The sequence below is a fragment of the Plodia interpunctella genome, chromosome 13 (genome assembly GCF_027563975.2).
Source record: "Plodia interpunctella isolate USDA-ARS_2022_Savannah chromosome 13, ilPloInte3.2, whole genome shotgun sequence".
NCBI classification, from domain to species: domain Eukaryota; kingdom Metazoa; phylum Arthropoda; class Insecta; order Lepidoptera; family Pyralidae; genus Plodia; species Plodia interpunctella.
This window is the reverse complement of record NC_071306.1, coordinates 7,065,240-7,968,730: the sequence shown is the minus strand read 5'-3', so window position 1 is coordinate 7,968,730 and position 903,491 is coordinate 7,065,240. Positions and strand designations below refer to the sequence as shown.

Genomic DNA, 903,491 nt, shown 5'->3' with positions numbered 1-903,491 from the left:
AATAAAAATAATCCAAAGTCGATTACAGATTTCGATAAAAGGAATCCAAAGTTGATTACAGATTTTTACGAGTTTTGGGAAACTCTTTCCGTTCTATAATGACATCCTCAGCGACGATTAATTTATTACAACAATAACGCGCGACCTTATGTATTTAAACTTTATCGAGTTTCCTGTACATCCAGATTTGATTGTAAACCTACATGAAACTGAGCTCGATACTCCGCGACACGCTGCACTGAGTGTATCGGCGGCACTCGAGTAGATGCCAGTGCCTCGCGCAATTAAAAAAGAAAAAATAATTCCGCTGTCATTCAAAAAACAGTTCGATCGAACCAACGAAACATTTCTTTTTATTTTAGTATTGGCGCGAAACCAAGAAATAATCGTGAAGATGTTTAAAGTTTTATTTATATTTTTTATTTTATTTTCGTCTGGTCTTGGAGAACCCTGTAATGATAGTCTCACTGTTGACATAACAAATAATAGTGTCTTTTTCGGCGATGGATCAGTATTTCACAAAGAGATTTCTGATGAGCTTCGTAATCTTATAGGAGTGGCTTACCCCAAAAATTTGATATTTGAAAAAAATATAAACGATGAAACGCGAATATTGGGATGTGTTTGTGAATTGAAACCATGTTTTAGAAAATGTTGCCCGTTGGGTTGGGTTGTGTATAAAAAACAATGTATCGAAGATTTCGGACAAGATTTAATATTGAATAAAGGACTTGATGTATTCTATCTGAACAATTTTGAGAAGAATGTTGATATTAGAACCGGCGCGTTCGCTTTGCTTCGGACACAACAAAACGGAAAGCCTTTTTATTGTGACGTCTTCAAAGAAAATAGGCCATGGTTTATGCAAAAGGTGAGTTTGTAATTAAAATTTTTTTAAATCACTATACTTGAGACTTGTTGTTTCATCACCCGATACTTTTCCCGCCAATTTGTAAACACAACCAAAAAATAAAATAATCTGACTCAAACTCTAAACTCAAAAATACAATAACTTTGCTATTGGCATTCTGTACCAGTTAATTAACTATTATACCAAGATGACATTATGCAAATTTTAAGTTCGGTCACTAACATTATATTGACTGGATAGTTATGGAAAAGCTATCCAATATAGGCTTTCCGATGATCATTGCTGCCGTGAAGAGAGGCGTTATATATAAAAATGTAAGTAAGTCTAATATAATATATATAATATAATAATATTCCAGCCTGATAATATATCATAATCTTCGCGAATTCGTATAAGGCTTCGTTGGTGTGCCTTCAAATGGATAATACTTATCCTATTTTTACTCTAAATATTCAAATAAGTATTCTAGTGCAATGAGACGGGTTATCTATTTTTAATTTTTTCCCTTTTCCTGTATATTTTTCTGTAAGCACCAATCGTCTCTTATAATATAAAAGTATAATAATCTCTAGGCGGGCGCCAAGATGTGTTTTATATGTAAATTTTCTTGTTAGATAAAAATAACTGGTCACCTGTTTATCAAACCAGTTTCCAAGAAGAAGCGTGCTGAGGTCTGTCGCATGACGTATCACGATATTAAATGGAAATTACGTATGCCAAGGTCATGCAAAGCTCTCCGTAGGAGTAGTATACTTGACTAAGTACTTTTAATTTTAATTTTATGATGAGTTGTAGTGGATAAAATCCTAAAACCATTATCTAGGAAAACAGGAAATTAGATAGGACTGTGGATGGAAGGACGTTTCACATGCTGTCCTAACTAATGTTAAAAACGCGAAAGTAACTGTCAAGTTTGGTTATTTATTTTTGGTTCTTCAACTTCAACCAATTTTCTTGGATTTTTGCATACCTGGTAGTTTAAAGTGGTGGTGGTGTAATGGTTAAGACGCCTGTGGAGCGAAAGGTCCTAGGTTCGAATCTTACTCGTGCCACATGTGTTTGGATACCAATCTGACTCAAGTATAGTAGTTTTCATCGTCCGCTGGTTGATTCTTATTAACTTGTGTCTGAAATAGAAAAGGCAATGGCAAACCACTCCATTAATAATGCCAAGAAAGTTCTTGTGTGTGTTTCATTCCACGTAATAACCACGACCTACAGCCATGAGCAATACGACTATGAAGAAGAAGAGAAGTTTAAAGTAACGAGAAGCACATAGGACACATTTATCCCGGATAAATTACTGCCCCCTGAGAAATTCAATACACTGGGAACCTACTCATATCGGGGTCGGTCTAAACGGGGCCTTCGAGTCTCGAGATCCTTGTGAGATAAAGATGTGAAACCTTCTCTCCGTTTCTCGTCTCATCATCATGTCTCCTTGAAGACTTCTCATCCAAATGTACTATCAGTGGGTATAGCATTATCGATGTGAATTTTGTTCATGGATCTGAGGCCAAGTCAAACAAGCTATTTTACGTGTATGTGTGTATGTCCCTGTTGTCCTGATTCGAACAACAAAAATACTGAAACACAAGATCTTCGTGTGTTGCTACACCACCCTTTATCACTGACATTATAAAGTTCTCAGTATTTGCATTTAAATATTTTCTTTTAATTATAACAACGAATGAGTTAGATACAAGAATTTTACTACCAATTAACTAGGGTGTCACTTTTAATTAATTAAATATTCAATTCCCGATCGAATCATATAATATTTATGTATGTTTTACTAAAATATTTACAAAAGTACATACATATACTGAAATATTTACAAAAGTAAGCCATATTGTCCAAGCGACCGGCGGCGCGTAGGTTAAGGTCAACGTCAAAATTGACTGGTGCAACTCACCCCATGTGATAATTAATACGCGCCTCTGTGAACATTCCAGATTTCCACTCTATGGTTTCGGTCCCATTAGATGCCTGAAGATATTATTATAGTATGTGTATGGTTTATATAATAGTATGTATAGTTTGTCCAGAGTCGACACGTGTAAGTGAAGATGATCTAAAAGCTAGTTAGGTTTTTTTCTATAGACCTCAACGGCTAAAAACAGAACACTTATAAAATAACTAACATTCTCTTATGCCAGAACGCCGCCATTTAAATATTATCTGTTAATAAAAATATCAACAACAGCCAATAACATTCAAACCGTAACTCGAACTCTGTTGAACTGAATCTCGAATCTGAACTGTTAACGGAGACAAATGATAAAGAAAAATCTAATTGAGGTGTGACTGCACTGCTCAAGCATAAGAAGAAAATTCACATTTGCTAGAATTTAACGATAATAATAATAGTAAAAGTGACGACATTTTCTACGTATAGCAAAGGTTGCCTTCTTACATGTACTGCCACTTTCAAACGATCTTTTCCAACACAAAGTAAAAAAACAAAACCTGTAAAAAAAGTTCAGCTAAAATTTAAATGAGTATTACTAAATAGTCTACCTTTTCAATTGGATGGAAACTTTTACACGATAAACTTAAAACCTTGTTGAGAAAAAAATGCTGAAATCCAGGCTGTTCTTCAAAATCATTTTACAATAAATATCTATTTTTATCATAAAATTATTCACCCCTCCTAGACCGAATACTGGGTACGTCCATTCAATAGTATCAAAAATAAACAAGAGTGAATGCCAGTGAGAGCCATTATCATTTCGCTTCAGATCCTTCACCCACTTAGTAAAGCTATATTTGTATGCTATATGGCTGCTGAATATGTTTAGCAACTCTTGAGAGTAACCTTTCCACATTTTAAAAAAACATATTTTAATTTATAGATATATTGGAATAAGCGACACTATTGGAAGTATTATACCTATAAATCTGTGGCTACGTCTTATTTTTTGACCAATTTCTATGATCGTAATAAATAAAACAAAGTGTATTGGAACCCAACAATACAATTAAAAGTCCACAACAAAACAATCGGCAGCAATTTTTTGACTGCGAAAAAATATTTAAAATTAGAACGACATTTCTAACTTATTTGTTTACTATAATATTGGTGGAGAGTGCAGTTTAATATACATTCTGGACATTCTACCCACCATCTTTGTCTTTCGATCGCTTTGTTTCAATTTGAGTTTCATAAGCAATGTTCCCCGATTGGCTACGATCATAGCCGATACGTGGAGGACACCCCTCGTCCGTATCGAGGGTAGAAGTATTAAACAGCGCCATCCATCGTCAGCGCACTCTAACCAACCGTACCAGATATGTCTATCAACAAGCCTAACTTATACTTGCAAACATATGACTTACGAATTGTTTTGTATATAGACCAGATGGCGCTAGTATACTGAAACATTCTCCAAACTTATGCATTGACTCCAGACTTCCCCACTGATATTATAATTGTGGTTACCTTCAGTTTAATAATTAAATAGCCAAAAATTTCAGATAAAATAGAAACGAAACATATTTATTTGTAAAATTAAGCAGGTACATAAAATATTTACAAATATGCCCCTCGTCATGGCACATAGCTGATTACTTGATAAACTCGGCGTGTGGCATGTCGCGGGGCGGGACCATGACGTTGATTATCAATTGATTGTGAATAAGTATTAGATTTCGAATCATCATGTATTTAGTTATTTAGTCACGTTTTATAGAAACAAGATTAAATTACTTGATCCATTGTACTTATTACACAGATATGAGAATATCGATGCAGTTTATATATATATATCTATATCATTTTATTAGAAATCCTACTTATATTAATGATGAACCTCCTAGCGAAAAAAATACTAATTTTGTAAATGGAACTTTAAATTTTATTTCTAGGTAGGTACCTATATTCTCTAGGGAAGCTAGGGAATAATTCAGTTCACGCTGTGCTTTGCATGTCACTGGCCAATTTTAGAAATTAAAATAAATAATTTATAAAGAACGTACAGTACCTATATGAGAGAAGCACAATTAACGTTAATTCGAAATGACAGGAAGAATAATGCTTCAGTTCAAAAATAAAAATTAATCTAGATAGTTCTCTTTTCTGAAGATAGAATAATTACTCTTATAAGATTTTTCACAAGCTTTTATTTTCGAGTGTAACCTTATAGCAATCCACTGGTTATTTATAATATTTTTACAACCTTTTATTTAACTTGCAATGTAACTACGCATGTCCTATGTCTCGGGTGGAATATTGCAATTCAAGTTTGAAGCCAGCTTGTGTCAAAAATCATATTTTTGTGAAAAACGTATTATTTTATAGGAAGATCAATAGCTCACAAGTCCTGTAACTAAGAAGTGGAATATTTTTGACATTTTCAATGATTAAAACAATAAATAAGTGGTAGATAGAGAACTAAAGTTAGAAATGCACATTAAGTATATTATTCTTAAGGTATTTAAACTTACAATATAAGATAAAAAAATAAGTATAATATTTAATTAATTAATTACACTGGTATTCAATAACTAAATTATAAGTTAATCACTAACCTAATGAGACTCGCGTCGCTAATGGAGCAAGTTGATCGGTCTACCTCGTCTACCTGGTCGAGACGAGACAACGTGGTCAGCCTCAACCAGTTTTAGTGGCTCCGCGAATTTCACACTCAGTACACGTTCGTGAAGAGTCTGATGGCTCGCGTTGTGCTTGATAAACAATAACAGAGATGGGTTTTATCACGGAACTGTGATTTGGAATCGGTACTGTCATTTTTGAAACCTGTTTTTGAAATAATTTGCTGTCTTGTTTATTATATTTGACAGTTTTGTTCAGTGTTTCATATTTATTTTCGTGATTTTTATCAGCAGATAAATAACATAATATTAGTTTTTTTTTATTTACCTAAGAATTATAATGTTAATAATTTGCTGTTATGTATATATTAAATATTAATAAAATAAAAAGAAGACTAAAATTGGAATGACAAACACTTTCTTTTATCATAAATTTAAAATAAAAGAAACACTGTTAATACGTACTTCCCGATTAGTCAATCATTATTTTGTTCAGTGAATCATTCTTAAAAATAAACGAATAGTGTCTGTATTTATACACAATATAACAAAAAATTCAACTGTAATCATAATTAGATACGTGTCAAAAAACAAGCTAACGGAACCAAACAGACCATTCTTCTTGTCCATATTTAAATCTAAATTTAAATTATATCAGCTATATTTCCTTAAGCATACCTATGATTTGACATGACATGATAGACATCCAAGTATTGTTTATCTGTAGATAAATATTCGTAAGGAATGATTATGTGATTCCCATAACAACATGACTCAAATACCTGTTTAGATAAGACAAGATTTACAAACTGCATTATTTCAAGTCCGCGCGGAAACTTGTAATTAACTTGAAGTTATACTATAAACAATAAACAAAAATTCAAATTACCCATTGAGTAATGTTATGTAAACAGCAAAATTTCCAATGGTGCAAGAACGACAGTCGATTCTATTTGAGGTAAAATATTTACAGTTATTAAGATCAACAATAAAAAAACAGCAGAGCGAAACGGTGAATTAAGTATATAAAAAAACATGCAAATTACGGTGAATTTGGTGTTAGTGCTCATAGCGAGAACAATAGCAAGTGATTTCAAAGTTTGTGATGAAAACAGTTCAACAGACATCAGTGAAGGGATAAAAAATAACGATGACTCCATATCTTACAACGGCATAACTTATTTAAAAAGCGAATATTACTTCGATGAATATGCAAAGATTGAAAGAGGATGTATTTGTAAGAAAGAGACGTGTATACAAAAATGTTGTCCCATCGGAGAATCAATTTATAAAAAGAAGGGGTCAAAGAGGACTTGTGTAATTGATAGAAGTGCATTTGACCCCCCTGTTTGGGATCAGTACCACGAAATCAAAGACTTCCATGTGATAGACTTGTTTCACATTGTTTCGAGAATACCAATCTGCACTGATGTGGACGAGTACAGAGTGCAAGTTTCGCAGTTTACAAACAACACACACATGACTACAGTGAGTATAATATGCTGCATATGTTAGGAACAAAACAAGATAGTCCGGAAAACACTTTTCTTTTTGTTTTGTGGTTCATTATAATTCTCCTATCTATAATAACTTTATGCTGTTCTGAATTTGTTGGTTGAACTTTGCGATGGCTGACCCGTGCATCAACTCGTGAACGGATGGTTCAGGCGGTACTTGTCAGCTCAATTATCATACTTATACGTATTTTGCTCGGCCAATCATATTTTATGTATGTAGGTAAATCAATTTTATTGTCATTCTAACGTAACGGAGGGGAGAAAATAGATTTAATTAATATCGTATAAAGATTGATTGATTGAAATTGACTTATTTCATTTACTTGTAAATAGGTGGTTTTTTTACCTACTATTAAAGTGTATTTAAATTATTTTAAAAAACATTAATTAGCTAGAATATGCGAGGATATTCCTACGTATAAGTTCTGTTTTAAAACACGCGTGTGGTAGACATAAGTCTGTGATTACAGGGATATTACTGTTATGTAATTGCCTAACAACATGCACTGGACTAATTACCTAAGTAATTACATCAATGTATCCATGCACTAAGTTTAGATATTAAAACGCTATGATTAGGGAAATAAAATATTTTTGTTTGTTTGTAATTATCTTTATTTTACAAAGAACACAATGTTATAAGTACATACATAGCAAGATGATAAATATTCAATTATTTCGTGGTACTTTTTTCTTTCTTATTAGTATCAGATTTTATTCAAGTCACCAAAAGGCATATGACATTATTTTGCAACTAGGTACCACCATATTGGCAATTAGTCGCATAATAATCAACCAGTGAGCAGGTTTCCTCACGCTATGCATCAACGGAAGCAAACGGTGGCCTATAAAAACCACTATATATGAGTGAGCTTGCTACACAATCATATGTGGTACGAGTACCTAGGTGTTCTTTTAATTTCAGGTTATTAAATAATTAGTTACATCATATCTTGATTATATAACTATTTTAAAGACAACGTCAGTCATCAGGTAACGCGATTTCACCCTTAATCGTCCATTACAGAACGGCCTTTAATTGAGTATAATAGGATGTTATTTAATTGTTTTTTGCTAAGTATATGTGTCATTAATAACCACGATTAGTACTAGGTACCTACATACCAACGTCACTATAATAGATTTACATATCTATAATAATTTCCTTTGTACAGATGTTAAGTGGTAGATTGGAGTACTTGGTAAAAAACTGGATAAATAAATGTCACTTTAATAATTTTGTTGTTCCCATTAAATTAGGAATGCTTGACTCCAAAATCGTGCCGTCACACGTAGCATATTCACAGTCAATAAGTCAAACCAAAATCTACATATTTATTTTTATTTTATTTTATTAGTATTGTATTTGTTATTGTTTATATTTGTTTTTCTACATATTTGATATTGAAAAATGTATCTGAGTTGACTAGTCGGAAAGTAGCATTGTTCAATCATTCACTACTTATATTCCATTGGTTATACATCCTACATAACCTTTTCCTATGATCCATAAATGCCCTTTTTAACCCCCGACAACAAAGGTTATAAGTTTGTGTATGTGTATGTCTGATCGTAGTATCTAAGCAGCCAATCGGCTGAACCGATTATGATTTATTTTTTATCTATGTATTTTTTTTAGTTCTTACCTATGTTTAGAAAATGTGCGTTCAACCATTTAGAAACCCAGCTTTTTTCTAGCAGATGAGATGGTGCCAGCAACTTCAAATTCGTGGGTTTTTTAATGTTTATTATTCTTTCTTCTTTTCCTCTTCGAGCTTCATTATTTCTTTCAGTTCACAGAACTCAACCTAAAGGTATTGAGAAGATGTGGTGACGAATCTGTAGACACTAATAATTATTCATAGATCAAGCACACAATTGATCATTCAATGACGTGAATAACCTTCTGTCTACAGTACAAGGACCACAGTTCCCGCCCTAGAACTTAAAATCATCCATGTTCTTCGGTTGATGTCATACGTGGCGTGGAAGGGATTTGCAGTTATTTCCCAAACAAACTGTTATGTATGTAAATAATCACTTTTCCAGGACGGTCAGCTATGGGTGGACATGCCCCACCAAAACCCGCCATGGCAGTTACTGCGGCCGGAGAAATACTGTATCGACACCTTCATCACGGAAGATGAAGACGGAATGAAGACGTCTAAATTAGACGCCTTAGTCTGCTTCCAGGAGGACCAAGGCGAACACCATTTTGTCCAAAATATCACTTGTGAGTTTTTGTTTCCACTTGTGAAACCTGTATATGCGCAGGATCATTTATCTATGAATATATCATCAATAACTATTAGGTACATTATTAATTAAACTTTTGATAATTTCGTTACATTTTGTTTACTTTCAAACAGACGTAGGTACGAAGTCAGTGTCTGACAAACAAAAAATAAAACCTTGAGTAGGGTACGGCCACCAGTAGTCAGCCCCGCACCAGTGGTCAGCCTTTTCCGGCTAATATCCTATAAGAATAGCGTTCTATTGCAAATAATCCAATCAGGTCACTTTTGAAAAAGGCCTTGGCTTCTTATTGGTCAGTTCGGAAGATCAGAATGACGCCACGCGGTTGCAAGAAATAGTATTCGGGTTCCATTTCATCGTTGTCACTTGGCGAGTGAAGAGGCGGCGTGCGCGCCAAAATTTTCTTAGTGGGAGGTGTCCGAGAAGAAGGTGAGTTATTGTGATTTATTATTAACTTTTATATCATGTCTTATTAAAATATACTCGATGTACATTTTTCACGTCAAAATCAAATAAGTAATATAACAGTTTCTTTATAGTTATTTAAATAATGAGGTGGCTGACTACTGGGTATGCGTTTCTTTTACCTTATCCAGTGTTCAGCCACCCCCGGCTGAGTACTGGAATTTACGCATATTTTTAAATTAAAGTCTTATTGGTATCATTTTAAAGTCTGAAATTCACATTTTAATTTAGTATAAACATGCCATACAACATTTCATCAAAAATCCAGTAGTCGGCCGCCTAACTAGTTTTGTTTAAGCCACGGCCGAGTACTGGGAAGGGTGAATCCAGTGTTCAGCCATCCGTAACTCACGCTGCTTAATTTATCGATTTATTTAATAAGCCCTTAAATACTAAGTATTTCCTTAATTTGTTGGTATTGTTTATTTTTTACAGTTCCATATGTCTCTTTCGAGACCCATATTACAATACCCCGAAGAGAAACTTACTCAAGCTTTAGACGCTATTAGAAATGGCATGTCTATTAGAGAAGCTAGTAGAAACTATGGGGTTCCTCGAGGCACAATTCAAGATAGACTTCATCTACGAGTTCCTGAAGGGCCTAGAAAAATGGGTCCAGACTCCTTCCTTAACAAATTAGAAGAAGCAGAAATTGCAACGTGGTTGAAAGAGATTGCAACTTGTGGTTTCGGGATGAAACCTGACAACCTACTTAATACTGTCCAGGATATGATGATAGAAGACGGCAGGCCTAACCCGTTTGTAAATGGAAGACCAGGCAAGAAGTGGATGAATTCTTTTTTCAGACGTAACAATATGTTTTCAATGAGAACACCTGAAGCTATTTCAAAGGGAAGGGCAGTAATCACTGAAGAGAGTATAAGAAAGTGGTTTGAGAAACTCACAGATTATCTAAGGGAAAATCAAGCACTCGACGTGTTAGAGGACTCTAAAAGAATACTAAACGGTGACGAAACAAGCTTCATGCTATGCCCAAAAACTGGAAAAGTGATAGCACCCCGAGGATATAAAAATGTATACCAAATAGTAAAGGGCAAAGAAAAGGAAGCAGTCACGGTTTTAGCTTTTTTTTCCGCTATGGGCGATATTTTACCTCCCTGTGTAGTTTTCCCGTACATCAGACCCCCCAAAGATGTTATAAATAGTATGCCTGATGGTTGGTTTCTCGGTAAATCTGACACTGGTTGGATGAAGGCAGACATTTTCTTCGATTATATTTCTAAATGTCTATCCAAGTGGATAGATGAAAACAAAGTGAAAAAACCAGTGCTGGTTTTTGTCGACGGTCACAAAACTCACATGACAATGAAGCTCAGTAAATACTGTCATGAAAATAACATCATTTTGTACGCACTACCACCTAATACAACACATATGATGCAACCAGCAGATGTTAGCGTTTTTAAACCACTGAAATCTGAATGGGCAAAAACGGTTCATGAGTGGTGTTCACAGCCACAAAACGCTAACACTGTGTTGACAAAATCTTCATTCTGTCCATTATTGGAAAAAGTATTAAGCAAAGAATCTCTGAATCAAGCCATCAAAAATGGATTCCGTAAGTGTGGCCTTTTTCCATTCGATCCAAATGCAGTCGACTACTCAAAATGCGTGCAAAATATTTTAGAGAAAATTCATGCACCTGCCAGCCAGATAACTTCATCAAGGCAGTTCAAAAAAAGAGATTTCGACATCGCATCAAAAATTATAAAGCATTTGGGAAATGATTTGACTGCAAGAGGAGTTGATGTGAATATTGTACTCGAAATCGTTGAAAATGCGAAACAGGTTGAAGCATTAAATAATTCAGTAAGTAGTAATACTACAGAGAGAACAGTTGGAGATAATGAACAAAGCGTAATATTTGAGGAAAGAACAGAACCTGGATTGACAGTAACGAATGCCAGACCTATTATCAATGAAACTGAAATAAATGGAGCCAAAGAAGAATTACACGTAATAAACACTGAAGAAGAAAATAAAAACAAAAAAAAGACTGAAATAAAAAGTGATATAACTAGGATATATAATAAAGAAGTAGATAAACGTAGAATAAGTACATCACCGTCCGAAGTACTAGATACTAATAGTTTAAATAATATGACACTTGGCGATCTTACTTTTATCAACAATAATTTACTGGACGATGCTATTCATGTAAGCACATTCGAGGTCAATGATAATGCAATATTAGTACCCATTGGAGACAACTCACCGATGTCAAGAAGTGAACCGACGTATTACCAAAAACCTAAGACTGATTCTGTGATACTCATTCGATCACCGAAAGTATCACCTTTTGTTCGAAAGCATCTCATTATTCCGTCACCTATAAAGAAAACCGCATCTCCTAGAGTAATGAACAGAATTGGAGCAATATCGTCTGAAGAATGGAGGCAATTTGAAATTATGAAAGAGGATGAGAAACAAAAAAAGAAACATGCCATTGAAGAAAGAAAGTTACAGAGAAAGAAAAATAAAGAAGAAAAGCAAAAGCAGAAAAATGAAACCAAGAAAAATAAAGCTGTGAATTCTACCAAACGTAAAGTGAAAGGACTTAATACAAAAAAGAAAATTGATGACTCTGATCCAGAATTCATTATGAAAAGTATTAAAAAAAGAAAATTAAATGATATGAAAGAAAGAAAAGGAGAAGAAGCAGAAGAAGCAGAGCAGACTAACTGTGATCCAGAGAAAGCTAAACCAAATAAGATTAAAATCCTCAGTGATATAGTCATAACACCTGGAACTCCTGTGAAACAAACTAATAAAGAAAATATAGTTCTGAAAAAAATGCTTAATCGTAGAGAAACCTTTAGAAATGAAGAAGAACTTCAGAATTTTTTAAATAGTGATTTTAATGATGAATAAGTTGATAATGTTTCTTGTGATATTAGAGTACCTACTAAGGTCTTATTATTTAATTAATTTGATTAAGTTCCTACATAATTAAGCTTAAAACAATCGATCTCAGGAGAGGCTGACTACTGGTAGCTACATGGCCGAGTGCTGGCTTGTGCCGGCTGAGTACTGGGGAAAAGTGCCTTATTTTGATAAATATTTTATTTTCCATACTTATTAAGTAAAATTATGTTATTTGTTAATTGCTTATCAAAGTTTAATAAATGATTAAGTATATAAGTACAAAAGGTTTTTTATTACTATTTTCAATAATTTTCTATACATATTTAAATTTACACTTTTCGCTAAAAGGCTGACTACTGGTACCCGTACCCTATTTAATGTTATGATAATGGTTAAGTAAAAGCTCGTAAAATCAAACGTTGTCGTTTACGATGTAATAATTTCGGAGTGTTCTCTCCGCAATAACAGAGACTTTCGGTTGGCCCTTTGACTATAGGAACTAGCAAACACTCGTCGTAAATCTATCTCTGATAAACCCAATCGAGTTCCTTCTTCCAGGCATGCTGATCTCCTCCGTGTTCATCCTAGCCACGTGCGCAGTGTACGCATGGCTGCCCGAGCTACGCAACCTGCACGGCAGGGTCCTCATGGCGTACCTGATCTGTCTGTTCGTGGCCTTCGCATTCATGGCTACCATGCAGATCCTCATTGCTCTGGACAACACTGATACCTCCTTGTGCGTTGTCCTGTGTAAGTCTTTCATGCTTTTTCTCACTGTTAACACAAAATACTAAATCACGTTCACAATTTTCAGTTAAATTGATGACTCAATTGTGAAATCAAAAGCTCAATAGGCACTAAGCGAAGCGGTGGTGGTCCAGTGGTTAAGACCGCCTGTGATCGAAAGGTCCCAGCTTCGAATCCTACTGCCACGTGAGTTTTTATAGCAATCTGACTCATGTGTAGTAGTTTTCATAGACCAACATTTGCTTCCGGTGAAGAAAAACATCGTGAGGAAACCTGCAAACTGTTTGACAGTTTGCTTTACTTGTGTATGTAACTATAAATATTGAGAGTTATCTGTTGGGTTGTGGTTGGGCTAGTTATTATCTTTGTACAACATGTCTTACGTGATCATATCAACAAGATAACACTTACATTTTCCGCCGATTAACTCCCGCGACACCATCCATCTTGCCTCATTACACCACAAATATACATCTGAATTAAAAATAAACCTCGGTGAAAAAAGGTTCAATTTACGAATGCATGACGTGTTTCCTGTATTGAACAATGGGAAAAAAATATGACGCTTCGGATTTTCTAAATTAAATTTAAATTACACGCACGCGTATAAAACTCCCATTTATACAGTTTTTCTAAAGTTAGCACAAGGCCATCACATCATCTTTGGTCAAACAAATCTTGTTAAATCTTCTTATTTATCAAGTAAGAAATTTTGGATATCTACATCTTTCGTATGATCTTTTTCCCGATTTCTTCCGCAGCCGTTGAGCGTCGAACCCCGGTCTACAAGACGTCTTACAGAAATTTTATCAGTAGCTATTTATTGTATATCTGCGCTATACAAATAAACTTTTGTTATGGCCCTGACGGTGCCCAAACCCAGTGGGCCTGGAACTCGATCAGAACCATTTCTCATAATTTCATATAGTAACAAATTATTTAATTTTGATTTTAATTTTCATAAATGAATGACTTCAGATGGGGTTGAAGATCTTTTGTACATTGATGTTGATTACCTAGCTACGCCTTTGGAAATTCCATCTCCCTAATTGATTGTTACCCAATTATTAATTGATAGATAAATCTATTATAACTCCATATCTATCACCCTCACGCCTGACATAGATAATAGAACTTAAACATATGATGTTACTATATTTGACAGTTCTCAGGTAGATGATAATGGGCCATTAACTTCTATGACTCATCGATGTGCTAATGGATAAATGGGACATTTTCAACAATGACCTCAAGGATAAATAAAACTGAGTTACTAGTATATATTAATGTATGTATTTAATGGAGAGAATACGTGACAAACCACGGTTGTATGTTTTTAGAATGACCATGGATTTAGTAAGTACTTCTAATTCCATGAGAAAGACATAAAAATGTTCATTTTAGGTTATAATTGTAACTAATTGGCACCAAAGGCAGAAAAGTTAAAACTTGAAAATGATTGCGCTGACCAGGTACACGTGTCGTTTATGTTATAATGAAAATTATATGGGAACAAGACATTTTTCACTACGGATCGTCTAATCCTGGCCGACGAAGAAGTCGTATAAAGTTATTTTTTTTAAGAAAAAAATTATATTCGGTTCGTATTGTGAGTATATAACTAAGGACAGTAGCTTCCGCCCTAAATCTATTCATGATCTATCATATCAAGTTTGTTAAATATGATAACTAATATAAAACGGAATCGTTTTCATTTCTTATAATATTTCGATCGAAATCAGTCAGCAGCAACTTCGGGCTCATAGGCTCCGGTCATTATTTAACCACAAGAGGCCATGAGACATTCAATTATATGAAGCAGACAGCGTTAAAACGGACAAGCCTTTTCAACCTTGTGTAAACTTATTGGTGTATTAAGAAATAAAAAAGTTTATCTTGTCCATGTAACTTCCCAAATAGTCCAATAATATGTTTGCATCAAACCTTTTGGGAACTAAAAGTCTAGTTATCCAGTTAAAACAAAATATATAAATATATTTTTTTATTACTAACTTTGCGTGACTGTGCCTATAAGCCTTTTATTTCACAAATTACCGAAATTCTGTAGTTCATGGTACAATTCTCTTGACAATACAGCCAAAATGCGGCCAAATTACTTATTTTTGCTGCTGGCAGTAGGTATATAAATACCTACTTATTTCTCTTTCATGTGTCCGTAATCCTTTAAAAGGAAATTAGTAAGTGCCTAGATACTTTCATACGCGGAATTGACTTCATAAACCTATGTACAATTAAAAGCTAATTCATATAAAATACGTTATGATATATGAGTAATGGTACGTTAAACAAGTCTACTCTTTGAGAAGAAGTTATATGATATAAATTTCTATCGTAAAAAGTAAGCACTAAAGTCCAAGTCCAAATTGCTAAATCAACACATGTTAAAATTCTAACAAAACGACCGTCATAATATAAAACAGACACACAGTAATGTGACAAAAATAGCCCTCTTCAACTCTGAAATATGCTGGACAGATGGCTCGAGTATTAAAAGATTCGATTGGGCCAAGTGAGACACTCTACCTTGACATTTTATTAAGAAATGTTGACTCCGTCTATACAATACACACAACATTAAAATAGCAATTTCGTGAAATTGCAAGTCTCGGCGCATGTGACAAAGAACCGGACATTGTAGCTTAAAATTGGTAATGATCAGCGAAGTACTAATTACTAAATTAAGTAGTTATTTACACTCTCTTTTTACTTTTTCTCCTCAATTTCTCACGGCCTTTGGCGTCTTTAGATATCACACCATTGCCACGCATATCATCCTCGACGATATGCATTCTAGATATAACTTCTTGAAATTATTTCTTCTTAAAATACTTCTTAGTTTTGCCCCTTCTGCGGAAGCGGCTGAGCCAGATATTTATGTTCGTGTAGTTTTTGCGCGTGCATTTAATAAACGGGCTAGCTAAATGACTGCAACGTGTACATCCAAATACGTCCACCAACTTTCACTGTTATAAAATGAAAACAACAGAATACAATAATAACATTTCCTTCTCCAGCTATCATAATTTACTTCCCGTTCGAGGCTGCGTTCTTCTGGCTCAACGTGATGTGCTTCGATATATGGTGGACTTTTAGGTAAGTTTATCGTTTTTTACTGAATTTTCATCTATTTTCACTGCCTTATTTTCTGTACTGATAGCTTTTCTTTAATTCTTTCCTGAGTTGTAACTAACTTTATAACCATTTTATAACTAACTTCACAAATCTAGCCAAAGGGACTAAAACGTCAGAATAGACCCTATGGTAAGTGGAAAATCTTAGGATTTAGTTTAGTTATTGTGTCTTGTCGAATATTTGTGTATTTTAATTGTGGAGGCTTGTATAATCACTAATGGTCGCTAGTTTTCATCCATCGTGAGAATTTGACCTATTTAAAATAAATATTTTTTTTTTGCTTGAAACAAAATTAAACGATCGACATTACCATTAAAACTTTACCTACTCAATTAGCGATAGTTCTCGTGTCTGTTTTATAATCAACTATATATTTCTAAGAGCCATTTTGTGAATTCCCTAGTAATTAAGTTGCCGAGTTGGTAACCCAATTATCGTAATGGTGTGAAATGTACAAAAAGGTGCTAACAATAATTTGTACCACAAACAAATTAAATTGGAACATTATCTATCTACGTATAGTTATCGAATTAATTAATTTATTTGAGTAACCCAACTTTCCACAACGTAGACAATTTAATATCTAACAAGCTCTTTTATTGACGAAAAAACGCACTTAAAAATTAAATCATATAATAAACGATGAAATTCAATATAATTTATATAACACAATAAGTATTAGATTCTATAAACAAATCAACATAAGCTCTACAACGTATAGATGATTAACTGACATAAAATCAATCTTGATTGATGGATATGATCAGGAGAAACCCACGTGAGAAAAAGAAACATCACAATGAACATTCTGGCATAAGGAAGCGCTTGGTTTTTCTAAACTCATGGGAGTATATTTCCCGACGAAATAAAAACATCAAAATTAACAGCTTTTCACAGCGGTATCGCCTAAGATTCAATTTTTCATCACCTTAGGGATGGAATCCAAAAATTCCATTCCTGCTTGCGCTACATAAAAACCTTTCTGTTAAATTTTAAAGTTTCTAGGTTCAGACGTTTCACTCATACAGCGTTGTTACGTGTAATAAAGTAGCGAGCGTACGCCAGTTTTACTTTATATTTCTTTACTTACATTCATTTGGTATTGATAATTAAACATTTATACGGAGCACAAAATTACAAATCAATTCCAAGTTACAACTTACAACTGGTAGCGGTCACGTACTAGATTGCAAACCGGTTTAGAAATGCATGGATTTCCCACGGTTTTCCTTATTTTAGCTAAACATGCCTTGTTGTTGTGTGGATGAACTACATAATTTATATTATAATAAGATACTTTGGATGACCAATTTTGTTACAAAGAAATAACTTATTTTGCATTCATAATATAGTTAGTTACGATTACCACAAATAAATTTCACATATATAAATCTTTGGCTTTTACTTTCTATCCATTAGATCATATAAATAAATAGAAATATACCTAGAAATTTTTGTTTCTTTTGTTTCTCATAGAATTACTTTGTCATTTTATTTCAAAACCATGAGTTTACATTATTTACAATGCGATGTTAAAAAAATTCATCCTACATTTATTTTCAATATAAGTACAACTTAATCGAATGGTATGGACTAAAATAATAAATATAGAATAACAAATTTCTCAAATTTTTCTTTTCTTTTTTCAAACAATTTCTCATAGAATAACAGTTAAAATTGAAAATAATTTCAATGGAAAAGAATGAACTTATATTAGAAGAATATTTGACTTGATCTTGGTGAGTTGGTATATAAACCAGATAGATGTTATTCTTGAAGAAACAAAAGAAACAAAAATCTAGGTAGGTACCTATACTTACCCTACCACTTATACATATTAGTCCGTAAATTTCGATGCACTCCTTAGTGGTTTTGTCAGTGGTAGAGCCGTGAAGTTTATGTCATGCAGTCATTCGTATACTTAATGTGAAAACTTGTCATGTTGCACCACACAGTCAGTCAATATTTACCTAGCTTGACAAATTTCTGGAATTTCACACGAGCCCAAAATATCCAGCGAGCAGAGATATGTCTTTTACGGTGTTACAAAAAAGGTTGTATGACTTGGTTTTACTCATTGCTTCACTGAAGTTATTTCGTGTATAAAAATATAATCTCAGAGTTTTCCCGGTTTCGGTACATTAGTAAAAAGCGTTCATTAAAATTGATAATAAACTTAGATTTCTTTAGGAATCTTGAAAGAAAATCCGACACCAGTGTTAGTAAGAACTCAGTCGAAAAGTTAAAGAAGAAGAACATAGATTCCTACTAAAATAATTTAGAATATATACATCGAATATATAAAAATGTGTAAAACGTGTTGTTTCACTGTCTTGGATACGTGACATGAGTCACAAGGTTGTGTATTGGGAAACTCCCAGCGGCAATGCTCAAACAAATAAATATTGAACGTTTTTCTTGTGTGGGTAAATATAAATCTCAATTATTGGTAACAAATATAAATGTTTGAGTTTCTTTATATGAATCTATAAAGTAAACAGCAATATATTTGGCTTTTTTAGAAGTATAAGTATTCAATCTTTTTTGGGTTTGAATGAATCGTAAAATGTCTGTAACCTCTACAAACAAGGCAGACAATGTCACCATAACTTCAAATAGGTGCATAAATATAACTAATCACTCACTAATTTTTAAATTACGTTCCTAACAGCCTATTTGATGCAAATTTTAACGATAATTTCACCATTAAAATTAACATAAATAGATCATTCATGTTCGTCTAAATGATCATATGATTTTTATTTTATTATTAAATTTCGACCAGAGACCCAGACAGAGATAATTATATTTTCGTCACTGAATATTTATCATGAAGACAATGCCCTAACGTTTTAAACTACGATTTTAAAATATTCTTATCGTAACTACTCACTACCTAACAATACCCACATATTCAGTTCCTTCACGCTTTATCTACTCTAGCTATCTTTTCTATACTTATTACCTATCAAATGTTGTATGCTATGCACATGCGGATAAACACATAAGGTATTCATCCCAGGAAAAGAACTGTTCTTTGGGAAATAAACGCGGGCGGAACTGCGGCAAAAGCATAATCAACTTTGTAAATTGATGTAGGGGTTGTGAGTATTTCCATGGATGGATGTCATTTTGGTTCAGACAACGACCAGTTGTGTTTTTTGTGAATGGGGTCAAAACAATTTATTCAATTCCTTTCCCTTCACTCCCCAGTGGCAAACGAGGTCTATCCCTGGAGCGGTTGTCATCGCGCGCCAGATTCAACGCGTACGCAGCATATGCCTTCGGCTTCGCCACAGCATTGACCATCCTCGTCACCGGGTTGGAGTTCTCCGGGATGCCCCCGAGCCCCTGGACGCCGAATTTGAGACGACAGGGCTGCTTCTTTTACGGTAATATTCTTCTGTTTTCCAAATGATACCCGTTGAAGTTTCTAGACCAATGTATCCTACATTGGTAAGCTCGTAACTTACGTAACTCATGTTTTTGCCAATAAATAATCTTTGTCTTTGTTTTTTTTGGTAACTTTTATTGTCCCACTGCTGTTATTAGAATATAAATATATAAAAGTATTTTTGTTTTATTTAAAAAATACTATTTCCATTTAAACAAATATCACGAGGTTCCTTCATTGATAAAGCATGAATCTAACAATCATTTCTAGTTTCTATCAATTCATTCAGGATCATCACTATACGTTTTAGGGCGCGCTCGCATGATCTACTTGTACGGGCCGGTGGTGATCCTGTGCTTCATAAACCTGATATTCTTCATCCTGACCGCGGTGAAAATAGTGCAGATCAAGAAACAGACGGCAGTGCTCAAATCAAAGGAGAGCTCCACTCACGACAGTCAACGCAATGATAAACAGAGGTAGATATTTATCTATCCTTAGTTTGACTTAAATGGTTTTAGCTCTTGCAATATTTTTGTCAAAACTGTTTGCTGTATCGTCGTAGAAAATTAAAAAAAATTTTTTTTTACTTTTTACCAATGAAATGTGAGCAAATTGCTTAACTTTTCACGTATCTGATTTGGCACATGTATGATTTTTTTTCTTTCCAAGGCGAAATAGGAAAATGTAAGTAGGAGCTACTTATTCTTCGCGTCACCAAGCATATTGAAGCATCGTTAGATGCAAGTTTCGAAGAGGAGGACCAATGTAAAACTTAGTTTCTTATGAATTTACTGTCTTTAAACTAAGTAAACAGTTGGCTAAAAATTAACAACCCGAAATTTCTTCTCAGCAGTGGTCGTTCCGAAATGTTAGTAGTTTGTAGCTTTGGTAAATATCATTTAATTTAGAATATGACGTGAAAAAGTGCCTGTGAAGACCTAATTTCTAAATAAATGATTTGATTTTCATTTTAAAACCCTACAATCTGAACTCTTTCAATGAACAAGATTACACTTAAGCACAAATTTGATCAAATTTCAGCTAATATTATACCATCACTACTTCTATTAAAAAAAAACATTTAAGCAGTAGCGTTTGTCTTGTGCTGTTTAAATAATCACTTAATTTTATGATCCCAATATTGTAAGTAGATTTGATACGAAAAGCATTATATTTTAATCAATGAATGTTTTAGGCTCCTCCTGTACGTCAAACTATATATGGTGATGGGCGTCAACTGGATCCTGGAGGTGATCAGCGTGCTGTATCCTGAGCTGGAGAACTTCTGGAAAATCACAGATGCCTACAACGTCCTCGTGGGGGTCACCATCTTCATTATCTTCGTCTGTAAAAGGAAAATCTTCAGATTGATCAAAAAGAGGTACGCTTTTAAGTAATTTGTATATATATTGTTACATTTTATTTATTTTACAACGTGTGTGTAGATTAACACACTTCATTTTTGTGACTTATTCAGATTTATTCCATGCAATTGGCTTGATCGAAAACTGATATTTTCACAAGATATTGAAATTAATGCGCGAAGAATAAATTGAAAAACTATACCGAAATTTAAAATATTATGATTGGCTTAACAGAGTATATCTAGATACACAGCCACAGATATGAAGTATATAAAGAAATGGCAACACCTAATTAACAAAGTAATGTTACTTCTGTACCCAGGATTAAAGACAGAATTGAAGATAGGAATGAGAATGACAATTACGATATGAATACGCCAGATAACAAACAGCTTTCGCATCGGAGGCGACGAATCAAAGATCAGAGGAGAAGCATTGATACCGTACGATCTTACTATCTTGATACTGATAGTGTAAAAACGCACCAAACTGTGCATTTGTAAATACATCCTGTTTCATAGATCTCATATAAAGAAGTAAAAAGACCAGAATTTTTAAGACAATGAAATACCTATTTAAACGAATTTAGTAAAGAATTACAAATTATTAATATTTAAAAAAAAAACATAACTACTTCTTACCAATTCTTTATCCTTATTGACGACCTGATAATTTGTATAAATAATTTGATAATGATACGATTGATGAATATAAATCTACATAATTTTAATTTGACGACAATCCTATATTACAAGATAATATGAAGAATAATGAATGAACAAACATAAAATGAAGAAACACAGGAGCTTCAAAAGGTACAGAAATCTAAGTGATAATAGTGTGGATTGGAGAGTTTAAACACTGAATTAACCAGGTCGCACACTAACGTAACCAGTAATCTACAAGAGTTGCAATAGAGTTGGTCACGGAATGCTTGTTGGTTTTAAGAGTGTAAATAGATACATAATATAAGATAATCTGCACTAGTTATAGGAAGATTATTATTACTTTAGTTATAGTCGAAGTGTTATACTTATACTATTGCACTAATTTCTAATTCTCTAACTATTAGATGCCAAACGTTTTCTGAATATTCGTCGTGTATTCTCAGAGTTAACAATGTAAGAGGAATGTTCTTTGATACTCATATCTATTGAGATTTCTACTTCTTCTATCGTCTTCTAGGCAAATCTTTTTAAACACATAGTTAAAGCACTAACGGTATTTTTTAGAATTATTTAGATTCTTCCCACTTCACCATAGCTTTAATATATATAACTTGAGCAGGATTATCATCATAACCAAATATAAGAGCAATTTATTTGCTATGGACTTGTTGGGAATAAATCATTTTGATCATTCTAGACTTGGGTTGGTTCCTCAAAAGCAAAGTTGGGATCTGCATGCACAACGTCAACTTATCACATCAGATCATGTCAGGTGAACGAGTATGTACCGATGCGCTTATGTTTTGTCCCTTAAAAATGTATCATAACATTTCTATGTTTTTCTACTTCATTACAAATAGTTGTAAAAAAAAAATTAAGAAAGTTGAAGTTTCTTTCACAAGGTTTGTTGTTGAATTAATTCGAAGTGAACAAACAAATTCTAATAAAAATAAGAAATTGTAATAAAAATTGGACGCTTCTATCAGTAAATAATCTAATTAATTTTATTTTGTGTTATGTGTTGCAAAAAAAGTAATATCAAATATTTTTTTATTAGAGGATTGGTTGGAATCAGCCTGCATTTTTCTATATACTATAACTGCTTTGTGTAATTAACACATATCAACATACTAAGGCAAGTCACCAAGTCGTATCTAATGATGTCATGCTTTATTAACTAATAACTCGACATGAGAATCATTATTGAGATTTCTCTCTCTTTCTCTCTCATCTTAGCGCTTTGCCGGTTTCTTTCTCAGTCGTTGAGCGTCGGACCCAGGGTCTGCTTTCTCTCTATCATAATCTAAATTTTAACTAAAACGTTTATCAAAATTATTAAAATATTTCACGTACACGTTACATTAATCAAAATATCAACCACCTTATTCGTTAAAAATTCAAAATTTTGTATTGTCCCATCTCTCAAACATCATAATGTAACTAAATAGGTCTTAATTATTTATAACTAAGTTGTTTTACAAAAATAACATGTCAATTCTATGTGTAGATACAAACAGGTGAAAGGCGACCCCATGTCAAGAACACAGACCACCATTTCATCACGCACCCCTTCTACCAAAGAAGATATCCAGATGGGTTCAGTAAAGGTTCACTGCAAATAAATCGAAGAAAATCGTTTTGAAGAGATAATATGATGGATAAATGAATTTATAACAGGAATTCTTTAAAATTCGAAAATCAAATTGTATAGTCCAAATTAACCATTTTGATATCGCATATCTCATGAAAAATGTGACAGAAATTCTTTTTTAAATTCTAAATTCAAATTGTATTTCGTCGTCGTCGTTGCTTAATTGCAATGTATGTGGCCAGAACTTCCTACTAACTGTAAGGAAATTTTGCTATCTCTTTCTTAGTTTGTTTCGTTTTGAATTAAAAAGCATTGCTAGGATTGCTTGTAGTGCACAATCTGACTGCGTTTTCTGATTGCCTCTTTAATGTGATTAATGTATGAATGGTATGTGTAAAATAGCTGTTTTGCTATAAGCATGTAAGTAGTCTTAACAGATCGGTGTTAAAATCAAAATCTTCATTATTTAAGTGTGTCTTTCAAGTATTGGTTTTATTTTTATACTACTTATTCATATAAATATAAGTCAGAAAATTCTATTTGTAAATAGTAAAATACTCGAAATAAGTACAAAAATTGGTTACAACTTAAAAATCAGAAGGTAGAGTGAGTATGCCATACAAATTTAAAAAAATGATATGTGTAAAGTTGATTTCTTTACTACATGCTTAATTTTATTTATCGAATTCTTACCTCATTAATATTAATTTGTAATCATAGGATACCTAAGTACCTAGTAATAAAAAAAATCATGTTTTCAATGTATCCATGGATGTTATGTGTCAATGCAGTGTCACAACTCTGGCATAGAAAAGTCTTCAAAAAATGTTGGCGATTTTTAAACAACAATTATTTTTTATTGCTTTTGTTTTTATTCTATTGTAGGTAGAATTAGAAATGGAAGTCTAACACATGCTACATTATAAGTAAGTGAATGTTGATAATGGAAGCACATGTCACGAATTTTGTATCTTGCAATTCAATATGTACGATGAAAATATTATAATCCTCTCAGATGGCATAGATAGTGACATTCACGTCTATTGTATATTGAAAAATATGAAGCACTTAAGTAACCGGGACCATTTATTAAAGTTCTAGTCGTTTAGGTTAAGAATATGTGTATGCATTTGACTTATACCTAGGTAAGTAGCAATTAAAAGTATTTACTAAATTAAAATGTTTTTTTATTCTTTGATAATAATGACAGTGAGCAATTTTATTTGGTCATCAATCTATTTTTAACAACATCCTTTGGTCGATCCTACAACTGGAGCGATGTGTTTGATATAAAAAAAACAATCGCTGTTATATTCAAGCTTCTTCACACGTTAACGTATTTAAACAATAATCTTACAAAATCGATGTAAATTATTCGGAATTGAAAGTAATTTAATATTATGGTAGCTTAGGTACGTACCTAGTTATAGTTGTTAGTCATTTAAATCTGGAAGTAAATACTATTCTTGCGTGTTATTGTATTTTACTGTACATTCTTCGGAACATTGCGCATACGCACTACGTCGCTTAACCAGATTTTTTGTTTAGCTTATGGCGCTTACTTATTTACACATTACATCTTGCAAAATGTAATAGCAATTATTCCTTATGATACAAGCTACGCCACACCATTTGGATTGAAAGAAATTCGCGTGGCATCAGGGCTGAACACCGAACAAGACGAATGGTTGATGAAGTGACGGCGGCTGCAATCGCGACATCTCTGCAACCTATAAAATAGACGGGAAGTCTTGACTAGACTCATTACACAAAAAAAAACATTAAAGTAATTATTGTATGGGAGTCACAGTATTGATCAAAAATGTCGTGTTGCAATTGGTTGTGACTAACATTATATACCACTATTAGAAATTTCATACCTATTAATTTTCATGAATAAATTGATTATTAATAATATTACTTTCCAGTACCAGAGTCCGCTTTCCTACTCCACTTCGCACCTTCCTTGATTGTTAATTTGTCTTTGATGATAATCAATCCAGCACTTTATCGGTATGCTAATTCCGTCAGAACCAGTGGTATATATGCCAGTTTACAGATGAAACTAGCTAGCTTTAATATAAATAAACACTAACTCCTCAATAAGTCTCCTGAAGATCTTCTTCTTGCAGACGAAGATGAGGAAGATGGAGAGGCCGATGAGCATATTGTAGGTGTCGGTGATGTACCACACGCGGAGCTGCGGCTTGAACGAGCTCACCACTTCCAGCACCCAGTTTAGGCCCATCAGGATTGACAGCTTTAGGTACACCATCAGTCTGAATAATATATTAGCATGATTATGGAGCTTGTATTAACCAGTGTTCAGTTAATACAACTTCCTACAATACTTAGCTATTAACAAAACATAATATCATAATAATATAGAGGCTGATATGTCCAGTCAAGGCAAGTCAGTGGGTCAAACCATTGCAGTTAACACAAGCATTTCCATTACATAATTACATAGGTATTGCATACCTCTGACGCTGCGAGAGGTAAGCAGCAGTGGTGGCAGCCGCAGAAGAGTTCAGAATCGCACTGTCACGATTCAGTCGCCAGATGTTGAGGGCAGTCATCACGAAGAATATCCAGTTGAACAGATTCATTATCAGAAGCGGCACGTACAGATAGACTAGTTTTTGGCCTCCTGTTGAATTAATCATGTATGATTAGAATTTGTTCATCTCATTATTATTTTCAAAAATAAGTTATAAAGCATGTGTGACATGTATAACAAATCCATTTAAAAATGATTAGAATGATGAATTATGATGTAATCGTACAAATATTTGTTGTTACAAGGCGGGATTTTCGCTCGACGTGTAGCGGAGCGGATTAAAGCCGAGTATGTATGTGATCAAAGCACAACGCAAAGTCATACAACGTTTTTCAACTCAACAAAGTCAGTAACAGTGACGGAACACTAAACCGAAGTTCTGGAACCTCAGCAGGTTATAATATTGTTTTGACCACTCACCTGAAAGGAAACACCCAGATTCAGGTATGTTGGGAGTAACGAACCAAGGTATGTGCCTGAGGTCGAGACTGTTGATTACTCCCATGAGAATAGTCATGCCCAACGGTACTCCGAAACCATACATGCAATACATACAGAATTTATAGTTCTCTCCGCGACGATGTATAGGACGAACTTTGTCATAACCTCTGAAAAAAAATGATTTATTTATTTGATGATTTATTTTTTAGTATATCAAATTCGCATTTTTTATACTTATGGTTCAGAACCAATAATGAACTCGAGAGAAATACCAACATTTATCTAAAATTACTACCAATATGACAACAAAATTATTAGTGTTTTACCTGAACGTCCACCAGATATCGTACGACATTATGTTCATCCAACAAAAAGTCGTGATAAAAAAGAAATACCCTATAAACGCTGGAAAAAACTCATGATGTCTGGAAATTTTGCCAATTCTTTATCGATTGTAATTTATAATCGATAAAGAATTGGCAAAAGTTAAATTTCATAACGCATTTGTGAATGTAAAAAATATACATTTAAGATTTGAACAGAAAAATAACAGATCCTGAATATGAAAACATTCAGGATCTGCTGTTTTTCTGTTTGTGTGTTTGTAACAGTCGAATAAACTATCTGTCTGTCAGGCAAAAGTGATGATAATGTGCGGTTTTGAAAAACAGGTTTTTCGTTTGATTGCTGTTATCGAGATCGAGGGATATTTTTGCCCAAGAAAAAACTTGAAATTCAACACTTGTGTTTTTTGGCTATGATGTGATACTGAATGTGGAATATGGTGTGTGTGTCCACCCTAGACCACTTCCATATCCTATGGATGTCGTACGAGGCGACTAAGAGACTTCAGATCAGGCTTTATTTTGCAACTGGCTGCCTCAGACGGCGGGTTGTGAAATCACAGCTGAATCTTCAAAAGTTTAACGCCGAACGTAATCCGGAACATGCAGAGATGAGAGAAAGAGAGGGAGAGAGGGAGAGTGGATATATACCGAATGCTATACACGATTTGAGATCTAAATCGTTCGCCAGTATGACGGCGAGCGACAGGAAGCTCATGAGGAGACAGAACACGTACGCCATGAGCACCTTCCCGCACAGGTTGCGCAACTCCCGCAGCAGGGAGTACACCACCAGCACCAGGACCAGGAACACGCACGATATTATCATTCCTGTAATAAACCGATGTGTCTACATGATTATAATTATCTGCAGTCCTCCGGGGTCCACTGCTGAGTGTCCCACTAATATTATAAAGTTTTTTGAGTATATATGTTACTACTACAATTCTAACCAACAGTTATGTAAACGGTGTCTTCCATCTCATCTGTCTCGAGTTGAGCCCAAACCTGGACATCTTTCCCGGGATATATGAAGTCCAGACAATAGTTAGCCGGCTTCACTTGCATCCACCTATCGAAAGCATTCGGCTTCTCCAAAAACACGGATCGGTTCTGAAATAATTGTCATCATTAAAAAAATACTTTTTTGTTAACTTACGTTAGTTATGCTTTAAATAGGTATGCGTAATAATGTTATGTTGAATCATTATGTCATATTTATATCTATATTTAAATTTTTATCCATACTAATATTATAAAGAGGAATGATTTGTATTTTGGTTTGTAATTAATAAACTTCAAAATTACTAGGCCCATTTTCATGGAATTTGACACATAGATAGGCGAAACCTTCAGGAGTGACATTGGCTACTATTTATTGTGGTTTTACCCGAGCGAAGGCGGGGCGAGACGCTAGTGCTTATATGTGCGTGTTGTAAACCACAGATTTATCATTGTCTGCTGACCACAATTCAATTAACATAGAAATATGAGTAATGATTTTAATTAGTATTAAACATGAATCTTTCGGGTCAGAAGCTTTATGACATCTCATTAAGACTAGTTAGACAAATACACTAGACCACGACAGGACTAGATACCTGTTAATATATACCATACAACATTTCAATAAATCTAAGAATTAATAGCACTGCATGCTCATATTAATTTTATTTCACCATTTGTTTTCTTTGGGGGTTAAAAAGGAATCTGTTAATGAAGAAAAGCGCTCCTCTCGTAGCACGCTACAAAGTCATACCATATGCTTCACGCAGCAATCGATTGTCGCGTAGCAGGTTCTACGACTTTGGAATTGAAATAAAATATTCACTGGCATGTGACGTGAAATCTTCAAACTCGAAAATTTTATTTATTTATTACGCGTACCCTGGCTTCGAGGAGAAGCAGCCGCGAATAAAACAGAATCTTACCTCAGTTAAGTAGACATTAAAACCAACACCGTTCACGTTATACACTTCGCGTCTAAAATTTTCATCTGAAAACTTCCTGGGCGCAAGTTTGAAATAATCTTTCAATTTTTTCCCCGTTGCATGAATAGTGTCAGTAAAAACTGGAAAACTTGATATATCTGAAACCATCGCCTTTTCTCGAGCAACACACTTATTTTTCTTGTAAACTATTTGATTTTCCGGACAACATTTCGGTATACAAGCATCACAAAGGTTGTCAAACGCATTTGTACTATAAATATTGTAGGCCAAAATTAAAACTAGTACACTTAACATCATGAAGCGAGTCATATGAGAGACTGCGATGAAATAAGTATTCGTGCAGTATTTGTGGATGACGTTTACAGGTAGGTACATAAGTGATAAATAAATTCCTGTTCATATTAAGCATGTATTTTCCCCAATTGAAGCAATGGCAGAAGGGGGCGATGACATGGCGGCAAATAAGTAGTATCGACGTCTAGCTGGCTTACTTATAATCACTAGCGATGAACCAAGACAGATGCTGACGCGAATCAACGTACATTTCGTTGTTTGTGTGTGACCTTTTTTAATACAACTAAAAACCGGCAATGCACGTCACAGCCGTCAATTTTGGCGAACTGATAGTGTACAGCCGGCATAGTTATTTGGTTTAGCTATCATGATAGCTCTAAATAAAACTTGTCGCAGACACAAGCAATGTATTTTGTGCATGTTTTATATGGCATGTATATTTATGGCAGAATGTTGTCTCACTCATGGTCTCACTGTATAGAATCGTAGGCCATTTAAGAACAAGATACTTTTTTGCACAATGTAATCTTAACAAATTTGATTTCAAATAAACTCAGTATATTTTTAAATTTATTTTATTTATCATTATTTAATACAAAGTAGTTATCTAAAGTTTTAAATTTAATTACAAAGTCAAAACAAAAATACAAATCTTTTCTTATTACAAACTTAGTAAAAAAGACCGCCCCGTGACGCACCTGGTGCAAATGTGCCCATAACGCTGGCGGCATTCCCTCGCTGTATTGCGAGAGTAATTCGTTGCGCCATGTACGACTATGACGTTATCTTAATATATGAATAAGGGGTTTTGACTGTATGGAGTTTAACAATTATCTTACTTTACATAAAAATAGTAGTTATAGCACTAAAAAATAACTGTAAACGACAGTCTACAAACAGCACATGTCGATATTTATCTTTCACGCTGCAAACAGTACACATACTTATACACAATTGCATTGTACACGCGAACGCAAACATTTTATTTTCACGAATTATTTGCCTTCTAACCATTCACAGTTCATCCCGGTCCCCTTCACATGGAAGTCAATTTAAATTACTTCCTTTTGGATTAAAAGAAATTTGTGGAACATCCTGGCTGCTGTTGGACACTGTGGTGGAAGTGGAGCGACTCTTGGAGTACGGTGACCACTGGCGGCGGCGACAGCACTGCATCCTTCGAAACAGGAGGAAATGTTAGAACTATATCTGTTATATATTCAACTGCTATCACTTAGCTCTATGTTAAATATAGAGGTAAGTAAAGGAAAGAACGATTGGTTGTAATGGATTTGATTAAATTTATAATTCATCATCACGAATTTAGTGTTAAGTGTGACACAACACGGACTGGCACTAATTAGTGCGAGTCCAAGTACCCCTACTTGGACTCGCACTAATTAGTGCCAGTTAAAAATGCTAAAAAAACATCACGTCATTAATAGACGGAGACCCCAACCAGATTCCAGATTTGACATCACTTCCTTCCAATGTATGGAATTTTGGAAACCTGATAATACATGTCTTTGAACAAATTAATTACTACTTACTAATTACCCCTTAATTATTAATAACAGGTATTAAACTCCCACTTCTTTCAATCAAAATATGACGTGCATAGGTATTTGTTAATTTGTGTCTTATAAACGTATGAGAGTGATGGTTGACTTTACAATTTATTTTTACAACTGTTATTTAAAGTCTGCAAATAACTAACTCTTCTGCAAGTCTCCTGAAGATCTTCTTCTTGCAGACGAAGATGAGGAAGATGGAGAGGCCGATGAGCATGTTGTAGGTGTCGGTGATGTACCACACGCGGAGCTGCGGCTTGAACGAGCTCACCACTTCCAGCACCCAGTTCAGGCCCATCAGGATTGACAGCTTTAGGTACACCATCAGCCTGAATAACATTTTTTTTTACTTCTTATGCTTGTAATGTTGACATTATAATTATTCCGCCTAAAACGAGATTTTAAGCAATATGAGCATAAAATCTTATACAAAAGTTTAATGCTTTAGAGCATAATAAAAGTAAAATCTTCGTTTATTTAGCTAGCCATATAAAGTTAATCAAGATAAACAGACGCGTACCTATATACACGAATATTAGAAATTGTTGTACTTATTAGAATCAATTTCCTCGCAATCGAAGTGGAAAGCAAAGTATTCACCTCGATATTAAAATAAAACGTCAAGAAAGACGTACAAGATAATTATTACCTATTTTATGAGTTGCTAGCGGCTCGTCCCAGTTACAAAATGTAATACAACAATAAAACACCTAAACCTTCCTCTGTAATCACACTAAGTAATGATAAAAACCACTTGACAATCCGCGTGCAGTGGTTTTTGAGTTTATCGCGAACAGACGCAACAGAGGACATTTTTTATAACATGTAAGAATTACTATCACACATAGAACCTAGTGACATCATTAAAACTTTTAAACAGCTAAATCTTAAAAATTCTGAAGATCATTGGGGTATGTCTGTTAGTTTGATTCAAAATATAATCAATGTCATAGCTTAATTAATGTGTTGTACTTTTCCAGATTTAATGAAATATAGTATAGTATATAGTATAGTATAGTAAATTAATTCCATTATTCAAAAAAGGTGAAAAATCTGAGCCTGGCAATTACAGACCAATTTCCATATTACCCGTATTAAGCAAGGTATTTGAAAAGATAATGCTCAATCAAATGCTACATCATTTTAAGACCCATAATCTTTTCCACGGCCATCAATATGGCTTCACTGCTGGAAAAAGTACAACTGACGCGGGGGTGGCTCTTGTCAGTCATATTTACAACGCGTGGGAGAATTCACAGGATGCCATCGGAGTATTTTGTGATTTTTCTAAAGCATTTGATTGTGTAGATCATGAAACACTTTTGCGAAAGCTTAGTCAGTACGGTTTTGATTCTAAATCAATTGAGCTAATAGCTTCTTACTTAAAAGATAGGTTACAAACTGTTGATATTAATAACGTTAAATCAAATGGTTGTAATGTAAAAATTGGCGTACCACAAGGCTCAATTCTAGGACCATTTCTCTTCTTAGTTTACGTCAATGATCATGGTAGAAAAGCGGGCTGACATCGTGCTGTTTGCTGATGATACGTCATTAATCTTTAAAGTAGACCGCCATAGCGAAGACGTTGATGATGTAAATCGTATTTTGTCTACCATTTCGAATTGGTTTTCTGCTAATAACTTATTGCTGAATGCAAATAAAACCCAATGCATTAAATTTACACTTCCCAATGTTAGACAGGCTCACGTCGACGTGACTCTGAATGGAGAAAGCTTACGTTTGTACTAAACACCAAATTCTTAGGAATTACCCTTGATTCCAAATTGCAATGGGACGCTCATATTAATGGCCTATCTAAAAAGCTTAGTTCCGCGGCATTCGCAGTTTGGAGAATCAGACAACTGACGGACGTGGCGACTGCTAGATTATTTTACTTTAGTTATTTTCATAGCTTAATGTCCTATGGGATACTACTTTGGGGGAGTGCTAGCACCATTAACACTATTTTCATTTTACAAAAAAGAGCAATACGTGCTATATATGGTTTGAGGAGAAGGGATTCCCTTAGAGATTTTTTTTAAGATATTAATATTTTAACTTTACCCTCTCAATACATATTTGACAACATTATGCATGTCCGGAAAAATTTAAACTTATTTAAAAAAGTTGGTGATTACACTGATAGAGCCTTACGTATTAAAGATAAATTGTCTGTCCCCGGGCATCGGTTGGCCAAAGTTAGAACGTCTTTTGTTGGGAACTGTATCCGTTTTTATAACAAATTGCCTAAATGGATTGTTGATTTGCCGGACAAAAAATTTAGAAATTATATAAAAGAAGTACTTTGTAAAAAGGCATATTACAAGTCTGACGATTATGTGGATGACAATAATGTTTGGCCCAAGCATGGTGCAGTATCCTCATAACATATGTAATTGGTTTATGATATTATTACGTACGTGTTGTACATTTAGCTTTTTATTTATAAATATATATATATATTGTGTGACAATTTTCAATAGTTTTATTGGAAATTCAACTTTTATTTTATTTATTCATTCAAATTTTGACATTTTTAATAATGATGTACATTCGTCCTCCTAATTTTTAATATATGTATAAGACCTATATTTGTTAATTAACGTCCTTGGAAAAAAGGCTGCGGTGAAGTTTGTTGCGCCGCTTCTTCTTCACCTGCGCTTTGGATGCCGGCAGTAGACTTAGTTTAAGTAATTTTTGACGTCAATAAGTGATGTATATCATCCTAAATTGAATAAAGAATTTTGAATTTGAATTTGAATTTGGATTTGGATTTGGATTTGGATTTGGATTTGGATTTGGATTTGGATTTGGATTTGGATTTGGATTTGGATTTGGATTTGGATTTGGATTTGGATTTGGATTTGGATTTGGATTTGGATTTGGATTTGGATTTGGATTTGGATTTGGATTTGGATTTGGATTTGGATTTGGATTTGGATTTGGATTTGGATTTGGATTTGGATTTGGATTTGGATTTGGATTTGGATTTGGATTTGGATTTGGATTTGGATTTGGATTTGGATTTGGATGTGGATGTGGATTTGGATTTGGATTTGGATTTGGATTTGGATTTGGATTTGGATTTGGATTTGGATTTGGATTTGGATTTGGATTTGGATTTGGATTTGGATTTGGATTTGGATTTGGATTTGGATTTGGATTTGGATTTGGATTTGGATTTGGATTTGGATTTGGATTTGGATTTGGATTTGGATTTGGATTTGGATTTGGATTTGGATTTGGATTTGGATTTGGATTTGGATTTGGATTTGGATTTGGATTTGGATTTGGATTTGGATTTGGATTTGGATTTGGATTTGGATTTGGATTTGGATTTGGATTTGGATTTGGATTTGGATTTGGATTTGGATTTGGATTTGGATTTGGATTTGGATTTGGATTTGGATTTGGATTTGGATTTGGATTTGGATTTGGATTTGGATTTGGATTTGGATTTGGATTTGGATTTGGATTTGGATTTGGATTTGGATTTGGATTTGGATTTGGATTTGGATTTGGATTTGGATTTGGATTTGGATTTGGATTTGGATTTGGATTTGGATTTGGATTTGGATTTGGATTTGGATTTGGATTTGGATTTGGATTTGGATTTGGATTTGGATTTGGATTTGGATTTGGATTTGGATTTGGATTTGGATTTGGATTTGGATTTGGATTTGGATTTGGATTTGGATTTGGATTTGGATTTGGATTTGGATTTGGATTTGGATTTGGATTTGGATTTGGATTTGGATTTGGATTTGGATTTGGATTTGGATTTGGATTTGGATTTGGATTTGGATTTGGATTTGGATTTGGATTTGGATTTGGATTTGGATTTGGATTTGGATTTGGATTTGGATTTGGATTTGGATTTGGATTTGGATTTGAATTTGAATTTGAATTTGAATTTATCACAGGATTTGAAGCGCAATACGAAGTTTACCCAGCTTGATGTTACATTACCTGTGGCGCTGCGAGCGATGCGCGGCGGGAGTGCCGGCGGCGGCGGAGTCCAGCACAGCCGTGCCCCTGCTCAGCCGCCAGATGTTGAAGGCAGTCATCAGGAAGAACACCCAGTTGAACAGATTCATTATCAGCATTGGCACGTACATGTACAGAAGTTTTTGCCCATCTGTTGAATGGAAATGCTTTTGCTGTGACAACTGCCCCATGCCCTTCATTGGAACTGCATCAATGGGTATGAGTTGTGACCTTATGACCTTGATTGACTGTGTGAGTAATTACCCATATGTTTTTCGATAAGCGAATAACTTTTTGAAAACTTATTTAGCGGAGTGGTGCACTTTTTGTGATGGGTAAAAATATTAAACTCGCGTCAGGACACGTAACCTGGTTGAAAATTCGTAAGACGTCGAAAATGCACAACGTAAATATTCCAGTTTTAACTTCTGCTGTGGAGACACTTTTAAATGACGTCTTACCTTCAAGGAAGCATCCTCTCTCAGGAATTTTGGGAGTGACGAACCAAGGTATGTGCCTGAGGTCGACACTGTTGATTACTCCCAAGAAAATGGTCATGCCCAATGGTACTCCAAAGCCATACAAAGAATACATGCAGAACTTGAAGTTCTCCCCGCGACGATGTATGGGTCGAGCTTTGGCGTAGCCTCTGAAAGAATTTTCAATCAATCAATCAATTTAAGAACGAGGTTCTTGCCGATGGAGCATTTTCCATGACATACGACACGACGACTTTATAAAAATTTATGATCAAAGAAGGGCATGAAGGGCATTCATGGATGAAATAAAAGACAAGGTAAAATCTATGGTCCGATAGGTAGGAGAAAGGCAGTCGAACCACATTGCTAGAGGGAGTTTGAGTTCTATACAAATATGTATCTCAAAAACTAAATGCCTAGGTGCAAATGATAAATAGACCGTTATTATATATATATAAAAGTCCTTAGCCGCGTCTGTCTGTCTGTTCGCGATAAACTCAAAAATTATCGCTAGTGTGATAATAAAATATGTATTTTACCTGAACGTCCACCAGATATCGTACGACATAATGTTCATCCAGCAAAAGGTCGCGATGAAGAAGAAATACACTGCGAATGCTGAAAAATAAATTTATAGATATACCTCAAGTTTGTACGATTAGTTTTGTTTCTGTGTTATTTAATTTTAAGGCTAACGCATACCGCCTGCGTAACACTGTGTGAATGTGAGCGCGATTTTTGTACGAAATTGTAACAAACGCGCACGCTGATCTTGCAATTACTAACCGGCCAAGTGCGTGTCGGGCCATTAACAACAAAACCCTAAAAACACAAACCCCAACAATTTGTTTTCAAGATTTTATTTAACCACTTTGTCGGCGTGATTGTTTATACTCATACTAAATTACATCATTCTAGTAGTAATAATACTTTTTTATCTAGATCGCGGACAGACAGACGGACATGGCGAAACTATAAGGGTTCCTTGTCTGTAGGACTACGGAACCCTAAAAGTTAAGTCGTTCCAAAAACACAACTTACAGAATCCCAAGCATTGTGCGACATCCAGGTCGCGCTCTTGCATAACGATGAGAAGAGCGAAGCTCATGAGGAGACAGAACACGTACGCCATGAGCACCTTCCCGCACAGGTTGCGCAACTCCCGCAGCAGGGAGTACACCACCAGCACCAGGACCAGGAACACGCACGATATTATCATTCCTGTGATTCAACATTTGTGGTTTATTATTACAACAATTTTATTTGTTAGACAAATTAAAAAACCCCCGACTTTCAATATTCATATCGCTACAACTTTTGGACGGCTGAACCGATTTTCATGAAACATAAGCTAAGAACGCTCGGGATAAAATTATCTATGACACAAAAAAAAACTAAACGAAAATAGTTTTATCCGTTTGAGAGCTACGATGCCACAGATAGACACGTCAAACTTATAACACCCCTCTTTTTGCGTCGGGGGTTGAAAATACTCATAGCGATAATCATACGGTTCCGAGTTGACGCTCCGCAGTTAGGTAATCCTGCGTCGCTTCAGTTTTCAAAACCCGCTTCGCCGATGCCGCTAGTCGCGGCCACACGCGGCGGTGTGTGTGAACCTTTTGTATTGTTATGTTCTTTAACAAAATGCTGCATCAGCCGTCATTATATTATGATTAAAATGAAAATAAAAATCGGTGCTGTAGTTTTTTAGATTATCGCAAACAGACAGACGCGGCCGAGGATTTTGTTTTATAATAGGTATGTAAGGATTACCAGTAGTCAAGTAAACGCTCGCTTCAAGCATCTCGTCCGTACTCTCAATACGAGCCCAAACATGGATATCTTTCCCGGGATATATGAAGTCCAGGCAATAGTTAGCTGGCTTCGCCTGCATCCACCTTTTGAATGCATTGGGCATCTCCAGGAACACAGAGCGGTCCTGGAACAAACGTTGCCATCATATTTAAGTAACTATAGCTTTTGCCTGCGGAATTGTATTCTACTTATTGTATTGCCCTCAATCTTAACTAAGTATATGTGGCCGTCCAAATCAAAAGGGAGCACAGACCATTTAGAAGGGGACTTTATGGCACCCGGCACACGACGCGCCAAATAATCTTGCAAAATTACAGAAAGATTGATCGTATTTAATTTTAATTTACATTTTAGTATGTAATCTAATTCATGATTACATTTTGTGTACATTTTGTGTGAGCGAAAAAAATCCTTATGAAAACTGGACTAAATCGGACCGTATCTGAACCTTACCATACCTAGGTTAAGGCGTTACCACCCCGGCCAATCTAGCCGGAATGATAACGGCTAAATCTAAGAACAGCCTGACATAACCAGGTGTAGCCAACTGAGGCCAGCTACACCTGGGTCTATCTGGCTAAACTTGGGTGTAACCGCACCATATATATACTTGTATACACAAGTATATAAGTCACTTATAGGCATCAATAACTATAAATTACACAATAATAATAATGTACGCAAACTGTGGTCGCTTATCATTATTAGCTTTAATTATATGAATCAGCCTACAGTTTCTAGAAGCTTTTGCGTATAAGTACTCTTTGCGTTGGCAAATTTCAGCTTTGCACTCATACATATAAAGCTTAAAATTGTAGAGCGAAGTTTTTCGTAAATAAAATTCTAAAGGTCCGTGCACGTTGCAGCATGATTGTATGAAATATTAATGCACGTAACGATTAATTTCACACAATCGTGCAGCAAAAATGCAAGGATCGTGTCCCAGCTTTTGCTAAGTAAATTCCCCTCATTTAGTTGGATTGCGACTCTTGATATAATATTTTATCCTGTTTACAGAGTTATTCATTTTAAGTATAACACGTATATGTATAAATTGTAATTGTGTACACGTATATGTATAAATTAAGAGGAAAACTGAAGACTTAACGGACTATTCCGAGAAGACTTCCTTCTCGGAATATCCCGTTAATTATATTTCCAATACAACATTAATTAATGCTTGACCTGTTTAATACACAGTCGGGTACTATGAGTAAACCTGATTTTGACAATGAAAACCCTTGAATAAACACATCTGTAACCATTGTTCTCATGAACGTAAAAAAACTCGGACAATGAATTTTATACAAAAGTAAATTGACACTTCGCGTGTATCTGTATGTATGTATATGTATGTTGTGATTGATCACCAATGCAACTTTTTTATGTCTCGTTTAAGGCCGGTGCGCACTATGTATGGTGTGCATCAGCCTATAAAAGTTACGTTAGGTGTAGGTATGTACGGTATATCGTAATGTCCGCCAAGTAGAATACATAAGTAACTTTATATTATATTCATTATTGTCATCCAATCTCGTAGCATATGTACTACGAAGTCGTAGCATATGGACTACGAAATTGCGTAGCATTAGCTACAAAACTGTTGTAATTAATGCTACGAAATTAGAAAGTAATATTGCGCAAAATATTTACATTTTGTTGTATTAATTAACTCTCCCGTGTTCCCGTTTTTATTTAGGAACACATAAAAAATAAACCTGAATACATTTTAAAGCTGGTTTTGAAACTTCCATTTTTCAACGGTCAACCCACCTTTGTAATAAATAATAAATACTATTGATTATATATTTTAATAAGCCTTACCTCCGTTAAATAAGGAAGGATCCCAACACGCTTCACATTCAGCGCGTCAGTCATAAACAAAGCATCAGAAAACTTTCCGGGTGAAACTTTAAAATAATCCCCCAATTTTTTTCCCGTATTACGAATATTCTGAGTAAAAACAGGATAACTAGAAATATTTAAATCCATTAGTTTTTTAGGAGCAACACAGCTTTTTCTTTTGTAGACAAACTGATTTTCTGGACAACATTTCGGTATACAATCATCACACAATTTGTCAAACGCATTTGTATTATAAATACCAAATACCAAAATCAAAAATGTTAAACTATACATTTCGGTGCGTTTCAGTCGAGAGACTTATGTAAAATAAATAAATTAAGTTCCCATACATAGAACAGTAGGACAGGATCAGTGACAGGGTTGTCACCTTTTGGTAAATAGGTAATCATCGATCAGCTTATTGCAGTTCTAAATCTCTAATTGCGTTATATAATAGAAAAGCGTTTATTTAAAATAACGTTCATTTAAAATAACGTTTATTTAAAATAATGTTTATTTAAAATAATATTTATTTAAAATAACGTTTATTTAAAATTTTAAATAAACAATACTGCGTCAATGTAAAAAATCGGAGTAAATTATTTCAAAGTCTTTGTAGATCGGACTATATGGATAATAAGACTATCAACCCTGGTGACGCGTTGTGTTTATTTTAAAACTAATGAACACCTACTTACTTACTGTTAATTATTACGAATTATTTTTCAGTTATGGAAGCTGTAGTTAACATTGAAGTACCTACATTACGTTATAATACAATATAATTATACAGGGATATCGGGACTGTCAACCCTGGTGACGCGTTGAGTTATTAATAAAACTGATAAACACCTACTTACTGTAAATAATTACTTACGCATTATTTTTCCGTTGTGGAAGCTGTTGTTAACTTAAGGGCATTGTGTTTTAATACAATATAATATTAGCAAACTTTGTCAACCAACTTGCTCATAATATTAAAATCAACTCAAAAATATAACTTTTCATCGATAATAATATCAATAAGGTAAATAGTGGAAATTTGTGGTTACACAACAGTTCTGGCATTATGTCATTTGCTAAAAATAGTTACATTCATAAAAATATATTCATAATAAAAAACAATTTCGTGTTATAAATTAAAGCGAAAATCTCAGATTTTTAATAGCGAAGTCCATCAAGATCCTCTACTCATAGATTACTCTACTTACGTTTACGTACGTGTAGTTAGAACGTTTACGTTCTAACCACATACTTACTCGTAATTCTAAAGAATGAAATGAGCATAGAGCCTTTGATTTTGATCAACGTAAATAGACCTACGCGACGAGATTACCGCGATAGTTCCAGGACACCATACTTACCTCGGTTTTCTTTAAATACATTGTACAAAGGGCACGAAAGTGAGATCATGAAAAAAATTCCTGATTCTTTAAAATTTGCGCCATAATTTGCAACCGGATACGGAATTACGGATACAAAAGAACTTGAGTCATATCGCGCTTACACTTTAAGGCCTGTCTTCACTTTGATTAGTGTGAGTGCAGGTGTTTAGTAAGTGAGGGTGATGAGTCTGTAGTGCAGGTCTGTAGTGCGAGTTCAGTAGTAGCTCTGTTTAGTAAATTTCGTTCTTAGCCGAGAGTGTAGACAAACAATGAGAAGCGCAGTTGCAATTGAAAGAAGTAAGTCCTGAAGGAAAACATCACATCGAAACGGAAGAACTTTTGGTAGCTATTATAAGACCAAGAAAATTATGGGTTGGAAGATGTATTTTAATAGAAGGCTCATTCGTAGCGCAAGTTATCTCTTGTCTTCACTCCAATTTTTTGAACAATAGGTGTCCAGAGGTGTTTACTGGCTTGCACGCTGAGAGTGAGGAGGAAGAAGGGCCGCGGGACTTGGCTACTCACAGTCCACTGTAAAAAAAATAAAACACGCTCCTAATCACGTTTCTACGGAGCCAACTAATCACTTCACTAATCAGTCACTGTTCACACGTCTTTTTCTTGTAATTACTAAAAACTTGCACTAATCAAAGGGAATACCTACCAATAAGGCCTTTAATCGTTGTAGAAGATGATTATTGCCATTCAAAATACCGGTTAGGCCCGAAAAGTACGATATCCGCATGAACAGGACAATCATGAATGGCGCTTTACAAAAAAATCATGTTGACAGAAACATAAAAATTGTCTATGGTCAGTTGTTTATGGTCAAAAATTGTCTATTACTATCAGTTGTCTGTGGTCTTATCATGATTGATTTTTGTTGAGAGTTTTGTCTGAAATCCCAGCTGTTTAGCTGCAGCATCTGCATTGCGCCTGCCTGAACTGGATGCACTTCTGGGAAAAATCGTTTAAGTACCTCAGTCACCATGTCGGCCCCGGTAGATGAAAGGTGTGTAAATTGGTGTCTGAAGCTATAAAATTCTGTTTTATCAAATATATATTACATTTCTCAATTTACCTTGTTTTTCAGGATTTCGGACGAAATAGAGGCTTTGGAAGCTATATTATTGGATGATGTCGTTATCAAGAAAGTCGACGGTATTCCTAAAATAATAGAAACAGTGGTCCATCCATCTACAGGAGATGATGTAGACCAACAGTATGTTTGCGTGACGCTGGAGGTCAAGTTAACACCGAAATACCCTGAAGACAGTCCTGATGTGGCCCTCAGGAATCCGAGGGGCTTAGACGATGAAACACTGGCCACTATTAATTCACAAATAACGAAAAGATTGAAGGAATGTGCAGGGCAATCTATCGTCTTTGAACTCATTGAGGTGAGGTTTCCCAGTTATTTGAAATCAATTTTTAAAAGACAATACAAAATTTTCAATATTTATGTATGAATTGCTTCTCTTTTAACTTCTAAACATCATTTTCACATATGTTAATAAATCAAGCTATTTACACAGAAATGGGCAACCATAATCAGGTTCATATTAAATAACATTACAAACCCTACCTGTTATGCATTATATCATTTTTTACATACAAAATTATTTTGGGCATTGCACACAATGAAATTGCAAAGTGTCTACAAAAAACATTGTAAAATTGATGAACAAAATATTTTTCTTCCAGTTGATACGGGAAAACTTGACAGAAAGCAACTTGCCGAGTGGACAATGTGTAATTTGCCTGTATGGCTTTGTAGAGGGTGATATTTTCATTAAAACTAAATGTTACCACTACTTTCATAGCCACTGCCTTGCCAGCCACCTGATTGCTGGTGAGAAATATTACCAGGAAGAGCTTGATAAGTTACCTAATTGGCAACAAGTGCAGGCACCACCTTATAAGGTATATAACCTATTATGGCCAGAACAGGTAGTTCAAGTACAATTTTCATGTTTAATATTTTTTTAGCATTCAGTTAACCTCAAGAGCCGTTAAGACAGAAGTAGAGTGAAAATATCAAATATGAAAATTTTGTTGACAATTGATGTATGATTTAAAGTATTATAAATGCTAGGGGCATTTTATTAAAATCTACCCCTTGCACTGAAGCCTTGTCAAAAATTTAGAAAGAATGAAAAAAATATATGTACCCCTGTTTAAAATCTACTACTGAGGCTAAATTTTGTGTACATTTTGAGCAGGTGAAGCTGTATGCAACTATCAAAAGTTGTTTCTTTTATTGATTAAATTTAATATTTTAGCAAACATGCCCAGTGTGCCGCTGCCATGTTTCTTGCGACGTGGAAGCCCTTAAGAGGGCGCCACACCCTGTTGAATCAACAACAGCTCCTCCGTTCAGCTTGACTGCAGAGCTAAAGGTTGGTTGAAAAGATCTTTTTAAGCCTTTATGGATACCAAATGAAACAAAGTTCTTGAAATTTAAAGGTTTATTGTTATTACATCTATACATGTCAGGTGGATAAAGAATAAATGCTAATGATCAAGATCTATCTGACACCAAAATAGGAATTTTCATTAACCACTATAATATGAATTACCTCTCCCAAAATACTTTTTTAATTATGTACATATTGTTACTACTATCAGAGTACAGAAAAATTTATCAGCTGGCTAGCCAATTAACTTTGAGTATTTTAAAACACAAAAATATAAGCATGTGAATATTTATTAAATTACTTGTAAATTCATAAAGTTTTATGAATTGACTGACACAACTTCGCATATTAATTTCCGTGTCACATAAAATTACCCAGGAAAATTGTGACTTCATTTCAACAGGCCCTGCAGAAGCACATGGCGGCACTGCTGGCGCGCCAGATTGCCAGGGGCGGTGTGGTGGGGATGGGAGACACGGGGCCGCCACCACTCACCATCACCACGGCTTCTGACAATGAGGATGTAAGTATTGTGCACACCCAGATCTTAGATTATTTTGAAAAATAAATATTGAATTAACCATAGGACTAGAATTATTATGGTATTTAAAAACAAAAATTTTGACGTTTGATTTTTTTTACAAACATTCACATGGTTGTTCGTGATTGTGACTAACTGAAGCAGGAAGTTCTTTTAAAAAATAAACATTAACTTTCTGAAGATCTGGGCTGTTGTATTGGCTTTTTCTTCAGGATTTATTATTTTGTTTTTAAATTCAAAAGTAGTGCTTGGAAACTTGTAGCTTTATTTCTTTTTTTTTATTATCATACTGTATATTTGCTCAGCGAAGGCTTACGTTAAAATTAAGTTTACTATCAGAGTAGCAAATTTTTTTTTCCAGTAAATCATGAGAAATGAGACTATGAACAGATTATAGTATTTTTTTTAACTTTGTTTACTTCCTTGGATTTTTCAATTTCTTACCTTTAAACCATGGATTTTGACGCTGTTTTCACTGATATTTAGACAATTTACATACCAAACAAGCTATTAGACTGCAAAGCCCGGCCAAGTAGTTTATATTTATTTTGTTACTTAGCTCGTCTTTCTACATAGTATTATAACAATTGAAGGAGAACAATAATAGGGTGTGTGTGTATATATGTATACATGCTTTCACATAGTGAAACGCATTAATCAAAATGTCACTTTAATAGTAATATTTAATATCTTTTTGTTTTCAATAAAGTATACATAAAAGGCTTTTTGACTTCAACATTTGTGACGTCACTTGTGCCCACTGTCATACCCCATTGTCAAGCCCTATATTCCATATATTTTTTTGTCTGTGACACATGGAAAAAGGTATCTGATTTAACTTTACGTTATCAGGAGGCCACAAATGGTGCAACCTGCAGCACGGCGCCGCCGCCGAAGCCCCCGGCCGCGCGCCCCGCGGTGAAGGACAGCAGCTCGGAGCGGGACTCCGCCCCCGGATCGCCGCAAGCGCGCGCCCCCTACAAGGGACCTTACAGGTAGATATTCTTTTCTGTGTTCGACTATAATGTGTAGCAGCAGACGATTGGATCTACAAACGCAAATCCAATCATTTGCTGCTACTCCACACTAGATGGCGCTAGTAGTAATAAAAATAAAATTACTCAATGCTTTCCATTTATCATAATAATATACTTTTAATATAGTGAGAGAGTTGTTAAAAACAGTGAAAGTGAGATTTGACTTTATTTTTCTTCGCTCATTGTAAATTTATCATTAAAACTATTGTTTTTCCCAGGGGCTTCAACCGCCGCGGCAAGCCGGGGCGGAGGCCCCGCGGCGCTCCGCGGTGACCATCTACGGCCCCAGTAACAGACCCCGTACCCTCCCACACTTCCCCTTACTTGAAAGAATTACAACCCTCGTACTATTCCCGAAATATCCCTCCTATACCCATCTTCTAACACCATGTTAATTTATACTAGTTTACGGTACTTGATCTCATTGCCCCAACCGTAACTACCTTCTAATTTATGTATAAAAAAAAAGAAAAAGTAAAAAAAAAGTCCCGTTAAGTTTGCAATTTCTGTGAAAAAAAAAATAAAAACAAAAAAAAAATTCCTAATTAAGTATAGATCAATGTTACCCGGGATTTTAATAAAACCCAAACATCTGTATCTGTTAGGCTTTAAAAGTTAAAAAAACTTATATTCATAAACTCTAATATATATTACATTGGTACACTTTTTGGACAGTCATGTTGAGAAACACAAAATTTTAATATTTATATTGGCACAAATAGTTTTGAAAGCTAGTTGCCAAATAAGTAAATTTCTGAGTGCCCTTACAGACTAACGGCATTCATTGAAAAAATAAAAAATAATTTAAGAAAATACTTATGTAAATAATTAATATATACTAGAAATATTTTTTTTTGCCTGCATGCAAATCGAATACATGATATTTATTTAACGTTCAAATTATTTGAATTGATTTATTGATTAAACTAATTTCGGAATTCTTTTGCTTGATAAAATTAGATGTTTTTTTTTCTGAATTGTCAGCGTTTAATTTTTTATATCACCCAACAATTTTGAAACGTGAAGAATCAAAGTATACTTGTAGTTCAAACATGCCGTTCGTCTTTAAGTCAGTAGAATCTCCTTTTATCACTCGTGTGTAAGGTGAGGCGGCACAAAATATTAATAGTCGTTCCATGTACGTACGTGTATTAAATGTTCTCTTAGCGTAAGACACATTTCTGTGACGATTCCTAGTCAAACCCATCACTTAACTTGTATTTAAATAAACTATTGATTGTACGTGTCAAATGTATCTTGTATTTGGTCAACTCGATTATATTTTGTAATGGCCGCGGAGCGAGTGTATTGATACGCGCCATAAGTCTGTTAAGTGCATTAGTTATATTATACTTTATTACATATTATTTCCATTACACCGTTGCTGATCCTCTTCATTCCATATTTTAATTTATTTGGGGTTGGCTTGTCAAGCGGTTTTGCCTTTAGATCTATTATACAAGAGATTTGGGGCACATACAAGATGGCGCCTACCTTTGGATTTCGTGATATCAGGGTTTGTTGTTGTGTTTATATATATAATGAATCGATCGTTTATAAAAACGTCTTTGTATATTTAAGAAACTATGTATTTTTTGACGTTATATTAATTTATAATGTTTTATCAACTATTCTAAAAACTATGTTACAAACAAATATTGTGGCAAATGTAACGAGTTGACCAAACACCTTTTCTGTAGAATTTAACTCACAATGATATTATAAATGTATTTTAGAGATAATTCAAACGTATTTCTAATGTTTGACATACTTTTTCTCTTATTTTTTTGATATTTTATTATTCTATATAGTTTTGAATTTGTGTAATATTTAAGATATTTAACTATCTGAAACTTTTGGATGAAATTGTACCTAAATGTATTTATAATATAGGTCAGAATTTTATAATCAACAATTTTTGAAAACATTCCCTTAACCAACAACGTTGTGCAAACCATCACGTGACTTCAAAATTAAACAGTTCGATAAATAAAAACTGCCATTTCATGTAAAGTAGACTGCACAGTGCACATCGAATAACTCAAATTTATCGCAAAATTCCTTATTAGCGACGCATAGATATATGCTATGTGCATCAATTGGACGATAATATCGCAATTTTTTTTATAATAGTTTTTCTCGCGTACTGACCAATCGCTTCGTCGCTTTGTTTTTTATTATAATTTATTATAGGTATATACAATGGTATATGGATGTGTCCATGTTAATCGCAAAATGAGTAATTAAATATTTATAAAATACAAAAAAAAAACTAGTATGTATGCGCTTAAAACTAGAATAGGCAATTAGAAATAAATTTACGATAAACGATAAAGTGTTTTTATTTCAATTTAGATTTAATATAATAGCTGTAACATCAGAATTATAACATCAGAAAAATATATCATAACTTGTTATTAGAAATACTTATTCAAAATCTTATTTCAATACAATAGGACAGACTTAATGTTATCAGAATTGTCACTTCTATAAAACATTACTAACGGGGTGTAACAAAAATACCCATATACATACGAAGTGTTAGATACGTAGAGGTCAACCGCGCTCACTGGAAAGAATACTAAAATGTTTAAAGGATCTACCCAAGGTGCCGTAACTTACCTATTTTATTAATTATTCACCCTGTATACGATTTTACAATTACATGTTATCAAAAATATATGTATAATATTTGTTGCTGTTGCTAGCCTATGTCTCTCTAGCTCTCCGAAACTATCTGCGCGCCGAAAATTATCTCAATCCAATGCTACGTTTTGACGTGAAAGAAGGACCAATACTTTCACATTGATAATATTAGCACGGATTATGTACATAGTTATTAGCTAGCCATACATCTATTTTTCCTGCATTCCTGATTGCTCATATATGTCCGCATGATTGTCACTTCAACAAAAGTTGTTATATTGTACAGTGGTATACGTGTCACATTTAGCTATTTTAATAATAATATCGATGGCTATTACAAATATATTTTTCATTTTTTTAGTCATAAAACTAAGTTCAGGGCAATGTTCGAATGAAAAAATGAAGTGGTGTATAGACAGTGACTATATTTCTTCGGATGGTCGCGTTTTGGACAAAAAGAATTGCAAGACACGACCCTGCGTAATAAGTAACTGCGAATCTGGTCACATGTTTATCCAAAGACAAAAGAGATGTGTGCGAATGGATAGAGAAACGATCGATTTTACTGAACATCTTCCATTATACAAAATTTTGATGCCAGGAGTGACCATGAAGACCGACAAGAAATTCAATGAGACATTTCAGATTGTGACATATCAAAATAGAACTACTGACATCACTAATGACTGCACGAATCCATATTTTTCGATCGGCGCCGTTAATGCTACGTTTGATGGATATTTTTTAGACGTAAGTTTTTCGTCTATACTATTATTATAAAGAGGTAAGCGTTTGTGAGTTTGTATGTTTGAGGTGGGTAATCTCCAAAACTACCGTACCTATTTCAAAAATTCTTTCAGCATTAAAAAGGTATATTATTCAAAATTGCTATAGGCTATATTATATCTCATTATTCCTACGGGAGCGAAGCTCCGGGCAATATCTAGTTATACATATACTTACATATAGTATTTTGTATTTATCTCTTACGGGGTAGACATGGCCATGAGTCGTCAGACCCTGAATTCGTTCTTAGTTCTGTGTGAAAGAATCAACTATTTTCCTTGATTGCCTTTTACAATCTGCACGGGAAAAAGCAGCTGGCGCATTCTGTGTATTTAATATTATCTATATGGTATATGAAATCATTACAAATAAGTTCTTGTTTGCATTTGAGGGTGAGTAGAGTAGTTCTTACAAAGAAATAGCCATCTTCAATTTGGCTTTCATCCATACTCCATACTAATATTATAAATGCGAAAATCTGCTGTCTGTCTGTGCCGCTTTCACGGCTAAACCGCGGGACCGATTTTTATTAAATTTAGTTACTTTTTTTATCTACAACCAAATGAGTATAATGCGGGGGACGAATGTTTGTATGAAAATTGTGTCTATTTCGCTTTCACAGATAAATTCACGCGGGCCAAGCCGCGGTCAAAAGCTAGTGCAAATAAATGTTTTTTTTTCAAGTCGTTACAGTAATTACAGAGATTCAAACATGCACACGCTATAGTTACGTGAAAGATATTTAACCATAGGATCATTTTCCTGTACTATATTGGAGTTAATTTTGTACTGTGATAAGGAAACAATATATTATTTAAATTTCATACCCCGGCTCTGCGGTAAAGTGTCTTATTTATTTACTAGCTATTGCCCGCCATTCCGCTCGCAGCAATGTTTCCTATATATTTATCTTAGAAATTCAACCCCAAGGGAGCCCTGCCACCCTGCGATAGTTTTTCTATAAACATGAATTTTGTAACTTTCTCTTTTAATTTTCGAACGCAAGTAGTGTAGAGGCGAAAATAAACATGCCAGCTTTTCCTACTGTTAACTCGATCAATTCATCTCGCAGGTAGGATAGGCTCGCAATTTGTCTGTCTCTATTTGATCCCAATTCCACCAATAAGATAGTGGCCTTTGAGTTTCACAGTTACCGTTTCTGTCTACCCCTCAAAAGATCCCAAGTATATCAGATGTTGCCCATGGCTATGTCCACGTCAAACAATATCTTGTGTTGTACATACAAACCCAATGTTAGATACGTTATTAGTTTCCTATTTTGGATTATGCAAGATGCCGCCGTTTCGGTCTAACGCCAATTTTTCCACTTACACTATTGTCATAAAACGTGTTTATAATTTTCTTAACACACTATTATGTCGACAGCAGGTACTTAAGTACCTACTCGAGGCCGCATCATACGCGGAAAGAAGGATTTTTCAAATCAGACCTGTATTTCTAGAAATTTGCATGAGCAACGTTCAAACAAGCATACATAAACTTCAATTTTATTATGACGTGTATTATTAGTAAGTCTTTCAATATGGACGCGTGTAATGTACTTAATACTTAATGACCACGAGCTGTTGCCGGTGGCATCATCAAAACATGTCATTGGAATTGTAATTATTTCTTATTAATTCTTCTTACTTCTAGGATGGATCATTCTTTCTAAAACCGAATACAACTATACCACGCGAAGAGTATATAGTGATGTTCACCTTCTTCAAAGACAAAGTTGATGGTTTGTTAAAACCACGTATCAAAATAAAATTTGCCAAAGATAAAGAACCAAGTCCCTTTGAAAGATCGATAGAAAAAGTTTTCATATATGGTAAGACTCGAAATGATAACTAAAGGCATCAAATTCCCATACGAGGTGTTTTGTTTAAACTATGAAATCCTAAGGAATACTATTTTATTCACCGAATTTGAAGTACTAAACTATAGCTAAATGTATATATAGATAGATATTACCTATATGGGAATTGATTATTTTCGAATTCTCAAGTCCTAATCAACCGTACTAATTAGGCTGTTATAAACGGAAAAGGCACTAAAGAAGAAGGAGAAACATTCATTTATTTCTTCTTTCGTGCCGTTTCCTTTTATCAGCTTTATCCAGATTGATAAAAAAAATGAAAACGAGCGCCATTGTCACATTTTTATTAATATACTTAGGTATACCTAATATATATATATTATGAAATAAGGCGTCATAAATAGCATACCTTCGGTCAGATCTTTTAATCGTCTGCTCAAAGAGTTTTGACTGCGCTGTACACTGCTTGTTAAAAGGTACCTACCTATTTTTTTCAGCCATGTTAGTATCAGTTTTCTTCATGATTCTAGTGATAGTTGTGTACACACTTTGCAAAGAATTACGCACAAACGCAGGATTAAATTTTATGACCTATGTGTCTACTCTGGCGACTGCTTTCTTCTTGATCACCGTCCGAAGCTTTGCCATGGAGTTATCGATAATGGGTGTCGTTGGCTGCTATATAATAAGTGAGTTTTATATTAATCCTAATAAGTATTAAGTATGTTTGCGAAATTAAGCTTGTTTGTTACTTCACGACATCAACTCGACCAATATGAAATTTTGCATAAGTAGGTACCTACATGCAGTTTGAAGTATGAAGGACATAGGGCACCTTTCATATCGGAAAAATAACTGTTCCCGTGAGAAATTTACACGGGCAAGGCCTTGGACATAATTTAGATAGCTTAAAAACCGTATTATTATTGTAAATTAGATTTTATCCGCGACTTCAGGTATCCGTACCTGTAGGAATTTTGGGAATTTCCTACATTCCCTATATAAGGTTGTACATAGGTAAGTATAAATTGTAGTTTTTATCAATCAGTAGTTTCGGCTTTATATATTTTATAATTATTATATTTTGGTTTCATTCTACCTGGTCGATTCTCACGCAATCGAAGTTTAATTTTATAATTTTTCTCAAATATTTTTTGTAAGCAAATTGACTATGGCAAAAATATCTGAGTATAACTGAATAATCTGTCTATTAGTTTTTTACTTGAAAAGAATACCTAGGAACAATTATTATATGTAGGTAAGTAATTTATTTATTTTTGATTAATTTTCAGGTCCTTCAATTCACTTGTTCACATTTAGCAGTTTTATGTGGATGAATATTATGGGATTTGATATATGGTGGACATTAAGGTAAGTACAGTCGGGGACAGACAAACCTAACCCCTCAACTAACGTCTGTAAATAGGTACATAACTACTTACATAACATTCTCTGTTTGACCCAAAGCTGACTGTTAGATAATGCTTTGAGCATTAAGTCAACCTACGATTGTACTTCTATTAATTTTATTGGTTTGCAATATATCTTAAATAAATCAATGCATTAGAACAATTTATTCTTTCTTTAGCCAAGCTACGCCACCGAGGTATTTTTGAAGTAAAAACTTCTTTAGCAGCGTTGTGCTCTTGTTGTAATGGGTAAAAAATGTAAAAAATGTTAACGACCATAAATTCGTAAGACATCAAAAATGCACAATGATAATATTCAAGTTTTCACTTCTACTGGCACTACCGGAGTGCAATCCGTTTTTTTAAATACAGCTATATAAATAGTACACCCAAATTAGACATGGCGATGGTTAAGCAAAGGAGTCGACTAAAGGATCTCAATAAATAGAAATAAAAGCAGAATAAAATAAAAATAAAGTTGAGCACCGAAACACACTGTTCTGAATTTTAATAGCGGAAATACCCAGTTGTTACAATAAGGACTTAAAATCAATAGACAATCTTGAGACAATCAGTACCTAATTATCAATCATACTACTCATGTTCGTACCTGCACCTACCTACTCGTATTAATAAAGGCTACAACTGAAAACCAGTGAGTCCTCTGAGTAATAAAATCACTGAGTTGTGGGCTAAATGGTCTGTGGTTGTGGCCTATTTGAGTTACTGCAGCACACACGTTCACTGGAATATCTGTGTATTTTATGATATTCAGATATACAAGGTGTTTGTTCAATGGTATATAAAGCCGTGACAAGGCCATACCCCGAGGGTCATATAAGTTGTATGGTGATGAAAAAAAAATATCGGCTTTATATACTATTGTATATTTTTTATATTATGTGTGTTTCTGTAGCGTTAACATATTTCTATTCTATAAATATGGATTGGTACATTTAACATACTTCACGTGATTAAACCGTTATTTTTCTTGCAGGAACATGTTCTACCGACGTCGTCTCGACCACATGAAATCCGTAAACTATCGAAAATACAAGTGGCACTGCACGATTGCCTTTGGACCTCCTCTCGTGTACGTTATCATAGAAATTTGTATCGACGAACTGGCCGAATTTGAAGGTCCAATGTTTAACATATGTACTGGTAAGCTTTTTGGCTTTTAATTACTCTCTCCCTCTCTCTTTTCCTCTTATGAGCGCGCTCCCGATTTAAAGGTATAACACTACACAAAAATATATATATATATATAATGTTGGCTGTGACGCCACATAGCCCAGGATCAGTTTTAAAATTTACCTTTGAATATTGCGCAGTGGTTTAACGACCATCTTTGGAAATACTGCTGTGGCCTAACAAAACGAAAACTGGAGTGAGAGAGGCTTTTGATGGCTTGCCTGAAATGATATCTCACAAGATAAGTCCCTCGGAAATATATGGAACTAATGGCAACATCGGCACAACACTCCGTCGAATGACTATACTGCGGGACAGTCCTGAGACAGACTCTGAAGTCCCCATACCTCACATACCTATACTCTATTTTTGGGTGAAACTTATTTTTATCTGAGCCTAAATTAATAAATACTTAAGCATAAGATTACCACCATGGCATGATGGTCCCCACGCTCGTCCGCATCCTTGGTCGTGGGTTCGATTCCCAGTGCGAGAAAATATTTGAACCTGTGACGACAAATATTTGTCTGCGGTTCCCATGCGTGTTGTTCCCGTTTCTGTGTTTTACGGACCCCAGATACAAGCTTAGTGCTTAATGTGGGCCCTATGAGTCTTATCTGAGTGAGTCTTATCTTATCAATTTATGTAATTAGTTAGGTATTTGTTATTTCTTTACATCACTTTTTTACAAGATTGGATTTAGTTGGATTTGACGACCTCGGTGGCGAAGTGGTAAAGTGCTTGCCTTTGAACCGAGAGGTCCCGGGTTCGATCCCCGGTCGGGTCATGATGGAAAATGATCTCTTTCTGATTGGCCCGGGTTTTGGATGTTTGTATATATATGTATATGTTATAAAATATAGTATCGTTGAGTTTGTATCCCATAACACAAGTACAGAACTTACTTTGGGGCTAGCTCAATCTGTGTGACTTGTCCTAATATATTTATTTAGTTATAATCTATTTCTATGTTTTCCTACGTACTTGGCTAGGATTACAAAACAAATTATATAAGGAAAGAATATATCGTTGAGTTTGGCAAGTTTATATTTTCAAGCGAATGAATTATATACTTATTAAGTACTTAAGTAGGTACTTTCAAAATGTATCTTAGTCGACTTATTTTTCAGCTTGTAACAATGGCTGGTATCTATTAGGACCAAAGTTAGCACTGCAGACGATAAACTTCATTCCATTTGGACTTCTCATATTCAATTTATTGCGGCTACAAAATAGCAACATGAAGCAGTTGAATAGCATTGACTCTAATAACACCAGCACAAAGCAGAATGCGTAAGTTGTTTAAAAAAGTTGCATTACGTCTACACTTATCTTGAGTAAAATAAATATCTCCTCGCAAACTATCGCTGGTTGACTGGAAGAGTCCGCCATTGTATAATCATTTAATACATTATTTTTATTAATGTAGGTACCCTTAACATGTGTTATTTGTATATACAATACAGATAATACAAACAAATAAAAAGTAAATTAGTACTGGCCGCTAAACTTCTGTAGGTACCTACTACCGATTTAAAAAAAAAAGAACTGTCATTGATTTTATATTTTTTTTTGTTGCTCGTTTAAACGATTACAGTAATATTTTTATTTCACAATCTCAAAGTTCCTTTTTATTCAATCCCGGCATTAACCCTTTATAAGTACATAAGTTATACAGATTCAAAGATTCTCATAGTGTAACAATTTATAGATAGTGTACCACGAAAGAAGTCCCGCAGACTTGGCGCTACTGTCACTGTGTGATGTGTTATTGATAGTTTCTCACATTGCCACGGGACTTCTTTCATGGTACGGATTCTAATTGCCTTTTATCATACTTAAATCAACAAAATGTAAAAAAACCTTTGATACATCGCGAAACAGTTCTGTAAAACTATGCAATGTTCGTGCATAGTAAATACACAAACTACAAAAAAGATTACCTACATTAGTTTTGTATGTGCCTCTAGTTACATTCATATTTCTGTATGATATAAGTTTATTATTTAATTATTCATTTTTTACATTCCAGACTTTTATGTATAAAAATATCGGTTATGCTTGGCACCAATTGGTTTATGGACATCATGCTGTCGTTTTTTTACAACGAACTACCAGCCTGGTTCAAATATACAGTCAAAGCTTATAATTCTCTATTCGGACTAATCCTGTTCCTAGTTTACATTTTCAAAGCTGATGTCTTATTGAAACTTTTCAAAAGGTGTGTACTGTGTAACTGTGTACTTAGGTATTAGGTTTTTTTTAAAGAGATTGTTGCTTTGCTCTAACGCCGAGAACACAAATACACTATCTGCTGTGTTCGTTCAGCCGACAGATAACAAGACCTAGGTTCCATTGTCTATGGTTCAGCGGTTTCTCTCTCAGTATTCCAGACCACTACTACTGGAACTGGCTATTGGAAACACGCTCAAATAGAGAGAGCAGTGGTCGTTCCGAAATACCAGTAGTTTGTAGCTTTTTGAGAAACTATTATATATTTTAAAATAGATTTTATTTGAGAATATTATCTAGATATGTTTACCTATCTACTACTTAATCAGTGCTTTATTTTTAGGTTATCAATAAACAATAAAATCACAGAAGATCTCGAGATGAGAGTATCAAGAAAGTATAGCAATTCAAGGAAATTCGGTCAAACCGATAGTAACAGCAGCACTGTATGGCAAATGAAATAGAGGTACCTAACTAAAAGCCAAAAGTTAAGTTTGACGAAACGCCCGCGATGCGAAATATGCAAAATCATGCATGTGTAAACTTTGATAGGAACCTCCACGGAATACTAACGTTTTTAAATTCTAGGTGTTCAGCCTAGTAGCGAAAGAGCGTGAGCTCTAGTCAATTTGTAGACTTGACTGGGCCAAACCGTATACTCACCCATCACATTACTACACTTGTAATAAAAGTACTGTGGTATTTACTTAGAAATTATACAACACTAGTTATAGGATTTTATTAGAAAGTATTACAGTTTTACAGCCACCGAAATCCTTATCATATAATGGGACTATTATTTTCTAATGGAAAATTATAATAGATATCTATTTACTATCTAATAAAATCCTATAACTAATGTAGGTATGTAGATTGTAGCATAATCTCTTGTGGTAAAAAAATTGATACAACAACTTTGACGACAACTTTGCCACCACACATGATCTCCGAATTTTTATTTTACTGGTTTTTATTATTTTATTCATAATTTTTATTTTTGTTATAATAATTCATATATTGTGAAATTTGTATTTAGTAAGTATATCCGCAAACTAAGTAGGTAGGTAGGTACCTACTCAATGGTACTAGTAATTAATAAGTTACTTATAATAGTACTTGTAATATATGTATGTATACTAAAATGCTTAATTTTTTATATTATATAAATTAAAGAATTTCTTACTTTCTTTTTATTATTTACCGTAATCCAGAACCATTTACCTCAATGATCAGATTTATATATTAATCCCTTTTCTTAAAAAATGCTCACATCGAGTTGTTTGAAATAAATTGGGCAGGAGCACTAACTATGTAATAGACCTACCATGGAACGGGTAGTTGTACGGAGTACTTACAAATTCCATGGTTTATATACTCTGTGTAAAATGTCAACGTCACATATAAAACAGTCAATGAAAGTGACATTCATTCCTGTAAATACATTTTGATTGTAGTGTCTAGGTGTAATTGCATTCATCCTCTTCTTTCGATGAATGTATTTCTTACATATATAATTTCAACAAAAACAGTGCATAGGTAGCAATAATATCATATTTATATTTATTGACTTAATAGATTCAAAGAAAAAGACATTAAGTGGTTGGATAGGTATGAATACAAAATTATTCTTATTGTGATATTCAGTTTTGTGTGATTGTGATTGAGACTTGGTAACAACAGCTTGATGAATGACGATTAATCGGCTACATACACCACAATATATTAAAGAACAATACACCAGTATGACAAACATTTTTATGAAGTCCTATGTGGCCGGCACTCGGCAGACATAACCTCTGCCTCGCCTACCTCGTAGAATCGTAGGCAAACGACAAACTAATATATCAAGGAAAATATAATTGCATTTCATGTTACATTTTAGTTTCCAAAAAATATAATCCATGTTTTATAGGCTTGAACAAGATAACAAATAACCTTTGGACTTTGATAGCAGATCTGTAATGAATGCCTTTGGGATATCATTTACAGCTGCTTTTGTGTCTATATGTTTGTCATATTTACTTTTAGTTTATAATAAAGAAACAGGTAAGCATTATATAAAGCAGCAACATAAGTATATATATATATATATAAAATTTCATTTTATGTTCTTTGTGATAGCAATTAACTAGGTACCTACATAAAAATCTTTTTAAAACAATAATTGGGTCTAAAAGCAATTTTAATTCCAAAATCAAGTCATGAGTTCATGTCTGACAGAAATAAAATGAATCATGAATTATGATTTAAACAAAATTGAGAGTGTTGCCAACTTTATGCAATAAAAAAAATAGTATAATTCATCCAACTTTTCAAACTTGTACAACTTACAGTCACAATGGCTAAAAACGGTCTACTATTTGTGTCTTCGGCTGCAAAAGCTAGTGCATGCTTGAAGTCCTCAAAGTATGTGAATAAAATGCTTTATATCAAAGTGAAGGGGACAAGTCAGAGTTTATTACCAGTTATGAGTAAACAAATTATAGAAGTTTATTCTAAGGTTAGTAAATATTTTTTCTTCTTGACCTTTTTTCCACTCACATGCGGTTGGCACATTAATATGTAACTTTTTATTTAATGAATAATAGAGACAGTGGTATATTTTTGCTGTTAATGCACCTAAATCAATTTTGAAAGTTCTACTTTTTCCTATCTAATGTTAACCAATCTTACCAAATTCTTCTGAATGTGATCCATATGTCTCTTCTTCAGCCATTTTCTACATCTTTCCATTAAAATTTAACATATGTACCCTTCTCACTTCATACAAATCATTTTACATTACAATTAAATAAAATAAATGTTTTTGATTGCAGGCATCATCACAATGTAGTAAAATAGATGTAAGACTTATACTAAAACCACTGGAAACACAATCAGCGGTGAAAACCAATCATCCTATAGATCTAGTATTGTATGACAATGAATTATCGAAAGAAGTGGAAGTCCTGAAAAAATCAGTGGCGGCATTAAAAACAGATCAAATTCCTAAAGGCATAGGTGATGGATATGATTTTTTTAACTTTTTCATTATTGACTAGACAGGTTCACAAGTAAAAATTGTCCGTAATATGCAAGGCAGCTTTTCTCTCTCTCTGCCTAGCCTATCCTATTTCATTTGCACTGAACTCTCATTGGAACATGACAATGTTGCATTTTTATATATATTCAAATCTCACTAGGTATAAAATACATTAGTAAAATACATAAAGTGTGGTAGGTGGGCTAGGCTAGGTATATCATACACATTTAATTAAATTTTAATGAATTAAAAATGAAAAAGAATATTAACTATTTTTTTTCTTTTACAGATGTGTCAAATAGTATAGATAGCCAAGTAAGTGATGAACCGGTAAAGAGGTATGAATATGTGGCACTCGGAGGCACATTTGACCGATTGCACAACGGCCACAAGATTCTCCTGTCCGAAGCTGCTCTGCGTACCACCAAGCATCTCACGGTGGGAGTAACTGATGTTAATATGATTCAGTGTAAGGAAATTTGAAAATGCTCTTCGAAATTGATGTGAAAAATATATTTTACATTTTTTAAAATATTTACAATAAAAAAAGTATTTAAAGACGCATTGAATGTACTTTTACTTTAAAAAGCGTTTAAGTGCGAATTGAACTCGCCTGAAGATGGTTACGTACAATTTATAGAATTCCTATTGGTATTTCTTAATCTAGGTACAAGCAATGAACTTATATTTTGTACAAGTTGGATTTTGGAGTTGTATATCACTCATATTTATTTTATTTATAGCAAAAAAGCTATGGGAGTTGATAGAGCCCGTGGAAAAGCGGATAAAAGCAGTTTTGGACTTTCTGACTGACATAAACCCTGGTTTAGAGTACCATGTGGTCCCCATACAAGATATTTATGGACCAACCAAAGATGATCCCAGGTTTGAGGTATTATTTATCTATATGGTTATAAATAATGTTAATTGGTGTTAATAATAAATAAAAACAGATCACGTATTGTCAGCGAATGTTTTGATCAGTTGGGCTTCTTTTGGGATACGGACTGTGCTTTTACTATGCCTATTATTTTGTTTAAAAATATAATGTGTTCCAGTCTTGGTCGATATATGTAACTTAATATTATAAAACAAAGTCCAAAACTCCTGCACAGATTTTCATGCGGTTTATAAGGAAGGTTTAGGTGTATAAATTATCATGTGTTAACCCTAGCGAAGCCGGGACGGGCCACTTGTTTATATATATACTATGAATGCGGCTGGCTTGATGTCGTCAAGGATGATATGCGTGCCAATGGCCTGACAGCTAGGGACCGGCGACCTTGTGAAGTGGAGACGAAATTGTAGGAAAGCTGTGGATTCTAGGCTCACACTCTCAACAGCTAAGGAAGAAACCATGAAAAGGCTTTGATGAGAGATAGTGTATGAATGCAGCAAAAGTTAATTTCGCATTTTTTTTTTCAATAAATGTTTATAGATGCTAGTAGTAAGCGAGGAGACAGTCCGAGGCGGTGTTATGGTGAACGAGAAACGGAGAGAGAACGGCCTGCCGCCTTTAGATACTCACGTGATCTCCTTGGCCCCGGACTCCAATCCGAACCGTGCTCAGGATGAGGAGGAGAAACTCAGCTCGTCCAATCAGAGGATGCGGTTACTTGGGACCATGCTAAAACCGCCTTCGGTAAGTACTTTGTGCGGATGATAATATAGAACTAAATACTATTTAAATAGGATTAGTACTTCATTATCACTACATATCACTTCACTATCACTACATAGTATAAAACAAAGTCGCTTTCTCTGTCCCTATATCCCTATGTATGCTAAAAATAAATCAAAATCTTTAAAACTACGCAACGGAATTTGATGCGGGTTTTATTTATATATAGTTTGATTCCTGAGGAAGGTTTAGGTGTATAATTTATTAAGGTTTTACCCGAGCGAAGCAGGGACGGGCCGCTAGTAATATTATAAATGGAAAACTTTGTGAGGATGTGATGTGTATGTTTGTCACTCTTTCACGCAAAATTTACTGGACACATTAGAACATAACATGGACGCAACGCATAGGATACTTCTCACGAGCGTAGCCCCGGGGCGCAGCTAGTAAGAGATAATAATATTGTCTAATATTATTGTATATCCAGAGCCAGATTTATTTACCACGATAATTATTTCTAATTCTTTGATTTAAATCCTGTTTCCGGAAACAGTGTATGTACATGGTAAGACCTAAAATTTATTGTTTTTTCATTGAATTTTTACAGCCAAACCCCAACATTCCCACCTGGCCGTACGTCATCGGTCTGGCGGGAGGGATCGCCAGCGGAAAGAGCAACATTGCAGAAAAACTTAAGTGAGACATTATTTTTACACTAGCTGTTGCCCGCGGCTTCGCCCGCCTGAAAGTATCCTAAGTCCTTCTCCGTATTTCAAACTACATATATGCAAAATTTCAAGAAGTTGGAGTGGATAAAGCGTGAAGATGTTGTTACCTCTTCACGCATCAAATATACTGTATATTAATTTCCTAATTAATATCATAGATATTTTCTTATGGAACTCATCCCAAACTTTAATTATCGCCAACCAAAATCCAAATATTCAAAGACCACTCCAAACAAAATGTATGTAATGCTGGCTACACACTACACACTGTCGGCAAACAGTTCGCCAAACTTTGTCGGATTCAACGTACATTGCTGGATTTTCTAGTGGTGAAAAGCTCATGTCTTTTAAAGTTTCAGTGATAGTACTATCTGGTCCGATGCAATATTTTTTCTTTGGTCAGGGCTAAAGGAGCGGCGATAGTGAACTGTGACGTCATAGCGCACGAACTGTACAAGCCGGGGCTCCCCCTCAACTCGACGCTGGCGCATACGTTCGGGAAACACATCATCACAGAGACAGGAGAGGTCGATAGGAAGAAACTGGGGTCCATTGTGTTTGGAGACCAGGTGATAAGAAAATGTAACCCCTTAACGTTGCCTACGTTAGGCCTATAATGATACAAGTTTATTTCTTAGACAGATAAAAAAAAACCCGACTTTCAATATTCATTTCGCTACAACTTCTGAACGGCTGAACCGATTTTAAACATATCTAAGAACCACCGCATAAAATTAGCTATCAATTTAAAAACCGCATCCAAATCTGATTCACCCGTTGATGAGCTACGGTGCCATGTACACAAGACAGACAGACACACTTAGCGATCAAACTTATAATACCCCTCTTCTTGCGTCGGGGGTTAGCAACATAACCTAATAACATAAATAAGCATGTAGGTACCTACATGATAATAGCTTTATTAGTTTAGTTATTAGCTCACATCGCATTTTAAAACAAATAAAAAACATGATACTTTCTGATTTGCAGACGCAACTAGAGAAACTCAACTCGATAATCTGGCCGGCGATAATCGCCGAGGCCGAGAATCGAATCCGGGCGCTCGGACAAGATGGGTACAAGGTGGTGGTGATGGAAGCGGCCGTGATGGTGCGGGCCAAGTGGTACTCGCGCTGCCACCAACTATGGGCCGTCATTATACCGCCGGCTGAGGTAACATTATATTTATCTTCTGTACTAACTGTAATTTGGAGTGTACAATGTGGTGGTCATCATCATCATCATATCGAGAGTGCTAACACTTTTGTCAGATTTTATAAAATATAGTGGTGCAAGCGGTCGATATAGTGTGGCATCCGCGCTGCCACCAACTGGCCACAACGTGGGCCATTATTATGCCGCCGGCAGAGGTAATATTTCCTCATGAAAATACGATAAATCTCTGAGAGTTTTCCCGGTTATCTCCTAAGCCGTCCCAGGTTCAGCTTGGATATGTCCGATAATAATATCGGTGATGTATAGTATTAATATACTACCTGGCCATGCCGTTACCAGTCTAACAGAAGGGGAAAACCCAAAAACTGCTGGCTTGGTGTTGTCAATGGTCTGTCTACTGAGGATGCCGAAGACCTTGCGAAGCTCCGACGCTTTTTGACTGAGAAAGTAACCGGAAAAATGATCTCATATAATATATCTCAGATTGAATTTTATAGAAAGACTAATATCACGGAAGATATACAGATCACAAAAATTAACACATTTATTTAAAAAAAATCACATTTAAATTTTAGTGAGACATATTTATTTTAAAAAAATCACATTTGAATTTTATATTAGTATAGATTTTCTCCAAACTACACGTGTGTCATATTTTTTCAACGGCCATTCTTTGTTGCAGGCTGTGAAAAGGCTACAAAAGCGTAACGCCCTCACTGAAGAGGAAGCGAAGCAACGCATTGCGTCCCAACCATCAAACGCCGAACAGATAGAACACGCCAATATTGTATTCAGTCCGTTTTGGAGCTACGAATACACTCAAGCGCAGATAGACCGGGCATGGGATTCTTTGGAAGAGCTCCTGCGTCACAGGAAATGAAAAATAGTCTGTATTGCTATTACGCTATTGGTCAATTTCCTATTAAGTAAAGATTTAGATGGAAACTATATTAAACCCGTCGCCTATTGACCGATACCAGACTACCGGTTCACGTATCTCCGCGATCGAGGGATTAATATGCAATTTAAATAAGTTTGAAGCAAAGTATTCCGATTTAAAAAAAATTCATTCTATTTTAGAAAAAAAATCTGTCATATTATTTTCTGTTATTGCCATGTCGATATTCGTAGCTGGTAATGAGGAATTTTAGCACAGATATTTTAGTTGATTATGCTTTCGAGATCCGGACGACATCACATTGTACTTGAAATGTCATAAAAATGCAACCATAACAATAATCGAAACGTATTTCAGACAATAAAAAATAAATATCTTCGTAGGTACCTTAAAATAGACTCAAATGTAATTACCTTAGAATTCTAATTTGTTTGACTTTATCGGATGCGGTATATATTAATTTTAAAAGGCTATAGAATAAAAAAAAAAAAAAAAGTGTATTTTATCCTGTCCTATATAAATTTTGCAATCGACTTTTGGAAAGGAGACATTAGACTTATTTACATATTAGGTTTGTAGATAGCTATCTCTCTCGCACAGTACCCATTGTGACGTTTACAGCCTATGCCTTAGGTGCGTAAAAAGACAAATAAGTGTCAATAGTGTCGGTGAATTTTTATATTGAATTATAAACTTAAAATCGAAATCTTTACATGCCTATTACAAATTATTTAAAAAATCTACAATATGATATAATGTGTTTTTCAATAAAATATGAAACAACATTAAAATACAAACAAACGGAGTAAGTATATCACACGTTTTGTTATTAGGTAAGTATAAGATTTGAATATAACTGTATATTAAACAGACTGATCAAAGCCGTATAACGGATATGTATATATAATAAGATACATGTTGATATAATTATGTTGGTACAAATAAAAATATATTTATCATAAATATTTACTTTCATTTGAAACATATTAATTAAAAGAAACTGTTACTTTGAAATTAAATTTAAATTAGATGAGTTTCTTTCGGTATTTCTTCTCAGTAGTAGTCGTTCTGAAATGCCAGTAGTTTGTAGCTTTTTGAGAAATCACTAGTCTTCCATGAAAGAAGAAAACGGATTATTAACGAACTAATTTTTTTGCCATTGCAATACCGAATGGAATGATCAAGATTGGTTGATAAACACCCAGTGTTGCCGGCCAACAGGAGACAACGCCTTCATTTACTTTTTCACTGTATGGGCACGGTACAGGCTGTATTTATGATAAAATTTGACGTGAAAAAGTGCATGTGAAGGTCTAATTTCGGAATAAATGATTTAGAGTACATACGCATGTTTGATACATAATGTAATTGTATGTGGTATCAGTAATAACTCCAATCCTATTACGAAACCATTCCAATCCAATCACATAATCATTTGTGTTACATTAACTGTATCTCTAGATGTTGCATAAATAATGTAATAACGTTATGTTATACATTACAATCACGGTATTATTATTATAATACATCTAATGATGATTATTAGGTAGATAAATGTAAATAAAAATATATTCAGAGCTTGTTTATTTCTTTTCAGGCGTTTTAGATGCTAACACTGAACCTGGTGTCAGATTTTATTATTATTTCAGAGCAGTATGTGGCTAACGACATACTTTCTTATAATGTTAACACTTCCACTTTTGATACGTTGCAATGATCTATTACTGGATTATGACGACAATAAAAAAATACAAACTATTGTAAGTTGAAACTGTTCTTAAAATGTATATACTTAAATAACTTTTAAAATGTTGATAGTTAACAGTTAAAATTGATAAATGATTGAATGAAGGTAATTATATAATAGCATATTACGAAAAGCTCGGCACAGATGGCAGCACCTACATGAATGAGATGATTTAGGTACCTAAGCGCTGCTGCTTGTTGCCATGGTGGACATGTAGATAAGTTAGACCATGGATTTAGTAAGCGGAGTACTTATTCCTTGGGTTGGACATTGCATGAAAAGTTATATTTCTTTCGGTTACACCTGCTCGTTGTTCACTAAAAACAAGTATTTCATAAAACTAATCTTTCAGGTTGATATTGTTAAAATTGGAAGAGAAAGAACTGACTGGAAAAATATTATCTGCGCGGGAAAATTGTCAGACCCATTATATAAACAGTTGGGAGAACTTTCATCGACCTTTGCTGTGATCACAGATGACTACGGAGTAGAATTCGAAGACGCTGTACCATACGCGCCTCACACTTTCTTATTCGGATGTACAGATTTTGATACATTTGAAGATTTGTTCATGACAGTCCTTGGTTCGCCATATTGGCATCCTTTAACAAATGTTATCATGTTCTATGAAAGTCCTCTAACGAATGACTTGATAGCAAAGATATTTTTCATACTATTGTATTACAAAGTATACAATGTTATCATCGTACAGTTCGACGATACAGAGCAGGCGCTGCGTTTGATACACTATAATCCTTACGTAAGTGGAGAAGATCATAACAATTACGGCTGTTGGACCGCGAGGAATATCGGCATTCCTCCGATTAATTTTGACGAAGGTTTTGTCTGTGTTGAAGGATGCCAAAACATCACACAGCAATCAAAATTTCGTGCTAACAATCTAGGCACGTGTGTTGCATTTCAAACAAACATTGTATCATATGGAGATGAGGAGTTACTGCGTCATTTAAATTTATTCGAGGAATTGGCAAAAAATTTACATGGCTTTCCTTTAAGGGCATATGCTACTGAAGTAAAACCTTTCTTAATTGTGAATGTCCAAGGTAACGGAACTTACACTATTGGTTCTAGAGATGGAAATGTCTGGAACACGATTTCAAAAGCGATGAATTTTACCATCGATTTATATCCAGTGGCAAGGACAATAAAAAGCAAATTTAATTTCGAACTTAACATACAACAGATATTTGGATTGTCTCGTAGAAAGGCAGACTTATATCTTATACCGATCTACGAATTTGACTTAATTGTTGTGGATCTCGATTACACGTTTCCAGTAAAAGAAAGTGGTCTTTGCTTGATAGCGCACCGAGCGGGATTCGAGACCAATTTGTTCGACGCTAAATTGCTGGAGGAAAATTATGAGCTTGTTATCGAGTTTGTTTTCTGTATAATTTGCATGTGGTTTTTATTTTTCGCATACAGCGCCGTGGAGAGAAACAATCTCAGTCTGGACCAAATGGGAAAGGATCTTATCAACGTTTTCAGGAGCGTTATGTCCATTGGCCTCTATAAAGCGCCAAGACGCAGATCGTTCCGCATTTTCTTAGGCACATCTATTTGGTGTTTCTTCGTCCTGAACTTCTTTATGCAAGCCGCCATTATATCATTCTTCAGCTCAATACGTCGCGGAAAAGACGTGAATACATTTGAAGATGTCATAGCAAAGGAATACCCAATCGAAGGTGTTGCGTCTCCTGATGCGATACTCCCCGATACTGAGGACCGATTCAATAAAATTAATTCGAAGCTAGTGAGCGTTCAAGATTTATTCGAGTGCACTGAACGAATGATCAACGACAGCCGTCGCTTTTGTCTTGTAGATTGCGCTGTCGGCCGGTATTTAGAAAGAAACAAGCTAAATGACAAAGGCCAGCAATATCTTCATGTTGTTGAAAAAGACAGATTTCATAGTCTTTATCTTAATATGATATTTTCAAAGAATTCCCCACTAACTAAAGTGTACAATGGATTAGTGTTACGGCTATTTGAAGCGGGACTTGTAAAGAAATGGGAGGAATACAGGTTTACGGAGATAAAGGAGGAGGCAGAAGTTAAGCCGCTGGGCATGGATGACTTAATGGGAATATTCAAATGCTACGGGTTGCTCGTATGCCTGTGTCTATTTGTGTTTCTCGTGGAAATCATTTTAGGATTTATAAAATATCTAACAGCGATAATGAAGCGATATTTGTATAAAAAAGATTACAAAATGGAAGAGAACAAGAATCGCCAAAAAACAAGTAGAGTGGGAGACTCAAACTTAAAATGTCACACTGCTGGAGTTACCATCTATTAGCAGTAGTTCGGTTGACAGGGCAACTTTTGGGTAGCAGTACTTAGTCCGGTGGATAAAAATCACACAACTTTTGAAACCCTAGATGGTACAAAGGGTATCATATCATCATCGATTTATATTCTGCACGATTTAACGGTTTGAAGAAACTAATGATTTCTGCACGTGAAATTTAGAGAATACTTACCTATAACAGGAGCTATTACATCATGCGTGATATATTTGCAAGTTTAGTATCTTCTATAGGACTGTATGTACTAGTGGACAGCTAAAGGGTGAATTTCACAAGTGTTTGAACGCGGCGTGTAGCGTTTCATTCGTGTCCGAAACTTTTTTGAATATTTTTTTATTATTAAACATTTATAAAATTAACATTGTACCAGTACTTTACTTATTTATAAAATAGAATAATTAAATCGATTACTGTGTATGATACAATTTAATAAACACTAATGACAGCCCACGGCGGCGTTCAAAACGCTCGTGAAATTCATCTTAAAGCTAACTGCAGATTTTTATATACCTACTTTAAGTAGATATTATGATACAATAAACCTAAATGTAAAGTGTTAATACAATCACCTTTAATACTTATATTTTCGTTAATTTCAATTTCAAACTCCCACACTTACAAATCAGAATCTGTCGGCCTGTCTCATCTGTCACATTTTCATTTCATGGCTATACCGCTTGGCCAATTTTAGTGATGAATTGATATAGTGAATGATCCATGATAAAACAGGACTGATGGACTGCAAGCGATAGCTTTCTAAATAAAACAATGTACTTAGTTAGTACATAACTAACACTGAATATAATTTATTATTATTCAACACGTCTTGTCAGCATCATCTAAGACCATATCAGACGGCGGGCCTGGTTGGCTGGGTGGTCTTATGTTGAGAAAGAAACTCCCAGAATACACCATAAATCCAAATGAGAACACGAACCTGTGTGGTAACGAAAACATTCTTATTTAAAAAGTGCAGTTAAATAGTGAACCGCCCTCGGCTCCTTCCTCAATAAGTTACATCCAAAATTCTCCAACATAAAATAAGTAACACGTCATTACGTCCACAGGTTCTCTTTTTTTACACGATATGGGAAAAAGAAACAGCATAAGGACGCTAGTAACGAGTTACGTATTTGTTTCGTGGTAGGACTTGGATGTCTGCTAAACTTTTAAACTATTTCACTACCTCGTGTAGATCGATCCTCTGCATCGAAGATCTTCCCCCGTAAGTCGTATCGTTCAAACAAAATAACATAACCAAACGGCAAACCTTTTTGAGTTTTTAGGTATATTTAAAATACACATACTTACCACAGTATCCCACCAACAAAAACTTTATTGTAGAAAGACTGACAATCTGAGTAGTAAAGGTCAAAATCGCCACACGGGATTGGCAGCTCGTTCATGTGTGCGTCACAAAAGTCTGTGAATGAAATATAGAAACACAATAATGATCCATTTTCATAAGAAACAGCCTGACTATGCCAAGCGTGACGTTGCCCATCCTCAATATATGGGTACCATTAGGTACAACTTAAAGTGGGTACCTACTTAAGTACTTACTTATTTCAGGGGATCTTTTGAGCATAAATTCCCAGCTCCCAACTTATATGACCACTTTTAAACTTTCGCTTTCGCGTTGCATAATGTTTGGGAAATAAAAAAGTATGTGTGCGTTTAATAACTGTCATTTAGTATATACTTACCTAACCCCAACTAATAAGTATTATAAATGCGAAAGTAAGTTTGTTTATTTGTTACCTCTGCTCGCTTCAACTACTCAACCAATCATCTTAGAAGCATAGTATACCTACACGCAAAAGTATGGAAAAGGACATACTTAGATGTACCTTCATCCTGGAACACAAAATTGTTCCCGCGGAAAATTCACGCAGCTGGCAAAAGCTAGTTAGGTACGGTAGAGGTACATTGGATACGAGTGAAGCTGGAGTGGAGGAAGTTTTTGGCTCAATGACGCCAGAACTGCTGATTGATTAGATTAAATTTAAACACAGTTTAAGACACAGAATGTTTTTCCCCAGAAAATATATGGTTCCCGTGGGATATTTGTCGTGGATAACAGCGTAAAATTGATTGTGATACATTTTACCCTTATGTGTAATAACTAATGTACCTATAGTCTGTGACTTATGTATGTACACTATGTACCTAACTCATTTGTAGGTACATAACTACCAGTTAGATTGAGAAAACTCTCACTCCAATTCTGTGCTACTACTATTCTTACCCGATTTCGAAGCATACTGCCTGGACTTTATTATAGGTATATTTGGCAAGCATCTGGGTTGAAGCAAGCTTGCAATAGTTTTCCGAAGAGGTGGTAATCTTGATCTCCCGATCATTATCTAAGTATATGTCGAAATATCAAATAAGTTTAAAAAAAATCCTTAATCTTATGATTCTCTTAACTCACAGTTTTTGAGACTCTCCAAGTTAGAACTTTCATGAAGTTGTTATGACGACAAATATTTTTTTTTCCTCGGAGTTTTTCTTAATGAAAGCCAGGTATTTAATTTACCTACCTTCCATAGATGTATGAAATAGTTCCTGCTTCATATAGATACTAGTAATTCCATGACCTAACTACATACCTACATATAAATAAATAAATATATTAGTACAAATCACACAGATTGAGCTAGCCCCAAAGTAAGTTCGAGACTTGTGTTATGGGATACTAACTCAACGATACTATATTTTATAACATATACATATATAGATAAACATCCAAGACCCGGGCCAATCAGAAAAAGATCATTTTCCATCATGACCCGACCGGGGTTCGAACCCGGGACCTCTCGGTTCAGAGGCAAGGACTTTACCACTGCGCCACCGATGTCGTCTATATAAAAATGTATAAACCATGAAACCGTCACAGAAAATGAAAGTCACAGATTTTTTCTCAAAAATATTTTTCTATGTGAATATTACACAGTTATAAGAATATTAGGTACGTAATGTTCTTAAATCTGTGGCGAGGCGAATATCCTGTTTTTGTTTAAAATATTCTTTCCCTTGGTCCCTATTTACCCCAAACAAAGCGGTCACAGCCACATCCGGCATGTTAGCCAACGTAACAATAAAAAAAATGAACATAGAGAATGAATATGAATGAGAATAAATGAATGAACTGCCTGACTGACAGATGGTTTCATAGAGAAAAAAAAGTATAAGTATAAATTGAGTTGTCTTTGGTCTGGAAGAAAAATTACTACACACCATAATAATCGTACCGTATTGTTAAAAAGAAAATAGATCGATAGCAGCCAATAATCAAATAAAAACTTAGTTTAATGGGCAACTCGTATAACAAAAATAGTCAGTACAGAAACTCTTCCCAATCTATACCTTCACAACGTGATAAACAAGCCTTCGCCAGCCAGGTAATTGCGATGAAGAGACCAAACCAAAACTTGCAAATGTCATCCCCAGCTGAACACACGTAATAAATATTTTCATGCATAACAAAAACGTAATATACGTTGCCTTTGTCTAGTTTGGTTTGAAACTGCGTTGAGTGTTCCAAGTTTATTTTTTGGTGAATTCAATGATGAGTTTACATCATTTTGACAGTTCTTTGTTAAGTTCCGATTTATAGTGATTATTTTTTGTGTGCAGTTTAGTTTGTCGCATTTCGTCGGTAACCTTAGCGGGCGGTCGTTCCTGAGTGTTACAAGCAATCAGTCCGTGTACAGCGCATCTCGACCTTGGTCTCGAGTATCCCGACGAAGGTTTGTATTCATTGTTATTACTATTGTATGGAAGGTACATCTCTGCCTTGAGTAAGTACTTTATGTAGAAACTGGTCTGCGATACATAGGGCCTATGATTCGTTGTGGTATTGATTACTTCTAATTTAGCATATTCCTCTATGATAAATTTGATTTAAATGTTGACTATCAAATGACTTTTAACTCTCGTACTGCATTAACCACAATTCTTTTTAACTATTACATTTATACATTTCCAACATTATACATTTCCAAGCAATAAAAAAATTTCTGGTGAAATTCATCGACTTCTCTGTTTGTCAAATTTCATCAAAGCTTGTCCATCTTAAAATTCTTCTGATGTATTAAGAACAATCTGGTGTGATTGCTTCTTAATTTCATAATCAATGAAATGTTTAATAGGTAGTATCAATGCTGCAAGATTTTCAAGTTAATATCAGCGAAGTATAATTGTTATCATATAAGCTTATATAGTTAATATAATAAAATGATTTCAGATGGAATGATTCCACTTTAAAAAATCCACTTGAAGCCAGTAAGACTGCCTGGCCAGTGGCCCATAAAGAATCAATTTTCCTGCCTGAATTCCCCATTTCAACCGAGCTACAACAGAGCGACTTTCACATTGACAAAACCATAGCCAAGGGAGCCTTTGGAGAAGTGTACAAAGTGAAAAAAGTTAGCGAAAACAAAGAATATGCTTTGAAAGTACTGAGTAAAGGACAGGTAAGCATATTTTAATTTTTGCTATTGTCTTATTTGCTTGTGTAGGTATATAGGTCTAAAGAGTTCACTAACATTTGATCATAAACCTATTGTGTTATTGCTAACACTGGTGTCAGCTTTTGTTCAAGTCACCTAAAGACATCTGAACATGGCTTTTACGACTTCAATGCCCTGCATTTTTCTAATTGGTCTGGTTCTATTGTGGATAAACACAACTGATGTCTATTAATAGCAAACAATTCCTCATTAGTACTAACAAAAGTTAGCCTGATTAGTTGACATAATGATATACTATTCGGTCATCAACTGATGCTAATGATAGTCATTAATATAATTAACCATTATTTACTTTTACACAGTCAATAAGTCATAATATATTGTTAACTAAACTCAATTTTTTTATATATGTTTGTCCAAATCAAAAGGGACCTTATGGCGGCTAGCACTTAAATTGCCATTGTTCCAATACAAAACAACGCCAATAAAGACCTAAGTGCTAGCCGCCATAAGGTCCCTTTTGATTTGGACGACCGCATATTGTTAACTAAACTCTTTTGTCTATCTTCCTGCACAAATTTTTTATAACTTAATAGAAAATTAGTGGCCGTCCCTGCTTTGCTAAATTATCATAATAAATTATTCACCTAAACAACCTAAAGCTTTTGGTGAAAAGCACATGCAAATCTGTTTATTGCAAACAGACAGAGAGACATAGCGGAGGACATTTTTATATCAATATGTAAGGATATAGTATCAGTATATGAACTTTAAGTAGGTTAAGATCTATTTAGAATAATCCTCTTATCAATGACAGAGCGTCAACTTACAACATGCACTTTTATGTCGCAGGTCTCATATGTGGCTTGGCTTTAGTAATTTTTTTTGTGCTTTTCAGTGATCAGCTATGTATATTTGCTAATGACAAAAAAGGGGGGTACTTTGCGTCACATAGTCGGCTAAAATGTAATAACTTACAGTCTGTTACTGCATCTAGAATTCCTCTTGTACAAACAAACAGATATACCAAATTCAGGCACTATATAGGCCGATATAGAGAAGGATAAAGTGCAGTCGAAAGCACATCAATTCGTTACACTAATTTACTAACACAATTAATTGCAAATTTGCCCTTTTCACCTTCTGATCTTTATCAGAAGCGGTGGTGGTGTGTGGTGGTGGTGATCGACAGGTCTCAGGTTCGAATCCTACTCGGACCACATGAGTTTGTATACCAATCTGACTCATGTATAGTAGTTTTCATCGACCACCACTTGCTTCCGGTGAAAGAAAACATCGTGAGGAAACCTGCACACTGGTTGATTATTAACTTGTGTGTGAAATGGAGAAGGCAATGTCAAACCACTCCATTATTAATGAAGTTGTTGTGTGTGTTTAATTCCACGTTATGACCACGACCCTCAGCCATGAGGAATACGACTATGAATCTACGGTACTAATCTATCCAAAAATAGTTGTGTTCCCATGGGAAAGTCACTACGGGCAATATTCAGTATTTTGTATAAGTCGTGCAGAGTGCATGGTAAAATAAAATCCTTAATACACTAGGAAATGTTGCTCAGTATTTTGTGCCCTTATCACCGAGCTTATCTTGCTGACCTATTTACCTAATTTGTTATTGATTCAAGACCGAATGAGATTTTATGTGAAATGATAAGAGTTAATTGAATTTTATTGTAATGCATTTTTATTCACTCCAGATGACTGATGTCTTCTCTATATTCGCTCACATATCTTCTTCAACTATGAATATGCTTTTAATATATGTGCAATGAATTTAATATAAATGAGAAAAATAGACAAAAGCGGAATGACAGTGTTTAAAAAATATTGTATACCTAGGCGTCATTCCTTTCCTATGAATTTGAACCCAATGGTGAAATAGTGCTGGCCTAGTGGTTAAAACGCCTATTTGTGAACTGAAAGGTCCCACTTTCGAATTATAGCCATGTCCCATGTGTTTGTTTGTATACCAATCTTGATTCATGAACATATAAATAAGTCAGATTTTTTTAAAACTACCATTTTGTAGTTTTCGAGAGGAAATCATACTCTTGTCTCTCTTGTCTTACTATTTAACAGTAAATGTAGATGTTGTAGATGAAACGTAGATGGCAAGGGCAAACTGCTATATTTATCACGTAATATCGCCAAGAAAATAGTTGTTTCATCTCAACCACGACCCTCTGAAAAATCTTCTGTAAAAGAGAATCATTGATCGTCATAAGCAGGTTTTCATTCCAATTTTTTTAATATTCAGATAATTATATTAGTAAGAATTTCCTGTCTATTTATTGACGAAGCATGTTGCGAATTTTCCTTTTTGTATTATTACTATTATTTTTTGTAATGAAATAAATCTTTCATATGCATTAGTAACATCTCGTTTGAATTATAGATCGTGAGTGAGAACGCGATACGACAAGTGAAAGAAGAGGCTCGTATACAGACGGCGTGTGGCCACCATTCCTTCATTGCGGGCGCCGTGTCTCGGTGGCAGACGAAGAAAAGGCTTTATATTGGTACGACATCTTGTATATTCATCGCTGCCCATTATAAGATACATCATGAGGAAACCAGTGCGTCGGTTTAAATGTTTATTTATTTATTTTTAAAACTTATAAAACTTTATTGTTCTAAGTAAAATCATACTTATAAACAAATGGCGAACTTAATGCTATAAGCATTCTCTCCCAGCTAACCATTAGGAGGAACAGAGAAAAGTTGTGCGGGGCAAAAAATGTTGACTGCTGAAAAACAAGCATCGGTGTTTTTTTCGAAATATGTAGCGATGTGGCGTGTGGTTCTGCCCTAGAATAGGACCATTACATATCCTCCCGTAGATGACGTAAGAGGCGACACATAGTCCAAGCAGCAACAAAAGCATTACTAAGTTAACGTCAAGTAGGCGGCCGGTTGTAAAATCACAGCCGAATTTTCAATATTTTAAGGTAATTTTTTACGCTGACCCAGACTAATTGGAGTACTAATATGAAAAGGAGCACTGGTTGCAGCGTTGCTTGTGATGTTTGGGTGTATGTTTATCAGTTCTGTGCCGTTATGGCGATAGTCATTGAAACATGTCACATTCCCTTAGGCGACTTGAGAAAAATCGGATATCAGTATTCGTATTATGTATTCGCAGCTATAATTATGTCTTGCTAACGCCATACAGCATTTTTAAGCTCAATTCGAGATAAACTTGTCGTTGCAAATAGGGCAGTCAAAACTCAAGAACTTGTAAGATCCAGTTTCAAACAGACCTAAAAGATGGAAGAGTGAGTTGCATTGTGAATGACTTGCACCATTTAAACTTACACCAATTAATTAGATATGTAAAGATAAATAAAAGCAGAGTAATGACCCCTAGGTAGATGTATGTCAGTCACGTCAGTTTTATCAGACATTAGCACTGGAGCTGACTGTCAGTTGAACCGTGGCTGACCGTTATCGTTACTCTAATTATAGCAGTTCGTAGGATCAGGGACGTGTACTCTCGAATATAGAACGCATCTACATTTTACTTATATCATTGCCTTGGTTATCTAGCTAGCATGGGCACCAATTCTCCATTAACCCTTTATAAAATGTATTATGCCTCAGCTGTTGAACTGTAATTCAAGTGATTTTGGATAAATATCAAATAAATATTTAAATTTATATTGCGAAATTTCATACATACATCTTCTATACGTAGGACGGGCGTGTACTCATGAATATAGAACGCATCTACGTTTTGCTAATATCATTGCGAAATTTCATACATGTATGAAAGTTGACGTCAAATAGGCGGCCGGTTGTAAAATTACAGACGACTTTTTAAAATTTTAAAGTTATTTTTCACGCTGTACTCTGGCTTCACGGCGTCATAGCCTCAAACTAAACAGGAGACATTGAAAGACACCCCCAGTGACAGATGACGCGCGCAGCTTGTGACCGTGAACAAAAATCCCCCCAAAAATATTAAAATGTGAATGAAATAAACGTATGAAATATTTTATACACGGCTACACAGACACAACGTAAACCTCGAAATCCATGTTAGCTGTATAACGAGCTTGCTTATGGATTTGAGATTTGATAGTGATATTGCTAGCATATCGCCTATGAGAAGAATCTCCTGTTTAAAGCCCTTTTCCTTGATTGGCTTTTACAATCTGCGCAGGAGGAGAAGAACCTGACACATTCAGTGTTTTTTTCGCTACCAAAATTTTAAATTGTATACCAAAATACTGTTTTTTACCTATGTACGGTATATAGGTAAATAAAGTGAAAACAGATAAGGCATTTCAAATTTAAATTAATTACACTAAATTCATATCAATCTTTTTATTACTTCATCGTGGCCGTTTCATAGCTATTTTGGCGTTTGTTGATAAACTGTCTTATGTATATTAGTTTTCATCGGCCAGCACTTGCTTCCGATGAAGGAAAACATCGTGAGGAAACACCGGCACAGTGGTTGATTATTAACTTTGTGTGAAATGGAGCGGGCAATAGCAAATCACTCCATTAATAATGCAAATAAAGCTGTGTGCTTTTCATTCCAACTATGACCACGAACCTCAGCCATGAGCAAATACTACTATGAAAAGAAGCAAACAAACAACTTATTAGACTCATTACGTGTTGATTTTAGTGTACTAGTGATTACTAGAATCATAATGAGAAGGCAAACTACTTGATAAACAAAACACGCCTTGTGTTATCTTTGCTATCTCGGTGTCGCGTCGTCTCGATGAAACGGGGTCATTTGGCTTCAATGGTGCTGCCGAATTAAAGTTCATTGCCATAGTTGTGTACAACTCGTTTGCTGTTAATAAAACACCACACGAGCAGTGTCCGCCATTTTTGGATTAAAATGAAACGTTTTTTTATAACGTGATAAAATAAAAATAATCAGTGCCTGCCGGGATGCCGGGAAATTTAGATTTTTATCAAAGTGTCGGTTCGTTTTGTGTATTATGTAAGTATCTCGCATTTTTATCTCATTTGTTGTCATGAACCGCCATTCACCTTTACCCAAACTTCTATAAATAACAAAACGATAGTACGAAGTGCGATAACATGTTTATTCGACCGTCTACCTTTTTACAGTTTATCAGATTCAGTGATCAATGATCACACATCCAAATAAATAATATAGGTGCTGTGTGTTTTCGAAAATATATTTCTTTTAGGAAATAGAATAAAAAAATCTATTTCCATTATTCAGAAATGAAACAACAGACATTCTTTTTCTTAAATTGTGCCCGTGTCTAATTTGTGAACAATTGCGCTAATTATCATTTTATAAGGAAAACAAGTTTATCTGAAAAACACCTTTTCTCTATAATAAGTAGTACGTGTTGTTTTTTTTTGTTATGTATGTATAGTATGTAATTTTATCCTTAAAATATAGCTTTGTCATTGCATTTGTGCCACGATATTCATCTATATATGTTATCGAAGATTGATACAAGTTTAGAATTTTTAAGCTGTCTCATACTTTGAGATTTATCCCTATTTATTTTATTTGTGAGGTGATTTGAGTAGCTAGAAAGATCATTATACTACTTGCAGGTAAAACGTGACGATGGCAATCCATCTGCGTACCAGGTAGTGTGACTTCATAGTTAATGAGGAAGAAAAACTCTGGCTATAAAAAAAATATGGGGTACAAGCCGCTTAAGACTGGTCCAAGAGTAAAATTTGAAAAATATAATTGTATATTATTGAGTACACAGATTATATGATCTTGACTAGCGGCCATATAAAAAAAATCTTTTTTCTTAACCCTCGCTTTGAATCTGGTAAAAGATATTCAGAAAAAAAATCATTCAGTGATAAAAAAATGTTACCTGATAACTTACATTAGCCAGCCTAGAAAAAAGTATACACGCTGAAATTCGAAACTAATTTTGATCCCTTTGCTACAAAAAACTTTTTTTTGCGCTATTTACATTCGACCCATGCCCAAATCTTACCCTCGCTTTGAATGCGGCCAAAGGACATGCAGAAAAAAAATTTACCTGATAGATTTTGCATTAGCCAACCCAGAAAAAAGTATACAAGCTGAATTCAAAACAATTGTTGTTGAACCCTATGCTACAAAAAAAATTTTTTTTGCTCTACTTTGCACCCGTCCCGAAACAGCTGTTGCATAGTCGCCATGTTGTACGCTGTAAAATCTCTCTCAGTTTGTAAATAACAGCGCTTGGTGTAGGTCGTGTCCAAATAGTCGTGTCTAAAATTACTGAAAATATTTTTGACGATTCGAAGATTTTGAAGTAAGTATCGTCCTTAGATCGAAGATTTCGTTCTTAGTTAGGACGATTTTAATTTTTAATCAACTGGGATTCGAGATCAATTTGAAGGTATAACCTGGAATTATAAACCTATTAATAGTATGGATACTAAACTTGTCATTGTTTTAGTTTCAGAATACATTCCTGGAGGAGAACTTCTAGCACTACTTGACAAGTTTGGCAAGTTACCTGAGGAAATAGTGAAGATATTTGTGGCCGAGATCGCTATTGCTCTTGGTAAGATTTCAATTTGTATTCAAATATACTAATCTCGCACGAGTCCAAAATTGTTTTATATCATTTAAACACACACATATGCATATATATTTTAAGCTAATGAATAATGTGGATTGCTAACCTCGGTAAAAAAAGTTCATATACATTTTAAAATTGCATTGGTAAATAAACATTTCTGTCTTTTGGCCAGTCAATTTTATAGAATGAAGGCTAAAGTGGTACAACGTTAGGTTATCTACCCAAGCATTCTTTAGGATATCTATAACATTCTCATGAATGAAGTAAGTTAATAAACCTTGTGTTGAACTTGAAAACTTGTAAATATTCATAAATGCAGCTGTGATGTAACCGATAATGGTAATAAAATTATTTGCTTTATACATACATTAGGAAATTAGAAAATATGTATAATAATAATTAATTCAATTTCTTCCCAATAAGATCCGCGCCAACGTTTTAGCAAATAAACTGGAATAATATTGGGCGTAAAGTGAACCCATCTCTGATTCAAAAGACCCATACTCGCATCACATTGATGTGTGGTCGTCGTCGCGTCACAATGGCGCACTGTGATTGGTTAGCTGCGTCTCACTGCGAATCGACTCGATAATGAGATTTGAGTTGCGAACACACTAAAATCTCAGTTCTTAAGTTGCATCGGTTTTTTATGTAAATCTTACAATTCATAGTCGATTATTCTTCTTAGATTTCCTCCACAACGCGGGCGTAATATACCGAGATTTGAAGCCAGAAAACATTCTCCTGGACTCGGACTGCCACATACGACTGATTGACTTCGGGCTCTCCAAGTGGCTGTCCATTGGCTCCCGGACTACCACGCTCTGCGGCACTCTCAAATATATGGGTAAGTTAATTATTACACAAAACACAACATTATCCTACATATAAATATTTATTTCAAAACTACTTGACTTAACGCCATATGGCATTATCTACTAGAAATAATTATATTACACTAATGGCATAAAAAATTCAGGATCATTAACTTTAAGGAATGATCCAAATGCAGCGTAGTTCAATTTAGGAACATGATATGAATCAGTTTGGTATTAAAAAATTACATGAGAATTTGCGATGCTGATAGCTTAGGTCCTAAACTGGATCGCATTAAGAGATGAACCTTTAAAATTGTTGTACTAATAATGTTATAGTTGATATGTTACGATCAGCTAAACTGGAGGAACAAATATATGAAAAACTAATTCAAGTTTAGAATAAAAAAAATGTTCTATTGTTCTACAAAATCACATACTGATTGCAAATAATTACAGAAAGTTATCATATAAATAAAAAATGAATGTAAACAATTGAAAAACGTATTTGCGCGCTTCTTTTTCTGCCAGAGTTCAATGGCTTTGTTTGTATGTTTATTGACGTTGTTATTAATCATGGAAATTTTAAGTGATAGGTGCGTGTTTTATTTAACGGTGAATTTGTGTAGTTCTTAAAAACAAAAACATGAGAAAATAAATATCATAACAATCATTATGAAATATCACTGTGACGTGTAAGTTTTAGATATCTCATCGATATCGTACAATATATTTTTAGGCAGAGTTTTCAGAGTTTCCGGCCAGTAACTATTAAATTAATTATTCTTAATTATAAAAAAAATATATTTTAAAGTGGAAAATAGGCCAGTAAGTAATTTGTTTATTATTACCTACCTAAAAGGATATGATTCACATTTATTGTATGATACATAGCATACAGTCATCACAATAAATTAGAAATTCTGTAGATGAAATGTATGTTTGAATATATATTTTTTTGTGTAAAGAACCTTCAACGTCGACAGGACGGCTAGATTGGACTATGACATGCGTCGATATCTCTGATTCATTGTGACGAAATAAGTCGTATATAAACAGATATATTTTATCAGTTGTTACGACGTTACACCACATTAATTGCACCACGTAACGTAAATGCACTTATTTTAACTCGTTTGACAGCTATTTGTTGTACAATTGTAATATATAATATTTAATTTTCTATTTAAGGTATTGTGTTAGTGCAAAAGGAACTAACCGATATGCAGTTTCCTTAATTAGTGAAATCGGTTAAGACAATATTGACAAGCGATATCTCAAACGTATATATTATTTGATTAGATACCATTTATCAATAACGACGCATGCTATTACTAAAGCGGTCATTTTCCATTTCAGTTTGGGACTTGACTCGTGTGTTTTAGATAGAAATGGGTCGATCCGGCGCCGGGCGGAATAGTGCGCGTGTGAGTTCGTACGGGCGCTCGTAACGCGGGGACTGTGAGTGATTATGTCAGTATCGTGCGCCCGCGCCGGCCACTGAGCCGCCATGAACGCGCGCAGCATCGCCTTCGAGCTGGCGATGGAGGGCCGCCAGGTGGACGAGGTCGTCGCCGGCATCTTCCACACCGTCCTCTTCCACCGCTCCAGCGGGAAATTCACTTACAACAACGAGGAGAGCTACTCCATCCGCACCGTCAGCTACGTGGACGTCGACTGCGACTTCATAGACTTCACATACGTCTGCTGCGAGTCTGAGCTCCTCGGGAGGAATGTGAAGCGCGAGATATCGGAGTTCTCAGCTTTGCTGCGAGGTGTGGACGGCACGTCGGCGCCCCCCCGCGGCTCCATCAGCCTCGAGTTCTTCCAGAAGCGCCGCGCCCGCTGGCCCTTCCAGCCCGAGTGCGTCCCGTGGGAAGTGTGGACCGTGTACTGTGAGCTCACGGAGTCCAGGAACGACCACGATATGCACAGCAAACACGAGAGCGTTGTCGAAATGCTGCAGGACAAGATTGTGTTCATTACGGAGATAATAAACAGACACGAGTACGTGCCAAAGATGCCGAGCCGCTCGGACGCCGATCTCATATTCGACACTACGTACACCGACATCCAGCCGTATTTGTTCAAGATACACTATAGTCTGTCCGGAGCCCCCCCCACCTCCGTCGGGAATACGGTCCGGAAGCTGATCCGTGATACTCTGTCCTTGTGATGCTATTATCGTTTGATTACCACTTTTATTTAACACTTGAGAATGTGAATTTGTATGTTTTTGTCGGCGATAATAACTCTTGTTCTGATATACCAAATTATTAAACACTCTCTGTGTATTCATGAAAATAATTAGTAACCTGCTTAGTCATCCATCGAGCAATATTCCTTATGTGCAATAAGGCATCCATTAAGCTCTTAATTTTGATATACACAGCAAGTTTTCAATATTATTTACTTTTTTTATTTACAATGATTTTAATTTATGACAGTTGTAAATAATTCTTATATATTAATTGTTTGTTGTGATTAATTATATGTGTTATTTTACAATTTGATGAATTAATATAATATTATTCAAAATTTTTTAGTTGCTTTTGTACTTACGAATGCTTTGTTTGTGCACAAAATTTCGTGTGTAAAAGTGTTTCCAGTATCACGCCAGCTAATTATGACTGTATGTTAGTTTTGTGCGTCATGTCTCTTCTACACGTAAGCCAATACATCAGACTGAACTACATCAGGCTTTAGATTTTGGTTCAGAATCACACAGATATAGTTAGGTCCAAAGTAAGTTCGAGACTTCTTGTATTATGGGATACTAACTCAACGATACTATATTTATAACATACCTATATAGATAAAAATCCAAGACCTAGGAATCTGAAAAAAGAATCCATCTTGACCTGACGGGGTCGAACCTGCGACATCAATTGTATAGCAGTCCGGCATGATGACCATTATTCTACATAGGTCGAGGTGTATGTCAGGTTACATATGTATATGTATGTATAAATATAAAATCTTCTATTCTAAATCTTGCGCTTTACGCTTGTCTATTGGATTTTTATGTAGTGAAGTTTTTAATAATTTATTTCATTAGTCTAAAAAAAATCTTATAAACGAATAGCGAACTTAATACTGAAAGTATTTGGCTCACGTCTAGAAGAGGCATAATTTCAATGTATGCATGATTAACAGTTTCGCCTGTTGTAACTTTAATAGTTCTAGTTTAGTTGTAATGTTTTCTGAGCTACGACTCGCAAGGCTGGTTGATGTGTCCACTCATTCATATGTTTTATTAAGATTATTCGTGTTTCTCTATTTAAGTTAACATGTAATCTTAAATTAAGATATTAATGCACACTGTAAAGATATTTTCTAGAATTAAAGTTACCTAGCATGTCAGACTTCCGTGATTGCAATTCGGTTTAACGTCTGGCTTTTGTAAGTTGTCACCGACTAATAATATTTTTTTTAATGGCGATCGGTGGCGCTAATTATTATTAATACTATAGTTTTAATTACTTTAGGATTTTGGAACAATTTCTATTTGAAGGAATATGAACGGTTGATGCTCGGTGTAAAATATTATAGTCATGTGACTAATGTGTGTTTTTATATTTAAAATTAATGATTGCTTTGTGATAATTGCCGGAAAAGTGTAAAAAATATTTTGATTCATGAATTTAAGTGTAGGTATAATGATGATATGGAGCCATCGACGATATGTCTAGATTTTGAACGAGTTAGTGTTAGGAAATTTGTATAATAACAATGTACAGTACGGTTATAGATTTTCTCATTTTTAATTCTTCGAATAACGCATTATCGGATAACTTGAGAGCTTTATCGAAGTACGCTAAATTGTAATCAATTTTTAACATTAATGTCGCTCTCAGTGTTGCCACATTTTTCTATAAAACACAGGGTAATGAAGTGTCATTAATATTTAAAATATCTACAGCAATTGAGCGTAATTCAGCTATGTATAAGCGGTGAGGCCGCGTAATATGTAATAATTGTTAGTTTAGCGATGGTGCATGAAAAGTCTCATAGAGTAAGAGGATGCTAGATTAAGAAGCCAGATTTTATTGTATAGTCCTTTCGATTTAATTATATTACGAGACTAAAATACTGGTATTGATACATTTGGTGTTTCGTCGCAGATGATGTCTGACAACCAAACACTTCTCACTTGGAATAGGACGTGTACATTTCGTCGTATATTATTTTTTATGCATGAAAAAAATAATTAGTAGTTTCAAATATGTATTCCATTTTTACGTGAAAATTTTGTTTTTTTTTTTCTACGCTAATGTGATATTTGTTGGAGAACATTAATTAATATTGTCTTTGAAGGACTTCATATTCATTTGCGTAGACCTTTGGCTAAACATATTTCTTTAAACTTTAAATTTTTTAAAAAGTGATTAGTCCTCGAAATTTCGGATGCCCTGATTGTATGTATTGTAAGGTGAAAAATAACCTCAGAGACATTACATTTTAAGTTGACGCGATAAGAACAGATTAAAAATGTACTTACGTGTTTGGAATTTCGAAAACTTTTAAAACTTTCGACTCTTAAGTCTGTATATAATTGAAACGCTTTTAGGTTTATTTTTAGGACATTGTAATAAGTCCATCCATCTTATACTACTGATTTAACCCCTACCTCAGTTGTCTCTAGCTTAAGTATGTCATCTCGACCGGAGGATAGTTTCTTATGCACTCGTACCTTGCAGCGTGTTGAATCAAAAATAATATGAATTAATTGACTAATGTTCCTTTTTGATTCCTCATGCGTTGTCAGAAATGTTGGCGACCAAAGATGTGGCTGTTTTCGGTCTTGTAGATTTTATCAAGCGGCATTTTACTATACTATTTATATTGTGTCGTCTCTCTCACATCATGGCGTCGGACGCTATTGTGAGTGCAACGGCAATATTAACTTTTGATGTTACTGCAGTGATTTAATTAAAATATTGACGTTCAAAGGCAAAACAAAAATGTCCACCACATTAATTGAAATGGTAGTAAAATGTCGCATGAATTAATCGTTTTATACTCTTAAAACAATATATTGTTCAATTCATTTAATATTGTTTATTTACATTTGCACGCTTCATATCAGCGAGTATCTTATCGTATATTTTTTCAAAAGTCTAAAAAATCTGGTGATAAGACAATATATTTTTATTCTATTCTAAAATACCTTGATTGTGTGCCTCTTTTTTCATTGTAGTTCGAGCACAATGTATATATATATATATATATATATATATATATCTATCTACACATACATTAATGTATCCGGAGCTAAGTATTACACGTGTGGTTTTAAAAGGAGTTTTATTAAATCGTTTATTTAGTATTCATACAGCGAACTTGAATTTGACGATTTTCCCTTTAGCCAATCACAAGGAATCTATGATAACCCTGATTGGTTACAGAATTGTCAAAGCGAATAGTCAGTTTGGGGCTGTTGAGTACTTCTCTCTCTCTCTCTCTTTTTCATTTGTCATATTGATATGTGTAATACGTAGTGCCGTACATACTATACTTGCTATGGCCTTATTTTGACAGATGATTTTTAAAAAGATGATTAATGTCGTGCGTGAATGATAACGGCTGTTATATTAGAGTTTATGGTAAATGAAAATGTATATGTTGTGATGTATAAGTTCAAAAATACAAAAAACTTTAGTCTTGTGATAACTTATATGATTAAAATGTGAATAAATAATGAAGTATTATTTTGGTTTTAATTTATATTTTTCCTTTAAGTCAGACTAAAGCTCATATTTATGATTACATGATTACTGGATGGATAGCTTAAGACACTTTTTAGTTTAGAATTTCTAATTTGAACTCGATATAGTATAGTACAAATCAATTGAGAAACACATATAGCTTAACAGCAATAAATTGTATCAGCATGTCCCGTTACTTTTACAAAAAAATATATTATGATTTTATAGGATAAGTTCCATATCGAGAAACATTTGCGTCTTTAAATAATTTTAATTCATATTTCTGAAAACCAAAAAGTTATCAATGACCAATATGTAATAGGTACAGGTGTATATGAGGTGTATATCAGAAAATATATGTTTTATTACACTTGTTTGTGAAGAATTTTTAAAACAATTTTAGTTAAAATAAGTTTTGTCCCTATGACACTAAGTACACAATATTTGACAGAACGAAATAAAATAAGTAACAAAAATGAATTTATTCCAAAAAAAAGAAAATGCATACTGAAACCTAAAAACAAGTACATACATAAATTTAAATTACTATAATTGTGAAGTGTCAGTGAAGAAGACTTCGTGTGCTACACGACATCAAGATGTTCCTTCAATCGGAGAGTACATACATTTTATTTTATAATTTAAATACATTTATTAATAATTTAATTGTATGAATGGAGGAATGCTAGGTGCGTAGAGCACAAGAAGTGTGAATGTAATGGAGGGCGGTAACGATTGATTTTTTTTTCAAATCTGTTTGGTCTCAGTGCTGTATTAGGTTTTAATTGCATGTACTAAATATTGCCCATACATCTTAATAAGGGGAAATATACATTATATAATAAAATATATGCGTATAAAAATGGAAATAATTGTACAAATGGTGGACTTAAAATCAAATGGCATAATATATCTATTAATGATTCTTCATATAATATTCAGGCTTCATATAATAATACATCATTATATGAAGACTAAAAATCTCGCCAGTTCAATTCTTACAAAATATATTAATTAGTTTTTGAATAACTTGAATTGGTTTGAAATGTAAAAATAAAAATCATAAACGACGTCAATAATTTCCTCCTGTCCGAATAATATACATGCTATTGATAACCTGCCACTCAAAAGTGTTGCTAAGTATATTGAAGCGGAGTTATACTTGTGATTTGTTACCGCAGCTAATTATCTCATTGCCATTCTTGTTTTGATGCAATTTTCCACTTCTTTGACGTATTACAGTATTACAGTTGTTCAATGATGGTGGCATTAACGTCTAATTTGGGAATGTGAAACACGTTATACGTACGTAGACAAGTCGAGAGGAAATGTAGGTACTTATATGTTTTTTGTTGTTTTTATATGTCTTGTCGATCGCATCAGTGATGTGACGTTATAAGACTTATATAACATTTAGTTTGTTATATAGATACTCAACATTTACATTTAGTTATATAGATATTCAATTACACATGCAGATGATTTAATTTTCCTCGAATGTGCTGTTAATCTGACCATACATAAGATCATTCGTTTCGTTAGCCCTACCTAGCTGCACACTAGCGCCATAATCATATTATTGTCAATTTATTTTGTTTATTAGCGAAAATATGAAAATGATTTTGATAGATCATGTTACATTACATAAAGGATTTTATAGTGGCGCTAGTGTGCGCGTATGTAGCCCCTCTGAAGAAAAAGGTACTTTTTTCATTTGTGTTCATAATAATAGTAATATGTATTCTCAATGTACTACTGATACTTGACATCTGAATGATTCGTGGTAATTTCTTATGCCAAAATAAAAGCTAATCTGCTATAATTAGTTAAATTACTTGTAATAAGTGCAGTTTTTTTAATGAATTGAATGTATTTGTCGACAGCTCCAGAAGTTCTTAGTCGGGAGCCCTATGGACATGCTGTAGACTGGTGGTCACTCGGGGTCCTCACCTGCCGCATGCTGACCAACAAGGTAAGTCTTTCAGCTGATTTACACTAGCTTTTTCTTTCGGTCTTACTCGCTTGGGCCTCATAGCAAAATAATATATATAATATAGTAAAATTGACGTGAAAAAGTGCCTGTGAAGGTCTAATTTCTGAATAAATTATTTGAATTTGAATTATATGAAACCCCAAAGTATGAAGAATGTTGTTATCGGCTGTGACTGATTTCAATCAGTCTAGCCGCATATATGTTTTCCTAATTAGTATTTTAAAAACAGCCACTACTGGCCGAAATTCCATAATTTCGTTATTCAATTACGAATCATATACCGATTTCGGTAACGGACTTCCATTGGTTATTTACTTCTCTTTCCTTAGGCAGAAATATTTAAAAAATCTTAATCGAAGTGAACTTATAAATGTCAATCAGTGGGTTTCTTCACGATGTTTTCCTTCAAAGAAAGTGGTAGTCCATACAAACTAATGTGACACGAGTAGATTCGAACCTGGGCCATTCCTTTTAGACTCCAAAAAACCTTATTCAAATTTTTACGATATGGTCAGAAACATCAATCATCCTTGCGTGTTCTCGATGTCATTCGCGGCTTTAACGCCTCGAATCCCGTTGTACAGATTTTGAAAATTCAGCTGTTAGCGGTCGCTTGCCTGACATCGACCTTCTTTTCTTCGAGAATGTTGTTGTGTCAAGGCTTTCAGGCTGTAGTCGTAATAAAACCACAAAATTATAAAAAAACATATTTATTACTTATTATTACCTAACGGAAATTCGATAATTTACTTTGAGACATTAATTACAACGCAGGTAATTTCGATTCGGCTATTTGTTAAGTCTCTAGGTATTACACGCGGGCGAGCCACGGCTCCCTCACTCACTCTCACGGAGCATGCGCACATACACTAGAGGGCGCGGGCGAAGCGCGCGGGGGGCGCGTGTCGAGGGTCGTCGACACAGGCCCGCCGCTCCGCGCCCCACACTAACTTATCTAAGACTTGGCAGCAGGCTCGCTGTCTTTCTTGTCTGTGGTTTCTGAACTCTCCGAAGAGTTGCTTTCGTCACTGCTCTCCTCTGAACTCTCTTTGGATTCTTTAGGCTTCTCTTTTTCCTCAGATTTTGCGTCTGCTTTAGGCTCGTCCGCCTGTTCCGCGGCGGAGTCTACTTTGGCAGGAGCATCTTTCACGGGCTCTACCGCTTTAGCTGCTACCTCACTAGATTTCTCTTCGGGTATATCACTGGGGGTTGAATCACTTGCTTTAGCGTCTTTTGCTGATTCTTCTGATTTGGCTTCTGGCTTTTCAGCTTCTTTAGAAGCATCTGACTTTAGGGCTTCTTTGGAAGCATCTGACTGTAGGGCTTCTTTGGGAGCATCTGACTTTGCGGCTTCTTTGGGAGCATCGGTATTTTCGGCTTCCTTGGGCACATCTGATTTTTCAGCTTCTTTGGGTGCATCTGACTTTTCCTTCTTTTCAGCTTCTTTTTTAGGCTCCTCTTCTTTGGGTTTCTCGTCGACGGTATCACGAATAACTCGCAGACTATCATCATCCGTTAATGGCACATTGGCTGACTTTGGTTGTATAGGCACTTCGGGTACAGGTTCAACAGATTTTTCCTCTGGTTTCTCAGATTTTCCCTTTACTTTCTCTTCGCTTTCGGCCTGTTTGGGGGCTGAGCTCTCTACTTTCTTTTCACTAGAAATAGCAATAGGTTCGGCACTTTTGGGAGCCAAGTCTATTTTCTTTTCTGGTGTAGGGATGATTGAAGCTGGGTCCAAGACGTCATCAGGAGAACTCGATGGTTCAGCAATGGCGGCGTCTGATTTTGCAGCACTAACAACATCAATTGTTTCGGGTTTGGGTTCAGCGTCTTTTTTTACTTCTTGTACTATGGCAGGTGTCTCTTCAGATAATTTCGGTTCTGGTTCTTCACGTTTCTCCTGAGGCTTAGGTTTATCAGCTTCAGGCTTGACATCAGCTTCAGCTGATTTTCCTTCAGGTGCTTTTCCTTCAGGTGCTTTTTCGGCTGGTTTTGCTGGTGCCGCCTCTGCTTTAGGTTCTTCTTTCTGAGATTCTTCTGATACGCTCTTTGGTTGAGCCTCCTTTTGTTCATCTTTTTTCTCAACTTCGCCGCTTTTTTTCGCTTCTTCAATTGCGGGTGCTACAGCTTTCACTTGTGATTCTTCAAGTTTAGGGTCAGCGACTACCGCAGGTGCTTTTGGATTTTCCTCAGCCACAGGCATCGCCATACTCACGGCCGCAAACGCCAAACATAATATCAAGACCTTCATCCTGTAAAGAAAGAAAAATATGCAATTAGTGGTTTGTTGAAATAGTAATTGCGAAAATTATTATGGATCTCGAATTCTCGATGCACGTTTACAAGTCGTGAGTATGGTAAGGCCAATGTTACGCGCCGACCGGCTTCAACGTTTCACAGCAATTTTCCAATTAAGACTGAATCATCTAAGGGTCTGATACATTGTGGGGGATAAGTACCTATGTACTATTCGATTTAAATTGTCGGTAAATAGGATGTAAACTATTTGTGAAAGTGGGTTATATAAAATGGCTTTCTATTGAGAACATACATAGCAATGTACATGCATGCATGAGTATAACTAAAGATGTATTTGTAGATGATGTGTTGTTGAAAATAGTCATGTTGCCGCCGGGATGTAGTTAGTATTTTTTCTTGGCGGTTCACAATCTCATCTATTTCCATCGTTAGCAAGTTCGTGTACCTGTAGAGAGTTCTATTTATAGGCTGGACTAGGTAGGGCATTAAGTCCATATCCCAGGTCCTGTTGGAATGCGGTCTGGCGCCGCTCTACTAATAGACACTGCCTTCGGCGATGGTAATGATCTTAAAATAACTTCTGTGCAGACTGGTGATTACGTGTTATAAACATTAATGGATCGTGATTTCTTGAGAATACTGAAAGTAGTTTTCTGATCCTGTTTAGTTAATTTCAAGCCCTTTTCTATTTTTACTTTACAACAAAAAATAAGATGAATATACACGCTATGCTGTTCAAAAATTAAGGTTTGATCAGAGGCTAGTAGCGAAACTGAAATGCATATTCAAGTTGGATTATTTTTTCTTTCTAATTCTGAATATAAAATTGGGTATAATATTTGTCTATTCGACGATGTTTTGTATTTAAGGACGTTCGAAGACCAACCTTGCTGTCAACACCTCGGTCGTTCCGCCTCCTATTGTGTTGTAACATTTCGAATGATTTATCGATCATAGCCAATTCAATTAGCAAAATATTTTCTTTGGAATTTAGCATTGCCATTCTATTTGTGAATTCGTTTATGATAGCTAGACTTCCTAACGTGTGGAGCAGGATGCCCCCTTAGCAGTATATGAATAATCCGGTCTCCTGTGTGAATATCAATATGCTCTTTGAATTCAATTGGCGACCACTGCAGTGCGTCTGCCTGTGATTCATTCTCACGCGGCTTGTTTATAAATCGTTAATACTCTTATTGTCGACTTTATTTTGTTGCAAATAATAAACGTTTGATACCAGTGACAATAAGTCAATGAAAATTACAACTAAATAGTACCTATAACATAATGACTATACTTTTTATGTTTTTCTGTTAAGTTTTCGGCATTACTTTGTCTATATCTACATGTTATTTTTGTTGTAAAATATTTTTTATAATGACTGTTTGTGCCAAAATAAAATTAAAAAAAAAAAAAAACAAAATTTCAATACACAATAATGCGAGGAAATCTTATACTTACAAGATTCTGATGATTGATTTATTTGGAGTTGGATGTATTTAGTCTTTTATTACATTCTGTTATTCTGAAACGTTATTTGTATAACTATAAAAATGTTAAAGGCTCGTGAGAAGAGCTCTTCAGCTAGTCGGGAAACCTTCAAGTAAATCTGCATAACATGATAAATGGTAATCATAAACATTAAAAGCAAACAAGCATTTATTAGAGCACTGAACCCACCGTCAGGTCAAGCGCATCACATCACATTTGTGATATTCGTTATAAAAACTCGGAGCCTCTCTGCGGGGTTTTTATCATCCGTAATAGGATGTTTCAGTGCAGCTTTATTTTTATGCTGTCGAGACGTGTAATGTAACATAATGGGCACTGGGAGCCGGTTTCATAACCTGCGCTCTTCGTTACCAGTTGTTACGTCCTGTTCTTACTTCATATTATTGATGGGCTTTTGTTTTTCATTTATTTCAGCCCTGACTCGCTGTGCTGTGATGTATTTAGTACAACATCGTAATAATACGAAAAAATACAAGCGAGTCGACTTTTTAAATTGAATATTTTCTTTCTTAGTTCTCCAGTGTCTATATATAGTATAAGAGCATCTATTGCAAGTACAATAAAGAGAACCAGCAAAGAGATTTTAGATTGATTGCATCGATAATTATTACATAGTCATAAGCAATTACTATTAAAAGTTTTGTAATATAATTGCAGATCCCTGTTTTTGTATTATTGAAATCGAAAGTACCTGAGGCAAAAAGGAATTCATCTTTAGCAAAACTGGTTCCTTCCTCTGTAGGTCGTTGCCTTGCAACCGATTTAATTTTTGATTGCTGTTTTCATTTTATATTTGTTTATTCTCTTTTTTTACAAGATCTTAATCTGCAACATTCTCTGCTGAGAAATTCCATCGTATCTTCTTTGCTTGGCTAATTTTATATCGAATACAGAAATATAATGGTAACCTTAAAGAGTAAGTAGAAAGTTTATTTTGAAATTAAAATTTAGAATTATATTATTTTTACTCTCTTTGGATAGATATTCGTCTACAGATGAATAAATATAAAGAGTATTATCTATAAAACATCAGAGCCTAGCGGCCGCTTTTGTTCATTTTATTTTCTACTTCTCACGGACTTTGGCATACTTATGGTCAGGCCTCATGGTAAGACCAATGGCACGCAAATTATCCTTCACTACATCATGTCATGCATCAATCAGCACGCCATTTTTTTTTTGTATATCGTCATCAATTCCAAATTGCGTTGTTTTTCGTCTCGCTCATTTATTTTACCTCATTTGCGCGATTGTTCTCCAGCTATTTTCTGGAAGGATATCCTCGCGGAGGGCAAGGATTGTATCTTCCCACACCGGGGGCAATTTTCCAATTGAATCAGCGCATGGCTCATTGCGTCAATGAAAAAATTTGCCCGCAGCCGGTCCTCATACGTGTATACTTTGTGTGCATTCTTACACAATATGATTGGATCGTAAACTGAGCATGTATAAATAATTGTTACTCTACTGACATTTTGATATTGACATATCAAAATGTCAGTAAACTAACTATTATTATTATAACATTATTTTTGTAATTTTTGATGTTGTTAAATCATACATCGTTTTCATTCATCCAACATTTAAGAACAAGGTTCTTTTCAGTGGAGTTGTTTCCATCTCTCTCTATCTTCAACCATCGTTTTGGCCTCCCTGCACGATACCACTCTTACTCGTATAAGAGGATAAAAAATATGTACAGAAGAATGTTGATGATGAGATGATAGTTGAATGCAACAGTGTACATGCTCCAATTTCGACACAATTTCAGAGGCAATAAGACGACATTATTATTCTGGAAACATGTCATTTATTTAGCTCACTTTGGAAAACGGTTGGGACCTTGTCATTTAGGTTTATCTATTATTCTCATTGAATTGCAACACAGTTCAATCCCAAACTATCGGTGTTACGGTTGACCGAACGTTTTTACGAAACACACAGTTTCTCGTGTGTGTCACCCCTACTCGAGCGTGTCGACATAAATTAAGGAATTCACATGAATGACATTGTATGTTTTCTCTTTTTAGACAAAATGCAGCAGTTTTAGTTAGCTTCGAGTTTAGACCTTACTGATCGAACGAGATGGTTTGAATTAGTTTAATCGTTGCAAATGTCATCTTCCTTCTTATAGGGCATATTCGTAGTAAGGGCTTTCTCATAAAAAAATACTATGCGACACTTCACTCTCTATTCTCTTCTATATATATATATATATATAGAATATATATATATATATATATATATATATATATATATATATATATATATATATATATATATAGAAGAGAATAGAGAGTGAAGTGTCGCATAGTATTTTTTTATGAGAAAGCCCTTACTACGAATATATATATATATATATATATATATATATATATATATATATATATATATACATATACATATAAAACTCTTCCGTTACTGAGTGACTTACTGACTGACAGACAACGTACAGCCGAAACTACTGGGCGTAGGAAGCTGAAAGTTTGGGGAGTGTAGGTGAGCACTAAGAAAGGATTTTTAGTAATTCTACTCCGAAGGGAGTGGAAGGGGTAAAAACCTTTTATATGAAACTTCTACACCGTTGAAATTAGTGACTCGAAAATTTTTATTATAGTTGTATACAATAAATTATTGAATACGTAATTCAGATTTTTCTGAAAATTAACCCTTAACCCCTTCAAAAGGGGGTGAAAGATTATATGGAACTTAATACAAATATCAAAATAAAAAGCTGAAAATTGGTAATAAACATACTCTTCTTCATTTAAATGACCGAGATTTTACTATGAAATCATGCGGGCGAAGCCGCGGGGAAAAGCTAGTAAAATATAAAATATCCAATTGTATCCAATATAAAAATATGATAACTTAAACTTGAATACGCGCTCAAGAAATGCGAGTGCGGCCACGGCCACAGGCCATTCACACGACACCAGTAAAACTAGTTGGGTTTCGATGATGCAGTTTTTATTATGTAAGAGTATCAGGTTTGGGTCATTAAGTTTTAACTGCTGGCACGGAAGAATCTCCAAGAAAATATATTTAACACCCAATTATTTATCGCACACTTAAATATAAAACAAATGAACCTATATATATATATATATATATACATATATAGGCACTTCCTATGTTTCTTGTGGTTATGACGACGAAAATATTTAAATTCAACCTCTATAAAAGAAATTGACGGTTCAGAAAATATTTCTAACAAGGAATCTTGAATAATGGCTAAAATATGAAAAATAGTTATACTTCTGTAATCTCGTTATTCGGTGTAATCTGTAAAGATCACTATTAGTTTTGATAACTTTGCCTATCCATTAATTACTGACTATTTTTGAGTAATGAGTCGCTACTCAAATGCAATAGCTAATTTCATGTACATTGCATGTTTATTATGTAAGTCTATTTGTAACTTAACGATTCGTCGTGTTGTAAAAAGTTTGATGTTTTTTGTTCAATCACTTCTCGACATTACATAACGACTACTATAGAATATAATATTTAATGAATTTATGTGTTGACCAAAAGGCTACCTAGTTTCAGTAACTTAGAATCCGAGAAGAATATATTTATTAGCTTGCATTGCATACTATATTATAGGTATATTGTTAGGCTTATAGCTTACTTAATTTATTCACTACGTTGTGGTTGAAAAGAATTAGATTCCCACGTGCTCACTACAATACGTTACAAGGATCTTTTGATATGCCCATTATATGCGAACACCATAACATTATAATAACCTAATTTAACATTATCTATATATTTATCTAAGTACTGCGCTGAACACTATATACAGTCGACATGCCAAGTAACCTTTCTTGAACCTTTATGTGGTTGTACTAGGGATGATTTCACAAGGATTGAGCTGGTAATGTGGTTGACTGTACTGGTTGTATGTAAAATGAGGTGTTTTATTGTAAATGTATTCCTGTAAGTGTGTTTTGTGATTAAAATAATGAGGAGGTTGAGTCTTATTGTTTTTGCTAAGTTTTTTTTATGATCATGATTACAATAATAAATTTTACAAAATTTTGTATGACTTAAATGTTTTTGTAATTTTCCAAAATTTCAGTGTTAGTAAAATTTTCTTTTTTCTTCAAAGTCGGCCCAGTATTTTAGGCGTGAATGCTTACAAGAAATACAGACAAATAGAAATTTTGTCTGTTTTCTGGTAAGCATTACCTTAATTTTTATTTATTTAAACTTTATTGCACAAAAATATAATTTGTAAAAGTGCCTACAATAGGCAATCTTAATGCTAAAAGCATTATCTAGTCTTGAGTCATACAGAGAATGCTATGTCGATGAAAATATATACTAACTACAAGGGGCATATACAAAATCAATTAGATATCTATACTGTATGCGGTGAACAAAATTATAATTACTGATACGATAAATGTAACAATTGCGTGGTAATTACTCAAAGCGTTTGTACAGATATTGTAACTTTTATGTAAATGAGCTGGAACCGTATTGCTGTCTAGATTGCCAACCTGTCTGTCGTGATAACATTCTACGAATAAGGTCGATAAACAATTTGCATATTTATTACAATGGTTTTATTGCTAAATTATATATCATTTATTTTCAATCGTGCTATGCTTTCTAATAGTTCTGTTTGTATAATTTTGTATTTGCCAGCGTAAGTACAAGGTTATAATCCATAATTGTGCATTCAGAAGTTCAGCTAGAACCAAGCCTGTGCATCATATTCCTAGACATGTCATCTTTGTCTTTACTTCCATAATATTTTTTTAGTATTTATTTTTCATAAGCAGGCATCGAGGTAGACCACGAACTAGATGGCGGGATGATTTATACAGGTTTTCGGCGTGGTTGGCAACAAATCGCTCAGTATAGATGACCTTTGGAAGACAGAAGGGGGAGGCCTTTGCCCAGCAGTGGGCCACAAAATACAGTCTATATATTTTTTTTTTTATACTACCAAACAAACATACTACAATATAGTAAGTGTTCACCGCAGCCTGTGGACGCATGTTGTCACATGCGCGTTGCCAACTTCGTGGTCTAGTCTAGGTAGCCCTGTAATAACACTTTTCACCCTTCAAACTGTTCGAACTATAAGGTAAAGCTAATGCTTGTCATCGTAAGGGTGAATTTCACGACCGTTTGATTTTTAAAAAATTAAACATAAAATTAACATTGTACCAGTACTTTACTTATTTATAAAATAGGATAATTAAAATGATTACTGTATATGGTACAATTTAATAAACACTAATGATAGCCCACGGCGGCGTTCAAAACGAAATTCTAATTAAACTGGTAAGTTTTTAGAGTCAAACCATCTTGTTTCCGCCATCCCGTCGTTCTAAACCACCGGACAATTTCAAAATTCCCAAACTTGTTTAGCTTTCTCCAGCAGAATGCAACGTTTCTTGGGAAACTTATAAAATTCATTAACATTCACATGCGCTTGCGACACTATTGGTCGTATAATAGTGGACGTTATCCGCTGTCAATTTGGAGACATTTATATGGAAAGTATTGGCTCATGTCGTCATAGAAACGAGCTCGAAATTCTTTTTATACTAGAACTTAATGGATCCATTTATGTTGATACATAAAAACCAAGATTAATTTTAAAATTATAAACACGGTGCACAGGCGTCTATGGTCACATGTATGGACTCGATCATTGTAGGGATGGGCAAATAATATTGATATATATCCTATCGATATTATTCAAATGTATCGATAAAAATTGACTAAAAATATCTGCACAATAAGCGATTCTCTATAAACATTGTCAAAATATTCGAAATTTAAAGAGACTAAACCCATAAAGCTTACTGCCTACCTACTCTTTTACTAAATTTAAGAAATCGGATTGGTCAAATACATGATGTGATGCATGAGCAGACAGCAGAGCTTTAAAAATATATCTATTTTGATACGAATTTGATATCTGAAAATAAATATCGAAAGTCCATATATCGTGTGAAAAAATATCGCTGATTTATATCGATTTTTTTTGTGAAAATATATCGATATTTTGATTTATCGATTTTTTTTGCCCATCCCTAGATCATTGGACAGGATAGTTTATAATCCAGCTATTTTCTTTCTTTCCATTGATCTATGCTTATAGTTAAAACTTAATTTGCTTGATTTACATGAATATTATCTTCTCCACGTGGATAAGTTAAGTATTAGTTAGAAGTACTATTAATTCTATGGTGGGTGATTCTTTCTGAATCTAATGAGAGTTCCTAAACGTAATATAGAATTTACAACAAACTATGACGTCTCCTTCGGCATAGACTATCGTATCGCAACGGCCATAGCATCTTGTTAACTTATAAATATAAAATATAAAGATAAATTTAATGGACCTCTTGATCTACGATCTTACGTGTTGTTTAAGTGCTCACAGCGCTTTCACTATAGAACATAGTAAAAAGTGACCTAGCTAGGTTTTTGCTTAGGTTACCTACTTTCTAATAAATTTTGTTAGAATTTCAAGAGCCTCCAAGGCTAATAGTAAATTCATCTGTATTTGGAATTCTTTTGCATCCACGTTTAGATAAACTTCAACACAAAATATGTATGTGCCAATTTTATACAGGCTCTTTGAATAGGTACCATCCACAGTGAGTTTTAATAACTGCAAATATAGCCGGGAACGGCTTAACGTCTTCTGAAGAATAGATGACATAACTTTTGGTCACCATCTCGTGACTGACCATTACAACGGCATCACTGTCGCAGCACCTTTGAGCTTCTCGAAATCTCTGGGCGGATAAGTATGGGTTATCGTTGTCAATTCGGGTTGTATGCTCTTGCATTTATGTTGAAACCCGTTATTCGAGCTGTGGGCCGATTGCACAACGTCCGACCCACAGTTGACTGTCGACACATTGGGAGTATTGGGATCACGAACGATCCTATTGTGCTGGATTGATTCTGCGTGGCCAGCTGTCTAACTTTGAAATCTGTGTCGATCATCGCTATTGGCATCGTTTATATGAGAATTCATTAAAGTCTTTACGATGGGTCAGTGACCCAAAAGAGAAAAATGTTTGATCAAATAACTATAAAATAAAAATAATAATTTGCCCATATATGATTCATTTCCAATTGCTTTAAATAAATATTCAGATAGGGGGAAATATAAAATAGGTCACTTTCAATAAACATTGCAGCCGACTTCGGTCGTTCAATATCTATTATTTTACCTAATTTGCTATATTAAATTTCAGATTCATTGCACAATTCGCCGTTGTTAATAATATCAGAAAATTAAGAAAAAAAAACTTGTATACTTGATAAGTAAAACTATACACCTGCCAATATTTATAGTTCCCGTGTCCATTACGACACAATAACGGTTATTAATCATTGTTCACTCGGACATCCGTCTAATTATATGGTTAGCAAGCTGTTACTCCTATATTAGTACATTGCATATAGATCGGTGAGAAAAAGGATCAATCATATTGGTCTGTAGGTCTAAATTGAATAACTTAGCGTCACTGCTGTTGAAAACAAGAAAAACTGTCTAAGGAAGAGTTGCAGTGATTGCCAATATGTAGCAATTATAACATTTTTTACTCAAATATTCTTCCAAAATATTGCTTCCTTTCGATAATTCGCAAGAAGTGATTGTGGTTGTTAAAACTGTTCAGATTAGTCACATTCAACGAATTATATTCGAATCTGTCACCATGCTTTGTTCTCTTAAGGGGACAAATCAATATTTCCGAACTGTCCCCCTAAGGGTACAAAGAAAGGATAACCGGAGTAATTCCATTCAACGATACACAACACAGGAGAACCATATTGTTACAAGTACCCAATCATATATATTTCAATTTATTTAACTCTGGATGTAGAAACGCATGGAATATTAAATAAATAACAGATTACTCCATGGGCATAGACAAGAGTCAAGATCTTTAGCTCTTTAATTAAAGAAGTTATAGGACAACTTGATACGAGAAAAGGTTGGGAAACCTTCGACAGGTAAAGGATGTATTCGATTTAAATAATTACAATCGGCATTCCTGAGAAGATAAGCAAATTACATATTTGTCATTATCAAGCAACTATTTGCAACGTACAAAGTCTGTAGGTAAGTTTCGAAATTCAGATAACTTTGCGATTTTTATAAAGAAAATGTTGGTGTTTTTGTCATGACTTAGGTTTTTTATTGTGAGTTTAACATACTGTTAGTTTCGTTTAAATTTCTCTTAAAATAAGAATTGCATTAAGCAGTAATTTGTTTATTTAGGGGAACTATTAATAAATTAGGTTGTGAAGGTCAATGCCAGACACAGTAAGTGGACTAACGGTTTAACTCGGCTTCGTCGGTGAAATATTAACAAATCTGTTTGATTTACCGACTTGTTTCCTGTCTATTCTAAAATCTTGTACTGATATCTAAGAATTTTATTATTTTGGTTGTCATATGAGTCATATAAATATAGTCACCAAAATGGAATTCAAAACGTAATGATACTCAAAATTGCGTGTATGGACGAAATTACACATTTGAATACGGGAATTAATGAAAACATCGCCAACCAAAACAAAGAAAAAAAAATTATGACTACTTCATTGGTAATAATTAAAGTTTAATATTTTTTTATACTAGCGATTAACTATTATATATAATATAACTGACTTTTAACTAACGCTATTAGGAACCCAATCATCACTAAATGGAAGTTCATATCAACAATTTTTTCTCTCCAATTTGTTTTCGAAGGTTCTTAGCAAATTCACAATCAATAAAGTACGATCGATCGATGCGTTCGATTCACCTTTTTCGATTGTGATTTTCTGTAAATGCTCATTATCATCATTCATTATTTATCATCACTACAATATCATTACATCATCATACTAGGCTTGATAAGCCTTCATTGTCACCCTTCAAGAAAATGAGTATAGGACCCTCGGATACCTTTATCAGTCGAGCGGAAGACGAAGAATAATATAATAACCTTAAAAAACATTGAAGAAAAATGATTATTTAAACTTCACTTCCCAGTTGACCCTAGAACAATTCTTGTGAGTTCTTGTAACAATGCCGTTTTTTCCTGTTTACTCCCAGAAAATCCTTGAAAATTCGAGTGTTTCCATTGAGACCCTCGCGCGCGACTAATCCGTGTTTAATCAATTCGCTGATCGACTTGGTATGTACACAGTACAGTCGACTGCATATCAAGTTGCTCATTATGGATCACTTTGTCGCGGTCATACCGGCGAAACTGCACTCCGTTTAGGTAGGTTCATATGCTAAGACTGTATGAATGGCGTTCATACTCTAGATGTTAAAAGACTACAAGATTTTCAATCAACTGAAAATGTTACATTCAGTTCTAACATATTTTTTTTTGTTTAAATAGCAGCGTCATTGATAGTTTTCATTCGATGTAGCCTCAATTGAACAATTATACAATATTTTTACACATCTATTATATGACGGTTGATATTATCAGATTGTTTTCTTTTAAAACTACTGCAACTGTTCTAGTTGACTGCAGTTGTAATTATTTTATTTCGGTACGATTGACAATGACGAACGATACACTACCTAGTATCAAAAAGTCGTGGAAACTTTTTAATTCAATGGGAAATCTTGACTGTCGAGATGTTTGTAAAATACTATATAATTGTATGGTAATAAATATATAAAAACAGGTGTTACAAGCAGCAGAACACCTAACGACCCCGATGGGTGACTGAAGCGAAACTAAACTGCGATAAAAAATTAAAATCACTCAGTCGTAGTCATACTGCTTTTGAATCGTGATAACGAAAAACTGTGACTCAACCCTGAAGTATCCACCACTAAAAATAGTAAAATACAAAGACACGCAACGAAGTGGAAAATTTTTAATGATCACATGAATAATTAAGAAAACTTTAAACAAATAATACTTTAAAAATAATTTTTGATTGAGCTATTTATAACTATTATGCATTTGGCAGATGCAATGTAAGATGGGTTTATTTTCTTTTCTTGTGTTATGTCTCCATCGTTCATCAAAATTGTTATTTTGTTATACATTTTTGATTGAGCTATTTGAATGAGACGTCAACAGTCGATACCTTAATAGCACTTATATAAAATGCATCAAGATTCTAACGTAAATATTTTTCCAAATGCATGTTTGTTTGGAACGCTACAAAAAATTGAATCCACTTTACATTTTGTGCGCTGTTCCTCTGTTCCTTTCGTAATTGATGCAATTAAATGACGTCATTCTTCTATTATGTCAACATAACAATAGAGAAATGATCAATAGTTTCATTGTCTACTACAATAAACTAATCACATTCGATAGTAGTTAACAATCTCACTGGCGCATGAATGAACCCTATGAAAATTTGCACATATCACTTATTGATTTTTATGACGTAAATACAAAAATTATTACGCAGAACATTTCTGAGACACGTGACAACAACCATTAACACGTTGAGTAGAATTTTAATCGATAAATTATTATAAACGAAATATGGTATATCGATCCTGCATTGTCGCCTTCCTTCTTCAAGCAATTGAGAAGTCCCTCACAGATACTTTTGTCAGTCAAGCGGAAAACTAAAGAAAAATGTACTGTTTTTTTGTCTAAAATTAACTGCCATCTAAAAACTGCAAATTAACAGAATCATGAAGTGCCGACCAACAAAGGATCTGACTCAAACATTAAGAATATCTTATTATTACCAGATTAACTTTAATGATCGATAAATTAGGGGGATTTACAACGGATCTGAAAATTCCACGTACTTAGGTAAACAATTAGACTACACCGGAATCCGTCTAGTTTTTTGGCGACAACGCAATACATTTCAGACAGGCAAATGACTTCTCTTTAAAAATCACTGATACGTATAAAAAAGCTTGAAACGCGCCAAGAAGCCTAATCCAAGGTGACTTGCCGCGTCCATTATCCAACATAATGATAACGATTTCCACGGATCATGGATGTTTAGCCAACAATAGTCTAAAGACGCATACGTAATTTTTGGAGAAGCAAGGCCATGGACGGTCTCGATGTAATGTTACAAATGTAAATGACCACTGATGGGAATTTGTTAAAGATTTTTCGTAAACACTTAGTGGACTATGTTGATGTCTGAAAAAAATTATGCATTAGGCAATTGCAATGCTAGATGGGCTGATTTTCTTTTCTTGTGTTATGCCTCCATCGTTCATCAAAATTATTATTTTGTTACACATGGTGGCATTTTCCAAGCACCTACCTATTGATAATCTATTCCCGTTTACTGTTGGCAGTGTAGAAAATTCATAAATAACTAAGGTTTATTTTTGACTGTGCTGAATAATTTTAGCCACTTTTCGGTCTACTGCACACATGCGTTACATCCGAATAATGATCGCGAAGATACTCAACAAGTTTTACTATTGTGAGCTGTGCACTGATGGATCACTAACATCCATTTATTAGTTTGTTGCTTTTTGAGAAATTACTATTTGATTTCGAACCTAGGATCGATGGAATGATCTGATGATGCGATTGCTGTTTCATCGTGATCAAATCCATTGTTGACATGGTTATGTAGTGACAATTTAGGTCACTGAAAACAATTTTACTACCTATTGTTAGTATGAAGTAGTTCATGTTTTATATTGACCGATCGATAAATCTCAGGACAAACCATTTTCCTCTTGTTTGAATATGTTATAGTACACCTTCCTTAATCATTTACTTTGATATATATATTTGAGATACATTATAATTTATTCGTTTCTTTTCACCCATTGTGTTTGGTGACTGTGGTTGTTACTGACTAACTCTTCTCAATATCATCTATTAGATGTCGTACGAAGGACTGGGGTTTGGCAGTTGATACGCAATATGTAATTCCCTAAAAGGTTTGGTGTCTGGCAGGCGGCGGGTTATAAAACTATGTTTATTCTCTAATGTACCTGACTTGCCGACTTGGAAAACTATTTTTTGATAATTTGATGCGATGATAGTAGGTTGACTTCAAGTTTAGAATTTATTATAATTAATTGCATATTTGATAAAGTAAGTAAATTAATGATTATTCACAAAAGAATGCCGAAATGTTGCAACATTTAAAATTTTATTGAATATTGATACAACTTGCAAGGTTCTGTCTCATAAGCATATGTAGCTGATTGCAATAATCTTCCAGTGACAATATTCTTCATTCTATATCTATCGTATACATAATTAGGTATTTTTTTCTATTTGTACATATTACTTAATTTTAAATAAAGAATTTATATTCTCACTTGCTCCCTCTATGTTCATTACTCTCTTTATACATGCTCGCGGATACTAGTATTAACAGATAGGGGCTCGATTCTGACACACTCGAAAAGTACAGATCATAATATTGTTTCACAAAATAAAATCATAAACCAATAAGTTGAATCAAATGCGTCGATCGATCGAACATTTCTATTGGAAATTTACTTGAAATCTTCGAAAGGGTTTAGAGAAAATTTATGAAGTGAAATTTGATTTGTGATGAAATGATTGCGTGAGGATCGGGTCCTAGATCGGATCTTATATTTAAATTTACTTATTATTTGCAAACATCACGAGGTAGCCAAGGGGAGCTAACAGTATTTGACGCCTATTCTCCATTGAACCGTGTGTCAGATCATCCAACCGAGAAATCCTGTTTATACGAAGCAAAAATGCCTACATAACTAAATAATCTTGTTATTTCGCCAATGTCAATGCTAATCCAGTTAACTTCAAGATTACTCGCAAAAACAAACTCACGTGTGGTTACATGCACTAGATATCGTTAACAATAACTATAATATATGAGAACACTAAAAAAAAAAACAATCTTTGAAGCAAAATATGGGATAACGATATTCTTATAATAACCAATTAATTTTAACTGACACTCTCAAGGCTTTATTAGATTTGCTTTGAAGGTTCTAATCTTGAAACTTTTTAGTAATGTGTATCAAAAGGAAATTTTATAAATTTAAAAATCGATTGCCCTTTTTTTGTTCGGACCAGGTGCAGGTGGGACCATTTCACACGATGAAAGCTTTCCCCAAAAACAATTACCTAGTGTTTATTTTTTAAAAGAGATTAGAATCTTAGTTTATTTTTTAAAAGAGATTATTTATATGTTATTCATTTGTCATTTAATAAAATATAAATTGCATTAAATTTCTTAAGTCACTAATATTATTTTATATTTTTGCGAGCTTCTTGATTATATATATAAGGAAAGTATAGTCAAATACAGATTACAAAATAAGTAACTATTCATCAACTCTTTTGAAAATAATTACAATGTTATTATTCTGATTAGTTCGTAATTTATCAGTAACGCAGTAGTTTAGTACACGAATATTTAATTACGATATATATTATTCATATTATTGAACAAAATACTCACTTGGAAATTCAGGTCCTGTAACGATAGAAGGCACTGACACAAAATTTAAAATTTTGAAAATGCAAATTTCTTGTGGTAAGTGCGCACGTGTCGACTGTCGGCTTTGTATTGGTCGGGCCCTGACAAACTGCCGGTTTTTATACACGGACCACTCTGCCCTGCGTATGACCATCTTGGACACGCCAGTTCGCATCTTCTGTATCTTTTTGTGATAATTTAAAACAAATTCTTGTCTATGGTTTATTAGCTTAACCTGCGTTCAGCTCCCGTTGGAATTTGGCTGTCTTATTCACTTGTCGTTGGCTCGAGCTTCCAAATTTATTTCCCTATAAAATGCGGTTTGGGGATTCGCTGTCGTGGGAGTTTTGTAATGTTTTTTATCAATAGGCTCGAAAATTTCTTAATCTACCTATCTTCTACGCTCGTCCGAGAGCGTAAGATAATATAGGATGTATTGGCTACTCCTGCAGATTGTAAAAGTCAATCAAGGAAAAACTATAACTGGAGATAGTTCGGCGATAGGCTAGCAACATATTACTATTTCAGAATTTTCATTCCACCAATCCAATCAAATTAAATTGCTTTGTACCCGAACTCGATGTTTCACCGTATCGGATAAATATGTGGTCTCTCTCATGAAAGCTGAGATAAATAAGCGTCGACTTTGGTTAACACTGTTCAAAGTAAACATAAGTTAGTTTCCTGATGTTGGCGAGTGAAAAAAAATCTGTTTTCAAAATTTTGGAAAACAACTTCCTACCTTTTGTCTGCGGCTTCATCCGCGTGAAATTCCGACGAAAATATATGTATACTAAATTATGTTTTTTACGAGTGGAATATTTCGTGGGGGTTCCAATAAAGATCAGGTAGATTTTTGTAATATTTATTATCATCGTATCGTCAACTGTTATGTAAATAATTGCTGTTGTGTATGGGACAATAAGTATTATTGTTATCAATTTATATGGTAACCGATTACGAATGAATGATGAGATCGATACAGTGTTAATTCGTATGAGTAAAGAATATAATGTTCAATATGGAGAATAAAAATATTATAAATATTATAAAGGCGAACGTTTTTTAGTACATTTGTTAATTCTTAAACGTCGAGCCAGTTTGGTATCAAGGCAGCTGTTCAAAAAGCCTGATAGTCAATGTCGTTTTTTAAAGTAGATGTCGCTAATGTGCATAAAATTAAAAACGTAAGTATTTTCAAAAAATATGTAATTAGAACGAATGCATTATTCACATTCACACATATCTAGTATGCATTCACAGCTATGAGGCGCCGAAGTCCAGGCTTGCTCTTGATGTTTTTGCCCATCAGCTGTCAAGGCTGTATCCACATAGAAGACAAATTACTATTAGCTATTTCATATTATTGAGAAAACTCAATGTGATTTTTGGTCATTTTAAATGGAAAACAAAAATATAGTTTTCTAAATTCACGTGTTTTTTTCAAATTTATCATGTAGATAGTCATAAAAATGTTTTGTGTATTGCATAAAATATAGCCAATAATGGTCATATATTACTCGCATAATGTAAATGTCACACAAATACACCGATCGTTTTTCATTCTAAGTAATTGTATATATAGTTTTTATAGTCGTTTGGACCCTATAGAACCATAAAATGCCACCCATCGCTTATCCCAATATAAAATGTGTTTACATTAAAATATCAAATTGTTTATCATTGTGTCTCCCTCTCTCTCTTTCTCTCAACTTCGCATATTCCCAGTTTCATTCGGGGCTGAGACGCCACGAAGCCCAGGTTCTGTGTAAAAACAGAAGATGTGGCTGTGATTTTAGAACCGACCGTCTGCGTGGAAATGATATTGTTGCTCATCAGCTGCCTAAGCTACGTGTCCCTTAGTCAAAACTCGTACGAAAACCACGCGATAATTAGTTGTCATATTCTAGGGCGGAAACGCACGCCACATTTAGTCATTGTATCTCTCTAATATAACCATATCTAAAACCCAATATTCCTTACGCCATTGCATAATTTAGTTCGACAATAATTTGATCATCAAGTTTGTATTTAATTATTAGAATTCATTGACTTGTTGCTTTTGTGTTGTTTTTTAGTATTTGTAATTAATGTTTGCCTAAAGTAGCAGACACACGGAAATACACGTTGAAATCTTATCTATGAGTTGTCTATATATAATTTATAGTACTTAATTCATTTTGCATTATTCTGACACTAGCATAATGCACTTTAAATTACCTACCAATTTTTGTACACCATGTAATTAATTGTAACGAAAAATATGGAAACCGGAAATAAGAACGTCCTTATGTCCGGTTTCCGGTCATCAATCTTCAGTAACTTAATGAAAAACTGGAATAAGAAAACACCACCAAATGTGTAGATGTTAATTTCTATGTTTGTATTTGACCCATACCTCCTTACTAATATTTTAAATTATATATTTTTTATTCTCTTAGCCAGTATCGCTTCACCCAGCCAGCATCACTATATTACGATCTCCGACGTATGAATGTGTTTGTCCTTCTTTCACGTAAAAACGGGACATTGGATTGAGATGATTTTTGGTGTGGAGATGGAAGTGTGGACTGACAGCCTATTTTTAGTGCACTTTTACATGATATAGATTTATCAAAAAAATGCATGTGAAGGTCTAATTTCTGAATAAATTATTTATATATTACTAGCTTCGCCATGGGGCTTCGCTCCCGTAGAAATTTCGAAATAAAAGCATCCGTGTACCGATTTTTTTCGTAAAAGTAACAAATAAATAAATATAAATATATTGGGACAAATCACACAGATTGAGCTAGTCCCAAAGTAAGTTCGAGACTTGTGTTATGGGATACTAACTCAACGATACTATATTCTATAATAAATACATATATAAATAAACATCCAAGCCCGGGCCAATCAGAAAAAGATCATTTTGTATCATGACCCGACCAGGGATCGAACCCGGGACTTCTCGGTTCAGTGGCAAAAACCTTACCATTGCGCCACCGAGGTTGTCAACAAACATCCACACATACATCCCCACAAACTTTCGCTTTTATAATATTAGTTATGTTATAAAATAAGTAATTGTTGTTTTTGCTAACAGAAAAGTAGCATACAAGGCCGAAACATACCGTACCGAAATACCGAAAATAGCGGAAAAATGGGAGACTATGCTCAGCCCCTCTCCTACTTCTTCAGTCGTATTCCTTATGGCTGATTAACTGAAGCACACACAACGACTCTTGGCAATATTAATGTAGTGGTTTGCCATTGCCTTCTCTATTTCACAAACTGGATGATAAATTAACATCTAGAGTGCAGGTTTCCTCACCATGTTTTCCTTCACCGGAAATAAACCTTACTTACCCCTGTTCAAACTAATACAAAAATAGGATAACCTCAAATTGTCATTTACGAAACTCGCAAGATTAGTATAGATTTGTGTAAAAGTTGGCGCATGTTTAAAAAATGACCCAATATATCGACGACCTCGACGACGACGACTGAGAGGGTTCTGGGTTCGATCCCCGGTCGGGTCATGATGTAAAATGATCTTTTTCTGATTGACCTGGGTCTTGGATGTTTATCTATATATGTATTTGTTATAAAATATAGTATCGTTGAGTTAGTATCCCAAGTCTCGAACTTACTTTGGGACTAGCTCAATCTGTGTGATTTGTCCTAATATTTTTATTTATTTATATAGAAGTTAACCAAAGACTATGTTGTGATGTGAAACAATAGTTGTTCTTATGATCTTGTCCTATGCATAATAATATACTTAAATGTCAATGCCATAAGCCGCTAAATTGCGCAAAACCACACCAATAAATGATATCTTTACACAACGGAGAGAAAATAGATTGCCATTGGACATATTTAAGTACAGAGCTATTTTGAACTTTTTCATTTGCAGATGTGATTAAAATTACAAAATTGCACTGAAGTTACGATCGAACCACTATTTATGCTCTTTCGCGCGTGGCTATGTTTGCTATTTGCATCCTATGTATACTAATGGGAAAGTCTGTCTATCTGTCTTTATTGGCTATTGGGGGAGTGAAGCTGCAAACAAGAGTAAAAACATTATTTTAAAATTAATATATAATATATTACTATTAGTATGGACTTACTTCGTTTACATATGAAAATGATCTAAATTCAACGAAGTTGTTTTGTTTCAGTCGTCCTTTTGTCTTTTCAATCATTACAGCTTACAGCTCTCGTGGAAAAATTTTCGGCCATTTGTTTACGCTTTACGCCGCCGGTCTTTTGTAGTGTTGTTTACCAAACCAATTCGCGCTAAGTATAACATTTCCTATTGCCATTACCTGGCAATTTAGTATGCTATTGCTTTCGCCGCTGACTTCACCTACATGAACTCAAACTGGAATTGGATAAAAATAACATTATTTGCGTCAATTTTTTGTTGGTTTCGATTTATTTTCTTTGTTTGTCCTCGACATCTAAGATTCCACGACTGCGCTAGTTAGGTAAATCATTTCAAGTGTGTTGTTTTCTAACAAACAAACATTATTTGGTATCAAAGAAAAAAATGTAATATTTTTTTTTATTGTGTCTTATGATAATTTAGTAATTTTCTGTCCAGGACAGCTTTGTCGCGCTATTTTGGATTTGCTGTCCAAAGAAGAAAAAAACACGATATCAGCATTGTTTTGTACAAAGGGTAAATCATCATCATAATTCAATAATACATCAGCTCTCAAAATCCCGCTTTGCCTAAAAAAATCTGGCAACGCTGATCTTGGTGCACCAGCCGTTAAATAAGATTTTAAACATAAATAAGTAGTAAATAGATTTGTAATGAACGTACAAACACCACTACAACATAATTATGTGGAGGTAACTAAATAAATAAATACACAAAGGCATATTGCATACAGTTCAATTACAGTTCTACTATTACCCAACGCACTGACTTTCAGTTGAAATCAAACTATGCCTTTTTCAGGTACATACGTTTGCTTTAGCGCATCCTAATTATCATTATAAATTATAAAATACATAGTTTTACACAGATCGTGCGAGAATATTCAATAAAAGATCATATAAGCTTCATGGTCGTTATTAGCACACTTAAAACGGCCAAAAGTATATGTCTGTCTCGTTTGAATAACAATTCTGACTCACCCATGTCAAATTGGCATGAAGAACACGCTCATATTCCGATGCACACATAAAATACACCAATCAAGTGTAATCGGAGGTACGGTGGGTATTAATCTTTGGTCGACCTTCGAGAAAGGGTCAAGGTTATGAGACAATGATTTACAAGCATTATACATAGTAAGTTTTAAGATCCATACAGAATGTGTATGCAGCAATTTGTTGTATTGAGTTGTAGCTGTGCAATGTCACGCACAATTCCATACATCTTTGTTACATACGCATTAGGTGATCCGGCCTTTTTTCTTTATCTAGTTCGCTCGGGTAATACCATAATAAAATTAACACCTAAAGCTTCCTCAGGAATCACACTATCTATTGTTGAAAATCGCACAAAAATCCGTCCGGTAGATTTTGAGTTTGTCGCGTGTTATTTAAAAACGATCAATTTTTGGGTAATCCCCATATTACTATCTGGCTCATAACTAGATTATATTCATCGTAATATCTCTCAAGTTACAAACTACTGGCAAACTACTGGCAAACTACTTAAAATGATCTTTTTCTGATTGGCCCGGGTCTTGGATGTTTATCTATATGTTTTAAAATATAGTATCGTTGAGTTAGTATCCCATAACACAAGTCTCGAACTTACTTTGGGGCTAGCTCAATCTGTTTGATTTGTCCTAATATATTTATTTATTTATTTTATTTACTGGCATAGTAAAAATTACTTTGAACCTTATTGATGTCATAATTTATCCGAAATAACAACAATTGCAGTAAGTACAGGACAGAACAATAATTTGCAACTTATGCGTATGCATTTACATGAAAATAGGCTTACTTGTCGTCACGCCACTACTACAATGGTAAGACTCTTTCAATAATACTCCATTAGTGACGTTTTTCCTTTGACAGATAAACATCTAAAATAAAAAGGATACAAAACGTGTTGAACCTATTACATAATAGTAAGTATCATCGCGTTCATATAGAAGCGACAAGCCACTTCTTTTTGCCCGACTGCAAAGGAAGGGTATTGTTTTGCGCACGTATCTTGTATTTAGTATTATTTATAACCTCATATCTTGATCCAAAACCGCCGCACGGATTTACATCGTTACACTCGTCTTAGCTGCCCGAGTGTTCTTTATAATATGTAATGAATACGTTTCAGATTTAATAAAACATTTAGCGATACAGAATTTTGTACGTAAGCAGGATGTAATTGATTAGTTCCTTGGCTTTAAATATGAATGTCGAATAAAAATAAACGTTATTTTGTAAAAAATACCTGTTCGTGAATTCATGCTTTGTGAATTTATACATTTGTGACGTAAAATAAAATACACACTCCGATTTATTGATGAGTCGCAATTTATGTAGGAATTTACAAACCATTTCTATACCGTAGGCAAACATGTCCGTTATATTAATATCATGTCGTCTCTGATAACATCATCTGAGCTATTTCCCTGTTGCTTCCTAGTCTTTACGAAACGCCCGGGAACCGCTTTTCTATACTTTCTGTTCGCCATTTAGCATTGGTTTTTGGCCTCCTTAATTCTCAGACCATTGGCAATATTGTCCTAATAACCTTAAGCCAGATATTTATGAATTTTTGTCTCTTCAGCCAAGCCCAGGTGGAAGCAGCAAGAGTAAAATCAATATTCATATCGTACTAGGTTCGCCCGCGGCTTCGCCCGTTGAAATTTTCCACGGGAACAGTTATTTTTCCGGGATGAAAGGGCACACTATATGTCCTTCTCCACACTTCAATCTATATGTATGCAAAATTTCAAGAAGATTGGTTGAGTATATAGAGCGTGAAGATGTAACAAACAAACATACTTGCTTACGCATTTATAAAAGGTATTAGTAAAGAAGTAAGGATATCAAGAAGGCAACACATTTATTTTCCTGTCGAAATATTCCTTACTGTATGTCATAAACAATTTACATAAAATATAAAATAATACAGTAAATATTTAACGTACACCCGACCTGACCTTTACAACCGTAGACGTTCCATATATTAGTATTAATGTGCAAACAATAAATGTGAGGTAATGTAAACTTGATTACATTTAAGGTCGGCCAGGAAATAGCCGGTGTCATCAATTTCACCCTTAATGATCAGCACCTGCTTTAAAGGGCCTGATACACTGGAGGAAGAGGAAGGTTTTATGTAAAACATATACCTACTCTGTGTATTTGTGTTCTTGATCTTCGCTTTGGGTTCATTTGTATAACGCCTCCGCGGAAATGCGTTTTCCGATGGAACATTTTCAAAAATATAACGATAAAACTGTGAGAGAATGCTTTTACTTATTCGTTTTTGTTGTTTGTCATTACTTGTAACAATAAAGTTTAATACTCAATATTTATGGACATTTTATTCACTATACGTCCAAAATCCAAATCCAAAAGCGCCTTGATCCTTGATTCTGCCATCCTCTTTGAGTGGTATTAAAATACATTATTTTTTTCTATTCAACCTCTTCCGGACGTCATGACCAAATATGTTGACACTGAAATGAATTTAGTGGAAGATCATTTTCAGAAACACGATGTCCTGAAAACCAAGTATGCGGTAATACCGGTCAAGCCATATTTTTTACATAATTTTCCAAAATTCCCGCGGTAGCAATCGAGTAAAATTTCTACAATTGAAAGCACTTCGTAAGTAAATTTCACTAGCTTGGTACTCGTACTTTTTCAAAATCATGGATTTCATAAATTTGTACAGTATAAGTGTGAAACACGTCTTACTGTTGGCAAGCAATTATATTACCGTAAGCTGGATGAGGACTTCAGTAAAACATGAATTAAAGGTGCTTGGAACAAGGAGGATATTAACGTCAGCGTCTGAAGCTATAGATATACATAAAATAGATCTCGCAAGTGTATACGGTCCACATTTATAAATATATTATTTCCGAATTACTATGTATAACAGAAGAGTTCAAATGTTTGGGAAGTATCTTCAATAAAATTCCTCATAGATCGGTTGGAAGTGGCCTTCGTTTAGAATCAATTTTCTACTGCTTACCGCTACGCAATCTCAACTCTAGAACTTTTGTACCTCATAGTTAATCGCTTCTGTACCAATGTTACTTCAGGTAAATGGTGGCACCAACACATTAGGTAAACAAAGACTAAATTTGAACCACATTAAAACATTATGTTTTAAATCTGTGGGCTAAACCACCCGTTACTCGATGTTGTAGAAGTCAATGCCTTTGTCAAACCTGGGAAGACTTGTCAATGTCAAAATATGCTGTTTACGTCTTATTTTTGTGCTGCACTCTAGCGTGATAACGCCACAATAATTTTCCCTGTTGTCTATTTGACTATCCAGTCTTTGAAAATAATAATAGTGTTAGTCTAGGTACATATATAGGTATATAGCGTTTCGCCTTACCGTTTTTGAATCGTTAAACATATTACTTAATCGTTTTGACTAAGCCGTAGTATTGAGTCCGACTGTGTATTAATCAGGAAAAGACATAAATACAGTGCTTCGTAGTAGGCCGCCTTTAATTACCTTTCAACGACTGCCATAAACTTGGTTGTGTTAACGGGAAAATAAATATTTACAATCTAAAAGGAAATAGCAAAATGTTAAATAAGTGCTTTGATTATTTTTGTTACAGAATATTGTGGCTGCCAATAGATTTGTTCATATCATATTCCCCAGATTATAGACCATTCGCAACCATTTGCAAGACGCATTCGCTAGCAGGGAAATTAAGTAAAAATAAGGGACGTCAATTGAATAATTTCTCTGTTTTCATTTTGATTTCGATTTTTCATAGGCATAGTGTCATTTTCGTAATTTGCCACACAATTCAGAAATTTAAAAGGGAAACGGTTATTGTTTATGTCTTTATCCTAGTATTTTAGTATTGAAGAATATCTTAGTTTTTGTTACCGCCTTAGTCGATGAATCGTTTATTATTGTTGATTTTTTTTAAGTTTACCGGAGTTTGAATGACTTTAGTCAGGTCAGTCAGCGTATTACCGGCAATGTCACAGAATTTACAATGTCGCTTTATTCGCCTGCATTTTAATGGAACATGTAATGTACGTAACTGCTGACTCAATCTGTAGGACAAATCACACAAACTTAGTTCCGAATATGATTCTTAAAAATTACATAAAAAATATGGCTCGATTGGGGATCGAACCAATGTTCCATGCCATTTTAGAAAATAAGCTCTGGATCAGTACCAACTGAGCTGTTGAAATTTTTTAATAAGTCATAGTTAGGACTCGATTGTGGAATGAACAAAGAGATTTCGACAAGTGACTGATGGAAAAGACCAAAGACTGAATCAAAGTCATTCCCGTGGGAATTTTTAGATTTTTATTAAGTATATTTTACTCTTCCTCTTGCCAGAGTGATAGGCACCTTGCCTAGGGGGTGCTTCCTAGATATTTTTAATTTGTAGGTTATTTTGTAAGGTTACTTAAATGTATTATTTAATTATAGTAGAGACTTTATGTTTATGAACTTTCATAGCGCGTTAAAAAACTCTTCAGCTTTATAAAAGGTTTGACTGGCAGAGAATGCCTTATGGCATTAAGTCTAATTATTATTAACTCGTTATGTTGTGCAACAAACTTTAAATAAATAAATAGAAACACCTAATGCCAGCTCCACACACTAACGCGGAAAAATTCGCCAAACTTTGACAGATTCGGCATACATTTCTGGTTATTATTGCGGTAAATAAAAGCACTCATACAAACTTCGCAATTCTCATTCATTCACGTTCATATGGAGCCGGCATAATAGATGTTTGTTTAGGTTTTTGTTGGAGAACTACGAGTTCATTACTTAATTTTTGATATCTAATTATGAAGTCATAAAAACATTAATTATCCGTTGTAAATTAACATATTAAAATATATGAAGTTTTTTTTTCTTGTCTAACAAGATCGCTTTGAAGACTAATAATATTACCTAGAGTCTTGGCTTAGCCTCACATAGAATAGACAAACATTATTGTAATAGGTACCTAAGCATAGTTTACGTCAATTTATTGCCATACTTAATCATAATCTATATCTTCTACTAAGTAGGTAGGAAGTACTTCGTTGTTTTCATATCATACTTACCTAGATACCTGATCCTAAAAATTCAAACACCTTCATAAGATTGGCTGTTGCGTTAGTGTAAATTCGAAAATTCATCCATCTGTGTTTACCGCACCAAAAGTTTCTATTACCCCTTTTTTCATAAAAAAAAGTTAAGCACTTATGTTTTGTCTCTTTCTGTTAATGTCAATTATTGTAAATTGCGATAGTGACAAAACATATTTTTATTTTTTTTTATCAATAAGGGTTAGTATTCTATTTTTCATACTTCTCAGTTATTTTTTTTTTCAATGCTGTCTAAAGTAATAAGTATGATGATAAGGTTGCCCACGACAATACGTTTGTCCCTCTATTTTCGTGGCCTAATAGGTCATCATGCCGGACTGCTACACTGGTCCCGGGTTCGATCTCCGGACATGTCAACATGGAAAATTATATTTTTCAGATTGACCTGGGTCTTGGATAGTATTGTTGAGTTAGTATCCCTTAACACAAGTTTCGAACTTACTGTGGGGCTAACTCAATCTTTGTGATTTGTCCGTATATATTTATTTTTATTTCATAAACTTGCTTATAACCATACTTATTATTAAACCTTGCGCTGCTGCTTCTATATTAAGAGATAAAAACTTGAACTTGAAAATAGATCGTGTATTACAGCATGTCCAGTAAACACCGTAATTTGCTTCGCCTTGCGCAGGCGCCGGTAATGGCGGCGAATTAGCAGACTGATGACCGCTGCCAACGGCACAGATTGGCATGAAACTATAGGTACTTAAGCCAACGACGAAGAACAGGAAACAATCTTAGTTCAAATAGATAAATAGCATCAATATCCATAAATATGGATTAGATACGACAGTATAATTTGATCTACTAGGTTTTCTGCGGCTTTGCACAAGATAATAATAAAAATTCATGATACTTAGTCGGGAAGTAAGTTATCCATCCACCCATAAGAATGCCCAGTGTCCCAGCTGTGAGGAGTCTTAAAAAATAGTACTAAAGTAATACTGAAAAATAAAAAAACATTGTAAGAAACAATAATGGTAAGCCGATCTGGCATGATAGGGACCAACATTGTTCAAATGAGTTTCTTTCGGCATTTCTTCTCAGCAGTGGTCGTTCCGAAATGCCAGTAGTTTGTAGCTTGTGAGAAATAACTATAAATATAAAAATTGACGAGAAAAAGTGCCTGTGAAGGTCTAATTTCTGAATAAATGATTTGAATTTGAATTTACTGAGACAAAGGCTCTCAATGATTCTTATTATCTTTTCGAAGGAACTTCCGTAACTAAAAGTATCAGTTGTTCCTTTAAAATAACTGAGAGCAAGCGCTTTTACACTACTTCGTTATTAAAGTTGCTTGATTAAATGGACAACACTCAACGGTCTACACTAATCACTAAGCTTGTATCGCGGGTCCTATAGACAAACACGAAAACTGACAGAACGGCAGACAAACATCTGTTGTTACAATTACAAGTATTCGCCTACGCTGAGAATCGAACCCGTTTTAATTTTCGTCGTCATTAAATTCAAAATAAATCTAGCTGCCCAAGTATTTATTCATATACAAGAAATAATACCTACAAGTTTGTATTTTGATCTATTTATTAGGAGTTTCGATACCAATTTAGACATACAATTATCACAACTGTGCAAAGACAAAATCGTAGGTATTTATAACGTCATTTGACATTTATAGTTTCAGTTACCTTGATGACAAGGAATAACTGGAAAATTGAATTATGACAAACTCACTAATTCCACCATAAAAGGTAAGTAAACATTAAATTGTTTTGCTATACATTTTAATAAAATTATAGAACAATGTATGATGGCTACGAAATATACTTACGTAGTAACTACATACCTTTATGACCCTTATATAATAAAGAAATACATTATAAATTAAATAACATTTTCAGTAAGATTGCATTCGTAATTATCAGGAAATTGTTCAAATCTCCGCGATCATCTCAAGACCTTCGCAACTAAATGTCTAGAACAATTTACTTTTAAAACTAATGCCGTGCAATTAAAATGTATCGTGCAACTTGGTTTATGACAAGCAGATTCGCCACTTTTGTTTCGACTTAGTGTTTCCGGATTCACATTATCGCGGTGCAGTTTTCCGAACTTTACAAATTCGGTATAGGTACATTGCTGGTTTTTCATTGCGGTAAATAAAAGCTTTCATACGAATTACACAATGTTCGTGCATTAGCGTTGGCATCTGTCCGAGTTTGGCGTTAGTGTGTAGCCGGCATAAGGATTTACAAATTTATCAAATCGAACATTTCATTTTTAATGACACCGATAAAGTGAAATAAGCATCAATGTTGTTAAGAGGAATTATGAGAAGTCATCGTTGGATCGAAGAAGAAGAAAGAATACCTGTCATAGAATCCTAAATGTAGGATCCAAGAGTGGAATTGGAAGAAGGGATTGTCTGTCCATATGAACGCAAGAAACTCAAAAACTACCGGACGGATTCATATCATAAAACATAAAGAATATCGTCAGCCATTCGTATGAGAATAAATGCCAATATAGGCATTAGTTTCTTCCTTCCTTGAACCAAACATGTTACGAAGATCTTGCCAGTGAACAAATTTCCTGAATGTTATTTAGAATATTTATTTCCCTTTACTTAATACTGTCTTCAAGGTTAATATTTCGATGGAAATTAATTTACAGAACTACATAACTCAAATAAATTATTACAGATATCCGACAAAAAGCTAATTAGAAGATTCAAGTATTGGGAAAAACTAAAATTAGTTTTTTAGGGCTACTGTGATGATCTTGTCATCTTACTCAATCGACTGATTTAAAATAACTTGTCCGGCGACACTGCCCCGCTTTTAATAATGATATGATATATTTAAGAATACAAATAATCTGTAATAATGTGTAAACAAGTAAAGAAAACAGGTATATAGGTGCAATGTCAAGGCCGTTGACCGGTGAACCGATGGAGCTGGCGCGCTGGACTTGCGTCGACAACATATTGAAAATATAGAATAATCCATTGATTCCGTATGAATCAATATACAGAAGTAACAGTTCCGGATGTCTCTCTCCCACCTGTCCCAATGTACACTACTGTCTCAGAACGAATTTCCGTTTTCTTTTCGGCTACGAAGCCCCAAAGTCCGTGATACGCCTAAAACATCTTTAATTTGAATATTCGCTTGTATTTTTGTGATATTACATTCTTTGGGAAAGCTGTTATCGCTTATCAGTTGTTAAGGTTTTAGTTAGAATGGACCCCAAACAACGTGAAAAGGTAGACGAAAAAGAGGAGCCATAGATTTTAAAAAAATCTACCTTTTTGTACGTTGATTGAAAAGTTCATTGTTCTGTGTTATTTATATTTTATGTTTTTAGTTCGTAGGTATATATCCCGTAACCCAAGTCATATTTCATTTTATTTTTTATCTCCTTAAATTAAAAATTAATTTAAGTAATAAGTATGACTTTTGACATTGAAATTCTTATGATGTTATTTACTTTGGTAGGATTATTTATTAGGTGCAAAGTGTTTACGAACTTCAATTGCATAATAAATTTTGTCTAAAAAACGCATAACAATGAATTCTCGAATTATCATTTTCTCACATGAAATCCCTAAACAATATTTTCAATTGAATTAATGGTTATATATTATTTATATTCAGCTGTAACAGAAGATATATCTAACACTAATTAAGTAGATATATTCACCGCAATAATAAAAATACTTAACATTTTATCTAAGTAGTCATTTTTGCATACAAGATAAAATCTAGCGTCTATTTAGTTAGTAGCCCGTGACAATAAAATTATGATTTACGATGCAGTTTCAAGTTTAATATCTAGCAGTTTCTCTATACATTTCCTATTAGCTTGTTTATTACAATTTATTTAGTTTTAACACTCAAAATATTTTAATTTCCGTTTAATGATTATCTACTGTCTCATGTGGTTACAGGTGTTAGAGTATGACGGTATCATATAGATATATTCCATGATATATGTTTATATTCGGTATACGCAACAGAATATCGTCAATGCCAAGAGATACCTGCCATACTGCCATATAAAATGGCATAAGTGCTATTAAATTTTTTATAGACTAATATATTTCAAAAATACTGAATCTGTGTAAGTATTTAGATTTGCATAGATAGTAGGTATGCTAGATAGGAATTTAATGAAGGCGCCTCTCCTTTTGGAATGTGTTAATTTGATGTCTTTCAGATCAGAGGCGCCACTGTGACACATCATTTCACATCCAACCAGTTTCGTATAGAACCAAGAATTTGTATCGTAGCAACAGCATTTATCAATAAAATCTCGTTAGCTCCTAGCGGTACCTAAATGCATATTAAAACTATAAACATTAATTAATTATGTAAAACCAGTTGTTTTTAGAGCATGCTGGTCCATTGACTCACTCGGACAAAGACAAGAAAAGCGATTTCCGTTGTAGATATCAGTTGAAAAACATAACCTACTTTGTCATAAGACAAAATTCGGCACATGATCAGGGTAGATTTATGATAATATAAACACGATTTATTAGGAATATATATCTTAAAAAAAAATTACTTGCATTAACTACTAATAAAATTGCATTCACTCAAATGTGATTCCATATTGCGCGCGTGTTTTTTTTTCATTTATAAAAATCTGGGATCAACCTTATTCTATGGTGATTTTGGATGATTCTTTACATTACATGAGCCAGCATGAAGTAGACATTATTTAGATATTTATAAATACGTACTGTTTGCATATATCATCGCAAAACACCATAAACAAATCCATACATAGCAATTGATATTCATTTCTAAGAGTAAACTTCTGTTCGTATAGTTTCATAGTTCAGTTCTATTAGTATGACTAAACGGAGAAAATAATCTATTTTAGATACCTTCTAGGTACCTACCGATGCACAATTTTTTTTTAACCTGTTCCTTCCCACTGCCGGGCAATGGTCTCCCCCAAGTCTTTCCAAGCCGCTCTATTCGTTCGCTCCAATAGATTTCAGAAATAAACCTGTTAAAAATTAAGGAAAAGGGGGAAATGGGTAGTAAATGAAAAGTGAATTTTAATGAACCTGAAGTCTTGGAACATGCATCAGTATTTATATGCTAATGCATCTAGTACAGGATACACATCTATACTTGATGTAATTAAGCCCGTCCTTCTTCTAAGGTGATTTGTTGTAAATTGCAATAGGGTGATAATGAATGCCCACCGATCTCATGAGCGAATTTCGTATCAAGTTCAATTATACTTTACAATGTTGCAAATGGCTGCCAATGACTTACTACGCTACTTTTTTTACAATCTTTTATTTAACTTGCAATATGTCGTTATGTCCCTATGTCTCTGGTGGAATCTTGCAACTTAATTTTCAAGCAGACATCTTCAACCGATTGAACTGAAGTTTTGTACACACGTTTAGTTTGGATGACAATGCATTATTATGATAGGCATGACCAGATGGTGCACCCAGGAACAGGCTCCAGACGTGGGTTCTCCTAAACGGTTTACTGAACGAACATGATTTTACATTAAATGCAATAAGATCTCTCTGACGCCAAAAATGTCATTTACATAGGTGTATAAGTATGTAAAACTAAGAAAATATTTTATTTTCAGTCTAGTCAGAAACAGACGTTATAATGCCAATAATAGAGGCCCGATTTTCACGGAATTAAAACGGTTCACATTCTTAAAAAAATGTTTTTTTTTTTTCGTAAATCGGACGTCAACCACCATTATCATATACAAGTTTCATGTAGGTACCTAAAGTAATTTTGGTTGTTATAAATTTGGGTATATACCTATATCTCTTAACTATGCATAGAAATCACTTTGACCTTAAGGAACAAACCAAGATCCGTACAAACATCCGAAGATCACTTTTAACAGAAAGTGTCGTAATTCTTAACAATAACGGTTAATTAAAACGCTATTTGACGTGTTGCATGTCAGTTTATTTCGTTACTATATGTCAATGCTATTGTCTCATCCCAACCTTGACTGGCTTTATATGATCGATGCATACAAGAATTATTGAGTAATTTTCACGCCATATTCATTTTCATCAATTTTCGAACGCCTCTTTGTTTGAAGCGTTCGCTTTTTGAATATTGTGCATCGGCCTAATTAATAATGGCAACCTAGAAATGTCACAGCAAAAAGAACGACTTCGTTAAACTATAACGTTAAACTTATAATGGCACCTTCGAATTTTAAAAGAGCATTGAGATTTTTTTTTTTGAAGATTGCTTTGCATTGATGCTTTAACAGTGCAAATTTGTAAATGCTGTGATGTATTGCGCACGTATAATTGTTTATTTGCAAGTTCAATTTTTTTTTTCATCTGAACCTGTTTTTGTACCTAATCAATTATTAATGAAGAATGCTTCAGTAGCGAACTTAAATGATGTGCCTATACTTGTGGTCGGTTTCGTTGAATTATACATTATATTTTCGGTCAAGTTTAAATTGGCTAACATTACATATAACCATGGACCAAATATAACAATGCGCATAAAATCAGCACACTCGCTTTTTATTTTGCCAGTCGGCAACATAATCTGGCTGCGATTGCCCATCTTAAATGATAATAGCAAGGGTCCCCAAGTGGCGTAGCACCGCGTGGCGGCGCCGTGCACCGGGGCCCTAAGATCAAGAGGCCTTTAGACACCGACTATAGCTGAGCAAGATTTTTTTCCAGTCGCACTCTGATCAGCATCTGCTAAGTAGGGACCTAATATAAGATTATCTTTATTCAATGGCCCTGGTTATTTATTCATATACACTGCGGTGCTGTCTTTGCCGAAACGGATCAACGCACATAGTGTATGCAATAACCCCTGAACCAGTGACGAAAGCAAACGAATGTATTTTTATTTATGGGGTGAACCTAGAGATCCTATTTTAACGCAATCGATGATAATTAAATTTATCGATATAATTACTCTATGTACATACTTCCTCATTATGAATTATTTTTAAACAATTTCGGAAACATTTCGAACTTATTCCATTGTAATTTTCAGTGAATGCAGATACTATGTTAAACCTTGACGAAACGTACTTCGATTGCGTGAGAATCGGGCCCCGGATCTTGTTTTGCACCAGGCCCTGTGGTTATTTAGCTACGCCACTGGTCCCCAAGTCCGGTTGTGCAACGTGAGGTGAACGCTCTTCAGACCATCCATCATGGATGCAATCATCTTCAAGTAATCACTAGCTTCATACGAGACGCGAGCGAAGTCTCAGTTAAAAATATATCTGGCATAGTATAGTCCTAAAAGGATAATTTACAAGAATATGCTGGTAAGGTTATATCCTGTTTTGTTAGTACAATAAGAAGGTATAGGAATTATTATTGACAAAATTGTCTGACTCGACATAAGTATCTTTATTTATTAATCTCCGATAACAGGAGGGGTTATAAGTTTAACGTGTTGGTGTTTCTGTACGTCTGTCCGTAGCATCGTAGAAGTTAAGGACGAACATGGGCTAAACCGATTTTTATTTAGGTTTTTTTTTTATTTTAAAAGAGAATTTCTCTTAAAATCGACGAGATCTTTGGAAAAAGACTTCAAGGGGAACCCCCCTTCTTCAATTTTTAATTTAGTTTTGTATAATATAGTTAGGTAATATTTATTTGTTTGATTGCAGACTTTTCCGTTCCTTATTTACCTTAGCAACTAGTTTAAAAATAGTAATCTTAAAATTATTTACTGAGATAATTAAGCCACCTTTACAAACAAAAATAAAATAATTGCTAATCATTAAAATACGGCATTTTAACTGATTGTTTCCCACTTCAGAAATGGCTGACAAGTCTAGACGCCATATTCAATGGAAATTGTTGTTTTGTGCCAATTATGTTGTTAGTCTCAATTAGTTAGACGAGTACTTTGCTGGCCTAGAGAATATCTATATAAATAGCTAAGGTTTATTCAAATCTGAGAAAGATAGGGTGTCTGAAAATCAGTATTATCTCCAACCATTATTGTTGGGGATAACAGAACACCTTATTTATTATTACAAAGTATATGAAACTATAAATAAATATTGTAATTTGTATTACGTTAAACTATGTAATTTTAAGTTTGGCTATAAAGTGATTTTATAGGCTTATTACACAACAACTTTTGACAATGTTATAAAATGAAGTCTGCTGCTGTCATTGTCTGTTTTATGAACGCGCTTTAATTTAAACTCAAAAACTACCGGACGGATTTTTGTATGGGTTTCACCAATAGATAGTTGATTCCTGAGAAAGGCTTAGATGTATAATTTATAATGGTTTTGGTGGGACGGGCTATTAATCCTTTGTCTCTGTCATCTGAGCGTGTTCCCGGTTCCTTTCTCAGCCGTTTAGCATAGGGGGCCTAGCGTTCCCTTCCCTAGTTTTTAGTTTCCACTTCGCGTGATCGGCGGCATCGCTGTCAGCGTCTTGGCGCAAAATGTCCTTTTCTCACAATGTCCTTTCTCATAATGTCTTTTTCTCGAAATGTCCTTTCTCAAAATGTCCTTTTCTCATAATTTAGAGAAATGGACATTATGAAAAAGGACATTGTAAGAAAAGGACATTTTGACTGTCAGACCGTCGGAACGCTTGACGACATCAAGCCAGTACTGCTTGGGTTTTCTCCTTCTGCCAGAGCTAGGCTGTGGTATGAAATCTTGCATCATTTGTGTGTATGATGTGAATGAATAGAGCACAATTCTCTAACGCAAATAAAAGTACAATCAACCGCATATCAAGTTGCATGGATCTTTGTGCCACGATAATTTGGTGTGAATTTACAATTAATTTGGGTAGGTTGATGAGCTGCTCACTGAACGAGGAAATTCGACACCAAGTGAAATTTATCAAAGTATAAAGAAGAAGAACAAAACGGAGTCATAATAACTGATAACATCCGTCACAATTTTTACTTTCTAACACATCATCTGAAATATAGTTTGCGAAAATTTTTGTACAATCTCTGCGTTTATTCTCATCAGGCCCTTCGAGCTCGAAAGTTAATTCGGCATGATCAAATAAGGCATCAGAAAGTAGTAATCTTCACAGACAATTAATTTTCTTGTCTATTAATAGAACCAGCGGAGCTACCGTAGAATAACCTGATCAAATACATTAGGCCGGACCCACACGGTGACAGTTGACAAATGCTTCTGATCTGGTACGATCAGAACTGGTATACCGTTTAATTCCAAGCGCCGTTACTCAGCTTTTGTTTTTTGGGTCACTTCATTACCGCTCGTTAATGTGGTTATAGTTTTATTTATACACTAGCTGCGCCCCGGTTGTTCACTCCCGTGAGAATTTCGGGATAAAAATGTGTTATTCTAAGTTATATTATACCCGTGCACGTAACAATTGATCCAGTAGATTGTGCTTTCACGCACAATCTACTATCTAGAGTAACAAACACTCATACACACATATCCTCATAAAGTTTCGCATTTATAATATTAGTAGGAAGTAGAATAATTATCAATTGTACAAATATAGGTACCAAATTAAATCTTCTATGGTATTGCTTAGGTCTTTAGGTATATTCGTCATTAATATTTAGATTCTCAGTAATCAAATTGTTGGCATGCAAATCATCACCGACGATATCAAGCCAACATCTAAAAAAAATGTTATATTGTCATGTACCTAATTTCTATTTTTTTAACCAAATAAACAGTTGTTCTTACTTTCTTTTTCTTTCATCTTTGATTCGCAATCTTGGACGTTTTCAACAAATCCGAGGCCTTCGGAGCCATCAATTTCACTATGCAAACTGCACATACAAAGACGTGACCTTCATTCCAAGTCTTATAATAGTGATAACGTATTAAAGCTATTGTTATTTATAGCAAAATCTGAATAGGTACCAGTACAAAAATGGGGTCGAATCGTGACCAGACGCGAGTTATGGCAATTTTGTAGGGATACCTATGTTCAGTATGCTATATCATTTTAGATTAAATTGATTGTTTTTAACGTAACTTTAATGTCTGTGAAAAAAGTTATATATTTTTCTGTACAGATATCTAGTTTTACTTTACCTAGTACTTGTACTAGATTTTTGAAGAAAAACCATAAATCACATTTTAATATTCTAGTCTACTTCCGCTGCCTACCCTGTCTGTATGTAGACCTTATGTGTGACTTTGATTTAGAAATCTTGGAAAGGTTCTGCCTAGACCTAGCTCTTCATAGATTTCAACATCAAAAGCATTTATTTTAAAAACTGTATTTGCACATACATACAAAGCATGGTAAAGAAATAAGAGTTTTAACAGAGGAGACCTTAGTACGGGTTTGCAATCAATTTTTCACTATCGAATGTTTTCGCAGAGTGAGACGCAGCCAACCAATCATATTGCCGCATTGAGTACCTACGTAGGTACCAGACACGTAGCAAATTTCCAGTACACCTATTCTTATAATATAAATATTAACAAATAGGATAGAAATAGCATTATGTCCGCCACAGATGTCCGCATGTTGGCAATTTTGTAAGGAATCTTGAATCTTGCACTTTAACGCGAAAATAACTACACTCTTCAAGTAATAGCTAAACTAATTACTTGCGTCCAATAGCCGCTACCCCCTCATTAAGTCGCATTTATCTACAAAATAGTTAGAATACAGGATCACAACTGTGTACAACAACAAATAATAATAACATTTAATTTAAAATTTTAAGATCACGGATTTTCATGCGGTTTTCACCAATAGATAGTGTGATTCCTTAGGAGTGTTTAGGTGTATAACTTAATGTTTTTGACCGAGCGAAGTAGGGACGGGGCGCTAGTATTTTATGAGTTAAACAATAATTCAAGCTTATTAGTCATAGATAAAATAAATAAATATATATATTATTAGTTATACCTACACAAGATAGATATTAAAATAATTTCAATAATTCAAGTGTATTCGTTATACACAGGTTCACCTTTTATTTCCTGATAAGGGGCGACAAAACTTGCCAGAAGGCGGCAATTATGTTAATCCGCCATTGCCATGAGTTTTGGTCATTCGTCGGTGCCATAGAAAAGGAAGGATCTCCATACAGACAGCTTTAAAAGTCAGTCCTGTTCGGTCTATATTTTAAGTTTTATCTGAGTAAACTCACAATCATTAAGAATGCAGTAAATTCCTGCGGTGCAATTAAGGAGCTCGCTATTTTTAGCCCCAGCTTTTATGTCTTTTTAAATAATCCCAGGTAACGCCGGGAGACAAAGTATAGCGTTCGACAGGTTCTTCAGGTGTTCAGGTGTCCTGCCACAATAAAATACAAAAATGTTGCCCATCGTAATCACTTTTGAGTAAAATTTTATAAAGAAAATTTTGGTATCATTTTGGCATGATAGGAACCAACACTGATTAGGAATGTATAGTGTTAAATCGTTTTAAATATTTATTATACATATAGCTTTGATGAATACTCATTATTTCATTAACGCACGTGAAAAAGAACCTGCTTGGGGGAACGATAAATTTTCGTCCTTTTTCATGAATAACATCGAATCTGTTTATTTTACAATACTAACAAAACTATATCTTGAGATCCTCTTGTCGAGCCCTTTGATTTGATACAAGACACCATGATGCAAAAAATAGTTTTTAATTTCCTAATTTAGCCCCCGTAAATTAGTACCGTTATTTGAAAAAAATATTTATTTACTCTGCACACAATATGTTGGGTCGTAGGATTACACCATCTTACCAAATTTCACCTGATTTGGTCCAGTAGATTCGGACAAATTGGCTGTGACAGACGGACGGACAGACAGACGCACAAGTGATCATATAAAGTTCCGTTTTTTTATTTATTTTTTTGTACGGATCCCTAAAAAAATCTTAACTTAAGTACTTACGGAAACGTAACGTCGTTAATGTCGTACTTAATCTCTGCGAATAACAGAGAAACGATAGTGACCGTAAAATATGTACGTCAACGGAAAAATACAATAACGCTTATTAAATATAGGTAATTGAAAATAGAGTAGAGAAGACATAGTGATTCGTGCAAAAACAACTATTTATTTAAATAGTTTATTTATCTGTACAATTCACGCAAACGTGGCGCTACTGTCGCTGGAAACATCAACGCGGTCATCTGTTATTGATAGTTCCTCATACTGCCACGGTCTGCTTTCGTGGTACAGTATCTAACAGTTGATTTTTGGGAGCTTTTTATGCATTTTATTAAATTTAAATTTAAAACTTCATAGAGTAAAAATAAATTATTCTTTTATTTGTTTCAGTATCCAACGCCAGCAGTGGGCATAGCAAGAGACAATGTCGTCGTCTCAAGAGCCAAAGAAAATTTTGATAGGTAAAGAAAGTTCACTTGTAATTATTCAAATATACAAGGCTTCGTTGTAGTGGAAACTTTGTTATTACAATTGGCAATAATACGAATATTTGTTCTATCTCCGATAAGACCAAGATAAATAAATAAAATATGAAAAAATGAACTTCGTTACATTGCCCTGTGTCTTGGACGTTTATTTAAACTTGGGTATATTATGTACTAATGTACTAACTAGTAGATACCTGCTGAATTTCTAAAAATGTATAAATAACGACATTCTTTTATTTTAGTGATTATATGTAATCGAAAAACCTTATATTATTAGAATTACCAGTGAAAAAAATACTGTAATAATGACAATTTACATGCTTTCAAAGATATGACAAAAATAATAGCACACATTTTTGCACTCGTTCAAACCCTTACTACTTATAATACTTAATGCTAATAATACTTAATGACACAACTACAATGTGACGTCAAAACATATTTTTGGTTTGAGTTTACTTTTGCCCGCGGCTTCGCCCGCGTGAATTTCATAGCAAAATCTCAGTAATTTTATCGCGTACTCTGTAAGACTGGTAAACATATATGATTCAAATTCGCATTTTTTCTCATCTTTAGTTCAATTTTCTGTTTCCCGCTGCGTGTCTCGTCCTGCAAACTTGTCCAATTCCGCTTCCTGCTATGTAATGTAAAGTAAATATCCCGTATCGTTTCCTACATATTGTGCCATCATGTTTTTTGCAATGTGTCCCGTTCTGTTTCCCACTACGTGTCTCCTTCCCATTTCCCGCTCCGACTCCCACTCCCGCTTTCTGCAACGCGTGCCGTCCCATTTTCCATGACGTTTTACGTCCCGGTTTTTTATTAACCACAAACGTAAATTAAACATTTATTGTATTTACTATTACTGTTATTTGCTACAAAAAGTAAGTCTGCCAATTTTCAGCTTTTTATCTTGAAAATTGTATTAAGTCCCATACAATCTTTTACCTCCCTTATGAAGGGGTTGAGGGTTAATTTTCAGAAAAATCTGAAACACGTATTCAATAATTTGTTGTAAACAACCAAAATCAAAATTTTCAAGTCACTAACTTCAACGGAGTAGAACTTTCATATTTACAGATTTCACCCCTTTCACCCCCTTCGGAGTAGAATTTCCAAAAATCCTCTCTTAGTGCTCACCTACACTCACATGCCAAATTTCAGCCCAGCAGTTTCGGGTGTATGTTGTCTGTCAGTCAGTCAGTCAGTCAGTCAGCCAGTCAGTCAGTAACAGAAGAGTTTTATACTGATATATTGATACATACTGCGCCCATTATATCCATATCAGACTTTAATCGATAAAAACAATTTGTTTATATTCTGTTTACACCTTTCTACAAAATTTTAAAGTAAATCGGCTCCGTGGATTGTTATTTTAATTTTCCTACAGGATCCTCCTCATTTTCCAGGATGAAATATCTATAAGATGTTAACCCGGGATTCCGAGGAATTTTTGATTCATAATTAGTTCTTCAATTATCCTACGGGAACCTGACCATTTACCGGAATGAAATGTATATAAGATGTTAACCCGGTATACATATGAGGCACCTACATACTAAATTTCAAGCAAATCGGGCCAGTAGATTTCGAGTGATGCGCGTTCAGACAGACAGACAGACTGACAAAAATTTCCAAAACTATATTTTCGTCATCTATATCAGTAACTATGTATATTCCATGAATAATTAAAAAAATATATTCAATGTACAAATTTGACCTTTCTTCAATTTTATTATATGTATTGATTATTTTATTAAACTTTAAATCTCCGTATAATATTCCAGCTGTATTGTTACAGTCTATGAATTATCACAATGATTAGCATAAGTAATACTTATTAGATACTATCTAGAGTAACTTACATATTTTTTACCATTTTGTCTAAGTTTGTCATTAGGTACCCTGATTTTGACAAAATATCCAATCTTAACTGTATTGAATTAACATTTACAGTTCTGAAGAGCACAGAATCCATTCCACCCGCCTTCTTCCCGGGACGCTGCCAGCGACAGCGGCGAACCTCCCGAAGGCTGCCCGTGGACTGCTGACCAGGCTCCTGGAGCGTGACCCCAAGGTCCGCATGAGAAGCCTCAGGCAGATGCAACAGTCGGCATACTTCATGGGCTTCAACTTTGAACATGTGAAGGCAAAAAAGGTAATGATAGGTAGTTTTGGCAAAAAAAGGTTAAAAATGTACAGTAGGTACTTTGTCAATATTTATTGCCTAAAGGAGATAGGTACACAATACACATACTAGTAAAACGGGACAGTAGCCTAATTCAGAGTAATGGTGGGTTGCACCAGTCTTTGACGTTAACGGTAATCTGCGCAGTAAAACGTAAAGTACACCATTTTATCTAAATGACGGCGGCGCGCAGTTTAAAGTTAACGTCAACTGGTGACGACTGGTGAGTGAATTTCGGGTGGCAGTATACTTGATCTTATTAATCACCCCATGGGAAACAGGCGTGATATTGCATGCATCTATGTTTGTAAGTATGTATTAATCCTCATATTGAAAATATAAACAAAATACTTACCTACTATATCTAAAAGAACATAGGTAGGTACAATCATACACAAATCTTTACTAGTAAATAATAAATAACTAATTGTCTTATGTTTCAGATGAGCCCACGAACGATATTAAAAAGCTACTTTCCCGAAAACGTGCAAGAAATATCAAGGGAAAGTTTACGCTTACTAAGCCAAGGAGATTTCTCTTCCTTCGAACAAATGTCTTCTCACTAGTTTATGTAGGATATAAAGAGAAGCGGTGGCAACTATAGCAGTGAGAGCAGTGGTTGAAAGCCCGTGTATGATCGCATGGTCAACGGTTCAAATCCTACTTGAGCCACATGAACATGTAGACAAATCTGAGTCATCTTTAGTAGTTTTTATAGATCACCTCTTGCTGTAAAAGAAAATATAGTGAGGAAACCTGCACACAGGTTGACTATATAGCTTTATGGTTGGTGTGCAGGCGACAAGTCAGTCATTAAAGATAAGGTAGTCGTGAAAGTCACACCTTGAATAATATCTAAAATCAAATGTTATTACTACATTCCGGAAGCTATTCCGGAATCGTGTCTTATGTCACTAGCATACATTTAATGTATAATAGCACTGAAATAAGTATTTTACATGTGTGTTGGAAATAAAATAAATACGTACCTAATTAATTAAATAAATAAATGTTTTAACCACGTGTATGTATATTATTTCAAATTTATAGAACCTGAAAAATGTCTTCCGTAGCCTACTAGTCTAGTTCTTCAGATAATGAAAGAAAGAAAGAAAGAAAGAAAGAAAAATCGTTTATTTGGTTACATGGTTAACAGTTTTACAGACACATGTTTAATTTACCGGGCATGAACCAAAACGGCCTTCGCTCAGCATGTGTCGTGAGCCGCTTGACGGCCACGACGCTGATCTTCCGCGAATACCAATCAATAATAAAAAATAAAAAATAAAAAAATAATAAAGTAATAAAAAATAAAATATAGACTCCACAATACTTATACATTTAAATCTTTATACCGGTAACAATATACATACACAACTTATACACAACTACACAACTTATAACCATACTAGACTTAAATTTAAAACAAATCACCTTTTACTCGTAATATCGCAAAATACAGTTAATGCTGCAACTAGTTATTAATTTGCAAATGCAGAATATGCTCCCTTAGCTTGTTCTTAAAACATTTTACAGTTAGAGAGTTTCTAATGGGAGGAGGAATGTTATTCCAACACTTGGTTGCAGCGTATCTAAAACTGCCACGGAAAGCAGCGGTCCTGTGTCTTGGAAAAATAAGGCAATTTCGGTTTCTAGCACGGGCAGAGAAAACCAATTTATGAAATAAATAGGATGGGCACCTGTTCTGAATAATGCCAAACAGAAGAACCGCAAAGTGAAGCGTGCGCCTGGAGTTCATGTTCAGGAGTTCGTTTCTGTTCAGATAGGGGGATATGTGTGTACGACGAGGGATGGTAAAACAAAATCTCGCACATGAATTTTGCACACGTTGGATTAACTTTTTAGTTCGAGCTAGTAAACAGTTTCCAATAACAACATCCGCATAATTCAGCTTAGACAGTACAAGAGCCTCACATAGGTAAATTCGCGTCTCCTTATTTAAATATTCTCGTATTTGATATAATACCTTAATCCTATAGTAACATGTTTTTACAACTTCAATTACATATTTTTCAAATTGAAGTTTGCTATCCATAACTACTCCTAGATTTCTACATTCATCTACTTGTTCGATGTGTACACCTTTTATATTTAAGCTATGGTTATGAATGTGAGTGTTGCTTAGTTGAGTTCTAGTGCCAAGTACGAGAAACTTAGTTTTATTGGGATTCAGTACTAAACCATTTGCATCTGACCATTCGGCTACCGTGTCCAAGTCCTTATTTACTTGCTGAATTGCAAAGCGAGCTTCAGCAGGCTTAAAACACTTATAAATTTGTAAGTCGTCTGCATACAAATGATGTTCACTATTTCTTATAAGATCTGGTAAGTCTGCTGTATACAAAATAAAGAGTATAGGCCCCAGAATAGACCCCTGTGGAACGCCCCTAACCACAGAAGTATACTCAGATGATAGCTTAGTGCCATCATTCCTTGTAACCTCAACTTTTTGATATCGATCAGAAAGGTAGCTACTAAACCATTTTATAGTAGGGCCATCAAAACCATAGAAAACAAGCTTAGCTAGAAGCAACGTGTTGTTTATTGTGTCAAAAGCGCGGGAGTAATCAAGTAATACAAGAATGGAAGCCTCACCCACGTCCCTGCCTGCCAATATGTCGTCAACCACATTGAGAAGTGCCGTTGCTGTGCTTCTACCAGCTCGAAATCCACTCTGTTTAGATGGCAGTATATTATTCGCAATTAGATATTTTGCCATTTGGATACAGACAACTTTTTCCAATACTTTTGACAGATACGGTAAAATACTAATTGGTCTAAGATCTTTCAATTCTTTAGGGTTGCTTACCTTAGGCAATGGTCTAACTATAGCATTTTTCCATAAATTTGGAAATTCACCTAGCTCAATGGACATATTTACTAAAGCTGTTATAACGGAAAGTGTACGTGGTAAAGTAAGTAAAATCATATCTGAGGATATTTCATCGGAACCCTGAGCTTTAGTGGTAATTTGCTTTATGATTCTAAATACGGTCTCTTCATCTACTGGTTCAAGGCTAAAAACAGCTTGTCCAAATCTATTGAAACAGAAGTGCATTAGATGAGACATGTCATTGGATGAATTCCCCGGAACATTAAGAAAATACTTGTTGATGACATCAGGATCACAGATACCATCGGGCAAGTCAGATAACTGTTTTTTGAAATTTACGGTATGATTTATATTTTTCCAAAGCTTACGCGAGTCTTTTATGTTACGATTTATTTTATAACGAAAGTATGCAGTTTTTTCGTTGTGTAATGCTACATTAACCAATTTCTTAAACTCTTTGTACGCCTCTTTATCTTTATCAGAATTTGTATTACGATATTTAGTGTAATGACATATTTAAGTAGTAGGTAGTAAAAAATATGAGTGTTATATATACATTATTTTTTGTTTGATATTTAAATACAATTGCCTAAAGCCTAATCATTTACTTACATAGCTAAATCATGGGTGAGTACTTAATACCTACACTGCTAAAATGAAATATGTTTTGGCACCTTTCCTATTTGATAAGTTTTAAATAGATTAACGAATGTGGTTTGGATGAACCAAAAGATTTTGGTTTTGTTACCTCCCGAATCAACCGCGATATTCACGAGAGCTAAGATTAATACAGACAGAGCATCATGTACCTCTAATCGTGTACCCGGATTTAAAATACTACGCCCATTTTGCAACTTTGATGCCGGGAAGGAAGTGTCCTGATACGATGGCCGGCCACTCTATCTCATCGTTTTAGTTTTCTTTGTCTTTGCCTGGGTAAGTAGATTTGAATTTGGAACCTCAGTGACATTGACAGTTTCACGTCAACGTCAAACTGTATTTCAATTTTGACAATTGGATTTTTTGACGGAGATTGTGTAAAATTTGTGTAGAATCAAATCTGTACAATAACTTTTGCGAGTCAAAAATCTTCAACATGGCTTCAATCCTGCAAAGGGCAGCAATTTCTTACCTCAAAACGAATGCTCGTTCTTCAACCCATGCTGCGACCGCTGGCGGACATGGAGGTTCGTATTTAAATATTTTGTTTTTGGAATTATGTAACTACCATAACCTCATAGGACCTTATCTATCCTTCTTGAAACTCAATATTGTTCCTTGAAGGTTGACTTTAGAATATTTCTTAGTTTCTTATTACCTATGTTATTATGAAAACCTATTTCTTAGTTATGTCGCATATGTAAAAACCATGGAATTAGTAGGTACTCCAAGTACTTACTAAATCCATGGTTAAAACTACTTTGTGGATATGATGGTGGTCTTGTCAAGTTACAATTTAATAAGAAGCCTTTGATTAAATCTAATGGCTTGAAATTTTTTTTTTAATAAAATAGGTAAATCTGTTACAGGAGATGTACAATATAATAGGTATCTTACTTCACATGTAACATTTAATTTCATAAAATGGAAAAGTGACAAAGGATAGTTATACCAGTAAAGCACTTAAATTTACACTCCACAAGGCACAACTTAAAATGCATGCAAAATTACTGAAACTTCCCTCACATGATACAATTTCCCACATTGACACAATTCACCTACACCTACAACTTAATTTCACCTTGACTGCTCATTTATATCAACACTAGCTGCGCCCCAGGGCTTTGCTCCCGTGGGAATTTCGGGATAAAAAGTACCCTATGTGTTGTTATTCCAGGTTATTTTCTACCCACATACCAAATTTCATAACAGTAGATAATGTGTAAGAGGTAACAAACAAACAAACATTATTTAACACCATTATCATTTAAATCACATTTGGTCTCTGAAAACTGGTCTATGCAAATTTATCTTCAAATTTAACACATCAGACAAGAAAACTATCATGATGTACAATGCTCTCCGCCCCTCTCTAATCAGCTACTGTATAAAATCTGGGGTCAGCTTATTGTTCTCCTATCAAACAGCCATAATTTAATTTTAAGATTTTTTTTTCATTTTCTTTTTTTTTTTCATTATTATCTACAGTTTAACAGACACAAAGTCTAAGGTGGCCTACCAGTATTCTGAGAGAGGGGCCTAGTGACCTATAGGATCTGTTTCAGGGATTATATTATTCACAGGGTTTGCAATATCAACCTAATGTGTGCAAATTAGCTATTAGTTTAACCAGAAGTTCTTGTGTAGAGGAAATAAATATTTATGTTATTGCCGCAGGTGGTTGGAAGTTGTGGAAGAACCTGTCATTCTTTGTAGCGCTGCCTGCTGTTGGTCTTGGCATGCTCAATGCATATTTGGCCCACCAGGAAAGTCACCATGAGCGCCCACCGTTTGTACCCTATGAGCATATGCGTATCCGCACTAAGGTAAAATCTTAAACCATTTATAACACTAGCAGGATAAAGCTGAAGCGAGTTTTTAAGTTTGTTAATAGCTAAACCTAGATCTAGCTGAAAATAATCTAGACGTAGGTGTTACTGTGACGGCTGCAATGAGACCTGTGTAGCCATACTTCGGGGTTTAGCCATAACATATATTATGTAGTCCATCAAGCATGTTGTGCTGCGTCGAAGTACCCAAAAGGCTGGAGCTTTGCCAATTTGCACTATAATGATTAGCCTCTGACCAAAAAGCGTCCAGCCCTTTGGTCGCGAGATATCTCGAGACTTCAAGGCTTCCACCCCAAAAGGCAAAAAAATGTATTGAACAATAGACAGGCATTTTTTTACAGCTGATGAATTTATATCAGGTAGCATTGAAAGTTCTATAGTTAATTCATTTTACAGATTCATTTCGCTGATATTAATTTTTAAATGACGCATTCTTCACTTTACCTATGAAATTACCTATTAGTCTTATAATTTTTATAAAATACCTTTTTGTTTTATTTCAGCGTTTCCCATGGGGTGATGGCCAGAAGTCTCTGTTCCACAACCCCCATGTCAATGCTCTGCCCAATGGATATGAAGATTAGAATGTGCATTAATGAATGAATGGGCATGGCAACATTTCCACTATGCTTAAATTAGTGAGTGCTCATGCACACCATTAGACTAAATTTCTATGTGATAAGTAAATAAAACTTGTAATTAAAATGTCTACAAGTCTTTTACTTTACCCTTTATGTTTATTAAGAATAAAATGTGATATAAGTTTGTATGCTATGAATAGATTTAATTCTATTTCTATTTTAAAAAAATATAGATATTTTTAATAGGTATTTTGTTTTGAAATAAGGATAACAAACCTGTGTAGGTTCAGGTAACAAGCCACGAACGTTTTTAAATCCGTTAGGGTATAACCTAACATAAGAATTTGTTGTAATAATATGGCTCACACCAAGGATCGACTCATTATTGGCTTTTATTGGTTGAAACTCCACTCGCTTCGCTTTGTGAAGTCAAGTGTATAATAAGCTTACCTAACACAGATTTAAGAACATTTCATTGTAATGTTCTTATATCTATGTTACCTAGTTTTATTATAACCTACGAAAATGACAAAGCGAAGCAAGTGGAGTTTACACCAAAAAAGTCAAGTAGGTAACTTGAGCCCTCTTGTTGGGAGCCGATTCTGAGTGTGACCCATATATTGACCCAAATTAATAATTAACAACATAAATTCTTACGTTAAAGAAACGGATTATAAAACGTTAAATAACGTTCTTGGCTTCTTACCTACATTGTAATAAAGTCAATTTTTGTGGGCAGAAATCACAGACCATTTAGCCATTAGCCTGAGGCTAAATGGTCTATATACATTTCTGGCACAGACTCTGTGTAGAAATGGATTTTATTATTTGGCTGGATAGATTGGCGGCTGTATGTTTTATTATTTTAGTTCAAAACTCATTTGATGACGTTCCTGTCAATTTTGACGTTAAGAAGGCACGTCACGTCACTTTCCGGCAAAAACTAAAAAAATACCTACATTTGTACCTACACTTACAAGTATTTTACTTCGATTTTCAGCAATTTTTTGCTTGCGTTTTAATTAAACGGATGTAAAAATATTTAATAATTCCAATGATGTAATCGTGCATTTTCTTGACTACATAAATACTTATTTGAAAACTTCATAATGTCGACTTCCGTGAGAGATTTCAGCAAAGCCTGGTGGTCCGAAGTATACAACAGGATCATCGGAGCTGCAGTGTTCCTGGACGACGCCAGTGCTGAATGCTTGCACTGGGACGGTGGGCTTTTCAACCTTCTATTAGGAGGTGCTGTCTCTGTCAAAACGTTGTCGCCTTTTGAGGTAAAGTTACTTCATACTTTTGTCCTTTTGATAGAAAATGCATCTTACAGAAACCCAATGAGTTGAACCCGTAATGAACTACAAATACCTAGTTTCTGAGCTTTTTTGCAATTACCTTACGCTGATTCTGAATGGTCTTCAGACTTCCAAAAAGGAGCACAAGAAAGCAGTTTTCATCACACAAGCCACATCTACCCAATTACAAACGGTGTGTGAAATTATCCGCAATAGTAACTTCATTCATTGCATCCTCATTTCATGTGTGAGTCTGGATGTGGTGTATTTGGAGCTCAATGAGGGCAAAGATGTGAGCGACATTGTGGCAGCAGGTCGGGCTCCGGCTGAGGCGACAAAACTGTTGGAGGGAATGTTGCAGGATGCCATTGGGAAAACAGTAAGTTCAATTCTAAATTGTGCTTACAAATAATCAAATAATGGTTTAATTTATTCGTAGTTCCTTTTTTTGTTAATGTTTGTAAGTCTAAATAGTGATATTTGTAGACTTAATTGCAGTAGTATGTTTAAAAGTTTGTCAAAATTATGTCATAAATCAATAAATAGGATATAAATAAATTTATTTTATTTCAGTAATAATGTAAGTACAGTAGAATACAACAACAGGATTTATTTGTTCTACGTTAAACAAATAAATAATAGGTACCTGATGGCATTGAGTCAGTTGCTCACATTGGTACTATATGTATAATATGTCAATGCTTCTTTCCAGCAATGTATGACAGAAGTCGTGCACATACCAATATTCACTATATCACCAACAAATGTGGTATTCTTAACTCCACCATATCAGAAATTGTACCCGCTTTTTGATGGGAAACTGATGCCGGAGTCAACATCCATGGACTTGTATACTTTGTCAAGCAATGAGAGGTCCCAAGTGAGGAGACTTGCTTCGGGCATCAACAGCATGTTTGATTCCATGAATTTGAAAGAGGATATATTCTATATGGGAGCGTTTAGTTCCTTGGTAGCTGGAGTGTTGGAGAATTCTCCAGTATGCTTGGCAAGAAGAAAGGTACTAATTGAAATTGTGTTATTTTGCACAAGCATTTAGTTATCTTTTCACACTGTTTCACCTGTTCTGATGTTTGTCTGTCTGTAATCAAATCTTGCAAGTTAAATTTCTCCTACATCTACGGGTGTGATACTCCTGGTGTTGCAGCATTCATAGGCTGCTGTGACTATGCACCATCTGATGACATGCCTGCATGGTAATATAAAATAGAGATTCTGATTCTGATATGTATGTACTGTGTACATATAACATACTAGATATTGACCGGGGCTTTGCTCCCGTCAGAATTTTGAGAAAAAATATAGCCTATAGAAATCATGAAAATGTACCTTTGTAATGGTGAGAGAATTTTTGAAATTGGTTTGGTAGTTCCAGAGATTACCTGCCTAAAACATACAAACTCACAAACACTTACCTCTTTATACATAGTATAGATTGAACATTATAGTATCATTAAAAACGTATGTTTAACAGGTATTTGATAGGGCTAGCTGGTAACTTCAGGCAGATTTATTTAATAGTTAGTTAATCTGTCAGATTACAATATAATATTTTATCAGATAGTGATGAAACAGGCCCTTAACTATACAGTTAATTTATTTTCAGAACTGTTCAAGTCCAGCGTCACTTATCATTATCGACCGCACCCTAGATCTATGTGGAGTCACAAGTCATACAATGGAGTCAGTTCTAGATAAAGTCATGGCGGTGCTGCCGAGGTTCCCGGGACATTCAAATGAAGTAGCTGTGGACATGTCAGCACTTTGTCAAGCTAATGTGTAAGCAAAATTTGAAATGCTATCTCTCTCTCACCTGAGCCTGTTAGTTAGATAGATGAATCATTTATTAAACTCTTAAAAACATATAAATAATAACAGCAGATCCTTATAGTTAAGCGATATACTAGCGAGAGTGTAAAATGCAATTTTTTCAGTTATCACCTTGGAAGTAGGTTTGCGCCAGGCAAAGATTTATTATTTTTGCTAAACATTACCACATTTGAAACAGTTATCGAATGAAATCGCATATTTACTTAATACTAAGCAAGCAAATCAACTTTTCAATCAAAAGCTCTAAACATCAGACAACACATACTCCTTAATAACAATGAGTAAGATTTATTATTGCATGTTTCAGCATAAACATATCAGAGGACTTACAACTAGGACCCGGGTGTTTATTCCACGCTGACGACGAAGGCTGCGTCCAAACCTTCGAGCACATGATCAACAAGTCGCAGAAGGAAGTCATGTTCGACTTGTACAACAAACTGTCCAAGATTGATGTGCAGAAGTCGCCCAGTCCCAAGACTTTGATGAAAGTCACCCCGCAGAGTGTGGAAAAAATTGTCAATGCTTCGAAAGGTGTGTTAAAATTATTAATTTTGAATGAAACTGTGAACTCGAGCTGGACTTTTACTATATCTTGTTGAAATATTAGAATTATATTTCTTTAATTCTATATTAGCATTTATCTATGAGTGCTGTTGAAATATATAGGACAATAGTAGGAAAGCGACATGTTGCTTAGATCTTGTTTCAATCTGTTCATTTGTAACCTCTTTTTTCATAAAATGCTACATTGTTGTCATCCTTACATAGTATAAAACAAAGTCCTATGCTGTGTCTGTCTGTTCACAATAAACTCAAAATATATTGCATGGATTTTGTGAGATTGTGTGATTCCTGAAGAAGGTCTTGGCACAGTTGTTTGTCATTGCCATCTCCATTTCACACATAAGTTGATAACCAACCAGAGTGCAGGTTTCTTCACGATGTTTCCCTTCACCGGAAGCAAGTGATGTTCATTTAAAACTACTATACATGAGTCAGATTGGTATATCATGTGTACTACTCAAGGATTCGAACCTGGGTTTTCGGGCCATAGGGCGTCTTAACCACCACCGCTTCCTCAGGCAACTACGAAGTGATATCCCGCCACAGCGGGGTGCTGCAGCAGGCGGCGGCGGTGGTGCACACGCTGAAGTCCCCGCGGCGCTCGCAGATAGAGCTGCTGATGAGCCTGGAGCGGCAGGTGCAGCAGAGCCTCGCCGCCTCCGGGGACTCCACCAGTGTCCTGCACCAGGTCTGTCCTTCTCCTTCTCCATCTCTCGTCTTCGTCTGTTCCCAGTTGCATTGGCCGCTTCTTATTGTGTGTGTTATTACTACAGTGTTAGTAAGATTTTATTTAAGTTTGACTTTAAGACTACCTACCGCCATCTAGTGGCAAAAATTCGTAGCTGTGACGCAGCGAAGACCGCGCAACATTCGTTTCGTTCATTCAAGATACAGGCAGGAACGCTTATTAGAAATACACGAGAAGAAACCGCTAAAATCTTTTGCCTATCTTGCCATTTTGTATGTTAGTTTAGATAGATCGAAAATTGTATACAAATCACATTTGATTACGCCCCGCTAGTTGTCTTTGGTTTTCTATGTCTTTGTTGAACACGATGATTTTTTTAAAATTCGCTTTGCAGATCAGCCAGCTAATAAAGACTCGTAAAGAGAGACAGCTGCCTCTGGACAGTCTCCTGGCACTGACAGTTCATGTGTATTCACTCACAGGCACCGAGGTATGTCGTACTTTTTTTTACATTTATTTGTAAAATTTAATGGTCACAATGGTTATATAATGTTTTTCAGTATTGTTGTTATCAGTTGTGTTATTATCAATAATAGAAGTGGTTGCAAAATGCCAACAAATTTGTATGTGGCTTCGCTGTACAGCATGTCAGCCTCAACCACTTCTCCCTGTCTGATGTTAACCGTTCTGTCACATTTTTCTTTGCCATATCCTATTGAACGCACGATTTTTTTTATATTATTCAATAATAAGCCCTTTTTGTATTTAATCATAACATCACTTTCATAAATAACGTTCGATGTGGAAATAACGGGAAAACGCCCAAATGAGAGAGATATTAAGTAGAAGACCTAATTTTTCAGGTGTCATTCTCGAAGCAACACGAGGATAGCCTGCAGGAGACGCTCAGTGTTGCCATATTCGAGGAGCACAAGAGCTTGTTCCCCGGCGAGGCCGGCTTCGCCTCCCCCGAGGAGTGCGACGACCTCGCCGGGAAACTCGTGGCGCGGCTGAAGGACGTGGCGCAGATGAGGAGCAGCTTGAACAAGTCAGTTATAGTCTTATTACAAAATTATGTTAAACGCAGTTAGAGAAAGCTATAAATAAAATATCTTCCATTTCGCTCGTACAAGAAAGACTCGTGCCCGGCTCCATCTGTATGTATCTGTCATTTTGTATGAGATTAGCCGGATTGGGTTGTGAAGTTGTATGGAAATTTTCTATCTTATGTAGTTACACTCGTCCGTCGTCTATATTTCTTGGTGTTTTAACGTTAAACGTTAAAGCATTAATTCGGAAATCAAGCCTTTCAGACACTTTTTTCAATTAATTTTGAGTAGCACATTACAGAAATGTGCATAACTAAAAATCATCCATAAGGTACCTTTGTCCGTGTAACGTCACAATATTTTTGTGAAATGGTCCGAGTGCGTTCGACCTTGATCGAGTCTTATGAATAAATTAGTCTGAGGTACTGAATCATAAAAATATATATATAACAATAAAAACGGCACAGGTGTATTTTAATCAAAAGGAAGCTCAAAAGGAGACTCCAGTGCCTAGTTTAAAGATCATGTTTGTTTCTTAAAATATTCTCATGTTCGGTAAGTAGGTCCTTATTACCCCCAAATGGGGCTTGTAAGTGATCAATTAGCGCTCTAGAGTAATAATGTAGCTAGAAAAGCTCTAGGGCGGTAAGTAATTAAAAAAAAACACTTCAACTCTTACTACTAATACATCATGCATTCAGCCCAATGACCAAAGAGGTCGCTTCGCTATTCAGCCTTGTCTTCGTTTATATATAATAGTTATCAATTTTAAATAGATATCGAAGCTCAATTTCGTTATTAAAAAATAAAAATTAAAAAGTTCTTTACTTTTTTCTTTTTAATGAAAAATGGCGGAAATAGAAAACTTTTACTTTACATAAATATTGTTTGTTTTTGGGATTTTTTTATAATTACATTTTTATTTACTTACTTCACAATCGAGTTGTAAAGCAGAGTAGTTAGCTCGGGTGTAAGCATCACTTGCACCCTCGAACTATAGGCTAAATATCTCTGGCTGCAATTGATGCCTTACAGCCCTTGGCTACTAATCTCTTTTCTTATCCGGTCAGGTACAGGTCGGTGCTGCAGCCGCGCGAGGGCGGCGGCAGCGGCTGCAGCGGCGTGGCGCAGCAGCTGCTGGAGGATCTGCTGCACCACCAGCGTCCGCCCACCGACCTCCGCGCGCGTCCGCACTCACACCCTCTGCTGCGGACTGGCCTCAAGTCAGTACTATACTTTGCTAGTATAAAAGGCAGTTAAAAAGGCATAACCCACCTGATGATAAGTGGTCACCGCAGCCAAACGACGCCAGAGGTGGCATACGCGCGTTGTCCACTTTCGTGTCCTAGGATCTTTTGTAATATCACTGCCATTTGACGACTGCTAGATGAGAGTGAGGTACCCCCCACGCAGACCTTTGTACCGAGGTCTCTACCTCTTAATTTTTATAGATACGATATTTTCCTTCAACGGAAACAAGTGTCACCACTTGAAACGTGAGGAAACCTGTGTGTGTTTCCTCACGATGATCTTCACTTAGTGAGTTTAAATTCGCTAATGTGTATGCTGATTTTATTTTATTAACATTATCTTTCCAGCTTGTTAACAAGTAAGAAACCTCGCAGCTCGAAGCACCCCTTTGACAACCCAACAGTCATAATGTTCGTGGTCGGCGGAATCACAGCCGAAGAATGCAAGCGATTACATCGCTCTGTGATCACGAGCGGGGTGGACAATACTGTGCTGATAGCTAGCACGAAGTTTGTCACTCCAGTCGAAGCTATGAGAGATGTGCTGGCGTTATAACGCCTTCCACAGCTTGGTTGTTGTAAGGGAAAGTGAAATCGAATTGTTATGGGATCTATAACGGAATGGACAATATTGTGATGATTGCTAGTGCAAAGTTCGTGTCGAATATAATGGAATATGACTTTTGCGTCAAATACTATGTGTTTTAATTTATAATTTTATTGTAAAAAGTTAAGAATATTTTGTTCTATTTTGTAATTTATTCAAATAGATGTAATAATCAGTTTTGAACTAAGTAAGGTCATTTAGCTAAGTAGTCTTATTAGCATATAATGCAATGCAATTACAATGCAAAATGTAATAAATGTTATTTATTAAACGATTTTTATGTTTGACTTTAATACCCGATATGCTAAAATTATACTACCTATATTCTTGCATAACACATAATATTAACGTTATTGTAGCTAACGTATTATCGGTAAAACACAGCTCGTATTACAAATGGTACTCGTCGGCAAAGTGATTCATAAATGTCACGTTGTCACCCCACTTTTGTCTTGGCTATAAAACGATCGTGCGAGGGCTGTAATGGCTGGCGCTGTGCGGTGCGGTCGTGTTTGTAAGTAACTGTCGATGTGTCTGTTGTACGTGGTTATGTGACTTTATAAGCTATAAAGTGGTTGTGTGGCCAGTGAGAGAACACTGGTATTACTTAGTTCAATTGTCACTGGACTGCTATTTAGGGTAAATTGTGGTTGGTTACTAACCAACGGTACGTCGATTAACGGTACGTAAAGAAATGTAGGCGACTTAAATGATAGGCAATATAACGTGTAAAATTTTATTTGTAAAGTCATCTACTTACATAACTACGAGAAATTGGCATTACATACCTTAAATAATACAATCCAATCATAATAATATTAGTTTAGTTCGAGCATACGATTTTTAAGAAAAATATTAGTTTTATGCTACGTCATATTTGCTAAGAAACAAATTGTACACGTCATATTTTTATTATGAAATTGAATAATTTATAAACTATTTGTGACAATATTATGTACCATATAATTACTTTTTTAATTAGAATATTCATATTCTAGTGTTTTTAAATATCAAACATTATTTTGTCGTAGATAGGCGTCAGAACTACTGGATACCACAGAGGATACTAACAGTGTGACGACCAATTTATTTTATTCACTTTGATCGAGTTAAAATATCCGATTTTATTTGTATTATATTTAAAAAAAACAATGTCAAGTTCTACGCAACGTTATGGAATGTTACATAATATTTTCTAACGCTTGTTGTACATGTTTACATACAGAATTTGAAATAGCTGTTGCTACCCTAACCTACTATAAATTCGGTTGAAAGTAACAGTGATTTTATCATATAGATAGAATATTTTATTGTCCTAAATATAATCTAAACAAACTACTTTTATATGATATTGGGCCGTTAAAGCATTGTCTTAATTTCTACACATATGGGCAAAATAAACTTCTTTCAAGCAAATAATTTATATTTATATATTTATATGTATTAATTATTATTTATATTGAAGAATTATTTATAGAAGAAAATGATGTTGACATTCGAGCCAATCGTTAAATGTTATTAGATTTTTGAAATCTATCTAATTTAACTATCACATTTAAATAAGTATTTTATTTCTAGGTACAATTTAAGTATGTTTTTCTTCATGCCATTTATTGCCAATCACGATTCTGAGACGAATAAATATGGGGTTCTTATAGATACTTGTCATTGTCATTTGATTGTATTGAACTATTCTGCTTAAAACGTTGTAGATAATAATTTGCATTTGTTTAAATTTATTTATGCTTACCTTATTACTCAATATTCAAATAAATAGCTATTTTAATGTCTATAGAAACTAAATCTGCTAAATTATTTTTCGTATACAAATTTTAATTTGCAACTTATTAGGAACATGATTAATAAATAAATTGGAATGTACACTTTGTATGTTGATTTACAATGTAGGTACATAAAATATTTTTAATGAGAATGATACCTACCTTTATCTGATGGACTCTCTCATCTAAATTTGTTTTACTAACAAATTTGTTTTATTAACAAATTTAGATGAGAGAGTCCATCAGATATAGGTAGGTACCATCCTCGTTCCGTCTATGAGATCGTGCACATTGGGCTAACGATCGCAAGCAGAGAGTATGAATACAGCAGTTTTATAATGTTGTCTCTTTTTGTTGTTGGATTTCAAAGTATTCTAAAAAAAGAAAGCCAACATTGTCTCGGTGTGGACTCAGCGGAATTCACTTTAAATTGTGACAACAATCAAATCTCTTAAGATCTTAAAACGTAAATAATACTGTAAGTGTTGGGAATTTAACAAGCAACGAGTTATTTTGTGCACGAAGTTGACATGGCCTCATCATATGTACCTAATCATGATTTAGGTCAGAATTATTATATCCATAATGTATTTTATTGTAATATAAACCTTATTCTTTCTTAATCACCTTCAATAGAAATAGACGGCGATCTTGAGGATTCATATTTTAGGATAAACACTTAAAACTTAGAAAAATTATAAAAAGGGCGCGCTTTACATATGAATTCGGCTTTTATATGTCAAATTCGTAGGTGATATTTTATTTCTATGGATTTATTATTTCTATGGGTAGGTTGTCGGGGACAAAGTTGACGATTTTTAGTCGATAACAGAACAGCTATGACCCATGGCAACTTTTCTATCTGTAAATTAATCGGTTCTTCAGTCGATGCCCGCTACATCGCCTCCCTTCCGGAAATCGGCGTTAGAATAAATGCCGGTTTGGTTTCTATAGAGCGCGCAGATTATGGAGCCTCTTCCTCGATAGCGGAGCAGGCCATGGCCTTTCTTCCTCAATCCTTCCAGGATGTCCTGAGAGGAGAAAAAGTTGATTACTACTTTTGGTGACGCCTGTTGTGCGAGCACCAGACGGATGATCAGTCCTCCCATATAGGAACCATTTCACTCAGAAAAAAGTTGATTGTCATTTTCATTTTTCCGAAATGAAGGTACCTGATGTCCTTCTCCATACTTCAAACTACATGTATGCAAAATTTCAAGATGTTTGGTTGAGTAGATAGAGCGTGAAGAGGTAACAAACGAATAAACAAACTTACTTTTATATATACACTTTACACTTCTCTCTCTCATCTGTGCGTGTTCCCAGATTATTTCATTTTGGTTAACGAAATTAGTGCCAAGATAGCAGTAATACTTGAGTAACAGCAAACTCACCTCGATAATACCAAACTCGTACTCTACCACCATTGGGAAGATCTGGTGGTGGATCCTGGCTTCGTCCACAGCCTGTTTAATGTTCTGACCGAACCACAACTTGCGCATTGCCACCTGAAATTAGAACAATCTATGTTATATCTTTACATTATTACGTCTTTATCTACTACGATTCGAAGTGAGACGCAGCGTACCAAACACATTGCCGTGTGGTTGTCGTTGCGTCACAATGGCGCACAATTGGTTAGAGCTGCTTCTCGCTGCGAATCGACTTGTTGGTGAGATGTCGCACTACACACACGGATTAAGACACCACAAGCCTTAACTTACCAAAGCTACAGCTGTCGTGATCTTCGTCCCCCCGGATGCACCTATAACCAATTTGGCGTTGCCATTCCTATCTCTGATGATGCTGGGGCTCATTGAAGAGAGTGGTCGCTTCCCTGGCTTGATGAAGTTAGCGGGGGAAGGCTGCAGGCCGAAGTGGTTGGTGATGCCCGGGGAGGAGAAATCGTCCATCACGTTGTTCATTACGATGCCGGTGTTTAGCGTTGAGAAGCCGGCGCCGAAGCTGAAATCAAAAAGGATTGTGTGAACCGAAGACAACGAGCTACCGTTTCCATACAACACCTCGGCCAAAGACAAAAAAAGTCCACCTACTAAAGACTTGCGTACCCAAATGAGATAGAAAATTACCGGCCTATCACATACCAAGCAGCAAGATTGGCGTTGTAAAACCGGGCACTCCATGACAAAATATTATTATATTATTAAACGAGCCACAAAAGAAGCTTAGTTGTTATAACGTCTGTAGGCGTAAAATGTCCTGCAAAGGATTAATAGCAGTTTTTCCTTGTGTATTTATTTATCTTTATTACATGAATGAATCGAAAGATATACGATGTTTATAGATTTTTGTATCACACAAGTAAATCCAATAAATAAGAAAGTGTATGAGAGAATTGTTTAGATGGATGACGTTTGCTACCTACTCTGTTATGCAAGAACTACTGGGCAGATGGACGATGAAAACTAAACACTCCACTAGTAAAATTAAATATGGAATAATACATCCGTACTTTTATCCCAACATTCGCGAGAGCGGTTGCGCTTGCACATAGGTAATGAAAAAGGTAGGTAGTAGGTATCTATCTACTTCAAATGCAGAACATCCACGCAATTTTTCGCTTTGCATTGCAATTTTTGACATGCATATTAAATTATTTTCGGTCTAGATTTGCACACAATCTACAGATATTTCACGCTGTATTTTTTCCTTTTTTTAAATGATTTCTAGTGTTTTGTGTATTTCTGTTTACATTTATTGGCTTGTAGTGTCCTAATTTGAGCATACTGCGGCAGATAAATGCCAAAGTTTATCGCTTTGCTTTACTGTTTAGATACAACAATGTTTAATGCGACTCATATTTTGACGGCAAAATTAATAAAAATAGATAGTTTGTTATTGTGAATTTCATAAATATAATTTTAATCGTATCATTGTCATGCCTACCTATCACTTTCATTAAAACAGGTCATCGCAGAGAAGTTCAATAACAATGAGATTAATGTTGTCTTACTAGAAGTTGATGGAGCTGGTGACCGACACAGCGTCTCCATTGGTGCCTATGATGGAAATGTGCGCAGTGCCAGCATCAGGTTTGTTGTATTGTTCGGCGCCGTAATAAGCTGTGTCGTTGCTGGTCCAGGAGTCGTTGATGCGGAGACGAATGGATGCGCCGTACGCAGGGTCTGCAGCGTTGGCGATCAGCTGGAAGATAACGTGAGTTTTTGAGGAATCTTAATGGTGTTTCTTTGTAGCCATTTTCATGTTCATGTACTGACTGTCTGATAATAAAAGGACTGACTATATTTTACAAAAAAGGATATACAATCTTCTTGCTATAATTACATTGTCGAAATTGAAGCATTTATTGATAATTAGACCATTAGCGATTCATCGCGAGAAGACGTAAGGTATTTCGGGACAGTCACCACACGTAATTTTATTTCGGTGTTCATAGAATTTAGTGTTGTTTTAGTTACCGTCTGAGATACTTTCGAACTTGTTACAAATATACTTCTTATTCCACCATGGGCAGACAAAATTCTTCTGTCAGATTGATAAATAGCAGTCATGTGGACTTTTACAAGGTAAATAAAGATCGTACCTACCTACTTTCTTTGTTCTACATACTAGTAGGCTAGTTGACGAATTTGTTTTTATTTATTCGAAGGTCCCTAAGGTTAGTGCGGGTTTGCATTTCATTTCTCACCGTCGAATCGATTCGAAATGAGACACAGCGAACCAATCACAGTGCAGTGTGGTTGTTGATGCGTCACAATGGCGAACTGCAAATCTGCAAACCCACACTTCACCTACTTCACTGATATGACAAAAATAAAATGAAGTACAAGTTTGGACTCGTCGTCAAAGTGACATTATTTTCATACTACAATAAACCTACTTCTTTCAAATCCAGAAACTCAGGGTCTCCCAGCTTCGTCCGCGTCGCGTACGCAAACTTGAATGCTTCCAATATCCTGTGGTACGTCAGTATTTTGTCCTCCGTGGTGTTGATACTACTAGCGTTGAACCTGTAGCCCTTGAGGATGTTGAGGATATTGACCAAGATGGCGCCGCTGCTGGGGGGCGAGGGCGCGTAGAGTACGTCCCCATTCCCGAGTTGTACTTCCAGAGGCTGCTCGATTATTGCCCTGAAAATTTATTTTTATTTACTTAAAACTTTATTGAACATAATTTTAAAATTGTATGTACAAATGGTGGACTTAAACGCCAAATAACCGATTGTGGTGTCTGGTCTGGTCCTCCGACAAGTCTTCTCAAACGTCATCATGAGGAAACCTGTACTCATAGTGAGTGGAATGAATACATAAGTGGAAGACAATAAGAAATTTGTATCTCTAGATTATAGGTTAGTATTTATCGTATAGGTTAGGAAGTTATCAGTGTATTGGCATAATTATTCGCGTACTTTGTGAAATACATTGTCGCATAAATAAACAATAAAACCGTGTTATTATTTGGGAAATTGATTGAAATTGTTATTAGGTTGAAAAGTATAAGTACCTATTCATAAACTAATTAGCTTTTCTTAATATTTGGACACAATGTATTTTAAGCATTAAGGCTAAGAGTGGGTTGCTCCAGTTAACTTTTAAGTACGACAATTTTGACCAATCTGCACTAAAAACGCAATTTTGTCAAAAAGTAGGTAAGCGGAGGCGCGCAGGTTAAATTCAAAGTTAATATTGACTGGTGCAACTTATCCTAAAAATTAAATTAAAAATTGACATTTCGACCTCCACGAAGCAATATTTAGGTAAGTATGTCTACAACGTTTATAAATAAACAATAGTGATAAAAAAGTGTAATTATGAGTCCATATCCCTAATTACATTTTTTATCAAACTCGTGAGCTGCACACATATCTGACAGAACTATTTTGGTATATACGTACAAATTCCTAATTTAGATCGTTACAGGAGTCTTTCAGTTTATAGGTAGGTACCAAAGTTGGATACAGTTGGTACAGGAGTCCGACGAACGAGAAAATATCTGAACCTAATATAGTTCTGAACCTGTTATACCTAGTAGGTACTATGGGACCTACCTACCTACTAACCATCACACCTAACAGCATACGAGTATAATTTATTGTCATCCAACAGTTTTGTATCCACATATCATGACAAATACTTCTAGGTATTCACTTTTCCTTTGGCTTTCCTCTTCTGGTCAAAAATTGCGACGAATTTAGAACTTAGTAGGTGGAAGTCATTTCATGAACAGTACGTATACGTATTTCATAAAGCTACTTTTATGGCCGTTTCCGCACAAAATTACAAATGGGTAAATAAATTACTAAAGATTTTTTTTAAATTAATTGTGTTTAGGGGAAGAAGTGTTTGTGTGTAGGGGGTACCTAGGTAATCTTCGGAACTAGTGAACCGATTTGAAAAATTCTTTCACTGGTAGGAAGCTATTCTATTCCTGGGTGACATAGGGTAATTTTTATTCCGATATACTCACGGGAGCGAGGCCCCGGGAAGCAGCTGGTTTACCATATTATTATGTACTTTATTGTTAGTAAACAAAACTGTGGCAAGAGATAAAATTGTCCATATTTTCATTGATAAGAAGTTATTGAGTGTCTGTGATAAAGTTTCAAAATAATGCCAGCTAGATTAAACAATAGCTGTCTTTAGATACCGTCCGATTCGAAGTTTCTAGATAGTAATCTCATCGACCGTTGTTGTGGAAATAAAGATAATATAATAAAAACATCGGCAACCTTGAGGGATACGTATCAAAATTTAAAATAAATTATACTCTAGAAGTTATGACCTTGCCCAATGGAAAAAATTGGTTTCAACGAATATTACATAGCTATTTATTATACTTGCCAACACATCTTTCAATAATTAAGAAATGATTAAAGAGCAATTTAATAATTTCGATCGTTCTTATTCATATTTTCTGTGTGTTTTCTGTCATCGATTTTGTACACTTAAATTTCCTTTTCTAGCCATATTTTTACGTAACTCTACCTATAGTAAAAACTTGCGACAAACAAACAAACCATAAATTTACATAACACAAATATCGGATTACGGAAATATTTATATCTCGTGTTCATACTTATTTAATTAAAATATTTCACATAGAAATTAAAGTTACATACAAGCACAGATTTAAAATGTTTTTATATCTGTGCACACAAGAGCAACTGACTATAGCCTTATTTATTTGAAATTGGAATTAAATAACATATAAGCAGTCCATAGACAATAAAAAATAATCACACCACTTTGTGGACACTACCAAAATACTCCTCATTTATTTTTGTTGAAATTGTAGAATAAATGATGAATTTTACTCCCTTGTAAGTCTTCGTATGACAAACAAACATAACTGACTCAACCGTTATTATATATTGCATCAGAATACATCAATAAGAAATGTGTATATGAAAGATATTGGTTTATTTTGACCTCGATAATTGTAAACTACTGTCATGGGTACTATATTCTATGTTTTTGTTTTTAAACGAAAACAAGGCTCTTATTACAATGACACTAAAGCAGACATTTGGTTACTCTATTCATACACACATAACAAAACAAGTTACTTTGTATCAAGTGAGATATGAATGAATGGTACAAACTTCTGAATAATCATTTCTCAATTTATTGTTATGAAAACTGTGGAAAGAATGAGTCACCGTTATAGTTTTAGCAGGTGTTCAAATATTATTCACGCTTTATTATAACAATGGAATTAAAAATGTGAGGAATGGATATTATTATATGAAGTGCCTACCTATTGAATGATATTTAAAGAAACTGCAGAATTTTGTTCTAGAAATTGAAATTTCTAGAACAAAATTCTTAAAAGTAGCCATTATATTAAATTGATGTGAACATCAATTGAATATAATGGCTACTTTTTCGGATGAAGAAATGCGGTTGATGTTATTAGTGCAATGTTGTCTTAAATTAGGCATCTATGTAGGTACCTGTGGTAAGCAAACTATAAAATGTACAACAAATAGGTAGGTTTACGGTCGTCCATTCAAAACAAAATCGCAGTTACGGCTGAAACTGCTGTGTGACAAATAAAAATAAATAATGTTCTAGGTATACAACGATTATGTCACGTAGGTATCATGCTGTCTTGATATCGACCGCTCAAACTTATAGATAACTTGTGAAATAAACAGCCACATACATGACATAAAATACACACATAAACTTTATGGCACTTGCTTATCTTATAAAAAAATAATTAGTAAAAGTCGATTATTCATAATCGGGTACCTAAGTATTTCTGCTAAGCTCTTTCATTTGGGGCAATCCGAATTTATCTGTTGTCTACGTGACAAATAATATGTTTATTTATTCCAGCTATATACGTTACATGTGTAGTATTTTGTTTAAATAGGCCTTTGCCCGGGCAAAGGCCACTTCAAAAGGGCCAAGGCACTTCTGGAAGTGGGAATAAATAACTCACTCATAATTCCTCAGGTCCTCGGCAGTGATGATGCTCCCGACCCTCTGTAGATCATCAAGGAGGTCCCCAGCCAGGCTGCCATTGTACAGCTCATCTCCCCCTTTCTCGGCTATCCTCTCATAGGTGTTGCAGAGGGCTTCGCTCGGTTTCACCAGCGTCCCTGGCCTGTGGAACTGGCCTTTGTCGGTATTGAAGTACATTTTCCTGGATAAATTAATGAGGGTTAATCTACTTATTTCTATTTAAAAAAATAAAATTTGGAGTGCATTTGACCTCAATCAAGCCTGATAGAAAGCAAAGATGAGGTCTAGGGTTGCCTAAAGTGTGTCTACCTAAGTAAAGGTTGTTTTCTATATCTTTTTGTACTACTAATAATAATCAAGCTGGACAGTTTGTATTGTTGAAACACGCTGATTCCTGAAACTTATTAGGTATATCAAGAGTTTTCTGTGAAGGGTGAGTTCAAAGTTTAATTACAACGTACACTAATTGTAAGTTCTAGATAGGTAGTAAGTATGCTTAGTAATAATTTGTAATGGCTAATAAATTTCTTTTTAAATAAATATTTCATATGAGAACAGTTCCTTCAACCCGCAAGCATGTTGGTTAGCTATTTACTTTGTTTCATCTGGTTCACTTTTCTCTGGTTTTCTAGCTTAGTTATAGTCTAAACCTGTTATTATTCATAAAAAAATTAAACCATATTTTAATCTAAGTACGTTTTGTCTCTTTCTGTGAGTGGCATATATTATAAAGTAGGATAGTGACAAAATTTTTAGCTTAAAATATGCTTTCACTTTTATTTATAAATAGCGGGGTAAATTTGCGCCTGAATAATGTCCACTTTTACCATGCATCACGACCGCGCGACGCAAACGGTTCAAAAAGTCGATAAGAGTAATCAAGGTTGCAAATAAAAATATTTTGCTACGTACCAAATAGGTACTGACTTGTATTTATACTTACACGTTAATTTACTGCGCAGTTTTATTTTTTGTTATGTGAAAACCGATTAAACTTTATCTTTACGCTTGATTATAATCACAAAAAGTTAATCTTATAACATTTTTATGAAACCAGTTTCTTTATATTTATTTATGTCCATGTTTCATGCCTCATCTCGTAAAATAGGTAGCAATATGTTTGTTGCATTTTAAGTAGTAGTATAAAGTAGCAAGTCCACATCTACCAGGCAACGCTTTTGTGAGTAATTTTAAGGTAGATGTCCGCATCCTAAATCCAGATCGCTAGCCAACTACTAACTACCCATACTAGTAAACCCTTTCCCGCCAATAGTTTAGCAGGTGTGGAGGACTGTCCGTTAGTATATTCCAATGGTACATTAACGGACAAATAACGGACAGATACATGTTGAATGAATTAATAATAATATAATATAATAAAAGTTATTTATTTTAGGTAAAAAGCCATACATTTGTACATTTACATATGTAAAATAAATACAATGAATTATCTAAATGAAATAAAGTAAAAATAAAGCCTAAAGAATAGGTAATAATAGATTTCTTCATGTTGGTTTTGACACCATGAATGCCTCAAAAGTCCGGGTTTACACAAGCATCCCTACATAATATATCTATGCTAACCTCAAATGTGATATAAGTATGAATTGGCATAATTTCAGGACCTTTATTTTAAGGCATAATTTAGCTGATTTCTATTATAGTAGCGTTTAAAATTTTCTTATTTTAAAATTGAACAACGAAACCGGATCTTGCTGGATCACGTAAAACACGGATTAAATGTTTACATCCGATATAAAATAAAGGTCAGTAACCTTGCAATTTACCTCAAATGGAGATCGTTCTTGATAAAGGGCGCGCTCTCTAGGCCGTCATATAGAGGCTTGGACATCACGAAGCCATTTCTGCAGATTTCGATGACTGGCTCAACGAGAGTTGCCCACGGGAGTCTGCCCCACCGCTGGTACGCTGCCCACATCCCACGCAGTTCCCCTGGGACAGCTACCGCTAGTGGGCCTGAGGACATAACAATTCAATAAATCAGCGAGCGATTGCTACAGCCAACAGTGTATCAAGCTGTCCAAATTCATTGCAAATTCGTCCCTATAATCGTGGCGTAAAGATACAGGCAGGGTAACTCGTCATGTGGTTGATTGTACTATCATTAGTATTTTATATTTTGTAGAACGGATAATATATGTCTATTACAGTTTATTAATATAAACTAGGCTTCGAAATCAGAGCGGAACAAAAGATTATGCCAAAATTATATTGTGCGAATGTAACGTTATGAAATATGATTTAAATTCAATATTTTTAATTAAACTTATTAAAGCTATTATTAGCTAGTTGCTATTTTTGTATTTATTGAGGAATACGTTATTATACACAATATTACATTCACTGCAGTGTGATGGTTATTTTGTATTCATTTAGGTAATGCATAAAAAATTAAGTGTATGTAAAAAAATATATATTTTTACATACACTTAATTTTTTATGCATTATTAAAAATTAAGTGTATGTAAAAAATATATATTTTTTACATACACTTAATTTTTTATGCATGCAAAATAATTACAGATTATAAAAACAGAATGCCATCTTTTCATCACTCAGGCAACTCGCGACTTTGTAACTTTAAAATGACAAAATTAAACCTGAATTACCAATGTGAAGTAAACAAACTTAGCTTGCATAGCTATGATTCCAGCTACATAAGTACGAGTATAAGCAATGAAAAAACTTCTCGATACGAACTAAGTTTCGTGTAATGTTTAGCTTCCAGCTATTTCGATTTGGCAGTTATGGATTGAACTGAAAAGATGAACGTACATAGATTCCTGCTCAACCGCTAAATACTTGCCTCCGTAGCTTAGCTACATGTGGAACAACACCCTTAGTGTTATCTGAACCAGATATAAGAGAAAGCTCAGTAGAGAAACCGACTACTCAAGAGATTTTAAATTTTGACAAGCTGAATTGTTTGTGTATTAGTATGAAGTATTAATTAAAAACCGGTTAAGTGCGAATTGAACCTATATAAATAAATATAATACCTATGCTATCACATATAGCTCGGCGTCGGGCAAATCACTAGTTATATCTCGTAAAATAATAATTTATTGCTTCGCCTGTCTCAACCATCAAAAGTTTCGCTCTCGTCTATCGGTTACTTCCTTAGTTATCGAACCTCGGTGCTCAAGGAACGCTTTCCTAATTGTTCCTGATTTAATATCAGTTAGGAAGGTACCTGTTGGATATTATTGTACTTTTGTTTCAGAATTCATTGTTAAAGAATTCAATACATACAACCATATGTGCACAATTGTTATGGTCAGACAATACAGCCATAATTACACTGATAAACGCATATACTTCCAACACGCGTCGGTATTTGTATACCTAATCATAAGTATTTTAAACGAGTAAAATATTTAAAACGTTTGGAGTATTTCCATGTAAGTATTATCTTAACTGGGTCACTTGTTATTCGATAGTGTATCAGTTTATACCTATTTAACTAAGCAATTAAGATTAGGTATCGAAATATCTGAAGTACCTATTCGTAGTTGTAAGTATAATTCACTACAGGCATTAGGTATCGTGCATATCTGCAGAAAACAAATGATTCTAAAGATTGTAAATATTTATTATATTATTTTTCAGATTGACCTATAGTTAGGTACAAGAACTTTTCCGAAATTCTCAAGAAAATGCAGAACACTCTCAGAAGTTCCTTAACTTACGCTCGTATCTTATAGGCATATTCTTATAGAAATCGGTTACATCCATCGAAGTTATTACAAAATTACCTGGTAACTCATATTGATTTGCATCCATAAATCACATACAAAAAGTAAATTTTTGACATTTTAATATTATTACCGCTAGAGCTAATGGCGAAAATTTTATTATGCTGCATTTACGTGCAGTGACATACACTCGCAGTCCATGTCCTCCCGTGGATGACGTACGAGGCGACTAAGGGACACATAGCCTAGACAGTTGATATGCAACAATATCATTTCCAAGGAGAGTTGACGTCAGGCAGGCGGCCAGTTGTAGTCACAGTCAATTTTTCCAAATTTCAACGTTTTTTTTTTGACATGCGAATGAGAGAGATTTACTTGAAGTAACTTCACACAGTTTCTTATTTACTGACCTTTAGTCGCCTTATCAGAGCTTCCATGGAACATGTCAGTGGTGGCAGCCATCGGGGCCTTCTCCCTAGCATTGATAGTGTATGCCTTCTCCTCATCCTTGATGTAGACCGTCATGAAGAACCCTCCACCCAGGCCCATGCTCTGCTGGTTCAGAAGCTCGTTGCAGAACATCGCTGCGATGGCTGCGTCCACCGCTGACCCCTTCTTTTGTAAGATGTCCCTGGAAAACGTGGCCAGGTCAGTAATGGCGGGAAAAATATTTGGTTCTGCAAAAATATTTATTTACAGTGGAAATTTGGAATATATTTTTAACCTCCGACGCAAAAAGAGGGGTGTTATAAGATTGAACGCTAAGTGAGTCTGTCTGTGTACGTGGCACTGTAGCTCATCAACGCGTGAACCGATTTGGATGCTTTTTTTTATTTGATAGTTAATTTTTATGCGGTGTATCTTAGATATGTTTGATCAATATATATGATCAGATAGTTCAGCCGTTCAAAAGTTATAGTGAAATGAATATTGAAAGTCCGGGGTTTTTTGTCTAACAAATAAACTTATCTTGTGCTTACTCATATTAGGCAAAAATAAAACTACATGTTGTTTTTTTAAGTATTATATAATTGAAGTCAAATAGAACGTACAAAATTTAGGAGCTGGTGCGGCCACGTCTTGCGTGAATCAGAAAATTACTTAAGGTACAAATATCTGACTATGCTGTTTCCGCCTGGCCCTGACAGAAGGAACAACCCCAAGAAATGCTTGTCTAGGATGATGTTGGAACATAATGTTATCGGCAAGCATAACATTATGCTCTTACAACTGGGTCGTCGAAGACTATGCTAAGTTGCAGAGAAAAAGTAGAAGAGCAGACCCTAGGTTCCAACGCTCAATGACAACAAAACCGGGAAAACGCGCAAAGAAAGAGAATGAGTAGGATTTACTAGCAGTAGATTTAAGTATAAATAAAGTTGATAAATGCATGAATAACTGAGTTAAAGGTCGTAATCGATTATAGTTGTGTTCATGTTCGTAACATTTGCAAGCCTTTACGTAAAAAAATACTTGATTGGCGATTTCTATGCACGGTGCAGGCAACGTGCTGTAGGATAAGTAGGATGTTTGTAATTTTATAGCTATAGACCAAGCCTTCCATCCGCTATTGAGAAATATTCCTATATTTGCGGAGTCAGTTAAGATACCATAAAATTAACTACTCATATAATTTTATTATAACTAGGTACTAAGTTTGAGGTATGAATTTTAGTTCGTGTAATATTTTTGATGAAACCAAAAACGGATTAACCGATTTGGTTGAAATTTAAGATATATATTAATACACATAGAATTCTAACATGAATATAATTTCTGCATTTCCTACAAAAATTACATAATAACATGTAAGTCAATAGCATATCAATATACTTACTTATACTCAAAATAATTGCATATTCACCGCTATTATCGTGGTATAGAGAACCAGCAGGTTAACTTGACTTGTAGCTGACTGTATTATAAAAAGAGATTAGCGAGACCAAAGAAACAAATCTAATTTTATGCAAATTCTTCAGCTTATTCGTGAAGTTAGAAGAATCAGTATGTAACCTTTTTAAAATTCAGATTCAGTTCTTTTGTACTAAGGTAAAGATATTTATTGTTTATATTAGTATAAGGTAAATATATAAACAGGTACTGCACGAACCCAATACTATTGAGGTTTAGTTATTCGTTGCTTCCTTCATCTGCTCACGGTGCATGTTTTATTTGTCTGCCGAGACGAGGCAAAAACTTGTTTTACAAAAAATATCTCCATTGTTTTCGCTTAACAAAGTAAAACATTTTACATTAACTGACTACCTAATAGTACCTACCTAAGTGACTATGGGTGTTCCTCATCACAAATATGTAAAATAGCTGCTTAGGAATGAGTATATGTACTGACTAAGTAACATGGAAAAGTTACAATTTTAGTGATTATATATGTTAGCATAAAAACTGGGAAAGGAGGAAAGAAAAGAATATTTAATCAGGAATTATTTGAATATTTTACCAATAAGCCTATACCTACTATATACATAAAATTGTAATGAAAGTTTGGATGTACAATTGTTACTCAATCATGTAAAATCTACTCAATCGAATCGACCTAATTCTATATAATCTAGTAGCTATATGAGTAGAATATTACCATGCACATAGGGATATTTTGTTGCAAAATTCGCATGTAAGCAGAGCGCCGGTACGTAGCTAGTTCATCAAATAAATACGACGCAGAATAATAACAGGCTGCTACTGATAATAGTCGACAAGGCCGACCACCTCGGCCGGACAGACTCAAGGTTGTCTTTGTATGTAAACACATAGGCGTAGGCGATATGAATACACAAGCTGTTGCCAACAGAGTTCAAGAGACAAAAACAAAAAAGTAAATATAAATTAAATTCTTTATTTAAGTATCTTAAATTATTATAACAGTCCTCGTACCTTGGAGATACAAATTAAACGCATAATAATCTAACTAAGACTTAATAACACAGCAAGTTTGGGCTTTACAACAAGCCCATTAGAGATGAGATCAGTCACATGGAACGATGTTGAATCCAAAATAGATTTCACTGTAAACTTAGGTCAGCTGACGCGGCCTCCTGCGCGTTCTGTGGTTGCAACTGGCGAAGTAATGAGCCGGAGTCAGCAAAAACCGCATCGGATGTTCCATTGATCTCTGAGAGAGGCGGCGACCCGAATCCTCTTCAGGTATCCGCCACAACGACCTCCGTTCGCTCGGCATATCATTTGTCCTTACACTAGCCATAGTCAAATTACTTTAGATTCACATCTAATGTTTGCCACCTTTCTTATTATTCTGTGTGTTGACTAACTTTGTAACGATCTTTCTGGAATGGCCGGACGGGTCGAAGTGGTTCGTGTGCTCGTTCACCTCCTTCTTCGTGCGCTGCTTGCCGCTGTGGCCGGAGAAAATGTGCTTGTCGTGGTCAAAGTTGTAGTAGTCGTACTCGTCGAAGAAAGCCTCGGACATATTTGCTTCTTGTATTTTAAATATTGATTTAAATTTCACTGGAACTGTCCCGGAACGACGTGACTGCTCGGAGTTGGTTATACGAATGGTTTGCGGTGTCGACTGCAGTTTCGCTTTTATATGCTGCTCGAGACACGTCACTGACCGCATGCGCGTCGATAATATTCTCGAAGCGTGATTGGTAGACGCGGAGACCCGGTTACGAGAGGTGGAGGAGGTTTGTTTATTTATAGCTGTGTCTATGTGTGAGAAGCCGGTTAGTGATACCAGCATTGAAAATCGATTTGCCTATGCATTCGTAATACAACGCGCAACGTAACAAGTTATAGAGACAATAGCTAAGCCGATTCTTAATTAGTGGTAGGTATAATTACGTCATGTAAAAGGAACGAAACGTCACCTACGTTTTTGGGTTTCAATATTCGTAGCGCCTCGTAGCACTCATTCGTAGTCATATGCTACGCCGTAGCATATATTAAATAAATCTTAGCAAGAAAAGCAAATCCGTTTTCTTTTCTCTTTTTTACTTTTTATAAATAAATCTTCACCTATGTCGAAAAAAATTATTTCGTATATATTAATATATTATATTAATAGGTATTTTGCTCCACTCTCAAAATCAGATCTAGCTATATCGTGAGCTATAGCGCGTAAACCATAGTTTACCTTAAATATAAGGAAAAGTGCGCGACATGGCAACACAGTAGATATAGAAACAACACCGCGCTATGTGTGTGTAACAACACTGCAACATTACATTGTTTGACAACACAGTTTTACTAAATATTTCCTAAAATTTGTTTTTATGATGTAACACGTTGAAAAATAGCATCTATTATTATTGAACGATGGAAAACATTGATCCAAGCGGAATGTTCCACCTAGACCTTTAATAGATAATGTCTATCTTTGATATTTGAGAGAAACGAATAGGTCTGCAAAATTTGCACTGTAGTAAAAGTTTATGTAGAAGCGGTGGTGTTTACAATGAATTTGGGTAGGGTGATGTGCTGTTGACTGCACGTGCACACAAATTAATGAATCAATGATTGGTATGAATACTGATTCACAAAAGATTTATCAAATAACAAATTTATAGATGCATGTCATGAATATTCTGATTCAGAATGTCCGAATACATCATAATTAGTCATTTAGTCATTTCACAACTTGTTTATATAAATTGTATTCTGGAAAGAGATCGATATGGTATTTGTGATTAACGCGATATCAATGTATCAATTTGATAAAAATAGCGATAGGTGTTATTTATTAACATTTTAGCGGCTTCGCTTGCGTGTATTTTCAGCCCTTGTTATAGTCATTTGGGGGTTAATTTTTGAAAAATAGCCTATATTTGAACGGGGATCTTTAACTAAGTACATACCAAATTTCATCAAAATCGGTCCAGTTTAGCCGTGAAAGCGGAACAGACAGAGAGACTTTTGAATGTATAATTAATTATTATTTATAATTATGATTATAATGTAATATTATTTCGTTAATCACATTTATAGTATGAATTATCATGTGGCGTGTGTTTCCGCCCTAAAATAAGGTCACTCCATATCCTCCTGTTGATGTCGAACAAAGCTAGGATAGCAGCTAATAGGTAATAATAAAAATTGAATTAATCTGACACTAGTGTAGAAGGCAGGCAACAATAACGTTCCCAATGAGGGTTGACTTCGTTAAAATGGACTCATAATACATGTGCGACCTAGACAGTCTCTCTAGTGGAGGTAAATTTGTTAAAATAATCTTTACTTATGAATGTAGTGACAACAGAATTTGATTTAATTATTCTTGTGTATTATCAAAACAAAATGGAAATTAAAACACCGGTTTTCCAAGTCTTTTTCCACAATATGAATGATGATGGTGCCTACCTAATGCAAACAAAATTTTCTTGTTTTATTATCAATTGTCATCGCCGGCCCATGGACATTGCACGGCTTTGTAAAGAAAATTAAATATTTTATTATTATACTCGCAAATAAATAACATTGTATTAAATGAAGAAGGAATCACACTATCTATTTATATCTATTTAAATGCGTAGCTATACATAGGGACACACAGCGGGAAGCGCTTTTGTTTTATACTATGTAGTGACAGTAGGAAATAGTGACTAACCTAGACCCTGATTTCCTGTGGTTCCGCTCCCTTAGGAATTATAGAATTCCTTACACCACTGGCTATTAAATCCTTGCCTTGCCTGAATCAAGCTAATAGTGTATCGTTTTCTGATTTGCTATTAAAATGCTAAGAAAAAGAGGTAAGATTCACTCACCTGCCAATCTCTGAGCACTGAGGCGCATCAGTGCACACCGCTGCCTTCTGGAACACGTGGAGTATCGACGGAGAAGGCGGCAGGGGGTCCACAGGGTCTGGGGGCTCGGAGTTCTTCCAAGCCCTGTAGTCCCCACTACCGATGAGGTATCCACTCAGCGCCGACACGAAGACGAGCACTACCAGTGATATGATTATCATCTTCGTCCGCACTTTGTATGGTCTGTAATGGAAAAAGAAATTGTATAAAAGTGAATTTATAATTCAGGTTACTAACTTGTATTTTATGTGTTGTATTTTTGTAGAGATGAGGGGTGAAATCTATATTTGAGACCCTGTTTTTCTCTCTCTTATCTAACTGTGTTACCGCTACTTCCTTAGCCACAAAGCGTCGGAGATCTATATGCCGAAAATTAATGATAATTCAAGAATAGCTGCAGTGGTTGTATGTTTAAATATGCCACTAGTTGGTCAATATAACAACAGCTATCTAAAAACAATTTTCTTTTTTCTTTGTTTAATTCTCTTGCAACTTTTGCGATAATCAACACCACTGTGCGGTTATTACGAGCTAAAAAGCCAGGTGAGGTTGTTTTATTCTCGCCCTTAAATACAATAGATGTTTGAGAAAATGCGTAGAATAGTTCTAATTGTTTATTTCCATTTCTGCATTCACAGATAACTAAACCACAACAAATAAATCATGATAACAATGAAAATATGTTTTTACTAATATCTATTCTATCCAACATTGTTGCAAGTAGGTATAACTCATGGATGCGCTTTATGTAACTATCGATTAAAGCGCATTTAGAGTTGTGAGAATACATATAGGTACCTATGTAACACTACGTAAGTGGGATGCAGCTACACACAAACACAGGCCAATGTTACATAGTATATTACTCACTTTTCTGGATAATCATCGTCATCACTACTAAAGTTACCCTGAAATATTGCGAACCTATTGATGGGGGACACTAGTCTGATAGTGTCCATGGGTATTTCGTCCACATGAGCGCTTATAAAGGTTCTTCTATGCAAACCGGTTCCCAAAGTGTGCTCCATGGTGTTTACAATGTATTATACGATTTTAAACGCACTATTTTAACAACATAACCTATATTGAGTACGACACTTTTATTCAGCAGTCGGATAACTTCACATCGGTTTGCGGTAGTAATTCACATATAATGTTGTAATCGCACTGTAGAAGGTATTATATGTATTTGATGTTAGTTAGCGACGATATTGCAGGGACCTGTTTGCAGGAATGAGGCTGGGAGGATCGATACGAACAGCTGAGGAGTAACCAGGCATAAGGTAAATGGCGCTGCGTAGGTAGGTATTATTTGTGAGGCGTTACGTCAGCTGTATGCTAGATGGCGCAATCGAAAACTATGAATATTTTCATGGTATTTCATGAAGTATTGTCAAGGAGTACTGAAAAATCATTAGTGAAGCAAATGACCTAAGAAATATTTATTGATCTAAACAATAATAAAATTTTAGCAATATTTCGATTGCCAATATTGCTATAAATAAACATCAGGCGTTTAGCAGAATCTTACAAGGATCAGTCGTTGGTATAGCTGAAAGATAAATTTATCATTATGGGCAACGATGCGGGCAAGGAGAAAGGCCAAATCCTGTGTCAGACTAATTACTTTTGATCTGTTGTAGGCACCCGCTCCATTCAAACCGTACCTACTTGGAATTTATTGGTACACTTGATTGGATGACGTAGAACTCAAAGTCTAAATTCGTCGTTATGGGAATTGATTCCTTTTGAAACTTGTTTAACAATTATGAAAATAATAATGAGATGAAAAAGGCGTAGACAAGGGAGTGGGTTCAATTCCCGGTTGATTAAAAAAATCATATCATTATTATTTTCAATATTACTTAAAAAGCATGTAGGTATGACACACAGGTATGACATGTATAACAAGAACATTGTCTAACAATTTATATTAGAGTACTATTTAGAAACAAATTTCGAATAAAAACAAAAATAAAAAATTTAAACAAAAATAAACAATAAAAAATTGATTTTTGCTGTCGTGAAAAATCGTGCTTTGGGACAAAAAATGGTCCTGAAAAATTTGCATTAGTAAATGATAGGTACTTTACTAAATGTGTCGAGCGAAGGGAAGTAACTTACAAACTTTCTATAATGAGTTAAGTTGCTTATAAGGTTTATGGATGATACATACTGGTTTCTGTTGGAGCTCGGAACATTGATGGAAACATGGCGATTCTTCTTCTTCAAATTCCCTGGTTTCCTCAAGGAACTGTCTCTTAACAATTGGCGATCACTCATTTTATTTCACTACGTTATCAACTGACACAATCTCGCGAAACGACCGTAGTGTGTGTATGTCTGTATGGAAATTAGGAAACGAATCTAATGTTCATACAACTACTGCTGATTTGAAAGGCCTTGGGTGACGCTGATCTAACGGACGTGTTTTTTTACTTTTATTGTATAAGTATGTTATTATTCTTAATTTAAATATTATATACGTCACTTTATTAATATTTTTATCTTAATATTTATTGAAGTTATTATTAAAAGGCACGGTATCATTGTTTTTATTACTCTTAATTCACTTTATCTGTGTAAAACCATCGACATTTCTAATCTACTTGATTGTTATATCAACAAATACTAACCTATCTAATTATTCGAGATCCTACATCACAAAACTCATATATACCTATGTGGTATAGGTTTGGTTTGTGGTCATAATATAGCTACGAAATACATTTTGTTATACTGTAGTCATGGATTTAGTAAGTACTCGGAGTACCTACTAATTCCATGACTGTAGTATAATATGTTTTATTGTATAACCTATAGTAACACATATTAGGCGATTGTTCACGCATGTCACATTGGACACCTCGTGTCAAAGTGATAATTCATCGCTCCTTACACAGTTTGTGAGAAATGGTTCCACAAATATTAACAAATCAGTGTACAAAAGGTTTCCTATGCCCACAATGCGAACATAATCAGTAATTCATCCTTTTAAACACCTCGATTTTTGTAGTTTCCCAGGGATAAACTAAATAATTACGAAGTCGTAAAATACGGTATCTTTTGAATTATTCCACTTAAATTACCTGGCTAATTCACCCAGGTGATTTAACTCCTTAAATCACCTTTTGGTAAAACCTCATAAAAAAATGGAGATAAACTCAATTGTCTCTTGATTTGAGCTGTGGTCGGGGATTACTGGTCTATATCTTATCAGGATGATCTTATCGCGATAAATCTTACATGACGAGACCCTAATTTAGAACTATTTGCAAAGATTAGCAATAATAAAAACGTCTTCTTAATTAAATTGTTGCGATAAACTTTTTTTATTCAATAAAAGTACAAAATTTCAGTTTATCCAGCTGAAAATGGAGATGCAAGATTGCACCCATACAAATATGGTTAGGTACGTTGATATTTTTTTTTAAATTATCGAGTGTCTACTTATTTGAATATACCTATGACGTTACAGTACACTTAAATATTATTTCTGGAATATTATGTGATAAAACGAGTCTTCATCTTATCAATCATTAAATACGTACCCCTAAATTATGGTTACATATTTTCAAAATTGTTAAAAACTTCTACACGTTTCACTCAAAAAATTGAAACAATAAAAATACATAATAAATACATAAGCAATAATAAAATCATAACTGGCTTTGTCCCCAAGATCTTTCTATTCACCACAGATAAGGCACATCCGTTGGACAACACTGGCTTTTATGAAAATTTTATTAAATTTTATTTATAACACAATGATCGCGTGCGCACATTGACACCATAGATTACATAGCTCGACGACTTTACTGCGCTATGGTCAAATCAGAACTGATGTAGTTAGATGACAACCGTGATTTGGCGAATATGCGAAAAAAGAGTTGGTCAGGAGAGAGTCACTAAACGTTGGACCATTCTTGCTACCTCGCGTGATCTTCATTGGGGTTAAATTCTTACGTCGATAGCAGTCCTGTCTAAAAATTGACCCCTACGAAAGATCAACGCTTCAATTGAATTGAAAGAAATTCAAGAAAAGTTTAAATTAAGTTTGAATCGTCAAAGCGCTGTTCTGGTTGCATTCTCAGCCGTAAAACATCGAAGTCTAGGCTATATACTTCTCCACTTTATACCCACGGTCTTCGGCCCTGGTTTGTCAAACTGTGTGACATACAGCACAGCATTGTCCTGTCCACACTGAATGAATGGGTGGTCATGTTATAACAATTTCAATAAATTCGTTACATCATTATCGCTACATATTATAAAATAAAGTCCTCTGCCGCGACTGTCTGTTCGCGATTTTCACCAATATATAGCTTGATTCCTGAGGAAGGTTTATATGATACTAGATGTTGGAATTTTGAGATAAAATATAGTCTATAGAGCAATCTTGGATAATGTACCTTTCTAAACCATTAGAAAGGTACATTAATCAAGATTGCTCTATCACCAGAAAGAACTTTTGAAATCTGTTCGGCAGTTTCGGAGATTACCCGCCTCAAACATACAAACTCACAAACGGTTACCTCTTTATAATAATAGTATAGATAATTGATTTTTGACTCGTCTACCATTTTGTCCCACTGTTATTGTAGATTTTATTATGTTTTATTCGAGCGAAACCAGAAGGGGCCGCTAGTTTAACATGTTTTAATAGTTTCAGTATGTAGTTTAGTAATAGTCGTATATATATAGTCTGGAATGTCTAGAAAATAAGAATAGAATACGAAGGAAAAATCCTTTCTTGCAAACCGGTCAACTGACCTCAAAGATTTTTACTTATATTTCAAAAGGCAATGTAATTATTACCGGTCACATGCATTCGCGATAAGATAACAAGTACTTGATTCTACCGCTGAAGGTTGTTTGTGACACAAAATATTCGATCGGAAATGGGCGTGAGGCGAGGCCTTACATAATAGTTATTCGCGTCATCATACACTATAAGACCTATAAGGTGCACGTCTTTGGAGAAAGGGCTGCGGTGAAGTATGTTGCGCTTCTTCACCTACCTTTTGGAAGTCGGCAGTAGGCTTACAAAGTAATTTTTAGAATAAAAAATTGTGAATTTTACATAAGTATCTTAGGAAAATTCTTTAGTTTTTATTTATCCTAGTAATTTGTTACTTTCTCACGCTTTAGGTAACACGCTTTATGTAGGTGAGAATATAGGGTGGATCCTGAAAAAGTGAAAGATTTTCGTCTTCTTCAATTATGTTGTTAACAATGGTTTTACCCGAGCGAAGCCGGGACGGGCCGCTAGTTAGTTAATAAGTATATGAATTTAATAAGTAAAGTTCTGATTTATTGTAAAGGAAAAAACCAATTGAAATATAAGAGCGGATGTATGTAGTAATGCATATACACGCGTATTGTCTAAAAGACTATCTTTTTAATACAATTACTTAATTAAAGAATCTGAGAAGTTGACTGAAAACTGAAAGGCAAACATAAAAAGAAGAAGCAGTTCCAGACCTGCATATATATTGCCCTACCACACGTCAATATAGTATTTATGATTTAAATCTACATTTTCGTATTAATGGCGAATTTGCAATGAATTTGAGCAATTTGCTGTGATGTTGAACGCGTACGGGTTAGAGAAGGTCTGTTGTATTGAAAGTGCTCATTCACGGACGACTGTGACTAAGCCTGCACAAATCTGACTGTACCTGCGTATAATGTTCCTGTTTGTTACAGACTGATATGCGAATGAAGAACTGATAAAGAATAACGGCAAATTAATAAAGGTGACGTTGAGATAAATAGAGGAATTGATGAATTCGGATAAAAGTGGAGTCCATATAGAAAAACTAGTTGTTGCATCCGCCCGCGATTGTTAATGTTTCACCACGGGTCATCTTATTTACTATACCTAAACCAAGTTTCAAACAAAATGAACCCATTGGCAGTGTGACAGACAGACAGACTTTCACATTTTTTTATTATATTATGTGTTTATGTTAAATAGAAAAAAAAAACCGAAAGGGAGAATATTATTGAGAAGTTAAGACATTAAGCACAGAAACTAGGACATCACACCTAGAACCACAGACAAATATTTTAGTAGCGCCGCGAAATGAACCCAGGACAGCCAAAGAGTTCGACATTGACAATGACAGTCTAGATTTGCGTCATTCCGTTCAGACGGTTATTTATTGGAGGCTAAGATTTAGTATGTCCGTTGTGCGACAATAGTCAGTTATTGTTTATAACTAACAGAAATACCTCAGTCGTCCCCTAAAACACTTTCCCCGGATTGACGAAGAATAATAACACACACTTTGCATACTTTGAAGTACTAGATGTTGAAGGAAATACTTCTAATATTATAAATGCGAAACTTTGTGAGGATGTACGTGTGTATGATGTTTGTCACTCTTTCAAGCAAAATCTACTGGACGGATTATGAAATTAGTTTCACAGGTTGAATATAATCTAGAATAATACATAAGATATGTTTTATTCCGAAATTCCCACGAGAGCGAAGCACCAGAACGCAACTGGTACCTAATTAATAAACAAACGCTTTAACTGGAACTCAACCAGACTTTATAATGTAAATGTATTAATAATAATTCTACTTATTTAATTCCACGAACGTCACAATAACTAAACACAGATCCATCGTTAACTATCTGTCACTATAAATATAAATATACAATACAATACAATACAAATACTCTTTATTGCACCAAAAAGAAAAAATACACAGAAAACAATTTGTAATAAATATAAGAAGGTACAAAGGCGGACTTATCACTAAAGCGATCTCTTCCAGTCAACCTTTAGGTGGAAGGAGACATATATATATAAAAACATTTAGGCGCAGTAAAACAAACTACCAAATATATAATTACATACACTATATATAAATAAATACATTACATACAATATACATACATATATAAGCATACCAAATACACATATACATATACATATAAATACATATATATACATACATAAATATCATTATATAGAAGGAAATACATGTACAATAAAATTAGGATACGTTAGATAGATAGTGAGACTTAACGAGTTGCTTAAATTTGGTCAGAGTCTGGGCATTCCGAATATCTAAAGGAAGAGCATTCCAAAGACGAACAGCCTGAACAGAGAAAGATTTGGAGAAAAATTTAGAATTAGCTACGGGAAATCTGAGTCTCAAGGATACCGTGCTGCGCAAACTACGAGAGGAGCTGCGATCATCACCGACAAATTTGAAACGGTCCTTGAGATAAGGTGGGAAATAGGGATTGAATAAAATTGAAAAAAGCATGGATACAATATGCAAATTACGACGAAGTCTAATGGGAAGCCAGTTTAACTGGGAACGGAACGTGGAAACGTGGTCATATTTACGAAGTCCATAAATGAAACGAATAGCGAGATTCTGCAGGCGTTCGAGTTTGTTCAGCTGTTCTTCTGTAAGGTCAAGAAAGCAGCAATCAGCGTAATCAAGGATAGGGAGAAGAAGAGATTGTGCAAGCGCAATTTTGGTGTTAATGGGCAAGAAATTACGAAGCCGTCTGAGCGAACTAAGTGTAACAAATGTCTTCCGACTAATTTCTTTCATGTGGACTGACCAAGATAAAGTTGTATCAAACACCAAACCCAAATTTCTAACGGACTCGCAAAAGGAAATGGTTTCATTGTTAAAACTTAGGGATGGCAAAGAATTCCAGTCTACGCGTGAAGTAAAATAAGGACTACCGATAATTATAGCTTTAGTTTTTGAAGGATTTACCAAAACACCAAAAGATTTACTCCAGCTAGATAATCGCTCCAAATCGTCGTTCACAATGGCAATTGAAGAAGGTAAGTCAGCTAACGACGAGTGATAATAAATTTGCAAGTCGTCAGCATACAGGTGGTAGGAAGACTGAAGATTATCAGTGATATTATTAATAAAAAGCGCAAATAACAACGGAGAAAGCACGCCACCTTGAGGTACCCCGGCCGAAATCCGGCACCACGAAGACTTTTTGTCCTCAATGCGTACGCATTGTTGACGGCCGCCCAGGTATGAACCGAACCAGTTAATAGCTGATGGAGATATGTTCAGAGTGCGCATCAGACTTAGCAGAACGTCATGATCGACAGTATTAAATGCATTCGTGAAATCTAATAAAGTAAGGATAGTCAACTGCGAATTGTCCATGGCGAGACGAAGGTCGTCAGTTATTGTTAGAAGGGCCGAGGTTGTGCTGTGTCCAGCACGAAACCCCGACTGATACACATTAAGTAGGCTATTTTTATGAAGGAAAGAGTTTAATTGTAACTGAACTAAACGTTCCAGAATTTTAGATAGGAAAGGAAGAATAGAAATAGGACGGAAGTCGGAAAATGAGGAAGGATTAGGTTTTTTAGGAAGTGGAGTAATGAAGGCAGTTTTCCACGTTGAAGGAAAGCAACCAGAGGAGAGGGAGTTGTTAAAGATTTGTATAATAACAGGCAGGATAATATCAAGAATCGGAAGTATCATTTTGCGACTAATATCGTCGGAACCTACTGCATTAGAAGTCACTGCAGAAACACACTCCTGAACATCACATTCAGCCACTGGAGTAAAAGAAAAGGAAGAAAAGTCGGGAGGTGAAAGTGACTCGAGGTGGTTTAATATGGAAACTTTATCATTGCCACCGAAATTACTGGAAGAGGAAAAGTGCCTGTTAAGGCCGTTTATGTCAAGGTTATTTGAGATGTTGTGGTTTTTCTTTCCTACTCCCAGAGACTTTAGAAATTTCCAGACTTTGCCTGGGTCACCGTTTTCTACGGATTTATGAATGTGACGGCGTTGGGCTTCCCTGCACATCCTGTTGCAGACATTGCGAGCCTCGACGTATTTAGAACGATATCTATCAGGATCAGCTTTAAATTTTGACTTTGCACTATGCTTTTTAGCAATGCAAGCTTTTATTTCATCAGTCAGCCAGGGTGCAGGTAAATGCTTGACTTTAACTGGACGAATTGGGGCATGTTTGTCGTACAATGCTAACAACAGAGCGTTAAAAGTCGCAATTTGATCGTCAATTGAAGCAGAGTCGAAAACAGATGCCCAGTTACATTCAGCGGCATCCTCGCGCAAGGACTCAAGGTTTATGGCATCAAAATTACGCTGCAGAAGAATTTTGGACTTAAATTTTGGAGGGCGAATTTTATAGGAAAGATATAACAGATCATGGTAAGAAAATATGTCAGCATTGAATTGGCCATGAATAGAAACAAGATCGGAAGAGGACACTAGAATAAGATCAAGGAGGGAGGGAATACAATTAGGAAAGTGATGGGTGGTATCTAGAGGTAAAATGGCCAAACTACAAGCATCGACAATTGATTTTAAAGTTTTAGCACGACTGTCATCTTTTGCTAAGCATGTATTAAAGTCACCCATAATAATAGTATGTTTATAGGCAGGCACAATGTCTTCCAAGAGAGTCTCTAAAGATGAGAAATAACTAATATTAGACGAAGAACTATAGAAGACACCAAGAAGAACGGGATCATGAGAAAAGGTGACTTCAATAAAGAGATATTCAGCCTCCTTGGAAGAATCGGCCACCTGAGAAGTGTGAATGATTTTAAAAGGGATGTGGGATCTAAGATAAATCGCAACGCCACCTCCACCTTTGTCAGTGCGGTCATTGCGAATTAGCTGGAAGCCAGGTAAAGAGTAAGAAGTAGAGGGGTGGCAGGAATTGAACCAGGACTCTGACACAAATATAGCATGTATGTTTTTGCTATCAAAAGTCGCAAGCAAATCTGGATAATGTGCCGGAATACTTTGTGCGTTGATGTGAACAGCATTAAAGTTTTTGTGCACGTTTGAAAAAACATCATCAAGAATCTCGTTCAAAGGAGGAGTAATAGAATAAAAACTGTCATCACTACTAGTGGAAAATGCAGAGAAAAAGTTATCTTGTACACTACACATAATATATAAAAAATAAAAAAATATACTCAAATATAAAAGATAATAAATAACAAATAATACTAAAGACTACAAATATAATACTATACTAAAGACTACAAATATAATACACCTTACCACCCGCCAGCAAAACCGACAGAAACTATGCCATTGGTAGGATACATATATTTTAAGTCTATGGTAGGATACGATTAAAATAAAATGATCAAAAAAGAGCAAAAAAAAAAAAAAACACAAAGCTGATAATGTGTATGCCAAATTAAGAAAAAAAAAAAAAAACGATTTTAAACAAATGGCATTGACATAACAACATTCAGCTGTCAAAGTCAGGAAGTGACAGTGACAATGTCAAAGGAAAATGTGAAGTGTGGTGTGGTGAAAAGTTTTACGATAAGTTTCGCAAACATAAAAAACAAATTTACAAACACTAAATGGAGGTAGAGGAACCAACCTATTGAAATTTGAGTCACGGACGACTTGTGAACAAAATGGCCAACAAGGACGAGTGGTTACAATATGATTAGGATGTGGAGCACAATCGGATACTATTTTTTGTTGACTCTTCGGACTCGAGACGTCGCTGTCGCAACCGCAGCTTTCGCGGGCGCCGCTGCAGGCTGGGGAGCCGGCGTCGACGCCGATGCCACGCCTGGTTTCGCCGCCTGCGAACTTTCGCCAACGGTTGGGACCTCACGCAATCTGTCTATATCCTCCAAGGCGTAGACCCGATGTTTCTGCCCGTTGTGCCCGATGACGAAGATGCAGCCATCTCGCGTCCAGCATTTAGTAATACCAAAGTGTTGACGAGCGGCCATAAACACTAGATGTCTTGTTTTGGTCAGATACTCCGACAGTGTCAAACCCGTCCCTTTAAGACCGGTCTTAGCATGCCAGAATTTGTCCTTATAACATATGTTTACAAATTCAATAAGAATCGGCCTTGGCTTCTTACCACCCCTGTTTTGTCCTATGCGATAGCAGCGAGCAACATCTGCAATGGAGAAACTATCTAAATTCAGACTGTCTGTAGCCATCACAGCAATTCTTTGCACCAGCTCCTCATTAGGACTCTCAGGCAACCCGTGAAGTAGTAGCATATTACGCCGAGTGGACATCTCGAGGTGATCCTGGTGTTTCATAAGTAGTTCTACTTGACTTTGTAGAGTGCCCATGGCTGTAGATATGAACTGCTGAAATGTGGAGAAGTCAGTGGACAGTGATGTGAGTGTTGGGGAAGGATTGGCCTGTCTTAGGTTTTCTTCAAAATCCGCCATCTTGTTATTGAACAATGTCATTAGATCAGTGATCGATTTTTGAATAGATTCCATAGTGAAGTGGTGAAATGTATGAAGGAAACTAAACTGCTGGCAGGTAGTATGCTTTATATGCAACTGATAAACATATACTTTTACACACAGAACACAATAGAAATAATTATATTTTAAATAAAACTGGAGAGACAAAAAATCACAACTGATAGTTTTAATGCTACCCCACCTGTCCTATATTAGGACAAATCACACAGATTGAGCTAGCCCCAAAGTAAGTTCGAGACTTGTGGGATTATGGGATACTAACTCAACGATACTATATTTTATAACATATACATATATAGATAAACATCCAAGACCCGGGCCAATCAGAAAAAGATCATTTTCCATCATGACCCGACCGGGGATCGAACCCGGGACCTCTCGGTTCAGTGGCAAGAATCTTACCACTGCGCCACCGAGGTCGTCAATAAACTATAACATATGCTACGTTCTCACTGACTACAACATTCAGTAAAGAACACCTTGAACTGCTCCTAACTACAGCTTCGTTCCCTCCAACCTGACCTACATCAATTTAACACTTACTTCAAGGTATTTGACTTCCTCAATAATAATCCTATCTATGTTTAGCTTGAACACCTGGTATCTGGCTTTAACTAGCTGCGCCCCGGGGCTTCGCTTCCGTGGAAATTTCGGGATAAAAAGTACTCTGTGTTATTTCAGGTTATATTCTACGTATGCACCAAATTTCATAACAATACGTCCATTAGATTTTGTTTGAAAGAGTAACAAACATCGTACACACATACATCCTCGCAAAGTTTCGCATTTGTAATATTAGAAGGATTTCCTTCAAAGTATTTTTGCATTTATTATTATTTTAGTACGATATGATAGATAGGATAGATAAAGCCCCAAACGCTAAGTATATTAAGATTAGGTTATGCCATATCCATAAAATATCCATTTAATTACGAAACTGAATTAATAGGAAATTTTTATACTTTCGATACGTGGCCTGTCTAGATTTCCAGGCAGGACTTAGCTCAGAAATTATTTGATTATATTATAGAAAAAAATAAAATAAAATAAAAATAAAATAAAAGCAGCGTAAAAAATAAACCTTTTTTGGACATCAATGCTTGGCGTCAGCCCTTTTTGTTTGCGAATGCTGTAACCAACCAACCATTTTTGATTGTTTAGTCAACTCTTACGACATCCACGGAAGGATATGGTCCTTTTCTACTCAGATACTTTTAAAAAATCTGTATTTTAGTACCTAACATGTATACTTAGGGACAAAATAAATCCCTTTCTGGAATAAGTCCGCTTTTGTATGTTTCTCTATTTTTGGGTTTTATTTGTGCAATAAAGAGAACTGATATAAATATATTTACACACAATACTTACAAAGGCACAATGAGTGAGATGACCCATAGAGTTAGCAGTAAGGTGGTAGATACCGTACAATGCACAAATTTTGCCAAGAAACTCTGTTCGGTTAATTGTAATTAGTAACAAATTTAATTACTGGCAAGTGCGTGTAGAGCACGTGTTTAGTAGTATTCAAAGGATGCTTTTCGAGTCTACATTATTTTATTTTTATTTTTAGAGTGCAGTTAACCAGCAGAGGGCGAAGTGAGGGACGAATCAATCCGAAGTGTACTAGACTCAGTGCGGTGTGGTTGTCTTGTCCTTACGTCACAGTGGCGCACTGCAAGTCGACTGGATGGTGAGATGTAATAGCAAAGTAGCACTACGCCCACAGTTCACTAGAATAAAAAAAATCACTAGATTCTAAACACTGCTGTTTAGAATCAAGTGGTTTTCTTGTCTTCAGGATGAGATCAGAGACAGTCCTTAATATCCTCATATACAGAAATATTATTTTTTATTAGTAATATAACAATGTAAGTACACAATAAAGTACATTTGTTTTTACAAAACTACTAGATAATACAATTTGAAGACTTACCGTTTGAAAATATTTCTGGTAGTTGTTTCTCTACCTTTCGTCATTTTTGGTGTCTTGTTTCTCTCTGTTTAAAACTGAAATAAAAAAATCTGGTGTTAAAAAATATCATAAGGAATGATCGAAATAATATTTAACATTTAGGACTTTTATTTTTAGACGTTTTTTTTGCTGAAATATGTAGGGAAAGTAGATCGCAAGTGGCGTGCCCAGAGATGGGTCACATGCACGTACACGCATTTATTTTAATGTTAAAACTCCATACAATAACGCGAATGCAAACGCATTGCACTGGCCTTTACTCTTGGGAAAAATACTGTAAAAATGGTCTCTGACATGACGTCTCGTTACGAAAGCGTTGTGTCGTCTATACACCATTGGCAAACGGCTTGCCCAACTTTGCAGTTTCGACATACATTGCTGGTTTTTCCTTGCAGTAAAAAAAGCTCTTAAAAGTAATTCCGCAATGTTCGTTTATTTACGTCGAATTAGTGTATAGCCGGCATAAAGGTAATTATTATTTTTGTGAAGGCTCAGTGCGAATGTGTGTATGATTTGTATCTATTTTACAGTTACGATAATTCATTCATAAATAATAAAAACTTATCAACACGAACGTTGAGCTCTAAAATTCTGCATTTAGATTCTTCATATAGCGTAGAACAGTATGCGAGTGAAACATTTTTTCATCACTGCTTTATGAAAATTCTATCGCTGACACAGATATATAAGAACATTACATAATGTTATATCACAGATATAAGAACACTAGATGTTGCCCGGGGCTTCGCTCCCGTGAGAATTTTGAGAAAAAACATAGCTTATAGCAATCTTGGATAATGTATCTTTCTAATACTGAATGATGTTTTGAAATGGGTTCGGTAGTTTTGGAGATTGGGTAATCTCAAACTGAAACATACAAACTAACAAACTCACAAACGCTTACCTCTTTATAATAATAGTATAGGTTACATAATGTGTAATTTGTGATTCCTAACAAGATGGCTATATCTTTTTTCACTCAGCAGGAGTACACTTTACATAATACATTTCAATCTGAGCGTCTCCATCTCTCTCCATTTCTGTTCCATCTTCAGCCGTTTGGCGTCGGAACCCTGGGTCCGCTACTACAATATATTTCGAACAAGACTAAGTAACCTAAAGTTTCACGATATTTTTCGCATTTTCTATTCATTTATACGTATCTGTTTTAGCTCGTAATATTGATAAGTATGATGTATATACGATTAGGTTACAACAGAACGTCGCTTTCTAAGGGAATATGAGACTCAAATAGTTGCTAGTTGCTACCCACGCAAAATGTTTTAGTAATTAATTATATGCACACGTGACTGCAGGTTCAATATGCATATTTTTAGATCAGTTACCGAGAAGTTAAACCAAACATACATAATTAATCATGCATTTCCATGTATAGTTACTGTGATTTGATTAATTTGTTGAATAAAATAAAGGCATAATAAAGAGTTGTCAAAATAGTATTTATCATCATCATAAAGAAAAAAAGCTGCGGTGAAGTTTCTGAGTTTCGCCGCTTCTTCTTCACCTGCGGAGAGGAAGTCGGCAGCAGACTTAGTTTTATGTCATCCTATATATATATATTCTATAACAAATTACACAAATATACTACTATATATACCTAATGTGTATATAATGTGTAATAATGTGTATGTACCTAATATACACAAACGATAATATATATATCTGCCACTTGACCTTTGACTCTGTATAGCCCTTAAATATAACTTATTTTAGTTTTGTACTGCGATTTTTCGAGCGACTACGTCAGTCCTTTCTGGGAATGCTATTGCTGTCTATTGGCTGTACAGGCTTTCGAAGTCTAACGACAGGCTCGTTCTGTCATCTGGGAACAATATTGATTTGTTTATTGACTGTTTATGACGCATTCGAAGCGTTATATAATTTCGAAGATTCTGCCGTGATTTTACGACTAACCGGTTGCTTCACATCAACCCTCTTTGGGAATGCTATTGTTGCTTTTCAGATGTTAATACTAGTTGTATGTATATAATTTTAGTCACTTTTTGCGACATCGGGAAGATGTGGAGTGGTCCTATTCTAGGGTATTCCACACGTCACAGACATACACGTCTATTGACGAAAGCATACAAAACGTAAACACAATGACATTACTATGTGTAATTTAAAACCAAGTCTAAAAACATTATCAAGGATATGATCAAAGTTATTCACGGTTTTCCCAAACAGTATTTTTCCTCAAGCTAGTTCTTTAATGTCGAACTTTGTATTTGCCTTAGTATATGTAAAAAATGCATAAATTATATTGTTATACTTAGTTCGACGTCAAACTTTATTATGATGTAGATACATAGATTTTAACCCCCGACGCATAAAGAGTTTGACCGGTATGTGTGTGTGTCTGTGTACGTGGCGCTGTAGCTTATCAACTGGTGAACCGATTTTTTATATATAATAGCTAAATAGCTAATTTTTATGCGGTGTTTTTTAGATATGTTTGATCAAAATCGGTTTAGCCGTTCGAAATGAATATTAAAAGTCGGCGTTTAACAATTTGTCTTTGTGTTAAAGTGTTTTTAATGGACACCGCTAAGCATTCTACACTAAGCACATAATGTGAATGCAATAATTGATACAGATACCAAAACAACAGACTCAGAGGCACAGACAAATATTTGTAATTAACGCGCTGAAAATCGATCCTTGGAACTCCAGATATCGGTTTGGTGACCACTACGTCACAGAAATTGTCTTTACAATCTTACTTATATTACAATTTTTTTATAAGCAGTACATCATCAGTAATATATAGTAGAGTATGCGCAATAAATACAAACACGTTCATTGATCAAGCAATGCCGATAATTGCAACACACAATCTGATAAAATCGTGGTGAATCTATGTACACTGGTTTTTTCTTGAACACTTATTCAAAACTCACATTAAACTATGTAATGTGCGTCGATCGTATGAAATGGCATAACATTTAAGCATATTCAGTACAGTGCTGCTGCATTTAATTTCAGCCAACCATTTTAATATCACTTACACTTCGGTTCACTGCATTGTAATGGACAAGGTTATCGCCATGAAATTTCAGATTTCTATGGCCATTGTTATAAAAATAGATGATTTCACCTTCAACTATTTAACTAACATTAAACCTATAACTATAAAAAAAAAAAGATACACAAAGGTAAACTTATGAGTGATGCACACTGATTGGGATGGATCTTTGGAAGAGTTCCTAAGATTTTAGAGTTCTTTACCTCAACTTGTAAAAAATGAACCCTTATAGGGTCACTTGTTCTCTCATTCACTATTCATTGTTCATCTGTCTGTTCGTCAGTCAGGATCCCTTTTCCCAAAAACGTTTAGTTATTCAAGTATTTCGGTTTCTTTCAGCTGAAGAGTACAACTCGCACTAGATCGTTTTTTTATAACATTAATTTTATTAAACCCATATTAAAATTTTATTTATACGCTTGTGTACATGTATTTACGAAAAATTAAGATAAGTAATTATAATGTGAAATATTATATAATATTTGTCAAACAATTACATACGTAAAAACATCGTAAATTTCTGATGAAGTTACGTCATAAATTGCGACCATTAAACAAAATGAAACTCACGCAATAATTCACCGACGCAGGCGCAGGTAAAACGAATGATCGATGGCAAGTAATCGATCGATTTGCAACTTTCACTCTGCTGTTGTCACTAGATATAACATCACATATTGCACTGTTTAACTTTTTAAAATCGATTTCTTAGCATAAGTCATTTAACAGGCGGCTTGTTTAAATAAGTAACTAGTTAGTTTTTTAGAATTGGTCGTGACATGAATACTCGTCGGCGCGTCGTGTCCGTGGCGGGACTATGCTGTACTGCCCGTGCTATGGAGTCTTGTACATTTTTTATGCTCTCATCCTTTTTAGGGTTCAGTTGGGAAGAAAAAACGAACCGGATCAAACCAGTTCAGCCAGACAAAAAATATTCGAAACTGTTATGCAATGCATGCGAAAATTGTGTAATAATTTGTTTACTGAGCGATAGGATGTAGTGTTAAAATATCGATATTATTAAAAAATCTAATGTCCATTATCGTGTTTTAACTAAAAGTTATGTTGCAGTTAAATCAAAATAATTGACACGACATTTTTATATCTATTATTTTCATAATTATATCCTTTTTCTACGTCATTATATTAATTACGGAGAGATATTAGGTATGTGTATTTGCCCTCAAATGTTATATAAGTTTTGAAATAATATATAATTTATTACCCATCTCGCTCCACCACGTAGGAAACGTTTACGATATTGGTAAAAAATATTAATGTAATATAAATTATTATGATTTATGAATGTAATATTTCATCTCGAAGCGTGTAATGTTTGGTTTAAAATCTATTGCACCAATTATAATAATGTCTTTATTTTTTACTTGTAATTTTATTATTATTTGAAATTATTTTTACCTTAGTAAAAATAAGACATGGTTCGATCATGGTTAAATTATGTTGGAAATATTTTATAATAATTATTTTTATATTTTATAATAAAAAATAAATTTAAAAATACAAAAAAGAACAAACAAAAATAATAGTAATACGGAATTCGGATGCGCCAATTTTAAGATGGACTTTCTTTTAACCACAATTCTAACTGTAGGACCCAAGTTTCAATGAAAGTCGCACTTACCTACAGACTCATCACACTTTAACGGTTCACGCTTGGCCGATTCTTGTTTGATTCCGCTGCATTGTTCTTATGTTTGTGTACATAGTTACGGGTGAGTAGTTCGCGGAATACAATGATAAAATCCAGTATTTTCTAATTGAAGAATGAAGAACATTGATATGCACTAAAATCACGCATTTTTATTTGATAGTGTTGATGACACAAAACCATAACTTCCTTTTAACAGAAGTAGACCTTGATACAAAGGTCGTCTGTATGGCATCTATTCTGGCGAAGGAAAACATCGTGAAGAAACCTGCACTCTTGATAAATTATCGTCTATATCTGTGGTCTAGTGTCTTAAATGTTTAATTATACGCTTGTGTACATGTATTTACGAAAAATTAAGATAAGTAATTATAATGTGAAATATTATATAATATTTGTCAAACAATTACATACGTAAAAACATCGTAAATTTCTCATGAAGTTACGTCATAAATTGCGACCATTAAACAAAATGAATGGAGAAATGGAGAAGGCAATGGCAAACCACTCCGTTAATTTTGCCAAGGAATTCGTTGTCCCTGCGTCGTAGGTGTACATCAAAACGTGCATTTATTTATAATATTAGTTACTAGGATATTTATTTGTAGTTGCTTTCACCATATACACGTGGTTAGGATCAAGATAATTTCTCACGGAAATCGTTTTTTCGTGATGAAAGGTACTTCGATGTCAAGGAAGGAATGTCCATCCTTCTCCATATGCGAAATTTCATGAAAATTAAAGTAGATAAATCGTGACAAACAATTTTACTTTTTGCATTCATAATTATTGGATAGATATGATTAGGATATTCTGAAATAAGAATTATTATTATTTTGACAAAGAAGTTATCAGTATGGTCGACTCGACGAAAAAGAAGTATCATATTATGATATAATACTTATTTATGCTTTCAATTAAAATGTCAATTCACTGGCCGAATGCGAGGTTTTTTTATCACCAAGCTAAACTCTCAAGGATATCCAATTTGACGTGGCGCTGTGGGTACATACAGATCGATGACTCATCATTTGCCCACGTATTCGTTATTCATTCAAAAAAAATAATACTTAGACGTATGTTTTAAGTTATTACTAAGTACTTTAAATTATTTTTATTAAATGTATTACCTACCTAATCATGTTGCAGTGGGCAAACACAAAAAGTTCTGGCTTGATCCTCAATGTGAATATGCGTGCTAAGATTACCGAAGAAGGAATTTGTGATGAAAAAGTACCTAGGGTTCCGACACTTAACCGTTACTGAAGAAACCGCTCAGATGAGAGCGTTTGTAGATAAGCGAGCGATTATTCTTGGCCTACCCGGCGAATTCTCCAGCCAGCCAAATCAATATTAATTGAAGTACTATGATAAGCGGGACTTCAATTATGATTGTCACACACAAATAGCCTCGTCATGTCCAGACAGCCGAAACATTAAAACTTAACGAGGCGGTGAGATCAAACGCGTTAGAGAATTGACCATCATTAACTGACTTTGGACCAATAAAATTAAAGATAAGACTTTGACAATTTGATTCGTAATCGAAATCTATGTAGTAAGCACTAAACTATGTACATTTATTTTAATTATATCACCGGAAAAACTGGAATAATCAAAATTATTTTCTATCCGCAGTTGTGTGACAAAAAGTTAACCTCGGCTATTGTGAAGTGTATATTGCGAAATGATCAGCTGTTAGCAGAAGTGGGTACACTATTAGTTCACAAAATATTATTGGGAAGTAAATTAAATAAGTGTCAACTTCAAACATATTCATTATATTCCAGCCAATGGTGAACTGCCACACACCAATGAATTTCACCAATCTCATCGAAATCCCTAAATAATTTTCAAGAGATAACGCACATCACCACTTTTGCACAGAATTTTCACTCAAATGTCCATATAAAAATATATTTAAAGTATTCTATTAATTACCTCTCTCTGTCTCACACTTCACAAAGAAAATTACGAAGCGCAATTTGTTGAAATTAATACAGTAACATGGTTAAAAGTCAGGAGTCTAAATTTTAACAACTGGTTTCTCTTTAGATGCTGGTACGAAGGATATCTCTTCACTCAACATGTGGCTGATCTTCAGGATCTTGGAGACAAGTAAACTGGACATCAGTGCTTCATTAATGGATCTGTTCTGACAGGTTTTGTTGAAGCCTGTAACCGGCATGTGCAGAATTTCGAAAGTTGCGTTTGTATTACCTGATGACAAATGCGAGTACGTATGAATCAGTCATAAGTCGGAGCTCGAAAGTTTTCTCTTTCACGCAATATCCACTGGACGGATTGTTATTAATTTTTGTATACGGGTAGAATATAACCTGGAATAACACAGGGTACTTTTAATCCCGAAATTTCCACGGGAGCGAAGCCCGGGGGGAGTATACTAAAAGTATGTTAGCAACTTTCATTTTTCAATAGCGATTTTTTCAATAGCACAACACTAGCTATGAAGCTTAGCTCCATAGATCAACAAAACAGAAATTTAACTCACCCATTCTAACAATGGATCTATGCTCGATGTAGCAGTAAGTATATCCGATTGGGATGCCGATGCCCACAGCCGAAAAGGTGACGATGAGCAAAGAGGCGAGCAGTATGACGCATTGCATCCATCCTGGTTTGCTGCAACCAAATAAAACTTGGTTTTCAATATTGTGTATAAGTGTTTTTTGAGTTTGTGGTTTAGGAGAATAATATAATACTTTGAACAATTGTTTGAGCGCCGCACTTGCGCCAATTCGTAAGGTAAGTTATGGGATTATGTATTTACATTTTACCTAGAGAAGAATATAGGTACTTACTTTCTTATATATTCTGGTATTTGTTCTTTTCCAAGTATCACATAACTTGACATTTTTTCATAAAGTAATAATAAAAATTAATAAAACACGGTAAATAACTCGAATTGAATAAAAATAAATCAAATAATTTCTTTTGCAAATGTTGCGTTGCAAAATGACTGAGTTTTACTCAAGTTTTATGTCGCTGTCAATTTATTAATAAAAAATATGTAGGGATATGATATAATTCTCTTTAAAGAGGTATTTATAGCTCAGACTTATTTTAATATACTCTTTTAAAGAGCAATATTGAATACTTATTTGAAATTAAAAAAAAATGTTTTTTGATTTACTTCTCCGTCTGGGCCACTGCCAAGGATTTAGTAGGTAATTTGCGGAGTACCAACTACTGCTGAATTTTGATAATAAAATTATATTTCAATATGACTTTAGAATGCCGTTTGCCGTTTATTGCCGTTTTTTTTGCATTCGAACAACGGCAATAAAGACCTAAGTGCCAGCCGCCATAAGGCCCCTTTTGATTTGGACGGCCACATATTATTACATATAATATACATAAGTTTACTCCTAACCTTATCCATATAGTCCATCCATAGATCAACAAAAACGAAAAAAATGTCGTTATTAAGTCTTAAATTTAGACAGCTACTGTCACTTATTATACCTTATTGTTTTTATTTCGTTACCCACGATTTGTTATTGTTATTATTTTTTATTTGATCGTCGTTTTTCATAAATCATATTCATTTCAAAATGTGTCGATGTAACATGTTGTTAGATTGGATTGGAAACTTTATGTACGTTTTAGAAAAGTAAGTTATCACGATGCATCTTTATCTGTTGGTTAGGAAATTCCTGGTGTAAAGGATGTACATTATTATTTAACTAACTTACTTAAATTGTCAAGTGCGGATGCGCAGACCTGCGCAAGAATCTATTTATTGTCTGGTGTTCCTGTATACGAGGTATATGCTAGCCTAATAGAACATTAGGCTAGCATCGGACTACCTACTTATTCCATAGCTAGCTTATACGCTAACTTCAGTTGAATCGCAACTGAACCGCGATCATTGTAATGGTATTTAGCTAGGTAGGTAGCTACAAGTCTATCTTCAAAACGTGTTGTATTGACAACGTTGGTTTAATGTTTAGCATTGATCTAAGAATCTGTTAAATCATTTTTACGATACCGAAACGTTAAAATAGCGGAACCATCGAAGTTCAACTGTGATCCAACTGAATTTATTGGGGGGGTAGTTCGCTTGTTTAATAAGTGTATAGTCAGAGGCAGATATATCTGACCCCCTATTATCTATCTGCCCTCGACTTTACGGGATTTATGTTTGTATTGTCTTTTGCAGATTATCGGCCTGTTTCGCATTTACCACGGTTTTGCTCTGTCTAGTTGCCACATTGGTTATAGTTTGGTCATTCGGTGTAGGCCTCGGATATAACCACTGCTACATAGAGTTTAAAACAAGCTCGCATAGTTATTTATACGGATATCTCGCATGGAACAAGACCTCGACAACACCGAAATCACGTTTACTGAGAGAAATGGATAATTACGATACTATAGAACCTATGAGGTTGGGTGAAAGTTTGTTATTAAAAAAATTAGAAGATAATAGTACGGACGAAGCCTTGATAATTAGGCCTACTATATCAGAAGAGGCGAATGTGGCCATGGATTCGTCGGAGTCATATCCATTAAATGTTAGTTTCGATGCATTATACTCGCACGCAACAGAAAGTTCTGAGGCAACATATTCTGACTCAGGTGTCGCAGCTACTTCAGAGGTAATATATTTTAACTCGCGTGCAACAGAAAATTCTGAGGCAATATATACTGACTCAGTTGCAACAGAAAGTTCTGAGCCAGTATATTTCGACTCGCGTGCAACAGAAAATATCGAGGCAATATATCTTGACTCACGTGCAACAGTGAGTGTCACCCCAAACTATGTCTCTTGAGGAAAATAAGCGCATGGCATGACTGGTTAAGCTGCTATTGTATTTTTTATGACAACTAGTTGCAGATAGATCAGGAAAGCATAGAACTAATCTTCGGTTAGTAATGTAATGCATTGTAATGTATCGCATGTTAATGTATAGTTTAACATATCATAACACAAGATAAATCTGTCCCTCCTAGGGATCGGTGTATTTGACTTTAACTGTACGTTATTTGATAGCATGGGATCACAGATATAAAAACATGAAATCTGTGCATGGGATTCATTTTTCTTGACATTTTTTACTATATTATTTCTTACGCGTTAATAGATTTGATTGCAAGGAATCTTCTCCCTGCTAGCACCAGCCCATGGCGCGTCATGTCCTGGACTTATTGTACCTATTTGCTAATTGAAGATAATGTTTTAATAAAATCATGATTACTAAGTAGTATCTTTGAGTTTTAATCACGTTTTTGGGTCCTGACTCCTCAAATGATGCTCAAAAGGTAAAAAACAGACAATGGGACTGGTGGGAGAGACGGAAAAACAACCCTAATACAACAACGACTCAGTCTTTTCTTCAAGACTTTACGAAGTCATCAAGTATACATTTGTATCACACTCGCCGTTGCTCGAAACTCCACCCGCGGTAGCATATGCGTCATCATCAAGATAAGAGAGAGAGATGTACAAATTGAGTGAGAAATCGCGCAGAAACGTGGAGCCTGGACAATTTGATTACTCTTTGCAAGAATCACGATATGTTGACGTGATTCTTTGTTAAGCTTGCTTGCATGTTTTCTTTATTTCATATACATACAGTATTGGCTTTGTCCCTTGCGACCATACGGAGTTGATGGTACCAAGAGTATCGAAATTAGAAGGCCAGATGTGGCATGCTGATCGGTGGAATTGAGATTTATTGATGTCGATAGCCCATCACCTATGGGAAATCAAGTATATAACCTTTTGCCCTAATTGAATTTTGTAATCAGTGCTCTCAGTCCAGTATGGAAGTTCAGTTCTTCATTCATTTTATAAGGCTGATGGTAAAAGTGAATTTCATAAAACCATGAAATTAATAGGTACTACGAAGTACTTACTAAAACCATGCATAAAACATAATTTTTGACTTGCAATAGTGAGGTTGATTAGTACATGGATTTAGTAAGTACTTCGACAGATACCCACTAATTCCATGGATTAGTATGAGTACATGTTATTATATCTGAAATGAGTACCTACTATTCTATAATGAAATTACTGTATGTCGGCGTGAGACGGAAAGAGATGAAATGATAAAAATGCTTTAATAAAAATGCTTACAAAGCAAAAAGAGGATAGATCCGCCTATTGAATATAGATGGGATTGCGAAAAATAAGTTCTCCTTTCTTCATGGTTTCGTTAATAATGGAAAACAAACTCCTGGGACCACAACAAAACAGCGGAATAGATTTGTATACTTTATGGAATTAGTAGGTACCCGAGTACCTACCTAATACCACTGCCACCAGTGATCACTGCCAAATAACTTGTCAAAGCTTAAATGAAATTGACAACGTAACAGGACGTAATCCTAGTTAGCTATCAATCTGATGATAACGGAAACTTAATACAAATCAAACTACAATTGAAGATGATTGATGTCATTGAAAATTCGGCTTGTGTCCACACATGTGTGTTGTTTCGTAATCATAAACGGAAGAACTACGCTTTATAAACTATGTGGTAAGTTAACATCATCAACAATCTTGTGGGGCAAGCACATACCATACACCTTGGTACAAAGGTCGTCTGCATAGGCTCTCTAAGGGCTATTTTTAGTTATTCAGCCTTTAATCTATAATAAATCATAATATATATGGAAGCGGTGTTGATGTTATGGTTAAAACCCGCCTGTAAACCGAAAGAACCCAGGTTGGAACCTACTCGTGCCACATGAGTTTGTTTTCAGTAGTTTGTTTTCAGTAGTTTGTTTCAGACTTTGTATTAGTTTTATTAGATTTCATCGACCACTACTGCTTCCGGTGAAGGAAAACAACTTAAGGTAACCTGCAATCTGGTTGATTATCAACTAGTGTGTGGAATGGAGAAGGTAACAGCAAATCAACATAAAGTGCCAAAAAATAAGTTGTTGTTTCATTCCTCGTAATGACCATGACCCTCAGCCATGATTAATACGACTATAAAGAAGAAGAATTATGCAGTCCGTGATGTTTATATAATTTATATTAATACTTAGTATAATAAAACTATGATCAGCTTGCGAAACATCGTGATCGGCGGCGGCAGTAGTGGCGGTGGCTGCTGCCCCCCTTGCTGCCCTTCCTGCTGCCCCTCCTTCCCCAACCCTTTCTCCTGTTGCTGCAAATGCTTGCTCCAGTGCCTCATCAGGCTGGTCTTCTGCGCAATATTCATAGTCTTATCAGTTGCTGGCGTGCTCTACTTCATTGAGAAAATTAAAAAAAGTTGATTAGGTAAGTTTTCTTTTTTGATTTTTCTTAATGTATTCAAATTCAAATCATTTATTCAGAAATTAGACCTTCACAGCCACTTTTACACGTCATTTTTTATATTAAATAGTTATTTCTCACAAGCTACGTAGTATGTAATGTAGCTATGCCTTCATTAGATGATTCTGAAATATTGATTACTAGCTGTTGTCCGCAGTTACGCTCGGGTCATTAACTGTGTCTTTTCCGAATTTTATAAAACCAACCCAGATAGGTTAAACCATGAAAGCAGACATACAGACATTTGCATTCATAATAATATTACTGGATAATGGATATGGATGACAATATTTCGCTTTGATTTCTTGTCTGGATATCAATGACCACTTGACTTTCGTTCAATAGAGAAAAGTAGCCGATAATTCTATGAAAGTAGCAGTCCGTACGTACATCCCTTACAAGAATGATGACCTTGCTACAATTCCCGTAAGAAACTTCTACTTAATATAAAATACAACTGAATCTCTAAAACTTAAAACAAGGAGGGAGAAATAGACGTCTCCACCATATATGATCATAGATCATAGACTGTCGAATTATTTGAAATCTATGGCCTCGGTGGGTAGATCAACAAAAAGAACAAAACCAGCAATCAGCACTCCAAAATGACATATATCTTTGAGTGACAAAGAGTGACATTCAAAAAATCTTATGTACCTACGGCAGGAGCACAAAATCTATGAGTTTTTTTTTCAACACCTGTTTTATGTTGGTCAAAAATGAATTGAAAATTTAAATCATGTAATATGTTGAACGATATTCAACAATATACTTTGTTATGTGGTACGTATATTTTCATTCAAACTTGTTAGAGTTAATTACTTTGTATAGTTAGCTATTTAAAAATATTTTGTGCGTGGTATAAATTATAATAATAAATTCTAAAGAATGAAATGGGTTATCATTACTTACTATATACATATACTAGTATGATATTATACATAGTACACTTATTTTTCTGGGATAAAATACCATATGTCCTTATCCGTACATCAAACTACGGTAAATTGTATACAAAATTTCAAGAAGATTAATTGTGTAAATGGAGTGTGAAGAGGTAATAAACAAACTTACTTTCGCATTTATAATATTAGTCAGTACAGACCCATAGTAAGTGAACTTAAAAGCATTTTCAATTTGCAGCTATGGAAACCTCTTTATCAGCTCCGACGCAATTTCAGCAGTATCAGGAATCTTTATTTGGATTATAATATGTATCGTTGTTATTGTTCTGACGATGTTCCTAATTGTGGCAGATATTTTCTGTGAGTATCTTCACTAGTGACCGAAATCGATCGAGTTCTTTGCCTATAATTAAGTCTTGCTCTTCAGTCTTTATAAAATAAGCTATAAAATTACGAATATTTATTGAGAACTTGAAAGAAACAAGTTTTCACTATCTTATAAAGTCAACGTAATATACCTATGTTTCTATTGCATATAATAATATGTCTAAAAAAGGGCTTGTGCCTATTTTTCTCAGGGCAATTAGATTACATACATAAGTGTAGGCTCTCTCATCATCGCATGTTCTTAGTTTCATATGTGGCTGTGACGTCACGAAGTCCTCATCAATTGCATCTTGGGCAACAATCTCAGAAGGTTGACATTAGGTTGCCCACAACTTTCATGTCTTGTTGTCTTTTGACTTCGTGTGACCGAATGTCAAGGATATCTAGTAATCCGTGGTAGTGATCCTATTCTAAGGCGGGAACCAAGTACCGCAGTATATTAAATATTAAGCTACGATACGATCAAAATTAATTGTATGTTTTAAAGAATTTCTTTTATTCAACAGGAAAATAACTGGATTCGAAGAATTTCAAAGAAACTCACTGAAGCAAAGTGAAAGTTCGAACGAATCATGTGATTTTTGTGATGTTGACTTAGAACGTAAAGTTTTTCGTGGTTTTGATAGTTATTGTCTTGTGAAGTACCACGTGTGTACTGAGGTGTCAATAAATCAATTTTTGCAACAGAGTTCCCAATGTAATTCTTATTTTGTTGTAAAGAAGAAATTTACTTCCTTCGTTCATACGTACTTAGTACTTCGTTAGTTTTCGTTAGTGACGACCTCGGTGGCGCAGTGGTAAAGTGCATGCCTCTGAACCGAGAGGTCCTGGGTTCGATCCCCGGTCGGGTTATGATGGAAAATTATCTTTTTCTAATTGGCCCGGGTCTTGGATGTTTGTCTATATAAGTATATGTATTTATTATAATATATAGTATCGTTGAGTTGTATCTCATAACACAAGTCCCGGACTTACTTTGGGGCTAGCTCAATCTGTGTGATTTATATTTATTTATTTTCTAATATATTTATTTATTTATTTAAGTTTTCGCACACAAACAAATTTTATACTTAAACATACTATTATATTATTTCTTTCATTTTAACGAGCCCATAGTTAATGCTATGTGGGATGTTGACACAACGATTTATTATTTCGATAGTTGTATGGCGATGACCATTGGTCTAAGAGTCTTGACCGTCATCTAGTATCAAGCTCTCTCAGTTGGAGTCGATGAAGAAGTGATCAGAGTTTGTGAGGAGATTCCTCTCGCTGGAAACCTGCCTACCGGATGGTATGCTCACAAGTTCGTTTTATTTTTGTAATATTTCATGTTTAAAAAGAAAAAAAAATCCAAATGAGTGAATAAAAATAACTAAAATAATATAATTATTAAAACTTACGTCATTTTGTCTAAACTTCATCGGTTAAAATCAATGTTAAATTTGACGGTGCAACTCATCCTAAATTGTTCTAAGCAAAATAAATCGTCTTGAAACTTAATTGAACTGTTCGAGTTCCCTCAATTTATGTGTGGTCGTGGGTACTACTTAAATCCCTTGGGGATAATCGAGCATCCGGTAGCTTAGGTTGTACTATGAACTAAAGTCAAGGGATTTATGACTTTGTGAGCTAATTTTCGAATATTTATTCAATTGAAATTGCACCATTATTTGAAATATAGCTCGCAGTCCTACCTAAAATCGAAATTCTCGTTCTCAATAATCCTACACTTGCCCATCGCTGATGCTGACTTGTTGCCGAATATATGATCTGTCAAATAGTATCTAATTTGTGGGATGTTTATGATGGTGTGATTTTTATATCGCTGTAAAAGGTAAAACTCTACTATTCAAATTCAGCGGTTTGGGGCCATAATCTATCGGCCACTATAATAAATCTAGGTTTTGTTTTATCCAGTTACTCCTATAAAATAGTAAACATACTCAATATGATATTTATCAATAAATGTACAACATGTTCCACAACTGCTGAAAAATTGAGTTACCGAATTATTTATTAAATCAAGTAACAAATAAAAATAAAAAATTTGGAGATGTTGAAGTCAGAACTAACTTTACTAACATTACTGACTTTGCACAAGTTTTACTCGATATTTATGAAGGGGCAATCCGATAGTGGGTTCCCGGGGGAGACCCAAGGTCTCATCTCAGGAGAAATTAGCCGTATTTTTGTTAGAATCCCGTTCGACTCTGATTGGTTCGTACAGTGCCGTTTTTAGCACTACAAGAACTCTGGGCTAAATTTCTACAAGACGCTCTTTATCTGTGATTCCAAAGTGTGACATAAAACATGCTCATTCTCTAAAACTAACAGGGGTGTCCGTTACTGCCACGCCCTATGTAACTAGCTTTTGCTTACGACTACGCACGCACAATAAAATTTGTTTCTTCGCGTTGGAGTTGGGAGTTTCTGGAAATCCTCTAATATTTTTTTTAAAAACAGACCAACATTTTATTTCTAGCATTTCATTTCGTCCGTGCGTTGTCTGTGATTCAGGTACGGAAGAGTTTTAAATAATACTAGCTTTTGCCCACAACTTCGTATGCGTGTAAAAATCCGTTTCCCGTGAGAATTTCAGGAAATCCCTTATTAGTCCTAGGAACCTACACACCCAAATTTCAGCTTTCTACGACCAGTAGTTTCGGCTGTGCGTTGTCAGTCAGTCAGTCATTCAGTAACGCAAGAGTTTTATGTAATAGATTGATGATTGATTTTATGGCGACCACACATCGTAAATGCAAACCTGCAACGCCCCTTTGTATTTAACGCCCTTGGCGGTGGCTTAACCGGTAACGGTAACTACTGGGCTCGTTCGATGGTGACCAAATTAGCAGTAACTATAAATAAGGTGTCTTTTTGGAATAAATTGCGAATGTTTCCAATTCCAATTCATTGAATGCGTGTCTAAGATGGCGTCTCAATAATGGCGGGATATTTTGATGAAAATATCAGTCGATGCTCAGGTATATATATATCAGGGTATATATCAGGTTTAGGTTTGGCCAAGTGTAAATGCACTTTTGCATTTACACTCAAAAGAAACGTAAAACTAGTGATACTTACCAAAAAATATATTTTTATTAAGTGAAATACTATATAATGAAATGTTCAAGTTTCCCTGGCCATAATTATGTCTAGATATTATAAAAAATGTTCGTCTCGTTTACATTTGGGGGAAATTTTGAAATTTAAGTACAAAATCACTATCACTACATAATATTAATAAAACAAGTAGGCATATCCAATATCGAATACGAACGCAACAATTTGACGTTCAAACTTATTGTTTATTTCAATCTAAGTACCTATATGTTTTCATTAAATAGGTAGGTGATGCCGTATGGTCTTAGGTGATACACAAAGTACTCCAACATATACATCATATTGTTGTCTATGTAATGGAAGGAAATGGTGTATTCCGAACAGCAATCGCGGCCCTGGAAAGCAAAATATAGTTTCAATTTAAAAAATGTATTTTTTATACGATGAAAGAAGTGGGTCATTAGGTTATTGGGATAGCTAGAGATATTCGCACTGCGGTCCCAGTCGTCCAAGCACTTTATATATTCAGATAACTATTGGAAATACATATTGGAAAATTTATTTTCACATAAACGTGAATGGGTAATTTGAAAAAAAAAACAATTTACTTTAGCCCATGTTTAATACTACTTATGTTCATGTCTCGTATGAATCCTGTCCCGATCGTCCAATTCTAAAAAGTTATTGGGCAATTGGCATCACGTTTACTATTAATTAATAATTAGTGTTTGGGTGACTGGTGTCGCGCGGTCCCAGTTTCTTGCAGTACCAATCGCCTAACGGCTCTAAAGAAGTGTTCCCTATTTTGTAGCACACTAGCGGCCCGTACAGACTTTACTCAGGTAAAACCATAAAAATACATTTAAACCTTCCTCCCAAATCACTTTATTAAAAAACCCCGCATCAATATCGTTGCGTAATTTTAAAGATCGAAGCGTACGCACATTGGGAATCGACTTTGTTTAATAGTTTGGTGATAAATAATAAGGACATACTTACCGTGTTTGGCGGATAATATATTCTGTCCCAATACCAAAAATGGAACATTTGGACTTGAATATGAAAATTTGGTCTGAACGGAAGGAATCTAGCCCGTTGATACGCGTCTCTCGAATCTAAAATCTTTACTTCCACTTTACTCAAGCATCGAGCTGAAATAGATGGAGATGATGACTTTACCAAAGGTCATTCTCAACTATTTTACCGGCCAAACAGCAGTGCTTGCATGCATTGTTGTGCAGTGTAACCACAGGGTACTGTGGCAAAAGATTCTAGGCCACAAAGTAGGCAACGCGCATGTGAAGCTCGGGTGTTGCAAGCGTTGTGACCACTTACCATCAAGAGGGCCATATGCCCTGTTTGCCTATTTATATTTTTTTTATATTACCGTAATAAAACAAGATGAACAATCTACTATATTATTTTGTTGGAAACGTTTCTGTTAGAGACTCGCAGGCCTATTAAAATACAGCTTTGAAATTTATTTTACATCTATATTTTTTACAAGCTTTATGTATGTCCCTATGTTTGAATTTTGCAACTCATTTTTGAAGAAGAATTCTTCATCCGATTGAGCTGAAATTTTGTACACACGTTTAGTTTGGATGACATTGAATTATGATAAACATTGTCATATGATGCACACAGGAATGACTCCAGACGTGGGAACTCCTCAACGGTTTACTGCACGTAGGTACATGATTTTCTAGTCACACATTGAATGCAATAAGATCTCTCTGACAACAATAAAAGCTTGTATTAAAAATGACATTTATATAAAAAAAACTTCTACAATAATATCAGTTCGAAAGCAAATAACAATAAGTAAGCATTAACGTTAGTTAATGCTTACTTATTGTTATTTGCCTACCTATACGTTATTTACCTACCCATACGTTCAATAGGATCACATTCATTTCGCCTAGACCAAAGAGATTGTTGCATTCAAAACTTGACAGAAATCCCTGTTAAACCATCGAGGAGTTCCCTGGTTGGAAGCTGATTCTGACTACTCCGTGTCCAGAATATCATAATAAGCAACGTTGACAATTCCAACCAGGTAGTGCAAGCGCGTGTAGGTAAAATTGAACTAGTAAGACAGAGAGGTGAACCTATATATAGAAATTTATAAAATAAAAGATAGCTTACACATATCGACGTCCTCTGATCCCATCGACTTCACACATAAATCATTTTTCAAACCATAGTTGACGAAGCGAGACACAGCCTCTTTACTTAAGACATACCCCGCACCGCCACTTGCGTACCCCTATTCAAAACAGAATATACCATATTAAACTCAAGTATAATTAGTAAATTCAAAAGTCACCTTATTAATTTGTATAATATCTCGATGGTACTGTCGGCTGCAAAAATCCAGGCATATTTTTGAACCTTCTTAATTCCTAGGAAATAGAATTAAAATGTATTATTGGACTTTTGCAGCCGATCGTAAATGCTTACATCTTTTGTGTAATTGGTCTTATATTTGCAACCGAAATAAATCGGGTCGTTGGTGTTATAATCATATAAGAAGTGCTTCAAGTTTTCTACAATGACGTATCTGAAAAAAATTAAGGCATTATTTATTTTAATTAACAATTTAGGGTGAGAGAGACATTGTGACAGGGCAATGTGGCAAAATACCCCAGGCTACAAAATCGGCAACTTGAGTGACCCCTGGCGTTGCAGGCGTCCCTAGACTGTGGTGACCACTTCACTCCAGGTGGACCCTATGCCTATTTGCCTGCTAGGTACATAAAAAATACAAAATATTAAGTAATAATAAGTTACAAATGTTTGTTTTCAACATTATAGTTACTTCAAAAATGTACATGTATACTGAGATATACACATCGTAGGTGAAGAAGAAGCAGCGACAGGGCAGGAGGTTTTGTTATATTTCCACAATAATATTACAACAGCAAAAGTCTGTTGCTGTCATGTTCACGCTGCTATACGAATTTGGAATTAGCCTAGAATAATTGGAATTAGCCCCAAAGTAAGTTTCAGTGAAAAACTATATTGGAGTTGAAATTATTTTGCGTAGTCCCGTAATCTTTCTAATTTTCATCGTCGTATCAATGGGACGTCCAATGGAACTACGGAAGAAGAGAGTTCGAGAGTTGTGTATTTTTATTAATCTTAGTATGATCAAGCCTAACGAGTGGATCAGGCAGAAGACTTGGGTAATTACCATCTTAACCCACAAGTGGACATTGGCCGGGCATGTTGCATGTGTAGACGCCGAGCGATGGACTAAACGAATGCTAGAATGGAGACCTAGAGAGACCACCAGAGAAAGAGGTCGTCCAACAGAGAGATGGGTGGATGATATCATAAAGCACGTTGGTCACAACTGGATGCGGAAGGTTAGACACAGGGAGTCATAAAGGAAGATGAAGGAAACGTATGTTCGAATACGGATCAAGAAAGGGATGCTTTGATGATTATGCTGATGTTTATAAAAGTTAAAAAAATTGCCGCAGGGGTGCAACAATATTTCATCCCTTCCCGACTTCGCTCGGGTAAAATCATAATAAATTATACACCTAAAAACCTTCCTCGGGAATCACACTATCTATGGGTGAAAACCGCATACAATTCGTAAAGTAGTTTATATTTCAGACAGCTTTATTTTATAATATGTAAGGATGTCAGGGAGCACTTACGTGTCGTCATCAGCCTTCAAAAACCATTCTGCTTCGTCTATATAGTTCTCGTATATATGCTGAAATGCCGCTTTGACTTTCCCCCATAAATACATTCTACCTTCTGTCACGTTTAGTTTCAATGTTGGTAATCGCGGGTCTGGCCAGGAAAAATAATAATAACTACTTCTTGAAGCGACCGATAGACAAACAATGTTAAAAGAAACTTCAATTCTGCAAGTAACATTGATTTCAGACTACTCACCTTCTTCAGTACTTATGAACAGCAATATATCACATCTCTTTCCCCACGTTTCCTTGATATGTATTGCTTTTGTCATGTGGTTGGGAGGGTGTGTCATAATCCAACACAGCACACGCACTCTTTTCGCTATAGCATCAGCTACAGAATTGTCCATCTTGATCCAATTTTCTTCATCAAATGCCATTATATTCACAATTTTATTGCGATAAGATTTAATTTCCATACCGTCGTCTCGAGGCTCAGTAATATTATCTGTGGTATTTCCATTATGGTTTTTAATCACTTGTGCTTCTGTAGATGTAGGTTTATATTTTAAAACTATCTTATCTTGAGGTTCAGTCTTATATTTTGTGTTATATTTTCCTTTCACTTGGATTGCTTTAGAAGTTTTATTGTTTTGTAAACCTGTGACAAGAGTAGAAACAGTGGGAAAGTATATCTTTTCCACGTCTTCCCATTCGTCGGTTAAAACACTAAAAAATGTAACATTATCTAATTTGCGCTTAACTGTAAATTCTGCATTGTTTTTGATGTTAATAGAACTAAGCTTATTGGAAGTCTCAGATTGGTTGCCATTCTCTTCTAGGTAAGAAGGGACGTTAAAAGGGGAGAATAATTGCTCCCACACTCCGGTCCGGACACTGAAAAACAAAAATTCATATAAGTACATATAACTATATCATACAAGTGTTAGCGCCATGAGGAAACCTGCACCCTGGTTTATAATAATCGTATATCTAAAAATAATTCTGCGGCAATTACTTTTGGTAACGTATTTTTTTATGATTAGTATGAGATATTACATGTTCCGTATTTACTTTTTTTATTCGCTTTAATTCTTGAGATATATAAGAAATGTATGAAAATATTTCATGTACTCTCTTAAAGTTGTTTTAATTATTTGTTATTTATCAGTAATTTAGATACATACTATCCCTAATAACCTATCAAAATGCTATCAAAGTAGTGATTAATTTCTATCCTATGTAACTAACAGTAATACAAGTTGAAATTAACTACATAACAATATTTGCTGATATTATTCCCATCGTGAATATCACTACACAGAAATCCATTTTGATTTGATCAAGCACTTCTACCACTTCTACAATAATTGTGAATTATTCAGTGAGTGTGCTTGAAAACTGACAATATCTCTGTGAATACTGACTAGGATCTCGTTGAGGGGATGTTTTTGTATGATTATAAAACTTTATGGTTTGTTGAGAAAACAATCCTTAGATTGCGTAAGTTTGTTATCAATATACACTATTGTAGTTTCATTCCATAATAAGTTGTATATTCTACGTTTTTTTTTTAAAGTACCTATAATCAGAAATAGCCAATTAACTACAGGAGCATGCTTTGACGACCTCGGTGGCGCAGTGGTAAAGTTCTTGCCCCTGAACCGAGAGGTCCCGGGTTCGATCCCCGATCGGGTCATGATGGAAAATGATCTTTTTCTGATTGGCCCGGGTCTTGGATGTTTATCTATATATGTATTTGTTATAAAATATAGTATCATTAGAGTTAGTATCCCATAACACAAGTCTCGAACTTACTTTGGGGCTAGCTCAATCTGTGTGATTTGCCCTAATATATTTATTTATTTATACTCGTAGTTATGTATTTCTGTATGTATACAGAACCAGCTGTAAAAAATGACCGACATTTTAGCATTTGTAGTACACTACAGCTGGTTAAGATGTTGTTCCGTTCCTTTCTGACTCGTGGAACACCAATGTGGTTCAATGTCCCGTTCCATAGTCGTAAGCAGACCCTGGGCTTCGATGCTCTACGAAGAGGTAGGATGCTCTAGGAAGAAACTGCGAATACTGAAATGAATGAGAGATAGAACCGCGGACCATCGAATTAAATCCACATCTATAGAAACCCTTTAATTTGTAAAAGTTGCCGAAACGGCTGGAGGAAAAGTTGTGTACATATTATATCTACGAAGAATAAATTTATTGAAATTTAACGAAATGATAAAATATGGTAATATTATGAAAGATCATTTTATAAATAAATGATGGCTTTTATTCTTGATGGTATATAACAACATACTAACTAATCATGAATCATGTTATATTACAAAAGACACGGCTGTTGACTTCAAATAATGTAATGCTTGACAAAAGAGGAAAGCCCAGAATGAGATGGTAGAATGACTTCTGAAAAAGATTCTGCATGATGTATCAAGAGAACACCCAAGGACAGGAATTTCTGAGAGAAGACTTAAATAGCTAGAATAAAATGTTTGATTGTTACTTTGAATTTTATGTTGTTACATGATTACCACATTACCTCATCCTGACAGAGTATATACGAGTATAACTTTATATATAATTCATGGCGTTCTGATAATAATATGTAATGTTAGCGAATTAAGTAAGCTGAATTTTCAGTGTGTAGTTTCAGTTTTATTAAAGTTTTTATCTAATAAACAATCCTTCCATGCCTAAGATACCTACTGACCTTGTTATAGGACAGATTGTTAAAATAATAATACCTTGCATAATGTGTGTAACCACACATAATCTTCCGGGCTAATTTCGACAAAATTTGTCACAAATTTCTTATCGAAACTGTTTTTTTTTTATGGTCTTTTTAGCTGAACTCTCGTTTGTAGTCAGTCATTGGTTCCCGTGGCTGTTTCTCGGAGAAATAGTGGAATTATCCCGCCATTTGAGAGCTACGTATAACTTATGACAGCTCTTTATTTCCCTAGACACATTCTACTTTGTTAGCTATATAAGTGCAAGGTAAAATAAATTTGTTATCTTTTGCTACAATAATGGAAATCTTGTGGCGTGTGGACTTTCCTTTGGCGTGTAGGTTACCCTTTCACACAAAAACTACTGGACAGATTTCGATGAACGGTTCACTAGTACAATAAAATCTACAATATCTTGGAATAAGTATTTTCTTATCTCGAAATTCCTAGAATGGGCTAGCAAGTAATGAAATTACATTTTATATTCCGTATCTGCCGTAAAAATGATGAATAGTCATGATTCTAATTACAGTCAGATTATGGTAGAAACAGCCGCAACTGAAATTACCAGATTTATTTTAGCTATGCAACGGACCAAAACAATTAGTGTATAGAGAAAACTCAGGACGCCATGTGCACGCGGACTATTAAAGCGGATTGCCAGTGAAATAATTACCTAGGTACCGTCAATAAGTGATCAATAACCAAAGTAACTCTTTGTAATAAAATACAATAAACAGATTTTCTGGCCATGTATTTTTTTCTGACGATATTCGCAATAAATGAACCTTCTCATAAAGTTTGATCTCTAAGAAATTAATTCAAGTGTGTAAACTCAGACTGAATATTGAAATGTTATGCGATCATTCTATCGTAATATATGATGTTTTTAAAATTATCATTACCTAGTCTGGTTCTTTGTTCTTAGACTTTTGTCCAACCGTCATGTTCTCTATCGTTATTCCACAATTCTAAGCCTTTTGTGCCATTTTTTTTTAAATACATAAGTACTTAATTTTTTTAAGGAACTGTACTAATTTGATTATAATATTTACAATAGAGGAATTGTGATTTCCGTAGAAATGATTCATTTCTACGATATTACTATGATATATCATATCATCATCATCATCAGGCTTTCAGGCTTCTGTGACCCATAGGAACGCTCCTAGATCGAAGTGCCACTATGAAGGCTCCTTCTACACCTACATTATTTATCCTAAACCAATGCTTAATCCAGTTATTGCCAACAAAATCCTTTACTTCAATCTTCCAATATTTAGACGAAGATATGTGCGTGCATGCATTGTTTTTCTACATCGATGTTTTTATGTACTTACAATGTTTTGTAGTACTGTTCAGCAGGCAAAATGGCTGTCGTTTCAGCTTCGCTGACTAAACCACCAGGTCGTAAAATTATAAATGTGATCCTTTATTGCCGAATTAAAACCGGAGTGATGGGAAGGAATTAAAATTATTGACGCGTTAAAAATCCTTCGTAGATATATCGTTAAAACGTCTGTCGCCAAGCTATTCTTACCTACAACTATTCTTTTGCATATAATATGACCAACTTATGTACTTTATTATGTTTAGCCCCTGTGAAAATAAAAAAACAGTATTTTTTTTCGTTATTAATGATGATGTCCTTCCCCGTACTCACACCAGTTAAAAAGAATTCAACATTGGGACTGCATTGTAAGAATCTGATTCGCATAAAGTTCATGTATTTTTCATGAAATCCTCAGATACCTAACACATGTTTTATTGAAGAACTGAAGATTGAATTCAAATTGGTGTAAACATTTTATAAGTAGCTGCGCTACGAGACTTCTCTCCCATAGGAATTTTTGGTTGATAAGTATACGTTATGTGCTATTCCATGCTAGGTATGTTGTACCCGTGCATCATATTTGAACAAAATCCGTGTAGTAAATTTTGCGTGAGTATCAAATATTTACACACACATCAAAATTATAGCGTTTCTAATATAAGTTGGAATTGATATGAGATGGGATGTATGGGATGTATAGTCTGATATTAGTGGGACAGTTTTATTTGTGAAAATATAACACAGAAAATTTGGTGTCTACTTATAGGTAACTTACTATTTATATATGATAGTAGTGGCGAAGCCTCCTTAAAACACGATTACTACCGGCTTCCCTTGGCAGATTCTAATGTTTTTTTACAAGTTAGTATCTTATTCACATGTTAGTCGTTTTTTGGCCCGGCTTTATCTTTCTTTTTTTTCACCACGACACGCCACTGATGAATAGTATTTAATTATATTTTAATATTTTTATTATATTTAATGTGGGTGTCGTGTCCCGCTGCCGGGCAAAGCTGTGAAAAAAAAACATATTTGACGACCTCCGTTGCCTAATTAATGGTCATCATATCGGACTGCTACACTGGAGGTCCCGGGTTCGATCCCCGGTCAGGTCAACAGGAAAATGATCTTTTTTATATTGACCTGAGTCTTGAATGTTATATATTTATGCATATGTTATAGAATATAGTATTCTTGAGATAACACAAGTTTAGAACTTACTTTGGGGCTAACTCCGTCTGTGTGAATCGTCTCTAAATATTTATTTTTATTTCAAAGAAAATATCGAAATTAAACCTTCTTCGGTACTTATTCGATAGTATCAAATATCAAGTTGCATTAAAGCATTATTGAACGGCAATCGCGAAAATCCCCGGGACACGACAGGAATTAATTCCGATCGGAAACCGGATCCTAATTTTAGCTTTGAATCCGAAATCATAAATCGAATACAGAATTTTAATTTTGTTGGATTTGTTAAATATGTACCTATTGACTAAATTCGAATATGATATCGAATCACTAGTTCTTTTCGTTAACCCGATCACCTCGTACACGGACAGTGCACTACCCATGGATTTAATAAGTACTTCGTTGTACGGAGTACTACTAATTCCATGGCACTACCATCTGAGACTACCATTTTCAGTGCTAGCTAGGTGTCAGCGTATTGACTTCTAAACTATATTTCAAAGGAAATTATAGTTCCGTTTCCATACATTCGATAGGGTGATTTCTAAACATAATAAATTTCGTATTTGTCGTGATGTATTCAAAATGGATTTGATTTAATATTTTATATCATTGCGTGAAGATGCGATTTTCAAAATTGTGTTGCTGAAAGTGTCACTTATATACATTGCAATCTCTCGGTATTATTAGAGAAGGAAGTCCGTACGTCTTCTTTTTTATTCTACATCCCTTTCCGTTGCAGCGAAAACAATTCAGCTTTACTTGGAGCCTGAGACGATGGATAATAGTATACGATGTAGTGGGTAAGGCTTTAGAATAGAATATTAGAAAAATATACTTCGATTCTTTTCATATAAGTAAACTAATCCCATATAGTTTCGCCTTTGAATCATATCCTCCGTTAGATGTCGCATGTTGTATGAGGCGACTAAGGGACATACTTTCATAGCCTTTGACGCAACAATTCCCAAATAGGCGGCCGGTGTTAAACCACAGCCGAGACTTAAAGTAGAAGTAAAGTTTATTTTTACGCTGATTCCGGGCTTTGCGACCTCACAGTCCCGAATTCAATCGGGAGCATATGATAATGAGACCAAATACCGTCAGTCTTGTCGAAATATCGATCTTTGTTCTTTGATCTACGTAAGTTTACATTTCCCGATCGTCAATCAGTATGATATTTGACATTAATTAATGATTATAAGGAGAACTGTAAACTAGCGTTAAATCAGCCACTTGTTAACGGTCCTGATGCTTATTATTTGAGAATTCCTTTGTATGGGCCATAGTGCATACAAAGGTCAATGAGAAGTGAAATCTCACTCATTCTCATGTCGATTCGCAGTGAGACGCAGCTAACCAATCACATTGCGGCGTGGTTGTCGTCACGTCACATTTTTGGTCTCGGGATTAAAGTTAGCTGTCACATTTTTATACTCTTTGCTTCTCTTGCTTGCTCCCAGACCAATCCTTTGCCGATGACTGTACGAATTCACTGTTATTATTACAGGAACGCCGCCCGCGTCTATTTTAAATAGAGTGTAATGACACTGCTCATATATCGGTAATTATTCGTTTCTCAGTACTCATGGCTAAATATATACCGTACTAGCATTTTATCTTGGCTTCATGCGGGCTATTTGCAGATGGTTGCGGCGTCCACGTGTGTGGTGTGTGCGCAAAAATAGGACCACACTCCATATCGAGGAACGAGGACACTAAGGGACATATAGCCTTGTTTAATTGAATTGCTGTTTACAGCAATTCGCGGCTGCGACATAAGCAGCCTGAGGTCCGCCTAAATTTGAATTTGAATTTTAAAGATTTAGCTATAATTTTATGACCGGCCTGGGGTCAATCCTCTTTGGGAATGCTGTTGTTCCCTATCAGCTTTTTATTTTTATTTCTCCTTAGTCGCTTCATACGATATTTACAGTCGGGAATCAGTCAATGGATTTTAAATGTAACTACCGTTAAATAAAATATTCACACACATATGTACTTACTATTGAGACACGAATTTGACTGTAGGTTAGCAGAATTAAGTAGTGTACCCAGTTGTGAAAAATAAGACAAAAATACTTCTTCGTTTTGTTTAATTGATCACTTAATTAACCTAACTTAAAACACTGATACATTAAAATAAGATCTTTTGACTAGAATAACAGTTCGTATTATCTGCATAAACATTTATCATTAAATAACGACATATATTTTTTTATTCTAGAACTACTCTACCATCAGGACAGTACTGCAAATATATATTACTTTAATATGCAAAAATAATTTAGAATCCAGTGTAAAAAATATAGGTGCAAATAAAAAAAAGTGGAGACTCTCGCCGCGAATTACCGCGAACCCGCCAACCATATATATAGATCAAAAAATAAGTAATGCTTAATCAAAAAAAAAAAAATTTGCTGCGAAACGAAAACCGCGAAACTATGTTTGTTAATTTTTTTTTTGTGATTCCGGCGCGAGTCTGTTATTTTGCCTTCAAGTTACAGATCACAAAATAAAAGCAATCGATTCACAAATTGAGTTTATTACAAAATCCGAATTACTGAATAGCTTCTTTATAGGTTAGGTACAATTTTTGGCAATATCTCAAGATGGTGTAGAAAATTTCTCGAGTCTAAATATGTATAGGTAGAAAAACGTTATTAAAGTATATTTTATTTTTACATAAATTCATGTTTATGTTATTAACAATTTTATACTTGTCATCAAATTTGAAAAACATTTTAAGCAGTTTCAGACTTGGACGGCGGCGCTAAGAAAAAGCGTTGCAATTGTACTAAAAATAAATTTAATTTACATCTCAGACTAATTCCGTGCATTATTATTTTATCTTCTGCAAACACTAGAACACATACGTGAATTAAGTTTATAACAATTCTTAGAAGAGTCTATAAAAATATGATATACATCTAAAATAAAATGCAACAATTTCATAAAATCTGTCCTATACCTATGGAATATTTCAGAAATTTGGTATTTTTATAGAAATACTTTCTAAAATAATACTTCTGTAGGTAAAGCTAACGATATGGAGGAACCCTGTAGGAGAAATTATTACGTCTAATAATACAGTAAGTACTAATAGTAGGAAACTTTAGATTTGGTCACGACTTGGTCGGAAAAGGTCGAGTAGAGACGGTTAGGTACAAAGCATTTAAAAAATAAACATCTGATTACACCGAAGCTGACTCGACTTTGAACCGCACACTTATTTATTGTCTTTAAATGCACATCTATCTGAAACTATCCTAACAATACCCGTTTTAGAAAGCGTTATGTTTAGTGTTGGCCTGGTGCTGCGGCCACGACAGAAGGAGCTGCTCATCAGCATGGTCGATGCTCATGTTTTCGGAGAGGGCGGGGGCGTATGACATGCCTCCCAACAAGGCGCCACTGGAACGAGAATGCTGCCGACAAAGAGGACGCCTCGTCGGAGACTCGCTCTCATCAGACATTGCCCGAGTCACAGTGATCCGAGGCGATTGTCTTCGCCTACCTCTAGTACCAGTTTCTTCCAATCCTAGTGCCCTGCCTAACACAACATGTGGCGGAGCACGGATCAAAGGAATTGCGGAAGTTCGTGGTCGAGGCATGTCTTCTTCCTGTGAATCCTGCAGCATATTACAAGAAGCCGCGCGCTGCGCCGGCCGCTCCGACCCGCGAGCCCCCATCGCCGCGGCATCTGATAACCGTCTAGTTGTCGGCGGCCGTATACATCCTGAACCAGCCGACAATGAAGGTCTCCGAGACCCACACGCACTAGGAGTCCTCGCTTGGATTTCCTGAGTTACTTCACTTTTCGTCATTCTTTTACGTCTATAATTACGCAAGGAATCTCGGAGCGCACGGCTTCTGATTCCATACAAAATTCCGTTGATAGGGGGAGCTGCTGCTAGCAATACGGCTGCTATTGCGGCGACAGGCTGTGGGGGAATGGCAATGGCTGGCCAGATTAGAACACAGTAGTAAGGAAAGTAGAGGATTGCCAAGGATCCTAGAGGTTGGATGATTGCTGACAAGGCTCGTCGTCGGGGTGGCGGTGGTGGGGAGAATGGGTTGCGTTGGTGTGTTACAGTGACTTGAGCTGAGAGCGTGACTTCGTAGATAGCTGCAGCTATCCTGTGTCGATGGTAGCGGGCGATGCGGAGTATTTTAAGACTGCAGAGTAGGACGAGTACGACGGGGAGGAGTAGGGTGAGTATAGCGTAGATCAGGCAGAAGGCGAGCGCGGCGGGGCCGGAGCCGCAGTCGGGCGCGCAGTTGCCGAGCCCGCTGTTGAAGGATAGCGGAGGCTGCGCTGCGGCCAACGGGGCCAGAAGAGCTGCTGTTGCCACCCATCCGCCGGCAACACATATCATCACCTGATATTGAATTACATATGAATATCTAAATCTGTCTGGTATGAGAAATGAGAGTCTTGATTTATGTATTTAGCACTACAGTTTTATTGTTTTAAATAAATGGAAAAAAAAATCCAAGTGGCTAAATCCCACAGTTATGGGCATAGAACAATCCTGAGAAATAATGTATATCAATATGCCATCACTGCACCAAGATATGTACGGTAGGTTGCAAAAGTCCATATCCATACCATGTCCGGCTTTTGCAGCCGACCGTACACCAACAAAACGAATACGAAATCTACCTTTCGAGCAGAAACAATAGCAGCATAATGCAACGGAGCAGCTATAGCTGCTGCACGGTCAGCATGCAGTCCGCATACAGTCCACAGTTGCAGCGGATGCAGCGCGTGTAGCAGCGCCCCACATGCGCACGCGCCGCCCCGCCCGCACAACGCCGCGCCACTCGCCAGCGCACCCACAGCACCCAGGTGCACTAATAAAACTGATGATGCTGACGCTGGCTGGAAATAAAGAAAAATAGAGATTTAGAAAAAGTCTGTACTTAGCAATTTGTATGGCTATAGAGTGAAGGCTTCGCCACAGCTGATTATTGAGTATTTGTATATGGTACACATTATACATACGGAATGTGCGGGCTCTTCGTGGATCTATGCTGCTGTAAAATAAAGACAACTGAAACAAAACACTATCAACATTTATTTGTTGTAGTTTATATCGATGTGTGTGTGAGATGCGCGCACGCCAATATAGCCATTATGCTATATATGGACTTTTGCAGCTTACTATACTTAATTGTATTTTATGCTAAGCACTTACACATAGATATACATACACATAGACATATAAAGTGGTTGGTGTACTGAGATCTGTATCTCAAGTTTATATGTCCCCAACTTTAATTATTGTTATTATATAAATCACGATTGTGAGAGACTGGTGTCTAAACTAAGCAAAGCCTGAAAGCCTGTGCTTTGCTTTGTTTAGACACCAGTCTCTCACAATCGTAATTTATATAATAACAGTAATTAAAGTTGGGGACATATAAACTTTAACCCTTCAATGGTAAGCAAGTTAGTTCGGTCCCTCGATCGATAAGCAACTAAACCTGTATGATGTCAATAATTGTTTAGTCTAGATTGTGGAGAAATAAAGATTTTTTTTGTTGATTGATATAATAATACTTATCCTATTTCTAAATGTGTTATACATAAGTTTAAAGTTCGTTTTCTACTATATATTTTTCAAACGTGCAAATATATTTTTATGAAAATTCTGAATATGTATGGCAAATTTCCAGATTCAGCATATGAAATACTTTCATTATATCGTAGAAATTGGAAAATTGCAAAAGTTTTATCGGAAAATATGAAGACAGACGGTCTTGGCTCATCCAACGAATAGACGGACAAGTTTTTTACATTAGTTATTCGAACTTCAGTTTAAAACAACGTCGCGTCTGTTTGTCGCACGGATTTTCATGCAGTTTTCACCAATACTAATATAATGTAATTTCTAAGGAAGGTTTATTTGTACAATTTATTATGCTTTTACGCGAGCGAATTCTGGACGGGCGACTAGTTTAATAATAAAATTACCTATTTCAAAGTTATTAGTGGTTATGAGCTTTTGCTCATGAATTTTTTATATTTATGAATTCATTAATCATAAAATCGAACCTTGTGTCTCCAGATGTTAACCACTACACCACAGCGTCGTTATAGTGAATAAATAAAGTTTTTGTTGTTCCTATATGTGTACGAAACCTTATAAATATAGTCTATACACGACTTTATTTCACAACACAAAGCTTAGCTCCCAAAATTCAAATTCCACGAATACAAATTTAAAAATGCTACCGTTTAAATCTGGAACATAAAACCTCAGGAGTGAAGTAGGAAAATTTTTCACATACTTTTATGATATTGTGGAAAACGCGTATAGCCCGCCGGAAGTGGGACGTGGGGTGTTCCCGAGGCTCAGTGGTGCCCTCGCTTGTTTCCGGCGGCGGTGAGATAGCAACAAGTGGGATTGGTTGGAACGACTTCCTGTCACACTCGCTGAAAACTAGGGTGTCTTGGAAGTGTTATGTAACGTTTTTCTTTATCATCTCTGCATGTTCCCAGTTGCGTTCGGGTTTGTAAAGTTGCGTCAGTGAAAAAAATTATATATTTTTTTAATTCGGCTGTGATTTTACAACCGGCCGCCTGCCTGACGTCAACCCTCCTTGGGAATGTTATTGTTGCCTATCAGTTCCATTATCCGGTAGCAGAACCAATTTACTCTTCGTTTGGTATTCACAAAGTGAGAACTATGAGCGAACGTGTATTTTTGAGCACTTTTCTACCATATCACAGCAACAGTTTTGATGAATAAATTAATGATATAGTTAATTACGTCGTATTCGTCCATATATGCTAATATTATAAAGATAGGTATAAGATTTGTATTTTTTGTTTGAAATAAATGAACTCCAAAACTACTGGATCATTTTGATGAAATTTGACACAGTGATAGACGAGACGTTCAGGAGTAACAGTATTAATCAAACGCCGTCAGAACAGGCCGCTAGTAGATAATATAATATCCAATGCTAGTTTATGTCCGCGGCTCCGCTCAAGTGTCACGCCTATGTCAATCTCCTGCTCTCTATCTCCACACCAAAAACCACCACAATCCTGACGTGTAAGATGAACAAACAAACTCACTTTATAGTCACTGTCACTACTTAGTTCAAAACAATAAATTAACTTCCCGTAATAAATAAATAAATAAATCTTATACGCAACTGATTTTGATGCGGGTCTTTTTAATAGATAGTGTGATTCCTGAGGAAGATTTAGGCGTACAATTTGGTATGGTTTTAACCGAGCGAAGTCGGAATGGCCCGCTAGTTTAGAGTTGTACTATTTCTTTGCCTTATTCAAAATAAAAACTACAAGTATGACTTGTTGGCTATGCTATGATGTTACAAAATGACCACAGACAGTCGAACTTCATTAAAATGACATATTTTTACCAGAATATCTATTCTTAGATGTTGAATAAACTCATAAATAGAAAATTGATGTAATTGCGGAACTTGAATAAACAATCGTTATGATTTTTTACAACTATTCAAAACGGACTTTGTGGGAGTCTACGTGATAGTTAGACTCCTATTATCATAAAATTTGGGGCATCCTCCCTCTTCTGTGAAATGCCCAAAAGGTTCGTTGAGGTAACTAAAAAAACAATTGTCGCTGACAGAGTGGACGGCGGATGGCTAAGGAAATAACCGGAAAACCGCTAAAACGACAGAGACGGACGTTGTAACCTGCAGTTTTGCCATTCTTGTTGGCTATTTTCGGCTCTTTATTTTGCTCCAACTAGAAAAAAGAATGCATGTGCAACGGCGTCGTGGAAAAAACTGCTTGATCTGGGTACTCGAAAATTACTTCTACAGGATTCATAACCATAATCAGTCGAGTTTTTTGCCATGCATGTGGTCGCACGACATCCACAGAAGGATATTCTTCTTACATTATTAAACAAAGTCCACTGACACGTCTGTCTGTCTATTCGCGATAAATTCAAAAACTGATGCATGAATTTTCATGGGGTTTTCGCCAATAAGTGTGATTCCATAGGAAGGTTTAGTTAGTAGCACACGAGCGAAACCGGGATGGGCCGCTAGTGTAATATAGTTCTGTGTTAATACGGAATCCACATGCCATAAACCTAATTGGGGATGAACCAAAATATATAGGATCTTAATAATACATGGTTTCTCAGTTGTAAAATTATTTCAGTACTTAATTTTCAAGAAATAGCAGATGTGCATTATTTAGTACAACGAAGGCTGATGCGGCAGTGTTATCAAAATGTGTTGCATCTTCACCTGCGTCGGCTGGATGGTCGATCTGATACAGAGGTAAACGTCGTACGTCTAAGAATTTTAAAATTTTGTTCAGTTCGGTTGTAGACATTTGCTTTAAAATTGAGTTGCTATTCCGTCTGAACAAACAATAAACATAGTGACATTAAATTATTCATACACACTCGTACCTACATACATAGATTACAAGTAAATAAATGCTTTTCATTCACTTGTATGTATGGCACAAGAAAGAAATGAGTCGTTTTTGACTTTACTTTTGTTTTCCTTATTTTGGAGTATTGGAGTCCTACAGATACTGTTATCAAACATATTCAAGAACCAAGTCAGCGCAGATGGTTGCGAGTTTCGGAGTTGCTCAACTGTAATCGCATTGATTCCATTGCATTTTATACTAGGCCTTTAACAGCTGACACAATTTCCTCAAGGTTGGTTGTATCGCTTTTCTACTACCATATGGGCATGTATCCCACCAGAGAGTAAGTGGTCACCACAGCCTATAAACGTCTGCAACACCAGGGGTGTTTCATGTGCGGGCCTAATTTGTGGATCTTTTTCCACAGTACCCTGTAGTTAAACTGCCTCTCTCACACTTCAAACCGGAACACAACATTACAAGCACTGCTGTTTGACGACACAAATTGATAAGAGTGAGGTCCATCCATGCAGACTACCTTTGTACCAATGTCTACCTCTTGTCTACATTCCCTATTTGTTCTGGTAGATTTAGCAATATGTATGTACGTATGTTCCGTATGAAAGGGACGAGGTGCAAAATCTGATAAGGCCTCATCGCTATGTATTAATTTCAGGGCATGGACATTCGCCATGTCTTGCTGCATCAGCTCCGCCGTCTGCTTCCTCATGATGACTTCCTCGCTATCGGGCATCGCTCTGGGATATAACTACTCTCTAGCTGAGTACATTGACTTGAAAGGTTCGCTTATAACACTCTTTTCCTTCCATATAGAATCTGTTATTGCTAAAGCTGGTGTCAACGTTTATTCAACTCTCCTAAAGGTCGATGGTTCACTAGTTCATGTATGTGACAAGGAAGTCGCATACATGAACTAGTGAACCTAACAGGCAATGTGCTAGTGTATACTAGCGAGAGTATTCTGGCTGTAACCCTTGGAAGAAAGTGACGGTCTACGATAACTACTATATAATTCAAATAGGAAGAAGCGGCATTCGAACATGTGACCTGCTCGATAACAGGCGTCCTAACTACTGGGTTACTACCTTTTTGTTTACAAGAGTTGTTTAGGTATTTCATGAAGTTACTTAGTTCCTTATATAACACAAATATTTTTCTTTCTCTTATGCCTACCTAGGCTAGGATATAAATCATAAGTGACAATATTCAACCAGCAATGTAATTTTTACGATGTTATTAACATAATGAACTCTGCCATTTAAATATTTTATATAAGTCTCATTAAAATGAGCTAATTAGCCAAATTTATTCTATGTGATCTCAAGTCATCGTAGCTAGAATATTTCATGAGAGGTTATTTTTAGCGCTCCCGTACATCTTAATTATGTTGATGCGTTAATCTCAAAAGGCTGCAGATAAGGTAAAGTATGCTGATTAAACAATAACCGGCCAAGTGCGTATCGGGCCACGCACAGTGTAGGGTTCCGTAGTTTACTACAACAATTATTATTTGGTAATATAAACTTTTATGATTTATAGATAACTATCTTTTGCCCGCGGCTTCACTCGCGTTAATTTTCCAGGATGAAAGGTACCCTATGTCCTTTTTAATACTTCAAACTACATGTACGCAAAAATTCAAGAAGATTGGTTGAGTAGTTAGATCGTCAAGAGATAACAAACAAACTTACTTTCGCATTTATAATATTAGTTAGAATAAGAATTAGGTCTAAATATTTTCCCTAGAGTTGTTCGAAGTTTTAACTTATAAAACCAACTTAGGTGTGATACTTTTCCTTCTAATTTCGTTATATATGTGTACTAAAGCCGTAACATTTGAATTCATAACAACAACCGTTTCGTTGCTAGACTCTAACTATGACTCTAACGAAAACTGGCACTTTAAAGTTTAATAATTTACAAAAAGTTTACTAAATCCAAAAACCTCTTCCTACACCTCTAATGTTACACCTATCAAATAAAACTTCCTTCTTTAGGAGAGATGAAAATAAATCACTGGAGTTGGTTTTCTTATTAATATTAAATATAAATAAATAATAACAAAATATTTATAATTTTGTCGTCAAAATATAAATAGATTAAGAAATGAAAATCTTTACAAACACATTTTTTTTTTTAAATTGTACGACAATTTTCAAATCTACGATTTACCGAGTACAATTTTGAAACGATTAAATAACTTTTAATGTGCTGAAAGATATACACAAATTTATAGTAAGATAACATATCTTTTCAGAGACCAACGTATCTGTGTACCTGAAGCGAGGTGTGTTTGACGACGAGATTGCAGACGACATGGACTGGAGGAGAGCCGGCCACATGCCAGTTGACGGCCTCATCAACGAGGACAATTGTGAGTAATCATATTTACTTAATTCGCTAGCTTGAAGCCATTGTCAGTCGACAGAGAACGCAGAACAAGTTTCGATGTCCATACGTCATCGCTTCCCGCTGTCTGTCTGTCCCTATCGTTTAGATCCTTAAAACCATACAACAGATTTTGAAACTGTTTTTTTTTTTAATTTCTGACATAGGTATGTGTAAATTACAGTGGTGACTGGGGCTCCGGCGGGGGACCAGATTGCGGACCAATCAGGTAGGAGGAGACTGGAGGACTCCATGTACAACTCTGGAGACCACAACAAGTTCGAAGGTGGCTTGCTGAAGCTCACGGCCAAGCCCCTAGATGAGCCCATCACTAAATCTTCATACACCCCTGATATTGAAATGGCTGAGGTACCCAAATTCATATTCAAATTCGTTTATTTTGTGAACATAGGTAAAACACGTTGGCATGTTTGTCAAAATGTACACTATGTTAAGCCACTTTTCATATAGTTATCCACATCCACAAAGTACTTATTTATGTGTAGACATAGTTGGAAAGGAGAGCGACACAGGCTACTTTTTGTCGCGGGCGGAGACGCTGACAGCCAACAGCCAATAAAAAAATATAATATAATTAAGTAATAAATATTGTAAATAGAAAACAATTTTATTTTCATCCAATAATGTACGTATGTTTTCAGATACAAGGAAAAGGTTATAATGAACTAAACAAGTTGAAAGCTATACAAGGCATCCTCAACAAGAGAAGGTATAACTTTATTGCCGCGACCTCCACTACTGAAAGTGCAAGGCGAATGGTTCGTAGACACCATATCTTAATCTTTCTTCGCGCGTTTGACGCCATGAAGCCTGGGTACAGCTTCAAAGAATTAATTTCAAATTTTTAGATTTATTTTGATTCGGCTATGATTTTACAACCGGTCGCCTTCCTAACGTCAACCCATGGGAATGCTATTTGGTACCATTCATAAGAAGTGGTCATATTCTAGGGCGTATCCGCCTGCCAAACGTTCGTTAACACCTTTCTCATTTTGAAGGCAAATCAAAATAAGCGAATGACACTATACTATACCTTTGTCGTGTTTTAGATGGCAAAGGACCCAAGAGGCCCTGAGATACCAGATGAAGTCATGCATCCGCCACCTCCCAAAGCGGAGTCCCCAGATGCCTATTCGCTACTATTAAATGGAAGAAGATTCAATCCCTACGATCCAAAATTATACCAATATTTGAACCCTGCTCGAAACGCTGTACCAGATCAGAATTTGGGTTCCGCTGTGTATTGGAGTACAATCAATCCATATTTACCGACGTCACCAACACCATTATTTCTTTACAACGAAATTTATCCAGTATCACAGCCGACGTTGCCCCAGCCTATCAAGGTGGACATGAAGGGGCCTATAATACCAGCTACCCCGGCTGCTGAAAGGCGACAGTTCTCAGGGCCACCTGTGTTAATATTCACTGAAGGAAGGAAAGCTGAGACCAAAGACAAATATGATGAAGGTATAAAATCAGGCGATGAATCGGATAGGCTTGACCAGAAGATGAGAGAAGAGTTGTCAAGGTATTTATTATACCTATGTTATTATGTGAGTAGATTAATAAAATCAAAACGTTGCTAAATAAATATAGTAACTCTAAATTCAGTAAATAAAAGCGGTAACTACTGCTTTTATTTTGTCGTTCGTCAAAATCCTTTCATAATCGTTTTGAAGGTTATCTGATAAAAAAGACAAAATATTTTAAAGTGCGCAATAAATTAGACCGAGACACTTCTATTTACACGAATTTATTACATATAGTTACTACAGTAAGGTTTGGAATGTAATTTACCTACTTTGGTTCAGCTTCTGCGCGCGCATACACTCATAAAATTGGCAAAGAGATTGCCTATTTGAATTTTGTCAAAAATTAATTTGCAGACACAAAGGCGAAGAATATTCTCAAAAAGAGGAGGACTACGAACTGGACGCCAAGGGCTTTCCAGTTAGAAAGAAAAGAGATATTATATCTGATTCCAAGTATTTCAAAATTTCTCCATTTCTTTCTTCCCCTGTTGTTGAGCTGAGTCAGTCTCCTGAAATGTTTAGTACTGAAACTAAACTAGCTCCTGCGCTATTTGGAAAATTAATAAGCACTCTAATACAATAAATACTAAAGTATTTTGTCAGAAGGATCTATAAGTTCTTGCTTAATAAATAATTAAATATAGACAAAAAAAAAGCTCTGGAAATTAATTAGGTACGTACCTAATTATTCATAAAATAAACTGCACGCTTTGATTTATAAAAATCATTGAATTATCTGCACTATCGTTTTCCAGATTAAAATATTTTTTGGAATTTTTATTTATCTACAGATATTCGTAGTTATTAATATCATTAAAATTTAAATTCGGGTATGTATTTTCATAAATATTGCATAACTGATTGGTATAAGAAAAAATAAACTGAAAGATGAAAATGTTACATAACAATAAATTGAATTTGGAAGTGCTTTTAAACCCTAAAGTTATTAGTTTGTTGTTCGTTTTAATACAGTTGTTATTTGAAATGATTATGTATGTTTGGTTTATACATATTTGTTATTGTTTTGTGGAATTTTTATATTGTTTCATAAACTATTTTGTAATTATTTTACAGAAAAAATTAATAATAAATATATATTTTTTTTTCATATTCATCAACTAATCTTTTTTAGATCCAATCTCACAAGTTCAACGACTTAATAACTTATTAGTTGAACTAGTGGGAGTGGAAATAAAGGGTCCCAGTAGACAGTGATTTAATTTTGAAAAAGTGGAACTATCTGGCATGAGATTCACTAGTTAAACAGTTTAACTGAGGTTACTTAAGGTACTCACTACATTAACATCTAATATTAACATGTACAATTGCGTGTTGCGATATCCTTCCTTATCCTTACAAATAACAAAACAAATTCCTCTGCTACATCTATATGTTCGCGACAGACAACCTAGATTCCGCTTCTGTAGTTGGCGATAAACTCAAAAAGTAAGTCACGGAGATTCCTAAGGAAGGTGAAATACAATTAATTATGTTTTTACCCGGGCGAAGCCGAGACGGGCAGCTAGTAAGAATTAAATTAGACCCTTGGGTCGCTATGCGACGTCAATAGCGAAATTTCAATGAATTTGGTTAGATTGGTGGTGTTAAATGTACATAGTTCAATAAAATATTATTGTTATAGCAAAAATATCTTGAGCTCAAGGCAAAAATACGACAAGCATCACTTCCAGAACTTAATAATGAAATGCTATTTCTATGATTAAATCTGAGCCATGTTTTATCTGTCATCTTATTTCCAACCTCGATTAAAACCTCAGCCATCTTGAGTCCGCCATTTTAAGACTGCATTTTATCTGCGTTTGAAAGTACTACCTACACTCCTACATTTATAGCACAGTAGGTCGGATTAGCAGAGATATGGGGTGAATTTTTGCAAGATTCAGATCTAATTTTATGCTAAGATATGGTAAGATTTGGATTTTGTTCAAATAAAATTTTTAGCAAATAATTAAATCAATTTCTATATTCTTTCTGTAGACGGCAAAAAAAAACATATTTACATACCAATAATGTAGTGAGAAGTGTGTATGTAGTGAAGAGGAAAAAGTAGTAAATTGGATCCTGGGCTCCAACATTTACAGGCTGAGGAAAAAACCGGAAAGACGCTCAGATGAGCGAGAACATGGGGAAAGTTTAATTAAGGAGATCAAAAATATGCGTAGTATATAAGTCTAGCTGTAATCTGTATAGCTAGTACTTTATACGAACGGATCACGGGTCTTTCGTCCTTGGAAAGCCCTTAAAACGAGCAAAAACTCAAGAAACATTATTTTGCTTAGAATCGGACAACAAAAGCAAACGGGAAGCCACGTAGAAGGCATAAAGTTACGGTAGAAAAGGGATCTTTATATGCCACCCTTGCCCTTCCGCCGTCGCATAAATGAAGACGCATGTATTTGTGGAATACGCCTATAATACCAAGGTCTTACCTATCTACTTATTGGTATAAATAAGCAATGTTTACATTAGTCATTCTATATGAAGTGGCAAACCACAGGGTCACGTACGGCCAACAGCGAATCAAGCTGTTTAAATGTACAGTCACCATTATCACCGCCGGCTGTTTTTAAGGGCAATTTGATTTACCTACTCGAATTGTAGTATTGATCGCATTGGGTTCCACAAGAGGAGGGCCAAGAACGAAATGGTCATATGATTTGAAGGAATTTGACAAGGAATCTCTCTCTCCCTTCAGGTTAATTTGACTTGCTGTTGACAATACGTTTATGCTTCTTTTTCTCTCTTCCACCGATTCCCATTCTGCCGCCATTGAGCATGCATATTTTATCTAACAATTTTTGTCATGATATATTCTTATATTGGTAAATAAATAAATATATTAGGACAAATCACACAGATTGAGCTAGCCCCAAAGTAAGTTCGAGACTTGTGTATACTAAGTTGACTTGTGTATGTGGATACTAACTCAACGATACTATATTTTATAACAAATAGATATATAGATAAACATCCAAGACCCGGACCAATAAAAAAAATATCATTTTCCATTATGACCCGACCGGGAATCGAACCCGGGACCTCTCGGTCCAGAGGCAAGCACTTTACCAATGCGCCATCGATCGTCGAGGTGGTCAATAAGCAGATTCCAAACATAGATTTCTAGGTATTTGAATCCAAACACAGACTTATTCTTATTTTCTTATTTTATAGAAACCGGTTATTTAGCAATTTAGATTAAACAATAACGAATTTATTATTTTTTAAGCTATGCCCGCCGAACAATAGTGGTTTTTCTTTTCACGAAGAAGGCGTATGTCCCTTTGGAGCAGGAAACCCTTGAAAATAAAACAAATTAAACATATCCTGAACTCGTAATGTGTTTGCCAGAACTTTTGACAAAATGAACTTTAAATTAATAACACACTCCATGAAAGCTTTTATTTAGGATTTTTTTAAATTTATGGATATATTTTGATTTTTTAATAAGTATATTTATGTATTGTAATGCAATTAACTGTGGTGAAAGAAGCTGTAGTGGTGTAATGGTTAAGACGCGGGGTCCTGTCCTGTGGATCGAAAGGTCCCAGGTTCGAATCCTACTCGTGCCACATGAGTTTGTATACCAATCTGACTCATGTATAGTAGTTTTCATAGACGCCCACATGCTTCCGGTGAAGGAAAACATCGCGAGGAAACCTGCACACTGATTGATTTATTATTAACTTGTATGTGAATTGGAGAAGGCTATGGCAAACCACTCCATTAATAATGCCAAGAAAGTTGTTGTGTGTGTGTATTTCATTCCACGTAATGACCACGACCATCAGCCATGAAGAATACAACTATGAAGAAGAATGCAATTAACAGTTAACATTTCTGTTCGTTACTTTTCGATGATCTATAACGATTTTAAAATTTCCCGGACTAGTGTTGTGCATCGGAATCGCTTTCGTGTGTCAGTCGCCATTTTCAAAAATCATCTTTACATTTCATACATACACATTTGCACTTCCTTCTTCTTCTTAACGCGTCGACTCGATTAAATTTGTGAATACACCATTTATGGATGACACTTCCAAAATTGCTCTCTTAGTGCTAAATAACGCTATCTGAAATTTCGAAGTCCCAATCAGTCAGTCGGTGTCTAATTTTATATTTATTTCACGTAGATTTCCCTACGGATAGACAAGCTGTCAACAGTATTATCAGTTTGGATTGGCTCTCGTAGATACCTACTTAGCTCCATAATTCGACTAATGCTTGAAGATTTTATATAAATCGACGGCATTGTTTAGAGTATCACCGATTTGAAGAGATTGTGTCAAACGTTAATAACTCAGTGTGAGCAGATACCTGAGAAATTTAAAGTATTATTGATGTATTCATACAATATCTTATTAGCTGGAAGCAGGATAGTTCCTACAGCACTTAATGTTCAACTTACAGGAGTACTCCGTCGTCCATTGTCCTAAGTTTAGCTCAGTCAACGTTGTTTGCGGTCCATTGCGCGCTATTGCATTTCCTGCCTCCTGATAGTACAATTTCAAACTAAGAGATATATTATTAACGTGAAAAGTGAATTTTTAGAATTCGCATATTTACATCCATCACACACACAAGAGTAGAACACAAAATAATCTTAGTATACCACCGAAAGCGATTTGAATTATTAAATGTATTTGATGACTACATAATTTCGCTCGACTTTCAGTCAAAAATAACAGTTTTGAAAAAGGACTTCCATTTATCTGAGAGAATATATAAAATAAACCATATAAGCAGAGAAATGTCAAATTCAATTTGTAAAACCATGTTATCGTATCATATAAACAAAACGTAGCAATTTTCCGAATAAATTTCCAAATATTGCGAAGCGACGTTTTATTTCGTAACCAGCATTACTTGGCTGAATAACATTTTGCCTTTAGCATTGTGCAACTGTTATCTGAAAAAGGCATCCTAATTCTTTTTGTTATTTTATGAATTGCAAAGGGCTGTGAAATATTTTACAATCTTTATTTCATCAAACGCCTATTTGGGGAAATTTTATCATTCTTCCTTCTTTTTTGTAAATAAGAAGTCTTTTTTGTAAATCTTCTTTTTTCTTTTAACTTTTTCTCTCTGCGTTGCAAGTGGTCAGCACGGCCGGCTAACAAATACTTTTTTTTAATATATTTTATGGTTAGATAACGCTTATTAGCATTAAGTCCACCTTTGTCATTTTACAAATTGTATTTTATGCACTAAAGTTTGAATGAGATGATCCATAATACATTTTTATTTACACGTTTTCGTATTCATAATAGTATTAAAGCGTTTTATCTTGACATTTGGACATTAATTATTCTCCTAAACGAGTACTGCTGGCGCAGTGATATGGCAACTAAAACACAAACAGTTCTCTTTGCACAGGCTCACTGGAGTGTTAACAACCAAACTAAATAACTACTTGCAAGTTCCCACTAAGTACAGGCAACTGCAATACTTAAATCACATTACTTGGATTTCGTTAACTGTTTTCCTTATATTTTCTAGATTAGAGAAAAAAATATTCAAACTTACTTTTACTAACATTATAAATGGAAGTGTATCAAGGACACATTTGTCACGCTTTCAAGGTTAAATCGCCGATTTTGATGAAATTTTGCATAGATATAGTTAACGACGTCAAACATCGACTACCGTGAGCATAGAACAGATAGTGTATATACTTTAGATTCAAAATCAAACATCAGTTATACTTTAATAGATCATTTTAATTTTATGATAACCAGCTTAATTTTAATTACCAAACCGGTGGCATGAAAAAAATACTGTGACGTTAAATTTCGTCACAACTTGCTGTCATGGACGCTCTGGTAAATTGTTTTTCATCATTTTTTTTTTTTATTTAACCTGCGCGCCGATTATATATTGAAAAGGGCGTACTTTGCATTGTTGTGCGCAGTTAAACTTATTTACTGGTGTAACTTAACCTTTGAAAAATATTGTAAATATTTCATAGCAATACCATATTCTATGCAGGGATAATATATTGGATATTTTAATGCTAGGTGGACGTGCTGCTGACTGTACTGTACATATGTACCTTGCTTGTTATTTACTCTTCACTCTTGACCTTAAGCGTTGAAATCTATAGAGAGAATAGTTAAAGTAATTTTTCAGTTAAGTTTGACGATAACATTCTGTAACAAAAGATATTGCTGCTAAGTTCGTTGAAATTGACATTTAGCAAAGTTGACCTATTAAAAGCATTCTGAATGAATTAATTTGGTATTCATTCGTTCTTTACCTATTTATTTTTCTTTCTTTGAGGAAATTCTACATTTATTATTTAACAATATGATATTGTAAAATATACCTATATAGGTAGTTAGTATAAGTATCGTCTGGCGTCTATCAAATTTACGTCTAATAATATATATTCCAGAGTGATGTTCGATCGAAATATACCCACTAGGAACCACTTCCGGGCTAATGTATTTCATGTATTACTTTTAATTGATGTAATTATTTTTCGTACAATAATGTTATTACGACGTAATCATAATGAAAACAAACGTTTTAATCCGACTTGAAGGAAATAAATTAACTGACATTGCAACTCGTAAAATGACTGTTATAACCCGTTGCGCTCCGTAGTAGAGACAACATAATTTTTTTTCTGCGTTGTCCGTAAAACAACGGAGCACAACTTTGCAATGGGGCCTGGCTCTAACAGAAAAACTGAAAAGAATGGTAACAATCCTAGTCTGTTCTGACAAGAACGATCTAAGTTTTCATTATAATGTCGGTGGCTTTGGTAATTCCCGTCTCGAGCCAGTAGAGAATCGCGAAGTTTTAATTAAACTCTCGAGATTTCATTACTTTATAATACGTGAAGAAATGCGACCGCCGCTTAAACATGTATGAGCTTGTTTAAAAGCAATAAAATAGTATTAACATACTTTTTATATATTTTCTCCCTGATTTTGCAACTGTTAAAATTAAATTTATTACCAAAACGACGATTGATTTTAAGAATCCATAGTTAGAAAAATTTCTTATTCTGCCAACCTTTTAGATATTTTACAGAATGCCAACGCCGTCCTCGCAAAACGTCGAAAAGGTATGTAAAATAATCTTCGCATGAAATGTTTAACAATGTCCCTATCTGTCCCGTGTCAAAGAGTCAAAAGCAAAAGCCAGTTTAAATTTGACTTTCGAAGCGTGTGCAACATTTCTCACACACGGCTAAAAGGCCTACTACGTATAAACCTATTAATTTTTAATTAACCCCCTCCTACTAAGGGACTAGCCCCAGGGCACTTAACGCACACGCGTTATGAGCTACCCACATTTAAGAATAAGGGAATAGGGGCCTACATTACCGACAGTTAAATTTTCTTTTGCATTTTCGGTGTCCTGAAATATTAACTTACTTTTAAATCTACCGACTTAATGGATAAAATGTGCTTTGTCAATTTAGATATTCAACTTTTTCATTTCATTCCGAATATTGATGTGAAAAATTTGTGGCGCGTTGTTTCCTCAATAGAACACGCCGTAGCCTCCATGGATGTCGTATAAAATGGAAAAGGGATAGTAAGCAACGACAGAATTCCCAAAGAGGGTTTGACGTAAATCCTCTCAGCAAGACGATCGTAAAATTAGTCATGGCTACCAATGCCAAGACCTACCATGGCCAAGAGAAATTCTAGGTCAAAATAAAAGCATTTTTTCAAAAATTTGATTTTCCACAGTAATATTTTCAAATATATAGTATTTCTCAAAGTTATAATCGACTAGCCTTTCGTAATGACCACTGGGAATTCGCTCCCGTGGGAATTTCGGGATTAAAAGTACCCTATGTGTTATTCCAGGTTATTTTCCACCTATGTACCAAATTTCATAATAATCGGTCCAGTAGAAAATGCGTGAAGCGGTAACAAATAGACTTACTTTCACATTTATAATAATAATTGTTATGCAAAATTACCTGCTTAGTAATAACAATTATGAAGAGTATATAAGCGTTGAGCAGCAGTCCTATAGCGGAGATGACGGTGACGGCCACGCTCAACGTCAGAGCCACGGCTTCCTCGCCCCGCGCCTCCGTCCCGTTCATCTCCATACGACCGCGTCTGTCTGTCTCTCTCTCTCTTCACACTAGCTCCATGGCGTCTCTTTGTGATGCCGCATGAGTTTCGTCACCTTACCGCGGACGCTGCGCTCCATCTCATTATCTGAAACAAAATACATTCAGAATAAAATGAGTATCAAATTACATAATTTATTCAGAAATTAGACCTTCACAGGCGCTTTTTCACGTCATATTCTAAATTAAATAATATTTACCGAAGCTACATTCGGAACGACCACTGCTGAGAAGAAATGCCAAAAGAAACTCAATTAGACAGTGTTGGTCTCTGTCATACCACAGGAACATACCATTACCATTCCTTTTTTTTCAAGCTGGTATCAATGGCTTTTCCCTTTTCATCTGCTACGACATTTAATTTCATTGTCTCATTTAGCCACACATTTCAACATACACCCTAATATCTACAAAAGGCATTGTATAAGTATCTTTGTATAACATGTGATGTGACGGCTTGTTAACAATAGAACACAAATCAATGCAAAATCACCTCTATCACGGCTGCATAAGCCTGTACTGGGTAACTTGACACATTTTTGAATGTACAATACATACGCGATTGTAAATTAAAATTCAACGAAGATTCTCCAATAAACGAAGCTATTTGTGTACTAGTCGATACAAACAAGGTCGAGAAGAACCACAGCAATTTTAATTTATACATAGAGACGACATGGGGAAGTTTATGAAAACTATACAAATTCAATGAGACCTTGTGGCGTATAAATTATTCTAATAATCTACAGGCGACTCCATTTCACAGACGTGTACGCGATAGTAATAGCGATTTTGAATTTTATGTAGGTTGGTGTAGGTTGATGATAACCCTTCGGCCGCGTAGTTACGAACAGAACATAAATAAATGTATAAAATGGTGTAGGTAGTGATTTATTTAAAATCACTTAGTGGTAACCACTTTGTAATTTGAATAAAAAATTCTGTATATCAATATATGTTGCATTATTGACCTATTTGCATATTATTTTCTATTCCTAATAAATACCAATATTTAAATCATTACCGAAAACATGTATTTCATTATCAGTCAGCTCAGTAAAACAATCGGATAAAATATATATATATATTAAATGAAACATATATTTTGCAGAAGAACATAGAGAGCATTACAAAACCGACTGTATTTTTTTCTTGTTTTAAGTATTAGATAAAAAATGGTATTCGTTCGTAATTGAAAATTAATTTGAGTAAAACAAATACCGGCATTTTTAGCATTAGATCGAAGCCTTTATCTGAAAACTTCACAAAAAGGTTACAAACGTTGGCAAGCTAACTTGATAAAGGCAACTCGGCATTGCTGTTATGATTTCATTATGGAAAATTGGTTTGTAATTAGTTTAGGCTCGACCTGCGGCAGCCCGGCAGCTTCTACTTTATGCATGATGAGATAAAATGATAAAGTTAATATCTACCACAAACGTCGTTTTAAAGTCTACCCATCCAATTAACAAATGAAGAGTTTTCAACTGATTCAAGAAAGATATTATGTAAGGGAACATCGTAAGGAATCCTAAACTCTAATTGGTATGTGAAATTGAGAAGGCAATGGCAAACTATTGATCAGAAAGTGAATATTTCACATACTGGCCAAGATCCTCAATTTTGACAAACATCACTACCTACAAGACGATCGTCAGAAAAAACTCAATAGAAATATGTAGAATAAGAAAAAAATTGACCTGTGAATAAATTAAAATGTTAATGAGTATTACTGTACATTTTGTTACATATTAATTCAGATACCTGAAAAATATCGTCCATATTTCATGGTAAAAAGTCTCAAACAACGGATATTGAATACAGATCGACTTTCAGATAAGCGTTCGATAAATCCACCTGATCTGAATAATTTAAAAATTTTATGCCTGGACTTTATAAATAGATCTGCCGGTGAATCAAATGGTGGTTATTTAAAAAGATATGATAAATGTGGAAATTGCTCATTGGAAGACAGTATTGTCACCTGAATGAAAGTGTAAGACTGCCTTTACACTAATAAGTATTATAAGTTATTTTTTACTTCTATAAGCGACTTTTGCAAATTCATTCTCTTCGTAAGTTTTCACTTCCATCCATATTTTCCAAGTTTCTTAGAGCCATGCCTCATTGTTCATTCGTGCTCCGTTGTTTTTTTATAAGTTTTGACACTCACATACGTTGAAACTATTCAGTGTCCACGTTGTTTCGAAAAACAATTATAATATTAATATTGATAAACCTATTATGAATTCAAGCAATAATTACTAGTATAAAACAAGGTCGCTTCCCGCTGGATGTCTGTTCCTATTTATTCGTACGAGTAGATCTTCAAAACTACGCAACGGATTCTGATGCGGGTTTTTAATAGATATAGTAATTCAAGAGGCAAGTTTAGGTGTATAATTTTTTGTGGTTTTTATACACCTAACCTGGGTTAGGCCGCTAATACATACAACATAGATTTTCACAAGGACACGTGTAATGCAAAATAATCATATCGAAAGGTAAAATATTGTTATTTCACGTCACCGACTTAGGATAGCAATCCTTCAACACTAAATCTACATCAGTCGAGCGCGGAAAAAATAAATGGGAAGGAGCGTCAGTGTAAATAAATGAATATATTAGGACAAATCACACAGATTGAGCTAGCCCCAAAGTTAGTTCGAGACTTGTGTTATGGGATACTAACTCAAAGATACTACTTCTTTGTAGTGTAAGTTTGTCATTCGTACAATCAACAGCACAACGACCTACCCGAAGTCATTGCGAAATCGCTCCTATAATAATTGCACAGAGTTTCGCACAGGAGTATATAGGGACTCGGAATTCCTTACTTCTATGCTGTTCTGTGTTCTGTCCCTCGCCGAAAATATCATTCCATCTCATTCTGGGTCTTCCTCTGCTTCGACTTTACTCGGTACCTACTTTACTGCGCATATCTAATGCGCATATCAAATAGCATTTTAGTCGGTCTACTGTCATCCACCCTGATAGACTAACAGCCCGTTGAAGAAGGATGTTGGGGGTGGATGTAAGTACAACTAGAAATAGGGAATCGTGGAAAGAATAGACATATTATCCCAGAAAATGGGATAAGATAAGGCAGATTACGATGATGTTTCCGTATATTTAAAAAAAAATAGATTAAAAAATTCATCCCGCTCAAGAAAAATATGTGTGACATGTTTAACAAAACTATTTAAATAAGAAGTATTCTATATTAATAACTAAATTTTTCTTTTGTTATTTTATATTATACAAAATGTATATATAAAACACAAAAGGTGGATACCATAATAAGGGTATGTACCTAAATAATATTTTTTTTATTCTCGGATTAGTTGATGAAAATCTCACATTGTCACACAAAATTATCGAATTGTAACAACTTCACAAAAACAAATATTTGGTTGTTATGTAATCTAATAGTTGAATTGTTCTACGGTTTTTAGCAAAAAACAAATGTTTGACGTGCTGTTGACTGTACGACTGGCGTCAATCCCGAGTACACACCGGCTGCGAAATGAAACACATTAGTAGACGTCAATACTTGACAAACACCTTTTCGTTTCTCTTTGATATATTACATTCGTTGAAAATATTTCTTTGATTTCATATATTCTTGTCTTTTGTACGTACCTATTATCTTTCATCCTCGCATGTTCGCGGTTGAATTCGCAACTACGATGCTGGAAGTCTGGAGTCCGCATATAAATAAACTTTTACAATTTTGAAGTTTCATCTGATCGCTTGTCTAACGGAACCCGCTTTGGGAATGCTGTTGTCTCTTACAACATCCACGGATGAATATAAATTTAAAGGAGTGGACTGATTTTAGGACGGAATGCAGACATGTATTTTCTAGCTAGGGAAAATTCATAAATAAACTTTGACTGTTTTTTCAATTCGTACGTAAAATAGTAATTTACATATACCGGCAAGATTATTATTATGTCGTCAAAACTTCTATGAATAAGTAATTTTACGTTATTACTTCTCTTTGCTATGTTTAATACTAAATTTTGGTTCACTCACTTGCGCCGAAACTCGGAGCGATCTCAGATTACGAGAAATGGCAAAGTTCGTAGCACTTCGAAGCTTGTAGCAAACCGTAGCTTTTCGTAGACGATCTCATTATATAAACTTTAAATTGCATACGCGAAGGTTTCGTCTTATATCTATGCTCGTATGTACTTTTAACTTTTAACTGCAAGTCGGCGTTATCAGTGTCGAATTTGCAAAGAATTTGGATATGTTGATGTGCTGTCAAGTGTACATTTTTACTTTATGCTTACAATCCGAACGTGACTTTTACAAAATCGCGACTGATCCTGTCACACAAATATGTAAAAGTCTGTCATTAGATTGTGTTCTAAAAATAGCTTCAAACATGACTGATTTCACTACGTGACAGAAAAATGAGAATAAAAGACACATTTTTTTTTTATGATGTACGACCATGTAGTGGTCTGCGTGTACAACCTCATTTGTGAAATGATCAACGATATGATAAAGAATTTTCAATGATGTGATAAAATTTAAATCTTATTAGATTCATATTAGATATTTTTGGACTCGTCTTAACCATGTGTTCGCTCCACATTAAGTGACACTAAAACGTGATATCGCGTTCAACAAAGGTAGCTATTTTATTTGATATACATATATGTATATATTTTTTTAATCAGCACTCTGATCACAATCGTAACCTGTTTTGATATACTTTTTGACTATGTACATTGTACATTATGTAATTTTATATATTATTAGAAAAAAATCGTAAGAAACAATAAGACCTTCTGGCATGATAGGGACCAACATTGTTCAAATGAGTTTATTTCGCCATTTCTTCGCAGCAGTGGTCGTTCCGAAATGCCAGTAGTTTGTAGCTTGTGAGAAATAACTGTTTAAAATAAAAATTTAAGTGAAAAGTGCCTGTGAAGGTTTCATTTCTGAATTTGAATTTGAATTAGACAATTATATTGCGTTTATAAAGATGATCAATGATAAAATAGCTTATATAACTATAGTTTATAAAGATGTTCGATTTTTTTAATAATTAGAAAAACTTTAAATAGACTTTCCTACCAACTTTGAATGATTGTAAACACCAAAGCGCGGCTAGAGTAAAATAAAATAAATATCGACAAATCGAATAGATATGAAATATATATAAAGATTTCTCAAATAGAACTTGCTTCGTCATATTTTCAAGTTCCGATAGCTATCCTTTAAAATGAGAAACTTAACTGTATTTATTCTTGAAATTGAGTCGCACGTTTGCGAGGCAACCTTATTTCAAATTGCTTTGAACAAACTTTTCAGAAAGTATATAGGTAGGTATTATAATAGATATTTGATTTATGTGATTACTTATAGTTAATCATCTAAGAGCTTTCAACTGTATTACCTTAAATTTATCAATATCCAGTCATAACGCTAAAATTGGCCTTCGTGTTTCATATCTCTTGATTATGTCTACCCCGTAAGATATACAGACGTGGTAATATATGAATCTGGAGGAAAATATGCTATGTATTCATAGATAGTGGCGTGTCGCTCCGCCCTAAAATAGGACCACCCCATATCTTCCCGTGGATATCATAAGAGACGACTAAGGGGCACAAACCCTTAAAGTTGTTAATAGGCAATAATAGGATATCAAGATAGGGTTGATGTCAACCGACCCGCGGTTATAAAATCATAGCCAAATCTTCCACATTGGGGTTGGGGGCATCACAGCTCAGAATGTAACCGGAAACACGCGTAGATGAGAGAGAGATGTATTCAAAGATAGGACTAAACTTATCGTATGCCTCATGCCCTTTTGATCCGACTAGATCAACAGGAAAGGCGTGTGATTACTGCACTGCTTCATATCCTCCCGTGAATGTCGTACGAGGTGATTTACAAAGAGAATTTACAAAGAGGGTTTATCAGGCGGTCAGTCGTGCAATAATAATGGTTTATTTTTATGCGGATCCTGAGCTTCATGGCGTCAAAGCCGAGTATGCAATCAAGATAACAAAAAATGAAAAAGAGTACAATAAAATATCGAAGTATTTTTTTTTCCGTGCAATATCAACATAGTAGCGGAAAAGAATTTCCGATATACGTATTGCTTCCAGTCCAATAAATTGTTTTTCTATGAGATTTTCTGAGAATACCTATATTTATTTGGTATGCGATAAGCTTCGTTATTATATTTTATTAGGGCTAAACTTACTGCATAAACTTTATACTAACAAGGTGTGGTGTTGTAAGCCTACAATCATACGTGTAATAAAACTCGTACATAGGAGATATTACAATAATAAATTATAGGGAGTCTTTGTGAAAAAATGTTTTGGTTTCTAAGTCCCATCTTAGAAACCAAAACATTTTTTAAGAATTTATGTCTGTCTATGTATATGTTTGTTCGCGTATCACATAATATCCACTGGATGGAATTCGATACGATTTCCAGAGTTGCATAGCAGATAGTTAACTTAAAATCTGGTATAGGTTTCATCGCGATATGTTGCTTAGAACACGAGATACTTACACATAAAAAACGTGGGCAAAAACAAGTATTTACCAAAAAAGTTGTAACTGTACTTTACATCACAATAATAATATATTTTATGTGAATAGGTACCAATATTAGTTTAAAAGAAATAAAGAAATGGACAAAATGATGTAAGATAATAATTTGTGGTACATGACATGAGACCTAGGCCTATTTTTATCGGAAATACAATAGATCAAAACCAATTTTTAACAAGGAATTATTTTACAACCCCGCAGTTACGTACGTACACGTACACACGACCACCAACATATTTTCAGATGACTAATCCGGGGAAGCGGTGGTGGTTTAATGGTTAAGACGCCCGCCTGTGGATCGAAAGGTCCCAGGTTCGAATCCTACTCGTGCCACATGAGTTTGTATACCAATCTGACTCATATATAGTAGTTTTCATCGTCCACCACTTGATTCCGGTGAAGGAAAACATCTTGAGGCACACTGGTTGATTCTTATTAACTTGTATGTGAAATGGAGAAGGCAATGGCAAACCACTCCATTAATAATGCCAAGAAAGTTATTGTATGTGTTTTATTCCACGTAATAACCACGACCCTCAGCCATGTTATTATTGCATTATTTAGGATACTAAAATGTCTTAAGTTATGTTTTTTTTAAGAAATGTGTACATTTACATGAATTTGAGTAGCGCCGTATTAGTCATCAGAGAATATGTTTGTGTAAATATTATACTAATAAACATTTAATTGTGGTATAGCGCAATTTGATACGATTGTGTACAATAGACTTTTTTCCGCAAACATTTATGACTTGCGCAGGATCACATTACGGGACGGAAGAGAATTACAATAAAGGGTAACTTTTATCGAATCAATTAGAAGTCTCTGCTGATGTAAAACCCGTGTTTTATTGCGTGAGTGTGCACTCAAATATTATTATATTGATAATGTCGGGTCGCTTATGCGTTCCCATTTCGTCGTAGGTGAGCGATGGAAAGCTGCACAACGCGATGTTATACCTAATATAAAAACAACCGTTGTCTGCCTTTCTTTTCAACTCTCATATGGATCTTCTGGAAGAAATTTGATATAAGCACCACCTTTTTATTTAATTTCCAAATTACTGTCTGTCTTACCTGTTTGTATGTACATAAACTGTGATATAAATGAATGGACCGGCCATAAATAAATACACTTATAATTCAATTTGATATTGGTATCATACTGTCTTGACACTTTTGTTTCTAGTTCATATGCATTAAAAAAGTATAGGGAAGGCATTTAGTTTACATGTAAAGCTCTAAAAATGTATACAGAATACTAGACGCCTGATGGGTCATTAATTTAGATTTGTTTGTTGATGTTTCCGTAAATATGCACTGATTTTTACATATCTGAGCATATTTGATATTTACATATCACGTTGTCATCCCAAAGAAGCGATATGTTGTTTAAACCTCTTTTTAAAGTTCTATTAATATTTCCAAACTCATTGGTTCCTTGATAGACTCCTTGGATAGCAAGCCATTATGCACGGACCATCAACTCTGAACAACTTTCCCGCTGCAATCTCGGTTTTAGTACACTTTCAAGGAACCCTAACAATAAATGCCAACACGTTCCTTCAGCTTTACAGTCGAAATTGTTTGTATACACCTAGATTTTTCTTTCTGCTACTTTTCAATTTACTTTACGAAGTTAAAGTAAATTGAAAAGTAGTAATAACACTCGAAATAATGTTGATTCAAAATTGAATGGGATGGAAAGTAGCTATACCAAACAAACCTCGCGGGAACCATACCAGCTGCTGCAGCTTCGCCTCGGTACCCTATATTTGGGCGGGTGATTTTTTTATGTCTATTCCAAATTTGGAGAAGGCAATCATGCGCAAGCCACGCCTTCACTGACCATTCCATTAATATTGTTTCATTCCACGTAACAACCTTGATTCAATGAGGAATAGTTGCAATTGAATTCCAAATTTCAGGCAACTGACGCTTTAATTTGAGCTAGCGAAGCGAGAACCAATAGTACATCCTTGTGGTACACTTTCCGGAAAAACGTACAGCTTTAGGCTTGGGCTTTAACTATATTAATTTTAATATTATATCGAAGGTTATATTATATAAAATATTATATAAAAAAAACACATCTTTCATTTACTTTGTAAAAACTAGTTAGTGTAGTGTGATTGTTTAGACACTGCATCCACCACCACAACTTTGCACCACAAATATTCTCTGGCTGCGACCACGGCGACTGCAAGGTCATTGAAATATTAGCTACATTCAGTAAAAAAGTTCGTGCAATATCCCGTTAGTATATATGTGTACATATACAAGTATATACCAATGCAGTAAAGAGGACGGGCACGAGAGGGCACACTATGCTAGATATAAATCAAAGATCAACAAATACAATTTGTGCTATATCAGCAGTACATAGACATATTAAATTGATCAAGTTTTGTAACAAAGGATAGAACATTGAGAGTCAAATAGCTTACGAACAGAACACGGCCACAAATACGGGCACGCGTAATGGGGCTGAATAGATTTAATTAGTAACTGCCGATGTTGAGGCAATTAGTGAGTCATTTACAAAACAGAACACTCTGTGTCTTACCACGAAACTGAGTACGGAAAGTAAGCCATTCATACATTATTTACGGCAGAAGAAGAAGACTTGTTACCATATACACATATACAGGGCTACTGGTACAGGGGTACTTAGCAAAATCTCCTAATGACTACACGGTACATCAAAACAAGCAACTTTTATTCTACGAGTTTTCGTGATTCGTAGTTTTTTTTTTCATATAAAAAAAAATACAATCTACTTTGCGATTCTACACATCTTAACTCTATATAATAGCCAAGCAACACGAGACAGTACAGTAGCGTTATGTAACGGAATCGAATATAGAGTTAACGTTTTATAGAAACGACATTAAAACTAAAAAAAGGAAAATGTTTGTATTTATTACGTTTAGACAAAAGTCGTAGAAGATGTTAGTCTCTATGTACCTTATGCGCCTTTGGAAGGTTATGCGTTAGATACCAGTAACCCTGTATATATATAAACATGCAAGACCAACTGGGTCAATCTGAAAAAGATCATTTTCCATATTGGCCTGACTGGGATTGAACCAGGGACCTTGCAGTGTAGCAATCCATTAGGCCACAGAGGTCGTCAACTATTAAAAGTCGGATATCTGGTAGTAATTGCATTCCGACCTATGGCGCTGCGAAGCCCGAAACTTAAACAACAAATTTAAAATTGTGAATATTGTTCGGCTGTGTGATTTTACGACCCGCCACTAATGATTAATATAAACAGTCCGCAGCTGAAAAGTCATGTGTAGCTATATTCTAGGGCGGAAGCACACGCCACAAATACTGTTTTATTCTACTGAATTATTTTCTCCTACATATTACACAAATCATCTAATCGTATAACGTGTCTTTGGAAGTTTGGATTCAGTTTTATTTATACCTAGATGGTGTAATTCCTGAGGATGGTTAGGTAATAAATAAAACACTTAAATGTTTTATCTAGAAAGTCTTTTAATTGTGATCCAGGTTAATTTTAAATTATACATATACATACCTATGCAAAACTATATCTCTGTATGCTTTTGTGTTACAACACCTGTAAAGATTTATGCTCCATTTGACGTAGCGGCCACCAGCCAGCATTAGCATAAAACCCTTTGGTCCATTTTCGTAACAAATTTTCTTAACTAAGCTACAAAAAAGGAATTCCTTCACTGTTTGATAACTAGTTATCAAAAGGACTATTTTATCCTTATAACAATTTTTATCAAATAACTACATACGAAAAAAAATATTTATTTCCCTCATAGTAACAAAACATTTTGACTCAACTTTTTGATCGGATTTTTTTTCGTTCTGTGTTAATAGAAAAGTAGAAGAAACTCAAGAAAAGCCCCCCGACTCCAAAGTTGTTGGCATCCTCTTATCTGAATCAGAAAAAAGCTGATGATTTTCAAACGGCTGAACGCACAATATCCAAACATAGCTAAGAACACTCCCGATTAAATTCCCTTTCAAATAAAAAAAAAAAAAACTAGATCAAAATCCGTTTAGCCGTTTGGCTGAACGGATACACAATATTACACAACTTTATTTTCTGTCGTTGGGGGTTAAAAACATACTTATATTATGCCCTTTATGAGCTTGACTCATATCGTAGTCTTATTTACACAATTCGAAATTAAACGTATGATGACTATATTTAATACAAAACAATGTTAAAATTAATGAATTTTCACTCAAGTCAGAAGCTCAGACTAAGTTGCTTATGTAAATAAACCATTTTAAACTCTGCTAATATGCACCTCACACGTTATATTAAGCTTTAAATTAATTCTAAACCACATAATAAAATTAAAATTGGTATGAAAAATTATTCTCGAAATTTTGACGTAGGTAGAAGTGACTGACTACATGTAAAGTATCGTCTGGCATTTTTCTAAATATATGTATGTATGTATTTATTTCTTACTTCTATTTAAAGTAAGTTAATTATTTTTTAGTTACTTATTTTATAACTGTTATTATTTTATATATATATTTTTATAATTGCACCTCTATTGCTAGTTATGATAATAAATAGCTGAAAACATTAAAAACAAATTAATATAACATTTTGTAATTTTCCTTTTAATCAGTCATACATACATATACATTGTACAGTTACGATATCAGTAATACCTATTTTTAAATAATAAACAACCAAACAAAAATTAAAAATGTGATGTAAGAGTGTGAAATTTACCTAAAAATACATCATATTTAGTATAATATGGTTTGAAATAGGTCATGTCGGATTTAAAACATAGTCTGCTTCAGACTTGAAAAAATAATGCAATGTTTTATTTCATTCTCATAAAATATGTAAGCCTTGAGCTTCATGACTGCTAGCGTACAATGCGAGCACAAAGACAAGGCAAGCAAGGACGGATACAATAGCCGCATGTGTATATTAATACCATGTTAGCTCTGCAGATGTCTGCAGAGCGAACATGCTGCTTTATATTAGGTACAAATATAGATCTATATTATTATTCGGTTGAACAGAAGCATATAAATATCAGTACCTATAATAGTAGTATTGACAACAATTAGAATATTATTCATGTTTAGTATATTGTTTGTAACATCATACAGGTACAAACTCCACATTGTTATCTTCCGTATTTGTGGCCCACTGCTGAGCAAAGGCCTCCCATTTGTTCCTCCAAAAATCTCTATTAAGCGGAGTATGCTGCTATCCCCGTCGGAAACACAACATCCATGTCGTCCCGCCAAGTGTCATTCAGAATTTCGACAGTTAGTTATTTCGATACGATCTCAATTTCGAAAAACACTAGTTCGACACTGATTGCTTTGACAAAACTCGTATTTATGTTTTGCTCTCCCCTACACCTACTACGCCCTGTTGGCACCCTTAAGATAAGTAGGCTCGTCGGGCGTTAGGGTAAAACACACTATACAGCAAATGAAAGTGAAATGAAAAACTCGAAATCGAAGCAGAGATTGCATGACGAAAGTTGTTGTGAATATCAAATACGGGTACTTTTGCTGTAGTTCAGGCTGGCTGCGATCGTTTATTCATCGCTACAGTAGGACAAGTTATGGAAGGTTAAGCGAGTACAACGGAGCTATGTCACAATCATCTATCCACTTTCTATTTATGAGATCTCTTGTAATTCCGTCATATACGTTGTTGAAATTATGCCCAAACCGAGTTACGTTAATTGTCACGTGATTTGATAGTAGTTGTTTTTTTTTTGTTGATCTACGGTTTCACACCTCTACATATTATATAAAAAATTTCATCTACAAAGAAAAATCTTCTATCGTCGGGGGTAAATTGAATAAGCATAAATTGTATAAGGATTCTGTAGTTCACAATTTTTAGATAGTTATCTTATGAGTATCAAGTATTAAACAAACAAACAACATTTTTTAGAATTTTACGGTATCGATAAATATAAGTTATTTTCCTCTTGTTGAGCGGTTTGAACAGTAAGTACAATCGCCCCAACTCTCTATTTAAGTACAAAAATTGAATAATTAGGTACTTAATTGTATGAAACTGAATATAAAACTCACCTGGAGCCTAGTACCGTAAAAAGGAAGCTACTTCAAGCAACAGATGGCTGTCGTAATCATTTAGGGTTGTCAGTTATCCTAAATCGCATCGTCCTTAGAATATTTATATGTGAGAAGATCATTTACTTTAATGATCGTAAGTACTGAGTAAAATAATTTAATTTAAAAAAATACTTTTTTATCGGTAGTACAATAACCATATGTTTCATGTAGTGTAGGTATTTTTCATGAAATTATTATCATACTATCAAAAGATATCTCAGCGTAGGGAAAACAAGAAACATAAATTAATAACATTCATTAATAAAATGAGAAAACAAACTACAAATAATTTTAATTTTATACTGTAAAAATTCCAGTTTGTACCCACTGGTCAATCTCACGTCTATAAACTTTATAATAATTATGTATGTAACCCTGTGTGTATAACCAAGATGTTCACGTCAAGAAAACGTGATATTATAGATCACCTCTGGAAATATAAATCGAGGAAATGTCTGGAAAGGTACACGTTATAATAAATTATTAGAACTATAGGTAATTTTAATCAATTTTTTTTTGAATAATTTCTTTTGAATAAATATCTTACATTCTGGCAACCTTAGGTATAATGTGAGCTGAAGCAATTAGAGAGAGGAAGCAACGAGCGACGTCCTTGCGGTTAATTCATTTAGTGCAAGAACTGCTTCCTAAACCCGCTGTTGTTCTTTAGTTCAGTTCATTTAATGTTTGAATATATCAGATTTTCATAAATTAATTCGTTTATTTAGTACTTTTGGTGTAATAAGAATGCTTTACATTTTCAAATATCTAAGCTAAGAGAAGTTTTCCGCTTTATAAACTTTGATCAAAGAACAGTGGTACACAAATAAGTTGTTTAATCAGAAATATCTTGTATCATTTAACGCGTGATTAAAAATTATGTCGGTGCTATTAAACCATTGAAGTGTTCCCTTGTCGGGAGCCGATCCAGGGCGCACCATCTGGTCATGCAATGATAACAATGCTTGTCTCAACATTTCTAAAATCTTTTTGCGACGAGGGTAAAAATAATGCTATCGCTACTTGAAAACAAAACAAACTTTTAAAATAGAAAGTACTTGTAAAAATACTTATGCAAAAATTCAAAGAAAATTGGTTTTAGTCTTGCATTTTGATCATGCATTTGGCCAATGTTATTCATTAAAGCGCCACAAATTGTCGTCTGTGATTCTTGATATGGAGTTTTAATTTCGCTGCCAACCAATCGCGTTGTAGCGTGAATTATTTACTATAAGATCACATTTTTATAACCCGTCTATCCCACTAGACCCATGTGTGTTAAACTTTATTTATTTTCAAGAATAACAATATTTTTAAGAATTATATTTTTATTCCTTTTATTTCTTCAAAAAAATTTATGACGACCTCCGTGGCGTAGTGGTCCGTAGTGGGTTCGATTCCAAGCGCGGACAAATATTTGTACCTGTGATCACGAATATTTGTCTGCGGTTCCGGGTGCGGTTGCGGTTTCTTTGTTTATTTCCATCGGAGCCATATATTTGTTGTATTCGCTCGAGATGCTCTCGGAGAATTATAGGTATATTTTAATTCAATACCAGTGATTGCACTACTTAACGGAATTGTGGTGTGTTTAAATATGTTACGCCAAATTACCTCGATACATTAATAATTTAAGTAAACCGTAATTTTCGATAATAATTAAAATATAACTTGATTGGAAACCGTTGTTGCGGTTAGTTGCGACCAAATTAGGAATTATATTGTTATTGTTCATGACATCGCCGAAAACTAATTTGATATTATATTTTGTAGGATCTTTTTTGGCTAAAACTGTTTTTGATACATAAACAATTTTTTAACAGTTACTTATATAATATACTGTGCATTATTGACACTACTTATTTATTGTTAACTAATATTACTTTTAAATACTTTGGTATGGTATTTTGGATGTCGTACGGGGTGACTAAGGAACACAAGCCTTAACAGCTGATAGGCAACATTAGCATTCCCAAAGAGGATTGACGAGGTTGTAAAATCACAGCCAAAGCTTCTAAATTTAAAAGCAAATTTTTACGCTAGCCCTGGGCTTTGGGCGACACAGCTCCGAATGTAACACGTGAAGAGAGAGAGAGAGAGACTATGGTGTGTAATATAAGTATCATCTATATATACTGATAATATGAGTATAATCTATATATACTCATGTTTGTTGTGATCTGCAAACAATAAATCTGATTTTGCGAAAATTTGTGTACATTTTATATAACATTAATTGACTGAATATTTATTGAAATTTAATAAAACTTCTACTCCAGTTACGCGACTTTCACAATATACCTTATACTTATTAAAAGACACTTAAAAATCCTTTTAAGTTGCCTTACAATGCTGTTATTGTGGTTCGAAAAGGCGAACATTTTGCAATGAAAATAAAATGCCAGCTAAATAGACTTTAAACTGAGTGGAAGCGCTCCATTATCCACATTTTCTCCGATGACACAAAATGGCCGCCGGGATGACACAAAATGGCTTATTGACGCAGAAGAAAAATCTTGAAAATTAGCTATGTCGGGTTACAAAGCCGCTTTTGTAAAACTGAACTAAATTTCAAGTCGCGTTTCTTGTTTATTAAATATTATCGAAACATAAATTGAAAAGTCTATGAAAACTTTATAATTTCAGTTAAATCTTAAATTACTTGTGTTATTCCGCCCTAGAATAGGACCACTTCATATCCTCCCGTGGATATCTCATGAGGCGTCTAGGCATAGCCTAGGCAGCCGATAGGTAACAATAGCAGGCAATGTTATAAGGAATGAAAAGACCCATTTTGTGCCATGACGACGTCGGGCAAGGGGCCGGCAGTGAATTCACAGCCATATCTACAAAATGTAAGGTTATTTTTACGCTTTTTCCAGGTTTCGCGACATCACAGCCACAAATACAACCGGAAACAAGGGGAAATGAGACAAAGATAGATACTTCTAAAATGTTCTGAAATTATTTCAAAAAGTTGTTGAAAGGATTTTCCTAAACTTTTATTTCAATTTCTCATAAACATTTACACTTTCAAGCATTGAAAAGAACAATTCATTTCATCGTAACCAATTCAACAAGCATACATATAATTGAAAATTTACCGAAACTTATTAAAATCTCCCCAAACAGATATCTACGTAATTAGTTTTCCATCCCAATAACTCCAGGCTCGCTTGACAGCCTATTTCAATGCACAAGTTTTCCAATAAACCACGAATTTAATGTCACTGACGCATTAAAATATTATTAGCTATTTGTGACAATGTCTCGGAGTTAGGTACTTATCTACTAACCATAGATTAATATGTTATCAAGTGTTCCGTACCTACGTATATAAGTATTTTATGTAAATTATGATGTCCCGGTTGTATTAGCAGTCGTTAAAACCCGCCATTCCGCAATGGCCCGCGTGGTGGATCATGGCCCATACTCCTTCTCTATCCATATAAAAGGCCAGTGCCCCAGCAGTAACAGCTGATGATGATTATGACTTATAAAGTTGCTAGGTTATTTCTAGATTATATTATGTGTGAATGTTGAAAGATTAAAATAAACAAGTTCAGATAAAAAATAAAACAAGCATCACGTTCAAAATATACAAAGCGTATAACACAAAGAATATAATAATTGGCGAAGTGGCCTAAACAAACAGGTGACTTATGTGGCCCCGACCATCGGGGACACGTAATGAAGTATCAAGTGACAATTACGATCCAGCGAATAATTTTTGACGCTTGTCTTGTAATACGGGTTAATTTTTTTTTAATTACCTATTTTCAAGGTCAAAGTCCAAGCGTAAAAAGAAACTACATACCTACCTAGGGCATACTTACTATTTCATTTTACCTTTTAACCATAGGGTAACTAACTTCAATACATTCCTCGACCCATACAAGAAAGCGTCAAAATTCTGAGTCACGAAATATACAGACAAAAAGTACTTTCGAAAATGTACGTATACCTAAATCAATCCGAAAATAAGTAGGTAGGTACTTATGTTCGAAAATTAATACAGTGTCAATTACTTTTAATACCTATCGTAAATTTTTTGATAATACTAAACATTTTTATGTTAATAATTTAAATATACCTAAGTACATTACATTTTTTCTACATTACATATTATTAGTTTCATTCTAGAGATAAAGCCTTGTAACCGACAGCGAAGCGTACCTATTCATAGGGTTCATTTTTAGCTTTGTGTACAAGTATAATGTGTTACCCCTGAAAGACCAAAGGACATTATAAAACATTACCCAATGATAAAATCAAAACTATGCATTATTTCCAGTTCCAAAACATGTTACATAATATAACATGTCGACTTCAATTATATTCATCAGGTAAAACGGTCGAATGAATATCGATGACTCGAGCCCTTGACATCAGTTTAGGTCACGACATCACGCTACAGCACTTTAGTACAGTCAACCGTATGCCATGTTGAATCTGCGGCAGTAATAGAGGCGAATTCTCGATATTTACTGCTGTCTTGAAGTCAGGCATGCAGCCGGCCGTAAACTTAAAATTTAAAAGCTAGTTTTAACGCAAAGCTTAGAGTTCGGAGCGTCACAGCCGCTAATGAACCAGGAATAGGAGAAGAATGAGACAGATAGATAATGCTAAGGAATTCGAAATGATGTCAATTGATGTCACTTAATTTTTTTATTTTTTTTTTATTTTTAATAAAGACTTGTACACAAACATCCAGCTAGCATCTAATAAGTCTGCTAATATTTCTCATTGAATCTCGGATCTCGGTAACTGCCCAATAAACGTCGTCACGCCCTTTACGACAGAACTAATAAAATGCCAGAGGACACTGCAATATAAATTCCATCGTTGTATGCACTATGCGTGATTTCCATATTCAGCCCGGAAAAGCAAAGTGCGAGTCTTTCGTTCGCAAAAAATATTAAACTAACATTAGTAGAATTCTTGTTTTTTATGCAAATAATAAATACCAAACAAAAATGTTTTGACAAAAATTTTATAATTGACCCCTTAGTTCATGCGCGGCCCGGTAGGACTGCGGTCCTATATTGTTGTTCAATTGTCTTTATCGAGGCTCGAAGAGTACGAATAAATTTATTCATTTATATGTATAAATTTTACAGTTCCGCACATTTCCAAGTATATTTTATGGGACTTCACTATATAACCACGCAAAGCTTACTATGCGTGTGGTCAAATGTTTAAATTCAAAAATAATATTTTTGTTCACACACGAGATCACCTCATTGATCAATAAATCACAAAAAAACATGTTGTTTTTAACATTCAGAGTTGAACAAAAAGTTTATAACACTCAGATCCAAAAACGTTTTGAATTTTGAATGAATGTTTCATGAAACATTTAGTAGGTACATGTACATAATGGAAAATTGCCATTAAATGGATTCTTGATTTGCCGGACAAAATATTTAGAAATTATATAAAAGAAGTACTTTGTAAAAAGGCATATTACAATTTTATTGGAAATACAACTTTATTTTATTTATTCATTCAAATTTTGACATTTCTAATAATGATGTAAATTCGTCCTCCTAATTTTTAATATGTGTAAGACCTATATTTGTTACTTGACGTCCTTGGAGAAAAGGCTGCGGTGAAGTTTGTTGCGCCGCTTCTTCTTCACCTGCGCTTTGAAAGCCGGCAGTAGACTTAGTTTAAGTAATTTTTTGACGTCAATAAGTGATGTATATCATCCTAAATTGAATAAAGAATTTTGAATTTTAATTTGAATAAGTAACCTTTACCTACTAATAGACAGGTACATAAACCTATATTCAAGTTTACATATTGAAATAATGATCAGTTCTCGATACGATCTCTAACACATTTCAAGATAGAACAAAAATACATGAACAATGAAACCACACGACCGTATATATGGTTTCTGTTTTATCATTTTCGGTACAAATCTCTAAAAATTCTATAAAATTGTGAGCCGCCGATTAAAACGCTTTTCATCTCCCTGAAAACACTTTCGTTATTTTGGCGCAGGTAAATTAGGTACGAGCCGGTAAAAACATTAGGGTAATTTGTTTTCCAGAATTCTTCTCATTTTTCTTGCAAAGATTTAAGAAAGATTATGATGTATCAAACAAGTTGTTACGCGTAAACGGACAGAATTATCACGTAATTGTAAACTAAATAAATAAAAAATTAATATATAGGGACAAATTACACATATATACTGTGTTTACCTACCTATCTTAGGTAATAGACGTATGTATACTTGCGTAAACAATCATGTTCTATAAAAATTATGTTTCTTTTAAATCAAGCTATATAGCTTGATTAGTATTATTTATTTTCTAGTTAGTTGTTAAAAAACTGTAAATTTATATGATATTATGAGACGACATCGGTCAAATATCGGAATTATTGTCTATTGGCAGTTTATTTTTTATTTTTTGTTGTTATCTATAAGTTCCTTATTGTAATGATTCCAAAAGACTATACGGTCTAAAATAAAGCCATGTGAATTAATTTCTCATAGCAGATTAGTTATATAAGTCTAAACCACCATCTAGTTCTGGTTTAAAATCGTCGATTTAAAACACATTGAACTCTCTAAAGGCAGGGCGCCAAGGAGGCTGGCAGTCGTGCCAAACCCATCGCCATATACAGTCAATGCTAATTCAAGCAACGCCAAAGTTTTCTCAACATTCAATGCGAAAAGATTAGTGAAAATATTTACAACACTGTAACCAAAAATAGAAATTGATAACAGTTTTAATGTTACATTTTAAATTATAATTATATACAAATTAAATATTTCATTATAGAATATTTCCCAGAATATTGGCAGCATTATATTAATCGCAAAAATAAAATTGATGACAAAAAGACGTCCCGCCTAAACGTATCCTATATCTTATATATAAGTAGATACACGTTATACGGAGACATGAGAATATAAAAACAATAATGTAAAATAGATTGTTTTATAAATTTTAATAAATCGCCTACTAATTCCTTATTTGACAACAAGAGTGAAAAGTGATCTAATAAAAATCAGGTATTAGGTTTTTGATCGGGGCCGAACACTACTACTACAAGTATCACAGATCACTAACTAGTTGCTTCGTAACCTCTATAGAATAGATCAAATCGAGTTATGTAGGTCCAGTGGGCAATACCAAATAGGCTGTTTCATTCGGAGCTGTGCAAATAACAATTGCAGCTATTTCCAGTCGGCTTCACATCGAGCTTTGTAAGCTTTGTGTGGACTCTGTTTAACTTAGCAGCTTTTAGTTGGATAATGATTCTACAAAATATTATGAATCATATTTATGTCTTCGATGTCGGCCTGGGAGCGCCTGCCTGTGCTCTGAAAGAGCTCCATTTTCATTATTCCCTCGGGAAACATATAAATTATAACCCCGCTGAAATAAGTGTGACCTTCGCTGAATATAAACGTCAGGTCTTAACACAATTCTGTCGTGTTTAATAAAAATCTTATGACACAGATAAGTATTCCTTTTTCGAAAGAAGTAGGAAGGCCCTCAACAAAGTAAGTCTCGGTCCTCAACATAACACTCGTTAGAATGTGGTGTCACAGATTTTATTCAAGTTGTCTAAACGCATCTGTCATGTCTTTGACGACTAGCATGTAATTGCATACCATACCAGTAAACTTAAACAGATTTCCTCACGATGTTTTCCTTCAGCAAATGGTGCTCTATGAAAACTAATGCATGAGTCAGATTGGTATACAAACTCATGTGGCAGGAACGAGTAGAACATTATACGAGTAAGTATGTACGTTGTAAACAAACGTTAGGTATAGTTAAGGACGTCGAATGCATGAAATACCTCCACGTAACCACCACAACATAAACCTTAAATTCGTAGCATAGCAGCTACTCCTTCCCTTTTATTTTTAGGGGGTATCCTTACTCATTCTATCTGTTTATTTAACCAGTTATTCATAAACAAGTTAAATCATACTTTAAGCTAAAGTATGTTTTGTCACTATCGCACTATAAAATATTTGAAATTGATAGAAAGAGACAACTTTTTATGAATAAATAGGGTTAGTCCGTAAAGTATGTACTGACTGGCTAGTATACCTACGCAGCGGTAATAATCACGAATTTGCTTTGAGCTATGTGCTGTTATCTGTACAAACAAACAGACAGGTTTCATTTGCATGGCAGTGGGTTCAGTATCTCAAATGAAATGGATCAGAAATGCATTGGAATTGTTTTGTTAGCAGTAAACGAAACTAAACAATGGATAAAACCACGTCATGCATGTCATTTTATCGATCATATTTTTTTTATATTATATGGAAGATACATAGCGAGGAGAACTGATTACGAGAAAGCCGGTTATAAAATCATAGCCGAATTTTGTTTTTATACTCTCTCTCATCTGAGCGCATTACTGATTTCTTCCTCAGCCGTTGAGTTTCGGAGCCCAGTGTCCGCTTTCCTACTTTTTCCTCTCCAGTTCGCACGGTCGTCGGCAGCTTTACACGGACCTCGAACTTGGCGACCTCACAACTTTGAATACAGCAAATAACACGCCAAGATGAGAGAGAGAGAGAGAGAGTCTGTCAGTCAACTCCGGATTTTAATCCAAATGCAATATTCCCGGAAACACTAATAACTAGGTTTCCTCATTTGGAGATATATACAATACGTACTTTTATTTTCATTCCACATTCTGTAAATTAAAAAACAAGGCTAGTAAATTATTAACACAGTTCATACTTTACTTTTTATCCAATTTCTATGTCAATCAATATCAATAGGTACGAGTACATTTAAATATGTAGGTATAATAGATAGCTATTTTAAAAATGGAACATTTTGTAATTTTCTTTCCTGCCAGTGTTTATTAATTTGCAAATTAACCTATTTATAATACTCTGGCCGATATCCCACGTGTAATAGTGACCTAGCGACCAACGACAAAGTTTCGAGTATAGTGCGTAAAAAACGCTATGAAAATCTAATAATAACGCATTTGAGCGCAGCTGGCCATCGATACGTCTTGCTATTTTGAAGCGATTACTAAGAAAAATATCGGAACGATATGTTACAATTGTTTAGTTTATTGTATATATTATTTATTGCACTCAAATTACATTTGATGTCACAAAAGCAACGACCAAATGCTATTAAAAATAGTGAATACTGTACCTGTAACGACAATTTAACCGTGCTTGTCTAAATTTATTTATTTAAAAATTATTACATTCACATAAATCATAACTAATATTATAAAGCCGAAAGTATGTTTGTTACATCGCGCTCGATCTACTCAAGCAATTTTGACATTGCATATGTACATATGCAATGTCAAAATTGCTAGTTCAGAATACAGAGAAGGAAGTACAGGCTACAATTTATCTCGAACAAAGTCACTGAGAGCCGCGGGCACAAGCTAGGGACTAGACAGCTAAATTTCCTTACAAAAATACACACAATGTACACCCCTAATAGGGTAGCTAGGTGTCCGGATAAAACCGGACATAAGTTTTTTGATTGCATGTCCGGCGAAAATAAACGGCGTTCAGCTTTTGTTTTTTCACTTGAATCAAAGTGATTTTACAAGTCCAATCTGGTAATCAAGAACGAGCGAGCTAGAATTTAATTATCACTGATGACTTAATTTAATTGAAGAGCACTAACACTAATTTTGTATTTAATCTTATTCATATTTCATTACAATTTAATCCTTTCGCGGACACTAAACGAAACACAAAAGAAGTTCAACAGTTATAACGTCTGTAGACGTAAAGTGTCCTACAAAGGGTTAAGAAGAAAATACCAAAATAATAAAAATGTAGTTTTTCAATATAATCATCTCGAAATGCTCAATAATGTAGGGTCCCCAAGGTAGGGCCCACCCAGCCTTTTTACCCAAATGTCCGGCCAATTTGGATGGTCTATTAAATTTACTGACCATATAAAATATATCCAGTGGTATCAGTTCTATCTACCTATGTCTATGTATCACTGACAATAGTAGCACTCTAATACAAATAAGTAAGAAGAAAAGTTTGAATCAACAGTCAGCAACAACAAGTAAACGAACTAGCTAAGAAAAATCGCCACGAAATTAATAAAGAACTAACGTAACTAACTCCGTGAACAAACAATTAAGAGTTTCTTAGTGCACTGTTATCTGAGGTCGTTGACCTTTTTTTGCCAACTAGACTTTGTAGTTACATTTTCTATAAGTATTTAATTTTACTTTATTATTTTGGTATTACCGAAGACCGATGTGAAGTGGTGTAATAGGTCCAGGGCGGGAACCATACGCCTCCATGATCAGTCTGTCTGTGATATGGTAATCATAGTAAATTATAACACACCCATCTTAACACCTACACTTAGTGATTAAATGAATCTTAAAGCTATTTGTCTGTCCACCTTAATGGCCTGTTTGCAATGCACTCTATCTGATTAGGTATTATTCTGTTTTGAATACATTCCCATGTTTGTGTGAAGACACACGCAAAAGCTTTGAAATTGTACGAGAAAATAAGGAAAAATTGTTTTCTGAAGCTTATTATTTCACTTACAGTTATCAGTTGAATATAGTTTACTAGCTGCTATCCGTGGTTCATTATTCGTTGTTATTATTAAAAAACATATTTTACTATTATTTCTGTAGCGCCATCTACTTTATAAAGCGCCATTAATTATCAGACTTTTTAAACAAATCCATGTGTTTATCCAAGGTAACAGCTACCTCAATACCAGATTTTATAAAAATTGGCCCAGCCGTTTGAGCGTGAAGAAGTAACAAATGTACTCACAAATTTCGTCTTTGTAATTTTTAGATAAATAATGAATTAAAATAGGATAAATTCTAATTATCATATAAGAAAAAATACTAAGGAAGTACTTTTTATCATAGACAGACATATAGTAAATTATTTTTGTAACAATAAATAGACCTTTCCTGACCTTTAGTTATTTCTAAACTTTATTAGTAACATTTTTAGGCGAAAATATATGATCTCCAGCATGGGTTTTAGTGGCAGATTTAATGTGCACGTAAGATCGAGTGGTTAGCATTAATCTTGTGTGATCTGTGGTCAAGGTTCGAATCCGCGCAAAGGTCGATCCCTTGGATAAGGTCCCTTGTTTCAAATTAATCAGGATTTAATTATCGATTTGTTTAATTGATCTACTTACAGCCAAGATTTATAAAATCAAATATCAATCTTAGTTTATGTTAGCGCAAAACCTCAAAGTTTTTAGATCTAAGTCTAGCCAACTAAACTTAGGTGTAAACGAATTTCAGGGTTTAACTGAATTAATACAATAATATTAACGCTAGAGACAGCTCTATTGCCGCTGACAACAACAACGTGGCCGATGCGGTAGTTCCACATATTATCGCGGAACATCTTTCGTGGCGCGCTTCCAGTTTACTTAAGGACAAAAGGATGAGTTTTACCAGTCCACTTTGACGTTGATTTTAATCTACGCGCCGCGCACCTGCCGTTTAGACAAAATGGCGTACTTTGCAAATTTCCGCGCAGGTTAAAATTGACTGGTGCAACCCACTACAAACCATAGACTATTAACAGTAGAAACAAATTGCATGATTTCGATCTAAACTAAAATAAATCGAAGAATTCAATAAAATCTGTCTTTTTTTGGTATGCATATATTTAAAGAGCACCGTTCAAACATAAGCTTTTGAAAGCTTTTTTTTTTCAAATATCAACCACCAATATAAATAACTATAGGGGGGGGGGGGTTTGAACGTTTGTATGAAAATCATTTAATTTAAGTAAGTCCTTATGTGCGTGTGGTCTGAGGGCCCACTTCTTACTTGAATCAAAGATCAGTCGATACGTCTATTCTTTACGCAATTAGATGACGAAAAAAGGTATCACTGTAACAACCTTACCCTTACTTTGCCACATTATTTATTGAACCATAAGTACAGGGCCGAACTTTTCGTAATACCCTAATTCGACTAATTTCAAACAACAAAAATGGAATGTAAATTGTTTAGATAGCTGCTGCTATTAAATAGAAAAAAATAACGAAATTCTATTCGTTGTCTGAAACTTAGCTCCGTACAGCACAGCTTCGGTCAAGTCTGGCCCTAAGGCAGTGTAATCCGCCACTGCATACGGAGCGACATCTGGTTTGAAATTAGAATGAGATTCGACCCATTCGTATAGATTCATTACTGTCTTATCAAAGAACAAAATTTTGGCACCGTATTTATACATGATTTTTTTTTAATCTATACTATTATTATAAATAGGTAAGCGTTTGTGAGTTTGTATGTTTGAGGCGGGTAATCTCCGAAACTACCGAACCGATTTCAAAAATTCTTTCACCATTAAAAAGGTACATTATCCAAGATTGCTATAGGCTATAGCAATCTTGGATAATGTACCTTTTATATTTATAATGTACCTTTTATATATATTTTATCTTAAAATTCAACATCTAGTAAATAATATTTTGAAAATCTCCCATTAAACTTTACAGTAGAAATGGGCCCGATGTAACATTTATATCGCCTCGGGGCCCTGAAGCCCTTATGCCGGCCCTGAAATGAACGAACGGTCAAAGGTTTTTAGAGCATACATAGTTTATTCAGTGTAGCCGTTAAAGCTACGCACGTTAACAAACACTATTATGGCAAATGTCAAGGTACTACAATGTTGAACCACTCCTTTAGCTACTTTTTAAGACCACCATTAATAAACTGACTCTGACACTGGGAGAAAAATATTAAAAATAGGCAAGAAGTCCTACTTTCTTTGTCCTACCGATCGGACGACTTTTTTTATGAAATAATAATAAAATATATTTAATCACAACCTTATTGTGACTGAGATTTCAACAAGCCTCCGCGACGTAACGGGCGATCCAAGGGCAGGCCAAGCACTTAATTTGCACAAAGGATCGTGGAGAGGGGTAATCCTGCCAGCCTTCTTGGAACCTGGCGGCGACGCGCTGGCATCGCTACTTTCTTGTTTTGTGTATATAATATAATATTTATGTGTGTATTATAATATAATGAAATTGTCGGAATAAATTGACTCACAACCAGACATAAATCAAAACGCTTTGAATTGTTAAAGATGATTTACTAAACAAAAATTTACTAATAGACTCGTAAGTAACTTGAGTGTTTTACAAAAAGTATATTGATTTTTCTATATATATTTTTTTATATTGATTTATCATCTAGATAAACCTATGTCATTTTTGTACATTGAATTAAGTCGGGATAATTACTTTTATCTGTACGGATAAATGTAAAACCATTGCATTTTATAAATAAATAAATATATTAGGACAAATCACACAGATTGAGCTAGCCCCAAAGTAAGTTCGAGACTTGTGTTATGGGATACTAACTCAACGATACTATATTTTATAACAAATACATAAATAGATAAACATCCAAGACCCGGGTCAATCAGAAAAAGATCATTTTCCATCATGACCCGACCAGGGATCGAACCCGGGACCTCTCGGTTCAGTGGCAAGAACTTTACCACTGCGCCACCGAGGTCGTCAATACATAAAATAAAATAACTACGTTTATTATTATTGGCTATAAGTCTTTTATGACTAAAACCGATATCACAGGTCCAGAGCACTTAAAACGAGAAAAGAATACCGGCAAAATTTAGTTCTTGAAACACTACACCATTTGAATTAGACCCATGAATAATTAATTTTTTCTAAAAGTATCCGACCGGATAGCGACAATATTCCATTAGCGAATATCGTGTTCATCTTTTTCTTATCTGAGCATTTTATTATTAGCCATGGAGCCAGCAATGGAGTCCATGATCCCCCTTTCTTACTTCTTTCCTCCACTTCGCACGGTTTACATCCTTAGGTATCTGTCAGACCAATAGCACGCATTTCATCCTTGAATACATCAAGCCAGCACACACTTTTTAGGTTCGAATATCATAATTTCCACCTAATTGGTAAGTAAGTTATAAGAGCCTCGCAGATTAGTGGGTTTTTACGACTGCTAATACAACAGAGACCATTTTGAAAAGCGGACGACGTGAGAATATATTTTTGGTCATCCATCTCGTGACTGACGACTGCCGACGTTGCTTACCCTCCACTAACGTTGCCGGCCGAACGCGCGTAACGTCTACCATTATCATATTGATTGTAATGTAAGATAATTAAAAATGAATAGGTGTGTCTGTCGTTGAATATTGTTAAATTATTTGCATTTAAATTAATGTTCGGTGGGATTCTATAAAATTAATAATTAATTGCCTAGGTATGAGTGAGGCATGAGTGCGACATTTCCGCGTGACTATATGTAGGTACAAAAAGCGAAGTACTTTTTTCTGTGTGTATCAAAAGTGACATTTCTAAATATTTTTTATTAATTTTCATGTCTTCAAATATTTAATAAATCACGCATGCAACTCGTAAAAGAGGCAAAATTGCAATGGATTTGCGCCGTTTGATTTTCTGTCAACTGTACAGACGATTGGTAAAAATTGAAAATAGTTCGTCCTTGATTGGAATCGATCGGTGTGGCGGACAATTCAGTCTACATTTATACTATGTAGGATATACATACATGTTTATGTAGTAGACGGTATCCAGCTAAAGGGTACAAACGAAATTGTTCACATTCAGTAAGCAAATAACACTTTTCAAACTAAGGGCCTTAAAACTCCCAAAAAAATAAATCTCCACATATTCCCGCTGTCGTTGGGGGCTGTGGCGCTTCGAATCCCGATGTGTCAGCGTAAAAAATAAGCAATGTTGAAGATTTTTCTGTGATTTTACAACCTGCTGCCTGTCTAACGTCAAAACTCCACCCTGCCAAGGCGTTGTGTATTAGTCCCTTGGTGGCCTCGTGTAGTCAAATCAACCTACCCAAATTAATTGCAAACTCGACGCTATTACCGCGCCATGCAGGGTAACTTGATGTGCTGTTGACTGTACGACAATCACGGGTGTATATGGACTGGTCATAATGCAATGGATTCGAAGCTTATACAAACAAGTACAATAAAAGTACTGATTTATGGAGAGGACAAGTCAATGGATTTGGACCAATAACTGCTTAGATACCATAAAAATATTGTTTAATGTCATAAACGGACAGATTACAATAATAAGAGAAAAAAAATGGACTGGTATCTATAGATACAGCCATTACTTTTCTAAATCAGTAATAAACTTCTAAGCTAATAAAACATAGTTATTACGACGTCAATACTACCTCGTTAATCGTAAAGCACTATTTCTATCATGATTCCATATTAGATAGCTGTGAATTTTATTGTCCCTTTATGAGCTTGATATTCTAAAATGGATTGAGGATCAACGAAACATTACTAAAACTGATGTTTCATCGCTTCAGTTTCAATATGTTACGGCTAAACCCCGGCTAAAGTGGCCCTTTAGTTGGCTAGACCTAGGTTTAGCTGCACTTCGGAGTTTAGCCGTAATCATACGACCCGCAGAATCTAAGAAAATCTAATCGATTGACTTTTTTAAAATACAATATTAAAATGAATCGCTTTTTTCGTTTGTCAAAAGATTTTTGTTTTGCTATACCTAGTGTGAAGAGATGATACTGCTTGAGGGTTTATTATTACCATCTGATCAGTGAATAACTCTTTGATTCTTGCTTATAACCAATTGCAACAATACTGTGTGCAACTGTGAAGATTTAAGTAACTTAAAATTTATTTAAATCCTATTCAGATTATTTTCTGAAATTGAGAAAAGTTTAACATCATAACCCGAAAACTGTTTATATTTAATAATTAATTTAAAATAAATCTAGTAGATACTGTAAATGAAATTAAAACTAACCGTTGTGTGGATTCCCAGTTCGTGCACATAAAGCCCTACAGACCATTCTATAATATGTCTTATCTCTCATAATATTATACAACTCTTGTACCAAATTTCACAATGTTCAACAATTTTCGCATCAAGTTAATAACTTTTAGTTTCAACACAGAAACAATTTATGATCATTTTCTCTCTACCGATCACAATATGGCGAAGGTCATTCAACTATATACGAAAACAAATGAAATAACCTCAACCAACCAGTTCGTTTTATTTTCAACAAACACATGCATACAAGCGACAGCCTTTTTAATTTAGTCTGCCCGGAGCTTTTGACTATTTTTCACGGCAGAAAATTCGCTTTGAATGCTTCGTTTGAAAATTTCACTTCGATTTTCCGTAATTCGGATAAATTTTTTCACGGGACTGTAAATAAAGTAGTGTCTTGTTTGTTTATTTTGTGGCTATTTAATTTTACGTATTGTAGTGACAAATGATATAGTAGAGGCAGGAATATATTAGGTATTATCTCCATATTAATGTAGGAGATTATTGTATAAAAAAATATTATTATTGTAAATAGATTATTGTATAATAAAATTATAAAAATATACTCAATCATCTTATAAAACTAAAATTTTGAAATAACTTTTATTATGAAGTCATCACCATAAAAGCAATAATTATGGTAGCTGTAGAACAAACAAAGCTTTTTTAAAGTTTTACACGATCGTGAAATCTCGTGAGAGATCGTGATAATGTGTATTTCATTTTTGTAAAAATATATAAAAAAAATATTTATCATATTTTACTAATTGACAGCTATTTTTGCTTTAACATAAAATATGTCTCGTAAACCTTTAATACCATTTCCAGGAATAAATATTTTTACGATGGATCGATTTGACCCTAAAACGTGTACTAATAGTGCTTGATGGTTGAGTTTAATACCCCTCAATATGTCAATTTTATATCTAATATAGTTTACGAGTATCGCGTGTCATAGCTTATGAACTGCAATATAAATAAGGTCTGCTTCATGGCCTACTAGCATTACACGCAACTTCATCTGTTTCTTTACAAAGCAGGTACTTCCTCTGTCTCATGACTTATCACTGGCTGACTGACTTATATCAACTGTTGTTGCCCATCAGCCGTCAGGTGAATGACCTATTCCGGGACGGGAACCACACGCCCGAGCAACTCAGGTGCATTTCGTTAGTATATAGTATCGTGGTTGACATATAAAAGGTACTAGTTTTCTGTATATAAAATAAAATACATAAATGCCTCCGCGCACACACCTCACATTTTTACTAATTTCTTAGCGAAAATTAAAAAATATATACCTATTAACTAGTAGGAATTTAGTGGCCACCGTTTTCGATTCAGTCAACTGTTACTGCATTATGCAATGGAAAACTATACTTATACTTTCTACTAAAATTCTTTATCTAGTGTGTAATAATCTGTTAAAATATATTTTTTAATATACGCAAAGAAATAAAAGAAATGAATAAAAATTGGAAGTGGCGCTTGTGTGCAGAGAGTAATCACCAAAAATGCACGATCGAAGCATTAAAAAAAAAAAACTTGCACATAACAATTCCAATACAAACACAGTTGTTTTACCTCGAGGGTAATTGATCTGTGGATTGCAAGCGAAAGTAGGGCAGCCCGGTTTACTGTGTCATAGATATGGCAAAAGTTTACCCATAAATTTAAAACTACAGTCTAAACATAGCGACAACTAGGAACCTGTGTCACATATCGATGGAAAAGTAAGTTATTTGTTGACTACTACAGTCCAACGTTTACATATTTTTTTGTAAAAAAGTTTTAACTTCAAATAAATAGACCTTAAAATCGTAACACTACTTTTTTTAAGCAATCGTGTAAAAATGGAAACAATCGAATGAATATGAATAGCATTTTCCAAGGCGGAAAACTTTCATCAGCCTACTGTCGATAAACGAAGGCAATGTCGGTCGTACATATTTCATGGTAGCCCCGCGTCCTAGCTTCGCTGTGTACACAACGACGCGATGCGACGTCATGCGTATATGAAGAATTATGACGACTAGACAAACTTCTTTATAAATGGTTACTCAGCATTGGTATCGTAGACAGAAGGTGGTTCCGCCCTAGAATAGGATCACCTCCCTTGGATGGCATATGAGGCGACTAAGGGATATACTTGGATGGCATAGCCTTGGCAATCAGCTGATTTTCAATAATAGCATTCTCGAGGAGAATTGACGTGAGTCAGGTAGGTTGTAAAATTAATATAAACCTTTTTTTTAATGAGGTATCTTTTTTACGCAGACACTGAGCTTTGTGGCATCATAGCCCGAATGCAACTGGGAACACGAGAAGATGGAAGAGAGAGAGATTTGATAAATCCCGTGATTTAAGTCATATTATCATATCGAACTGCGTCACGCTGCCTTGTCGCATTTGTAGGCCAACTAGGACGGTAACGCGACTGAAAGCGACATGTGAACTTTAAATAATGTAACGACCCATCACACCAAAATAAACGTTAACACGATACCATAAGACTCAAATTCGAACTGAGCCAACGCAGAGGCGATTTGTGAACCATTTCATGGTTTGCTCAAGGGCAGCTTAGGAAAAATAGCTTTGTAGGTGAAAATAGTAAATCAATCAACATGAACAATATGCAAAAGAAACTTGAAAGGAAGAACATAAGGCGTTTTCATATATCAGCAACCCAAAAAGCACCTGTACTTGAACCCTAAATTGAGTGTTGTTAAGTATTTGTATTCCTTACTATTAATCAAAAATATCGCCGCTACATTTTAAGTATCTTTCGATTTTCACACTACTTATGCACAGTTTGCAATGAATTTGGATAGGTTGATGTGCTGTTGTCTGTACATACAGTGGTGCTTTTACGTATAAGAGCAACGTCGAAATCGCGATAAAAAATCAGCTGTTCCATACACAAACAAATAACTAATTTGAGATAAATGTATGGATCATCTGAGTTTTTACGAAAAGTTGTTCAGTATCATGGACTGAGAATGTAGACAAAATCCAAAAAGTCAACTTGTTAACTAAGTGTTATTTAGAATTTAGTAAGTATTATGTAATTTGTGGAATTATTAAGAAACGCGGAAAGTAAGTGAATGAACTCTTTGATGAAAAGTAAATGACATTTTTTGCATAATACCTATGTTTTCTTTTTAAAAAACCGAGATTATACTTTTGAAATTTAGATAGAAAATTAAGTTCTCTACAGATAGATTCTAACGGAACACTTCATCTAAATCGGGAGTTAACATGCGATTATTTGCGTTCTAAGAATAAATAGCTAGTAAAAAGGTTGCTTTATGAATGCAGGTCGACTTGCAGACACTACTTAGGCAAGTTATGACCTGGGCGCACGGTACTGCTCCTACTCCAACATGCGTATGCGTCTTTGCTTACAGTACATAGGTGTGGGTATGACAAAATCAATAATAGTCTTATATGAATATTGTATTGTTTTTAAGGTAATTAAATACTTACAAATAAAACGCAACCTAACCTTTTAAGATAAATACGCCTTTGTTTTACAATACTTATTGTTACCTTCATGATAACGCTCTCTTTGTACAGTTCTCGAACATGAAACAATGTGGGTAATTATAATTAAATGAATTTATAGAAGGATTATATATATAATATAGATGAAAATAACATACCTAAGATTTTGTATGTAATAATAATTATCGTGACTAACATACATAATAAAGTTTATTTTTATGAAAAATATATACATAAAAACCTATAAAGTTATGGATTGTTAATCATTACCGTTACATATTATAAAACAAAGTCGCTTCCCGCTTTCTGTCTTTTTCTACATGACACGACATGGGAAATGCAGACAGTTATGTATGTACAGTATGTTTCGTGGTAGGTCTTCTGCCACCTTTCGATCTCGCGTGGACCGTCTCACAGCACAGCCATTTAGAATAGTAATATAATTTATACTTTTTAATTGCCAAGTACTTATATGTCAATTCGAAATTTGTGAAAGCGTGACAGACAGATATGGTTTTGTATTTTTAATATTATTATGGAAGTCAGGATTTAGGTTTTTTTAACAGTCCAACAGTATTGTTATATTTAATTATAGCGCAATGAACACCATGGCTTGACGACGCGATATACATTGCATGTATATATTTTATAGAAAAATGATAGGTTGGTGATCTATTTCAGGCGGCCTTCTAAAAGCCATTAACGAGTTTATTGATTGATTTATAATATCCCGACAAAGTCAGCTGGGTCACTAATTTTAGCGCTAATAGTTCGTAAAATCTGTCTGTCATAACATAATATCTTATATCATTATAAGATATTACGAGTATGTTCTATTATTCTGTTATTAATCATCATGGATTAATCAGATTGATATGAAATCTCATCCGTCGTGTAGTGTCCTGAGCTATACCACTTCATATCATAAAAAGTTTTGACAGCCGACAGGAAATAACAGCACTCCCAATGAGGGTTGACCTCAAGGGTCCGTAACATTGCAGCCAAGTTTATTGTTAGACCCTGGTTGCCTCAGGGTGACACAGCCTAGAATAAAAGGAATACGCAAACATGGGAGAGAGAATCAGATATCTATACTAATATTATAAAGAGAAAAGATTTGTATTTTTGTTTTTTGTTTGTAATGGATAAACTCACAAATTACAAGGTACCGATTTTAATAAAATTTGGCACAGAGATTGGCGAAGCCTTCAGTAGTGATATAGGCTACTTGTTATTATGGTTTACCCGAGCGAAGCCGGGGCGAGTCGCTAGTAAATAATAACATTTTACATTATAAATAAAGTGTACAAAAAACAATCCATCATCGTGAAAACAGTCTACCATATTATCATCGAATATTTTAACAAAATTGAGATATATATAAAATTATCCTATCCGTCATAATTAAAACTTAATTATAGACGTTAACATTATAAACGCTAATATGATTACCTAACTAAAGTATTATATACATAAGTTAGTATAAAACAAAGTCGCTCCCCGCTGTTTGACCCTATGTATGCTTAGATCTTTATAACTACGCAACGGATTTTGTTGCGGATTTTTTAAATACATAGTGATTCAAGAGGAAGGTTTAGGTTAATTATTTATTATGGTTTTTACTCGAGCGAAGCCGGGACGGGCTGCTTATCTATCGCTTTTGTTCAAGTATGTATCATATTGGCCTGTGCTATGCTGCCAGCATTAGGCACGTTTCCGCAGGGTTCATTTCACACATTTTAGGCACGTGCACGTTTAAGTTTAGTTTTCATATCTACCTACCATAGATAAAAGGGTACCTACTAATTCCATGCTATAGCCATTTTATTATTTACCAAACATCATCGTAAGTATACTTATTCAATGTTTTTGTATCTGTGACTTATTCGAATACTTCATACATGATAATTAGTAGGTGTTGTACGAAGTACTTACTAAATCCACGACTTCATATCAAAAAGTTTTCATTCAAACGTTTGTTTAATAAAAAAAGAACAAATATGACAAAGTCATTCGTTTGCATTCAATAATAGGTACCTACGCCCGTACCATTTTTTTTAAATATCAAAATTTAAAATGTTATTATAATGTTTTAATCATAGATTTAGTATACATCAAGTTCTAAATGTATGGTTCATATATATATTTCCAAAGTATAAATAGTGCAATAAACACATTTGAAAAAAAATTGCGCCCATGGAAACTATAGAAATGTAACATAAAATATTTATAATCAAAATTATATCCCCACGATGTTATGTTATACCTAAGCAAACTGCCAAACTAAGGTAAATAATAAAAACTAAATTATAAATTTTGTTAGTTACCCCTGTCATCGTCTCATCTGCTAAAAAAGAACTTAAAAACCATTATGGGAGGTCTAGAAGATTTTTTAAAGATATTTTTTCCTGTCTGCCGTAAGTTTGCACGCTCATCGCGCAAAAGAGGCGTAATGGAATTCGTAGTTATATGGGAGTAGGTTGAATTGTGGATAAATTATTTGCCTTTAATGGAATAGGGCATTTAATACAATGTTTACTCTTTACCAATTTTAACATCATTTATTTTTCCAGGTGCAAAACTTCAAAACTGGAAAGGCGTGTTAAATAAGCTAAACTTAAAGCTAAAAATAATATTAAACAAACTACGAGCAACCGAAAGAATGCAGGGAGACGGCGCGGGTTCAAACCATTATTATTTTAACATTAAAAAGAAGTTTTCAACAAACATACCATTGCCTGAATATATTGCAAAATTGACAAATCAGAAACGTTCGTTTTTTGCCAAAATTCGGCCAAAGTTTCTGTCAAATCGCAATATAAGAAAAATTTTTGTTTCTATCAAACAACATGTATTAAATACAAATCCACATAACATAAATAAATGAACTTAAGTTTCAGAGTTTAATTTCAAGTTAAATTTCTTGTTTTTTGCTCTTCTTGAGTTCTTGGTCTGGTTGTCCGTCCAACCTCCTTCGATAGAATTCACTGGAAGAGCTACGATGTATGGAGTATCTTCATAGTAGAAGGGTTCCTAAGTAAACAAGGAATTTGACATGTCTATCCGTCCGTGTGTCGCTGCCTTAGCTTAGACTTCAGCACTAGGAAACTGTTTTCTAGTGGTAGAGACGTATAGGTATATATTCATTTTTTTCATTCATCATTTTTTTTTTAAATGAATAAGATCTTATTTAAATAACATCGCTTTGCTAATAAAGTTTCAATAACATTAATTTTTAGTGGGTTTAGGAGTATTTCATACACTTATGTATGAAGGGTGTATGAGGAGATACCAACAGGAGTTAATCTTATGTCTTATCTTAATAAGATATATAAAATTTACTCCTGCCGGCCTCTCGCGGGGCTCTTCTACTAAATCTATTCCCATAAAATACTGCTAGATTGTCTTTTTTGTTGATCTATAGTATGTACTACGCAAACATGTCCGAAAACAGATCTATCTACTGCTCACATCCGTCACATGACATGCTTCGAAATTATCATATACCTAAACAAGACATTAATTGCAATTATTTGTGTTTTTTTTTTGTGTTAGTACAATAATGTTGATTTTGGAAAATAAATATATATAGCCCTAAACAAGTTTTTACAAAATTGACATTTTTGAAAAGAAACTGAAGCGACGTGGGAAATTTCAACTCTTTGGGACATCTGAAAGTAGGAGAAATTTAACTTACAAGATTTGATTACAGACAGACAAGCAAACATCGGGACAGGTGAAACTAAATAAAAGTTTGTAATAAAATGATCTTCTGGATGTTATACGTAGGGCACTTACCGTTGATTGAGATTACGATCTGTTAACTTAACATTCTATTAATATCTGTCAATAAACCATTAATCCACGAGTACAAGGTAATATTCTATGGTCCCACCAGTGGGACAAATCAGTAGAACCACGGATACGTTTGCTTTACCTTACGGAAAGTCTGAACTCCAATTATGACACGTTCGTCTCAATCACGCTGCATTCAGAATAACATCTTTTGCCGTTGACTGACATCGACGACTGGCATCTGATAGCGCGGTGCGATGTGCCAATATCAAGAAGCAAAATAGAAGTGGAGACGCCATATCCAGTTGTGTGGCGATACGCGGCGTTGAGGCAGACGAACAGGAAAGCGGTTCCACAAAGCTAGTGCGCCCCTCTGAACAGGAAATAAGTACCGACCCTTTGCGAGATGTCCGTGCACGAGTGATTGTATCCATGTATATTTTGATACGAGTACTTCTCTTTATTCGATTCGTGTACATTATCAAAAGTAGGTATCTACTTGTGATCTATGTTGTCAACGTAGTAATTCATACATGCACAGCGTTGCACCGCCGCGTTGTCACCCGCCTAGAACACTGAATAACACTTCAATAGACAGGTCAAGGTATTGCCAAGGTGCATTTAACGACTTATGCCGGCTATACATTCACGATACTGTTCGCCAACTTTGGCGGATTCAGCATACGTTGCTGGTTTTTCATTGCAGTAAATAAAATAACTCCTACAAATTCGAAATGGCATCAATCCGAGTTAGGCGATAGTGTGGCAGAGTCTGCCAAGTGTACAGCGGCTGGAAATTCACACAGCGATTCTGCATTTAGAGAGGTATTAGACGACCGCATGTTAAGTTTCTCTGCATGGATGGACCTTTATGCCGCGATACATATTATGGGATTTTCCGCTATGAATTTGGGTAGGTTTATGTGTTACACCTTGGCTTATTTTTTAATACTTTTCGAGTCGAAATATCAGACATATTGAGACCAGTAAGTAGTCCCAACCATTGCCTTGTCATTAGCCTTATTAAAGTATGAAGAAAGCTGTTAGTTATGAAGAAAGCAGTTTGTACATGACCAAAGATGAGCTATGGATCGCATTGCTTCGCAGTCAAGTAAGTTATATATCGAAAAACCCCTCTTTACGCGGTTTCCTCAGCATCTCCAAACTGGCCAAGGGAGATCAGTCCCAGGTAGAAATTTGTAATTTTTTCTTCAATATTTAATTATTTGGAGAGATCTGTACCAGGTAGAAATTCGTAAAGTTTTCTTCAATACCTATAGATGTAATTTAAGATGTCGCGTCAGTTTTATGTAAAAAGTGAAATCAGACGTGTCGCAGCGTCGTATCATTGTCTGCAAATTTAAATTAAAATTATTTATTCAGAAATTAGATCTTCACAGGCACTTTTTCTCATCAATTTTTATATTTATAGTTATTTCTCATAAGCTACAAACTACTGCGGTCGCGACAGGTCACCAACTGCCAGTTAGCACTCTTAAACTTGGTTGAACTGAGGTATGCATCTGTATTCATGTCAGAGATTCGCTAGAATGCTGATTTTACAAAGTTTGAGCGAAATTTAGTCTCGAGTCGAGACGTGAAGGATTTACATATTTTTCAACTTTATTACCGCTTATTTTTAAATCATAAGTATTTCAATTTCATAAACCCTTTCTAAGGATTAGTACTTATTTATGAAATTATATTTTTTTAAAATTTCGGTACCTATCGGTATAAGTTGCAAAACTCTGTTGGTCTCCATGAAAAACTACCAGGAGAACTAACAGTCCGAAAGGAACTATAGTTAGCACTATTTATTAATTCTACACTACAGCTTAAATCTCTCCAAGCGACAGATTAGCCGCGCCTGCAATCAAATCTCACACAATAACGATTGCAATTCTCTATTGCCTTAAGATCGCTCTTCTCAGCTCACTATCAGCCACACTAGTTAAAGATTAAAAAAGAAAATACAGCTTGGACCTGCGTCTTGACATACCTTCCGAAGAATGTGGGACAGTTTTAATAGGCCATCACTTGCCGGTTCTAAGACATTGTGCCGTTTATCTTACGGTCTTTACGTAAAGCATCCCACACGATATTTTAAAACCAGCCTTATACCTATTAAATGTTGTATTTATATATTTTAATCCAAAAGAAATGAATATGCTTTAGCATTATTTACACCAGCTTTATTTACATACTAGCTGATGCTCGCGACTTCGTTCGCGTGGCCGAACAATTTTTGGTAAGGAGGAGATTATTAGAGAAAATGTAATGTACAGACAAAGCGTAACGATACCTATACAGAAGATACGACTGAAATATATATTTCCTATGGTTTATCTGGACTAGACATTGTGACTCTTCTTCAGGTGTTCCAGATCTTCTATTTTTATATCTCAACAGAAAATGCTTACAAGGCTGAACAACTTTTGTTAAGTTATAATTTCTATATTTCCTATAGTTCTCCATCAGGTGTTCCAGTTTTCAAAATAATTTATACCCTATATTTTGCCCAGGCTTAATAGCTATATAACAAAAAAGTTTCATTCAAATCCGTCCAGTAGTTCCGAAGTTTAGCGTGTACAAACAGTCAAACAGACAGACATATAGACAAACAGAGTTTTTTTTTTCAAATTCTTTCTCTGTTACTATCACTCAATCGCCTAATTTTGTTTTTATGTAAATATATTCAATGTACAGGAATTATTTTTTCTACTGTTTTATTATAAGTATAGATTTAAACTTCATTGCATGAAATACAATTTGTCAAATTGCAATAGGTGGACTTAATGCTAAAAGCATTCCATTAGGTAATACAGAGAATGCTATGTGGGCGCAAAATAATACAGGATTTCAGTTCATTCGTATTTTTTTTACATACATTCATTTTTAAACATTGCATGTCTCCATTCCATTTGCAATACTTTTATTTATTCTATAATATATTCGACTTGACGGGCGCCACATATAACTTTATTTCAAAATAGTAGCAGATTAAAATGTATCCCTGAATAAACTCTATAGTTAACTTAACTGTTAACTCAGGCCGATAACGACAAATTTCTAAAATGACAACTTCTAAAAACGACTAAATTTGAACACCGAATATCTATAATACGAAGCAACAGTCGAGGTCAAGTTACCTCATCACAAAGTGAAGTGACAAGGTAGCACGACAAAAATATGCAAGTCAGATAAATTAACAATAATGATATTGAACCGTTAACCGTAACTAAAAGCACAGAAAACGACCGTTAACTTTTACGGACAATTAACTTATAAATATAATAATTTACCTTCAAATACGTAATCCGATTTACTGCAAACTGCGTTTTAGATATCACACTACACTATGCAAAAGTATTTAAATTTTATTTCATAAGTTGACTTAAATTTTTTTTCGGAACACGAACGTGGGTTGCGCGTTGGGCGGGCGGGCGTCCGCCTCGCAGCTGACAACGAGAGCGACTGAAAACTACGGGTCTGTGTGTACCGTGTTTCGTGTGGTTTTTTACAATTTCCACGTGTCTTTATGTGAGAAAACTATTTTTTTTTTACGCAAAATCAACAATATCAGACATATAAAGTTTGAAAATGATGTATGTTATCATAATATATCTTCTCCTGTCTTCACATGCGTGAATTTCTTACAGGAACAGAGCTTCGTTAAAGTCGACCTTCTCCGTATTTCCAACTATTGTGTATACGAAATTTCCAAACTACTGGTTAAGTAGATAAAGCTTGAAGCGGTAACAAACTACTGAACTATATTGAGACTAGCTCTGGTTAAGACAAAAATTAAGAAGCTGCTGACCAAAATTCAGTAATGAATAGGAACAAAAATGAGAAAGTAACAATCACTCACCGTCGCATTTATAATTTTGGGATACTTTCTGAAGCTTAGCCCATAAAAAGTAAAGCTAAAGTATGTTTTGTCACTATCGCACTTAATAATATTTGAAAGAAACAAAACGTAGTATGTTTTAACTTTTTTATGAAACTGTTGTACATAATATAACTTTATTCTTCTGAATCAAGTTATATTATGTCCAACAGTTCATCAATTATTATTTCTTTCTTTTTGTGGTTTCCTAAAAGAGTTCTTTAAAGTAAATAGAAATATGTAATAAGATCCTTAAATCAGTTCGAAATGTTAATTAAACTGTAAAATATTCCTACTTAGAAAAATTTAAAACTTTTGTTTTTAGTAAACAATATTTCGCAATATCTTGACAAATGTAGGACGATATAGTTCTATTTTTAAATTAAATGAAATAAATATCTTTAAATGTTTATTTAACCTTGGACCACACTTTTTGTCACATCAGAAAGCCAAACAATGCGTGATAGCGATTATTTCTAATAAAACTTTCGCTTTTGGCTGCGTTTCAAGAAATATGGTCAAAACTAAAAGATTTGATGACAATAATCGTTGAGATATTTAAAAATTGCCGTTGACGATCAGACCTTTCTGACCAAATCCTACAGGAAGCAAATACTTTCGGAATAAATAGTACCCTATGTTTTAATCCAAGGTACTTCGATTTTTATACCTCAACAGGAAATGCTCATCAGACTGAACAACTTTTGTTAGGGCGTCATTTCTATATTTTCTATAGTCTATCCGTACCATCATGGGTCTACATCAGGTGTTCCAGATCTTCGATTTTTATATCTCAACAGAAAATGCTTATAAGGCTGAACAACTTTCGTTAAGGTGTAATTTCTATATTTCCTATAGTTCTCCATCAGATTTTCCAGTTTTCTAAATCATTTATACCCTCAAAGTCAAATCAAAGTATTAGCTACCTCAATACCTAATGTCATAAATATATATATGTCATAGCCCAGCCGTTTTAGCGTGAACAAATATGTGGCGGTCGAGCATAATCACCTAGCTCTCGCTACAGTGGTGACCCCGACGTGATTGAAAGCAGCCTTCGCCATCTTCACACCCGACGTCATTGGAAGCAGCCTTCTCCGTCATAGTCTCTAATCTTCACCATCACTCCTCGCACCCTCATTGGTCTCAAGTCAGCAGCAAGCAATCACTCTCAGCAGCAAGCCATCACTCATCTTCAAGGGCATCTACAGGACCATCGCAGCCGACGCACCGTGCATCCTGGTTCTGGCACCCGCAACTCTCTTCGTGTTCACCGACGCCGACGCACCCGGCAGCCCACGTCTGGACGCGCGCACTCACCGGCGTGGCAGCCTTGTAAGGACCGGTGCCAACAAGTCACATTCCGCTCACGACAGTCTCGACTCACCGCAGACTACGAGCTCAATTTACGCATCCCGACTCACTGGGACATCGAGTAACATGGCACACACGAGAAGCACAAGATATGCTCATCAAGACTTCATCAGACCTCCGGTCTTGGGGGGGCGTAATGTGGCGGTCGAGCATAATCACCTAGCTCTCGCTACAAATATAATACATATACTCAAAAACTTCCACAGTTATTATATAGTGGGATATGGGATACTACCATACACCATAATACAAATACTCTTGCAATCAGTAAACTCATAATTTCTATTGCGTAATAATTAACATCAATAATTATACATTTATGGAATAGCGCCGTAAGCCGATGTTATGATTTCGATTAAGTAATTTTGAAAAATCCCTTTTCGATTCTCTATTCCTTTTTTTTTCTGTAGTCTACTTTTTTCGCTTATCGTACAAGAAGAAGAGCTTGTTTATAAAGATATTTTATATTTTTATAAATAACCAGAAAGATTTCGTGCATTCCATACATTATTATATAGGTGCTATTCGATATATTTGAGTCATAGACACAAATATAAGGACATTATGTTCTTATATCTGTGGTCATAGACATATAAGTAGATAATACCATGGATTTAGTAAGTACTTCGTACAATGGTGTACCTTCTAATTCCATGGAAAATACATGGAATTAGTAGGTACTCCGTACTAATTCCATGAGAAAATATCTTTCAAACTTTTTGATTTGACATGGATTTGACTAGTTTCTGTCAGTTTTTCACTTTAGCTTTTTTGATATATATCGTAGCTAGGAACTATATTTTATATTTTTATTTATACTATATGCTTTTTGATAAGAAGACTTATTTAACAGTTCAACAAAGCGTTTTGTCTTTATAGTTTGGTTGGTAAGTAAAAAATCAATAACATAATTTCAGATTTTTTTCAGAAAACCACATTGTTTTACTTGTGTTTGACTTGATCGATATCTAAAGTTATGTACAAATATCTGAATAGATACCGCGGGAAGGAAATCTCCTCTATAACTATCCCTGTCTTTATGACGTGAGTGCATTTTAGGGTCTCTGCCTTCCCTTTATACCTACATGCGCATTGATACTAACTACTAACGTAATATTCGGCATGTGTCTGAATTTGGAGACAGTGTGGAGCTGGCATTAGATTTTAACAATTTGGCTGTGGATTTACGATAAGCCGCCTGACGTCTACCCTGTTTCAACTTTTGACACACGCTGTGGAGCCATGATAATCTGTTCGCTATAGATATGAAAACAGTAATGCATGTATCGCTTATTGAAGCGGTGATGGCCAAAGTGGTTAAAACGTTCGTTTGTGATCAAAGTTCATAGGTTCCAATCCTCATGCCACATGACTTTGAATACCAATCTGGGTCGTAGTTGTTTTTATAGACAGTGGTGGTCTACAAAAACAACTACGACCCAGGTGGGTAGTAGTAGTTTACTACCCAGATTGGTAATCTTCCAGTGAAAGAAAACATCGTGAGGAAACCTGTACACTGGTTGAAGTTCAAGTTCACTAGGTATTAGTAGTATACGATTTTGCCACTAGACGCGGTAGGTAGCCGTGTCAGATGCCAATTGAATAAAAAATTGTCACCAGTTTTAGCAATTAACACACTCGAAAAGAGTTTCTATAACTATTATTGTGTGTGTCTAGCCTACTATGTGGTCATTGCGCGCCCATTTGGGTACCAGTGATATAATGGCCTAGTAATAATACTCAAATATTCGACCTACTCGTATTTGTGTGGGGTGCGGAGATTGGTCGCGAATCCCGAACGAGAACTAAAGCCGACCAGAAGTAGGTCACGAGTTGTCACAGATATAGCATTGTATTGAAAATTTATTATAGATCATTATCGATATAGAATAATAAGTTTTTAATCTATATCTATGTTATTAACCTTATCCTTACTTCCTTACTATAATATTATAAATGCGAAAGTGAGTTAGCGTAAACACGCTTTCACGCCTCAACTCAGGGGTACCAACAAGGACATAGGGTACAATTAATCCCGGAAAAAAGTACTGTTCTCGAGGGATCGACATTCACGCGGGCGGAGCTGTGGGCGACAGCATATAGGTATAATGTCATAATCGCGGACGTTTGTAATATATGGTCTTATTTGGTTTATGATTGTGACTCCATCGGACCCTAGACCCGCAATTCAAGTTTAGTGCTTAGTGTGAGCTATAAGTGTTAATTATTATTTATTTCGGCGTTTTAATTACGTATTGACACACAGGGGTCATTGGCGTCTAGTTTACACTAGCCTACCTACCTAGTTTTACACTCGTAAAACTTGAAACATTTTAATATCTAGAAATGCCAATGATAATAATAAATTAAATACTTGATCCAATTATCAAATCCTTTTCGAAATATCGACTTCCAATTTGTTTGGCGATTATAGTCCATTATAGGAACAATGTGACGAAGTATAATAATGTCTACTCGTGTGTTTTCTATTATATTTTTATATTTAGTCTATTAATAAATGCATGGAGAAATGCCATTCTCCTTTATCAGGGAACAAAATGACCCAGCTCGTAGAGTGATTGACCTATCAGTAGACAATTTGACCTCTCGAACACGAATCTGATATCCTTAATGGAAGGTCCTTCTGTTCGCGCCCGACTCGATTGGTCGAATATTACTGAGCCAATTGTCTTTTCTTAAATAAAACCTGGTTTAAAAATTTAATAGTGATATTATATTTAAATTTAACCTTTGAAATCGATTTATTAATAAAGATATCACTCAAAATTAAATATCACTAAAGGTAAAATATTATTATTAGACATTGTGCTAGGACTGCTGATTGAGACAATCGATAATCATGCTTCCGTTAACGGACATCATGAGGATGCCTGCACACTGGTTGATAGTTTAGCTCACTAGTGTGTACTTGCCACTAGATGTCAGTGAATACTCGTAAAAGTCGTGTCAGATGCCTGGCGACTTGAATAAAATCTGACACCAGTGTTGGTGATAGCACACTCGATAGCTCTTCTTGCTATCGATTAAAACCACGGGAAAGAGGCATAATCTGTATGAGCTCAAAGTTTTAGCGATCACTCACCTAACAGTCAATATTTTCGCTATTCATGAAATTAAGTGTACATTCCAAACATAATAATTCATCGTTAAGTCCACACGCATTCAGTCAGATCCTCACAAATGTTACAATGAACAAGGCTACCTACTTATTTGACGTCCGAGTCCTTCGCCCAGCGCATACACAATGAAAGTTTATTCCTCTTGTAACTTGATATTTCGCCTCAAAAGACGTTTCTTCGAGGGGAGACCGCACCTCAGTAAACGAAGTATGGGACATCCACTGGCTAGAAATTTTATTTATTCTAGGTTTTAAAGTGTAAAATTAAACTATTCTCCTGTGTTTTGAGAGTCAGCTCAGTTTAAATGGAATTTGCTATTTTAAGGATCTGTTTCACCAGTTTCTTGAAAAAATATCTTATTGTAATCGGACGGATAAACTTACCTGCCTGATATGATTAGCCAGTCAGGCTTATCCAATACTAGTGAAACACAAATTTTAACGCTATCAGTTCATTTTGTTACATAAGGACTACCAGATACTTTGTCAGTCAGCGGTGAAACAGACTCCATATTACATTAATTACGGTAAAAATATGTGCCTACAAAAATAACCATATCATTCGAGACTAGATACGGTGAGTATTGAAATTGTTGCACTATGATGCTTAACAAGCAAATTTTAGGCTGTTAATGTTACTAGGAATGTTAGACCTTTCCAGGATGTCCTAAAAAGGTTTTCCTATTGACTTTCATAAGATATAGCACACAAATTAAATAGTAGTGTAACATTAAAAAATGTTACGACATATAACCATACCTAAAACGTCATAGAACGTGGGTCGAATAAAAAATTGATATAGAAACCTATCTCTCCCAGAATGAGCCGTTTCATAAAACAACAATGGCGCGGTCTCAGTGCGTTATTTATTCAGCGCTTGGTCCGTCAGTGCGACCCGATCAGCTGAATAGGAGTGAATTCTATTCAACACCGGTTTTTACCGGTTTAATCAAAGCCAAATCATTTATATCTACAGAAATAAGACCTTCACAGGCAATTTTTCATATTATATGCAAAATTAAATATCTGCTAAAGCTACAAACTACTAGAATGGACACATTCTGCTTTAAGACGCTCTCGACTCCATTGCTCCGTCATGCGTCGTTGTTTTGACGTCCGTCGACGGACACTATATGAGGAAGGAATTGTATGAATATTTCAAAATACGTCGATGCACATCAATATCAACGGCTAAAGACGAAATAAAGACTGCATCGTCTTTTATATGCTTAGTATTTTCAAAAATACATATTATTTTGAAAATATTAGTTTTCAAAAATACATATTATTTTGAAAATATTAGTATTCCATATCCATTATTATACATGTGAAAATGTGTTTGTTTAATAATTTTTTTTACGTCAAAACGGAGTATAAATTAATGTGACATTTTGTGTGGAGGCATGTATTATAACATAGGCACTATTTAAAAAGAAAAATCCAATCCTAACATTATAACTACCAAATCCAAATAATGGACAAAAGTATATTAACTGTGTTATCGAGGGTCTCTCTTAGAATGAAATGAAATCTAATTGAGGACCGTCTCAGTAATCCGCTATTGAGTGGTCTATGAATGATATAATTCCATTTTGTTGCAGGAATAATTTATAACATTGATATAAACCTGATAAAATAACTATCAACTTTGTCGTTAACATAGTTTATGTGTGATGAGCCAAAGATAAATAGGTACTTGCTAGGAAGTAACAGGAAAAGAGGTACATATTTCTAATATATAAAGTTTTTTTCAGATGCTTTTCTGTAAGAGGCATTTGGGATTCCTTTAATGAGCCGAAAGAATCGAAGACAGCATCATGTGCCATATCTTCCAGTGTGTATCTTTGTCTATCGACTTAATGCAAAGGTATGTGGAACACTTTATCTAAACTAATATACGAGATAATGAATTTGCAGTTATTTGAAAAAATAATGCGACTACAAAGGAGATATGGCTCCTGCCGTCGGAATTAAGTTAACGTTTACCAAATAACAAAATATCACGTTTCGCTGAATTTTCGAGCATATCGACCGCCATTATTACCGTATCTAATATCCAGTTTTTCTAACACAATAGATCTTGGTTATCTGATTGAATCACAGATATGAAAACATTATTGTGGAATAAATCTATACTGAATTGAAAATTATAAAAATCAAACATTGATACAATTTTACATCACAACCAGCACTGATTATTTTTCTTCTTGTCGAGTGTGTTAATTGCTAACATTGGTATCAGATTTTATTCAAGTCGCCTAAAGTCATCTGACATGACTTTATACTTATTATAAAGTCGCGTAGTAAAATGATTATTGTCTTTGTGTAAATTTGAAGGACGACGATGACAACGGGGCGGTCGAAATGCTTGAAAATTAGTTTATTACACACATATCTTAAAGGATCTATGGAATCGTAATAACTGAATATTCGACCAGCACTTGTCTGTCAAACAGGAATTCGGTCAAGGACACCATTAATATGATATTATGTCACGTTATTTTTATGACGGTTATGCACGCATCACATATGCATAAGACATGGGAGATTTTATCTTTATTTCTATACTTAATGTAAGGGTAAGAAAGTTGTCTGACGAACTCTGTAACTCGTCTTTATAGATTTCAATACATAAATAGACTTTTTTTAATATCTATTTTTTTTTATATCTACGAGTATAATATCTCGTAAGTACTCCAACCACTCATATCTTTTGCCAAGTAGTTATGAAGATTATAATCTTCATTTTCTTCATTTCATCTATAATCTTTCTAATATGAAACACATGAAAAATTACTTAGAAATATTATGTAGAAAAGATTTAACATCACCAATTAAAATCATTTACAAGAAGGGCAAAGTTGCTTCACCTTTTGTCTCAAAGGGAACGTGAAAAACAAAGTTTCCCAAATTCTTAAGAAATTTAAAGGATGCTACGTTCAAATGTCGGGATTTGATCAAAAGATTTTAAAACAATCAATGTTGTCTTGAGATTTTATCAGTAATCTAATTACTAATTAATTAATAACCAATTTTACAAAAAAAAACTAAGGGCCCGTCCTGGCTTCGCTCGGGTGAAACCATAAAAAAAGGAGCCTGTGCTACTCCTGACTCCTTTTGTCAGTCTCTGTACCAAATGCAATCAAAATTTGTTTAAGTTTTTGAGTTCATTTATTACAAACAAAAGAACGAAAATACAAATCATTTCTCTTTTTAGTTTAGAAAAAATTGATTACAAAACACGATTATCGTCCACTAATATTCAACTAAAATAATATTAATATCAAAAAGGCGCCTTAGCAAATTGTTCGACCTGATAAGCATCCTCTATTCACGTATAAAAACACCCAAGATAAAGAATATCTATAGCTATAGCATATACGGAAGTGGCACCTTAGCAGTAGCTGTTCTACCTAATATTGCAGTTTTCTAATGACGTATAAAAATCAAAGATCTAAAATATCTGAGACTCTAAAAGACCAGCTGCACAAAAGCATGTAAAAAAGTAGTTCTTCTTTTTAATCGTACGAATCATAGAGTTCCCTCGAACGAAGCCGGGAACATCAGCCAGTATAAAATAATAGTCTTTCTTTCAGACAAATCCATACTAATATTATAAATGCGAAAGTCTGTCTGTCAATAAATGTTTTATGCCTAATGGTTTCAGGGTGATTACGTATGTCTTCGCCTTCTTTATAATACTCATAGTTTCCCTTCTCCTGTTCTTGGCGCTGATAGCGGGAATGACGTATGGTTACAAATATTACATTGCAGATTGGCTCTCGCTCAATCGTAAGTACTTTCTTTCTTTAATCTTCTCATCTCTGCGTGTATTCCTCGAAGCGCACTTGTTTTGAGCGCACCCGTCGAAGCGCACCAAAAATATTCTTCGCTTCGAGGAATACAACAAATATTGAAATTCCGTTCTTCGAAGCGCACCCGTTTAATAATGAAATAAGGAAGAGCCATTAAGTAATACATTAATCGATTTTTTTTTCCATCCTAGTGAGCGAATGGTTCTATTGCAATAGTGTGGTGTATTCGAAAGCAGGCTTTGCTGTAAGTAATTGGCTATTCGACGGGGTAAAAATCTAAATCTATGAAGGTATTTTAGGTAATCAAACCGTTACGTGACCAAAAATCCGTGACGTCACAATACATTACCGTCATACAAGCATCCATATAAAGTTTTGATTTTAACATTAGAAAAAAGTATATGATTGACTAGCAGTTGGAGCCGATTTATGGTATTTAGATAGGATACCCACCGGTGATAATAATAATATACCGCCTCAAACGTCCATTATCCTTAAAAAGTTTGAGCGTTTAAAATACTTGAGCCACTTTTTTACTAAGTATTTTGTTATGTGAACATGTAAAAGCCTTTTTTAATATATTTCAGACACCTTGCGAGGTATCCGAAGATTGGATATGCATAAACAAAGTAAGCATTTTGTTTTACTTTATCTATTTGTTGTAGCTAGAACCTGATTAACCCTTAGACTAATGAGGCTGCAGCCCTGGGTGAGAGGTTCGGGGGTCGCTGAAATTGTACCTTCGCAAGTAGTATTTAATATACCTACTTACCTATGTTTTTCAAATTCTTAATGTTATTCTTTCTAAATATTTTTTTATTATGTTAATAATAAAAAATATTTTTAAAGGTCTTGTTTGCGTTAGCGCCTTTATGACATACATGTTATTAAGGTATAGGACATGACATATATATGACATGATGAATCGAGTTAATTCGCAAGTTTTACAACTGCAATTATAGTAATCATTAACTGATTTAACATGTAACACGATCCCTGATCTGAGTTTGATAAATTACAGTTAAAATTGCATTGATAGGGATATTATTTCTGTTATGTTGTTTATATTTGGACAGAAAATTTTCAATGCATTTTGTCATGTCGAACTTTCAAAACAATCATACTTTTATTTTATCACTTTGAAGCGTTCACAATATATATACATAGTATAAATAAATGTATAATAATAATAATAATATGTATGGACAATTGAACAAATGACACAGATTGAGTTAGCCCCAAAGTAAGTTCGAAACTTATGTTATGAGATACTAACTCAACGATACTATATTCTATAACATATATAGATAAACATCCAAGACCCAGATCAATCTGAAAAATAGCATTTTCCATGTTGACGTGACCGGGGTCGAACCCGGGACCCCAAATGTAGCAGTCCGGCCGGTGTGATGGCCATTAGGCCATGGAGGTCGTTAATTAATAATTTTAAAAAATACTTTAAATATAAATAATACTTAATAATAAAATCTATTTCCTCTCCGCAACTTAACTTATAAAAAACAACTTATCGTTGTCATAGAGCTAACAACACCGTAGACACTCTACAGCGTACACGCTACAGAGGAACAAAGTTTTAAGTTACGACCTCGTAGACACTACGCCGTAATCAATCCTCTTTGGGAATATTAATGTTACCAACAATTGTCAAGGCTCAATTCATCAACTGTTTACTCATGGTACCATGAGCATGATTTTTTTAAAATAGATTCAACTCGTGACTAAAAATTCATGCCCAAAATTAATCAGACAATAAAAGTTTGCATCTAATGAAACTTATTTTCAGCTAAACTGGCCGAGTTTGACCCGAAATATTTTAGAGAGCTGCGGAAGTACTGGATATTTTGGAACACATCAACAACTAGCACTACAACCACCACTACAACAACTCTCCCTCCTCCTCCTCCACCTCCTCCACCTCCACCTCCTCCACCTCCACCTCCTCCTCCTCCTGGCTTTCCTCCTCCTCCTCCTCCTCCTGGCTTTCCTCCTCCTCCGCCTCCTGTTTCTCCACCTTCTTCTCCTCCTCCGGTTAGTGGCTTCTAAATAATTTGTCAAATACGAAATACATAAATATACTTATCTATGCCTAATTTAACCTAGAATGCTTCTAGACTCATCATCATTCATGTTTTTAAAAGGAATAAAGGAAAAGAAAAAGGAAATTATAAGTTTAACGTGTCTGTGTGTCTATCCGTGGTATCGTAGCAGGCAAACGGCTGAACCGATTTAAATGTAGTTATTATTTGAATCTAAACTGTTCTTAGCTATGTTTGGAAAATCTGCAACCGTTTGGAAACTGTCAGCTGACAGAAAGAGACAAAACATACTTTAGCTCAAAAGTTGTTTTAACTTTTTTATGAATAACATGTTAACATAGATAGAGTAATACTGAATCAACTTTTAGCCTGGACGGCGAAAGAAATACGATTATTTCAAAGAAGATGGAATGGATAAGAATTTCGATGTGATACCAATAGTTAACGCGACTCTCCCATCACCTGCTGATAGAGCAGCGTCTGAACTAAGAGAATACGTGAAAAAACTTAACTGGGTGGTTCCTCGTAGAAATATGACGGCGGATGTGCAAGATAATAGGGTAAGCATTACTATTTATCATAATATCGGACATTTACGGGACGAACAATTATTATATACTGTTCTATGAAAGTCGCTTCAGTCGGTTATTTTATACAATTACATAGATCTTGAAGTTTGAATTGTTCTTGAAGTACAGCGACGGCGTGTAAAAAACTATACGAGTACCCAAGGAATGCTCTCATTGCTTCTATAAATAGTGTTTTCAATTTCGTGGCTGCATTTGGGTGACATTTGTTTGATTTTAATAAAACAAATGGTGCGCTAAGGAGTAATAACATAGTTAACTATATGAATTAATTTATAGAATTATTATAGGTTTTTTTGAAACTTACAATCAATTTAACCATATATTGTATTATTATTAAAAAAATTATACTCAGTATTTTCTAAAAAGAGAGCTATACCATAAATATATATAATTTACTCTGTGTTTGGGTCATACACACCATCTTATCAAATTTCACCTGATTTGGTCCAATAGATTCGGAGCAAATTCGCTGTGACAGACGGACAGACGAGTGATCCTATAACCAGTAAATAAACAAAATAATAACGTTTGTTTTACGAGTTTTGCTAAGTTCGAGTGTCGACTCAATCACTTTATACAATATCGATATATAAGTATTAATTTGATTTTACAGAATACAAAGATGAAACATGATTACAAACCAAAACTGAAATACTTAAAGAAATTGCAAGATAAAGATGTGGTAAGTATCCTTTTCCCTTACTAGTCACAGATTGATGTAATAATGCCAAACTATTGGTCTAATCCAAGGATGTTGAGACTATACATAATACAATATTTGAAAGCACCGTACGGTAGACATAAGCTAAATAAGAAAAAAAATACAAATTGCAGGAGTTACCTAAAGAGCCAAGGAGATTTAGTGAATTCTCCGGGTTTCCAGTAAGGGAAGTTATTCAGGTAAAACCCATGAAAAAGAAGTCAAATAAAATAATGACAGACGTTACACGTTCCACAACAGAAGACTCCACGAGAGACTTGATCCTCAAGAGGCGTAAAGTGCACTATGATAAAAATGTAAGTTTGATCCAAACAACGTTCTATTCATTTGATTAACTAACATATATACATAATAAATAGGTAATTAGGTATTGATTAAAATACTGATCGCACTCATCTTGAAGAAGGTCTACTACTAGACCAAAACTATAGTCATACGTGATATATTTTCATTAATAACGTTTTATTATTTTATAAACTCCATGTTCCTAATACGAAAGAATATCAGTTTAATATGTCTATATCTAATGACACGGGGCTTCACTTCCGTAGGAAATTTGAGATAGTACAATAATTCCAGATTACATAAGTACCTAATTACATTGAAATCTGTCCAGCAAAATCTGCATACCTATAACATTCTCACAAAACTTTTTCATATAATTTATAGTTTGTGATATTAGTGTGATTACTATTGAAAATTCATATAATCATGCCTTATGACTATTAAACTGTATTTTACAGATTACTACATCCGTCGTGACAACAACTACAAAGAAAAGTATAGCCTTGGAGATTCTTGAGAAAAAATTAATGGCTTTAAATAATGTCTCCTCCACTAAGAAAGTTTCACGTAAAACAACTACAGACATACCACCACAGCAGTATTTGCAAATACTAAATTGGTTACTATCACAGAAACATAAATTTAAGACAAGCACTGAGAAAGAGAACATAATTATGGTATAATAATTGCTGTAGCGTTATCTGTCACTATTAATAACGCACAATTTGAAATATAATTTTGATGTCAAATAATCAACAACAGTGAAAAAGATATAAAGACTAATACGTAGGTTGTTAATTATCTATGAGTGAGGTTAAAAAGTAAACAGAAGCTGTCCAGGAGGACAAAACTTCTACAGCTCGCAGTGCACTACTAAAATATATTTATAAAACGGTTCAGCTTACAATATATTTTGATTTTATGTAATTGTTGTATTTTTGCATGTTTTATACATAAAAAAACATCTAAAATCATCACCTGGATTAGGAAAAACAGAATGAGTACCTATATGTACAATTTTACAAAAATAATAGTTTAGATAGTAGCAATTTCTTCAGACCGTGTCCAGCCTTTAAGAACACGTTACAAAAAATCCTATGAATCGTTACTCTGCTGTATGATGGCAAAAAAATACATAAAATAGGTTTTGCGTTTGATAAACAGTACTACATAAACAGACATTTAATTTGTATTAACTTCATTTTCAGACTCACGGTTTGCTTCAAACAAAATATCATCTCCCTTATGTACACGCACTTTATCTTTACTTAATGATAAAACAACATCTTCTGATTTCTTGGTTCGCCACAGCACCATACGTTCTTCGTCAGAAACTTGCTTGGATTCATCCAAATCAGGATGACCATCGCCGTCTTTAGCATCAGCAATTGATTCTATTGTCTTCCTTTCTTCGGAAATTTCAGCACTGCTGTCTGGTTGTTTTAATTTTCTTGAATTATCAGTATGTGGTACCACTGATTCTTCGGCTCCATCGGCTGTTGCTTTCAGTGCTATATTTAATTGTCCAGAAAGTAATGACCCTATTACGGCCGTGTATATTTCAGTATTTAAGAATGATGTTACGAACGACCGAGCCCATATCTCACTAATTTCGAAAAGGTTCAGCTCGAAATTCCTTAAAATAAAATAAAAATCATATTCCAAAAAATAACAAAGACTAGTAGAATAATATTCTTAATCTAGCTAATTTCGTAACAAATGGCAGATCCATTTGATATTTAATTAGCTGCATAATGACTGACAAAGAAACGTTGAAGGTCATTTTAGAATATGTTAATATGCTTCTTAGTAATAAGTATTAGTTCACCGAAATCAAAATTTTAAAGCCAAATGCATATTCTTAGCTATCTAAACATACCTGATTCTTGGCGCAAACCAGGAGCGTTTATCCTTATTAACACTATCAGCGTTTGCAGCTTTCAACCCATCGTCTCCAACGGCTATCCTCGTCACCACCGTTAGATCATGTATTTCCGCTGAGAATTTGTTTATTACTTCTTTTGGAGGAGCATCAGGAGAGAGGAAATTTTGGTAAATTAATCGCCCTTGAACCTAAAATACCACCAAGTCAAAATAAATCCGCAGTAACCAGTTCAAATAACATTAAATGTTTTAAATCTGATAGCACATTAGATCATTTGACGACTGTGTATGTAATATTGCCAATTACATTGTAAAACTTGTAAAATTGATATGAATCCATAGAATTAGTAGGTACTCCCTACTAATTCCATGTTTGAATCCATCTTGATCTGACATTTATAATTTAGCCTTACTTACCAATAAAGTGTTATATCCTATTGTATCTTCTACATATATTTGTCCGTGTAGTTCAATCGGGCCGCCGGTGTGTGCAGAGTAGGCTGTGTCTAGACCGTAAAGAGTGACGTTTGAAATCGCCACAGTTTTTTTATGAGTTTCTGTACCAAGCTGCAATCGGTTACAAAATAGCATCAGTCATGTGAAATATGTTTAGATTAATTACAAACTAGTTGTTGTCCGCAACTCCGCCCGCGGTTGTCTATATTTGATCGGGTCATTAAGTATATTCATTCCAAATGTCTAAAAATCGGCTTTGAGGTTTAACCATTAAAACGTGGAAGATAGATAGACAGACAGAGTAAGATTTTCGCATTTATATACTAGCAGCCCGCCTCGACAATAACGTTCTATGCATACATAGAGACAGACGGACAGCGGGAAGCGACTTAGTTTTATACTATACAGTGAAGTATGGTCTCTGGAAACCAGTAAGAGAATAGCCACTGACGCGATTTGTGGGCTAAGGTCTTTAGGCACAATACCTATATTTATTTTTAAACTAATAGCCACCCCTCCCTAACTCCCTAACCTGCAATTTGGTGGCTGAAATAAATTAGAGTGAGGTACACGTGCAAAAATGTTAACCGCTGGTAAAATGTACATCTGGCGAATCAAATTGGCGTTTTGTATGGGAGGAACGAAATGTCGAATAATTTTTAATATAATTGAGTATGAACCATTGTTATCTATGCACTTTTGTCATCTCATTAGGTTAACATAAATATAGGAATGTGGAAATAGCACTAAAGAATGTTTTTATATCTGTGGGAAATAGCTGTATAAAATTCAATTGGGAATTCCTAACCAAAGAGGAGAAATTTGTGATTAATGTGGCCAGTACGACGAAACGCCAATTTCATTATGTAAGGACCATGGGGTTGGTAGGTACTCAGAGTACCTACTAATTCCATGGTAAGGAAATGTTGAATCCACAGATATAAAAATATTACATGTAATGTTCCTATATCTGTGGTTGATCTCACCGTTTCAGTCCATCCGATAACCTTCATGTGTAAGTCGTCTATACCGGAAGTTTTTAAAGCGGCCCTTGCGTTTAAATTTGTTATCACCGAAGTCATATATTTGTTTACATTTTTGAACTGGTCTATTTGACGAGCTCTGTAAAAATATAATACGAATATTTAATAAACAGTTTACCATATATTGAGCACATTATATAGCTATATTTTCTTTCGTGTGCCTCAAATATCACACCTAATAAGATAGCGCGGAAAGTAACCATCCAAAAAAATACAAAAGTATCCTTAACGTAATAAACTCTTTCTACAAAAGTATCTTTAACGTAAAATCTCAAAAGAACGAAAATACGAGTCAAGTTTTAAAGCCTCTTATTTTCTGAATCCACACATTTTACAAAATATCACTTTTCATTTTTGATTGTCGTAAATAAAGCAAATGAAACCGCACCTGTACACAGGCAAGTCTTCTCCAAAAATCTCTGAAGTGTTGACATAGCTGAATATCCCTCCTTGCAATTTTGATACAAGCTCCTCTTGGAGTGGCTTCGATATTAGGTTTTGGAGGAAATTGCCTGAAAATATCATTAATATTTATTTGATACTGTAACACACACATAAAATAACAATGGAAGGTACATTTTTAACGTAACACGTGTACACACAGAATTTAACAATCTCTGTCAGCTTAAAAACAACTTTAAATTTTGAAAATTCGACTGTAAATTTACAACCGGCCGCCTGCCTAACGTCAACCCTCCTTGTGAATGCTAATATTGCCTATCAACAGCCTAGGTTGTGTGTCACATCCACGACATCCACGGGATACCTCCAGGATATCCTCCAGGATATCCATAAACATATGACACAAAATATTCATATATAACACACATATGTTAATGTCACGAACATGTGTGGGCCTTGGAATTGGTAGGCGGAGTACCTACTAATTCCATTATAATAAATAAATAATAAATAAAAATCTTTATTTCGAGCATCCAGGACTCATATAAAAAAATGTTAGTAGTATACAAAGAAGCTTCTAATCTAATCTATATTATGTGCGCTTGAAGCAAGTCAAAAAGTCATGACTCGGCGAGTTTTTACTCACGAGTATAACACAAATTTTCAGTCAGTTCTTAGATCTGACCATAAGAGGTATAGTGGTGTGTACAGCGAAGTCTGTGGCAACAGCTTTTTTATAATTTTAATGACAACATATACCAAGGACCATACTTACGATCACAGTCGTTAAAATATCGTGCGAAAACCGGTGGAGTATTTTCACCAGGAGTATAAATCTGAAACATTATTTTTATGTATCTCATTTTTTTTTATTTTGAACCTGTTTATACGAAAGTAAATAACTGATGTAAAATTTTAATGTTTATGTAACCGTTACGACCTTACACCGTACAATAAACTCTTCTGGGCAACCCGGAAATCCTTAAACAGACTCCGAGCTGATGCTGGGAGATGCACAGAGAATCGGGTGAAGTGGGACTTCTCCAGCCATAACCTATGCGACTGAGGTGCTGTCCAGTCAATGGTTCACCCACTGTCGTGCCCTTACTGTCTCACTTCTTGTACCATGAAGGACTTCTATAAGGCTATAATGACAGAGCAGTAAAAGTGGTTACATACCGACATGAAATTATATTGATAGCTATAACTACTCGAAAATAAAACCGTTACGAGAATGCTATACCTGTAATACGCTCGGATGAAAGAGAGACATCTGGCTTCTCGTTGATAAGAAAAGGTATTGTCACACACCATAAGAAGATTTAGGTACCTCTAAGTTAAATTTACAGTCAGTGAGACCGAAAGTGTTGTGGCCCAGATTCACAGACTGGTCACTCAGCGTAGCTATCGCGTGACCTGTCAACCTGCACTCTTCTCCTATTATTCTGTAAAAGTCAGATTTTATGTATAAAATATAGTCATATCAAATGCCTTAATAAAACTTCGAAAATTGAACGTTTTCGAAGAGAAAGCCCGAGAGCCGAGAATGCATAGATATAAGAACATTACATTGATGTAATGTTCCTATATCTGTGCGATAATGTCACTTGCAGAGACTCCAATAAGATCGAGAATGCACAATAATACCCGAATGGAATATAACCATGATTGTAACAAAACATAAATAATTTAATCATTCAACACTTGGGTCTAGGTTCTAAGGTCGCCAGATGGCCGGGTAATTCAGGATTGTCCTGAAAGAATTCATTGTTGATCTATGACTGTCCTGGAATTCATAGATTAGATATATATGTAAACTGATTTCATTTGCCCCAGAAATGTCCAGACAATGATAATCCATGATCTGGCAACCCTATTCGATATAGCAAAAGTACTTCAAACCTTATTACTTACGTGACTTCACCAGTAGGATGAACTTGGTGTAAGCTGAAAGGCGACACCCTATTCATATCACTGTGGCTCGCGTAAACAGTAGCAGTGTCGTTTCTGTACACAATGTACTTGGCCAGGACCTTGACATTCAACAGCTCAGCGTCCACCTTCAAGAGGTTGGAGCCCAATGTAAACAGGACTTTAGGTGAGCGCATCTTGGGCAACTCCATGAGGTAAAGGTTTCGAAAAATACTGGAAATGATACAACTATATTAATGGATTTATTCTTCTATTTATACATTGTACTAATACAAATAAGCTGCAGATTTTTTTTTATTTTGATCGCTAATCTAGGACTACCAAAGGCAAAGAAAAGAATAAATGCTTGTTGATGCTATCGAGCATAATCTACACCTCTTAGGAACTACACAAACTATATCCAAATATCTTTACAAGTAGGAAGCTACATTATTTCTGATTGATATAGGATTAACCTCAGGGATTAACATATTTGTTGATTATACTCGTATACCTATCTAGTCAACAATAATTGTACCAAGCATAAACCGAAATTTGCCTTTAAGTACTGTTCTATTTTGTAACAGTTTTTTGTTCCCTATTAAATGAATTATAGGGTACATTTTACCTTCATTATCTCCACAGGAGCGAAGCCCCGGGACGCAGCTGGAAAGTTATACTTACACACTTAGCTCTGGGTCGCCGACTGTCATGAATCCCTCAGTTAATTCATAAAAGTCATTCACCCTTCTCTTGAAAATATTCACGCCTTGGCCATCGTAATTTTCTTGAAGCATCTGAAGAGACGTTGAGTCGTTAAACTTATAAATATTTCTTAATAATAAAAAATGGCAACATTTGAATTTATTTTATTGTAAGTAATATACCTATATGTATTTTCTAAAAGCACAACTAATCCTTTGCAAATGTTTTCCACAATTTTATGACATTTACCTGTTCCAAAGTAGTTTCAAAGCCCCTCTTGTATTTCTGCCACGTGGCTTGTAATAATCCCCTGTCAGCTGTAAATATTATATATTATATACATGTAATTGTTATACTTTTTAAGTTACAGAAAAGGAAGGCTTGCCCCTTTGCCCAGCAATGATACAGACTAGTTAACAAAAAAATGATGATATGATGATATAACCAAATCAAAGTTACGCTCGCTCGGTTAATTTCTCTGTGATAATATTCTTATCGCAGTTTATTTAACTCTTTACTGGATACAGATAAAACGGCACTAATATATAAATAGTTTGAAATGTTTAAAATAAAAACAAAATATATTTTGATTGCACTTGGTATTAGATGCGTTCGTTACTTAGTTTATTTACTTACTTCAAATCAGATGCAAGAAATAGTTTTGCATAATATCTATCAGAAAATCTATTTCTAAACAAATTAACTAGTTACGATTTTGTGTCTCTACAAATCCTAATTTTACCATATGATTTAAAATTAAATTTATTTGAATGCCAGTTTGATAAAAAAGGGCCTCGCGTGCGGGGTTTCAACATAACCGTGTAAAAATTAATCATGGCAAACATATGACACATGCCTATAGATGACTTGAATAAAATCTGTAATAATTCCGCTATACCTGTTTCAAGCACCCAAGTGCTTTAAGTTTGGTGTACTTAAAGTACCTGAGCCCGGGTGTCATTAACTCCGCAGCAATCATGGATTGAATTGATTGATTAATTTCGATACGAAAGAAAAAAACTTACGATGTTTAAAGTAATTATTTATTTCTTCATTTATGCGTGCCGCGTTGCTATTCAATATAACTAACATAAAAACTAAATTTAAAAATACTAAGAGCATTTTAGTCCGTCAATGTAAATCATAAATAACTTGTTGTCAGAAGAAATCGAAATGTTATCGTGTTGCATAACATATTTTAATAACATTTTCAGACGATGCTGAAAATTAATAATTTTGACTATAAAGTAATTTAACTTCATAGATAAGAATTAATATGAAACTAGTATTTAAGTTTTTCATATAATGTCAATATGTGGGCATGCATTTTTTATTTAATTTTATGTTTTTATGTATTACAAGTTCCAAGTCAAAATCAATCACAACGTGAGTTATGTTTATTTTCTTACGAAAAGCTTATTTTCAAGCAAATATCCGCGACTCCGTTCGTGTGGTACCTATCACTCCGGTGAGATTTCCACAACTGATGTTTCATATCTTCGATTATTTTTTTACGTCAACAGAAAATGCTCACTAAGCTGAAGAGATTTTGCTACGGTAACACTTTAACATAATGCTATAGCGCAGTCTGGTCGCTTGAGAGTAACAAACGAATTATATGAGATACTTAGATAGTTCTAACGTTCTCAAAATATAGGTATCTAAAATGAATATATATTCTAAAGCCATCGATAATCACTGTAACCACGTACTTTTTTTACAGAGGTTAAGTCTAATAATGACAATAAGAGAAAACTTCCGCGGCCTCGACATATTGGTGAGTATGAAATCTAAACCTTCCTAATGAATTACTCTATCTATTAAAAAACCCGCATCAATATCCGATGCGTAGTTTTAAAGATAAGCATACATATGGACAAACAGACAGCAGACAGACTCTGTCCGTTTCTAAGCTTTTTTAAACAACGCAACGATTTTGATGCAATGTTCACTGTTATTTAGAAGTCCAAGGACCCAGCTCGTTTATCATAATAACAAAAAAGAAAAAATCAAATAAAAGAAATGTTGGCGTTTCAAGAATTGAAGGAATTGGCTATAGGGAGAGAACAATGGAAGGGGAACTCCACCGACAAGAACCTCCTTCGTTCCTATATTACATGAAGATGAATAGCAAAAAGTCCATATGCTCCTGTGGATGACGTACGAGGTGACCACGATACCAGAGACACGACTATCAACAGCGCGTGCGTGGCATCCCTAGTGTTGCAGGTGTCCAGGCCATTGGTCCGGCCGGTCACTGTTTTCCTTCAGTTTTTTCTTTCAGTTGGGCCAGTTCCCTGTTTAACAGTATACAAAAATTCACCTATTTTTTTTCCAGGTGCCAAGGGAAAAAGGAAGCTTAAAACGGGAACAGACGGCGAAAACTCATCTTGCTGGCTAACACTCAACGCCAAAGAGCATTTCGAAACTATGGAGGCGTTGGAAAGTAAGTAATATATAATAAATTTTGCCGCGTATGGATGATAAAACTGAAGCTGTAACTGTAGCTGGTGCTGTAGAAGTGGTAAATAGTATTCGAGTATTCAAAGGACCTGCGGGAGTGACGTAATTTCCTAACAGTGCCCAGCTAATTGCGTAATTTTGTTTACACAGAACCGTTCGAACAAGTCCGGAGAGAATATGATGAAGCACAGTACTACGACAAATATGACGAGGAAATACTCGGCGTAAGTTCAATATGTCGATACATTTCATCATCAATGCCACAAGAAGTTCGGACTGGACTTAGCTTCTCCCAAATATGATTTTCAGAATAACCAAAACTCCACCTATTATAAAAAGAAGTCACGAATTTTTGTACAGTTTTCAATAATAGTGATTCCTAAGTTTAATTTGGTTTTTCCCTGAGCGAAGCCAAGACGGGCCGCTAGATATCTATCAACTGTGCTCTAATAATACTTCTAATATTATAATACTTCAGGCGGCTTGTTTTGTATTAAGGAGTAGTGAAGGGAATATTAACAATGTTTTCTTCCTTCTAATTTGGATCTAAATAACTTTTTTTTTTAATAGACACTGCTGTCTGACCACGGCGGCACCCACCGCGAAACACAGAAACATGGGAACCAGAGACGCCTGATTCCTTCGGGACTCAATCTTGGAGGATTCTCTATGCTGAGGATGGCAGATTCTCTCATGTAATTATCGTTTCTAGGATATTCCGCTAAAACATATACGGTACTTAGGTACTCCACAAAATTATAGAAAACTCAGAAATCTTACGTTCCAGAATAGCCAACTTGTGTGCCGATAAATCATGAGTCTGAATAGTCAATCTTATCGCGTGTCTATATGATCTTCTATTGAGATGCAGTAGAATTTACCAGTGTCCAGCATGTTAATCAGAATAAATAAAAAATTGTCTGGAGGCTGAGAAATGTATTTCGTCAATTTAACACTGGTGTGATTGCTCAGTCTGAAGGAGGTTCAGTAGTAGAATAATATGGGAATCAATGAAAAAAACATTTTACCACCTAATTTTCACCAACACAAGCTTCATCAATTTATCGTTATAATTAATTAAACACTCATAAGATTACAGTTGGAGTTTTACACTTTTTAATTTCATTATTCAACAGGTTTTTCCATAGAATGAAACTCCGCAACGACACAGTGTTCCGCGTCAACTACCTGAGCAGCAATTTCACCAACATGGTGTTGACTGGCCGGCTGGCTCTCAACGACCTGCACTTGATCGGCTCTTACGAACGAGTTCAAACAACGCCAACGGCGCCATCGACTCTCTTCTACACACCTTCTTATGGAGAAGTCGAGTAAGAGGCTATACTTTGCGTAAAATATGGCATAATTTAATCAAAATTTCCTATAATTTCCTAGTATTTAAGTGATTTGTCTAGAATTTGTCTACAGAAATCATACCCGTCCTCGTATCATATTTTGAAAAGTGTCTCAAATATTTTCGAACGCCATTTATAACATAATATAAAAGTAGTCTTCAATGTCTGTGTGTTCGATAGATTATTCTGAAGATCAAGCTGTGCTATGTGGTACTCCATGGACACTATATGTGTGACACATAGACAGAAACACTCTTATTGAAAAATATAAAAAAATTACAGATTCCTTCTGCGGAACGTCGTATACAAAATGGAGGGTAGATACAGATTGCAAAGAGATAGATTATTTCTGGAGATGATCCTGTCAGAATTATACGTACCGTACGATGGAATACTTATGATGGTAATTATACAGGACGAAACTAACTTTAGTTCCATTATTATTAGGAGTGATTAAAATGATCAGTAGTTCCATCATGGAACTGTTGATGATTTTAACACTAGCAAGTTTTTTTACAATAATGCTCTAGAAGAAATAGAACAAATAGACACCCTGAAAGAATATAGAGATATTAGCAGCCGTTTTTTCGCCCTTTATAGTTCGAGACGGTTTTGTGTCTATTATTCTATAAAAAATATAAAAGTTGAATGTTTTTTAATTGTTATTAATATCGAATTTTAGAACTTAAAATTTCCTATTAGTTCAACGAGAGAGAATCGGCCCATTTCTACGAAACAAAAACTTTTGTAATTTTTGCCATAAATTTCATTGGAAATCTTATTAGTTTCACTACTGCTAAAATTTGACTATTGTTCAAAGGTTACCCAGTACCCGTGTTACTGGAAGTATCATTAAAAAAATTGTTTACTGTTCAGTACCTATATAAATTCTATATTCTGAGATCAAATCCAATTTGATCGGTATTGTTATTGTGTTTGTTGACTTTTAAATAAGTCTTCATTCATTCATTCAAATCTGAATTATTAGCAAAATCGCTAACATTTACATTTTCTTTATTATGTACCTATTCGGTATATTTTATACCTATATTATAATTTATTATATATTATATTTTCTTTATTTATATCAGAAAGAAAGTATAAATACTACCGGTGTCTGCTAACACTTGTTTATTCAAGTCGCCTAAAGGCATCTGACTAATTCATTTACTTGTTACTTTTATATTTTAGTACAGAAAAGGCAATTCGTCTAAGGAAAAAGAGATGAAGAGTCTTCAGCCAAAACATATCTGTAAGTACTTCTCTACAGCGACGACATTCAAACATTCTTATCATGCATTTGGGGAGGCGAAAAAGCCTTGACAGCTGATATGTAATATCAGCATTCCCCAACATCAAAGAGGGTCGCTCACTGACGGGTTAAATTTTAATTCTTTTTTAAATTAAATAATTCCAAAATTAACTAACTTTGACTTTTTATTTTTTTGTACTGAATTAAAGATTTTGAGATTTTTACTTGTCAAATTTCATGATTAATCCTATAGATTTTGATTCCTTTGTGAAATCGTAAAATATGCGACATAAACGGTTATATCTGAATATGACCATTTGAGTTGCATTTTCTAATATAAATTCCAGTATAACGAGAAAAAACTTTCAAAAATCTATTTCAAGGTACTCAACTCTATGACATTTGTGTTCTCCACAGCCGATTTTTTGAATAGAATGAAAACGGATTTAGACTTATGGCTGAAGGACTTTTTCAACGAATTTCTTTTGAATCACCCGCCGATAACAGTCCCTTCGCAAGAAGCGTTTCAGTGAGTTTGCATGTCTTTGCTTACATATTGTAAAGTCCTCTGCCGCGTCTATCTGTCTGTTCGCGATAAACTCAGATTTTTATGCGGTAATTTCGAATAGATTGATTCCTGAGGAAGGTTTGATTTATTACGTATTCACCCAAGCAAAGACGCGACGGATCGCTAGTCTATTATAAGAGTCACATCCGGCTTTGATGTTTGTTGTCGATATAATAGAAGCACACGAAAATGTGGGTAATTAATACATATAATAAGTATTATATTATCTAGACATATGTACTTGTGGATTTAAAATCAGACGATTGTAAACAGCCATCATAATTTTTGATAGGACACTAACTTATGGAAGGATGAGGAGGATGGGCCAATGTGTGGAAATCGGGACCAAAGGTCGGAGCACAGGAGCAAAGGAGCTTGAATAAATTGTTTCTTTCATACCGTAATCGACCACTATGGAAGATAACATAGAAGATCCTTATTTCAATCAAACAGCTTATCAATAATGTGCCTATGTTTCAGGAAGTACGACAAGGAGAGGATTATAACTCTGAACAGATATGTGGACGAGGTCATCGGTCAGGTGACCGACCGTCTGGAGGAACTGGACGATGAGAGTGTCAAATTACCGAATTTCTCCATTTACGCTTTCTTTGGCTTTGTACGTATGTCTTATTTAACAGCTATTGAATCACTTTGTAACTACCAAACTCGCTGTTTCAAAAAGCATCTCCTTGTACTTTATTTGGGTTGTAAGTGTCAATGGACTGCGGGGATTGCATAAAGCAACGCATCATCTTTTTACTGACACTTCCTACTAATATTATAAATGCTAAAGTTTGGGAGGATGTATGTATGTATGTTTGTTACTCATTCACGCAAAATTTATTGGACAGATTGTTATGAAATTTGGTACACGGGTAGAATATAACTTGGAATAACACATAGGGCACGTTTTATTCCGAAATTCCCACGGGAGTGAAGCCCCGGGGCGCAGCTAGTATGCTATAAAAAAACAATGGCTTAATTGAGATTTAAAATGTCTTTGTCAGAAATTCTATTTCTGATTTTAATGTATCGTTCATTATAAGAGCTAAATCTGAAATAGTATATAGGATTTTTAGATTAAATAGTATATAGGATTTTTAGATTTAATTGAGATTTAAAATGTCTTTGTCAGAAATTCTATTTCTGATTTTAATGTATCGTTCATTATAAGAGCTAAATCTGAAATAGTATATAGGATTTTTAGAATGACTTACTTATCTTGACGATTCAGAAGGAGATATCTGAAACACTGAGGCAGAAATACAAACACAAGTAACGTTGTTATTGAGCAGATATTTATTTCTGGCTTCTGATCGTACACACGTAAAAATTCCGCATTTTCCTGTTCTTATTTCAATATCTACTAATTCTCTCTATGAGAGCACCCCGTAAACTCCTCAAAGAATCTACCTGTCAATTTATAACTTTCCTCGCCCATTAATTTTGGCTTTACGTACATTGTCAGTAAGCTACGGAGAATTGTTATTGTATACATGTATCAATTTATCTATAAATGGAAAATGAGCGCAATTTGTTCTTTAAAGTATTTCGTGATTTTGATTGTAGATATTAGACATGACTGACGGCACTCTGACGGGTCTCGAAACTATGTACCGCCGCTCTATGGCGACCAACAAGGTGGAAAAAGACGTACGAGAAGTCGATGCTCTTGTATCGTTCAGCAGTCTCAAGGTAATCAGTATTGTAGGATATCCATTTTGTGAACTGTGGATACTTTAATTCTTAAACCCCGAAGGGCGAAGAGCACAATATTTACCTGGAATTCTAGTTATACGTAACTTATATATCGCGGTAATTAATAGATTTTAAAAATCTGGTCTGATTTATCCGGTAGTGTGTAAAACAGTGAAGTCTAGCCAATTAATTGCAAAACATTATTTTCATAAAATCTGTTGCGCAGCGATAAAAAAAAACCACCTTCATCCGCATTGTCGGAGCACGCAGACAATTTCTCGTACAATTTTAGGTACGATACAGTTACGAGGTTAAAATGACGACGGGCGCTCCACCTCTATACGGCAGCCTCATCCTGACAGCAGACGAGCTCACTGCCATCATGCGTCTGCATCTGGTGAAGGATCCGCCTTTCGTCGACATGAAAATGGACTTCTTACAGCAAATTAAGTAAGTTCTATGACCATTGAGGAGCTCCATGGCGGAGTGGATCGCGCGTTCGGCCTGCAATAATGGCAGTCAAGCCACTTTCCTAATGATCGATAATTGCATAGATGACCTTAAAGTATTTCTCTAGCTCCTCCGTGCTTTGGAAGATACGCTAAGCCGTTGTTCCTGACTATATTTGCATTTCATTAACTCCCGCCAATTATCACTAGGCCCGCCTGGTAGATCATGCGCCAAAATATTCATCCACACTTAACGCTCATGCCCTAGCAGTAGGAAATGGCTGATGAGTGAGAGTATAACTATCACAACTTAGGCACAACAATAAACCCCACAGATAAGCCCTGTATTACGATTTTACATCATCAATATACATATAATAAAATAGTAGAAAAAAAATTCTGTACATTGAATAAATTTAATATTTAATAATAATAAAATTAGGCGATAAAGTCACAGCAACAGAGACAACAACAGACAGACATACAGACAGATTTGAAAAAAATCTGTCTGTATGTCTGTCTGTACACGCTAATCTTCGGAACTACTGGACGGATTTGAATGAAACTTTTTTGTTATATAGCTATTAAGCCTGGGAACATATAGGGTATAAATTATTTTGAAAACTGGAACACCTGATGGAGAACAATGATGGTACAGCTAAACTATAGGAAATATTGAAATGACGCCGATTTCTCTAATAATTTGGACTCCTTACCAAAAATTGTTCGGCCACGCGAACGAATTCGCAGGCATCAGCTAGTCGTATATATAATACATGGAGTAGCAAACTACATAACACTCTTCGATAAAAAGGTAACAATTTAAAATCATAAAATATCTGATCAGAAAATATGAATGTTTTAGACCAGAATCCCTGACCGTGGAAGGCTCCGTGGCAGGAGTAATAGCAAACTTCAAGCATCTCCTGGAATTGCATATAGTAGCCATCATGACTAACACCATGATCGACCAAGTGAAGGGTCTAAAATCGTTGGTGGAATGTGGTGAGTTATTGACGATAATTTGAAACTACCTACCATTCAGTTTCAATTCTGCCTTGCTTAAATGCAAAAACTAAGTTCTAGTCTATGGCATTAGTTATTGCACTTATGATAAAAATGGCATAATCAGTGCTTTGTAATCATTGCTTGGTTGAATTATTTGCTAGCTGCGCTTCGCTCGATTTTCTCTGTCTGTCGCATCTTTATAAAATCCGTATTTACAATGTCTTACCATAACTTACTTTTGTTCTAACTACCGTCATTAATACGAATCATTTTCTATCTGTTTCGTAGTACCTACTCTCTTTCCAAGGCTGCCAGTTGCAGAAGCAGAAGAAACGGAGAAGAACGACGACAAGAACAGACTTCAGAACGAAGAGAAAGATGATGTTGACACGACTTCAAAAATTGCAGTGAAACAAAATACAGTGGCCATTAAGCTTAAACCGCATAAATCGACATAATAAAGCATTGAAAGTGTCAAAGACTCGTGATCCTATCGCCAACTTTCGTACTACGTTTATTTTCACGCAGGTACCTTGGTAGAGGTCACTTGTTACCTCTGTGTTGCTTCAAAATCTAATAAATAAAGTATATGATGTTTGCTTCAGTTGATTATAAAGATCCTTTTAAAAACGAGATTAATTATTGAAATATTATGTTAGTAATTCCGTAAGATAAGATTATATCTAAGCGATGCAGCTGCGGTCGAAAGGTAGTCTCGAATGTGTATATAACAAATCATTTATCAATAAAAAAATAAAAAATGGAAACCTGAATTTTGTTTCATTATATACTAAACTACAAGCACAGTCATCAACCAGGTCACAAACATTTTATGGTTAATGCGGTATTTTATAACATCTATCTGTACCTATTGAACTCGTACAAGTATCACGTATATTCCATAGCACAAATAAATTTTATAATAATGTCATGTAAGGTATATAATTATATCATGATATTTTGAAAACACTCCATGTGAAAATCCAGTGCATATAGAAAGTCAAAGTCGAGATCAATATATTTTCTACTGAAGAAAAGTTCCGAGTTTTTTACGTCGTTACATACGCAATGTATATTGTTTTTGTGCTACATAATCATCGTGGCGATATCTGGAGCGCGAATATTTCCCTCGTCGAATATTTAGAAATATCGTAACATCTCGCATCCTCGGGTGATCAACTGCTAGTCGGGTACTAAGACGTGTAACCTCATGTTATATAATAATAATATTTATACAATAATTGGAGAAGTGTCGAATAGTAAACGTATTATTATAAATGTCCTATCCGAAAAAGGATTACCTTATAGACAAAGAACAACACCACCGATTTCAATTAGTTTTTATTAAAATACACAATTTAGGCCCGTAAATAAATAATGACACAATTTGTACACGATTAAAATCATAATTTCAGTGTATCAGTGGCATCAGAGTTACATCAGTTTTCATCCACAGACCTACTACTGTCACCTGTATTACTAACCAAATCATCTGAATTAGCATCTGAAGAAAGTACTTTTAAATCATGTACCTCATCTTCAGAAGTGGTCCCTAAACCAACAATACTCGACTCGTCTGATGATGAGAGTGGGACACGTTTTGCTGGCTTCTTTCTGTTAGTTGTGTCTGTATTCGCCACTAATTCTTTCTGCTTTGTATGATGTTCAGTGTCACTTTTGCCGTTTTCATTTGATGCCCTGGATAAAAGTGTAGGTACTGTGAAATAATTTATATAAAGCTTATTATCTTTTTCGTCGATGATTAGAACTGTGAGAAAAGAAAAAAGGACACTCACTAATTAGGAATAAAATTCCTAATTTCCAATCCATTCTTCCAAGAATAAAATTCCTTTTAAAAGTAACAAATTGTTTTTTTCCTCCAAAAAATAACTTTATTTTCATAGAGTAAGTAAAATAAAAGAATGAAAAGTCCCAAAAAATAAATGTTGTAGATCTCAATGCAATTACATACTTTGTCATTCATACTCATTTTTAATAGCTATTACATGTCCCACTGCTGGGCAAAGTCCTCCCCACACTCTCTCCATGTATCCCTGTCTCTGGTGTTTTTCATCCATCTCAAGTCGGAGAATCCGATTTGTATTAGCAAAAAAATATAATTTATTGACAGGCACATTCCTTTGTACCTCTGCTGTAGAAGACCAGCGTCGTGGCTCATGTAATAACATATTCTGAGCGGAGACCAATTTGCTTTAAATATTACCCGTTACTATTTGTACAGTGCTGTTTTATAATAATCAGTTTTTGTTTCAAAGAGTCACTCAGTAGATAAAGTTCAATGAATAACTCACCACATTCAACCAGCGACTTCAAAGCCTTGACCTGGTCAACCATGGAGTTCGTCATGAGTGCTATGACGTGCAACTCCAGGAGATGCTTGAAGTTCGCTATCACTCCTGCAACGGAGCCTTCCACGGTCAAGGATTCTGGTCTAAATCATATATAAAATCTCGTATGATTACTCAAGTATTTATTTATTTATTCATCCTTGCGTTTTCCCGGTTTCAATCGCGGTTATGATGCTTATAATCAGCGTGAAAAAAATAAACCTTTTAAGATTCAGCAATTATTTTAGACAGACCGCCGGCAGCCTGACCTTTGGGAATGCTGTTGTTGCTTATCCGTCAAAAAATAGTCTGTTATGGAATTCCAACGATTGTGAATGTAATTGTGGGTTATGTATGTATGTGGGTTTGTGGGTTATGAAACCAGTCCAATGAATGAAAATTTTTGAATGCGTATCATAAATGATTTACAGCTGAGGAAGAATATGGGTAAACGCTCAGTTGGGAGAAGGAGAAATATTGCATATTGTACCTAATACTTACTTCAATTGCATTAAAAAGGCGAATTTCAAATCTACAAAAAGCGGGTTCTTCACCAGATGCAAGCTCATGAGGGCTGTCAGCTCGTCGGCTGTCAATATGAGGCTGCCGTGCAGAGGCGGCACACCCGTCATCGTTTGCACCTCATAAGTGTACCGCACCTAGAATTTATTTATTTGACAGTTCTGTTCAAAATCGGTTAGGCGGTAGTGGTGATTGGCAGTTTAATTTAAATTACGATCATCTCTTAAAACATGAAGTTGTAACAGATGAAAGAAACGTAGGTATCCTGTGGATACAGATGGTTGAACCAGTATGTGACGGTAGAGATAGTGGATAGAAGTAGTAGTGATTATCAGAAAGACAAAACACGACTTCTATATTTGTTTATACCTTGAGGTTGCTGAATGATACAAGAGCATCGACCTGCCGGACGTCATTATCTATGTTGTTGGTCGCCATAGAGCGGCGGTACATGGTATCGAGACCAGACAACGTACCGTCACTCAATTTTAGAATCTGCAACCATACAGGGTTAAGGTTATATATTATATAAGTTATAATTAACATCAGACTACTCGCATCACGAGGAAAACAAATGTTTATACGTGAACTGTTGCATTAGTGTTAGTGTAAAAAATCCAAACAGCTTCTGAAACTTCATCATTTTAGACAAGCTTATTTAAGGCTTATTCCTAATAACCTATTATGCTATCTCCAGCTCAGAAGATTACTAGAATTATTATCAAAAGTGTGCTACCTACTACTTGAATGGATGTATAGGAAATTGTTGAACATAAGTAGGTACATACAAAATATACAATCAAACATAAATAACCTCATCCTTTTTGGACATCGGTTAAAATTAGGATTTGATTTAAGAGCTAGTTTTCAAAACATACGCAGCCAGTAAAAGTGTAGATGGAAAAGTTTGGCAATTTAACGTTTTGATCGCCCAACTCCTCAAGACGGGTGGTCAGGTGACCGAGGACCTCGTCCACATATCTGTTCAGCGTTAAAACCCTCTCCTTGTCGTACTTTCTGAAAACATACATTATTGCTTTGTTATGGTAATGTTATGATTGCGTAATACGTTTATTTTCATACCCATCCCACAGTTATTATTAACATCAACGTCACATTATCACACAATCACATCTGAAACGTTTCCCTCGTGTTGCAAGCGTTTGTTCTTCAGTCGCTAAGCGTTGGAGTGCAGGGTTCGCTTTTCTACTGTTTCTTCTCCACTTTACACGGTATTCGGTAATAGTGTTCCCACGAGAGCAAAATCCCAGACGCAGCTAGATGTAAATAAAATTATTATCACTACTTGTAATAAAAATAAATAAAAACTCACTGAAATGCTTCTTGCGAAGGGACTGTTATCGGCGGGTTGTTCAAAAGGAATTCGTTGAAAAAGTCCTTCAGCCATAAGTCTAAATCCGATTTAATTCTGTCCAAAAAATCGGCTGTGAAATACAAAAAATAATTACAAAAACCACTTCATATGGTTACTAACAAATTTACCTCGTTTTTTTCTATTCAAAATTCAAAATATTTTTATTTTTTTTTTATTTTTATATTAGGACAAATCACACAGATTGAGCTAGCCCCAAAGTAAGTTCGAGACTTGTGTTATGGATACTATATTTTATAACAAATACATATATAGATAAACATCCAAGACCCGGGCCAATCAGAAAAAGATCATTTTCCATCATGACCCGACCGGGGATCGAACCCAGGAACTCTCGGTTCAGTGGCAAGAACCTTGCGACTGCGCCGCCGAGGTCGTCAATTCTTTATTTATTTCTTTTAAACTATTTACCTATGGTATCTACTTAAAATACCTACAAGTAGCGAGACCCAACAAGGAAGAAAAAGCTACCACGCAGACAAACGTAATGTTTGTTTGTTGATTTTGCGAACTATGTTTCAACCATTTTTTTTACATCTCACATTAACCTTATGTAAGATAAGATCCGTTTAGCCTAGTGACCTAGATGCGCCGTGTGTCTGTATTGTGCCGGTGGTACCTCAGTTGAAGAGAAGGGAATCAAAAGTACCCACAGCATAACCAATTGTTTGTTTTTAATATCTTTATTAAACAAAGACCATATGTACACATTAAGGTAAACATGGTGGCCTTATCGGTGGCTCTTATCTAGTTGCTGGTGTCCGTGGACTGCGGTGTTTGCTTACCGTCGGATTACCCACTCGTTTCCCATGGGGGTAGACAGAGATTTGCCACGATCCTGACGAATCTCACTCGCTTCCTCTACACTTATCTCTCTCTTCGGTAATGGGCCCTCCTAATATCTGCCTTACAATGGAGATCTACAATGTTATAAAAAGAGGTTGGGAAAGTAGTTAATACTTACAGATATGTTTTGTTTGTAGAGTCGTCGCCTCTGATGTAGAATTGACATTCCTGTACTGAGGATGCAAGTTATAAGTATCTAGTACACATGCACTCAATAATTTAAATTAGTGATCTATATACAATTTAAAAATTGCAAGCTTTTCATGGTTCTGTAGCCGAATATGAAAACGGAATCCTTATAGTTTCATCATGTTCGTATGTAGAGACTACGAACGGACAGACAAACATGCTGTCTGTTGAAAATTGTTGGGTATTTTGTGAACATGAGGCTTTTTGGGACGTAGGGAAATAATGTGGTGATAATAATAATATTGAGTTGAGATAGAACTCTGTTACTCAAAAGTTACAATAGTGGAAATTGGTGATTTTTTATATATACCTATTCAAGATAGAAGTGGTATATAAAAGGTATATTTACCGTCATAAGTATTCCATCGTAGGGTATATATAATTCGGAAATGATCACCTCCACGAACAATCTATCTTTTTGCAGTCTGTACCTACCCTCCATTTTGTATATCACGTTTCGAAGCAGGAATCTGTAAGTTACACCGATATCTATCAGGGATAATATTCGTGCCAAGGTCTGGTCTGACAACTAGAAATGCCAACGAAAGCGCCAAGTGGAGTCGAAAAAATAAGAAAGCGGACATTGGGCTCCGACGCTCTGTCTGTGACGCAAGGTCATCCAATCACGTTGTGAAAACTTGAAGAACATAAAATTTGATAAAATCTTACTCTACTTCCCCGTAAGACGGCGTATAGAAGAGCGTCGATGGCGAGTCGCGCGTTGTTTGAACTCGTTCGTAAGAGCCGATCAAGTGCAGGTCGTTGAGAGCCAGCCGGCCAGTCAACACCATGTTGGTGAAATTGCTGCTCAGGTAGTTGACGCGGAACACTGTGTCGTTGCGGAGTTTCATTCTATGGAAGAACCTGAGGATTCAAATAATAAATTGTAATATGATAAATGGAGATATATAGTGAAAATTTGGGCATTTTAGCATTATCGATAGCTACCGATACCGAAGCTATGAAGGTACTTACAAAAAATATTTGAATTCTTAAATTTTTGAAAAGGTAGGGAAGTGTCAAGCTCTCGCGATTCGCTAGGTTCGTCTTGACTTGATACTCTTTAAATATTGTATGACCTATACTTAATATTATATCAATAAGTACCCCAGTCTGTCTCTATGTACATGATAAACTCAAAAACTACTACACGGATTTTTGTATTTTTACTAATAGATATTGTGATTCCTGAGAAAAGTTTATATGTATAATTGATTGTGGTTTTACTAATATCAAAATTTGTGGTTATATCCAAGCAAAGCTGGGACGAGCCGCTTGTTATATAATAAACCACCTGCGGCTCCTGGCTTCGCTCCCGTGGGTATATCGGGTTATAAAGTACCCGATGTGTTATTCCAAGTTATAATTTACCAGTGTACCAAATTTAATAATAATCCGTCCAGTAGATTTTGCGTGAAAGAGTAACAAACATACACACATACATACATCCTCACAAAATTTAGTATTTATAATATTAGTAGGATGTATAATACCAACATGATTGAATCAGTCATCCTAATCATAGACTGCCCTCCAAGATTGAGACCTGAAGGAATTAGACGCTTCAGGTTTGCATGCTTCTGTGTTTCGCGGTCGGTGGCGCCATTGTCGGCTAGAAGCGTCTGGGAAAATCAAATATATTTGTCTAGTTATAATACCATTACATTATTGCGAAACAGTTTGCCGAATTTTACCTGATTCAGCATAGGTACATTGCCAGTTCTTCATTGTTATAAATAAAAGCTCTAATACAAACTAATTCCATAGTTTGTATAAGTTCATTAATTCGCGTCGGCTGGCATCGAGTTCAGTGGTAGTGTGTAGCCGGCATAATCGTTGGTCCATTGGTTAAAAGGTTGAATCCACCGAAGGCCGACCACGAAACATACCTTCAAACACGTATCACGTTATTAACGTCTACATGCTGTCTCTTTTACCGATATCGTGTACGCATCGTGTAACGAACGAAACGTGGACGCAATGTCGTGACGCTACGTGTTTTATGTTTCATGGTAGCCCTACTGGTTTTTTGATAAGCAAATGATTGTAAACTTACACCTAGAATTTCCTCGTCATATTTATCGTAGAACTGTTGTTCGTCATATTCACTCCGGGCTTTCTCGAACTGTTCTGTTCAATTGAAATATAAGTAGGTATAAATAAATTTCCGGCATCAGTTTTACTACACAACAAACAGTCATATAATGGAAGTAGCTTACTTTCCAATGCTTCCATCGTTTTGAAATGCTGTTTGGCGTTGAGTGTGAGCCAGCAGTCCTCCTTTTTTTCTCTTAACTTTTTTTTCTTGACGCCTTTAACAAAAATTATAAATAAAAATTTGTTGGTTACTACAGTCGAGTTTCAATTCAAATGACTCCACGTAGAGCTATCGTGGAAGAAATGAGAGTTCTCAACGCTCCATTACATCTCACGGCTTAGAAAATAAAATGTATTAATACAGACACAATATCACATTATTATCGAAATTAGTTAAAAAGCATGTGCGATATGTAAAACAAAAACATTAATACGTATCACGCCTTTCATATTTTGTGACAACCCTGACTGCATTGTCGACGCTAATGCCTGTTTCGCCTTTAACAAGGTCGCCATCGAACGAATCATTCCTATGACTCTAAAAACTTTGACGTCATTATTTTACATAGAGAAGACAACTTACGTGAGGATAGAGATCGCGCCAGTAATCGCTTCTTGGAACTTTGCACATTTCTTTCACTCTTTATAGCTGTACAATAAAATTTAGCTATTAATATTCTATCAATAAGTAAGGGAATGTTCTTCATTTAGTGTCTGACCGGAACTATGGAAAAAACTTCGTGATTTTTTGCCTAAAAATATTTTTTTTACAAATAATTAACTTTTTTAACACTTAAAAATTAGTTCCGACGGGTCGAAAGTTTCGGCTGAATTATAAACTAAAATTGAAGCTAAATTTTAACTATATTTTGGCTAAAAATTCTTTGACTCACAGTTTGATAGAGATCGACTCTGATATGCTGGTATTTCAATGATAGAAGAACAAACAATTAAATAAAACATACACGCCCACATATTGACATTATGGGACGAACTCAATCAAAAGTTTCTTTTTCCTTATCTTTAGATAAGGAAAGTTAAATAATGCAGTAAAAGTTAATCTTATTAATTTTCAGCAAGGCTTGAGAAACTTATTATTTTTTTTATTGTGTAACACGATTACAATTCAATTCACGATTACATGCATAAGTTATACCCGAAATGTTAACTAATAATTTTCATACGATTAACGAATGACACGGCGCAGAATTTCATGCGATTTTCACAAATAGATAGTGTGGTTCCTCAGGAAGGTTTAGGTGTATTATTATATTTAACCCGAACGTAAACGGGACGGGCCGATACTGGCCAATATACCTAACAAAAAGCATATTTGGGGTACTTTTAGTTCGCCTTGATTACACTCTTGCGCTGATGGGCTAGACCCACCCTATAACCTACCCAATTATTGCAAATTGACAAGTAGAAATATTAACTATTATCGTTACAATAATATTGGGCTGGGAACATAACTTAATTTGCAGTGTTGACTGAAGCTGGCGGAGTAGCAAAAAATCTTTGCTTCAGAAAAACAAAATGCTGTCATGTCTAATAGGTGACATCACATCATCACATTGTCAACATGACATTGACAATATCTTATCACAATCACAACGTTTTACAATTTCTTTAGAAACATCGTTCAATATGTTTCAATAATTTTTTATTCATACTATAATCATTTATTTTAACTTGATAAATTGCGCTGCCGTAATAATAGTAGTGGAATGCGCGTAGCAAAATGTCTGAGGACGACAGCATTAATATTAGGCAAGAATTGGATAATCTTCTGACGAGAGTTCAGCCTAATCTCCAAGATGTTATAAAAAGGGTAGGTAATATTTACTAAATTTATTGACTCTTCTTTTTACTCTAATATCATTACATGATACATGATTCAATATTTAGTAAATTCTCAATCATCTCCACCACCATTTCCTACTTGTATAGCTTTTGCCTAAGTTTTTGTTTACCCGTGACTGAAATGACTTTATTATATTAGAAAGTTAAATTATATCTATTCCAGAAGATGAAATTATTTTATTTTATTTACAGAGTTTCACTAATGTTTTACTCCAGCAAACTAAAAATGGTGAACAGAATAAACATGACACCCTGGAAGACACATCCTACTTTGCCAAAAACACCCAAGTGTAAGAAGAGTTCTACCATCAAACATATAATGTGACATTCCCAGGGTAAAGGTACCTTCTAGTCTGCTACTCAAAAACTACTGAAAAAAACTGATAACAACTATAAAAGAAAAAGACAGACAAAAAGTCATCCATAACGTCCCTACCATACCCATGGAATACCACATAGTTATATGCTTATTATGAATTTTCTTATTAAAGTTGTCTTGCTGGTCTTGCACTTGTAACTTCTTAAGAATATTATTTTTCCTATATAGATTTCCATGAGCAACTTTAGCAAAATTAAACATGCTTTATAACTAACTTTTCATATATATGCTTACATAAAACTTATCCAAGAACTACCATATAAAGTATATTAATAAAATTTTGTATTTATGAGTTGAAATAAATTATTCTTATTCCAAATGATAATTTCAGAAATCTAACAAGACTGGAGCTAGTGAAGCCACCAACATTCCATGTTCAGAGCCTCTCCCTTGATCTAAAGTCGATGGGGCTCAAACTGACATGTTCCCTTGGGGAAGTCAGTGTGAGAGGGCTCTACAGTGCGTTCAATGAAAACTTATATAACCTCATTCCGGTCATGTCAGAGGGCCATGTTCTGTGAGTAATTTATGTTATTAGTATTACATATTAACTTTTTCACAACAAATAATAATTGGTAATAGAGATGTTAGGAAGGTACATTTAGACAAATTGACAAAGGAAGAGGAGACAAAGTGGTACTTATAGGATACCATATCAACTTTATTTATTTATTTTTTAGCTCGCTTAGCTGATTTAATAAAAATACAGTGTTGCTATATTCACAGTTGACAGAATATATAAAAACATATTTTGTTGGTTTATATGTTAACTTTCATCATAAATTTTCAGTTTTAGTCATTATTTTTTTTAAATACATATTTTCGGACAGGTCTATCTTAACTCTTGGATAAATCGGTAAGAATTATGATTGAATAAGTAGACATTCATTTTATCATGTTATCATAATTACTTCAAAAATAATATTGCCCAGACTCAAGCATATTTTGGTAAAATTTCATATGGAGAAAATCATATGGTATTTATCCCAGAAAAAAGAACTGTTCCTGTGGAAAATTCATTATTATAATTTCTTGGTTGGAGATGAAGCGCAAGCACCAGACGAGTTCGGATTTCACCTTGTTGTTGTATAAAAAACTAGCTGCCCGTCCCGAGCTCGCTTGGTAAACCATAATAAATTGTCTAAACCATTCTCAGGGATCACACTATCTATTGGTGAAAATATTCAAAAATCGTTCAATAGTTATTAAGTTCAACGCATTCATACAGATAGACGCGACAGCGCTTTTTATAATATAAAAGTATCAATCTTGAAATCTAGAAGTAACCTATTAAATTCAAATTTATTCAGAAATTAGACCTTCACAGGCACTTTTTCACGTTAATTTTTATATTAAATAGTTATTTCTCACAAGCTACAAACTACTGGCATTTCTGAACGACCACTGCTGAGAAGAAATGCCGAAAGAAACTCATTTGAACAGTGTTGGTCCCTATCATGCCAGAAGGGCTTACCATTATTATTATAAATCGAGTGGCCTTGACGTTTGGGTAATATTTATGAATTTTAGAATATCGTTGTCAAACATGACTGCAGATGTGGAAGTGGGGCTGGTACTACAAGACGATGCGTACTCCTTCATCAACCCCGGGATACAGTTTGTGCACGATGAAGTTATTGTAAAGGTGAGATCCATATTTCAAAAGTCGATATTCAAGTCAAGGCGTTTTGTTGTGTATTGCGTTTGTTCAGAGATTATACCTTCACAGGCATTTTTTTTTCTAAGTTAAATAATATTTACTGAAGCTGCAAACTACTGGCATTTTGGAACGACCACTGCTATCAAAAAATGCCGAAAGAAACTCAATTAAACAGTGTTGGTCGCTATCATGCGAGAAAGTTTACCTACCATTATAACATAAAATATGATATTTTTTTCAGTTGTCATGGCCTTCCCCACAGAAAGGTGGCGGATATGAATTTGCTACCACTGAACAATTAGCTAAACATATAGGTGAGTCAAATTATCTGGCACATCAATAGGCTGATAATAAAACAGTGAAATATAACATAGTGTCCCAGCAATGCTGTAAAAAACTAGTTGATACGGAATTCGACCTTCAGAACTGCAGTTACTTATTTAGTTCAAGACTAACTTTCGCTTGTCGCTTATCTTTCATAACGACACAGCATTGTAATTGATGCATTTTGTCGTGAACTACTCACAAATGTCTAAGTGCAAATTTCTAAACTACTTTTGTACTTACTAATTCTAACTAATACTAGAAATGTCATAGTAAATTTGTTTGTTATCCCTTGATCTACTCGCCCAATGTTCTTGAAAGTTGTCATATATATATAGCTAAAAGTACGGAGTAGGACACATCCTAGTTTTCATTCCAGGAAATAGCACGATTCTCGTGGTAAATTCACGCGGACGAAACCGCGGGTATAAGCTAGTTTTTATATACGTAAGTCGCGCCAGCTAACTGGTGTCACATTGATGTCCGCGATCCTCCGCCTCTGGTCAACCTAAACGAATATTAGATAAAGAACCAAATAAAGTAAAAGTCAAATATTAGAATTATGGTTATAGATAAAAGATTTTTTAAACTAAAATAAGCGTTCACTAACTTTTATATGAATAAAATAGTTTTAATCGTTATTTCCTTTCTTTGTCAGATGACCTCCCGCTCACAGCCGCCATATCATTACCACTGTACGCATTGCTTAGGGAGAAATTAGAGAAACATCTGAAAATAGTTCTTATGCAAGCTACCAGCGTTTCTGAACTCATGTGTTCCAACCCCAGCCTATTAGAGGCTTATAAGTAAGTTTTATTTAAATCTATATTTTATTTAAATCTATATTTTATTTAACTTTATTAGGGACAATTAAACAAATTTATAACGTAAAAATGATATTGATAAATTTTGCTTTATGTACCTTAGTCGCTTCCTACGAAATCCTATTTTAGGGCGGGAACCACGCACCACATATGCATTGTACAATATAGCACTTTTGTAAATATGTTTTAAGCTACTTAGTCATTAATAGCGAATACCTGTTATTGCTAACGTTTTATTTAATCCAATTTTTATAATGTTACATAATTACTGTAGGTTTTCCTTAAAGTAAAAGAAATGATTAATCCATATACGGTATCGTTATAGTACAATGGCGGAGAGTCTGGCGCAAAATGGAAATAAAATAATCGATATGGTGTTGATCAACATGAGACGGACTCTCCTGCAGAACTGTCGCGAAGTGTTGGAGCTGCCCCCGCTACATGCCACCTTTATGCATAAGGTATGTCTCTTTATATACATATCTCTGAGCGTTGCCCCGATTTCTACCTCAGGTCAGCTTTCCTACTTTTTCGTCTCCACTCCGCACGTTTGTCGGGATAGGTATGCCGACTAAACTAGGTAGTTTAATCATTATTGTCAGACATATGTATGTCTCTCTATCTGCTCATGATCTCGTCTGCGCTGGTATGGAAGGAAAGAAAGAAATAATCTTTCGTACAAAGGCAAATTACTAAGAAACAAATATCTCGCTATGCCGCTTTCGCCTAAGGGACAAATCCAGGCTAAAAGTGCTTGATGCCGTCAAGGATGATATGTGTTACAACTAGGGATGCCGACCACCGTGTGGAGACGAAAACATAGGAATTAGATGAGAGAAAGAGAAAGCATGCTCCTCATTTATTTATTGTAGTATACCCATAGTCGGCAAAACATATAGGTTTAAGCTTTTTCTTTTAACACCAATTTATATGTACCCATGTTTTGTGCAAATATTTCTTTCTTTTGTCAAATATTTGTCTGCGGTTCTGGGTATGTTGCACCCGTGGCGCGTTGGCCAGTAGTGTAGACCTTTGGGTGATATTATTTGTTATTAATTTTTTTTCCAGATAGGATCAATATCATACGTAGGCAAGTTCGAGACGGACACGGGCTGGGTGAAGAACCTGGCGACCGTGAACCGGATCAGTGACGTCAGCGCCTCCTCCCCCGACCCCCTCAAGACCAGCTTCCGTGCCACCCTCAGGATAAAGGACTTGCAGGTATGTTGAGGTATTGTCAACTGTAAAGAATATATTCTTTACAAGCAAAAATACAAATCTTTGTAAGTTTTTACGTGTGTGTTGTTGTAGTTACAGATTTGATTTTATATGTGTACGCCATATTGCTCATGCGTATAACCGTTCCCCCCGCAAAAATTATTAAGTTAGAATTTGAATGGAAATTAATTTCAAACACCGGGTAATTTTTTTCTTTTTTGATCTATATATACTAGGACATATATATATAATATGTATTTCGTATAGGTGGGCAATGTGGGCATGACATGAGTATGTATATGTATATCGTGTAGGTTGGTTACGACGAATACCGCATCAAGGCGATGGGCGTGAGTTGCTCCGGGCGGCTGGCGGCGGCGCTGCTGGACTGCTCCGTGCACCTGGCGCTGAGCGTGGGGCTCGCGCGCTGGGAGCCCTACGCGCAGCTCTCAGATCTACGGGTAGATAGCATGGGGTGAGTGACACGTACCATTATCATCAGGCATTTTATACAGCCAAAAATTGACTGGTCCCTATGACACTCACCAACTATCTCAACATGAAGAGTGACCTCACAACAACACTGACGTTTTGAGATACTGAGATCTATATATATAAAAGAAGACACTGAATGACTGACTGACCTATTGACGCACAGTCTAAACCGCTGGGTCTAGAAACTTCAAATTTAGCACGTAGGTTCCTTATGTGGTCTAGGGGTGCACTTAGAAAGGAATTTTTAAAATTCATCCACTAAGGGGGTAAAAAGGGGGTTCAAAGTTTGTTTGGGGAACGAGGTTGTAGTATCTAAACTAGATAATACAAATTTGAACATTGGCTCAATAAACTCCGTCGACATAGAAAAACTTCGGCACATTTCACTTCACGAAAGAGGATCTACCCAATCTTGCACCTCCATAAGTAGGTGATTTGTAACACCCTGTATTTCCATAATCCAAGGTCGGTGGACTTGCACGTGACGGGTCTGGGCCCGCTGTCGGGGCTGAGCGCGCTGGTGCGAGCGTGGACACGCGGCGCGGCGCACGCGCACGCCGCGCCCGCGCTCGCGGCTCAGCTCCAGCACGAGCTGCACGTCGCGCTGCAGGAACTGCCGCTCTGGGACATCATGAACGCTAAACACTGATACATAGACAATTTACAAGCTTTTATTTTTAAATCCAGAATGTATATTCGGGTGGAATCTTTTAAATCAATTTTAAAGCAGGAATCTTCAAAGTTTGGATGGCCTGATGGTACACCTAGGAACGGTTCCTAATACCATTCTTCTTTTTTGCGCGACGGCTTCCCTGTTTCTTTCTGCTTCTTTTCTTCACTCTCCGACAATTTTAGATGTTAGCTAATCTCAGAAACGTTTCGTGCCCTTTTTCGGTGGCCCACATTAAATTTTCCCGAGAGCAGGAGTCAGGGCACGGGGGGAGACGGGGGAACACCTATGTTCCATTACTTGAGAATATCATTTGCGATCACTTAAGAACTTTTACTGCACGACGCGAAAAGTTTCATGAAAATCTGAAATCAAGAAAAACAAGAACTTTTTGTAATTGCCACTATTTAATTCATTGATTATCCATAGAATATATATCTATATCTATCCATAGAAATGAATCAGTTCACAAATAGAATAATAATAAATGCATTAGAAATACACGAGAAGAAACACGTCATTTGAAATACATTTTGTCACTCAACGTGTACTCGGTTTTATAACGCCCAATATGCCGCTTTGTATAAGATAGGCCGGGAAATTATCAGAAAGATTTTGTTCACCGCTCTGTCAAAGGAAAAATTGCCCTTTTTATAAATCTTCATACTTAATTACAACCCGAACACTGCCAAACGCTAGTGACGTGTCGCGCGTTTTCGTTGGCACTATCTATTACCTATTTCTCTTTCTACACTCGAACTTCTCGCTCTATCTAATCAATCAATCAATCTTTTTCCTGCCTATGTCTGTTCGGAGCATAATAGGTATACGTATTATTAGTATCGATATTTTTGAACTGATATTTATAAATACTATATCTCAAAAACACTAAAGGTTTGTTATGTTTAGATATACATATACATTTTTATACTTCATAGGGTGCGATTAAATAAGCTACCGCAAACTTATAGACAAAATTTTGTAAATTATGACTAAAAATCACGTGCCTAAGTAGACTGTTGTTGATATATTTTTTATATATTTTGACTTTGTACTTTTTATTTTCTTTTTATAAGTATATTATTTTTGTTGTGTGTTAGTTTAGTTTTAGTTGTCTTTTGTGAAAATAAATATTGATTTTTATATTCTATTTAATTGGTTTTTAATCGTATTTACTTCAAAATAGGTTCACGTTGTATAAGTTTATCGATTAAATCGATAACTTTGATTATTACAACATTCTAGATATCTCTCAAAGTAAATATGTAATAAACAAAGCAATATCTTCGGAGGTAATGCGTTTGTTATGTATTTATATTTACTTTATTACATTTTGTATTTTAATTCTAAATAAAAATAGCATTATTTTAAGGACAAAAATTGTTTAGCCAATAGGTGTTCATGTTGCAAGCAACATTATGTTTATCAAATCTTTTTATACAGAGTATTTCTTCCGATTGCATCATTTATATATATATACATGCTAAGCACAAATACCAATTACCCAGGATGAATCTTTATGCCATCACAATAAGGGCGAATCTGCAATTAACATGAAAAGTACTCATTATTGCATATTCGTCGCGGCATAGAGATTCCGAATAGGGTAACTGTACATATTTTTTCTTTTCAGTCAAGATACCAACACTAATGTACATCAATCAACAACATTTTTCCTTCAAAACCTAATTGTCTGAGTTTAAGAAGAAAAATATATTTTTAACTTAAATTTTTTTTAACTTATTTTTGACATTTCCCGCAGTTGATTTTTGGGTATATTTGTTACCATAGCATCTAATCGAAACCTTTATAGATATAAAGGTACCCGTGACCCGTTATCTGACCATTTATTGTGAAGTAGCGCCTATTCTCAATCAAATGTAGACTTTACCTACTTCAATTAAATTTTGACGATAATAGCACAGCCGACCAACGTATTTACTTGGTTCCTACCCTTCTAAATCTATGGTTCCTACAGTCGCAGGGGGGCCGAGGGGACCGGAGAGGGTGGACGGAATACTTCCAACTCTCCATATGGCACGTTGGGAGCTATAATCAAATCAAGGGCTATATTTTTTTGGAAAATAAAATTAATTAATACAGATACATTATCTTATTTTGTGACAACCCTGACTGCATTGACAACGCTAGCAGTTTCGCCATTAACAAGGCCGCCGATCAAGTGTGGGAAAGTCAAATCTCGAGTCACGTTGTTTAGACCGTAAATGTGTTCAGAGATTTTAGTTTGTAGGTAAGGTAGCTTCGAAACTTGTTTGAAACATTTTTTATTTAGTATAAAATTTAATTGATTCTTTGGTTAGTATGATTTTGTGTTTAATGTGAAGTGAATACGAGTTTTAGTATTAGCTAGCTTGACTTGGGAGGTCGCAGGAGGTATAATTTTCGAGAAAACTGACATGAAAGGCTGGTGCAGACCCAACGCGTATGCAACACGTTTTCTTAGGAATGCGGCGAGTGGTTATTGTTATGGCTGGCTTCATCGCATACGCGTGTACGTATACGTACAATCCTTACCCAAACGTGCTGAATACGGATTCAGTATGCTACCAAAAAGGTTTACAACCTTGTTTCAATTATATTATAAATATAAATATTATAGGATTTATGCAAAATAAATGACTTATGATCATTATTCAATGTGCCTTATAATTTATGCACAAATTTTAAAATTGACACAAATAATTTTAAAATTATGACTACATACTATAACATGAAGCAATATTTTTTACCTTTGGATGAATTTCACGACTGTCTGAACGCGGCGTGTAGAGTTTCATTTGTGTCGCAATACTGTTTTTAATAAAGATTTTTTTAAAATTTAACATTTATAAAATTAACATTGTACCTACCAGTACTTTACTTATTTACAAAATAGGATAATTAAAATGATTACTGTGTATGGTACAATTTAATAAACACTAATGACAGCCCACGGCGGCGTTCAAAACGCTCGTGAAATTCACCCCTTTGGAGATATTTACATTGGTTGTGAATCCTATCTTTTTGAGACTGTTGTATTTTAAAACTACTTATAATATATTTATTAAATTGCTGAACTGAGGTTTTTATTTCATCCTTATATATTATCCTGTTCAATGCCTGTCCAAATTTGTCCTAAACTAAGACGTCACCCTGCGAGTAAGGTTGTCACCCGTATTATATCATATAGTGTCGTACAATATTTTTTAGTTTGTTACTAAATATGCTATATTTAGTAACATACTAAAATATTGATAGTACTATATGTTATAGAAATATAATAGCTTAGGTAGTAAAATTGTAACTAATGCAAAGATGCTATGTTATATTTTAGCTATTTTTTGTTTATTTTTTTTTTAATACATATACTATATTTTTCGCAGTTTTTTGAAATAGCTACTATTTTCTACCAAAAGAAAGGTGACAACCCTTCCTGTGAATGGGAATTTATTTCGCCTCGTAAAGTAAATAAATAATAAAATAGTGTTGCCTGTGGTGATATCATGGAATTAGCAGGTCAGAATACCTATACCTACTAATTCCATAGATAATATTTATTTCCATCTGATTTCCATACATCATATTTTAAAAGAATTAATCAGGAATTTTAATAGATCTATGAGAGGTACCTACGTAATTTCGTCAACTTGACAGAAAGAAAACGTTTTTACTTCAATGACTGACGTTAAGTAATATTTTTGAAGTATATTTCCGAATACCCTTATGATTTTATAATTTATTTACCTAAGTACGCATTTCATATTGATATATTGCTCGTCTCTTTTGGTACGAAGAAGGTTATCATTATTTTATTAAGTATATGGTAAGTATGCACAAAATATCTAAACAAGTAATGTAAATTATTATCCTATTAAATTAATCATTAAAATTATTCGATAAAATGCCCATTGTATTTTGTGTTACGGCTAACCCCGAAGTGGAGCAAGACCTAGTGCAGCCAGTCTCAGTTGGTTACACGGCTTGTTATAGGTGCAGCCGGTTGCAGTATTCATACTTAGTTTTCTTTTCCAGATATAATAATTTATCATGGGTATAATACAGTCTATTGTGTGTTCTTTATCATTTTTTCTCGAAAGGTAAGTTGTTATTTATTGTGTTATGGAGTGGTGTATCTCTCTCATCCTAAGCCGCAGCCTTATCTCCAAGGACGTTAATTAACAAAATGTAGGTCTTATAAAACTATCCATCCAACTATCCATATTAATAATATGAAGAGAAAAGATTTGTATTTTTGTTAGTAACGGGTAAGCTCGAAAACTACTAGACCGATTTTGATGAAATTTGGCAGAGAGATAGACGAAACATCCAGGAGTGACATAGGCTACTTTTGTTTAGAAAAGTTTACCCCAAAAGCGTCAAAGGACAAAATTGATAATTTATATGAAAAATGTTTTGTACACGCTTATCACCGGAAATACTGGACAAACTTTAATAATTTTATAGTTTTAAACTTTACCTACTAATAAATAAAAAAGAGAAACTAATTGGTTTTGAAACCTGCAACACTTGGTTTATTAAATAAAATAAATCCAAACATGCACGGGTCCAAGAGTAATTACATCGTTGAAATTTAGATGGCGCTGTCTGAAAATAAAACGTGCTATTCTATTTTTAAGAGTTGTCAATATCTGGATGGTGCTGTCTGAAAATATAGCGTAGGTATAGCGTGCTGGTTTGGTTTTCGATTTAAAAGAGCCACGCCCCATTGCTCATTCGTGCTTGCTCCGTTGTTTTCTGTAGGTTTTGACACTGACGTGCGTTAATGTACGTCGAAACTTCATACATTTTTTGCGTCGTCGGTTTCATCTTTATACGTGTACGCATTCCTGAGAAAAAGGGTCTTGACAGACTGACAACAAAGTGACCCATTTTTACCTTTATGACATGACATTATAGCTGGATTAAAAGGTCCCATCCCAACTATCGAAACATACTTCCCAAGCGAGATTAGCAAAAATACGTGGTATTGGATAGGTATTACGTACATGCAGACAGACGGGATAAGGCACCAGCATTAGTGCATGATATCTTGATGGAAATTAGTAATTATATCTGTATAGGATGGTTTCTGAAGAAGTTTTATTATGATTTCACCCGAGCGAAGCCGGGACGGACTGCTTTAACATATTTGAAAAAAATAATCTCTCGAGCGGCTCTCGGCGGCGGCACCGCAAGTCCAGCGCCCGAGTTCCACTTGCTCTGCACTCCTCGCATTGTTTTAACCTAAATGAGTACCTTACTTTATTATTTTTCAGAGCATTGACATGGACATTTTGTGCGTTCATATTGGTGTTTATAATGTTTACCGTCATCCTTATGTTGTTATACGGCATCGCTGTGGGATACCATTACGCACAGAAAGAATATGCTCCATTTAACTGTAAGCATTTACTTTTAAAAACCTGTACTAGCTAATATATTCTATTTCTAAATACACCACATGCACAGGTCTGTAACAAAATTTTCCGCCCTCTGACGTTACAAATTGTCCCACCCCTGTCTTAATGAACAACCCGTGGGGGTCATATAGGTAAAGCATTATATTTAAATAGGATTTTTAAAGTAATAAAAAAATATATGTTGTGTGAAACGCAAATACAATTTTTTTCTGCGCTTGGTACGACAATCTTTTCAAACGTAACTTGCACTCTGCAGCTGGCTACGTGCCTCTTGTAGGGTACAAAAACGAACAATTTTACCGCCCATCTAACGAGGGCGCCTAGGGCAGGCCATCCGCTACTATGGGGCCACTGAGCCATCGAAGTGGAGTCTCATTGTGTGGGATAATTTCAGTGAGAGCGAGGAAAACGACGACTCCCTCCTTACGGGAGAATGTTGAAGCGAAATATGATGCAAACAGAGAAGAGGAGACAGGAGAGGATAACCAGCCACTCGTGCGTTTGGTGGGCGTCGACAATTTTGAAGAAGAACAAGCGCTGAGCCAGCAAAGTCCTGAGCCAGATACTTCAACGCCATTTGTTATATTTGACATAGAACGGTTGGTACCTATTATAAATTGTCGAAAACGGTTCTGTTTTGAATAAAATTTTGTTCGGAACTTATGAGAATTTCCTTAGGAAATGTCTGGTTTTCAAGGGAAGAAATTTCCGAGATCAAATAATTTATGAACGACATCTCATCAATATTGTCCTTTAGGCCTCTTATCTCACGTGGTATTCGTCTGTGTATATGTTACGGTTAAACCCCGAAGTGCGGCTACAGCTAGGTTTGGCCGGCTAGACCTAGGTGCAGGCGGTCTTCGATGGTCTAGACCAACATGCAGCCGATCCCAGATGCTTACACCTGTGTAGCCAGATTATTATCGGCTAGACTTTTCTAATATTCTAATCCATCCAGGCCAACAGTGCCCGATCTGTCGCCTCAAGCAAGAGAATTGGCGCATCGCCTCATCAACCGCTTCCGACGGTCTCGGAACAACATGGCGACAGCGGAGCCCTTCCTCCGACCACTGCGAGCTCTCAACGTCAACGGAAACTCCACTGACGTCACCGGCGCTTCTATCAGTCTGCTCACCTGATTCTACTGACTTCAGCGAGATTGTTATTTAGATAGTAAATGTTTTATATTTATCATTTTAAAAGTACTCTAGTTTCTCATCACTTACTATGAGCTCGGTGTTTCTTACAAGCTTTTATTTAACTTGCAATGTATGTGCGTCGCTATGTCCCTATGTCTCGGGTGGAATCTTGCAACTCAAGTTTGAAGCAGATATCTATCTTCAACCGATCGAGCTGAAATATTGTATACACGTTTAATTTGGATGACTATGCATTATTATGATAAATAAGGTGTACCCAGCAACGGCTCCGAACGTGGGAACTCTTCAAAGGTGCAATTCAATAAGATCTCTCTGACAACAATAAAAGCTTGTGTCAAAAATGACCATTTTTGTAAAAAACTTATTTCCGATTAATTCATTCAACTTTCTCGCCAGCGCCATCTAAATTTCAACGATGTAATTGCTCGAATCGACAAATATGGACCTTCAGCTCATTTTGACTTGGTCGTTATTGCTAACACTGGTCGTGGTCAGAATAAAAATTGAAGTTGCCCTAAAACCAAATGCATTCAGATTTGCTCCATGTTTTCAAGATATGAAACTAAAAAATGCTTGATTTTTTAAAAATATTTCTTTATAGACGTCGTCTTCAGATGACCACGGGCGATCTGCGAAAAAAGCGTAAAGTTTTTTAACCTACTTACCAAGTAGGTAAAAAACTTTACTACTACTCATTCATTTATTGAAATATTTTGAAAAATATTTCAGGCTTTACTTTGCTATAATATATTTTGATTCCGTTACATATATTTCAATATCTGGAAACTTTTCCTTTGAAAAGAATATCAGATTTCTTTTTCTTCTGCTGAGGCAAGTTAATTATCAAGTAAAGAATTGCCACCACCATTTTTTTTTATTTTGTAGGCCTCTTATAGGTAGTTTAAGGTACAATAATTATAAGCACCCTAAAATTAATATGAACGCAACAATTTTTAACTTATAATATACTTATTTACATTGATTGTTAAACGTTTTGTAATTATTATTTTGAGACTATTGTATTTATATGTATTTATCATTAATAAATAATTAAACAGTTTTGTTTTTTTTAATAGATAGGTATGATGATGATAATAGTTTGGTAGATATATGTAATAGGTAGACCTCAAAAAGGTATGCATTTCACGTTTTTGTGCAAAATATGTTATCAGTTAATCGTATATAAGAATATACGAACTAGATTCATAATAAGAACAGATTTCCATTATTTTACAGGATATCTTTTTTAATTAATTTATTTCTCTTTGATCGTCCGTCAGTATCAAAATGAGACTAGGATGACGATCGACGACTATAACGCTTTGTTATTGTTCTGAATTCGTTCGTGAAAGTGACCATCAGGACACCCCATACTTATCCTATGATATGTATGTGGCAAGCAATTTTAGCCACAGATTTAGAAGGACCCCGCGCTTTGGTTTTAACTAGGTATCTTCAACTTCAAGTGTCCTTACACTTATATTATAGTTTAATTTTCCTCTGATCCCGGACTTCACAGCCCCTAATTAAAAAAGGAATACGCAAAATGAGGAAAGAGAAAGCCTTTGTTTCTGTGGCTTGGTTTTATAATATTCGCCTACAACACTGAGATGAAGCTTAACTATTTTGACAAGGTTTTTAATAGAAACCTTACCTCAACTGGCCATATTATAGTAATTTCTAAATTTTTACATACTGACATAAATTTGACTTTTTGAACTGATGTCAAAGTTATATTTTTAGAAGTCTAGAAAGACGTGTTTATATATTTTTTACACATCTTTATATTTTTATTTATTTTATATTGAAATTCTAGACACTACCCTGAAACAAACCATGATATTTATATCTAAAATATATTTATTATTATGAGGTAAGCAAAATTTATAAAGTACCTACTTCGGTGCGAACACAAATCTCTCGCGTAGGTGTATTTGTCGAATAATAGACTAACTGAACTTGGACTCCATCGCGTGACGGCTGCGGAAGCTACCGAGAAAACGCTCAAACGAGAGACTATTGCCACGGGTCTTCTCTTCCGAATTAATTTTGGGAGTTTAGTAAACTAAATTGTTTGGGTAAAGTTGGCGTCATTTTTATTGAAAAATTTCGCGAACAATCACCTACCAATATTATTTAAAAAAGAAATGATCACTCTTTGTTTGTTTGATAAAACATATTTCTCTACCACAAACATATTTTGCTTTATTTGGTTAAAATAGGAATAAAATTATCCCCGGCAGATAAAAAAATGTGACGCTATTGATTCATACAAACCCTTTTCATTAAAATCTGTCCAGTACGAGTAATTGCTTAATGTTGTACCTAGTTTGTAAGACAACGTCCATCTAAACATTCTCACCGTACCTAAGAAAGATGTAAATGAAAATCTCCTTACCTTAGTAGATGAATATTGTCTTACGGTAAGTTATCATTTTTTCCAGAACTAAAAGTCTACTGAACTGATTTATATATATAAAGCTATGTCCAATCGAACTTGAATCTATAGGTACTTATGCTGGTAGTTTGTTACCAATTATATCACTAATTTGCAACGTGGAAATGTGACTTCAAACTTTGCTTTATATATTTGCAGATTTTCTATAATTTTCTGGAGCATTTTGCTGTCGTGGTCTTCTGGTAAGTACCTTACATATTCATTAAGTAGATTTCATTTTCGAAATGAATTAAGAATAAAAAAACAAATATAATTACAAAATTAAAATTAGGAAAGGCTATTGCCCAGCAGTGGAACTTAAATGGCCAAAACGAAATACAAAATACACTTAACAATATAAAAGATAAGTAGATTGGTGTCTTTTTCATACCACGGAACACAAAAATCTAGTTCACAAAGTTCACTAAAGCAATTTTTACGATGGAGGTATTCAATATGAGGCTTAATTGAAGAATAGTTAAGATGATATTACAATTTTTTTCCAGATAATCATTCCTCATGGGTCTAATTCAATCTATATTTTGCTCTGTAACATTCTGCGTCGAAAGGTAGATGAGTTTGTTTTTATTGAACTAGTTGTAAATATTTGTCATTTTTTTTAGTTCTTACTTATTAGTATAATTCGAACCGCTTTTGACGTTTTAGAAATAGTTAATTATATTTCAATGTATCAAACTTCAGTGTACTTATCAAGAATATATATAAGTATATCACGGATATACATTTACAGGAAATTATATACATAGCACCTAATAGGACTTACAAAGAACTATTATTATTATATATATTTATAAATTGTTTTTAGACCGCATAAATTAATGTTTTTTTACGAAGTTGGTACAGTAAGATAGCCGGAAGTCGGAACTAAGTAGGTACCTACTTACCTACCTAAGCATATTAACACATTAAATATTAATTAAATGTGAATTAAATGTGATAAAAACATCGAAATTTACCTATCGTTAGTAGAAAAATACTTATTAAAGGAATAGGTATTATGTCGATATTATGGGTAATATGTTGCGGTTCAGTGCTGTAATAATATTATTATATTTCAGAGTATTAACATGGACCTGTTGTGCGTTCTTACTGATGTTGATGATGTTTACCATCATCGTTCTGATGGTGTACGGCATCGCTGTAGGGTACCATTACGCACAGAAAGAATTAGCATCATTTGCTGGTAAGCATTTACATTTGGAATATAAAATATAAGGAAGTACCTATAATTATAGAGCTTTCTAAAACGAACTAGGTACCTAGCTAGCTATTAAAGGCCTTATCCACATACACGGGTGCTTTTTATTCGCGCGTTAATAACGCATTGGAATGAAACATTAATGTAAATACATGATATAAAGTAAAGATTATTTATATATATATGGCAGCGGCTTCACGATGAATTTCCCATGATAACAGTTATTTTTCCGGGTTAAATACTTAGATATAGCGTGAAGAGGTATCAAACTTATTTTAACGCAATTATAATGTTAGTTAAGTTTAGAATGTCAACGTAACTTATTTTTATCGAATTGTAACGGAAATAAAGAGTTCGTAACGTCATTGCATGTCGTACGTACAATACCTACCTATGAAGGCTAAGTCAACGAGTTACAATTTACTTTCTTATTATATACTGGTGTTTCACTCTGTTGTGACCTATTTCAGTGTCGTCGAGGTCAACGACACTGCCGCCCGGGCTGAACTTGCGGCGGGCGGGCGAGAGCGGAGTCGACGAGAGCCAGCCCGTGGTGCGGCTGGTGGCAGTCAACAGATCCGAAGTGGAGCATGCGCCGCATCCTGAACTCGGTAACGTTATTCTACGAATCAACCCAGGGCCAGATAGCAGACGGCCTTGGTGACCACTACGCCACTAACGTCGTCTAATCCCGGTCAGGAATCTCTGATTGATTAGGACAGATCGGAACTCGGGATTCTTGATAGCCCATAACGTTCGTCGAGAACGAAGCTATCAAACACAGAAATATTCCAAATTACATCATTTGCTTTGCTTTAAAAATCTTATTATTATAGTTTGGCACAATAGATATTTTGGTCAGAGAGTATAGCCTTTATTAATAAAACTATATCTCTTTCAGAGGTATACCAACGGATGAGACCAGGAGAAAAGGTTTACATGGATGCTTCTCCATCACCGATTGTTATACTCGAAACAGAAAGGTTGGTAGAAAGTTGCAAGCAAAAATATGCGAGGAGATAATAGCGTAACTATTAATTCAAATTAAGAATGGGTGATCCTCAAAGCAAAATATCCCCATTTCTTGGGAACCTGTGGCAAATTCCTGAACCTCATTCATTCATGCTCGGGGCCTCCAATTTGGAGTACCACATGGATTATGACGGTAGATCGAAGTAGAAGGAAAACAGTATCTAGGTACCCCTTAGTTTACTCTTACATTCAGAGCGAGAAGAGAATCAACTGACACTTCCTACGCCTACCCTACTTATGTTTTTATTTAGCTCCCACACAATTCCAATCATAACCAAAAAAAAGGTATATACCATAAAAAGGTAGGTACCTAATTTGGCTAATTAAGTAGGTAACTTTTTAGTTTTAGCCACGTGGCATAACTCAGCCAAAAGCTCTTTTGGCTGAGTTATGCCAGTACTTGTCATAACACTATGAACCATAGAACCTAACAGGGTGTGACATTTCTTAAAAATTAACTAATTTCTCGACAATAAAAGTATTATTCTGTGGGTTAACCTTCTAGCCATGTGGTCCGACTGCCTTTGTCCTATCGATTATACGACATCGATAATTTTATTTACACATTACCCATAATTTTGTATCTATTCAGGCCTCCAAAAGAACCAGAGCTATCACCTCAAGAAAAAGATCTGGCGCGTCGCCTCATCGGCCGCTTCCGACGCTCTCGGAACAACACGGCGACAGCGAAGCCCTTCCTCCGACCACTGCGAGCTGTCAACGTCACCAGCACCAGCATCACTATAGACTTCACTGGCTTCACTTCTGTCAGGCCACTTACCTGAATCTACTACAATCTGCGGGATTTGGCAATTTATATCATGATTATACGTTAAGTTCTTTTTTTTTACCAAAATAAAAGTATATTTGAAAATGGAATTATTTTATTGACGGAGTTGATCTAAGTACTCGTAATATTTGGAGTTAATCTTTCAATAAACCTGGTGATGTTTTGGTTATAAACTTCAGTGGTATTCAAATTCTGATTGGAAACTTCGGTGCCGTTCATTTCCCGCCGGGACAGCCTGTGAGCAAATCCGCGCTTCACCGCCTTGTCAAGTGATCGCATGACGTGTCCAGGTGTGGCGGGTCCGCCTCCTGATCTTAGAGCACCCGCGGCTTTGGCGGCCTTTGCTGAAAGAAAGCAATTTGGAGAATAAGGTTTTCCATCAACACCTCTAAAATATTTGCATTATCAGCCTTGAGCTTGCCGAAGTAAGTACTGCTAAGCTGTATAGAATGTTAATCTCGCGGCAGACTCCGATCATTATTGTTAACATACCCATAGATTCCACAGAATTCGCGACGGTACAGTAGTGGTAACCAATTCCAATGCCCAAAACCATTACGGCTAATATCGTGAACAACAAACAACAAGTTAGCAACGCGCATACGGTGCATAGTGATATCCTGCAAAACACAAAACGAGTATGTACCTATAGGTAGGTCAGGATGCTGGATGATAGTAGGTGGTGGTTATTTTTTGTAAGCATCTGTTTGTCCACAGTAAATATGTCCATTCTTACTCTAGCCAAAAAAAAACTAATACTTAGCTACGGCTTAAGAAAATGATTACTCATAAAAGAAGCAAAGGTAGTATGAATTCTAGTTGGTACTAGTTCGCATTTGCCAATGGAGTGTTCTCCTAAGAATAGAACTGAGATAAGCCTATATAAAACTACCTGTTATATACTTATGTATATAAGATTATTCTTACTGTATCACAATAATAAGAATAACATTTCTGGTTCTATTGTAGGCCGAACGAACCAAGCTCCTTTCGAGCACTGTTTCTTTAAATTTAAAAGTGAACAGTGTGTGTACCTCTCGAGGGCATCTAGCACGATGGATACGAAGGAACTTAGGGAACAGCAAACACAGCCCATTTTTTAAACATAACTTTGACAACTTTACAATAATTTTCTAAACACATTTAAAGTAATTATATTTGGGCATTGTGGCTCCACAATATACCTAACCACCTTTAACTTGCAAAATAGCAAATTAAGACCGCTTTTTAGCTTCAGAGCATGTCAAAGACTTAGGTCAAAATGTGTATGAAGTCATCAAACTTCGTAACTTTATTTGACAATGTTATTAAGATCCACTAGATCATTTTAGGAAGCAAAGACTATTGGATCCACGGTCTCGAATCACGGTACCTATATATAGCACAATCAGTATTCAGCTGGTTCTAACGTTTCTGCCGAATTATTGGAATTTATGAAATCACCTACTACGAGTTGTGCGCCTTCGACGCGACATTATCGTCGGGAGCGATCGTCAACGAAGCCTTTTAATATACAGTCTATTGCGACCATAGATGCCTGTTTATAACAAAATTCCTGTGTCCGTCATTATATATTATTATAAAAAATATGTATAATAATTGACATTGACAGCAATGAATGACACATTTGAAACAGAAACGAAACTATGGCAGATGAAAACAACTCTCAAAAGAAAGAAGAACCGAAGAAAAAGCAAAAACGTATTCCAAATAAAAATTATGCTGTTAAAAAGAGACTGCCAGTTCGCCCAATAGACGGTGATAATATTGTATTTATAACTAAGAAGACTAACTTTAAGGTAAGCGTCTGACCGCGACTACCGAGTTCAATATTGCACCACAGAATTTTGTACACATTTCTTTTTCACATTTTTAGGCACAGCTGGACAAATGTTGCGATTTATTGACTAAAGGTGAAAAGGAAATAATACTTCACGGACTCGGTGCTGCTATCCAGAGATGTTGTAACTTGGCCTTACAACTGGAGATATTATTTTCAGGAACATGTCAAATAGAAGTAAACACTGGTACTGTCGATTTAGTCGGTAAGAATAAGTGTCATTTCATCTCTAACAAGTACATCTCCATGTATCCTTCCAAAACAAGTAAGAACAATCAACAAATGAAATTCATTCATGGTTACTTGAGCAGTATTCTCTCACATATGATGGACAAGCCCCTTCCAGGCACCCCCTAAATTATTGATTATAGTAATAATAAATCATTTATCTCATCCATATTGTCAAATTTAGAACATTACTTTCAATATTAATTAAAAGTGATTGTAGAAACTAACCACATATTCTGAAATGGTTGAATTTTCAGTCTTAACTCTCTCTTGCTTACCAATTTAAGCTTTTTATACCTGATTTGTAATTTGTATATATAAAATACCTAACATAGTTTTAAATTTGATATTAATTTTATTGTAGATGACTTGGAGCCACTAAACGACGAATTGGAATTCGGAGCTCAAGTTAGACACTCATCCTCCATTCACATCCGAATATTCAGGACAGCAATGTTAGGGGCTAATCAAGCATAATGTTTTTCACTTTGAATGAAATTGTCCAGTGGATTGGACTGACAGTCTTTGAAATATGGATAAACTTGATAACAATTACTATATTTTCAGTTCTTTTAGCTCTAAAAATAGATGGAGTTGTAAACAGTGCATGGTGGACAATATTTGCCCCATTATTTGTTAGTGATGCAATGAATGCATATTTCTGCTGTATTGTTTGTATTAGAATGAACTTGGAGAATTCTTACAAAGCCTCATTGTACAGAGCATCATGGAGTGCTATTTTCTTAGGTCTAACATTTGTATTCAAGTTCTTATTATGTAGAAAACTACAAGGTGACTCTGCAATAGAGTATAGTGAAGTTTTTGCACCTCTTTTTATATTATTACAACTAATAGCAGTTAGAGCTTGTCAGTTGCATCAGTGAACCTTTTTATGATTAATAAAAGTCTTAAGTAAGTTGAAAACTTGAATTTATTTGGGAAAAAAATCAAAATAATAACACTTAGGAAAATTGACATTTGAGAAACAAAACATTTTTAACGGAACATACTAAATAAGCCTCCTCTATTTTTCTTGTCGTCTCCACCAAAGTTAAAATTAAAATTATTAGATGTATTTTGTCCATTCTTATTTGAATTAGTTTCTTGTGAAGAAGAAAGTCCAAAAAAGGATAGTCCTGTCTTCCTTAGACCTAAAATGTGTAGGTAGCCAGTTAGATATAGGTATATTAAGATAAGTATTATTATAATTGTATTTAAAATTGCAACCTGATAAAAAATTTGGAACTTCTTGAGATAACACTTCGGCATTATCACCAGTCATTGGCATTGGTAAATCTGCCTTTGGCGACAAAAGAAGACTTGAATCTGGAAACAAACATTCTAAGTATATATAAAGGAAATATTTAAAACAAAATTCAAGAAGTTGAAATCAATTCCATTGAATAAAATTAACCAAAACTATCTTATACTTACATTAGAAGATACATGAATACTTACTGAAAAACTTACCAAGGCAATGTGGGAAATCCACCTCCCCTTCGTCATATCCTGTAGTGCTGATAGATACATTCAAAGAGTCTGGTATTTCCTGAGGCCCGTGTTTGAAAAGGAATCCACTTACTGATTTTTGAACAGATTGTGACTGAATCTATAACACAGATAAGTAAATTTCTTTAGTATGACAAACATCACTGATATCTTTAATTTACGATCAGTAGTGGAATTAGCATAAGTTTTTATGAGAACGTTTATATTAGCGAAAAAAGTGAAACATATGATAATGGGCTGTTAATTTTCCAAATACATTTTGACATTGTCTAAGATTACTTTCTAGCAAAATTCTCATGCGCCGTTGAATGAATGTACCAACCACGTCACGATCTCGACCAAGTACACTTGATCGGCAAATTAATTTATTTATTCTCGCATCTTATACCTACTATTCTTAATTCCAATGAATATACCAACCTTATCATCAGAAATCATAATGTTTTCGTCTTTTTTCACGGTAATTCCGGCTTCTTTATTTCCTTCCATCTCAATATCTTCAATCTTGTCTTTTGTATTTGTTCCATCTAGTTGTTGTGCTTCAGAATTAAATACATCTAAAACTGATGTGTTAGACTTTTGGAAGAATTTAGAGGTCACATTTTCCTCATTTCTCTGTAAAATTGTAATTTATAAAATTTGTTACAAATTATCCAGGTTTTTTATATCATATAAGTAATACAATATTGAATAAACATTTAAAATAATTAAGTACCATGTTTGTAGGTTTATTTTTCGCGTATACAAATTGAGGTGATAAATCCAAGTTATGTTTTTTTAGTATCATATCTCTTATCTTCTTATAACCGTCATCACTTACTCCACTTATGTCTAACTCACTGCTAGCAGTTTTGTTTGCTTCTGCTTCTACATTTTTATCTTCACCGTCATCGCCATCAACATCATCGTCTACTGGTGTAATTCGCACACTGCTTGGCATATCAAAAGACACTCTTTTCTTGACATTTTCTTGAGAGTTCTGTAAAAATGATATTGTAATCATAGTAATTTTTTTTGTTAATACTAAATGTAACAAAAATTTAAAAATTGTTTACTATATCTACCTATGTACCTTAAAATAATTATCATTATTTTTATTTTTTGTTTCTGGCGTTGCCTGTGGTGACACTCTGATGGACGCTTCCTGAAATAAGTAATTGCTTTAAGCCGAATTTTCATTACGATACTATAATGTGTTGAAAATAGTTTTATTCTAGAAAACATATTGATGTGTAAATGTAACGAAATTACACGTGAAATTGCCGATGCGAAACTTTTCCTGCGACTAGGTTGCAATGAAAATTATGCTTAAATAAGTTAGTTAGTCAATGTATAAAATCGCACAACAGTCCAAATTGTATGTCACCTGCGTATAATCCATGAATTGCGTAGGCGGTACTACAATACTTCCAGAGTTAGTACCGGTTAAATCAATTTCCTCAATTTGCTCACTCTCCATGGGTGTCGCTTCCTGAAATTAGATTCACAGGTCTAATTTAAAATAACCGTATCGATTTAAAATAAAAACACTGGTAATTTAATGGCCAAGACGTTCACCTGTGACTAAATATAAAAAAGTTCAGTCCTACAAATAAAAAAAAAGTTAAATCCTACGATTCAAACTGAACTTTTTGATATTACCAAATATCACTTTCACGGAAACAGTACATTTTTCGGAATGAAAGCTACTCTATGTACTTCTCCGTAATTTAAGTGATAACCATTACGTGTCCGTCCGTTCCAGTAATGACGACGTTCTTAGGAAGCAAATAGATCGTCATAGATAAGATGCGATGTTACCTTATGTTCCTTTGTAGTAGCATCAGTACCTATAGCGTCGATGTCTTTAAGATTTTCTATGTTCACTTTGGACACTAATTTATACGTGTCGCTTTTATCGAGTTTTATATCTTCAAGAATATTTATTAATTTGCGGCTAGAGAAGTTGCACTTAGCTTCATTATCACTGCTTTCCTCAATCGATGCAGGTTTGCTAAAGTAATATGGTGTATTTTCTTCGATCTTTTTAGGCTTCTTGTGAACAGTTGTCTCCTCGTCAGCTAGTACTGAGTCTGTCCTCTTTACGGGAGCTGTTTGTAACATCTCTACTTTCTTTATCTTAATCTGAAATTATTTCTCATTTTTAATACAGTATAATGTAATTTTTTTTTTCTAAATTTCATAGTGTCACAATTGAATTGAAAATGAAAATTTATGAAATTTACTTAATAATACATTTTCATACCTGATCTAATTTTGCACTCAATACATCAAAATCAGTACCGACAAGCTTCAGTTTGGGAATCTGTGTTGATAAAATAAATAATTGTAAGATATAAAGATTTGAATAGAATTATTACTACATAGTATAAAACAAAGTCGCTTGCCGCTGTCCGTGCCATGTCCGTCTCTATGCAATAAAACTACGCACCGGATTTTGATGCTGGTTTTTTAATAGATAGTGATTCAAGAGGAAGGTTTAGGGCCGCTAGTATTTAATTAATTACAGATTGGAGATAAAGTGCTAAAGAAGTAGGTATGTGTTAATTATAATTACTATAAATTAGAAAACTATATACTTACCGGTAAGGCTTGGTTATCAGTTGAGTATAAATTAGGCCAATTATCTTCAGAATTTGAAGCATTGAGTTCAGGTAAAGGTGGAACCGCTTTGTTTACGTCAACGGACGTTATAATTTCTTTCTCAGCTTCTTTATTTTTTCTTTCTTTAGCCTCTTCTATCTCACGCGTTATTTTTTTAATTTCCAACGACTTTTCTTTGATTACATTTAGTGTTACAGGCATTTCATTCACAAAGTAATTTGCTAATTCTATTATTCGTTGTCGATCCAAGTTCCTCAGTTCAATCTTTTTTGAATCAATGTCATTAACCAATTTATGAGCGTCGTTTTGTAACACCGTTATATCCTCTTTCAGCTTTTGAGCCGTTTTTTTTGTTTCTAACAATTTTTGTACGTATGAGATTCCCTCGTATCTGCTTTTACTTGCCAGCCATAACTCCTCGTACTTTTTTTCACCTAGCCTTACATGTTCCTCAATCTCCCTTTTATTCTCTTTTGCTAAAAGAAGTTCCTTCCTTAGTTCTACATTCGCTGATCTTATTGCATTATATGCTGACCGCAAACTGTGAATCGTAAAATGTTTTTATTCATTTCAGTTGTTTAAAGACACATCAAGTGTACCTAAACACCCTGAAGCTCCGTGGAGATTCCCTACGTTTTCCGGATTTTATCCGGAAAACGTATTTTTATATTTTTATTTATTTATTATTGATAGATTAAGGGATAGGGGTAAGATATTAGTAAGTGCTAACCTTTGTATTTCGTGATCCGCTTGTTTTATTTCTGCCTCCAGTTTCACATTGTTGCTGCTTATGAAACCACAAACTTCTCTTTGACGTTCCGACTGTTTTCTCAATTTATCCACAAGGAAAGCTTGAGCTATAAATATTGTCTTTTGAATAAGATTTTGATTTGTGTGTTGTAAATAGAGCTGATTAAAGAAATAAATAATAACCAACTATAATTAGTTACAAATGGGATGATTAAGTACCTACCTTTAATGCAGTGGCTGGACAAGGTAATTTTAATTTGTGATTCATCTACTTCCGTGGATATCTTCTCCAAGGATTGCACGTCTGTGCATTCACCCATTTTAAATTCCTATTTTTTAATTGGTAAAATGTAAAATGAAAATTACAAGTGGTACTATCGCGCAAAAGTTAAAATGCATAATGGAATGGCGCGAAATTTTAAGCACAGGAAAGTCGTGAACTTTTTTTTATATGGCTACAGAATATTATCGTACACAGCCTTATATCACAAGTTTTCTGTAAACTGTCTTTTATATTTCAACTTGACTTTTTATTCTACTTATTCTTTTTTAATACCTACATGTTTGTCACCACTATTAGGTACTTTAGTTGTTCCAAATAACAAGAAAACTGAGGCGATGAACGAACGTGACCAAATGAAATAGAAAATTCCGTTTTCTCGGTTCAATCCGGATAAACTCATACAAAGTGGCATTGGGCCGGGCACACGATGAGGGAGAAACGATCAGCGCTATATTTCGTTTCTTCTCATGTATTTTATTTCTAATACGAAGTACTTACTAATGATTTTTAATCATTTATTTCTTGTATGAGCGTAAGGGAAGATATGTCTGTGTCTATAGCTTTCTAGGTCTACTTAGTTGCTCACATTTTGATATTACTATAAAAGCTAATATATTTCCATACAAATTCTCATACAAAAAGGCAGACTGAGCTTTATAAAACCAAGCACACGGTGAGCGCCAAAGCATTTGTCCCGTTTCTTCTCATGTATTTCTAATAAGTATTTATTTCATGTGAGCGAAGTTAAAAATAATATTATGAATTCTAATAGTTTAAATAATACTTTCACAACTGTACACTCTTTCCGTTGTAGGATTTAAGTATGCTAAAAAGAGAAACACATCGGTTGGTATATGTTGTCTGCACAGACCATTCAATGTTTGCATTTAGTCAGTGATTGCGCTAGTGCTTGTGTTCAAAATGTTCTTATGTTGAAGAAAATGACGCGGAGTTTTCGTCTGCGCATTTGTGCTGCGCATGTCTTGATATTTTTGTATTATAGAAATTAAACAAAAGATTCAATACCTAAAATTTATTTAACAAAATAGTGTCATACAGTTATTTAAAATAACAGACATAAATGATAATAATTTGTAATACAACCTAGCATCCTAATTTTAAACCAGGTACTTTTCATAAATTTATCCCACTAACAAAAAAAGGACAAACAATGACGAATGCAGCACAGAGGAATGTTGGCTAACGCTAGTAGTCAATCACACTTTCTGTATGCTTGCCGTCACGCTGGGGCCAGCTGTGGACCTAACTCTAAAGTATACTACAGATCTTCGTATACACTAAGCAAGCTAAATAATATAATCTTCCCCACTTTTACTTTAATGAAAGAGGACGGCACATAGTGTTATTCTCACTCATATAAATTGTATGAGATTTAGGTTACACATCGAGGTCTAGTGTTTACGAAGTTTCGTTATACAGCACACAACATACAATGAACCGTCAGAAATAGTCATACAAAAATCAAAATAGTATAATTATGTGCATGTCAGTACATCCCATTAATAAAATATAATTTGTCAAGTAATTTTTTCCACATAGCAAATAATCTTGTCACTTTTTTATAACACAATGAAAAACTTTGAAACTGGGTAATATAATGGGTAAATAATTTCTTGTAGTGAAGTGACTTTACAAGAAATTAAAACAGAAACTTTTATATTAACAAATACAAAATTGTTTTCTATTTACATTCTTTTAATATTTTCATATTAAAAATGGGATCTTGTATTTTTTTTATATTGCACAATAACAGACTACGAGCAATATGCAGTAAATATATACTACCACATTACAGTACGTATTTAGGCACAGCGAAACCAGCGCGCGGCCATAAACCACCTCTGTACAAGTTTTCGCAAGTATTCTTTCACAAAACCAACCAATGCTCAACATTCTCGCTGACAACTCAATAATACTGTTATCGAAATTATAATAAAAACTCCTTTTGTCAAATGTGTGTTACTTGTTCACGATTGCTCAGTATAGGTACACTCATTCCACAAAAGATACTAATATTACTTTATCAGCGACTTCAGTCAAAAATGAATAACAACTTAATACATCAATTTATTTGTTCACAAACACCAGTTTGGATGTCAAATATGTCTAAAAGACTACATTCTACATATTCAAGTCTATTTTGTGATCTACACTAAATTTACTTTGGCTTCACTGACTGGGGTCAATTAGTACCTTTGTGGTGTATAAAATAAGACTGTATTTCCACGTGATGATAACTAAAATGTGGGAACTAAATGCAAACCAAACTCGAATCGTAGACAACATATTTAGAACAACGACTAAACGAATATTTACAATATAATGAGGGGAATGTCTACTAATTTTAAGGTAAAAATCACAAAGCAACCAACATCGTGCAGACCAAAACGAAAAGTGAGGATCAAATCAAAAGCACGTCCATCTGGAATAACTTAATAGTAATACTTAAAAATACACATTTTAAGAATACCTACTGGGTCCCACTTTAAATTATAGTAAATTTAACATTAAATTAACGTAGTTTGTACCGCCAACATTCACTAAGTGCGATATTACCGTGCAGTTACATAAAAAGAAAAAGCGTCCACTATTCGAAAGGCGGCCGAGCGGTATGAATCGAAAATACCCTGCGTGTATCCCTTTTATGTAAATACACAGTAGCCGGATCCGATTTCTCCAAACGCTCTGCACGAGGCGGTAGGTATATTCGGTTTTTAACCGTTCAATTTTGAGGGAATATAGCTACCGTAGCCTCGGTTCCCTATAGCGGAAACGCCTCAGATTTTGAAGTCGGTTTGCGGAACGGTTCATTAACTGTAGGGCTGGGGAGGAAGGATTTCGGTGAGGAGCCGCTTGAGGCTGTCGATGCCGGTGAGGAAGCCGCAGTCGGGCCCGTGGTGCGGCGTGGCGGTCGCCAGCGGGGACTCCGCCGCCGCGTTCGCGTACGCCGTGTGCGCGAAGTCTATCATGCGGATGTCCACGCGCTCCGCAGCGGCGGCGGCGGCGGCGGGCGGCGGCGGCGGCTGCGTGCGCGCGCGCTTGCCGCGCTCCTCCTCCGGCTCCACCTCCGCGTCGCCGCGCCACGACTCGCTGCTCGTGGAGGAGTACGCCATCCAGCTGTCTGTGGAGTCCGGACTGGGCGGCTGCCGCCTGGGGGAGTGCCCCGCGACCTCGCCTTCCTCGTACCCGCCCATGGTCTCCTCGGAATGCGGCTGGAAGGTCTGGCGGCGCTGGTCGGGAATCTCGTGGTGCAGCGTGGACATGTCGAAGTGTCCCGGCTCCGGCGCCAGGTCCGTGGAGCTGCTGGACGCGTCGGCGTCGTACTCGTGAGCGCCCGATGCCGATAATGATGACGGCTCGCTTATGTCGCCTTCGTAGACTATTAATAATGAACTGGAAAATAAAAATTTACAATAAAACCCATGTATATATAAATTCATCATTGTCAGCCTACTATTTTGCGCCACTTCTTACAGTCCTGTGCCAGTCTCATCTGTATTCCTTGACCCAAACAATGTCATCTGACCAGCGGGATAGTGGTTGCAATATTTTTTTCTCATCTGTCAAAATATTACACAAGCAAAGATTAAAGACAAGCCTTGATGCTATTAGCAGTACTGCTTGGCAAATAATAAATTTATCAACTTGAAAAATCATTAATAAAATGGTAAGAAAACGCAATAAAATACAGGTAATGAAATTAAGATCCTTGACAAAACGCAAACTAATCTCATTCGTATTACGAAGCAGTTAATTTTTTAACTGCGTCGTAATAATTTACCTCGCATATAAAATGATAAGCAAAGTACTGGAAACATGGCATGACATGAATTTGAAATGTTTACAGCCCGTTATTCGTATAAAAATTTTGATTATGTAATCCATATGTACGTAATGTCATAAAAACATCAATTATTGAGGCAAACTTATGGCCAAAATATCGCATAAAATGTCGGCAACGCACCGGTGACCCATATCTAGTTGCCGGTGTCCATAGGCTGCGGTGTATGCTTACCATCCCAATAAACTATACTATAAAATAAAATGACTGTAACATACGGACAGACAGACGTGACGAAAACATGGGTTCCGTTTTTGCCATTTAGCTACGGATTCCTAAAAAGTGGTGAAAGTAACCCTCCAAACTCACCAAGAATAGAACCTGTAGCTGGTCTGCTTGGCGATGGCGCGGCGCAGCGCGTCGAGGTCACGCAGCACGCGGCGCACGACGCGCGCGCCGCGCCCGCCGCCGCCCGCGAAGAAGTCGCGCAGCGCGTCGCGCAGTCCCGCCTCCGACAGCGAGCGGCCCCAGTACTTGTCCCGCCGCACGCACAGACCCGTCTCCGGCACGTATACCTGACCAGAAGCAATAGATTTGTTTCGGACATGTTAAGAGGGGAGACGAAATTTACGAATACGATTCGATATGAAAGTATTGGGACTGAACGTAAATATGACAGGTAATAGAACTTTGTGGAGGAAGACTTTTTGCGCCGACCTCCCGACCTCAAGATGAATGGGATAAGATAAGGCAAGGATAATGAAAGTAATATATTCCAAGAAATAAAAACAGTACAAACCAAAAATGCGCTATATGTATAAAGGATTTTATTAGGAAAGTATTATAGTTTGACATTATACAAAATGTACATGTAGTCAAAACTTACGACAACGATTTTGGTAGCCACCGATTTCTTTTTAGTGTATGAAAAATATACAACATATTTTCTATGTCTGTATGAATGTCGGGCCAGTTATATATATTTATTGATTTATTACTTTGACACTGACCGAAATTGTCTCAACGAAGCACGAAGACCTAACTATATCATGATTGTTTGAATAAACCGTATACTTCGTACCGAGAGGCATGTTCACACACAAACCTTTATTTCATTCTTTATTCATTGTTCGCTCATATTTTATACAGAATTACAAAGCTAATATTCAATTAAGAATATACATATAGTATAAAATATTAATATCTGATTCGTTTTTATGTTAAATTTCTTCATTTCATGCGTGCCTACAATACTCTATTGTAATATTGCTGTTTGTATGTTGGATGCTTTTACCGATTGCGAATTATTTTGTTAGCTCAAATTATTAGATACTTGAGTCTAAACTGGCAAAACACGAGACCACGATGTTATTGTGTGACATTATTGAACATTTTAGGTAAACTTAAGTATTCCAATTTTTCAATCTAGTTTACACCAAAAGTATATAATTTCAAAAGCAATTTATAAACAAGGCAAGCATCGGCAATGATGAAAATCACAATGATATATATATATATATATACAAATTTACATCAAAGCACAAAGAGCTCAAAGTACAGGCGAACAGAATCGCTTCATCAGCTGTTCAGAGTGCTGTCCCACTTTCTTTTTGAGCGCAAAAGCGGTTACTTGAGTATTCCGTGCACAACACATGACATGACACAACTAACACCGAAGTGCTAAATTTCACGGGTAATAAATATATTCTGAACTGTGAAGTCTTCTCATTAACGAAAAATAGAATAAGATAACATAAAAAGGCTACAGAGAAAAATGTTCCACACAAGTTCAAACTTGTAATTTTTTTGACATAAATATAAATAACAATAGCGCTTTCGTTCTATCATGGTGACTAAACTGTTGTAAAATGTTTTCGAAACTAGAACATTAATAACGTGTTATTAGCAGTTCAACGTAACTTCTTTCTATTCGTGTATGTTGCGGACCACATGGCGATCTGTTTGATGCGCCTCGAAATCAAGCTATCATCACAACTCACATAAACAAATTATTGTAATATTACAAATTGGGTTAAGAGCAATAAAGTTTAAATATAATGAACAATTTACCTGCATGCCACAGAGCCGCACGCCCAAGGTCGCGGAGGTGCTGGCAGCGCACTTGGCGATCTGTTTACTGCGCTTCTCGGCCGAGGCGTCGTCACCGTGCTGCCGCGTGCCCATCTTCAGGTCCAACACGCACGGCCGCCGGTACGATGACGTTATGTTCTCCATCATCAGGAAATCTGGACAACAATTCAGCTTTAGTATCACTCATCATTTAAAAAGTGACAAGTGAGAAATATGGTTTAAAATTTGCTAAGTGTATAATACCGTCAATACGCTTACAGATTAATGGAAAACTTTGATATTTGTTACTTATATTTGACTCAAACGTGTTTTGCAGATAAATTTGATTAGCATCTTCCGGTAGAGCATCAATGGAATGTCTTTATCATTTTGTCATATTTATATTCAACACAGACGACAATATGTGTTCTAGCTATAAACAAGGAATTGTGTATTTAATGATAAGGAAACTGCGTTTGCTAATTTCCTTTGAATGGAATTTGCTCATGATATCGACCTAACCATTATTGGTGCGTACTATTATTTCTTAAGGCAGCATTGTTCAAACTTTCAGAATAACAACAGTAATCTAAATCCAAAACACGTTAGTAAAGTAAGTAAAATGTCAAGTCCTTATAGAACCAGACGGTTGAAGTCGGGGAGAAAGTTAAGGAAAGCGACTTACATTGTTTGTTTGAGTTGTCCATGTGTGCAATGCTCTTGAGCACTTCGCTCGCATTGCCATTTCGGTGCACTTTAAATCTGCAAGAGGAAAGTAGAGGTTATAGTGGCGATCGCAGGGTTAAAGGGGCAAGCTAAGATACAAGATTTAGGAGCTAATTGAAACACAGAATGGATGTTATCTGTTATATTGTTAGATTGCAATCAAATAGTAATTATTACCAAGACTCCACGACGCAAGTGATCGGGGCTCGCGGAGTCGCTCTCGCGTTAGTGGGATAGTCATGTAAGTTTTGACGTATGAATTAATGGCGACGTCGGGCGAGGGTCCGGCGTACGTCAAAGCTTCTGAAATATGATAAAGGACACATGACAAGTGCCGAGGAGTGTCAGCCGCAGACACGGCCGGCCGAGGCCGCACTCGGGATACGCACTTGAACACGTCGTCGCGCCGCCGCTTGCCGCCCAGGGACTGCTTTCGCCCGTTCTCCTCGCGAAAACATGGCGAGTACCGCTTGTCCAATTTCGTGCTACCCGTGTTAGAAGCCTGCATCACGCCTGCAACAAACAGCCTCGCCATAAGTTAGACGTTCCGTTTCACAAATATAACACTAAATTTATCACTTTTCAATTTAAAATAATTATATATTTAACATTTCAATAGACAATTATTTCACTTCACATGGTATGAAAAAATGGTACGACAGAAGATTTAAACTCAAAACTCTCAGCCGGGGCTCGAACCCGGAACTCTGGACTCCAGTGTGTTGCTTACACCACTGAGATGTTAAGAGTTCTATCTACTATCTAATTTCAAAGGTAAGGGTGCAATTTTGCCAGCATTAATTTTGATGAGGAAGTGAAAATTAAATTATGTAATTTTAAAAAGGGTTTGTATATCTGTGTACCGTGTCTGTTGTTCGCGTTGGTCTGTTTCCGTTAATGTGGTGTGATGGCAATAAGTGTATATCGTGTGGTGGTGTGATGTGAATGTAGTTTAAGTAAAGTTTTACAAACCCAAAATGTAAAATTACCGCTAAGGCGCTATTAGAGGCGGATGTGTGGTGCACCGCCGCATCGCTCCGCCCGCCGCCGCGCCGCAGCCCTTGCGACAACAAGGAAACTAATATTGTGTCCTGACCCTGCCCGTCCCCGCTCCGCTCCCGCTCTCGCGCTCAAACCCGCCCCGCTCCTCACTAAGCTCACTCGAGTAAGTCGCCCACGCTATTCCACCCCATGTAATGAACTTTTACAATTGTTCGTTCAGCTTGTCCCAATCTGCAGACCTTTCGATTGTTTTATTGATGGTATATAACAAAATCACTGTGAAACTTCAAGCAAATAACTCAAAAGTCAACGATTGGTATAAATCAGGTCGTCAGGCCATACTTACATTGGCCGTACGCCTTCACTTTCACTTAGGCGAGCCAAGAAAGAACCATTAGTTCTTGTTATAGACCGAAATGAAGAGTATTATGAGTAAACAACCGAAACGTCTATATTCTTCATATACCTTTATGATCCATTCAATTCAACCATTAAAGATTTAAGTATTTATTTCATTTATAATTACAACAAATTAAAATAATACATTTACAGAGTAAGACATTAGATGCTGCCAATTTTGTATGGATACTACCTAATAAGTTATTAATTAAATTAAATTAAAAAAGAATGAATCACACTTTGAAAAACAATGTATAAAAGTTCATTATACACAATATTTTCTTCACTAAATTTTATTACAGATATATTGGCATGTTTTTGTAAGTGAGATATCTGCTAGTTCTTTATGAAGTTCCTGTGCCAAAACCATGATATCGATAGCACTGCTGCAAGATGGTTTTAACTATAATTTATAATCACGAAAGAAGAAGAAAAACATTGTGCATAACTTTACACTATATATCATGTCATGGCAAGTAAATAGATTTTTTAAATATTTTATATAGTAGTTAATTGAATTTTCATTTCTTGTCATTTTCAGGATTGGTATTGCAGATTTTTTTATCAAAGAGATTTTATTAGGCTTTTGAGAATATAAATAAATCTAAAGGACAATGTACAAAATATAAGCAAATCTCTGTAAACTTTTAAAGTCAATATGTGGTCGTGATTTTTAAATATAACTCCAAGTAAACGCTCGCAGTATGCGGAAAACGGTATTTAAAAAAATATGTGAAGACTACCATAAATACAATAGATTAAACTAGTTGAATAGTTGCCTTATGATATATTGTGTAATGTCACAAGTAAACCAGACCCAATGGCGCGACTTACTACGTAGTGAGGCAATAATCGATATTGCATATCTATTTGATTCCGCAATTTTTAGATTTCTTATATCGCGAAAAGTTTATGATAAAATCCTATTCGAACTGAATTTAGTTTTTAAATCACAATCTGTGACCACATAACGTCCCTATTTTGAATTAAACGTTTTTTTTTTTTTTTTCAATTATAAAATTGAAATTTTATTATAAAAATAATGAAAGAAAAGGCAGAAAACGATTCTGCCTGCCGAATGCCGCAAAAGTAATTATGTGCAAAATTTCTTGTTACAGACCATTCAATACAACAATTGACAATATATCGGTAAAATTACAACAATGAAGGAATTTGTCTGCATACATAAAATTGAAACTTATATATTTTAAAAATAAAATAATGCAAACTTAAGGAAAAATCAATATAAAATGAGTCATTAATTATTTAATAAAAAAGAAAAAGACGGTATATACCATTTAGCTGAAACTGTTATTGGTCCAACTACACATTGAACAGATAATATATCCTATGTAGGCGGTCGGCGGGTTTGTACAATACCAACATGCACACTTCTCTGTCACACTCATTATCAACATGTATGATGATGCGAGCAATAAGGAGAGCTAGTATATACTAAACATTATATATTTTAAAACGTTATTTTTAGTTTTTCGTCACAACATCAAACTTACGCCGTAGCACATGGATTTATCACCGTAATTGCGTTAGAAACAATCGTGACGCAAACGATAAAACACTGATTAATCATAGATTAACTTAACATATTATTACACACAAACATATTTCTCTTACGGTATTTCAAAATATAACCAAAACAGATAAACATGTACTTTTTAAATTTGATTGTTTGCAAGTCCTTAGTGCTCCAAAATGCAAACATTGAACAACACGATTGATATCTATTCAAACAAGACAATTTATTAAATAAAAACAATGTAAGATGCAATGAATGATTTATTACGATGCACTGAGCGAATCGGTAAAGCTTATCGGGCACAATCTAATGTTTTAATAGAATCAAAATGTTTCTCACCTTTGTATCTGGGAACGAAGTTCTGTATGTCTTCAGGAATGTTCTGGTAGAAATGCAGTTCACGAATATTCAGGGGTTTGATCACTGTGCTGTCGTTTAGCACGAGTAACCTGGTGTGGCCGCCCACCTGCCGAGAACATAAATTTATGTTGACATTATCTGTGGCTTCTAGAACGTGTTTAATCTATGTATTATGCAACCACTACTGAGATACGCTGGCCTGATTTATGATGTATGAGATTATCCTTGGCACTTTGTTTGATTCTCACGTTAGAAAACAAAAACATTGAATCGGATTACGCTTCCATATTCGATTGGACCGCCACAGGGAGGCGTACTTGGACCGACGAAAATTACGTTTATCACGAAAGTTATGTCTGATCACGTCACCGTCGGAAGTGAATTGAGGCTAACGTAATTTTACCAAGGTGTAATGTCCGGATCCGGATATAATTTGCCACTGTTGATTTACAATGCTACAAATAATGGCATAGTAAAAGAAGTGTTAACAAAATGATTATCCAAAACAACAAATAATTTTGAAAATTTGACCACCTGAGTATGTAACATCATAAACACTTGGGTAAATAGGATAGACACACCACAGGTATAATACACATAAAAAAGAAGAAAAAAAAATGTTTCTTTTAGCTTTATTAAACAATAAAGCTAAAAGAAACATTTTTTTTTGCTTGACCACTAGTAGAGCCGTAACGATCAGAATAAATTGTTGGGTCAGAAAATAATATTTCAGAAGATGAAACAGGTCAATCAAGTCAGGATAATGAAATATGTAGAAAATTTATGTAATCCAGATTTGATTTTCATCAACTAAGTGTACTCCTCACGTTCCACAGAGTCTGCCTCAGCTGAGGGTACCTAGTCAGTATCAATCATTCAATTTATAGATTATAACGGACGTCAACAACCTGAACGATGTTATTGATCGACATGATGATTGTGTCGTCACCAGCTCGGCCTTGGGTTATGCTAAACAAACAATTTGCGAACCAAAGCGCCCTGTTTTGATGATATCGCCTTATCATTATCAGTATCCGCCTGTTATCAGATCAATATTTAAATAGAATTCTGTTAGTTCTAGCGATTTACCTATATAATCCGTTATGAATGTACTAACAACAATTACTCATAAATACCTATCGGCAGATTAAAATAGTTATAAAAGTAATGCATATATAGGCACATACATTTGTTCTGGTATTACCCGGTAACAGAAGCGGCTTTAGTAAAATCAATAATAGCAGTTCTATTACTTCTATAGCAAGCTACATTGCAGTCGTCTTTTATGTATTACATGCAATATTTAATGAATATTTAAAATTTACAGTCAGGAACTTAGACTGTAAAAAACTGATAACGCCTAAAACGTGTTTTGTGTCACTATTACACAAGTAATTAGTTGTGTAAGTACAACACGTGGATTCTGCCTTTACAGTGTTTTCGAAGACAAAACTCAAGCAACAAAGAAAAATAACAGCGATATTGGCCGTCAAGTTGAGCCGTGTAAAAAAGCAATAAAATCCATGCACCATCGATCTGTGTGAGTGGGCTCGCGTAACCCACACGCGCATGGAACAAACCCATTGCAGACTGGTGCGCACGCTAGCGATGAAATTAAAAAGTAAGGAAAAAGAAAAAAATATGGTGGTGCCGTTGACCTGGCATCGAACGGCGTAAGTATACCTGAGCTCGACAACCTTAATCACCCTATTTGACCTGATACAGATCTCAAATTATTTACTAAAGAAAACTTATCGACTAGGCTGTTGACTCGGTAAATGGTTTATATACAACTTGGAGCATGACGTCAATCGAAATGGAAAATTAGAATACGAAAACAAAAGACGACAAATCACAAAATAAGCTAGGCGCAATTGTCTTGTTAGACAAATAAAACGAATATTTACTCAATTGCTCCTTGAATAACCTTAGAAAGAGTGCATTGTGCATTTATCAGCTATATGATATAAATTACTAATTCACATCAGATCTAACATGTCCACTCGTGCAGTGTCGTAATTATAGACTAGATATAAAGCCGAGTGCGTGTCAAATAAAAGTAATGTGCACCTGTTCAGCAAATTCCTTTCCGGCACGCTCCGTTAGTCATACAGTCCGCGATTGTAGGAACAGTTATTAATAATAACAACTGGAATTAACTGTCTTGGCAAAAACATCTGAAGAACTTTAATCTATGCTTGATCAAACAGCATGGATTCCTCTATTACCAACTCAAGAAAACTCTACAAATTATGATTGTTCTCTATAAAGAATATAATGAATGTTGCTGTAAACTAATTCCAGCTGCCTGCTACCAGAAGCTCGTAAAGTAATAAACAACGTAATTACTCCAGTTAATAGGCATTAAGAGATAGGCTACAGCGTGAAATTAGAAGCAGATAGCATCGCACGGGTATGACAGCGCTTTGATGTCACAGCAGTACAGCACACTGACGTCCACGGCGGCCACCCATCGCCACCCGCCTACCCACGACCCCTACCCGGCCTTTGTACATGCACGTATGTAACTACGGATGTGCATATAAATAGCTAGCTTCCTCATTTTGCAAGCCATTCAAAATGGCGACATGCCTGCAGGGTATTGAATTATTGAATGCTGAAGGTAAACATACATCCAACTCTCTTAGTTAGGGCAAGCTTTGAATTTACAATGCTATGTTTAAATGAAGCGTATTACAATCACAGACGATCTAGGTAATACGTTGTAACGTAAGCTTTTTTAATGAAGTAAGCCTATTCTAATTTACAGCTTTCCAAACTGATGTTTATTATAAGATATAGAGATTATAGAGCAAGATCAGACAAATTTTACTGCCCAATTCATTATAATAAGAATTAGTGGAAAATACGAAAAAAATATTACAAACTTACACCAATGCGAGTACACAAAAGACAGACAAATAAACAAGGATTATTTACAAAGCGATTCGGAAATTTCAAGAGGTTGTCTCCTGACAACCTCTTGAAATTTCCGAATCGCTTTCGGAACCGACCGTCTTCGAAGACGTGACATTGGGGACGCCGCGTCCTTACCAAAGGGAGTGCACGTGACTGGACTATTGAAGACCACAGATCGAGTAGATTTCTTGTAGAGATTCAATTCTGCGTTTGCATAGCATTACGACTAGTGATGCAGTCGTGAATGTGACATTTAAATATTGGTACACAAAATGATAAACATAAAGATGATGAAATTATCAGAAATATGTATTTATGTTAGTTCTAAATAAGTACTTGTGGTAGGTCAGAATTTCATCATCTGTAGAGCAGATAAAAGTAACAGCAGCTGATAAGACGAGTCTGACGTAACTTGAGCACTTCGCAAAATGGGAACATGTTAAGTCTTCAAAAATGAGTCCAGCATCTCCATAATAACGCATTTAGCATTATTGTATTGAAATGTGATTCGTACTTGATTGTGCAGTGGCAGAAATTCAACTTCGTGGCCATCGTCCGGCGACAGCGCATTGTGCTGCGCGGGCGGCTGCGCGCGCTTCCGATCCGCGCCGCGCCGCTCCGGCTCGCCCATGCCCCAGCCGAGAGAGTACACCATTACTTCGGCCGAGCCACCTCCGCCGCTGTCCACCTGGAACAAAACAATACACTACTGTTGGAGATACAAAGTACAAAATATATAAAGCATAAAGTTATGCGCAGTATAAGTACAAAGTAAACATGGAAATATTAACAGTGATACCTGAAGTACATTTATAATTACGTTTCTAAACAGTTTTTTATCTGAAGAGATTGAAGTCGTGAGTACTTACAACACAGAACAACAAGTAGGTTAAGAAGTTAGATAGGACAACAACAGGTTTACAAAAAAAATATAGTGGGACAGAAATCGATGGCTCAGTATCTAATCAAATTGTGTCGGAGGGCTGTTGTGACAATGACGGCGGCGCCAAGCTCTTAATTGCACTTAGATATCAAATTAGAGTCAAATGTATACTCTATAGTACTTACGTTAACTTCTTATAAAAAGACATCAATAGCGGAATTCATGTTATTAAAAATACAATAATTTAGATTATGAAAACAAGAATCGAAATAACTATCTCTTTTCTACGTTCTTTTTTTACATCAAATTATACATATGTGGGAAATATATGCGCAATAGCAAAATTGCAATTTCTTGATGATTGATTACAAGAAGGAACGAACTATGACCCCACATTAAATAGTACTTATGCAAAACAAGAGCACGGTTTAATCGACAACAAAACATTCATTCAGCAGCAATGCAACGGTTAATGTGAGTAAACGACCTTTGGGCTTTGATAGTGGCAATTTTATCAGTTACAGGCACGAGCTCTTAAGAAAAGTTCAAGAACGCTCTATAGTTTTATCTGTGAAATGTAACTCACAAAGACAAAGCGTAATAATAACAGCATATAACTAGTTTCAAATAAGGCAGACAAGGGCCACTCGTGACTTGACCTAAGATCGACTACGGTATGCCCGGGCACTGGAAAGGCAATTCCAGTCGGGCACGCAGAACAATCCAGAACGTAACTTGTTATATGACCGCGCTTAAACTAAGCCTTAATCAAATCTGTTCGCTACCTGAGAGTTGTTTGGGTTTTGTTCGATCTAAAGTCGTTTGCTGTTGAGGTTTCATTTAAAATTTAAATCGTACCAGTACATTGTTTCCAACCGCAATTTAAAAGCAAACGTAAATATAGTCTAGCAGAAATAGTAAACAGCTGGTTTGCAGTTGAGAAAGAATATTTCGTGGTTCACTGCCAAACAACACGTACAAAGTTGTATCTTTTTGTTTGAGAGAGCGATGACGCAAGAAAACGCGAGCGATTTCTACGGCAACACGTCGTCACTGCGTCGGGCTTTCGACGTGTTCTATTCAGTGCCAGAGTTGAAGCGAGCGGCGTCACCAAATTAGATCCGAACCCGCGGATGCAAATAGGAGAACTCGTGACGTGGCCGCCCCGCCTTGCCCGACCAGCCGCGGCTGTCCATTTCAACTTTTCACTATACATCAAAACAGACACACTAGAAATAGAGCAACAAAAATAAAACAATGCTGCTATTATTGAAGAAAACAACGCACACAGCTATATCTCTCCATTACATAATAGAAAATTAGAGACTATCTATTATAAGTAACAACTTTTTTAGCAACAATTAAAATTTTTTGTAGGATCATCAGCATCTTCATTATCAATAAAAATTAAATTAGTTTTACCATTTTATTGTTATTTATTGAGATGTTTGTTCTTGCCATATCTACGTATGTTGTCCGGAGAATAGGACCAAATAAAACTGGTAACAATATGAACTAACACAGAGTCAAGATGTACACATAATCACAGTGCAATATTATAGATTAGTCATGAATTCAACCATTGATGATCATGCGCTTAAATTTACTATAAAAATTTTCATATTTTACTTCTTATAAATATTCAATGAATATTAAATAAAACAACTTCATAATGCTTAAAGAAGCAACATTTCAATATCATCTTACTAGAAAATTGGTCATATCAATTATCAAGTTTTATGTTATTTTTACTACTTGCAGATGACTACCACTAGCGTATTTTGTAGCTATAACTTTCAGCATTCTAGTGTTACGTTTCGGCGAAATCACAACAAACATCCGCAACAACGATATGAACAACTGTGATAATCAAGAAAAATGTGTAAAAGACAAGATCTTTGGTCGATTAAATTAATTGTGTTTAAAAAACAATTACAATTATATTTTATCGAGTTGAGAGTGTAAAAAATAAACATTAGCACTAGACCTGCAAATTAAGTAAAAGATAAAGTAACCTGGCTGATCTGTAAACAACTAATTTTTTAACGAGAATCATCATTTCCTTCAGACAGAACAGACCCGATGTGATGATTGAAAATAAAGACAACGTTTACAACAATATCGGAGTCGGGTCGGTTATCAAGACTCAAGAGACACATCTCAAAGCAACTGCAGCGAAGCGTGACGTAGCGAGGAGGGTGCGGTGGACTTGAAAATAGGGGTTACTGCCGGGTCACTGGGTCGAATGCGGTTTCAAGCACGTTAGTTTACATCTTAATGTAAAACCAACATGTGATACGCAACAATGTTTAAATTATTCGTATCATTAAAACAATATGTTGGTGTAAAATTTTCCAAAACGTTTGAACGTGTCCTTTGATGATTCAAAGATTCATATGAGAAATTGGATCGGTTATTATTCATGAATTACAATGGACGAGAAGTCCAACCCGCAACAGAAGATACGGAAGTCTTCAGTCATGAGACTAAAATTAATTCAAGAGCCCAATATGTAATTGGAGGAGGAGCCAATGCATATATTTGCCAAAAATACTCAGGCCCACACATAGCTACAATATTTCACTATTGAAAATTTTCCGAAAAAATACTAGTCAAAGATTTACACAGAGGCATTTATTCCCGTTGAGTTGGAGCATAGTGTACACCAATACCTATATGGCCCGATGGTGCTATAATTACCATGAGGTAGCTATTAATAGCACAAACAGATGTAAATAGCATTAGTTTGGCGTCTTTGGAGAAGTGTAATTTCACAATATTAACTACTACATTGAGTTAGACACTATGCCTCTGTTGTTACAAAATGTATGCCAAACAACATTTTAACAAAAGAAAAGAGTTTAAATATTCCAACAATACATATAGAGCACTGAAGTTCATTTGGAATATTATTATCAACAATCGTCAAAATGAGTGTTATTATGAGTTGTCATAACGACCTGACAACATATTCAATATGTGTATATTGAACGACACTTCCTTTTGCCTTGATCTTGGCCTGTTAGCGGCTAATGAAATGTACCATTGACTGAACAGAATGTTACATAACACCTAGCCATTAGTAATATGTACTATTTGATTGGTTTTGGTTTGCCACCCATTCATGCCTGCTGCCATTTCATCAATGATTTATCGAACTATTTTGTTCGTGTGTAGTCCGCTATACAAATAGCGGACTTATTCAAATTATTATGAGACGTGTATACATATACTATTTGACATGATAATAATAAGAGAAACATAATCTAGGCATGATAAAGCTTCTAAACCGATTATACTGGTTTTCTATGGTTTATAAACATAGTAGTATGAAATAATATGAAATGTGTATTGTCGTAAAGTCACGTGGTTCCTCACGAGATTGCCGGACACACGCCAAATGTCCCAAGCCGGCGAGAACTACTCAAACGATATATTTTATTGAGTGATTGATTGAAGCTTCACATAATGGAATGTGCTATGGATTGCAATGATTCGTCAGAGGTCGAGAAGAATATTGTTAAGAAGGAAAATCGTAATAATCTTAAGTATTATAGAACAGAGATATATAGCTTCTACTGCCGGAAAAGTAGATAAACGTTAATTTACAAAACCAATGAGATTAAAGCAGGATGTTTATTGCTAACGGAATCCAGAGAGCTTTCTAGAGTCTCGTAACTGCTTGCGACACAGGTGAGGCGCTCAACACCACTTTCACTGCGTTGCTGCGCACACGCTCTATGCAATTGTGACATCCAATAATGTAAATGCAATTTTTCCTGTCACAGAAACCTTCGGAAAAAGCGTGTAAAATAGGTATAGATTTTTTTAGATAAGTACTATAAATATTTTAAACTAATTTCCACGAACAGATCGTGTCAGCCTATTTGAATTCTTGATGTTACATTAATCATAACCAAAGTAAAATCAGCATTGGCTAAATATATGAAACTGTCATCATAATATTCTACCTAGTATGTAAAGCTAATTTTTATTTCATTTCATTTGAATATCAACATAATTTTAGTGTATAGCTTCCGAAAAATAACATTATAATTAAAAATAATATTATTTATTAATGAAGCGCAGTTTGAATACACAAAAAAATTAAAAATACAAATTTGAAGTTCGCTTCTGGTATGTATTTTTTACATAAAAAGAAAAACAAGCATGCACAATCAAAGTTTCTAAATATTACGCTGGAACAATGAAATAACAACATTTCCATCAATCTGAGGCTGCACATCAATCTGGTAACCAATTTACTATAGAAAGCAGGGATCGGACCGCTATGCCTTTCACGGGTTTTGAAGAGATTTTGGAATGGGTTTGCTTTCGAAAGCCGTTCGGTGCTGTAACCCGTTCGATTTGCGCTATATCAACGACTACAAAACCCTTTCTTTGAGGTAAGTCATACGAAGGGGTTACCCGTTCAGAAAGCAGGCTAATTTATGCTTTAAGCTCAGACCATACGGTCTTAATTTGAATAAATTGCAATGCACAACAAATACCTACTAAGCGCGTGCGGTAAAGCGGTGCGTTTATTACACGATTCAATGTGTCGTTTCGTGTCTTTTAGACTCTTCACACATGGAGCTACGCGAATTTGCACAGGAGCGGGGTGTGATGAAAACTACACCCCTCTCCCTCCGCAGGCATTTAAGGGGAAAGCCGAACAGGGTAAGCGCTATAACGAACGGGTTACCCCTTCGAGAGAGTTAGCCATATCAAATGGGAAATCCTTTGAAAGGGTTAGCCTCACCATATGGGATAGTCATTGGATTCGGTTAGCCATTGAACAGGTAAGACAAGAATATGGGAAAGCTTTTCAAAGGATTATGCAAACGAACGGCTTTTCCGGTCCCTGATAGAAAGGCTGTAAGAAGATATAGAAACAAGCAGCTCTTTGCTTAAAAAACCTTAAGGTTTTAAATGATACAAAAATAATAATGAAATCAAAGGCCACAACAATAGTGCATTAACTTTACCTATCTTGAGTTGGTAATATAAATGATGCTGTAAACCACAGCAAGTTACAAAATAGTCCACGGTCGTGTCTAAACATAATGTTTGCACAATGGGCATGAAATCATCAACTTATAACCAGTGGTGCGACTGTAATCATCACTTGTTAACATAACATTACCTAACTTCAAAAGATTTCCGTTAGACCCCGACTAGGTGTAACGCGTTTAAGAAACATACAAACCAACAAATTATAACAACCATAGAATGATATATGAACCAGAAAAGGGAAAACAAAATCCTGACAATTCTAACTACGCATTTTTGGCTAGCCTTAACAACGAATTCAGAGAAAAATTTATCAAAAGTTCGACGTAGTTATTGAAACGAAGTAAACATGTTGGGCTGAAATAACACTGACCACGTTTTTAACTCTACACAAATCGTGTTGTTCTTAAAGTATTCTAAACGAATAGCGGAAACATGAAATATTACAAGAATAGCTTGAAGAATAAAGTCGTTAATGTCAATTTTATTTCCTTATCACCAAGGAGGAATATTTTTTCGTTTGCAAATAAAAATTAACTACAAACAAGTGTTTCATTGGCGTGATGAGGGTGGCGACTATAATACTTTTATATCTTGCCAAATTACCAAACTTCTATTATTGTTGAAATTCTTAATCTGCCCGCCCTTATGAAAGTTCTTAGTTTTGAGTAGTTCTTTCGTACCTAGATTGTTATGTTGTGCAGATAGCAATTTTGAGCACTAATCGTGATTAATTTCTGTACTTATTACTACGAAAACAAATTAAAATCGTAATCTAAAATATGGGTGATCTATGCTTTAAAATTTCAAAACTAGTTTAATCTCTTCTTCATGCAATTTGATCCAGAGCTGATGTTCACCGTGTAGTCACAATATATCACGAACAATACCCACATAACAACAATTATTTACACTTGATACAAACACAACGAAAATGTTAACAAACTGAGAACAAGTGTGTCAATACAATCAAACCAACATGAGATGTATTGATGCCACTTGTGATCCAAGACAGTTGACGAGGGAAAGATAAGTTAACAATAAAGAAATAGTAGCCATAAATAAGCCACCGAAATTAATGTTATTGAATCATATAAAGATATTGATTTTATCGTTACAGAGTTTGGTTTACAAGTGGTTATGATATTCGTTGTTCACAAGCATGAGAAAATTCAACGTCACGTGTTGGTGTTTCTATTCGAGAATCGAGTTTCTTCTATATTTGCATTAGCAATACAATGCATAACTGTAGCAGCGTGTGACTATGCTCAGGGCGTTGTAGCCACACTGTCTGGGCTTATCACGATAGCTTAGATATATAATGTAATCAACTATTTTGTATCGTTTTATTTTATTGTGTTTATATTTCGACGACAGGTGATAATTTTGATAAATTATTTTCATTAATCAATGACGTCAATTGAAAAAATGTACATATTTGAAATTAATATAAGTAGTACGTGTTTAATATCATAAACAACTATCAAGATAACAATATTAGATTTGGTCATAATAACGATAACAATAAAACTAATTTTCACAAAAAGAAACCGTATCCGGTTTTAGACTAACGTGATCAATTAACTGTACTTTTTGAAAATGAAGTCATAAGACTTGATTTAAACAAGATTAAATAATTGCATAAACGTGAAATAACCGATAGATGGGTTTACGCCCATTATTTTCCCAGTTTACTCCTAAAAGTAAAACCCATGGGAGGAAATTGGGAAAATACTTGCTGTAAATCCATCTATGCTTGAACCAAGTTTACAACTTTAACATAAAGAATAGGTATTAAATATTCGAACATCAAATTTGCTCGCGTGCGAGGTCGAAACTCGAGATAAAAGAGTCGTGGGGCTGCCTCGACCTGCGCTGGCGGCTCCGGCTGGTCGCGCTCAGTCGATGACGTGGTGGTGGCGCGATACGCGTGTGCTGAGCCTTACCATAACGTCGTCGCGCCGAATCACACGAAGGTGGTTTCCAAGCGCTAACCTATTCAAACTTTCAAGGAGGCTTTACACAACTGGTTTTAATGAAGTTAGCATATAAGATTATAAATTATACAATAATAAGATTATATTATAAATTATACAATATTAAAAAAGCATATAAAATTAGCAAGCATCAATTCTAAAATCACAAAAAATTTAAACTGAACTAAAGAAAATAGTAAACTGAAACAAATAAATAATACAATAACTTACTTGACTATAAACTTCCTTTAGCCCGCTCGTGGTGAAATCCCAAATTGGAACACGTTCGCGTTGAAATTGTCTGATTCTATCACAAGCACAACCACTAGCAACTGGCACAGAATATTACTCAACACACAGGAACCAAACTAGGTAGAGAGAGAAACGATGAAAAATACTCAGTATAGACAATACTTCGATTTTTCTTATACACAGGAGAATTAAACATGAGTTTTAAAACAGGTTTTCTTTGTTGAAGCTCAGTGTTACACAAAAAAAAATAACGCAAAAATAAAAGTAGCGCTCGACGGCGCTGAACACTTGTATATCTTGGCGTTGCGCACTGGTGACTGAAGCGGGCGAGGCGAGACCGAGACTATCGCGCACCGACCACGAATCAATGTTGCGCAGCGCGCCAGTGTGTGCCGACTCTGTCGACGACATATACACACACATGCGTCCGCACGAGGGATACCTAATCGGGTGTCCGGGACAAGGGGGGCAGCATTGTCTCGCCATCGCCACAGGAGCCCAGTCTAAAGATACCTGTTCAACCACTACAAGTGAATGAACCTTATTTGACCCTGCACATTTTTTCTCCTATTTTTTATGATATTTACTAACACGCGACCATTGCCCCTGAAGAAGTACACTTTGTTATTAACAACAAAGAAATTGCAAAATCTAAACAAAATATCGTAAAAGAGTTCATTTTTCCACAGTACACAGATTAACAATAACAATCAAAATAATAATATGTACAATTTACGTCTAAATGCTAATGTAAAACAGAATCCAGAGCAAAACAGTTAGGACGTTGAAAACCAGATAAAACTAGAAACCCTGCGAATCAGTGCGTGTGAAAATTACGAAGCAGCTGTTTACTAGAATTTACACAGATTTCTAATCATAGAAGAGGACACATTTGAAATAGATGAACTCAAATAGTAAAAATAGAAAATAATTGAATAATTTTCTTAGAAACCTAAAAACTTTGAACCGATCCTTCCCGATGCTGATAAACCAAACATAAATGTGTTATTCCCCTACAAAAGACTAACAAATAATATGTTAACGTGTGTATGTATTTCTTTAACTACCTATCTATATTCTTGAGAATCCTCGAATACAGTGTAGTTTGAATTCATCTAAACGGAAAATTTGTGTTGGCAGATAAATGAACATTTAAATGTAAGTAACACTTACAAAAGTGTTTGTTAAAGATGTTAATTAATGTTAATTTATGGTATTGGCTGGACTTGCTAAGGTCTTGGTAAACAAAGGCATAAGATGCTACGACATTAGAACAGCCAATTAGACATTAAACTAAACTAGCCGTAATTATAATCAGTTTAAAAATATAAAATTTTGGGATAAATCCTACAAAGATATGTTACATTATGTTTGAAACTATGTAGAATAGAAATGTGCCTAATTTAAAATACACAATCTTGATAACAGATGCCAAATCTCAAGAGTCACATCCGTCAGACTAATTTTAAATATTAAGTAGTACATCTCGGAGTATAGTTGTTGAATAATTACTCAACATATGAACTCCCATGATATCGGACAAGTTGTCGTTGTCAATTAGAGTGAAACTTTTCTCACTCGAAATATATACATATATATACATAACATAGTTTATAGTTATATACATAATATAGTTTTCCGTAAAAGTGACCACTCCACCTGACTATCATTGAAGCATGATGAAGAGATCGACAACTACAAAAAAATACTTTTCAGGAAAATTGTAAAGTAAATTTAATCCTGCACAAATACTATTTATAGTCGGGTCAATGAATTATATCTTGATGATAGTAGGTAAGTACCTAATACTTTTATATTTATCGTGTGCATTACAAGATGTTAAATACTACGTGATAAATACGCAAAAGATAGACGCATAGAGCTGACTAGAAGTAGCAAATTTGAATATAACTCATTTGACCCAAACTGAGCTCCACCACATAAAGATTTAAACAAATTAGATAAGATTAGATTTCTTGTTACTTACAAAGCTCAAACTTCCAAGGAATTTACAAATATTACGTATTAATAAAGGTCTTCATTTTTCAGCATATTTTGGGTGCTCTAAATATTTTTTTCTGATCTTACCTCCTCAAACCTTCTAACCGTGGAGAACTGTGTGTAGAGGACTTCGTCAGGGCTCGCGGGAGTAGGCAGCGACGTGCGGCCGGCACCTGAGACCAACATGTTTTAATGCGCCAACTACACAATACACACAGATTACTTAGTGCCAACTTAACAGATAAGATAATATCCGCAAACAGCCAACTATTAATCTCAGTACTATATTAATTGCTGATTGATGTGATCATAACCTATTGGAGTCGAAAACGCAGGATTAAATTCAACAAAAATGAAAATGATAAACTTAATCTCTTTACAATATGATACGAATGCAACTTGATCGATAACATTGTTAATGACTTTAAAAATGAAATCTTATTCATGTTTATTATTTGCCAATAATATAAATATTTGTACGGTGACAAATATCAATTTAAATTTTTTATTATAGAAAATCATCCTGATTCGTTCATAAGACTTTTTTTCCAAAACGCATAGGAAAACTATTGGGACGGCACAAATACCAAACAAAACATGTTTTAATTTGGTCTTAGTTTCATTGCCGACGAATTGTTTGTAGAAAAAAATATTTAATTAAATCGTGTTGACCATTCGAGGTGGGTGAGTTGAGCAAAAAACTGCGACCAAATCTTGCCTGTTCAAATATTTACAACTGAAACAAATGGCGGTATCGTATCCCAAACTGAATCAACAACCGAACAACATGCTTTGTGCCGTAACGGCCAACATTTCACAATTACCACTATTGATTCTGAAAGATTACTTTTATCAACACTACAGCTGCTTGATAAGACCGAGTGGGTAAGTTTCCACAATAAATCATGACACGGATTACGAATATTTTGTTAAGAGTTTGGAGTTATAACTCTGTAAAAGTTTACAGTGTACAAACATACCTACCTACTTTCGGTTGTAAATTGTTAGTTTTCAGAATGAGGAAAAGCAATTTTTCCTCGTTGGCTTATTGGACTTTGGATAGGTATATCTAACTATCATTTTCAATTTTTGTTTGACTGCATTTTCTGAATCTTCTTAATAAATTCTTCACAATTCTTCTAAGAGTACACTCTCATGAAAATATATACAAAATTATGAATTTAATTTCGAAACACATATCTCTATCAAATATAGATATTTATATTTAGGTATGTATTTGAACATTTTTTATAAACTGAATGGAGAATGGATATTTTATATCAATTAACCTTCACCTTATCAGATTCGTTGTAATTATAACTTATCAGTCGTTAGGTAAAATCGGCTGAATATGGTATGGTAATGGTACATGCCCATACGATTCCTGACTAAAGTGACCATGCAGTATCTCAGTGAAATTAAATTGTCATCAAAAAGTTTTTCAATATTCAAAATCAGATGTAGTTTACCTTATTATTATTTCATTCTTCAAGTAATAACCATTTTATAGTCTGTCCAAAGTTGATTCAAGGAAGGGAGGGGAAAATCTATTACTTAACAGATAAATCTATTCCAAACTATTTATGGTAAGTAAAAGTCCGGATTGTTTTGTTCTAAATATGACATGAACTCTTATCAATCCGATTAATGTTATCATTGAAGTATTTTTTCAAAACAAGTAAATCATAATATTTTCAATTCATTTCACCTAACAAATAAGATCAAGAGCGCTATATCGAGCGATATTTAGCACATCACAACCTCGCATATTTCCAAATTTAACGCGCAGTGTGTATCAAAATGCACGTGCCCTACGCACACACACGTATGTATCTTAGTGTGAGTGACAAGTGCGTATTGCCATTACTTTTAATACAATTCTGAAATAAATTGTACAGTCCACAGCACACCAATCTGCCCAAATTATGCCTATTATAGTAATTACAGTCGATAAGAGACAAAGACTACTGCAGCTACACAGGTAATGGTAACTTGAAATCTTGAAATGCTGGCAGTTGACTATACATACAGTGATAATCCATTGTGCCTTTATATTATTAATCAAATGGACCGAATTGAGTAGCAAGGTATTTTTCATCTCAAGTACTGACGAGGTGTGAAATAAACACCATCGATGATAAAGAATGACAGAGTAGGCCAATGACAAAAGCTCTTGTGACAGAATTCCATCGCACATTGTTGGCTCTCTTCCAAATCCCTCCTCATCTTCAATTAAAGTGCGTTGTACTTGTACACATCTCCACAGGTCATTAATTCTGCTTACAGACTGCATGAGAATATGAAGCTTGTTTTAACCCCCACACAAATACGTGGTTGAGTTGTTGAATATTCTTTATTGTGAGCACAAACGAAAACATACACTAATTACAATAAACAGAGCACAAAAAAAACTAAAGATACTAGGAAGAAGTTTGAATGGCGTTAGAGCAGAATAGAGGCATCTAAAGGAGACCCATGTAGGGTTTAAGCTTGGGGTAAACTGGAAAACGTGCTCGTAAATCCATTCTAGGCCTATATGAAGAGACAGACACACTAAAATAAGAGATATTCTTTAAACAAACAAGAGCAACAACTTGAACTGTTTCAAAACAGGGCTAATTAATTAATAGTTGACAATTGTGTCAATACCAGCGACGAGGGATGTCTATAAGATACGAATGAGTACAAAGACTGTCCCAAAATTCAATAAACTTGACGCTTTTGTTGTTACACCAGCGTGCTACACTCAGTCGACACGCCTTGTGTCAGACGTCTTTTTTTTTTAAATATAGTATATGTATACACAGATGTGAAGAATTTTATGTGCCCCTGAAATCTGAATCAACGGTCAACGACCGCCCAATCCCAGGTCTCAGGCGAAAACAAAACTGACCTAAGCGGCACATATTACAGATTTGTTTACTATTTAACGATTGTAAACATACCTATACTTATCTTTGCTTTGTACAAGAATTAAGATTCGCTCAAGGGAATTACGACTGCCTCGGTAAATATTCAAAAAATAAAGTAAATACACGACACGAAAGTGGGTGTATACAATATGACATAAGCTGAATAAACTAGGTATAGTAGTTGCTTAGTTGCTTCGTCGCAGCTTCGGAATATTATTGTAACACTCGAATTACGTCGCAATTATTTACAATCATAATCCATACTGTCTATCTGTCTGCTTTCACGGCTAAACTGTTAGATCGATTTTGACGAAATCTGGTATGCATGTAGTGAAAGAAAACCCCCACCATTTTTTCAATCGAAATTCGAAATTCAACCCCCAAATAACTATGACGGGGGGAGAAACTTTGTATGGAAATCGTATCTTCCGCTTTCGCGAGAAATTCACTCGGGCGAAGCCGCGGGCACAAGCTAGTATCCCATAAATTCTCTCTCAAAGTACCAAGATCATGGAAAAGATTTGCAGATTTTATTTACCGTATGATTTTGCAGAATATAAGAATGCTAATTTGCGCGATTTGTATACCTAACTTTATTACTGTGGCGTCTCGGTCATGTCATACGAGTATACCTATCTGTTATTATTACCTAGACACTATTATGTTATCTAACCAATCCTGTCTATGTCTGTCTATCATATAACTTCAGTAAGTCTCTGCTAACAAGAGAACGTAAAGCTACAAATTAAAATAAGCTATAAATTAAAGTACACATTCAACATTGTAACTCTTGAGATTCTATGCTATAACTGTAACCAAGTTTGAACAATCCGGAAAAATCCGGTTTTATCCATCGTCGACGACGTGGATAATAGAGACGATAACACATCTACGTAATGGAAATTATACACAGTAATTAATAATATGTATATCAAATAAGGCATCGCAATCTTGTTGATAGCGAGACAGAAGTTGCTGTTTGCTAAAATATTAGGCATTAAAGATGTCATCTTTGCGGACGTTCTGTCATGTTGTTATTTGCTACTCTTTATTTAGATTCAACTGAAAAGTACCATTACTTTCCAAAATAATATTTTTCATAAAATATTAGTATGTGAAAATATAACAGCTTTGTCTTAACCAAATGGGAAGTTGTCTGTTTCCCGAAGCATTACTTTTGCCATAAACAAAGGCCGTTGAACCAAAAATAAAAATTAAGAATTATCCAAAATAAACTTGGTCATGCTCAAAATAAATTAAATTGCCGAAAATAAGTACAGAAAATGACAGGTGTGGATGGAATATAAATAAATATTCCCAAAATTGCACCCATAAACAAACTCATTAGAACAGATTTATGGTTTACCAATATACCACAGGAAATCGCTGCTACCAGACCACGATTCATACCAAGGTTAGTATCAAAACCAAACAAACTATAAATAAGAAATCGATTTTATTGAATTGCAGATATATAATTAATCAGTTCATATAAAATAATCGGGTATAACTACACTGTATAATTATAGATATCTATAACCACTGATTTTTATACAAACCTATGAATAACTAGAATTAATTAAATGTAGATAATATACATAATTTAAAATTTATCGATGTAAAGGAACTATTACTAGTTGATTTCAGCAAAATGTTATTTTCCCACATAAAAAAGTAATAAATTGATTCATTTATCAAAAAGACACGACGTTTTCTTGTTTATTATAAAACCGCAAAAAACACTTCTTTGTTACAATGACGATTGATGAATGATTTTAATATGAGTGAACTCTACGTCCACTGCGATTATCTCTAATTTCCATAACCCAGAATAATGATAGATTCAAATAATTATTATAGCTATAAATAGAAATCATAGTTTATATACCTATATGCGTATGGTTGCGTTTCAACCAATGATTTTTTGATTACTTAACTAAAAAACAAAAACTTAAGTATATGTGTTCAGTTTTCTTGTGACATGAAAACTAATTGAAACAGATGACTTGAGACTTGACGCATGACAGTTTTCGTTTAGTTTTCGTTTATGTAATTTTAAATAGAGTCGCGTCATACGGCGGTCGGTGATAATTTTATTATTTTGCACCCAAATAAAAAAACATACAAGTAATATCACATAACCTATCATATCATTAATAGTAAACATCAAATTATTTACGGTTGGAACATTTTCTTAAAATCATAAAACACGATCTCAAATCCGATAAAGCAAATATCAATAAAATGAAATGACACCAACGTAACTATGACCAACACGATGCCTACATTGAATGGATAATATTTTAATTAAACTCAGCTAACCATGAGAAATTCTTACAAATTGTGTAGCGTCAACGAATTACCCTGTGGCCACCCAAAATAAACGTTCCGTAACAACAATGTTGAGCAAGGACTATTAATGAAGAGATTTCTAACATTCCCCGAATATACACCTATTTTAGAATGTGCTATATATATCTCCAATGTTAAGAAAGTAAAAGGAAAAACATACAAATAAGATAAAATCGTTTTTAGAAATCCATTAATGATAACGGTAAAATTAATGGTAAAATGTTGTTATCCCTAAAATCAAATGAAAAGGAAAAGTGATGTCATACCATTGATGATGCCATTAAATTATCTAAATTTTAACAAAAGAGTACTTATTCGACCCCTACGCGAACCCACGCTACTGCCCACACAATACGCCCTTATTGGCACTCCCATTGAAAAATTACCAAGAGCTAAGCAAATAATTTCACTTAGAAAGCCTACTTGTTACAATGTACTTATTTCTTGTGGTGCTAGCATGAGTATTTGTGACAACGTAATATACGTGATACGAGCTATTGTAAGACAAATTTTCGTTAGTAATGTATCGTTCATGAAAATATTTAAATTACTGTGACACTGACACCAGACTCAAGTACTTATCATGAACTGTAAATACACAACCTTGATCGTAAGCGAAAAGTGGCGAATACTAAATTAAGTACATTGAGCAAAATGTTTATATGTATATTATGTACCTAGACCTACGTTCCGATTAGTCCTATAAATACCAGTGTTAGCACTTAGTGTCAATATACGAAGTGCTTTTCAAGACAAAACAATTTGTGATTCAAATTGCAGTAACAATCTGGAGGTTATGTGGTCCTTCGGTTCCATGTTCCAAGGTTAGTTTCCGGAATGCCGCAATGCGTTAACTCCTCTCTCGATAAATCACCCCAAGGTCAAGTTAACGAGATATCCCTCGAGCTGCACCCTCGATGCGCGAAAGTTAGAAGTGGATGAGAAGTTGTGGTAATCATGCTTGAAATTATTTAGACTAACTTATTATAGAAAATACTGTGATTATAAAAAGTTACAAATATGTCTTCGCCGTCATGAATGAAATTACAGAATGTATGAATCTGTCAAAGAGACTGGCTTGGGTCACCTCGAGTACAAAATTTTTCGAATTTCCTGTCTTATTATCAATATCGAAATGTATATATATCTAATAGAAGCGCGCGACGGCCTAAATGATTATCTCTTTATTTTACGATTTTATCTATGTGCGACCCCTTTACGTTATCAATACAATTCACTGTATTTATAATTTCTTCATATCTAAAACGTACCGGTACTTATTACTAGAAGTGTCATGACTCATTTTAATTTTACACATTTTCTGAAAATAAACGTTGTCAAATTGAGTCATGTAAATGACTACACGAGATCACTGAGAAAGAATGTCATACATAACATAATGATATAAATAAAAATAAATAAATAATTCTAACAACAATATTAAACAATGGCGAGCAAATCAATTTACTTACCACATACATATATTTGATTTGAAAAAAAGTCACCTTTAAAGCGTAAATAATATGCCTTGTCCAATGTCAAGACTAGGGTCGTGGCTCCAGGCCTTGGCCTCGAGTGCGTGAGGGATGACGTAGCTAGCTGACGTCATCAGCCGTTGGTCATGCGCCCTCGCCCCCAGCTCAGACAATACGCCGCCGAAAAACTGATCTTTGACCTTGTACGCTTAATTTACTTTTTTCAAGAATATTAGGGAAGAGATTCTTCGGTTCGTCTCTTGCTGCGACCTTGCTGTCGCGGTCCTACTGGTGTGACATTATTTACACATTTTAAGCTGCCAAAAGAGGGTGAACTAATTTGGATGTCTTTTTAATCGTAATCGTTTTCAGCCGATATGATTCTGAAGATGTTGTTTGATGAAAAAGAGTTATTTTAATTTCTTACACAAATAATATTACGCACGCAATTGCTTCAGCATGTAAACGAAACGCAGCGCTTCCCGAGACATAAACAGGAATTTTGCTGCGTAGAATCTCTTCGTTAGAATAAACATTCGCTATCTAGGACAGTAGTTCACTACTGGAAGCTTCCAATCAATAGATTCAAGCATAACAAGGTTATGATTTTCGATAAAATATCCCTGTTGCTAAAATATAACTTATGCATAAATTGAAATTATTTAACAAACTACGTTCGTAGTGAAAACAAAGGTTTTGCTTACAGCTTACGTTAACTGTTCTTTTTTTAGCTCTACCCTTTTCTATGTGATGTAATAAGATAAGCTTATCATCTTAGAGATGATTATTACGTATAATCTTCGGTTTTAAATCTAAATCTAATAATAGACTGTATTATGATATTACACTAGATTAAAAAATCCACCCATAAGAATTTTGTTTTATTTTTAGTTCTGTCATGTCATGAGCTTTGTGATGTCCATACTAAAATGAAATTTTCAACCAACAATGTATCGATTTACCTATTTGATACAATATTATTGACATAATTATCCATTATTGTACAGAGCAGTATTATGCAACAAGCGTCAGTTTTCATAAACTGAAATATTGAATCTTGAAATCATAACACGGACACAGATTAATATTTTTTACTGACACGAAGTTAAGAGATCAAAATTTCATAAACAATTAAAAATGAAGATGTACATACGACGAATATTTATAACATTGGTCGAAACCAATGATTGGTTGCATCTTTTTCATGCGATGAAGATTTTCTGCAAAAAGTAAAAATTATCTTTGTGATGGGTTGCAAGTTGCCTTAGGTATGAAGGTCCATTTCTGAGTAAACCTTTCAAGTTTGTAATATCCCTAGGTATTTTCGAATGTTCATATACCAATTATTTCAATGATTCTACATTATGTACACCTAAGAACATTATTTCTTCTCGTGACGTTTAGTAAAATCGCCCCCACCTATAGCACTGGCAGTGAGCAGCTCACATGATTGTAACCACCAAAAGCCAACACATCTCCAGGAATATTTATGGTCTCGGTGACATGACCGGATGACAAAATTTCAAGATACTAGCTGAAAAAAATGCGCAAACAACTGAGTCCCACGACCAGTTGAGTGTTGAAATCTGGAAATTAGAAAACACGTGTTTTCGCTCTTAAAAATATAATGCAAGATGATATTTAAAATTTTAATTTTAGCGTGGAAAAGTACGTAGAACAGGTTTGGTGAGATTTAAGGCTACAAAGCAAAAAGAACAAAAATGAAAGACAATATAAACATATATACAGACAAGAAAAACACATACAAAAAAGCAAAGTGTATATCATCCAAATATGGCAAAGCTTAAGCTTCGAGAGGGAAAATCATTGGATAGACGAAGTTTAAATTACATCAAATATAATAAGCGGAGAGCCTACCAAAACATTTGAATCCATAAAACTCAGATACCGGACTTCTGGGAAGATTTAAATTTAACCAAGGGGGAAAGAAGAGAAGAGGAATAAATCTTACATGGGGGCACGCATAGAATTTAAATATTCTAATCTAAGGGTGCACGAATCTTTACTATCTTTTAAATATCAATTACTAACATGGCAAATAAATCAGTGTATAGTGCATGTAATGTTATACCACCAATCAATACATCGAACTTTGACTTTCTTTTGGCATGCTTATCTTATCCGATACCGGACGCAGCTTGGCATTTTTCCAACCTAATGTAATAAATAACAATCAAGCCGTTGTATACTAAGCGGTCGTGACGGAAATAGTGTATCTTCGCGTAAATTCGACCGTATCCTAAAGAAATTAATGGCGCCATTTCAAATTTATACACTTAATGCTTCGTCCGTGACGCATGTCGCGTGCATTCCTGTGAGAAACGATTTTCGTGGCGCCACTTCCACTGGAAAACACTGGAATATATCAAGGCTACAACTCGTGACTACGACGGAGTGGAGGGGCACTTTGAATTTTAAAATAAAAAGAGTACTTACTAGATAAAAAATAAGGACGTTGCCAATAAAGGTAAATACTAGTGTAAGATTGTATTACTTAGCAGCGTAATGTACTTACAATATAAGTTGTACAACAAGTAGGAAAAAACGATGTATTTAATGAGAAAAATTGGCCCTTAACCAGCAGCGGGCCACTAACAGCCCAATAACAAATGAGCACAAACAACTTTTTAATAATGTATGTATTTAATTTATGATTCATTCCAGGTTATCGACAACACAGCTGGTGTGACCTTCGCGATAACTGCACCGGTTAATATGGGAAAAAAAGTAAGTTGCTAACGCAACGTTGTATAAAAAGTATTTTGTGATGCTAGGTACTATGCCTGCACCTTAGATAATAAACCTTAATTACAAAATAACTGCTAAGCCAAAAAAGCCGCTGCAATAACTAAATGATAAAATCTGACTTGAGATGATTAATTATTAAGTATATACTATAATATAGAGAGATATTATAAATAAATACAACAAATTACTAACTCGTCAAATAAAAGAGTTGCATGTGTCAGAGCATCTGAAAATGTCTGTGAAGGTAACTTAAGCTATCGGTCTAAATTCTGCGAATGCTCCACAGCTAGTTTCAAATACCCTACTCAGCCGACCACGTGTAGATGAAATTACATAACAAAATACACTCATGCATTTATTATGGTACAAATTGTGATTTTATACACCTACAGACCAGATACCACAAACATTAATATGGGGATTTTAGGAAATAATTTCCACAAGTTTTCTAATGCGATTTGCGAATGGAAAAATTTCGGAAGAATGAAATTTGTAAGCGCTTTTCCTTTTCTTTCACACGCATAACACTTTTCTTCGCGGAGCACTCCAAATAGTCGTATCAAAAAAAATGTCATTAGCGTATTATTCTCACATTTCTCACACGATATCGGTCAAATATCGGCTCGAAACAGATAACAATATCGCGACAATAATAATGCGAACACATGTCAGACGAGATATTTTGTAAATAACGCTCTGACATTTTCGTCGACACACCCAACTACTGCTAGAATGAATGGATATCTAGCACCTGCCAAAATTCATCGGCACGAGAATAAATTTAATTATAATGAATTACAATTGTTATTTATTGGCAGTAAAGTGCAGAAAAGCTATTAATTAGATACTTAGTAAATGGAGCATTAGAAACTCTTAAAAGAAATGCGCATCTTTATTATGGGAACATGTAGATGTAGAAGTGCCAGATGTAGGTATATCTTATTTTAAATGCAGCAATCTTGGTGAAGAAAAAACACTGCTTAACCCTTCTAATTATGACTGTGAGGTTATCTGTATGGATGGCAAGTTACCTTTGCATATGGTTACTGATGTTGTGATTTTACTATTTATATAAAATTGTACGTACGCCTTTGTCAACTACCAAAAACATTGTGATCAGATAATTTGGCTATTAATCATAAAATTACATCTCATTCCAAATAGCCCAATATATATGAGTATCCGTATCCATCGTACACTATCAAACAAATTTGAATAATTACCAGAATCGCAAAATCGGAGACAAGGATGAAAACAATACCACAACAATACCGTATAAGATTCTGAACGTGAACTTAATGGCCAGGAGCCAAGTAGGGCACAGCCAATACCAGATAATGTCTAAAACTCAAGACAACTGATGAAAGGGTTCTAAGAATAAGAACAACGGATGATAAAGGTAATAATATACAAATACACATTTTTATATTATGGTAGGCAAAAAAGGTAATAGCTAAGTGCCAAATTAAATTATAGGTTTAATGAGATGTGCTGACACTTTCCGCTTATTCACAATGGGAGCTCATCTGAAATTGTAAAAGAACTGACAACGAAGATGTTTCATTGTATAATTAGTTTTTGCAATGGAGAATAGGGAAAACCTATGTCAGGAGTTCAAGAACTGATCTGAAGGTCATAATAATAATTCCAACCGCAATTTATATTATACTTAACAATACTAATAAGCTGTAATGCAATGACCAAGATAATACAAATACAACCAAATTGATGCATGGAATCTAAAAAATGAAAGGTTGCTTCTAGCAATTGCAGAAATCTGAAATTCAGATTTCTTTACCAGCAACGCATGTGTTTTATGGATCACACATTTATCATCGATTTCACGCCCATGTACAAACATAAATAGCTCTTGGAGTGTTTGCTCGAATAACATCATTAAAAGGAAATTTCCAAAGCGATAACGCGGTAGCAATTTTTCTTGCTTGCTGATCAAATTCAAATATTACATGTGTTATATCACTTTCTTTTTGCCAAAAAAGAGGACTGTCTTATGTAGTTGCTTAGACTGACAATGCATTGTAATAAACATGATCAGATGTTGCACCCAGGATCAGCTCCCAACGAGGAAACTCCTTTATGGTTTATTGCACCGGCTTTTTTGTCATGCGTTAAATGCAAGACCTACTCTTTGACGACAATAAAGACTTGTGTCAGAAATGTGATTTTAGTCAAACTTTTTAGTTTTAAATTGGAGATCATTGGAGGCAATGACACTTTAATGCAATAAGGGTGACGAGATTCACGAGATGAATCTAGATTCATTAATCAGGAAGATATTCCTTTATACGTTCATGTCTTGAAAGATAATGTGTACGTACCGTCTTTAGATCAATATGTTTGAACGTCTTTTACAGTGAAACTTCCGTAACTGGCAACTCAAAAGTATAAAGTGAGACCCGTAACGAGGATTTTTCGATGTAAAAGTATCGGGTACAGGGACCATACTTATTTAGGGCCTACTTTAATCAGATTTCATACATTTTACGCAATCGATTCAGCCCCTTATGTAACAACCGTCGTACATTTCATCCGTCATAAATTATCTCACAAAATAATATCTATTATTACGTCAAGTAAAGGTGCAATAATAAAATTACAAAAAGTCTTATGCAATGGTGACGCTTCGAGAGAATTTTGGTGTAGTGCCCAGTCGATAAGTTCCTCTACAAAGGTGGATTGGTTTGCTATCTTTAGAGTGCCTAGGTTATTGTTCAACTCTAAACAGACACATACACACAATTCTAAACACACTAACAGGCTGACCGTGGGGATTGTAAATCTACTTACATTAGTAAAACTAATACCAGTTACCAATAAGAAAGGCAACCATACGTTTAGTTTTTAACCTAGCTCCGACTTAAGTGGCCAGAATATAAGTACTTAAAATCTCGCATGTTGCGTGTTCCTGTTTGCATTCGGTTCATGAGGTCGCGAAGCACGGGTTCAGCGTAAAAATTAACGCCTGCTTGACGTGAAACCTCCTTGGTAATACGACTGTTGCCTATATATCAGCTGCCAAGACCTTTAATCGTCTCAAAGGGAGGGTATGGAGTGGTCACTAGGCGGAATACGACACTGGTCCAAAGACGAAGTATTTAATCTTTAGACGGGTTATTTAATCTTTAGATGACACTTTTCGATTTATATTTAAATACCACATTTTTATTCTATTTATATTCCCTAAGTAGCTCCTAGTGTGGTTAGCAACATAGAATACCTTATGGCTTCCAGCCACAAGAAACTGCGCTCACGTAACTTGAAACAAACGCAGGTCTGCCGTGGAAAATCACAACGGTTGCAAAATAATCGAAGGACTGTTTCTAGGCAATTCTTGCTAATTGCTCATTTATGCGCAACTGGCAGATTGTTAGCTATACATATTTATGTCTCGTCTGAGGTCCCGGTTTCTTCTTCAGCCATTAAACTTGTTTAAAATCTCATGGAACTTCTGATTGTTAGCTCCATATAGCTAATAATGAACAAATCACCTAATATCCTATTTATTGATATTTTCAGAAGACCTTTATACTAAACGTATTCAGTGGACGAAAGTTCAGCTGATTCTGAATTAAATGAGACCAAAACACAAAATATGTCCAAATCATGGGTAATGGTTATAGTCACCTCTCGTCTCGATCTCTGATGAATTGATGATAATTCTCATGGGTCGCTTTGTAGTAGATTATTTATAAAAGGAAAACCAGCTGATGGCCTCACACTTAATAATAGGCATAAGACTCATTAAAAAGGATAATCACAAAATACTTTAATTTTACACGTCTATTTAGCTTCGGTGCAAGAACCCCGAAAACTTAGGTCTTATCTTAAAACACATACACGCAAATAAAACCGTACGAACGAAACCTAATAGCAGTATTTCTTTACCATTACAAATTGCAGTCAATGAATAATCTTTATGGTTGGTTGAACTCAAATAGGTACGAACAATGGGAAAATTGGCGGCATTGACGAAGCAACCGGTTTGTCAAGTGACGAGAGACCACAGAAAAAATAATAAGGGCCATATGTGGTATTGACAAATCTATAGGTACTTATGATGTACTTATCACTACATCACCCTAACTCTACAGCTACATATGAACATAGTTGTAGAGTTAGAATCTTAAACAAAGCTTAACTCAACTTTTTAATGTTAAGTAAGACACGTTTAGTATTGCAAAAATTACAAAATTAAGATAAAATTATGTTACCTGTGTAATATGCGATCAAAATTCCCAAATGCAATCCCTGTAATTTACTGCAACTATTGAAAAAGACTTATCATTGACTTTTCTTGACTTATTATTTAAATATTTATTAACTATGTAATTTAATTAACTTATTATGACGTATTTTTTATCGTAATAAATCCGCCTGCCGTTCCATATTCTTGTTTGCAAATACCCTACAGGGTTCGTATTGTACCTATCATGTAAACAGTGTTAGCTAGCTAAGAGAACTGATGAATGATATGAATATGGGATTTTAATTGAATTGAATCAACACTGTAATTTCTATATTCTGTCCCCGTCAGCTGAATGGAGATCGTTCACTTGGAAAATTGTAAACTACTGTTACGCAAACTAGTTCCTCTTGAATCCAATCAACTTTTAATTGGATGGTCTTATTAAATCAGCGTCAATAATGACAAGTTGAGTTGATTTAATGACTAGTTTTATTAATGTACAGTAAGGAGACAAGCCGTGGAATCTGATGTCTTAAGGTTGGTGAGGTTGGTGCAAACCGATGTACGTGCACGTACGTGTGCTATTTCGTATGGAATAAAAATACCTCACGGCTTTGTGCACCGACCTAGTTACACTGCAAGTTTTTTTTTTTTAGAAAACGTTAACATTTCTATGGGATCGAAACACCTTGGCGGAAACAGACGGAGTTGCTTAGATGCTAAGTTAAAGTTAATGCTTAAAGTTAACCTTAACATTTCCTTACAAAATCCGGCACCGGTTATTATCTATGTGGTATTATTTTGAACTGGCTATGAAACCATCCACACAAACGCCTATGCAACATATGCGCTACGTCGACCCTCAAAGTAACGGGTTGTGGTAAGGAAAATAAGAAATGACAGAGAAACTAACGAAATAATTGACTAGACGAAGTCATAAAATAAAACAACCAATAAAATGGTCATTGCGCAAATGCTGTGGACGCTGCATGATGATGTTATGACGCATATTCGTGCTTATTGCGCGTTTTTAAGGCTGCAATTATGCAAGGTGGATCTGGTAACTAATATTATAAATGTATATAAGACAAGTAAGTTTCCTTGCGATATAGGTTGCAAAGTATATAAATTAGAGAAACATGTTTGATGGTCCAAATGTTCAAGCCAATATGTTAGTCAAACAATAGAGTGGCAAAAGGTTGATTGGTGGGACAATAGGCTTAAGCCTATTTCGCTGATTGGTTTAAACCAATGGTGTAGACTTTACTAGGCAATTAGAGGATCATCCAGAAGCAGTCAAAGCTAGTTAAAAACAACAAACTATGAGAAAATTAGCGGCACATCTGTGCAACGCAAATGAATACAGTACTGGATGTAGCGCGAATCATTATTAGAGCAATTCATTTAAACAGATGTTTGCTGAACAATGCTTTTGTTCTAGCCGCAGACAATCTTCAACAGTCTCATCGAAGCAGAGTGATTAAGACAATAGAAACATTATTTTATATAGTGCATAATAATAAGAACTTTGAGGAGGTGTTAGCACTAAATCGAATTAAAAATAATTATTTTTCTTATGACAAAAGGCTAGGCTTCGCCACGAACTATATATTGTATATATGAAACATCTCAATAAACCTGGTGATAACAATTACAAAACAGTTGATCTTTTAAAATGTCTGAAATAATTTCATAACAGTCAAGTCTATTTCTTAAAGAGAAGTTGTTATAAACTTTCAGACATTTTTACTACAATTATATTTGGTTTACTATAGGAACGTTCATTCATACATATAAATGAAAACATGTGTGCAACAACTATATTAATAAACAGCAAAAATATACTAAAACTTTATGGATATCCTATCCTATGTATAGTTCCTCTATGACCAAAGCTTGGGTAATTTAAAGTCACCTCTCGATCTCTGATGAATTAATAATTCTCATGGGTCGCTTTGTTTTTATTGCGTCATTCGTAAACAAAAAAGATTCCTACCAGCCAGCATCAATAAAAAATCTTCAACTAGGCAGTATGTCGCCTTTATATTCCAACAGATTATATCACCGTTTAATTCAATATTTCCCGAGATCAAAATATTTATTGAACAACTAATAGTTTCCTCATTTTCCCTGCAGATGAAAGGATACACTAACATTTACAAAACTTAGGAAAGTACTACGCAGTGTTTGTCGCAAGTTAAGAAGGGTTGGGTACACACTCGCGAATGGAAATTCTTAGTTAACATTTCAGCCATAGGCAACAATAGAATGCCCAGCGAGTGTTGACGTCAAGCAGGCGGACGGTTGTAAAATGTTCACAGCCGTAAAATTATTTTTTCATGATGACGCAACGGGGAACATGCAGAGATGAGACAGAGAATTATGAGCAATAATTAAAATTACAATGAGTTTTCAGTGTGTTACATGTATGTAACGCATAGGAAACTTATTTTTACAATCATTCGATAGACATTAAAACACAAAGCGCGTTGTATTATTTCACCCGTGCATCCTATTCCTATTGCCGAGTGTAAAATAGTGAATCATTACATGGCTGCCAGCCCTGCCAGCCCTGCCAGCTCATTATCATATAATGCTATGTGCGATGCAAACCTAAGGTGAAATAGATCAGAATTCAGCACGATCATTATTATATGCAGGAATTCAGAATAAGTTAACCCAACGAACCTTAACGTCACTAAATATATTAATTTATGCTGGTTCAAGTGAAATTGGTGCAGAACTCGCTACTTTAGCTTGCACCTCATGAATACTCATGATGTCGCATAAGATGAAATTTTGCAGATATTTTTTAATCAATAATTATGTCAACGTATGGATATTATTTTATTTCAACTATCCCAATTCCATTATAATACGAAAAAAAAAACTAAAGTTAAAGTGTAACATGCATCTAAAGCTGAATGATAGCTTCGTAGACAAATTCAATGTCATGAACAACCAGCCGAAACTTACAGCCAATGACTCAAACATACACGTAGAACAAATAGAAATATTTATGTTATTCTAATAATAGAATCAAAACCGGTACAGTAACTGGCGAGTTAACTAATCTACAAGTTCTTACACTGATAAAAAACGAACGTTACGTAATCATCACAAAAACATTGTATGATGATGATAAATTACAATTCCAGATAAATAATCAATATACAATGTATGTGATTGTCACTCTGATTTAATTAATTTTTCAGTATTTACTTACATATAATGTCATACATATTATCATACATGCTTATTATGTTGGGAAAACCCCCATTTGCTTCAATTTTAGATAACTCTTGTTAGCTTTAGACGCGCCTCTCTTAATTACCAGCGCTTAGATGTCCATAGAAGCTTCTAATATCTCCCTTTTGATAGTCAGAATTAGTTTGTAGTGAATTCGAAGAATATTTCTACTGTATAATAATAAAAAAATATCGTTTATTATTTTCTATCAAATAAATAAATATGTTAGTTCCTGGAATACATAATGTCCAAGATAGACCTCTGCTACCGGTCTATCTTTTCCCCTATTGGTTTATAATTGATATTAAGTAGGTTCTATCTGTAAAATAATATATCTATTTTATTTCTACGGCCGTATAGTACCATAACAGAGTAAGGGAAATGAAAGAATTTACTTAAACAAAGTAATAAAAAAAAAATATTGATGTACTTTTACAGATATTTTCCTCATCCATGAAAATTTTCATAAAGTAATAAAAACACAAATAGAAGTCATTAACCAGACTATTGTTTGAACTTCTATTTTCTGTACCTATATCTTATATCAACACAGTTATAATTAAACAACAGATATCATAAGTAAATGAAGAAAACAAGGTGAACTATTTATACGACCTCAAGCATAAACATCACCGTGAAACATCAATGATAATAGTTAATTATCAAGAGTAACATCGAACGATCCGTTAAAATATATTTCATTTTCTACCAAATAGGTATATAGGTATATATGCCATCATGGCATAAGCGACAGCAAGTATTTTAGGACAATCAATGATGAGTCAAAAACAGAGGATATTACTCGGGTCAAAATAATTTAAGACAACAAAACTAAAAAAAAAAGCGCTTCAACTCTTCTGAGAAACTAGTGAGAATCAATTTGGATGAGATCTTTAACAGTACGCAAAAACTATATATTCAAAATGACTTTCCTCCCAAAAGCGGACGTAAGCAGATTTTATACCAAAAAAGACAAAATAGAGACTCATCACGAATATATAAAAATGATAATGAAAAGATCTAATATCCACAACAGAGACCTAAAATGATTCATCCACTGCACACACCCTTACAAATACAGCCCTAGGAATTCACGAATTTTGGCACCATGCCACTAATCTACGGGAAATATCATTTCAGCACTCAGCAGTAGATCAACCAACTATTTATGAATAACAAAAGCAAAATAGCTATCTATCGTAGTTTTACTTACAACCAACTAGCTATGGGCCGCGGCTTCACCCGCGTGAATTTCTCGACGAAAGTGGAAAAAACACGATTTTCATACAAACTTTCACACCCTATTCTATTATAGTCATTTGAGGGTTGATTTTTGAAAAAAGTAGCCTTTGTTTTAGTTAAAGCTGATGAAATTTCAACAAAATCGTTACAGCGGTTTAGCCGTGAAAGCGGGACAGACAGACAGACTTTCGTATTTATAATATTAGTATGGAAGTATGGATAAAGTCCAAAATGAAGTTGCAACATCAATTACAATGCATTAGGAAAAAATCTTTGATTTATGTAAAAAAAAATTAAACCGGTTTTAACCAGAAATTAAACATCGAAACTAAGATAACAAGTTTACCCTGTATATCTTTAACCAGTTTAAATGCGTAGTATTGTCCGTGACACGCGGCTATCACGACGTGGTCGAGTAGAATGAGACGATGCAATCCAGTTGAAGTCATCCAGATAAATGCTCTTTTAGTTTGATGATCTCATCTATCCGAATACAACACTTACAAATAAATTAAAGCTTTACGACATCGATCGAGATATACGACATCGAAATATGAATACCACGAAATATAATTATACCTATGTATGTGCTATATTTTTCAATGTTTAGTCAAACGCGGATATGCTAATTTCCAACGGGTGCTAAAGGAAAACTAGATAGTAATGGATGTGACACAGGAAAAACAACGAGCAATTAAAAACAGGGTTACTTCCGACACCGTGAGTAGCATCACATATTTGTTACATTTATGCAGGCAGGCGATCATACGAAACACCATATGATAGTGTCATCTCGACCATAGACGTCTGTAACATCAGGTTGACAGTCTTGCCGGCTTTTTAAGGCGATTATTCCCCAAACATTAGCGTGATCTCACATTTTTATTCATATATTTTATTTCTTAGCGAAAATTAAAATAAATATTTTAACAGATTATACCACACCATTCCTCGCCAGTTGTTGCCATCCTTATCGAAGACCGACAATTCGACAAGGAATAGAAGTGGTTGGAAACAAAAAGGGCCTCCCCTCTTTGTTTCCAACCACTTCTATTTTACCCAGCAGTGGAATCTGAGCTGAGAGCTACATAAAAAATACCACACTATAAAGGATTTTAGTAAAAAGTTTATAGTTTCCATTGCATAATGTAGTTAACTGAATAAAAAACGGTGGCCACTAAATTCCTTTTAGTCTACTGTGACCACATGAAACTATAGAAAACTGTACTACCTAAAGAAAAAAATATTTCGAGGATGAGACGAGAGGATGCGTAACGTATGGTACAAAGAGAAATTTGAATGTTACTTACTAACGTGTCAACTATGCTAACGTGGGATATGACAACAATAACAGAGTCAAAGTGCAGGCAGGAAGAATTGTATAAGCAACTAGTGTAAATACGTGAAATCATACGAGTGCTGCTATTCTGGCGCTCCGTGTGGTAGCCGACGTCGTGACGAGGCACGTGACAACTGGGCTTGTTTGCTTTTACTGCGGGCTATTTAAAGCAAAATCAATATCAAATGATTCAAACGAAGAGGCAATTTTAGATATTATGCACGCCATAAATAATATCTAAACAAAAGTCATAAACGATTTTCCGCGTTTTACCATTTAAGGAATATAGAACACTAGCTTTTGCCCGCGACTACGTCCGCGTGAATTTCACCGCGAAAGTGGAACAGACATGATTTTCATAAAAACTTTCACCCCCCAGTAAAGTCATTACGGGGTTGATTTTTATAAAATGTCTAGTAGCCTTGAACCGGAGCCTTTGACTAAATGCTTACCAATTTTCATCAAAATCGGTCTTCCTGAAAGCGGAACAGACTGCCAGACTTTCGCATTTATAAAATTAGTATGGAATTAGTATGGATGTTGCATAAGGAACCAAAGATGCAATGTTTTAACAATCTTAAACAGATATCCTGTCTATGAAACGTCAGAAACATATTACGTCCTCTTTATGGTAGAGATGAAGGACTATAAGAGCAGTGCTCGTGTCAAGTGTTGCAATAGTGAATGGTGCATTCACGAAGCGCTGTTAATGTCGGATGCAACCTTGCGTCCAGTTGCCAGGTACCCACGCTTACTAGCGCGCCACGGCGCCGAATACATACGTAATATAAATATGAATCATTTATGCCTGTAATCTGCTATGTTAATCTGAGGGATACTGACTTTTTATATTTTGCTTAAAAAATTAAATTTTGATAAGATTTTGACTTTACTGGTCATATTTTCTGTGGGACTAGGATACGAAATTATGTATTAATTATAGCGGCCTGTTTCGGTTTCAGTCAGGTAAAACCTAATACTTCCTTAGGAGTCACATTATTTATAGGTGATAACCATACTGTAATACAATAGACAGACACAATAGACTGACTGTATATAGCTATCCTTACATATTATAAGGGGGACTTCTCTTTATAATATGTAATAGCTACATAAAAAAAGAAGCAAATATATACCACAATGTCATACCCTGGGGCTCAACTAATATAGTAATAGTGATCTTCTACTGTTTGACGACCTCGCTGGCATAGTGGTAAAGTGCTTGCCTCTGAAACAAGAGTTCCCGGGTTCGATCCTTGGTCAGGTCATGATGGAAAATGATCTTTTTCTGATTGACCCGGGTCTTGCATGTATATATATGTATTTGTTATAAAATATAGTATTGTTGAGTTATCCCATAACACAAGTCTTGAACTTACTTTGGGGCTAGCTCAATTTGTTCTAATATATACATACATATACTGTTATGTCTTCATAGTTGTATTATGGCTGAAGGCTGTCGTCATTACATGAAATAAAACACACACAACAACTTTTTTGGCACTACTAATGAAGCGGAGAAGGCAATGGCTAACCCCATTGCCTTCTCCATTTCACATACAAGTTAATAACTAACCAATGTGCACATTTCCTCACAAAATAAAACTGGTTCGATTTTATAGGTAGTTTTATAGTAGTTACATGGTAATGCAACTGTTAATTGGTATAGACTTATATATATTTACCTAATCTGGTATGTGTGATTTATTGTTTCAAGTTGACTATTTTTTCAATAATATGAAAAATATTAGAAACACTAGAATTTAATATTTTCACAATATAAGTTCTAGTGTTTCCATAACATGTCCAGATATCTTGATTATATTTTATATGTAGTACAGGATGCACAATATTCACTTTGCCATTAATAAGTAGAAGTAAAGTAAGTAGCTAAAAAGTAAGACTTATAAAGTATTTTTGTTCAGGGATCTTGGACATGTTTTCACATGTGCTTTAGGTACTTTTAATTCTATATTAGCAGTATATTAGGGATAATATTGTAGAAATATTATGTAGTCAATAGTAATTGTTGTAAGGCAATAACAATATTGGACTTAAAATTGCTGGGACTTGTATATGGGTGACAATAGTCTAAAAGTCTAAAGATGCTGATAAGACCGTGCGAAGTAGACGAAAAAGTAGGACAGGGAGTCCTGGATGGATAAGTGTGATAATGTTTATTAATTTTGAAAAACAGTAAAGTCTATTTAACTCACCTTTAGTGTACAATCTGAGCAGAACCAAACAGCAATCGATTAACTTTGATGACATGAAATACAAAATTTTATAAACTGAAATGGCTGATACTTCACGAATAAAAAGACACAGACAATAAGTGCTAATTCATGAAATTCGAATAGAAAACAAATCAGTGAAAGAAAACAGAATCGGTAAGCAACAAAATAAAATTTCCGGCAAGCTAGCAAACAAAAAATTCGATTTTCGGACAGACAAATTTTTTGCTTTACGAAAATACGAAAACGAAAATGATTTGACCTGACTTTTGTTTGACATTGACAACAAACTACTGTATTTTTTTTTCTCATAACAACGTCCAATATTAGCCTTGCCTCTTATCCTTTAGCAAGTAAAAATTAATCAACACCAATTTTAATCCGGATATCACTACAGTCGAGTTTAAATCTTAAGAAGTTCATTTTGCCCAAAGAAAACCAAAAGTATGTTGGAAATCGTGGTTTCTTTATTGTTTTATTAACCACATTTGTGATGAGGTTAATGTCGCCATACTTTAAAAAAATTTGAAATAAGAACCTCAATTTGATTTTTGCGTCAAGTAAATCAATCAAATTCACAAGCGATCACATTGAAAATAGTTCACATCCAACAGAATATGATATGGTTTTGATCTAAAGAAAATATGCCATCGGAAACACCATGTACTTGTAGCGTTCCTGATGACTGCGTGAGTGTGAATGCTTATTATTTATGTACCTATTACTTACAACTGTTCAATGGCATATTTACAAGTTTTACAATATTGGTCTCACTTCAGGCGTATTTTATCCTTCCCTACTGATCTTTGAAGTAAATAACTGATGCCGTGGTGCAGCAGAGATAATGCTAAGTCTCCTTGTCATTGATTGTGACTACAAGACATTCGTTAAGAAATTAATTTGGAAATTCCATTCCTAAATAGTGAAATGTGGATTGGAAATTTGTATCAAACTTAAATTTTTAAATCAAACATGTAATAACATATTATATTTGGGTTTAAATGATTATTCAATAACAATAATTCATTTAATCCTAAATTGAGTTTATTGTATAAAACCAACCTAATATATTTTATAAATATTCAAAACCGTTTACGATTGCACCGGTTCTTTTGATGCCGTGATGAAAATCGATTCAACGAGGAAATCCTTGCAACGGTGCAACTGGTAACATCTTTAGACAATTTGTAGTTCACTGTTCAATGTTCATTCAGCCAAGTGTTCATTCAATTAAGTAAAGTGTCAGTCATACTGTCATGTTAAGTCAACTATAGTCAGAATCAGGGTGGTGTGGTAATTTATTTTCAAAAAGAGAAATTTGCCTAAAGATTGTGTATTTTTGATTATTAAGACTTACTATAATAACCATATAATGCTTATGGAATTAACGGATGAGCTCGAGCAAAGCGACAGCGGAATGGAATCTTTGACCGCAAGCAAAGATGATACTCCGGAACGTAGGCCTGAAGATAGTTTCATAATCCCTTCGGTATGTGATATTAATGTTATAAAAATATATTGTCATGTCATTCTTTGGTTAATCATCCTTTATATTTTACAGGTAGGATCATCACCCAGCGCGGGCACACCACTTGGCGGTCCACTCAAAGAATACGATGATGTGAGTTATCTCTATAACCTTTATCAATTTCAACCTCTATAATTATTGTAACCAAAACAGTAATTAGCACAGTTAATGAAACATTAGAGATGAAGTAGATAAATTATATACTTTTGTGCAATTAACGTCTTTATGAACACGAAAACCTCCTGACGGATCTTTGTAAGGCTTTCAACAATAGATGTGCATAATTTATTATTGTTTTACCCGAGGGAGGCCGGGACGGGCCTTTGAAGTAACGGCTGTGGTGAACTTTTGTTGCACTGCTTCTTCACTTGATGTTGGTAGTAGACATAGTATTAAGTCAATTTTTGAACTCTATGAGTGGTGTTATCCTAAGTTGAGTGAAGAATTTTGAATTTTATAAATGTTAATTTTTGTAGGAGCCAGATGAAACTCTATCAGAGAGACTATGGGGATTGACTGAAATGTTCCCTGAAGGTTTACGGAATGGAGCACACACTGTCACTACTAAGACTTGGTACGTTGTATTAGGTATATAGTTTAGTGTGGGTATTTGGATAGTATTTTTATAGTGTATATTTTGTATTGTGTAGCACATTAGAGGTTAAAACCACTCCTGTGAGTTCAGAGCAACATTCAAGACTTTATACCTAAAGGTTTATAGCATGCTAAGTTTAGTTTTATATAAATTTCAACTTAATATCGACTGTCTTATGGATATCAATACATATAATAAAATTGAAGAAAGGCCAAATTTGTACATATATTTTTTTTAATTCTTCATGGAATATACTTAGTTACTGATATAGATGACGAAAATATAGTTTTGGAAATTTTTGTCTGTCTGTCTGAATGCGCATCACTCGAAATCTACTGGACTGATTTGCTTGAAATTTGGTGTGTAGGTACCTTATATACCGGGTTAACATCTTAGATACATTTCATCCCGGTAAATGGTCAGGTTCCCATAGGATAATTGAAAAACTAATTATAAATCATAAATACCTCAGAATCCCGGGTTAACATCTTATAGACATTTCATCCCGGAAAATGAGGAGGGTCCTGTAGGAAAATTAAATACATTTCATCCCGGTAAATGTTCAGGTTTCCGTAGGGTAATTGATAAACTAATTATGAATCAAAAATTTCCTCAGAATCCCGGGTTAACATCTTATAGACATTTCATCCCAGAAAATGAGGAGGGTCCTGTAGGAAACTTAAAATAACAATCCGCGGAGCAGATTTACTTTAAAATTTTGTAGAAAGGTGTAAACAGAAAAACAAATTATTTTTATCAATTAAAGTCTGATATAGATATAGAGGGCGCAGTATGTATCAATATATCAGTATAAAATTCCATGACTGACTGACAGACAACATACACCCGAAAAACTGCTGGGTGGGAAGCTGAAATTTGGCATATAGGTGAGTGTAGGTGAGCACCCATTCGGAGTAGAATTTCCAAAAATCCTTTTTGGAAATTCTACTCCGAATGGGGTGAAAGTCAAAATTCAAATTCAAATCATTTATTCAGAAATTAGACCTTCACAGGCACTTTTTCTCGTCAATCTTTAAATTTATAGTTATTTCTCACAAGCTAGAAACTACTGGCATTTCGGAACGACCACTGCTGAGAAGAAATGCCGAAAGAAACTCATTTGAACAGTGTTGGTCCCTATCATGCCAGATCGGCTTACCATTTTTGTTTCTTACAATGTTTTTTTTTTTTCTTTCTAATACTTTTATATATATAAAAGTACATAATGTACATAGTCAAAAGGTATATCAAAACAGGTTATGATTGTGATCCGAGTGCTGATTATAATATATATGTATATATATATATATATATATATATATATATATCGATGTGAAACACAATTAACATGAAAATATATGAGAAACGAGATGACCAGTTCCCTCTGGCAGCACCCGTTCACGAGTTGACGCATGGGACAGCCATCGCGTAGCTCAACCATAATAGAGGGAACCTCACGACCCGGCCCACGACGCCACCACCAGATTGACCATTTGAGTGAGCATGACACACTCGATTCCCATGACTTCATAATTACAATTCTTATTCGTCGAAATAGAAGTATAATTCAGACACTTGAACTTGATCACAAATCACGTACATGTTTTACAAATAAAATTTAAATGCCATACGAATTATTATAACAAAATTCAAAATTGTGAATAAAATAATAAAAAACAGTAAAATAAAAATTAGGAGATCATGTGTGGAGTGGCAAAGTTGTCGGGAGGATCCAAGCGTTTTTGTCAGTCAAATAGGCGTTAATTGTGTAATACGCTTTATAAATTAAATTTTTCTTAACATAAGTTTTAAAATTTTTCATTGGCAGATTAATAGCCTCTGCAGGGAGTTTATTGAATAATTTTACACTTTGACCCACGAAAGACCGCCGAACCTTTTTAAGCCTGAATCTATTCATACAAAGAAAGGGGTGAAAAACTGTAAATATTAAAGTTCTACACTATTCTAACTTGAAAAATTGGATTTTGGTTGTTTACAACAAAGTAATGAATACGTGTTTCAGATTTTTCTGAAAGTTAACCCTCAAGATGAAAGATTGTATGGGAGTTAATACAATTTTCAAGATAAAAAGCTGAAAATTGACACACTTACTTTTTGTAGTAAATAACAGTAATAGTAAATACAAAAAATGTTTAATTTACGTTTGTGGTTAACAAAAAGCCGGGACGTAAAACGTCATAAAAAATGGGACGGCACGCGTTGTAGAAAGCGGGAGTGGGAGTAGGAGCGGGAAATGGGAAGGAGACACGTAGTGGGAAACAGGACGGGACGGGAGACGGGACACATTGCAAAAAACATGATGGCACAATATGTAAGAAACGGTACGGGATATCTACTTTACATAGCTCTAATCGGGATTGCACAAGTTTGCGGGAAGAGACACGCAGCGGGAAACAGAAAATTGAACTAAAGATGAGAACTAAAGATGCGAATTTGAATCATATATTTTATTGGACCGATTTGCTTGAAATTTGGTATGTAGGTACCTTATATACCGGGTTAACATCTTATAAAAATTTAACCCCGTAAATGGTCAGGTTCCCGTGTTATAAAGTACGCGATAAAAAAATTACTGAGATTTTGCTATGAAATTCACGTGGGCGAAGCCGCGGGCAAAAGCTAGTATAAAATAAGTATGTTACAAAGAGAAGTGAATTTTATAAACCTTTTTATGCATGAAATTGTAAAGTTTGATTTGGAAATGTTATAATAATCTGTAAAAGAAAATTATAATGAATCCTCACTTGACTGTATTTTTTGCTAACTATATTGTTTAGTAATAAAGATAACAGTGATGTGATGTGATGTGATGTGAAAATGATTTTCAGGTCTGGATTTAAAGGCTTGTATGGTCTGTCCCGTTCTGTGCTCTGGGTGGTAGCAAGTTCATCGGTGATTCTGTTTGCTCCTGTCATATTCGAAGTTGAACGTGCTCAAATGGAAGAAATGCAGAAAACTCAACAGAAACAGGTGATATATTTATTTAAATGGTTAGACAGTCCATAACATGCTGTTCTATTGTTCATTACAAAACAACAGTACATTAAATGTGAATAAATTTTCTACAAATTGCTCAGAAAATCCTAGGTTGTTTCAGTCAACACTCAAGTTCATTGTAAATTCACTGCCATTACGGCCACTATACAGAGGTGACATGTGTTTGACTGTATGTAGTATCTAACTTGTCAGTTTTTTCTAGAGTTATTTCAATGATGTCATACATGATGATGTTAGGTGGTCATACAATAAACATCAGCATATGTTAAAAATTGTGTATTTTCAGGTTCTGTTGGGAACAAATGCAGCATTGTCTGGACCAATGCCGAACCTGCCTCCGATCCCACGATAAATTACAACATAATAATAACTCTACCATTATAATCACCGTTATGGCATTGCATAAGTAATGTTAATTGTCAACTAAATGCTTTAATGTTAGGTAGTTAGAATAAATGGATAGGTACTGGATGTAATGGATTTATTATTGTGGAAATTATCATTTAACAAATTCTATGTATAAAACTATGCACATGTCAGAAAATGTATTTATGTTTTTGCATTTATCCTTATGATTTGAGTTGAGGCTAAATTACTGACCCTTGTAAACACTAAATCAAAATATATCAATCTGAGAGATGTGTACTACCTTTTGTTTTGTATAGATATTATCAGTCAGTAGCGTGTAAAAATAAAGATACCGTGTAAGCGGAGTTTTTTTTATTTGCATTACCTATTGCGCTTACCACCAACATGCTGCGCTAAACCACTCACTGGCTTACGCCTGCGCCTGGCGCAAACAGCGCTCATTCGCCTTGTGTGTAAGGATGTCCACATTGTGGAAAGTCAGGGAAGCTATGTGAAGAAGGAAAGCCAATGAAATCGAGGGTCTACCAAAATTTTGTTTCCAGTCAACCTGTCATGTCAACCCTACATTTTAGACTTACACAATCCATCATCTATCTCTCTTTTGGTCTTGCTCTTCCCTTATGTTAGGTGATTTTAGTACAGTTTTTCTTAATTTTCATTTTGCAAATTACGAATAAAATCACAGAAAGAGCATTACCTACATTGAGTGTTCATAGAGCTGTGAATAAAATATACATAGCTACTACGAAAGTTTTACGAAAATTTTTGAACTTTTGTTATGGACACCTTGGTACAGTTGTGTGTGAATAAATTAGAAAAAGCAGCGAATGGGATCAAATTCGTTAGGAGATAAAGAAATCAGGATGTATGTTCCAATATTTTTATCTTTGCAAAAATAAATAAAATCAAAACGTCAGTCAGCTGTCAGATTGTATTGTCATGTTGACATTTTGCTCTTTCAATCATTTTTCTCATTCGTTGATTCGTGTGTACAAGATGAAAGGAGACGTTGTTTTCCATAAATAATTTTTTTGTTGTAAACATGGCAAATACGGGCTTATTACCTTTTGTACGAGGGGTAGACTTAACGTGTAATGACTTTAGCGTAAGTATAGTAAGATTTCTCTGCACAGAGACTATTTACCTTGGAAGATGATATCATTTACCTAACCTACCCTTTTGCTGACTATTTATAATGTTGTGGCCTAATTGTTTTGTTTTAGGATGATAAATTTCCTGACGCTATACAGTATATGACTGGCCTTCAGTGGCTAAGACTAGACAAGACCAATCTGAACGATATTCCTGAGGAATTAGGAAAGCTTATGAAATTGGTAAGAATATTCTATTGATAATCAAATAATGTAGGTAATTTATTTTATATTTTGTACTAAACAATGCATCACAAATGTTTGTTTAGTTGTGAATGCTTTTAAATAATTTTAATTTGTTTGCTCTGTACCATAAAGTAGAATTTTAAAAATGCTATAAATATTTTTGTTCCAAAATCCTAAACAGAGATTTGTTTCAGGAAAATTTGTCACTCAAAAAGAACAGTTTAGAAAAGTTATTTGGAGAATTGACTGAATTAAAATGCCTCCGGTCTTTGAATGTGAGACATAACAAGGTGAAGAGTTCTGGAATACCTCCGGAATTGTTCCATCTGGAGGAGCTCACAACCCTGGACTTGTCCCACAACAGACTAAAAGAGGTGCCAGATGGGTTGGATAAGGCCAAGTCTCTACTGGTGTTGAATCTAAGCCACAACAAGTGAGTAGTATACTTTTTGTCTTGATACATGTTTAAGTGAATCTGTCTGATTTTGTAGTATGTAATCACTTTCTTGTGACTTAACTTGACAGCAACTTGATTTGGGGAAATAATATCTATATTATCTTCTTTATTTTAGATATCCTAAGATGCATATTCTTAGACGGACTCTAGAATTAAACCTTTATCCCTTTCTTTCTCATATTGTGTCATATGCTGTAAATAAAAAATATATAATATTACATTACAATTATCCAATTATACTTTCTACAATATAACTTTAAAATTCTGGACACAAGCGGGAATTGTTTCCACACCCACACCCCTGTTTACTATTACAACAATGTGTTGAAACTTTGTTACAGGATTGAAGCTATACCACCAACATTGTTTGTTCAGTTGACAGATCTACTGTTTTTAGACTTGTCTAATAACTTATTGGAGACCCTGCCACCCCAGACTAGAAGGCTGGCGAACCTCCAGACCCTCATACTTAATGATAATCCACTAGGACTTTTCCAGCTAAGGTAATTAAATTTTTTGTTCATGGACACACATGTGTATTAGATGATTTTTCAGATTGGACTTGGAAGGTATAATAATTATGCATCTAAAGTATGTAGGTATGTGTAAATGTTTCTCAATAATTCTATCTTAATGGATTTTTATGTAATTTTTCATAAATATAGATGTGTAAACAATCTTGTAGCCTTTTGACAGTTTTTTATCGTTAATTCCCTGACAGGCAACTGCCATCACTCCAAAGTCTGGAGACGCTCCACATGCGCAACACCCAGCGCACGGTGGCAAACCTGCCCACATCCCTGGACACACTCGCCAACCTCGCTGATGTGGACTTGTCTAAGAATGCACTTACCAAAGTGCCAGACGCCCTGTATTCGCTACAAAACTTGAAGAGACTGAATCTTAGTGATAATGAAATTGCTGAGATATCATCAGGTGATTTTAATTTTTATTGTGTTACATTGTTTTTATTAATTTCTTATATATTTGTAAGTCATTATAGCTCTATGATATACATATATGTATATAGGAAGTAGTGTTGAGTGTAAATAGAGTTTAAACCTATTTATTTCTATTTATAGCAATGGACATGTGGCAGAAGTTAGAAAGTTTGAATCTCTCCCGCAACAAACTGAGTGTGCTGCCTGCGTCTCTATGCAAGCTGCAGAGTCTGCGGAGACTGCATGTGGATGACAACCAGCTGGACTTCGAGGGGATCCCCTCGGGCATCGGCAAGTTGGCCACTTTGGAGGTGTTCTCCGCTGCCAACAACCAGCTTGAGACGATTCCCGAAGGGCTGTGCAGGTTTGTGTGGAAGTCATATCAGTTACATATAGAGAGAGTGGACGACAACTGTCACATGCCTCTCTGACGTCAATACTTCTCGGCAAGGCTGTCGTTGCCTTTAGATGTCAAAATAACGAAGAGTTATTTACGATTTTAAATTAGTGTTTCATCAGATGTATCACGATAACCATTCAATGTTTATGATGCTTTCTCTAACTGATAAATATCAAAGATGTGCATATGCAAATTCTCAACTTTACTGCACCATCGTTAGCTGCATTCTAAATCGTCTTCCTATATGAATAAGACACATTTTTCAATACTTCGATTGTAATTGTTTAATAACTTCTATTATTTCATCCACAGACACGCGATTTGTGAAAATGTGATTATATTATAGACTTTATTCTTAATTTACGATATCATACAATCAATATGTGTTTAGATTCTTGAAAGTAGATTGCTTTTTTTTGTCTCAATTTATTCTACCAATACACAATAATTTAGAAAATGTTTCAATGATAGTGGAATTATCTTGATATTATGACATTAGGATCTCTATCACACGGAGTCAACGTTAGCATTCTTAAAGAGATTTGACGTCCAGTAGTATAACCATAGCTAAATAATTTTAGGTATGAAAATTAGTCCAGGAAATTAAGTGGATAAGTGAAAAAAATTGCAAAGGAGGAACTAAGATAAGGCATTCCATTGCTAACTAATTTACATAAGATATTATTATATATTTATATAAGATACATAACCGGCATAATTTATTACTGTAAACTAGTACAAAGTTGTCACAATCAGGAATATGCCATAGAAACACATGTTATTTAATATTGACATATGTATAAAGGTAAAATAGGTTTGTTTAAATTCATTAGGTGTGGTAAAATATTATGAACTAGCTGCCCGTCACGGCTTCGCTAGGCCAAAAACATAATAAAATAAATCACACGCCCAAACCTTCCTTTGGTATTACACTATCCATTTGTAAAAACTGCACGAGACAGACAGACAGGCTTGTTTTATAATATGTAAGGATGTCAAAATTGAACAAATTACGAAAGCGAAAATTAATATATTTTTTAAATTTCAATATCTAAAGAAAATTATATTTGTGATGTCAGATGACGCTCACATGAGCACATGAGCGAGATATTCTCAAGAGATGCCCAATGGTTTATTGCTCCATGCAATTTCACATGGTTGCGTGTGCACATCTCACGCAGTCATAGTCGAGTTGACTTGTCCCGCGTTCTCCGCGTCACTATTATTATGCACGCATGCGCAGCTAAGTGATGGGCAAAAACTTGTGAAGCAACGGCTCTCTTTTTGTTGATCTATTATCGCATTATGATCACGTTACTAGTTTTTATCTCTTCATGGTGGAGCGTAGTAATAAAGCGTGAAATCGTAACAGAGAAGCTCACTTTTAAATACAAATGCTGTGATCGATTTTCGGTATAAACGATACGATTCAGTATAAAACCAAAATCAAATCATTTATTCAGAAATTAGGCTTTCACAGGCACTTTTTCACGTCATATTCTAAATTAAATGATGTTTACCAAAGCTACAAACTACTAGCATTTCGGAACGACCAATGCTGATAAGATATGCCGAAAGAAACTCATTCAAACAGTGTTGGTCCCTATTATGCCAGAAGGGCTTACGAGTACCATTTTTAAAATATAAATTTAAATTTAATATACATTCATGATATGACTAAAAGTTAAGTAACAGATCTGTTAACATCAGACAGGGAGAAGTGGAGGAAACTAACTTGCTGTACCGAACCGACCCCATATAAAGTAGGATTTGGTAGGTGGATGGATGATGATTATGCGGTATACTATGACTATGTTTTAATTATCATTTTATCTATTGTTGTTGCAGACGTTGAAGTTTCATCTATTTGAAATAAGAAAGGTTCGTGCTAAGTTCAGTTAATATATATAGTACTTATGTTTATTTTCTCTAATAACATTCACAGATGCGGCTCCCTAAAAAAGCTAAACCTAAGCTGGAACAAACTGATCACGCTCCCCGACGCAATCCACCTCCTCGGCGACATGGAAAGCCTTCAGCTCCACGGCAACCCGGAGCTGGTGATGCCCCCGAAGCCCGTGGAGAGGTCCAAGGGCGCAGGCCTGGCGTACTATAATATAGACTTCTCACTTCAAACGCAACTGCAGTTAGCGGGAGCAGCTACTTCCGAATCTACTACGCCTAATAGTGAGTTTTCTGAATTTGTTATTTTTCTCGCTCTAATTCGTCAGTTTTATTAATTACGGGATTATTTTCTTTTTGTTAGGATGAAAATTGTAAAGTTACAAGATATCACAGATATCACTGATGACTTACTGATTACAAAAGTCTTTCTTTCGTTTATCACTGACTGACTGATTACAAAAGAAATGTGTTTTGAGTATTTAGAAAAATAGCCAATTATGATTTGACAGGCGTGAAATCCGACCCGATCGCACGAAAGCTACGACTCCGTCGCGGGCGACCCGAGCCCGAACAGAAGGACTCTGCCCTGATCCTGCGCGGGATGCAGGAGCAAGCCAACACCCAACACAACGAGCAAGCTGGCGAGCAACGGAACAGCGAGCTTAAGTGAGATTTTACGTTATAATAATGTATAACTAAGTCCGGGATGACATTTGTGCCAACGTCAAAATCTGTCCTCACTCATCTATTTCTACCGCCAAACCGGAGTGCAAAGCCAAACCCTAGGACACAAAATGGGCGTTTGACACCGCTAATTGCAGGCGTCTATATGATATGGTAACCACTTTAGGTGGCCCGTATGCCTGTTTGCCGACATGGTAGTATAAAGGCATGGTATTATTAGCAAATAATGTTATATGCCCGTTTAATCACCACATACCGTATAATAAAATAAAAATATCTTGTATATAATGTTGCCAGGCCTAAACGCTGGGACGAGACGCTGGAGAAGCCGCCCCTGGACTACTCAGAGTTCTTCGACGAGGACACCGGACAGAGCCCAGGGCTACAAGTCTGGGAGATCGAAAACTTCATCCCGGCGCCTGTCGACGAGGTTCGTATTATTTTATGCCTTTCCAGGTTTGAAACGGTGGTGGTCCAGTGGTGGTCCAGACGCCTTGAATCGAAAGCTCCCAGGTTCAAATCCTACTCGTGCCACAAGAGATTGTATATAAATTTGACTCATTTACTTTTAAATTTTATGTTATGCATATGCATACCTGTTTCTGGTGAAGAAAAACGTCGTGATGAAACCTTCACTGTATAATTCATGATTTAACAGCTTTTTTTAACAGATTACCTACTGTGTGAAATGGAGAAGGCAATGGCAAACCACACCATTATTACTGGCTAGGAAGTCGTTATATGTGTTACATTACAGTCCACATAATTATCACGACCCACAGTTATATAAGAAGTTACATTAAACGACTAAAATATTTCTGCAATACATGCATATACTGTATCACACTTTTATTTGTCTTAGGTGCAACACGGGAAGTTCTTCGAAGGCGACTGTTACATCGTGCTGAAGACCACAGTAGAGGAACAGGGCCAGCTCAGTTGGGACATACACTTCTGGATCGGCTCCAAGGCCACGGTGAGTCACCAGTCCATAGGTGGCCACTCTGTCAACCTCGCCTGTCAGAGCCTCAGGACTGTGGCGCCGCGAAGCCCGGGTTCAACGTAAAAAAATTACCTTAAAACTTTGAAGTTTCGGTTGTGATCGGTTCTTTACAGCCGGCCGTCTGCCTAACGTCAACCTTTCGTTTGTATGCTGTTATTGCCTATCAAGGCTATATCTGTCAAGGCTATGTGTCCGTACTCGCCTCGTAAGACATCCACGGGAGGATATACCTGCATGTCAATATTGAGTTAATGTTGTGTTTCCATAAACATTTTGTCATTTTAACGAATTTATTAAAGTATATTGCAATAGATATATTCATTCGGTGCCTTTCAATAGTTTAAAAAGCCAGATAGCCACATACTGGACACTTTAAATTTTGTTTTTTTTTTTAATTTTTATTTCGAGTTGTATGTTAGTTAAAATAATTCCAATATTTATTAATTGACTAATGATGAAAAATGTAAATTGTAACGTGCTTTATAAGTTTGCTTTATTTGGTCCACCGAATAAATATAAAGATAAAATAAGGAAAACATTTAAGCATTGCAATTGGTCCTTGAACCGTTTTGATAACAATATGTCTATCTATGTTTGAATATATTCATTCAGTTCACAAAACTTGAAACTTGAACCCTATAGACATCTTACGTATCGGGTCATTCAAATTTATGTTTGTTTACGGTCGAAATCGGATGTTGATTTCTCCAGCCGTAAATCATATTTGTTTTCGTATCAAGTATTCAATGATTACTGATGTTGGGAATGTAAGAATCACTTTACTGTTGACATTTACGCCGCGCTGTACACTACGATTCTCTTTTCGGAGTTTTCGCATTTCCTTCTTCAGCCGTTAAGTGTCGGAGCCCAAGGTCCGCTCCAGAGTTATCAAATCATTAGAGTCGAGTTTTCGGTGTTAATAATACTTCAAAAATAAGCAGATAATTTTATTTTTCTGATATTTCATTGTCTTGTGTTTAGTTAATATTTTTTCACAAGATGATATTTTATAAAAGCAAATTTTGCCGGCTATTTTAAATACACAAATTTGATGATATTGATACGTTATTATGTCTGACTATATGGTTAGTGCTTTTATAATTTTTTTATAGATAAGTATACAGGATGTAGATGAAAATATTCACATCTTCAGTGACTGAAATACAGAAGAAAGTAATCAGGGCAAAATTTTCAAATAAAACTATAAAAAAGTAATATATTTACGTTCTCGTATGTGTATAAATGAGTGTGATTTGGTATTCTTGTACCACATTGGGGCTAAAGCTATGTAAAACAAAACTTATCCAAAGATTGTCCCAGTTATTTGCCTTTTTTATGTGTTTATATGTTTCTTTTTAATATTCTACTGAGCAAGGAAACTTTCATGCGGCCCACCTAAAGGCCCGACCTTTACACACGCCCGTTGCCGGCCCTGAATGAACTCAAAATATTCGTCAACAGCTAGACAAAGGCGCATGCGCAGCCATGCACGCCGTGAACCTGCGCAACCTGCTCGGCGCGAAGCGGACACAGCGACACGAGCAAGGAGACGAGAGTCCAGAGTTCCTGGCTCTGTTCCCCACTGAGCCGACATACATCGCCGGCAGCCACACGCCTTCTGGATTCTTCACGGTGGACGATGTTGTGAGTAAAGAAAAGAATATTAAATAAATAAATGTTAGCTTGTAGAAATTGCTTTTGCGATAAGCCTTTGCGCTCATTTATGTTTGAATACATAATCATGTTTCTTTTGTAAATGGTGCAATAAAAAGTTTATCTGTTTACTTAAGTGCAAACGCATTATTTGATGGAAGTTGTTATAATTACGCGTTAAGAATTGTCGGAAGTACGATTCGCAGCACTTATGTTTATTGCGCTCGACTACGTCTCGGCCCTTAACACCCTCTGTAATCTGCTTAGTTTCCTCGGTGTACAGTGCACTATTTGTTATATCCAGCATTACGTAACGCGGCTGTACCGCGTGCACGCAGCGGGCAACAGCATCCACCTGGAGCCGGTCGCGGTGCAAGCGGAATCTCTGGACCCGCGCTACGTCTTCCTGTTAGATGCTGGACTGACTATATACTTATGGTAAGGTAAAACATTCCATACATTTTGTTGCATTTCGTTCCCTGCGTTTACTCTCCGTTCATCCGTTCATCCGTTGACTTTCATCGTTGACGGCCTCGGTGGCGCAGTGGTAATGTGCTTTTCTCTGAACCGAGAGGTCTCGGGTTCGATTCCTTTGTCGGGTCATAATGGAAAATGATCTTTTTCTGATTGGCACGGGTCTTGGATGTTTATATGTATTTGTTAAAAAAATAGTATCGTTGAGTTAGTATCCCATAACACAAGTCTCGAACTTACTTTGGGGCTAGCTCAATCTGTGTGATTTTCCTTATATATTTATTTATCCGTGCTGTAATATTTTTGGCTATGAAGGTTTCGAAGCCCGGTCTAAATAATAGTATCATTAGCATTACATACATCCTCCACCTAGAGCCGGTGCAAGGGAAATCTTTGGACCCGCTCTACGTCTTCCTGTTAGATGCTGGACCAGTACTTGTGGTAAGATACAACATTCCATACATTTTCTTGCGTTAGTTTCTCAGAGTTAGCCTATGTTTTACCTCGGGTCTTTAACAATATCTATTCCAAATTTCATTAAAATCGGCCCAGTTTAGCCATGACAGACAGACTTTCGCATTTGTAATATTAGCATGTAAGTGTTATTAGTATAATCAGTATTATTAGGTTATATAATGACGTCGATTTTGCACCACTTTTTTTAGGAACGGCAAAAAGGCGAAGAACACGCTGAAATCAAAAGCGCGACTATTCGCCGAGAAAATCAACAAGGAAGAGCGCAAGAATAAGGCTGAGTTGATAGCAGAGCCGCCCGGGAAGGAACCCGCTAATTTCTGGAAGACCTTGGGCTATGAGGGAGAACTGCCATTCGTGCCAGAGGTAAATAATTTATTCTATAATTTTGCATGGATCTATTACTTATACTTACGGCTTGCGTATTTTTTATTCCGAAATTTGAAACAAGCGAGCTAAGCCACGAGGCGCAGCTAGTGTGTCAAATTTTACAAGCACAAGTTTATTTAGTATCTGTACCGTACATGTCATACAAAATTGAATATTTTCACGTCGCTTGACAACGCGTTATTACGACAAATATGACGTAAAGGTATACCCAGGATCGGTTTCCGAAAAGGGAACTTAGGGACATGATTTTTTTGTCACTTAAAAACGTCTTCGTCTTACGTCACTTGTAAATAATAATACTATATACTATTACTATAGAATATATATATTGTGTAGGTACAACTGAAGAATATGGTGGGCTGATACCCAAGCTAGGATAATCCTGCAACAAAATCCCTCTGACGACAATAAAAGCTTGTGACAAGAATGTAATTTATGTAAACAAAAAGTCAGCTTAAATGTCTGCTAGTGTGTTATAAAATAAAATAAATAAATACAAATAAACAATTACATTCGTACATACAAATATAGGAAACAGTGCCGGAAGAGTTCGAGTGGTCGCCGCCGCGGCTGTACCGCGTGGAGCTGGGCATGGGCTACCTGGAGCTGCCGCAGCCCGAGCCCGCGCTGACGCGCGCGGCGCTCGCCACCAGGAACGTGTACATACTGGACGCGCGCACCGACGTCTTCGTGTGGTGAGTACGTGCCCAGGCTGCTAAATCTGGGATTCTTCAGCAATATCTTTTAGCTGTCCCGGAATTCACATATACTATCAGTGAAAAAATAGTTTTTTTTTTTTTATCTGGGATTGTTTCGGAATTTTGCTTGTTATCCCGCGTCCTGTAATTTTATTTAGCTGTCCCGAAATTCATACTATGAGCAAAAAATATATATATTTTAAAAAAATAGTTAACCACTTATAGCTCAAATATACTTTGCGTTAAAATAAACAAACTAATTACATCTATGTATAGTATAACTGTTTAAGACAATACTAATTATAATCATTTGCTTAACTTCCAACTATATCTACACAAAAAAAAAAATATTGCTCTGTTTTGACGTGAAATAAGTATAAACATTACATCTCGGAAAATAAATACTTTACGTTCACGATATTAGTTAATAGGGATTATAATTTATGGCTTTTAACTGCGAAAACCCTACTTTCTTTTTGCTTTTCTTTTATCCTATCAATTAATAAATAAAAATATAATATTTTTCCCGCCGAACCGACGCAAATGATATTAGCGGCAAGCCGATACCGCGTCGTTAAATACGGTATCTTTGCATGTGATATGGAAAGGAATTCATCTTCATCATTTCAACTTCCTGAAAGAGTGGACTGATCCACTCTTTTTGAACCAATTCAAAAAACAAACATGTGATCGGATATTCAAGGCCACATCATAAAGCATTAGTTCCCGCAGGTTTGGTAAGAAATCCTCTCGGCTAGTACGCGCGGCCGCGGTGAAGCTAGCACAGGAACTGTTCACGATGCTGCAGCGGCCTCCGCACGCATTAGTCACCAGGCTACAGGAGGCTACCGAAACACAGGTATACTTATAGTTTAGGCAAATATATACTCATATTTGAGAGTAAATACTGATAGATTGCTAGCCTTTGAGAAGAGTTTTGGTTTTAGTCTACTTTTTGACACACTGTGTAAATTAGGCGCCCAAATGAAAGAGATCTAATAAAATGTTTATTCATTGGAAGCCAGAACAAGTGCGAAAATTACTAGTAAGTTATAACGTTTTCAAAGTATATATCGAAACGTTAAGTCGCCAGCGCCATCTAACCATCCATATTATGTTAAACTTAAGCTATTATAATCAATTTAAAAGTAAGCAATATTGTTATAGTATGGCTTTCTATATGGCGCTTTCGTAACAGAGTGTAATGTACTTATATGTAAGTTTATGGAGAAAAATAAATTTATTTAGCATATGTATTGTGCGGCAGGTGTTCAAGACATACTTCCAGGGCTGGGAGGAGGTGATCGCGGTGGACTTCACGCGCACCGCGGAGTCTGTGGCGCGCACCGGCGCCGACCTCGCCAGCTGGGCGCGCCAGCAGGAGACCAAGTGAGTTTGTCTATGGCCTGCTGGCTACTATCCGCGACACCTCACGTATCTATGGTTTGCGCATTATACCCGACATTTATATAAAAGTTAAAGAATACTTGCTATAACATGTTGTGTCACTATCGCACTTGATATAATTTGCCATTGACTGAAAGAGACAAAGCCAATAAAAACGTTTACTTCGCTGTTACGTGTTTACGTTTTGCTTGTGGTCCATGAAGTATATAGTCAATCCTAAATCGATCTGCATATTCCTACCATCGAATTATTCAAATCATAAATGTTAGACGAACTGTTTGCCGACAGTGTATAGCCGGAATTAGAGGCCCGTGCAGCTCTCACCCTACCATTACTTTTACTAAATGAAATCAGCCCTTTAGTATCTTTGCTCCACATGAGTAAATACATGAATAAAACATCGTTATATACGTTATATGTATACATTTCAGAGATTTAAATAAACTGTCCCTCCACAGAACGGACCTGTCAGCCCTCTTCACCCCCCGTCAAACCCCCATGCAGCCCTCGGAAGCTAAAACCTTAGCAGAAGAGTGGAACGAAGACCTGGAAGCGATGGAAGCATTTGTACTCGAAGGGAGACACTTTGTGAAGCTCCCGGACCAGGAGCTGGGGATCTTCCACAGTCAGGACTGCTATGTGTTCCTGTGCAGATATATCATGCCGGCCGAGGTTTTTAAAAAATAATTTTTATTTTTTCCCCACAAAATTTACAACAATGATAAACATAAAATTTGAACAACAACATTTTGAGAAACAGGTGCCTAAACTAGCCAATTATTGAAAAATAGTGTCAATACTTTTCCAAATGTCAATTTTGACATTAGAAAAAGTATTGATTTGACTAATTGGAAAGTCAATTAATGTATAATATCTATAACAGCCGGAAGAAGAAAACGAAGGTTCAAACGACGCCGACGAGGACGCGGAGTCTGCCTCCTGGGTGGTGTACTTCTGGCAAGGCCGCTGGGCCAGCAACATGGGCTGGCTCACCTTCACCTTCGGCCTGGAGCGGAAGTTCAAGCAGCTGTGCAAGAGGCTCGACGTCGTCAGGACCCACCAGCAACAGGAGAGCTTGAAGTTCATGGCGCACTTCCACAGGCGGTTCATCATCAAGGACGGCAAGAGGAAAGTCAAACCGGTGAGTTTTTTTTTAGTTTAAAAATATAACTAACTTGCTGCGCCCCGGGGCTCCGCTTTCGTGGGAATTTCGGGATAAAAAGTACTCAATGTGTACCAAATCATAACAATCCGTCCTGTCCATTTTTAGTGAAAAAGTAATAAAATTACACACATATCATACATCCTCACAAACTTTCGCATTTATAATATTAATAGAATTATATATTAATAGCTTTTGCCCGCGGCTTCGCCCACATTAATTTCCCGGAATGAAAGTCTTTCTCCATACGTCAAACTACATGTATGCAAAATTTCGGGAAGATTGGTTGATTAGGTAAAGCGTGAAGGGGTAACAAACAAAAAACTAACTTACTATCGCATTTATAATAATAGGATAATAGGATGTAAGAGTGAATTAGACACTTCTTCTTTCTCTATTTACATTACAATAACTCTTTTTTCCATCGAAAAATCCGCCCTCTGCTGAGCACAAACTTCGCTTACGCCACCCTAGATCCCGTGCCTCTCTCATCCATTTACGAATAATTTCTGTTTACAGGAGGGCAAGGCCCCCGTAGAGTTGTTTGAACTGCGCAGCAACGGCTCGGCTCTGTGCACGCGGCTCATACAAGTGAAGGCCGACGCGTCGCAGCTCAACAGCGCTTTCTGGTGGGATATTTTGTGTAGTTGGTGTGCTTCCGCCCTAGAATAGGACCACTCTCCACTATATAACAATGTTGGTATGGTAAGCCCCTCTGGCATTATAGGGACCAACCAACCCCTCCGGTACAACAATGGTCTACATCAACCAACATTGTTTAAATTATTTTTTTCGGTATTTCTACTAAGCAGCGGTTGTTCCGAAATGCCAGTAGTATAGCTTTTTGAGAAATTACTATACAATATAAAATTTGACCTGAAAAACTGCCTGTGAAGACTTTTTAAAAAGTCTTCCTTAGTAAATGATTTGACTTAGCACTGATATTCAGCAATAGCATTCCTAAGGGGTGTTGACGTCCGGTAAATGTAAGCCTGTTTTTATTTGCCCTTTTACCTGAGATGCTCAGTCCAGTAATCTTTCTAGTACAACATTCCTGTGTCAAATATTTTTCGTGTTCGGGACCCAGAAGACCTAGTTGTAAATATTTTATTTGTAACTAACGGCCCGGCCCCTAACCCTTTCACCTAAACCCGCCTTAGGAATCACATTATCTATTGGTGAAAACCGTACGAAAATCCGTCAGGTCGGTCGTCACGAAAATCGTCCGTTAAATTTATTGCGTTCTACTGACAGACGCGACGATTTTGAACTAATGTAATCACGTTTCGTTCCAACAGTTACATACTGAACGTGCCCCTAGAGGGCGCCAACGAGACGTCATCAGCGATAGTGTACGTGTGGATCGGCAGCCAGAGCTCCGCCGACTGCGCTCGGCTCATCGAGCAGATCGCTGAGGAGAAGTTCAACAACCCCTGGCTCAGTCTGCAGGTATCACATATGCCACATTTACACTCAGCCCTATTGGGCAAGGAAGTGAGCACCCCAGTGGGCAGCACGAGTATATAAATAATAGGTTACTCGCGGGGTAATGAAAAAACAATTCCATTTTTAGAACTTTATAAAATTGAGCAGGTAATATGGGATGACTTTCAGACATAATTCTGTCGAACCAGGAACCTCGACAAGATTGACGTCAGTCATTTTTGTGAGTTGATAAATAAAGAAGAGAGAGAGAAATAATAAGAATATGAAGGCAGAGTGTAAATGCTCACTCTCACGCGTCGTTATTGCCGCAGTAGTATTTAGGGTAATATTTCCGGCAGCGCCAGGAGAAATGGCAGCGGCTGAGTATAAATTTGGGGATAGAAGGTGCCAGTGAGACATGGACCTCTTCCTCCATGGTCTTGCTGCCAATACTGAGAAAACATGCAACAGGCACACGAAGTTACTGACCGTGACAGCCTCCACCAAAGCGGCTATAGTGCTGGCCAGTAATGACGTCCAAAAATTAATCAATCCCAGGCTACTGGTAAACTCTTATAGATGGCGCCAGTGAGAAATGTTAAGGGCCACCGTCACGTTTTTATCAATTTCTTTTATTTCTTAGCTTTTCTTTTATTTCTTAGAAAGGTAAAAAAATTGTCTATACAAATTATGCAACACTAGATATAAGATTTTATTAGCACATTTAACAACTAGACCCGGATTCAGATAAGTTACTAATATAGTCTCAAGAACACTGTTATTTATTATGGATTCTGTCCGAAATAAACACTTATATTTTTTTATTTTTTAATATTATTTTTATCCAATTCCGAATGACACAAATGATACCCCAGGTGCTAACGGAGGGCAGTGAGCCGGACAACTTCTTCTGGGTGGCGATGGGCGGGCGCAAACCCTACGACGGCGACGCGGAGTTCCTCAACTACACGCGGCTGTTCCGCTGCTCCAACGAGAAGGGCTACTTCACTGTCTCCGAGAAGTGCACAGACTTCTGCCAGGTATCCCTTACAAAATATAAAGATCTAAGAAAAAATCGTCAAAAACAAAAGTAATGTTTTTGACTTCTTTAAATAATTGGATGATGGGAAATTCCCAAAATATTATTTGTGCTGGCTTGTAGGAGGGGCTATATGTCGTAACAGTATTAACATGGGAAATAAAAAAAATCTGAGACCAAAATCAACAGTTAACAAAGCAAAAGTCCGATGAGTCAGATAACTAATCGCAAGTCTAGTAACGTCTAGAGCATAAATATATCACAATGAATATTGGCATTAGAGACAATATATCAAGACCAAGGTTATTAATTTATGACTTTAATTTTCATTGCTTCCCTCTGTTGTCAATTATCATAATTTCATTTGAAACATTTTGTTGACATGTTTATGGCGCATAAAACGAAGAAGTCTCTTTAACCACGTGTATAATAATGTAGTTTTATTTGCCAAAACACTAATAGAAGATACAGTGTAGTAAAAATAGTAGATCTAAAAAAGGCATACATTGCTGGTATTTCATCGCCGTAAATAAAAGCACTCAGACAAAGTACGCAATGTTAATGCATTCGCGTCGGCATCAGTCTGAGTTCGTGCGGTAGTGTGCAGCCGGCATTACATACAGCCACGTGTGTGCAGGATGACCTGGCAGACGACGACATAATGATCCTGGACAACGGGGAGCAGGTGTTCTTGTGGCTCGGCGCCAAGTGCTCCGAGGTCGAGATCAAACTGGCTTACAAATCTGCTCAGGTAGTATGGGATTCTACGGTTTTACGTATGAAATTTTTTTATGTCTTTTTGCGGTATGTATGTTGTTTACTGAAAATATTTACTGGATTGAAAACTACTAGCATTTCGTAACGACCACTGCTGAAAAAAATGGTCCAAAATGGTAATTCTACCTGAATAATTAAAAATTCTCCTATCTTGTAACATTCTGTTTTCAGTCACATCATACGCTTAACACCATCCCACAGATCGGTTTACATGGATCACTTACATTTCTGGTGACTCGCTCGTTAGCCGCCGTATTCCATAACAATAAATTTCAGGTTTACATCCAACACATGAAGTCCGTGCAGCCGAGCCGACCGCGCAAGCTGTTCCTCACGCTGAAGAACAAGGAGTCTCGCCGGTTCACCAAATGCTTCCACGGCTGGGGCGAGCACAAGAGGCCTCCAGAGTAGTACTGCGATTGAATAAACAATCACCATCCTTATTACACGAGTTCTTACGTTACAGGCGACCCAATCATAAAACTCAAGTTCTTTTAGTTACACTCACGCAATGAATTATGTTCGACGAGAAAATGTATCTTATGGAGGTAAGTCGCTAAAGATGTTTCGCTTGCTCATTATTATTATAAATGCATATAATACCTCGTAAGCTATAAGTTCCATAAGGAACTTTTTCTCGTGGACCGTCATATGTTTCATGCCATCCCTACCTAATTTAGTATAGAAGCCACGGCTTGTTTCATTTTCATTTGATACTGTAAAATGTCCCCAAGTTTCAAAATAAGTGACATTTTAAACACACTCATTCGAATAAAATTACAAATGGTAATATGCCTGCTGTTAGTATATTAAAAATGGGAAGATAAAATTTCGTATTTCTCTCATTTCTGTCTAAGACCCAATATAAACCTATGTTACATTTATGTGATGGAACAAGCTGTGCATTCGTTTAATAGCTGTATAGATTTTTTTTGTTAAAAATTGCGCTGATTATAAATATTATTTATGTTTGTTGAATTGTGAAAATTTGCAGCACAAAATATTTATGATTATTTCCTATAGACATATATAATAGTTTACAAAGCACAAAGTATAACCATATCCAACTACTTTATTAGATTAATTTAAATAAAAAAAACTTTTCAACAGTATTATTTTTTCGCCATTTGAAGAGTATATGTATTATTTCGTCTAAATGTAAGTCCAATAATATCTATTAAAATCTTGAAAAGTTTTATACCCTCCAATGTTATTGAAGTAATTTAACTAGCCAACCTTGTGGTGGTCCTGTTGCAAGAGCAATATGTCACCACAGATAAAGGTATCTTATGGTTGATTTTTAAGATTATTCAGACATTCAAAAATAAAAACACATCCATAAGGTACTTTTACTAGTGGAACTCACAAGTATATGAAATTCCATTTTTTTTTTAATCATAGTCCCCATGACCCCAAAACAATCTCCTTTCATAAAATTATTATGAATATACTAAATTGACATAGAAACAAAATAAAGAATTAAGTGCAGGTTATGGAGAGTATGGATTTTTAAAATTGAAAGACTGATATAAGCCATTTTTTCAAGTCATTTATTCATAACTTTCATTCAAGTGTGGTATGTATTTATAATGAGAATGATTTGACTAGATTATAAATTTCTGTAACTCTCCTGTAGTTATTGTAGCCATGTTACCCGCTGAATAAGATGTAGATGTCAAATGGGTGGCATATCTCCATCAGCAATGTTTTAAGAATTTCCCAATAGCAACTTCTAAATTACCTCTTACCTGCCAGTACCCAATAATTCAGGACCTGATAATTTAACTAATGACAATTTATACCAAATGCATCCTTTACTATATATTTGTGGGAAAAATTCAGAAATCGAATCATATTTAGGACCTCAGATTGACATTGTACAGGTTACTTTGAGATGCATTTTGCAATGCATTTAAATAATGACTAATTACAAGTTTATTTGCTGTATATAGAAAACATTGCATTAAAAGTTTTACATTTAACTATGTAAATATTTAAATAGATACAAATATGGCCCTAATATATTAATAATATCATTGATTCACGATTATAATTAGTTTTGAAAGCTATGGAGCTCAAACTAAGTTGAATGTTTTATAAACTTTATGTAATAAAATGTAATTAATAACAAAAATTATTTTTACTTATCACCAACTTATACCTGGAACAAAAATAAAGTATCAGACTAGGCTATATTACAAGGAACTGAAATTCTTGTTATTTTTCACCTTAATTCAATGGAATAAAGTAAAGTTCAACAATAACATTACACTGTCTGTATGCTGAAATAAAATCCCATGTATGAAGACAAGTCAAATAGATGTTTTAAACTAAGCTACCTATTTTGGACCCCTAATACATTTTCAAATTTGTATTTACCTATAATTATCGTAAGTAACTTGCTACTTAGTCATCATCGTCGTCATCATCAGATGGCACAAATAATTCATTTTCTTCTAGAAAATTGGCTATATTTTTACTAATCGCAGCCCCGACAAGTAGGCCAGGAACCACGGCAGCTATAATACCTAGCAGACCAAAAGGCTGCTTCTCAGGCTCTGGAAGAATTGCGCCAGTGGGAGTGGTGGTCGCCGACCTCCTTTGGACCACTCGCTCGGTTTGAGCTAGGTTTTTGGTCTGAACAACAAGCCGGGTCAGCCGAGAGATGCTCATTTTCAGTTGGATCCCAAATTAGCTATTGGATAACAGTCTCTTGCTTTAGCTAATATTTTTAGAATTTTGACTAAAAATTGACTTTTGTTTGGTGAAATTTCTAATTTTCGATTCAAACTTACGTTGTCATTGTCATTTGTTTATTTTGGCATTGACATAAAAACACATCATGCATAATACCGCAGTACTAGGTCTGCGCAGGCACAGCATGAATCGAAAAACAAGAGCGTTGCGTTCTTACGTGATTCGGAACGTTGTTTTGTCTGTCAGCTCATTCATTCATCAGCTGTCAGTAGTCAATCAAAAATCGGCAATCAGAAATTAGGAAATTATGAATAAAAACTAGAAGTGAAACAAAATGGAAATGAAATAAATGTTGTTGTATTTCCTAAGCAAATAAACGTTCATCAAGAATAATGAATGTAACATTAACAAGTTTGGAAGCATTAATTCGTAAGTAACATATGAATAGTGTAAATACCGCCATGTTATGAAAATGTTTACGAGTTTCTTATCTTCAGTTAAGGCTACGCATGAAACTCTGCCATGTCCGGATGCAGCTGCACTAGAAGCATTCTGTACGATAATGCGGGATTCTGCCGAGGGTCCGCAGTGGGCCGCGCAGGCCTTGGCAGCCCGCATACACTCGCAGAACCCTCGAGAAGCAATGCTAGCTCTGACAATGTTGGACCGGTGCATGCGCCGCTCCGACGCTGGTTTCCATGCTGAAGTCGGCAAATTTAGATTCTTAAACGAAATGATAAAACTAGTGTCTCCTAAATATTTTGCAGATAGAACCGCACCTGAAGTGAGAACAAGGGTAAGATATTATTACTATAAAATTAGTGTATAAAATTAGATGTAATCTTAGAGATGATCTTCGACATTTTTGTCTCTTACTTTTTTATGTAAAGGCTAGAAGTTAACCCATAAATGCTGAATGAAACTTAAACAACTAATCTTATCACTATATTTTAGGTTTTACAGTTGCTACATGCATGGTCAATAGAATATCCAAAAGAGTCAAAATTCAAAGTAGCCTATGATATGCTTAAGAACCAGGGGGTAGTGAAGGAGACACCACCACCATTGCCTCCCGAGGACTCGACTCCCACTCCCAAGATGAGGGCTAAGAATGCCATATTTGAGGATGAAGAGAAATCTAAGCTTCTCCAAAAGCTGCTGCAGAGTAAGAAGCCAGAAGACCTTCAACATGCTAATAGACTTATCAAAACTATGGTGCGAGAGGTATGATCAAAGGTTGCATTATTAACTAAACCAATCAAGTGATTTACATTTGTTCTTTTTCTCATCAACCTTTCTGAAAAAGGATAAAGTTTGGTTAAGTTTGTATATTGATTGATGAGAAAAAAAAACAAATTACTTATTTTTTTATGTTTTTGCATGATTAATAATCATGCAAAAACATAAATTTGTCGTTTATATTTGAGAAGGGTCAATGAGAAAAAGAACAAATGAAAAATTACTTTATTTAGTTTAGACACTGTTGTAATGGTAAAATAAGATAGTGGAAAATAAGTTACATGCATTACAATATTTAGTACATTGCTGATGAAAGCTATATAACTAGTATTTCAACAATGTTTTCAATTTGCTAGAAATATTGTCTGGGAAAAATCCACTATAGTGCAATATTTTACTATAATTAATATCATGTTTTTATAAATTTATGTACAATTAAGTATTAGTATGAGTCTTAAGACACAATATATAAACCATTAATATTGTGTCTTAAGACTCAGTAAAAAATTGTATTGCTTCTGAAGTCTTCTTATTAAGATTTATAACTTCAGGAGGAGCGACGCAGTGAAGCCAACAGCCGGCGGGCGCAGGAGGTGGGCGCAGCGCTGGACAGCGCGGGGCTGCTGCGCGACATGCTGGTGGCCGCGGGCAGCGCCTCCGCAGACGAGGAGCAGCTCATACACGAGCTGCACGCCAGCTGCAAGCGCCTCCGCCCCGTGTTGCAGCGGCTGGCGGCCGCCGATGCTGACGCTGACAACCTTAGTAAGTCTCTCGCTCTCATCTCTGCATGCGAAATTGCGGTCAGACCTGTGACACTGTGAAGCTTAGCATTTTAAAAATTCGACTGACGTTAACCCTCCTTGGGAATGTCATTGTTGACTATCAGCTGCCTAGGTTATGTGTCCCTTAGTCTTATAGAATGACATATATAGAAGGATATGGAATGGTACTATTCTAAGGAGGAATACAATGCTGGCAGCATTGTATTCCTCCTTTAGTGTTTTTCCCAGTTAAGCCTCTTGTCAAGGCCCTTTCTACGTGAGGAGTATGCACTGTATCTAGTTTGTCTTATTATCCATAGTTTAGAGCCAGTGCAAAATTCATGAAGATATAATTGAAATCGTTTGACGCACCACATCATCACTAAACATAACACAATATGTGATGTTCCACGAGAAATGGTACTGTATGGAAACAGTTGATTATAATAATATGCACATGTATAATAAAAATGAGCAAGTGACATGTCTTAAGCGATTCTGTCCATATGGTACCTTTTCTTGTGGAATGTCACATATTATCATACTTTATTACTATAATGCGTCATTTTTTAATCCTAGCAAAGAGTGCTAGGAAAGGAAATTTGTATAATTTACGAGATAAAAAACCAATGAAGGTCAAATCTTGAACAAACAATTTTACAACATTTTCCTTGTAATGTTTTATTTTAAAAATTTGGAGCGTAGTAAAATTGATCAATTAAAAAAGTAACATAAAAATTTTTATTACATTATGTTCCAGGTGACATTTTACATGCAAATGATGTGCTAGATGAAGTATTTGAACAATACAATGCTTTTGTGGCAGACAAAGAGGAGAAAGTTAAATCCCAGCCTTTATTAACACCAGACCCGGCCAATGAAAGTCTGTTGGACTTCGCTGGAGCAAACCTTGGTAAAGGCGATGGTGATGTGGTCCAAGACGTGAAGAAAACTAAGAATGTTATTGATGAACTGGGAGATATATTCTCAAACGAGTCCAGTGGCAGCATCGCGGAGCCTTTGAAACCTGTGAGCCTTATACCAAATGGTAAATAGATATACAATACTACCCTTAGTTTGTCTTAATTTTATATAGAGGAATCAGAATCGTGGAATAAATGTGCATCCAAAAGATTATTAGTTTTTTTTCTGAATGTTTGAAATGTTATAAAATCTTATTATTTTCAGAAGATGTGGATCTATTAGGTGAAAAACCGAAAGTGGAAGCATGGAATGAACTGGACTCTCTCGGAGAGCAGTTGATGAAGCAGTCATTACCAGAAAGTTCCAAACGAGTAGAGAGTTTTAATGGGTAAGTTTTAATCATTTTGCAATTTATGAAGGTGTTATTAAAAGAGACCTTTGGTGATTCTTTGGTAATTAATTTTGATTATTTTTAACCATTTTCAGAAAAATCGCAAAGAAGATACCGATGAATGCACTAGAAAAGTCGCCTAAAAAGGAAACACAGATGTTAAATAACGGCACAATGTTTGATTTAGATTTCTTTACGAAAAAATCTGAAGAAAAACAATCACCAGCCGCGCCGACCCCTTTATCTCCCACTCCTGATGACGTCATGGTCGACATCACAGATGGCGCCACTTGCATCAACAATAACGTTGAAAGCCCTCTTGACACGATTCTCGATTTAGGATTACCTTTAGATGATAATAGAAAATGTGATAACGTTGAATCGCCTGTAGCGGATAAGGAAATGGAAAGGAAGGATAGTATAAAGAAATCTGGTGATGTGAAGCCTTTGACTGACATAAATGTGACGCTGCAAAGTGTGCAGCCGAGTTCAGTGCCTCCGATGACTGTGTTTGAGGAGGAGGGGGGGCTCACTGTGGTGTTACACTTCTGTAAGGACAAGCCGAGGCCCGATGTCAACGTGATTGTGGTGTCTACGACTAACAGAAATAGTTCCCCTATTGAAGATTATAAGTTTCAGGGTGTTGTGCCGAAGGTACGTGTTTGGGTCGGGCAGCGAAAGTTTCAGTGCACACCTGAGTTCTTCACCTGAGGACCTCTCTAATCAGGCCTGCGCTATACCTGAACCTCATATTTTTTTTACTGCTTGCACCTATAATGTTATATTTATAGCATGCCATTTTTTAAAAATTGAATTCTAATGTGGTTCAATTGATATCACATAATTTGTACAACATAATAAATTGTCTTTTATCAAATTGATCACTCATCATATAAGAAAACTAAATTCTAACAGTTTGTGTTATTTCGATATTGAATTTCCGTTCGAATCCCGTTTTTTTTTTATTTCTAGAATATTTTCAAAATGAGCTGATGTTGTCCCCAGGGTTGCAAGATCCGCCTGCTGCCGGCGTCGGGCTCGGCGCTGCCGGGACGGCCGCCGTTCCAGCCGCCGCCGGCGCTCACGCAGCTGCTGCTGCTGGCGCGGCCTCCGGGCCTCGCAGCTGTGTGGCTGCGGTTCGTGCTCACCTACACCTGTGACGACGACACCTGCTCAGAGATAGGGGAGGTCAACGAACTGCCTCTCGACGATATATAGTCTTAAAGTATGTATCATATGTAGTATATGACGCGATAGATTATGCTGTGTCGGCGGCGTCTTATTGGTCTTCACTAATATCATTCGCCGAGTCGACACGCTAAAAAGGAGTGTTAACACTGCCATGGGAACAGGTTTCGAGATCTCGTTCGTAATATGATTGATACGTATGTTACGTTCCATAAGACATCTGTCTTAAGATCGTTCATGCCTTAAAGAGCTTGCTTAATTTTTATTATTGATGTATAGAGTTGCACTATTACGAAATCGCCAGATTATATTTGGAGCATATGTTTACTTTATTAAAATGATTATTTTAATGAGATATGTGACTCAATCTATTTGAAGCAAAATATCAAATATTTAGGATTACCAAAGTATCGTTCGAGAACTAAGAATCCTAGAAATAGTTCCTGTCGCATTATCGTCTACCAAAATGTTTAATCTTAGTTTCATTAGCGACTTAATTATTATTAGTGCGACTGAGAGATGTATATTTTATCTAGTCTGTATCCGCGTAATGGATATTATCATTCTTACATTCCAAAAAATATTCAGGAATCTTTTATTTTTTAATTAGCTAAAATTTATATTTTTATTATACTTATACATGACTTGCGAATCTGAAAAATATTTAGTTATGAATATTCTCAGTATTATCATTGTATGAATGTGGCAATATTTGGTTGATTCTCATAGAAAATAGTATAAGTACTTAAATCATTAGACATTAAAATATATTGATTAATAAAAATCTGTTATCAATTATCATATAAAATGCGACCAAGAATTCACAGACAGTAAGCAAAGCGATCTCAAGCTACATAATGTATCTCATTCTTTTGTTATTGTCTTCCAAACATATATTACGCCTCCCAATTCTTAGTTGATTTGTTTTTTTTTTATTTTGCTATTAAAATAAATAAACCATAATCAGCTTAAAATTCGTTGATATCTATAATAAAATAAAAGAACACACATGTAATATTTCTGTTCACAATAGTGAAAAAATAGTATGACATGAGAGTCCAGAGCGCTGTATATACAAGTTGCATTTAATTGTACAAAATGTGCTATTGCTGTGCAATACATGAAGGTGACCGACCTACAATTTGTTATATTCTAAATAGCTATGATAACAATGTCTTAGTGTTGTGTTGTCTATTTACTGTCCTGCTATTTATATTTTATATTAAATTATTGAAATACGAACTGCGGTTTTTTTTTTAAAAGAAAACTACATATAAATGTCCAAAATAAAACTACGTTGTAAATTCATGACTGATTTAATTGTAGTATAAAATTACCCCTTTAGAAATTACATTTATCTTATTCACATTTACATAGTAAATGCAAACACAATATACTTACAATAAATTGATAAATAAAGCACTTGTGAAATCAAAATTGTCGGTATCTTTGCCTATTTGCAACAAGTCAAATCAGATTATTTTTTTCTTATAGTTAATAACATGACACTGCTACACTGTAGGTCAGGTTACGATGGATAAGATGGAAAATCTATTACAAATTGGTCTTGAATTTATCTAGTACATAGGTATGCATGTTGTAAAATACAGTATCGTTGAGTTAGAACCCCATAACACAACTCCACTCATGTCATTTGTTTAGTTCATTAGTTTGGGGTTAACTCAACCTGTGTGATTCGTCCCTAAAAAGAACATCTAATAACAGCATTTTCATTAGTCTGAGCATAACAATAATGTCATAATTTCGGATTCAAACATTAAATACGAGAAAAAAAAAGTAAAATGTAATCAATTAAAATTATAATTGTTTGGTTACTGAAATACAAAATACATTTATGAATTTTATATTTTCTAATCAAATGGTCGTCGAGGATTGGATTACCATAGCATTCTAGAAGAATGCAAATGAATCATTCATATGATACTATTGTTTTACAACTCAGCATATTTTTAGCATTTAATATGTCAATATATTTATTCTGTATAAGCATATCTACAATATTTACATTACTGAGTAAAATCTAAATTACAAACTAGCTAAAATCAGAAACTAAATGCGAATTTTTTAAATGCAGTTTGGATCAGTAGGGAGCTTTTTGTTAAAGAGAAACATTTTTTATGGCATAAGAAATACAAGATCTTGTGCTACTATTGAGCAAACACAAAAAATTAAGTTCTCTCTTATCATGTATGTATTGTTAACACTGTTGTCATTTATTACATTGTATTCAAATAACCCCAAAGGCATCTGATACGACATACTGACGAGTAGCCAGATACACACTTTCATGTGGCACGCGTAGAATTTAGTTTAGGTCTTCGAATAACATACACAATTCAAATTAGAAAAACTTCACACCGAAAAGTCACTTAATATTTTTCTTAATTTCAAATCAACAATTTTATAATTAATCGAAGATGTTGTTTGTCGTTAGACAGCTTGGTCGCGGAAGGCGAGTGCGGTGATTGGTTTCTGATGGCCGCAGTACTCGCGCTCCAGCGTGCCCTTCTCCACGTCCCAGAGACGCGCGTAGCTATCGGATGAACCTACACACACGATCAGTTTACAATTGTTTTTATAATCAATGTAGTACATTTACTTTTCTTATGTCTGTTATCTGTGTTGTTGCTAACACTGGTGTCAGATTTTTTCTAAAAAAGGCCTAAAGGCATCTGACATGGCTATACTATAGTAGATTTACTAAAAAATCGATATTGATTTTGAATAGAAATCTCAGAAAAATATTAAGTTTAGAAACTATCTACTATACCTATATAAAAATGACGATACAATGAAACATAATCAAATAGACAATAGTATAAAGAAAGTTCAGGAATAAAGTAACAGTGAAACAGAGAGACCTGTGAAGAGATAGCGCGAGTCAATGCTGAAGGCGGCATCCCACACCCAGCGCTGCGAGTCGTGCCGCAGCTCGCGCAGCAGCGACCAGTCGCTGGTGCGCCACACCCGCGCCGAGCAGTCGCCGGACGTCGTCACTAGCATACTGAGGGACAAACACTTGCGTACCGTCTCCACGCGTCACAATGGCACACTGTGAATCACTTCGAATCGACTCGATAGCGAGAAGTGAAAATTAAAAAATATATTTTACCAGATTATGCCACATAAAGAACTTTAGTTGAAAGTATTATAGTAGTCACATCACTAATTTCCTTTTAGCCTACCGTGGCCACATTGTATTGTATCCTACCTACTTTCTACAAAAACTATGTAGTGTAAAATATATTTACTAATTTTCGGTAAAAATAAAAGAAATTATTAAAAATGGCAAAGAGTAATCGCCATAATACAAGTAAATTGCATTTGCATATATTTCTTTAACCTTTTTTAATCTTGTTGACAAACGATCTATCGCTATATAATAGTCGCTAGTGACCACGACAGTGAAAAGCCCGAGGTAAAAAAGGTACGTGCGTGTTTAATATCAGTTTTAAATCATCTATCTACCATATTAAATGTTTAAAGTCAATGATAAACAAACTCACGTGGAGTCCAAGCTGAACTTGCACCGCAGCGCGTATTTATTGTGCGCCTGAATGTGTTTCCGCGGCACGGGGCGGGGCGGCGCGCCCCCCAGCGACCACACGTAGCAGTTGCCCTTGTTGTTCACGGCCGCCATCATCTTGCCCTCCGGGTCGATGGCTATGTCCTGGATGGACGCTTCAGCTTCTGGTATCTGCGAATTTCATTAACTTTTTTTTATTTTCTAGATCTTTAAGTGCAGTCGGAGGCAGAACAAACATGAATGCTGTGATAGTAAGTTAGGTTGGTTAATGCCCAGCAGAGGAGCTGAGCTAGCATAGGGTAGCTTATGTCCCTGACATCCATCACTAGGGGGTGAGAAATAGTTAAATAATTTTCGTAATTTTTACATTGGTGGTTAGTAAAAAATGCATTCTTTTGTATGTAATATAGGGTACCTAGTTTATATGAAACTTATTCATGTTTGAAGTTTTTTTTACCAATTGCTCGTTCTGATCAGTGCGTAGGTCCCACATGTGGATGATGCCGCTGTGGTCGCCGACCATGATCTGGGTCTGGTCGGGGTGCAGCACCACGGCGTTCACCGGCGCCGGCACTTGGAATATGCCCTGGCAGGTCAACTGTGAACCGGCTCTGGAGAAACATTGGGACATACAAAAAACTTCCTCATTTCGAGATAATAAATTATTTAATGACTTCAAATTTTACCGTGGGTCCCATATTCTTGCTGTACAATCCTCACCACCAGTGTACATCCATTTTCCGTCTTGCTGAAAACAATCACAATACATTTTTTTCAAAGGAAATCTAAGATTAAATTGTTATCTTAAAAAAACTGGTCAAGTGCGTGTCGGGGCACTTGCAATGTTCCGAAGGTGCAGGCATGCTTACTTATATGTTAAATATTTATTTTATCATGTTTTTTTTTTTCAAATTATCCCAAATCACACAGTCAGTGATTATTATGTATGTCAGTCACATTAACATAAAAGGTTGGTTCCTTGAATATGGGCATTATCCAGAAGGACAAGGCAATAAAATATCAACTTTTTAAATAATATTAGACAAAGTTAGCAATAGCAAAGGAAATGTGAGAGGAAGAAAAGGGGCAGAGGGACATGAAACTTAACTAAATTCAAGTTGCTCCAGTTTTATACAGAGATTGTAGTATAACAGTATGTTTACTTACTTGAAAACCAACTCTGGTGACATTCTTAGTGACTCCCTCAAAGTTCATGACTGGGTCAGGGTTGGCACTTGCCAGGTTGTACATGCGGATGTGCTGGTATCCACATGCGGCCACCATCTGCCCATTTGGTGTGATTTCTAGTGCATTAACTTGCTGAAAATATGACATTACCTGTTTAAACACGGCGTAATTTATGCTATATAAAAGGTAACATTTTTTGCCAGAGAGATGGTAAGAGGGTAATAAAAGATTTATAATTCTAGCACTTACCGAGTCCGGGTGCTGCATGGTCCGCAAGCAAACGCCGCTGTGCGCCTGCCATAGCTTGATGGTGTGGTCGTAGCCCCCTGTGACGAGGGCCACCTGCGAACTGCCGCCGCCGCTGCCGTCCCCGGACATAACTTTTCTTAGTACTAATGCGTAACTTTATACTAAATATTATTTCTAAATAATCAAATTACTATTGTATTTATTTAAAGTTAGGTATTAGACAGAACAATACTGCGTTCAATATTTGTATTATCCTCGAAAACCACATTTGTTTGTAGATCTAAAATTTTGTTTTGATTTCATAAAAATATGACACGCTAGGTATTGTCAATTGTCATGCTGGCAGTGATAGTGCTAAGGCTAACCTGACACTGACATTAAGTTTCGGACATGGAGTACCTACTAATAGGGCTACGCAAAGCTCAGCGCAGATGGCACTACTGGTACAACTAAGGTACACAAACATTGCCAATGGAGGCAAAAAGCGCCAATTTTCAATATTGTTGCATATTTACGACCAAAAATACTTTCTACGCAATCGTGGTGCGCGTTTAAAGGAAAAAGGAAGGATTTAGTGGATGATCCTGAAAATAATAACACTATTTAGGTTATGTTCTGCATTATTTGGTCAACTGTGGTCATAAACTGATTTAAACTTGATTTTGACTGAAGATCTTACCTGTATTAAGTCCATATTTTAATAAGTCTTCAAGCGTGAAGTGTTCCGAGCTTCTTTTCGACCGTTTACTGGCTCAAAATTTGTACAGCGTGAGGCGTATCCCATGTTTTCAGTTTTTTTATTTTATGGAAAACGATTTTTTCCCAATATTTTCACAAACGAATGCTTACATAATGAAAGGATTAATAAAGTACTCTAAAATAAACGTTTTAATCGTCATAGCAAAAGGCAGCAAAGCTTTTGTGTACCTAATATACAGTGCTGTACTCTGGCGGGATAAATGTGCCGTAATGCCCCCATGTTTTGGACACCTTATCTGGCACCGACTGCTAAACTAAAAAAGGGCCGGCGCGGCGGCATAACCGGCACCAGTTTATTATGACGAAGATATAAGAACATATTCTTTTATCTGCCCTGTTCTTATAAAAGTTAAAACTAACATTAAGAATCTGGATATTGGAATTGAGGACGTGCAATACTATTGATAAATAACAATACTATCGACACCTAGTGTTGTATTTATACTAATAGTATTAATCCTAAATAGCTACTTATACCGAATTATTATATCTATCGCTTTGACAGTTTAGTAAATGTTGCCGTTAGATAGTTCAGCAATACTATTGATAGTTTTGGAGCAATACAATAAGTAAATTACAAGTATTCGGTGATTTTTATCCACCGAACTACTGCTACCCAAAAGTTGCCCTAGTCCGGTCAACCGGACTACTGCTAATAGACGGACCAAACTAATGACGATACTCGTGAGTCACGAGTCGTGACAATATTGCAGTGCAATACCATAGCAGCACCAAATGTGATGTAGTATTGTAAACCTATTGGTGCTATTGCTTTTCTATCAAATTATCGACTACATAGTTACGATTCTGGTATAAATAAATAAGAAGTCTTCTTATATGAAATTACTTTATTGAACATGTAAAATCGGTATTGACATGAGGAATGCTAATTCTCATTTACAAAATAACACAAATGTAAAATTTGAGAGACAAATCACGTCGAAAACCTACCTATAAAACTAACTAAAAATACAACATACATTCAATTTCCTAAATTATTTAAATTGCACGAGTGCTAACGCCCATGCTTAGATTAAGGTTTGGTACAATCATTAGCATTGAAATTTACACTGAGAAAGAGGTAGGTTTAATTAACATTAAGCCATAATATTTCATGAAATCGTCTCTAATTTTACATGTTAGTGTAGTTTGACCAAAACTGTTATGTCAAAGAATGCACACAACGTCATGTTACCATACACTGTAAATAATATTTATGGCATACTCAAATTACTCAATCAAAGCACAGCTTCAAACAAACAGGTTGCACAGCAAATTTATAATGCTGCAGACATAGAAGTTTTGATGAAACCAGAAATGAGGTACATCTTAATGTGAGCATCCAGTAGTCACAGCGAACTTAACAAGGGAGGCTAACTGTACAATTCCCCGGTGTATACACGCTAACACTTAAACATTATTTTTTCGAGGCTTAGAAATCTAGACCCTAGCCTGTGGTGAAACTTTCCAAACTCTGCATTTCTTATAATAGGTCAATCTAACCCTATTTTTTATACTACAAAAACATAAGTAGTATATAGCAAATTCAACAATTTCATTACTCATTGGATGCATCGGGATGGAAAAATTAGTGGAATCAAATATTATAGTATTTTTGGATTTGGAATATAAACTTATTGAATGAAATTGCGAACACTGCACAGGCTTTGGAAAGTCAGTCCCGTTAACTCGTAATAAATTAAGTCCAGTAAATTATTCAATATGAACAGAAATGTCTTATAGGCTGGGAGATCATTCGCTTTCTTCCTCCTCTTCTTCGTCGCCCTCTTCCTCTTCAGACTCCTCCTTCTTCTTCTTGGATTTCTACAAGAAAATAAAAACTTAGTACATAGCCAACAAGTACAGAGATAAATTAAACAATGAAAGTTGGTGACATTGGATAAATATACTCACAGTGGGCGCTGCCGCCTTCTTGCCCTTTTTGCCTCGCTTCTGTGCCTTCTTGCCACCACCCTCACCACCACCTCCGTTGGCATTGTACGACTCTAGGTCCTTTGTATACTGCTCTTTCGCTTTGGCGGCTTTCTCCTCCCATACCTGATTACAAATTGTAAGATAAAGACAAGATACCTAACAATAAAAAAACACTGGTAGGCATGTATGGTAATTTTGAGTTCTACTCACACTCTTGTCCTTCATCCCTCTCCATATTTCACCTCCCTTTTTGGCAATTTCAGTGACCTTAAGCCCGGGGTTATCCGCTTTAATTTGTTCTCTGGCGCTGTTCAGCCATAGCATATATGCTGACATAGGACGTTTAGGCTTGTCCGTCATTTTAACTTTTTTCCTGAAAATAAACAATAAGTATTACTTATAATAACCCAAGAAATACTGGGCAACAGGTTATGCGGCCCATGCTGTGCTCCAAGTAGGCATCAGTAACACCTCGCGTCGCTTGGAACATTACGAAGGCGGCGTTTTGGCGGGAAAGCTATTTACAGCTTAATAACACAAAAAATATTAATTCCGACAAATTTACAATAGAAATGCGATAAGAACCCACCAATCTCAGTAATAAAAACAATAAAAATCTGCGAAAATAATTATCGTCCCATATAACGAGTTCACTGGCCTAGGCTTGGGTCGAACGAGCCATTTTGTTTTCACGTTTTGTGTTGAAAATACGCAGTAACACAAAATGACTCCATTACAAATTAATTGCACGATTATTGAACTATAAGTCGTAGAAGAACTGATTAAGACCTTCCATGGAAAAGAACAGAGAAATTAATTATTGAAATAGCGTCCTTCGCCATACCCACGCTTCCTAAGGAAAGTACGACGAAGCCTATGGCCATGTTTGAATGAGAATTCCAACGTGGAAAGAAAACCAATAGCGTAATCACTGTATAAAATAGATCACTAGCTTAAATAAAACACTTAACTTTAACTAGAAAAATGATTGGACTTACCTGATGGCAAAAATTTTGAAATTATTTTTGAACTGGTACACAACCAAACTGTAGACGTAGAGAACCAGAAGAAAATGTATGGAGCTCAAGCAAATGTTCCCAGTGCAAGCTAGCTTGGGGTCGACTCGCGTCGGTATGCAGCGACATCTATGTCGATCGTGATTGGCTGAGAGTTGCAAAGCTACCAACCGCATAGAGTCAGTATTGCATCCTGTACTACGTATATCCGTGACGTATTGATCGCAGCTGTTTTATGAATATGAACCGTATAGGAAAGGGCGAAAGGTTTTATTGCATTGCAAATGAGTGTTCCATACATTTACTTCCTAAAATAATTTAGCGATATTTCTTAAGAAATAAGCATTAAAAGAAAGAAATATCTCAAATTTGGACCCTGACACACAAAAGTGAATATTTTTAGTAATAAAATAACATAACTTTGTATAAGAAGTATATCAAAATGTGACCCAGTCCTTTCGAGTCTCCCCTTACCAGATTCCGACCAAAATTAACTCGCGCCTTATTTTAAAATGCCGCCAACGTTGAATTCGAAAACGTAAAAGCGCGGCAAACGTCCGGGGGAAAGGGACGCCAATAAAACATAGCGCTTGAATGGCAGCTACACGTTTGTTTACGATTTGATATTTCGTGGGAATGTGAGAAATAGTTTTTATTTCTAAAGAAATAAGGGTGTAATGGCCTTAGAACTTAAGACAACCACGATAAAATACATTCTTCAGTAACCTACCAACCAACCATAATTTATTTGTTGAACTTCTTGAAATGACAGCCATAGTAAAGCAAGTGTCCGCGACGTCTTTTGTGGTCTCATATTTTCTTACGGGGTAGACTGATCCTCGGTAATGGTCTGGCAAGCTTACTTAGTTTATTATTATGAGTTTAGGCATTGCTATGCTACTTTGAAATCTAATAATATGTAGATATTCTGAGGTGTAATACAACTAAAGTTTCAAGGTCTAGGGGGGTTCAGAACAATCCGTCCAGTATATTTTGCCTGAAAGAGTAACAAACACACATAGGTCACAAACATCCTCAAAAACTTTCGCATTTATAATAATATAGGATAACCATACATGCATCAAGCGGTTTTCTACCTGCTATCAAGATTCTGTGCGTGAAACTTTAAGCCGAGGTCCGTTTAGTTAACTAATAGTGATAACATTATTATGATAACAACTGTGACCCTGACCCAATGCATGTGTGAATATTATCACGTGTATTTGGATGAGGTTCGTGCCTATTTCTAAAATTTAAAATGTCTTTTTGTATTAATATTATTTTGTTATTCGCTAATACTAAAAAAAAGTTAGGAAGGTACCTAACGAGAAAATGTAAATGATAAATAATAACATTTTTTGTTCTATGAAGCTACATAATTTTGTAGTTATTTCTCTTTTTTATTTAACACCTAGGTATTTAATTAAAAAGAGACTACACTCAAGTAAATTCTAGTAGAAGGTACTTGAATGTGTTGAATAGAGCCAGGAATCAACTTAAGGTAGGTAACCTACCAATATGGCGTTAATCTTCTAAGATCACGTTATCAGATTGAATTACCAAAGGATTAGCTATGTATGCGCGTTCATTTATAATTTGGGTAGCTCTACAAGCACTAGAACTATGTAACATCCTACTACACCCACAAAAAATTGTTGTAGGTAAGTAGGTATATAAAATAGTCTCTAGATAGAATAAATTTACAGTATTATGTGAGCATGGTTATGAAAAGAAAATATATGTACTTATATGAAGCCAATGGCTGTAGTAGGTAAATATATTTTCATCTATCATCTTCATATCCAACGGTACGAATTACTTAGAAGCAGCTAGTGAATAATTTTAAGATTTCTGCAAAGAGTTCGCGTCAGTCAGTACAGTATTGCCTATTCCAACCCAATATAAGAGCTATATTGAGACGCGTTATTGAAAATAGAATTTGGACACCCTGACTACAATGTACTAATTAGGTACCTAGTTCGTGACGAGAAGAAACTTAAACTGTATATTGCTTTAATTCAGTTTATGCACAATGCATTGATAGCTTATCAAACGATACTGCCTGAACTTTAAAACTTTGGCGCGCAGATATAACATTATAGTCGTCCCGTCATTCGTCACGTGATCTAACTATATCTACTAATAGATCTATCTGGCTTATTGACGAATGTGTATGCGTACTATGAATTAAAGTATGCGACCGACGCCTAATATATTTTTACGTAAGTAAGCTTGAAAACCTATAATAATTCCAGTACGGAATTATTATAGGTTTTCAGGCAGAAGAATCCTTGTTGAACTTATTTATATAAGGTTCTGGGTGTAGTTTGTCACTTGTGTCTCCCCCAATCTAATTTTAGTAGTAAGGAGATCTCATTACGTAAAAACAAAAATTAGGTATTAATAGAAAGCCAGTGATATTATACAATTTTGATTATTCATAGCAAAATCAACATTCTTTGTAGTTTCATACAGATAAAAAACATCGTCAAATACCTAAGAGATAATGTACATTTTAAAGTATATTTTCACATAAGGATCGCCGAGTAACGTTTACTTGAAAGTAATTTATTGCATACAAAATAAAAACACCCTAACGTTCTGCAAGGCGAAAGCAGCCGGCTTTGTATTTCGTATGGGACAATAGGGCCCCATACCCTATAAAAAAGGGAGCGTATAGTTTAGGATAGTTCGCCTTCGCGCCAATTTGCTGGTATCGCGTCGTTGCGTCGCCTATGGGGAGTATGGGACGCTACTATTTGAATTATTCCCACATAGGGTTGAAATAAAGCATGTTGTATATATGGAAAAAATACTTTATCTGTGCAGGGTATCAATATAATTAATTAAATGCTGAATCCGTTATAAACTATTGACAAAGAAACTAAATCTAGCAACCGTTGAGAAAAGGGCGTTTTATTTCTAATAGGGAATCGAAATCTCAAATAATAAAGAGTAAGCACTATGTGGCACAATTATAAAACCTAGGCTGCAAGTACCTTTAACAGTATATATGCTCTATTCGACTTATCTACTTCGTCATAGATAGTCGTATTCCTCATGGCTGAGGATCATGGTTAATACGTGGGATGAAACACACAATTTCTTGGCACACACATGGAGTGGTTTGCCATTTCCTTCTTAATTACACACACAGAGAGATACCTATATTGATAAAGTGTAGGTTTCCTCACGATGTTTTCCTACAGTTGAAATGTCCCTCGTCGCTTCAGCGTAGCGTAGATAAGCATGACCTGATATGGTGCACCCAGGATCGGCTATCCCAACGAGGTAACAATTCAACGGTTTACAGCACGGCCATGGGTTTTTTATCAGGCGTTAAATAGATACCTACCACAAGATCTCTCTGGCGACAATAATAGCTTGTGGCAATAATGACATTTTTGTAAAAAAAAGGCGTACAGTTTGTACATAATGTTTGTAACAGACATCATTTTTCATATTCCGGGTCCCCTATTCGAATCGTGGTGGTATCCTTATCGTATAATTACATGAAAAAGTTATAACGAACAAAAACAATATACTTGAGGATTGGTCAATCAACATTAGAAGGTACAGGTAGAAAGTATAATATAACAGGCAACTTTCGAAGCATTTAACAGAATCTGTACAAGTTGGAACATTATCTTTCACTTTTGTCATGGCGTGCGGTCGTAGCGTGGGCCAGCCAGCATAACTTGGTCCTCAGTAAACACGGACCCCGAAGCTAGTGAAGTGCCAACCGGTTTTTTATACCGCAACCAGCCGGCTATTGGAGTGATGTCACAGGCTCAGGCAGACGCTTCTTTTTATTAACAACATTTGTATGTATGCGTGGAGTTATTTAATTTGGCGTAATACATAATGCCAGCTCCACAATGTTGCCGAACTCAATGCCGACGCGGTATGTGTCTGAGTTCGGCGACAGTGTGGACATTACGTATTTAGTATGAGTGCATTTATTTAACGCAATGAAAAACCAGCAATGTATACCGAAGCCGCCCAAGTTTGGCAAACATTTCTACGAGTGTGGAGCTGGCATAATAGAAAGACGTATACGTTGCGGTTGGTAAAATTTGGGCACATGGCGTTTTTTTTTGTGTTACAGGGGCATTCCACTGTGTGCGACTTTTCTTCTCAGAAGCGGTCATATAAAAACGCTTGTCTTGAAGAATTTCATATTTAAAAAATGTATAATTTTTGTAAAACGTTTGTACGATAAACACAAAATATTTGTCGAAATAACAATCAGTTATTGGCGTTCCGAGCTTAGCGCGTCGGTATCTTCATTGATATGTTGATAGAATTTTTATAACTACATAAAAAGTGATAAAGTGATATCTACTTATCACCTTTAGTTGTACGGTATGACATGAAAACATAAGAGATAATAAACTTGTACCCAACATTGACCAAACAAAATACATTAAATTAATTTATACCGTAAAAGGAGTTGAATTGTCATAAAAAATATTGCTGAATAAAAGAAATTAATATTATAATGTATCAGAGTTAAAATAATGCAGTATTTAGACTAACTTACTCCAAACACCAGTCTCTCGGAATCTTAAATTGATTTCACAATACGGCATACTTATTTATGTCTATGTGTATACAGATTGTGGAGAAAATTAGTAATTTTTCAAATTTATTTTAAATGTTGAAGGAAACATGGAACCAAATGTAATATAGGACCGTCACGGGCCAAAATATAACTTACCCGACGAAGTATTGAGAAGCAAATAATTTTTATAATGTGAATATTCAAATTATGAAGGAAGTATAATAATTATAAGGGAAATCCATGTTCAATAAATAAAAGTATCGCTGTTTACAAAACATATTCTATAATAAAACACTTAAAAAACTTACTATCAACATACTTGTTAAGTCACTTATCTAAAGACTTGGAATTATATTAAAAAGTTTGCCATGGAGGCAGGTTATTTTTCAAGCATGAACAATTGGACATAAGTATTAAAAATCTTTTGTTTTGTGTCTTTCTTAAAAATAATTTTGGCCTGGGTTTTCGCAAAAACAAGCCAATTGTTATGAAACAATACAGGCGCCTTTAGCAGGTAATCCTTACTAAGAATCCGTTGACTTTTAAACTAATGCACGCTAAGTATAACAATATGGCTGGTTTTGATTCTAAAGATTGGCACAAAAGGGCTATATTACTTCTTGATTTTGTTCCAATAGAAAATTGGGCTTAGTACAGTCTCAACCCTTTTTTTATACTGTATATAATATTTAAACAAAAGTTATTGTGTTTATGTAAACGTGGTATTTTTGCGAAACTCCAGCCTTAAAAATCTAACAACTAAGTATTTACAATTTAACAAAATGTAGTATATTGACGATTTAGATTACGATGATTTCTATAATTAATGTTACTGCCATAACGGGAATGAAGTATTATAAATATCACATTATAATTTACGAATTATGTTAACCAAATGATCAAAATAATTGTGAAATTCTAAAAAAAAACAGATCTACACGGTTTATATGATACGCAGGGCATACGGTCAACAACACAGCAAATCGCAATTAATATCGCAGATTGTGTTTCTGGATGACTGAAATGCTGGTGACTGTGCTTTAACAAGAGGTCGAAAATATGGCGTGTGGTTCCGCCCACACGTGGGAATTTTTCATGGATATATTTATTCTAAAATGAAAATACTGTTATGGCGGCTGATGACATTTAAAAAAAACTTAGCTGCAGCGTTCCCGCGCTGATGCGTAAATCGAATTAATACAAACAGAAAGAATTAATTTCCCCAGTAGGTCCTGTAAGCTATTTGTGTAGTTACTCGAGTGTCATGGGGACTTTGTATTTAATAAAAAGATTAGATGGTAGGGAAAATAAGTTCATATAGTAAGCATCTCGATAGGTATTTCGAAAATTTACAAAACACCCTAACATTATGTTAATATGATGCGCTCAAATATATTTATAAATTCCCTCTTGGGCTCCCCTGTTTAAAATTTGTTTTCTTTCAATATCACATTTCAAAAATGACATACACACTAATTAACATGCGGTTTTATTATGAACTTGACTATCAATAGTGCTGTATATCCAGTTTTGGTATCAATTAGCCACATAAATGTTTTCCTAGAAACGTGATGGAGATTACAATACAACCGTAGACAGAGAAAACTAAATACATTGTTATATTCGGCCGAAGATCGACAAAAATAAGCGACGCCTGGGGTCCAATGCGTAACAGCTAATGAGGAAACCGGGATATCGCTCAGATGAGGAAAAAGATCGTAATACTAATGTTTGCATTTTGTCCTCATCATGTGCCGGCTCATATAACAAGGACAGCCTACCTCGATTTGCCATCCCGTATTAAATTGAATAGTCAATCTCATGCGACTGACTCCACGTCTAGAGTATTCTTTGTCTTTGTATACCGTAGAAGGCTGACCCCGCGTCTATAGTTTTCTTTGTCATTGTATACAAAATTAAGTAGTTATATTTAAAATGTTAATTCTAATTAATCGCTGCCACTACCGCTGTCGTCCGACCCCCCGGACGAAGCTGCTTCTGACGAGGAACTCTTCGATTTTGATTTCTTTGCGTCTTTGGCACTCTGTAAAGAATATATGGTTATTTAGCTGTAAAATATAATTAACATTATTATAATAATTTACCTGACTTATATTACAGCAGCGAAAGTAAACTAATTGCCTTGAAATTTCGCATACAGGAGTACTGAAGGGCATCCATCCAAGGTAACAATTACAGTTACTAGTGGAATGAAACATACACATGTTCCACGTAATGACCACGACGCTTCAGCCATGAGAAATACGATAATAAAAAAAAATATTGTATAATTCTACTAACATAAAGTAAATAAATGCGAAAGTTTGTGAGAATGTATGTGTGTAGGTTTGTTACTGTTTCACGTAAAATCTACTGAACGGATTGTTACGAAATTTGGTACGCGGGTAGAATATAACCTGGAATTAAACATAGATTACTTTTTTCCCGCAATTCCCCCGGCTAGTAAAAAATAAAATACAAACCTCTTTAGTATCCTTTCTGTCCTTGTTCTCCTTCTCCTTGTTGTCGCGGTCGGAGTCGGAGCTGGAGTCGTCGTCGACGTACTCCTTGCTGGTGAACTTGCCGCCGCTGCCGGCGCCCGCGACACTCGCCTTCGCCTTCTTGCTGGCGGGCGCGTTCTTTTTCTTCTCCGAGGCTTTCCGTTCCTTCTCCGCGGCTTTCTTCTTCTGCTTAAACTCGTCCGCGGCGCCGCTGTCTTTGTATTTCTTCATAGCTATGTTGTATTCCTCTTTAGCTTTGTTGGCTTTCTCTTCCCATTCCTGTAATAGTTCATTAAGTTTTGTAATAGTACTTGTACTGGATCTGATATTTTCTGGCATGTGGCTCCCAAAAGACCACTCCATATATTTCCGTGGATGATATAAATTTATAAGTATTTATTATTGTCATACATACAATAAATCTTAAATTATATGTAGTGCATCTTATAAATTATGTTATTTCTCTGAAAGTACTAAGTGCGCATAGTTTGTTAATTATTATACGACATAATTGCATAAATAATTTTGTGCGTGCAGGTTGTTTTAGTTGCAATAAGGTAAAGTCGTACGAGACGACTAAGGGATAAAAAATCTTCATTAGATGCCAGGGTTGCCATCCACTATGTGATTGCGGTCCTCGTGGAGCTGGAGCACAGCATCAACAATATGAAATACTGACCGACTTGTCCTTGAGCTCCCTCCACAGCTCGCCGCCCCTCTTGGCGATCTCCGTGACCTTGATGCCGGGGTTGTCGTCCACTATGTCCTTGCGGTTCTCGTTCAGCCACAACATGAAGGCTGTGGCGGGTCGTTTGGGTGCATTCGTGTCTTTTTCACGCTTCTTCGATTTCTCCTTGCGTTTGCGCGGCGCTTCCGACTGGAAAATGTTGATCGAATAAATAAATAAATTTGGCTAATTTCCAATTCAGTTTATAAGCCTCGCAGTTCAGTAATAGAGCTTGTACGACTGTAATGATTTATGATTTCACAATTTTGGAGTCAAATTGACGAGAACACGAAAATGACAATAAAACAGACATTATATCATTGTATTATTATTCCAGTCCATTAGACAATAAATTCTGAAATGATGAAAAATTATTAACCTGATTTTTGCTACATTGAAAGTTTTTATCCAACATTTTAGGCGTGACTATAATAATTTCTAATGAAATTTATAAACAAATTACTCACGATGGTGATAGTCTTTTTGGGTTTCTTCTCTTTCTTCTTCTCCTTTTTGCTGTCGCCGGATGCGCCTGACGCGTCGGAGTCTTCGGATGACGATGGATTTGTGTCGTATCTGTTTAATCAACGTGATGGATGGATTAGAGGCCGTTCAAGTATTACGTAACACAAATTTTGAAGATTTTTAATAGCCCCTCGCTCTCGAAATGCGTTACGTAATATTGAACTGCCCAATGCGCATGGCGGGTTTAAAAGATTGTGCCTTAACGTGTCTTCCAAAACACGGAGGAGAAATAAGAATAATATGTCAATCTTTAATGCAAATACAGGTGCATCCACAATCCATGTGAGTGTTAGTCTGTAGTATCAAAATAACTATCTTTTTTAATTGTATATTGTATAGTGTTATGTACTTATTTCCATTACTAAAATAATATTTTTAGATTTTTGTCTGTTCTGGGTAATCTTTGGAACGGCTTATCCAATTGTGATAGGATTTTGAGTTAAGTAATATAAATAATAGTTGTACATAACCAAGAGTTGGTGGTTTTATATAACTAATTCCACAACCTGTACACGACACTTTAGGCTCCACGCTGTGAGGACGAATCTTCTAGGAGTTCTTATATGAGGAACTCAATGTTACCAACACTTCGTAAATACCTAGATTTGAGTAAATGAGTTCGAATGAAGAGGTGTAGTATAGTAGAGTATAGTAGAGAAGCCTCACTCCTCAGCGACGTCGCTCTCGCGGGCCTTGTCGGGGTTGAAGTCCTCGTCGGTGCTGTCGTCGGAGGAGGACTGCCGCTCCTTGGCCTCCGCCTTCACGCGCTCCAGGTACGCGTCGGGCTCCTTCTCCGTGTCCGAGTCGCCGAAGTCGTCGTCGTACAGCGCCTTGTCCTGGAATTCACGATTCTATTGAATTGAATTGCCAACACTTATAGGATCCACATGAGGGGCTGTGTCTTACCAATTTGTTCGTCTATAGATGTTTTATAACACCCAATGAATTTAATTAGTGAATTTAAACATCCCATTAGAAATTTTTTTAGATGTCCTGTTCATCAGGTATGTATTTTCTGATTGTTACTAATTAATTTAACATTAAAATAAAATGGTTATTTTAATTTTCCTTTTAAAAATAAAATCTAATTGGCATAGCAAAATCTTGTTACATTACAAACCGAAAATCTTAAAATTTAGTTCTATCAGATCTAACCAGAGTCTGTTTCATATTAGATTATTATTATTTTCCAGTTGGAAATCAGACAACTTATCAGTCCTCCCAATCACGTGATATTATCGTACGGGATACTCACGTTCTTGCCGGTGTTCTTGACGTGCAGCTTCTTGGAGGTGATGTAGTCGAAGAGCTTGTCGTACTCGCCCTTCTCGATGCTGCTGAACGTGTGGATGCTGCCCTGCTTCAGCTCGATCTCGAAGTCGAACGATCTGATTAAGAATTTTTTTTATAATTATAAACTTTCATATCAGTTATTTGATCGGGTAAAAAATAAAAGGAAGAACAAAGAAAATAGAGATAGAAAAATAATAATATAATAACCAAAGACAATAATTTCCTGATATTTAATAAATTACATTTGCTCCAAATCCTAATTGACTTTGTCCTTTCCACAAGTCAATATTTTATTTGTGCGCCTTTATAACCGTGCCTTAAGTGATATATTTTTGTATATAGACTGTTTATGTGTTCCACTGTAGGAATCGTCTTCCTTGATTTTTTTCTAAAATAGGTCGTCCCGCCATCTTTCCACCTAGAATAAAAACAGAATAACACAAGAAACCCACTTGGTGGAGGAGGCGCCGCCGCGCGCGAAGTTGACGGAGGCGATCTCCTCGAAGCGGATGTGCACGGGCGGCTTGTGCACGTAGATGAAGCCCTTCTCCAGCGGGTACAGGTAGCCCGCCGCCGCCTTGTACGAGCACGCGATCGCCGGCGTCTTGTGGTGTCTGCGGGGGGACTCTAATTTAAAACGTTCATTCAAAAATTAACTTTAAAGTATAAACTTAACTATAAATACAATACAAGACACATAAGAGGAACACAATATATTTTAATTGGTTGCTACAATAAGTACTAGCACCTCTGTTGGCGCTATCCCTGTTCTTTTGAATATATTGCAAACATCTAGTTTGGTCTATTAAACATTTGATATTTTAACACATAGATCGTCGGCACTTTACTAACAGATGCACATTACACTAAATACACAGAATTTTGTTAAAACAAAACAGAACCCGACATTTTCTTAAATTATTTTATAATAAAACCTGGATCCAGACATTCTAATAAAGAAGAACTGTAGCAATATGAAGTAACACTAACCCTAAGAAGTCTCCGGGCCCTGTGACTCTCCTATTTATGATGACTTTCATAATCTTCGCCAGCACCTCGTATGTAGGTCCTGACAGCTCCTTGGATATTTTACCATCGTATTTATCTTTCAACTCTTCTCTGAAATAAGTTATTACATATTTTGTTAAGAAATTTCAAAGTTATTTTTATATGCAAAAAACCTGAGGTAATTTAAGCAGCCTCAAGAAATGTAAAAACAGAACACATTTAAAGTTAGCTTTTTCTCCAGAATGTAGGGATGGCCAATAGTGTAGGTGTTAAACCAAACAAGCAAATGCTTGTTCTATCTATCCTCACCCTGGCTGTCCAACCGATGATTGGCCCTAGCCTAGGGATACAATTAGTTTGTTTAGTATAAACATACCTAGAGTGGCACAAAGAAGAGAACATGTCTGATTTTCATAGGCTTTGCAGTCACCACAATGGCTTGTTAAACTTACTCAGTGAAAGGCAGTTCTAAGCTGGTCTCCTCTTCAATGCCGAACAACAGCACCAAGTAATGGTATCTGGTCTGGCCCTGCTTGATGGGTGGATCCAGGGACACCACAAAAAACATCTGCCGCGTGTCCTTGTGAGGCAGCAGGAACAGACGGAGTACGGTCGACATCGGGATCTTGTAGTCGAATGTTTTACCGTGGAGTTGGAAGAATGTTTGGAACACTTTGATGTCGTAGCGACCACTGGAAAATTGTGAATATATAATTAGAGATATAGACAATAGAGAAACTAAATTTTTTACAATACCAATTTGTTTAGGGAATTTGGTACAGGCAGGCAGTAAGGTGCACACTCTTGCACTATTAGCACTGCCTATAGCTCACTGAATATACATACACAACTAAACAAAATGTTAATTTTCCCTAAAAATTGTAGAACTAGGATATTTTTGATACCTTAGAAAAATAATTCAGATTTAATTACAATTAAGACTTAATTTCCATACCGGGGAGTAAGACACTGCAGCTCCCTGAAGATAGCAATAGCATCCCCGGAGACAGAAATGACGCTGGCCTTGTTCATGACCTGCTGATGGAAAGCCTCCACAGCATCCATGTCGCCCGCTAGCTCGTTGGTTGGGATGTGGAAACGCATCTCCATTAAAGAAACTGGTGTATCATCATTCTAGAATAAAACAACAGCATTTCAAGACTGGAGTAAGAACTGGAGTACTGGAGTAAGAATTAAATAATTTTGTAATGGTGTAAATGCTTTGGACGTCAAACCTATGGCCCCAGCTGCATTTGCATTTGTTTCTAAAATTGAGTGAATTGGGTTTGGTTTGCATTCATGGCCAATATTTCTTATTTATCCTTAAAATCCAGTAATCTATCAGTGGAGACATTAAATGGCTGTTGATGATAATGATAGGCATCAGTGAAGTTATGTCTTATGTAGTGCTTATATAGAATGAAACTTGTTCATATAAATTTTGTTTAGGGCTGTGTGAAAGCGATGAGTGACTGTTATAAGGCCACATTTTGACATTGTCTTGGTAATACTGTACTTTGTTGATTTGATCATTTGAAAATAAAGGGCCTTAGTTGTAAATCAGGAGTAAGGATTTTTCTTATTCTTCAGACTGTAATCTCCATGATATGAATGTGTATTAGCAGTTCAGTCTTAAATGTCTTATTTTTAACATCATGCAAAACAACACACATGTGAAAAATGTCTACATATTGCACCATCTTGTGAAAATTTCTAAACAACAAGTAGTATCAATGAAATATGCAGAACTATGACTTCAGTCTACAAAATACATATTTGAATTTTTTCATACACTGTAACCCTCACAGTGTAACCAAAAACTAGGATTTTTTATAGTAACTTAGTATTTTGAATACAAAAAAAAGTGTTTTAATTTTGATAATTACCTGATGGAACTCTAAAGTGACTTCATTTTTGCCAGTATTGCACTGAGACACATAATGCAGGGGGATTTCGAATGCCGTGTTCGAGCCCACATTGAAGCTAAGAACGGCGCCATTGAACTTGGCCGTGCCCCAATTCCAGCCCTTCAGTGACAGTTCCTTCTCCAACATATCCTTACTGTAGTTTGTTTTGAAGAATTTTGCTACTTTTTCTTGTTCCTATAATGGCAAAATCTCAATCAAAAACAAACGAAGAGAAAGAAATACAGAGAATAAGAAGAAAATCTTGTTACAAACATAATTAAAGTAAAGCATGTGAGACATGTATAAGAAATCCATTTATATATGTTTAATGTTTGTGATAGCGCAGTTTATAATTTTCTACTCACGCCTTCCTTGAAGCCGCCGTATCTGTGCAATGTGCCGTTCTTCATAAATACTCTCAACCCCCAGGAACCGACTAACTTCTGAAAATTTACTAGCTCAATGTCATTGGCCGATATCTGTTCGACTTTGCCAGTTTTGCTATTTTTGAATATTATATTTTGGTCGGTCATCTTTAATCTACCTTGTACCTGGAATAAAGTCATGATTCTATGAAAAATGGTTCTTGAATTAGCTTACGTTAATGGAAAACATAAGTAGCAATCGAACAACTTACCATATTCCCTTTTATTTCAGCTGAGATATCATTATATTCGAGAAATTCCATTTTATTGAATTTGTAGTTCTATTAAGTTTAATTTAATTGAATTTTCTTTTGTAATTGGAGTAAATATTACACGAAAAACGTTTCAAAACCACGCGGATGAAAAGAAAATCTTTACTTCACATCAACAAAAGCGGCGAAAGCGAAGTGATTGATGTTGTCAGTTCAGTCCATTTTGTCAGTGTCAAAAAATAGGTAGACGTAGGTCATGGATTTAGTAAGTACTTCGTACAGAGTACTTACTAACTCCATGAGGTAGCTCTGTATTCTCGAGGCAGCTTCGGCAGCGTTCGCGTATTTTTTTAGATGCTCATTCAGTCAGATTTGTTAAATGCTCATTCAGTTTTCGGCCATCCAACCGACTTCTATGCTATCCTCTCTATCCTGCTTACCATCGCCAGTCCTGCCAAAATATTTTTTTTTGATATTACAAAAACCTTTTTTTACGGTTTTTTAACTTTTACAACACTAGACTGTCAATTTGACATAAGGATATTTTGATTTTGACAGTTCAATTGGTCGTCTTTTGCGAGTGGACGTGTGCGGTGTTCGTACTTTTTGTATTTATTTTATTGTAGCGTAAAAACGCTCAGTTTTTGTAATTTAAATAATTATAAAATACTGTCGAAATTTCTACATGAAAGTGTGTTTCTTCGAATTATTTGTTCAGACTTTTTCTATGTCGTCCTCATTTGAAAATTAATCTCTGTTAGGGACGTTTGTCGGTTGCTCTTGGTAGTGTTTTGCATCGTATGTGTGAATTGTGATATCTATGGCGTCATTATCTCTTCCGCGAGTGCTGCAGCTGAAGAAAAACAGCCTGGATGCTGAGCGGGAACATTTTGAGAAGTTCCAGGTGAGGGGATTAACAATTGATTTAAACAGATGTTCCATGAGTGCCAGTATGCCACATATTGATTGCAGTGCAGGGACTTGCAATTTCATTTAATTTATGTTTGACCTTTTGCTTGATACCCGTTTATAAAATATTTGGAATAGATACTTTTACAAAGAGAGGCCTGTGTCCTGTGTCTTGTGTCAGTGTGAAAAAAATTCTTAATTTTATGAACATTATTTCTTTAAATTCATGTCTCTTTGCCACACTTTAAATATTTAGCTCAAAGTTAGTTTATTTGTCGGCAATACATACAAAGAACAAGAACACAAGAATGTAAAAAATATACGACAGTGGACTTATCCCATGAAGGGATCTCTTATTTACTCAATAAGGACAGAAGTGATGTAATGCGGAGTTATCAAAAGATAATTCAGAAATTAGACTTTCAAATGTACATGTTTCGTAATGTAATACATCTATTAAATGCAGTCAAAATATCCCCGTGATTCACCCAGGTGGAGAACTTAGATGAAGCAAGGGTCCGGACCCCAATAAATTATTAATCCTGGCCTGGGGATAAAAAGACAATTTAACAACAATAGGATTTCAGTCTGATCAATAAATAAACTACACTTTTTGAACTTACAGTTTTGCAATGGAAAATAACATAAAGTACCTACTAAGTTATTAAAATATTCTCTAGTAAAATTCCTAAGATAAAACAACTTTGTAAAAACAAACATTTATATAAATATATCCTGACAGCACTTGGATTAACCCCATAACTAAAATCTACTATCAGTTTAAGTATATAAACCTGAAAAATTAAATAAATGAATATAATAGAACAAATGACACAGATTGAGCTAGCCCCAAAGTAAGTTCTAGATTTGTGGTATGGGATACTAACTCAATGATGCCATATTATGTATATACGAGTACATAAACATCCAAGACCCTGGCCAATCAGAAAAAGATCATTTTCCATCATGACCCGACCAGGGATCGAATCAGAACCTCGGTTCAGAGGCAAGCACTTTACCACTTTGCTACCAAGGTTGTCAAAATATTATTATCTGCCATACATAAGTCACCAGTCATAAAAACTGCTTGAAATAGCTTTCCACCATACACATTATTTTTCACAATCATTATCTTTATGCATATAAACTGTCAATACTATATATTCCTTAGTCACTTCATACAACATCCATAGGAGGTTTTAGATTAGTCCCATTCTAGACTGAGAATCACACACCTTAACTGAAGACTTGTCTTTGACATGATTACGTTTTATTTACTCTCAAGCAATGTGCCCACTCTAGGCCTGTACTCACACTCCTCAAGACTCCATTTTAACATGTTTGCATCTTATTTACTCTCAAATGAAGTGTCGTATCACCTCTCTCCGTTTTAGCAAATACCAAAATAAGCACTACTAGGGGCTACGGCTATGGCATACGCAACTCCACTAAAAAGGAAGCGGATAGTTACGCCACTCCACTGTCGGTCGGAGTCGTATCGAAATTGTGTCACGTCGTTACGTCACACGCGTCGCGTCGCGTGCTCGTTTGTACATAAAACTGAATCGGTCTGAATAATGCACCTATTACTTCTTGTTACTAAAATAGACTAGGGTCTGTCAGGTTAGGGTGAATGAATAAGTAATTTAGCAGCCAGGGATTTGGCCGGGAAATGCGAAGTTTGGATGTGTGGGATGTCTTTTAGTCAGTTACGCTAATTGTACTGGACAGATTTCAGTAATTTAGATGAATATAGCCTGGAATAGCTCAGTGCCCTTTATTCCGAAATCCTGACGAGAGTGAAGATCCAGCTTGTTTTAGATAGGTAAGCACCTAACGGTAATCGATTGCTAAATTCACAGCTATTTTTAACGCTATTGGTTTTTTCCTAAATACTCATCTTTACCAGTGACAAAAAAGGGAAAAAATCCAAAAAAACGGGCGTGTATGCCCCACATCCCAGACTTCCTTAAAACAAAAACATTAAAAAAATTTCAGAAAATCAGTCCTAGATTCACCCTACCGTGAGAATTTGACCATCTATTACAATTACAAACCATTTACGAACGGTTTTGTTTGACTTATCTATCAATCCATTACCTAAAATAAAAATAAAGAAAATAAAGTCAAGTATACTCCGGCTTTTTTTGCTATCAACCGTGATAAGGTTGATTATTGTGAAGACTTGTCGACGTCGATAACATTATCTACGCCCGCGCACGAAGCCAATTTCAATGGTTTTCATTGTTTTATTAGAATATTCTAGTTGATAAATAAATCAAGCTTGAGTGGTTGTGTTGCCTGGATTTTGCACCATTGTTAGGTAAGCTTTCTAATTAAGTATACCTATGTCTGTTCTTTTGCCAAGAAACTATGGTTATAACTTGCGAGAAGTTCTTCTCTCTAGCCCATGTTATTAAAGAGCTATAGGTATACTTTATTATATATTAATAACAATAACCCAGGTTGTCGATTCTGCTAACTTACATATTGCGTCTCAATAGTAATACTACTATTGAGAGTATTGAAACACACTCGTAAGACTTCAACCAGCTTTCTTATTTCTAGAGTTTATGATATTTTTCATCACGTCTTAGTTATATTATAAACAAAAACATCGGGTTAACAACCTGAGTTTGATGATAAATATGTATGTACCTATGACATTTATATTTGATCTTGATCGAGGAGTGTTTAGAACAGATAAAACTCTTGGCAACACTAGACCTAAGTCGTAAAGTCATGTCCAATGCCGGGCGACTTATATCAAATCTGAAACCAGTGTTAGCAATAACATATTCGATAAAAAAATAGAAGCATCTTATAACGCCCAATACCGAAGATTGCTGCGGATAATCGAGACACAACAGATAAATATTTTTTTGACCGGCGGATTTGCATCGGTTCGTAGACGTACATTTTTTGTCGTCGGTTATTCATTCATGGATGATTTTAATGAAGGCGAAGCTTTGTTATGTGAACCCATGCAATCTGTGTTGTATTGAGATCGGGTCACTAAACTGGCGATTGCCTGTTTCCGCCCACAAGCAGCTCCTACGCCAGGCGGATGTAAGGCGGAACAATGCTAACAGATAAACAAGAAAATCATGATACAAGTGGGATGTTTGTAAATCCTATACACTATAATAAATAAAATTTTAATTTAACATTTTCAAAGCCACCTGCTAAAAAGCATGAAATATTTAATAGACCTACCTATAAACTAAATTAAAAGAATTCCTAAACGCTCAAAAAATATGAATAGCGCTATATATGTATGTACCTATAAGCCGACGAATTCGACTTCAAATATTTCAAGCTATAGTTATAGTTTTTAATTTAAATTTTATCCAATGCCATAGCCTCAATCTCGTGTCTTGATCGTTGAAAGCGACAAGGTCCTCCTGTATCTTTAAATTATTGTCTATTCAACCCAATAGGTCAAATGTGTAACGGAGATTTCTAGTTCCTTAAATTCCATTAAATACTTAGTGTGTTTAGTCATACCTTTAATAGCAGTTATTCGCATCAGTAACTACTCTGTAATTAAAGGCGTGATTCTTTTATTTATCTGCAAATGACGTAAAATGAAGAGTTTTATACGACCACTCCAATTCGTCTCAATGTTTGACCTTCCTCATCTTACAAAATAACTTTTTTTGAGGCTATATTGTGGTCTTTGTTTTGGAACATACCTCCCTTTTGTACTTTAGTTCTGTTACTCACTCCAAGGCCTAAATTATATCTCTCACACAACCACCAAGTAATTGTCCAAACAAGAGATGGGTTTTCGCGGTTTACGCCCAATATTTGTTCAATATCTTCCCAACCAAGTCCGGCGCCTTTTTGGAAAAATATTGTGCGTATACTCATCTCTGTACCCGCCAAAATGCATCTCTGTTTGGTCCTAGCCTTAATACTTCTTGTATTTGTCCTTTTTTATGCCCAATCAATACTATTTTTCTATAGTTGGAGACTCCTCGGACACCTCGGACATCATAAACAGCTAGCTAGTCTAGTAGTAATCGTTTGCTTATTGCATTCAAGGACTGTTGCATAAACAAGCATACAGGCAGATGTAGGTAAGTAGATATACCTTCACAATGAGGCATGCTGCTTACCTTGTGAGTCACTTGTTTGATGTGACTAGGCTAGGTCGATAGATAACGTCGCTGTGATTACAAATGACGATGTGCAACAATAAAAATCAATCTATCGTCTAACTGTGACATGATTGAAAATACAATATTAGATGTTGGATATAGATCAGAGCACAGTATACAAAACGGACACTCGTAAAATGGTTTCAATGAATAAAGGACAATACGTGCTTGACATTTAGATAAAAAACAATGAATGGTTTTGCACGTGCACTATAAAAATGAACGATTGTGAATTTGTGACCTCAGACTGAGGCGAATATTGAGTCGGGATTCAGTAGTGATACAGTAGTTTGTGTATCTGCTATAGGCACTTGTAATCACCATTGTTTCTATAAACACAAAATGCACAACAATTAGAAGGGTACCCTTCGTAATATTAACTTTCCATTCCATATCTGTCATTTTAACAGTCAAGTCCAAATTTAAAAAAATAATTCAACAAAGAATGATATAGTAGACATCACTTAATGACGTCAAAAAATTACTTAAAACTAAATTTACTACATTTGTTATTTGGTATAGTAAAGCAAGAATGTAGGTACTATTTATCAAATTAAATTTTGAAAATCTCAAACAACAGTTTTCAAATTGGTGTTTCATCACGCCATTTCATGATCAGATCATAAGGTCAAGTTCATGTAAAAAGCAAGTCTAGAGGTTTCCCAAGTAAGCGCTTTAGGTACTTGCCAATGCCGGCTATACACCATCGGCAAACAGTTCGTCAAACTTTTGCGGATTCGGAATATATTGATGATTTTTCACTGCGGCAAACAAAAGCTCTCATACAAACTACGCAATGTTCATTTCAATTCGGCGATATATATACGAATGTGATCAGTCAATATGCGCACTAAGATGTGATTCAGACATCGTCAGTAAATTCAAGAAATAGTGTCCAAGACAACTGTACTTGTAATTGCACAGCTTTATCGATTTCTCGAGCTAAATTCCAATAATGTAAATTATGATCACCGTTATCTCCACAATATTCGTATCGTAATATTGTTCATACAGATATAGGATCACGTCTTTATCCTTTATGGATAGAGACGTGACGTGACGTAGATATAACCAAGAGTTACGAAACTCGACGGCCGTGTTTAACTACTATGTATGTTTTTTTTAAAAAAAGCTCACAAACTCTTTTTTATTCACATCCTCAATTAATATTTTTCCTAGATATTGATAGCCTATGATTACTTATACCCATATCTATAAGTTGGGTTTGCGCCCTATTTCTCTGTTCTGCACCGGTAGGATCTGAAAGTAAGTCATTTACAAGATATATTTCCTCGTATAGCCAAATGTAAACTATTACCACTTTCTGCGAATGTACGCATTGATTAGATTTCCGTATCTTTGGCTTAGTCACCGCGGAACTGGGGCCGGTTTATTTATAATACCATAAATGTTTGTCTAATCATATTCATAAATAATTAGTCATTCATTGATGTTCAGTAACAAACGCGCATTAGGAACCTGAGTACAACAACTGATGCAGGACTTTCTTTAAAATGTTTCTTTTCTGTAATATTATTTTGCAACGTTATGTAGCAGACCGATTAGCGGAATAAACTGAGTTGGTTTGGACACGTAATGAGGGCAGGAATAATTACTGAAAAAGGCATTTGAATAGCAAAATGGATGGTTATTTGAGAAGAGGAAGGCCTAAAAAGAGTTGGACTGATTGTCTCAGGGAAGATATGAGTATGTTGCGGGTAGATGTAAATACAAGAACTAGAGATAGGAAATTGTTTGAAAGAACAGATATTTTGCGCCGACCATAAATAATGGGATAAGGTAAGGCACCACACACCACAGTACATTTTCATAAATTACATACCGAATATTATCTACTTAAACATATAGATAGGTACATTCTTTCATTTTCACTTGAACGCTTTGGCCATGTAAGGCATGGGTGTCTCGATATATAAGAGCAGCTTTCTAATTGCCGTTCGCATAAACCCGTAACGGATTTTATCTGCGTGAAACGAAAATTTAAATTTTTTGATGCTATCAATATGCAACCGCTGTTGTAAAAGTAAACACTTTTTCAATTTAACTGATGCATTTGCGCCTGTGGTTTGCGCAGACGTTCTTTGAAAGTGAGAAAAGACACAAATTTACATAGACCTTGCATCCGAAATTAGAGCATTGTAGGTAGATAGATAGAGCACCAATATTTTCTTTGACTACGTTGCTGCAAAGCCATGACACAAACAAATCTACATAACAATTTTCACACTTATCGTCACAAATGCAACGCGTTCCGTTCAATTTGTCCCGTTCCTCATGCGGTCACCGATACTGCATAACAGCATTACAATACATGGCCGCCAGTGCGCGAAGTGTGAACGAACCACGATCAAACTGTTTACCAGAACCGCTCCTATGGTTAGTAGACTGGAGCAAAATTAAAGCCTGTAATTGTAAATACATTGGTCAAATTAAAAGAAACGAGGTAACGCGTTTTACAAATTTTCCACGCACTCATCATGTAGTCTCAAGACACCGCGATATGCGCTCATTTGAGAGAGAAATATACAACATATTTGAACGAAATTGGATAAGTTTACTAGTCATCATCATAATTTTTAGCCTATATCAAACCACAGCTAGGCGTCCGTTTTTTCGCGGTCCCGTAATTACTAAGTAAACATACTCAATTTAGTACAACTATGTATTATATTGTAAAGCTTAGCTGAATAGACAATCACTTTCCGCGGTTTTCACACCGGGACACCCGTGTAACAGCGCACAATGGCAACAGAGATCACAAAGACATAATATAATAAAGCCCACAATGAACAATGTGGTTGGGAAATGAAATCATTGTGCTGTGCGATTGTCGCGCTAGCACTAGGCTATAGGTACACTGCGGGAATACTTGCTTTTGGCAAATACAAGGAACAACAAACAAATAGAAGACTAGGTTTAGTTTTGTATTTGTTGGTCATTGCCAAAAGCACCAAAGACCAGAATAAAAATAAAGTAAAACCATAATAGATGACCATAATAAAGCATCAATCATCATCAAAGTACAAATCAGAAATCACACTATCTATTGGTCTTGGCAGTTTGGCATTATCTATATCTTACCGGTAGTTTTTGAGTTTATCGTGTTCATACAGACACACGCGACAGGGAGGCTCTTTTTATAATTATGTAATTTTCAATGAATCCAATCTAATTCAATATATAGATGTCTTCCCGGTAGAGATCGGTGTCCATTTTTAGGTTTATGACAGAGCTGTTACTCAACCAGGAAGTATCAACCGTGGTGTTATTTCCCAAACACCAGATGGATTTATTACTTGCTCTGCTGCGTTAATAAAAAAGACGTTACAGTTTCATCCGGCGTGAGTTTGTCCCATGCGTACTGTAGCGGGATGCAATCTGGTAAAGTGCATCCTAATATAGACTGTAATCACAGCGCCAATGCGGGAGTCGAAGAAATGGATTTGATTTAGTATTGCAGTGACTATGTGAATAAACATCCGAAACATTAGGATGTCTAGAATTAAATAATAAATAATGAATGTATGGATATTTATTTTCATCCACAAACTTTAATAACAAAAAATATTTTTATTGAGAACCCTATAATTACTTTTGCCATTCTCTTATGAACTTTGAGTTCAGTCGCTAGTTTGACTTGGATTTCAGCTAATGAATATTTACTGCCTGGACTGAAGCCATATTCTTTTAAATCGGCTTAAAGTAGACCAGCATTTGTGTAGGTACTCATTTATTTAGGTCATTTTTTGCTACATAAATACTGGTTAATTTTATTGGATTTTCATATTTCAACTTTTTTTTATTGTTTCAGGTAATACGTCCCATATTTGGAAAGCCAAGCTAGCTAGCTATTATAATTGGTGATTTATCCTATCCTGAATAAATAGCAACGCCGCCTACACGGATCTTTTGGCCTATTAGTGGGGGCGCCACCTACGTTTCATATAAATTAGATATTATTATGTCTAAGTTGCTTATTACTTATCTATCTTATAAAATTTATATATTACGAATATATTAACTTAGACATTAGTTCGCTCTAACATATGCACTAAGATCTCTCAGACTAAAAGTTATAATTAGATGTGAGGCTATAAATTCACTAACTATTCACTTCACTTCGCTTCAAATTAATTATGAACAAGCGATATAGTTTATTCAATTAGGCTCTATGTTAGTTTAATGATTTATATTTTTTAAATGTTGTTTAACAAAAAAAATACTTTTTTTTCATGTATGCTTTTTTTAAATATCATTATATAACTGATGCCTAATTGTTTGCATGGCGCTAAAACGGATTATTTTCTCACTAACAGCACTAAGAGGCGGGACACAACACCGCACTAACTAATGCATGCCGACTACGTACAGCACTAACGAAACGCTATGAACCCCAACAATAAACGCTTCTACCAGCAGGTGAGCAGCTTTATAAATTACAAAAAAAATGTAATTTTGGACTTCATACCCAGGATAAAGTAAGAAATCTAAGGAAGAACACCTTACATAAGCTAAATTTGGCACTCAATCGAACTCGCATACCCTAGAAACACAACCCTCCTTTTTTGGGCAGTCGCATAAAAAAGACGTCTAACCTAATATGATATTGTGACCATTTGATTTATTGGACAACTTATTATATGATCCCTCTAGTAATTAATGCTTTTATATGAACTGTTCGACGCATCAGTCGAGTCATATGATGAATATTCAGTATGTAAGGTATGACTCATATGCAGTTCAATCAACAAAATATGTTACATTTAAATAAATTCACTGTTCCAACAGTTGCAAATTCGGCCAATCTCACGGAGCGTGTTACGTTAAAACTTAAAACATCGCATGTTTTTGTTCCGACCACTTTTTGTACGTTTTGCGCTGTCGGCCTTGCGCATTTTGTGCTAATGTTATTCATAATACGCGATATTAATCACATTGCACAGCCAGTTTTATAATGCTATGGTATGACGTGCGAAATATACAATTCAAATTAGGTGCATACATTGAGATTGCTGCAAGTGCATTCGATCGTGGAAATGTTATTTTGAGATATTTACTATAGTCTTACACCGCGGGATTTTCCTACGGGAACACGGTTTTTTGAAATAATTTAATGCTTTTTTCCTCCTATTACTACTACTCTGTGAACACCTATTTTTCGAAGGTTCTATTTCAATAAAGTTATATATTTTACTAAAACTTATACTGCATCCAAATAAGAACCAGACATGGGGATCGCATTATTTTACTGTGTCTTTGGCGAACGCGTTTTTTATATTCGGTAAAAATGAAACTGAATCAGTATACGTTTTATTTTATACAATGAAAGTTGTGATTGCGGTAAAAAATAATATGATTATTCAAAAACTAACTAAGCATTTAAAACACAAAACAGGAATGATGTTTGCTGTCCAAAGCGGTTTCAAATCAAAGAACTATCTGGTATAATTAAGCAACCGCTGCTAATTAAATTAAAATGCAAGTAAGGCCATTAAGCTTATTAAGCCGTTATATCCCAACTAATATTATAAATGCGAAAGTAAGTTTGTTTGTTTTTTTTTTCTCTTCAAGCACTATCTACTAGATAGTATACGTTACCCATTGTTATGAAATTTGGCACACGGGTAGAAAATAACCTGAAATTAAACATAGAGTACTTTTTATCCCGAAATTCCCACGGGAGAGAAGCTCCGGGCCGCAGCTAGTTAGTTACTATATTTGAAGCAAATGCTTTCAATCCTCTATATTTTAATTTTCGCGATAAACAGCCGTGAAATGACATTGGTGTAAATTAACGTAAAATTTGGCACTCCTTACGTAATTCGCGCAATAGTATCAGCCGCAAAGTCATACACAAATTTAATATGTTAATATCGAAAGTTTAATAATAATTATTATAACAATTTATAGATACTTATACTAATATTATCCATTGCCATTGCTTTTCGCAAGTTCTTCAAGTTCCTTAGTAATTAAATCTTGTATAGCAGATCTGAGTCTAAGTTTGCGCACTAAAGGAATATCCCTCACATAAGGCAAAAGACTCTCAAAGAACAGTAGATCGTCATTATTTCTCCTAACCGCGTCTTGTTGAAGCAATTCTATTTTCGTCCTCTCCAGGTCATCCTTTTGTACATCTATTGGCTCGTTATTAGACGTCCGAAGTCTTTTACACGACGGAGATGGTGCACGATATTCGTAGCCCGATTCAATGTTGACTATGGGGTATAGCTGTTCCTGATATGCGTCGAAAGAGTCGTCGACATCTACTACAGAGGTGGAGTTGCTATCGTCAGTGTTGTCGTCAACCACGTGTTTTTCTATACTAGATAATGTTGATCCGAGAAAGGTCAGGGCATTGAAGTATTGCCACGAGCTGGCCGTGTTATCCATTTTGATGCCGGTTTTAGGTATGCCCTTGGGCATCTTCTGGCACTCTTTGACGTAGTACGCTCTTAGGTTCTTCCAGCGCGTCTTTATGGTTTTGACTGTAACAAAGTAAGTTTGATTCATTTTGTAGATGACGCCTTCAATGATTTTTTTCACCTCCTAGGAGAAAAGGAAGCAAGTTATTGGGATGTGATTTTAGAGTTTCGATTCTGTGTTTTTATGTATGCTGTGATTTACTGTATTTTGTGTAAGAATGCACGTCATACCTTTTGTATTTATTTGCTTTTTGTGTCTTACGTCAATAACACATATTTTGGTAAAACTGTCATTAAATCATCTACACTAGTCGTCGAAGCAAAACAAAACCAAACAGTAACATCACTTCATTCTGGGAATGTTACATTTCTGATTGGTATTTTCCTTAAATATTACGTACTCGAACTATGCATATACCTATACATAGGTATAATGATAACATCGCCTTTGACATTGAGTACGGTCGTAAACAACTCACCATCTCTGCCAGTTTCCTCGGCCACTTCTTCCCACAAGCTCTTTAGTACATTTACGTGTCTGTGTAGCTTATGGGCCGGATCCCATAATGGCTCCCGTCTGTACACAGCTGCGATTAATGTGTCGTCCATTGTTTTTACTGATATCGCGTCTGAACAGCGAGGTAGTCGCTTGGGTACTAGCGAGGCAGCTAGGAAGGGGGCCGGTAGATAGGCGCGCGTCGCTGAGCCTCGATACAAGCTAGGCAGGGGGTGTCCGGGCCCCCTGGATAACCCATGCTCCTATCGCGGGAGGCTTTGTTATTGACCCACTGTTTCAATGCTTCGTATTATTTTTACTTAATTAGTATTCAGTAATGATACAACAGAAACAATACACAATTAGTGACACATTCTCGCTTTTATTGTTTTGTAACGAGCGTTGGGTTAAAATAAAACTTAAAAAAATAATAATTATGTTATTGTTTACGCGAGCCTTTACTGCATGCTTCACACAGTTTCCATACATTCAAACTTTTACAATGCCATTCATGCCCGGCATTGTGTCCTCCTTTCACATTAGTTTTGTTTGTCTGCGATTTTCTAAGTTTATTTGTATGATGTGCTCATAATTGATCTTGACGCAAAACGCGACATGCGCAATATGTCATCATGATGACATTATGCGAAGGTGTACTAATTTTCCAAGATTAAATTTGGCGAAAATCAAGACCCTGAATGCAGGTCCGATTTTGATGAAATTTTGCATAGAAAGAAATATTTACCGCGAATATTTAATACGAATATTAAGTTTACATAGTTTTGTAACACAGATGAGTTTTTGATGCATATTTCATATTATCAAGTACCTGTCTATCCCACTTACGAATGAAAGGAAGCCGATGATGTATTCCAGTATATTAAGCACGATCAAAACAACACCAGGTGCAAACAGTTTGCGAAACCACCTGGCGTGTGGGATCGGATTTGCTTTGTATATTTACGTTCTAAAGGCCTCTGGGTTCATGTAGTATATTACTAAGGGTCTGCTTCACGCAAATGTCATCAAAATTGGCCCAGCGGTGTAGGCACTCTTGAAAGCGTGACTAGATATACTTTCTTATTTGTTAAATACTAGCTGCGCTTCAGGGCTACGCTCCCGTGGGAGTTTCGGGTTACCTGTGTGTTATTCCATGTTATATTCTACCAATGTACCCGATTTTAGAACAATCGGTCCAGTAGGTTTTGCGTGAAAGAGTAACAAACATACATATATACACAACACACATGCATCCTCACAAACCGCGTTTATAATATTAATAGGATAGTAGGATAACAATATGAATTTCCTCTGTCCCCAGTGGCCCGATTAGATAAAGCAAACATTATGAAAAACAAGCTTAATATATATTTATTTGTATTCCTCTATTCTTTGCATATGTAAAGGTACATTATGTATATGTTTCATATGTTTTAATTCAAAAGTACAAATGTGTTTAAAATTTTATTATAACGATCACCGAGCATAAAACGTAAGTGTACCTAATGAATATTAATAGTGCAGTAATTAAACAAAGCACATACTCTATTAGATGTACAATCAACCACACCTCAAATGACCTTGTTTAATACTCTATGCAACAGCAATAGTGACGAATTTGCAACGACTTTGCTTAAATTGATGTACATTGTCGCGTACAGTCGACCGCATGTCTGGTTACCCTGCTTGGATATCTATTTAGCTGTAATCGCCTGTTAATAGCAACGACTTTGCAGTGAATATGGACATGTTGATGTGTACCATACACGTGTGAGGCTTGCTTGACCAAATGACTAATTTTACGCGATTGCCCAAAAAAAGGAGTTTTAGGTTATTGTTTATCTTGTAAATGTCGCAATTTTTCGCGGATTGCTTTTAAACTACTTATGTATGACTAATTATAGTGCCATTTATCGTGGGAACCGCTTATAGTCAGACCATCGGATAAGGTTTATAGATTAAAGCATGTAGATTCAAACAAAAATAAATAAATAGAAAATGGCTTTCAGTATTTAATTTCTTTTTGTCCCGGATCTACACAATTTTAATTATTTTATTCCGCGTGACCCTGTAATTGTGCACGTTGTAAATGTCTTGTTGAAGCTGAAATCTATTTGTATTATTATTTCAGACACTAGCCATCCAGAAGGCGATTAATTCCGTGGAGACCCCCGTGAAAGAGAAACATGTCCGGAGCGCGATCATTGGCACGTTTCGGGAGCAGAGCGCCGTCACCTATTGGGTAACACCACTTTGTGATTTTATATATTATTGTGAATGTTATTGGTTATGGGAACTATCCATAAAGTTACGTCACACGAATTTCCTAGTGTTAGCAATTATACCAAGTCACATATTGTGCAATAACATAACTGGAAACTATACATACCTAAATAACAATAATCAACATCTAGATACGTAGATAATTATATCTTACTAGGAATATAATTTTCAAAAGTGACGTGACAAAATTCGTAACACTACCAATTGTCCCACAAAGTCACCCATCGTTTAATTATATCTTGTATCGTTTATACAGATGGTGGCGATCCGTCTGCCGCTGCAGGAGAACCGCATCGTGGCATGGAAGTTCTGTCACGTGACCCACAAACTGTTGCGCGAGGGGCACCCCGCCTGCCTCGATGACTCACAGAGACATATCAGCATGATCGAGAATTTGGCCAGGCTGTGGGTGAGTGACTCTCATTGGCTAGTTCTGTCACGTGACCCACAACTGTTAAAAGTTGGTGTTCCGGCACCAATTTTAAATGTTACTGCAACATTTAACAACATATATGTATACTCCAAACAATTCAACAAATACAGCAAGTATTTGATGAATTGTTTGGAGTTTTGATGTAGTTTCCACATTCGCTTATTTTATTCATATTAATTTAGTGGATAGTTGGTTTCATTGAAATTATCTGAAAATTTCCTACATTGCTTACAATTCTAGCGTCGTCTTATATTAAATGCAGGTGCACCTCCGAGAAGGCTACGGCAAGCTAGTGAACCTGTACTGTAACCTGCTGGTCTGCAAACTGAAGTTCCACGCGAGAAACCCTCGCTTCCCGGGCAACATGCAGCTTACCGCCGACGAGCTGGACGCGATCGCTGAAAACGATGTCAACAACTAGTACGTACCCTACACCTGGGACTTTTACCTGATAAAGGCCGATGCACACCGACTGTATACACGCAGCCAGCCACAATTTAGTATAAAAATCTGCACGAGCTCGCGTTACGAATTTAGTGTGCGGTCTTTATACTTTCGCGGATGCATACTACTTCTATAGCAGTATGTAACAGATAATAATATAACAGTTAATCTTATTATATATACCCAGTATAACCTGTTTTAATATGTTTTGACTATGTACGTTATGTACTTTTATATATTATTAGAAAAAAATATTGTAAGAAACAATAATGGTAAGCCCTTCTGGCATGATAGGGACCAACATTGTTCAAATGAGTTTCTTTCGGCATTTCTTCTCAGCAGTGGTCGTTCCGAAATGCCAGTACTTTGTAGCTTGTGAGAAATAACTATAAATATAAAAATTGACGAGAAAAAGTGCCTGTGAAGGTATAATTTCTAAATAAATGTTTTTAATTTAAATTTATTTTAAGTATCGAAGAGCGAAAGTGTTAATAACTAACTGCCGTGCAATAAATTTTGTATTTAAATGCATTCCAACACATTGATTTATTGGTTTCAGTTTCCAACTTTGCGTAGAGCTGTTCGACTATATGGATGAAATATTGACATTACAAGCCGCAGGTAAATCAGATTTATCAATATAATTTAATTCTTTTTAATTTAAATTAAAAGCATAATATACATGGACAAATCACACACATTGAGTTAGCCCCATAAGCCCCGTAAGCCTCATATACTATTAACATTTATTCGTATTTAACTTATACATATACTAATATTTCGTATTTACCGATACAGAAATGTTACACACATGACATAAGTAAATGAAGCGTAACAATTTCAGTATTCGACAGCCTGGGCAATGCGCGAGCGAACTCTATGACGGCCAGTGGGCAGTGCCGGCTGGCCGCACTGATCCCGTGCGCGCAGGACTCGTCGCACATCTACGACTGCAACGTGCGGCTGCTGTTCCGGCTGCACGCCGCTCTGCCCGCCGACACGCTGCTGGGACACCGGGAGAGGTCATTACTCATCATCGCATTTTTATCGATTTATAGGAGACCGGCGGCCGGTCCCGGCTTCGCTCGAATAAAAACATAATAAATTATACAGGAACCACACTATATATTGGTGAAAACCGCATGGAAATCCGTGCAGTAGTTTTTGATTTATCGCGAACAGACAGACAGACGCGGTAGAGGACTTTGATTTATAATATGTAAGTATAAGGATTATGCTACACTAGATATTGGATTTTATTATATACGGGATACAACCGCTATTAGTCACAATGTCATATTGTAACATTTTTCACCCCGAACGGAGTTCGTGAGTTGCAACAAGTTTTTCTAACATCTAGTGTACCAGATTTCCACAAAATTATGTCGGGTATGTTCTTTAGTCATAATTTATCTGCCATATAATTATTTGAAGCCATTTTGTTGTGGAGTAAATAAACTTTTTTATTTGATAGATAGTATAATAATTTTCCATTTACATAAGTTGCGACAAAAGTTTTGATCTCATTATGGTAATTTGTGGCAGCTGTATACAATGAAAACTATTATACTTTCGATTATCTAGTGTTGCATAATTTGTAGTTTGTTTAATGTACTTTTTTAGTTTTCTAAACATAAATAAAAGGTAGTGAAATTATGCAGATTGGCCCAGTCTTACAAGATTATTAGTGGACAGGTATGACTGGACGAGCTTTTACCTTCTACGATTTTAACCGATTATGTTCTATGTGTATCATGGATGTTAGACAACTTATGAATTATATGGGAGTCGATGAGGACACTTTCGCTTTTTTTCTCGTGAATACTCACACCCTACATCACTAGCTGTATTTTATGATAAGACCATTATTTGTGGATGTCAAGCATATGGCAAGTGATAAATATATAAATATTTTGGTCAGATTCCGCCAGCAGTTCAAGAAGCTGAGCTCGTTCTACAAGCACGCCAGCAGCCTCCAGTACTACAGGAACCTCCTGACGTTGCCCGTGTTGCCATCTAACCCTCCGAACTTTTTGCAACAAGTGAGTGATTGTATCTTGGTTATTTTATAATTTGAGTTAAATTTCGCCAATTGCTAATAAATTTATCTGAATTTTTGAAGACTTGGCAAACATTTTCTGGGCTTTATTTTCACCACCAATTCAGCTATACTTTTTTTTTATTTGGAGAATATACGTTACGTGGTATGTTATATAACCATGAATATAAACACACTCAGATGAGAAAGAGAGAGATATATGTTTGAAAGGGATAAGTAGAAACCCCATGTTTCTACATATCCCTTTCCTATTTATTTAACTTTATTACAAAAACATGTAAAACACAGATTTAAAACTATCTCTGTCTCTCTTAGATTTGAACCAACGTCTTTGCTAATTATATAAACGATACATTATGTTTACACAGAGCGATTTCGGTACTTACGTGGCGCCCGTGGTGTCCATACCGGAGCCCGCGCCCGACGAAGTGGACGCCGTGGGCTCCCTCATCGACACCTCCGATACCATCAGCCAGGTTGGTCACGCTTTATATACCAATGGTGAAAAAAGAAGGTGCTAATGACTGTACTTTCTCGATACGACATGATACTACATAGAAGTAAAGGTAGAAGGAGCTCCCTTTCTTCTAGAAGACCACAAGATTGTAATAGAATGGGTCTTGTATTATTGTTTTATTAGTTTTAAAGCAACCTACACACGTGATAATAAAGTAATTATTATTCTTCACTACATAGTATATAACATAGTAACTTACCGGTGTGTGCCCCTGTATGTATGCATAGATGTTAAAAACTATGCAACATATTTTAATGCGGCTTTTAAAAATAGATAGAGTGGTTCAAGAGGAAGATTTATCCGAGCGAAGCCGAGACGTGCTGAAAGATAGAAAAAAAAATTGTTTATTTGACAACATTAATGTCATAATTAAAATTACATAAAATTACATGCTAAGCTGCTATTGTCTTTTTAAAAACTAAGGGCTTTATTATTAAATATATATATTAACACTACGAATATCCAAAAGATAGGAACGGTTTTATCTGTTAGTCTAAATGCAACTCACACACGTTTCTATTTAACCTGGGTAAATAAATATTTATTATTATTTTATCGATATTATCTTTCCTTTAGGCAACGACCCCCGATCAGCTGGACACATTCGAAGCCCGCGCGACGCCGTCGCCGCAACCCGACCCTATTGTAGAGAGGGACAAGCTTATTGAACATCTGCAGAATGAGCTCAAGAGAATCAGGTAATAAGGGTCTTATTAATCTTCGCAAATCTGATTTGACACATTAAGAAGAAAAAGGGCAGAATAAAATGTAGGAAAGAGGCGACACGTTAAGAAAAAGTGCGAGAAAAAATGTAGGAAAGGGTCAACATGATAAGGAAGGGGGAGGAGAAAGTGTAGGAAAAAGTCGACGCTAAGTATGGACTCTGGCCTGCGACGCTTAATGTAATGAAAGAGTCTATTGTAAATTATGACCTGCGCCCACTAACTCGGCTCCCGTAGTTATTTCTTTATGAAAAATATCCCGTATGCTTTCCTAAAGTAGAGTAAAAAAAATCATGCAATTAAACTGATAAATAGCATTTGTTTTCAGGTCAGAAAGAACGCAAATGGTCCAAGAACGTAACACAATGTTGGGGTCGATGCGAGAACACTGTACGCAGTTGGAAACGCAACTGCGGAGTGTCAAGGTATGATAAAGAAAACATAAAACAATTAAGACAATCGCTATATTTAGTTGTATTCCGATAAGATTGGTACTGGCCTCAGTTGAAGTAAGTATTGTATACTAAATATTGGACAATTAATTTGCAGACAGAATTAGAAGAAGAGCGACAGAAAGCTGAAGTTCTATCCGCGCAAACACCTGAAATGCAACGTAAGTATTTCTATAAGCTTATTTATGTATATAATTTCTTGTGAAATGAGTAGAAATGTATTATAATATGTTTGTAATAAATTGCTTTCACGATATTACTGCAATTGTACATAAGACTATTCGTATATGTACTACTAAACTGCGGAGCTGTTCTTTTTTTTCATGGTGCAATAAAAGCTGTCACGTGGATATATCCGTTTGTGGTGTTGTAACATTAATGTTACAACACCACAATGCATATATAAAAATCTGTTGCCGTTTTCTAAATATGGAAAATCATTTGCCAGCGCACATGTAATATTTAATGAATTTGCATTTAACAGAGAAATTGACGGAAACCGAACAAAAGGCCAAAGTGACAGACGAAAAATTCCAGAAGTTAAAAGGAGCGTACACGCAGTTGAGAGAAGAACACATCACGTTGATCAGACAGGTACGAATCGTTAGTTTATCCGGTTCGAAGGACCATTAATTATTTTGAGGATTATTTGTAAATCACGCAAATGTACGTACATATTTTTATTGAAAGACCTGTAAAGCAATGTAAGTGTATTTTGAGATTTAAAATTACATTGAACAAAACGATGACATAAATTAATCGGCATCTGTACAATAATAACAAATTGCCATTTCTTCGTAGAAAGCGGAAGTAGACAAAATGGCTGCCAGTTTACGTGCGGCGACAGCACAGCATGAGAGTGCTAAACTGGCGCTACAGCAACAGCTCAACGATAGGCAGAAGTAAGTTGATTAGCTATTATGTCTTGTATATATTTCCCCCTTTCTAGTTGTAGCAATTGAATAAATTGATTTTCATATAATAGGCAGTCGCGCGCTCCGACTTAAAAAACATCCTTAAAAGTTATGAGCCTAAAATAGTGCGCCGAATTCCTGTGTACTCTATTTATTCAAACTTGGATTTGAATTTGCTACAAAACTTAATGCTTATAGCATTCTTTATCAGTCAACCTTCGGGAAAAACTAGATGAAATAGAGCCAGTTTGTTTAACTATGAAACAATTGTCTATCTAAATCTATGCTGTTCTTTTATTAATCGTTATTATTACTTAGGGACGTGGAATTGCTCCAGCAAAGTGCCTCATCTAGCGAAGAGATAGAAGCATACAAAACGGAAATATCAAATCTCCGTTCTGAGATAGAACAGTCTAGACATAAAGAAGTAGAATTAGAAAATTTAAAAGCTTCGATAGAGGCGTTAGAGATAGAACATAAAACAGCAACCGCTGAACAAAGTGAAAAATTAATTTTAGTTACTAACGAATTGAAAGAAACAAAAGATAATTTAGAAGCTATTACTAAGGAAAAGGAAGAAAGAGAAGGGGAATTGATTAAAGTTAAGGAAGAATTAGTAGGCCTAAGGGAAAAGAGTGGTAATGAATATAAAAAGGTTGTTGAAGAGAAAGAAGCGGTACTGAAGGAAGTTGCGGATCTGACGCAGCGGTATCAGCAAGAAAAAGAGGTACGTAATATATGTTAGATGTATGTCTAATTTGCATGATGTATATACGCGTAGGCATTTGTGTATATTCGAGTATTTGGCCAAATAATTGATCTGCAACATGTAATTTCTGATAAAATTATGGTCATTTTGCATGTTTTTTTCTTTTATAATTCGTCTTATTAATTTAGTCTTTAAATATTAACAAACCTCATTCAAACATTATGTAGATTGTAAATAACTTGCTGTACATAATGCTTCGGTGTTTTATTAGGAACAGATGGCTTGCATGAACAAATTGCATGAAGAGTTAGAGAATTTGCAACAAAAACTCATTAGTACTGATTCCGATTTTGTAGTAAAATATGACAAAGTCAATGAAGAACTGAAATCCCAGAAACGTGAATTCGAGGATACTCTCGATACAAAAGAAAACGAAATAAAAGAAGCATTACAAAATCTCGAAATATTAGAAAGCGAATTGGAGAGTAATAAAGAATTATATGAAAACAGCCTTAAAGAAAAGACTGAAACTATTACAAATCTTGAAGAAAAAGTAGCTCAATTAACAGATGTTGTTGAGGATTATAAAACTAAATTGGAAGAAACGATAAAAAATAACCACACAGCTTATGACAGTATTCAAACTAAACTTAATGATGAAATCGTAGAAAAGCAAAATGAAATTTCAGAGTTGCGTAAATTATTGGAAGAAAATGATAGTCGTTTCGTAAAAATTAATTCCAATCTTGAAGAAAAGCAAAGTGAAGTTTTAGAATTACGTAAATTGTTGGAGGAGAATACAGAATTGGGAAATGAGCATAAGTCGAAAAGTGAATATTTATTGAAAACGATTAGTGATCTTGAAGGGAAATTAGCTAGCCAAAGTCAAGAAATTGAAAATCTTATTTCACAATTGAAAGAAACAACATCACTTGAGGAAACTCGAAAATTGGAGTTTGAAAAGGCAGAAAAAGAATATAATTATGAAATTACAATTCTAAAAAATAAAATTGAAAATATTGTCGAATGTAAAGACGAACTCATTAATAATCTGAAAGGTATGATTGAAACCAAGGATGAACAAGTAATAACATTAAATGTTGAAGTGAAGAAACTAACTGAAGATGTAGAAAAACTACAAGACGAATTGAACGAAACGCAAGCGGAGTTGGAAATTGGCAAAAATGAGTTATTCAGTTTAGAAGAAGAACATGCCATGTTTGTCCGACGTAACGATGAGAACATAGCTTTGAAAAATCAAGAACTGAGAAATCTCGATGAAGAAGTAAAGAAATTATCTCAAGAAAAGTCAGAGTTACTTTTAGCAAAAGACAAAATTATCAGCGACTTCGCTTCACAGCAATCGGTTTGTTGATTTTATTATGTATGTGTCTATGTTGTGTTGTTTATTTACTAACCCAATGTAATTAACGAATATCTTTGCTAGGTATACGAAAGTAAATTAAAGGAATTTGAAGAAAAACATGGCCATTTACTAACCGAGCAAAATGATGCACAGCGAGAACAGGACGCGGTTATAGATAACTTAAATAAAGAAATTGAAGCATTGAAAGGGGAATGTCAACAGATAAAAATGGACAAAGACGGCGATATACAATCAATGGAGAAAAAAATAGAAGCGAGAGAGAGTGATTTCACTCAGCAAATCAATGAAAAGGATAACATTATAAGTAATCTAAACGATAATTTGGTTCAATTAAAAGCTGAATTAGAAAGCATTGTGAATACGAAGCTGAAAGAGAAGGAAGATATTGAAGTCATGTTATCTGAGAAAGACAAAAACAGCCAGGTGGGGCATACTAATGTTCACAGTGGTTGTGCGTCCAATATGTTCACGTCATTAATCTGGTGGAGGTGTGTTTGTGCCGTTCATCTTTACATTGATTTTCAACATTGCTCATGTGTCCATTCTGTTATCTAAAACTTGGTCATGGAATCTTCTTTTTTCCGAGTTGAAATAGTGGTCAAATTTGGACCAGTAATAAAACAGTCATATAATGCAATATATTGTATTCAAAAGTAAAACGAAATCATTAAAACATAATAATTCAGTATTTCTTTTTACAACTACGTATTACAATATAAATCTACATTTCAATTTTATGTCATTATTTATTAGATCAGTAGTTGCATTTTTCACTACATGCGTGTATTGTCCAACTTTGTGTTCGTTAGCTGTATTGATTATTTTGCAAGTATTTCTCGTAGTAACTTATTTTCAGTAGAGATTTTCTGTTTTCTTCTATATTTTTGTAATCTATCTTTCCTTCAGGCAGTGATATTCGATTTATTAATATGAGCAAGCATGCGGAGTTAAATTTTTGAACAACTATTTATTTTCAATATAGGAGCATGAATAAAAATATCTCATTTGATTAGCACATCACTTTTGTGGCAAACCATTTTTTTGTTTTATCAGAATTTTTTTTTCTGCACAAACCACTAAAGTGTGCAAAGATGCTGAACAAGAACTCTTCATTAAGAATACATATCGACCTAAGTAAGAGGTAATTGTCTAGTTAAGTTATTTATGCTTTGTAAAGCATCATCCCTCGCTCGATTAGAAAACAATAAATCGCTCGAATAGAATGACAGAGACTACGTCATACAAAACCGAACCATACCTCTTTACTTGACTCGATGTTTATTATTCACGACCCCAGCAATGAGCGAATTGGCTGCACTGATAGATACAGTTTAGTATGTACATAGATGCACGTGCTTGCTCGTGTTAAATACTTGCAAATAAAGCCATAGCCAACTTATACCGCTCCACTCCCATGCACGATGTAACGTTCTTTAATGTGAGCTTTAATGCGTCCTCGGTTGACATACTTTACATTGACAACACGAGAACAGTAAGCGAGTAGACAGCTAGCTGTCTGCTAATTTGTTGTCATTGTAAAATATGTCTACAGCGGACGCTCTAAAGCTCACATTTCAATGAACATATTTTTGCCGGGTGGGAGCGGTGTTGTTTCGCGCGGCTACGTTCTAAATACTGCAATTGCTTCCGACTTCAGCGGTATGAGTTTAATGCATGTTTTTCTATCTTCCCCTGTTGGCATGGCCGCTTCTTCTTGACTATTGGAATGACTATAGCTGATGGAAGCACGACTCGAACACACCGAGAGCAAGCGGATGAGCATCGAATGTGAATTGCAGGTGAGGGTACAATATAGCTATATAGTTTAGTATGCGCAATTTACACCGCCTTTTAGTACAGTAACGGAACATTTTAAGTTTATATTCGTACTCCCACTCCCTCTCATCGTCGCGTGTTCCTGGCCACATTCAGGGCTGTGAAACCGCAAAGCCCGGAATCAGCGATAAAAATAAACCTTACCATTTGGAAGATTCGATTGGTGCATGGACATGTTCGTTCATGGTAATGTCAACACTTTTATTTACACAATTTTTTATACCTTTTTATGCAAATTTGTTAAATCAGAATGTTACTTAAAAGTGTGACAAAGACAACAAGTGATATCTAACATTTTGTAACATCCTGGGTGGCATCACATTTATCGTGGTCGCAGCCAGACTACATATGTGTGGTATTTGTCTTAATGTGTTAAAATAGTATATGTATTCGCGGTATAAATATTACACAATAATATTGAAAAAATGTCGATATTTTACCTTTGACACCTGATCGCAGGACTTACTACAGCACAATTCGGTGCTGGAAGCAGATGTCAGCATCCTGAAGAAACAGTTGGAAGACGCGCAAAGGCAGCTTGAGTTGCGTGAGTTCAATTTTGTATATTTTTTAGGATTTCGTGTCTCCAAACGAAAAAACGAAACTATTTTACATTCAATGTATATATCCATCTAGCACAGAGATGGGTTTACGCCCTATATTTTCCCTAATTCGTACATTGTTGTTTTGTAATAAATCTTATCTTGCTGTATAATTGTTGACTGGTAGTGTGCCATGTGGCGTTAAGTCTATTTATTATCTTTGGCATCCGCGAAAAACCAGCGTCGTGATTCACACGTATACAAAAAACAATAGATCACAATAAAGCTAATAACAGGTTCTCGCCGATATTATGCAACACATTTAAACCATATACACAAAGCAAACACGTCCTAAAGACAAAGCACTATAAAATATAATTATCAAAAAATTACCTTACCAAATGACATTGTAACAATGTCACACTAGTTTAATTTTATGCAATATAATTTTTATATAAATATAACCTTTGTTTTTTTCGTTTAGAACGTGCGAATATAGTAAAATGCGCAAGCGCAGCAGCCGTGGAGGTGACGGATGAAGCGCTGGCGTCGCTGGAGCGCGCCGACGCGCACGAGTCCAACAGCGCGGCGGCCGCCGCGGCGGCGCAGGCGCTCGGCGACCTCGCCACGCTAGCTCAGGTTCCCTACCGCTTCCTTTATAGATTTGTATAATAATAGAATTTCCAGATCAGTGTTGATTGCGATCCTTATAATATTAGTGTGTATGACTAATATTATAAGGAGAACAGATTTGTATTTTTGTTTTGTAATAAATAAAGTCAAAAGCTACTGGACCGATTTTAATGAAATTTGGCACAGAGATAGATGAAACGTTCGGGAGTAACATAGGCTTTTTATGGTTTGATCCCAGCGAAGCCAGTACGGGTCGCTTCTTCTTCTGCTGAGGGTCGTGGTTATTACGTGAAATAAAACACACACAACAACTTTCTTGGCATTATTAATGGAGTGGTTTGCCATTGCCTTCTCCATTTTACACAGAAGTTAATAAGAATCAACCAGTGTGCAGGTTTCCTCACGATGTTTTCCTTTACCGGAAGCAAGTGGTGGTCGATGAAAACTACAATACATGAGTCAGATTGGTATACAAACTCATGTGGCACGAGTAGGATTCGAACCTGGGACCTTTTGATCCACAGGCGGGCGTCTTAACCATTATACCACCACCGCTTCGCTAGGTTCGCTAGTTATTTATTAATGAGCGTAGAAATTTTTTTTTGTTGTTGAAATTTGAAGGATGATAATGACGGCGGTTTAAATGGTCAAAAGTTCACGCATTATGTATTGACAGGTGAAGGGCTCGGAAGAATCGGTGGCACGCAATGCGGTCGCGACCGCACACAACGCAGCGCGGCTGTCCGCGTACGTCACCGACGTCTGCAACGTCTCCACCGACATGGAGCTCTCTGACAGTCAGTATTGTATACTTTATGCTCATATTTATTGTGTTGAAATCCCTTGTGTTGTCTTGATTTGTACCATTAACAAACGGATGGCTCAAAAGAGAGAGAGTTGACTTCGTGCAGTGCGGCTGCGGCCGCACACAACGCAGCGCGCCAGTTCGTTTTATGCCATTGCAATACCAAATCAAAAATGGTCAAGATTGGTTTATAAGCTCCCAATGTTGCCTGCCAAAAGCACACACGCAGCACGCACGCGAAGTAAATCAAATTGTATAATGTATAACATTTACTAGGGATGCCAGTTAGTGTTTACGTACGAGTAGCTGGCACGCACTGAGCTGACCTATGCGTATCTCCGCTTGAAGGGACAAATAAACACAGTAGCATAAAATTCGACAGAGTTAACCGACGAATGCCGCACGATGCTGACATCGACAAAGCGATGCCTCGAGTCGCTCACCGGCGGCGTGGTAGAGGCGCCCTCGTGCGAGGCCGCGCGTGAGCTGTTGTCGGCCGTAGCGGCGCTCGCGGCGCGCGCGCACGCGGCCGCGAGCGGCGCCAGGAGCGTCGACGACGAACTCGCCGATATGGACCGCGCCATCGAACAAGCTGCCGAACAGATCGAGGTATATGCTTCAAGATGTTTACCGCTAATTTTTTATTCAACTTATAATAATATATATAGTGATGTATAAATTTTTGACGTCAAAAACTTATTTAAAACTTAAGTGTACTGTCGACTTCCAAAGCGCAGATGAAGAAGAAGCGATATAACGTATGGCACCGTATAGTACGTATACACCGTAAGGCACGTATGTATAAATGCTTGCTGATAATGTGTCTAAATAATATACGAGATGAAAATGTAGGAAAGTGGACCCTGGGCTCCGACGCTGAACGGCTGACAACGCTCAGATTAAAGAGTTTATTCTGTTCTATTCTATTAGAGTCAAGTGTAGGATAGGACGAACTGGCCAATCACTTTTATCTATATATCACACAGGATTTATCTAGCAGTTAAATTTTTCTATCAGATTACAGTCTCGTAAAAAGAGAAAGGGACTATACAAAGTATATGTATTTTTATTGAAACGATTACTGATGCAAGTTTTCAATTAAGCACGTAACATCCAAAAATTGTAGGAAGTTAACTTTATTTTAATCTTTTAAATTTTGCAGAGTATGCTAGCAGCGAGTCGCGCGGGCGACTCCGGAGTTAAACTGGAAGTAAACGGCAAAATCCTAGACGCTTGCACGACTTTAATGGCGGCCGTCAAAGTGCTGGTGCAGGACTCGAGGAAGCTACAGAGCGAGCTGGGAGATCCGCACACGAGACAGAAGATGTACCGTCACAACCCGCAGTGGTCCGAGGGACTCATATCCGCCGCGAAAGCTGTGGTTTTTGCTGCTAAGTTGCTCGTGTATGTGTGAGAAAAATTTCAAATTGATCGATTCAAAACTAATTCCAAATCGATTCAGAAAAAATCAAATTGATGAAATAGTTAGAAATATTCCAAGGTTTGCTCAATTGTCATGTGTCTCAAACTTTCTTATAGACAACACTGGTGTCATTTTACTCGGGTCGTCTATAGCATTTGACAATCTTAAAATTAAACTTGAAAGTAGTATCAAGTCTTTATATATTTTGTGGAACGAAATTCGAAGGAAGTTCAATTTGAGTACATAATACAGTACTGACTTAAACTAGATATTGCAAATACATTTTGTTAACAGAACATCAGCGGACGAGGCGGTAGGCGCGGCGGGTCGCGTGGAAGGCGTGTCGGCGGCCGCGCACGAAGTCGCGGGCAGCACGGCGCAGCTGGTGGCCGCGTCGCGTGCGCGTGCGCCGCATGCGTCGCCCGCGCTGGCGCGCCTCACGCAGGCCTCGCGCTCCGTGGCCGCCGCCACCGGCGCCCTCGTGGCGGCCGTCAGGGCGGGCTCCGCGCTGGTACACGACCAGGGTGAGTGTATAACACTGCTGTTAGATTTCATTCTTAGATTCGATCGAGAATATAATAGTTTTACTATCGTAACTTTAAAATCTGTATACTGCACTGTAGTAATATCAATTTTATGAATACCCGTGTAATTTTTTCCGGTATGAAAGGTACCATATGTCCTTCTCCATATTTTAAACTACATGTATGCAAAATTTCGAGTAGATAAAGAGGTAACCAATTTGTAATATTAGTAAGAATTAGGATTGTATTTGGAAATTATTCCTTCCTCAAAAAAATGGACGGATCGTAATGACAGCGCGGCCGCAGCGGTCGAAGCGCTCTGTGAGCCACCTTTCATGCTTCCAGCGTTTCACTCATTGACTCTTTCAAAATAGGACATTTTTTGAAGTCTACATATGAATGCAATTCCCAATGGTCTCACAGAGGCGTTGGACACGTCAGCGCTAACGCTGACGGCCACGCGGCGGCTGGAGATGGAGAGCAAGGTGCGCGCGCTGGAGCTGGAGAGCGCGCTGGACGCGGAGCGCGCGCGGCTGGCGGCGCTGCGCAAGCGCCACTACCACCTCGCGCAGCTGGAGGAGGTATAACTTGCTGCGCCCCGGGGGTTCGCTCCCGTGGGAATTTCGGGATAACAAGTACCCTATGTGTTATTCCATGTTATGTTCTAACTGTGTACCAAATTTCATAACAATCGATCCTGTAGATAATGCGTGAAGAGGTAAGTAATAAACAAGCTTACTTTCGCTTTTGTAATATTACTTGGGATAGCTTTTAATCGGGTGATTTTCTCGCAGGGAATATGATATTTCCCGGGAAAAAAGCCTATTTCCTTCTCCGTACTATGAATGACTGGGGATCGAACCCGGGATTTCCAGTGTAGCAGTCCGGCATGACCATTAGGCTACAGAGGTTGTGAAATGGCGAAAGATGATCCCCGTTATTCATAAAAATTAAACATACTTTAAGTTAAAATATGTCTTGTCACTAACGCACTTTATACATTTGAAGTTGACAGAAAAAGACAAAACACATTTTAGCTTAAAGTATTTTTTAAGTTTGTTCTGAATAACAGGGGATGTCTATAATGGAAAAATTCATGGTTTCCCATTTCCATTTCCCAGTACTTTGGCCCCTCCCAAATAGTAAACTTTAGTTACCTATAATATAACTGTAATGTATATATAATGTAACTGTAATAGTCACGTGCACGTTGATAATAATGTCCGAACATCAAATGGTGTCTGCCATAAGTTTCCGAGTGTGTAAAATTAGCTGTTTCAAGTTTCCTAAAGATGAGTTGATCACATGACTATGTAACATACATTCATATATATTTTTTCTTTTTATGTTACACAATATTTTTTTTGTTTCAGAATGGTGGCATCGCAAACGGCAAGGAGTGAAATATATCCATAAACTAGAAATTCTGTCGGGTGAAATGTACCTCGCTGCAGCTTTTGTGATACCCGCCTTTCAGTCACGATACATTCTTATCTTGCATTTTTTTTTACAACGAATTGTTTTTTTTTTTTCGTGAATATGATCTGAATAAGGCCTTTTATTATTATAGCCTGAATAAGGAATATTCACAAAACATGCTGTTTGTGAAAAAACATTTTCTATTATTTTAGGTTGCATTAAGATATAATGTCATCATTTTATTAACGAAAAGTCACCTACGTGAATACTAATCTGGTTTTGCATATTTATTTTGCGTGTCGGTAATTTTTCGTATTTGATAGACGTAAAATTAACATTTTTTGTGGGACTAACAGAGTATAGCTTGTTTAAAAATTTTCGAGCGCCACTTTGCAATATACTTACAAATAACTTAAATAGATACTGAATAATAAGGACACTTAGCCCGGCCATAAAAAATGGAATATCGGCGATCGGGCAAGATAAATTTGTAAATCTGTCGTACGTAAATGAGGGCTAACACGATTGAATTCGCCGCTTGAGGCGCTGGCGTTGAGAAAGCTCCATGTCCAATAAAATTTTGAACGTTTGTGTATTAACGGCTTATTTTTAAATTGTATGTCAAATCAACGTGCCCTCTCGATAAAAGGCGCCAACTAGTGAGTAAAGAGGTAAACGGTAGAGGCCCCTTTGTAATATTGTTGCTCATCACTTCGAACAAGCGACAGTAGGATTTTTTACAGTCTGTCTAAAAAAGAGTAGGCAACGGATTTTTAAATACATTGGTTGATAAACACAGTGTTGCCAACCAAGAGGACACAGCGCCCTCAATTGCTTTTTTTTACTCTATAAAGACAGATTGTAACAATGTGACGTATGAGAGAATCCCCGTTCTTCCCGTAGCGTAATGGTAGCTAAATATTCATGTGTGGAATGGGGTAATTGACAGTATTTGAAAATCCATCTTAACTTGTTGATTACGCTCTCAGATAGCTTACAATATAATATTTGCAATATTTTACTACGCGCCCGCCGCATGCAACGGCGCGGCCTTGGGCCGAGCCACTCTTTTTACATGGATGCGAAGCATGGATGACATACCAGCTTTGGGTAACCCTTTCTTCACCAAAATAATTCAACTCGACAACAAACATTGTGACTAAAACTACAGCCGCACGACTACCACGCGAGGTGATTGCACCTCGCGCCACCCTCCAACCTCTAATGAGAAAATTCAAAATATTAATTATTTTGAACGTGTGTTGTAGGCCGCTTAAAAGCTAATCTTGAAATTAGTAACCCAGTACTCACATAGTTCATAATGGTACCGATTTACGTACATTCATTTAGGTAGCTTTTATCGCAACAAGATTTTCAATAACTGTTTTATGTGTAGTCTACGTTTAAAAAAACATGAACTTCACAACTCTAATAGTGCTTATGTGAAAGACTTAGACGATGAATACTTACGAAATAAATATTTAAAATACTCATATTTTTAACACTGTCAAATACCCTATTTTGGACCTGTGTTGTGATTCGAATTAATTTTGGGCAATTTTACGTATAAGGATAACTATTTTCTAGTAATAATTATAAGTCAATTTACTAACGCAATGTACTATTTACAATATACAAATAATATAATTACTGTTTTGTACAATGTGCAAGGTGTAGACATCGTGCTACAATAATATATTCAGAGGGCTCTGGAATAAAAGCAGTTTTGTTACAACTTATTCATTGAAGATATCTTTTATATTGTTGTATAAGTTACGTCATGCCAGTTCTAGATTTCTAAGTAACGTGTTAGATTATATATTAAAAAATGTTGTGTATTGCACATTTATTCGATAGATACCTACTGAAACCTACCATTTATGGAATTGTAGAAAGGAGTAATGTTATTTTTTTTAGGTGTAAAACCGTAATACTATTGACACCAAATCTTGTATTGCTATATCCCCACGACAACGTAGATGATAATAATAATCACGAGACTATAAGCTTTAAGCAAAGACTAAGTAAGGCAATCGTAAGTATATTAACATATGTATAGATATAGTATTTTGTATGTTTTAATATCTTTGTTGAGTGTTTGACATTCTTTAGATATTGGCTATAACCAATTACCTATATACAAAGAGCAGCGAATTTTTTTTCTTCGCATGTTTATAGTATTTTACCAGCCATATACTTTTTTTATGTCACGTTCTTGCATCTGCAATTTGTCGTTAACAGTAACGTACATTTCCTATTTTATTTGTGGATTTGTGTATAAATCAGATTTTTTAATAAAATATGTCCACAATTTATTGTTTTATTTTACAGATTTAAATATGAAAGTGAAAGTGTAAAAATTTCGGAGTGAATGAAACACAAAATTGCTTACACATATTTAGTTTTATTACCGCGTAACCTAATACTGCTATCATAAACTAAATTAAGCATGGCAAATCGTTACTGATTACACGTTTAATACTAATGGTTCATTTACACGAGCGGTACGTTTGGGTAATGCTATACATTACTGGCAACATAAGACGCCTATTCCGCCGGCCTCTGTGGGGTACACAGAGGCCGGCGGTTAGTGATATGTATAGTTTATTTGAACGTGTCGCTCGTGTATGTAAACTTCATAAAAATATTAGGATAAACTACAAAAACCGCGCAACACAAGACATTCATGGCAAAATAAAAGTAGACATCAAGATACATGACATGGGTTAAAATTCTACATTTGGAATGCTGGGGTTACACTTAACATCCTTATTGTTTTTATCATCGAATTGTATAAACAATTTAAAATGGTGATATAAAATAAGTTTTTTCTTCGACCTTTATCACAATCGGGCACTTCATTTGTGCAAAAATTATAGTCTACTACTTGGTAGGCCTATACAAAAGTCACATCAAATTAATAACTAGATAAGATAAATACTAAAAACAAAAGAACTGACATTGACGGACCTGCTACCATACATCTAGCTCATAAAACCATTGCTCTCAGAAAGTTTTTAGTTCAATATTATATTTAACTTCCAAAAAATTAAATGAACCAGAGGAAAATAGCAGAACCGTTTTTTTGTCAGTCTCTTTCAGTATGCAATCATTATTTCTAAGACTTAGGCCAAATTTCGTCAAACAATATAAAATTAATATTGCAAGAAGCCATCGCCTTCGCTGAAATGATTACCCTAATATGATGGTAAAACCTTCGAAAATTTAGCACCACATGTTGGCTTCTCACTTTGTTCACAATACTGAATTTAAGACGTATTACATAATCAACACATACAACCATGAGATAACACATTGAATGCTGACAATATGGTATAACAAATGGCCACACAGCACAAAATTGTTGTGTATATTATCGTCTTCAAATATTCTCAATATTTTGACGTTACATCTTTACATTTGTTGTTTTCAAACTATTAACCATTTTAGGAATAAAAAAATTCTTTTTCAGTAAAGGTAAATAGTTCTTAGCTATTTAAATGTAGATTGATCATAGTATTCAAGAATTTAGAAGGGCAAGTTGATCAAGGTGAATAAAAAAATGCGGATAGAACCACAAAAGTCCAAATAGAGTTTGTACTACAGTAAATGAATAAAACTGAAATTATTATTACAATAAGGTTGATGACCTGTGTTTCTGGCAGCTTCAATATGCGAAAACATTACTAGCAGACTACATTTGAAAGTCAAGTGGGTTAAGCTTTTTTTATTTTTTGTGTAAACATACATTTACTGATTGATTTATTGTCATTAGACTTGGAAATCACACATTTCCTATTAGCGTCGAAGCAAAGATCATCAACCATATAGGAATAATTCACATTTGCGCTCTGATCACCCAGTTTGGAACATACTTTATAAATACATTCCAGATAGGATAAGACCCTGTTATTTTACCTAAACATCCATAGATGGAAATTAGAATTTTACATACCATCACTTCACTACATTGCAAGGTTAGTTACATCTTTTATAACGGCACAATTCAGTGTAAACATGATTTAAGAAATTATATGTGGTAGATAGCATAATTGACCAAGTTCAGGTATTGAGGTTGACTCCATTATGGCTATTTCATTAGTCATCTTAATTTCCTAAAACTAAATTCGTATAAAATTCAATTTATTCTTTGATAGATAGGGGACACAATTCGAAAAGCTTAGCTCACATTTCACCATTATAATGCGGAAACTATAATCACAATACAATGTAGTATATCAACATAATGTATGTCAAACCTCAGTGAACCCAATTTCCACAAAAGCTAGCAGGTCCACGAGACCCACACATCCTCATATTTTAGGATGCCTTAAGATATGTTACTGGTTCTCATTCGTATATGAATTATACAACCACTTGTAGATACGTGTCAGAGAGAAGAAAAAGAATAAATAGAGAATAAATTTCAGCATAGTATGTACGTTTTCGAGATTAAACATCTTGTGTTGCTAGTAGAAAAGTAGATAGCTACAGTGGAGGCTCGTCCCACTTAAGGTGCTTCTCAGGAGTGAGGTGGACGATTCGGACGTGGACTGCTTGGTTCTTCTCAAACTTGGGGGGAATGGGACAAAGTCGGTATATCACCTCGTCTCCAGGCAATGGTACAAACTCCCCTTCGATACTGAAAATCAATAATTAATTTTCTTTTATCACACAGAAAGTTGTAAACTGTTGTGTGCACCAATAAATAAACAATAATAATAACATATCTGTTCCGTTTTCAACGTTTTATTTACATTAAATTCAATTTCGCGCGCCTTATCGATGTATTTGTCAAATCGCACCATTTATATGGTACTGCATTCAATTCTAGCCAATAGGAACGCGCGGTTCGCCGCCGCGCATGCGCAATGCTGCCGGCGCAACAAAACGCCATAGCGGCGGCAAGGGGAGTTTTTTCTTCGTTACCGGCTCTTAGCGCGAGCGCATTAAAAAATATGTAATAATTGTGTTATCATATAAGTGCATCGCCAGTGCTCCTATATTTAAACTGGACTATTTCTATCGTTACCGAGTATTGAATTACCGTGTGTCAGGCCGGCCGGCAGGTGTTTAAGGACTATAATTCCAGTGAACCATATTCGTGAGGGATCTTGGGGTACAGCCGCTGTTTACGTGGTAAGTACGCGCAATATTCCTTATTGGCATTATTGCCTGCAGTATCGTTATTTACCGGCGAATACCGAAAGGTATTTGATCCAGATGAGCGATTGACAAATTCATAATTCATCGCGTCAATTTGCAACATTCTTTTTGGTGCCGAAACCCGGGACCTTAAATACCTACCTTCAGTCTGCCTGCCAAATACCAATTTTATTTAGTAATCGTTACTTCATTTACCGTATTTCTCGCTGACTATACATACTAGTATACAGCATAACCAAATAGTTTCAATTACTAGGTAAAAAACAAACCTTGTTCCATTTTGTTGAGTGTAGTACCTACATACCTACCTAACAACCGTACCGAGTTCATGTTTAAATATGGCGTCCAACGTATTCTAGAACATTTGTTCAGACGAATATCGTATATACCTAGTCGTTTTATACTGATTAACACAAAATTATTTACCGTTTTACCGTTTGCAATAAGCAATACTATTGCAAAATTACCGCACCATAATTTGTGTTGATATTTGTTATAACTCGACTACATCGTTCTAACCGCTTCCCAATACGCAGTCCTTATTGGGATTTACCAATTTTATTTCGTTTTATATTCGAAATAATTTTATATCGCAACATTGTAGTATCGTATGTTCAATGACTTTCTGTGTTCTCAACTATTATTCATTTCAATAACGAAACGTTGCCGACGAGTCATCATTTTGTTGTGTCGTGTGTTATTGCCTACCGCCCCAACGCCACGTCCCTGAAGAAGTTAGCTACTAACATTTTATTCAAATCGAATATTTTACTATTAACTTTTTATTGTTGATAAATAGTTTATTATAGTTTTACATCGCAACAATGTCTTATTTAACTAGACGCAAATCGAAACAGAATGTTAAAAAATGTGTCGAAAATGTTTACACTATTAATAATTTACCAAGTTTGCGACGTAAACGAACTATATCCTACAATCGTATAACTAAGGCTTTGGAAATAGGTAACTTAGCCAATACCGACGAATCACAAATCGAATTGTTTCTTTCCTATTGTCATGAGATAAAAAATATAGCCGATAGTTTTCATGAATCTCATTTTGCTATTTTAGACCTTCTTCAGGATGATACGGATGAGATTTCGGACGATATTCAGGATCGCTTCGATGAATTGTATTTTCAAGTTTTATCCATTCAACGAAAATTCGAACAATATTCATTACAACGAATCGATACTTCGAAATGTAATTCATTGACCGGCTCGCACAGTGGAAATATGCGTTTACCAAAAATTTCTTTGCCAACTTTTAACGGTGCGGTTAAGAAGTGGCCTGAGTTTATTGCTACTTATAATGCGTTGATTCATGAATCCACCTTTTTAAGCGATATCGAGAAATATCATTATCTCGTGTCAGTTTTGCGTGATGATGCCCTATCGTTAATTAAAACATTTCCTGTCGCAAGTGAACATTATTTAAGTGCTTACAAAGCTTTAAAGTCCCGTTACGAGGATAAACGCGAACTAGCATTTACATGCTGGCGCGATATTTTGAATATTAATTTTAAAACTTCGAACGCTCAAGATTTTCGACGCGCCTTAGACACGATCGACGAGAACTTGACTATTTTAAAAACATTAAATTTACCTACCGATAAATGGGATTTTGTTCTTTGCTATAATGTTCTTGCCAAACTCGATAATAAATTAAGACGCGAGTTTGAGGAAAAACACACAGATATCGAGCTTCCACAATACAGTCTTTTAAGGGCGTTCTTACACTCGAAGGGCGAAGCCGCAATTCGCGACACTCATTTTGCGGCCGTAACCAATAAAACCGCTAATGTTTCAAAGGAGACACCGGGAACTTCACAGAAGTCACAGCGACATAACGCTACTCATTCTCTCGTCGCTCCCGCCGTCACTACAAATAATAAAGGTGCCGGTGACAAAGCAAATCAAGCTAAATCTGCTAATTACTCAGGCACGTCACGGTTGATTCGTAAATGTGCCTACTGTCGTAACGAACATCATATCTCGTCTTGCAAGGATTATCTGGCTAAAACCGTTGATGAACGCATGGCTGTTGCTAGCGAAAAGAAATGGTGTTATAATTGTCTTAACGCTTCTCATTCAGTGCGAGACTGCACATCGATATTTTCATGTCGTCATTGCAAACGCAAACATCACACATTACTTCATCGGGAGCAAGCGGCAAGTAATTCCAGCTCCACTAACAAACCGCCTAGCTCAACAGCCTTAGTAGCTAAGGATTCATTGGCGCAGTCTGACTCAACTTTAAATTCAACCGTTTTACTAGCAACAGCTCTTGTTCAGATTTGTGATGCTTCTGGTGAGTTTCATTCATTCCGTGCATTATTTGACACAGGTAGTCAAAATAATTTCCTTACAGCTCGTGCTGCTCAACAGTTAGGGTTGGAAACTAAAAGTGGCAACATCAACGTTTATGGGTTAGGAGGCTCACCTGCTTCAATCAGTGGCGTGGTGGAGTGCGATATTGGTACCAACCATGACATAAAATTTCGTCTCGAAATGTTCGTTATATCGAGCATTTGCGGAGATCAACCGATAGCAAGGCTAAATACGACGGGATGGGATGGTGTCAAGACATTACCGTTAGCAGATCCTGGTTTTGACATTCCTGGTCCGATCGACGTCTTATTAGGTGCCGACGTCTTTGCCGAGTCGCTCCTTGAGCAACGACTGAAAGGCGGTGCCTGTCAACCGCGTGCTTTCAACTCAGTTTTCGGCTGGCTTCTACTTGGGAAGTCCAGACTTGCATCGTCTAGTCTACTTGGAGTAGCACCTCCTATTGTAGACAATAGTTTAAACACAATCGTTCAACGTTTCTGGGAAATCGATAACGTTCCACATTCTTCCCGATTAACCCCAGAAGATCAACTCTGTGAAAACAGTTTTCTTAACAATCACTACCGTGACGAGACAGGAAGGTATGTCGTGTGCCTCCCCTTCAGGGACAATGACGAGCCCGTCTTTGAAGGCTCTCGAGTGATAGCCTTACGACGCTTTCATGCCATTGAAAGGCGTCTCTCTCGTGATCATAACTTGAAACAACAATATGTTGAATTCATGACCGACTATATCGAAAGGGGCCATATGACTTTGGTTCCTACCAAGCAAATGGGTCTAGGTAAATACTATATACCGCATCATTGTGTGCTGCGTCCTGACAGCGCTACAACAAAGCTTCGTGTCGTATTCGACGCCTCGGCTAAGGATTCTAATTCCAAATCGTTAAACGACATGTTGCTGACCGGATCAAAACTGCAATCGAATATCGTGGAGATTCTTCTTCATTTTCGTGAACACGAAGTTGTCTTCATGGCAGATGTGCGCCAAATGTACCGTCAAATCAACATAGCGCCTCATCATCGTGATTACCAACGTATTCTCTGGCGAGCTCACGCAGATGAGCCTCTTCAAGAGTATATGTTAAATACCGTAACGTATGGAGTATCTTCCGCTCCATTTCTCGCGTGCCGTTCCATTCGGCAACTGGCCAACGATGAAGGTCACAAGTATCCAAAAGCAAAAAACATTTTAACTTCCGATATATATATTGATGACGTCATATCCGGAAGTTCAACGCTAACGGAGGCCCGTGAAACCAAAAGGCAACTTATCGCCCTTTTTGGTCTTGGTTCGTTTGAACTCCGAAAATGGATAAGTAATCGACCTGAGCTTCTTAGCGATTTGCCCGCAGAAGCGTGTCTTTCAGAAGCTTTCACTTTTACCGAAACTGAAGATACCACGGTCAAGGTTCTGGGCCTTAAGTGGGAGCCTGCTTCAGATTCATTCGTTTTTAACGTGAATTCATCATTTCTACCGTGTACCAAGCGAACGATTCTTAGTAAGGTCGCCAGAATTTTTGATCCTCTCGGGTTCTTGTCCCCTTTGACAATTAAGGTCAAATGTTTACTTCAAAGGCTCTGGGTTCTTGGCCTTTCGTGGGATGAAACGCCCTCACCGGAAATCATAGCCCAATGGGATGACTTCTCTTACCAACTTCCACAAGTTAGGGCTCTTAAGGTTCCACGTAAGTACGCTATCGACGGCGCTCAATCTTATGAAATACACGGATTTTGTGACAGTTCAGAAGTAGCATATGGCGCTGTCATATATCTGCGTGTTATCGAGTCTGACGGCTCCATTCGCGTTTTTCTCATTTGTGCAAAGGCTCGTGTAGCTCCTCTAAAACGCCAATCGATACCTCGCTTGGAGCTTTGCGGCGCGATGCTGCTCGCAGACCTTGTCAAATTTGTCAAGGACTCGCTACGAATTCCTATCCACGACATTTATTTGTGGTGTGATTCAACCGTTACCTTGGCCTGGTTGCGTGCTCCTTCTTCTCGCTGGGTAACATTTGTCGCAAATCGAGTAAGCTACATTCAAGATATTGTTCCGACCGAGAAGTGGAGGCACGTACCTTCAGCCACAAATCCCGCAGATGTTTGTTCGCGTGGACAATCGCCTCAGGAGTTGCTCCACAACGCTTTATGGTGGGCGGGGCCAGCGTGGTTGTCTCAACCACAATCTGAGTGGCCCATCGATAACTCAAAAAATAATTTAAATGACAATATGGTTCTTGCTGAGCAGCGTCATCCCACGGTTCTCTTTTCAGATCAAATTAACAATCAAACATCTCTTATCGATCTATTATTTGAAAAACATTCTTCTTTAGACAAAATTTGTCGCATCATCGCCTACATTCGTAGATTTTATAATAGCATGCGTAATATTGTTCCGCGAGCAGATAGCCTTTTTATAACAGACATTGAGCGTCATCAAGCTTTATTAATTATCGTTAAACAGTTTCAGAACCGCTATTTTTCAGACGTCATATCAATTTTACAATCACGAAATCAGCTGCCTCGCATCTTTCGTAAACTAAGCCCCTTCTTGGACGAGCAGGGTATACTCAGGGTGGGCGGACGCCTCGCGCGCTCCGGTCTTGAGTTCGAACATAAGCATCCTGCATTGTTGCCCAAGAAAAGTGCGCTTACATCAGCTGTAATCGAATCGATTCATCGAAATAATTTTCATCCAGGTCTGAATACTACTTATTATCTGATATTACAACAATTTTGGATACTTGCAGCGAAACATACTATACGACATCATCTCTCAAAATGTTTGAGATGTTACCGTCTGAATCCCAAACCTCTGCAACCATTTATGAGCGATCTTCCGGCTTTTCGGGTCAACCAAGCCAAACCTTTCTCAGTGGTCGGTGTAGATCTGGGAGGGCCTTTTCGAATCAAGCTTGGACCTCATCGTGGTGCAAAAATCGATAAGGCATACTTATGCTTATTCGTATGCTTGAGCACAAAAGCGGTACATCTTGAGGTAGTTTCCACCCTATCGACCGACAGCTTCATCGCGGCATTACGTCGCTTCATTTCTCGTCGCGGTCGCTGCAATGTTATTCATTCTGATTGTGGAACCAACTTTGTTGGTGCAAGTTCACAACTAGCATCATGTATCGAACAAGCTTCGCATGCGGAAAAAATTGCCTTTAAACGTAACGTTCCTTCAGCTCCTCACTTCGGAGGTGTGTGGGAGATCCAAATTAAGGTAGCAAAAACACACTTGTATCGTATTGTTGGCGATCAAGTCCTAACATTTGAAGAGCTTACCACCCTCTTCACTCAGATCGAATCCATTTTAAATTCGAGACCTTTATGTCCATTGAGCTCGGATCCAAACGACTTTAATGTTTTAACGCCTGGTCATTTTTTAACGCTGGAACCTCTTACAGCTGTACCAGATTACGACTATACCAATATCAAAATCCAGCGACTCAATCGATGGCAACTTATTCAATCTTTTCAGCAACAATTTTGGAAGCGTTGGAAAAATGAATATTTACATTCATTAACTCAACGAGCAAAATGGAACAAAGACTCAACACCGTTAACCGTTAATTCAATGGTACTTATTAAGGAGGATAACCGACCTCCTCTTCAATGGGCACTAGGACGAGTTGTTTTGTTGCATCCTGGCCCTGATGGAGTAGTTAGGGTGGCAACCGTTAAAACAGCTAAAGATTCCTCATTGAAGAGGCCTTTAGTAAAACTATGTCCTTTGCCATCCATGTAATCAACTCAACTTTCTTAGCTTAAGTTTATCGTAGTTTTAGTTTATGTATCGATAATTATCGTCATTTTGTTTTATGTTAGGAAAATCCTATTGGTATTTTGGTGGGCGGAATGTTCCGTTTTCAACGTTTTATTTACATTAAATTCAATTTCGCGCGCCTTATCGATGTATTTGTCAAATCGCACCATTTATATGGTACTGCATTCAATTCTAGCCAATAGGAACGCGCGGTTCGCCGCCGCGCATGCGCAATGCTGCCGGCGCAACAAAACGCCATAGCGGCGGCAAGGGGAGTTTTTTCTTCGTTACCGGCTCTTAGCGCGAGCGCATTAAAAAATATGTAATAATTGTGTTATCATATAAGTGCATCGCCAGTGCTCCTATATTTAAACTGGACTATTTCTATCGTTACCGAGTATTGAATTACCGTGTGTCAGGCCGGCCGGCAGGTGTTTAAGGACTATAATTCCAGTGAACCATATTCGTGAGGGATCTTGGGGTACAGCCGCTGTTTACGTGGTAAGTACGCGCAATATTCCTTATTGGCATTATTGCCTGCAGTATCGTTATTTACCGGCGAATACCGAAAGGTATTTGATCCAGATGAGCGATTGACAAATTCATAATTCATCGCGTCAATTTGCAACAATATCTCTAAAAAATATTAGTCATATTTTATTTTTATTCAGTGAATATTAGTGTGTGACATTATTTTATTCTAGGTGTACTAATAGAACTGTACATATAGAAATTTAAAAAAATCAAAAATTAGTCATGTAACCCTATAAATAAACTAATTTACCAAACTGACTCAAGTGTCATATTTAATGTTAAAATATCATGAGCTGCCAAGGTCAGAGATAAAAAATCACAAAGTAGAAGCTAAGTATTGTTTTGCCACCCACATGATCCATCTTGTTATGTTTGCATTACCTTGTAATGACTTATGTTTGTTTTATACATTACATTGACTGAAGATCACCAATTTAGGCATTTATAATTCAATGAACAGTTGTGTATTGTTAAAGGTAAATTGGAAAATGTATTCATGAATTCAAACTTACAATAACAATTTTATTGCATGTGTTATAATTGGACACCAAATTGAGGTCACAACCAAATTTAAGTGCTGTATGAAGTTGTTGTCAACGAATAGATGGCTTTATATTACATTTGTTTTCAAGTAATGGTAATACAACATAACTTACTCAGAAATATGCACAAAAAGATCTTCGCCGCCTTTTTCCGGCGTCACAAAACCGTGTCCTTTCTCCCGGCAAAATGACTTTATTTTACCACTTTCTAACGGATTTCCCAGTGCCCTTTCAGATCTAAACAAAGAAACACAAAGAAGTGATTACAATATCCCTGTTACAGCATATCGGTACCTACATAAATTGATTTACTATATTCTCGGGAATTTAAGCGATAGCTACTTACGTCGACGCAGTTCGGTTCCGTCGAGTAATTATTGGGCTAGGAAGTTGCAAGTGCGAATTGGTTTTATTAGGAGAATCGTCACTGTTGAAACCATAATCATTAGACATGATCACAAAAACGAAATAAGACTTGAAAATATGGAAAATAAAAATCACAAGAAGGAAAACAAAATGTCCAGCCCATCAATTTTTTGATTCCAAAATGTCAATGTCAAGTAGGTACCATAACAAGAGTTGGTTATCTGACAACCAATGCAACCAACCAACAAAAACATAACGTAAAGTGCTTGCCAGGCCAGGCAGGTGCCAGCTGCCAAGCCAGCCAATAATAAAATCGTAAAAACAAACCTAAATATTATTTTCGCTCGAAAATGGTGAGAAAAAAGATAATGTATAACCCAGATACGAAAATGGTGTGTATGACAAGGTCTTTGCTCCTACAAACCCACAAACTATAGATCAAAAAATTATACAAACCACAGTAACTGTAGGTAGTATTATCCTTTTCATAGATTCAAACGCGGGGCTCGCGAACGGGTCCGATCCTTTTGATATAAACATTGCTACCCAGTCGTTTGCAGCTGCTAGAAACTATGCTAAATATTGCGGTATAATACCAGACTAAGAGAGATAATACAGCACGGGCACGGCTGTGCCGTATTATCTCTTTCACATTGGCTCTACGTAGCTGGCACATACAATATGTACTGATGTAGTATATACGTAGAACATATAGACAGTGGCACCAGTCTACTAGTACACAACTGAGGCTAAGTTTTTGTAGCAAGTCCTTAGGAAACGTTTTGCACTTTGCATACTGAATGAATGATCTGTGTCAGTTGGAGAATAGGATTCAGTGTACACGAAGGACCTGTATGACGCTATGTCACAGATAACACTATTCATTGGCGTTATGCCGGTTGATCCAAAATTGGAAATAAAAGTTGAAATAAGTACCTCAATTTTGAAGATATAGGTTTATTTATTTAAAACTTTATGATGTCTACGCAATAAATGAGACTTTTCACTTATATAGTTGCATAATTATTCTAATTTTATCACAAAAATTAGGCTTATTATTACAGTTAACATAATTACGTAATAAATAACTATACAATACAATAATTCATTATTGCACAAATTAATTACCACAAACTATAGATAAAAAACGATACAAATAAAATAACTAAACGTAAATAAAAGTAAATTTGGACTTTTATTTAGATGGCAGCATTTGATGCTTTGATTTTTAATTTTATATTCTACTTTATAGAGAGTAACAATACTGACTGCATCTTGAAGTTTATTAAATATTTGTTTCCACTAATGCTGCGACTTACTCGCGAACTGTCGCGCACCTTTTCGTTTTCGTAGCAAGCGAAAGAGGTAGCAATATCGATAATTCAATAATTATCAATAATTTCAATAATTTATATATCAATAATTTATCGAATTATTATTAATAGCCAAGGCTACATCGCTACTTCGTGACAACTCGTAAGTGAAGCCTTACTATAAAACTAGTGAAATTAGATTATGTATGTTTTTTGCATTAATTTAATAATTTTCGTGCCCACTGTTTGGGCACAACCTTGGCGCGGGCGGTAAAGGAACCCGTATTTTTGGAATGGGCAATCCTTCCCAATTTCCCTGGAACAAATTAGAGCATTATAAACAGCATTAATATTGTCAACACCTAAAGCAAAATATTTATATTATTTTCATACAATTCATTGTCTTCTCAGCTCATTGTAAAGATCACAGCTGTTGTCTTATTTCATTCACGATCGGGCACACGTATATTTGTCGTGCGTGTCACAGCACGTTTTTTTTATGTATCATACATTTTGTCTCTTTCATCTGAGCGCTTTCGCTGTCCTTCCTCAGCCGTTAAACATAGGAACCCATAATCCGCTTCTCTAGTATCTCTTCGCCTCTTTACTTTTTTCTCTCTCTCGCAACTTCCCGTTTTCCTACGGAAGGAGCCACACGCCACGGTAAGCGTGTCGTCTTTATTGTTGAGTGTGTTATTGCTAAAATGGTGTCGAATGTTGTTCAAGCCACCTAAAGGCATCTGACATGGGTTGTGTATATTACCTGAAATCGATTGCCATCCGATTTGTTACATTGCATAGAGATAGGAGACTCGACGTACAGCGAATGTAACGATTTAACTCTCAACGGTGTCCAAGGGTGGATAGCCAAATAATTCGCTCGGGGAGGGGAAGTGTATGAGATGTTTATGTTATCCCATCTGAAATAATATTTTCTTTGACTTTTTCGGTTCTTGTACTTCACATATTATAGTTTGTGCAATATAGTTTACGTCAAACGATAAAATTAAGAACAAGAACGTGGTTCTTGTCGATGAAGTGTTTTCCATTCAACTCTGTTCCTGTCATAGATTTACCTCCCTATACGAATATCCCATGACCTATGCCTTGTCTTTTATTTCACCTACCCTAGACCAGGAGTGTGGGCAATGGCTCACCACGCGGGCGCATTGCGGATTGGCGGGTTTTAACGACTGCAAATACAACAACAGTAGGCATGTTTATATGGCTGGCTGTTGATGATTGAATTCTACTAGTATCATCCATTAAGTAAGATGATTAAGAATAAGGAAACCAGCATAAAAAATATACCTAAAGTCCGGCTTATGCTATATATAAAAAAATCGACTGACTTTTTCTCGAATTTGAAGTAATTTTCAAGCGCGGTGTTGGACACCGCACTCTTGCAGACCTCGAGGTCGGAGGCGGGGAAGTAGTGCAGATAGTTGACGCACATCTCGTCCGTGATGGCGTGTCCGCCTACCGTGACGTTTACCCGATCGACCGTATTGTAAATGCATGTCGTTTCTAGGTAGTCGCCCTGAAAACAATAATAATAAAGTTTAAAAAATACCACAGGAGATTGTTCTACATCAATTATTCATAATTCTCACAGAAAAAAGTTATATTTGTAATTTATTCCGTACAAGATGAGTGCATTTTGCGATTTCACAAAGGGAATCAAAACCTACAGGGTACTTCCCGATGACCTAGAATCATGAAATTTGGGATAAAGTAAGGGCATACTATGCTGATGTAGGAAAAAATCGAAAAATTGGTAATTTAATTTTAAATCACAGAAAAAATGTTATATTTGTAATTGGTTTCGTACAAAATGAGTGCATACGTCCGCTTTTCACCACTCCCACTAGATGGCACTGTGCCTTTTTTTAGATCGAGCAATGGAGATTTTTTAGCAACTTGATAAGATAGCAAAGTATTTTGATGATTTTCACACGGACATAATTTTTTCCTCGATGTGGTGCTTCCTTTGCTCCTGTGTTCCGTTCCGAACTTCCGATCGATTCCGATATTAGTGTTAGAAAGTTTACAAAAGGATTTCTACAGTCCATTTAACCTTATTATTAGAAAATTAATAACTAGTGTAAAATATCCTTTGATTTATCAGTCATCTTATTAACAAATACTATTTTAGCTTTTTAAGTAAATTTGAAATTTGAATGAGATAAAAAACGTCTTCCTCGTCTTTGTTTCTTTAGCAAAAAATCATCGTTTTTTGCTAAAGAAACAAAGTTTTGTGTACACGAGACACGCGAGCGCTATAGACGGAGTGTGTTTAATACATGTTCCATAAACAATGTCTTGTGTATGTGTTTTTGTTGAATGTCTTCAAAATTTTTTTGCTGGAGATCTTTTTGGGCTTTACGAGCCCAAAGAGGGTTGACGTTAGGCAGGCGGTCGGTTATAGAAACATAGCCGAATCTTAGTAAATTTTGTACGGAACCTTCGGTGCGCGAGTCTAACTCGCACTTGACCGTTTTTTTTTTATTTTTTCATTTCTTTTATTATTTGGCGGTATTTACCGCCAATTAATAATAGTTATCGCCAGTACATAAAAGAAATGTGATAGTGGAGTTGGTGTGAGGATATGCGTCGTCATAAATTAACGTTAAATTATAATTTCTTTGTAGTGATATACCGGCAACACAGTGACCGGGCGATGTAGGAGCCTGATCTCCTGGAAGTGCGTGGAGTAATGCAGGTCGATGTTGAGAGGCGGCAGCTCAGCGCCGCGCCGCGCGTGCCGCGTCCACGCCGCGGCGCCGCTCAGGTGCGCGTGCAGCTGGCTGCCGAACACCACCACGCCCAGCTCGGGCAGACCCTGGCGTGACGACAATATTAATAAGTTCTTTTCTAAAAACTGTCAACTCAGACACCAAAAGAAGGCCTCTCGAAGGGAAAAATGTAGGGGAAAGGTTAAATATAAATAGGATATTAGGACAAATCACACAGATTGAGCTAGCCCCAAAGTAAGTTCTAGACTTGTGTTATGGGATACTACTATATTTTATAACATATACATATATTGATAAACATCCAAAACCCGGGCCAATCAGAAAAAGATCATTTTCCATCATGACCCGACCGGGGATCGAACCCGGGACCTCTCGGTTCAGAGGCAAGCACTTTACCACTGCGCCACCGAGGTCGTTAAGGAGGGAAGAGGGAGTTCTAAATTTAACAAGTTTGTGTATCTGTTGTCTGTCCGTGGTATTGTAAGTGACAAAATGGATTGGATTTGGATTTAGTTTTTTTGGTTAAAAGATTATTTAATAGAGAATGTCCTTAGAACTAAGATCATTCACGATAAACACATATTTTGTAAATATAGCTCCATGTTTGCAAAATATATGTTGCCGTTGGAAACCGTCAGATATGATGTGATTGGATGCAAAACTATCTAGGGACACGGCAGCGCCCCCATAAGTCGAGCGCGTAGTAAGCACTGCCATCATCCCGTAATATTAAACGAATCTCTGAATATACATGGCTGTTGGCCTCTATCTATCAACCAACACTATTATCACAAGAGTACACAAGTCTTACCACTCCAGTGCACTGCGGTATGCAATATCCGGTCAATGGGAAAGCCTTTTGGCCGGCCGGTATTGCCATCTTGTCAGTATACTCCAATCCCAACTCCATGATAGCGGCATCATAGCGGCGCTTGTTAGATGTCACATGCACTACAATGCCCGAACTGTCCACCCAATCTAGAAAAGTAGTTAAAATGTTTGCTTGCTTGGCATGTTTTATAGAGCCAACTGGCTTAATTTATCAGAAAGAGGTGAAACGCCCATATTAGTATGCTATATTTCATTCATTCATTCATTCATTTCAGGTTTATTTCTTACTAGATGTTGCCCGGTGCTTCGCTTCCGTTGGAATTTTGAGATAAAATATAGCCTATAGCAATCTTGTATAATTTACCTTTCTAATGGTGAAAGAATTTTTGAAATCGGTTCGGTAGTTTCGGAGATTACCCGCCTCAAACATAAAATTCACAAAGTCACAAACGCTTAATCTCTTTATAATAACATAGTATAGTATTAATATTTTGATTGAATTCTACTATTCGTTCCAATGTAGCCAATGCTCCAATGTAGCCATGTAGCAAGCTTAGCTACAAGCTTCTATTTACATCATCATCATTGTCTGCAGTTCTCCGTGACCCACTGGGTACAGGGTAATATCTATTTATATACCTTTTTTCATTTCAGGATTGTTGTAGTGGACTTCCAGCATGACGAACTTGTTCTTGTCAGGTCCGCCGAGCGGCAGCCCCGCCTCCTCCGGGTACGTGAACGGTGGCGCCCCCATCGCCCACGCTGACTTCACCTTAAACAGTTTACAAAATATATAGAGTCTATCAAAGTTACCTCATGAAGAGTAGTCGCTTTTGTCCGCGGATACTATGTGCGTCCGCTTTTAAAATATTTTTGTCAATGTTTCGAGTTCTAAGCATAGTATCGCGATGATAACTATTCCAGATTTGCTGAACACATTAATCAACCAAAATAAAAAGACACTGATGACAAGTAAATTTAATATAAACCCGGGCAATCTTTAAATTCCTTTCCTTACATAATTATTCCTATAATTAAGTCGATACTTTCTTTTCTCTTTTACATTATGATCCATACAAAACGGAGGTACTAATCCTTACCTTTGAACAAGTCTTGGTGATTTCTGGCCTTTCTGGGGCGAAGCAGTTCCCTTCATACAACGGGATTTCCTTCTTTGGATCTGTGTCGCAGTAAAACAGCTCCATGTGATGCACTAACCCCTCGTTCCCTCTTGTGATCGTTGATTGGAACTGTAAGTGAAATAATAATAATAAGGTATTTATTTCAGGTCAATAACCCACAGGTATATACATAATACTCAGAAATGATACTAATTAATGTTATTTGTAAAGAGGTCCATCTGTTTTAAATATTAAGCTATATTGGGTTATCAGTAACATAACTCACTAAATAGTTGTCGAAGTCACAGATAGAGCAGCACTAATAAGGAGATATGGATACAGTATCGTCTTCATGCCTTGCGGGCTAGACAAAACCAAGAGTTACGAAACTCAAAGGCCACGTATAATAAGTAGAACGCGTGAAAAATAGTATAAGCAGCGCCTAAGAGCGCCTTTTATCAGTTTCGTGCACCTCCATTACTAGTGGAAGCCCTAACTTTTAAATACCAATTCAGACAGAAGTTGCAACATCAAGCCCTATGTTTCTTCTTCTTAGCGTGACGACTCTCCTAAATTTGTGAAGACTGCTTAATAATGATAATGCCAATGATACAGCATTATCTGTGGCGCTGGTCTTTCATTCTTTGCTGCAATTTTTTATTATTTTATTTTCAACATGTTTAAAAAAAATGTAATACCATCATTTCCACCTATTTAATAAGTACATATTATTATTTAAGTACCTGAATAATATGATGAGGGGTTTGTGTGATATAGTCCGGTAACTTGATGACCTTGCACCAATAGGTAGTGTCATCGCTGGGCACTTTCAAGTTTTTGTTCGTGAAGCGCAGTTCGTGACCTTCGGCTTTCCTGCGGCCGGGCGGCGTCAGCAGGCGGACCCTGATGAAGCCATGGTTCTGTGGCGTTGTGCACGTCAAGCAGAGCCCTTGAGATGAGAATAGCTTGTCGTCACCACGCGCCCATACTACGTGGACTGTACCGTCCTGAAATATTGGATATTTTATCAGTATAAAGTTTGTTTAGTAGCTACAACATGTCCCACTTCTGGGCAAAAGCCTCTCCACGCATCCCTGTCTCCAGAGACATACATCTACCTCTTACATCATCTTTTACATCCATCTCTTGTCGAAATCTTTAAGTTCATCCGAACATCTAGTCCTAAATCATAATATTAAATACTTAGTATTATCGTGATGCAGTTTATACAGGGTACTGTAGCAAAAGATCAGGCTAATTGTGGGCAAATAACACGACACGCCCAGAGGTCAGGCGTTTATAGATTTCGGTAAGTGCTTACCATCAGGTGGCCTGCATGTCTACACTTGCTTATATCACAGATTATGTAATAGATTTTGTGAATTAGGTACGCTAAAATGCCAAATACTCAGTTGGAAATGATTTATATGTTGTGTTCTAAAATATTACGTGGTTTGTTTTAGTTATTTATGTCATAGATGCCGACATACCAAATTAAATCTCGTATTCTTAATCTTGGTTTGTTTTACTTCAAATCAAAACTATATATAATAAGCAAGGAAATTATGTGTTAATTGTTACCTCGATTATATAGTCGTCAGGATCGCATGTATCGAAGTTTCGCTCAAAGAAGACGCTCCTAGTTTTGCTGTCCAGTTGAAATCCCTCGCAGTGTTGTTTGTTATCTCTAATTAAATTCCCGATTTTGTCCGAATGCATATCCTGAAACATATTCACACTCCCAACAAGTGCGTTTTTATATAGGACCAAAATGTATCGGCACAAAAAATGCCGACAAGATACTTTTTTATGCGGGTAATTTAGGTACATTACTAACTTTCGCTCGCGAATTTGTACACGCGTAGATATACCTTTTTCCCGTACCCATGATTATTTTGGGAAATCCTCTCTTAGTGCAGGAGCACTAAAAGAGAATGTAACAAAATTGAAGGGTAGGAACCATCTTACCAAATATAATGATTCTACACCTCAGTACAGTCAGACAGTTGGTACAGTCAACAGCACATCAAGATATCCTGTATGAACCTCTATGTCGCGGTAATAGCGGCGAGTTTGCAATAAATAGGTCTGTAGTATATGGCACTATTTTACCTCAAAGTGATCGTGGCCCCTATAGTCAGTCCAGAGGAGGCACACATCAGCATTCTCCAACTCGCCCCGGTCCGAGAACCCCAAGGCGAACCAGTTAGAAGACGGGGCTTTCTCTGATAATGACAATTGGAAAAGTATCCTGCGCGCGGAGTAGTCAACCCTCCATTTGAGAAGGAGTTCCCCATGTGGGTCCAATACCGACTCGCTTTCAGCAAATTTGTCTGTATCTGTGGACGAATTCGATGAAAAAAAAGGAATAATTCGTAAATTAAAAAATACACACACTAAAATAAAAGCCGTTCTTACACTACAAGCTTCGTCAAAATATACAACAGAAAAATCAGCAAGAAGCTTCGTCAAAATGTTTACATGAAGAAATCTGCAACATGCTTCGTCAAAAAGTTAATTAATCTATGAGCCCACTTCGTGCCAAACCCGGCCCGAAGGTTCCCATAATGCTAGCTCCATTACCGCGTTGAATTGCTAATGAGAGCCTTTGAGCCAGGAACGACATAGAGCGTCTATCATTGGACCGCTCGGAAATCCGACGGCCCAATTCTTCCAAAAAAGTCTGCCTCAGAGCCCCAAACGATGGTAGTCTCAAAAGCAACAGGTACAAATATATATGCTGTTGCTAAGCAAGAATATTTAACATGTTTTAAATTGGCATCATTTTCAGCCGCAGATCCCGCATTCTTAACCTTAACATGAGACATTCTTACACTTACTTCAATGTAAGCAATATGTGATAGAGAAGCTAGCTTCACATCTACTAGGTTTCTCTATCACACCTACAACATAGAACTTCAGATTATCCGATAAGTATTTTGTAATTACTTTATCACCTGTAGGTACTTTAGTGATGCGTTCCCCAAATCGGCTTTTACGAATCCGACAAGCTTGCCACTCTATTAATCTGAATAATTTAAATATGAAAATGTATAGTTACCTGGTGTGTTTCGGATCAAATATGAATGGTGGCAACATATTAGCACAGATATAACAAAAGCGATACAGTTTACGCGCATTTTCGTCATATTTTAAAACATGTTAGAGATCAGCAACGTTCCGTTTGGGAGATAGCACGGTAATGAAGAGGGCAGTCGCTTCCAGCGGAATAGATTTCAAATGAATGACGTCCCGACACCCTCCGCTGTGGAATGCAATTTTGACGTACAGTCGCGTGCTAAATTGTTTTTTTTTTTGTTTTTTTATTATTTAATATTACAAAGTTGTAGAGTATGCACATTATAATAATACAATTTACCATATTATGAATATAGAAAATTATTGTATTATCATTGTTTTCATTTATCGCAAGGATATATCGCACTTTCAACCCTCTCATGAAATATTTTAATAATTGTCTATAAGTATACCTATAATGATTTAATAATTTATAACATAAATTTTTATTTTAGACAAAAAATATAATTATGATTAATTAAATAAAACCTAAAATAGAAGCTGTTAGGATCTTGTCAAAGTCCAAAAACTGCTGTTTATAATGTATTTTATTTTTATATTAATTGGGACACATGATAGAGTTCGTAGCCGCAGATTTTGTTTTTTTTTAGAACAAACCTTATAAAAAATAAAAAGAAATAAAATTACTTGTGTTGCCAGCAACAGAAGCATTGATATGCTTCTGGACAATGGGGCTCGTTGGTGTTTTTTGAATATCTAAAATATGTTTATTATTACCACAGTTTACAATAGCGAAAATGTTCTAAAGATATTTTTTAAATATTTTTCATTTCTTATTTCGTTTAAACATAGAAAAATTCATAACTTATTTTATAACATTCATTTTTGTCATCATCTGTCTATACATCTAAGAGACTAGATGCCGCATCCAAATTGCAGACATGATAATACGAAGGCGGCCTGCGGTGGCATGCGACTGATATTAAATTCCTGGGAGCCCACACAACTCAATTAAGCCCCTAACTGGAATTTTCATCAGACGCTTAACCTGCTTACGTCGATAGATTCGAAGATTTAGGTCAAATATAAGAATAATCGAGTGATTATTTTTGTCGAGTAAATATTTAATTTTTTTTGGAAACAGTCTGGGAAAAACAGACCCCGCGCTGACTGTAAAAGTCAATTAGGAGGCACGTTCATAAACTGGGGATTATTCTTAATAGAATTTAATCTCAAAAACGTCTCTCTCTCTCTTATCTGAGCGTGTACCCCGTTTCTTCCTCAGCCGTTGAGCGTCGGAGCCCAGGGTCCGCTTTCCTACTTTTTCGTCTCCACTTCGCACGGTCGTCGGCATTCCTAGTTGTCAGACCATTGGCACGCATGTCAAAGCATCTCAAAAACGTGTCTGTAAGTATTAATATACTTATTTTTCTCAGACATTGTCGAACGATAACAAGTTTTATTATTATATTTATATATTATATCAACGAAATTAAGTTTTATTTGCAACGAATCAATTCTGCAATAATACTTTGACTTGTGCTATTGTTTATTGAATGCGCGGAGCCCTATTCCATGCAGGTCTAGCTAGAGCCGTATTCCATGCTTTCAATATTCAATGAAACAGTTATATTTGCAAACATTGTATTTATTTATAATATAATATATGTCAGCAAAACAAATATACTTAAATAACATTAGTTCAAATCAAAAATAGGCGTAGTCGTTATACCCTTCAGGTAATTCAACATTTCCGCTTGTGTCTGGTATCTGTAGAAAATAAAAGTTTTAAATTAATATACATATCTCTCTCTGACGATCGCGTATTCCCGGCTACAACAGTGCTGTGACGACGTAGTTTTAGCTTTAGATAGAGAAACAAACATCCAAACATTTTTTCATTCAAAATCCTTACACATTATAAACCAGAGTCATCTAAACTCAAAAACGACTGCGCAGATTTCCATGCGGTTTTCACTAATACATAATATGATTCCTGAGGAAGGTTTAGGCGTATAATTTTTGTTTTTACCTCGCTAGTTAAAACTGAAACATAAAAATAAATTTACCTTTTCTCTTTCGAACAAGACGGCCAGCTCCACGTGTTTGGTGTGAGGGAACATGTCAACGATCATATGTCTCACGGGCACGAAGGGGGCGCCGCGCAGCGTCTTGGAGCACTGCCGCGAGAGGTCGACGAAGTTCTTCACGGCCGAAGCCGGGCTGCACGATATGTATATGAGGCGTTTGACCCTGTACGCGTTGCGGAGTTGCGTTATCGCGCGCATATCTGGTGGGGAAATGTTCGCGTCTAATATTTTTCTAAAGATTTTTATTAATGTATAAGTTCTCATGGATGTCTTATCTATAAAGTAACTGCTGTGTTAATTTGTAAAATTTATTCTATTTCTTCCCATATTTTTTCTACTAACATGCTGGCATGTGACCTATCTGATGGTAAGTGGTCATGGTCATCGCTGCCCATGAACGGCTGCAACCCCAGAGTCGACACGACCCCGGCATCAAATGTCAGTTTTATTAATTACTACATGATGCCCGGGGTTTCGCTCCCGTGGGAATGTACCTTTTGAATGGGGAAAGAATTTTGGAAATCGGTTCGGTAGTTTCGGAGATTACCCGCTTCAAACATACAAACTCACAAACGCTTACGTCTTTATTGTAATAGGTAGATCAAGTTCACATCTACACTGCTATTTCCTGACCAAATGGCAATGCAATAGGGTTCTGAGGAGTTAAGTCTGGTGTTTCAATATAAAACTTACGGAGTCCAGCCCTGGGCGGGTCGACTATAGCGACGACATCGCTGGCAGCCCTGGCCAGCACGGACGGCAGTATGTCCTCAGCTTTGCCCGTGAAGAACTCACAGTTGGTGACGCCGTTCAGCTCGGCGTTAGCTTTGGCGTCCTTCACTGCCTCCGGGACCATTTCTAGACCTAGTACTTTGTTGCAGTGCTGGGAAAAAATTGCTTGGCTATTTAAACCCAACCCAGCTAATTTTTGCAATGATTTAAAAAAATCTAAGTACTTAGCCCGAGTTAAATCGTAAGAGCAGCTAATATAATAAAATAAATAAATATATTACGACAAATCACACAGATTGAGCTAGCCCCAAAGTAAGTTCGAGACTTGTGTTATGTTATGGGATACTAACCCAACGATACCATATTTTATAACAAATGCATATATAGATAAACATCCAAGACCCGGGCCAATCAGAAAAAGATCATTTTCCATCATGACCCGACCGGGGATCGAACCCGGGACCTCTCGGTTCAGAGGCAAGCACTTCACCACTGTGCCACCGAGGTCGTCAACGTCGTCGAGATAATGTAATTAATTTCAATCTTTTTATCTCGCCTTTATATTGCAATACATTTAAAATAGGCCTACTGTTTTAAAATATATCTATCTATTTATCTATGTAAATTAACAGGAAGAGCGCAAACAAAAACCAGCCTTTACATTACTACAATAAGATTCATTTTCAAGTGAGAGAGAAAGCCTGGCGGGTTATGAAATGAAAATGAATCTTATTTAAGTTCACTTAATGCTGGTTTTTATTTGGGCTCTTCCCGTTAACGTAGCCGAGTTACAAACCTTAGCAAAAGACAGGCCTATTGTTCCAGTACCGCAGCAGATGTCCACCACCGTGGAATCGCTCTTCACTTCGCTCATCTCTATCGCACTCTGGTACAGGATGTTTGCTGCTGCCGTGTTTACCTACACCATAAGATTTTTTTATAATAATAGCTTAAATTGTGCTTTCACTTTATAGTTGTATTCGTCGATGAAAACTACTATATATGAGTCAGATTTGTAAACAAACTCATGTGGCACGAGTAGGATTCGAACCTGGGATTTTTCGATCCACAGACTTCACAGTCTTTACATTTACCTTCATAAGTCGCCTTCACCGCTTTTTTTTTTAATAAGTGGTTTAAAATATAATCGTAAACTAGTAAATCACCTGAAAGAATGCCTCTGGCGACACCCTGAATTGGAGCCCTAATATGGAATCCACGATGTGTGTTGCGCCCATCAAATGCACTGCTTTCGATGGTTCTTCGCCAGATTTCCTGCAAGTACGAAACAACAAATAAAAGTTAAAGAATTGCATGTTTTAAATAGCTTTGACATATCCCACTGCTGGGCAAAAAATAATTAGGTAAAAATATATTTAAATAATTGAATTGAAATAAATTGAATTGAAAGAAAATAAAATTAATATACAACTGTGGAATTTCCAAACTCATTTTCATTACTCCCATGTTACAAAATATTAGTTGGCATTTTGTCTCTATTCTTTAACATAAGTGTGTCGAAGACCACAATACTGCCGTATGAAAGCACCTTTAAAGCATCAATTAGGTATGTGACTAATAGTGTGAAGTTATGTGCTAACCTTTTTGTAACAAGTTCAAAATATAATGATTTGATGCCACAAGTCACTGCTTCTTCAGTGCTGAAGAAATCAATCAAATCCTTTTTTATTTTGTCCAGTTCTTCTTGCGATAAATCCTGGAACACAGAAACATCATTAAATATCAGGTTAAATTAAAAAAAAAAAACTATTTAATTAGTTATCGTAAGAAAGTATGTTTGTTAAGATGACGCCGCGGGTAATTGATAAGAATTTTGTTCTAATTATGCGATGGAAGCTAACGATTTTTTTTTGTTGAGCTATGAAGTTAACGCCAGCGAATTGGTCGCTAGAGGCGCTGATGTTGTTTTGATAACAAATGTCAAAACTTAGATTGAAAACGGACTTTTCGGCGAATTCGTTAGCGTTCGCCTCCATTGCTACGAAATTTTACCTGTGGATGCATGAGTACTATTAGCATGATCTCATTGGAGAAGGAGGAATGTCTGACTGTCAGGCCTTTCCAGTGGCCCGAGTAGTCTGCTGGAGAAAATGGAGGCAGATTTGATTTCCGTACGAAGTCTTGGAACAACTAGAAACAGAATATACATTTTAAACCGCCAACCTGCTAGATAATTATACATATTATTTATTTATTATAAACAACTTACATCCTTGGACTGCATTTAATGTCTATTTTTGTCAACCTATGTCTTACTAACTTAATACCTATTTTAAATAAAGTTATTACATAAATCAATTTGAGATCCAAAACATTTGTCTGAAATGACCTCCTTATAATTTGAGAATATTTTTTCTATTCTCAATTTAAGATAATATTATAACGACTATCTAGATTTATTAGAATACTTACTATAACAGCTTCTTTCATTGCATCCGATATGTGATTCAATTCAGCAACGGGTCCCACACAAATTGTGCCCGTAGCATAAGCTCCAAGTCTGAAACCGACTGTCAGCTGGTTCTCCTCATCATAGCCCACCGTGAATTCACACTTGTTCCTATAACCTTCTGTAACTGGGGAACCTTTTATACCCAACAGGTCAAAGCTCAAACCGTTGTGGAGTTTACGCTTGGCCTCAATCTCACTTCGTTTATTGAAGTTTTTAATCCACATCTCATTATCATATTTCATGAGCAATTGTCGTATTTCTTTCTCTTTTATTTTGAGCTAAAAAGAAAATGACACATATAATATGATGTAAAGTGGTGCCAAAATTCCTTTTTTACTTTGTCAGTGTTACCACCACATAGAGATCAATGCAGGATAACTTGTGTGGTTCACTGTGAATATACTGGATAGTAGTTACCTGTTCCTCATAAGGGATGTTCCAATAAGGTGTTGTGGCATCCTTCAATCTCTCTTCTTGACTCTTGTTCTCCATTTCTTTCTTCTTCTTATCTTGTGCATCATTACTGTTCCCTTGCTTTCTCTTTCTCACTAATGGATCTGGTGCTGGTTTTGCTTCTTCTGCTGTAAGTGTTTTACCTGCAGTAAAAATTTGTAATTAATTGTTTGAGATAATTTTGTTGCATAGAAAATATGTACATAGTAATCAAATATGTATAGAAAAATGTATGCTATGGGTGATCTATCTCATGAAGTGATCTCTTCCAGTCAACTGGCAGTTCACTTTACATGTATTATATTTTTATTATTACATCATGGTGTTTAGATGAAGAGTCTTCATTATTGTCCATTGCTATTGGTAATGGTTTCATTTCTTAATGTTATATGCTAGTCACTTAAAACTTTCATGGATGCACAGCTTCTACAATTAAACTTGTTTGTGTCTTGTTGAACGGATGTGTAACATTATCATATAGAGGGTTTTCATATAAAATATAGAATTTAAATTACATACCTTTCCAGGAATATCCATTTAAAGCAGTTATAGCTTTATTTCTTTCTTCCTCATTTTGGAAACAGGCAAATAACCAATTGCTGGAAACCCTAGGCCTCTTTATTTTACTTGCGTTAAGACCAAGCTTCTCATTCATCAGTTTCTTGAGCTCCTGAGTTATGAATCACTATTTAGTACAATTACCTTTTGACTTGGAACGCGGATAAATGTATGCACGCATAAACATAAACACTCATTTGAAGTGGTATGTGTTACATATATAATATTAATAATATTTAGTATTTCACCTTCATAATAGCTTACGTTAAAAGTATCTGCCAGATGGGTCCTTGTGTATAATAACAAAACAACAACACATTAGTTTTATTTTAATGGGGAAATAGGTACTTTTACTTCATAAATTTAATTCTATTACGTATTTGCTTCCTTGATAAACGTAAAAAATGATTGCAATTAAGAAATACTTACGACTATACCATAAAACTTGGGTAAACCTCGTAACTCAATTTTAAACTTTTCCGAGGAAAATCCACCTTTTTCTAAATAAGCATACTCTTCTTTTTTTTCATGTTTACTTTCATTGCTCTCTAATTCACTAACACTGTCTGTATTTTCAATAATTTCCGACATTTTTAAATAGAAAACAAGCAAGGCAATTTAATTAATCACAAATTTATTTTAGAGGTTATGTTTACTTTCGTATTGTAACGTAATTTTGGCATTGGCGGATAATTTTTTTTTATGGCAAAGAAAGCAATTTAAAAGTACTAACTAGGGCTCTTCAACTCTGCTCACCGCCCACGGGATTTAAAAGAACCGTGGTGGCATATCAGGTTCCTTCTACCTCAAATTTAAATAACAACAATATTTACTTACACTACTAATTAATGTTTGTTATAAAATATTTGATCAGAGCTTGTTTAAAATCTCAGGTTTCATGCATGTTGCATAAAAGAAAACAATTATATATTTCATTATAATATATTAATATAATTATTATGAATATGACAAGCATACTATCACATTTAGTTAAATACACTTTGTACGAAGACAAATAATTTTTGGCAGCACCAAGGAAGGTACAGAATGAGGTAACTGAACATAATAAAATAATCAACTCTCTTAACCATCTTATTAAATAAATGACTGCTACACTCCTTTCATAAACAGTTTTATCAAAGCATCTCTATCTTTTTCCGCTTTTTCTGCTTTCAACTTTCTGATGTTATCCAATTCCTTATCTACACTTGCTTTCATTGCAGGATTCAATGTTTTTAAATGTTTAAAATCTTCCTCTGCTTGATCCGGATTCCAGGCACCTATGTGTGCTTTGGCTCGTCTGAACAACGCTTTTTCATTATCTGGTAACAAGAGATTAGTCTATGAAATTATGATATTTGTTGGTATTTGAATCAATCAAATTCCTAAGTCATATCAGATCTGCATGTGAAACCACAGAACTTAAAATAATTTACAAATTAGCCTATAGCATAAAGTGAGACAAATTCATACTGTCTCTCCATAAATCCATATGGTTTACCTGGATCATATTGCAACACTGTTGAACAGTGTTCTATAACTGGATAGAAGTCCCCTTTAATTAGTTTGCATTGGGCATAGTTCAACAAAATGGGAATCTTGATTTTATTTAAATTTACCCATTCATCATCAGTTTTTCTTTCCCTGGAAAAATACAATAACTCTTTAAGAACAACTTACGATATATATTTAATAAATATTTTACTATTTATTGTGGAGGGGAAGTACTAAGAAAAATATCCGGGATGGTTTATGCCAGTCTAGACAAAAAACGTGTTTGTCTATGACTATTGACTTAAGCTGAATAAAAATAAAATTAATTAATTTCATTGTCATTCAGCCAGAAACTAACAGAACTAGAAAGGAAAAAAAAATTCATTAATTGTTTCATAAGTTAACAATTAAAAAACCCTACCGAACCATCAGCTGCTCCAACATAGCAATGGCTTGACTATATGCATCTTCAGCTTCATTGTATTTCTTTTCTCCATACAGTTTGTTCCCTTTTTCTTTCAAGGTGGGGATAAGGTCCAGCCTCTCCTGAATGTTTAACTGCCACACTTCCTTCTCATATTCATTTGAGCTTTCTACTTTCAGGAGTTCTACAATCAAATTAATCATTTTATTATTCACATATCATTGTGATAAAATGTGAAGGTTATTGTATGGAATTATGCAACACAAGTTCCAGTTGTTTGTCATTATGCATATAATAGTCCACTATCACCATATGATAAAAAACAAATAAAATCAAACTACAATATAAAAAAAACAATTAAAATTGAATCTTGCATGAAGATTGCAATGAAATAATATTTTTCAAGTCAATGTAAAGTACTCTATTCTTATTTAATATTTATTATATTCTCATACATTGCCTTGTGACATAAAATAAAAATGTAATTACCAATGATAAATTCAAGGTCACAAGGGTTGCTGATCAACTCATCCAAGTCGGGATACCCAATACCTTCAGTGTGTAGGGTCATAGTGCAGGAGTGCTTTATGGTGTGAGTTTCTTTGCCCAGGTCTCTTAGTGTTTTGGACACAAATGGATAACTATACACTAACTGTAAAATCAAGAGATTATTATTTATTTATTAAGGATTACCAAAAGGTTACATGTAAACATTATCTAAGATTAATTATTATTATTATTAAGAGATGTTTCATTCATATTGTATTATTGCTTGCTAACACTGGTGTCAGATTTTATTCAAGTTACCTATAGAGACACCTACCTATTTAAATATAATATAAAAATCAATATATATATATATATATATTTAATAATTTTCAATGGGACTACAATAAATTCATTCAATTAGTTGAAACTGAAATTTGATTTGAGAGATTTGGATTGTAATTTCACAGGAATCAGAGCTACCTGTTACTTTCCAATTACCTGATTGTTCATATGAGTAAGCACAGAATGCCTATTTGACATCATAATTACATAGAATGTCTAAGACTCTCAGGCGGTTTAGAATATTTATCATAATAATTTCACCATTGACTTTTAGTGATATTTGGATAAGGCAAATAAGAATAAATACAAAGAACATTTCTATGGGTATTTTTAATAAAATTACATGTATGACAAATTTACTAATATCATATGTTACGTACCTCCTTTTTCACTAGAAAGCTAGCTACTTCGCCCACAGCCATCATTTTCACAATAGTTTCCCAAACTTCCAACTTGAATTTGTGTCCTATAACTAAAACCATGGGTTCCTTTTTACCGATTTTCTTACTGTCATCCACTAAAATTCTCTCTGTTCCTATTTTTTTCCATGTTTGGAAGTGGAAGTGGGCCTGTAATTATAGTTTTCTGTAAAATAATTCAAATGAGCAAACAAATCTCAATAAGAATAGAATTACCTTACTCCCCTCTGCAATCGGTATATACTTTTGACCGGAATGTATGACATTTTTTATTACTGGAGCTTCTGAACTCATTTTAAAAGAAGGGAACACTCTTTTGTTTATTAGTTAATCAAAATTAACAAAGTTTTGCAACAACATCAACATAAGGACAATAAATGCAATTTGTCAACTATCTGACTGTCTGTCTGACAGTCCGAGACTCTTTTGCTGTCAGTTATGTCATATTGTCATAGGTAATCTTTGTATTCGGTTTTTTAATCAGGATTGGGGATGACGATTCGGAATTCTGTGAGCGCACACGTTTGGTTTTTTTATTGGGAATCCAAACTGACTGGCGGTGTTGCCACTAGCAAACTTGTCGCTAGATTTGGGTAGTTCTTAGGTTCAATAGCGATATCTTGAAATGTATTAGCATTGAAACTATTTTGCTGAATATTTTAACAATATTTAGGCACACATTCAACAAATCAACTTAGGCCAAAAATATTTTTTTTGTATGTACGTATGTAGGTAGGTCTGATTTTGATGAAATTTTAAAGGTATGTAGGATAAACTCAATAGAATTTTTAAGATCGCGGGGCAATAAAATTGGTAAATTCGTTTTTGAAATATTCACTAATCAAAAATGTATTGTGTTCGCGAGGTCTAAGTTTCACAGACATTCAATAGATATTTAAATTGAATGTCTGTGGGTTTTTACCGTTCGGAAAAAGGAAAGAACTTGTGCGGCGATGTGAACATCTTGCATGGAACAAGAGCATTTAGGTTTTCGAATTTGGATTCCTGATTAGCTTTCCGGATTCGGAAAGTGTGCGGTCGCGCTAAAGGACCCTTTCACGGCAGATTAGGTGGGTTGTACTCAGTCTACTCGTGCAGGACATTCATGAAAGTTTAGCCAACATAAAATTATCAATGAATAATATTTTCATAGACTACAGAAAAAACGACAGATGAATTGAAGTTAACAATACATCACTTCACTCAATTTCATTTCATTCATTTCATCTGTAACTAAAGTTGTGGTATTTTTTGTAGAAACGAAGAAAATACATTAATTTTACAAGAATATTACGTTTTGCGTTAATTTTTAGGGCTGTGGTTTAATTTTTAAGCGATAATGGCAGATTTTCTTGAGTCTGAGGCCGAGGAAAGTGATGTTAGTATAACGTTTTGTAGCTTTTTGTAAATCTACAATGGTTGCGATTGCTTTGACTTGCTTGCGTTTTATGTGTTTCTCCCTTTCCGTTGATACCTTTTGCCTTTTTAGGTCGACTCTGAAGACGAGGGACCAACTGAACGTAAAAAACCGAAGCGCAAAGCAGCGGTTCAAAGTGACGATGAGGATGAAGATGAAGAAGGTACTGAGTTGAAATTGTCCACGTTTATATTGAAAACGCTTTATATTCCGGCAATTTATTGCAAAAATGATGTCAATTTGAAACTGAAGTGTTCTTTTTAAACGTTAGGTTATTAATAAAGAAAACTCTACATATAACCTCAATAAATAGTTATTTGCTACATGACATACTTTCAGTGAAAATCACACTCAATCATTTATTTTAGATGACGAGGATAGGCTTCGAGAGGAGTTGAAAGATTTGATAGATGACGCCCCTATAGAGGAGTCTGGCAGTGATGGAGAGGATTCAGATGCAAGTGCAGGACCTAAAAAAAGAAAGAAAAGTGATGATGAGTTGGATGATCGATTAGAAGATGAAGATTATGATCTCATTGAGGAGAATTTAGGTGTAAAAGTTGCCAGGGTAAGTTTTCTATGTATTATGATTGTGATATAATATAAATTATAAGAATTTATAGCTGTTGGTGGTACTATGAGAACTTTGGAATAAAAACTCTTGAACTTTCCATTTATACTAAATCACAGTTTTAACAACAGAACAAATTGAGTTTTGCTTAGTGCTGAGAAACATTAATGTAATGAAAAACCTGTGTAAAATTAGCAGTGTGTTTTTTTTCAACAAGAATGTTGTCAAATTTTGATAAAATTATTTATTATATGTATGGTAGTTTTCATAGACACAACTTGCTTCCTGTGAAGGAAAACATCATGAGGAAACCTGCATTAAAGTTAATGATTTATCATCTACTGTGTGAAGTGGAGAAGGCACAAATCACTTCATTAATATTACCTAGAAAGTGCATTCGACAAAATAGACAATTCAAACAAACAGATGATAATAAAAGAATTTACATAGAAACATGTCATAATTCACAGAACAAATTCAAACGTCTTCGCCGCTTAGAGGATGATGACAGCGACAATGAGGGAGCTGATGACCCAGAATTGGAGAGGGAGGTCATTGCTGAGAAACTGTTTGTGGGTGGCTCTGATGATGTGAGTATTTTGATTTATTTTTTACTCTTGAGACATAAAATTTACACAGAAATATGTTCGGGATAACAGGATGATATTATTAAAACTCTATTCTGCAGGAAGTTTACCTAAAATTTGTTGTCTAAATGTGTTATACTGGAACACACACTGATAATATTTTTTTGTTATCATATTAGGAAGACGAGAATCGTTCAGAGCCTGCTCCAGTACGGGGAGAAGTGGAGTACGATGATGAGAATGAGGATATGGAGTCTGACGCCGACGACTTCATTGTTGATGACGACGGCCGTCCAATTGCTGAGCGGAAGAAGAAACGCAGGCCTATATTTACAGACGCGTGAGTACCTCTTCTATTTCCCTTCCTGTGTGGTCTCTTTAAAAATAATCCTTTTTTGATGATTCAGATGTGGTTTTCTGACTGCCAGCCTGACATCAATCATTATTGGGAATGTTGTTGTCGCCTATAAGGGAGAATATGGAGTAGTCTTATTTTAGGGTAGGAAACATATGCCTCAACTTATTTGTTGGAAATCATATATTTAGATTTGAAATCAACACAATTTACATAATACAGTGGGCACTTTACATAGACATAGGTTATGAGTAAATTGCCAACCACAATAAATTAATTGATTTGGCATTGTAACTAGAATTTATAGTCGTTCGTTCGTTCGTTATAGGGTTCGTTTTTATAGTCACATGCTTCTAGCCACTAATAATTTTACAAACTGGCTAAGAAAACTGATTGTTAAAATCACCTATTCTATTGAAAAAAAAAAAAAAAAACATTTGAATTTTAAATTATAACTTTTAAAGGTCACTACAAGAGGGTCAAGATATATTCGGCGTGGACTTCGATTACGACGAGTTTGAGAAGTATGGCGAGGAAGATTATGAGGATGAAGATGAGGAAGATCTTGATGAATACATCGAGGATGAGGATGAAGAAGGTGGGTCTTTATGGTTAAACTGCAGAAAGTATTTTTTTATATTAAGTTAATTTATGTACTTATTTTTCGTACGATAAAGTTATTATAAAAAATCACAGACAATTTCTGCAAATAAAAATCATGGAAATCACTTTTTAGTCAAATTCTTTGATTTTTCTTCATTATCTACTGATTTATTTTGGTTAGCCCCTTCTGCAAGGATAATGTTTTCTATTGATTTGATTGAAACTCACAATGTTTGCAGGTCAAGCGCGGAGAGCAAAGAAGGGCAAGGCCAAACGGCCCAGCAAGAAGTCCATATTTGAGATATACGAGCCTAGTGAGCTCAAAAGAAGTCATTTTACGGATTTGGACAATGAGGTTTGTGTTATATGTGTTGGAATTAAAGAAGGGCCAGGAAAGATTTTCGGATATTCCCGAGAATTTTCTTCAAATAATTCTGTGAGATTTTTGATGAGAATTTCTGTTTGGCATCTACACTAATTCTCAAAGCAGGAAATTTATTGGAACATTGCTACTTAATGTTATACCTGCATGCTTTGTAACCAGAATTCGACTATAGTATATATCTCTTTTTGTGAATTAAAATGTGAGAAACATACACAAATTTTATGTGCGAATATATATTTCGCATATTTATAATATGTTTTTAAATACATCACTAAACATTTAAAACAAAATCACAAATAACGATTTTTTAGGCGATCGAATTCATGAAATTTTTACAACGGGCCACAATCAATTACAAATTTTTCGTCCAATAGATACGTAAAACAGACGTGCCCGAGCGCATGCAAATAAGGGAGGTGCCCATCACGGCTGTAGAAGAAGGCAGCACGGAGTTGGCGGATGAAGCTGAATGGATCTACAAACAGGCATTCCTCAAGCCTCCGGTGTCCAAGGCTGACTCGCAGGAGGCCAGGGAGAGGTCGCGCAGGTATTTATGGTTTAACAAATATTTTTCAACAAAATTACAAGTTAATGTACACTGTACAGTTAAGAGAATATATTTTACAATCCTAACTAATATTATAAATGTATGTTTGTTACCTCTTCACGCTCTATCTACTGGACCAATCTTGAAGTTTTGCAGTATGGAGAAGCACATAGGGTACCTTTCATCTCGGAAAAATAATTGTTCGCGCGGGAAATTTACGCGGGCGAAGCCGTGGGCAAAAGCTATTTTGAATATATAAACTAAACTCAACGAGCTGGCGTAACCAAATGAGTTAAAATATGTCCATACAATTTTCAGCATATCATATACAAGGCTTTGTAAATACGTGTACAGGATGCATGGGAAAAGAAAATTGCGTTTTGTCCCGTTTCTTCTCTTGTGTTTCTAATAAGTGTATTATTGTCTGAGCGAAACAAAGAATATTTCTGTGTCAAATACATATTTCATTTGTTTTAGAAGTCACTTGAAAACTTTCCCTGTCAGTATATTAGTGTCGTAAAATCGAGGGAACTTCTCAACTTTGCTGTGGACAGACATGATTTTTGTCACGTGTATGACGCAAGGTCTCTGATAACAATAAAAGCTTGTGTAAAAAATGATATTTTTGAAATAGAAATCATATAATTATCTCTAGAACGTCGAGTACTATCACGAAGATCCGTCAAGCGCTGGACTTCATGCGGAACCAGACACTGGAGGTGCCGTTCATAGCATTCTACCGCAAGGAGTACGTTCAACCGGAACTCAACATCAACGATCTGTGGAAGGTCTACAAGTATGATGCTAAGGTTCGTTGACACCATAACACACTGATTATCTATTTTATTTTCTCTCTCTCTCAGCAGGATCCCCATTTCCTATTTACTTCACTAGTTGTATGCATCTAGTTCTACTACTAACCAACCACTAGGTGGTTATAAGAAGTCTTAAAAGTCATGTCAGATGCTTTTAGGCGACTCCAAATCTAAAGAAAGACCATTTTTTTGTTATTTCTAACATTAAAATATTATTGCTTGTTGACAGCTTTCTTGCTTTCTTCTTCGGCCATAAAGCATCGGAGCTTCTTGTTTTCTTCAGCTAACTATTCTTAGTAATATAATAGGGGCGGGATATATGTCCTCAAAATTCAGGAATATTTGCTTAAAATGAAGGGTTTAATACCAACCTTTCTTACAGTGGTGCCAACTGAAACAGCGCAAAGAGAATCTTCTAAAACTCTTGGAGAACATGAGGGACTTCCAACTGGATAAGGTGATGCAAAACCCGGACGCGCCCATCCCAGAAAATATGAGGCTCATAAAGGATGAAGATATTGAAAGGTATGGAAACATGACTACAATTCGCTATATGGATGCGTTTACAGTCACTTTTCCTTGCTTAGTACTACTAGCGAAGTATCACCAATATCAAGTTACAATTTTCGTTGTATTTCTTAGGCTGAAGAATGTCCAAACACCGGAAGAGCTTCGCGACGTGCACACTCATTTCCTGCTGTATTATTCTGGCGATCTGCCCGAAATGCAGAAGGTGCAAAGAGCAAAGGAGAAGAAGAAAGAGCTGGAGGAAAAGAAGTAAGTAATTAAAAGTCTTGAGTAAATTTGTGAAGTCAGTGATTTTAATTTCTGTTGCTTATGTCCAATGGGAATTTTGATGTATTGTTTATTGTGCATATGCCCCTCGCACATGGTTAACACCGGCGATTTCGTTAGTTTTTTCCCATCTTTGATCTTGATGTTTGATTTGGCAGTCATCATTGATCTGTTTCTCCAGGAAAATGGCGCGCGAGGAAGCGGAAAAGAACGGTGAAGATCCTGAAGAAGCCGCCGCCGAGGTCGAAGCCCGGGCTACGGAGGAAGAGGAGCCGACTGACGTCAAATATGCCGTGAGGTCCGGCCGATACGAACTTTGTAGGAAAGCGGGTATTGGTAAGTTCTTTTCATAAATCATTATGATTATATTGTGCGGTCACGTGACCACGCCTCGCTACTTTTCGTCAAACTTTAAGCCACGGTTACACTAGGGAACATTTGACGCTCAACATATCATTATTTCCTTTTCATTACAATTTGCGTGATGCGTGAATATATGAGTGAGATCGACTATGTGCTATTTCACTCGAGTCAATGGTGATGCGTGAGATAGATTACATGTTGCGTTGTCAATTTTCAAGTGTTTAGAGATTTTTTTTGGTTTAGTTTAGTTTATCCATATGGAGTTGTCGTTAGAGACTACTTTTGTATGAAGAGCTTTAGTGATTTCCGTCCTATAATATATTACCAACATGATAAAAGTAATATATATATGAGTAGTAACTCGCCTTACCACATATAAACCTATATAGGTTTTGCTTACGTAACCCTATAAAAAGTATTGTAACTTAAATGAAGAATTTTAAAAAATCTATGGTCGTAAATTTTTTGCTTATATTCAGATCTTTAAAGTAAGTTTTCGAATTTGGTGACCCGCCATTTTGGTCTTTATTAATATGGTTCTAAGGTCCAATTGACTCTCAGGTGATTTTGCAACATTGCAAACTCTGTATTAGTAACAAAAAAACTGTCTTTATAATAATTTTAATGGCGTCAGTCCATTTTTCAAAGTGTCCCTCTGATGGGCAAAGGTCTCCCCATTATTCTTCAATGTTATGGCACTTCATCCTATTTTTCACATTTCTATATTACTTAATTTTTGTCTTAGCAACATGCTTTGTTTATGTTCAAAGAGTACACTTGCGTATATTCCCCAGAGCCACTCGTGAAGAAGTTCGGCCTGACGCCCGAACAGTTCGCGGAGAACGTTCGGGACAACTACCAGAGGCACGAGGTGGAGCAGCAGCCAGTTCCGCCGCTTGAGGCCGCCGCTGAATATGTGAGTGATTCTCTTTTTTAACCTAAATAAATCCGCTCCGCTTATGAAAATAAAGCCAATCTCAACACGATCAGGCACTGGCAGCGTGTATGCCGCGCTCATTACGGTCGCCGTTGCGCATATAATATTTACCGGTAACGTATGATCTTACGTCCTTTTTAATAAGGTTCAAAGTTATGTATGTTATAATCGTATTCCTAGGGAATAAATATAATTTATTATATTTGTAAATACTGTATAATTTATTATAGTTTTACCCGAGAAAAGTCGTGACGGGCCGGTAGTAATTAAAAAAATATATTCACAGATGAGTAAAACCGGTTCAGCGGAAGAGGTGCTAAGGCGTGCGGTGTACATGTGCGGCGTGCAGTTAGCGCACGAGCCCCTGCTGCGGGCCACGCTGCGGGACGCGCTGCGGGAGCGCGCCACCGTCAGCGTGAGGCCCAGCGCCAGGGGCAGCAAGGAGATCGACGAGAACCACGCCTGCTACAGGTATCTATGTTATGACGCGCTGCGGGAGCGGGCCACCGTCAGCGTGAGGCCCAGCGCCAGGGGCAGCAAGGAGATCGACGAGAACCACGCCTGCTACAGGTATCTATGTTATGACGCGCTGCGGGAGCGGGCCACCGTCAGCGTGAGGCCCAGCGCCAGGGGCAGCAAGGAGATCGACGAGAACCACGCCTGCTACAGGTATCTATGTTATGACGCGCTGCGGGAGCGGGCCACCGTCAGCGTGAGGCCCAGCGCCAGGGGCAGCAAGGAGATCGACGAGAACCACGCCTGCTACAGGTATCTATGTTATGACGCGCTGCGGGAGCGGGCCACCGTCAGCGTGAGGCCCAGCGCCAGGGGCAGCAAGGAGATCGACGAGAACCACGCCTGCTACAGGTATCTATGTTATGACGCGCTGCGGGAGCGGGCCACCGTCAGCGTGAGGCCCAGCGCCAGGGGCAGCAAGGAGATCGACGAGAACCACGCCTGCTACAGGTATCTATGTTATGACGCGCTGCGGGAGCGCGCCACCGTCAGCGTGAGGCCCAGCGCCAGGGGCAGCAAGGAGATCGACGAGAACCACGCCTGCTACAGGTATCTATGTTATGACGCGCTGCGGGAGCGGGCCACCGTCAGCGTGAGGCCCAGCGCCAGGGGCAGCAAGGAGATCGACGAGAACCACGCCTGCTACAGGTATCTATGTTATGACGCGCTGCGGGAGCGGGCCACCGTCAGCGTGAGGCCCAGCGCCAGGGGCAGCAAGGAGATCGACGAGAACCACGCCTGCTACAGGTATCTATGTTATGACGCGCTGCGGGAGCGGGCCACCGTCAGCGTGAGGCCCAGCGCCAGGGGCAGCAAGGAGATCGACGAGAACCACGCCTGCTACAGGTATCTATGTTATGACGCGCTGCGGGAGCGGGCCACCGTCAGCGTGAGGCCCAGCGCCAGGGGCAGCAAGGAGATCGACGAGAACCACGCCTGCTACAGGTATCTATGTTATGACGCGCTGCGGGAGCGGGCCACCGTCAGCGTGAGGCCCAGCGCCAGGGGCAGCAAGGAGATCGACGAGAACCACGCCTGCTACAGGTATCTATGTTATGACGCGCTGCGGGAGCGCGCCACCGTCAGCGTGAGGCCCAGCGCCAGGGGCAGCAAGGAGATCGACGAGAACCACGCCTGCTACAGGTATCTATGTTATGACGCGCTGCGGGAGCGGGCCACCGTCAGCGTGAGGCCCAGCGCCAGGGGCAGCAAGGAGATCGACGAGAACCACGCCTGCTACAGGTATCTATGTTATGACGCGCTGCGGGAGCGGGCCACCGTCAGCGTGAGGCCCAGCGCCAGGGGCAGCAAGGAGATCGACGAGAACCACGCCTGCTACAGGTATCTATGTTATGACGCGCTGCGGGAGCGCGCCACCGTCAGCGTGAGGCCCAGCGCCAGGGGCAGCAAGGAGATCGACGAGAACCACGCCTGCTACAGGTATCTATGTTATGACGCGCTGCGGGAGCGGGCCACCGTCAGCGTGAGGCCCACCGCCAGGGGCAGCAAGGAGATCGACGAGAACCACGCCTGCTACAGGTATCTATGTTATGACGCGCTGCGGGAGCGGGCCACCGTCAGCGTGAGGCCCAGCGCCAGGGGCAGCAAGGAGATCGACGAGAACCACGCCTGCTACAGGTATCTATGTTATGACGCGCTGCGGGAGCGCGCCACCGTCAGCGTGAGGCCCAGCGCCAGGGGCAGCAAGGAGATCGACGAGAACCACGCCTGCTACAGGTATCTATGTTATGACGCGCTGCGGGAGCGGGCCACCGTCAGCGTGAGGCCCAGCGCTAGGGGCAGCAAGGAGATCGACGAGAACCACGCCTGCTACAGGTATCTATGTTATGACGCGCTGCGGGAGCGGGCCACCGTCAGCGTGAGGCCCAGCGCCAGGGGCAGCAAGGAGATCGACGAGAACCACGCCTGCTACAGGTATCTATGTTATGACGCGCTGCGGGAGCGGGCCACCGTCAGCGTGAGGCCCAGCGCCAGGGGCAGCAAGGAGATCGACGAGAACCACGCCTGCTACAGGTATCTATGTTATGACGCGCTGCGGGAGCGGGCCACCGTCAGCGTGAGGCCCAGCGCCACATCATATGTAAAGAAACATTGAAAAATCAAAGTTTTGTAGATGTGCTGTGTATTGTTTTTAGATGTAAAACTTCTTTACTCATGAAATTGTTTTGTTTCTAGTCTAAAATACCTAAAGAAGAAGCCGGTTCGCGACCTCACCGGCGACCAGTATCTGAAGCTGACGATGGCGGTGGAAGACAAGTTGTTGGAGATGAGCATCAGTGAGCACATCGAAGGCAACACCTCGCCCAGCTATCTGGAGGAGCTCAAGCAATTGTACCAGAAGGTAACTAGTTATCGAAAGACTCATTTCATTCCTTCAATTTGACAGATTGTACAAACTATTATCTATAATGTTAGTATAGATTTAAATTTCACATGTGTTTATCACGATGTATGTTTGCTAGGACGAATTCGCGTCTACAGTGCAGGCGTGGAACGAGTTGAGAGCAGAAGCAGTGACCATAGCGTTGACAAAGTTTGTGATGCCCGAGCTGAGGAGGGAACTGAATGCTGTGCTGTTACAGGAGTCCAAGGAATATGTGCTCAAGTATGTTGTCACTCTATTTCTCTGTGGCCTAATGATTATCATGCCAGATTGTTAAACAGGAGGTCTCAGGTTTGATCCCCGGATAGGTCAAAATTTTCAGATTGACATGGGTTGTTGGATGTTTATCTACATATATTAGAAAATATAGTAAGTATTGTAAACACGACTCTAACTTTGAGGCTAACTCAATCTGTGTGACCGAATTGTACCGACGTATTTTTGAAATTCAATAATATGTCTTTGGATTCTCATCTAATAATTGCATTATTTAAAGAAAAATCTACTGCTATTACCAATTTTTAATCAGGGTTGAATTGAAGATGGTTAGGAGGTAGATTTCATGAGAAACTTACTTTGGGAACAATGTTTTCAATTGGATTTGTTTGCACACAGATGCTGCCGGCGAAAGCTGTATGATTGGCTCAAGGTAGCGCCCTACGAGTCACGCGTTTCCGACGATGACGACGAAGAGTGGGACGCTTCAAATGGTAAGTGTAATAAATATTTCTCTCATCCTTGTTTGTGCCCGGAAGCATCCCGTATGTGACCTCCGAAGCCCGGGTTCGTAAAAAAAAACTTTAAACTGTTTGAAAAGTTATGACCTATGCCTGTCGGCAACTCTCTTCGGCTGATGTTGTTGTTGCCTATCAGTCAAGACCTTGCATACACGTGGGCTGATTTCCGGGATACAGAATGTATCCGTTCTTTCCCGGGTATAAGTATAAATCCATCTCTGTATACAAGGAACTAATAGAGTCGCTTTGTTGGACTACAAATGACGCTCGATTTTGGATATGCAGTGATTCTAGGGTGGCCATCACTTTAGGGTAGGAGTAGGTAAATCAGCCAATAACTATATTGACTAATATAGTTATTTAAATAGTTAATACCAGGTCATTACAGATAAGTCTTTGTCCAGGTCTGCGCGTGCTGTCGATTGCTTACGTCCCAGATCGGCAGCACTCGGCGTTCGCGTGCCTCGTAGCCGGCGGCGGCGAGGTGGCCGACCACCTGCGGCTGCCCCACTTGCTGTACCGCAGGAACGCCTGGGATCCCCTGGAGAGGCAGAATAAGGAGGCTGATGTCACTGCTCTTAGGAGGTGAGAATTCATTCACTTTTGATGGCATCTTTGCTCTGTTCTCTTGGTGTTTTCATACAGAAGTGACCGATATCACTACTCTCTGGAGGTGTGTTTGTGATTTTTGCTATATTCTCCTATACTTATGCACTTACATGATACTTACGTTGATACTTTTTATTATATAATCTACCACCTGACCCAACTTCCCACGATATCGCTTATGTGTGTGTAAATCATTGGGGACAAATTGTCTAAATAACAGTATAAACTGTATCAAAATCCGTTGCGTGATTTGAAAGAAGAAAACTTAGAAACAGACTGATTTTGTTTTATACTTTCTCTGTCTATCTTTCCCTCTTATTTAAATATTTTCCCGGTTTCTTACTCAGCCATTGAGCGTCGGAGCTAAATTAGATTTTCAAGTAGACTAAATATGTTTTTAAACAAAGTATGTTTCAAATTGAATAAATAAGAAACCAAACATTTTTTTAATGTAATGTGATCCTATTTAACGTTCAGGTTCATCCTCCGAAAGAAACCGCACGTGATCGTGATCGGCGGCGAGTCGCGCGAGTCGCTGAACATAAAGGCGGACGTGTCCGAGTGCGTGCAGCAGCTGGTGGAGGACGAGCAGTTCCCGCGCATCCCCATCGAGATCGCGGACAACCACATCAGCAAGATATACAGCAACAGCATCAGGGGCAGGGTGGGTTCATATAGCTAGTCATCTCTCTCGCTTCGGTACGTCGGTTGCTTCCATAGATGTTAAGCGTCGGAGCCCAGGAACCGCTTTCCTACATGTTTTTTCGACTTCGCACGGTATTCAGCATCCATAGTTGTCAGACCATTTATTGACACGCATTGACGACAACAAGCCAACTCTTCTTGGGTTTATCTCTTCTGCAAGGGCCATGCGAGAACGGTATAGCCTATATAATAGGCAATAGGCAGTCAATATCATCATCAAAATTCCTATTGCTTAAATTTACATAAAAATTTCTGTCTATAAACATATTTTTTTAGGAAATAAACACAGGTATTTATGCTATTGTTATCTAATTTTACATTGAAATTAATTTGTAATTTTTCTTCACGAATTTAAAACATGTATAGGTGACTTTTTCTTTACTAATAAATATGGTTTTGTTATTTACAGAATGACTTCAGAGAGTACCCCGACATACTACGCCAAGCCATTTGCCAGGGGCGCCTACTCCAAGACCCTCTCATGGAAATCTCCCAGCTGTGCGGGCCCGACGAAGAAATCCTGTGCTTCCGATACCACACTCTCCAAGACCAAATAGCTAAGGAAGACCTCCTCGAAGGCATTGAGCTGGAATTCGTGAACAGAGTTAACGAAGTCGGCGTTGATATGAACGAAGCTATACTAACTGGACGCGGGACGGAATTGCTGCAGTTTGTCTGTGGTCTAGGTCCAAGAAAAGCCCAAGCGTTGATAAAACTCTTCAAACAAACCAATCAGAAATTAGAAAATAGAACACAGTTAGTCACAGTCTGTCACATGGGTCCTAAAGTCTTCATCAACTGCTCAGGATTCATCAAAATTGACACTAGCAGTCTTGGAGATAGCACTGAAGCGTATATCGAAGTTCTAGACGGTTCGAGAGTCCATCCTGAGACTTACGAATGGGCAAGGAAAATGGCTGTAGATGCTTTAGAATATGAAGATGAAGATGCGAACCCAGCTGGTGCAGTAGAGGAGATCCTTGAGGCTCCGGAGAGATTAAAAGATTTGGATCTAGATGCTTTCGCTGAAGAACTAGAGCGACAAGGCTTTGGCAATAAATGCATTACGCTGTATGATATTCGAGCGGAATTGAACTCTAGATATAAAGACCTTAGAGTGTCTTATCGCTCGCCCACGCCAGAAGAATTGTTCGATATTCTTACCAAAGAGTCTCCGGAGACGTTTTACGTGGGGAAGATGGTGTTGGCCACAGTGGTGGGGATTACGCACAGGAAGCCGCAGAGAGAGATGTTGGATCAGGCCAATCCTGTGAGGAACGACGAGACTGGACTGTGGGAGTGCCCATTCTGTCACAAGAATGATTTCCCTGAATTATCTGAGGTAAGTACGACGATCGTTTAAAATTTATTTTTTGTGTTTGTTATAAGTAGAACATTGAAAAAATTGTTATGTTTTAAACTCATAAAATAGCCATATTTGAAATTTTCAGGAAATAAACGATGATGGATTATAAAATTGACAAATCCCAACTAATATTATAAATGCGAAAGTAAGTTTGTTTGTTTGTGTGTTTGTTACTCTTCACGCATTATCTACTGGACCGATTGTTATGAAATTTGTTACACGAGTAGAAAACAATCTGGAATAACACATAGGGTCCTTTTTGTCCCGAAATTCCTATAGGAGCGAAGCCCCGGGGCGCAGCTAGTATTTTTTATATTTGCAATTTTTAATCTATTAAACAACTATATTGTTTTGGACGACAACCTTTGCAAGACAAAAGGGGACATTGCTTAGCAGTGGGACATAATACAGGCTATATAAAAAAAACGAATTTTTCCAACGATAGACTAGAACGCATAAGTCCACGATGTTCACATTTTGTCAATGATTTGAAGCATATTGTATACAAGACACATTTTCCCAGGTATGGAACCACTTCGACGCGGGCGCGTGTCCGGGGCAGGCCACGGGGGTCCGCATCCGACTGGACAACGGGCTTTCGGGGTACATACACATCAAGAACCTGTCCGACAGACACGTCACCGACCCCACGGAGCGGGTCAGAATAGGACAGACCGTGCACTGTAGGATATTGAAGATCGATGTGGAGAGGTTTTCGGTGGATTGTTCGTCGAAGTCCTCCGATTTGCTCGATAAGAATAAAGAGTGGAGGTATGTTACACTTTAGTTTTAAGTACGCAGTGCTGTAAATAAATATATCCTATTAGAGAAAGCGGGTATAGAGCTGGCTGCAATATTTTGTAGAAATCACATAAGAATGGTAGTAAAATCTTTCTACTAAAAAAAAGTATATGTAATGTAGAAATAGGCCATTTGCGCAGTTAGACTGTTTAAATGGCCATTTAAACGCACTGGCCTTCCTTAGATTGATAGGGAGTACGGACAAAGACTCATGCGGGCCCAATGCGAATTCGTGGTTGATTTCTTGTGGCTATTTCATTGAGTTATTGAAATACTAGCCTGTTGCCCGCATAAGTAAATAAATTTAACACCTAAAAACTCTTTCTTAGACCTCCAAAAGACCCGTACTACGACCAAGAATCAGAAGACAAGGACGTCCGCAAAGACGCCGAGGCGAAACAAACGAAAGAACGGATGCAGTACGTGAAACGGGTGATCGTGCACCCGGCCTTCCACAACATATCCTTCGCCGAGGCGGAGAAACTGATGGAGAATATGGTGCAGGGGGAGGTCATTGTACGCCCGAGCAGTAAGGTAATAGATTTACGCTGAAACAATTATATATTTAAAAAAAGACAAACAATAAAAAAAGACAATATCACTAACATGAGAACACAATGGAAAAAAAGTAGATATCACAATTCACTGCACTCGAATAACGCACTCACAGGCTACACTATATTGCCACTGTACATTATGCACCTACTTAACTGTAGATGTATAAATATTTTATACTAGCTGCGCCCCAGGGCTTCGATCCCGTGGTAATTTCGGGATAAAAAGTACTCTATGTGTTATTCCATATGTACCTATCAGCTGCTTAGACTGTGTGTCCTTTTCGCGTCGTACGACATCCACGGTAGGATATGGAGTGGTTCTATTCTAGGAACCACACGCCCCCAAAGTATTATTGTGTTATTTAAGGCAGATTTTTTCGGTAGATTAGTCCTTACAGTTTGGACACTACTACTTAAATATACTATATTTTTAACCTTTGTTGCAGGGTTCCGACCACTTAACAGTGACGTGGAAGGTGGCCGACGGCATCTGTCAACACATCGACGTGCGGGAAGAGGGGAAAGAGAACGCCTTCTCTCTAGGTAAATAAACTAACATTACTTTTTGAAACAACTAAGGGCACCGTTTTACCGTCAAATTTGCACGTTGCACCGTCAAATTTGACGTTTTAACCGGTGCGCACCGGCGCTAACGTTTAGATAAAATGGCGTACGTAACGTCAAAGTTGACGATGCAACACACCCTAATTGATGTAATAATATACATGTCATGTTCCATGATTTTTTTGTAAATAAAATCTATTTTACAAGTTTTTGTGTGGATGGAATTTTGCAACTCAATGTTGAAACAACTATTATATAACGGATTATTACACTGTTGAATGCTGCAAGATCTCTTTGACGAAAATAAAACCTTGTCATAAACCTTGTCATTTTTGTAAAAATACTCATCTGTTTAGGTCGAAGTCTCTGGATACAGGGTTCAGAATTTGAAGACCTGGATGAAATTATCGCTCGTCACGTGACCCCGATGGCGGGACACGCGCGGGACCTCATCGCCTACAAATATTACAAACCGCTCGGCGGTATGCGGGACAAGGCCGAGGAGTGGCTCAAGGAAGAGAAAGCGAAAAACCCAAACAAAATACACTACGTCATTTCCGCGGCCAAAAACCATCCAGGGAGATTCCTGCTCTCCTACCTTCCGCGCAGTCGGTGTACCCACGAATACGTCTCAGTGATGCCAGACGGGTACAAGTTCAGGCAGAGAATGTTCGACTCTCTCGGCGGACTACTCAAATGGTTCAAGGAGCATTTCCGAGATCCACCTCCGAGCGGCACTCCTGTTCAAAGGACGCCAGCATTGAGGACACCTCACGGCGGGATGACGTCGACAATGTACCACACCCCGGCCGCCCACACGCCCGCATTCCATACGCCCGCGCACACGCCCGGACCCAACTACATCAACACTCCTTACACGCCTTCCGCGCAAACTCCATACATGACTCCCTTCGCGACCACTCCCCGACAACCGGACTTCCTCACCCCCACCCCGCGCCTCGGCCCCGCGCACCCGGCGCAGCACCGCGCGCCGCCCATGCCGATCCCCGCGTACGCAGACCCCTCGGACTGGCAGAAGGCTGCGGAGGACTGGGTGCGGCACCGCTCCGTGCGCGACACCCCCGCCACCGACATCTCCACCCCGCGCCAGTCGGGCCGCACGCCGCGCTCCACCCCCCGCCGGGACGTGCGCACCACCCCCCACACCCCCCACACCCCTCACACGCCTCACACCCCCCACACCCCTCACGGCTCCGGCCGGGCGTCCCGCGCACATTCTGTACGCTCCACTCCTCACACGAACACGTCCCCCAGATCCATGTCCCTGGGAGACTCCACCCCCTTGTACGATGAAAATTAAGAAAGACTGACGGCCGAGAGTTGGATTTTTATTTTTGTACCGCGCACGGGACTGTGCGCAGATGAAAGCGGAGAACGCCCGCTTTATCGCCTCTAGCTAATTACGAATCGAATGTAATATCAGAATTGCTGATTGATTAAGGTAATAGGTAACTCAATTGAAATCTTATTTTTAAAGCGTGATTGAAATTTTATGTATACATAAGCGATATGTACTCCTTCAAATCTATTGTATATTTACTCAATCTTTTTGTTGTGCTTATACACGATTGTGCATTATTTATTGACTGACAAATACATTGCTTAGTTCCAAATACATTGGTTGAAATTTATAAACTCCCATATAAGCGAAGTTGTTCCAATAAGCCTAGAAATTATTGATATTTTTTATGTGTGTCTAACGCCCTGGTTTTAATGTTTCACTTCCTTTTAGTTCTAGTTATCTAAGCTGAAAATGTCCTTACTCTGTCAACACAAACGCACTTACAGGCTGTAAAATTCGCTTATGTGGAAATTATAATGTACTTAAGGTACTACTTTTTTTTTAATAATATAGAATTTTTTATTATTTAGAGAAATTGGATGACCATAAAATTCAATAGCATCATGCCTTAGGGATGGTTAGTGAAGACACAACTGTTCTGTAACGTAAATAAACAATTATGACAAGCCAATAACCTGTTTTATTTTTAGAAGTGTGGAATTAGTAGGTACCTACTAATTCATGGTGTACCATAATTTGTTCATAGATCAACAAATGAAAAATATTTGTCAGATTATATTTTAGATTTCCTAAATAAATAAAAGAAACTAATAGAAATGGAATGGCGGCGTTAGAGCACACACGATTTTTTTACATATTTATTTTTGAGAATCAAGATCTTATTCCGTAGTAGGATAACAACGAACTAAGATGATAAAGCATATTAAGATGTTATCTGAAAAATCTAATCTACACATCCGTCTGTCAGTACAAGAAGCCGCAGCGATAGCGCGCATCTTATGTTTAATAATATTCATTTTTTACTTGACTGTACTTCTTTGCAGGCAAGGGAATACCAGTAAACAATGAGTTTATAATGATAACATCTTTTACTAATTTAGTTTGGATGGATATATTTAGATGTAAAAAAAAGTTGGGTTTTGCTTGTAAAAAGTTAAGAGTATGTTGATCTATAGGTAATATTGTTGATAATGAATACGAGTAGGTAGGCTGAGTTTGAGGTTATGTTTTTACCAAGCAGAAAAACAATTCTATTTTTATTTAGGTAACCAATCTGACTCGTGTATGTATAGTAGTTTTAATGAATACATACTTATAAATGTAAAAGTGTGTTTGTTTGTGTCAAAACAAAGCAACGGATTGAGGTTAATTTTGTTATGGAAATATTTGGAGAGCTGGAGAGCGGGCGGAGCCGCGGCCAATTTTATCTGATGCCACTTGAATAAAATCTGACACTACGAGTACTTATAGTGTTACCAGAAAAATAATAATGTTCGTTAAAAAGAAGTAGTTTTAATCACAGCACAGATCAACAAACAAGAATAATTTCTTTTGGCAATCCTCTTTATTATACTGTGCTTCTGGCGAAGGAAAACTGTGAGGAAACTGAGATAGTGTAGAAATGGAAGAAGGCAATGTATATCGAGCTTTTCCAATAGATGAAAAGATTTCCATTAGAGTTGCGAACCACGCATTTAGTAAATACAAGTAAATTCATATTTACACACGTAACATATAAAAATGTACTCTGTGCACGTAACACTTGCGACTGAAACGAGAATGTATCGCTTGGTGACTGAAACGCTCTACTCCTTCTGCATTGTGTAAATTGACTTGTTTTTAAAATTTAAACGCAGTCATTGTATTTGAAACAAAAAGTATCAAAAGTACATTACGTAAATCCAAAAATTACCGAAACAATGTGAATTGGTTTTGGCTATAGCTCTGGAAATATTTTGAATTTAGTATTTTTTTCACTAAATCGGTCCTTTCTTTACATTATAAAACCAAATTCTCTGCCGCGTCTGTCTATCTGTCTGTCGAGAAACCGAGGTTTTTACCAATAGATGTGATTCCTGAGGAAGGTTTAGGTGTATAATTATCGTGTTTTTACCCGAGCGAAGCCGGGACGGGCCGTTAGTATTCTTTAGCTACCTATTTAGATCCGGTTTCCTATTACCGTCGATTCCATCTAGTTACTTTGTAGATACATAATCATTGATGTAACGTCTGTTTATATTTTTACATTAGTTTTAGACATCCAATTTTGCTAAAATTGCCGGAAACCTTTTAGGATGTTAATCTGTCTACTACCAAGGTTCTGGACGTCAATGTCTCTAACATTTTATATCTCGTGTTCGAGACATTATTATTATACTGAGGTTAATTCTTCATATTTCTTGGACTGTCCTTCCTTTAGATAATCATGATACCTACTCATTCCAAACTTTGGTCAAACATAATCACAGGTTGATTGTTTTACGGTAATGAGGATGATGGTAACCTTTAATAACTTATTCGTTTTCTTGTTACCTCGTATGCCTTGACCAATGATAGAGGTAAAACTTGATTGGCCACTCTGTCATAAATTAGGTATTTATTTCGGTCTTTAGGTCTTTACTATAATTAGGTTCTAAGAAAGAAGTACATTGCATTTATCATTTGTTTTGGGATGGGAAGGTATTTGGTCTAGATAACGGACATATTACCTATTTATTATCTTACCAAGTGTTAAGTATGTATACCTAAGCGAATTGACCTCCAGTCTTCCGTTCGCGTGAAATTGCAGGATGCTCACTGTATACACGTGCTTGAGACGAGTCTGTAGTTACGTTAACAAATTATGGAAAGATCAGAAATTATGTTTCTTAAACTTTTACGTCTGCTATATTGTGCAAATACTCTATTCTGCGACTGCAACTATGGCGATGTAAAGTCGTTGAAACGACAACTACGACAGTAAGTCCTGTGGTTTACCTACCTAGGTAACTATTGTAGGTATGATTTGAAAAATCAGTCACAATTCGTACAAAAGACAAAGTATGTCTTCTTGTTTCTTTGTACTTTGTGGCAGGAGTGTATTCAATTGGTGATATTGTACGGATTGTACCTACTTAGTATGTATCTATTGGCAATGTTGTTCGAGGACTGACTTTAGTTTCTGAACATTACAATATTTTAGCTGTACAGAATCTATGATGCAATGTTTACTGTCAAATAAAATGTAGAATAAAACGCAAAAATCTTTCAACAACAAGCTGGTCAGCACGCCCGTGGCACAGAGTAACTCGACCAGAGATCCAGAGTCCAGACTGTGGACCCGATACTTTCGGCGAGATAGGTAAGTAGTTTAAATAAACTGGTATCGCAGTAATATGTGGTTGTGGGTATACTACTCTTAATATGTTTTTAATCTTGCACTTTACTAATTAATAAAGACGATCGATAATCATGCGACATTGAATCAGAAAAAACTGGTTTCAAATGCATACCTAGTAGGTACCTAACAAAAATAAACTATAAAAATAGATAACAGACATGAAATCCATAATTATGGCTTCTAATAATAAACCTTAATGTTCGCTATTGTGTTACGTTTAGGAAAAACAATGAGAACCTCAAGACAAGCTAAGCAGACAGAGTCTATACGTACTTTTTATTATACTGTGACCATACTACTTACAATGTATATTGTTACCTCTTCACACTTTTTTCACTCTACCAGTGTTACCAGTTTGCTTACAGCAGTAATCCAACTGCTGCTGCTATGGAATACGGAGAAGGAGCAGACTAACATGAAATGTTTCCGTTGAGAATTCAGGCGAGCATAGCCCCAGGCTTTTGCCTGTTGCTAATGTTTCATATAGAACTTAGTCATGATTTCTTTCATTTTGTGTGGATGCCGGGTGTAGGTTAACTAATAGGTAGTTATATATCATATGGGAAGTACCTACCAAGTGCACATTAGGCAAATTTTCCTAGACTTATTAGTTTTAAGAGAGACCGTAGATACTTTGGTTAATCCCACTTAGTTTACCATGGTAAGTAGCTTGGCCATCAGCAAGGTTAGGGTCGCCGAGAGCCGGCTGTAGTAGACTAGTTCAGCTAATCTCTGTTCAGTGTAATTTGCGCCGCTGCGTCGCACCTGCGCGCGCATTGCTTTGAAACGCGCGCGTCTTTTATTTTTTCATGTTATTATTTTAATTATGAGTACTTAAATATATTGTTTATAACAAAGGTGATATTATGGTTTATTTTTTATTTGTCAGATTTCTGTGCTAGGTATTAAGTAATAAAAATAATAATTTCAGGTACCTAATATATAAATAACAATATAAAAACAATAAAAATATAACAAAATTTATAAAGTTGGTAACTACGTAGGGTACACGCTACGTAGGGTACGGGTTAAACAGTTAGTTTCTCACGTTTTATGGATACTAAACGCAATGGATTTTCATGGTTCGTGAAATATTTTGCTCGTATGTTTGTAAATAAGTGTACGTAAGTAGGTATTATATCATGATTATGAATGAGCCAAAGCCACAAAGCTATCGATTTTTAAGATATTTGGTAGACAATGCGTGGGTGGATCCTAGCCAAATATAATACACTAGAATAAGTATAGGTACTCTGCGCTGTCTTGACTACTATTACTAAGTATTACTTTAAACATATGAAAATAGTTCCGCCGTACACTATTTTATGTAAGTACTAATGTTTTATTTGTACTTTTATCGGTTTTCTTACGTAGGTACGATCTCGTATGAACAGAATTCTTACGTGACAGGAGAACACGACAATAGCTGTGTAGTAATCATACTTATATATGTGTAACAATGTATTTTTTTTTACAAGTACAACTTATAGAATCAACAAAAATAAATTGTTCAACACTTGTTTGAAATTTCGGCAATCACTTGGGTTTTAAGTATTTATTTCTCAAATAGAATATACAATATTCACTTACTGATAAACTATGTCTAATATACATGTTAATCGACGAGCATAACACTTAATATTCACTTATAACTAACATGCAAAGCAATATGTACAAATATTACATTGGCCGTATCTGTTCAAAGATACTTCTTCTAATGTAGAGTAGGTACCTAAATAGTAGGTAACTTTTTAATAAATATAGTGACGTATTGAATTTTTTTTTGAATAAAGTATCTAAGTAGGTACCTATAATTTGAAAAAGATAATTAACTTTTTAATACAGCATTTTTATTTACTAGCTTATATACTTGGCTTCGTCTCTGTGTAGGTATTTCGTTCCTTAGTGCTCATTTACGAAACTTGCAATTTTCCGAGATTTTCATGGATTTTATTTGTTAAGATGATAATATAAATTAGATGAGTTGTGAATCAATCCGCTTGTGCTACGCTCAATCGGTTATGTCAAGGCTCGCCTCATCTTCCGTCTTCCCAAACTTCTTAGGTACATTCAATTGCTACAAATATTTTATATTCTATTTTTATATTTGTGATTCTGTCGTATCGTACCCCACCCATATATAGGGACATATATATTTAATATATTTTCTGAAAATTTTCATACAATTGATCTATTTGACGGAAGTTTTTTTATTGATATTTTCTGCGAAAGTAGAAAGTGTCTAAAAATGGCAAAAAAAGGAGAAAATCGACGCAGTTTCGATTGAGTCCCTGGTAGGCAGACACTGTGACAGTACGCCTGTCTTAGACAGGCTCAGTTAGTATTGTACTACATTTTTTTTATTATTAAAATGTTGTCAATAAACTATGTATTCATGTATGTAAGCGAGAAAGCGACATCGCTTTCTCGTTTACCTTTTTCTCGCCTGTGTGTTTTTAACTACATAGCCTCCAAGTCTTAAACCAAGGACCGATTTTGCAACAGCTTTCGTTATCAGTTCTATATTTTTTCTTGAGATTGTAAAGTTAAGTATATATACTTAGGGTTTCCTAAAGAGACTATTATACGATAATCACACGACGACCGTTGGATTTAACGCAAGCACAATCTTATTTACTAATCATAAACCAGATTAATTAAAGTAAGTAACAATGACCATCGAAACTCAGCCTTTTGCTGTAGCATTGCATTTGTTATCTTACCTAGTTTACCGAATCTTTAATAATGACCAATAGCGTACTGAATTGTCAGTTCGCGGGGTTCATCATTATATGAAATCCTCTTTTCAAAGATCTGTTTTATGATGTTGAACAATTTTCCTCAGAAATTGTAACTTTTCCTCTATCATTTGAACATTGATTTGAAGAAAACTGAAAACATAATGGAAGTATCTACTGAAGTATTTAAAAGAAATATTTTTTTTAAAGTTTAAGTTTAAATTAACGTTTTCATATTTATTCTATTCCCTATTCTGAATTATTCTAAGTGATGATATTATTAACGTCCACAAAAAATATAATTACTTAAGTGCACAATTAATAAAAAAGAAAAGGTCAAGGCAGTCGCTATTTTATTAGATTTATCTGAAGATAGACATCTGTATAAAAGGTTTACAAGGTTTAGCGTCTAACACGTGACAGAGGATATTTTGCCATTTTTTTGTTACTCCATAATACTTACTTATTATTAATTAATACTTATTTAAATTGTAAATGTAATGATGTCTGCACTATGCTACATTTATGCTGCGCCACGCATGAAGTTCTCTGAGGAATTTTGGGTTAGAAAGTACTCTATCTATTATTCCAGGTTTCGTTTTACTCGGAGACCAAATTTCATGGAAATTCGTCCAGTTTCGAGAAAGCGTAACATAAATACGCATTACGCTATATCCAAATAAGCTAATAATAATCTCATAAACTTTTCCTTTTATACCACTAGAAGGTTAATATTACGAGGAATCTGGAATATGTCGAATACAGAACAAGTGATTTTAAATAGTTTAGATGGGCCTTAGTTTATTTTTTGGCCCCAGGGCCTTTACATACCTAGCTACGCGACAGTATGAATATATAACTAAGATATGAATTGTACTTATCTTAAGCCATGTCTGCGGTTATTGGATCATAAATAGATTTAGACCCGCTAAACAGTTTTCAGATAACTTTCTTACCAAGTAATCTGTAAGAAGATATATTCTACTAACAATATAAATGCGAAAATTTGTGAGGATGTATGTGTGCATATTTGTTACTCTTTCACGCAAAATCTACTCGACGGATTGTTATAAAAATTGGTACATGGGTAGAATATAACCTGGAATAACACATAGTGATCCCGTGGGAAATGCGGGTTGAAAAGTACCCTATTACTTTTCAACCCGCATTTCCCACGGGAGCGAAGCCCCGGGTCGCAGCTAATATTACAAATGCGAAACTTTGTGTTCTTGAAATTACAATGCGATTTTATCCTACAATTTTGTCAAAACTGATTCTCTCTTGTATGTATTACGAGTTCACGAGCCTCATGGCTGAGGTTCGTGATAATTATGTGGAATTCGAACACATATTTACTACGACTTTCTTAGCAATTTTAATGCCATTGCTTCCTCCATTTCACTAACTGATAGTCCATCAACTAAAAGTGCAGGACTCCTTACGACGCTTTCCTTCACGGAAGCACGTGGTGGTCTAACTATTACATGTGTCAGACTCATGTGGCACGAATAGGATGAACCTGGGTCCATTCGACCACAGGCGCCAATGGGCCACTGAGCCACTGCCACCGCAACCGCATTAAAATATTCACCATGATTATAAAATAAGTATTAATATTTTAAAATAGAACAAAAACAAATATGTCAATGTTCCATAGACACACAATAACACATTGATCATATTGAAAAATGGATTTACAACATTGTTATGTTTCCGTATAGATATATTTAATTTTGTGTAAGGTTGTGTGTCTTATTTAAGGCACTACCAAGATCAACATGTGTAACTTATACTAAGTACAAGTACTTTATTGTGCTAAGGAAAACCTCAGTCAGGTCATTTATAAATATAGCCGGGAAGTGCTAAGCGATTAAGTTTTATTTTACTAGCTTTTATGTAAGTTCGTTTAGTGTGGGTTAACGTTAATAAATTTATATAATGATTATATAAAACTACGTTTTGTTTTAAAAAGGTAGATGAAAAATTTTTATTTTTAAGCCTTATTTTATAAGAAACACTCTAAAGGAAACACCATTGAAAAAATTGCCAGTGATAATGAAAATACTTTCAAAAATATAACAAAAATAAAATCACACATTTTTGGACTTGTCTAAACGCTCTAGTCTTACGTGACGTCACGATTGAGTAACTCTTAGCGTAAAAGCTATGTTTGTTCGACGGCTACCTTAAAATCAGGTTTATGCTGATGACTTGTTATAAAAGTTGTTTCAAAATTTTAGTTTATTTTTATAATTTTATTATTTTTTTAATGGACTCCCAACCAACTTTACATGTTAGTACCTATAATGATCCATTGTTACAGTCTATGAATTATCACAATGTTTCTTTAATAAATCTAAGTATTTTATCTGGAAATACATAAATTTCTGACCTTATCATCTATATAATCGTGCATCCACTCTACACAACCTCAATTCACTCGATTTTAAAGAGATGACACATAAATTAAATGGTTACTGATTTTACATAAAAAGTCATGCTTATTAGTGGTCGACGTGGACAAAGGTGTTATTAAAACAATTGTTTGAATATTTATGAAGCTACTTCGGATGCTTTGAAAAATAAATGTCATTGTTTACAGTTAAGAGCGAAATATTAGCATAGAAGAATATTTTTCATTCATATTGTTAGAGACTGTGGTACCCTACCTATGTATATGTTACTGTAAAAGCCCGTATACAGGTAAATCTTAGGTTTTTTCAGAAAATCTTAGGATTTACCGGCATGGGTTGGTAAATGTAAGGATTTATAAATAATTGATTTTTTCGGGCCTTTGGCATTAGAATTTAGTATATGCTAGGTTTGCTACTACGGACGGACAGATGAGACGCCTACCGATTTACTTACTGGCATAGATGTATTAAATGACTGCTGGTAGGGTTATAAATCTTTGGCTAAGTGTTAAACTTCTTCAAAATTCGTTCAGTAGATATGATATCACATGAAAAAGCAATAATAATCTCTCTCTATCTCTTTCATCTGAACGTTTTCCCGGTTTTTTCCAGCGTCGAAGCCCAGGGTTCGCTTTCCTACTTTTTCGATTCCACTTCGCACGGTCGTCGGCATTCATTGTCGCGCATATCATTCTTGACGACACCAAGGATGATATGAGTGCCAAGATGATAAATAATGTAGGTACAATATACATTGTGCTTTTACTACTAACTTATATTTATTGGAAAAGTAATAATTTATGCATAATGTGAGGAAAAAACCAGAGGATTGGGAAAAAATGCTACAGTGATTTTGTTACGTCTCTTCCTCTCGATATTATTTACATCCTATTTGTATAGAAAACCTTCTCAACCATCAACTGTGGGATTGTTTAGAAACCCAAGTTTACAAAGGTCAGGCTTTATGCGGATCTCTTGTTATCGCCATAATATCTATCTTCAATCTTAGGATTAATTTATTTTTAAACAAACAATTAGTTCAAAAAAACACGGAAACATGATAGCATCTACATTTAAGTTCACATTGAAATCCTTTCATTATCTTTAAACTCATCAACATAATTCATTTATGAATAGGAATGATGAATGATTCTTAACATTTTTTGGCATTTGACCTTACTATACAATATAAGTAGTATTAATATTAGTATACAAAAAGAAGTCATAATATAGAGCGCCTTTTAAATGTTAAGATAGAAGATTTTTTTATATTGTTTGCTCATTCAATTACCTTGTATTTTTTATTGGAGCAATTAAAACAATTTGTCGTTATTTAAACAAAGACAGTTTTGAACTTCAAAACCTAGATTAGCAGTTTCAAAGACTTTCTTATTAAAGATCTCTGAGCGTTTGCTTCGGTTATAGATTATCTGCTATTTTGTGAATCTACTCGTAAGTCTTTTGAGAATCTCATATTATGAGAATAAAGGTTGCCGGTCGTTTTCCCAGGTGTTAAGTGTCGAAGCCTAGGGTCTAATTTCTTAGTTTTTCTTCTTACTCAGCATCCATAGCTCATCAGACAATTATATTGTAAGATTTTTGTTTTATAGCCACCATTACGAGCATCACAGCTGAAATTTAATCCTACTATAAAAGATCAACATAATCTTATCTAAGCTTGTACAAAATTGTACTGATATCTGCCTATTTCAAAAACCTTATTGAAAATATTTACACAAGTGTATTCATAAAACAAAAAGTGTCTGTCTGAGACTTGATACTGAGATTTTCAGTCAATATTTTTCAGGTGCGATTTGAAAAATAAATTAAAATGAATTTCTACTTGACTCTTCTTTTATCGTGAGACGGATAAACACTGTCCCTGTTACTCATAAAAAAGACAAAAGTAGGTTTATGTATGTTTTGTTACTATTGCAATATATACAATTTAACGAAACAAATAAACTGTAGCTTAAAATATAACAGAATAACAGGAAGCCAAAGCAGGAAGTAAACATTTTTTCTTTCTTTTCCAGGACTAGAAAAAACACCCGCCTAGGAACTATACTAAAAGAAACTGATTGATTTAACATACAATTGAGAGATCATACAAGAAATGGGTCAGTTGGAGAAAATGGAGGAAAAGCCGTCGCCGCAAACCTTCGGTCCCGGAGAGACATGGCGGATCCTGAAAAATGTTGTGGTTATCAGCTTAGCCTTCATGGCGCAGTTCACAGCTTACAGTGTAAGTGTGCTGATCTCTCAAGTTGTCGGCAGGCAGGCGGCCGGTCATAAATATACAGCCCATTCTATAAAATTAGGATCCCGGGCTTCTGGCGTATTCAAACATGAGGGATGAGCATTTCGTTCTCAGATCTCACAATTTATTTTTCTCTAACTGCTGTGCATTAAATTTCAAAATTATTCCTTGTTCAAATGCTCATGAATGATCCAAAAAACATTTTTTCATACCGCCACCGAAATCCTTTTCGTGAATTGTGACTACATGTTTAATGGATCTAATAAATCCTTTACTTAGCATATGGTATGTACGTGTTATTTTTTAGTTTTAGCTCAAAATTAAAAGATTTCGACAGAAATATGATGATACCTACCTTTAGTGCGTTGTCTTTAGCGTCTTCCTAACTATTTTTGTATAAACACCTTTTCAGGGAGCTGCTAACCTTCAGAGCTCGATCAACGCTGAAGCAGGCCTGGGTACAGCCTCCTTGGCTGCAGTCTATGTCGGACTTGTCTTCTCCAATATATTTCTACCATCAGCCGTTATTAAGTAAGAGTTTAATTTATTAATAAATAAAATGCATAGACGGAAATAGTAGTATAAAATACGAATGCGTTAAGTTATAAATATTCAGTCCAGGTTGAACTCAGAATACAGAAAAAATACAATCATTTGGCTTTGATTTTGATTATACAACCGGCTACCTGCCTGACTTCAACCCTCCTTGGGAATGCTATTGTTGCCTATCAGTGCGTCCTTTGATCGCCTCGTACGACATTCACAGGAGGATATGGAATTGTCTTATTCTAGGGCGGAACCACACGCCTAATAACTCTAAGTATACCATTAAATACATAATTTTTGAAATTCTATGCAATAAAATTTAAAAATAAATCTTTTTCAGATGGCTAGGCACGAAATGGGCGATATCCCTCTCGTTCGTGACGTATATGCCGTACATCGCTGCTCAGTTGTACCCCCGCTTCTACACGCTCATACCGGCCGGCCTTATCGTCGGCCTGGGCGGAGGGCCACTATGGTGCGCCAAGTGCACTTACATCACTGTAGTTAGTACATACGTATTATATATACAAAAGTAGTTCACTTGCCTTCATTTCTTTCTCTCTCGCCTGAGCTTTTTCCCGGTGGCTTCCGCAGCCATTGAGCGTTGGAGCCCATTGTTCCTTTATCTACTTTTACATGAATTGTTTTCAAAATAGTTTTGTTAATGAATTACTTATTTAAATGGATTTGTTATACATGTCATACATGCTTTTTATTTTTGAATATAATAACGCGATGAATAAATTCTGGAATTGAACCCGCGCCCTTGTCTATCCGGGACAGTGCTTTTGACCACTGAGCTATCGAGACCATGCCAGTTCGGCTGAATTAATTCATTTCTTTGAGGTGTATATATTGACCTAATTTTTTCCACCTTCTAGGTGTCAGAAGCTCACAGCAGTATTTCGAAGATCAACGCCGAGGCGCTTCTTGTAAGGTTTCTTGGACTGTTCTTCATGATTTTCCAAATGAACCAAATTTGGGGGAACCTCATCTCATCACTCGGTAAGTTGGAAATTTTGAAACAGAAATGGTTGTTTGTTATGTATTGCTACGATAAAATTGTGGTTTATCTTTCCTTATTGCAGTGAAATTTAGCAATCACTCTGTATTCTGGTTTTAATAACCCTGAATCAATGATCCTGAAAAAAATAGTGTTGTGGGGTGGGTACGATCGTGTATTCTATATAACTAAATAAAGAAAAATGATAATCATTAGATAATTTCGCACAATACATAAAAAATGCCTGCATTTTTTGCGCACTTTTCTTCTTTCTCTCAATCAATAGACCTTTCCCATATCATCGAATCATAATGATTTCAATGTGTTGTTCTCAGTGTTGTCCTCCGGCAACAACACGGCAGCTGTGACAGCTGTCAACGTCAGCCTGATACCAGACGTGTGCGGCGCTCACTTCCTACCCAGCGCCGACGCAGCACAGGCCTTGCAACCACAACCGCCTGAGAAGATCCAGATGATCGCTGGTTCGTTACATTGTTAAGAAGTCAACTGAGTAATGACAGCTGTCAACGTTAGCCTGATCCCAGACGTATGCGGCTCCCACTTCCTACTCAGCGCCGACGCAGCACGGGTCTTGCAACCACAACTCCCTTAGAAGATCCAATGATCGCTCGTTTGTTGTTATATTAATGAAACGTAAGCAGAGCAATGACAGCTGTCAACCTGATTCCAGTGCTGATGCAGTGCAAGGCTTGCGGCAACAACCATTGAGAAGATCCAGATGATCGGTGGTTTGTTGTTATATTGTTAAGGCGTAAGCAGAGCAGTGACAGCTATCAATGATGTAGCAGTGTAGCGCGTAAAGTCAATTATCTAGTCAGTGGTATTTTCTAGTTTGTATTATTAATTCCAAGAAATTGATGCACATGTGATGGTGGCGCTAGTGTATGAATTGACCCATAGATAAAATTAATATTTTATCTATGAATTGATCCATTTGCTATTGTTTTGTTTCCAGGTATTTACCTGGCTTGTATGGCTGGTGCTGCTCTCATAGTCGCAGTTGGTGTTGACTCAATGAAGAGGTACAAATTCTTAATACCATAATATTTAATTCTTAAAAACAGAAAATCTTACAATTTCAGACATTTGGCTGGGATTTTACATCCGTCTCCCTGTCTGACGTCGTTAGCTCTCAAAAAGTTTAGGATTATCATCCATACTATTAACTACCAAGGCTATGCACCTATCCCTTAATCGCCTTGTAGGATCTAAGGGAGGATATGGAGTTGCCCTATTTTAGGTTCCATACGTCACATTGACATTACGAAATACTTAGATATGGTAGTGTTCGCTCTAATATATATATGACTGATGTGAAGGCTCAATGTAAATGAGGGTGGTAAAGTGGTGGATTAATTTATATTTCAGGTACGAAGCTCACAGGAAGCCGACAGAGGGCGCCTCTTCAGGGGTGGGTCTGCTGGCGATGACGGTGAAGCTGCTGGTGGAGCCCAACCAGCTCCTGCTCATCACCATCAACATTTTCGTCGGCCTCGAGCAGGCTTTTTTCGGCGCCGACTTCACTGCTGTGAGTCACTAGTTTGTGTCACACTAGTCGAGACTAGTCTTACGATGCTTTAGTTATTTTATGAGTGCTATAAAAATCCATGAAAACAGTAATTTATTAAAATTGTGAATGTAATGGAAATTAGTACCTATTCAGCAAAACTGATTATTTTGAACTTTGCCATGGATTTAAAATTGTATTTCTGAAATAGAACCGCAAAATAGATATTGTTCTGAGAATGTATTCAACAAGTATCTATGACGGTGTGTTTTAGTAAAATACTTGTTTTTGTTATTTCACGTGCATATAATTTCATTATCGTAACTACGAGCATTATATATGTACACGAATGTAAAAATGTGAATTACTAAATTCATAATTAATTCTCATTTTGCTTTTTCATTTCTCGATTATGAAAATGTGAAAATACATCATTGCAGATGAATCTAAACAGGCGTTAGCTTCAGTGTTGAATCTTAGAAATTGTCTTTTTCTATACAGTTACAACATTAAACATTATTTTATTTGCAGGCCTTCGTATCCTGTGCAGTGGGGACAGGCACCGTGGGATATGTCATGCTGGTGTTTGGCATCGCTGACGCTATAGGGTGCGTCGTCACTGGGTACATAGCAAAGGTATACATTTCTAATACTTAGGTATGTACTTTTTAAATGATTACTGACTGGGATATAGACTTTCCCTAGATCAGGATACCAGTCTCTCGCAATTTTTTTATACAAAGATATGTATTGTATTGTGCTATAAGTGCCTGCAGATTTTATTTTTGGGGCAGAGGCGCACGGGGATTGTAGAGAGAGCACAGGAAAAGGCTGAGGGAGGCAACAGGTGACCCTCGTTCGGGTTGCTTTCTGCCCCGAATTTCCATTGCAATTCAGAGTGGGAATGCTGCCTGTGTGATGTGCACCTTGCCTAGGAAGCCTACTTTAGGTATTTTTAATTTATAAGTATTAATAAGTTATTTTTAAGTTAGATAGCTTAGCAAGTTATATTTTTTAGCTTTAATATAATTTTGTGTTTTTAGGTAAGGTATTTATTTATTTTGTCTATCCTTTCCAGGTGACAGGTCGCATCCCCCTGATGTGTCTCGCCACGATAGTCCATGGTGGTCTACTAATAGCCATGATGGCGTGGAGACCTCAAGCCGGGGAGACTCACATCATGTACATCATGGCTGTGCTGTGGGGACTGTGTGACTCCGTGTGGCTCGTGCAGGTCAACGGTTGGTAACTCTTTAACATCTTTTGAAGCGGTGGTAGACTAGCGGTTAAGACGCTCGCCTGGGAACCGAAAGGTACCCTTATTCGTATCGTATTGGTGCTGCATGATTTTCGTACCAATACTCATGTATTTTCATTGGCCACCACTTGTTTCCGCCGGTGAAGGAAAACGTCATAAGAATACCTGCACACTGGTTGACTATCTCGTTTACTAGTGTACTACACACACGAAAAAGAAGAAGACACCTCTCCCTCTCACCCTGTTTAGACCAGAAATCACCAGGCGGCCACTGTTTACAACCAGAAATGGAATCCCTGTTTGGTTAAGACCTCTCAATTTATTTGTGAATTAATTTCCTTTTCCAGCTTACTACGGTATCCTGTTCCCGGGAAGAGAAGAAGCCGCTTACGCCAACTTCAGACTGTGGGAATCCATGGGCTATATAATAGCCTACATCATATCTCCATACTTCAGGACCAGTGACAAAATATACCTCATTCTCGCGACATTAATCGTTGGCGTCATTGCCTACTTCATAGTGGAGTATAGAGATAGGAAAACTAAGAAGTTCGAAATTAATGTTAAAGACACTAATGGTGAAAAGGGACATGACAACTTTGCGTTCCATAAAACGGAATGATAAAAACGTAAATATTGGTTTATGTAATAAGTAATCTGCGATCTGATATTGGTTAGGACAACCCTACATCGCATCATATGAATGAATTTACTTGTATATTTTTGTAAATTGGCACTTACCTTGTTACTCTCTTGAATAGTGAAAATAAACTTGTATATTTTATTTCATAGTCCTAAATTTTACGGGAACTTAAATATTGTTGCTTCATAATGTTAATCTGGTTCCAAGTGTACGTTGTTTCTTAATAAACGTCTTACTTATATTAAGTAAGAAAACAGTTTATCGAGCTTTATTTAATTTTAAAAGTATATAAATATAAACAAGCAATAATTTTAGTAGCAGCGAAATTTTTATTTTAAATAGAACCTAACCTTTTCGGGGAAATGGGTGAAATTAACTGATCACCCGTCTGGCGCTTGCGCTTACGTCCCCAACCAGATAATAAAGTATAATAAATAGGAAATGGCAAGTATACTGTTAATAATTATAAAACTAGCTAGAGACCGAGGCTTCGTCCGCATCTAAAGCTAGAACAGTACTTTTTTCCTGAATGAAAGATTGATTAAGCAGATATAGTGTAACGCGTGTATACGAACGAAGATTCAAAAAAACTTATCTAAAGTTTTCTGGGTACCTATGTATGTTATAGGTAGATTCCATATATATTCCTATATTCCTAAGTGCCCTGGCCCTGACAAATGTGCGAGGTAACCTCTGGGTAAGCACCATCATAAACAAAGATATTGATTCCGAATTTTGGTATCACTGAAAATCAGCGCTGAGTGGTACCCTTTTGTAGCATATTTAATGTACCTTTGTAATATTAACATTTTGTTCATTTCCTGTGATGTATATTAGTATGTTATGAATTAATTTATTTCTATTTTCTATTTCAGTGGTGTTTATTAAGTTTTTGTAAAATTTGTGGCCATTAGTGCACATTTTTTGCACCAAAATACAAATTAAAAAATTTAAAATTAATGAATTCAAAAACATGGTTATAAAACACGGACAGTATCTATAAACTCTTCAGACGCTCTTCCGAACACGGCCTAAGGTCCAGTTCAAGCGAGTGTTTATCCAACGCGCGTAATAAGCAGCGATGGCACATATTGAATATTTAGTGTATCTGTGATTCGCAAAACACTTACTTGCCCGTTTATGTGAACTTTTTATTTCTCGCGCGAACGAGGCCTAAGCGTCAGTAGTTGCGCGGTCGCGGGACCTCTATCCATTTGTTGTCTATTGTTCATTGATCGCGCTTGAAGGGTCAATTCATAAAATATCTAGGTCTGTGTTATAACATGTTATTATTCAATTAACCTGCCTAATATGTCAGGTCGTGGTTCCGGCGCGTGCGCACATCCAAAATGACATGCATACGTAATCAGATCACCGCATTTTCATAAGTAGGTATTACAGGTTGGGTTTTAATCCAAAATTAGGATGCTTAGCTTTTAACGTACAAAGAACACTGCGTTTTTAGTTAACAATATAAGGTAAATTAATTCTTTCTATTCCCATACACAAAAATATATAACATGCTGGCATGTGTTATTAGACCATTCCATTTATCCCGTGGATGTCGTACGAGGCGATTAAGGTACACATATCCTTGAATTTCAAAAGTGGGTTAAAGTCAGGCTACTGTAAGATCAGAAATTTCTTCAAAATGTGACGTTTATACTTGGAATAAAAGGCTCACCGTACCACCACGGGTATTGGCAGGGGTAGTATGAGTCCAGCATGTAACCTTCAAATCGATTTGCTAGTGCGATAGCTAGTTATCAAACAAAAGAAGTCTATCGCCTTATTTTATTAGTACCTAAGTATTTTTAATACAGGCATTTGAAAAACAAGCATAAGGAAATGCCATGGGGACTTTCCGATTGGTTATTATATAGACCGCAGCACGATTGTGATGACGTAGAGGTTCTGGTAAATAAGACACAAATGGAATGGAAAGATTTTTCGTTAGTTTATAAGAACAACTATTACTAGCCGTTCGCCGCGAACTTAGACCTTGCGAACACAATATAAAATATTTGAAGAGTTGTTACAAAATTGTAAATAAGTATTTCAAAAACGACTTTCTATACTCGACGGATTTCGATGAAATTTAGTATATTGTAGAAATAGTCTGAAATTTATAGTAATTTTTATTTTGAAATTCATACGTCAGCTTACCGCAGCACCCATAGCTATAGTTAATAAAATTTTGAATGTAATTAAAAAAATATTTAATTATATTCAAAATTTCTTAAAAATCAGGTTTAGCGTACAGGTACAGCCGATAGCGCATCAACCTACCTAAATTTATTTTATAATTGAGGCTATTGTTGCTGCAAAAAGGTTTATGTTACTTGATCTGCGGGTGACTGTACATAAATACACAAAATAGAACATTTATTATGTCATAGTTAAATCAGAACCGGTAGAGTGGCACAATCGTGATCTAGGATACGACTGTTGCTGGTTTGGTCACATTTATAAAGTTACAATGGATATTATACGGTATAATGTTTCCATTATTAGAGACGTCACGACAAACAAATTAAAGTTAGCAATATTGATTAGTTAGACATTTGATAGTTTAGATGATAGGTGGTATTTTGCAGAATTAATTTGTTTTAATTCCTCAAGCTACAGACTTCTACGATACGTTTTCTGCCCGCTTACAGTGTTTATGTCTGAACTAAAACAGCACAACCTACCTAAATTCATTGCAAACTCGCCGCTATTATCGCGCCATAGATGTCCATGTAATTTGATGTTATGTTGTCTGTACCGACGTAAACACATGGGAAAGAAATTACTGAGTTTGAGTTTGAAACCGATATCGTGTTACAATGGGCACATGCCTCAGGCTTTACTGTGCCCACAATGCCTTTGAAGTGTTGCTAGTTGATAGTTCGCTCACCGTGCGAGCCCACGGGTGACCCTGGCAATTGGAAATTAAAAATAAAATTTAAAAAAGTTTGTTGTGTCGTGATGTTTGTGTGATTTTGTAAAATTGGAATAACCATTCATGAATTTGAACAAACTTCCTTAAGGTAATCAGGAAATTAAGTATTATTTACATTGGTTCTTTTTCAATTTTTTTTCTGGAAGAGATTGAAATGAAATTCAGAAAAAAAAGTGAATTTGCAAAAATAATATTTCTCTTTAATATTTACACCTTATATTTCTTGTTAAGTATGCATGTACCAAATTTCTTCGAAAACAGTCAAGCAGTTTCTACGTGAAAATATAACAAACATACATACCTACACTCTCACAATGTCCATTACATTGCTATGTATTATTTGACAAATATAAAAATATTTCTTTTTATAAGGTCTATCTATTTTATGTGTGATTGTTTTAATCTACAGTGTGGGATTTATGATATGTCAGAAAACTAGTAATTGGTACTCCCACAGAACAAATGGCAAATAATTATAATAAATCTGCATACTAGTATTACGGCTTATCAGTTTGTTATTTTATATGTTATAAGACTTTTTGTTTTTTTTTTTTTATATAATCATGTTTTTAAGGTCAGCCAGTTTGACAATACCATAAAGTACACGGATTACGTCTAGTAATCTTATCAGTTACTGCACATACCTATATACAATTAACTTTAACAATCTTAGCTCCCAAAAAGAAAAGAAAACTCGGCCTTATTAATTGTCGATAGGTGGATTAAAAAAAAAAACGTTTACTAGGGACGATAAACTGGATGTAACGTATAGGGTCCGAGCCGTTATGGCAGTGCCACATACCCTATTCAATACTTAATTGTTTAGTATCATGCCGCCTAGACACCATAGACAAACAGATCGCCGAATTATAGTGGTCCGATGTACATTATTGGTTTTCTACGCACATACAAACTAAAAAATGTACGGTCATTTACGTCGGCATCTGTCTGATTTCGCCGAGCCATTATGTCAATGGCAGACCAGTGTGTTTGCGCCAGTTGCCGCTAAGATGCTAAACGATTGTATGATGTTGGTATGTATGATGTATGCATCAGAGGGGGCCGGGGCCATTCACGCGCCAATTATCGACAATTATAAATAGTATTCAATCAAGTACAATACATAGTTTACGCATTGTTTACTAGACTTCAACCACGATCGTCATTAAATGTATCTTTTGGCCTAGATTTATGAAATTACTGGTATAAGTTGACCTCTAAAGAATTAATATAAATATCCACGTTAATCTAAACAGAAGAAGGTAAGGTTACTCTATGTTTTTTAATTTTTTTATTTAAACATACTTATTTTCATTAAAAACGACTGAGAGTACTTATGCACTTCCAACTAATAAATTTTTATAAACTCTTATATTGTTGTTAATTATATATGATATTTTCTATGTTCCTTTTTAATAAAATATTGTTATTATAAATATAACACACGTTATAAACGTTTGTCAGTTCGGATTAAAAATATGCAAGTACATACTTCCAATGTTGTCAACCTGTTACTTCCCTTCCGCCTTTCATAGTTCCGTACGCTGAGTTTGTTTTGATTATTTGACAGTTTGACCGGAACGGATTGGCCCTAACCGATTGGATCCAGTTTATACTGGTTTCCTTGAATGTTAACAAGGGAATGTTCCATTTAATTTTCTGCGTGATGTTGCTACGCGTCACTACTTACCTTAATAGTTAATTTGATTTTTGATACAACAGACTGGTCTAGCGTCGGCGGTGGTACAATGATTCAGACGCCTTTGAAACAAAAGTTCCCAGGTTCGAATCTATGCCACGTGAGTTTATAATTCAATCTGACTCGTGTTTGTATAGTTAGTACTTTTCATAGATCATCACTTGCTTCCGGCGAAAGAAAAAGTCATAGAAACCTGGACTCTTGTTGATAATTTATCATCTAGCGCATGTAATGGAGAAGGCAAACCACTCCATGAAGATTGTCATGAATGTAGTTATTAGTGCGTTTCATTCCACTTAACCATGACCCCCACCCAACAGGAAAACGACAGTAAGAAGGAAGAAAGGACGTCTATATGTTATGTATTTTCTTTCATCAGCAGCGACAACATGGCCGACGCAGTCTTCGGCACGAAAGAAAGATGGCGGATCACACGCAACATCTTCATCCTGGGCTTTGCGTTCATGATCCATTTCACGGCGTTCCACGGCGCCGCCAATCTACAGAGCTCAGTGAATAGCGACGCCGGCGCAGGCACTTTCACGTTAGCCGCGATATACTTCTCGCTGATTCTGTCCAACATCCTGTTGCCGGCTGTCATCATCAAGTAAGTGATCATAATACACTTCACGTTCCACGGCGCCACGAACTTGTGCAGAGCTCTGTGAATAGTTCAACTTTCATAATCAAATTTGGAGATCTTATTTGGAATCACGGTTAACTTAATTGGCCTGATATAATGTCGCCCGAGTCTTCAAAGCCTTCGGTCTACCAAATTTTCAATTTTCTTCAGGAAGTTTTGATAACGAAGACATTGTGGTTGTTTGTACACAACCACAATAACCAGATATCACACTATGGCTTGGATTTTTTATTTTATTTTTTATACTTTGGCATCCTTTTATCAACGTGATCAGTCCAGTGCCAAGGTATATAGGTCTGCATAAAACTCTTTAGTCAACTTCTTAAAATTTAGGAAGTTGGTTCAAATGATTTTTATGAGTCATATGAAGTGAATTTTGGTAAATTTTCTAGATGGCTGGGCTGCAAGTGGGCCGTGGCAGTGTCGTTCATCGCGTACATGCCGTTCATTGCGGCCCAGTTCTACCCGCGGCTGTACACCCTCATCCCGGCCGGCATGATGGTGGGATTCGGCGGGGGGCCGCTGTGGTGCGCCAAGTGTACTTATTTGTCTGTGGTGAGTGTTTTTTATTCATTTAGATTTAGACTTACCGCAGTCAGTTTGAAGGTTCAATTTAAAATTCCCAGTTTTACTTGGGTCTGTACACTTTCACACCGGCTTCACACCACATGATGACCGGTTTTTAATATTTCATATTATTAAAATCAGCAGAAATACGGAGGAGTATGAAACTTGGGCTCTCGCTCGAGCGAAGATGAACTTCGCTTTTAATTACTCTACTATCGTTAACTGCTTACGCTTAAAATTTTAACACTCGGGCAAATTTTAATCTGTCAATGACATATACTATTATATTATCGTATGTAAGCTCCTCAGGTTTTAAGAGTTATTTTCATTTGCTGTTTTATATATTGATGAATATTTTTAACAATGGAATATTAAATTACGTGACTTGTAGATTTAAGTGCTCGGTGTCATAAGCTGATCAATCAATACAACAAAAATATCTGGTTTTATGCTTTATTTGTTATCATATCCACATTGCGTGGATTTACATTATTTACCGGACGAAAATTGGATTCGTGCTTCAAAGACCCACTAGCGTAAAAAGTGCGTGAATAACGCGGTATTCTATTTTTTTAAGTTTGTTTTGTTTATAGAGGCTAAACGTCACAATGATACTCGTATCTATTACTAGTTTTGCAACGGTGGCACTACGAGTACGATTTAATTTCTTACTAACTGTTAAATACATATATATAGCACATTGATTTCGAGCTGCCGCGACTTCCTTTTCATGAAGTCTCTCAGAAAATGAAGTAGGGATACTGGCTATCGCTTTTGCCTGGACCTGGCAGGGCAAACCCAAGAGATATTGATTTGATGTCGGCAAGAAAACGTCCGACTATATATGTATAGAAGATCGTGAGAAGTGGAAAAGAAAATATAGGAAAGCAGACTCAGTTCCGTCGCTCTGTGGTTGGGAATCAACCAAAAGAAAACTCTTACATAAGTGAGAGATAAGGACTTCTGTTCATAGATGAACGATATCCGTTAAGATACATGCGTGTTGCGTTGAAGAACTATCCTCCTCCTCCTGGCCTAGCCTCCTGGCTCCTGGTCAATAATGTATTGTCATCCCTACAAAACGTGTATACAATCGGTTGAAGATGTCTGCTTCAAAATTCAATTGTAATAAAATAAAAGAATCCACCAGAATTCACATTACCACCACCACAATATTTTCCCTCATACATCCTACTAGGGATTTATGTACCTGAGGATGTATGTGTGTTTGTTTGTTTCGATTGATTGATATGAAATTTGCTAGGTAGAATATAACCTGAAATAATACCTAGGGTACTTAATAACCCGAAGTTCCCGCGGGTGCAAATCCCCGGGGCCCAGCTAGTACTTATAAATTTCAAGGTAAACAAAAGCTAGCAACAACCCTTTGTTTGTAGGTAGCGGAGCCGTACGCCAAGCTGTCAGGAGTGCCGGTAGACGTGCTGGTGGTGCGGTTCTTCGGGTTGTTCTTCATGTTCTATCAAATGGCGCAGATCTGGGGCAACCTCATCTCATCAGCTGGTGAGTATCAAGTTGTATTGGTCATGTCTTTACGTAGTTCAGAAATAAATCATTTTTTGTAGATTAAGTTCGACTGGGAGCAGTGCACAACAGTGCTACTTGAACATCACATCACATCGCAACTGATAGAATGCAAAATAAAGATTAAGGTCAAGGTCAGGAGAAGTGAAAATGATTGCCAAGTGTGAGTGATGTGACTTTCGAATTTTACCGAATCGCAAAGCAGAGCTTTCTTTCTAAAGTTAATTCTTTTTTGAAATACCTAAAATTTAATATTGTACACCTAGTAACAAATGACATGTATACGTAAGAAGTTTCTTATATAGTATACTTATACTAAACCGATTTCGGCCACGGAAACCACTTCGACTCCTCGTTGTTATCGATCTGGAAAAATTACCTTAGGCCCAATTTTTGGCATTAGGCCAAAATAAACCGAAGTGTTCCGATTCAAGCAAGCGGCATGACAACATTTAACTTAATCCAAGTGGATGAAAGAGACGGCCAAAAATTGAACTACAGAACGGAAATAACTACTGTTTTAGTCATTTTGAATTTAGGAAATAAAAAAACATAAGAAGTGTCATTTCACGGTCAAGGATTTTGTGGTGAGTGGGTGTCACTTGGTCGCTGGCCTTGATATAAATACCATTCTATTTAAATGAATTAACTTATTTATACGATTACTTGGCAGCGATAACCTTAAAGCCTATGCAGACGATAAATTAAATTATTTTTTTGCAAGATGATAATATTATTTAACTCATCTTGCGAAAAAACCATTTACCCCCATATCGTGACAACCCGACACACACAGGTGGGTTACGCCTAGTATTTTACCAATATCTTTCCGAAAGGTCCATTGCAAACCCATCAAAAAGTGAGATTCGTCGAGGAATTGGGAAAATACTGATGATACGCACGCGTACCAACGAACAGCGGAAATAGCTGAACGTAGAAACACGAATGTTTGTAATTTAAAAAAGATTTATTTTTTCAAGTAAATGAGTTTTTTGGAAATCCTGGGAATAAAAAGATCGATACGGGTTATAACGTATCGTATAGCTCTGTAATTTCGTCAAAGGTTTAAAAGGTTAACTAAATTGAGGAAATTGAGGAGGAAGATTAACTTGTGGATTGTGGAATTTGTGTTATACACTGTGTAATTTATGCCATTTTTATGAATATTCCATGATGGATTGAATACACACTTGATTTAAAGTAAATCAGGTAATTACTACCTCATAAACCACTTATACACGATCATTAAATCGCTACAATAAATGCAGCAACTTTAATGAATGTCTATATTTACTTGATAATTATTAACTGCACTATGTTGTAATCAATTTTTGGGAAAACATGATTAATTTTATTTGTCCTCGTTGTCAAATACCATCGACACGCAAAGATAAAAGAACTGAACTACTTCTTCCCATTTTCTTCGGGTGCGAATGGCTTTTGCACCTGTGAACTATTTAGTACACCGAATAGTACATTCTTTATGTGAAAGTTTCAAACGAATTCAACAAACTTTCACAGAATTTACAATATTCGTCACAATCCCACAATATCCTAGAATAGTTTCTTGAACAGTTTCTATGTTACATGTTTCGCGATAAAATTTAGCCTATTGTAAATCTTGAATATTTTGTCTATCACTGAATCTATCATCAAAATCGGTTTATGTTTTCAAACAAAAAATGAAGACAACATATTACCTAGTAGATTTTTTCTTTTTAATATTAAATACACGTATGGTAAGTACGTACAGATTCTCTGAGCAATTTTGCGAATTTGTTTTTTAAAGTTCGTTTACATTTTGGTAATGTTGTTTCCAGTACTATCGTCATCTCTGGGCGAAGTGGTCTCCACGCTGAACGAGACGTTGACCCCGATTGACCTTGAGGTCACCAACGTGACTTCTGTGGTGGACTTGGGGGAGACCTGTGGGGTCAACTTCTGCAGTGGCAGCGCCTCGCATGTATGTACTCCACTTTCTCTATTCCATTTTTGTTTGTTAAATCACCTTTCAATTTCTAATTTTGTTGATGCAGCTCAGCTCATTGCTAGTTTATTCGGCTGTGATGCCTACAAGCCTATAGGATTTGTTTAAAAAATAAAACTAATAACTTTTAAGACCGGTCGCCTGCCTGACATGAACCCTCTTTGGAAATGCTGTTGAAAGTGCTCCAAAAAGGCCATTTTTATCCCATAGTCATTCACGGGAGCTAAGAGTGGTCTTATTTTAGAACGGGACCACACGCCACACTATATATTATGCTATCTATACTATTAAAACAAACCTCTTCATATTTTCATTAAAAACTTCATTCTAGGAGAACACGAACTTGGCGCCGCCGTCTCCTTTGAAGATCCAAGTGATATCTGGCGTGTATCTGGCATGTATGGCGATTGCAGTGGTCCTGGTAGCTGTGGGTGTCGACTCTCTGAGGAGGTAACGTCCGTCTGATGCTGGTCTTGGATGATCCATCCAAGTCAAAATCGCCATACAGGAAATTGGATCTTTACAGGCACTTTTTTACTTTATCATGCCAGACGGGTTTATTATTCTCGTTTTATATACACACACACACGTTTTTATCTCCGGGATGGATAGGATGAAGAGTTGCGAAACGGAAAGACAACGTTCAGCTATATGCTGGTATTAGGTTTTTATACTGCACTTAAAAGATAAAAGATATTTTATTTGCAAAAACGCGTGTAAATTGATACATAAAATCTTAAAACACTTAGACTCAATATGCCTTGTTTTAGAATGGTGTGCAAATATAGTTACAACCGCTGCTATACATACTTAAGTAAAGAAAAAAACAATCTATATAATTATTATCTATATAATAATTATGAATAATTATGAATGCTTCTGGATGTCTGTATTACTTGTTACTACTACACTTATTTTATTACCTCATTCATTCATTCATCGAGTGTGTTATTGCTAATACTTTGGTCAGATTTTATTCAAGTTGCCTAAACTCATCTAACATGATCTTCTACGACTACTTACCGCCATCTAGTGGCAGGTAGTCGCATACACACGAGTGAACTAAACTGTCCACCAATGTGCAGTTTTCCTCACGAAGTTTCTTTCACCGGAAGCAAGTGGTGGTCGATGAAAACTACATACATGAGTCAGAGTGGTATACAAACTCATTTGACATATTCGAATCTGGGCCAGCACCGTTTCTATTATTGCCTAAAATAAATTGATTTATTTATTATTTTAATTTACATTACATTTTAATTTACATAGCATTACATTGGCATGTGTTGTTCAGGTACACAGCAGGTCGCCGGACGGCCATCGACAACAAGTCAGGCCTGAAGCTGATGGCGGTGACCCTGCGCCAGCTCAGGCACAAGTACCAGCTGTTGTTGCTGCCCGTCATCGGCTACATCGGCGCTGAGCAGGCTTTCATGGCGGCCGACTTCACTCAGGCACGTAAAAATAAAATTTATACAGGATTATTTAAACACCAGCCAATTTCACAATATAACAAGGTCTAAATAAAAATTATTGTGAAATTAGTATTGTACAAAAATTTAATTTTTGACAAGCTTTTATTGTGCAGAGAGATTATTGTATTTAATGTGAGACAAACAAATAATTCCATGCAGTAAACAGTTGAGGAGTTCTCACGTCCTGAGCCGTTCCTAGTCCTGTGTGCACCATCAGGTTATACTTATCATAATAATGCATTGTCATCCAAACTAAACGTGTGTACAAAGTTTCCGTTCAATCGATGAAGATATCTGCTTCAAAATGGAGTTATATAATTTTTCGACATTTCGTGCTAAGTTCTATCCAAGGAATTAGTAGGTACGTTGTACGAAGTACTTATTAAATCCATGGTTCTATCAGATGATTGATCAAATTTGTAACACCGTGTTTTGATATTTATTTTATCAGGCGTTAAATTTTCTTCTTAGCAAATATTTTGACTTGCTCTTTTGCTATTAAAAATAATGAAAACAACTTTCAAACATCATTTTCGGAAAACAATTTAACGTAGATTGCACATAATTTATAATGTAGTCGAAACAAGATGTTTACCTGCTTAGTAGTATATACAAACAAATAGAAAAACAATCGCATACTTACAAAAAAATCACGATTGATCCGTAGGCGTTCGTCGGCTGCGCATACGGCATCCACAACATAGGCTACGTGATGATTTGTTTTGGAGTATTTAATGCTATAGCGGCTCCCGTCGCCGGCGCTTTGGTGAAGGTCACTGGGAGGTTGCCGGTCATGCTCACCGCTCTTGTAAGTCTTAATTATCTTTATCCATGCAAATTATAAAACAAAGTTTTCTACCGCGTGATAAACTCAAAAACTACTGCGCGGATTGTCATGCGGTTTTCATCAATGGATAGAGCGATTCCTGATTTTACCCGTACGAAAATAAAACATAATAAATAATATACCTAAACCTTCCTCATGAATCACACTATCCAATGGTGAAAACCGCGGGAAAATCGGTGCATATTTTTTTTTAAGTTTATCACTCACAGACAGAGAGAGACAGACGTCGCAGAGGACTTGTTTTATAATATTTAAGGATATCTGTCTCATCTTTTGCGCATTCCCCATTGCATTTGGAGCTGTGAGCAAGAGCCAGTGTAAAAAAATGAACATAAAAATGTTGATAATTCAGCTGTGTTTTACAACCAGCGGCTTGCCTGATGTCAACCCTCTTGAAGATATGGAATGGTCCTATTTTAGGGCGGAACCACACGACACAGCTGACTGAGAATGACATATTATCAGTACTGGTGAGTCATCATCATCACCTGGATCAGCTAGAACCTGATGATTTCGTGTTCAAACAATGAATATAACAATGAAATTATCTTGGACTGTAGTCCCAGATTTATGGTCTGTCTGTTCACGATTCCCTCAATAAAGCTTAATAGATTTTTGTTTATACGTAGATCTTGAACCTGTGTCTGCTGACGGCCCTGCTGCTCTGGAGACCAGACCCTGAGCAGTGGATGGTGTTCTACTTCCTTGCTGCGGTGTGGGGCACGGCTGACGCTGTGTGGCTCGTGCAAGTCAATGGTGGGTATTCATAAGGACCATTGCCCAACTAGATGGCGGTAGGTAAACGTAAAAGACATTCCCAATGACTTTAGGGGGACTAACGGCAAAAACTGATGCCAGTGTACACTATGTACTGTATACACTCTATAAGTAGAAGAATAATGAACATCAAATGATGTCTATAGGACTGTTTTAGACTTTTCACAAAAGTAAAAAAAACTGCTTTTATGTCGCCAGTTTTATTTAAACTAATAATTCTGTTAATTAATTTTAGCGCTCTCTGGAATTTTATTTCCTGGCAATGAAGAAGCAGCGTATTCCAACTTCCGGTTATGGGAAGCAACCGGAAGTGTGCTCTCTTATGCAACTGCACCCTATCTTTGTGTCAGAACCAGGTACCTTTACACTTGTTGGCATAATTTAAAGCGGTAGGCATTTTTTGATATAGATCTTCGGCAATCTATTAGTAGTTAGTATATTGCGTGAAGATCTGACAGATTTTTACTGCGTTTGCATTATTATTCTTTGAACTTAGTTTATGGGCCTGGTACATACAAGTTCAAGGTACTATACATTATTGTTCTTAATTAATCTTTCATTTTATATAATTATTCCACTAAGATAGACTGGTAGATAAAAGGTAAAAAGTTTTCCTGTTGGTTCCACAGTTTTACAGTAGAAGTGGATTTTAATATCGAGATATTATAACAATATTTTTATCCGATACTAGATTTTGCCCGGGGCTTCGCTCCGCTAGGAATTTTGAGATAAAATATAGGCTATAACAATCTTAGATAATGAACCTTTTTAATGGTGAAATAATTTTTGAAATCGTTTCAGTAGTTTCAGAGAATACCCGCCTCAAACATACAAACTCACAAACGCTTACCTCTTTATAATAATAGTATAGATTTATAGTATCTTCGTATTCCAGTTTGAATCAGTAAATGTGACATGTTGGTGATCTCGTTTCAGACTCCAAATACTCCTGGGTCTACTGCTGCTAGGCTTCTCTGGGTACAGCACCATCGAGCTGATGGAGTACCGCGCGAAGAGGGCGCACCACCTCGAGAGGAACTTCGAGCTCGTTAGCGGGAGGAAGGAACAGGATTGAGATGTGGTTTGACACTCAACGAGACATAAAAGAAATTTAATTGTAAACTTCTAAGACGGGGAAGCTTTTGCCCAGCAGTGGGACATATTAAAGCTATAAAGTAAGTTTAATAAAAAAATAATTTTTGACACTAGCTTTTGTTATAGGAGATCTTAATGACAAAATTATGAGTTTCCTTTACCCGGTAAGAAGGTGTTATGTTTATATAATAAATACATTAATTAAAATTAGGAAACTTCAGTTAGTTATATATAGTTACAAATGTGATCATGTTTCTTGTGTTCATGTCTCTCTAATATATTAGTTTATAATAATTTTAGGTATACGATGAAATAACCGGAAGTATACTTATCCCACAGCATCCTTAGATTAAAAGGGACTGTTAGAAATTTTGATATTGTATATTCTTACTTCCCTCGAGGACTGTTTTCCGCAGTTAGGCCTCTTGTCTGGGCCTTTTCTGCGTAATATATATTGTATATTAACAGACATTATAAATTTATATTTTGAAACATAGATTAATTTTAAGTATGTATAAATATTATCTTTAATTGAAGTATCGCAGTCAAAAATAGTTACCAAAAATAAATATAACTGTTCCTTTTAACAATCGTTTATTTGTAAAAATACTTCCATGAAAATTATTAAATATCTGTTTCTTCTACTACTGAAAAAAAAACATGAACACTAGGTATTGTTATTAAATCGATCAAACGATACCACGTCCACTTATCAATGTAGTTGCAGATCAATACTTCCATTCTCATATTATAAAGATAAAAGATTTGTATTTTTGTTTCTAATAAATAATCAAGAACTACTCGTTCGATTTTCATGAAATTTGGCACAGAGACGGACAAATCTTTCCGGAGCAAAATAGGCATTTTTGGTTTTACCCGAGCGAAGCCGGCTCGGACTTCTAGTAATAAATACATTTTAAATACGAAATATTTCTTATTAAATGTTTAATTGCAAAATAAAACAAATAGTGTACTTTCAATAAATTCATTCGTTTTTATTCTCTCCACATAAATACTTAAAGGTGGATTACCTAAACAAGCCGTATCTAAGTACATGATCGCAAGTAACAGGTGACTAAAACTGTTATACACATTACCACTAAATAAACACACTTCGTTTTCAGTCACAGGAGTTCTCATATGAACCAAAGATTGCTTAAACACGCCTGACCATAGACCAAAGGTCATTGAACCAAGGAGCTGCTAAAACCTTTATGTAAAAAATCATAAAAGTTACATTATATTCTTGCTTTTCTTGTTTTTGCAATCATCGGTTCAAATTTAAATTTGGAACAAAATGGAACGAAATTAACATTGTAAGTACGAACGGTGAGAAATGACGTGGAATGTTTATTACGGCCCTCATGTCATTCTAGTATTGAGAATTTATATTTATTTATATTTTATTTTATTGTATCACGAATAACATCGCACATAATTTTCACCTGTGTTTTAATGTTCCTTCTTTCGTTTTAAGAAAACCCTGGACTTTCCTTGGACATTATTATCAATATTGTATACTATTGTATACACTTTATTTATACTTTATACAATAAGTCACTGGTCCGATCTATAATACGTTAGTTACGAAATAAAAGCAGCGATCTATCGTATATTAATGTTAAATCACTTAAAACCAGAGATAGATTTACGCCCGAGCGTAAAAGTTTTACGCCGGTGTAAACCTATCTCTGACTATATCAAATTCGTTGATTTCTTCTACTCTATGTAAGTATCATTATGTATTATCGTCAGTTTAAAGCGTAGAACCGTAATACTTGAAAATATACTTTTCTTTTATATCTTATTTAAAAGGAAGACCGATAAGGCACGGAGATTGAAGTAAAGTTTAATAAAGTTAGCACCTCTCCATTTTGTTTGGAACTATATAACCTCGTAATTCTAAAAATAAATTTTTGATCAAGTGTTTAAGCTTGTATTTATACGGGTCACTAATTTTATTAGATTAGTCATGTTTTTTCTTTTTTTTTTTAATATCCGTTCTTAAATAATCCCAATATGCATTATGCATTAATAAGAAGATAATTCCTGGATAAAATACCTTTTCTGTTTAATATGATTAAAATTAGAGTACTATGTGTGTACTGAATCACAATTATAAATAACGCATATCTTTTTTCTTTTGTTCAATATTTTGGGACATCTGATTTTAGCACATAGCTTACGGGAGTACAATTAGTTTATAAATTTGGCATTTTATCATTATATTTAAAGATAATATTTGTATTTTTAAAATGAGTAACCATCACTGTCGAAACTTTAGCAAATGTCTAAAAATGGATGCATAAAATATTGTAAAAACTCGTATATGTAGATCTTCTATATACTATTTTGGCAATTAAGGAGATAACCACAGGTAAATACAGTGTTTACTATATTGAAGTACTCTTAAATTATGTATAACTGGGCTATGATATATACAAAATTCAAAATTAAAACTCAAAGAGACTTTAACATTATTCTATGCAATATTAACATACTGTAATTTAAACGGTAAGTATATTTCTGAGCTTTTATCAGGTGTGGTATAAATAAATGCTATTTATAATTGACGTATAAAATATACATCTATGTAATATAACTATACATGTGTACATACGAAATGTATAAATTTGTGACCCTGTATTAGAATTCTAATAGTAGCCTCGAATATTATGTCGTATTTTTACATGCAGGCCATTATATACAAACAATTGTTAAATTATTTAAAATTATCTAGGGGTCTTTCAGCACCGAATTTATTTATTAATTCGACAATATTGTTGAAAGTATTTTTGTATGCAAAGATTAAAAAATGACTGAATGTAATTCGGTTACTTTTGTTTGATCATCCCTATTTCTTTATTCGATCTTCCAAAAATTATAATTAATGAAGATCAAGACAATGAAAAGAAAGATTATCGGAACCTCAGTTTAACATTTCGCCGTCACGACTCGTATAAGTCAATGTTATAGAAAATTATAACAATTATTCGGATAACTACTAACAAAAAACAAGATATTCCTGATTTATGGACACATACAAAAACATTTCACAATCATTATTAACATTAAAACCATTTGGACGGCAACACGTAACGTTTAGTTTAACAAGTTTATTTACAGATAAAAAACTTAAAATTCACTTAAAATAGTCTAAAGCGCCTTAAAACATAACTAAATGCAAAATCTACATCAGGAAGACTTTACGATTGTGGAAGTGACTAATGTTCTACTCTAACTAGAATTATTATGATAATCGTGTAAGCTGCCTTTATTGATCAGTCATTAAATAAGTATTAGCTGGTGCTGCAGAGTCTAATTGTAATTATCAATTTCTGTAAAATAACACTGTTCAGGTTTTGTTTTTGCTAAGTTGCGGGTGGCAAAGGTGGCAGATACTGAAATGCACTTTTTAGATGTCATAGACAATCAAAGTTTATAAACAATAAAAGATTTAAAAATAGGAATCGCATTAAGTACCTCTATCAGATTGTCTATGTCAAATAAATAATGCGGCGAAGCAAAAACTGAACATGGAATTAAAAATAACAAAGTACTAATTTAACAATAAAACGCCGTTGTATTCTAACTGGGACTGGTTGTGTTGCTCCTCGGCTCTGATTTGACAGATGTTCCATTGATTTTGGGACCAGTTGCTGGGAGCACTGGGGTGGTAGGATTGAGGGTCAGGCATTGACTGCAGGGCTCCAACCGACTGGCGAGCGCCATTTTGAGTTTCAGCGCTGGCCCGAGCTTCATCTGTAGCGTGCCTGTTAGTTGTTCTTCTGTGACGAGAGGCAAGACGGCGCCGTCAATTCTTTGGTCTCGGAAGTTCTGAAAAGAAATAAAATATTAAATTATATTGATTCAGATTTACAACTAGTAGCAACTGTGGCATGTTCATTGAATTTTTTCAGAATCGATTTGTTGAGAAAAGATGTTATGATTTCCTAATGAAGCCACGAATAGAATAAGATCGTAATGAAACCTAGTAACAGTTTAACGAGTCTAATTGACGAGAGCAGGTTCAGGAAGACGCGGCCAGCACCTGTCGGTATAGCGCGCGCGACCCAACGAGGTCCTTGCTAAGAAAATAACCAAGACGAAAATGGGCAACGTAGGTACCTACTTATCGATAGATGTGGGTAGACATTAAGAAATTGCTACCTTTCTAAAATAGCTTTCAATTTGAAAAACTGACAGACTAATAATAATAAATATAATGTTGTAATAAATAGAAATTACGAGTTTAGTTACGTACACAATGTCGATATTTTTGTATCGATAATTAACAAAAGCTAAATTGTTATTGTTACAGATTTCATGCACTTTAGTAAACTGATTCTAGTTTTTATTGCGGCGTTATAGATCTTTCTATTTGTAATACGCAAAGTATTATTATTATGTTTGAATGATAAAGAATCCAACCACGAAAATTGTAAAAATGGAAAGCATCAAAACGATTCGAGGCGATTGGCAGCGGGTCGCGGCCGCAGCGTCCAGCGACCTGTCATCTCCGCGGGAACGTTGACAAAAAGCGCGCCGCCTACGTGACGTCCTGCCCCCCTGCCCGCCTCACCTCAGCCTGCTCTACCGCGGCGCATCTCCGAGCTCCTTGCCCTCTCGATCCTCCACGCTCGACCACTTTTTACCGCGCGACATTTGCCCGGAGTTCGATCCGTGTCATCCGACGTATTCCTTTTTTAAATTGCGCCGTTGTTCGATTTTATTTTTTTAATTTTATAAGGCTTCGAGCCAGCCGCCGGCCGACCGGTAAAAAGCGATAGCATATAAAAAACTCTATGAATAATTAAAGTGAGATCGCTACTGGCTAGATCATGGGAACGGAATTACTTAGCGGCGACAGGTCGGCGGCGGCCGCGTTCTGAAGGACAGGTCAATTTGCGGGACTCATTTTGTTCTTTGCCATTAGTGCTATCCGTCAATTGGCCATGAAGAAGTGGAATGATGTGAAGTATTTCAAGGAGACAGGAGTGAATTAGAGTGGAACGAGGGTTCGACCCGGTTAACCTTCGGACGTTTGGTTGGAGGGCATGTTTACGTATAATGGGGGTTACGGCGCGGTTCGGGACTCTAATGCCCGTGCCCGGAGGTCACTAGTGACCCCAGCGGTTAAATGAATCGGAATGATATCTAAGAAAATTGTTTAATTGGGGGTCAAATTACGGGTTCGGGACAGAGCGAGCGCAACCTCTAAGTCTACCTTTTCTTGGATTTTGGAAAGTAATCATATCTTCAATGGTTTTTATTCTATTTTAGAAATGTTTTTATATCTGTGTATTTTAGATATAATTTCAAATACATTTAAAAACTGTTCCTTTTTGTTAGTAGGCATATTTTGAGGTGGGTCGAGTAGTTAAGACTGCATTTCTTGAAACTTGACACGATAATTAATTCTTGAAATTAATGAAAGAAAAAATAGACCAGTGATAATTTTTGTTTAGGATCCCAGCCAGAGGACGGCAGCTGCAACACGTGAAAACCAACTTGTATTGCAAGTGAAATTATCATCACTCAAGTTATTTTTGCAAACAAAACTCATTGTTGCCTTCGCTTAAATTGCCCGGGAGGAGCTGCGCGATAACTTCTGTCGGGTCAGGGCTGTCAATACCAACAAAAAATATGGATTAAAGGCTAAAAACCGTGTGTGTTAAATAACGTGGAACTTGGTTTTACTTCCTTCAGTACCCATAGAAGGTAAGGAATTCCAATATAACTAACTAAATAATATCAAACCTAGAAGCGATAATCTTTTACAAGCGTAACAGGTGCACGCCGAACAAACTAGACGTCTTTTTCCAATTGGCGCGATACGATATTTTACTCCCGTGACAGGATAATGGCCGTGAGTTGGCAACCCTGCCCGCTCTATATTTACAGTTGTATAGTTAACGTGGCACGGATACTGCGTATCGCCTGTGGCCATGAACCGATCTTAAATTGCGGCGTGCGGCGTGTAGCCACAGCAGCCACGTCCTGTGAACAGGTTGTCGGGGAGCAAAAAAGGTTAAAGTATGCTCCCTGGGGTCGAGCGCGGGGTTGGGGCAGCGCGCGGGCGGCGGGGAGGCAGGCTAATGACAGGGGCGGCGCGGCGCCCGCGGCGGCTACCGCGCAAATTGATGCCTGCGCCCTCTAAGAACCTTTGCTCCCGGCTAGTGATGTGCGCACTCGATAACTGCGACAACCGAGCCAAAGCTAGAATTATTGCGGCGTAATCGCGCAGGTGCGATCCGTAATGGCCGACGGTGTTTCTCTTTCTAATTATTGGAAATGTTAGTCTAACACTGCCTATTCCAGATCAGTTTATTGCATCTTCGTTAGTTAGAACCATTAAATCTTTGCAATCGAGATTAGTTATTAGCTCATATAATTTACGGTTAGCAATACGCAATTGGAAAAAGTAGAACGGAAATGCATTCTAGTGAGCAAAACAAACAAAGCAACATTAGCACACGTAATTTCACCGCATGGGTAATGACGGAGTATCGACATCGATAATCGCGGCGAGATAACATCACTATTCGGAGGCCGCATGACTCTATAAAGATTGCTATTAACTCTAAAGCATAGAGCGACTTATATTTAGAAGCTGCTGTGGACCAGTCAGTGTAATTATCAGACCATCGCCAATGGTGGCCATCTTTTATTTTTATTTTTGGTACCGTTTATTTTTTAAAAGTAAGAGGTAAGGGGTCAGGGGACGGACACGTTTTTAGTCTTTTTTTTCAGCTATTGTCGTTTTGTACTTTGTTAGCCACTTTCTAACTTTTACTTTGTAATGGTATCCATTAGTGTGCTGGTACTTATAGTACGGGTAGTTACGCGTATTAGTTTTTAACTAACATTTACATTAAATGTTGCTTTGGTTAGATGTATTATTGTGAATTATGGACAAAAAAGTGAAACAAAAAGATGTTGGCATCTAGATATTTATTTATGGTCATCGGAATACTACAGACACAGAGACAGTAGCAAATAAAAATATAATTATATTTAAGTACATTAATATAACAAATAGGCACATTTAGCTCTTAAAGATTTAGTAGGTAGGTACAAGCTCTGGTAAGTATGAAAAGGTAAGTAAAGGTACCAATATTGTTGTTGAAAATGTTGGTCTGTAAATTTAGTAATAAATACCAAATAACTATATGATCCTAGAACTTAGAGTTCTTGGACATTAGTCATTATTATTATCTACTTGATGAAGTATTTACACATTTTGTAGCATAAAATTTAAAGGCATCATAACCTCTGAGGAACTCCAAGTGAGCCTCATGACAACAATAAATATTACTTCACTCATTTCATTAGAAAACTTATCATAGACGAGATCGGAGCTGGCGCAAAAAGCTCCTACATAATAATTGGAAAATAGCCTTCGTATAGTGGGAGTGGCGCGAGTGCGAGCGAAACGCACAGCGGAAACGGATCGAGTAAAAGCGAGATGACGATACTATCGCTTGTAGGTGGGCGGAGAAACGTAGCCCGAATAGGTACGGGCGCACCCGAACTTAGTCGAGTGGATAACGCCCAGTCGCTAATACTAAGTAGAATCGGCCAACTTAGTTGACCTCTACTACTTTCCTCTCTACTATATCAATGCGGGTCAAGAAAAGCCGGTGGTTTCTTTACATACAATGTTTGCAATTCAGCAGTATTTCCTTTTATCGTTGTTAATCGCATATCTTTATTATTTGAAACTGCTTTTATAATGCGATACCTGTGCTAACTTGAGGAAACAATAGAAAAAAATATCAGGGAAAACTTCAAATTAAGTGAAAATGAAAAAAAAAAATCAAGATTTATTGCGCCCATTTTAAAAAAAGTCAAGTCAATGACAAATAGACAGGATCAACAAAAAAGAAAAACAAAACTTTTTAAAAATGTTTTCATTAGACTAGAATTTCAACGACAAGACGAGTAGTAATAAGAAGAAAAAAGTTCGTAACTGCCCACATACTTTCAATTTTTTTAAATAATTACAAATACAAGTAGGTAAAGTTTCTTTGTTTTGTCTACAAATAATATCAAAGATCGTTGAGGTAACACATTATGCAATTAGGAAGATTTCGCTTTATAAATTGAAGTGAATTTAGAAACAGGGGAAGGGCTGGTAATTGTAATGGGTTTTATAATTGTTGGATATGGTGGTGCTATACTCTGTAGACGATAGATTTTATTTGTTCTTCTTGGAACATGTTGGAAGGATATTTTCCTTGTTAAGAGGAATAAACTTACTATGCCTGGTGAGGACAATTGCTCAGAAATTGAAATGACACAAGTTCCAAATTTTTTCCACCGTATCAAGTATAACCTTGTCATTCTAGAATTGTAATAAAAGTAAGTGGTGCAAGTCTAGCAAAACCATTGTTTTTTTGCTGATCCATGAGCAAAATGAAATAGATGTAGAGATAGAAGAATAATATATGAAATAAAAGAGAAGGCAGAGCTCGTGTCGTATAGGGTGGTGAAATCGATGGCTGAGGACAGAATTAGATGGAAAATGCTCCACCGACAAGAACAAAGTTCTTAAATTAATTGATTGATTGATGATGAGCATAACGAGCCAAGAACCTATTAGTTATACCAAAACATGCCTTAAATTATTTACAAATGAGTTCAAGTTAAAATTTTCTGATTATTTTTACTGAATTTCCTTGTTGGTTCCCTTCGAACGATAAATTTTTTTTGATGTAATTTTCTGTGAGCATCTCAAAACGTAGTTAACCATAAACGATCAAGTAAATGGCTTATCGATGTAACAGGAACTCAGTTACCTCCCTATCGAGTATCTCAGCACATCGAGCAGTAATTATAAACCGACGAGCCTCGTTACGAATCCAACAAATCCTTTAAAAGGTGCCGTAAGTAGTGATGTGCTGATTTTATCGATACGTAGTGCAATTTAATCGATAACTTAAGATGTGTGCACACTTGATAATCGCTATTAAAATTTCTTTTCAAGCAGAAAATAACTAATTAAAATGTTTTTCTCGGCCAGGTGTTTATTAAAATAAATAAAAGTTTAAGAGTTAAAAACACATACAGAAATTGAAGAGAAAAAAATCGTATGTAAATTTCTGATGGACGTTATACATTTACATTTTTGGAAATAGGTAAATATATTGTTTGTTTAACAATTGCATTCAAACGATTACGTATTGAAAATCTTTAAGCCAATTTCAGGGCCAAATTGTATATACCTAATGTTAATTAAGTATAACAAAGAATTGCAATAAAGTGTATACCTAAAATAAACAAAAGAATGCAGTTATGTGTATATGCCTTTACGCGTGGCGCTTTAAATTGAACATCGAGAGGTTAAGATAAGGTTATTTAATAGCAAAATATAATTAGTACCGCGGGTTGAGTGTCCGGCGGTCGCGGGTTCGGTGCCGTTAAGCAAACATTTGAGATGCGTAAGTCCGTTAAGTTAAAGTGAGACTTAAAGTGGACACAGATGGTTATAACTTCAATGTTACTTATAAGTACTTACATTTTCTCAAACATCTTTAGCGTGAAACTGTCTGTTTTGACCCAAAGAAAGAAAACAAAAAATATACCTATGTCATATGTCAGCTTTAACTCACTCTCTCTCATTAGATAGTTTTCCCGGTTCTTCTCTTCTCTTCATAGTCGTATTCCTCATGGCTGAGGGACGTGGTCATTTGGAATGAAACACACATGACAACTTTTTTGGCATTACTAATGGAGTGGTTTGCCATTGCCTTCTCCATTTCACACATAAGTTAATAATCAACCAGTGTGCAGGTTTCCTCACGATGTTTCCCGGTTACTTATCCTCAGTTAAAGCAATTACAGAAGTACTTGTTAAGGTTACTTTAACTTATAATTATGATACAATTTAAGGCGAATAAGGTCAGAAAAGAAAATAGATAAGGCATACCTGTGGCCATAGAAAAAACTTAGTAACTGATTCCAAGATTTTTTTATTAAGTTAAAAAACGTTACCTAAAATCTTTTTAGTACTACACTAGTATTTTGTTTTACTTAAAGCATTATTTACACAGGATAAGTTATATACCTAGTATCCTGTGTTTCGTCTGTAGTTTCTTTAATTTGTGTTCAAGTTAGCAGTGTGGTTCAGATGTTGACTCTGCTGAAGTGGATTTCGCTAAGTATCCACAAATGTTTTGTTAGACGTACAATTCTATTCTTGTTTGGATTCTATCAGGTTTTCCTTTTTTTTTTGTATGGAACGAAGAAACTATACGACATTGTATCATGCCATGAAAGGAACAAGAGTTCATAATTGATGTCGTGTATGGCTAGTAAATGGTATCTAGTACCTAACCTAGTACCTTTGTATTGATGTATTTTGTGCACTTGCATTTAAGAAATAAATTGCATACACTGGTTCATGTTGTCCAATATCTATGTATGAAATTATTAATAAGTTTTACTACTTGAATAATTACTGGATCCTGTATAACAAAGAATGAGGAATTATACGAAAATTATTTTATACAGTAAGTTCGCCATTTGCTTAAAAGTATGTTTTTAGTTGAAACAATAAAGTTTAATAAATATTGTAATACATTGATTATATCAAGCAAGAATTGTAAGGGCCATTTCCCATTTCTCAGTTTCGTTCCATCATTTTGACGTCCATCGATAGACAATGCAGAACAATGCAGAAGTTTCAACATACCTTTTTTTTTGTTTACGCAGGGGGCAATGCGTTTAGGCCCCAGTCCCCGGGGCCAGCGTGACTCCCAAATGCCCGGACTATCCATTAAACCCCCCTGCGGCGTTTCCGCACCTGCCGTTATTGGGGGCGCCATGGGATCGCGGACAACGCACCTACGTCAATGCACGTAAACGTCAAAACCTATAGAACTAACGGAGCACGATGGATCTGCAACGTAATGCGTCGTCGCAACGGAGCAATGGGGCATGAACGCGCTTACAATACAACTAACGATAACTTGTGCCATAACAGTTAAAGTAAGTATTACTTCAACTAGACCTACTAAAGATATAGGAACTAAAACCAATAAAACTCAACCATTTGCATACAGAATAATAGAGACACAATTCTACTATATGTATACGAGTAAACGCTTTCGAAACGTGAATCGATACATTCGATTAACGATAATAACAATCCAGTAATCGCTATCGGTACGTTATTCCAGTGAAACAATCTAGTTGTATCATCGACTGACTCGATAGTATCGCGACTCGTGCCACTTGTAAACTTGTAGTGATGAGCCTCTTATAAATCACATCGATTGTGTACAGTTCGAAATTATAAGTGTTGTTTGTGATATAAAATATTTTTTTTTTTGCGTTAAAAATTTTAACTGAAGTAACTGCTTTGTCTAATTGTAGTATTGTAAATGTCAATATTTGTATTCAATTCACAAAATACAACTTAAAATGAACGATAAATCGTGTTCATGGAAATTTAAAATAATCGATCGTTTTTTGTATATTTGAGAAAATCGTCAAATAAGCTTTGATAATAACTTATTTCAGTTTTATCTTAAAATACGTCATAATTGTGAAAATATATAACTGTTTTTACATAAAAGGTTTTAAAATCATCGATATCGATAAAACCACGAAGACCGTGTCTTGTCCCTAACTGCGCAGGAGTAGCGGTCGCGTGCCGGCGCGGCGCGCCCTCGTGAAGAAAGTGGCGGGTCGATATTACAGATAGTAATCTTTGATTTAACTGCACTATTGTTAGTTTTACCGCCTTTTTAGGGAAACAATCGGGTTTAGTTTAGCTCGCTGGTTAGCGTTAAATGGTTCAGATAACGATTGAACGGCTGGTTAATTATTATAATAGCTTAGTTTTAGGCCACTAACATAAATACCTTCATACAATAGGTTGAAATTAAATTAGAAGTAACAAACATTGGCAAATCGGATGGAAATGTATAATTCCTTATATTTTTATATCAAGACTTTTCTGGGTCTTCATAACAAACATTCCCAGGTTTGGGTGGGATTAAAGAAATTAAAAAAAAATAGCGGCGTTCACTATTTGATAAGTCTTTGTAGCATCTAAAAACATTTTCTCAACAGTTACCGAATCACAATACTCGACTTCCATACATCTTCATCTAAATCACACCAATAGAAAGTCTATGGTCCGACCACTACAAGCCGACCGGCTTGTACGGCGATGTTCCAAGCGCGCGATCTGATATTCACATTAGCGAACCATGTCGCTCGGTTCAGTGCTCGACTCTGTACATTATGCGAACAGAATGAATGTAGTTCCTGATACAACTATGAGCTTGGATTACGATAACGTGAGCTTAGTGTGCGCGGCTCAAGAATACAACTTTGAAGGTGGTGTTGTTGGAGCGCGTCGACCGCTGCGGCCGCGCTGTCACTAGGTACGATCCGTCAAATTCCTTGATTCATAAAATTGACATTACCACTGTACAGATTAATTATTTTAACGATAATAAAACTATTTTTTGTCTTGGATAAAATTTGATAAATTACATACCTATGAAAATATGTAAATTTTAGTCACTTTTGGGCCAACAATTTGACGTATTACTTGAAAATTATTTTTATGACATAATGCATATTATTTTTCTATGGAAAAGTTGGAAATTATGTTAGCGGACAGGTGCCATTTGTGGAATATATCTGGTGCCGTTTAAATCTGTGCCCAAAGTCATACGTCGTCAATCTTGTGTTTTGAATTTTGACATTTTAAGACTCATAAGAATTAATTTTATGACATTTCTGCATTGCTTTTTGTATTTATTCTATGGTCTTGGTTTAGAAGGGTCTCTACGAAAAATTGTTTAGTTATTGTTTTCTCATATTATAATATTTATTAATTTTATTAAATAGTAATAGTAGGCTGTTACTTGAAAGTTGTACCTAAATTTGAATGCGTGTTTATACCTACATTTATTTAGGAAAACAGAATCTACAAGTAATTTGCAAAGAGCAGATCAATTATGTTTCCTCTCAGCCTTATGTCGCTCTTATTACTTTATCTTAGTTTAGAACAGAGACTAAACTTTAGTGGCTATAATCATAAAGCTAGCGGGATCTGGTGTGGTCCTTTTGGTGCTGATCATTCGGACTCAGATCAAGAGACGAAATTGAAGACGAAATATCGTATGCTGTATCATCTGTTTATGTTCCAGTACAATAAATCACGTTCTAGTTTTCACTGATTCTGGTTCTGGCTGTAGTGTTTGTCATTTGTGCTTGCGACTTCATACGGGTGTAAGAATATTTTTTTCTCGTTACTAGGGTAACGTATATTTTCTCTACTATAGTGAACTTTCTACATAGTAGAATTATTTCCAGTAGTTTCAGCTTTGCTGTCTGTCAGTCAAGCTACAAACTACTAGCCATGCGTCACCTCGTGAACATGTTCACGAGTTGACACATAGGTCAGCCATCGCGAAGCTCAATTACAATAGAGGGAACCTCACGACCCGGCCCACGATGCCGCCACCGGTTTGACCATTTGTATGTGCATGACATCACTGGTGCGCGCACGCTTACCCATACACATTTGGTCTCAACAGGCTTTTAAAAGTCAGAGTTTATATTAGTGCCGACTGATTAATTTATGGTAGCAAAGGGAACGCAGCCAGCTATCGGACATTATAACTAGTATCGTTATTGGAACATGCTGCTTTCATCCAACAACTGGTCCAGCTCATATGCCATATAAGGGCCGGGGATATAGGGCTGCAGTGGCCATGCAGGTGAAAATACGAGCACTAGGCTTTGATCTGAACATGGTTAATTAGGGCCGATATGACTAATAACAATAAGTAAATACGTTTATTGTTTTGATGTTACTAAACATGTTTTCAAGGAACTATAAAATTATTATAGTTTCTGGAAACATTGTAAGAATTAAAATAATGGAATGATCATAGCTTACTATTTAAGTTACTTTGTGGTGTGTGGTTTCCCCCCTAGAATTACGTCAAATCACAGTCGAATCTACAAATCATGAGAACTTTGTTAGGGGGCCTTGTGTTTTTTGATTTGAGAGGGAGGTATTTAATTTTTCACGGAATTATAAATAAGACAAATAGCGATAGAAGAAACTACTTTTTTATCGACTTTTTTAAAATCCCTACTTAACTACGTACTTTTATTTATGTAGACACCTAAATTATTGTATCTGGTAATAAAAACTCAAAATTACTTTTTCAATTTTTTAATTTCCATTATAGTCACCCTAGTGATCGGGGCAGACTCGGTGTAAGACAAGCTATCGCGTTTGTTTGTTTAATATGCATGAGCAGTATCCATATCGGTCGAGCATTAGCGTCCTGGCGTCTAATGGTGTGCCATGACAGTTTACGTTTGTGTTAAACCACAGTTAAACAGTTCAAAGCTAAGTGTAGCTGCAGCTTGTATAGCATTGAAGATAAGTTAAGGTTTATTTATTTATTTAAGCTTTATTCCACAAAATGAATAATTAATACGTTTGAATATCATGATTCAGCCTATTATCAAAAATTATTATTATTACTGGACGAGGAAGGCTAGAAGAAGATGGAGGAGGATTATGTCCCAAGACGGATAGGACAGGGGCTGTAAAGATGATCAAAAATTACTTCATCGCTTCTAATCTAATTTAAGTAAAATGAAAATATTTTTGATTATGTGAAAATTGAAAAAAAAAGACTATAATATACCGGACAGATGGACTTCCCTCTCAAATTAAAAGGGTTCCGACTTTGCCCTTTGGCTACGGAACCCTAAAATAGAGACTTATGAAAGCAATTATGTAAACCTAATTTTGCCAGCGGGAAAAAATTGCCCACGTAAAGCTCCACAACAGAAATCATCTCAATTCAATGCTCTGTTTTGAGATAAAAGAAGGACAAACAAGCAAACACACTTTTAAATTTTAAATACTAAAAACAGTTAATAAAATCAAAACTAGTGTATTCCAAGATTTCCTTCGTGAAGACAGTGACATTAATTTTCGTATATCTACATTTCATCAGTTAAAATTTAACCACACTGTTTTGATTTCAACGTTATGCAATGCATTCCTACATATAGTACATACTAATAACTTCGTGGGACAGGTGTTTAAAGTAATAACGATATACACGAATTGCGGACCACACGTGGTTAGATGTATTCCATGCTGACATCACAAATTAAAGAAAAACAGATATGCATATGGTAAAAACGGTATCAGCCTTCAGTCAATCAGTATTTATATGGTCGCAAAAAATTAAGAGAGTGTAAATGTTGCACCGGTCAATTTTGATGTCAAATTTAACCTGTGTAAAAAACGCAAAAACGCCATTTTGTCTAAACGTCGGTGGCGTGCAGGTTAAAATGACTGGTGCGATTCATTCTTATTATAGTTACTAGTATCAACATTTAACATATAACAAATAAATGGCAACTATTAAAGAAAAAAAAACGTATAGACACACACTTATGAAAATAATTTGGCTCATATTGTGATTTTTTGTGTGTAGATAGTTTAAAGGATCGAGGGTGACTTATATTTAAGCTTCTTACTGCAGTACGGGGAGCAGCGGCGCACATCTAGTTGTAGATAAATCTACGAAAATGAGAAGAATTTTATAAGAAAATTTCTGCACCTTGGCTATTGTATGCTGGCTAGTGGCACGGTAGTTTATGTGAATGCGCGTGCGCCGCTTTGTGGAAACCATTTAGTTCCATGTTTATCTATGGTGCGGACACACTATTATTTTTTATGTTAATAGAATATTTTAATGTACTTACTGAATATATTCTGTAATTTTATGTTTTAATGTTGGCAGCGATGACAAAATAGTATTAATAGCAAATCATGAATTTAAACATTTATAATATGATGACTGTGGGATATTAATTTATTCCGAAATTATATTGAGGATTGACATTCATTTTCATATAAGTACATAATTTAAGAATTTCGAAATAGTAAAATGCCAATGTAAATTTGATAAAACAGTAAGTATATTTTTTCCCAACGAAGTTTCTTCAATTATTTTTTAATAATAATATATAATAGACCACTAGCTGGTACAAAGGTGCGAGTTCAGGCAGCTTTTAGAGCAGTCTTCGATAAATCTATCGCTACACCCACAGTCCGATACAATCTCACTTCTGCCTCGCAAAGAGCTCGTGCTAGCCAGATGAAATGGTGAAGATACGAGATCGTATTTTTAAATTACGAACTTAAAAATATAATTTTAGTCTTTATGGCCAGTGCGTAATATAACAAAACTCGAAATTTGTCTCGTTAGGTACGTCAAGTCTGTTTAGGCCAGCGATTTAGTATTTTTTTGAGGGTTGAGTTATAGAAGAGCTTGTACGTTCGCTTTAAGTGTGTTTTGGCATTCGATTTAGAAAATATTTTTCTAAACAGAATAACACTGGCAGTCTACAATATTAGCCGCACGCGTAGGCGCCATTTGTAATAGCATCCTAAAAAATCGTTTCTCATTGTACACGAAAAGTCGATCGATCTCATAAAAACCCACACGTAACGATTACACTACTTACTCTAAGGCCACAATCAACTCCTTTTAAGGTGTGGTTCCACTACTTTACTTCCTAAGGTTGTTGTTGATTTTCTGGTAGCTTTATTTTCGAAGCTTATCTTAGCTGTAATGATACAGAATTCTACAAATTATTCTATGATGTTAAAAAAAAGTATTTTCTATACTCATTTAAATGCTGAGAATTTGTTACTCATTGTAATTTCTAGCACATAATGTCGCTGTACTAAGCAATTTTAAAATACACAGATGGAATTTTAAAGAACTATTTATATTAATACTTATATTAATCAATAGGTGTAAAAATGGTCCTGAATAGCTTCGAGAGAATATAAGACCGTGCCTTGCTAGTCACGGGCACTTCCATGCTAATAGTTACAGGCTTAGCAACGTAGCATAGCATAAGTGGGGTTACACCCTTAGCCCCGATCGACATCCGGCCAGTAAACGGATTCCGAGTGGCGATACCAGCGTAAGATCTGGGCGATCTCTCTTTAATTATATTGTTATACCGTGAGGTCGTGAGGTCGGATAGCAAATAGATTATCTCTCCGACTGCCGTTGTGAATAGCCCCTTTATCGATGTGGCTCTTTTTGGTGCGCCGCGCCCACTAACGTAAGGAGGATATAGATGGGCACTACGGGGGATACGAATATGAAATGACCCTAGACTTATAAGTAGGTACCCTTTATAAAACATATAAAGAAAATTATGAAATTAGAAAATGACCGCGTCTTTGAGTTATTAAGGATGTACTTTTTATGAAAAGTATGGAGAAAAATCTTAAGGCATTGAGCTTTTTATCACGAAAAATTATTATCAAATAAAGAAATAAATTTACTAGAAAATAAATCAACGATATTTGAATGAACTCATAGAATACTACAATAAAATTGTAATGATTCAGAATATCATTTATTCACACAAACATAACCAATGACGCTTTACTATGGATACTATCTGTGCACTCAACATTTTGTGGCTAGAGTCATTATCGGGGGATCGCACAAGAGTCTTTGATTGCTTTCTGTAATTTGGAGCATTCACTGTTTGAATTATTTTCGGAATTCGTCTAGGTCATTGGTCGTTTTGAGATCTGTGTCTTGTTACACTGCATCGAGATCGAAGATTTGTTGATACATTTCTGTTACTATAGAAGGGATCATGGTACTTTCCTAGTTTATTGCCATAAAGTTTACCAATCCAAGTAACAGATGGGTTTCTCGATTTTTTGGGGAACTGTACCTGAAACGGAACCTAAATTATAGAATCACTTTGTTGTCCGTCTGTCAATACCCTATTTAAGCAAATAAAAAAAGTAAATTTTACTCGCACTTGACCAGTCTTCTTAAAATAGCGAAGGTACTTGGTGTAACCACTTATCTGGTTACTAACAACTTTTGTTAGGTCCACGACTTTGTATTGTACAACTCAGATAACATACATATTTGTTCAGTATGTTTCATTTGTATAACAGGGAATAATGTACATTTATCATAATCACAAATCTATAAAACTGCAAAATATAAAATGTATGTGTAGTCATCAATTACAAAAACGTAAGAGTACCTGAGCAGTACCAAAACTTGATCAATACATGCTGCAACGTTTATTGTTGTAGTACCCTAGATACATATCCGACCAAGATGTAACATTATCGAGTTGTCCCCGTGCTGTAACCTTTACACGTCTTTTATGTTGAAGTTGCGTAACTCATTGTGGTGTCAACTGGGTGCTTCGGAGTCATTTGGACAGTCTGCTAATAAATATCATTAATCTTGCAACAAATACAATAGAGAAAAATTATGTCTACATTCATATCTCTACATTTATTAATCGTTGCTATAGAAATACGTTCCTATTGATATATTCGTCAATTGAATTGTCTGAGGAGCTAAAAAATAGGCAAAAGAAAAAGTGAAGTTTGCTTGCCCTAAAATGCACATTAAACTATAAGAAAAATGACAAGTATAACACATTTTTTCGAAAACCATAGGTTCAGGTGGACGAATGTAACATTCTAATTATACATTGAAAATAACCACAATTGTCCACGTGTGGTTGCACCTGTACAAGAGATGTTACAAAAACCCACTAATTTGTGAAAATATTAAAAATATGATGATGGCCAGTAATTTGTTTTACTTCTACTGCCATGATAACGGTGTCAAAAATAATGGCCACCACAAGAATGTGGCGAATAAAATCAATTTCAAAGTAGGAACTGCTCAATTAAAGAAACAAAATAATTCCTGGCGTGTTTTGTTTTTAAAAAAATCAAATCAAATTTCAAATTGTATCATAGTTTCGAAGTAAACGAATTATCTTGCATGCAGTTGATCAAATAATAATTGTATAGTCTCTTGACTGACAATTTATGTATTTTTTTTAGAAAGCGTTAAATTAAAACCCATCGCCATTTTACATCACGTACGTACATACCATTAATTTGATTGTAATCTCCCAAGGCTTTAAACGCCATTAAAATATATTTACATTAAATATTGTTTAATGTAAAAATGCCGAGTTGTTTAGCCGTATGCCACCTGAGGCGGGCATAAGCTATAATTTGCTGACGAGATGGTTTATCCACGGCCTATTGATTTGCAATTGGTGCCCTGGGCGTTGACAGCCGACCTCGCATACCCTAGTTGACATTTAGCCTGACCTCTTGAGGCTTACACCTACAGAATGTTGGTGTTGGCCGCCTAGACAATGATAGCCAAGGCAAATGTTTGCCGTTTCAATATTCACTCCATTTTGCACATATACGCCAAGTAAGTCATAAAAAAAGTTATTTGCATTTTTTAAGTTATAAAATCTACAAATTGGGGTATTTTATTTTATTAGTATAATTATATTATCATAAATATATCTTAAGCCTACAATTTTATTTGATTTATTATATTTGATATTATATAATTTATAATTAAGGCATTTATTTTGCTACGCCTAGTAATCTAGTTACGTGTTCGGGGTCATGACTAAAAATTTACGTACATATAATTAAATAATACGACTGTATACTTATTTTAGTAGGAATTATTTAGTAATGACAACATTCAAAGTTACCACTTATGACTCGTATACACAAAAATTGCTTGAATTAGGTCGTTATTTGCGCTAGTATGGATTTCCATATTATTGAAATGGCTTATCGAAACCTAGGATCGGAAGTTTTGCGTGTTGGTCACACGTAGGAAGGAAGCCTTGATTAGGTCTAGGGTGGTCCCAAGACCTCATCTTTCGTTCATATCAGCAAGATAAGATCAAACGCACTCAAATGTACTAAACTAATAAATAAAAATATTTATCGCTTCCACATTTGCGTGTTTGGCAAATATTGGCCAAGTTCCAACAAACCAATTCTCCACATCGACATTGGCTGTTCGGCAAACGTTGGCCAAGTCAAACCAGCCCACAGCCGCGCCCACATCTAACAACTAGATCTATATTCATAGTGTTTTTGTGTTGTGGTCGCCGACGCAGACCCAGCTTCTTCTGTTCAGGTCCAAGAATGCTGTTCTGACGCTCCGATGGATTACTTGTTTTTTTGTATTCGGTATTATGAATCAATTGTGTCACAAGTAATTAAGAAATATTATTTATTAGTTGGACGTCTAAGACGTAAAACGTTATTGCGTTTGTTGTTATTTGTATAAATATTAGGTAGTTATTTGCATTCTTTTATTTAACAATGTAATTTTTTTTTGCTATTATACTAGTGTTTAGTAATAACGTACAGTTGTAAAAATGTAGTAACATTGCTTGTTCGAACGCACAACAAATCTTGATTACCTAGTCGGGTTTTTGAAAACATCTACCTACATGCATTATGGTAATTACTATATTGTAGACTAATATTGTAGACTATTCAGATAAATATCTACTACGATACAGTAAATATTTTGTAGAAATTCACGAAATACCTAAATTCCCACTTGAACAAAGTCGCGGGAAAATGCAAGTAAACATATAAATTACTTAATGATGAAATAAATGAGTTCTTTACTGCTAGATATAATAGAAATAAAGTGCAAAGAATCTTCGCCCAAACACATTAATTTAATTTGACATAAAACAAAACAAAAAAGGAAAGTACCGGAAAATAGATAACATCTATACTCAAGAATGCCCAGCTTCAACTCCAGCAAAAACTTGAACACTAATTGATTCAACTGAACATCGTTATTCGCAACTCGATTAGACAGCCGACGAATAAAATCGATAATCTGACGATTTAATTATACACGAGCATGACACGACCCGAATTAGAATTCAATTATGCATGCATGCATTGAATCGAGTTAGTCACATCTCGATTCAGGAATTAATATCGATCTTATCCGATAGATTCTATCTAAAGGTCGAAATGTTATTCTACTTTTAAATTGTGTTATTATAGTATTTTTGATCCACTACGTGTCAGCCTGATTTAAGGTACTACTGAGATTGTTGAGTGAATTAAAATTAGTCTGTAACCGGGAAAACGCAAGAGATACAGAGAGTATACTTGAGATTTTTTTCATAATCGATCTATTTTCTTTTTGACGTTTAGGTCGCTCAGCACCGTACTTAAATATTTTTTTAAATATATATCATTTTTTACGTCAGTTAAATAACTGACGTAAAAATCTCCTGGCCGCCCTCGACGAAAGTGGTTTGATGACATAAAGGATTGGACCGGACTTATCTAAGTCAGTCAGTTGTATCTACAACCAACTGTAAATAGCGGCCCAAAGCCGCGAGGGTTTTCGTATGCTGACCTCCAAACTTCAATTCGAAGTTGGCACCCCATGATGATGATGATGATGATATAACTGACGTCATTCTTTTTTTTTGTTTCATTCAAAAAGAACATATGTAAGATACCTACATTTTTCTTATGATCCATTTGAACAATGGTCTCTAATTAAAATACAGTTTTTACAATAAGTCTATGGCCACAGTGGTCAGTAGTGTTCCTCACGTGAGGAAGTAGTGCAGCTTTCATACCACTCCATTGAGACACAGACCTTATTAAGTGGACATGACTCTAGACTACATCTAGAGCGCTTTCTTTCCGAGACCTGTCAAAGAGTAAAAACTAGTGCTGTACGCTTGTTCCAAATAAACATCGAAGTCTCAAATTGGTTGAATATTTTTTAGATGCTAGATTTCTGGACGAAAGGAGCTACTCTACTTTTTCTATTTTAATCTGTGCAATGTTTCGTCGTCGCGAAATGGACAAGAATTTTGCCAAGTTCTTTTTGGTCGAGAAAGAAACCGGTAAATAATTCAGATGACAGAGAGAGTGTCAGTTTTATTATCAATGGTCTTATTTGTTTCGATTAAAACAGTAATTCCATTTTTAAATTCACAGCATCGCAAAAATCTTAACACGATGAATTAGTTATTTACGTGTATATGATTACAATAATAAACCTAAGTTTTGGTATAAATCATTCATGATTTTATGTAGGTATTAATCGCCATTCTGTTGTCATTTTCTATGACCCCATATCTTGGTGGTCAATTCCGAAGAAGATTAATAAAACGGGTTGCAGAATGTCACTCGATATCGCCATGGAGTTATTACTATGCTAATAACGAGGAAGCGGTAATGACCAATTACGAGCAATAGTGTGTGTGTGTGTGTGTGTGTGTGTGGCCACGGATCAATTACTTCAATTACTTGTGTACACGGTCCGTGTTTAGGATAAGTAATTTGAATTTAATTATGAGAATTAGTCTATATTATTTGTCTTTTTTTATATAATGCAATTATAGAAGTATTATGTATATTTAAATACACAAAATGTATACAGAATAAAATTAGTGTCATCAAATTATAAATCAGTGTTAAGGTTTCCAGTATGAAAATGCGAAAAAATTCTTTGGAATATAGGTGTATATTTCATATGACATCCTCTTGGATGTAAAATATAGTCATTAAGTATATAGTCTACATGATCATTAAACTACATAAGTATACAGAATCGAAGCATCGTGAAATGTCACGATCACGTCATAAACAATCGTTACGTAAACGATCGAGTTTTGAAATCGATATTAAGGAATCACTCGCATTTGTATTATCAATCAAGTTAATGATTCGATTGAATTTTGAAATCGCACGAAATAAGACATATGCCAAGTAGGCGCTGACCATTTAATACAGTAAATTGAAAATGAACAGTCATAAAAAATTAAAAAATAACTACCTATAATAGTTTTTACATATTTTCATAATTTCGAACTTCGCTTTTTTCTAAATCGAATAAATTCTAAAGAACTTTCAACTTAATTGCCTGCCAGTAATGTTCGCGATAAATAAAAGTAACTTCATAAATTAAAAACGTAAAATTTTCAGTTCGAAACAGTTCGCTTCAAATGGGATCGCAGATTAATGATCGAAATGGTACATTGGGATCAATTACAATTGCAAATAAAATTTTATGTATGCCTGTTCATCAGAGCCGGGAGATTTCCCCGTCTCTCTCCGGTCTAAACCTAGTTTTCTTGACTTAACCGACTTAACCCAATGTTATTCGCTTCGGATTTATAGCCGGTTACGCGTGCGCAGTTCGGACATCGTTTCAAGGAGACTTTACACTTATCAATTAAATAACATTTATGTAGTGTACATATAAATAAAAATAGTTAATTAAAAAGAAGTTTACATTTTAAAGAAAAAAAAAATGAAATTGAAAAAAAAAATTAACCAAACCAAACAAGATAATTATCATATATTTATATGCTAATTATAAAGCTCCAAATTAAATTGGATTTGTGATTCAGTAAAAATATTTAAGTATCTCAACTATTTTTATGAAAGCCATCCTTCTTATTACACTTTTCTCTTCACTAGCCCAAATTTCTACTTTACGAATCCTACGTAACCACTGTTAATTCGTTATCAAAATCATATTTTAAATTTAGAACATCGCAAAAATCAATCTATCAAAAAAAAAAGTTATTACTACTAGATTTCAAATTCCAGTGTAAATTCACCTTAAAACGCAGCCAGTGCACCAGATGCTTGATTAAGGCCCTCAATAAACATGGCCACAATAACGGAACAACACTTTACTGCCTCTCACCCCTCATTGCAGATAGACAAACAATGAGCTAGTTTCTTACGCAAATACAAGACTGACTACTTTAGACAAGGTACTCAGGTATGTGAGGTAAACGGAAAAAATATAGTAGACAAAAGTAGACATAATTTGTATCCCACTAATGTATACTTTTAAAACCGAAGGTTTATGAGAATGTTAAGATGTATATTTGATACTGTCCCACTGAAATGTTATTAGACGGCTATCACTCACAAGATGTGTATTACGGATTTTTCGAGGTAAGTTTATGATGTGTATATAAGGTGTGGTAATAAAGTACTATGTAACAGGCAAAGTTTCTGTTACGGCTCGGACACTTCGAGGTTCTGGCGGTCCCTCGCGAGCTTATCGTCGCATACCAGTCACAACACTTACTTCACCAATAGAAATTATAAAATAAATAATAAAATAGATATGTTTGTTTTTGATATTAGAAAAAAATATAAAATTTTTGGAATGTAGCCAATTATATTACGAAACAATTATTTTCAAATCCATATTATTAAGTTGATCTAGATCAGTTGTCTCTGGCTACGGCGTCCATATTTTTACGATTTCCTCGGTAATTCCGCTGCCTTTCACCTACAATGGCTACAATTTACAAATTCAAAGCGGGCCTGCTCTGATCACTGTCATCCGGAGCGGAGTCACCAATTTGAGGCGATCGGGACTGTTGGCCAACTTAATGGCGGTTCGCCACTCCTTGGGTGGTAGGGTGACATTATAGGGTTAGTTCATCTAGGTGTGTAGTGCTATTAGTTATTACAGGCTTTTTTTTAAACAGTAAAATTGCTTTATGCCCTGCACATGCAATGCGAAATTTGCAAATTTTTTAAAGTGAAATAAGAATAATTCACAATTTTCTCTGTACATGCAACACAACAATAAATTTTCGAGTTTCTGTACAAGTCCGATCAGCTGATCTTTCAATTTGAAGACTACAGATTATGTTTGTTCAGTCTTCACTATTGATTTCTTTGAATACCCGCTTATCGTCATCCAAACCTGCTGAAAAAATTGGCTGAGATTTTCAAAGCCATCCAGTGTAAAGTTGCCCTAAATCTTATACAAATTAAAATATAAATGAAAGATGAAATTTGTAGAAAAAATGGTATTTACATGCAATTTCAAATACTATAATTCTAATAAACAACAATTTCTCTAATGAAAAAGGGCTTAGGCAGACCATACAGCCAGACACACGTGGTTACATCTAGACAACTGAGTAGACTCTACCGGCACAAATGTACGAAATAAATTGGGAGAACGGTGGACGATGAAAAGAAACCAAGAATTCCTAGGGTATAAGTAATTTCCATTTCTTCTATGAATTTCAAAGGTGTGTTTATAAAAATATATGTTTATATAATAATACGTACGCTAAGGCTATTATAGTTATTTCGATAATTTATTTCGATATTTCTAAAAATACGATAATTACGAAGTCTTGGCGATTCGCTATTTCGCACGTTTCCCATTAACAGTAACTCAGCCAAAACCTCCTATTCATGCTTAGTTTGTACGGGATCATCTGTATTCGTAATCCCGTGATGATGACCATTCTAAATATTGTAACGTAATACTGCGCCCACCCACGGAGTGATCATATTGCATGCCTTGATAGGTTTAAAAATATTTTTCACAGAAAAAAGGAACGTCTTATGAAAAAAGTTTTTATTGTCACAATGCAACCAGCCAGCATAGCAAAGTTATAGAAATTTTAAAAAAGAGAATTATAAACAAATATTTAATAGTTGATGAACGACGTAATCATTTATCATCACAGTAGAAGTTATATATAAGAATGAACTTATCTCCCGCTTAAAGGCATACGAAATTTTTCAAGTACGTCAAAGTTACAATATTATTTTTAAATATACCATGGAAATGTTATCAATATAATATCATATCCATAGTCATGTCAATATATATTATTTATCTAATAAACAAATCCAAGTATTTGTGCTGTTACTTAGGTATTAGGTAGGTACTGTCAACTGTATAAATATATGTACGCACATGTTTAAATAAAACTTTTGAAATGATATAATATGTAAGAAAAGATTATAAAAGATTATACAAGACTATTCAGCAAGATTTACAGCGTTGTAATTAGTTAAGTCTATGCGTTTCATGTAAATAGCATCATCTATTAGTTTCTGCTTACTATTCATCGTTTTTGCGAAGATTACCTTCTGAATCATATTAATTGTTGTGCTATTACTATACAATTACCGTTTCTATAGTTTATATTAGAGTTTCAGGTCGTATAAATAGCACTGACTCAATGTGCTTTCATATTTTTATTGTCATCGTTATTACTGCTGTTGAATCTCCAATCCGGCGTCCTAACTGTACGACACGACCTTGTGCGTGAATGATAAATAACTGCGACAATACGGACTACACGTGAATCGTACTAATATTATGAATGCGAAAGTTTGTAAGAATGTATGTGTGTATCATGTGTGCGTGTTCGTTACTCTTTCACGCAAAATCTACTGGACGGATTGTTTTGAAATTTTGTAGGTACACGGGCAGAATATAACCGGGAGTAACACACAACACATAGGTTTTTATCCCGACATCCCTCGGGAACGAAGCCCCGGGGCGCAGCTAGCACTTATTATACGTTTGATAATGATGATTCGCACTGCAAGTGGCGTGTGGTTCCGCCCTAGAATATGACCACTCCAAATCCTCCCATGGATGTCGTATGAACGCCTTTTCGAAGGTCGAAGGGTTGACGTCGGGCAGGCGGCGTTACATCATAGCCTAATAAAATATAGTAAAGACGAACACAGGAAACGATCCGATGAGAGAGATTGAAGCATCATACCGCGTCGCGTTGTTTTGTCGTATTTGTAGTTCTGCTAGGACGTCTGATTACCTGTGGTGGTCCCGACGCTCATCGCGCCAACTAAAGTATGACAAGATATTATGATTACACTATTGCCTGTGTAATTCCAACAGATGCTAGATTTATATGGTTGTAACTTGCGCAAATACACAATATTGTACAAATGTGGACTTTGCGAGATTGTGTTTAGCATATTTTGCTGTAAATGTACAAAAAGTTTTAAATAATAGTAATGAGTCATAATTTGATAATAAAATAAGACATACTTAATTTAAACACAGAGCATTTTTAACAGTCCATGAGAAAAAAGTCATTATAGACTATCAATAAAATCTAAAGTAATCGATGAGGGGTATTCCGCTCATATAATTGTCAATTTAATTATAGAGAAATGCCTCGTTTCATAAAGTTCCACATAAGATGCAAATAAACATGTTCAAAGCAGAACAAAAATCCAGTATTTCATCTGGGTTCTACGTCGTTTTGCTAACAATCTCTTGAATACAACCGACGTTTCAATTCGAAAACTATTCGAATTATTTCATCAAACAATTCCGAATGACATGCGCAATCTAAAATAATTAAGGCAGATACACACTACCGACATTCTAGGGTACTAGTGGAATACCAATGAAGTCCAGTAACGATAGTCCAATATCAAAGTTTATTGGAAATTCGCCACTATTTCCGCGGCATAGTGGTCCTAGAGCAGTCTGGATATGCGGTTGTCCGTTATATTTATTTATTCTGTGGTAACGATGCAAAATATCCCCTACCATCGTCCCCACGCCACTTTCTTCTCTTGGAAGCCGAGTGAGTTATGTCTAAGTGCTTTTAGTAGCAGGTCGAATGCTGATAACTGTTGAAGTTAATAAAAGACAGCTAAAGATCTTGTCAAACTTCGCAATGTCAATTTAAATTTATGTTAGGGTATCATTATTTATTTAGATTTAATTATTTCCATATCTGCTGTATTTGCTACTAATGTTATAAATGTGAATTTTTGTGAGGATGTATGTGTGTAGGTATGATTTGTCACTATTTCAAGCAAAATCTACTAGACGGATTTTTATGAAATTTGGTACACGGGTAGAATATAACAGGTTATAACACATAAGGTACTTTTTATTCCGAAATTTCCACGATATAAAATGAACAGCCTGGTGATTAAAATGTCACTATATTTGTAATGAAAGTCATTATTCATCATTTGTTTTCATTAATCGAGTTTCAATAGTAATGATTAACTTCTGAATAACGAGAATATATTTGTTCCTAGACAGATGTCAATATGCGGCCAGACAAATGACCACTCGAGATTTTAGTATAATCAGCCGCATATAAAAACGACTGCCGACGTTTATAATAAAAACAAAGAATATGTATTTGTAAAAAAATCTATAGAATGTCAACGACATCATTAAATTGGCAAATTTAAATTCATTCACGTTTTGGCCGCTTCGTTCGATGTTATGGCGACAAAAATAAAGATTTAGAGTGGATTGACCCATTACTGACTTTATAGTGGCCACGTCATTACAGCTTTTACACTTATTCCGTCGACTGATCCCACATTGGCAGAACTAAGGTTTAAAAAATTAAAAATTATTAAAGTTATTTAAAAACCTTGAGTCCATTTGATATATTGTATTTTGTTTTGCTGTCCCAAGTCATATATCTGTTGTTTAAGCCCAATTTTACATTCATAATTAGATATTGGAAAATCCTGAACTATTTTTATTATCAATTTTGCGTGTCTAGTAATAAATAGACACGCAAAATTCATTGAGTCTAGTAATTTTCGTTTAGAAGTCGACGGAATAAAATTAAAAAGAAAATTGTAAAAATTAAAGAAATTAAATTAAATGAATTAAAGAAAATTGTAATCAGGCTACTGGTCTCGCGGGGCCAGAAGTAGGCGTGGCTTGGATGACGTAATACTCCTCTGATGACGTCCAGGGTTCATATCTCTTACGAGCTAAAATTAAGAGGTTAAGGCGATTCCCCTAACATGTTTTGATATATTCGTTGTACTAAATATACCGTATATTTTATATTAAGTAACATTTGAAAGTCAAAATCATGAATGACTTTCCTGAATGTCTTTAAATAACTTGCAACTTTGCAATTACATTGCGTTTTTCCTTTAAATTGTCTCAAGCACATTTCAAGCCAAAGACAATGCAAGTTAATAGAGCGGGCAATCTCATAAGCCATTACAGTAACCACTACGTCTAAATAAAGCCCAGATGGCTGGCAGCAGGTTGACATTCCTGGGCAGAAAGGTCGCCGCCACAATTACCGGAGATTGCGACCACCGGACCGCCAGACCAGACCAGACCAAACGATCTGCTGGACCGCGACCATTATATGCGCGTGCCATTTCCTCTAGTCCAGTGTTTCTCAAGTTTTTTTAAGCCTTTACAGAACAAATTTGCTAAAAGAATTAAAAATATAATTTCTTGACATATCTAAATAAAATTGTTTAATATTTTCCTATATTCCTTTTTTTTGTGGGCAAACGAAAATTTGGGTTACCGGGTAAGCAAACACTGCAGCCCATGAACAACAGCAACACGATACGGGTCACCGATGCGGTCCTATGGTTGCAACCAGTATTAAATGCAAAAAGAAGTTTCGTTTAAGTCAGATTCTCAAGTTGACTTCTGACTGTTATCAACAATAATTATTTTCTATATATTGTAACTTCATCGTATCCTGTGAAAGACGGCACCCACATTTTGAGCACCACTGCGCTCGAAAGCAAGCAATTTCCTAGCTATTGGAAAGGGGCTTAAACTCAGCAACGCATGTCTGGTGGTCCAAATGGCCTTTTCTTATGGGTCCAATTGATTTTCCGTTGTAATGGCTTTCTTCACGCGAGATCCCAATGTTATATATATTTTAAACTTTCACGCTTTTACGTGACGCATGATTTTAGAATAACGTTTTATTTGCTTTTTCTGTACTACTCTTATGCCACATAGTTTTATGTTATAACTAAATTTAATGCTATTCAAGATTTACCTTCTATGAAGATATCGGTGGACTTTTAAAAATAAAGGAATATTACGAGCGATTTCCATTTGTTTTAGTTTAGCATCTAGTCTATAGTTTATATTTCAATTTTAATCTGGCTCATAAGTAAGCAAGGCATAATTCTTCACTTAAAAATCAAATCAATTAGGTATATAATTGAAATCATCATACAGCATCTACTTATCGTATCAATGACCGGTGATTTACATTGAATACATGGTAGACTGGCAATATCGGACTTCACACGTAAAAATTTCCAATTTTGATTCAAGATGAGACCAGTCTGATGTGTCTCCGCGTACGTGACATAATCTTCTGCGAATTGCTGTCTTATATGGTCATATATACCTTATCGGATGTTTGAGGAACTGGCATTAGCTCAAATTGAATCTGCTTCTCTACGTGCGTCGGCTGCAAGCGATCGATTTAGAAAATTATTTTATGGTCAAATCAGGATTCCTATTTTGCCCCGATACGTGAGGCAGGACATTTTTTCATGTCTGAATTATGGTATTACTTGGATTGCTGCCTGTGGATTGGTTAAAATTGCTTTATCATTGGTTTGTTTACACAAATTGACCTCTCAGATAACGATAGATCTTGTGGTCAATAAAATGTTTAACTTATTATAAAATAGTTTCTGGCATTACCGTAGTATCAACTCAAAGTGTCAAACATTAAGCTCGTATCGCGGGACTGAACATAGAAACTTGATAGAAACGGACACAACACACTCAGAACCGGAGACAAATATCTGTGACCACAAGTACAAATATTTGCCCGCGTTGGGAATCAAACGCAGGACCTCCAGATAGCGGACAGACGTGGTCTCTACTACCCCCACAGAGGTCGTCAAAATTTGTACAGCCTTGCTGCTTAATATACCTAATTATGATAGTATCTATAAATTCCAAACATTAAACTACGGACCTTAATAGACTTTCATTAAATCAAGGTCCAATTAAGAATAGCAATTCGCCACAATTAATCGGCACTTAAACGACATCAACCCTATGTTTTATGGCTTATAAAGCATCAGAATTAACTTTCTAAAGACACCCGACTTTAACGAATGCCATTCTGCAAACTGGTCAAATTAAAATCGGTTACATATTGATAAGTATATAACATCGTTCGTACGTACAATAATCCAAAAGGTACGGTAAAATTAAACTTACTCGCGTTTGGCGTCTGAAAATAACATTACGTCACAAGCAGGTACTTTTTGAAACGGCTATGTTTATTTGTGGTTTTTTAATTCAAATGATTGACTGGAAGATTGATCCTTTCATAGGATAAGTCCACCACTGTATATTTTATGATAACCACATATTACTTTTTAGTATATCCATTATGTACTTCTACTTTATAATATCTGAATGAGATAGTCAGTCCGTCTATTTCGTTTTCACGGCTAAACCGCTGTGCCGATTGTGATGAAATTTGGAATTGATGACCCGGGGTCGAACACAGGCTTCAACTTGAACGATCATCACTTATTTTATTTATAACACACCAGCAGCAATTGATTGAAAAATAAGTTTATGGCAGACTTCCAAAGCCCAGGTGTAGTAGAAGCGGCGCAACAAACTTCACCGTAGCCATCTCTTCGAAGACGTTAATTAACAGATGTGGGTTTTATCAATAAGTATTTTACAACATCCCTATTAAGAAAACTGAGCAATTCATTAGCGGCAGTCGATTTACAGCCGAATGGCCGTTTAATTCTAGTTCCCCGGGAGCATGTATTTATCCCGGGGAAGTGGAATAGAGACGTAGATGTTCTGATAACGCGAATGGAGCGATGTTATCGCAGCCTGCCGGCGTCCGCTCAAACCTTTTGGTTTTTAACCCCCGACGCCAAGAGGTTGTTACGAAATTCTGACTTTGTAATTGAAGCGGATATTTTTTTAATTTCCATTCTTCGCCAATTCTAATTCGGATGACTTTGTAATTAAATTAAACGGATATTTCAAAAATCAATTTGCTTGGTTTGTCAATTATATTCCGGATTTCCGTATCATAGAATGGTGATGATGATGTTCGACCGGTTTCGATCATGCGACTACTTCAACGATTCTGAACTCGCTGGCGCGCGTGCGGCTTCTGTAGCCAATGTAGTATGTAGTCATAGAATACTTTCATAGTGAACTAAAGATGTAGAAATACACAATAACAAAGTGATCTACGTACAAATCTATTGTTAAAACGCATCTAGTTTTAATAAAAAATATTGAAATTTTGAATCAAATTGACGAGAATTAACGTGAACCGAAATAAAGATTTCAATTAATATACGAGGAAGGTAAAGCCAGAGACATCGGTATATAACATGACGTATTAGTATTAGTAGGTACAAGAGGCGGGATGACACGAGATGAGCTCGATGTATCCTCATTTTTATTGCATTGTGGGTCCCCGAATCTCCGTTAACCTTTTTGTAAAGAAAACGATAAAGAATTACTGTCATGTTCTGTCAAATAATTTCGTTTTTCTTAGGATTACGACTTACCGCGTTATTCTCAACCCTGACGTTGGCAAAAATCATAGTTTTTGCGAACGATGGAGCATAACACAAGAAAGAAGAAGTGAAAATATCAGCTTCCGGAAAAGAACAATCCTAAACATAACCTTGTACTTAAGTAGGCAACCTAACCTAACTTAAATACCATAAATGTAATTTATAAGTATTACAATACAATTTAAGTAATGCTCGCTAGTTCAGCTTCAAAATACAAAGTTGATTCTAGGTTATAAGAGCAATTTAGTAGCCTGAGAGACCAAACTCGACGATTGTTACAGTCAGCTTGAAAACTTTTACGCAAAAACACAGCGCCTTCAAACAAAAAAAAAGTGAATATTCTGTTTTATTTCTCTTTTAGTTATTCAAAAATATTTCGCTTTTCTAGGATCAGGACAAAAAATAACTACTATGCGCATATCATTTTTCATGTAGGTATACTTAGTAGACATTATGACATGTGATCAAATAAATAGTTCAATTAATTTTAAACCAAAGTATGTACGTAAATCTATATTTAGAAGTAAAATTAACAAAATTTTGACAACGTCAGTCCAAACCAATGTATAAACATTGGTATACACAAAACTAGACATGGCCGAGGCGACAGTTGTAAATGACAGTTCAATAAAAATTAAATGACGTGCATTCGTTACAAGGTGGTCTCAAGCGCCGATCAGTTAATTTTGCTGCAGAGTGTACAGACTCGTGTGTGTCCGATGGCAGATAGTCCGGCGAGCTAATAAGACCACCCTACCGGTACAAACCAATCAATGCCGGACCATTTTACTACTAGTATTGAAATAGAAATGTTATACTAACAAGCATTTCCTTATTAAACTGGAATTATGCTTCGAATCTAATTATCCAAACCTACTAATATTATAAATGCGAAAGTTTGTGAGGATGTGTGTATGTATGTTTGTTACAATTTCATGCAAAATCTACTGGATCGATTGTTTTGAAATTTGATACACGGGTAGAATATAAGCTAGAATAACACATAGGCTATTTTTTGTTTAGAAATTCCCACGGGAGCGAAGCCCCGGGGCATAGCTAGTTACGAATAGACTAAACTTGCCATATTCGAAGCAGTGGTTGTGGTTATGATTATGACGCCCGCCTGTGAACCGAAAGGTCCGAATTCTACTGAGTTTGCATACCAATCTTACTCATGTACGGTAGTTTTCATCGACCACCATTTGCTTCCGGTGAAAGAAAACATCGTGAGGAAACTTGAACACCGGTTGATTTATCAACTTGCGTGTGAAATGGAGAAGGCAACGGCAAACCACTCCACGTTAAGTAGTTAATTATTCTTTTTCAGAATAAGGAAAATACTTTGACGTTATGTTATAAACTATACTCACTACAAAACACTAGGAAACAGTATGAATTCAATATCGTTAAACGAACATGAAGCTACAGTAGATTGGTTAATAACTTGAAGATAGTAAATCAAATTACAAAATGTATACTAGCTTAGTTAATAAACGTCTGAAAATAAGTGCTAAGTACCTAATTGACACCAAAACATTAATTAATTAATTTATAGGTTATTACTCTCTCAGTAATTAATTAAGTTTAATGCTCTTATATAGAGTGCTGTGATATTTATAAATCTATGAAGACGCATCATTAATTGTTCAAGTTTCATATACATTTAACGACTCAAGTACAAGTCAGTTATTTCATCGTTGCACAATATTAGACGGTTCATTCTGAAATATCTTGTAACTTCCCAGTTGCAAGATATTTCAATTAAAAATTTGGAACTTTTTTCCGGTCAGTTGTCAAAGTCAAATGACACTATTTTACTATCTGACAGTTGCCTGAACCTAACGTTCAAATAGCGCCATCTTGTGGGGAAAAAAAAAGAAAACTTTAATCAATAAACGTTGTAATAATATATATATTTCAAATCAACTAATTTAATGCAGTATGTAAGTTAATAAACATTTTTGACATGTATTTCCAACGAACCAGAAATATGTAATAAATATGAGAACCAAATTAATCATTGCGGTGATGCGTGAATGATGTCGTGCAACAGTTTGTTTTGTTGCAGAATGAAGCAGGTGCCGAAATCAACCGTGTTTATTGCTCTTGTTTCGCTAAGATGTAACCTAATGTCGTCCGCAAGTGTCCAACCGGTTGGGTAATCAGAGAAAGTCGACTTTTGGATTAATTTCAAAGTTTTAATGTCACTAGTATTAACGGCTTGACATTATCATACTTCCTTTTGACAATTAAACTTTAGATTATTTTGTATCTTTGTATGATTTATCATTATGTTCGAAAGTTTTTATGTGAATAATAAAGAAGAGAAAATAAAAGATGGATTATTATTCTTACATTGTGAAAATAATGGTTTATTTGATCTATGTTAATATAAATAACATAAACAAATAAAACAGCCTACGACCTATGACAATCAAAAGAGAATCTTATTTTAATTTAAACGTATTGACGGACATTTAAAGACATATGCCAAGCTCCACGTATATATATATAAACTATAGTCGTATATATATTTATCTATTACTATATATAAATAATATATAGATAAACTAATCAAACCGCAGTAAAAACAAAATGGCTAATATAATATATATCAGTCATCTCATCATTAGTTAGAAAAACATTATGTGCGTTGAACTCGCCTCAATTTGCCGTGTCCGAGACAAACGACACACTTACCTGGAGAAACTTAAAGTTGCCACCCGTCGAGCACACCTCGCGGTGTTAAAACGATATATGTCATGATTAAAAACAGTGGCTGTCAAATAAACATAAGCACGATTATGACATTTCGAAGATAATTGAATCGCGCTAATTCAAAATTGATATAGCCAAAAGAATCTGTTTTGAAAGCTGTGTTCTAAATTGGAATCGATTGATTTACTGCCGCGCGTGGGCGCATAATATTTATTTAGCGAATTAGGAATCGGTGCTTAAAGATTAGCGTCATTCGAGATCGTGACAATCATTTGCCTATTTGAGCTCTCATGATAGGTTTAAATTAAACACAACTTTCTAAACATGCGTCAAAGACAACCCGCAGCGAATCACATGTTTGTAACAAGTGTAGCAGCGGTTCGAATTATCGCCGCATCGTTTGCTCCTGTATGTAATAAATTGCATCTATTTAGGTCTCACGACTTCCGAGCTCAGCCTCTTTGGATATCTCATAATAAATGGTCTCAAAACTTAATGAAATATTTTGACGGAACAAATTTGACGCGTTCGTGCTTTTTTATGTTATTTTAACAGAGTGCGCACGCGATTCGTATTAAGGCGCTGCGCTGTTACGTAGATTGATATCTACCATGTGGACGGTGTAATGATGTAAATGATTTGATTTCTCTTTTGCTCCGACTCGTGCGCATGTTACGGATTCAACCGTTCTACGTAATTCATCTGTAATTAACTAGTGTATAAGTAAAAGATATGTAATTGTCAATACCGTAGAAGTGATGGTTAATAATGATCATATAATGTAGTCTGTACTTATCTGGAAAGTCACAGTCTAACCATCACCAGTCATGCTTTTAGCTGCAATAGATACTTAAGAATGATTGAGAGATGTTACTGAAATATTACCCGTTTGACACGAAAGTGACGATCTAACTGATGAATGTCGTGACAAAAACTGATAAGTAACACCGAAGTGAAGTGAAATCGAGTTCGGAATCACTTTGCGAAACGCTCATACGTTGCGATGACCCGTGACGTTCCGTTTCACGACTCGAAATCATAACAATATGTCCGAGAATGGTCACGATAGAACGATCATCGGTAACAACGCTAATTTTGCAGTCGCAAATGATAATAATATTCATAATTACTTGAGTTAAGGTTTACTATAGCAAACACGAATTTTCGACAAGATTGTTTTCAACAATAGTTGTTGGCTCACTCAAATCGTGTATAGCTTGAGGTTACGTTATATGTGGGAGTACATTGTTTTTGAGTGATATTTAAAATGAATGAGCTTTTTGATGTTAACTTGATGGCAAATTATAGGGACTCCGAAATGTGTGTGGCATCTCGTAAGCAGACATTGGAATGACTTAATCTTGGTATTGGACCACAAAAATATCAGACTATTTCAAATGGAATGTGCAGTAAGAAATGTTTAGATTTATTTGTAAGTCTACAAGAAGATTTTAGTTTTTATTGATCCGTTTGAGATTAAGTAAAAAATGCGATATTTCATTGTTAACAAGATATTACTTGATCCGACACCTCGATAAAAAGTAAACAAAGTCTATTGAACAATAACTACCAACAGATAGGATATTTATGTTTATAATTAACAGAGCGCTAGCGAAATTTAACACTCACTATATTGGCAAATATCAATTCCACATTTTGGGTGCCTTTAAGACACGAATATCATATATATGCGCATTCCAACCAAATAAATTAAAAAAGAAACCATGGTACCGTCTGGCAAAGACTAATGACAATCAAGTCCAGATATAGAGCACCTCTATATGAACCATTAAGGCATGATTAGATTGGTTAATTTGCGAGGAGCCGGTGGCAGGTCGTGACGTCGTGCGCCAGTGCTTAACTTCTTCGATAGTCCGATGACTCCAATTTATATAAATACGAAATCCTGCTAATACAGTACAGATATCTACAAAATTACTTTTTCCCCACAAATGATTGCGATTTTTCATCGGCGTTTGAATAAATGAGAAGATATACATTGTATTTAAGAAGAAATAAAAACATTTTGACGACCTCTGTAGCCTAATGCTGCACTGGAGGTTCCGGGTTTGCTCCTTGGTGAAGTCAAGATGGAATATGATCTTTTTCAGATTATCCTGGGTTTGGATTTAACATCCATATATGTTATATATTAAAATATACTATAGTAGAGTTAGTATCTTATAAGTCTCGAAGCTACTTTTTGTCCATAGTATTTAAAGACAGAGAATTTTAATAACATTTACATTGATTGGCTAGGTTTTATTTCATAAACCTACAATTTGAGGCAATTTTACTCGCACTGTGTATAGACGTGTTTAACGCTCGCGTTACTTGCACATGTGGTACTACAATATTCTTTGTTTTCACTTTAATTCGACCCGTTGTCAGTAAATTACATCAGCCTTAGTAGACCTTCAGATTTGTCTAAGATCCTAGCTTACTCAACAGACAATAAGCGACCTTGCTTTTCAACAATCCCCTGCCAGACCTGTCGATTAATCTCGCGTTACAAAACAGGTGACAGACGACCAGACATACGGACGACTATTAATTAAGCCGTTACTCTGAAGAATGTCCGTGGTGTCGCAATGACGGGTTATTCTGTAACTGTACTCGTACACGAACTGGACAATGTTGTACGCCTATTTGTTTTACGTTTTATTGAAAGCAGAAGTCTAGTATAATGATACTATAATGACTTATATAACTGGGTACTAATGTAACCTAACAACATAAAAAAATAATAATATTATAATTTCTAAACATAACGTATCGTCAAAGGTAAACCAATTGATAAAATATTTTGTTTACTTAATTTATGTGCAGTCCACGAATATGTGCAGTTATTGTTGTCCAGTTAGAGAATAACCCAACTGACCATTTTCAGTATGTCTGTTGGTATGTGGTATCTGATTGAAGATACAAATACGCAAGTTGCTGACCACTGCTTATTTCCACGTCTTTATATTTCACGGGATAGACAAAGCCTGGGTACCTATATAGGTACTGAGTTTAACCCATTTTCAGAAATCCCTTTTTGTTAATGTAATTAAGGTAAATATTTGCTGATATTTGTGCAGGAATAAATGTGCAATTAAGATTGAATTTTTATGAAAATTTATCGTCTTGACTTCTCAATATTTGTAGGTATATTTTCTAAATAACGATACCTTTAGAACGCGAGTGAGTATTACCATAATTTAGACACATTTCGCGTGTATAAGGACTAATTTATATAAATCACGGTGTGGCAACACTGTGGCACGACCGCACGAAGATACCGTATGCGCGTGCGTCGGCGACAATGTCTTGATATTATAGGAATATATCCTTAATGGCTACATTATATCTGCAAAATGATCTAGATTTTAAGTTTGTGTCACGATACCCATCACATATCTTAGACAATGATATTACAACAGAGGTTTAATAACTAATAAAATGTACCTATTATGAAATGGCGGCGTACGAGCAGAAAATAACTAGAAGAATAATGATAATGATTTCAGAGGTATGGAATCAACATTATTTTCGTACTGGGTTTAATCGTTTATTTAAAGTTCATTAGAAAATATACCGAAGTATCTGACAATCGACCTACTGATTGCGTTCTGCGTTTTGGAGCACCAAGACACGATCTATTGTTGTTGTTCCATAGATCAACAATTTGGCTCATCCGGTTGTCAAATTCAAATGACAGTGTTCACATCATTCAAATGACAGTACTATCTGACATTTGTCTAAATCTGAAGTTCCACTAACGCAATAATTCAAAAAATCCCTTATGGTAACATAGTGATAGCATGTTTATTAAATCTGGTGTAAGGTCTTTATAAACATCAACAATAAGCATTTTAATGTCAACAAAGTCATGCTCGGGCGTCGTGGACATTCGCGAGCACGGCATGACAGACATGGACGGAAGAAGATGTGAGCTTTGTTGACCGCTCAGACTGGGTTAGTAATTGTTGGTTTTCAATGGTTTGTTAAAGAGATCGTCATGAAATCACTTGGAATTTAGATTTGTGTTTTAGTAATATGTGGCTGTCTAAATCAAAAGGGACCTTATGGCGGCGCCTGGCACTTACACCATTATTGCCGTTGTTTTGTATTCGAACAACGGAATAAAGACCCAAGTGCCAGCCGCTATAAGGTTCCTTTTGATTTAGACGGCCACATATAGTACTAGAAGTAGAGAAGGTTGAATATTTCATTTTAGTCACAATCCTGTTATACTTAAATAAAAATAATATGAAAACCATCTGGAAATAATAATTGTAGAAATTAACTAGACTGAAAAGACATAAAAAACCGGAGCTAGATCAGTTCAGATTTACGCCACAGACGTGTGACAGTGACATATACCTAGTCATGTTTTCATAACACTCCTCTTTCCCGTCGGGGGTCAAAGGACGTTTGTCTTTCCTTCGAATTGGTCCCGTTCACTCACTGCCTTTGCGCAAGAGATCCGAATGCGAGATACAAATATTAAGATCTTAAATCCTCGGTTCCCACGTTTAGTTTATAATGCATGCGACGCTTCGCTTTTCGCATTGTTGCTGCGAATCAACCTGCGACATTCGGTCATTGATTTTTTATCGGCGTTCCTCATATGTAGACAATCTATATTTTTGTGTATAAAGTTTGATAGCATATATTCGTCAATAGTTTTCTAATCACTTCACTTATATTGTAAACTCTTATTGTTTTCCATCACTTCTTAAAGTTCTTGACGAATTAAAGTTCCAAGTTTACTACTTTACAATCTGCTCTGCGCTTTACTTGTGCAAATTTCTATGACTTTGACACTTCTACCATGTAACGATATCAATTTTGCGTTTTGTTTTTGTGAAAATGTTCAGAGTGCGAATGCTCCCAATGAGTTCGCTCCTTAATGCCGTGCTTTACTTGTGCAAGGTTCAATTACATTGACAGTCCCGTCACGCTGCCTCGTCGTGTCAATATTGCGTGTGATTGTACTTGTATGGGAATTGCTTTATTTCTTACTTCTTTCGAATAAGTTATCAAACGAACTGTTAAAAATACCTTTTTCCAAGCTGAGAGTAACTTCTACACTTGAGTAAATAAAGAAAGAATATTTCTATGAAAATTGAAAATAAATATAAGGTTTTATATTCGGGGATATTACAAGATATTACTCAATTTATAGGACAACCAGATATCTTATAAATTGTAGATTAGACTATAACCAACAAAGCAATAATTTAATATAATACTACGGCAAAGCCTGGATTCAGGGAAGCCAGAAGATAGAACTAAATTTCAAAGGCCGAGTGGTCAAGCCACCTTTCAACAATAAGCTATCTCGCTGCTCGTAAACCTAACTGTTAATATTCAATTCCAATCCTTTTTTATTGGAGCCCTGCAGTCGTATACTGCTGCGAGTGACGCTCAACCAATACGGAAAGCGTTTAAAACGTCAGAGATTTGCGGGGACATTTCTAATGCATATTATTACGAAATTACACGGAATTTAGTCATTATAAGGTTGACTTATTATGAATTTATAGCGAATTTAGTTATTATCATCCTGTTCATGGTACGGAATTTGTAATGAACGATAAAATTGGAGTTGTATTTTTGCCATGTAATACATTTTAAGATTTGACGGACTTGTTAAGTTTGTAATAGTAAATCGTAAGTTTGTTTATCGAGTAACAAACATTGACTTTAATTAAATAAACTTTTATTAATAAATTTGTTTATTAATAAAAAGACGTTAAACAAATAACTGTAACGAAGTAATACGAGTATGTCTAGTAAATTTGCACACTATATCACACAACACTACATTTATAAAATTCCCTTTCACTGGAAACTCAATTAAAATTTAATCCTCGTAATACCAAACTTGACATCATACAAATACATACAAATAAATTAAAACTCACAGACAATATTATTTCCGTTCAAAACTAAGAAACTTTGCAAGACATAGATTTCTACTTCGACTAATTTAGATTGTTAAATGCAAGGTCACATACTTCTTAAAATAAGTCATAATATTATTTCGTTTTATTTGGTTGGTTAGTAGTGTAATTGATAGAGGAGTTAAATATTTAAGGCAATGTTAAGGAATATCTGAGAACAAACGCAATTTTTCATGTTTCCTTAAATCACACAGTAGTCTTCTTAATCCTTGTCCTTAATCCTTAAATTAGAAGAGGAATGATATGTGTAAGCTCATAGTTTAATTTAAATTAATAAAAGAAAATTTTACAAATAAAAATACTAGTAAATCGCTATTTTGGGTCAGCGATGTGGGTTAACAAAAGTAATTCCATAATAACTGTTACACAATACGCGTTCCTTGGAACAGGTGTCGGAATGGTAGCGAGGCACAGACCATTAGCAGGCTGTGGAAACAGTGAGTGATTACGCGTAATCAGTATTACGGTAGTGATGGGCCGATATCTCTATTGTTGGAAAGTGCGTATGCGCAGGGTTGCGCCAAAGTTATTTTATTTTTTGGCCATTTGTTAGGAAAGTTAAATTGCTATGCTCATTGTACATAGCTTAATTCAATAGTAAAAGATAGATTTATTTTGTTTATAAACGTGTGTATTCGATGAGTAATTTTATTAGCATGAGCATAAAATCTACTTCTTGGTAATAAAATTTATTTATCACACAATTTTAATGATATAATAAATTTGTCCGAGTATATTTAGAGGATTATTTAATTACTTAGCAATTATTATCTACATTTAGTTAATCTTGTAAATAACAGAGATAATTATAGGTTACAATAATGGGCGTTATTATACAATTTATAAAGAGGGCAAGCAAAACCAAATTCAAGGTTTGATTAGTTTAATATTTCGAAGTTTGATGTTAACACAAAATAGACTGATGTATTAATTAAAATTCGTAGTTAGGTTGAAGAATTATGACTATAAGTTATAATCTAATTTAGAATTTTTTTTTTCATATTTTCCAAGGTTTTCGTTCAAAATAATGTAAATTCCATAATTTGAATTTTGAATTATATTTTTATTCTAAATTTGAATTTAGAATAAATTCTTTCACAGCACTATTGTAAATAAATTCATCGAAGTTAAGGCACATCAATTTTTTATAAAAATATACAAAAATACTACGTGCCAGCCCTAAGCCAAGATGAAAACGAAGTGTAAACGAATTGTTTCTTGTTACACTTCGTTATTACTATGATTGGTCGTGATGAACTGCAGATGAAAGCCGGTAATGGACGTAGAACAGCTTATTACGTCGCAAGGTATTTTTATAACGCGTTAATTGGCACCTGACAGTAGACATAAATGACAGGAACTGATGTTATAAATGACGATTATCAATCGATTTATCACTCGGCATCACTGTCGAAACTGAACATATTTTTTGTAGTTTCTGAATTCATAAGAAACTATCTTTTTAGTAGAAACAAATACAGATATTACAAATGTCCGTGGCTCCCTACGCGGTAAAAAATAGACTATGCAATGCAACTCTCCAACTATCTCCACACCAAAAAATACCTGAACATGTCAAAATAGATCATTGTATGATCTATTTTGACATGGAAGAAGAATGAACAAACACACTTTCACTTACAATATTCATATGGATTATGATGAATTACTTACGTTGTCATCTCTATGAGAACTCAAGGACCAAACGCGCGATAAAATTTATATAGGCTTGATTCTGACTATAAAATAATTTATAGCGACTGCAGATTATCTAGATTGTCGACTTGACTTTAAAAATAAAGACTATATAGAAGAAACACTTCGCAGATCCAATGCGCGCGAACGCAAGTAACTGTTTTAAATAAAACAAGTAGGATTATTTCTGTATTTATTTTTGTTTTTAGAAATATTGTATTTATATAGATACTTTGTGTACTAAATGTTTGATGGAGATATTTGACATCTTTGATAAGATACACATGGAATCTACTAAGTATTATTTTGTGAATGAAAACTGATTTAAAACAAACTTTAATATAGAGGGAAATGTTACATATCTTGTACATACTACCTTCAATGCCTTCGTGTTTCGTTGACTTTACAATAATTTCAAGCAATGTGTCCAACTTTATGATATTCCCGCATAATGAGCTGGCACAAAAGAAGTTTATAACAATATTAATTGCTTAATACGGGCGTTAAACGCGCACGTACATTTTATACTTTGGACGTTTCTTTTCGGTCGTGTTACATCGACCCGTGGTCGCCGAGCTACTGTTTCAACTTTCAACATTAGCTACAATCAACTAAGGCGAGGCGACATTCATACAACTTCGTAATTTGTTACCCAGCGAGATGCTAATTCAATATCCGCTAATGCTATAAGATATTGAGACAGTTCTCGATGGCTTAATAATAAACTGGATGGCTTTCCGGTTTGCGGCCCGCTTACGCACTCTATCGAGAAATACTATTGGTAGTTTACTTTATTTTGCAAAAATTCGTCGAGCTTTGACGTATTCGGCATACATTTTTGAATTTTCATTGTGGTAAATAAAAGCACTCATACAAGCTACGCAATGTTCATGCAGTGCTCGTTAGAGTTCCACGATAGTATGGACCCGATATTAGTAATTGGTCCGTACGATTAATAACGATAAATGACAAATAAAAAACCGCAGATACAGTATAAAAATTCAATGTTATTTGTATTATTCAAGTTATATTCTAACGAAACTAACGAAACTTGTGTGGGATGATGCAAAAAAAAAATTCACAACAAAATAATGTCAGAAGTGATTGAAAAATGTAAAAATCGGACTACACTTTAAAAAGATATGCGTGGTTAAAAAAAAAATACATAAATATACTCGTCGAATTGAGCATTTTTTCTGAAAAGTTTTTAAGTGACAGATGAATAGGTAATGTAGTGATGCGCACTTACCGACGCGTACTCGGCGCAATTGTCGATAGAATTGACGAATTCGCACACTTCGTCGACGGACCACGCTGACAGCCGAGCTCTCGCCTCCGCACACATGCACTCTCCTCTTGCTTCACCTTGATCTATAAGAAATTCCACTGAATTACTCTTTATACGTATGATAGAACATACACAATATACTCGTATTATTAAACATAAATCCTAGTACGCATATATAATGAATGAATGAACTTTTCGTCACAATAATTACACCACAATAATTAAGAGATAGAAAATAACTAAGTAATATTGACGGTCTTATTGTTAAAAGGCATTTCTTTCATACAATCCATGGTGGGAATTAGATTTTTTTATTTGCAGAGAAATGGCAATAACATCAAATAAGTGTTAAAAAACATAAGAACTAACCCTCATTAGAGATCCTATCTCGCTCATCACTGTCACTTCGTGTGCTGGGACTCGCAGACAAGCGTGCCCGTTTAGCAGCGCTCTCTCCTGCAGCAGAAAGGTCCAATGGAGAATGTTCTGGCATGTTCCCCATGCCGATGCGCTTGCGCCGCGACCGCCCGCCGCGATGCACCCTCGATATCGCCAGCAATGTCTGCAACAAGAAATACGCCTATTGCTTCCTAACCCGTTATAGTAATAAGAAAATGGTCAGGTGTAATTGGATCAATGGTAAGTACGTACTTAATTCGATTTTACGGTGCCTTTGGGCGCGTGAAGGTCGCTTTAATGCCCTTTGGCGAATTAAGAGGTAATTTGAAAATAGTCAATATAAATTAATGGTAAGTGAATGTTTTTATTATATTTTCAGTCGGCTGGACAACTTTATCACTTAAATCGATAGATTTTAAATTTTTATGGTACGATTGATCAGATTTCCAACCAGGCATTGCATAATGTTGAAGCAATATAATTATAGTGAGATATTTATCCTGAGCATAGATACTTAAAGTACTAACGTTAAATAGGTAAATCTAATCTTAAAAGTTAACTTATATTGTTACTATAGTAAAATGACGTTGTAAGTTAAATAAAAGGCCAGAGCGGCTGCCATTAAAACCTCAATACAGTGTTGATAATTACCTATAAAATATAATCATGGTAGCATAGTCTCATAACTATTTAGTACTTGTGGATCCGATTCCTTTGGTAACTCTAATACAAAAGCTCATTAGGTAATGAACAAAGAGAATGTGGATTGTGAAAGCACCCAGCTACTTGATTTCAGTTTCTCTTTGTTTTAGGGTCTGTTATAGAATACCGTTGCTTTATTACCTTTATAAGATTGCTGCAATATAGCCCTGTTTTATACGGGTGCCACAAACCTTCCATCTCGTAAACTACAGAAAGTCTCTAAGGTATTTGAAATATCTATGTACCGTGATGCCGCACCTAACATAAGATACAAAAAGCAGTATATTTTCCCTAAATACTGCCTCAAAACAATAACTCATCTAAACTACAACAACATAAGAAGAGAAATGGAACCTGTCCATCGTACGGTCAAAAACTCAATTACCGAGAATCCTCATCAAGTAGCTAGCATACAGTATAAGTATTAAGCAAACACGATGCGAGGTTATTATCTGATCGAGAGCACTCTCGCGTCGTAAGTGGCGAACATTCATCATAATAACGTTCCGAACCGTCACGCTCGCCGCCCGCGGGTCAAATTGCAATCTATCTTTTTTAATTGCCAGCTAAAAAAGGCGAACGCAGATAATTCCGAATAAATTCACAAATAGACGCGCGTGAAATGAACACGGCAGCTCGCGCGGCGCGTGCCTTGCTCCTCGTGCCTCGCCCACCTCTACGTGCTGAAGCAGAGCCACAGCTATAAATCTCACGATTTATTTCCGCGTCGCTCCTGTTCTCTTTATAGGTGAAAATAAATTTAAACTACTATTTATGGACAAGATAAGGCATAAATAGAAACTCAACAAACATTCGTGCGCAGCACCGGCAGGTGTCAGATGTTAATAACAACGATGCTGGAAATACCACAATCCGGTATCGATGTTTACGAGCGATATTCGATTGAAATAAGATTTGCGTTTAAACAATTTCGCTAGAAAGTCGAAATCATATAACTGTGACGATTTAATGCTGCAATTTCCGCGTGGCTCTTATTGCACTGGTGTGCAAAAAGTCGACTAATTTTAAAGTCGAGCGCTGTTTCGATTTCACATCCCATCACTAGCGTGTCGCGGGGCGCAGTCAGCACCGCGCATGCGCGGCGCGTGCCGCTGCCAATTAGTGCAGCTCCAGTTCCTTTTACAGTGGAGAGTCGAGACGGTTCGCTGGCGAGCACCAAGTCGAGCTGTAGGCGGGGCAGCACTATTACCCTGCCGATTGTGCGCGCACCGCAAACGGCAACAACCCAGCACAATTAACACTCTCTCCATCTTATCTAGGCAATAGCGCAGGAAGTGTAAAGGTCGTGGGTCTTATCAGATTTAATTGCGTTCATTATTACTAGAAAGGAAGCAGGTTGCTCATCGCGCATTATGATTTTAAAGAGGTTCAAATTAACATAAACGAACCGCGTTGAATGAAGATTTTCTTCGCGATAAGAGCGTATGAGTTTTTATGATTGCCTGAGACATTTTAATCACTGCCGTGAACTATGAAACGGTGCATGATGTGTAATTAAAACAGGAAGGTCAGTGAGCACTTGTATTTATAATTAAAATGAATTTTAAATGCTCTTTGAAACAAACCCAGCTGACCGTAAATTATTTCATAGGGGCAGTGGCCTTGTCGCAAGTAAAGCACGCCGTGAGGTGATCGTAAAGATGATATTCTAAGTCTTTGATAAGAAATAATTAGGGATAGAATTATATTAATTACGTTGTATACTTTGATTAGTAACATCCTGCTGCGTAGTACGATGCACGCAACTGTGGTTTATACCCCACGTTGTTGTTATTACATGTTTAAGATTTAGGATATTATTCTCAAGAGGATCGGTCATTATTCAAATTATGGGGAGCTACCAAAATTAGCCTAATCACACAAATCAAACCCATTACACGCACACAAATATAAATATACCTACATAACAAGATAATGTGCATTATCAAATTAGATTGAACTTTGGTTACTGCATTGACATATACGTATAGAGGTCCATTCTGGAACCTCTTATGGAGCGATTTCTATGACCTACCTGCAAAAAATTTCTTGTTTTTTTATTTTGTTCAAATCAAAATACAATATATGTAATGATCATAATCAAAATCACATTTTAAGAATAAGGTTTGTGGCCCCAATATGGTTATACCTATGTGGATAAAGTTAATAGTCGATAAAAAAATATCGACTTTCAATTCCAACACATAAAATCGTGAAATGATAAAGTAAGGGATTACTACCTACTCCTTGACTAAAAGTCGGTAGGTACCATGTTCATAACTATGGGGTTATGCATTTGATTAGATAAATTCGTTGTACTAAAGTACTTGATTATTCAATTCCTAATTATATAAACAAACGAGCTTACTTTTGTAGAGCTCATGTCCAGCATGACGGGGAAGGCGGGCAACCTCGGCGGGCCGCCCTGTTGCTTCGCCAGCTTCGTGAACAGCCCCCCGAGCGGTGCGTCTGTGGTGTCTGTCTGTGGTGAGGTGGTTGCTCGCTCCGCGCCGAAACCATTCATGCGGTACAGATAACTGTGGAAAAACCATGATTAGAGCGCCATTCGATTCGCTACTTATGGTATACTAGCTGTGGAGGGCAGTGTAACTTCTGAGATTTTCACGTGATAATTTCTGAAGATTGTAAAAAATTGGACAGATTATATCATGAGATTAAGGACTTTGGACAAATTAAAGTCTCTTTAACTTTATATAGTGACATTTTGAGCTATTAATATTTTAATCTCCTAAGTATGTTACGTAATTAATTAAATAATACATCTTTATTTAATTTTGTATAGAACATAGAATTAGTTAATTTTAGTATTTTATACTATTATAAATCTCTTGAAACTGCATCTTAAACAGAGGAGCAATTTAATTAAAATTGATTACGCATAAATCTGTTAAATACAATAAATAACAATTAAACTTCATCTTAAGTGAATTCAGGCTTAACATTTAATTACGTCGATAGATAACGTTCGACTTTAATTTGGCGTGGTACGGAACGGCGCAGGCGCAAGTTTGCAGCAAATTGTTTCCATCTAACCGACTCTCAGCTTGCTCATAATAACGAAAACGGTAAATTACAATATTAATAGAAGCATGTAATAACTGGCTACTTTAAAACACATTCCGAGTTAATTTGAAATCTGCTTCGACCGTGAAGAATTCTGTTTGACCAAGTCCCATATTTTTCAAGCAAATGAACTTTTTTCCCTAATGAACTTGAAAGTTTATAGTCCATCAATCAATATCTTGTATAATTTTCCAATTTCAAGTCTGTCAAAATAAAATCTTTATCATTCGCCTATAAGCTTCAAATGCATGCGGATAATTAAAAATGACAGGGTTCACTGACCCAAGCCTTTGATGAGCAATTCATTAATATAACATAAGTTCACGCGGAGAGCATTGGTTCTCACGAATCATGTAAATTTGTCGACTAAACGTAAGTTATCGAATCGATTAATATGATAATTGCTGCGGGCATCACTAGTCGGTCGGTGAACTGAGGTCACGTAGTGTTGTGACACTGAGCGTGTGAAAAAGCGCGCCATGACTTGTTTTGATTTCGGGAACACTAGTGATAGAACACTTCCTTTTGACCTGAATTACATTGACTATACAATAAGACTAATCGTATATTACTTCACTAATTGACAGCAATGGGATAGATTAATTTAATTATGAAGCTATAATCAGCTATTTGAATGGTAATTGATTGAATATCACTGACTAGAGCCGGTTACCCGAGCGGCTTCTTTAAAATTATCTCAAAGTCTCAACCGGTAATCAAAGTATTGTGATAAATCAGCAAACAATAAAAAAAGAGTTGATTAGGTAAATAATGAAAATAGGTCTCTTTGACCTCACTATTAAATGATGCATATATAGATACACTGTAGCCACAAATGTTATTAATTGCATATACAATATGAATTTCTCGAATTTTAGTTATTGTGGCGAAGAAATGGAAGAAGAAAGATGAACCTACGAACCTTGCCTCAACTCTGTCGATGTGCGTGCACAAATCGAAATATTCTACCAATCTCACGACCATTACAAGAGTAACGTCACTGATATAATATTTTACCAGTACTGCGGCTGCTTAGGAAAAAGTTAAAACGTGTTAATTCCCTTGAATATTCGTTTGAGATGTTCCTAAATTTTGATCGAGTAGATTTTAAAAAAGTCCGCTGTGATATAATATTTAAGAGAATAAATAAGTTCGATAAATTATGTAATAAACATTTACATAATGTAACGAATGACGTCAAAAAGATTAGTATAGGAGCTAGCATAAAAACTTACTCGTTGTTTGGGTGTGTGTTGTATCTTGCGGCGAGCGAGCGCATTATGTCGGAGTAGTTCCGCGGGGGGTGGGCCGGTGCGGGGTGGGGAGGGGCGTGAGGGCTGCCGCGCTCGGGCGGCGTGCCGGGGTATGAGGATGTCGACGGCGTCACGCTGCGGGACCTGGTAAAGCAAGTGGAAAATGGATTTCACTTTTATCAGTGTCAGAATTGCATGGTTTGTTTGCGTTTTGTTGCTATCATATACGAAAATGGGCGACGCTTACAAGGAAGTAATAAATATTGTCATAACAATAATTTTATAAAATAATTGAAAGAGGAAAATTATGTTTATGAATTTATTATTACATATGAAATATGTGTAAAAGCAAAATCAGTCAATAAAAATTATGCTTTCATATTTCAAAATCTTAGAATAAGTAGATATCATACTATTATGTATGCCATGAATTGTTTATTAAGAAAAATATATTTTTTTACCTGGAAGCGGTGGAATCGTGCGGGCTGAGCCGCTCACTCTTGACGTGGGGCTGCGGTGCGGGCGGCGCGGGCGTCGGCGCCTGCGCGTGCGCGGGCGACGCCGCGGCATCGCGCGCGCACCGCCGCGCCGCGCCTCCACCGCCGCCGCCTTCACCTGTTGAACAAAGAAAATTGATGTTAGCTCTTGGACTACAAACTTTGGGATGCGTTGATAATGTGAAAATTAACCAATGACGATCAAAATCAGCTAATACGTAACAGCTTTGATACTAAGCTTAGATATATAATTGCATAATAAGAATTAAAAGAATTCACTTTGAGAAAAAATCAAGTGTTACAAAATTACAATAATTATTATTAATATTTATTTGACGTCAGTCATTGAGCAGTCTTAAATTCTAAGAGTGAATCGCACCAGTAAACTTTGACGTTAACTTTAATCTGTTTTTCGGTGGCACGCAATTTTAAGTTTTATTAGAGTTAGAATTAGTTTGTTTGGCGGAATATTTTTACGTCAAATAGTCCTCACAAAATAATTGGTACCATAATAAGCTTTCTATGACCTTATAAGTATTGGGTATAAATCTTCTGTCTACGTCAACCATCTCTATCCACATCTCAATTTATTATTTTACAATGTATAATTTATATTAGTGTTGTAAAACATTCGTAACATACAAATGGTTATGTCAACATTGAGCGGGAGCTGCGTCTCACTGCGTGATCATCTATTATTTAGACCATATACAGACGCTGTCGCAAAAAAGCTACTCGAGTTTAAATGCCACATCATAAATTAACTAAAGTAGAGAAATATAACTCTTTTATGTACATCCGGCGTTCAGGCTCTATAAAATACTAGATGTTCCCCGGGGCTTCGCTCCCATGAAAACTTTGAGATAAAATGTAGCCTATAGCAAACTTGTATAATGTACTATGTAATTTAATGTACGTAAAGTTCACTTACTTATTGTAAAATTGTTCTCATTTGGCACGTAAATAAATAAATAAATAATTATATTAGGACAAATCACACAGATTGAGCTAGTCCCAAAGTAAGTTCGAGACTTGTGTTATACTAACTCAACGATACTATATATTATAACAAATACATATACCACTGCGCCACCGAGGTCGTCAAACGTCACTTGATTTGTAACATTTGAAAATATAAATTTAAAAAAATATATTATTGTACCTTTCTAAAGGTGAAAGAATTTTTGAAATCGGGTCGGTAATTTCGGAGATTACCCGACATATGATACCTTCGCAATCTCCAGTAGATTTTATCGTCAACTGAGATGTCGACAGGAAAGACTCTTGGACTCTAACACTTCATACGTGAGTTGGGGAAGGAAATAGAGAAAAACTCCGATGAGAGTATGAAAGAGATAGACTCAAGTAAGTATTTCGACTCACTAACACTTCAAAAATGAAGAGTAGGTATTATTTCTGTCATATCTTTAATTTGAATCCAATTCTTTACAACAATTAATAACACCAAGTAAGGCTGCTGCGGAATCCGGTTGTTGACACAAACCGACTTGCGTTTTACACACGATGATATGACCAGAGAGCGAAGTGCGGGTTTGTATTTTCACTTCTCACCATGGAATCGATTCGAAGTGTGATGCAGCGAACCAATAACATTGCAGTGTGGTTGTCACTGCGTCACAATGGCGCAATATGATTGGTTTGCTGTGTCTCATCTCGAAATGATTCGATGGTGAGAAATGAAATGCTAACTCGCACTTCGCCCACTGATGACCACACATTATATAGGCTTGTTGTTAAAACACCAGCATCTTCGCAACACTAGAAAACTGAGTTTTTTGTAATTTTGTAATTTGGTTTTGGCGTTAAAATATTTTGGCATAAGGGTGGCATTATGAGTAATGTTGCTGTAACATAATCAAACACTACTTGCCTAATTAAAACTAAAAGCAATGTAACAGCTTTATGATTAGCTTTTTGATTCCCGCTTTGTTGCACACACGCACTATATTTAGAAAAAATTTAATTAATTCATACCGTAATTAAATGCTACGTTTACGCAAGTGAACTCGAAACAACAGTGCATAAATAAAAAAGAAACAAAACATCTTGACACACGAGATAGAATCAGCGGCATTTGGTACGACACGGACTGGGTTTGTGATATATGTAATGTCCGTTTGTACGTCTTTTGGCGGTGTGAAAGTGGCCGGCGAGATTATATTTAACGTATGAGTTTTCTTTTTTGAGACAGATTGTGTGAATAAGGCTCCAAGAAAAAAATATTTTAGGTTAATAACAGTTTTTTCTGTTATCAATATTTAAGAAGGTTACTGTCTTATTTATATATAATAATATATAATGAATATCTACATAGGATGGAACATCGAATTGACATTAGGAAATCGGGTCAAATTATATTATTTGAGAAATATGTCTACGTTAACATTATCATTATATAAGTATAACCCTATTCCTGATAGTGTTCGGAATTTAAATTTATTTAAAAAGCACCTCAGCAGGTCCTTGCTGATCGATAAATGTTATTATAATTTGAACGACTTTTTTAATGATAGATTTAGATAAAAAATTAGTTAATTTAGTTACTTTTATTTATTCGATTTTGTTTTGTGGGATGATAGCATGCTCTCCATTTAAATTTGCATACCCGTGGTCGGTGAAACATATAGGATTAAGCTTTTCTTTTAACACCACATTGTAAAAAAATGTAAACTCATGTTTTTGCAAATAAATAATCTTTGTTTTTGTCTTTGTCTATAGTGTTTGTTATGTGAAATTTTTGATAATATTTTATTAATAGGCTTGTATGTGACCCACGTCTTTTGATGAAAATCATGTTTATAATCCCGCATATGCTTTTTGAAAAACGTCATATTTACTTCAAATCGATAGGACGACAGATACAAAAGGCAATGGCAACAAAAGGAAAGTCATGGAATATATCTGTCTTAGGTATCTCAATTCGCACACATCAAGGGATATCGGGCATTAAAATTGAATGTCACAAGCGTTTACGCAAGTCCGTCCGCTCTGATATTCGCACTTGATGCATTAATCACAGTTGATATATCGTGGGACCAGAGCTGTTCCATGTCACAGGTAAAACGCGATTATTAATTGAGCCTTAAGATGAGATTCACATTAGTCGAGTGGTCAAGCGAGTAGCTCAACTCGTTTGATGAACCTTTGAAGACCAGTGCCAATGTAATTTGGCTACTACCCCATTAAGCGTTTAGTTTAAGCCAGTTGATATAATTAAATTGTCCTATTTTAGTGGACAATGTAATTACAGTCTTTATATTTATCACATAGCAGACAAACTCCAGGACAGCCAACGCTGGTACGCCCACGTTTTTTGTAAGTCGGGACGTAGGGAGTAAGATGTCAGCATGATTATGCCGCTTCCATCGTGGCAGAAGGGGCAAAGGCTTAATATTGTCTAGAAGAATATGCATGTCAATGTTCTGACAATGGAGAATGCGGTAAACCGTGTGAAGTAGAAAAGAAAAACTTAGAAAAGTGGACTCTCGAGCTCCAACATTCTTAACGCTGCAGAAAAAACTGGGAAATCACTCAAAAAAAGTAGATGTCCGAAGATTTTATTGTCATTTGCTATTTGAAGAAATTCTATAGCTAAAATTGTTGTAGTACTAGTGCCATTAGACTAGCACAATGTGAACTATGTTCAGGAATTGTGACCGTTTGACTTTGTAATATGATATTTACTATAAGTTATATTTTAACAGGTGTTAGATTATGTTGGCCATTTTATGTTATCATAAAATAACAGATTTGCATCTTTTTTATGAGAAATTGCCTTGAAGACGGTCGCACGACTATTTTTTTGATGTTAATTGCCGTTGACATCCCCCATTAGTGTAAATCATAGCTGAGTATGGATATTTTGTTTTAATTAGGAATGTTATTTCATGTCTCATGTCATTTCTTGAGGATATATGTCCTTTTGGGAAAGTTTTTTATATTATTGATATTTGTTGATTGGAGACAACATATAAGTGATCCAGTCAATTAGGTGGACGGTCCTCTTAATTTCTAGCTAGCGAAAATATATAGTTTATTTGTAATAACCCATCCTTGTGCTTACATCGGATGAATAAGAAATACTTATTTTGGATGAGTGAAGAAATCGCATGAGAGATATAGGATGAAACAGACAACCCTTCAGTAGATTCAGGTATGTTCTTATATACACCTAAGAACTGATAAACTAATTTTCATTCAATAAAAAAAAATAATCATAATAAGCAATAAATTTGCAGATATTCAGATTCATAAATTCAAAAAGCGATCCAAAAAGCGAATACTTCTTTTTCACATTTGATATTATCGCTGAATACGTTTCTAAAATATTCTGTTTTGTAGCCATAATTCACACCGCAGTATAGAAATTCTACGCATGTGGTCCTCTTTGTCAATCGCTTTATAAACCCAATAATAATCACCTCTTTCAATAGATGAAACCATTATGTCGCCTACGGTCTGCGACATCAACATACATCATATCACGGAACTATATAGATACTAGTAAAAATACTAGTTTGACAGATCTACATTTAAATGCTTATTTTTCACAAAAGGAAACATTACAACATAGATTTATTACTATAAAGGACATTTAAAATTAGAATACAAGATATTTTTGATATACATTTAGTCTGACAACAAGGTATGTCGACGACCGTGCAAGCTGTGCAAAGTGGAGACGAAAAATTAGGAAAGTGGACCCTGGGCTCCGACGATCGATGAATGAAGGAGGCCTATACCCAGCAATTAGTCACGGTGGGTTACAGATGATGATGATAAAAAATGATAAAAATTGTTTTTTTTTTTTTAAATTAAATCAATTAAATTGCATCAAATTTTATCAAATTAAACGATTTTATGTGGGAAGTCACCGTAAAAGATTAATTTTTAAAAGCGTAAAATAATAACCATTTGGTCACATTTCGCGGGAGATGCTGTTAGGCCACATGATTGATCGTTTCCTGTCCTTTTGACCCCGGTTTGGGAACTAATGGCGGGAAACACAACCGTTATAATAGCTCCAATATGAACATTGATTTGAAATCGATCAATTTGTTTGTACGCGGATAAATCAATTAAATGTACATTTTGTATATAATTGGTTTTGAATTGTATAATAATTTTGAGTTATATAAGATCGATTGAAGACACATTTTAATTGTATATTAAAATGTATCTTCAGTCGATCTAGTTACATTTAAAAATTCATCCGGTAGTTATTGAGTTTATCACGTTCATACAGACAGACTCTACAAGGGTACTTGATTTAATATGTGTAAGAATACTCAAGAAAAGGGAGAAATACACATGGAAAACACGTGCGTATGTTTTTTCACGGTATCAATGGAAATCGTGTCAAAAAACTAATATAAGGGCTAATCACAGATGTAATATTCTTATATCTGTGGGGCTAATTCAAGATTTTATCTGACGGTCAAAAAAATTTCATTGAAATCTTATTTAGTACAAAAAATATTTTGTAAATCAAATATGGCAGATTGGTACATATATTTTTATATATGGAACAAATTTATTGCCAATAAATGGCAATTATTTATTTTTTCCACTGCACACCAATCTATATCTATATATATATGGAACAATTTTTCTGCCAATAAATGACAATTTTTAAAGAAAAATCATATTGTTTTTTCCACTGCAGACTAATATACACACATTAAGTTATATTGGGAAGTGGACTGGAGCCTAAATTAAGTTAGAACTGTATTGTATTGGCCTCCAGGTCACCTATCCCCGTCATGAGAAGCTTATAAATATTATAAGTACTTATATATATTATAAGGTGTTATTTAGACTGTCTGTATGTATCTAATTATTTTGATAATTTATTCTTTAAAGTAATAACACAAATAATTTTCTACCTTATACATTAAATTAAGGATATAAACATTTATCGGAACTTGATTATAATTCTGTGTAGAGATGTAATTAAAATATTTCTAATAATAATTTATTGCGTAGGTACAGGTTGATAGCCTAATACACAATACAAGAAGTCTCCATTCTCGTCATATATAGATAGTTTCCAACGACATATTAGGCGTATCATTTCGTGAATTACATATAATTGGCTATAGAAATGGCTTTTATTGTGAGTGAACTAAATTAGCCATAAAATTGACAACATAGCTAATTATCAAGTTTCTTAGGAACAACGTCTCATGCACGTCTGTTGTTCTTTAAAGATAGCAATGAACTATGTAAGGTCTCGCATATAAAATTGAATGGGTATTGTATGGTAGTTCATATAAAGACCTTACAAAAGTACAAACAACTTACAAAAGTAATTGGTTATACATCTATTGTTTTCTTCGAAATATCATTTCGTATGTGGTATAACGCGTGAAGTCAGGGCGCCTACCATCAACTATAACACAATGATTCAAATGCAGGACAGTTCAGTTTAGGAACCTAAAATGAATCGCGTTATTTGGTACCACCAACTTATCTTAACAAAGTCTCATTTGAATCGTAAGGAGTGAATGAAATTCATAAAAAAAGAAAAAATTGTCTCTGAATCGTAAACCCCAGTGACAGCAGCCAAATGTAAGAAAGAGATAAGGCTATACGATCTCTTTTCAAGAGTTGCGTTCTGATATCAAATTCTTACCATTTTGAGCAAACAATACGCACCTTTTTGTTACTTAAAATTAAAATGTATATTATTATCTTGCTGTTACATGACTATAGTAAATACAAAACACAATAAAATAAAATATTTAAATTAAAATAAATGCAATATTATGCAGACAGAAAAATTTGTCGGTCATAACATCTAAACACAAAGTTCGGAACATAGAAACCATACCACGAAAGAGTTTCCGTGGCAAAATTAGGAACTATCAATAACAGATAGACCACATCGTTGTTTTCAGCGACAGTAGCGCCACGTCTGTGGGACTTCTATCGTGGAAACCTATAACTTTTTTGAATCGCCAATTTTGACAGCTAAGCGATCCAGTGTACGTTCTAGAGTGAATGAAATCGAATTGGCGTATTGTGTAGGTAGTGACCTATAATGAATCGTTATATCATCTTGATGGTACGAATTTGCGATGCAGGTCAGATTAGGTCGTAAAGTGGATCGCGTTAAAAGATAATCGTGGATCGCGTAAGCCCCCAGGGGGTAGAACACAATTAGCCATATTTATTGCGGAAGTTCGAGGTCAAATTTTAAAAATGCGAATTGTGGTGTGATTTGGATGATGTGATTTGTGATAGATTTGCTGCACCGTCCCGTGTAATTATCTAAAAAAATAGCTACGTTTTTGAGCACAGTAGTGCCATCTATTCTACTTTATAAAGCGCCATTGACTAAGAATTCTTGATCAAATACTACGGGACTCGCTTACTTTCGGGATAAAACGTTTGTCTAAGCCTATGTGTTAATTTAAGGTATCAGCTACCTCAACACCAAATTTCACAAAAATAGCGATAGCTATTTGACCATCAAGAACTATTTAATACACATTTATTTATAAACTTTCGCCTATACACTATTATTAAGATTAGTGTGATATTATATACAAATACTTGAACGGGTGCTTCCAGGGTATTTAGTCAACTCGATCCTCATTATTTTCGTGTTACATAAAACTACATTTTTACAAGCACTCGAGTGATCGAGTGGCCGAAGAGAACTCCCCCCGCTCCCAGGGAACGATGCGCGAGGATGAACACCCCGTCGCCAGTCGACTTCCCGGTGATATTCAAGTCGCTGTCCAGTCGGAACACATCACACCTATCATCACATATTTCGCCCTCAAGAATGCCATCGTATAACATTGTATTCACGAATGTGAAATCATACCATGATTTTGGTTAAGATTCAAATTAGGTTTAAATAAAAACAATCTGATTTCCATCATAACGATTGAATGTACGACATATTAGAATAACTAATATCTCATTACTGAACGGTAGGGTCAGCAGCATCGTCAAACAAGGTACCGTTGGCACATGACCCGGATGGTCGCACGTCCGCCAAACAGACTGCCTAAGTGATCGGTACCGTTGACAAATATGTGCTGTACGTAGGGTTGCCGAATTTCGAAATAAATATTAACTCATTAATAAGAAACGCTCAGGATGGTCATATATTTTGCCCAGTAAAAACGGGCAGTCATTCTAGCCAGAGCCTAATATAAAAGTAAAATATTTTTTATTTATTGATGGATGTCACTTTTAGCAGTTATAAACTATACATTTTGTCAGTCACGATTAAAATAATCCAAATGCATGACGATGGCAGCCCTATAGGCACGTGGTTATTGTGTGAGTAAGTAGATGCAGTAATGTTCATGTCTTTTTGTTGACACTACCACGGAATTATGGTAATTGAAAAATTATTAGCATTTGTTTGATTCGAACTCTAAGTTTAACCTATTGGTTTTAATATGTTTTTATTTTGTTTGTAATTGTAATCTTTGTTGTGTAGTAGCTGCATTTTTTGTGACGCTTTGATCATGTTGGATAAAAATATATCCCAATTTATTATTTACTTCTTTGTATCAAATATTTGTGAAAAGTGCACAATCAATTTTAATATGTTACGAGTATATTTCTTTTTAAGTGATCATGAGTTCAACGTTATTATTTTCTAGATTCATTCCAAGAAACATTACACAGATGCACTAATTGTCAATAAAAATAAATTATATGAGTACGTGAAAATAATTTCTATTGCCTTATAAAATAGTAATTTTGATAGTTTGACAGTAACAAATGCCACCTCAACAGTTAATTTTCCCTGCACAGTTAAAGTTTTACGACTTGCAAACACAGGAGGAATGTTAAACTGTCGTTGGACAGCCAATCTGACAGTTGGCTGGTTTGTTGACATCTGACCTGCATGTGACCACATGTTGACAGCTCGCGCTGACAAGTGGTTTGGGTGAAGTGGAAATATGTTGGATGCCTTTAGGCGATATTACTTGATGTAATATAATAAATATTATACGTACATGTTTTCACCTTTCGCAGTGGAGACAATGGGTCCTTGTGGCGCTGAAGCTAAAAAATGCTGTCAGCATTCTGGACACGTTGCCTCGGTGCGGCGCATTTGAGGAGGTGGTTTTTTAGTTGTAATTTTATTTTAACTTTAATTTAGATTTAATCTATTGTATAATTTTTATTCAAAGTTATGTTGTAAACAAATAGACATAAGGAATAACTATAAAGATCTAAGAGTAGAACTCTTAAATTGATGATAATACATTAATTTAATTAAGAGTTCTACTCTTTTGAGTACTGTATCTGTTAAGATTTTTATTTTAAGATTCATGAAATTACGGCCCTATTTAAATGTCACGAAATCGTAGCTCTACAAATAAGTAGTAAACTATGTTCAGAACTACACATTGATATGCAAGTGGTAAATTTTGCCAAAATTGATGAAGTATTTTTTTATATTTGCCTCGAAAGGATCAAAACGTTTACTCCTGTAGGTTTAATAACATATAACATATTTAATAACAATGTAATATTTTATGAAAGAAGACGCTATGAATGAAGGTTTAATAAATACTTAATTAAAATCAAACTTTAAATTATTATATTTTATTTAATAAGTATTAGGACAAATCACACAGATTGAGCTAGCCCCAAAGTAAGTTCGAGACTTGTGTTATGGGATACTATATTTTATTACAAATACATATAGATAAATATCCAAGACAAGGGCCAATCAGAAAAAAGATCATTTTCCATCATGACCCGACCGGGTCATGTTAATTTTAAATTACCCATCAAAGATCTGTGGTGAAAATTTGTGTGAAAAATACACCAGATATTTTTTTACTGCGGGTGGACTGCGGGCATGATCTAGTGAATAAACAATCTACGAAAGGCGTTCTGTGCATGCCAGTACAATATTGTGTATGGCACTTAATGTTGGGCGGCGAGACGCCCACGCGTGGGGCGCGTGCGCCTCATGTTGATTTTTGTATTAGACTATAGTATATAGAGTACGATGACAATTTCGTTATGTTGGTGCTACATTTCTTGATAATTCTGCAGTGTGTGAGGTACTCTTTGAACCGATGTGTTTGCATAGAGAGTTTGAGTTACGGTATAGGGATATTAGTCGTTGATTCTTTTATACCACGTTTCTTATTTTCCGTAAAAATATTATCTTTATATTGAAGAAGATTTGTATTAATCCGAATACAATCTTTTTTTAAATAAGTTAAAATCTGGGATTATAATGTAATTATTAATTCCAGATTTTGCTCTATAGACATTTAAAAAAATCTGTCAAAATACTCTAAAAGGTTTTAACTTGCTGTATAAGGGTCGTTTTTCAAGGATTTATAGAAAACTTCAAAATTTATATAATCGTATTACCTACGAGTACACACTTTTTTCTTCATTAAAACTACTTACAGGGTGGTCGTGAAGACAGAATTTCTATGAGTATTTCGTGGGTGTAACAGATGGATAAAACGTTCCTTTTTATGGTAATTAAGTCCATATCATCCAATCTTTCTTTCATTATGAAATTTGGCGCCGGTGAAGACGTCAATAATTACTTTGGGCAAATTTATCGATTCGCTATGTCCGAATTCTGAATGTCGTCGGTAAAAGGGTTTAAGTACACGCAATTTTTATATATAATTCTTGGTGCAAACCTAATTATAAAATGCATATTAAACGTTATTTTGTGTATTTTCTTAATTTGAAGGCAAAACCATACCAAACGATTTACACACAACAACTAGTCAGTTATATACATGCAACTGTGAAAAAAGTAAAAATACACTTACAAAAGAAAGTCTTTTTTACTATCCAACGAATAAAGTTCAAAATAAATTGACAGTCAATTGTCATCTGTTCTCCGAAAGAGGTCGAAAAGGTCATTCTCCAAAGTTTAATGTTTGCCTTGGACTTGGGGCCCAAATGTTTGTCTTCCCTGAAGTGGTCTGGAGAGGCCAACCTACTGTTTGTAAGCAGGTGATTCAAAATAAGTAGAGGTTGGACCCGAACGTATTTTGTTTTTTTTTATCCACTGTCAAGTTTATCGGTTGCACCATTCAACTTTGACGTTAACTTTGCGTGCCACAGCCGATTTGGTTAAAGGGCGTACTTTGGCGCTGTTGTACATAGGTAAAAGTTGAATGCCGAATTGACTGGTGCAACTGAAGCTAACTATTCAATCAGTGGATTGGATTGGAAAACTACTGGGCTGGGATCCAATGCTAATAATGCTATGGCTGAGGAAACAACCGGGACAACGCTCAGATGAGTGAGTTCAGTGGATTAAAGTGATTATATTTAAATTTATATTCTTGAATCTGACACAATTCAATACTTACGAACATTGCAATCTGCTCGTCACATATTTTGCTCGTCAATTTTTGATATTGTTGTGTTTGATAATATGTAATTTTAAAATATTCTAATATTTAATTGATTCTGGCACAGGTTTATGTACTTAAAAAGCACTTTACTATTTAGTCACACACAGCTATGTGCTATTTTTATTAGAAATAATCACTTGCACATAAAATTAATAATAATCATAGTTAATTTAATACATGTAATAATCATATAATCACTAATTAACATTTTCTTAATATATTTTCTTTTAAGTGCATCCTCAGACTTAAACATTTAAAAGTTATTCAAGTTTTCAAAACCTTTCTAATTAAGTGCCGATAATAGTTCAAATTTCCTTTTATTCTAGTCCATTCATGTTATCTCCCAACCTTTGTCCTCCCCTCCCATTTAGGGGTATATTTCTAAAATTGTGTGTGTGGTCCTGCCCTTAAATAGGACTATTCCAAATCCTCCCGTGATGTCGTACGAGGCAAATAAGGAACAGCCTTAACAGCTGATAGGCAATAATAGATCAGAATTGCTCTAAATATAAAATGTGGTACATTTAACCTAAAATTATTACAGTTTTGGACGAAAAGATGATGACACGAGATTTTTCAAATGAAAAATAAATCTGTATTCCCGGAGTCCCCCAACCGGGACATTGTAAGGGGGACAGCGGGAATAGCCCCATCTCCCAGATGGTCCCTCACCTGCGCTTGCGTCTGTTTACATGTTTACAGAGCCCGCCGGGCGGTCCGAAGCGTAAACATAACTATGTGTATGTTTACTCATCAACCACCTGCGACGTAACGATGTTTTTGTTAGATGCTAACTTTAAATCACCCAAGTATTTTCACTCTGACTTGATGCATATTTAATGCAAAAGTTACCAACATTTATAGATCCATTTTACCAAACAATATAAACTTGAAAATTTACGACGATTTCCAAGAAATATATGAAGCTTACGGCCCACAGAAGCCTTCTAGGAGATGAAATGATGATGATGAACATATAACTTAATCGTAAATAACCATAAAACAAAGTCATTAAAATGCAAGTAGGTACCACAGTTATGCTTAAATTTATAATAAGTACAACATATCTCTTGAAGTCAAGTTTGACTAAAGGTAGTAAGAATGATAGCGCACATTTTAACAGATTGTACTGGTGGCTTTCTAGTTTCGCAACTCTTGGCTATGTCTACCCTGCAAGGGCTGAAGACGTGATACTGTATCTGTATTGCTTTATTTACCAGATCTTTCTTTAAAAGTTTCTTGGTTCAATGAACAAATATTATCAGAATAGACAGTTCAGATTTGAATAGACAATTTTCGGAGGTTTTAACTTAAAATTGCTAAGATTTTCTATAGCAGACACCGAATGTATAGTCGCGAAGAATACAAAAAGGTTCTGCTTAAATTCCAGCCGTCTCCGTTTTCTAGAGGCAGGTCCGCTGAATAGCAATTAACCCGCATTAGCATTCGAACTGACGACCCACGACGGGTGCAAGTTAAAAGATTTTCAGAAAGTTTTACTTTTTATTTTGAAATATTCGTTTTATAAAAGTTTCAATAAGTATTCTGTAGCCAATTCGATTCAAAGATAAATACATTTATTTATGGGTATAACTGCTTTATTAACATGGAATTCAAATTTAAATTTCATTTCGTATTTAATTTTGGATACGATATGCTACGATTTGCAGACGTCATTTCAAATGTCGCAAATTAATAAATTATACATCTTGTAAATAGTAATCTTTTGACTTGGACCATCAGCTTTTGAGTCAACCTTGAATGCAGAAGCTTTCCAACTTAAGTATAGATACAAAGTATAAAAATAAACTGGTCTGTGCAGAAATTTTACTATCATAATCAAAAGTGGTTATAATTTGTTAAAATATAGAAAATAATCCATCTTGTGTAAAAATGTTTTTATATGTATTTATTGTCTATATAGGGCCCCCAGCCTGGCCTACAGCGATTGTGACACAAGTCAAAACGCATCTAATTAACTTGAGTTGTATATGCTTGATGCCCTCACAAACAGTTAAATAAAATACGTATGCCTTTCTACAGGCCCTTTGGACACCCCTCATCTATATCTATACTTATACTAGCCTTATACTGAATTTTTGTTTAAATGTTTATTTTACTTAACTAAGTGGTGCATTAAATAAATAAATATAATTAATAACAATGTAATATTTTATGAAAGAAGACGCTATGAATGAAGGTTTAATAAATACTTAACCAAAATCAAACTTTAAATTATGATATTTAATTTAATATAAGTATTAGGACAAATCACACAGATTGAGCTAGCTCCAAAGTAAGTTCGAGACTTGTGTTTTGTATGGATTATGAAAAAAAGTGTTAGTTGGAATGAACAGATAAAATAACTTAGTGCTAATCTTCCAATTTCTAAAATCCTTTTAAATATTTTTATTAGATAGACAGAGATAAACATACAATGACGTCACTCATTTTCGACCGACTGTACCTATATATATAAAATACTTACAGATGAACGTGAATCATCGCAGCCTCTATTGAACTTCACCTTTGCATCTTAAATTCAAGTTTTTTAACGATTATTTTATGCGTCATTGTTTACCAATATATATACTGTGTAGAAATCTCATGAAGTTTGTAGAACTACGCACTGATAATAAAAATCTTCTATATGCTAATAGTTTACTATTACTTTTTAGTAATTTTAGTAGTTAAGTATGTTCTTTTTTATCTGCCTTTTGTATATCCCATTTTTTATCAAATATATCTTAGTAACTTAAATCGCTAAAGCAAAAAGAGTACTTGAGTACAGTCAACCGTCAAAATACTCTTTATATGGATCTTTATGTAGCGGTAGTGGCGCCAAATTTGAAATGAATCAGGGTGGATTGATGTTCTGTTGTCTGTACAGTACGGTCACTCCCTGCCTCCTTACAATTACCAGCTGATTAGGAACGAGAGTGTACTGCGCATGTAGCTCTTATGCGCACTGCGATTATGGTGTTTACCATGGCATGTTATTTCATTAACGAACTGTGCCCGTGTGCAAAAACAATGCGAGAGAATCTAGTTGATGCCAAAAATACCTTATATTATCCAGGTTTTATTCTAATTACTTGCTACTGTTGAAGGAAGGATCTCGACCGATTGGTTGACAGGTTACCTTTCGAGTTATGCACTTGGATCATATATATAGACTTCTGACACCGATGTTAGGATTAAAACATTCGACAAGAAAAAAAGATTCTTAAATTTAATCGCAATCCGTCCATAATTTCGTACGATAGACTGTACCACAATTGCTTACGATCACAAAACAGTACACACGGCACGTAAATGAAAATAAACGGAACGGAAAAAAAATCTCGTAGTAATGATGATACCAGTTGGTGCGGCGAAAGGTCAGGGGTCCCCAACCTTTGCCCGCGGAGAATCAACAGGTCTGTCTCATGACCCCTTCCTCTGAACTTGACCTCCTCGCTTAACGACGAAGAATGTTCTGCCGTCATATGAAAAAAATACTCTTAAGACAGATATATATTTTTAAAATAAGTACGCATATTCGGATTCAGCAAAAAGACGATTTCGATTATGTTTTACTCAAGTTTTACTCAATTGCGAAGAAAGGTCAAGTGCGACTTTTTTGATTTGTTTTTTTTTTGTAATATATTTTTGAAAGTAAGTATGTGAGTAGACCACAGATTCAAATGTTTTTATATCTGTGGAGTAGACTTAATATTTGTACCGCCATAAAGTGCTGATGGATTTATGTCGTGATTGTGGTGACAGATAAATGCCATTGGTATTAAAAATACACATGTTAGTAAAAATATATATTTATGTAGTTATTCCTAAGGTATTTACAATAAAAACTGTTTTGTCCAAGCTTTTCGGAGACTTTTTCTGTCCTTCTTTATTTAAGTGATTTTTCTCCGTGAGGAAAATCAAAACTAGGTATAACTTAATTACAAAAATTATATATTATGCCAATATCGAATTTAAAATTAAATACATATACATACTTAAGCTATTTGTTAAAATTAAAAATTAAAACTAAAATAATAAATATTAAATTAATTTAATTAATAAATTGACACTAAATCGCCGTCGTCGTGCGGTAAAGTTCCCAGAAGGCTGGCGACATTTCCTCTTTGTATGGCCAAACTCAAACATTGGCCAAAATAGTCACCAGCCCTTGGGTCCCCGGAGACATCGACCAGGCGTGCGGAAATATCTTTGTAAAGGGTATAACTTGAAATAAATGGAAATAACGTTTTCTGTGGACTTGATAAAGTCAACAAGCGATAACTTTGTTACTTTACATATTTTTAAATAGGAAACCGACCAGTAAAACGTAGAATATACTACACACTAATTACAACTGATGCATACATTAAATTATAAAGTATGTTTACATTTATCGATCAATAAGTACTATCAAAACGCTTATGGATTTACAACATTGTAGCGATATTTGCATAAAAACGACTCGGAGTATGAATGTCAGGGGTTCTCAACCTCGGCTTCTCAGCAGCGACGCTGTCTCACGACCCCTCCTCACCCTGAACTTGAATCTTTGACCTTCACATTGGAACGACGAATTTTTGTGACTTTGAGTCACCGACGCGTGTTTTTGTGACAATCTTAATTTGGATTTACCTTATTATTTTGATACCTATGTTAATATGTTTTCAAGTTTGTGGTACTTATTGATCTTCATTTTTAACGACTTGCGTGGCTTAATGGTCATCATACCGGACTGCTACACTGGAGGTCCCGGGTTAGATGCCCGGTCAGGTCAACGTGGAAAATTATCTTTTTCAAATTGACCTGGACCTTGACCTGTTGGATATATATTTATATATGTAAGACATAGAATATATTAACCGATTTTGTTGCCATACAAACTTAAAAATTTATAGATCCTACATACTTTTAAAATTTCATCAAAATCAGACCAATGGTTCGAAAGTTAACGCGTTACAAAGAAACAAACATACATACAAAAAATGTATTTTTGCCCGTAGACCTCGCTCGCTCGGTCAATAAATCTGTGTTTCACATATATATTTTGTCAAATTCCTACAGGCTCTCTAATAAAGAGAATAAAGGTGCATTTGATATTCCAATGAAAAAAATATATAGTCAGTCAAAAATGCGTTTTCTAGTTTTTATAGACAATAGTAACATTCTTGGAGTTTTGTGAATTAACAAGGAGAAAAAAGAGACGTTAAGATTTTATGAGTTGGTTCTATAACTCCCAGACGAATATATTAATTAATCAGTTGCGTTACAACTTCATGCAAATGCGTAAACGAATCTATACATATTAAGTTAAACGCTTAAATAAATGAATAGAAAAAAAAAATTGTCAAACAGCCAAGCGTGAAATCCTAAACTTGAACGTTTCAATCCTAGCATCGCAACAATGTGCCCCTACTTATTGTACTTAACAATACTTGTACCCTGAATTTACAGTCATGACCGTATTGTCGCGATTTCCTGCCACAGAAAAAAAAAATAAAGGTCAGGTACCTGCATTTTTTTTATTCTAATGGTCAGGTAAGTCCTTTCTTGGAAGTTTAAAGTAAGAATTTTTGCAAAAAAATTACCGACTTATTAATATATCTTGACATTGTAGTTTTAAAGACTATTTTGAATTTGAGGGCTGGGATTTTGTTGGACGTACTTTCCGAGTTATCTAAGGGTCGAAAAGGGCCAAAACTGATTTTTTTAAATTGCCCTTTTGTCATTTTCGTGGGTGGGAAACATTGGTCTGTTGATGTTCAATGAATCGCGAGTGTTCGAAGCTTGTTGTATTATGTTTTCACCAAATTACTTTATTATACTTTAAAGTTCGAAGAATGATCGTGAAGCGTCGGTTTATTTGGATGAATGGACACGTGCTTTTTAAATTCCAATGTAATTTTTAACATTTAAAACTTATTAGCCCATCAATTTACATGAAGAAAAAAACGGTAGTTGTTATTAATTTCATATTTACAATAACAATCGAAAGATATATAATCTATAAGCGGTGGTGGTGTAATGGTTAAGACGCCTGTGAACTGAAAGGACCTGGGTTCGAATCCTACCCGTGCACACGAGTTCTATAGAAATCTAACTCATGTTTAGTTTTCATCGACCATCACTTGATTCCGGTGACGGAAATCATCGTGAGGAAACCTGCACACTGGTTGATTATTAACTTGTGTGTGAAATGGAGAAGCAAATCACTCCATTAACGGTGCCAAGATAGTCGTTGTGTGTGTCTCATTCCACGTAATGACCACAACCCTCAGCCATGGCTGAGTTGGTTTTTGCAGTATGGTTTTATTCTTCTAGAAGAATAAGAAGAAGAAAAAAATAAACACACGCAAACAGAAATGATTAAAGATATGTAAATTAATAATTTTATATTAAATTAATCATTATAATTAAAGATATGTAAAGTAATAAAAAAATGTAAATTATTAAGAAATCTTACAAAATGGAAGTCCAAGCTTTTTAATAAACGTTTACCGTTATACAGGTACACAACTATCCATTTACAATGGTACATTTAATCTCCCAGTTGACCAGAAAAAAGCGCCATTGTGCGGTAATCCTCAAATTTTACAATTTGGGCCGATATTTGACCATTTCGACCGTCCGCCATCTTTGTTTAATTACCCTTTTGTGTTTTGTTTCGTACCTGAGGGGATGAAAGTTTAAGCTCCACGAAAGTTATTGTCAGAAACTTTCGTCTAAATTTTTCATTGTCGTGGTAATTTAAGGAAACGATTCCTTCAGAGATATATATAATATTATATTATCGAATCCTAACTAATATTATAAATGCGAAAGTTAGTTCGTTTGTTTGTCACACCTTCACGCTCTATCTACTCAACCAATCTTCTTGAAATTTTGCATACATGTAGTTTGAAGTATTGAGAAGGACATGGGGACCTTTCATCTAGGAAACTGAACGCGGGCGAAGCCGCGGGCAAAAGCTAACTTGCTGTATTATTGAAGATATTTTTTACTTTCTATCTGACTATTTGCAAGATAAAATTTTAATAATGTAAAAAAGATTTGACATAATTATTCAAAAGCTCTAAGCACCGCGAGCTTTGGGTGCGCCGTCGGGCAAACAAAAGACATCAACGCTACACCGACGCTACTTGTTCCTCGGATGCTTACAATTTTTATGTTTTCCTATTACTTATAGATTGAATCGTACAGAATTAAGGATATTACTGTATTTTAATGAGAAATTAGTATCTTACTCCTGTTATTAATAAAAAAGTTTCCACATACTCTAAGCTAAAATATATTTTGTCCTTTTTTGCCAATCTCAAATGTATAAAGTGCAAAAGTGACAAAACATATTTTAGCTTACTTTCAGTTTTAACTTTTTTATAAATAACATGGTTATAGAGTTTATCATTCGGGGCTGTGAGGCCTCGGTACCTAACAATCAAAGGTAAAATAACAGTTGACTGTTATTTTACGACCAGCCTACCTGACGTCAACCCCCTTTGGGGATGTTTTTGAAGCCTATCAGTTGCCAATATGTTTTTACGACAACCAAGGGTATTGTAGTCTCTAAATTTATACACACACAATTAGCTATCACAGATACACATATTTTCCCTCATTGAGAATCGAACCCAGGACCTCCAGACAGCGGTCGGGCGCGCGACTCCTATGCCACGGTCGTCATGAATTAATAGAAAATTACATTTGAATTGTGATTCTATTAAATTTTAGAAAAACTATATCAAAGTCGTGTTAGTAAAGCTTCAAGCGCTTTAAAACTTAAATATGGGTATTTATACATGTAAACGCGTCATGAAGAACTTTTATAGCTAAAACGCCACGTGACCTTCGAGCTTTTGACACGACGACTGTTTGAGCTTTTCTCCTGAACTAATAGTTAATAACTTTCTTTTTATTAATCGCTTTAGCAAGTTAATTTAATTACTTTGATTAACTTAAGTTAATTAAACAAAATGGGTGTTACAAGTATGCGAGCTTTCCATCAGTTAAATAGATAATGCTCTAGATGTGTTTCCGCCTTAAAATAATACTAATAATAATGTTGTATGAGCCAACTAAAGGAACACGTAGTTTTGGTTACAGATAGGCAATAATAGCATTTTAAGGAGGGTTGACGTCAAGCAAGTATGGTCCGTTCAAAAAAAAAATCAAAAATCTTTATTTATCTCCACAATCTTTTTAGAACAGTGTTCCTAAAATTAATTAATGCAAGTATTATCATGAATACATCTATATGTCTGAGAGACTGGTGTCTGAACTAAGCAGAGCCTGTGCCTGAACACCAGCGTCTCCCCACCAGGAGTAGGACAACAAGCACTTGTCTACATATTAACCATATTTATTATTATGAATCAAATTTAAGTTTGTTATAAAAAAAATTAAATAAATATAAATACATTTGAATTTTTATTTGTTTTTGGTCTTCACGGCGTCACAGCCTCAATTGCCACCAGTAATAAATATGTGAAGATGATATAGAGGTATAATATATGTATTAGCATTATAGTAGCTAATAAATGAAAGTAGAAAAAAAAGCGTTATTTATGTACCTAACATTATTTATGTAAAGCTTTAAAATATATATACACGTTAGAGTAGTAGTTATGTAGTCACATTATATTAAGCGGAAAATAGATTATATTATTTTGTACCTTTTCTTATGAATGAATTATGCAGGCGTCTGCAGTAAATATAAAAAAAACTAAAAAGACTGCTGCAAAAGGCAAAATGTTTTTAAACTTATTTTATTCCATACTTACTACATTAAGAACTATAATAATACAATAATTTTAATTTCAATAAAAACATGTTACGTTTGTTTATTCAGTACAAAATTGTTGTATCTAAATTAAAAAATAAAAACAAACAGTAACTTACGATCGTCTAATTCTTCTTCATAATCTGAGAAGCATCTGTCTTCCTTCAAAGCCTGTTCCGGTTGCTGATAGAACCTCTCTGATTTTATGTACATTTTTAAATACATCACTTAACAAAATCGTAAAATTAACCAAAACCAAAATATAAACACCAATAATCACAATACACAAGTCAAAAATACGAAACCAACGCACACAAAGAATTAAAAAGTTGAAAAAAATCTCGAGTTCTATTTATAAAATTTTAATACGGAGTTCAAAGGGCGAGTTCAGCCGATTATCGATTCATATCGATGTCGATGTATCTAGTGAGGGCGAGACGCGCGCCTGCCGCGACTCTTGCCGACGTACTGCCCGCGCGACCTGCGCGGACCCTTGACAAAAAAAAAAACACAGGTAGTGCCGTACAAGTGCAACGCCAATTGAATTTTTGTATTCCAAATGACATGTCTGTGTTCTTTTTTCGAAATTGAGTTTCTGGATTAGGCTTTGGATGTTGTCAAAATAAAATCAACAAATTGTTACACAACAATAATTAGTAATTAATTAAGTAGTAATTTATCAATATTTTTATCTTTACCCTTACAAGACTCTCAAATTAGGTTTGTAAAAATGAATGAAAGAAATGAACATTCTTACTAAAGCAAACTTATTTCTTTTTTTACCTCTCTCGTTCGAAGTGATATTTTACTATAGAGCTTCACATAACTATTTTGAGTTTTACTTTTCTTTGAACATATAATAAATATATATTAATATGACGAGTATATATCAATACACATGTTATATTTAAATATTATATTATATGAGGAGCTACTCGAAAGGCAATATACGTAGAAGCTGACTTCAATTATAAGTCACCTTCTACGCATATATATATATATATATATATATATATATATATATATATATATATATATATATATATATATATATATACTTCTAAGTAACTATGTAATAATTTTAAGACCACCATGATGGCACACTTAGTTTGCAAATAATTTAATACGAAAACTAGTGTAGTAGAAGTATCCTAACTTATATTATAAATGCGAAAATAAGTTTGTTTGTTACCTCTAATAACGCTCTATTTACACAACAAATATCCTTGAAATTTTGCATACGTATAGTTTGATTTACGGAGAAGGACATAGGGTACCTTTCATCCCGGAAAAATAACTGCTCCCGTGGGAAATCACGCGGACGTGGGAAGCCGCGTGTAAAAGCTAGTTATGATATAACTAAACAATGCAGGGTGTATAATGTGTAGGCGTAATGCCATAGTCGCCATTTTTTACAATAAATATGCGATTGAGAATAATAGAATTTTTATCGTCATGTTTTGTATAAATACATTTTAAAATGCAGACCACACCTTATGAATTTATTATTCATCCCAATGAAATATTGAGCTTTGGCATGCATTATTTTTATTAAAAACCTAACAATCGTTATCCGAGGCTAAATTTGCATGAAAAACATGTAAAATTCATGCTATTTTATTAAATTTTTCGCGTCTCTGAGATATTATTAGTGCGTCTTTCCTAGTTGCTTGAATATGTGATACAAAGTCAGTTTTTTTGTAGAAAATTCAACTAACTCTTTATTTGATTTCCTTTCAGTTATCGTGCTAACCACTTAACGTAATGGTAATGTTCCTTCCCTCAATAATCCTTACATAATGATAAAAAAAAGTCCCCCCCCTCCTATTGGGCCTAAATCGTGCAAAAGTTACTACGGATTTTTTTACGGTTTTCACCAATAGATAGTGTGACTCCAGTGTACAAATTATTATGGTTTTACCCGAGCGAAGTCAGAACGGATCGCTAGTTATGAAAATAGGTTACTTTGAATAAAAAGCCTAATTCATTACTGAGGTTATATCCTACTAACATTAAATGCGAAAGTTTGTGAGGATGTGTGGAACAGACAGACTTTACTTTATATTAGTATGGATTGAAATAGATACCAAAGTAAGTACAAAAGTGCGTGCACCCGAGTTACGCAAGGAAATAGAGCCATTGTTTGTGTCTGAAGCATAGTCCAAATATCTCTCTATTGAATAGAATTGTCGTTTGTGTAACCGGCTCGATACGGCGCGGGTGAAATCCTGCGCATACGCACAATCCAAATTACGTTACCTTACTTCCTTACTTACCTTATTTTATTGTTCTCTAGAGGAATGTTTTGTCTTAAGTTTATTTGGTTTTAAGTGTTTATACTGGGTTACTGGTATTAAACACTGGCGTACTACTTGGGTACATCAAAACAAGCAACTTTTAATCTACGACTTTTCATAAAATGTAGTATTTTATTTTTCATATAAAAATAAATACAATCTAATTTGCGATTCTACACTTAACCCTATCTCTCTACTGTATATACTCTAATAGCCAAGCAACACGAGACAGTACAGTAGCGTTGTGTAGCGGAATCGAACATAGAGTTAACGTTTTATAGAAACGACATTAAAACTAAAAAAAGGAAAATTTGTTGTTTTTATTACGTTTAGACAAAAGTCGTAGAACAAAAGATGTTAGTCTCTATGTACCTTATGCGCCTTCGGAAGGTTATGCGTTAGATATCAGCAACCCTGAATACAACGTAAGTATAAATTAAACACAGCACAATGAAATTAGGAAGAACTAGGTGGTTGCTTGAATTCCGAAGTAAAAAGTTGCTATATTATATCATATTCCAGGATATGTATTCTACCCATGTTCCGGGTTTTATCGAAATCTGTTCAGTAAATTCTGGCATGATTGAGTAACGAAATAAATTCTAATTTTAACGTATTAATATTAGGAAAAAAAATTTAGGTGTTTGTATATGGGTTGTTGCTATCAAGTCAAATCAGATGCTTTTTTATGTTTAAAAAATAAATAAATACGGGGCTTGTACACGTGAGTGGGCACAAGTACGAGTAACGTCACAATTGTTGGTGTTAAAAAGCGTTTTGATTAAATTAAACGAGAATAAAAAATACTTAATACTAAACACTTAAGTGACATTTGATTATCGTGTTTCATTATTTGAGCGCATTTATACATTTTATAATAAATAAATATATTAGGACAAATCACACAGATTGAGCTAGCCCCAAAGTAAGTTCGAGACTTGTGTTATGGGATACTAACTCAACGATACTTATATTACATACTACCCTTGAAAGTATTGAAGGAATTAGATAAAATTAGGGTGAAAAGTAACTGAAAAGTAGAATCCAAAAATGATAATCATTGACATGACAATCAAGTTCCGAAGGCCAATAAGTAAAAAGGTATATGTATTAATATTTTTAATTAATTTACAGATTATTTTCTACTTATACTCTTATTTATAAAACACTAGCGGCCCGTCCCTGCTTCGCTCAGGTAAAACCTTATTAAATTATACACCTAAACCTTCCTCAGGAATCAAACTATATATGAATAAAACCTGCATCAAAATCCGTTGCGTAGTTTTAAATATTTAAGCATACATAGGGATATAGGGACAGAGAAAGCTTTGTTTTATACTATGTAGTGATACACAAATTATATGAACACAAGACTTAATTTATTTTCACTGATTTATATTCCGAACAACCTAAACCAGCTTGATAACAATCCTTAGTACATAGCTAGTGTATTAGCATAACTATTTGTAGTACATTAACAGTGCAACGTACATTGTCAACTATAGCATTGAGAAGGCCGCGGGTACAAAATAACGAGAGAACAGAAGTTGCGCTTCATCCTGCGTACAGCAATGCGGATTAGGACATCTGTAAGGCTTTGTGCTCGCACACTAGCGTCACCTGACATTTTTATCAATTTCTTTTGTTTCTTAACGAAAATAAAAGAAAAAAAAAAGATTATGGCACACTAGATAAATAATTTTGCAAAGTAGTTACAGTAGACTTAAAGGAATTTAGTGGACATCGTTATCGATTTAGTCAACTATGACTATATAAGAGTATTATGCAATGGAAAACTATAATACTTTCTACTAAACTTATTTACGTGGCATAATGTGTTTTAATATTGAGCTGAAACTTGATACAGTCAACAGCACATCAAGTTACTCTGCATGAACTTCTATAGCGCGGTAATAGCGGCGAGTTTGCAATGAATTTGGGTAGGATATGCTGTTGACTGTATATACGTTTAGTTTGGTAGTAGTTACAATACATTATTATGATATGCAAGACCTAATGGTGTACCCAGGAACGGCTCCAGGCGTGGGAACTCCTCAACGGTTTACTAAACGGACATGATTTTTTTGTCACACATTGAAAGCAATAACATTAATTAACTCTGACAACAATAAAAGCTTGTGTCAAAAATGTCATTTTTGTAAAAAACTTATTTCTGTACTGTCTATAATCTGTACTCCTGCGTAGGCAGGGTGTGGCCAGCATTCCGCGGCATTTCGGCTTCCTTGCTTGTTTTGTATTATGATTTATACTGTTTAATGTTGCTATTAATCGGTTAAATCAGCCATTCTTACAAGTTTCCAGACCAATTATATACAGAAAAAAGCTAAATTTCGTGTATAAATTAGCACCTCATACTCATATCATGAATACTTTTATGAAAGTGGAAACAATTTGTAAAGCTGACCTGAATGGCTGTTATATTTAAGTATGATGTGGGTGAGCACGAGTCAAATTTTACATACTGGCGGCCCGCCCCGGTTTCGTAGGAGTGCAATATTATGCATATATAAATCTTCTACATGAATCACTCTATCTATTAAAAAACTCGCATCAAAATTTGATGCGTAGTTTTAAAGATCTAAGCATACATAAGGGCACACAGACAGTGAAACGACTTTGCTTCACACCCATCGACTAAAAATTCGCAAAAACGTTAGTCCCCTACGTGCCGACATTAAAACCGGCAGACTCGATGGGCAAACGCCACAAAGTTTGAATGTGATTTTGTCGCCCTACAAGAGGAACTTCCGCCTGACGTTCCAAGTGGGCCAGGGCTGATCATAGCCCTGGCCCACTTGCCTGAAGTCGCTAAACAGACTGCGCACTCAACTGGGCCGGTGCAAAGATAGTCTGGCTTGGTGGGATATGCTTGAGAAATCGTATAACATGTGCGATTGTGGCTTTTCCCCGCAATCGATGGCTCATTCTAGCCTGTCCTGAGTGCCCAAACACCTGTACTCGGGCTGACTTGATGGCAGCTTCCGATGAAGCCAACGAAGTGGCCCAGTTCTGGCAAGAATATAAATATATTTATATTTGACGACCTCGGTGGCGCAGTGGTAAAGTTCTTGCCACTGAAATTTATATATTTATATTTATTATTTATTTATTTATATAGCATTCAATAGAGCGTTGTAGATTTGCCATCGACGCGCATAGAAGAAGAATATGTAATGATTTAAATAATACTACCTTTTTATGAGCTACTCGTGTGTGACTAAGGCTTGCAAATTTTGTAGCTAGTTATTTACCTGAAACAATTAAGAAAACGTAAAATTACAATGAGATCTTAGACAGTGCTCTTAACCACTGAACTAGAGGCCTTATTGACTCGGCCGAAGTGACATGATCACCGCAGCTCAAGGCAGCAGTGGCGTGTGTTCGATTCCCTTTCGATTTCACAATTTTTTCGTCTCATTATTATCTTCAAAACTAGTAAAAAGCATGTATGTCAATAACAAAACCATTTAAAAGTAAATATCGAAATCTGCACCACTTTCTACGCAAACGCAATGAGTTTAAAGCTGTGCTTATACACAGCGAGCACAGATTAGCCGTCGAATCCATTAGCCACAGATAAGGAAAGGTCAGCCATGGTTGTGGCCTTTTGACTTCGTAGTTTTTAATCAGAGTATAACAAAAGGTCATTATTAAACGCTATACCATAAATAACATGCGGACTGTACAATAATCAATCAATAGCACACGCTTATGGCGTGGGCTGTTAATAATTAATACACAAAAAACTTACCTTCAGGCAGGTACCCCTGCCTGTATTATAAGTAAAGCCAAAATAGAATTTCTCTCTTTCATTTCAGTGTTTTCTAGGTTCCTTTCTTAGCCGTTAAACAAAATATTCCAGTCGGACAATGAGTCAATGACAAGGACGTGAAAATATCAAATGTATTTATTATTGTTTCGTTCTTTCAAAAACATGTAAAAAGGCATTTTCTACCAGTACTATGTACTTGTATATGTATATAAAGCTTTTCTTTCTATGTATTTATATAGATTCGCCTCCAGGATACAAACATATTTGTACATGATACATTTAATATTTTCGCGAGGCGTTATATCGCGCCGCTGCCGATTTGTCAGCACTGATCTTCAGCCCTCGCCTTCTGCATCCGATATAGATAAAACAGTTAACAAAAAAATCATAATTCTTATTAATTACACTTATTGTAAGTATATAAAATCTAAATAATAAATCAACAACTTGAATTTCCCACGAACCAATCTGAAAACAAAACCGAACGGATGTAACTCATTATATTCCACATCAGTGATATGACCCTAGGTCAGATTACTTTAAGATAACTTAAATTTGGTTCGAACAAAACTCGTTCCCTCCTAATTTTATGCCCAGTAGCAGTCGTTTCGATATCTATAACACATAGCTGTTTCTCCTCTATATAAACTATAAAATTGGGAGCATCATTGTTATTAGTCCACTTTTCTATCAAATGTTTCTTATATTTAAATTTTAAATTCAATTTAATGCATACAATTTGTTAGATGATTTCCGAATCGAATGAGTTATTCAACGTTTTTTTTTTCTTCTAATAATTAGGAGCTAACTGACTTTATATGTTCAGAATTTTATTTGCATTCTGAGATAAGCAGACTAGTAAAACTTTAATGAATTGATATTTTTTACGACTGTTAATTTAAAGCTGAGACGAGTTAAGTGTACAGGTTCCTTGAAAGTTCGAAAGGTTAAGAAGGGCATTTGTGTTGTTATTTTAACTATTTTATGTCAAAGTAAATGCTTTTTAGATTAGCTTACTTTCTATTCATGATTGTTGGTATTTAACCTATAAACTGCGTATTGAAACAAATGCGAGAAATTAATATATAAGTGTTGCTAAATATTTTAAAATCATATTGCAATAGTGAAAACCTTTATGTGCGACGCAGAAATGAAATTCATTTCACCAAAAAATTTTCATAGGTATTCCTATGAAAAATTACAATCTAGAGTTAAATTTTACGCATCATACGATACGCATAAACATGAAATAACCCGGTCGGGTCATGATGGAAAATGATCTTTTTCTGATTGACCCGGGACTTGGATGTTTATATATATATGTGTTTGTTATAAAATATAGTATCGTTGAGTTAGTATCGCATAACACAAATCTCGAGCTTACTTTGGGACTAGCTCAATCTGTGTGATTTGTCCTAATATTTATTTATTTTTATTTATTATTTTGCCATAAAGTGTATTTCAAATCTTTTTGGATGAGAATACTGAACGAATCACCTATCATCACCCACATCACTGACATGGTAGGAGAGTTGAGAGTTGAAGATCTGCGAAATTCGTGAAGGAAGACTTCTGGTTGCAGGGAGTCATGTTCTGTGATTCCGAATTCAAATACTTTCATCCTTACATATTATAAAACAAAGTCCTCTGCCGCATCTGTTTGTCTGTCCGTTCGTGATAAACTCAAAAACTATACTGTACGGATTTGTATGTGGTTTTCATCAGTAGATAATTAGTATAAGTATAATTAGTATAATTTATAATATTTTTACCCGAACGAAGTCAGGACGAGCCGCTAATATACCTAGTCCCAATTTAAGAGAGCGAGATCCTTATGAATATCTATGCCAGTGATCAGAGAGAAACTGTTAAACTAAATCTGTAGCCGCCTGTATTTGATTGTACAAAGTAATTTTGAAGGGATCGCTTCATAAATCAGTGTATAATGTCCACCCGCCTACGCACACGACGTGGCATGAAATTTTGGGACACAGGAGAACAACTTGACAATTTTATTTTCAGGACTAGATCATACCTAGCGGGGAGAGGCGGCCGTATTTATAACTATGTTTAGTTCAGTCACGTGTCTCTCGCAATCTTTAAATTGATTTCACAGTTTATCATACTTACATGTAAGAACAATTTAAGATCGTGGAGAAAATAAAAAAAATTTGACGCTTTAAAACCAATCGCAATGCAACTAATAGTCGACATAAATGGGTATATTTGTGTACTTTTTCGCTTCATGTAATAAACCGATCTTCTTTATATAGGGCACTTACCCTCGATACGATTGACGCAAAGCAGACAAATTTCGAATAGTTCCTACTCTAATAGCTAGGAGAATATTTCTCAAATGTGGTGAATTCTATGGTTTCAATAGTTTGTTTGACGGGGCACTATCAAATTGCGCTCAGGTCATAGTGCCAGCCTGTGAAACTGTGATAATTTGCAAATCGCACGTCCAAGCTCATGTTTTTAGACTGCGGTGAAACGGGGAAGTGATTTCATATCGATATGATGGATTGTGTGAATCATTGTGCGATACTTGTGTATCGACGACTTCCGTGGCGTAGTGGTCATTACGTCTGCTATCGAAGAGGTCGTGGGTACGATTCCCAATAGCGCCGGCAAATATTTGTAACTGTTATAACAAATATTTGTCTGCGGTTCTGGGTGTGTTGTGTTTCTGTGTTTGTGTCCATCGGGCCCCGCTTAGTGGACCGTTGAGTGTTGTCTATTTATTATGATGTAAATTGTAAATTACATGCTAAAGTATCAATTCGTTCGTTATCGAATTTGTTTGTTTCAAAGTTAACTTACTGCTTAGGAATATGATCTGCTGTTACTAAAATATATTCCCAAAATCACGATTGTTTGGCCTTTTAGCCCTATTAACTTACATAAATATACTAAAAATACGAAATAAATGCATTTGAAAATGTTAGTTTACAAATACAGTTGCTATATAAGCTGCTTATACACATCGCACCATCTTCTTCTTCTTCTTGATCTTATCCCACTCATGTGGGGTCGGCACAGTATGTAAGTTCCTTCCATTTTGTTCTGTCACATATGCGATACACATCGCACCATATATAACATTAAAAAAAAAAGATTGTTATAAGTTGGCACAACATTGACGTTTCCGTATTTCCGGAATTATTCTCTTCGACTACGAATCATGAACTGAAATTCGAAATTACCAATTCTAATTTCAAAAATAACAAACAAACAAACACGAATAAAGCTGTATTTCCATTTGGCTATCCTACGCGTTCGTATTTGGAACGCGGTGCGCCGCACGTGGGCCGCGGTCGCGACATTTGAACCGAAAGTGCATTATGACGTCACAGTCCTCGTTTGCATTGAAATGTAGTCTAGGCTTTTAAGGGCCCACTCTTAGAGCCCTATCATATTAGCGGTTTTAAGTACTAGCGACCCGCCCCGGCTTCGCTCGGGTGCATGTTATCCTTAGGTACATATTATAAATTAAAAACCTCTGCCGCGTCTGTCTGTTCGCGATAAACTCAAAAAACTACTGAAAGGATTCTCATGCGGTTTTCACCAATTGATTGTGTGATTCCTGAGGAAGGTTTAGGTGTATAATATATTATGTTTTTACCTGAGTGAAGCCAGGACAGGCCGCTAGTACATATATAATCCTTTCTCTTTAATCACTCTGTAACGCCACGCATTATGACCTCTTTAGTCATATCGCGTGCGCGCTGGCATGATTTTTATTTCTTTCAGTCTAAATTCAAAATTTTAAATTATTGTTCCACTTGATATTTTGAAATCACATTTTGATTCATTCATTACCATAACGATATCGGCACGTACCACAGTACGGTGTAATAATAATAAAATATATATAATAAAATATCTTAAATTATTTATAGACCCTTGTAGGGTAAGTGTTTTAATATGTTTCGGAAAAGTGTTCTAAAATTTATAGTGATTTAGTGCTATAGTTTATGTCTTTTTTATTCACAGGTCTGTATTTTACTTATTAATTATACTATTATACAACTGTCTGCCTTTGCCTATTTCTACTCCAACCCTACCTGAGATTACCCTACCACCTAACAACTCTATATATTAAAAAACCCGCATCAAAATCCATTACGTATTTATAAAGATCTAAGCATACATAGGGACTGACACAAGGAAGCGACTTAACAATACAACAATAATGATTGTATCGTATACTTATTGATAAAGTAAACCTTCAATATCTTGAAGAGTTGTATGTTTACATGATTTGCTTGACGTCAATTATTTTAAAGTATGCTAATAATTGAGAATTGAGAAAATGGTATTCTTTGTTTCCATTCCGCTTACAAATAGCTCCGAAAACCGTTAATACCTAAGGCTCTTTATGCGAAAAGGTAGTAACTATAGTCCTATAGGAAAGGTGCGTAGTTGGTTGTCGACAAAAACGGAGCGGATAAAAACAATATTTACGGAAATAAACGTTGAATTGTTTATGTTTGTGTGTGCATAATAATATTATACATAACAAGTTAAATAACTACGATATACAGATCTTTAAGAGGGTGACATTAATTTAACAAAATGTTATTATTCATGAAAGCTTATCCCCAATTACGCAAAATAATAAACTTATTGGGACTACGTTCCAATTTCATTGCGATTCAAGATTGTTTCATATAATCCAGCGAAATTATCTTACGCGTAACACATTTGGTCTTAGCTTTTACGTGGGCCAATGTGGCTTCTGAACCGAGATGCAACCGTGGTGATGTCACACTGATTCATCGATGATTTTATTGAAAATTTATGTAGATAAGTACCTACTTTCAAGTTTGTAGAAAAGATAAAAAAAATTGTTCATGGTGTTTTTTTGGTGTCCTCACAAATTTATAATATTCGTAGGATGAAGCATAGTGAGGATGTATGTATATTTCACGCAAAATCTACTAGATGGATTGTTATGAAATTTGGTATATAGGTAGAATATAGCCCATAGGATACTTTTTATCCCGAAATTCCCACGGGAGTGAAGCCCCGGGGTGCAGCTAATTAACTAGATCTCTATGTTATTGAAATATGTTAAGTTAGGGCCTTTAGCGGTATTCATGTTTTGAACATATGGGTAAATTTTATTGACCACTCTGTTAATGGAAATTTTGTAGTCAATAAATCAAAAATATATCGTTTTAAATGTAGCACCTTTCACCACTCGAAATTAATAATTACAAATATAAAAATAATTTTTAAGACCCATCAGTATTGACATTTCTGTGAAAAATGCCAGAGCACGATCTCAATTGCGTATCATCTCGAGCCGGGTCCCAGGAGCCACCTTGACATTCGTGTCAAATGTCAAACGGTCAACGACCCCGCGGTAGTCCAGTTTTTCTTTGTTTTAATGAGAAACAACTTTCCAAGATGATTGAATGCTCAAGGACTGTCGGTTTTATTCCTTACATTCTCCTCCGACGTCAAATTAAAAACAAAATGTTTTCCTTTCTATAAAAGAAGGTCTTTCCTTCATCAAAATACATAATACGATCACAAACATATATTTTTTTAATACATTAATTTTTTCTCCACGGCTTTTTCTAAACAGATCAAAATAGGCCCATTATAAAAATTATTTAGATTCGTAACATATGATTATCATTTGATACCTTTAGATACCTTTGTGAATTCAACCAGAGAACACCGGAATATGTCAACTAATATCAGAAATCTGATTTGACAGTGAGATTATGTTAAAATAATAAACATGATATACTAAAGGTACGTTGCACTGTTAACTTTTTTTTTAACTTTAACTTGCAGAAAAACGAAGTACGCCATTTTGTCACGACATCGGTTAAAAATGTTAAAATAAACATCAACTTTGACGATGCAACTCATTTGTTATTTTACGAAAAAGATATTACGAATGTCCGGCTTAAATATATTTAAGCCAGACATTTGTAATCTCTTCTTCATAAACTAACAAATTGTTATTTTCTAAAATGAAACTGTAACTACTCAGTACTCCCCGGCGCGATCGGACTGCGGTCCTATTGTTGTTCTATCGTCTTTATTATCTCCTGGCTCGAAAGAAGAAATTCGCAAATACCATATATCTATCATAATACTTAGCATGTATTTTTTCTTATCGATAAGTAACATTCCTATGAGATGCCAAGATTGTAACTCGAGCCAGCATAGAGACATATCATAACTGCGTGTTCACTTGTATGTGCAGATAAAACGAGTTGCAATATAATTATGATATACTTAATTATGTCGTTTGAACTTAGATATCTCATTAGTTGTATGAAGAATTATCGTAAAAACTTGTCTATAGCGCCAATGAGTATTAATTCGTATATTCACATTTATGTTAATAAGATTATATCTAGTTTTGTGTTGCCAGGAATAATCTGTTTTTTTTTGTAAAATTTTGCTCATAGTTATACAGATACAGTATCATGTCTTCATCAAGTTGCGTAACTCGAAGGTCTGCTTGGTGAGATAGATTAGTGACACGTTGTTAGCGCTTCGCATATGATAATCTTCAGTTTATAGCCGTTTCACTTAATCGACTTTTATAATCTGCAGTGAATGCCTATGTCTATGCTTTAATTTTGCTTAAGACTAACATGTTTTTTTTAATAGCGATTTAAGTCTCACTGTTGGGCAACGACGCTCGGTCCAGGTTATATTTCGTCAACCTTTATGCATCATTAACATGTTCATATTAAACTAGCTTTTGTCCGCGGCTTCGCCCTCGTGATTTCCCACGGGGGCGGTTACTCTAGTTTTTCTGGGATTAAAGGTACCCCATGTCCTCCTCTGTAATTCGAAATGTATGCAAAATTTCATGAAGACTGGTTTAGTAGATAGAGCGTAAAGAGGTAACAAACATACAAAAATCATGTGGTTAAAAATAAAGTCTTTTCAACACCTGGTCGCCTCTAGCTGGCGTGTTGACATTAATTTATTTAGGAAGTGAAATAATGAACTTTGTTAAAAGGTGAACTACTTTTTGTCGATCAGATTTGAATATAAATGCCGATACCGATAAGCCGGTAGCTATTTGCGCATTTTCAACCGGGTCAAGGACCTTCTAGTACATAGTTTTACCATTAAGTTAGAACTAAACTTTAGCATATACACCTATATAAGTAAGCATGTTTTGTGCGTATTTTTATTGGTCGCGTCAACATTTTGTTGAGAAATTTCATTATTTTTTAAGCTCCTCTTCTATTTTTCAATTGTAAATGTTGACGATAGCGAAATCTTTATTTACTTTTTCCAGTGTGCCAGTATTTTTTGACACTTTTATTTAAAAAGTTGGTTATGGTACGTAAAGCATACGATACAATGTCTACTTATTTAAAGATCTATCGAAGGTAACACAAAAGCGAATAAATTCATTTGCGAATGATAAACCATTCATTATCTGCGCCCGAGTACACCTGTATTCAATATTCGCGGTGTAAGTTAGTCTTCTTGTGGGTTACGCCTCACTGTCCAGCCTGAGGTTATATAGGCGGTGGAGGTCGAATGGTAACCATATAGGTTGAAATAAACGGGATATAGGAGTTAGAGGATTTATTTATTCTGAGTCCCGTTGGGTTTTGTTCCATATATCAAGTTTATTTGTTAGGAAAATAAAAAAATGTTTCAGGTTAAAAATAGTATCAAGTCGTCCCGAACAAATAAATATTTTTGAGTATATTTGAGTGTTTTTGAGAGTTTTTGAGTATATTTTGAGAGACTATTTTTGAGTAATCCTACCAATATTATAAATGCGAGAGTTTGTGAGGACGTATGTGTGTATGTTTGTTACTTTTTCATGCAAAATCTAATCGACGGATTGTATTGAAAATTTGATAAATGAGTAGAATATAATCTGGAGCAGCATATAGGGAACTTTTATCCCGAAATTTCCACGAGAGCGAAGCCCCGGTATCTTTATATGTATAGTCAACTGACCGATTGATGTACATAGAAAACATTTAAAATACCTTATGATTAAATCAATTTCCCTGCTGCGTCAATATAATAAATAAATGAATATATACGAATTTATACATGTATGTATGCTTATGGGAAATAAAAAAGATCTTTTTCCAACTTGATGTGACCGGTGATTGATTCCGGTAGCAGGCATCATGGCAATCATATTTATTTAATAGTTAATGTATGAAGATATAAGAGACAGACAGTAAATGGAAAGTAAACAAATCTTCGAATTAATTAGGCCGAACCGGGCTCATAGCTCAATGGTTAAGATCACTGTCCCGGAAAGACAGAGGCGTGAGTTCAATTCCCGTTCGATTCCAGAATAATCTCATCTCATTACTACTCTCAAAGTACAAATGGTTTATATGTAAGTCTGTGACAATACTAAACAATAACTTAAAAAAGATTTTAACTCATTACCCCTAAAATTCTTAAGAAGTGCCGCGTGTCTACACACACACGCACACCACTACATGGCTGACTAAGGTATTGACATAATTCATGTGCACATGCCAAAACAGGCTGACTAAATGCAACACAACAACATTGTGAGGTAATGTATGGCATAACAGCAAGAGACAATGCTTGTGTAAACAAAATTGATGCTGTTGGACAGCGTGATGTGCTCCAATATTGTTATTAGATTATGATACGGCATATACTAGCATTTAAGAGGATACGGCGGGAGAGTCGCCAATTATATTTAACTAGATGTTGTCCGCTGTGGCTTCGCTTGCGTAATTTTTCCACGGGAACAGTTATTTTTCCGGGATGAAAGGTACTCTATATCCTTCTCCGTACTTCAAAATACCTATGCGTATTTTCAAGAAGATTGGTTGAGTATAGATGTGAAGAGGTAACAAACAAACTTATTTTCGCATTTATAATATTAGTTAGGAACGGCAAATAAAAAAGAAATTTTAGAAAACACTAAATAAAGAGGGTTTACGTCAAACGATAACTTAAAAAATGTGTTCCACTCATATACAATATATACAAGCGGCACTGCGGAAGCCTAAGTACAGAAAGGTTTAGCCGCTTTGCCTACAATGGGCACTCCTAGCCCTGAAGTGCCTAAACATGGCTAGGCAATAAATCAGGGGGAACGACCTCTGATGTCGCGAGCAACGCTCCGCAAACACATTGAGGTGTAACCTCTGGGACACGTGGGCGGCTGCGCTGGGCGTGACCTGTCATAGATTAAGTATTGTGTTCAATTCAGAAGTGACATTTCATGCCGTTTGGTTGGACGATTAAATAAAGTAACTTATATTTCAGTTTTCCCGAAAGATTGACTGGTTTAAATGCTTCTTATACCTTGATAAATGTAGTTTAAATAAATAAATAAAAAATGTCGGTCATCATAATATTCTAAGCCGTAAAATTGACTTTGTATTGCACTAGTTGAAGCGAAGACTCAATCTCGAGGGAAACAGATACACTCAATACACATGTGAAACACAAATTTATGGAACTTCAGTTATTATTTTTTCATATTTATGAACAACCATACACAAGTAACTGATGTGAATAGAATTTCCAATGAATTTAGAAGTTGTGATTTTGTATATAAGATAGCTATAATAATTACAATTATTTAAAAATAACGATAAAAAAAACTAAATTTATAACTATATATAAAAAATGTCCCACAGAACGTTGTAGATTCAGATATTTTTTTAGGTAAGTGTATATTTTAATTGCCTGATCCATATTTTTGGTTGATCGGTTTTTAATTAGAAATGAAACTTCTACATCTAATACCTATTCTCTGTTAATAATCCGTGTACACATATGCGTGGGCAGAATAATAGAGACATACATGTGTCGCGCCGCACGCCCGACTCGATCCATCCATGAAGCGACTCGAATACAATCGATTGACACGATCTCGGTACACTTTTATCGATATTCATACTGAAAAGTCATTTGTTGGTTCAATTTATGTTACAAGTATATTGAAATAGAGAGGTTATTTTATTTGTACACAAGCAGTATGGATTTACGCTTGTAAAAATCTCACACGTGTTTAAACAAAAAACCAAGCTACATTAAGATAATCAAACTGTAATCGTAAAATGATAAAAAAATATTATCTTTATTTATAGGAAAACTAAATTAAGATAATCAAGGTCTTTTTCTGAGTTGAAATTTAGTTTATTTCTCTACGGCCAAATATTGTCTCATTCTTCGACCAAACAATGCAGCGACCATATTCCGTCAAACATACTCGAATCTGATAAGAAATAACTATTAATATTGCTCTGTCTGTCTGTACGTATCTCGGAAACTGGATCGAAGAAATTCATCATTGTATTGGACATGTGACTGTAAGTACTGGTAATAAATCAGGTTTACCACGCTCCTAGAGGATTGAACCGGCGACCTTGGAGATCACATCTTGACCTGCACTAAGCTTTAAGTGACTGGACCTGATACAAGTTATACCCTACTAATATTATAAATGCGAAAGTATGTGTGTGTATGTGTGTTTGTTTGTTACTCTTTCACGCAAAATGTACTGGACGGATTGTTATGAAATTTGATACATGGTTATATAACCTGGAATAACCCATAGACTTTTATTCCGAAATTCCCACGGAAGCTCAGCCCCGGGACGCAACTAGTGTATTATATAACATTAACAACTAGTATTATATAAGATAAATTTAAATAAGCACTAAAACACTGTGAGTCATAATCATAGGGACCTTTAACTCCATCTTTGTCCACTTTTCATTACGCAACTAAAAAGCGATTAACAAAGTAGCAACTGAACTTCTCTCCCACAGCTTTTAAAAGCTCGCAAGCCCAAAGGTCTCGTCAAATCCGATCACTTTCCGGTCCGGATTAAGATCCAAAATGTCAAAGCTGTGACATTTTTATGTTGGCTGACATTTTGATAGCATCGGCCCAATTAGAGATTAATTTCAATTTGCTTGTGATAAATTTGAGGTTATGATCACAGTTTGTTTATATAAAGGTATCGCTGCTTGTGATAAATTGTGACCACAGTTTATGTATCGTGATTTACGCTTTAGAAATTGTATTAAATCGAATTCAAAATTATTTATTCAACTAAAAATGATATACCTTACATCACTTGTGCCATCAAAATTTACTTAAAACTAAGTCTACTGTCGACTTCCAAAGCGCGAGTGAAGAAGAAGGGGCGTAACGAACTTCACCGCAGCCTATTCTCTAAAGACATCAATTAAAAAATCTAATAGGTATACCATTGTCTACGATAGTACCTGAAATTGATAAGATTTTCATTTAAACTGTTTTGGGGAATTGAAAATATCGTGTTAATTGCAAACTGGATCATTTTATCTCGAATCTTCTAAGGAACGGTTCATATAGTCCCGGGACGCTACAAGTTTTGTACAAAAATGACGTTTTTAAGTTTCGTAGAGTTGTAGTCTATCACTTATTTGATATTTGTGACCGAGACTGTGAAAATCTGATGGATAATAAAACACAAATTGAGGTGATAACTTTATAGTCAGTAAACAAGCATTGATTTATGCATTGTAAGACTCCGGTGGGCGTGGATGAGTCAATTTGGATGAAATTGGATGTTTACGACTTTTGATTACAAGTTCAAGGGGTCAAAAAGAATAGTAAATATTACCTATGCGTGTCAGTTCTAGCTATCTAAACTAACAGTATAAATGAGTCTATCCTACTAATATTTTAATAGCGTTATTGTATGTGTTATTCCAGGTTATAGGTATTCTACCCGTGTATTGCGGACGTAAAAAAATATCTGGGTCATTTATTACTGACACAAAGGCAATCTATTGGAGAAAAGTAACATCAAAGCGTACAAAATTATGTTTACTTTTTCCAACTATTCGTTCAAAAAAATTCAATTCTATTATAAAATACATCTTTATATTAAATTTCTGATGATATGCGTCACTACCGCCGACTTCCAAGGCGCAGGTGAAGAAGAAGCGGCGCAACAAACTTTACCGTATCCTTTTAGTTTTTTTTTTGTTAGAATTAAGATGTTTATTACAATAAAAATACATCTTTTGCTGAATAATATACATATATATCCTACTTATGTTATTCCACACGGCACCAAATGTATTCATTTTAGTGTCGTTTATATTACTAATGTGATTTGTGTGCCTTTTGGTGCCTAAAGAAGAGTATAAGTATTTTTTAAATATATCAAGATTTCAATATCTTCAGTAAATCTTTTAAGTTTTAAATTAAACATTAGCTTTTTATGTGTTGAAGATCTTTCGACTTTGAATTAAATTAATCGTTATTTTAATTTTATAACAATCCGTTCAGTACATTTTGCGTGAAAGAGTAAAAACATAGACATGTGTGTATGTGAAGATAGATATGTGTACATATGTGTATCTTCACAAACTTTCGCATTTACAATATTAATAGTGAACAATATCTATGGTCGTAATAAATGAAACTCTTGTGTAGTGGCAATTAAAATGTAAATATATATTGGAAACCAAAAATACAACTCAACTATCGGCGGCAATTTTGTTGACAGTGAAAAATATTTGAAATTAGAATAACGTTGTCAACTTATTTCTCTAATACAATTTTGGTGGCCAGTGCAGTTATTTTATTGTTATTTAAATCCTGGATAAATAGGATATTTATCTCCATTAATTTTAATGTATATAGGTACTGTTATCTATTGTGGGCCATTAAGTGAGTTGCCTCGAATAAAGTTTTTATTATTATTAGTCATATTTAACCAACATGCTCGTGTAGCAGCTTGACCAATCATAATACCATCTCGTTAATATAAGTGAAAGTTTATGCTTAACTATGTTTACTTAATCGAAACAATAGGTACTTGCTTGTAGCTTAGGTACATCTATAATGTTTACTATTTAACATAAACCCAAATAGGTTTATTGATCATTTGTTAACTTATATCTCGCCCGGATGTCACTTTTAGTTTTAATATACTTAAACCTATATAAGTTGTTATTGCGCTAACAAAGTCATGAATTACTAGAAAAGTGATATATTCAAACAAGATTGAAGGTTTAAAGTATATTAACAATCCGAGTATGATGTGATTGTTAGAAAAAAATGATGAAAGAAATGATTATTATATTTCATGCACATAATGCATACATAAAATAAATGAAATTCATAATTTTCAAAATAAAAAAAAGCAGACGTCAAATGTCATGTCCGAGATATTTCTACTTTTAATTTAAAGTTTCTCTCTCATCTGTAATCGTGTTCCTGGTTACAAGTGCGCTTCGAGGAGTACCTCAAATTCATGGCTATGATGTCTGGAAATCTGGGGTCCACTTAAATTTTGATGATTCGGCTGTGATTTTACAAATTGCCTGACGTTAAACATCTTTGGAAATTACGTTGTTGCCTATCTGTCAAGGCCTTTTATCCCTCAATCGGCTCATACGACATCCAATAAGTAGAAGATAACTTTGTAAAATCGTATTCGCTATGTAGTGGTACAATATATATTGAATTTTATCGCACAGAATGAAAGCTAAGGCAAGAAGCTTTCACTGAACTTATTCTGCTCTAAACAGACGACCTTATGCAGTCATAAACTGGACAGTTGAATGGACAGGGTCTATCTAACTATAAATATCTAACCAATAATATGATAAACAAGATTAAATAGATCTTTCTAATCTAACTGCGACTTTAGTTTTCATGTTTCATTGTAGAAATGAAGTTTAGAGTTTCATTCGATTCATTTAATTTAGATAGCTGTTACAGAACAGAACAGTTTTATATACATAATTACATACGGAATTAGGTAATGTGTATGAAACTAAAAAGAAAAGATAAGTACTTATTAAACAAAATCCGGAACTTTGTCAATAAATTCATAATCAATAACAGTGCTGCATCAAAATTTCAACAAACAAAATATTCGCAACACTCTTCTTCAACAATGATAATGATAACTCTTTAAACGTGTAACTTTTATTCGTCAATCGAAATTGTGTATATTTTGATATTTAATCATATTTAACAAAACTTAGAATGAGAATTGCCTTAAATTGCGATCTTATAATGCGATATCATTTTTATTCGACCAGTCTATAAATTTTATCTCGATTTGCGAAAGAATTAGTATAGATTTATATCTCTGAGTGTTTATGTCATGGGTGCGCCGAAATGTGGAACATTTTGTCGAAATTTTTAATTTACGATGATTTATTTTAGATGTTTATGTAACATTATTATAATTTTGGTTTTTTGTAAGTACAGTCAACAGCGCACCAATCTAGGCAAATTCATTGCAAATTCGCCTCAATTACACGTCATAGAATAGGGATAGAGATTGAATATAGCGAAACTATAAGACTTTCCTGTTGACTTCATAACCGTAAAATTAAGACTTACCGTAATTTACGAAGAAGAACCATGCCAAAAAGAGCCTCTGGTTTTTGCTACCCAGAAAGTGATAATAATTACATGAATAACACAAGTGGCTTGATAAAGATTCAGAAAAGTATAATGAAAACTGTTTCGTATTAGTTTGAAGGTTTACGAATTTGACAATGACTTTGGCACAACACCGTGCTATATAAAGAAAAGAAACTAGCTTACTGAAAACTGATCCCACATAAAATTCGGGTAGTTTAGTAAGAAATATGATTAAATCTGATCAAAAATGTTATAGGTTGATTATCTGACTACATTGTAAGAACCGATCGATTCAACTAAAGCCTGTTATATCAAACAGCTAAGTCTACAAATTAAAAATTCTACAACTTTCAAGACAATACGAGTCATACTCGTTTGCGGTCATCAATAACGCAGTATCTGCCTTTTAATAAACCTTGGCTATTCTTGGTGACGCTGTCTCTTTCATTCATAAGGATACGCGTAATAAATCGACAGCCACCTACGTGGTGGACTCCTTTTGGTGACTTTGGTGGGACGAATGAGGTTTAAAAAGGTAATTTCAAAACATAAAACAATCAATGAACCCAACAGAAGGACACTTTTCAGAGGAACAATTTGTCAATGATGACAAGTCGAATTATTCGATGTTCATTCGAAATATCAAGTATTTATTACAAACTTAAGGCAATAAATGTAAGCGAATGTTTATTAAATTTCTTTTATTTCGTGTTGTCGTTTCTTTTTTATTTCTCAATAGCTCTAATTTCTATCACAAGTTTTCTGTAATATGCAAAAGTAAAAAGTTCAAACTATTACATAAAAATAATAATGAACTATCTATTATTTGCTTATATTATATCTCTTACTTCATCCAATACACTTTAGATATGTGACATTTCGACGGAAAGGAATTAGGAAGATTTATATACCTAATTATGATTTGTTTGTCTTCCTGTTATAATACAGAATGGAATATTAAATACGATATAAAATAGAAGTTATTGCATGAAAATAAGTAGGTACACAAAAAATTAAACTAATATTAATAATTCATAATAATATTAATATTTTTGTAGTTATATTCTTTGAATATTTACTGTACATTTCCTATTTAATATTCCATTCTATATTATAACAGAAAATTCATTTTATTGTTATCGGGAGCAACAAAGGGTGTTAGCAGGAGTAAATCCGCGCCTACGTAGAGTACAGCCGCGTGTACGGTAGCTAGATACGTATCGGACAAGTGGAATGTTCGCAGGTAAAACAGATCGAGCTGACTACAAGTATACAGAAAGGAAGCAAGGATATGTAGGTAGGTACCTACTACTTGACGAGGATGATCTTATAACTACAAAGTCATGTAGAGGATCTTTTGAGTTTTGTATGTATGGCGGTGATAACGACGAATTTGCAATTAATTTGGTTAGACTAATGATCACTGTACTCAACTGTACTTTTTACATTGACAAGACAGCGAGCGGTCCGCTAGTAAAGTTGTCAATTGAAAGTATGTCTATGGTGGACGTTTTAAAGCTCACTTTTAAATGAACGTTATCTTTCAGGATGAAAGCGGTGCGGTAGAAGTGTCCTATATATAGCACATTTCAACCTCTCTATTGCGTAAATGGTCTAAGTTATGTCCCATGTAATTTGTAAATAATAAATACTTCAGTTTTTTAACATGATGATACTGAGACGTATAGGTAAGGTAGGTACAGCATATTTTGAGCTATTATGTATTATTTGGGAGAGGTCTATGTCCAGCAGTGGACTTCTACTGGCTGAGATATGATGTGAAAGTAAGTTTTTTGGATCATTCTAACTGGTTCCACTGGCAAATAGTTCCATGGAACAAGTGAGAATATTTTTCACAATAGTTCCATTGACGCAAAGTCAATGGAACTACTATTTTTTTTCTCAGTAGTAAGTACCATTGACTTTGAAGCGTCACGTCGTCATGGAACAGCGTCATGGAACTAGTATGAAAAAAAAATCTCACTTGTTCTAAGGAACTATTTGCCAGTGGAACTAGTGAGAATGTCCAGTTTTTTGAAAGATACATTTTGCCGACTTATCCCTACAATCACTATGTTTTGGGGCTAGATGGCGATCGCGAGTATATCTCGTTGTAAGACACACTTGTGTCGCGGTGATTTGTTCGGAGGAAGTTTGTAGATTTATGTTTGGGATGCAATCTGGTTGTTATTTAACACCGCTAGATATTGCTATTACTTCTATTACAAAGTAAACGGTTTATCTGTAATAGTTTTGGATATTTAATATCTATAGCTATCAGAATGAGACAGGAATAGTTTTCGTGAAATGAAACACAAATAATATATTTTTTTAACTATAATGATATGGTTTGTGCCGTTTGAGGTTTGGTATTCAACCAATGGTTTAAGTACTAAGGATGTTGAAGACTGTGGAAGAGAAGAAGTGGAGAAGAAAAAGTAGGAACGAGGTCCCAAACGGAAGAAAAAAAAAGAAGACGCTAAGATTAGAGAGAGAGAGAGAAAGAACGAAGTGGTTTGCCTTGTCTTGATATGGAGAAGGTAATTATGAGAGAAGAGAGAGGAACGATATATCCCGAACAGAATCGGCCGATGATTGAAAATACCAATATAGTTTACGACAAAGCAAAGCAATTTCCATAAAACTCAAGAAAATTTCATGGAAGCACCATAATCTGTTCGCATCAGGAAAACGGCGCGGGCGCATAGCTCGCTGCAATCACGATTTGAAGGAAATCCGGCTACGCCCACCGCTGCCGGGGAAAATTATACAGTAGCTGTTATTTAGACTAACAGTGCATAGTGTAATTATTTAAACTAAACACTGAACGTGGCTAGAAGAACTGTGTGCTTATTATTCTCTGTATTCTTATTTCAAATTTCGCGAATGTTCTTATTTTAAATTTAATATTTGATTATCACATCATTCATCAAATTCAATATTTGTATGTAGTCTTTGTTTGAAAAAGTTTCTACTTTTTTGTGTATATAGTATGCATTTGCGATGAACCTTTGTTTATATTTGTATTTGATTTTCTGTAAATGCTGTTTATTTTTTTTTCTATATGTATCATATAGGAAAATATCATAGAAAACTATTAGAATCTACTTAGGTACTATGTATTCGATTGGTTCAAAATCCTGAGCTCCTACATTACTGGACGCCACACGGACAATTTGAAAACGGTTTTGAAATTCAAATTCCGATATTATACGCACTTCGATAGTTATCTAAGCAAAGGGAAAGTTTAGCCACACTACAAAATTATCTCTCCCATGAAATCTAGCATGATTCGATCATAATTTAACACTTGATTCTACAATAGCTTGCCCTGTCATTAGATAAAAGTACCTCGAGGACCAACACCACAGGTTAATGAATAATACAGAGCCGGCAAATGATTTATTTCGTCAATTGCACGCTTGTCAAGGTAACGCTTTTCGATAACTTATCTTAGGAATTTAGCCTACAAAGACATTATATGTTGAAACTTTGCAGATTAGCTTCAATTCAGAGCTTTTTCGTTTATTACTCTTTTTGTTAAACTTTTTATAAGCTTATTATATACCTAGGTATATTTTATAGATGCAGTTAATTAAAATAAATTACTACTAATTATATTCTCTCTCTCTCATCATCTGAGCATGTTACACTATATTATAAATATTGCTAAATTAAATTTAGCTGGATTTCTCAAAGACAAACTTGTCGTTTAGAAATAAATAACACATGTAAATATAAACTCATATATCAATCATTATAAATTGAGAATCGTCTACTTATGAATTATTTTTATTTTAGTCCATACTATATTTACACAGCCAAAGTGGTACTTCAACCACAGTCGATTTGCAGCGCGAAACACATTAACCATCAGCCACATCGGTACACGAATCGAAACTTGAGGTAATGCAAACTATTTACAACCGAATACCTGACCGCGATAGTATCTTCCGTGGATACGCTTCTGCGGTCGCTTACTCTGTGCTCGCCCACGCTCCTGTCGGACGCGACCCGCGCGTAAATATCGTCCAAAATGGCGACAGTGCAAACTACACACTATTTAAAGTACTACAATGAAAAGTAGAACTGTGTTTAAAAAATGACATACCGGCATTAATTCCAAACGATTTTTAGTTCGAAATTTATTTGTGAAAATTCGTGCTTTTAAGTTGTAAAAACATTAGTGTCTATATTATGACCGACTACCTGCCTGACGTCAACCCTCTTTGGTGATGCTGCTGTTGCCTATAAGATTTCAAGGCTTTATAATTCCGTAGTCGTTTTGTAAGACATTCGCGGGAGGATGAGGAGCGGTCTTATTCTAGTGAGGGAACCACATGCCTATATAAGTTTTCTTATTACTTACTATCATCCTTCCAGAACGTTTTTATTTTGGCGCGTAAATATGGCGTCGGAATTACAACTACCCGCGTTTATTTATCGCGAGGCTGGAGAGAAATCGACACGGGCCGCGTCACTTCTCGCTTCCTGATAGTGGACGAACATTTAACTCTACGTAAAAACTTATAAGTTACAAATTTAAGATTCAATTATTATAATACTTACATCTAAAATCGGCTCTCGTATAGGGAACTCCTTAACGATTTATGGATATTGTTTTTGTTACGCTTTGAATGAAATAAGATATCTCTGACGTCATAAGCTTGTGTCAAAAATGCAATTTTTCTAAACATCCCCTCCGGAACGATCTGTCTACTTTCCCGAGATGATTTTTAGTTGAGAAGTTATACTGAACTTTAATAATATTTAATATTTTTAGTAAATAATAATGACGTAATGTATAGATTTTTAGCCGTAAAGTACATTTTTACAGCTTTTAAACGACATTAAATAACTTCAAAATGCTAAACAAATCAAGATTATATTTTTAGCCTGTTTGATGACGACGATTGATGACAAAAATGAAATTTAGATGTTAAAATTTAAAAGGGGTCAAATTGCGTCGTAAATTACTGTTTGAACTTTAGCCTGTTGATTAAATAAATATTGATTTCATAAGGTGTTAGTCAAACTGAATATCAGTTGTGGTTAATTAAGATTAATTTGAATTCGAGGTCAAATTTTTGCAAATGTCAAATACATAACTACATTGACGGTAGGTAAACTTTTTTCTTACAAGTCTCACTATGGAAACAATTTTACACGTCCTTTAACCTACTAATGCCTTTATGCAAATAATATAATGTCACCAATGAAATTAACTTGAAAGTTTTTGAGCATTTGATAGATGTTCTTTTGCTCATTATAAATAACTATACTTAGATTTAATTGTGTTTTCTCAGTAGGTAAGTGAAATACCATTGTATTTTTTATGAGAAATAAATATCTTTTAACCTAGATGTGCCAAGTTGGGTCGTCGCCCATCCCGGCACATCTAGGTTTAAAGACCTTGGAAAGAAAGAACGAACTATACTGATAATTATTTATTACCAAGTACAGTACAGTACATTTTATTTACGCATCGCAAGTGACGGTGGAGACGACTGGAGATGACGGAGTTCGCTCGCCATAAAATGCTAAAATCCATAAAAAATGCAATTCAGCTAATTATGTTGATAGCCTCTATATAGGAGGGATTCGATAAAATTGTTTGGGTTCAAAAATAATACTTGTTAGGTGCCAGTACGTAAAATGTACGCAAAAATACCTACGTAGTACTATTTCTTTAGTACGTACTAAAATAAAATGTTTTTCGTAGCGGCTTATTCAATAGACAACGTAATATAGGTATCAACCGTAATCCCAATGCCAGATCTTGTCGTCCTCCTTTGCTGGTATATCGACCCCGAACCCCAGAACGGCGTTGCGTTTAGGGGCAGCTACCGATACCAGGCGACGAAGTGTTGGAACAATATACCACCTCCAATTTTAGACTTCTTTCTTCTATTCATAACTTTAAAAATAATTACTTACTTTAGCATCCTTTACTAATTTACCTATGTTGTATTTTATTTTTCTTTATTTATTATGTTGGCTACGTGTATGTAGCTATAGTCAATGTTTATTGTATAAGTAATATATCAATCGTAGTTATATATCTCCTTCTTCACTGTTAATATACACACACACCGTTCGCACACTGATTCAGGTCTCATCTGAAAATCAGTGCATCGCCCCTCTGGGCGATATGTGTACTGAGATGGGCCTTTTTGTATTGCTGCTATGTGAATACTGTGTTTTATTTTGTGTTTTTAGTCTGGTTGTGTATTGTGTTGTTGTTTTACAAATAAATGTTATATCTATCTATCTAATGATTCAGATTTTGAATAGCTACAATATGGACAGCGGGATCCATAATCATATTTTAAAGAAATATTATTATATCGCAATAAGTGTTTAATGTTATTTATGAGGAAGATAAAACAGTCTTCACAGATTATATCTATATTATCTATGCTCATTGGCATGAATCGAGTTTCCTTTGCCCGAGACATAAACAAAACCGTTATGCTCTGAGCACGACACTTGTAACTGTCACTCGTTACTATGAATTAGATTTGAGGAACTTATTTGGAACCAACAGCGCCCTAAGGCTTCGTTACCTTTGAAATTTTGGAAAAATCAGAAGATAAAAAGGTATAAAATACACTTTACAATATATAAATACATACAGAAGATTAGTGATTCAATTGTGATAATGTAGGTACTTAAATCAATTTCGAATAAAATGTTGTTACAATGAGATAACATTATCTGTGGCATTAAAATTAATAAACAAACATTAACTTTTAATAAATATTCTCAATATATAGACCTTTCATATCCACTTGGATGTCGTATGAGGCGATTAAGGGATAGAACGCTTTGAGAGCTGTTAGGTCCAATTCTGAAATAAGGTTGAGTTCAGGCTGGCTGTTAACAAAATCAAGGTTATTTCCACAAAATATAAATCCCGGCCTTCGAGCTGAGAATGAGAAAGAATAAGCTCTGTTGACATTTCCATAGAGAAACACGAGTAGGAAACTAGAGTAGGCGCAAGAGTGACCGATGACTTTTTACGAGTTGACATTTGCGCGACATTTGACATTACGGCCCGCCATCACTCTAATTATTATCTGTGGGTGTGGGTTGTCAATGTATACCTAAACTAGGCTGCGCGTGATTGATATCGCTGTCTCACTCTACACCGGTTTTGTAAAATATATAGAGAACGGAAATATTTTTTTATTTAGATATCGTTCTGATAACATCAAGATCATCTAACTAAATTTAATGAAACTTTAGCTTAGGAAAGTTAAATTGTTAGATTTAGTTCAACTTGACAGTTGATAGGCAATAATAGCCTTCTCAAAGAGGGTCGAGGCTGCCGTCCGGCGATTATTAAATTAAGGTTTATTTTTACGCTGAGGCTTCGAGGCATCACAGCCCCGAATGTGCGTTATACAGACTGAAATAAATACTTTCTAGGCATATAATACTAATTGAAATAGTATTATATTTCTATGTTATTTTTATTTTATACAAATTCTGTGATTAATACACCTACTCTGCTATGAATGTCATGCGCATATGAGATCTAATTCTAATTAAAAGTCTTCCTATATGTTTAAATGGTAGACTGTCACTTCTTGTTATTGATCGATTATGGGAATGTCGCATTTTTATCTGTGCAAATTTTAATACTCACATACGTGTGTATACGTATAAACAAGAAACTTGAATATACACGAATTATTAAACTACTTACATTTTTTTGGTAGCCGTGAAAGACAAGGTGTAGAAATCCTGAATGTTTGAGCATTTTGATCACCGTCATTACCCACCTTCAAATTTCAACAAAGACAAGAATCTTTTTACTACCCAAATTTATGAATAAAATAATCTGTGTTGAGGGTAGTGTCGAATATTATCAATATTTGATTTTTAAGATTTTCGAAAGGTTCTTTCATTTCGAAGGACGGTAATGACGGCGGTCAAAATGTTCGATAATTCTCCATTTTTGTCGTATATATATTTTAAATTATATCTATATATTTTAAATTTAAAAAGTGTAAATTAATTACTACTTATAATTAAACAAATTGGACAGTCATTTAGAAATAATGTTTATACCATTTATTACAAGATGCCGAATGCCGCCAAAGTTATCACTGCAAGAACATAAAATATATGACCACAAAATAGTATAAGTGAACCGATAAGTAATTTATTAAGACGTGTTAGTGAAATACTTGTTTGGAAAGGTCTATTCTGAAGCAGTTTTTATTGTCTCAATAAAATCAGCTGATCCATATATTTTGCTCAAGTTTGTCAATTAATTTTGTATTGAACAGTTGATATTTATGTAACGATTTCGTGATTGCTCCCAATACGAAAAGTTGTTCAGTAGGTATATGTCATCTACTACTTATGTAAACCAAAATAATGCCAATGTATATGACTGGTGACTTTTTAGTCACCCTGCATATTTTATGTCGAGAGATTCAGTCAGATATACATAATTATATGATGGTTAGACAACTTCTAAGTATGTTAATACAATGTGAAAATTATTTTTTTTTTGTTGATTTTGAGAAATAATGAAAATTATGTGACATTGAAACTAAATTTTAGGTGCCATAGTGTCTAATTTATATATATGTTAGATATAGGTTAGAGATATATATAAGTTGAATTACTGAAGACGTCAATATCTCAAGCTAATGTCTACAGACGAGGTGCAGAATGAACCATGCATATGTTTTTCTGCGTACAATATTAATAAAGCATGATTTCATAGTAGTGGTAATTTTCTATTCGCCTGCAATCTAATTGGTGGTTCCAGACAGGCTGTCTGCGCGTGCGACTCTAAGCTGCAATTAATGTGTACTACCAGTGCATTATTTTCAACAAGTCCATTCACATCGCACTGGGATTTTTATTATTATTCTACAGTAGTTTGTGAGTATGTTTGTTACATCTTCACGCTCAAACGGTTGGGCCAATTTACATGAAACTAGCTGTGCCCTTCGCTCCCGCGGGAATTTCGGGATAATAAGTACCCTATATGTTATTTCAGGTTATTTTCTACGCATGTACCAAATTTCATAACAATCGGTCCAGTAGATAATGCGTGAAGACGTAACAAACAAACAAACTTACTTTCACATTTTTATTATTAGTTGGGATTTGGAGGTAGCTGACACCTTGGATTAATATATAGGGTACTTTTCCTCGAATGTACGCGATTCCAGTAAGATTTTTTCAAAGTCTGATAGAATGACGATTTATAAATTGATGGCGCTACAGTGCATAAAAACATAAGTATATATTTTTTAATAATTACGCGGGTAACACCGCGGCGTGCAGCTAGTGTAATATAAAGTCAAGTTCAAAAGGGTCACAAGGACAGAGCAGGAAATATGATTGTTATTTTTTTTACCTTTTATTGCTATTGAGATATGTGCGACCTCGACTGTCCCAGAGGTAAAACGGAGACACAAAAAACAGATTAGTTTACTGTGTCCACGTTGGGTGACATAACATTTATTTTCTGATGGAACAATTCCAAATTGATGTCTGTGAAACTATAGTATTATATGCTCATAACATAAATAATTCGATATAGTTTAATTAAATTTTGACCTATTCTATTAAGAGTTTTTGGCGATAAGAAAGAAAGAAAATTATAAGGATATTCGACTTTATCTAAGTCTATCGTTAAAGAAATTTAACGTGTAGTAATATTTATGAAATTAATAAAGTTTTTAAGGGTTAAATGGTTAGGGGTGTTTGAACGCGGCGTGTGGAGTTTCTAATGCCGCACATTTTTTTAAAATAAGGAATAATTTTTTTTAAATTATACATTTATATATCAACATTGTACCAGTACTTTACTTATTTATAAAATAGGATAATTAAATTGATTACTGTGTATGGTACAATTTAATAAAAACTAATGATAGCCCGCGGCGATGTTCAAAACGCTCGTGAAATTCACCCCTAGTTGCTTTATAAGTACATTTCAGACCGTTATTCGCAATATTTTGTTTCACTTTTTTTAGTGTGTGATGTATATCTATCTCATCTCTTTCATAATTTTTAGTGCCTCAGAAAGTCAAAGAATATTTTTTGTAATTTTTTATAATATAGAATAATGAGACTCGAATTTCTAATGTTCTGAGAGAGTAGAGCCAAAAGTATTTACGAATTTTTATTCTGCGAATTTGTATTATATATATTGTGTCTGTGCTGTGGCAATGTCGAATAAACATTTTATTTATCATCAATCTAATTTTGAGTAAAGTCCCATAATGTGATAGAAGCATGGTAGCACCATGACCTGGCTCTGTGTCAATTTTTTGTTGTCATATTGTTAGTGACTGGCCAGAGTTTTTTGTGCTGAATTGATACATGCATAGTGATATTGATTCCTAATACCTGTTGTACTCGTAGTGGTGTTTGGTTAATATTTTCTTGTCTATCATTTGATATTTTTAGTAAAGTTCTTAAGATGGTTTCGAAGAAATTATTCGTTAATTTAAGACATCATAACAATTTTTAGATAAATGATTATAGAAAAAAGACTTGTACAATTATTTTTTTTATAAAAAATTCAATATTTAAGTACACATCATTAGAGGATATTGTATGTTAATTAATATCCAGGAATAATTGTGAACTTAATTCGATCTGATATTGAAATTAATTACCCATTAATTTGTGTACAGTCTGAATGAAATAGATTCAATGAGATCAGAATTACCCAATGTCGACAATATTTTTTTTATATTTTCAGCTTACCTGACATCAATCCTCCGTGGAAATGCTGTTGTAGCATGCTGGGCTATATTCTCCTTAGTCGCCCCGAATGACATTAACTGGAGTATCTAGGGCGGAACCACATACCGCCGGAAAATCTTAATATTATACGCATTAAATAACATATATTAATATTAAAATAGGTGTAAACAGAACCTGTTTCTGACAGCATTTTATGAGACGAGTATTAAAACGAATTAACAATAAATTAAAACTTGCATTAGTGTATGTTCATCGTAGTAATTATTGTGATAATGTTTGCAGAAAATTATTTTGTTACAAGCTTATATTTTGTATAGTAAAATGATGCTCACGATAAATTATTTTATACGTTATTAAATTTATATACAACACTAATAGCTTAAAGGTGAGTTGCACCGGCGTATACTTTGTTTTTGATCGGCGCGCCGCTGATGTTTAGACCAAAGGCAATAACTTTAACTAAACACTATATCACTATGTTATATCAAGATGTTCTTTGACTGAATATATATATATATATATATATATATATATATATATATATATATATATATATATATATATATATATATTCACTATAACAATTTATGTATTTAATTACGGCATTGTAGGCCAGAATCTCATTTCTTTGGTCTATACTTTTCTTTTTCATCCCAGTCTTCAGAGTGCCGTTTCACAGCCTCCAGCCACTATAAAGCCAAGTGGATCCATCTGAGAAGCCATCAGGCCATCAATGAGAAGCGCTGGCATCCACCGTAGATCAATGAAGCATAATTACAATTATTACAAAACAAGTCCGCTCCAGTTATGGCCGGGGTGGGTCACTGACCTGGCTATCTCGGATCAGCCTCCGACCGGCCAGATGCCGAAAGATGCGCCAGGGCTGGACTTGGAACAGGTGTAACTAATATTAATAAAGTCCATGAGGGATTTTTCCTGTGCTTAGCGGGGGCGGTGGCAATGGGCGGCAATATAAGAATATATCAATAAAGAAGATGGTGGCAGATAATGTGGACTGACATTTTTTGTTTGTGAAAATATGAGATAAAATAAATATCTTTTCAAGACAATATTATAACTATTTAACATTGGTTATTATGAGACAAGACTGTCGATTAAACTGTTCTTTACTAATATCGTATTAAATAACATTTTTATTACGCAAAAACTATGTAAAACTTTCAAAATAATAAAATTTTCATTGAAATTGTTATACTTACTTAAAATATGCAAACGATCATAACTGTGAAACGACTGTAATATTTGGCTAATTTACGACACAATTAGAAATTGGATCATGATTGTCATGACTCCATTATTCAAATATTCGCAATAAATAATAAAAATTAGGAATTTATTATGCTCTTGACTATATAGTTCCCACGAATTGATTGCACTAATTTGCATTCGATATTTATTTCAATGGACCATAGATCACATGATGTCACTAAATATAGTTCACTGATGAGTAGACACCGCGCATATATTGAAAGTAGTGTTTTAAATAATGAATTAATGCTAAGTTAATGACAGAATATTCTAAAATATATCTACCATTTCGATAGAACATAGGTACAAAATCTTCAAGGCAAGAATATTTTTTGCGCTTTTGTGAAACACCGTAGACCACATCTTTGCTTTCCATCAGGCATGATTTAAGTCAATAACACTCAAATGACTAATGAAAAAAAAAACAAGAACAAATTTTAAGTGCACCGTCCTAGATCCGTCCCTGTCATAACCTTTAGCTTGCGGCTATCGGCGCATTTAAAAATAAAAGAAGCAGCGTTAATAACGTATTTGCCGCGGCCGCGTTTGGTGGCGGCTACCGCAGGTGCGTTGCCCTGCCCCCTGGCCGCCGACCGCCCCCGCGCGAGTCCGGCCCTGCTTTATCTTATAATTAGTTGCAACTCGGATCGTGGAGAGCGAAATTAGTTGAGGGGAAGAGTAATACAGGTTTTTATTGAGTTTAATTCTGATAGGTGTCTTTTGAGAAAAGTTCTTTTATCAGAGATTCTTCTCTCAATTCTTATTTTGACATAACCTATCAAAATACCTAAATAAACAAGACGTATTGGATAATTAAAAGTGAATTCGTTATAGAAGCGATTGGCTCAATTTACCGTGATAGCAATAATAGTAAATAATAAAAATAATGGTAGTGAAGATTAGTGTAAAAAAAGGAAATTGAAAGCTTTTTCGAGACGCAAAAAATGTTTGCAAGTTCTAAAAACCGTATCAGCGGTTAATGCCAAGATCTGGAAATGTAAAAGTCGCAGAATGTCAAGATCTTCGTCGTGATTTGCAACTTTATCAATCGAGGAGACAGTGTTGATTTCGCTGACTTGTTTCTTGACATGTCCGCCACCTATCGGAATCTTGAGCATCGCGGATACGTGACATCCGAAATTATTATCTTCTTAAATGTCCTTAAATGTCGGACATTTATCATTTAATCACTTGTCGGAATTTAATCCAATTTGTACGAGAGACGTGTGAGATCGCAATCGAAGAAAATACGGATTACTTGGGCGAATGTTTTTCGGAAGAGTTATGTTTTGCCGCCATTTAAATAAATGTAGCGTATCCTCATTTGTTTATCTGAAATCTTGATATTTTGTAGGAATTCACGGCGATCTTTAGCGACAGTTACTTGATATTCTGGAATATATATTTTCGCAGATAAAAACAAATAATATAATAATTAAGCTGAAGATATAATAATTTAAGGCGGACCGTGGGCCCTGAGCTACTTGTATGAAAAAGCATTCGAGAAATTGCTCAAATAAGAGAGAGACAGAATGGTGTGTGGTCGCGCCCTAGAATAAGACCATTCCATATCCTCTCGTGGAAATCATACGAGGCGACTAAAGCCTTGGTATAGTTACCAAGGCTTTATGTGCCTTAGTCGCAAAAAAAATTATGTGTCTTAAAAGCAAAAATAGCTTTCCCAAAGTGGGTTGACATCAGACAGGTGGCAAATTGTAACATCTTAAAAATTATCAAGGGACCCCGGGCTTCGCGGCATCACAACCCCGAATGCAATTGGGAACATGCGTGGATGAGAAGGACAGAGAAAAAAGAGAGAGAGAGAACCAGTTATTTAAAGCATTTTGATTAACTAACATTAACTAATATAGTAAGCATTTATACTTATAAATCAAGTCATACAAATAAATAGACAACATTAATAAATAGACTTCTATTTATTAATGTTATAAGTTCATTTCATGCTTGCTCTCTTCCGACTTGAATGACTTCTGGATGTCATATGCTTAATTACTTGGTCCAAATCAAAATTTTCACTTATTTTCATCAATCATGGACGCTCCAGATCACACAAGAACATGTAATATTATTCCATTTTCTCCCTCGACAATCCATCTTGTTGTATTTACATAGCGCAGGCTCTTTACAAGTCGCCTGGCACATGAAGGCTCAGCTTATTGACAGAGCAAGCTGCTACATAAATGCAAAGCTGTTCGGAGAAAACGCATTGTAATAATTTATGGCTGGATCGTACAATTTTGCAAATATTTGTTTCTAGCTGCTCTTTGGGTCTAGTCCCGTTTTGTGCATGGACGTTTTTAATCACACGGATGAGGCGTACCAAAACGCATCTAGACCGCGCTTTGGGCTTCGACTTTTATAAGTTATTATTGCCCCCCAAAGCTAGTATCGGGGGCGATTACCGTACAAACTTTAACCACCATTTTTGGTCTCTGAAGGTAGAAAAAGAAATAGCTTAATTGATAATTAATTGATCGATTTAAGTTCGCAGGCTAGCTGCATACACAATTCGATTTAAGTGTGAAAGTGAACAGATAGTCGGACAGACAGTCTTCCCCATTTATAAAATCTTAGTATAGTCTATTAGTAGACCGGACACCATATAATAATGTTGTTACTGCGTTTTTAGGGTTCCGTTCGGGTGCAAAACGGTCCTACCTTTATTAATACTGTCTGTCTGTTTGTCCGTCTATCACCATCTCATTAACTAAACAACAGATATAAAAAATGTATGTAAGAAAATAAATATGTATATTTATTTTGCTAATTTTTATAGATAATGGAACGGTACCCTTCGTACGCAAGTCCGACTCGCACTTGGCCGATTATTATTTACTGCCCTTTGAACGTGCAAACTTATTGTACCTATCTCCTCTGCGACTGTAGTAACGACTTGCCACGACCCTTACAAATTTTCAATATTAAATACTTAACACAATTTATGACATACTTACACGTTAACATGCCAACTTTATACAAGTTAAAGTTAACTATTTCCCCATGTATGTCTGTCCGTAATATATCACAATATAATATCAAATACATATATGATTTATGTTCACTTCATAACGACGGTAATACCAAAATATTATTTGCTTTAAAGGGTCTTTATATATTTTCACAATGTGAATACATATCTATAAATTACTTGCCAAGCCAGTCTGAAACTTGGAGAAAGCCGAATTTAATATATCCATTGCTGTTTTCAGTATAGGTATTTATGAAATACTGTCGTAAATGCATCAATGAATGGTTGATAAATCTTAAAACTGTTTTGATTATCACTATATAACATGTCGTCGAATAGTCTTTGTAAGTGATTTAAGCGCAAGCTTACCTCAAATTCATGTTATAGGAAATAAAGTTTATTTACCAGATTAATGGGAGTTGTAAACGTCAGGTTAAAGATAAATAGAATTTCTATAATAAAATGACTGGCTAGTCAATGCGTTTTATCAATAGACGTATTTACATGGCCCAACTTGATTTCTCGTGTATGAATTTAACTTCTTTAACTTTTTTCTTGTATCAAATAAGTTGCAAAATCAATAGGTATGCTAAAATATGATTAGTTTCTAAACTCTCAAACGTTTATCTATGAACTGCCCTTGAGACCTTTATTTATTATTATTTTATTACACCATAAACTAAGAAAAAGGTTGAGTCCTTGTTACTTGCCAATTTCATTCATTCATTCATTCATTCATTCATTCATTCATTCATTCATTCATTCATTCATTCATTCATTCCTTCATTCATTCATTCATTCATTCATTCATTCCTTCCTTTATGACCACATGAGTAGACGTTTTATTCTGTATACAAAAACACTACACGAAAGTTCGGTTTGTAAATTGTCAAGAAAAATCTGTTTTTACTGGAAGTAAATAGACCGTAGAATTAATAAGGACAAAGGAACTTATATATGGTAAAGAGTAAATTATTTGTGTGTGACAGTAATCAATCAATACATTTAATAAAACAGTATGCAGACCCATGATGGTTCAGCGAAACTATAGGAAATATAGAAATGACGCCTTAACAAAAGATGTCCAGCCTGATGAGCATTTCCTGTTGATGTATAAAAGTCTAAGATCTGGAACCTAAAGAAGAGTCATAATCCAGTCCAGGAAGTATATATTTCAGTCGTATGAGCATCTTCTGTAGCAAGAAAGCAAGTAGCAAGTTTCTGTATAGGTATCGTTAAGCTTTGTACGTACAGTTAAATTTATATATTTATAATAATTTTGACTCCTTACCAAAAATTGTTCGGCCATGCGAATGAAGTCGCGGACATCAGCTAGTTCTATAAAATCTTTTAGAATGTGATGACTAACATTTAAAATGCAATTTGTAAAAAAATAGTTGCGTTTAGTTGCACACCATCATGAAGTACTTTAAATAGTTTCCATTTTGCGATTAGATCTAGGAGAGGACAGCTAAAATACGTCCTCCACAAATTTACATCTCAGACGAACGTGACGTTGTCACGTGACATCCGGTGACGTGGCGTGCCGACTCCAAAGATCTGCGATTAATTCGACGTTCGTTAGTAGTTCGTTTTCAATCTCGATCGATCGAGGTGTTTCCTGATTAGGCACCATGTTAATCTTGTTATTGACTTTGCGAACTCTATTTTATTATTCGTTCTGTATTATTTTTTATTTATTGTATTTATCATTTAAATAATATTACACGAAAACGAGCGTACCAGGAAGGGAAGTACTTAGGGTAAGTTGCACTAGTCAATTTTGACGTTAACTTTAACCTGCGCGCCGCTGACGTTCAGAAGAATGGCGTACATTGCATTTTTTGCACAGTTAAACTTGAGCATTTTCAAGTTTAAACTATATTTCGCTCTATATTTTTATCCCCCGTTCCCAAAACTGATTACTTCAACTGTTGAGCTAGTGAGATTTTTTTGTCCCTTTCCGAGTGGAAATCCGTTCAGTAATTGAGTTTATCGCGAACAGACAGACAGACGCGGCAGAGGTCTTTGTTTTATAATATGTAAGGATGAAAGGGAGGTTATGTCATAATTAAGAAAAGATTAAGTTATGTCATTTAGGTAAACAATAAATAATGATTCGATTGTAGATAAAATGTGCTTAAGTACACTTTAATTTCAATGTAATATTGTCAAATTACGTGTTGATTGCTTGGTCTTGTGGCTGCGAAGATGGCGTTACAGTGGGAAGCTGCGGTCTCGGGAACTCCCGCCATTTTGTGAAATTAATATTCTAACAAAATGGCTGCCAATTTAACAATTTAACTCCTGTTAATCTGTTGTTGTTGTCATAATTATCTGATAAAAAAACCTAACCTAACCAATTTATTTTTACTTTTGGATATATTATTATTATTGAGATATCAAGAAACTTGATTGTTTTTTGTCGAAATTGTTTAATGCTTTCACTTTAATTTTAGTTCTTTCTAAACTAAAATAAAAAAGAGCGTTTGCAATTCCCGTTTCACTGTATAACTTAAATATTCTGTATCAGTTTTGTTTTCAATATTCAAATGGTTGCATAAATTGAAAACAATTAGTATCGATATATTGTAAAATTAATTGGAGCTCAGATAATATGCAAATAGTACCGCAGCGGTCACTTTGTAGGTCCGTTTATCTGCATGTATCTACGAAACTATTTCTTATATGGGCTCGAGAAAACTCAGGGCTTTTAAGAGTAAATAATAAATATCAATAAATACTTATATTTAATCAATGTATCTGAACGACGTTCTTAAAAACATATATAGGACATATTACATAGGATAACATATTTTTTATTATATATATAAGTTGATATAGGAATAAATAACTATTTTAACTAAAATACTTATGTGAAGCTGTTTTCGACTTACGGTTAATTTATGGAATAACAAAAGTCCGCATTTACCTGTAAAAAATAAAAACAATCGATTAAGACACAGTTAAGCATTAAAAAAAATACATAAAGAAACTCAAAATTACTGTACGAACATACAACAAGATGTCACAACATTTTTTTGCCATTGTGTTGAAACATCATAATCAACACAAATTAGTAGTAGCAGATACAAACTATCTATCAGTCACGAAGAGTGTTACTGGCATGCGATATTTTATCTATGCGCTATTCTTGAAAAAAGAAACAAAAAAAGCATTGTTGAACGTTTGTATCCAGCGTTTTCCCTTAATTTTTGTTAATTGAATCAATGCCACACCTACACTATATCAATTCCACTTTATGACAAAAAATATCGCGTGCCAGTAGTATAATAATATCGCGTAACAGTTATTTTTCGTAACCCAATAAAAGACAATGTGCACACACCTTACGAGCAATAAAAACAATTTGACAAGAGCAACAATCGTCGGACAGAGAGAGAAAATAGATGATAATGATAGTGATTATCTGACATGAGGCTACCGAAACAAGGTTACGAAGTGGCGTGGCGTTATGCAAGTGTGTGCATGCCTTTATAAAACACCTGTTGTAAACTAGCTTTTAAGTGTGGCTTCTACGTTTCGAAAAATATGCAAAACTCTCTAGTTTTGCATATTTTTCGAAACATGTGTGATTTTTTGACAACTGGTTGCTAAAACTGTGTTTGCCAAAGCGACTGGAGGGAAAACTTTAATACCGTTTATATTTTAATATCCTACATTACATACATAAATAAATCGGTATGAAAAATGAAATTCAATATAATCGGAAACAGAATATATTATTTCAAATAGAGTGCGTAATTTGTTTTTATTTATCACTACATAGTATAAAATAAAATGGCTTCCCGCTATCTGTCTATCCATATGTATGCTTAGATCTTTAAAACTACGCAATATATTTTGACGTGGGTTTTATTTAATAGATAGTGAGATGAAGGTTTAGGGGTATAATTTACTATGTTTTACCCGAGCGAATCCGAGACGGGCTAGTAGTATATCATTTTGTGACGGTCTAGGACTTTCTCTAGGAAATCATAAACACAAACAAGAAAAGCCGTCTCGCTTCGTTATTGGCTAATGCAGGATTGACACCGCGATTATTTCTAGAGATTTTACATGCGTCAGCGCGACAACGCGATGGGGCGCGACTAATCGCAGGTAACGAGTCGCAGCTGTGGACGCAGTATACAATTTTTCGGATTAGAGACTTACATAACTACTTTTTTCGGAAAAATATGTGCGCCATCTTGGATCTTGGTAAAATAAATATGGTATTCGTAATCAGAGGGCGAAGTGCGGGTTTGCTTTTTACTTCTCATTATCGAATCTATTCGAAGTGAGACGCAACGAAAAAGTCACATTGCGCCATTGTGACGCAACGACAACCACACTGCAATGTGATTGGTTTACTGCGTCTCACTTCGAATCGATTCGATGGTGAGATATGAAATGGTCAAACCCGCACTAACCCCTCAGCATTCCTGGGAAGCCTAAACATCGCTTGAATATCCATGGGCGTGGATAAGAATATCATCATGTTGGATGTCTCGATGAAATCTCTCAAAAATCAGCTAATGTCAGCATTTAGATTATACTAACTACGATTCGTAAATGGTTCTAACGACACTTTTTTGCTTTTCATTTATGATTTCAATTTACAAAGTTTGATTTAATTGAATATTATTTCTAACAGTCCTAGAAAAAACACGTTCTTGCACCAAAAAAACATACAAGATACAATTTTCAACAAGAAAACTGGAGTGAATGAGTGCGTGCAATATCTTCAAGTTTATTTTGAGGATTGATTGATGGTAGTACTAAGAGTAATATCAATAAAATAACAGACGAACTAATTGTATTAGTAAGTACCTAAATACTAGTAATACTTTTGATAGTATTTTTTGACCTTAGCATAGTTTATTAGCATCACTTTTGAAAAATATTTTCCGCGCTTTTTGTATGCACAATTGTGTTCGCTCCACCTACTAGAGAGACAATATAAATCTTCACAATCATACTGGCACTTTCTATGTCCATTAGTTGTCACGGACGTCGGCGCGTGCGTCGAAGTAACCACGCGTGTCGAACTAAGTGTGAAGGTATTCGCACCTTTGATCAGCTATCTCGTTTTGTTTCAATGGTTTTTGAATGGATCTTCAAGAAAGACATCATCGACAAAGAAAGATGGAATTCAAGGTTGAGGTTTATACAAATTTGACCTTATAGCTATATCTATTCCTGTTATGAATTCCAAGTATATTTTAAAAGGTGGTACTTTCTCCATTTAGTTAGTCCGACTTTCAGAATAGCTCATAAGTTTTTAAAACGAATCAAATATTTTATTGGAAAAATTTGAATTTTGAGCTGTGAGACTTTTATGTGGACAAATAAGAAACTTCGCATACATGTAGTTTGAAGTAGGGAAAAGGACATACGGTACCTTTCATCCCGGAAAAATAACTACTCCCGTGGGAATTTCACGGTAATGATGGTACGGTACGGCTAGTTTTCAATAAATGAAAATTTGTAGCGTGCTCTCCTTCTTCGTCATCATCAAATGAAGCAGCAACATCGTCATTGGTGAATTTCGTCACTGTCGTGTGTCGCCGACACGCGCGTCCAACTTGACGTGATTACACTAAATTGTACACCATGTGTTTTGCAAATGGCCGCTCATTACTGTTGGCCAATCTAGCCTACGTTTCTTCTACTCTGTGAAATCGGACTAAATTGAACCACTGTAATGGTATTGGCTATAAATATATATGACTTTGTTCTCAGGAATACAGTAAACCCACTAGAATTTTGATTATCATTATAAATAAGTATTTATAAGACTCAGTTAAAACTAGATTCACTGTTTTAGTTTCTGTAACAGTTATTTAAACTTTTAATCGTACTGGCTGTGTCCATTTGGTTTGCAGTCAAAATAAAGAACATATAAATACTAATTTACTAATAATTATCATTATAAACTTGATCATTTTTATTACATTTTTCCTTTTGCATCCGTTAATTTCCGTTTGTCCACCAATAATTGTCATTTTATTCATTAGTATTTCATTAATTGTATACGAATACAACAACCGGAACGGTGGGAACTATTCAAATGCCATAGTATCATAAAACTAGCTCTTCTTGTTACTATTTACATATATCCGATTTTATTGTATTTTTAAGAGAGCAATATATAACATTGACACATCGTATAGAGCTTTGTAAAATAGATAACTAATAAAATTCTTCTTAAGCTACATTGTCGTCTATTTTATAACGGCTTCGAAGTCTCTATTATATTCAAACAGAGACGGATTCAGAGTATTAGTTGAATCAAAAAAAAAAAATATATTATTATTATCATCTGGAACATGGTGGTGTGCGTTGATCAAATATTTTACTTTACATTTTTCGGGCTTATTTAGGTGTCCATGGGTTCTGATGAATAAGAAAATTGTAGATAACAAATAGACTAAGTAACATAACTAATATTCCAGAGCATGACATGAAAATCACATGTTTATGGATGACGGTTATGTAATCATTATTTCTAACTAAAAACGAAAATGACTACTTATTTTTTACTAGCCTTGAAAATAGTGCCACAAACCGACTATATCGACTACATCGGTATTTATTTTATTACGTAAACCATGGATTTCATACGCCTAAATCCGGCCCTGTGAAAGATGTCGATAAAAATTAAATGAGAAGTATTCGTACAGGAGATTAGAAGTATTTTACTGTTTAGCAATAAAGTTTTCAAGAATCAATTTAAAATATTGAGCAAAACAAATAAATTTAATCAGGTATTTTAACATACACAAATTTCTATAAGTCAACAGCACATCGACCTACCCAAACTCATTGCAAACTATTACCACGCCATTGTGGTTCATGCGGAGTAACTTGATGTGCCGTTGACTGTACATTGGTATTGCAGGAACTGTGACATTACCGGCATGCGATATATTCATTAAAATTGAGTTTTCAATTAGTAGCCACACAGCATCATACATTTAAATGATAGTTAATAGTGGACTTTATAGGTTATAACTAGTTACGTTAATGTGTTAACACAGTTATAATTATAACGTTAGTTTCTAGTTGATGTTGACCAGTTTATGAACTCGCAGTTCTAGGATGTGCACGATTATATTTGATATGTTTTAGGGTTTATTAGTATTCCTGCGGAGGTCTAATTTATTTAATTTTTGATTTTGATTTGATCGTACTGGCACCTATGTCTAATTGTCTATTGTAGCTATAAAATTTCTCCAAAAAAAAAAAAACAACGATCATCACAAAAATAAAGTAATGAAGATCATAAAATGGTTAAACATGTGACACATGTTATTACTCAATAAATATTTTTTTCTTATTGGTCAATTTTGGTCAACACAAAAATTCCAAAATAAAACATTTTGACCATTCATAAAAATATAAAATATTGCAATATAAAAATTTGCGTCATAAAATGACGGCACCCCAAAAACAGTAACTATAGCCTGATATCGTTCAGAAAACTGATACAGACATTGGAAAATAAGCGATTCAGTGTGGTTTGATAAAGCTATAATAGCCTTCACTGATACTATAACACTTGGAATTTATAGCGTCCCAAATAAAGTCAGCGACATTTTTATTGACGCAACCTCTCCAATGTCAATTTGTTCATCATCTCAAATACAGGATGTTTTATAGCAATACTAGCTGTTGTTCGCGGCTCCGTTTGCGGCAAAAAGTAGCCTATGATACTCTCCAGCTCTCCAACCTCCAACTATCTCCTCACCAAAAATCACCTCAATCCGTTGCTCGGTTTTGACGTGAAAGACGGACATATAAACACAAATTCACATTTATAATATTAGCATAGTATGGATGCTCAATATAGTCATCTATTTCAAAATTTCTCCTGCGAGTGCGGCTTGAGAACTAGCTTTTTCCCGCGGCTTCGCCCGCGTAAATTTAACACGGGAACTGTTATTTTCCTAAGTCCTACTTCTACTTTTTAGCCATTTTCAACCACTAGAGTGTAGGCCTCCCTCAGTTTCTGTCATTTCACTCGGTTTTGGGCAGTTTCTATCCACTTAGTTCCAGCCATTATTTTGCCTAAGTTTTATTATTTTGCAAAATTTCAAAGGGATTGGTTGAGTAGACAGAGCGTGAAGATGTAACAAACAAATTTACTTTCGCATTTATAATATTAGTTAGGATTTCAACTAAGTTTTTTTGATTAAATTCTAATGAATTATGAATAAAATGGAGTACCAAATCAGTCGAGTACATACCTAATTCATAATCAGCCAAATTAAGTTGTCACAGTTAAAATTAAATGCACGTATTTTGTTACACCCTGTAAAGCAGGTATTATAAAATTCGTAACTCTGTATACGTTTATCGTATGATACAAATGGCATAAATACAGATGGATGACATATTTTTCGGTGCTTGGACGAAAAGTGTCTGTTACAATTTCACAAGTAGCAATTACGTTTTAACTACACTAATATTCGACATTGTAGTCAATTTGTACAGTCATTTGACTGCGAGATTGCAGTTTTAGAGGTTGATGATCTGGATTTCATCTTGTAATTAAGATATCTCGATCGGCAGCAATCGTAATTGCGTCGGACTCTCCGTACGTACGATTAGGTGAAAGTCGGAGCGAGGCTAATCGCAAAATGACGCATTCTGTTAGCAATTTTTTTATAATACATTTTTAGGTTTCGTGTTATAGATTCTACGTAGATACGTATAGTATCACGTCTTTGAATATTACGGGGTAGACAGAGCCTAGAGTCGAAGGCTATATTTAGTTATACAGTATGCTTGTCGGCTGAACTGGGATTCAATTGTGACAGTTTGCTATCATCTATAAGAAGTATCTCCAATTTAAAAGCCTTCTCAATATTAACTTTAACAATATGTGCGGAAAGTGAAGGACAGTTTCTTAAATGTATTAAACTTTACAGTTTGTAATGATATATTTACGATCACTGACGATCAAATGTGCTAAGGTCTCGTAAAAATGATTTAACGCACCCTTAATAAAATATTGACCAGTCGCGTTTTTATTTCAAGGAGTTATTGAACTTATTCTAAACAAAAAAGTATATTAATATGCCTACCGTTTGACATTTTACTACTGTTTTAATTTTCGTTAATTGTGTAATTTCTTATTCAATTAAACAGCAGTACTTATCAATCTGTCTATGTCTATTATTACGTCAGCGGTAGAGAGAATATCAATACATCACTATCACTACACAGTGAATAAAGTCACTTCCCGCTGTCTGTTCCTATGTTATGATTAAATCTCTAAATTATGCTACGGATTTTGCTGATTTTTTAAAATGATAGAAAAAGGTTTATATTTGTGTGCACATGCAAAATGCATAATATTACACCCGTGCGAAGCTTGGGCGGTTCGTTAGTTAACTTATATTTTACTGTCGCAACATGGCTGTCGGAGAAGGCATGTATCAAGTCAAAAATGCCACACTTTTGTTTTGTCAAACTACAGTTTTTACAAAAAAGGAAGTTTTTTATATAAATCTACCTGAAATTATCAAAACCAAATAATTTTATTTAAATTTAATAATACGTACCCGGAGAATTTGTTGAACAACCAAAAAATAATATAATTTACCAATTGCAATTTGCATTCTAAAATTATCCGGATACCAATACCAGGAAAGCGGAGTAACGTTCAACGGTTAACAGTTAATTATATCGTTATTCGTTATGTTATTTTAACGACCTCTCAACTGGCACCGTAAAACGTACGTACAATGATCCGATTTATTGGCTGTAACTGAATAATGATCAATAAATATAACGTGTTTGGATTGTGAAATAGTTTATTCTTTTTATTTACATCACACTGTTTGACATTTCACATCTTTCTCCTTCTGTTCAAGGTTAAAAAAAGAAGAAATCTGAACATAAACCTATCTAACTATATATTTACAAGTCCTCGGTTTCATTCGCGAATGTACAACATCTGAAGTCCGGGGTACGCGGTAAAAATTAATTATAAAAATTTTTGAGACTCAGCTTCTATCTTACCGGCCACCTGCCGCCATGTTTAGGGATGCTGTTGTTGCATCCCTCAGTCTGTGATACTTCGTACAAAATCGAAGGTTGTGAAGGGGTCCTATTTTATGACAGGAACTGTATTCACGAAAAATGTTACCAAATATAATTTATAATAATATATATTTTCACACACGATAAAATAATAGAAATCAGTGCAACAAGCTCAGTGCGTAAACCAAGCCAAACATAACAAGGCTAAAATTAAGCTATGAATTTTAAGTTAACTAGTAAATAAAAAAATATGTCGATGGATGGAAAATATATTGACTTGGCATTTCCAACGATAGAATTTTGAATTTTGAATATAGTAAACCTATTTATCAGACTATTTTTTGGGCAAAATCTGGACAAATACTGGGCGTAAAGCCAGTCATAAGGCGTGGTCCACCTACGCTGGATTGCGAATGCTAAGTGTTATATTAATAGATCTATTTAATGTTCGTTAGGTGTAATGTGAATATGTACCTCGTTTTTTTTAATTTCCTTAATTATGATTGTATTTCGTAGTTCTTACTTACTTTTCGAGAGTTATTTATTACTGACACTGGTGTCAGATTTTATTCAAGTCGTCTAAAGGCCTCTGACATCTACGTGGCAAGTAGTCGCATAAACACTCTAACTGTCAATCAGTGTGTAGGTTACTTCACGGTGAGAATAGTAATATGTTTGTTAGAGTTGTTAGTTTAGTTTAGTATGTTGGTAGATCTAGATTAAAAATTTTGAAATCACAAAAAATGTGCCGTGCAGTGAATTAGATAAAGTGTAGATTGGTAGATATAAATTAATATATTCCAATTCTTCAGTAATTTTTCTCCGTAGTTTATTGACAGACAACGTAGTTACCAACACTAAGAGAAGATTTCCCAAAATACCTAAATCCAATGTAATTACAAACACTAAGAGATTTCCAAATATACATTAGTAACGAAAAAAACTGCAGTTTCACGCACGTTTGAAGTTGCGAGAAAAAGCCATTAAAAAAAAATTAAAATCTATACTATCATTATAAAGAGGTAAGCGTTGGTTAGTTTATATGTTTGAGGTGAATAATCTCCGAAACTACGATTTTAAAAATTCTTTCACCATTAGAAAGATACATTATCCAAGATTGCTACAGGCTTACATCAAAAAATTTTACATCAAAATTCCCACGGGAGCAATGTCCCGGGCAACATCTAGTACCATATAAGAAGAAAGATTACATAAACAGCCACATTGTTGAGTCAGACGTCTGTACAGTTTTCGATTAAAATTATAATGAAATAATAAAATAGATTTATAAACAGATTATGGTCATTGGCTGATACAGAAAATATTAATGTTATTCATTCGCCATTTAACTTCATTTCATTAGGATTTCTTCAAGCTGGTCGATTTTAAGTATTCTATATTATTTATTGTTTGTTTTTGTTGAATGAGCATTTTCGATACTAATATTATAAATGCGAAAGTCTGTCTATTACGCTCTCAAGGCTAAACCGCTGAACCGATTTTGACATACTTAGGTTACTATATTTTTCAAACATCAAACCCCGAATGACTAAGTATGTAAAAAATAAGGTTTTAATGATATAATGACACACACACACACACACACAAAACACTGCGTCGCCATAGATTTCTTCCCAAAAAAACGTGATTGTGTATTTTTGTCGCTTGTTCTGAACCAATGCTCCGCTTTTCAATACTGCTACTAATTCCTGCTACCAGAGCCAGGTGAAAGCTTGATCAGGTGTTTGTTCACCACATATCTCGAATACATATCTCATCATCACGAAGCCCGGGGTTGGCGTAAAAAAAACTTTTAAATTTTGAACATTCTGCCGTGATTTTATATATAACCTCTGATTATTCCCACAAATACATACATATATGTATATTCATAATTACGTAGAAAATATAGAAATTTATTAGTCGAAATAATTTTCCGGAATTTTTCACTCGCTTGCTTCTCGCCCAATGTGGATATAGGACTAACGCAACCGTGCCAAGAGCCTTGTTTAACAAAGTGCAGACCTTATTCAAATAGGCCCCTAACTGGGCATAGCTCTGTTCATTAGTGGGCCCAGTTATGTATAGTTTTATTATGCGAACGTATAAATAAATTAAATGGACTTGTTCGTGTAAAATTCGAATTAAGATTAGCAAAATAGAGGTGAGAGAGAAGGGCAACCCGGATCTTTTTCTTTGTTATCCTACTGGGCTTATTCTATTCTATATATAGGTTTAGTCTATTCGAATTATACAATTGGTAGCGGTGGTGGTGTAATGGTTAAGACGGGCGTCTTAATCATGAGCCTGTGGATCGAAAGGTCTCAGGTTCGTATCCTACTCGTGCCATATCAGTTTTCATAGACCACCACTTGCTTCCGGTGAAGGAAAAGATCGTGAGGAAATCTGCACACTGGTGGACAGTTTAGTTCACTAGTGTGTATGCGACTACCTGCCACTAGATGGCGGTAAGTAGTCGTAAAAATCATGTCATATGCCTTTAGGCGACTTGAATAAAATCTGACACCAGTGTTAGCAATAACACATTCGATATGATGGTGATTCAATTACAAAAACAGTACATACAATAAAAATATAGTACCTATAATTATATGGGGTAAAAAATTAGATGTATGAAAATAAATTTTGTTCGACCAAAAGACATAAACGCACACTTTTACGTTGACGCTAACGTGCCGCTGACGTTTAGACAAAATGGGGTACTTTACGTTAAAGTTAACGTCAAGGTTGACGGAGCAACCCACCTTTACATTTATCTACTATAATTAAATATTACCATAAAAAAAATACATATGTAGCTGTAGTAGGTATATAACATATAGGTACTCTAATGCTTTGAAATATATTATCGAATTTCGATATTAATTAAAAGTCCCTCAATGTTTTAACCATAATTTGATATAATCTCCATAACCTATTAATAATAACCAGTTAATCATTATTAAATTCCGTAATTAAAAAAAAGAAAAGCAATGATCCATTTTATGACCAGTAGCGAGTTTTTCTTGGTTGTAAAATAAAACTGTTTTTACTTTTTATCGGTAAATCATTACTGTTATAGCCTGTTGTTTACTGTTGAAAGTGCTACATATTTAACAGTATATTGTATTGAAAGTCACGTCGATATCGTATACGGAGGAAACAGAGTCACCGCATCGGCTCAAAATAATATATCTTTTCTCTTCTTCTTTGCGCGTCAATGGTATTTGACATACCTCTGCGTTATAGTCGTTATACGAGTATTCTTCATGGCTGACCGTCGTGGTCGTTACGTGGAATGAAACATGAAACGACCTCTTGAAAATTAATGGAGAGGTTTGGCGTTGCCTTCTCCATTTCACATCTAGGTCATCAATTTATCAAATAGAGTGCAAGTTTCCTCACGACCTTTTCCTTCGCTGGAAGCAAATTGTGGTCTATGACAACTACTAAACATGAGTTAGATTGTTATACAAACTCATGTGGCACGAGTATGATTCTAACCTGGGACCTTTCGATCATAGGCGGACGGTCTTGACCACTGGACCACCACCGGTATGTTACATATAATTTTTCACGAAACGGTGAAACATGTCCTTAATGATACAGAATTGTTTAACGTAAACAAATCGCAACCAAATTGCACCCAATTTGGACGGCTTTCACCAATTTTTAGTAATTTGACAATTACGAGCTTCTAACAGGCAATATATTGGCAGCATTACACACCAATGCGGCCACTTTATACCTTTACTCTGCGTAAATGAACGGTGACGGCCAATCACTAGAAAGTGTTGCACTTTATACTAAAACACAAACGCTCTAAAAGTGTGACAATTTTTTTCAATCCAATAAAATAAGTGAAAAATATTTCTATCTTCATAACAAAAAGCTGAATTTAACGTTATACTAATCTGATATAATAATAATAATTCTTTATTTAGCCAATAACAAAAAACGATTTACAATTGCCATTTACATATGAACAGACCCTATGCCGATATTTGGGATGAGTATCTATGGAGAAGAGAGGTGTGTGGTTCCAGCCCTGCTGCTATTCTCTCGTCTTAAAACGCCTTGACAGCAACAACAGCATTTCCAAAAGTGATTGATGTAGAGCAGGCGGCCGGTCGTAAAATCACAGCAACAAATCTTCAAAATTTTAAGGTGAATTTTTATGAAACCTTTGGGTTCGAGGCATCACAGTTGATAATGACACCGGAGATGTGACGGGGATGCGAGCGATGAGCTTTGGACCTCGAGAACAGAAGATTTTTTTTTATTGATATGTTATAAGTAAATTAAAAAACGAACCAAAACATATACTGTGTAACTAATTACAATAGGAATATTTTAAAAGTTAATTTCTATTCAATTTTAACTGTTACAATAACGTATGAATAAATTTACTTATATATGGTGCGAAATATCACACTATGCCAACGAGATACATTCAATCATATAGCCTTGCCAAATACCAACACTATTAACAATAAAATTTAAATGTTATCAGAATGATTTGCAAAACTATTAAATTGTATGACAAAAGTTTATTCTCTTCATTGTATGTGAATTTTGGTTGTAAAATTCAAGATTTTATAGTATCGGACGGATCTATGGGTTATTATGGTAATGTATAACTTTCACGGAACTATTCTAATGCAGCACAGATCAATTTAGGAAGCTGAAATGTATTAAATTATTATTAAAAATTAACTTGATGGCACGAATTTGCGATGTAGATCAGTTAGGTGCTGAACTGGATCGTATTAAAAGATGAAAGTTTACTATCATGGGGGTTTACCCCCCGACATTTTTGTTGAAAATCAAAAGAATGTGGCCGTACTTAATAATGTTAAAACTTATTCCTGTCAAACTCTTATTTTTTAATACCTTACCAGGGTTGTACCTTACCATGGCTGTACCATGGTTATGACAACGACCTCCTAATTTATTTTTCAATAGAAAAAAAGAGACAAGAGAAGAGAAGTATATGTTTTCCCACTACATTTTCAGATATACATAGACATAGAATATAAGGCAAACATGGAATTTGTGCCGCGGTAGTAGTAAATTTGTGGCAAATTTGCAATTAATTTGACATATATATTATGTCGATACACTAAAGCTATTTAATTAACTTCATTCTACAATCCTTTATAGATTTGTTAGTTTTTATACTTTCAGATTTGTAGTATTTAGATGTGAAGGAATGAGATGTTAGAATATTTGAAATAACGTGATGAAATTATGATGAGTATGAATTATCTTTGGTGACGTTATCCCTTACTCCACTAGACGTAACGTTGCCGCTAATCAATGTATATTGCTCAGTTTTGTCCAAAAAAATACTTAATAACTCAATTCCGGCTCGAAGGACCATCATGGCAAGCTACGGCGATTCAAATCAAAAATCGCGGATTAAAATTGATAGTACTTTAGTACATGTCTTTAGTTTTAAGCAATGTAAATTGATTGGGCTGTTAAAATGAATGGAAGATACCTGAGTAACACCATGCGGGCCAGACGACTGGTGTCTCTGCGTCCAGGGCGCGACGGGAGGACAGGGAGGCGAGCATCAGAGCGGGTCGAGCACGCCCCGCATGGCAGCCCTGGATGAATGAACATGATGAAGGAACGGTGACTGTATATAGGGTTGTCAATAGGGTCGTTATGATAACGTGCGATGAAAGGTTTGTTATGATGAATATATTGGGCAAGAACGAAATTTAAGCTAATTAGGAGACTAAAATATATTGTTCTTTTCCGTCACGTTGTCACGTACTGAATTTACTACACATAATAATTATTTTAAGTTCCAATAAATACGCATGAATGAATAATTTGTTACAAGTTCACATTTTCTTTTTATATTTTTGTAAATTTTGTGAACCGTGAAAATTTAGATATTAACAAATATGATTTGTGATAGTAAGATTATTATCTTATATTTGTTTAAAGTAAGCTGTGTCAATCCATTCAATTTTGACTTAAAAATTCAAACATGCACCACAAGCGATCCGAAACGCGTTATAAAAACTTTAAAAAGTATTCAGATCCAAATGATAGGGAAAAACTGTCTTTACGTTTTACGGTTTTTGGATAATTTACAATTGGGTGCGGGAAAACCGGAACGGTCGTTCGCGAGAAATCGATCTTTTACGGTTCAGCGGCTCCGTCGGATGCTGGGATCAGGTTTATAGATAAACTATTTTTTGTTAAACATTGTTAGCGTTAAACTTACTTATTATAGTCTAAATACAGAACCGTGTAAGTGTGAGGAATAATCGTATTTTTATAGAAGAAGTTTCCTTTCTTTTTGTAATGTTTTTGCATAACTACTTACGTATATATAATTTAATAAAATCATACATTTTCTAATTATAGAAGATGAAATTTAGTTAATTTATTATAAAGATAATATTTAACAAATATGTTTTGCGGGTCCAAAAGGATATAAAATCATTTAGAAAAGCTGCTCATAAAAATGATGGAATATAGAAGTGATTTCTTTAACATTTCGAATCGAAATTATTCGAATCGATTCGAAATTATTTTCCTTGTGGTGCGATATTAAATGAGTACAGCCCATAATTCATGTCAATTCGAACCGTATTAGTTTAAATTCGAAATCAGAATTCAATTTCCCATTTTCCTTTCGCGCGTCAGCCAATCGTGGTTTCCGTGACAACTATCAAATTTAAACAGGCAGAGACGTTCCAATTTGCGCGGCCGCTTGGTGTTCGCATTGCACGCGCCGCGCCCGCGCCGTGTCTATGCCCGCGGGCCGTGTTCTCTTTGGATTTAGGGCTGTAATGCTATAAAAAATTATAATCATTTTTACTATAATGGTATTAACTGTAAGGAAGGATACTTTATAAGGTGACCAAAATTAAAAACATTTAAATCGAATAACATTTTTTTGTTAAATTTATTCGATAGCAGTGACATTCCTCACCTGGTATCAGGCCAGGTGAGGGATGTCACTGCAGTTTGCCTGTCAAATGCCTATCGAGTAAAATAAATAGATTAGCATTGGAATACAAAAATCGTGAAGAAGTATTGATTTCGATAAATGATTTGATCACAATTAATCACTTAATAATATTTATTTATTAATTAGAGTAAATAATAAGATTAATGACTATCCTTCAGTGTAGTAGGAAGTATAGGACTAAACGGTTACAAGGTTTGCAAGTTAAATATAGACGACAGCTTAATTGTTCACTTGTTAATATAATTTGGCATTGTTTTAAAATTGAAAAAAGTATTCAAATGACTTTGCACTTTTTTTGAAAATAGAATAAATATGACATTGATAAATTTATTATTTTTACCTTGTTTTGTTTCCTTTAAACTCGAAAGAAATAGTAATAACTTAAGAACAGAACCATAATCCAGCTTCTTAAATGTAGGTAATGCATTATATTTGTTTGTCCTACCAATACAATAAAAAACGATAAAATCACCCAATTGCCACATGAAGTGTTGTGGTAAGCCCATGTTGTTCATATACCTTTAAAAATCTACATATTTTAGCTGATTGATGATGAGCTTAACCTAATTAATATTGAGCTATTTTACCGTATATACTACTGCTACTGCTGGTCCAAGGGTTTCCTATTGGCTAGTAATTTTATTTGTTCACACGCATCAGATTCTCTTAAACATTCTTACACAAAATGGAGTATTTTGTTTATTTTTATTGTTTTGAGTGCATTTCATATCGATGAGTTCGAGGTGTTCACACGCAAGTTCAAAAAATGTTTGCTCACGCTTGCTTTCAAGATCCTAAAATTATAGGATTTGGGAACTATCGTCACGGGTATTAAGTTTTTATTTAATACCACATTTTAAATAATGCTCATGTTTTTGTAAATAAATTATCTTTGGCTTCCAAAATACCATGTTTTAAATAAATAATACCTGTAGAAGGTAACTAAGTTATAAGTAATTATGTAATAATTTTACGACCGCTATCGTGCACATAGTTGGCAAATAAATGAGTATGAATAATATTTTTTTTATGTGGCAACCCTAGCGCCACCAGGTGGCGCGATCGTGCGCCAATGATCGTAAAGTCGGGTGCTCTCGTCAATTGCTTGCAATTGAGGCTTTTTTCCGAGCAGCCATTAGAGAAGACACGCGAACCAGTGACATCGACACGTTACAGGACGGTATTTTTTTATTGTGAATAGAAAATCTACCGTTATAAACTCGGTTTTCTAAGGATATCGGTTCAGTAACGGTTGTTCCAGTAGTTAAGATAAAATCAATCGGAAAAACATATTTTTTTTAAACTTACTGAAAAATATCTCCACTCAAGTTCAGTTTTGAACAAAAAATTGCCCTTTATGACATGGCTTAGATCAACACTATAGATAGATGTCAAAGATTAATTACAGAAAGCCAACCTTGGTTTGAGAAATGAATTTTTATTTTTATTTTGTTAGTTGGGTAACTAACAAAATAAAAATAAAAATTCTTTTCAAATTCAATACGACGTGCTCACTGAGTCACGTAATATATTTTTTATTCCTCAGCACTTTTATTAAAAAAGCATTTGTTAAAGACCTAAAGTGTACATACACAGCGAAGATAGTGCGGTGCAAACTTTAGAAGAAAATTTAAACACATTCAAATGACATTTCAAATTCTTCGTATGTCTAAAGCTTAATACAATATATAGCAACATCATAGACATACTAACATAGTGTTACGATATTATAAATTCAGTAATAGCCAATAAAACAGCGTAATAAACTATAAAGTGCTCTGGGCAGGTTTATTGGTCTATCCGATAAATTAACTGTAGCAAAGTGTTACAAAAATTGTAAATACGTATTGATCATAGATATAATAATCTCTTTAGATAATTTATATCATGTCTTGCAATTCGTATTTACCTTTTTACTACACTTATAGATAGTTTAGTGAATAGTAAGCTTTAAAAGGAATTGATCTGTAACAAAAAGGGTTCTTAAGGTTGTTAAATGTTCACTTTTAATATCTATAGCTGTAATGCTTTATGTTATGCAGATTTCTAATCATGTCAAATTAATTTGAATTACACTCTAGTTACTATTTATAGATACATATACAGTATGATGTCATTATCTCTTAAGGGGTAGACAGAGCCAAGAGTTGCGTACAAAACCGAAGGCCGCGTTTTTATTAAATAATGTATCCCATGCTTAACAAAAAATTATCAATAAGTAACTCATTATTCCTTTCATAAATATTTCTCAAGATGTTTCCACTTGCTTCGCAAAAACTCTTACTCTCTTTACGACCTAATCCTGATGATGATTTATTCCATTTTATCAAGAAAAATATTGACTAGAAACAAAATCCGATGAAAATTGGCCCTGTACGAAAATTTTTGAGGGGACGTATGTGTCTGTATGTTTATCTATGATATCATATCTCTCAAATGGGTTATTACATTTTAACGTATTTTACTTTTCCATTGAATAGTGACTTTCTTGAGAGTATTTTTTGCTATAATTTCATAATTTTATTTATTATCATCAGTTATAACTGTTAAAATTAATATATTATTATTGGAATCAGCAACAAGGACGATCCCAATCATATACATATATTATTACATAGTATCTTCAGCGTGTTTTCATGATGCGTTCAGTATTAAATGTAATTACTGGAATAAAATAAATCACCCTGTGTATAATAACGTCGATAGTAACCCACATGACTCCGTAAACAATGTCTGTGTAGAAAGCGGTGCCAATTACGACGGCCGGCGGCCACCGGCCACCGCACCGCCATCTGTTGCATTATGTCACATTCAATTCTTTTCCTTTTTCTGCTCAAATCGCATTTTATAAAATGATAGTAACATCTTTAGTATAATCGATAATTCATAAATATATCATTTTCCTCGAAACAAATATATTTAAATTTGTCTCAAGCGCAAGGTCCTCGACATGAGCATTCTTTCCATTCTTAAAGCTGTGAGCCAACCGTAGATATGCGAGGATGCGTAGCGAGGGATGTGTTTTTGAAGTACCAATATAATCGCTTCATTTTACCTAGCGGAGCGCCGCAAAGCCGTGTCCATCAGAGCTGTGTAAATGAAGCAATTTTATTGGTTCTTCAAAAACACATACTCGCTACGCATCCTCGTACATCTCTAGTGAAAACGAAACCTTAATTGCTTATATTTTCATTAATGATATATTTTCGGGGGTATTAATTACGACATGTGTTCCTATACACTAAATCTATACTAGACACAAAACTCCGCTTAAACCATATATCAATAAAAAGAAAAAAATACCGGGACCGACGTGAGCAAAAAATATAGTATGAAAAATAAGCATTCAAACGTACACAATTATTTAAGACAAATTTCAGCCGAAAATCATTATGTATTACGAAAAATCATGCAAGAATGCTTGTAATACATAATGCTTTTAAGAAAAAATTCGGCTGTGAATTTTCTGCTTCCCTGTCTGACGTCAACCTTTGGAAATGCTATTGTTACCTATTACCATAACTATATGTCTCTTAGTCGCCTCGTACTTGTTAATTAAAAAAGAAAAAAAGACATTTGGTATAAAAATAATGTTAATTTAATACGCCCATCATCCTTAAGCAAAACAGTAAAATTAATAATAGTAAGCAAAATTATGAAATATTTTAAACGTAGACAGAACAGATAACAGCTAACCAATATTTCAATTGTCGATTATAAATCCCGCGTTATTCAAAGTCGGTATTGCGCAGGCGCAGGGCTGTGCCTGTAACGGTCGTGTTGTATCGACGTGATGCTTATGAATCAGCCCTTCGATGCGGTAGGCATTAGCGGGTGTAGGGATGGGACGATATCGATGAATTTACTTATATATGTATCAATTTATGTACACAATAAAATAGAGTACATTATAAAAACAAGTAAAAGTGTTTATGTTTGGGACTATAATTTACCCGAGTCATAAAGAAGTGTAATGTTCTGTCTATGTTTCAGTGTTTCAGGATATTCGATACATACATACATATGTCTAGATTATTGTTGCTGAGATGATTGATGTTGTATTTTTGTCACGCATTTAGACTTTACTACACAATTTTCATTAAGAATCAGTTAGGGCTAAGGTGAAATATTAATAAATCAAATATTAATAAAAAATAGCAAAACAGATAAATATATAAACAGATCACGATTTCATTCCTTCAAGAGGAGACAGGCTTGGAGTAGTATTTTGTCCCTCTCTCTCTTTTCAGCATTTGACATTGAAAGAACGAGACAATACAAAGAATAACTATTCCGAGGCTAATCAGAGAATAAGGTTTTTATTAATAAGGGGGTTTGTGTTTTAATTTTATTAGTCATAAATGTTTGCAAAAAGATGTTCATTCCGTTGAACCTATTGTCCAAAGGCACACCTTCATAATATTTTCATATTCAAACAGAACAAATATAACGATAGATTTTTTTATTATCATCCATGTGATTAATAGCTGTTCCACTAATTCGTATTAATGGCTTAAATCTCGCTATAATAATATCAAGGCACAATACCGAATATGAGATGAATTATTCATAAATATTATGAATGGATATATCGACGTTCTATTATTATGTCTAACATCACAACACTATTATGACCTCCCAGGAAGTTAGCCACTATTTCGACAAGTTGTACTGTAGCATACATATATATTTTTTAATTTAATCCAAAATATACAAAATAGGCGTATATATACAATACATATTTTAAAAAAACATTAATAAAAACCACAGAATGTTGTTTACAGTTTTGATATCAAGTTAGTCTAATTGTGAAAAATTATTTAATAAATAGTAAGTCTACTAAGCCATTAAATTAATTATTAAATAAATAATTGATTACATATTCTCATTATTTGACAGGATCTATGCAAGAAAGGCATATTTCATATATATTGTATGTCTAATTAATCCATATATGTTGACTCTTAGCCGAACAGTGGGGGGTATAATGATATCACCGGACAACCATACATCAACTTATCGTTACACAAAATGTCTTGCTGGCAATTCATTACATCGAAATTAATGATAAGGTCGAAGGTAATCCGAAGGCGGCATATCAAAGAGCCCAATGGTATAATTTATATATAATTTATATGTAACAAGATTGCGTTGACTGTCTATGATATATCGAGCCGGTGCACTAGTAGCGACCTCACAGAGAGATATTTTAATAGATTTGTAACTATTACAGATGACATTATTTAGTTAAGATTGTTCTGTTTTTAAAATGTATTTTTATAGGATGTTTTATGAAACAAGCACGCGGTTAACTTTAACCTGCACAGAAAACCCTAAAGTACCTACGCCATTTTGTCTAAACGTTTGGTAGCGCGCAAGTTAAAGTCATCGCCAAAGTCTATTAGTGCAATTCACACTTTATCTAATATTTATATATACTTTTTATATATAGTGAAAACTATTTCTATGCAAAAAGATACTAATTTTTAAAGAGTATAACAACTACAATGAACCGCATCCACTCATATTGATTGATGTTTGTTAGTACAATGAAAAAACAATGGCCGAATTTTAACGACATTAACCCAATTAATGAAGACATTATGGGCGCATCATTAATTCCAGTGAAAACTTCATCGCTCAAATAAATGAATGGCAGGGAGTAATTGGGGAAATAAATTTAGTAATGCTGTAATAGATATGGATGGACAGAGATATATCTTTGTTCATTCATGGAATTAGGAAAATAAAATGAATAGCTACTTCCAAAAATGAATAGCTACTTCCATTTACAGTAAAAGTGTGTTTGTTTGTCATTTCATGTCAAAGGGCTCGGAGCATTACATTGAGGTGATTTTTGGTCTAGAGGTAGTTGGGAAGCTGGAGATTGACATAAGCTACTTTTATACGTAGTCTAAAATTCAAGAATAATGTATTTTTCCATGCTCAAGATATTTTTAAAATAAATATATAATAGTTCCACAATTGTAAAATTTATATGAGGACTGTTAAGTTTCTTCAAATATTAAGTTTTCGGGAAAAAAAAATGTTTATATACTACATTTATTTACATATGTAGGTATTTCTTGTTATAACCTAAAAAAGCAGTATTCAGAATTCCATCCCTTAAGGTGTAAGTTTGTATAAAAATACACAGGATACTTACAGTCGCAAGTGAAGTTACGGGTATTATGTTAATTTTGATTTAATTAGCACTAAAACTAATTATATTTTAGACTAAGAATTAACAACGAACGACCAATGTCATAGCAATAACTTTAATTTACTAAGTTCAGTCTCTTTCACTGATGAAAGTAATCTAATGAAATAAAGTTGAAATTTGCTTGTATTGGACCGAACAGGTGCTTTAAGTGTAATGAGCTGTTTTATACCTTAATTAAATAGTAGAGTAATGAAAAGAGATAACCTCAAGTGGTTGGAATGACGAATAGTGTTGTGAATAGGCTGGAGTCCAGTGATTAGGTACTGAGCCTTCAAAGACTTGTCTCTATTCCCGTCTTTGTAACTATCAAGATCATAAATATGAATTTATATAATGAAAAAACTATTTTTTCTTCTGTTCAAAAAATAGGCCGTAGAAGGAACTTGAAATAGGACAGAGAGAATATAAATTTTATTTCAGATAATAACACAATGGAACAAATCGAGAATTTTCATTATGAGAAAAAACTGTGCGGGTCGGTGGTAATCGGATTAAAGACTCGATTTATCACTCGAAAACTAGAGCTATATCCCAACACTACTCGATACGTATTGGTCATTAACATGTGATTGCTTTCAGTAGTAACGAAGGGTCATTAATGTAAAACTGGGTGTACTTATCAGCTAGGTTTTTATGTGACGTAAAAGTAGAATATGATTCGACAACTAAATTATACCAAAACTAGTTAATTTAAATTTTAGGACTAAATAACCATATCTACAGTTAGACACACAACCGCAGTGTAAAGATAACCTTCAAACATAAGTTAAGGTTTAAGAGCTCTGTACCACCTAACGGTGAGATAACCAATAAATTGTAGAATCTAGATCCCGAATACATTATTAGACAGATAGAACTGGTCGCATAATGCCTAATATCCATAGGTAATAATAAAATGTTAGCAGAAATTTACATTGATCACGCACATAATTAGCGTGATATGGAAAGCATACATTTATAAACGTCAATGAGACATTGAGAATTGGTTGCATGTAGATCTAATGACCGATATACATATATATTTTTTTAACCTTGGCAATTATATATTTTTGAAACCTTAGTCAATTAGTGTAACACTGTTTCCCAAACATGTTTGATGTGAAAGGTATGTTTGTTTATCCCTCTTTCGCGTCCATTAGGGGCATTGGATTGAAATATTTAATTTTAGGCGTGGAGACTATTTTTATATAGGCGACATAAAATCCGCCAGGCTAATTTTATATATTGCTTAATACAGATGTTAAACGCGCACGTATTTTTATACTTCATACGTTTTCTTGTTACAACCGATCCGCGTTCACCGTAAGGTACATATCGAAGTATAAAAGAAAAGTTAAAAAAGAAACAAGAAATCCAGTGGACTACGAGCTTTATACTCGATGACAAACACCCACGGTGCAGCAGCACGTCCATTTGCAATTTTATGGTGGTCACTAGTTGCATACATAATACAAAACTAGAAACTTACTAAGTCTTTGACCAGAAATACTTAGCATCATAATTCTTTTAGATTTCATGAGTTATTATGAAGGTTTTATTTATACGTACTTCTTCTTATTTACCTATATTAAACTAATATAAACTCGTCCCAGATTTGATAACTTTGGGTAAAATTCGGATAAAACCGTCATAAATTATACACCTAACGTTTCCTCAGGAATCACTCTATCGATTGGTGAAAACCGTACAAAAATTAAAAAACGGTACTTTTTGAGTTTATCGCGTATAGACAGACAGACGTGACATCTAGAGATTAGAAAAAGTAAATCGTGTCACGTCTGTTGGCTTGCCCAAACTGTCCCTACTGCTCTAGCAGTAGTGACAGTTTGGGCAAGCCAATAGAGGAGCCGTAGATTGAACCACTCCACATCTGTAGCATCACACAAGCTGTAGTCGAGTCATATTAGTTATTGTTTATTACTACAGATGTATTTCGTGTTATCTTTTCTTATGTTAATTTGAAACCAAACATAAAAAAGAAAAATCAATTTTTAAAACGGTTTTTTTTCTCTTATGTAATTATTTTTCCTCTAAATTTGATCTACACTTTAGAGTTACATTATAATAGTCAGTGATCATGTATTGAATGAGAGACTATATCATTCTCCTGTGTTCCCATTGTAACAAAAAAACTGTTTTAGATTCCGCTGTGATTCAACGATCGACTGTCTTACTGACAGTAAAACTTTATCGGAAGACTGTTGTTGTACGCATCATATAATGTGTTACTCTATATCCTAATATACAGTGATCCTACCTGATCTGCGACGCTCAACAGTTGATGAAGCAATCGGGAAAACGCTTAAAGGATAGAGAGAAGACTAGTCCTGCCTGAGCGGGAACCACATGTTTCAGACAAGTTCTTAGGTAACTATGTAATGGATATGTATTTTTCATAGAACATCTCCCCACCGGAACAATGCATGTGGAGCGAGGATGCGCAGAGGTCGGTCCAAGGTTCGAAGCCGCCTTTTGTTCCTTTGTAGGTTATGACCGCAATTAACTGGCAGTACATAGTGCTTAGACACGATATCCTTTACTTATCACTAGCTACTGATGGTTTTGAGGTAAAATAGGTACCGATAACTTGTTGGTGTTGTTACATTGATTGTATGTTGTATTGTTGTACACCGTAAAGATGTTACAATGAGGAACTGGTTAAAGAAACTCGTGTGGTCATAAGCAATGTTGCAAATAACAATTATTGTCTATTTAATTTATTAGAATACCAGCTGCGCACCGTGGGAATATCGGGATAAAAAGGTTATACTCGTATTCTATCCGTGTACTAAATTTAATATTAATCCAGCCTGTCGATTTTGCGTCAAAGTGTAACCTCACAAACTTTCGCTTTTATAATATTAGTAAGATTGCGTTTATTTGTTCTACCTATATATTTTCATGAAATCAACCTTCATCCTGCTCTTAAGCGTAGGTAATATCAGTTAGTTATATTTAAAATACTATTTACAAATGTGTCTCAAAATCTCAAACTAAAAACAAGCAACAAACGCACACTTAAAACATTGAAATTATAATAACAAAACAATAACAAACGTTCCCATCATTTAGCAGAATCGCAGAACAATTAGCCTCGCGCATTGATATGCAATAAGGCCGAGAATCGGTTGAAGACAATCGCGAAAGTCAATGGGTATCGTATGGAGGGCGGGCCGAGCGTGCGTCCTACAAGTGACCTTCGCTCCCGACATAGAGGTCGCATCGGTGACCGGCCAGTATTTGCATGCAGACAAAGCCTATTCGATGAATAAAGAGCACTTGACGCACGACACTGAGTGGGAGCGCTAAAATGCTGCTGCCCCTCGAGAAATTTTGATTTATTAACTGCTAATAATATCTTCAAACATTTTAAACCGTTTTGTTATAAAGATTCAAAGAAAGTTTGCACAAAATTCTAGTTCATTCAAGGTAGTAAGAGAGGGAATTTTCACGACTTACTCACCTTCATAACCGATGTTAAACCGAGGTGAAATAAACAATTATTTTAATCTTTTGGCTACAAAAACCATGAAGCGTTTGATTTATATGCAAGTATATATATAAGATAAGTAACACACTAGTTATAGTAGCGACCAACTAAATTGACGTATCGCCATTTGATGCTGAAATACCTACTTCAATTTTCTTTTTCTTCTTACTATGTATATGATAGCTTTTTGCTCTTGTCTCTAAAACTAAAATACAAATCTTTTCTCTTTATAATATTAGTAGTATGGATGTATGGATATGGTGAACATATTGAAATATGTCAGTTCTTGTTGAGGTTCAATTATTTTCTAAAATATTTTAATTCTAGCTTGTTGTATCTAGTGTCAACGAATTCCTATTATTCATATTTATCGCTTCATTATTTTATTTTGCAGAAAGCAGCATTTTATGCCTACTATTGTGTATCGGCCGCCTTTATCATGCAAACTAACTTTTGGTCCATTTCAGATGTCTCAAGAAACGCCATTACATCGGGAAAACCGGACAATCGCCTTGGAAATATTCAAATTTCAATTCATAGTGGCATGTAGAAAAATGTATTGCGAACTCTTTTTTATACGATGTAAAAGTAAACCTTATAACTATGGAGCTAAAGTCAATAATATAGTCGCTTTCAGAAATCCCAATTGAACTTGACCTATTTTGATAGATTTTTTCGTACTTTGATCTGAAAATATTATACTAGTTCTAAGAAGCCATCTGGCGTAGCTTTTTGAAGACTTGCATTGCAAGAGTTTCCATTCACCAGAATGCAAACTGTCAAGAGTTTTCATTCTGGTGAATGGAAAATCATTATCTTCGAGAAAATGTGAAAATTTAGTATAAGTAAAGCCATCACATAAAATACTAATCAGTCCAACCCTCCGCCCAAAACTAAAACATTAAATAAATAAATCGCGATAACGAAAACGGCAAGACAAATGTTCTAAAAAAAATTAACATCAAAAAGAACTGATATATCTCCATACATCAACCTTATCAATACTATCCATATTTCCATACTAATAAATTTGTTATTAGTTATTCTGGTCTGATCCACAATATGTGTGGAGTGACTAATAAATGTACAACGACTGAATTTTTCTTCAATACTAACAAAAAAAAATGTATTAAAAAAGTCAAGGGATCCGAACGGGTTTTTTTTAAATTAAATATATCAAATCCCTTTTGGATCAGTTCGTGTGGATCAGACCGGAATAACTCATTTATATCAGCTTAAAGTGTAGAAAATGATATACACAACAAAACGAACACGTGGCTTCGAAGTCAATAGACAAGTATTAAAGCAGGCAGTTTATGCATTACGTGGCGCACTGCACTGCATACGACCTTGCACCCGGGCTAGACCGGTATTCGCGCATGCGCATATACTTGTGCAGAGAGGTTCGGCTAGTAGCTTGTCCACACATTCATATAACCTTTATGAGATAGAAAAGTTTCACCACTAAACTACTGATTGTAAAATAATGATATGTTTAAATATGATTTTAGTTTGGAATCTATTTGCTAGATCTGGTAAAGACGTTCTTTTATATAAAATACATTTTTTTATATGTATAGTATATACTACCAAGCAATCCTAACTAATAATATAAATGCGAATGTAAGTTTGTTTGATTATTAGTTTGTTTGTTTTATCTCTATCTACTCAACCAATCTTCTTGAATTTTGCATAGCTGTAGTTAATTGTATGGAGAAGAACATAGGGTACTTTTCATTCGGGAAAAATAACTGTCCCTGTGGAAAATTTACGCGGGGGAAGCCATTTCACACAGTACCCTGTTGTTACACTTCCTTTTGAAGAGCACAAATTATGCGCTAGCCGTGCAAAAATACTTTCCTGAATTGAAATTTCCATATTGCAATTAGAACAGTCAACTCGACGAAAGAAGAAAACACTTCCTGACTCAGAGTGAGATACCCACGCAGACGACCTTTGTACCAAGATCTACTTCTAGTATCTACGTAAAAACAGTAAACTTACAATTTTAAAGTAATCTCATTGCAATGGAAAGATATAACGCATTTTTTAAAATAAAAATTGCACTCTGTCCGTGTATTGCCTCATGTGGCACCAGTAACCTGCGATCTCGCATAAACACTGTTTTATAATAACCCTACATTAGTGGTGATTCATACTCGGAGAACTACGCATTCGCTTCGTATGAGATCTGTTTGATAATATGGCGAATTGGTGTTTACTCCTGTAATGTGAATGTGACATGGCTTAATCACATTTTTATGCAAAAAATGGTTGTTTTGAAACTAGATAGGTCATTTCAAAGGTATTATAGGTTTAGAGTTATGCATACATACATTTCATAAAAAGACATACATATTATAAAAAGATCTTTATATATAAGCATAACTTCGAGGGATTTCGAATTCTCCCTGTTGGGTCTGTTGGGCCTGTCTTTCGGTCTGTATGAACGCGAAAAACTTAAAAACTACAGGACGGTTTTTTGAGTGAGGTTTATAATTTATAATTTATTATGGTTATAATCGAGTGAAGCTGGGACGGGCTGCTAGTATTATACTTGATATATAACCTACTGTAGGTTATATATTATCTAGTTGGTTATAATTATATGTTTTAGTTTCCTGAAATATGCCAAAATTTCACCAAATGAGACTTACATGCATAAATAACATTTAAATTAATATAATTATATAATTTTGGGTTTTTATTGTTAATTCTATTTTGTGATCAAAATGAATTATTTAAATTTAGACATAAAAAATATATGATTGGACACGAGGTAACCTGCAGATTTAATTGACCTAGGATGGTATTAAAACACATTGAAACGCGTTGTGATTTGTTTAGCGACAAAGTAATGCTAGACACAAATTATGTCATTTAAAATTTTAAGATCCGATAACTTAAGTTAAATTACCGATTGATTTTCTCCTAGAATATCCTAAGTAGTAAATGACTGAGATACTAGTAAGTAAAGTAGTAAAAGTAAATAATGTTTAATTTTACAATCCAATCAGTACTTTCATACCATTAAATGTGAAAATTTACCTTTTACGCTTTCACGGTAAACCGTTCGGGACTGATTTACATATAATTGATTATGGATATATCCATGGGTACCATCCAGTGGTTAAAAACCGGGATCAAACTATAGTTATATAACACATAAGTAGACATATTATTTGCTATATATAATGTCTCATATGAACATACAACAAAGGACAATGCCTTAAGACGAACAGCAAATGTATGCTTAAGACCATTTCCTCAACAGGAAGAGTTAAAGCAATCATTTAATATCAATGGATTTGTACCCGACTATTTGCACCTGTCTAATCAGTGCTTGAACTGTAACGAGCAGGGTTATTCCCTAATAGACCATATGGGGGACCACACTTGTATTTTAAAAAAAGGTACCTGCACTCTGAAAGACTTGCATGACGCCACAGATAATGTATCTGTAGCGTCGTATTGGTCCTCACAAATTTAGCCGAGATGCTAAGAAGTCGATAAACCATGGGACCACATAAATGTTTATGAGGACAAACAGCTGACGTAATATAATGTTTTGTTTCTGTTACCTCTAAGTGTTTATTCTTATTTCTTCGCTCTCATGGGATATGTCCCATACTATTATGTCAAATTTCCTTAAATATTGTCTGGTTATTCGTGAAAGACTAACAATCAATCTTTACCAACTTTTGTGTATGTACAATGTACATACACAAAATAATAAGTTTTCTGTCTTCTGTGTATGATCAATGATGTGGTCTCATGGTGAAAGCAAATAAGAAATAATTCCGATGTCAAAATCGTTATAATGTTGACCACATGTACAGGTCAGTGTGGTGTGATCCCATTGAATCCACCAGAAGAATTACCCAACAAGCATCTTACCAGAGCCAACTGGCGTAACACGCGGTAATCTACTCTGTTATTTGAATACCTCAATGAGATGGCTGGGTGTTAAATGATTACATGTTGAAGTGGGATGGTGGATAGATACTATTTTTTAATTGTGACAGAGATGGACTTGACCTCAGCGGCACAAAGTCAATGTCAAAGTTGACTGGAGCAATTCACCCTGAAAATTAGTTATAAAACGTATTGAGTCAGAACCAATGGCCGTGTTGTTTAATAATAACAAATTCATTTATTTAGACATAGTTCATTTCAAAAGTGGCTTAATTGATGGAATTTAAAATAAAAGAGAAAGAACATAGACAGAATAATACAATGGTCATCAGAAGGAAAATAACTATCGCGTGCTGCAAATCCCGCTAGAAAGATCACGCTATACAGCAAATCATGAGTTTGTCGGTTTATTTAGAACTGGTTTCTGGTCGACTGCAGCGAACAGAAGGAAAATGATGAGTGCGCGTGACCCGACGCGACCTGCCGAGGAAGGTCGACGCCGAGATATGAGATGATCAAGTGATGAGATAAAACGTCAAATCAACTGACTACTGATAAAAGCGGAAAACGCTGTTGATAACCGAAGAGGAAATATGGTGGGACACTTAATGGAACACGATGCTTTTTATATCTCTCTTTCTCTTCGAGTGTATTATTCCTAACTCTGTTGTTGGAGTTTATTCCAGTCCCTTAACGCCATCGGACATGACTTTTTGATCTACCTTTCGACATCTAGTGGCTGTAGTGGCGTTAAATTGTGACCAGTGAACTTAAATTGTCAACCAGTGTGTAGATTGCTTAAATATCATAGAAGATCTCAGGATGATCGAGACAGAGTTACATCAGGCAAACAAAAATAATAGACATCGTAAGTACCTATTATCGATATAAGTGAATCAATTAACTAACTAAACTGAGAGAAAGCAACGGAAGAAACTCCACTGACAAAAGTTTATCATAGATTCCGATTGTGGAATAAATTTTCGGATGGAAAATTAGTTCATCTCGTGTTTATATTTCTATTAATAATGCAGCAGTAAAAACATTTTCATTGTCATAATTTACCATCATTTGGACCATCGTGATGAGGCGCAAATAAAAGGATAATGACTGAGCGTGACCCACAGGCTAAGGTCGTGCCGAGACGGTACAAGTCACAAGAGTAAGCGGAAACAATAGTTGATTGTAACTAATTTAAGACAAAAAACTATACTTACTTTTCACGTTATTCCAAATTCCTTTAATTGTTTCAAAGAACAAAAAAATAAATATTGCAACTATTTTACGATAGGTATTAAATGATATGGTTGTGTTTTTACGAACTGAAAAACTACATCGATGATTTGATTTGATCGCAATTCATAACTTAATGAACTTACATAAATTATAATGACGTTCATCCAGGATAGTAAATCTTGACGTTAAAATTTTGACGTTAACTTTAAACCTGCGCAAAAAAGTGCAAGGCACGCCATTTTGTCTAAACGACGGCAGAGTGCAAAGTTAACTGATGCAACTCACTCTAATATGATTCGACATACTATGAATAAGGACCGTAGACCAAAGCGCAAGAGAAATATAGATCTTTCTTTCTTTAAAAGTCTCTTTTAAATTGAGCCCTCAGCTTAGAATTGACTTCATAGAACCGCAGTTATATAACGCCATCCGTGTCAACTGTCGGGTTAGCCTCGTAGCCTCAACCCGTGTTACCACAGGGCTTGAAGTAAAACTCATTTGTGTTCTCAGCTGTTCATTTGATTGATAGAATACTCACAGATTAGTTGGGATTGGCTATAAAAATCAGTAGGTATACTAATTTCACTGTTATATAACAATAGTAATTAACGATACGAACAAATATTAAAGGAAAAAATAATCCCTTCGACATTTTTCAGGACCAAAATAATGAGATTTTAAGAAACAAACAATGAAAATTGTGCATTCTAAATTACTTTCGCGTAAAAGTTAAGTTAGATAACTTCAAATCGCTTTAATCACTATTATATTAATTACATCTTCATCAAATATATACAACAATAAGGCAACAATGTTTGTCCTCGTTACAATGTAAGTCTACCGTGAATCTAAATGATAAGTAATCAAGAAATCAATTAATATACCGAAGTGTTTAAGATATTCCTAATTGCCCGTATCTTAGAGAAAATGGTTACAATGTCGGTATACTTACTCAAGTATTTAATACACTCTCACCATACTTAATTGCGATTTCTACGAATTCCCTAAGTTAATGTTTGAACGTAACTCCGTAACTATGAACGTTGGTTCTAGTCAGTGTCCTGTCTTCGATGATCACGCTTTCCGCTGTCAGTCCCTATCTTTCAAACTACTCAACGTATTTTATTGCGAGTTTTTTAAGTAGAGTGATTCCAGAGGAAGGTTTATACGAGTATACATGTAACAGGCATAATATTGCACCGGTGCACAACTTGCCATTCTATACATGGAACTAGACATAAATTCGCATTTTGTACTATAAGAGTGAAAGTCAAATTTCTGAAAAAATGCTTTGATTTTACATCCATATCCAATATACTACTGAAATTATGTAAGAAGGTTATATAAGTATTAGAGTATCTTTATGTTATTCTTTTTCTTGTATAATTATGATAATGAACAAAACCAACACTTGAATAAAACAACACTATACGGCCCAAACTAAGTACTAAGCTTGTATCATACATCATCGGGCAGAACTGCAGAGAAATATTTATGATTACAGGAACACGAATCGAGGGTTTCCAGATAGGGGACAGGCGTGGTGATCACTGCGCCATGGAGGTCGTCACTATAGTGTTCCTCGGTTGAAACAGAGGGTAGAAATATGACATATAACTAGAATTAAAGTGAATTATATTCACGCTGTCATCGACACAGTATGTACCACATGGTGTAACCAAATACTTAAATATATACCAAGTTTAATTTATTTATGTATTTTTTTATATAACATACAGTAAATACTGTAACACACACAAATAACCTTAATATAATCAGTAAGAGGATAGCTACTACCGCCCAAGTTACAGTCAACAGCACATCAATTTACCCTACATGACACTCTACGGCGCGGTAATAGCGGCGTGTTTGCAATGAATTTGCGTAGGTTGATGTGCTGTTGATTGTACCGTATATTACCACATCGTATATATGATACAGATATTAAATACCTGTATAGAGTTATAAAAAACTCACCTTTGGCCTATCAAGTTCTCAATTTCCTACCATAAAATGACTAAACAGGAAAAGATATCGATCAACTAATTAAAAGGAGTGAAAAGCAAGGACGTATAAATTACATAAAGGACTGATACCCTGTTGCACCTGGCGGATGCTGGGATCTCATATAGATATATACTAGTTATGTTAGCAAGTTTAATGAGATAGATAAGATATCGTAATTCGTGTTATATCTATACTTGATATAAGTACAAATAAAATCGTGAAGTTACATGTTACATCTAATAACTTTCCTATAAATAAATAAAAACTCAGGACCTCGCTGGCATGATAAAATCAATGAACGAATATAATATTAATTATATGATTATATCATAAATATTACCCTACCTACTGACACCCTTGGCTAAATATATCAAGACTGTGTAATGGTTTCCTTTGTCGTTTTAATCTGTTTCATGTAATGTTGTCAATGTGATTTATTTTTACCTTGCTAGTTGAAAATAAATCGGCCGCTGCCCGTCCCGGCTTCGCTTAGGTAAAATTATACGGAGTTACTAGTATCTAACGCATAACCTTCCAAAGGCGCATAAGGTACATAGAGACTAACATCTTTTGTTCTACAGTTTTTCGTTAAACGTAATAAATACATTATTTTCCTTTTTTTTAGTTTTAATGTCGTTTTCAAAAAAACGATTCCGCTACACAAAGCTACTGCTGCCTCGTGTTGCTTGGCTATTACATAGAGTTAAGATGTGTAGAATCGCAAATTACTTAGATTATATTTTTTTTGTATGAAAAAAAAAACTACGAATCACGAAAAGTAGTTGTTTTGATGTACCCAAGTAGTCTTTGGGAGGTTTTTCGTTTGATACCAACATCCTCGGGGCGGTTTCTGAGGAGGTTCCTTTGTGACCACACTAAATCTTGGTGAAAACCGTACAACCCAAACCTAAATCCGAAAATCCGTTCGGTGTTTTTTTAGTTCATCATGTGTAGACAGATATATGCGACAGGATGATCTTCTTATCGGAAGATTAGGTATGTACTCAGAACCTTGGCAAAAAAACAGACAGAAAATATCATAAAGTCGTGTTTCGTTCTATGGAATGTTAACGTGATGTTGCAACTCATTAAACAAGCAAACAAGAGAATAGAGAATTTCTAGAAATAACTTGCCTTTGTATATCTGTATCCGGAACTGTTATAACTAGCGGTATGGACGGGGTTGGCGCAAGTAGGGTTGCCAAGTCAACAAATCTAAAAGCCGGACAGACCAATCAGTATGGCCTGACATTTAAAAAAATAATTTAAAAAAGCCAGACATGCACCCCACGTTATTAAAGATTTCGTGTGCCAAAAACAGCTTTCTTGATTTATTTACCATAAATCTCCTAACATCATATTAAATTCTATTTAGATATAGGTATATAAATAAAATCAAATGCCAAATCAGTCTAAGGATGAGTTACACCGCCAATTTTAACGTTAACTTAAACGCAAAGTATGCCATTTTGATTAAATGTCAGCCGCGCGCCAATTGAACTTCAACTTTGATGGTGCCACTTACCATAAGTATCAGTCAAATTGAGCCATTAGTCAAAATTAAATTTTAGCTCGATTGTCACTCATTAGAGATCGGAAAAATCGATTAGTGACTATGATTCAAATATATGTATAAAGAACTATACGATGAGAACACGTTACCATGCAATATAAGAAAAAGAGGTCGGGCTACCGATGAACGAGACAGCAATATGTTTCCCTTGATGAGACCCTTGCTTCAAAAATTTAAACGTAGTACTGGATCCAGTATTGTCTGCAGCTTCATGGTTGGCCGCAAGTCATCTCGGACCGAGCATCGGCCAGCGTTTGCAGTTAACAATAAAGCCGTTGAACTGAACCCACATTGGCGATAGCTCAGTACAGTTTACGATCGTCGCTCGTTACCCAGACATGTTTATTTGGACGCCCACACTGTGGCCCCACGCGTGGCTCGTGCCGGATCGCGGTGTAAGACATAAGCTGAAGCGGGTCTCTCTCATATCATCAGAGCGTGCACAGCGTGCGATATATAAAGTAATTTATATCTTATGAACGCGCCAGTTTTTAATAATCATAATATCTCTAAATATTATCTCAATATTTTAAGATATTATTTAGTGAATAGATCGATTTTGAATTCAATATAGGTATATATTAATTAAAAAAAAAAACACGAGGCGCTGAGGAGCAGCTCTACTAAAAAATTTAATAGAATGTTATGTTTAAGTAATTATGGTGTAATTAAATAATTAAAGGTAGTTCAGTAAAACCGACTAGAAAAAGAACATAAATATAACCAATAATTTATTTGTTTCAGAGAATTAAAACCCTCACAATATATTTACAAAACAATAATACTAAAGGGCAGTTTTTTCCTCACATTACTTGCACGGTAGTGAGTCATGACATATTGCGCACTTTGACATTTCCATACGCTTACTGTTTATACCGTGAACCACACTCTAACACTTTACACCTTTCCTACGTAGGAACTCGTAGATAGGATAAACAATGCTAATATAGTAATCTAAATTCATTCTGACAAACATGATGTTTCTATTCTATAGATAACGCTATTGTAGGGTCAACGAAATTACATAAAAAACGCTTTTAGTACTTTGTTATTATCTTGTCCAATCGCTCAATTTGGACCTCCCATAATATAATACAAACGTGGATGACGAAAATCTATTTTTTATTCATAGGATTTATTAGTCATTGATGTAGCAAAATTTATGGGAATAATTTCTATTTGTGTTCATTTTCTATATGCTGATGTTTATGACGATTGGCTGAGTTCAAGGAAAGGTCATTGGATAAACAAGGAAAAAGAAAATCTTATTAGAAAATCGATAAACAAGATTCATTTAGGTATCTTAACCTATTTTTGTACAATTATTTTACTCTGTGTGATTTGTCCGTATATATTTTTTATTTATTTACTATTACTTTTGTTTTTACTTTTATGTTCGGTCTAAGCATATACTTATATAATGTAGTTTTACCATTGTTTTATATATAATATATTTTCTGCAGATGATATTCATTCAGATAGAAGGCATTGATGCATGCTAATAAATTTAATGTAGCCAAATTCAAAATGAATCTATTTGCATGAAATACTAGTAACTTTGCGTCTTATCTGTTTAATTCGATTTTACATTCGAATCGACAGGTCGTGGGCGTTAATCCGATACATTTAGAAAAACCATACATATATTGCCTTAATGCCTACTAAACACAGATTGAAAAATGTAACTAGTTTGTAAATATTGAAGACCGGGAGTTTTTTTTTTAATTCTTATATTAAGATGATTCAATTCAACATATTTATTGTATTTTTTATTATAATAAAACTGTATAGATAGCTAGCTATATTCATTTAAATTACGGGAAAGCGATGGTTGAGATTAGAACAGGACCGTACAAAGTGGCTAGATAAAAGAGACCCCATAATCAGTAATGCATTGATGCAGGCTGAAAATGATGATATTAATTGAAGTTAAAAATTGTACAAACATTTCAAAATATAGGTAAGTCTTTACATACTCGTACGCATGCCTAAACGGGGGCGATAAGAACGAAAAACTGTATCATTCAAAAACGAGTTCTATTGCTGAACGGCTAAAGGTTTATTTTAGAAAGGAAAACGTTTTCCATAGGTCGTTTTGGCTTGGAGGACAAAGGTTAGTAAAGAGGTCACGCGATAAGCGTGTTCGTTTCCACTGGAGGTCGCGAGGAAATCATGAAAATATTTCATAATAATTATGACGGCTTATTATTTTACGGTTTTAAAATTAATATGAAATTATATTTTATTTTATGTTACCGCTTACGTTTGACAACACTTCTTGTAGCATACGCCGAAGGTTTTTCGTTGCGATGTTTAATTAGAAAAACATAAGTCAAAATTATTATAAATAACCAAAAATTATAAACATATACATAGTTCATAGGTGAAGGTTATCAACATGTTCTAATCCTCACATCTAAGATCTTAAGGAAGGATAAATTAATAAAAAAAAGTCAATTTCTACCTTTTTTGTCTACAACTCAACATGTACAAAAGCAATAAAAAGCAGAAGTTCCAATCACACTCAAGCCAATTACCTTTTTTCGTCTACAAGAGTCAACACGCACAAAAACAATAAAAAGGAGAAGTTTCAATAATTACTGCTTTATTTTCATCTATGACTCAACATTATAGTGTTTCGATTACACGAAATAAATGTTCAACTCGAATAAATACAACAAGACATCACAAACACACCATACTCGTCCTGTTCGCAATGTGACACAATCTTGACATTCAACACAGAGGGTACAAGTCACACAGAATGAAAAATAATAGAAATCGCTCATAATCCAAGACACTGTCACTGTACAATTAGCTGCAGAGGTCGAACGAACAGTTATTGGCCTCAGAGCAATGACAATTATTACAATAGAGTTGACAAAAGATGTGTTAGTTACAGTCACGACTGTTTTGTATTGAACTAAGATGGAAGGGCGCAAGAAAATAAACATATTATTGTAGTCAGTAAATAAGTTATGAATGAATAGAATAATAATCTATTATTTACAGTAGTAGAGTAGGCTGTGGCTGTATGTACTAAAATAAATACTAGCTAAATTAAAAGAAAATTCCTGTTACCATTTGAACAAAGTTTTATCAGCTGAAGAAAAAGTTTATGATGAAGATGTTTCTTATTCTTCTTTTCGAGTCATTACGGCTATTTATTATATATTGTTTGAGACCAGTATGTGGACACTGGACACTATTTCTCTGTCGTTAGCCTTGTAGAGTTTCTCCTAGATGTTGCTATAACGTCGTAACAATTTGAAGGGGAAAAAATGAGATGTTATAATTTATTTTTGTCTATAAGATCCCAAGTTGCTTAATCAAACTCGATACAATGAAAATTACGATGATACTTAAACTGTTGCATTAATTGTTTTTCAGTCTTATGTGAAAAGAGCCTTAAAATAAGACAAATATAGAGTTATTTGTCTTCGTTCTCTTTCTCTCAATAGTGATGAGACACGCTTAGCCTTCAAGCGCAGGAGCAAGGTCGAAATGTAAAATAAAACTAGTTAAGAAAGAAGAAAAATCAAGATAATTTGTCTAAGAACTTTGGCAGACTACAGGGAGATTATCATCCAATCTGAGTTCATCAAACAATTTATCTTTTTGTTTAATAATGGAGAAAAATACATGACAATAATGGAGAAAAATATTTTTTTAAAACTGTCTAAATGTCTCTGCCAAGTTTACGCCCCGGAGTTTTGTTTCAGAAAGATTTTCGAAATATTACGACTACGATTTCGGATTTTCTTTTTAAATGAGTAATTTTCTTAACAAATTCAAATGGGCAACATAAACCTAATCCTGATGATGCATTCTAATAAGGATCATATTACATTTAACACTGTGTGTTAGTAATCTGTGTGTTAGTCAAGTGACAAATGACCTTACTGTTGCATAACGCGTCAGCCGTCACGATTGACCCTATACACCATTCTCACCGTACAATGTAGAGCTAAAGTGTTTAACCTATTCTTTTTAATTGACCTGTGATAGTCTCCCTTATACTTCGCCATATAACGTTATATATATATATATATATATATATATATATATATATATATATATATATATATATATATATATATATATATATATATATATATATATCTTAACTTTGTTATTATTGTCACTTTTAATATTCTATATACATAAGATATAAGAAATTGTCTTATGTATTATGTAAATCAATATTTTCGTCATAATCTGCCAAATCTAAAGTAGGTATCTCATCGTATCGTACGGCGAAATATCTGTCAGCACTCTCCACAATCTATATATGTCTTTATTTATTTTTTAATCAAATAACCATTTTCCTACATTCCCACCACGAAAGACCTTGCCTTTATTTTATTACAACATTGCTGGTACATTTCAGATAGCATTTCCGGTCAAGTCACTTATGGCATTACCAGTGTACGACGTACGTTACACATATTATGTGCCTATAACGCCTGCGCGTGCGTTGCCAATTTGAATTTTCATTTCAAGCAGTTGACACGATATCTCTATAGGATTGTTGCAAAATATGCTAAAATTAACGACTATCATACACATGTTCTTATTTTATTTTTTTTTTCTGGCCAGATAATAAATTGTATTACGATCAAATTACCTTTTTGTAGCGATTTCGTCGGCATTTTGAATTGTGAATCGCAATAGACAATAATGTTGGCAACCAAAAAAGTACACATTAACTTTTTAAAATTTAAATTGTTCTTTTCGTTATAAAAAAATATCGCAGACCAATAAAAAGTTTATTCACACGTTTCTATCAACCACATATTTTTTTTTCTACTAATTGGTCAATTGATTTTGCCGCGCAAACTTCAATCAATAAAGTCCGACAAATCAGTGCTAGCATGAGCGCTAATATGCCGCTTGTCGCCGATAAGAAATGCCGACAGTCAAGTGTTTGTGGTGAAATCGCAACATTCCTCGGATTTATGCTCTGTATTACGCATCTGAGATGTTTAGTAAACACTTCGCGTATGTTAGCTTATTCAGATTGGTTGCTCGTAGGTTAAGGTCTTTTAGTTAGTCCTTTATATTCAGCGCTTCGGGCCGAGCTAAGTATAATTATTTTTAATTTCGGGGTTCCTTAAATAAAAAGGTAAAAACGGAATTTTGCCTTTCTGCCAAGACCATTTTCCCCGTAAATTAACGATACTTAAGACATTTTTATAAAAATATTTTACTTTTTATTATACTTCCGTAATGTCCTACTTACAGAAAATATAATTAACAAAGATATATATCAGCTAGAACAAACGCTATATTAGGCCCCTATTTAACCGTCCAATAGCTCATGTCTTCTAATTATGTAATATTAACGAAAATTATGAAAAGTATATTTTCAACTCTAAAATCTTTTAATTCTTCGATTGAATTTAAAAATTATATGTAGAGCATTCTATTTTTAAACATTTAAAAAAAAATTTCGCAGTTTAATTTAATACCGTTCCACATTCAAACGTACAGCGATTTCGCGATCATCTAATCCACAAGTCCGTGTAATATATCATTTTCCTTTCACCCATTAAGATAGAGCGCACCGTTTTCATGTCTAAATTAAAGTAGCAGGGAAAGTGTTGTCCAGCGGGAGCATGGACGCAATTAACTACATCTCATGATGGGTTATTCGCTATGGAACCATACGAAAATGATTAGATAATTAAACAAACAAATGTTTTTGCCATTCATTTTGAGGTTATTCATCAAAAGTACCCACTTATAATTATAGTCGCCGGCAAATAGAAAATTAATTCCATAAAAAATATTCGTAATCAAATTTTGACGACCTCGGTGGCGCAGTGGTAAAGTTCTTGCCACTGAACCGAGAGGTCCCGGGTTCGATACCCGGTCGGGTCATGATGGAAAATGATCTTTTTCTGATTGGCCCGGGTCTTGGATGTTTATCTATATATGTATATGTTATAAAAATATAGTATCGTTGAGTTAGTATCCCATAACACAAGTCTCGAACTTACTTTGGGGCTAGCTCAATCTGCGTGATTTGTCCTTATATATTTATTTATTTTATTTATTTATTTAATTTACGTGACTGTACTTAATAACATGTGGTATCATGGTGAATGCCAAGAGATTTTTCACGAGTTTAACCATATGCATAGTAATCTCCGTGAGGTATTGTGAATAACCCTCTTGATTTAGTCTGTGACCCCTATATAATTATTCCTATTAATCTGCCATCAAGTGCAAGACAAAGGCAGGTAATTATTGGCGCGTTTCGACTTGACAAATGCCTTTGAAATTTCAACCTTGCCAGTTGCCATCCAGCAGGCCATACTGTTATTTGTCAGACCCGTAAAATTAATAGTAGCACTAATTTTTTATGACATATTGCCCGTGAAAAAGACAAATGAACGCCGAATTGAGTTGTTCCATCCGATTGTTCGTGTATCAATGTTATTTTGGCCTTAAGTTTGTGTGGAATTTAACCTTTCTAATTTACTCGTATTATCGTATGTGTGTGAATTGAGAAGCAAGTTCAAGGTAGCTGAACGTTTTGTGCTGAGTATATGAGTTAGTTGGCGAGTTCGTTCGCGGTAACTTTAGAAATTGATGCTCTGAATCCTCTTATTTACAGTTTATGAGTTCGGTCATAGCATAAGAACCGCGAGTTTTTATGACCTCTCTATAAATCGTTTGACCTCGGGTGACACTGGAATGACCTTTCAAATCGACCTGCCGTGTACTTCTTATCTCTACGTGACAAACGCAGTCAATAGCGATATGAATTGTTCGAACTGCGATAAAAAAAAAGGCCATTGTGTGAATAATTACCTACTAGTAGGTACGGTCAACACCATATAAAACTATGATATTCATTAAAAATAGACGCTTTCACCACATCCATACAGTTTAATAATAATAATAATAAATCTATTATTATTATTAAACTGTACGTGTTGGATCCATATCCCCACGCAAGCCTCTCAAAGGACCGGACTATGTGCCGTGAATCCCGAAAGGAGATACAAATAATAAATATATTAGGACAAATCATACAGATTGAGCTAGCCCCAAAGTAAGTTCGAGACTTGTGTGATGGGATACTAACTCATCGATACTATATTTTATAACAAATACATATATATATAGATAAACATCCAAGACCCGGGCCAATCAGAAAAAGATCATTTTCCATCATGACCCGACCGGTGATCGAACCCGGGACCTCTCGGTTCAGTGGTCAGAACCTTACCACTGCGCCACCGAGGTCGTCGTTTCATATATACGGTAAACTAATATGAAGTTTACTATGCTCTTAAGAGGCAGAAATGTTATTAAATAATTGTTGGCGCCTCTAGCATCACATTTCAAATGCTTACAAACGAATTTGAACCTTCTTTAGCAAGATCCCTCAGTGCCTTTACGGTTTTTACTTTATTATGATTTAAGCGTAGCCTATTTTAAGTTGTATAAAATAAATAATGAAGTTTGTAGTTAGTATAAAATAGACAAGAGTTGTTAATTCAATATAAGGTTCAATATTTTATCACAAACAGCATAGTAATGACCGTTAATTTTAATCGATTAGAATAATACCAGATTACCAGATCGAGATGAACAGAATATTAACCAATATTTGTTAATTTAATTACCTTTTAAGAATGGCTATAAAAATGCTCTGACCTTTCAAAATTTGACTGTTATATATAAAAAAAGTAAGTACAGAAGTGTTGCTATAATTTTGATAACATATGTTTCCTGCAATGACATCATGGCAAACCGCCTGACTTAATAGTATAAAAAAGTAAATGAAAAGACTTACTAGATTTTGATTGAGACTCCGCCCACGTGAATTTTTCACGAGATCCATTATTTTTCCGGGACGAAATGTACTCTATGCCCTTTTCCGTAATTCAATCCATATTTATGAAACATTTTAAGTAGATTGTTGTTTAGATAAAGCATAACAAGGTAATAAAATAAACAAGCAAACTTACCTTCGTATTTATATTATTAGTAATATATAAGTATAATACAGATCTTGGAGTTTTGAGATTAAATTATTTTAGTACCACGTATTTTTGATGATGTAAGTCATCATTAAATACAATTTTTAACTTCTTCACTAATATTTAATATGGAGCATACACGTACTTGTTAGTTGCTTGTAATAAACGAAAATTGAGATTTGTATTCTAAACGCGCATTGTGCGTCTCATTTATGCTTTCTATTTTTTTTTATCAGAGGCCGATTTCGGACTTTTATGTCGTTATAAAATGTCTTGTAAATTGCTATAGATTTGTAGTGTGACATTTTACTGTATATCTAATTTACGCACGCCGGTCCGACTTTTATTGGGTACTAGACATGTTTACTTAGATGCTAATGAATTTGTTAAATCTTGGTTATAATTTGTTCAACGGAAACTATCTCTGACAGGACGCATAAGTATATTTTAATAGTCTGTTCGACATGCAGAGAACTCGATCGAAACAGCTTTCCGGGTGGAAATGCGTTTTATTTTAATATGTGTGTCATAATTACTATCTGCATTCTGTTGTCATTTTACTCTGATTGACGGAAGCATAAATTGGTTATAATCGAGTTTATGTCAGTTATCCACAGTCAATTTGCCATTTAGGTAAGTTAAAATAAAATTTTGACACACCGACCCACAGACTGGATTATTATTGTAAGTCGACAAACCCTTTTTGTCGTGTATACTTCTGACCTATATGGGAATATAGTATTCTATTTGATTGTTGTACCCAAATGACAACAAGATTCGATTAAAAATCTAAATGTGGTCATTGAAATACATTTACAGGATCCATTCCACCTTTCGAATCATTAGACACACTTTGGACTACGTTTTCGTAAGAGGCTGGACCTTGATAACGTGACCGTTCACAGGTTAGATGAATTTTTGAAATAAGCATCGCAACAAGAAATGTACACAATTTAGTTACGTCATTATAAATCAACAGATACTCAAAGATTAATATTAAACCGATTTATATATATATATATATATATATATATATATATATATATATATATATATATATATATATATATAATGTTAACCTGTAAAATCCATATTTTTTTTAATGCTAACATTGTAACTACACATTACACTCGCAAACAAGTAACAGTGAATATCGTCATTGATTTACAAGAGTGACCGGTTAGAAGCGAGCGGGTTGCACCAGCTTTAGTTAATTTTAATTAAACCTTAACGCCCACTATTAATTAACTACAGAGTTTGTTCCTGTCAGGGCTCACGAAGCTCCGGGAGTGGTGTTCCGACAATTTGCTGATAAGACAACTGTAAGAGTAGAAGCGGTTATAAATAACGTGTACTTAACATGTTGAAGAATCTTCGTGTTAATGGATTTCATTGCGTGATTAATGATTAAAACATTGTATCCAATTTAAAACAGATTAAATATATTTATTTTGCTCCAAAAATCAATTCCACTGATATATTATTAATGCGTAAGTTTGTATGTGTAAAAAACCAAATGAATCGATATGAAAACTATGACGTAAAGTGAGAATGCTACAGTATTCGAGTACAGTGAGCGATCATGTATTGACAGCTATCAAATCGGGCTTCTTAGATCTTCTAAGATCTATGAGACCATAAATTCTAGAGGAATTATTTGAATTTCGAATAGACATTCCTGCCTCTCAGGTCAGTGCCGGCTAGCGGCTAGTCGTGTCACAACCGGTCTCTTCGTTAAGAGATCTCACCCGATTACACGTCAATTAGGCCCATTGTCGCACTTGCCCCATAAATATCCGGACGTCAGTCCAGTTTAATCCAGTTTCGTAATCCTGTCGACGCTAAATTGACATGTAATGCCCTTATACGATTCGTCAGTGTCGCACGTTCGATATCGCGTGAAATTAATCGATTTTATTTGATAGATAGCTAACTTATTTCGAATAGACTTATCTGTATCCTTTTTGTTTTAGAACAACGTTGTTAGTTACAAGCGATGGACTCTTTCCACCAAAAAACCCAACATACAACTAAAAGTGGCCATCGATTTTTGCAACTCTTGGCTCTGTCTACCCCGTAGGGACCTGTTACTATTTATGTATTATTTTATCATTAAACTAAGATCAGACAGCCCAGTTTAAAATATCGTGAAAAAATACATAAAATTATAGACTTTAATAATCACTATAAATTAGACATACCTATCAAACCATTATATTTTTAAGACGCATTAAGTTTAAAAGAAAAACTTAAGGTTATTCATAATAATCACCCAACCGTAAACATAACAGAGGATGCATGTACGTAAAGTATTTCAGTATTATATTAATTTACTTTACAATCCGACCAAATTATTAGGATCGCTGGATTCAGACAAGCGGTTTATCAATTATCCTTTCAAGCTATATAGCTATGGCAACAGCTTTTATGCTACGTAGCGATAGCAACAGCTCATTATACATTTGTCGGAAGGCCCTGTTTTAATTGGCCTGTCAAATTATTAACTTCGCTCCCTTTCACTGGAAACGCAGACTATGGAGAGATTAAACGTAGACGTCGATTTTACAGGTTGTTTTTTAAATAATAGCCAAATTTCCACGGCAGATTTATATTAATAAATTGGGCATCGATCGCTGAACTACTGTTGTATTTTGTATGTTTATTATGTTTTTACCCGAGCGAAGCCGGGAAAAGGGCTGCCAGTGTATATAGAGGACTTCATAATCTCACGCCAATTTTCGCAGCCTTTCGCGCGCGGTTCAAAATATTGTATAGGTATTATATAGGTAATATGTAATTTTATCATAATAAAAATTATTACTATTTTCCTTTTTTATAGAATTATTCATTTGATGTTTGTTATGTATTGGACTACAATACGATGACTATATAATATATATTATGTTAACGAACCCTTTTTTATTTAATCCCGTGAAATGTAGTTACGTGTTCAAAGCGCGGAAATTGAAAAACACTACAATTCTATAAACTCATTATTTTGTGTTGGAAGGAAGTCCATAAAGTCTTGTATACACTCAGTGCATTGCATTTCCATTAGACAAAAACAACAACAGAACAAACAAAAGAAAAAAATATATTGTTAATGTTCGTGAATATAAATTATTTCTTTACAGTTTAAACTATTTGATAGATAGTTACCAAAGACGTAAGACAAAGATTTTGTACGTCACAGTGAACACATTAATAAAACAGGTGTATTTTTATAAAAAAGATAGTTACAATGTAATGCAAATGTTATGTTTGCATTGCAATTTGACATTGTACCTATAGTACCTATTACCCTCCCTTGTATAAAAACAGTTAAAGCCTAAATTAGGTCAATATATGTTTTGTCTTGTTCTGTCAAAAATTAAATCTTATAAAGTGTGATAGGAACAAAATACATTTGAACTGAAGTCAGTTATATTTTTTTAGAAATAAAAAAAAATCAAACATAAAGACTATCCAATGCGAATGCATCAGGTGAGTACGCACCTCTGCACCGGAAAGTAAGCCTGTTTCGTTAATAAGAAATATATCGTTCATTGGAACTCGCTTGACTTCATTTTGTTTTTCTTTATTTTCAAAATTATGTTGATTACGGAATATCAAGTCTTCCATTTTGATAATATATATATATATATATATATATATATATATATATATAATATATATATATATATATATATATATATATATATATGTATGTATATATATATATATATATTATCAAAATGGAAGACTTGATATTCCGTAATCAACATAATTTTGAAAATAAAGAAAAACAAAATGAAGTCAAGCGAGTTCCAATGAACGATATATTTCTTATTAACGAAACAGGCTTACTTTCCGGTGCAGAGGTGCGTACTCACCTGATGCATTCGCATTGGATAGTCTTTATGTTTGATTTTTTTTTATTTCTAAAAAAATATAACTGACTTCAGTTCAAATGTATTTTGTTCCTATCACACTTTATAAGATTTAATTTTTGACAGAACAAGACAAAACATATATTGACCTAATTTAGGCTTTAACTGTTTTTATACAAGGGAGGGTAATAGGTACTATAGGTACAATGTCAAATTGCAATGCAAACATAACATTTGCATTACATTGTAACTATCTTTTTTATAAAAATACACCTGTTTTATTAATGTGTTCACTGTGACGTACAAAATCTTTGTCTTACGTCTTTGGTAACTATCTATCAAATAGTTTAAACTGTAAAGAAATAATTTATATTCACGAACATTAACAATATATTTTTTTCTTTTGTTTGTTCTGTTGTTGTTTTTGTCTAATGGAAATGCAATGCACTGAGTGTATACAAGACTTTATGGACTTCCTTCCAACACAAAATAATGAGTTTATAGAATTGTAGTGTTTTTCAATTTCCGCGCTTTGAACACGTAACTACATTTCACGGGATTAAATAAAAAAGGGTTCGTTAACATAATATATATTATATAGTCATCGTATTGTAGTCCAATACATAACAAACATCAAATGAATAATTCTATAAAAAAGGAAAATAGTAATAATTTTTATTATGATAAAATTACATATTACCTATATAATACCTATACAATATTTTGAACCGCGCGCGAAAGGCTGCGAAAATTGGCGTGAGATTATGAAGTCCTCTATATACACTGGCAGCCCTTTTCCCGGCTTCGCTCGGGTAAAAACATAATAAACATACAAAATACAACAGTAGTTCAGCGATCGATGCCCAATTTATTAATATAAATCTGCCGTGGAAATTTGGCTATTATTTAAAAAACAACCTGTAAAATCGACGTCTACGTTTAATCTCTCCGCACCGGAAAGTAAGCCTGTTTCGTTAATAAGAAATATATCGTTCATTGGAACTCGCTTGACTTCATTTTGTTTTTCTTTATTTTCAAAATTATGTTGATTACGGAATATCAAGTCTTCCATTTTGATAATATATATATATATATATATATATATATATATATATATATATATATATATATATATATATATATATATATATATATATATATATATATATATATATATATATATGTATGTATATATATATATATATATATATATATCTTCGCTCAAAGTTGAGACTAAAATGGGACGACGACCATAGAAAATGTAATGTTGTATCACAATTATATGAGTATTCGGGGTGTTTGAAATTATCATAGCTTGCTCGTATTGTTCACTTCAAATGGCACTTCTTTGAATTGTGTATTTTTTTCTTTGCATGCGCCAATTCGCATACATTTGACCAGTGGTCGGACGGTACATGAACCACGTGACCCGACATTTGTCGCGCGCATGCGTCAAGAATTACAATCCGACCTTAGGAAAGTGGTCCCGGCGGTACCGCTCCACATTGCCCGGTCATTTACCCGGGTCAAAGAGGTCGCATGTCAATGCAACTGACCAGAATAACAACTAATTCGCTAACTGCTGGTTTTGAAATAAAATTCGTCAAGTAAGCTGACCAATGCCGCTTATGCACATTTTGCGCTTGTTCATTTCATTTTCTTTCAACAACAAACAAGTCTTTTTTATGTTTTTTTTTTCATTCTTTTCTTTACTTTTTACGTTCTTGTGTTTCTTGGAGCTAGATAACAAAAGTTTAATAGCAAATTGTAACTACCGACTACCCAGATACTTAATTCAAGTAAGTATAGTGATAGATTTACAAAGTCTTGAACGCATATAGCGCGAGTTATTATGGACTATGTATTTTAACGAATATAGATTTAGCAAATGCTTATTCTGTCTTGTAAATAAGTTTTTACTCTTTTCCTAGTCTATCTTGTAGCCTAAAGCTACTTATAGCCAGCTACTTTGACAAGAAACCGAGCACTAAGTAGCTTCATGTAGTGATAAAGAAAAGAAAATTATCTTGTAAATGGATATGTCAAAACATATCGGTACCAGAAGTATCACTATTAAAGCATAGATTCTCCACTGTTCCAATATCTGTGGGATTGTCAGGAGATTATTATTTTTAATCGAATTTGAATTTCGAATTGTTTTGTTTTTTTAATGTATTTCTTTTTATCGTCTTTAAAGACGATATGTGTGTCAGACCATTAACAAGGCTGACGAATACCGTATGAAGTGGAGAAGAATAAGTAGGAAAGTAAATCCTGGGTTCCATGCTGTATAGCTGAGAAGAACTGGCAAAACGCTCTGGTGTAAGGAAGCTAATCACTGCAACTCTGGCAGCGAAATAAGTGTCTAAAACATGATACCTATATCTAGAGCAGTTAACTTTGCTATTTAGCTACGGTCGTTCCAGGCCGGGAAGGTCGCGTGTCAGTTCTATGCAACTGAGTGGAATATCAATGATTCGCGTTGCACAAAAGTCGGGTCATCGACCCCTGCGGCCGTAGAGGTTGTTTGACGAATGTTATCTTTGATAACGCCGTTTGTTCACGACTGATAACTGGGTAGCTTAGGATTTGTATTGTAACAACATATTATATTTAATACTTGAAATTTTAAATCTTTTATGTGTTGTTAGTGTACTACGTGGCGGTGGTTACTAAGACCGTCTGCCTATGATTGAAAGGTCCCAGGTTCGAATCCTACTTGTGCCATATGAGTTTTTATACTAATCTGACTCGTGTGGAATAGTTTTCGTTGTAGAAGTATACTAAAATGTGCAGAAACCTTGTTTATTCTTTATCAAATCTGCAAATAGAGAATTTAAATAACTTTTAATCTATAATATCCATCTTTTCCGGAAAATCTTCAATTTCCTTTTACTAAAATTGGCTTTAATTCTACTCTCAAGACAGAAAATACACAAGAATCCACTTGCATTGCATCTATTCAAATGAATAATTATAAGAATGTTAATTATTATTTTTTACTGTCCATAAAGTACGTGATAGATTCCCAAGAAAATATTTTAAATACTGAATCATTAATTCAGTTGATTGATTTATTCGTCTTTGCTACTTTTGTATATTTTGCATTCTTGCATACATTATCTTTAATGGAAACTTGCCACTTCATCAATTTGTTTATTGTAGAATCCATATAAACATTTAAGAACAAATCAATTAATATTTTGACCCCTTCTAATGAATTGCAAAATGTTTTGTAAATAAATCAATATTATGATACATACCGCGATTCTCCTACTTTTTTAAATTGACTTATATTAAGTATTTATTTAAGTACTAAAAAACAAAAATAAAAACTACATCTATTTTGTTATTCATAAAATGTTAATGCATATGTCTATGTCAAATATTGTAAAGTACGATCACTATCGTACTTTACAATACCCTAGCTAATCATAATAATAACGTATAATAACTGCAAAGCATGCTTAAACTTTTTTTGATAACTTACAATCTACCTACGTCCTAATTTGTCGTGGTCGTGGTAATTGTCGTTTTTTTATGTGAATTAAATTTGGATTACCTACTTTTATTAAACAGTAGTTTCTATCTAATTTTAAACTTTCGCGTTTCATTTTTATATAAGTACCTACCTATACAATTTATTTTATGGGCGTTTAATATCCATATATTTAGTAGTTCTTAACTCAGTTTATTAAAAAAGAAATATAACCTCAAAGTTAAACGTCACTGTCACAACGTGGAACACGACAAGCAATAGAAAGTATTTAAAAGCGCAATTTCACGGCAGCTGCCTGTGGGCTGCCCAATTCTATTGTAAGCTGTAATGGCGTATGATTATCTACACACGAGACAGATTTTACCTTATCTCCGTGCTTTATACTAACAACCTGGATTTAGGAACAGATAAAAATAAAATTTAGACCTATTTTAACTAAATCGTTACCACTAAGTACTAACTTGTGGATGAAAATAGCGGATTGTTATTTACTGAGCCTGTGCCCTGAGTACTTCGATTCCTATAACATTTATTAAAACTAAATCTTATTGATAAAAAGTTAAAGTTAATAAATTCTAATACTTAATATTTTGTTTGCACTACTGACACCAAAAACGCTTAGCACATCGTAATCCGTTAAAATAACCATTAATTTAAAATAGTACAAATAATACGAGTTCGATAAGCAACTGGTTATTGAACCTCCTTAAAGGGTTACCAACACATACAATTTCGCGTTTTTTAAGACATTATTCTCATTACACCGCGCGTGACCGAGAGACAAGGCACTTCATGAAAAGTAATAATTACCTTGCGGTGACGCAATTTTGCTCCGAAAGCCGACAGGTCGGGGCATTTATCATCCATTTTTGGATCTCTTTCGATACAACCTTCGATCAACTGGAGCAGGCGAAGTTCCGCCCGTCACCTGACTTTCGCTCCAATTTTCGCGACCTCGCCTTTCCATGGATCTTCGAATATTTACCGTATTATCAGTCTGCGTATGGTCGCCCGCAAAAGTACAATCACACTTTTGAATATTATTCCTAGGAAATAAAATTCAAAGATACTAATTGATTTTTGCAGCCATGGTTCACACACATTGGTAATCAATTTATGGTTCTTTCGCCTTCATGTGAAATCGTGAGGGGTCTTGGCCGAAGATATATTTGAAGAAGTCCCTAATGGCCGGACCCTGCGCGTTGGCCACTAATGCAACAGTCCTCTAAACTTGGTAGTTCCGAGGTACATTGCTAGTTTTTCTTTGCGGTAAAAAAAGTTTCACATATAAACTAAGCAATATAATTTAATTCGCCAATAGTGTATAGCCGGTAACATCCTCAAATCCGCTAACTTCCTAGACGAATGTATTTCTTTAATATTTTTTTGCTATTAAATTTATTTCGGTTACAATTCACGTCGAATGCGTAAACCATTTTTTTGTTTGCGTAATTATTACGAGCATTTTGATATATTCAATATAATTATCGTACAAGGCTATGTACACTTCATGTATGTTACGAATGGCTACGATAATGTTTATTTTAATTTACGGTAATGAGTTCAAACAAGTTTGACAACACAGTCAATGAAATTGTATTGGTTTATAAATGAACAATAACAAAATAATGAAATTCAAGGTAAAATACGTGTTGTTGGATCTTAAAGAATTACAATATGTACCCCTTTTTAATAAAATATATTATGTCTCAAATAGTTCTTTATTCTTTGTGTTATATCTACTTCTCTTTTTAGCATTGGAAATTCAAATAAGACAAAAAATAAAGAGAGAGAATGATTTCAGGTTTTATCAGAGAATATACGACACAAAATAGACCAAAAAATGTTCAACCGATACATCAATCATTTAAAATTCATTTGCAAATCCGCCGCTATTATCGCCGCATATAACTATTAGTGAAACAATGAGACGACCTCGGTGGCGCAGTGGTATAGTTCTTGCCACTGAATCGAGAGGTCCCGGGTTCGATCCCCGGTCGGGTCATGAAGGAAAATGATCTTTTTCTGATTGACCCGGGTTTGGATGTTTATCTATATATGTATTTGTTATAAAATATAGTATCGTTGAGTTAGTATCCCATAACACAAGTCTCGAACTTACTTTGGGGCTAGCTCGATCTGTGTGATTTGTCGTAATATATTTTTTATTATTTTATTATTTATAATGTAACACGTAGTTAACTGTACCAGTGTCTTCATTATATTATTTTTGGATTGTAAATTTGTGTGGTAGATGAATCTTTGATTAGAATCATACGAATTCAATGGCCGGTTTTTTAAAACCCGACAAAGATCGCAATGGTCATCTGATAAGGTTTTAAGTCAGAAATAGGTACGATTTTATGTCAAAAGCCATAAAAATCTAGTCGATAAGTAAAGTTTGGCCAATAAAATGTTGAACGTACCAACATTCGGACAAATCTACATTAATTTATTCATTTGTTTGTACTAAACTAACTAAGAAACATTCTAAAATAAAACTAACTGTTATTTAATAGTAACATGGTTATTTGCTTGAAGAATATAGGTAATTCAAATTAAAAATTTTAAATCTAGAATTCGAATTCAAAATTCTATCTAGTTAAGTTTGTTCATCGCGTAGATGTTTGGCGTCAAAAATGTACTAAAATGTAATTTACAACAATAATAACAGAAAATTGGAATTTTCATTGGTGTCCTTATCCTCATGACGAACCAAAGGTTACGTTAGAATAGGATCATTAAAACAGAGAACAGTTGCTAACCCATCGCGTATGAGAATAATTCTTATTGATTCTTACTTTGAAAAGAAAGAATTCAGTACTAAACTTAAGTCGTGACCTCCACCTGTACCGAATCAAATCAAATTTCCACAAAAACTGGACAGAAGGCACTTGTCATTCGTGATGTCCAGTCATGTCCCGAACGTGACCCGCACCTGTCGAGTTTCGGGACGCGGAAATATGTCGCATGCGACAAAAAATCAGTCACATCGCATGCGACAAAAGAATCACTCTCAAATCGTCACGGATCAAGTGGACCCATTGAGTTTCGATAAGGTCTCGGGACAGACCGAATATAAATTGGATACGGGGTTACTCGGCAGGAATTTTCTATGTATTGAACACGTTCTAAGTAGTATTTAAGGATAAGTATAAATCATATGAAACCGAAAGTTATGCTATAATATAGATATAACTTTCGATTTCGTATGATTTTGTGTTCGAGAGATAATCTTTCTGTACGGTAGTAGGTATTACTCCTATTCTTCGTATAATCAAGTACTAGGTCTCAAACGGACTTAAGTTAAAAGGACGACCAGTACATATAATCGGATTATAATAAGTGCATTGCATAGGTCCTATCAATATAACTGTCATATTAATGTAGATTGCAGAAGAGGTGCTAAAATGTTGCGTTTTAGTATCGCTTTGAACTGGTGATAAACGCTAAATTGATACGTCACAAAAAAAACTATATTTCAATGAAACAAAAACTTCATTGAGCATCCACTGCACAACACATTTTAACTGAAACAATAATACTATTTAACTACACATCTTATATTTAGAACATATTAAGTCAAAGAGGCAAAATGCCTGGAACCCAGTGAAGCAAGACTTTAGATAGACATAAAAACAACGAAGAAAAGCAACACGACGACCTCCACCTTGCACCGCGTCCAATCAAGTGTTATTTTCAGAAAAAGTCTACATGACTCCACAGTTCTCTGTCACCTGTACCGAACTGTGTCCTGATAAAAAATGTCCACTTACTATATGGTGGTGGTCAAATAAGTGTGACATGAAGACACGTGACCATAGAATTCGATTTTCAAAATAAATAAATAAAATAAATATATTAGGACAAATCACACAGATTGAGCTAGCCCCAAAGTAAGTTCGAGACTTGTGTTATGGGATACTAACTCAACGATACTATATTTTATAATAAATACATATATAGATAAACATCCAAGACCCGGGCCAATCAGAAAAAGATCATTTTCCATCATGACCCGACCGGGGATCGAACCCGGGACCTCTCGGTTCAGTGGCAAGAATCTTACCACTGCGCCACCGAGGTCGTCAAAAATGAAGCAAATTACCTATTTAATAGATACCTATTTACTTTGTTTTTTTTTTTGCATCGTCAGAGTAGAGAACTTGTTTCTTTTTTTACTAACACTGTTTTTATGTTCGATTGTTTAAACCATTTTCTATTTCTTGTTCTATATTTTGATATATTATGTTGCATCGCATCCATAAAATATTCCTTTCGATAAAATTCAACTTTCTAGTGACATCTGGCGCCCACGCTTAATACAGCTATTAGTACAAATTGGATTTTTACACCTACCGTATCGGTAATTAACGTATTGTATACTAAGTGGGCTGTTTTGGAATTTTGGTGATAAGACATAACTACGTTATTTATAACCTCACATTTAGATTAGCATTCGTTTCATTCTTTAGAGGTAAAACAATAAATAACTTGGGTGCGTGACTTGGATTTAAAATTCGAATTCGCACTGGCAGCTTTATAAACAATATGAAACAGATTTTTCAGAAAAAATTGCAATGTTCTTTATATGGTTTATAATAAACGTTTATGCTATTCAACACATCTTTAAAGTGTTGTACTTTCAATACTATTCCTTTCTACTTTCTAGATCGCTTTTAATTAGTTTACATATCGAGTTTACGGTATATCCTTAAAATTGTGAACAATCTTATAGAAGTCAGTTTTATTTTGAGAATACTATAAAATTTTCGCTATTTTAATTGTCCATATTCAAAACATTCATCATCACATGACACGGCATCATCGCTTGGACACTTCTGATATTCCGTTAGTCAATCAGCATCCGAGCGTCCAATTCCATGGGGTTATTCCCACCAGGTTCTGTCACGTAGCAACGTGGTGTTGCGGTCAGGTCAGACGATGTGGTCCAATGGTCAGGAAGTCAGTGCTTGACCTCAGTACGAGCAGATACCTGTCGCATTTTAATAAACTCCATTTTGAAAGTTTAGGAAAGATATTAATATAATATAGACCACTATTTGATCATAAAATTGTGAAGAAATTAGTGAGGACATTTCTATCTTCCAGGATAAATGTTACTGTATGAATTATCTTCTCCGTACTTTTAACTCTATGTAAAATTTCAAGAAGTTCAATAGATAAAGCGTGATGAGGTAATACAATAAATAAAGAAACTTACTTTTGTATCAGGTAATTGTTCAAATAAAACCAAACAAAATATAATCCATACATATACAATACAAAATAAAACAACAATTTCATATCTGTACAGGATAGTTCCATGTCTGTGGTCTGATCAGTCGACCTCCACCTAGTCAAGTGGAACGAACGACTCAAAAAAAAATCTTTCGTGATCTCAGATTACTGGTCGCACAGCACTTTTATTTTTCATTTTTTTCAACTCCATAGTTTTTGTGTTCAACGAGATTATAATGAGTTTACAATGAACTTCGGGGATAGGTTTTTTTTTACTTTTAAAGTTTGTGAACGAGGATACTTTATGACAAATAAATTGGGTATCAATTATTGAAAAGCTCAATGTACATAGACATAAAATTTACCATAGTTTAGTTAAGTTGTTTACTTCATAGTCAGAGATAGGTTTATGCCAAGTATTTGCCCCGTGTCTTCCCAAACAGATGGCTTTGCTCTCGAGCAAAGCCATCTACTAGTTGGGAAAAAAACTGAGCGTAAACCCATCTATGACTGTAAGTATTAATTCTGTCTCAGTACATGGGTGGTATACAGACGCATTCCTCAGGTCATGTGGAAGGCGCGACCTCGCTCCTCACTCCGCACCCAGCTCACGTACAGAGCATCCGTGCTCGCCTGTGGCTGCCAATACTAACGTGTTTCCTATGTTTCTTTGTTTGTCTGTCTTTATAACCTTTGCTATAGAACATTTGCGATTGACCTCTCTCTCTGTATCTATCACCTGAGAATTTTCCTTTCATTCTTATTTTCATTGGTACTTATTACATGGTTTGCGTCGTTAGTTGTCAGACTATTTGGCAATTACGTAATCCTTGATGATATCAAGCCTGCAGAAGGGCTAAATAGCGGAACATTTATCTCATATATATTTTTAATATTATATTTATTTTTTTAATATTTTAATGGTATTTATTCGTAATAATTTTACAAAAATAAATTTCTAGACGTGCTTCATTACCTAAGTCAGGTAGGTATAATAAAAATATATAGAAAAATGGACTATAATAATATACATTATACATTGAAAGCGATGCACGGACAGACATGAGTAACACCGGTGCAAATGTGGTTGAAAGTGATACACTGCGGTTTGAACCCAGGACCGTCACTATATTTATGCTATACCATAGTGGCAAATGTCAACACACGTCAAAACTAAAAAAATGGCCGAGTCATATTTGCGCACCTGTTTTGCGCACGAAGGATATCCCAAACCAACTAATAAAATGAATGTGAAAGTTTGTTTGCTACCTGTTCACGCTTTATCTACTCAACCAATCTTCTTGCAATTTCTTATACATAATTATAGTATATACGGAGCCTTTTCCATATAATGTATAAGAAATTACATATGCTAAGTACTTTTAATTCTGGGAAATTGTTTTCATAATTTTCCGTGGGAACACGCGGGCAAGACCGCGTGTATAAGCTAGTTTTCTAAAAATACAAAGACAATAAATGGGCATGTATGGCTTTGTATACCGTAAAAATATTTTTTTTATTTAGTATATTTTAAGTACATATTTATTTCATTACACTCGATGTTAACTCACCTAATAAGGATTTAAAAATGATTTTAAGCTAATCCATTTTTTATTTCATGCAACCTGTGTTTTTCTTTACATTTTCCATCAACTTGTGTGTTGAATGAATTCTATAATTAATAATATATAATAATTCTGATCCTACATAACTATATCTACTTTTAATTTAATTTAATTCTGTTAATTTCTTTCTTATTATACTAGTAGTTCCGAAGGAGGGTTAACGTAATACAGGTGGCCGGTAGTAAAATCATAGCCAAATCTTCAAATTTTTAAGATTTATTTTTACACTGACCATTGGCTTCGCAGCGTCATAGCCCCGAGTGCAACCGGGAACACGCAAAGATGAGTAAGTGAGAATTGGATATAAAATTCATCTTCCCTGCACTCTACGATACAGAACATCTACTTTAAATATCATTATAATATATGTAACGTCCATCCCACATCCGATCCATTGTAACATTGGTTATGTATAGTCTAACCCGACGTCCTAGCTAAACGCTGCACGACGCTATGCGACACGGCGACGACCTTTTATGTTTGATTAATAGCGACAGCATGACGGGCATGTATACTAAATGTATAATAAAATCGAATTATTTATTCAAAAAATAGACCTTCGTCGTTTCGTTTCGTAGTAATATCTCTAAAAGCTACAAATTTCTGGCATTACGAAATGTCCACTGTGCCGAAAATAACTCATTTAGACAGTGTTGGTCCCTATTATGCCAGAAGGGCTTACCATTATTGTTTCTTATATATTTTTTTCTCATTGTATAACAAATTACATAAAGTATATGGTGAAAAAGTATAAATACTGCGCTGCGACGCGCTGTGTTTGTCGCTTACCAAGGACTCCGAATAAGACGCAGTGACACAGTGTCACACTCCTGCGCATCATGGCAATGAGAGACGCGACTCACGCGCCGTACCACTTCCGGGGACAACCTTGCCATGATAAAGGTATGGTAATAAGGCCAAGGTAAGGAACTTTCATATTTTGAACTAGGGATCCGTCCCGGCTCGAGCAAAATCATAATCATCAATTAATTTAAGAACTTTGTTCTTGTCGGTGGAGCATTTCCCATCTTATTCTATCCTCAGCCATCGATTTCACCTCCCTATACGACACGAGCTCTGCCTACTCTTTGATTTCATCAAGGAATGCCCCTCTTGGCTTTCCTTTTCCTCTTCTTGCTTCGATTTTTCCTTCAATCAGATATTTCATAAAGTTGTCGTGTCGTATAAAGTGGCCAAACATCTTTCCCCTTCTTGTCTCTATTGCTTTCAATAACGTAAATGATCATAATAAGTAAACCTTAACCTTCCTATAAAAAACCCGCATTAATTCGTTGCGTAGAAAAAGATCTAAGCATAGACAGGGACAGGCAGAGAGAAGCGACTTTGTTTCATACAGTGTAGTGATTTACATGTATTTGTTTCACATATAACACATATTTTTTGCTTAATTTTGAAAATAACAATAAGATGAAAATGTTCTGGAGCGGAGTACGAATGTAATGTCAATTCCCACTCGATTCCAGAGATTTTTCATCTCATTATTTTTTTGAAAATTATGTAGTGATGTAAAGAGTGATGTAAAAGAGCATGGGTTGAGTGAGGGTAGAACTAACGGATTGTGGATAGTCGTGATACCCTTTATCACACAAGATGTAAAAAAGTATTATAACTACATGATATAAAAGAAAGTCGCCCTTAACAGCGTTGACAGACAGGGCTGTCTAAACTTTCTTTTAAACTACGCAACGGATTCCGATGCAGTTTTCACTATTATTTAGACAATTTTTTCCCGTAGACAAGATTATTAAACCACAACGCAAAAAGAGGGGTATTATAAGTTTGACCGCTCCGTGTGTCTGTTTGTGTACGTGGCCCTGCGATTGGATTTTAATGCGGGTTTTTTTTTATTTGATAGCTAATTTTTATGCGGTGGTTCATAGATATGTTTGATCAAAACCGGTTAAACCGATCAAAAGTTGTAGCGAAATTATGAAAGCCGGGGCTTTTTTAATTTGTCTAACAAAAACCTTGTAATTGTAGCAGTAATTGCGTAATACACGTGAAGTGAGGTGTAAGATTTGTAATACTTAACACTTTTTCCAAGAATGGTGAATGAAGGTTAATTATTATTACCACAATGATGTGGTGATAGGCTAATAATACTTCACACGGTGAGCTATGATATGAAATTATGAATCAACCAATAGTAACGCTTATTAGTCTAATTACAGCCAATTATATCAGCCAATATATAATAATTATTATTTGATGAAATATGCCGATGTTTCATAATGGTCGTCATGCCGGGGATCGAACCAGGAACCTCCAGTGTAGCAGGCACTGGAGATCCCGGGTTCGATCCCCGGTCAGGTCAAGATGGAAAATGATATTTTTCATATTGTCTTTGATCTTGGATGTTTATCTACCTATATGTATGTGTATGGTTTAAAAATATAGTATCGTTGAGTTACTATCCCATAACATCAAACTAACTGACTCAATCTGTGTGATTTGACCATAATATATATATATTTTTTATCGGATTAAGTACATATTGTGAATGGAAAGTCCATTTGTCATTTTATAGCTGTATACAATTGAGTCAAACTTCCAACAAATTCGGGTAGATCAGTGTTTGTTGTACCGTGTTTACAGTTCACAGAAACAGTCTTCACCGAAAGCACGTTTTGCCGAAAAAATATTTTTGGTTTCTCAAAATCTATCTATCAGACTTTTTGAGAAAATCCTACGGAAATGTCGTACTTTCGAGATAAAAAGTATGCCAAATTTCATAATAATTGGCCCATCCATTTTAGCGTGAAGAAGTAACAAACATACAAACTTTCTCCTTTATTAATATTAGTGGGATAGTAAGATTTAGACATCCTTGGGATAATCAATAAGGAGGACTTTTAGCTATATTCAGTATCGTCTAATCTTTAATTGAAATCTGTGTACCTGATATAACTATCTGGTCTTAATTTGTTAACCCCTAAATGCGTAAACCAATTTTTAAAAAACCAGTTATGAGCGACATTTTCGTGATAATTACTACAATTATTGTTTTATTGCTGTAGGTATGTAAAATACGTCGAGGTCTCATAATTATAATAACAGTGTGTAGATTTATATTGGTTAGAATTTTAATAAATGGTCTCATAAACATCCTTAAAAAAAGTCCAAAATAACAATAATGGGGTGTTTTGATTTCTCTTATTTTCCAATAACTTATTATATAAGAATCTAGTTACCCTATAATAACAATGTAAATAACTTTTTGTTGATCGTAATTTTATTATCCGGAATGATAGTTGCAATACGTTTGTTGCTTAATTGATAAGTAATCGCGCAATTATTTAATAGCTAAGTTATGGATTCGGCCTTGGTTAGAGGAAAAAGTTTATTTTTGATATTTATGTTTTTCCCTATAACCTATTTTTTCGTAAATAAATAAATTATTTATTTAAATTGTTTAATATAAAGTTTAAAAAATCAACTTACCTTTCACGAATTTCCAAAGATATTCCCCCTCTGTCGTTATATTCCTCAGTTTGGCAAATGAAAACACAGCGTCAATGTCACTGATCCACTTTATTTGCACTGTCCACACACAGATTATTTGCTAATAATAATAAAAAATCCAATTGCACTGTTATCGTGAAAAGTCAAGCTATCAGGGCAGTGGTTTACAAAACGCACACGTGGTTGCGTGTAGGTACACTTGGCCAATACAATACGACCTCAGCGCGCCAAACTGTCGGCTCGACTGAAACTCGCAAGAACACTCGCAACGCACAGCACAGGTGAAAACGCAACTGTGTGCCGCTTGAACTCATACGCGACCCTAGTGTTGTGTGGAGGTTACCGAGGTGAACCACGGCCATATGTGTGTGTGTGTGAACCATTTTGAACGTGTACTACGCAGATTTATTGCGTGCTCATATGTGTTCACAGGTGATCCACCATTGTATTCGTATGCATACACGCGGTCACATGTCAAACGCGCATGTGTGCCGCCTACCTGTGCAACTTATCAGTTTTGTTTTCCTCGTTTTAGGGTTAAAGAAAATAATATATCTGGCGGCCGTCCATTTCGCTCGCGGCTTCTGGTTGGAAGTCAAAACAATGAGCGTTAATATGTTTGAAGGACAATGTCCAAATATTATTGTTTTGTTGTTAGTGATGCCATTTGTTTCGCGTACCAGTCTTCGGTTACGTGATAACGTGATACATTTCTTGGGGACTACTCAAGTGGATTACCAAACATATGTAATACTCGCTACATAAAAGATTTGAGCACGCAGCGGATTTCCGCTAATATAAAACTAATTAATTCCAAGGATAGGTCGTCGATGCATAATTTGGTGATTAAAAACTTGCATTTGGTCTACAACGCGAAAAATATGTGAGAACGAAACCCAATGATAATTTATGAATACTCGTGATCATTTCCATAAAAATGTCATAAACAAACACAGATTTCGATCAATTCTAATGTTATATAAATAGGCTGGCCTATATACATTATTTATTGTTTTAGTAATCCGATACTAATACATACGATTTTAATTCTAATTTGAGATGATTTGTTTATGTATGTGGAATTTTGTAGTTAGAACTTCGGATTAAAACTGTACCTTAAATGTTTGATTCGAATTTGTTTATCCGGCAATTTTGGTTTGAAGGATGACAAACATCCAAAACCTTGAACTTTCACATGAGATTTGAATAACGGCACGTGTAAATCTACAACAATAAAGTTAGGATGCCTGAATTTCTTAGATTCCATTATAAATAATGCAAAACTCAAATGAAACCTGATAAAATGAGCGAATAGCGCGTCACGACAATTTTCCACGAATTTTCCACCCACTTAATTTGGTCGCATTATATCGTCATTGTCACATTACAGTGTGAGTAGATCATGCCTTCTGCACTTGTGAACTTTGTACAGCGTAAGGTCATGGATGTTTAGCACTAACACAATAGTTAACATCTCATGTCACCTTGACGTAAGCGCAAAGACATTGTCATTTATGGCAAAAAACCAAAGGTCCTATCTTGGTTTACTGTACTTTAAAATTGCACTTTACTCTGTAAGTATTAAAATCTGTTATCGGATATTCAAACAACGTATTGTTGGGCGTTTTTCAGAAAACCATTACGCATATCATGAAACGGTTTAAGTCTGTGTAACAGCAAACAAAAGTAGGCCATAACACTAGTACAGTAAAGTTGTAAATCGATCTAGTAAATTGAGGGAGATATAACATTCTTGCTTTGAACTTTTTAAATCGTGACTCGTCTATTTGTATTGTAATTTGCACCTAATCAGATGTAAAACTAGATTGATTATCAGCTATACGGACCACTTGAACGTTGATTGAAGTTCTTTGTTGTGCTGATGTACTTTTAGACAATTCTATTATGGCCGCGTTTTGGGGGTATTGTGTTAAACTATTGTTTAATATACTCCTACATGTTTTATAACCATAATGTTTCGATATTTTCTTACTTGGTTTATAAGGAAAGTGTTAATAAGACTAAATACGTCAAACTTGGTAAGTAAAGTACAGTCAACCACATGACTAGTTACCCTACGTAAATCTCTATACAATGGTAATAGCGACAAATTTGCATTGGTACTTCACTTCGTGTTAAATAAACTAACAGTGTTAGTAGTATTATGCAACTTTAAATGTCATTTCTTTTATTTTCCATCATTATATTTCCAGTGGATTTTGTATTAGTCTTTCTTACAAAAGCTTTTAGGAAACATGTCTGGAAGAAGATTTATTGAAATCTTTCAGATAATATAAACAATTACATATAATTCATACTTTTTCAAAGATTTCAGGTGTAATGTTACCAAACCCAACCATAGCAAAGATAATGAATTTACGAGTGATCGAGGCAACGTCTGCATTGACCGACCAATTACATTTTATATATTTAAATCTAATTTGTTAAATGTCCATGTAGGCCTTACATGGTAATTTAACAAATTAGAATTAAATATATAAAAACATGTTTTATTATAAAATTGCATTAATTTTATATAGTTAATGAAAACGTTACGCTAAATGCATAAATCCTATTACTATTATAAATGCAAAAGTTTGTGAGCATGTTGTGTGTATGTTTGGTACTCTATCACGCAAAATCTACTGGGCAGATTATAATGAAATTTGGTGCACGGGTAGAATATAACCTGGTATAATACATAAGGTACTTTTTATCCCGAAATTCCCACGGGAGCGAAGCCCTGGGGCGCAGCTAGTAGGATATATAAATAGGTCCTACATCTACATATAGTCGAAGTAATTGGTTACAAAACCTCGTAACCAGAGGGAGCAACAATATAGGTACAAGATTTTCAATTAACAGACAGACTACACGCGATCAGTATTGCTTATAAGCAATTTCAGTCGTAGAACTACGAAGATTAGCGGAGAACAGAATTTATGGAATATATATTTTTTTAATGATGGATATTTTAGGAAATGTAAAAGAGGCTACTAGGGACACAGTCTTATCAGCTGATAGGCAAACATAAGATTCACAAAAATGGTTGAGCCGAATATTCAGAATTGTAACATATATTTTTTATTTTTTAGTATGTCCCGGGCTTCGCGACGTCACAATCCCGAATGAAGCCGGGTATACGCGAAAATAAGAAACGAAGTGTAAACTTTTATCGTTTTTTTTCTATGGATGAGTGATCAAAAGTGTGTTATATTAAACTCCTACTACCCCTCTATATGTTGCTATACTCGTGAACTTTTATACAAAACCCTCCATGAACATACATTAGGATTTTTCACACTGACAAAATAATATACATAATGGAAATCGTTTGAAAATACAATTCTCACACAGCAAAATTATAACACAATAAATAAAGAGGGTTCGTACCTCCACGCGTAGTAATGCTAATACATTCTGGTTTTAATTTATTCCGGCCAGCAATTAAGGCTGTGTTCACAATGGGCCTGATGCGACAATTGTGAGCTAAAACAGGCTATCTGCATCGACCTGATGCGGGACACAGGTAAAAGGTACGGAGCATAAAGCCGAAGTGATAACTCGGATAGATAGCTTAATTGTACAATAAATGCTAATATTCAGCTATTGGATATTCTTGTTCATGTGGCGTGTAGTTGCTATATCTTCGATAGGATTTACGGTTTTTTTAAACCCTTCCTCAGCCGTTGAGAGTCGAAGCCCAAGGTCAACTTTCATACGTTTTCGAATCCATTCCACATTTCGTCGGCATGCCTAGTTGTTAGAACTTTAGCACGTATAAGTATCATCCTTGACACAGGGTTGAATTTCATCCCGGATAAAAAGTACTTCACGCGGCTAAAGTCGCAGGCAGAAGCCAGTATTATATTTATAAGTGGTCAGCTCATCCCTACAGCTAGTTATCTCCCGGCTGAGCACTAAATTTCCCGCGTCAGATCGGAAGCAGTGGCTCCGAAAGATTTATGACCGTCTCTCTGATTGCTTTGATTTTGAAGTAGTTATACGAGAGTGTACAGTCAACCACACATCAAGATAGACCTTTATACGATGGCAATAGCGGTGATTGAGCAATAATTTGGCAGGTCGTGGTCATTACGTGGAATGAAACACACACACAACAACTTTCTTGACACTATTAATGAAGTGGTTTGGTATTGCCTTCTCTGTTTCACACACAAGCACTGTGAAGGTTTCCTCACCATGTTTTCCTTTACAAGAAGGTGGTGGTCTATGAAAACTACTAATACATAAGTCAGATTGGTGTGCAAACACATGTGGAACGATAGAATTCAAACCCGGGACCTTTCGATCCAAAGGCGGGCGTCGGGCGTCTTAACCATTACACTTCTAACTGCTTCACTTATTAGTTCTATATTTAACTATATTTTTGTCATTTCCTCGTGTTTATAAATTATAGGTAACTAGTATGAACCCGCGGCTTCGCCCGCGAGAACTTTCCACGGGAAACATCCGGAAGTAATGAATGAAAATATGTCCTTCTCTGTATTCTTAACTATATGTACGAGAAATTTCAAGAAGATTGTTTGAGTAGATAAAGCGCGAAGTGGTAACAAACAAACATACTTACTTTCGCATTTATACAATTAGTTGGGAAATTGGGATTTATAAAATTTTGCAACGGCTGACAACCCTGCCAGCCAAGTCTTGAGCAACTACATACTATATTTAATCAAGCACTTAATTTTAATGTTCTCGTTACAACTACTGAGTGCCTTTGGTAAGTATTATCTTTATTTATAATGCTTCAATTTATTTATTACGTTTATTTTTCAAAGCGAACTTTTTTAGAAAATTATGTTTTTGGTAAGTTACCAAAAATGCCGATCTACTGAACTTAGCGAACTCATCCTGTACTTTATTTTTTCTTGCGATTTAGTTTAATGTGTTAGTAGTCGGATTTTTTTTTTGAAGTTTTTATTACTGTTCGGTGTAAGTGTCATATCTAATCGAATCAAAACTTAAAATATAAATACCTACTATTTCATTGTTTTTAGTTGACGACCTCGGTGGCGCAGTGGTAAAGATCATGCCACTGAACCGAGAAGTCCTGGGTTCGATCCCAGGTTGGGTCATGATAGAAAATGATATTTTTCTTATTGATCCGGGTCTTGGATGTTTATTTATATATGTATTTGTTATAAAATATAGTATCGTTGAGTTAGTATCCCATAACACAAGTCTCGAACTTACTTTGGGGCTAGCTCAATCAGTGTGATTTGTCCTAATATATTTATTTATATTTAAAAATGAATTACCTAATTACTTCGTTGCTTTGTGCTTCTGATCGCAAATTTGAATAGACATCAAATTATAATAAAATAGTGTCACAATAAAATAATGGCCGATCTCGTTATAATTTAAATAAACTTGGACTGATCGATTTATAGGTTCAATATTATAATAAGCTACAACACAACAACACAAATAAAATTATGCGCTGTAATAGTGAAAATGTGGTAAGCGACATAATTTTGATATTCCAATATCAACCTAAAATGTAAATTATTGAGGTCGGTTTTCCCATTGCAAGGTGAGCTAGAACGGTCGTAGAGCGAAGGTCGTTGAAGGTTGGCGCGCTTTTCCGCGATCTCCGGCACAGATTAAACAAGATGGCGGGAACGGCGCGTGCGCAGCCGCGCGGTCACTTAGTGGGCATCTAAAATGCTGCTATTGTAATTAATATTTATTGGAAAATCTATGTAGCCAATAGTAATACCAACTTATTATGTTTAAATAAATATGTCAGTATAATATTTAAGTTGTTATGTTAATAAGGAGTATGAGACATGATCTCCAATAATTTAACGACTGTAAGACCCATAGTAACTCCATGCTACAGAATATGTCTATTTATGAATTAACTGCTCAATAAATTAGTCTATAATTATGTGTCCCAGACACTACAATTAGTACGAGTACTACTATATTTTAAAAAATGCGCGTTTCTTACATTTTTGCTTCCTTAATACAAATTAAATAGACGCAGTCAGTAGACCTTCACTCCAAAAAAATCAATAGCGTAGCAAAATTTAGATTTAGAATGCGCCATTTTAACACATCTATTTCAAGTAAGCCCAGTAATAAATGTGCTTTTAATGGCCGATACCGCGGCACGAGCGAACAACCGATACCATTATGAATTTTGTCGAGTTCTACTTGTTCGAGTGGTATAAATCGTAACGGAACTCAGCCCCTAGTGGTGTTTTTAATTTGCAAATTGCAGGTTGTAAGGTCTGCACGCCGCTTGATCTATAAGGTAAGACCATCTGTTACTCAAACTGTAAAGTCGAGAATTGTAATTCTATGCCACGGGTAATTTTTACAATAATACTAAGTACTATTTGTAAATGCGGTGGTGATCAGGTTAAGACCCATCTGTGAATCGAAAGGTCCCAGGTTCGAATCCTGCGTGTGCCACGTTAGTTTGGACACTAATCTGATTTATGTATGGTAGTTTTGACCGACCGCCACTAGCTTCTGGTGAAAGAAAACATCGTGATTTTTGTGATAATTCTTCAATAGAGAAGTTTTAATTAATAGCGTCCAGTTTCCCTTCTTATTCTAAAGTAAGGAAGCTGTCGAAGTGTAAGCGAGAGAGCGCATTTTGATTTATTTATTATCAACATTTGTTAAAATTCATACTTTATTTTTATTAAAGTATTTGTCTAAATGTTACAAAACCACGTGATGCACCAATTGTCTAGAATTTAGAACTAAAATATTCGATTATCTTTCCCCAAACAGTATAGAATTAACATGTACAGATATTTAATTACGCTTATTAATATTTAGATGACGTGTCCCCTGGACAAAGATGTTAGTTTCATAGTTTTCCAACCGTCTGGGTCCATGGCAAAATGTAGCCATAGAAAATATACTAAAACAAAATGTATAAAACTATACAACCCCTATTTGAAAGAGACACTTCACATTTAGAGGATATATCGTCAACTGGGACCGCTTTGAAGTAACAGCCACTGGATCCATTTTTTTAAAATATGGACTCAGTGACTTCCGGGTACAAAAATAATTTAATAAATAGATCCGGCGACTGGGACCGCGGGTGTTTGAAAACATAACCCCGTCTTGTAGGAACAAGCGTCCAGCTGTTGCGACAACTACGTGACATTACGTAGGTATGTCATATAAAAGTAATATAATATATGCAACAGGTCGCACACGTAACGATGGTTGCTCTAAATGTAATGAGAATTTCTTTATTGTCAACTTCCTTGTTTGGCCCTATTTTATTTATATAAAAGCAATGCATATTAACTGTTGTCACTCAATATTAAATATATCCTCTTTTCTTTCTAAATTTATATGCGCTTTTTAAGCGCATGTTGATATAATTATAATTCACTCAAATCAATTTAAATCAATATTTAAAAAATAAACCTAACATTTTTAACACCAGTGTGCGAAAAGGTAAAAATAATTGAAATTATAAAATAGCCGATAGTCTCTTAATTGATAATTAAACTGAATTAGTGTAAAATAAGGTATTGTTGGCAATTTATACTTGTATTGATAAAAAAAAAAACAATCAAGGTTTACTAAAATTATTCATAAACTTCCCTGTTTCACTCTTCACTATGATTTTGGAAATTGGTTGAGTGGTTTTAAAGATTACCCCTACACACAAACCTTCAGTTCTTTTTTATAATATTAGTATAGATTACTAGTCATCCAGTCTGTAATTAAGTCTGGGACTCATCAAGTTGTATCACTGATTCGTTTCACAACTCAATAGTTAACTCGATGGTTAAGACGTCGTAAAATATATAAGAGTAATTATGAAACTGTAACATGCTATATTTCTATAACGGAATCTCATTCTAATTTTACGTGTGTCTTATTAAAACAGGAAATTGCTTTCTCGTCAAATTGGACGCACCGTTCTAGTTCAAATGATGATAATGTACAGTCACCAACACAACATGATTGTCCCTATTACCGTCGCATAGAGTATGATGTTCAAGCGGGGTAACTTGCAGTTTACTATAGTTTCATTATTTGACTCGCGATTAATTGTTTTTACTTCCTCACTTTTAACTATCCACATATTGTCCTCAAAACTCCTTAAACCTAACAAGATGAAAGCAAAAGTGAGTTCAATTTGCGATTCTAGATTTTACGGTGTACAATATCTATATAACGGTTAGTTAATGGTGAATTGTTAATGTGTCCTTAGCTTAGCCCAAACAACTGAAAATTTTAAGCTCTTTAAGTTCTAGCTTACTATTTAAGTGTAGAAATAAAATTATTATGAAAAAGTATTTAATAAATAGATTAAATTGCTTATAAAAATGAGAGCATTGAAATCAGATTTTACATTCATTTCAGAATTGTAAATTACACAGTTACGCATATCACACCAATTTATCTTTGTGTTATAATTAAATTAATAGTCTGGATGAAAATCAATACCATTATTTAAAAAAAAACAATTCAAAATTGTTCTACAGCGTAGTGTTGCTACACAATTTCTCCGTCACCGCTGTCGATGCGATATCGTCGACAATTAGTGTTGTTCTATCGATAATTACATCGGTAGTTTACTGCGAAGCGCTTGTCCCGTGATAATTGGTGGGTTAGCGAGTGGCCGGTGTATGCAATTAGCTGAAATTGGGAGCAAGCTAGACTTAAGACAAGATATATGTTTCAAATGTGAGGATCCTAGAGGGACCCTAGGGACAGATTTGTAAGCGCCTAAGGTGACAGGTCCATGGTGTCATGGCCCTTTGTTCGACCATTGTCTAGTGTTAATTGACAAATGTAATTTGCATCACACGCAATTTTACAATACTTACCGTGTCATTTAAACCGAGCTACATAGATCAATTAAAAAGAAAAATATTACACGGCAGAGCTGTGATAATATAATTAAGTTGACAGGTCAAGAAGAAAATTTTAGTTGTTAATTCTTTACAAATCTTAAAGTACTCACGATATTAGACTCCTACGGTTATCCTGAAAATCCGACCCAATATTGACATACCTGTAAACGAAAAAAGAACATTAAAATGGTAACTGGCCGAATGGATTCCACGTGATAAAAATAAAAAATATATTATATCAATGCTTTATTTAGTAACTGTGTTTATAACAGGTCGGTACTTTTTCATATTGAACAATTATGAAACTATACGATGATCTTTATGAAATATTTACATTATTATATCCATTCATTAAGTACAATAAAAACCATTCATTTAATTAAGATCTAAACTTATTTTAAAATATTTAAGCAATATGTGAGAAATTATGGCTTTATTCGACAAAGACATTCGAATCTATGAGGGTTTCTACGAAGGAGTTAGTTAATGGTTAATAACCACACTTATCTTAAAAATCGTTCGTGATCTCCTGTTTATCACAAAGACATTATATTTTAACTGTTTATAACACCATTTCTGTTGTATCGCTGTGTGGGCTTTTTAAATTATGTCAGCTGTGAAATATGGTCTAGCCGTCGGCAGTAGAAAGTAGGGACTAGGCTAGATAGCCAATCATACTCGTTGGTCAGTTGTTTTGATAGTATTATATTATTCTTTTAAGGTGTTGTTTATCACATTTTTATCAATTTCTTTTACTTCTTAGCGAAAAATAAAAAATACTTTAACAAATTATGACACACTAGATAAATAATTTTATTAGGAAGTATTATAATGTTTTTTTATAAAACAATGTTGTCACAGTTGACTAAATCTGAAACGGTGTCCACCCAAATCCTTCGATGAAATATGTGCAAGAAATTGGACTGTAATTATGTTCCATAAATTAAATTAACAACAATAATTCAATTTTATACCAGCTTTGGAGCGTCACAGCCAATGTGGAGTGGCACAAGTCAGAGTAAAATGTGAAATGCTTAGTTATCTTTTACTAAATCTACAGTTCCCTTATGTTGCTTTCCACAGACAATTCTATAACATCAAGAGACAGTACGCTCTCTGGATACTTGGCTCGTAAAATGAAAGGTTTACAGTTCCGAAGATAATATTGTAATGCGACAAGCGAGGCTTTTATTTACTTCTATCTTCGTTCATAATAACAACCGGTAGCGAACTGTAACGGCCCTAATTCTGACTATTTTACTCTCCCAACGGGTCAGTTTATGTTTAACTAGCGACCTGTCCCGGCTTTGCACAGGCCATCGAAGTATTTATAAACCGTCGGGAATACATTGTTTAATCATAGTGAAAACTGCATTAAAATCGTTGAGTCTTTTAAAAGAAGAAACCTGAGAAACAAGCGCGGAGGGCGACTTTGTTGTAATTTTGTAATACTATGTAATGACACAGCTTTTGAAACACATTGACTTGTACTAGTGATGCACTCCTTTTTGTGAGGCTTGTGGTTCCCGCTCTATAATATAGTACCATTCTACAACCTCCTGTTATAAATTAAGTAGCTTTAGATGAATGCCATCATACAAAGCGACTAAGAGATAAAAACCTTCACAGATAGGCAAAAAGGGCATTTCCAATGTGGGTTGACATCAGACTTGTTGCTGGTCGTAAAATAATAATATTTTTTTCAAAATTGAAAGGAACATTTTTAAACAGACCCTTAGTGCCGGTAATACTACTTTTTTATGCCAGCTCCAGTTCAACTGATACATGTCGACGCGAATGCGTGAACATTGCGTAATTTGTGTTGAGAGCTTTTATTTATCGCAATGTAAAACCAGCAATGTATACCGAATGCGCCAAAGTTCGCGTGCTATTCTTCTTATTAGCATGCCGATGGCATTTGACAGCGAGAACAAGTCAAATCATGTCTTACCAAAAATAAAAAAACAAGAGCCCCACACTACATACATTTAAATTACAAGTTGCATTTCCTTGCTATCCTCTACCACAGCTTATCAATAGGTTGCGAGATGACAAGCTGATATTACGCCGACCGCGAGTGGGCGAGCTTGGAGATATAATACTAGATGGATGAGGAAATCACAATTTCATTTAATTGTAACTGTGTTTAAGATTTTGTCATCTTTATCCTGTAAAGTCAGTTAACTTTAAATATTGAATCATATCACTATGGCAGCTTTTGGCCGCGTCTTCAAATTACGTTGACCTAAAATCAATTAATTTTAGCAAGAAGTAATGTAATTGAAAAAAATCTGAAAACCGTAATTACTGTACAGGCAACATCACGTCAAGTTGGTATACATTTCTATGTATAGCAACTCTATTTAACGGAATTAACTGCAATTTTCAATGATTTTTTATAGCTTTTTGTGCTGTTGACTGTCAATATAATTATCTCACCAAAGCCAGGTAAACGTGCCCACTGCTGGGGCACAGGACTTCCTTATGGATGGATAAGAAGTATGGGCCATGAGCCACCACGCGGACCCATTACTGTTGACTGTACAGAACCATATATTCGGTAGTTCTGTAAAATCAAATTTTACGGAATCTTCGGTTTTTACCATATGCCACATCTAGTAATATTGATCTTTGTAAAAGGCGATTGTGGACAAAGCCTCGCTTTGTCGAAATTACGGCCTCCTCGGAACCACCTGAATAAAGTAGCTTACCCTTGATATTATACACTAACCCTTATCTTGAGATTTGTGTGAATGTGTACAGTCAGCCTTATGCCAAATCATTGTATACAGAACTTTATGCGATGGTTATAGGGATGAATTTACAATAATTTTGGGTAGGGTGATGTGCTGTTTACTGTACACACCATTTTCTTTTATTATTTGACAATTTTATTTGTTTACTGGTAAGCATTAAAATGAATAGGTACCACGTATGATAATGGAGAATTTGTTTGTTGAACGCGCTGAAATCTGGAAATAGCGGTACTATTTATTTGATGGTGATGTATGTATTTTTGTTTATTTTTTTTCTTTATATTTCTCATATATAACTTAGGACCACATCGGTTCGAGAATTATGGATTCTAAAAGGAACGCTTTTGCCCAGCAATTGGATACATATTTTGTGTCCAAGTAGTTGTTGTGTGTTTAAGTAAAAAATTTGCCGAAAATGCCAAACAAAAGTACAGTTCCAGTGTGAAATACCTACACGCAGGTGAAGCTGTGGACAAAAGCTAGTCAAAAGAAAAGTACGTCGACTGTCCCTCCAAAATGGTCCGTGTTTGTTTACTAACCCTTTGTTTTATATGCCTAAGATTTATTTACTTTATATAAATCTGTTTCTTTGTAGCGTCTCGCCGCCAATGGAAGCGCGCCTTAATATTTTGAAGTGTCGAACAATGGTATAACGTATCGGTAGCTATCACTACCAGGTTAAACCATGGAGTTAAATTACAAGAGTTGATAACTTGAAAAAATGCGGAATATTGCACAGTTATTTTGTGAATTTAACAAAAACTTACAATAATCCTGAACACCTGAAAATCAACGCTCATATCTGTTTTTAATGTTCTTATTGTAATAAATCTTGATGACTTAATTATTATAATGTTTAACGATTTTTATAGGACATTAATTAAAAAAATACAATATACAAGGACTTTTTATTTTTTTTAATAAATAATTTAACGCCAAATAAGCTAATAATATATCAAGTAAGAATGCTTGTAATTTATTTATTTATCCGAACAGATCCCAATCCAATAATAGATAAGCTGTAAGCATTTATAAGCAAATTAATCCAAAGGAACCTAACATATGTACTTGTAAATATATCTTGTAGAAAGATAAATATTAATATATGATCGTAACATTTTAAAATTATTTAATTGACAATGACTTTTTATGATACACGTGTCTTCGATTTGATAAGGTTTGTCGTCTCCACAAATATACCTCAGTGTCTATGACTACTAGATTTAGCCCGGTTTCTCCTGGATCCGGAGACCGTACTGACCCTCCCTTTGAAATATAAACCCCATTGTTTCTTGATAAACAGTCCAGGGATTGTGAAGGCAGAATGTATGGTGCGTAACACCGCCACATTGAGAACCGCTGAGGTAATATTCTAAGAATATTTCGCTTGAGCTACTGTAGATATTATCAATTTAATAAAGCAAGGCTAAGGTTGTGATTTTATATTTATACCTAAGTATAATTTCCTTGGGTCAGTTGCATTACTCACCAAGTAATAGAACACTCAAGACAAAACTTGTATTTGCAAGTCATATACGCTCCAACTAGCACAACCAAACTCATAAAGTTTAGCCGTTGATGGAGACGTCAAGATGGACATCAATATGAGATAATTAAAAAAAAATCCGTTTTTTAGGCGAAATAAAATTGCGACAAAAATGTTTTCATTTAGAAAGAGAACCTACAATTTGTGGAACTACCAATATCGGCTACATTGTTGTCAAATCTAAATCAAAATTCAAGTGAAATCAAATTTTAGTCAATATGTTTAGTTTATGTCAAAAAGTCTATTTAAATATTTATAGCTGTTAAATTATAAAAAGACACCAATTAAAATGTTCCATATTTCGTTTTTATTTTTACACTACTTACAACGTTTTATTGTGTGTATGAACTTCCTGTATTCTCGCTATACCTTATTCAATTTTGTTTACCACTTTTTCAATTACGGTGACCTTTATATCTTCCGCTTCGAGCTGTCAATTACTTTAATTTGATACAGTTATTTCAAAATTATGCATTCGTCTCATGGTTTCCCACAAGAAATGGCATTTTAAGTAAATAATTGGCTGAAATTATGTCCTCTGAACACTGTCATTGCTGAAAATTATAGTGAAAGTATTATAATAATGAGATGAAAATATTCTGGAATCGAGCGGAAATTGAACCCGCGCCCCTGTCTATCCGTGACAGTGCTCTTGACCACTGAGCTATCGAGACCATCTTTACGTCTTACGCCGACCTACACAGGTACTCTTAACTAATCACATACCCCAATGTTACAAGTAAAAAAATATGTTTTTTTTAATATACTCTATCGACAGGGGTGCGGTTCAATTCCCGCTCGATTCCAGATTTTTTTTCATTTCATTATTATTTTCAAAAATAAGTTATAAAGCATGTGTGACATGTGTAACAAATCCATTTCAATTGCGAAAGTAAATTAAAGAATCGACGAAATGTGATAAATTTTCTCTCTATGTTGGACAGATAAAGTTGACCCGCACGTAAGGAGGAGGATTAGAATAGCTACGTAGTGGCTACATAGTGTTACTTGCTGATTAATACGATATACAAGATAGGTAGAATGCATCGTATTGCACGCAACGTGTGCATTCATACGGATTCATGAAAACGGTTTATTGATAAAAAAATATCTTTGTATAGGAGTTCTCAGTTAGTCATTGTGTAAATGCTAACTCAGATAATTGAAAATCATTCCAATATTTTGGTTTTAAGTGAATTAAAAAAAGGAAGCAAATAAGTTTTGCTTCTCCAATTGACAGGTCATTACTTCTCTTTTGTTACTCTCAAGCTTGTTCTATTGTATCTCTCTCCAGCTCTCTGTCGTCAGCACTTCCTCAGCCGATAGGCATCGGAGTCCAGGATTCGCTTTCCTACTTTTTACCCACATCATAAACATAAAATCCTAAAAGAATTTATGTATCTTTAAAAGTTCTATATAATTATAACACTTATAAAACTTTTTAAAGTAACATATTGTGTTTCGGAGACAAAGTCGAAACGCTTTTAATTAACAAGTGGGTTAATTGTAATGGATAAGTTTGGCAGTAAGTAGCTGCCGTAAAATCGGTGAATAATTAAGATACCGTGGAATTTGGAGCACTTGATTATTTCCCATTAAATAAACGTATATATAATATGTTTAGCTTCGGATACAATTTGGTTCTTTTTGGTTTTTGAGTTTTCTTAACGAGCATTTCGTTAATATATTGCAACTGTAATCTGAAATTAAGTCGGTATATAACATAAATTCAATTCATAAAAAAGCGTAGAAAAGAAACGAATTTACCTACTTAAAATTAAAAATTTATAAATGTTATCAAAAGATTTAAATCAAAATCTTCAGCTGTAAATATTGTTACTAACGTAAATATATGTTAAGAAACCAATATGTTAAGTAATATGTCGAGTCATTGTCAATTACAGTAAATATTATTGACATTTATACATATAATAAAACTGAAGTAAGCTAGTCTGTACACAGGAGATATAATATTAAAGAAAAAAATGTGGGGGTTTTTATGGGACTAATTATATAATATAAACTGTAATAAAATAAACTGTTTATTTGCGCTTCACGCTAAAACTACTGTATCTAAATTGATGCGGTTTTTACAGTTGTATAGCAGATGGTCTAACTTAAAATCTGATATAGGTTTCATCGCGATAAGTTGCTTAGAACCCGAGATACTCGTATTGACAAAAATAAGTTATGAGCGGACACAAGTAATAAACGCGGGTGAAACCGCGGGCAAAAGCTAGTGACTTAATAAAAATATAAGAAGAAATAAATTATTATTTATTATTATAATTATTATATATTTGGGTAATTCTGTCATATGAAAATATGATCTTTCACACGCGAAGGAATAAAAAAACTCGATGTAACATTTAGTCCGAGCATAAAAGGACATTTCTCCAAAACTCATTAACTGCACGTTATAATTATCGATATTTATTGGCAGAAGGCATTAATTACGTTGTTTATTGATAAGACATATACGAAATATGACAGAACACGCAGCACGGCGGCGGATGAAAGAGGGACTGCACTTACGCGATGCCTGTATCTATAGTCAGAGAAAGTAAAAAAGAAAATTGTTTTTTTATTTACATGTCAAAAGAAGAAGGAATATTCTATACTAATATCAGAAATGCAAAGTCTATCTATCTATTTGTCTGTCTGTTCCGCTTACACCGCTAAACCCCTTGACCCATTTTAATGAAATGGTATGAATTGTAGTTAAAGACCCATATAAAGCATAGGCCCCTTTTTTAAAATCAACCCAACCCCCAAATTACTATAATGTTAGGCGTACCTCGAAAGTTTGTTTGTTCCGCTTTAGCAGAGAATTGCACACGGGTGAATTATTAACTTATTATCGCAACACTATAACAGAATATACTTGTGCAAGTACCTATTATTCGCATACTGTAGATATGTATTACTGTGTGTAAAAATCACAAATACGAAAAAACAAACTTATAAAAAACTAGCGGCCCGTCCCGGCTTTGTTCGAGTAAAATCTTAATAAATTATACACCTAAACCTTCCTCAGGAACCACACTAACTATTAGTAAAAACCGCATGATAATCCGTGTAATGGTTTTTGAGTTTATCGCGAACAGACAGACCGACAGACGCGGCAAAGGACTTTGTTTTACAATATGTAAGGAAGACACAATCCAAAGCATTGTCAATTATAATAATGATAATAAATAACTTGAAGACCTGACTATAAATACCGGTGGTCAGTGGAATGTGCTACAGTTTAAATGAGGCTTGCCGGGAGTCGAACCGGTTTCGCCTCCGCAGTTTGGCGAAAGGCCGCCGAGCCATGATATACGGCTAAAATTAAATCCCGGCTCGACCGGACTGCTGTTGAGAAATGAGACCATGGACAATAAAACCATTTTATACACTTACTGTTTGTTTACCTATCAGTTAAAATTAAGTCACTGTTTAAGAACCCATCGTGTACTAACACTGGCTGTTGTTTGGTTTTTGACGTTTCTCAAACTATACGGATTTCCTTACTAGCTTCTCTCTCTCTAATCTGAGCGTTTTCCCAATTTCTTCCTCAACTGTTAGGCGTCAGAGCCCTGGGTATGATTTCCTATTCTCTCTCTTTCTCAGCGTCATTAGTGGTCATACTAACCACTGGATTACGAGTATTGGAAAACATTGTGAGAAAATTTTATGTTATTGAAACACCATAAAGATACGACTATGACTTAACAAAATCGCCTCCCTGGGTATATAGCTAGAGTAGACGTCGATGTATACTTAGTATAATTATTTTCCATACGTTTGCAAAGACATACTGACGACGCAGATGGTGAAAAGGCATTACAACTTTGTTGCAGCCTTGTTTATGGCATAGGTTAGTATTAGTGGCCACTACAAAAGCCTTATACTAAGTAGAGTACTTAACCATCTGATAAATGGCTACTGCAAGTTACGCATTTAAAGCAGCAAGGGTTTGCTATCGCCCGGACTGACGATCAGTGTAAAATAACTTGAATTGAAATAAATATAAATAAATATGTCGCAGTTTTCAACTTAATAATTTGATAGATATTAAAAATACTGGCCGGAAATAAAAAAGAAAGATTTTTTTGTTAAGATGTTTTTTTTGAGAACGCTAATTATTTAAGTATTTATTATATTTTATGAAAACGTCATGTTATATGTTGAATTTAATTTTTTTATCGGAGTGACGCACTATTTCAGAGTCATAATGATGATATTATTCAATAATGTTCTTCCTAATAATGAGAACTAAATCAAGTCATTGACAAAATTGGTCAACTAAAGCGAAATAAAATTACTTTTTGGTTAAAAAAACTTTAAGCACATTTAATAATAATCCATTTTTTTATCCAGTAAAATAGTTTCTCTGAAAACCAACATTTCATATCAACATTTATTTTGTTCTAGACATCTTCGTTCCTGAACAAGTGATTTACAGTATCATTGCCAAATTATGGGTTCAGTATTTACCCACATTATTCCCAAAAATCCAGACGGGAACACATCTATTCGTTAGACTTTTTAGATTAGTGCAATATATAATACAGGACGAAAACACATCTCTGATTGGTAGTAAAATCTTGGTGATACGTGGAAACTATTCCAGATGATTGCAAATGAAAGGAGCTGTGAATGGGCAACCCGATGCGTTTGATTCAAGCTAAAGCAGCAGTAAAGTGTAGCGAATTAGGAATGCTGCATTATGTAGCGATGTTGGAAAGTAGGAGATGTGGCTAGCTTGAGGCTTCGAATGTATTGGAGACTATTGTCAAACTATAATAAACTAGCAGCCCGTCCCGGCTTCGCTCGGGTAAAACCTTAATAACACTTCCTCAGATATCACCCTATATGGATAATTAGATTTAATTACTAATTTCCATCAAGATTAAAATGCCAGTAATATGGTCCAATGTTAATTTAATTTTCATTATACATTAACAGTTACTGATTTACCAGTAAGTTTCTTGTTTTGTACAATTATATTGTAACGTTTAAAACATTTTTTAAAATATTTCCTTAAATAATTATTAAATGTATTATAAGTATCACTAGTGTCTGCCTACGTGCTCACTCGTGTATATGAAATTGGACGCCTAACTGACTTATTAATGAAGGCTAGGCTGAATCTTGACATTTTATAGACATTCTTTATAAAAAACCTAAAACTGTCAAGTTTTTACGTTCTGTTTCACTCTCATATTCACGTGTTTCACTTGGGGCTGTAGCGTCGGGAAGCTCGAGGTCAGAATAAAAATATAGTTTTTTGAATATTTGGTTATGAATATACTAATGGCGTCGGACGTCCGTCCTCCATGGAAATGCTATTGTTACCTATCAGCAGACAGGTCTATAAGTTCTTTAGTCGTCTATAAGTTCTTTAGTCGTAAACATTGAAATAAGCACCCAGTTTTTCATCTCTTTACTTCTCTGATCTATAGAATTAGTTGAAGTACTTTTTATGACTTAACAGAAACTAGGCTCTTACTCAAGTTGCGCTGTCGAAGATCTCATAGATACCTTAACTACAAAACCCTTCTCTAATCCATGATCTAAAGCTGTGTGTATGAGACTGAAGTTACACAGAAAATATAGTTTTTAACTTTCATAATTTATTTTCTAATTTACTAAAAAGATTACCTGATAAGTTCAGCAATTCTAATTTTAAACTGTCTGGCGAACTATTCATTAAGAGCCATGTCCCATTGGTTGTGCTCCGTTATTTTGTACAGGTTTTGACACTGACGTGCGTTGACGTACGTCGAAACTTCACACAATTTCTGCGTTGTCTGCGACGAACATTAAACCGACGACGGAGCGCGACTGAGCAATAGGGCATATCTGTACAGTGAGAACTATTCTATGCTCTTATTGGTCCATCAGTCCACAAAATGCACTCAACCCTAGGATATATATTGCGCGAGGTGATAAAATCTAGCCAGTCGGCCGCAAGTCGCGGTGTTATCAAGATCAGGAGCCCGCGAACAAGCGGCCGCAGGTCGTTTCATACAAATTGTATGGCCTATCTGTCCCTACTTTTGGGCATAGTTACCCTATAGTCTTCTTGTACAATGTCCAGGCTAATGGCGACTGGAATCAATGGTGCGAACGACTTTCGGTTAGATTTGTATCGCTTTTGGATTGTGGGAAGTTGCGGTAGTGAATTCTAATGGGTTGTTTTCTTCAAGTTTGGTACCGTACGGAAAACCTATGTACATAAACACAGATTACACAAATTAACTTAAATTCCTCCAAATGAACCATTTTTTTTAAATAAAATAACCAATAGGATCTTGATGTAGAAACAAAAGGAATATCCAGCACCCACATTCATCATTCACAAATTTGGACATTTTTAACAGGACATACAAGTTTTATAAGGTTAGATTAAATAGCTAACCTGAACACAGATTTTTACAACAAATACTCTGCACTTAACATACAAAAAGGATTTCATTAAAGTGTCATGTTTAATGTGTACGCCTCCTTACCATCTGTTCTGCGAATCTCCAGACAAAACCTTCTGACCGCTTGTCGCTACGAATTTTACTCAGTGAAGTGAGTTGACGGTGTCGGGTCACCAATGTTAAAATGTTTTTTTACAACACTGGGTTAATTAAAATAACTAGAACTGGAAATCAAAAAGCCAAAAACAAGTGCTGTTATTTGATTTTATTCTATCTTTATTTTTAGCGGCCAGTAGTCGCCAGGCTATTTTCTAATTTCGATACGACATTTTTAAATTCCGAACGCGAAATATTTTGTTTAATATGTTTTTTTTTTTCGATAACACAATTACTGTGAGAATTTATACAATCACACTAGAGTGCAGCACTAGCATTCGGTGTATACAGTGTACGTGCACCATGGTAACGAATGTTTACCAAAGCGGCTGTCTACGACGGAAGTAGCACTGCGCAATACGCAATGTACTTATTAATTCATCGCGGCGCGTGTTACGACCACTTGACCTGCTTCACCGAGCCATGTCGCTAATAAGGATGGTACTAAATAAAAACTTCCCAAATATTAGAACGTCACTATTCCATTTCAATTCCAACCTTAATAATTTAAATCACTTTTAGCGAATTTAAGATATTGGGAAATATATTATTTTTTTTAACTTTGACAAATATTGATTTATCAGATATGGAATGTACAGTTGATCGCATGTCAAGCTAACCTGCATAAATCTTTATGATCAGGAAATGAGCTAGATATCGCAATGAATTGATGATAAAACAAATAAATAAAAAGGGTGTCGTAGATTCTAAAGTTGATTTTTTTCTTCTATAGAACTTTACCTATCTTAAATTGCTTTTATATTTCAATTACTCATCTTTAGACATTGTCACAAATGATGCACTATGCAAGCATCCTAATTAAAGTGGCACAAACAAGACTTGAACGTTCGACAAATGAAAGAAATCACATTCACAAGTAACTGAACCACAGTTTAATAATTAATGTTTCATGGCGGTCAATAACTGGATCACTTTATTATTACGCCTCGCAGGCTGTGGGAGTCGTTGGGCGACTTGGACCGCAACAAACTTAGCCCGCGGTCCCAGCCGCCAACCACTGTTTTTGAATGAGATTACTGCGACCAAAATCCAAGTCACCAAGTTTATTATATTTGGAATCGGGAATTTGGTCCACCGAGACACAATCAATCATAGGGATAGTACTCTTTTAGTGTTATGTTAGTTTGGTAGTTTTGATGCACACAAGTTCCATCTTGGGCATACTTTCTTACGTTCTAATCTCCTAGTAGGTACAACACACGTACAAAATAAAATTATTTCTTTCCTTCATTATTTTCTTTGTTTTTTATTTACCACTGTTCTGTTCATTGATATTTTAATTTTTTGCCTGTGGTCAAATTACCCATTCTAAAAAAAGGCTTCGGCAATTGAGACCGCGGCCAATTTTATAGCGATCCCAATCGCCTAATGACTTGTGGTAGATGTCGATACTGGATTATGTAAGAGACAGGTTACGGGTGAAAGGTCCCGCTATGGTTTCGAGACCTTATTCCTAGGCTTGAAATTAAAGAAATAACCCTTTTATAACGAAACGGGATGTTTTGTTTTTTGTGGAGTGTGTTTCCGCCCTAGAATAGGACTCAACTCCATATCCTTCCGCGGATGTCTTACGAGGCGGCTATAAGCTATTAGCAACAATGCCATTTCCAAGGAGGGTTGACATCAGACTGCCGGCCGGTTATATAATCACAGTCTAATCTTCAAAATTTTAAGGTTATTTTTTAAGCTGACCCCGAACGCATTGGGAATATCCCGAGATAGAGAGGATATTTTGTTTGTCGTTGCCACTGACAGTTTAAAGATTATTTATCCTAAGCCTAACTAATATTATTAATGCAAAAGTAAGTTGGTTACCTCATTAATCCTCTTAAAATTTTGCATAATTACATGTATCAAAAGTACGAATAAGAACATAGGTACCATTCAGTCGCAGGAAAAGCTAATATTAAAACACTATGTTAACTCTGGTCTAGATATTTTGCTACGCATGCACTAAACTTCGTTTAAAAATCATTTTATCTTTTAGAAAAACTCATACGACTTGATATTTTACTTATATCTTATGTACCTGTAGGTACTTATGGGGAAAAGCAAGCTGCATCCCACAATTCTACTTTCTTATATTCTAAATCCATGAAACGAACTTACTAGATTACTTGCCGTTTATGGAACAACAAAAATATAAACGAAACACGCAATAAAAAAAAATCTAGACGAACGTGTTCGATTTTCAAAATCATCATTAAAATTAAAATAGATTAAACCTAATAAAATACATTTAAAATTGGATGATGACCAATTGACCAATCAGTAATGTATCACAAAAAAGAATAAATAAAAACCTACCGTTATTGGTGAGGTTGTGGACGTCCCGCTGTGCGCTTCCTGAAACAATATTATAGCTAGTTTATGGAGGAAGCATTCACTTCGTATTTTCTTTGCGACTGTACCCGACCGGTTTGTAAGGAAGCGAGATAATCCTTTTAAAATTCTGAATGCGTACATTGCTTTTCACGCTATTACATTTCTAACATTACTGAAGCCTAACACAAATTATGAACTTCGTTTTTATTAGCATAAAATCCAATCTTGAGCCGAAATGTTATAATGTAGTAACAGTTCTGTTGTGTCATGCAAATATAGAACATAATTACTTCTAATCTGAATTTATTTCGAGTGTGATTGCCCTCCTAAAATAGCATCACTCCATATCTTCCCACAGAAATCGTACGAGGCTAGTAAAATAGTAGTAATAATTAACAGCTGAGAGGCAACAGCATTTCAAAAAGAAGTGGGACGGCGGGCAGCGGCCGGTCTTGGCACTAGTTCTTGAAAGCTGTTGTATATTTGAGTGTTGTGCGGTGTGTGAAGATATTTGTTACACAATCACGCAGAGAATAAACTTATTTCTATTAAATTTAGTATACTATGTAAGAATGGGCACATTTATCTCGAAAATTCGTACGCAAGCAAAGACCCGCTCCGGACCGCTGATAATAAGGAAATATATTTCTTAAGTGACACACAAAAAATCTACAACATGAGTAGGTAACACTGCCGTATTATTTAATACTAGTTTTCTAGCATTCACAGGTTATTGCAAAGACTGATAACGAAACAATATTATCACCTCTTGTCAAAAGATCCAGTAGTTTACTCGAGAAATGAAACTCCGGTCTGAACATTATGCAGCACATACACTTTAATTTAAAAATCACTATATCCTTTATCAAAACTTATCACTATATACTTTTAATTTAAAAATCACTATATCCTTTATCAAAACTCGTTTACGACGATATTTTTAAAATCACAAGGTACCATAACCGATAATGACCAAAATTTTACACAACATTCCACATAACACAAGACGTTTTCCTAAAAATCCTGGAGTCACAAGATAATCCTCCCATGTAACGAAATTGTATTAGCAAATATTGGTTTCTGAAGCTCCGTACGGGCCTGATGTGGCGAACTGTTTAATTTTAATTATGCCGCCTGTCCCGATTCATTAGTGCACTGTGGCCAGGGACGGCTTTATTATCTTAGGTTATAAAGGTATTACATAAAAAATGTCTTTGACAAGTTAATATGTTGGACAGAATTTCGTAAAAATTATGAACTCTCTTTTGATTTCTTTCATATTATTTTAAATAATATATTTTTTTTTGATAATATCAAATGAGAGCTGTTTAACAAATTATTATGGACCAATATAACAATATAGCTCTCATATGAACAACATAAGTTTCTAATAAATTTGTAGTCTTCAGACATTGATTTCAGTATATTTGATTTTTTTTTTTGAAACTTTGAATTGTTGCATCTTGTGACCTCACTTTATTACAACTAAACAGTTTCAATTCAGCCTTAGTCAGACCTGTATTCAACTTAATTATTCTCCCAACGTAACAAAGAGAACCTAGACCTCATCGAAGTACTACGAAATGTACACTAACCCGACAATATACTGTGCCATATAAAACATTTCCTATGCCGAGGGTTCAAACCTAGGCCCCTATTCGCTTGCAACAACACCCATAAAGTACAGAAACAATACACCAACACGTATTTTAACGACCCTAAAAGACGGTATTCAAACAAGAGTTTCTATTGAAAACAGTTCTGTTGCAAACATTTTATTTACATTAGAGCCTAAGTGCGGCCCACAGATTGTCTGGAGAGGTCAGGGTTGCCGTCGCGTCGTCTTTTGACCCCTACGCAGCCATCCCGCTCTAACCCATTCTAAAATTAAGTAACCATCCTACTCGCACAGGCCGCGACACTTTGCTTGACTTTTAACCCTTCACGTCATTGTCATCGCGTTCCTTTTCTGTCCTAAAGCGATCCTCATACGCTCGTTTCACTCGAACGGGTTATGACATATCGGCCGCCATATGACCCGAACATCGAATGGTATTCTATCCTCTTTTATCGGGGCTTTTTGTTAATAGCCCGTCCTTGTCCCACGTGTCGCGACCCCTACAACTAGCCACTTGAATAGATTAGGTGTTTTCGTAGTTGGTTGGGTTCAATAGTCAATGATAGTCGGCGGCGATTCATTCGTATTTAAAAAAGCAATACGAGAAATAATTGTTTTTATGGTTTCCAAATTTCTTAGGATATTGACGCGTATATGGACGAGTAAATATTTTTTATTCTTTCAAATCAATCTGAATAAATTACTTTTAAAGACTTAAAAGTTTCGCATAATAAATGTAGGAGAAAAGACGAAGGAAGATGGAGACAGGTCTCTCGCATTCGATCTGAAATTGCGACTTCATTTATCAACTAACAATTGAAAACTACAAATTACAAATCCTTCAGAACAACCGCATCCATGAAGGAATGCCGCGAGAAACTCATTATACATTTGTATTAACGTCGCTTGTGCCGACTATAAACATAATAGATGTATAACTAGCGCATATTTATGTAGGCATTTACGACTACCGTAAAGTGCGCGCCACTCCACTTGGACGCAGAGCGTATCACGCCAGTTTTTGCTGCGACTGACCTGCGAAGATCGAGAGCATCTGAGAGTCGAAGCACCAGAATCCACGAAGAATGGATGTTCTATCTTATTTTTTCGTGTTTCTACCAAATATATATATATATATATATATTTAATTTAGTGGTGGAGTTTAATTACTATATTTATTAATGTTATTCTATATCACTTTAATCCATCCTAAATTCATAAATGACAATGGAACCTGATATTGTGAAGTGAAAAATAAATCACCGATGAAGCTATTATCGATAGAGTTTGGAGTTTTTAGAAAAACAACTTTCTTGTCTTAATTTAACTGAATTAACAGAATTTAACTACTGAAATGCTCTCTGGTTGGTCGAAAACTCCATTGTTAAGTTAAGCACGAATACCAACGGAGATTTTTATAACCGGTCTAGGTAATCTAAATCGAATGCCTCCTCCGAATCATGTAGATGCGGAATAAGAAAGCGCGGTGGACGGCGCGTGCGCGTGTTTTTGCAGCGATGAATATTTATCGTTGGCCGCGACCATTAGCGTTGCATAGTGCTTCCAGCTAAACACATTTTTATGGGACATAAACTGGAATGACCAAGCTAGCTAGCCTTAGAAATTTAACATATTTGAATTGACTACCTGTATTGTTATGATTAACTTTTATTGATTACCACCCCTATATGTATGTCTCTTGACAAATATTGCAAGTATTTGGCTGAAGACAAAGTATCAATTCATTTTTCCGATTTTAACTAATATGCCTCAAATATATTGTAATCAATAGATTCGGAGAGTGGAGAGGAGGCGAAACAGACAAGCTATGACTAAATTTAAGGAGCTGACTAAATCATTCTGTAATGAATAGCCAGATATAAAATAATTTATAATATATTGAAAGTTAAAACACCTATCTAAAAAGTATGACATAGACAAAAACATGAAGGTTTAAAAGTATTTTTTTAAGGAATGAGAGGTTCAATCACAAATTTAGTAAAAGAGTGAAGTAGTCTCATAACAAACTGTAAATAACGAAGTCAAAATTACAGTAATAGACTAAATGATTTGAAAATACAATCATGGAAACACGAATAAGTAGCGGCACTGTGTCGAGACACTTTCCGTGACAGATGTTCTTAACTTGGATCAAACAGCAAATATATCAGTGATCCATTGGTCCAAGTTTAATTGTTTAGCAAAATTTGAGGAGAAAGTTGATGTAGTAGTACAGTCTATCATGAACGTGAAGAAATTAAATGAGGGCGCTGTCTCTTGTTGGCGGCAACACTGGGTGATTACGAGTATCAACCAATCTTGACGATTCTATTTGGTATTGCAATGGCAAAAAAACGTCAAAAATCCGACTTTTCTCCTTTTTTTTGACAGACTGACCAATGAAATCAGTAAAACCATAATATATTTTGCATATATTTAGCTTTCTAAGCAATCACATTGGAGAAAACCTTACAAAAATCTGTCCGGTAATATTTGACTTTATCGCGTTCATACAGACAGACACGATTTTTTATATAATACGTAAGGATATAAAAAAAAGATGTATTTTAATTGAATTAACTTAAATAATTTGCATGCTTATTTATTGAATAAATTTGAGTGGGAATTCGTTGATCTAGATTTCTACACCTGCCGAAGCATTTCTCAGTCCAATATGGAGATTGTTAGTCAAGTATCCGCGGATTCTGTAACAGGATCTCTGATGTTATTCAGAACAGTTAATTGTATGTTATGTTTAAATTGGGAGAGTTTTAGATGTAAAACTAGATGCTAGAAATACCATTTTGCTAATTTTAATATGAAAATTGTCGTCACGTTGTTGCACGCTGGAACAAGGACTGTTAAAAATAGATACTAATACCAATATAGAGAATATTTGGTATCTTATACTCTTGTATGTACTACGCTATGCTAAGTTTTTTATTTTATTTGCCGTGACATAACTAATAAAGCGATTTATATACTGAACAATAAAACTTTTCACTCATTTTAAAGATCTCTATGTTGTAGTGTTTAGGATGTGTCGGCTCCGTGGTATGTGAAGAAATATTTTGTCTTTATTATAAATACCTACGTACTAACTTTTAAAATTATAAATTCTAGCTATCTAAGTATGTAGTTCTTTCAAAAATAAACAAATTTTCTTTTGTTATACCTATTTTGATTTACCATACAACTAAGTATTATAATTTGAATTGGAAATTATTGATTATTATATACGAATAATAGTATAATTTACGAATGACACTTATCTGTTAACAATGGTGTAGTACAAATTACTTCAGACACCTGCTCGAAATATTTGTATAATCGATCGTAATTCGAACTTAATAAACATTGTATCGATACCTTATTCGGAATCAAGTCAATGCAAGTACTACGAGTACATACTATGTAGCTACCTAGTTTAATGTTACTATGTAAATATGTGAAGGGTTTCAAATTTTTTTCACAAATATGATAAATATAGGTACAGTTCTTTAGTGAACTCACGCTGTTCCTAACTCATGTAGTGGCATAATATAAGTAAATAATTTAATTTATTATTTGCTTCACTGCATTTTGTATCTATACAAATACAAAATGTATGAATTAATTAGCATCTATTGCCCCATTTAATATACTATTTTCTAGCAAGATGAGTTTAAGAAGCTATGACATATTATTGACGTTTTATTTCTTTCTTTTTTGTAATGAAATTTCATGCATGAACATCATAAGTAAAATTAAAAATACTTAAACTACTTAAACGTCTCTAAACACTTCATAATCTGGTCTCAATATATAATGATAAATTAACTGTATATTATAAAGCTTTATACTACTCCAACACTAATATTAATTACATCAAAAGTCATAACGAAATGATAAATAATACTCGTTACTTCTCTCGTCAGAATTAATATTTTCGGCATCAAAAATAATTTATCGTGACATTCTAACCTCAATATGAATCAGAACATTTTTAACGATGATCGGAATTAAAATTCTTCGCAATTTGTTAACTGTTTGTTGGATTTCACTTAGGGGCATCAAGTAATGAGAAATCGTCGAAAGCTGCGTGTACACCAGCTTACAAGAGGAATAAACAAGTGTGAAAAATAACAGAAAAAATAATAAATCTCAAAATAAAACAAGATCTAAATACAAATTCAGAAAAATGCCCGGCTGCTTTCAGCTTTCGACAATGAAACTAATCACCTTAAACTAATAACTATAATCTTCTGTACGATAATCTTTTATAGCCACATATTCTCTTAAACATTAAAGCCTAAATTAAATTTTGCTAGAGTGGGAAACCTCCTATTTCAAACTATTTTTCAATTCCTGAAGTTTAGTCAGGATCATTTTGCGGTGTATCTGACACTACACGTAGATTCCTGTGAGAAAATAAAATTACTTTTTCCCTTACATATTTCCACAATATAGTTAAGTGGGAACACGCAAAGTGTTACTACTACTAATATAAGACTGGTTACTATCAGTTCAATCGAATGATGTGAGTACACAGAGAACGAAGGATTCATTCGATTCACTTATTTATAATCTCAACAAATATTAGGAAATCTAAAAACGATAATAGACAAATCGATTCTAAAAGTAATATATGAGTTACTGGCCTAATGCGAGTGGTGATAGCGACTACCAGATGTAAATGGCTGCCAAAGTGGCCGGTGAAGTGTGAAAAATGGCATCGCTCATGTCTCTCATTATAAATTCAAATTAATACAGTCCACAGTACATTAAACTATCAAAATCTATGGAAATTCGCTACTATTACCACAGCATAGAGATATAGGGGGATATAATGACAAACAGTTGATGTTATATGCAATCGCGTTCGAAATAATTGATCGTTGCCCACAGCTTCAGACGATGTAGCAAGGAATTTGATAGATTATTGATATCATTACTACCATTAGCCGATTAGGCAAAACGTTACAGTTTCAATGGGCAAAACGATTATTAGCTTCCTGTATCTGATGTAATCTATTCTGGTTCAAATCGATAATATATTTTACAAGCTTTTAGCGTTTCACTCTCATTCTGTATGTAACAAATCTTGCAAGTTCAATATCACGTCCATTCTATTCCAAGTCATTTTACCATATATTCAGTTTCTCATTTTCTATGAGAAACATGTGCCGCGCCGAAAAATTATCTGTTCTTGGATATTTCTTCCAAAAATTTCCGAATTTTTTTAGGAAAAGGCTTGGAAATCGGAAATAAATCTTAGGAAATTTATATAATGTTATTGATCTTATCATGATAGTTTCCGTGCAATTCCGAAATTTTCCAAAACGGCACAAAGCTATGCAAAATGCTCACCAGTCAAATATAGAAAAACCGCAAAGTGCGACCCGCCTCTTTCAAGCTCTTTGTATCAATTTCCCTGACACGCCGAGATACATTAACATGGAATGGGTCGAGTCGGTATGTGTCAAATGTCACGCCGCCGATCTCAAGCATTCTCAAACATTTTACTCATTCGTTGGCAACACAAGAAAACAAGAAGAAAAACATTTAAATGTTAAATAATTTTGGAATAAAAGTTTGCCACTGCCTTAACGTCGTCGTGGCAAACTGTAATCAAGAATAATTTAATTCAAAGTGAATATAGCAATTAGAACGGTCGACTCATCGAGGAAAAATAAGAACATGGGCTTTCCCGGTCTCTTTCCCAGCCGTTGAGCGTCGGAACCAAGAGTTCGCTAGATTAACAAGGTTCTTGCTGTGGAGTTAGGTCCATCTCTGTCTACTCAGTCATCAAATAAGTACCTAGTCAGTTAAAAACCGATATGTACTTCTTACTGTATTTTCTTTCATAAACGACTAGCTGCGCCCCGGGGTTTCGTTCCGGGAATTTTCGGATAAGACGTGCCCTATATGTTATTCCAGGATATATTCTTCCCGTGTACCAAATTTCATAACAATCCGTCCGGTAGATTTTGCGTGAATGAGTAACAAACAATACATACATAAATCCTCACAATCTTTCGCATGTATAATATTAGTAGGATAGTAGGATTCTGTTCTTTAACTTGTCACGTGAAGATTATTTTAATACACATTATATATATAACATTGCCCCTCATTCGCGAGGATATTTAAAAGCTCTCGATGTTCGTGCATTTTTATCGCTTTCAATATAAATGATTATTGCGCTAAGATTAAATAAGTCAAATTAAAATATAATTTAATCGTAAATTAATATTATAATACTAATAGTTTAGTTCTTGTAGTAGAGTGGAGACAATAAGTGGCATTAAGTAAGCCAGTCGGCGTAAACGACGGAAGTACCCGCGTGAGATATGGCGGTCGTCCTGAGGCGGTGGCCATAGACTAGGTAAAACATAGACATTCAACTTTTACTACAACCCGTTTTTAACTGTGTCTAAGAAAACTGACATTTCCTCAATGAAAAGGTATTTATTAATTTATAAATTTACTTTAGTAATGTGTACAAACAAAAATCTCCTAAGAGAGTACGGTCCAGACATGACAATTTCGCATTTACTAGGTATCATAATTATATTTTAAAAACATAATAAAACCCGACATTTTTTGAATGAAGCTTCACTGTTTCATTGCAATTCATTGCATTTCCCTCCGTCAAGAGTTTATTTGCGTCGGGAGTTAAAAACAAATATAAGTTTAGGTTTGACCCGAGGATCAATGTACTTAAGGCATTCCTACCAAGTAGTAATAGTTTGCCTTTAAGAATCGTTACATAATTAAAAACTTGACCTGTGCAGATCTAATTTCTAAATAAATCAACGCATTTATGAAATACAGACATACATATACTTCAATACGTGTAACACAGTTTACACACGTCTTTTTTTACAGTCCTCTATTACCTTTTTTGTCTATGATCTGAATACGCGAACTATCATTTGGCCAGTACGGTCACTGGCTAGGAAAATTTATTGGTGCTCTGTGACACGGGTAAATATACAGGGACACGCTTTGTTGTGTTCCATACAAATTATAGTCAAGGTGGGTTGTGACTTGGCCTATGTGAACTAAAGGTGACTATGTTACAACCACGAAACTGATAAAGAAGTAGTTGAAGAATCCTGATTATTATTTTGTTAGGTATTCTTTTAATAAATTAGTTCATACCAACTATGATTGGAAATGTGGAGAGACTTCTACATTTTGACGCGACAATTACTAACGTCTGTTTGTTAGTTCATCTTTCGCGTCAAAACGGAGCATGAAATTAACATGATTTTTGATGTGAAGATAAAGATAGAGTGCTATTTTGTACCTATATATTATCACAACTTTGTAGATATTTAATTATGTACTGACGGCCTGACTTGACCTGATAGATAAACTTTATCCAGATATAACTGCCCCGACTGTATGTATAAGAAAATAAAATCAACTGTAATTGAATAAAAATCTTAACAACCCAGAGTAAATGTTTCGATGTCTACATCTACAAAACATTTATTGGGTTCCGTTTTAATCTAATTCAGACATCTTTCTTTCTTATCGAGTGTGTTATTGCTAAAGTACGTGGTGTCAGATTTTATTCAACCGCTAAAAGACATCAGACATGATTGTATACCCCTAAAACATAACTGTTACATGTTGATTGACCAAGTCTAAACAAGACAAGTATGAAGGGGTTGTGGCGTAAAGGTAGTAATATATGTGAAATATTTTCAAGATTACTTAATCTTGCACTTGTCAAAATATACTTGTACAATATTAAAATTGAGCACGATCCTTAATGATTGTAACTTCTTGTTTCAAATCTACATTCATACAACACGCTTGGATCAGCAACGATAGAGAAAAAATATTTCCATAAATCACTACATACACACAGCGTCTTAACCCTACAATCACGCAGTACATCTAAACCAATTTGTTCGCTCTGTCATCATAACCGACATTATTTTTCCCGCCATACGTCATGGGAGAGTTGGCAACGAGGGGCATAAACCACAGTCTTCTATATATTTAAAGTTGAAAGTTATGTGACTCGAGTAACGCAAGGCATCATTCTTGGTAAACATACCATATCAAGACATACAGGATAGTAAATAAGGGATCTAAGCAAAGAAGAAAACCTGAAGAAAAGAAACAGTCAGATGGACAATGAAGTCTCTCAACTCTGTATGTTCCCGGTTGAGTTCGGGGTTGTGAAGACGCGAAGCCCGAAATCAGCCATCAATTAAAAAATGCTTAAAAATGATGAAGATTCAGCTGTGATTTTACAATCGGTCGCCTGCCTGACGTCAATCCTTGGGAATGCTGTCATTACCTATAAGCTACCTAGGCTGTGTGTCCCTTAGTCACTTCTTAGGACATCCACGGGAGGATATGGAATGGAAAACGAAGTGATCCTATAAAAACAAAAAATGTGACTAAACATCAATGAATTTTCCATTTCACATACATCATTGGTAAATTTATCAACTGGAGCGAATTTTTCCTCACGATATTTTCATTCACCGGAAGAAAAGTCGATTTAAACTACGACACTTTCACATAAGTCAGATTGCTATACAAAATCAGGTGACACGAATAGGATTTGTACCTGAACTGACTAGTGTCTTAACCTGCATTGGGCCATCACCACTTCACATAAGTACATATACAGAAATCTAAACAACAGTAGAGGCAAGAGTAGGAAGATGTGGCACAAAAGTAGTGTTATCATTTACAAGATGTCTATCCACAACACAGCAACAATTTGCAGAGTGAATGCGACATATTTGCAAACAAGGCATAATCAAGAGATGCACTTATTGTGTGCAGTGGAAACCGGACAGACGAGAATTCCCACGATCCTATAAGTTTTGTCCTACGGATTTTCTTCATTTCGTTATAAATAGGATCAAACATACGGTGAAAGTGACTACTACTAAATTTGATGACCTCCATGGCGTAGTGGTGACCACCCTGTCCTCTATATGGAGATCCTGGGTTCGATACCTGTGATCACAAATATAGTCCAAGGTTTTGGATGTGTGTGCCTATTACTATCTTTGTATCCATCGAACCCGCGATACAAACATGGTGCTTACTGTGAGCAGTTTCTGCGGGCATTTTCTTTTCAAAAGTAATTATATTTTCCAAGTTATTTATTATACCTATAAGAAAAATATTATAAAATTTATTAAGTTTCATTCGAATTCATTTGTTGTATTGCACTAAAATGATCCGAAAGTTCAATATTTTCAGATGCATTTCAATTTAAATACAAAATCATAACAACATAAACAACACATACTGACATCATAAAAATGTAGGTACAGACATATATTTCAGATTTTTGTTTTAGTAGCCAATTGTAAATTCTAAGAATTAAATATTCCAATCAATAAATTTTAGGCGCATGTTTAATCTTATCATTCGATAATATATAGTGTTTCGATCCAAAGGTTACTGGATTTAATGTAAAACCAGAATTAACGAGGTAACACCTCATGTCGGTTCTTATCGAATTTTATATATTTTAGGTTAAACTAGACCTATAAATCTTCAAATAACGTATGCTCTTATAAATAAGAAAAATGTAGTAGAAATAATAGCTATATTTTGACGTCCTTACAAATATACATAATTTCGTGTTATTTTTATAATTTACAATTTTTTAAAATTAAGTTATTTTGGCCAGTGCAAGATTGGCAGTATAATTTTTATCCACTGTGGTCAAAACAAAAAGCGCGTACTTTTCAAGCCTTGATGTTTATTTGTTAAACCCCCGACTTTCAATATTCATTTCGCAACAACTTTTGAACGGCTGAACCGATTTTCATGAAACATGGCTAAGAACACTAAATCATTGGGATAAAATAAATTATCTATGACACAAAAACTAATTAAACGAAAATCGGTTCATCCGTTTGGGAGTTACAATGACACAGACAGATACACAAACACTTATAACACCCCTCTTTTTGCGTCGGGGTTAAAAACAACACAGCACAATCATGTTCTGTACAATCATACCATTTTAATGAATACTTCACTTACAAATTGCAGGAAAATGAGACGAAAAGCTACACTCAAAAGTGCCGTATTAGTAGATTAGCCTGGTCCGCGACTGGTTTACTTTGTATCCCTCGTTAGAGGATGAACGGGATACAGGCGCTAAAGATAGCGTGAAACATTCTTTTATGTTAAAAGTAAGAAATTACTGCTCCGAGTGGCCATTTTAATGTGTATACCTGTAAAAACTATTAAGAAGCAACTAAACGATAAAAAACCTTAACTGCTTAGTATACTGTGAACCCGCTTATAAAAACTGAAATGTGAACCCGCTTATAAATACTTATATGGAAATTCTGAAAAACCAAAACCTAACTAAATCATGAATGTAAGTGCTGTGACATATGGGCTTCTATTTAAGTGTTTATGACGCGAAGATTGTTAGATCAAATCCCCCTGTGTGTTCATCACAGTGTCTTTATTGCATAACTGTGACAAAATATCGCAATTTGTTTGACGCGAGCTATGTGAGACAAATAATAAAGGTATAGAATAATACCACCTTGTTGTTATTGTCATTTTTAAACAAGATTTTTTTATACGGTAAACGTTTGTCTAAAACTATCTTTATCTCCTTATCAAATAGTTGGGTATAATAAAAATATGACCAGTTACAATGTCCAGACAAAATAATGTTCATGTCAGAGTAAATAAGTCATATATCATCGTATAAGTATAGTTGTCCATTGCATAATGTATATAGTCACAGTTGACTAAATAGAAAACGGTGATCACTAAATTCCTTTTAGTCTACTGTGATCACATCGTAAGAAAACTGTAATACTTGCTAATAAATTATTTATGTAGTGTGGCACAATCTGTTATTAAAATATATTTTCAACTTTCGTTTAGAACTAACAAAAATTCGTGGTGGCGCTAGTGTGCGCGGAGTATCGTTTTGTTCCCCATTTCTCACAATCGCCAAAAGTTTCACTTCTGTTGTTCAATAATTTAGCGGCATGTGTCAGGGAGGCAATCTGGGTACCGTTGATACAGTATCGTTAGTGGTATAATAGACTCATAACAGTTACAGTGGCGGTGGCCACAGCTCGATGGATTTTAGACAATTTGGTGGCTAGCGAACCAAGGCGCACGGAGCTAAGAAGTTGATGAATATCGTCTCAGAGTATTAGTTGACTTGTATAAATTTATGTCAATACATGATCCAAAATAATGTGCTAAGTATTATTTTCTCCACTCTTTAAATTAGAAGGTATAGGTAGAATAAATAATATACATTATTGTTAAATTGAAAATAAATATAATAGATAGAATCTGCAAAAGGTGATACTAAATTTTTTACGCGTGTGAACATATATTATTGGTACGATACAATGATAACCTTGAATTCAATTCGAAATTTTATTATTTCTGATTTGTTTACGGAATCGTTCGCGTTTCCTTAAGGTTATCTACATAGATAAACGAAATATCTATAACATCTGCATTGTTTTAGAGCGAAACCAGGTTAAGCTTATGCGCTGAAATGATACGCTTACCATCGTAGTTGGAATTATATTACAAACTAGGTTTTGCCAGCGGCTTCGCCCACGTTTATTTGCCTCCGCTCATAGGTAACTTATTATTGTCAATATCTCGTGTTCTAAGCAACGAATCGCAATGAAAGTTATACCAGACTTTAAGTCCATCAAGTACTGTACAGTTAATCTATACAGTACAGACAAAGTCTACTGATAGTTTTATTATTGTACTATAGATTATTAAAATGTGTTATTCAATTGAAGTTCAAAATTAATAATTACAAGATGAATAATAGTGCTAAGAAAAAAGTTTATTGTAAGCATTTAGATGTAGTTTTTATTGTTGCAAAAGTGATAAATTAATACAAAAAAAGAGCGATGCAATCCTGCAATCGAAAGCACTCATCCGATTTTAAATTGGAATTCTTAGCTCCATGTAGCTGTCAGCATTTGGGCAATAACATTGTTAAGGTATGACTGATGCGCCTCACAACACCACAATACTATTAATAAGGCTGAATAAGACAGCATCACACGATACACCGGTAATCTCCGACAAATTACTACTTTTAGGATCGCCTACTTCTGTTTTGGTGTGGATTGTATGAGGATAATTGGGTTCGCGTATCATTAATCATAGATTTTTTAGTGTGTCATGTCAATTTAGGCATTTCGATAGCTTAAAATTTACCTATCTCAATGTTATAAAAACTGTATCTCAATATAATTTATCTAAATCAAAATTAAAATATATATAGTAATAAATAAAACTGTAAACTTTCACCCACAATTTAATGCAAAAATACGCTAAAGCCAAGTCACCTTACGCTCTAGAAACCAAGCACGAATTATTTAATTGGGAAGCACGTTTTTAATCCGAAACAATAGAAAAATAAATGCTCTCCTAAACTTACTGTTCTAATAATAGTCTGTTAGTCCGCTCGTGTGCACTCGCGTAGATACTCATTTAATTCCATTCATTTTTAAGAAAAAGCGATAGAATACATCTTTATTAAACCCAATTTTATAATGAACTAGCTGCGCCCAAGGTTTCGCTCCCATGGAAATTCCGGGATAAAAAGTACCTTACTTCAATAGATCATATTTTACCCTTGCACCAAATTTCATATAAGATACATAGATTTTTTTTTGTAAATATAATTACAAAAAAAATGTATTAATTTTTATTTTTTAAAATATAATTTATACTTAATTTTTTTTTTGTAAATATAATTACAAAAAAAAAATCAGCAACAACATTTCAGAAGTGAGAGTACTTACCATATATTAGGAACACAAAATCATTTCCGTAACATAAAAAATTAAAATATTACTGGCCACTTCATAAACAATACTAGCTCTTTAAATTACTAAGTAGATTGTTTTCGTACAGGCATTGTCTTGGAGCCCTGTGTTTTTGCCGTAATAAGTGCTGGCTGGTAAGTCACCCTTCAAGACCGGATGCGCAGCCCTACCAACCGATGATTTGTTCGGGTCGCTGCTTCGATGGCCGCACAAGTCATTTTTTGTCAACTAACCACATGTCTAACGATACTCTTTATTGTACGTCGTAATAATGTTTTCTACTATCGTGAATTGTGTCTTGTCTGTTTGTGCGTTTACGTTCTTTATTTATTGGTAAACGATTACCCAAAAAAGGCGTGTTTGGTTTTCAGATATCATTTTTGTAATATAAGATGGATGGTAAAAAAGGACCGGGTTTCGTGAAAAGAAAGTGGGGAAGTTTTTGCCCAGCAGTGGGATAGATAAAGCTATTTTAAAAAAGATATTCACTTTTGCTTTGAAGATCCCTAAATTATCTCATGATCTTAAAGTTATCAAATCTATAGTAACATCATCACGAATGTACTAACGCAATGTAATTTCGCAATACACCCAACCGGAACTCGAGAGCATCAATAAAAATCATGGCAGAGCAGCAGCCAAGTCAAGAAAAAACGAGTACACCCGCTAGGCGCGGCTAGTTTCTAGTAAAAACCGACCGCGGTGACCTGAGGCGATCCACTCGGGTGCGCCTAGCCGATTGAAACCGATCACCTTCATATGGATACGGCATATTTCTGTGCACAGACTATTGAAAATGATTAGAAAGCAACTTATGCCCGCTTCTATATTTACGTCTATTTCTATGTTTATAAACTGTTTGTCCAGATCGTTTGCTGTGTTTGTCATGTTTTTAATTGGAACAATGTAATTTAATAAATAAATAAATAAACCGGAGATAATAACATTAACCTGAAAGCTGACTGGTGCAACTCACGCTTATGAAAAACTTAACTTATGCAGAAAATAGCAATAAATAGATAAAAGTGTTCATTATTTTTATTTCTTCCTCAATGCCGCATCGTCTCTATTAGCCATGAAGGGTCACTCTAATGAGCATCGCATTATAAAGCCAATGTACATAATTGGTGTTCGGCACGCGTCGGCCACGCGACTGCCCGAGCGCTGACTGATGACTGCCTCAGCTTTTTGCCACCAGAGGGCGTCTTTCCAACGTTTTTCGTACGGAAGTCGTTTAATATTCATGAGAAACCCGTGGTAATGGTTTTACTAGCTAATAATTATTAGTTTGTAATAGTTGAATATAATTGTAATTAGTTTTGCTGAATAAGATTCAGATTCAGATGTATTTGTTGCAAATTCTTGTTGCACATTATAAAGGTTTTACTCAACCCGTATAGCAAAAAATATATATATAGATATATTTGTGGTAAAGATAAACATATAAATCAAGGCAAAAAAGAGTTTTTTAAGTTATAAATCAAGTAATTTAAAAAGTTAGTCATAAGTTATTTCATGCTGATAATAACTGCAGTAACTGTGATTTTTGATCACAATTACTCTCGCAGTTTTGTCAAAAATATATTCACATTAGCTAAATTTTCGTTGAAAATACCCGAGTGCCTTCGGAGGAGTAAATTCCAACAAGAAACCGTGATTATTTATGTTAAGGGTGACAACATGCATTTCGAAATTGAGATCCGCCATTATAAATGAGCGCGAGACAGGGCCTCGGACTCGGAAGCGCTTACTTCATTGTGATCAATTTTCAGGAACGCAGCCGTCGTTATATTCAAGTGTTCCACGTGTAGAGTGACCACACCATCATCATTATCAGAATTTAAGAGCTGAGCTCTTGTCGGTGAAGTCCCTATCATTTGTTTTTTTTTTCCATTGTAAATTATTTCAAGTCATACAATACAACACGCTTATTTTTTCCTTGACATGTTTATAGCTTCTTGGTTTTCATGTACCTACCTTTTCTACCTTTTCTTCCATAAACCTTTCCTTTAATGAAATTCTCAAAAATGTCGACACTTCACTTTTCTTACTTTATCTGATGTCTTTTATGTTCTTGAAAACAGTCATGATCATAGGTGAATTTCTGTGATTGCTTGGTAACAAATCTGTATTTTTTTTTTATCATTGCAAATATTTGTATCATTTTACTTTTATACATATTTTATAACACTACCATACTTAAAAATTGATACATCAAGCGTAAAAATAAAACGAAGGAACGAATTGTATTTTTTCAATGATAATTGTTTTTTAACCAAAAAAAATAAAGCTAGAAATTCAAGCTCGAAATAAATATTTCCTATATTTAATTGTAACATAGTCACCCTACAACATAGTAAGTGCTGAGTCGTCCAATTACTGGGTGTGAAGGGTATAGGGTTGATAATAATTGAATGTATGGTTTATGGCTGCAGGCTGGCCATTCCCGAACGTGGCCAATAAAGCTGGCTACATTTATAATATACAATACACCAGTGGTTCTCAAACTAGCAACGAATTAAAATTTATACATCCACCTGAACCTTGCCAAAATTTTTTGAACTTATGCAATCTTCTTTGCGGATATCTCTTAGAATTAGTTCGTGTGTTTGTTATTCTAATGTTCCTTGGACTTGGTTGGATGTTAAGAGCGATCGAGTGTTATACTTTTTCTAGACTTCTTCTATCGAATTGTATTCTTCGTGACTGAGTGTCGTGGTTATTACGTGAAATTAATACGTACACATCTCAGTCACTAACCATAAAGCGGAGCGCAAGTTTCCTCACGATTTTTACTTTCACTAGAAGTGGTGATCGATAAAACTAACTTACTTGAATTTGTTTATCAGGATTTGAATCTGGGACCTTTCGGTTTACTAATTACCTAAATAACACTTGAAAGATATGCCAACCTCGAATCCACAGTTACTCTTTTCAGCGTATTTTGTTTTTCTGGGGTTTTCTACATCATTTTGACATTAGCTGACTCCATTTATCATCTGTGTAATTCAACACATGTCCAGTCCATTGCCGTATAAGACGGGGAATGTAATTTTTCTCAAATACCTATTTATTCCGTGGCTCCTTTTCTTTGCCCTTTACCATGTTTGGAACCACTGGCTGACTATTCCTGGCGGAGGTTATGGCTACTATTCTAGATTGTTAGAAAGTAGTGTTATGATATTGGGTGGTTTATTGCATTGATATCTAAGGAGGTCGCTGCAAATAGTTATAATAGATTTTTGAAATTGTATTGTGCTATATGATATATACGTACTGTTATATAAATAAACAATTTTACTAATATGGCTACATACTAACATTCTCGTCTCTTATGTAAACAGATATCTTCAAATGGAGAAACACCCATCTTCTCCACGGATAAAATGTTACTAACTACATTAACCGATTCAGGTGAATGTAATTAGTTACCAATTAATTATAAACCACATTGAAAATTGTTCCTAAATTTTAATAAAAACTTAACTATCTACTGTAGAGATATTGTCTCTATTGTCTTTTTTTTTCATAAATAAACCCGCTATTAATAACAACAGCCACTAACATCATAAAATTATCAAGATCATAAAATTATAATATCGTCCATTGGCACACGGCAACGCATTATGAACGCGTTCAATTCCTTGTACAATCCTTTATTTGCAATATTCAATATTTATCTCTCAATCGAGGATATTGCATTAAAAGTTGCCATTTATGACCTGGGCATAATAGAAGTGTATCTTATAAGGAGCCGGTCGGTCGGCAGGTGCCACCGAGGGTTCACTTGGGTTCAGATACCGCCCCCCCTCGCTGCCCTCCCCGGCTGCCCTCCCCAGCATCCGTGCAAACCTGTTCCTCTAATAATATAACGTAGAAATGAAAGATTAATGAGAGCAACCAGCGCACGCCTCTTTCTCTCGGCGACTAGGGTTGTGACTAGTCGATATAATGTTGCAATTTCAAAATTAGGAGGTTTTACCGCATCGTGTCAGTGTCCGAATTTGAATTCATAACCCTTAATAATATTTAATTTAACCCCTGTTTCATTAAATAACATTATTGTTGTAATATTGTATGTGTAATGTGTAATACTTTTGACAAGTCCGAGACAAATTTCTAATAGTAAAATTTAAAATTTCTACAGGCACAGCGCTTAAAGTTTTCTGAAATCATTGAAAATGCACCACTGTTGTCGAAGCATAAGTGTAGCATAGTAATCATAAGCAGAATAACATGAGGTGCGGTTGTCTCTGTACGTAAAGAATCAAATTTTCACGAAGCATATTTTCTTTTTGACCTGAGTGCCGCAAAGATAGACGCTGACCTCATCTAATTGTTTCAAGAATTACCAGCCTTTGCCATTAACTGAGTCGGGTGGAAAAGTAAAGGGAAGACCTACGTACAGCACGGACACGGTCACCTAAAGGTTGTTTTTTTAGGGTTTATTTATCGATACTATTTGCAACACTCGAGCCGCAATGAAGACCGCCCGGATAAAATATTGGTCTCGTGCTCACCAGTAGCCGCAATATATCGACGACACTGCCTGACGCTACACACGCATGACGCATTCGACGTCAACTACGAAATTTCCTGAGTTTTCTTTATGATGTGGCCCTATGGGAATATAATGTTATTTTCCATAGGTCCAATAATCTGTTTGTACAACGATTCAACCCGGACAAACTGCTTCTGTTAAAGTAGGTATACGGGGTATTTTTACACTACACTAATTTTGTGGGCAGAGACAAAAAAAAATACAAAAATTTATTTGCCTCCCATACGAAATTTTTCGTACTTCTTTCACTGTTTATTTCATTCGGAAGATGTTATATTATGTATTGAGCTGTTTGTGAAGTGAACTGAATAAATATTTACCCTGTTTGCGAGACAAAATATCTATAAATGGTTTGGCCAGGGTTACTTAATAATGTTTTAAAATTCTATTTTCAACTTATAGTACAGTCAACAGCACACAAACACCACCAAGGGCATCTAGGGACAAAGATATGACTCTGGCGGGTCTACAATAAACCTGACCAAATTCATTGCAAATCTATTCCTACACCGCGGCATAAAGATCCATGCACGGTAACTTCACATGAGTTCGACTGTACATGAGAATAAGAAAAAAAGAAATACGCCACAATGATGTTTGAATTTGTGATAAATGTAATTATAGGTACAGGTAATTAGAAAAATACATTTAATATCAGTTTATACCTTTTCGGTCAGTCCAAGACTAATCCTTAACAACCTTTAGCATTATCATTGCAATCTAGATCACAGGCAATGATTGAGTTCTACCGACAAGCTTGAAGCTGATTCGTGCAACTTTAATTGGTAGTTGGACAATCGGCCATTGTGGACACACGCTGGGCCCGTGTCGTTTGTCCCCTGGACTAGATATTGATCTCTCTCTTCTCTAAATGAACCGTACGTAAAGCGATAAGTTATGTGGTTTCGAATACAATACAGCCTACTACTGACCCTGGCAATGTGGCAAAATTAAATGTAGCATAGTAAGCGTTTGTCCTACAGGAATAACTCTTAGAACTTATTACTACCTACTTGCAGACACAAATAAGTATCTGTCGGGTTATCGGGTTTGTCTTTGAGTATGCCAATTACAGACCCAACTGTCAAGCCTGTGGTTTTACTATATTTTCCATTACTTTTCACTTTTTACATCGCTACACCTTTGTTAAAAGAAAAGTACAATGATTTAAATGGATATGAAATAAATTTAATTTCATGTAATTCAATAAAAATAATAATTAAAATTTATTCACAATCACCACCTTGGACATACCCGGCTCAAAGGTTCCCATCACACTGGCCACATGTCCACACTGAGGCAATCCTTGGAACCAACCAACCAGAGTGAATGTCAAAACTTTATTTCGTTCTTTTTATTTTTTCAACATAGTTATGGTTTCTACCTGAAGAAACTATGTTTTTTCATCAGCGGCTAGCGGTCATCGGCCCACACGCTCTCTTTCCCCCGACCTACCCTCCTAACAGTAAGATCTTGCGTGCCTCATAATTGCACATTACCATAGATGTAAAAAATAAGATGCACACGACCGCACGTGCGCTCAACCGACATGAAGATTGATATGTAATGTAAAGTAACAGCGCATCTAGATTTTTTATGATTCATCTTCACTGTTAAATTCTTGCGGAAATATTTAGCTCTTGATAAAAACGTTATTGATGTACTAACTTAACTTGTTACATAGTTTTTGGGGAAAATGTTTGTTTAGTGATTAGCAGGACCTACTAAATGAATTTCTTCATTTGAAAGTCATAAATAAAACCGATAAAAACGATTGTAAAGATATGAAATATTTTTGAATACTGTGTCTTAAACGCAAGAAATAGAAAATAAAGCAAAATTGTAAAAAAAAAACTTAATTTCTCAAAATTTCGCATACATAGTTGGAAGTACGGGGAAGGACATAATATAGAATCCTGACCATTCTTCCCAGAAAAATATACTATTCCCGTAAGAAATTTACAAGGTTAAATCCGCGTCAAAGCCAGACGCATAAAAGCAAAACCCTTACAGGAAACCATTAGTATCTAGCAAAATGAGCAGAGCGAACAAATTAGCAATTAGCATGCACTCTATTGTTAACAAAAATTTTAAGCCCGACCTCAACACTCCATGATCTTGGACAATAAACAAAAGTGCAGATAGCGCTATGGGTGTACCATTGTCTTTAACTAGTGATACCATTTCACCTGCCTTATCTAGATGCAGTAGAAGAGGCACACGCCGCCATTGATTGTAACGCCTAGTTCACATTAAGATCTTCATTTCGAGTATATTTTACGATCAGCAGGCCTAGCATTATCTTTAGAAGAACGATTCAAATGCAGCGCAGTTTATTTCCTACAACCTAAAATGAATCGCATTCATGTTAAAAATTAAATTTGCGATCCAGATCAGTTTAGGTCGTAAAGTGAACCGCGTTAAATGATGATGGTAAGCCCCCAGGCTTTTGTAATATTTTCTATGTGACATGTATTTTTTTTACCTATAATTACCACGCAGGTAAACAAGCATGCGACCCACCTAATGATAAGTGGTCACCACACCCCATCAACGCCTGCAACACTAGGGGTGTCACGTAGGTAGGTTTCAGGTTATATCTTTTTTAGCAGCAGAGACACAGACAACAGATATCTATATTTTTTTCTGCCGCTTAGAGATCTAATGTACGCCGTGTCTGTCTATCTTTTCGCTGAAAACTGCACGGATTTTCATGCGGTTTTCACCAATAGATAGTGTGATTCCTGAGGAAGGTTTATTTTTCTAATTTATTATGTTTTTACCCAAGCGAAGCCGAACGGGCCTATAATGATAAATACAATACTATGAATGATATGGTATAGATTAAACATAATTCTGTTTTCTGAAGTCATCACCCTGCCTCACAATAATTACTTGCTACTGTGTTTTTTTTTTATTTTATGTCGACTAGTCTGAAACCGGCTTAATTGCTGAGTAGTCACGCTTTCTTGTTCATATGTCTGCTATGACTTATAACACCTCGAGTATCTGGTGCGCGATTCAAATGGAGATGCTATCTCTTCGACTACAATCACTTCGTGTGTGTTACCAGTAGCGCCATCTTGTGATGTCGCGGTGTAAGTTAGCCAATCTACGTTTAAATTTTTCAGGATAAAAGCAACGAGTACATTACGTAAATGTATAAAAATCCCACTTGGCCTTATCATTCCCATGCTTATGTAATATTTAATTTACTATATAATATATATTTTTTTATAAAACACACATTTAATTAAAGTTTTTCACACATTTAACTTCAAAGACTCATTAGTCTTTGAAGAATGGAATTTATAGAGCCAAAAGAAGCTTGTTTATATATTTTTTAATTTTGATCTTTCTGTCTCTTTGTACAACGCCAGACCAGGTTGTGCATTATAATTTGTGATTGTATTATTTTTATACAATAATTTGCGATATATTTTAATTTTAATCAATTAAACCATGAACCGTGAAAGAATTAATTTAAATATTTCAATTTTATATAATGGGAAGGGCTTCCCATCTGGCCGAAAGAAAAGAAAAAGTAGGAAAGCGTACTCTGGCTGCGGAAGTAACCGGAAAAACTCTCTCTCTCTCTCATCTGAGCGATGAGAGAGATAGTGAAAAAAGCTGGTATATTTTTAGGCGGTCAGATAAAAGATTGTGGATGTGAGAAGAATACTTCTTGAATTGGACGAATGAGTCATCGCTATGATGTTATCGCATCAAAATATTATCGCAAGTTTAAAGTGATAGTAATGTCAGCGGCCGCCATGCCTGCTCGGGAAGGAAGTGGGCAATTTTACAGAATTTTATGTGAAAAACTGGCTTTTGAAACTTCAGTCATACTTTTAGTCCAATTAAGATATCGATATGTCAATTTTGCTCCTTTGTTTGTTTGAAGAAAACTATTTATTCACGTATGCTCTACTAATGTTCTGTATATATATATGTAATAATTCAACTGGATTCGTGAATAAATTTTGCGCTTGCGCTGATTAACGCTATCTTTCGGAAGCGCTGCATTCGCTAGATTTATTCATTCATTAAGAAAAGCCTTTGAGTATTAAACAAACACGAGTGGCCGCACATCGGCGTAATACGTAATTAAATTAATCAATTCGGCCAAACTGTCGTAGGAGCAAGGGTTCGATTGCCGCTCGATTCCAAGATTTTTTCATGTAGTTTTTATTTTCAATAGTTTATTTAAAAACAACATAGTTGAAATTCAGTTTTTCAATTGAGTCATCGTCTTGCACTGGCCTCTCCGGTTGTTTTAATACTCAAGGAGAAAAGCAGTCTTTATCCGAGTCTATCCGATAGGCTAATTGAGAGGATTGATTAAGAGGTTGGGAACTGGATATGCGAACCTTAAGAGGAACAAAGAAAGTATTAAATAAATTTCAGTACGCAAGTATGTACACATCACACAGATAGAGTTAGCTTCAAAGTAATTTCGAGACTTGTGTTGTGGGATTAAATTAACTCAACGATATTACACTCTACCTACTCGTAATACATAAATGAGGGTGGATAGATTTTGGCATGACCGATTTAATTGTTTGGCGATATAACATCTTATATATAATATATTTTATCCCGAAAAATACTCCTGACTTACTTGAAATTTGGTATAAAGTACTTTGGCATAACATCGTCATCACCTCATCATCATCGAAATCAGAGTTAGCAGCGATACACTCGATAAGAAATAAATATGACTACTACATGCCAGTACCGTTATTTACTACGGTCCTGGTATGTACTCGTAGTAGTAAATAACAATAAATTGATGAAGTCTTCACTCTCCTTTCAATAGATGAAATAAACACAAGTTTGTTGTCAAAATTAAATCAACAAAGCGACTTGTCTTGGTCATGGTTGGCGGATTAAGATGTATGGGGTTCGAAACAATATATCTCCCTGTTAAGACATTAATTGTAAATTAGTTCCTTTATATTCTAATTTTCATTGAGTTTCAACGAATTAATCAAAGCGTTTTTGTATAATGTGGGTAGATGGATTTAATTGTATTTTCCCAATTTTGAAAATTTGTTTTGTAATCTTGTACATAGAATTTATATACTTATACATTATTATCTGATTCCGATGGGGGTACGCAGAAACTAGGGATAGGGTCCTCATAGAATTTGTTTTAAAAACGTATTCCCTATATTAATGGGATATCCAATGGGAGGGGTATTTTAATACACAACTAGGTAATTTATCTAGATGCCAATAGTGTATTGCGAGAACATAAGTTATGTCCAACAAAATTTTGTTATATTTATGTATATTTGCAGGTTTGTAAATCTTAGCTCCCTCACACCTACCAGCTGCGGTCCTTTTTCCAAAGACCCAGCGCTAAAATAGGTACTTAGTTAATCATACTGAGTAGACATTAAAAAAGATTTTACAATAACATTTTGAGATCTTAATGCGTTCAATGCGTGACGAAAAAAACATGCCCATGCAGTAAACCGTTAAGGTCATGCTTATCATAATAACACATTGTCAATTAACAAATTAAACGTGTATACAAAATTTCAGCTCAATGTGGTAAATATATCTGCTTCAAAATTGAGTTACAAGATTCCATCCGAACACACATAAATTGCAAGTTGAATAAAAACTTGTAAAAAAGCTATGAGCAACACTCACTCACCTTTCAGCTTATTCTGGCATCTGAGTTGATCAATAATATCCGTCAAACAGTTCTTCCTATTGACCACTGCCTTCACTTCATCACCATCATCTGGTTCCACTTTCATCATCAATTTATCACTTGTCACTTCTAGATCATCACTGCACTTCCCTTTGGGTGACTGAGAATCTTCAGTGGATTCCATTTTTGCACTTATAACAATTATAACCTGTTGGTGTTCAATTTTCATTTCATTCAATATGATACTTATTGAAACCTATTGGAAGTTTATTAGCCTAATTTCCTACTTAGTTATCCTAATAATATGTTTACCACGTTTCAGTGGGTTCTTTCTTTATGATTTGTCAAGTGTATTCGCATTTGTTTCATATTACTCTATTAGGCACGATTCCTTTCATATGACCAGGTATTTGTTAGTATTCATGCTGTCCTAGACTCGCTGTAAAAAGTTAATAAGTTATAATGGACAATTTTTTTTTATTCTTCAAAAAAATAGGAACTTCTGATTTTTATGCGTTTATACTTTAATATGATAAATTCAATTTCAAACAGGCAAAATAAATTCAATTTCAAAGCTACTCAAATACTAATGTCAAACATCATTAAGTTGCGGCTAGGAGTATACATAATATATTATAGTATTATATATATATATATATATATATATATATATATATATATATATATATATATATAGTATATCTAAATAAAGAATCACAAATATGTACATATCTAGGTATTAAACTTCAAAAATTGCATTTAGAATTGTAGGTAGATTAATAAATACAAAAATATATATAAAATATACGATTGCAGCAATAGGTGATCGGCTTCAAACAAACAAAGATAACATTACTCATACCGGAATATACAATTTCATACAATCTACAATTTAGATCGATCATCAAAATGGATGAACGTGGAAAAATAACAAGTTTATGCTTTTATGCTCTATTGAATGTATAACCTGTGACCACACAAACAGTCATACTTATGACGCAACAGAAGATTATAAATTGAAACTGAAATAATGTTGCATTCATTGCGTTCATGTTGACAAGGCTAATATAGTTCATATACATATTAGTTCTTACGATTTTCTACCTTAAGCTTATTGCGGAGAAGTTCACAATTGGAACAGCAAAATTTTGATGCAAAGCCTAAAATACTTTAAAAATTATGGAAACACTGCTTAGCTTAATATTTTCAAACACTGAAAATGTGTAATTAAAAACAAAAGAATGCGAAATTTTAAAATAACACTGGCAACTTTTATAGTATTCTAAATTGAAAATTTCGTACACAAAAAAAGAAAATATCGGTTACCTAAAAGCCACAGGTACGGTGACGCCGTGTTATTATCGGAGTCGACTGATAACTGAGGTGTCAGGTCAAACGAGCAAGTGGGGCGGTACCTACGTGTACTGATAACGAACGATAGCGGGCTCTTAACCTTCTGAGTGGCACGCCGCGGTGACATCGCCTGAAGAACTCACGACTTGCATTTAATATTTGTAGTTTACACTATCTAATGTAATGTATTCCGACGATTCTCATAACCATTTCTAAAATTTGTATAACAATGTATCGTTGATTGTTTGTTTCGAATAAAGGCCATAAAATAAATTGTACAATTATCTGTAATTGATAATTATATAAATTCACTACTTGCAAAATTTTAACATAACTACATTTGATTTGATGACTACTTTCTATTTATAATATCCTCCTCAATAAATAAGGGGATTTTCGAAAAATTATTGATAATTATGTACATTTAGGAAATAGTTCAGACCGTATATTAAAATTCATATTTTTTATTTCTCTATATAAACTACACATCGATATTTAATAATGTTGCGTATAGGTAAGCCACAGGAGTCAGTATCTGTGGTGTGTTAAGTCCCAATGAAACATTAAAACGTTCAATAGCAGATAAATACATCCACTGTCATCATCAGACAGTATCCCAATTTTTGCCCTCGTAAAGAAAATATGATCTGACCACCGTCAATGAACACAACGTTAGACATTTTTCTTACGTTTGTAACCATATCTATCTAGAACAAAACCAACGGTCACGTCACTAGACTCGAATACTAAAAATTTACAAAAATGATTTACTTAAACCTACGATAAGAAGTAGAGCTACACGAATTTATTCTTAGTACTTATTCATTTCTGCGACCGGTCACAACCCGATAAGATATCATATCGCACGCTGAACGCGAGGAAAATCTGCTGATAAAATTTGTCTGACTCGGTGCGTTAAGGTCAATTTGAACAATTGATTGAACTGTACACCAAGTCAAATGTTTACCCAGATGCCACCTGTGAAGGTCTGATATAGAAAATACTAGCTGCGCCCCGAGGCTTCGGTCCCGTGGGAATTTATTCCAGGTTATATTTTATCCGTGTACTAAATTTCAAAACAATCGGTCCAGTAAATTTTGCTTGAAAGAGACTATTGTATTATTGTATTGCCAGTAAATTTTGCTTGAAAGAGTAACAAACTAAATATATACATACATACAACCTTACAAAATTTCGCATTCTGTAATATTAATAGGATTTCACTTACACTCTGACTCTGACGGCAATGATCAGGGTATACTTTTTGCTGCATTTTCAGCCAATGTTGTATGTCCCTTGATCGTTTCGTATGACATTCGCACGAGTGGATGAATAAAGAGTGGGCCTTATAGATCAACATAAATAATAAAACAGGTTGTACTCCGTGAGTGCGGTAGAAGTGAAAATTTAAACACTAACGTTGTGCATTTGTGACATCTTTCGAATTTTCGGGTCCTGACGCGAGCTTAACATTTTTTACCCATCACAAAAAGTGCACAAAGCCGCCGCTAAAGAAGTTTTCACTTAAAAATAATAATTAGCGATCTATTCTAGGACGGGCCACACGCCACATAAATAAGAATATCCAGGCTAACCTGCTAACTTGGTTAACGAATGTCGAATACTGGCGAAAGTGTTAAATAAGTTTGTCGTTGACTATTTATAATAATAATAATAATGAGCTAAGTATGGTGGCCAGCAGACTGGACTGTGTGTACATCGGTCGCTGCTGTGCAGTCTCCCATGAAACTAGAGCAGTGACTGGTGGAGATTCCATGTAGGTTGTGTGTGTGATTTGTATTACTAAACGTAGGTAAGATCTCATTGTTACTAACAAAACGGACTAAGAATAAATGAAATTATTTGTTAATACCTTGTAACGTCCTTGTGGATGTTATATTCAAAGATGCAGAGTGTCATAAGAAAGTAGTGTCGAGACGATGACGTCATAGCCTGTAACATTTGGCCGGCACCTGTGCCTGCGCGGTCTAATTTCAGACGAGGTCGTGACCCGAGCGCCGCCGTTGTCGTCACTTGTTGTCGACGCTGTACACTGCTCCATACATTCTTTGTTTCGAGTTCCATACCCAAAGGGTAAAACGGGTCCCTATTACTAAGACTCCGCTGTCCGTCTGTCTGTCCATCTGTCACTAGGCATACATCAACCGTCATAGTTATACAGTTACAATTTTCACAGAATGAGATGTATTTCGGTTGCCGTTCTATTTTATTTTGTTCGGAAAACATTCAGTCAAAATTATTCATGCATAAATGTAGCATAAATGCTTATTTTCTATAAAACTAGACTGCTAAGAAATTATACTCATAATATTTATCTTAAAGCTACAAACTAATAGCAACTGGCTTCGAGGGCTGTGCCTTTGCCTTGGTCCTAAGAGTCCCCTCATCTGTACCATATCTCTCTGTTACTTGTACCGCTTGTATTCCTGACTGTGATGCAACGAAACCGCGGGTGCGCTTTCTCTATAGTGCAGGGGCTGCGATGCACTGGGCGCCGATTATTAGAGGGCGCCGAAAAGCCACTGGCAACCTTGTTTTAGGCGATCCTCACATTTTGATCGCACAAGGTTGCTACATGGACCAGATCTGCCCCTGTCTATGAATTCAGTCGAAATCATAACTCGCAACCCAAACGCCTGCGAGTATACTTGATGCTGATATTAAACATTGCTCTGAATTTTAATTAGGTGTTATTGATAGTACCTTATTTTTTCTCATCTGAGCGGTTTCCCGTTATCTTCCTCAGCCGTTGAACATCGGAGCCCAGGATGCGCAGGTGCCTAGTATGCAACAATTTGGAAAGAAACAACGAGATGTGGTACAGATGTACCTCATGTGGGCTCACTCGGAGTGCACCGGGTGGGACTCAGCTCTAGGTTACGTTTGCAATATGTGCTAGATTTTCTTTGACTCTGATTGCCCCCACGTTGACTACCATTACTCTCATATCGGTGTACTTAATAGGAGTCAAATCTGTTTTTTTTAACTTTTATAATTTCCAAAATTGATTGCCAAATTTATTGAAGCTGATCTCAATTGATAGTTTATTAAGTAAATTATGTTTAAAGGCAAATAAATATTTTGTTTTAAAATTACATTTAATTTGATTTCTCGCTTAAATGACTCCCATTACCTAAAAGGGGGTAATGGGAGTCATTTAAGCGAGAATTAAGTATCTAACTCAAACTACTTAAAACGACAAACTTTTTGCTTTCCTTCCACTATTACATACCTAACTGAATCTAATGAACATACAATCTTGACACGTTTCAATCAATTGGTAATTGCCACCAAACACAGATTTAGAAAGGGCCCCGCATCTCTGCCATCAAATATATAAATCTGTGCCATCAAGTCAAATCAGACACTTTGTTCCATGTGTCAATATATATATATTATAGGGCTTGTATGACAATGGGCACAAGAAACGTAACAAATGTTGAAGCCAAAAGGCGTTTTAATTATACTTTATAGAGAACGAAGCAATACTAAATGTACTAATGTGAATACATTTATACATTTTATTTAATTCACAGGCACTCTATGAGTACTCAAGTTCCTATATTAAACAACATTGTTCATAATTAGCTAATAATTTTTAAAACGGCAGTGCAATTTTAACTCCCAAAGAAATTTTATAAATCAATAGATTGCCTGAGATATGCCTTCGAGCGATAAGGCCGCCTTTTACGCAACTCGTTTAACATTTAGGTAAGTACCTAATGCTTATATTTTTGTAACTATAGCTGCAGTTAATTTAACCGAGATGAGATTTTTTATGGATCTATATGAGAATACTCACTTTTTGAGAGTTGGCCCGCGTCCACGCGCCGGCTATTTCAGGACTGTCGAGGTCGTGACCCCTCCACCTTCGCGCCACCTCTGACTGTCAGTCCCAATATTTTTACGAGACTCAATAAAGAAGCAATTGGTTTGAGCAGTAACAGAAATTAAAATAGTTCCGGAGCATCTGTTGTGTATAAGTTTACATCTTACGCATTTCTTACGCTTTTCTCTCTCATTCATCTGAGTGTTTTCCTGGTTTCGCCCTCAGGTCCATGAGTCCACGTTCCTACTTACATTTTCTATTCCTTTTTGCACGGTTTTCGGCATAATTTGTTGTCAGACCTACCATATGTTTTTGTGTAATAGCGATTGCGTCCCAGGGGTCCACTATCAAATCATAGATAGAAAGATGAACTCTATCTTGCACCATTTAGAGAAGAAACATAAATTCTAACATAAATCAGCGCAAAAGCGAACTTATCGTAGACGCAATTTCTTTAGAAAATATAACCATTGTTCGTTCATTCTCTTTAGGTTATATTCATTTTAGTTTTCTTATATCCGTATCTATAACAAATGTCGCCTGAATTATTGTAGATTTCGCATGAAAGAGTGACAAACCATCACGTTAATATATTAATAGAAATAGTCTGTTCGTAGCATCGTAGAAGCCAAACGGCTGAATTGAACTTGATCTAGTTTTTTTTTTTTATATTTGAAAGACAATTAAAACTTTTTCTAGCAGATTTGAAGATGGCAGCCAATTCGGAGTCGAGGGCTTCAATTTTTAATTTTTTATGTAGTTTATATATAAATTGTAAGAATAATAGTGCTATGAAAGTAGGTACAACGTCACTTGTACACAAAGTTATCGCGCCATTGAAACAGCCCAATGTAATCAGAAACAATGAACTTATTGTACTTATGAACAAAAAGGTTAGAGCACACCTGTTGTTGGATCACAATGCCAGATTTCTCAAGAGCACCCTAGTGAATAGATGTGTAACATAGGAAATAAATACCATGAATTTAATAAGAGTAGGTACCTCATTTTTGGATAAACTTCACATTAGGTAATTCTTTGACATTTATTTTTTTGTTCTAATTTTCAGATCAGTCACTTAAATATACTATTAGTGTTAATAAAAATAGTATATTCAGAGAATGATGACAGTTATGATCAAAGTTTATCTAACGAACAGCACGACTACGATGAGTCCAAAACCCACTACCATCGTCTACGGCATAAGAAACCGAAATATACTGCAAGTAACAACATGATGCCTTATGCCAACGGATACGATTACAATTACAACGATGACAGCTGTGTGTGTTCCTGTGACAAATGTTCCTTGGGAAAACCGTGCTGCAGAGACTTCTGTCTAAACTGTCAAGCGATGAATCAGCCTAATCTATATTACCTGAACTTCGCGATCCCCCAGTACGCTCCAGCTGCGCCACAAATTCCGCCTCTGTATCCCTATCCAATGGACACTCCCAATTCAACATCGGCAGGACAAATAATTTTCACTACAGCTCAACTGCCTGAAGAAGTGTTTACCACAACAACTACCCCTATCCCATCTCCCAGTCCATCAAGACTTTCCACAACAACTGAAGCAGGTTCACCCACACCCTCAACAACGACGAGTGACTCTCGTCGTGAAGCTGTCATAGAAGTGAGTGATATTTACATTAATGAAAATATAGCAAGGAATAATGATGCGAAGTACATTTTGACGTCACTGCGTCGCACCAAGCCTTACTGGCAGGCGAACAGGGTTGTGCCCATCCCGAACAATCTAGCTGAAAAACTGATGACTCAGATGAAAGACGACACAAAACCTACGACGCGAAGAGTGTATAGATCTTATTAGTACCGAATGAAATATGAGTATATTTTTTTACTACAGACTAACTATGTACTTACCTAGTTAGTGTTTAGGCTGAGAAATTTGCTCCATTATTGTAAGTACTATTTCGTATTTTTTATAAAAATGTAACGTCTAGTAGAAAAATCTTAAAAGTGAAAATAATGAGTACTTTTATCCTATTTGAAAAAATATATAAATACATAGGTTAGAAAATCCTCTTGCGAAGTTGCGGCAAAAAGGTACCATTTGCCACTAGCTTTTGCTAACACAATGAAATTATATTTTTTGTTAGCTAAACTTTATATTAAGGAATAAATTGTTCCATATTCACTCGATAATGTTAGATTTCTTCAGTTCACCGACACTACTATTACCAAAAGAAAATATTTTTATGTAAGCACAAGCTGTTTTTTTTTGCTAGAAATTTTTAGTGAAATTATTGACGTCAGTTGAGCAAGAAACATAGATTATTTGATCTATTCTTCTATAATTATTATTTTTTCTCACTCATTTGAATGAGAAAATAAAATAAATCGTATGAGACGTCTTCGATGAATACGGAACAACCCAGTGTGGGCATCTTAATGTAGTTGTTGATTTTGAATAGAATTTTAAAAAAGTTTATTATGCTATCGCTTACTCGATTATGCATTAATTAGGTAACTAATAACCTAACACAGAAACAAAGTTAAATCAACCCTTCTTACTTATAATCTGCGTTGCATTGTGAAAATAAGCTACGTAAAAACGCTTTCTGCGTTAAATTTGTAATTTTGTAACAAAGCAACATAAACGTATAAATAACATGTAAAATATTTTTTGAATAAATTTTATACTAGCTATCGTGTTTTATTCCGGCCATAAAATATTTTAACTTGCAATAGTAGCCACTATCAAGCCGTCTGATATGAAATTGGTTAGTAAGTAAATGTTGAAAGTGTACCTACTTACCCGTCTTTCTTCTCCTTAGATAGTATGTAGGTACTTCCTTTCTCGTAAGGTCACATTTAGTTGGCAATTTTGCATCTCCACAATCTGATAATGAAGAATCTTTAGTGCTATTTTTGGTATTGCTTTATATAAAACTTGAGGGACCTACTAAAAAGGATTAATGACAAGTGGACCGTCGAAGTTTCAACATGCAAGTAGCTGATTAATAACTGGATTGGCTCTAAAATCGACGAAGTTTCCGTTACCAAAGAGCGTCGGAGCACTTGATCCGTTTTCCTACTTTTTCTACAACGCTCATAACTTGAAGAAAAAAAATGGAACTAAAAATGGAGAACTTCGATTCAAGTATACCTATAGTATGCTCGATTGTGTTTTGTAAAATGGCATGATTCTTTAAAAAAAATGTGGAAAATAGTCTTCATGTTGGCAACGAGAAGTACCTATACGACAGCAATAGCCCATAATAATAGATAGATAGATAGATAAGTCATTTATTCCTTAAATAAATACTAAGTTGATTGATATAGGTGTAATATTGTTGCTTTCCTAAATATAGGTTTCCTTTTTTTATCAGACGAATTTTTTTAGGAGCTATCGCCGATCGAATTGTCCATTCAAAAAAAATACCTATAATGGTCGAATTTCGACCATGTGGCATGCTAGTAAGTATCTAAACATTTATTTATTACTTCTAAAACTTATCCATGATAGGTGTTTACAGATTGTATAAATATATCAAGTGTTTTAATTATATATATTTCTTAACATCTGGAGCAAATATTTAGATGTAAAAAGAAAAAAAATATTTGATTGAATTGAGTTTGATGTGGGAAATAAGCACCTTTCCCATTTAAAGCTTTTAAACCATTTTTGCAGCTCCTAGGCGTTAAAATACTCAGTATCTTTCTACATAAAAGTTTGGAATCTAGCTCGGATGAATATGAAACAAATAAACACAAAAGTATAGAAAACTACGATTCTGAAGTTGATACAAGTACAAAAATGAAAAATTTTGATAACCCACATTCCAAAAAGCATTCCAAAGAGGACTGTTCCTGTGGTGATTGTGAATCGTGTGTCGATGGACATGATATGTATCAAAATGTTCAAAGTGTTCGAAATGTTCCAAACGTTCAAAATGTCCAAAACGTTCAAAATGTTCAAAACGTTCCAAACGTTCAGAATATTCCAAACGTTCCAAATGTTCCTAACGTTCCAAATATTCCAATGTACATGCAGCAGCCTCTACCCAACATGATACCGGAATTTCACCATATCCCGGTGAGCCCAATTCCCCTCAGCCGATTTTCTCTCAACCAACTTCCGATAAAACAAGATCCTGTGAACCAAGATGGTTTGGACAAAATTCCCTTAGACCCAATGGCTGCTAATGATATCGGTTTTAACCCACTTGCGCTTAATCCTCTAAACCCAATACCGATAAACCAAGGGCCTATTGATATTTCTTTGAGCCCAATATCTTTAAAACACGTTTCTCTGGGTGAAGCACCTCTATCAGGTCTGCAATGGCGCGAGGCTTGGCCAGAATTCCAGTGGAACTGGCCGACAATGAAGCCAGGCCAGGTCAAGTGGTCCGTTGCGGGGATGTTTCCTAACGGCTGGAGTTCAGACGTGAAGCTAGACGATTTGTTACCAGAAGGTATAAAACTAGAAGATTTGCTGAAGACCGTCAAAGAATATTGGTCAATGAATACACCAGCCCTAGGTAAGACTCTTCGCCATTGTCTTGTAGCGTAAGGTTATTTTTAAGTCAGTGTCATATTTTCGATTGACCGGCATCGTTTGCCGTCCTAATAACTTAAGATTTTACAAACCTCGTATCAATGTGAAGCATAAATATACAAAGTAGGCGTAAATGTAATGAAATAATAATTAATTTATGTTGAATAAGTTTTAGTGATATTAGTAACACAGTGCCATAAGTACACTGCACAAATTTTGTCTTAATAATCCTATGAAGTATTTCATAGGATTATTAAGACAGTAGCTAGCTTCCAGTAGTTGTGTGTGGTTCCCGCCCCAAAATAGGACTACTCCATATCCTAATGTGGATGTAGTACGAGGCAACTAAGAGAAGAAAAGCCTTAACAGCTCCTAGCCAACAACAGCATTCCCAAAGAGGGTTAACATCAGGTAGGCCGCCGATCGTAAAATAATTTACGAGTCTTAATTAAAAGATTTGTTTTTAAACGAACTCCAGAATCGAGGGCGTCACAATTGTAAATGCAAGCAATGAGAATGGGAGAAAGAGACAGTATTAGAGCGCATGGATGTCCAAAATATTAAAAATATTCGTCGCATTAATTATTTCTGGGGCACATGAGTTTTATAACGACGTTGGGAGTTCTGTAAAGACCCGTTACTTGTAAATGAATTAGTATTAAATAATTATTTTTTTCGGAAGCTTGGTGTAGGTATAGACTCCCTAAATATACTGTGAAAAGTTACTAAGTGCATTTTTGTAAATATATTTCTTTATTACTTAAATAAACGTCATAAGTACACTTGTAAACGTTCGTGACAATATGTGGATAAATGTTTGTTACTCTTTCGGGTTTCGATGTAATTTTAATTTAATGAAAACTTGGGATGACTTAGTGTTTTTTTTTTCAAAAGAAAAGACCGTGAAGCAGATGCACGGGGCATCATACATCGCATAATCCCATTAAGAGCATGTAGATTGAGTCGATACTAATCGATTTAATATCGAGCGATAGTTCCTACTTAGTTGTTTTTCATATTATTTTTTTTATTAGTAGTATCAATTTATTTATTTTAATAAAAGTTTTTAAATTAAATAAATCTTATGTTGCTTTTTCGGAAATGACATTTATAAAATTAAAAACGATTAGTTTTGACCCAATCTCTTTACGGGAACACGTCACATTTCAAGTCACCCTATAAACTTATTGCGTGATTAAATCTAAGTAAGGTAAGACACAATTTTACACGTTAGTTTATTTAGTTACATTTAATTGCAATTTCCCTATATTTTAGTCAGATTTAAGCTGGCAAAAATGTCTTGCCTAATGAAACCTCTTTTTCAAATTATGTTAACATTGTAGCTACATCCACTAAAATACTATCCAACGAATCAGCAAGCGATATGAACACAACAACAAAAGCCACACCAAATGATACAACATCCATACCAGCTGAAGAAACAACAACACCGATAGAAGAAACAACAGTAAAAACAGGAGAACCATCACCAGAAACAAAAGAAACCACACCAACAACTGTAAAAACAACAACGAAAAAGACGATACGAACAAAAGATGACCACCGTCGTGCCATGATTCAAATACCACTAAGTAAAGAAACTAAAGGTATTGATATTTTAGCTGAGTTTCCCTATCATCGTATCAAAACTAAAGAAACCGCTAAAGAATCCACACAAAAAAAAGGAATTAACGCTATTATTGATTATTATGACTTTACTCGTACTACGAAACACAAGAAATTTAGCCAAAATGACTTCAAGGTTACTGAAATTTTTAATAAAAAGAAATACGGTAAAGTGGATAAACTTATCGCAAGCATTCTAATAAGACCTACAAAAACGTTCAAATCTCGGACTACAAGTAGAACGAAAACTACCAAAGTTATGTCAAAATACGGATTAATTCCAAGACTAAACTTAAATTCAAATTCAATATTGAGTATAAGGTAGAATTAATAATAACAGTTTACTACTCGAAATTAGAAGTGAAGAAGAAGAAGTGAAATTGTTTTGTACGATATTTCAGAAATTAAAGGTATTTTTAATGGGACTTTGTATTTTTGAATATGTAGTATCTTTTATTAAAACGCTAACCTTTCCATTTGTTATCAACACTGTTATTTAGAAGTTTGCACTTTTACACTTTTTTAAGTAGATCACTTCACAATGATTTTGTTATGAATAATTTATGTTTAGATAATAGCCAACGACATATTCGGCGTGGCATGACCTTTCAGTAGCTACCGAGACTGCGTGCGAGAGCCGCGGGGTCATCTCAAATGTATTTTTAGAGTTGAAAGTTCAAAATACGGCAGTTATTTACGCGCGCTTAAAGCACGCCAGCAGCGTGCGCGCCCTTCCAATAAGGAGGGTAATTTTTTCTTATTTAAATAAATAGATTAATTTTAACATATCAATTAATTTTGTTTTTATAATCGGCAATGTGCAGGTTTTTATGACATATCCTAATTTGGATACCTGTTTCATTATGATATAGGGGACGTGCACCATTTCACTTCTATTTTTCATCAAACAGCATATTTGTTTGTACGTCCGACATCCATATAGACATAATACCTAACTTTAAAACATTAATGAATATAATAACTTTTTATAATATAATAGAAATTTCAGAGAAATGGCAAATTACATCTTAGAGATGGCTCTAGTATTTTATTATTTAATCTCTTTCGAACAATAACTAGTGTTCGGATTTCAATTAAATTGGGTACCAAATTTAATTTAAATCCGAACACTTAAGTAGAATGATGTTGAAAAAACACATAGGATAATATTCATCTCAAAATTCCCACTGGAGCATTATTGGCTAATTAATAGATTAGGAACCTGTATAAGTACATATATTTTTCACTTCTGCTGATCTCGTGAAGTTGATCGTTATATTATGCTATGTATCTAATCAATCTAAACTAAGTAGGTAGCAAGCATTCACAGGAACATGCAGACTGGACGGGCACGAGCATTCCCTGAAAATTGATAAATTAATTTATGAGATAAATATATTGATTTAATTTAATCACGTAAATATATATCACATTATATTTATTAAAGTGAAAGTTTTGTGAATGCTTGGATGGACGTTTGTTGCTCTTTCACACATATACTACTGTACACATTACAAAGTTTTCTCTTAGGAATATATGTATGATTAGAATTCGAATCAAATCCTGGAGTAAGACATAGGGTAGGTACTTATTATATGTATTTATAGGGTGACTTGAAAAATTACATAAATTGCATGAAGAAAAAGTTATTGTCTTGCTTGTGGTGTAAGTACTTATATATTTTTTATTATTTACTTATTCACCTACTGGGTAATTATCATTTAAAGTATTTTAGTTACTCGCCATTTGCTTGAGAACTACTTTTGTTACAATTTACATGCTCTTCACGGGAATACAAAAACATTTCTTTTATACTAAAGTTGGTAACACCATATTTCAACTGAGTCTTTTTTTGAGCTGGTTCATGGATATTAATTCTATATAATCTTATAATAACGAATTTTTAAATTATATTAATATTATAGGTCCGGATACTACTTTAACGACAAAATCCAACAATGAGGCCTGTGATAATGGTAGGGACAAAACTAATAAGACTAATGAATCTACTCCAGAGGAACCCCAAAACTCAGATAAACCACCAATATCAACAGATAAAACAACAACCAAAGTGACATCAATAACGACAAATAAACCATCAACAAAACCAACAACAAACTCAACAACAAACCCAACAACGAATGCGACGACTGCAATACTAACTACGACAGTACCAACACCACAAAGGATAAAACAATGGTATGATGACATCCACGATTCAGATTGGGATTACAAAAATGTTCCTGAAAATAAAAATTCAACAACGATCTCAACTACAACAAATTTGACAAGAACAAATCCGACAACAACAACTCCAATAACGACACTATCAACTCTAGAAAGGATAATACATTGGTCTGATGACTTCCACGATTCAGATTGGGATTACAAGGATATTCCTGAAAATAAACGTTCAGCGGATTGTCTCTACCAATATAGCACATTATTGTACTCACGAAATATACGATACAAGGATAGTACTAAATATCATGGCCTTTCTGGTACAAAGAAATGCGATAATTCTCCCAAAAAACATGATAGAGGCGAAAAGTTTGATAAAAAAAAGTATGGGAAAGTTGACAGCCTTATCGCGGGCATTTTTCTGAGGCCTACCAAAACGTACCACAGACATTTAGATACTTCAACTAAGAATGCATGTGGTGGAATGATAACAAATGTGATGTCAAAATACGGATTAATGAAGAAGTTGAAAATCGAAAAAGTATTGTCCAAGGACAACTTTTTTTTAGGGTGTAAGTACTTAGATTATAATCAGATTGAAAATTAGCTATCATTATTATGATCTAACGATAACTGATTTTCATATTACTTTAATGTTATAGCTTATAGGGATACAACTTTATCGACAGAATCCGAAGGTAAAGCCAATGATAATTGTAGGGACAAAACTGATAAGACGAATGAGCCCACTCCAGATGAACCCCAAAACCCAGATAAAACACCAATATCATTAGATAAAACAACAACTAAAGTGACAACAAAAACGACAACGATCCCAACAACTAATCTGAAAACAACAACACCAACTACGACACTACCAACACCAAAAAGGATAAAACTATGGTATGACGACTTCCACGATTCAGATTGGGATTACAAGGATGTTCCTGAAAGTAAAAATTCAGCCGAGTTTCTCTACCAATATAGCACATTAATGTACTCACGAAATACACAATACAAGGATAGTACTAAACATCATGGCCTTTCTGGTACAAAGAAATGTGATAACTCTCGCAAAAAACACGATATAGCCGAAAACTTTGATAAAAAAAAGTATGGGAAAGTAGACAGCCTTATCGCAAGCATTTTCCTGAGGCCTACCAAAATGTACCACAGACATTTAGATACTTCAACTAGTAATGCATGTATAGGAATGATAACGAACGTGATGTCGAAATACGGATTAATTAACAAGTTGACAAACGGAAATAAAAATAAACGACATTTTATTTTAAAAAGGGAACAATTAACAAACGATATGTGAAGGGACTTAAAAGAGAAGAACTTATAAAACTGCTTGCATAAGCTGCCTGTTAATTACCTAATAAATATTTTCCAAGGATAAAGCTGAATTCAGACTCAATACTAGTTAGATTCATTAGAATGAGAAGTGAAAGTGCCTATTTTGTATATGATATTTCAGAAATAAAATATATTTAATGGTTCATTGTGTTTTCGACCGACTTTTATAGAAGGATGTTTCACTATACGTAACATAGCTGAATAACATATTCAGCTAAAATATGGACCAATTTCCAGAACAAAAAAAAACCTTTTATAACTAGGGCCAGGATCGTTTAATTAAACTACCTCCCCTATACATAAAGTATAACTATATATAATAAAAACGGTCGGTGTGCAAAACGAAAACATTTAAAACGGTAACTGCCGGATAATGGAATTATGCATACTTAGTATACAGTATAGTAGTTTCATATATTTATTCCATACAAGAGCCACGTGTAGCTCTAACCTAATGTACGGCTAAACGTGACTGACGTATATCCTATTTTGTCCGATATCATAGTCTCAAAACACTAAGTTCACTTAATATATATATTTATTTTTTAATTTGTGCAATAAATTTACATAAGTAAATTACAAAAACTTAAACATTATTCGCCGATAAAAGTTTGTAAGTACAGTTAACTTCATGTCAAGTTACCCTGGACCTTTCTGTGACAAAAATTAATGATACATAAAATTAATACTTCTTTAACGAAATTAATAATACCAAAAATAATTCATTCCTAGTTATGCCATGGCAAAGATATCGTGCGGCGAAATTATACAGGTTGTTTTTTAAACATATACTAATTTCCGAACAGGTTTGGGTGACAAAAATTGAATAGGTACCTATAAATATAATTGACCATCAGCTCATCGAACTTCAGTCGTATGGAAAGTCGAAATTGTATGTCATTAGCAAATCTGTTAACATAGCCTAGGTGGAAAAGTGAGCATAGGTGAAACAATTTTCCAGTGTAGGTATAAAAAAACAACCTGTGTATTTTCACGAATTTCAATTTATTTTTTTATAGCCACGAAAATAAATTTAAAGTTGTGAAATAAAGTTTTGAAATATCAATCAGCAATAAATTTTGTTTACTTATCGAGTTTTTATTAAGTTTTTCAGCATATTGTAACAGTAACGCGTTCAAGTAGCTAGTCTGATATGAAATTATTGACAGTAAGTAAATCATACTATTACATTTATACTCCTGCGATAATTGAATTGTTTTAGATATACAAATACTGCTATGACTATTTTATTCCCGTGTACCTACCATGTCTCAAACCTGTTATTCCACATTATATCCTGTCAGTGTACCGTAATCGTTATTGATCGAAATCAGCCTAGTAGGTAGATTGAAAAAATAGTAGATTGTTTGCTAAAGTTCTAAGCATCTCATCTCCCAACTGATATTCGCAACTGTTTGATCACTACTTTCCGAGAACTTTGTATCGTAAAGTTCTAAATCGGAAAGTAGTGCTTTATAGGTAAACCCATAAAGTACTACTTTCCGATTTAGAACATTATAATGCCCACATTATTAAAACTTTATTTTTTACTTTGTGGGATTGACTTGGGAGTAATTTAATTTTTCAATAGGATTTATTTAGATTATCAAAATAGCAAATTGTTGGCTTATGTCCATCCATACTCCATACAAATAAATAAAATGGAAGTATCTCTCTGTAATTTCAAAATAACTGCATTTTGTTCAGGGTAATCTTTAGAACAGCTTATCCGATATTGATGGGATTTTCAGCGAAAGGTTAACAAAGTTACAGAATAGTTTTTATCTCGGGAACCCTAAGCGAGGAAAATAGGGGGTGCAACTTTGTATGAAACTTCGTAATTTTTTAAATTAGACACATGTAATTTACACTAGATGTTGCCCGGGCCTTCGAATCTTGAGATTTTGAGATAAAATAGCCTACAGCAATCTTGGATAATTACCTTTCTAATGGTGAAATAATTTTTGAAATCGGTTCGGTAGTTTCAGGTATTACCCGCCTCAAACATACAAAGTCACAAACAGTTACCTCTTTATAAGAACAGTATAGATTTGTCGTTAATAAAAAATAATAAATTGATACTCTCTGAGGATAAAATAGGTGTTGCATGTTTATATAGAACATTAAAATTTAGATTTAAATTAATAATTGCGGTTACTAAAAAATAATAATGCATTAATTTCATTTTCAAACGAGAACCGTTGTGGGAAACGGAATTAGTCCCGCAATGGAAAACAGGAAAAGACACTCAGTGAGAATTGGGATAGGATACGTTGCGAGAAATGGTGCAGGACATATTGTGGGAAACGCGATGAGACACAGATGAAACTGAGCGAAAATCGTAACGGAAACGAGAAATTGAGCTAAAAACAAAAGACGATATAGGTCGTATACATTTTACCAGTCTTATGTGATAAAATTACTGCGGGATTAACTTTGATTTTAGAAGGAAAAAACACGCGGGCGAAGCCGCGGATAAAAGCTTGTAATATCATATAGTTGGGATAATGTAGTATTAATTAGGTATTGAAAATCGTATTTCCAAGGAGAAAATTACATTTTAATGAAACATTGTCAATTTTGAAACGAGGGCAAACAATTGTGTTAACATAGTGAAAAAATATTCTTAATTTTATTTTTTTTTGCTTAAGCCAATTTCTTAAAATGGCAATTCTTTTTCCTATTGGAGTGAAATAGCTGTTGGATGTTTAAATGAAACATCATTATTTTTAAAAATAGAGACATATTCTTTTCATTATTTATTCATGTGTGTCCACACTAATATTATAATGAAAAAATATTTTTATTTTTGTTTATAATAAATATAATATATATTGCGAGAAACGCGGGATATGGAAGATGGGAAATGATATGAATCAAATAAATTTTAATAGTCCTGAAAACAATTAGATAATGATTGAGACTTTATTTTAATTCTTGATTCAGACGGGAAAGAAAAAACGGGACAGCACACGTAGCGAAAAACAGTACGGGACATATTGCGGAAAAAGCTACGAGGCAGATAGATAAAAACGGAGTGGAAATCGTGGCGAGAAATTGAACTAAAGATGAGAGATTATACGATTCAGTTTAATTTTAATTGTCCTGCAGAATTTGCGATAATTCACTAATGGATATTAGGTACACTATATTTAGAAGGGAAATTTACGCGGGCGTAGCCGCGAGTAAAAGCTTGTAACTAAATGTGTATGCAGGAAGGCCCGCTACGCGCAGTCTTTTTCAAATTAAAGTCAAAATAAATGAATTACTAGGATAAATAGACTAGGCGACTTGAATAAAAACCAATACCTTGAATTAGCACACACACTCGATAAAAGGCCGTTAAAATTGTTTAAAGCGAACAATGTACTTTGCAGCTCCTAAAAATATTGATTCTCATCTCCTTAATACACAACAGTATGGAACATCCAGTCATCGATTCCAACTATATCAAAAGTTACAAAGCGAGACCATTGTCTTTACACCATCAATCTAAAAAAGGCATAAGAAAAGACACAAGATTAAAAGTCATCACACCAAAGTACCTTAAACCTGCTTCCCAAATTCGATTGCCACCTTGGCCCTTGAGAAAATCTTGGTCTGGTGCTAAATGGTCGTTAGCAGGGTTATCAGCAAAAGGGTGGTCGTCGGGCTTGAAACCCGATGATTACTTACCAAATGGTGTGCGACTAAGTGACCTATTGATGTTGAAGGAGATCCAACAGGCTTTTCCAAGGCCAGTTGCAACTTCAGGTAAGACTTTGTTATACTTCAAATTTGACGAAATTAATGTAAAATGGTCACCACACTAATTAATATCTGTAACTCCCTACTGCTACTGTTAAGTATTATAATTATAAAGCAGCCTCTATAGGAAAGGTTATTGGCATTTTGAATCTATGAGTCGGGCACAGCTACTTTATAATGCGTTTCTATTAGTGGTACAATTTAAGGTATCCCGAAGTTAAAAAACAAACATGAAATTATTGAATTACTTACTTTCATCACTTTTTGCACTATTATAGCTATTTCATTCTTACTTGTAAATTCTTACTTCATTAAAATGAAAATAAATGTTACTAATTATTTAATGCAAACGTTAACACCTCCGTGGTTAGGACCATGAAGGGTAACTTGACATGGATTTCACTGTACCTACTGATTAAGTTTTTGACAATTTGACATGCATGTCACTGTAAACAATTTAATTTTATATTTCACAGGATCTAATTGTATCCCAATGCCGCCTCCTATGCCTCCTGCAATACCACTTCCAATGGCCCCTCCATTTCTTCCTCCTTTCCCCCCTCCAATACTCATACCAGTACATCCAAGCATGTCTACACCAACCACAACAAGAATCTCAAGCACGACGACTAAAAGCACAACGCAGTTGCCCACTGAGTATGAGACAACCGTGAAAAAGGTATACACACTATTAAAATTATATATATATATATATATATATATATATATATATATATATATATATATATATATATATATATATATATATATTATATATATATATATATATATATATATATATATATATATATATATATATATATATATATATATATATATATATATATATATATATATACTTTCAAATGTGCTTAAACTATAGAAGTATACTTCTATACACAGTTGATTTATGATTAAAAGCCCATTTTTACCTATGAAGAGAATTACAGCTAGATGGAAGGCATAAACGACCCCTATCTGAAGTTCAATTTTTGTCGTCTCATACTCAGTTAAAGGTTATGTTAATTATTTGACTGAGTATAAGACAACTCAAATTGCTTCTAGAGAATTCTACGAGAAATCCGTCGATTTTATAGGTACTAGCTTTAATCATTCTTTCTCTTTCTAACCAAAGGATAGCTGGAAAAAGTGTTTTTGTGATAAATCCACTGTTGCGCTCATTAATAGGTATAATTATGTATTCAATTATAAATACATAATTATACCTATGTCAATATTACGTACGTAAGCAACCGAAAAAACGCTCAGATAAGAGAGAGAGAGAGAGAGAGAGAGAGACATAGTTATCTAAAGATCACCGATCAGTTACTTAAAGTTAGCAAAAATGAATTTACGACACCAGAACAGGGGGAATACGAGCCTATGAAGCAGACGGAAATGAATTTGATGATCACTTTGTGTCGTCTCATACTCAGTTAAAGATATGATTTTATTTGACTGAGTATAAGACAACGCATGTTGTTATTCAAATTGCAAACAAGACTCCAGAGTGCAATTCAGATATTGAATCAGCATTAAACAGAAAAACAAATGATCATAATCATTTGTTTCTAGAACGAACGACAAACGATACCTAGACGTACGTATTATTTATTAACATGTGTTTGAAACGAAGTACCTTATCAAGATTACACTGAGCGATGGGAGCTCGCGAAATAAGCTATTTACAAAAGCCATATTTTGACACAGGCTTTTTATTGGCACCAGAGAGATAAAATTAAAATTCAAAATTCTTTATTCAATTTAGGATGATATACATCACTTATTGACGTCAAAAAATTACTTAAACTAAGTCTTAACTTAAAAAATTACTTTAACTAATTCGTATAAACAAACTAAATCACTCACTATTCATTCTTAACTGTACGACACTCTTCGATAATTACCATACGTCTATCCGTCTGACACCAGAGGCCCGATTCTCACGCAATAGAACTTTTTCAGTGTGTTCGAAGTTGTCCCTTCTACTGAAAAGGTCGAACGTTCTAAAGAACTCGTATTCTGGTACACCAACAATGTTCTATACATTTACCAATCGAACCATCAGTCGGGCACAGCATAGACAATATATTACGTTTCGATTTCGGAGTTTTTAAAAACGCCGTGGCAAAATGTTTACTTTGTGTCTAATTATATTTTCTGGAGGTAAAATTTTAAACAAAGAACACTAATTTTATTTATTTTTCATTAAAATACAACATATATAATTTTTTTACATAGCAAGTATTACAAAATACTATGAAAGAGGTTGACATTTAAATATTTCGTGACGTGCATTGAATAAACGGAACGCTGAAACTGTCGAGTCAACACGTCATTATTGTTTTCATTGAGTTTTTTTTACTTTTAAAAGTCTTTTTGTTTTTTTCTTACTTTTTGTTAGGTTTGGTAATACTAATACTCATAGTTATGGACCAAAACAAAGATCAAAACAGCAAAAAATATGCAAGTGCGGAACAGAAGCTCCGTCTTAAACATCTTGGTCCTTATTTAAGCGAAAATGCTTCATGAACTCCGCATTGCTTAATTCGAAATAACCCTTATACCCTTCGTCGGGGCGGTTCTGCATTAGCTGCTTTTAAGTTATCCACCAAATTGGCGAAGAAGAGAATGTATGTATGATTTACGATCGAACTTTTTCGATTGTGAAGTTCTGAGAATGCACAAACTGTGTTACGTTCGAAATAATTTCGAACTTTGAACGTTTTTACGAATGTGAACTTTTTCTATTGCTTGAGCATCGTGCTCATCATGTTACATAAATCGTGATGGTAGAATTTTCTCAGATTAGGTAAATACCTAATCTGAGAAAATTCTACCATCAGTCAGTCAATAGTCGTAGTGGCTACAGAAATCTGTAAATCGTGCTCATCATGTTACATGAATCGTGATGGTAGAATTTTCTCAGATTAGGTACTTACCTAATCTGAGAAAATTCTACCATCAGTCAGTCAATAGTCGTAGTGGCTACAGAAATCTGTAGCCACTACGACTATTGACGCCGTTAAATCTCTTGAATAAAAAAGCGGACAAGTGCGAGCGAACTCGCACATGAAGGGTTCCCTATTGCGGTTTACGATTTATGACGTATAAAAAAAAAATACTAGATCTCGATTAAACCAATTTTCGGTGGAAGTTTACAGTAATGTACATCATATATTTTTTGGAGTTTTATCGTTCTCTTATTTTAGAAGGTTCAGGGGGAGGGTGGGGGTTACACATCCTATTCAGTTTAGAAAAAAATGACACTAAAAACCTTAATATCATTTTTGAAGACCTATCCATAGATACACCACATTTTTTTATCGTCTTTATTTTTTATTTTTGTGTAAAATCTTAGTGCGGTTCACAGAATACATCTACTTTCAACGGTATAGTTATTATAGTTTCGGAAAAAAGTGGCTGTGACATACGGACGGACAGACAAACAATATGACGAATCTATAACGGGTTCCGTTTTTGCCATTTGGCTACGGAACCCTAAAAAACAACAAATAATAAAACATAATAAAATAAATATCTAAGGTTCTGTTATACAACAAACGTTTTGCCGTTTTTATTTAGCTGTTGCCCGCGTAAATTTTCCCATGGGAACAATTTTTTTCCAGGATGAAAGGTACCCTATGTTTTTCTCTATACTTCAAACTATATGTATGCAAAATTTCAAAAAGATTTGTTGAGTAGATAGAGCGTGAAGAGGTAACAAAGATACTATCGCATTTATATATTAGGATGGTACGAAACCTTCGTGCGTAAGTCCTACTCGTATTGCAGTTTAATTTAATCCGTTCCCAATATTTTTCGATAATTTTCTGTCTGCTTGTACAGGATAATCTAGTTAACAAAAATATTAAAATCTAGTTAACAAAAATATTAAACAATATATTTTTATATTCATAGACTACGAAGCATCTGAAAACGACAACTACCAAAGTCGAAGAACCAACAATAACAAAAACACCAGACGTAACTAACATACCAAAAGAAAATACATCAACTACCACATCATCAAAAACAGAATTACCGAGAACAACGATTAAGGAAATAATAACACAAGAAACCGAAATAACTATGGCACCAAAAATAACAGATGAAACTAAAACACAAAAAATAAGGGATTGGACAAAAACAACTATGACACCAACAAATAAAGAAGAAACTGAAATATCTACCACACCAAAAAAAACACAGGGAACTAAAACTACCCCAACAGAAAAAATAACAACAGAAATTGAAACATCTGAAAAATATACCATAACAGAAGAAACCCAAATAACTCCCAAAAGTACAAAAACAGAAGAGATTGAAATCAGTACAGAAACAGAAGCGACAAAAACAACTTTAACTAGTACAAAAACTGAAGGGGCTGGAACAACTTCCACAGAGTTAATATCAGAAGAAACAAAACCAACTCCCGATAGTACAATAAAGAAAGATACCGAAACACCTTCCACAGCTACAAAAACAAAAAGGCCTGAAACAACTCGTACTGAAACAAAAATAGAAGTGTCTAGACCAAATCCCACAAGTACAGAAACAGATATAACAGAAACAACTTTGGCTAGTACAAAATCAAAAGTAACTGCAACAGATAAAATAACTAAAGAAACTACAACAACTGCGTTTAGTATAAAAACAGAAGAAACTGAAACTAGTACAGAAACAGAAGAAACTGAAACTAGTACGAAAATAGAAGCGACTGAAACAACTCCCACTAGTATAAAAATAGAGGAAACAGAAACAACTACCGATAGAATAAAAACAGAAGGGACAGTAACAAGTCCCATAGGTACAAAAACACAAAGTACTGAAACAACTCCACTGGAAAAAATAACGACAAGTATTGAAACAACTCAACAAACACAAAAAGCAAAAACCACTTCCACAGGTACAAAAACAGAAGACATAGTGAATACTCACACAAAAGGAACTGAAACAAGCGGCACCGATGCAATAACAGAAAAAACTAAATCAACTCCCGCTAGTACGAAAACGGTAGTGACTGAACCAACTCACACTGCAACGCAAACACAGAGTACTGAAACGTCTCACACAGGTACAGTAACAGTTGGAACTACAAGAACAGGAACAAAAACAGAAGGGACTGAAACTAGTATAAAACCGGAAGTGACAGAAACTAGTATTCCACCGGAAATGACTGAAATAACTCACACTGCTACGCAAACACAGAGTACTGAAACGTCTCATACAAGTACAGTAACAATTGAAACTACAAGAACAGGAACACAAACAGAAGGGACTGAAACTAGTATAAAACCAGAAGTGACTGAAACTAGTACTCTACCGGAAATGACTGAAATAACTCACACTGCAACGCAAACACAGAGTACTGAAACGTCTCATACAGGTACAGTAACAGTTGGAACTACAAGAACAGGAACAAAAACAGTAGGAACTGAAACTAGTATAAAACCGGAAGAGACTGAAACTAGTATTCAACCGGAAGTGACTGAAATAACTCACACTGCTACGCAAACACTAACAGTAACAGTTGGAACTACAAGAACAGGAACAAAAACAGAAGGGACTGAAACTAGTATAAAACCGGAAGTGACTGCAACTAGTATTCAACCGGAAGTGACTGAAATAACTCACACTGATACGCAAACACATAGTACTGAAACGTCTCATACAAGTACAGTAACAGTTGGAACTACAAGAACAGGAACAAAAACAGAAGGGACTGAAACTAGTATAAAACCGGAAGTGACTGAAACTAGTATAACACCGGAAGTGACTGATACTAGTATTCTACCGGAAGTGACTAAAATAACTCACACTGCAACGCAAACACAGAGTACTGAAACGTTACATACAGGTACAGTAACAATTGGAACTACAAGAACAGGAACACAAACAGAAGGGACTGAAACTAGTATAAAACCAGAAGTGACTGAAACTAGTACTCTACCGGAAATGACTGAAATAACTCATACTGCAACGCAAACACAGAGTACTGAAACGTCTCATACAGGTACAGTAACAGTTGGAACTACAAGAACAGGAACAAAAACAGAAGGGACTGAAACTAGTATAAAGCCGGAAGAGACTGAAACTAGTATTCAACCGGAAGTGACTGAAATAACTCACACTGCTACGCAAACACTAACAGTAACAGTTGGAACTACAAGAACAGGAACAAAAACAGAAGGGACTGAAACTAGTATAAAACCGGAAGTGACTGCAACTAGTATTCAACCGGAAGTGACTGAAATAACTCACACTGATACGCAAACACATAGTACTGAAACGTCTCATACAGGTACAGTAACAGTTGGAACTACAAGAATAGGAACAAAAACAGAAGGGACTGAAACTAGTATAAAACCGGAAGTGACTGAAACTAGTATAAAACCGGAAGTGACTGAAACTAGTATAAAACCGGAAGTGACTGATACTAGTATTCTACCGGAAGTGACTGAAATAACTCACACTGCTACGCAAACACAGAGTATTGAAACGTCTCATACAGGTACAGTAACAGTTGGAACTACAAGAACAGGAACAAAAACAGATGGGACTGAAACTAATATAAAACCGGAAGTGACTGAAACTAGTATTCAACCGGAAGTGACTGAAATAACTCACACTGCTACGCAAACACAGAGTACTGAAACATCTCATACAGGTACAGTAACAATTGGAACTACAAGAACAGGAACAAAAACAGAAGGGACTGATACTAGTATAAAACCAGAAGTGACTGAAACCAGTATTCCACCGGAAGTGACTGAAATAACTCACACTGCTACGCAAACACAGAGTACTGAAACGTCTCATATAGGTACAGTAACAGTTGGAACTACAAGAACAGGAACAAAAACAGAAGTTACTGAGTCAATTCCCGCTATTACAAAAACAGAAGAAACTGACGAGATTGCAACCACTACCGCTGGTACAAAAACAAAATTGACGGAAACAACTCACGCTGGTACAAAGACAAGAATGACTGAAACAATTCCCGCTATTACAACAGAAGGAATTCTAACAACTATTTCTGGAACAATAACGGAAGGGACTGAAACTAATATACAAACAGAAGTGATTGCAACCACTCCGGCTGGTACGAAAACAGAAGTGACGGAAACAATTCCCGCTATAACAAAAACAGAAGGAACCATAACAACTTTCTCAGGAACAATTACAGAAGGGACTGAAACTGGTATAAAAACAGACGAGATTGCAACCACTACCGCTGGTACAAAAACAAAATTGACGGAAACAACAAACGCTGGTACAAAGACAGGAATGACTGAAACAATTCCCGCTATTACAACAGAAGGAATTCTAACAACTATTTCTGGAACAATAACAGAAGGGACTGAAACTGGAATTAAAACGGATGTAATTGCAACCACTCCCGCTGGTACGAAAACAGAAGTTACTGAATCAATTCCCACCATTACAAAAACAGAAGGAACTATAATAACTTTTTCGGGAACAATAACAGAAGGGACTGATACTGGAATTAAAACAGAAGTGACTGCAACCACTCCCGCTGGTACGAAAACAGAAGTTACTGAATCAATTCCCACCATTACAAAACCAGAAGAAACTATAACAACTTCCTCAGGAACAATTACAGAAGGGACTGAAACTGGTATAAAAACAGACGAGATTGCAACCACTACCGCTGGTACAAAAACAAAATTGACGGAAACAACTCACGCTGGTACAAAGACAGGAATGACTGAAACAATTCCCGCTATTACAACAGAAGGAATTTTAACAACTATTTCTGGAACAATAACAGAAGGGACTGAAACTGGAATTAAAACGGATGTAATTGCAACCACTCCCGCTGGTACGAAAACAGAAGTTACTGAATCAATTCCCACCATTACAAAAACAGAAGGAACTATAACAACTTTTTCGGGAACAATAACAGAAGGGACTGATACTGGAATTAAAACAGAAGTGACTGCAACCACTCCCGCTGGTACGAAAACAGAAGTTACTGAATCAATTCCCACCATTACAAAAACAGAAGGAACTATAACAACTTTTTCGGGAACAATAACAGAAGGGACTGAAACTGGAATTAAAACGGATGTAATTGCAACCACTCCCGCTGGTACGAAAACAGAAGTTACTGAATCAATTCCCACCATTACAAAAACAGAAGGAACTATAACAACTTTTTCGGGAACAATAACAGAAGGGACTGACACTGGAATTAAAACAGAAGTGACTGCAACCACTCCCGCTGATACGATAACAGAAGTGACGGAAACAATTCCCGCTATAACGAAAACAGAAGGAACTATAACAACTTCCTCAGGAACAATTACAGAAGGGACTGAAACTGGTATAAAAACAGACGAGATTGCAACCACTACCGCTGGTACAAAAACAAAATTGACGGAAACAACTCACGCTGGTACAAAGACAGGAATGACTGAAACAATTCCCGCTATTACAACAGAAGGAATTCTAACAACTATTTCTGGAACAATAACAGAAGGGACTGAAACTGGAATTAAAACGGATGTAATTGCAACCACTCCGGCTGGTACGAAAACAGAAGTGACGGAAACAATTCCCGCTATAACAAAAACAGAAGGAACCATAACAACTTTCTCAGGAACAATTACAGGAGGGACTGAAACTAGTATACACACAGAAGTGATTGCAACCACTCCCGCTGGTACAAAAACAGAAGTGACGGAAACAATTCCCGTTATAACAAAAACAGAAGGAACCATAACAACTTCCTCAGGAAAAATTACAGGAGGGACTGATACTGGTATAAAAACAGACGAGATTGCAACCACTATCGATGGTACAAAAACAAAATTGACGGAAACAACTCATGCTGGTACAAAGACAGGAGTGACTGAAACAATTTCCGCTATTGTGACAACAGAAGGAACTATAACAACTATTTCTGGAACAATAATAGAAGGAACTGAAACTGGAATTAAAACAGATGTAATTGTAACCACTCCCGCTGGTACGAAAACAGAAGTTACTGAATCAATTCCCACCATTACAAAAACAGAAGGAACTATAACAACTTTTTCGGGAACAATAACAGAAGGGACTGATACTGGAATTAAAACAGAAGTGACTGCAACCACTCCCGCTGGTACGAAAACAGAAGTTACTGAATCAATTCCCACCATTACAAAAACAGAAGGAACTATAACAACTTTTTCGGGAACAATAACAGAAGGGACTGATACTGGAATTAAAACAGAAGTGACTGCAACCACTCCCGCTGGTACGAAAACAGAAGTTACTGAATCAATTCCCACCATTACAAAAACAGAAGGAACTATAACAACTTTCTCAGGAATAACAATAGAAGGGACTGAAACTGGCATAAAAACAGACGAGATTGCCACCACTCCCGCTGGTACAAAAACAAAACCGACTGATACAACGCACGCTGGTACAATGACAGGCGTGACTGACACAATTCCCGCTATTACAACAGAAGGAATTTTAACAACTATTTCTGGAACAATAACAGAAGGGACTGAAACTGGAATTAAAACGGATGTAATTGCAACCACTCCCGTTGGTACGAAAACAGAAGTTACTGAATCAATTCCCACCATTACAAAAACAGAAGGAACTATAACAACTTTTTCGGGAACAATAACAGAAGGGACTGATACTGGAATTAAAACAGAAGTGACTGCAACCACTCCCGCTGGTACAAAAACAGACGTGACGAAAACAATTCCCGCTATAACAAAAACAGAAGGACCCATAACAACTTTCTCAGGAACAATTACAGGAGGGACTGAAACTAGTATACACACAGAAGTGATTACAGCTACTTCCGCTGGTACAAAAACAGAAGTTACTGAATCAATTCCCGCTATTACAAAAACAGAAGGAACTATAACAACTTTCTCAGGAATAACAATAGAAGGGACTGAAACTGGCATAAAAACAGACGAGATTGCCACTACTCCCGCTGGTACAAAAACAAAACCGACGGATACAACGCACACTGGTACAATGACAGGCGTGACTGACACAATTCCCGCTATTACAACAGAAGGAATTTTAACAACTTTTTCGGGAACAATAACAGAAGGGACTTATACTGGAATTAAAACAGAAGTGACTGCAACCACTCCCGCTGGTACGAAAACAGAAGTTACTGAATCAATTCCCACCATTACAAAAACAGAAGGAACTATAACAACTTTTTCGGGAACAATAACAGAAGGGACTGATACTGGAATTAAAACAGAAGTGACTGCAACCACTCCCGCTGGTACGAAAACAGAAGTTACTGAATCAATTCCCACCATTACAAAAACAGAAGGAACTATAACAACTTTTTCGGGAACAATAACAGAAGGGACTGATACTGGAATTAAAACAGAAGTGACTGCAACCACTCCCGCTGGTACGAAAACAGAAGTTACTGAATCAATTCCCACCATTACAAAAACAGAAGGAACTATAACAACTTTCTCAGGAATAACAATAGAAGGGACTGAAACTGGCATAAAAACAGACGAGATTGCCACTACTCCCGCTGGTACAAAAACAAAACCGACGGATACAACGCACACTGGTACAATGACAGGCGTGACTGACACAATTCCCGCTATTACAACAGAAGGAATTTTAACAACTTTTTCGGGAACAATAACAGAAGGGACTTATACTGGAATTAAAACAGAAGTGACTGCAACCACTCCCGCTGGTACGAAAACAGAAGTTACTGAATCAATTACCACCATTACAAAAACAGAAGGAACTATAACAACTTTTTCGGGAACAATAACAGAAGGGACTGATACTGGAATTAAAACAGAAGTGACTGCAACCACTCCCGCTGGTACGAAAACAGAAGTTACTGAATCAATTCCCACCATTACAAAAACAGAAGGAACTATAACAACTTTTTCGGGAACAATAACAGAAGGGACTGATACTGGAATTAAAACAGAAGTGACTGCAACCACTCCCGCTGGTACGAAAACAGAAGTTACTGAATCAATTCCCACCATTACAAAAACAGAAGGAACTATAACAACTTTCTCAGGAATAACAATAGAAGGGACTGAAACTGGCATAAAAACAGACGAGATTGCCACTACTCCCGCTGGTACAAAAACAAAACCGACGGAAACAACGCACGCTGGTACAATGACAGGCGTGACTGACACAATTCCCGCTATTACAACAGAAGGAATTTTAACAACTATTTCTGGAACAATAACAGAAGGGACTGAAACTGGAATTAAAACGGATGTAATTGCAACCACTCCCGTTGGTACGAAAACAGAAGTTACTGAATCAATTCCCACCATTACAAAAACAGAAGGAACTATAACAACTTTTTCGGGAACAATGACAGAAGGGACTGATACTGGAATTAAAACAGAAGTGACTGCAACCACTCCCGCTGGTACAAAAACAGACGTGACGAAAACAATTCCCGCTATAACAAAAACAGAAGGACCCATAACAACTTTCTCAGGAACAATTACAGGAGGGACTGAAACTAGTATACACACAGAAGTGATTACAGCTACTTCCGCTGGTACAAAAACAGAAGTTACTGAATCAATTCCCGCTATTACAAAAACAGAAGGAACTATAACAACTTTCTCAGGAATAACAATAGAAGGGACTGAAACTGGCATAAAAACAGACGAGATTACCACTACTCCCGCTGGTACAAAAACAAAACCGACGGATACAACGCACGCTGGTACAATGACAGGCGTGACTGACACAATTCCCGCTATTACAACAGAAGGAATTTTAACAACTATTTCTGGAACAATAACAGAAGGGACTGAAACTGGAATTAAAACGGATGTAATTGCAACCACTCCCGTTGGTACGAAAACAGAAGTTACTGAATCAATTCCCACCATTACAAAAACAGAAGGAACTATAACAACTTTTTCGGGAACAATAACAGAAGGGACTGATACTGGAATTAAAACAGAAGTGACTGCAACCACTCCCGCTGGTACGAAAACAGAAGTTACTGAATCAATTCCCACCATTACAAAAACAGAAGGAACTATAACAACTTTCTCAGGAATAACAATAGAAGGGACTGAAACTGGCATAAAAACAGACGAGATTGCCACTACTCCCGCTGGTACAAAAACAAAACCGACGGATACAACGCACGCTGGTACAATGACAGGCGTGACTGACACAATTCCCGCTATTACAACAGAAGGAATTTTAACAACTATTTCTGGAACAATAACAGAAGAGACTGAAACTGGAATTAAAACGGATGTAATTGCAACCACTCCCGTTGGTACGAAAACAGAAGTTACTGAATCAATTCCCACCATTACAAAAACAGAAGGAACTATAACAACTTTTTCGGGAACAATAACAGAAGGGACTGATACTGGAATTAAAACAGAAGTGACTGCAACCACTCCCGCTGGTACGAAAACAGAAGTTACTGAATCAATTCCCACCATTACAAAAACAGAAGGAACTATAACAACTTTTTCGGGAACAATAACAGAAGGGACTGATACTGGAATTAAAACAGAAGTGACTGCAACCACTCCCGCTGGTACGAAAACAGAAGTTACTGAATCAATTCCCACCATTACAAAAACAGAAGGAACTATAACAACTTTTTCGGGAACAATAACAGAAGGGACTGATACTGGAATTAAAACAGAAGTGACTGCAACCACTCCCGCTGGTACGAAAACAGAAGTTACTGAATCAATTCCCACCATTACAAAAACAGAAGGAACTATAACAACTTTCTCAGGAATAACAATAGAAGGGACTGAAACTGGCATAAAAACAGACGAGATTGCCACTACTCCCGCTGGTACAAAAACAAAACCGACGGATACAACGCACACTGGTACAATGACAGGCGTGACTGACACAATTCCCGCTATTACAACAGAAGGAATTTTAACAACTTTTTCGGGAACAATAACAGAAGGGACTTATACTGGAATTAAAACAGAAGTGACTGCAACCACTCCCGCTGGTACGAAAACAGAAGTTACTGAATCAATTACCACCATTACAAAAACAGAAGGAACTCTAACAACTTTTTCGGGAACAATAACAGAAGGGACTGATACTGGAATTAAAACAGAAGTGACTGCAACCACTCCCGCTGGTACGAAAACAGAAGTTACTGAATCAATTCCCACCATTACAAAAACAGAAGGAACTATAACAACTTTTTCGGGAACAATAACAGAAGGGACTGATACTGGAATTAAAACAGAAGTGACTGCAACCACTCCCGCTGGTACGAAAACAGAAGTTACTGAATCAATTCCCACCATTACAAAAACAGAAGGAACTATAACAACTTTCTCAGGAATAACAATAGAAGGGACTGAAACTGGCATAAAAACAGACGAGATTGCCACTACTCCCGCTGGTACAAAAACAAAACAGACGGAAACAACGCACGCTGGTACAATGACAGGCGTGACTGACACAATTCCCGCTATTACAACAGAAGGAATTTTAACAACTATTTCTGGAACAATAACAGAAGGGACTGAAACTGGAATTAAAACGGATGTAATTGCAACCACTCCCGTTGGTACGAAAACAGAAGTTACTGAATCAATTCCCACCATTACAAAAACAGAAGGAACTATAACAACTTTTTCGGGAACAATGACAGAAGGGACTGATACTGGAATTAAAACAGAAGTGACTGCAACCACTCCCGCTGGTACAAAAACAGACGTGACGAAAACAATTCCCGCTATAACAAAAACAGAAGGACCCATAACAACTTTCTCAGGAACAATTACAGGAGGGACTGAAACTAGTATACACACAGAAGTGATTACAGCTACTTCCGCTGGTACAAAAACAGAAGTTACTGAATCAATTCCCGCTATTACAAAAACAGAAGGAACTATAACAACTTTCTCAGGAATAACAATAGAAGGGACTGAAACTGGCATAAAAACAGACGAGATTACCACTACTCCCGCTGGTACAAAAACAAAACCGACGGATACAACGCACGCTGGTACAATGACAGGCGTGACTGACACAATTCCCGCTATTACAACAGAAGGAATTTTAACAACTATTTCTGGAACAATAACAGAAGGGACTGAAACTGGAATTAAAACGGATGTAATTGCAACCACTCCCGTTGGTACGAAAACAGAAGTTACTGAATCAATTCCCACCATTACAAAAACAGAAGGAACTATAACAACTTTTTCGGGAACAATAACAGAAGGGACTGATACTGGAATTAAAACAGAAGTGACTGCAACCACTCCCGCTGGTACGAAAACAGAAGTTACTGAATCAATTCCCACCATTACAAAAACAGAAGGAACTATAACAACTTTCTCAGGAATAACAATAGAAGGGACTGAAACTGGCATAAAAACAGACGAGATTGCCACTACTCCCGCTGGTACAAAAACAAAACCGACGGATACAACGCACGCTGGTACAATGACAGGCGTGACTGACACAATTCCCGCTATTACAACAGAAGGAATTTTAACAACTATTTCTGGAACAATAACAGAAGAGACTGAAACTGGAATTAAAACGGATGTAATTGCAACCACTCCCGTTGGTACGAAAACAGAAGTTACTGAATCAATTCCCACCATTACAAAAACAGAAGGAACTATAACAACTTTTTCGGGAACAATAACAGAAGGGACTGATACTGGAATTAAAACAGAAGTGACTGCAACCACTCCCGCTGGTACGAAAACAGAAGTTACTGAATCAATTCCCACCATTACAAAAACAGAAGGAACTATAACAACTTTTTCGGGAACAATAACAGAAGGGACTGATACTGGAATTAAAACAGAAGTGACTGCAACCACTCCCGCTGGTACGAAAACAGAAGTTACTGAATCAATTCCCACCATTACAAAAACAGAAGGAACTATAACAACTTTTTCGGGAACAATAACAGAAGGGACTGATACTGGAATTAAAACAGAAGTGACTGCAACCACTCCCGCTGGTACGAAAACAGAAGTTACTGAATCAATTCCCACCATTACAAAAACAGAAGGAACTATAACAACTTTCTCAGGAATAACAATAGAAGGGACTGAAACTGGCATAAAAACAGACGAGATTGCCACTACTCCCGCTGGTACAAAAACAAAACCGACGGAAACAACGCACGCTGGTACAATGACAGGCGTGACTGACACAATTCCCGCTATTACAACAGAAGGAATTTTAACAACTATTTCTGGAACAATAACAGAAGGGACTGAAACTGGAATTAAAACGGATGTAATTGCAACCACTCCCGTTGGTACGAAAACAGAAGTTACTGAATCAATTCCCACCATTACAAAAACAGAAGGAACTATAACAACTTTTTCGGGAACAATAACAGAAGGGACTGATACTGGAATTAAAACAGAAGTGACTGCAACCACTCCCGCTGGTACAAAAACAGACGTGACGAAAACAATTCCCGCTATAACAAAAACAGAAGGACCCATAACAACTTTCTCAGGAACAATTACAGGAGGGACTGAAACTAGTATACACACAGAAGTGATTACAGCTACTTCCGCTGGTACAAAAACAGAAGTTACTGAATCAATTCCCGCTATTACAAAAACAGAAGGAACTATAACAACTTTCTCAGGAATAACAATAGAAGGGACTGAAACTGGCATAAAAACAGACGAGATTACCACTACTCCCGCTGGTACAAAAACAAAACCGACGGATACAACGCACGCTGGTACAATGACAGGCGTGACTGACACAATTCCCGCTATTACAACAGAAGGAATTTTAACAACTATTTCTGGAACAATAACAGAAGGGACTGAAACTGGAATTAAAACGGATGTAATTGCAACCACTCCCGTTGGTACGAAAACAGAAGTTACTGAATCAATTCCCACCATTACAAAAACAGAAGGAACTATAACAACTTTTTCGGGAACAATAACAGAAGGGACTGATACTGGAATTAAAACAGAAGTGACTGCAACCACTCCCGCTGGTACGAAAACAGAAGTTACTGAATCAATTCCCACCATTACAAAAACAGAAGGAACTATAACAACTTTCTCAGGAATAACAATAGAAGGGACTGAAACTGGCATAAAAACAGACGAGATTGCCACTACTCCCGTTGGTACGAAAACAGAAGTTACTGAATCAATTCCCACCATTACAAAAACAGAAGGAACTATAACAACTTTCTCAGGAATAACAATAGAAGGGACTGAAACTGGCATAAAAACAGACGAGATTGCCACCACTCCTGCTGGTACAAAAACAAAACCGACGGATACAACGCACGCTGGTACAATGACAGGCGTGACTGACACAATTCCCGCTATTACAACAGAAGGAATTTTAACAACTATTTCTGGAACAATAACAGAAGGGACTGAAACTGGAATTAAAACGGATGTAATTGCAACCACTCCCGTTGGTACGAAAACAGAAGTTACTGAATCAATTCACACCATTACAAAAACAGAAGGAACTGATACTGGAATTAAAACAGAAGTGACTGCAACCAGTCCCGCTGATACGATAACAGAAGTGACAGAAACAATTCCCGCTATAACAAAAACAGAAGGAACCATAACAACTTCCTCAGGAACAATTACAGAAGGGACTGAAACTGGTATAAAAACAGACGAGATTGCAACCACTACCGCTGGTACAAAAACAAAATTGACGAAAACAACTCACGCTGGTACAAAGACAGGAATGACTGAAACAATTCCCGCTATTACAACAGAAGGAATTCTAACAACTATTTCTGGAACAATAACAGAAGGGACTGAAACTGGAATTAAAACGGATGTAATTGCAACCACACCCGTTGGTACGAAAACAGAAGTTACTGAATCAATTCCCACCATTACAAAAACAGAAGGAACTATAACAACTTTTTCGGGAACAATAACAGAAGGGACTGATACTGGAATTAAAACAGAAGTGACTGCAACCACTCCCGCTGGTACGAAAACAGAAGTTACTGAATCAATTCCCACCATTACAAAAACAGAAGGTACTATAACAACTTTTTCGGGAACAATAACAGAAGGGACTGATACTGGAATTAAAACAGAAGTGACTGCAACCACTCCCGCTGGTACGAAAACAGAAGTTACTGAATCAATTCCCACCATTACAAAAACAGAAGGAACTATAACAACTTTTTCGGGAACAATAACAGAAGGGACTGATACTGGAATTAAAACAGAAGTGACTGCAACCAGTCCTGCTGATACGATAACAGAAGTGACGGAAACAATTCCCGCTATAACAAAAACAGAAGGAACCATAACAACTTCCTCAGGAACAATTACAGAAGGGACTGATACTGGAATCAAAACAGAAGTGACTGCAACCACTCCCGCTGGTACGAAAACAGAAGTTACTGAATCAATTCCCACCATTACAAAAACAGAAGGAACTATAACAACTTTCTCAGGAATAACAATAGAAGGGACTGAAACTGGCATAAAAACAGATGAGATTACCACTACTCCCGCTGGTACAAAAACAAAACCGACGGATACAACGCACGCTGGTACAATGACAGGCGTGACTGACACAATTCCCGCTATTACAACAGAAGGAATTTTAACAACTATTTCTGGAACAATAACAGAAGGGACTGAAACTGGAATTAAAACGGATGTAATTGCAACCACTCCCGTTGGTACGAAAACAGAAGTTACTGAATCAATTCCCACCATTACAAAAACAGAAGGAACTATAACAACTTTTTCGGGAACAATAACAGAAGGGACTGATACTGGAATTAAAACAGAAGTGACTGCAACCACTCCCGCTGGTACGAAAACAGAAGTTACTGAATCAATTCCCACCATTACAAAAACAGAAGGAACTATAACAACTTTTTCGGGAACAATAACAGAAGGGACTGAAACTGGAATTAAAACGGATGTAATTGCAACCACTCCCGCTGGTACGAAAACAGAAGTTACTGAATCAATTCCCACCATTACAAAAACAGAAGGAACTATAACAACTTTTTCGGGAACAATAACAGAAGGGACTGACACTGGAATTAAAACAGAAGTGACTGCAACCACTCCCGCTGATACGATAACAGAAGTGACGGAAACAATTCCCGCTATAACGAAAACAGAAGGAACTATAACAACTTCCTCAGGAACAATTACAGAAGGGACTGAAACTGGTATAAAAACAGACGAGATTGCAACCACTACCGCTGGTACAAAAACAAAATTGACGGAAACAACTCACGCTGGTACAAAGACAGGAATGACTGAAACAATTCCCGCTATTACAACAGAAGGAATTCTAACAACTATTTCTGGAACAATAACAGAAGGGACTGAAACTGGAATTAAAACGGATGTAATTGCAACCACTCCCGCTGGTACGAAAACAGAAGTTACTGAATCAATTCCCACCATTACAAAAACAGAAGGAACTATAACAACTTTTTCGGGAACAATAACAGAAGGGACTGATACTGGAATTAAAACAGAAGTGACTGCAACCACTCCCGCTGGTACGAAAACAGAAGTTACTGAATCAATTCCCACCATTACAAAAACAGAAGGAACTATAACAACTTTTTCGGGAACAATAACAGAAGGGACTGAAACTGGAATTAAAACGGATGTAATTGCAACCACTCCCGCTGGTACGAAAACAGAAGTTACTGAATCAATTCCCACCATTACAAAAACAGAAGGAACTATAACAACTTTTTCGGGAACAATAACAGAAGGGACTGAAACTGGAATTAAAACGGATGTAATTGCAACCAGTCCCGCTGATACGATAACAGAAGTGACGGAAACAATTCCCGCTATAACAAAAACAGAAGGAACCATAACAACTTCCTCAGGAACAATTACAAAAGGGACTGAAACTGGTATAAAAACAGACGAGATTGCAACCACTACCGCTGGTACAAAAACAAAATTGACGAAAACAACTCACGCTGGTACAAAGACAGGAATGACTGAAACAATTCCCGCTATTACAACAGAAGGAATTCTATCAACTATTTCTGGAACAATAACAGAAGGGACTGAAACTGGAATTAAAACGGATGTAATTGCAACCACTCCCGTTGGTACGAAAACAGAAGTTACTGAATCAATTCCCACCATTACAAAAACAGAAGGAACTATAACAACTTTTTCGGGAACAATAACAGAAGGGACTGATACTGGAATTAAAACAGAAGTGACTGCAACCACCCCCGCTGGTACGAAAACAGAAGTTACTGAATCAATTCCCACCATTACAAAAACAGAAGGAACTATAACAACTTTCTCAGGAATAACAATAGAAGGGACTGAAACTGGCATAAAAACAGACGAGATTGCCACCACTCCCGCTGGTACAAAAACAAAACCGACGGATACAACGCACGCTGGTACAATGACAGGAGTAACTCAAACAATTACCGCTATTAAGACAACAGAAGGAATTCTAACAACTATTTCTGGAACAATAACGGAAGGGACTGAAACTAATATACAAACAGAAGTGATTGCAACCACTCCGGCTGGTACGAAAACAGAAGTGACGGAAACAATTCCCGCTATAACAAAAACAGAAGGAACCATAACAACTTTCTCAGGAACAATTACAGGAGGGACTGAAACTAGTATACACACAGAAGTGATTGCAACCACTCCCGCTGGTACAAAAACAGAAGTGACGGAAACAATTCCCCTTATAACAAAAACAGAAGGAACCATAACAACTTCCTCAGGAACAATTACAGGAGGGACTGATACTGGTATAAAAACAGACGAGATTGCAACCACTATCGATGGTACAACAACAAAATTGACGGAAACAACTCATGCTGGTACAAAGACAGGAGTGACTGAAACAATTCCCGCTATTGTGACAACAGAAGGAACTATAACAACTACTTCTGGAACAATAATAGAAGGAACTGAAACTGGAATTAAAACAGATGTAATTGCAACCACTCCCGCTGGTACGAAAACAGAAGTTACTGAATCAATTCCCACCATTACAAAAACAGAAGGAACTATAACAACTTTTTCGGGAACAATAACAGAAGGGACTGATACTGGACTTAAAACAGAAGTGACTACAACCACTCCCGCTGGTACGAAAACAGAAGTTACTGAATCAATTCCCACCATTACAAAAACAGAAGGAACTATAACAACTTTTTCGGGAACAATAACAGAAGGGACTGATACTGGAATTAAAACAGAAGTGACTACAACCACTCCCGCTGGTACGAAAACAGAAGTTACTGAATCAATTCCCACCATTACAAAAACAGAAGGAACTATAACAACTTTTTCGGGAACAATAACAGAAGGGACTGATACTGGACTTAAAACAGAAGTGACTGCAACCACTCCCGCTGGTACAAAAACAGACGTGACGAAAACAATTCCCGCTATAACAAAAACAGAAGGACCCATAACAACTTTCTCAGGAACAATTACAGGAAGGACCGAAACTAGTATACACACAGAAGTGATTACAGCTACTTCCGCTGGTACAAAAACAGAAGTTACTGAATCAATTCCCGCTATGACAAAACCAGAAGGAACTATAACAACTTCCTCAGGAACAATTAAAGAAGGGACTGAAACTGGTATAAAAACAGACGAGATTGCAACCACTACCGCTGGTACAAAAACAAAATTGACGGAAACAACTCACGCTGGTACAAAGACAGGAATGACTGAAACAATTCCCGCTATTACAACAGAAGGAATTCTAACAACTATTTCTGGAACAATAACAGAAGGGACTGAAACTGGAATTAAAACGGATGTAATTGCAACCACTCCCGCTGGTACGAAAACAGAAGTGACGGAAACAATTCCCGCTATAACAAAAACAGAAGGAACCATAACAACTTTCTCAGGAACAATTACAGGAGGGACTGAAACTAGTATACACACAGAAGTGATTGCAACCACTCCCGCTGGTACAAAAACAGAAGTGACGGAAACAATTCCCGTTATAACAAAAACAGAAGGAACCATAACAACTTCCTCAGGAACAATTACAGGAGGGACTGATACTGGTATAAAAACAGACGAGATTGCAACCACTATCGATGGTACAAAAACAAAATTGACGGAAACAACTCATGCTGGTACAAAGACAGGAGTGACTGAAACAATTACCGCTATTATGACAACAGAAGGAATTTTAACAACTATTTCTGGAACAATAATAGAAGGAACTGAAACTGGAATTAAAACAGATGTAATTGCAACCACTCCCGCTGGTACGAAAACAGAAGTTACTGAATCAATTCCCACCATTACAAAAACAGAAGGAACTATAACAACTTTCTCAGGAATAACAATAGAAGGCACTGAAACTGGCATAAAAACAGACGAGATTGCCACCACTCCCGCTGGTACAAAAACAGAAGGAACCATAACAACTTCCTCAGGAACAATTACAGGAGGGACTGATACTGGTATAAAAACAGACGAGATTGCAACCACTATCGATGGTACAAAAACAAAATTGACGGAAACAACTCATGCTGGTACAAAGACAGGAGTGACTGAAACAATTCCCGCTATTATGACAACAGAAGGAACTATAACAACTATTTCTGGAACAATAACGGAAGGGACTGAAACTAATATACAAACAGAAGTGATTGCAACCACTCCGGCTGGTACGAAAACAGAAGTGACGGAAACAATTCCCGCTATTACAACAGAAGGAATTCTAACAACTATTTCTGGAACAATAATAGAAGGGACTGAAACTGGAATTAAAACAGATGTAATTGCAACCACTCCCGCTGGTACGAAAACAGAAGTTACTGAATCAATTCCCACCATTACAAAAACAGAAGGAACCATAACAACTTCCTCAGGAACAATTACAGGAGGGACTGATACTGGAATTAAAACAGAAGTGACTGCAACCACTCCCGCTGATACGATAACAGAAGTGACGGAAACAATTCCCGCTATAACAAAAACAGACGGAACCATAACAACTTCCTCAGGAACAATCACAGGAGGGACTGATACTGGTATAAAAACAGACGAGATTGCAACCACTATCGATGATACAAAAACAAAATTGACGGAATCAACTCATGCTGGTACAAAGACAGGAGTGACTGAAACAATTCCCGCTATTGCGACAACAGAAGGAACTATTACAACAATTTCTGGAACAATAATAGAAGGAACTGAAACTGGAATTAAAACAGATGTAATTGCAACCACTCCCGCTGGTACGAAAACAGAAGTTACTGAATCAATTCCCACCATTACAAAAACAGAAGGAACTATAACAACTTTCTCAGGTATAACAATAGAAGGGACTGAAACTGGCATAAAAACAGATGAGATTGCCACCACTCCCGCTGGTACAAAAACAAAATTGACAGAAACAACTCACGTTGGTACAAAGACAGGAGTAACTGAAACAATTACCGCTATTACGACAACAGAAGGAATTCTAACAACTATTTCTGGAACAATAACGGAAGGGACTAAAACTAATATACAAACAGAAGTGATTGCAACCACTCCCGCTGATACGATAACAAAAGTGACGGAAACAATCCCCGCTATAACAAAAACAGAAGGAACCATAACAACTTCCTCAGGAACAATGACAGGAGGGACTGAAACTAGTATACACACAGAAGTGATTACAACCACTTCCGCTGGTACCAAGACAGAAGTTACTGAATCAATTCCCACCATTACAAAAACAGAAGGAACTATAACAACTTTCTCAGGAATAACAACAGAAGGGACTGAAACTGGTATAAAAACAGACGAGATTGCAACCACTACTGCTGGTACAAAAACAAAATTGACGGAAACAACTAACGCTGGTACAAAGACAGGAATGACTGAAACAATTCCCGCTATTACAACAGAAGGAATTCTAACAACTATTTCTGGAACAATAACAGGAGGGACTGAAACTGGAATTAAAACGGATGTAATTGCAACCACTCCTGCTGGTACGAAAACAGAAGTTACTGAAACAATTCCCACCATTACAAAAACAGAAGGAACTAAAACAACTTTCTCAGGAATAACAACAGAAGGGACTGAAACTGGTATAAAAACAGACGAGATTGCAACCACTACTGCTGGTACAAAAACAAAATTGACGGAAACAACTAACGCTGGTACAAAGACAGGAATGACTGAAACAATTCCCGCTATTACAACAGAAGGAATTCTAACAACTATTTCTGGAACAATAACAGAAGGGACTGAAACTGGAATTAAAACGGATATAATTGCAACCACTCCCTTTGGTACGAAAACAGAAGTTACTGAATCAATTCCCACCATTACAAAAACAGAAGGAACTATAACAACTTTTTCGGGAACAATAACAGAAGGGACTGATACTGGAATTAAAACAGAAGTGACTGCAACCACTCCCGCTGGTACGAAAACAGAAGTTACTGAATCAATTCCCACCATTACAAAAACAGAAGGAACTATAACAACTTTCTCAGGAATAACAATAGAAGGGACTGAAACTGGCATAAAAACAGACGAGATTGCCACCACTCCCGCTGGTACAAAAACAAAACCGACGGATACAACGCACGCTGGTACAATGACAGGCGTGACTGACACAATTCCCGCTATTACAACAGAAGGAATTTTAACAACTATTTCTGGAACAATAACAGAAGGGACTGAAACTGGAATTAAAACGGATGTAATTGCAACCACTCCCGTTGGTACGAAAACAGAAGTTACTGAATCAATTCACACCATTACAAAAACAGAAGGAACTATAACAACTTTTTCGGGAACAATAACAGAAGGAACTGATACTGGAATTAAAACAGAAGTGACTGCAACCAGTCCCGCTGATACGATAACAGAAGTGACGGAAACAATTCCCGCTATAACAAAAACAGAAGGAACCATAACAACTTCCTCAGGAACAATTACAAAAGGGACTGAAACTGGTATAAAAACAGACGAGATTGCAACCACTACCGCTGGTACAAAAACAAAATTGACGAAAACAACTCACGCTGGTACAAAGACAGGAATGACTGAAACAATTCCCGCTATTACAACAGAAGGAATTCTAACAACTATTTCTGGAACAATAACAGAAGGGACTGAAACTGGAATTAAAACGGATGTAATTGCAACCACTCCCGTTGGTACGAAAACAGAAGTTACTGAATCAATTCCCACCATTACAAAAACAGAAGGAACTATAACAACTTTTTCGGGAACAATAACAGAAGGGACTGATACTGGAATTAAAACAGAAGTGACTGCAACCACTCCCGCTGGTACGAAAACAGAAGTTACTGAATCAATTCCCACCATTACAAAAACAGAAGGAACTATAACAACTTTCTCAGGAATAACAATAGAAGGGACTGAAACTGGCATAAAAACAGACGAGATTGCCACCACTCCCGCTGGTACAAAAACAAAACCGACGGATACAACGCACGCTGGTACAATGACAGGAGTAACTCAAACAATTACCGCTATTAAGACAACAGAAGGAATTCTAACAACTATTTCTGGAACAATAACGGAAGGGACTGAAACTAATATACAAACAGAAGTGATTGCAACCACTCCGGCTGGTACGAAAACAGAAGTGACGGAAACAATTCCCGCTATAACAAAAACAGAAGGAACCATAACAACTTTTTCAGGAACAATTACAGGAGGGACTGAAACTAGTATACACACAGAAGTGATTGCAACCACTCCCGCTGGTACAAAAACAGAAGTGACGGAAACAATTCCCCTTATAACAAAAACAGAAGGAACCATAACAACTTCCTCAGGAACAATTACAGGAGGGACTGATACTGGTATAAAAACAGACGAGATTGCAACCACTATCGATGGTACAAAAACAAAATTGACGGAAACAACTCATGCTGGTACAAAGACAGGAGTGACTGAAACAATTCCCGCTATTGTGACAACAGAAGGAACTATAACAACTATTTCTGGAACAATAATAGAAGGAACTGAAACTGGAATTAAAACAGATGTAATTGCAACCACTCCCGCTGGTACGAAAACAGAAGTTACTGAATCAATTCCCACCATTACAAAAACAGAAGGAACTATAACAACTTTTTCGGGAACAATAACAGAAGGAACTGATACTGGAATTAAAACAGAAGTGACTGCAACCAGTCCCGCTGATACGATAACAGAAGTGACGGAAACAATTCCCGCTATAACAAAAACAGAAGGAACCATAACAACTTCCTCAGGAACAATTACAAAAGGGACTGAAACTGGTATAAAAACAGACGAGATTGCAACCACTACCGCTGGTACAAAAACAAAATTGACGAAAACAACTCACGCTGGTACAAAGACAGGAATGACTGAAACAATTCCCGCTATTACAACAGAAGGAATTCTAACAACTATTTCTGGAACAATAACAGAAGGGACTGAAACTGGAATTAAAACGGATGTAATTGCAACCACTCCCGTTGGTACGAAAACAGAAGTTACTGAATCAATTCCCACCATTACAAAAACAGAAGGAACTATAACAACTTTTTCGGGAACAATAACAGAAGGGACTGATACTGGAATTAAAACAGAAGTGACTGCAACCACTCCCGCTGGTACGAAAACAGAAGTTACTGAATCAATTCCCACCATTACAAAAACAGAAGGAACTATAACAACTTTCTCAGGAATAACAATAGAAGGGACTGAAACTGGCATAAAAACAGACGAGATTGCCACCACTCCCGCTGGTACAAAAACAAAACCGACGGATACAACGCACGCTGGTACAATGACAGGAGTAACTCAAACAATTACCGCTATTAAGACAACAGAAGGAATTCTAACAACTATTTCTGGAACAATAACGGAAGGGACTGAAACTAATATACAAACAGAAGTGATTGCAACCACTCCGGCTGGTACGAAAACAGAAGTGACGGAAACAATTCCCGCTATAACAAAAACAGAAGGAACCATAACAACTTTTTCAGGAACAATTACAGGAGGGACTGATACTGGTATAAAAACAGACGAGATTGCAACCACTATCGATGGTACAAAAACAAAATTGACGGAAACAACTCATGCTGGTACAAAGACAGGAGTGACTGAAACAATTCCCGCTATTGTGACAACAGAAGGAACTATAACAACTATTTCTGGAACAATAATAGAAGGAACTGAAACTGGAATTAAAACAGATGTAATTGCAACCACTCCCGCTGGTACGAAAACAGAAGTTACTGAATCAATTCCCACCATTACAAAAACAGAAGGAACTATAACAACTTTTTCGGGAACAATAACAGAAGGGACTGATACTGGAATTAAAACAGAAGTGACTACAACCACTCCCGCTGGTACGAAAACAGAAGTTACTGAATCAATTCCCACCATTACAAAAACAGAAGGAATTCTAACAACTATTTCTGGAACAATAACGGAAGGGACTAAAACTAATATACAAACAGAAGTGATTGCAACCACTCCCGCTGATACGATAACAAAAGTGACGGAAACAATCCCCGCTATAACAAAAACAGAAGGAACCATAACAACTTCCTCAGAAACAATTACAGGAGGGACTGAAACTAGTATACACACAGAAGTGACTGCAACCACTCCCGCTGGTACAAAAACAGACGTGACGAAAACAGTTCCCGCTATAACAAAAACAGAAGGACCCATAACAACTTTCTCAGGAACAATTACAGGAGGAACTGAAACTAGTATACACACAGAAGTGATTACAACTACTTCCGCTGGTACAAAAACAGAAGTTACTGAATCAATTCCCGCTATTACCATACCAGAAGGAACTATAACAACTTCCTCAGGAACAATTACAGAAGAGACTGAAACTGGTATAAAAACAGACGAAATTGCAACCACTACCGCTGGTACAAAAACAAAATGGACGGAAACAACTCACGCTGGTACAAAGACAGGAATGACTGAAACAATTCCCGCTATTACAACAGAAGGAATTCTAACAACTATTTCTGGAACAATAATAGAGGGGACTGAAACTGGAATTAAAACAGATGTAATTGCAACCACTCCCGCTGGTACGAAAACAGAAGTTACTGAATCAATTCCCACCATTACAAAAACAGAAGGAACTATAACAACTTTTTCGGGAACAATAACAGAAGGAACTGATACTGGAATTAAAACAGAAGTGACTGCAACCAGTCCCGCTGATACGATAACAGAAGTGACGGAAACAATTCCCGCTATAACAAAAACAGACGGAACCATAACAACTTCCTCAGGAACAATTACAGGAGGGACTGATACTGGTATAAAAACAGAAGTGACTGCAACCACTCCCGCTGATACGATAACAGAAGTGACGGAAACAATTCCCGCTATAACAAAAACAGACGGAACCATAACAACTTCCTCAGGAACAATGACAGGAGGGACTGATACTGGTATAAAAACAGACGAGATTGCAACCACTACTGCTGGTACAAAAACAAAATTGACGGAAACAACTAACGCTGGTACAAAGACAGGAATGACTGAAACAATTCCCGCTATTACAACAGAAGGAATTCTAACAACTATTTCTGGAACAATAACAGAAGGGACTGAAACTGGAATTAAAACGGATATAATTGCAACCACTCCCTTTGGTACGAAAACAGAAGTTACTGAATCAATTCCCACCATTTCAAAAACAGAAGGAACTATAACAACTTTTTCGGGAATAATAACAGAAGGGACTGATATTGGAATTAAAACAGAAGTGACTGCAACCACTCCCGCTGGTACAAAAACAGACGTGACGAAAACAATTCCCGCTATAACAAAAACAGAAGGACCCATAACAACTTTCTCAGGAACAATTACAGGAGGAACTGAAACTAGTATACACACAGAAGTGATTACAACTACTTCCGCTGGTACAAAAACAGAAGTTACTGAATCAATTCCCGCTATTACCATACCAGAAGGAACTATAACAACTTCCTCAGGAACAATTACAGAAGAGACTGAAACTGGTATAAAAACAGACGAAATTGCAACTACTACCGCTGGTACAAAAACAAAATGGACGGAAACAACTCACGCTGGTACAAAGACAGGAATGACTGAAACAATTCCCGCTATTACAACAGAAGGAATTCTAACAACTATTTCTGGAACAATAATAGAAGGGACTGAAACTGGAATTAAAACGGATGTAATTGCAACCACTCCCGCTGGTACGAAAACAGAAGTTACTGAATCAATTCCCACCATTACAAAAACAGAAGGAACTATAACAACTTTTTCGGGAACAATAACAGAAGGAACTGATACTGGAATTAAAACAGAAGTGACTGCAACCAGTCCCGCTGATACGATAACAGAAGTGACGGAAACAATTCCCGCTATAACAAAAACAGACGGAACCATAACAACTTCCTCAGGAACAATTACAGGAGGGACTGATACTGGTATAAAAACAGAAGTGACTGCAACCACTCCCGCTGATACGATAACAGAAGTGACGGAAACAATTCCCGCTATAACAAAAACAGACGGAACCATAACAACTTCCTCAGGAACAATGACAGGAGGGACTGATACTGGTATAAAAACAGACGAGATTGCAACCACTATCGATGATACAAAAACAAAATTGACGGAATCAACTCATGCTGGTACAAAGACAGGAGTGACTGAAACAATTCCCGCTATTGCGACAACAGAAGAAACTATTACAACAATTTCTGGAACAATAATAGAAGGGACTGAAACTGGAATTAAAACAGATGTAATTGCAACCACTCCCGCTGGTACGAAAACAGAAGTTACTGAATCAATTCCCACCATTACAAAAACAGAAGGAACTATAACAACTTTCTCAGGTATAACAATAGAAGGGACTGAAACTGGCATAAAAACAGATGAGATTGCCACCACTCCCGCTGGTACAAAAACAAAATTGACGGAAACAACTCACGTTGGTACAAAGACAGGAGTAACTGAAACAATTACCGCTATTACGACAACAGAAGGAATTCTAACAACTATTTCTGGAACAATAACGGAAGGGACTAAAACTAATATACAAACAGAAGTGATTGCAACCACTCCCGCTGATACGATAACAGAAGTGACGGAAACAATCCCCGCTATAACAAAAACAGAAGGAACCATAACAACTTCCTCAGAAACAATTACAGGAGGGACTGAAACTAGTATACACACAGAAGTGATTGCAACCACTCCCGCAGATACGATAACAGAAGTGACGGAAACAATTCCCGCTATAACAAAAACAGAAGGAACCATAACAACTTCCTCAGGAACAATTACAGGAGGGACTGAAACTAGTATACACACAGAAGTGATTGCAACCTCTCCCGCTGGTACAAAAACAGAAGTGACGGAAACAATTCCCGCTATAACAAAAACAGAAGGAACCATAACAACTTCCTCAGGAACAATTACAGGAGGGACTGAAACTAGTATACACACAGAAGTGATTGCAACCACTCCCGCTGGTACAAAAACAGAAGTGACGGAAACAATTCCCGCTATAACAAAAACAGAAGGAACCATAACAACTTTCTCAGGAACAATTACAGGAGGGACTGAAACTAGTATACACACAGAAGTGATTACAACCACTTCCGCTGGTACCAAGACAGAAGTTACTGAATCAATTCCCGCTATCACAAAACCAGAAGGAACTATAACAACTTCCTCAGGAACAATTACAGAAGGGACTGAAACTGGTATACAAACAGACGAGATTTCAACCACTACCGCTGGTACTAAAACAAAATTGACGGACACAACTCACGCTGGTACAAAGACAGGAATGACTGAAACAATTCCCGTTATTACAACAGAAGGAATTCTAACAACTATTTCTGGAACAATAACAGAAGGGACTGAAACTGGAATTAAAACGGATGTAATTGCAACCACTCCCGCTGGTACGAAAACAGAAGTTACTGAATCAATTCCCACCATTACAAAAACAGAAGGAACTGAAACTGGTATAAAAACAGACGAGATTCAAACCACTACCGCTGGTACACAAACAAAATTGACGGAAACAACTCACGCTGGTACAAAGACAGGTATGACTGAAACAATTCCCGCTATTGCGACAACAGATGGAACTATAACAACTATTTCTGGAACAATAATAGAAGGGACTGAAACTGGAATTAAAACAGATGTAATTGCAACCACTCCCGCTGATACGATAACAGAAGTGACGGAAACAATTCCCGCTATAACAAAAACAGAAGGAACCATAACAACTTCCTCAGGAACAATTACAGGAGGGACTGAAACTAGTATACACACAGAAGTGATTGCAACCTCTCCCGCTGGTACAAAAACAGAAGTGACGGAAACAATTCCCGCTATAACAAAAACAGAAGGAACCATAACAACTTCCTCAGGAACAATTACAGGAGGGACTGAAACTAGTATACACACAGAAGTGATTGCAACCACTCCCGCTGGTACAAAAACAGAAGTGACGGAAACAATTCCCGCTATAACAAAAACAGAAGGAACCATAACAACTTTCTCAGGAACAATTACAGGAGGGACTGAAACTAGTATACACACAGAAGTGATTACAACCACTTCCGCTGGTACCAAGACAGAAGTTACTGAATCAATTCCCGCTATCACAAAACCAGAAGGAACTATAACAACTTCCTCAGGAACAATTACAGAAGGGACTGAAACTGGTATACAAACAGACGAGATTTCAACCACTACCGCTGGTACTAAAACAAAATTGACGGACACAACTCACGCTGGTACAAAGACAGGAATGACTGAAACAATTCCCGTTATTACAACAGAAGGAATTCTAACAACTATTTCTGGAACAATAACAGAAGGGACTGGAATTAAAACAGATGTAATTGCAACCACTCCCGCTGGTAAGAAAACAGAAGTTACTGAATCAATTCCCACCATTACAAAAACAGAAGGAACTATAACAACTTTTTCGGGAACAATAACAGAAGGGACTGATACTGGAATTAAAACAGAATTGACTGCAACCACTCCCGCTGATACGAAAACAGAAGTTACTGAATCAATTCCCGCAATTACAAAAACAGAAGGAACTATAACAACTTTCTCAGGAATAACAACAGAAGGGACTGAAACTGGCATAAAAACAGACGAGATTGCCACTACTCCCGCTGGTACAAAAACAAAATTGACGGAAACAACTCACGTTGGTACAAAGACAGGAGTGACTGAAACAATTACCGCTATTACAACAGAAGAAATTCTAACAACTATTTCTGGAACAATAACGGAAGGGACTGAAACTAATATACAAACAGAAGTGATTGCAACCACTCCGGCTGGTACGAAAACAGAAGTGACGGAAACAATTCCCGCTATAACAAAAACAGAAGGAACCATAACAACTTTCTCAGGAACAATTATAGGAGGGACTGAAACTAGTATACACACAGAAGTGATTACAACCACTTCCGCTGGTACAAAAACAGAAGTTACTGAATCAATTCCCGCTATTACAAAACCAGAAGGAACCATAACAACTTCCTCAGGAACAATTCCAGAAGGGACTGAAACTTATATAAAAACAGACGAGATTGCAACCACTACCGCTGGTACAAAAACAAAATTGACGGAAACAACTCACGCTGGTACAAAGACAGGAAAGACTGAAACATTTCCCACTATTATGACAACAGAAGGAATTCTAACAACTGTTTCTGGAACAATAAAAGAAGGGACTGAAACTGATATAAAAACAGAAATGCTTACAACCACTTCTGCTGGTACGAAAACAGAAGTAATTGAAACAGTTCCCGCTATAACGAAAACAGAAGGAACTATAACAACTATATCGGAAACAATAACAGAAGGAACTATAACAACTTTCTCAGGAATAACAACAGAAGGAACTGAAACTGGTATAAAAACAGACGAGATTGCAACCACTACCGCTGCTACAAAAACAGAAGTAGCGGACACAATTCCCGCTATTACGAAAACAGAAGGAACCATAACAACTATTTCGGGAACAATATCAGAAGGGACTGAAACTGAAACTACCTCAACACCAACTCACACCCCAACAAAATCATGGACTGCCATATACGAGCCACCAACAGCACCAGATGAAACTAGTTGGACTCACCCACCATCAACTGGACCTAACACATACGAACCACCTACAACAACAGATGGAACTAGATGGACTCACCCACCAACAAATGGACCGACTTATACCTACAGACCGACTGACACTCTATCAACACCGTGGTCATTTGAAACTCACTACTGGTATTACTATGATTACTATTACTCTAAATGGCCTTATCCCTCGACACCAACTCACACCCCAACAAACCCATGGACTGCCACATTCGAGCCACCAACAGCAACAGATGGAACTAGTTGGACTCACCCACCCACAAATGGACCTAACACATACGAACCACTAACAACAACAAATGGAACGAGATGGACTCACCCACCAACAAATGGGCCTAACACATACGAGCCATCAACAACAATAGATGCAACTAGATGGACTCACCCACCATCAACTGGACCTAACACATACGAACCACCTACAACAACAGATGGAACCAGATGGACTCACCCACCAACAAATGGGCCTAACACATATGAGCCATCAACAACAACAGATGCAACTAGATGGACTCACCCACCATCAACTGGACCTAATACATACGAACCACCTACAACAACAGATGGAACTAGATGGACTCACCCACCAACAACTGGACCGACTTATACCTACAGACCGACTGATACTCTATCAACACCGTGGTCATTTGAAACTCACTACTGGTATTACTATGATTACTATTACTCTAAATGGCCTTATCCCTCGACACCAACTTACACCCCAACAAAACCATGGACTGCCACATACGAGCCACCAATAGCAACAGATGAAACTAGTTGGACTCACCCACCATCAACTGGACCTAACTCTTACGAACCACCTACAACAACAGATGGAACTAGATGGACTCACCCACCAACAAATGGACCGACTTATACCTACAGACCGACTGACACTCTCTCAACACCGTGGTCGTTTGAAACTCACTACTGGTATTACTATGATTACTATTACTCTAAATGGCCTTATCCCTCGACACCAACTTACACCCCAACAAACCCATGGACTGCCACATACGAGCCACCAACAGCAACAGATGGAACTAGATGGACTCACCCACCTACAAATGGACCTAACACATATGAGCCATCAACAACAACAGATGCTACTAGATGGACTCACCCACCATCAACTGGACCTAACACATACGAACCACCTACAATAACAGATGGAACTAGATGGACTCACCCACCAACAAATGGACCTAACACATACAAACCACTAACAACAATAAATGGAACGAGATGGACTCACCCACCAACAAATGGGCCTAACACATACGAGCCATCAACAACAACAGATGCAACTAGATGGACTCACCCACCATCAACTGGACCTAACACATACGAACCACCTACAACAACAGATGGAACTAGATGGACTCACCCACCAACAAATGGACCGACTTATACCTACAGACCGACTGACACTCTATCAACACCGTGGTCATTTGAAACTCACTACTGGTATTACTATGATTACTATTACTCTAAATGGCCTTATCCCTCGACACCAACTTACACCCCAACAAAAGCATGGACTGCCACATACGAGCCACCAACAGCAACAGATGAAACTAGTTGGACTCACCCACCATCAACTGGACCTAACACATACGAACCACCTACAATAACAGATGGAACTAGATGGACTCATCCACCAACAAATGGACCTAACACATATGAGCCATCAACAACAACAGATGCAACTAGATGGACTCACCCACCATCAACTGGACCTAACACATACGAACCACCTACAACAACAGATGGAACCAGATGGACTCACCCACCAACAAATGGACCGACTTATACCAACAGACCGACTGACACTCTCTCAACACCGTGGTCGTTTGAAACTCACTACTGGTATTACTATGATTACTATTACTCTAAATGGCCTTATCCCTCGACACCAACTTACACCCCAACAAACCCATGGACTGCCACATACGAGCCACCAACAGCAACAGATGGAACTAGATGGACTCACCCACCTACAAATGGACCTAACACATATGAGCCATCAACAACAACAGATGCTACTAGGTGGACTCACCCACCATCAACTGGACCTAACACATACGAACCACCTACAACAACAGATGGAACTAGATGGACTCACCCACCAACAAATGGACCGACTTATACCAACAGACCGACTGACACTCTCTCAACACCGTGGTCATTTGAAACTCACTACTGGTATTACTATGATTACTATTACTCTAAATGGCCTTATCCCTCGACACCAACTTACACCCCAACAAAACCATGGACTGCCACATACGAGCTACCAACAGCAACAGATGGAACTAGTTGGACTCACTCACCATCAACTGGACCTAACACATACGAACCACCTACAATAACAGATGGAACTAGATGGACTCACCCACCAACAAATGGACCTAACACATATGAGCCATCAACAACAACAGATGGAACTAGATGGACTCACCCACCAACAAATGGACCTAAAACATATGAGCCATCAACAATAACAGATGCAACTAGATGGACTCACCCACCAACAAATGGACCGACTTATACCTACAGAACGACTGACACTCTCTCAACACCGTGGTCGTTGGATACTCACTACTGGTATTACTATGATTACTATTACTCTAAATGGCCTTATCCCTCGACACCAACTTACACCCCAACAAACCCATGGACTGCCACATACGAGCCACCAACAGCAACAGATGGAACTAGATGGACTCACCCACCTACAAATGGACCTAACACATATGAGCCATCAACAACAACAGATGCTACTAGATGGACTCACCCACCATCAACTGGACCTAACACATACGAACCACCTACAACAACAGATGGAACTAGATGGACTCACCCACCAACAAATGGACCTAAAACATATGAGCCATCAACAATAACAGATGCAACTAGATGGACTCACCCACCAACAAATGGACCGACTTATACCTACAGAACGACTGACACTCTCTCAACACCGTGGTCGTTGGATACTCACTACTGGTATTACTATGATTACTATTACTCTAAATGGCCTTATCCCTCGACACCAACTTACACCCCAACAAACCCATGGACTGCCACATACGAGCCACCAACAGCAACAGATGGAACTAGATGGACTCACCCACCAACAAATGGACCTAATACATATGAGCCATCAACAACAACAGATGGAACTAGATGGACTCACCCACCAACAAATGAACCTAAAACATATGAGCCATCAACAACAACAGATGCAACTAGATGGACTCACCCACCATCAACTGGACCTAACACATACGAACCACCTACAACAACAGATGGAACTAGATGGACTCACCCACCAACAAATGGACCGACTTATACCTACAGACCGACTGATACTCTATCAACACCGTGGTCATTTGAAACTCACTACTGGTATTACTATGATTACTATTACTCTAAATGGCCTTATCCCTCGACACCAACTTACACCCCAACAAAACCATGGACTGCCACATACGAGCCACCAACAGCAACAGATGAAACTAGTTGGACTCACCCACCATCAACTGGACCTAACACATACGAACCACCTACAACAACAGATGGAACTAGATGGACTCACCCACCAACAAATGGACCGACTTATACCTACAGACCGACTGACACTCTCTCAACACCGTGGTCGTTTGAAACTCACTACTGGTATTACTATGATTACTATTACTCTAAATGGCCTTATCCCTCGACACCAACTTACACCCCAACAAAACCATGGACTGCCACATACAAGCCACCAACAGCAACAGAAGAAACTAGTTGGACTCACCCACCATCAACTGGACCTAACACATACGAACCACCTACAACAACAGATGGAACTAGATGGACTCACCCACCAACAAATGGACCGACTTATACCTACAGACCGACTGACACTCTCTCAACACCGTGGTCGTTTGAAACTCACTACTGGTATTACTATGATTACTATTACTCTAAATGGCCTTATCCCTCGACACCAACTTACACCCCAACAAAACCATGGACTGCCACATACAAGCCACCAACAGCAACAGAAGAAACTAGTTGGACTCACCCACCATCAACTGGACCTAACACATACGAACCACCTACAATAACAGATGGAACTAGATGGACTCACCCACCAACAAATGGACCTAACACATATGAGCCATCAACAACAACAGATGGAACTAGATGGACTCACCCACCATCAATTGGACCTAACACATACGAACCACCTACAATAACAGATGGAACGAGATGGACTCACCCACCAACAAATGGACCGACTTATACCTACAGAACGACTGACACTCTCTCAACACCGTGGTCGTTGGATACTCACTACTGGTATTACTATGATTACTATTATTCTAAATGGCCTTATTCCTCAACACACACTTACATCTCAACAAGACCATGGACGTTCAAAACTCGATGGCAGCACCCGCGGTGGTGGGAGTACTTCTACGAATATTTTGCACAACATATTCCCATAAAAATGAAGACCAAGAAGTTTAAGAGAGTAACGAATAGCGATTCTTCGAAAATTATTGCATTTTCTAATTCTCAGTCCCATTTGCCTGCAAGTCTAATAAAGCTCTTTACTAGTTCCTCAAAGCTACAAGAAAACGTGGCAACGGAATATAAAACAGCTGCAAAATTGCATAATGGATCAGGATCTTTTAATAAAGGTATCTATTCAACATAATATTTGCAAATGAAGTGAAACTTTTTGACCCTTTTAAGAAATGAATTGAAATAACAATAATATTATTACAAACAAGCGAGCGAACACAAATATTTTTACAAAGTTATGAATATTTTAAAAACGACTTAACCGATTTTGTTGCCCAGCGAACTTAAAATTCCTTTGACAGACACTACATACCTTTTAAATTTCATCAAAATCAGACCAACGGTTCGAAAGTTATCACGTTACACGTAAATATACATGCATACAAAAAAAAATTTTTTGCCTCAAGTTGATTTATAGACCTCGCTCGCTTCACTCGCTCAATAAATCCAGTTCGGTTCGGAGCTGGTATCGTTAAAAATGACCTTAAAATTTGGAGGATTTAGCTATAATTTTTCAACCGACAGTTTGCCTGGCGTCAACCATTTTATGAATGTGCTATTGTTGCCTTATAGCTGCTAAGGGTATATTGTCCCTTAATCACCTCATAACACATCCACAGAAGGATATAGTGGTCCTATGATTGACATGTGTGACAAAACCATTTACCCATCACAAAAAGTGTACAACGCCGCTAAAGAAGTTTTCACTTCAAAAATGCCGAAGCGTAGAGTCACAGACTTATAAACTTTATACGTACTACATGTATGGGTAGAGTTCAATCTCGATACAGTTGAATTAATTGGCTATTCGACATAAAGAAGTTGAATATATATGAAGGTATTGAAATAATCAAACACGATAATGAAATGTCAATTGGTCAGTTTTATTCATTAGGTATGAGATTTCTATATTTTTCGCTCTCATTAAAGTATTTTAGAAATGCTTTTTGACTCCAAAATCACGTGACGTCACAATAGATTACTGTCAAGCTTCATATAAAATTTTGTTTTTGACATTACAAAAAAGTATCTGAAATGATTAGTTGAAAAATAATTTACATTTACAGAAAATTAAAATAATAATTCGCTGCAATTTATTTTTCAATTTGTACTACAATTTGGATTATACTATACATACTTCATCTACGACTTCTTACAGAAAAGCGGCTTGGAGTTTCATCGAAAAACCAGACCACTGTAATTAAGAATAATTTACAGGTAAAGAGGACATTTTATGATTTCAAAAGTACTTAGTGTCTAGTGATTTTCAGCTACTGAATGTTAGGTATATTCGAAACTGAATTTATTACCTTTCGACGTTTACTCGACCTATATTTATGAACACATATTTATTTACCATGCATATTTAAGAGCGCGGGAACGATAATTCTTCAAATAAAAGTTTGTATTGTTATAAATACACACATAAGATTTAAAATTATCGTTCAAATAAAAAAACTAGATAAAAATTTATTCAGCCGTTTGGATGCTACGACATTTTAGGTGATGCTTTATGTGAAAGTTAATAACATAAAACATTATTTACCTTAGATCTGAAGTAGAACGACTTCTAGATGTTTACTTACTTCTTTTTTATTTCAATAGATGCTTCGCCGCCGGCGCCGACATTTAACACCAATAGACACGCCGTCAACTGTCATGGAATCTGAATCAACCACTACGTCCACATTTTATATTGATAAAGAAAAAATTCCAACAATAACCAAATGTGACCCAACTGACGATGTTCAACGTTTTCTTAGATTTCTGAATAATTTGAAAATTTACACAGATTCAGAAAGAAAGTCGTTATCGTCAACTACAGCCGAATTGGAAAAATCTAACATAATTCAAAATAGAATAGAAACAGGAACATCAACCACGCCGCCGACTGCGACAGAATATGAAATAACTTCAATACCGACAACTCTCTCAGAGTATGAAAAAACAACCGGACCCACATTTGTATCTGATAATAAAAATACTACTGAAATCCCTACAATAACACAATATTACCCGCATGACTACGGGCTACGTTTTCTTAGATTACTTAATAGTTGGAAAACCTCTACGGAATCGTTACTACGGAATACTATAAGAACTGAATCAACAACCATACCTACATTTGTAACTGATAAAAAAAAATATATTGCAATTCCTACAATGACCAAATATTATCCACTTAACGACGGGTTACGTTTTCTTGGATTCATTAGTCTATGGAGAACTAACACAAAATCTAAAACAACGTCAACATTGAATAGAGCAGAGTTAGACACATCTACCATGGTTCCAGCCATAATAGAAACTGAAGCCACAATGCCGATTGCTATAGAATATGAAATAATATCCACGCCCACGATTTTAAATGAAAAAAATACGCATACCGAAATGCCTACCAAATATGACAATTCTGATGACGTTCGACGTTTTCTTGAATTTCTTAGTAGTAGGAAAACTACTACAAAATCTGACACAACAACGACACCACCAGATAGTGTAGAATCTGAGACGTCTACCATAATTCCAACTACAATAGAAGCTGCTGGAAATATTCAAAATTGTACATCTTACTTAACTAACAATACAAATCTTGGCTACCACCCATTATGGAGATTGTTGTGGTCCCTAACAGGACATGTGGAAATGCATAATAGGACAAGGCATGAGAATTGTTAAAACTATGCAATATATGATTATACACAAAATAATACACATATATATATAAGATACTATGGGTACTATTTATGGGACAGTTTTGTTTCTTGCTGACCTCGAATTATTTCGCTATAATCCCAGTGTCGCCTTAATATGTGAATTGTTATTGTAATATAAAAAATGCGAAAGTTTGTGTTACTACTTTACGCTCTATTTCCGTTCCCCTGGTTCAAAAATTATGAGGTTACTCTAGATAGTTCTTAACGTCGTGCCAATGAGCCTTGAAGTTTGGAATTAGTTCTACAATTAATTTTCGAAATACTATATAAAAACAGATTCTGTTGGGATGACTTCCAAAACGATCTCCCAGCAAAAAAGTTTTTCGGATTAAACTCAACCGATTTCAACGGATGTAACACCAAAATTTCAACTTTATATGTGTACTTATTCCCAAGAAAAAGAGCCTTGACAGACGGACAAACGGACAGAGGGACAGACGAAACGGAACCCTTATAGGATCTATAAGGGCTCCGTTTTCCTTACCTTTTGAGGTACGGAACCCTAAAAATAATACACTTAATAGCATTTAAATAACAAACCACGATAATTTAATGTCACTTTTATTGATAAATAATTATTAAATTGAGTTAATTTTTAAATACTGATTAAATTATATAATAGGAATGACTTAGAAATAGTGACACTACTGAAATAGTGAGGATTAGGATTTACTATTTCTATGACATAAATTATTGCTAATTCTCATTTTATATTTTTAAACATTTGTGAGCAATTTCGCCAAGGAGTCCCGGTTCAAGACTGGGGTTGACCGAATTTTTTTTATATATTTTCTATATATTTTTTTTAAGGAAATATCATTTTACACATTCCATAACTTACAAATTTGTACGGAACCTTCAACGCGCGAGTCTAACTCGCTCTCGACCGTTTTTATGTTGTGAAATACTCTATTAGACGTTTATACCGCCATATTTAAAAATATCAGTTTAATTAATACATATTATAAGGTTATTGTTATTTTAATGACAGATTTAGTATAAAGTAAGGTTGTTCAATGAAAAAGGAAAACTTAACACACTTATCATTTATTCCTTAAACATAAGAAGTACACAGCCATTTTGAATTAATTTACAATTAACTATTGTCCTCCACAATATGAACTATAAATAAATTAATCATATTAATCGTATAAATATAAATTAACCTACTATGCAAACGATAAAACGGGATCCTATTACTAAGACTCCGCTGTCTGTCCTTCTGTCCGTCCATATGTCATCAGCCAATCAGGCTTTATGAGATACAGCCTCTCATAAACCAGATAGACAGTAGACATTTTCGCAGATGATATATTTGTGCCGCTATAACAACAACATAATATAATATACATTTTAGTTATTTTTATTTTAAAAACTATGTACACAGTTATCATATTTTTTTTAGAAAATTCTTCTAAAAATACGGAACTAGGTTCCGAAATACTTAACAATAAAACTTGTACTCAGAGTACCATCACATTGTCAAATGTATCAAAAAAATTAAACATTTGAATAAATGCACAATCAAAAATACACCTCGTTCTCGTGAATTGTACATAATTAGAAGTTACATAAGCACCATGTCTATTAAACATATAAAATAATCCGATTTAAAAATATATATTTTTTTAATTTTAAACTCATTATGTATAGAGTTTTTCAAACTTTCGCGCTTTGAACACATAACTACATAAATTATATTAACGGGACTTTGAACACGAACCTTTTTTATTTAAATAAAAAAGTTACGTTAAGTGATACTGACGTTTCAATGTCCTTGCAGTCGCCGTGATCGCAGCCAGACTGTAGTATTTGCGGTGTTTTATAAAGTCATTTGGGTCGGTCAAATCCCGTTAATATAATTTATGTACATTATGAATACTTTACTTTTATATCTTTCTATATAATAACTTCATAACGAATATATTAAAAATAAACTATAAAATTTTAGATTAAATCAGACCAAAGTCAATAATATTACGTTTGAGGGGTTACAGACATCTCGCATCTGACACGTTGTTACGCGAAAACAGATCTTACGTCAAGGCACTAGATACATGACAAATGCACAGGCAATTTGTGTTGGTAAGACGCTCATTTTTGAATTTTAATGTTCTGGATGAGATCGGTGAAGTCGATGACGTACCAGGACGCCCTTTTCTTCACTTCCTCTCGAACAACATTGCCACCGAAACCTAAAAAGAAACAGTCTTAATATTCATTTTCCTTCTCACAATCGGGAAGTAAATCCTAATCCTAACTAATATTATAAATGCGAAAGTATGTTTGTTACCTCTTCACACGTTATCTACACAACCAATAATCTTGAAATATTGCATACATGTTGATTGAAGTATGGAGAAGATCGGCGGGCGAAGCCGCGTGCAAAAGTTAGTGGTCAATATTAGTTCTCAAAGAGGGCTGATGTTACTCAGGCAGCCGGATAAAATCGGAGCCGAGATTGAAAATTTAAATTCTTGCCGCATTTATTTTCGAATGAAACTGGCTTTACAAGAGGAGAAAGAGGTTATTCCTTGTTATGGGCAGTATAACCAAATGGATTGGACTGTGCTACCGTCTAATACTAATGGTTTCAACTTGATGGACTAATTTAACATCAATCTAATGTTTTACTTATGTTATTTTTTAAGTTTACAAATATTTTCTTTGGACACTTTTTATTGTATACTGAGATGGGCCACCGGCAAGAAAAAGTGCCCGAAGTCCATCCAGATGGACTTAGCAGGTGGACCACAACCGACGCCCGAATTAGCGTGCGGTTGTACAACTTGTATACTGACCGATAAAGCCATCGGCGGGCGGACATGCCTCCGCGTCAGTGGCGCCATCTCCAATCATGATGAGTCTCTGGTAGCCGTGCTGCTCCTTCAGCCTCCTGATCACTAGCCCCTTGCCGCCAGACCTGGATGTCGGTTCGTTCTCGTCGAAACCAGCGTATTCACCTGGAACAAGCGATTTATCCACTAAATAATCTACACTATATCCACCGAGACGAAAGTGTAAGTTTGTGTGTAATCTTTGAATTTTGTTAGCCAATTTCCTAATATTCGAATTCTATCCTAATTTCAATAGTAGGAAGCTACATTATTCTAAGCAATATACTTTTTATTCGGATGTGCAAACGAGAGAGAGAAGCCTAGGGACGTATTTAGTTTAATTTCAAATGAATACTGTGATTTGGTGTTTTCATTTAAAATTCAAAGACTTCGGGGAATTTACAATTTAACGTGCTACGCGACTGAGTTGAGCAAATCCATGTATATAGAACAGGGAATTATGTTCAACTAGGTTTTGCCCGCGGCTTAGCCCGCTTCGTGCGTCCGCTCATAACTTATTTGTCAATATATTAAGTCAGACTATCCGCTATAAAACTGTAGACCGAATCAAACTCCATCAAGTAGTTTTTGCGTGATGGGCAAACAAACATACAGACAGACAGACAAAAATTGATTACTAGATTTAATCATAACTATTTATGTGAGGAAAAAGTACCCTCATTCCTTAAGTAACATTTTCGAGTGACTATAAAATATGTATCGACAGCGCAACTGACGCCACACACACCCCCTCTTATCAGCGCATGTTAACATGCGAACAGATGTCATCATAGGAGTGTAGCGGTCACGCGCAGCCGCCGTGTAAGATAACGTTGTTTGTTCGCATGTCGACTGGTTTATTGCATCAATTCGCTATAAAAAGGCAATTGAACTGTCTGGGCAATATTTGTATATTGAGCCAAACAGCAATTTGGAACAATCGTTGACGATCAATAAAAAACAGTAAACACTGATCAATAATTGTTCGATATATCTATTTTCATATAATAAAACTGTAACTGTATATAAAACTACTGAGTGGAATTTGATGGTTTTTACAGTTGTATAAGTGGTAGGTCTTAACTTAAAATCGATGTAATACGTTGTTTAGAACCTGAGATATCGATAATAATAAGCTATGAGCGAATGCACGAAATAAACGCTGGCGTTGCTGTGCTGTGGGCAATCGCTAGTTTTAATTATTTTTAGGTGTATTATTTCTAAAATTACTATATATACGCGACTACATTTCTCCCCATTTTATAAATCAAAGAATTTCGACGCTTGCATAATATTCCTTCACATTGAACGATTTTATACTCTAACGTTTCTTTAACAAAGTTTAATTTAGTTTATTAGTTCTCGAGTTGGTCGATTGACCCTGAGGGCAAGTGTGACATCACGGGTTACCAATGTTCAATAAACATTAATCATACATACACATATTCGTATTAGAATGTTTTTTGTAATGGTATGTTAAGTTTGGTCAAAAAAATTAATATTTTACTTGACATTAGTTTCGACGCAGATTACGTCCGAAAAAATAAATTTACCAACAGAACTGAACCATAGCATTCACAAGTAGTTTTTAAAATAAAACAACAAATTAAACACATTATTTTCCCTAATAAAATTCATAATGAGAAAGTTTGAGAGAATTTTCATATGAAATTTGGTAAAGAGGTAGGTAGAGTGAAACTTATAATGCATTCATTAAGTCCTCAAGGCGCAGCTAGCAATAACATAAGATATATATTTAGATAGATTTGTAAAGAAAGTAGAAGGCGAAGTATATGGATCCTTGTACAAGGGAATCTCCGATATAGAAGTACATAAATTAATAATCTTTTACAATCTTGTCTATAATATATTGTTGAGATGATAAGGAACGAACATATTCCCGTTGTTTATATGGAGCGCCCTTGACATCCTGTGATACTGATTCATATTGGAATACAATATACGTCCATACAACAACCGTTTTATCTATGTGGAGCAGTGCACAGCTGTTTCCAGCTCTGTATGAAGATACTATATGAAGGACTAGCGACCCGTCTCGGCTTCGCTCGGGTAACAAAAAACATAACGAATTACACACCTAAACCTTCCTCAGTTTTCAAACAACAAACCTGACACACCACATAACTTAATACGACACGTTTGTAACATTTTAATATGTCCTCGACTGTACACTGTTACAATAAACAGAGAGCGGATTCAGTGCGTAGCAAGTAATTTTAGACATTCGATTAATATGTTTTAATCTTACTTGACGCGTAAATCCGGTTATCTTCCTTGTTTATACAAAAAACGTAAATAACAACGATACAGGGATTACATAGATTGGAAACTATTTACAAAGACCTAGCAGCCGCAAATATCATACATTTGCTTCAAAGATAATGCTGTTCGCAGGGGGTAACATTGATTAAAGCAATCTGCGTCAATATGAGATACTGCGTATATCGCGTGCACTGTAATAAACAACCACTTACGCATAGAGATTTCGAATCAATTTCGAGCCAACAAATTGTTTTTGTTTTTATACATGGACGAGCTGTAAAAATATTTGCGCACTTTTATTAGCTGGATTACATTAGCTATCTATGTTTAAAGTTTTTTTTTCTTTTCTTAAATAAAACAGAGGTTTTAGATATTTTCCCTCCTTACCTTAAAATCATCTTCCTTTTCTATTATCTATACATATTATAAACTGTCTGTTTGCCGATAAAGTCAAAATCTATTGCACGGAGTTTCATACGGTTTTCACCAATAGATAGTGGGATTCCCGAGATAGGTGTAGATAGGAGTATACTTTATTATGTTTTTACCTGAGCGAAGCCAAATGAAACACCATACGAGTACTTACCATTAAAGTAAAATTTGAGCCTATTGGCGAATATATTATTCTTTGGTATGTTGAGTAGTTCAGCTACTGGTTCTATTAGACTTCTAAATCCGCCTGAAACCAGGTACACCGCCACTCCCCTTTCGTGTAGCTCTTTTACTAATTGTCTGGAAATAAAAATAAACAAGCTAAAGTAAACCGAAAAGAAATTATAATAGTGATTGAATTAGACTGTGATTTACCAATCGGCCGTCTAACTGACTTGAACCCTCTTTGGGAATGATATTTGTCCCTTAGCCGCTTCGTACGACCTTTAGGAAAGGATATAGAGGAAGTCATCCTGTTCTGCACACAGTTTCGCCATTATCCAGAAATCGTACGGTACAACTAAAACATACACCTTCTTGCAAAATAGGGACCACTAAAGCAAAAATCCAAAGTATATAATCACTACTATCATCACTGATTCTCAGCGGTGGTCATTTCGAAATGCTAGTAGTTTGTAGTTAAATTTTGCTGTGAAAAAGTGCCTTTGAGTAAAGGTCTAATCTATGAGTTACGAGCGGACTCACGAAATAAACGCGGACGAAACCGCGGACAAACACTAGTTACTGAATAAATGACTTTGACATCGATAAAGACCTATCAAAATATATCGAACATGACAACGAGTATTTGACATTGCTTATCGATAATTGAAACGAAAATCGTGCAGTTTAACGATCGCAGATTAGATTGCAGCAAATAAAATGGTTCCTTGTGACATCCGGCATAAAACTCAGATTGTGTTAGCGCTAAAACAATCCCACAGCTACATATAATATTTGCCCTAGTTTGATATACAATACGAATATAGTTAAGTCAGTAATCTCGGTGTGCGATAGTATAGAATCTCTCCATATGTTTCCCTGGATGTCGTACGAGGGGACTAAAGGACACATAGCGTTCTGATAGACAACAATAATTTGGATTATTGTTGACATGAGGCAGACGGCTGTTGGCACAATCACAGCTGAATTTTAAAGTTATTTTTTACTCACAGACCCCGGACTTCGCGGCATCACAGCCCCGAATGAAACTAAGAACACGCGAATATGAGAGAGATAATATTAAATCAGTAGATGCCATAACTATATAACTGGAAAAGTTTAGTTTCGGTTATCAATATTGTTTAAGTCATATCTAGTTCAGAGTCGAAGGTGAACATATCTAGAATAGAACAATTCTGGATGAGTCTCGAATGAAATGTTTTAGTGATAAAAATAAAATATCATGTCTTCATCCCTTACGAGGTAGACAGAGCCGAATCTCTTCGAACTATATTCATCATCTCCAGAATAATCATTCTTAAAGACATCAATCCAGCACTAATCCACCACATTTGTGCTCAATATAAAAACTTAAGTAAGTACTTATATGTATTTACTCCAACAGTTTTACGTCACCAACAAGTTTGTATGTCTGTGACAGGGTGATGTCATGGAAATTTCATTATACATACACCTATACTTTTCCGCAACAAAAAAAATCACTCCACAGCAACAGAATGAGGATAACCAATACAATATAGTTGACATTTGACATTTAAACTATGTTTTGTTGACGAAAACTGAGCTCTTACCGCGTGAGACCAGATAACGGAGGCAGAGTAAACCAGATTGTTATTATTTTGCGCGATGTATAATTATTTTTATTACCACAGATAATGTATAATTAACTTGTTTTGCTTTACAGTCATAGCCGTATTCCCCCACATTATAAGATGGTGTCTTGAACATCTGGGACACATTTTCATGCAGTAGAAAAAAGTTGATGTCCGAATAATCGATGGTGTATTTTTTCGATTGTTAAAATTTTGAGAACACAGAAACTTTATTGAACCTTTGAAAATTGTCGAGACGATTCGAACGTAAACTTTTTTCAAATGCGTAAGTCAATCTCAGGAAACATAATCAAAAATGCCCGATAGACTCGCGCCGCAAGCACGATAGAGATGTATGGACTATCATAATTTTTTTCCAGTCTAAGTCAAGCCTTATTTTAAAATCACAAAATTTTAATGAACTTACGAAATACCAGGTGTAAGTTGCACTGGAAATTTTTCTACGAATTCTTTAATCTGGCTAACGCTTGGTCTGATGATGTCCAAGCGCTTCTTCAGGGCTTCTTGGAAGGTCATGCTGCCGCCCATCGCCTCAGCAGTTCTAAAATATACAGGCCATAAAAGGTATAAAAATATTCAGCATAATTTCTATAATATACTAATGACTAATCTGTTGATGAATTGATATTGTTAGATTGGTGAGGAACACTTATGTCTAAAAAATAGGTAAATTTATAAACTTATAAACTGAACTACAAAATTCCTTAATTTAACAACATAAAGAAAAACGCGCTCTACAGGTATGGTACCTATAATGTCACATTTTTTTACGCATTTTAAATTCCGATTCGCATTTTGATCAATCATTTCAAGTAATTTTACTTTCAATTCACTAACCGGCCAGTACGTCCGGAAACAACGGCCGTATATTAAATTTCTTTTTTTTTTTAATTCCAAATATTAGGTAAAAGAAACAATCCATTTTAACATTAATTTTACATAAGTATAATTTATATTAGAAGGTATCACTGAAATAAATCAAATATTAACTATACATATATGTTTTCTAAGCTGTTATTATAATCACTATCGAAGTTAATCTTCGATATCAACTTGTGTACCACGTTTCATAAAGCGAAATTTTCAATAATATTTTTCTTGTTTCCATATCTGATAACAGAAGTCAAACACAAAGTTATTATTTGTGGAACACTCATTTTATGTTTCGAAACATAATAAATTATAATGTACATCACATTTTGTTATTAGCTTTCGTAATAATTTCGTAGTGTGTGAGCCAACAAGTGGATACCAACAGGGTTAATAATATGTAACGCAAATATATAAACCAACATGCATTTTATAAATGTAGACATATTCAAGAAACGATATTTAAACATAAATAATAAATTATTTTAGATTCTATATTCTAGACCAGACAGCATATAACATTTTTATATTGCCGAATAAAAGGAATAAACAAACTTAATTGATGAGGGTGGCGTACGTGAAAAGAGGTCTTTGCTCAGCAATGGACAGAAAAAAAACGGAAATTAAAGAAAGAAAAAAGAAAACATACTTACAGCCTCTTAACCTCATCTCCTTTTCCACAGAACTTGGCCAGCTCATCGATGCCTTCATCCTTTATGACCGTGGAGTCCACATCGAAGCAGACGCAGTCAGCTGTACGGAACAGTTCCTGGACGCTTTGCTGTGGAGACATCACGCTGATGGACATCAGCGATAGGGTCTTTAGGGTGGCGTACTGGATGTTGCTCTTAATGCTGTTGGCCAAAGGTATATTGGTTTAGTCAGGATAATTAGATACAAGACATCGGTTAACATCAGACAAGGAGAAGTGGAGGCTAGCATGCTGTACCGACCCAGATACCCTGTAACCTTACACTTACTTAACTTAAAAAATCCGCCATCTATCCCAATATCTGGGATACATGGAGGATTTTTTAAGTTTACATTACCACACTCAATCCTTTGGTAATACAAGTATTTATTTATAAAAGGTCCTATTTTTGTAAATCATTGGTTTGTCCACCTTGGTGAATCGTAGAAATTATTTTTTACAACAGCTCACCTGATCGGATGTTGAAAGATCTTACGATCAATATCATACATTCAGATTCATTTAAACATTTGTAAAAAGATTTTACCCAACGTAATCTTTCACGCCCTTGATATTCATCCGCGAAATCTCTTAATAATATTTACATAATATAATATTAAGTAATAGTATATATGTATATCAATATATGTTATTTATTTATTATTTAATTTTGTAACATGAAAGTAATAAAGGTCCTATAATTGCCAAGCTAATTGATCAGACTGATAGTCGTCGCCTCGTGATAACGACTGATTGGTTAGTGCCGCCTAAACAGTATCCGCGCAACAACTACTTACTTTGTCAATACATATATTTTCCCTTGAATGTGTTATAAAGTACAATAGTACGTTGTACACCGAGATAAAAAGTAATAGATTCTAACGAGATAGGTATTTATTTATTTGTCTTCTATTCTCACAGCTATTTACACAGGTATGTTGTCGAAGGCCTCAAACACACGAGTTGTAAATAGTACTTTCTTCAAGTGATACATAGTGTTTTATAAGATAAGTACCTGACTACGCGAGTAAGTAAAAAAAAAAAACAATTTCTAAAGCACAATTTTAACCGCATCTGTCATATATTCAATTTCGCAGTGTTTCATTTTATTTAAAGTAGAATCAATTTTTCTGCCAGTCTGCTTTGTAAATATTTCTTTTGAAAAAAGATAAATACTTAAAATACTTCGCTACTATCTACTATACTATCACTGTAAATAATTAAAAAATTTGATTATAAATGGTAGAATTGTGTTTAAACCTGTCTACATGACGTTTGTATTCAATTAGGGTCATATTTATTTCAGTCGGATTATAACTTATTTCATTCCCAAGGGAATAATGGAATTTCGTACAATCTTTCCACCCGGATTTTCGTTCGACTTCAATTGCGTACTTTCATACGAATATGATTCTTTGTGTCGTATAAACAATGTTTTTAACATTTACTGTAATCGTCACCAGCCCATTGTTTTGTTCTTTTAATAGAAAATAAAATCCACTCGTTGTTTATGAAAGAACTTTCATATTTATTATTTTGTTAGTTATGTAATATTCATTAGGATTCATGAAAATTCCAACATATTTCTTTACTAATTATTAATATTATATAATACTAGCTGCGCCCCGATACAGTTGATACAATCAAATCAACTGTAATTTGTAAGATATGCACACGTGAAAACGGAGCGCAGGAAGCGGTTGCACTCGACCTCATTGCACTTGTGACCAAAACAAGTCCTATATACCTACCTACAACATACAATATTGCGCGAGCGCTTTTAAGAGCCATTGTGTAAAACTTTCGCTTTTAGGGTTATGTACCATTTTGAGATGTGGTACTGGAAAAGAATGGCAAAAATAAGCTGGACAGAGAGATAAAGCAATGAAAAAGTGCTGGAAATCGTAAACGAAAGAATGCTGACAGAAATAGAAAATAGAGGGAAGAATGATTGACCACTTGATACGACACGACGCCTTAATCACAACTAATATTATAAATACGAAAGTACGTTTGTTTGCTACCTCTTCACGCATTATCTACTGGACCAATTGTTATGAAATTTTATATACAGGTAGAAAACAACCTAGAATAACACATATAAGGTACTTTTTATCCCGAAATTCCACCTAGTTAAAAAAACTATTTTTGAAGAAAGTAAAAGGAAGAAGAGATCCAGGGAGACCGAGGAAGAGTTATGCAAGCCAACTGGAAGAGAAGGCAGGCTCGTATCGTATCAAGACCGTAAAAGCAAAATCGAGTATAGAGAGGTGTGGCGTATACTCCACCGACAAGAGCATAAAAAGAAGAAGCGAAATGCGTGATTAGGCTTGTTCATTTTGCTGAATATTAAAAATCACATTTTTGTAATTAACAATAATGAAAAAAGAATACACTTTATTATAAAATTATGGAGTTATATAAGTCAGTAGAGTTAATCGAAAAAACTCCTATGAATCTTGGGGTTATTCCCAAAGTACTCCATTCTATTGTTTCGAAAAAAATAATATTCCATACATTCATTCCCAAAATACTCCACAGAATTATTATTATTTTAAAATATAATCTTCTATCTTAGATTCAGATTCTGTTCCACGAATTTTTGAAATTGCTCCAAAAATGCTCCACAATAATTTTTTTAATTGTTTTATTAAAATGATTGAATTATAGTTTCATTTTATTTCATCAGATATTTAAAAAGTATAGTCGGCTACAAAATTTCTTGGACACTGCCTGATTATTATGATGGTGAGTTACGTATCATTATTTACGTTATACATAAAAGGATATAAAACAACTACGGAGAGGTTTGTTCAAAAAATTACTAAAAGTGAAAACAAGCGCATGGATTTTTACGCCTCGCCCTCAGGTGTGAATTGTAATAAAATAAAGTTATTTAAAGGTCATTGTTTTATAGAATGCAGTGTCTTTATCAGTAACCGCCCTCGTTATCATGTCGTCTCGTTCACACGTTCACTAAAACTGAGGTGTGGATCAGTTTGGGAATATTCGTGTAGCATATTGAGACTAAATTTGAAGTTGTTATTATTATTATTTTTATTCCATTTTATTCTCGGGTTTTAACCCGGTAATTTTAACGATATATACGGGCCGAAGCCAAGTAAAAACCGTGAAATTTTATTAAAAATGGTTTGTATGAGATGATGGTGACGGAAATGAAGGTGTATGAGTAGCGTCTGTCTGTAGAAACTTTCTGACCAGGTGACATGTGTTTAATATGACTGCTTTTTGCATTAAGGTATGTTATTATTATTTTCCGTGGAGCAGATCGGGAACAATATAAACCGAACCTTCAGTCATTTGATTTTGCAAAAGCTCCAGAAAATATGCGTAAATAATACATTACAGGTTCTGACAAACCTGTTTGAAAATGAACTCATTCCCTGAACTTGGAAGTTTCGCGAACTATCGAGTGGCTTGTGTGTGCTCAATAACGCGATAATAAAGTAAAACAAACGATATTTCTCTGTACAAAGATGCACTTTACTACCATGCAAAGAACAAATGAATGTTTTACAACATTATTGAACCTTAAATGGATAAATATTTATAAAGGCTTGTAGGGCAAGAAAAAATATTGCTCTATATCTGCTCATATACGGTAATAGAATAGGTACAGTGACAACTTAATTAAATAAGGATATCAACAACATTCTTTCAATTAGTTAATGTTAATATATATTCATCTATCATCATAGGTTATAAAACGGCAAATTGTTTTTATTTTAAAATAATTTAAAATCATTATAAAATTGATTAAACATTATAATAATAATTTAAAATTTATTTCATTTTAAAATAATTTAAAATGATTTTATTTTAAAATAATTTAAAATCAATTTGACGAAAATGGATCATGACAAAAAAAAGGTCTCAAAATAAATAAATATATTTTGTTAGTTAATAAAGAAATGAAAAAATCTCAATTTGGCGAATAATTTCAAATTATTGCGTGAAAATACCTACCTACAAATTTCAGAAATACCGACTACTACAATAAGAAAGCATTTATTTTTAAAAGAAAAATCATGCAATACCTGTAGAGATCCATGTCGGCTGACTTCCTCAATGTAGTTCGTGAAAATTTGTTGAAAAAGGCTAGAGTTACTAAGTGTCGACTGTGTACACGCCTCCACTTCGAATGATATCAGAAAGTATAGAGCACTCCCCACCGGCATATCGCCTTATATCCATACACACGCACCAAGATAATACACAACGCGAGCTACACCACCGCTATCTGAGAGCTACGTACTATTAATGACGTCACAACGTGGTCTTCATTGAAAAGACATGCTGCCAGACAAGAGCCGCATCAGAAGCACAGCCACTAACCATCAGTCGTCTCCCTCACTCGCGATAGAAGCGTATGGAATATTTGTGGCAACACTTGTTTTGCGAATTGCGCCGTGATAATGTTAACGATTGTGTTGATAATTTTGTTTTGTTACGACTTTAAAACAATATGTTTTATGATAAGAAAATTTATGACCATATTATTTTTGGGAGTTACTTGGGAATAGCACAAAATATAAACTTAAGTTTATGTGTTATTTCCCATTTATAAAATCTCACAGTTAACATTTCACATTTTTTGTGCTGGCACAACAAATACACAAATATATTCTATACCAAAGTTTCCTTGCATTATAATATAATATGGAAATGGATATATAATATATATTATTATGGAGAAACTATCCGAAGGCTGATCTGAATTTTTTAATCATAAAAATATCAGTAGAAAATGTTAAATATGTAGGGTTTTATATAGTATGGTAGTAGTATACAATTTCATATCCATACATTGACAGGTACTTGTATTTATAGTCCCAACAGAAAAAAATACAAACAAAACATACAATGGGCAATATAAAATAAGGAATTATGTTTCCATAAATTTATCCATTTTACATGTTAGAGTAATAGTGATTTTTTTAATAACCTGCTTTATATGTTCCACTGCTATAATAGAGTGAAATAAATACAATTATTTTGCAACATTATGCAGGTAAATGCTGATTTTTGGATGAGAGACGAAGGGTCATAAGTGGATTGAAGAGTAAGAAAAAATATCCAATAATCTGTCGATCAAGATAATGGATCCAAGTTAATGATTATATTTTGTAGATACATTGTATACGAAATTAGTAACATCACTACTAATTTATAAACTTTATAGGCTTTATCACTGAGTAAGGAGTATTTGTACATTTTACTTTCAGGCAGTTTTTTTGATTTGGCACTCAATACTTTTTACAGCATTCCTCATACTATCTAATTATCTTCCTTAAACCTCATAATACTAATTAATATAAATATATTACTGAACAGTTAATAATTTTAAGTAACTTGATAATTTGTATGTACTTTATACAAAAATTTTGGCACCTATTGTGGTTGTTAGGATGTTTTATAAAATTTAAGAAAAAGTGGAAATGATAATTGAATTATAAATTTCGAGCCAGGTGATCAATATAAGACATGCAAAAGATTTAGAAATTCACACTCACCAACAATAACTTCTAAAGAAACAAATAGCTGGTGCTCAACTATTTACACACCCTGCAGGATTGCGAGCTCTTATATAACTAACGTACCTAACCATACAGGAAATTTTTCATTAATATGTACCGACCTAAGTACCTACCTAGTCAAACATGTATCATCATACTAAGCTGTAGGTCAGCGTCTTGGTATATTATCGAATTTGTATAGTATAAGATACAAATCTACTGGAATGTTTAAACACATTTAGACGTCACCATCACAAGGCTTTTCATTTAAAAGCATCATCAGCTCAAGGTTAACCTATAAGCAAGTTTTTAGTGTTAACAGCAATAGCGTACCGTGTGTAGTTTCTTTCAAATACATGTGTTATATATGGTATGTAATGTAACCAATTAAAAACGTAGTTGAAGCACCAAATTATTAATTTAATAATTAAATAAACTTACCATACCAACATGCACTCCATTCGTTAAACACAACATGACATTTATTTGTTTATTTTTAATGTCCGCCCGTTCTGTCCTTAGGTACTGTCTGTCAGTCACCTGAACAGGACAAAGTCACTATTTTGACGTTGACTTTTCAATTACAAAAGACAAAACTATTGCTGGAAAAAAATACTGGCAATAAGTGTAACCAAATTATCTAAGAAGAGTTCCATACATACAACTATCACGCTAATGATAAAGGATAAAATATGTCAGCGCACTATGTATTCTCATGTATTTCTAATACCTACGCACATCTTCTTCTTGTATGAGAGCGAAATGAATGTAAACACCTCTGGCTGGCACAGGTAGGTAGGATTATATCCGCCTACATATGTGGTACCTTACAGGAGAAATTTATTGTTCTTATATCTGTATGGTGCCTACATAAGTTTTTTCCATGGGTTTATTTTTCGTGTTTTTTTGACACTCAGGCAGGACATTTGTATCCTGCATGAATCGTTGAACCGCAGATGGAACTGGTGTAGATCAACTTCAATATGTACTTCCTTCCGACAACAAAATGTCTATAGCCAGCTTCCGACAGTTTCGGCTTAAAAAAAGAGCGGCAAAATTATAAAACTAACACAAATAGGTATGTAGATTGTAGATACCTAATGGAAAAGGTAAAATAGAAACATTTAAATAAAATGAATGTAGTTCAACGAGAAAAGCGTAACCAAACTAAAATACGATCTAAGTTTAAAAATGAATTGGTGAGAAAAGATACTTCACTTGGTATGTTCTTACAAATTATACTTAGGACAAATTGCTAAATAAACATATATTTTATTAATTTCAAATATTATTTTGTTTTATCAGGCATAAGAGGGGGGTTACCCCTATTACATACATCATCATACAATGCAAATGCAAATCGAATACTTTCTAATGCAGCTCCTCGATATTATTTCAATAAACATGCTGGAAGCAATGCTAATCCTATGGGACCACCATCTGGTCCTCCACGGACTTTGAAACGCAGGTATTCCTATATAATTCCTTGTACTTATATTTCTAGAATTATAAATACGACAAGAGAAACACTCGAAATATGAATTATAATTAGTGTTACGGAAATGCCACCAAAGATCATGAATGAAAGCAGTATTTACTCCGTGCGATTTTTCAATTCGCCGACAGGCACCTATAATTACTCAAGCATTAAACGGCAAGGCGTTTAGATAAATATTTTTAAAAAAATACCGCTTAAATTCGCAGGCTAGTGACATCTAACTCCACCAAGCCGGAGTCTTCTTCTGGCGGAAGACCTGGGCCTAAAGTCATAGCCAGTGATTCTGCAGTGGACACTACTCAGGGCATGTGCACGCCTAGGAACAGGCCCAACGCTCTCAGGTTCATTTGTAATACTTCTTCGTGTCATGATGGCACACAAATCATGACGATGAAGTGGCTAACCGCAACCCTGCATTGCAATTTCTTGAAAATGTTCATACTTGTAGTTTGAAGTATGGAGAAGGACATAGGGTAATAATGATCAGGAGATTCTTGACAATGAATTCGTATTCTATATAAATAATATGTTATGCCAGATATAAATTTATCCGCCGTCATGACCGTGGCGAAGTTTAACTTTTGCTTGATGGCTTCGTCGATGTGTCGTGATGACGTCACAAACCTAAGTGGTTTTTAGGAAGTACAAGTAAATAAATAATAAATCGTCGAAGTATGCACCTTGCTGGCTTTTCCTTGCGAATATACAAAGCTCACGTTAAACATCAGCAATGTATATTAATATGTAAATAATGTAATAAAATTATTTTATTGCTTTCAGATATATCAGCAGTAGTAGCAGAGGCAAGTAAGAAATTATCACAATACCATATCTATATTTGTTTAAAACATGATTAGATTATCAAGTCTAATGACTCTTGCTGGGTTTTTCATCGTAAATAGTTAACTAATTACTTTTAACAATAACGGAATAAAATTTTGTAGCACTTGCGTAAAATAAAACATATCAGCTTTAAAGATCCTTAACCGTCCTCCGTGGATATTACGATGTTAATACCTACCTAGTTACCTCTAGATAAAACAGTCAGTCAGGTCCAACAAAAACCAGTAGAATCCACATAGGTAGGTTGTATTTTAATAATGGGAAATACCTAAATAGCGCCTCTACCCATACTAATATTTAAAGAAAAAACATTTGTACCGAAGTATTATTTTTTTTATGTAATTAATAAACTAAGAAATTACTGGGCCGAATTTGATGGACTTTTGGCACAGAGATAGACGAAACCTTGAGGAGTACACAATAGACAAAGAAACAGGCTTTTTATTATGGTTTTACCCGAGCCGGGAGGTCGGTACTCTAGTCATTGATATATTAACTAGTATATTAGTTTTCCATATTTTTCATATGATAACAGTCACGTAAATATTGGTGTTAGCCATCGATATGTTATGATCGATATTATTATATATCAATGGTGCAAGCCCCATATCATTATAATAGGTACGTATGAATCCCCGAGCCTGTCGTTTTTCTTTTGATACTGGCAGTTTAGATTGTGGATAAATTTTAGCTAATTTCTTCATCACCGCCTGCTTCACTTCAATGATTCAATACCTAAAAATAAATGTTTTTCATAGGTGGTCATAGTGGCAACAGATCTGCACGGTCTACGAGTACATCAGTAGTTGATGCTAGTGTCATTCTGGGTAATAATATTGAATCTCAATTTTAACGATTTGAATTAATAGACCAAGTTATGGATTCCTAATAAACGATAAAAATCCTTAACATATGGTAACTGAAGCATTGACATAAAAGATAGACAATTTAAATATATTACGACACGAGATAAACTCCTAATATTTATTTACATCAAAATTTCAGCAATATCTGAAGGCAGAGGGATGGCTAGAGGTGAAATAGGTATAGCAGCAGTAGATCTCAGACATCCGCATCTGGTACTCTGTCAGTTTAGCGACACTCTCCTTTATACGCATACTTTGACGAAAATCAATTATTTCAACCCTGTAGAGGTAAGAAGTGCATAATGCATAGGTACTTATCAACTATAATGTTGTTTTACTAAGTACCTATTTTATTAAAATGGAAATAATATAAATATACATGTAAGGAAAGTGCCGATGTCTCAAGTCAAGAATTATGTAGTAGATCCCGGCGTCTTAGTAGTAGGTACGTTTTATTGATTAACTATAAAGCTGTGTTCTCTGTTAGATTCAAGCTAATTTCTCTGGTGAAACACAACGTTTTCCAAATTCAAATTCAAAATTAAATCCACTTACCCATATTGGTTCCCATCGTCTCAGTGTGAAAAGGAACGGGCCCACAGCGTGTTACGAAGTGTTATAGAACATTTCTTGTCTCTTTTCTTAAACACATTCTTGACAAAAGACAGCAAGTGTTATATAACTTTTTTTAACATGCTGTGTGGCACCTAAAGCATATTATGCTTTATGTCAGTACTTCAGTTTTCTAGCTGTGGTAACAAAAAAATGTTTCAGATAATAGTACCTCACACGTTTTGTGAAGGAGTGAAACCCAATCAGTTGTACCAGTTGATAAGAGACACCTACCCCCTGGTAAATCTGACCACTGTTCAACGTAGGCATTTCAACGACGCGGCTGGAAGACAACAGATACAGACTCTATGTGCGCCGCAATACAGTGCTGTGTATCTGCAAGTCCATCAGAAGTTAGTATTTTCTCTTTAATTTTTCTATTGGGGATTATCTGTTCATGTACGTAGGTAATTCAAGATATTTAAATCTGCACAGATCAGGAAAGATTTTTTAAAACCAAGACTTATAACGGGCCCCTAAAAGCATTACTTCAGCACTGCGTCATGACAGATGACAGCACGATCGACGATCGTACATGCAGCAAGAAATACATCAAATACAAGAAATACATCAAATAATACTTGTGAGAAGTGGTTATTGATTGTGTTTGTTACAAAGTTGACATTTGACTTTGTGCTGATTGTAGGTAATTCTATTCATATGTGCAAATGTGACTGAATTTTAATCTGAATTTTCATACATTAGGTACGCCCTAAAGTACCTAATAGGTATTATTGAAAATTCATACAGAAATGTTAACAATATTTTGTTTGTAAACATTTATTGTGTTTCACATATCTTAATCCTATTATGAGGAAAACCTGAATCGAGATGAAACTGGTAAAGAATTATCTGTAAAAGCTACAAAATCAATAAAAAAACAAGGCCACGTATAGCTGCTAACTTTTCTATTGGTACAATTAAGTACTCGATGCATGATTTGATGTACGGTTAACGTCATAAGACCGATAGGTATCAGTCTAACCAAATAATTGCAAATTAGCCACTATTACCGTGGCAAATGGGTCCATGCGGCGTGCAAAATTTATATGCAATTGACTGTACAGATATGAGCATGACACGGAATTTTCATATTTTTATTGTCACAAACAGGAAAATGGAAATTTGCATCATACCTAGTCACCGCTTGTTCAAGTCATAAATGTATGTCACAAACAAAAATTTTAACGAATAATGAAAATGTTCATTTTCACGTATTGCAGGCCTCACCTACAATAAGATACTTATGTAGATTAGTGATTATAGGTAACCAACTGATATTATAGAAGAATAGTGGGAAATATAGTAATGGTTAGCCTTTACAGATCTCTTTGTTGCAAGAAACACATATATAGAAATATACAAAATACAGAAACAGTGTTAATAGTAGGTAAGGCACGATTATGCCACGACGGTAAATTCTTCCCCTCCTATGGCAGAAAAAAATGCTTATTTTTTTTAGATTTTACGCATTAACGGCGGCTGCGGCAGTTTTAAAATATGTTGAGTACATCCAATGCATAGTATTTATGCGAGAATCCTTGAAGATAGAATATCATTCTTCTGAAAATACTATGATCATCGGTATGTAACCACCATTTTAATTACATAAAGTTATCAGCGTAAACAATGAACCCAAACATTTACGTTATAAATAAACTCGATCATGAAGTTTCATCATAAATTTTCGTGCCTTTATCATTATGTAGTTATAATGTACCTAATTTAATACTTACTACACGAATATTTAAATTCACTTATTGTTGAAAAATTACAGGAAAAAAGAAATGTCCCATGCGACGTAAACTCTACTAATATTATAAATGCGAAAGTTTGTGAGGATGTGTGTATGATGTATGTTATTCTTTCACGCAAAATCTACTGGACTGGTTATGAAATTTGGTACACGGGTAGCATATAACCTGGAATAACACATAGGGTACCTTTTATCACGAAATTCCCAAGGGAGCAAAGACTCAATAAATGTCGTATGTACCTATTTTCAGATATAGGTTATTTTAGTCAATAGAAATCTGCCATTGTCAATATTTTATGTATTCATTTATCTGAACTGGATTAGAATCTCTGATGCGAGCAGTGGTGCGATTATATTTATGTGATATTTTTAAATTTTTTAAAATTATCAAGTCACCTTACATAGTAAAACCGTTTTTATCATAAAATTAATGACTTAAATATCAAAACGATAAGAACAATCTGTCCAACCAAATGTGACTTGTTTTACGTAAAATTTAGTATTTCCATAATGTAATGTCAATTCTATGTAAAGCAATAGTATTTTTTCGTATTTAGATTTCGGAACCTCAACTCAACTAGAGTTGGTTCAGCCTCTGGACCCATCAGCTGGGGCTACCTGTTGCCTCCTAGGCGTCCTTGGTCCCACGTACACTATTGGTGGGATTAGGGCCCTGAGGGCTTGTATACTTCAACCGTCGTGTAAAAAAGAATTTATCGAAAATAGACTCGACGCGGTCCAAGATCTAATTGAAAATGTAGACGGGCTGATGTCAGATTTACAGGTAAACATCATAGCTGATTTTTATCTACTAAGTACGACTTTGTCTGCAATACACTACTAAGTATTTATAATCTGTGGCAATACCTATCTCTACTTACCAATACTCGAGTTAATGAGCGATAAAACTGAAGAGATTTTTTTTGCTAGTATTTTCATTTAGTAGTTAGGTTTCATTTAAGTACCTATCTCTGATGCGATGTGCAGTCGTAATGAAAAAATCCATTAGGTTCTTTGGTCTGATTCATCATTTAAAACTCTCAGCTCTTTGGTTTTTAAGCTTTCTTCAATCTCTACACCTAATATGTATGCAGACATTTGTTAGTTAATATTTAAATGCATTGTTCAGGATGTAATTAAGAAACTGTCAGACGTAGACAAAATTCTTCTCCTCTGCATGGAAACATCGAATCAAACCATGGACAAGCTGGGAGAGGCGCAGTTGAATCAAATGCTGTTATTGAAGACGACGATGGACATCGTGCCACAAATAGTGGAGGCACTGGCCTCGGCGAACAGCGGGAGGCTTTTAAAAATCAAATTGGTATCTTTTATAGCGTTATAACTAGCAAACTGGTAGATCAATACTAATATTATAAAAACTTTTGCTTTTTGTTTTAAATAAATAAAATCAAAAACTACTGGACTGATTTTGATCAAATTTTGCACAGATATAGACAAAACGTTCAGTAACATAGGCTAATTTTTATGATTTTACCGGAGATTAAAAACTGTAGAAAAAGTTTGTAGTCGAAATGGCAGTGGCTTTTGTCCGTGGTCGTGGTGAATGTATTCGACAAATTCTGATTATTTTATACCAATATATTGCCGATGTGGATATAAAATTATCTGAATTTATCTAATACCTACACAGATTGACGAAATACGTAGTATACATTATTTGTACATAATATCAACTATGTAATTAGTAAATATTTGATATGTTAATGACGTGTTGGTATGTTATCTTGAACCTTTAACTTGCCCTAGGCCAGCACAAAATGCACGTTTCTGAACCTTTTTAAAGATTCAATTATTTTTTAAATTAAACAAGTGAAAGTCATGGAACTACAGATGGTGGGATAAATGGAGAATTTGAAGTTGAGAAGTGAGACGAAATTCACTAGTTACGATAGTCAAAATATTATTTTTAGACACCCCGGTATCATGAAACCTGTACCTAACCTCAAGCGAAATCACTTTTTATGAAACTTATCTGCAGGATTTAGAAAACCCAAACTACCAACAAATAGCTGACCGAATTCGAAGTATCATACAAGAAGACGCCCACCTTGAAAAAGGCGCTATGGGCAGTTTGCAGCGTTGCTTCGCCGTAAAACCCCAAATCAATGGCTTACTCGACGTAGCCAGAAGAACATACTCCGAACTCATAGATGATATACAGAAAATGGTTGAACAATTGGCTGAAACATACGATCTGCCTTTACGACTAAATCAAAACGTCATGAAGGGTTTTCACATAGTTCTTCCTGTTGCACCCAAAAATAGGCGAAGTTTCAGCGTGGGTGACCTGCCTGAAATATTTATACAGGTAAGTGAATCATTAATGAATGATGCATATATAAAAAAGGTAATATAGAAATAAATAAATAATAATTTTATAAATAAAACAGGATAACTCACGCTTAATTTCTCACGTTACATTTATCAGATAATATGCGGTAATAGGTCAATAATATCAATTTGTTGATATCAGTAATTTATTTTATTACTTACTCATCATATCGTAAAAAAAATATTTAATACAATATTTTAATTGTAATAATAGGTTTTTTCTAAGATGCAACCGAATTATTTTGCATATAAATGTACACTTTCAAATCTTAAATTGAACAGTTTATATCGCCATGTTTTACTTACTACGTTGTCAGGGATACACAAGAGGGTAGAATTTAGGTACCTACCCCATTATATTCCTTCCTTATAGATAGCGAGAGCGACCCTCCATTATAGACAAACATACCAATTGTCTTTACGTACTGAACAAAGCCGTGACCAAAAGGTACCCAACTATAAATAAACAACAATATAGGCCAAGCTCAGGGCTGATGTAACTCTACGAACACGCGGTCTTCACGCGGAGCGATAACGATATGCCACACCCTTTTCCTTATCACTCATTAGCAGAGATGATGTGGGAATCTTTCCACCAATGTAAAGCGTGGTTGGTGAAATATTATCACTTTGACCACTAGATACCTACTGAAATTGCCCCCAGCCTTTCAGTGATAACTACACCAGTGCGTGGGCAGCACAGAAATCCGATTTTTGTGCTGCACGCACTGCATTTTGGCAATGACGCGATTTAAACTTTTGGATGGCTTTCGAACTCTTACTAGGTACTGACTTTTTAATCAGTAGTATAATTCGTACTTTCTCCTGAAATCTTCCTGTTTCTAAGTATGCAACATATTTGGGTTTTGTATTTGTAAAGCATATAGTTAAATAATTGGGATTTTCATTTCTGCTATAAATGCACTTCATTAATGTTAATGTTTGAACATAAGATATTTATTGAGCGATCATAGCGAATCATAGCAATAGTGAGAAGTGTTATGATTACCCGTACTTCGCCTCTGGCCATAGAAAAAGTAATTCTTTACAAAAGCCCTACTAGCACTTTTTACACACACTGACTTATTTTCTACAGGTGCACAACAGTGGTGCTAGTGTCAGCATGACGACAGAAGAACTGGTCGTATTGGACCAACAAGCCAAAGAATCTCTGAAAGAAATACAGAGAATGAGCAATATGTAAGGATTCCTGCAAGTACAAATTATCAAACGTACTTTTAAAATGTTTGAAAGTTATTAATAAAGCGCCTGCGACATCATTGCAGCAAAACAAATGATAATCAAAAGTTTTTACTTTTGATAGTCTTATAAATAGGTAGTTGTTAAGTATTAAGTTAAACGTTCTGTTTATCCCGTCTGCCAGGACCCGGCAGGTATTTGTCCCCCTAATTAACGTGGCTGAAGTTTGCTTATGTCATGGACCTAAAAATATGAGTTTTTAGAAAGTAACTTTCCTAAGTTATCTAGACTCATTTTAGTATTTGTTACAGAGTAATCTCAAACCTCCTAAAAGAACTTCGTCCCTTCATGTCGAGTCTTTATACCCTGTGTGAAAACGTTGCGGAACTTGACATTTTGTTAGCATTTGCACAGGTAATTAAGCTATTTATATATGAGTAAGTAGAGAAGGTGCTATTTTTATATTAAATTTAACTTTAAAACTGTTTATGCAATTAAGTATACAATGTGCAATATTCAAAATGAATCTATAATTTTAATAAGTCTACTTGCGTTTTGGTAAATTACAACTTTTTTATTTATCTTTATTTTCCTTCGTATCATCAGTACCAGTTATAAAAAAATCAACTTTTACATAATTTTAGGCAAGTTCCATTAGTTCGTACATCCGTCCTGACTTCGGCAACTATTTGGACATAAGGAACAGCGTACACCCACTTCTAGATTACAACAGTCAAGTAATGCCGGTACCAAATGATATTGTAAGATTTTATCCAAGTTATACCCTTTGGACGTTATTGGAAGCATTTTTTAAGCACGCAAAAGCTGTTTGGAATACCGCAAATAATTATACAACCAACTCATAGATACGTAACATAAATTCATTCAAAATGTCTGGGACTAAAATCGATTGATTTATGTGGTCTAAACATGTCTAAAAGTAGAAAATTTATTTTTTCAGTACGCAAGTCCAGAGCAAAATTTTACGATTATAACTGGCCCTAACATGGGAGGTAAAAGCATCTACATAAAACAAATTGCAGTCCTTCAAGTCATGGCGCAGGTTTTTATATTTTACATTTTCCATCAAATCTTGTCTAATTTTCCAACAACTTTCTCAACTCGTGTATTGATTTTAGTTGGGCTGTTTCTTGCCAGCAACCAATGCAGTGGTGAGATTGTGTGATCGCATATTCTCAAGAATCGGTTTCAATGATAGCGTTGAGTTGAATGCTTCAACCTATGTATTTGAAGTAAGAATTGCTACTACGTTCCTATTGATAAGTACTATTACATGATCAGAATATCATAATTAATGTTTCACCTCTTCTCTTTACAGATGAAAGAAATGCAACACATATTGAGAAGCCTTACATCGTCAAGCTTAGTCATTATAGACGAGTTATGCAGGTTAGTAATGATGAATATCCTCAGAACAAGGTACTCTTTACTCAAAGAAAACTATTTAAAATGATTACCTATGTATTTTAGAGGAACGTGCACGGAAGAAGGCACGAGTATAGCGTGGGCTATTAGCGAAGAACTCCTTATAAGCGACGCATTTACGTTTTTTACTACACACTTCATATATTTGACAAGACTAAAGGATTTATATTTCAACGTGGTCAAGTAAGAATCATACAATTTCTGCCCTTTCAAATCACCAGAAGTTCTTGATTTTTATATTTTTTCTAGTTGTCATACTGCGGTCGCTGAAGAGAACGTCCCCGATTCACAAGAGACTCAAAAGAGACTTATATATCAACATAAAATTGAACCAGGTATAACAACTATAGACCGCTACGGCTTAGCATTAGCTGCTAAAACAAATTTGCCACAAGATACAGTCAAGTTAGCTGTAGAACTTGCTGAGCTTATTACTCAAAGTCGACAAGTAAGTACAATAAAATAATTAGGAGAAACAAAAGGACGTGCTTTATTTACAGATATATATATCTGCGATATTTTTGTGGCTATGTTAAACTTGAAATACTGTCACTTATCGTTTTAGCCTCAAGAAATAAGGGCACCACAAAAATGTGACGAAGAAGTACTCTATCAACTGAACGCAGACTTGCAATCAAAATTGCGAAGAAATGAATTGTCCGATGAACAAAACAGACAATTTTTACGAAACTTCAAATCTGAACACCCAAATTCAGTAGAACGTTTACGGATTCAAAGAGGCCAAAGCAATAATACTAGGACAGATAGCAGCGCTCACAATTCAACTGGTGTTAATTCTAAACAAATAGCATTTTCGTCTGATATTAATACATCTACAATCAAAATAGTTGAGGAACAAAGACCCAATAAAATTGTACCGAATCAATCTCCCGTCATATACAGTATCGATAATGGTAGAGTCATAAAAGAAAAACCAAATGGTTCAAATTATACTACAGTCAAATCTTCTGGACAATTACTCAATTCTGTTATACAAATGGACAAAGACATAAACGACAACATTTATACTCAGGACGAATTTCCTGATGTAATTATATCCAATCACGAAAAAAATCGCAGTATAGCTGGTTCTCAGAGAGACAGTATGAAACTCTTCCAATATAATGAAAACGTTAAAAGTCAGGAAAATAATGAAAACACAAGACAGTCAGATAGTAAGAACGAAACAAAATCAATTCAAGAAATGAATGAAACTTATTTTGATAGTGACGACGATTCAGACATCGCCGAAGCAGCCACTCAAATTTTAGAAGAATATTCTATAATGGACGAGAGTAACGATTCTGTAAATAGCGACATATCTGTAGATGAACAACTGATGAGAGAAACCGTGGAAGAGATCAACGAAGAAATAACCAGTGGTGTGTCTGTTGACAATATTGTACTTACACCTCCGATGGATTTTCAATAATTACAAATATTTAAATGAAAAATGTTTTTTATCAACTTTGTGCAATAAAAAAATATTGAGTTGCTTGCTTTTAAAGATTCTAATTAGAAGACTCATTCATGTATTAGTCATGAATGGTTTTTAAAAAGTACCTATTTAAGGAAACCATTTTACCGTCGTTATTTTAATATCGATTTCGATTCTTCGATCGATCGATTGATTCGATTTTTGACCTCTTGCTGTTTGATCTTGGGTCACTGATATACTTAATACATTTCTGAGAGAATACTTAAGTTTTGACTTTAATATTGTTTTCATCAGGAGTCAAGTTCAAGTGTTTATTTTAATAAAGGTACTTGATGATGAAAAAAATAAAAATCGGAAGTAAATTTTATGAAATTTATTCTTATTATTATATACAAAGTCTCTCTTTGAACATAACAAATAAACCACAAAATATTCTTATTGACTACGAGCCTACGCGTATAAGTCTTCTCTGTCCGCTGCTAAGGTCGGGGCCGAGGCGTCCTCCATCGCGGCGAAGTTCATGAAATGTGCGGGACGGTGCACTTCGTGGTAGAACTCGCGCGGGTTGCCCAATTGCACGCCGTATTTCATATTAGGGTCGTGACGGACACCTGAACAACAACAAGTTAAGTGTTAGGCTCAGTGCATAATGCTAGCGAAACCCGCTATTTCCCGTATACAAAATAATAGGTAAGATAGTGGAGTTACCTGGTTTCATCATCATAATAATCCAGAAACACTAATTTTATAATTTTTTATCAGGTTTGTCTTAGTATTAGCTCCTAATTAATTCGTAAACAAATGCCAAATTAAATTGTAAATAAGCTAATAATTGGAATACGATGTCGAGTTCATAAAACATTATTAATATTTATAGGCATTTCTTTTATATAAAAGATTACTTACCCATGAAGTTATAATTCCAACTTCCCTGCGACGGAACCATGAAGTAACCCAAGAATCTATCCGACAACAGCATCTGAACCCTTTCATAGTGACTGGGGAGATATCCTTTAGGGTTGTTACCCCTGTCTGTGTTCCTTGAGCCCCATTCGTATCCACTAGGGGTGAGTTTGTACGCAGTGAGCGAACAGGACCCAGGGGTGAAGGAGCATGTGATAATTATTGTTTTTTCACCGTCCCAGTTCGGGTTTTCAGCCATTATCTTGGCATGAGTTGTTATATCCTAAAAAGGGGATCAAATCAAATCAATTAGGTATGGTAATGGCATTTATTGAAATTTACCCGAAATCATACTTTAAGGTGGTTAGTAGAAAAGAGAGAACTATGTCTAACTCTTGTTACCAAAACCCACTACCATGTGGTAATACCCAACGATGTGCTCGTTATTTTTCGTATTGATCGTACAGCTGTGAGCATGTGCAATGTGGTGATTGTATAATATATATTCAATTAATTAGTCACGATCAAGGAAGTTCATATGTCGATATGCAATCATTAGTTGCAGTTTAATTAGATTACAAATAATAATCGTAAATAATGATATATTTAATTTGGTCTAATAAATAGTCCATAAAACTCCGACGCTCAACGGCTGAGGAAGACCCAGAAATAGGCTCAGATAAGAGAGATATATAATGTAATTAAATTGTCTTTGTTGTGTTGTAGGAGAAATAGTCTGATTAGCTGAGCTCTTACACTGATACTGGTTTAACGCGTCGTCGCGTTTTGATATAGTTTAGGGTAGAACAGAGTAGCAGTAAATACCTGCGGGGAGAGTTGTGGCAGCTCGTTGGGCTGCGTGTGCATCCAGCCGAGCGGCTGCAGGTGCTGCAGCGCGGGATGGCGCGGCAGCTGGCGCGGCAGGTGCACCTGCTGGTGCGTGCCCCACTGCGGGGGCACCACCGCGCACTGCACCTCGCGCACCATCGGGTTGTCCGGCGGCGACGACCCGTACAGGTAGCACGCGATCTGACGTTACAACATGTTCATTATAACACTATTCGTAATACCCGTAACATAGAAATAACGAGAAAAGCAATGGACAGCACGTAAAATAAGAACGACAACAAACAATATTCTAACTGGGGAAGTATTTAATAAACAACTAGCTGTTGTCGGCATATATTTGATCTCGGAACATATTCTAAATTTCATCAAAATGGGCCTCGCAGTTTAGCCGTGAAAGCTGACTTTCGTGTTTATAATATATATATAAGTCTGCTAGCAATCCATACATATATTGTTATGTCTATAATATTTGTGCTAAAAACATGACTGCCCTTACAACTCATCAAATTGTACTAACCTGCGCTCTCAAATCTGAAATGGTGACGAATTTCTTGAGCAAGTTCTTTGGCAGAATGTAGGTGTAACCGCTCTCCTTGATGTCATCAGAGCTGACGTAGATATGATTCGTACGCAAATGTAGATTCGTGGCAGAGATAGCTCGCACGCGCCATTCGGTCTTAGAACTGAAAATTAACGTGAAAATTTAGTTTGATTCGACATCAAAGTGTAGTTATAGAAGTTCGATAAATAATGTATATTATTTAATGTGTGGATATGCAGACTAGACACCTGTTAATTCAGACTGGGTACAAGATACATATAATAACACAAAAGACTATCCATATAAATTATTGAGATGTCACTGTTATCCAGTTAAATTACCTGAAAGTCTGCGACTCATAATTGCTGGTGGTAGAAGTGATGATCTCGTCGCCGTGTTTGTTGACGGTTCTGGTTGTGGTAGCTGTGAGCTGACTCTGTTCCTTGCTCTGCTTCTCAATCTCTGCAATCTGTTGTCTTTGCGCTGACGGCGCCGAGATTTCCATACCAAGGATGATGTCACGGATTTCCGATTGTGTGAGTGAAGCTACGTTCACGCTGTGAAGGGTTTTTAAAGTTTTAGAATATAGATAAATAAAAAAGTATGTAATATTATGAAGATTTAGGAGATCAGTAAGCGTATAATCAGCCGCTTGGCAGTGTGCGGCGCGCGATCGACGCCCGCACACAGTTTCACGGCCCCAGAGCACACGGGCCTCTGGCTTCAGGACCCCTACGCTATTCATCACTTCTAATTTTACCATTTACTTTTACACTAAATTACGCTACTACTTTTACACTATTTTACAATAATTAATTTGTTTTACACTAATCAGGAAAGAAGTTGTCGTTTGTCCAGTAATACATATAAATCGGTAAAAAAAAAAACTTTTTTTTTTTTCAATTTTATTTCTCTCACTCATCTGAGCAGTTTTCTCCTCAGCTTTCCTACATTTTCGTCTCCACGTCGTAAGGTCATCGGTAACCTTTGGTGTACACTTAGGAGAACTACTAGCATCACAAAATTTATAGTATTTCATTGTAAACTCACTTGTTCTTCTTGCCATAATCCGCCAAAATGAGGTCTTTCAGCTGCACCTCGACCTTGATCCAGTCATCATCAGATAAAGTCGGCCAGATATGGTGAGGCTCGGTCAAAGTAGTCTTGTCTGGTTTGAGAAGGACCTTAGTGCGCTCCGTGTTCACGTGGAGCGCGCGAAGGATTAGGATAAGACGACTGAAGGCCTGGTAAATTACACAAAAGTTAATACATACATCCACACTTTTACTCACTATTCTCTCGCGTCACTCGCTCTCTGATTATGTAGGCTCATATTACCTCCATAATCTGGATGCGGTACTTTCTACTCTGACTTACTTTTCTATTTACATCCACTTTATAAATATCTTTCGTTAGTCTTATTTCATCCATCCTCTCACATTCTCTCAACATTATATCAAAAATAAGTACAAATATAATGGATATTATGAGAGTATTGGATCAGTAAGCGTATAATCAGCCGCTTGGCAGTGTGCGACGCGCGATCGACGCCCGCACACAGTTTCGCGGCCCCAGAGCACACGGGCCTCTGGTTTCAGGACCCCTACGCTATTCATCACATGAAAATACTCTGGTTCGTACATCATTGTATATTGTGTAGAAACTCGATTCAATTTCGCGCATAAAAAAGAAACAATACGCAATGATACATAGAATAAGAGTGCAAATGAATTTTGTCCTTCTTTATGTTTTACACAAGGGCAGCCTTCTACTATTTGCCAATAACGGTGAAGCGGGTTTTTTTTGTTATTTACAATAACTTGGAAATCGAAAGTAGTTTGTAGCTTTGGTAAATATTATTTGATTTAGAATGTAATGGTGAAAAAGTGCCTGGGAAGGTCTAATAACTGAATGATGTTTTTCTCACAGTGTAGGAAGAAATAGTCTTGAGCCAGTCGTCGTACAGGTTGAAGAGCACCATCTGTGGCTCCGTGGCCTTGAGGATGAGGTCTCCGAACTTCTCCACCTTGAGGCACGCCTGGAATGGCAGTTGCAGCTCCGAACCCTTGATAACAATGTTCGGGAAGTCCAGCAAATGCACCTGGATAAACATTGTGTCGTTATTTACTAAACAAACATGGGTTAACACCATACAATTAGGTGGTCCCTAGAATAGGATGGCTTTATCTTCTTTTAGATGACAGACGACGAGCATTGAGGAATAGCATTTCCAAAAGGGATGACGTCAAGCAAGGCAACCGGTGATTAATTGAAGAAAAGAAAACATAAGAAATTACCTCGAGCGGGTCCAACATTCCCTTTCTGGTGACGATAATTTGTTTGGGCTGCTCCTCAACCGGCAATGATCGAATTAGCGCGGCTACTTCTTCAGCAGTCTTCCATTTAGCGAGCTGCACAACAGATGATAATTTATACATTAAAAAACTTTAATGGGAAAGAACATTTTGAATATTGAATATGTATGAATTCCTGACCTTTTTTAAAACCTTGGTTTAATGATCCAACTGTTACAGTCATTGTTGTTACTGTCTATGAATTATCATAATCCTAAATATATCTATTTCATCTAGATTACACATATTTTGTACAATTATCTGACCATGTTAACTACCCTATTGACTTGGAATTTTAACGGTTACGCTTGTTAAAGTGTGTTAAAGTTAAAAAAAAACAGCCACTTGTATGCACGAGCTCTTATAAACTTACCTGTCCAAGACGTTTCTGTCCGGCCCACACACTGGTGTGGATGATCTTCAAGAACAGTTGTCCGGTGCGCGGGTTGAAAATAAAGATGGCGCCGTTTATAGGCTTCGTAGTCAAGTTGCCTTCGAACGTCTTGTGGATTGTTACTCGGTACACGTTTGTGTCGTCCACGAACCTGTTACAAAGGCACAATTTAATTATATATTTCTTAACGTTAAAATCAAAATCAAATCATTTATTCAGAAATTAGGCCTTCACAGGCACTTTTTCACGTCATATTCTAAATTAAATGATGTTTACCAAAGGTACAAACTACTAGTTATACTCTGTAAGTAGAATTATAAATTCAATAAATTGCAGGTTGTTCAAATACAATTTATTAAATCATATACGGACAAACCCCAAAGATTGAGTCGGCCCCAAAGTAATCAGTTGAAAGTAACCAAGTCATTTAGAGAATTTCGAAGACTATTGTGTACTTACCAAATGATCTGGTTAGAGAACAGCTCTCCGTAATTCTGACTGGAAAGGTATGGTTCCGTGGGCTCAGAAGAGTAGAGCTGGAGCGCTTTGCGGATTCTCTCTCTGAGCACGTACAATGCGGGGTTGGCCTTCATGATCTTGGCCATCGCTTGCTGGATGAGTGGCTTGCAGCCAGGGAACCAGTTGCCGTATGCGCTGGGAATAAAGGTTATATTGACTGACCATAATAAAACCAAATCAAAATCAGTTCAGCCCTTTGGCTGTTACTATGTCACGGACAGTGATACAGATACACAGAAACGTTAAACTTAAACTCACCTCCTGTCGTCGGAGTTTAAAAAGAAGTCCTACACATAACGTCTGAAGACGATAAACTCAAGTGTTTTGAAACCAACCTGTGCAAGTTGTAAGCGAGGTCTATGGCGATGAGCAGGCCAGTAGGCGAGGGGTAGATGGACATGTTGTCGGTGGTGTAGTCCAGGAACTTGGCCCGGGCGTAGCGCTCCACGTCGTGCGAGTCGTAGTCGCCCCAGCGCAGCTGGATGTCCAGCCAGTACTTCTGCGTCGTCGTGTTGTCCATCGTGTCCCTGTTCCGCGCAAATCAAGCATTTGAACATACCATTTTCCTCCCAGTAGCACCAGATTTGAAATTCGATTTCTAAGAGATCAAATAGTGGACATTTCCATTGATAATCAATGTACAATCTGTCTACAAAGAAATTAAATGTATTTGGTATTGCAATGGCAAAAAATTTTGTTCGTTAATTTTTTTTTTCTATTCTTTTAGTTAGGTTGCACGCGAACAAGCAGCCTACCTACTACACACTACTTTATTACCTAACTCTGCCAAAATCAAAGTGTAATGCTTACTTGGTGTCAGCAAGGAGTGAAGGTCTTGACACATTCCACTTGTAGGCAGAGAACAGCAGAATGTCAGCACACGATGAGTTCATCTTGTAGGATTTACGCGGGTGAATGGTCTCCTTCTGTACTGTTTCGATCTCCAACGCGTCTAGCTCTTGATCGAATACCTGATTAAAATATATATATATATCGTTGCGAGTTAATGAATTCACCGCTAGTATAGTGAAAGGTTAGTTTTCATACAAAATTTTGATGTTTGTCCTTTTGCAGTGACATACTTTCGCATAATATTAGTATGGATATAGCAACTTACTTGACACAAGTCCATGACAATGGACTCATGCACCTTCTGCCACAAGTGAGCCCTGAAGATTTGGATCAGGGAGATCTTCAATGTTGGGATCTTGCCGTGCATGAATATGCCAGTCAGATCCAGTTGTACCTAAAACGATACAGATGTTTCAAAAAGAATAATAGCAATATAACAAATACTAGTGAACCTATCACAAATGCAAAAGGTCCAATACTATGAACTAATTGGTAAAACACGTGTTGTCAACTATTGTAGCGCCGCATCTGCGGAACTTAATGTGTGGCTCTGATTCTAAACAAATTATTCAGCTTCCAGGCATCATACAAAAATTCCGAAGTGTAGTTGACATTTCAATTTGAAGACGGCGCATCTTGTATATGTGATATTGCACCATACGATTCGATAATAATTTCACTTATCGCAATACATTAATTTTAACGTAACGTACCTGGAAACCGACGTACACATTAGCCCTGTTGATGGTAGGCGACCACCACAGTGTAAACCTTCTGTTCGGGATCTGGTTCAAACCGGATCGCTGCGCGTTGGTCAGCTTCTTGTACTTCATCGACTCTTCGAAGCCTGATGCCTTCTCCCTAAACAATAACACAAGATAATAAGTCTAAGCGTGAGAGAGATCAATCAACCGACCATGTATATTGACAGTGTAAATCCTATTTTAGTTTCTTCTTCAGATAAAGCCATAATATTTAGCAGCTAATGGTGTAATGGTTGCGGAATTGCTATTGACATAAGTCTCTTTTTCTTTCCCAGTCTTGATAAACAAGGTCTCAATCAGTAATGCTTTTTGTTTTTTGTTTTGATTTGTACTTATTCTGTATGTTATATCGTTCATTTGCGACAACAGTGTGACATTTATAAATATTCAATTTTTTGTTTTATTGAAATTCAAACTCGCGATGTCGCGATCTATTTTTTGGTAAAATCGCGGTATTTTTTACTTTAAAAATGGCCGAGTTATGAGAGAATGAGATGCAAATATCACTGTATAGCACTATCTCACTCGGCGATGCAGTTAGCATCAAGACTGTGACAGCTCAGTTGTTGTCTGTTGTTGCTAGTGTGAAGTGCTCCCGGCTTTCGCCAAAAACGTGACATCACGATAATATCAGCGTTTTTGTGTGAAAAGTAAGTATTTATATTATTTCTTTCTTCCTTCAATAACATGGTTCAACTTGTTATCACAGTGTTCGTGAAATTTTTAAAAAATATTAAAATTTTAGGTTATTGATATCACAGTTTTCTTGTAAAAAATATTAATTTCACTTAGATAACTCTTATTGTAACATTGAAGATGATAATTTGATTACACGTTAGCGAAATTTAATTAGGGTTATTTGTAGATGTGCTGATTTTGCCGAATAATTTTAAGTCAGCTTAAATATTTATTTCCACTTATTACACTGTATGTGCTAATAATATTATTTACAGATGGGGTCGAGGACCAAATTGATGTTAGAGTTAGCAAGAAAAAAAAAAGATGATGATGGTTGCGATGTTGTTTCAAATGATACTCGTAACATGGATTCTTCAGATACTGAAGAGAATGAAATGATCGGTAAGTATGCTTCACGACTATTCCGAACTTTGCGGCTTTAGAAACCACTATCACTGACATCCTACAATAGATAGTCTATTGTATGAAGGATGTCCGTGTATTGGTTTTGCATCGAGAGTAAAGTCTTTGATTAAAATATCGGTGTAAACTTTATTATACTTATTCATCGATTTCAGAAAATTCAGAGACAACTCAAAACTATCGCCGACGTTCTAAATCTACAAGTTCATCGTCCAGTAGTTCTTCCAGTAGCTCCTCGTCATCATCTTTTGTAGAAGGTCGGTAAAACTTAAAAGCTAAGTAACCAAAACAAATTATTTGGAAATTTTGTATCCATTTGTTATTATGTATTCTTTAATTTTCTTGCGCTGATAAGTTTTTGACTGTCTGATAACCTAAAGTGTACCTAAATTTATAACTTTACTAGAATACAAATCATTATCCTCTTATTTATACTTCTTTGCAGATAGCGATGACTCAGTTAAAGATCCAGATTATCAAGAGTTACGTGAAAAATCAAAATTCAGATTTACAATAGCTGAATTTAGTGAAATTCCAATGACATCTGAAAGGAACTCTCAAGAAATAAACCAAAATAAAAACATGTCTACCGTCGCAATAAATGAAAATACACTACCACAAGATTTATTGTATCAGTCAAACACAGCTACAACTGAAAATCAAACTCCAAACTCAAATGAAGTTGAAATAGTTCAGACGCCTACAAAAAAGGGAAAGAAACGGCCAAGACAGGAAAGTAATTGGAAGAAAAATGTTGCTAAAAATTTGAGAAATTGTGGTAAGTCCTATGTATCATCTAAAACTAAAAAAGTAATGCCTGAACGAATACTTAAGCCCCCTTGTAAAGAAACCTGTAAATTTAAATGCCGATCCCTCATTAATGAAACCCAACGCCAAGAAATTCTAAATGATTACTGGAATTTGGGTGATATTGAAAGACAATGGTCATTTATACTTCAGTCCATTGATGAAGTAAAGCCAGTACAACGTTATGTTAGAATTGATGAAAATGGAACTCCAGCACCGAAACGAAACAATAATAATGCATTCTTTTTTAATTTGCAAGGCGTAAAAATAAGGGTTTGCAAGGACTTCTTTCGAAACACTCTGGCAATAAATAACCGACCTATAGAAACTGCACTAAAGAAGAAAAATAAAGATACAAACATCTCTTTAATCAAAGATAAACGTGGGTGTCACTCTAACCATGCCCACGTAGATGACGCACTGAAGAATGGTGCAAAAGGTTTCATTGAAGCTATCCCTAAAATTGAATCTCACTATTTGCGAGCTAATTCAAAAAGACATTACATTGACGGAAGTAAGACTATTTCGGATATTCACAGAGACTATGTAGAACAATGCAAGACTAATAATGTTGGTTTTGTTAATTATATTATGTTTTATCGAATATTCACACAAGAATTCAATATATCTTTCTTTATCCCTAAAAAAGACACCTGTGAGTTTTGTGAGGCTTACAAAAATAGCACTGAAGAAGAAAAAGAAATGAAGAAGGAAAGTTACTTAAAACACCACCAAGAAAAACTTTTATCACGAAATGAGAAGGAAAAGGATAAGAATGATGATAATATAGTTGTTGCAGTTTATGATTTACAGGCAGTATTTCAGTGCCCTAAAGGAGAAATATCTGTATTCTATTACAAATCAAAACTGAACGTACTGAATCTGACAATTTACGATATTAAAAATCACTCTGTCGAATGTTATGTATGGGACGAATCACAGGCTCATAGAGGTGCCAACGAGATTGCCACATGCGTTTTTAAATATATAAAAAATATTTCAGAGGGTGGCAAACCAGTTGACGTTGTTTTTTACTCTGATAATGCTGCTGGACAGCAGAAGAATAAGTTCACGATGGCTATGTATCTTTATTCTGTGCAGAACTATCCAAATATAAAGTCTATCACTCATAAATTTCTCATTAAGGGGCATACCCAAAACGAAGGCGACTCAGTTCACTCTCAGATTGAACGGCAAGTGAAAAGGCAGTTGAGATCTGGACCTATATATACCCCTGAAGGTTTCATAGGCGCCATAAAAGCTGCCAGAAAGAAATCTACGCCGATTCACGTCAACGAAATCTGTTATAGTGATATTTGCGATTGGAAAGCTGTAATAAGTAAAGTAAATTTCGTGCTTCAAAAGGATGAAGATAAAAATGCCATTAAAATTTCAGAGATAAAAGTGTTTAAGCTCCTGAAAGATGAGCCTGATACATTATACTTCAAAACTTCTTACGCTGAAGAATTCAAAAGAGCTATCATAATAAAAAAGAAGGTTGATTTTAACTTTCCCCTCAAGAAGGCTTTTGACAGAAAACCTGGTTTAGCTGAAAAGAAGAAAGAAGATATATTTTCTCTGCTGAATAGTAATCACATTCCTGAATACTACAGATCATATTTTGAAAGTTTGTAGCTTTTTATTAACCTGATTAATTAAGATAAGGAGTACTTTTTTTGTCTGAAGACTGAATTAATATAGTTTTTGTTAAAAGTTTATTATTAGAATTTTTAATTTTGATATCAGTATTTTTTCATCTTTGATGATTCTGCTAACGTGCCATACATGATTGTGATAATTATTGTAAGCTTTTTTTACTAGGCCAAGCTTAGTTATTGATTGACTGTTGAATAAAGACGAAAAGAAGTTATATGTGATTTAAATATGTGCCTTATTTTAATGTCTTATTTGTAATTGAAGATCTCATCATAAATATATTTCTAAGTAAAACTTGTTAAGTACTAGTTACCACTATTTTGATATTTCATATTGCTGTTATATTAAAGAAACATTTTCGATATCAACGTTTTATCATTTCATGACTCAACACGATGCAACTTAGTTTATCATCTTCAACGTTACATTTCATTATAACACATCAAAAATCTTGCATATTTCAGGAAAATGGTGATAAGTTTTCTCTTTTTTTTTTAAACGTATAAATTATGGGTATTCTCTTTGTAAACATACGATGACTATACATAATTAATTTGTTCATTAGTTAACCTATAATACGTTCTAACAGAGTTAGGTCGTTCGAACAGTATTTAAAAAAATAAGACCGTTCAAAAGTTTAAAAGTTGTTTCCTGTAAAGTTGGGGTTTTTGAGATGTCACATTGTCGTCGCAAGTGAACGATATGTATCACACACCTTAAGATATTGCCTCCTCTCAGCATCAGTGATACTGCATTATCAGCACTATCATACAGGTTTTTCAAAATCTATTATATTATTATTATAAAATCATTCATTTTGGAACATTGATTATAAACAATGAGAGCTGATGTTTTATATAATAGCTTTTTTTTTAATACTGCCATAGTAAAAGTTCATATAAAAATGGGTTCTTACCAAAACAGACCCTCCCATGTGGGGAAGTAGGTACCCTTGAATAGAGTATGCTCTAAGATTCCCTCGACACCTCCTAAAGCCTGGATCATGTCGGTACGGTAGTTGTTTAGATTCCACAGCTTGCCGTCGTGACGCTGGTGTGTCCACCAGAATGGATTCTGTTTCAGGACCTGTAAAATATCAAATGGCATTAAGACCAGTTTCTCCTTTTCCAATACTAAAAACATTACATGTCTGATCGGGTTACAGAATCAAAATATATAAGTCCGGGGTGGCCGTCGCTACTAATATACTTTTGTAAGTTTACAATTTCGATCAACGCGTCGTGTGTTATTTATAATCCGTGATTATATTTATCCCGAGATTATTCCGTAAATTTAAAAAACAAATAAACCAAGAGATCGATCTAGATGGTTTTAATTGAATATTTAAATATATATATATATATATATATATATATATATATATATATATATATATATATATATATATATATATATATATACATTATATGAATATATGTAAATATATATAAATTATATATAAATTATAGATATCATATAAATAAATTATATGAATATATATATATATGTATATATATATATATATATATATATATATATATATATATATACATATATATATATATTCATATAATTTTTATTTACCTGGTACTGTTTGAATTCTGTACGAATACGCCATCCCTTGTCATAGGCAAGTGTATGTCTGTCCTTCTGGAAAAGCGTGTTGATCCTTGGAATGCCTCTATCCCATGAATCTTCTAGATCTTCAAGCGTTAGACGCCTGAAACACAAGATTTTTTAAAATAAAAATCAAAATCAAATCATTTATTCAGAAATTAGGCCTTCACAGGCACTTTTTCATGTCATATTCTAAATTAAATGATGTTTACCAAAGCTACAAACTACTAGCATTTCGGAACGACCACTGCTGAGAAGAAATGCTGAAAGAAACTTATTCAAACAGTGTTGGTCCCTATTATGCGAGAAGGGCTTAGCATTTTTTAAATATAAATTTATGTATAATTTTTTATCAGTAATATAACATACTTTATGACAGAGGAGCCGTTTCGATTTGTATTAGGCAACTGTTATTTTAAGGTATTAATGATCAGTAAGCGTATAATCAGCCGCTTGGCAGAGTGCGGCGCGCGATCGACGCCCGCACGCAGTTTCGCAGCCCCAGAGCACACGGGCCTCTGGCTTCGGGACCCCTACGCTATTCATCACTTCTAATACCACAATATGCCAATATAAATTGTATGTGGATGATTTGTATCCACTCCATCCCAATTTAAGTAATAATAATAATAATAATTTAATATTATTTTGTAAATTCATCAATACAGGTAAATGAAGCTGGCCGTCCAAGCATGACGAGATATGATATCTAGAATAAAACAGACCTGTTCTGAGCATTAGCCTCCTGCCTTTTGAGCGCATACTCGGCCCACACCCGCTGCGAGTCCACGAACTCTGCCTCCCAGGGCTGGATGTAGCGGTACAAGTTCGGGATCAGTTGATCCTCGTCGTGCGACATTCCGGACCGGAAGTGCGTGATGCCCACGTCCGTTTGCTTCGACCAGCGGAGGTCGGACTGTGGAAATGGAGTTAGTCAAATAGTTATCCGTCTATATAATGCCGCACGATGAGTAGCTTATATATGTCCAGCAGTGTACTTTTCGTGGCTGATATGATGATTATGTTTTATCGCCAAGGCTTAGAGTTGCTAATAGAAAATTCTGAATAATAATAGCATTGTAATAAGTATCTGAAAGACCAATGTGCCGAAAGAAAATTTGTTCATGTAATATAATTGTATTATGTACATTACGTTACATGTGTACACAAACACATTCCCATTTGAATTATTGGCACAATTACATCCACAAAAATCTTGATAACACTACTGAATCTCGAGTCATAATGATAAGTCATAATTACCTGTGGAATCAAAACGTGGCCCATAGACAACATGCCGAGCCCGCCCAACTCTTTCGGCGTGTAGAACACGACGGGCGGGAAACGGGAGGGCATTTTGGAGTTCAGACCGATCTTGATACGCGTCTGGATTTTGTTCTCGCACTTGACTAGCAAGTCTAGGAGCTCTTGTGTGTTTACCACTGCTTCGCGGAAGTATGTCATCAGACCTGGAAGAAAATATTGATATTACTAACAACATAATATACTGGGGTGATCGCTTACCCGAGCCCTCCCTTGGTAATATTTGCTGAGATTTAAGACTAACTATTAAAGTTATTTATTTTATGTCAAGGAAACCGGTACCTCTCAATGAATCTCTCTAATAAATTATTCTTCATTATCACCTATTTGAATTTGAGGAAGTTAAGGAAGTACTAACCAATAAGCGCCGTGTTCCACTTGTTGACGATCTTGGTGAAGGTGGTGGACCCCGAAGCCATCAGGATTTGCCGCACTCTATTGTGGAAGCGCGCTAACGACTCGTCGTCCACTCGGAGGTAGCACTGCGCCGTTCTCTCCTTGGTCACTTCGTTCTGAAGGTTCCACACTCCATCGCGATGGGATAGCTCTTCGTGTTGGCTTCGACACTGAACAAAAGAGACATTTAAAGACATGGTCAAATTAGGACTTACGCGGGTAGCAGCCGTGGTCGTTTCGTAAGCTCATAGTAAAATGCGTGTAGTGAGAGAGCGAAACGAGCACATACAAATTTAAAGTAAATAGCCACAGGAGTCCAATTATATGCGACTTTTTTCTCTCATATCAGAATCGAATGATCCCATAATCCTAGAAGCATATTGCCTTGTTGGATGTATAGAGAAATCCTTAAGATTATGAACGTAATTTTGGAAATATAATTTTATTGGTGCCATTTACATTTGACTGGCGCTTTAGCTATTCTATTAACTATAACACGAATGAATTAAATGCTTACTTTGGGTAGAATCCTGCACTCAAAACCGGCCATGTTGAACAGCAGATTAGGGTTGTCTTTGGAGTACACAGACACGAAACTATTCTCCCATTGTATGGTGGTTACCGAACGTGGCAGTCGATTCTTGATATCCCAGAATACTGCACGACCCCTGCACAAAAAAAAATAAAACTTACTTACCCCTACACAAACAATAAGGTACATAATTTGAGGCAGGAGTCATTTTACCAAAATGACTGAATGAAAATGACTCTCCTGCCTCAAAATACATATTTGCCAACATTATATTAACTTATGAACTAGAATACTAAAACTATCCAATCGCTATCAAATCTGTTTGTCTACCTAGTCATATTGAGATGTAAAGCTTCTAACCCATTGCTGAACTACTTTTATACTGATCATGTTGTTTGGAAATAGGCAGAAAGCATTTCATTTACTTTACAATATGGAAAAACAACAAATATTATCACAACCCAAGACGATTTTGATATTTTATTTTTAAGAAAAAACATTCTGGGGAACCGTTATTAACGATGGTTACAATACTTACAGGTTGACGTCGTGTTTCATGAGTCGCATGCGCGCGTCTCTAGGCCAGCACTTCTTGTTGTTGTAACCGACGATGTTCTCATTGTTAGGGTCGGGGTGCTCCGTAAGGTAGCGCTGGATGAGATCGCGGGCTTCTTCGGCTGTGAACCTAATGAAATAAATGTATTATGTCAAACATTGGGTAAAAAAAAACTTTAATATTGCAAATTTAGAGAACGGCCGCCATTTGAATGCGGCATTTGAACACCTCGGAAAACAAAATACAAACCAACGTGGTTATCACACATAACATTGATAGAGGTTATGTGCTGCGCCGAAACCTTTCAAAAACGTAGCCTTCAATATTTGCGACTCTTGCCTAGTAGACCCATAAAAGTCGTGTCACTATTGTGTTGAAGCGCGCACTACGACCTTTTACCGCGCGATTATTTTTCGCGGAAATGTAACATGGGTTTATTGGAGTGCATAATATTTGCCTAACCTAAAGAATATATGAATCCTGTCGACATATCGGCAGTAGAGTCTGATAGGGTGCGCGGTCTCTGTCTGGCGGTCCTGGTACGACAGGAAGTCGTTGGGCAGCTGCGGGGGGCCTGCCATCTCGCTCGCACGCTGCAGGCCCAGCACCAACAGGTCCAGCACCAGCCCATAGTACTGCACGATGAACGACGCAAATTGCAGGCCGCGGATGATGCCGTACGAGTTTGTGTGGTTCATATCCTGCACACGGAATTAATTCGTTTACAGAATTTTATAGATGCTTTGTTGTAACAGAAAAGTTGTGTTCTCTTTTTATTCAATCTATCCTCTAAAATGAATTTAATAAAGCGAAATATTATAGGGGTAAATACTTTGGAAGACTAGACTTCTATTCATTATGGGGTAGACGCAATGCAACTAACAAATTGGTATTAGGCAATTCGTTACTAGGAAGAAAAAATAATTATATTTGCCTAGCCTAAGACTAGAATCATATTTGCCAAGGCCTGGAATATTTACATTAATTATCTTTATTTAATCTGATGTCATTTTATATTTTTTTAAATATGCTATTATTAACATTTGCATGCTGTTGACAACGGCTAAATAGGCTTATTCTAAACCATTATGATATTGTATTACCTACCCTATTTAAACAAATAAAATGATTTGATTTGAATAGCTAATTTCTTATGACATGTAAGTAAGTGAATTACTAAAACTGGTGTTAGATTTTATTCAAGTTGATCAAAGGAACCTAATATTACTTTTACAACTACTGTGGCTGATAAGGATTCCTCAGTTCCTCACTTCTCTGGCAAAGTGTCAGGCTATCAAAACTTCTGGCTAAGGCTATAAAAAATCTGTCTGTCTGTTCCGCTTCCACGGCTGAAGCTGGGCCGATTTTGATGACATTTGGTAAGCATGTAATTCCGTAGAATCCCGTTCAAACATAGGCTACTTTTTTAAAAATCAACATCCAAATAACAACTTTTTTAAAAATCAATATTAATAATGGGGGGTAAAAATACTAGTGGGTGAAGCCGCGAGGAAAAGCTAGTGAATCATATTTGTATACAAACCTTGTAATTGATAACGACGTTATTCTTAGCCGTCATGTAGTCAGCTATGTTGTGGTCGACGATCAAACGCAGCAGTCTGTTGAGCAGAGTCAGATCTATCTTCTCATACAGCTTCTCGAAGCGCGACTCTAGCAGCACGTTGCACTCACCCTCACCGACTTCCCACACGTCTTGGAGGTTGTTAATACCTGTTTATAGCAATAACTATTTTAGAATGTGTAAATATTTTGCAAGAAAAATATAAAAAATATAGCTTTTAGGACAGTTTAAATATTTATTCACATCCTATCCTAATTCAAATAAAGCGGACGAAGCAACATTTATAACAAATTTTATTGATATGTCGACTTAGTCAAAGCAATTACCTTTTTCTTCTGTCTTCTACGATAACTTATAGAAGTTTGACAACAAAAGAAAGACATACACTATATAGTTTCCCATGGCAGACTATGGAAATAATAAAATAAGTTTCATCAGAAATAACAATAATATCAAACTAAAATTAATGTTTAAACAATAAACAATTACATACACAATATTACACAATGATGTAAGTAATATGTTGACAGCTCTGCAGATCTTCAGACGACGAAAAGTGCGACCAACCAAAGTGAGGTTTGTAACAAGGGGATGGTATGGGTATACATATCTCCTTTGCCACAACGCACACTATGGGCAATCGCAAGACGGCTTCTTTGCTTCTATTTCTTATCAATCTTGAGATAATTTATGAGAGCAGCTATGACCGGGGCTCATAATATGTCTTGCTGATGGACACTTTTTTACACAAAAAGCGATCTAATCTAATTCACTGTTAGAAGCACAAATGATGTGAAATAACAGTTTTTTTTACGAAACTTTGACATTTGTGTTCACAACATGTAACGCGCATATGCATTCAATAAGTTTACAATATTGAAACGCAAAGGAGATTTATATCCTAACAAAATGAAATATACATAGCATCCAATACTGACCCTGGCACCACTTGTACACAAGCAACGGCGACGGCTCCGTATCGGCGGGCTTGACCCACGGCGGCAACAAGCGCCGTTTGTCCGCTTCGTACCACAAGTACTGGTCGAGGTACGCGTCTGTTATCTTCTCGAGCGGCTCCACGTCGTACACGGGAACCAGGTGGGAATACAGGTCCATGAACTCTATGCCGACCTAAAATAATGTTAACATTCTATAAACAAGAATTTTCTACTAACTTTTCTGGAAAAAAATAAAAATAAATATATATGGATACCTCACACAGATTGAGTTGGCCCCAATATAAGTTCAGTTAATAAGCATGTCAACTTTAACAAACAATCCTTAGACTCTTAGATCAGAAGACATTAGATATCGAATATTAATTATTATTATCTCTACTCTAATAAAATGTATTATCAACATATATTTTTATTATTTGAAAAATTATGTATTATCTGAAACAAACCTCTCTGAAAGTTCTCTGCGTCAGCAAATGACGCTTGATTCTCGACAGGGCTTCATGGGGGTTATCATAAGCCTGTTCTATAAGCCCCAGTTCCTCCCTTTGGCTCTGATTTAGTCTGGACTTCACGCTGTAGGCCTCTTTCAGTCTTTCAAGGGCTAAAATTAGCAGTTTTGTATCATGTTTGTATGACAACGGAGGGAATGGAATGGGTGCGAAACGACGGGACTCCAGCCAGTGGACTGTGGTCGTATATATAGCCACGGCTTCCTCGGGAGATATGTATGGCCCGTCCTGAGGAAGAATAACAAAAAATATAAGATAAAATCAACCTCGTTAAATAAAAGAAGATAAATTTTAAAATTAAGATAATAGAAATTCTCGTCTAAAAATATTATTTTACCTTGAGATAGTTGTGTTGACGCTCCTGCTCGGCCTTCAAGTAGAGCCTGGTGAGGCGGCCGAGGTTCTTCTTGCACACGGTCTTGTCGACTGTGGCGCCGCGGCGGATCCTCTCGCGGTTATAGTGCGCCGTGTTGGTCCACCAGTCCGCCTTCATCTTCACATAGCGCAGAATCATGTTCTCGATCGGGGTCGGCAGACCCGGCACCTATGTTTAACGAGAAATTATCTGAATAACGAATTGATTAATAGTGTCAGCTGAAGTTGACAGAGTTGGTCAACAAATGAATTTATATGACTGAGTAATACTTACCATATAGTTTTAATTAGGAATGTGAATTTAAATTAAGTAGTACTACTACCATGTACCATTTTATACCTTTTATATAAGTAATATTAATCAAAGTACATATTATTTGTAAGTTTTGGTGCAATAAAGTATTTTATATTGTATTATTGAGCACCAACCTTCCACGGTATATTGGCTTTCCAGCAGCGCCAGGCCTCCGACAGATGCTGCAGTATAGTCCTGGCCTTGTTCTGTTTGATGCCTTCCGGCATCATGTCCACGATGTCGTGCATCACTGACGCGCGCAGCTCCAAGTCGAAGTGGGACTCCACGCGTTGCTTCGTCACCGTTTTGGCCACACCTGGTTTTATAATAGTAGATTTTGAGGTGACCATAAAACAGACAATTATGGAGTAATTCTTTTTTTTTATGTGAAACAGCTATTTATGCTTCATAGTGGTGACAGTATCAAATTTAAGTCTTGCATCAATGCATCGTCAGAAAAGGATGGCTAACATATATCTTAAAATATTAACATACAGATACATTTACCGGATATAATCTATTTAAATTCAGAGCAGAAAATTTCAGATGTTTTACACAAATTAGGCCATTACACAGATACTATTTCATATCAAATAATATACCATAAATTTCTCACAAGGATTATCCAAGTTTTGGCGAATCGCTGTAATTACTGTTAGGCAGGATTTACGAGTACAATATGTAATGTGTTTTTTTCACTTTACCTTTAGAGTGACGTCCCTCAAACTGCCTAGAAAGCAAGTTCCCGAGCCAGCGCTCCAGCAGCGGCGTGATGCCTCGCATGAAGAACAGCCACACTCGCCAGCCCGGGGCCCAGAATCCGCACCCGGGGCCTTTCGATACTGGGCCCTGTGAGAAACAATATTGACATGTAGGGGACACAGGCCTAACGCGACTGAATTCGCCGCTACGCTCACTAATGTAGTGAAAGGTTATTTTCCAAAGAAAATTTGATGTTTGTGTTGTGGACTTAGAAATGCATACACATGAATAAGTGCCTAGCCTATCCAAAAAATGCGGTTTGGGCTTCATAAATAGCTAAGTGATTTCTGAATTATATTTATCTATTATTTTATTAAGTTCTCTTCTTACTTGATCAACAGTAGATTTGCAAAAACTCAAATTTTACAAATAAATGATTTCAAACAAAATGATATACTACTTAGTCACTCACCGTATTAAATCTATAATAGATGAGATGCTTCAAGTCCTTGCACATCCTGATCTGCCTCATGAGCTTGTACTTGTACCGGTACATGCCGGTGAGCTGGCCCACGTGCGCGAAGATATACTGCAGCCCATCCGCCAGTTGGAAGGAGTCCACATTGTTGAGCCGGTACTGTACGTGGGAGTCCACGATCAGCTTTGTGAGTCGGAGGATCTCACGACATAAGTGGAATGCTGTTAACAATAGAAAACGTCTTTAGTGTGAGAGATATGGAGATAAAGAAGCCTAATCTCTCTTTGAGTGTACTCCCGGATTCATCCTCAGCCGTTGATCGTCAGAGCTGAGGCCTAGAACCCTGCTATGTAGAAGCATACCTATGGTCTATGTAACAAAGACCGCTGTTGGCATAAGACCTAAATATAGTGGTTGGCTGTATGTTGGTTGGTTGTATGTTACCAAATACAAAATGTAGTAATTTCCTGGTTTTATAAAAAGTAGATAAATATAAATAAGATATTTTTGTTTATTTGATATTAGGAAAAACTTCAAAACCTTAAATCACAGTTTACATATTATTTGTATTATGAATATTTATTTAACTATCAATGACTAGTTACCATTTCCAAACCGAGACTTCTTCCTTTCCTTGGTAGTAAGAGTCTTGACGGGCTTCAAGTTGAAGTTGTAATCCAGATGGAGGTAATTCAAGTTCTTTCTGTGGATGAGCAAGTTCAACATGTTGTAACCCTGCCGGCAGACTTGCAAACCAGCTTCCACCCAGTCCAGGGTTGTGGTTTGGAAGAACTTGGTTGATTTGAAAGAGCGGAAGAGGTACCTGTACAAAAATAAATTGTTATAGTTACGTCTATATGGAAGGCCAATGTCCTAGCAATGGAGACATTATAAGTCGCTGATTATGATAACATTTATACAAACTTTTATAGTAATATAATAAAGAGAAGATTTGCATGTTTGTGATGGATTAAAATAAATTTTCACAAATGAATTCACTCACAGCATTAAACCAACGTTACCATTATTTTTCTAGTCATAATCACAATTTAAAACAGACAGTCCACCAAGCAAGTAACAATGAAAGGGAGTACAAAAGTAAATTACCTCTTCTTCTGTGGCTTTGGAGGTCTATGCTTCAGAGCATTAAGTACATAGTACTTGAGGAGTTTCTGGTAGGAGACCCTGACTTTAACAGGCTGTCCTGGCGGACAATGTTCCTTGTACCACGTCTTCACCAGAGGCACGTCGATAGCGCGTCGCGTGCGACCTAGGTGTGGTGTAGTGCAAAGAGAAATTAATGACATAATTTTCTACTAGTAGAATAATATGTATCTTTTTACACTTTCTTAGTGAACGAAATCAACAATATTTTTTTGGTTATCATAATAATCCCATTTACATATTATAAAATAAAGTCCTCTGTCGCGTCTGTCTGTTCGCGATCAATAACTCAAAACTACTGCACGAACTTTCATGCACTATTCATCAATAGATAGTGTGATTCCTGAGGAATTTATTATATTTTGACCCAACCAAAGAAGGGAAGGACCATATCATAAGGACAGGAGGAAACATCATATTATAAGACATTATAAAACTAGCTCTCTACAGAAGCTTGAGCATTTTGCAGATTCATTAAGAGTTTCAGAAACCAAAATTACATGCAAAGAGCACATTTGTTTGACCAACACCCAAATTTAGATTATTTTTTTAAATATTTATTCTTCAGCAATGAGTGTTATATACTAGCACAAACCTGATCTAGTGTTAAAAGGCCTAGGAGCCCACAGCAGGGAGATGCCATTAGCTGTGTTATCTGTGTACAGAGCAGTCTCCTGAAGGAATGGAGATATTTCCTCTGGTAGGACAAACTCATCCTCCTCAGGTACTGGGTCTAAAGATTTCACTGAGTGCCTATGAGATATTGGATTAATAAGAGGATCAAAGTAGAAGGCTGGCAGATCTGGATCTTCTGTTTTTATATACACCACATTTGGAGTATGATACCTGTAGAGAAACAGAAACTGTTTAAAGATAAGAAAAAATAAGGCTCTAAAGTTTCATCACTACATTTAGCAAATATGTAACTAGTGAAAGCAGAAAGAAATGTAAAAAGATTTAATAAAAACTGCAAAACAAAAAGACTTACCAAGACAACTGGACGAAATGTGGCAAGTTATTGTATAAGTAAGGAAATGCAATTCTGTACTCAGTCCTGATTGGCTGACGGATGATAATCTTGTTGATGTCATTGAACTCATTCCAGTCTTCATCGCCTGCAGAATTATCTTTCACCAATGGCTCAAATTTAGGTCCACCAGGAATTGCCATGTTCAGAGCTTTGGCTGTGAAGAAGCTCTTGGAATCAAAGAGGTAAAAGTAATTGTCATCAACTAAGTCAGTAAGCAGCTGATTTGCAAGGCGATATAATGTTGCCATCTGTGGCAGTGTCAAATTCCAACGGCGGTATGTTGAACCATTCACATGTTTAGTGTTCACTAATGGCTTGTGGTCATAGAACCAAGAAGCAACAGCTCCATCTTCTTCCGCATCCAATTCTATTTGAATAGGCTCTAATGGTTCAACATCTAAGATATTGTCTGCATAGTCTAATGGAGGCTCCTCATCATCAAATGGAGGAAATCTCATGCGCTTGAAGTGCCTACGATCTCTCTTCTCTCTCCTCATCATAATCCACATGGTACCCCATTGTGCAATGTACACTGGCTCAATAACCCATGGAATTTCATTCACAAATGTGATAGCACCAGTAATGTGATAGAGCACTTTAACATCTCGGATCTGTTCCCATGGCATTGGCATGTTTTCAAGCAGTTTCATGACTGCGTGTGGCATGTATTTTAATGCTCCTAAGTAAACACGTTTGTCATGACGGTACTTGCGACTGGTCATGTCACCATGGTCTCTGATAATTTTTCTGATGTGTTCTGGAGGCATATCTTCTTTCTGTGCATCCACAAAGCCAAATTTGCGTTTCTCTGAGAAACGCTTTGACTGTAGTTGCAGCCATTTTTGAGCTAAAAAGATGAAATACTTAAAATCATGAAAATACAAACATTATAACAAAAAACAACAAATTTATAAGAATTGTTTGCAACATTCAGCATCTCCCATTGACATGTGTATGGAAGAGAATATCTAATTGCAATTTTTAAATTATGTTTCCCTTTGGAAATTATTTCAGTTCAGACTTTAATACTGAAACCTCGGGTTTAAGCAGGGATAAGTAATACATATGATTAGCATAAGTCTACTTCTTGTTTTCGAGTCATGTATAATGTGAGATCAATATAGTGTAATAAAAAATAATGTAGGTACAGAAACAACTGAATGAATCTGATCATTCAGAGGTTATAAAACGCCAAAATTGCAGTGGAGATATAGATCAGTGGAGTAGTTACCTTTTTCTTTGATTTTTTCTTCAGGTATATGATGTGGCTTGGGCGGTTGTGAGGGTGGTACCGGAGGCGCAGCGGCAGCGGCGGCAGCGTGCGCTTGCAAAGCTGCCTGTTGAGCCGCAGCAAGCTGCTGCTGCGCCATCATGGTGGCCCAGGGGTTGGGCCCCAGCAAGTACGGCGGCAGCGACATTGCTGCACGCCTTCTATAACCAGAAAACACAAACCTAAATTGTTCAGTTAGTTGCTTTACAACGCAAAAACAAGCGTGGTAAATAAACCGGCAGTAATATACAGCACAAATGAAACTCACTTTGTTTTACTGTTTCAGTTATAAGTTTGTTGCAAAACCACTAACTGAGAATGTGCCAACATTTTACAAAATAAAAATTCAATGCAGGTACAGTTTCATATCGATTGGAAAATATTAGAACTGATGAGTACGGTAGCCATTTGCAAATTTCAATGATACATCAAATCAAAATCAAGCCACTTCTTTTTCCATTCCACAGACTATACTTGGCTTTGCCATAGAGTATGATGTCCTATAGTTGTTTAGTCTACACCGCTGCCCGCGCCGTATGTATGTATGTATCTATACCATGCTATATGTGATTAAACATTATGTACTGATGTATACTGTGTAATTAATTTGTGCAATAAAGAATTTTTGTATTGTATTGTATTATGTGTTGCTTAATGTTTATGACGGAACCCTATCATGAACGAGTCCGACTCGCACAGCATGCTGGCTGGATAGTGAATTACAACGCTTTACCAACCACAGACAACTGCTGAAGAGAGTCACTATCAAATATTTAACAAAGACTTGGCTGTATGGGCTGTGAACCCTTTGCTTCCTCAATGAAACGAGGGAATAAACAAAAAATCAATCTATAAATCAAAACAGTGCAAGTCAATGTCATATGTCAAATTTGATTAAAATTAACAAATTTCGCTCAGTGAAAGTGGGCTGAATTTCTTTGTTAAAATTTAATTAATATAATAGTGGACAATCGTGGAATTCTATTGATTATATAATTGTAATACGGTCATCAAAATGGGGGACCACGATGATTTCGAAGACAGCCAGTTTCCTGACAACGACGAATTTGTTCCATACGTGACTGCCGGAAACTTGCATCAGAAAAATGGCGCGAAAGTAACTATTTGGGGAAAAGTTACTAAAGTATCTGCGAGCGAGGGTTTCTACATTAAAACAGTCGACGAACAAGAAGTTTTAGTAAAATTGAAGCGGCCAATTAATGAACCACTTGAAGGTTGGTATGAGATTTATGGAGTGTCTCAAGGCAAAAGTGTTCTTTGCGACGAATATGTTCCATTTTCGCAAGATATGTGTAAAAACGTTGATACTGAAGGCCACAAGGGGCTGGCTAGGCTATTAGCTGCTCTTGATGATCCATGGAATCTTGGCGAAGATAACTCATACATGGCTGGTGTTGAACCTATGGAGTGATATGCTTGCGAGTGATTAGAAATTTTGAAATTAGACTGTACTGTAATCTTAAAAGCATTACTACTACTGATGTACGTACATACTACTTAATGTGACTGGTAGTACAAAAAAGTATAAGTAATACAAAAAAGGTTTGCATTTGTATCAACTATGAATACAAAAACATAAGTAGTAATTGAGTTTTGTTATAATAATTTAAGAACACTTACATTTAAGTTTTATATGAAAAATAATAAAAATATGCTTCTTAAAAATGTGGTTTATTTTAATTTAATATATTTAATTTTATTTAAAATCAAGATCAACTTAATGCTTACATTATTGTTATTTTTAATACTTATAATATTACTGCGTATTGGTCTGTGTAGTTAAGAGTGTTGTAAGTTCTAGCAACAGAATTTATGCTTACTCTGTCTTTAATCAGGCTTAGTTCACCAAAGCCTGATTGACAGACCATGTCTCAAACATTTTTTTTACTTATTGAAGTCAGCAAGTTTGGCATGTAGTTTCACCTTCCCATGTCATGAGGTGGCTAAGGGATACATAGCCTTAACAGTTGACAGGCAGCAATAGCATTCCCAAAAAGTAATTTGATGTCAGGCAGGTGCTGCGCAAACTAGTTGTTAAATCAAAGCCAAATTTTTAAGTTAATTTTTACATTACATTAGAACTCTACAGTTCTAATGTAATGTAAAAATTAACTTAATAACTTAATAAATGCTAATGGGATGTAACAAAGTTGAGAGGGATTTGACTCTAATAAGGTTACATCCAATTTCTGTAGTTACATCCAACATTGAACCCTAGGGTAGGCCCTCACTCCTCCTATCTCCTTGTTTCTCTTTTCCAATATTTTCATACGCTTTTCATGCTGCACAGCATTGGATAAAGCTCCTTCTATACAGGTCACTGGGTGATTTCTGCAAAAACAACATGCGCTTAATATCATGGTAAATGAGGCACAAAAGTGGTTCGATTGTTATAACTGCTATAGCATTAAATTGTCCACTATGGTGTTATGCCGGCTTTAAACAATCGTGGAATAGTTCGCCGAACTTTGACGGATTCGGCATACATTGCTGGTTTTTCATTGCGGTTAATAAATGCAGTCAAACAAACTACACAATGTTCGTACATTCGCGTCGGCTTCTGTCCGAGGTCGAAGATAGTTTGGAGCCTGCATAGATAGTAGATACTGACTGGTGATATATTAGAATTAGACAGTCTCAAAAATATAATAATAGTAAACTTAAAATATAGTGCCCTGTGATTTCTCCTTTGAATAGTGGAATAGACTCCATATCCTGTCGTCGACGTCGTACAAAGCGACTAAGGGACACAAGCCTTGGCAGCACATAGGCAACAATCATATTCCTAAGGAAGATTGACGTCAGGCAGGCACCCGTTTGTTAAATCTCAGTATAATCGTTTTAAGATTTATTTTTTACACTTACCCTGGATTTCCTGGCTTCACAGGAGATAGAGTAATATTAATACATTAATAGACATTTCAGCAATAAGACTGAAACATATGATCACAAATGATATTATATAGACGGACGCGGTAGGTAGTCGTCATGTCAGACGCGGTAGGTAGTCGTCATGTCAGATGCCTTTAGGCGACTTGAATAAAATCTGACACCCGTGTTATAGAGTTACCCAAGAATATATTACTGTAAGTAGTTCAACATACAAAACTTTTCCTGTAGCATCTATTTTCTGCACACCCTGTATCTTCACACTCAAGGGGCGCTCTGGACCCCGGAGCGCCAGTTCGGTCAAGTATCTCTTGATGTACAACTTTAACTGCGTGTTCTCTTTGACTAGTTTCGCCTTCTCCGCTTTCAGACACAGTGACTGGACCTTCACACGGTTCATTTTCAACATAAATTTATCCATTTTGCTGAATTCTTTGCATTGTTTCTAGAAATAAAAATGTTCCATAAAAGAAAAAAATAGCATAAATTAACTAGCATTTGCCAGCGTTTTTAACACGTTTACCAACCATTTTATTCCCTTGATCGAAGACCATTTTACTATGTCGTAAAGTCACGTCGTCGTCGTGTCTCCACTTTGAGTCTATAGAATAAGAAAGTGGAGGCTAAAGTGATTTTATTTACCGCGATTAAAAACCAAATATGCCGAATCCGAAGAGGTACGAACTGATTCGTGATAGTGTACTCGTATTATAATGTTATAATTGTGCCAATATCTAACCTAACATGTAGCCTATATTTGACCTAGGGTCATTACATCGCATCAAAATACGTTGCGTAGTTTTAAAGAAAGTAGGTACTTACTGACAGCGGGAAATGACTGTGTGATATCTATGTAATGAAGAGAGCTTATTCTATTCTAATAATTCATATTTTCGTAATCATAGTAATATTATAAAGAAAAAGATTTGTATTTTTGTTTGTAATGAATAAACTCAAAAACTACTGGGCCAATTTTGATGAAATTTGGCACAGAGGTAGGCGAAGCCTTCAGGAGTGACATTGGCTACTTTTTATTATGGTTTTAACCTAGCGAAACCGGGGCGAGCGGCTAGTTATTTATACATATGGGTAGTAAACACAAAAAATATTTAAATATCTCACAATCATCGCATTGTCCAAGTTTTCAAACTCAACTAGCTGTCCACCGTCGTCTTCGACTTCTATCTCTCTCTCCTCGTCCTCTTTGTACTCAAATTTACTACAAATCTCTTCCAGTTGTAAGATCTTATCCAATTTTTCTTTTACTTCTTCTAAACGCTGAAAGATGTAGAGAAAAATAAACGTTAATACTTACTCTCTCTCTCTCTCTCATTTATACAATTTCCCGGTTGGTTCTTCTGCCATAGAGCATCGGAGCTCAGATACAAAATACTTAGCTAATATATACCTAACTATCGTTTATTTTAAAACAAAATCGTAAAATATTTACTTTTTCCATTGACTTTACGAGTCTATTTCTACAATATCAATCTTATTATGTTTCTGCAATTAATCTCTCTTTCATCTAAGTGTTTTCCCGGTCCCGTCCTCAGCCATTGAGCGTAGGAGCCCAGGGGCCGCTTTCCTACTTTTTGTTTCTACTCCACACGATCCCTGGTGGTCAGACCATTGGTACGTATATCAACCTTGACGACTGGTTTCTACAATTAATCTTATTGATAAAAGTAATAAATTCAAACCTTTATCGCTGCCTGGCTAGCGTCCACTAAAATGGCCAGCTTCTCTCCACCCCTGCTCAGCTCCTGCTTCGAACTTTTCTTCAGCTGCCAGTACCTTTTGGTCAGCGCTTCCTTATGTTTCGCCATTTTTGCCAACTTTGACGATATCGTGTGCGTATTTCTGACAAACTCTTTTTGTAAGTTCATTAGTGTTTCCTGAGAAGTAATAAAACATATTTTTTTATGTACTTCATCTAAGTAGTAACATGTACTGAATTATTTATTAGTGTAGAAGTAGAGAAGTGTGTTATGTCTGGCGGGTAGAAGGACCTTCAAGGCCATGGAAGCACTGCCATACAACCATTGTAAAGAACTAATAAAAGCGCACCAAATTGAATTAGTACGGTATTCAATTTGACAATTTACGTGCTTTATAAATAGCACTAGTATTGAATGGTCATTTTTTCTGACTAACAAAAATTATTCAATTAACACTTCATTTGTATATCTAGTTTATCTAACAAATATGAAAGTTTGAAACAGATTAGAGGTACTAACTACTATTTTAGAAGATGGAACCGAAAGACGTTGGGACTAGAGGTACATACCTAAAAATATTTTTAAACTTTGCTCGTGTTACAGCTTAGTATGGGCCGTTGAGTGTGTTCCATAACATTGCCTATCTATGCTAGGAACTTCACTATCGAGAACATTATTACTATACTTACCGACATCTGCTGTATATGCGCATCATTCCTTGCAATATCCCGTCTGTAGAAATCGTCTTTCTCCCTCAGGCTCTGATAATGCGCCATGATAGGATTGTGCTGTTCCAGGTAGGAGTTATACACTTCCCGGAGTTTGGCCCAATAACCCTCGATCTCCAACTGCTTCGGACGACAAAAGCTGCGCAGTTCTTCTTCATGCTATAAGTAAATGAGAAAATTTGTGAACAACTTGTGATCAATATTTAAGAACTCTCTAGACTAAAAAATTGCACTTTTTAATTGTACAGGAAGTTTTTAAACATCATGGGGAATTTAACAACTACAAACAAAAATATAGTGAAGAGAAATCGGATTATTTGATAAACCTTCGACTTGTCGCACTAAATCTTGCTAATCTGTCTATTTGTTTGTTTGTTTGGTAGAGCAAAAAAACGTTATACTTATTTAAACAATGAATAAATGTGTTGAATTCTGTAGATATGATATGACCAGTACAGTGTAAGTAGGGTCACTGTAGGTGTTATTTTATTAAATTTTACGTAATTAAATGCATCAATTTTTTAAATAATGATATGTAATTTTTTCAGGGCCTTCTATTTTATTAACAACCCAGTTATTTCCGATTGGCCACATACATCCATGTCATGTCAGATTTGCCCGCAATTACTGGGTTTCCGCCATTTTGACAGCTGCCTCCTGCCGCCATCAACAATGATCACGGCTACCGTGACTTATGGCGTGGACGGTGATACAATGCCAGTGACAAATTGGGATGCTGCAATGTTTATACGACAAAATCATGTGCCTGTTTTAAGATTTGTTGTCGGGAAGACATCACATCATCCCATAGGTATATGAATGAGTAGTATAAGTGATGTTACTCCCGTCTATATTGGCATTAAAATGCTTATTACTTATTCTTGATGGTATTTATTTATATGTAGGATTAAACTGTATCATTATTCCTTAATTGTCTGATGCAAAAGTTAGGCTCTAGGGCACCTCGGCCGTTGATTGGAAACTGAAGGAAATTGAGTAAAAATCTATGTGATTAGGATAATAAAATTGTTTGTTTGAGTTAGGTACCTAGATAATTAAAAGAGATTCCAAATTCACAATTATTTTGCGAACGCACAATACACGGTGATTATTGATATTGGCTTGAAAGCTCTCTGTTTCGAGTCTTTTATGGAAAGGTAGTGAAGCGTGCCTCTGTTATATAGGGTGTTCACTCAATCACGAGTACCAGTGCTGCGGTTACTGTGAATCTGAATATGTGTTGGAAATTATATGTGTTTGCCATTACCTCGTTATTTCTGTACTGTAACGTGAGTATGACTTTGAACATTTCGTATAAAAATAAATTAATTTAATCAGGTAGCTACTTCTAAGATTGATGGTCTAAAAATATGTGATAGTAGTTATTTCATAAACAGGCTCTGAATTGTCGGTCCGATGGAGGGCCGAAAGAAGATGAATTGAAAACAATCTACAAGAATTGTTTGAAGAGACAAGAGGGCAGGAACTCCAGTGATTCCCGAAGATATTCAAATGACCAGGATTGGAATGAAGCCCGGGGTTACGGCCAGAGAAATTGGGATAGAGATAGTAGGAGTAACAGCGATAACAACAGAGATGATCGGATGGGTGATAGAAACGATCGGTACGGGAGTGACAGGACGGGAAGCAGAGACAGGATGGGAAGTAGAGACGATATAATGAGTAGAGATGACCGAATAGGAAGTAGTCGCGATAGATCAAATAGTAGAGACGATAGATATGGCAGTAGAGATGATAGGGGCAATAATGGTATGGGAGGTAGGAACAGGATGGGATATCAGGATGACGAAGTAGACCGATATCGTTTGTCGGGTAGAGACGACTTTTCAAGTGACGATTATGGAAGTGTAAGTATTAAATTTTTTAAACTAAATCCGAAAATTTACAAAAAGATATACACAAAAATGTATACCTCTTACTTTAAAAATTTTCTCATCTAGGATCTATCCCGTCAAAATAACTACTACTCCTCGACACAGTCACCTCGTCGCTTCAGGAGGGAGAGACACAAGGAGATCAACTCAGGTCATCGCAGTCAATATAACCCAAACGCAAAGAAACCATCAGAATACGACGATAACTATCGAAACGACGACCGGAACTCTAGCAGAAACTCCAGTAAAGACGAGGAAGCTAAAGCTTGTGCCTTACATTGCTTCCTTGAAAATTTGGAAATGGTACCTATTGATTGATATTTTTTTAATATAGGTGTTGCAATTTTTAAATCTATTTGTAAAATTATATTTATTATTTTCAAAGTGACTCATGAAACTAGTCTCGAAATGTTTGCAGATAGGCGACAATGGAATGCCTGATAAGTACTTGGTGACGCACGTTCTTACAAAAGACGTGAAAAACGAAGACTTGAGAGATTTCTTGCAGGAATCCATTGAGGAGTGTTTCCAAATACTCGACAATGGTAAGTTTATGAAAATTTATTTAATTTAATTAATTATTAATTTTGGCTTATTAAATATTTCTTATATTTCTTATATTTATAAATAATTAATTCTCTATATACACTCATATATATACTCATTTAAATAATTAACTACTCTTTACAGAAAACACTGAAGATAAATGTGAATTTGCGAAGAATCTAATGTTGTGTTTGTCAGAGAAAGGTCGAAGCAACTGTGATGACTGGAAAGACGACTTAAAGATTTAATTTTCTTCTTAGCTATGTTTAAAATTTGATACCAATTATACGTGTGTATTAATGAATATATTGCTTGAAAATGATTTATAATATTGACTGCGTCTTTAGTTAATTAATCATTATTAATTAGTGTCTCTGATTTTGAAGTTTTGACCTCAAGAACACGAACAGACTGTGACCGTTGAAAATTTAAGAGCAAGTATATTTTTTGTTATCTACCTCAAGTCTGGCGTCATTTTTAGATGTGGCTCTTTGCAGCTCTTTCTCTTTCTTGAAGGTCTGAAAGTCGCACTCTTGTTTGAAAGTTATGATTCTCAGTTTGAACTCTGCTCGCTCTTGTTTTTCAGTAATTTCCAACTCTTCTTTGTCCCAATTTTCGAGAAGCGTGTTCTTTTGATAGTCGTATTCGGCTTGCAATTTGTCTAAACGTACAGTGCCGATATCTGAAATTAAATTATATGGTGCATGTATGCGTACTAAATGTGTTTTCTATAAATTATCTATTTTAAACAGCTACGTAAATGTTTATAAAACTGAGGAAGAATACAATAGACCTCGTGTATACGACAGCAGTAGAGAAATAAAAAATCTGGTTTAAAATGAAAATTTAGATTCGCGTAAGTTAAATAGACTTACTGAGGAAATAGCTAAGATTCTCGGTATGAGTTTGGAAGGCGTGGCGGTGCTGGTCATCCGCGTCCTCGATGGATTCCAGCAGAAACTTCAGCAGGCGGTCTTTCCGCTCCATCATGAAGTTGAAGCTGGTCATCATGCCCTGAACGAAGAAAGGTCATTGAATCGGACAACAAGATCGAATTTCCCTTTTTTGCTATATATCACCCAGTTGTTTAGTTAATATAAAAAAAACAAATCTCTTATCTCAAAATTAAATATTAGAAAAGAAAAAAAAATAAATTATTAAATATTTAATAATTTATAATAAATATTTTAATATAAAAAAAAATCTATATTTTATTTTTTATATATAATTAAAAAATTTTATAGTTTGAAAAATTTACTTAAAATTTATTTTACATATAAATTCTAGTGTTAATTATTAATTTATTTTAATAATAATAATAATAATAATTTTAGTAATTAATATTAAAAATTTAAGCAATTAAGATTTAGTAATAATTTAATTAAAAACTAATTTTGTGCCAGCAGTTGCGGTTAAACAAAATTTAAAGTAAATTTTATTAGTAAAATTAATTAATAATTTATAATTTAAATTAAATATTAAATTATTAAGTGAAATTTTCGAACGATTCTTTTAAATACTGAAAAGTCCAACAAACTTGAATATCCAAAGCCATTTGCTTGCATTTGATCTTTCTCAAAATGTACCGCCATTCTTGATTGATCTTAGCGGTGTTCATACGACTGTATGCTTCTTCCTTGTCTAATTTGTTCTGGAACAGAAAAAGAAGAATATTTGTTATTGGTCTCTATTTATACACGGGTTGGTCGTTCATCAGTAGATCATATAGGTACCGTATCCAATTGATGACCCATTGCAAAGAATGATTTATTAAAAACACAACTAAGTACATGCTACAGTACTTGAATTTGTCTTCCTCTGTTAACTTATACTCGACTATCATGAGCTTTATCCACCTTCTTTCTTTCTTTCTTTCTTCTACCAAAGCACTCTCTCCTTGGGGGGTCTACTTGGTAGGTCCTTGAAGACTAAGTGTCACCGGCGAGCCTCACCACACATCTTCACCAACTTTTCACACACACCTCTTCAAATCCGGTAGAAAGGCAAATACCTTGATGAACCTGGCAATAAGCTCCCTCTTCCTCCGACGAGCCTCCTCCTCCAGGTCGGCGCGATGCTGCAGGTACCGCGCGCGCTCCTCATCAGACATCTTAGCCAGCTTGTTTACCCCCTTTTTACCCATTTTATTTATTTTTTCCTTAGCACTGTAAATTTAATGGGTCATCTGATAAATTGTTATCATTTGTAAAATGAGTGTCTGCAGACATTGGTTCTAATTATAAAGTAAGTACTTACATGCTAACCGACACAAATGATTTCACTACTAAATTCGGGGATATAAAACTAGCGTGGGAGACGTCATACAACTAGGTAGGTATTAAAAATATAGTAAAAGCAGACTTATACATCAAAATGATGAGTTTTAAATGTCTATCTCCTGAAGCGCTTATCTTAAGAATTAAGTTAAGTTGTTTATACATAACATTAAGGGTGGAAATGTCTAACAGCTATAGAGATATGAAATAGGAAAAATGCTATATATTTTTGATCTTACCTTTTCGCTCGAGTTGCTAGTACACAGTGCTACTAGATAAGATAGTTTGGATATTGAACAAACTTTGACGCGGTAACTAACATTCGGGGTGGCGTAAATGGATAGGGTTGGAAAAACCAGTTTACAACACATACTTACTTACACAACTAGGGTTGCTAAAAATGTAGGCCTGAAAGATTTAAAAAAAACAGCCATAAATTGCCATACCTAATTACATAAGTACCTAAAAACAAGAAACAGATATAAGACAAAAGTAAAAATAAAAAGTTTTAAATAGAATTATATCTAGTATGTCTTACTTTCGTTTTTCGTTTTTGTTGTACCTAGTAGAAGAATTGTTTGCTTTCTCCAACATAAGTACCTAGTTAAAAAGCATTCTCTAGTCATTAAATCTTTTTGTTTTGCAATGTGTACATACATGCCAAATTTTATAACTAATACACTATATCATGGATCGCTCGCCTAAGTACAACATATTCTCAAATGATGCTTAAAGAGTTAAGCATAAGGTACATTCACGCATCCTGACTTCATGCATGTTATTAGACGGTGCGTAATCACACTCATATCATTCAATAAAACCTCAATCTATCCATGGCGACCACATAATCAGTTGGCATAGAAACAGGGTTTGTTACTTACCGTCAAGTCTGTGCTAGAGGTGTGGTTGTGCTTAGGGTGTTTTGTGGTGATTGTCTGGACGGCTACAAGTAGGTGCGATTCAAATGGAAACCCAATCTTCCGCCGGGACTCTGCAGTCTCCCTCCACCTATTCTGAGAGTGGGTCAAAGACTGGGAGCAGCAGATCAGCTGGGAGTGTTCAAGATAAGGACAGGGATTTGACGAAGGATAATGGTATGAATTTCATTGTCTTTGAATAGGATAACATCTATGCATTGGATCTGTTAATACTGGGTGACATATCTGTTACTTCTACGTAGACCTAGACAAACTGGCTTTTCAGATTACAGTTTACATGAAGTACTACATTTCACAGAAAAATAAAAATATTAACATGCATTTAGCTTTTCATAATGTTCTTATGTTAAAAATAGTTAAATGCTCTTAACAAAAGGCAATGTAGAAAATTATACTTAATATAATCTCCACATTTTCTAAACCTTGTTTTCCAGCCGCCTCCCCCATCGACCTGGAATGCCACATCCAGGCCGAACGCATCACAAAGATCCTGGACGAGGGGATATACAAGACCAAACTGGCGATATGTCTGCCACCTCTCGTCCAGGAGTACAAGACGCTGGCTTCTGTTCTCTCGGACAGCAGTATGGAGGACCTGACCTTCATTTTCGACCAGTATGACAACCCGTTGTTTTCTACAAGCTTGCTCAACATGGCGGCCATGGATGATATTCAGAGTGTATGAAGTTTATAATTTCTATTTTTACAGTAGTTATCAGCTATTATTGATGTTAATAAATCATCATCGTCGTCTAATTTAAAAGCGAAGCCCTTTTCAGTGGGATTCCTTCTATTGCTCTCTTTCCGCAGCTAATTGCTTCACTTCCTATGTATACGACACCAACCAAGCCCGCATTTTAAATAAGTAGTAGAACTATATTTGCCGAAATATTTATTTATGGGTGAATATTACAGATAACCCAATTTTATTCCAAACACGTAAGCGCTTTTTGTGTAAATATTTCAGGGTGACGTGTCGTTGAAGAACCGACTGAACCCAGAACTTGGACATTTGATGTACATCTTGAACAGCTACCCTGAACTCAAGCCAAAAGTAGAAGAAATGATTCAAGAGGTGCGACAAAAACATTCCAAACAAATATTTTAAAATACTTATTTATCCATAAGGAATGCCGATGCCTCAGCTATAGCGATGGTCATTAACTGGAATATCTTTTTTATTAGCATGCTGTAGTGTGCCACTGCTGTGCAATGCACCCCTTTCCACAAATGTCTTTTGACGCAGCATCGGGTGGCAACGCAAGGAAAACGATCGTCGCAATGGAAGCGCCTGGAAAACCTACTAGTACATGAAAGCGCTAATGAAAAGAAGCCTTCTAATTTGTCAAAAACATATTATTAGAGTGCATATACGTACCTACTGACGATTAACAGTTCAGACTGAAGGTCTGCCAGCGAGCTGTGGAACACAGCATAAAGGTATAAGTCGTATATGGACAGAATGGTATCAATAGTTTCTGACAGACTATTTTACTGGATATAATAATATAATTTTACTTAGTACTTCTACTTTCAGATGAAGTTGCAAGGCCAAACGCACCCCGACGTAAGTAAGGATTTTTTAAAAGTAGAAACTGTAACTTACTTTCACAACTACGAAACATTCCACACTGAATTTAATCCGGTTTAATGAGCTGCATGATGATATTTCAAGTAGCTGTGTCTTTTAAGATGAAAGTATCCTTAAAACTATTTTATGGGAAAGAGCTATAAACTTAGATTCTTTTCAAAGGCGATAGCAACCTATCACTATTTCATCTAAATTCTACGATGTACTTTTATGTGTTGTCTTAGAGTTTTTCTATGAGCCCTGTCGACCTCGTGAGAGCTAAATATGCGATACTGTATCTGTATACAAATATAGTTTGCATATTATAGTCTGTTCCCGAGGGTTTGGCGTATCTTCTTACCTTGGAGCAGTTCCGCGAGCTGATGGTAATCCAGATGAGCACCACTGCAGCGGACGAACTCGCGGCCAAGATCAATACGAGAAAGCTGGAAGCATCAAATGAGAAGCTCATTGAGCATATTAATGGTAGATAACAACACAACTTTCTCAGGCATCACACTATCTATTGTTGAAAACCGCATGAAAATCCGCGCAGTAGATTTTGAGTGTATTGCGAACAGACAGACGCGGCAGAGTTTTTTATAATATGTAGGCATAAGAATGTAATGTGGAAATATATTTTCCAGTCATAAATAAACTAGGTACGTTTTCTGTTGCCTAACCCGCAAATAGGGGTTATTTAAGTGATATTTAGGTAATATTTAAATAAACAGAATACTCAGCAACAATTAAAGAAGAGAATCAGAGGTTCGAGACGACGATGGCTCTGAAGGCGGAGATCATTGAGAAACTGGAGCAGGAGCTGAAGTTCCTTCATCACGAGGCTACCGGCAAGTTGCAGAAGAAAATGTTAGTAAACTCATACAATACCCCATATTAAGCACGGAATATTATTATTCCGTGATATTAAGTAAGAAACAGAAAAAAAACAACTAAAATATTCCTGATAACAACGACTACTTCCAAACAACCATTGGAAACGTTATATGTATTTACGATAAAAATTACATACATTAATTAAAGACAAAGATTCCATGCAAAATATTTTTAACCAGTTTAAATAAGAAAGATACAAATTTTTTCTAATTAAAAAAATATTGCAGCTTAGATTCCGACCGTCAAATGGTTTTAGCCACACGCGCCCACGCTGTCAAGGCGGAGATCCTGAAAGAAGAGGAGGTCGAGTCTAGGGAGAGTTACGAGAGCTTGCTGAGGAATCATCTCATTGAGGAAAAGAACCAGAGAGCAAGAAGGTGTTGTTGACATCAAGCTTATTATTATCAAGCTTATTACATATTGCAATATTTTGTAAACTTTTTCACGAATTGTCAAGAGATGGATAATGGGCTTATTGGTAATATTTAATGAGTGTAGTTTTCTTCTGCAACTGACAGAATGAAATATTAGGGACCTATATATCTAAATTGAGAATAAGTACACCATAAAAAAAATTCATTGACAAATCCATAGATTTAGAAAGGTACCTACCCCACTCGCGGGCAAACATTCATTCATTCACCCTTTTATATACGATTTTTTATATACGACCTCGATAAACATTTCTGTGTCTTATTTTACAGATAATGTTGTTACAACATGTGTTTCACAAGTGTTGGGTAGGGCTAACTAGCAGATTAGTGTCTTGTAAATTATAACCAGAAAAAAGTGGCCAGTAAAAGTTTATTTATCCGGTAACGGAAGTTTTTCTTTAAATAGGTCCATAATATGAAAACTTTTGAACGATGTTCAGTATTTAGTTTATAACATGGAAACACGTATTAAACATTCCAGCAGTACTTAAATCCAAAAAGTAAGCATCAACATGTAAATTATAATCCTAACTAATATTATAAATGCGAAAGTAAGTTTGTTTATTTGTTTGTTACCTCTTCACGCTTTATCTGCTTAACCAATCTCCTTAAAATTTTGCATACAGTATTCATAAATAAAATAAATAATGTAAGTACAAATCATATGCACAGATTTAGTTGGTCCCAAAGTAAGTCCGAAACTTGTTTTATGGGTTACTAAACTCAATGGTACTATATTTTATAACATATACATACATATAGTTTGAAGTATGGAGAAGGGTACTTTTTATCTTACCCGGACAAATAAACGTTCCCATGGGAAATTCACGCAGGCGAAACTGCGAGCAAAAAGGGAAGGCGATTAGGGATATAAAGCGTTTTTATGCAATATCGGATCGCATAATAATAAGCTTAATGCCGACTACACACTATTGTGGATCTCTGACAGGTGCCGACGCGATGCACATTGCGTAGTTTGTTAATCTTTTATTTACCGCAATGAAAACCCAGCAATGCCGAATCCGCCAAAGTTAACGAACTGTTCCGCTATAATCTATAGGCGGCCACTATAGAGCCATTGCGTTTTTATAGAAGTAGTAAGCATATTTTTATAGAATCAAAGTGGAGACACAACTACTCTCGTGGCTGAAGAAGTACGACTTGGAGATGGGTGATAAGCAGGTGGAGCTGGATGAGTTCACGGAGAAGTATGAGGAGGAAGTCAGGAAGTGCGAGGAACTGGAGGTAACTCTTATCAGTATATAAGCTCCAAAAGGAATTGGGATAAAAAATCCAGAATGCCAAATTTCAAATCGATTTATTTTTATTTTTTTACTAGTGAGTTCAATTTGGGCAGTAACTTAGTATTGTTTTATTTCGTAAGTATGAAAAATAATGTTGATATTCTTACGTAGGTACATAATGTACCTTTAGATGCTAAACATATTTTTGTTTTTTCTTTAGGAAAAACTGGCAGAGCAGAACAAGGAGTACGATCCGCTGATGGCAGAAAGAGAGGCAGAATACCACCAGGAGATGACGGAGAAGATGACTAAGTTCCTTGTGGAGCACGCGGCCAGGGTCATACAGAGTGCTTGGCGGGATGTGCTCGCCAACCGAGCGGAGAAGAAACGGGTAATGTTTAAATATATACTCGTATTTATGAGTTTATTGTCTTAAATGTTACAGTCGAAACTACTAGTTTTAGCCGATTTAAAGGATACCATTCCCACCCATTATAACAATATTCATTGAAATGTGAGCTTTAGAGCATACTAAATCTAATGGTAATATACATACTGCTCGCTATCAGCTCGCATACAGAAGGCCTACTACGAAATATATAAACACGTAGCACGTTACTAACGTCCACGTGCTGTCTCTTTTTCCCTTATCGTGTGTGTATCGAGTAAAAAAGAGATCGTGTGGATGAAATGGCGTCCTAGGTGTTTTATGTTTCATGGTAACCCTCCAGCTCTCGTGAATGTAAAGTACATCTACAGAATACGCTTTAAAACTTATATGGTAGGAGGAGTGGTGCATTATAAGTCTGCTATAATAACTTCATTAAATTAACTCGAAAAAATATTTTAATATTAAGAAAGAAGCAAGAAGTAAAAAAAAACTAAATACTTATTCAATATTTAATTCGCGTAATGGTTAATTCTTTTGTACATTGTTGAAATGGTTGTGTTTTTAGGTATTAACAGATGTTGTTATTTTTTTTACATGCAGCAAAAAGGCAAAGGAAAGAAAGGAAAGAAGAAATAAATATTACAAATATGGTATATACCTAGAGAGGTTTCTAATTTTTTGGTATTTTCTATTCTGTTCCTATTTTTTCCAGCTGTGGGATTGCAAAGACCATGTGATCTACATTATGTACTTGAAATCTACTATATATTAAATGAGTAGAAGTCTACTTGTATTTGGGTTAAAACGCTCAATCGTCAAAATCTTCAATATGCTAAGCTAGTCATAATATTCTCGCGACCGGATGGTGCTATGAAACAAAACGACAATGGCAAAATGCGCAATCGACGCAACGTGAAAAGATCAATAAGTTGTCTATTAATCAAATAAAAAAAATGTTAAAAATAAAATATTTTTATGTGTGAAATTTATCTGATTTCAGTTGAAAAAATTGCAAAAGAAAATGCAAGCAGCTGCAGCCGCCGCCGCCGCTGCAGAGAAAAAAGGCGGGAAAAAATAAGATTCACAGTGTTCTTTTTAGCTATCTACATGATCTACAAGAATTTTCTTTAGTACTATAGTTATGAATTTATTGTAATTTTATTAATATTGTATATTTTAAATAAATACTAATTTATTGAATTCACTGCACAGTGTTTTACTTTTCCTCTCCACGAATTAAATAACTATTCTAATACTGAAACATATTCGTGCTTGATAATTTAGGATATACCTGAGCAATTAGAGAATATCCTCAAGCTGAGCTTCATGATATTTGATTATGTATGATTATGAATCATACACGTAGTTATATTTAATACTGTAGTATTTAATATAACGATGTACTACGTAACTACTACTATCTACAAGTAAACAATTGACATGACGTGACAATGAATCATGCAGTATAGGATACACGGCAAATGCTCTGGGAGGATAACTACGATGTTGACAATGGTAGTTCAACAAAATTGATAAACAAAAAGTCTTTCATCGTATATCATTCCAAATGGTCTCATATAGTTTCGAATCTCTCCTAATCCAAGGTTCTAGAAATACCTATCAGACCCAAAATCGGGCAAAGAATGCGATGTGATAACTGCTGTGTAAAAACCTGCGGAGCTACCATGAAACATGCAACACGTAGAACGTCAATGCATCCGCACATCTCTATTTTACTCTATTGGACACGATATGGGAAAAAGAGACAGCATGTGGACGTTAGTAATGCGCTACGTGTTTGTATATTTCATGGTAGGCCGTATGTACTCCTAATGAATGTCTATTAAATTTTCAGCTAAGAAAAGCAATCAAAAAGCAGCAAACAGTCGCGGCCGCTGCAGCAGCAGCCGCAGCCGCGTTTGCCGCCAAATAGTCACCTTAAACATCATAGCACCAAAAACAACACTTAAATTTTTATAAAGCAATTTTATTTTATGAATATATTTATTTTCGAAATATGTACTTATGTAACTTATTTTTTAATGAGACATGTTTACTTTGTAAGATTATACTTTTAGTATTTTATACGACGCAATAAATTTATTACTCATTGCAATTAAAAGGTCTTTTTATTAACGCATGATTTTAAAGCATTTGCCATTAAGATCTGTTGCGCTTCGAGAACATATCCTTACGGATTAAGTATTGAGCTTATAGACATAAAAAGAAAGAAAAAAAACTAAATTAAAATAGGTATAACATTAATGAATGAGCAGTTTAAAGTAGATACATTATTTTATAATTAACAAATAAAACGTACCTTTCCAGCGAAATAATAAAAACAAGTTTGTGTATGTTTTACATATATGCGTTGCCCTTGTTACAACCAATCTTACTACCAGTATAGTAATATACCGTTAAAAGGAATTTTTATTATCCTTCATAGTACCAAGAACTTAGCAACTATATCATGTACTTATATAATAGCGCTAAGTATATTCTATGACTTTCGTTATAGGTAAATCTTTTCTAGAATGAGATTCCAAAAAGAAACCAGTTTATTAGACAGAAGGGCAAAACTAATAATCATTGTCCTATCAACATATCATAACTTCTCATCTTGGGAGATCACTTGGAGATGCCGTACAGCTCTCACGTCTATGAGCGTGTCCGATGAGCTCTTGGTCGTCGGGACGAAGGATATGGCACGACGAGCTCGTTCACCATTCCGAAGCGCTGGGCCAATGTCCTGGAGGAAAAATTGTGATATTTGAAAACCATTTTTACAATAAAGGCAGGTAATACAAACATACTGCTTCATCGAATATTTAAAATGCCGGCTCCAGTGCTACACACTATTGCCGAGCTCGGAAATGTGGCCACGTGAATGCATAAACATTGCGTAGTTTGTATGAATGCTATTATTTACCACAATAACAAAGCAGCATTGTATGCCGAATCCACCAACTTCGACAACGGTCTGCGATAGTAAGGAGCCGGCAAAACATTCGATCGACCTTCTCATATAAAGCTTCGTCCAGCCGTATGTATGACTCATACAATATGCAAATATCCTACGGATATAATTATGTAGGTACATAATATTTAAATATAAATATGGATATGAAAGAGGGCGACGGTCACATATTCAATTCTTGTTTTTATTTCTCCATGTGTACAGAGTACCTACTAATTCCATGAGTTAAACAACAACAAATTTGATTTTGAACTTTGAGAAGAAAGAGCTAGTTTTTTTAAATAAATAAATCGTAACCCATTCAATCTTGTCTGTTTGACAAGTAATCAAGTCATTATCAAAATAATTCTTACACGTAGATGTACGTGTAGCGCTTTTGTCGTTATTTCAGTTTTTGATATCTTCTCTTGAGCTACCTTCAACTCTTCGTCTAATCGTTGCTTCTCCATTTCTAATTCTTTCAAACGTTTTTCTGCTTCTGTAATAAAGATATAAATAGAAGTCAAAGATGCTTGGGAAAAGATTTTGAGATTTTTATCAACTAATACATAATTTTGTAGAAATTAAAAGTAAATTGCAAACTTTTAGACGTGAATCTAACATTCGATTCGTATTACTTACTAACCTCTGAATTGTGCTTCCTTTTCAGCCTGTAACATTTCGAATTTCTTCCTTTTTAGTCTTTCTTCTTCTAACATTTTATGTTGCTCTTCTTGTAGTCTTTCTAATTCTTCCCTTCTTTCCCATTCTTCTGCTAAAACTCTGAAATAATTAATTATATATAAAATAATATGTAATTAGTACTTCGCAATCATAATTCAGCAATTAAGTAATCAACCGAAATACTGAATGTAACAATGACTAAAATGTTGTTGTAATGAACTTACCTAGCCTGTAATGCACGTACTATCTCTTCATCCCTTTTAGCTTGGATCTCTTCTTGAAGCAACTTCTCTAATTCCGTTTGAGTAATCTTCAGTTCTTCGAGTTTTTTATTATCTTGTTGCGCCATCTCAGCCAACTCCTGAAATAATGAAACTATTTTCATCTCTCCGCTAACTCTTCATTGCTTAATCAAAAACTTGAAGGAAATAAGTGAAAGAGTAAGAATATGAAGTTTATCTTCGTCACCTGCGCCTGCGCTTCAGCCGCTAGTCGCGCACGCACCTCGTGCTGCAGCCTCACCCGCGCCTCCCGCACCTCCTGCTCCCGCCGCGCCCCCGCACCGCGCCGGTATGCCCGCGCTCGTCTTTGGAAACTCTCCACTCCACCCGATAGTGAAGTGGCCTGGCGCACTGCTGATATCCACTGCAGGCGACTCCTGGAGTGCAATGATTAATATAGACATGAATTGATAATTGAGTGCCTTAAATGTCATAAATGTACTTGTCGATTGATTGTATTCGATTTTTTATCCGCCTCAACAATGATTCCAAACTTTATAGTTATACTTTAAAATATCTTTGTTTTTAATTAGTAACAGTACAGACAAACTGAATGGAATGGTGTTCACTTACTTATGGTCCTGAGTGCCAAACTCATAGGTCCTCTCAGGCGTAATGAGTTGGAACTTCTGGATTTTGCCCTCCCCAGCACAGGCCTCCACAGAGCAGTACTCATCGATATTGATCCGACCACACTGCTCCTTCTGCGATGAGCTCTTGTAGTACGTAAGCGCGCAAGGTTGTAGCACACACCAATACTCCCGCATTGTGGGAAGAAGGTAGCCTCGCTTGTATAGATAGCCCTAAAATTTCAAAAAATTGCTCATCAGCCATTTTGATGTCCTCTCACTGCTGAAGAACTAGTCTTTCTTAAGGGTGGTTAAGAAGGTGGGTCATGACACACCAAGGGGATCCAGTACGGATTGGTGAGACCTAAGTACACCCTGGCCCAACGCCATAGCAGCTATCGAAAAATTGAGTAGTTCAAGATAAACTTATGCAATCTCAATACCAATGGATATATTTTTCGGGTATCGGAAACTGCAAAAGTGATAAAATTACCTACTTATATTTATGTCTGTACTTTTAAAAGTTGATTCAGTAGACGTCACAGATTTATATTGGTAGACGTAGTTACTAATTACTTTACTTGACCACATTTCTTGCACAGATCTTAAAATAACTGTTAAAATTCTACGAATTATTTCACACTATATCCACTGTGAGTTCAATGAGTCACACTTCCTGTTTACACATTATCACTTGCCCATTGTACCGTGATAGGTTCGACGTTAAACAATGCTTTTTTGTTTCCTTGTATGCAATACTCAAACCTCAAGCAAAACCAGCTCATCTTGATGATACAGGCAACTCGTGCAGTTTGTTGAGGGGCAGCCATGATGGAAGTAACATAATTTACGCACATATGCCTTTTAAATACTTATTTAGTTAGTTGTCTTCATTCGATTAACGTAATATGGCAACATATGGCATGGCAATTTTATATAACGTTATAATGGCAACTGGGCAACTTATTTAACGTGAAGATAACATTGCTGTACTGAAATCATCATGAAAAGAAAAAAGTCATGGCATGAAATGATTTATTTACCAACCTTTTTGATAATGTCTTCAATAAATACATCGTATATTTCATCGACGGCTTCCACCAACGCTTTGCAATGTAGCTGCTGGTCGCAGTACTTGGCTTCTAACACAGCCAGGAACGCTGTCCACTTGAAGTGGCCGATGGAGGAGCCGAGAGCCTCCCAGTCTGCTGTGTCCCAGCGCATGCCAAGGCATAGCACCAACTGCTCCGCTACGATGCCCGCTTCTGAGGGTTGGAGGACTACCTAAAATCAATGTTTCATCGTCAATATATGATTTGCAACAATGAAATACAGTTGCAAGTGAAGTTGGACCTTGAGAAATGTAGATTTGATTAATATACCTTAAACATTGTTGTTAACATGTTAGGTACTTTACACAATTACTATATAGTAAACTAAGTACCTTGAGTATATTTATAAAACAAGTTATGTAAGACATAGTCACTTATACTCTGCTTATCCTGAACTAAAGTCAACGACCTCTCTAGACCTCATCCTGTGAATGACGTCTGGACAACATGTGGTGCTAATAGAATGATATTAACGTTAAGAGAGATCGGTTTAAACATTAATTGCTGACGTCATCATACTTGTAATTACGTTCCATCCATTACATTACAGATATGTTGAACAAATATGCTAACTGCTTTTCCTTATATAGGTATGTACCTACTACTCTTCGCTTCTATATGCACCATAATGTTTCTAAATTTGTTTTGTTTCTTCATTTTTATTAAGAGCTCCGACTAAAGATATTGCTTTTATTAAAACTTTTGTGCTAGAAATGACTTTTCCCACCGAAACATAATTTGGTTGTTATGATCTTGCCTTGGCATTCAAGAGACACTAAATTTAAATATACTTATTATATGTTGCACTGCAGCAAACTAGCGCAAGGTCTAACTTCCTACACGTCCAAAATTGCCTTTTTTGTGGTTTGGTATTGTTGACTTTTTATAGCGTAAAACGTGTTCTGTGATCACAAAATGCCAAACATTATATTTTGTTGTAAAAGGAGGACAAAAGGTGACTGAGGACCGTGCTATTATGTGAGTAGTGATATTTATGTGTTATTTATACTGTCGGCAAACAGTTCGTCAAGATTTGGCGGTTACGAGTTACGTAAAATTATTATTCCTTCCATGTGGTAATAAACAGCGCAAATACCAATCGATGCATACAAATTATGAAATGTCTGTCGATGTAGGAGCCAAAATGTACCTATGTCACATGCATATTATTAGGACAATATGCATAAGTAGTAACATTATGAAAAAAATAAAGCAAGTAGGTACAAGTAGGACACGTAAGTACATAGTTTGTGAAAAATTATAAACTTACCTAAACTTCTAATAACTTAACACATAAATGTGAAGACAGTATTCACATCATTTTAAGTATGAATACCACACCTTGTTAATACAATAAACATTTATGTAATAGTACTAACCACATAGCGTGCTGTGTCTTCAGCTTCCTGCACCAAGTCGGCCAGGAGGCAGTATATTCTGAACAGCTTGAAAACTGAATCATCGTCAAAGATCGGCTTCTCTCTGGAAAGCAGATTCTTGCGGCACACCAGCCAGCACACCTGAAAATAAACTTGTTAAACCTGGGAACTAGGACAGAAATAATTACATTTGAGAGCATAAATGCAAGCATAGGCCGATTGAAATCATCTCAACTTAATTTCCACAAGCTGTGTCAAACAACGTGGCGTGTGCAAGATTTCGGGTTAAAAAGCATATATTCTACCCACACACAAAATTATCAACAAGTGTTTTGTGATTGCGGCGAAAAGTAAGAGTTCAATTAGTTACTTGGAACGTTGCATTTGGAACAAAGCGTTCATTGTTATCGCGCCCCACATTACATTGCAGTTGGATTCGTTAGTTGTTATCACTATTAGTTACCACACCAATAACGTATGCGTTGCACTTGGCTGAAATACAATGAACAACACAATCATGTTGCTTTAGCTCATAGGTGTGTCTGTTAGATTATTCCTGAGATGTTATTACGATTCTATGGACATTGCCTTTGGACTATAAAGAATATTGTTGTATTGTACCAATTAATAACTTTAAAGTTGAGTTCGTAATATAACTCACTCAACTTTGAATTTATCCATTGTATTATGTGGATAAATCTCAAATAAGGGAATTGTTCAAAAAAGGGTTCACGTAGGCACATGCCTATATCTACGTGCCATCTACGTATCAAGGCCTAATAACACAGAACTTCTTCTACATAGAAGAAGTTCTGTGTTATTATTCCTTGAATAAAGGTACCTTAAAACCTTACTTGGATCAGTCTTTTCCAAATTAAGTAATCTTTTTATCTCTGATTTTACTAAAATTTTGCAAAAATGAATGTAACTGTGGAGGTTACATCATTGTAAAATTCCATTCTAATAAAACGAATTACGTCTGCTTCTGACCGATATCAAGGTCAAAACAATGCAGACACCGATTTCGCGCCAAATCTTAACTATAGTGTGATATATGATGTCAGAAATTTGATTGCATGTAGCTGCTTTAGTTCATCTCAAACGATCTTTATATAACTCGGTTTGTTTTAAAGTCATTGCTATTAGATCTCTCATGGTTCCGCATTTCATTACAGATTACTATTTGCTTCTGATGAAGGTAAGCATCGTGAGGAAACCTGAGCTCTAATTGATGTTTCAGCTATAGTCTGAAGACAGTGGTGATCCTGTCATTGTATTGTGTTCCATTGCACGCAATAAATACTTTGCCTTGCGACTGGTTAACTGCTCAAAAATATCATATGGTGTTAAGTCTACCATTGGTATATAAATAGTGATAAAGTTTCAAATAAATAAATGCGACCAAGAGCGATTACAAAAATACAAAAAAGGTGCAAATATCTAGATCTCCAGCTTACCTCGCTGATTTTCTTCTCATATTCCCTGATAACCGGCAGTGTTACAGTCTTCGGGAGGGAGCTGAACACCTCATGCTGAAGGTAATAGCGGAACTCGTCGAAACTCAACTCCTGGGATGACTTAAAATGGTCCAAGCCTTTCTCCACCCCGTACAAGTCGAGAAGTGTGCCAATGTTTGCTGTCAACACCTAATTTAAAAATCTGCTATTATTAACTTCGAAAGGTTATCACGTACATACGTAAGTAGCTTACAATGAGGTAAATTAATTGTTTTACATAGGTAGGTACTTATAATAAGCCATCAAGTTGCTTCATTTCGAATAGAAGTTGAAAAATTACTTCGTCCTTCAGAAGCCAATACGCCGCGTGGACTTGCCTTGAAAGCGTAATCATCGAGTAACTATCGCATAGACTAATATGTGGATACAACATAGTAATGTTATGTTCTATTACAATGTCGGTGTCGTAAGGTTTTACTTAGCATGACTCACTGCCGTTTGTACTATTGATGTTCGCTATACTATAGGTAAGTATGATGTCTACTATGCCATAGTGAATGACCTTACACCCACGACCGTCTGATGGCCGAATAGCATATGTTATTTTTTGATATTTTATGAACATTAGAGCATAATATACACCCTAAAACATTACTTTCCTCATTCAATAAGTTAAACTATAATTAAATCGTGTCGTGCTCTAACGCCTCTAACCCCAAAGTCAATAACATTGATGATCGCTTAGTAAGTACTTATAATTTAATTAAATTTTAATTATTATTCATGAAATAGCAGGCAGGCAAGTCCCCATTGGTCAAGGTCTCTAACCTGTTTTAATCCGATGGTTTAGCTTCGTAGATAAAAAGAGGTGTATTACCTACCTACACCTACAGGTACTTTTTTTTTAATATTTTTATTTCACATATAAAGAACAAATATATATAGTACATAATATAAGAACACTGACAAAAACCACAGAGGTTTGTCCACAGTGAGCATCAACGTCAGCAGTAGTATAAAATATTTTGTATTAATCACTTAACAGTAATATAGGAACCACGTACGTAGACCATAAACAAACAAGTACCTAGTAGTAAGTTGCAATCTAACACAATTGTTCGATAAAGTAGGACTTAAGTTTATTTTTAATATTTTTAGGAGTTAAGTCATTTTTTACAGAGGTGGGTAGTGCGTTAACTAATCTCGGAAGAAGATATCGCGCTGTCCTCTGCCCGTACGTATTGAGATCTGCGTCGCAAATTTGTACTATCCAATTATTTTTAATACGCTACTGCGATTTATTTCTGCGCTGTATTTGAAATTGATGGTAGGCGCATGCCTAACTAATTTTTTAAAAATAATAAATAAATATAATAGAAAAATAATAATTTTTATACTACTATTATACGGAAAAAGTATGTATTATTGCCGTAAAACACAACTACTGGGTACTTATTACAAATATTTACCAAAAACTCGATTCGAAAACTTCGAAAGTTAAAATTATTTTAATGGTTGTTCGAATTTAAACATCCAATTAGTGCTCAACCCGTTACCAAACTACATGTAAGAGTGATTTATATTACAATTTAATTGGAACATGCCCGTAAATAATTTATTCAACAAAATTGTCTTTCCAGAAAATATTCACGAAAAAATACTTGCAAGCATCAATATTTATGTAGGCTGATGCCGACGGCAATGTATGACCATTGCATAGTTTATATGAGTGTTTTTATTTACCGCAATGAAAAATCAGTAATGTATGCAGAATCCGCCAAAGTCAGGTGAGGGTAGTGTGGAGCCGTCATTACATAGTATTAATTCCAATTGTCATCGCGACAATCATCTATTTCGTTTTGTAAATTTAATAAAACGAATAAGGCATTTACGTATACAATCTCGGACAGGCTGGCGTCTGTCGTATTTCTATGCACAAATACATGCGCATAATCAAGCAAGACTCAATGCTGATTGACGTTCATTTTATCCTTACACAAACAACATAGCGACCGGAATTCTTATGATCAAGTTACCAGCTTGACTTTTAAAAGTTTAACAACAGTTACAATTTGGTATAAAATTCAGTAAATAAATTATGCTTTAAAGTCTGAAGAATTAAATTTCTAGCGAAATTACATATTATAAAAAGAGCTCCCCTGTGTGAACGCGATAAACTCAAAAACTACGTGGAGAATTTACCCCCTCCCGATCAGAAAATATAAATAGTTACGTCCAACAAAGCGAAACGTCTCATGAGCAATCTGCCAAGCTAGCTAATCCCGAGCGAAGCCGGGACGGGCCGTTAGTAATAATTATAGATGTGAAAGTGTGTTTGTCCTTCTTTTACATGAAAAAGGAGCATTCGAACGAAGTGATCTTTGTTATGGAGAGTTACATAGGCTGCTCTATGTAGAGTCGCAAGTAAAAGCTAGTATGCTATATGTACCTATGTATAAACAATATCAAAATAATGATACTCTTTCTACCTTTTACTTTACCCGACCCGCAGTGACTTGGCATTTAACATAACAGGAACAACACGTGGGAGAAAGTTGAGGCCAGTTATTATATATTGCATCTGCCATTTTAAGCTCTTACTAGCGAGCTTAATAAGCCACTGGAATGCGACAGCTGTTATTGTGAGATAATTAGATAAGAACAGTTAAATTTCAAATAAAGTTTCACAATTAGGTAATTAGACTATTAGAGATGAAATAGTTTCATGTATATTCCAATACAATAGGTACTTTTTCATTGTACAGCTGCATTTTTCAATCATACTTAATATATTTTGGAAGTATATATTAGTAACTATGAAGTCTCGACCGCTTTCAAAACTCTATTCTAGAATGTTAGGTATATGTTGCCCACATATAGGTATATGTGGGCACTTTTAGATGGACTACTTAAAAATTCAACTGAATAAATATATATAAAAAATATCACTTGCTTAAAAGAACAATTGAAGTAAGAACAATGAGGTTATTTGGAGCAACAGCACTCAAAAAAAAAGGAATTTAATAATATTTTTTTAGGTCATTAATTATTATGTAGGGTTGTGCACTTATTAGCATTCATAATTGGTTTATTTCTTTTGTCCTACTTGAAACATAAGACACGCGAATTAATTCAACTGAATATCCAAACATCACACACAAAAAATACCCATAGAAAAGACATACCTTTAATTTAGATTTATGCACTAAATCCTTATTCTGTAAAGAATCGAACGCATGCCATATGCAGTTAATCACATTTTTTAATAAAACAGACATTTTTCACTGACACTTAACATTCGTCACGTCCGATGATGACACATTAGAAGTTAAACCTCAACTTCGGAATAAAAAAAACACGTATTTGGTATTGAGTAATTCGCGTGCGTTGCTCACTCGTTTGTGTTTTGTACTGACAGTATTTTGCTCAACTCAGTCAGAAGTCAGTTGAACTTGTATGTAGCAATATATATGCAGAGCAATGATAACAGATATTCTCATGAGTACACATTCAGTAACGAATGCGTCAAAATTCTACTTTCCATTATCCGGATTTTTTAATGATTTTGAAAATTATGATGAGATGAAAAAGTTTTGGAATCGAGCTGGAAATGAACCCTCGATAGCTCATCACTGTCCCGGATAGACAGGGGCGTATGAATGCATAACAAAACTAATTATTAAAATAGTTAACTAGTTACGTATTTTTATTACAAGCTTTTATTTAACTTGCAATGTAACAATGTCAATATGTCTCAGGTGCTAATGAGATTAGCATCTTGCAACTTAATTTTGAAGCAGATATCTTCAACAGATTAAGCTGAAATTGTGTACACACGTTTAGTTTAGATGACAATATATGCATTATTATGATAAGCATGACTTGATCTTGGGAACTCCCATGATTTTTTGTCACACATCTCTCTAACAACGATAAAAGCTTGTGTCCAAAATGATATTTTTGTAAAAAAACTTCTTTTAATTTGAATCACAGGCGCCACATTCCATGGATCTTAAAAGGTAATCGTTCATCATCTGCATTACTCATCCTATATCTCTGCCCTCGAATATTTTCTCCTTATAAGCGACCTGACTCATTCACTAGGCCATGATATTTGAACATTATTTACAATGCAATTCCTATGTATATCTCCTACTCCGTTCTTTATAGCGTTCCGTTAGGAGTACTTTTTTATATAAATCATACAATTTTTGATCGCTACTATACGATAATAACGTGACATCTCTAATAATGTTTTGACACTTACGTAAATGTCACTTTAGCATCGTTAAGAAGCGAAATATCGAATAATTAAATAAATGTTAATAAAAGAGCGTGTTACTATTAGCGTTCATAGAAACGTATTCCTTCAAAATTAGGGAAGTGCCGGCCAAGAAACAAAGTCCCTCGTGTCACATCGGTCTGTATGCGATACACTCAAAAATAACCGATTTGATTTTTCTACGCTTTTTATTAATAGATAGATTTATCCGAACGAAGCCGGGACGGGCCGCTAGTGCATGGGAGCATGATACAGCCTTAGATGAAGCAAGACATTATATCTTGTTATGTATGTTTGCTTTGTTAACGCATAAAATCGACTACAAATAGTTATTAAAATACAATGCAGTACCTATTAGTTAGTAAGTAATAGCAATTTGACACAAAAGGAAGGGACTTGCAAAATCCTTGGACTAGACGAAGGTTGCATTATAGACGTGAAACTTGTCATATCCATAATTAGGCTGAGCCAAGACATGCAGATAGATGTTGGTTCTGTCGGAAGCGAGCCAAGGTTCCCCCATATTGGGCTGCGGCCACTTCCACAGGCTTAGCAAAGGTCCTCGATTTAACGTTTGTTTGTTAGAAAACTGTGCAGAAAGGTGTTGCTTGACCTTGATCTACGTTGCCTGAGTATAATTGCTACTTTCCGAATAGTTGCTGGTAATGGTGGCGGTTTCGTTGCGGTAAATAAATGCTCCTATACAAACTACGCAATGTTCTTGCATTTGTGTCGGCATCTGTCCGAGTTCGGGGATAGTGTGTCGCTGACATCATGCTATTGAATGTGAATTAGTATGGTACGTACTTCAATTGTAGTTTGATAGATGGCGCGCTATTAACGAAATTTAATCGTAGAAAAAGTATTAAGTATATTATTTGAAAAATTAAATAATATTTTCTTTTTGCTGGCTCTACAATGTCGTCGAATAGTTTGCCAAACATTGCTGATTTTTTATTGCGGTAAATATAAACCCTCATACTAACTATGCAATGTTCTCGCATTTGCATTCGCCTCAGCATGTGTCTGAGTCCGGCGACAGTGTGGGCCTGGCATTGCAATGGTTTGTGTTTGCAATGGTCTGCTGCTGTCGCGTCGTGTTAAAAGTAGAAAAATAGACGCCTTTTTTGCCTTTTGCCACGTTGTCTCCTCAATGCCTCATATATAAGAAGTAATTCTAAAAGCGTGTTCCCACTGCTCAGTCGTGCTCCGTTGCGACGACGCAGCACGTCGTAGCTCCGTCGTGTGCTCTGTTATTTTCTATAGGGTTTGACACTGACATGTGTTGACGTACGTCAAAATTTGACGGAGAGCTTCGCAGTGCAACTCTAAAGTATTTTTTAGATTCTCCCACAAGTAGCTATAAATTTTAAACTTACACGACAAAATCAATTTTAAAGACAAAATATTATATTTTAAAATTAAAATAGGACAGAAGAATTTTTATATAAATCGGAGATATTATATATATATACATATTGAAGTATACTAAATAACATCAATTACTTGCGAATGATTTAAACAATAAAACTAATCAAAAAATTAAATACTTACCGAGCTAAATAAGACAAGTATGTATTAAGTACTAAAGGTGATTAACAAATGAATGACGCAGATTTTTTCTTGTATACTTAGCAGCAAGGGTCGTGCAGCTACCATGATGCCTACGACGATGCTACGCCAGGGTGGCTACGACTACGACACGATGCTACAGACCGCGCCATGAAAGAAGGGACTTCTTGCAGACATGGCGCCACTGTCGCTCAAAGCAACAACGTAGCCTATTTGTTATCGTTGGTTCTGCATATCGCCGCGGGATTTCTTAGGTGGCCCTCTCTAACTCCGAATGGCCTATAAACTATCTTAGTATGGCATTATAATTACCTACTTATACCTATCTGTAGCATTTTACATTACATGCTCTATGTTTAGAATAAAATCGGGTGTGTAATAAATATTATATACGCTTGGTTCAGTTAAGTATTTATCTTTGTTTCATGACAAAACAAAAGGTATCAAGGTATCATACTCTCAATAAATACTCTTGCCCAGAGATACACCGTCTTGTAAGATTTATTAAATAATGTATGTTTACTTATACATATTTTTATCCTTCGTTGGTTTTATCAGTTCTTAGTCCATACTTACGTCACAAATATAAAGGACTTGACTTCAGGTGACTACTCTGATTATGATTGATATGTATTATTGCATACAGATTGCATGCCCAAAACATCTACGTATTGTTTTTCAGAGACAATAAATACTAAATAGTATTTTATTAGTACCTGTGGTCGCTTGGTCTGACAGTACAATAAAATATTTATATACCAGCAGTGGACGGGAAATCCATTAATTTTCTTAAAATGCCTTTGACTCAAGATTTACTTCATCTATATCTAATAATAAAAAATCTAAATAAAATAGGTGTTTACTGTTTAGTGGCTCTTACAGTCCTCGAATGAGTGAGTCCAGTCTACGGACAGGAAGCGTGGCGGGCGCACGCCACCACTCACGACTGACGACGCTCGTCTTATCTCTTATCACTATGATCATAGACTAGTACATCGAATTACCTCACGAGTAACCTGATAAACGACACTCATGATAAACGTCCCAACATGATTTCATTATTATTTATTTATCGGTGATTCGGTACTTTCCGCAATAACAAAATGCTCCAATTTTGTGCGTCTAGTGTGAATTTATTTTATTAATTTAATAAACTATGTATAAAAAGCTGAAAATGGGTGGAAAACTTTTTGCGTTTATGACAAATGTGTTAATCATATCGTTTGTGAGATGTGAGCCGTGTTCAAGACAGCAGAGTGTTAACGTTACAAGCGGTGATCTTCAGGACGGCGATTCCATTCTACACGAAGGAACAGTGTATAAATCTGAACAATGGTACGAAGTTGTAGAAGACGGTATTGTGTCCCGATTGGGATGCCCGTGTCTCGACCGGGTGTGCATAAAGAAATGCTGCAAACAGAACTATATGTACATAAACAACTCCTGTCAAGCGATTACACACGAATCCCTACGCTTCTTCAGCCCGAATGTTTATAAAGGAAAGGACCTGTTGAATATCACTGCGCATCTACATTTTTTCTATTTATATGAACTACAGTGTTCTAAATATCTAATCGACCCTCCCATTGACTTAGAGGAATTGTATATTCAAGAGGTACGTATCCAAGAAACATAATATTAGAAAATATTGCCTAGTCTTGACAATAGTAGTTACTGAGCTAGTTACTGGTTACAATATTATTTTTTTATATAACATTTTAGTCAACTATCCATTTTTCAATAGTTTATTGCAAAACTTTATCGATATAGTGTTAGATTTTATGACAAAAGCATCTGGCATGACTATTACAACTACCTATACCGCTTCTATTGGTAAGTTATTGCATACAAACTAGTGAACTGTCGTATCATAACGACATCATATCTACTCAATTCGTTAGAGCCGGTTTTTATACTTGTAAATAAACATATATTGGTATGCAAATATTAAATGATAATATTCTTTGTTATTTGTTCCAAAAATAAATAATGACACACCAGGTTTTTAACAACAAAACAAAGATAGCCTTTGTTGTATTTTGTTATCAAGCAAATCCTTATCGAGTCAATCCTACGAATTTAGAAAAAAGACATCTCATTGGACATTTAAGAAATATTAACGTCAATGAATCATAAGACATTACACCTACTTATATCAAATTAATTACACCAAGTATATAAGTTAAAGTAATCGCAGAGTCTGTTCACAAAGAATTCAATGCTAACATTTATTGACATTTTTTTTACTTAAAGTTTTAATTGTTGCCAAATTTCATACCTTTCGCACCACAACCTTTAATATACTTATTATAGGTTGTGGTGTGTGTTGTGGTATTCAGTTGTTGTCTGTTTGTCAAGATATTTCATAGTCGAAAAATCTTTCGACCGTAGATGATGCATATTTTTATTAATCGCACCACAACCTTTAATACACTTATTAAGATTTTTCGACTACGAAATATCTTGACAAACAGACAACAACTGAATTTTCATATATATAGCATATAATTTCATTACATGAAAGCATTTCAAATGCAAGTTTCTCTACGTTACACATTCATTAGTTTCATGATCATGACATGCAGCAAAAATATGGATGGTACTCTTATTAAAATTCACTTTATTATAACGTCTTTATGGTTAGTGTCTGGGCGCCTCATATTACTACTGGTAGGTAACTAGTAAGTCTGATATTAAGGACAACAAAGAGAATAAGAGAAAAATCCGCGTGAGTTTTTAAACACCAAATTTTTACAACGCAATGGTAATTATGAACGCACCTTTATCCCAAACTCGTAAACATGACCAAACAATGTGCAATTCAGTTAAAATGCGTGTTTGGGATTCCGAGATGACGTCTAATACAACAATTCCAACAAAATTCCATTTTTGACATTTAATCTTCCTATAGATTTCTTTCGATACATAGGTCGCTCAAATCTGCTGCGATAGTTTGGCACCTTGTACAATTTATTATGGCACCTATTTAATATAATGGAGCATGGACAGATCGTAAAGTTACCGTAATGTTTATGTCCCCCGCGGCGCCCAACGTCCACATCTGTCTATTGACTGTGCTATAGCCGAAACAAAACACCGGAATAAGTGTTTTGTAACGGCACGTACATAATGAAGCAAATGATATAATATGCTATCTTCATCCGTGCGTTTTCCCTATTTGGTCTAAATTTTCAGTTTACTTAAAAAAATGTCAGTACTCACGCCACAGTTAACACCTGAAGGTGAGAGAGAGAGAGAGAAAATCGAACAATATTACCTAGGTACACATTGATCTCATTTATCAATTTGCTGAATATGCAATATTAGGATATAAAAAAATGTCTGCGATATAATTTAGGAGTTAGTAGTTTATTTTTGTTCATACTACAGTCTTTTTAACGCTAAGGTAATTATGAACACACCTTTATCCCAAACTCGTAAACGTGACCAAACAATGCCTAATTCAGTTAAAATGCGTGTTTTGGGGTGGTCCGTCCGAGATGACGTCAAGAAATGCAAACAATTAGTGTTAAGTAATTTAAAATGAATCACCGAACCTGTTGGCTCTGTGGACTTCTCCGCAAGGTTACATACATAGTGTCCTTTGTCTGGCAGATAGTGTTATCCATCACTTGTGGCATAATCCTTTTAAACTGTATGGGAAAATCACTTTAATTAGTCATTGTCATGAGGTGACAACCACTACTGAACTTTCTATTTTATCCGCTCAAACTATCGCTGGTTGAGTGAAAAAGATCCCTTCATGTAATAATTCATGTAATACTTTAGCATGTGTTCTTTGTACAATAAAGATATTACAATCAGCAAATTTTGATTTAATAGTTTTAGGACTAAAGTTTGAAAAATCACAATCTTCAAGTTCCGAAAGTCTTGGCTCTGTTTACCCGTAAGGGATACAGACGTTACGTCACTGAATCTTTTGCGTATAAAGATACGAGTATATATTTCCCTACATTTTCATTTTTTGTTTTTTTTTTCTAAATAAAATACAAAATATGTGCGGCGCGTGCATTTAGGCGCTCCAAAATATGTACAGTACACATTCCGAATTTCTAGGACAAGTCAAGAATAATTACAAAACTTATGAATATACTGATTACGAATGACTAACTAATTTTATTAATATACCTAACTGATTTCCTCTCAGATTTTGAGATGATTTATTATATATACTCGTATTTATTATATACTTAACTGTCAATGAGAGCCGTATCTACCTAGGGTTGATTCAAATAATCATTTTGTATCTACGATTGATCCTTTAGCTTTGATCTGCTGGACCGACTTCCCATCACGTCTAGTGTATCGTAGTCAAAGAACTTTAAATAAAAGGGCTTTGCCTCTGGTACTGTAGAAATCAGATTTGAAATATTATTTCTTATTATTGTTAAAAACTATATTTCATAAAATTACAAAAAAGGTATCTGCAAATCGTAGACGCTATTTGGCATTCTCTACCATTCAGCCATTTCTTTATATGATAGACATATTTTTGAGGAAGGCAACGAATCCGCAGGTCAAATATTAAGTTTAAAATAAGTTAGAAAACATATGAACGAATACTCATGCATGAGTACGTGAGCAAACAATACCTAACCACAGCGAGACCACAACTCTTCAATCAATATTTAGTTAATGTTCACAAACGCATATTTAGTTTCCGAGAATGCTCGTAAAATGAATTACAGTACAGAGTTTAATCCCTGCTCTCTTGGTTTAAGCTCAAATATGTATTTTAATGTAAAACATAAACAAAAAGACATCATGCACTCATAATCGTGAAAGATATAGGTAATACCTTTCAAATTAATTCTACTTGCCGGTTTGAAAATATGCATTGCAACAATATTTTATAAATATCTAAGAGTTTATTGAATAATAAAGTTTTCAATTCAACCTTTGTCATGTTCACAATATGCAACTAACTATTGTGAAACTAACCTCGTAACCGCAGTACATTCTTTTTTCTGTCAACAAAACTTTTTTTTTTCTAAAATCAAAAATTTTCCAAATATAGCTAAGAACACTCTCGATTAAATTATATTTCAAATAAAAAAAAATTGATCAAAATCGGTTCAGTTCGTTTGGCTACTAGGCTACTACGATGCCACAGGCAGATACGCACATTAAACTTATGACTCCCCTCCTTCTGTCGTCGGGGTTTAAAAAAATAGTTAACTGATTTTCAGTAATTCATACCTTCTATCCATATTATGTGACAATTATAGAAATGTGAAACAGCATGATATGGATATACATAGTGAAGATTATTTTTTTTTTCTATTTTGTAGTTGTATTTATGTTGGAATGTCATTATGAAACTCAAACACACACTGGTTGTAGCCTGCGGCAGAGTCGTATTAAGTACTATATAGGTGTAGCATAATAAATGATATTGCACGTCTAACTTATTGCAGTATTATGACTGCATCGTAATTCAAGAAACTACCGTTATAAACTAACCATACTGCTCGTGCGTCCAAGAGAAAATAAACAAGTACATAAACATACTTTATATATCATGCATGTTGTTATGCATAAATCACGAAAATGTATTAATTATTAACCAATAAATAGTTAACTTGCTGTTGCCCGTAAGTTCGACCGCGGTACCATATGTTAAAACTCGGGTCATTAACTATTCCAAATTTCATCTAAATAAATTGGTCCAAAGACTAGCGACTCAGCCACGAAAACACGATAGATATACAGAAAGATAAACTTTCGCATTTATAACATACCACTCTCGGTTAAATTGCCTCTCGAACAAGTTTGAGAGCTGCGATGCACAAATATATCGTTAACAAATACACAGAAAATTCTCTATTTGCGTTGTAGGTTCAAAAGGATCAAAACCTTTCACAGGTGTTTTCCATGTTACCTGACTGGAATACGCAACCCACAACGCAACAGAATTATTTAAAAAATACGTACGAACACACTAAACGTTTCGCGTTTTGTTATGAAGCTAGATATAACCATATACATGTACAAACTAAAACGACTGCTACTTCGTATGTTTAAAATAAATAAACATTAAAACTTAAAACAATGGTAACTATTTACTGAAATTTCAAGAAATACATTTCCTTAGGTTTATTTATTCTTAGTGATTTAAATCACACAAATACCAGACTTCGACATTTGCAAATGGTAAAGTAAAACCAACGTGTTTCAACACTAAATATTGTTATGGGGAATGCTAATAAATACACTGGGTGGCACGAAAATTTGGCCAACACACGATTTTCATAAACATACCTACTTTATTTACGAATTCAAAACTAAAATTGACGCTTGCATTTACGTAATTTATTTTTAGAAATTCGTCAGTAATAAAAATATGGGCAATTTATAATATTAAAATCAATTAAATATTTTTAAATGGAAATATGTTATTTTTATTATAAAAAAATATTGGTGCAATGTATAATTAGTAATAGAATAAAAATATGAAAAAAGAAATCTCATTTATCTGTATATTGAACGGATTTTGATGAAACTTTTTTACTCTATAGTCAGTCATAACAACGCGAATGAAGTCGCGGGCATCAGCTAATCGTACAATACAAAGTTAAATGATAATGACCAAAATCCGTGTCGCCGAGTGTACTTGGTCAGAAACAGTGGATTATAGTATCTATTGTTTATTATTTCAAACGGCTTGTTATTCCTGCGCTTGTGGTTCCATGAGAACTCCCATATGCTAAAAATTTTAATACGTAATTATAAAATCATAGCTTGTTTTAATTTCAATACGGTTTTAAATTTCTTATATGCTATGAATTTTTTTAGACAAATTTATATAAACAACGAAAACGTATATATGTTATGTAACTATTATATAATGTCAATGAAAAATGTCAAAACATTTGATTTTTACTCGTCTAGTCCAATCAAACTAGGTAGGGATTCTTTTAGCGCTGGCGCATATTGCTTTAGTGTGATCACTGTTATGGATGTTATATAAAGTTTCAATAAATAAATAAATGTTGTAGCCACCCTCCCTCGTAGGGGTCTACGAGTCACTAGACTCGTAGACACCTACCGTGTAGTCTTTGCAGAATTTCGTAGTTCGTAGCTCAGCCCCGTAGCCGATACAAAGGGTGGCTACACAACTGAGCTACGGATGTTGCGAAGCACAATATTTTTAACTGTATTTTGAAATTATTTTTTCTAGCAGCGCCCCGGGGCTTTGCTCCCTTAGAAATTTCGGTACAATAAGTGAATATGTGTTACTCCAAGTTATATTCTACCCGTGTACCAAATTTCAAAACTATCCGTTCAGTAAATTTAGTGTGAATTTTAGGATGACCAATTTAATTTATCATTAATAATATTTTATAAATAATATTTTAAATGCGAAAGTTTGTAAGGATGTTTGTGCATATGTATGTATATTACTCTTTCACGCACCCTTTCACTTTCTTTTCTTTATATATATATATGCTAGGTTTATATTAGTTACTGAGAGATAAGTTTTACTTAGTGCAATATTGATTGATTAAACGATGTTTTATGTATACACTAAAAACACTATAAGTACATAATTATACTACCACGTGTTATAGTACCATATTATCACACCACTTATTCCGATATTTTGTTATAAGTATTTCAAAAATCTGCAATATTCTCCAACACGGACTACGCAGGTCATGTCAATGAATTATTGTGTACACAATAAATCAACTTTATTGCATTGGAAAAATGTTAATCTATATACCTACCGTGTGAGATACGTAGGCATACCGGAATTTTAACGTACACACAGGCTTCGTCTATCTATATCTACGTGTGAGCTATGTCTCTACATAGGAGATATTATAGAATCAATACTTACTAATATTACAAATGCGAAAAATTACTAATATTACAAGGGATAATTGACATAGACTCCCTATTCCAGAACGGAACCCTATTGGAGTACAGCCTAGTCCACGAGAAGTCACAATGGGTCGCGCCGTCAGAGTACTGCGCAGACATGATGATGGAGGACGGAGTGGAGTCGCTGCGGATGGTGGCGGTGGTCTGCTATCAGAACGTCAACAGTACTGACGACAGCCAAGTGCTGTATATCTCTTATGCTGTCGGTACGTTCTAAAATTAAAAACGTTTTATTTTTTATTTTTTGTTAGTGACTTCATGTTTATAATCTTGCTTTTGTTTATAACATCCTAGTTTTCCGAAGAAATAAAAGTTTATGTGCCTAAAAATATAAATAAAAAGGATTGTCCATATATTTAGAAAATGAATCTCATGATCCTGATTTTCTGACATTTTCACATTTTCTATGATTTTCGAGAATGAAAGAGATTTGTTTTGTCTGTATCTTCTTGTAACGCAGTGAGTAGATGTTTGACATTGTAGAAAATCAAAACTTACCAACTCTAAAGAAATGCTAAAAACGTAATTAATTATTTAGTTCTTCACTTCTTAATAGGTCTCCTACTGTCCGTGCCGTTCCTGCTGGCCACCTTCATGGTATACGCCTTCATCCCTGAGCTGCGGAACCTTCACGGCATGTGTCTGATGGCCTACTGTTCAGGCCTCATCGTAGCTTATGTCTTCTTAGCCTACCTGAAGATGCACTCTGGAGAAGACGGCGATGATACCATGACCAGTTGCATAGTAATCGGTGAGTTCTTGCCACTTTTAATTTCTGAGAAAAAATAAATTCATTGTGTACTATATGATGTGGATGTACCTTTATTTTACAAAATACACTTATGCAAAATAAATGCATAGGATAACCTATGTATTCATTTTCTGTATACCTTTATGTAAGAATTAAAAAATATCGCTGCCTTCCGTAATTTTACTATTCTTAGTAAGTATAGGTTATTTTTTTATATAAGTATTAATAAATAAATATTGTCGTATATATCTATAAATTAATTATGATTAGGCTTAATAGGCCAATCTAGTCTGGACAGATTTATTTCTTAATCTTGTAAAATTAGAGGATTTGTTTCATTTGGTATGGTATGTAGGATAGCCGGGAACATGGCAAATAAATTTAGAGGTTCATTGGACATATTTGAAATTGTCAACTATTCCCGCGTTTCAGAAGTGAAATATACACGTAGATTTACTTGAATTTTTTAATAACGAGTGTTATGCAATGAATAAGCGTGATGATAAACAATTATTCATTATAATAGAGATAAATTAAATAATAAAACGTACTTACATTTCAACAGCGTTTATTCTCTCTGACCATCGAGGACTGATCGTTCACAAAATTAGCGGCAAAAATCTCACCGGTCATAACAACTACTTTTTAAAATATATTTACACAATGCGATCAGTCCGTATTAATCATACAATTAATATAGTATTTATTTATTTATTTATGTATTAATACAATATTTATTTATTGTTTCTAACAGTCGGCCGTCCTGCATATGTGGCGCGACCTCGGGCCCAAAATATTATAGAAATACCTTCAAATTAACAATAAAGCCCAATCGTAGATAATTACAATTCAATAAGTATTATTAGTAAATTAATTTTCAATGAATATAATATTAAATAACTCCAATTTAAATACATTTTATCTACTTATACAAACAATTGTCAGTTAATTCTAAATATATATATGATATATTTAGTATTTTATCACCAATAACCATTTGTAATAAAAACTTGAAATCCAAATTGTGGACTTAACTTTTTATGTTATTCCATACATTTATTTATAATTCAATACCAATAGTAACAAGCATCATATTTTGTATACCATCAATTGGTAACAAACCTCCTATCTTGAATACTATGGCAACAAATATCATATTTTGTAACAAACATTATCTTAAATGTCAACACATTTAATACGCTTGTATTAAATGTATATAGGTAAATACATTCAGGTAGTATGTATTGTTTCATTGCATTAAAATAATTATATTATCTTATTTCCATAGGCATACCATAAGAAATGTTGTATTCTTTATTACATATATTAATCCTAAAGCTATAATTAATGTACATATTATTGTGTGCTAAGTATAATCACATCCAAATGTTGTGTCCTTATTCACTATGTTCGCTGGTCTCACTAGAGGACTGATCATGCGGTCTTTGAAAGTTTAACCACGGCTTTATTTTATCTATAGCTACAACAGCAGAATAACGTCTGTTTCCCTTCCGTGTCAAAGGAGTATCTTCGATTTCGTAGCGGTCATAATCGTATATTTTAATTATCCTGTAGGGGCCCTGATATTTTGGAATGAGTTTCTTACTTTGGCCAGTTGCAGAAACCTGTCTTTCGACACTAACCAAGTCCCCCAAATTATATTTTATAGGTCGGCAACGTTTTTTGTCGTATGTAGATTGTTGCAGTTTTTGGTTAATTTTAACATAAGTGTCGATATTATTTCGGATTTCTTTACGATTATCATTGAATCGTTCATCATTCACCTCTTCAGAAAGTTGAGACACTATTTTACTCTCACTAGCACCCGTAAGCCTAGTTCCAAAAAGGGCTTGTGAAGGTGTGCAATTTATTCCTTTATTAAATGTATTGTTTAGTCCCCATTGCACATCAGATAGGTGTACATCCCATTGATTATCATCAGTACCAACGCATTTAGCGGTGAGAGAGTCTAAAATGGTTCTATTATATCTCTCTACCTGTCCATTGGCTCTGGGGGTTGCTACAGCATTTAAGATATGAATTATATTTTTTTCTTTAATAAAGCTTTTAAAAGCTTCACTCGTGAATGAAGTGCCCCTATCAGATATTATACGTCGCGGTACACCGAATACCGCAAAATATTCACGAAGAACTTGGACTGAAATACTGGATTTAGTACTCTTAACCGGTTTAAGATAAATATAACGGGTGTACGCATCTATCAAAACTAAAACATGCATATTGCCCTTTTTACTGCGCACAAATGGGCCGATATGGTCCATGTGGACTGTATCAAATGGAATATCAATTTTTTTTATAGGATGGAGAAAACCTTGACGTTTACCCCCCAAAGATTTCGCATATGCACATTCTAGGCAGGATTTAACGTATTTCGTTACAAAGTTGCGCATTCTATTAAACCAATAATTGGATTGAATCTTTTCTAAAGTTTTCTCTACTGAGAAATGACCTATATCATCATGGTTCTGCTGGACAATCTGCCAACGGACTCCCTTTGGCACTACCCACTTATCTCCACTACTCGTTACTCTGAACAATCTGCCATTTTTCACCTTGAAGTTTGATTTAATGTCTATTACATTATCGAGCTCTGGATCAGTCAAAATACCTATCATCTTTTGAATCTCACTGTCTGCCTGTTGCACGGTTAGTAACCAATCAACAGCACCAACATGAAATACATCACATTCTGTTGAGTCGGAAGTGTTGGGGATAGGATTCCGGCTAAGTGCATCCACATGAGCCATGGAGCGGCCTGGTCTGTACTCTATACTGAAATCATACTCTTGCATCTGTTCCCACCATCGAGCTACTCGAGGTATCATATCTCGTTTCTGAAATGTAGCCCTTAATGAGTTACAATCGGTAATTATTTTAAAAGGGATCCCTACTAAGTATACCCGAAATTTCCGGAGCGACGATACAACAGCTAATGTCTCTAAATCGTAGGACGAATAATTTTGTTCTTCTGGAGTCGTCTGACGACTAAAATAAGCAACAGACTGCAATTTATTATCATCCCTTTTTTGTAAAAGAATGCCTCCCAGTCCTATTTTGCAGGCATCAGTGTGGAGCTCTGTTTCTGCATTAGGGTCATATAATGCTAAGGTAGGTTTTTCTACAAGGGTCTTTTGAAGTGATTTAAAGGCACTATTTTGTGCAGTGCTCCAATTCCATACAGCGTCCTTTTTTAAAAGTTGTGTTAGTGGCTTTGCGATAATTGAAAAATTTGGAACAAATCTGCGAAAGAAGCTTGACAGCCCAAGAAACTGACGCAAACTATGTTGATCATGAGGAGTCGGAAATTTTTCTATTGCTTCTACTTTACGTGAGCCAGGTTGAATACCAGTAGCTGATACTTCAAATCCCAAATAGGCTACTTTCCGGCTAAAGAAAACACATTTTGATAGTTTAAGCGTAAGTCCAGCTTCTAAGAATAACGCCAATATTGTCTCCAGCCGTTCTAAGCCTTGAGTTATATCTCTAGCCGGTATTATAACGTCATCTAAATAAGCTAACGCCTCTTTATGACGCAATGATCCCAAGACCTTATTCATTGTCCGTTGAAAAGTAGCTGGGGCATTCGCAAGACCAAAGGGCATTCGGTTAAACTCAAAATGTCCATCTGGTGTAACGAACGCTGTTTTAAATTTATCTGCTTCCCTAATAGGCACTTGATAGTAACCCGATGCGAGATCGAGTGTTGTATAATAATTATTCCCAGCTAAACTATCCAACTGATCATCGATTAATGGCATTGGGTAATTTTCTTTTACTGACTTTTTATTCAATGCCCGGTAATCAATGCATAGCCGAAATTCCCCTGATTTTTTTCTCACTAAAACAATTGGACTTGCGTACGGAGATACTGAATGACGTATAATATCATTCTCCAATAAATCTTCTATCATATCCCTTACCACTTCTTTCTCTTTTACCGCTAGCCTATAAGGTCTATACACGACAGGATCATTATCATTTAATGTAATAGTCATTTCATCCACTGTAGTTTTACCCAACTCGGACATATTATTAGCAATACACTGTCTATACTTATTTAATAAATTAAGTAGCTTCATTTTATCTACCGAGGTTAGGTCATCGCCCACTTTTATATCAGTATCAGTAATAGGTGCAAACTTTGGATTTTGTAGTATTGTGGAGGTGGTAAGTACTTCTAGTGGTTTGGTTATAGTTAACTCTAAAGCGGCACGTCCGCGCGCAACTAGAAAATCTTTATGTAATGTCAATGGAGTCTCGTGTAAATTATTTAATACAATAGTGCCTGTACTTTCGTTAAATGTGAAGAGTCCAGATAGTACTGAATATTTAATTCCTGATTTGAATCTAACATCTCCCTCAATGAAAAGGTCGCCGCAAAAATATTGTCCAGTATAAACTTCAATTGCTGTTAAACCTGATACTTGAACATCATTTTTGCAAAATATTTTTATTTTATTTGTATCATAGCTAACATTAGGTAATTGAGTTATTTCCAAATTATCACTTGTCTTACAAATCAATATGTGAGGTTGTTCAGTAAATGATTGTCCTATAAGTAACGGCATATGCATTACATCATCAGGAACTACAAATATGTCTATATCAGCTTGCACATCATCAATTACTACCTTAACGCGTATTTTACCTAGTGCTTTAACTATCGAATTACCAAAGCCTCTCAGAGTTGGTAAATCATCGGTATCAAGATCGTTGTTTAGAAATTTAGATTCTGATAGTTTAATCATTGAACATTCACTGCCTAAATCTATAAAAGCTTCCATCAGATTGTTGTTAATTTTCACATTTTTAAAATATTTGCCATTGATAGTATCTGTCTTATCTACTTTCATAACTACTTTCTGGGTGTTTGGCAGTCGGGAAAAACATTGTTCGGTCTCGTGACCGATTTTCAAACACCTACCGCATTTCTTTACTGGTTGAGTACATTTAGATGAAACATGACCTTCTTCTTTGCAATTATAACATTTGACTTTGTGAGAAGACTGCGGGTTATCATTTTTATTATTAACCTGATTCTTGCTGCTAATCCTGCGGTCATTGTTGGTCTTAACATATCGAGAATTTCTCAAATATGATAATAATTTATTAGGGTCGTCATATTGTACAGCCTCAGCACCTAATCGAACTGACCGATCGTCAATGCCGTGTAGTATGCACTCTACAGCTCGTTTACCCGTTATACCACATCTATTAATTAATATTATTTTGTTATAGTAATAGTCCTCTAATGAGTCCCCAAAACGCGCCCGTTTAGCCAACATGTCACTTAACATTTGACCATAATTCTCATCGGACGGAAAAGCAGCCTGTAACTTCTCTTGCCACTCTTTCCATGTAAACAGAACTGAAGAGAGACCTTCGTACCACCGTTGAGCAACGCCGCGCAATTTTGGTAGGGCGAAATGTATTGTCTGTTTTTCTGACCAATTATATATAGTGGCAGATTCATTCACTTTGTGAATCCACATTGTCATCGTCTGTCCTTTATGTGAAGGATCAAATTCGGGTATGGTATTGTGAATAGAGTTTAACTTATCAAAAGAATCTTTAGGTAAAATGGATTTCATTACGTTAACCAACTTAGTGAAGTTATCTTCGGCAGAATTTGCAACATTAATATTACAATACTCATTTGAACGCTCTTGAGCGTTATTACAAGATCCGTTATTTGAATGGTAGTATGAATCCTGAACCAAACTTTTGTGTGACCCTCTTACCATCCGTTCTTGAGATTGATAGTCTGAAATATCTCTAGATTTTCTACGCAAATTACTACGGGACCGGTCACGGTCACACATGCGGTTTGATGTAGGGTCCATACATGACCGGTCTGATCGTCCCGTGCGACTGTATGACCGACGTTGATAACAAGACGTACCACCATGGCGCGGCGAGGCTCCGTGGCTCGCAGCAGCACTGCGACGCGGCGAGGCTCCGCGGCTCGCAGCAGCACTGCGACGTGGCGAGGCTCCGCGGCTCGCAGCAGCACTGCGACGCGGCGAGGCTCCGCGGCTCGCAGCAGCACTGCGACGCGGCGAGGCTCCGCGGCTCGCAGCAGCACTGCGACGCGGCGAGGCTCCGCGGCTCGCAGCAGCACTGCGACGCGGCGAGGCTCCGCGGCTCGCAGCAGCACTGCGACGCGGCGAGGCTCCGCGGCTCGCAGCAGCACTGCGACGTGGCGAGGCTCCGCGGCTCGCAGCAGCACTGCGACGCGGCGAGGCTCCGCGGCTCGCAGCAGCACTGCGACGCGGCGAGGCTCCGCGGCTCGCAGTAGCGCAGCGACGCGGCGAGGCTCCGCGGCTCGCAGTAGCGCAGCGACGCGGCGAGGCTCCGCGGCTCGCAGCAGCACTGCGACGCGGCGAGGCTCCGCGGCTCGCAGTAGCGCAGCGACGCGGCGAGGCTCCGCGGCTCGCAGTAGCGCAGTGACGCGGCGAGGCTCCGCGGCTCGCAGTAGCGCAGCGACGCGGCGAGGCTCCGCGGCTCGCAGTAGCGCAGCGACGCGGCGAGGCTCCGCGGCTCGCAGTAGCGCAGCGACGCGGCGAGGCTCCGCGGCTCGCAGTAGCGCAGCGACGCGGCGAGGCTCCGCGGCTCGCAGTAGCGCAGCGACGCGGCGAGGCTCGGTGACTCGGTGCAGCCCAAGGCCACGGCGAAACATCACGGCTCGGAATAGCTCTGTAGACCTTGTCGTCATCAGGGTCAGGTGTACATAGAACCCGCTCAGAAATTCCTCGTTCGGTTGAATTTTCCATGATGCCACTGCAAAAAAAAAAATTACAAACCCAGCACAATAAATGTTTTTTTTTTTTTTAATTGTTTAATTCGTACATTTTATTCCTTTTATATAATCTTCTTTCTTCTTCCTTTTATATAATTAATAATACTTTATTTGCATTGATATATAATATTAGATATTGCTAAAACTACCATGCTACTTGAAAATAATTACTAAATACTACTAAAATTTGTATGGCAACAAAACTTCTTGGTAGTAATTTTTATCTGTGGTATTTTATTGTAAAACGAACATAAATAAAAAATATCACAGAGAAAAACTCGTTACAATGTTTTAAATAAAATGCGCACTTTTCAAACAAACGTGCACACACAACATAGGAAATCAAAATATGAATAATTGTATAATAATATTCGTATAAATATATATTAAACATCTACTACACCACCGATGGTATACATGCATAGAATAAAAGAGATTGCGTATTGCAATAACAAAGTTGTATTTCTGCATTTTCGCTATTTTATGTCGTCGCGTCTATGAAATATGCGAACATTTAAATTGCTTAGATATATCTTCTATAAAATGTTATAATAATATGAGATTATTATGAATTGTAAAAATAAAAATGCATACACATAATTAGACACCTACAAAATGTATGAATATGTATAAAAAATATACAATACCAATGATCAAATCAAAGTCAATTTTAACTATTACTATGTAAGCTTAGTATGAATAGATATTATGATTTTTGTTGTGAGCTCATTTTACTAGGTGATTGTTATCGCTTCTATTTATCATACCCACTTCTGATATGTAGGATAGCCGGGAACATGGCAAATAAATTTAGAGGTTCATTGGACATATTTGAAATTGTCAACTATTCCCGCGTTTCAGAAGTGAAATATACACGTAGATTTACTTGAATTTTTTAATAACGAGTGTTATGCAATGAATAAGCGTGATGATAAACAATTATTCATTATAATAGAGATAAATTAAATAATAAAACGTACTTACATTTCAACAGCGTTTATTCTCTCTGACCATCGAGGACTGATCGTTCACAAAATTAGCGGCAAAAATCTCACCGGTCATAACAACTACTTTTTAAAATATATTTACACAATGCGATCAGTCCGTATTAATCATACAATTAATATAGTATTTATTTATTTATTTATGTATTAATACAATATTTATTTATTGTTTCTAACAGGTATATTAACACTCGGGTGCTCAGGTGTATTGAGGGATCAAGTTGGGTGTTTCTATGTGGGTATGCCGAATATCGCGTGTTCTGCCATCATAACATTGCACACGAAGGTCGCTGTTAAAACAATCAGTACTTATTACCCGCTAAATACTTCCTGGTGTGATGTGACATTAGAACTAACGTAGGTACAGGGAGTCTAATAAGTATATAAATCTTATAAGTGGTATATTTGTTTATTAATATTGCTATTTGCCATATCTATTTTCTGGCAGCGATAAAATATTATCAGTTTATCAAAGCTGCTGTTTATTTATCGTTTATTTGGTGTATTAAAAATACCCAAGGTTTGACATGCCTCCGGTACCACCTTCTATATGATATAATCGTCTATTAACTTGCGCCCGCGGCTACGCCTGCGTGAATGTCTTGCTCCCTCTCATTACTTTTGCACATCCTTTTTCCTTTATTCTTATTTATGTTTGTCTGTCTGTCTGTCTGTCTGTCTGTTCGCAATAAACTCAAAATCTACTGCACGGTTTTAATGCAGTTTTCACCAATTGTGATTCTTGAGGAAGGTTTAAGTGTATAATTAATTATGTATTTACTCGAGCGAAGCCGTGACGGGCCGCTAGTTAAATATAAAAACTTAAAATGAAATAACAGTGAAAGAAGAACGAAAAATGTTGACTTTACTTACCGGATAAGTCCGGTCAGCTGATCTGGTCAGCCGAATTGTATGGGAGGCGAATAAATTTTCGACATTTTTTGATATCGTTTTCTTTGGATACCGACTTAATTTCATCACCCGAATCTGCTCTAAAAATTTGTGCCTAGAAAAATACATTACAAGTAAATAACTGTGGTATCTCGATAGTATAACATAAATTAGTGTGTTCTAGGAAGGAATAAATTAGTTAGGAATCTATCGCTGAAAGGAAATAGCTCCTAAATTTTTCCATACTTATTATATGGCGTATACAAACGCCACTCCTGCTTATTAATTGCAAAAAATATTAGTTCTGGTAAATTAAATTAGACGCAACGACATTTTGGGTGCGACCATAATGAATAGCAGTAATCAGTGTTTATGTGGCCTTTTAACTATATTATTATATGACATAACCTACTACAGGTATATGTATGTATTTAAATTATTTTCAACTGATCATAAAAAGGTTTGTCAATTGATCGCAATCGTAGCGTCCTTTTGTTCCGAATGTCGTGAATATAATTATGTACTTATACTGTTTTTATTTTAATTTTATTGGACAACTCAAATAGCTAAGAATAGATGGATTTAATGCCATGACATAGCAATCTTCGACAGTCAAACATTGTAAAGGACGAATGAGGTGATGGCTACGTTTTATATTATAAAAAGATGATTTACCTAAAGGTAAACAAAACAAACAAAGGTTTTTTTCCCGATCTAGTTATTTCCTAATAAGGAAATTCGATGTTCGTTCATAGTCCGGTCTTGTACAGTTAACTGCACATCTAGTTACCCTTCATGGATCTCTATTGAATTCTCAGTTTTGGTTTGGTTGATATGCTGTCGACTGTATATTACCCATTTTAATTTTAAAATGATACCAATTCAGTTTGATTGCAGTTCCACATCCAAAGTGGTCGTATGCCAGAGGTCAATAAATTAAGTCGATGTTCGGTGAAACATTTAACACATTAATGTGACCTTAGATAACCCGTCTTTTCATATTAAGTAGTTGGTTAATAAGGGTCACACAGGACACTTACAACTTTTGTAATTGATCTTACAATACCTATAAAGTATGTAATATAATTTAAATTCCAGTTTACCGAAATCTTTGTCTACCAACCAACTTACTGAACTAAATGTACAAGTCGGGATTTTTCTCATAACCCTGGTATAAATTTATATTGTTGCCCTAACAATTTCTATATGTCAATCAAGTAATGTCATGTTTATTCTTCATAAGTAAATGCAATGTAGTGCCATTAATTAAAATAAAAACTAAATAAAGTAGTATGTACACTTCCGTAGACATCTTACAAATAAGAACGCAAGAAGTAAATATTTACTTGTATCTAATTGTAATCTCATCTGATGAATCAGGTTAGCCAAATATTTATTTGTAAAGTCTTTATATTCTGTGCCGGGCGTCATATGAGCTACACTTTCACGAAGATGATGTTTATCTTGGCAAATTGTGTCACTATTAATATTAGAGACATTATTCGATTGATAGATTATCTATGGAACAAATATTGATTATATTGGTAGTAAGTACCCAGTATTTACTCGAACATAACAAAATTTACTCAACGTATGTTATTTAAGAAAATCCAATTGACATTTAAATTTAATAATGTGAATGTACCTACGTACATCCTTAAATATTCATAGTAATATTATTAAGAGAAAAGATTTGTTTTTTTTTTCTTTTTTGTTTGTAATAAATAAACTGAAGAAGTACTAGAGAGATTTTGATGAAATTTGGCACAGAGAAAAAATAAATAATCGGGCGTAACATAGGCTACTTCTTTTATTATAATTTTACCCGAGCGAAGCCGAAATGGGCCGCTATATAGTTATTTATAAAGTCTTAGTTTATAAGGTTTAAGATATTTATTCTCATTAAGAATTACAAATTCACCATCTCATTCTCATTCATCAATGAGAACAACACAAATAAGTCTAAATAATCAATGTCCGGTATGGACGTCTTTGAAAAAAAAATATTGTTTCAAAGGGTCAATTTTGTTGCGCAGCTTCTTCGCTGGCGTTTTGAAAGTATTTTGACGTCACTAAGTGGTGATCATCCGAAGTTACATAAAGAATTTATGATTTGAATTTGAAATACCGTACCTCGTATTTCTGGTGTCACATCCGCGAATGAATACTCGTCGATAATAGCTACAAATATAGATACAAAAATATAAGTATTTCGGGAAGTGCGTCGCTTCCAATTTACCTACTTACGGGCAGATTTATAAATGTGATGATTACGCGATTTGTTTGTTTTATAAATAACGCTATCAGACGCGAGGCGTGGGAGAGCCGAATTTGTGGTGTTCCTGAAGCTTGTTCCAATTATTATAAAACGTCCAAGCCTTCGGGATTCTTTTCAATTTTGACATTCACTGGCATTTTTTCATTGATCTTTTACCCAGTTTTCCTCTGGTTCTTTATATGTTTACTTCTATAATTACCCTAATTGTGCTGATTTTGAAGCGGTAGTGATGTAATGGTTACGACGCCCGCCTGTAGATCGAAAAGTCCTAGGTTCCAATCCTCTCGTGCCACAAGAATTTATACCAATGTGACTCATGTATAGTAGTTTTCGTCGCCCATCACTTGCTTCCGGTGAAGGAAAACATCGTGAGAAAACCTGCTCTCTATTTATTAACTTATGTGTGAAATGGAGAAGGCAGTGGCAAAACTACTCCATTAATAGTGCCAGCCAAGAAAGTTGTTGTGTGTGTTTCATTCCACGACTATGAAGAAGAAGACATACAATTAATGTAAATTAAAACACTTATAGCATTACAAGGATTTACAACCTTCAGATTAATCTTAAATTATCGCTGAAAATTATTCAAGAAGGTATGCAAATACATTTCCAAAAGATTAATATTCAGATTTATGAGCTCTCAAAATATAATTCTTCTGAATTCCCCTGTGAATGATGTTGACATCATTAACTACAATTGTCCTAAGATACTTGTATTTTCAGGGTTCCGTGGCACGAAAGGAATAAACCCAACTCTCATAAAATCACTCGTGCGATTTTACGTGCTATTATTTAGTTTCACCTGTATCGATGTTGTCTGTCTGTAATCAAATCTTGCAAGTTAAATTTCACTTACTTCAAAATTAAAATTTCATTTCACGTTTCAGTTTCCATTACATTGTCTTTTTGTGATAAGCACATGGATTTAGAAAGTACTTCGGAGTACCTACTAATTCCATGGATAGGCATGACCTGTTGTTGTACCTACTGCTGTGCCCAGGATCGGCGCCCAAAGAGGTTCACAGCACGGACATGTTTTTTTTTTTGTAACATGTTAAATGCAACAATATCTCTCTGACGACAACAAAAACTTATGGCAAGAATTGCTTTTTGTAAAAAAAAGCTTGTATTTTATTTTGAGGTTTTGTAGTTTACGCTTCTCATCTTTACCATCAATTGGCTTCCACCATCATAACTTTGCAGCTTAAAACCTATGTACGGCAATACCTACTATACCAGTTACAACTAAGGTCCTAATTATAAGGTAGGTCGAGGATGTGTTAGTTTACACTATTACGGTCCTAGTCCTACCATTTTGTTGGTGCAAACAAAATTGTAGGAATGTGTGTACCTGCACCTGCACAATTGACACATCAAGGTGCATATGGGGAATTTGAAACAATTATTTCCATTAGTAATTAGGTACATATGTATGTACTATTTTTGCTGTAGGTAATTGCACAAATATATACTTACCACTAAATATTTTTTTTATTACAGCTTTCATCGTTTACTACGCGTTTCAGACGAGTTTCTTCTGGCTCAACATCATGTGCTTCGACATCTGGAGGACTTTCAGGTAAATTATGAAAAATATATTTGCGTAAACAAATATATTACTATATATTTGAGTTAACTTACGAGACGTATTAGTAATAGTTTCTCCAGTTATAAAAGTAAATAAGAGCTAAAAATTTACTTAACTATACACCTGCATGAATGATTATGTTTATTAATATCCGAAAATAACTTAAATAGGATGTACCTACATTTGTGACAGTTTGATATATAGATAGATAGATAAAACATTTATTTGTATAACAAAAACACAATACACAACCAGACTAAATACACAAAGTTAAACACAGTATTCACATAGCACAATGGAGCAAGTGTATTGTGTTGCAGCAATACAAAAAGGCCCATCTCAGTACACATATCACCCAGAGGGGCGATACACTGATTTTCAGATGAGACCTGAATCAGTGTGCGAACGGTGTGTGTGTATATTAACAGTGAAGAAGGAGATATATAACTACGATTGATATATTACTTATACAATAAACATTGACTATAGCTACATACACGTACCCAACATAATAAATAAAGAAACAATAAATAAATAAATAAAGTTTCATCAAAGTGCTATTCATAATGTCCTCTGATACAGAGATATCATTTAAGTTATGTTTATAGTTTTTACTCAAAAAACACGCTTTAGCTTTTTATATTTTGTCAATGGTATTATCACCTCCGTTGTCTGTGAATCTTGTAAATGTGTTGCGCAATGTGTATTAGTATTATTATTATCTTGAAATTATTATTCCAAGCAATAATTGGAACATTACAACCATAAATGTTTTGTGTAACTAGTAAAATAATATTATTATAGTCGGTGGTATATTTTAACTTGAAATACCAGCAGGCCACCATATGGACCACCTGCTGTAAAGTATTCTAAAAATACTTATCACAAGTTTTGCAAGTCTGCAAGTACATTGATTTTGTTAGTTTTGCAAATATATTAGAGGCTATGTTCGTATTGTATTTACTTTATTGTACTAAGAAAATATTTAGCAGATTGTGCGTTTATTGAATCCTGTATAGAATATGAAATATATATATATATATATAGAAATGCGAATTTGACCATGATTCACAGAACAGTGAGGCCGCCGCCGCCAGGGGGCAGCGTCTACCTGTAGGTCCAGGTCTAGCTTGCAGGTCGATGTTGTAACCCGGCTTGATGTCCACATTAACTAGCTGTTGTATTTACCTACTTATTGTGTAATTAAAACTAAATTTAAAATTTAAGAAACCGCCACTTTAAATATGTTGGCATTCTCCCATCTACTAGAAAAGAGTTGACAGTTTCCAAATGGTTCAGCTATTTGGTTCAGCCAAATGGTTCACACATTTTTCAACAGTAGCTTAGCTACTGTTGAAAAATGTGTCAACCATTTGAACACTCGCGACTAACTCCCTGTCTGTCGCCGGAGTTAAAAAAACTAAGTCTGATTATGGGATAACCTCTTTATTGTACTATTTTATACCTAAGTACCTGACGTATTAATCCTTGTCGCCGGATGACGAATGCAATCGCATTATAACGTCGGCCATAAGTAGGTAATATTGAAAAGTTATCGTGATCTTTAGAAACTCCGGAACCTTTAAAAAAGCATTTTGGTTAGTAGTGTCAAAATTAGCGGTACCATTTACCTCGTGGGAATGTTCGACGTGCTAATATGAGTCAGCGGCAGCCAATATCGTCAACATTGTTCTTACAAAGACATGACTGTATATGACTTTTAATTAGTATCTAGATGTTTTTGCTATTATAGGAGAGGAGGTAATCATGTCAGGTAACGTCGATATAATTGTATGGTATGGGGGCAGATGGTTTAGACTCCTCCTAGGTCTAGGTCTAGGTCCTCAAGATCAATCAGAAAGAAAATTTATATTTTATTCAATAAAATCAGGAAAGAAAATTACATTTTTCTGTACGAAGCGTGTGTAGAATGTGTGTGCATACGCATTCTCTGTATTACCACGTCTTACGAAACAATAATTAATCAAAATTCCCTAAGTCGAAACGTTTGGTGTAGTTGGTAATAAACAGCCTGTGCTCAATGTCATAGGGTAAATGCAGCAAATAATTGCATAGTTATGTCCTAGAAAACTACACAGGGTTCATGGAAAACATAACAGTTACAAGACTACTAGGTCAATCCCAATGTCAATTTTTATACTTTAAATAACGTGAAATGAAAGGTTAAACTTAAAAACATTCTTATAAAATTAAATCAGTCACCACCCGTCACTGGTTTAATTTTATAAGAATGTTTTTAAGTTTTTTACTTCAAAAATCTATACTTATAGGAAATCTAGACATCGTTTAAGAATTTGATATTAGGTAGATAAGTAGGTTCTAAAAAATCAACCTAAATTAATAGGTGTTACTATCAATCTATATTACTGAAATAAAACTATAACTTTATACTATAAGTGTACAAGTAAATGATTCAACTATGTATTATTTTTTTTAATGCTTACATTTGGAAAGACTGGGCACAGCACAGCAATCGCAGTGGTAAAATATAATATATGTTTCTATTAATTTAATTGGTAACTATTAATAGCATTGGGTCGCATGGTAGAATAACAGACACATAATTAAAAAGTAGCCTATGTTACTTCTAAAGGTTTCTTCTATCTCTGTGCCAAATTTCATTAAAATCGGCCTACAGTAGTTTTATTCATTACAAACAATCTAAGTACTTTGGTTATTTTCTGGGGGTATCCTTTCCTTACGAATATTTCTTTTGTAGAATTATGATTCTACGCAATAAAATAGACGCCTTATGTAACACTTATTATTCAAGATTTTCTGAAACCATATGTACTGTTGTGATATTGGGATCTCTCAATATGTTTATGCGTAACATCTGTTATAATATTTTACTATACAAACATGTCTTCTTCACCTCTAAATATTTATTTTGACATTTTTTATCACATTCAACACTTTGAATGAAGTTAATTTAGTTCAATATCTTGTAACTAACAAAGTAATTAACATATAAGTATGTGGATTTTGTCTAAGTATAATAATAATAAATAAAATATGCATCATAGAGTACTTGAAACCTAAGTGTCTATACATATACTAACGACCAACATTTTTTACTTCTCCCATTCAACTAGTTGTTTTTACGGGCAATCAATATAATATTTTGTACAGTATTTTATGATAGATTTTTCAAACAGCGGCTACCGGGGGAGCACCTCCACGAAGAGACGCGAGCTGCGTCGGTTCGCCGCGTACGGGGTGTACGCGTGGGGGGTGCCGGCGCTGCTGACAGCCTGCACTGTCACCATGCAGTACGCCAAGCTGCCCGCCTGGCTCATCAAGCCGGGCTTTGGGGACAGGAAATGCTGGTTCAGTGGTGAGTTTTTTCGTTATACTAGTTATACACTATCGACAAATTGTTATACGAATTTGGCAGTCTCGGCGTATTGTTGATTTTTACTTGCGGTAGTAAACACGCACATATAAAATACTATATATAATTAGTAAAAAGAGATAGAAATAGTTTCATTACATTATCATTTACCTTCATTTCCTCAGTGTGGACGTAGTCTAGGAGCTGTGGTTTTTGTATAATCTGCATTTAGTAATGCTGTTTATACAAAAACCACAGCTTGATAGAGATTGCAGAGTGCATAAAATGAAATAAACGAGTATTAATCTGTCTGAGTTCAGTCGTAGTGTGTAGCCGGCATTAGAAATAAAACATGAAACTTAAAAAATAACACTTCGTATTAAATTTAGATTTTATAACCTAATAAATGGAGATCTGTTTCTAAAACAATATAATTTAAATAGTGTGGTTTCTCAAAGACCGTAAATTATCTATATATAATTAATAGATGATTCAATTCGCTTTTGGATTTTAACGAAAATGGCTTGGATAGTGAATAACTTTTGGCGGCTTTTGTATGTTCACAATATGGGAATGTATGGAATATAAAGTAGTTAGCTTTTATCCAGAATCTTTAGCTTTTATCGGAGAATTCAGCGTCAATAGACGAGGATTTTATTTGCAAACCGTTGATGATTTATGACGTACCTACCATATGTATCAAAATTGAACTTATGGCGCACGGCACTTACGCCATTATTGTCGTTGTTTTGTATTGGAACAACGGCAATAAAGACCGAGGGACCATAAGGTCCCTTTTAATTTGGATGACCACATATTTAGACTGATTCATTTTATTTACAGAATAGATTTTCAAAAAAAAATACGTACAGTAGTGCCTCTACTTACTGCGTAGGTGTATGTATATTTACTTAAATTATGTCATGTAAATAAAGAACTGTATTAGGTAGGTATAAAGGAAATTATAACCATCTTCATTAAAGTCTACAACCAGGGTGTGCCGCAGTCTCGACAGGGTTGCTGGTGCTTACTTATCTTCTGGCAATCCGCGCTAAGTTAATAAATCTGTGTAATTTGTTCTTATATATTTATATTTACTTAATAAACCTCAATTCCACAGCAGTTTCTTTCCATCTAACAACTGTATATTTTTAGACTGGATGAGTGAACTGGTGTACTTCTACCCGCCCGTGCTGGCGTTGGTGGTCTGCAACCTGGTGTTGTTCAGCGTCACTGCCCACAGGATCCGCTCCATTCGCCAGGAGACCGCCATCTTGAAGGGCTCCAAGTCTACCACAAAACTCAAGCAAGACAAGCAAAGGTAAGACAATCTATGTAGGTTTACTTTACGTTTGACTAACATCCAGCGATAGAACACCGGCTAGTACGCGGCGGGGCTTATTCTATCGAGATCTTGGTCAAGATAATAATAATAAGTATAGAGAGGGCACCCCCATCTAGGCAGGTAGTCGTATACATATCATGATATGAGAGGGCTGTGTAGTTTTACAAATAAGTGTGATTTCCCATTTAAAGATTTGTGGAGGGCTATTGGCTCATGCGGTTATTGTCGAGATATTTGGGAATAGATGTAATCAGGCTTTATATTAGATTATATATATAATTAGAACTGTTACCCTAGAGCCTAGACAAAGTTTGTAAATTGCGAACTACGCTATAATTGTAGCCTGCACTTTTATAAAGATATATAGGTACAGTAGGTACTAATTATAGGTATTAGGTACTAATTATAGGTATTAATTATCGCGTTGATTGCATGTTGCCACGTGATGAATAATGAGCTGCCACACCTTAAACTCTGCACCTGGTATGTTGATACTACTGTATCAATATATCAAGTGGCTACTGCACCTCACTTGATGGATTAATTAATGTAACTGATCTAGATCAGTTACTCTATGCCCTTTACGTCCAATTATAAAAGGCTTAGATAAATAAATAAATGGACAACACTGTGGGACAACACAAACCGCCCACCCTAAAAGCTTGTATGGCGGCGCGGGTCCGATGACACAAACATAGAAACGGTCACAACACACCCAGAACCGCAAACAAACATCTGTAATCACAATCACAAATATTGGCGCGCGCTGGTAATCGAACCTACTACCAGATATTTTTCGATCTCTATTATTAGCTAAACTTTTAGGCCAGTTGAATAGGACTTAGAATCTGTCTCTAATCTTCGCGTGTTCCTGGTTACATTCGGAGCTATAACGCCCCAAATTCCAGGGTTAGCGCAAAAAAAATCAATTTCCATTTAATTTGGAAATTTGGCTATGATTTTAAAACCAGCCGCCCGCCTGACGTCAACCCTCTTTGGGAATGCCATATACCTAAACGCCACTAGAAATTACAATCCAGCTACACGTAGTGCAAGTGTGCAATGTTGACCGATCTTGCAAATTTCCACATTGCAGATACTCTCTTTACCTGAAGCTGTTCATAGTGATGGGTATCAACTGGACGGTGGAGCTGCTCAGCTTCGCAGTCGGGGGCTCCAACTGGAACTGGATCCTCGTGGACATCTCCAACATCATGCTGGGTTTCTTCATCTTCATTATTTTCGTGTGGAAGAAGAAGGTCCGCAACTTGGCTAGAAGAAGGTTCGTAATACTAAAGTTTACCTCTCTCTCTCTCTCTCTCTTCTAGCTTTATCCCATCTGCACTTGAAATTCCAAATAATGTGTTGAGTTATTTGTCCTATTATTCTTCACGTTTACGTCCCTCCCTTCCCCTACCTATTGCAGTTTTATAAAATCCGGACCATTGTGTTGAATTCAAAAAATGTTGAATTCCTGTTTAATTAGTCCAAGGTATTTTTCTAGAAATTCTACTGATATTAGAATAGAAAACTACTTTTATTTTACAGCATTACAGTACTTAGCTATACATACGTATAGTAAATCGTGATGTCCGTTAGAAAGAAAGCCGATACTTGATAAATCGCCTGGTTGCGATGAATACGAGCTAGGCAGAGGTTCGTTGGCATTAAATAATATCTCCTATATATCATCGTGTAATCTTTGGCTTATAACCATACTAGCTGCACCCCGGGGCTTCGCTCCCGTGGCAATTTCGTGATAAAAAGTACCTATAGTTATTCCAGGTTATATTCGAGAGCCAAATTCCATAACAATCGGTCTAGTAGATTTTGCATGAAAGAGCAATAAACAAACATTTTCCATCCATCGGTATTAGTCATTTAAGCAGGTACCTGGTAACCGAGATTACTAATGCAGTTCTGTAAACAGCTCTTCACGTAATCTAATGTCCATGTAATGGGCTTTTAACAGTCCTCGTGCGGCTGTGACGCACTATTGATAGCGAACAGTGTGTATTCAATGTAACTTCGGAACATGTCCTTATAAGTACTTACATATCTATTTATACTACAGGATGTAGATATGTACCTAAATAAACAAAGATGATAATATTACAATTTAGAGACAGAAAGATGGCAAAACTTTTTGAGTAGTTATTATATGGAAGCAAAAGACGTCCCGTAACACATGCTTCGGATGCTGTGGTTACCACAATGAAATATAGGTACGGAAATGGTGTTAGTATAACACAGATTATATAATACTTCCAGTATTAGGTACATTTAATTCATAATTTAAGTGTTTATTTATTCAATTCAGTTCTATTTTTACTAGCGGCCCGCCCCGGCTTCGCTCGGGTTAAAACATAATAAATAATGCAGCTAAACCTTCTTCAGGAATCACACCATCTTTCGGTGAAAACCGCATAAAAATCTTTACAGTAGTTTTTGAGTTTATCGCGAACTGACAGACAGGTGATATGTAAGGATTCTTCTCCAACTTCCACGCTTCGTACGGTCCTTCAATTCATATCATCTTTTTTGCTTCTACGGATGGGATGCCAGTCTACGAAATCAGCTTCATCCATCCATTAGTTCTACCGTTGGACTTTCAGTAGAACAAATGGGAACAAACGATCTACGATATAATTCATCATATTCATTTCTTTTTTATTTCTATAGGGCAGCAGTTCCTAGGGTAGGTATCGCGGAGAAAATTTTGGCCATTTTAAAAAAACAAAGTACATACCTCCTCTACTAGTAGCCTCATACGTGGAAATATATTATATGAGAAATAATAATACTTTGATCAGTAAATATAAAACAATGTTTAATTTTACAAGTATTGATTTAGTGAAGTGCTTAGTTTTGCAGCATGGCTCTAATAGTCCTCTATGAAGAAAATGCCTAGTAGGTAGTTCGACTACTAAACTTACATACTGGGATCTGGGAATAAAATATACCCGCTCTGTTTTAATCTACTTCTTGTTCTTTTTTTACTTATCTGTTGGATACTGAAGTTTATCTTTTTTTATAGATACCGCAGCATCCGAGGACTGCCGCCGGTCACTTCAGAATTCAGAAAGAGCACCAATATCACCAGTAGTACCGCGGTCACAGACGAGAGTCGGCTATCGACGGACGATGCGCAGGCGCAAGTACGCCTCAAGGAGTTGAACTGACATCGGAAGGTTTGTTTTTTTATTATTCTAACAAGACTAATCCGAAATCTAAATCTGATATGTAAGTACTATATGTATAGTACTTACATATCGGATTTAGATTTCTTTTTTTACTTTAGGATCCCAATTCTTTTCATTCTGTTGGTGTCTGTTGTATTTTTTACTTTTTATAATTCTTTTATTTTTGTATAATGGTATTGCATTTATTATATCCCATTATATCAACTAAAATAAAATATTTATCGATATTACTGGGTGTCTTTTCATGCTTTCTTTTATTTTTCAGATCGAACTGAAGAATTCTCATGCGGAAACCTCGCTACACTTTTTACATTAACTAGTCATATTTGACTTGAATGAAGTACCTACCTAGACAACTTATCTACCTAGATAGAACTTGCACAAATTCAACATTTAGAAATAGGAATTTAGATAGGTACAAACATTTATTATTGAAGGGAAATCTTCGTTTGGAACTTGTGGGAATGCAGACTAGACATTCCTGTGTAAACCCGTGTACGGACTTGAGGCATCCTCAGCGTGGACACGTATGGACCAGATGCAAATGAGTAATTGATTGGGATAACGTCATAAGTATTCTCTCGAAGATTTGATTTTTTGAAGTTATGAAGGCGTGTAGTCGTAAAAAATAGAGTGTATGACTATACACTCTATTTTTTTCCTGCACTGCAGGATGTTTCATGAACCTAAAATAAGTTGTACTGTCGATTTCAATTAATAAAAGCACTTACTAGATGGCGGTTGGTCTTTTTCTCCACTCATCTTATAAGAACCTTTTACTTTTATCTAATACACTTTTGCGCTTTTTGGCAGTGCCCCCCCAAGTCGAGCAAAAAAAGCGGCACGGCGGTTGTACCATCCTTTTCTCGAAGCAATTCAGGCCAATTTCGAACCCCAATAACTTCGTTGTGGATATAACAGGAAGTCTGAATTTTCATTGACAAAGCAGATATTATATAAACACTGTATATTTCAAATTTCATTCAATTTGAACCAGTAGTTTAAGAATTGTAACTTGTTAAAGTTTCTTGATTTTATAACTCACTCACTCATTGACTGACCTGACTTATTTAAAACGTAAAAGATTTTTAATATTGATATGATAATAACTTACGTAATAACTTAAGGCAGAACCTACTTAAGGACCAAGTAGGGACTAAATAAATTAACCAACATGGTCGCACAACTTTTTACAGTAGAAAAACTGAGCTGCGAGACTTTGTGTTTTTCATGTTTTTGATGGTATACACATACTCTTCTCTAGAATGTAACTATGATGTAGTGTCGATGTATTTAGATACAATTAGTACTTATTTACTATCTATAAACAAATCAGTAAGTAATAGTAACGCCCTCATTGCTTGTTTTATAAGTGGAAGAAGTGACTGTACACGCAAATCTTCGGAACTACCGGACGGATTTGTATGAAACTTTTTTGTTATATAGCTATTAAGACTGGGCAAAATATAGGGTATAAATGATTTTGAAAACTGGAACGCCTGATGGAGAACAATGATGGTATGGCTAAACTATAGGAAATATAGAAATGACGACCTAACAAAAGTTGTTCAGTCTGATGAGCATTTTCTGTTGAGGTATAAAAATCGC

General features: G+C 35.4%; 60 protein-coding genes and 5 long non-coding RNA genes across 116 annotated transcripts; 36 read left to right on the top strand and 29 right to left on the bottom strand.

Moving 5' to 3' along the window:
* The first annotated feature begins 239 nt into the window (after nucleotides 1-239).
* LOC128674741 (G-protein coupled receptor Mth2-like) lies at nucleotides 240-24,649 on the top strand. Of its 8 annotated transcripts, XM_053753605.1 has the most exons (10): nucleotides 5,466-5,611; nucleotides 6,399-6,913; nucleotides 8,992-9,175; nucleotides 13,108-13,299; nucleotides 16,332-16,410; nucleotides 19,663-19,841; nucleotides 20,154-20,322; nucleotides 21,042-21,227; nucleotides 22,576-22,650; nucleotides 23,386-23,979. In XM_053753605.1, the coding sequence occupies exons 2-10, from the start codon at nucleotides 6,461-6,463 to the stop codon at nucleotides 23,498-23,500; spliced, it is 1,632 nt and encodes a 543-aa protein (XP_053609580.1). In that variant the 5' UTR covers nucleotides 5,466-5,611; nucleotides 6,399-6,460; the 3' UTR covers nucleotides 23,501-23,979. The 8 variants fall into 8 exon arrangements, 6 of the variants coding, with proteins under 6 accessions (XP_053609575.1, XP_053609578.1, XP_053609577.1 ...); XM_053753600.1 differs by lacking the exons at nucleotides 5,466-5,611; nucleotides 6,399-6,913 and adding an exon at nucleotides 240-871; XR_008405195.2 differs by lacking the exons at nucleotides 5,466-5,611; nucleotides 6,399-6,913; nucleotides 22,576-22,650 and adding exons at nucleotides 241-871; nucleotides 21,533-22,025.
* A 17-nt stretch (nucleotides 24,650-24,666) lies between these two features.
* Nucleotides 24,667-29,093, bottom strand: LOC128674743 (G-protein coupled receptor Mth2-like). 4 transcript variants are annotated; one of them, XM_053753607.1, is made up of 8 exons: nucleotides 28,746-29,093; nucleotides 27,768-27,927; nucleotides 27,466-27,645; nucleotides 26,797-26,875; nucleotides 26,450-26,637; nucleotides 25,951-26,119; nucleotides 25,566-25,748; nucleotides 24,667-25,199 (listed from the first exon to the last, which is right to left on the bottom strand). In XM_053753607.1, the coding sequence occupies exons 1-8, from the start codon at nucleotides 29,073-29,075 to the stop codon at nucleotides 25,088-25,090; spliced, it is 1,401 nt and encodes a 466-aa protein (XP_053609582.1). In that variant the 5' UTR covers nucleotides 29,076-29,093; the 3' UTR covers nucleotides 24,667-25,087. The 4 variants fall into 4 exon arrangements, with proteins under 4 accessions (XP_053609582.1, XP_064292382.1, XP_053609583.1 ...); XM_064436312.1 differs by having other exon boundaries at nucleotides 27,466-27,664; nucleotides 27,772-27,927; XM_053753608.1 differs by lacking the exon at nucleotides 26,797-26,875 and having other exon boundaries at nucleotides 27,552-27,645.
* Nucleotides 29,094-29,619: 526 nt separating this feature from the next.
* Nucleotides 29,620-39,096, bottom strand: LOC128674935 (G-protein coupled receptor Mth2-like). The gene is made up of 8 exons (XM_053753945.2): nucleotides 38,743-39,096; nucleotides 36,877-37,042; nucleotides 36,142-36,321; nucleotides 35,640-35,718; nucleotides 35,083-35,270; nucleotides 34,604-34,772; nucleotides 30,778-30,960; nucleotides 29,620-30,237 (listed from the first exon to the last, which is right to left on the bottom strand). Exons 1-8 carry the CDS (start codon nucleotides 39,055-39,057, stop codon nucleotides 30,108-30,110), a joined length of 1,410 nt encoding a protein of 469 aa, XP_053609920.1. The 5' UTR covers nucleotides 39,058-39,096; the 3' UTR covers nucleotides 29,620-30,107.
* A 1,900-nt stretch (nucleotides 39,097-40,996) lies between these two features.
* On the top strand, nucleotides 40,997-44,692 carry LOC128674644 (uncharacterized protein). The gene is made up of 7 exons (XM_053753360.2): nucleotides 40,997-41,160; nucleotides 41,242-41,548; nucleotides 41,853-42,071; nucleotides 42,431-42,547; nucleotides 42,969-43,088; nucleotides 43,959-44,101; nucleotides 44,362-44,692. The coding sequence occupies exons 1-7, from the start codon at nucleotides 41,138-41,140 to the stop codon at nucleotides 44,414-44,416; spliced, it is 984 nt and encodes a 327-aa protein (XP_053609335.1). The 5' UTR covers nucleotides 40,997-41,137; the 3' UTR covers nucleotides 44,417-44,692.
* A 137-nt stretch (nucleotides 44,693-44,829) lies between these two features.
* On the top strand, nucleotides 44,830-55,409 carry LOC128674643 (G-protein coupled receptor Mth2-like). 3 transcript variants are annotated; one of them, XM_053753356.2, is made up of 9 exons: nucleotides 44,830-46,751; nucleotides 47,151-47,539; nucleotides 49,232-49,409; nucleotides 49,895-50,086; nucleotides 50,690-50,768; nucleotides 51,804-51,970; nucleotides 53,131-53,293; nucleotides 54,033-54,221; nucleotides 54,576-55,409. In XM_053753356.2, the coding sequence occupies exons 1-9, from the start codon at nucleotides 46,730-46,732 to the stop codon at nucleotides 54,694-54,696; spliced, it is 1,500 nt and encodes a 499-aa protein (XP_053609331.1). In that variant the 5' UTR covers nucleotides 44,830-46,729; the 3' UTR covers nucleotides 54,697-55,409. The 3 variants fall into 3 exon arrangements, with proteins under 3 accessions (XP_053609331.1, XP_053609332.1, XP_053609330.1); XM_053753357.2 differs by lacking the exon at nucleotides 44,830-46,751 and having other exon boundaries at nucleotides 46,807-47,539; nucleotides 49,928-50,086; XM_053753355.2 differs by lacking the exon at nucleotides 44,830-46,751 and having other exon boundaries at nucleotides 46,811-47,539.
* A 248-nt stretch (nucleotides 55,410-55,657) lies between these two features.
* Ppat-Dpck (Bifunctional Phosphopantetheine adenylyltransferase - Dephospho-CoA kinase) lies at nucleotides 55,658-62,640 on the top strand. Of its 2 annotated transcripts, XM_053753353.1 has the most exons (11): nucleotides 55,658-55,840; nucleotides 56,145-56,278; nucleotides 56,566-56,732; nucleotides 57,049-57,232; nucleotides 57,544-57,723; nucleotides 57,998-58,146; nucleotides 58,693-58,896; nucleotides 59,483-59,571; nucleotides 60,007-60,172; nucleotides 60,594-60,776; nucleotides 61,462-62,640. In XM_053753353.1, exons 2-11 carry the CDS (start codon nucleotides 56,194-56,196, stop codon nucleotides 61,657-61,659), a joined length of 1,605 nt encoding a protein of 534 aa, XP_053609328.1. In that variant the 5' UTR covers nucleotides 55,658-55,840; nucleotides 56,145-56,193; the 3' UTR covers nucleotides 61,660-62,640. The 2 variants fall into 2 exon arrangements, with proteins under 2 accessions (XP_053609328.1, XP_053609329.1); XM_053753354.2 differs by lacking the exon at nucleotides 56,145-56,278.
* Nucleotides 62,641-62,694: 54 nt separating this feature from the next.
* Nucleotides 62,695-66,310, top strand: LOC128674641 (uncharacterized). The gene is made up of 2 exons (XM_053753352.1): nucleotides 62,695-63,437; nucleotides 63,777-66,310. The coding sequence occupies exons 1-2, from the start codon at nucleotides 63,333-63,335 to the stop codon at nucleotides 65,742-65,744; spliced, it is 2,073 nt and encodes a 690-aa protein (XP_053609327.1). The 5' UTR covers nucleotides 62,695-63,332; the 3' UTR covers nucleotides 65,745-66,310.
* A 2,606-nt stretch (nucleotides 66,311-68,916) lies between these two features.
* On the top strand, nucleotides 68,917-128,334 carry S6KL (S6 Kinase Like). The gene is made up of 10 exons (XM_053753341.1): nucleotides 68,917-69,158; nucleotides 69,394-69,506; nucleotides 70,004-70,232; nucleotides 72,649-72,772; nucleotides 76,667-76,774; nucleotides 77,481-77,639; nucleotides 85,199-85,287; nucleotides 125,026-125,096; nucleotides 127,080-127,281; nucleotides 127,755-128,334. The coding sequence occupies exons 1-10, from the start codon at nucleotides 69,069-69,071 to the stop codon at nucleotides 127,875-127,877; spliced, it is 1,308 nt and encodes a 435-aa protein (XP_053609316.1). The 5' UTR covers nucleotides 68,917-69,068; the 3' UTR covers nucleotides 127,878-128,334.
* Nucleotides 78,973-83,318, top strand: Atg101 (Autophagy-related 101). Its single transcript, XM_053753344.2, has one exon. The coding sequence runs from the start codon at nucleotides 79,118-79,120 to the stop codon at nucleotides 79,781-79,783; it is 666 nt and encodes a 221-aa protein (XP_053609319.1). The 5' UTR covers nucleotides 78,973-79,117; the 3' UTR covers nucleotides 79,784-83,318.
* LOC128674633 (neurofilament heavy polypeptide-like) lies at nucleotides 86,003-102,655 on the bottom strand. Its single transcript, XM_053753343.1, has 2 exons — nucleotides 102,496-102,655; nucleotides 86,003-87,563 (listed from the first exon to the last, which is right to left on the bottom strand). Exon 2 carries the CDS (start codon nucleotides 87,560-87,562, stop codon nucleotides 86,264-86,266), a length of 1,299 nt encoding a protein of 432 aa, XP_053609318.1. The 5' UTR covers nucleotide 87,563; nucleotides 102,496-102,655; the 3' UTR covers nucleotides 86,003-86,263.
* On the bottom strand, nucleotides 127,139-128,709 carry LOC128674638 (uncharacterized). Its single transcript, XR_008405186.1, has 3 exons — nucleotides 128,301-128,709; nucleotides 127,831-128,040; nucleotides 127,139-127,256 (listed from the first exon to the last, which is right to left on the bottom strand). It is a non-coding gene; the product is annotated as an uncharacterized LOC128674638 (long non-coding RNA).
* A 2,470-nt stretch (nucleotides 128,710-131,179) lies between these two features.
* levy lies at nucleotides 131,180-133,389 on the top strand. The gene is made up of 3 exons (XM_053753347.2): nucleotides 131,180-131,352; nucleotides 132,503-132,651; nucleotides 133,179-133,389. Exons 1-3 carry the CDS (start codon nucleotides 131,262-131,264, stop codon nucleotides 133,257-133,259), a joined length of 321 nt encoding a protein of 106 aa, XP_053609322.1. The 5' UTR covers nucleotides 131,180-131,261; the 3' UTR covers nucleotides 133,260-133,389.
* A 796-nt stretch (nucleotides 133,390-134,185) lies between these two features.
* Nucleotides 134,186-140,840, top strand: LOC128674630 (sec1 family domain-containing protein 2-like). The gene is made up of 10 exons (XM_053753337.2): nucleotides 134,186-134,542; nucleotides 134,685-134,936; nucleotides 135,270-135,575; nucleotides 136,182-136,354; nucleotides 136,713-136,939; nucleotides 137,491-137,660; nucleotides 138,055-138,150; nucleotides 138,524-138,708; nucleotides 139,780-139,932; nucleotides 140,308-140,840. Exons 1-10 carry the CDS (start codon nucleotides 134,366-134,368, stop codon nucleotides 140,513-140,515), a joined length of 1,947 nt encoding a protein of 648 aa, XP_053609312.1. The 5' UTR covers nucleotides 134,186-134,365; the 3' UTR covers nucleotides 140,516-140,840.
* A 448-nt stretch (nucleotides 140,841-141,288) lies between these two features.
* LOC128674631 (glutathione hydrolase 1 proenzyme-like) lies at nucleotides 141,289-176,402 on the bottom strand. 3 transcript variants are annotated; one of them, XM_053753340.2, is made up of 11 exons: nucleotides 176,136-176,402; nucleotides 172,481-172,554; nucleotides 159,253-159,474; nucleotides 153,925-154,145; nucleotides 151,586-151,775; nucleotides 149,776-149,979; nucleotides 146,210-146,459; nucleotides 145,322-145,512; nucleotides 144,072-144,312; nucleotides 143,742-143,855; nucleotides 141,289-143,378 (listed from the first exon to the last, which is right to left on the bottom strand). In XM_053753340.2, the coding sequence occupies exons 2-11, from the start codon at nucleotides 172,522-172,524 to the stop codon at nucleotides 143,229-143,231; spliced, it is 1,827 nt and encodes a 608-aa protein (XP_053609315.1). In that variant the 5' UTR covers nucleotides 172,525-172,554; nucleotides 176,136-176,402; the 3' UTR covers nucleotides 141,289-143,228. The 3 variants fall into 3 exon arrangements, with proteins under 3 accessions (XP_053609315.1, XP_053609314.1, XP_053609313.1); XM_053753339.1 differs by lacking the exons at nucleotides 172,481-172,554; nucleotides 176,136-176,402 and adding an exon at nucleotides 161,468-161,682; XM_053753338.2 differs by lacking the exons at nucleotides 172,481-172,554; nucleotides 176,136-176,402 and adding an exon at nucleotides 160,162-160,537.
* Nucleotides 156,349-157,073, bottom strand: LOC128674635 (uncharacterized protein). Its single transcript, XM_053753345.2, has one exon. It carries the CDS (start codon nucleotides 156,957-156,959, stop codon nucleotides 156,759-156,761), a length of 201 nt encoding a protein of 66 aa, XP_053609320.1. The 5' UTR covers nucleotides 156,960-157,073; the 3' UTR covers nucleotides 156,349-156,758.
* A 2,592-nt stretch (nucleotides 176,403-178,994) lies between the features above and the next one.
* On the bottom strand, nucleotides 178,995-180,239 carry LOC128674636 (uncharacterized). Its single transcript, XM_053753346.1, has 3 exons — nucleotides 180,057-180,239; nucleotides 179,747-179,877; nucleotides 178,995-179,454 (listed from the first exon to the last, which is right to left on the bottom strand). Exons 1-3 carry the CDS (start codon nucleotides 180,107-180,109, stop codon nucleotides 179,261-179,263), a joined length of 378 nt encoding a protein of 125 aa, XP_053609321.1. The 5' UTR covers nucleotides 180,110-180,239; the 3' UTR covers nucleotides 178,995-179,260.
* A 3,351-nt stretch (nucleotides 180,240-183,590) lies between these two features.
* On the top strand, nucleotides 183,591-186,508 carry LOC128674782 (uncharacterized). 2 transcript variants are annotated; one of them, XR_008405201.1, is made up of 5 exons: nucleotides 183,591-183,743; nucleotides 184,278-184,492; nucleotides 184,874-185,311; nucleotides 185,672-185,793; nucleotides 186,327-186,508. It is a non-coding gene; the product is annotated as an uncharacterized LOC128674782 (long non-coding RNA). The 2 variants fall into 2 exon arrangements; XR_008405200.1 differs by having other exon boundaries at nucleotides 184,686-185,311.
* A 2,395-nt stretch (nucleotides 186,509-188,903) lies between these two features.
* LOC128674767 (glycoprotein-N-acetylgalactosamine 3-beta-galactosyltransferase 1-like) lies at nucleotides 188,904-193,964 on the bottom strand. The gene is made up of 7 exons (XM_053753649.1): nucleotides 193,822-193,964; nucleotides 192,802-193,442; nucleotides 192,558-192,696; nucleotides 191,350-191,449; nucleotides 191,035-191,155; nucleotides 189,886-190,037; nucleotides 188,904-189,281 (listed from the first exon to the last, which is right to left on the bottom strand). Exons 1-7 carry the CDS (start codon nucleotides 193,875-193,877, stop codon nucleotides 189,150-189,152), a joined length of 1,341 nt encoding a protein of 446 aa, XP_053609624.1. The 5' UTR covers nucleotides 193,878-193,964; the 3' UTR covers nucleotides 188,904-189,149.
* A 5,947-nt stretch (nucleotides 193,965-199,911) lies between these two features.
* Nucleotides 199,912-257,618, bottom strand: LOC128674985 (beta-3 adrenergic receptor-like). The gene is made up of 4 exons (XM_053754022.1): nucleotides 257,464-257,618; nucleotides 218,143-218,389; nucleotides 202,489-202,707; nucleotides 199,912-202,204 (listed from the first exon to the last, which is right to left on the bottom strand). Exons 2-4 carry the CDS (start codon nucleotides 218,275-218,277, stop codon nucleotides 201,107-201,109), a joined length of 1,452 nt encoding a protein of 483 aa, XP_053609997.1. The 5' UTR covers nucleotides 218,278-218,389; nucleotides 257,464-257,618; the 3' UTR covers nucleotides 199,912-201,106.
* Nucleotides 205,172-211,207, top strand: LOC128674986 (uncharacterized). Of its 3 annotated transcripts, none has more exons than XM_053754023.2 (8): nucleotides 205,172-205,414; nucleotides 205,996-206,117; nucleotides 206,894-207,018; nucleotides 208,496-208,612; nucleotides 208,811-208,995; nucleotides 209,289-209,405; nucleotides 209,697-210,178; nucleotides 210,537-211,207. In XM_053754023.2, the coding sequence occupies exons 2-8, from the start codon at nucleotides 206,068-206,070 to the stop codon at nucleotides 210,763-210,765; spliced, it is 1,305 nt and encodes a 434-aa protein (XP_053609998.1). In that variant the 5' UTR covers nucleotides 205,172-205,414; nucleotides 205,996-206,067; the 3' UTR covers nucleotides 210,766-211,207. The 3 variants fall into 3 exon arrangements, with proteins under 3 accessions (XP_053609998.1, XP_053610000.1, XP_053610001.1); XM_053754025.2 differs by having other exon boundaries at nucleotides 205,172-205,424; XM_053754026.1 differs by lacking the exon at nucleotides 205,172-205,414 and adding an exon at nucleotides 205,443-205,626.
* Nucleotides 252,381-253,279, top strand: LOC128674987 (uncharacterized). The gene is made up of 2 exons (XR_008405218.1): nucleotides 252,381-252,654; nucleotides 252,940-253,279. It is a non-coding gene; the product is annotated as an uncharacterized LOC128674987 (long non-coding RNA).
* A 2,565-nt stretch (nucleotides 257,619-260,183) lies between the features above and the next one.
* LOC128674960 (protein shank-like) lies at nucleotides 260,184-271,108 on the top strand. Of its 2 annotated transcripts, XM_053753985.2 has the most exons (9): nucleotides 260,184-260,311; nucleotides 264,318-264,430; nucleotides 266,231-266,355; nucleotides 266,966-267,007; nucleotides 268,183-268,427; nucleotides 268,804-268,995; nucleotides 269,639-269,707; nucleotides 269,860-270,042; nucleotides 270,490-271,108. In XM_053753985.2, exons 2-9 carry the CDS (start codon nucleotides 264,381-264,383, stop codon nucleotides 270,712-270,714), a joined length of 1,131 nt encoding a protein of 376 aa, XP_053609960.1. In that variant the 5' UTR covers nucleotides 260,184-260,311; nucleotides 264,318-264,380; the 3' UTR covers nucleotides 270,715-271,108. The 2 variants fall into 2 exon arrangements, with proteins under 2 accessions (XP_053609960.1, XP_053609961.1); XM_053753986.2 differs by lacking the exon at nucleotides 260,184-260,311 and having other exon boundaries at nucleotides 264,321-264,430; nucleotides 266,302-266,355.
* Nucleotides 271,109-271,203: 95 nt separating this feature from the next.
* On the bottom strand, nucleotides 271,204-277,628 carry LOC128674958 (uncharacterized). The gene is made up of 11 exons (XM_053753983.2): nucleotides 277,458-277,628; nucleotides 276,682-276,749; nucleotides 276,412-276,524; nucleotides 275,731-275,961; nucleotides 275,147-275,261; nucleotides 274,592-274,652; nucleotides 273,803-273,926; nucleotides 273,358-273,493; nucleotides 272,333-272,482; nucleotides 271,911-272,104; nucleotides 271,204-271,667 (listed from the first exon to the last, which is right to left on the bottom strand). The coding sequence occupies exons 1-11, from the start codon at nucleotides 277,552-277,554 to the stop codon at nucleotides 271,214-271,216; spliced, it is 1,743 nt and encodes a 580-aa protein (XP_053609958.1). The 5' UTR covers nucleotides 277,555-277,628; the 3' UTR covers nucleotides 271,204-271,213.
* A 53-nt stretch (nucleotides 277,629-277,681) lies between these two features.
* On the top strand, nucleotides 277,682-286,001 carry LOC128674959 (uncharacterized). The gene is made up of 14 exons (XM_053753984.2): nucleotides 277,682-277,818; nucleotides 278,156-278,209; nucleotides 278,771-278,878; nucleotides 279,046-279,119; nucleotides 279,466-279,590; nucleotides 280,032-280,226; nucleotides 280,533-280,653; nucleotides 281,442-281,502; nucleotides 281,920-282,031; nucleotides 282,551-282,689; nucleotides 283,643-283,768; nucleotides 284,064-284,221; nucleotides 285,086-285,225; nucleotides 285,517-286,001. Exons 1-14 carry the CDS (start codon nucleotides 277,746-277,748, stop codon nucleotides 285,684-285,686), a joined length of 1,656 nt encoding a protein of 551 aa, XP_053609959.1. The 5' UTR covers nucleotides 277,682-277,745; the 3' UTR covers nucleotides 285,687-286,001.
* A 555-nt stretch (nucleotides 286,002-286,556) lies between these two features.
* Nucleotides 286,557-293,660, bottom strand: LOC128675012 (uncharacterized). 2 transcript variants are annotated; one of them, XM_053754060.2, is made up of 14 exons: nucleotides 293,517-293,660; nucleotides 293,207-293,272; nucleotides 292,746-292,838; nucleotides 292,583-292,656; nucleotides 292,024-292,148; nucleotides 291,196-291,390; nucleotides 290,876-290,996; nucleotides 290,456-290,510; nucleotides 289,432-289,543; nucleotides 288,977-289,115; nucleotides 288,468-288,593; nucleotides 288,078-288,235; nucleotides 287,541-287,680; nucleotides 286,557-286,945 (listed from the first exon to the last, which is right to left on the bottom strand). In XM_053754060.2, exons 1-14 carry the CDS (start codon nucleotides 293,596-293,598, stop codon nucleotides 286,668-286,670), a joined length of 1,764 nt encoding a protein of 587 aa, XP_053610035.1. In that variant the 5' UTR covers nucleotides 293,599-293,660; the 3' UTR covers nucleotides 286,557-286,667. The 2 variants fall into 2 exon arrangements, with proteins under 2 accessions (XP_053610035.1, XP_053610036.1); XM_053754061.2 differs by having other exon boundaries at nucleotides 286,722-286,926.
* A 560-nt stretch (nucleotides 293,661-294,220) lies between these two features.
* Nucleotides 294,221-303,133, top strand: LOC128674874 (uncharacterized). The gene is made up of 10 exons (XM_053753854.2): nucleotides 294,221-294,454; nucleotides 294,679-294,776; nucleotides 295,197-295,382; nucleotides 296,396-296,510; nucleotides 296,767-296,839; nucleotides 297,508-297,655; nucleotides 297,999-298,134; nucleotides 298,742-298,894; nucleotides 299,206-299,366; nucleotides 299,852-303,133. Exons 1-10 carry the CDS (start codon nucleotides 294,365-294,367, stop codon nucleotides 300,033-300,035), a joined length of 1,344 nt encoding a protein of 447 aa, XP_053609829.1. The 5' UTR covers nucleotides 294,221-294,364; the 3' UTR covers nucleotides 300,036-303,133.
* Nucleotides 303,134-303,704: 571 nt separating this feature from the next.
* Nucleotides 303,705-307,283, top strand: LOC135309833 (uncharacterized). 2 transcript variants are annotated; one of them, XM_064436318.1, is made up of 5 exons: nucleotides 303,705-303,879; nucleotides 304,089-304,153; nucleotides 305,333-305,457; nucleotides 305,871-306,075; nucleotides 306,435-307,283. In XM_064436318.1, the coding sequence occupies exons 2-5, from the start codon at nucleotides 304,104-304,106 to the stop codon at nucleotides 306,613-306,615; spliced, it is 561 nt and encodes a 186-aa protein (XP_064292388.1). In that variant the 5' UTR covers nucleotides 303,705-303,879; nucleotides 304,089-304,103; the 3' UTR covers nucleotides 306,616-307,283. The 2 variants fall into 2 exon arrangements, with proteins under 2 accessions (XP_064292388.1, XP_064292389.1); XM_064436319.1 differs by lacking the exon at nucleotides 304,089-304,153 and having other exon boundaries at nucleotides 303,706-303,879.
* Nucleotides 307,284-308,368: 1,085 nt separating this feature from the next.
* LOC128674834 (uncharacterized) lies at nucleotides 308,369-312,204 on the top strand. The gene is made up of 7 exons (XM_053753769.2): nucleotides 308,369-308,509; nucleotides 309,233-309,276; nucleotides 309,580-309,642; nucleotides 310,153-310,277; nucleotides 310,763-310,903; nucleotides 311,194-311,275; nucleotides 311,917-312,204. Exons 3-7 carry the CDS (start codon nucleotides 309,593-309,595, stop codon nucleotides 312,107-312,109), a joined length of 591 nt encoding a protein of 196 aa, XP_053609744.1. The 5' UTR covers nucleotides 308,369-308,509; nucleotides 309,233-309,276; nucleotides 309,580-309,592; the 3' UTR covers nucleotides 312,110-312,204.
* Nucleotides 312,189-313,482, bottom strand: LOC128674836 (uncharacterized). Its single transcript, XM_053753770.2, has 3 exons — nucleotides 313,149-313,482; nucleotides 312,607-312,734; nucleotides 312,189-312,458 (listed from the first exon to the last, which is right to left on the bottom strand). Exons 1-3 carry the CDS (start codon nucleotides 313,208-313,210, stop codon nucleotides 312,226-312,228), a joined length of 423 nt encoding a protein of 140 aa, XP_053609745.1. The 5' UTR covers nucleotides 313,211-313,482; the 3' UTR covers nucleotides 312,189-312,225.
* Nucleotides 313,483-313,729: 247 nt separating this feature from the next.
* Nucleotides 313,730-316,738, top strand: LOC128674833 (transmembrane protein 203-like). Of its 3 annotated transcripts, none has more exons than XM_053753765.1 (3): nucleotides 313,730-313,913; nucleotides 313,991-314,141; nucleotides 314,547-316,738. In XM_053753765.1, exons 1-3 carry the CDS (start codon nucleotides 313,761-313,763, stop codon nucleotides 314,657-314,659), a joined length of 417 nt encoding a protein of 138 aa, XP_053609740.1. In that variant the 5' UTR covers nucleotides 313,730-313,760; the 3' UTR covers nucleotides 314,660-316,738. The 3 variants fall into 3 exon arrangements, with proteins under 3 accessions (XP_053609740.1, XP_053609739.1, XP_053609741.1); XM_053753764.2 differs by having other exon boundaries at nucleotides 313,735-313,913; nucleotides 313,991-314,159; XM_053753766.1 differs by lacking the exon at nucleotides 313,730-313,913 and having other exon boundaries at nucleotides 314,000-314,141; nucleotides 314,547-315,106.
* On the bottom strand, nucleotides 315,179-319,405 carry LOC128674832 (uncharacterized). Its single transcript, XM_053753763.1, has 12 exons — nucleotides 319,269-319,405; nucleotides 319,026-319,152; nucleotides 318,275-318,836; nucleotides 317,937-317,996; nucleotides 317,492-317,815; nucleotides 317,058-317,162; nucleotides 316,764-316,835; nucleotides 316,407-316,670; nucleotides 316,112-316,306; nucleotides 315,653-315,791; nucleotides 315,410-315,508; nucleotides 315,179-315,333 (listed from the first exon to the last, which is right to left on the bottom strand). Exons 1-12 carry the CDS (start codon nucleotides 319,363-319,365, stop codon nucleotides 315,179-315,181), a joined length of 2,199 nt encoding a protein of 732 aa, XP_053609738.1. The 5' UTR covers nucleotides 319,366-319,405.
* Nucleotides 319,406-320,346: 941 nt separating this feature from the next.
* Nucleotides 320,347-364,311, bottom strand: Ip6k (Inositol hexakisphosphate kinase). Of its 3 annotated transcripts, XM_053754186.2 has the most exons (9): nucleotides 364,030-364,311; nucleotides 342,356-342,441; nucleotides 332,658-332,831; nucleotides 329,204-329,330; nucleotides 326,316-326,439; nucleotides 325,886-325,962; nucleotides 325,201-325,376; nucleotides 323,500-323,705; nucleotides 320,347-322,742 (listed from the first exon to the last, which is right to left on the bottom strand). In XM_053754186.2, exons 1-9 carry the CDS (start codon nucleotides 364,082-364,084, stop codon nucleotides 322,160-322,162), a joined length of 1,608 nt encoding a protein of 535 aa, XP_053610161.1. In that variant the 5' UTR covers nucleotides 364,085-364,311; the 3' UTR covers nucleotides 320,347-322,159. The 3 variants fall into 3 exon arrangements, with proteins under 3 accessions (XP_053610161.1, XP_053610164.1, XP_053610163.1); XM_053754189.2 differs by lacking the exon at nucleotides 342,356-342,441 and having other exon boundaries at nucleotides 364,030-364,310; XM_053754188.1 differs by lacking the exons at nucleotides 342,356-342,441; nucleotides 364,030-364,311 and adding an exon at nucleotides 340,247-340,614.
* Nucleotides 364,312-364,584: 273 nt separating this feature from the next.
* mge (maggie) lies at nucleotides 364,585-369,901 on the top strand. 2 transcript variants are annotated; one of them, XM_053754191.1, is made up of 5 exons: nucleotides 364,585-364,736; nucleotides 365,609-365,668; nucleotides 366,052-366,149; nucleotides 369,020-369,161; nucleotides 369,475-369,901. In XM_053754191.1, exons 1-5 carry the CDS (start codon nucleotides 364,692-364,694, stop codon nucleotides 369,538-369,540), a joined length of 411 nt encoding a protein of 136 aa, XP_053610166.1. In that variant the 5' UTR covers nucleotides 364,585-364,691; the 3' UTR covers nucleotides 369,541-369,901. The 2 variants fall into 2 exon arrangements, with proteins under 2 accessions (XP_053610166.1, XP_053610165.1); XM_053754190.2 differs by lacking the exon at nucleotides 364,585-364,736 and adding an exon at nucleotides 365,289-365,536.
* A 627-nt stretch (nucleotides 369,902-370,528) lies between these two features.
* fliI (flightless I) lies at nucleotides 370,529-387,917 on the top strand. The gene is made up of 23 exons (XM_053754142.1): nucleotides 370,529-370,662; nucleotides 370,781-370,891; nucleotides 371,089-371,327; nucleotides 371,693-371,854; nucleotides 372,073-372,287; nucleotides 372,434-372,656; nucleotides 374,638-374,879; nucleotides 375,107-375,263; nucleotides 375,579-375,711; nucleotides 376,144-376,257; nucleotides 377,746-377,928; nucleotides 378,242-378,375; nucleotides 379,077-379,251; nucleotides 379,807-379,970; nucleotides 380,706-380,832; nucleotides 381,241-381,362; nucleotides 381,839-382,052; nucleotides 382,264-382,521; nucleotides 383,062-383,171; nucleotides 383,841-383,991; nucleotides 384,843-385,007; nucleotides 385,644-385,757; nucleotides 386,060-387,917. The coding sequence occupies exons 1-23, from the start codon at nucleotides 370,600-370,602 to the stop codon at nucleotides 386,192-386,194; spliced, it is 3,711 nt and encodes a 1,236-aa protein (XP_053610117.1). The 5' UTR covers nucleotides 370,529-370,599; the 3' UTR covers nucleotides 386,195-387,917.
* On the bottom strand, nucleotides 387,313-388,582 carry EMRE (Essential MCU regulator). Its single transcript, XM_053754147.2, has 2 exons — nucleotides 388,163-388,582; nucleotides 387,313-387,944 (listed from the first exon to the last, which is right to left on the bottom strand). Exon 1 carries the CDS (start codon nucleotides 388,454-388,456, stop codon nucleotides 388,190-388,192), a length of 267 nt encoding a protein of 88 aa, XP_053610122.1. The 5' UTR covers nucleotides 388,457-388,582; the 3' UTR covers nucleotides 387,313-387,944; nucleotides 388,163-388,189.
* Nucleotides 388,583-388,727: 145 nt separating this feature from the next.
* Gga (Golgi-localized, gamma-adaptin ear containing, ARF binding protein) lies at nucleotides 388,728-394,181 on the top strand. 3 transcript variants are annotated; one of them, XM_053754145.2, is made up of 8 exons: nucleotides 388,728-388,909; nucleotides 388,978-389,276; nucleotides 389,435-389,704; nucleotides 390,271-390,481; nucleotides 391,307-391,528; nucleotides 391,669-391,792; nucleotides 391,891-392,449; nucleotides 392,801-394,181. In XM_053754145.2, the coding sequence occupies exons 1-8, from the start codon at nucleotides 388,873-388,875 to the stop codon at nucleotides 393,011-393,013; spliced, it is 1,935 nt and encodes a 644-aa protein (XP_053610120.1). In that variant the 5' UTR covers nucleotides 388,728-388,872; the 3' UTR covers nucleotides 393,014-394,181. The 3 variants fall into 3 exon arrangements, with proteins under 3 accessions (XP_053610120.1, XP_053610119.1, XP_053610118.1); XM_053754144.2 differs by having other exon boundaries at nucleotides 391,241-391,528; nucleotides 391,672-391,792; XM_053754143.2 differs by having other exon boundaries at nucleotides 391,241-391,528.
* Nucleotides 394,182-394,280: 99 nt separating this feature from the next.
* On the bottom strand, nucleotides 394,281-398,311 carry Lst8. The gene is made up of 7 exons (XM_053754146.1): nucleotides 397,968-398,311; nucleotides 397,698-397,850; nucleotides 397,217-397,278; nucleotides 396,988-397,141; nucleotides 396,511-396,701; nucleotides 395,866-396,008; nucleotides 394,281-395,550 (listed from the first exon to the last, which is right to left on the bottom strand). The coding sequence occupies exons 1-7, from the start codon at nucleotides 398,094-398,096 to the stop codon at nucleotides 395,435-395,437; spliced, it is 948 nt and encodes a 315-aa protein (XP_053610121.1). The 5' UTR covers nucleotides 398,097-398,311; the 3' UTR covers nucleotides 394,281-395,434.
* Nucleotides 398,312-399,556: 1,245 nt separating this feature from the next.
* Nucleotides 399,557-401,868, bottom strand: LOC128674903 (high mobility group protein D-like). The gene is made up of 4 exons (XM_053753887.1): nucleotides 401,660-401,868; nucleotides 400,872-401,034; nucleotides 400,641-400,784; nucleotides 399,557-400,550 (listed from the first exon to the last, which is right to left on the bottom strand). The coding sequence occupies exons 1-4, from the start codon at nucleotides 401,851-401,853 to the stop codon at nucleotides 400,479-400,481; spliced, it is 573 nt and encodes a 190-aa protein (XP_053609862.1). The 5' UTR covers nucleotides 401,854-401,868; the 3' UTR covers nucleotides 399,557-400,478.
* A 4,639-nt stretch (nucleotides 401,869-406,507) lies between these two features.
* Ssrp (Structure specific recognition protein) lies at nucleotides 406,508-415,044 on the bottom strand. Its single transcript, XM_053753931.1, has 13 exons — nucleotides 414,840-415,044; nucleotides 414,568-414,753; nucleotides 414,182-414,397; nucleotides 413,251-413,429; nucleotides 412,748-412,987; nucleotides 412,278-412,406; nucleotides 411,740-411,901; nucleotides 411,250-411,382; nucleotides 410,661-410,830; nucleotides 409,937-410,045; nucleotides 409,422-409,619; nucleotides 408,725-409,021; nucleotides 406,508-408,285 (listed from the first exon to the last, which is right to left on the bottom strand). The coding sequence occupies exons 1-13, from the start codon at nucleotides 414,888-414,890 to the stop codon at nucleotides 408,190-408,192; spliced, it is 2,166 nt and encodes a 721-aa protein (XP_053609906.1). The 5' UTR covers nucleotides 414,891-415,044; the 3' UTR covers nucleotides 406,508-408,189.
* Nucleotides 415,045-415,398: 354 nt separating this feature from the next.
* Nucleotides 415,399-446,266, top strand: Hip1 (Huntingtin interacting protein 1). Of its 8 annotated transcripts, none has more exons than XM_053753927.2 (27): nucleotides 417,954-418,071; nucleotides 419,718-419,826; nucleotides 424,249-424,351; nucleotides 428,985-429,095; nucleotides 429,393-429,545; nucleotides 429,832-429,989; nucleotides 430,573-430,634; nucleotides 430,858-431,035; nucleotides 431,935-432,055; nucleotides 432,441-432,548; nucleotides 433,166-433,287; nucleotides 433,640-433,736; nucleotides 433,861-433,924; nucleotides 434,248-434,357; nucleotides 434,565-434,665; nucleotides 434,996-435,404; nucleotides 435,658-436,752; nucleotides 436,834-437,196; nucleotides 438,510-438,572; nucleotides 439,069-439,156; nucleotides 439,636-439,790; nucleotides 440,461-440,581; nucleotides 440,972-441,198; nucleotides 441,752-441,993; nucleotides 442,307-442,536; nucleotides 442,960-443,117; nucleotides 443,910-446,266. In XM_053753927.2, the coding sequence occupies exons 3-27, from the start codon at nucleotides 424,319-424,321 to the stop codon at nucleotides 443,937-443,939; spliced, it is 4,599 nt and encodes a 1,532-aa protein (XP_053609902.1). In that variant the 5' UTR covers nucleotides 417,954-418,071; nucleotides 419,718-419,826; nucleotides 424,249-424,318; the 3' UTR covers nucleotides 443,940-446,266. The 8 variants fall into 8 exon arrangements, with proteins under 8 accessions (XP_053609898.1, XP_053609897.1, XP_053609903.1 ...); XM_053753926.2 differs by having other exon boundaries at nucleotides 419,718-419,830; XM_053753923.1 differs by lacking the exons at nucleotides 417,954-418,071; nucleotides 419,718-419,826 and adding an exon at nucleotides 415,399-415,743.
* LOC128674926 (uncharacterized) lies at nucleotides 425,021-427,156 on the bottom strand. The gene is made up of 2 exons (XM_053753932.2): nucleotides 426,837-427,156; nucleotides 425,021-426,420 (listed from the first exon to the last, which is right to left on the bottom strand). Exons 1-2 carry the CDS (start codon nucleotides 426,964-426,966, stop codon nucleotides 425,858-425,860), a joined length of 693 nt encoding a protein of 230 aa, XP_053609907.1. The 5' UTR covers nucleotides 426,967-427,156; the 3' UTR covers nucleotides 425,021-425,857.
* Nucleotides 446,267-446,339: 73 nt separating the features above from the next.
* On the bottom strand, nucleotides 446,340-456,914 carry LOC128674927 (uncharacterized protein). The gene is made up of 3 exons (XM_053753933.1): nucleotides 456,660-456,914; nucleotides 456,428-456,550; nucleotides 446,340-448,597 (listed from the first exon to the last, which is right to left on the bottom strand). Exons 1-3 carry the CDS (start codon nucleotides 456,764-456,766, stop codon nucleotides 448,444-448,446), a joined length of 384 nt encoding a protein of 127 aa, XP_053609908.1. The 5' UTR covers nucleotides 456,767-456,914; the 3' UTR covers nucleotides 446,340-448,443.
* A 34-nt stretch (nucleotides 456,915-456,948) lies between these two features.
* LOC128674976 (uncharacterized) lies at nucleotides 456,949-464,214 on the top strand. 2 transcript variants are annotated; one of them, XR_008405217.2, is made up of 4 exons: nucleotides 456,949-457,071; nucleotides 460,644-460,783; nucleotides 462,234-462,831; nucleotides 463,508-464,214. It is a non-coding gene; the product is annotated as an uncharacterized LOC128674976 (long non-coding RNA). The 2 variants fall into 2 exon arrangements; XR_008405216.2 differs by having other exon boundaries at nucleotides 460,644-460,982.
* Nucleotides 457,146-465,942, bottom strand: Tbh (Tyramine beta hydroxylase). Its single transcript, XM_053754009.2, has 11 exons — nucleotides 465,762-465,942; nucleotides 464,813-465,039; nucleotides 464,282-464,422; nucleotides 463,444-463,707; nucleotides 462,680-462,829; nucleotides 462,219-462,351; nucleotides 461,560-461,726; nucleotides 460,652-460,834; nucleotides 459,345-459,532; nucleotides 458,756-458,912; nucleotides 457,146-458,308 (listed from the first exon to the last, which is right to left on the bottom strand). The coding sequence occupies exons 1-11, from the start codon at nucleotides 465,847-465,849 to the stop codon at nucleotides 458,216-458,218; spliced, it is 1,791 nt and encodes a 596-aa protein (XP_053609984.1). The 5' UTR covers nucleotides 465,850-465,942; the 3' UTR covers nucleotides 457,146-458,215.
* Nucleotides 465,943-467,371: 1,429 nt separating this feature from the next.
* On the bottom strand, nucleotides 467,372-472,724 carry LOC128674964 (uncharacterized protein). The gene is made up of 11 exons (XM_053753990.1): nucleotides 472,475-472,724; nucleotides 472,007-472,157; nucleotides 471,452-471,630; nucleotides 470,995-471,312; nucleotides 470,575-470,712; nucleotides 470,163-470,278; nucleotides 469,728-469,836; nucleotides 469,358-469,480; nucleotides 468,523-468,712; nucleotides 467,809-468,029; nucleotides 467,372-467,509 (listed from the first exon to the last, which is right to left on the bottom strand). Exons 1-11 carry the CDS (start codon nucleotides 472,634-472,636, stop codon nucleotides 467,447-467,449), a joined length of 1,770 nt encoding a protein of 589 aa, XP_053609965.1. The 5' UTR covers nucleotides 472,637-472,724; the 3' UTR covers nucleotides 467,372-467,446.
* Nucleotides 472,725-472,968: 244 nt separating this feature from the next.
* On the bottom strand, nucleotides 472,969-475,626 carry LOC128675000 (uncharacterized protein). Its single transcript, XM_053754046.2, has 6 exons — nucleotides 475,430-475,626; nucleotides 475,175-475,363; nucleotides 474,453-474,615; nucleotides 473,961-474,147; nucleotides 473,547-473,689; nucleotides 472,969-473,367 (listed from the first exon to the last, which is right to left on the bottom strand). Exons 1-6 carry the CDS (start codon nucleotides 475,505-475,507, stop codon nucleotides 473,156-473,158), a joined length of 972 nt encoding a protein of 323 aa, XP_053610021.1. The 5' UTR covers nucleotides 475,508-475,626; the 3' UTR covers nucleotides 472,969-473,155.
* Nucleotides 475,627-476,414: 788 nt separating this feature from the next.
* Nucleotides 476,415-492,880, top strand: Spt6. Its single transcript, XM_053754160.2, has 24 exons — nucleotides 476,415-476,591; nucleotides 476,703-476,793; nucleotides 476,999-477,198; nucleotides 477,672-477,791; nucleotides 477,968-478,128; nucleotides 478,608-478,741; nucleotides 478,986-479,101; nucleotides 479,506-479,678; nucleotides 480,334-480,487; nucleotides 480,876-481,018; nucleotides 481,136-481,270; nucleotides 481,470-481,624; nucleotides 482,446-482,567; nucleotides 482,875-484,841; nucleotides 485,301-485,466; nucleotides 485,588-485,730; nucleotides 486,124-486,218; nucleotides 486,650-486,830; nucleotides 487,332-487,518; nucleotides 487,969-488,901; nucleotides 489,449-489,696; nucleotides 490,056-490,260; nucleotides 490,730-490,826; nucleotides 491,204-492,880. Exons 1-24 carry the CDS (start codon nucleotides 476,553-476,555, stop codon nucleotides 492,166-492,168), a joined length of 6,930 nt encoding a protein of 2,309 aa, XP_053610135.1. The 5' UTR covers nucleotides 476,415-476,552; the 3' UTR covers nucleotides 492,169-492,880.
* Nucleotides 492,881-495,322: 2,442 nt separating this feature from the next.
* On the top strand, nucleotides 495,323-508,199 carry LOC128675065 (UNC93-like protein). 2 transcript variants are annotated; one of them, XM_053754174.2, is made up of 11 exons: nucleotides 495,323-495,511; nucleotides 502,739-502,947; nucleotides 503,375-503,493; nucleotides 503,849-504,011; nucleotides 504,390-504,513; nucleotides 504,847-504,993; nucleotides 505,488-505,554; nucleotides 505,901-506,060; nucleotides 506,571-506,675; nucleotides 507,118-507,280; nucleotides 507,645-508,199. In XM_053754174.2, the coding sequence occupies exons 2-11, from the start codon at nucleotides 502,819-502,821 to the stop codon at nucleotides 507,917-507,919; spliced, it is 1,452 nt and encodes a 483-aa protein (XP_053610149.1). In that variant the 5' UTR covers nucleotides 495,323-495,511; nucleotides 502,739-502,818; the 3' UTR covers nucleotides 507,920-508,199. The 2 variants fall into 2 exon arrangements, with proteins under 2 accessions (XP_053610149.1, XP_053610150.1); XM_053754175.1 differs by lacking the exon at nucleotides 495,323-495,511 and adding an exon at nucleotides 496,288-496,408.
* A 2,629-nt stretch (nucleotides 508,200-510,828) lies between these two features.
* LOC128675064 (UNC93-like protein) lies at nucleotides 510,829-522,958 on the top strand. Of its 2 annotated transcripts, none has more exons than XM_053754173.1 (11): nucleotides 510,829-510,972; nucleotides 512,966-513,190; nucleotides 513,619-513,781; nucleotides 515,191-515,314; nucleotides 517,156-517,298; nucleotides 517,654-517,772; nucleotides 518,617-518,776; nucleotides 519,465-519,605; nucleotides 520,274-520,400; nucleotides 520,657-520,777; nucleotides 521,358-522,958. In XM_053754173.1, exons 2-11 carry the CDS (start codon nucleotides 512,973-512,975, stop codon nucleotides 521,494-521,496), a joined length of 1,455 nt encoding a protein of 484 aa, XP_053610148.1. In that variant the 5' UTR covers nucleotides 510,829-510,972; nucleotides 512,966-512,972; the 3' UTR covers nucleotides 521,497-522,958. The 2 variants fall into 2 exon arrangements, with proteins under 2 accessions (XP_053610148.1, XP_053610147.1); XM_053754172.1 differs by having other exon boundaries at nucleotides 512,963-513,190.
* On the bottom strand, nucleotides 522,488-736,216 carry LOC128675066 (ataxin-2-like). Of its 4 annotated transcripts, XM_053754176.2 has the most exons (9): nucleotides 736,115-736,216; nucleotides 734,789-734,996; nucleotides 710,106-710,144; nucleotides 571,121-571,274; nucleotides 570,642-570,803; nucleotides 568,691-568,859; nucleotides 565,591-565,783; nucleotides 565,183-565,304; nucleotides 522,488-525,353 (listed from the first exon to the last, which is right to left on the bottom strand). In XM_053754176.2, exons 2-9 carry the CDS (start codon nucleotides 734,970-734,972, stop codon nucleotides 525,105-525,107), a joined length of 1,272 nt encoding a protein of 423 aa, XP_053610151.1. In that variant the 5' UTR covers nucleotides 734,973-734,996; nucleotides 736,115-736,216; the 3' UTR covers nucleotides 522,488-525,104. The 4 variants fall into 4 exon arrangements, with proteins under 4 accessions (XP_053610151.1, XP_053610154.1, XP_053610155.1 ...); XM_053754179.1 differs by lacking the exons at nucleotides 734,789-734,996; nucleotides 736,115-736,216 and adding an exon at nucleotides 710,890-710,959; XM_053754180.2 differs by lacking the exons at nucleotides 710,106-710,144; nucleotides 734,789-734,996; nucleotides 736,115-736,216 and adding exons at nucleotides 642,388-642,496; nucleotides 688,019-688,326.
* A 4,635-nt stretch (nucleotides 736,217-740,851) lies between these two features.
* Nucleotides 740,852-742,662, top strand: LOC128675067 (uncharacterized). Its single transcript, XM_053754181.1, has 2 exons — nucleotides 740,852-740,986; nucleotides 741,061-742,662. Exons 1-2 carry the CDS (start codon nucleotides 740,972-740,974, stop codon nucleotides 741,823-741,825), a joined length of 780 nt encoding a protein of 259 aa, XP_053610156.1. The 5' UTR covers nucleotides 740,852-740,971; the 3' UTR covers nucleotides 741,826-742,662.
* LOC128675062 (uncharacterized) lies at nucleotides 742,623-749,828 on the top strand. 7 transcript variants are annotated; one of them, XM_053754164.2, is made up of 5 exons: nucleotides 742,623-742,738; nucleotides 743,362-743,435; nucleotides 743,650-744,499; nucleotides 748,068-748,895; nucleotides 748,986-749,828. In XM_053754164.2, the coding sequence occupies exons 2-5, from the start codon at nucleotides 743,406-743,408 to the stop codon at nucleotides 749,645-749,647; spliced, it is 2,370 nt and encodes a 789-aa protein (XP_053610139.1). In that variant the 5' UTR covers nucleotides 742,623-742,738; nucleotides 743,362-743,405; the 3' UTR covers nucleotides 749,648-749,828. The 7 variants fall into 7 exon arrangements, with proteins under 7 accessions (XP_053610139.1, XP_053610141.1, XP_053610137.1 ...); XM_053754166.2 differs by having other exon boundaries at nucleotides 742,710-742,799; XM_053754162.2 differs by having other exon boundaries at nucleotides 742,715-742,742.
* A 924-nt stretch (nucleotides 749,829-750,752) lies between these two features.
* LOC128674895 (mucin-3B-like) lies at nucleotides 750,753-784,879 on the top strand. Its single transcript, XM_053753876.1, has 6 exons — nucleotides 750,753-750,853; nucleotides 753,063-753,438; nucleotides 753,909-754,111; nucleotides 757,354-779,365; nucleotides 779,450-784,773; nucleotides 784,868-784,879. Exons 1-6 carry the CDS (start codon nucleotides 750,839-750,841, stop codon nucleotides 784,877-784,879), a joined length of 27,942 nt encoding a protein of 9,313 aa, XP_053609851.1. The 5' UTR covers nucleotides 750,753-750,838.
* A 260-nt stretch (nucleotides 784,880-785,139) lies between these two features.
* Nucleotides 785,140-793,073, top strand: LOC128674894 (mucin-2-like). The gene is made up of 3 exons (XM_053753875.1): nucleotides 785,140-790,312; nucleotides 791,356-791,414; nucleotides 791,802-793,073. Exons 1-3 carry the CDS (start codon nucleotides 785,140-785,142, stop codon nucleotides 792,873-792,875), a joined length of 6,306 nt encoding a protein of 2,101 aa, XP_053609850.1. The 3' UTR covers nucleotides 792,876-793,073.
* Nucleotides 793,074-793,944: 871 nt separating this feature from the next.
* Nucleotides 793,945-807,894, bottom strand: aay (astray). 3 transcript variants are annotated; one of them, XM_053754182.1, is made up of 6 exons: nucleotides 807,801-807,894; nucleotides 801,785-801,985; nucleotides 800,668-800,802; nucleotides 798,620-798,765; nucleotides 795,715-795,876; nucleotides 793,945-795,108 (listed from the first exon to the last, which is right to left on the bottom strand). In XM_053754182.1, exons 1-6 carry the CDS (start codon nucleotides 807,818-807,820, stop codon nucleotides 795,008-795,010), a joined length of 765 nt encoding a protein of 254 aa, XP_053610157.1. In that variant the 5' UTR covers nucleotides 807,821-807,894; the 3' UTR covers nucleotides 793,945-795,007. The 3 variants fall into 3 exon arrangements, with proteins under 3 accessions (XP_053610157.1, XP_053610159.1, XP_053610158.1); XM_053754184.1 differs by lacking the exon at nucleotides 807,801-807,894 and adding an exon at nucleotides 807,357-807,425; XM_053754183.2 differs by lacking the exon at nucleotides 807,801-807,894 and adding an exon at nucleotides 805,881-806,082.
* Nucleotides 807,895-808,669: 775 nt separating this feature from the next.
* On the top strand, nucleotides 808,670-819,723 carry LOC128675069 (mutS protein homolog 4-like). The gene is made up of 19 exons (XM_053754185.2): nucleotides 808,670-808,827; nucleotides 809,064-809,198; nucleotides 809,638-809,660; nucleotides 810,459-810,527; nucleotides 810,706-810,854; nucleotides 811,341-811,531; nucleotides 812,641-812,762; nucleotides 813,492-813,718; nucleotides 814,064-814,258; nucleotides 814,937-815,266; nucleotides 816,386-816,489; nucleotides 816,801-816,903; nucleotides 817,134-817,250; nucleotides 817,451-817,552; nucleotides 817,629-817,742; nucleotides 817,829-817,899; nucleotides 817,981-818,118; nucleotides 818,185-818,383; nucleotides 818,501-819,723. The coding sequence occupies exons 1-19, from the start codon at nucleotides 808,787-808,789 to the stop codon at nucleotides 819,365-819,367; spliced, it is 3,297 nt and encodes a 1,098-aa protein (XP_053610160.1). The 5' UTR covers nucleotides 808,670-808,786; the 3' UTR covers nucleotides 819,368-819,723.
* Nucleotides 819,724-819,731: 8 nt separating this feature from the next.
* Prp8 (pre-mRNA processing factor 8) lies at nucleotides 819,732-843,336 on the bottom strand. 2 transcript variants are annotated; one of them, XM_053754159.1, is made up of 35 exons: nucleotides 843,170-843,336; nucleotides 842,863-843,083; nucleotides 841,590-842,478; nucleotides 841,197-841,447; nucleotides 840,545-840,707; nucleotides 840,043-840,260; nucleotides 839,432-839,658; nucleotides 838,962-839,106; nucleotides 838,392-838,573; nucleotides 837,925-838,131; nucleotides 837,525-837,815; nucleotides 837,058-837,250; nucleotides 836,081-836,268; nucleotides 835,000-835,238; nucleotides 834,520-834,666; nucleotides 833,967-834,117; nucleotides 833,412-833,619; nucleotides 832,994-833,199; nucleotides 832,456-832,646; nucleotides 831,698-831,833; nucleotides 831,030-831,199; nucleotides 826,499-826,646; nucleotides 826,051-826,179; nucleotides 825,744-825,904; nucleotides 825,269-825,460; nucleotides 824,874-825,068; nucleotides 824,394-824,565; nucleotides 823,964-824,077; nucleotides 823,594-823,767; nucleotides 822,717-822,910; nucleotides 822,008-822,223; nucleotides 821,643-821,808; nucleotides 821,102-821,305; nucleotides 820,280-820,559; nucleotides 819,732-819,984 (listed from the first exon to the last, which is right to left on the bottom strand). In XM_053754159.1, exons 2-35 carry the CDS (start codon nucleotides 843,047-843,049, stop codon nucleotides 819,824-819,826), a joined length of 7,095 nt encoding a protein of 2,364 aa, XP_053610134.1. In that variant the 5' UTR covers nucleotides 843,050-843,083; nucleotides 843,170-843,336; the 3' UTR covers nucleotides 819,732-819,823. The 2 variants fall into 2 exon arrangements, with proteins under 2 accessions (XP_053610134.1, XP_053610132.1); XM_053754157.1 differs by having other exon boundaries at nucleotides 842,863-843,062.
* LOC128675063 (uncharacterized) lies at nucleotides 827,834-830,794 on the top strand. Its single transcript, XM_053754171.2, has 2 exons — nucleotides 827,834-827,907; nucleotides 828,096-830,794. The coding sequence occupies exon 2, from the start codon at nucleotides 828,188-828,190 to the stop codon at nucleotides 830,090-830,092; it is 1,905 nt and encodes a 634-aa protein (XP_053610146.2). The 5' UTR covers nucleotides 827,834-827,907; nucleotides 828,096-828,187; the 3' UTR covers nucleotides 830,093-830,794.
* Nucleotides 843,337-843,775: 439 nt separating the features above from the next.
* Nucleotides 843,776-844,587, top strand: LOC128674963 (uncharacterized). The gene has a single exon (XM_053753989.2). It carries the CDS (start codon nucleotides 843,917-843,919, stop codon nucleotides 844,331-844,333), a length of 417 nt encoding a protein of 138 aa, XP_053609964.1. The 5' UTR covers nucleotides 843,776-843,916; the 3' UTR covers nucleotides 844,334-844,587.
* LOC128674961 (uncharacterized protein) lies at nucleotides 844,581-853,050 on the bottom strand. The gene is made up of 9 exons (XM_053753987.1): nucleotides 852,710-853,050; nucleotides 852,236-852,349; nucleotides 851,574-851,712; nucleotides 851,157-851,380; nucleotides 848,219-848,416; nucleotides 847,512-847,706; nucleotides 846,934-847,089; nucleotides 846,027-846,256; nucleotides 844,581-845,253 (listed from the first exon to the last, which is right to left on the bottom strand). The coding sequence occupies exons 1-9, from the start codon at nucleotides 852,839-852,841 to the stop codon at nucleotides 845,118-845,120; spliced, it is 1,524 nt and encodes a 507-aa protein (XP_053609962.1). The 5' UTR covers nucleotides 852,842-853,050; the 3' UTR covers nucleotides 844,581-845,117.
* Nucleotides 849,399-851,002, top strand: Obp59a (Odorant-binding protein 59a). Its single transcript, XM_053753988.1, has 5 exons — nucleotides 849,399-849,546; nucleotides 849,655-850,125; nucleotides 850,219-850,455; nucleotides 850,571-850,697; nucleotides 850,843-851,002. The coding sequence occupies exons 1-5, from the start codon at nucleotides 849,493-849,495 to the stop codon at nucleotides 850,944-850,946; spliced, it is 993 nt and encodes a 330-aa protein (XP_053609963.1). The 5' UTR covers nucleotides 849,399-849,492; the 3' UTR covers nucleotides 850,947-851,002.
* Nucleotides 853,051-853,821: 771 nt separating the features above from the next.
* On the top strand, nucleotides 853,822-860,443 carry LOC128674862 (uncharacterized protein). 2 transcript variants are annotated; one of them, XM_053753825.1, is made up of 10 exons: nucleotides 853,822-854,068; nucleotides 854,347-854,591; nucleotides 854,880-854,987; nucleotides 855,450-855,479; nucleotides 855,812-855,968; nucleotides 856,217-856,352; nucleotides 856,607-856,756; nucleotides 857,929-858,058; nucleotides 858,278-858,448; nucleotides 859,449-859,652. In XM_053753825.1, exons 1-10 carry the CDS (start codon nucleotides 853,939-853,941, stop codon nucleotides 859,524-859,526), a joined length of 1,335 nt encoding a protein of 444 aa, XP_053609800.1. In that variant the 5' UTR covers nucleotides 853,822-853,938; the 3' UTR covers nucleotides 859,527-859,652. The 2 variants fall into 2 exon arrangements, with proteins under 2 accessions (XP_053609800.1, XP_053609802.1); XM_053753827.1 differs by lacking the exon at nucleotides 859,449-859,652 and adding an exon at nucleotides 860,304-860,443 and having other exon boundaries at nucleotides 853,824-854,068.
* Nucleotides 860,444-860,560: 117 nt separating this feature from the next.
* On the bottom strand, nucleotides 860,561-870,306 carry LOC128674861 (differentially expressed in FDCP 6-like). Its single transcript, XM_053753824.2, has 10 exons — nucleotides 870,072-870,306; nucleotides 866,887-867,075; nucleotides 865,430-865,570; nucleotides 863,986-864,222; nucleotides 862,943-863,172; nucleotides 862,557-862,746; nucleotides 862,313-862,449; nucleotides 862,051-862,187; nucleotides 861,779-861,903; nucleotides 860,561-861,197 (listed from the first exon to the last, which is right to left on the bottom strand). Exons 1-10 carry the CDS (start codon nucleotides 870,162-870,164, stop codon nucleotides 861,054-861,056), a joined length of 1,623 nt encoding a protein of 540 aa, XP_053609799.1. The 5' UTR covers nucleotides 870,165-870,306; the 3' UTR covers nucleotides 860,561-861,053.
* A 3,337-nt stretch (nucleotides 870,307-873,643) lies between these two features.
* LOC128674789 (G-protein coupled receptor Mth2-like) lies at nucleotides 873,644-902,622 on the top strand. Its single transcript, XM_053753685.1, has 9 exons — nucleotides 873,644-874,355; nucleotides 880,671-880,854; nucleotides 881,205-881,399; nucleotides 893,893-893,971; nucleotides 897,160-897,338; nucleotides 898,491-898,656; nucleotides 899,777-899,962; nucleotides 901,718-901,871; nucleotides 902,149-902,622. The coding sequence occupies exons 1-8, from the start codon at nucleotides 873,897-873,899 to the stop codon at nucleotides 901,860-901,862; spliced, it is 1,593 nt and encodes a 530-aa protein (XP_053609660.1). The 5' UTR covers nucleotides 873,644-873,896; the 3' UTR covers nucleotides 901,863-901,871; nucleotides 902,149-902,622.
* On the bottom strand, nucleotides 880,984-891,681 carry LOC128674790 (uncharacterized). Its single transcript, XR_008405202.2, has 3 exons — nucleotides 890,790-891,681; nucleotides 890,097-890,229; nucleotides 880,984-881,423 (listed from the first exon to the last, which is right to left on the bottom strand). It is a non-coding gene; the product is annotated as an uncharacterized LOC128674790 (long non-coding RNA).
* Nucleotides 902,623-903,491: the final 869 nt, after the last annotated feature.

Excerpts from the sequence above, each read along its gene's own strand:
- LOC128674963 (XM_053753989.2), top strand. The coding sequence starts at position 843,917 with ATGGGGGACCACGATGATTTCGAAGACAGCCAGTTTCCTGACAACGAC.
- LOC128674834 (XM_053753769.2), top strand. The coding sequence starts at position 309,593 with ATGGGTCTAATTCAATCTATATTTTGCTCTGTAACATTCTGCGTCGAA. Across the intron at positions 310,904-311,193 it reads TGCGCCGCATCCTGAACTCG|AGGTATACCAACGGATGAGA; the intron begins GTAACGTTATTC and ends TATCTCTTTCAG. Across the intron at positions 311,276-311,916 it reads GTTATACTCGAAACAGAAAG|GCCTCCAAAAGAACCAGAGC; the intron begins GTTGGTAGAAAG and ends GTATCTATTCAG.
- LOC128674789 (XM_053753685.1), top strand. The coding sequence starts at position 873,897 with ATGTATAAAAAGCTGAAAATGGGTGGAAAACTTTTTGCGTTTATGACA. Across the intron at positions 874,356-880,670 it reads AGGAATTGTATATTCAAGAG|AACGGAACCCTATTGGAGTA; the intron begins GTACGTATCCAA and ends TCCCTATTCCAG. Across the intron at positions 899,963-901,717 it reads CGCAACTTGGCTAGAAGAAG|ATACCGCAGCATCCGAGGAC; the intron begins GTTCGTAATACT and ends CTTTTTTTATAG.
- Spt6 (XM_053754160.2), top strand. The coding sequence starts at position 476,553 with ATGGCAGATTTTCTTGAGTCTGAGGCCGAGGAAAGTGAT. Across the intron at positions 481,625-482,445 it reads TTGTAGGAAAGCGGGTATTG|AGCCACTCGTGAAGAAGTTC; the intron begins GTAAGTTCTTTT and ends TATATTCCCCAG. Across the intron at positions 485,731-486,123 it reads TCCAAGGAATATGTGCTCAA|ATGCTGCCGGCGAAAGCTGT; the intron begins GTATGTTGTCAC and ends GTTTGCACACAG.
- LOC128674631 (XM_053753338.2), bottom strand. The coding sequence starts at position 160,319 with ATGGAGCACACTTTGGGAACCGGTTTGCATAGAAGAACCTTTATAAGC. Across the intron at positions 154,146-159,252 it reads CAGTGCTCAGAGATTGGCAG|GGACATCTTACAAAAGAAGG; the intron begins GTGAGTGAATCT and ends CACGTTTTCCAG. Across the intron at positions 149,980-151,585 it reads AAGAACGATCTCCATTTGAG|GAAAATGTACTTCAATACCG; the intron begins GTAAATTGCAAG and ends TAATTTATCCAG.
- LOC128674633 (XM_053753343.1), bottom strand. The coding sequence starts at position 87,562 with ATGAAGGTCTTGATATTATGTTTGGCGTTTGCGGCCGTGAGTATGGCG.
- Prp8 (XM_053754159.1), bottom strand. The coding sequence starts at position 843,049 with ATGTCGCTGCCGCCGTACTTGCTGGGGCCCAACCCCTGGGCCACCATG. Across the intron at positions 834,118-834,519 it reads ATGAAACACGACGTCAACCT|GGGTCGTGCAGTATTCTGGG; the intron begins GTAAGTATTGTA and ends TTTTTTGTGCAG. Across the intron at positions 825,461-825,743 it reads TCACTCCTTGCTGACACCAA|GGACACGATGGACAACACGA; the intron begins GTAAGCATTACA and ends TGCGCGGAACAG.
- LOC128675065 (XM_053754174.2), top strand. The coding sequence starts at position 502,819 with ATGGGTCAGTTGGAGAAAATGGAGGAAAAGCCGTCGCCGCAAACCTTC. Across the intron at positions 506,676-507,117 it reads TCACTGGGTACATAGCAAAG|GTGACAGGTCGCATCCCCCT; the intron begins GTATACATTTCT and ends TATCCTTTCCAG. Across the intron at positions 507,281-507,644 it reads GTGGCTCGTGCAGGTCAACG|CTTACTACGGTATCCTGTTC; the intron begins GTTGGTAACTCT and ends TTCCTTTTCCAG.
- LOC128675062 (XM_053754161.2), top strand. The coding sequence starts at position 743,088 with ATGGAACTAAAAATGGAGAACTTCGATTCAA. Across the intron at positions 743,119-743,361 it reads AATGGAGAACTTCGATTCAA|GAGCTATCGCCGATCGAATT; the intron begins GTATACCTATAG and ends GAATTTTTTTAG. Across the intron at positions 744,500-748,067 it reads AATGAATACACCAGCCCTAG|GTCCGGATACTACTTTAACG; the intron begins GTAAGACTCTTC and ends TTAATATTATAG.
- LOC128675063 (XM_053754171.2), top strand. The coding sequence starts at position 828,188 with ATGACATCTGAAAGGAACTCTCAAGAAATAAACCAAAATAAAAACATG.
- LOC135309833 (XM_064436318.1), top strand. The coding sequence starts at position 304,104 with ATGGGTATAATACAGTCTATTGTGTGTTCTTTATCATTTTTTCTCGAA. Across the intron at positions 304,154-305,332 it reads TTATCATTTTTTCTCGAAAG|AGCATTGACATGGACATTTT; the intron begins GTAAGTTGTTAT and ends ATTATTTTTCAG. Across the intron at positions 306,076-306,434 it reads GTTATATTTGACATAGAACG|GCCAACAGTGCCCGATCTGT; the intron begins GTTGGTACCTAT and ends TAATCCATCCAG.
- LOC128674935 (XM_053753945.2), bottom strand. The coding sequence starts at position 39,057 with ATGTATAGTTTAACATTTTTGATTTTGGTATTTGGTATTTATAATACA. Across the intron at positions 35,271-35,639 it reads GATATCTGGTGGACGTTCAG|AGGCTACGCCAAAGCTCGAC; the intron begins GTAAAATACATA and ends AAATTCTTTCAG. Across the intron at positions 30,961-34,603 it reads CATCGCTCGCAGCGCCACAG|GCTGATGGTGTACCTAAAGC; the intron begins GTAATGTAACAT and ends AATGTTATTCAG.
- Obp59a (XM_053753988.1), top strand. The coding sequence starts at position 849,493 with ATGTGTTGGAAATTATATGTGTTTGCCATTACCTCGTTATTTCTGTAC. Across the intron at positions 850,126-850,218 it reads CAAGTGACGATTATGGAAGT|GATCTATCCCGTCAAAATAA; the intron begins GTAAGTATTAAA and ends TTTCTCATCTAG. Across the intron at positions 850,698-850,842 it reads TTTCCAAATACTCGACAATG|AAAACACTGAAGATAAATGT; the intron begins GTAAGTTTATGA and ends TACTCTTTACAG.
- Ppat-Dpck (XM_053753353.1), top strand. The coding sequence starts at position 56,194 with ATGAATGCCTTTGGGATATCATTTACAGCTGCTTTTGTGTCTATATGT. Across the intron at positions 57,724-57,997 it reads TGATGTTAATATGATTCAGT|CAAAAAAGCTATGGGAGTTG; the intron begins GTAAGGAAATTT and ends TTTTATTTATAG. Across the intron at positions 58,897-59,482 it reads CCATGCTAAAACCGCCTTCG|CCAAACCCCAACATTCCCAC; the intron begins GTAAGTACTTTG and ends GAATTTTTACAG.
- mge (XM_053754190.2), top strand. The coding sequence starts at position 365,420 with ATGCTTATGGAATTAACGGATGAGCTCGAGCAAAGCGACAGCGGAATG. Across the intron at positions 365,537-365,608 it reads ATAGTTTCATAATCCCTTCG|GTAGGATCATCACCCAGCGC; the intron begins GTATGTGATATT and ends TATATTTTACAG. Across the intron at positions 365,669-366,051 it reads CACTCAAAGAATACGATGAT|GAGCCAGATGAAACTCTATC; the intron begins GTGAGTTATCTC and ends TAATTTTTGTAG.
- LOC128674895 (XM_053753876.1), top strand. Across the intron at positions 754,112-757,353 it reads ATGAGACAACCGTGAAAAAG|ACTACGAAGCATCTGAAAAC; the intron begins GTATACACACTA and ends TTATATTCATAG. Across the intron at positions 779,366-779,449 it reads GATTGCAACCACTCCGGCTG|GAGGGACTGATACTGGTATA; the intron begins GTACGAAAACAG and ends GAACAATTACAG.
- S6KL (XM_053753341.1), top strand. The coding sequence starts at position 69,069 with ATGGGCAACTCGTATAACAAAAATAGTCAGTACAGAAACTCTTCCCAA. Across the intron at positions 70,233-72,648 it reads AAGTACTGAGTAAAGGACAG|ATCGTGAGTGAGAACGCGAT; the intron begins GTAAGCATATTT and ends TTTGAATTATAG. Across the intron at positions 77,640-85,198 it reads CGGCACTCTCAAATATATGG|CTCCAGAAGTTCTTAGTCGG; the intron begins GTAAGTTAATTA and ends ATTTGTCGACAG.
- LOC128674861 (XM_053753824.2), bottom strand. The coding sequence starts at position 870,164 with ATGTCTGTTTTATTAAAAAATGTGATTAACTGCATATGGCATGCGTTC. Across the intron at positions 862,450-862,556 it reads CGGCTGAAGCGCAGGCGCAG|GAGTTGGCTGAGATGGCGCA; the intron begins GTGACGAAGATA and ends TCATTATTTCAG. Across the intron at positions 862,188-862,312 it reads GTACGTGCATTACAGGCTAG|AGTTTTAGCAGAAGAATGGG; the intron begins GTAAGTTCATTA and ends TAATTATTTCAG.
- LOC128674636 (XM_053753346.1), bottom strand. The coding sequence starts at position 180,109 with ATGTCAAGTTATGTGATACTTGGAAAAGAACAAATACCAGAATATATA. Across the intron at positions 179,878-180,056 it reads ATACCAGAATATATAAGAAA|CAAACCAGGATGGATGCAAT; the intron begins GTAAGTACCTAT and ends ATTTGGTTGCAG. Across the intron at positions 179,455-179,746 it reads TAGATCCATTGTTAGAATGG|GTAATACAAACGCAACTTTC; the intron begins GTGAGTTAAATT and ends ATTTGTCATCAG.
- LOC128674635 (XM_053753345.2), bottom strand. The coding sequence starts at position 156,959 with ATGTCCGAGGCTTTCTTCGACGAGTACGACTACTACAACTTTGACCAC.
- LOC128674903 (XM_053753887.1), bottom strand. The coding sequence starts at position 401,853 with ATGCGGTTGGTAGCTTTGCAACTCTCAGCCAATCACGATCGACATAGA. Across the intron at positions 401,035-401,659 it reads TTCAAAATTTTTGCCATCAG|GAAAAAAGTTAAAATGACGG; the intron begins GTAAGTCCAATC and ends GTTTATTTTCAG. Across the intron at positions 400,785-400,871 it reads GAGGGATGAAGGACAAGAGT|GTATGGGAGGAGAAAGCCGC; the intron begins GTGAGTAGAACT and ends ATTTGTAATCAG.
- LOC128674862 (XM_053753827.1), top strand. The coding sequence starts at position 853,939 with ATGGAAACCCAATCTTCCGCCGGGACTCTGCAGTCTCCCTCCACCTAT. Across the intron at positions 854,592-854,879 it reads CCATGGATGATATTCAGAGT|GGTGACGTGTCGTTGAAGAA; the intron begins GTATGAAGTTTA and ends TAAATATTTCAG. Across the intron at positions 855,480-855,811 it reads AAGGCCAAACGCACCCCGAC|TCTGTTCCCGAGGGTTTGGC; the intron begins GTAAGTAAGGAT and ends TGCATATTATAG.
- LOC128674927 (XM_053753933.1), bottom strand. The coding sequence starts at position 456,766 with ATGTCTAATGATTATGGTTTCAACAGTGACGATTCTCCTAATAAAACC. Across the intron at positions 456,551-456,659 it reads CGGAACCGAACTGCGTCGAC|ATCTGAAAGGGCACTGGGAA; the intron begins GTAAGTAGCTAT and ends TTCTTTGTTTAG. Across the intron at positions 448,598-456,427 it reads CTTTTTGTGCATATTTCTGA|TATCGAAGGGGAGTTTGTAC; the intron begins GTAAGTTATGTT and ends ATTGATTTTCAG.
- LOC128674964 (XM_053753990.1), bottom strand. The coding sequence starts at position 472,636 with ATGTCGGAAATTATTGAAAATACAGACAGTGTTAGTGAATTAGAGAGC. Across the intron at positions 472,158-472,474 it reads CCAAGTTTTATGGTATAGTC|GAGCTCAAGAAACTGATGAA; the intron begins GTAAGTATTTCT and ends TTCATAACTCAG. Across the intron at positions 471,631-472,006 it reads AAATGGATATTCCTGGAAAG|GTAAAACACTTACAGCAGAA; the intron begins GTATGTAATTTA and ends TTTTTACTGCAG.
- LOC128674741 (XM_053753600.1), top strand. The coding sequence starts at position 266 with ATGCCAGTGCCTCGCGCAATTAAAAAAGAAAAAATAATTCCGCTGTCA. Across the intron at positions 872-8,991 it reads GGCCATGGTTTATGCAAAAG|GACGGTCAGCTATGGGTGGA; the intron begins GTGAGTTTGTAA and ends TCACTTTTCCAG. Across the intron at positions 21,228-22,575 it reads TTCAGATTGATCAAAAAGAG|ACTTGGGTTGGTTCCTCAAA; the intron begins GTACGCTTTTAA and ends TGATCATTCTAG.
- levy (XM_053753347.2), top strand. The coding sequence starts at position 131,262 with ATGGCTTCAATCCTGCAAAGGGCAGCAATTTCTTACCTCAAAACGAAT. Across the intron at positions 131,353-132,502 it reads GACCGCTGGCGGACATGGAG|GTGGTTGGAAGTTGTGGAAG; the intron begins GTTCGTATTTAA and ends TTATTGCCGCAG. Across the intron at positions 132,652-133,178 it reads ATATGCGTATCCGCACTAAG|CGTTTCCCATGGGGTGATGG; the intron begins GTAAAATCTTAA and ends GTTTTATTTCAG.
- LOC128674985 (XM_053754022.1), bottom strand. The coding sequence starts at position 218,277 with ATGGAGATGAACGGGACGGAGGCGCGGGGCGAGGAAGCCGTGGCTCTG. Across the intron at positions 202,708-218,142 it reads TAATTGTTATTACTAAGCAG|CCAGCGTCAGCATCATCAGT; the intron begins GTAATTTTGCAT and ends CTTTATTTCCAG. Across the intron at positions 202,205-202,488 it reads CTATTGTTTCTGCTCGAAAG|GTGATGATATGTGTTGCCGG; the intron begins GTAGATTTCGTA and ends ATTCAATATCAG.
- LOC128675066 (XM_053754176.2), bottom strand. The coding sequence starts at position 734,972 with ATGGAATCCACTGAAGATTCTCAGTCACCCAAAGGGAAGTGCAGTGAT. Across the intron at positions 710,145-734,788 it reads ATGCCAGAATAAGCTGAAAG|GAAGCGCACAGCGGGACGTC; the intron begins GTGAGTGAGTGT and ends ATATTGTTTCAG. Across the intron at positions 565,305-565,590 it reads AGATAGGATCTCTAATGAGG|ATCAAGGTGAAGCAAGAGGA; the intron begins GTTAGTTCTTAT and ends AATTTCTTATAG.
- LOC128674986 (XM_053754023.2), top strand. The coding sequence starts at position 206,068 with ATGTGTTGCATCTTCACCTGCGTCGGCTGGATGGTCGATCTGATACAG. Across the intron at positions 208,613-208,810 it reads CCTCATCAACGAGGACAATT|TGGTGACTGGGGCTCCGGCG; the intron begins GTGAGTAATCAT and ends TGTAAATTACAG. Across the intron at positions 209,406-209,696 it reads CTGAAAGTGCAAGGCGAATG|ATGGCAAAGGACCCAAGAGG; the intron begins GTTCGTAGACAC and ends GTCGTGTTTTAG.
- LOC128674836 (XM_053753770.2), bottom strand. The coding sequence starts at position 313,210 with ATGGGCTGTGTTTGCTGTTCCCTAAGTTCCTTCGTATCCATCGTGCTA. Across the intron at positions 312,735-313,148 it reads GTGCTAGATGCCCTCGAGAG|GATATCACTATGCACCGTAT; the intron begins GTACACACACTG and ends TGTGTTTTGCAG. Across the intron at positions 312,459-312,606 it reads GAATTCTGTGGAATCTATGG|CAAAGGCCGCCAAAGCCGCG; the intron begins GTATGTTAACAA and ends GCTTTCTTTCAG.
- LOC128674833 (XM_053753764.2), top strand. The coding sequence starts at position 313,761 with ATGGCAGATGAAAACAACTCTCAAAAGAAAGAAGAACCGAAGAAAAAG. Across the intron at positions 313,914-313,990 it reads CTAAGAAGACTAACTTTAAG|GCACAGCTGGACAAATGTTG; the intron begins GTAAGCGTCTGA and ends TCACATTTTTAG. Across the intron at positions 314,160-314,546 it reads TGGTACTGTCGATTTAGTCG|ATGACTTGGAGCCACTAAAC; the intron begins GTAAGAATAAGT and ends ATTTTATTGTAG.
- LOC128674643 (XM_053753355.2), top strand. The coding sequence starts at position 47,117 with ATGGCTATTACAAATATATTTTTCATTTTTTTAGTCATAAAACTAAGT. Across the intron at positions 47,540-49,231 it reads TTGATGGATATTTTTTAGAC|GATGGATCATTCTTTCTAAA; the intron begins GTAAGTTTTTCG and ends TCTTACTTCTAG. Across the intron at positions 53,294-54,032 it reads ACCAGCACAAAGCAGAATGC|ACTTTTATGTATAAAAATAT; the intron begins GTAAGTTGTTTA and ends TTTACATTCCAG.
- LOC128674644 (XM_053753360.2), top strand. The coding sequence starts at position 41,138 with ATGTCGGCCCCGGTAGATGAAAG. Across the intron at positions 41,161-41,241 it reads TCGGCCCCGGTAGATGAAAG|GATTTCGGACGAAATAGAGG; the intron begins GTGTGTAAATTG and ends CTTGTTTTTCAG. Across the intron at positions 42,072-42,430 it reads TGCAGGCACCACCTTATAAG|CAAACATGCCCAGTGTGCCG; the intron begins GTATATAACCTA and ends TTAATATTTTAG.
- LOC128674960 (XM_053753985.2), top strand. The coding sequence starts at position 264,381 with ATGTGCCATATCTTCCAGTGTGTATCTTTGTCTATCGACTTAATGCAA. Across the intron at positions 264,431-266,230 it reads TCTATCGACTTAATGCAAAG|GGTGATTACGTATGTCTTCG; the intron begins GTATGTGGAACA and ends TAATGGTTTCAG. Across the intron at positions 267,008-268,182 it reads ATTGGATATGCATAAACAAA|CTAAACTGGCCGAGTTTGAC; the intron begins GTAAGCATTTTG and ends ACTTATTTTCAG.
- LOC128674961 (XM_053753987.1), bottom strand. The coding sequence starts at position 852,841 with ATGGGTAAAAAGGGGGTAAACAAGCTGGCTAAGATGTCTGATGAGGAG. Across the intron at positions 846,257-846,933 it reads ACTTGGACAATGCGATGATT|AAACAATGCAAAGAATTCAG; the intron begins GTGAGATATTTA and ends TTTTATTTCTAG. Across the intron at positions 845,254-846,026 it reads GATGCTACAGGAAAAGTTTT|AAATCACCCAGTGACCTGTA; the intron begins GTATGTTGAACT and ends TTGTTTTTGCAG.
- LOC128674743 (XM_064436312.1), bottom strand. The coding sequence starts at position 29,075 with ATGACTCGCTTCATGATGTTAAGTGTACTAGTTTTAATTTTGGCCTAC. Across the intron at positions 27,928-28,745 it reads TTAATGTCTACTTAACTGAG|AACCGATCCGTGTTTTTGGA; the intron begins GTAAGATTCTGT and ends CAATTATTTCAG. Across the intron at positions 25,749-25,950 it reads TACCTCTCGCAGCGTCAGAG|ACTGATGGTGTACCTAAAGC; the intron begins GTATGCAATACC and ends TATATTATTCAG.
- LOC128674630 (XM_053753337.2), top strand. The coding sequence starts at position 134,366 with ATGTCGACTTCCGTGAGAGATTTCAGCAAAGCCTGGTGGTCCGAAGTA. Across the intron at positions 136,355-136,712 it reads GCACTTTGTCAAGCTAATGT|CATAAACATATCAGAGGACT; the intron begins GTAAGCAAAATT and ends TGCATGTTTCAG. Across the intron at positions 136,940-137,490 it reads AATTGTCAATGCTTCGAAAG|GCAACTACGAAGTGATATCC; the intron begins GTGTGTTAAAAT and ends CCGCTTCCTCAG.
- Hip1 (XM_053753922.1), top strand. The coding sequence starts at position 415,660 with ATGGCGTCATTATCTCTTCCGCGAGTGCTGCAGCTGAAGAAAAACAGC. Across the intron at positions 433,737-433,860 it reads CGCAACTGCGGAGTGTCAAG|ACAGAATTAGAAGAAGAGCG; the intron begins GTATGATAAAGA and ends ATTAATTTGCAG. Across the intron at positions 441,994-442,306 it reads TTTGCTGCTAAGTTGCTCGT|AACATCAGCGGACGAGGCGG; the intron begins GTATGTGTGAGA and ends TTTTGTTAACAG.
- LOC128674832 (XM_053753763.1), bottom strand. The coding sequence starts at position 319,365 with ATGGGTGAATGCACAGACGTGCAATCCTTGGAGAAGATATCCACGGAA. Across the intron at positions 315,792-316,111 it reads TTATGATTTCTGATGATAAG|ATTCAGTCACAATCTGTTCA; the intron begins GTTGGTATATTC and ends TCTGTGTTATAG. Across the intron at positions 315,509-315,652 it reads GGATTTCCCACATTGCCTTG|ATTCAAGTCTTCTTTTGTCG; the intron begins GTAAGTTTTTCA and ends GTTTGTTTCCAG.
- LOC128674874 (XM_053753854.2), top strand. The coding sequence starts at position 294,365 with ATGTCTGAGGACGACAGCATTAATATTAGGCAAGAATTGGATAATCTT. Across the intron at positions 298,135-298,741 it reads ATGCCACCTTTATGCATAAG|ATAGGATCAATATCATACGT; the intron begins GTATGTCTCTTT and ends TTTTTTTTCCAG. Across the intron at positions 299,367-299,851 it reads CTACGGGTAGATAGCATGGG|GTCGGTGGACTTGCACGTGA; the intron begins GTGAGTGACACG and ends CCATAATCCAAG.
- Tbh (XM_053754009.2), bottom strand. The coding sequence starts at position 465,849 with ATGACGAAAATGCGCGTAAACTGTATCGCTTTTGTTATATCTGTGCTA. Across the intron at positions 461,727-462,218 it reads CAATCCTGAAATGAAAAAAG|ATTGGGTGGACAGTTCGGGC; the intron begins GTATATAAATAG and ends CTACTTTTCTAG. Across the intron at positions 458,309-458,755 it reads CGGATGGCAATCGATTTCAG|GGAAATTGGGAAGGATTGCC; the intron begins GTAATATACACA and ends AATTTGTTCCAG.
- Ssrp (XM_053753931.1), bottom strand. The coding sequence starts at position 414,890 with ATGGAATTTCTCGAATATAATGATATCTCAGCTGAAATAAAAGGGAAT. Across the intron at positions 414,398-414,567 it reads ACGGCGGCTTCAAGGAAGGC|GAACAAGAAAAAGTAGCAAA; the intron begins GTGAGTAGAAAA and ends TTGCCATTATAG. Across the intron at positions 413,430-414,181 it reads TCACTTTAGAGTTCCATCAG|AATGATGATACACCAGTTTC; the intron begins GTAATTATCAAA and ends GTTTTATTCTAG.
- Lst8 (XM_053754146.1), bottom strand. The coding sequence starts at position 398,096 with ATGTCCGGGGACGGCAGCGGCGGCGGCAGTTCGCAGGTGGCCCTCGTC. Across the intron at positions 397,142-397,216 it reads GCAAGAATATGGGACCCACG|AGCCGGTTCACAGTTGACCT; the intron begins GTAAAATTTGAA and ends ATGTTTCTCCAG. Across the intron at positions 396,009-396,510 it reads AAGTTCAGCTTGGACTCCAC|TATGCTAGTGACGACGTCCG; the intron begins GTGAGTTTGTTT and ends TTTGTCCCTCAG.
- Atg101 (XM_053753344.2), top strand. The coding sequence starts at position 79,118 with ATGAACGCGCGCAGCATCGCCTTCGAGCTGGCGATGGAGGGCCGCCAG.
- LOC128675069 (XM_053754185.2), top strand. The coding sequence starts at position 808,787 with ATGGGACCACCATCTGGTCCTCCACGGACTTTGAAACGCAG. Across the intron at positions 813,719-814,063 it reads GGCTGATGTCAGATTTACAG|GATGTAATTAAGAAACTGTC; the intron begins GTAAACATCATA and ends TGCATTGTTCAG. Across the intron at positions 817,743-817,828 it reads CTTCAACCTATGTATTTGAA|ATGAAAGAAATGCAACACAT; the intron begins GTAAGAATTGCT and ends TTCTCTTTACAG.
- fliI (XM_053754142.1), top strand. The coding sequence starts at position 370,600 with ATGGCAAATACGGGCTTATTACCTTTTGTACGAGGGGTAGACTTAACG. Across the intron at positions 381,363-381,838 it reads GCGCGCCAGCAGGAGACCAA|AACGGACCTGTCAGCCCTCT; the intron begins GTGAGTTTGTCT and ends GTCCCTCCACAG. Across the intron at positions 385,758-386,059 it reads TGGCTTACAAATCTGCTCAG|GTTTACATCCAACACATGAA; the intron begins GTAGTATGGGAT and ends AATAAATTTCAG.
- LOC128675064 (XM_053754173.1), top strand. The coding sequence starts at position 512,973 with ATGGCCGACGCAGTCTTCGGCACGAAAGAAAGATGGCGGATCACACGC. Across the intron at positions 513,782-515,190 it reads AGTGTACTTATTTGTCTGTG|GTAGCGGAGCCGTACGCCAA; the intron begins GTGAGTGTTTTT and ends CTTTGTTTGTAG. Across the intron at positions 518,777-519,464 it reads TGGCGGCCGACTTCACTCAG|GCGTTCGTCGGCTGCGCATA; the intron begins GCACGTAAAAAT and ends ATTGATCCGTAG.
- LOC128674958 (XM_053753983.2), bottom strand. The coding sequence starts at position 277,554 with ATGCTCTTAGTATTTTTAAATTTAGTTTTTATGTTAGTTATATTGAAT. Across the intron at positions 276,525-276,681 it reads TTGAAACTACTTTGGAACAG|ATGCTTCAAGAAAATTACGA; the intron begins GTAAATGTCATA and ends ACGTCTCTTCAG. Across the intron at positions 273,927-274,591 it reads ATATTTTAACGACTGTGATC|GCAATTTCCTCCAAAACCTA; the intron begins GTAAGTATGGTC and ends TGATATTTTCAG.
- LOC128674894 (XM_053753875.1), top strand. The coding sequence starts at position 785,140 with ATGACAACAGAAGGAATTCTAACAACTGTTTCTGGAACAATAAAAGAA. Across the intron at positions 790,313-791,355 it reads ATCAGGATCTTTTAATAAAG|AAAAGCGGCTTGGAGTTTCA; the intron begins GTATCTATTCAA and ends GACTTCTTACAG. Across the intron at positions 791,415-791,801 it reads TAATTAAGAATAATTTACAG|ATGCTTCGCCGCCGGCGCCG; the intron begins GTAAAGAGGACA and ends TTATTTCAATAG.
- LOC128674926 (XM_053753932.2), bottom strand. The coding sequence starts at position 426,966 with ATGGACGACACATTAATCGCAGCTGTGTACAGACGGGAGCCATTATGG. Across the intron at positions 426,421-426,836 it reads CGAGGAAACTGGCAGAGATG|TCAAAACCATAAAGACGCGC; the intron begins GTGAGTTGTTTA and ends ACTTTGTTACAG.
- LOC128674641 (XM_053753352.1), top strand. The coding sequence starts at position 63,333 with ATGTGGCTAACGACATACTTTCTTATAATGTTAACACTTCCACTTTTG. Across the intron at positions 63,438-63,776 it reads ATAAAAAAATACAAACTATT|GTTGATATTGTTAAAATTGG; the intron begins GTAAGTTGAAAC and ends CTAATCTTTCAG.
- Ip6k (XM_053754186.2), bottom strand. The coding sequence starts at position 364,084 with ATGTCATCAAAGTTAATCGATTGCTGTTTGGTTCTGCTCAGATTGTAC. Across the intron at positions 332,832-342,355 it reads CGGTTAGAAGGTTTGAGGAG|GTGGACAGCGGCGGAGGTGG; the intron begins GTAAGATCAGAA and ends GTTTTGTTCCAG. Across the intron at positions 322,743-323,499 it reads AGCTACAGGTTCTATTCTTG|TTCATTATTAATAGTCTACG; the intron begins GTGAGTTTGGAG and ends TTTATTTTCCAG.
- LOC128675000 (XM_053754046.2), bottom strand. The coding sequence starts at position 475,507 with ATGAGTTCAGAAGCTCCAGTAATAAAAAATGTCATACATTCCGGTCAA. Across the intron at positions 474,148-474,452 it reads TGACCTTGAATTTATCATTG|AACTCCTGAAAGTAGAAAGC; the intron begins GTAATTACATTT and ends ATTTGATTGTAG. Across the intron at positions 473,368-473,546 it reads AGTGTTGCAATATGATCCAG|ATAATGAAAAAGCGTTGTTC; the intron begins GTAAACCATATG and ends TCTTGTTACCAG.
- LOC128675012 (XM_053754060.2), bottom strand. The coding sequence starts at position 293,598 with ATGTGGGCGTGTATGTTTTATTTAATTGTTTGTTCTTCTATCATTGAA. Across the intron at positions 290,997-291,195 it reads CCGTCTTACGGGGAAGTAGA|ATTCCTGCTTCGAAACGTGA; the intron begins GTAAGATTTTAT and ends TGTAACTTACAG. Across the intron at positions 289,116-289,431 it reads CCTTCGCAAGAAGCATTTCA|AAAGTACGACAAGGAGAGGG; the intron begins GTGAGTTTTTAT and ends GTATGTTTTCAG.
- Gga (XM_053754143.2), top strand. The coding sequence starts at position 388,873 with ATGAATGTAACATTAACAAGTTTGGAAGCATTAATTC. Across the intron at positions 390,482-391,240 it reads TGCTGACGCTGACAACCTTA|GTGACATTTTACATGCAAAT; the intron begins GTAAGTCTCTCG and ends ATTATGTTCCAG. Across the intron at positions 391,529-391,668 it reads TGTGAGCCTTATACCAAATG|AAGATGTGGATCTATTAGGT; the intron begins GTAAATAGATAT and ends TATTATTTTCAG.
- LOC128674767 (XM_053753649.1), bottom strand. The coding sequence starts at position 193,877 with ATGGATTTCTGTGTAGTGATATTCACGATGGGAATAATATCAGCAAAT. Across the intron at positions 191,156-191,349 it reads AGACCAATTACACAAAAGAT|GGGTACGCAAGTGGCGGTGC; the intron begins GTAAGCATTTAC and ends TGTTTTGAATAG. Across the intron at positions 190,038-191,034 it reads ATCAGAGGACGTCGATATGT|CTCGATGCTTGAGTAAAGTG; the intron begins GTAAGCTATCTT and ends CATCTATTTCAG.
- aay (XM_053754182.1), bottom strand. The coding sequence starts at position 807,820 with ATGGAGTGCATGTTGGTATG. Across the intron at positions 801,986-807,800 it reads ATGGAGTGCATGTTGGTATG|CATTAAGAGCAACATCCAGT; the intron begins GTAAGTTTATTT and ends TTTGGCCAACAG. Across the intron at positions 798,766-800,667 it reads CAACTTACACCTGGTATTTC|ACAATTAGTAAAAGAGCTAC; the intron begins GTAAGTTCATTA and ends TTTTATTTCCAG.
- EMRE (XM_053754147.2), bottom strand. The coding sequence starts at position 388,456 with ATGAGCATCTCTCGGCTGACCCGGCTTGTTGTTCAGACCAAAAACCTA.
- LOC128674959 (XM_053753984.2), top strand. The coding sequence starts at position 277,746 with ATGTGGGCATGCATTTTTTATTTAATTTTATGTTTTTATGTATTACAA. Across the intron at positions 279,591-280,031 it reads AGGATGGCAGATTCTCTCAT|GTTTTTCCATAGAATGAAAC; the intron begins GTAATTATCGTT and ends ATTATTCAACAG. Across the intron at positions 284,222-285,085 it reads GACTTCTTACAGCAAATTAA|ACCAGAATCCCTGACCGTGG; the intron begins GTAAGTTCTATG and ends TGAATGTTTTAG.